General features: G+C 32.3%; 8 protein-coding genes and 1 long non-coding RNA gene across 26 annotated transcripts; 5 read left to right on the top strand and 4 right to left on the bottom strand.

Moving 5' to 3' along the window:
• Window positions 1–11,169: 11,169 nt before the first annotated feature.
• wts (serine/threonine-protein kinase warts) lies at window positions 11,170–112,680 on the bottom strand. 2 transcript variants are annotated; one of them, XM_075361517.1, is made up of 8 exons: window positions 112,571–112,680; window positions 70,982–71,356; window positions 59,776–59,899; window positions 44,200–45,875; window positions 40,473–40,570; window positions 36,522–36,700; window positions 30,520–30,803; window positions 11,170–20,726 (listed from the first exon to the last, which is right to left on the bottom strand). In XM_075361517.1, exons 2-8 carry the CDS (start codon window positions 71,303–71,305, stop codon window positions 20,295–20,297), a joined length of 3,117 nt encoding a protein of 1,038 aa, XP_075217632.1. In that variant the 5' UTR covers window positions 71,306–71,356; window positions 112,571–112,680; the 3' UTR covers window positions 11,170–20,294. The 2 variants fall into 2 exon arrangements, with proteins under 2 accessions (XP_075217632.1, XP_075217640.1); XM_075361525.1 differs by having other exon boundaries at window positions 30,520–30,800.
• Window positions 112,681–113,275: 595 nt separating this feature from the next.
• On the top strand, window positions 113,276–181,286 carry LOC142322436 (KICSTOR subunit 2-like). The gene is made up of 10 exons (XM_075361527.1): window positions 113,276–113,486; window positions 117,763–117,900; window positions 137,199–137,335; window positions 144,049–144,180; window positions 151,026–151,164; window positions 155,238–155,419; window positions 158,642–158,804; window positions 159,739–159,837; window positions 162,975–163,137; window positions 181,000–181,286. The coding sequence occupies exons 1-10, from the start codon at window positions 113,373–113,375 to the stop codon at window positions 181,065–181,067; spliced, it is 1,335 nt and encodes a 444-aa protein (XP_075217642.1). The 5' UTR covers window positions 113,276–113,372; the 3' UTR covers window positions 181,068–181,286.
• A 68,392-nt stretch (window positions 181,287–249,678) lies between these two features.
• Window positions 249,679–728,203, bottom strand: EndoA (SH3 domain containing GRB2 like, endophilin-A). 15 transcript variants are annotated; one of them, XM_075361486.1, is made up of 15 exons: window positions 727,887–728,203; window positions 512,480–512,550; window positions 422,109–422,177; window positions 407,239–407,455; window positions 387,985–388,118; window positions 385,069–385,135; window positions 379,786–379,803; window positions 361,958–362,014; window positions 350,640–350,740; window positions 344,379–344,482; window positions 341,883–341,980; window positions 312,731–312,826; window positions 296,143–296,261; window positions 291,842–292,026; window positions 249,679–250,764 (listed from the first exon to the last, which is right to left on the bottom strand). In XM_075361486.1, exons 2-14 carry the CDS (start codon window positions 512,522–512,524, stop codon window positions 291,907–291,909), a joined length of 1,245 nt encoding a protein of 414 aa, XP_075217601.1. In that variant the 5' UTR covers window positions 512,525–512,550; window positions 727,887–728,203; the 3' UTR covers window positions 249,679–250,764; window positions 291,842–291,906. The 15 variants fall into 15 exon arrangements, with proteins under 15 accessions (XP_075217601.1, XP_075217518.1, XP_075217500.1 ...); XM_075361403.1 differs by lacking the exon at window positions 727,887–728,203 and adding an exon at window positions 579,651–579,713 and having other exon boundaries at window positions 341,781–341,980; XM_075361385.1 differs by having other exon boundaries at window positions 249,680–250,764; window positions 341,781–341,980.
• Window positions 728,204–761,443: 33,240 nt separating this feature from the next.
• On the bottom strand, window positions 761,444–769,750 carry LOC142318191 (uncharacterized). The gene is made up of 4 exons (XR_012754846.1): window positions 769,540–769,750; window positions 769,092–769,283; window positions 767,573–767,685; window positions 761,444–761,644 (listed from the first exon to the last, which is right to left on the bottom strand). It is a non-coding gene; the product is annotated as an uncharacterized LOC142318191 (long non-coding RNA).
• Window positions 769,751–770,198: 448 nt separating this feature from the next.
• On the top strand, window positions 770,199–832,150 carry LOC142322363 (putative cytochrome P450 6a23). Of its 2 annotated transcripts, none has more exons than XM_075361367.1 (6): window positions 770,199–770,338; window positions 785,208–785,433; window positions 804,432–805,199; window positions 812,114–812,335; window positions 821,490–821,741; window positions 830,611–832,150. In XM_075361367.1, exons 1-6 carry the CDS (start codon window positions 770,336–770,338, stop codon window positions 830,778–830,780), a joined length of 1,641 nt encoding a protein of 546 aa, XP_075217482.1. In that variant the 5' UTR covers window positions 770,199–770,335; the 3' UTR covers window positions 830,781–832,150. The 2 variants fall into 2 exon arrangements, with proteins under 2 accessions (XP_075217482.1, XP_075217490.1); XM_075361375.1 differs by lacking the exon at window positions 770,199–770,338 and adding an exon at window positions 775,217–775,335.
• Window positions 832,151–855,018: 22,868 nt separating this feature from the next.
• On the top strand, window positions 855,019–892,192 carry LOC142318190 (putative cytochrome P450 6a17). Its single transcript, XM_075354742.1, has 6 exons — window positions 855,019–855,127; window positions 862,966–863,185; window positions 873,073–873,831; window positions 886,127–886,348; window positions 888,728–888,979; window positions 891,487–892,192. Exons 2-6 carry the CDS (start codon window positions 862,966–862,968, stop codon window positions 891,654–891,656), a joined length of 1,623 nt encoding a protein of 540 aa, XP_075210857.1. The 5' UTR covers window positions 855,019–855,127; the 3' UTR covers window positions 891,657–892,192.
• Window positions 892,193–933,013: 40,821 nt separating this feature from the next.
• LOC142322355 (putative cytochrome P450 6a23) lies at window positions 933,014–974,998 on the top strand. 2 transcript variants are annotated; one of them, XM_075361343.1, is made up of 6 exons: window positions 933,014–933,210; window positions 953,070–953,289; window positions 960,490–961,242; window positions 967,985–968,206; window positions 970,422–970,673; window positions 974,766–974,998. In XM_075361343.1, the coding sequence occupies exons 1-6, from the start codon at window positions 933,178–933,180 to the stop codon at window positions 974,927–974,929; spliced, it is 1,644 nt and encodes a 547-aa protein (XP_075217458.1). In that variant the 5' UTR covers window positions 933,014–933,177; the 3' UTR covers window positions 974,930–974,998. The 2 variants fall into 2 exon arrangements, with proteins under 2 accessions (XP_075217458.1, XP_075217468.1); XM_075361353.1 differs by having other exon boundaries at window positions 933,020–933,292.
• Window positions 974,999–990,344: 15,346 nt separating this feature from the next.
• LOC142322349 (uncharacterized) lies at window positions 990,345–1,078,968 on the bottom strand. Its single transcript, XM_075361330.1, has 16 exons — window positions 1,078,730–1,078,968; window positions 1,077,427–1,077,511; window positions 1,067,379–1,067,426; window positions 1,057,715–1,058,655; window positions 1,052,647–1,052,808; window positions 1,051,936–1,052,106; window positions 1,038,697–1,038,836; window positions 1,029,936–1,030,200; window positions 1,022,352–1,022,559; window positions 1,019,357–1,019,538; window positions 1,017,459–1,017,638; window positions 1,010,288–1,010,426; window positions 1,006,008–1,006,178; window positions 1,004,812–1,005,025; window positions 993,991–994,194; window positions 990,345–991,150 (listed from the first exon to the last, which is right to left on the bottom strand). Exons 1-16 carry the CDS (start codon window positions 1,078,760–1,078,762, stop codon window positions 990,691–990,693), a joined length of 3,603 nt encoding a protein of 1,200 aa, XP_075217445.1. The 5' UTR covers window positions 1,078,763–1,078,968; the 3' UTR covers window positions 990,345–990,690.
• An 800-nt stretch (window positions 1,078,969–1,079,768) lies between these two features.
• ics (ras suppressor protein 1) lies at window positions 1,079,769–1,146,591 on the top strand. Its single transcript, XM_075361321.1, has 9 exons — window positions 1,079,769–1,079,908; window positions 1,097,706–1,098,120; window positions 1,103,893–1,103,943; window positions 1,111,659–1,111,779; window positions 1,114,502–1,114,620; window positions 1,121,024–1,121,106; window positions 1,127,668–1,127,782; window positions 1,131,875–1,132,007; window positions 1,137,100–1,146,591. Exons 2-9 carry the CDS (start codon window positions 1,097,973–1,097,975, stop codon window positions 1,137,191–1,137,193), a joined length of 864 nt encoding a protein of 287 aa, XP_075217436.1. The 5' UTR covers window positions 1,079,769–1,079,908; window positions 1,097,706–1,097,972; the 3' UTR covers window positions 1,137,194–1,146,591.
• The last annotated feature ends 6,842 nt before the right edge of the window (window positions 1,146,592–1,153,433 follow it).

Genomic DNA, 1,153,433 nt, shown 5'->3' with positions numbered 1-1,153,433 from the left:
TATATGTCATGGTAAATGCATTAACGTTTCATTTTGTTGCACAATTAAATGATATCAACTTCAGTTGAAACAGCTGTTTGTAACATTACCCTAAGATTTTAAACTTTTAATTTCTATATGTTTTCAAATTTACATAAATTGCGAAGAAGATATGTATTTAATTAACCTAAAACAAGATTATAACAGGAGGGTTGTAGAATGATTGTCAACTTTAATTTTCTTTCTTTTCCTGTTTAACCTCCGAGAATTACCATTTCGGTATTACTTCAGAGGATGATATGTATGAGTGTAAATGAAATGTAGTCTTATAGTCTCAGTTTGACCATTCCTGAGATGTGTGGTTAATTGAAACCCAAACACCAAAGAACACTGGTATCCACAATTTAGTATTCAAATCCATATAAAAGTAACTTTGCCTTTACTAGGACTTGAATGCTGGAACTCTCGACTTCCAAATCAGCTGATTTGGGGAGACACGTTCACCAGTAGACCAACTCGGTGGGTTTGTCAACTTTAACTATAAAAAAAAAAACATCACAATAAGAATGATGGTAAAAAAAATCTAAAATAAGGGATTTTACATTTTTAATAAATGAATTACTTATTACCAATTCTACATACAACCATTATCATCTGTAGTCTGTAACCTTGATTATGTTATATAAAATACCTGTTTGAAATATTTTTAAAACGCATTCATTGGGCAGTCTATACTAAACACAAAGAACAGATTTTAAACTTATGTTACATTCTAATCTGTAATAATTTAAATATAACATAGGAGTAAACACTGAAATACAATTATATTGGTAATAAAAAAAAGTGAGTGTTTTCAATCCTAAAAATTATTTAAATTATTTAATTATATCATTTACACCAAAATTTTACACGTTACAATATTTTAATATTAACATTAACATAAAAATTAGTTGGTCTAAAACAATTCCATATGTCTCCTATATTTTATAAAACAACATTTTACATATTGTAATGAAATTAATTAAGATTTGTTATTTATATTCATGGTCAAAGAAATAAATTCCATTTTAAAATAATTATAAAAATACTTCTTAAAAAACATCAAAATGGGGTATAAGAGAAAAAGGCACAAATATTAATTAATTAATAACAAATGAGTGACTAAATCTACACGTCTTGAAAATTAATGAAATCTACTACACAATGCACAAAACTAATTAAGAGCAACTTTAAATAAATTTACTCACAAGGGATCAGCTTGAGTGAAAAAAATCACATTCAAAAATGAATTTATTAATATCTGTTATTAAATATAGTTAACTCAACTGTCCATTTAAATTCTTAAAATAAATTAAAAAAATTCTTTATTAATAATAAAAAAAAGATTATTCAAAATAAATTTATAATTCATTTTAAATAGATTAATAATTACACAGTGTTCATTAAATGAAAAAAATATAAGATAGATATGTAAAGATAAAAAAAAACAAAATAAAATTAATTTATAAAAATAATACAACCTATGAAAAGTAAATAATCATCAGTTATTATTATCATCATTTTTGACATGCTGACTAACTTTTCAAATTTAATTTATTAAATTTCTATATGATGAATACAAACTTTTTTTATACTTTTGCATAAGCATTTCTTTTATATAAACTTTTTCACAATCGGTAAAACAATCCTAGCATGTAATAAAAAAAATCATTTAAACTTTAAATCGCTAACATTTACATTATACCTCTACTATTAATAAAAGTATATGTAAAATTTATTTAGAGACATTACAGTTACGTATGTAATTTTTATGTTTTATAAATTTTATTAAAAAAAGACACTAAGTGGGTAAATTTTGCAAGAAATTTTATCTATTGATTTTAAATAAGATATTTATAAATGATCACTGATATACATATTAAGTAGAATAAAGATTTCAAAAACAAATAAAACATTTAAAATTAAAAAATGTTTTAACTCATAAAAAAGAATTATTATTTTAAATAACTTCAGGGGGGATTTTGTAAACGAATCGAAATTTAAAATTATTTTCATTACTTTTTATTTTTACCATATCAATTTTTTAATAATATATAACCTTAACAAAAAATAAAAAATATTATTGTCAGATTCGATTTCTGACCTTAACTTAAAATTTCATTTGTTAAATTCACCGCTAGCTTTTCATTGGTTTATTAACCCTCTGCGCTGTATTATTTTTTTTGGTTTTTAACTCATTTAAGTATACTAGTTTCAACACTTATGTATGTCTTGGAATATAAAAAGATTAAAAAATTCAAAAAACATGACCGGGCGGCGGTAGTGCATGGTGCACACAGATGAAAAAGCATTGGATTCATACAGTCCGTCCTTAAACACTTACTCTTGCTCGGTTGAGTATTCATAAAGTTCTTATTTGTTCATGCAGGCAATTTATGTTTATTAATTTTCTAGCATTTTAATTACATAAAAATAACTTATTTCTTCATTTTATGAAAAAACAAAGAACTAAGCTTGTGGATAAATCTCTGCGTTATATTTACATGCAATTAATCTTCAATTTATTCTGTACATCAATAATGATTTAGAATTATTTTATTTTACTTTTGTATTGGTTAGATTAATTTACAGTTTATTTTCATCTGATGTTATTATTATTACCTATCATCTGACTTGTTTGCGACCTAAAAATTATTTTTATATAAATTCCTCTGAATGTTTTAAAATAGATCTGAAAAACAAGTAAATATAATATTATTTATGTTTTAAACACATAATGAAATAATACATTATAATGTTTTTATTTAAAATAATAATAATAACATTAGAAATATTTATATAATGTACATTTTATTTAAAACATATAAATAATTGCAGAAAATATTAATTTAAAATAAAAATAATATCAATATACAATTATGAGATAAAAGTAAAACATAATTTTCTAATCAATATTATCTGAAATACAAATAATTTATAAAATAAATCAATCCTCTTTTAAAAATTATGAAAGTTCACGCAAATTTAAAAATCTACCAAAAATGCCAGTTCAATGTAAGTTACAAATGAACTGCATAGTAACAAAATATAAGTGTTTCTGATGCCTAACATATGGTACAAAGTCAATAGTAACATGGTGCTGACAATTACTAGTGGAAATGGAAAAGCCGCTATACTACCACATGTACACTTATAGTCAGCCAGTTGGATATTTGCATAGACCACACGCCTGCAAGCACTCAGTTCTGAATGTGTTAACCAATGCATATCTTCACTTCTATCCTATGTTTTTTAAGGTTTTTATTTGTTTTGTTTACCTTCCAAGATGCATTTTTTTGAAGTATACTATTTTGTAACATAATAAGAAAAGAAAATAGCCTTTTAATCATAACTGAAAATCATAAGGTTTATCTTATCAGATTTTAATTATGTAACATTGAAAATATCAGTTGTCTAAATAGTTATTGAAAAGTTATTTCATTTTTATGAATTTTATTTCTACTTCAAAAATTTATTAAAAATTTATCTATTTCTAAAGCTTAGTGCACAAGAGTGGTGCACATGTTATTTCATTAATTACATAAACATTAAATGTCACTGTAAAATATACTTAAATTAACTATAACTGACTTTTTTTTTTTGTTAATTCACCACACTGGAATACAAAATGGAAATTTTTATCATATGAAAAATGCCATGCCTTACCAAGATTCTAACCAAGAAACTTACAGATGAAAGTCTGAGATGCTATTGCTTCTCCATAAAGGTCACATGTTATTACATAACTTCAACCATTTACAAATTTAATGACAACGATAATAAAGATAGAGAGATGCGCGACATTTTTCAAAAAGCCTAAATTTTGTTTTAACAAATTTGGACTCAAATTGTTCTGGCAACATTTCTACTACAATGAATGTGAGAATAATGGTGAGAAACAGAGCATATTATACAGACTAAAAATCTATTGAAATCTAAATTATTATTGCACAGTAAAAGATTTCTAAAACATTAATCCAGATGAGTTATGGTTGTGTACAAATGAGAGACATGAACCATAGTAGGTAATGTAATTATTCTGAGGGTTTTTAAAGTGATTAAATGAGAAAGTTTAAAGTGATTGTGGCTGAATCAGCTAATATTGATTCGGGCATTATCTCTGAGAATCATGATCTATCAACTGCAACAATTGAGCTACCCAAAGAAGCGACTTCAGGAATTCCTGTGGTTACATTGTTTACAGATGAATCTGAGAGTTGGAGTATGGCGCAGGCGAGAGTACATCATACTAAGGAGGTGTTTAGTAGTTAGTTATAAGGAGTTTTTGACCGTTTATTATCATTCAACTGAAGGCGGATTCAAAGAACAAGACTCTATATATAAGAATTTTCCTGACGATATTGTCTCAGGAAAAAAGTAGTCTATTACAGATGATGAGGTGAACTAAAATGAGGTGTTGGGGTAGAAGAGATGATTGTATGCATAAGTCAAAGTCTACAATGGAAATTAGCACTATAAAAGAAAGAAATATAGAAAAAAAGGATGTTATGTAAATATAGATGTCACTTGATTATTTATTTGAGTAATAAAAAAATTAATGAAAAAAAATAATGAATTGCAACAAAATAAAAAATTATTCTGCATTTTATATTTCTGCTTTATATTTTTACCAAAAAAATATTTGAAAGATTTAATCCATTCTCTGTTATTTTAAATTTAATTTCTTGGTTCAGAGTGGTAAGGTGGAATTTAACATTTTCAGTTACAACTTTCATTTATTTCACAGATGGAATTACAAATTACCAGATAATTTCTTTCTTACAATCCCAGCAGCATCATCAAAGGACCTTTTTATTTTCTATTCAGGTTCCTTCTGTCTTTTACTCTTTTAAGGTAAAATTAACATTCTTTCAATTATTTATTTTTCTAATCTTTTTTTAGTTCTGTACCATTAAAAATGTAATAAATATTGGCTTCATTATCTTACATAACTCTCCTTTTTCAGACTAATCAAAATTACTAATGTTATCATAAATAAATCCAATTTTTGCAATCTTAATTTCAAAATATTCATTTTATATAATAAAAATGATGCAGTACAATGAATTAGAACAAAACTATCAATAACTACTGATAATATTCAACACTAATGTAACCATGCATAAAATTTACAATCATGTTAATCGTCATAAACAATCCAATAAGAAATTCACTACTGGTTTATCACACCTTAATAACGGTAAAATCCTGAAAGACCATTGCAAGATATTGTACAACGATAATAAATTAACTGAACAATTTTTTTACATGCGTAAAAACTGTATTTAATTAATAACTAATTTCAGAAGAATGACATAATTTTTAAGAAATATACATATACAGCGTACTATTATTGAAAATTATATAACCTGTTTCACATACTGACATATTGTAGTTAATAAAAAATTTTTTCAAACCCATTTGCGATATACACTTAATTGTAGTTTCTGTACACCATAATACATTATATTTTTAAATCCTCAACCATTTGCAAAATTTCATTATTTAGCCTCAATAATTGCAAACATAACAGCTGTAATATTAGTAATAGTGGTGGTATTGGTAACATCACAATCATGAATTATTTTTTTAAATGTTTACTATCTGTCTTTACAACATTTATTATGCACAATACCACATATTTTTTGGAATGTTCCCTCTTAAGTCATATTTATAACTTATATTTTATCACATTTGTGATCATAGTTATGCGATCGCATTTTTATTCATATGCCTTTTCTTCTATTATCAGGGATATTAAGATGTTACCCTACATATTGAATGCAACTGTTCCTTACTAATTTCTTATAAAGAAGCTAATACATAACTCTGCTTTACTGGAGTTTGGTTGTTGTAAAGGTGCAGTAGAATTATAATGTTCTCGTTTGAACTTGCCAAGAAAGTTAACTTAAATGAAAATACAGAATAATATTATCAGCAGTGAGGAATTCTATATGGGAAAAGAATGTGTCCTAATGGCTATCAATTACAAATAATTATGTTGTTAAGTGCACAGCCCGATCACTGGCGATGCAATCGAAAAATGTGCAGAATAGTAATCTGTCTTTTAAGGGGATGTGGCTGAAGAATTTTAAGTTATAGTTCAATAACACTGCATTATCTATTTATTTATTATGTATTATCTAATTATCCAGTATAAGAAATACGCCACAACCAAATTCTGCAATGATGAGCTCGGCAAGTAAACAGAATTGATCACAATTGGAAGTGTCATTTGTGCTCTTTCCTTAATAATTAACCCAGTCAGGATCAATGCTCTAGATGCACAAAAGAAATTGATAAATCATGCATTTCAAGGCAGAAATATAAGATTTTTCCTAAATAGGATAAATCCACCCAACAGGTGAAAGCAGAGAAACAACTATTTTTCTTATAATCTGTGCCAGATCAATTTACAGAAACACTTAAGAGGCAAACACATGATTAAATCACTCAAAAGGCTTGGCACAACCATTAAATCTGAAGATGGACTGTATTCCTGGAATGTGGTATGAACAATAGTGTCAATAGTTCAGAGAACTTTGTTGATCCTATTAGAGGTGTGCATAATAAAAGGCTACTGCAAAATGTAAAAACAATCAAGAATGCAGGACAAGCAGGGCAATGAATGATTCCTATTTATGTAAATTTAGATGAAAAACCCTTCTCAAAAAAGTGTGAATTTGCAAGAGCATACTACAAGATATAGTGGCATACATCCCTTTTAACTACAGGAACAGGCGAGTGATATGATGGATTATGGCATTAGTGTGAACATTTCATAAAAAGACCATGCATTATAATTACACTTTTATAACTAATTCAAATTACTGATTTGTTTAAAACCTCTTTTTTTAATTAATTCATCAAATAAGCTTAAGCTTCCGTGTGGGAATATGAAATGGAAATTTATATGAATCCCATGCCAGATTGGAATTTAATCCTTTCAAATGAATGGCTGAGATGCGGCAGTTCAAAAACGAGGGATTTTCATGTGTATTTAATGACCTGCCTGTAATGGCGAGTTAATTCATACAATAAAAAAAAAGATCAAGCTAACATTTATTTCTGTAAAAAAAAAGAAATTGGTAAGGGGTTAAAGATGAGGTAAACTTTATAAAAAATTTTACATTAATGTGAAAAATGAAAAGTTTTATGATTTTTAAAAAGAGATCAGCATGATTCTATAAAAGTTAGTTTGTAAATTCTAGGTGATACTAATGCTACTAATGGGTTAAGAGCAGCCCATCATAAGATTACGTTTATATATATATATATATATATAGGCGAGTCAAAAATTATCTGTACACTTGTCATAACATATCTTCAGATTTATCACAGCGCTTTCAACACAAACATGCTTAGAGTTGATACTACTGTGATCACATTATTGAATTTTGATCTTGACAGAGTCATTTTTGTCGTTTCTATTTTATTGTAATCCTATCCCCTCTGCTAGAAGTATGCACCAAGAAGGAACAAAGAGCAGCAATTCAATTTCCTATCGGAAGGTGTGCCAGGGGCTGAAATTCAATGGAGACACTTACAACACAATACAGGGCTCTTCTGTGTAGAAGTGCGTATGAGTGGATCAAGAAGTTTAAAAGTTCCCAGACAAGTGTGGAAAAGTATGAAGGGGAAGCATCCACCACAAACAGGGAGATTCAGCAAGCTTGAGAAATGGCAACTAGTGTTGTGAGAAATGGTAACTAGTGTTACCATTGCCGATCCAGCATATGTATCAACAGTGCAAGATACAGTGATCTGCCGGCAAACAATCAGAAACCACCAATTCTGCACCAAACACTGAGGCCTGCTGATTAAGAAAGTGTTGTTGCATGATAGTGTGTACCCACTTAAGGCCAACTAGACCACTGAAACCGTTACTAATTTCAGTTCCGAAGCGCTGAAAAACTGTGCATAGCCTGGATCTCATACTTTCTGATTATCATCTCTTTGGATTATTAAGATGCTATAAGAGATTGTTGCTTTTTACGGACAAAGAAGTGCAGAAATCAGTGCATAAATGGTTTGACGACTAACTGAAAAACTTCTTCTTTGAAGGAATAAACATCTTGTGGATTGCTGAACCTAGTGATCAAAAAGGAAGGACTAAGTGGAAAAATGATGTAGTTGTTTGACTCCTATTTTTGTGTAAATAAACTGAAGAATATTAAATGTAGATAATATGTAGTGTAAAATATTTATTTTTTGTTGACAGCAATCTGAAATGGAATCATCACGTAGAATATATGACAAAAGACTAGAATATCTGCCATTGATATTAAAAAAAAATAAAAAATAAATCAGGAATATTCTCAATAAGAAACATGCTCTATGAGTATATTATGAGATAGTTTATTCTATTCTCTGATATGGCATCATTGCCTAAGGAAATAATAATCGTTGCAAGGAATAATGTTCTCTCATTTCTGAAAGTGATTCAAAAGCAAGTTGTTAAAAAGTTCATTCAAAATGACTGTACTTTCAATTATATGACAATGCAATTACAAGATATAATAAGTAGGGTGATCAGCATAAGGAATATATTCTGTCTAGCGACAGTAAAGCACATCGTCTGCAATAATATGAACATGAAAATTTCTCACAACCATAACACTAGGAATTACAAAAAAATAATGTTATAGTACATATTCCAAGGAGCAATACGGAAATGTTCAAAAGAAGCTTTCTATTTACTGGATCAAAATGTTTGAATATTCTGAACTCTATAATGAGACCAGATCTACTAGTTAAATTAATCTGAATGTACAGAAGAAAACCAATGAATTTCTATCTGAATATAATGATGCACAAACATATAATCTAATCTTGAAGTTATAATTATGTGTATCTAATAAAAATACTGTAAACTAATAGTATCATATAAATACACTTTTAGTGAATAGGTTTGAGGAAAAGTACTTATGATACTTAACGGAAGTTAAGTATTGTGAATTATGTAATCATAATACATAAGTTTTATCTCAATAATTTTTTACTTTCTCTCAAATTTTACCTTTTTTTCTACAAATAAACAAAAAACCATTAAATTGATATTTTTGTTTTAATCAAAACGAAACAAGCATTTGTTTCAATAGTTAGCTTACAAATATTTTAATAAAAGAAAACAAAAACTTATGATTAAGAAACTTTTTTTCACTTTTCCTATAAGTTTTTGTAAATAAATACGTACTTCTACTTAAGTATGTAAAACGTAAAGAAAATTCTTAAGATGTTTTCTTTAAATTTGAAAAGTCAGCAAGTATATTCAGTTAAAACTAAAATGAAATTATGATTTATAAATGAACTATTCACAACGCTACATTATGCAACAAAACTTACAATGTTATCCATTGATGGACAAGTGTGAAGTAATTTATGACAAGAGCCTTGCGGAGTGTCATAAATGTCATAAACTTCTTAAGAGTAAATTAATGGCTATTTAGACAGTTGCACACTGTATTTTTTTCTACAGCTGAGAAAATATTGGGATTATTGACTTAAATCAATGATTGAATACATTGTTTTCGGAATTATTTTTTTAATTTTTCCAAAAAATTACATTAAACAATACATTTTTGTGGCAACAGGTTATTAGTCATAAGTTCTGCCTTTTCTTTATCAATCGGCGTTAAAAACATTTCTTCCTCAAAATCAGACATAATTTACAAAAGGATAAACAGTATAATATAGAAACTCAGTTACCTATCAGTGTACTTTCAAATTAACATTTGCTTTCTAACTACTAAATCGAATTAAAATTATAGTAAAAAAAAAAAAACACAGCTAATACATTAAACAACAATAACCGCTGCTGATCGGTCAGAGGTTGAAAATAGTAGGCTTTTGATCAATTCAACATCTATAACACAATGACCCTCATTAAGATACAGGTAACAGCCATGTAATTTAAACCGTAGAAGAATATAGGTTTTTTTAAATGTATGCTACGCTAAATATTAATAAATTTAAAATAGGCACAATCAATTTTTACATCCATTATACAGTAATCACAGATAGTAAATAATTTCTTAATTGTCAACCAAAATGGCACTTATAATATTAATAATAATTAGAATGAGTAGATAAAATTTTCCTTTAACAAAAAAAAATTGTCCATAAAGATAACATTTCAAAAACAGGATTTTTTTTAATAACATTTACAATTAAAAACCATAAATATAAAAAGAAAAAATTATAGTGAAAACCATGGCACTTGATATTACTCAATAAGGCAAGACAATGAGCTAATAATTCATCTACTGATGTAATTTACCAATAACTCTTATTATATCTGTTTAAATGCCTTTATATTTACCCTGTTGAAATATTACATGAATTTCTAAATAGAATATGCTTTATAATGGAAAACAAGATGTTTAATTATCAATAATTGTATTTTTTAATGCTTTTTAAATATATTACAGAAATAATGTAAACTTTCACTAAGATTTGGAACCAGTATCATCTTCTAATATATTAATTACATATGTAAAAGAATTCTCCTAAATGTAAAAGAAAGCCATTAATATATTTCTTCCTCTAAACCCAAGCAATCTTGGAAGATATTCTATCATTAAAAAAATTGTAATATCATCTTAATTTACATTCTAAAAGCTAGTTTTATATATCAAAATAAAAGCGCAATTAATTAAAATTATCACAAATAACATCTTGCATGAGAAAATTATTTGAAAAGTTACCAAAATAAATTTAAATAAAAAATAATAGTGAATAATTCATGTAATGATAAAAAAAAAAACAAATGTGTCAGCAACGCATTTACATAATTGATGAATATTTACACGATATAGCCTAGTGTCTTTACTCTTTTCAGCATGTTTTATCACATAATTATTAACATTATTTTAACTGTATATTTTGCCCTCTTAAAATTTTACGTGCAATATATTTCGACTTTTATAAATTTAAAAATACCCAAGTATATTTGTAAAAAAAAACAATAAAAATAATATTATATTTTCAACTACTAATGCGTTTTATTAAATTTTATTACTGAAGTAGAAACTTTTTACAATCACACAGATAGATTATAATAAATTAAAAAATTTATTTTAGTCATAAACTTATATTTTGTTAGAGAGTAGATTAATTATCTATATATTTTTCTAATCAGTGTTTTGCTAAGTATATTTGATAATAATGGAAACATAACACAAGGTAGTGTTGAAAATTTTTTTGTTATTCTCATTTTCTCTAATTTCTGATTTAACAAATATTGCAATGATCAAAACTGATTATTTCATACGTTAATTAATTTAATTTTCCTAACAGTAACTCAATTTTTTTTGCAAGTCTAAAGTACCAATGGAAAAAATATGGAAAAATATGCTGAACAGTGATATAGTATCTGTTTTTTGCCAAACAGATTTATACATCAAAAAAATTAAATAATAAGAGCCTAATACAATCTACATTGAAGAACTGGGTTAATAGATATATTTGGGACATCTAACATTTAAGATGAAGAATGTTCTGTCGGATCGGTTAAATAACAATTGTGAAAGTTCCAAAAATTCACTTTAAGATCCTGGTACTTGGAGGACATCATAATCCTACTTGAATTTGTTTAGCAAAATTAATGGCTTAAGGACATTGTTTACTTGTCATTTTGCATTAAGAATATTTATATTCAATATGCAAGATCTAATTAAATAACGTTGTACAAGGAAGCAGAATAGACTGTGTTTGAATATTTCTTACAATCTATTAAATTACTATGGCTGCTTTAAATACAATCAATAGATTTCTGAGTTTTAATTTGAAAAATACTATTGAATTTTTCCAAAAAAGTTCATTCATATCCTAAGGATGTGCGATAATGGTGATGACAAAACACTGCTAATACAGTAATAAAATTGTATGATTTAGTAAGGTTATCCACAAAATGTTTATCATATTTTATAACAAAACTGCTTGACTGGATGTATGGTTCTTTAATAGTTAATTTTTTTTTTTTCAACACCATTAATTTCATGCTTAAATAACTTGCCGATCTCTGTGGCAGAGTGGTAGCATCTTGACCTTTCATCCAGAGGCCAAGGTTCGAATTCTGGTCAGCCATGGCATTTTTCACATACTACAAAATTTCGATTTCATATTCCCGTGCAAAAGCTTCAACCTTACATGGTCAATTAAACACCCCAAAAAAAAAATTGGATATTTATACATATTACATAATTGTATAGTTGTAGTTTTGTAAATGCAATTTAAGAGATGGATAATGGTACCACTATTCATCAGAATCATTACCTTCAGGAAATTTGTGCCAGCTTGTTATTAAAAAATCCAGAGATGATCAAGGAACCGAGGATGATTGTGGAAACTGATGCAAAATATGTTAAGCAGAAGGAAAAACAATCGAGGACAAATGCTTCCATAAAAATGTGATTTATAGAGACAAAGGAGATTAATCTACTAGTGATACTAGTTGTACTTGTTTGATACTAGTTGTATCAAACCAGTCTTCTGAAAATTTAATACTGTTTTGTTTGAACAGTATATGAGACAAAGTTCCACTATTAGCTTTGATATGTGGAAGACAAAATATGGTCAATAGTTGCAGGACATTTAATCACCCAACTGTTAACTGAGCTTTGTAGATTGAGAAATGCAAGTACATTTTCAGTACATGAAAAAATGTGGTATTTGATGAAGATGAAATATAAGAAACTTATTACACGTATTAGATAAAGCTCAATAGTAATTTGTATAAATTTATATGATTTCAGTGTTAAAAACCAGGACCTAGACAAGTCTGATGGGATATTAAAGGACATTTCAAGGTTCATGCTGCCACAATAAGGTAGATATGATAAAACGCAATAAGTACCATAGTATAACCAAAGTACCATGACCACTCAGAATATAACAAAAAAAAAAAAAAGGCTGGTAATATCTCAAAAACGAATAGGATATATTTTTAATGAGAAGCCATTTACTCATACCATTTGAAACCAATTTCAACAAAATTAAAAAAAAATTTTTTAATGTTGTTAAATCTATTGATAAAACTTATGCATATATTCATGACCCAAAATCATAAACATAATTCAAAGAAACATGCATCAAAAGACATTAAAAACAAGAAAAAAGTTATCCCACAACATGTTAGTCAAGTCTTCTGGGACAAAAATGGAATCTGACTTTTACATTATCTGCAGGAGGGTTTTAACCATCAAGGTAAATCAACATGTTTCACCTCTCAACAACTGAAGAAGCAATTATTTGCAAAAGCTGAAGCTAAGGAAATAAAACATTTAACTGAAGAAATCAATTCATTGTGCAGTTAAGCCTTAAAAAAATACTTTAACTGTCTAGGATTCTATGACAGAAATATCACCAGTTGCAGGCTCCAAAATCTTATTGTTATTATTACTACTATTAAGAAATTTTATAAATATAAATAGTTACACTAATATATTTAAACAGTTTTAATTAAATTATAATTGCATTTTAGGGTCAGATTTCCCCCACATAATGCAGTTGATATTATTAGCCATTGAAAGGATTTAGGAAGAAATAAAACTAATAGTTTATACACATAAGAAATATGTAATCTATATATAATAGCAAAATGCAACATGTACAAACAATTATTATATATTTTTTTAAATTATATTTATTCATAACTGATTAAGTCAATTGACAAAAAAAAATTTATATAGCATTAAACCCTGTTCTTTTCTTCATTATTGTTGTGAGCCATTAATTCATTTCAAGAAAATCTGTGGGGATTATATAACATGGTACATAAAGTACTGCATTTTTCTCTCATTTTTTTCCCAGTAGTCTTTTTTTCAGGGTTCTGTAACTTCAATCAGAGCTGCTATTACATAATTAATGGTTCTCTATATTTAACAATAGTTTTATAATTTTTTTACAAACAGCTATTTTTTTTTTTTTAATGAACCCTGCATTTTAGGAAACAAGAAATGAATAAAAAGATATAACATCAGACTGATTTTTTTAAACGCGTTGAGTATCTCAAACATTTGTTAGATAATGTTAGTTGTTTCACACTTCCATAAAACAAAAAGCAATCTTACTCCTCTTTTTGTAATAGACAAGTAAGATTCCCAGCAGTTTCTAAATTAAATTCTTATTTCCTTTATAACCTATTTTTCTTCCTGCTGTAAAATATATGCTGGACGACTGAAAACTCCCTATTTTAAAATACTTATAAATTATTTATTTATGGTAATTTCTTCCTCAAATTTGATGTTTGATCTTTATGTACGAGAACTATTGCCGATTACTCTTGCTGAATACTACAACATACGAATTGAGTCTGGGTAGAATATGCTGCCTTGTTATGAACATTCATCATATCTGTTTAAAAATATCCTCTGGAATGATGAAACAGTACGTCACATCGGTGGGTTTGTGAACCATCACAATGCCACTATTAAGCAGAAGATACTCGTTATCTCTGAAAAAGTGCTGAATTGACCCAAAGTAACGACGTGGTGTAGGATGACTTCTGACAGGATTGTGGGAATCCATTCATTCTTCAAGATACTATGAATGCTGAAAGGTACTTAACTGTGCCGAAACAAGAAATCTGGCCAGTTATCAGCGCTTGAGAGAATGTTGAAAATTTGATTTTCATGCAAGATGGCGCCCCTCCACATTTTGCTGTTTTGTTCACGAGTGGCTGAACGTCCACTTTCTCGGAAGATGATTAGATCGCTGTGGTACAGACGAGTGAGCAGCCAGGAGTCCTGACTTCACACTCCATGACTTTTTTCTTTGGAGTTGGCTGAAGGAACAAGTCAACTGTACCAAACTAAAAGATTTTAGAGGAACTTGAAGGGTGATTAATAAAAGCTATGTCTTCCATTCCACAAGAGTTCCTGGTGAAATCAGCTGACATGATTCCTGGATGGCCTGAGAAGCTGGTAGTGAAATCTGGTAACCATACCAAATTTTAAATAGAGCCTCATGCTAAATGTTTTTCTCTGATATCTATTTCTTGTAAAGAAAGTATACGTATTTCAAAATGAGGACTAACTTTTCAATCACCCTCATACACATGCACGCATGTGTATGAGGGTGCGTGTGCACACACACACGCACACAAAGATAATAATGTTATAGACACAATTTAAAAAATTCCTGTTTAAGTGAAAATAATAATTTTTAAATCTTCTTAAATCCACTAAAGCATTAATTTTGTTTATTATTTCTGGATAAAGTAGTGGAAATATGAAATTGTATTACCACAAAATATTGGGGAAAAAATGATTTATTTTCTTAAATAATCCTACAGATTTTCTTGTGATTTATGATAATGAAAAAAAGAACACAGTTTATTCAACTCTTTTTCCTAGAGTCCTTTGTAAGGTATAACATTTAAAATACCACATTTTTAATTGATACACATTTTGTAAAGTTATGTTTATGGATTGAATATATAGCAAAACATACATACCAATTACTTTTCATAATAAAAGTAGCTTTTGGCATCTTTTATTAAAATATCATTAACCCATTCGCATTTGGTCATTTGTCATAAAATTTAATTTTGGGGTTTCATGGGTTATACGACTCCCACTAAAAATATATAAAATAAAATATAAATGGACTAATTTAAGAATAAATTAACCTTGCTCATGATATAATTGTAAATATAATCAAACCAAACTTAACAAACGCTCGCTTCTCTCGCTAGTTAAGGTCAGCCAGCGAAGTGAGCATAAGTTAAGTTTGGTTAATTATATTTATAATTATAGCATGAGCAAGGTTAATTTATTCTTAAATTAGTCCATTTATATTTTATTTTATATATTTATAGAGATGGTCATATAACCCATGAGACCCTAATTTTGCATTAAATTCGTTGTCATTATTTTATACTGCCTTCTTAAACCGATTATGTTAAAAACTTTCTAGCATCATTCTTAAAGAAAAAAACATGAAATATATATATATTTCACAATAATATCTGTTGTTAAAATAGTTTGCATTTATAACACTAGATTTGATGCAGTGTTGCTGTACATGTAACAACTTATTGAAAAAAATAACTGAAATAAAAACATTATGTCATTTATAATATTTTATATCTCAAAAGTTTTCTAAAACATGATTTAACAATTTATAACAAGCATGGGCACAGATAAACAAATATGATTCTAAATACAATAAGTAAATAACATCTACAGAAAATAAATTAAAACAATCATACACTTCATAAAAAAAAACTAAAAAAAAAACATAAATATAAAGCTAAAAAACTATGTACTTTGTACATAAAACTATGTACTTTTATACAAAATTGTTATTTACTGAATTAAAAACAAACTCAATTCACATATAATAAATAAACATGAGAGTGATGATTTACCACGACAGTTTACAAGATGACAAACCATTCTAATCACAAATTAATAGGTTAAAATGATTTTATAAGCGCTTTAATGCTACCTGGCTCTGCATAAGTAAATTTAAAACAGCATGCTGAATAAAATGCTGCTAGAATTTATTAATACTTAATGACCATCCCCTAATACTAAACTGAAACTCATAGTGTTTTATAAAAAATGATCTCTTAACTCCTCAAGTTTGTACGAGCAACCACCGTATTCTCTATTAATTTAAATAACAAACGATTATTAATCCTGCTAACAAATAAAAATATTGTTTATTTCCAACAAGAAAAACAATTAACATATTGTAATAATTTGAGATGTGGATATGATGAAGAAGAATGGAGAAAATTAGACTGATAAATAAAACAAGGAGTTCCTTTTTTTGAATCTGACAGCCAATTTTTTTTTTAAAATACGCTTATATAATTTTCACTTTTAAAAATTTTACCATTTGCAGAGAAATTATAAATATAATCTAACCAAACTTAACCTATGCTTACTAGTCAAGGTTAACTGAGCAAAGCAAGCATAAGTTAAGTTTGGTAGATAATATTTATAATTATAAGCAATAATGCAGTACAATATAATATATAATATTATATGCAATATAATATATATATATTGCAATTAGCAATTAATGTTAGCTTTATTATGAGAATTCTCTCAGGTACATTTGGAAGAACATATTTGAATGGATCATGGTGTTCATATTTGTTTCTTCTGACTACTAGTGATTTGTATGTTATTATATCGCTGAATATAATGGCTCCATACACTTTTTTTTTTTTTCAATTGTTTGACATATTAATAATCCTGAAAAAGCAGTGAAATTTTTGTAAGAAAAACATATTGCACACTGCAAGATGTTATAGAAAAAAGCATGAAATAAAATGAAATTATAGTGCAAACAGTATTCATTGGTTGTGCAATAAACGATCATGTTACCAAAATATACATATAAGAAATGGTAGATGGCTAAAAGGCAGCCATTTAACCCTTGAAAAAGTTATTATGTTTATTTATTGCTGGGTTAATGAATATGCAATAACTAAATTTTGTCTGAAAGAATTGATCATGGAAATTGAAAATATCACTAAGTCGAAGAACTATTTGGTTGATGTTTGTGCAGATAACCCTATTCTAAAATCTGATAAAAATTGGCAGACCGGGCATGACAGCGGAGATTGACAAGTCTTCTTTCTCAAAACGAAAGTACAATAGAAGAATTCTCTCAAACCAGTAGATTTTGGTGGAATCTGTAGAAAAATAAAACAGTGTTTTATCTATGCTGTTCCAGATCGTATGAAAGTCACTTTAGTAATTATAATTAAAGCTTGTATTGAAAAAGGTTCAATAATTAGTTCAATAGTAGGTTCAATAAGGTGCAATAAAAGTAATGCTGGAACATATTAGTGAATCTGTTTCTGTTTAATAACAAAAAAAAAAATTGGCATTTATTTATCTTCTATTGTCCAAGTAATGTTTAATGAGACAAAAAAGTTGTTCAATGATTGACCAAAAAGTTGTATTTTGTATTGTCTAAATATAAGTTTTGTAAAATATTTTTAATTAAGCATTAAAAAACAAGCTATTTTACAAGTATTAAGTTAAAAAAAACTGGCTGTCAGATTCTGAAAAAGTACCAAACAAGGAATGACAAAGTAATTTACAGGATTAAAGAAAAAAGAAAACTTATGCAGGAAGTACAAAAAAGAAAAGGAAACTGGTTAGAACATGAAGGAGAAAGGAAGCAACAAAGAAGGATGAACTTAATAGAAGAGATGAAGAACAGAAACATTTAGGGAACATAGGAAAACACTCGGAACAGAGATGGGTAAAGATAGCAGTGGCCTAGGGGACTACTGCAATCAGAACATCAGATAATAATGAAGATGACTTCATACCACTTTATCATGGCTTAAAACATTAACATAAAATATTAGGAGTAATTTTGGATTCCAAATTTAATCAGAATACTCAATCATGTTTATATGAATCTTGGTCTTATCTAAATTTAGCTTCATTTTTAAATTATGAAATTCAAAATTAATATTTTTATGCTACTACAGCTTTATATATTTTATGTATAAAAAATTCAATTCTATTCTGAGCATCATCTGATATCAATGAAAACTTCTAATATTAACAAAATTTTCAAACTGCAGAGGCATCTTCCATATTTTAAAATCCAATATCAGGTATAGGAGGTCTAAACCGAAAGGGAATTTTGCTTCGTAATATAAATAAATGCCTAATAAAAATTCTCTCAAATAATTACACACTTATAATATTAATTTCAGTGACAGAAATGACTGCCTGGTGCATATATAAATCAAGCAGATCTCATTTGAATGAGCTCTATTAATGTATTTACCTAATAATGGATAACATATTAAATCTGAGACTATGAACTTTTAATTGATGTAATTTAGTAAAATCATAATATTCCTAAATGTAAATGCGTACTATTTGGTAAAATTTGCAATCCATTTTTCAAACGAGACTAAAAAAATAATAATTATACGATTTCAATCAATTAAGCGTATGTTTAATAATGGGATAAAAAAATTGTTAACCGAATTCAAATTTGATTGAACTGAGTCAACACAATAAATAGCTACTTAAAACCTCGACGGTGGACAAGTTTTTCAATAAATACAATAAAGAGAAAAACACTTTTTTTTTAAACATAACAAAACAAGTTAAAAGTACATTTTATAATTAAAAAAAAAAACCGATAAAAAAATAATTTCATAAATAAAAAATGCTTTATAAAACATATATACGTGTATATATAAATATAATATCTGAATAAAATTTATTCATCAGATGAAATGTACAAGGCACTTTATATACAAGTATACTCATATAAAATAATAACTGTATGCGTATATAATTATTATTAATACAATTATAATCACAGACCACAGACTATCTACTTTCACTTTTATTAAGGCAACCGATTTAATATATTAATTTACGTTAATCAAGCCTAGCAAAAAACTAAATCCTACTGCTGTCAGATAAAAAGATATTTAACAAGAAAAAACGGTGATAATATAAAATTATAATTCTATGAAAATATTAAAACTTTTTTCCATAATTTTATTGATAATGAAATCTGAATACACAGAGTGCAGTTTATAAATAAAAACAAAAATACCAACTACTAATGAAAGAAAAAAAGCACTCTATTAAATTACAAACAGAAATAAAAATTCAAACAGATCACTACAATTTTGATAAAATTCTCTTTGTACGAAAAATACACAAGTGTGAACTAACTAGGAGTTTGTTTGAAAAAAATTTAATAATAAGAAATTTATCATAAATAAAAAACCCATTTTTATGGCTGGGATAGCCATGAAGAGTCGTAGCAAAGTCAAAGTTTTAATATAAGTTCAATGAAATCAATTTTCTAATGAGTTGATCACCTTCCTAATAGACACTTTTATAAACATTTTTACATCTCATACATAACATACATACATACATACATACATACATACATACATACATAAATTAAAGAAAAAAAAATTAGGGTAACTGAAAAAGAGAATTTTCACAATCACCATTCTCGATTCTACATTCAATTACACACAAATAGATACATCTTAATAATTTTTTGGTATCAAACAACAAACAATAACAGATAAAATATATATATATAAATATATATATATATATATAGCATTACTATGCACCAACCAAAGCTGATCACTTGTAAGCAGTGCTGCTCTTATCAGATTGTCTTCACAACGATTGTCTATAACGCAATGCATTTAAATGATATTTGACAAGAGCAAGACTCTCAAAAAAAAATAAATAAATAATAACAAACAAAACCACATTTCAAAAAAAAATCCAATAAAGTCACTGTCATACATACACGGCTCCTTGATTGTCATTATCGTCCAAACTTATTCTATTAGCATAGGGTGTACCACCGCCATCGTCAAAAAACCTTCTAAATGTAAATTCAAAGAAACCATGAAACGGTTTTCCGTTATCTGACAATTCATCAGACTTTGACGAATCCGATGACGCAGAATTTCTTAATTTATCAGGATCAACCGGGTCAAAATTTGAAGTATCGGTAGAGTATTGTATGCGAGGGATATGCGGTGGCGGTTGTCTTCGTAGTCCTTTTTCAAAATCTATACTTGCAAAAAACGGGTGCGACTTGACTTCATTCGCGTTCTTTCCCAGCCGTCGTTCTGCGCTAGTGCAAAGTTTTAATATCAGATCGGTTCCTTCAGGTGATAAATTTGCCGCTTTTGGAATGTGCAGCGTTGTTTCCCAATTTATAACCTGAAATTATAAAACCCTGATGTACTTAATAAAATCTTTTGTCGGCTGTAAAAAATTACATTAAGGAAATCACTAAAATAAAATTGTTTTTACACATCGCTCACCTAAATATAAGAGCACAATGATCAGGATAAATGTAAAAATATTAAAAACTGATAAATTAAAATACAAATTTCTAAGTAATAATACAATAATGCGCATGAAAAGATAACTGTAATAAAATAAAAATAGGTAATATCTTTGCTCTTAAGCAAGTTAGTGATCATAAAGTACTTAAACTGCAATAATAAAATGAATAATAATATTAACTTGAAAAGTTGATGTTAATGAAAATATTTCCAAACTATTTTGGTAAACATTAGTTCTACTATTCTTCGGAAGTCCTTTAGTTAAATATCCTTTCTTTTACCTTCCTGTTTTTTTTTATTTAACTTTTCACTCTTGGACATGTCCCATACAAATCTTGTCACTTGATGTCCTGTAGCTGACACTGGCAACCGATAGGATAACTATATTTTTACAAGGGTTCAGTAGGAAGGTAAATCTGCCTGTAACCTTCACTAAGGTTACACAACACTAGCAGTTAAAAACACATGCTTAATTTGTTTAACAATACTTTTTCCCTGCAGCAGGTACATTTTATTTACAAATATTACTTCATCCAGTTGAGATGAGTGCTTTTAGTAACAATTTAAATCTTGCTTAAAAAAAAAATTCTTGTTTTGTTAAATTTACTTTGTACTTGCAGTTAAAACAGTATAGTAAAAAGGATATTAACTGTACAAATTCTTTATATAAGTTCAATTCAACAGTTTAAACTGACAGAAGGTCACTGATATTCATCATACCAGAAGATAGATAGAACTTTCCACTGATGCTTTTGGAAAATCAAATTACTGTTCTTATCTGTGAAGACAGATGCAAAAAAAATTTGGGAAATTGCTGAACCTTGTAATACTAGTATCAACACTATTCATTTCATTATCCATAATAAAATAAATTACCGCAAAACTTGTTCAAGGTGGATCCTGAGATAATGAATCAACAGATAGCTGAATTCACATTTTTGCAGAATTTAAAAAGTATTTTAGTGGAAGAGTAGCTGTAGAGATGTGCTGTAGGCACGCCTTCCACTGCTAGGTCCTCCGGGCAGGTTGCCCTGGTGGGCGGCATCTCAGTATGGGATTATTAGGTGCCCAAAATTGATTACCTCTTGTATATATATATATATATATATATATTTTTGAATGATAAAAATTGATACAATGAAAGTTAAATTATTTAACTCTAGAAATTGATACCAACGAATCACGATTTTCCACTAGTGATTGGTACATTCCGGGACCTACTTTTTGGTTATAGTTTATTATTTTATGAAGAAAAATCATATAAATAAAAAAATAAATATTTCACATATATATTGATATATAATAACAAAACAAGTATACATCTTACTACCATGAGACATGTACTAATGAATTGGGATTTTCCGCAAGTGATTGGTACATTCTGGTGCTCAGCTAAGGGGGACGGACACATACACAGACACCACATACAAATGCCCTTTAGTAGGGTAGGATATATGTTTAATAATTTAAAAAATTATACTACTGAAATACTTTATACAAAATTGTCACCCTCGCTAATTATCCTATATTAGTAATTATTTTCTATTTAAGGGCAAGGTTTGTCAGCAATAGTTTTTTGGTCGTCATTTTTTTTTAATTTTTATTTATTTTCTTGTTTAGTAAAGTAACTGAAGGAAGAAGCAGCCAGTTGCAGTTGTACATATACAAACAGTGGCTTTGTTGGTTAGGCCGCTGGGCAGGCTGTATACTGCCGCACTCCTTAGAAATTTGATATTCAAAAAACCCAAAAATGGTTTTTAGATATTTATCTGAAGAGTATTTGCAAGCCACAATCTAAGGAATATTTTGATTATTAGTTGTGGAAATGGGACTAACTTTCATCACCCCTTTCAATGTTGAATTTCAAAAAATATAGTGATATATCGACATGTAATAATATAACAAGTATACACCTGACCACCACAACACGTACTAAAGAAATGGGATTTTCCGCTAGTGATTGGTACATTTCGATGCTCAAAGGGACCAACAGACACACACGCGCGCACACACACACACACACACACACACACACACACAAATGGCTTTTAGTAAGACAGGATAACGTTCTTTTTAGATCACATAAGTTGTAATGAAACTTGGATTTGTTATTTTAGTCAACTGGAAACATCTGAGCTTATGCGTCAAGAAAAATTTGAAAGTCAAAGAATCAGCAGGTTCAGTGATTATTTATAATCACTAATTTATTGTGATTATTTGGTAATCAACAGCGAGCACTATTGTAATATTCTAGAAAAATTAAAACCTGCAATAAGGAGGAAACATTCCAATATTCTCTCAAAAGGCATATTTTTTCTATACGATAATGCCTTCTCTTCATATTACTAAAAAAAAAAACACAGGAAAGTATTCAAAAGTTTTTGTTTGATTCTTTAAACGTTTATGTGGCACCAAGTTAGGAAACAATGAGCGGATCAAGAATGCGATTACAAAAATGGTTCAGACAAAGAGGTGAATAGTTCTTTACTATTAAAGAATAAAAAAGCTCACAGAAAAAAGGAACAAGTGCCTAACCAGGGATTATGTTGAAAAGAATTAAATAAATCTTAAGTCATTAAATAAATATTACTTTTTCTGCAGTCATTTATATTTTTAATTATTGAAAGTCCATCATATTATGAAAGGAGGATTGAACAAAAATATTGTTAGATGGGTTTAACGGAAGGTATCAAAAAGAGATGATGGGTTAAGAACTCAAACGTTTAGCAGGAAATAAACAAGAGTCAAAGGAGAACTGGTTCAAGGGATCTACCTCAGAACAGATAACTACATTATGATAGTATGTACATCATACAGGCTAAAGGTATTCAAAAGTAATTGCCTATATGTAGAAAACCAATCATCATAATCTCTTGTAGACTCAATAGACTCTAAATACCTTCAACGTCAGTGGAACATGTATGCACGGGTAAACTGACTCACAATGCAATTGTAGTCGGTCGGTATGTGGACCTCACAACAGAAGTTTCAGTGCAAGCTTTGGTTAGCAGAGTTTCAACTGGTTACAAATGGATTACAAAATGGTTTCAAATGGATTATAAAATGGTTTCAAATGGAATATCAATCCTCCTTCATCCCAAGTGTATTCATCGGTGGGAAATGAATTTAAAAGAGACTGTAAGCTTGGTTTCACAAACTGGAAATCATCCAAAAGTTTCAGTTAGTGACGAAAATAAGGATCATATATGTAATGCATTCATTCACTGCCAGTCCTGAAAAGTCAATTAGGCAGGCTAGTTACAAACTGCAAATTCTTCATTCCCTGTTCACAATATTGTTCATAAGCGGCTCTGTTTGTGCGCTTACAAGTTACAACTCCTTTATCACACATTAAACCAAATGAACACAGTCTATGATATCAGCCTGTTGCAGAGGTAATTCACTGTATCAAAAACAATCCTAATTATCTTGATACATCATTATTTAGTGATGAGGCAATCTTTCATATGTGTGGGAAAGTTAACAGACACAATTGTTATATTTGGGATACTGAAAACCTGCATACAGTAATCGAAAAGGAAAGGAATACACTAAAGTCAATGTCTAATTAAGACTGCATAAAAAAGATGTCATTGGTCCATTTTTTTCATGGAACCCAATGCAACAGGACACACATACCTCAACGTGCTTGTGAACTTTGTTGTTCCACCACATTTTTATCGACATCTTACCATGTTTGTTGGACTGGACAAGGAGGTCCAACTGCATGGCCACCCTAAATCTCCAGATATCATCCTTTGGATTTTTTTGCTAGGGGATTTTTTAATAGTTGTGTGTACCAAAAAAAGGTTCAAGACTTGGACAATTTAAAACAGAAAATTGTTGAAGCTATTGGTTTAATAATGCCGCAATGTTCCTCAACAACTGGCAAGAGTTAGATTATCATGTAGATGTCTGCCGAGCTACAAAAGATTCACACATTGAACTTTACTAACCTACTTAAAACTTTTTGAGTTGCTGTGTTTATAACAAAAAAAAAATTATTAAATTATACTAACAGGTTCTTTTAATTTCACCTGTTACTTTTGGATATCTTTAACCCGGACACTCCATATTATTAACTGGAACTTATAATGTGCTAAGCTACTCACACATATAAAGTGACACTAAAATATTAAAAACATTTCATTAATTGACATTATAAAAATAATTTTATTTTAAATTTATGCTACCAAACATTATTTTTTTCAAATTATACAAGTGAATTTATGGTTGGGTCAATCCATCTTAAATCTATACAGCCCACAAAAACCTGACCAACTGGGTTTTTCCTGAAATTTGGTATTAATTAACTACTGACAGAGTTATAAGAAACTGTTGAATATGAATCATAAACCTTTTCGTTTTTAGAGACCTTCAAATTTGCTGGAAAATGGCAAAATTTTGACTTGCGGCAGTAGTGTCAGGTCAATATAACTTTATTAAGGTAGAATAACTTTATTTATTAAGGTAGAATGATAAACTTTGTCTTATTTTAAAGCTTATTTGATGCTCTTCCATATGATATACACAAGCCTATGTTTATATAAATTTTGATTTCAAGACTTGCTTCTAATATAAGAAGCTAGAATATAATATAAATAATAATTGCATGACTAATAATTAAAATATAGTAATGTACGTCTAAATAATTATAGCTGTGGCATTTATGATTTGGACATTCTGACTATCTTAAAATCTTACACAATATACAAAAACATATGACAAATCAATAAAAATGTAACGTAAATCGATATAAAATTTCAATTAAGTCTTACACATTCTTAAATTAACTGTTTCATTCCAGTAGTTGTTTTTTAAATAAATATTTTAATTTGTATTAATTTTAACAATAGTCTGATAAAATACAACAACAACATTTTTGTATTGATTAATGCTAATGTACTGATTATTTTTCAAAGTAAATTTTTCTTAATAAGAATAATTTTTTATAATAATGATTTAATAAATGCAATCTGATATTTTCATTGACTTTCAATTACTGCTACTTAAAAATTACATTAGTAACATTAGTATAAAGTTAAAGAGTGTTATGCGGTTTGAAATACCTGATTATTTCATTCTCAGTTTTTCATTTGCCTGAGTAGTTTCCTTTTCAGATAATGTATATGTACATCCAGTAGCAATTTTCAGATTAACTTTCATTAGTACTTCCTGTCGAGTTAATATTAGCATATCACTGTCTGCTGAATAAACGTAAGAAGATGGGACCTTGAGGGTGAAGAAAACTTACTTTAACTTCTTCTGTAGATTCATTTGTAGATAATACACAAGCTAACCACCAGGCACCAATTATAAATGCAAATGACAAAACCAGAAATTTCAGGTAAACAGACTTTTGTTTCATGCAAAACTTTATGTTGTTCACATTCTTCATTTTCAGAAATACTTTTTGTTTTAAAATATCCTTTCCTGACTGGTAAAAAAAGCATGTAATGTTTGAGTACCTGGAATCACCATCGTTTTTGCAAAATATTCTTCTCTTCTTCCTTCTGTCATTCTTCATTTGAAACAAATATGAAATTCATATTTTTAATATTTGACCGAGCCCGATCATAAAGCTAAGTGACTGTTGTTATTTGATCTTAATACGGGTGTCGTCAACTTGTTTTTGATGTAAATTTTTAAGAGTACCACCAAGACTATCACATGCACCCTTGCCATGTGATGTGGCAAAGAAGTCCCATTCCGCCTCAGCACCAAAGTCATCCTTATGATATGTTTAATTCACAAAATTTTTTAAGATTTTTATATTGTGCTACTGAGCCATCTGAGAAGTAAATTAGTTAATTCATATTATATTTTTCCTTTAAAAATTGAATTTGTTTTTTTCTGAAAAAGGTGAACTGAATTTCTTCTATCATGCTTAAGGCAGTCAGACGTAACTAAATTATCATTTCAAGTGTCTGTAAATTCTTGGATTTTAAAATAAATAATAAAATAGAGTGTTTCCACAAAGTAATTTGATTGTGACCCGGTCTTTTTTGCCTGGCATTCCACGACTTACATCTGATTTATAAAATGCCTGAATACATCCAACTATGTTTTGATCCAGACACCTTCCAGATTTAGGTTTCAGTGATGACAGAATCCCTTATTCTTTAACTATTTGTTTTGCCTGTCACGTCATGCAATTGGTAGATCCTCGGAATTCATCTTGTACTTTATTCATCTTGCACTTTTTTGATGCTCCAAATTTGTGGAAGAAGAGTAAGAATTGTTATTTTAAGACTTCTATCGGTAGTACAATTACATTTTTCTTTCAAATGTACCAAGATTTAGCTATTGCATTTAACCTGAGAAGAAGTCTCGGAGAATTAATTAGCTATATTGAATATTTTTTCCTTCATTGATGACTCCATTTTTGGAATCTTTTGCATTTTACAGGTGATTCCCCAATCTCACTACTCTCACTGAGACTGTCTAATGCATAATTTGTTTCATCATAAAGGGCTTCTTCACCAGCATTTGCTTCTTCTTCTGAAGCTTTATTACTAATTGAAGCAAGTTTTTTCTGACACTTATCACAAATCTCCCAATCACTTTCAAACATGGATTTTTTCTGTCATCCATGGTTAACACCTTTCTTAAATTCTTAGTAACATTATTATGACCTACTTCTTGAAATGGATTACAACATTTATTATTCTAAATTTCCATACTTCAAAAGATGACTAAAAAAAAAAAAAAAAAAAACTGTAACAGTTAGCAGTCAATAAACAAACACTCAATATCTTGACTTCCGGGCAGGTATTTACACAGTGCCATACTTTCTTGCATCATGTCATCCCAAACATAAATTATTTAAATAAATCAAATATTTTAGCTCATATGTAATATTGTTTACACTAAAACAATGGAAACAGACTATGACTAAACTGATGATATAGTAAGCTTCAATGAAGTTTGTCTTTCAATTTGTATTAATTACACTGAGTCATTGCATTAGATCATCATTGGTCATTTGACTGAGTTGAAATATACTCTATTTCTTATTACTAGACAAAACAAATGAGCAACGTATAACTTCATTACTTTTAGTTTCTTTTTGCAAGATATTTTATTTGATTTTACAAGTTCAGACAACAAAAATTTAAGCATTTACAACCTCAAAACTCCACAAAAAAGATTTTTTTGTTAAAACATTGATACACATTTTTTTCTCTTGATCCCAATGAAGTCCCAGTTTCAAATTTGCACAGCTATTCTATAATATAATGATGAATAAAATATATTTTTCATAAAATGATTGAATACCAGTTTTTTATCAAATTCAAGGTTAAAGGATCTTGAAATAAAGATTTATGTAAACATAGGCTTGTAATACATCACATGAAAGAACATCAAATAAGTTTCAAAATAAGTCCAAATTTATCATTTTACCTTAATAAATAACAAAGTAGTGTTGATGTAACACTACTGTCATTTTCCAGCAAATTTGAAAGGCTCTTAAAAACAAAACAGTTAATGACAGATCTGAAATTCAGTATTTTTTCATAACTCTATCAACAGTTAATTCATACCAAATTTCATGAAAATTGCAGTTGGTTGGGTTGTGAATGGTATTGACTTGATACAGAATGACCCAATTTTTAAAAAATAATTCATATTTTTCTACATAGATTTTTCTCATGACACACATTTCTTTTGCAACACTAAATTTATAAAATTATTTTTCTTTTTTAATTATATCGTTAACGCAGCCACAAGTTCAAAGATTAATTTATGCCGAATTTTTTCTGTTTTTTTTCCTGTTTAGCCTCTGGGAATTACCGTTCAGGTATTACTTCAGAGGATGATATTATAGGTGTAAATGAAGTGTTGTCTTGTAGTCACAGTTCGACCATTCCTGATATGTGTGCTTAATTGAAACCCACCCAACAAAGAATACCGGCATCTATGATCTAGTATTCAAATTCATATAATAGTACCTGCCTTTAATAGGACTTAAACTAACAGGAACTAACATCAGCTGATTTGGGAAGATGCATTCACCACTAGAACCTGGTGGGTTAAGTTATGCCAAACTACAATAAGACAGCATGGTACAGAAATTCTGAACCCCAACAGATACTAGAAAAATTATTATGTTTGGTTCAGTAGATTACACTGTGTCAACTACTCTGGTGCTCATTTTTAATTAAAATGCCTAACAACAGCATTATATGTGATCAATATATCAGTTTTAAAAGAATATTGTTTTTATGAACACTGTTTTTATGAATATTCTGAAATGATCTCTTTTATTCATTATTTTGTAAAATTCAATACATTCATCACCTGTACTGACTCTCTAAGAATCTATTATTCATATAAAAATGGCTACATCCAGTTGTCTAAAATGTATATTTTTTCGTTGAATCTATTAAATTTACTCAGTTTATAAATAATAAATAGAACTAATGATGATAATAGGGAGTGAATGAGATTATAGCAAAATAATACAAATTTTAGTGAAAATAAAGGAGTAATCCAGTTATTTTCTATTGACCAGTTGCTCATCCAAACTAGAAATTTGACTGAATTTTCTAAATTGCAATCTCAGATATGGTTTTAACACAAAAAAAAACTATAAAATATATAGAAGTAAAACAAAAATTCATTTAGAGTAATTTTTTACTTTATAAATATAAAAGTACTAAGTAAAGTATAAAGTACTTTATACTTTACTTTATAATAGTAAAGTCCTTTAGTAAATAAAATGGAATAACAAGTAAGCAATTTTGTTATTCAATCCATTTTACTGTTACTGTTTCATGTGAATTAAAGTTCTAAATAAAAATTATATAGAGCATGTCAATCAAATACTCTGAAAGTACTACATAAGTTCAGTTACCATAAATTCTTATTTAGCTGTTACGTTACCGCAATAAGTGTGTACGACTTGTTCATTTAGTATAGAAAACTTATTTGACGTCACGGAATACCAAAAGAGTGACTTCATCATACACAAAAATTGTTTAGTCTCAAGAGGCATGACAAAGTTGTAACACTGCTCTTTTTTATACCCAGATACTTTACCACAATATACAGAGCTCGACTATATCAACCATTGAACAAATTATAAAATGGTAAAATAAACTCAAAAGTTTAAAAAAAAAAAATATCTAAATTAAAAAATCCTCTATGTGTCAGATATATAAAAATACAGCAAATTAATATTTAATATGACTTAAAAAACCCTAAAATACACTTTAAATCTGGTTCTAAGTATGTGTATTTTTAATTTTAAAAAAAAACCCTGAAAACTTTAAATTCAGCACAAATACAAAGTAGCATCAATAGTATATGCTGGCTGCTTTCTGATGAAAGTTATCATTACCGAACTGAAAGTTTATTTTTTTAAATGACAAATACATTTTTTAAAGAAATCTTTTAATTAATTCTTATGACTTTTCTATTCTCAGATATCTATAGCACAATTTTTTTTATTTGGGGCCCACAGATCATTCATGAAATGTATATCTGTAACATATATTCATACAATATTGTAGAAATACTTAACACAAACGCAAATTGTTTGGCCATCAACACTAGACCTCCTGTACAGAATGTCTAACGCTTAACCATCCGTGCCCCTCGTAAACACGAACAATATGATACTAGATCTGCTCCATATAGAAAAAATAAAAGAATAAAAATACCTTATACTGTGTTTCACTAGGAGTTCCAGCATGAAAAGGTGGAGAGCCAACTAACATTTCATATAAAATGATTCCGACACTCCACCAATCACAAAGCTGCGTGTAACCGGTGTGAAGTAGTACTTCAGGAGCTATGTAATTTGGTGTACCGACCAAAGAATGCGCCAAACAACGTTGATGTTCCCTCTTTCGCCGCCTTTCTAATGGTTTAAGCTGATGACAACGACACTCCGAACCATTCCATTCTTCACTAGGATCCATAGAGTCTTGTCTTCCATGTTCTCCTGACACAAAACAAATGAATAATCTATTCATATTACAAAAAATATAAAACAACAATATCGACTAGGTGAAAAACAAATTACAACACCTAAATGTAACATAGTGAAAACAATAATTAAAACAAATATTGAAAAATATTTGTAATATTACCATAACATTTAGTAAGATTAAAGGCAAAACCAAATACAAAACATATAAAAAATATTTATACGACTAAAATATAGTAAATTAATAATTTATTTCAGTACATCTAAAAAATATCTATACACTAAAATATTGCAAATTATCATTTCTATCAGGAAATAATGCTTCAGAAAGCATATCAGAAAAAAATACATTCATATCAGAAGAAAGCCACTACACACTGGATATTTTTATAAAAGAAGGCTCAAGAAGAATAAAGAAACTTATATGGCACTTATATTTGAGAAGTTAAGTAAATGCAGTATATATTTTTTTTAAATTTAAAGTACAGTTGAAAAGCATAAGAAGGAGGATAGTCTTTTTATAAGAATAAGGTTAGCTGTACTTTGAATATTGTCTGTGACAGTGTCGAGGTCAATAATATTTATATTAATATACTAGAATTTGAAGAATTTTGTCATTCAGGGAGTTAACTTATTGTAGTATGATGATTATGATTGTTAGATAATTTTATGTAGTAAACGATGGGAATCATAGTAAATATACTTCTCCATGATTTCAACAATAGCTAATGTCTTTCTTATTTTCCAGCATCTTCGCTAGGAGCTATACTACTAGTTTCAGTAAGATATATTCATATAAGGTCTGTAAAATAAGTAATAAGACAATTTTTTATTTTACCCGCCAAAGTGGCAACACTAATAAAGTTACTAGCAAACATAGGGTTATATGAACAACTGATTTATATTAGGTATTAATATTTTTGCTCTATTGTTGCCACATGAGACGTAAACAAACTTTTCGTGAAAGGAGTTGTTGTTGAGCATTACAAAAATGACTGATACTAATTATCAGCAACATTGTGCAATTAAGTTTTGTGTTAAACTCAGTGAAAATGCTACTGAAACTTTTTCAAAATTGAAAAGGCCGTATAGAGGTGGTGCTCTGCCATGAGCCCAAGTTTTTAGGTGGTTTAAAGCATTTTCAGATGGCCAGAAATCAGTTGCGGACAATCCACGCTCTGGAAGACCGTTAATGTCAAAAGGTGAAGGCAATGTTAAGTGAATCAGACTTGATGTGGTACGACTGGTCATTAACTGTCAGAATGAATGCAGAACAATTTAATTTGAATTATACTGCAGTCCATCAAATTTTGACAAATGAATTAGACATGAAAAAAGTTTGTGCAAAATTGTTCCAAAAAACCTTACTGTTGAACAGAAAAACAACAGGGTGGAAGTGTGCTGCGATCTTCTAGGGCGAATTGAAACTGATCCTGATTTACTAAAAAGTGTTATTACTGATGAATCTTGGATATTTGAGTACGACCCAGAAACAAAACGCCAGAGCAAGGAGTGGCACCACTTCAAAACTTACTCGCATCCCAAAACTAGCCACATCCCAAAAAAGCAAAAATGAGCAAATCAAAACCATGCTAATGTGTTTCTTTGATAGTAATGTCATTGTCCATAAGGAGTTTTTGCCTACAGGACAGACTGTAAATAAATATGTTTACTAAGAAATTCTTAAAAAATTGCAGAAAAGAGTTGCTTACATGAAACCATCAAAGACAACTGGATGCTGCACCATGACAATGCAACTTGTCCCACTGCACTCTCAATTAATGAGTTTTTGGCAAAGAAAAACATTTCTGTAGTTCCTCAACCACCTTACTCACCTGACTTGAGTCCCTGCGATATTTTTCTGTTCCCGACTTTAAAAAAACACCTGAAACGACACCATTTTGGAACAGTAGAAAACATAAAAAAACAAAATGTAACCAACCATCTGAAGGATACTCCGTTTTCTGAGTTCCAACATTGCTATGAAGAGTAGGAAAACCATTTGAAGCGTTACGTAGCTTTCCAAGGGAACTATTTCGAAGGAGATATATATATATATATATATATATATATATATATATATATAACTGGATTGTAAATAAAAGGTTTTTCTGAACCAGTCTCATTACTTTATTTACAGACCTCGTAGTTTTAATGTTTGTAGTGATTTATGTCCATCAAGTAAGTGATTTGTGATGAAAAATGGTTGAAAGAGAATTTGAAATTCAAAACTGCACAGGAAACTAAAACAAAGCTAGATAACTGTTATCTCATCCACTAGAATATTTTACAAATGGTTTTGTTATGTTCAGAGTGATCATTTAGCCACAAATAATGCTCAATAACATTACAGGTATAATATAATATAATATATATATTAATATTAATATAATATTAAAATCCATTATTTTGGTGGTATAAGATAGAATACTGAAAACGTATAAGATCCCTAATGTAATGCCATCTTAAATACCTGTTTTACACGAACAATACACAAGTAAATATTCAAATATTTCGCAAGATAATTAAAAATATGCAAAAACTGTGTGCAAAATGAGTGCCACATTTGCTCACAATCTATCAAAAGAGTGAAAGAGTAAACATTTCTAAGCAAAATTTGGAGCTGTTTCAATGTAACAAGAAGAATTTTTGCCTTTCATAAAATTTAATGAAACTTGATACATCATTACTGACCTGAAACCAAAACACCTCACTGTTTTGATTAGAGAATCCGATAAGATGAAAATCTTTCCATCAGCAAGAAAGATAATGCCCGCTATCTTTTAAGATGTCATGGCACAATCTATATCGGCTTTGTATGGAAAAAGGTAAAACTGGATAACTTTATGCATCTTTGCTGATCTTCTAAATAACAAAATAAAAAAAAATCCTATCACATTTGACCAAAGAGAGAAGTTATTTTTCACCAGGACAATGCATTGGCTCACTTTTCTGTAATTGCATCAGCGAAAATCTTCTGTACTTCCTTATCCACCCGACTTCGTACCTTTGGATTACATTCTGTTTCCATAAATAAAGAAGAAGTGGCTTGCTGGAAAGAGATTTACACAAAATCATGAAATTATTGTCAAAATCTATCTGTTTAGAAGATTTTGATAAATCTTCCTAAAATGATGGGTTCAACCAGCATGAGCATCATTGGACTAAGTGTATAGATTTTAAAGATTATGTAGAAAATAAAAGCTTTCCCCCCCCCAAAAAAAAGTTTATATTTTCTTATGGCCTAATCATTTTCTGGATGCCATGATGCCTCTCCACAGGAGGGCTACCCCCTCCCCTATCCTACTCCTAGCCATGTATGCCCCCATGCATACCCCCTGATCATCACGCACCCGCCCCTCAAACCTAAGAGTTCTTCATGCTTTATCAGAGTGGCCTGACCTAATCACTCTTGTGTGTGACCAAGCTAAGACAACCTCAGCAAGAAGGCTACCTTCCTGGCCCTGCACGGTTCCGCATTTCGACCCCTCTGGCTAGATTATTTTTTTTTTAGCCAATATTACTGTGTCTCATTCACTCACACTTTAGCACCCTTCTACTTCTTATTACTCAAATATCTCCTGTCATTGATGCTGGGTAATAAGTAAATGTTGGTTGCGATCAACCTAGTGCTATTCCGAGCAGTCCTCAAAAGTGGAGCTGTAGTGGAAGACTAGAGGTTATACTCAGCTCCCGACAGACCAGACCTGAGGTCCTTTGGGACTTAGTTTATGCTGGCTACACTCCAATTGCTTAATTAACGATATTCGTTTGCGGATGACTGAATTTTTGCAGATTAATATGCTGTCGTGGCATACTTGATGCATCTACGTACTAGGGTGTAGTTTAGGGCTTAATAGTGACAGGCGCGGGGTCTTCGATCTTCCATGAGTAGGCTTTTAGCTTAGTTCCTGAGAGCAACGTGGTAGCTTTAGGTGTCAGATGTCTTCTTTGGAAGGCATAAACTCTATGCTATCTCTCGGTGTGAATTTACTGATGTAGGTGTCCCTCGGGGCATCTGCATCGGTGGCATCTCACGTGACCGGGCTGAACACTGTGAAATGTGATTAGTTGGAGGGCAAGAAGAGGTCCTCTGTTAAAGCCATTGTTGGCAAGGAACAGAGGGGGTGGTATAGCAACCTGACACATTACGAAGTGGGATCTTCACCCCTCGGGGGGGATGGGGGTAATTGAGATGTCATTGATGCTTCATCTATGGAACATCCTTTATTATCCTGATATGTCATAACATTTATCCATCAAGCAATATGCTAACATCCAGATGTACTACTCCTTCCTTCTGATTTTTATTGATCCTGATGTGTTCACCGCACAGCTTCACTTTTTTTTGTAGAAATAAATGCGCTTAGTTATCTCCCCAATCATTCTTACACTTAAAAATACTTAATGTCTAAAACAACGAATATTTACCTAGTTATATTCACAATCAAATTATTTACAGACATTCATTTTATTTTATCTACATTTCCATTATGATATTTTAAGATCTAGTATCCCCATCTGAGATACAAATAAAGAAGGTATCTATTATGTGAAGTCTTATCTCACTAATCATAAGTTATTTATATACTTAGTATTTTATTACTTTGTTTCTTTGTTTTAATAATTTAACATCTACAATCAACAAAATAAACAATATACAATAAAAGTAAAACAAGTAATATTCAATACATGTAGCCATTAGTGGCTGATCATCAAAAATACACTACATTAGCTAAACAACAATAAGAAAATCACAATCTTATCACCAAGTATTGACATATCATACAATACAGAATATAATATGAGAGAATATTCAGAACTTGAAGCCATGAGCAGCTAATTCATCAAACATATATAATACTTTTTTCTTTAATATCTAATCATGATGGTTTAACAAAATGGTCATCTAGGTTTACATTTTAAATAAAGATTTTTGTGATCAGTTTTTGGAGAATAATCTTGTTTTCCAATTTATATGGAAAAATCTGAATCACTTGTTGGTACTGAAACGGCAATAAAAAAACCAGAAAAAGTTTTTTAACAAATATAAGCTTTTGAAATATCTTGTTCGTGGAAGAATCTACACAAAATTTAAGTGGTTAAATTCCAACTAAGAGCGTTTTAATATAAATTGGAGAAAAAGAAGGTTTGTGGTGAAATTTTTATTAAACAACTAATCAGGTTAGCTCATATATACTACGGCACTACAAGTTTGTTTACTTTAATTAAAAAAAAAAATAAGTAAAAACAAAAACTATAAGGACAGATGAAGATTAGAATACATAAAACAAACAATTAAAAATTAAGAATGTAAGAAATAAACTGAATCGAGCCATCTGCGCAGAACAGAAAGGAATGGAGAAATGCCATAATGCAAGAAATGAATAATATTTTTAGATGTCACAGTATTGTGTTTCAATCCTATGAAAACAATTTATTTTACTGTCAAATTCAGTTTTACTCCTTTCACACAATATACTGTAAAAAAAAAAACATGAATGCCAACCAATAAGCACACTGAATTCTGTTATGTGGACGTTTATTAGCACCATTAGTCACCATTTCTAATATTTTATAACGCATACTATTGACCTAGCATTTTTTTTTAACTATTGATATTATTAACTTCAGTTAATTTTCAAGCTAATTTTTGAATACATAAATAATAATAATCATAAAAAAATACCATTAAAAAAGTAACCATGCTAAATAATAAAATAGTATACAAACCATTATTTTGGTAATATTTTGAATTATGCGTCCACCGGAAACCAGTACAAAGACCAAAATCTGTAAGTTTTATGTGACCGTCCCTATCGATGAGTATGTTATCAGGTTTAATATCTCTATGAATAAAACCCATTTTATGAACACTTTCCACCGCACAAGTCAATTCTGCTATATAAAACCTATAAATAAACAAGAAAATAATTATAAATTACATTTTTTAATTTTTCAGCCACTACATATTAAAGAACATTTGCTAAAAAATAAAACAATTAGAAAGTTTGCATTTCTTTTTACAGCACACTAATAACTAAACCACTGGGTTGGTCTAGTGGTAAACGCATCTTCTCAAATCAGCTGACTAGGAAGTCAATCATCTCCCATCATGTTCAATTATAAAATTTAAGTGTAGTAGAATATCTTCAGTGTTAATCTAAAAAAAAACACGTTCATACAAGCATAAGTCAGAAAATGGTTCGTTAATGAGTTTAAGCTCGCAAAACATTTAGCCCTGATTTCTGCTCCCTCTATGAAATTAAACCGAACTAAAATTCTTAGGGTACAAAAGCAAGGAATGAATTTGGTGCTTCCTTATGCGTTTTATCTAAGAAATTGAATAAAAGTGGTCCCAGACCATTCTCTAAATCCTCTAAATCACTAAATTCTTTTTACTAAAGCTGTCTATTACTCAACTGCCAATTCTACTCTTTAATTAATTTTCTCATCTCATAATACATAATATGGATTATTTTTTAACCTAATATTATTTAAAAACAGTTGTTAAGTAGTACAGTTACATTAGTTTTAAAACAACCAGACTTCTATTTCCATTGCCAACTGCCATGAAGGCCCAGCTAGCTGTATGAGGTGTGTTCAAAAAGTAACGAGAATTTTTGTTTTTTGGGAAGAATTTTATTTTTTCATCTACATTAATGTTATCCCCTTCAAAACAGACCCCCATTAGATATTATATACTTATGCCAGCGCTTCTTCCAATCCCTGAAACACTTCTGAAAATCAATCTTTGGAATAGTGTTTAGCTCTTTCAGTGATTCGCTTTTAATCTCATCTAGGCTTGTAAAACGATGGCCCTTTACGGTTCTCTTTATTTGTGGGAAAAGAAAAAAGTCACACAGGGTCATGTCTGGTGAATATGGCAGCTGGGGTATCATTACAGTGTTGTTTTTGACTAAAAATTGACAAAAAATCAATGAAGTGTGAGCAGGCGCATTACTGTGATGCAAAAGCCATGAGTTGTTTCACCCCAAATCCAGATGTTCTTTCGGATTGCTTCACGCAAACAGCGTTGAACTTGTAGGTAATACTCCTTATTGATCGTTTGACCTTGTAGCAAGAACTCATGATGCACTATGCTAATAAAATCGAAGAACATGGTGAGCATAACCTTCACATTCGACTGTACTTGTCGAGCTTTTTTCGGTCTTGGTGATCCAGAATGCCTCCATTGGGACGATTGAGCCATAGTTTCGACATCATATCCGTAAACCCATGTTTCATCACCTGATATGACACGTTTCAGTAGTTCTGCATCGTTATTGACTTCATTTAGCGACTTCTTGCAACTTTCATTCGCTGCTGTTTTTGTTCAAAATTCAGCAATTATCAAACAAAATTTGCTGTCACATGTTTCATACCCAAAACATATGAAAAAATTTCATGGCATGAGCCAATTGACATCCCAACATCTTCAGCGACTTCTCTCATTGTGATTCAGCAACATCATTTCTTTAATTTTTTCAACGTATTCATCAGTTGTTGAGCTGGGGAGTCAGGGGCGCTCATCATCTTCAACATCTTCACGACCTTCTTGGAAACGCTTATACCACTTTTAAACCTTTGTTTTACTCATAGCAGACTCACCAAAAGCAATATTTAACATTTTTAAAACATTAATACACTTTATTCCAATCTTATAGCAAAATTTAATACAAATTCTCTGATTCGTTATTTATACAAATAAAAAATCACAGATTGTACCATTGTGATTGATTCGCAGATTGTGATTGTGATTGTGATTGTGTTATCCTTTTTACAGCTGACAACAGACTAAATATCCAATATGGCTAAAAATGTACTGATACTTTTCAGACATGTTTACCAATAAAACTACGAAAAAATCCCAAGAATCAGACTAATACAACCCATGAAATTTCAAAATTTTTGTTACTTTTTGAACACATTTCATATATCTGGCTCTTTTATTAAAGTTTTCTGATCACATTAAGAATATTTTTACCATTTTTAAACGCATTGAAAAACCCCCGGAAACATTTACAACAGAATTCTACATTACAGTTTAACCACTGCTAAGTAGAATTTACTTTTATTTTTAACTGTTTTGAAAAAAACAGCAAAGAAATCTTTAAATATTTCTGAACGCATTCTAAACAATTCAATATCTCTCAATAGACAAAGCAATAAGTCAAATATTCAATGAACTCAGCAATATTCCATCAAGAAAAATATGAGCAGTTTCAACACACCGAGTATAGTGTTAAGGAACCTTCTAAACGTCTAATATAATTCATCAGATTTGGTACTTAACAAAGGTTATGTTATACAACATAACATAACTAACAATCTTATATCGATCATGCTGTATATGTGTTGTAATAACTCCTATTCTTCAGATATTGAAGTAGAGCAAAGTGAATATTTTCTATACCAGCCAATCCTCAAAATTAAGTGATGAATCTAAATACTCGACTAACTATAAATCTGAGTTTATAATTATCTTTCTTTGCGATTTCAATCCTTACCAAAATATTACACAACTTTATTACTAAGCACACAAAGTCAATACATTTAATAAAGATTAAAAATCAGCACCATATTTTACTTTAATTACAATTAATAAAATAGTAAATGTCTGCATATCAATTAGTATTAATAAGAGATAATTACAGATATTGAAAAGTAAACTAAAATTTCAACTAATAAAAATATTTTTTCTCTTTTACATCTGTTCAGATTTACCAGTTATAAAATTCAGGCATTACATTAAAATTTATCCAAAGGAAAAATTAAATGATTTAAATTTTCAACAGATCAAATGTGATCTAACTGATCCAATCAATTAAATCATAATGAGAAGTTCTTAAACGAGTCTACTTTCAGTGATGAAGCAATATTTCATGTGTTGGAATGAGTACTACAGCATAATTTTTCCCTGAAAAAAATGAAAAAAACTATAATTGAAAACAACTTCCTGGATATGTTAGAAGAGTATGCGGTGCTCTAAATACTTGAAAACTCCAATCTCCTGTAATGCAAAACTCTTCACATTTTGCCAGATTCTTGCGGGATTACGGAAACAAAGCATTTCCTCACTGATGGATTGGACAACAGCAGATAGATCATATCATATAGATCTTTATTTCTTCTTTTTTTTTCTTTATAATCTTTATTTTTGTTTTCCTAAAACACATGATGTTCTCTACCATGTATGACAAGAAGTTGAATATTGCCTTGATATCTGTAGAGCAGCTGTACGAGTGCATATGGAAATCTACAGCACAGGTAGATTCTTGGAGAGTTTCTCTTATGTTGACGAATATGTCATGCTTTATTCCAAAATTATGACCGTTTGAAATCCAGCATTATTTTATATAGACACTATATGAAAAAAAAAAACCAAAAGTTGGCAAAAATGTTGATCCATTATCCAATGATTCAAGAAACAGAATATGAACATGTATAATGCTTTACTGATACTATTCTTTTTTGTTGTCTTAGGATACAATTTTAATGAAACTTTCCTGGAATAAAACACTTTATCCTATTATGTTTTGAATAATCTAATATTATAGTGTGTACAATGTTGCACATTAACTTTCATTCAATTCGATAAATGATGGAGGATATTAGCAAAATACTTTTTGTTTATGTGCACTGCACTGGTAAACCAAATTACAATTTCAAGCATTTACTCACCTAGCTAATGGTTCTTCAAAAATGCCCATTTTTATTAGAAGCGACATAAGATCACCACCAGGTATATAATCCATAACAAAATATAAATTATCTTTATCCTGTAACAATAAATATGACAATGTTATACACAAACTGTAATCACTTATTGTTTTAATTTTCATATGCTAATAACTATTTATATGTAAACTATTTATTACAAAAGATATAAACCATGTAATATACTAAGCATAAACACAGACAGCATATTCTTATGTGCGATTTCATCAAGAAACTGTACTTGAATAAAAATACTTGTAATGATGCCATCCACTATACACCAATGTCTAATAAAGTTATATAGCAGCTTTCACACCAACTTTATAATTTTTCAGTCTATATTTCACAAAGGCTTGATTGATGTGTTTTATGTGTGGAGTGATTTTTATGAAGACTAAATTGAAGAACTAATTGCTGAAAAACTAAGTTTGACATTCTCTGAAAAATGGATAAAATTAAAGTTCTAGATATTATTAAGTACGTAGTTTTAAAAGGTTTAACCCTGATACACATTTGAAAAGGGTTAGATTCTACTACAAAGGATTCTCATTTTGTTTTCAAAGATAAAAAAGCGAGCTGCTGAATTTGAACGTGCTTCTACATCCATTCAAGATGATGAATGCTTGGGACATTCAAAAACTTAAACAACCCAGAAAATCTTTACAAAAAACCAAAATGCTGTATAAAATTATCTCCAACTGAAGATATGTCAGCCATTTAATAATTTCAAATTAGGCCAAAATCAAAAATCTGGTTGCTTCATATAGAAAAAGTAAAGGTTATTATTAAGGAATAATGTTAAGACTGTCAGCTGTTCATTTATCAAAACAGGTGGGAATTATAAAATTGAAATCATTAATTTTTAAGCACAAAAAAAACACATTTGTGTTGTGTGAGCAGGCCCCCATTTGAATTGATCATATAACAATTGATCAATTTATTGTTAAAAACAATAAAAACATCTTAAAATACTTTTTACACGCAATGGGTCATGAGTTGTTACATGGAAACCAAAGCACTGTCGCACACTAGATTGAAAAAAATAATCATTTTAAAAATAAAATCCGCGACAAGTCACTTCCACCTAAACATCATGATATGAATATATGTTTAACTCTTTTAACAGTGTCAAACAATTAAGTAATTTATTCTATTTAACAGTATACAACATTTTGAAAAAACAATGAGAAAAGAAACAGACGGAGGTGCTATGCTAAATATTCATCATGTTATGCCATCAAAATATGTCCACATTCATATTGTTCCTTATGAGAGCTTTTAGTGAAAAAAAGGCAGTCGCACACCTTTCTACTACCTAGTATCCAAGTTTGGGCTGTACACTTTTATTGTTTAAAATAAAATAAAATTAAAACAGCTGAAGTTTTCAAATAATACAGAAACTGAAATTTAAATACTTCACATTAAGGATTCCATAAAGCATTCTAACAGTAAACAGTACAGTAGGACAGTACTTTGAAAGATTTAGAAGGAAGGAATCATCAAATAACACCATAAAAATATTTAAACGAAGTTTTGTTTTTTTATGTATAACTTTTGAGCAGAAACATGCAGTTACAAAAACTTAACCATGTCACACCTATAAGAAAAAATCAATTACATTTCTTTAAAAAAAAATCAATAACATAAATAAATAAATCTTTTATTCTGATTGGTATATAATACATTATACAGGCCACATCAGAAAAAAAAAGAACTGTCTCAGCATCCGCCAGAATGAATCAAGGGAAACCTGTGGTAAAAACCTGATCACAGCAACATCATAAAATAAACATTTAATTATAAAATTAGAAATAGAAAGATACATAAGGATAATAATATTATTAGGCATTAATGAAAATTATTTAAGCACATATTTATTATTATGCTGAACAGAGATGCAGGAAATTTGTCTTTTTTTTTAATTCTTTAATTATAATTTAAAATTTAATTGACAAGAGTAATATTTGTTTTTGTACAAGAAAATTTTTAACTTAAAACAAATTGGTGGAAATTTTTTTTAAAATGATTTGGTAATTTGTTAAAAATGGCAACAAATACATAAGGCCTTTTCCATAAATAAAAAGTATTATGTGAGTAACATGAAAACATTTGTTAACTGGTTTGATATTATTTTTATTTATTAAAAACAAACTTTTTTTTAGTAATGATTGCACATAAATGAGTAACTTCATCGTATTGATAGTTTTTTAGTTACAATTACCATTATGACAGCAGTTAAAACTAATTTTGGCTACACAAATTGAAATTTGTGTACACACAGAGAGAGGGATGGGTGGGAGGGTGTGAGGGAGAGGGAGTGAGAGAGGGTAGGGAGAGGGAGGGAGACCTGGGAGTGGCTGGAAAAGTGGTCAGATAAAAAACAGCACACATGAATGAGTATTCACCTACTTCCCAAAAAAAAACACAATTATATTTCTTTTTAAAGAAAAATTTCCACAATCAAACTACTTTAAACTGGATATACTAAGTTTATTTCTTATGACTGAAATGCACTTCGAAGTTGGTCCTTGTTCTATACATAATATAGTGAACTCTCTATAAAAAGACCACCCAAGGTCACTTTAGAGATGATCATGATAACAGAGATAACCTATTACCAGTAATTACTTTGCAATATTAAGATTTTCAAGGTGTATAAAAGAATATTAGATGTGTATTTGCATATTTCTTGAACCTAAAATTCCACAACAAGCAGTAATAAAAAATGTTATGGAAGAATTCAGATAAATTTTGGATTTGAACAGTCTCTTATGCGAAAGAGTTCCAAAATTCCTTCTATCCTAGTCATATTGTTTAATTATTTAATAAAGTAGATTATACGCTCTAATCAAATTACTCAAGCAAACCATACACACTACAATTTCAAGAACAGGTACAGTGAAAATATTATCAACATTATGACTCAAAATGCTTACGTTATCTCAAATGACACTGATAACAAAAAAAAAGCAACTTGTTGAATTACCACAGTAGATCAATTTTTAAAAGTACCTTAAGGGAAAAAAGAAAATCAGATATTACAGCTGGTGTGCAACAGGAATAAAATTTTCAATAAATCACCAAGATTGAAAGCAAAGAATTTATCACAACTAGCAACATGATAAGATTCAATCTATTGGAAGAGAATGTAAATAAATACTAACTTTTTTTTATTTAAGTATATTTCTTATCATTAGACTGCATATTGCAAGCAAAAATAAGTTTCATATGAATACAATGTGAAGAAAATCATAAATAAAATTAAAAAAGAAAATGGGGAAAAGATCAAGAGGACCATTTTGTTAGACTTTTTGAGTAAATAAAGAAAAAAAAGCAGTAAAAACAAGTAAAGGAAAGATGATAAAGAAGCAGAATTAGCATCAATGAACGTTTATAGGAAGAAATGGTAGAAAGTAGAACAGCGAACCTTTGAATTCACAAATTGTTGTTTGCATTTAAGGGGAGGTGTAAGCACTACGGGCAATTCCCCTACGTTATCAGATACCACCTCTAAACCACTAATAGTTGTACCATAGTCTTTATGGTCATAAGGTTACTACAAAATAGCAATTAACCAGCCACATACAAAAATTAAAACAATAAATAATTTTAAGCTATAAACATTATATTAGCAATCAATTACTTTAAAAAAATAAAAATAATTTTTATTACTAATAAGAATTAAACTAACCTGAAACGAGTAATAGAGTTTCACTACCCACTCATTATCAGCTTCAGCAAGGATATCTCTCTCAGCTTTGACGTGGGCCACCTGATTCCTCTTTAATACATCAGCTTTTCTCAGAGTTTTCATCGCATATAAATGATTTGTGTCGATCTTCCTGACCAATGCCACTTCTCCAAAAGCGCCGACCCCAATGGGTTTAATTTTTGTAAACATTGATTTGTCCATTTTAGCTCTTTTAAGTCTTATGTAATTTGACTCTTTCTGCGACAACATTTTTCTCATCTGACACTGAGCTTCTGCACTAAGTCCTATTTTTGCCATTTCAGTTTCCAATTGAAATCTCCTAAAAACACGCTGTTTATATGATTTTAAAACGTTTTCGACATGTTGTTCCATGAAAAACTTAAAAGCTTGTGGGGAATAATTTCTCACTTTACAATCTCTTCTTTCTTCTTCTTTTTCTTTACTCATATGCTTTCTTTCAGGTATAGGTGACTCGTGATCAATTTTAAAAGGCACTCTTTCATTTCCCCCACCAAACCTCTCGTTACCACCGTTCTGTGCCACAGAAGAAGACGATGTAGGTGGAAGAGGTGGGGTTGAAGGTGAAGGACACTCGGGTTGAGGAGATTCACCAGGAGAAAATTTTCGTTGTAAAGCCGGATGGGACGCAGGTTTCTGTAATCCAGGAGAAGTGCGAGGTGCTGTTGTGCTTTCCACTGTAGCCGTTCCAGTTTCTTCACCGTATGGAGGAGGAGGAGCCATGCCTCTCTGAGCCGCTAAAGCCTGCATGGTGCTAGCATAACTTGGAGGTTCAGTAGTAGGTACAGTGACCGCTGTGGTGATGGATGCCTGCTGTGGCTGTGCAATAGCTTTCTGCTGTTGCTGCTGCTGTTTCTGTTGCATCGATGTCGCATACGATGGAGGAGGTGGAGGGGCAGTTGCTGTCTGCAAGATAGGTTTTTGAACCTGTGTGCTCTTAACAGACTGCATTATGATTGGAGGTTGAGTTTTAGCTTGCCGTGCACCCCAAGAATGCATTGGTGGTGTCGGTACGGCGACTGAAGTCGGAGTCGTAGCACCACCCGACACTGTGACTGGACTAGGTGAACCGCCGGAATATACTCCTGAGGAGGACGGTACTGAAGAGGAAGGACTCTTACGATAATCCTGCGTTGGGCTCTGTCTACTCTGAATGGAAACAGAATACGACGGAGGTGGAGGAGGGCTGACCGGCGAAGGTGAGACAAGCGGATAAGGTGGAGGCGGTTCAGATGAAGTTGGATACAAACTGAGAGCCTGCATCTGCTGCGATAACTGCTGCTGAACTTGAGGACCGTTCTGGACGACCATAGGTTGCCTGCCGGCTATAGACACAGGGCTGGTACCACGAGCAACAGATCCGGGCGCTGGGCTCATGCGTTTTAACATAGCAGGATATGCATGCGGAGCATGCGGTGGAGGAGGAGGAGGGGGAGTTGACCCGCTCCTCGGTGGTGGTGGTGGCGGCGGCTCAAATCCACCCGGGGAGTACTGGCGACTAAGTTGAGGATGATCAGCTCCGCCTCTAGGACTATCAGATCGTGAACTGCCTGCACCGCTGTCCAACGCCGGACTACCTCTCGGATGCAAATTCAGCTCCCTCTCCAATGATGGTTTTCGTTTCAATTTCGATAGGCCTGCACATTCAACAAAATTCACAAACTACAATATAAAGAACTTTAACGAGATAAGATTGCAAAAAAATCTTACATAATCAAAATTAAATGTCAAACATTACAAGTGGCCAATGAATCAACAAAACATCGATCAGTAATAAAATAGTCCATGACATATATCAGTATCAAAATTAAATTACGTGATTTGACAGGCAAAAGAATTTTTTTTTCTTTTCAATAACAAATAAAAAAAATATAAATATATATATTCATATGTATGTGTGTGTAAAGATCTGTACGCACATATATTGTACGGTTTTTTGGGGGAAATTTTCATCTTCCCTATTTTCAGTTCTGTATTATTAGTTTTTTCAATGGGATGTGACAATTTTTTTTTGTGAAAAATTTTTTAATGACATATAATCACATACTTCCTTACAACAATAAAAATAAAAATATATGACTTAATTTCTGTTCAGTGTAAGTTACTCTTGCAACAAGATTATGAGTACCAGAAATACTAATAATGTTTTGAGTTAATCTCTTCTCTTCATTCTTATGAAACATTTAAACATTAAAGTAAGATTAACGACATTTCCACTGATTTATCAATTTATGATTTTACATTATCACTCTCAGATATTAGAAACTGAATAGATACCTACTCATTTTACATCGGCTATAATAAGCGAGAGTCACTACTGCAATTTCTTATTTTAATCGAAAAACAAAACTTCATAAAAATTTCAGACAAACTATAAAGAATAATAAAAAATAAACATCACTGAAATCACCATCACTTACTCTTTTATCGAGATCATTTTTGTTAGTTACACAAAAAAAAAAGTAGAAATATATTTTCCTATGTATACAGTCCCCTTTATGTTAGACCCATGCAGTTTTCATTTTCATTCATCATTCATTAATCTCTTTTACCTTACATTTTGTTTCTATTTATTTTAGTTTGGCATGAAAATAATTAATTTTTTCAGTTAATAACTAATCATTTAATTATGTTTAACATCTATTATATTGAAAGTTTTCTGGTTCGCATTTTTTTTAATCTCTAGAGCTTTATAATATGGCTGAAATATTATAGATTTAAGGAGAAAAATATAACAGTGAATGGGAAGCTTAAAAGAAAATTTATTACTGTTTATTAATTAATATGATAAGAAACAAATAATTTTTTTTTGTCTTCAGTCATTTGACTGGTTTGATGCAGCTCTCCAAGATTCCCTATATAGTGCTATTCGTTTCATTTCAGTATACCCTCTACATCCTACATCCCTAACAATTTGTTTTATATATTCCAAACGTGGCCTGCCTGCACAATTTTTTCCTTCTACCTGTCCTTCCAATATTAAAGCGACTATTCCAGGATGACTTAGTATGTGGCCTATAAGTCTGTCACTTCTTTTAAATATATTTTTCCAAATGCTTCTTTCTTCATCTATTTGCCACAATACCTCTTCATTTGTCACTTTAACAAATAATAAAAATGTTTGTAATTACAGAAGCCAAAGTAAATGAAAACGCTACAGCAACATTTGGAAAAAAGTATTATATAAAAAGTATTATATAAACTAGATTTAAATCGTTCACCTTTTACTACCCAACTTGAATATAGTTGTAGTAGGCCAACTAAATTGACACACCAAACATCAGTTTACTCATATAAAATTTTCAGAACACTGTGTCAAATAAGAGTACATAGATTATGTGTGGCAACTATTTTAATTTTTTGTAAATAAAACCAAATAATTTGTCAGCCGCTGTATAATTTTTTTTTGTTGGTAACACAACTGTATTATCTAGTAATTCCTATTTGAAATTAGATAATGGTGATATTGAATTTTAAATATCTGACAAAAATAGTTATAATTATGATTGCAATTTAAAAGTACAGTGAAGCATAATACAATCTTCACTCGAGTGATGTAAAAAAAAAATTAACTACTCCAACAAAATATAAATTGATTTCACAACTTCAATGATAGAAACAGAATGTTTCTATCTAAATATGACCTGGATGAAAACTCTCCAGAAATTTAATATATGTAGCTCTTTTGTATGAAGTATTTGTAACTTATTTACCATGAAACAAACAGATGTCAAGATGAGTCGAGTTGTAGCTGAATATCGGACTTTCACTTAATTTTCAAAATGAAAGCATGATTTATAGAAATACCGTATTTACCCATGAAATTCACACATCTTTTTATAAATAGTTTAAAAATTCAGAGCATGTATTACATGAGTAAATACGGTAACAAAAAAATTTCTAGCATTTGCAGGAAATAGTAAGAAATATACATTTATTATTATGTATAACAATTTTTTCTATTATGACCAGAATAATATTTTAAAAATCCTGGCTTTGAGGATTAACACAGGACTTAAAAATGCAGCAATTAAAGGATCGAATTAACAAAGGTAGATAAAAATTGGTAAATAAAAATTTCATTAAAATTGGGATGCAATATAAATAAACTATTACTCATTGTATTTCTTTTTATTTCAGACAATTTATAGAAATGTTTAACAATAATCTTTTTTTTGCTTTTTAAACAATAACCTGCATTATTCAAAAAGAATACATTCTGGTAAAATTACCATGAATAACACAATCTGAATTATATGAAAAAATAAAGGAGACATACTTTTTTATGATACAATGGGTCGGTTGCCTCCTCTCTTTTCCCTACCCTTTCCTTAGCCAATTCTTCCTTCTTTGGATGGAAGATGTGAAAATTTAGTCAACCAAAACTCTAGTTCCACTTGTAATATCATGATGGACTCTTGTTTCCTATTCTGGGGACTGTTCAAAAAGCTAGAGTACCTACTGGGTAAAGCCAGACCTCTTATTTGTTATCTAAGTCTAATCTGACCAACAATATATACTAAATGCACCTATAAAACATTAAACTCTTATCAGTTATGAGATGCCTCAAAGAATATCATTTATTGCATTGCTTATTTACTTTTTAAACTTCTGTTTAATCACATTTTTATTTTATATTCACAGCCTTATAAATTAAAATAAATTAACTGAAATTCTCTTAAAATAAAATTTTATTTTTCACATTAGGATTATTTTTGTTAACCCATTGCTCGTCACCCTTACTCCTATATATTCATGAAGATTTTTAGATATTTAAATAAAAAAAGATAAAATAAAAAAGGAAAATAAAAGAGTAATAGATAAAATAGCAAACATGAAACTCATATAATTTTTTCCTAGCATCTTATTTATAAGACCAAACTTATAAGACTTTTTTTCCTGTTTAGCCTCTCAGAATCACCATCAGGTATACTTCAGAGAATGAATGAGGATCATATGTATGAGTGTTAAGTGAAATATAGTCTTATATAGTCTTGTACAGCCTCAGGTCAACCATTTCTAAAATGTGTAGTTAACTGAAACCCAAACACCAGTAAGCCACAATCTAGTATTCAAATCCATATAAAAGTAACTGTCTTTACTAGGATTTGAACGTTGAAAACTCTCGACTTTGAAATCAGCTGATTTGTGAAGACGCATTCACCAGTAGACCCACCCGGTGGGTAAACTTATAAGTTTGGTCTTCTTATTAGACAATAAGTATGTTTAATACAAACTTAAAGTTTGTAAAAAACTTTTCTGGATTATTGAAGATGTAACAAAAACAGTTAAAGAAAAGCTGTCATGGAGACCTCTTAATTATGAGACTAGAACATTTTCTACTTGGTTGCTGCAGCTGAGACTACAAATATACAAATAAACTGAAAACTATATTTTTGGATTTAAAGGAGCGACACCACCCTACAAACGCCCAGCAAAGGGAATCAATAGCCTCCACTGTAAGCTGATTGCCTGCCCTTATAAATATAAAAAATATATCACAATTAAAAAAACATTAATGAAAATTAGTATACTTATTTAAGAACAGGATGCAGAAAATTCAGGAATTTTTTAAAATAATTTTTTAATTAGTATTAAATAAAAAGTCAGAGTAATATTGTTTCTGAACACGAAATCTTTTAATTGTATTTAAATAAATTGGTAGGGAGATTTTTTAAATGGTTTGGTCATTTATTAAAAAGAGCAATGTAAGCATAATAAGGCTTTTCCTTGTTAACTTAAGTACAGGGTGTCCAGGCTAAAGGTACCCAAAAAATAATGGCTTATATTTAGAAAACCAGTCTTTGTGATCTTAAATCCTTCCTGTCTCAATCGACAGGAAATATTTCCAAAGTTTTTTTCTGTATACTCTCAAGGTCGGTGGAATATGCATACGCAGGCAAGCCAACTCAATGCAATTACTCAGTAGCAGTCAATCGATGCAATTACTCAGTAGCAGTCAATCGAGATGTGGATCCCACAACAGAAGGTTCCATGCACAGTTAGGTTAGTGGAGTTTCATCAGTTACACATATTCAATGGTGTATACAAACTAAATAGAATATCGATCCTCCTACAACCAAATTTATTCGTCAGTAGTATATGAGTTTAAGAGAGAGACAGGAAGCTTGGTTTCACAAACTGGAAATCATCCAAAAATTTCAGTTAGTGACGAGACTGTGGATCATGTACATGATGCATTTACTGCCAATCCTGGAAAGTCAATTAGGTGGGCCAGTTATACACTTATAGTTTCTGATTCCATTGATCACGATATTGTTCATAAGCGGCTCCATTTGTGAGCGTACAAGTTACAACTCCATCATGTTAAACCGAATGAACGCCGCCACAACATCAGTTTGCTAGAGAGGCAATGCACATAGTCGAAAACAATTCTAATTATCTTTATATGTTTTTATTTAGTGATAAAGCACTTACATACATGAAAGAAAGTTAACAGACACAATTGTCAAATCTGAATATTGGGAACCACCATACACTAAATGAAAATATAAGGGATACTGAAAATCAATGTCTGGTTAGGACTGCACAAAAATGACATCAGTCAGTTTTTGCTCATGAAGCCCACCAGTACACACATATACCTTGACATGCTTGACAACTTTGCGAATCCTAAAGGCTTCAATTTGAAACAAGATGCTGCTCCACTGCACTTTCATCAAGACCTTTCAACGGATGTTGGATCGGACTAGGAAGTCAACTGCATGGCCACTTAGATCACAAAATATCACTCCTTTGGAGATTTTTACTTGGGGATTTATTAAAAGCTGAGAGTACCAAAGAAAAGTTCAAGGTTTGAACGATTTAAAACAGAAAATTATTGAAGCTGTTGATCTAATAATACCGCACATGCTCTTAAACATGTGGAAAGAATTATACTATTGTTTAGCAGTCTGCCTAGCTACAAAAGTTGTACATAATGAACTTTACTACTTTAATTGGTAAACTCTATGAAAAATTACTTTTCTACACTACCTTCTATAATTTTCATAACTTTCAAATATTAATAATTGTTAAAACATTTTATTTCAAATACGTATTATTAAATTTATTGTATTTGAAAAAACAAAACGACTCTTTTAGAATATGTTTAATCAGTTTAATAATACTTTTTTCCTAAACAAATAATTGTTGTATTGCAAATTAAAGAAATTATTTGTAATTTTCACAGTTCAGTTAATAGACAATAATATACTGTATTTTTCTTTAATACTACTGAATTAAACCATAACATCAGAGCTGAAACATTAATAATCGCGACAGTAGCTGTAGAAAAATTAGCTTAATTAAATATGTCCCCTAATTTTGTTTACTCATACAAAATAATTTTTTTTTCAATCTAAATAAAATAAGGGAAACTTATTTAACATTAGTGAAACATTCAACTATAATGTTAACAATTTTTTTTTAACTATATGTCAACATTACCATCATTTGTTATGAGAAAATATTTTTAAAAAATGCTGGCAACAGGAGTATTTTCCCAGCACTGAGAAATACAAGCTGTTGTTACCATATATATCCTTAATTTAATATCGGCGGGCGATAACAGTAGCAACAATGTAAGCGAGACGCACAGTACACGCGTTGATACAAGCATCACTCCCACCACGCAGTTCTCCCACCACAGTGGCGCTGCAGCCCCACACACTGAGGCACCAATAAAAGAGCGTTCACCATGAGAGTGAATGCAGTTCATCGCTGACCGCCACCTGAAGTTGGAAGAAGTTTCCTGGCCGGCTCAACGTGGTACCTCCCAGCAGATGCCAACATCCCCACCGGAGCAGCAGGCCTGGCGGGCCTGCCGAGGGAGCCGCTGGACACAGATGCCACCTTCCTGCTCCAGCTCCAGCTCGCCAGGCATAGCAGCAAGGGCCGGCCCAGTGTGTGATTGCTTGGGGAAAACTGCCTTGGCGCGCTGGTGAAAGACGACCGATGCCGACCCAACACTGCAGGGCTCTAGGGGGCCACCACTGCCACTGAGGGAAAGCTCGGTTGGACTTCAATGGATGAGTCGCAACTCCTCGACTTCACCAGAGACCAGCTTTCGGAAACGACAGCTCTTCTCAGAGCTAATGCTAAAAAACAGTCCTTTTCGGGGCCACCACAACGTTATGAATTATGTGCCGTCGAAGCCATTTGGCGACACTGTATTTCAAAAACTAGCTTCTCAAAATATTTCAAGATTTTCCTTTACAGCTGTTTTCATTTGACTATTATTTAAAAGTAAAAAATTAAAAATCTGTTTTTTACTATATATTATTTTAAATAACATTATAAATTACATACAATAAAAAAATGAATAAAAATCTGATGAAGTTGTAGGACTTTCCCGTCACACGGCTTACACACGCATGCATGTAACTTAATTTAGCACTTCAGTGTTACAATAGCATTCCTTGTTGTTAACACTGGGTACAATTGAAGCAGTATACCCTCTTAGCCACTAGTTTAGATCATTTTTTGGGATGGGAATGCGCGATTTGGAAAAATTTTTTTTTACAAGCATTGTTATCTTTTAATTATTAACAAATGTGCCTAAGAAAAATAAAGCATTAATTAGGTGAAATCTCGAGATACTGAGGGTGACCTTGCTCAACAGCCTTACCTCCTTGACTTTTCACGATGAAAATTTAATGGCATCAATGCCCCATATATAGACGTAATCTGACCAAATCTGGTCAAAATCAGTCCAGTAGTTCTGGAGATGTAAGGTGATTTAAAATACTACATTGAACACACACATGTACATATGAACAATCAGAAAATTTCCATCAGGTTTTTTGGATTCCTTAGATATCAAAAAGTCAAGATCTGATGGAAACTGCATAAGCCTAAATTGGACTGATTACAACACTTTTCCTTCTACTGCTTTGCCACTAGATGGGAAAGTATAAAATATAAATCATAAAAAATGAAAAACAGTAGTAACATTTAAATTTTTTTTAAATACAAAAACAGTGACCATAACTATTAATCCCTGTTATTTAACAAAAAATAAATAAATAAATTAAAAAAAAATAATTTCAATGTTAAAATAATTTCTAAAAATCACAGTTTGTATGTAAAAAAGTATTTAAAAACAATTGCAATAACTTACAGTTTCTGAGTGATAAAGGTGAAACATTTTAGACATATTGAAAAATATAAATTTTCAGAGGAGGCATAAATCCAAATCCGTATGATTATATATATATATTTTTTTGAAAATTCCAATAATTCAATACCCTGACCATTGTGCTAATTAAATTCAATTTTTCAACTTAACCCCTAAAACAGAGTACCAGAAAAACTTAGAAATAACTAATACAAATAATCGACTTTCACGGGATCCCACATCATCAGTTGGTACACGATACTATAATTACTTCAAACAAATAACAAAAAAGAGATAAAAACTTTAAAAATTTAGAGAGAACATAAATACTCTAATGACCAAAAAATTGTAATAACACAAACTCCACTACCACTACTAGAATGATGTATATATCTAAAATGCCCATTGGTAATCATTTCATTTGAATTAAGCAGTTCCAAAACTTTACTTAAATTCATCACAATTTGTTAGCTAACGTGAATGATAAGCGACTGTACTAAGAATGTCCCTGTGTGATTATTTTAAATGTATTGCTATTTCTGGCATACATTTTTTTCCCATTGTGAGAAACATTTTCCCAATTTTTTGCTGAGTTTTATGTAATAAGTAAGTGCTACACTTTTGACTAAGAGGAAGTTTTTTTTCTAAACTCATCTAAATGAAACATCAAAAACAGAAAATTGACAAATATCCCTCCTCCTTGGATATCATGATTAGTTCATCCAGTCTATGGAATTTAGTGAAAAACAGTGCAACATACATACACACACATTTAAGTAAACAGAAACAGACATCCAATTGGAAAAATGTTTGTTTTTTTTTGTCTTAATGCACTTAGTGGGTGTAATGCTAAGATTTTTTTTTGACTGATCACTATACTTTACCGAATATAAAGCTATATATTTAAATAATCATCCAGTACAGCAGTACAGAATATGGAGGTAATATCTTACCTTAATTTTGAATGAAAACATTTTTGCAGAATAATAATTTCATCACTGCATAATAAGAATAAAAATACTAAAATAATGATAATTGTGTATTAATTTACAAGAGTGCTGCTATCTGTTTCAGTTATTATAACAACATCTCCTTATGAATTAGGCAGCTGAAAGAGAAAGCTGAGTTCAACACTCTTCTTGTAATAGGCTTCCTAGATTATGCCAAAGTCTTGACTCAGTCAGGTGGAAAAATCTGTGATAACTATTGAAGGAGTTGAGAGATTCCTGACGAGAAGGAGGTTCCTGATCATCTTTTTACCCTCATTCAAAACCTATATATAAAGAAGTGTGGTACTTAAACTGAAAAATGGCACAATGCCTTTTACCTGTCTACAGGAGTACAAAGGATTGTACTCTGTCCCCAATCTTATTCAACATTTATGGCAAATATATCGTGCAGAAGAGCCTGAAAAACTGGCATGGCAGTGTACAAATTAGAGGCCGGCCTATAACCAACTTAAGGTTTGCTAACGATACAGCCCAGTTTGCAGGTTCTGAAGTTGAAATGAAGGAGATCCTTGACAACCTTGAGCAAGTTCTGCTAGAAAGACAGGCACTGGAGCTGAAATTAAACATGGGAAAAACAAAGGTTATGATCATGGACAGAGCCAACAATCTTTCAGTCAGGGATTTCAAAAAGGTGGACCGTTTTGTATATTTAAGAACAACAATAGATAAAGATGGCTGCTAGGAAAGAATTAATATGAAGAACAAAAATATACGAAGAATTATCTTTGTGAAGGACGTTCTCATTAAGCTGAAAGCTATTTGGAAAGCCAGGGCACCCATGTAGAATAGAAAGTTGAGACTGCCTTCAAGTACTAGTCATACCAGTAGTCATGTATGGTGTTGTGACCTGGACCATTAAGGTGGAAGACTGGAGAATTGATGCATTAGAAATGTGGACCTGCAGAAGAATGCTCCATGTCACATGGATGGAAAAGAGGATGAACAACTTGGATTATAAATAAACTGGATGTACATAAGAGGTTGTCTGCAATATGCTTCTGCACATCCTCTGCTTTTTCAGCCATATAGTTCATAGGCCCGGCGAATATCTTGAGAAGCTAGTCATACAGGGAAAAGATAAATGCAGAAGGTTACATGGAAGACCACTCTAAAGATGGCTGCTAATTGACCACTCTAAAAATGGCTGGCTAATTGAAGAGGCAACTGGAGAAATGTTAGGCAGGCACATCAATTCAGATGGCAGAGGACCATGAGCTATGGTGGGAAATTCTCAATGGGATATGAATCAGATCACCAGCTCACATGAAAGGAAGGATCACTGATGACAATGATGTAAAAATATTTATTTATAATTTAATGATGCACGGTTAAATTAATGCATACTGAAAAATAACTGATTATTTCTATATTTGTGGAGGACTGATGAAAACTGAACAGTGGGACTATTGTTTTGTGTTCTTGTTCTTTTTTAAAAGTACACAAGTGAATACAGAACCAAAAATATTAAATTAGCCAACTTCAGTTATTTTTCATCAATATAAAAAAACATGTAAAGTATTAAATAAATTTTAATGTTTTGATTTTAACAATTTTTTTTTAATAAAAATAAAATTAATTGTTTGCAAAACATGTTCTCAACTTTTTCAAAATTTGGGATTCATGCAAGAGTTTTTTTAATGATAAAATATTCATAAAAATTGACTTGAATAAATCAAACAAAAAAAATTAAATTTTAAAAACACTTTTCGATTTTTTTTTTTTTAATTTGAGAGCTCCCCACAAGGGTAGGGTTATTAAGTTATTTTAGTGACTTTATTGTTTAAAAAATACATTTTGAACATTAAAAATCTGAAATTGTGGAAAAAATTCATTTTGGTATTCCTATACTCAAGGAGAAGCATTCGATAAAATTAATTTTTAAGAAAATAATATCAAAGTGGTACGAGTAAATTTAAAAAATAGAACTTTTTTAAATTGTTTTAAAAGATATAAATATACAGTCATAATTCTAAATAAACAAAGTTGTAATTTTCTAGGAAGGAAGTGAAACTTTTTGACTATTTTTTTTTTTTCAAGAAATTATAACCAGTAATGACTATCAAAAAATTAAAATTTTTATATTCAAAATGCAATGTGTAAATTGGAGATAGATTTAAATTTAAAATAATATTTTTTTAATTAAAAATATTTTCATTACCATAGACCACTGGAGTGGGATGGGCAAAAAGGTTTTACAGTGATTTGAAGGCTGATTGATTTAGAAAATATTATGTAAAAAGCACACTCTCATTATTCCTATTCTGAAGTAATATATAGCTAAAAAAATAAAAATATATAGTCATTTTTTTAATTGTATCTTAATAAAAAAAAATTCAACTTTTATAAGACAACATTTTTTTCTAAATTCCCTGCTAAAAAACTGAAATTTTATTTAAGCTGAAACACCCCTACCCCTTTTTCCAATTTTTTGAAAACTACACATTCTTCCCTTTCAGAAATTAGTGGACAGGTACTACACTGTGTGAAAAAATCAATCGACGAGATCCAGACTTATAAGACAGGCCATCATCAAACATACGCACAAACATCCTAGAGACTTAAAAAAGACAATTTTTTTTACCGATCTATATACTTTCCTGTTATAGCTATAGCTCCTATAATAACACATCACTATAACCAGGAAAGTAATAATAATTGATTCTTTATGTCTCAGATTGTGATCAACTACATATTTCAACTAAAAAGAGGCCCATAACTCAGTAGTTTACACTAAATGTATATATATTGGTGAGAAACGAGTAAAATAATGTGGAAGACATTGGTATTACGAAGGTTGAAGTGAAGAAGAGTTTACTGCCTGCATATTTGAGTATTGCCAGTCTAAGTCGAGCACTGGCTTTTCAATGAGGTTGCATAAATCATGTGTTGTTGGTTGTCAAAATGTAATTAACTGTTGAACATGTATTCGTGATGGAAAAATTTAGAAGATGAAATCTCATGATAAGAATAACAATGCAATACTCTGTCACACAACATGTATTGTTGTTTGACAGAGAAAGTTCACAGAGATTAGTAAAGAAAGCATCAATGAATTGTTATTCAGAAGTCAGGTAAAAAAAGTTTTGCAAAACAGGTTTGAGATTAGACCATAAATATGCCCAAACACAGGTCAGTTTTAACAACACAGGTCGTACAGGACATTAAAGCAGCAGTTACAAGATATCCTCATAAATCAAGCTGAGAAAAGAATATTTCACTAGGTTTAACCCACACTGTAGTAAGGAGAATGCTGAAATGTTACCTGTATCGAATGCAGATTTTCTGTGATCCAACTAAGGCTGATTATATACTATAAGGGTTTTTTACAGTCAATGGTTCAACAACTTCATTAACGGCAATATTGGCAATTTACATCAAGTGTTTTTCAGAGATAAAGTGTGGTTTCACCTTGATGGGTATGTTAATAGTCAAAACTACCAAGCCTGGAGTACTGAAAACCTGCACATTTTCTTTGAATCTCGCCTACACCCAGAAATAATCGGTATATGGTGTGTGGATTCAAGGCGACTTGTTTTGAAAAGCTTGTTAGAAATTTTGAAAAAACTGTGGATGCTGCCATCTACCAAGAAATAATCCAACAGTTCATACCTTACTGCAAGAGGATGAGCACAACTGCTAGTTGCAATAGGACAGTGTCACTTGCCTACAGACGCTTTACTGCTATAAAATGAGATGCTACAGGATTTTTTAGTGAAAGAATCATTTCTAAAGGATCGTGGCCACCAAGATCCCTGAATCTGACTAGTCCAAACTTCTTTCTTTTGGGGTTACTAAAAGATATTGTTTATAGGATCAATACACATATTCTGCAAGAACTGAAAACAAGCATTACCAATGCCATCCAGGAAATAGAGAGGGTACAGCTAACAAGAGCAGCCAATGACATGGTCAAGTGTTGACAAGTGCATAGTAGTGGATGGGCATCATTTTCAACACTGTTGTAAATTAATATGCAAGTGTTTGCACAATAAACTATTACTATGCAAATAATAATTTAATATTTTTTATTATTACCTTTGCTGACCTCTGTGGCTTAATGGATATTTGTTCAAGTAGGCATGATCCTTCTTGTTTATCTTTCAGAGAATATTGGAGAACTTTGGAATCTTCCAAAGTTATTCCAGTACCTTTATGGTGCAAAGCATTAGCATTCAAAAGTAACAGAATGCAACAATAATTTCTACTGTTAAAGGAAATTTAACTGTTGCGATAAACTATTATTTTTTAACTAATCTGAGTAATCAGGGCCTCTTTTAAGTTGAAAAGTCTGTATAATAATAAAGTAAGTAGGAAATAGTACCTGGCTTTTTCTAATGCACTTCAAACTAAGCACAATTTTTTCTTGTGCTACAATTTAGATTACTTTTGTAAATTATGATCTGCTCCATAACTGACCAAATGTCATAAACTGTATAAGGAAATGGTGATATACTGTATTCATAATTTTTTATTCATCAAGAAACATTTAAAAAATAAATAAATAAATAAATAAACTTTTATTCATCATATACTTCCATTTGGGGGAAAGAAAATTTGAACATCCAAACTGGATATGTGGCTGTTGTAATATATCATGTCTTGACTGTCTCATGCGTATTCCTCTTCTAAAATGTTTATATTAGCAATTTTAACGGCAAACATTTCCTACGATTTCTTACACTACTCGTTCATTTACAGCTTTGACTGTAAAAAAATAATGCAGTCTGGGTATGGCACAGAACACAGTACATAAATGCAGAAAAATTATCCAAGATTTTCAGACTTCTATTTTTAGCGTTCAGTTTCAAAATTAATAAAAATTTTATTCAGTTTTTATTGATTTCAATTGTCATTTTCTAAGAATTTATTATTTACAAAATTTACCTTGAAGTTTTAATTAATTATTAGCAATTAATTTAATAAAGGAAATTTTCACCAAATTTATAAAAGTGTGTTTTCCAGCTCAGATTTTTTTGGTTTTACAATTTTTTCAGAAACTGCTAGAGATACTGTTTTATGAACAATTTCTTTCAACTTTTCATATATGACTGCATACAAAACCACTAATCTGGTGGAAAATTTTAGTATAGTGTTATTTGACTTTTAGAATACAAATCTGGGTAAAATCTTTCCCTAGCCTTAACCTGAAAACAAAGCTTTCCAGATATATGTTTACAGATATATGTTTACTTTTTTCATTATTTTGATGAAGAGGAATACACCTAATAAAATATGGCAGAAACTACCTGAAATGTCCTGTATATATAAATAAAATTTCACAATACATTCCATATATTTGTTCTTAATTCACATTCACACAGTAGAACAGAAATAAAACAATACAGATTGAGAGATAAGCAATAATTAAGATAATCTTCTAAAACGTTAATAAATCTGTAAAAAACTGACCAGTAGAAGTGACCTTGGTGAAACCATTATTAATGTTGGCATCACTCTGCGGCTGTTTTACAAGAAGATCCAAAGCTGTTTCAAACCTCCCACCAGAATGTTTTAAAGCTCTTAAAGAAGCATCCTGAAAAAAAAATCACAATAGAATGATTAACAATCAATTTTCAGAATACACAGTAATAATAAATTAGTCATTAAAACATACTGACAAATGAGCTTCTCAATTTATTTATTTATCTTAAAGTAACAACAGGCTTATGCCCGATTACAGTTACTTTATGACAATGAATTTTTTTAGCAAATGAAAAATTCTATGCCTTACCAAGATTCAAACCCAGAACCTTCTGTATGAAAGGCAAAGACACTCCCACTATTCACACGCGATTCTTGCATTTGGTTACTTTTGAATAATAATGCCCCAAACCATACAGGTGCTGGAATCTTATGATTCCAAAGTTCTCCAAAAGATAATTAACAAGGATCATGCCTACACAATCAAATACCCACTACATCACAAAGTTCAGCAAGATGGTAATAAAAACCTAATCTAATTTTTATGAAAATATATTTTTATTTTCAACTTCTATTTCTACTTTCTCTGTTGTTTATCAATGCAAAGTATACAATAATAAAAAAGTTTTATCAACAAAATAGAAATCGGAAGAGGAGAAAATGTACTACATTACCTCACAAACTCTCTTAAATGCAAACGCTTGAGGAAATTTTCTTCATTGTTTTTTAGCGAGTTTCTTGAAATCAATGATTAATAATGTATAGTGTCCTGTAGACTATGCACCAAAAACCAACATTAAAAAAGTAAACATAAACGGTAATAAAATCCAAATAGTAGCCCAATTTAAATACCTCAGCGAAATAATAACAAAAACCTAAATGAAAAACATCAATCCAAATTAAAAAGAAACAAATTGGCTAAAGCTCAAAAATTAACCTAGTACAATTACAATAAACCTTTCAATAAACGTAAAAATTAGACACTACAACACAGTTATAAAACCAGAAGCATTTATGCAGCAAAAACTCTTCCAGACTCTAGAAAATCAAAAATAATTGGAAGAATCTGTATCAATAACAAGTACCAGAAAGACAGGCAGTGGCAGATTGTGCCCAACAAAGTCGTCTACAAAGAGTTAGAACAATCACAGATACCATGCGTAAGAGAGGACTAGGATTCTTTCAACATATCATGAAGATGTGAGATTCAAGACTTCTGAAACAGCTAGTAAAGTACAATCTCGACTTCAAAAACACAGACAGGATACAAATGGATCAGAGAAATAAGAGAGAATCTGAAGGAAATCGACCTTTCACCAGAAGACACCACAGATAAGACAAAATTAAACAAAATCAAGAACAAAAACACCTGCTTCACATTCACAAGAAAAAATCTGACAATACGTACACTTTCAACCTAAAAAAGGCACAATGTTCAGAACGTATGAAAAGGTAGTGGGAGGACTGCTAGGCTCAAACAGTTTCATCACAAAGACTTGGATGATAATGAACTGACTGAAGTGATCCTATAGTCATAAAAGTTAATAATACACTGCCCTGATGATACAGAGATATTGATGACCTTCAGTAGTTGATAAATGGAGTCAAGGTACTGAAAAATACATGGAATAATGTCAAATGTAAAGAACATAAAGAAGAAAAGTCTTGTGAATATTGAAAGGACAACCCCTGATACTGAAGCTCTCATCATAATTAAAATAACAATCAACAGAAATTAATAAATTTGGTACACAGTTATCGATTTGCTAACAAATAAACCACTGAAATTAAAGCACGAATTGAGAAAGCATCAGTACATAATATTAAGGTAAAATGGCAACAATTTTAGCTTGAATTTTGTTTGGCAAAATGCTACATTCTAAAGAATGAGGAAGCAAATAAAAAAAAAGCAGTAATGGTTAAAAGTAGGAAGGAAACTCTATCTTGGCCAGATATTGGGGACAAAGCACACAACTACAAATGATATTGCTGAAGGTCCAAAAAAGAAAAATGAAAAAAGAATATCTCAGGTGCATTATCCGAGAGAGTGGTTTAAATGTTGGTATCAAGTGACCTGTTCTAAGCCAAAGTCCCTCCAACTGTCCCAGCCCATTATTAATTTCCAACCTGCAACACAGAGTTGGCACTTGAAGAATTTTTATGAAAATATTTCTCCAATTCGTACTATACTTTATGATACAAATTTTAAACTAAATATTATTAATGCATATGACTGTCTGATAATTATCTATAATCCTTGTTAACATTACATGGTTTAAATGAGCACACACTAAATGACTGTGGGGGAAGTAACTTTTATTTACATATTTTAAACAAAATGCATCTGATGTTAAGTATTATTGTTACAATTTCCGCTTAATCAATTCAATGCAATGAAAGCACTGAAACATAATAAAAAGCATTTCAAAAATAAACCATACTCATATAAAGACAGGTAATATGTTTTAATCTTCTGTGCTAATAATAATAATTTTATCAATCCATTTAACACAACTCAATAAAAATAAAAAAAAGGTATTTCCCCTCCAAATTTTAATAACTTGCTTCTATAAACACCACTGATTACATTATATTTCAAATACAAAAAAAAAACAATAAATAACATAAAACTAGTGGACCAAAAAATGTTAACTATGAAAAATTGAAATTCATTCTTTGTACATTTGTCTTTTATAAACCAAAATTTTTTATAGTACACAAAGAATTCTCTCTCTACTACAAAATTATTACATATGAAATGAGAGTCTTAAGTCAGAAGTAATACGAGATTAATTTGGCAGATCAATATAAAACTGGGCAACACTCAAAAAAGTTACTTTATTTTACTTACTTAAATTACTTCATTATAATTTATCATTAAACAAGTTTACAAACCATGTCAGCATGAATGAAAAAGAAAAATGAAAATAGATCAGAGGATGCTACCAAGATTTGATAGAAATCACATTAGAAAAATACAGATTTCTGGCATATTTAAAAGTGGAAATTTTTAGTTAAAACATCTGAGTTTATTATAATTTTAACAAACAAAATGACATTTCACTAAAGTTTAAATAAAAAAACTTTTAGCCCTATTAAATTATTTATAAATACAATAAAAAAAACTATAAACTGTGTATAAAAATAAATTTAAAAAATTATTTTAAAAATTAAAACAAAACAGTAGTATAAAGATGCAAAAACAAAAAACAGACCAGCACCAGTAAAGGGCACCTTCCCAAATTGATGGAAAACACAGTAAAATGATAAGGTAAAAATCTTACACAGCTGTAAAGAACTGTTTCATCAATTTCTGCTACATCACTGAATTTTCATTATAATGCTGTGTAATATATAAAAGAATGTGTCAATGTGTTGAAAATGTATAAAAGAATGTGTTGTAACACATAACACATCATTACATAACAAGGAGGTGCCATCAGATGATACAAGAAATTTATACATTAACTCTTTTTTTAATTCATGCATTCATCCTTTAAACAACATATGTAGGACAACTTAATAAATAATAGTCTGAAGATGACCATTTCCACAGAAACATGGTACTTTTTACATGTTGCAAGACTTACTGTTGACAAGTCAACCCATCCCATCCTAATTCCTTTCTTTATAAAACAGTTTATCTTTTAATCCATTTTATTTCATTTATATAAATGTGCATGAAACCCAAGAATACAAAATGGTATAAAATAACATAAGTAGATGACAAAATCATCATTTATAAATTAAAATAGTTCTTAATAGTATATAATCCTGTATTGTATTATAAACTAGCTCCCCTTCGCAGCTGCAGCTTCACCTTCACTATATGGTTACTTGCGTTTCCATATAGTGAAAAGATTGACTGCCAATCTTTCTATTTTATGTTTATTAGTCAAGTAACCAGACACAGGTGCAGCCAGCCACACATACACCAACAGTGGCAGTGGGTGTGGTGGTTGAGCCCCGCAGCACCATGTACCTTCGCATTCCTTAAAAAAAATATCAGAATTTAAAAAAACCTGAAAATGGTTTTTAAATATTTATCTCAAGAGTATTTGCAAACCCAAATCTACTGAATATCTCGTTTACTATAGTCAGGATTGGAAAAAATTTATAATTATTGTTCAAAACATTTTTACCACAGTTATTAGTGATTTTTACCTTAGATATTAGTTTATTGACATGAAGATTACACTCACCAAACGTCAGGTGGATTTATTCATTTGTTACAGAGAAATTAAAAAATTAACAGGGTTAATTAAAGAAATTCAAAAATCAATTTTTTTCAATTCTTAAAACTCAAAAAATTTAAAAATTGATTTTTAGATGTTCATAATCAATCAGTTCAAACCCAGCTCATGTAGTGATAAGACAATCACAGTTCACATTTCATTAAAGTGTGCTTCAAATGGTAAATCTCTACTACTACATGATCTCTCTACTATATATATATATATATATATATATATATATATATAGTTTTAGAGATTTTTCGAGATGAAATATATCTAAAAACCTTCTTAGTTATACCAAGAAACCACATGGGTAAAAATTTAGTTGCGAATGATCAGGTAGTTTTTTTGAATGTCCATTTCAAAGTAAAGAGAATCTAAAAATAGGTGATCTCCTGTGAGAATATATTGAAACATAAAAATATTGAAAATTATGCCTAAACAATTTAGTTGGTACATGAAAGTCAAAAGGTTTCAATAACTTAGGACAATAAAAAAACTAATCAAAATTTTATAGGCAAATATTGAATCTATTCTTGTCAGAAATGATTCAACACTTCGTATTTTTAACAGATTTAAAATAAGAATAAAAAGTTATGATCGTTAAAGTGCACAGGATCACAGACTTTATAGACAGCATATAAGATTTATAGACAGCAAAGATTCTACATGGTATTTTAGTAATTTTAATTGCAGACCCGTAAAAGGTTGTCAGACAACAGAGCCGTACGTTGTTATCAGATATATAACAGCATAATATAAAGTTCGGTAAGAATTAATATTTCTAAAATTTTTGTGGAATCTCTTAATAAAATTTACCAATTTTTCAGTGACTTAGATACAGTAAAACCAATGTGTTTACTGAAGGATAATTTACTACAAAAATTTACACCTGTCTTTAATACAAAATCACTGCAGTTTTTATTCAATAAATCAACATTTGCAGTGTTAACAAAAGTTTATGAAATATAATTTTACAAACATCCTTCTGTAATACAATTTTTCATAGAGATGTTTTTTTTTTTACTTTCTGTTCTTCCAATTGTCCATATTTTATTATAATTTGCTACAAACTGCAAAAATATTTTGAAGAATTTCTTCGTAATTCTTAGATACTAACAATTTCTTTTCAATAAAAACTATCTGGTTATGCCTACTGCACTCATATTATTTTTTTTAAAAAACTACAAACCTAAACTGCTTTATATATATATATTGCTGAACATTATATTAGTTATAACTAAAAATTATATTAGTTATATGATAAGAAAGCTCATGAGGAAATATGGAAACTGAGATTTAAAATTAACCCTAGAAAAACTAAGCTAGTAAGAAGGGAAAGATATTGGAAAAGGGCAAGATTTCTAGACAGAAATAGTGAATATAAATATCATTAGTTAATTCAATCAAATAGGATGATAAATAGGATGATGGTAGTTAGATGTTAAGAAAGTACACAAAGTAAGATATGCTTAAATGTGACATCAGTGGGGTTTATTACAATATAAAGATGTCGGCAATGTCAAAAGCACATGGAAGTTGAATAATGTAGCAATGAATACATTGACAAGATGCATTGGAGTTACTTTTCTGAGCAGGATAATGAATGAGAAAGTTATGCAAAGAAGAAAGTGATAGAACACCTTAATGATAATTAAGAAAGAGATTGTTGTGGTGGTTTATCTAGTTGAGAAGAACATGTGATGAGAAAGGGGTTTCCCTTATTATTTTATTCAGCAATCAATATAAAATTATGTAAATAATGTAAAATTGAAACCATTAGAAAGGTATTTTTATTTTTTATTTCAAAAAAAAAAAAAGAAAAAAACTTAATTTAAGTTCTCATTTAGCCGGTCTGCGTGGCGTGAGTGGTAGCGCCTCAGCTTTCATCCGGAGGCATGGCATTATTCATATGCTACAAAAATTAATTTTGTATTCTTACACAGAAGCTTTGAGTTTCTGTAGTGAATTTCATCAAACAAAGAAAAAACAGCATCCTGTTTAAACATTATTTCAGACTAATCTTTATATATATATTTCTTGTGTGCATGTGTATGAAAGTGAACTCCTCCTAAACGGCTGGACTGATTTTGATTAAATTTTGTGTGTGTGTTCAAGGGGATTCGAGAATGATTTAGATTCACAATTTGGTCCACTGGAAAATGTATTTTAATTAATTTTTTATTTATAAGTAGTTGTTGATTTTGGAATGTTTTACATTGGATTCGGCAGACTGCACTACCATCACAGTATCGAATATTCAATAATATTCTATTTCAATTTTAGTTTGTCCTGACAGTTGGTGCTGCGATCAAATTGAGAAAAATATTTTGTAATTTTGTGTTATTATTGTGTTACAAAAAATCGCAAGAAAACAGTTTTTTAATAAATAAGAAGCTAATAAATCAGATGGAAATGTAAACAAAGGAAAACCAATCAGATCAATGCAAGATGGCCGCTGTCAAACACAAGAAGCAATCACAAAGAGCCCGTAAGGCCGTTGCCAATGTAAACAAAATCACAACTGATTAAGTAACAAGTAGGCAGCACTGCGATCGCGTTTAGAATTGTGCGCGAATTGAGAAATATTATATAATTATTTATTGAAATAACATTTTAAAGTGTAATTAAAAAATATACATTGTGCAAATTTGTAAGGTACAGTATTGAAGTAAAAATGTTTTTTTAATTTATTTATGTGTTGTTGATCTTGGGATGGTTAAGGTTCACAATTGGGTCCGGTAGGTAGCGTGTGGGTCCAATAGGCAGAGCTGCGATCGCGTTTTAGAAGTTTTTTTTTTTAATTTTTGGTTTATCAGTCAAACCCGGTAGTTGGTGCTGCGATCGGATTCTAGGAATTTTTTTTTATTTTGTTACTTTTTCGCATATCAGTTACTTGCATCGTAGCTTAGTGTTGTTCTTACATTAAAATACATATTTAGAGAATAGTTTGAATTAAATCCGATAGTTAGTGCTGTTCTGACAATTGGATTTATTTACATTCTGAATTTTATAAAGTTAAAGGTGAAATTTTATAAGGTTCTGTAATGTTTTGTAAGTTTCTTAATGTTCAGTATTAATTGTAATGATTTTGCAGCCACAACACTTTTCGTTAAAAAATTATTTTCCACCGAATACTGTGATTAGAGAGTGGTGTGAATTAAATCCGATAGGTAGTGCTGTTGTTTTGCCATTTGGATTTATTTACATTCTGACTTTTATAAAGTGAAAGGTTAAATTTTGTTAAATTGCTAATGTTCAGTTTTTTAAGGTTTTATGAAACTTTCAATTGTTGTCATTTAATCTGTATGTATACTCAGATCTAGCAATAGCGAAGCATTGCCGAGTCTGCTAGAATTCCATGCTTATTGAGAATATTATATTATTATTTATTGAAATAACGTTTTAAAGTTTAATTAAAAAATGTACATTGTGCAAATTTGTAAGGTGCAGTACTGAAGTGAGTATTTTACATGATTTTTCATGAATTTTAATGATGTATACACGTGCATTCAATAACAATCAACTTAATCTACAAATTTAAATTGTCAGTTCTCATTTGATTCTATGCAACTTATGAAGTATTGAACGGCTCTTTGAAAATAAAAATTTAAGTTTGTAAAATAAAATAAAGCATTTATAAAATTAAAATATAAGTTACTTATAATATAGTTTAAAGTATATTTAAAAAATTGAATTTATAATGTTTTAGCTGATTAATTTTATAAAAAGTTTTCTAAAATTATTTTTAATTTACAATTATCTTAAATTTGGTAAAATAGATGTTAAAATAAAGAATGAGAAAAATGATAAAAATTTCTACTAAAATTTTAACTACGTTGCTTTTTTACAGTGCTTTAATTTTTTTTATTAATTGATTAATTAAACTGTTACATGGTTACGAAACATCAAAATTATTAAATAAAAAAATAAATATGTAGGAGGTACCTTTTTTAGAATGATGTTAAGTGAAAATTAGTAGTAATGTGGATGAAAATTGATTAATTAGACTAATTACTAATTTTACGACGTTTCGATTTTTTAATTCAATTTTCATCGGACATCTCAATATTTAGTGAAAATAAATATTAACCACACTACACATAATTAATCAATAAACCCTTTACAATAATACAACAATCACAAACTGATAATATCATACTAATAGTCATTTTAATGAAATTTAGAACACATTCCTGCTAATTTTAACTTAATTAAGTTACTTATATTTATGTGTGTGCATTTATTACAGAATAATGCCGCGTCACGACCTGAGCTGTACAAGGCTGGGCATTATTGTGAAGCAGAATGATGCCTTTGTGCCGAGATCTAGGGCAATTTTTCAACAATTCTGGCTTCAGTTTGTTGATAAGCAAGTCGTAGTAAGCACTACTTATTGTTCATTGATCTACAAAATCAACAATACCCAGGCATTTTCATCTCAATTTCTGCTGATGGTTAAGTTCGAAATTTTTTCTTGAGAGGTGAACTATTGTGCTTCCACTCCAAGCTCTATCTTTTTAATTCCAGTTTGTAATGATAAATCCATGTCTCAACGTAGGCTAAAATACTGTGCCGTGCAATAAAGCATCATCTTCCTGCTGATACCCTGTTTCAGCTCTGCACATATGTGAAGTCCTTATAGTAATTTGTCAATTCTCTTGGAACCAATCTTGGGCTTGTTGGCAATAATGTTATAAATTGTACAGACACTTATTTGTAATTTTTCATCCCTTATCTCAACTATAGTCCATTGGTAGAAGACCGACGAATCAGAGTCTATGCGGGTTTCAAGCTCTAGAATTATAACTTCAATTGCATGTCCAGAATGGTGTTCATCAGTTCAACCATTTTAAGATTTTTCTACCTGCTTGTAAAAATCTCTGTGGCTCATACCAACTTTGTCCATATTGTCTGGTCATAAGAGAGTAAATGTTAACTAGTTTTTCACCTTTACAAAGCAAAAAAGGATCATGAATCATGATCCATAATTCACGAGTTTCATGAGCAAACTTCAAGAGAACTCACCATGATAAAATTAGATTTTGAGGTTATCAACAAAACAATTTTACTCAAATAGCTAATCAAAAGTGACCACAGGGTTAGAAACTCGCTGTTCTGAAAATATCATAAAACCCTCTTACCAACTGTTTTGTACCACATCTATTTTTATCTTAATTATTGAATGACCCTCATATATTGAAGAAGTTCTACTGATACATATCAGGGAGTAAACAAACAATGATTTCTAAAAGCTAGTGCATAATCTCAAAGAAGATAAAACAGAAAACCTGTCTGTTAGGACTCTAACCAGAATTTAAAAAACACTGATGAGGCACTCGCTACACATTTTATCAGGCAAACCGAATCAAGAACAGAAATTTTATTTTTAATTAAGCAAAAAAAAAAAGTAAAGGATTTAATATGAACTGTTCTAGTATGAACTTTAACAAGAAAAGTACAAGAAGAATAACGCAAACTTAATCTTAAAAAAAAAGAATCTGCAAAAAAATGTTTTCTTGGAACAAACAGTTTATTTTTATTCTTAACTACTGCAAATACAAAACAATTTTGAGTTAATAAGTTGCAAGAATTTTAAACAATGTGCACACTTCAAGTAATTTTCAGTTGTTTTATCTAAATAAAAATAGAAAAATGAAACCCCTAAGCTCAAAATACAATTAATTTTACAATAATACATTTAATATTATTTATGTCAAATGTCATTTTTGTCAAATATAATATGTTTTATGTTTCATTTTATTCAAGTGGATTAAAAAATTTGGTTTTATAATCTTGTATCTAAGATTTGAATGTTGTACTTAATGTCTCTGTTTGTCTGTCCCACTTTTATGAGATAACTTGCAAAACTTGATTCTGTGGTGCAGACTGCTAGTATATGTTCAAAAAATACCTGTGAGGGAATGTTTATCATTGAACATTCATTCATTTACATAATGAGTGTGCAGTGTATATTATATTAGCTTGCTGTGTGGCCCTAGTACACACTGTTTGTTGTTTTGAAAATAACACAGTAACGATTCCTGATAATGTTGACAACTCTGTATGATGTTAGCTGCATCAACTTTTATCTTTTGTTATTTATTACGCATCATGATTGTAAATATCAATGAAAAGGTAAATTATCTGGTAGTTTACACATGCAATTCAATAGATATAGTGACGACAGATTCAGAAGACATAATGATCTGACATAAGGGAGAAGATAAAATTAAGAAATAGACAGTTGTATGATATAAGAGAATTGAAAAGTGTATCGATGATCATAGAAAAAAGTAAAGCAATAGTATTTACTGATGGAGAGGGAGGGGAAATAGAGAAAGTAATTGGCTAATACTTTTTATCTTTACATCTCCATCATTAGGGGAATGAAAATTATGGAATGTTACTGGAATGGAAATCTGAAAAAAGGAACAGAAGAAAGGAGATTTTATCAAAATGTTAGTAGGATTATTGTAAAATAACAAGGGCCAAGAGCTTAAAATCAAACAACTTAAAAAATGCTTTAATGCAATTTTGTTTTTCATAGCAAAATCATGGACAATGGAAAGAGAAAAAGCAGAATGTAAATGAAGCATCTTATGATGTGCCACAAGGAAGGAAGGACAAGGCAGAACTGTAGTTGAGATTAGTAATCTCAACTACAGTTCTGCCTTGAGAAAAATTGAGAAAGAGAGAGGAGAGATATATTTTAAGATGAACACAATTAAGGTAGAGTGATAAGAATGATGGAATTGGAAGTTTTAGGGGAAGACCCACAAAAAGGTAGATAGGTAATTTTAGGGAAGATTTCAGCAAGATGTGTATGAAGATACGGTGGGGGTTACATAAGAAGAATGATAGAAAAAGTAGTAATCATCATGAAATATCTGATTTTTACTTGAAATCAAACTCCATAAAAATTTAATGGTAAAAGATGACAAAAAAAATTCACATACCTCTGTGTAGCCCATATTGATAAGTTGAGTAAGGGCCTGTCGTACAACAGAATTGATTTCCTTGTCGATACCGATACCGTTTGAGTTAGAATTAGAGGTAGAACTAAGGCCAGATGCAGAACTAACACCGCTTGTAGTTGAAAGGGTAGAGATGGTACTGGCAGCACTCGATCCCACCCCGTTGTTCTCGCTCCCAATATTTGCAAACGGCAGGAGGGAGTTGCGGATCTCCGCTAGGGCCTTTTGATGGTAGCCCGAGGAGCGGGTCGAAGACTTGCCCGAGGACGCAGAGTTCATAGTGGCGCCACCGGGCTGTTGGCCCATACTAGGCCCTCAAGCTGCGCCCCCCTCATCCAATGCAGCCACACCACCACACTGAAAGAAAAAACCAAACAGTTAAGTTTAAGACACTGTAATATAAATTTACCAATAACTGATTTTTAATAAACCACAATGTCTAATAAATACATACAGAAAAAAAATATATATATATTTGTTTTTACTATTTTACAATCCCCTACAAATCTACCAAATAGAACAATTACAAAAATATTCTAATTAAAGTTTAAAAATAAGCAGAAGTTAATGATTTCACAGAGACTACACGGGGCATTATTTTTTACATATCAGGGAAAAAATGTTTTACTGCACTGGCTGTAGTGTTTTAAAACAAATTATTTATTCACTGACTAAAAATGGAACTAATTATGAAGAATCCTCTGAAACGCTTTCATATGTAACAAAAATGGCATTAAGAAAGTGTTTCTTTATACTTATTGGGAGATTTCTATCTTATCAGGTCAAAAAAATTTATTCTTTTTCAATTTTCTGAAAGTACATATACTTTTTTGAAGAATATTTCTGTAAGCTTTACAAGTTTACAAACTTGTAAACTTTACAAAGTTATAATGAGTCAAAGTAGCAGAGATGCAGGTAGAATTTCAGTCAGCAATGAGTGACCTGGCATCACAAATCTGCTCCCAATTTTTTTTATATTTACAGCTCTCATACCAGTCTAAAACCTTTTTTTATTGGTAACAGAATATAGTTACGAATGTAATAAAGGGGTTTTTTATGTTTTTATTTCAGTACGATTCAAAATGTTTAGCGAAAAACACTTATGAGTTTTTATTTTCAAAGTTATAGAACACGTTTAATCATATTTGTTAGTGCAAAAGGCAAAAGAAAAAATAATTCACATTCAGCACCTAAAAATAAAAAATAGTTTTACAAAAATTAATATACAACAGTAGTCATCACTTATAAGTACTTTGACAAAAAAATTAAAACCTAATAATGTTTTCAGAGGCCAATATTATTAATAACATGCATTGGTATCAGGATTGTTCTTGTTTGGTTTTAATATATTGAAAGTATTACTAAGCGTAATAAATCTGACACACATGAATTTTTATACAAACACCTATGAATGCTTTGGATTTAAGACAAATGCAACTGTGACACTTTTGAACTTTATACAATTTTCTTAAAAATACCTTTTCTGAATGGTGGAAAACCTCAGCCCAAAATTATCTGATTGACATGATTCCGGGCTTAAAATGTTCAGAAATATCCCTGCATATTATAAAGAAGAATAATAGAAAAATATCCAAAAACTCTTTTATATAATAAAATAAAGACCTTAAATTATAAGAAAAAGCAATATTTTTGTTTATTACTAAAATTAATTTTATAATTTCATACTATCACCTTATGCGCTGATATTCACCGTATATAAAACTACTCAATTTTGTAATTATCACTTACACCATAGACACCACATTCAGTGATGCTCCAAATCTGGCCAAAAACCTACCAAAAACCTTTGCATAGGATTAAAAAACTTAAGATTCTTTTAGTCAACAGCATATATAAAACATAATTTACATATTTATACTAGCTGACCTGGAAATGCTTCACTATTGCTAGATTTGAGTATATATATACATATAGATTAAACAAACACAAATTAAAGTTTAATAAAACATTAAAAAACTGAACATTAAACAGTACGGAACATCACAAAACTTGACCACCTTTCCTTTTTTCTCTTTCCCTCTTCCAATCTTCACCCCTTTCCCTCTTCCAATTTTCACTCCTTTCCCTCTTTACTTTTTTTGCAAAAATATTTCTTTTCACATAAGTAATACATATTCTGAATATGAGCCAAATCAGACTATAAATATAATTTTTCTAACTATCTCGACCCTGGCACCACCTAGCGGGTCCATTTTTTACAAAAATATTTCTTTTCACATTAACTAATATATATTTTGAATATAAGCCAAATCGATCATACAATTTTTCAAAATATTTCGACCCCCAACAGTGCCTAGCAAGTCCATTGTTGGAAAAATATTACTAAATTAACTTTTTAACAACTCTCTTTCTTTTTTTCCTGTTTAACCTCCGGTAACTACCATTTAGATAATTCTTCAGAGGATGAATGAGGATGATATATATGAGTGTAAATGACCAGTCTTGTACAATCTCAGTTCGACCATTCCTGAGATGTGTGGTTAATTGAAACCCAACCACCAAAGAACACCGGTATCCACGATCTAGTATTCAAATCCATGTAAAAATAACTGGCTTTACTAGGACTTGAACGCTGCAACTCTCGACTTCCAAATCAGCTGATTTGGGAAGACGTGTTAACCACTAGACCAACCCGGTGGGTTTAACTTTTTAACAACTGGAACCTTCTAACATAACAGACACAACGACTAACTATAACAAATTTCACAGAAAAAATATTGGTTTTTCAATGTTAACTTCCATAATTTTTAAGCTATCCAATCACTCAAAAAAACCATTTTGCAGGGAATTTTAAGGGCTAAAAGAAATGTTGTGATTTTAAATTTAATTTTTCACAACTTAATTTTAATGATATAAATCGAAGATTAACTTTTCCTGAAGATGGTCGAATGACTGAAAGTACTAGAAAGGAGAGACTGGGGACGAATCGGTGGTAAGGTTGTATTTAATTTATTTATATATAAAAAATATTTCAAAACTAATATATATTCTAAATATTAGCTAAATCAGACTATAAATACAATTTTTCCAAACATCTTGACCCCGGTGCCACCTAATGGGTCCATTTTTTGCAAAAAATATTTCTTTTCAAGTAACTTAATATATATTCTGAATATGAACCAAATTGGACTATAAATACAATTTTTTGAAATAACTCGAACCCAGCGCCACCTTGTGGGTCCTCTTTTTTTTACAAAAAATATTCCTTTTCACGTAACATATATATTCTGAATATGGGCCAAATCGGTCCATAACGCTTGTAGGTTCACAGCTTGTACCAAAACTAACCTACATTGTCCAGTGTTAGACTGTAAAAATAGAGTATTATCTCAGAATTCTTTTCGCCAACATAAATTTTCATCAAAAATTTCATGAAAATTAAGCTTATCTAACCCTCTGCTTCAAAAGTTATATGTTCCTGATGTGTGCTTTTTGTTTTTTGGGGGGTGAAAACTACCCCTTGTTAAAAAAAAATTCAATTACCAGATTTAAACGTTTCGTAGATTGAAATCATATTTAAATATGTAGAATAAACATTATTTTATGTTGCAGAATATAACTTATGATTTTTTACTGCATTTCAACCCTTAAAAACCATCCATTATGAAGAAATAAAAAAAAAAAATAGTATTCAACAGTTTAAAATGTTTTAATGGTGCATTTATAATAAATTAAAATCCCTTTACTGTTTATAATATAATTTATGATTTATTTATTGCAACGTTTCAACCCTTAATAACCACCTCTTTGAAAAAAATTGTTAAAATTATAGATGTAAGTGTTTTGTAGCTCAAAATAATTTAAATGTGTAGAATAAACACTTCTCCATATTCTGAAGCATAATTTATGTTGTGTTACAACATTTCAACCCTAAGAATCCTCCACCCTAATGATGAAAAAAAAACTTAAGTCTTCAACAGCTTAAAATGTTTTAATGATGCATTTATAATGAATTATAAACTTATTACAGTAGTAATGTAATTTATAATTTATTACAACGTTCCAAACCTTACAAAACCGGCCTTGTGCATATAACCTTAAAAAAATACATTATAGAATTTGTAAAGAATTTTATTTAATACTGTGTATTTAAAAATGAAGTACCACAGAGAACGTTTTTAAAGTGAACCAAATAAAAAGCACGTTTAAAAATCTATTCAGCATTCAAATTAAAATTAATGAATTTATTTAAAATATTATTTTTAATTTTATCATGAAAATTAAATTTCTGCTCTAGTTTTCAATGATGAATTAGATGATGAAATGTGAATTTGATGAACTTTCATTTTTATTAATCAAAAAAATAATAACATATTTGTTAATATTAACAAAGTGCACCACGTGTTTATTCACCTAACTTTTCTTCTTATACTTTCATCTATATATGTATATATTACACAGAAAAAATATTGGTTTTTCAATGATAACTTCCATAATTTTTAAGCTATCCAATTGCTCAAAAAACGATTTTGCAGGGATTTGCAGGGACAAGAAATTTAAGTTAAGGTTCCTTCAGCCCTTTGTTTTTGAAATTTTTGGATTTAAAGGGCTTGGGAATGGTGGTCCTTGCAAATTGAAAAAAATGCACTGGGAAACCATCAACCACCCTCCCTACAATCCAGGTTTGTCCACCCATTGACAATTTTTTTTTGCACCCTTGAAATAATCGCATGAAGGGGATTACAATTACCAGAAATTACCAGTCTGTGGTATGGTCACACACTGATTTTCTCATCATGAAGTGAACACTCAAACATCCAGTGAGGATTTTCACTCATCCTATTGCTGGTGTTGTGCAAACATATATACATGATGAAACTGCGCCCTATATGACATGAAATACAGCATAGGGTCATCTGTCAATGTTTTTGAGAAGCCGGAAGCAATAATTACGATTTTTTTAAACCATGAAGAATCTTATAGAAAATATGTATTTTACACCACTTTGTTGTGATAACTTACTTATAGATTTTTTTCTGACTTTGTAGAAATTTTATTTTACATGTGATAACATTATATTCCATTTTTTACTCATTTTTACAGTATGTTTTTATTATATTTAATATAACTTTTGAGGTCTTCTGTCATGTACTGTTAACTTACCATTTTACCAATCCAGCTCAAATGAGTCTTATCACTCACTAAATTTCATATCTGTATATTTAACTTTTGTGAGTTGTTATTCAAAAAATCCATTTTAACTTTGGAGCTACATAACAGAAAAACACAAGACAAGGTTCTGTCCCTTCGTCATTATTTCAAATATCACATTTTTATAAAATTATACCTGAATGTTTTCTGAAGTTTTTATGTGCAAAGAAATAATTTTATTAATTGAGCTACTAAAAGAGGGAAAAATTGTATAGAATAGATCAGACAATTGTATAGAAGACAAGCTTGACAAGATGTTTCAGTCATCAAAATAAAAATTCTATTTAACTGTAATGAAGTAAGTTATTTATTCCCTCAATCTGGCCAATACACTTATTGAATATTAAACCATAAAATAAAAATCAATAAAAAACGTGTCAAATTTGCGATAATTTTTATAAAATATGATATTCATTAATTTAAAATAATAATGAAGACACAGAACCTTGATCTATGTTTCTATGTTGTACAGTTCTAAACATAAAGTGGATTTACAAATTTATTAACAGCTAATGAATGGTTCAAAATAGAGATCTGAAATTTAAGAGGTGATGTCAATAGAATGGGCTACACCTTGTATAAAAATGTTAGTGATCAAAGTGAATCTACGTGATAGAAAACTCTAAAAAATTGTGTCTTATCCATTCTTAAACAAAAACATACTTTAAAAAAATTAAAATAAAAGAAAATTAATGCATCAACACTATCAAAACCACAAATACAATTATGTAAATTTTGTTTACATCTTTAATACAATAAGATGTTTCATTGATAGTTCAGTCCAAAAAATATTTCACATTATTTGCTCATTCTTTCTTGGTGATAAAAATTACACCATTTTTTTACTTTTCTAATATCATAGCTCTAGAGCAGTGATTATCAACCTTTTTATGTCCACGACATCCAAAAAGTAAAAAAAAAAATATATATATACAATGAATATTTTGCAACCCCCCCCCCCCCCCCAACAAGAACCCAATGAATCATAATTAAAACTATTTAGCTGGGTTGATAGCGACTGGTATAAACATGCGTGTACTTACTGGTATGAACATGCAACTTACAGGTTCCAACATGATGTGCACATTTTCCTTTTAATTCAATCTGCTTGCATAATATTCACTGTGAGAGCATCATGTTCAAACATGCAAATGAAACACATGAACACATCATGCTCTCATTAGTATAAAAGAGGCGTAAGGGATTGCCTCTTTAATTTAACATTAGTTTAATTTTGAATGCAAAGCGTGCATTTGGTGCCTGTATTTAAAATTTTAAAAGCTTAGTTTCATTGAAAATAATAATAGTTGAGTTTTCTGATTTTTAATGTGTAGTCAAACAGTGTTAATTGATTTTTTTTGTTTTTTTTCAATTATATTCTTACATAAAATGAATAAATTTGAATAAAAAACAAACAGAGCCATCTGCAACCAGTGAATCGATTGGTAAAAAGACAAGATTGTACAATGACAGTTATTTAAATAATGGTTTTACCACATTGAATGGAAAGCCACAGTGCGCTGTTTGCTTTCAAGTCCTCTCCGATGAAAGCATAAAGCCATCAAAATTAATTCAACACTTTGAAACTAAACATTCGGATCATAAAAGCAACCCTTAGAACTTTTCAAAAGAAAATTATATACTTTTAGAAATCAACAAGCTTCTATTATCAAATCATACTGATAAAAGTACTTAAAGCATCTTTTCTTGTAACACTAAGAGTAGCTAAGATGTACAAACACCATACAATCGCAGAAAACCTCACTGTATTAATAGGATTAGAAGCAAAAAACTGAAAAATATTCAGCTTTCTAACACCATATCAAGGCAAATCAATGAAAGGCTGCCAATGTTCACAATCAGATAATTCAGCAAGCGAATTATTTAGTATTCAAATTAATGAATCAATAGATATGGCAAACATTTATCAGTTCTTATGTTTTTCACGAGGCCGGACTGAGGACTGTGGAATGTGATAAGATTGAGGGCAAGAAGATGTCCTCCGATTAAGTCATTCATGGCTAGGAACGGAAGAGGTGGTGAAGCGACCAGATAGACACGCTGCTAGCTGGGTTTTCTTTTCCCTTAGAGGGGGGAGAATTGAGTACTTATGTTTTGTAAGATATAAATGCGATAAGAACAAATCAATCAAAGAAAATTGTTATTTTGCAAATCAACACCTGGTCATGCAACAGAAAGTCTTTTTGGTGTTTTTTTATGAAGCTACTAAAAACTATAAGATAGACTGGATAAAACGCACTGCAGTATGTAGTGATGATGCAAAGGCGATAATAGGATAGAACAGTGGAAAAATAAGATCCATCTTATACCAAGCGCGGAATGGACAACTGCTTCCTTCACAGACATGCCCTTGCTAAAAAAAAATGCCAGAAAATCTGAAAAAAAATTCTTTGTAAAGCTGTAAAAATAGTTCATTTTATTAAAACTTGACCGTTACAGAATAGGCTGTTTACTAAACCATATGATGAAATGGGTGAAAAGAAAAGATCTTTTCTTTTCCATGCAGAAGTCAGACGATTATCATGGGGAAAGTTTATGCTGGTTATTGGAATTGCGATGTGAATTAAAAATAGTTTTTCAGGGTTAACAAACACCATTTTCAATGTTTTTATAGAATAATGAATACATGTTTGCTATTGGCTTACTTAGCTGATGTATTTTTGCACTTAACGACTTCAATGTGAATTTACAAGGACGTGATAAAAACATTTTATTAATGAGTTCATTAAGAAGCTTGATATCTGGATTATTCACCTTCAAAGAAAAAATTTTCATGTTCCATTCATTTCCAATTATATTGAGAAAATTTGGGTTTGAAGAATATACTATTATTCACCACAGTTAGGATAGCATGAAGATGTATTAGCATGAACTAAAATAAAAATTCAGCTGGTGGAGTATTTCCCAGAAGATGATTTCTTAAAGAGATAGGTGCTGAATCCATTTGTGAAAACGTTGTCACAGATGCTAATTTACCACTTGAGATTCTTGACCAGCTCATCAAAATATCTGCCAATAAAAACATTACAACTATTCATTACAACTAATTCACATCTGAAGATTTAGATATGTTTTGGTTTACTCATTGAAGTGAATATGGAAATTTAGTCACCAAAGGATTAGAAATATTAATCCCTCTCACCATATCTTACCTCTGTGTGAAAAGGATATTTTTCTATGGTTATGTTAATAAAAACTAAATATAAGAATTGTCTTTTATCACTTGAAAACAATTGTTTTTCCAACATAGATTCACACATGGAGAAACATTTGAATGAAAAAAAAACCCCATCATCCCATTAATCTATTTTCTTTACATGTATACTTATACTGTTAAGTTAAATTTTTATAAAAAAATGATTTTTTTTTCATAAAATGATTTAATTATTGTTTATGTGTAAAGTTGTAGGCTAATTTTGCAACCCCGAGGCTGAGAAATGCTGCTCTAAAGTTATGCTGCAAGGAGAAAAGTATGAAAACCAAATATGAGTATGGTAATCAACATTTCATGACCCAGGGATACCCAATAAAAAAAAAAGATGGATAATATTTGTACATATCTATGTACATGTGCTGGGGCATGTTTAAAGGTAATTAATAACTTTTGACTGGATAAACATTTTTATGAAATTTGGCAGAGAAATTTGTAAGTAAAAGTTGGTAGGTAATGCCTACAGGAAAAGCAGTAATTTCTTTGGTCAATTTTCTCAAAATTTTGCAAACATAACTCCACTTTATGTTAAGCTCAGTATATGCGCACATGCTGCTTATCTTACCATTTAAAAAAAAAAAACCGTCCCCAAATATAAAAAAAGCTTTTTTTTTATTTATTGTATATGTTTTAACGAAATTTTTATATGTCTTCCTAAGCTTAGTATTAGTGCAAGTGGCCAAAAAAGAATACTTTGGGAGTTGAGGGGAGCCAATAAAATTTTAAAAATATTGATTTAAATTTTTTTTTAGTTTATAAATAATAATAGTTTCTTTAGTTTTTTAAAAATAATATTACAATAAAATTTCATCATAATTCACCCCCACCCACTAAAAAAATCCTACGTTAATTTTTTATTGGTTAACATTTTTTGGTTGAATTTTTTTTAGCTTCTTCCATTTAACATAGTAAACTTATGGAAATCAAAAAATTTTCTTGGAAGTGATTTCTGGGGTAAAAGTAAATAATATTGATTTTTTTTTTAAAACTTTTTTCATGTACCTTTATTTTTCCACTATGTAGCAGTAACCAATCCAAAGCTAGTACAACTTTTTTTTTAATCCGCTTTTTTTTTAATCTGGAACTACTAATGGAAAAGTTCTCCATTTTAATAAATATATATCAACCTATGGACCACATAATAAAGTAAACAAACATCAAACCTAACGCCAAACCAAGAGATTTCTTTTGGTCTTTAGACTCAGTTTTCATTTTCTTATTGAGCAGCAATAAAAAGTAAAGAAATAAGATACATTTTTTTTATAATCTTACCATAATTGTTTTTAAGGAACAATTAAAAATTAAAACTGGAAATAGTGTAAGCAACAGAAGATGGCAATTGACTCGGTAAGGTCTATTTTATTACTTTAAAGAATGATTTTCATTTTATTTATATTGATAATCAATAAAATAGGCAGGGTACTTCATATATATAAAATAATGGCAATCCTCACGTAATAATTATAACACTTTCCCTGTTTAGACATCAGTCTTCACTTAAAACCACAAAAAAATTACTTTGCAAATTTCTAAAACTGTAGTCAACCATGACCAAATACAGAATGAATTTGAAATGTTTTGTTATAATTCTATATAATTATTTCCCCCTCTCCTATCTAGGCTTGGTTAGCCTACACGCAGGTCATCATCTTAAAACACTTTTTAATTGTCTATTAAATTATTTTTATCTTTTGCATAGACATACTACTTTTTCCAATAAATATATATCTTTACTTTGCCATTATTTATCAGTAGAATTTCCATTTTTTTTTTTTTTTATACAATACATTAATTAGGAAATTTCCAATTTTCTTCTTAAAGTATATATATATATATATATATTCGAAAAAAATATATTATATATATATATATCTAAAGACCTGTTGATTTTCGCAATATAAATCATATTAGAATTTATTTCAAAAATAATAAATACAACATATCATAAATATCAATTCATTTTTATCCTTCATATACTTAGGTAAGTTTACATTTAGGGTCAACATAATGAAATATTTAAATATTTATCTTAAAACAGATAAATTAAACAAAACAAAAATCAATCTATATAATTAATTACTGTAATAATAACAAATATCAACCTTCAACCAAATTAATTAAACTAACAAATCTAGCACTTTCTACCATTCATTCCATCATCAGCAGCACAATAAATATAAAAGTCATAATCATAAATATGTATGCAGTCATAATAAATGTCAATGTCCTCTTTTTTGCTAGAATATCTAAAATAAATGACAAAATAATAAAATAAACCTATATACCGTAATCTAATCGACATCCCTAAAACAAATAAAAGTTCTTTTAAATACAAAATAAAGTTTGTTTAAATTTAATTTAAATTTAAAAAATGTATTATTTACTTTCATTAAAACTTGTCTAGATAAAACATAATTTTCAAATGTATTTTTTATTATTACTGTAAAAAACATACAGCATTATCTTTTTCAGATTAACAGTATTTTATTTCCTTTTTGAAAAATGTAAACTTTTACAAATACATTTATATTAATTCTGTTTCTAGTACTAGCAAAATGTTTAGAAAAATTGGATTTATCAACATTACATTTACATACTGTTTTTATATATTTCCTTTAAAACATACAGTTAAAAAAAAAAATAGAATAGCAGATAAAATTGAATAAGAAAGCAATTAGGAACTCTTGATCTTTTTTGTTTAACATACAGTTTTACTTAACTGTAATAATTCTAGAATCTTGCGAATAGGGCAATCTAATACTAGAATGGAAAGAGGCAAGAAGAAATGAAAAACAGTTTCTTACTTTTGTAATTTTTAAACTGTCAATGTAAAAAAAAAGTCACTAAGAGCTTTGAATTAAACCAAAGAATTTTTTGGATTTTTAAATCTCCCTTCATCATAAAAACTAGAATGTTTTTTAATGTTCATTTACCTTGGAAATAAGGATGTAATAAAAAAAACTTTTAAAACAAATGTTTTAGAGAATTGGGATTTTATGTAAATTTCCTTTAATGGTATACAATCTACAAAAAAAAAAATCTGATGTTGACAGCACATGACTTCCTTGTATGACTATTAAATTACATTTAAATATAAGTACATCAAATTTTACTTCATTAAAAAATTCTGATATTTTTTTCTCATTTTTTTTTTTGTTATTATTGAATTATTATTCATTGTAATTTTTATTTTACAATGAGAGATTAATAATTATTAATAAATCAATATATTTAAATTAAAAAAAAAAAAAAATTAAAAACCAAAGGATGAAGTCTGATTTGAATCATGTGTCTTGTAAAATCCAAATATTTCATTAATTAAAATTTTATTAGGCTATAATTCTGGAACCAATGAAAATAAGTACCACTTATGATATGAGTTCTAATAACTGCACTTAAGAAAGTCAAAAATCCAAATGTTTTTGGGTTTTTTGGACACTTTTGGTTCAGTAAATTGCAATCAAAAGGGGAGGTACAAAACTATATGTTACAACAGTCCTAAATCCAAAATTTTAACACCCTACGGCTAATTTTTGAGCTATGCGGGATACATACATACGTAAGTAAGAACAGCAAAACTAGTCAAAACAGATTCACAGATGGTCAAAATGGTTACTTCCGTTGAAATCTGGAAACCAAAATTCTTCACCCCCACAATACTTTCTTTACTTCGTATAAGGAAGTAAATAAAACACTCATAAAATACTTTGAACATTTTTGCACACAACAGAATTAAGAAATTTTAATAAAAATTTAAAACACTGTTAACCACATCACATTCAACCTACAAAGATACAGAAAAGACAGAAAAAAGTAAATTATATAAGCTTTAATTTTGTACTCTGTTTTATCTAACACTCAAGAGATTTTTAAAACAAAATTTAAAAAATTGATATGTTCAATTACATAAGTATTACTCTACATTGAGTCAACTAATTTTAAAATAAATTATTATATTTTTGCCATTTTTTCCAAAATTAAAAAAAAAAAGGAAATTTTTATCTTGTGATAGTTCTAGGTTTATTCTGAAGTGCACAGACTGATAAGCGAAAATTATAATTTGCATAAAGAAGAAATAACGAAAGATTTACAGAGAAGAATACTAGAATAAGTGACAGACACTGGGATAGAATCTGCTTAAATTCATTTAACTCAATCAGAAAACCTACATTTTTCATACATTTAAAAATCAGGAAAACTTATTAACAAGCTGGTCTTTTCTTTCACAAAGTGTGGATAAATACCTTTTAAAATAAATAAAAAAATCATATTTTAACCCCTTATCCATTTCTTTCATGACTTGCATGGGCATGATTTCCAAAACTGTAAATAATTTAAAAAAGAATAACGATAAATATTTCAACTATTTATATAAACTATCCTGATGAGATTATGTGAACTTCTCAAAGTGTTGTATTTTTTTTTTTATCTTCTGATGGTAAAAGTTATTTATTACTATTATTATAAATATTTTCCAATCCTTAACAGAAAATTAATGAATTTATTTTTTTCTTTCATATATAATGTTTAAAGTAAACGTGTATCAAAACGAATGACCCCCTAATTCTAAACCATACACCTATGTAACCACACATGATCAACGAATGATATCTGTACAATTTTAAACTGTGTATCCTACAGTTTCAAATACCGCCCACCAAAGTGCAATGCTAGCATTCAAACATACGCTAACCTTAGTCATAAACACACATGGTTACCATACAACAAAAGGGTTTTATATTCTACAATTTAGCAATACAACATTTTAGGATCGATCCACCATCAGCTAAGAACATTTGTTGCTGGTATAAACAATTTGAAGAGCCAGGGTGTTTTATGTAGAGTCCACGACGACCACACACTTCAAAGGAAATGTACAACTAATTCAATTGGCTTTTGACGTCATCGCTTATGATCCCTCATATAATTGTTTGGCATACGACACTTGCATTTCAGGCCGTATCGATTACAACTGGTACAAGTTTTTCATGTAAGGGAGAAGAGAAAAGGTAAGAATTTCTATGATATGCTCTTAAGTGATAAAGAAGTCATGTAGCAACATTTCATTTAAGAGTAAAGTTTCAGCACACAATCTTCGCACAAAAGTTGAGAATCCACACAAAATTATACAGCAGAAGTGATATTCGCCAAAAGTTATTGTTTTTGTGTGGTTTTATTCACAAAAATTTAGGCCCCTTTCTTTTTTGAAGGAAACGCAATAAAATGGCATCCTTATCTAAAGATAATGCCGGACTGGCCTTTTTCCACAACTACATGAACACTAAAGAATTTTTTTCAGCAAGATGAAGCCCTGTCACACTGACACAACCAATTTCATCAAATTTTAAACAAACTTCACCCTGACAATTGTTAAGGCATATGGGAGCCAAATACCTGGAACTACATTTTTCATGGCCCTCAACATTACACCTTCTAACTTCTTGTGAAAATACGAGAAACAAAGTGTTAGAATTTGGATAAGCTGAAAACAACAATCACAACTGCAGTAACTTCTGTAACAGAAGACTGTCTGCAAGCCATTGCAGAATAATTTAGCTATAGTCTTGATGTTACTCATGTAGCAAATAGATAGCATATACAACATTTATAACTTAGGTAAAATTTTAAACATTTCTGAATAGTATGTATTTTATCTTGTAATTCTAACACATTTTTATTACGAACTATATCTGTTTGAAATCTGGTCAATCTTTTTGATATACAAGTACACTGGTTTTCACGTTTGTTTAAGTTTATTAAATATTTTGCTAAAATATATTTTTCATTACAGTCTTCAGCTATACTTTTGATATAATTTGTCTTTTTTCATCTTCATCTATCTGTATGGAATCTGTTTAATTATATTTTAGAATTACTTTAAATAAGGTAACACAATACATCACTTCAAATTAATTCTGCATTTGGCCACGGCTAAGTAAAGTTTACGAGTAGACAAGATTGTTTTTTTTTAATTATTAATTTTTAAGAGAAGACTTATACTTTTGTAAAATGTGAAAATTACTCTGATTCAGTGACTTTCAAATTACCTGTACTATATAATTATTACTGTGTAAATGTTTCTGTACATACATGTGCGCACATACACTCACACAACCAATATGAATGCAAAATTTATACCCGTTAACAAGGAAACAAAGAATAAGGACTAACAAATCAATATAAAAAAACTTGTAAATTAAAAACAAGATTGCAAGCCCTGGGTGATTCTAAGAGGACTTCACAACTGATAGACAAAGTTACTCAAAAATTTACTTAGAATACAGAAACCACTATAGTGTCATTTTACAGTAAAATATATAAAGTTTTGATTTTCATAGAAGTATTAAAAAAGAGCACAAATACAGTCTGTAAAGCACAAGCAAGCAATACCCATTCCTGTTCAGTTAGCTAAGCGGTTACTTTTATTGCTGTGGAGCTTCCTCACTGTCCATTTTGGCTTTATGGAATAAAAACCACAATTACAATTCAACATAATTTCACAGCCGGTTTGTTAAAATTCCTCCAGCTATACCTACAATTCTTATAAGCAGAATTTTATTAAGACCAAATATTCCTTTTGAAATGAAAAATTAAATATCTCCCACAATATTTTTGAAGCCAGTTAGAAACAGATTAGGAAGAATTTTTGTGGATTAGGTACAGATGACCCAGGTTATTTTCACCTCCAGCTAGATTTCACATCACTACAATACCACAGAGAAGTCTGGAATTTTCCCAGGATTTCCTTAATTACAATCTCCTAAACCATAGGTTGATCAAACTGGACCGACTGTATGCCATATCATTCCTATTTTAGATAAATCTCTATATGCCTTCAAACTTTTCAAATCCCTTTTGAATCGCCCAGCACTACCCTCTAGATAATAAAAATAATTTTCTATTCAATAAAGCATTTTACTTAAAATAAATGAAGATTTTAGCACTATATTTTAATGTTCATCCAATTTTTATAAAACTAAACACATAAATCCTTATGCAGATTATAAAATGCCCAAACCTAAAATATCAGCGCCATTCCAAAGTAGAACACAGCCAATTTATGAATATTATATCACCTAATTTTAGTTTTTTTACATTTCTATAATAATATGACTATCACACTATTTTTATTAAAAAATTAGTTTAAAAACTGAACGATTTACAACTGTTCAATTTATCATAATTTTGCTGCGGTATATCTACAAAACATTTTTTTTTTAACATAATTCCAAAAAAAGTCCAACTTTCTTTAAATAAATAAAAAAATATCACTATGTAAACTTGTCATTGATCACCAAGAATAAAAGAAATACTCATGTATGTATTAAACACATGTCTTTGTAAAGTTAGTAAAATTGTTTTAATTATTTAACAGGAAATGATAACTTTGCATAAAAGCATAGAAAATCTAAGTTAGTATAAGATAAGAATTTACAGATTTTGATAAAACCACAAAATTAATCGTTTGCTATTTTCAAAAATTTGCAGTCAATAAAGTTTGCCTTATCAACTTTTAATTTTTTTCATCTAAAATTATGTAAATTTATCAACAGTTGTAGGCTCATGGCCTTAAACATTATCTAATCAGAGTAAAAGCACTTCCTGTCCCGTATCATTTGAATTCATTTTGCGTTCCAGTCTTAATAACAAGCTGCAGTTTCAACAACTTTTTTTGACAAAATTTTCCCAAATAAAATCAACCTCCCTGGATCAGGGTATATCATCAATTATAAACTAATGTCTTCCCCAATGCTTTTCCACTTATGTTTCTTACGCTTTTCCCCAACACAAAAGCTTTTCCACTTGTTTCTTACAAATTTAGCTTAACAAATTGTTACATTTTACTACTTGAAATCCATTATACGTACAAAAAAAAATTGTATTTCATCAAGAATATAATACAGAGAATAACAATTAGTACAAAAACAAACATTATATATAATAACTGTTACTTTGCATCTCAAAACTGTCAATTTTACTGTAAGGTGTATAATTTACAGTTACTCAAAACTACATAAAAATGTAACAGCAACGATGTTAGTGGGTTCTTGAACTAGTAATAAGTATAAAAATATCTAGTAATAAGTATAAAAATATTAAAGTGCCAAGAAGACAAGAAACCCCCTTGGAGCACTTATTTAATTTAGCAAGTCAAAATGGTATCACTTTTAACAGGTTTTCATGAATTTTGAGTGGTTATAACTTTTTTATTAGAATACAAAGAAACATTTTTATTTGCCATAAACATCTACAAAAACACTGCAAGTTGTGCAAATTTGAGATTTTTATTTCCAGCCCCATCAGAGTTATTTGAAGCCAAAATTTGAATTTAAAAAAAAAAAATAGTTTTTGAAAATTCATAAAAATTTAGGGGTAAGTATATCACCATGAATATTATTTATGGTAAAACTACTAACATATACCTACATATAAAAAAATAATTGTGTACGTCAACCCTGCCTCTTGAAAAAAATTAGTTTTTTGGTAATTTTTTCATAGAATGAAGAGATATAGGTAAATAAACCACTGGACCAATTTTTTACCTTGAGAAAATATGATTGAATTGCTTTTTGTTTCACCCTTCCAGGACCAATAGTTTATTAGTTATTATGTTTTCCGTAAATCCTTACAATCATAAAAATAGGTGTGTGCACCGTAACAAAAATGGTCACCAAAGGTAAACTGCTTAAATAAAAAATTTTAATTACTAGTTAGGGTATTGAAAAATGCAGGAAATAAGTGCGTAAGTTTCAATTCTTTTTGAATTGGCCAAGCAACCACCAGCTTATGTTTGTTTTTGGTACATTTCAAATGGATTGACCCACAACCTACTTATGGAAATATAGTAAGGAAATTAGCAGCACATGAAAAATACCACACCTAACTGGAATTCAAAGCCACTCCACCAAGGAAATCAATTATCATAAATACAGGGTCTGGCATATAAATCTGACGATTTTGTAGTAATTGTTATGTTGGCACCACTGTCAATGAGAAGGCGGGAGTGTTGTACATCAACAGGTCTATTCATGCTATTTCAGTAGCCAGTATGTCGTGGTCAGGTGAACAACGAGCGTTTGTGATTGAAGCCTATTTTAAAAATAATGATTCGGGTAATTGTAACACAGCGTTTATTTCGCAGACATTTCAATTTAAATCGACATGCATCTGTTCCTAGTAGGAATATGATATTGTTGTGGGTGAAGAATTTTAGGAACACATCGTCTGCTTTAAAAATGAAACCAACAGAACGAAAACTGACTGTGAGAACACCTGAAAACATTAACGCTGTAAGGTTAGCTGTTACGCGGTCTCCACGATGTTCAGACATGCTGCTGCGCTAGCCATTTCTGATCGAAGTGTATGACGAATTCTTCATGCTGACCTGAAATTCCATCCGTATAAAATGATGTTAGTGCTGCAACTTAATGGATGTGATCAGGCGTCTCGCAAAGCAGCTTGCGAGGCATCCTCAAAAATGTCCACCAGAATGCTGTTATTCTTTTATGTGACGAGGCGCATTTTCATCTGTCAGGATTTGTGAATAAACAAAATTACCGTTATTGGGCTTCACATAATTGACAGCAAATTCTTGAAAAACCACTTCACAGTCAATATGTTACAGTGCGGTGTGCGGTTTCAAAGTTCGGCATAATCGGCCCGTATTTTGAGGAGTTAAATCGCGAGTAACAGTAAAATCTCATCGATATGTAAACATGTTGAATGAATTTCTGCGACCGAAACTGAATGACTTTCAAGGACGTGAAATTTGGTGCTATCGCCCATATGGCGAGAATCGCAATGGATGTTCTGCGAGAAACCTTTCGTGGACGTTTGATTTCCGGATTTGGCGACATTCCTTGGCCAGCGCGTTCACCTGAACTGGCTGTTTGTAATTTTTTTCTGTGGGGGCATCTCAAACATAAAGTCTTCAGTAGTCGACCACATTCAATTGCAGAACTCAAGGAGGCCATTCAACAAGAAATTGAAGCGGTTCCACAAATGATGATTGAGCGAGCAATGTCAAATTTTAGAATGAGGTTAAGTGAGTGTATGAGGAGTAATTGAAAACATTTGGACGACATAATGTTCAAATAAAAAAAAAATCTATGTAAGTAATTCACTATAAATTGCAAAAATTTATCTTTAATTTGATATATTAAATGTTTTAATAGTACGAAACACAGTTTAATTATTATCCCTCAAAAATCGTCAGGTTTATATGTTGGACCCTGTATTATTATATATTAGTCAGTCTTAGTAGGTAGTATTATATTAATATTAATATATATATACTAGCCAGCCTGTACTTGCTTCACTCACCTTTCTAACAGAAGGCTCTGGCCCCTGGACTGAATACAGGGCCACAGAGCTTGCTTCACTCACCATTACTGTCTGGCTAGAGGGGTCCGATCCGTGGACCCTCACATTACTCATTACTCTGATAGTTGTGAGGATAATACTGATAAATAACAATTAAGGTATTAAGGCTTTATAGAGACCTGACAAAAAAACTAAATTACAAAAGACAGAAGAACAATAACTATGTTGCGTTGCCATGGTGACAGAAATATCATAATGAAGTAAAAGGATTATTTTTTTTGTTTAATGAATATCTCTAATTCATAATCTCATCCCCCAAGGGAGCTAAGGCATCGAACAATAGTTTAAGACCTTACCAGGGATAAAACGAATATATCCTGCAAATTTGAAAACTATCAGTTGGTTGGTTTTTATATGATGCAAGAACAAATAAACTGCCAAACTTTCAGCTTTATATATATATATATATATCATGAATCACCATTGAGAAGTTAATAATTTAAATCCTTCCCCACCAACCAGTATTACTTTTAAATTCAGAAAATATAATTTGAGAAGAATTATTAATCAATAACAAACATGAAAAGTTATGACAAAAGTGCAACCAATGCATTAACATAACCAAAAAACCTTTTTACTAATTACAGTACACAATCAGCGTAATAAATATAACACCAGCAAAAAATAAGTGTCAAAGAAACACTACTGGAAGAAGAGTAAGAAAAAAACTTTACCAGAAAAGTAACTTTCTGAGTTTTCTCAAGAAAAGGGAGTTTTCTTTCCGAGTAAGTAAATGGTGTTACTTACGAAGTGTGATTAAAAAAAATGAGCATTTTATTTTTTATCGAAAGGAATTTATTTGCTGTTCTGTACTGTATTGTCGTCAAACAGTACCCCAGAGATGCAACACACTTGCGCCAGCGTTTATTCCAATCCTCAAGCACTTTTTTTTTAGTATAGACAAAGGCATTAAATTTACTAGGCAATTTTTTTTTATTTCATCATCACTCATGTTTCATCACCTGATATGACACACTTCGGTAATTCTAAGTTATCAGCGGTCAGGTAACAATTGTTCTGCGACGCAGCCTTTGTTAAAAAATCAACAGTTAGCAATAAATCTTTCTGATACTACAGTTCATACACCCAAAATGTAAGTCAAAATCGTTTCACATGAGTCATAAGAGATTTCCACTTCTTCAGCAACTTCTATAATAGTGATTTGACTATTATTGATCATAACGTCCTTTAGTTTGAAAATTTTTCATTAGGTTGTATTAGCACATCCAAGCCTTCTGTTATATTCACAGCCTTCTTGAAACCATTTTTACCACTCATAAACTCTTATTGCCAACCTAATCCTCACCTTTTTAACATCTTCACCGCTTCACTTTATACCTTTATACCATGAATTTCAAACAAAATAAATTACCATTCATAATAAAATATTGCTTAATTACTCGGCTGACAAATCTGAACTATGCTATCTAACTAACATGCTGAAAATTTTTAATACAAAATAAAAAAACTACTTCTGTAGTAAAGGAAAAACACGAACTCAGTCAGAAATATGTAGCACTTCATTACTGTAGTTTATTTATGTATTATCTTGAAATTAATAAAAGAAACTAAAAGTAAAAACCATTAAATATTCACAAAAAATAACAGTTACATTTTAAAACCCTTTTCTTCAAAAACCTTCATTTTCCTTCCATCCCATATGTTACTTACATTTTCCCAAATTTTATATTTTGAAAATTCCTTGCCTCATTTTTTTTTACTTTCTTGGATGGAGTTTAACAGTTCTTGCAGTAAAGGAATATCAAAAGAAGCACTGAATTGACATACCTAGCTTTATCAGTTATTAGTTGGTCACCTCGCACCATGTTACTTGGATGTGGGATATAATCAACTAGTAGGCAAAATTAAGATAACGAAGAATTTTTAATTAAGCAGTTATTCATAAAAATTGCTAGGCTGGTAGCCAATGAAAGTCAAAATAACAATTTTCATTTGGCCATATATCTGGTTTGGTTTAAGTCTGCAGAATTATTGAGATCATTTAGTTTTGTTACAACCAACCAAAACAAAGTTTGAAAAAAGTTAAATGACTATATTCCAGCTTCAAATTTATTGTCATAAAATGTGGGATCCTCTGTACATAATTTTCTACTGAAAACTTTACAACAAAAAAATAAATTGTGCAATTTTCAAAAACTTTCAGACATCTTTTTTTGAAATCTCAGGTCAGAGCTCCTCCAAACCTACTCTTATGTTCTACAATAGTTTCCTTTCATTTTCTCACTTGTTTGCGTTCTGTCATAGAATTCATAGGAAGAAAAAAAAATTACAACCTATAGATTATAATATTACAAATATTAACATTTATCTAGCTAAGCCCACATTGGAACATCCCAACCCTACAGGTGAAGACACCCGCCTTGTGACGCTTCCAGTCACCACCCAGCCCACCATTCCAAGCCCTGATGGGCTTTAATGGGAGTTGTCTTTTGCCCTCTTACTTTTTAAATTTCATAGTAATAAGCCTGGCCTCATTGGGATGCCACCGATGTAAATACCTCAGTAGACATTTACATAGGTGATTTATGAACTCAGCTTTTGCTTTTGCTGTAGGCCTTGTCCAGACATCTTGAATGTCCTACATCGTTTCCCTATGAACTAGCTAACTGAGTTCACAAAAGCATGAATCCCACGCCTTGTTCTACTTTTATTGAGCCATTTCTAGTAGATGCTTCGAGATTCGAGGCAAATTTAACAATATACCACCAAAAAATATTGTTCGCAACAACAAAATTTAGTCCTAATTCCCTTAATGAACTCAACTTTAGTTCATAACCCACATTGGAACAACAGATGACTTCAAAACCATAGCAGTCAGTCTATAAAAAAATTCCTTCTTTTCACATATCGAAATTTGAGCCCTAACCAATAAGTTTTAAACATTTTCATTAATGTAATAAATATTTCCATACATTACATGTAATTAAATTTCTGGTAAAATTAAACTCAATTTGGAATGAGGCTTTTATGGGAATCATCAGCTGATTTGGGGTAAAAGTTAAAATAGAAATATTATGAATAATCTGTATTACTTCATTAATACTACACACTTTTATTAAATTTTTTAAATTTATACAAGCTTAAGATAATGCTGTATTCTTGATGGTTCTGCAACATTCAGAATACCTTAAGTAATATTCTGAAACTGAATAGTACAAAGTGAAGTAAAATGCCAACAGACATAACCACCTTCAATGAATCAGCTGCTGTAGATCACAGAACTGGGATCATTTTTAAGGATTAATAATTATATAATCAATGATTAAAATTACAAAATACTGTCAGAAATATTAATTGTTTAAATAAATACGCATTGTGAAATCACTCTGTTGTGTCAATTTCATTAACAATTTAATTTTAAAATCGCTAAAAGAACTGGTGGTAATGAATATAATTTTACAGGATACAAGCGACAACTTCCAGTATGGATTACACAACTCTTTCAGAATCAAGAGTGCCTTTGGGAAGACAAATTAACTTTTGGTCCCCAGGATTTAAAAATATTTTCATCAAATACTAACTCGGCAAAATTAGTCTGGAAACTTATAAGACACAAAAATGGGCATTATAAGAAACTTCACCAGTCCTTTTGGATACTTTTAAAATACAATCAATCTTAAATACCTTAAAGCACGGTGGACTGGAGCAATAAAAAAAATAAAATAAAAACAAGTATAAAAATAGATGAGTAGAAAGATTGTGATGCTCCTTCTGTCATTTTAAAATATCAAATGTTAAATGACTTAATCCAGTAAATTCCGACATATATCCAAAATATATGACACTAGTAAATCATTAAAAGGGATATGAAAAAAAAATAGGTCAGGGCAATCAATCTTAAGAGATTTATTTCACTGAAAACAATTGGCATAACAAATGTGTGATAAACTATAAATAAATCCAGTGTATTAAACATCAAATTATTTTTACTCTGTTTATTTTACATTAATACTTTTATATTAGGCTACTTCCAAATAAATTTAAAAAAATGTTTATTACTGAAAAAAGAAAAAAAAATTTTTGTTATATCTTTTAATTAGATTTCTTAAAAACTGAAGATTGCATTTTGGATGTTAAGTACAAAAACCTCAAATTACTTTTGATAAGCATGTAGGAGTGAAACCCTAATGACATAGCAAGGTACTATATACAACAGATTGCAAGATCCTTTTTAAATGACATTTCTTATCACCTGATAAAAAGATTTTTAATTTCTTATATTTAGGCCTTTTTATTAAAACATATTAAACAGAGTTTAAATATTTATAATATGGGATCAACCGAGATACATTGATAAGACAATAAATTATATTAATTGTATTATAAAAAAATACAATTGCTCAGCCAAGTTAACTTCTGATAATACAATTCAACTTTAAACCTCAGGCATCTAAACAAATCCATCATCGTCATACGGTTATCTACCTTGAATCAAGATTCTTTGTCATCCTAGTTAAAACATTTGAGTACAATCAAATACTACATTTGCTTCAAGGTTGTGTAACATTTTTATTATTTGTCGGACTCTCTTTTCTTTTTTTTTATACATTTTATTGATCCTTCCATCACTTTTAATCAAACATTTCCCTGTCAAGATTTAACCAATTCGGATAGATTTCCTGATTTGAATCATTCTACTATTTCTCATTCAATCTCCTATTATTTCATTTTTCATCTTGTCCAGTTAATATTCTCTAGCCTACAGCCTACATCATGCATTCATTTCAAATGCCCCAAGCCATCTACATTTCACATTCATTGAGAAATACACTCCAAAAACATAATAATTAACAAAATTATAACTCAATCTTTCTAACCAATAACTATTTATTTCAACCAGTTTTTCCAGCTTGCTGTCAGATCTGGGTGTGTGTTTGTATAGGCAAATGCAATTACTGCAACCGGCTTGCCAGGCCTGCAGCTGCAAAGTGTAAATGTACTGATAAACATGCAGTCCTAAACAGAGACGTGCGACTAATTGAAGTCTAACCACCAAAGGTATCCACAGTCTAGTATTCAAATCCATATAAAAGCAACTGCTTATATAAGGACTCAAACCTTAGAAGTCTAGACTTCAAAAATCAGCTGATTCTGCAATGACAAGTTTAACCACTAGACTAATCCAACGGGACAAAAACTATTTCATTCAGTAAATGCTTCCTTAGCCATTACTAATCTTGTTTTTATTTGTATTTTAATTTTACAATAGCCCGTTAACATGATACATATCTATCTCTACTGTTTTAGTTGCTCAAATCTTGCTTTTTTTGCGCAAACATTCATCGGATATTTGTCTCCTCCTTCATTCATTTTCATTCCACATTCTACCATACTTTCTTCTAATTATGAAATCAATGCGTTTCATCTCCTAAAAAAAGTCATCTACAAAATTTGTTTTTCTTCCTCCTAGAACATTTCTACCACATCTTCAACATAAATACTAAATATGGTTGTTGAAATATAACATCCTTCTCTTACTACTCTTCCTAGGTGAAACCACAATTTACATTGTTCCATCTTTAATTTTCATAGCTGATTCCTAATTTAGATACAATCTTTTAATTAATTGATTAATCTTCTATCTTTCCAATCAACTCTTTGCCTGTTTAGAAACACTCTTTCAAAAGTATTGCTTATTTGCTTTATTTTATTCTACTTATCACTAACCTTACAAATAACAAATTTATTAATCGCAAAAAATAGACTGACCATTAAAAAATTAATAATGTGACAGTCATTGTAAGTATTAATATGTATAAGTATTATATGTATTAATATGTCTTATTAAGGGTCACGCAATAATTTTAAAAAACTGACTTTAATACTGACTGACTACTTTAATACTACTGCACTGACCTTAATACTACTTAAATAAATAAATATATACATATATAGACAACAAAAATCAAAATTCAGTCTTTGATTTAATGAAAATGAATACTTGAATTAAAATTGTTATAGAAAGGTTTTCTTTACTGGGAGTTAACTTCAACAATTACCACAAATATTCAATGAACCCCCACTTTTTTCACTATATTTTTGAAAAAAGTTCTAGTTCAGGAGTTGATAAAACCTTATCCTTAGTATAACATAGCAGTATATTATATTTATTCCACCTATGCAAATATTTTGTCACTACTAAATACTTCAAGAAGGCACATGTACGTAATATATTATACTATAATAAAGAGGCATTTAATATAATAATTACTATGTGGTATATATCTCTGCAAATAAAATCCAACAAATCCATCTCTCCAGTTAGACAATATAATGAATCATCTAGTTAATCATCTAGAATTATGTAAAAATGAATCACTTGTGTCCCTTTATGGACTTGTAAAACGAAATTATACAAAGATTAGTTGTATAACAAAGACAAGGCTTATAGTGTTCAAAGTTTTAACAGTATGGTACCAACCACTTTAATTTTAGAATGCCTATTTTAAAAAATAATACAAACAAATTTCTTTTTAATTATCACTGATGTACACAAGCACGTTCGCATGCACACACACACACACACACACACACACACACACACACACACACATATATATGTTGATTACATTCTATCAAGATAAATGAAAAATAATGACCAACTGAAGGAATTTTAAAAAATCAACTGGGCTGTGGGGGAGAAAGTTTGGACACTAATGACAACTGAATCCAATTCCGGTTTTAAAAAAACGTTTATTAATAAGCAAAAAAATTATAAGTTCTTCACGAATTGAAACCAAAACAATCAGAAAAAAGAAACCTGAACCACAACTATAAGTAAAAGAAAGCATTATTACTGGAGAAATACACTAATCTTAAGTCATCGAAACAGCTAAATGATAGAAAACTGAAAAAACTTAATTTCAAAGGCAATCGAAGATGAATAAATATTTTTTGTACAAGTAACTGTGATAAACATAATTATTGTTTCCTAATATGCGATACATGATTTTAATCTGTATTTTGATGCTGAAAACGAATATGAACTCAGAATCTTTTTATCACCCACCATTTTTGAAAAATTGTTTAATTTTAATTAAAGAAATTTTTTCATTTTTCAACATACAGTTAGCCATTTTAAGCTTCTATATTGTATTTTGTTCACTGATTTTTTATTGTTTAACTTTGTTAACATAATTTATAAGCTACAACAAACAATACTAGACAAAGAATTAAATCACATTATAGTTACATATTAAGAGATCATATCTAATACTGAAGAGTGAGCCTTCATGGACAAGATTAATCATCTCTGTACAGGTCAAAACATGTAGCTGAAAACACAGCTGCATTGTTTGCATTAAGCACTGGATTTAGGAATGAATTAATTTTGTTCAGTCTTATTGCTGTCTTAAGTTTGTTAAAAATGCAGTATCATAATGCCTCAAAATTGTGTAAATGATGTGGATGCCTTTTGGTATGTATGTGGTGAATTTACCATAAAATCAAGTAGAAAAATCATTACACCTTTAATTAAAGAAGCACATCATTTGTACTTTCAATGTAAAATTGGTGGTTAGTATAAGATGTGGGCTTCTCATATAGTATGCACTAATTATTCTGCATATTTAAATCCTTCCATGTACCTATTGCTATTTGGTGTACCTATCGTATGGCATGAACCATAGGATCATGTAACCCAAAGTTACTTTTGTTTAACAAGTAAGTCTGGGATTTCTAAAAAATCTAAACATACTGTAAAATATCCTTCATTGCAATCTGCAATCAGGCCTGTACCTCACAGTGAAATTATTCCAGTTCCTGAACCACCTGTGAATGTGTTTCAAAAGCAGCGATGAAGAATCAGGCAGTACTGAAGAAGCCAACAAAAAGAACTTTTCCGGTACTTTATTGATGAAAATAATTTGGTTTATTGCACAAATATTGATGAGCTTATGTTGCACTTAGGACAAGTACATAAACCTGAGGACTGGCGCCTCAGTCCTACTACACAACGTCAAAGTACATTCAAGTCCTACATTCATCCAATTACTACACAACGGTAACAAATATCCTTCAGTACTAATCGTTTATGGTATTAATTTGAAAAAGACATACGGTGTGATGAAAGATGTTCTAAAAAAAATTATAAAAAATATAGTTGGAATATATATGGTGATTTGAAAGTTATAGCTATTTTGTTAGGCATGCAGTTAGGCTATACTAAGTACATGTGTTTTCTTTGCAAATGGGACAGCCGAGCTAGGGATAAACACTATTATCAAAGGGTGGAAGAAACAAGACAACTTAACGCCAAATGGGAAAAATATTATTCATGAGCCCATAGTTGAACCAAAAAAAAAAAACATTTTTACTCCCTCACCATATGAAACAAGGGCTAATGAAAAATTTTGTAAAAGCAATGAAGGATAGTCCTGGATTTTTGTACATCAGGCAGAAATTTTCAAATGTAAGTGAAGGAAAAATTAAAGAAGGAATATTTGACTCAAACAAGAGAGTTGGTCAAAGATGATGTATTTAACTCGTGCTAAATAATGTAGAAAGTGCAGCTTGTGTTTCATTTAAAGACGTTAGCAAAGATTTTCTTGGCAAACAAAAATCAGACAATTACCACAATATTGTTAATCAACTTCTTACTTCATATAGAAATATGGGATGTAATATGTCTTTGAAAATACATTTCCTCCATTCACATCTGGATTTTTTCCCGGACAACCTCGGAGATGTAAGTGACAAACACTGTGAACGTTTACACAGAGACATTTCAGTGATGGAAAGCCACTATTAAAGTGAAATGGAATACTAACATGCTAGCCGATTACTTCTGGACATTAATTCAGGATGTACCTGAGGCTATTTATAAAAGAAAAGCATCAGAGAAATCATTATAACACAGGTATGGCTATGCAAAATTATAAATTTTACAGATTTTAACGATACTTCCCTTAATTTTTTTTTGAAGCGTAATTTATTTAAAACTAAGGGTGATAGAGAAATTGTATTTACAGATCTGTAATGTATGCAAAAAAGCGATTCAAGAAATGGTATCACACTTAGAGAAACATTAAAAAAAAAACTTTTTTTGTCTATCAGTGTAACCTGTCAATAAGCAAAAGTGTGATAAATATAACTCGCCTACTTCCAGAAACTAATGATAAAAATAATACTACTTTACAAGTATACAATACAATACACCTCAGAAATTTGCTTTTTCAAACAGGAAATATATAACAAACCATAGAATATTTTCAAATGTTGTTTGAAACAAACACAAACAGAAAAATACGAATATTAATTCAAAACTTATACAAGTAGAGGTAATGTATTCTTATGAGAAATGGTCTTATTATTCTTCCAACAGAATTTTTAATAAATAATTAAACCACTGCCAACAATTTATTTCTACATTAAAAAATTATTGTATTGAAAAAATACTCTTGTCAATAAATTTTTAAATAAAACTAATTAAAAATCTGCTTTTTAAATTCTTAATTTTTTGCATCCTGTTTATAACATGTGCAAAAACATATGCTCAAATAATTTTCAAGTTGTGGTTTATACAATTTCTTACCAAAACTTTATTTGAAGAAATTTTTTATATACAACTAAAACATTAACATACATTCTAACATAAATTTTAATGAAATAAAAAAAATGTAATTTTTTGCATTTTTATTTTTTTAGTCTCCTGTTTATTTAAATATTAATTGAATTGTAAACAGTTATTATAAATTCTTTTAAAATCCCAAAATTTGACAACTGTTCTGAATTTGTCATGATGTTCCTATCAAATGATGCCAAAGTCAGTTTATAATGTTAATAGCAATGACTTTAAGATATGTTAAAAAAAGTATGTGACATCTGTCAAAAAATTACAGGTTGATTTATAGAGTACAGTTGACAAGTAATTTTTCAAAGAAAGTTTCTTTGATAGATTTTGTCACTGGAAGGTTACAATTTAATTTAATTTAGGAAATTAAATATATTTAGGAAATTAAATACAGGAGCCAAATTATACAGGGGTGCACACAATGATCCAACATTTGTTTTGACAATAATTGTTTAGATTAAAAACTATTAATGTGTTTTATGTTGGCAGAATAGACACAATTTCATGAATATTGGTTTCTTCTCTTTCCAAGTGCACTGTGTTTGTGTTATCATTCCAAGATGGTTGACAAAGGAAGACTGTTGAACAGTGTGTAAAGACTGCGTTGTTTTTAAATGAAATGAAAAGTGTGGTGTTTTCACAAAGACGGTTTCGTTCCCCTTTTCCAACTCTGTGGTCGCTCTCACTTAAAACAATACATTGACTTAACGAAAACTTTAATAGTGATGGATCAGTACTGATAGTAAGCGCATACAGCCTGCCAATGTTCATTCTCCACAAAATGTCAAAGCTGTCAGAATGGCGTTGCTGAGGAGCCCGGGCAAATCAACAAGAAAAGCAGCAGCACAACTTGAGATTTCTAGGCGATCTGTGTAGTGAATTTTGCCTAAATTAATGGTTGACAACAAACATCACAGAATGGCATTTGCTGAACGAGCAGTGTACCAAGACGTATTGTTGAACATGTTTGGTTTTCAGATGAGCCACATTTTCACATAGACAAGGTTTTTCATAAACAAAATGTGTTTTTGAACTTCCGAAAATCCACACATGCTTCATGAAAAGGTGCATCACGCTCCAAGAATTGTGGTTCAAGCTGCTGCCTCAAGTCACAGGGTAATAGGACTATTATTTTTGGACAGTAAACAGTGAACTCTTAAGAATACTGCATAATACTTTTGTTCCTCAGCTTCTTGCAAAAGAATTTCAATTAGAAAACAAGTGGTTCATGCAGGATGAAGCCAGACCACACACAACTAATGTTGTTTTATACTTTCTGCATGAAAATTTTAACGCAAATGTCATTTCACACAGTTTTCCTAATCATTTTGTGTGTGGACAGAACTGGCCACCAAACAGTCCTGATTTGAATTGTGATTATTTTCTCTGGGGATTTCTAAAGGAAAAGATTTTACCTAAACATCCTTGTACAGTGATGGAACTGCAAGAGCTGATCTCATGAGGCATGTTATGAGATAACCGAAAATATGTGTTGTCGAGTTATTAACAACATAGGAGTTTGTGTTTAAGAAGTTGCTAGATGTGATTGTGGTCATATTGAATATGTGATAAGCAGAACATAATTTCGAGGTATATAGTGTACACCATTTATTTTACTTGTATTGCGATTCAAATAATTATTTTTTTAACAAAACCAAACTTTTGACCATTTCATGCACCATTCTGTACATATGCAGGTATCCATAAAATACTTAAGATTTAAAACCTATTTAGTCATAAATCATAATATTTTATGTTGTCTACATTTTATCTTGTTTCAGTTTTAATAAAGTAAAATATATTATCAGTTAGCAACTAGGAGTGCTGTATTGTTTATCAATTGAAGTAAGTTCTGAACCAGAAAAAGTTCAATATGTTATGAGGTTGGCTGAACCAGTCTCCTGTTACTATGCAGAAAACATTTAGATAGAAATATAGTACAAGTGCTTCAAATGGGAGGAACTTATTAAATTTATATATATATATATATATATATATATATATATAAAAATGAAAGTTTGTTTGTTTGTCCCATATGCATTCCTACACCATTCATTCAATTGCAATGAAACTTTGGTGAGATGTGCGCATGCCCGAGAAAGTTTCTGAATTAGTTTAGACCCGCTACATGGAGCTGGGGTCGAGAAATTAGAAAAACTGTATTTATAGTCTGATTTGGCTCATATTCAGAATACGAGGTGTGTGAGAAAAGTAATGAGATTGGTAAGACTGCGAGCGATCTGGCAACGCTGTGTCTACCGGTCTGTGCTAGACCAGTTTGTTCATTCCACATATCAGAACGAGTTTCAACTCCATTCAGCCAACACATTATTTTTTTGACAGCACCATCAGTGAAGTTGTTTTTGTTGTATGTTACGAAAATGGAGCATCGGAATTTAGAGCAACGTTGTGCAATCAAGTTTTGTGTTAAACTTGGGGAATCCCCGAGTGTGACCTTTGAAAAGTTGAAACAGGCCGATAGGGAAGATTGCTAATCAATAGCCCAAGTTTTCCGCTGACACAAATCATTTTTCGAAGGCCGAGAAAATGTTGAAGATTAACCTCGCTCAGGAAGACCTTCGACTTTAAAATCTGACGAAAACGTTAAGGGTGTGAGGGTTCTTGTGAGATCAGAACGTCGTTTAACAATAAGGTTGATGAGTGAACAGTTAAATTTAAAGGCTTTCACCGTACATCAAATGTTGACAGACGATTTGGACATGAGAAAGGTTTGTGCGAAATTGGTGCCGAAAAACCTCACAACGGAACAGGACAATCGAAGAAACGTGTGCGTTGATCTTCTTCAGAGGATTGAAAACGACCAAAAATTCTTCAATCGTGTGATTACAGATGATGAATCCTGGATATTTGAGTACAATCCTGAAACAAAGCGGCAAAGCAAAGAGTGGCACACTCCGTCATCTCCTTGACCGAAAAAATGTCAAATGAGCAAATCAAAGATCAAAACCATGCTGATTTGCTTTTTTGACAGTAGGGGTACTGTGCATAAAGAATTTTTTCCTCCAGAACAAACCGTCAACCAAGTGTTTTACAAAGGTGTCCTTTAAAGGCTCAGGAAAAGAGTGATTTGCATGAGACCAGACATTGCAAATAAGTGGTTGCTTCATTGACAATGCCTGGTGTCACACGCCCATTTCCATCAAAGAATTTTTGACCTCAAAACGCATTCCTACGGGTTCCTCAACCCCCCTCCCCAAATTCACCTGATTTGAGTCCTTGTGAGTTTTTTCTTTTCTGATATTGAAACATGTCTTAAAACGACGTCATTTTAGAACTCTGTAGAACATTCAAAAGACTGTGACCAAACTAGTTAAAAGAAGCGTTACAGTGCTGCGACCAGGAGTGGGAACAATGACTCCACTGATGTATAGCTGCCCAAGCGAACTACTTTGAAGAAGATAATATTGTTGTTTGAAAAAAACTTTGGTAAGTAAAAAGTCAATCTCATTACTTTTCTCACACACCTCATACAATCCGATATTTTTTTGTATTCAAGGTGATTAGATGAATTGTGAATGAGTGTCAATTATTAGTTGCTTTAAACTTTGAAGGTGTTTTTTGTTTTACATAATAAATAATCTTTCATTTTTATCTTACATAATAACGCATTTATACACTAATGTCAAGAACGGGTAGAACTCCACAGACAGATAACAGAACTGAAATATAAATTAGGGGATGGATCAACAAAAACAGTGATAAAACCTTGATCAGAACATCAAAAATAATTTAAAAAATAAAACATATGAATAAAGTCCATATTAATTATTTAAAAAATAAACAAATGAAATAGTAATAAATTAATTATTATGATATTGAATAAAACATAAACAAGTATAAAATAGTTATTTTATAGGGCACTAAAATTTCACAGGCATTAATGAAAATTATTTGAGTAGATATTTACATACACATTAAACAGAGGTATAGAAAAGGATTTCTTTTTAATGTTATTTTAAAAATTCAATAATGTTTTAAAAGAAAATATTTTAATTGTATTTTAAATAAATTGGTGGGAAATTTTTTCAAATGGTTCAGAAATTTATTACAAATAGCAATAGAAACATAATAAGGTCCTATCTTATATAAGGTAAAGTATCATGTTGTTATATGAAAACAATTCTGTTATCTGATAAGAGGGGTGAATTTTTTTATTTTTAAATAAATAACCATTCTTTTTATTTTAATAAAAACTGCACATTCACAAATATACACGATATGTTAACATATTTAATTTTATAAACATTGGTCTACATGATTTATATCAAACAATAATCTAAAAACCCATTTCTTTATCTTGAAAACCTGTTCTAATATGATGAATATCATATCTCTTTCATCTTTAGAAAAAATTGTTCAGTAATTACGATAATTGCAATAAAAAATATGTTGAAGTGTAATTTCTTGATGAGTATAAAAATAATCTGATGTGAACACACATGACTTCCTTGTATGCCTATTAAATTACATATATATATTTTGTGCTGTACTTCATTTAAAGTTATTTAATTTGAAAGTACGATCCTACAATTCTTTAATAAAGTGGACAATTACACAATTTGCTGAAATATTAGTTTTTATTAACATCAAATATTTATACAATTATTAATTCATCAGTATTATTTCTATCTTCGTGAGTTGCTGATTAACAAAATTTTCAGATTTCTGGTATGTCGTATAAATAAAAGTTAATAATAATGAAACTATTCCATTTAACGAACTCCCCTATACTGGTTACAAATGTTAATTTCAATCTTAAGGTGTAAAATATTCCGTTTTTATTATTGGATTATTTGGTGAATAATCAAAAATGAAAAAGAAACAATCATACAGGAAAAAGAAAAATAACATGAAGAAATATACCTCAAAAAAAACAACGAGAAGATGAATATGAAGAGGAAGAAAATGTTAAGAACAAGAGAAGAACAAAAAAATTGAGAGAAGTTGATAAAGATAAGAGGAAGAAAACATTAAAGCCAAAAAAATAATAAAACCATTAAGTGAAGATGATAAATGAAAGAGGAAAAAATGTTGCAACCAAAAAAAAAAATAAAAAATAAACTGGAATATGTTACAAAGAAAGAATAAAAAGATAAGAGAAAATGATAAATATAAAGATAAAGAAAATTTTAAAACCAAAGAAAAAATGAGCACGTAAAGAGAAGATAACAAATATAAAGAGGAAGAGAATGTTAAAACTAAAGAAAGAATAAAAAAATTAAGGGAAGTTGATAAATATAAAAAGGAAGAAAACATTAAGCCCAAGGAAAGAATAAATAGACTGACAGGATGATGAAAATAAAGAGAGAAAATTTGAAAACTAGAGAATATGCACACAAATTAAGATCAGAAAAATTATATCAAACTAAGGAGCAATTAAATGATTGCCAATAAAAAAACAAGCAAACAAAATGATGATCAACTCCGAATTAGGGAGAATATTGTCCTACAATATCAGAGGAGCAATGAACTAAAAGATAAGAATTTTGTGCAATTTATTAAAGATCAGGCATGTATGCCTCAGTGTATATGTTGTTCTTTTGAGAGTCTATTTTTTAGTCACTCTGTAGTTAACTTTAATGTAGATAAAATTAAACAGAAATTAAACTAGAAAATCCAAAAATAATAAGATTCTAAATTGTAATTAATATTAGATAATCAGATGTTTCACTAAATCTATTATATATACACATATATAATAATGCCTATTAAATTACATATACACGTTTTTAAAAGTTCATAAAATTTTATTTCACTAATAACTTCAGATTTCTTTTCAAATTTTTTTTTTATTGAATTATTTATTGTATTTTTTTTTTTTTTTTACAATCATGGGTTAATAATTATTAATAAATTAATATATTTAAATTTTTAAAAAATGTTTCAAAAAAAAGATATGAAGTCTGATTCAAACCGATGTGCCTTCCTTTATAAGATTCAAATATTTCATACATTAACATTTTTATTTGCCTATAACTCTGGAAAAAATGAAAATTATACATCGCTGAAAAGCTCTCAATGAGGGATTTATTACGGCAATTTCAGAATCAAAAGTTTTGGGGATTTTGGTTCAGTCGATTGCAATCAAAAGGGGAACAACTAGATGTTACAACAGACCTAAATCCAAAATTTCAACATCCTACGGCTAATTTTTTTTGAGTTGTACGAGATACATACATATATAAGTATAGACGACATGCCGAAACTAGTCATGGATAATTCCATTGAAATTTTTTGCAATCACAAAACTTCCTTTATTTCATATAAGGAAAAATGAATGACATTGTCTTCTGCTATCTTTACTTAAGATTATTTCATCAACACAGCACCATTCCTATAAAACTGTATAAAATAGTTTTGTTCTGTAACAGTTTCAGTTACGATTATTTCAGATATGCATTCCAGAAAATGTGTTTCCATGTACTTACAGAGTTGTAATTTTTATTACTTTACAAGTACACTTTTGTGCTTTCATTATTTAATACATAATATTAATTACTTAACACCTCTACGACAAACAGAAATAAAGTCCAATTATCAGAATATAGGATTTAGTATACTGGTCCATAATTAAAAAAATTCTAATGTAAAATAACAAATAGCATTGCATACCTAACATTACATAATAAATAAAAATGTTATTACAGACTATTTTTAATTACTATACCCATATAACTATGTAAAAATCCTAAAGTGCACTATTACATTCAACTACGACAACAACAGAACTCTTCAATTCTACATACAACAAATATATTCATAAAAACTAATTAAGCATAGTACACAATAGTATTTTATTCCACTAATATAACCTGAAGATTATGAAAAAAATTTAATGATACCTCCTTAACAATGTAATTCTCTTGAAATAAGAACAATTGAATATGTATAACACAAACGGAATCACAATTAAAATGCATTAGCTTAAAAAATTTATTTCTATAAATAGTAAACAAAATAAGAAAAAACCAAAAGAAAAGTTGAAAATCTGGCTACTGAGGATTTTGTCTTCAGCAGATTATTACTTCAGAGGAAAATTATTAATTATCTATTAATTACAACTTTGTGAATTCATTTCATCATACTAAACTAATTTTATTATGTAGCTTATTCTTGATTACAGAATCCTTCGTTATTATTATTTCCCCCAAACCTAAATGAAATTGCTAAATACATAACCAAAGAGATACATTTGAGTTCAAAAACAACTAAAACGAAATGATTTTTGCCCCACCCCTTTATGGGGTTTTTTTTTTGTTTTTTTTAAATAAGTCTGGACATCATAAGAAAGTATCACAGCTATCTAGTGGGCATTAAATTACATGAAAAGTTTTATACTCTTTGAGTAAAAGTTGAGATGCAGAGTAAAAGAGATGCAAAAGACCCATCTCTCCTTGATCCTTAGAGTGATTGTGAACAAAATTAAATGGTGTTGATTCCCCAAATACAGATAACACTATGTCAAATTTCATCAAAATCAGTCCGTCCAGTCTGGAGATGTCAAGCAAATGTGGCCTTCAAATACGGTGTACAAAACAATCAAACAAACAAATTCCAACAAAAAATAACCATAATTACATAAAAAATAATAAATACAACCAAAACAACGAATAAATCCATAAAATAAAAAAAATACTGAGAATTTTTTAATTTTTCATACAATGATTTTTTGACAGAGTTCATTTGTTTCCCATATGAACTCACAGCACTGTCTAGTTGAAGTTGCTGTCTGTAAAAGTTGCTAAAGATTTGGGAATTTATTATAACATGTGAAACAATTTTGACTGACATTTTGGGTATGAAATAAGTATCAGCAAAATCTGTTCCAAAACTGCAGAATTTTTAACAAAAGCAACATTACAGAATAATTGTTAGTCGACATTGCTGATGACTCAGAATTAATCAACCACTGTAATAACAGGTGATAAAATGTGAGTCCAATCATCTTGATGGAAGCTTCTTGAAGAACCAAGACTGAAAAAAAAAAAAGATTTGATCGAATGTTAAGATGCTCCTTAATAATTTTTTGTTACAATGGCATCATCAATTATGAATTCTTATCACGAAGTTGTATAGTCAACATGTAGTATTACTTAGCTGCTTTACGCAATTTATTTGACAATCTTTAGAAAATGACCACAAATGAGGGCAAAAGATTTTTAGGTTTAACACCACATTTGCTCCAGCTCACACTTCATTATTATTTCATGTTTATTTAACAAACTAATACCAATGGTGGTCTTTCTAAAACCCTGTGACTTTTTCCTGTTCGCACTGATTACGACTAGTCTGTCACATCTCTGGTAGTCAATGTAAACAGAGAAAAATAAATAACTTCTATTTGATAAAAATAAAATTTTCTTTATTTTTTTATCACTCCTCTTATACGCATACACATGTACAACACATATTTTCTTCTGGAATTCCCACTCTAAAATTGCATTTTTTGGTTTGAGGCGAAGTCATAAAACATCAAGATTTACAAAAACCCTGACATGCAAAATTAAATCCAAATAATGTTATTTTTATAATGTTTTATGTAAAGGAAAGTATGCACTTTCCCTTATATGTTTCTATAGCTATACAACTATAAGCTGGGAAAGTAACAAGAAAGAAAATCACCAAATTAATAATTTGGCTGAGAAATACCAGTGGCTAATTTTTATCATGCAAACAAATACACAAAACTTTTTTTCTACTAATTTTCTTATTCAATTGCAAAAATTGACGAAGAATTTTCATGGTAAAAAGAATACATAATTTATTTTAAGTCTTTGAAACAACTTATCAAAAAACAAAAAAAGGATTAAGAAAAAAATAATTTTAATATTTTTTTTTGTTTTTCAAATTACAGCCCGGCCTCTTGAATACAATTATTGTTTTAATAGATTTTCAACTTGTTTTAATAGATTTTCAAATTAAATAAATATCTGTTAAAATATAATTTAATCATTTACATTATATTAAAATCATTATCAATAATGATTAACTTAAAACCCATGAATCTATCAACAAAAATAAAAAATATTATTCGGTAAAAAATAATTAAAAATCACAAAAAAGTTACTGATAAAATTAGATATCGATCATAATTTTCAAAAATAAATCTTTTAAATGTCAAAATAAATTCAAATAAAAATATTTTTAAGATTCATATCAAGCAACCACAAATTACATAATAAAACAAAGAACCAAGAATCTGTTTTCACACTATCATTTTCACGCAAGATGCAGAATTAAAAATACTGTAATAAATAAAGAAAATTGCTAAATATTGTAAGTAATAATCTTGAAAACAAAAATACGACTAAAATTAAAATATTATAACTTAGTAAATCAGATTTTTCAACACAGGCAGTTAAACACCACTATAAAATCTACAAATTGCTGGTCCAGACTAAAACCATAAATTTTGTTTATTTCAACTAAAATTCTAAATAGGCTAATTATACTGACGACAAATAAAAAACTTTTATTTATATAAAACCAAGTTTGATTTATTTACACTGAAACATTTATTTATACCCTGAACTGCTAAAATCAAACTGTCATAATAAACTGCACATAGCATGCATTCAATTTCATAGCAAAAAAATGTCATGACACAAGAAAAATAGTATGCATAATATATCAATAATGATGAACAAGAAATTAAAAATCATATAATAACACTAATTCATTAAAAAAAGAAATATTCTTAGTCCTGAATTAGTAAATGGTTTGTAGAATTTTTTTCTTTATTCTATTAATATCTGTTATATACACTATGTATAAACAAAAATATATCACAATCCTGTAAAAAAAACTGAAGTTTGATTATATTTTTAATGACTTTAATTTTTTATTTAAAAGTTTGTTACATTTCATGTGTTTTATTTAGTATCCACAGCATCCAAATCACAATGTGCACTTCTGACAACATGAGAAAAAAGGTTCAAAAGAAAAATTACAACTATTTTTAAACATAACAGCTAAAATAGAATAAGTTAAAACATCAACCTGCATTTAAATGTGAAAAATCTTTGTCAAATGGCCCATATAAACAGTAACATGATAAAACGATAAATAATAGAATCTAATTTCATTGTTGTCACAGATAAGAAGACCACATAATACTGAATTGTGAATAAATTTGGGGATTAACATTTCCCTGCTAACATAGTACAAAGTTGTTTTTTTATAAAATGATCAATGCAGTGTACACCTATAATTGAAATACAACGCTCCTAAAATGAAGATGAAGATTTAAATCACAGAAATATTTAATTCTATATAATTTAAATCACACATAAAATTTACTTAAAATAACATTTTTTAATCCGAATTTAATTTTTTTAATATTATTACTATTCCAACTGATATTTTACAACTAACCTGATCTAGCCTGCACTAATTCTTTGTTCAATATATTAAATTTAATTTTTTTTTTCAAAAATTTAAGCAAATTATTTATTATATTATGAAAGATTAAATCTCTTGAAAAATACTAACAGTTTCTTATTGGCTTCTGACTGAAATGTAAACTAAGAGATGTTTCCAAAACAAACTTTTATATTTTTGAAAGCCATCAAAAAGAAATCATAGTTACTAGTTTCTATCAAATGATTGACACCTAATTTTATAATTTATTTCTTAGTACTTTCTTTATTGGAATCATAAAAATATACTTATTTTCAATTCAAAATCATCCAATATAAACTGCAATTAATATAGTCAATATATAATATATTAATATATCAATATATTAATATAGTCAATTACAATTTACTACTTGCCATTGTTTCTAAGATATCATAATTAAAAAATATATTAAAGCAGAACTATGAAATGATTAAAACTACAATATTTATACATGCATTAGTATACTCAATAGTAAGGAATCACCTTATAATGGTACACAATCTCACACCATATTTTAACTTGCCTTACAAATACTACCAGAGAAAATACAAAATTTCCAAAATGTGACATTATTTTAAAGTAAAATATAAGTCCATCATGACCAAAAATATTAATGAAATATACATACGCACAGATATTATTGGTAATGCAAGCTATAAAGAATATTTATAAATGGATATTTTAATTAAAGTTCTACAAAAACCTCCATGATTAATACAGCCTTTTACTCCAATTTTAACAGCTTTATTCATAACTTATGGAATACACTATTCTTTTTCAAATTTTATAAGTTTTTTATAGTTTTCAAAAATTCAAACCTAATACATAGTAAACATAGGTAATTATGGGCTGATTTTGATGCAATTTGTAATACACATTATTTAGGACCTAAGTTAATTCACCACAGTTGAAATTGTTCATTGAAAACACCTTTCACTCAAGTTATGTCCCTCGTAAGTTACACAGTACCTCATCAAAAATTTCATAATTCAGCTCTATACAAGTGTAATATACGTAATTTTCCAACTAAATAATTGGTTACTGTATACAATTAGGGATTCAGTCTAACAATATGCCAATTTTATATTTACGGTTAATTGGATAAGGTTAGCAAACATTAGGTTATGTTTGATAATATCGTACACAGTTCAGTACAATGAATCATAAATTACCAAACCAAACCTAACCTAACTAAACATAAATATTACTGATTTACTCCATAAATAATGTGTATTGCACATTTACCAAAACCTACACTTAAGCTTAACCTAACTTAATTTATACTTAAGCAAATACAATATCATCCTTAACTTTATTTCACTGAAATCAAATTACTTAACCTAAAAATAATATATATTACACTTGTACATTGCTGAATTCCAAAATCTTTGGTTACGGTACTGTGACACAAGGATGTTAACTCTGATAAAAGGAATTTCTAATAAATAATTTCAATCATAATGCATAATTTGGGTTCTAACAATATACTCCAAATTTCATCAAAATCAAAGGGAAGTTCGTAATTGTGAAAATTACAGAAACATTATTGTTGTGAGCAAGAAACTCTATATGATAGAATGGTTAAAAATAAATGTCTAATTTTCGGTGAAAAAAATAAAAATTAGTATCATAAATCAATATACTGAAATCTTATAAATAAAAAATTAATGTTAATATAATTTTTTGGGAAAAATCATGACAAATTTCATTATATAATAACTGGCCTCTAAGAGATTAATAAATAAAACAAAGAATTAACAATGGAATTTGAAGCAATTTTATAAATACTAATTAAACTAAATAAATAAATGCCAGATTAACCAAAATTCATATCATTAGAAACTATGGGTTGCAGTATAAAATTGTTTATAATCTTCAGGATAGAGTAATCTCAGATTACTTATAATGAAATATTTACTTGGGTTATTGAATAAATAAAAACAAGGTGACAATGCAATATATGAAATGTTAGGAAATTACTCAAGTATTTACACGATTCAGATTAACTGAAGGATAAAATTAAAAATAACCTAAATACAATGATTTAATAACAGATGTACAATTATAATGGGATCACAAAAATTCCTAAACTGGCACTAAAACATATGGATTCTGAGAAAAACTGGTCTTAATATGTTTTTTTTAAATGTAATATTAATTAATCAACCAATAAGAAAGGCAACAAACAGAAGCAATCAATTAAAAAAAAAAATTAAATTTACGTACATTACATATTTTACAGGTTATGACACTACCAGGATGACTTACTTCTACAAAGTTTATATAGTTATCGTAATACATCCAGATAACTTATCTCATTGAAATTTATAACAACAAAATGTCTACACTGATTAACATAAACAATGTCATCAATACTTTTAGAAGAATCTTTCGCTCAGCCATCATACTTTACCGCAAAAGATGGTCCGATTAATATATCCATAAATAAAACTCCCAACCAAAAAGAAGACATGCAGTTAATTTTGGCACTACCGCAATCGCTTAATATATCCCATTTAAACAATGTCTTACGTTCAAATTAGACTGCTACACGTGAAAAAGTCAGCGTATATCCGTAGATCCACTTTAAATTAAACATTTAACAAAATATAACACCAGATGCCACTTAAAAATGAGACCTGTGTTATTGGCCTAGCTGATTGATATATTTTGGGTGCGATTGCAAAAAGCAAGGCCACGGTTCAGAACAAAGTAATTACATTAATTCTTAAGAGTTAAATCAATAACTACGATATTGAATTAAAAATACCTTCACTAACTCTGGTTTTTATCCATAGTAAAGAAGATAAACAAAGAAAACTTAACAAACTCTAAATCGCCAAGCTAGAGACCGCCATCTTGAAGTGCCACATTCCGATGCAATGATGATTGTACTACGTTCTCAAATAAATATTTTATTAATGTTACATTCCAGAAAAAAATAGGGCACTTAAGTTCATATATATAGTCCGTATATACATATCTGTAAAACTTGTTTAAGTTTTACTTGGTTTTTCATGCTAAAATCAAAATTTTCAATTTTATACTTATCTAACATAAAATAAAATGTTTAGATGGTTATTCAAGCGGCAATCATTTCATTAACAAATGAATTTACAGATGTCTTTACGTAGTGAGGAACTTCCAGCAGTAACATTTAATTTTTCCAGCAATTAAAGAAATTACTTTATTTATATTATCATCAGCATTGTCAACTCAAGTCTCTGAATTATAGTCAGTACTTAATTTTAAACGAATCGTGTTTACTTATTCTAATCCACTTTTTCATAAGTAAATTTAATTTATATTGTAAGATATATTACGTGTTTTAAAAAAAAGCCGTCAATATACTCACATTCATGTATCGATAATTACTGTGTGCTGTTTACTAATATTTTTGAGGGTAAAAGAAAATTAACTAGCTCTAAAAGGTATCAGCTGATGCATTATCACTTTTAAAATAGTGAACTTTAGATCCGACTCTTCAAGACAGTTCTTTTCAGTAAGCGATGGTGATATCTAAGTTGCAGTTGTTTAAATGTTAGTAACGTTGGTTATGTTTTGATCGTAAAATGGGAGAAAACAATGATCTTGGCTCGTTCACGGCTGCACGCCAGTTTACGACTCTTTCAATTTATTTTTCGCATTTGTCGCAGCTAAACTTTGATAAAGCTAGAGAACTTGTGGTAAAAATATTCTTCATAACTATTTTTAAGTTAGTTAATGTGGTTATTTTTCTGTACAAGCTATGTGCCATGGTGCCACTTTTGGTTCTGATTTGCATTTTATTAATGTATTCCTGATTGACAATGATTCTTCATAAAGTTTCGACTCAAATTCCGGACATGTTATTGGTATATTTATTTTCAAGGATAACTTGAAGTTTCCTTCAACTTTATTATGAAAATAAGTGTTATATGCCGTTGTAGGTTATATGGTAAATTTGTGTTACATTATGTTTGTAATTTTATTACAATATTTGTTATCGAAATTTTAATGTCATTGTAATAAACCACCTATTTCAAAAAAAAAAAAAATAGTGTTGCAAAGCTTTACTAAGGCTTTTACTAATGTTCAATCACAGACCTGAGTAATAGATCTCGCAATGTGTATTTTTGATGTTAAGAAAATATTCCCGTATACGCGAAAATAACACTCCACCCAACGTATGTAAAGATGCGGCTAATGATGTCTGAAATGCACTTTATAGGATCATACTTTTCTGAAAAAATGCATTTCATACCTTAACATGGTTGAAAATTATTTTATTCCTTGGGGCATTGATTTATGGAATGAACTTCTATTCTACAGCCAAATGCGCCAGTTCATGCTCAGTCAATAAAAGATTTTTTTTAACACATTTACAGCTGACTGAATAAGTGTTATTAACCTTCTGTGCTGAATAATTTTTTTAACTCGCATAAGCATACCAGTTATCAATATGGTATGTCTTCAAATATAAAACAGAAAAACATGAATGGGAGGTGAAAAACACAAATGTGCATGGGAGATGAAAAAGCACTGGATTTATACCAACCACGCTGAACAATCAATCACCTGTGATTGAGTGTATTCATATTTTTATTACTTGTTCATCCTGGAAATTTATGTTAACTAATTTTCTAGTCTTTTAGTTAGATAAAAATAATTTATTTCTCCATTTTATGAAAAAAGAAAGATCTAGGTTTGTGAATTGTGTATATCAATAATTATTTAGAATTTTTTATTTTACTTTTATATCAGTTAGATTAATTTACAGTTTTTTCATCTGTCTGACTTTTTTACTACCTGAAAATTAGTTTTTACATAATTCCTCCAAATATTTTAGAACAGATCTAACAAATAAGTAAAGTAAAATGTATTATTTATGTTTTAAACATAATGAAATGATACATTACATATATTATTTTTTTTATTTTAAAAAAATAATAAAATTAAAAGTATTTTTGTATCATACATTTTACTATAAAGGATATAAATAATCACCAAATATTAATTATTAATCAACAAATATTAATCTAAAATAAAAATAATATTATCAATATATAATTATAAAATAAAAGTAAAACATAATTTTCAAATCGTACTAACTGAAATACAAGTAATTTATAAAATAAATCTATTTATTACAAATCTTCCTCTTTCTTGCAAATTTAAAACTTTTTGTAAATAATAACTGGCTCACTGTAACTGTAAATGAATTATACTGTAAAAAATATAAACGTTTCTGATGTGCAATGTATGATATGAAGTCGACAGTAATATGCTGACCCCCATCAGTAGAGGTAGAAAACTGCTGTGCTACCATGCGTATGTGCTAGGTCAGCAGGTTACAAATATCAAAGATCATGCACCTGAAAGTACTGAGCCACTGAATGTGCTAAATAAACATTTTGAATGGTGATAGATTAGTACAGGCTCCAAAATTCAGTGGAGCAGTAGAATTTTAGGCTTAATAAACTATGACAAACTCCCTTTGTTGTATAATTAAAGAAAAACGCCCATTTGGAATTGTGGAATGTAATGTGCAGAAAATTGCTGTCAGAAACTGTATTTATGACTTAAATCCTTCAGTACAGAAGATAATGTCTAAATGCACTTTAGTGACTGATAAAATGTATGTGGACAACAGAGGAACACATAAAGATGTAATTTGAAGTAAGTTTTGTATAAAAATATTAAATAACTTATCACCAACAATTCCTACTTATTTCTTTATATAGGAAGGTCAAAATTAAAGATCATAATTTTATATTTATATAGAAAGGCCATAATTTTCTTGCCACAATATGGAATCAGAACTTGTGACCAGTTTCATTGTACCAGTTGTTCAAAAAAAATTTAATTTAGTTTAAAAAAATTTAATTTTATTTAAATTTTTTTATTCATATTGATTATTATAAGATTTTTTTCTTTTTTTTACATTCAGATGTTAAGAACAGTTTCATATGAAAATTTTTAAAATTGGAAATAAACATTAATTGGTATGTTTGTATTCTCTTCATTAATTTATTTTAATCAAGACTGGTTTTCTCACCATTTGATTTGTTGTGAACAGTAAGTTTTTTTTTGGGGGGGCTTATCTAAATATTAAATTTAAAAGAATAAACTAAAATGTCAAAACTTTAAAAATGAATAAAAGTGACTTTTAAAAAACTAAAAATAATAGTTTTTTAATTCTTTAAATGTTTTCTCTTTAAATTCTGCCAAATTATGAGTTTAAATTAAATATTTCGTGTTTTTTTTACTAGTCATTTTTAAGTCTGCAGTAGTGGAATTTTGTTACTCAAAACAAGAAATTTTATTTTACTGGATGTTATTTTATACAGATATAATGGATTCCAGTAGAGATACTGAAGTGTTATTTTGGTTATAATTTTGCCAGACAAATGGCAGGACTGTTTTGATTATTCTGTTTTACATCTGAAGCGCATTTTGTTGTTGAAACATATTACAGTAAAGTTGTTTTGAAAAAATAATTTTAAAAACTGTTATTTTTTTAGTTCTCGTAATCAACTGACGTGTTTTACGTATGGATTGTAGCTGGCTCTATATGCTTGTGAGATGTGGACAATGGGTTGGTGAGGAGAGAAGAATGGAATATCTGCAAATGTTGTGTTATAGCAGATTATTGAAAGTAAGATGGATCAATATGGTCAGTAATAAAGACATCTTTGGTCATATTGTACATCACAAGAGCCTATTTGGAAAACTATCACAAACCAATTTGAGGATTTTAACTAAAGAAGAAATCAACCAACATTTCTTTGTGAAATTTTTGTTTATGTATTCACAAGACATTGTTTTTTATAAGTACGGTTTACTGCAATATAACTCAGTGAAACCACAAATAAATTCTTTTCATGCTATTTAACAGTGAAAAACCAAATAAAAACAAAATATGTAATGTAAAATATTAGTGAATATCATATATATTATTTGCTTGGACGGAACTTGAGAAACTGTGGCAAAACCTTGATTAGACCAACATCTCAGTTAAATACCCAATCTTATATATAAATGCGCAAGTTCTCCTGTCTGTTTGCAACAGCATCACGCTATCAAAGCAATTTAATTTATCGATTTTCAAAAAAAATAAATAAATAAAAGTTAACTATGAAAGATAAAAATAAAAGAAATTGTGTGAAATAACTTGCCCAGGTAAATAAAACCGTGCCTTGTCTAATTTGAAATACAGCATTAGGTCTGTGTCCATATACAATGAAGAAGCCAGTTGCAATTAAGATGTTTCAGTTCGTCTGTTCTTGTAAGTTGTTACACAATATGGTTTCAAACTTAAATCATGAAAAGTGTTGCAGCAAGATGTGTATTTTATACTGCTTTGTTGTTTACATTTTTTTCTGTGTGGAAAATGTTCTTTGAATATCAGCTATGGCCTCTGGAGTTCTATTGAAAGGTCACCTATTTTGTTGAAACCGACCTCATTTTACACCATTTTTTAACTGATTCATGTACACTGCTCATTGCTGGGATACTGGCATTGGTAATTTTTTGCCAATATTTAACAACGGTAAACAAGAATAATAACATACACAACCAAATAGTAGTGTTAGGAATAGCAGCAATAAAGGTGATACTAAATAATTGCATTTTGAGCTGGTTTTGATTTTAAGTTGCTCATCCTGTATTACCATTATTACATGTAAAAACTAATAGTTGTTATAATCAACTAACTCTTAAGTTTTTACACATAACGATCGTATTTTATTACCTAACATAGTGTTTTATAACTGATGATGAATCTATGGATTGAAAAAGATTTTTGTATAAATTGATAAATTTATTTTAAGGTGACTTGTTCATACATAATGATATTTGTTAGTAATTATTAAACACATAAAACAACATAAAGTTATGTACATACATATATTTATTTTAATATTTTAAAAACTGTTTTATTACAGAATTAGTTTATCTTTTATCCTTTTTTTTTCTTTTCAGGAAAAGGAAAGAGATGCTGAAAAAATTGGTTCATATAGACAGTTGCTCATTTTATTACCTAATCTCATTGTTACTGAACGATCCTATATTGAACTAGCTTTTGTGTCTGTAAAAAACAAAATATTTCTTAGGAAAGATGTACGTATTAAATTTAAATTAATTGAATTATTATACCATGTATGCTTTTTTCCAAATTTTTCTTTAAAACTATTATTATATAGAACTGAACTTTTCATATAACTTATAAAATATACAGGAGCTGTTTCATGAAGCAACAACGGTGATAGAAGAATTTCTAGAATTTGGCTCAAGTACCACTGTACTTGATTCTTGTAAGGTGTCTCAAAATATGCATTTTCAGAAGCTGTAAGACTGACTCTCTCTCTCTCTGTCTCTGTGTGTGTGTGTGTGTGTGTATGTGTTTGTTTATTTGTGTTGTGCGTAGTGCATATATAAAAAAGTTCCTCCTTTTTTTTTAGAAATTCACAAAATTCATTATTATATTGACCACTACTGTCCTAATAAAATTTAACCAACAAACACAGTAATTAGATAAGTTAAATTTATCATATTAATTCCAAGAATCAATTTTCGTGGGATCCTGTGTTTTTATTAAATTAAATTTAAACAATATAAACATCAGTTTATAAAAAATCCACAACAAATAATATTACAATACATTTAATTTATAATTCCCCACAGTCACAAAAATTAATACATATAAAAACTTGATAATTGGAGATATTTATTACTAAAAAAAGAAATGGTTGAAATAAAACAAATAGTGATATTTAATGGTTTTGATAATAAAATTATAGAAAAAATTTATAAAAATCAGGATAAAAAGTACCATGTTAATTATACAAAAATATTGAAAATTAAAATACAAGACTAATGAAAAAAAAATTGCTCTTTTTCTTCTGGTTTGGTTCCATCTTGATTTTGTTAGCAAGTACCCCATTTAATTTTGAAAATTGGACGATTGTTTGCAGAGATATTATAAGAGCACCTCATTACACCTTTCAAAACAGTACCCCTTGGGCACCCTGTTTGTTACCAGTTGATGGTGATAATTGGTCTAGCCTTGCATGAGGTTCTCACATCACACCACTCTAGCCTCACATGCAGTCCCCATGGGAAGCTCATTATTATTAAACAGAATTTTTTTTAAATTTATCTAATGTTTTATTTTATTTAACGTAAATTTAATTCTATTATTTTTGTAATATTATTCAATCGATTGATTCAAACCCAGCTCACTCTCAGTGATAGAGGCTCACAGTTCATTAATTTAATTCACTAAAATCTGTGCTTCAACCGGCAAATATCCTCTTCTATATATATATATATATATGTGTAACCTAAGAATTCCAATGCAGGTCATTCATCTAAATCGGTAAGCTGTTCTGTTGCTACAGTGAAACAAGCATTCACATACACCCTAAATACATTACACTCCTTTTTACGCAGTTGTGTAAAAATACAACAACAGGAAAATAACATAAAGATCAATTATAGTTTTTTCTTAAAATAAAATTATACAAATAAAATAATAGAAAAAATTATTAACCACATGACAAAAATAAATATAAAAAAGCATTTATAAACCAAATAATCGTATAATAAAATATTTACAAAATAACAATAATAAAAATAATAGAGAGAGAATTTAAGAAGAATATACAAAATTAAATGTAATGGAAGTAATAATATTTATATTTTTAAAACCAACAGATCATTTAAAAAAGATTTACAGAACATTAGATAACATACAAAACAAAAAAAGAGGTATCTCCAATGTAGCTGACCATTTGTTAAAAAAAATGCAAACATAATGTAACTGATAACGAAAATAATTTAGAGATTTTGGAAGTTTGTAATAATGATAAAAAATGAATATACTTGAGAAATGTTACATCTATAAAAAGTAAACAAAAATATAAAATGATTACCAAATCCCATTCAAATCAGTGATTTAATTAAAAACATAATAAAAATACAATCTAACTGTTGGCAATAATGACAATAGAACAAATGAAAATACAGCATTTTAAATATTACATCATTCCAGTTTTTTCGGCCTACATTGCAAAATAAAAACCTTATATATTTAACTGTAAATTATTTATTTGTAACACATAACACTATTAAACCTTTAATTACAGATAATTGATGCCATAATAAGAAAGGGAGTCCGACAAGGATGTTCTCTATCCCCGTTACTTTTTAATCTTTACATGTAACTAGCAGTTAATGATGCTAAAGAACAGTTTAGATTCGGAGTAACAGTACAAGGTGAAAAGTTAAAGATGCTACAATTTGCGGATGATATAGTAATTCTAGCTGAGAGTAAAAAGGATTTAGAAGAAACAGTGAATGGCATGGATGAAGTCCTATGCAAGAACTACCGCATGAAAATAAACAAGAACAAAACAAAATTAATGAAATGTAGTAGAAATAACAAAGATGGACCACTGAATGTGAAAATAGGAGGAGAAAAAATTATGGAGGTAGAAGAATTTTGTTATTTGGGAAGTAGAATTACTAAAGATGGACTAAGCAGAAGCGATATAAAATGCAGAATAGCACAGGCGAAACGAGCCTTCATTACAAATATAATTTGTTTACATCAAAAATTAATTTAAACGTCAGGAAAAGATTTGTGAAAGTATATGTTTGAAGTGTCGCTTTATATGGAAGTGAAACTTGGACGATTGCAGTACCTGAGAAGAAAAAATTAGAAGCTTTTGAAATGTGGTGCTATAGGAGAATGTTAAAATCAGATAGGAGGATAAAGTGACAAATGAAGAGGAGTTGCGGCAAACAGATGAAGAAAGAAGCATTTGGAAAAATATAGCTAAAAGAAGAGACAGACTACATATTAAGGCATCCTGGAATAGTCACTTTAATATGGAGGGACAGGTAGAAGGAAAAAATTGTGTAGGCAGGCAACGTTTGGAATATGTAAAAAAATTGTTAGGGATGTAGGATGTAGGGGGTATACCAAAATGAAATGACTAGCACTAGATAAGGAATCTTGGAGAGCGCATCAAACCAGTCAAATGACTGAAGACAAAAAAAAAGAAGATAATTGAGCTGGTAGTAACAGAGGCCATAGAAAGACGTGTTGTCTCTTTATAGCGGACTGCATTATTCAGCTGGCAAATAGACTTCACACAACAATCACTTCCTCCACTGCCCAACTAATAGGAAAACCCTCAACACCAGTACTAGACATCAGAATCTGCGTACTCGTACATAATAAAATTCAAAATTTTCAAAAAACAATTTTGACAAATTAACTAATAATAATTATGTTTTAATGTAATTATAGAATTTAATAACTGAAGATGCAGGATCCTGAAAAAATCACTGTTGGTGGAAAGATTTGTAACGGGGAGGAAAGCAAGAGGTTGGAGACAAATGAAAATGTTAAGACAATATAAAAAGGGAAGAAAGTTACTATAAAATGAAACAGATGGCACAGAATGGGCAGCAGCCATGTGAAATCCTGCCTTTGGGCAGAACACTTATTATTATGCTGAAAATAAACTTGTTATTTGTTATAAAATTAAGCTAAATAAATTGAACTTGTATAATAAAACTGTTTATTTTACTGAAATATGTAAAAAAAAGAATTCCTTTTTTTGATATTGAACATAAATGTAATTATTGTAATAAAAGTAATATATATTATATTGCCTTTATTTAAACACCAAAATATATAATAATTCTCAGTGTCCACTATCACATAAAATGATATTTTTAACATGATACAATTAAATTATATATATACATATATAAGGAGATAAAGAAAAATTTAATTTAGGATAAATTCGATGAGAAAATTAGTCACAAAATTATTTCAGTGCTAATTTCATCAATAACATGTATAAAAAATATATAAATAAAAATCTTAATAAATATAAAATACGGTGACTCATCCATAACTTACATTAAAATGATGTCTTTATATAGATATCTTAAATTATAACTACAAGACATTCTTTAAATAATAAAAAAGTAATATATCATTAGCCTTTAAACCTGATAATAATTAAAAAATATGTTTATAAATAGAAACAGCATTAATAAAACAAACTATCTAAATAATTAAGATAAATGTGATCCCATAGAATCAACTGTGAGTGTATTGCAAAACAAATAAATCATTTAAAACCAGATTCAATGATTGTATGCCTATATTTAAAAATTGTAACTTTAGTTTATCTATTATTATAAAACATTTAATTAAAAACAATCCATGTATGGTTCCCACTGGTGGTATAAGGGCCATTTGGAAAGTTCTTGGCCTGACAAAAGAATACACAAAATTTCAGAAATTTTATTTTTCGATGTCGTCACCTTGCAATTTAATACATTTAGATCAACGACTTTCCAACTTTTTAATAGCCTCAGTATAATGCAATTTGTCCAACTTTGCAAAATAAGTGATTCTCTGTTTTGACCTCATCATTTGAAGTGAATCTTCATTCAGCTAGCCATTTCTTCATGTTTGGAAAGAAAAAGTAATTATTGGGACCCAAATCCAGTGCATGTGGAACCACTTCAAATCATAGGTCATTGAGTTTTACGGTAACAACTTGAGATATATGGCATTATCGTGGTGAAAGAACACTCAGTCGATCTAATAGTGAATCATAATACTACACTGTGATGGTCTTGCTTGGTACTACACCACATATGTAGTAGTATGAGCACTACACCATAAGAATCCCAAAAAACCATAACCATAACTTTTCCTTGCAGAGAACATTCACTTTCTTTGCATTTTCTTTTGACATTCACTTTCTTTGGTGAGAACGTTCATCTGATTCTACCCACTGCTTGTTCTCTTTCATGTTAATGGTCAGCCCATATTTCCTCTATTATTATAAAATATCAGTGGAATCATATTTAAATAAATCTAAACCCCTTTGAGAAGTGTTCAGTCAAAAGAGATTTTTTTGGTTCAACTATTAACAAACATGTCACCCACCAAGCGGAAAGCCTTTCTTTATACCAAAAACATCATGTAGAATATAGTTGACACAGTCTATCAAGATGTCTCGAATGTTATCAAACTCGCAAACTGTCACTTGGTGATCATTTTAGTATATCGTTATACATTTTTATGATGATTTTGTCAGATAGAGATTTTTGGGCATCTTGGGAGTTCTTCATTTTGAATAGATGTATGTTCAATTTGTTTTTTAAGTTAAGCAGCTCACTTTTAGAATTTAAAATGAAAGGGAAGAATCTAAAGTTGAATCTAATTTTTTTGTATTTCTGTCAGGGTTAAACCTTTTAAAATACAAGTTCTTTATAACAACCTTGGACTTTAATTTCATCCATTTTTCAGGCAATGCCTAAATTTGTTTGTTTCACTTGATCATCACAAATAAGCAGCTAAACACATGTTTCTGAAAATTCTTAGAGTACCATCTAAAAAAAACATATTTGACAAATTCTTAGTTGTTTGGTCAATTTGTACCGGCTCTTGTGTCAGGCCAAGAACTTTCTGATGATTGTTGTACATTTTAAAAAAAATGGCTTTAGAGTTTTATTTTTATGGTTTTTCATATATATTATATAATTTAGTAAAATCAATTCTTTATTGTTGTCCATATCTTCCCTTGTACTAATTATATTACAGACTAAAATTAAAACTCAGCAATCCACCACAGTACAGTATCTAATAATATTTCTTATTTTATTATTACTTCTTCATTTGTACATCAAAAGGGCTTTCAAGGATTTTCCCTCATCAGTTGATCAAAAAATTAAAAACTATAAAATTACTCATTAAAAATTAAAATTGCAGAAACTAAATCTTTTTTTTTTTGTCTTCAGTCATTTGACTAGTTTGAATGCAGCTCTCCAAGATTCCCTATGTAGTGCTAGTCGTTTCATTTCAGTATACCCTCTACATCCTACATCCCTAACAATTTGTTTTACATATTCCAAACTTGGTCTGCCTACACAATTTTTCCCTTCTACCTGTCCTTCCAATATTAAAGCGACTATTCCAGGATGCCTTAGTATGTGGCCTATAAGTCTGTCTCTTCTTTTAACTATATTTTTCCAAATGCTTCTTTCTTCATCTATTTGCCGCAATACCTCTTCATTTGTCACTTTATCCACCCATCTGATTTTTAACATTCTCCTACAGCACCACATTTCAAAAGCTTCTAATTTTTTCTTCTCAGATACTCCGATTGTCCAAGTTTCACTTCCATATAAAGCGACACTCCAAACATACACTTTCAAAAATCTTTTCCTGACATTTAAATTAATTTTTGATGTAAACAAATTGTATTTCTTACTGAAGGCTCGTTTAGCTTGTGCTATTCGGCATTTTATATCGCTCCTGCTTCGTCCATCTTTAGTAATTCTACTTCCCAAATAACAAAATTCTTCTACCTCCATAATCTTTTCTCCTCCTATTTTCACATTCAGTGGTCCATCTTTGTTATTTCTACTACATTTCATTACTTTTGTTTTGTTCTTGTTTATTTTCATGTGATAGTTCTTGCGTAGGACTTCATCTATGCCGTTCATTGTTTCTTCTAAATTCTTTTTGCTCTCTGCTAGAATTACTATATCATCAGCAAATCGTAGCATCTTTATCTTTTCACCTTGTACTGTTGCTCCGAATCTAAATTGTTCTTTAACATTATTAACTGCTAGTTCCATGTAAAGATTAAAAAGTAACGGAGACAGGGAACATCCTTGTCGGACTCCCTTTCTTATTACGGCTTCTTTCTTATGTTCTTCAATTGTTACTGTTGCTGTTTGGTTCCTGTACATGTTAACAATTGTTCTTCTATCTCTGTATTTCAACCCTAATTTTTTTTTAAATGCTGAACTTTTTATTCCAGTCTACGTTATTGAATGCCTTTTCTAGGTCTATAAACGCCAAGTATGTTGGTTTGTTTTTCTTTAATCTTCCTTCTACTATTAATCTGAAGCCTAAAACTACTTCTCCTGAAATCAAATTTGTCTTCTCCTAACACTTCCTCCACTCTCCTCTCAATTCTTCTGTATAGAATTCTAGTTAAGATTTTTGATGCATGACTAGTTAAACTAATTGTTCTGTATTCTTCACATTTATCTGCCCCTGCTTTCTTTGGTATCATTACTATAACACTTTTTTTGAAGTCTAACGGAAATTCCCCTTTTTCATAAATATTACACACCAGTTTGTATAATCTATCAATCGCCTCCTCACCTGCACTGCGCAGTAATTCTACAGGTATTCCATCTATTCCAGGAGCCTTTCTGCCATTTAAATCTTTTAATACTCTCTTAAATTCAGATCTCAGTATTGTTTTTCCCATTTCATCCTCCTCAACTTCCTCTTCTTCCTCTATAACACCATTTTCTAATTCATTTTCTCCGTATAACTCTTCAGTATATTCCACCCATCTATCGACTTTACCTTTCGTATTATATATTGGTGTACCATCTTTGTTTAACACATTATTAGATTTTAATTTATGTACCCCAAAATTTTCCTTAACTTTCCTGTATGCTCCGTCTATTTTACCAATGTTCATTTCTCTTTCCACTTCTGAACACTTTTCTTTAATCCACTCTTCTTTCGCCAGTTTGCACTTCCTGTTTATAGCATTTCTTAATTGCCGATAGTTCCTTTTACTTTCTTCATCACTAGCATTCTTATATTTTCTACGTTCATCCATCAGCTGCAATATATCGTCTGAAACCCAAGGTTTTCTACCAGTTCTCTTTATTCCGCCTAAGTTTGCTTCTGCTAATTTAAGAATTTCCTTTTTAACATTCTCCCATTCTTCTTCTACATTTTCTGCCTTATCTTTTTTAATCAGACCTCTTGCGATGTCCTCCTCAAAAATCTTCTTTACCTCCTCTTCCTCAAGCTTCTCTAAATTCCACCGATTCATCCGACACCTTTTCTTCAGGTTTTTAAACCCCAATCTACATTTCATTATCACCAAATTATGGTCGCTATCAATGTCTGCTCCAGGGTAAGTTTTGCAGTCAACGAGTTGATTTCTAAATCTTTGCTTAATGATATAATCTATCTGATACCTTGCAGTATCGCCTGGCTTTTTCCAAGTGTATATTCTTCTGTTATGACTTTTAAATTGGGTGTTGGCAATTAGTAACTTTCTGGATTATGAAGTTATAGAAGAATGTTAACATTATCAACATTTTTTGATTCATGAAAATGTGAAATATTGAACCCTTTTTTATTTTTTGAAGTGGGATAGGGCTAATGACCAAAGTAGTCGATGCCCCTAAAAACCTCAAAAAAAAAATAAATAAATAAACTGAAACATAATAATCAGGACTCAAAATTTTTCGATACTGTTACTATCTTTATGAACAAAACTATCTTTATCAACAAAATTATTTTGAATTTAATAATGTGTATTACATACAAGAGAATACTTTACCAATGGGATTTCCTTTATCGGTCGTTGTGTCTGAAATTTATTTACAAGAATTCGAAAATAAAATAGTTTATGATATTTCTCTTACACAAAGTTTTCAATTATGGGTTCAATAAGATGATATTTCGGTAGTCTTTGAGCCTGTTATAAATGATGAATATCTTATAATTTTGAAAAATTTAGTTCATATCATGATAGTTTAAAATTTACACTTGAAACGGATAAGTGCAGAATAATAAATTTGATAGATGTTGACATGGAAATTAATAAAAATAACAAAATTATAACGTCTGTGTGTAGGAAGCCAACAACAAGTAAAATAACTATTAATAGAAGATCAAATCATCCTTGGTCACACAAAATTAATATATTTACAAGCATGTTGAATAGATTGATACATTACACACAGAACAACAAGGAAAAGTTATATACTGAAATAAATCATAAAAAGTATTGCAGTAAGGAATCGATGTAATACTCATTAATTGATAATATTTATAAAAAAAACAAAGATTAAAATCTAGTAATACAACAAAATTGAAACCTATAAATAATAAACATGGCAGTGACAATATCTATGTGAAATACTGTTATAATACTAATAATGTTATTGAAAGTTTGATTAATGTTTGTAATAATGAAAAATATAAACCAGTATATAATCCAAACAACCACATAATAAGACATTTAAAATTCCATGATGATTTTGATTATATTAATTTATGTGGCGTCTATAAAATAACATGTAATGATTTAATCAAATTTATACTGGGAAAACTAATAAATCGTTTAGGGCAAGGTTTGCAGAACATTTTAGACATTATAAAAATAATAAGTTAGAATTTTCTAATGTTGCCAACCAATTAATAATTAACAAACATTCCATTACAGACTTAGAAACAAATTTAAAAATAATTGAGATTACAAAACAAAATGATGATAATAATCATAAAAAATTGGACATTTTAGAAAAATATTATATGTACAGATAGACAAAAATTTAGATTGATTAATCTGCAGACAGACTTTGATAATAATTTTCTTATCAAAGATGCTATAGATAGCAGCACTTTTTTAAATATTAAGTAAAATTCATAAAACATTATTACAGTACTGTAGGTACTGGCTGGTCACAGGCATGAATAGAAAATTTTAAAAAATTTGATGTTCTTAAGAATGTTTAATAGTAATTTTAATTTTTGGCTGCATATTTTATACTATATATGAGATAATTTTAATTTTTAATTTGTAATAAGGTTTTTAATTTTTTGATCAACTGACGATAAGGGAAAATCCCCCTTGAAAGCGCTTTTGATGTACAAATGAAGAAGTAAGAATTAATATTAGATTCTACACAGCAGTGGATTGCTGAGTTTTACTTTTAGTCTTTAGTCTATATATATATATACACTAACTGTAAAGGCGTGCCTATGACACACCCTCCAGGCAGGTTACTCTGGCGGGCGGCGTCTCACAATAGTATTATTAGGTGTCCAAAATTGATTACCTCTTGTATAAGATTTTTTTTTTTTTAATGATGAAAATCGATTAACGAAAGTTAAATTAGAAATTTAACTCTAGAAATTGATGCTGATGTATAGGGATTTTCCACTAATAGTCAATATATTCTGGTGCCTACTTGTTGTAGTTCATTATTTTATGAAGAAGAACAATCACATAAATAAAAAAATATATTATTAATGCATATTTCACATATATAATAATATAACAACCCCTGATCACTACGAGACATGTACTAACAAATCGGGATTTTCTGCTAGTGATTAGTACATTCCAGTGCTAAGCTAAGGTGGATGGATACACACATACACACTGAATTGACCGACATAAGGTAGGATAATGACCCTTTAGTAAGGTAGGATATATATGAAAAATCATAAATATATATATATATATATATATATATATATATATATATATATATATATATGTAGAAACTGTAATCATAAAATGATAAGGGGAAAATTTTACTATAAAGGTCTCCTTTATTGTTTTTGTGAATACAATGATAATACACCCAGATTGTTTTCATAAAAAAAAAGATGAAGCAGAAATTTAAAAAAGCTGACAACAGAGTTGTTTCTGATGCACAGCTTACACACACAATTTAATTACAAATATTTATCATTTTATTTACTTATAATATTTTTTTGTTCATTTAATTCAATGATTCTAAGTAAAACACATGTGCATACCGTAATTCATGCAGGTGTGGCAGTACTAGCGGCAACGATAGGAACTAACTAAACTAATAATAGTATAATTTTACAACTTACACAGAACAAATTTTGCTTATATGGTTGGCGGATTAGTGTAGCCATGAGGCTTAATGCACCAGGTACCGAGTCAACCAGGCGATCGAGTTTAAGACCCAGCCAGACCAAGTTACTTTTTACATATTCATTTATTTAATTCTATCGCTCACCTGTAACATCACATAGCAAACAACTACAACAGCATTTTTTTACGTGTGATTTTGTAAAAACTTTTTTTTCAAATATTGCTATTTTTAATTGTTAACAAATGTACCTAAGAAAAATATGACCTTAATTAAGTGAAATTTCAAGATACTGAGGGTGACCTTGCTCTACAGCTTGGTCAAACTCCCCTTATTGTATTTCATATGGTAATTTTAGGTAATTTATTTTTAAATGAATGGATAAAAGATTCTGTTGATAGTTTTTATAGTACTTATGTATATTTGTTTTGTTATGATTCAGTAGAAGTGGATAGTGTAATTTTTTTTTTAGATTGGCTATTCTTATCCTGAATATAAACTTATAGACAAGTTAACATTTTTAATTTATTAAATAAGGATCCATATGATTCAGACTTATGGGCACCAGATAATGATCTAACAGCTCATTTTTGTATCTTGAAAATTGATTGTGATTTTGAGGGACCCCTAAAAGATATTATACTTTATATAGTTCAGTTACATACTTCCACAAGAATGTTTAGAAGTGAGTGACTTAATGTGTGCAAGTTTAACAAGTTAGAGGACGAGCAAGGTTTTCCTTAGAAGTACCCTGAGCTTCATCTTGTACTTCTGCTATGTCTGAAGAAAGTGTAAATTATTTAACCATTTAAAAAATAAAACTAGCTTAAATAAATTGCACTGAAAATGTTTAAAAATTACACTTTCACTTAATCTATAAATTTAAAATTTCAGAAAACAAGTAACAATTAAAAAGAACTTCCTACCCATTAATTTGGCACAGACTTAAAACACCAAAATTAAAAAAAAATAATAATATATTACTTTCTAATCTTTAGTGCTGTTTGTAATCAGTTTTTATTTATAATCTATTTACTTTTATTGAAAGTATAGATAGGTCAATAAAATATGTTTCCTATTTAAGAAGAAATAAAATAAAAAAACTGCAAAGAAACAGCGAAAATATATTTGTGCTGAATACTGTTACTTAAACTTTACTGAGTAAAGAACTACTACAGAACAAAAGCTATTTTGAACATTAAAATACATGTTTGTTTTTGTTAAATTTGTTCAATTAATCTTAAAATTTTTTTATAAAAATACATTGAATGCTGGAATGAAATCAGGGTACAATGCTATAAAAATTAAACATTAATTTACAGTTTTGATGAAAGATATTGTTTATTGTTTTAAGATATTGTTTATGAAAACTGTGTAATGTTTCTTAATAAAAACTTTTCCACGTAAATTATTTTGTGGAATTGGACTACCAGAAGAATTTCTTTTGTATGATGAAAATAATCATAAAAAGTAAATCTATCTGATGAGTAATGCTTGAAAAATAAACACAAAAAGTACCTACGATTTGAGTATTTACCAAACTTGAAAGTGTTACTGTTTTTGTTTACTCAGTATAATATTGGTTTACAAGAAAGGGCCTTACCATGCTAATATTGCCATTTTTAATAGATTATTGAATCATTTAAAAGATCTTCCCACCTATTTATTTGAAATACAATTAAAAGATTTTCTTTTACAAAAAGAAAATTTACTTTGTTGATGTATTTTTTTATGACATACATTTTCATAAATTAAAAAATTCTAAATTTTCTGCATCTTCAATTAATTTTCATTAATCCCTTTTTTATTCTGATTTATTTTGTTATTATTCTTTATGTAAAATAGCTTCATGTATTTACCTTTACATTAAATCGTTTATATTTGGGATAATAATCTTCCATCATGGTATAGACAATTCACCTGTTCCAGTTTCGAAGGGTTACCAGCGATTTCTTGGCCGTCCCACACTTCTTTTGCCCTTTAATCGATAGTGCATTATTTCCTTGGGGAACCTTCCATCTACCATCCTATTCACCTTCCCTGTTCTCTACTATTATGTCGCACAAAGGTAGAACATTTAATTCTCTTTTGATATCCTCGTTCTGAAATCGATCTTGTCTAGTGCACCACTTTACCGAACACAAGTATCTCATTTCTGCTCCCTGAATTTTACTGAGCTGTCTGATATTATCCAATCCTCAGAACCATACAACAGATTAGGAACAGCCATCACTTTATAAAACTTCATTTGAGTCTCATTCAGCACCTTCCTGTGCAGTGTTCTCCTTATTGTTCCACAAATGGCTTGAAATCTAGAAATCTTCTTATCGAAATCTCTATTGTTCTCATAAGTAACATCATAGCTTAGGTAATTGAAATAAGACACCTGTTCAAGAATCTTATCTCCTAGAACAATTTTTGATCTAACAGGAAACTTTTTCCAGAAATACCATGACTTTTGTCTTTGTCAGAGATATCTTCATATTATATTGAGAGAGTAAACCATTCAGATAGAACACAAACCTCTGCAAATCATCTTCTGTTCTTTGAAGGAATGGATACATCAGGGTTTATTTGTATCCCTTGGCTCACTGCACTGTTCCATTCTCTACACATTTCACCTATATATATATATATATATATATATATATATTAAACAGAGAGATAGAGAAAGAGGACAACCCTTCCACACTCCTTTATTTATCACAACCTCCTCATTCATCCATCATAGATGGTTATTATTGATATCTTTGCATTCATACTTTTTAATCACATTTATTACATTTTGTGGAGAATCCCTCTTTTCATGATGATATACCATAATTTTCCTCTTGAGTACCCTATCAAAGGCCTTCTCATAGTCTACAAAGCAGAGATGTGTCTCCAAATTAAACTCTACTCTTTTCACAATGATCTGTTGAAGAGAAAAAACATCGTCCATGCATGACCAGCCTCTCTGAAAACCCACCTGGTCCTCTATTAAAACTACCTCCAAAATACTTTGCATAATACTTTGTCTATAATTGACATTACTGCTGTATAACTATAGCAGATGCATAACAAACTTATCCTATTTGGAATAATAATATGGACTTTAAGTACATCTATTTTTTTTTATTATACAATTACTAACTCTGATAAACAGAGTTTTTGGCAGATGAAATTTTTATTGTTCCTGATATTAACTTTTTATGCTGAATTCAAAATACAATCACAATCTTTCCATCACCGGCAGTTTTTGTGTGATAACATTTGTGAAGTATTACTTTTGCATACTTCTATATATTTTTTAGAGATTATTTATGTACATAAAAAGATACCATGTGTTTCATAATGAATATCAGGGGTTTAAAGCTATGTAATTTCTGTCAAGTATCATTTAAACTGACTAACTATATTTAAAATGAAAGAGCAACTCAAACTGTTGTAGCTGTTTACAAGCTCTAAAGTCTACAGTTTATGGTTTGCGTGCTAACTTTGCTAATGAAATGATGCACCGTTATGAGTTGTATTCGGTGACAAATCAACATTTCATGTTAATGGAAAATTAAACACTCATAATGTGTATCTGGGATCAGAAAATCCTCATGAAATATTGCAGTGTGAACGAGACTCCCCAACACTGAATGATTTTTGTGCCGTATCCTGACTGCAAGTTTACAGCCGTTCTTTTTCATGGAATGAACTATCTCTATATGCTATAACTATGGCTCTTTTCTCTACCGCAATATGAACCACAGAATGTTATTTGGCAACAAGATGGCATGACAGTGAGGATAGCTCCTCACTAGCATAACACTGTACGTGATTGGTTTACTGAAATTCTCCCCAACTGCTGTATTGGTCACCAGGGACCAGATGACAATGCTTGTTTGACCCATCCGATCTGACACAGTGCGATTTTTTTTATTTGAGGGATTATAATGATCAGTTGTATGTACCATTGTTACCGGCTGACCTACTCAACTTGAGACACAAGATTGAAACAGTTGTTGCATCAATTACTCCAGTCTTGCTGATTAAAATATGGGATGAACTCCTATAGGCTGTATGGGTGCCATACAGCACCCATGCTGTATGGTGCTTATATTGAACACTTACAGGAAAAACCATTGAGTTTTTCTTTCATTCATGTACAATTTATCAATATAAGTAAAACTTAATAAATATTACATAACTTTGAAACCCAGGTATTTGTTTTGAAAATGTGGTAGTTTAAATGATCTTTAACAGAAGGTGGAGTACAAACATAATAATATGAAGATGATAGCTGTATGAGGTGTGTTCAAAAAGTGATGAATATTTTTGATTTTTGGAAAGAATTTTATTTATTACTCTACATTAATGTTATCCCCTTCAAAATAATCCCTATTAGATATTATACACTTATGACAGCGCTTTTTCCAATCCCCGAAACACTTCTGGAACTCGATCTTTGGAATAGTTTTTAATTCTTTCAGCAATTCGCTTTTAATCTCATCTATGCTTATAAAACGACGGTCCTTTAAGGTTCTCTTTATTTTTGGGAATAGAAAAAAGTCACACAGAGCCATGTCTGACAAATTTGGTAGCTGGGGTATCATACAGTGTTGTTTTTGGCTAAAATTTGATGAGCAAGCAGTGAAGTGTTAGCAGGCACATCATCATGTTGCAAAAGCCATGAATTGTTTTGCCACAAATTCAGGTTTTTTTTTGGATTGCCACATTCGACCATACTTGTTGAGCTCTTTTCAGTCTTGGTGATCCAGAATGCATTCACCAGGACGATTGAGCCTTAGTTTTGACATCATATCCATAAACCCGTGTTTCATCACCTGCTATGACACATTTCAGTAGTTCTACATCATCGTTGACTTCATTTAGCGACTCCTGAGCAATTTCCATTTGTTGCTGTGTTTGTTTGAAATTCAACAATTTTAGAACAAATTTTGCTCTCACACATTTCATACCCAAAACATCTGAAAAAATTTCATGATATGAGCCAGTTGATATCTCAACATCAACAACTTCTCTGATAGTGATTCGGCAATCATTCATAATCATTTCTTTCACTTTTTCAATGTTTTCATCAGTTGTTGATGTGCTTGGGCGTCTGGGAGTGCTCGTCACCTTCAACGTCTTCACGACCTTCTTGGAAACACTTATACCACGCATAAACCCTTGCTTTACTCATAGGAGACTCACCAAAAGCAATATTTAACATTTTTAAATCATTGCTACACTTTATTCCATTCTTATAGCAAAATTTAATACAAATTCCCTGATTCGTTATTTATACAAATAAAAAATCGCTGATCGTATCAAAACAAGTGTTATCTTTTTGACAGTTGATAACAGACTAAACATCCAATATGGCTAAAAATGTACAGATACTTTTCAGACATGTTTACCAATACAACAATGAAAAAATCCTGAGAGTCAGACAAATACAACCTTGAAATTTCAAGATTCTCGTTACTTTTTGAACATACCTCGTATATGCTTAATGATTCATTTACTGTAGGTTCTGACCTGTCAACACAGAACAGTCTTCTGAGACATACAGTTAACGCACTGGTACTGCTTAAATTTTCACTGTGTTTGTACATGGTTCCATTCTGTTTTGTGATTTACAGTTAATTTATCAAGTGAAATTGTTAGAGAATAAATATGTGAAGCAAGTATGTAAATTATCTGATAACTTCTGCTACATATGGTAGTAGTATGTGAAGTTTAAAAAATAACAAAGTTTGCCTCCGCTAGTTAAAAAATATGAACTATATTTTGGCTGTAAAGTTGAGATCAAGATTATGACTGGGTACAAATTTACTTCTGTGTTTTATAGCTTGTGCAAATAACATGAAATAAGCATATGACAATATGAAAATACTGATGGAAAAAATCAGTACGAATACTGTTGGACTACATTGTAATTAAAAAGTTATTACATTATTAATGGGTAGCTTAGCTACACTAAAAAAGTTTGTTGCTTTTTGTTTGAATGGAGCAGCGGGGTCAAGGCAAATCATTAGTTTAGGAAGGAGTAACCAAAGCATGAGCCACTTACGACCAGTCAGGAAAATATTGTACATCTCTCCCAACTCATTCTTCTAACTCTGCTCCCTGTAAAAATTAGGATTTTTTTTCAAAAAATTATCTTTGTTAAGGCAGTATAGAAAAGGTGGTGATGGATTTCATTATTTTAAAGAATAATTTTTTTTGTGTTATTAGTCAGACAAACATGTAAAATGTAATATATCCCTAAAAATTAATTAAATGGATTCACACCTGGATTTCTTTATGAACAATCTTCACACTGTCAAAGAATGAACAACATTTCCAGCACCAAATCTCAGATGTAGAAAACAGATACCAGTTCCAGTGAAGTGCAGGAATCCTCACAGATTATTGTTGGATGTTAACAAAGATGTTCCAAGTGCAAAACACAAATAAAAACAACTCTTAATTTAGATAGGTTAGATAGTGGTTCTGCATGCATGTAAATTAATTTATTTAATCAAACTATTAATTAACATTTAAATTTTTATTTTTTTAAGTTTACCAACGTATCACAATAAAGCGGTGGGTGATGGAGAAAATTTATTTACATATTTGAAATCGGCATGGAAATCCCTATTAGTATCACAGTTTTTTCCTTGTGCCAAAATAAAAGTTTAATCTTGTTCATCATTGTTACATAATTTTTTATGCGCTTATATAGAAGTCATATAATTTCTCTAAATGTCCACTTAGACAAATGCTGGGCATTTCCTTTATTTATCCATGTAGCAGATATCAACTTAAAACAGTTATCTACCTATTCCTGTTTTGATATATATCATCTGATGGAGAGTAATGGATGAAGAATAAACATAAAATAAAAGGAAAAATTGCTTATGTTTTGATTGTTTACCAACCCAGACAATAGAACTGTTTTCATGTATTTCAGTACAACATAGTCTTACAAGAAAGGCCCTTGATCCATCCAGCAAATGCCAGGACAGTTCATTTTTTTATCCATGGAGTAACTTTTTTTTTAACTTCTGGAATCACCTTTGGGTATTTGCTTCAGAGGATGAGATGAATGACCAGTAGCGTGTGAAAATACCATGCCTGATCGGGATTCAAACCCGGGATCTCCGGATGAAAAGTCGAGAGGCTGGCAGAGTAACATTTCTATCCATTTCAGACATTATCTTGTATCAGTCAGAATAAAACATTAACCATTCAGCCAGATATCCAATACATGGATATGTTAATACATAATGTAAAGTATAAAAACTGTAAAATGTGTAAATGTATGTAATTTAAAATATAAAAACAGTTATACTAACTGGTTTAAGTTATCAAATTCTATTTATTCTTAAGATTATTTCTTTCCAATATTGAGTTTTACTTCCTTGAACGAAGTAAAGTATTGTGAAAGATTTCGGTTTTCAGATTTCAATGAAAATATCCGTTTTGACCATCCCTGAATCCATTTTGACTAGTGTCGGCATGATGTCTGAATGTACGTATCTCACATAACTCAAAAACGATTAGCCGTAGGATGTTGGAATTATGGATTTAAGACTGTTGTAACATCTAGTTGTGCACTTCCCCTTTTGATTGCAATCGACTGAACCAAAAGTGTTAAAAAAAAAGGCCAACTTTTACTTAACTGCAGTAATAAGCCCTCATTGAGAGCTTTCCAACGATATATCATAAGTGTTACTTACTTTCATTGGTTCCAGAGTTATAGCCAAATAAAATTTTAATTAATGAAATATTTGGATCTTACAAGTGAAAGCACATCGGTTCGAATCAGACTTTATCTCCTTTTTTTATTAAAATGTTTTTTTAATTTAAATATATTGATTTATTAATAATTATTAACCCATGATTGTAAAAAAAACATTTTACAATAAATAATTCAATAATAATAAAAATATATATGAAAAAATCAGAAGTTATTAGTGAAATAAAATGTTATAGACTTTTAAAAGTGTGTAATAATATAATAGACATTATTACATATGTGTATGTGTAATAGATTTGGTGCAATATGTGATTATTTAATATTAATTGAAGATTATTATTTAGAATTGTATTATTTTTGGATTTTCTATTTTAATTTTATTTAATTCTGGAATTTCTGTTTAATTTTATCTACATTAAAGTTAACTACAGAATGACTGAAAAATACTCGTATGACAAGAACAACATACTCGTATACACTGAGGCATACATATATCTGATCTTTAATAAATTGCAAACAATTCCTATCTTTTAGTTCATTACTCCTCTGATAGTGTCGGACAATTTTCTCCATAAGTCAGTGTTTATCATCATTTTGTTCATTTGTTTTTTTATTGACAATCATTTTATTGCTCTTTGGTTTGATATAATTCTTCTGATCTTAATTTGTGTACATATTCTCTAGTTTCAGCAATCTTGTAACTGTCCACTTTATTAAAGAACTGGAGGATCGTATCTCATTTTCAAATGAAATAAGTTTAAATGAAGTGCAGCAAAAAATGTATGCATGTAATTTAATTGGTGTATAAGGAGGTTATGTGGTATCCACATCAGATTTTTAATTGTATAATAGAAGAATAATTAAATAGTCATATTTTATATTAATATTCATTTTTGAAATTCTTTTTGATTGTTTTTACATTGTGAAGAATTTTTTAATTTAATAAGATTTATTTATTTTTTCATTGTATATAATTTTGTTTTAGAACTCCTTGCGCTCAATGTACGAATCACTTCGGTCGGAAATTAACAAAATAGAATTTGCAGAGACTGATAATCTATTATTAGATGTTGTTACATATTTGGGTGAACATATTGCTGCTCGAATTCAGCTCATTGATTTGTATCCTTTTTTTATATCTTCATAAAGGTTTACTTATTATCAAAAATAATATTTCCATTTATTTAATCTAACAAATTAAATGATATATTTTTTATAAATCTTAACAATGAAGGCTTGTGTAGCAAATGGAAAAAAAATGTTTTTAAAAAATTTTTATTATATGAAACGGAACACATGGATTCACATAATTTTTTCCTCTAAAAGCTCATTAGTCAGCGCTGTGCCCTTCCTGCAGGCCTGGATGATAGGGACGTCATGATGGAACTTAATGAAGTTCAGTAATATGAAAAATAGAAATTGATATTTTATTTCATAGTATTTTTAAGGAATAATTAAAATTTTTTTGAAATAATCAAAGTATATTTGTTCTCTAGAATTGAATAGTAGGAGTACTATTCAAAAATAGTACTCCTACTATATCGGTAGACCAATGAAATGGGAAAATCAGAAGAGAAAAACTGAAACCTAAAAATCTTGATAATTAATTTCATTTATAATAGATTTAACAACAAAATATCTCCTTTATAAACTATTGCACCTTAAAAATTATTTTCTTCAAAGTCTACTTCCTGCAAATAAGTATTTTTGAAGTTTCTTGCTTAACTTTCTGCAACACTTCAACTATAGCGTTTGTGATCTCTTCATGTAAATTGATCAGTACTTTCAGGTTTAGTGCTGTGGATTTTTCTTTTCAAAAGACCTCCACAAAAAATAATTGCACACATACATCTTTAAATCCAGAGATTGTTCTAGTCATGAAATATCTCTATTTCTTGAGATGACATGATTCCTATACAATTGCTGCACCACAGCAATAGAATCACAAGCATTGTTTGTTATTACCCCTTCTTGTAGAAAGCAAGGTCCCACAAAATTGTTTTTAACTGATCAGTATAAAATGTTTTAATTATTTTTATATATCAAGATGTAATGATAGTTCTGTGGTAATAGAGCTGTTTTATCCCAAGGAATCGTTGAACCATATTTCTTTGAAAATTAAATGGTTGTGCTGTTACTGTAATTAATGATCATGCTTATTTTCAAAGTAACATGGTTCACTAATAACTTTGGATGAGACATTTCATCAAATAACTATTTTTTATGTAGAGTTGCATGTGAAGCTGCTTTGAATTTTCTAATGTACAGTTTTTAAAATTTTCTTTCTTTACAAAACCATTTAAGTAATCTGACAATTAGGAGAAAATTTTAGTTATTTTTAGTTTTTTTGAAAAAGCCATGTTTTATTCTCAAACAAACTGCAGATTATATGGGTGAAAATTGAAATCTTTTAAAATTATTTTTCATAAACTTGTACGCAACATATTATTGACTTTGAAATCATTCAAGTGATCGTGAATGACATCAGCTAATCCTATCAGACTCCACAAAAGATGTTCAACATATAGAGAAGTTCAAACTATTCTTGCCTTATCAATAGGTTTGTCTTTTAGGCTGAAGATGTTTTGCTCAAGCTGATGGGTCAGGATCATGATCATGAAGATTAAAGTGTCAGTGAAACTTCTTACAAAAGGCTTCAGCAGTCATCATTTTTATAACGTGATGTTACAGCAAACGTATGTTGTACATCACTGTACCATTGCGTATCAACAGATTACTACTATACAGTTGTGTACAGATACATCTACAGTTTTGATAACTTTGCAAAGAAAATTCCCCATTTCTTTGGCTCGTTATTTTTTATCCTTTTGTTATTTTAAGAAAGTGCTTTGTTATGAAGATTCTTATCATAAAATTTTGTTTTTAAATCATATACAAATTTTGAACGTGAAACAGTGGAATTATTTAATCAAAGATACAAATTTATTTAAAAGTGTTACAGTTTAAAAAACAGAAAAATTATATAATTATTAATCTGGGAAGAAATTGTTTAATATTGACAATGAATTGATTGTTACTGAAATGATTCTAAAGTATGTTATATTGAATAAATTAATCCTGAAATACTTACACAAATTAAGACAAGAAAGAAATTTCAAAATTCATTAAGGCTAGAATAATTAATATTAGTGTAAAAGTTACAATATGCTAATCAGAACATGTTGGTTATGGTCTGCTTACTAAGACAGTGTGACATATAGTATAGAAACTTAATTTTTATTATTATGAATTCATAAAAACTCATAAGCACAAATTTAGCAAATTGTATGTATTTAATATTAAGGATGATGATTTAGTTATATAAAACTGGAAACTAAGCAGACTATATGTTTAATATTTTTCACTTACATATCACAATAAGTGTACAAAATGTACACCTTCAGCGTTGATACTTTTTTTTTGAGGTGGAAGAACCCCAGCTGTTACAGAAAATGCATATGTATTCCTGTGCACTACCAGCTAAACCTCCACCTCATGGGAAACCACTAATAAAGCATACACACATTTGGTCTCCACAAGCAAACATCCATACCAGACCACTATACGCACACACAGCACACCACAAATACCCAAAGGAGGAAAACATCCAGAAAAATAGCACACCTGACAGGTTCTAAGATGTACCACACACACTTATATATTCATACAATGTAGACATTAATGAAGACATGGCCACAAGATATAACTTATCCACCAAAGCACACTGAACAGTTAATTAAATTTCCACAATCTCACCTGGAGTGCACAAACACACACAACTCAGCTACTTACCATCTTATTACTTATCCACACAACTGTCAGCCATAATCACCAAAAACATGAGCAACACCCTCAGGTACCAGGAGTGGAGTATCCACAGCCTCGCTGCACCAAAGCAACCCCTCTCATGCTCGAGAGGGCCTCCAAGGCACTTCGCTGCAGACCTGTCCAACCCAGTACCCTCCAATGCTTCATTCCCTTGCAGGCCTCTATAGGGCCTTTCATGATAATGATTGAGAATTCTCATAACTCTATGTTCTATTGTTTTGGCTGTTAATTTATCCAGAAAAACACCACACTTCATTTAGACAAAAATAATTCTCTTATACATACACACCACCTCAAATGAAATGTTTTAACCAATTACAACAATGCATTCATTTCTTAAGCCAGATTCTTCAAGTTCGGATGCACTTTAATTCGGTAGAGGTTTAAGTTTTTTTTAGCATTTGAGCAACCCTGACCAAAATCAAGTGCGTTAAGCAAGTTTCTTTAGCGACTTTCCTGGAGAACATACAAGTGACATAAATGTTGTGCAAACAGTCATCATGTGCCATGGCGATAGGGCGTAACAGAAGACTGTTGGAGGGAGTACAGTGCCATATGGCTCTTAAGGTGGCGTCGGCATATGCCTCTGTCTTGACTGGGGTAGTGTGGTGACCGGGATGCCACCACTTCAGCAGCTGGTGGCGGCTCGTGCTCAAGTTTATCAGGGTGTGTCTAAGAATAATTCCTACACAGCTGTCTAAGGGATTGACAGGCCAGGTGGGATGCATCCACAAAAGGGAGGTGAACGCATCGTTTGATTACACACATTGAGACATGGTCTGGGAGAAAGTTTGGCGAACTGGGATTCTGGCTGACACAATTCCTGACCAGCCATGGGGTCTTTTGTTCATATTTTTCTAGACAAAGAAGAGCTTAAGACCCCTTTCTTCTGCCCCTATTGTTGGGAGTTATACACGCCGGAATGTGTGATATTCCAGTGACTACAGTGGAACGAGGAACGCCACGATTGTACTACCATAACTGGGTATCTCAAGGTGGGGACCATCGTTGGAACGATAATACGCAGTTCGATGGACTTCTACACTGTGACGGGGTTTTCTTCGGGAAAACTGCAAATGAAATATCGGGTAGCGAGGGGTAACGGACAGCTCCGTATGGAGCTACCATTCGCCTGTGCTTGCATGGGTGGACGGTGGTGGTGAAGTGCGGGGACTCTCAAGCCCCTGAGATAAGACTGAATCCTGGCAGGACCGTCCCTCTGGGATGTCCCTGTTAAGGGTGAGGCACAAAGGACCGACTCCTGGTTGCTGGGTGATGGTGGCCAGGAACGGCATAGTCGGGCCTGGCGTTTCCCTCGTCTGGTGATTAAAGGCAAAGGCACCTCCCAGAACCATGTTCATACTTAATTGGGGGGTGGTTCCGGGAAGCAGGGAAAAAAATCATATAACGACTGACATACACATGCTACATTTATGATAGATAAATTTCCTGTTTTAAAAATCTAAACACAAAGAAAAATCTGATGTGGACGCAGCATAACTTCCTTGTACGCCTTTTAAAATGCATATTCAAATTTTTTTTTTTTTTAATGAAAAGTACATAAAATTTTATTATACTAATCACTTCTGTTTTTTTTTTTTATAATCAGAAGTTAATCATTATTAATAAATCTATATATTTAAAGTTACAAAAAAAAGAAGATGAAGTCTGATTTGAATCAATCATGCCTTCCCCTTGTAAGAACCAAATATTTCATTCATCAAACAGAAAATAAAACATTAATTTACCCTAGATACAGAAACATTTTCTATTTTTTTTTATTTTAATCTGAAGTATGTTTTTTTTTTTACAAACCAGTAGTAGTTATCTGTAATTGCTGGATTTCTGTAACCTTGGTATCTTGTCACCATAATCCTAATGTCTTGTGGAATCTCCTTATTCATTATTTATTATATCAAGATTTTCTGAAAAGAAATTAATAATGATTGTACAAAATGTATTTTTAGCGATATTTTAAAATTCTATAGTTCAGTAGGACTTCTAAGAGTTCTAGGGTTTAGAGTTTTCTTGCTCAAAAATCTTTATACCATTTTTACAAACAATTTCCACACTAGTAATTGGTTGAGGTTTACTTCAAAAGTAGGATCATGAATCACTTTTAGTATTTGTCCCGGTAAATTACCCTCATTAAGTTTGGCTTCACTTAATTGCAGGAAAGGTTCTCTTAAATAGAACTTGTTTGAGGCTTTCACCTTCTTTATCCATGGTCTTCACAACATTAATCTTAGCAGTAGAAGAATCTTCTTGGGTTCAACAAGAGAGGCATATCAGACATTTTGATCACTTAGTTCAAAAGAAGTCCTCTTTGGCCAGTCCTTTTTTTTTTTAAATAAGATGCTGCTGTAATATTCTGTTATCCCGTAAACATAATAAAAGCAGTATTTTTTGAACTCACCTTGAAGGTCCATTAATTATTATATGGATTTGAATACTAGATCGTGGATACTAGTGTTGTTTGATGGTTGGGTTTCAATTAACCACACATCTCAGGGGTGGTCGACCTGAGACTGTACAAGATTACAGTTCAGTTACATTCATATATATCATCCTCTGAAGTAATCCTTACGGTGGTTCCGGAGGCTAAACAGAAAAGAAAAAGGTTCATTAATTAATGATCTTCAAATTCCCACACACGTGGCAATTAAATTGTTTGTACTTAATTGCAATTAGAATGGCAACCATATTATTGTATCTTTCTTTTTCCCAAACTAAATAAGTAACTGTTATAGATGGCTTCTTGTTTTTATGGTGAAGTAAAATTGCTTTTAGGCAGTATTAAGATGAATCAATAAAAAGGCACTGTTCTTTAGAATTTATATTCATCCTTTGCCATTAGTGCATGAATTGCAAAATGTATGGAAAAAGAACCTTCCATTATATAAAACATTGAGAAAGCAACATTTCTTTTTGTTAAGGTTGTAATGTTTATTCCATTCGCTAACTGGAACAGTTCATTCTTGCAATCTAGAGCAAAAGAGTTCAGCCTATATTTTGATAGGCCCGTGTCATGCAATGCATCATTTCATTTATTTCGCTGATTAAGATGGGGTTTACTGTGTCTGTGGTCCGTAAGTGAATCACAAGTATTCTCAGAAAGAGCTACATTTCATCACTGTTGTTAAACTCTGAAATGTTAATATCTACTTCAATGGCAGAGCCAGTTTTGGTAAGCCTTCTCCGTGAGGAAACAGCCTATGAAAAAATTATTCATTATGTTTTTGTCTATTTTTTTAATATCTTTACTTATCAAACAAACTTTGCAATCATCAAAATGATGGGTAGGTTCTCGCCACACCATAGTTGCATCAAATGGTATAGAGCTTCTGTTCCCTATTACTGTTGAACTAGAATCAAATTACAACTTATATGACAAATATAAGGAACCAAATTCTTATCTTGAGCGCCAATTTTACTATCAGAATACAAAAATAGTTTTTTTTTTTAACCTTTTTATAGATCTACTGTATGAATTTAAGCCATATGTCCACATACATAACAAAATTTATCCAATGAATTTTTATATAATCTGCAGTAAAAATTTGATGTTTTGAAAGTAATTGCACTTAGAAAGTACATGACCATACTTAACAAAAGCTGTCTCTCTACTGCAGATAGACACTCCAGCACTCCCACCACTTGCCTGCAGAGTTTCCAACTGATATACTGATATACTTAAAATAGTAAATTACAGTTGTGGGTGGCAGTTTATAATGCAGTAACATAAAAATGAGATGCTCTGGGACTTTTTAATATTTAAATTACAAGCAAAATGAATAATAAAAATGACAATTTATTCCTTATTACCGATACAGTTTTGACCAGTGTAATTGCTAGATTTTATTTAAAACTTGGTAAAGATGTTTAAAAACACACTGTAATCATAGCATTTTGATAAATAGATTATCTTTTGATAGCTCATTTATAGAATTAATTAAACCTATTAATTTTTGTAATTATTATATAGATTAATTAACATCAAAATTCAGATATGAAAAAATGTATGCATTAGGTTCTAGTAATAAACCGATGAAATGCAATGAACTTATCACTCAGATTAGTGGAGTTGGCCAATTCTCAGTTACCAATGATATTACAGCTACCATACGATCATCATTTAGGTGAGTATTCTTTGTTTTGTGTATGTATTTTTACATGTGGCTTTTGTCTTCTTTTGTAAATCTTAATTCCACTTATCCTCTATGACAGATGTTTCCCAGAATTGTATGTAAGAACAGGTAATTCTGTTCATAACAGTTACTATGGAAGTAGAAATATACAGGGAACATATCAAACTTATAATTCATAATCTGTTGGGAACCCAGAAGATATTGAGACGATGGATGCTGAAATGTCTAACTAATAACAAGAAATGATTTATGTTAATGAAACATATTATACCATGTTACAAGGATTGAACAAACATTCTTACAATGGTAGCACTCAGATTCTCCTCATGAAATAAACTAAACACGCAAAAATCAGCAGTAAAGATTATAGAGAAGGATTTTTATTTTTGGTAGGAGGAAATGAGAAAGGTTTTTTTGATGATTGACTGCCTTTAGTGTACCAAAAACTTAATTCAGAATACTTCAATTTATGTTAATTAAAGGAGATATTGATAGAAAACTGTTAAAATATGGAACTAAAAAGGTTTTCTTTTGTCCAGCAATGTACCTGCTCACAAGGCTGCCAAATATTCTAAAGAATTTTTGAGATATACATCTTCTCTTACTAGATATCACTCTATCTGAATATTTCCTATTTCCAAACTTTAAGACATAATTATTAAATGTTTTATACCTTTTCAATAGTCAGAAAATAAAACTGAAGCAGAGCTGATAAAAAAATTGGTTGTCCCACTGTAAGTGAAGTGTAACCTGACCGTAGGTTAGAGTAGATAAAACAGTATCACAGTACTTTATAAGAAATGTTATAAGTTTGTTTTTATTTGTAACTATGATTAAATTAAAAAAATAGTGTTGCAGTTTTTAGTTTAAAAAAAATGCATTAGAATTAACAAAAATACTGTATTTATTATTATAAATAAGGAATTATTATTTTCTTAGCTAATTTTATTTTAACTTCATATGAGATTATTTTGTAAATTGAGGTTGCATAAGTGTATATACAAGAAAAATCTGACATTTTAAAGTTATTTTAATTTTTCCAAATCGATTTTCTATTTTTGTTGTTTTAGACTCTATTAGAATTAATGAAGTATCATTAAATAGTAGGAATTTTAGTTGATAAATTTTTATTTTCTAGGCCCTTTAAATTAATGATATTACTAATTAAGGTTATAAAAATGCAAAAGTTAATAAAATAAATGTACAAAAAGAGCATTATATGTAGAAACCGGATTATATGCAACATAACAAACTTGAAAATATATATAGCTTACATATATATATATAGCTTGCAAATATGGATTTTTTAATAATAAAAAAATAGTAATTTTTAGTTTTTTTATTTCAAAATCAGCATACAATTAATAAGTAGTTGAATAACGTATCGATAATTAACAATTGGTTAACATTTTATTACTTTTGTAAACGTAAACAATCAGGTACTGTTCCAAATGTTCAGTAGTAAGATTGTGTCTTCGATCACTCAATATATTTTTATAAGTTGAAAAAGATAGCTCCACATCCACTGAGGTATCTGGGCAGTATTTGAATTTGGGTAAAGCACTTATTGTTTCTGGCAAAAGTTCACCTGTCCCATTAATAAAACTATTAATTTGACACAAAGGTTCAAAGCCTAGGCTATTGTTCAAAATGTTTTCAAATTTTACTTTAAGTTTTCACGGGAATACCTCTGGCAATGCGGAGTTCATTTGGAAAATTTTATTCATTAACTGAATAGATTCAAGCAACACCAAACTTTGAGTTTCAAGTTTTTTAGTAGTTGCAGGTATGTGAGAAAAATGAGTGCTAATCACAGCTATGTTTTTTTTTTATACTAGAATCGTTAAATGCTTCCTTGGACTGACAAACTGCCATAGGCTCTGCACTATCAAAGTCATTTACTACACCTTTGATGACCTTGAAATGTTCACTGTGAAACAGTACAGCTTCAATCCACATTCCCCATTAAGTAACCATAGGTTTGGGGTTAAAGGCACATTTGGCAGTTTTTCTTTATAGGCCTTATTGTGAGCAGGTGCCTTAAGAAACACTTTCTTGGTCATATAGGGAGCAGCATCTGAGAAAAATATAAACACTCTTTCATCTGCAGAAGATTCAAGAAATATTTTTTTAATACTTAGTTCACAAATCTGGCAGTGAATCAAATTATGAAAAGACAAATCATGATTTCAGGCCAATCTTTTCAATCTTTGTAGACCAAATAGGAAGAACAAGACTCTAGTTTTAATCCACCGACAATTAAATTCACAATGTAACAGCCACAACTGTCTGTAATTTCGTAACTTGAAATCCAAATAATGCTATCCTTGAGTTCACTGTGTATCTCTTCCAGAACATGTAGGTAAATTGTTGGTATGTAATTTTTATGCAATGTTGATTAATGTGGAATATTTTGATTCAAACAATATTTTCGCAAAAAATTTTTGAATGTAGAATCTTAAGTTTATGAAGAGTATTACTTGTAAGCAACGCTTCACGTAAATTCATGCTAAAGTGGTTTTTTTGTTTACCTTTGAAAGTGAAATCACTGCTACTTGCCGCTGTTATAAGTTGTTGTGAGCCTTTCTTTTGCATTCCTGTGATATGAAGACTTGTCTTTATATGTTGGTCTATTTGAAACTTTATTATGCACGAAATATTTTTCTTACAAACTCGACAATATAAAATAATTCCATCGTATGTAAATGTTCCAGGATAGTCAGCTATCCACGAAGAGATACTTTTTTCAGGAGGCATGGTACACATTAAACTTTGCACAAATAAATAAAAAACTAAACTGATCCAATGAGCACATCAACAATAACATGCATAATTCAACTACCTCGTGGAAGGACTGCTGCAGTAGGCATGCACGATGCAGAATGGTATCATCCGTTTTTATCTCGCATGAGTCTGTGTTTTACTTAGCTTTATAAAATTTTTTACCTGTTTAGCCTTCATGAAACACCGTCACGTATTACTTCAAGGATGAATGAGGATGATAGGTATTGGTGTAAGTGAAGTGTAGTCTTGTACAGTCTCAGGTTGACCATTTCTGAGATGTGTGGTTAATTGAAACCCAACCACCAAAAAACACCAGTATCCACGATCTAGTATTCAAATCCAAATCCATATACAAGTAACTGCCTTTACTAGGATTTGAATGTTGGAACTCTCGACTTTGAAATAGCTGATTTGCAAAGACGCATTCACCACTAGACCAACCCAGTGGATTTCTTGTAATAATATCCTATCTAAACAATAGACGCATGGCTACTAAGTGCGCTGTAGGAACATTGTGGCTAATAGGTTTGGCTGGCTACAACGTAAGATTTCATTTATTAATTAGGCACCCTACTGAAAAATATTGTAAATATAGTGAAAATATGCATAATCACTAGATTTCAAGGAAAGTATACATTAACCGGTGAGAATGGACTTAATATGCAAATGCATATAATCTGGTCTCTAATTATAAGTTTACTGGATGATAAGTGGCTCAATCCAGATAAGATTGGAATTTTGTATGGCAGTGGATATTAAATGATATCTTTTATAGACAAAAAATGAATAATTACTGAGTTAATTGAGCAGTAATTCAAATGCAATCTCCCAGTGTTCAAAAATGATCTACTGAGCTTATGATGATAAGAGAAAGTGGTTGACAATGAGAAAGATTGCGCAAAGAATAAACATTGCATTCACTGGTTGCTGCAAAGCCAACTCTGAGTGGTATCCATTTCATCCACAATTTCCCAGTAGAATGATGAAAAGAACAGACATTCTTCATCGACAATTCTATTTTATTTATATGTTACATCAAAATTTTTATCCTTTGGTTATTGTAAAAAGGCTTTTAATTCCATAATTCCACATTACCACCTGTGGTAATGTGGAAATATTTAAATAAAGAATAAACTTTCTTTCAATGGATTATCATTCAAGAATTAATGCAAGTTATTGGCTTGTTTCATACTATTTTGGTTATAATTAGCAAAAAATATTGTTAAAAATAAATAAAAAATTAATTTCAATTTATCAGTTAATTTTATCAAGATTTGGCTTTTGACAATTTTTAATTAAGAAAGCTTATTTTATATTTCTCATTAATAACAGATAAGAGTATATATTATATATCATTATGAATAACAAATATATCAAATAACTAGTCATTATACGGTAGAATGAAAAAGAGTGAAAGGCAAGTTCTCACAATCTAAATGGATACATATCAGCGTGGCTAAGCCCAATAGAACAGACCCGGCCGGATGCTTCTATTCAGGGGGAATTGTACGACAAGCTAGTATCCATGTAAAAATTTTGGTTACTTACTGTGCTTCATAATAGGTCTGTGAATATGAACTGGAAGTTTCAGCAGTTTGAAAACAGATACAAAAAAACATTTGAGATTACTGATAAATTTAGTTTGGAATATAAAAAGTATTGTTAATTAGAAGCATCAGTTAGCAAAAGACTTTTAAAAAATTGGATGGATTGTCCAGCAATAATAAAACAAAACAAAAATGCTTCATAGAATTCAATTTTTTTGTAGTAGTATCAACAAGAAATCCAGTGCAATCAAAGGCATAGTTATCTTTGTTAATAAAAAGCGGGGAAAAGAGAATTAAAAATTTGATTTATGTAATCATACTAATATTTTGATAAAGAAACTGTTGTTATGATTGGTTTTTATGTTTATAAACAATTAGAAGTCACAACAATTTTGCGGAGAAGTGCTGATATTATACAACAATATAATAATATTAAAAGTGTAATAAAAAATATAAAATAGCCATCCTAGGAGACTTAGATTGGTAATAAAACAATTTTATAGAGCAATTGGTATTTTTGGTGAAGCTTAACTAAATAAGAATGGCAAGTAGGTATGACAAATACTTACCATAATTTTAAAGTATTAAATACATTGTAGATGAATAAAAAACTTATTATGGGACAACTGAGTTATATCCTCTTCAAAACAAAAGTATAATCATGGAAATCACATATAATGAAACGAGTTGAAATGGTGAGCTCTGTGGCTTTGGGATAGACCTTAGGTGCCTGGGTTGACTCTGGGATTTACTTGAGCCCCAGGAGTCCAGACAGTCAAAGAAAACCGCTCAAGGGAATTTGATGGTCCTAAATTCTAATTAAGAAAGAGGAATTTTTTGTCAACACTTTTATATAGACCATTCTTTCTTGGATGTTTCTTGATTAGTTTAAGACAGCAGAAAATACCTCAATTTTTTTCTACCCTCTGATGACTATGTGGTAGTCGGCTTGCTGTTATATTATAATCTTTAGCTAGAATTTCATAATAACTGGCAACTTGTAAGGTTTTCTACAATTGATACAGTTAGAATATTTAATACACAGAACCGTATAAAATATAACCCTGTAAAAGCTGTTTTTTCTATTATATTTATTAATATTCTCCTACCCAGTAGATAACTTAAAGAAGTTTTGGTTTCTTCTTTAATAAAAAAGCGTTTCTCGTTCCAGCTTATTTTCTTCATTATCCAGTATCACTCATGCAATTGAGAAAATCAGTTTAATGCTTACACCCAGAAAATCAATGCAAACATTCTGAATTCAAGTCATAAAAGCAAACCTTTGGAATTTTTCAAAAGAAAATTTCATACTTTGAGAAATCAACAAGGTTGTATTTGTAAATCAAGCAATACTGATAAAAGTACATTTGAAGCATCTTATTTTGCAGCATTAAGAGTAGCTAAGATGTCCAAATCCTACAATTGCAGAAAACTTCATATGGTCAGCTGCAATTGATATGGTCAGTGTTTTAATAGGTATGGAAGAAGCAAAAAAAATTTTTTAATTCTGCTTTCTAATGACATAGTATCAAGATGATTCAATGTCATGGCTGCCAATGTTCACAATTCTATATTGTTATACGGTAACAAGATTTACAAAGAGCATGCTTACCTTACCGTAAGCTTCAACAAGCATTCGATCTGATTCTGCAGCAGTTTTCTTTAAATGGTAACAGAAAATTAATGCTATTGGCAATTTGTAATTTGTAGGTATAAAACTTGACATGTTCAACGCTAATTAAAACTATGCTGTTGTATGAAACTTGTATTGTTGTTAGTTAAAAATGTTTGTCAACTGTCAAAGAAAGAAAATGCCGTCAAGATGTGGTTTGATGGTAACTACATTGACAGCTAGGGCCATCTGTGGGCAAATTCCGGTTTCATATTTGCACACTTGGTAAGTACAACATAAACTTTTCACTCTTCATTTAAACCATTTTTTTTTAAACTAGAAGAAGTTCTCTCAGCATAAACTAAATTATTCAGTTGACATGGCTCTGGCCCTAAAGTGTTAATATTAAAAACTTTTTCTTATACAATACGATAAAAAAAGACTAAAAATTTTGAGAAAACAATATTTTTAAGTAACTGTAACTCAACCAAAGATTAATATTTTAATTTCATTCTTGTCTAAATAAATACACACTGATGTTCAGTGATTAAGTTCACACACTGAATTTATACACTGATGTTCAGTGATAATAAAACTGCTTAAATTTTATATTTCATGTAATTCTTTCGATAATTATCACTTCCAACATAGACCACCACTTCATCGATACCACAGTTTATCCAGCTCTCCTTACCTAAACTTTGTCGATTTTTATTTTTATTTTTTTAAATTGATAATTGCATTTACCAAATTTTGCTCATCTAGTATTAGTAATTTTTTGAAAATTGCTTATTTGAGGCTTACAAGGTAATAACCTCCCATAAATGTTATATCTGATAGGTATTTGTAATTAATATGTTAAAATAAAATTTTTGTCTTATTATTTTTTGCAGTCTTGAATGTGAAATTTTAAGAAATTTACTTGAAGCGTTAGTTGAGTTGCAAAACTGGCAATTTTTAAGTTGTTTAACTCATCTTCACATCGCACACACTCATTTAACCTCATGGGAGAAGAGTCTTCAGAGTAGAGAGGTAACTTTTTTCTAATTTTATTTTTCATTAAGAGCTAAATTTTCTTCTTTTTTTATCGATTCAGCACTACAGAATGTCATAGAACATACCATTAGCCTTCAGTAAATGGCAGCAGAACATCATAGATAAACAATCCAAAACAATTTTCATACTTAACTAGATAGCTTCTGAATCTCTTGTTCTCTTGAATGTATAAACATGCAAGAGGTAAAGGAGAAATTTTTAAGATAATCTCTTTATTAATTAATTAATAAACTACTAAAACTGGAAAGAAGAAATTTTTCCATTTAAGTATTTGCGTAAAAGCATTTCAGTATTTATATGTAATTTCCGTTATTTATTACTGGTTATTACAGTATTTACTTTACTGAAGGGGTATAGTAATCATACATTCCAAATTTTAAACCTTCCCAAAGAGATGGGCAGGCCTAATTTTATGCATAACTTTTAAGTGAATGCAAAGCTTTTGTTATACTGTGTTGAGGGTAGTTAATCCAGATTTTTCATTCATTTATTTTTTTCTTTGTAGATGTTTTAAAATCTGGTCTTTAATTAGACCAGTCAATAGAGCTCAAAAAGTACTGAGTTTTTGACAAATTTGTTCTCTGAAACCAATTTCGGGATATATTGAAGTTTGTTTCATAGATGTAAACATATATGTTTTAGTGCAAAAACACACTTTTTTTCGCTTTCTGCGCATTCAATACAAACGTTGTAGAAAATTGCAAAACCTATAAAATGAGACCTTATGCATTTTGATTGATGTATTTCCCACCAAAAAAATTCTGAAAAACTGCTAAAAATGGTTATTTTTGTGAAAATTGGAAAATTTCCAATTTTTGCGTTTGAAGCATCGACTTTTGGGGAAAATGTAGGTAGTCTTATAGAAACCCACTGGCTGGTCTAGTAGTGAACGCGTCTTCGCAAATCAGCTGATTTCGAAGTCAAGAGTTCCAATGTTCAAATCTTAGTAAAGGCAGTTACTTTTATACGGATTTGAATACTAGGTTGTGGATACCGGTATTCTTTGGTGGTTGGGTTTCAGTTAACCACACATCTCAGAAATGGTTGACCTGAGACTGTACAAGATTACACTTCACTTACACTTACACTTACATATCATCCTCTGAAGTAATACTTGACTGTGATTCCTGGAGGCTAAAGAGGAAAAAAAAGGTAATCTTATAGAATATGTGTGCAGAAGCTGGATTCTATATCAGATGCATACACAATAGACATTCAAAATTTGTCTTGCAGCATTCTATCTCATACAATTGCTTAAATGAAAATTTAAAGACTGATTCGGAAACTAAAGAAGGTAAACAACAATTCATTAATTTACTTCCATTCATTTAAATGCTGTTGAATTAGTTTAAAATGCACCCAAACCTCGAGTATTATATATGAGCGAGGTGGTGGTAGTCGTAATATAAGGCAGGGGCAGGGAAGTGCAGCACAGCAAAGCCAGCTGTATCATGCATGCCTGACTCTCATCAAATGTATTAACACAAATTAAATTTTTTCAGCAACTATTTTATTTTTATTTCCATCATCTTGACAAAAGCTAACACAATATCGTTTGAGATTTAACGTAGAATGCATAGTAGTACCTACTTACCTACTGACGTTTCTGAAAACTATTATATTATTGTGAAACCTTTACAAATACTTTTGGATTTTTTCACACTGTCTCCATCTGTCACAAAGCAAAACTTTCTGTTTATTTTGGTTAAAGAATTAGGTTTCCAGATAAATCTTATCTACCCACCAGGTTGATCTAGTGGTGTACGCGCCTTTGCAAATCAGGTGATTTCAAAGTCGAGAGTTCTAAGGTTCAAATCCTAGTAGAGGCAGTTACTTTTATACAGATTTAAATACTAGATTGACTGGTGTTATTTGGTGGTTGGGCTTCAACTAACCACACATCTCAGAAATGGTTGACCTGAGACAGTACAAGACTACACTCATACATATCATCTCATTCATCCTCTGAAGTAATCCTGATGGTGGTTCTGGAGGGTAAACAGAAAAAAAGAAGATAAATCATATCTGAGATATAACAATTCTCATAAATTACGATTATTTACACCCCACCCACAATTTTAGGGATTGTAAATCAAGTATGTATATTATTTTTTGTAGCATAATTTCCATGTAGATACTAGTTTATTTTCAAACCAAAACAGCAAAGAATCCCAAAAACTAAAAAAAAAATTTGGGTTGGTTAGCCGCTTTGTACTAAGTCATTCATTATTAATGAAAATGAATTCATCATATACTTTTTTGAAATTAGCTCTTTATGAACTATTTAGGATTTACATGAACTAAAAAGCCTGATTATATAAACACAGTATTACATATTTCAGGATAGTGCGTAAAATTTGCATTAGCAGCTACTTTTATGACTCATAATTTTCATTCAATGTTTCTTCATTCATTTCAATGATCCATCCTTTAACTATCGAGCTACAATTTTTTTCAGCTACTTGAACATTATTTCTATGCAGATATCATGTTAACTTGCAACATTTTCTTTTCAGTTAATTATCATTTTCATTACTGAAAATAGTTATTAAAATTTCACAGTTAGTCTCATTTGTACTAGTAAACCTTCAAATTTAAAAGCATCTCAAACGTAATATTTTTTGTGGGAATTTTTCTCACCTAAAATTTAATATGCCAGATTTTACCAAGATGCATTGTGATCACTGTTCCGTTCCAGTACTGGCTTAGTCTGAAACCGCATACCAAACATCTCGGCCTCCCGGCCTCTTTGCAATCTCCACATGGCTGCCTGAACTTTCACCAATAAATCGATTGAGAGAGCCTTTCCCAATACAGTGATAGCCTTGTAGTTAGTTGTTTTTAAAACACCACCGCATACAAAGGCTCTAAATTAAGCCAATATCATCAATTAACGCAATATACTGGGTGTACAAAAAAACAATATTAGGTTTTAATTTGTTATAATGATTCCTGGATGAGGTATACAATTTGATTTAAGGCTAGAATCAAAGAGCACAAGGACAGTTTTGGTTATGTTCATGGCCATAGATTGATTCCCTATCTTTTTGCTTGATAGTGCTACTAACAAAGATGACGACTTGAACAGAAAGCCTTCTGTGTTTAGCAGTTTGCTAAATGTGACAATCGCATCGTGAATCTGGTAGACGAATTTTACATAAAGAAATAAGTTTCCACTCGTACAAAATTCTTATTGTGACAGTCTGGTGCGCTGTCACAAGGTCTCAGGCTCTTTTGGCATTATTGGACCATATTTTTTGAGGAAAATAGCATTAATATCACTGTTAATTTGGTGTTAAATACATTCAAATGCATCAGATGTTCTTCAAGCAGAACTGAAAAGACGAAGAATCACATTAAAAGATGTTTGGTTCTAGCAGGATGGTGCTATAGCACACACCGCAAATGATTCAATGGCAGTTCTTCGACACATATTTGCTGGACATATCAACTCACTTTTTGGCAATGTTCTGTGGCCCCCAAGATCTCCCGACTTATCAGTCTGACTATTTTCTTTGGGGATACCTCAAAAGCTGTGTCTACAGCCACAAACCCCACGATTTGGACGAGTTAAAGAATGCCATAATTCAAGAACTTGCTACCATTTCTCCAGAGATGTTGTCCCATGTGATGAAGGATTTCAAGAAGAGACACTTGAGAAATACATTCAAATTGATGGACGTCACCTGAAGGACATTATTTTTTCATAAGAAAGGTGAACCTAATTACATTCAAATGGCATGTATTGAGCTTTAGTTTTGTTTCAATAAACATAATTTTAATTTTAAAATTAACATTAAGTATTGCTTATTTACATTAGTATTACACTTGAAGTAAATGAAGTATTACACTTCATTTATATTCATACATATCATTCTCTGAAGTAATACTTTACAGTGGTTCCGGAGGCTAAACAGAAAAGAAAGTATTGCTTATTTAAAAATCATCAGTTTTCTGTGTGTCACCCCTTATCATTAAAAAATTAAATGTTTTATTAATAGATTATTAGAAGCTACATTTAAATAAGCTTGTCATTTTTTTAATTTCAGTACTGGAAGTTGGGTTTTTTGAAAGGTAGCCAGTTACCTGCTTTATATCTGTGGCTTGTAAAATTGAAATCATCAATTGTCGGTAAATTCTCATTATATTTTCATCATATTTTAGTTCAGCAGACAACACCCCATGATATGAGAGTTTTATGCAGTAAACACAACATCGATCACATGCATAGGTTGGTTTTATATAGTTTACACACATGTATATATATTTCAACTATATTTGTATATTTTATTTTATTTTTTTTTGTGTAAACAAGCATCCTGTATTACCATATTAATGCAAGGGCTGAAACATTGAACTGTTTTACTAAGTGCTTCAGGAATAGAAATAACAATATTTAAGATCCGTTTGGTTTGTCTGATTTGAATGCATTGTAAACTGCTTAAACATTTAAATCAGAATTTTCCCAGAAATGTTGGCCAAACTTATGGCACTGATTTAGAATTTTAAAATAAACAAAAATGTTCTCTGGACAAAACGATCTATCTCACTTCATTTTACCTCTGTTATTTTGTGTAATCAATAAAAATTTATGTCTTAAGAATGGATTGGATATTTTAAGGAAATTCCATTTCCATTTATCCAATAACATCTACAACATAAATAGGTTTGGAAACTTACTTTTGAAAATTCCAAAATGGTAACCATTTAAGTTTTTCTATTCATTCATAGCTGGGTAAATGTTAGTTTTATCAAATATTTTTTATTAGTTAAAATGTTAAGTTTTTTTTTGTGAACAAAATGACCCTCATTCATTCAGATCGGTTTATAAACAGCTAAAGTTTTTAAAAGTGGGTAACAGAAATGATATAGTTTGACTTCTTTGTACCCGTTTTCATATTCTACATTTATTGAATTAAAAATAATTTCTATTATTATTGAATGAAAATAGATACAAAGTTGTCAGACTGCATAATTTTTGTTATAAAAATTTTCAAATTTATAATTTTTTAGTTGTATAATGTTTTACATGTTATATTATTAAAATATCTTTATCCATACATAAGTTGTTTATTTTTAATTAAAAAACACAAAATGGTTGACGGACAAAAGATGAAGCGGGACAGGGCATTTGTCCACATGAACATTTTTATTCTCTTTGATGCCCTGATTCATTCCCTTATATCAGCGTTTCTCAATGTTTCAGTATTTGCGATCGCCCCCTTCACATACATTAATAATGTGTTTTGGTGCTAAAATTACACTGTCAGGATTTATTTCTTCTCATTAAAGCTCTAGTAATGCCCGAAATTAATAAACATATAGTGAATGAAACGAACTCATATTTTACCCAAGCCTCTGAACAAACCAATCTTTCTCATTCAAATTTATAACAATGGAAACCAACCAACATAGATGAACTGTATACATTTTTGAGTTTGATCATGCTTATGCTAAGAAATAAGAAAAATTCTATAAAAGAGTATGGTCAACAGACAGGTTATTAGATTCCCCAGTATTTTCTGAAACGATGGCTGGACAGATAGATATATAAACATTCTTAGTATGCTTCATTTTGTCTATAGTAAAGATCAACCACCCGGCTTCCTTCTTTTAAGAATTCAAGAATTATTAGATAAATTGAAAAAGAATTTCTCAAATGTGTTTTATCCTTTTCAAAATATATTAATTGATGAGCCCTTAGTTTTGTTCAAAAGAAGACTAAATTTTATTTATAATAAAAATTTGTAGGAATAAAAAGATGTAGGATGTAGAGGGTATACTGAAATGAAACGACTAGCACTAGTAAGGGAATCTTGGAGAGCTGCATCAAACCAGTCAAATGACTGAAGACAAAAAAAAAAATAATAAAAATTGTTGTGTTTTAAAATTTGTTTACAAAAAAAGTTTTAAATTTTAAATTAATTAAAATAATATTCATTTCTAGTGATGGTGAAGTGATAAATCATATAGAGAATGACTAGATAAAGATAAAGAGTAACAATAAAGAGATAGAAAGATAAGAGTATGACTAGATAAAGAGTAACTTTAATAAGATTACCTAGACTGAGCATGAATTAAGATTTACAGTATGTTAGTACTAAAAAGGTTAAAATTAATTAAATAAAAAATATTTTTCAAACTATTACAATAATTGTTGAAAAACTTTCAAACTCCTTAATTGTTTAAAAATATTCTGTTCAATTTAAATTCAAGATAATTCGACCACTAGTGAGACTAAAAATGATTTTTTCAACATGATGGGACTGCTCCTCATTTTTGTCAAGAACTTAGGAATTAAATATAGCATTAATGAACTAGTGGATCAGGTAAGGGGAATCAAGTAATTGGCCACCCAGGTCAGCTGACCTAACGCCAATTAACTATTATCTGTGGCGTCATAAATAATCAGAAAAGAAGAATTAACGACAAGAATTTTTTTCATGTATAGAAACATCTGCAACTTAAATAAGTTTTAAAATTTGACCTTTGAAAATTCCAAAAGGTCAGCCATTTAAACATTGTAATCATTAATAGCTACAAGAATATTAGTTTAATTAAATTATGTTGTACTAGATAAAATGTTAAACCATCTATTTCAACAAAATGATAGCCGATTTGTTCAAATCAAGTAACAAACAGTTGTGATATGCCTGAAATTGTTAAATTGGGCAACTTTTTGCTTGTTTTGTTATTATTAATTATAGAAGTTATTTTTAATTCAATTAGTGAAGGACATAAAAAAAGCACACAGAGGAAGAATGAATTGTGCATTTGTCAACATGAAAGTTATTGATTATTTTGTGTCTTGAATCAGCTTTTAAGGTTTGCCAACACATCCCAGGGCACCTGTATATATACAAGGCACAACCCAAAAGTCCCCAAAATGTAATACTAAATATTATCATATCATACCAGGATTTTGTTCATCACTTTTTAAAGTGTAGTCCCTTCAGAACTCATATGCCACACAAAGTAATTGTGGAACGAACAGAATGCATTCTGAAAGTCATTTTAGTGAGTATGTTCAGTATTACCTGTAATTCCATTTGAATCTCCTATGTTATATCAAATGTTCAACCTTTCAACGTGATTTTCCAATATGGCAGTTGGCTGTCTCTCAGCAAAAACTGCTGTATAGTAAAAGCAGTGTATGGTCTCACATTGTTATGGTAAAGATTCGATTATTCCTACACCACTTCTCTGAACATTTCCTTCTCATACCCTTTCTTAGTCACCTTACAGTAATACAACAGAATTTTTGTAAATTCCTACTGGATGAAGTGACAGCTTCAGATGATTTCATTTTTCATGCTATAATTGAAATATAACTAGTAATATTTATTTATCTAATAATTATAACAATGTTTTTGTAAATTTACAGGGAAATTTTACTTTTCATGTTGCATTTTAAAATAGTATAAATTATATAGTTGTTTTTGTTTTTTTGCAGGCTACATAGCTTACAAAGAAAGTATGATGCAAAGAGCATAATGTTGATATTTTCTGTTAGTGGAGGGGATGATTTAATGACAACGGTTGGTCCTGGTTATCAACATCCAGAAAGAGCTATTGAACCTTTAGATGAATATACTATAATGCTTGGCTACCCAATGGTGTGTATTTTAAAAAAATGTTTGTTAAATATTATTTTTATTTCCCTGATGATACAGTTATACTGTATACTTATGCAATATACTGTGTAAGGGAAAGTATACTAATCAGGACAAATTTTGCATGTCTGGATTTTGTAGTTTGTCTCATTACTCTCTAATCAAAAAATACAATTTCAGTATAGAAAAATTCTGGAAGTATGTATGCTTGCCTGTTTTTTGTTGTTTGTTTTTTTTATATCTCCATACAGAATGGATTAATTCAGATGAAATTTGGCTCAATGAGTTCTGTATATACGAGGTGTGTTTAAAAAGTAACAAGAATTTTTGTTTTTTGTAAAGAATTTTATTTATTTGTCTACATTAATGTTATCTCCTTCAAAATAGTCCCCATTAGATATTATACACTTTAGATATTTTACGCCAGCATTTTTTCCAATCCCCGAAACACTTCTGGAACTCAGTCTTTGGTATATTGTTAAGCTCTTTCAGCTATTTGCTTTTAATCTCATCTATCCTTGTAAAACGACAACCCTTTACGGTCCTCTTTATTTTTGGGAATGGAAAAATGTCACACGGGGCCATGTCTGGCAAATATGGTGGCTGGGTTATCATGAAAGTGATGTTTTTGGCTAAATATTGATGAACAAGCAATAAAGTGTGAGCAGGCGCATTATTGTGGTGCAAAAGCCGTGAATTGATTATTTTAAATTAATACTTGAAGAATTTACCTTTAAATGTGTAAATATGTAATACTATTGCTAATTTATATTTTGGGAAAATGTAGTTTTAAAAAGCGCTAAAAAAATTCAATAAATAGCCCTGTTAACACATTACTTTGCTACTTACATTTCTAGGGTTAATTATATATTTGGTGGCTTATTTATTAATAGCAGTATAAATAAAAATTTACATTACAACTTGTCTGTGTTTTCAGAAATTGGCAGATAAACTACCAACAGTCGGTAAAGCTATAACTGATAGGAGAACAGAATTGACAACATCGGATAGAGTAATTTGTTGTTACAGTCCTAAGGTTTGTATTTTTGTACACTAACAGCAATTTTTATTTATTCAGTCAAAACACAGACCTTTTGTTTAATTGCAATAAATACCTGCTTATTTAACTTCTTTTTTTTAAAATGGACAGAAAATTTATCACACACAAAATGTTATTGATAAATATATGATTTTTATTGATAAAAATTAAAATAATACTAACAACAATTCATAAGTTTGTAACAACTTTTAAAAATTAAATATTGTTCTTTTTTTTCTTATCCAGTATTCTGATGGAACAGTGAATAACAGACTGCCATCTCATTCTATTCTACTATCCTCTGTTATCCTTTGTACTTTCACATCATACTTTTAATAAACTCCTTAACTTTATCTATCTTTGTGATCTATAGGTGCTTCATCCATTAGACTCACTGTGCAGTTTTTCAGACCTTGGATAGAAAACAAGAGTCCCAGGGCCAGTCTATAGGCAGTTCTCCTTGCAAGTTTCAAAGGATTCGTAGTGTCTACTAATAAACCTCTTGATATCCTCAGTATGAAAGCTCTAGCAGGATCTATCCATCAGATCAAAGCAATTTACTATCATTAACCTGTGCATCACACTTTTCCTATCCTGTTATAGTTTACTTCCTGTCCATCACATTTCTTATATTTGTAAGCACTCTTACTTTACGTACCTAAGATGATCTTGGTTTTCATGATTTAAGAAATTTCATTTCTATAGCTTGTAGTTTACTGACATTTTGTTATCTCTGCCTCTGTGTAATACGGATTGTTCATATGTAATCTATCACTGTTACGATTTCATAAGCTAGAAAACTAAAAGATCTATAAATAAGGAAATTTTCCCTGATTCTTGATTGCATTAAAAATATCATATTGGTTTGTTCAAAATCTCCACTGGTTTTTAAGTACGGTAACCTACTTCCCTTTTTTAAATAGAAACCCTCAATTTTTATAACATCATCATTGCTGCACATTATTCTAAAGCATTTTATTCTTGAACATTTTCCCCTAAACCAACATTCAGAAGCTACACCTCTAAGCAAGGAGTATCATTTTTTTTTCAGAAAAAGTGTTTTATACAAGGCATGTTTTTAAAGTAAGTTTGGTTCGAAGTAAACATAGAACTGAAAAACTTGAACAAAATTGATTACATACATATAAAATGTACATTTATTTATTTCTTTTCCACATAGCTCCCTTCAGCAACACATTTTTCATAGTGTTTCACTAGCTTCTTCATTTCCTCTTCAAGAAATTACACCACCAGTAACTTAAACGACGCTATAATGCAATTTCTCAGTTCGTCATCATCATTAAACGTTTGTGATGTAAGCTTCTGTTTAAGGTGAAGAAAAAGAAAATTATCACTAACAGCTAAGTTATAGGCTAAACGATTGAACATTTTTTTGTGAAATATCTAATTCTCTCGCTGTCTGATTTGCTGTGTTTGACCAGATATCGTCATGCAAAAACAAAATCCCTCAGGATAGCATCCCTTTTCATTTGTTTTTTTATAGCTGATCTAAGATTTTACAATATATATCTGTATTCACAATAGTTCTGCGATCATTAAATTTGATGAACAAGATACCGAAAAACAGTAACCATAAGGTTTTTTACCGAAAGTTCTTGTTTGAACGTGGTGTAGGAGATGATGAATTGCTGCTGTCGCTTCAACTGCTGCTATGACTCAGTATTGGAATAAGAATGATGTTGATCAAGCAATCCATCACCTTTTTTTTCAATATGATCAAAAAACATCGAAGAAAGTTATGACAAGTGAAATGCTGGTTTTTTCAGATTTTTTGTCAGCTTTTTCAATCAAATCATCAATCGACAATGGCCACTACATTCTTCATCATAAATTCATTCACTCTTCTCAAAATGAATGGCAGCACTGTCTTACTTTCACTCATAATATTTGGCTCATAAATGTCACAAATTTACCTGTGAATTTCAGCTGCAGAATTGATTTTTGCCACCAAAAATCAGATTCTTGTCGTACTTTTCATTTGGCGGGATTACTCATTATAAATGAATGAATATAAACAACTTACCATAAAATGTCTTGGCTGAAATAACTGAGCTACACAAACATCATATATATTCGCAGCAAATTGAAAGCCTTACTTTAAAACAATCCTCGTATTTAATTTTGTCCTGTAGATAAATCTTTAACACCCAAATTTTATAAATGGTAATGCACGCCATTTTTTTAAAAACATGTACAGTTGTTTTTGGAACGCCTTTGATTTCTTTGAATTATGTAAATAACTTGTTTACACAACTTCAACGACGTCAGATATTGATGGTCATTCTGGTTGTTTCCACCAAAGTAGGTTGCTTATTTTTCCAAGTCTTCTGTCTCTTAAGCATATGTTATTTTTATGTGGTGATTCTTCATTAAATCATTAAGCACACAATGATGTTCACACCTAACAAGTGTAATTGAACACTTTTTTTATTTTGCTTCTTAAACTTAAGAAGCAAAATAACACATGGAACTTCCCTATGTACCTTTTTTAGGGTGAATAACAAGCTTCATGTGACAGTTGACCTTGTAACATGCACACATGCGCTGGAACTAAAATTTGTTTATGCATCAAAAAATTGGCAATTTCTCTTTACTTTCATATATTTATTGTCTCTGTCATGTGTTGTTAAAAACTATGACAAACCCAACCATTATTTTATGGATACATTATGTTTGTTAGGTGCAAAGCTTCTTCTATGACATGTGAACACTACTTCGTGTACATTACTCTTGTTTCATGTGTTTTTTTACCATAACTAAGAAGACAACTGTTTCTTCAGATATCCTGTTCATCTGACCTTGCGCCGACAGACTTTTCATAATTGATATGCTCTTTGAAAGTACGATGATAAATTGAGGTGGTTAAAGATATTAATAACGTTTGCTGACAGACCTACATGCAAACCCAAACAGGCTAATAGAGTAGTTTTTATGGGTGGCAACAATGTTAGATCAAGTATTGAATACTTGGAAATAGATAAGGCTAGTTGTGTGCATGTATCCAAAAAATTTACAAAAAAAAAAATAGTTGAAGAAATATTTTGATAGACTTCATATTTTTAATTAAAGTAATTATATATTCTCATTAATTATTTTTTTCTCTTTTCTTTCAGGAGCAATATACATATTTTATGAGTAATATCGATCCAAGGATTACGTTAGTTGTTGTTTTTGATTCTAAAAAAGATGACAGAGAAACATCAATATGTAATCATATAAGTGAACTGGCTGCTCAATTTCGGTCGAATAGAGTGTTCGCTAATCTAAAACTGAATAGTAAATAATATGAAATTTTAATATTTTAAATCTATTCAAATATTTTCTTAATCCATAATTCTATACTTCAAGTGTTTTATGAAAAAAAACACTTGTGTATTTTAATTTTTATGTAATTGCATTTTATTTTATTTTTTAATTTTAATTGTAAAAACTTTTGTATTTTTTACCTTATTTGATATGACTAATAGACCACCACTTCATAGAATGACATTTGCTAATGCAATGATTTTGTTTTTTAAGTATTACATTTATGTAGATATTATTTTTATTTATGCTATACTTTTCATGTATCTGCTGGTAAAAGTATAGATCACATTAGGGTCTTTCACTGAAACCAGGATGTAGGACTGCTCTTCCAGTCCAATAATTAGGAAATATTATTTTTGCTGAATTTACCTAAAACATTGTAATTTTAATTGGATTGTGTATCATTTCTTACTAAAAAAAAACTTATTTTTCATTTTCAATCTTTTTGAAAGAATTGATATGGGTCGGATAAGGGATATACCTGCAAGTACGGGGCGTTTCATAATGTTCTTAGGAGTTACAAAAATTCAGTACAAAAAAGTATTTCACTTACCTAAGTGAAAGTTGTACAAGGTGATGCCGGGACTCAAACAGTTTTTGTTAAAATCTATAAAAGTTCAATACGTGCTCTGTTGAAAGTCTAGCTCTTGCCAAACTCGTTCTAACATGTCATTTTCGATAGAGTTGATTGCATTGATTATGCAATCCTTTAGCTCAGCGATATCGTGCTGCATCGGTGGGATAAACATGTTATTTTTCACGTAACCCCAGAGAAAGAAATCACATGGCGTGAGGTCTGGTGATCTTGATGGCCACAGCATAATGTGTTGGTCTTCTTCAGACGCACGTCCTATCCAGTGCCGAGGTAATGTTGTGTAAGGTACTGTCAAATCTCGTTATGAAAACGGGCAGGACAACCATCTTCCTGGAAAATGAAGTCGTTGAGTATCTGAGGCATAAGCCATAATTGTAACATATCCAGCTATATCATGCCAGTTACTGTCGTTTTCATAAAAAATAATGGCCCATACACTGCCTTCTCAGAGATCGCAAAAAAAAAACGTTTACTTTCGGAGAATCCCGAATGTGTTCTACATAAGCGTGTGGGTTTTCAGTTCCCCAAACTCGCACATTATGACAGTTTACTTTGCCACTAATATGGAAAGTAGTTTCATCGCTGAAAATTATCTTGTTTAGAAAACCTTCATCTAACAACATCTTTTCCTGTAACTGTAAACAAAAATCGAGCCTACATGATTTATCTCCATCATAAAAACGCTGGATTAATTGAAGATGGTACAGTTTGCATAATAAACGTTTACGGAGAACTCTCCACACTGTTGTTTTCAGAATTCCTAATTCTCTGCCTGCAGCCGCAGTCGATTTTGACGGGCTGTGAATGAAACTTGCACACACACGTTCGACATTGACTTCTGAGGTTGATGGACGACCAGTTGATTTTTGCTTGCACAAACAACCAGTTTCACTGAATTGTTTATACCATGCACGAATTGAATTGTCACTTGTTGGCTCCTTATGAAATTTCAACCGAAACGCACGTTGTACAGAAATTACTGACTTTCTAAGTGAAATTCTAACATACAAAACGACTTCTCACTTCCTGTGGCAGCCATTTTCTCTATTGTCGACACCTAGCAAGCAAATGGTTTACTAACTGCCTAGTATATGTGGAAAAAGCTATTTGAAGTACTCTTTTGAACAGTACTTGTTTTATTCTTATGAGTGGAATAGTTTTTTGTTAATGAATTTTCGAAACTCCGAAGAACATTATGAAATGCTCTGTATTTATGTGAATACATCTTATATAATCGATGTTTGGGTGCATGAATGTTGATGAAATAATAAATTTTTGAAATGTTTATTGTTGTGAGACCATATAATGTTGAATTCATGTTTATGATCAGTTTTGTAGTTTTGTTCCCTGGGTATTGGTATCTGGTACATTTACACATTAGTGTCTTGTACATTCTCAGTTCGACCATTTCTGAGATGTGCCAACCACCAAAGAACACCGGTATCCATGATCTAGTATTCAAATCCATGTAAAAATAACTGACCTTATTAGGACTTGGATGCTGGAATTCTAGACTCCCAAATCAGCTGAATTGGGAAGACGCGTTCACCACTAGACCAAGCCGGTGGGTTTTCATATCATGATAACAGGATGGTTATTAACCCTAGAACGCCAATGTAGATAGATAGTACATCATTACCAACAATACGTAAAATTTACATGTATATGTGATTTTTTCTTTTTAAACGTGAAAACAGGCATGTTAAGAAAAATTGGTTAGAGCAGAGACACTGTAACTTATATTGTAATATATTTAAATCGTATTATGAATAAAAATACATACATATTTATATATATTAAATGTAAAAAAATTTTTCATCATAAGTTTTAAATATACGCTATAATAATTTAAATACATACAGTTTAAACAAAATAATACACGTTATATTTCTAAATTCAACGGAAAAAATATAAAATATATTTTTAAAAAACTAACATTTTGTACAAAAAATAATATTGTTACAATGTACATTGGAAACACATTTTCTTTTGATGTTCCCCACAAATCGGCTTCGAGCAGCCGGGTCTTGCACAATATGTTGTAGTCATTCTTTTCTTTGTGTAGCTGCAATATGAACAGTATGTTCTGCTACCTTTCTGACTTGGGTTAGGAGCAGTTTCTACTGGCTGGTTGAGAAGTTTGCCGATTGACAACCTCAAATCGCTATTGATATTCGGGAGTGCATAACGAATTTTTAGCCATGGCGCTATCAGCTCGTCACTTAATTTCAACATATATCGCAATCTATTGAGTGGTCTTAATTTAATTTTGTAATTATTATGCGTATAAATAACAAATGAATTTAGTGTGGAAATATTAAGCATGTTATAAAAAAAACACAAAGGCCATCTTTTAGTTTTGCGGTTGCAACACATGTTTTGGGTCATCTGATCAAAGGTATCAACCTTTAGTGCTGTTGTAATTCATCACGATTTCTGGTTTATTGGAATCTTTGTTGATTGTACCATCTTTGTGTGCAGTTGAGATCATGGTCACTAATTTATTAGGTTTTGGTTTATACGATAATAGAGTCATGTCGTCATCAAATAGGAACAAGCAGGAACCTGATTTTCTGCCTTGATATTTTTCGTCAACAAATTCTCGTGGCAGTTCTCTTTTATTTTTTTTAATTGTCGCAATGACAGTTAGTTTCATCTCAAGCATCTTTTTAGCCAATGGTATACTTGCGAACCAATTGTCAAACGTTATATTTCTGTTACTTCCTTTTATTGACGTTAAAAGTTCTTCTACGAAAAATTCGGCTGCAGGCTTTCCATTTGGAACGGTGCCTTTCCCAAGATAAGGGATGGCGTCTATCATGTACTTCGTGGAATTATCACACATCATAACTAACTTGATCCCATATTTATTCGGTTTAGATGGAATGTACATACAAAATGGACAACGGCCTCTGAATCCAATCAGTTGTTCATCTATGGTGACGTATGAACCAGGATTGTACGATTTCTTACAGTTCATTCTGAAGATATCCCAAATTTCCGATATGGGAGCAAGTTTAGTTAGTGCCTGTCGTTCTTTTCTTGTTGTTTTGTTATCAAATCGAACACAGTTTACTAAAAAATTAAAACGCGTCCTCGACATCGTACTTTTGAACCTTGAACCACTATATGATTCGTCAAATAACATCTCAGTTGTGAGATGATTATTTTTTAATGCCGCTGACAATATCAGCAATCCAAAAAGGGCGTTTATTTCCAACGAGGACATATCCATTAGGCTGGAATTTCCACTTTGCTTATATCGATCTCTTTCAATTGATATTTCTTCATTGGTATGTCCTACTATTTTACTTAAGATATTGTCAGTCATAAATAAAGAAAAACAATCTAACGGACTGAGACATTGTCGAGCAATAGGGTTTGGACCTGGGGCTGTGTATATAATATTTCTTTTACAAGTTTCCCTTGCCAAACTGGAGGAGATGTTTTCCACCGGTAGCCATCTTTACCTACAAGCTCTTGGTTGTCTAACGTTATTATGAAATCAGATGTAATTTCTCTCACCCGAGGCTCGGTGACATTTATTTTAATTTGTTTTCTTTTTTGGGTAGACACACAATCTGGCAAGACACTTCGAGTGGTAGACACTTCGATCTGGCAAATATTGTTGTTGAATTCTTCTTCGATTTGGCTTCATCTGGAATGTAATCCGGGTCTTCGTCACTGTCATCAGGATCCTTTAATTCCTCCACTTCTACGTTGTCTTCCACTTCATCTTCATCAAAGTCGGACATTTCATTTATCATCCTCAATATTTCATCGGGATCTGTGTAGATTTTCGACATTTTTGGAGCTGAAAAGATAATAAAGAAAATAATTAACCTATATTACCAATAATACGTAAAATTTACGTCAAAAATAGTAGGACTTATTGCCAATTATACGTAAAAAATACGTATAATAAATGGGCATTAATACCAACTATACGTAAAATTTACGTACCTAGTTTTTGAATATTCTATCTGACGAATACGGACGAGGTAGAAACAATGTGGCGACTTCAGTAGCTGATGTTGTACTGGGCAGCGGAAGCACTGCTTGGAGGGTGGGGAGTTGTGGGAATCACAGAACTCACAATGGCGCCTTTATATCTTGACACACGTAAGAATTACGTACATTGGCGATCTAGGGTTAAAAAAGGCTAATTAAAAAAACAAACATTCATCTTATCCATATAAATCAAAATGTAAATGTTTGTTTGTTCAAAATCTTAATTCTCCGAAAGTTCTTCACTGATTGCTTTGAAATTTTGACACAATGTTGCATTCGAATACGCGCATGTTTTTGTGTACCTACTATTTATATGCCACTATTTATATCCATGGTATCGTGTATACTGGCACGATCTAGCATTCAAATCCGTGTAAAAATAACTGGCTTTACTAGTATTTGAACGCTGGAACTCTCGACTTCCAAATCAGCTGATTTCGGAGGATGCGTTCACCACTAGACCAACCCGGTGGGTTAGGTCTTAATGTTGTATATATGATGTTACGTAACGCACATCCATGAAAGTTGTAGATGTTAACTTTCTTTTTCATTCTATTACAAGTTTTTCCTGGCATACTAAAATTCTCATTTTGTTCCGATTTATGATTCTGTTATCATTTTATGTACAATATGAACAGGTACTCCACAAAGGTCTACTAGGTGACCTTAAATTTCTACGCATTCCATTGCTGGATTTTCTTCTACTAGTATCCTGTATATTAATTTTATTTAGAATTTTTAAAAATGACAAATCATTAAAAGAATATATTTTAATGTAATAAGTACAGAATTTAATAACTAAAGATGTAGAATATTGCAAAAACCAGTTCTTAGAAATTCATATGCTAAGTTTAACTTATTACTGTGTTTTGAGGGTTTGTATTTCATATAATATTATATATATATATATATATATACAGAGTGATTCAGGAGGATAAGGCAATACTTTGACAACTCATTCTAGAGGCTAAAAATAATAAAAAAGTTCATATAAACATAGGTGAAGGAGTTATACAGGGTGAAGGATTTCGCCCGAGTTTCAGTTCCTCCGGGTAAATTAAGGCTTTCTGAAATTCTGGGAAGGTCAATTAAGGGGCAAATTCAATTGTTTCTTATGGTTTTTGAGCTGGGAAATTGAAAAAAATAGATCCCAAAACTGTATCTCTCTTAGTTTCTAAGATATCCCATGTAAAATGCCAAAAATACGGTCAAAAAAGACATTTTTTTACGTTTGACGTACAATAACGTTGTTAAATTGGCAATAAATCATACATTTTTTAAACATAAATTATAGAGAATTTAATTATAAGAAGATTGGTGTAAATAATGTCAACAATATCGAACTAAAATTTTAAACATGTCGACTTTTATTAAAGACAAAACCGACGAAAACTTAGAAGAAAATGTTAATTTTCTTCTAATATATATTTTCAATATATATATATATATATAGTGTGTGTGTGTAAAATACATTAAAAAAATAAATATCATTTACTTATGCTACATGTATACTGTTTAAATATATATATATCAAAATAATAATGTAAAAAACAAACACCATACACAATTATGGAAAGCTGTAATAAAATTTCAATAGTTAACTTTAACAGAATACCGCATCATCAGTTGGTAAATAATTGTATAATTATATGAAAAAATAAAGAATTTAAATGAAAATGTATTAATTTAATGGAATTATGTAAATTTAAAACTGTTATGTAACTATGTTTTTAAATATTGTTGTCGACTGCTACAACTCGCTGTCTTTAATTAAAGTGTCATTTTCAAAAATTATGTGTTGATTAATCATTTTATGTTTTTCTTTAAATTTATAAATGCAATATTTTTCAAGTATAATCATTTTTTTATTGTCGTTCCAAATTTCTAAATTATTTTTGTTATCCATGATACCACGTATGTTTATATTTCAGCAAATGGTCAGCCGTGTTAGGTACACCTCTTTTCCTTTTTTGGTTGCCAGATTACTTCTGAACTGTGGGGGACTAAGGTAGCAGAGAAGGCTGTCTGGAGTGATATACACAACATTACTTTATGTTGCCAAGATATAGGGAGGGGTCATTAGGTACGGCATATACAGGGGTGCTCTCAAATCAATACACAGAAAGAGCTGCCTCTGTGTTTTTTAGCTGCATATTGCACAGTTTCTTGAGAAGCAGTGAATGTGTTGGCAGGAATATTACCTGCCGATCTGGAGATCACCCGCAGGAAGAAGAATAAAGAGTAACAGGCATCAACACCTGCAGAAAAAAGGAGAGTGGCTAGCTCCATTATGGAAGAAATGAGGAGAGAATGGCAGATGTGGTGGGACACTAGCGATAGAGGCCGATGGACACACTGCATAATTGGAGACCTAAGAAGTTGGTGCAAGAGGGCCCACTGCTCGCTGGATTACTGTCTTGCACATTTTCTAGTGGGCCATGGTGGGGTCAGAGAATACCTTTTTAGGTTTAAGCTTGATCACTCCGCTAGTTGTCCAGTGTGTGTAGATGAGGAAGACAGCATATCACATCTTTTGCTGGCCCCTCCGATTTGAGGATGCGAGGAGGGAAATATTGGACACCATAGATGGAAAGGAAATGTTCTCCCAGAGGAACTGAAGCAGATCATGTTAGAAAGCGTGGAAAGCTGGATGGCTGTAGCAAAGTTTGCTAGGAATATCATAGAGGAGCTGTATGACTGGGAAGAGTCTCACAGGGGTAGAAGAAGGGTTGTCGGTGGGTGAGGGGGTGGACAGGCATACAGCTGGGAGCCTAGGGGTTCCCTGTATGTATGGGGGTCACCTGGGTGTGATAAGGTCGTGGGTAATCTGCCCCTGCGTCCGATGGTGACCCATGAGGTAAATATGCTGTAGTGTTCAATTGCCTGTGAGGTGTTTGTTTATATGTGATTTTGTTTTAAAATTATTAAGGTATTTGTTTGTTTTTTATATATCTTTTCCACAATTCCAACATCAAAACCATTAGATATTGCTATTTGTTTTATTGTATCTATTTTCTTCTTCAGTTTGTTTTCTTTTTTTTTGTAAATTGTAAAGCTCTAAAATGAGATTTTTATATGTACCAATTTTTTATGACCATGGATGATTAGAGTTTACATTTATTGTGGTGCTGTTCATTGTGGGATTTTCTATAACAATTGTTTCTATAATGTTTTTGCCTGGCATTGTCATGGTGAAAGATCTCCTCATTTCTGCACCACTTATCTGGACATTTCCTTCTCAAAACTTCCATTAGCTGCCTTAGGACAGCACGATAAAATTTTCTTTTAACTCAATTGAGTGGTAAAAACTCCTTGTGGATAATCCAATCTGTATCAAAGAAACATTTTAATAATAATTTTATTTTATTTTTGACTGAAAATTTTGCCAACAAAAGGTTCTTTCTTTACCTGAGATGAATGTGGGATGATTGCTGTTTACACTCAGGATCTTATTTACAAACTCAATTTTCATCACGTATTAACCTTTGAAAGGAAATCTGGGTTTTTCAAAGCTGTTCTTTCAATTTATTTGATGCTGTTTCTATTCGTTTGATAAGCAGTCACAGCATGGATTTGGCAGCAACTATTTTTGTGTTGTGACAAAACATTTGTGTTACAGATATCATCAGTTGTCTTCTATAATCACATTCTAAACAGCAATAACATTTTCTGGTCTAATGATAATAGATTATCATCCCAAATATTCATCATCATCATCAATAGATGTACGGCTATTATTAAAATATTTAAGTCAGTCATATGTTTGTATCTGGCCTAAAGCATTGTTAGAAATACTTCTACTAATATTTTGTATGTTTCTGTGACTATATTAACAAATTTAAAATAATACTTGATACACATTTGGTCATTCTCTCAAATCACTGTCGTCAAATCAGTCACAAAAAAATGTAACAGTAGAAAAATACCAACCAAAAACAAATTTAGATCAAAACCACCAAGGATACTGGCTCATAAAGGATCTACTACACTGTTACTAGAAGCATTTGGTTGTTAGTATTAATACTTGCTTAACCCACCGGGTTGGTCTAGTGGTGAACGTGTCTTCCCAAATCAGCTGATTTTTAAATCAAGAGTTACAGCATTCAAGTCCTAGTAAAGGCAGTTACTTTCATACGGATTTGAATACTAGATCAGGAGTGGTCAAACTGAGACTGTACAAGACTACACTTCATTTACATTCATGCCATCCTCATTCATCCTCTGAAGTAATACCTGAACGTTAATTCCCAGAGGCTAAACAGGAAAAAGAGAGAGAGAGAGCATTAGTACTTGGCTTGTTCATTAATACAAATTTTGGAAATTTTTGGGTAATACAATGTAACTAAGGGCAATATCTTTTGGGAAGGAACTGCATCATAGTTATTAAAATATCTTTTGGAAACATATATCTATGTGATCATAAAATAAGATTTTTTTTTAATTTACAAGAATTATTATTTTTTTAATATGATCTACATTCATTAATTAACTGATAACCACATAACCTTATGAATTAATGGCTATGTTTGTTTGTGTTCTAAAAATAAGAACATTATTGGTTATTAAGTTATATGAAAACATTCCCAGTAACATTAGATTTGTTTATTGTCAAACACTTGATCAGTTGATATTGAATTGTACAGAAGTTTAATGACCTTGAATAAATTTGTAAAACATACTGGAAAGGGTTATGTTAAGTTTAAAAATACGTTTATTTTACTATTTACTAATCTTGATGAATAGCAAGTTACAATAGATTGTTTTATTCATATTTTTTTTTGTTATTGTTATTTATTTTAAATTATTTTATTTAAAAAAAAAAGAAGAAAACAGTATTTCTTTGTTTATTTCCTACTCCCATCAAAAATTGAACAGGTGAAGTTATTTTAACTAGAATTGTATTTTTATAATACTTATGTAATATAAAGAATGAGCTGTACTTGCAATTATTAAGATAAATGTAAAAACAGAATTAGAAAACTATTTACAAAATGTTTTTAGTTAACTCAAAAAATATAGATGGCCATTTTGATTAGGAAAAAAATAATCATCAATAGATACTAAAAAAAATAACAAATGGAAAGAAAATATAACTTAAGGAATACCTTAAGTTATGTTAGTTAGCACTAATTATAGAATAAAAGTGTAAAATACAAACAACTACTGTCATTTTAAGCAGTGTCAACCAAAAATGTAATACAGTATTAGATTTAAAAACATCTACACCACTGAAATTCATACCCAATTTTACCTTGCATAACCTAAATTGCAATTTAACAGTTGTTTGAAAGATTTTTAGGTAAACTAAAAGAAATATTGAATTAGACTGAGGGAGCATTTGTCTCATAAACACTAGAAAAATCAATAGAAACCCAAAATTACTTGAAAATTTGTCATAATATTGTTTATTAGGAATTTTTTTTAATGTTTGTAATAACAGGGAATAGATTGTTGAAATAAATAGAAATTTACTTTATCCAAAGGTACAAAAATGTTCCAAGTAATAAACAGGTACCATTGTCTAACAGCGTTGAATTTTAAAATTATGAAAATTGTAATCCCCTCCCTTAATTTTATTCACAGCATATGATATCCCTTAGACTGGTCTTAAATTGATGCTACATACAAATCTCTCTTGAGATTGAAACTAAATTTAAACATTCAACAGTGATTGGATTAAACAATAGTTGCTTTATTTTCTACAGGGTGATCAACTTAAAACCAAACCGCTCTAAATTAAACATGGTTGTGACGTAACATTTTATGAATGGAATAAAACAAAGCTGACAACACAGTTGTAGGATTTTCCCACCACATAGCTTTAGCTGCATGATGGGAAAGTCCTACAATTGTGGATTGTTTCTGATGCACGGCTTACACACACAACTTAGTTTAAAATATTTATCATTTCATTTAAATATAATATTTTTTTCGTTTATTTAATTCAATGATTCTTACTAAAATGCACAGGCATACAGTATATAATTTGCGCAGGTGTGGCATTACTAGCAGTGATGGTTGGCACTAACTAAATTAATGTAATCTCAGAACTTGCATAGAACAATTCTCATTTGTACAGTCAGCAACTGGTGTAGTCACGAGGCTTAATGCATCAGGTACTGATTCGACTGGGCGATCAAGATACTTTTTTACTCTTTAAATAGTATTCATTTTATTTGCTCACCTGAGATGCCATAACATAGCAGACAACTACAACATTATTTTTTTAGGGGTGGGGGTGCGATTTTGCAAATATTGTTTTTCTTTTAATTGTTAACAAATGTGCCTAAGAAAAATATGACCTTAATTAGGTGAAATCTCAAGACTGAGGGTGACCTTGCTCTACAGCCTCACCTCTGTGACCTATTAAGTTGTTTAATGGCATCAATGTCCCATATATAAAAGTAATATGACCAAGTTTGTTGAAAATTGGCCCAGTAGTTCTGAAGATGTAAGTTGATTTTAGAGGCCAACACTGAACACATATGTATGAGGGTAAGTCAATTATTATCGGCAATGAAGTTATAAATTTGATTGCAATACAAATAAGAAACTTACATGTACATCATTTTTCAACATAGTCCCCTTGCATTTCAACGCACTTGGTCCATCGTTGCACAAGCTTCTTGATGCCCTCATAAAAGAAAGTCTTCGGTTGAGCTGCGAGCCAGGAATGTACCGCTTCTTTACTGTTTCGTCCGAGGTAAATCGACGGCCCCTTAATGCCTCTTTGAGTGGACCAAACAAGTGGTAGTCAGAAGGGGCAAGATCAGGACTATACGGAGCTGGTACTTCAAAGTTGAGTTTCTGGAGCGTTTCAGCAGTATGTGGACGGGCATTATCTTGCAACACAACAAATTTCGACAGCAGTCCTCGGCGTTTGCTTCGAATTGCAGGCTTCAGCTTGGTAGTAAGCATCTCACTGTAACGCGCACTGTTTATTGTCGTGCCCCTTTCCTCATATGTTCCAGTAATCGGCTTTGTGAGTCCCAAAAAACCGTAAGCGTCAGTTTTCCTGCGGACGGTTGGGTCTTAAACTTTTTTTTTTGTAGGGCGAATTTGGATGTTTCCATTCCATACTCTGTCGTTTACTCTCCGGCTCCTAATGATGGATCCATGTTTCGTCACGATAATGATTCTGTCTAAGATGTCCCGTTCGTTACCATAGCGATCCAAATGATTTTGGCAGATGTCCAAGCCCGTTTGTTTATGCGACTGTGCGATTTGTTTTGGGACCCATCTTGCACAGACTTTATGAAACCCAAGTCTGTTGTGGACGATTTCGTAGGCAGAACCGTGACCAATTTGCAGATGATGTGCCACTTCATCGATAGTTACTCGTCCGTCTAAGAAAACCATGTTACGTGCACGCTCAATGTTTTCCTCATTTGTGGCGGTAAACGGTCGTCCTGCTCCTTCGTCGTGCGTAACACTTGTGCGACCGTTTTTTTAATTTTTCAATCCGTTTGTAGACACTCCGTTGCGGCAACACACTGTTCCCGTACTGTACCGAAAGTCTTCGATGAATTTCGGCCCCTGATACATCTTCCGATCACAAAAAACGGAAAGCGGAGCAGCCACGGTTAACGGCAGGATAGCGATAATAGAACTAACCTAGCAACATCAAATCTACACAGACATAACAATTAAACCACGCATGCGTCATCTACGCAGCACGACAGTACTACCAACATACACAAAAATATAACTAAATTGTGAATAATAATTGACTTACCCTCGTACATACGGTTTCCATACGGGTTTTATGTGTCAAAACGTCAAGATCCAGTTAACAACCACATTTTCCCAAATTGGACTGATTATTGTACTTTCCCTTTTAGAGCTATAGTACTATCTAGCCGGTAAAGTAAAAATGAAAATGTTAAATGTTCACCTTAACTTTAAAAACTTTTTTAAAAATAAAATCCATATAAAAGTATGGATTTACTGTCTTTACTAGGATTTGAACTTTAGAAATCTCGACTTCGAAATCAGCTGATTGCGATGATGAGTTCACCACTAGACCAACCCAGAGGTTTTCGTTGGAAATCTGGGCACACTCATCATCCCAAGCCCATAGGAGGTCTTTATCATTCATAAAATACCATGTGTCCATTCTTGAGTTTGAATGTAGCTTCTTGTGACTTTCAATAACTTTAGGCGTGCATTCTTCACTATACTACCTCTCTGTAACTGTCTTTGAGATTCCAGCACAATTTGCTCTAAAACTTTTCTGACACTAAAAATACGGCCCCCCCCTCCCATTCCTACTTCGATGGTCTGATTTTGCCCATTAACGACTGGACCGAGATTTTGGGTCGTTGTGTTTTATGTATCAATTTGAAAGTAACTGGCGTAAAATTACGGCAGTTCTCGTGTTCACAAGAAAGTAAAATATATATATAAATGTATATATAAACTTTTGAACTGACGATGGTTTTGGAGTCTTGGGGATTTGAAACGCGAAGATATGTCGAAATTTTCCGAAGTCGAATCAAGGTACCCATTACAATAGGTAGCTTTTTTGCGAAATCTACCTAAAATCAGTAAGGCTTTCAATTTGGAAAATCAATAAAAGATGCGGTTTTACACTTCGTAGAATAATTAAAAACTTCAATAAAAACAATAAGACTACAGCAGTATTTGTAGATTTAGCTAAGGCATTTGACACTATTCCTCACAAAATTTTAATACATAAACTGAATAACTGTGGTATACGAGGACCAGTAAAAGAACTGTTTAAAAACTACCTTAAGGGTAGAACTCAAATTCCGACTTTAAATAATGTCAGTGAAAACAGAAAATCCACAAATTTCGAACTACTTCAAAGTACTGTTCCTTCGCCAATACTTTATCTAATGTACGTCAACGATCTTTTAAAACTGAGCCTTCCTAATGGTATCATATCTTTCGCTGATGGCACAGCTTTGGTTTTTTCGGGTGAGACCTGGGATGAAGTATATGAGTGCTCCCAATGGATTACTTACGGTAAAATCTTGGTTTAAAAGCCATACGAGATGTGTGAGAAATGTAATGAGACTGACTTTTTACTTAGCAAAGTTTTTATTTTCTTCAAACAACAATATTATCCCCTTCAAAGTAGTTCCCTTGGGCAGCTATAGACCGGCGGAGTCGTTGTTCCCGCTCTCGGTACAGCACTGGAAGGCTTCAACTGGTCGGTCACAGTCTTTTTGAATGTTCTCCAGAGTTACAAAATGACGTCTTTTTAAGACATGTTTCAATTTCGGGAAAAGGAGAAAGTCACAAGGACTCAAATCAGGTGAATAGGGGGGTTGAGGAACCGTAGGAATGCGTTTTGAGGTCAAAAATTCCCTGATGGTAATGGCCGTATGACACGGGGAATTTTCATGATGAAGCATCCATTTGTCTGCAATGTCTGGTCTCAAGCGAATCACTCTTTCCCTGACCCTTTCAAGGACACTTTGTAAAACACTTGGTGACAGTTTGTCCTGGAGGAACAAATTCTTTATGTACTATACTAGTACTGCCAAAAAAGCAAATCGGTACGATTTTGATCTTTGATTTGCTCATTCGACACTTTTTCGGTCGAGGAGATGACGGAGAGTGCCACTCTTCGCTTTGCCGCTTTGTTTCAGGATTGTACTCAAATATCCAGGATTCATCACCTGTTATCACACGATTGAAGAATTCTTGGTTATTGTCGATCCTCTCAAGAAGATCAACGCACACGTTTCTTCGATTGTTCTTCTGTTCCGTTGTGAGGTTTTTCGGCACCGATTTCGCACAAACCTTTCGCATGTCCAAATCGTCTGTCAAAATTTTATGTACGGTGAAAGGGTTTAAATTTAACTGCTCGCTCATCATCTTTATTGTTAATCGACGGTCTGATCTCACAAGAACCCTCACACGCTCAACGTTTTCGTCAGATTTTGAAGTTGAAGGTCTCTCTGAACGAGGTTGATCTTCAACGTGTTCTCGGCGTTTCACATTAAGCAAAATATCACACAGGAAACTCACATTCTTCTTGGCAAATGGCAATAAAATATTGTCACTTAAAAAATTAAAATATACACAGTACTAAGTCACGGCAGTTTAAATTCACTCAATACGACAATGGTTTCATGTGTAAACAAGTTTATCGTGTTTAGCAAATGGGAAGCCTCGTCTTCTTACAATTCCAATAATATTTCGGTCATCCCTTGCCGTATGGGTTGGTTATATAAAAAATTGTTGACAAAATTTTTAGGTAATATTTACAGGACTAACGACAACTTTAAACAGATTCAATCCTGTGCCTATTAAGAGAGTTATGATTTTTTTATACTTGAAACCCCATTTTTCCACCCTTTGGCTCTCATCCAAAGAATGGTATGAACTTCAAACGAATTCGATATTTTACTTTAGAAAGTTATACCAGTATTTTGTTTTTTCTGACTTTTTTTTGGTCATCCCTTGACGTAAGGATTGGTAATATCAAAAATTATTTCAAAAAGTATATCAATAAGATAAGTTTTAGGCCCTTATCCAAATAACAGTAGGAACTTTAAACGAAATCGATATTTTACTTAATAAGAAAGTTATAAGGGAGAGACTAAGCCAGAACAAGAGGTCAGGGATGCTGTTTATAATATCTGGCAGGAAAGATGGTCGCAGGAAGGTGTGGGTCGATGGACGAGAACCCTCATCCCCAACATCAAACCATGATTGTCGAGAAGATTTGGTGAGGTTGATCATCACCTATCGCAGTTTTTTACAGGACATGGTTCCTTCAATAACTACCTGCACAAAATAGGCAAGAGAGAAGAGCCAATTTGCAACTACTGCAACGAGATAGATGATGCTGAGCATACCTTTTTTGAGTGCAATAGGTGGGACACACTTAGACATAGTAAGGCACTCACAGGTATAACTCCAGAGACAACAATTGAATACATGCTAAGAAGAGAGTTAAACTGGAATAATATTGCTAGTTTTGTTAGACAAGTCGTACTACAGAAATACTCCGATGAGAGAAGACAAGGTGTTGGCTAGAATAGGACTGGGTGGACAGCCTTGCTGGTGAGGTCCAACATGCTGCGGTGTGTTAGCACTGATGAGCCACCAAGGACTCCATGGGTAACAGCACACTGAATACCGAAAAGACCCGGCACCACGTCACGACACACTAGGTATGGCGTGGTGTCCAACAGGGCAATAATAATAATAATAATAAAGAACTCTCAAAAAGAGCTAACCGGTAGGCCGACCTGCCATGCCGGTATATAGCCGGTAGGTTGGGAGGCCTATTTGAGTTTAAGACACTTCCCTGGGTAGCGTAATACCAAGTCGGTCCGGCCCAGGGGAGCTGAGAGAAAAAAAAAGGTTATAGCGATATTTTGTTTTTTCGAAAACCACCCATTTCCACCCTTATGGTCCGATTTTGTCCATTAACGAACTCGACCGAAATTTTTGGTCGTTATATTTTATGTATCAATTTGAAAGTGATTGGCGTAAAATTACGGGAGTTATCGTGTCTACAAGAAAGTGAAGTATAAATACATATATATAGATAAAACTTTTGAATTGTCGGTGGTTTGGGAGTCTAGAGAATGTGAAACGCGAAGATATGTCGAAATCTTCCGGAAGTCGAATCATTGTGCCCATTACAATAGGTCGCTTTCTTATGAAATCTACCTAATAAATACATAAATGATTTTAAATTTAAAAACACCTACAACACTCGTTCAGCAGTAACATACCTATATCACATTGTTTTCAAAATTAACAATTTGTAAACGTCAATTTTCTTATTATTCTAGTATATTTTCTAACAAAGTCATTTTAACATCCTAATAAAAAAAAATAGATTAATGGATGAAGCACAATATATATTTTAAACTAGCAGACCCAGCAATGCTTCGCTATTGCTAGATTTGAGTATATCGTATATATAGATTAAATGAACACAATTGAAAGTCTGATAAAACATTAACAAAATGAACATTACGGAAGTTCATAAAATTTAACCTTACCTTTTTACCCTTTCCACTTTTCCTTTTTTCCCTTTCCCACTTTTATTTGTTCCCCTTCTCTTCCCATTCCTCTCTTCACCGCCCTCTTTACCTTTCCCTTTCATCCCCCCATTCCAGACCCTTCCCTTTCACGTTTCCCCTTCATATTTCCCCATTTTAATTTTTACCACGTTGCATTTCCCCATTCTCTCTAAATTTCCCTTCATGTTCCCGATTTTCCTCTCCCTTTCCCTTTTTCCCCCATGTCTCTTTTCCTTATTTCCCTTTTCCTCTTTCTCCTTTTTCCCCTTTCTCTTCCCCACCATTACCATTCCTCTTTCCTCCCTTTCCCATTTTCTTTTTTTTCATTTACTTTTTCCATTTTCTTTACCCTTTTTGATTTTTCACCTTCTTCCTTTTTCCCCTAGCATAAATCGGTCCAGTAGTTTTTTTTAGTCTATAGTGGACATACTTATGGGAAATATTGAAATGGAATCGTAAAGTATTTAAAATAGCGTGTGTTGCTTTTACGTCCAATAGATAGTGCTGTTTTAAAAAAAAAAAATGTTTTTACCTGTCACAGGTATGACAGCTTAGGCATATAAATAGTAGGTACATAAAAACACGCGCATATTCGAATGCAACATTATGTCAAAATTTCAAAGCAATCAGTGAAGAACTTTCGGAGAATTAAGATTTTGAACAAACAAACATTTACATTTTGATTTATATAGATAAGATGAATGATTGTATTTTTAATTAGCCTTTTTTAATAACCATCCTGTTATCATGATATGAAAACCCACCGGCTTGGTCTACTGGTGAACGCGTCTTCCCAATTCAGCTTTGGAAGTTGAGAGTTCCAGCATCCAAGTCCTAGTAAGGTCAGTTTTTTTTACACGGATTTGAATACTAGATCATGGATACCGGTGTTCTTTGGTGGTTGGGTTTCAATTAACCACACATCTCAGGAATGGTCGAACTGAGACTGTAGAAGACTACACTTCATTTATATACATACTCTGAAGTATTATCTGAATGGTAATTACCGGAGGCTAAACAGGAAAAAGAAAAGTTATCGTGATGTGAACTCGCAGCTAGCGTTCAAGTTTCTTTTGCCAGCTGCGTCAAGGATAAATATGTTGAATAAAGTTGAATATAAGTCATTTTCATATTGATAATAAATATATTACGTAATTTCATTTTATATTTTCATTATTGCTAATTTTATTAATATGATTTTGTTTTTTATAGAGAAAAGTATGATCTTCTCAAATATTGTTATGGAGGAGAGCCCAAATTATAATTATTTTGCACCTTGAGGCCATTAAGGAGTTAGCAAAAAACTAATATACAGAAACACACATAGAGAATGTATGTAACTCATAGGATGAGCTCTCTAACTCTGATGAGAGTTCATGTTGTGAGTTTGGTCATGAAGGATAAAAAAAAGGTAATTGATTATTCCTTTGGCCATGAAGTTGACCAATTTAAATCTAAAAGCAGATACTTAATAATATTAAAATGAATCTTTAAACAACTGTCGACGAAGATTGTCCAAAATTGTTAAATGAAGTTAAGAAAAATAATATTTATATTCAAGTAACTTAATATTTATTTTATAGGGCATTTCTTTGTACGTGTTCTATTGAAAAAAATAATATTTAATGTATAATATTTAAATATAATTATTAAATGTATAATATTTAATATAATAACATTTATTTTATATTCAAGTAACTTAATATTTATTGTATGATGCTTTTCTTTTTACATGCTGTTTTGTCCACTCTGTTGTGTTTCTTCTGCTTTGCATATCAGAAATGTGTATTTTTGGCTAATTTCCCAAGAATATTTTATGCATCTCCCACAAATGCCCATAAGTATAATGTACTTAACCTTTTTTAGCAACAAAATTACATATTCTATTTATCTGTTTTATTTTGTTGTTTGTGTTAGCGGATAAATTTTTTCTCTGATTTTTTTTTAAATTTTTGTGATGAATTCTAACAGTTAAATTAAAAGCAAACAGTAAAAATAAATACTAAATAATGAAGTACTTATAAAAAATGTCTAGTGGTTATTTTAATAGATTTTAAAGATATCATTTTTAAGAAATACCTATATTTTTTTTATTTATTTAAAATTAGTACTTATCTGATCACAGATGAGTAATATGTGTACGTTAGTTTTATCCAAAATTACACTGATAGAAAAAAAAAATTTAATGTTTCTCTAAGTGTGATACCATTTCTTGAATTGATTTTTTCATACATTACATATCTGTAAATACAAATTTTCTATCACCCTTAGTTTTAAATAAATTATGCTTAAAAAAAATTAAGGGAAAATATAGTTAAAATCTATAAAATTTATAATTTTGCATGGCCATACCTGTGTTAAAATGATTTGATAAATAGCTTCAGGTACATTCCAAATTAACGTCCAACAGTAATCGGCTAGCATGCTAGTATTCCATTTCCCTTTTTTTTTCTTCCTAAGACCATTGAGGATGGTCCAGCAGTTACACATTTGCGCATCTTCAGTGGTTGCCTGGTCTCTAACCTCCTGGGATTCCACAGGATCTGGCAATGTTGTGCCCTGTGGGGGTCACTCACCCAGTAAGCCAGGACTCAGTCTTTTCTTTGTGCCACACCTCAAACCAGTTCCTCTCCAAGAAGGGGATCTAGCTGGGTCTCCAGTCTCTTCAATTTTCCCTGAACTCAAGGGGTCCCCGGTCAATCATCGAGAGCAGCCTACCTAAGCGAACCGCCCTCTCATGAACAGGGCTGCCCTTGTACTTCCTTATCTCCAGTATTGGTTCCCATCCCACTCCCTAGCATACCTCTTCTTGATTGTATTATTCTGTTTACCTTAGAGGCTATGTTATCCCATTCATATTTTCCTTTTACATGTATTGCAGCATGTTTTCCAGATGCAATTGACTTATCCCAAATGAGTGCCTAATCTCTTCCCATCTATTACATTTGTATATCGAGTGCTCTATGAGTTAATTTCGTTACAGTATCAGCAGTCTGTGATTATTCACCTACCAAAATGATGGAGGTAAGCCCCAAACTCACCATGTCCAGTTAACAGTTGTGCCCACATGTCCAGGAAGCCCACATCTCCATACCCCCTGTTTATTCATATGCTGACTTGGGGAATTATCCTTCTGATCCAGCCTCCAATGTCAGATGTTTCCCACTGTGCCTGCCATTCTTCACAAACATCTGTCTTTCAGCTTCACTTCACAGTTAACTCATCAGAGCATCATCATTTTTAAACACTGTTTTGTATTATATAAGTAACTTGTAAGCCATTTTTAACCAATTTTTTTCAAAACACATCATTTAAAAATTTAGATACAAAAATTTTATGTGACGCTGAATCGAATGACTGTTTTAGCCTAAGATTCACTGTTAGTGATGTTTTAATTCTGTCCCACAATGCACTTGTCTTATTTATAAAACCAAAAACTTAAGGAATTTCCCTTAAAACCATCCCTAGGAATGTTAAACAGCTTTAAAATCTTGGTGAGAATTTTTTTTTTTACTGCTTAAAAAACTGCTCATTTTCTGCTTAATAAACGTGTAATTTTTATTATGTTTCTTTAATTTGTTTCATAGCTGAGAAAAAGTGTTGCAAATTGTAATGGGGTTTATACAACTAAATTGAAAAGCAACACAGTTTTCCAACACTCAGATCACATTTTAGTGTTGTGCAAATTAATAGAAACACTTTTAAAATTTAACAAATTTTTATATTTTACTTTCATGAGTAACACAAAAATTTTGTTCTAAAAAAAAGTCCAACTTTTTTATCATCTTTTTCTCTCTTTTTCTGGCATAAACTGAATTAGTTTTACACATTGTTCAATAAATCTTTCACTCTGAAACCATATACAGATTGTGCTATTATTCATTTTCCAGTTTGTCAGCAGTCTTGATTCTAAATCATGTCTCATTTCCCTGTTGGATATAATCCATAAATTCTCAAGAGGGCTTATATTGAATAAGTTTTCTGTGTGGTCTAACAAATGGGGATATAATTGTCATTCATTAACTTTTTTCTTCCCTACTTTTGAAGAGTAACAGGAGGTAAGGAGTCTTGCTGGAACACCAAATCAATTTTTGTTTTTCACCGGAGACAGAACGCAGTTTTTAAAAATAACTGGATATTTCTCTGTATTTATTATTCCTACAGTAGAAAGAATAGGACAATCAGATCTCTTAATAATAAAACACCTCTAAAATACTCTTTTCACCAATTGAACATTGTATTTGGGAGAAACAGACTCCTCCATCTGTCCTTCAAACAAATTGTGGAAATTTCCCTTCCTCAAAGAAATGTTTCATTGGAGAAAATCACTTTCGAGTGATCTTTAAAAGTTCAATTTACATATCTTTTGGTCTATTGTAGTTTTTTCTTTGTATTTTCTATTTAGAGTGTAATTTCAATGAACAAAATGCTTTCAAATATTGTTCAAATAATCTTTGTCACACAGTTGAATTTCAACACTGAAGCAAATTATTTATCTTTGAAGATCATCACTTGATTTTTGAAAATCAACTTTGTGTAACCTAAGTAGACAATAATACATCATCCCTTTTAGCAGTCCTATTTCTGCCCCTCTCTTTTTTCATAACAGAGTGGGTCTCATTTTAACATGGATAATGAAATCAAAAGATTTAAACTCCCCCACATTTTGTTGCAACTTGATGTTGAAACATAGAATTTTTATGGAGATTTATTAATTTAGCTAATTCTTTTGGTGAAAGATTAATTAACTTAACAAAACATTACATACATGATTTCTCACTACATTATAATCAGTAAAAAAACAACTACGAGCACAGCTGTTTACAAAGTAACAAAGTTGACTTTCCAAAGACCAGTTTGACCACCTTAATTACGATTTCTCTCTACAGTATAATGTTTTGATTAATTTGCACAACATTGTGCTAAAGTTCTCCCAGTTTAGAAATTATTATATTTTTCTGCATTACCTTAGGATAATCACCAAATCCTCTTTACAAAGGATTCCTTGAGGAACATGAACATTCTTGCTAATTTTCATAAAAATTTTGTGGAATCTGATATTATGTGTGATTAAAATACATGATATTTACGAGATTTCCAACAAAGGGTTGGCATTTCACTTTACTACTGATTTAAAATCACTCTGTTTTTTAAAACTTCAATTATACTTTTCTGGATTTGTCACATTTAGAAAATAACAAAAAAATTTTTATTGTTTAATTACACAGTGTTATTATAAAAAAGAATAGTTTCAAATGTAAATCACTTACCTTTAATACTACATCCAACATCCATTGATATTGTCTTTTATGTAACTGGTATCTCAGTATACCACCTATAAATTTTACTCAGCCTACAATTATTAAAGAATACTTGATTTATGAGTTCATAAGTTTAAAAAGTACTTGTAAAAATGGTATTTAGTTTAAAAGTTTATTTTTACATATACAACAAACATTATTTCTAAACCTCTAATTCTGCAACTATCTACCGCATGACTTATGTTACTAATAAATCACTAAATTAAATTTACAGTTATTTATATAATAAAAACATATACTACTAATCCTTATGAAATAATTTAAACAATTTTTTCTTTATCTAGACATAGATTTACTGAACATTTCTCACATGATATAAACGTATATTCTTTACAAATATGAAATTTATAGGTTATTCGTTATACGTTATACGCTGGCCAGTATTCCATCACTTCTGACAATCTTTCTGTGGTAAAGAAGACCCTTTATATTTTTTCCTGGTTTGTTCTATCAAATTGCTTTCCAAACTTGGTCATCCACGCCTTTTTTTTTACCAATCTGACATAATATGTGTGCTAGCTGAAGTCGAGATTTTTTCTGAGTTATTGTCTGTTTTTCTATACCATCGTCTTTGACTTTACAATATCATATCCATTCATTTACAAATACCAAGTCAACCAGTTAGTAAAATTGCCTAAAGTACCATTTTCTTGATTTTACACTAATGTGAAATCTCCCAGTATTTACTATCTAGTGCATCAACATAGCCCATATGTTTATTATATTCGACAACTTCAGCTGGAATACAATTGTCTACATGATGTTTTACTTTTCTATCATAACATGGCTCACTTGTTTTTTTGGAAGCTCAACAACAAATGCAGACAAGCATAGAACAAGGCTATTGTTTTTAAATAAAACAGAACTAACATTTATTTCATTCTACACTGCAGGAATACTCTTATGAAAAACCACGCAGTTTATTTCTTTAGTTCTCATCTGTAAGAATTCTACAGTTAGGAATTCTGTTCCTCATTATAGTACCAACAGATAGTATTCTAAGAGATTTTAAATATATCACTACATTTAAAGAAGTGTAATAGCAATCAAAAAACATTTTATCAACTTTGTGCCATGGTACATCACGAGACAATCTCACAATAATATTCCTGCTGGCCCCAAGATCTGGTTTCTCATCACTTTTGAGTCTGGGCTCATTTTGTTGCCCACTGTATATTTCAAATTTACGGCCATAACCTTTATATCCACACAGTACAAAAATGTTATAGCCCCACTTATGAGGCTTATCTTTTATGTAGATTTTTAGATGAAAGATAATGATGACGAATCTTGATATGACACATCTGCTCATCAATTAAAAGGTGCTTGTTCATAGGCAGAGATAAAAATTTTTCATTTAGGTAAGTAATTACTGGTATTAATTTATAAAGTTTGTCTTTGTTTGGGTCATTTATAGGTGGCACATACACATTGAAAAAGGAAGAAACTAATTTTCCACGAATTAGCACAACCGCAAATAAAAAAATAATGAAATCCACAACAATCACAGCACCTGTTGCAATCTCATAATTGAATATTAATCCAGTGCACTCTAGCATAGAAGTATGTAAACGGAACATAAATGTACACTTTTACAGATATGCAAAGGAGAAAACAAAGCATTTTAATACATTGTCAACAATAATAATGAAGGAGAACGTTTTTTTGTAGATGTCCAATGGTATGCATTTCAGGGTTAAGTCATTGATTACTTAGGAGATTAAAAATGCAACTGATCCTGAAATGCAAATGTTATCATAAATTTCAGTTAATAAATGCCAGCTCTTTCGATAGATTTAGTTTTGTTGTTAGAATTTCCAAAATAGAAGTAGAATCCCTAGATTCAGCCTAATGTTAAGTTGTGATTTTTTAAAATATTTTTTACCTTATTGCTTTACATACGGCAATGAGCAATTTTTGTGTATACTTTTCCTGATCCTTCTCTATTGTTCTTAAGTTTTGGTATATTTGTTAAATTTTTGTTGATTTTTTTATTTTTGCCATCCTGACTCCCATGGGGGAAGATATCCCCCAGATTGCCAGAACATCTGGGAAAGATCCCAGATTGCCTTGTGACAATCCTGGTTGCTACACCACATCCTCCATTCCTAGCCCTGATAGACTTTACCAGAGGTCGTCTTTTGGACCCTCTAAACTTGATAACACAACACATTCATCAGTTTGCCATGTGTCAGGATGCCACCAATGCAAACACCTCAGCAGACATTTCCATCAATGTATTTACACAACCTATTGTATGGCCTCTTCTAGCTATGACTACCTACCATGATTTACTATCCTCAACTACCAAATTAACAGATTTATGGAAGTGTGCGATCCCCACACCTTCTTCTAAGACTGAAGGTTCACACAAAAACTCTTACTATATTTAACTTCAATTAGGCTATGTACTCAGATCATTACTTGAGTCTTTAAACACCAACAATACTATCCTCATACCAGCAAAACAAGTGTTGATTGCAACAAAAAAAATTTTATCCTGCAATTCAATTTACTGAAAGTCCTCTTGATTTACTTAAAAATTATGAAAGAGATTCTCAAATTTAATATGTCTTTAAGGAAAATATACCTAAAAATATGTCTTTCCAGTAAAATCAGTGAATTCATCTGTATCTTTAATGAAATTCATTTCTCTACGATAAGTTTCTAGATCAAGCAGCAGCCACCTTCTTTTGTTAACTATCATATTAAAAACTGGTATTTGCATTTGCATAGAATGAAAAGAATCACAGATGATACGTCAGTGGTAAAATGTTTATTTCTTTTGCAAAAATGTCAACCTGTTATAAAGCAAACCACAATGGAATGAAGAATAGCTTCAAACCAGTCACAGGACTGATTCAAAATGTCAGTCAAGCAAATCCAAAAAAAAAGGGACAGCAACTCTGTTTACCAAGGGCTTTTCCCTCATTGACAAAGCCCTTTACTTACTGCAAAATGGGAAGTAGAAAATAAATACATATTGATAAAATTAGAGGGAAATTAAGTAGAACATTAATGTAAGTAAAGAATTATTCTGCTCTTTGAGTAGAATTTTGAGAAAGGGATACATCATAACAACATCTCACCCCTGTGATCAATTGTAACCAAAATTAAATGAAATTAAAAACCCATATTCAGAAATCATCAATAAAATTATATAAAACTCAACTAATCCAACAGTCTGAAATATAAAGTAAAACAAAAACTGATAAAAAAATATAAAAATTATGCTTATTATTCCCCACTGCTGTTGAAATCACTTCAATACATAACCAAAGTGACAAATTAATGTAATGAATCATCTAATTAATAGAAGAATGCAACATTGAGTCCAGAAAATAAAAAAGAAAAGAAGTGATATTTGCTCCTGTCCCTTTATGGGCACTTGAATAAGACTGAATGCCATCAGGAAGTATCTAAGCTTACATTACATGAAAAAATTGACCTACTCGTTAAGTAAAATTTTGAGAAATTGGAACAAAGGGGTCTACTATATCTCCCTGACCCCTTGACCAATTGTTGAGTGTAAAATTGCATCAGTCAAAAATTGTATCAGTGCCGCATACACAAAAATCATTGTGTGAGAAACTTCATCTAAATTAATCTATCCAATCTGAAGTATCAAATAAAAAACAGACCAACATATACAGAGTGATTCAAAGAAACGGGAAATTAAAAAAATTAAATAACATTAATGAAAATTTTTTTTTAGAAAATGAATTTTATTTCATTGTAATTGTACAAATGTTGCCATTTTAGGATACATACATTTTAGTTTATTTTTTAAAATGACATCTTGTAGGTGACCTCCTCTTCTACGTAAACACTCACGAAGTCTCTTGGTTAAATTGTTCATGGTTTGACGTAACATCTCAACTGGAATTTGCCTTCAGTTCTTCCGTTGTAGCAGGTCTACTGTGGAACACTTTGCTTTTAAGGTGACCCCACAAAAAGTAATCGCAAGCTGAGAGATCAGGCGATCTGGGAGGCCATCAAATGTCACCATTTCGTGAAATGAAACGTTGTCCAAACAATCGGCGTACAGCTGCCATCGATATTCGTGCAGTATGTGACGTTTCTCCGTCTTGTTGAAACCAGGCTGTGTTAAGAATCGATGGAAATCTCTTTTGTTGCTCCACAACAAAGGTTTCAAGCATGGCTACGTAACGAGCCTACGTCACTGTAATCGCAAGACCGTTGTCATCCTCAAAAAAATAAGGGCCTATAACACGGTAAGGTGACATAGCACACCACACGGTCACTTTCTGGCTGTGCAACGGACGCTGGTGTAGCTGCGTAGGATTTTCTTGTGCCCAGTATCTGAAATTTTGCTTGTTAACAAATACACTGAGGTGGAAATGCGCTTCGTCTGAGATCCACAGTTCGTGAACAAACTCTTCGTTATCATTTATCTTCTGAAGCATTACATTACAGAATTGTGCTCGCACAACTGCATCGTTCGGTTTCAGTTCCTGGACGATCTGCAACTTGTATGGATGGAATTGCAAGTCCTTCACTAACAGTCTTCGAACACTTGAACTATGCAATTGTAAAGATGCTGATAGACGACAGATTGACCGATGTGGATTTCGTGTGACAGCATCTTGTAAAGATTGAACATTCTGTGGTGTACGGACGGTTCGCTCACGGCCTGGAGGTTTCTTTTTCATTGCCGAACCAGTTTCCTCAAAATTAGATATCCATGTTTTAATTGCATGTGCTGATGGAACACGGTCGTGCCCAGATTAAAATGACTCTACGCGCTCCCTCCACACTGTCATTGTTTTTGTAAAACGCTTTGATAGCAAATGAACGTTGGGCACCACTCCAAGGATCCATGAAAACTAAATGGCAGGTTAGGTTAAAGAGGCTGGCGCCACTTTTCAAGTGGTATCAATCGTGCTACCAACACAACTTTCAAAATTTCCCGTTTCTTTGAATCACTCTGTATATACACATGTATTTAAATCCTTCCAGAATTGTTGTTATGTTAAACTGTGTTTTTTTCATTAGAAGGGGGTCATGAAACATCAAGACCTGCAAAATTCCTGACGTGCAAAATTTTATCCAGTTAACATACACTTTCCCATATATGGAATATACTATATAACTGGGAAAACAATAATATGGGTACTCTCTCATCTACACAGATGGCTCTGTCTCGGCTGATGGATGTGGCTGTTCTATTGTACTCCCTGACACATAGATATTATATAAGCTTAATGCCTGTTCTTCTGTGTTCTTTTGCAAGGCCTATGCAACTTACTCCGCCTTGAAAGTTATCAAAACTCGTAGCAATGACAGCTTCCTAGTAATTACCAACTCTAGGAGTGTACTTGAGAGCTTGAGCTGCAGACGTTCTGAATCCATCATCTACGATGATGATATCCTTTCAAGGATAATTAAGATTGTGCTACTGGTGTGGGTTCCTGGCCAAATGAGGGGCCAATGAAGCTGCCAAGAGAGCTGTAATAAATGGCATCCAATTGATATGTGAGAGAAACTTCATGAGATCAGTCCATGTAAAATTGCGGGCTCAGTGGAATAGGTTCTGGCTGCTGAGTCCTTCCATGATATTACATTATATCCAGGAGTTAAGAGACAAAGTCATCTTAACTCGGTTAAGGATTGGACACACCAGGCTTACCCACGCTTATCTATTTGGCTCTCCTTAGAAGATCTGTGACGCTTGCAAGGTCAAATGGTCCATTTACCATCTGCTGTTTGATTGCCCAATCTTTGAAACCATCCAACAAAACTTAGACCTGGGTTCAGGTATGAAATTTCTACTAAACCAGAAAGAAGGTATAAAATATCTGTTATGGTTCCTCTCCTACAGTGGAATGAAGAATGCAATTTAGTGGTTTTTGTTTGATTTATGTATTTTAGTTTGTATTTGTTATTACTAGTCTATGTTTATACTTTAATTGTTCCTGTTTCTTTATTGTTTAGTTTTGTTGCTTTATGTACCACTACATGATAGTGTTCCTTTAGTCGCTAATGACTGTAATTGTTGATGCAATAAAAGCATTAAAAAAAAAAATGGTTAGCAATAATAAAAAAGAAAAAAATTCAAAATAACATATTGCATAACATTTTATTTTGTTTTATTTTTCAGAAAAAATACTACATCAAGTTAAATTCTATGATATATATAATATTTTATATATATATATGTGTGTGTGTTAAATTCATTCGCGCATCTTTTTTTTAGCATAAAAGATAAATATATATATTATGTTTTTAATTGTTTTTTTTTAACACATACACGGAATAATTAATTAATAATAATAACAGGCACCAACAATGAATGACAAATATATAACATTAATTTTTTTTTATTTCTTTTAATAATTAATAATATTATTAAAAAATATAAATTTTATATTTTTTGATAATATTAAAATTAATAATATATTTTTATTTAACAATTAATTTTAGTTATGTTTATGTTTTTTAATTTACATAAATATATATTGTCCAATCTCCCAGATATATTGTCAAGTAAAGTTTAGAAGAGTTTAATTATATAAATATAATATATAATAATAATAATTGTATATTTATTTAATTAAATAACAATAAATATATAACACTCATCAAAGATCACACATTAAGAGGAGTACAGTTAGAGTACATTTACATATTATTATGTTTAAGATTAAAAATTGCAAGCATCTTTAATAAAATTTTAGTTATTATATTATACATTAATTGATTATAAATAATCTTATAATTACTAAAATTATAATGCAATATCATAAGTAATTTAATAAAATTATTACTTTTTTTTTAAATTATTATAATTATTTATAAACAGTAAGGGACTCAAGTTGTATAATGTAACACATTCTTTAGGCCACTTTTCATTTCCTTTTATCAAAGTACAATAAATGTTATTAATTGAATTGTTTTCATCAACCAGTAATATAGTATTATATAATATTTTATGCTATAAACTATTCCCATTAAAAGGAATATATATATATATTTATTTACAGAACTGATCATCTATTTGCCAGTGTAATTACTAATCAGTTAAATATTATGAGGTTGAGTTTGTAAATTAATATTTCAGAAATGGATAGTCAGATTTTTAGTACATATAAAAATATGAACCTGTTATTTTATAAAAATTTTATCTTAAGTTTTTCAAACATGGCAATGTTGGTAAAATATAATTATTATAAATATAATATTAAAAACAACTCACCAATATATTATTTGATTTCCTCAAAATGTTTTTGGCTATTCTGCCATCTTCAAGTCCATTCTATAAGAACGTCACAATTGTTTTCCGTAATTGATAACCCAATTGTTATGATAACAATGTGACACTATTACAAAATGGATGTAATTATTTTAATTTACTGACATTTACAACATTTTTATCTGATGATGATCAATTGTAATGTTTCTAATTTTATCATGTGAATTCTATATTTTTTATATATTTCAATTCTAAATTATTATAAATTCCTTCTGAAGATCGCAGAATAGCCGAAAATGTTTGAGGAAATCAAATAACACATTGGTAAGCTGTTATTAATATTATATTTATAATAAAATTTTATCCTCAGTTTAGGGAGTTTCAACCAGAATTAGTGTTAACTTCACACTGTGTAACACATTAAGCAATGAGTTTATGATCTAAACTTTACTGAAGAAACTCCACAACTATGTACCTAGACACATAGGTGCTACAATAAGATACTGAAGACTCATTAATCATATGTCTTACACTTTTAACTAATAAAAAAAAAATCAAATAATAAACAAAACATAATTTTTGGCAAGATATAGAACAAGATGGAAGGCTCTGACATCTTCTACACCAAGAAGTACGGAATAAGTTTAAAATAGTTTACATAAAAATTTCACCAGTTCAGTTTTTGGTTTATTATTTACAATCAAAACTTTTTCAGAAACTGTATGTGAGAAATCTTTTTTGGTGAACATTTTTCGTTAACCAACTTTTAAACCAGTAAAGAAACTATTTAAATAGAATCTTCATTCCTGAAAAAAAATCTAGTTACAATGAACATCTTTCTTTATCACATCTATCATATAATATGGTACTTAAAATGTATAGCACTGAACAATTAACTTAGTGTTTCCAATCAGTAGTTACATGATTTAATTTTAATAAAAAGCATAAAAATTTTCAAAGTATAGAACAGTTAGTTATCCTAAAAAAAAACCATTCCTGTCTGAGCCTGGTATGAAGTTACAGTAATAAAAGGTTACCCTAGCAGCAGTTTACTGCTTAGGGTAAGACTGATTGTAGAGGTAATACCTTATTGCCTTAAGATGTGAAGGATTTTCATTCAGGAATTGACTCATCTGCCTTCTCTGTAATTGAAAATTGCTTCCTCCTCTGATTTTGAGGATACTGATCAATTTTTACCAGTAAAACTAGCTGCGGGGGTTTTAAGGGGATATTAATAAAGTTTTTAGGTTGTACATCTTCATTTGATGAGGGGAATCTTAAGAATAAAATTAAGAGTTTGAATAGGAAGTGTGGTACCATTATAAGATGTCTCTTCTCGGTAAGAGAAGAGACATAGGTCCTTACATTACTCCTTACAATTTTCAAGTACAGCAGTGTTTCATAAATTGGAAAAAAAATTGATTAATGTTTTAAACATTCAGAATAAACAGTAGCAGAAAGTTCTTCCAAAACAGATATTAAGCCAAAGAATATTAACCCACAGAATATACTAAATAGATTAGACAAGAAAAATTTTATCAAAGTGTGAGGTAATCCGCTTCACCTGATTGCTTATGGGATGCACATTTACAAATATATTTAAAGGTTTTTTATGCTTTAATAAAAAAAAGGCTAAAACCTAAATCTGAAAGTTAAAATTGAACAAAAAATTTCTTTTTAATTTGAAACTGCACTAATGTGTATTTCAATTGTTATGCAATCATCATCAGTAAATAAAGAGAAATAAAATAAGTATAAATACAGATATTTGAGCAGAAATTTAAAACTATGGATTCAGAAATTAATGAAGTGGAGAGTCCATAGAAAATGAAAATATACACATAATTTTGTTTGGTAACGATCAAGTGACAATTGTGACAGATAGATACAATATAAAAAAAAGTTTGAATGGTAAGATCTGGACGATATCTGAACGATTACTGGTATTCTGAACAAATAATGAGACATAATATTTAATATCCCCTTAAATTAAATCTTATTTAATATTTTTTCTCATTTTAACATTCCTTATATTCCACGGTGTGAAACGAAAATTTAAAACAACTTTTGTTTGGAACATTTTTTTGCATAAAAAAGGTATGTATATACAATTACGTATACAAGAATAAATACTTCAATTAATTTATGTTTTATAATCTGTGTGACTTAATTTTCCTTTTTGAGCTTTGATAAAAACAAAAATATTACATTAAAAAAGATATATTATCCATGATAGTCCAGTAATCAAAATTACTTAATACTATTCGCTTTGAATCAATTAACTTAACCAAATTTAAAAAATCTAAGAGGAATTTGAAAATGTTTCAGTCGCTCTTAAATATTTCATTATATATGCAGTGTGCTCTATAAAGAGGTTTTTGATTTAGTATTACTCACTCCTCCCCCACCGATACTATTGAAAATTTACAGACCTTTTAACAGAGGTTTTAGAAATATTCTTCTAGGATTTATAGAAACAAAATGGCGGCTTTCAAATTCAGCTCTGAAATATCATATGGACTCTGCTAGATTATAAAATACAGTGGCCCATTGTTCAGTTGTAAATCCCACTTTAACAATTAAATGTTTACAAAGGAAAGTGAAGCAGGGTTATGGCTAATTATTAAAATGTTGTTTTTTTTTTTGAAGTCACAGTGGACCACTTTAGTCAACTCTGGTTCATCTTTTCTTTTTATTTTTCTTCTTGATGGCTTCCCAATACTTCATTCTGTCAGATCTTGCTTTTTTGAATTCTTCTGAACAAACCCTCATTGTTGTTTTCTTTTCTTTAATTTTAAATTTGGAGTTTGCTTCTTTTAGTATTTTTATATTGTCAGCTTTGTTTCATAAATATTTTATTGTGATTTCTAATTCTTGCGTATGTTATTTAATTTTGGTTATCCAGGCTGTGTTTTGGACATTTTCCAGTATTTCTCTACCAATTTCCTGACAAGCCTGTTCGGTTCTGTTCTTATTATGTGTCCAAAGAAGGAGATTCTTTTCTTTCTAAAGTAGTCTAGAGCTGGTTCTACGTCTTTATGTACCTCTTGTTTTGGTACGAGTCTCCATTCTCCCCCAACAGTAAGTTGTCTTTTATTTATGCATGTTCTTAGAATTTTTCTTTCTATTCTTTGCATCTCTGCTGAGTAGGAAATGTTGGATCTTAGTTCAAAAAGTGTTTCGCTTCCATATGATATACATGTGTTTATTAAAATGTTTTAATTTGAACAGCGGTTTAACATTACATCACCTTGTTTTAATGATTTTTACCAGCTATTTTGTAATGAATAAAGAATGTGGTTTATCTGAAACTGATATTTTATTTGAAAGTTGCCATTTTGTTCTATAAATTCTAGAAGATTGAAATTTTTACAGAACATTTTTAGAACCTTCATTAAAAGATCTGTAAAATTATAATAGAATCAATGGGGGTATGAGCGAGTGATACTAAATCAAAAGCTTCATAGGACACCCTATATATTATACAACATAGTTTTATAAATATGATGCTACTGCAGACTGATGAAAGTTCAATGGCTGGATAAAGCGTACAATGGGAATGTGTAAGGAGGGTTGATGTGGCGAAACCTTGTCTCTTAAATATTTTAAAGCAAAGAAGAGACAAACAGCTTGGCCATTTGTTAAGGCGTAATGGGTTAATTAAAAGCAATAGAAGATACTGTGGAAAGGAAAAACACTAGAGGTATGTCAAGACTACAGTACATCTATCAAATTATTGGTGATACGGATTGTGGAACTTATATGTTGTTTGAGGGACTTGCGGAGAATTGTGATGTATGGAGATCAGCTACTAACCAATCATAGGTTTGATAATAAAAGAAGATACATTATTTATAATAGTAATATATATATATATATATATATATTACAAGCACAGAAATAAAGAACACTGTTGCCTTTCTTTTATCTTTCCATCAAAGCGCTTTTGGGCCTAAGCCCATCTTTAGTAATGTTTTTAAAAAACATTTTTTTCTGTTTTTACATTTACATTTTTGATGAGTAAAAATTTTTAGAACAAATATTTGCTCAGTCGATAATGTTTTTATGATAACGTTAATACTTCAAATTTCCTTAACATTTTATCTACTGTTTATACAGTACTGTACTGATTATATGATTTATTTATTTAAACATTTTTTGCAATGTATTACCAACTTAAATAATGTTTATAAGAATGTCCCCACATCAAATTCTGTCTGCATCTTCATTATGCTGAATTTACATTTATATATGTAAAATCTTTCTAAAATCTCTAATTTTTTATTATTTACTTTTGTGTTCAATGTTTACTTTTTCAATTATTTCTAAATTATTTTTCAAACTAGTAATATTATATTTGTTATTGTTAATTATTAAATGGTCTGAAACATTTGAGAAACCTATTTTTTTATTTTTAAGTGACCTGAAATATTCATTAAATCTATCTTTAAATGATCTATTTGTTTTTCCAATATATATTTTTTTACAATCATTGCATTTTATTTTATAAATACCAGAAGAATTATATTTATTTTTGCTATTATTATAATATTTTAAATGTTTTATTATATGATTATCAGCAGGTTAATATTTTTTATCATTATCAGCATTAAGTTTTCTATAATTTTATTTGTGAAGGAGTAGTTCATATAATAAATATTTTCATTTATGGGTTTTAATGTAATGATGTTTATTTATTGAAGTATTTGGAATTATATTTTATATATATATATATATATATATGCAATCAATGAGGTATCATATCCATTTTATTATATCTATATTCTTTATATTATTTATTTCATTATAAAATTCTTCTTTATCGTTTGTGTATTTAACCGGTCTATTATGTTTTTAAAAATATTAATTTTTTGAGACCAAGGATGGTTGGAATTTTTATTTATAATAATCTCGTTTGAGATAGGTTTTTTATATACTCCAGTTATTGATTATTTTCATTTATTTTAAAATTTACATTTAAATATTTCATTTTTCTGTTATGTTCTATTTCATATGTAAATTTCAATGTTTCATGAAAAGAATTTAATTTATTTAAAATTATTTTACGCTCATTATTTACATTTGGTTCATATATAACTAAAAGATCATCTTTATATCTGACCCATAATAAAACTTTACGCAGATGATTTATACCATAGACAATTTTACTTTCAAATTCTTGCAGATAAATTTCTGACATTAATGCAGATAAGGGGATACCTACAGGAAAGGTATTTGTTTTCTTGTGTATAACTTGTACCATTAAATTAAATTTTTTTTTTTTTCAAATGCTTCTAATAATTATTATAATACTATTTATAAATCTTTGGTCTTCACCTGTATTTATTAATTTTTTTTTTATTAATGAAACTGTATAATCAATGGGAATACTGAGGTACATATTAGTAATATCAAAGTTTATCATTTTTGTTTTATTATTTATATTTAATTTATAAATCAACTCATACTCAATTTTTATATTATATTTATATTCTAATTTAATTTGTTATCTAATTATTTTATCAATAATTTTAGTAATTATATAACTAGGAGTGGTCTTAAAATTGATTAATGGTCTCATAGGGATACCTTCTTTATGTAGTTTAGGCAGACTGGTAAGTTTTAGGGCATAAGGTTTATATGTGTATAATCTACTATGATATTTTTATTTATTATTACAATTAAATATTTCTTTGTATTTAACTGTAAATTCTTTTGTAATTCTTAGAAATTTTTTAGTTAGGTCATTGGTTTTTCTAAAACCATTTTTGTTTATATATTTATTTATTGAATCATTATATTCATCAATAGAAATAATGGTAGTTCCTGTCTTATTGGATTTTTTTTGAGGTCACAGTGGACCACTTTAGTCAACTCTGGTTCGTCTTTTTTTTTTATTTTCTTTCTTGATTGCTTCCCAATACTTCTTCATTCTGTCAGATCTTGTTTTTTTGAGTTCTTCTAAACAAACCCTTGTTGTTGTTTTCTTTTATTTAATTTTAAATCTGGAATTTGCTTCTTTTTGTATTTTTATAGTGTCAGTTTTGTTTCGTAAATCTTCTATTGTGATTTCTAGTTCTAGTATATCTTGTTTAATTTCGGTTATCCAGGTCAGTGTTTTGATCATTTTCCAGTATTTCTCGACCAGTTTCCTGATGAGTCTGTTCTTATTATGTGTTCAAAGAAGGAGATTCTTTTCTTTCTAAAGAAGTCTAGAGCTGGTTCTACATCTTTATCTACCTCTTGGTTTGGTATGAGTCTCCATTCTACCCCATCAGTAAGTCGTCTTTTATTTACGCATGTTCATACACGCATACACTTATTAGATTTTATTATACATTTATTTTCTTTTAATTTACTTTTTAGTTATGTATTTTGTTTTTATTTATTATTGATTTTTCATTTTGAATAATTTTTTTGTTATTAACTTTGTAAATTTATTGATTTTACTGCTTATATCATTTTTTATTTATTTATATAAACTGCTCTGACAAAAATAAAATTATAGAAAACTTAATTAATGCTTATAATGATAAAAAATATAACTTGCTTATAAACCTGATAATCACATAATAAAACATATTTCAGTTCCTCTTGAATTTCTGAATTAGTCTCACCTTTCAATTTTGACAGTATTTTTTCATTCTATTAGATGATTGCTTCTTGATCTCATCTGTAATCTCCACTTTGTTATGCCTTTCTAATTTTTTAACGTTGAATCTATTGTTTTGAAGTGCGTAGTTAATTTTCATTTTATCACAGGCGTCCTCAACCCTCAAACCAATTTCTTGAAGATCTCTTTGGATTTCTCCTACATATTTTGCACAGGTTTTTTTGTTAATATTCCTTGTAACCAGTTGTTTTAGAATTCAGTTCTCAGGCATTCTCAATACGTGGAAAAAAATGGGAAATCCTTTGTTTTTTCTTTGTATTGAGAATCAGATCAAATTGTTTAAATAGACTGTTTTATTTGTGGCAGTTCGCCAGACTCCATCCTTCTGATAACTTTTATTTAAACAAGTTTTGATAATTCACCTTTCTGTGTTAAGTAATTGGTACATTTTACTTATTTTTAATTTATAATTTTATTTAAAATATTATAATAATAAATAGTAAAAAATAAATATGATCCTTCTGGTATTTATAAAATAAAATGCAATGATTGTAAAAAAATATATATTGGAAAAACAAATAGATCATTTAAATATAGATTTAATGAACATTTCAGGTCATTTAAAAATAAAAAATAGGTTTCTCAGATATTGCAAACAATTTAATAATTAACAATAACAAATATAATATAACTAGTTGGAAAATAATTTAGAAATAATTGAAACAGTAAACATTGAACACGAAAATAAATAATAAAAAATTGGAAATTTTAGGAAGATTTTACATATATAAATGTAAATTCAGCATTATGAAGATGTAGACAGAATTTGATGGGGTCATTTTTATAAACATTATTTAAGTTGGTAATACATTTACAAGAAATTTTAAATAAATAAATCAGATAATCAGTATAGTACTTTATTAACATTATATAAAATGTTAAGGAAATTTTAAGTATTAACATTTTTAAATTTAACTTATCATAAACATAAATGTGAAAAGAGAACAAAAGTTTTTAAAAAAACATTACTGAAGATGGGCTTAGCCTCGAAAGTGCTTTGATGGAAAGAGAAAAGTAAGGTAAGAGTGTTCTTTATTTCTGTACTTGTGGGGTAGCTGAATAAGTTTATATTTTGTAATTAGCTACATATATATATATATATTATTCTTCACAGATGATGAGCAGGTCTTCATGTAAACATTTGATGTAAGTTATTTAGAAAACTCTGTTTACATAATTTTGTTGTTTTTTATTAGAAATTTTATCATTTTAAAAGAATATAAAATCAAAAGTAAGTACAGAATTCATTATTAGAGCCTTCACACCTTTTGTTCTTCTAACATCTTAACAATTCTATATCTTAATCTGATTTTAAATTACATTTTCTTTTACCAGACAGATTTACTTTATTGCTATTCAATAACTCTTCCCTGCTATAAAATAATTGTGCTACATTATTTTGCAAATGACCCCATATTTCTAACTATAAATAACTTAATTTTTTTCTTGAAATTTCTTTCTTTTTTTAAAAAAAAATGATGTACACATTGTATAAATATTTAATTTAAAAATCCATTACATTTATAATAGCTACAATTCTGATGCAAAGGCTGAACTGATATAAAATTGTAAAACGATACACAAAAATTATACTTTTTAAAAACACACCTATCATAAATATTTTAGTTTTAGTTTATAGATTAAAAATAATAATTTTCTTTATAGACAAACTACAATTACTTTAAACATCTAATTATTTATTTATTTATTATTACTCCTTTAACTGTTTGTTAAAGTACAACAAAAATCTTCATGGTTTTTAAAGGTGGTTTCATACCAAACTAATAAAACTGAGTTAAAAATAGAAAGAATATTTTTAAATATATTGTTAAAAGAATTGATAACTAACTGTTTAATGCTTACTAGATAAAAAATCTATATGCGTTACTTTTTTTTTGGTTTAACCTCTGAGACTACTGTTAGGTATTGCTTCAGAGGATGAGTTGAATGATTTGTAGCGTGTGTGAAAATCCCATGCCTGACCAGGACTTGAACCCAGGACCTTTGAATGAAAGGCCGAGACGCTACCACTCATGCCACAGAGGCCAGCTTGCCAGTTGACACGCCTATCTATTGACTCTCCTTAGCAGAACTGTTAGGCATGCAATGTAAAATGGTCTGTAAATCACTTAGTCATAGATTGCCCAATGTTTTTGGGTCTATTCGACAACAATTAAACCTCAGTTCAAATGTGAAATGTTTACTCAACCAGAAGAACCAAAAAAGGTTTCTCTGCAATACTGGGATGAAGAACTTAATGTAGCAGTTTTTCTTATGCGTGATCCCTTATGGAATGCTGAGTGTGCAGTGAAAATAGACTACTGGTGATGTTCCAATATTTATTACCCATTTATTATTCTTGTTCTTGTTTGTGTTTATTGTTTGATGTTTACTGTTTATTATGTTTGGTGTTTATTGTTTAATTATTTAAGATTATGTAGTTATATTTAAGTTACTAATGACTATTATCATTGATGCAACTATAAATAAACGATGGGAAAAAAGTTTTTCTATATTGTATATATATATATATATATATAGAAAAAACTATTAATTCATAAATAAAATTGATAAGTTAATCAATTAACCTAAATTATCAGGCTTATAATTTTCTGAATATTAAAGGAATGACCTTGAATTTTCAAACAAAGTATTTAAAATGGCATTTCTTAATAATCAAGCTGGTCTGATTGTAAACCCACCAAATTACAGCCTATAAAAGTGATGTAAATTTTAAAGGGACAAAAAGCGCTAAATTTTTAAGAACAAGAGAATTGATCACTTTTAAATAAAAGCCAATTTTTTTTGTGTAAATGTGTATCTCTCATCTGAAATTCTTTTAAAATTGAATTCTCTTTTCTAATGTTGATTTCCCCCAAAGAAAAAGATGGCCAAAAAGTTTTCTTAACACTTTATTTTTAAAAATACTAATTTTCTTCTTTTACTACTGAATCAAAATGTGATTTTCTATTCCATTCATAATGAATTAAGGTGACCAATCATTCTCCTTCAGGGAGGACTGTCCTTCGTTTCGCTATTTAAAGACTAATTTGTAAATCTCCATATTAGATCAATACAAAGACAATCCATTATGTGTGATGTGACATATTTGTATTGTTAGAAGTGATATATAGTATATATTGTTAGAAGATGATACATTGACAAAAAATATTCATTCAATGGAAAAGTACTTATTTAAATAATAATTAATAATAGGCATATAAGGAAAATTACAATGTAAAATGTTAAAAATGTTTTATGCATTATCAATTACTATTAATTAATTAAATTAATAATTATTAATTTTTATTATACATATTATATAGTAATTTTGTATAAATGTAGTACAGTTTTCTAATAGTCTAATCTTATCGACTAATTTTTCGTTACTAAAATTTTTTATCGTCTTAGATATTTGTCATTTAATTTAATAATAAAAGAATTGTAAAGAAACAAATAAGTGTACTAAAGGACAAAAATTAAAATGGATAATTAAAATTACAAAATTGAATTCCGGTGTTTATGACCACAGGTTATTCAGGCCAGTCATTTAATTGGGGCAATTTTGTAAAAACAGAAATACAATGGTTTAATTCATACATAATTACGCAGATTGATGATTCAAAATGCCCAATAAGAACTATTTTGTCTATTTCTTTGTTTACTGCTAAAATAACAACTTTATTAGTGATATAAGTCATTTAATTGTTGTTTAAACAACGGGAGGGAGGTAACTTCTCCTTAACCAATATGAGGAAAATTTTGTATGTACTGGTCTGCACAGTACATAATTGTTTCTTCAGATTACATGGGAGTGGAATGGTTGAACTTGAGACTGTGCAAGACTACATTTCATTTACACTCATACATATCATCCTCTGAAGTAATAGCTGAACGGCAATTCCCAGAGGCTAAACAGGAAAAAGAAAAGATGGTGTGGGAGTGACGACAGTTCAAAATAATGAAACAAATTACCCAAAAATTGGACAGAGTTGGAGATGATTAAGACAAATCCAAAATCAAGTGCATATCTTCACAAGATGCAAAAAAAATTCATCAATGGACTTCAGCAATATTTTAAGGTATTGAAAGAAGCTCACTAGCCAAACTGTGGTGAGTCATCCCAAATTTGTAGAATGCCAGGTAATGAAAGGTAGACAGAGCAAAGAAGATGAGTTTTTCCAAGAAGTTTAACCAAATAAGAAATATTAAAGTATATATTTTTGTTAGTAATCATAAAAGCACTCATTATTTTGACTTGTACCTCTCTATTTTGTTCATCAAGCTTTGTTGATATAAAAAAAAAACAAAAAAAAAAAAAAACAACTTAATCATTTTTAATTTAATAATCTTGTTTATGTAATTTTAATACTATATTAAAAAAGAAACTCTAAATAAGATGTTAAATCGTGTTTAATCATATACTATACTGTATTTGTGTACTTCTGCTCATTTTACAGTAATATCACTTAATAGGATCATATTGTCCCAACCCCAAAGTGGTCAGATTATCTGGAATCCAACATATAGAGATAAAGACAGTATGAATGAACAGAAATTAATATAAAATTTTATAAAACTAGTTAGATGAATAATAACAAAAAACAAAAATCAATCAGTTATCTTTAATTATTTCAATTATACATTATTATGTAAAAAAAATAATAAACAAAACAAGAGATTTGACAACAGATTTCTTTCTTGCCATAAAAACTGGCAACTATACATATTTTAGTGTTATATCAATAAACTATCATGAAAATGGTATAATCATAATAATTCAGAATAATAAGCATCATATAACAGATTTACTATTGAAAGTAATTTCCAGTTGCCTCTTGAATGAAAAGATATATTGTATTACATAATCTCACACTAAGCTCTTTAAAATGCGGTAAATATTTAGTACTCCCTCGGTTTATCACAAGGAATAGTTGTATTATGAAAATCATTACTCTCAAAGAAAGCAATGCTGACTAATGTAATTTATTCCTCAGAATTTTTATACACAAAAAATCAATAATAAAGACTGGAACAGTCGGTGAAAAATAATAAATTAATATATCCTTTCTATGGAAACAACGCAGTGGATTAAAAAAGATTTTACAAAAAGTGAAGTTCATTGTTCTGTCTGTTTAGTAAAACCACCTTAATAAAAAGTTATGTAATCATACATTTTTTTTTTTATCTACACTATCGCAATCTATTTTACTGAATACAATATATATAATTACAGTAATATATTTATATAATAAAAAAAAAATTATCTTCAAATAATTTTCACTAATTAGAATTACTCTCTAAAAATCTGTAAATTACTTATTAAAGTCTTCTTTTGGCAATAATAAATTTAACTTAAAAAAAAGATACAAAAACTAATATATAGTATGTTCAATAAACAAAGTTTTATATATATATGTTGAAATGATATTATTTTAATAAAATGGTTGTTTAATAATAAAATGATGGTAACTAATTTTCATATTTTGGTTTAATCAAAATTTAAAATGTCATTAAATATTTATGGTAATAAATTATTGTTATTTTTTAACAAATGCTAAATCAATTCATCTATCTGATATTGCAAAAAATATTCTACAGAATATAATCTGTTAGATATGCATAGAGTATGTCAAATGTTACTATGTACCTAAACAAAAGCATATCTGAATCTCAAATAATAAAATATGATTTAACTTCTTTTTTTTTAATATGATTTTTGATAGTCATTTTCTTTATTGTTTTTAACATTAAGATACATTTCTTATCAATAATATTTTACATTGCAATGCTGTACAAAAGTTGATTTATAAGTTCCAAGAAATTGACAAAGACTTCCCGAGTCTGGAAGACCGTTTACCTTGATAAAGGAAAAGTTGGATGATATATCTGACCACAAATCTCAGACCAAAAAAATTTATCAAAAATTATCTTAAAGAGTAATAACATAGAATATTGACTAAACATAAAAACCACATCTGTACAAAATAACTGTAGTGAATTAATTGCATAATACTAATTTTCCTAAATTTGTTAAATATGCCACTTGTTTTTTTAATTTTATAAATGAAAAATGAGAAGAAATTTTTGATGTAATTTTTTTTAGATGAAACATTGTTTCATTTATTGGCCATATCAAGAGTAAGGGGTGTGCCCTTTGAATAATCCTTATAAAGTTTTGGAACAACCATAACATGACAAGAATGATGTAACATGTAAGTGGATATTAATTCAGTTTTTCCAGAAAAATTCATTGTAGTATTATACTTCCCATATACTTACACCACAAATCTAATATAACAAAGTTTCAGAAAGTAGTTTAGGACAACAAAATAACCAATTTTTTTTTTTAGATGTATGTCTTAGAATACATCAATATTTTTGTGTTTTTTAAACAGAACAATCTAACTTTAAGCAAAAAAGTGTTCTTATTATTTTAATAATAATAATAAGTATATTAACACTGTACTTAATAATAGTTTATTTTTTTTATTTTGGAGGAAATGAAACCTGGTACAAAATACAGTCTGGCTTTAAAATGTTTCAAAATTGAAGCATTACAAGGTGTAATTCAATTTTTTGAATTTTGCTTAAGATTTTACCCATTAATTTGACTGTTGTAATATAATTATCAAAATTAACTTGAATCTGAAAAAAAAATTCAAATATAAACGGTCACTGTTTTGGAATTTTGAAAATTTAAAAAAAACACCGAAAAACATATTTTTTGATAGATGATGGTAAAATATTTTTAATCAATTTCTGAGATATAAATTTCTGTTTAGAATACATAAGAATAAGAAGAAATAGATAGATGGAAAACAAAGTGTTTTCAGACATAAGTTAACAGGAATTCTTTCACTTATTTTTAATGCCTTGAATCATTTTTTTTTAGGTTATACTGTATATTGTTATATTTAGATAATATATTTGATGCTAATTTCACTATATTTAATGCAAACTTATATAGTTATTTACCAGTAATTTATACAAAATAAGGCTTTTCCAGCGCACAATTTATACAATTATTATCTACGCATAAAAAAGCTCTAATCTTACTGAGGGAAGTATTCGAGAAAAAATTGAAGTAAAAATAATTTTTTTTATATGTATTAAAATTTTGGGAATAGAATTGAAAGAGAAGTTGTATGATGAGAGTTAGAGAAAATAAATAAAAATAAAAATCAGGATGATAAAAGTTACATAAAAAACTGTTAGAGTTACACGAGAATATTTGAAGATCAGAATGGTTTGGCAGAAATAATTGGGGTTTATCCAGTAAGTATGCTGTTACTCTTCTTTTCATTATGTAAGAGAGATGTAGGTAAAGTATAGGAAACAGAAAATAATACTAAATAAGGAAACTCTGGGAAAAGAAGAGATATTTACCAATTTTGGGGCATTAGAAAAGAATACAAATATAGAAATCACAAGTGGTGGCTTCTTTAAGAGTGTTTTAAGAAAAGTTCCATGCAGTAAAATAAAAATAAAAATGTATGGTGCTTATTTCATCCTGATTTTAAATCTAGTCAGAAGAAACTATTAACAAAATAGGAAGAAAAAAATAGCATAAAAATTACCTAATAAGAAGACTGCTAATCATGATAATCCTACTGGAAAGAACTAGAAATATAAAAGTAGATTACATTTGAATAGGATGAGAAAAGAAAGATTGTATAAAAAAATGTTAATACAAAGGAACAGTGTGAAAACTAAAGCTTACACCCAGAATAAAATGGAAGAACATGATAGTAAGAAAATTGGAGAAGAGATGAGATAAGGAAGAGTGATGGATCAGAAGAGATAAATAGAGGAGAATTTCTAATGCTCTTCTTTCCCTGCAAAAAAATTGGTGAAGAAACAAAATACAATAATGAGGTTAGGAAATGTTTAAATTAAGGCAAACATTTAGAGCCACCTTTGAAATTTTGATATTTTTGGTAAATTTCTGTTACGTTTAAAATCAAATAAATCCCTTTTTTTAGCAGCTATAAAGAGTCTGAAAATAGAAGAAAGATAGAGTTTTATATTTAGATGTTTTTTAAGTAATTTTAGCAGTTAGAAAAAAGATCAAATGCTGTTTAAAATAAATTTATTTAAAATCTGAAGAAATTAAAGAATTAATACAAAAAATGTAATAAAAAAGTAAACCTAAGAAATACTGTAAATAATATTTAAAAAATACTGCAATTGTATACAATATATGCATTAATTATCGTATTTTTCTTTAATTGTTTAATAAGAGTTTGTTTTTATAGATTGCTTTATATTTACTGATGATTGTTTAACAACAGAAATGAATTTTAATTAACTAGATTTAGAATTAAAATTAATTATTATTTAGAGCTATTTAGATTTCGGTTTTAAATAGATTTATTGTAAACAGTTTATGAGCTTTTTCTTTAATGTATATTGAGTTTATTTTAATAAATGTTGTACATAATTTTTCTTTATATAGTGAACACAAGAATATGTAGTAAATATTATTAAATAATTTATCTTAATAATAAAATAGATGTTTATTATTATTGCCCAGCTCATTATGAAATAACTAATAAGATAAAAGATCATCTGCTTACTAGAGTGGATTAAAAAAAATTTCCAAAAATCATTGCACAACTCCAGGTACATAGAACCACTTAACATAAACAACTGATAAATTAATAAAATAATGGCACTATATTTTAATAGATTAATAGCATAAAATAATTAAAAACTAATTTTAATTATAAAAATTTAATTTCACATTCATTAATAGTACATGATTAGTTAATTTATAATTAAAATTCATGTTTATATCTAAGATTCAAACACAGAATGTTTGTAATGAGATTTACTACCATTATTGATCATACAGATGAAAATTTCTTACATAAAAAAAGCAATACTGACTTAAGAATAAAAAGCAACACGTTTTATAAGGAATTATTGTAATTTTAAAAAGTATACAAAATATATTTACTGGAAATCAAATTAACACAGATTCTATACTATATCTATTATAACCTGATAATTTTATAATTCTCAGAAAATTTCAAGAAGATTCTTGGAAAATAAAATAAAATGAAGTAGGAACAAAGCTATTAATTAAAGTCATATTTAAAACAAATGCATTCCTGTAATTGATTTAGGTTACCATCACTGTTTTTATCTGGTAGAGTAATTTTGAGGTTGGTATTTTTTTTTATAAAATTAATACTTGGATTTTTCAGTCAATGAAATACTGGTAAAAGGATATTTCATTATAAAAATTGAAAAGATAGTCTGCAAGCAAAAAAATTTATTTCATGATAGAAAAATCCTGCAATATTATATAAAAATTTATTTAGTACCCATCATGATACATATATAGTACCTCTGTTGCAAGAAGAAATAATATGAGAAATAAAATTAAAAGAATAAAGAATTAAAATATAAATGATTTACATAATTTTGAATGTAAAACATAGTAATTTGTTTTTAAATTAATATTACTATAAATAATAAAAGATATAAATTAATATCTCTGGATAAATACCTATCCATTTACATACGATTCTCAATGTCTTTCTAACTTTGTTCATTACTTGGGAAGTGTGAATTGAAATAAGTAAAGAAATTAAACATTAAAAAAATAATGCAATTCAGCAAAACATTAAATAAATAAATTAAAAACACGTTTTATTTTTAATAATTAATATATTTATAACAATATACTAAGTTATTAATTTAAAAATGTTTGTGTACTTTAATATTTATGACTGTTAACATGAAAAATGGCATAACTTATGGTAATTATTTGAGAAATTAAATTAATTAAAAATTTTTTTACTAATAACATCAAAAATGCTTGTTTCTATCTACTTTTCTTTCTTTTTCCTGTTTAGCCTTTGAGAATTACCAATCAGATATTACTTCAGAGGATGATATGTATGAGTGTAAATGAAGTGTAGTCTTGTACAGTCTCAGTTTGACCATTCCTGAGATGTGTGGTTAATTGAAACCCAATCACCAAAGAACACTGGTATCCATGATCTAGTATTCAAATCCAAATAAACCTAACTGCTTTTACTAGGACTTAAATGATGGAACTCTCAACTCAACAGCTGATTTGGAAGTCGACAGACTTCCAAATCAGCTGATTTGGGAAGACGCATTCACCACTAGACCAACCCAGTGGGTTGTTTCTATCTATATGGCTTTTATTCACTTTTAAATATAAGCCAAATATCTCAATAACTATTACTTTTCATTAAATTATATTTTATTTGTTAAAATTTGAAGCATCTTATTCTGAAAAAAATGGCAAGTTAACAGAGAAAAATTATTAGAACATCTCATTAGTCTGATTTGAAAACTAGAAAGAATTCAAGATTATTATTTAAGACAGTTTTTGTTTTCTTTTTTTATAAATACAGAAGAAAATGTTTATTAATAAATAAGCTCTAATTTTTTTTCTTTTAACGTATTATATTACACATTTTATTTATTTACTTTTACAACAATGGGTTTATATCTTATAACAACTGCCCATGGATGATAATGAATTTTGTAATGTTTGAAAAATGTCACACTTCTTCGGGACTCAAAACCCACAACCTGTGGTTGAAAGTCAGAGATGCTACCACTGTGTTACATAGATTGACCGAATGGCAAATTTTTAATAAAAAATTCTAATAGTATGGAGAAAAAATACTTGCGTTAAATTTCTATTATTTGAATATAAGACAGAAGTACCAGATATATGGAGCTGCATCACAAAGTACAATACAGTAAAAATATTCAACTGTAGAGGAACTTTTACATTTAACAATCTTTACGTAATATATTGAACTAGGCATGAAGGTCAAAGTTGTAACTAAAAATACTGAAATAAAGAAAATTCTGAAAAAATTTAATTATTTTAAAATTTTATTTATTATTAATAATATGGATTCTATCTTGTATGAGGGTAAAATATTTCTGCCTCTATAAAAAAAAAGTATTTTTACATTTAAGCTTGTAATAAAAATACATTTTATTGTTGATTTATTAATAAATAATATTTTCTTTTCAATATAGGATGAGGAAACAAGATAAAAAATCAAGCAAAAAATTTAGTTTGATTTATCTCCTGTTTGAATTTTTTTTTTTTGCTTGATGAAATTCATTACAGAAACTCAAAGCTTGAGAATTTTTGAGTGCATGAAAAATACCATGCCTAACTGAGATTTGAACCCAGAACCTCTGGATTATAGGCCGATACGTTACCACTTTTACCACGAAGGTCAGCAATCGTATGTTGATATTCTATAGTTAATGATTTCTACTGAAACTGTATATAAACAAATATTGAATCATGTTTATTACAAATAAAGTGTATTAGATTTTATAAGAAAAAAATTAATAATTTGACTGAAATAATTATAGAGATATTTTCAGTTGAAAATTTTGAAATGGCCACTAAATTAGAATTTTGAAGATATAGAAATAAAAAAATTTACTTTAGTTTTAGTTGACTATTTTAATATGTTCTTGTAATATAAATTTCTGTATAAAAATTTTAAAAAGGTAGAGAGTTGAAAAACAAACTTTTTTCACACATGCTGTAGGAAAGTTTTTATTTATTTTAGTGCTGCAAATCATTTACCTAAATTATACTGTTTATTCACGTTTCAGTCTGTATTTTAATAACAATTAGATATAATGTATGGGTCAAAAGCAAAAATTGATAAAAAAATAAATAAAATATGAAGACAGTAATAAATTTTACAATACTGCATTATTAATATATAATGTAATAATTATAAAGATATATTATTTATTCATTCATTAAAGTAGTTGCAAATACTATAACAAACTACAATCACGGAGTTGATGAGAAGTAAATTTTGTAGCACATGAAAAATGTCAAATTAACAAAATTTAAATCCCAGGACCTTTTGAATGAGAAACAGTGACATTCAAATCTACTATGGAAGTTGGCAACGTATGATTAAAATATGCTAAACGTGGATTCAAAGTTGACATACAACAAAATAAATAAAATTAATTGACATTAACATAAAAAGAACTAAAATACAGATATTTATAACTTTTATTAATTTATTCAGTCATAGAGATATCAGTTACGGATGTAGGATGTAGAGGGTATAACGAAATGAAACAACTGGCACTAGATAGGGAATCTTGAAGAACTCCATCAAACCAGTCAAATGACTGAAGGCAAAAAAATAGAGATGTCTATCTACCCATTTTTTTTAATGATGAGAATTTAGTTTTTGATAACTGTGAAAAATGTTAAGCCTGATCAGATTTGAATCCAGAATCTCTTGGATGAAAGACATGAGATATAACCATTTTAACAATAAATGATGGTACAAAAACTGTATTCAGGCAATTTATAATATATTAACAATGTAAAAGATGTTGATAAAGTGTTTTTTGTCTATTAAAAACTGTTTTGGAAATTGAACAACTACTAAGCTAGTATAAATTCGAAAAATAATTTAAATAATTTTTATGGTAAATTTGGTTAAAATCATCTCAAATTTGAATTATTGTCATTTTATGCTACATTTACTCTAAAATTATATGAAATGAAAGCTTTAGAGTAAGCTAAAGCTTTTGAGTAGCTTTAGTAATCATATACAGCTACTCAAAAAGTTGGATACAAACAGCAGAACTAACTAATTGCATGCAATTAACCTATCTGCATGTAAATTTTTTTTTAACTTTGTAACACAAGTCATCGCTTCACAGTCTTCATATATATGAACATTACAAAAAATTTTATATTATCATTTTTTTTATGATAAAAAAACATGTTATTAATGTTACAACATCCAGTTTTTTTAAAAGTTTGGTGAAGTTCAACTAAAACAACAATAAGATTCAGCCACAACGCTATGGGGGCGATACAAATAAGTATAACTGTTTCAAAGAAACAATATAGATGAATAAAACACTCACAGCAATGCTGAAATTTTTTTTTAATTACTTCAAGCGACCATGTACAAATTGCGAAGAGGTAGGGAAGTCTAGATATTTGGGATGCTGTTTTGAGCCGGGCCTGCACCAGAGCAGAATGGTGATCACAATGAACGGGTTCTAAATTTTGAGCAGTTGCCCATCTTCCAACTGCGAAGGAGGCTTTACAGCCTCGCAATGGAAGCACGGCAGCAAGAATGGCATGCCATGACTAAGGGTAAGGTCCTTGTATAGATTTATACAGGACTTGGGGGTATAGTACGCCTCTAGTTTGTTTTTAAAGGCAACAGGAGCCCAAGTGCTCTACAACCACGCCAATTTGAACCAATATTTGTTTCGGGTCCACCTGGTAGCTGATGAGTTGTACATCTGCAGGAAGGTCCAGTCGAACGAACACATGATGTTCGACTGCCAAGCTCTTTTGGGGCAGAAATCAGGCCACCCTGGAACTTAGAGGTCAAGGGGAAAATTGGCCACTCATAAGCGGCGAGTCAATGTAGTGTGTGAGCCACATTGTCGAACCGTTTGGGAGTTCCTTGACACTGTTGCTTTGTTCAACTGGCATCAGTAGTTTAAAGGATATAAGACTCCTACCGCTTGCTATAGCAAGCTACCCTTGAGAAATGGCTGGCCATCAGCCAAATATAGCTCCAAGCACTATAAAATGGTGGACAGGTACTTGCTGGCATCCAGCAACCTAGGCGTGGCAGCAAATTGCTGTCCTTGATGGAATAAATTTTAATTTATTGACAAGTCATATATTTTACTATGTAGACGGGGTGCACCTACCCATTTTAGTAATATATGACAAGTGAGCAGTAGGACACGCAAGCGAGTGATGTAGAGCACCAATCTTATTCTGCTCACACAATTGGGTAAGCTCTAGGAGCTAATTAGGATATTGGTCGATAAACTGTTTTCAGTCATAGTAGCTGTTTGTGGTACAGACATATGGTCTTATGCTTTAGGGCAACCGAATGGGATGGTGGTGGGAGAAATGCCAGAAAAACCAATTAATACTTCCACTGAGTTAAATATGATTATATTCTAAAGGGCCAAACAAGTAATAAGTATAAGACACATATGGAAAGTTATTACTGCAATCATAAAAGTGCTTCGATCTCTTTGTGTGAACATATGTTGAGTTCATTCATATATTAGCTTAACAAAGTGTGGCACAGGGAAACGGGTAATTTTGAAAGTAGTAGTGGCAGCCCTGAGGAGCTGTTAGAAAGGTGGGAGTGGCATCCATCTGTGCACAATTACCTGCCATTTAGTAATAATGGACCAGTGGTCGGTACACAATGTGCATTTGCCGTGAAGGCATTTTACAAGAATGGTGACAGTGTGACTGTTGCTCAATGGGAATTCCAGTGTCATGGTCGCACTCCATATTACCATGCCATCAAGAATTGGGTTAAGAATTTCAAGGAGACAGGTTCAGCTCTAAAAAAGAAACCATCAGGAGGTTAACAAACTCAACAAACCCCAAAAAACACTGAAGCAGTTTCAGACCTCAATTGGAAGGAGCCCATGACGATCAACAAGGAAACACACAGCAGCATTGAACTGAACCAGACAACCATTTGCAGAGTATTCCACAGTGATTTGAAGTTCCACTCTTACAAAATTCAAGTTGTACAGGAACTGAAACCATCAGACTATGTGGCTCCATGGAAGTGTTTCAAAGTTCCATGCAAAATCTCAGCATTTTCTTCCAGGAATGCATACATTCAAATGGCCATAATATTATGAACATTATTTTTAGAAAGTGAAATTTTTTGTGTTGAGACACTTAATGGCATATAATTTACTTTTTGTTTTCAATAATAAAACTTGTAAATTAATTTTTTTTACTTTTGGGAAAGTTACTACAAAATATCCCATTTCCTTGTGCCACAATGTATACACAACATTATGGAAGAAACGTTTTTGTTTACTATTTGTTTAGTCAATTTGAAATGTTTAACAAAATTGAAGAACTTGCTAACTATGAAATATAATCAAAATACAAACAGAAATTCATCGTTAGATGAATGAAGTTTTATGATGGTAATGAGTAAAATGCCAATGAATGATAAATTAGTAAAGACAATTTAATGAAGTATATAAAACTTGCATCATAAGGTATGAAGTAAAAGAATGGATCTGTAATTAATGACAATTCGATTTAGCTAATTCCAGTTTGGTGGATTATTCTCTTATAACTCAGACAAAATCCAAAGTGACTTTCATTTGTTCCTGCATTTTCTGATCAGCAGTTCCTTGCCAAATAATATTTTAATGATGATAATGATGATGATGATGATGATGATGATGATGATGGTGAAAAGAGCTACGCAATATTGGCTGTCTTCACAAAAGTGGCATTATTTTATGAAAGGTGTTTAAGAACTGGTTTTATGCTATAATAAATGTTTTAATATAGTTGGAAATTATTTTGAAAAACAATTATATGGAATAACTTTTATTTGTATAATAAAATTATTTAAAACTAAATTGTTCTTCATTTTTAGCAGTTCAACTGTTCTTAGTTAATAAGCATGCCTCATATTTTCCTCCCTCCGTGACATCTGAGATACTGTAAAACACTATTACCTGAGAAATTCTTACAACAATTAACTCCAGTTTGAAAATATTAAAACAAAAACAAATATAATTTTTTTTTATTTTTATAAAAATATAAAAATGAGATATCAAGCAGTCAATTATTAAAAATTAACAATTTTTATTCTAATTTTTAAAACATCAGAATAAACACCTTCAAAAAGAGCACTGATTTAACTACAATTTACTTATTGTCACAAAATTATATTAAAAAGTCAGTAAATTCAACACCCAAAAGTACACACTAAATTCTATCTGTTACAATACGATATGTACTCTGGTAACATTACATAAATTTTGTGATAAATTTTTACAATTTTATTTTCTATAACAATTATAGAAAAACTACCAAAACAAAAATTATTTTAATATTTATTAAAAGTATTAAACATATGTATCATATATCACATTTAATTCGCATATTATTACATTTTGTAATATGTTTTTCACATTCTAGGCACCTTTTATATTCTACACAGTCAATGTTTCTTATGGAATAAGAATATTTCTTTAAAATTTCTACCAACCTACTCCTATAACAATTTAAAATTTTTCTAAAGTTTTCATTGTAACACAAATTTTAATAATAAGTTAAATCAAATTTTAATGTTATTATAATCTTTCTCTCAAATATAAAAAATGGAAATTGGAAATCATATTAAAAAAAAGTTATTGCAGTATATATAGTTTATAATAAAGTTACAAGAGAGTATAACTTTATTCATAACCTGCCAGGTTAGTCTAGTGGTTAAACTCATCACAAAATCTGCTGATTTTTGAAGAGTTATAAGATTCGAGTACTTGTAAAGACAGTTTTATATGAATCTGAATGCTAGACTGTGGATACCAGTGATGTTCTTTAGTGGTTGGGTTTCAATTAACCACACATCTCAGGAGTGGTCAACCTGAGTTTTCTACAGATTACATGTTTTACAATACATTTACACTTACATTACAGCTATGAGGGTCGTTCAATAAGTCCTTAGAAAATCCAAGAGATATCACTCATAGCATCGAAAACGATTTGCTTTTAGTAAGCGGCATTTGTCGCTAAAGTGGAGTTAAAGTTTCAGCTGTATCCAACACGTGGTTTCATTGTCATAGTTGATTGAAGCAACAAGCAATTGTTTGTTAAAAAAAATGGAAAAAAGTGAGTTTTTAGTGGTGATTAAATACTTATATTTAAAAGGCTTAACACCAAAAGAGATCAAAATTGAGTTAGATGAAGATTGTGGCACATCTGCTCCTGTGTTTGCAACTGTTTACAGTTGGGTAAATGAGTTTAAATGTGGCCGTACATTCACAGAAGATGAACATTGTTCAGGACATCCAGTGGAAGTAGCCACCCCTGAAATGATTGACAAAATTCACAGTATGGGTTTGAGTGATTTACGAATCAAAGTGCAAGAAATAGTTGAGAACACAGGCATATCGCAAGGTACAATGTTTTCAATTTTGCACAAAAAAATGGGTGTGAAAAAATTTAGGCAAGATGGCTGCCATGTTTGCTCTCAGTGGAGAATAAATGCAATCATGTGGTCAATTCTGAGGCTGTTTTGGCACTTTTCTGTTGCAATCCTGATGAGTGTCTGCATCGATACATAACTGTGGTTGAAACATGGATACACTACTACATTCCATAGACAAAGGAACAGTCAAAACAGTGGGTTTTTGAAGGCAAACCGGCTCCGAAGAAGGCGAAGTCAGTGAAATCGGCTGGCGAGGTCTTGGCCATGGTTTTTTGGGATGGATGCAATATCATCTACATAGATTACTTGGAAAAAGGATAAACAATAACTGGAGAGTATTATGTGTCATTATTGCACCAGTTGAGCAAAAAAATCAAGAAAAAACATTCTCATTTGAAAAAGAAAAAGATCCTCTTCCATTAAGGCAATGCACAGGTGCACACCCGCGCAGTTTCAATGGCCAAAATTATTGAATTAAAGTTAAAATTATTACAACATCCACCGTATTCATTGGATTTGGTCCCCAGTGATTTTTTTTATTTCCAAGCTTGAAAAAAATGGTTCAGTGGACAACGGTTCATGTCGAATGAGGAGGTCATTGCCCAAATAGATGCTTATTTTGAGGACCTTCTGAAATCCTACTTTTTGGACGGCTTAAAAAATTTTGAGAAACTCTTGGAAAAGTGTATAGAGTTAAAAGAAGATTATGTTGAAAACTAAAAAAAAATCTACACAAAATAATTTGTTTTTCTACCTTTTTCTAGAATGACTTATTGAATGACCCGCATATGTCAGGCCTGGCAAGCCGGTAGCAGTATTTTCATTTGTCTAAACACATACACACACACACCCAGGCCTGAAAACTGGTTGGAAAAACAACTTTATTCATAATTTGGAAATTATTTTTTTATGATGGCAACACTGCTTAATTACATCAAATCAGTGGTTGATGTTTTTTGTATGATATGCAATAAATATTATAATGCTGATTTCTTATAATACTCTTTTCTTAAATGTTTCAATTGAAAATAAATATTAGATTTTATATTTTTCTGAAATAGAATAAGTAGTGATATTATGTTAAATGTTTCATAATTGTTCAATTTAAGATTATAAGTATTATTAATAGTGCTTAAAGATTATTTCCCTGAATGAGTATTCATGTCTATGCACAAGCTCAATAAAATTTACATATATTTAAAAACAGGCATCTTATTGTTCCTTCAATATGTAAAATATGTAATTTGCTAAAGAATTCACAAACATCTTTTTTATAACATTTATAAATTATGATTTTTAGATCACACATACTTAATTAAATAAATAAGAATCATAAATGATTCTTACCTCCATGGTATTCACTTTGCCAACCACAGAGCTCCATGGAGTATTCCTTTGAGTATAAAATGTTCCTTTATCTGGAATCATGGATCAAAGAACAAGCAGACCAATCAAATAGTTCAAGAAGAGTCTCTCTGAAAATCTTTTATCATCTTTCCTCAAATGATTACTGCTTCTACTGTGTACATGTTAAATAATTTCTTGAATTGTAGAAATTTGAAAATAATGAAAGACTGTTTCTAGTGCTAACAGATGGATGATTGAAATTGTCTACAAGAGTTGAAATTTTTTAATTTGTATTTAAAAATGAATTTCACATAAAAATTTATATTTGTAGTTCAATATTTTACTTTTATTTTCTGCACAAAACCTGAAATAATTTTAGATTTTTGTTAAAGAATACTGTATTTACTTTCAAGAGTTTGTTTATAACTTGAGGAATAGACAAAAGATGCCATTTAACGTGATATTTTCAAATGGAAAATTTATTTTTGAAGAACCACAACAAACAATGCTATCTTTAATTTCATACTTTACAAAGAGATTATAAAGAGATGTAGTGATAAAAGAAGAGTAAACACTTTAGACACTTTTCATTCTGTCTTTGATCATGAAGAACAACATACCATCTGAAGTTGAGAAAGAACATTCTTCAGTCATCATAACCCCATCTAGTCTCTCCTGAGACAGGAAGATGAGAAATATGGAAAAAAAAAACTTGTTCCACAACCCTTCATGACATTCCAATAAAATCTCAGCCTAAACTCACAACTCTAAATCCGCCATCTGGCAAACTCTAAATCACCTAAAAATAGACATGAGATGAAAAACAAATCTCACTAAGAGGGGACATTAAAGGAGACACTATTAAAGGAGACAAGATCCTGCTGCAGACTGATCTAGAACTACGAACACCTTCTTCTAGCTTGCTCTCTGACAATATATTCCTACAACAATAAGGCTAACTACATAGCTGAGTATTGGAAGAATAAAATCTAATGTGCTCTAGACAAAAATTAACCGACTATATTATATTAAAGTATACTCTTTACTGTCAATATGTACTAGTTACAATTTATTTAAAGAAAATCTGCATGATTTATTGGCAATATGCATCAAGTGTCCAACATTTTTACAAATTTCCTTAGTAGAATAATTTCAATAATTTGTAACATCAATAAAAGTTTTTATATATATAAAAAATTAATATTTAAATATGTTCAGGAACTATAATTTAAAAAATTTCTAAGTGTTGTATTAAGAAACAGGAAGTATGGTCAGCGTAAAATAAAAAAAAAACTTAGCAACTTGTAATTACAAGCTTAACTTGAATTTACAAAACTGCCTTATTAAAGTACAGTATGTTTGAAATAAATATAGTACAACAAAATGAATTATTAAGTTTTTATTTACATACATATAAAAAAACCATCATTGTTTTCAATAAAGCAAAGATTTATTTCTGTTGAAACATGTATTTATATTAATATTTTAATATTCATATCAAAAGCGTGTTAAGTAAAGTTTTAATTAAAATTTTTGGGAATCTTGAAGTCTACTAAAAAGAATACAATAACGACATACAACATAGGACATACACATGACAGATTTTATACTTGTAGCATTATCAAGTAAACTATTCTTGACTGATGAGGTTAACAGGATTTTTAATTCCTTCACAAGCTGAAGCATTGCTTCTTCTTTTCTTTCTTTTTTTATAATTTTTTATTTTTCTAAAATCGATCCTTTCAATACCCATATCATCAATTCTTTTTATATCTTCTTACAAAGAATTGCACTCATTGCTCGAGTGCTCACCAAACATGTAAATTTAAACCAATATTTGTTTCGGTTCCACCTGGCAGCTGATAAGCTGTGCGTCTGCAGGAAGGTCCAGTTGAATGAACACATGATGTTCAAGTGCCCAGCTCTTGGGGGGGGGGGGGGCAGAAATCAGGCCACCCTGGAACTTAGAAGTCAAGGGGAAAATTATTTACTCACAAGTGGCGAGTCAATGTGGTGACAGCCGCACTGTTGGACTGTGTGGGAGTTCCTTGATGCGGTTGCTTTGTTCAACCAACATCAGTAGTTTACCTAAGGGAAAAGACCCCTACCACGCTGCTGTAGGAAGCTAACCAAGAGATATGGCTGGCTACCAGCCAGATTAAGGCTCCAAGCATTTTAATGGTGGACTGGTGGACAGGTACTTGCTGGCATTAAGCGGTTTAGGTGTGGCAGTGAATTGCTGTCTTTGATGAGACAAATTTAATTACTGATAGTCATATATGTTTTAGTAGTCGACAGGGTGTGTCTACTCATTTAAGTGATATATGACAAATGGGCGGTGGGTCACGCAAGCAAGTGGTGTATGGTACCACACTTATTCCACTCACGCTTTTATAGGTTAGCTCTAGGAGCTGGTTAGGACACTGTTCGCTAAACTGTTTTGAGGCTCAGTAGCCATTTGTGGCACAGAAATCTGGTCTTATGCTTTAGGGCGACTGAATGGGATGGTAGCAGGAGAAATGCCAAGCAAACCAACCAATCTTATTATTGCAAAGATCAAAATTCAAAATGTTAGTTACCACATTTTATCTTTATAAGACTGTAATCCAATATAAAATTGGATGTTGTTTACAAAGAGTACAGGATTGTTATTTTTTAATAATGTTAAAAAGGATTATTATGAAAATGTTTGGAAATATTTAATATTTTCAAATATAAAAATTACAAATAAAGTTTCATTTTTATTGAGATCTGAAATACGAGTAGCTATTTTTTTATTTTTTTTTAATATTTAAATGATAAATAGAATGCTTAAATAATAAATTTTAATAAAATCAATGAATAATATTATGAAATATGGGAATTTTAACTGGAAAAACATCCAGAAAATGTGGTACATATTTTTTTCACTAAATTTTTATTTTGGGTCAGTTAAAAGGGTTCAAGAATATTTTAGAAAGCCAAGTAGCCTTCCTGACTCATCAAAAATATATTTATGAAATGATGTATTATGAAAATTTATAGTATATGATTATAATTGATAAGTACTGTACTATACTATACCTAGCTAGTATTTGAACTCAGAACCTTCTATATGAAAGACACAGATTAATCAGTTTGCTGTAAAAGTTACCTTGTATTTTACAGATCTAATATTACATAATTCTAAAGGTTTCCTTAAAAAAAGTAAGAAAAGAAATTAAAATCCAGTGTAAATCATAAAAATGATGCAAAAATAAAATATTTCAGTTAAACTATTCATTTAAATACTTTTTTTTCTATTTCTGTTTTTATTACGTAACACTTCATAGACATGCTTTTTCTTTTATAATATTTACTATATAATTGGTTGACTCACACTTCTATCTGGCGTAAGTGCTCCCTATTTTCTATTATATTCCTCCTCTCTAAAGGCCGATTCAGGGGCTCCCAACCCCTCTGTTTCCTATCAAGTGTTTACACAAAAGACCCTAGTGGCCACAGTGCTGCTGGTTAATACCCAGCCTTTTTAATATCTATAACACATTACTATTTTTATTTTAAAAAATGTATATATATATATATATATATATATATATATATATAATTAGAAAAACTAACTACTGACATCAATAAAAAAAAAAAAAAAAAAAATAGTTCTTAAAATTGAATAGTCTAGTTACATAATGCTTGCAACTATGAACGACAATATCTTATGTACAGATAATATTTACATACAAAAAAAATAAACCATTTAAAAAAAAAATTAAGTTAAATTAAAATCTAAAAGCAAGAACTCTACTCTTATAACACTAACAGAAATTCTAGAAAAAACAGCTGCTATTAAATTTAAAAAAAAGAAAAAAAATAGAAAATTCTGTCTAAAACTATAAATATTTTTTTATGTTACAAGAAACTTTCAGCCTTTGCAAGTACAATTGTGTTTTAATATTATACATAGTACAATTTTATATATTATGCATAAATAAAAATATATTTGGCCAGTATAACAATATATAGATAAATAATACAAATCAATTAACAAATTATCATAATACCTAAAAATCTAATACTAAAAAAGCTTAATTAACAAAAACAGGGGGAAATAACAATACAGTAAAACCCAATTAATAAACCACCTTTAGTTTATTACAGTATGGTTATAACTAGAAATTAGCCGGATGGATGATAGATACATCAACTGCTTTCAGTGATAATCTGGCACATCAATAATAAAATAAGTATACATAAAATTTATATATATATATATATATATATATATATGGTAACAATCCAAGATATTATACAGGTCAGACAGGTAGGACATTCTATACAGTATGTATAAACCTACACTTACATATGCCAATTTTGCTATTTCAATGAAAATTTCATCACTGAATTCCATAACTACACTCTGCATCGAAAAATATTTAAATATTGCAATAAAATAAATTAATTAAATCTATGTAAATAACAAAAATATAACACAGCAAATTATTTCTGCTTGAGCTTCTATTGTTGTAGCAAATTTTAATAAACTACCAATCTCATTTAAAAGATTTATCTACCAACTAATTTAAAATAAAACTGAAAATTTTTGTTTTATTGAACCAATATTACTCTGTAGATGAATTTGAATATAAATTAATTAAAAAATAAAAATAAATCTGAATTTTCTCCATACTCATTTAATATAAACGAATAATTTTCATTAATCCCTTCTAACTGTATGTCTTTTTGTTATGATTTTAATTATTTAATATCTTCAAATATTTTTTCAGTATCATTTTTTATTATATAGTCTTTCATTTGATCACAGATTGATATGGATATCACATGTAATTGATAAAGGTAAACATTAAACAGAAAACGAAACTACAGTTTCGTTCATCAACAGTACTGGAGTAATTAGTATATTTCATGAAAATATAAATTACAGTTTTTTTTCATAAATACAAACAATGTAATTTTTTTTTAACTAAATATTTTTATTACTGAAGCAACATCATTGTGTTGTCTATGTTCTCATATCAAGTTTTTAAACATTTTTTCATAGTCATAAATACATTTACAAGAATATTTCATTTATTATAAAAAAAATAAATAATACTAAAGAAAAAACAACTTTAATCATTTCTATTATTAATTTTGTATGTTATTTTCTGAATAAGTGTTTTAATAGTTGTTTAACATGATCCATTTAGACAAATATTGAAAAAGTTTATTTTTTTATCCATGTAACAAAATTAGATATGGAAATTAATGAAATGATAAAAAAATATATGCCAACTAATTTAATATTTGATACAATTATAAAAAAAGGAAAAATAAAAATGGAGAAGGAGAAAAGAGGTTAATAAAATATTTTTATTGGTGAGTTAAATTGAAGCACAATGTGCGGACTCTGAACGTGTAATTCTGTTAATAAATATGCATGCATTTCCTTATTGTTTAAGTAAGTTTAACTGTTATTTTAAAATTATATCTGCACAGTAATCTGCTACATGTTATGGTATAGAAATATTTGATGAGAGTTTAATTCATACACTAAGAATTCACTATGAAAATTAATGAAAAATAAGTTAACAATTATTTTACGATTCATTTGTTTTGGCTGCTAATTGGACATAAAAAAGCAAACATTTAGAGAATAATCATTAAAATTTAATAGAATGTTATTCAGACAGATGATCCCCACTAAAAAGCAAAGACGAGCATTAGTTAAGGTTTTACTGTACTAATAATAATTAATATACTTATTTCACTTTACATACTACATAAAATAATTGAAATCTATTCTATTCAGTTCAAATTCATTATTTCATTTTTACAATGTTTTTCTTACTTCTCATCAATTCAGTATTAAAATTATATAACACTTACAAAATATAAATAATAATTAAATAAAATATAATAATAATAATAATAATATATTATTTACAGTTACAAAAAATATTTTATGAGTTGCTTTGAACACATGATCTGAAATTACATAGGACAAACATGCAGCACACACACACACACATGCACAAAATTCATACACTACTAGTTCAAACTATTAATAGTACATTAGTTTATTTAATAATAACACATAAACAATATTTTTATAAATTATAGATAATTATGTTTAACAGCTGGCAAGAACTTGTATTTAAGATATATTAATTATTACAATAATAACAATACGATAATAATTATTATTTTTATGTAACAGCAGTTTCCAAAATAAAGTTAAAGTTAGTGATTTTATGTATATATATGAAAGTTTTTTAAGAATAAACTACTTATTTGTTTTATCACCTTTATAATTTAATTATTTATAACATCAAAATTTCATTCAAAGATAATTTTATCTCTGAAAGAATTATGCAAATTGACATAGATGAAAATTCATCATATTTTAAAAGTATCTTCAATTTACTAAGCAAAAATCTTGGAACTGGTAAAATAAAAATTATTAAAACAGTTTATAAATTAAATTTCACATAATGAAACACAGAGACAGTGAGACATTGAGTATTTTTTTGATTACTGGCTAGTGAACATCTTGTTCAATTAATTTTTTTTTATTAATTTTTACCTCTAAAGTTTTTTTAAATGAAAAATATATACTTTTCATTTATTTGTATTAATATAAGTAATCAATATTTTCTACAGAAAATTATTACACCTCTACAACAATGAAGATCCAAAAAATAAATGTTTGAAAATAAATATATTTTATAAGTGACATTCTCCTATAAACAACGCAAAATTAGTTAATTTCCATTGTATTAGTTACATTTGAGAATTTTTTTTAATCTTTATATTGAAAATATGAGAAAAATAGAAAATTATGTCAAGAGATTTAAAGTGTAAATTGACCATGAATAAACCTTTGGTATAAAAAAAAAACTTGACCAAAGAGATCCTTTGTTTATCATTTATAGTAGACAAGAAACAGCAAAAGGAAGCTTTTGCTTCCTTTTGTTTTTTCTTATTTATCTTAACAAGAAATGCTAAGCTACCTCAACATTTCTTGATTGATATAAGCAAACAAGAAGGCCCATGAATTTCTTAATCGCGTAATTACTGACGTTAAATCATGATTCTATCATATAAAACTACTAAAAATAAATTCCAATCATTAGCAAAGCATTACTCAAAAACTCATTCGAATCTGAAGAATGACAAATATACTAAAAGCACTGATGGCAAGCAGTTTTTTTTTCATTTAAAAAATGCCTATCTTTGAAATAAATTATTGAGAAGCATATAATTGGCTTTGTAACGCGCTATAAAATAAATTACATAACTTATTGTCCAGCAGGATTATTTTGTTTCACAAACAACTAAAGCACTGTTCAAAAATTTATTTGGGAAGTATACAAACATCCACCTTACAGCTCTAATTTGGCTGCCAGTAGTTTTTAGTTGTTTAGTAACTTTTAAGTAACATCGTTTGGAAATGATGGTTAGGTTAGAAAAAGGTGAAACTTATTGGCTGATAAACCAACACAATTTTATTTAACACCAAATTAAAATTTATTAATGTTAAATATAACAATTTTAAAAGGTTACTATATAGAAAAAAATAAAGGTTTTATTGTATCACACAAATATATATTTTTTAAATATAGTTTTATATTTATTACTACCAAAGGTTCATTACTGCATGATAACATTTTAATTTCCTTTGATTACTGTTCGTACAAATGATGCTGAGTAAATCAGTAATTGTGTTGGATTTTTCTCAACTTCTATTCAATTTATTAATTCTTTCTATTACAAAAAATAAATTAATTCATTTTTTATAAAAAAATATGTTTTTTAATATTTATATTTTAGTTAAATGTTATATGTTTTTTATTTTTTATTTTTGGTATTTTTCATTATGTTCTACATTTATTCATGTTCCCAAAATCAATTTTAACGATAATTCACATCCAATCATTAATAATAAATCTAAAATGAGGAAAATCCTCATGTTTTCTAGTCAGTAACAACATGCAATTAATCAAGCTGCTTGATTAATTGCATGTTGCAACGTGATAACGTGGTATCACATTATCATAAAGAATTTGAAAATTTTTATCACCCATGGGCTAAACTATAAACTAATTTCTGATTGGGAAATACTTAAAAATAACATTTTTTTTTTAAATATATTTGAACAAATTTACTTTTTTATTAATACTTTGTTAATTTTATTTAAAAAAATTGTATAATTAATAGATAACAGAAGAAAAAAATATGAGAGATTTCATGAAGAAGCAATAATTATTAATCTAATTTCAGATCTAAACCTTACAATTTCTTTTTTGAAATATGGTTGTTATGAATATAAATATGAACGCTTAAGTGTTTTTTCTGGTTTTTTTTTTTTTACTCAGATAAGTAAAAAGTATTTTAAAAGAAATAAATAAAAAATGACAAAATCAATTGCAGTTTTGTTTTGACACCAATATGAAAGATAATTATATATATTTTAAAACAGGTTTAATTTTTTTTATGATGTAATATAACATGACAAAAATGTAAATTGAAATTAAAAAAAAAAATCAAGCTGATACAATACTATTTAATGTATATACCAAATATGACGACATAGGAAGAAATTTCAGTGATAAAGCAATGCAAATTATAAATTTACATTTAAAAAAAGAAAAAACAGAGACTTTAGTACAATATAATCAAGAGACATAAATTCTTAATGTAGTAGAGAATTGAACTGACAATGATAATATAGCATGAGAAATAGACATTTATAAACTCACAAATAAAATAAAAGAAAACATGACCTGATCATTTATTATTTCATTGTTTATAAGGAAATTTTTTAAACAAAGCAATATCTTATAAGTAATTAATATAAATATTAAAAAGTAAAATAACTAAAATCTGAAAATAATGTTTTACTTATGTTGGCAAAACTGTTTGCAGTTCAAATTTAATACTCCATATGTTAAATTCTTTTTTTTTTTTAATTTTTTTAAGGGCAATTTTTACATCGATGCTCTACATGAATGTTAGAACCCAATAAAAAGCACAATTATATGTTTTGTTAAAATGAATTTTATAATTTGAAATTAATTAAAGCTATGTAGACAGTATAAAGTTTATAAGTGGTCTACACAGTTACCAGTATATACTGTATTTGATAAAACATTCTACATAATACATATTTGAATCCAGTTTGCTAGTATAACTGTTTAGATATATGAAGATTATGTACTTAATTTATCTATGTTATGGCATACAGATAAAATCTACCCACACTGATGATGTAAATCATCATTCAATTTTATAAATACATCATGAGTACCCATGTAAAATCTATAAAACTAACATGAGCATCCACTAAACTACACAATAGAAACAGATATGTGCAATAAACTGAGTAATGTTACTTATAAATGACAATTTTTTAATAAGTAGTAGTTATGAAGATGGAAATTTAATTTGACCGACCTTGAATGACATCAAGATCAGTCATCGACCTTGATGTCGACCAAGTTCATCTATCGAATGACCATGATCATCATCAGATAGTGAAAATTGTTGATGACTATCAACAATTGCACAGTGAAAATTGTGATTTTCATTATTATTTGTCGATTGAATTTCAAGGACCTGGCTGTGTTACATGTATTTAAAATAACAATTTGAAAAAAAATAAAAGTAAAAAGTGCTACTGGATCCATTGATTGTGGAGTGAAAGACTCCTTAAAAATGGATTTTACAAATGTTGAATAATTTGAAATTCCCTATCCCAAGAAACTTTTGTATATTTTTATATGAACTGAAAATTTCTACTATTTTCTGCACATTTAGTGCCTTATCTCTTATCAAAATATAAATACTCATATTTCAGTTATCAATTCGACCCAACCTCTCTATAACCTTGATGTAAATTTTAATAATTACAAGTAAAAAAAATATTTATAGGAATATTAACAATGAATTATAGTCTCAGTAATTTGATCACTCATTTTACTTTTATGTCTGTTATTTTGACTTTCAATTATTTAAATAAATTATGCTAATTTTAAAATTAGCTATTTATTTACTATTTATTTTATTCTCAGCAGTTATTGTTACAAGACAAGTAATATAAAAGCTCAGAAATAAAATACTTCTATGAAAAAGACCCTACCAAGTCTTCAGTTGCAGTAATTAGATACAATAACCTTGTAAAAAAGGTAATATTACAATTTTGTTAAATTATTTCATGTTTTAAAAACAATTCATGAATGTTTTTGAATATTATATAATTCTATTATTTTCATAATTACACTGGTATACACAATTTAAAGAGCAAGTAAATATATATATTTAAGGGAATTCTTTGAATTCAAAAATGTTAACAGAATTTTTCTACCATTCTTGGTTTTCTAATTACACTGTGTTCAATAGTACATAAGTAATGAAAATTATGCAATTATGTTATGTTAATACAGATTTATAATATGTAAATGAATAACAAAATCGTACTGATTAAGCAATTACAAATGATTATTTTGTTATGAAAGAAGGTCTGCAATGGCATAGAACAATAGAAATTAGTCATAACTGGTGGATGGTGCAATTCTAAAATGAGTCAAAAGAGGCCTTTCTTACAGACTTCATTATGATTTGTCAAAGTGATGTCATAACCAATCAATATCTGTTTTGATAATAATGTCTGAATTACCGGGTCAAGCCATAACCAGTCTGTCTTCAGTGTTCAACCTGTTGACATCTACACATCTTAAGTATGAATAGGCTGATATAATATAGTTCAGTGTAAATGTTTCTCAGTTATGGTGTATTCTAAATTTACATTTTCTCTTTTTAATTCAGGGCTGAAATGAATATTTTTTGTAGTGTTTGTATAGTGTGTGATTTTGCAGCCTAGAAATTGTGTAAACCCTTCCTCCTCAGACATTTGAGGGTTTGCTCAATTTGAGGGAAGTAACATTTAAATTTCAGAAACGTTTTATTCTTCTCATCAAAAAATGCTATAAGCTTTATTTTGGCTCCATAGCTGGTGACCTAGACAAACATTGGAACTCTCACATTTGACTACTTACACGCTGGTCAAAGGGTTCTTGGTGCATGAACTTTGTTGTTCCAATGATTTGGCGGGAACCAAAAGATCATGCCATCGACTGTTACTTTTGACTGACTTATATTGCAGGCATTATTTCAAATTAAAAGCACACAATTTCATACCTTAATTTATCATCTGCCATGAGGCCTGTGACTCACAGTGAAGAACTGCCTGTGCCTAAACCAGAAAATATCATCATACTTTTAGGCTCACGATTCAAGGGTTGGAACCTCCTCCACCACAAAATAAAAGTATGTGTTAGGAAACTTCGTAGGAAACCATAAATCAAAAAATTATAAAGAAATAGCAAATTATCTTTTAAAATCTTATAAATAGCTGATATAATATAGTTCAGTGTAAATGTTTCTCAGTTATGGTGTATTCTAAATTTACATTTTCTCTTTTTAATTCAGGGCTGAAATGAATATTTTTTGTAGTGTTTGTATAGTGTGTGATTTTGCAGCCTAGAAATTGTGTAAACCCTTCCACCTCAGACATTTGAGGGTTTGCTCAATTTGAGGGAAGTAACATTTAAATTTCAGAAACGTTTTATTCTTCTCATCAAAAAATGCTATAAGCTTTATTTTGGCTCCATAGCTGGTGACCTAGACAAACATTTTTGTTTAAAATTTGCCAAAGAAATAGCAAATGATCTTTTAAAATCTTATAAAATCATGGGATGAAACATGTCACTGAAGATTTATTTCTTGGACTCACACATGGATCTCTTCCTACCAAATCTAGGAACAGTCAACAATGAAAATGGTTTCATCAGGATATTTCAGAGATGGAAAAGTGGTACCACAGTAAGTGGGTCCGAGCATGCTAGAGCTGACAATTGCTGAACCCTAAAGAGAGATGTTCATGATACAGAATATCATAGAAAGTCAAATATTACTACTTTTTAGGTAAGATTATATTATATTAATACTGCATCTTAAATATGTAATATTGTAAAATTAAAATAGTTGTCTTTAAAAATCTTTATGTGATTGACTAATTGTAAAACCAAATTTGAATTCAGCACAAAAAATACTATTAGATTCACATATTATCGCTTCTGGGACAAAAGCGAATTTAAATCAAATTTTGTATACCAGTGTTATTAACGTGAAAAAATTTAATGTCCAAGTCAAAAAACAATGAAGTAAGATTACATTTTTACAACAAAAAAAATGTAATAAAAAAATATGTTGATTCACCAAAGAAAAGATAGGATGTGAACAATGTCACCAGTACGTGCAGATTCATACAAATAAAAAGGTATGGTGGTACTTTTGTTAACTACAAGTTACTAATAGGAGAAAAAAAAATTCTGCTGTTATGTCACTTAAGCGTGCAAACTTACATCATAAACTATGAACTTGTCAATGGAACTAAATAGTTAAGTGATAAATCGTAACCAGTTTAGGATAGGCTTAAATCTATTATATTTAAATGTTCTTTACATACTATTTTAACATACTGGGTGCTAGTCATTTTAATGAATCTTTTTTTAGAACTGCAATTCATTTCTAGAATATTTTTAGCATATACTATTTCAAAAACTGATTAAATATTACAGTATCACCTTTAATTCCATATATCACTTACTATTTAAGTGATTTTTTTTTCAAGAATCAAAAAACGATTGTTTATTGATGGTTTTTATATTACATTTTTTTAGCATGATAAAATTAGAAATATGGACTATATGCTGTGTGATAAGGTGAGTTTGCTTAGAATAAATGTAAACGTAGGTTGAAACCATACACTTTGCATTTCATTATGAATTATCATAAATGTACAATGGTGCGTTCTATAAAAAAGATTTATGTTTTATAAGATTGCCAAATTACACAGTTATGTAAAGCAGCACACAATCTAATTAAAACAGTGTTTTATAATTTGTTATGTTATATTCTAGTTAGTTCAATCCATAAGTATAAACATGTATTCAGCATAAATATGCTGAGTTAATGACTATCTAATAAAGATCTGGAAGATGATTTATCAATGAAAAGAAATATATATAAATTGCATATAGTCTAACTTAGAGAAGAAACAATGGCGTATATATATATATATATATATATATATATACATATATATATACATCTTGGTAATTATGATTTACTACTGATGAAGATACTATTATAAAGACATTTATATAATATATTGTACCATATGCACATAAAAATTACAATAGATTTTAATATCTAAAGCTATTTCTGATAAAAGAAAATATGTAATGAATCTCTGATCTTCATTGGTGAAAACATGAAGTAGAACTTCAACTTAAAAATGGCCCTAAAAACAAAAAACATATTAATTATAACTTTTGCTGAATAATGGAAAACCAGCACACGTTTGTTATTAGTAAACATTAAAATTAATTTTTGAACTGCAAAATGTTTTATACATTGAAGTGTTAGCTTCCAGTATAATTTTCTGGACACCAGGATTTTAGGTCACCAGTAAAACTGTATACTTTTTTCATATGATATAAGTCACTGGCTTTTTCTTTCTGTATTCATAAATATTTTTTTTTTAATGTTATATATTTCATTTTACAAAATTTTATTTATTTTATGGTAGAAAAACTTAAAAATAAATTAAATCTTTATTTAATAATGACATAATCTTTTAATAGTATTTTTCTTTTATTTTTAAACATAAAATACTATCATTAAGGCATTTATTCTGTATAAGTTATGTTAAATGTTAAACAAAAAAACAAATAATATATTAAGTTTAACATATGGAAATTAAATTTACCATCTGTACACACTTATTCATTACCAAAACCAAAGAAAGAACATCAATAATTGCTAAAATAATAGTTCTTAAAAAACAACAATATCTACCTACACCAAACCAGACTATGGAATTTAAAAAATTTTTTTTTTTGTTTAACCTCTGGGTCTACCATTAGGTATTGCTTCAGAGAATGAGATAAATGATTTGTAGTGTGTGTGAAAATGCCATGCCTGACCGGGATTCAAATCCGGGACCTCCAGACGAAAGGCCGAGACGCTCTCACTTGTGCCATGGAGGCCAGCCAAGGGCGGCAAGACTATGGAACTATTTTCGTCCACTCAAGACAATAGTTTGGCTTATGCAAAAGGGTTTTATGCTTCTGTTACCGAAAAAAAAGACTATGGAACTATTTTCGTAAACTCAAGACAATAGTTTGGCTTATGCAAAAGGGTTTTATGCTTCTGTTGCGAAAAAATTGATAAAATCTTTCCACCAATTTATTTAAAATACAGTTAAAAAATTCTCTTTTATGGAACATTATTTCTTGATGAATTTTTAAATAATTCTAATTAAAAAAACACAATATATCTGCATCCTATCAAAATAAAATATGCGCTCAAATAATTTTCATTACAGCCTTCTTAATTATGAATTTTTTATTTATTTAGTATCTTCGTAACTAACATATTTAGTACTTAACATTATTTCATGTATTGTTTGTTCGCCAACCTCTGTGCCTGAGTAGGTAGTGTCTCGAGATTTTATGTGGAGGTCCCCGGTTTGAAAATCCCAGTCAGGCATGGTACTTTTCATACGCTACCAATTTCCACTGAGCTAATGATCTTAAATGATGATGTTCGCTCTTTCATAACAAAAAAAGTACTTTAAACAAATCTATTTATTATCTTATAATTTGTTTTTGTATTTATAATTTATCTTAATGATTTGATCTGTATAATAATATTTTTACATTCTGATCTGAATAAAGTTTTATTTAATGAAATAATTGTATTTTAGATTTATGGATAACTAGATGACTTGGCAATCCTTCGCTATTGCTAGATTTGAGTATATATTAAATGAACACAATTGAAAGTTTGATAAACCATTAAAACACTAAACATTATGGAACTTCACAAAATTTAACCTTTCACTTTTACCCTATTTCCCTTTTCCCTATTTCTTTATTTCCCTGTTTCCCTTTCCCATTTCCCCTTTTCATTTCTCTGTTTCACCCTTCCCCTTTCATTTTTTCCCTTTCCCCATACTTTCACTTTTCCCATTTTTCAATTTTCTTTTTCTCCTCTTTCCCCTTTCTCTCGCCAGTCCACCAGTTTTTTAATCTACAGTGGACACATACAAACATTGCCTTTTATATATATATATATATATATATATATATAGAAGAAGAAAGTTTGTATATTTGTTTGTTTCCTAATTAATATCTCAACACTGGCACCACCTAGCGGTGGTGCTCAGAAAAGTTTCATCACAGTCAGATGAACGGTTTAGGAAGGCATAAGAGACATACAGACAGACATTCATTTTTATATATATAGATTATATTTTTTCTTCATATTTAATTTCATAAACTGGTATAATTCTAATGTATTTTTTTAAATATAAAACATTTATTTATTTAAATAAATGAAAACATATGAAAGGCTAAAAATCATTTTTATTTTTTTATTTGAAATAATTTTTGTAAATACTTATTTAAGGAATATTTTAAAAGTTTTTTTAATTATTTTTTATTTAAAAAAAATAATTTATTTTAGTTTTATATACTGTGAAACATATTTTTTTAAACAGTTTTATGTAATATAAAAAATGAAAGTAATATCAAATTCAAGATAATTTTTTTTACTGGATAAACACCCTTGATTTTAATTTAAATTATTGTTACTACATCGAACTCTGTGTGACTGAGCGTGGCATTTTTCTTGTGAAAAAAAATGTCCATTTCATATTTCCAAGGCACAAACTTCAAGATTAAATGGTAAATTAATAAAAAAAAAAAAAAATTAAGTAAATTAGTAATACAATAAGAAAACCACTGTTTATAAAAAGCTAGATAAACATTACATAAGTTACATACTAGAGTAGAAGAAAATAATAAATATAAATTTTCAGTAATTCTTTGCTTGTGTTTATAAATTATAAAATAATATAAATTTATAATTTAATCGCCTAATTTTCAAGAAATTTTTTCCAAACTTTTTTCCATTTACATTTTGTAATATATAAATCTGATGTATTTTGTTTTTGTTGATATTAATATGCTTTAACAGATTCCTATCCGGGCTTCCAGATGGACATTTCATTCTACTACTTCATTGAAATACTGTGTAATATTAATAAAATCTTTATGATATGGACTACGACATGTATGATTGTACTGATTTGCTGTAACAGAATCAAAAATATGATATTGTTACATCCATAACTGAACTAATGTCTTAAAACTATAAGCGACTATGTCTTAACTATATAAGTGATTAGAATGGTCAATTCTAAAGTACTACAAGATTCAGATTTGGATCTGTTGCTTTTGTATTAATCATTGATGATATTTCATGTGTTTTAGATTGCATGTATGAGATGTACACAGATGACCTTAAAATATCAGCATATTCATAGACCATACGATCATTTACATCTACAGAAGAATATTAATAGATTATTAAATCAGTGATTCAGAACCACATATTAATTAATAATAAGAAAACCGGACTGTTACCTTCTCTAGGAAAATTAATCTATCTTTTCATATAAAATTAAAAACAATGTTATGCACAGGAAAACTTCAATAAGAGATCTAGGAGTTGATTTAGATTCAGATTTGTTTTTCGGTGATCATATTGAGTCCACTTTTGCTGAAGCCAAATAAAATATCGGTTTTGTCAAGTGGATTATGGAAGATTTTAAGAATGTAAATACTTATACTGCCTTTTGAGTATAAGTATTGAGGATGCATTGTGTTTACATAGCTCAATAAAAAAAATCCTTTTTAATGAGAGTCAAAACAGCAGTTAGAAGAAAGCCTGTCATTCTGTTAAGTGATCACTAAAAAATTAAAAGTGATGTTATAGACTGTTGAAAAAATTGTATTATCAGAAAAAAGAAATGTAAACCAGGAAAAAAGAAATGTAATATCTAAAATAAACTGAAGCTCTTAACAATCACAGAGAGAGTAAAATGTTTTGATATGATATATAAAATTTTAATTTTTCTTTAATTAATTTAAAAGATGTGTAATTCTTGAGAGACATTTTTCTATCATGATCCAGTCTATAGTTACTTCCATTTTTATGTTTTCTTATGTTCTAACTCAAATGAAATTAGTACTAAATGGTATATATGTATGTATATGTATGAATAAAACAATTCAGCCAGTGATCTATCCTACCTCTATAATAAGATATTTAGCAAATGCCAAGAGGAAGAAAATGAGAGTGAGCAGACACCCTAAACCATTAAAAACAAAGTTATTTTATTGTTTGTGCCAAACTTACATTACTGGTGATTTAAGTAGTAATCAAAGGGTTTAAAATGCCAATTACCAATGTTTTGTTAAAAACATACTTCATTTCTGAGACACTAAATTATAATTACATTATTGTACAAGAATATACAACATGAGGACTAATTAACACATTTACAAATATAACATCAATTGTCAGACACACATATTCATACATATAATAATGTATTACATGTATAAGTAATTATGGGCTATTCATTTATTACAATTAATATATATATATATATATATATATATATATATATATATATATATATATTTTTTTACATTATACATATATACATATATATTATATATATATACATTTTCATATATATATATATATATATATATGAAAATGTTAATCTATCACTAAATCTTTATAAATAATGACTTAAAATTCATTCTTTTTCTTTAAAAATATATCTTTTTAAAAAAATATTTAACTATTACAATTATAATAACAGAATAAGCAAAAAAATTTCAATTTTTTTTTACCTTCTTTGATAAATATTAACCAGTTTTCTTTCGTTTAAAAATAACAAAAACATTACATATAGTCTATAAAACTACTATGAAAAATTATTTAATTTGATTAGATAACTTGATTTCTTTTAAAGAAATTAACTGTTACACTATAATCAATATAATTTTAAAACTTTTATTTTTATTAATTTATTTTTTATATCAACTTTATTTTTATATAAAATTCTGTTTTTCACTTCACTTGCTTCTGTAAAACAAAAGGTAATGAATCTTTTATTTGGGATGTAAGTATTACCAAGTTGTTGGTATTAAGTAATAATTTTTAAAGTATTATAATAATCTAAAAAATGCCAAAAACTCTGAATCCGTAACCAATATATATACAGTTAAATACTGATCTACACCATGAGTGATTAGAAGCAAAAATTTCATACGATCAAGTACTTAGAAAGAGTTTGGTTTTTTTTTTAAGTTAAGGCTAACAAAAAAGTTCATCCTAATAATCTTTTTACTCAAAGAGAAAAATATTATACAAAAATTCTTACAAATTATGATGGAAATGATTTATGATGCAAATAATGATGGAAGAAATTATGATGTAGTTTGATGTGAAGTTTCTTAAAATAATGGCTCACAAAATTGAATACAAATAAAAATTGGTTAAAGAATTTTGCAAAGAATTTAATTCAGAGAAGAAAGGTCATAAAAATAAAACAGTTAAAAAAACAAAAATAAATTTTTTTAGAAATTTGACTTTATTTAAAACAAAACAAACCAGAAAATTTTATAATTTTAACCTAAAAAAAAAAAATCAACATAAAATTTAATTAAATAAATATTATAACTGTATTATACTATAATATTATAACCATATAAATATTGTTTAAAATAATTATTTTTTCTTATACATGTTAATACAATTTTCAGTACAGAAAGCAATAGATATTCTTACTATTGACCAGAAATACAGTTACTTTATAAAAATAAAACCATCCATTTTGAAACAAATTACACCACCTTATAGATTATTTTATACTGCTTATGGATGATATTAAACTTTTAAGTTTTACTAATTTTTAAACACATGTTATTAAAAGGACAATGAAAAAAGGTACAGTTTTTATTTATTTCGGTTATGTATGTGACAAAATTAAGCTGGGGGATTTTATTAAAATGTGGGGATCCTGCTGAGGTCAAAGAAAATATCTATGAGACGTAAAGAAATCATACATAAAACTTACTTCATATTTATTTTTCTGTATAGGGTAGAGACTGGTTACAAACCAGGCTGAAGAGAATAAAGATTATGGAATGAAATTACAAAGAAATATGGTTGAAAAAACAAGCAGGGATAGGATAAGGAATGGTGATATTAAAGAAATTTTTAGGGTTGAAAGACTTCAAAAAACTTTAGATTAAGGTTATTTCACCATTTAGCTAAGCATATTTTTTAATTTTGAGACAACAAAAACATGATATAAAGGTAGACCTGGAAAGAGATGACGGATAAGATAGTAGAAGACATAATAAAAGTGGCTGTGATGTTGTTCAGTTTTCAATAAAGAAATGTGGGCAGAAGATGGCGGCAAGTGGTCTAGACACCAGCCCAGAAATGACTGGATATAGTCCTGGAAGAAGAAGAACAGTACTAATACACAGGTGTAGCAAAACAGCCTCCTAGATTCTGCTTCATTACTGCAAGGCTGTCATTGTAGTGGAAGGGATCATAGTGTAAAATATAAACTGAGTGTGTCTGGCTGCTACATTTGCCATTATGAACTGGGTGGGGTAAGAATCATGCATTTGTTTTTGAAACAAATGTTTATCAACCGATTATGTTATCAAACACAAAGAACTTTTTGTACACACTTCATGCTTGGTCAAAATGTTCCAGTTCAAGACCAGAAAACAATTATTTTGAGGGTTAATAATTTCAGAACCAGAGGTTCAATTTTAAAAAGAAACCCATCTGGAAGAATCAGAAGTGCTCAAACACCAGAAAATGTTGAAGTTGTGAGAAAATCAATATTATGATCTCCCAGATGCAATGCTCATAAACATGTTGTTCCTTTTTTGATTATCAGATCAAACTGTAAGATGAATTTTACAATCAAATCTTGAGTTTCATTCATACAAAATGATTGTACAATAACTTAGTGAATATGACTGGGAAAACTGCATCCCAACCCTAAAGGGGAAGAGAAGACACCTGCCTTGTGACATTTCCGGTTGCCACACCAGCCCCACCCTGTTCATAGCCATGATGGGCTTTAAAGGGATGGGAAAACTGCAGAGCAAGTTGTGACAATATTCTTCAAAATGTTCTGCAAAATACTATTTTGATAACAATTGACAAAGCTCATTTTGATTTGTCAGGCCGCATAAACAAGCAGAATTTTTGATACTGGGCCAAAGAAAATCCTCAATAGCTCAATGATAGATCCCTTCTAGTCTACATATTACCGTTTGGTTGCTGTTGGATCATTTGAAGTTTGGGGACCATAATCTTTTGTGGAGAGAGGCATCGCGATTACAGTAACTACTGATTGATATATTGATACGTTCCACAACTTTCTGGCACCAAATCTCATAGAACTTGAAAATCTAAAAGTGTAGTTTTAACAGGATGGGGGCTGTAGTTCACTTGCAAGTAGATCAGAGGAGAAATGTTTTCAGGGCACTTAATCTTGTTACACGGAGATGTACCAGTCTGTATGTTCACCAGATCTCGCTCCATATGAGTGTTTTCTCTCGGGCTATCTGAAAGCTGTAGTCTTCAAACATCGACCAAGAACTACTGATGACCTGAAAGTTGTTGTATGCCAAGAAATTTCAAAAATATTGCCACAAATGACTATTTGAATGCTGCAAATTTTCAGAATTCATTTACAATTATCAAACAAAATGGCCTCATTTGGACACTATAATTTTTAAAACCATGTTAAAAAACCATATTTTATATATTTTCTTTTAAAAATAATAAGATTTTGTGTAGCATTCACTATGACTTTTCAATTAACACTGAAAATAAAGGATATTATTTTACTGCACTCTATATTACACAAAAACTAAATTCATTTAAATTTTTAACTTTTGATTTATTATTAATTTCCACTAACATATGAGTATGAAAATTAGTCATAAACATGAAAGGCTATTTTCTCAAAAGTATAGATAGATGGTAGATTCCTTATTGCACATCTACGTCCAAATGACTCACAAAAATACACTCTGTACATAAGGATAAAGTTTTATGATACAACAGTACATAGACAACAATTTGGATTTGAGTAACAGATTCATAAAATATTTTACAAAGCAAGCAAAGAGAGTAATGATCTAAGAAATATTTTTGTCTACGCAGAATAGCTTAATGATTCAAAATTTATAGAAAAAGATAATAAAAAAACTTTTTTGTTATCTAACCAAATATCATGTTGATAGATAAAATGAAAATATATATATAAAAAATAGTAGCTTATAAATATAAACAGACGTACCAAAAAAGCAAATTATCAACCATAATCTAATCAATTTAATCATTTTCAAAAAGAAAAAATATATCCTAATGGTACCAAAAACTTAATTTACGAATTAGAATGATATTTTTATAGTAACATTTTATGGGAGAAAAAACACTGAATACAATATAGACATTTGAAAATTTAAAGATAAAGGTTAAAGTTAACTAGATTGAGTGGGCCAAATATTAAGGCATCCAAGATTATTTAATCAACTGCTAGAAGGGATTAAATGACAGGTGAAAACTATAAAAAAAAAAGCAAAGGAGGCTAAGATTAAAGGCTGATTATAAAGTAGGTATATTAAACACATTTACATTGTAATATGTTACAGTATTTAAATAGTTGAAGATTAGAAACAAATAGAAAGTAATGGGAAATGCATTATACCAATCTAATAAGATTGATAAAAAATTAAGTTTTCTTCAAGTATTAAAATATACATTTATATATACAGGACATCAAAAAAGCTTACAGCAATAAAAAAAAATTGTATCTTAGTAACTACTAGAGATAATCAAATGAAAACGTTTTTAAAAAATTCACTAACTCAGAAAACATTTTTACATACCTTAGAATGTTTAAACGTGAGCTCCGTTGGTCGCTCTGCAAACATCCAGCTGATAATCGACTTCTGCCCAGATGCCCAGATCCATTGGATGATCGCAGACATAACTGCAGTAATAGCAGCTTTGATCCATTGTCTTAAATGCTTAGGCATAACTGTAGCATATGGTAATCTCAGCAACCCTATGAAATTATTGAATATGTCACAGATTCCCCAAAAATAAACATGTGGTGCAGTTTGATGTCTGATCATGTAATTGGCCCATTCTTTTTTCATAAGCCTACTACCACAGCGAATGTTTATTAAGACATGCTACAACTGTACATTTTCTCGCAAGTTGACCAAATTGAACAAGAAAGTAACATTGCTGTAATGTTTTAACAAGATGGTGTACCCCCACACTTTAGCCTAGGCATTAGACACGCCCTCATTGAAAGATTCCCTAATTGTTGGCCAAGCCTGGGCTTTAGTCTCCAAGAAGTCCAGATTTGACACCCCTATACTTTTTTCGATGTTAAAAACATTATCTACAGTGAAAAAATCAGGGATGTACAATATCTAAGACAGATGACTGCTGTTTTGCCACAGTTATGCCTGTGATGATCCAATGGACCTGGGCAGAAGTCGATTATTGGTTAGATGTCTGCAGAGTGATCAATGGAACTGGAACTCATATTTAAACATTCTAAGGTATGTAAAAAACTTTTTTGAGCCGGTGAATTTTTAAACTCATTTGATTATCTCTAGTAGTTAATGAGATATGATTTTTTAAATTGTCAACCTTTTTTGATTATCTATGTAATGATTTGTAAGGTTGAGATACATAAGCGATAAAATATACTTACGTGATGTTAATGATATATAATAAAATTATTCATATATAGCTCCATACGTTCCTGATGCATTCCAGAATTTCTAAATTTAATCTACAGATAATATTTCTAAGTTCTAATCATAACTAACAACAACAATAAACAGCTACCCATGCTTTAAAAAACATAAAACATAAGATCTGCCATCGACATGATTTATAGTACAACAAAAATAAAGAATTATAGTAGAATATAATTAAACTGTAATTGATTATTATAATCTATTATACTAAAATAATAATAATACAATGGCATATATATATATAATAAAAAGTACTTTTAATATACATATTTGTATACCTATCAGTAACATTTTAAAACTTTTCAAACACATAAAACTCAGCAGATATACTTTATTATAAGTGTTTATGTAAAGACTATAAAGATATAATAATAATAATAAAGTTATTATATTACATTATGTGTACACAGCATAAAATATAATTATATATATTACATAGACTATATATGTATTGTAAGTAACTAATTTATTGATCTGTTAATCATTGTATTGCTTTATAACTTTTTTTTCCTCTAGAAATGGAATTAAATAATGTATATTTTACATAATAAAAATATTATTTTAATGAATTCTATAAACAAATTTATTTAAATAATTAAAAAATAAATAAGTAAAACTAAAAGAAAGAACTAAACTTTGAGCACAGTATTATAAATAAATAAATGGTACTTCCTCAAAAAAAAAGATCAAAAAATTTAATTCACTATACAATACAAATATAATTTACAAACATAAGATTTTGTTTAATAATATAATAAAGACACCAATATTCTAACACTACTTTTTTTAAATTTCACACTGATTTAACATTGTTAAAAATCTTAAAATTAAAAAAAATAAAAGTATTACCATTTTGTGTAAAAATGAAAAAAAAAACCCAAAAAACCACTGATTTTAATTAATTAATATTTTATAAATTTAACTCTTAAAAATGTTGTTGTATATCTATAAATGTATTTATTAAATGAAATATTGATTACATTAAAGATACATTAAGTCTAAGTTTTTTTAAGTATAGTCTGTTGATGTACAATAGTTCATTTTACGTGCCTCTGGATATGCATTTGCATTGGTGTATGGATGTAGTGGGAAGTATACTGAACAGGACTGGGTATAAGCTGTTATCGGTCATAAGAAAATGATCAAAGTTCAATCATTCTGCATTACTTATCTTTATTTGAATAAAGACATACACAAACACACTCACTGGAGGATTCTGGAATGTTGCAACAGTATAATTTTGTCACTCGTACCTAAAATACCCTTTCTAACCCGCATGAAAACTTTGCTTATAAAATTTAGACGTATTGTATGTTACAAAACAGATTACAGATAATTAAATATTTTTATCTATAATTAATTATACAACTGCCTGATTGGACTAGTTTTATTTTATTTTCATGTAGACGTGGCTAAACACGTGAGTTATATTTATTTAATCAAACAAAATAAAGTACGATTATATTTTTACAGGACTCTTGAAATTAAAATGTAAACTCATTTTGGAAGGACTTTTTTGTAGATTTAAACAATTGTAATAGTTTAAAAAGATATCGGTTTATTTAAACAGAAATCAAACATTTGAAATAATATATTAATGTATATGAAAACTCAAAAATCCAGTGGTGACACTGTTTAACAGAATCTTTAAAATAATATTATTCATTTTAAATAAATTTGAGAGAATTTACATAAGAAGGAATCGGAAATTTTAGATAGTGTTTTGTTTAGACTGTCATTGAATAAGTTTTATCCACTTGAAGTGGAATCTTTGATTCCTGCATAAAAACATTATTAACTATTCAAAAAACGATTATTAAAACAATTCTCAATAAAACTAAGTTTTAAACAAGACTAGGTGTATTTAATGATTTTGAAGTATTAACAGTGATGGAATTTTATGTCAAAATGCCTTACAAATATATTCTAAAATACAGAATAAATTTCAGACCTAATGAAAATAATAATTACGATCGCAGAGCCGAGATAACAAATAAGTTTGAAATTAATCCACAATTATTATTATATGAAGGAAACATTTTATTAATATTAAATAATAAATTAGTTTTAATGCATTAGATAAATGCAGCTAATGATAAGACTGATGCTTACAAGCAACACAACAGCTGGATCAACAAAAATATTTTCTTTGATTTACATTTTTTAAATCTATATTTTCTATTGTAGTATTTTTATCTATTTAAATTCATGTAACAAGCTGAATTTTTAGTTTACTTTTATAGTTTTCAGCCTACTTTATGTGTTTAAGTTTTCTTGATTAAAATAGCTATTTGTAAAATTTACAGTTGTTTAATTAAATTGGTAATTTTTAATTTTTACAAGCCCATAAGAAATTATTATTTACATGTACAATGCTAACTTCATTTCATCTCTCATCAGTAGATAATTTTTCTTTTGCTAATGGAATCAATAATAAAAAAGATTTATTATTTTTTCAGATATATAAGTATTCTCTCTTTTTTTTGAGGATTTTGAGGTCACAGTGGACCACTTTAGCCACCTCTGGTTCATCTTATCATTTTTTTCTTGATTGCTTCCCAATACTTCTTCATTCTGTCAGATCTTGCTTTTTTTGAGTTCTTCAGAACAAACCCTTGTGTTGTTTTCTTTTCTTTAATTTTAAATCTGGAGTTTGCTTCTTTAATATTTTTTTTATATTGTCAGTTTTGATTCGTAAATCTTCTATTGTGATTTCTAGTTTCTGTATATCTTGTTTAATTTCGGTTATCCAGGTCGCTGTTTTGAATATTTTCCAGTATTTCTCAACCAGTTTCCTGATAAGCCTGTTCGGTACTGTTCTGTTATTATGTGTCCAAAGAAGGAGATTTTTTTCTTTCTAAAGTCTACAGCTAGTTCTAAGTCTTTATGTAGCTCTTGGTTTGGAATGAGTCTCCATTCTTCTCCATCAGTAAGTCATCTTTTATTTATGCATGTTCTTAGAATTCTTCTTTCTATTCTTTGCATCTCTGCTGAGTAGGAAATATTGGATTTTAGTTTGAAGAGTGTTTTGCTTCCATATGATATTATAGGTCTGATTACAGTTTTGTAATGTTTTAGTTTGGTATCTGTTGACGTGCATCTTTTGTTATGTGTTGTTTTGGGCATAATTGAGCTTTTGTAATCTTTTTTTATAGTTAATTTTTTTTTTTGAGGTAATGTGTGATACTTTCTCCTAAATATTTAAACCATTCAACTAGTTTGACTTTATGTCCATTTATGATTACGTGGTTCGATACTAGGGGATTTATGGCCATTATTCTACTCTTTTCACATGAAGTATTCTCTTCATAATACAACTAGACATATTGTTAAATGCTTTATAACATAATACTGTATTTGTTTGTTTACCATTTTTGAAAATAAATAAATTGAAAAATTAACAAATATTCTGTTTGGTATGTTGCTCTACATTGTATCATTTCCAGTCTGAAAATTATGTGAACTGTTGTATTTCACACTTGTAGTAACTTTTTAATTAAAATATAATTTCTTTGAGAGTAACACATACTCGTATGAATGAAATTCTGTTTCAAATCAGGTATGTGGAGGAGTTTTAAGGAGAGAAGAAATCATAGACTGTATACAGTTTAATGGTCGCTACTAGTAATTTCAGAAATCAGTAATTTATACTGTGCAGTTTATTACAAGCCAATAAATATACATAAATCATAATTATTAATGTAAGTATATTTAAAATTTCATTTATTAATACATAATATCATAAAAACAATAAATAATTATTATAATTATTATTACAATGTAAAGGTTAATTATAAGGATAAGAAAAAAATATAAATCCATTTTGTAGATGTAACAAACGTTTTACGCGGTTAAAAATCCAGACTTCTTGTCTAGTTTCCATCTGTTTAATGGGGGGCTATGAGTTTAGTATATTTATGCACAGTGTGGTAGCACGAACTCTAAATTAAGTTGCTTAAAATAAAATTTATTTTTTTATAAAAATATTTATAAATGGCTTTTCAGAATATTTTGGGAGTATGGAAACAACAAATATCTAGAGAAACCAAGAATAATGAGGTAGCAAGAAGGTATAATGTAAAAAAATAAAAATTAAAATATCTAAAAAAAGAGAGAAAAATACAATTTTTTTTTTAAATTTAGCACACTAAGAAAATTTAAAGCAAAAGAAGTGTTGAAAAAAGACGAATACTGAAATTATGAAATCTAAGAGAGCGGTTTGGGTGCGGTTGAGTGCAGTTCCAGTCAGTTATTTCAAGAAATAGTTTTAAAAATAAGAATATTAATTACCAATCTTCATTATGGTGATATTATATAGAGAAAAAATATTTAATGATTAATTTTTTTTAATAAAATATTTCTAAAAATTTATTTTTTTCCTTAAAGTTAGATTCCTTATGAAGAATATTATATAAAAATTGACTAAAAATTGCTCTTTTTTAACTTTTGCAGAACACAAGTTGACAAGAAAAGATGCTTTTGCATGAATTTAGTTCCTTCTTTTTAAAACTTACATACTATAATTAATTACTTTTATAATAAAGTAGTTTTATTTTATTATTATTATTCTATTTTTAAAGAAAATTATTTAATAAATTAATGAGTTAAAAACAAATGATTATAGATAACCTTACATAAGATAATTTACAATACAAATGACACTAAAATTCAAGAATAATTAATAAAAAATCAATCAAGAATAAAAAACAAAAAAACAAGAAAAACCATGATAGGTGGTAGAAGTAAGGAATGAAGTGGTTTCCCGCTTTCATAGAGCTGAGTACAACATTGCGTATCAGTAAGTCAATCCAACTCTGAAATGCATAGCTTAAAAAAATAACATTTAAGCTGTTCATTGGAAGCTGTATAACGAGCATCATTAGAGAAAATAACATTAACAAACACATCATGCATCTCAGGTAATTTACATGCATTAAAACTCTAAAAGATAGATATTTTTAAGAAAGAAATTACTATAATTTTTCTATCAGAACCAAAATAAATGACCTCAATTCAGTGTGGGAATAATTGATGAAAATTAAAATTTCATGAGCCAATGTAATATTATTTTATAAATTTATTACCTTTCATAATATTATTTATTATTATTACTATTAAAATTACTACATTATCGTGATTTGTAATTGACAGATAAATACTTTATACACCAGAAAAGCATTAGCTGATAGTCCATTTTTTCTTTGAATTTAAGGATATAACAACTTTTATGATATTCAGCTGTGTTATTTATATACAAATTTTTTTTTAAGGCAGCAGAACAACTGATGGTTTTACTATAATACATTTGCTATAGAGAATGAAACACAGAATGTCAAACAGAGAATTTAACTACATGGAATAGATTTTTGATAATTAAATTAATGAATTGGGATTTATTAACATTTTGGTTGTAGTACCGATTTTGTATGTTTTTATGAACATTTATGGTGAGGCGACCTATTCTCCCACCAATTTCCATTTTGTATGTTACAGGACCTAGGCAATAGGTAAAAAAAGGTAAAATTTACAGTCATGTTGGTGCAACATCACTTCTATGAATATAGTTCTATGAACAACTGACAAATAGTGTTAGAAGAGACAAAAGTAAAAAAATTACATACATTAAAAAAAAAGCAAACCAATATGTTAATATGGAAAAAAGATTATCAATCTCTAAGATTTTTTTCTTAATTTTTCTTTAACTTGCCAAAGTAAAAATATTTTGATATTTAATGGCCACAGAAATCTTCTATTAATGCAATTGTTGAACCAATAAGAGTCATATATATTTTATGGTTTTTTAGTGACATAGGGAGAGAACTGAAGAAATCTCAATCAGAAACTCTTGTGTAAATCTGTTATTAAGAATTTGACAAGAAATTTAAAATCAAAATAAGTTTTTATTTTTGTTCAGTTGTTTAAATAAATAAATATATATATTTATATACTGAGTGTCCCAAACAAATGTATATGCTCTTTGAGTGGTTATAGTTAGAAACCAAACAGGGGTAGGAACAATAAAACCATATCAATTAATAGTTAAAAGATCTGTTTTTCACTGTTGTCACTCACTGCAAGATTGTATGCTATTTATGTTTTATAATAAACATGGCTAAAATTCAGTTGTCTTTTACCAATACATGTGGCTTTTGAAGAGTTATTGAAAATCTGAGAATGTTAAAGAAGTTCAAAGATGTTGAATAATGGAATTGTTCAACATCGTACAAGAGTAGCAATTGCAAGAATTCATAATATCTTTGAATCTACTAGAACAGAGGAAAATGTAAACAAGGGGCACGGTCTGGTTGAAGAAAAACCTCTATGGGTAATGAAAATGCTACTTTATTAATACACACACCATTACACAATCTCCAAAGAAATCTCCAGCAATGTGTTCATAAGACTGTATTAAAAAACACAGTATTCTTTGAACACTAAGAAAGAATAAAATTCTAATAAAATAGAATTCTAAAAATAAAACTATAAGATAGAATTTTACGAGCTAATAAGTGGAGATCATACAAGCCAAGACTTTCTCATGCATTAATAGAAGATGATCTAGACAGATGAGTACAGTTTTGTGAATGAGCTGGGAAAAGTGTGAAATAAATGAAGGGTTTGAAGATTTAATTATATGGTCTGATAAAACCAGTTTTAAGCTTAATGGAACAATTATTAGACATAGTAGTATATATTAGAATAACGCAAATTCAAATATAATTGAATATTATTTGTTAATTTACCAAACCTAACAGACATATATGATATAGTTTATCTTCTAGTGATATTGTTGAGACATTCTTCTTTGAAAGGACTGTCCCTGACATCTTTCAATTACAAATGCAACAAAATAACATTATTCCAACTTTATACAATCTTTTTTGTTGATTAAAAAGTGTACTACTTTCAACAAGATGGGGCTCCATTCCACTATCATAATAGAATTTCTTGACAATATCTTTTCTGAATGATGGATAGGATGAAAAGGAAGGGCTTCAGAGTTCTCAGATTCCAAACTTAAAGCTCATTTACTTCTTTCTTGGGGGTGTTTTGAAAGACACCCCCAAGAATACAAAACCTAAGAATACTGAGCAGCTGCAACAAGAAACTGAAAGTGCAGTTATCAGAATACTTTGTCTACAGTACAGTTAACATGTCACTGTGCATTAAATTGATGTTGAAGGTGATGTTAATTGTGTACATTTATAAATTTATGTTAAAAAACCACAACAATATCATGTATTTAATTATTTTCAAGTGCACAGATTTTCTATTTCTGTAGCTTTGTTTAACATGTACTAACATGTTATCAAATAATTTCCATCAACTCCTTTTAAATTATTATTTTTTTAATAGATTATAGTTTATATTTATTTAATATTTTCACATATTTACTTATAAATACAGTCTTGTGTAAATTAATATGAACAAGAGGTAATTTTTAGTTAGTTATGTTGTATCACTGATTCTAGATGTAGTACAGCTGATTCCCTCCATTTCAAGTACTGGCTGAAAATATCATGTTTGTTTTGAGAGGTTATGTGTATCGTTTACCAATTTTATTTTACTTCCTTCTAGTGTAAGTGATCTTGTAATTTCATTAATTCATTTAGAAAAGTAGCAATATGGATTTAACTCCTAAGAAAAGAAGCAATATAATAACACTCAATGAACATACTCATATTACTCAAAGATAGATAGCAGCAGAGTATAAGATTAGTCTAGAAGTAGTTAATAACACAATTAGACAAAATCTTGAGATGGGTGCAATTTCATCTTAATGAAAAGATTGCTGTAGAAGAAAATATTAAACCACCTTAAAAAATTAAAAACCATCTTAAAATTTATCTTCAAAAAAGTAGTTTTGAGTTACAAAAAGACTTAGAATCAGCCGGTGTGAAAATTCACAATTCTACTGCATGAAGAATACTTCTGGAAAGTAGTGAAAAGCACAAAGGTCTATAAGAAAACAACTTCTCTTGAACACCATGAAGAAGAAAAGGCTTCTTTGGGTCAAAAAATACAAAAACAAGTGCTGAGACTTGGAGAAAAGCCCTTTTCTCTGACGAGAGTCATTTTCTAGTTCAAAGTGTAAGTGTGTCATAAGTGCGAACATGCGATGATGAGCGGGTTTCACAGAAACTGTAAAAATAGTCTAGCTGTAGTTAAGAAGATAAAACAAATTGTAAAGCATCCTTTAAAGAAGATGTTTTGAGGATGCTTCAGTTACTTTGGACCTAAAGCTTTACTACCCATCTCTTGGATGATAATTATTATTGGAAAATAGGGATCTACCAGAACTTCAAAAACTTGCAAGCCTACTTCGAATTGCAAAAGCTGTTTTCAACAAGATTTGGCTCCCTGCCACTCATCAAAGGAAGTTAAGCTTTTCATATCTCAAAAAGGGATTCAATGTTTGAACCGGCCTGGATATTCACTAGACCTGAACACAATTGAAAATTTGTTGGCAATTGTGAAGAATAGACTGAGAAAAATGGATTGCACTACCAAAGAAAAGAAGATTTGTGCTGTGATAAAGGTGTGGTTTCATGATCAAGAGATTAAAGAAATATGTAAAAAAACTTACTTAAAAGAATTGAAACGGTTATTAAAGTACAAGAAGAACATATTAGATACTAAAAAATACTGTAATAAACACTGAACATGAAGTACAGTGGAAATCCAGTGGAAGTACAATAAGAAGTAGTAGGGCATTCTTTATATGTAGTAATTTTGATTATTTTTGAAAATATACTCTTCACATTAATTTGCAAAAGACAGTCAGATATTTAATGATGCTTCTCTGATAAATATTAAACATTCCTGATAAATAATTAATAATTATTATAATAATATATTTATATTTATAAATAATATTACATAGCAAGGATAAATATTCCAAGGAAAATGCTAGAGCAGTTTTATCTTTAATCTATGGTATAGCATATTACCCGATCCTGCCATAATCAGAATAATACATAATTATTTACAAGGTGAATAAAATATTAATTTAACTATTATCATATGCTTTAACTGCTGAAGGAAGCATTAGTGATGGGAAAATTGAAAGACTTTTTTAATGAAAAAGTCTATCATTAAACACTTTAGTTTATCATTTTAAGTTTATCATTAAAAACTTTTTTAATGATCGTTTTCTGTTTCACAAATGAAAATTATTTTGAAAAATAAGTTTTGGAAAAATTCTGGTTTATATTTGACTCTTACATCTTTAACTGAAAATAAAATAGAAATTAGTAAATTAAATAAAGAAGAAAAAAAAACAGTTTTATCAGAGATTTATAATTAAAATATAACTTATACATACACATCTTTCATATATGTTATTTATACATTTAGAATAAAAATTTACTCAAATAATTGTAATAGTTAAGTAAAATAATATACTTAAATTACAACAGATAAAAGATAAATTAAAAAAAAAAAACACACAACATTTAATGTATAATAGATGAATGAAAAATTGAAACATGCATACATATAAATCACACAAAAAAAATATTTTGTACCTTATAACAATTTTAAGGGTTTTTTTTTTTTTAATAATCAAAACATATTTTTAATTTAGAGATTAATATAATAATATTTACCACTGATAATAATATACAACTTTTTTTTTAAGAATTTAAAAACAATTATTATTCTAAGGATTTTTGGTTAACAATCACACCAAATTAAATATTTTTAAAAACATAAAATTCACTAAAATGAATTTGCATGTCTTATATAGTGAGATTACTTTATTGTACACATCATGATACTATATACTACAATTTCACTATGGACTATAATACATAAATACTTACATTTGATTTAATTCATGGAAAGTTTTAGTGATGCACAATTGTTAATATTTTACAGACAGTGTTGGAAAAATTCACCATTTTTCTGACGGCAGGTATGTTGCAAACCCTTTGCAACATATCTTTTTGAGATGAATTCCATTAGCTCTGATGTCCTACGAAAAAATATGGTACAAAGGGTTTGGACCTGCCTTCAAGAAAATGATATGATATTTCCAACAAGTTGCTGTCCAGTTGTACATAACATTCCATGAATCAAATGAAATGTGAGTATCTCTGTATTATAGTCCGTAATGGAATTATAGTATCTAGTATCATAATGTGCACAATAAAATGTATTTCACTGTACAAAAACAAAGCTAGATATATTAAAAATGTTATTACATGTGACAATATTAATCATAAATACTATTATAAATAATAACACTTTTCTACATTACAAAAAAAAGAGAAAAACAAAGGTTAACGGTTTTTTTTTTAAATAGTGCAGAAATGTGACAGCTTCTTATGTAAAGTTCTAAATAAAGAAATCTGCAGTCGGGAAAAATAAACAGTCTTGTACTTATCCATGAAGTAAATAGATGATTAATTAATAAATACTGACACATTATTACTATTATTGTTTAATTAATTTATATTTAAAAACAAAAAATTAAAAACATGTAGTAAAATAAGACTGAGTAAACCATTTAAATGTAGCTACCAAATTTCATAATTTCTTTAAGAAATCACTGCGCTCAACTGTTGATACAATTTTTTTTTGTAATATTTATATAAACAACATAAAAGATGAGTTCCTGAAAAAAAAGAAGAAAACTGAGTTCATATACCATTTTACAACCAAATTATATAAAACTATTTGATTTTACATAATAATAGTTGCATCAGAAAAACTATCAAAAATATTTCTGACAATGTTTGCAACATTTATGTTCAGATTAACATTTAACACCATTATAAAAATATTTATTCTGTTCACTACATTAATAATATTATATCGATAACATTAGTAAGTGATAAATATCCTACTTCTATAAGAAAATCAAACTCAGAATTTGTGAGTGAATCAAGGAAAACCATAGTAAGACCTTTATCAAAGCAGTATCATAAAATAAAAAATAAATTATAAAATAAAATCCATCAATCTGAAAAATTATATATTAAATATTTTAAACATAAACATATAAAAAAATACAAAAAAAAAACAAAATAAATTACAAAAATATATTTGATTACATCTAAAAAATTATTTTTTAAAAAAGCTTTTATTTAACTAATATTAACATTAACATTAATAACAAAAGGAAACAAATTAGAAAACCCCTCTATAAAGTAAAAAATAAGAATTAAATCAAATTGAGAATTTTAAACAAAAAAATATAATATATTAACAAATATAAAAATGCAGTGAAAACTAAAAACTAAATTATATAAATAACTAATAAATAACCAATAAATAAAAAATAAATAAACGCAATAATTATTAAATTTAAAAATTAAAAGTAATGAAAATATTTAGTTAAAAGCGTGGCACAGTATTTATAATTTATTTAAAACAACACAACATTTATTTTTACAACAATTAATTTTCATTTTCATTTTCAATAATGACGCGAGGAGGCAGTAAGGTCTGCTGAAACCTCCCCAGTTGAGACTGACTAGCTACAAGTAACAATCTGGGAAAATGCACCCACTCGCTTTCTTTGTACATGTTCTCACATAGTTCATCTTCGAATTCTGCTTGTAATCGAAGCCAAATTGAACGCACTCTTTCCGCTAAAAGTTTCATTTTAATTAATTATGAATTTTTATTTAATGAATTCATAATTACGATTACAATTATAATAATGATAATAATTAATAATTTTTCAGATTACTGTCAAAATGTAAATAACTTTGTGCAAGATTTCTAAATTTAATTTTTATTTTTAATCTTATTAACCCTTAAAGGTCATCTTGGTGCAAATTTGAACCGTCAAAGAATTAAAACTTGGGTTATTTTATTACAGATAAATAAAGTATATACATATACTAAAAAATATATTAAACAAAAAATCATTAAAAAAAAAATATATTTTAAAATACAGCAAATGTCTATAAATACTTATTTGAAAACATTGTTATAAAAAACTGTGCCACGCTTAAATTTAACTAAATATTTTCATTATTTTTAATTTTAAAATTTATATAATTTATTTTTTAATTTTCAGTGCATTGTTAATATATTATATTTTTTTGTTTAAAATTCTCAATTTGATTTAATTCTTATTTTTTACTTTTTAGAGGGTTTTTCTAATTTGTTTCCTTTTTTATAAATGTTAATATTAATATTAGTTAAATAAAAGCTTTTTTAAAAAATAATTTTTTATATGTAATCAAATATATTTTTGTTTTTTTAAGGCTAAAAAAAAAGTAAAAATATTTATTTATACACATCAAAGTTACATACATGTGCCAAATTTCAATCATTTTCATACGATAGTTCATGAGAAATGAAAATTTTCAACTAAATGCATGAATTTAGCGTAGGGGTAGCGCGTGGAGGCGTGGGGGTGGGTCATATCAAATTCCGATACCGTAGTGCTGTATTGTCATCGAAGTTACATATGTGTACCAAATTTCATTGATTTTATACGATAGATCAAAAGATATGGCAGTTGCAAGGTTCGATTATTCCTAAGGCAAGTTTAATTAAAGCTTTTAAATAATATTAAGGTATTCATTTGCATGAAGATAATATTAAAAAAAAACTACAAAGTATTTAAAATTTAAAAAGTATTAAATGAAAATCATTTGAACAAATATTTACTGGTATGTACTCACTGCATAGAGATGCAGAAAATTCAGTTTTAAAAATATTTTTTAATTAGTATTTTTTAAAAATTCATCAAAAGAATAACATTGTTTTAAATCTTTATATTACTTAGCCTACTGGGCTGGTCTAGTGGTTAACTCATTGCAAAATAAAGTCTAATGTTTAACAGCTGATTTTCAGTCAAAGGTTCTGAGATTCAAATCCTAAAAAGCTAGTTGTTTTTATACAAATTTGAATACTAGGCAGTGGATAGAGATGTACTTTGGTGGTTGAGGTTCAATTAACCACGCATCTTAGGAATGGTCAACATTAGTCTGTACAAACTTATACCTCATTTAAATGTCCTATATATCATTCTCATCTCATTGGACTTTCTTTTTCCATTTAGCCTCTGGTATTATTTCAGAGGATATGTATGAATGTAAATGAAGTGTAATCTTGTACAGTTACATGTCGACCATTCCTGAGATGTGTGGTTAATTGATAACCAACCACCAAAGAACAACGGTATCCACGATCTAGTATTTAAATCCATATAAAAGTTTACTACCTTTACTAGGATTTGAACATTAGAACTCTCGACTTTGAAATCAGCTGATTTGCAATGACGAGTTCACCACTAGACTAACTTGGTGGGTTTATTTCATTGGGCTGTGGGGATTGCTTATTATTGTTCACTTTTTTCCTGTTTAGCCTCTGGGAATTACCATTCAGGTATTACTTCAGGATGAAATGGTATTTCTTCAATGAGGATGATAATCCTCATTCATCCTCTAAAAAGTACATTTATTTTAAATGTATGAGTGTAAATGAAGTGTAGTCTTGCACAGTCTCAGTTCAACTATTCCTGAGATGTGTGGTTAATTGAAACCCAACCACCAAAGAACACCGGTATCCATGATCTAATACTCAAATTTATATAAAAGTAACTGCCTTTACTACGACTTGAACGCTGGAACTCTTGACTTCCAAATCAGCTGATTTGGGAAGATGCATTCACCACTAGACCAACCCGGTGAGTTATTATTATTGTTCACTAGCTGAACAGATTGAAACATACACATTAGAGAAAAAATTATATTATTTTAACTATTTATTATTTATTTATTGATGTAGGTGAAGACTGAAAAACACTCTTACAATATAACAGTTTTGATTAAAAAACCTACTTGAATATTTTTTTTTCTTGATGATATTTAACAAATAGAGAGTTGTATGTAAAGGATTTTTGAAACCTGTACAGGAGCTCAAATATTTTTTCCTGAAGAAACTGCAGTCACAGAGAGTAACATAATAAATGTTTAACTTAACTAAGAAACTTCTTCTTCACTGCATGTTGACTTAAATGTTAGTCAATCAATCAATTCAGTTATACTGATTTTAGTTAGCAACTGTATGTATTATTTAATATTTTTTCAATGTCAGAAAACTGATGTGATCTGACTGCCTAACACTGAAAAATAGATTTGATGAACATACGTGGAACGGAAATAATAAAATATGTGTATATTTATGTTAAGTAACACAACACTAATGTTTCTATGTAATCTGACAAAAAATAAGTCACTCTCGGAAAAGTATAACTAATTCAAAAATAATAAACATCCTATGCCAGGCTTATTAAGGAGAATGAGCAATGTGGAGAAAAAGTAATGTATATCTTCTGAGAAAAAAAATGCCATTAAAGTCTGCATTAAATTGGTTATAATACTATATTTGCTATACTATTCTATTTTAGTCCATCCAATGTTTGTGTATTATAACTTTAGTCCATATTCTTAAAAAAAACAAAAAAACTTTTTTACTGTGTAATTCAACTATAGTTACAGGTGAATGTTCCAAAAATGAATTGAAGATTAGATTTTCAAAATGTGCAGTACACTTTTTCAAAAGTGTACATGGAAGTTCAGTTGTAGAGCTATTCTTTTTGGTAATTTATCATCTGTTTTCTTCAAATTTTAAATAAATATTTTTTTATAATTTGTATTTTTATGATTTTTAGTAGTTTTATGTTGAGAGTAAACCTTTTTTTGTAATTTATTCATCGCTTTTTTATGTTTGTTGTTGTAAAGAAAAATACGGGGGACATTCAATAATTAGAGACAAATTGATGAAGAAAAAACTGTGTATTTTTACCAAATGAGACTTTTACTACTTCTCAACATAATCCCCAACAATATTAATACACTTGTTCCAAAGATGAACTAGTTTTTTTATACCTGATGCAAACAAATCTTTGTCTTGTTGTTTGCGCCACATTCCCACAAAATCTTTGGCCGTCTTGTTGTTGCTGAACTTTTTTCAACGTAGTGCCTCCTTGAATGGACCAAATGAAAATCCAAGAGAGCCAAATCTGAACTGCAGGGAGGAAGTGTTAGTATCTCCCAACTCATTTCTCCAAAGCAATCCTTCAGAAAGTAAAAAATGTATCACTGAACATTGTTCAACTAATGCGGAAACTTCAAGCGGACACACCATCATTAAATGCAATATTGAGGTTATAAACAAAACAATTTTTTCTGTAATTATTTATAATCAGTGTCGGAAAGGCACGCTAAGGAAAAAAATAGGAAGTAACTACACTCTACGACACTGAATCCGGTCCAGCCATGACTCAGCCGATGAGATGGCGAGAATGAAGAACAGTCTATAAAACTTAAATTCACCAACTATCCTTCTTTCCTCCACCTTACAATTTTGACTATCGTTAGCACATGTGATTCCCTCTGAAGAAAGAAGTACATTGCATTCTTCAATAACTAGGGTCTTATCAGATGCATTCTTGCTAGATTGAAAGGCACTAGCACCAATATACTTTCAGAGAATGAACGGGAATCATGCTGGGAGAAAGACGTAAATACACTGCTTATCTCCCAAGATCTCAAGTAACAAGTTTGAATTGATCTAACGATTGGAATGCAATTCACAATTCCATCCACAAACAAAACTGATATAACTGATATTAAATAAACAAATACCCACCCAATAATAAGAAAGACCCAGCAACAAGGGACTGTTGTCCAGGTTCTGCATAATCAGGGGATATGTATCCCCACTATCCTTGTGTTCCATTCTGTTAATAAATTACTGAACCATTAAAAGAAATCTTTATACCAATTTATCCAAAGCAATTAAAGAATTTTATGTTATAAAAAAAAAAATATTAAAACGTCAATAAATTTTTAAATTGTATAATTAAAAAAAACTACTAACTTTTTTACATCTTACTTCAACATGTACATAAATACACTCGTATGCTCAAATAATTTTCATTAATGCCTTCTGAGTTATAAAATATTTTGTAGTTACTTTTATGTTTGTTATTTTCATGTATTTACTTTAATGTTATTTTATGATTTTATATTTTAAACAATTTACATGCATTTAATCACATCTATTTTTTTTTATTTAATAATTTATTGTATGTATTTTGTGATGCTGCTCTGATCAAGGTTTTAGCATGGTTTCCCTTGATTTATCCAAACAAATGCTTTATCAGTAGAGCACCATATTTATTCATTCTTGACATGATTTATATAATATATATCATTATGTACTAATCAAAATAAAAGATCTGTTTATTTATTGTTTATAAACTGCAAGTTAAAAGATTGTAGATGAGAATAATCTTTAGAGATTTTTATTGTTAATAAATTTTATTTGAGTGAAAAATTTCTTTACTCATAAAACTAGGCTACCTACCATTTTTATAAAATGTATTTGTTATGAATTTTTGATTAATCCTTATGACTTAGCCCTTTTGTTAAAAAAAAAAAATACTTTTTTAATTTAACTGTTAACATGTTTATTACTAGTACTCAGATTATATACTCTTTTTTCATTTCTAAATTAACTAACCATGGGTGCCTTAATATAAAAATATAAACAATATTTATGATATTTCAGGAAATGTGGTGGCGCTAAGGTCTACTCCTACTTCACCTGTTGTCAGACTTATCCTTTTTTCTCTGTATTTTCTTTAACTCTTTATCTTTACATCTTGCCTGTGGATTTCTACTATTCTTCTTCCATTCATCTTCATGGTTCTTCTAAATTTTTGGAAATCTTCTCACTGTAATTCCTTTCTCTCAATTTCATTTTTAATGTTTTTCTTGCTTAAACAATCTCTTTTATTTGCATTTCTCACACAGATCATGGTCTTAATCCGACCATATATATAATTTTTTCTAAATGTAGAAATGTGATAAGTAATTATAATACAAAGTATTATCTACCTTATGTTTTAACAACTGTGATTTCTACTATTTAATAACAGTTTTGCTACACCAAAATAGAGATAAATAATTTGACTGTGTTATTAAGATATATCATATCATACATTAAAATTAAAATCATATAATGAAGCTGTTGATAAAGTTCAACTTTAACAACTTCTAGATCATTACTTTTATGAGTTGATTTTTCTCTAAACCTTTTTTTATATGATTGTCAGAAAGAGATGATAACATGAAGTATGATGATAACAGCAATCATGATATATTTTACAATCTAGAGAGAGAGAGAATAACACAATTTTTTTGTACAGTATAAAATAGTTTAAAGACAACAAGAAAGAACCTTATTATGCTTCCATTTCTGTTTTTAGTAAATTACGACTTGATTTAATAAAACTTGGACAAATTTATCTAAAATTAAATTAAAACGCTTTCTTTTACAAAAAACAACATTATTCAGTTGATGAATTTTAAATAATAGACATTTATCGGACAATCTTAAATTATTCTTCTTTTTTAAATACATTCTCATATGTGTAACACATAATTTCTTTAAAATTGTTATTTTATAATATATGTTGCTCAGCAAAACAGTGTATAATAATCCACTGTTTCGAAACAAAAAAGGGTACATTAAATTGATGCCTTACAATATGTGCCCCAGTTTTTCTTACGAATGTAATAAAATTAAATCAATTAAGATAACAGTCCGAATTACTTTCTCTGAAAGTAATAATTTTTTCACAACAGAGCCATTATTATAGTGAACAGAGGATCACTTGCATGGCTGAATTTTGTAATTATTTCAGTGAGCATGAAATATTGATATATATTAAAACTGTAAATCCAGCTCACTTTCCATAGAAAGCCTAGCATGAGATGCTTGTTATTCTTGAGAATAGCTGTGTTGTTTTAAAGAGTTACATGCAATTTACATCATATTACCTACAATTATTGTGGTTATAGCTTAATATATGGAAAAACTTAATTGTATATCAATTTTATTTATTATCTTCTCATGAGCGGAGTTATTGTTATTTAATAAAACAATTATTTTTATATATTAATAAAAAATATAACTACTTTTCTTTTTTATTTAAAATTTTTGGACTCTGGAATAATATTCTGATCAAACTTTTTTCATTTTTTCTTGTCATCTTTCCAGGCAATTGTTAGAGCAATTAATTTTGTTTTCTATGTTAATGTAAAACCTACTATTCCTGACAAAAGTTTATTTAATGTATAATTATGTTATGATCTGAATAATGTATTTATTTATTAGTGCTTAGTGAGTACAATACTAAAAAAATAATCATTAAAATCATTTTTTGCACAACCTCAAACTATGTACCAATTGATAAATTCATCCTCCAAGAAACCTATCATTAGTTTCAGTATCTGATGTGGAGAGAATTATGTGTACTGATTCTTCTATATTATACATAAAAAAAAAGTTGGATATCATGCTACTAAAACAACTAGTAGAGATTCTATTAACTGAACCTCAAGAATCAACATGCTTTGGTTATTGGGGTTCAATTAATAGAATCTCTCCGAAGTGGTACCTGTCAAAGTGTGAGTAGACTTTCAATCAGTTAAGAAACAGTATAACATGAAATTAAAAAACAGCATAATTATGAACGATCAAGCCTACTCCACTGTACATATTGAGTTATCATTTTCATAAACTGGCTAAAGATAGGGTGACACAACCTTGCAGAACACACATGGTAATGGAAGCAAGGATCTGGAGGGAGAGGCTTAGATTCTGAAGATTCATGTCAATTCTCTTACTCCAGGATTCGACGCCAAGGTTCAAAACCTAATAAAAACAGTTAATTTTATATGGAATTGAATATTAGATTGTGGATACTGGTGTTCATTGGAGGTTGGATTTCAATAAACCAAACATCTCAGGAATGGTTGACCTGATACTGAACAAGACTATCTATCACTTACATTAATACATATCATCCTCTGAAGTAATACTTTATGGTGGTTCTGGAGGCTAAATATAAAAAGAAAGGACCCCACACCAAGACAATGTTGCAGACATTTACTGTATCAGTCATAAGAAAACAACTGCATATCCAGAGTAAAAGTCCTTGCTTATGGTACCTGTTGATCTTGGCTTAACAACTATTACTTAATTGGACCATTACTACCTGAACATCTACAACCCAAGTTGTCATTCCTCAACTAGCGAGAAGTTGAGTTGAGGAAGGAAAAGGTATGAACTTATCTATTCAGGTATTGGAGTTGGATGCTAGTAACCCTGCATAAGATGAATAAGTGGTAGAGTTTACATAGTAGAAAAGAGCAAAGCAAAAAGAGAGTAATTTCTGAATTTAAAAAAAGAACTGCAGATGTTCTCCAACACCTATCACTAAACAACAGCACTTGAGCAAGGACAAATGATCAAATATCTACTCCTAAATAATTAATTTAACAGGTTGGAAGACTTCAACTGAGATAAAACGCCCAGACAAACAAAAAAAAGGGCCAGTCAAAACATTGATTTTATGGTATTCAAAATAGTTATTTATATCTTTTAATTTCCAACGTTTTTCCTTTTTTTTTTAAAAATCTAAATTTTACTATTTGAAAAATAAATTAATTAACAATTTAAATTTTAAAGAATTAACTAATTTTACTATATTATCAACAGTTGCTACAAAAAAACTACATCTTTAAAAGAATAGACATCTATAAAGATAATAGTTCCATTTTTAAATAAGTACATCAAACTTAAAGAGAGATTGAAACTAGAATAAAGGAATAATTGGCTTATTTATTTATTTACTCATTCAATAACAACAGGTTGATACCTTATAACAGCTGCTAATGAATGATAATGAATGTTTTAGCATGTAAAATATGACATGCCTGATCAGGATTTGAAGGTGGAACTTCTGGATGAAATTTCAAGGTCTATCACTTTACTACAGAAATCAGCATTTATTATAGATAATCCAGGTTTTCGAATGAATAAGGTTTGATTTATCAAGGACTGTATTATGATTTATATTTATAGTTTTTCTGTCTTATCACATTATAAAATAAACAAGTTTTTAATTTATCACTAACATAAGAAATTCAATAAATGAAAAAGAAATCTCCATGTGTTTTATAACCTCAAGGATGTGCTACAGTTAAAGGTTAAATTGATATAATTTACTCCTGAGGCATAAGCAATTCAACAGGATATTATTTTATGTTCTATAATATTCTATTTCCCTTCAATGTAATTTATTAAATTCTAAGTCATTAGTTAGTCTTCACTGTTTTTATTCTCTATTATTAAATTAACTGAACCCACCATTTTTAAAATGTGTCTCAACAGATGGTCTACAAGATTTTGCCACAAAATTTTCTACATTCTTGAATAACAACTTTCAAAGATCACTAACTTTTTCCTTTCTTCTTCTCTTATTGTCAGCGATTAGTTACCGCAAAGCACATACACTTTACAAAAATATTTTTATCAAATTCATTCTAATTTTATTGGCCTGTACTCAGTAATGGTAAACTTCTTTTAATTATGAAAGCTCATAGGTTTTGCCATTCAGTCCTTGTAAACTTATTTTATCCATAATTTTACAACCTGAAATTTTTGGTATGGTGTGTTTTTCAACCTTAATCTTTTCGTTAATTAAGATCCCATACTTGGACTCTTGCAGTGGTAGTTTATATACTGGATTGTCCTTGTATGAAACCACAAAATATATATCTGTAATCTGTACTGCTGATATATTTATTGCTGGTAAAACTTTTGTACTTATAAAATTTTAGGAGAGAAAACCAAGTTATGAAATTTTTTTCTAGTCAAATTCATCAGTCAATGAAATGGATCTGTGAGCACATTATATTATGATGTGCCAAGTCTTTTTTATTTTTAGATAAATCATAAGAAAGAATTTAAAATATGCTTTATTCTTATAATGAACCAAATTATAACTCAATTGTTTTATGATCCAAAAGAAGTTTGTTCTCCAGGCTCAAAAATTAACAAAAAGTTAGAAACCCTAAAAATATCATTCTTATGCTGGTACTATAATCATTTCTAGATGGTCAGTTAAAACCTGACTTCCAGATAATCAAAGCCAGTGTTGTTAGATGTATTATTTACATGCCTTGAAACTATATCCTTACAAAATAGCAATCACGCTTGAATTATTGGATGATTATAAAGAATAACTGCCCAGATTTTTGCAAAACGTTCTTCAACTTGAAATAACAAGATTCATTTTTAAATGTTTATGTTAATGGAGGTATAAACAAATAAAATTATCAAAACTAGGCTATAAACTCCCATATAAAAACCATAAGGACTGCTTTGTTCACTTAATGATAACGTGCCCTTAAGACACAGAATTCCAAACCATAGACCAGTTATAACTCAAAATCGTTACCGGGCCAATAAAATAGTAGGAATGTGACGTATGCCGCATGCTGCTTAGACAATTACAAATAAATTGTCTAGCTTATAATTTTATTATACAATTTTCACTGAGATAAAACAATATTTTTCAAAAAATCAAAACAAATTTATTGTTCATAATGGTGTTTTTTATCAAATTTCGCAAATCTAATGAATCTTATTTATATTTTGTTTCTAACAATTTTTTTATTAATTTTTATTAAAAACATATCTATTTTATTTTTAAATCACATTATTTTAAAAATAAAAATCTTTTACAGTGTGTATCTTTTGCATCATAAGTTGAAAAACTTAACGCTAAAGAGCCATCTATGAATGTTGTAAATAGTTTAATACAAAAAAAAGTTCTGAAAACTGTATTACGCTGTTAAGCAGTCATAGCAATAGACAAAGGTGTTCAATTCCTTCTATAAAATATACCAGGTGTGTAAATATGAAACCGGAATTTTTCTATAGAAAATACACGTTTATTGTATGAAAATGATAAAAAATATTTTATTTACAGTATTGTTCATCGCTAACTATATATTTTCCAATCTCTCTGACAATCATAAATTGTCAGAGAGCCAAATAAACTGTTGTTCTTTTGAGGCAAACCAGTCATCGAGCCATTTTTGTACATTTTCATAAGAAATGAAGTGCGTGTCCCCCCATTGATGCAAATAAATAGTAGTCGGATCGAGCCAAGTCTGGTGAGTAAGCCGCAAGTAAAAGTATTTCCCAACTGAATGCCTCAATCATTTCCTTGACCGGTTTTGTGTGTGTGATGGTGCATTATCATGAAGCAAAATCATTTTGTTGCCTTTTTTGATATTCTGGTTGTTTTTCACACAATGCTTGATTCAAATTGTTCATTTGTTGCCGGTAGCATTCAGTACTAACAGTTTCACCAGGATTTAGCAGCTCATAATAGAACACAGCCTTCTGATCCCACCAAAGACAGAGCATTATATTTTTTCCATAGTGATTTGGCCTTGAAATTGATGCCGATGATTCGCCTGGCGTTACCCATGAACTTTTACGCTTAGAATTCTCAAAATATATCCACTTTTCAATACCTGACACAATTCGATGGAGAAATTACTTTCCTTTGTACCTGGTAAGCAGTATATCACCAGTGGTTTTTTTGGTATCCTTGCCGTCTTTCATTCAGTTTATGTGGAACCCATTTTCCCATCTTCTGGAACTTTCCCATGGCTTTCAAACGTATGGAGATGGCTTCTCATGCTACGTTTAATTAATCCGCGAGTTGTGTTTGAGCATCAACCTCATCCAACAATGCTTGCAATTCGCTGTCTTGAAAAATGTTCAGTGTTCTTCCACGTTCTTAGTTTCTCACATCAAAATTGCCAATTTTGAATTTTTTAAACCACTCAAAGTAATTTGATTTACCAAGAGCATGCTCACCATAAGCTTCGAAAAGCATTCAATGCGATTCTGCAGCATTTTCAATGCTGTCCACAAATCGTAGTTTGTAGATACAAAACTCAACATGTTCAACGTTAATTAAAACTATGCTGTTGTATGAAACTTGTATTGTTGTGAGTTGAAAATCTTTGTCAGCTGTCAAAGAAAGAAAATGGTATCAATGATGCAGTTTGACAGTAACTATATTGACAGCTAGAGCCATCTATGGTCAAATTCCAGTTTCATATTTACATACCTGGTATTATAATTTTTGTTGGATTTTTAGGTTTTAGAATTGGCTTTTCTTTAGCAATACCAGAATAAAGGAACTGAATTTCTTGTCAGTATTGTATTTTTTAGGTAAATACAATAATGAGATGAAATTCAGTTCATTAGTATTGCAATAAAAGAAGAGTACAAATTGTAGATGTACACACACACACACACATGCCCAAAAAATTCAAACACAAAAAATTAAGGCTAATGTGTTTTGAGACTAAAGGAATTTTATTAGCAGAATTTAGAAGCTGAATATGACAGTAACTACAGATATTTATTGTTAAATGTTTACAAAGCTTAGGAGGGCAATACAGAATAAACAAAGGGGGATGGCAACAAAGAGAATCATTTTTTTAAATGACAATGCACAGCCTCTCACTGCAACTAGATGTAAGGGTGTACTAAATAGGTTTAGAGGTTGATTTTTTGTTATCCCTCTTACAGGTTTGATTTGGCACCATCTGATTTTTATCATTTCACAAAATTGTAGATTTGGCTGGCTATTCAATACTTCAAAAGCAATGATGAATTAATGGATAGAGTCAATGAACAGATGAGTACTTCAGCAGCACCGTTTCTTGTACAAGGAATAGACAAGCTGGTGTAACAATATAAGTACTTGAATTTGGGCAGGGATTATGTTGTGAAATAATGTATGTCTTTAATATGAAGTAAATTTTTTAAAATCTATTTTGTTAATTTTTATTACTCAAGCATAAGTTAATTTACAAATAGCCCTCATAACTCTTCATTCTATATATTTCAATTTGATTTTCATTAAAAATTGAACATTTTACTTCATTCTTCATTATAATATGTCTTCTCTGGATCTATAAATGTCATAGGTGTTTTTATTATTCTTAAATATGTCTTCTAAGATTAGTAGGATCAGAATCAAGTCTACCTTATTGCAAAACTGAACTGGTATTCATCAATATTCCATTCATCACAAGTTTGCTCATAAACTAATTTAATATTCTGTATAAATGAAACATTAAATTGATAGTGCATTAGCAGCTATTGCATGAGGTATGATAAAAAAAAATAACCAGAATTTGTTAATTTTACATGCTGTTTTCCAATTTAATTCTTCTTTTTACAATTTGATGACAGCACTATCTATAATGTATATCAACAATTTCAGCCATATTAGATGCCTAGTTAAAATTTGGCACCAAAGTAATTTAAACTTATATTTTTTGCAATTTTATATTATACTTTATTTATACTAATTTTTACATTTTATTTTACTTTTTTAATACGAGTAGAAAATTTTTTTTGAAAATGAGGGGGCAAAGAATTTACATTAAAAATGGAATAAAGTACAGTGAAGTGGTATAGATGTTAGAGAAGGCTTTTGAGAAGATATTATGTTGATACTAATATTTTATGAGTGGTACAAATGGTTTCAAGACTGTGAACAAGAAAAGTAGTTGGACGGTTTAACACATCAACTGATGAAAATAAAAACAAAATAAAGGATAATGTAATCAGTAATCATCAAAACAGTATTAAAAACATTGCTTAAGAGGTGGAAATAATTTTGAGTGAATTTTGGTTAGCAGTAAAATTTTTTCAAAAATTATTAAATTTTCAACAAAAGCAATATCACGAACAAATGTTAAGTAATATTGCAGATGATTCAAAATTACTCAAACATGTCATAACAGATGAGAAATGTGGGTGTATAGTTATGTCATTGAAAAGAAGGTCCAATCATCCTGATCGAAGCTTCTTGATAAACCAGGATTAAAAAAAAAAATGCTGACTTTGATAGAATATTAAGTTATTATTATTTTTTCAGTTACAATGCAGCAGTCTTCCATTATCGATCTTTACTACAAGGTTGTACGATCAACAATCAATATTACTTATGGTTTTATATCATTTGCATAAGGCAATCTGAGTAAACAACCAGAAATGTTGGTAAACAATTCTTTGATTTTGTGCCACAAATGAATGCGTCATTCAAATTTATCTATTATTTAGATTCATTCTATGATTATTTAGACAAAAATAACACTATATTGATGCAGAAGTCTCCAATACATTAAAAGGACAATGATTTGTAACAACAGATAAAATAAAGAAAAACATTTTTAGATTAACTTAAGGTTACATCAAAAAATGCTTTGCACAAATTTATTTTGATAAAAATTAAAATTCTCATTATTCTTTGATCTCACTTCATATTTATCTGACTTTCTTCAACATGGTAATAATAATTTTTTTAATGATAGTAAATCTCAAATCTCATTAATTACTATAAGATATATATATATATATATATATTTATAAACATTTCAGTATGCTGAAATTAATAATTACGAATAAAAATCATCATAAACTAAATTAATAGCAAATTAAAATCAATATAAATTTTCTGATTACACAAAAAGTAATTTTAAAATCAAGTCTCATGGGTTATATGACAACCATTATAAATATCTGTCCACATTCGGTTATGAAATAACCAAATAAATAAATATATAAATATATATATATTTATATAAATCTATTATAATATATTTATAATTTATATATATTTTTATTATAAGACCCACCAAATTTAACCTACACTCGCTTTGCTCGCTAACCTTGGCTAGTGAACGAAGCGAACATAGGTTAAGTTTGGTTAGATTATATTTATACTTTTAGATTTACCTACCAAAGTTAACCTATGCTCGCTAACCTTGACTAGCGAGTGAAGGTTAGCAAGCGAAGTGAGCGTAGGTTAAGTTTGGTTAGTTTATATTTATACTTTTAGATTTATTTATTATATAAATTTATGTATATATATTTATTTATTTATTTGGTTATCTCATAATCGAACATGGGCAAATAGATATTTATACTGGTGGTCTTATAACCCACGAGACCCTCAAAATCGACTGATTCATTATCCATTATTTAAATACTATCTCAAGTAGTATAATGGATTGTTAAATGTTAAAACTGAGAGTCTTGATCAATTGAATTAAAAAAGGATTACAACTAAGGCAGATATCAAGACAAGTGTGAATAAATATTTGAAAAAAATATTACATTTATAAATAAAACAAATAAATTTACACTTATAAATGAACAGGTAAATTTTATAAACGATGAATTGTTTAAATTGACAAACCTGCCTTGAGGCTGGTTTAGTTGTAACAAATTTTAATTTAACTGGTTAAGTTTTAACTTATTAATGAAGATTGATTATTGATTATTGATGATTATTGATGATTATTGGTGATGATGATGATGAATTGATGATGAATTGATTATTGATGATGAATTGGTGGATTGGAAAAATACTTTTTATGTAAACTAGTAAATTTATATTATTAATTTTTTTTTGTTTATGATGGTTTTTATCAGTGATTATTAATTAATAATCTACACATTAATCAGTCTTACTTCTTTAAACAAGACAGTATGAGGGTATGTCAAAAAGTAAAGGGAAAATTTGATTTCCCTCAATCACATGGATGGCATTAATTTTTGTTCTGCTATAACTAATAACCACCATCAGCTGTTCATTGAAAGTATTGTTTCATTGTTAGCTATTTGGATTGTGTTTAAAAGATTTTTTAAAATGAGTGCTCCTTTGTCTGATTGCACCAAATAAGAAATGCGAGCAATAATACGTTTCCTCAGTTCAAAGGGGTGAAACCAGCAGAGATTATTTGTTGAATGCAACAGGAATACAGAGAGAATTGTTTAAGTGGAAACAAGCTCTACAAATGGACTGATCTCTTTAAAAATGGTAGGATTTCTCTCTGTGATGAACAGCGGCAAGATAGGCCTTCCACTTCAAAGACTAACAATAATATTGAAGCGGTTAAACAAATAATTCTTGGTAATTAACAAATTACAGTTGATGACATTGCAAGTGAATTGAATATAAGTCATGGCTCAGCAGTTTCAATCATCCAAAATTCTTTAAACTTTTGAAAAGTCTGTGCTCACTGGGTTCCATGTCAATTGACCAGCATCCACAAAAAGAATCATTTGAAAATTTTCCAGCTTTTGAAACATTATGAAGATGGAGTCTTATTAAGCGAATAATAACCATTGAAGAGACATGGGTCCATCACTTTGAACACAAGAGTAAGTAAACTTTGAAAACAAAGTTTAGTGTGGAAACATCCTTCATCTCCCACATCAAAAAAAGTTCAAAAATGAGATGTCTGCAGGAAAGGTGATGACGATATTCTGGGATATGGAAGGTTCACTTTTGGTTTACTTCATACCTAAAGGAAAATCAGTAAACAGTGTCAACTATGTGAGCTACTGCATTTACTGAAGAAAAAAATCAAATCCAAAAGTCGTAGTAAACTTTCTAAAGGCGTGATTTTGCTTCAGGATAACGCTCGACCTCACAAGGCAAAAAAATCAATCCTTTGCCTTCAAGATCTTGGTTTTGAGCTGCTGGACCACCCTTCATACAGCTGAACCTGGGTTCAAGTGATTTTCATCTTTTTGACCCATTAAAATAAGAGTTGCAAAGGAATCATTATCGTCCTGATGAAGAAGTGAACTGTGGTGAAGAGGGTCTGATGAAGAGAAGTGGTGAAATATTTTTTGCACACCAGACCGAAAACTTTCTTTCAGGAAGGAATTCAAAAACTCATTAAAAGATGGACTAAATGCATAGAAGTAGGAGGGGGGGATTATATTGAAAAATAATGCATGCATGTATCATTTATGTAAGTACAAATAAATATATTGATTTTTTGAATTTAACTTTACTTTTTGACTTGCCCTAATTAATTATAATGGTATATAACCTATGTCAATAAAACATTTTTAAAGTTAACAAAAAAAAAGACAATTAAATAATTGTTAACAGTAACTGTAATACTTAATTTATTATATAAACATACACACACATATTAATATAATATATCTTACTTATTAATAAACTATAAATTTAATTATTACACCTCAAACATGATCACAAATATAAAAGTTAAGAGTGGTTTCACTTCGGTACTTTAACTGGTAAATTATAAATAATATTCAAGTAGAAAAATTCTATTATTTTTTTTATGCACTATTAAATCAATTTCCTTCAAGATACTTACAGGTGTATGTGTAATAATTACTATTAATGTAATGTTAAAGAAATGAGATTTTATAATATAATACATTTTCTTTTAAATGCTCCTTTAGAAGGTACATTTTTATTTGAATAAGCATAATTAACAGCTGTTAATTCTGGGTGGTGGTTCTTATCTACGACCTAAAGAGAATTCTTAATAAAAATTCTAAAATTTGAATGCCAAATTGTTTCATATTTTATTAACTTTTGTTCTCAGAAATTTTTTATTACATTATATTCTCAAAAAGCTATTTCTGCAAAATTAATAAAGGAATCTTCAATTGAAATTTTAGAAAGATTTTCTATGAAAACTGGATAATACTTTAGTAATTACAAATTTTGAGCTAAAACACAACCTCAAATAATAAACCATAAAGAACAGCTTTATTAATAGTAAAAATGCAGCATAGAAATAATATGCGCTTAGAATTTGAACCCTTACAATAAAAAATTCCAATACATTGAAATAAAAAAAGTACATAAATATAAAAATAAGTAACATAAAAATTTATATAATTTTATTCTGGTTTTAACGATATTGAACTTTTATTTTTTTTATTACTTTTTTAAGTGATTTTTTGCTGTGGGAACAGAAAAAGACACCATTTTCTGAGTCATCTGTCATATACCTTGACATAGATTGCTTGTCATTTACCCACTAGGTTGGTCTGAATGGTGAACTCATCATTGCAAATTGACTGATTTTGAAGTGGAGAGTACAAATAAATACTAGTAAATGCAGTTAATTTTATATGGATTTGAATACTTAATTGCAGATACTGGTGTTCTTTTGTGGTTGGGTTTCAATTAATCACACATCTCAGAAATGGAACCTGAGACTGTACACATCTACACTTCACTTATATTCATAGATATCATCCTCTGAAGTAAACCTTACGGTGGTTCTGGAGGCACAGAAACAGAAAAAAAGAAATAAACAGAAAGAGAGAGAGAGAGCGAGAGAGAGAGAGAGAGAGAGAGAGAGAGAGAGAGATTGTTATATAATTTGTAAATTTATATTAAAAGAAATAATTTTTTTTAACTGAGCTACTGAAAGAGGGAAAAATTATAGGTAGTAAGGTCAGTTTTCTCCTCAGCTGCTTTTCACTAATGATGAAGACCTATGTTTATATGTTTTGTAGTCCCAAAGATAAAATGGTTTACAAATTCAATAATGTTCATAAATGTTTAATGATATAGAATTGAAATTTAAGGAGTTATAAGTTAATAGAATGGGTTACCTGGTGTAAATATTTGAGCAAAATTGGAATAGTAGTTCTTTAATGATAAGCGATTAAAATCAAGTTACATAACAGAAGTCTGAAAAAATGGTGTTGTTTTATATTCTTATAGCAAAATCATCACTTAAAATAAAAGTTCAACAACGCCAAATATAAAATGAAATTATGAAAATTTTGATGTGCTATGTTTAGGAATAAGGGAGATAGATTGCTTTTTATAAGGCTTCGAAGTTGGGTCGATATATTTTCTGCACCGAGAATAACTAAACTAATCACATAACATTTTTACTGATCAATATAAATCTTAATAAATTCATTTAATAATAATAGTAAAAAATTAAAGGTGGTTTTTTCCTGCATTAGTATTCTGATAAACTATGAGCAATTTCATTTAATTACAAATAATTTTTCATAAACATTCTGAGAAAACCTAAAGAAAAGAGCGTGCCTTTTTTATTACTTTTTACCAAACCCTTATGCTCAAGTGAAATATGCAAAAACCTTTTATAATGTAATATAAAAATTTATTTCTTAAGCCAATATCTTTCCTATCATCAAACATTATCCAAGCACATTACTTTCAAACAGGAATGATTTTAAAAATTAAAAAAGTTTTATAAATCTGAGTAAAAAAATGTATATGCTAATTAAAAATAACCATTGTTATGACATGTTTGAACAAATAAAAATGTGATTAAATATTCTGGATCAGTAATGGTAATTAAAAATAGCGACGGTTTTATGAACAACAGAAACATGTGAGAAAATATCAAACAGGTTGACTAAACTGTTGTTTCTCAGAAAACAACTGTTTGTTTTTCTGCCCAAAAACCAACAGGTTTTTCCCCAATAGTAATACTGCACAGCAAACATGTTGAATCACCAAACAGAACTGTTAGCTCACTCTTAACAAACGTTAACGAAAACAGATAAAGTGAATAAAGTGTTTACAATTTGTTGAAAACAGTAAATTGTCCAGCCAACTATTGTTTTATTAATATTAAATATGATGTAAGCTGCTAAGATCAAACAGTATCAAAAACCAAATAAATATTATTAAAAGAATAAAGGGATCATATAAAACTGTAAAATCTTATTAGAAAATGATATACTGTATCTGCTGGCATTATCCAGCAGCCAATGCATTGAGAAAAATATTATAATGAAATTTCTTTTCTTAACGTGACAATTTAGCATGGAAAAATGGGTCATGAACATTAAAAAATTAATAATTCAACCTTTCTTTTTCCAACAAACTGTACGTTTTCATTAGGCAGAAACACAGAAACATCCAAATTATAATTAATTAAATGATATTACATTACTTTTTCCTCTCCACATATCTTAACATAAGTTATTTTAAATTGTATTTTTTTTTAATGCATCATTATTTCAGTCATAATTAAAATGACTTTGAATTAATTTATACTTATCTATATTTAGCTTATCAAAATTAAAAAAAAATTCTTTGATATCTACGAGCTGTATGAGCAGCTGCAATACCTATCACATAAAGTTGGGTTTTCTACTCCCTCTAAATCATATACTTTTTAAGCATTTGACAATAACTTGGTTCTGTTCAAGTAGATTAAAATTTACGATTTTGCGAACTGAGATATATATGATTTTTTAAAAATAAAAAATAAAGTATTTATTTAAGTAAATTTAGGTAATATAAGAAAGATACATTTTTTTATGAATATGGAAAATCCTAACATCCATGGTGGAGTAGTAACATCACTAACTTTCATTTGCAAGATACTTGGAAAGTTCTGGGTTTAAATCCCAGTCAAGCTTGGTGCACTCCTGACCCCATAGGGGAAGATACCCTCTGTTCCGAGCTTTACCGGAGGTCATCTTTGAAACCTCGACTTTTGACATATTCCAGTCCGCCTCAGCCAGGATGCTGTTGATGCAAATGCCACGAGTGACATCTCCATCGGTGTACTATTATTTAATGAACTCAAAACAAAACACATCTCACCAAGTCAAGTAAGACTGAAAAGACCTAACTAATGAAACGAATTGAACTACCTATCTGTAGAAGATAAAAGTGAGTTCAACACACAACACGAAACATAAAAATATTACACGGTAACAGTGAAACGAAACAAAACCAAAGACCAAAAACAAAAACATAATTTATAAAACAAAGCATCAACAAAAACAGAATACAAAAGAAATCCAAGCAGAACTCTTGATCCCCTCAGCAATCATTTCCTTTGCTATGTACACTATAAAACTCTCCGCTATTGCCTACTGGTGCACTTTACTAAAACTTGAACACTGGAACTCTTGACTTCCAAATCAGCTGATTTGGGAAGATGCATTCACCACCAGACTAACCCAGTGGGTTTTTCCATTGGTGCACAACAAAATTCATCTTAAAGTGAATGTAACTGGATGTAAACCTGTAATTGTTTTGAGAATATATAAATATTTAATATTTTAACTTAATCTCTGAAGTAACTGGAAACCATGTTTACTAAACACCATATTACTTGGTAGTTAACCTTGCCATTTAATGTTGTCAAAAAACATGAAAAACTTAATTATACTTTACATTGACTTCTTCTCATTTAAGTATAGTCTGGTTCCAATGAATTATGTAACCAATAATTTATTCTTAACTTCTTTTCAATTCTGTCACATATTTGTAATATTATTTAGTTGTAACTGTGTGTACTTAAATGAAAGAACTGCCATTCTACATATACCATCATTTTACTTCAATTTTAAATTGTTATAATGGAAATTGTGTTTCACTGGTGGTTTCAACTACACCAAATTTATTGCAAAATGCCTGTCAGATTCAGGAAGTATTTCTTTTGAAAAAAAATCATTTGTTTTAAGCATTATTAGTTTAATAAAACTGGTACATGGCAAAGCGTAAAGTAATGGGTTAAATGAACAACATTAATTGAATGTAAAAATTTTATTGCAATGGGTTACTCTTTAAACATACTTTTTTATAACTGTCTAAATTTTACTTTTTCGAACATCTGAAAAACCATGTTTTTTCTACTTTATGCAAAAAAATCCCCAAAAAGTACATATACGTTTTGTTTCATACAAAATAGACTGATAAATCTTATGGTATGTTCAAATCTTTTCCATAATTTTTTTTTATGACAGTCTCCCAGTTGGTTGTATAGTGCACTTACCATGCAAAGTATTTATGCATTTTCTGACTGCACTTTGGCAATTTTTAAAATAAACATTATATAAAACAATACATAGAATAATGTGTATAAAAATTCATTTTACAAATATGTAGAATATAACAAGAATTAAGAGGAAAAATTTAGAAAATAATTCCAGGAAATAAAGTAGGAAAAATGTTGTTTAACTATCTGAAAAGACTTCATTTTTTCTGACTGCTTTTCCTGTCTTTTAAAAAAAAAAAAAATTTTTTTTAGACATGAATTAAATATTCAATTAAAGTTTGGTAGAAATGTTTAATCCATCATCTTCTATAAAAAAAAAATTATATATAGATATATAGGCTTACCATATTTTTTTGTATCCAACAGGATAAATTTTTGAAATTACTTAAAAGTCTTAACAGTTTACTGAAACATTAAACTTTATTTATTTAGTTGTATTTTTCACTAGACATGACTTTTTTCAGAAATGGTTTGTTAGTTTTTATTGTATCATAAAATTCACAACAAGAAAGTTCTGAATTAATTTTAACATTTACCAGATATTTAACATTAGATAATGAAAGTCTACCCCTTTCTGCAGACCAAATGTTCCCCGTAACTAAAAACTCTCTCTACTGGAGCAGATGTCCCAGGCACACATAGCAAACTCAACCATTTTAGAAATATTGCAACATGAAATATCAGTCTTTTGAAAAACATCTTAAAAATTGTTTTGTACTTCTCTTCAATAGTATCTGGAACTTTTTCAGAACCTGAACCACAACCTACCCTTTGGTTTTGAATTACCTGGTTCAACATGTAAGTTCATAATACTTATGGAATCTTTTATAATTTCATGAACAACTTGTGCACCCTCTTCTAAATCAGGCCAGGCAATTTCAGTTCATAAATTTATCCACTGCAACTTACTAACTATATCAAAACTGATTCTCCACAACTCTAAGTATTAGATACTAGAATTATAAAAATTGTCTACACTTGAGAAGAATTTTTGTTCCTGATCATCATTATATTCTTTTAGAGTGCATAGCAATTCTTTGGCAGAAGGTGGTATAAAGAAAAACCCTTATAGTTTTTCTTTCCTGAAGCTGACAAATTAATTCAGAATATGTCTGAAATTCTTCTTTTGCTGTGATAGAATTAGCTTCCAATTTCAGAACTACATTATTAAATAACTGTAGAGTACCATATAAAAATGTCAAAAACAATTCACTTTATAGATTTTCAAAAATAAAATAATCATTTTGGGCATTTGTCACAAGATAAGAAGTATGATTTTAGGACAATAAAAATTGAAGAATTCTTTCTATTGCAGGTAACAAACTAAAGAACCTTGTGCTATAAATAATACTTTTTTGTAATCTGTTTCCACAAATTCATAGAACTCTTTAAGTTTTGTTACTCTTACTGTATCCGTGCGAAAATATTTATACCAATAACTTCTATGCCCAGGGGTAGAGAATCACATGCTGTTTGTACTGAATTGTGTACAATGTGGACTTATTAACAATCAGTTCCTAAAATAGGTCTATCTAAATCACTTTGAACTTTTCTGAACACATTTTCATCCCCCTTTCTCTTCACACCACCAAAATTACTGTTAGTGTTATCAGCAGTATAACAAACCAACTTTTCTTCAAGTTTGTATATTTTCATACATTGCAAAAGATACTGAGTCAAAATTTGAGCAGTATCACCTGACACTTCATCGAAATTTAAAATAATCGGAACAAGTTTAACTTCACTTCTGTTTGAGCTATTCATTGCTACTGTTACATAACTAAAGTTTTCCAAAAAACACAACACATTATCAAATATAAATGGTAAAATAATGTTAAAAACAATTGCCTCGGTTTTGGTTCTAGCAGATGAAAATTTTGGGCCATATAACTTTTAACCAATTTAGATGTGCAGTCTGACGTTTTGAAACTGGGTTTGAGTCTAGGAGTGTGGTATGAAAATGTAGCTTCTTTAGTAGCACACTCCAAATCACTGTTATTGTTATTCCCATCTTTGGCTTTAAAAAATCTCTTATGTTTGCTGAAGCAGTAGCATTAATAGCAATCCTATATTTAGCTGTTTTCACATAGTCTTCAATATTACCCTTTCCTTTATGCACAACAGAAAATTCTATTGTATCCTTACTATATGATGGAGTTGCCCAAAATAGCTGATAATGACGCTACTGCCATTTCAGATTCTGAGGAAGTATGAATGCTAAGGTAATTTCACTCTTCTGACTTTTGAAACTTGTATTTTTATAAAACATATTTTTCAACAAACTTCAATTTGAAAAAGATTAAGGTTGAGGACGTTCAGGCTTACAATAACCAATTTTTTCCTGAGTAACAGTTTTCTAATTTGCAATAAAAAATACAAAAATATTTGAAGATAAATGGTAATTAATTTTCATCTTTTATAAAATATATACGAGGTGCGACAATAAAGTAATGAGACTGATGTGAAAAAAAAAGGTTGCTTACCGTTTTAGTCATGTTTAGTGTTGTCTCCTTCAAAGTAGTTCCCCTCTGATTGCACACACTTATTCCAGCGCTTCTGCCATTGATGGTAACATTTCTGGAACTCATCTTCTGTAATATCCTCCAAGACCCACATCACAGCTTTTTGGACATCTTGTGTTGTTTGAAAGTGGTGTCCCTTGACCGCCATTTTGACTCTTGGAAATAAAAAAAGTCGCACGGAGTGATATCTGGTGAATAAGGTGGCTGTGGTAATACTGAAATTTGTTTTGAGGTTAAAAATTGTTGTACTGACAGAGCAGTATGGGATGGCACATTATCGTGATGCAGAATCCAATTATCAGCAATGTTGGCATGGACACGAAGCACTCGTTTACGAAGTCTTTCTAAAATTTCTTTGTAGAAATATTGGTTAACTGTTTGTACAGGAGGCACCCACTCTTTATGAACAATTCCCTTGGAATCGAAGAAGCACACAAGCATGCATTTCATTTTTGACTTTGACATGCGAGATCTTTTGGTCTGGGTGATCCCTTTGAGCACCATTGCGAACTTTGGCGTTTTGTCTCTGGATCGTATTGAAAAAACCAACCTTCATCACCAATGATAACACGGCTCAACAAATTTGGATTGATTTCCGTTTGTTCTAACAGATCGGCTGCCACATTTTTCCGTGTTTCTCGCTGTTGTTGTGTGAGATTTTTGGGGGACCATTTTTGCACAAATCTTTCTCATACCAAGTCTTCAGTTAATATTAGACGAACTGTTTCTCGATTGATGTTGAGTTCTTCTGCAATCATTTTCATGGATAATCTTTGATCAGATTGTATGATTTCACGCACCCTAGTCAAGTTAACATCTGTCCGTGAGGTTGATGGTCGTCCACTGCGGTCTTCATCTTCAACATTCATTCTGCCTTCACTAAAAATTTTATGCCACCGAAAAACTTGAGCTCTTGACATAACCTCCTCTCCAAAAGCCTTCTGAAGCTTACCATAAGTTGTCATCGCGCTTTCACCCAATTTAACGCAAAAAGAAATGGCATACCGTTGCGCAATATTTTGCCGTTTCATTTCTGTGACAAGAGGCACAAACACGTGTTCACTTATTACAGCACAACTCACGACTAAGCAGTACCATCAATGTGCCGCTTGGAATAGTAGTAGCTTATAGACCAAAGTCAAAGATGGTGTGCCTACGCAAGCTGCAGGGTTTTGCCACATCTTGCAAAGAAAAATCAGTCTCATTACTTTATTGTTGCACCTCGTATATATATATATATTTATGAGGTCTGTTCAAAAAATACATAGACTGTCATAAAACAAAATGTACTTTATTTAGAAGTTACTTGTCTGGGTCCCCTTCAAAGTACTCTCGACGCACACACTTATCCCAATGGTGTTTCTACTTTTGGAAACAGTCTTGGAACGCTTCTTTTGTGATGTTCTTCAGTTCCTTTGTCATATTTGCTTGAATCTCGGGAATCGTCTCAAATTTTCTTCCTTTCAAAGGTCTTTTGAGTTTGGGGAACAAGAAGAAGTCACAAGGAGCGAGGTCAGGTGAGTAGGGTAGGTGGGGAAGAACAGTGATCAAGTTTTCGCCAAAAACTCACAAGTTCTGAGGGCTGATTGGGCTGGAGCCTTGTCGTGATGAAAAAACCAGTCACCACTCTCGTAAAATGATATTGAAATCTTGTAAAATGATCCAACTGATATCCCACACTCTTCAGCAAGTTCTCTGATGATCAGATGTCGATTTGCCCGAACCAGGGTATTGATTTTGTGTACGTGTGAGTCATCAGTTGATGTGGAAAGATGTCCAGGACGCTCATCGTTTTCAATCGACTGACAACCATCTTTAAAACATCTATGCCACTTAAAAGCATTCATGTCGCATGCTTCATAGCAACGTCGCCGTAAGCCGTCTTGAGCATATCAAAAGTTTCACTAGCAGATTTTCTGAGTTTAACATAAAATTTCACAGCAACTCTTTGCTCGTTCAAGTCACTCATTCTAAAATCCGCCAAATGAAAAAACATACTTCACAAACAACCGCGTAGCTAAGCAACCAATAATGATATTTACAATCAAAAAACTGTGTTGTAATCAGCTGATCTCTACAAACATGGTGACACCAAGCAGATTTGACTGGAACCAACTGGACCCGAGCAATTAAAAAACAGTCTACGAATTTCTTGAACAGACCTCATATATATTGTATCTACATATATAATGATCAATATATATTTTATATCAATGCAACATGTAACTATATACAGTGACAATGGCAAACCAATTATAAATAAAATTTATTCCAAATCATATAAAATGCAATTATTCTTTTAAAAAATTCAACCATTTTAGTAAAAGAAAATTTTTGCATTTCCTAAACACAAAAAGTATGGTTTCTTTTTTATTAATATTGTCAACAATATTACTAAACTATCTAGTTAGTCCAGTCTGTTAACAATAACTTGATGAATAGTAATAATGTTCAAATTAAAAATTTATGCTGTTATTTCCACTTTAATTTGTTTAAAAAAATGTATTTTCAAGAGTAGTTGCCAATGCTGAATACGTAATAATAGTTTGGAAAATTAAAATATCTAACAGTCAACTGTTTTAGGCTGATGAAAAGGATGTCCAGTTATGATTTTAAAAGTATCATTACATCTTACTTAGATTTTTTTTTTAATTACAAATATTTGTCCATTTATTTATTTTTAAATGACTGAATCTGAATCAAAATCAATTCAGATTAAAAAGATTATATTTACTGATTAGTAAAAAAGGTACAAATATATAACACAATCCTTAATTGAGAATACTTATGAAACATTAGTTTATGTTCATAAGCTGCTTGATTACTGAGAATGAGTACCAACTATAATAAACAAAGGATTAACTAACAAATCATTTTATGATGAGAAAAAAATTATGTATTTTTAGTAGTAAATACTAAAATTATAAAAACTAAAGCTATTTAATATTTCTCCAGGTAACAATAAATTAAATAAAACAACCAAACATACACACATTCCTTATTTAATTATAAATTAAGTAATACAATTATTAATATTATTATTACACATACAGAATCTCACTTATGAAGGAACCACCTATACGCAAATTTTTATCCATTTGCTAATATAGATAAAAGCATAAATATAAAATGGTAAGACAGAACTTTACAAGTCATAATCACATTACTGTTATGCATTTATATTGCACAGCAAGCTTATGTGAATAATCGAAAATCATAGTAGAATGTCAGTGAAAAATAGACAGTTCATCTGAGCCAATGCATATAGCAAGACAATGAAGGTTTTTTTTTTTTTTAAGTATATCTACATATTTTGTATTTACATACATTATTATACGGTTACTTAATGGTAATTTTTAATTGATTACAATACATATGATCAAAATAGCTTTTTTACAAATATAAATTTTATATTGTATTATTTGTTATTAAGATAATTATTATTATATTTTCTACTAAGAACATTATGATTTCTATGTTGAGTACTATTTACCTTTCTTAGCTTCATTCTTTTATTATATATATTGATGTGTTTCGGAATAAATCCACTGTCAAAACTTATTGTATTGGTACTCAGACAATTTTTTTTACATTTCTTAGCTTCATTCTTTTATTATATGCTGACACATTACGGTATAACTCCATTATCAAAACTTCTTGTACTGGTACTCAGTACAATAATTTTTGACAATGGAGTTATTCTGAAATGCATCAATATATAATAAAAGAATGAAGCTAAGAAAGGTAAATAATACTAAACACAGAAATTGTATTATTTGATTAACAGAATAAACAGACCTAATAAATAAATTAAAAAAAAAAAATATATATATATATAAATAGCGTAGAATACAGAGATTAACTACTTGTATTACTATTTATATGTTACTATATCATATCATTTACAATTCATACAATTATTTACAAAAATAAGGAATGAAAGTAGTTAAAAAAATCAGACCATAATAAATTGATAAGCAGTAATACGAGATGGTATCAGAAATTCCTAGTGAATTTTTCAATGAATCTGGATGAACAATAAAGTCGTTACTCCTAAACCGCTCCAGTTACACATGGCACTGTATCACATACATAGAACTGAAGCTATGAAGAAATGGTTTACTGAGGAATGGATAACTTTGACAATGAATAAGATCTTCTTTATGTTTTTTGTACTTATTATATACTCACTGCCTGATTATACGAGGATCTCTTTGCATTTACAAGGTTACGAAATATAACCCCTGGACCTCCTAATTCAGAAGAGTAGTCAATGTATCAGGGGATAGCTAAGGTGGAGGCAGACGTATCGCTTGTCTCTAATTGGCAGAAGAGGTGTATCAGTCAGCAAATGGTAATAGACCTACAGGCTGATCTCAAAATGGTTGGACCACAAGCACACAGAACTGGGGTACAATTTGACCCAGTTCCTGACACGTCACGGTTGCTTCAAAGCATATGTTTGTGCACTCTATTGAGACCCTCCACTGTGTGTGATTATTGTGGAAGTAAAGGTATCACAGAACAGATGAAGTTAAAATATGACCAGTTCTTGTAGCACAGGGAAACATACCTTAGAAAATTTAGCATGCTTATCCCATGATAATATCATAGAGACTATTATCTTTAAAAAGATGATGAAAGAAGTACAGGGGTAAATTCCCCTGATTACCTAATTTTCCCTTGGGACTGGGTTTGTATTTAAAACAGTTGTGACCCAAAAAAAATAATACAAAATTGCAGTCGTACTGTTACTCCGATTACAAGAATGACAATGGATAAATATTTAGGAGTACTTATTGGTCAGAGTAGAAAGTGGAATAACAATATTGCTTTTCTTGTTAGAAAATATTAAAATCTATCACATATGTAGAGATATTCTTGTAAAATACACTTGTAGCACGATTAATGATTGCTTTAGCCCCAAATTAAATCTTTAATACTGTATGGGATTGTCTATTGAGGTTCAGCATATTAAAGTAATATCAAAGCGGCTGTGGTTGTTTTCATCTGATTAATTAATTAATTGACTCTTTTGCTATGATTCCTTTTATTAAATCACATTATCCTTTTATTTATATCACATTAATGCTATTGTTAAATGTTTTAAAGACTTTAAATAAATATGTAATTACAATGTGTTTACACCTACTACTGGACCTGCAGTCAGCTGAAAATTCCTGTTACAATAATTACTTTTGCTCAATCGAATTATTTTTATAAAATCATATAAATATTAATTAATCTATAGTTGAAGCAAAAAATATTTCTTCTCTTACAGCATTTAAATTAGTTATTATGAAACATTATAATAATTATTATGTTTTATATATTTTTTTATGAATAACTTTCAAAAAGACACAGCATCATTTTATTTTTATTTCAATACTTGGTTATTTCTTTTGCATTTTATTATTTTGTAATTACAAGGGACATTAATGTCAATCTGGGACTTCTGTTAGACTAAAGTTTAAATGGAGAATCCTGCACATTGTATTGGTTGTATACATAAGGTATAAGTTTCAGACATTACCGCATGGCATACTGGCATGAAGCAATGTTAAAAAACAACAACAACAGTCAGTTGTAAAGAACATGGCATCTGATGTAGTGAATGAATATTTGGCAGTGTGTTGTAATGAAATTTCTCGTGAACGAAGGTGTAAAACCCGGTGAGATTTATTTGCAACTCTTTGCACAGTACGATGATGAGACCCTTAGTTGCAGTAAAACATTTAAGTGGTGCAAATGTTTTAAAGAATGCTGTACGTCAGGGAGTGACGATCCTGGTCCAGGTGGTTCGAAGCCTACTTCATTCCCATGAAAATTCAGAGAATGTAAGAACTGATTCTTTATAATTAACCGATAAATGATCATCAAATTGCAGAAGCAATAAATGTGTCTGTGGGAACTATAAACAAAATCATTCACGGACATCTAAAATTTAGTAAGGTTAGTTATTGGGTACAAAGATACCTTTCTGCTTTTGACCGGGAAAGAAGACTGCAAATGTGCAAGCACTTAAAGCAACATTTTGACAAAGGCTTTTTTTCAATCAAATTGTTTGCTCTGATGAAACGTGAATCCACCATATTTCATCTGTGACTCACCACCTCCTAAAATATTTTGAACAATTGCTTCTGCAGGCAAAGTTATGGCCTTAGTTTTTTGGGATAAAAATGGCATCATTCACGTCGATTTTCTACACCTTGGGGTCAATGTTAACAGTGAGTACTACTGCAAAGTTCTTCCAGATGTGCACAATGCTCTCAAATAAAAAACAGCCTGGTGCGATCACTAAAGGCATTCTGTTTCCGCAGGACAATGCACGACTGCATACAGCTCACTGCATGACATGCACGGTACATGATCTTGGCTGGGAGTTATTATCACAACCCCCCTGTACAGTCTAGACCTCACTTCCAGCAATTTTCGCCTGTTTGGAACCTTGAAATTGTTCTTGGTAAGCAAACATTTCAACAGCAATGATGAGGGGAAGCAGTCAGTCCTCTCTTGGATTTAACATAACGAAAAATCTTACTACCCTGTGGTATCTAGGCACTAGTGAAACACTGGGATAAATGTAGCAGGAGATAACATCAAGAAATAAAAGTATTTTTTACTATCATGTATTCATAAATGAATTCTACATTTATTAAAAATTAATAGTCTTGGATTGACATTAACGCCCCTCATAGTGTTTTTACTATTGTTATAGACTATATTATGCTTATCTATTCAATAGTATATGTTTGTAGCAACTGTGAAAATAATTGTTGATAAAGCGGTGTTCTATTAGAGTATTATTCGTCTACTTATAGGTGTTGCCATGGAGTTTGGCGGTTGCTGCATGACAGCTATAACATTGCATATCAACCATTCTAAAAACATTTCCTTCTACTGCTTTCACAAAACAGAATCCAATTTCCTTTTCTTTTCACAGAAATTATTATTGTGAATAGATGTTAAACGTAATGTTTAGTACAATACTATTAGTAATATTACCATTACAATTGTCCTAGACTATACCTCTTATATCAGCAATTATATTCTGGAAAATAAGATATATTATTTTAAACCTCAATTACATGATTTAATTACAGAAAACACAAATTGTATTTGTTTGATGAACTTTCAAAGAAAAATGGACAAAGTGTTACAATTAGCTCCATATCACTCAAATTTTAACTCACTGTAATGATATGATCTGAAGTAAAAGGTTATGTTGACAGTCATAATGTCACGTTTTTCATTGACAATATTAAACAGATATGTGAAAATAAATTTTCTAAAATGGATGCATCACATCAGAAACCTTATTTATCGCAAAAAAGTGAAGAAGATAGAAGTTGAATAGATTAGACAGGAATACATAATTAATAATACAATGAAATCTTTAATAATTTAGAAATTTAGGAACCTTTAAAGATGAAAGTAAAAGTTTTAGAAAATGAAAGTATGGTACAGGAAACTCAGAATTGGATGATGACATTTGGAAGTTGTAGATTTTATACCAGTTTTATTTCTACTTTTAAAAAAAGGCGTGTTTTAATTTTCTAAACCCGAATTATAAGTTCAATTAATTAAACTTATTGTGATACCTAAATGGATAAGCATAATACTGAATTAAAAACAAAAATAAAAAAAAAGATTTTTGGTAACTACAAATTTATCACAGTATTCTATTATTTTGCATTATCTGTAAAATTACTGCATACATGCATTTACTACTACTTTAGATAAAGATAAAATTATTGTACAATAAATTTCCAGAACATTGTATAGTACGACAAAAATCATATATTATGCTAAAAGAATAGTAGAATGTCACCTGAATCAGGTTCTGTTGGCTCACTAGTAAGTTTCAAATTTTATGGTGACAGCTGTACTACTGTCACTAAACTCCACGTTATAACTTTAAAGTTTTTCTTGCTTATGCATAAATGACATACTGTATTTTTCAGTGTATAAGATGACCAATTATTCTATACAAAATAATTGGCGCTATTAGGCATTATATCAGGAGCCCTCAGTGCCATCTGGTGGCCTATGCATAAATCATATGGAATGTATTCTACTTATGCTGGCCTTTCAGTTCAGCTGTTAACCTTTACGAGGCATATTATTTGAATACATAGTGTTATAAAATTGTTTGTGGTCCCAAGGTTTTCTGTTATTTTTGTAATGGCTGATGTTAAAATCCCAGGTCCGTTTCAGTTGAAGAAACGATTTAATGTTAAAAAGAAGTTATCCGTGGAAGAACTAAATCATATTTGTCAAAATGAGAGTATTATAAGCAAATTTAATGCCGAAAAAGAATCTGAATATGAATATTTAGATGATTGCAATGTCGAATCAGATAGTGAAAATGATTTGAGTCAAGATGAAAATCTTACTGATACTTAACTGTGCAAAGATACTTAACTGTACACAGATAAACTGAAACTGATGACAATGGTATTCAAATAACTGAAAATAACATTGATACAATTGTAACTTGAAACCAATGATGATGATGATACTCAGGTAACTGAAAATGACATTGCTATAAGTATACTTGTATCAAAAACTACTAAACGTACTACAAATACAAAAGTGACAAGTAATAATGTGTGGGTGACCACCGGTCCACCATAATTAAAAAAAAAAATTGATTTTGTTGAAAATACTGGTTTTCGTCTTCCTGTTCAAATTGATGGTAAGCCATCAATTGTATTTTCAACTACTAGTTGATAAGTTTTTTTAACTTCTGTGAATGAAACAAATTGAATCTAGCAGTTTTAGAACATAAATTAATCACCTTAAATCTCATTTATCATGAAAACCTGTAACAAAGACAAATCTTGTGTGTTTCTGGGACTTGTTTTACACATGGGGGATAATATGTTAAAACAAAATAAAAGATTATTGGTGTACCCATCATTTAATATCCCAACTTTCCATATTATAGGGCCAGAATAGATATACAGTAATAACGAAAGATCTTCATTTTTGTAATAATGAATAAGCATCAGGCAATCATATACATAAGATGCGACCTTTATTGATTTTTTTAATGAAAAAAATGGTTACTTGTATGATCCTAAAAAAGGAATGTATAGACGAGTCTATGGTTTTGCGGTGTGGTCGCCTAATTTTTCGACAGTATATAAAGAATAAAAATTCATATATACAGGATTAAAAATCTATTAGATAAGTAGTATTCTAAAATCAATAATAATTTTCATAATAAAGTAATTATATTGTATATAAATTAACATGATTACAAAGAGAACCATTAAATCCAGTTGGTGCCAAATGGTGTTGTGGCCCTAAAGAATATCAGGAGACCAATATCACCAAGAGGCATCGTAGATTTTATATGCAATTAGAGTAAAAATGTTAATAAACTCCCCTCCCTGTATTATCCAAATTATTATTACTATTAAAAAAATTAAAAGTGTTTTTTGAGGAAAATGTTGTCAGATTAAGTGGCACTCAAAGTGTTAATTAAAGTTAAGTGACTAATTTGAACAGTTTAATTTGAACTAATTTGAAGAGTTTCAATGAATATAATTAAGTTATATCAATGTTTGAAGCTCTTAACTTTATTTTATATTTGAATCATATTTGGTTTGTGTTTATCAATTAATGTGCACAATGCATAATGTTTAACCATTATGGACATACCTTCAAAAAAAGTATTTTAGTTAAATTTTAGATTTAAAGATCATTTGGAACATCACGTAAAATAATATTTTTTAACATCACTTTTGAAATAAGCACGTTATTAATATTAAAAAAACAATGTATTACTCAGGGTAACAATTACCCTGAGCTAACAATTATCCATTGTAATTACAATGTATTACTCAGGGTAACAATGTATTACTTATAAAGTAACTGTAGTAAGATATTTTAGGAACACAATCATTGACGACAAAAAAATTGATGATTTATGAGATATGTTTAGCACCAATTATGAAGCTCCACAAAATCTTAACTGTGTCTTATAGTATTAACAATTTTTGCTTCATTACTTGATCAAATTGAACAGCATTTGTATGTTGTAAGTTCGATGGCTGATGTATAACAATCGAAATTTCATCTCCAGGATCATCAGCCAATGCGATACTTATTACAGCAATCTTTAAATCCAAAGAAGGCATGACAGGTCCACAATATCCAAGAGAAAGCATGTTCATTATTTTTGAACACCAAAGTTCAACAAAAATCTATTACTCTTAAATAAATTCTGACTTCTATTAAAATGTTTAAAGATGTTAACTATGAAAAAAAAACAATATTGGCTGTTTTACATTGACAACATGTCCTCTCACAATATCAAAACGATAGAGTTTTTGACAAGTCAATGCAGTAGTTGTCCTATACCCTTTATAATCTGCCGACCTACCATCCTGCAATTCTACCACCAAAGAAGATAACTTAGACAATCACATACAACAATGGATGCCTTTCAGAGAAAGGATTGTTTTAGAAACATACCAAAGGTTTTGTGTATACGTCCCAAGGAAATTACTTTGAACGGGATAACAACTATTTTAAATACAATAAGGTTATATATATTTTTTTATACTAATAAAGGAACTTTCTCCATCTCATATTATGTCTAAAATTATTCTATAATCTATTTGAAAAATAATTCTATACAGTGAAATTTACAGGCATTTTTATATTTTGACACCTAATCAAATAATTAATTACTTATTATTAATCAACAATATTATTATTAAATATTTCACAATACAGCTTTTTCAATAAAATATAGGCTTTTTATTATACAGAAGACATTTTCCAATGGTAGGTAACCTGTGATAAAATTAATAAAAAAAAATATTATAACTCTCCAAGTAGCCAAGATCATAAATATGTGTACTGCAAATTTTCTGAAAATTTCACTATTCATAGTTTATAATTAATTTATACATATTTTCTGGTATCAACTAAGCCATTTAAATTATTTTTTTATAGTTTGATATTTTCATTTTTTATAATAGTTTTTATATTTACTACCATGACTGGCCAAGGCAATGAACATAAACATATAGTCATTTCAGTGTATTTACACGTATAAAAATGTTAAAAATTCTGATATGTGATAAAAAACTTAATCAGTGATTATTTCGATCAAAGATTTTTTAAGTATTTTTATTGTATTTTTCTTGTTTAAGACTGGATATGCAAGTTAAAAAATATTAAGAATAAATTTATTATTAAGTCCTTCATTTTATTTTCTTTCTGAAAAAGAAAAATCTAAAGTCTACTTAAGTAAAAATCTGAAGTCTATTTAAATATCCACATTTTTCTTTTTTCTGTTTTGTTTTCAGTGCTTTATTGTGCTTTATTCCATTAAAAATTTTTGATTTCTTTTTGTTTTAGTGTTTATTTATTTCTCTATTAACTTATCCTTTTGTTTATATTTAAGAATGCAACAATTTTTGCTGAAAAGCATAGTCAAAATTCTTAAAAAAATAACAATATAAACCTCTATCACACCGGACAATGAAAGCATTTCATGTAACTCAACACAATATTTCAGTTTACAAGGAAGACCTTTATTATGTTTTCATTGCCATTTTTAATAAATTATCAAACAATTTGAAAATCCTTCTACTAATTTATTTAAAATAAAAATAAAAGATTTTTTTTATGGCAAAATAATATCCTGTCAAAGAATTTTTAAATAATACTAATAAAAAAAACTTGAAGACCCTGAATGATTTACTAATATTATTTAATTTATTTATATATAGAAGTGGATGCTGTTATTTATTTTTTGATAGCAAAGATAATAATATATTTGTTGCAAATATAACTAGACAAGTAAACATTTTTAATCATCAAATTTTAATTTTCTGATAATGATGTTTTATTAGAATGCTTCAAAATAACATGTTGGTTGGAGTACCGGTTACATATGTACTGCAAGAGCATTTACAGTGAGGCATCCTATACGTCCCTCGATTTCCTTTCTGGATGGAACATACAGGTGATCTTAGGTAATTGGTAAAAAAAAGATCAAATTTACCATCACTTTGGTGCGATACCACATGTGTGTAGAATTGGTACAGTTGGAGCCTAAAGAAGACTGACATTTACACAGCTTATAACATTGCTAAGTAAAACAAATAATTCTCTCAATGAGTGACAAGTAGCGTTAGAAGAGACTTTTTGGACATTCTGTATGTATGTAAGCAATTATTTAAAAATTAAAAAAAATCTATTTTTTTGTCTGCTTTATTTTATTTTATCTCAGCTAATAATTTTATTTTTTTGTCTGCTAATATTTTACGGTGATTAAGATTAGTGAAATATATAATAAATAATTTTTTATTTGATATAAGAAATGCTAATTATGTGATTTGACTTTTAGTCACAGATTAAAATAAAACAATCAGGAATAAAATATGTATTTTTATCAAAAAAAATTTTAATCAAAAATGGGAGAAACAATACTGAGATCTGAATTTAAGAGAGCATTAAAAGATTTAAATGGCAGAAAGGCTCCTGGAATAGACGGAATACCTGTAGAATTACTGCGCAGTGCAGGGGAGGAGGCGATTGATAGATTATACAAACTGGTGTGTAATATTTATGAAAAAGGGGAATTTCCGTCAGACTTCAAAAAAAGTGTTATAGTAATGATACCAAAGAAATCAGGGGCAGATAAATGTGAAGAATACAGAACAATTAGTTTAACTAGTCATGCATCAAAAATCTTAACTAGAATTCTATACAGAAGAATTGAGAGGAGAGTGGAGGAAGTGTTAGGAGAAGACCAATTTGGTTTCAGGAAAAGTATAGGGACAAGGGAAGCAATTTTAGGCCTCAGATTAATAGTAGAAGGAAGATTAAAGAAAAACAAACCAACATACTTGGCGTTTATAGACCTAGAAAAGGCATTCGATAACGTAGACTGGAATAAAATGTTCAGCATTTTAAAAAAATTAGGGTTCAAATACAGAGATAGAAGAACAATTGCTAACATGTACAGGAACCAAACAGCAACAGTAGCAATTGAAGAACATAAGAAAGAAGCCATAATAAGAAAGGGAGTCCGACAAGGATGTTCTCTATCTCCGTTACTTTTTAATCTTTACATGGAACTAGCAGTTAATGATGTTAAAGAACAATTTAGATTCGGAGTAACAGTACAAGGTGAAAAGATAAAGATGCTACGATTTGCTGATGATATAGTAATTCTAGCCGAGAGTAAAAAGGATTTAGAAGAAAAAATGAACGGCATAGATGAAGTCCTACGCAAGAACTATCGCATGAAAATAAACAAGAACAAAACAAAAGTAATGAAATGTAGTAGAAATAACAAAGATGGACCACTGAATGTGAAAATAGGAGGAGAAAAGATTATGGAGGTAGAAGAATTTTGTTATTTGGGAAGTAGAATTACTAAAGATGGACGAAGCAGGAGCGATATAAAATGCCGAATAGCACAAGCTAAACGAGCCTTCAGTAAGAAATACAATTTGTTTACATCAAAAATTAATTTAAATGTCAGGAAAAGATTTTTGAAAGTGTATGTTTGGAGTGTCGCTTTATATGGAAGTGAAACTTGGACAATCGGAGTATCTGAGAAGAAAAAATTAGAAGCTTTTGAAATGTGGTGCTGTAGGAGAATGTTAAAAATCAGATGGGTGGATAAAGTGACAAATGAAGAGGTATTGCGGCAAATAGATGAAGAAAGAAGCATTTGGAAAAATATAGTTAAAAGAAGAGACAGACTTATAGGCCACATACTAAGGCATCCTGGAATAGTCGCTTTAATTTTGGAAGGACAGGTAGAAGGGAAAAATTGTGTACGCAGGCCACGTTTGGAATATGTAAAACAAATTGTTAGGGATGTAGGATGTAGAGGGTATACTGAAATGAAACGACTAGCACTAGACAGGGAATCTTGGAGAGCTGCATCAAACCAGTCAAATGACTGAAGACAAAAAAAAAAATCAAAAAAAAAGAAGTCATTAAAGCAGTTTTATTTATTTATTTTTTAAAAAGACTTGTAGAGTTATATAACTTTCCTTACAAAATGGGACCCAAGGAGATTAAATGACAACCTGTATTTGGAAGTCATCATAAAAATTTCATATAAATTGGTTTATCCAACCTGAAGATAATAATCAAAACAATAACTGATGAAAAAAGGATTAGGCTTTTAATACTCTGCTCTAAATGAAATTGCCCAAATACATCTTAAAAATATTACCAAAGTGAAATAAAAATATCATAAAATCATCTAATTAGTACTGGACTTCAAAAAATAAAAGTGTTTTCTACCATTATTTTACAGAGGTTTGAATAATACTGAATACTATCAGGCAGTGTCATAACTCCCTCAGGAGCATTAAATTATGTAAAAAAATTTACTTACCCATTGAATAAAATTCTGATTCAAGATCCATAAGGTTCATATTCGATAAAATTTATTGATAAAAGTTATTTTTTTATTAAAGGGGGTTATGAAATGTCAAGAAATGCAACATTTAACCAAATAAAAATTCTTTCTTTTAAACAGTATACAGCCCAGAAAGTAAAACTAGCATTTAAAGAGAAATAATATTCAAGAAAACTCATAACTGAAAAGAAATGTACATAAATAAGTTTGACCTTCAAGAAAAATATAATTTTAAATAATGTTTATAATTTAAATAATGTAATTTTTATCAAAAACAAAAACCATTTCAAAATTGATACAAGACAATGTACAAATGTGTTAACAGTACAGAAATATGGCTAAAGTAAAAGCTAAAAAATTTGTGTACCAGTTACTCGGAAAGAGTTAATTCATTATAAAAATAAAACATAAAAAAGTGTTCTCAAAACAAACTGAAAATTTTAGCCACTTGGAGGTTGATATAATATTAAAAACAAAACAAAAAAGTATTATATATTATTAATAATATGAATTACACGTGAAAAATAATCCATTATATACAGATGAGTCACAGGAACCTATCGATTTTTAAAGCAAAATAAATTAACAATCTTGACGTGTAGGCGGGAATCTAAATGGCTGTGATTTCATATATCAGATGCAACTTCACAAAAAATGGAACAATAGATGACTGTACACTATGTGTTCGTAATAGAATTATATTTTAAGAATAGTGATTTGGTTGTGATCAACCAATTCAATGTTCCACAAAATGGTGCCATTCCTAGCCGCACTATGATAAAATTGTGGATAAAAAATTCCTGTATTACTGCTTTTGTAATGAAAAACAAACCACTTGTGCATTCCATGAGAAATCCTACAAACATTGACAGAGTCAGCCAGGTAACAATGAGGAGCCCTCAGCACTCAATTAGAAAGCTTTATTTATCCACAGCAGTGTCAGAAGAATGCTGCACTAGGATTTGAACTTTCATCTATACAAGCAAATCAGATGAAATCTTGTGCAAATTTTATTAACTTTTTACTGATAAAATGGTCTTGCTAATTAGTGATGAAGTGCATTTTCATTTATTGAAGACAGTGAAGAAAAAAACATTTTTGTTACTTATCTGCTATAAATCCTAAGCATCCATTTTTCATAATCCAATTGTAACTATCTGATGTGTTCTGACAAGTTTCATAATCATAAACCCTTTTTTCTTAAAAAGAGAAAGGGCACATGGCGACAGTTAATTCTGATCATACACAATGATATTTACAAAATTTTCTTGTTCCTGAATTGCTTGTGTCATGGGGTCGATTTGACTATGGCATGGTTCCAGCAGGATGGAACTGCAACCCAATTGCCATAGCATTTACAGCATTAATTCGAGAGATTTTTTCAAACTACAATAATTTCCAAAGGAGGAGAAATATTGGGGTATCCAAAATTTCCTATTGGGGTATCTAAAGTCTACAGCGTTCATTAGTTATAATATTAACAAACTCAAAGCCATAGCACAAGAAGAGATATAGATATACATACACAAGAAGAGATTAGAACAATCCCAGACACTATGTGTAAATTTTGATACAAAATCTGAACAAGGGTATGGAAAATGGTGGAGGAAATTTGACTTATACGCTAATTAAAAAATGAAGTTATGTCAATAAATGGTATTATATTTTGTATTTTCTATTTCAGGTTTCTGTGACTTAGTCTGTACATATTTCTATTATATATACATATATATTCAATATAATTTAAAAAGCATTATATTAACGTAATAATTGGCACAATTATATAAATACAGTATTTTACTTGAGTATAGAAAATAAAACTTACAAAATATTTAACAATAAAAACACAGTATTTATTACATAAAATAATATCTTATGCCATTATAACAAAATTTATATAAGAAAAATAAAAACAGATACATAATTAACATGTAATTTTTACCAGAGCTATAAATAAAATACATTACACACTACTTTTACAAACTACTTTCACACATACACATTAAATTGTAACTTAAAAAAAGTTGAATTTGTTTCTTATTAAAAGTTCATCTTTCCTATAATAATAGCTGCAATAACATTTTTTTTATGAAAATTTAAAACAATAAAATACGGAACATATAATACACGCATAATTTCTCAAATGGTATACAATGAATTTGACACTTAGATAATATTATATATAAATATTTCTTTAATATAACAACATTTGAAATGAATTATTTAACAAAAGCCATTATGTATTATTATATAGATATTTATACTTACACAATGATTCTCGGATGAATTCATTCATTAGTTTTTATATATCATTCGCCGTTCATGTCTGTCAATTAAGGCAAAGGTACGATTACCTGAACATACGTAACCGGAAAGTAACCTGTTCTACCATTAATACTTCCTTCATACCAGTTTTCATCTACTTTTTGAGTTAAAATAATTGTGTCACCCTCCTAAAAAAGAAGAGAAAGAACAAATATTGGCGATTGTTACTTGCTTAATAACAAATATTTTCATAACAATATTGATCAAACAAAATAGTTTTCTCAGCATGTGTGTGTGCGCACGCGCATGCACACACACGCAGAGCAGTAAATGTAGCATATTAATACATAGTGTAATTAATGGTTACAGGAATAATAATAGACAGATTAATTAGTAATCACAAAAAAAGTAGAGAATAATAGAAATAATAAATTCAATAAAAAAATTATTTCATAAATTATATAATTTTAATGCTAAACATAAGAGGATGAGTAAAACATACACTGGATTTTTATCTTCATGTCTCGCATACAAATATGAGTGAGCTGGCACAGAAGGATATTAAGGATGGAGATGTGAAACGGTGCCTTGGAATTCATCTCTCTGATCAGTAGCAACTTGTCAGTACAAGTGATTCCATCTTCGGTTCAATACATTATCGTGAAGTTTCTCATGAATGACAATGTAAAACACTCATAATTTTGATTAGACTGAGAGTACAGTTTTGGGATATGACAGTTATACACCCGAATTTGGGACAGCAAATTTAAAGGAAGAGTGTGAAGCTGTAGAAAATGAGACACAAAAGATATTCAAGGACAAGCATGACGGATGACAAAATTAAATCAATTTATGACTTTATCGAAGACAATTAACATCTTATGGGTGATGAAATTGCTTTAGAAGTGGCTAATCAGTCATAAACATGCCCATTCCATTATCACAACACTTCAGATTCCACAAAGTCTGTGCGAGTAGGTTACAAGATTTTGACCAGAAATAAGAAAATAAGGCCCAACAAAATTTGCTAAGTCTTGTTAACTGATTTTGATGACAGCAAAATAATTTTCTGCATCTAATAGTCAATGTGATGAGACATGAGTTCATCATTACACTCCCAAGTGTAAATCATTGAATATATATTGGTGTAAGAGTAGAGAGCTTTGTCCTATAAAGGCAAAAATGCATCTGTCAGCTGGAAAAGTCCTTTTAATCATATTTTGGGGCTAGAAAGATGTGTGGGACTGGGATGATACGAGGTGCTTCCCAGAAGTTTGAGAAATTTTACCATAAAAATAAAATAGCTTACCATAACTTATAATTTCCACTGTCTCCTTCAAAGTAATCCCCTTGGGCATTGATACAGTGATCCCAGCATTTTTTCCATGATTCCATGCATCCCTGGAAGTCTGCAGGTGTAAGTGTTCAAAACAAGTTCTGCGTTTCTTCCTGAATCTCCTGAATTGCGTTAAAACGACGGCCTTTCAATTGAAATTTTATTTTCAGAAAGAGAAAAAATTCACATGGGGGAAGGTCAGGTGAATAGGGTGGGTGGGGAATCACTACCGTCTTTTTGGAAGCCAAAAAATTCAGAACGGCTAGCGATGTGTGCGCAGGCGCATTGTCATGGTGCAGAATCCAGCTGTTGTTACCCCACAGATCTGAAAGTTTGCGCCTAATGTTTTCACGTAACCGCTTCAAAACTTCACAATAGAACATCCCATTGACAGTTTGATCAAGAGGAACAAATTCCTTATGGATAATGCCTTTGATGTCGAAAAAAACAATCATCATGGACTTCACGTTGCTGCGAACTTGGCGTGCTTTTCTTGGCTGCGGTGAACTTGGCGACTTCCACTGCGACGACTGCTGCTTAGTTTCAGGGTCATACCCGTACACCCATGTCTCATCACCAGTTATGATGTTGGAGATGAAGTTAGGGTCATCTATTGCTGAATTTTTCAATTCGCTACAGACAGCTACGCGATTTTGTTTCTGGTCACTGTTCAACAGTCTCGGTACAAATTTTGCAGCAATGCGTCTCATATTCAAATTGTCTGACAAGATGCGTTGCACGGACCCATATGACATTCGTATGATTGCACAAACATCATGGATTGTTTGTCTATGATCTGCAACAACAGCCTCTCGCACTTTCACAATGTTTTCCGGTGTTGCACTTGTTGATGGTCTTCCTGAACGCTCATCGTCATCGACTGATGTTCGTCCATCTTTGAATCGTTTGTACCACAAAAAAGTTTTACTTTTACTCATAGCATTGTCACCAAATGCACAAATTCCACAAGCATGCGATGGGTTTCAGCACCAGTTTTTTTAAGCATAAAGCAAAATTTGATGCAGGTTCTTTGCCCTTAAAATATGCCATTTAGAACTTTGCCGAAGCAGTAAAACACAATGTTACACAACCGCACAAAAGGGAACAATGCAGCATCTTACCGTCACAGCTGTTGGAACACTGATTCACAAGGAGTACTGTTAGCCACATCTAGCGGCAGCAGGTCGTACCAGCAATGGTTTGCCCGTGAAATTCAAATTCCCTGAACTTTTGGGTAGCACCACGTATATCAATTTTTAGCATGAATATTGTGCTGTGAATGTTGCGCACCATTGCCAGCTATGGACAAAATGAAAACCACCTACAGAACAAAAGGCACCTTCAGGCACACAAGTGGTTCTCTTTCACATCAACACCAGGTCTTACACAGTTATTAGCAAGTATATGTGATAAACTTATACAAATTTACCGGGAAAAATTAGATTATCATACATACGAACAATCCTGATTTTTATCCCCCCTACAATTTTTTTTTTGTTTGGATCATTGAAGCAGGTACATGGAGGATATTGATATCTGAGTGATAACAAAGTAAAGGAGATTGTGCGTAGTTAGCTAATGATGTGTCCTCAAATATTTTATGCAGAAGGGATTCATCACAAACTCTTTCCCACATGTTGAGAAAAAAGTGTAGAACTTTAGGGAGGATATGTGGAAAAGCAATAAATATGATTTTTATTTTATTTTGTATTAATAAATGTAAAAACAAAAGTCCAGTCTCTATTTGAGTGACCCTCACAATTAAAAATTAAAACAATGCATTTATAACAATCAGTAACTTTTTAAAAATTCTCTTCATTTTGATGTATATTTCATTTCTTTCACGCTTTATTCCTCAACTACGAATGTTTGAATCTCACATTTATTTTATGAACACACTGTACATAAAACTGAATCAGACTGTAAAAATTTTATATTGAACAAACAGGATAAAAACTTAGAAAGTTTTAAAAACAAACATTTACCAGAAAATTACTTTAAACTATGCTAAATACTTAATAAAGGAAACAAAGTACATGGATAAACTTGTTCAAAATGATCCTAAAACTCCTTAAGGCAATGTGTGTTGTTTTTAACAATCTACGATCCTGATAATTCTGCAACAATATACTGCTTGGAAATACATATTGCATGCGACTAAAGAGGCTGTTGTGATCAACCTGTCAATCTGAACCTCCCTTCATACTCAATGTAATGTAATTCCACTCCCTTAATACTCTAGTTTGCGATTTTCACTTCTTTTTCTTTCTGAAATTAAAGAAGGAAGTTAAGATATTTATTTCCCTACAGATGAAAAAATGAAACATGCAATGAGATAGTGGATCAAGGAAAGACCATGAGTATTCTTTGCTGATGGAATGAGTAAACTGGTTCACCAATGGGAGAAATGCGTAGCTGTAAATGGTGATTACATGGAAAAATAAATGTAAGCTTTTCATGTAAATAAAATTTACTTTTATGCCAAATTTGTTTCGTTTCACTACCTCTTTTCATTTGTGAGTTATGAGCGATTACGCATTACATTTCAGTCATACCTTGCACATAGAAAATAATGTAAGATGTTTTAAAATGGCACAATGAACATACATAGAAAAGGCATTCTGGGTGATCATCAATTATCAACAAGCCAAAAAAAAAATGAATGTCGATGATTAAATTTAGTTCAGTCTTGTGCAATAGAAATTTAGTAAACTTGGATTTTTCAACTTTTTTTTATTTCCTTTGTACAGTTAAAGAATTTCATTTGAGTGGCAAGAAATAAAGTATTGAGTTATGAAGTCTACAATATGTTGTTTTGGAAAATTAATACTTATATCTCTTTAGAAAATCTATAGAACTATTTTTTTTTTTAATTTACTAATTTTTATAATTAAATCACATAAATCATTAGAACAAATTTCAAAAATATTAGTTACATTAGAATTTTTTATTAATTAATTATATTTACCTTGAAGCCTAATTCACCAGGATTTTCAGGTTCAAAATCATAAAGAGCAGTGCAACAAGGAGCACGATTCATTGGAGTTCTTGCTGGGGAACTCTTTACTGGTGACGGCAAAGGAGAAGCTGTAAAAAAAAAAATGCATATAAACATCAAATAATGGTAAACCTTAATGAAATAATATAACAAAACCTTACTTTTAATACAATATTATAAAAATTGTAAAAAGTAAAGTAGAATCTGTTACCAGATGATATCACCAGATTTTTAATTAGTATATTAATAATTTGTAATTGTTGCATGTTGAAATACAAAAATAATAAACACTTAGATAAAAAAAATTTCATTAAAATAATTATAAAAAAAATACAGTCATTATAAAAAATATCTTTGGATATACTAATAGACAGATAAGGATCCTAGATAAGACAATAAACTACCCGAATCAATTCTGACGGGTAAACTGTCCCACTTGTTCCTTTTCCTTGATCCCTTCTTCCCCGTCACTGATTCGGTGTGTATAAATCTGAAACTGCTAGATTCTCCATTCTGAGACCTAAAAAGACAAGCCCATTCTTATTACTTGGTAGGAAGCTACCAGTGGAGTTACTAGCTCTATTTCTCTGATCGGTGGTTGCAAAAACAAGCCTAATGCTGAAATGCGTATCAGATAAAGTTGGGCCTCCTAATCTTCCTAAAAATTTTCAAAAGCACAAAATGCATACTGTATAATATCAAAATATAACAACGTATATCCAAATTGAATTTTAGAATAAAACATACTCGTGAAATTTAAATTACCAAAATTATACAAGCAACAACATATATATAAGCAAGTATCAATTTCTGTAATAAATCAACATAACTTCTTTGCTATTAAGACAGATGACACATTACATAATCACAGTTTTATAATAAAAAAGTGATAAAACACCATCACTCTTAGTGAAAGAAATAATTTGTAAATTTTTATAATTTATCTCATTCTTCCTATATTATGTAAAGTACTTGAATATAGAAGTACCACTCAAAGTTGCCTTCTCTGAAAATAATTATGTTTAATTGCTATGAACATTTTAAACTAATCTCTATGGTAAAAATTTCACTTTTAGAATGAATCTACATTTTGTCACCAAAGTTCCTACACCATTATTCATTAATTTTATGTACCCATATTTGTTGTTTTGCTTTTTGTTCCACGATAAAATTCTAATGAAAATTAAATCGTTTTTCTCACATTTTTATACTTTTTTCCCAAATTTATGAACACCTCCTTTTCTTCCATGTTCAGCCTGGCATTTTAAACTGACAGATTAAAATGTAATAATAAATTTTTGCATTAATAAATGACTCAATAGATAACTGTGTGTATATCATTATCCTAATATAACTTTACTACTGACCATCATGAAAATAATAAAAAAAAATATCTATTCAAATACTTTTTACTTCATTTTTTTAAAATTATTATATATTTTACTCATTCTGTACTGAATTTAAAGGATTCAGCTTTATAATGAAGTTGTATTAATGACATGAAAATTAAAAATAGTATACAAAATGGAATTTTATCGATCATAATTTATTGTGGAAAGTTTAACACATTAGCTGCAGTACTGTTTAAGTATGTTCTGTATAAACAATTATGGAAAGCTGACCTAGAATCTCCTCTTGATTTTTCTCCTGTACATAAGCTCCTAGATAGTTGATGAAAATTTTTTAATTTACAGTCACTTTGATGCGATACTGAACATAAAGAATTGGTATGTTTGTAACCTAAACAAGAATGACAGCTTGTAAAACTGTTAAGTAACACAAACAGTTCTACCAATGAGTGACAGATAGTGTTAAAAGAGGTGTCCTGCAACACACCAGTGGAAACGTAATACTAGACAGTAGGGACTTAACATACATAAAAAATAAAATACTACAGCTAACATGTTAATCAATGTCAAAAATAAACTTAATGTCCACTTATTTCTGGGAACACCAGTTGTCACTGACTGATTTTAGAATTAAAAAAGGTATATTTTATTGCTCAATTACTTTTTAACGTCAATATAGATAATAAAGTTAATATCTACAAAGTACTATGCACAAAGAGCCTGTTGGATGGTTACAACAAGTGAGGGCTAACAATCAGTTCACTTCACAACAATATACAGGCAAACATTTTAAAATGGAAAATTTTATGAAAAATTATATTACACAATTGATTACTCTTTCAACAAAATTTCATAAAATTCAGAAAACATATTTGGCTACACAACTGCATTATAATGAAAACACAAAATGACATAAGATCATGTTAAAAAAGAACGTCTCTTGGTTCAGTCAAATGTATTTAAATAACAATTATTTTTATAAATATTAAAATGAATAATAACCATTTTTCTTTTTTATTAATTGATATTATACTTGAGTAAGTAGATTTGATCGATCAATTTTTTCATTGATCCTTGTAAGAAAATTCCACAGAAATCCTTTTTATTACATACAAAGTAACACAAACATAGATTTTTTATATAATTTATACATAATTACTTTTCTAAAATCGATCCTTTCAAGAATTATATCCTTGTGCACTATACAAATTATATAAATCTGATCAACCTAAGAACAGAATAAAATAAAATAAAATAGGATGACACCTACCTTATTCCATAATTCAAGCAAGGGCGCTTTTGCATGTCCCTTGCATCATCAGTTGCTCTATATAATTTTTCAAATCATTCATACCAAATTATACATTAAATATGAAGTCATTTTATAAAATTAAATTACAAAGTCAAAATTAAAATCAATAATAAAAATAAAATAGAAATCCATGTGGACTAGCTAATCAGAGTTATATCACTATTCTATTCTATTTTGTTTTTATTATTGATTTTAATTTCATTTTATAAAATGACGTTATGTTTTTATATATATATATATATACATACAATTTTTAATTTGAATTTAAATTTGGTAAAGGATCTTTTAACAGTTTTAAATTTTAAATCTTATGCATAATATAGGATTTTTAATTTCAATTATAATGCGTAATTTGGTATGAACAATTTGAAAAATTATATAGAGCATCTGATGATGCGAGGGACTCATGAAAACACTCTTTCTTAAATTATGGAATAATGTAGGTGTCATCTTATTTTATTTTATTATTCTGTACTTACGTTGATCGGATTAATATAATTTATACATAATGTATAATTATAAAACGATCTGTATAAAATATATATTTTTTTTTTGTAAATGATAGTATAAAAAAAAATGTTATATTTTATAGTAATATACAAGAATAATAACAAAAGAATTGCTACAAAATAAAATCATGCTTAGACATGTTTACTCCAGGCACTAAAACAAATTATAAAGTAACTACATTTGCAAGTTTATTATATACAGAAACATTGTAACTTAATGATAGCTGTTAAAAATCCTATTACTTTATTATTTATTTAATATTATTACAATATATACATATTTTATTTATTTTTTTATAATTTTCATGCAAGAAAAACTATTCAAGCAGTAAAATAATACTGTTTATTATACAGGCATTTGCTGAAGCATCTAAAAAAAAATTGCTTATAGTCCTCTAATAATGCAACAACTTTTTATTAAGTTAGTAAACATATCAATCATTAGTAAAAATAAATAGTTTCATTCACACATCACAAAATATCAAGCAGATATAAATTCGTCATGAATAAATAATTAATTTCATTTTCAGTAAATGTTAATATTATTATAATTAGTTAATTTTTTTCTACTAACATTAATAAACATACATATTAACTGTTTATTGATGGTCATATTTACATAACAGGATTGTACTTTTTTTTATGATCCATAATGTTTTCTTTTTTTTCAAGTCAAAAAACCCGACAGATTTTTATCACCTGAGAAACACAAACAATAAAATATTGTACAGTTTCAAACTATACAACATTTTGAAAAAAGATTGAGACAAATAAAAAATAAAAAATATAACAATTTTTAAATACATAAATAATAATGAACAAAATATATTCAAACACCTTTCTTTGTGTAGTAAAACACATGCTGAATACTGCTAGTAAATAATGTAGAAGTTGCAAAAGGACCCCCACTATAGAAACTAACAGAGGAGATGAAAATTCAGGTCTCAGAAATGTTATAAAAAAAAAAAAAAATTTATAAATGAATAAAAATATTCATATGTAAATTGTCAACATAAATAAAACCTTAAATAAAGTTAAACTGACTTCAAAAACATAAAGATTTATCAATTTTATCTACATCATCACCCAACATAATAACAATTCTATGCTAATTTAAATGTACGGTTTATGCTACACAATGTACACAGTTAAGTAATAGCTGAAACATTATTATGCAACAGTTATCCAAGAAAGAGTGTGAAGCATCACCCCGATGTGATGAGAATCCATTCATTAACCTAATGTGGGTAAATGCAGACTTCAAAGAACAATCTGTTTCTGGTGATTATCTCATGCTGATGACTTACATGAAATCCACTCAAATACCATTATTTGAATCTCAAATACCATATTTAAAGAATCTCTATCATTTTTATCTCCATCTGAATCGCTATGCAATCTGAGAGAAGGAGAATTTAATATGTTTTATATATTACTACAAAAATTTATGGGACTGGAGAATGAGATTTATGAAACTGAGATTTCAATAAAATTATTGCTTTTAAAGCACTAAAAGTTATAGCACTTAAATGTGAAAACCGTTGTGCTTAAAAATGAAAAATTTCATGTTTCCAGTTAACTAACTGGGATCATCTCTTAATGGAGAACATGAGGTAGAGAAATTGAATTAGATGAAGACTAATTCGATTCCAGGAAAATCAACATTAGGCCTCAGATTAATTTTAGATGGAAAATTTCAACAAAAAGAAAAAATGAAAGTGGAATTTTTAGGGATCTAAAAAAAAATTAATGGTATTATTTTGGGTGAGCAGCTTAAAATTAAATCGAGCAGACTTGAACTACAGTTATTTTAGGTTACATTTAATACTGCTATTACAAATGCCACTGTTGGTTCTGTATGAAATATCCTTGACTATTGTTATGGGTTGTAAACTGTTCATGCTTCAGTGCAGTATGTTTTCATTCTTTGCAGTTCTTATTCTACAATGCCTTATTCAACTGAAAAAAGGATAGAAGTACTTCAATCCTTCCATGCATTCTAGATCCTTTCAAGAAACAGTGTCAAATATTTGTGGAAAAATTTCCTAATGCAAGTAGTAGCATACATAATTTGGTTAAAATTGACTTACAACAGGCTTGATTTGAAACGTAAAATGGAACAGGCAACCTTTTGTTAAGATTCCACAGGCCGTAGCCAATATATAATCTAAAGGCCCGAAAAAGTCTACATCTAAGTTATCACAACAAAGTAGTATAAAATATAATCTTTCCATGAAATTCTTCAAGATTTAAAACTGAAATTATATCATGGAACAATTCGTAACAACTTAAGAGAACAGTCAGTCAAACCGAAAAATCTTAATTATTGTGACTGGCTTCTCAAAAAAATTTTCAACAAAGATAAACCGAATGCTGTATTTTATGTTAGTCAAGCTCAGTTTCATTTATCTGGGCATGTTAACTTACATAACACCAGGTATTAGATGATTCAGCAGAGGGGTATGCCGGCTATCCAGAAGAGGAGGTTGGTGTGCTGTGATGAGGTTAAAGGGACCCCGATGGGAAGTCCTCTGAAAAGGAGGCAATTACGGTGGGAAGAGACTGCTGCCACGACACTCTGAGGTGATCATTCTATGTCTTAACAGGCAGAGGCTGGTTACCTTGGGGGTGTTTAAGAATGAGAAGTTAAAAAAAAAAATTAGATGATTGAAAATCCTCATCAGCCTTTGAACACCCACTTCACCACGAGAAAATTAGAGTATGGTGTGTTGTTTCTGGTAATTGTACAGTGGAGTCAATAATTTTTGAATAGATTGTCAACATAGACAGAAGTATACCATACAATCTTTTAAGAAATTCTACACTCACTGAACAGTTCATGCAAAAAAATAGTTACTTTCAAGACGGAGCAACATGTCACAAATAATATGATTCACTTGCATGGATTCATATAGCTTTTACAAAAAAAATAAACTGTGAAAATAGCGCAACGGCCTCTCTGTATTTCCCTAATTTATCTATTTGTGAGATTTTCCTTAGAGGCATTTTGAAGGATAGAATTTGTGAATCAAATCCTTGCACTACCAATAAACAGACGATAAACATTCAACACAATATTTTACGCCAGATGACTCTCAACATGATCACTCAAGCACAAATGTGCATCATTGCACAGGGCACTCATTTCAAATAATGTGCTATGTGAATACAAAATTTAATTTCATTTACGTTTTCATTTCATTCATAAAATGTTATATCTGTGGCTGATTTTAGTCTGTAGCAGTTCAATTTTAATTTGCCCAACTGATAAAATAGAATAAAATACTAAACATTTTTAAGAAAAAGATAAGACTGAAATATGGAGATTTATTTACAATTTGTATAAGAATTAGCTTAGACTAGTAGGAAATGAATTGTTTGATGTAACAAATGTTATGAACTGATAGTTGGGAAGAAATTCAGTCTAAAAGTAGACAAAAGTTAAACAATGATAACATGAAAAATTTATTTTTTTCTGGGAAAAAGAAAAAAAATGATGAGAAATTGTATATTAAAATAAGAAAAACAGCTGACAACACAGCTGTAGGACTTTCCCATCCTGTGGCTTTTTTCTAATGCATGGTTTACATACACAACTTAATTAAAAATATTTACCAAATTATTTACATACAATATTTTTTTGTTTATTTAATTGAATGATTCTAACTAAAGCGTGCACACATACTGTGTATTTCATTCACGTGGGTTTGACAGTACTAACGGCCACTTTAAATAAATTTTACATTTTAAATATTTACTTCTACTGTTCACCTGTGATGTCACAACATAGCAGATGAGTACAGCAGTAGTCTGGTCGCTAAGTGGGATGCTGAGTGGTGAATAAGGGGTACTTTGATTGAGAAGAAATTTGTGGATCCAACAAGATACTAATAGAAAAAACTACAACGAAAAAGACCTACTGCACTGACTTCTACAACGTTTCAAAATTATTACTATTTTTTGAAGTGGGGGTGCAATTTAGCAAAAAAATTTGTTAACACAAAAGATTTTTTCTTATAATTGTCCACAAAAACTTAAAAAAAAAAAAAAAATGGAACAAAAATCACCCCTATACGTGCTTCAATAACTCTTCAAAATTAAAATCATTTTCAGGTATGTGGGTGAAATTTAGGAAAAAAGTCTTTCACAAAAGTCGTTTCTTTATTAATATTCATAAAATTATAAGAAGAATATATAAACTTAATTATGTAAAATCTGGAGACGATTTCGTTTTCCCCTGTATCCCCCACCCAGTGGCCTTTTGAACTGAAAATTTAACAGCGTCAATATCCTTCCTTTAGAAATATTATAGCAAAGTTTTGTGAACATCGGTCAAGTAGTTCTAGAGCTATAAGGCGATTTACACGCCAACATACATTAATTCGCCCATTCTGCCATGGAAATTTCAATGTCATTTTTTAGTTTTCTGGATTCAGTGAAAATTGGATATGCCCAATTTTTACTGATCACCATAGTTTCCCTCCTACATAGCTATAGCTGCTATGTAGATGGCAAAGTAACATAATAGAGTAAAAAAGATATCGAAAGCAGACTTAAATAAACAGAAAAGCTTTTACTTTCATGAGTACTGTACTTTATAAAATGAATAATAAAAAATAGGAGAGCCAGAAAACAAATGGTAGAGGTTATTCAGATGCACTATTAAAAGAGAATTTTAAAAATTAGACAATTTGATAAAAAAATAAGAAATGATTTAATTTTAACAGAGTACATAAAACAATTAAGTTTTTGAAAGAATATATAAAATAAGGTAAAGCATAAATGAAATCGCCAAGATTTAAGGAACTTTATACTAAAAAAAAAAAACTAATGCAAGTGACTGGTTCTACAAAGTAAAAACAGAAATGAAGACAAAGAACAAAAAATTGTAACATATGATAAAGATAACCTAAGACGTAAGTTGTAGGAGACATATAATGAGGCTGTGAGACTCACTGAATAGAATAATGAAGTTCATTAAACTAGTCAAATGCCTGAAGAGAAAATAAGCTACTTACCCTGCAACAGTTCTTTGTATCTATAAATTATACTGAATATAGCTTTAAAATTGATTTAGGTGAAACGTATTTCTTTTTTTGTTTTTGCTTGTATTTGCCAGAGCAAATAACAAGCAAGAAAAAATATATTACAAACAGTACTTAAACCACTGATCATAATTTTTTCCCCAATCTGTGGTTGGAAAATCAATCACTGGCATCTGAAATGAAAGGGTTTTTGTTTTCACATCAATCTATCTAAAAACTGATATGCATGCAAATTACTATAGTGGTTATGATTATTAAGTGCTTAATATAATAATAAAAAATATGATGAAACTTTACAGGTTGCCGAGAGCTATTTTGATGTTAATTATTTTTTCTAACCATACATTTAATGTTAGTAGAAAAAATATATGTATATTCATTAACACATAGAAATCAAATAAAAGAAATACATTTTAATTTTCAAAATAAATACAAAATTAAAACATAAAACAAATAACAAATCAATAGCACTACGATGCATTAAATGAAAATGATAGTTGTAAACAGAATTCTAGAGGTTATTAACAATAAACAATTATGATTTTATCTGGCTTAATATAAGAAAGAGAATAGTTTTGTGGAATCACTTAAGTTGAATGGATGCTATTCCAGTTTCTACGAAATGAACAGAAATCATTAATGCAACCGTTTGTATCACTGATATTATTAAATATTTCATTGACTAGAAATTGTTACACATATAAAATCTTTAGCTGTAAAAAAAAGAAAAGATGATCAACATCTGTGTAGAGATCTGTAAAAATTTGATTGTACTTCTAATGATAAAGCTGAAAATTATTGATATTATTTTTCTAATTCTCTTAAAGTCCTATAATGGCTTGTACAATCAGATAAAAATTAAATTGAAACTTAATCAAGAATGAAGCATGTTTCTAAACGAAGAGTTCATTACTAACAAAAGTGCTGGCATCAATAAATCAAGTATGCACAGTAGCTCTGATTCTTCATTAGTTAGCTATCAGTCTTACTGATGGCAGTGAATAACAATGGCTGCGACAATAAACAATCCCACTGGTTGTGAAGTGGAATGTGACTATTACTCGACACAAAATGTAATACTTCTGAAATTTATCATCAATTATGTGACATTTACAGGCCTACAGTATAAGTAAAGGAAAATATAAGGGAAAAATCTTCAACAGGATGAAGGAAGTGGAAGGCCTAGCATCCAAAGAGATGACCTTATTGACAAGAGAATAGAAAAGTTTGAGAAAACTGATTATTTAAAATTAGCATTCCAGTAATGTAATTTCTACGCATTTTACACTGTACAGTATACAAAACTGTTACTGCAAAACCAGGTTGTCATAAACTGTAAGAAAGATGGCTCTGAAAATATTGATTGACCCCCCACAAAAATCAAAAGATGTATAAACATTTTTGGACCTCTATGAGAGCCAGATTTTTTTTCTTAGAACTAGGGAAGTTAAAATGTGTATTTCATACACCAACACTGAGTCCAAACAACAATCCTGAATGTAGTGGCATCTTTAAAAGTCACTAGAACCAAAAACTTCAAACAAATCCGGTCAATCCAGAAGATCAAGATGACTGTTCTCTGGGGAAAAAAGGTACCCTGCAAGTGGATTTCATGGAGCTATAAAACAGAAATATGCTGTGAAACTTTCAAAACTAAAACATACAATTCAGTATGCTGAAGCGGTGCTGAGAGGCTGGTTCATCCACAATAATTCATGCCCAAACATTGTCAAGAAGACTCATCAATATATAAGGGAACTTTTTGATTAACCTCCTTTCAACCTAGTAATTTTCATGGCTAGTAATTACCATGTCATTTCTTCCTCAGAAAAGAAATAAATAAAAAAAATAGCTTAGTTCTCAACAGTTCAAGGATAATGATGAATTAAAAACAGAAGTGTTGAATTGATTTACATCTCAAGTAGCAGATTTTTCAAAACAGGATTAAAATCCTTGTTGCTAGATAGCAGCAATGCTTAGAAAAACAAGTGAGTACAAATATATAAAAGGTAATAAATTTTTTTTGTTCTTTTAATGACTTATTGGTTGGTACTTTAGAAACGTGCTTCATATTCTAAAATAATTTATACCAAACATAATTCAAAATATCTTAAATAACAGTACTTTGGTATATGTGAAAATCATTAAAAAAAATAAGTAAAAAATTAATAGTTCTGTGGGCAGTAGAGCTCATTTATTTTGTATCAAATTTAATAAATTGAATTCTATGATGAAATTTAAATAATAAAGTGAAAATAAAAATAGAATATAAAATGGAATTGTCAATTGTAATTGAGTGTGAAGGTTTACCCAGTCCCAATAATCATATAGTATTAACAATATTGTAAACAGTGCTTCCAGTGAAAATATATATGTACTAGATGTGTAAATATAAAACCGGAATTCCAGTTTCCATCAATGTAGTTACCATCAAACTGGATCACTGGCACCAATTTCTTTCTTTGACAGCTGACAACGATTTTCAACTCGCAACAATACAAGTTTCATACAACAGCATTGTATTAATTAGCGGTGAACGTGTCAAGTTTTGTACCTACATACTACAATTTGTGAACAGCATCGATTTTCTGTTGCCATTTAAAAAAAACTGCTGCAGAATCGCTTCAAATGTTTGTTGAAGCCTACGGTGTGCAGGCCCTTGGTAAATCACAGTGCTTTGAATGGTTTAAAAAATTCAAAAGTGGCGATTTCGATGTGAGAAACAAAGAATGTGGAAGATCACAGAAAAAGTTTGAAGACAACAAATTGCAAGCATTGTTGGATGAGGATGACGCTCAAACACAGCAACAACTAACGGATCAATTAAATGTAACATTAGAAGCCGTCTCCATATGTTTGAAAGCCATGGGAAAGATCCAGAAGATGGGAAAATGGGTTCCACATGAACTGAATGAAAATCAGCAAGAAAACCGAAAAATCACTTGTGAAATGCTGTTAGCCAAGTACAAAAGAAAGACATTTCTCCATCGAATTGTAAGAGTGATCAAAAGTGGATATATTTAAAAAATCCTAAGCATAAAAGATCATGGGTAACACCAGGCGAACCATTGACATTGATTCCAAGCCAAATCGCTATGGAAAGAAGACAATGCTCTGGGTTTGATGGGATCAGAAGAGTGTATCTATTATGAGCTGCTAAAACCTGGTGAAACCGTTAATACTGAATGCTACCGACAACAAATGATTGATTTGAAAAAAGCATTGTGTGAAAGAAAACAAGAATATCAAAAAAAGCAACACAAAATGATTTTGCTACATAATAATGCACCATCATACAGAGCAATACCGGTCAAGGAAACAATTTAGACGTTCAGTTTGGAACTACTTTCGCATGTGGCTTACTCACCAGACTTGGCTCTATCCGACTACTATTTATTTGCATAGATGGGTCACGCACTTGCTGAGCAGTGCTTCACTTCTTATGAAAATGTAAGAAAATGGCTCGATGACTGGTATGCCTCAAAAGAGCAACAGTTTTTTTGGCATGGCATTCATAAATTGTCAGAGAGATGGGAAAAATGTATAACTAGTGATGGATATTACAAATAAAATATTTTTTATTATTTTCATACAATAAACGTGTATTTTCTTACAAAAATTCCAGTTTCATATTTACACACCTTGTGTGTATATATATATATATATATATATATATATATATATATATATATAAAATTTTTAATTCTGAAATTTGTTTTTGTCAATTATTTGAGGGGAAAACAATAAAAAAAAGTTATCAAAAAGACAACACAAGATTAAAAATTTAGACAAATATTAACAAAATAATAGAACACTGAGGTATTTTATTAAGCTTAAAAATTTAATAAAACATAAAGAGTGAAGTAGGTAGTGTACAGCCACTGACAACAGACTGGAAATAACGGAAAACATCAGGAACTATTAACAAGGGAGACATGCTCAGCTGTCAATAATGGTGGCTTAGTGATGTGAGCTTTTCATCCACTGTACTTTTCCATCAATCCTTTCAAAAAAATATAATAGCTGCCATTTTCAAACAGATATATTATTAAAAAAAACCATTACACATTGGCTATTCAACCTAATACCAAGGGAACTGTTAAAACTTGATCTAACTGTTTAACTAACACATAAATAGATAAAATACCAAAAGGATTAGTTAAAACAGGACCTCAAATCAATTAAACCTCTACCATCGTGATAAGCAATGAAAACTAAATATACCCTGATTTTTCTTCAATCTGAAAAATATAGTAAAAATAAAATCAGTAGGTTGAAACTAAAAAGTCTTTCACCCATTAGATAATATTAAAAAAGTCTGCTTCTTTTTCAGTATCCATTAAATACTTTAAAAGTAAATTATTTTTTAATAAATGGTCATCACTGTTTAAAAATACAGGATTAATCTTGTAAAATTTCAAGCTACAAAAAATATTAAGAGCTTCCTTGATGTTTATATACCATGTGTCCCACAAAGAGGAATAGACTTTTGATTTAGTATCACTCGCCCATTCCCACACCAATTCAATTGAAACTTAACAGTCCTTTTAATGAAGGTTGTAAAAATGTTCTGTAAAAATGTCAAACTCCTAGGATTTATAGAAACAAAATGACAGCTTTCAAATAAAAAGCATCAAAATTAAATTTTATTATTACAAACCAAATTAAACCAAATTTTTTATTCTTTACAAAATAGCTGGTAAAAATGATTAAAAACAGATGATAATTAGAACTAGAATAATTAAAAACAGTTAGTTAATTATTCATGGTTATGACTAATTATTAACTTGTTTTATTCAATTTAAACAACTTTTTAACAATACATCATTTGCGTTTAATCATTTTTACCAGTTACTTTGTAATGAATAAAAAATCTGATGGGGCACCACATAACTTCCTTGTACGCCTATTAAATTACATATACATATTCTTTTAAAATGATATGTACATAAAATTTTATATCATTAATAACTTCTGATATATTTTTTTTGTTATTATTGAATTTTTATTTATCATAAAACTTTTTTTACAATCAGAGGTTAATAATTATTAATAAATCAATATATTTAAATTAAAAAAAAAAGAGATGAAGTCTGATTTGAACTGATGTGCCTTTGTAAGATCCAAATATTTCATTAATTAAAATACCATTTGGCTATAATTCTGGAACCAATGAAAATAAGTACCACTTATGATAAATTGTTGAAAAGCTCTCAGTGAGGGCTTATTACTGCAGTTAAGAAAATGCCCAAAATCCAAATTTTGGGGATTTTGGGCTTTTTTGGACACTTTTGGTTCTTTTCTTTTTCCTGTTTAGCCTCTGGTTTAGCCTACTGTTCAGATAATACTTCAGAGGATGAATGAGGATGATATGTATGAGTGTAAATGAAGTGTAGTCTTGTACATTCTCAGTTTGACCATTCCTGAGATGTGAGGTTAATTGAAACCCAACCACCAAAGAACACCGGTATCTACGATCTAGTATTCAAATCCGTGTAAAAATACCAAAGAACACCGGTATCCATGATCTAGTATTCAAATCTGTGTAAAAATAACTGGCTTTACTAGGACTTGAACGCTGGAACTCTCGACTTCCAAATCAGCTGATTTGGGAAGATGCGTTCACCAATAGACCAAACCGGTGGGTGAACCCTTTGATTCAGTCGATTGCAATCAAAATGGGAGGTGCACAACTAGATGTTACAACAGTCCTAATCCAAAATTTCAACATCCTATAGCTAATCATTTTTGAGTTATGCGAGATACATACGTACAGACATCACGCTGAAACTAGTCAAAATGGATTCCGGGGTGGTAAAATGGATATTCCTGTTGAAATCTGAAAACTGAAATTTTTCGCAATCACAATACTTCTTTTATTTCATACAAGGAAGTGGTTTAAAAATGTGGTTTATATGAAATTGATGTTTTTATTTGAAAGCTGCCATTTTGTTTCCATAAATCTTAGGAAATTAAAATTTTAGAAGTTGAAAATTTTTAGAACCTTTGTTAAAAGGTCTCCAAAGTTTCAATAGCATTGGTGGGGGAATGTGCGAGTGATAATAAATAGAAAATGTGAATTTCTTTGTTGGATTAACGGAGTATGTAATATATATATATATATATTTTTTTTTTTAAGTCATTATTTTCAAGATCCATATTCCTCTGTACTAATAAACAAATATAAGCCAAATTGATCCACCTAAGTACAGAAATTTACATTAAATACGATGATGCACTTAACCTTATTTTTTCATATCTACAAAAGTGTTTTCGTGCAAACCCACATCTTCTGTTGTAATTTATTTTAATCTGTTTATATCATATTACATTTTACACTCAAATACATTCAAATTTATCAAGGAAAACATAACATTTTTGTCATTTTAAAAATTAAAACTTTTTTTGACTAACATTGGTTGGCTGGCTAAGTTACATGGTACATTTTATCCTAGTTGTTTATTTATTTTAATTTTTAGCAAATTTGACGTCATGTTTTATATATGTAGTTTTTATTTTATTTTTAATTTCTATAATTTATATTTTTTTTTAACTTTTAATTTATTGGAGTGTAAATGTAATTTGATATAAATAGTTTAAAATAGATTAAAACTGATATGTGGGTTTCCACGAAAATGTTTTTATATATATGAAAAATAAAGTGTCATCTTATTCAATGTATATTTCTGAACTTAGGTGGATTAATTTGGTTTATATATATATAATATAATATATTATTATATATTTATAAATAAATAAATAACTGAAATTCTGTGACAACACTAAATCTTCAAAATCTTTTCCAAAAAAATAAAGATTGAACTACACTGTTTTACTTTGTATCATATTAATTAAATACTTCAATTTGTATAATAAATATTTACCTTACTTATGTATACTCATATCTGAAATATAATACTATCTCAAGAGATCCTTGAAAGAGTCAAATTTAGCATTCAGATTAGAAAAATGGTCTACCAGTTAATTTTTTATGCCTGCACATATGAATAATTTGCTTATAATTAAATAAATAATTATTCTTTATTTTCCCTTATGTTTTTATTAAAATATGTGATTACAGAAATAGTAATTTACTATCCACCTCTACCAAACCTGACCACAGGATTATTTTTGCTAAAGCAAAAAATAGTAAAATATTTAGTTTATATGAAAGTCCTTATTATACTTCCATTGCTATTTTTAATAAATTAAAATAATCTTAATACATCTTTTTACCAATTTATTAATGAGATTTTTAAAAAAATGCTATTAAAAAAACATCTCAATATACTGCATCTTTATTTAACATATTATCTCTATTAATGTATTCTAAATTTTTTTGTTGTAATCCTATTGTGATCAAATTTTTCCATGATCTCTCCTGATACATCCAGGCAAATAAGGATAGTCCGGTTTTTTTTCTTAGATGTTTTTAATTTTTATTATCCGAGTACCAACATGATCACTATAATGTAGAATTAACTTGCAGAATGTTCTAAATAAAATATTATGTATACAGAGTGTTCCAACAGATGCCAACCTTACAGAACTGATTTAGGACATCAAAATAAACAAAAACATTTACCATGGACAAACATCTTGCTTATTTCCCTCTGGCCAACATTTTGTGTTTTTCCAACAAAAATATATCTTAAGAACAGTTTGATAAATTTTAAAATAATTCAATGTACATATAACCAACAACATCTTCTTTAGTATAGCTGAAAATTTTAGAGATCGTAAAAATTATATGATTCTGTGATAATTTTATCCTTGTCATCACTTCCTTCACTATTGAATTTAAAAAAAAATAATAATTATTCTTATAGTTAATAAGTGAAAACAGGTACAAAATGTTCAGTCTGCACAATTTTTTTGATCCACTTTTAACAATTTTGGCCATATTGTTGAAGTTGATGGGTACATGTACACCAAATTTTATTTAAAAATCTCAATTTCTTCTTAAGATATAAATTTTGATTGGAAAAAAAAAACAAAATGGAGGGCAAGGAAAGATAAAGCAGGTCAAGACATTATCCACATAAACGTTTTTTGTTTTGATGTCTTGAATCCTTATGTTCGGTTTACATCTCCTTGGGACACCCTTAAACATAATTTTTATATTTTATGATGATGCTACAAAAGTTTTATTAAAAAAAAAAAAAAACACTTTTCAATAATTTTAGAAGCTAATTAACTACTTTAACTAGTAGTATTATAAATAACAAAATACAAAAAAAAAAAATAAAAAACAAAGAACAAAACAAAATGAGATGAAGCAAAAAGAGATAATAAATTGAAACATGCAGCTGCTAGAAGAGAACTCAGTGTAAGATTACAAACCATTAGCAGACTGTGGAGGAGCATTAGTCTTCGGTTCACCGAGAAGGTCCAGTTGGTTTGGCTTAGCATGGACCGGCGATGATGCTTGAGATGATCCTAATGTTATCAATGTGCCAAAGAAAATTCACAACAAATAACCACCACACCCAAAAAGATTATTATCATGCACATAATACACCAAACAAGAAATTTTAAAAAGTTTGTTATAAAAAACTTTGATAAATCAAATACAAAGACCTATGCTAAACAGTTTTTGTAATGATCCATTTAAAACTAAGAGAATGATCAAACACCATTTACAGCAAGTAAGAACTAGATGTGAATTTCAATTATTAAATAATCATCATTGGTAGTTATAAATAAATTTGGTATAAAACAAAAACCACTAGCAGAACAATATAAAATTATACATTAAAAACTGGGAATTATAAAAAAAAAAGGCTGACATCTTGTAGGAAAATTAGCCCTTATCTCTTATATAAAAGAGAATGTCCCGACTGATTCACTGACTCATAATCAACGTACAACCAAAACTATATAGGTAGAGACTTGAAATTTCCAGGGTACCTTTGTATCTTTAAGTAGGCAAGCACTAAGAAAGGATTTTGTGAAGTTTTTATTTTAAGGGGTTCAAATCGATAAAAAACTAAATTTTGTGTTAACAGTGTTATCTGTTAGACGTAAAAGCAACATACACTATACTAAATATTTTACGATTCCATTGCAATGTTTCTGATGTGTGTGTCCGCTATAGGCTAAAAAAATACTGGACCGATTTACATGTGGGGAAGAAGGGGGAAAGGGAAATAGGGAAAAAATGAAAAAGGTAAAAGGGAAGGGGAAAATGGAAAAAAGGAAATGGAAAGGGAAAAGAGATAAAAGAAAAGAGGAAAGAGGAAGGGGAAAGGGAAGTAAGGGAAAGAGAAAAGGGAGAAGGAAATGGAGAGCGAAGCACGCTATGACCCTCTGATCGTGACGGGAAGCGCCAGTAACCATAGAGCATGGGCGAAGCCATGATGGGGATGCTAGATTTGGGATTATAATAAATTTTTTGTTTATCTTTACTGGATTTTTATAGTGAACTATTTCAATTCATTCATAAAATGGATTGGTCTAACAAATATTGTTCAATTTTCTTATCTTCCTTTTTTTGTTTTCCTCTGTTTAAATTTTAGGCAACAATTCCATTGTTTAGCTATATTCCTTCAGTATCTTTCATAAAAAAAATTATTTACCACTTTATCAGGATTTAATGAAAATCTTAATATTGTTGATTAAATATTTTTTATTTATAAAAAAATAAGTTTGCTATTAAAAAAGCATTGCGAGTGAATCTACATCTATATTATGGGCGAAGTCGCGACAGGGTACGCTAGTCTTTAATAAATTTATGGATTTACCTAGGACAGATATAGCTTGCAACTTCAAAAACATTTAATAATTTTATAGATTCACCCTTAGGATGGATAGTAACTTTGAATTTCAAAAACTAACTAACTAAGGGCTAATTAAATACGGGACTCACTTTTGAAGTATATTAATCTCTCTAATAATAATAATAATAATAATAATAATTTTTCACTAAGTTTTTAAAAAGTATTCTTTTCTTTGAATAGAATGTTGAGTTTTAGGACCCACTCCATTGGCTAACTGTACCAATATTCAGAAGTCATTGTACACAATTTTATAAAAACTGATTAATCCACTCTGAAGATACCTGGAAAAATGATAACTGGTGAAAAACAGCACAAGAATTAGGCTTATTATCCTCACTCTCTGATTGAAAATCCCCTAATACAAAACCAAAGTGACATACTTTAGTTATGGGATCATCTAAGTAATAGTGACTTTGAATCCGGAAACGACAAAATAGTAAAGAAGGGATTTTTGGTCCTACACTTTTATGGGGGATTTGAATAAGACCAAACAACACCATTAAAAGATATCTTACCTACAGAAGAAGAATTAAATTATGTAAAAAAATCTATCTACTGTTTGAATAAAATTATCAAATAAACGACCGATGAGGTTCATATATTGTTGTTTCCTTGAACGATTATGATCTAAATTATATAGTATCAATGACCCATACTCAGAATCCTGTGCCAGATTTTATTTTAATTGTTCCATGTAGTCTGAAGATATCAATTAAAAAAAAAAAACTGGCCAACATTTATTTATAAATACGTAGGTACATCTTCTGGAATTTTTCAGTACTAAAATTTTATTTTTTTGGTTAAGAGGAAGAGGGGCATGAAATGTTCAGAACTGTAAAAAGTCTAACTTGTAAAATTTGACATGGTTAACATACTTTATTTATATGGTGTATTGTATAGCTATGTCGTATAACAATATTTTCGGGAAAGTTAAACATCATAACAAACAGTCCAAGCAGAAACCAAAAGACTGCTCAGAGCAGGGTTATCTTTTCTCTTTTTAGTTAAGCTTTTATTTTATTTTATAAATTTTCATGAAATATTGTTTTTTAATCATTACTTTGTAGTATATTTTTCATTTAACTTTATTTATAACTAATAATGATAATAGTTTAATACGAGGGTTATTTTTTTCTCAAGGTCCGATTGGTCACAAAATTAAAACCACAGTGAAAATAAAAAAATTTTTATTTGTAACAAGTACTTACATAGTTACGCTATTTCTCCACATAGTCGCCACTCCGATTTAGACATTTGTCGTAGCGTGGTACCAACTTTCCAATATCCTCGTCATAGAACGGAGTCACCTGTGTTTTCAGCCATGTTTCTACGCTGGTCTGCAGTTCGATGTCTGTGCCAAAATGTTGTCCTCCTAGCCAGCGTTTCATGTGAGCAGAGGTGAAAATCGGATAGAGCCACGTCCGGGCTGTATGGTGGATGATCAAACACTTCCCAACGAAAACACTGCAGGAACTTCTTTGTTACAGCTGCAGTGTGTGGCAGAGCATTGTCATGGAGAAAGACAATGCCTGATGACAACATTCCTCTCCGCTTATTCTGAATTGCTCTTCGTAGACGTTGAAGAGTCACGCAATATGAGGCTGCAGTGATGGTCGTGCCATATTCCATGAATTCCACCCAGAGAACTCCATTCTGGTTCCAGAAACAGTAGCCATACACTTTCTGTTGGAGAAGGTTCGCTTGAACTTCTTTGGTTTACTGGGAGAATGAGAATGCATCCACTGTTTGGATTGCTCTTTTGTTTCTTCAGTTTTGAAATGGACCCGTGTCTTGTCCCCTGTGACAATTTTGTTGAAAAAATCTTCTCCTTCATTGTGTTAGCGCTGGAGAAACATTAGGGAGGCGTCAATTCTCATTGTTTTGTGATGGTTGGACAGCATCTTGGAAACCCATCTCGCACACAGTTTGCAGTACTGAAGTCTCTCACTCATAATGGTGTAGAGAGCTGACCTTGAAATTTCAGGAAATGAATCACTCAATACAGAAATTGTTAACTGACGATTTTCTCGAATTGTTTCATCCACTCGCTCAACGAGATCATCGGTTGACACTCGCTTCCTTTCCTGACCGCCTGCATCATGAACATCTGTACGTCCTGCTTTAATGTTCCTACACCACTGTCGCACTTTGCTGTCACTCATTGAAGTTTCACTGTCCACATTACTTATTCGTCGATGAATTTCAGCTGCAGCATTACACCCCTCAGCCTGAAGAAATCGAATTACCGCACACAATTCACACTTGACGGGAGATATTATTGTTGTACACATGTTTACGTGCTAGCTGCGTGTTCAGAACTAAACGAAGTGACACGGCGTGATTGAAGGCCATACTAGAGACGCTGCGCAACACATATGCGCAAAGGTTCATCTGATTTTTGCACGGGTTTTATATTTTGCGATCGATCAGACCTTGAAAAAAATACCCTCGTAGTAAAAATTCATATTTCAAGTTTAAGTAAACAATTTTTGAAAATTCTCTTAATTATTTTATGATATATTAAATTTAATAGTAATGGAGAAAGAAGAAAAATGGATAAGAAACATAAAATTTATGTTATTGCATTACAGGATCTAGATTTGAAATTTATTCATGCATTAGTTCAGTTTAATTAAATAGTAATGTGATCAAGTTTTAAAATAATAACTCACAAACAGAATTCCAGATAAATTCATAAAGTATAAATAAAAATATAACCTTTATAATTATATTACAGAAAGAGATGTTTTTATAAAAAGCACACAAAATTGAAAAGTATAAAATAAAAACCGCCTTTATGTTTTTTATTTGTATTGTTGAAATAGTTTAATATTTTTCCTGTTTTTAGAGAAGTGACACAAAAGTGCTCGCTTTGTTTATAAACCTAAAAAATTCATAACCAAATTGTTTCAAACATTTTGAAACATAATTCATTAATGTTATAAATGATGTGAGGATAAATATCTCAAAAATGAGCAGCAATTAAAATAGCCTCGAAAATAAAGTACATTACTTAATTTAATCTTTTCAATTTTCCTTTAGGAGATTACGTTTAAAAATTTATCAAATACGTAAACTGATAAATGTTGTAGGTAATGTCAAAAAAAACCCAGCCTAATTCTACAAATCTGATTCCAAAGGTCAAACTTTCACTGACTATAACTTGCAATATCCATAACCAATTATTAAAAATTTTAACACATTATTTATTCAAGTGTTTTTAACAGATCTACTAAATCTCAAATAACCAGCACCTTAATAAAATTGTAAGCCTGTGATCATTATTAAATAAATATCTATGATGATATAAATTCCCAAAGTAAAATATCACATCTTGGGTTTCCTCAAAAAGTTAAAACAATTGTTCAATATAAAAAAATGGGCTTTAAATCATAGTTTAATGTCTATAAATGTGAATCACTGGACAAATATAAACAAAATTAAAAATGTTTTATACATGTTTATATTTATGAATGTGTACTCTCTTTGCTAAAAAATAGTAATTTGTTCATAAAAAATTAACAATACCCATCTTTACCAAACCAAGAAACAAAACTCCTTTTCAATAACTCAACACAAGCTTATGAGAAAGGGCCTTCTATGCTTCTGTTGCCATTTTTAACAAATTATTGAACGAATTAAAAAAATCTTAAACCAATCTACTTAAAATACAACTTAAAGATTTATTTTACAGAAAATGTATTATTATGTCAATGAATTTTTAGGTAATACTAGAAAAAAAGTGGGTCTATGGCCCGTCGCAAAAATGTTACATGGTTTATGTTTCATTACACATGATTTTGTTAAATGTTTTTACCAATTGTAACTAAATAATGTTCATGAATCTAGTGCACTAACAACAAAAAACCTTTACTATGAAAAGCTTAAAAATCCTGAACATTTTTAGCTGTTTCTTGAGTTGTGATTTTTTTAACACAGCTCTCTAAACCCATTGTTTTCCTTCTTTATCACCAAAACACAAATATAATTTTAGATAAATCATTAGTATCAAGAAGTATAAATTGTTTGTGAAGTATAAATCGTTTGAATGTATGAATTGTTAGTGCGCTGTACGCAGCCACTTGGTGCACCACCATTGGTCCACTCTGCACCAATAGCAGCTAGAATAAAAATGTGACCACATATAACAAACCCAAGCAACATCCTTTTTATGAGAAAAACAGATAAATTTAAAAAAAATAAGAGAAAAAACTTGATTTTTTCTGCATATTGTTTAACTTTATTTCAATATATAAGTATGAGCTGAAATAGTTTTTTCATTAATACATTCTGAACTATGATTTATTTTGTAGTTATTTTTTATCCTTAGTATTTTCCTATTATTTCATACACTTTTATTTAAATACTTTTTATGTTTTTTAATAACATCTATTAGTTATAATTATTTTGTAATACTGCTCTGATCAAGGTTTTACCATTGATTAACTCGGGCAAATTTTGGGAAAAATTCTTTTTTTATCTGTGGAGTAGTATATTTCCCATTACTGATGTACTCTAAATAATGAATTGATCTTTGTATCAATCAGAATAACATGGAAGGAGCTCAAAATTGTCAAATTCCTTAAAAATATAAATGTTAATAGATTCTCTATACGTATTGTTACCACATATGTGCCTAATTTATTATCGGCAAACGAACACGGTAGCAACTCAGAAATCAGCTGGTATATAGTATACGTACACGCTGATACAAGAGCATCACTACTGCCATGCAGCTGACAGTGCAGTTCTCCCACCATAGCGACGCTGCAGCCTCACCACTCAAAGACTAAGAAGAAGATGGAAGAAGACAGAAGAAGTTCCCTGGCCGCCTCAACGTGGGACCTCCTGGTGGATGCCAACATCCCTGCCAGAGCAGCAGGCTTGGCTGGCTTCAATCGCCCTGGCCTGCAAACTCAGCAGCAGTAATCGGTCCAGTGTGGGTTGCTCAGGGAGAACCGACTCAGCCGTGCCAGTGAAGGATGACCAACGCTGACCTGACACTGTAGGCCACTACTGCCACACTGTAGTGGGGACTTAACTGCCACTAAGGGGAAGCCCAGTTGACTTCAATGGACAAGCTGCAACTCCCCGACTTTGCTAGAGACCAGCTTCTGGACCCAACAGTTCTTGTCAGAGCTAATGCAAAAAATGGCCCCTGAAAAGGGCCATCACAAGGATATGAATTACGAGCCATCAAAGCCATTCAACAATAGCCCTTGTCAGGGCTACCATACGGTTAGTAATTGCAACCAGCTGCTGAAGCCAATCGACAACAAAAAAGGCCCTTTTTAGGACTACCATAAGGTTAGTAAGTGCCACGTGCTGTCGAAGCTATTTGGCGACAGTATAAAAGTTGGTTACTAAAAATAATTTTAAATGCTGAATGTTTTTCCCACTGTATTTACCATTAATAAAATATTTAATTTAAAACACTCTACGACTAAGTAACTGACACAGGGTGTCTTATGTTTTTATGAGTTGTAAATAAAAAAAAAAATTGGAAAGTATAAAAGTTAGTAATTAGAGATCTGATAGACAGTTTAAAACACAATGATAAATAATGATTCAAAACTGAAACTGTCTGATCATGGATTTCACAAGTTATAATCAACCAAACTAAGACCTTTGGAATAAAAATTCTAAAAACAAAAAAAGATTACTTTATTTATTGTATCAAACTTTTAAGTTTCATATAATAAAAATAAAATTATGGTATAATGCTCTCATAATCTCCTTAATGTTCTTAAAAAAATACAAAAAAGTAAATAAATACCAATTAAATGATGTCATAAAAGAGTATACACATCACAGAATAAAGTTAAAAATTACAGAAACACTACAATCAAATTGACAATCTTCAAAAACATAAAATTTTACAAAAAGTGTTCTGGTATATTTTTAGAAAATAAAAATGAATTATTGTAAGCCAACAAGTTATTTAATGTAAGCTTTTTTTGCTGAAATCTGGCTTTTAAATTTAAATTAATTTAGGGCAAACTAAAATTACTGTTATTCCATAGGTTGATTGTCGGTGTTATGGCCATAATTATATCAGTATACTGTTATAATTTTAATCATCTCTCTGCCAGATCACCTAACAATGTAGACTTGATACCTGTTCTGTAGAAAACTTTGCTTATACTAATAATAAACAAACTGCGTCTCCACCACTCTAATGTCCAAAATTATCGTTAAATTAAATATGTTACAAAATAAAGGATAAACACCTCTCATTAGGTATTTTCTTTAGACTATAATTACCTTCGTAGTTTCTATATATCATCCACCTGAAAAAAGAGCAGTAGTTTTCCATAGTAAAGCTACTGTTAACAGTTAAACAATGCAGGAACCATCACATGATGTAATGACAATCTGTTGCAATTTACAGTAAAAATCTTACTGATCACGAGAGGTAAATTTTCCCATTGACTTGCAGTTCCAAAATAATGCTTTCTCAGTCCAAGAAAAAGGCAGTCATAAACCAAAATGTTAATTTGTCTGGGCCAATCCTCCATAGACAAAAAATTCATCAGAAGTTAGGCCAAACTTCTTTACATAATGGTCAAATTCTTCACATACAGAGTGTTCATAAAGTCATACAACCTATGGGTGACTTTGTCCAGATATAACTGAATATAATAAAACAAAATCAAAACAATTTCCTTATTTCTTTAAAAACACTTTAATTCTGAACAATGAATTAGTAAATAGTCATTCTTTTTACTACTCAAGCCTTTAAAACTATCGCTTGGTATGCTGAATCAATATTTATTGAAGCCTCTGCTGAAAAGCTTCAATGACAAATGAAAAATGTAAAATTATCAGATATTTGACAGAAAAATGATGGAGAATTTTTTCAAAGGATCTGACAATTTGATATAAAAATATAATTTACATATTGTAGAAAAAATAGTTCTACATATTTATCTGGCTGCACACATTTTATGTTATTTGTTAGTAATGAAGTTTATAGCGAAGTAACGTACGCTAAACTTTACGTACCAATTTATCAAAAAATAAAAATTAAGACTGGATAATTTTGCAACTCAAACTAATACTATAAAAGTAATATTTTAGATAAATTTATTAAAGAAAAAATTCTTCTTATAACTAATTTAAATAAAGACTGTACTGTTCTAATAGGAACTGGGTACATAGTAAATATCTTCGGTGAACAAGCAACATGTAAAATCTAGAAAAATGAGTAAAACAAAAACACACAAAAATGTAAATATGCAATTTTATTATTATAACATTGGCTGCAGTATCGTTTGTATGTCATGTATAACCATTTATGGTGAGACACCCTATCTTCCCATTGATTCTATATTTCTGTCCTACTGTCTATCTTCTTCTTTCATTTCTTTTGTGTCATACTGAGTCATTTTTAAGATTAAATTCTGATTTTAAAAGGATTAAATTTCTACTGAACTTAGATGCACCATTTGAATATACAATTCACAAATACTTCTATCAATGACTAGACAGATGGTTTTAGAAGAGGTGAAAGATTACAAGATATGAATGTCATGTAATGCACCAGTGGTAACACAAATACTGTCCCCATTATAAATAATGGGGGCTTACAACGTCGTGAAAATTATGTGCATTAAAAAAAATACTGCAGCCAATGTGTCCTGTATAAATGAATTATTATACGCTAAATTACATAAAAACATCATATAATTAAAAAATAAATATTTTTAATGTACTCTGGAAATACCATATTTAATTTAAATAATAATAACAAAATCCAATCTTATATAAATCACTCAATTTCACTTAATATTATATTTTATCAGCTGGAAGTTTTTAGATGATCTACCTTCATTGAGGTAGTTTTTTCCTCCCCTCATGTCAGAGGAAGGTATTCAAGTAACAACTATATAGTTCCAAAATATTTTTTTAAATTATTTGTTTTAGATGGCAGCAGCAGCCTCGATTAAAAAAAAATTTATATAAATTTTGTTTGTTAATAATTTTATCATTATATTAAAAAATAAGAATGCAATAAGAAATAAGAATGAATGAAATCTTGATGCACTATGCCGTTAAAATTGAAGAACATGGTGAGCATAACCTTCACATTTGACCATACTTGTCGAGCGACCGTACTTGTCGACATTCTGGTGATGCAGAATGTCTCCACTGGGATGATTGAGCCTTAGTTTCGACACCATATCCGTAAACTCACATTTCATCACCAGTTATGACACGTTTCAGTAGTTCTACATTATTGTTGACTTCATTTAGCAACTTCCATTTGCTGCTGTTTTTGTTTGAAATTCAATTTTGGAACAAATTTTGCTGTCACACATATCATACTCAAAATATCTAAAAAAATTTCATGGCATGAGGCAATTGATATCCCAACATCATCAGTGACATCTCTGATCATGATTCGGCGATCATTCATAACCATTTCTTTCACTTTTTTCACGTTTTCATCGGTTGTTGAATGTGCTGGGCGTCTGGAGCGCTTGTCATCTTCAATGTCTTCACGACCCTCTTTGAAATGCTTATACTACTCGTAAATCCTTGCTTTACTCATTGCAGACTCGCCAAAAGCAATACTTAACAATTTTAAAACATTGCTACACTTCATTCGATTCTTGTAGCAAAATTTAATACAAATCCTCTGATTCATTATTTACACAAATAAAAAAATTGTCGATCGTACAAAAACACGTGTTATCCTTTTGACAGCTGACATCACACTAAACATCCAATATGGGTAAAAATTTACAAATATTTTTCAGACATGTTTACCAACACAACAACAAAAAAATCCCAAGAATCGGATTAATACAACCCGCAAAATTAAAAAATTCTCTTTACTTCTTGTACACACCTTATAAACCCATGTTAAGAAGTGTACAGACTAAGTAACTAAATACAAATGGCATCAGTCCAGACAAATCAGCTGACTCACCATACATGCATAGAATTGTAATCATAATGCTGCAGTAACAATAATTTGAAACTTAACTTATTTTCTGGATATACCTTGTACATCGTATCTAAAATATTAAGCAAGTTACGTAAAATAATATAATAAAAATGAGCAATTTACATAAGTTTAAAACATTAATGCTATTATTATTTAATATAAAATATGATATAGTTAAATTACATATAATATATATATTGACAACATTACCTAAAAATATATCATCCTAAAAACATCCATACAATAGTATCACACAACATAATATCATCATAAAGAAGTAAAGAAGTGTTAAAAATATGTGGTGTTTGCTTAAAAAAACAAAAACCAAATAGAACAGTAGTTGAGCATGCATTAAAAAATTATTCATAAAAGAAATTAAAAATATAACGTTAAAACAAGAAATAAAAAACCACCACCATCAGAGAGAGCAGGAAAAGTAAAAACATTGCATAGAATTTGCACAGAACAACCAGCACCAGTAAGTGAAAGAAAAGATGCATAAAAAACCTGAATTTTTTAATTTGAAGCATAATAAAAAATCATGAACACATATATTCTGATTTTATTTAGTAGCTTAAATTGAAAAAAATAAATTTCTGTTTTGTTTTCTACCTTTTTGTATAAAAAAAAATAATAAATTTATATCAGGGCTATTCCAAAATTAAATAAATTAAATACTGATTAACTGTTAAAAGTAAATTGACTAACATATGCAGTAACCACTAGCAACAACCTAGTTTTTAGCACGTGAAATTTTTATTGTGTTCTAATGTAACTTCTTATGCGGAATTCAAAAATGCACTCAGAATTTTTCCATCGCTCACAGTTTTTGTATGACAACATTTTTGAAGTACTGCTTTTGTGAAATTCTTTATAGGGGTAACTTATCTACATAAAATAATATTTTAGATCATTTAAAACAGAAGGTCGGGTATAAACATAATATTACAAAGGTAATAGATATATAAACATGATGATTCATTTACTGTAAGTTCTGATATGTCAACACAGAACAGTCTTCTGTGTCATACATAAAACACTACCCAACTATTAGCTTGATGAGTCATATACTAAAAGCATTCTTGAAAGCCATCCATAAAAGAATACACAATAAACTGGAAGAAGTTATTAGAAAGACTCAGTTTGGATTTAGGAAAGGTATCAGTACGAGAGAAGCATTATTTAGTTTTAACGTATTAGCTCAGCGATGCCTAGATGTGAACCAGGATATGCATGTCTGTTTCATAGATTACGAGAAGGCTTTTGATAAAGTTCTCTCTAATAAGCTTACTTAGACAGCGAAATATGAACTCACGAGATATACAGATTATTGAATACTTTTACTGGTATAAAAAGAGGAGTAAGGCAAGGATGCATTTTGTCCACCATGCTATTTAATCTGTATTCTGAAGCAATATTCAAGGAGGTTCTAAATGAAGATGAAGATGGAGTTATAGTCAATGGTTGGCCAATCAGCAATTTGAGTGATCTACAGAGAGTAGTTCAAAAGATTAAAGATGCTAGTATAAAGTATGGCCTTAGAACCAACCTCAAGAAGACGAAGTACATGGTGATAACTAGATCACAAATGATGGGCCCAGAGTTATACATCGACAATGCGATAATTGAAAGAACAACGTACAAATATCTTAGTACTTGGATAACCAACAACATGGACCAAACACTGGAAATTAAAACCCGAATAGAAATGGCTAGAAGCGCATTTTTCAAAATGCGTAATTTCTTGTGTGATCGGCAGGTCAGATTATATCTATGGGTTATAATGGTAAAATGTTATATGTTTCCTGTACTGTTATATAGAATGGAGACATGGACATTGAAAAACTACACATGAAGAAGCTGGCGGCCTTTGAAATGTGGTGCTATAGACGCATGCTAAGGATATCTTGGAAGGATAAGGTGTCAAACATCAAGGCACTGGAAAGTATGAATAAACAACTCGAGATTACACCTACAGTACAAACAGGGAAATTACATTATCTAGGTAACATAACATGTGGAGAGAAGTTCAAGTTGCTCCAGTTGATCGTGCAGGGGAAGATAGTGGGAAGGCTTAACGTTGGGAGGCGCAGAATTTCATGGTTGGGCAATCTGAGGGAATGGTTCAGCGCAACGTCCACTGAACTGTTCCGAGCTACCTACTCAAAGGTCAAAGTAGCAATGGTGATTGCAAACCTCCTGAAAGGAGATGCTACGTGAAGAAGAAATCGCTTAAATGTTCATTGCGTATGCATGTTTTGTGGTTTCATTCTGTTTTATAATAGTTATTGTGTCAAGTGTGTTGTGTTAGTGAACAGATATGCAAGGAAATGTGAAAATGATCTGGATAATTTCTGTAATATATATGGCGATTTAACATTTAAAGAACAATGAGTAAGTTTGATTCTACTGGTTAAAAATTGTTATAAACTATATTCTGGCTGTAAATTTGTGGATCAAGATATGAATTGGCACCTCACATTTGATCCTTCTTCAGGATCTGAATTTATCGAAGAAACAAGCCGAGCTTTTTGGGATCTAGGCTGAAAGGCTGGAATTACTGAGATTAAAAGGTTGTTTCTTTCATAATCATCAGGAAGCATTTCAGTAAATAGTTTACTATACTGTAATAATATATGTGCTGTCATGTCAACTTAATCATAAACATAAATCTACACGAATGGAGTTCACCATTACACCATTTATTTATGAAATAATGTAGATAACACACATATTAAATATTACTATCTCAATCCATTCTTGAAATATAACCTTATTAAAAAAAAAGAAGATAAACAGATGGTAAAGAAACAAAGATTGCCATTTTTTTTTCTACTGAATGAAAAAGGTTCAAAAATATTTATTACGAGAATATTTTAAGTTATTCTATACATTAGATTCAACTAATGCACCACTACAAACTGAAATATGTATAACAATCATAAATTTAAAAAAATTAAAAAACTAAATGTAAAATTTGGTATAAAGTATACAACAAATATATAGCGCAACCTCTACAAAACAAAGCCTCTTAAAAAGGAAATTGCCTCAAAACAAATTGTTTGAATAGAAATTCATCTCTTCAAAATAGAAAACTCTGTAATATGGAAAAAAAAGACGTAGATTTTACTTTTAATTTCATGTATTAAATTTATCCCAAGACGGAAAGGAAATAAAAAAACAGGATAACCTGGATTTACCTAACAGGATTTACCTGCAATAAAATAAAGTGATTCAAAAACAGATTGTACACAAACCACAATTTGTAAAATAATAACTGCAGTAGATAATAATAACTATTGTTTAACACAAGATGCGCTGTCATATTTATGGCTTTAACTTCCGGCCTATAAGCCTACAGTTATTAATAAAGTATGGTAGTGGGCCACAGCTTATGTACACAATCCATGTGCTGCATTTTATCAAGTTAATAGTTTCTTAGAATTTCTACATATATCAAATCAGAATAATTTTATTTAGCAGTAATAGTTTTCATTTTGTCACGAGCATTTATTATTCTTTTTCAATTTTGATTGTTTGATTTCCATTTAAAGTTTAAATATAGTACTTTCTTATTAAAAATCATTTTATTTTAAAATCAGTGTTAGTTCATGTTATGCTTTAGACTAAATGTATTTCTTAGTTTTTAAGAGTAACTTTCAAGTGAAATATAACTAACTTGAAGAAATAAGTGTTTTATATTCATGTAATGTCTGCGAATGAAAACAGTTACCACTCTGGTACGTCAAATTTTATACAGTAAACAATATAATATGTATTCTCTAAAAATAACCCATTTCAGTTTTACAATTTTTTAAAAACTAGTGAATAACGTTATTTATTCACACAGTCTATGTACAGTACAACAGTTTCCAAAATATTCCAAACTTATATCTTTGTTTAAATTCACTTTCTACTTGCAGTTCATACCGCAGGACCTCACAATAAATTAACTTATTATTGATATATGAAATTCTGTGAGAAGCAAACCTCTTCAAAATGGATTTCTTATTTGGTCCTGTCAGATTCCATTTTGGGTAGGTTTTACTATATATACATACAGGGTGTCCCATATAAAACGCAACCCAACCTTATATTGGTAGGTATTGAAATAATAAAAAGGCATGTGTAAATGTAAATGTAATTTTTATTATTACCATCCATTACCTTACATTTAGAGTAAATGTTGGAAGTTGCCGCCATCTTCTTGAATACAAGCTTCAATTCTTTTTACAGCGTTTCTTGCAACTTTTTTCAAAGTTTGTGGCTGGATATTTAATACAGCTTGTTCAATATTGACTTTCAATTGTTCAAGTGTTCATGGTTTGTTGCTGTAGGCTTTTTCTTTGAGGTAACCCCATAGAAAAAAATCCGCCGCAGTCAAATCTGGAGATCTTGGTGGCCACAAGCCTCGACCGATAACACGATTACCAAAGAATTCCTCAACGAAATCAGAAGTTGAACCTGCGTAGTATGATGTCGCACCGTCATGTTGTAGCCAACAGTGTCTGTATTCCTCTTCCAAGAGTGCAATGAACTGAAATAAAATATCCTGATATTGTTCTGCATTAATGGTGTACTCGAAAAAAATAGGGCCGATTATTTTCTTCCGCGATATCGCGCACCACACGCCCAACTTCTGCAGGTGTAATTGTTTTTCGTGATAAACATGGGGATTTTCAGCACTCCAAATTCTACTGTTTTGGCTGTTTACGTAGCCATCCAAATGAAACCGTGCTTCATCTGTGAAAAATAACGAATCCATAACATTAATTCCCTCATGCAGAAATCGACAGAACCATTGACAATATTGTAGCCGTTTTTTTTGACGAGCTGAAGAAGTTGATGAACCGTTTAAATGCGATAAGGTTGTAATTATAATTGTTTGGTTGCCCGATGAACAGTTGATTTAGACAAATTAATTTCAGCAGACAAACGTCTGATCGATTTATTTGGCGAGGCGAGTAATCGGTCTTTGATTTCAATGACTGTATCTGTATTCAACATTGAAGCAGATCTTTTGTGTTCCTTGTTATTAACAGAACCAGTCTCTCTAAATTATGCAACTAACCTTAATACTGATGTTTTGTTAGGAGCTGGTTTATCTGGGTACTTATGGCGAAACAAATCTTGCACTGTAACCACTGATTTCGTACTGAATGAAAATACATTCATCGAGCGAAAACACCATCTTGTCTCTAGCAATACACTGAACGTTATGATTGCATTGTTGTTACTATCGGTAGTGTTCTACTGCGTGGCCGCGATGTTCAGATGTTGGACGAGTCCATTTCAGTAACGAGTAGGGGAGTAAGCTTGACTTTTGAAATTTCAAGGATGAGTGATTGATGGGTTGCGTTTTATATGGGACACCCTGTATATATAATAATAAAAGCATTGGAACCCTTAAATAACTTTTCAACCTTTAAACATAGAAAAATGAAATGCAGCAAAATACAACCTATTTTTTTTTTTATGAAACCACAACACTCCCAGTCTCCCCACAAGGAAGAGACTCAAAACATTTAAATGGGAAGGGTAAGGTAACCTGTGATTTCAAGGGCACTGAAAAACAAAAATCTTGAAATAAAATCATCCTTCAGGTTTTCTTAACAAAAAAAGAGAACATTAGATATTTTTTACAACTACTTTCAAAAGTGACCTACAGTACATCCCAAGTAGTAAAAAACGTATAATTTTGAAGTAAAAGTATTTGCTAAATTATTTTTTTGTGTTTTACTGTTGAAAAATTATTTAAGAAATATTGTAAACCATTTTTGAAACTAGTTGTGAAAATTATTAAATGACCATTCATTTGATTAGGGTTGTTGCAGTCAGTAATTTTTTGTTTTCAACACCCTTTAAAATGATCAGTCACGAGTTACCCTTATTATTTAAATTTTTGAGATGTTTCCTCTGAGGGTGTAGGACGGTCATAGTCTCATACTGAAAATACATTATTTTTAGATTTACTTTTTCTATGTTTAACTCTTAGAAAATTATTTAGGGCACTTAATATTAACACCCAATATACTATATATTATTAGTACATATATACAAACAATAATTAACTTTCAGCTTATTCAAAAATATGAGATTAAATTTTATCTGTTTAAAACATAAATTTAGAGATTATATTTTAAAATAACTGATCTTAAAAAAAACAACAAAGATTCCATAATTATAATACAGTGGAAAAAGTTTAATGCAGAAGTTTTAATAATTCAGTTAAAAAATATATATTTATATCAAATAATAATTTATAAGTTATTAAATATATATTTTAAAATATCAGTTAACATGAAATAAAGTTCATTTCTGATCTTTAAATAACTGTATCAATAAATTCACATGCCAACAAATATTTTACTTATTAGAAAAAAATCTTTTTTCCTTTTTTCTTTTAGAAAAAAAGAAATTTATTTATTTTACTTAAAATCTCCATTTCCTTTCTAAATAATACATAAGTAAACTAATTCAGAACAAATGGATGCCTAATGAGAAAAAAAAAAATTTCGTACCAATTTTCTAGATGCTAGTAACGTGTGATCTTCAGTGTTTAATTTATTATTTACAACAAATTATACAATAAAAAAAAGGTTAATTGAGAGCCAAAATAGAAATATTTTTAAAATTGGCACATTTAAAAATTTTATTTTTATCATTACGACCTCAGATATACTTCATACATTTATTTATGTGGAAGATGAGGTTGATGGAATGAAAAGTGAAAACTTTTTTTGAGATATTCTGGGAATCACATCCTCTACATTAAAAGTTGCTGTAAAATTACAATTTTTTTTAAATTGTCAAACAGCAAATAAGACTGGTAACTTTTCTTTTATACAGCATTAATAAACTATAGGAGGCCTTACATAACTGTTCAGTCATTAAACATAGAAAAATGAAATTTAATAGCTTCTACCTAAAACAATCTATTTTTTGGCATGAGACCATCTTACCTCAAGCATTCAGAGGATTCCATTGAGGGGCAGCTTAAACATTCTAAATACAAGTAGTAAGGGTGGAGTTATGACATGTTGTATAAAACGCTAATGAAAAAAAAGGTTTTCACAGCTGGTTGCAAAAGCAACCCATAGCACCATAGTAACTCTTAAATAACTACACAACGTCCTTAAGTTCTTAACATCAAATTTTTTGTTTTTCACTGCGTCTTAAAATGAGATTTTCCAATCCTATCCTTACAGTTTAACATTTTTAATCACCCTTCCCAAGGGACATTAAGAGTGATGGTTTCATACTGAGAAATAAATCATTTCAAGGTAGAATCATTTGGCAAATCTCTTTTTTCTATGTACAGCTGTTGAAAAGTTATTTAAGTATTTAAATATTTTACTATCAATCTGTATACACAATTGTTTTAATGAAGTTATTTAGTGTTATACAGAGCCATCAAAAAGATTGCAGCAATTTAAAAAAAATATTATATCCCACAAACTACTAGAAATAATCAAACGAGCATTTTTTAAAAAAAATCACTAACTGAAAAACCTATTTTTTACATACGTTAGAATGTTTCAATGTGAGGTTCGTTTGTCGCTCTGCAAACATCCAGCCGATGATCAACTTCTCCCCCAGGTCCACTGGATCATTGAAGGTCTAACTCTGGCAATAGCAGCGATGATCCGTTGTCTTAAATGGCATAATTGTAGGATATGGGGATCTCAACAACCCAATGCAATTATTGAATATGTCAGAGATTACCCAAAAATAAACATGTGGTTTGATGTCCGATCATCTCATTGGCTCATTCTTTTTTCACGAGCCTACTATCACAGGGAATGTTTATTTAAACATGCTACAACTGCCCATTTTCCCACAAATTAACCAAAATGATTGAACAAGAAAGTAACATTGTTGTAATGCTGCAACAAGATGGTATACCCACACACTTTAGCCTAGGCATTTGATGCGCTCTCGATGAAAGATTCCCTAATTGTTGGATTGGAAGGGCCTGTCCTGTGCTTTGGCCTTCGAGAAGTCCAGATTTGACACCCTTATTCTTTTTTCTGTGGGGGATATGTTAAAAGCATTGTCTACAGTGAAAAATCAGGGATGTACAACATTTAAGACAACACAACATCACTGCTATTGTTGCAGTTATGCCTGCGATGATCCAGTAAATATGTGCAGAAGTCAATTATCAGCTAGATTTTTGCAAAGTGACCAACAGAGTTCATCTTGAAACATTCAACATTTTGAAACTGAAATTATTGAAACATATGTAAAAAAGGTTTTTGAGTTGATGAATTCTTAAAAAAAAAAATATTCATTTGATTCTCTCTAGTAGTTTGTGAGATAAGATTTTTTTAAATTGCTGCAACCTTTTTCAATGACCTGTTTGGATCACTATGAAAGTATGTGATAAACACGGAACTTTTTAAATGTAATTTTTACATTATTTTTTTTAGGTATCTTTTAACAAAATGCAGCTAATAATAAAAGAAATAATATAGAAAAGAACAACTTGTACTTCAGTATAAAACTCAATTTTGTAAATAAATTGATTCATAAAATATAAAACTTCTAAGATAAAGAGCAATTACTTCTGTGACATATATTATTAGTCTCTTTCATTTTCTGTTAAATAAATAACGAAGGATCAATCATCATTAAAAGAATTGTCTATGTGCTTCATATTTCTTTATTTTTACTAAATAATATACCAAATATTATTCTACGTACTGATATATTTACAGCACTTTCTAAATTTTGCTCACGTGATGATAAGATCCAAAACAGTTTTGAGTACTGAATTTATGAGGTTTATCAAACCGTGATTTCATCAATTTTGCATCACTATGCCTAGAAATTAACATCATTGTGAATATATCTGAGTTTATTTTTATAGCAATTTGTATACTGTAGACTTCAAAAATACTTAATTTTTTTAATTAACTTTTATAGTTGTACTCCTTATAATAAAAAAACTTTAACATTATTTAAATTCATCAATGAAAATTTTATATTGCAAAAAAGAAAATCCGTCCATTAAATTAAAACAAAACTTTAAAATTAGACCCGACATTAAAATAAACACTTGAAACACGCCCGATTAACAGAATCATACAGCAGCAAGGGACCTGTCCAGGCTCTGCGATTCGAAGGGAGAAATTTGTGACTCTCCCGCCACTTTGGCGTTCCAAATAAAAGAAAAAAATATGTGATGTTTTGCTATTTTTTAAGTAAATCATTTTTAAAACCAGACAGCAAGTGCAATTACACCCTGGTAGAAAACGTTTAATAATATTAAAAAAAAACTTTTTTGAACATCTCTTGAAAATTATTATGTTTGCAATAGGATGTAACAAACAGTTTCAAAATTCTTATAACTGCATTAGTTTTCACTTAATTTATATAAAGCATGTTAAAAAAAATTCAGAACAAAACTGAAAAAGCATTAAAATAAATCAGTACCTATATTTAATTTTCTTTTTTTAAATTCATAAGTGATAAAATATATTAATTCTAAGTTCAGACTATGTATTTTGTTGCAGACTGTGCTAACTGAATTCTCTATATTGTGTAATCAAAAAACTTATTGTACACAAAGGTCATTTAATAAGTAAAGAAACAAAATTGTAATTAAACATCTAAATAAAAAAATATGATACTTTCAAAATGATAAGTTGGCATCCTGAATATCAATTTAAAATAGCCGATTAACATAAATAACTATCACCAACAACTCTACGTCCTAAGTTCTTTTGAGAAATCCACTTTTAAAATTATCGATAAGTTTTCCTTATCGGGTGTAAGAAATTTGATAATTACTTCTGAAAGCTCAAGCAGAATAGAAAAGTTGTGTAAATTATGAAATTTTTTATAAACTGGTTAAAAGGTCAGAAATAATGGCTGAATATGTTTTAATGATAATCAATATTTCAACAACCAAGTGAAATTGACAGTTTGAGTATCATATTGATTAACTTATTCAAGAAGGTATGGAAGTTTCAGTAAAATTGTACTGCAACAGTATATTTTACTCAATATTTGTAATGAAGTGAATCACAGTATAAAATTACAGAAAACTGTGAAGAAACTGGATTCAATTCTGTAACAAACTTAAACAACATTATTTGAGTGAAAGCGATGAATTTTTGGGAAAAACAGCAAACAATTTGTAATTAGATCTGGAAACATCAATATAAGCCAGAATCTGTGAAGAAAAGCATGAAGCAGAAGAATTCCAGTTCTGTGGTCAGAATAAGCTCTCAAGACCTGACCATCATCCAAACAATTCATAAAAACAATTTTTCAAGATGCTAAATATCGATATCACGCCACATTCTGTATATTCTGCATTACCCATGGCTACAATGAGCAAGGCGAGTTCAAATGTTTGCCACAGACAATGCTAACATGATTGCCTCACACAACATAAAGAAAATGTTCCAGAGTGAACACTGCTGCGGAGCAAATCACTTGTTGGCTGTTAGGTCAACAACAAAGGGAATTGAAATCAAACAGTTATGCGAGTGTGGACAGTAATATTGTTTTTCTTGTTCAATGCAAGGCAGGAAATGGATACATCCTGTCTTGTGTAGCTGTTTCCAGCAGTTAAACTAAATACTAATCTTCCTGTGCTGAAATGACTTCTTGAAAATTTTTGTCAATTTTCTTTAAATCGGTTTATATCATTAATATAAGTCACCGACTGTAATTAAGCAAAAATTTCTTACTGTATTTTATTTATTTCATACATAACGTATGAAATAAATTAATAGTCCATTACCATTAATAGTTTTTTAATAGTCCATTTCCACATTGAAATCGATTTCAATATTATTCACCGACCCAGAACAGTGATTCTGCTCAAGTTTTTTCTATGGTTTAAAATGGATGCAGTTGCAGCACACATATTATCCATTATGACAGTACAGTGGATCGTTGAATGACTAACCGACAAACTGGGTCGCTTGCCACATACAGCAACTGTGTTCTCTCAAATATGTACAACGTGTGTACCACACGAGTCAATTTGATTTGCCTATTGTGCTTTAACTTTCCTCTTACGGCAGCCGCAAGGTAATGATACCGACCATAGAAGTTCAATTTTCTGTGATTTTTTTAAAAGTTTGTATATAGGCTTTATAATGTTTTGTTTGAATATTCAGATAATTCAGTAACATTTTGACCATTGTGCTAATAAAATTTAATATTATATTAAATATAAACTACCAAAAAAACCGTAATTGGATAAGTTAAACTGACCATATTAATTTCCAACAACTGGTTGTCACAGTATCTCGCACCTTCAGTTGGTCTTAAATTCTATATTTATTACATTAAAATTCTTTATTATATTAAATGTGACAATAAGATATCTTATTACAATTTTCAAAAAAATGACAAATTATAAAAAAGAATAACTAATAAATTTAATATGAAGAAATAATATGGTAAGTTTAACTTATGTAATTACTGTGTTTTGGTGGTTTATATTTCATATATTATTAAATATATATATACATGAGGCTCGGCTGATAAATTTTGCACTCTAGCATGCTACACGGAGACAAATGTTGGGCGTGGCAGCACATGATAGCCAAAATCACCTCTACAAACCTGCGATAATGCGTTGAAACCCATTCACTGGTTTGTTTTCAGTAGCAGGTAAAGTGGAGTCGAGTAAGGCCAGTATGTCAACATGGTTAAAATATCGTGCAGTGATAAAATTTTTAACAGCAGAAAATGTGAATCCTATGAATATTTCTCATTGTTTAAAAGTGGTTTACAGTAGTACTGTGAATAGGTGGGCAATGACATTTTGCAAATGTGAAACTGGTAAAGTGACAATTGAGGATGTGCCTCACAGTAGACGACCAGTTTCTGTGACTGACGAGAAACAACAAAAGGAGGTGGACGATTTGCTTCAAACTGACCGGCAAATCATCCAGCAACAGATTGCTATTCAGTTATGCATATCTAAAGAATGAGTAGATCATATTGTTGAGCAAATGGGTTATCATAAAATCTGTGCACAGTGGGTACCGTGCAAACTCTCTGATGGCTCTCTGCAAGCTGAAGTTTGAGCCTATTCCACATCTGCCATAATCGCCAGATTTGGCACTGTGCGACTTCCACTTCCCTCATCTCATGAGGGATCTCAAAGGTAATCATTACGCCAACGACGATGAGGTGAAGGAAGCTGTGCCCAGTTGGATCCGAGAAAGACTGCCAGAATTTTTCAGTGATAAAATGCCAAAACTTGTCATACGTTGGGAAAAGTGTATCAGTGTGAACGGGGATTATATTGCAAAATAAATACTGCGTTTTATAGCTAAGGTATTGCAATTTTATTCATTTTTTATTTCATTCCAATATCTCTTATCATTCTCATGCTATGCATATATGTGCAAAATTTATCAGCCAAGCCTTGTGTATATGTATATATTATCAATATTCAGTATAACAAAGTGTACTTGAAAATAAAGCACAGCAAATGTGTGAAATTTAAAAAAATTATCGAAAAAGAAGTGCTTCTTCTTTAGACTGATGCTCATCTGCACATTGCACAATAAATTAGAAAAAATTAGGCTATTTAGAGCTTGCTACATCCATCTTACAGTGTACTATGTCTTGTAGGTTTTTTTTATTTGGGTTCTTCAATAAGTCATTATATAAAATTATATTTTACAACCACAAAAATAAAAAAGAACTTTGGGATAATGTTGAAAAATAAAGTGATTAAATTTATATAATAGACTGACTACATTAAAACACAATCATTTGTCTTTTAACTTATTAGATGACCATCATGTAATGATGCCTGCAAAAATTATGATTTGATCATTACATTTAATTAAATAATAAAAGTACAATCTAGTTAAAATAGATTTTTAAAAACTGATCTTGTAATTTTTTTTTTTTTTTTTAAGTTGGCTTTCCTTAATACAAACAAAATAATTGAAATATACTATTACGTTATTTTAAACATACTTATTCATTAATTTGCTTTAAAAGCTTACGGCTTTTAAAGCAAATTTAAGTACAAAACAAAGTAAGTAAAACATCTTGATGATACATATTAAATAAAATTTAGTACAAGAAAGAAAAAAACACTATATCTTTTAATTAGTACTTATAGTGCTACATGTGTTAAGTCACATAAAGTTGAATTACACATTAAATAATATAATTCCACAAAGACATAGTGTTTTGAGTATTTTATATTCTATTCATATAAATCACCTCGTACAAAATATTGAGATAAGACATTCTTACCTTAATTTTATCATAAAAGTACTGTCACGGGATCTTGCATCCTCAGACATGATTGAAATAATTTAATTAAACTTCATATTAAACAGATAATAAAAATGTTTTGATATACATACACACATACATATATTATAAAAAAAGCAAAAAACCTGCATTTTAAAGTGGTTAATATTGGCATATATCTCATAATTATGGTAAAACAACTTTTATAAATATCTTTGTATCTAACAAAGTCATAATATAAAAACGTAAATGTTGAATTTATCGCAAGTAATTAATTTATATAATAGTTTCCACTTACCAACAATCTTTAATAGTATGTTCCAGCGCTTTCGGATCAGTAATCCATCCTCAGGAACATTGATGTGTTATAATTATAATTATTTACTTCACATATCATTAATTTACTGACTTGAATTTTAAAAACAAAAATTATAAATATAACAATTGATCATCAAAAGGAAAAATAATGTAAACATTATCTGTCATGTCGGTATGAAGGTCTCAATTGTTATGACAAATTGGATAACAATTGAGACCTTCATACTGACATGACGGTAACATTTACATTATTTTACCTTTTGACAATCAATTGTTATATTTATAATTTTTGTTTTTAAAATTCAAATTAGTATAATTAATGATATGTGAATTAATTATAATTATAACACATCAATGTTCCTTAGGTTGGATTACTAATCCAAAAGCGCTCGAACATACTATTAAAGATTTAGTTAAGTGGAAACGATTATATATCAATAAATTACACATCAATACCAATGGGCCATGATTAACAAAATTAACACAACTAATTCATTCAATAAAAAAAAATAAAATAAATAAATAAATATATGAAAATAAATTACTTATTAACAAAAATTATATTTATATATAATAAAAATAAATAAACAATTCATTTATAAAAAATAATAAATAAATAATAATAATAATAATAAAATTACAAAGTCAGGATTAATTGAGTTTAACAGAATATATTTTTTCTCTTTAATAAAGTTTATGCAATAATTAAACTGAAAACAGTTTTGCTGATTTAATGGTCGGTTTCCCTTACATTAGTTTTATAACAAAAAGAACATTAATTTATTATGTACATTGTTTATCCCACCTTTTAGTATGGCTATAATCTGTATAAAATATGTGGGATACAAGCTGCACCAGATTAGCATCCTCCTGGAATAATGATAATTATTAGACAACAATAACATTTTGGGAAGACTGGAGTGATTGTGTGATTAACCACGTTAAATTTCAACTTACAATTATTTTGGAGGGACTGATGTATGATATCCAACAATTAAAGACAATAAGGCAAGAAGCCGATTGGAAATAGCTACACTTTTCACTTTTTCTAATAAACTTGAAAAAAAGATACTTGTTATTTTTTGGAATTTCTGTATCATTTTTGGAAGTGACTTGAGATTCATATCAGGTTCCTGATGACTAGTTTTATTGAGATCTAAATTTTCTGCTGACATCTTTTAAATAATCTACGCCAAAAGTAATTTTTTTGCTTTTATGTCAATTTTTTCCATATTTTTTTAGTTTTTGATGATAGTGATTTTGGCAGAATTTTCCTAGTCAAGTTTCAAATATCTGTTAGATAAAGTAATATTGTAGTATATAGACACTAATGAGCGTGTCAATGAAAATACTAGAACAAGTTTAGAATAATTGTAATATATACAAGGAACATTTAATAATTAACAAGGCAAATTGATGTATAGAAAAAACAGTTCATTCAATGAGAATGAAGAAACCTTTTGAGGGTCAAGTTGATAACCTTGGGAAATAAATTAATCTAAATGTAACCTCTTTTGTTGATTTCAGAATCAGATTTGCTTAAAACATGTACACTGGAAGAGCAATGTTCAGTGATAATATTTTTGCTATTAGAAGGCATGAGACCGATGGAAATTTACTCAAGAATATTAAAAAGTGCAGTGTTTGCACAAAGTGCAAAGTGTTTAAATCGCAGTGATATGTATAAGTGGGTGGACCAGTTTAATTCAAGCAAGACAAGTATGATCTTCATTGCTATCAAAGACTGGTTAAAGTTTCAGCTACCATACTGAAAAATTGCATAAATGATATAATTCATGAAGACAGGTGTACCATGAACAGTGAGTACTATTCTAACATGCTCCAACAGAAAGTGAGACCCATGGTAAGGCGAAAATGTCAGGGCGCTCCTCAAAAGATGTGATTCTCTTGCATGACAATGCATGCCTCTACAGCGCTCAGAGAATGAAAGAAATGCTAGAGAAGTTGAGTCGGGAGATATTGCCACATCCTCCTTACAGCCCAGACCTTGCCCCATCCAATTTTCATTTGTTTGGCCAGCTCAAAGACTTTTTACACAGCAAGACGTTCGCAAAACATGTTTGCATTAAAATGCAATCCAGGTATGGTTTTGGAATGAAAAATTAAAAAAACAAAGTAAAAAACCAATCTATTCCAAAAAGAGTGAAAGAACTGTTAAAATAAAAAGACAGATGTATTTTATAAAAATAAAATTGTCTTGTGTAAATTCATGCAAGTAAAATATAAAAATTTGAAAGTGTTCATATTAATTTGCACAATGCTGTACTTAGAAGATTTACTAACTTTAATAACTAATAACAATCCTACAAAGTGATTTTTTAGTCCTGTTACCCAATTTTAAATGTAATTTAAGAAAGGGAAATTTAGGTGGAATAAAAAAATGTATTTGTTCCTTACAAAAGATTTTTAACAAAAAGCTATTACTTACATAATTGTTAAAAAAATATGCTCAAAATGCCCACCCCTTGCAGTTATACACGCACGGACTCTTTTCAGCATATTAGCAGAAACCTTTTTAAGAGTCGCATTGGAAATATTCGTGATCAATTCTGTAATATTGACTTTAAAGTTCATCAATAGTGTGAGGATTGTTTTTGAAGGCCTCGAACTTAATATAGCCCCACAAAAAGTAGTCAGGAGATGTGAGGTCTGGGGATCTTGGAGGAGATAAGCCCTTGCTTATTATTCGATCGTCAAAGAACTCTTGCAGAAAATCCACGGTTTCTCGAGATGTGAGGCATGTAGTGTTGTCTTGCTGAAACCAGCAATATCGTTCTTGAGGTTCCAGGAGGGACACAAATTGGTACACAATATTCCTGTATACTTCACCATTTACTGTCTATTTGAAGAGTATGGGTCCAACTATACGATGACGAGATATCGCACACCACACACCAATTTTTTCAGGATGCAAAGATTTGTCTTGTAAAGCGTTAGAATTTTCAACCGCCCCAATTCGACAGTTTAGACTGTTCACATAACCATTGAGAAGGATCCAAGATTTTATCACTAAAGAAAATTGTGTTTAAAAATTTGATTCCATTATCGTTTACGAGAGACCTATACCAACGGCAATATTGCAATCACTTGTTTAAATCTGGAGGCTGAAGCTCTTGGACTAATCGTACGCGATACGGATACAATTTCAATTTTTTAGCGGCTTTCTGAACACTCGAATATCACAAACCGACTTGCCTGGAAAGTTTTCGTAAACTTTTCCATGGAGAATTGAGCAATCTTGTTTTCACATTATCTAAAACGTCATCTGTCAAGCGAGTCGGTCGATCGCTACGTTTACTGTCGCAAACACTACCTGTCTCTCAAAATCGGTTAGCTAGCGTAGAAATTGACATTTTTTCAGGTGGAGGAATACCAACAAATTTAATTTTAAATGATTCTTTTACACTCGCATACGATTTCGTACCAAAATATTGTTCAAGAATGAACTTGTTGTTCTATGGTAAAAGACATTCTGTTCGTAACACGACCGGAAACGGCACAAAAGTTTACACAGCTCAAGGAGAATCAACTCACACTGCCGTATCTATACTGGTTGAGTAGTGCTACCAACTTCGTGTCACAAAACAAAATTTCCCTTTCTTAGAAAAAAATTACCAGACATTAACAACTGGGTAACAGGACTAAAAAATCACCTGTATTAAATATATGCCATTAAATTTTGAGGATGTTACACAACTGAGAACTACAAAAATAAGTCGCAGAAGCCTGCTATAGTAACAAAATGACTGGATAATATATTTCATACAGATTTGCTGGTGATCTTTAATTAATTGTGATTTGAAAAAAAAAATTTTTTCTCTGACAGCTTTATCTCAATAGAATACAATGCCCTAAAAAGTACAGCATAATACTTAGCAGGAATTGAAGCACTCTAATATGTAACTGCTACAATTTCTGACATACCATTTACTTAGTTGTTTCAGCATAGTCAGTATTCTGAATATATTTTCCAGATGAGGTATGATACCATCTCAATTATATAGAAACTAACTGAATTTAGTCAAATAAAAATAAAAAATAATAGAATAATTATATCTTATAATATATATATATATATATATATACTGTATTACATTATATTATATATTATAATAGAATAATCTTAACCCAAAGAAAAAAGAATGTTATGTATCTTTTGGAAAAACTATAAACATTTTTATAAGAACATTACTGTTTATGGTATTTCTGAAAGTAGTGATATTTCATCTGATTCTAACAAGATGGTGCTAACTAAGCACACAGGTTGAAATTTTTTTGTTTCTTTTTTACATTGTTTCAATAAGGTTATGATAATCGCCTTCCAGCTACTACAAATGTATTATTGGGCCATTAATTATAAAATAAGCCTACAAATTTTAAAAGAAGTAATGGCAGTAAACAATACTATTACAACATGAAACACACTATGAACTATATTCCAGAAACTTGTGAACAAGAGGAATTCTGTAAAGAGGAAATGGAAGTTCCTCTTTAAAAGGAAAAATTAAAATCTTTAGAAGAATTCGGTAAAAGGAAATTTATTTACTAATAAATTTAGTATTTACCAATAAAAGCAGGTGTAAATGTTTTTTTTGTAGCTTGTACTTTTGCTATATTATTTTATCAATAGTAACCATTAACACGAAACAAAATTCAAACCACGAGTTTATTTTGTTAAATGTAAGCTAACTAAAGATTTTTCAGTAAATCTGGTTAACAGGGAAATACCTAGAATTCAGATTATAACACACAATTGGAAAACACTGACTCACATTTACTGGTATAAGAAAAATACAAAAAAATATTTTTAAAAAATCCTTGAGTTATGACAAACATTAGTTTCAAGTTATTTCATTACATCACAGGAACATTTATAGGAACGTTAGCCATAATTACATTACATTTCTGTTTAATCAGATGTTATACATTAATGCAGCATTAGGAAATTAAAAAAAAAAATTGATCACTTCTACTGTAATAAATACAGAACAGAATAGTAATAAAAAAACCCAACAAAACCTGACTTTATAAAAAATTAATAATAATAATAAAACAAACACCACATAATTCTCACCACCTCTTGTAGCCTGTCCAGACCAGGGGTCGGACCAGGATTCTTCTTTGTTATCTTGGGAACCAGTCATAGGAGGAGTGGGGGTATGAAATATACTCGTACCATTCATCCCTTCAGTTTGTGAAATTCCTTCTACATTCAGATCAGCAAGTGTCTTCGGTACAAATGTGACTTTTGGCCTTTCTGCAGCTTCATTGCGTCTAAAAAGAAACAAAAGGAAAATTATATTAAAACCAATTATCAAAGGATAATCAAGTAAGACTTATATGTTATTTAAATATTTATATATTTTATTAAACCTTTCATTATTGAATATAAACCAACTTGGTAACTTACAGCGTTATTGCATAATTATTATTATAAAATTTTAATTTTGGTGGCCATTTTGAGGTGAACAAAACGGCTGATTATGTTCATTTGTGTAGTTTTGTAATCCTCTAATGATACCTGATTCAAATCCAAGATCAAAATCTGAGACAAAAAGTGTTCACACACATATATTGAATCTAACAACAAACTGTTTATTTGTTGAAAGTAACAGAACATAATAAATAAATTCTAAAATATAGTGTAAGTCATGAAACTTATTTTTTTACACAAATAAGTTGGCAACTATGATATGCTGGTGGGAATTGGAGTGACTGTGATCTTGCATAATGGATACCATTTCAGTAATGATAGAACAGTGGGCTGCTGTGCATCATGTGTAAACCAATAGATATCTTGGCTAACGAGGGTAAGGAACGTTACATTTCCAAGGTAAATAACTTATTAATGTCAGAATGAAACCAGGGTATTGAAAACCAGGGCCTTGCATCTTGGCAGGTAAGGTGGGATGAATCCCCCACAGGTCGCTACATGCAGTGTCTGATTTAGGTGCGATAAGATGGGCTCTCCCCAATTGGTATGTCACACAGTTTCTCTCCGAGCATGGTGTGTTTGGCTAGGTTTCATTTGGTGAATTCGAGTAAATGCCCAGATTGTGAGACTGATGATACAGTGGATCACATCCTCTGTGTTTGCCCCGATATTAAGTCGAACGTTCATGAGCTGTTAGGAAACTTGAAAAAATACATTCCTTTCTGGATCTTTGTATTAACTGGATGATCCGCGAAGAGTGGTCTATTGTAGCCAGTTTTCTTTACACCCTTGCGATGTGAAGGTGTGCAGAGGGAGTTCAATTGAGGTATTTGATCGTTGTAGGATCCCAGGTAGCTAGGGTTTCGGCTTAGGCATTGGATTGGTTAGAGGTAGGCGAATTGGTTATATTGGTATTATTTGTTATTCGATTTGAGGTTCCTGCTGGCAGAGGTGGCTGTGCTGCCGGGGTATGGTAGCCCGCACAACCGGGAGCGTGACTTTGTTCTGCTGGTGGCGGTCCTGATTGTGACTTGGTAATGCCGCACGAGACTCCATGATGGGACTGGGTGGAGGTGCAGGATTTGTCCCAGTCTCCTGTGCAGACCAGAATGAGGTTACATTTCCCTTGTTAGGTGACCTAATTTGGTCGACTTATTTGGGTGCATGTGTGAATTTCTATGTTGTGTAAAACATAGTTTTGATTAGTATGAGTGTAGCACTGATTTACCTTATAACTCATGTGTTTTCACACACACAAACGGTGTTGTCAAATTTAGACTATGCACAGGGTCTGCACTTCTGTGGTCTCAGTTAGTTAGTTTGAGGGAATCATGTTAGGTTGGATGTGATGATGTCCGTTTGAGGCTTATGTGAAGACAAAATTTGATTTGTATTTTACTGAAGCAAATGTCTGCCAAGGCATTTACATTGGTGGCATTCCGACCGAGGCCTGGCTGATGCCTGTGAGATGTAATCAGTTAAAGAATCTAAAGATGACCTCTGGTAAAGCCCCTCAGGGCTCTGAACAGAGGGGGTGGTGTGGTGACTAGTAATGTCACAAGGTATTCCCCTATGCTGATGAAGGGATGCCAATGCTGGTGAGGAACACTTATTTTCTATTGTTTTGTCCATCTTATTTGACTATAATATAGTAATGATAACATAAGTATATTTACTTCTGTACTATCGTACAGTTTTATATTTTACCTAAACAAAACACCTCCTTTTCTTTCACAATCGGTCTGACATAATACAACACAATTATTAAGGACAAACATATCATTGCTATTAAGGAACAGCTTCATGCTGCTAAGTCAAAACATATGTGTGACTACGGCCTAAAAGAAATCATTTCAAGAATAGTGGTACTGCGACTTCAAATAATCACATGTTATATTCCTAAAGATTCTCTTGATGATATAAATTTAATTTATTGAATGTCATATATTTTAGTAGTTGACAGGGTGTGCCTAGACTTGTGCTTTAAGGCGACCGAATGAGGTGGTGGCAGGAGAAATGCCATGCAAATCAATCCCTGAAGATTCAATTATTACATATTTTTTCTTTTTTTTCTTTTTTAATGGAAAAAGTCTTTGTTTAATGTGAATTCCCTTAGAACAATAAATTTTATAAACATTTATGTTTCAAGGCAATAAATTTCCTCTGTATGAAAATTAAACACTAGCAAAAAAAATAATAAATAAATAAAAAAATATATTTTGATTTGTTTGAACTCACTTCTCTTGTAGATTTTCAACAACAGTCTTCATTATTTCAGTGCACTGCTGATGGTATTCAAGAAGTCCTTCAGCAAAAGTAGCCAACTGTGATATTTGTTCAATCTTTAAGACACAAAAAAAAAACAACATTAAAATTGAAATTAATTAAAATAAATTAGCAGTTTTTATAGCAAAATATAAAACACTTTTCTATGAATAAAAATTGAAAATTAAGAATACCCAACAATAAAACAGTTAAATAAATCATTATGAAATAAAATCGTAAATAAAAAAATATTCAAGAAATTAAATAATTAAAATCTAAAATAAGAAGCACATTTCAATTATTAAAGAATCTTTATTAGTTACAAATTGAGAACTAATAATGATAAATATAAATAAATGAACAAAATTATTAGGATTTATTTGTTTGTATCCCTTGGCTTATTGCACTCTTCTATTCTCTACACATTTCATATATATATATATATTTTATTAGATCAACCAAAGTAAAGAATAAATAAAGTAGGATGACTTTTCCCTATTCCACTATATATGCAGGAGTGCTTTTGCAATTTACTTGCATCATCAACTGCATTGTGCATGTATATTCATCTCAAATTGCAAAATTTGAGATATAAGGCAAGGAATAAGGCAAGTCATCTACTTTATTTATGCTGTACTTTGGTTTATCTAATAAAATAAATATATTTGTATATATAGTACAGAGTATGATTCTTAAAAGAATTGATTTAAAAAAAATAATATATATATATTTTTTTTTAACACTATAATATACAAATATTAAATAAATAAAGGAATAAACTAAACAAAAGACTTTTTTATAATTCAGATGTTAAAAAAAAATCAAATAATAAAAGAAACTAAAAAGATGATTAAAAATAATTTTTTTAATTTTTTATTTTGAGGCTGGTATTACATTAAAAACAAACTATTTACAATAAATAAGTTACTAACCCTTTATTTAGTACTTAGTGTTCTATTTTAAAATAACCAAAATCTTTTTATAGTCTAATTTTTGATTTGCTTTTACAATTGTATTTCTTTTTTGTCTTCAGTCATTTGACTGGTTTGATGCAGTTCTCCACGATTCCCTATCTAGTGCTAGTCGTTTCATTTCGGTATACCCCCTACATCCTACATCCCTAACAATTTGTTTTACATATTCCAAACGTGGCCTGCCTACACAATTTTTTCCTTCTACTGTCCTTCCAATATTAAAGCGACTATTCCAGGATGCCTTAGTATGTGGTCTATAAGTCTGTCTCTTCTTTTAACTATATTTTTCCAAATGCTTCTTTCTTCATCTATTTGCCGCAACACCTCTTCATTTGTCACTTTATCCATCCATTACAACATTCAACATTTCAACACGATGATCCATTGTCAACATTCTACTATAGCACCACATTTCAAAAGCTTCTAATCTTTTCTTCTCAGATACTCCATCCAATTGCCCAAGTTTCACTTCCATATAAAGCGACACTCCAAACATATACTTTCAAAAATCTTTTCCTGACATTTAAATTAATTTTTGATGTAAACAAATTATATTTCTGACTGAAGGCTTGTTTCGCTTGTGCTATTCGGCGTTTTATATCGCTCCTGCTTCGTCCATCTTTAGTAATTCTACTTCCCAAATAACAAAATTCTTCTACCTCCGTAATCTTTTCTCTTCCTATTTTCACATTCAGTGGTCCATCTTTGTTATTTCAACTACATTTCATTACTTTTGTTTTGTTCTTGTTTATTTTCATACGATAGTTCTTGCGTAGGACTTCATCCATGTCGTTCATTGTTCCTTCTGAATCTTTTTTACATTCGGCTAGAATTACTACATCATCAGCCAATCGTAGCATCTTTATATTTTTACCTTGTACTGTTACTCCGAATCTAAATTGTTCTTTAACATCATTAACTGCTAGTTCCATGTAAAGATTAAAAAGTAACAGGGATAGGGAACATCCTTGTCGGACTCCCTTTCTTATTACTGCTTCTTTGTTATGTTCTTCAATTACTGTTGCTATTTGGTCCCTGTAAAATTGTATTATATAGTTTTATGTTCAATAAGATTAAGAGTAGGCCTACAAAAAAAAAATTACAGGTGAGATACCTCTAACTCAGTAAAAATAAGGTAAGAAATACAAAGATGTAGTTTTAAGAGACCATTCCTATATGCAAACATTACGTTTCAAGAAAAAATGTAAGGAATTTCATAATATATTCTATAAGTGAAAATGAAGAAGAAAGTTCAATAAAACATGGCTCAAGAAACGCTAAATAGTTTATGAAACTTTTTGCCCTTTTTGCTCTAAGGGTAAAATTAAGCCATAGTGAAACTCTTGAATCTTTAAAATAAGGGGTAAATTTGATAATTTCATAAGGTTTTTAACCTGAAAAATTGAATAAAACAGGTTCCAGAGCTGTAACACCAGTAATTTTTAAGAAAACAAAATATTGATGCCGCAAAACACAATCTTTTAGATTTGATGCACAATAACATTATTAAATTTTCAGAAAACAAATAAAATCTACAGGGAACAAATCTTATGTCCTATATTCGGACAAAATCCATGTCAACAAAGCGAGATAGAACATTTGTTCATATATACTTTTTTGTTTATTTTGAGGTAGTGAACCATTCCCAAAGTTTGGGACACTTTCATTTCAAAGATTTTCAACTAAAGTTACCTAGAAAAAAAAGCATTACAAGACTGCCAGAAGAATCTCCTCAATAAAATAAAATAAATAATAATCAAATCAATGAATTTGGAAAAATGATATATGCATTAACATGAAAACTCCAGTTTATAAATGCTTCAAACATTTACTAGACTGCTGTTTTAATTTTCATTCTTGCAACAAGCACTTTTAAAATACTTTAATACGTCATCCAACAAAATTAAACACAATTTTTTTATTAAAGATGATATAAGTTTAAAATTCATTTCAAAATAAAATAAAGAAATATATATTTAACAAAAAGAAATCCTAAAAAAAAATTAAGATAGTAATACAGTGAGTATTAAAAGATACAATGGAATTTGTTAAATAAAACCATTTGTATAAATGTCATCTATCAATAGTGGATATTTTTTAAATCCAACAGAAATGATAGGGAATTCCTTACTTCCTATTGTTAACATATTTAATGCATTTCTTTTGTAAATTATACTAAACAGTTAAAACAAATTATAAAATTTAATTTGATCAATGCATCATGAAAACATCAAAATAAAAAAATTGTTTTAAAAAACCATTTGCATTTAATAATGATAATGCTTGTCGATATTTAGAAAGCTCAGTTGACATGGGTGATGGGGATGGATCGTTGGATTAGCCGACAACTGGCTTCTTGCTACCAAAGAGACTCTATCACAGTATACCATCCCCTCCACTGTACTATTAGCAGTCCCAATACTCTATTTCAGACACCCCAGGGTATAATACTGTACATCTAGCTAAACCTTGACAGGTAATATATACAAAACATGGTAAAACTTGTTTAAAACAAAAATTTTTCATGTGTTTCAACAGGTCAATATGGATTTTTTTATTAAAAATGATAAAAGTTTAAAAATAAAGAAATATATATTTAACAAAAAGAATTCCTAAAAAAATTAAGATAGTAATATAGTGAGTATTAAAAGATACAATGGAATTTGTTAAATAAAACTATTTGTATAAGTGTCATCTATCAATAGTGGACACTTTTTTAAATCCAACAGAAATGATAGGGAATTCCTTACTTCCTAATGTTAATATATTTAATGCATTTCTGCGTTAAATATAGTATTTCTATAGTATTTATTAGCTTATTTTGTAGCTGTATTGCAGTTTTATAAAATTCTTATCAATTTAAAAAAAATAACTTTCATTCATTTGAGAAGCAAAAACAAATTTAAATCAACCAATAAGATTACAACAAAGTTATTTAATAACTCTGCCAATCTCCATGGCAAAGTGATAATGCTCTGCCTTTCATCCAGATGATCCTGGTTTGAATCCTGGTTAGAGCAGGACTTTTTTCCTGTGCTACAAATTCAATATCATTCACTGACAAGTTTTATAGGAAATTAAATATTGCTGTTGAATAAATACATATAAAATTTTTATAATTTATGTAAAATTACAAATAATATATAGCATTTGATAATTCCAATTTTAAGATTAAATGTTTGTAAAGGTAACTCAATAATAATTCACATCACAAATATAAAATTTATTGTAATAAAAATAAATAAAAGCTTCTACGAGAAAATGTTTCCTTCTGGGACAATTAATATGCATCATTTCCTTCCAGAAAAATCTGTAGACCCTTAATTAAGTCTTCTTTGTGTAGACTAAATAGCAGCCCATCTAAAGAAACAAGCTGAGGAATATTTACAGGATATTTAATATTTTAAACAGGATTTTTCATAGGATTACAACAATTTTGTAAGATGAACGAAGACAAGAAAGTCTTTTGTTGTTGTCATGTAACAATAAAAGACATTATGACTAAAGTTGTAGCTTTTGGTTCATGCTACAAGTTTTAACTTATCTAGAAGGATTATTTTTCCTGCTGGTGATTACATTTTTTACACTATTTCTTATGAATTAATTTGACTTTTCAATACACTCCTGGTATTTAGTTTTCAGCTTGTAATGTGTTGAAGCATGTTTTGTATCTAGTGATGATTCATTTTAAAAAGGATGCACTTCAGTCCCTAACACATCTTCAGACAATCAAGAATACACAGGTTGATTCAGGAGGAAAGGGAAATAATTTGAGCTACAATTAGAAATAAGGAAAAACATTCATACAAACATTCGTCCGAAAATGCCTTGTTATCAAGTTACAGCTAGTAAAAAATTTAGCCTGGATTTCAGTTTCCCTGATGAAATGAGATCGTTCTGAAACTTTTAAGGTAATATAAGGGATAAAATTGATGGTTTCTTATATTTATTGACCTGAAAATCAAATAAAACAGGAACGAGAACAGCATTTCCCGTATTTTTCATGATATTCCAGGTAAACCAGAAAAATCTGGTGATGATAAACACTTTTTTTCAATTTTAAGTTTAATAACTTTGTTAAAAACCTAATAAATGCATAACATTTTATTATTAAAAAAATGTACAAATTTTAATTCTAAGAAAATTGATATAATAAAGTCCCTGAAAAACAGAAAAAAATCAACTTTTTTTATTAAAACAAAATGGAACAAATCTTAACAGAAAAATGATATAAATTTATAAAAATAAAAAAACAGCTATAATTAATAGGTTCTTTCATACTAGAACAATGTGATAAGCAGAGAATACTCCTCTTCTTTGAAATGAATGAAATGTGAGAAATACAAGCAAAACGTAGACACACGTGATGAACTGATCACTTGCATTCTCAATGCTGCTGTCCTCATGAAGGAACATGAGACATCATTAGGTTGGTGCCAGAAAATGTAAAGAAACAAGTTAAAATTGCATCGATGTCAATGGTGGAATTTTTGAACATTTATGGTAAAATAATACAATATAAACCAATGTGAATATTTTTTAAAAATTTGAGTATTTTAATTTTTCAAAAGTCTAAATTTATTGTACTTTTTTTTATCCTGTTTACCCTCTGGGAATTACTGTTCAGGTATTACTTCAGAGGATGAATGAGGACGATATGTATGAGTGTAAATGAATTGTAGTCTTATACAGTCTCAGTTCGACCATTCCTATGATGTGTGGTTAATTGAAACCCAACCAACAAAGAACATCGGTATCTATGATCTACTATTCAAATCCGTATAAAAGTAACTGCTTTTACTAGGACTTGAACGCTAGAACTCTTGACTTCCAAAATCAGCTGATTTGGGAACATGCGTTTATCATTAGACCAACCCGGTGGGTAAACACAAATTTATTGTACTAAAAACATATAAATGACAAATAATTTATAATTTAATTTACAAATTTTGTTTAGATTAATTTAATTATGAATTTTTTATAATTAAGATTCAGTTCACAAATTATTTCCTTTTCCTCCTGAATCACTCTGTATTACTAAATGCTAACCTTATTTCATATTAATGGAAAGCAGAGCAGCCATAGATGGATATAAATAGAGGAAAATCTTACTTAGTAATATGCAAACACTTGCGCTAACACACATACATACACACACATACATATGCTCAAGCACACACCACTGACAGTAACTACAATCTGTATAATTATTGGTTAGCCAATAAAAAAAAATAATAATAATAAATAATTTACTACTTACATCATTTTCAAGTAAATTAAACATTCCCATTTGTGCAAGATGTAATGACTCAGCAAACTTTTCTTCAGCTTGTCGAATTTCATCATCTGGAATGTTTGAACCTATATTAGCGTGTTCGAAGCATACACAAAATACAAACAACGAACACACAAACAAAACCAAAAAATGAATCAAAAATAAATAAACATTACTTTAATAAATAAAAATAAATAATAATTTGTCACATAATTAAGAAACATAAATAAATTTGATAATTAATAAAAAAAAAATGTATTCACTGTAAATAAAAATAAATTATTAAATAATAAAAATATAAAAGCAAACAAAAATGTAAAATTGTATAAGTTATCATAGTATACTAATGGAACAAATACAGTTGGGAGATTATCCATAAAATACATAGCAATAATAATTTTTTTAAATGATTGCTCTATGTAATTCACAATTACATAATCTCATCACTTCATAATGCTGCATAAACATTTCATACTCTCATATTTATACGAGATGTTATTTTTTAATGCTTCTATAAAGTTCAATAAGTTAATTCAGATAATTAATTTGAACTGGTCAGGACCAGTTGAAATTACTCATAATGTTGGGGCTGAAATAAGATATGAAATTATCACAAATCATAAATAAAACTGTTTCAGTCAATACTTCCATCAAAACATGCTCCTGCTGTAGTAGCAATAATTTAGCGAGACGACCCACGATTAGTCTACTCAGGTTAGCCTACTCTACTCAGATATTGAGTAGATTGAGAAGGAAGAATAATACCTGGGTACTGGAAGTAAGCTGTGACTAGTACTATCATCAAATATGTAGTCTCAATTGAGGCATTGGAATAACCAGTAACAACAGTTTTTCTATGTTTTAATGCTATATAATTCCTTTGATGTTGTGAAATATTGTGTGGACATCATATCATCAATTAAACATTGTGATGATCATTAATCATTGTGAAGACCAGTCAATGATCTCAAAAGTGTATGAAAATGAAATTTCAAATGGTGAAAGAACTAAAGTTACTAAATGCAAAGGAAAATCAGAAGATCTTAAAAAGGCAGCCCCACTACTACTACTACTACTACTAGTTAATTAACTAGCTAGGGTCAATAACCTCTACCAAAATAATCTTAAAAATAATTCAGGGAAGTTCAATGAGTAAGTGGATCAGATAATAGAAAATAATTAGAAAAGAAAAATGATGGTTGCATATTACACATTACAGGTGAAGTGCCTAATAGGCCTCCTAACTACTTCTAAAAAAAATTTCTAATTGATTTGTTCTTTTCTGAGGTATGAATTAATTTTGATACTACTAAGTTTTAAGTTTATTGTATTATTATATAAAACCTGATAAACAAGTTAATACCATTTTCTACTGATAAAAGCGATACAGATCGGTACAGGTTTTTCATACAGTCCAAAAGGTCAAACAGTATCAAGATGTTTTTCATTTCCTTTATGATACTTTTCACCACAGATGATCAGAGGATTAGAAATCGCACAACTGGAAATCAGACAGTATCCTTACCCATTTCTCCCACCTGATCGAAATACATTTAACTAATTCCTTAGGTCCTTCCAGAATCTTTTTACATAAATGTTTCCGTGTGATTTTTTTTTTAATTTTTATTATACCCGTGCTGAAATATCATTTCAAGGGAGTTAATTTCAGAGAAATTTGAATACTAGTTAAAAGAAGATATATGTGAAAGAATTGTTTTTAAAAATATGTATAAATGTTTTGAACAATCGGAAAATCACTGGATTTTATATGTTTATTACAAGAAATACAACATATGACATAAATAAGACCAAATATGTTTTGGATGTTTTAACATCCCTTGTCTGGATGTATTTTGTAAAGATTTCATACTGTGATTTAATATGGAGTAATTTTTCTAAAAATTTTATGTTTATTAAAATTATTATCGAGTTACATTTTAACAAAAATATACTAAAAACTGAAAAAAAATAAAAATATATATATACATAAACAAAAAAAATAATTATTTTTAATATTAAATTCTCCTTTTTTTTCACAACCTTTCCCATTCCACCAATTGATTTAAATTGGTCACCAAATTTTTAAAAATAATATATTTTATGGACAATCTCCACCACTGTGTTTATCTTGAGTGCACATACTTTCAAAAACTAGTATAAGAGAAAACTTATAATAAATATTATATAATTACATATTGAAGTAAAATATATAAAAAAAATATTAATAAGCGCTATTATAATATAATTACATAATGAGATGAAATGTGTGAAAAAACCAAAAAAAAAAAAAAAATGAATAAGCGATTACAAACAACTGAATACTGTGCTTTAATATTTTACGCTAAAAATATTTATGCATAATACAACATGGATACAGAAGCAGCATTTCATATAGTAGTATATGAATGCAAATTATATACTTAACAACTATGTTACAGATTTTACTAAAAGTATTAATTTTTAATGAAAAAAAATTCTGAAATATAAATATATAAAAACTTCAAGAATGACCCCATTAATTAACATTACCTTAACAAAAAAAAAATCACAAAGAGCTTTGTGTCTTTGAGATACAAATTTTAAATAAACAATTAAAACAGATTTGGTAAAGCCGGTTTACGTTACAGATGAATGTAAAATGAAAATTTTGATCATTAAATATATTGTAAGCATGATATAAATCCCTTATTCTAGTGTAATAATTAACAACAGATAAGTAAAACTACAAAGCAGAATACTTTAATGAGCAACGGGAGGTTTAAAAATTGTCCAAGACTTCATAACCTGAATGTAGTAATTTTAATTATAATCAAAGCATATCAAAAGTGTTTTACAATTAGAAATAAAACAAACATTAGTATTTTATCAATATAATTATTAAATAAAAGAAAATAATTGAAATAAATTGAAAAACAAAAAAATTCTCACTGTTTACAAAACATTTAATTTAAAATCTAAAACTGATAATAATTACAATTGTTAAGCAATCATCAGTAGATACTATTGCATTAGTACATGTAAAAAATATAGTAAATGAAGAAAAATCAGTGAAGATATAACAATAAATATTACTAAACAAATAAATTTCATATATATATATGTATATGAGACATTACAAAAACTTGCAGTATTTATTACATGTTTGCAATAACTTTTGTTTCTAAAAGTAATTATAGAATAAAGTGAAAAAAAAAACAAACAACTTTCATCAGTTTAGTTAATCCTGATGTGACAAATTTAATATAAAAACATTTAAACCACATAAAACTCACGAGTTGGATTAATTAGACGACTTAATATACAACTATAACCTGTATAGAGTTGGAAAGCATAAAGATATGCCTACGAATGATAGAAATAGCATGAATGTTAAATCAATCAAACAGATTTCCCCTTCTCGTATAAATAAAATTTAATTAAATCAAAAACCATTTAATGTTCTTACGATCAAAATCTTACACAAACATTTTTTTAAATTAATAATTTTAAAAAAATTATCTACGAAAGATGTTTGGATCAAAGAAAACAGATGAGGGTTGTAAAATGTAGAAGAACAATGAAACTACCTCAAAACAAACAGACTTACAGATGTCATATGTAAACAATGACTTTTATATATGTGTGTGTGTGTGTAACTGTGTATATATACAAGATGTGTGAGAAAAGTAATGAGATTGGTAACACTGTGAGAGATCTGGCAATGCTGTGTCTACCGGTCTGTGCTAAACCGATTTGTTCATCCCTTCCACATGCTCAGTATGAGTTTCAACTCCGTTCAGCCAACACATTATTTTTGACAGCGCCATCAGTGAAGTTGTGTTTTTGCTGTTATGAAAATGGAGCATCAGAATTTACAGTGACGTTATGCAATCTAGTTTTGTGTTAAACTTGGGGAATCTGCGAGTGTGACCTTTGAAAAGTTGAAACAGGCCTATGGGGAACATTGCTTATCAAGAGCACAAGTTTTCTGCTGGTACAAATCATTTTTGGAAGGCCGACTACACGTTGAAGATCAACCTCGCTCAGGGAGACCTTTGACTTCAAAATCTGATGAAAACATTGAGCGTGTGAGGGTTCTTGTGAGATCAGACTGTTGTTTAACAATAAGGATGGGGAGTGAACAGTTAAATTTGAACACTTTCACCGTACATTAAATTTTGACAGAAGATTTGGACATGCAAATGGTTGGTGCAAAATTGGTGCTGAAAAACCTCACAACAGAACAGAAGGTCAACCCTTTCCTGCTATAATTTATTAGTTAGAATTGAATTTGAATAAGTGTGATGGCATTTTATTTAAAATAAGTGCTTGAGTTTTTACCAAATATAAACATAATTTGATTGAATTATTAGTTGCCAATAGAAGACAATAATGATTCAAAATTGAAATAATCGTAAACATACAAACTAAATTTTGTCAATCCATTATTCTTATTAAAAAAAAAAAGAAAGAAAAATAGAAGTATTTTCACATGTTTATTGAATTTTTTCTTTTTTTAATAACTCAAATTTCTATAAAATTATACTGTTTATTGACACAATACTTTTTGATATATACTGCCAATTATTTTTATTAACTATTTATTCAGCATACATCAATATAAGAAAAACTAGTATCTCATAATAAATCAATCAAAATTAAAACACTAGAGTTAAAGCAGTTGGAAAAAAAACAGAACTTTTTTAAAATAAATTAACAAATACAAAAAAAATCTTAACTAAAACAAAAAGTATTTTAAAAAATCATTAAAGCCAACTACGGTATGGATATAATATTTAATGAACAAAAAAAAAAAAACAACTGTTAAGGTATGAAACAAATATGTCTTATTAAAAAAAAAATACTGCTGTCAAAGAGCAACTGGTTGAAAATTTGCTTGTGCTTATAAATAAATAATCTTAATTAAATACTACTATATTTATTCATAGAATATAAATAAATTGTTTCAAAATCTACATTGTTCAATGTTTCGCTATTATTTATATTAAAAAATCAAGCAAAAAATTAGTAATTAGGGGAAAAACAGAAAAATAATAATTATGCATATAAACCATTACAATTAAAAAAAAATTATAATAATTTGAAATACATTAATACAAAATAACTATAAAATTTTGAAGTTTAATAATGAAGTTACAGAATGATACATAATAAATAAAAATACCATCTATAGTTACTACTTTATTAAGAAGGAGCAAGATGAAAAATATCTGAAAATTAGAATTTATAAATAACAAAATAGGAGTTTCTTCATCTTAAAAAAAGGGGAAAAACCATTAAATAATTGTTGTCGTACCAAAAAAAGCAGGAGCAGATAAATAAACCACACTGTAATAAATCATAAAAATTCCCAATAAAACCTCAAACAATCAATTCTTTTCAATTCTTGTTTTAAAAGTCAATGGCCAGAAAAAAGCAACTATCAACAATTTACTACTCTTAATTTGGAACTAACTTCAAAAATGAAAAAAATATATTATTTCTTAGTGCATATAAATTTGTTGAAATTGATTTCATTTTATTCATTATTTATTAACAGTAAAGAAACAGCGACAGAGTAATTCAAGGTTTTTTATACAGGTTGTAAAATTTAAACTGAGTTGATATAAGTGTGCAGTACTGGTTTCATAGCTATTACTAATTGATCAACCAGGTGCATAGAACATACAATAATATACAGAGTTTAACAAAATAAATTATTTGTATAAAGACAAAATCACAAGATTGCAGGAATGATAAATGTATCTGAGAACAATGCAAGAAGAATTGTAGAGACTTTCTAATTTTACCCTCATGAATCAATATAGCGCACCGATCAAAAATTAGGAATTCTAAATTCTGAAAAATGATTTACAGAGAATTGCTATTAATGTGAATTTGTGGCTGGAATTTAGTTAAAATTTCAGCTTATAAATGAATATTATTAATTACGGATTACTGTTCAGTAGTAACGACATCTATTTCACTAAAATAAATTTCTAAAAACTACTGAAAATTTGAATTTTGTTTTGAAATTTTTTTTTGTTTTTTATGTTTTGTTTTTAGGCGACTATTTTTGTTTCTTATATTTTAACTAAATCAGTCAGTAAATAAAATACTTAAAGCTAATGAGAAGTAAACCTTTATGGAACATATTCGATTATAAAACAATAATTTAGATTTGGTACATAAAATTACGAATATTATGCTATGTCCTTTTAATGACACAAGAAACTTGTAAACCTTTATGGAACATATTCGATTATAAAACAATAATTTAGATTTGATACATAAAATTACGAATATTATGCAATGTCTTTTTAATGACACAAGAAACTTGTAAAGACATTTAAAAAAAAATTTTTTTTGTAAAAATACAATTCTTAGTGAATTAAAAAAAAACCTAACAATCATACAACATAAATTTTTCCTATATCATTATGAAGCACTTATTTATAATTATATGTATATAGTATATTTCAGAACAAAAACTTGACAAGGGATATGACTGTTAATGACTCATTCAGACTTCTATGATTTCTTCAAATATACAATGGTCCATAGATAATTAATCTAACCATCTAAAATTGGTGAGGCAATAAAGATAGATGACTACTACCATTGATAAATAGCCTACTGAATAGCAAAATGGTGGGCAAATGGCTGGCTCTTCATGGCTGTGTTACAAATAATTTCAACTCTATCTTATTATGATAACTTATTTCTGTACTGCATAATTTTAGTAATTTTTCTGGACATTGAAGAATCTGAGAGCTAATATTACCCTCTTTGCATCAATCTTTTTTTCAACTAAAAAAATGGTATAAAAATAATTAAACACCTGATAAAAAAAGAAATAAAAACATCTAAATAAGATAGATATGTGACACTTTCAATGTGTCAAGAGTTAGCATCCTTTTTATGTACTTAAAAACAGCTGATAATTATAAAAATACATCATCAATAGTTAAATGGCAACAACTTTTAAAAAGTAAAACTTAAATTTAATTTTAACTTCACTTAAATTGTTAAGAACACCATTAAATGATAAGATAACAAAAACCAGAAGTCCTAATAAACCAAATCAACTTTCCAAATGCTGAAGCAATAAGATAAAAATAATATGAATTGTGAAATTTTTAAAGTGACCAAAACAGACATTTGGGATAATCAATTATATTTTTACCTCCGGCTACATACCAATGTATTTATTTGAGAAACCACAAAAATTGTAGTAAAAAAAATTGCTGAACATCATAATTTAAGTAAGTCATAAATGTATAATATTTACTCAATCGTTAGTACAAAGAGAATAATTTACTACAAAGAGAATAATACCTACAGCTTTCTGATCATCATAAAAAAAGACTAAAGTACGTAGAGTTCAAACAAAGCTACTTTGTTAAGGGATGCAATTTGTGAAAGAAAAGAAATGAATAAATGAAATAGAAATAAAAATTCCCAAAAGAATACAATCATTATTAAGTGAAATCTAGGCACCAATTGAAGAAACCCATTTTTCTATTACGGAAAAACTCAAGATTCAATTATCTTTTAATAAACAGATGCTAATGAACTTTTTAAAAGTCAAATTTTCAAAGATGTTTTGAAAAGATAACATATAATTGATAGCTAGTGCTACAGACATATGCTTGAAAATAAATTATTAAAAACTACACTACTGAAATAAAGAAGTGATTTATATAGAAAAGGAGTGTTTTTTGTACAGGATAATGCTCGTACAAGTAGTGTACAATTAATAGTTTAAAGCTATCAAAAAAATTACGCCAGAAGGTTTTATAACATCTACTTAATGTCTACATTTTGTCCAATCAATCAAATTTTTGTTTGGGCTTCTCATTCCATGGATTCAATTTTCATAACAATAGTGAAATACTAGGTGAGCAACATAAAACTAAACTGAACCAGCTCAAACATCAGTTACTTGAGTATAACATTTTAACACAACTGGGTTGGTCTAGTGGTGAACGCGTCTTCGCAAATCAGTTTATTTTGAAGTCGAGAGTTCCAACATTCAAATCCTAGTAAAGGCTTTTATACAAATTTGAATACTAGATCGTGGATACCGGTGCTCTTTGATGGTTGGGTTTCAATAAACCACACGTCTCATGAATGGTCAACCTGAGACTGTACAAGACTACACTTCATTTACACTCACATATCATCCTCTGAAGTAATACCTGATGGTGATTCCCAAAGGCTACACAGAAAAAAAACAAAAACACTTTTAACACAGCTACCATTTCTGCTACTAACTGCACCATGACTGGTTATATATGTCAGTACTTTCACTTATTGTTGTTAGTAGAAAGCTGTTCATGCTTCAATAAATAAAATTTTCTTCTTTGCAAAATGCCTTACTGGATTGAAAAAAGAGTTCATATAGTAGAAGCTTATATGTCTTCTGGATCCTTTCAATAAATGCATCAAATATTTGCAGAAAAATTTCCAAATGCCAATATCCCAGCAAAGAGTAGCAAACAACAATTCAGTTAAAAAATGGCAAACAAGGGATTAGTTTAAAACAGATGTTCCCAAACTTATTTTTCTCATAGACCACTTTCAAAATTTTGCTGGTTCCAGTGGACCCCCTGCAGCTACATTTCTACCATACTTCCAGTCAATGGAAAATGTGAAGATTAGATCTAACTATGAAAATTTGCGTTACGGCTGAGTTCCATGAACTAACAGCTTCCGAAAAAAAAAAGTGGGGATTGATTGGTTAATTTTTGATTGACTGTGCTGTGAGTGGATGTCAAAAAAGTAAAGCTGGCCAATAAAAAAAATGCTTCCATCCAACTTTACATTTTTGACATCCACTCACAGCACAAGAAAGCAATCAATTCTCACTTATTTTATTTAGAAAACTTCCCATTCAGAGTGGTAAAAAGCAAAAGAAAAATAGTATATTTTTTTGTATTACATTTATTCAAATATGTAATCATTACACTATTAATTATTATTGTTATCATATTGCAATGTAATATAATAAAATTGTCGTAATATAATTAAAATTAAACATTAATAACGTAATGTAACTTCTACAATGACAATCACAAAATAGTTACAATTTTAATAGGAGGGATGTACTTGATGGATTGACAGCAAATTATCAATATTTGGCTTCAGTTTTGTTAGGAATAAGCGCAAATCTCCCCGTTCTGTGATATTAAATCTGCTCCTTTTTTTTGATAAAAGGTTTGTAACGACACAAACTTTTTTCGACAAGATATGACGAGGGAAATGCTATCAAAAGCTTACTCGCAATTCCCCACAGTCCAGGATATTTTTCTGGTATTTCTGCCTGCAGCCAAAATGTTTGATACCCTCTTTTAAATTTCACCTTCAGCTTCTCATTAGTGCTAAGCTCGAGTAGCTCCTCTTGTAATATCACATTCTCCACTTCCGTTTCATCAAATGGATTTATGATCCATGGTGGTATTTCCATCGTCAGAATATCTTCAAATCTGATTTTTAAGTCATCATGCAAGGCGATTAAATGTTGAACATATGTCTGAATATCCTCATCAAGGCATTCTACCTGTGACAAGTTTGAAAACTGGGAAAATACGTGCCGACTAATATTTTGTTTCATAAATTTCAATTTTCCAAGAAAAGCTGAAATTACACCCTTTGTTTTTATTAAATTGAGACTGGGGGTCCACCTGGACCACTTTGGGAATAAATAGTTTAAAACCACGAGTAGGTGACCAGTTAGGATTCCAGAGAACATAGATATTAATAAAAATAATTTCTGCCAGTTTGAAAAAATCTGCATGCAATTTATCACATCAAAAGAGTGTAAGATACAAATCTTGCCATAAGATTCTTCATGGTTTCAATTTGAAACCATATCACGAAACAACTTACGAGAACAAACTGAAACATATAAATTATTGCGACTGGGTTCTCAAAACCACTATCAGTGGGTAGATAGATCTGATTCTGTATTTCAAATCAGATGAGGCATTGTATCATTTATCTAGACATGCTAATTCACACACATTCAATATCGATTGATTGAAAATCCTCACCAGATGACTGAGCATCCTCTTCAAGATAAGAAAATTGATGTACCATTACCATGAGCTATTTCTGGTATTCTTTCAATAGGATCAATATTTTTTGATCAGACTGTCAATACAGAAGCATATTATACAATTTTCAAGGTATTCTATGCTCAGTTAACAGATCAAGAAAAAGAATCAAATGATTTATAGGCATGCGTTCATGCGGCTTTTACAGAAGAATGGGCAATGGCCTCCACGTTTCCCAGATTTGTCTAGTTGTGATTTTTGCCTCCAGGGCTATTTTAACTATAGAGTTTATGATCCAATCCCTACACTACGATGAACATTAAAAAAAAAATCAATGGCACTGATGACAATATTTTGTTTTAAGATGACTTAATGTTAATATCACTTGAACACAAAAATGCATTGTTGTGTAGGGTCCTATTTTCAAACACCTTTTGTAAAAATATGGAAAATTTATAAATCTTTGCTAATGTAAATAGAGAATTTAATTTAGGTTTTCACTCATAAAATGTTAGATATTGCAACTGTGTTTAGTCTGTAACAGTTCAATTAAGTTGCTCACTGGGTATAAGTAAAACAAAGAATTATTTTCTATCGGCAAAAAAAAAAAAAGAAAAAAAAGAACTAAAAAGTGAAGGAAAAGTGTATAATTGTAGGAGGGAATTATTCTAAAAAAAGTAGATAAGTTTGTCAGTCTCTTTACTTATGGAATGACCCTTTTTTTTACAATATACATATATATTATTACGCAATAAAAAACAAATGAACAAGTAATTAATAAATCTACATTATAATGGAATTAAAAAAAGTATTTTTTCTGTTTCATATAGAAAAATGTGTTAAATTGAACTTTTAATATGATATTAAAAGGTATTTTTTTAAAAATAATGTAAAGTAGGTATATTAATAACACAATAAATAATAAGATAAAAATTTAAAAAATGAGCATGTTTTAATATAAAAAGAAAGCTGATAATGAAATACTATATAATTAAATACAACTAATTATTAAAAAAAATAATTGTGAACTTAGGATAAGTAATGCAAGAAAATTATATATATATATGTTTTTATACAGCTAAGGAATAATAAAAAAATAAATAAATAGAGAATAAAATTTATTAAGTGAAGTAAAGGAAGTTCAAAAGCACTCAAAAGCAAAAAAAAAGGAAAAAATAGATTAAATAGTTTTCAAATGTTCAACTTTGTCCAGCTACTTTCTTTTATCCGACTAAGCTGTTATTACATTAAAATAATTAAACATACCCGTTCCTGGTAAATTTAATGTTCTTACTGGGCTTCCAAATGGACTGGAAGATCTCACTATGAAAAAAGATTTAGAAAAGAACACAGAAATAATAATATTACTTATAAAATTTTTTGAGGAAGGAAAATTGGGGAGATCTTTCATAAACCCATTATTATTTTATTTTAAAAGTATAATTAATGTAGCATAAAAATTATTTTCCTCATAATAAATTCAAAACCAAAAAAAAAATTTGTCAACCTTATTAATGACTCCCATATCAATTACTAATCATAACCAAAATTTAATAACTTTATTAATTACAAATAAATATTAAAAGAAAAAGAAAATATCTAAAACACAGATTTCACTGATCAATAACATAATTACGAGGGTTATTTTTTTCAAGGTCAGATCGGTCACAAAATTAAAACTACAGTGAAAATAAAAAATTTTTTTATTTGTAACAGGTACTTACATAGTTACCCTATTTCTTTACATAGTCGCCACTCCGATTTAGACATTGATCATAGCGTGGTACCAACTTTCTAATACCCTTGTCATAGAATGGAGCCGCCTGTGTTTTCAGCCATGTTTCTACGCTGGTCTGCAGATTGAAGTCTGTGCCAGAATGTTGTCCTCCTAGCCAGCGTTTCATGTGAGCAAAGAGGTGAAAATTGAATGGAGCCAAGTCCAGGCTGTATGGTGGATAATCAAACACTTCCCAATGAAAACGCTGCAGGAGCTTCTTTGTTACAGCTGCAGTGTGCGGCCGAGCAATGTCATGGAGAAAGACAATTCCTGATGACAACATTCCTCTCTGCTTATTCTGAATTTCCCTTCGTAGACGTTGAGTTGCGCAGTATGAGGCTGCAGTGATGGTCGTGCCACGTTCCATGAATTCCACCAAGAGATCTCCATTCCGGTCCCAGAAAACAGTAGCCATACACTTTCTGTTGGAGAATGTTTGCTTGAACTTCATTGGTTTACTAGGAGAATGAGAATGCATCCACTGGAGAAACGTTAGGGAGGCGTCCATTCTCACTGTTTTGTGAAGATTGGACAGCATCTTGGGAACCCATCTCGCACACAGTTTGCAGTACTGAAGTCTATCACTCACAATGGTGTACAGAGCTGACCTTGAAATTTCAGGAAATGAATCACACAGTAATCAGTACATAAATTGTGAACTGACGATTTTCTCGAATTGACTCATCCACTTGCTCAATGAGATCATTGGTTGACACTCGCTTCCTTCCCTGACTGCCTGCATCATGAACATCTGTATGTCCTGCTTTAAAGTTCCTGTACCATTGTCGCACTTTGCTGTCACTCATTGAAGTTTCACTGTAGACATTACTTATTCATCGATGAATTTCAGCTGCATTACACCCCTCAGCCTGAAGAAATCGAATTACCGCACGCACTTCACACTTGGTGGGAGATGCTATTTGTTGTAGACATGTTTACGTGCTAGCTGCGTGTTGAGAACTAAACGAAGTGACGCGGCGTGATTGAAGGCCATACTAGAGATGCTGTGCAACACATATGCACAAAGGTTCATCTGATTTTTGCACGGGTTTTTATTTCGCGACCAATCGGATCTTGAAAAAAATAACCCTCGTATTTATACAAATGTAATAAAACTGCTGAACAATTTTTAATGATATTTTTTACAGTTTCATACTGGATAATATAAAGACAATTATTTATTGTAAAGCACATTCAATGTATAAGAGATGTTCAATAATTAACGAGACAAATTGATGTAGAGAAAAAACTGTTCGTTCAATGAAAATGAAACGTTTTGAGGGTCAAGTTGACAACCTTGGGAACATATGTAATCAGCTGTTTGATAATAATTTATCTAAATATAACCTCTTTAGTTGATTTTAGAATTAGCTTCGCTTGAAATGTGTACATCGGAAGATCAACAATTAGTGATAAGATTTTTGCTATCGAAAGGTGTGAAACCATAGGAAATTCACTGAAGAATGTTGAAACAGTATGGTGAAAAGAGGTTAAACTGTAGTAATGTGTATAAGTGGGTGGAACTGTTTAATTCAAGCAGAACAAGTATGACTGATCTCAATTTCTAGAAAGCCAGTTGAAGTTTCAACTATCGTGCTGCAGAATCGCATAAATGATCTTCATGAAGACAGGCAAGTCAAAATTTCTCAAATTGCTAGTTTGTGTTTTATTAGTATTGAAACATGTAGTATCGTAAAACATGTTCGAAATGGGTTCCTAGATGGTTGACTCAAGCCCATAAAGACACCCGGATTCGCATTTTTTCTGAGTTCAAAGAACAGTTTGAGGTGGAAGGACTTTCTAAATCGTACGAGACCGACCTTGCCCTGTCCATTTTTCATCTGTTCAGCCCCGCTCAAAGACTTTTTACGTGGCAAGAAATTCAATGACAATGAAGCTGTCAAAAAGCAATGCACGAATGGTTCAAACAGCAGGCAAAGACTTCTACGCTGCAGGAATCAGAAAACTCACAGAACAGTGAGACAAGTGTCTAAATGTTGCTGGAGACTACGTTGAAAAGTAATGTAAGTTTCATTATCAATGAATAAATAAAATAGTTTTTTCTCTACATCAATTTGTCTCATTAATTATTGAACGTCCCTTATTTTTTTTTTAAATTAAAATGTAAAACACTATTTCTCAATTAGAATACAGCAAATATAAACAACAATAATAGACAGTTTAACTAACTAGCTGTTGAAACGAAAAAGTAGAACTTATAAAAAGAAAAGCTGTGTTCCAATCCGAAATATTAAATATTTATATCATAAATTAAAAAAATTCAACAAAAAATGTTCATCACAATAATAACAAAATTTTATAAAGAAAACTAAAAAAAAAAAAAACCTTAAAGGAACACTTGTTTTTCCAATTACAAAGTAGGTAAACAAAAACTTCCTGGCATTATCCATAAACTCACTTTATGTCCTTAAATTACTGAATCATTGTTTAGTACTCCCTATCATCGCAATACCAAATTAATTTATAATGTGAAGATCACTATCAAAATATCATGGAAGGTAGTGAGAAGTGAAAGATATATTCTTCATTCTTTATAACGCTTTGAAATTGAAAGCAAGCTACAGAGTAAATCCCTCCCTCTAGAAGAACAAAACGTAGCCCTCTTCTCATTTCTTCCTTGGAGAGAGAGGGAGTGAGAGACGGCAAAGTACTAGTAATAAATTAATTCGTTATCACAGTAGACAGAGATTAAGAATCAACTACTTTAAGAACAAAAAAACCTTTCAAAATGTTATAGGTAATAAAAGAAAATCTTCCAAACGGAGAAAAAAAGTCTTTTTTTTTAAATATTTTTTTAACATAATTGCTCATATAAAATATAAACATCAGAATCAGTGAAACAATATAAATCATATTATTACATGTATAATTTACATTTAATATAGACAACACCTAGCTTAAATCACCGAATATTTTTACCACCTACAATTCTTCAAAGAATATTATTTCCAATTATTTAAAAGGCTCAATATCTCAAGATTACAGCATACATTTTATGTGAACTTATTAAAAATAAAACGTTAGTATTTGCGGCTAATTGTGTTTTAACACCAACTTAAATCAATGATAAATATAATTTTTGTTTCCTAACATGCAATACATGAGTTTAATCTGTTTTTTGATGCTGAAAACAAATATGATCTCAGAATCTTTCTATCACCCACCATTTTTGAAAGATTTTTTAATTTGAAATAAAGGATTTTTTTCATTTTTTAACGTATAGTTAGCATTTTAAGCTCCTAATTATATTTTTTTGCTCATTTTTTATTGTTTAACTTTGTTAACATAATTTTTAAGCTACAAATAAACAATACTAGACAAAGAATTAAATCATCATAGTCACATATTATGACATATGTACCTATGTTTTGGCATGAACCAAAGGATCACGTAACCAACTGATACTTTTGTTTAACAATGTGTCTGGAATTTCTAAAAAATTTAAACATACTGTGAAATATCCTTCATTGTAATCTGCAATCAGGCCTGTACCTCACAGTGAAATTATTCCAGTTCCTGAGCCACCTGTGAATGTATGTTTCGAAATCAGCGATAAAGAAGCAGGCAGTATTAAAGAAGGCAACAATGATTTTGATTTTTAATTATCTTCCAATAAGTCAGGTCTTATATCACAAGCTGAATTAACTGACTTGGTTAGGGATTTAAATTTATCAAAACATCAGGCTAAACTGTTAAGATTAATACTACAAAATTGGAATTTACTTTAAAAAAAAATACAAACATTTTGGGCTTTCGAAGCCGACAAAGAGTACTTTCTCAGTACTTTATTGATGAAAATAATTTAGTTTATTGCACAAATACTGATAAACTTATGTTGCACTTAGGAGAAGTTCATAAATCTGAGGACTGGCGCCTTTTTATAGATTCATCCAAGTATAGTTTATAAGTGGTTCTACTAGACAACTGTAGCAAATATCCTTTGAGACCAATCGCTTACGGTATTAATAAGAAAGAGACATACAATGTGTTAAAAGACATTCTTGAAAAAACGTAACTGGAATATATGTGATAATTTGTGAGTTATAGCTATTTTGTTAGGCAGGCATTTAGGCTATACTAAGTACATGTGCTTTCTTTGCGAATGGGATAGCAAGCTAGGGATAAACATTATGTTACCAAAGAGTGGAAGAAAAGAGAAAACTTAATTCCAAATGGGAAAAATATTATTCATGAGCCCTTAGTTGAACCCAAAAAAATATTTTTACCCCCTTTCCATATCAAGCTAGGACTAATGAAAAATGTTGTAAAAACAATGAAGAAGGATAATCCCGGATTTTTGTACATCAGGCAGAAATTTCCGAATGTAAGAGAAGGAAAATTAAAGAAGGAAATTTGTTGGACTTCAAATAAGAGAGTTGGTCAAAGATGATGTATTTAACTCTTATGTTAAATGATGTAGAAAGTCCAGCTTGGACTTCATTTAAAGACATTTGCAAACATTTTCTCGACAAACAAAAATCTGGCAGTTACCACAAAATGGTTAATCAACTTCTTACTTCATACAGAGCTATGAAATGTAGTATGTCTTTGAAAATACATTTCCTCCACTCACATCGGAATTTTTCCGGACAACCTAGACGTAACTGAAGAACACGGTGAACGTTTCCAACAAGACATTTCGGTGATGAGAAGCCGCTGTAAAGGGAAATGCAATACTAACATGATAGCCGATTACTGTTGGACATTAATTTGGGATGTGCCTGAGGCTATTTATAAAAGAAAAGCATCAGCGAAATCATTCTAACACGGGTATGGCCATGCAAAATTATATATTTTACAGATTTTAACTATATTTTCCCTTAAATTTTTTGGAGCGTAATTTATGTAAAACTAAGGATGATGGAAATATTGTATTTACAGATCTGTATGTATGCAAAAAAGCAATTCAAGAAATGGTATCACACTTTGAGAAACATTAAAAAATTTTTTTTGTCTATCAGTGTCATCATTTAATAAATAATATTTAATAGAGAAAACAAAACTACTTGAACGATAAAATTTATTGTTAGACCTTTAAATAAATTGTTAAAAGAATTATTTCAAAGAAATTCTATACTTTGACTACAATAGTAAATAACACAAAACATGCTTGCCTTGAGATGAAAAATATTGAATTTTACACTAAATTAAAATTTGTTCTTATTAATGTTATTTATAAATTTCAATTTGTGTGAAACATTGGTGTTATGAAAAATTACATAAAAAATATGTGATTTTTTCTCAGTACAATTTAGTGTTCACTACTTCCATTAAAACATCAACAACGTGGTATAAAACTAAGTAAAAATCATGTTGTTAAAATACACGTTTCTGTCAAAAGAAATTCTTATCTTTACGTAGAGCTTGATTAACAATTTTTTAAAAAAGGGTAACTTATTTACATCTATATGGTAATACTGAAAATGACAAACAAAAATATTTTTTAAAAAGAAACTCATTTTTTTAATATAATTAAAAGTTAATTTCTTATTATTGATAAACAATATTAAAGAATGTCAATGTTTCTCTATCACAAAAGCAGGACACTTTTTTTAAGTATAACTGTCCACTTTTTACAGGCTTTTTACTTATAATTGTAATAAAATTTTATATCTCCACATTCTTCACTGGTTCATATAATCTAACACTTCTACAGACTAGTTTATTTTTTACAGTATTTACTATATATCGCACAACATTATGGAAACAAATTTGACTTTTTTAAGTGTCACACACACTCGATACACTTTTACGTATGACCATTTATTTAGAATACTCTGAAGTATATAAAAGCTATCTCACATCAACCCCCCGAATATAATGTTCTTTCTGAACTACAACTAAATTACTATGACTGGGGATCCCTCACTGTAATTCTTATCATACTTCAATATAAAAAAGCTGATACAGAGTTGCATAAATTTCCTGGCTTCACGTTTCACAGACCTTTACTTCAAATACACCACTGGATTTTTAAATATTAATGACTTAATTATCTTTACCTCCTCTATGAATCATGAGACCTTGTCGTTGGTGAGGGGGCTTGAGTGCTCAGGGATACAGAGTAGCTGGACCGAAGGTGCAACAATATCGGAGAGGTATCTGTTGAGAGCCAGACTAAGGAATGATTCCTGAAAGAGGGCAGCAGCTCTTTCAGTAGTTGTTAAGGGCGTGAGTCAGAATGACTTAAACGGCTGTATCAACATCACTCAGTTCTCTGAGTACTGCGCAGCTGAAAGCAATGGAAAACTACAGCTGCTTTTTTTCCAAGAAAATGTGGCTCTCTGCATTTTCACATAGCAATAATGGAGGCGCCTTCCTTGGTAAAATATTCCGGAGGTAAAATAGTCCCCCGTTCGGATCTCCGGGTGGGGACTACTAAGGAAGGGGTCACCAGAAAATTAAAAAATAACATTCTACGAGTCGGAGCGTGGAATGTTAGAAGCTTAAAAAAGGTTGGTAGGCTAGAAAATTTAAAAAGGGAAATGGATAGGGTGAATGTGGATACAGTAGGAATTAGTGAGGTTCGGTGGGAAGAGGAAGGCGACTTTTGGTCAGGTGATTTTAGAGTAATTAACTCAGCGTCAAATAATGGGCAGGCAGGAGTAGGTTTCGTGATGAACAAGAAAATAGGGAGGAGAGTGGAGTATTTCAAGACGCATAGCGATAGAGTCATTGTAATAAGGATAAATTCAAAACCTAAACCGACAACGATTGTTAACGTCTATATGCCTACAAGCGCCCATGATGATGATGAGGTAGAATGTGTATACGAAGAGATTGATGAAGCAATTAAACACGTAAAAGGAGATGAAAATTTAATAATAGTTGGAGATTGGAATGCAAGCATTGGAAAAGGCAAGGAAGGAAATATAGTGGGTGAATACGGGCTGGGCAAAAGGAATGAAAGAGGGGACCGACTTATAGAGTTTTGCACGAAGTATAATTTAGTAATTGCCAACACCCAATTTAAAAATCATAATAGAAGAATATACACTTGGAAAAAGCCAGGCGATACTGCAAGGTATCAGATAGATTATATCATGGTTAAGCAAAGATTTAGAAATCAACTCGTTGATTGAAAAACTTACCCTGGAGCAGACATTGATAGCGACCATAATTTGGTGATAATGAAATGTAGAGAAGCTTGAGGAAGAGGAGGTAAAGAAGATTTTTGAGGAGGACATCGCGAGAGGTCTGAGTAAAAAAGAAAAGGTAGAAGAAGAATGGGAGAATGTTAAAAAGGAAATTCTTAAATCAGCAGAAGCAAACTTAGGCGGAATAAAGAGAACTGGTAGAAAACCTTGGGTTTCAGACGATATATTGCAGCTGATGGATGAACGTAGAAAATATAAGAATGCTAGTGATGAAGAAAGTAAAAGGAACTATCGGCAATTAAGAAATGCTATAAACAGGAATTGCAAACTGGCGAAAGAAGAGTGGATTAAAGAAAAGTGTTCAGAAGTGGAAAGAGAAATGAACATTGGTAAAATAGACAGAGCATACAGGAAAGTTAAGGAAACTTTTGGGGTACATAAATTAAAATCTAATAATGTATTAAACAAAGATGGTACACCAATATATAATACGAAAGGTAAAGTCGATAGATGGGTGGAATATATTGAAGAGTTATACGGAGGAAATTAATTAGAAAATGGAGTTATAGAGGAAGAAGAGGAAGTTGAGGAGGATGAAATGGGAGAAACAATACTGAGATCTGAATTTAAGAGAGCATTAAAAGATTTAAATGGCAGAAAGGCTCCTGGAATAGACGGAATACCTGTAGAATTACTGCGCAGTGCAGGTGAGGAAGCGATTGATAGATTATACAAACTGGTGTGTAATATTTATGAAAAAGGGGAATTTCCGTCAGACTTCAAAAAAAGTGTTATAGTAATGATACCAAAGAAAGCAGGGGCAGATAAATGTGAAGAATACAGAACAATTAGTTTAACTAGTCATGCATCAAAAATCTTAACTAGAATTCTATACAGAAGAATTGCGAGGAGAGTGGAAAAAGTGTTAGGAGAAGATCAGTTTGGTTTCAGGAAAGGTATACGCACAAAAGAAGCAATTTTATCACTTAGATTAATAGTAGAAGGAAGATTAAAGAAAAAGAAACCAACATACTTGGCATTTATAAACCTAGAAAAGGCATTCGATAACGTAGACTGGAATAAAATGTTCAGCATTTTAAAAAAGTTAGGGTTCAAATACAGAGATAGAAGAACAATTGCTAACATGTACAGGAACCAAACAGCAACAGTAATAATTGAAGAACATAAGAAAGAAGCCGTAATAAGAAAGGGAGTCCAACAAGGATGTTTCCCTATCTCCGTTACTTTTTAATCTTTACATGGATCTAGCAGTTAATGATGTTAAAGAACAATTTAGATTCGGAGTAACAGTACAAGGTGAAAAGATAAAGATGATATGATTTGCTGATGATATAGTAATTCTAGCCGAGAATAAAAAGGATTTAGAAGAAACAATGAACGGCATAGAAGAAGTCCTACGCAAGAACTATCGCATGAATATAAACAAGAAGAAAACAAAAGTAATGAAATGTAGTAGAACTAACAAAGATGGACCACTGAATGTGAAAATAGGAGGAGAAAAGATTATGGAGGTAGAAGAATTTTGTTATTTGGGAAGTAGAATTACTAAAGATGGACGAAGCAGGAGCGATATAAAATGCCGAATAGCACAAGCGAAATGAGCCTTCAGTAAGAAATATAATTTGTTTACATCAAAAATTAATTTAAATGTCAGGAAAAGGTTTTTGAAAGTATATGTTTGGAGTGTCGCTTTATATGGAAGTGAAACTTGGACAATCGGAGTATCTGAGAAGAAAAGATTAGAATCTTTTGAAATGTGGTGCTATAGGAGAATGTTAAAAATCAGATGGGTGGATAAAGTGACAAATGAAGAGGTATTGCGGCAAATAGATGAAGAAAGAAGCATTTGGAAAAATATAGCTAAAAGAAGAGACAGACTTATAGGGCACATACTAAGGCATCCTGGAATAGTTGCTTTAATATTGGAAGGACAGGTAGAAGGAAAAAATTGTGTAGGCAGGCCACGTTTGGAATATTTAAAACAAATTGTTAGGGATGTAGGATGTAGAGGGTATACTGAAATGAAACGACTAGCACTAGATAGGGAATCTTGGAGAGCTGCATCAAACCAGTCAAATGACTGAAGACAAAAAAAAAAAAAAATTATCTTTACTTAAAAATCTATGAAATACAAAGAAGAAAAAATTTTGAAAATTGAGTTTAAATAACAAATCTAGTAAATAATTTTGGAAATTGGTTTGTATAGTATTCCTAAAGTGTTTCACTGACAATATTTTACTATCTGGTACCGAATGTAACGATGTAACCTCATGTAAAAATTAATAACCTGTTGTATATTTCTCTTACAAGGAAATATTTAAATTAAATCTCATTGTTAAAATAAAATCTCTTTAATGATATTAGAAGAAAACTAATAAATGTGAAATCGGATATCACAGTTGTCTGTAGGGGTGCAAACTAGAAATTACGCAATCTGGAAATTTTGTGAATGTTTTCACAGACAACTTTTCCATCTCATTGTAAGACTATCAGCTATATTGCAGCTTCTATTGATTGATTAAAATATCTTGAATAATATATTTCTGTCTTTTCTTAAGATATGTTTATTAAAAAAAATACAAAATTGCAGTAAAAGGGGAAAATAAAGCGAGATAGGGTATTTATCTACATGCAGTTTATTGTTTGTTCTGAAGCCCTGAATCAGTCACTTAAGTTTGGTTACAGCTCCCAGGAAATACGTAATGCTGGGGGGGAATAGAAAAAACCAGCGTATACATTGAAATGAAATAAGCAATTTGTCCAGATTAATTTTTTTTGTTTACTTTGATATCCTGAATTAGTCCTGTAAGTTTGGTTATACCTCCTGGGAACTCCTATCGAGGAAAAAATTGAACAAAAAATAAAAAAAACATATGGGTACCATGGTCCCCCCTTTCTATGATGGAGTTAAAAGTCCATCTAAAACTGGGATATATATATATAGCCAAATCTCAAATTACTCAACAAGTTTTCAAGAGATAAGGTGAAACTATTTAGATATAATCTTGTATATTCTCCCATCCCTAACTCCAATTGACTTAAAATTCTGGAACTTTAAATAACTTAATAAATACTTTCATTGTACTAAAGTTCTATTTTCTATGATCACTGAACAAAGCGTGCCAAAAATTCAAAATAGCGAGAGTTACCCCTTCCTCTTTTTTAATTTTTCTCAAAATTTAATGACACCAATGTCCCATATATATTAATTTTTTGGAGCCATAATTTTCAAAGCTGTTGACCCAGATCAATAATTCTAATCAAAATACAGATCAACACCGTGTGTGTGTGTGTGTGTGTGTGTGTGTGTGTGTGTGTGTGTGTGTGTGTGTGTGTATATATATATATATATAAGCTATATATTGTAAGCTTATATATATAGCTTACAGTACTTTCCTTTCTAGAACTACAGCACTATTTAGACAAAAAAGTAAAAATATCAAATAACACTACAAAGTAGCATTTTTCTGATCATAACTGGTCAGAATCTTTTTTTCTGAAAGGATTAAAGAAAACTGATAAAGGGTATTGCAAATGAGTTAAACATCTGAGATATATAATTGGAAAAGAATATAAATCTTATAACTCATTATTCCCTTTTTGATCAGTATAAGAATTTTTCAGGACCATTTCATATCACCTAAAGATACGTAGTTAAGTGAAAAGGTATTCAAGATTACTTATAAAAAAAAAGATTTAATTAAAGTAATAATATTTATAATTATTTTAATATAGAGTGATTCCAGAAGCGTTTCAATGTAATTCTTATAGAAAATCCACACTGTAACATAATTATGCACATATGATTAAAATTTAATTAATAATTTTATAGATAAATTAAAAATTTTACTCAAGCAATAAGAAATGCATGTAAAAATGTTGTATAGAAATAAGTAATGAGAAAAAAATTAAAATGAAAGATGTGCACTAGCATAAATTTATGATTATTCTAACAAAATTTCTAATAGCATAATATATACAGCAAACATCAAGAGAAAACTTAAGTAATATATGTGAAGAATTAAAGTGCAATTCCACTGGTTTTAGACTTGAGTTGACTTGAGCTACTATTATTTAATTAGAGTTCAAAAAAAAATTCTTATCTTATGTTAATAAAATTTAAGTACAGTCTCCATAGTAGTCATCGCATTTCTTTCCTTTTACGTTCAAATTACATTTGTTTTCATTTTAAATGTTACAATTAATTAGTTAATAAAATAATTACGTTTGTATACCTAAATTAGATAACATTAAAAATGTAGATAAACTATAGTTTTATATGAAATTTAATTGGCAAACGATACAAAAATTATTTCTAAGTAATGAAATAATCTGATTTCTTTAATAATTCAATTTTTTTTTACCTGTAGCAAAAAAAAAAAGAAATTAATTACAAAAAGCTAATAATAGAAAAATGTTTTGTAATTTGTCACAAGATGTAAAGCTGGTCTTTTTGAAGACGTAAAAAAATCAATTAGCTCCCAATTCAAAGCACTGAATACAATACAGACCCCCCCCCCCCATACCAGTAACTGTATGGTTAGGGGTTCCTTGTTAATCATTGTGAAGCAATTTAAAATTTTTATAAAATAAAGAAATGTACAATTAAAAAAATTAATTTTTTCACTTTATACTTACTTTTTATGTTCCAAATCAAATTTAAAATATTAAAATTATAGAAAAATATGTTTACCATTAAGTCACTGGTATAAAATGAACTATCCACAAAAAATATTATGATATAAAAATTTTAATGAAACTGAATAATAGTCACAGTAAAAACATACTGCAGTCTAACCCTGCAATGACAGAAACACTTATGAAAAAGTAAAATAAAGAACAATTAAAAAGCAGTGAACTGATGTTATATTAAGGAATTGTTTTCTTTCTGAATTCAAGTCATGTAAAGTCTGATTCCAGTGGCACTACAGCTTCATAGAACTTAAGACTAGTACTTAGCTCAAAAGATAATACAAACAACCAAACATATTTCACATTTCTGTACAAAAAACAACATAAGATTAAAGTTTTTAATTTTGTAATAAGTCTTTTTAGATGAACAAAAGTTTAGTTAACTTAAAGACATTGTATTATTATTATTTTTTTTTTTACAAAAGCTTATTCTATATGATGTAATAATAAATTCCAGTATGCATTAACTTCTGTATACAGTGCATTTTAAACTATAAAGCCAAAATCTAAGACACAATTGTCATTTAAAAATTAAGAAAAAGATGCCTACAAACGTATTTTCAAAAAGAAATTCATTTTTTTTGTCTCTCTCTGTGATTGAATTTTTTTCATAGAAATTTATACTTCTACATTGGATGCACAATTTTGCATTGCCAGAATAAACTTTGGTTAACCCTTAGGGAATTGTTATTTAAAAGTTATTAAATAAATATTTTATTAGAGATAATAATTTGTCATATTTCAATACAAATAATGTTATAATTAATTTAATAATGATATATGAGAAAATAAATATTTTAATAACGTAATAAAAACAATTCCCCCCTTTACGGCTCGCTAAAAGAGGGAAGTGAATGGAAAATGATATCTAATTTAGAGTTGTTCAAACAATTTGGAAATTCTGATATTGTCATACGGGTAAAGCAAGGGAGAATCCCTTGCTCGTTGGATAAATCCAAAGAATGCTGAAGGATAAAGCAGTTAGCAAAGTATTTATTAGAAAACCAGATGGAAGAAAAAAGAGGGGAAGACTGAGAAAGAGCTAGTTGGATGATGTGGAAGATGATGGTTGTGAGGAAATGGAGAAGGTTTCTGAGGGTCAGAATGTTAAGAAGAATGGAATGCAAGAGGCCAAGGTCTTCCATAGACTACCACCAGTTAGTAATAATATTAATAACAACAAAATATAATTTTAATATTGAAAATTTCAATAAAAATTTACAAAACATGCATCACAATGAGTATTTTTTTGTTATACATTTTTGCTGCCATCAAAATATAAATATGTAATAATTTTACCACCATTTTGATCAACTTCCTAAGAAGATACAAAGTTGATTCTTCAGACATTACTATTCCATTTTTTTATGATATTTAAGAAATATAATTAAAAATTTTTAAATAAAATGGTCAGACTTTTTATACTTTCACTGGCATTTTGGCTAACCTCCTGATCAAAAATGCTTTCTTTTATTAATTCAATCTGAATCTTAAACAGAATTTTGAAATTCTAAGAAAAGTGTACAAAAGAAATAATTCCAAATAACAAAATAAAGGTTCATTGAAAATGGATTGATTAATTTACAAAAAATTGTTAAACTTCAATCTATAAACTCGTATATAAAATAACATGTCATGAGTGATTCATAATCAATGCCCAGCAAAACTGTTGAGAATATATTGGAAAAAATTTGTATACACATTCTTCTTATGGTGTGAGTGCAAACTAACGAAGGATTTTTTGAAATTCCAAATTTAAACTGTTAAAATGGCGTAACAATAAAATTCACTATTTCTTTTTAATTTCTCGTTAGAAAATGAAGGAATCAACTTGATTTTTGGTAAAAGTAATCTTCATGTGAATATCTAAAAACCAATTTCTAGATTTTTGAAATTCAATCTTGAAAAGGGTGAATTAAGATAAAACGATTGCAAATTTTCCCTATTTTTGACTATAATAAACAGGATACTCACTCGATTTGGGCTTGGAAATACTTTTCATATAAATATCTAAAAACCATTTCAGGTTTTTAAAATTTTTGGCATTTTATGCTACCACAATTTAATCAATCTTTAAAAGATTTGGTAACATTGTAATGGTAATTTATCTTTGTAATTCTGATTATGAATTTTGCAGGCAAAGCTGCGATGTAAATCTAAAAACCAATTAGCAGGTCCTGTACTGTCCCAACTGTTACTCTGAAGAAATTACAATACACTGATAGTTTTTATAAATTGAACTGGCTTTAATTTTTATTTATCATTTTTATTCTCACAAGCATGTGTTTAACAAACACAGAGGAATCCTGGCTGGATGAGAAGGGCAAGTAAAATGAGCTTTGATTGGCTAAACATCCCCTGACCGCAACGGAAAATGCAAGTAACCATATAGCGTGAACGAAGCTGCAACAGGAAACTAAATATTTATAAGATAATTAAGTATATTGCATGTACGTAATAATTCAAAATGGTGATTGAATTAGTTTTTAAATCAATATCTTTGTATATATTTTTTGTGATATAAAAATTTCATTTTTTATGAGAAAAAACAGTCAGACAGAGAGATAAAAATGAAGTTTTTTGTAAATATGTTTATAAGAAGTTTCTTAATTTTTTTATTTATTTTCACAGGAACAATCATTATCCAAATTTCAGATGTATAGTTTTGAAATACTTAAATAAATTTCCTAAAAATAGACCATCAGTTATAATTAACTAACACTAAAAAACTAGGCCAAGGTGAACAAAAAAAAATCTTTGATATACTAATTTAAAAAATTTGAATCACAATTAATACTATAATTTTTATAACAAACTGGATTAAATACTTTTTTTGGCTTGTAATAAACTGCACAGTATAAATTATTGATCTCAGATCTACTTTTCCAAGAACATTATATTTTATGCAAAGTAGAAGACACCAATACAAAACTTGAAAATAAAGAATGTAAAACAGTGTCAGTTAAATACATCACGTTTGCTACATAAAAAAAACCTGGACAGACAATAAACTAAGTATATGCATAGTAAATTAATGGATGCACAGTAATTATAACGTATGCCCCGTAATTAATTTGGTGACATCACATCTAACTACTACGTATTATTTGAACTATTTCAATTAATATGTATGACATATATGTTTATACGACTTGAAATAATCTATTAATATTAGTTGTTATAATAGGGAAACTTAAATAAACTGTAATTTTTATGAATTACTTTATTTTTCATTCTAAAAAAATATTTTCTTGCAACAAAAATTATTTCACAAAAAATATATAAAAAATTAGTTTGAAATTATTTTATTTTCCAGTTGTTACTTTGATCCAGCATCTCTATATTAACTTCATTACTTTGATCTGTTTTATTTCGACAGTACCTTTCTTTCGAAGAACCATTCAGAAGTACAACAAAACAAACAGTAGATCAAACGTTTACAAAACTTATGGCAATAAACATTTATTTAAGTGTACAAATCATACTCGTAGTTTCAGTCTGGTATGCTCGATCCCCTTTACGATATGCATTTCAGTAAACATGCATTATCATGTTATGCATATGTAAAAGTGTGTCTATGATTACATCACGAATACAATTATTATCAACTGTGCATCTATTATTTTTACTGAGCATAATTTGTTTTTATTGAAGAAAAAAAAAATATGATGTCCAATGGAAAACAAAAAATGGAAATAAAATACAAAATTAAAAATATTTTAACTTAATGTTAATAATAACAACAGATCATTTATAGTTTATTATTCTTTGTGAAGCGACAACATACTGATATTTTATACATAGCAAAATAAAAAATATACTGTGCAATTTAACTTTTCTGTTTAAAAATATTTTTACAAATGCCAAACATTTTCTGCTTTGGACAATCTATTTCCATCATCAAATCGATGATTAAAACTTACACAATAAAGATGAAAGTTACGTTTAGAATAATTAAATACATCATTAAAAAATTATATATATTTATTCCTTTTATAAAAAGCTTGACCTTTATTGAGTTTATATAGGATTGCTATTTTTATTAATTATTGTACAGAGTGTTCCGGGACGTATTAACTGAACTTCAGGAACCTATTCAGGACACCAAAATGAGCAAAAAAGGTTCATATAAAAATAATTCCTAATATTCTTTGTTTTGCTTCTGAATGCCATTTTGTAATTTTCCAAAAAAATATGATTTCTCACGAATGGGTAAACCTATTTTAATTAAATCTGGGAACTCTAAGAGTAGCGTCTTGTTCTACAAAATAAAATATTTTGAAAACACCACTTCAAAAATTTCAAAATGGTGGCCATCTTAAGTTTTTAATCTTCAATGTCTTTGTAATTATTTGTTTGATCAAATTTATACGTATTACAAAATTTATTAAGGATTTTATTTTGAACAAACTGACACCTCATTTGTAAAAATCTGTTGAAAAACAATCGAGTTATTGCAGACAATTAACCCGACAATTTTGCCTGTTTTTATTTCCTCCACTAGATCTAATAAAAATTATTAATAATAGTAAATTAATAAAAATTATTAATTGTCTGTAATAACTCGACTGTCTGTCAACGGATTTTTACAAATGAGATGTCATTTTGCTCAAAATAAAATGCTAAATGGATTTTGTAATAAGTAAAAATTTGATCAAACAAATAAATACAAAGAATTGAAGATTAAAAACTTAAGATGGCTGCCATCTTGAAATTTTTGAGAGTGATATTTTCAAAATTTTTTTATTTTGTAGAACAAGACCCTCTTAGATTTGACACATTTAATTAAAACAGGTTTACCCATTCTTGAGAAAACATTTTTGTATGAAAAATCACAAAATGGCATCCACAAGGAAAACAAAACAAAATCGGTCTTAACCTTTTTGCTTGTTTTGCCATGAATCAGTTCCTGAAGTTCGGCTAATACGTCCTGGAACACCTACAGCCGTTACAGGAAAAATGCACCCAATTTTTTATCCATTTTCTAAGGAGACTATTTTTGAAATCATGAATCACACATAATTTTTAAATAGAATAAATTACTACTTTGGAGTAGCCACTCTAGCATACTTTTGAGCATATCAGAAAAATTTAAGACTTGTAATATAAGGGGCTCAGAAGTTGTACGTTTTAAATAATAATAATAATAATAATAATTATTATTATTTCTGTTTCTGAGACATTAAGTGAAATAGTTTAGATATTGTCATCACAATATAAATAGAGAAAAATCTGTAAAGGATTTTGGTATACTTGAAGAGATACTGTTATTGGATAAGAGAAATAGAAAAATAAAGGGAATTTGGCAAACTTATTAAGAATACAAACACAGCAAACAGTCAAGTTTGAACGCTTCCTTCCAGTTACGGTACTAAGATGTTACAATGCTATGTATAAAATCCAGTTGAAATTTTTTGCTGTTATTTATTATATTTGAAAAAAAAAAAATAATATTTTTAGAAATAGGACAAAATTTCTGTTCTCACCTGAATGGGGGGTATGCACTGGTAGCAGTAACACCAAAAAAAAAAACAAATAAATAAATAAACCTTTTACTCTGATTGGTACATAATAAATAATACATTATATAGATTATATCAGGAATGGATAAATATGCTACTCCATGGATAAAAAAAAGGAATTGTCCTAGCATTTACCTGGATGGATCGAGGAAAACAATGGTAAACCCTTCATCAGAGCAGCATCACAATTAAATACACAATTAATTATAAAACAGATGTGAATAAAATCCATATTAATTATTCAAAATAAAAACACATGAAATAATATTAAGGTAAATATGGGAAGATATTGAATATAAAAAAAAACAAAAAAAAAATAAATTCACAAATTAGAAGGCACATGAAAATTAATTGAGCATTTATTTATGTCCACGTTGAATGGGTTGCAGAAAATTCAATTTAAAAAAAATGTAATTAGTATTATTTAAAAATTCAACCATACAGTAATACTATTTCTTTAAAGGAAAACTATTGAGTTGTATTTTAAATAAACTGGTGGGAAGATATTTTAAACGGTTGGATAGTTTATTAAAAATGACAATCAATGTTTTTTTTTTTTTTTTAGCTGGAGTTAATGTACATTGTACCTGAAAACAGATCAGTTGTCTAGTTTGATAGAATTGGATACAATTATTTTTTAAGAATAAATGTTTTTCTTTCTAGCAAAGACTTCACGTTCATACGTATAAATCCAAGGGGAAGTAAACATTTTTAATCATCTTCTAACTACCAGTCAACAAAATGTATATACGGAGTAATAATGGAATATATAAGTATACATCCTAAAATGCTTCAATTAAAAGTTATGGCTAATGAAAGATTTTGGATGGATTTCAGCGACCCTGTTGAAATAAGGTCGTTCTGAAATTTTTAGGATGTTAATTAAAGGGCAGAATTAGTCATCTTTTATGGTTTTTGACCTGAAAAATTGAATAAAATAGGTCTCAAAACCTTATCTGCAGTAATTTTTGAGAGATTTGGCATGAAAACCAATAAATTCTGAACCTTAATTAACATCCTAAAAATTTCAGCACGACTCCATCTCATCAGGGTAGCTGAAATCCGAGTGAAATATTTCATTAGCTGTAACTTGTAAACAAAGCGTTTAAGGAAATATGTTTATATGAACTTTTTTCCATTACTTTCACGAGTAGAATAAGTTATGAAAGTCCTAGCAGAACTTTGTGATATACATATATGGGTGACAAACAGTGATCTATTTTTATATCTTGAAAACATGTGACTTTTGAGGGATTGCAAAGAGATGACATTATACTTCTGACAGGAATATATGTAAGCATAATAAATACTTAAAAATGATGACAGGCTAAGTATTTTATTAAGGCCCTTCAAAACAAATTGGTACAATTTTGTCTTGTACTTTCCCTGCAGGTAGATTGATAATCTACACTTTTTTTTAATTATTGGTTCTTCTTATATCCATTTTGGATACAAGCTGGATTCATATCTACCAGGATAGCTCCACAGATCCATGAGGATCAGTGCGCCTCCTTAGTGCGATTTGATACAAGGACTAGCATTGGTACACCAATATGAAGATTGTGAGGACAAAAAAGGGTTGAGAGATGACAAGTAAAAATAACTACACAGCAGAAGACATTAAAATTAATTCAGTTTAAAATTCATAGATATAGCAGATATTAAGCTAAATACTTTTCTTCAAATACAATTGGGAAAGGCACTGACTGGAATTTCACTATACTTTCATAACCCAGATAGGTAGAAAGGCGAAATTTGGTAGCATCAACCTAAAAAGAATTTTCAGTAAAGTATAAACTATTTTGATTATAGAAAACTAAAATAAAAAAGGGTTGGAAAGCAGTGCCAAGACCAGAACTGTAAACTACAAATGAAGTAGGTTTATCTACTTTAGACAGTAAACAACCATTAAAAATAAATGCTTCCTCATTCATCTGTAAGGTGGTGAAAAGAAGAGAAAACCACTTTTCGTAACACAGCGTACCTTACTCAAGTTTAGCTGCAATAGTGAAATTTGTTTGGAATGTTTACTCCATATTTATAAATTTCCCTTTAATACTGTCACTTAGAAAGAATTAATCAAAATAAAATCTGCATTATCAAATATTATACTTTCTAAACCAGTAATTATCGAAGCTCAAAATTAAGCAGAAGTGCTAACTCCATCATTTTATAAAAATACAGAGTGGGTTTTCCTTTTAAACCAGCCTCAAAGAATGAAGCTAAATTAAGGGTAGATTTCATAGTTCCCATATATTGTGATTCAATTCTATTAGAAACTAGAATTCATCTCTGAAATTAACTTAAATTTCATATTTTTTTAAAAATATTAACAATATCTGAAAAAAATGTGGATTCTTTTTTGCCACCTCTAAAAGAGTCAAACAAGATAATGTTAGATTTTCTAATTCCAGTAAATATTTATATCACATTAAATAGAAACTCAAAGTTTACCATAGTTACTAATTAAAAAATTTAATGCAAATACTTTTACAACATCCCTTTAAGAGGGCTTATTCTGTATCTACGCTTTCAGAAGCAAAAAAAGATGTTTCACGTAGTTCCAAATATCTCCACCATTTTATAACTGATTTTTATTAAATAAAAACAGTTTTAAAAAAAAAGGACTGACTTACTAATTTGTTTGTTTTTTTTAAATTTTATTAACTATAACTGAATACAGTTTGTTTACTATCAAACTTTATCAAGTTTGAATCTAATTTATAACTTTAAATGTAATAAAAATATCAAAATTTGGAGAGCAAATCTACTAGTAATATTGAACTATTAAAATGAATTGGTGAAAACTACAGTACTGTAGAATGTTCTATAAGCCCATAACTTGGATCCATATAAACGTTTACAATGTAAGAACAAATTTCTCAGCTGGTTTTACTGCACCACTTCGTTATACAGCAATACACTCATAAGGCTTGGCTCTTATTCATTGTTATTATATATATTAATATTTAAAATGGTTTATTATTAGTACATGAGGTACAGAAAGGGGGGAGGGAGCACTAGATGGCATCATGAAGGCCATTCATAGAAATTCAGAAATTACCTTGATTCTTACAGAGTTGACTATAACTAGAACTGATATCTGTTGTACTTTGGCACTTTGCCATTATACTTGCAATAATATGAAAATATTCTAGCTGTGAAACACCCTTAAACTACTCTTATAAGAGAAAGATACCAGACAACAAGGTTGCAGATCTTCTATCTATATTCCAAAATTTCTTCACCCATTTAGATTAGCAGTAATATTTTGCTAAGGTGCTAAATTTATATATTACATAAATGAAAATTCCTTTAGCCCTATCTTGTTTGGAAAATGTATTCATTTTAAAACAGCTGAACATGAAACATTGAGATTTTAATAAGGAAACTTATATACTACTTATATTCATATAAATGTAGTCCACATCTATAGTTTTTGATATGATGCATGGACAAATGATATTTGATATATTCAAGCAGAGAGGAATTACTAACTATTTAATAGAGGTCATGTGGAATAAACAAAATAATTCTCAAATACTTATCATTGTGAACAAAAAAAAAAGATAAACAATATTAATCACAAGGGACCAAGACAGGGGGGATGCAGGCACTCTGATTATATTTAATATATCTGGTTAAGTCCTTTGGGAACAGATAAGCTATTTACCTAGGTATAGTTATGACTTTGACAATAGGAAAACATCCTTACTTTGTTATTTTCTGACGACCAAGTCATGATAATTGATGACGAAGATATCCTATAACGTGTAATATTTAATATTAATTATGTAGTTTACATATTTCACTAACACAAAGGAAAGTTATGACTTTTACAGGAACAGTGCCCGCTAGATTAACGATTAACATTTTGTCAAACAAGACAATAGTTTTATCTTATTATGGTAAAACTTTCATTGATAATAAAACAGAACGATTCAACAGAATAAATCCCACACTGAAACTGATGCCTAAGAATAAAGTAAAATGAGAAAAATCCTGAAATTTTATTATGTTAGTTCAGGGTCATTTATTTGGGAGTGAGTCATAGATAATGACATCTGCTTATGGACAAAGACTGCGTAATCCAAAGAAGAAATCTTTGACAGCGTTTATAATATGTAAAAGGCCGAACATTAAGGTAAAATGAGGATATTAGGTAGAAACCGAATACTTTTCTCTAAAAGTTAAAAGTTATTGATTATAGACAACAATGGCTTGATCATACTGGAAAAATGGATGCAGATCAAATTCCTAATATCCACTGAGGAGGAAGAGTCGTTTGGAGCAACTGAAGAAGAGGTAAAGGAATCAGTTTTAAATACAAGATTGATAGATCGTATAGGAGGTCTAGAGTAAGATTGTAAACTACATCCCTTATAACCTCATAATTTTATAACATATACAACGTCCTGGAAACTAAAGGATTTAAGATAAGGTGAAATGTGAACTGTTTAGGCCACGCCTAATAAACCAGTTCCCATATATCATTAAAATTAAATTACAATTGGCACAGTAGTCAATGCTACTTAAATCCTACTTAAAAGAAGGTGGATTCCTGAGTATAAAATTCATCTACGCAAAGAACTTGTGCTTCAGCAAATAAATAATTCAAATCAAAAAGTAACACTTTCAATTCAAAATTTTTAATCATCGAAATTCTTGTTTAAGAATAAAGCAGAGTTGAGTTTTTTCGTAATATTGTTTAAAAATATTACCTTGATCTTATTACATCTTGAATGAAGTAATAGAGACAAAAATATGGAAAATAGTAGACATATATATACTATAATTAAAAATATAAGAAACATTAATTTCGATCTCCTATATAAATTATCTCCCTCACCTCCAAAACAAAAACAATCACTATTATCATGGTTATCAATAAATGTATACATAAAACTAAACTACTAGGAAAAAAGTTACAAACTTCAAAATCATAAAATATGAAAAATTTTATATAACAAAAACTAAAATTAAAAAAAAAAATCAATGTAAATATTTTTTTTAAATTTAACTTTTTATAAAATGTACTCCATTTTTAAGTAACAAGAATTATAACAGAACAATGTGGAAAAATTAACATAAAACAATTTATTATTATTTTTTTTAAGGAAAAAGAATATTTTTAATTTTCTTTTTAAGGAAACAATGCAAAATTAATATTAAACACATCAGTATATTGAGAATTAAATAAATAATATTTTAAATCAATAAATTAAAAAAAAAGAAAGATATTCTCACCTTTAGCTTGCCTCCTTCTTTTACAATCAAAGTCAAGACGACGGCCTTGAAGTTTCTTTCGATGATGCTAAATAAAAAAATTTCAAATCAATTCCAATAAAAAAAAAAAATAAAAAATAAATAGAATTATTAACAAAAACTAACGTTATTTTCTAATAAAAATAATCACTAATAATAAAATTAATATATATATATACCAGAATGACATGTGGTTATAATAACTTAAAACAAGTAACAATTTAAAGATATTTATTTGATACTTAAAATGAAACTTTCCTCTATTTTTCTACAAAGTTTATTATAGAATAATATAATTTATTACATATGATAACATATCCAATTTTTCTATTACAGTTCTACAAAAAATTTGGCACTAATTGTTTCATCAACCATTCACAGACAGCTCACCATCCCTTCCAAAAGACTCTTACATATTTGTTTACGCCATTGCGTAAAGTTGCGTTTATTCCAATGAATTCAAAGTTAGGGTTGGGTCTTGTAGTTGTTATAGGCTTGGTAAATTTATTGCGTTCTTTTGTATGGGCTTGTCATTTGTGTACTTTTATAATAGGTTTATTTTGGTTTATTGTTTTCGTTTTCGACTCTCGGCGCCAGTTTGACTGACTGTTCTGTCATTTTTAGTACCAGCTTACTGATATCACGCATTATTTATTGTTGTTTCTTTGACATGTCTTTCTATCATTCTCATACAATACTTAAACACTACTCTTGTTGTTAACACAAACACACACTCTTCTGTCCACTGCTTAGTTCACTTCCCCTACTTCTCATCACGCCACCTTTTGCCATTCTAGTTCAGATTTTCATGTTGTTTGGATGCACGGGCTGGTCCTCCGGCCCGGGGACCAGCTTGCGAATTCTCTCTCTCTTGTTTTGTGTGTTAATACTCGGTCGCTATATCATCTAGTTCTACTTGTCCGTGTTTCATGATTTCACCGATTTCTATGTTTGTTTTGCCTCGTTTCTTTGTTAAGTTAATTTTTATATTCAGTAGATAACGTCTCTGTTGAAAGTGGTTCAATTACTACAAACCAGACATTTTTATCTATGCAGAATTCTCTCCAAACTAATTACTACAAATCTGAGACGCTCCGTATTATTCAATTTCTAAACAAAGTTTTACCTCTGTATTTTTTGATACGCCATTGTAGACTACGCCAAGGATAAACTGTATGTATTTATGTGTACTTTAATTTCACGAGATCATTTTTTACAAATATTTATGTGTGATTAAGGCTAGTTAAAATTATTCATTATTTATTATATTAAACAGTCATGTAATTAGTGAAACACTCAGTTAATTGTACATTATGAATTTGAAATTCAAGATTGACTTATACAACCTTTTCTTCATTCAAGTATAGTCACGCAAGGTGGCTTAGATAAAGGTTATGCTATTATTTTTCATGTGTAACATATTTTATGAGCTATTAATGCCAACTATTGTGATCATCAAATCGACTTGTAATTAAATACTACTTCAGAATTATAAAAAAATATGTAATTAATGAACATGAATGTGTTGGTTGATAACATTTCATATACATTTTAGCAACTTCCAAGATTGTTTTCTATTATACTTTACTGACTCTTGTAACTGCACAACCTTTTAATTTCATTTGGAAAATAACAATTTTAATGAGACAGTTATTGACAATAATTATTTATAATTTTGTTTCTTTGTTTTATTTAAGTACTAAAATTTGTTATTCAAACTCCTTATATTTCACATAATTTCAATGTTTTAGATTCTTGCTGTTGTTAATAATTTTAATCAATGTTAAATATTGTTTTGCTCAATCAAGTATTATATTATTTTTACAAATTACAAAAAAGAAGTCATTAACATGAAAATGGTTAAGAAACTTAATATTTTCAAGAAAGCTTGCTTACTATAATGAATTCTATATGATTACTTATTACAATTTGTTTATATTGTAATAAGTTTATATTGTTATTAACTCTTTTTTTTTTACTGGAATATTATTATGGCCTTTTTTCTACAACTAATTAGAATTACATGTTTTAATTATTTAATGCTAAGTATGATGATGTTCATAAATCACAAAAGGCCAGTGCCAATGATAAGAATTATTTTAGTTTATTTTTCTAAGTTAATGACATTTTTTCATTGCTAATTTTCATTATTACAGAATATGTCAGTAATGCAATAGTTTTCCAGTTACATTATGTTCTTTGATGTTATGTTTATAAGTATATAATTGTAAAAAAAGGTGTTTTAAGTTCCTTTGTTTTCAGGTTTTTTTCAATTGTAGATTTTCAAAATGATTATTAGAAAATGTATATTTATGTATTTGTCATGTATTATTATAACTGATATGTTGTTTCAGTTGATATTCCTTGTATAAATTCTGTATAGAATTAAGTTATGTTTATTTAATAATTTCTTTTAATTTTTTAAGATTATTATTTAAGAAAAAGTTTAGTTGTTTTCTTTCTAATTAAAGTCCAATTTTTTTGGCAAATACGAGCTGTGTGTCATTTTATTTTGTAATTTTACCCAACAATATATTTTTTTTAAATTTAGTAAATAAATTAAAAAATCATTAGGGACCTAAATTAAGTAAAATTGGAAGGTGCTCATTGGTTCAAGAATATTTTTGAGAATACTTCTCAAAGATATTCTTGAAACGATGTCTAACATGAGTGTGAGTGAACAGTTTTGTGGAAAACAATTCTTGGAAACATCTTTTTTTCTTTTTTATATGAATAGCACTCAATGGATATAAGTGCTGCACCGAAATGATGGATTTCACTAAATTCTATTTTATACGAAGAACATTACTAGTATGGTATTACTGAAATTTTTATTAATTTAGCATGATAAAATATAATTAGAAAAAAGTAATGAACATAAAAAATAGATTTACTCACCATGACTTCTTTCAAATCTTTCGTTTGTAAATGATGAAGCGGTTCTAAGAAGTTCTGTTTCGTGTTGTCATCCAAGGCATACTTAACATCTGCCATCTGTTTAAGTCCTTCACCAAATTCAAGCATTGCTTGTCCTTTAAAAACAAAAATAACAATTAAAACAATAATAAAATATATAAAATTCAATCAATAACTCTTTATAAATTATTAATAACACATAAATAATTTATTGAATTTACCCATTGTAGTTGAATATAGATACATTTATTAATCAAACATAACTTATTGCTGTTTTTAATGTTTTCCTTTTTTCTTTTCACTTGTGCTTTTAGATGTATTCAAGTGAATATAAAATAAAATTTTTTTTTTTTTTTTAATGAAAAATGCAACCTTATAGTATAAAAGAATGATTCCTTCTTCAATTACAAATAAATTTTTTTAGTTGATTAAGGCAATTGGCACATACCAAAATTTTTTGTTGTTTTTACAAAGGTATTCATCAAATTCACAACAGCATCAAATATCATTCAGCTGTTCTGCAATACAACGAAACAGTTGATGCATTTATCAAGACACATACAGTAATGGAGTACCATTTAGTAATGGTACTCCATTACTTTTTTAAAGCGGTTTTCTAAATGACTGGTTGGAGAAGATGACTGACTGACTGACTGAATCGGTTGCCAGTAATTCATGGTTGCATTATTGTAACAAACAAACAAAAATGATTTTTTAATTTTTAATTTGTTGTAATCTTACAGGACCACACATAAACCTGCAATTATCTCTTCTTTTGATTGGATTCTTTCCTTTCTTTCCAATATTTTCTCATTTTTACATGAGTATTCCACATTCTTTAAATGTGCTTTCTTTCTTCATTCCATTTTAAGATGTTCTTCATTCCAGATGTGACATTTTCTTTTCAAATTTTTCTTTATTCCTTTTATAATATCTCTATAATCAATCCTACTTTCTACATCTTCAATTTTGATATTTTTCTGTTTGATATCATGCTTAACTAGCACAAACCAGTTTGTTGTCCATTTTATGTTTTTTAAAATAGTCCATTAGCTTCTTTGCTAATCTATTTTTTTATGTTTATTCATTCTTTTAATACGACCATATAATATTAACCCTCTCTTTTAGAATGTTCTTGATTTTTATTTTATTTTCTTGTACAGCTCTTTATTGCTTTTCAATTTATATTCTCCATTTACTCTAACTGTCCCTAGAATCCTCTTCAAATGTTTTTCCTTTTTTTCAATCACTTCCATTGCCAATTTCTTTCTTTGTGGTAAATATTTTGTAACATATAATGCTTCTGACTTAACCACAATCTTATCTTGGCACTGATGGACAGTGTTATCTTACTGTATGTATTTTAGCTGATCTGATAAGCTGTTCCTATCTTTCTTGTTCTTTCCTTGATAGTAGTAGTAGTAGTAGTAGGTTTTCAGTGTAAACAATTCTCTAAGATATTTAAATTTAACAACTATTCTAATTTGTTTTCGACTATTTTTATTATTCCTTTTTTTATATTTTTTAATTAAATTGTAGCATATATTAATTAATTGCTTAAATTAATGTAATTAAAATCGTTGGAACGGTAGAAAAAAATTAACAATAATCATGAAAGAAGTAATTCTACTTCTGTGCTGTTGCAAATTTTTAATTTTTTTTCCCAAATTTCAACACACTTTCTTTCTCCTGACAACAAAAATTATAATAAAAAATTGGCAAAGGGTTGGATAATTTTCCCGGCTTTGCTCTTTACAGATTTCTGTTTCAAATATGCCAAATCATTTTTAAATATCAATGGCTTAATTATGCAATACGAAGTCTGTTCAGAAAATAACCTAACACTTTTAATTATGCACCAACAGAGATATTTAGTAATAGAAGGTTGGCAACATTGTGTTCTGCATAACCTCATCTGGAACCACATGATCTTGGATGGTTAATATCTCATTTAGTTTTTGTGTTATTGTTATTTGAGTACAATGTGTTTAAATGTAGTAGCAATTTTTGTAATATACGATTTTCGAGAGCAATAATACAACATAAAATTTTGCGTGAAACCGAGGAAAAATTTCACAGAAATGTATCAACTTTTGAAACAAGCTTGTGAAAATGATGCTCAGGGTTGTACGTAATGTTATGAATGGTTTTCACGATTTAAAAGCAGTTGACAGTCAATGAAAGATGACTCTAAACCAGGAAGGCCTTAGACTTCAACTGATGACACTTGTGTTCAGAAAATCAATGCTCTGGTGCGTGCAAATCACCGATCGACTCTCAGAGAACTTGCAGAAGAGGTTAGCATCTCGATTGGATCATGTCATAACATTTGGCTGAGAAATTGAACATGCATATGGTTGCAGCAACATTTGTTCCTCGTTTGATGATCAAACATCGAGTGGATGTTTGCCGGCTACTTCTTCAAAAAGCCAATGATAATGAAACATTCATGTCAAGGATCATAACAGGAGGCGAAAGCTGGGTTTACGGCTATAACATCGAGACAAAAGTTCAATCATCACAATGGATCAGCAAAGGAACTCCACACCCCACGAAAGCACATCAATCTTGATCTAATGTCAGAGCGATGCTCTTTGTTGTTTTGATTTTAATGGAATTATGGATTCTAAATTCTTTTCTCAAGATGAAAGAGTGAACTGTGCACACTATCAAAGTGTTTTACAATGGTTACATGAAAAAATCTGCAAAAAGAGACCAGAGTTGTGGTGAGACGTGGTTCCTTCACCATGATGATGCACTCGCACACTCAGCTTTGTCAATTCGTCAATTTTGAACTAAAAATCAGATGACCATCCTCCATCAGCTTCCCTGTTTGCCAGACCTGACTCCTTGTGATTTTTTCTTATTATCAAAATTAAAATCAGTGGTGAAAGGACGCCGTTTTGAGACTACTGATGACATTAAAGCAAATATGTCACGGATCTGCTATTTAAGGCAATTTCAAATGAAGCTATTCAGGATTGTTTCGCAAAGTGGAAACACTGCTGGGAAAAGTCTGTGAATAGGGGAGGAGAGTACTTAGAGGGGAACAAGGACCAATAATCTAAAGACAAAAAATAAGATAAATTTCGGTTATTTTCTGAACAGACCTCGTATACAGAGTATAACAGCAAAAAACAAAAATTCTTAGTCCCAGTTGACTCTCTTGACCAAATGGTGTTTTTGTCATCAAAATTATACTGTATTTCGGGTATAATTGCTTAAAGAAAAAAAACACAAAATAAAACTTGTATTTCACTAAACAAACTTGCAAAACAGCTACTCATTTAACATTTTTAACAACAGCCACCACTTAAAAAAAGAAATTACAAAAAATTCAACAATTTCTTTTTAATTCTGAACAGCACCCATAGAAAAATGTTTAAAAATATTTCTATGCCATCTAGATTAATGGATTTTCAATTTTGAAAATCAAAGTTTAATAAAAAAAATTGATTTTGGGAGTATGGATTCCATTCAATTCCTTTGTTTTTCAGGCTTAAAAGTTTTATTTACTTAATAATTATTTACTCCAGTTTATGCCAGCCCAATTAGGAGCAATGTTATTCAATAAAACTACAATAATTATAGTTTACTAAAAGCAAAATGTAAAGGTAACATAATTGTACCTTCACCAACACAATTGAAAATCAGGCCATGCTGGGATTTTTTTTTGTCTTCAGTCATTTGACTGGTTTGATGCAGCTCTCCAAGATTCCCTATCTAGTGCTAGCTGTTTCATTTCAGTATACCTCCTACATCCTACATGCCTAACAATTTTTTGATTTACATATTCCAAACACTGCCTTCCTGCACAATTTTTTTCCTTCTACCTGTCCCTCCAATATTAAAGTGACTATTCCAGGATGTCTTAATATATGGCCTATAAATCTATTACCTCTTCTTTAAACTATATTTTTCCAAATGCTTTCTTCTTCATAAATTTGTCACAACACCTCTTCATTTGTCACTTTATCCAAATGATTTTTAACATTCTCCTGCAGCACCACATTTCAAAAGCTTCTAATATTTTCTTCTCAGGTACTCCAATCATCCATGTTCCACTTCCATATAAAGCTATGCGCTAAACATATGCTTTCAAAAATCTTTTCCTGACGTTTAAATTAATTTTTGATGTAAACAAATTATATTTCTGACAAAAGGCTCGTTTTGCCTTGCTATTCAGCATTTTATACCGCTCCTGCTTCGTCCATCTTTAGTAATTCTACTTCCCAAATAACAAAATTCTTCTACCTCCATAATCTTTTCTCCTCCTCTTTTCTACTCCTACATTCAGTGGTCCATCTTTGTTATTTCTACTAAATTTCATTACTTTCATTTTGTTCTTGTTTATTTTCATGCGGTAGTTCTTGCATAGGACTTCATATATGCCGTTCATTGTTCCTTCTAAATCCTTTTTACGCTCAGCTAGAATTACTATATCATCAGAAAATCGTAGCATCTTTATCTTTTCACCTTGTCCTGTTACTCCGGATCTAAATTGTTTTTTAACATCAGTTCTATCAAAGATTAAAACGTAACGGGGATAGGGAACATTCTTGTCAGACTCCCTTTCTTATTATGGTTTCTTTTTTATGTTCTTCAATTATCACTGTTGCTGTTTGGTTTCTGTAAATGTTAGCAATCGTACTTCTATCTCTGTATTGGAACTCTATGCTGAATATTTTATTCCAGTCTACGTTATCGAATGCCTTTTCTAGGTTTATAAATATCAAGCAAGTATGTTTGTTTTTCTTTAATCTTCCTTCTACTATTAATGCGAGGCCTAAATTGCTTCCCTGTCCCTATACTTTTTCTGAACCAAATTGGTCTTCTCCTAACACTTCTTCCACTCTCCTCTCAATTCTTCTTTACAGAATTCTAGTTAAGATTTTTGATGAACGACTAGTTAAGCTAATTTTTCTGTATTCTTTACATTTATCTGACCCTGCTTTCTTTGGTATCATGACTACAACATCCTTTCTGAAGTCTGACGGAACTTCTCCTTTTTCATAAATATTACACCAGTTTGTATAATCTATCAATCGCTTCCTCACCTGCATTGTGCAGTAATTCTGCAGGTATTCCATCTATTCCAGGAGCCTTTCTGCCATTCATATCTTTTAATGCTCTCTTTAATTCAGATTCCAGTATTGTTTCTCCCCTTTCATCCTCTTCTTCCCCTATAACACCATTTTCTAATTCATTTCCTCCATATAACTCTTAAATATATTCCACCCACCTATCGACTTTTCCTTTCATACTATAAATCAGTGTACCATCTTTGTTTAACACACTATTAGATTTTAATTTATGTACCCCAAAATTTTCTGTAACTTTCCTGTATGCTCCATCTATTTTACCAATGTTCATTTCTCTTTCCACTTCTGAACACTTTTCTTTAAGCTACTCTTCTTTCGCCAGTTTGCAATTTCTTTTTATAGTATTTCTTAACTGTCAATAGTTCCTTTTACTTTCTTCATATCTAGCATTCTTATATTTTCTACGTTTATCCATCGGCTGCAATATATCCTCTGAAATCCAAGGCCAGTTCTCTTTGTTCTGCCTAAGTTCGCTTCTGCCGATTTAAGAATTTCCTTTTTAAGATTCTCACATTCTTCTTCTACATTTTATACCTTATCTTTGCTGGGATATGTGCTGCTAAATATTTACACCAAATTTCAACTTTTTTGGTGAATGAAATTTCAAGGTATGAGGTAAACTGTTTAGAAATAATGTTAATATCCTAAAAATAATTGAATGTTAAATAACTACATAAATACTTTGATCGTACTAAAATTCAATTTTCTATGACTGCTACAAAAGTTAAAAATTAAACACTGCAAATACTACCTCTCCCCTTTTTTAAATCTTGTCTAAAATGTAATGTCCCCATACATATACTTTTTAAGTAGTTATACATATGTACTATATCTTCCATTGATTTTTATAACTAAATAGGGTGGTGATGTTAAAACACTGATGTTTCTTGATACCCAAAATTTTGGATAATCACTGTATTTTCCCTTTAGAGCTATGCTGCTGTGCAACAATAGAATTATAGGCCACAAAATAAAAATAAAATTTTTATCTGTCATTTAAATTACATTTATAAATTATAATTGTAAGTTATTTTTAATCTAATTCAGTTGATTATTTACAAGTTATAATTTTTTTATTTTTTTATTTTCTTTGATCCTTTTTTGCGGTTTAAATAATTGATTCATTAGATAAGAGATCCTATTGATGACATTATATTTAATGTTATGTAGTTGTCTGGATAGTCAGAGAATAAGAAATTAAAAATAAAACATTCATTTTATAATAACAATGTGTCACTATATGTTACAGAGCATTTTGAAAAAAGTTCTGTAATAAAATTCCTTAGTTAAAAAATAAGTTAAATTAAATAAAAAAACGATTGAACCATATTGAAAAAAAAACATACAAAAAAGTTCTATTTCCAATTAAGACAATTTTGCACCAAAGTCATGAAAATTAATACAAACATTTTTAGTTCAGTAAACAAGACACTTTATCACAAATTATATAATAAAAGATGACATCATGAAAACTTTCTGAATCATTCAATTAAGAATTTTACACATTACATTTATTACGAACTTCAGCAAAATTTATTATTGTATTATTTAATTTTAAAATTAGACAACATCTTGTTGTAAATTCAAAACCAATCTAGTTTGATAAATAAATAAAAAAGATAAATCTTTTATTCTAATTGGTAGATAACAACACATTAAACAGATATACTAATTTTTATTAATGATCTGCCTCAAAATTTTGAGCCATTCATTGTACCCTTTACGCAGATGACACATCTTTATCAATATCTAAAGATAATTATTTAAAAAGGAATTGAAAAACTTATTTACTGGATGGCTTGTAATCTCTAACATTAAATATGGATAAAACCGTTGCATTGTGCTTCTCAGGTAGGCATGACATTTTGATCGCATGGATAGAATTCCTATTATTTATAATGCTAGCATTTTTATTGAACAAAAGCAAAATTTCAGTTTTATTATTATACGAAAAATTTTAATTCATTCTTAAAAAAATAATAATATTACCTTTACCAAACTAAATAAAGAACTGTTTTTACACAAAATAACTGTTTAGCTCACAAAATAACGCAATGCTTTGGAAGGCACAAACTCACGAGAAGGGACCTTACTATGCTTCTTTCATCATTTTTAATAAATTGCCAAATTACGAGGACGGTTTGCAAAGTAACCTCCATTTGGCTACAATTAAAATGCCGAATTAATAAAAACATTTTTTACTTACAGCTTTTAACTATTTTTAAACACAGACGCCATTTAAATTCTAGCATTTGTTATAGCGTTTTACTAATTTACAAATACCTTCTTCATACAATTCAGCCGTCTGGGTACCTTGACAGCCTTTCATGGCATTTCAAAGTTCGTCATTGTCATCAAAGTGCTGCGATGCAAGCCATTTGACGCAAGTCTACTACAAAACTTTGAAGAAACTTAGGCAAGCCATCCAGAACAAATGATGCGGTATGCTGTGATCCGATGTTGATGCAAAACAACATTCGTCCTCACAATGCTCGAAGAACTCAAAAACTTCTGAATCAGTTCCAACAGTACATTTTTTATCATCCTCCTTAAGTTCATGATTTTCATCTCTTTACTCACGTGAAGAAATGGCTTGCGTTGCAGCCACTTTTATGATGAAGACGACTTTAAAATGCCACGAAAGGTTGGGTAGGAAACCAGGCAGCTGAAATTTATAAAGAAGGTATTTGTAAATTAGAGAAATGTTATGACAAATGCGTGCATTTAAATGGTGAATATGTTTAAAAATAGTTAAAAGCTGTAGTTTTAAGTTGTATATAATAAAATATTTTTATCTATGAGGTTTTTTTATTTATAGTCAAACGAAGGTTACTTTCCGAACGGCCCTCGTATTTGAAAAATCTTTTCATCACTTTACTTTAAAATACAGTTAAAAAGTAAACAATACTAATTTTTAAATAATACTAATTTAAAAAAAAAACACATGATTTAATTCCACCTGTTCAATGTGTACACAAATATGAGCTCAAAATAATCTTTAATAGCAGCTTCCGTATAATGAATTATTTTATAACAATCTTTTATACTGAATGATATACATTAACATTATTTCACAAGTTTGTATTTAAATAATTAATCTTAACTTTAAACACATCTATTTTTTATCTTATATATTTTTATACAAATAATTTATTTTATGTTGATGTGATCTACATAATGTATTTTTATGTTCTGATCAGAATAAAGCTTTATTTATTTATTATGTCAGCAGTGGTTAAATATTCTACTCCATGGATACCAAAAGGCACTACCCCAAGCTTTTGTCTGGATGAGTCAAGAGAAACCATTGTAAAACCTTTACCATAGCAACATCACAATTAATTGTACACAAAAAATAAAATAGATGTGATTAGTTTTCATTAATATTGTTTAAACAGATGAAATAATATTAAAGTAAATACAAGAAGAAACTAAAAATAAAAAATAATTCATTATTCAAAAAAGATTAATGAAAATTATTTGGGCACATACATCTTGAATGGAGAGGCAGAATACTCAGGGATTTTAAAATTTGTCATTAGTACAGAGTTATTGAAAAAGGTTGCAGCAATAAAAAAAAATCATACCTCCCTATGTGATTAGAGATAATATATTAATTGGAACTGCAAAATAATCAGGATATCATCAAGTTTTTTTAGACATGACCGGCTGTGACCTTGAGCCTATGCGCCCATACCTCTGCACCACTGATAGTTCAGCAGAAAGCACAAGCACAGTACATTTTGTGGTTAGTGGTATGTAAATCAGTTATATCTGTTCAATGGACTTTCTAGCATGATTATGGCAATGATCTCCCTCATGCAAAGAGCATTAGATGGTGGTACAAGCAATTTAAGGAATCTGACAACATGGAAGTGAAAAATTCCCCCGGAAGAGTCAAAACAAGTGACAAAACAGAGACAAAGCATATACACCAAAGTTGTTTCAGAAGCCCTAAAAAATCAATTTCTAGGCGAAGTTAACAGTTAGGAATTCCAAAGACAACTATTCAAAATGTGTTGCACAAGCGTTTACACCTTCAGGCTAACACAATTCAGCTTAAACATTAAATTAAACCTACTGATCGTCCTAAACATGTTGAATTCACAAGTAAAATGCTTAATAACATTGATGATGACAAAACATTTTTAAAACGTGTTAAGTTTATGGATGAAGTGACTTTCCATGTCAGTGGTTGTGTCAATCAGCATAATTGTAGGATATTGGGATCTCAGTAACCCGATCAAGTTTTTGAGTATGTCAGAGATTCCCAAAAATAAACGTGTGGTGTGGTTTGATGTCCGATCTAGTGATGGTCCAATTTTTTTTCATGAGCCTACTATCACAGGGAGTGATTATTTAGACGTGGCTACAACTGTATGTTTTCCTGCAAGTTAACTAAATTGAACACGAAGGTAACACTGCTGTAAAATCTCAACAAGATGGTGCACCCCAACTTTAGCCTAGGCGTTAAATGCACTCTTAATGAAATATTCCCTAATTGTTGGATCGGTGGGACCAGTTCTGTGCTTTGCCCTCCAAGAACCTAGATTTGACAACCCTAAACATTTCTTTATGGGAATATTTAAGACAACAGATTACCACTGCTATTATCACAGTTACACCTGTAATGATCCAGCAAACCTGGGCAGAAGTTGATTGTTGGCTGGATGTTTGTTTGCAGAGTGACCAATAGAGCTCATATTGAAACATTCTGTAGTGTGTAAAAAAAACTTTTTTAGTCAGTGAATTAAAAAAAAAAATACTCATTTGATTATCTCTAATAGTTTCTGAGATACAATTTTTTTAGATTGCTGCAACCTTATTCGATGACTGTATTATTTAAAAATTCATCAAAAGAATAATATTACTTACATAAAAGAAAATTTTTCAATTTTATTCTGAATAAATTCGTGGGAAATTCTTTTAACAGGTTATTTATTAAAAATTACAATGGAAGCATAATAAGATCCTTTCACATACACTTAAGTATTGTGGTAAGTTATATAAACAAACATTCCCTTCACAATGGATCAAAAAATTAATTATAAAAAAAATTATTTAACGTTTAACTTAATATGTCAAAATGTATAATGTACAAATTTGCAAAAAAAAAATATCTATATTATCAGAGAAAAGCCATAGAAAGTAGAAAATATCATACAAAAGCATAATAATCGTTCACCACTAACAAAGAAATTGCAAAACTCACTAATTTCCAAGAAAAACAAAAGCAACAGATGTATATCTGGACAGAAGAGCGAAAAGAGAAACATCAGGAAATGATGAAGGAGATGTGGAAGAGAAATAAACTGAAAAGGTGAATTAATTGAAATAACGCACTCCACAGTGGCTATAACAAAAATATCTACTTATAACTCGGCTAAAGGAAAAAACTAAATTTTTATTACATTCCTCTTTTGATGTTTTGAAGTCAATATACAGTTAAAAATAAACACTAACAACTTATTAACATTTAATTTTGGTGCTGACTTCAAAAATGTAAAATTTAGGATGAAATGAAAGAAAAAATACTTTTTAATTATTTTTTTTTTTTGTAATTGGTCATTTGAGTAGTTTGTTGCAATTTTCCATTCCTTTCTGTTCTGGGATAAATCAATTTAAACGCTAGTATATACATTACCCAACTTGGTTGGTCCAGCAAATCATCTGTCAGGTCTCACCAGATTGGATGCAAATCTAAGCAATATGCCAAAATACTTTGGTACAATTTTCTCACTTGTTATTGAATTTTATGAATAAATGTTAACCATATCTTCAATTCTATTTTAACTCCAAAAGATTGAAATTGCATTAATGATATTTAGTTTCACTTCAATCTCAAGGAAGAAACAAACAATTTAGGAAAAAAGCAGTTAAATCAGAAAAAAATTAAGTTGTGCAAATTTATAGATCAAGTAGGATGCAAGTGATTTTAGAACCATTTATAGAATGGACAGTAGATGATTCAGGGAATCACTTTACATGGTTACCATTTATTGAAAAATTAAGTAATACGAGGCTCGGCTGATAAATTTTGCACATATATGCGTAGTATGGGAATGAAAAGAGATATTGGAATGAAATAAAAAATGAATAAAAGTACAATACCTTAGCTACAAAATGCAGTATTTATTTTTAAATGTAATCCCCATTTACCACATGTGTAAATATGAAACTGGAATTTTTGTATAGGAAATACACGTTTATTGTACAAGAAAGATAAAAATAAATTTATTCAAAGTATTGTCGATTGCTAACTATACATTTTCACATCTCTCTGATAATTTATGAATGCCACACCAAAATAACTGTTGCTCTTTTGAGGCAAACCAGTCATCGAGCCATTTCCGTATATTTTCTTAAGAAGTGAAGCACTGCTTAGCAAGTGCATGTCCCATCGATAAAATAAATAATAGTTAGATGGGGCCAAGTCTGTTGAGTAAGCTGTATGCAAAAGTATTTCCCAACTGAACGCCTCAATCGTTTCCTTGACTGGTTTTGCTATGTGTGATGATGCATTATCATGAAGTAAAATCACTTTGTGTTGCCTTTTTTTATATTCTGGTCATTTTTCATCCAATGCTTGATTCAAATTGATCATTTTGTTGTCAGTAGTGTTCAGTTTTAATGGTTTCACCATCTTTTAGCAGCTTATAATAGATCACACCCTTCTGATCCAATGAAACACAGAGCAGTGTCTTCTTTCCACAGTGATTTGGCCTTGAAATCTATGTTGATGGTTCGTCTGGAGTTACCCATAATCTTTTACGCTTAGGATTCTTGAAATATATCGTTTTCATCACCTGTCACAATTCGAAGGAGAAATGACTTTCTTTTGTACCAGGCAAAAGAAAGTTGGATTTTGCAAGTGGTTTTTTGATTTTCTTGCTTTCTTTCAATCTGTTCATGTGGAACCCATTTTCCCATCTTCTGGATTCTTTCTCATGGCTTTCAAACGTATGGAGACGGCTTCTTGTGTACATTTAATTGATCCGCAAGTTGTTGTTGCATTTGGGTATCATCCTCATTCAACAATGCTTGCAATTCTGTTGTCTTCAAACCTTTTCAGTGGTCTTCCACATTCTTCATTTCTCATGTCAAAACTGCCACTTTTGAATTTTTTTTAAACCACTAAAAGCACGGTGATTTACCAAGAGCATGCTCACCGTAAACTTTGACAAGCATTCAATGCGATTCTGCAGCAATTTTATTTAAATGGTAACAGAAAATCAATGTTGTCTGCAAATCGTAGTTTGTAGGTACAAAACTCAACATATTCCATGCTAATTAAAACTATACTGTTGTATGAAACTTGTATTGTTGTGAGTTCAAAATCTTTGTCAGCTATCAAAGAAAGAAAACACCACCAATGATATGGTTTGACGGTAACTACATTGACAGTGAAGGCCATCTATGGGCAAATTACAGTTTCATATTTACACACCTGTTACACTTTTCCCAATGTGTGACAAGTTTTTGCATTACGTCACTGAAAACTTCTGGTGGTCTTTGTCAGATCCAAATGGTCACCGCTTCCTTCACCTCACCATCGGTGGTGTAATGATTACCTTTGAGATCCCTCTTGAAATGAGGGAAGAAGTGGAAGTCGCATGGAGTCAAATCCGGCACATATGGCAGATGTGGAATAGGCTCAAACTTCAGCTTGCGAAGAGCCATCAGAGAGTTTGCGCGGACCCATCATGCACAGATTTTATGGTAACCCAATTGCTCATTAATATGGTCTACTTATTCTTTAGATATGCCTAACTGAATAGTGATGCGGTGCTGAGTGATTCGCCAGTCACTTTGAAGCAAATCGTCCACCTCCTTTTGATGTTTCTTGTCAGTCACAGACACTGGTCATCCACTGTGAGGTGTGTCCTCAATTGTTGCTTTACCAGCTTCACATTTGCGAAATTTCAACGCTCACCTATTCACAGTACTCCCCTGTCAACAGTTTCAATACTGTAAACCGCTTTTAAATTATGAAAAATATTCACAGGATTGACATTTTCTGCTGTTAAAAATTTGATCACTGCATGCTGCTTTAACCGTGTTGACATACTGGCTGTACTCGACTCCATGTTAACTGCTACTGAAAACAAATCGGTAAACAGATTTCAACGCATTATCGTAGGTTTGTAAAAGGGGATTTTAGCTATATCATGTGCTGCAGTGCCCAACTCAATAGTACCTTTTGTCTCTGTGTAGCACGCTAGTGTGCAAAATTTATCAGCTGAGCCTTGTAAATTTTAAAATTAACACATTAAAAATTTTTTAAAAAATTTTATAAATGAAATGAACACGCAGACACTTCAACGTTGTGTGAAGTCAGCCATTTGATTGTAACAATATTAACATCACTCACCAATAGGGAGAAATAAGTAAGAATTCTTATCTTATGTTTGTTCCTACCTACCGCACCCTAACACAGGAAGGAATAACTAATTTGGTTATACAACAGACCTATACACAATGCAATGTGGTTAGAACAGTTGACTAGTTAGTTCAACCATTGTGTTGAGTAATGTATAGAGGCCTTAACTAATACAACTTGCATCCTCAGTAATTTGTTTTTATATAATTTGTTCAAATTTATATATGAATAAATTTGAATCTCTACAGTTTTTATTTCTACACATTCTTCTATTACCAAATTAACTAAATCTGGATTTATTTCAATAAATGCCCTACAAATGTCATTCACTTCTTTTCAAGATTCTGCCACAAATTTATTTTCACACATATTCATCTTATGACTTTACATCTCGCAATTAATCACATTTCTAAGATTTCTTTCATTTCCTTTCTGTTTTTTTTCTTTCTACTGACCAAGTTTCAGTGTGATAAAGCACTATAATCGACAAACATTTTTAAGAACATGTGATATATTTCAATAGACAGATGTCCTGTAAAGTTTCCATACATAAGAAAATTATTTTATAAAAACCATTTTTATTTACTTTTATTATTATTATTATTATATTATTATTATTATTATTTATTTTTATGAATTCTACATATAGAAAGTTAGGGGACACCTCAATAAATGACACCATCAGATTACTTTTGGAATGAATTCTCTTCCTGCAATCTGCTTTTGATCTTGCTTCAACTTATTCTTATCTTTGTACAACTTAAATTTTAAAGCAGCTTTTTTTATGTAGGATTTTATATTTTTTAAAAGTATATTATATTTTACTCTTTGTGTTTTACTTTTTGTTTAAGATAAAGTAAGGCTAACAAAAAAACAGTGATGTCAGCATTAAAAAAAGCTATTGCAGAAATGCAAAATATGCAAGATATATTCTTCTTAGAAATTTGAAGAGATTCATAGAAATAATTAAAGACAAAAAAAAATGCTGATGAGTGTGAACTAAGGATCTATGGAATGCAATTATATTTACTATAGATTTACAAATTAATTTCCCTTAATTTTCTGCATAAAAAAATAAATATCAAAATGGCATTGATGTATGTATCATTATGCTATAACCGTCCAATAAAAACCAGTGATGATAACAAATATGAATATTCTGAACGGAATGTATGTAGACAATAAATCAAAAAATGAAACTTTATTTCAATCGGGAGATAAAAACATGTCAATATAAGATAAATAATTATAATTATAAATTATAAAAAAGTAGATTTTTTAAAGTTCATATAATTACTTAAAAACAAATACAGGAAATTATGTTTAGATACATTAAATATTATTTTCAGCCCATATTTAAATGGGCTGAAAATAATATTTTCTGCAATTATCTGCAACTCCATTCAATGGAGTTGCAGAAAATTCAGGGTATTTTAACATTTTTTAATCAGTATTATTTAAAAATTCAACAAAATAGTTTTTTTATAAAAGATAATCTTAAAATCGTAATTTATATAGGCTGGTGGAAAAATATTACAAATGATTTGGAAATTAGTTAAAATTACGAAGGAAGCATAATAAGGATCTTTCTTAAGCTGAAATTTTGTGTTGATTGCACAAAAACAGTTCCGCTCTCTGCTTTGGTAAAGATAGTATAATAGTATGGATTAAAAATGAAATAAATTAGTTCTTAGGAGAATAATTATGCTTAATAAAAATCGTAGTTAGTATTTTAATTTAAGTTATAAACAACGCAGATAGAGAATGTATTTAACCCGCCGGGTTGGTCTAGTGGTTAACGTGTCTTCCCAAATCAGCTGATTTGGAAGTTGAGAGTTACAGTGTTCAAGTTCTAGTAAAGCCAGATATTTTTACACGGATTTGAATACTAGATCGTGGATACCGGTGTTCTTTGGTGGTTGGATTTCAATTAACCACACATCTCAGGAACAGTCAAACTGAGAATGAACAAGACTACACTTCATTTACACTCATACATATCATCCTCATTCATCCTCTGAAGAAGTATTTAAACTGTAGTTACCGGAGGCTAAACGGGAAAAAAAAAGAGAATGTATGCAGTGCACAGATGGTTCCTTACAGTGGTTCCAGAGACTAAACAAAAACTAAAAAAAATATGGAATGATGAAGAAGGAAGTGAAGCCCTGGCAAATGATACAGCAATGAATTATGTATACTTTTAAACTCATATAAACACATTGTTCAATAATAAATAAATAAACAAACAAACAAAACAAAATAAATAAATAATAATAATAATAATAATGCCCTGAGGTAGGTAATCCCCAAGTCCGGAACACAACATCTACGTTCCACGTCCAGGGCGGAAATAGCTGTACTTATGTACAATTAAGGACATTCCAAACGAAATCACAAAGTTATTATCCAATCACTTCGAGAAGGCCAGCAAAACGGCTAACTATGATGAAGATTTTCTTAGGACGAAAAAAGTAGAACTTGAAGGTCTACTAAATTTCAGAGCTTAGTATAATTACTCATACAATGTACCCTTTAAAATGGAAGAATTCGTGAAAGCGTTGGAGAAAGGAGGCAACACAGCTGCTGGTTTAATGGTATAATGGATGAAATCCATTATAACATGATCAGGCAGCTGAATACCACTGCAGAACGCAGAATATTAGAACTGTATAATCAAATATGGCAAGATGGAATGTACTCGCAGCAGTGGAAAAAAGCAAATGTTCCAGTTCCGAAGAAAAATAAAAATTTAACAGATCCCAACAGCTACCGTCCTATTTCGTTGACGTGCGCTATGGGAAAAATACTTGAAAAAATGATTAATAATCGACTCGTTTGGGTTTTAGTAAAAGAAAACCTGATATCACCATATCAAGCAGGTTTTTGACAATACCATTCTACCACCGATCAACTTACAGAATATTATATACAACAGCTTTTTCACAAGGAAGCATTGTGTCGGAGTCTTCTTCGATCTGTAGAAGGCTTTTGATATGACCTGGCGACATGGAATAATGCTCCAGATACATAAATGGGGCATTCGTGGCAATCTGCCAGTCTTACTCGGCAACTATACGAATGACCGTACTTTCCCAGTACGCGTCAACAATGAATATTCATCTGTAAGAATCTTGGAAAATGGCATACCACAAGGTTCACCGTTGAGCGCTACCTTGTTTATGATCGCCATTAATAAACTGATATTAGCCATTCCAGTAGAAATCAGCAAAAGCGTCTATGTTGATGATTTGGCAATTGTGTATGCCAGTAACAAGACTGCTATGGTGAAGTACAAATTGCAACGAGCGATTTAAATAAGCGATAAACGCTCATTTAGAGCGTTAATCGCTCATTTAGCAATAATGGATTCCATTATAATGAATAATGGATCATGAGGAATAATAGATTCCAATTTTCACCAGAAAAAAGTCTGTAGGAAGAGAATTCCTCACCAAAGTCCTATTTTGACAATCGGTAATAATCCAATACAATATAAGGACAATGTGAGATTTTTAGGACTGGTATTGGATAAATCCCTTACATGGGGATTACATATACAGGACTTGAGTGGTAGATGCAAAAAATCCCTAAACATTATAAAATGTTTATTGAACATCAATTGGGGCTCAGATAAAGAAATATTATTGAGACTATATAAGGCATTGGTTCAATCAAAACTAGACTACGGATGTATTGTATATTCATCCGCTAGGAAGTCGCATTTAAGAAAGTTAGACGTAATTCATAATAGCGGAATAAGATATGCGACAGGCGCTTTCCACACAAGTCCGGCGACTAGTCTAATGTCTGAAACTGGAACAATGCCACTACACACTAAATTATAGAAGAGAGATCCTTTTGCTAAGATATGCAGAAAATATATGGGCTTTTCCTGCCCATATAAATAACAAACTTTTTAACAATCATCCTATGATTGCTGCATTATACAAACATCATGCTACCTATTCCAGACCAGCTGTTATTAGGTACCACGAATTAAGAAGAAAACACGAAATTGCTATTCCAGATACATTAGCAATTTCTACAAGAGAAATACCGCCATGGCTCTTGCCAGCAGTAAATACAAGGTTGGATCTCTCTCAGGAAGAAATAAAAAAGAAGCCAGCAGTGATCATCCAATAGGAATTTTTAGCAACCGTCGGTAGCTACGAACATATTAGAATTTATACTGACGGTTCTAAAACCGAACATGGTGGTGTTGGATGCTCCATATATGTAAATGGAGAAGCCCACTTTTGGAAACTGCCAGATATGGCCAGTGTCTATACGGCAGAACTTACTGCCATTCAGCAGGCTCTTCGCTACACAGAACACTATTGCAAAGAGAGAGTGCTAATATGTTCCAATTCTTTAAGTGCACTTGTTGCAATTCAGAACAACAACATTAAGGATGTCCTAATTGCAAACATCCTGTCCATTTTGTACGTTCTAAATCAACGAGGACAGCGATTCGTATTTGTATGGCTCCAGGGCATGCTGGTATTACAGCTGGAAAAGCTAATGAAAGCTAACGAAAGCGCAGACGAAGCTGCCAGAAAGGCAACAGTCTGCGATGTTTTGGATGCATTTCCTGTTAAGAGTGGCAGATATTAAAAACTGTCTAACTAACATAGTAAGAAACAAGTGGAATACTGATTGGAGGAGTTTAAATACAAAATTAAACTCGGTCAAAACTTCTCCATATAAATGGAAAAGCGACGTGAAGTTGACTCGCCGAGAACAGGTAGCTGTGACCAGACTTAAAATCGGTCACACGCGATTAACAAATTCATATTTGTTAACTGGCGAAGAGAGACCAATTTGCGGTGTTTGTAATAAAACACTTACAATTAAGCACCTAATAGAAGAGTGCACCATATATGAAGACCTCAGAAAGAGGTTCCTGCTAAGAAATGATATTACTGCTGATTTAGATAATGGAAATGAAAGAAAAATAGTTGCATATTTTCACGCCAGTGGACTTCAGTGAAAATTTAAAGCTGTGATAAAGAAACTCTAAGGGGTAGTTTTATAAATATAAGGAGTCTCAAAGCGTGGGACGTATAGTGACGGGAGGTAGCCCCCCTGGCTCGCCTTCATGCAAGAGCAGGGAGTCGGGGTGTGTCCAATGATGGCATGGGCGACCCTCAAGGGTGGACTGTGGGCGCGAGGCTATGGGTAAGCGCAATGCATGCCTGTAGCCCAGTACGTCAGGACCAGGAAGGGCAGCCTCCCTGCTGAGGGGCTTTTTGGCCGTCCTGAACAGGTGGTCAGATTGCTCTTATGACGCTGGGAGGACCCCGATGGGTTACGTCCTACAGGACTGCTTATAAGGGGGAGTCAACTGCCACGGCAACCCGGGACGACTGATACACAGCTTAACGGCAGTTCTGGTCGCCCCGAAGGTGCTAAAATTAATTAATAAACGAGACAGGTAGAATAAAATGGTATTGTACAGACTTATATTCTTACTTTCATGTTCTTTGAGAATTTTATCTCAAATTTTAAGATCGGGGCCTTTTACACCCCATAAGTGTTGTTTTTGTTGTTGTGTTTTAAAGCTTTTGTGTAGTTTGTGCTTTTAAATAAAATGTAAGGGCCCTTTACACCCTTACATATGACGACCCTGATGGTGATACTAACCTCTTTTTAAGAATGTGACGAGGGCTAATGACCCTAGCAGTCGATGCCAATAAAAATTAAAAAAATTAAATAAATTATAATAACAAGAAAGAGTAAATATTTCATATTTACCAAACATGCTATCATCCCCAAGCTTTTTCCCATATGTTGTTAAACAGTCACCAAGTATCCCTTCCGGCTGAGGATATGTGGACGCTTTTGCTTGTCCACTTAATTTGGAAATGCCTTTTACAGCTGCCATCTTCGCTCTTGCAGTCGGATTTGGTTGCAGAAATTCTTTTGTTTTTAATTGTAGTTCATCTACTAGTTCATATGTCACATCTGTTTTCTATAAGATAAAATAAATAATCATGACTTCATTAAAAATAAAAGAAAAATTATATATCAAATAATATCAGTTGCACATAAAAAGGATATAAATTCTAATTATACTGTTATCATCAAGGAATAGAATTAAACAAATATAATACAAATACATGATGAAGCTTAATAAAATTATAATTCTATTAAAGTAGATGACGCAAGTTTTTTTAATCTAAATTCCTAACAAAGACTTTTTTAAAAAACAGCTTCATAAAAGATTTATGTACCTAATTAGTAAAAGATGGACGTCCAAAACAATATAACAATAGTGTGGTATAAAATAACTAAATTCTACAGTTAGAATAATCTAAATCTTCATGAAGATCTTATAATAATTACTCTTTAAATGAAACACACATAATCTTAGAAATCCAATTAGCAAACGTTAGGAAGCCGATTTAAACATAATGTGTTGAAGATACAATACTATACTACAAGGTCTCTAAAAAAAGTAACGACATTAGTTTTTTTTTTGGCAACCAAAGTGGCAACACTGTAAAGTTACTACTAAACATATCGCTATATGAACAGCTGATTTATATTAGGTATTAATATTTTTTGTCTATTGTTGCCACGTGAGACAAACAAATTTTTCGTGAAAAGAGTTTTTGTTGTGCGTTACAAAAATGAGTGATACTAATTATGAGCAACATTGTGCAACCAAGTTTTGTGTTAAACTAGATGTGAATCTACTAAAACCTTTTCAAAATTGAAAAGGGCGTATGGAGATGATTCTATGTCATGAGCCCAAGTTTTTAGGCGATTTAAAGCATTTTCAGCTCAGTTGTGGATGATCCATGCTCTGGAAGACTGTTAACATCAAAAAGTGACGACAATGTTGAGCGAATCAGAGACTTCATATGGTACAATCAGCAACTAACTATCAGAATGATTGCAGAATAATTGAATTTGAACTGTAACACAGTCCGTCAAATTTTGACAAACGAATTGTACATGAAAAACTTTTGTACAAAATTGGTCCCAAAAAACCTCACTTGAAAAAAAAACAACGGTGGAAATGTGCCGTGATCTAGGGCGAATTGAAACTGATCCTGATTTTCTAATTAATGTTATTACTGGTGATGAATCTTGGGTATTTGAGAACCCAGAAACCAAACGCCAGAGCAAGGAGTGGCACACTTCAAACTCAACATTTACCAAAAAATCAAAAATGAACAAATCAAAACTCAAAACCTTGCTTTTTTTTTTTTGATAGTAATGGCATTGTTTGTAAGAAGTTTTTGCCTACAGGACAGACTGTAAATCAATATGTTTACAGAGAAATTCTTGAAAGACTGCGGAATAGAGTTGCCCACATGAGACCAGCCATCAAAGATAACTAGATGTTGGGTCATGACAATGCACCTTGTCAAACTGCACTCTCAATTAATGAGTTTTGGGCATAGAAAAACATTCCTGTAGTTCCTGAACCATATTATTCATCTGATTTGATTCCCTGTGACTTTTTCCTGTTCCCAACTTTAATAAACACCTCAAAGGATGCCACTTTAGAACAGTAGAAAATATTTAAAAAAATGTAACCTACCATCTGTTGGATATTCCAGTTTTTGAGTTCCAACACTGCTATGAAGAGTGGGAAAATCATTCAAAGTTTTGCGTGGCTTCCTCAGGGAACTATTTAGAAGATGATAGAGTCATCCATGCATAATTGGATTGTAAATAAAAAGTTTTTCTGAACCAGTCTCATTACTTTATTTACAGACCTCGTATATATTACATCAGGTCTAGAATACACATTTACTTCTAGAATAATGACACTGTACAAAACTAATGAAAGTTGCATTTCTTGGTGTATTCAACCTTCTTAGATTAGTTTCTAATCTGATATGTCGGTAATCAATAATTAGCTAAAAAAAAAGGTTTACATCAGCTTACAACTGAGTTTATGCTCTATTTACCCTAATTTATTTTAGTTATTAAAATTATGTATCTATATTAATTGTACAATCAAATTGAAATTCAAAATTGCTGACAAGTAGGCAGTTGCCACAAATTAATATAAGGGTTTATATAAGATTAGGCTTAAAGTTATAACAGATTTATAAAAATGTTTAATTTTTACTATATTTTACATAACCTGTTGCTACATTCCACGATGTGTGTTTCAAATTTAAAACAGGTCATATATTCAACACTTATATTCAATTTTTTGATTTAATTTGTTTTAATTTACTGTGTATATAAATATGTGAATATTAACCTAAATGTAATTTATTTTCCTCTTGATTTGATAGAATTAAATATAATAAAAATACATATTTTACTTAAAAATATTACCTTTATAAATTTCTTGGGTTAACCAATTAACTATACAACTAAAAAGTTATACGTTTCACTTAGAATTCTCTAAGCTTCCTCAGGTGACAATACATATTCATACAAAATTCTCTTACATACTAATCTAAGTGAAATGTTGTGAAATTTAATTTAGAAGTAAAATATGTCTCTTTATTATATATATATATATATATATATATATATACACATAAAATTATCCTCTTACAGATCATAACAGACACATTGAAAATTAAATAAATTTAATTATTTTAATTTTTTAACATTTTATAAAACAATATAGTTTTTTGCCTATTTTATTAGTTAATTCTTCATTACCCACATGACACCGGTTCTGACAAGTTCATAAAGATTTTTAGGTTAATAATTGTTATACTGATGTAAAATTATAATTAGAAAACATGAAATTCATGTAGTTCTTTCTTTCCAGATTATTATTATTACAAAAACATCATTATCATTACTAAAACCCATCTGCAATATTGTATATGTATGAAAAAATAAAATTTAACAAAAAGAGGCCCACACAGAGATTCAAATCTGTGACATCTTGGTTATGAAATTGGAATATTTACTACACAGTTGTTACTGCTGCTATGAACGTAGGTATACAAATAAGCTACTTCAACCACTCAAAGATCTTTCTCCAAAAGGGAGCCAGTTGGAAGCTGCCATTTTGGATTTAAAGTAGGACCTCCCTTCTACCACCCTGCAAAAGGGTTCAATAAACTTTGTTGTTAGCCGACCTCCCGCCCTTGTTAAATAGAAAGAGATAATTATTACGTAGTAAGCTAGAGTTGAAGAGGTAGTTTACCAAAGAGCATCTGCAACATATCACTTCAAGTGAAGTGCATAAAGAAGTGCATACCTAACATATCACTTCACTTGAAGTGATACACTTCACGGGATGCACTTCCTTATAGATGTGAAATAAGAACAATAAGAAAAAAATTAAAATGAAAGGATGAAGGCATTTCAAATATTATAGACATTATAGAACAGAGACAGGGAAAACTTATTAGACAGACAAGGTGAAAACTGATAATATACTGAATAATAAAGCTTATAAGCTTATAAGCTTATATTTCAGAAATATAAGCTTAACCAGAACAATCTCTGATCCAAAAAAATGGTAGTGTCTCAGTCTTTCATCCAGAGGTCCCAGGTTTGAATCCCAGTCAGGCATGACTTTTTCATACGCTATGAAATTCAATTTTTCATATCCCACACACAAGCTCAAGCTTATGTGGCAATATCATCAAGCTAAAATACATATAAAAAAACCTTTTAAAAACCACTTTTATATTAAACGCACTAAAAAGTAGAAAATAAAAATTAAGTAAAAAAAAAAACTTTAAAATACCACACTTAAATTAAATGCACTAAAAGGTAAAAAGTAATTTTAGGACAGTGCAAAGATTTTTACTTTGACATAAGCACCCCACACTTCAGGCCATTCATCATGCATAAGAAAAAATTGCATAAGGAAATTAAACAGCTAACAGGAACAACCAGAAAAAGACAATCTGCTGTTATTAAAGATAAAAGAGGTAAAATCTTTATTGAACCAGTGCAGAAAATTCTACAATGGAAGGACTACATAAAAGAACTATTTCAACATACAAGAAGTACGAGAATACATCAAAATGCCATAGAGGGGCCAGAGGGGCTAAAGATCATGAAAGAAGATGTTGTTTATGCTATAAAAACAATGAAAAGCGGAAAAGCAGTCAGGCCAGATGAAATTCCATGTGAACTCCTAAAATTAATAGATGAAGAACAATTGACATTGTAGACCTTTTTAATGAGGTGTACAGAACTGAAATAATACCAAAGTAATGGATAAAATCGACTTTTATAATGTTACCAAAGAAACCAAATGTGAGAGAATGTAGTGATTACTGAACTTTTAGCTTGATGAGTTATATACTAAAAGCATTTTTGAAAGTCATTCACCAAAGAATATACCATAAACTGGAAGAAGTTATTAGTAACACCCAGTTTGGATTTAGGAAAGGTTTTGATATGAGACAAGCACTATTTAGTTTTAATGTATTAGCTCAAAGGTGCCTAGATGTGAACCAGGATATGCATGTCCGTTTCATAGATAATGAGAAGGCTTTTGACAAAATTCGCCAAAATACTCTAATAAGCTTACTTACACAGGGGAATATTGACACACAAAATACACAGATTATTGAATCGTAATACAGTATCAAATGTATTATATAAATGTAAAGAATACAAAACAATTAGCTTAACTAGCCATGCATCAAAAATCTTAACTAGAATTCTATACAGAAGAATTGAGAGGAGAGTGGAAGAAGTGTTAGGAGAAGACCAATTTGATTTCAGAAAAAGTATAGGGACAAGGGAAGCAATTTAGGCCTCAGATTAATAGTAGAAGGAAGATTAAAGAAAAACAAATCAACATACTTGGCATATATAGACCAAGAAAAGGCATTCGATAACTTAGACTGGAATAAAATGTCCAGCATTTAAAAAAAATTAGGGTTCAAGTTCAAAAATAGAAGGACAATTGCTAACATTTACAGAAACCAAACAGCATAAGAAAGAAGCCGTAATAAGAAAGGGAGTCTGACAAGGATGTTCCCTTTCCTAGTTACTTTTTAATCTTTACATAGAACTAGCAGTTAATGATGTTAAAGAACAATTTAGATAGAGTAACAGTACAAGGTGAAAAGATAAAGATGCTACGATTTGCTGATGATGTAGTAATTCTAGCTGAGAGTAAAAAGGATTTAGAAGGAACAATGAACGGCATGGATGAAGTCCTACGCAAGAACTAGCGCACGAAAATAAACAAGATCAAAACGAAAGTAATGAAATGTAGTAGAAATAACAAAGTTGGACCACTGAATGTGAAAATAGGAGGAGAAATGATTATGGAGGTAGAAGAATTTTGTTATTTGGGAAGTAGAATTACTAAAGATGGACGAAGCAGGAGTGATGTAAAATGCCGAATAGCACAGGCGAAACGAGCCTTCAGTCAGAAATATAATTTGTTTACATCAAAAATTAATTTAAATGTCAGGAAAAGATTTTTGAAAGTATATGTTTGGAGTGTAGCTTTATATGGAAGTGAAACTTGGACAATCTGAGAAGAAAAGATTAGAAGCTTTTGAAATGCGGTGCTATAGGTGAATGTTAAAAATCAGATGGGTGGATAAAGTGACAAATGAAGAGGTGTTGCGGCAAATTGATGAAGAAAGAAGCATTTGAAAAATATAGTTAAAAGAAGAGACAGATTTAAAGGCCACATATTAAGGCATCCTGGAATAGTCGCTTTAATATTGGAGGGTCAGGTAGAAGGAAAAAATTGTGCAGGCAGGCAACATTGGCAATATGTAAAACAAATTGTTAAGGAATCTTGGAAAGCTACATCAAACCAGTCAAATGACTGAAGACAAAAAAAAATACAGTATCAAACAGCTACCATTCAAGTAGATGACGTTACAAATTAAATACAAAGGGGAGTAAGGCAAGGATGCATTTTATCCACCATGCTATTTAACCTGTATTTCGAAGCGATATTCAAGGAAGCTCTAAATGAAGATGAAGCTGGTGTTATAGTAAGTGGTCGGCCAATAAGTAATTTGAGGTATGTGGATGACACTGTCGTCATAACGGAGATTTGAGTGAACTACAGAGAACAGTTCAAAATATTAAAGATGCTAGTATACAATACAGCCTTAGAATGAACTTCAAGAAGACAAGGTACATGGTGATAACTAGATCACAAATGGCAAGCCAAGAGTTATACATCGACAATGTGATAATTTAAAGAACAACTAAATACAAATATTTTGGTACATGCATAATCAACAACATGGACCAGACACTGGAAATTAAAACACAGACAGAAATGGCTAGAAGTGCATTTCTCAAAATGCATACTTTCTTGTGTGATTGGCAGGTCAGATTATATCTGCAGGCTAAAATGGTAAAATGTTATGTTTTCTGTGCTGCTATATGGAATGGAGGCATGGAATTGAAAAATCTACACCATGAAAAAGTTGGTGGCCTTTGAAATGTGGTGCTATAGATGCATGCTAAGGATATCTTGGAAGGATAAGGTGTCAAACATCAAGGTACTGGACAGTATGAATAAACAACTCGAGATTACGTCTACAGTACAAATAGGAAAATTACAATATCTAGGTCACATAACGAAGGGAAAGAAGTTCGAGTTGCTCCAGTTGATCTTGCAGGGGAAGATAGTGGGCAGGCATAACATTGGGAGGCGCAGAATTTCATGGTTGTGCAATCTGAGGGAATGGTTCAGTGCAATGTTCTCTGAACTGTTTCGATCTGCCTATTCAAAGATCAAAGTAGAGATGATGATTGCAAACCTCCTGAAAGGAAATGCCACTTGAAGTAAAAGAAGAAGTGAAAGATCAGATCGGTACGTTTTACGGTGGGCGAGTGAAATCAAAACGTAAGGCTAAACGATTTGATTTCCGAATAACCAAGTTCCGGTCGATCGAGAGTGTACCCGATGCGTTAAACACCTGCAGATACATACGCCGTTTGAATCGTGTAAATCGGACGAGCGGTTGCCGAGATATTACGGTGGCACCCTCACCATAATTTCCGAACGGCGGGGCACTTGAAAATATTATTATTCGACGGGGGAGCGGATGAGGTATCATTGAGGGAGTCGAAAAAAGTTTTCAGAGCGCTAGGACTGACCCGTTTTCGAAATAATTGCGATTTTCGTCCGAACATTCCGATCCGATTAAAAAAGTACAAAATTTTCCCAAAACGTTGGTAGCTACTATACAGAATTTCTAGTAGCAACTATATACCCAAATATTTCTCTCACTTGTTTATAAAACTAATACCATGTTATCATTTAACCCGCTCCAGTCGATTGCTATAGTAGGTAGGGCCCTACGTTTTGGTAAAATAATGGTATTTCAAACGTGTGCGAATTTAAGGCCCAAAATTACAGAAATAGGTTAGTTTATCTTTCAATAAGAAAATAATTTTCACTATGAAAATATGCATGTAAACGAGGTTGCATAAGTTCAAGAGGCATTTTTTTTCACTTAGCAACTTGGAGACAGCGTCTTGGAGATGTTGCTAAAATGTGTTGTCATCAGGAGCAAACTTGTATGCAAAATTTCAGAGCAAATGGATATGTGAAAGTGCTTCAAAATTCAACTGAAAGGTTCTGTACCATGAATCTCACAAACATAGTCCAAGAGCGAGTTAATATTAGTAAAAAAAAAAAAAAAAATCCAGAATAGTAAATTGATGAAGACATCAGGAATAACTGAAATGTTGATGGAAATATCAATAAAAGATAACATAGAAAAGAATAAAAATTAATAAACTGTCTTTAAAAAATATTAGAACTATAAAGAACCCATAAGTTTAGCTGGGAATAAAAGATAATGAGACATGGTACAAGAGACCTGCCTCAGAACAAGTCTTTTGTAATTTTTGAGAAAAATATATGCGTTGTAAAGTTAAGGAAAATTTTGCGGTACATAAGTTAAAATCTAATAATGTGTTAAAGATCGTACACCGATTTATAATACGAAAGGCAAACTCGATAGGTGGATGGAATATATTGAAGAGTTATATGGAGAAATTAATTAGAAAATGGTGTTATAGAGGAAAAACAGGATGAAAGGGGAGAAGCAATACTGAGATCTGAATTTAAGAGAGAATTAAAAGATTTGAATGACTACTGGAAGAGACTGAATACCTGTAGAATTACTGCGCAGTGCAGGTGATGAAGCAACTGATAGATTATTCAAACTGGTGTGTAATATTTATGAAAAAGGAAAGTTCCATCAGACTTCAAAAACAGAGTGACTTCAAAAAGAGTGTTATAGTCATGATACCAAAGAAAGCAGGAGAAGACAAATGTGAAGAATACAGAACAATTAGCTTAACTAGCCATGCATCAAAAATCTTAACTAGAATTCTATACAAAAGAATTGAATGGAAGAAGTGTTAGGAGAAGACCAATTTGGTTTCAGAAAAAGTATAGGGACAAGGGAAGTAATTTCAGGCCTCAGATTAATAGTAGAAGGAAGAGTAAAGAAAAACAAACCAACATACTTGGCATTTATAGGCCTAGAAAAAGCATTCGATAACATAGAATGGAATAAAATGTTCAGCATTTATAAAAAATTAGGTTTCAAATACAGAGATAGAAGAACGATTGCTAACATTTACAGGAAACAAACAGCAACAGTAATAATTGATGAACATAAGAAAGAAGCTGTAATAAGGAAAGGGAGTCTGACAAGGATGTTCCCTATCCTCGTTACTTTTTAATCTTTATATAGAACTAGCAGTTAACAATGTCGAAAGAACAATTTAGGTACAGAGTAACAGTACAAGGTGAAAAGATAAAGATGCTGCAATTTTCTGATGATATAGTAATTCTAGCCGAGAGTAAGAAAGATTTAGAAGAAACAATGAGCAGCATGGAAGAAGTCCTACACAAGAATTTGGGAAGTAGAATTACTAAAGATGGACGAAGCAGGAGCGATGTAAAATGCTGAATAGCCAAAATGGGCCTTCAGTCAGAAATATAATTTGTTTACATCAAAAATTAATTTAAACATCAGGAAAAGATTTTTGAAAGTATATGTTTGGAGCGTCGCTTTATATGGAAGTGAAACTTGGATGATCAGGGTACCTGAGAAGAAAAGATTAGAAGCTTTTGAAATGTGGTGCTATAGGAGAATGTTAAAAATCAGACAGGTGGATAAAGTGACAAATGAAGAAGAGGTGTTGTGGCAAATCAATGAAGAAAGAAGCTTTTGGAAAAATACAGTTAAAAGAAGAGACAGACTTATATGCCACATATTAAGGCATCCTGGAATAGTCACTTTAATTCTGGAGGGACAGGTAGAAGGAAAAAATTGTGCAGGCAGGCAACGTTTGGAATATGTAAAACAAATTGTTAGGGTTGTAGGACGTAGGATGAAGGGGGTATACTGAAATGAAATGACTAGCACTAGATAGGGAATCTTAGAGTGCTGTATCAAACCAGTCAAATGACTGAAGACAAAAAAAAAATTCATTTTAAAGGTTTCAATACATAGGAAAAAGCAATCAGGTTATATACATATTCTAGATCTGTTCATATTGCCCAGAAGCATGTAGTACGTATAATATTGGGTAAAAGTAGACGACATGAATCCTTCCCATTATTCAAAGTCCTTAAGATCTTGCCACTGCATCATATGAATTTCTACAGAATACTAATGATTTATAATGAAAGCTGTAAACAAGATAGAATCCTTGGTACTTTGGTTACGAGGCCTTTGTGGCGAAGGAATAGAGTAGTTCCTCCTAGGCCAAGAATTGAATTATTGGAACACTTTTATTCATACTTAGATCCAAAAACATTTAATCACTTAACAAGGGAATTTAAATCCATAGAAGACTCTAGGTTTTCACTATCAATTTATGATTCGCTATTGTCAACTGAAGATGTAGAAAGTTTTTTTTAATTGATTGGCCTATGATTCTGGGTGGTATCGATGACTAAAAGTTTCATATTTTTATTATCTTTATTTTTGTTATAATTATATTTCTTTCAATTTTATCTAGTAATAATTTAATTTTCAATTTTATCACTGCATTCTTGTATTGTATTTATGGTTCTGAGTTATTTAATCTGTATGCATATATATATAATTTTGTCACTAGCTGAAATTTTAGTACTGCAAAACTTGTAATTAGTAATTGATTAATTTCAATGTAATTAATTTTGAAATCCAACTTGGAAATCCACATTATTCAATAAATGGTTAGTTTACTATTTAACTCATTGAAAAATAATCGATGGTATCCTCCAATACAGTTATTACTATAGGGGATACATAGTTCCACAAGCTTATGTAATAATTGTTTACGTTTATTACTTTGTATTATTTGGTTGTATGTCTAATAAGCTTAATTAGGAATTTATAACTGAAAATTATTTTATTTTCATTTGTAATCTGTTTATTTTGTGGAATAAAGATTATTATTATTATTATTACTATTATAAAGAGATAATTATCTGAATATAAGATGAGACAGGTATGAGTAGGGGGATCTCTATTACAACAAGGGTGGGGATGAAATATTATCTAGGATTAGTAGACCAGTTAATTTCTTAGTATGTAAGAGAATTTTGTATGATGTGTGTGTGTGTGTGTGTGTGTGTGTGTGTGTGTGTGTGTGTGTGTACCATACGTTAATGATATCACTTAACATTTAGGAATAAAAAAGTAAATTCTTGAAAACATTTATATAGAATAAATTGTTTTATAGCGCAAAGCAAAAACAACAGGAAAGAAAGGAAAACAGAATAGAATATTTATTAAATTGTGGTGGTACAGAAAAATATTGAAAGAAATGCAATAGTCAAATAAAAAATGAAAAGAATTCAAGATGAATTATGAAACAAAGAAGTTTAGGCAAATAAAGTAAAAAATAAAAAAGATAACTGGAGATATGACCATACCCATGACTCTATTCATGGCCAGTTAATCTATAAGAGAATGAAATTATAAGATGGCAATAAGTGTAAGAGTAGACAAATATTACCAACAAAATGGAGATAACTCAAGATTTAAACATGTTAAAATTATAATAATACCATAAAACAAAACCAAAGATTAAGTATATCAAACAAAAAATTGAAAAAAAAAAAATTGTAGATTGCACGCAAAATCTACCAAAATAGTTTTACAACTGCTGATAATAAAATTTTATTTATTCATTCAATAAAGTAATTACAGGCCGAGACCCACTTATATTTAAAATATTTTTTTATTTATGAATTGCAGCATGTGAAAAAAAAATTGCAGCATGTCCAGAATATAAAACCACAACTTACTGTATGATAAATAGAAACACTATTACTCTAGCACGAAGCAATAAAATTAAAAAAATGGCAGGTGATGAGTACCACTTTAAACTACCCCTACTTACTTACTACCACTACTACCAGTAAACTACCACTATCTACTTTTATATACAGTTATCCATTTCCCATTAAAATTAAATACAATTTTTAACTGTATTTATGGTATAATTTTATCATGAAAACATTCTAGTGAAATGATGCACAATACTTTTAGTCAATTGTGCATTATTTACCATTAAAGATACATTAAATGTACATTTACCATTAAAGATAAACTACTCAGATTCCATGATTCCTAATCACAAGGAACTGCAATGAAATTAATTTTTTTTTTTTAAAGAAATAGTCTAAAATCCATTATTAAAGTATACGATAATTTCTGATACTTAAATGGCATGAATATAACAAAATGGTCCAGTAAAAACAACCTCGATGTTTTAACAAAATGGAAAAAAGAAATAAAATTATGAAAATTAAAATAACATTAATTTTTTACTTTTTATTTCAGAAATGAGTCTATAGCATGATACAATCATTAAAGAAGGAGAGGAAAAGGGTGAAATTCACTCTGTTTGCAAATATTTCCCATAAATGTTTTATTAAAAAACATTTAAGTATGTAGTTGGAAACAACTTGACCCAGTTATATTGTACAGTAATACAATAATAATAATAATAATAAATTACAAGTTTAAAAAAATTCCCTGATATATTTTGACAAAAAGTTTATTCCTGGACATAACTGCAAAATAAAAAAGAAATTTCTCCCTTCTTGAAGTGACTGGTATCCGCAATTGTTCTGCTGGCTCAATAATTCTCGTAAGACAAAGTAAAAATGTATATCTGCGCCAATTTTTATTGCTTCACTAACTCCTTTCCTTTTTATCTTCCACTTTTAGTAAACTAAAAATAACAGCAGTAAAACTCTAAGCCAACAAATATTAAGTCACAAAATTTTTTAGAAAGAAAGAGCATCTCATAACATCAGTTAATATCTTATAGATATATATGTTTGTTTGTCCTATATGCGTTGTTCCTATACCATTCATTCGAGTGAATGGGCGAGTTGTTATGCACACGCCTGTGAAGGTTTCTGAATTAGTTTGGACCGCTAGGAGGTGCTGGGGTCAAGATATTTTGAAAAATTGTATTTATGGTCCGATTTGGCTCATAATCAGAATATGTGTTACTTATATGGAAAGAAATACCTCTACAAAATATGGACCCTTGATGCTGGAGTCGAGATATTTGGAAAAATTGCATTTATGGTCCAACATATTTAATCATATTAAATATTACATATATATATTAGTTAAATGAAAATAAATATTTTTGAAAAAAAATGGATCCGGTAGGTGGCGCTGGAGTTGAGATATTTAAAAAAATTGTATTTATATACTGATATGGCTCGTATTCAGAATACGAGGTCTGTAAATAAAGAATGAGACTGGTTCAGAAAAACTTTTTATTTACAGTCCTATCCTTTTTATACATGGACTCCTATCACCTTTGAAATAGTTCCCTTGGGAAGCCACACAACACTTCAAACTGTTTTCCCACTCTTCATAGCAGTGTTGAAATTTAGAAACCAAAATATCCTTCAGATAGTTGGTTACATTTTTTTAAAATGTTTTCTACTGTTCCAAAATAGTGTCCTTTGAGGTGTATTATTAAAATCGGGAACAGGAAAAAGTCGCAGAGACTTAAATCAGATGAATAAGGTGGTTGAGGAACTACAGGAATGTTTTTCTTTGCCAAAAACTCATTAATTGAGACAGCAGTGTGACAAGATCCATTGTCATGATGTAACATCCAGTTAGTTGTCTTTGATGGCTGGTCTCACACAGGCAACACCTTTCCACATTCTTTCAAGAATTTCTTGGTAAACATATTGATTTACAGTCTGTCCTGTAGGCAAAAACTCCTTATAGACAATACCATTACTATCAAAAAAACAAATTAGTATGATTTTGATTTGATTCATGATGCTGAAAAAGTTTATTGTTGCTACATTAGACATAAACAAACTCTTCATGAAATTAGTTTTTTTTATGTGTTACAAAAATGAGTGAAAACAATTATGAGCAACATTGTGCAATAAATTTTTGTGTTAAACTCTGTGAGAATGCTATTGAAACTTTTTCAAAATTGAAAGGACGTATGGAGATGATGCTCTGTCCTGAGTCTAAGTTTTTAACTGGTTTAAAGCATTTTCAAATGACTGGAATCAGTTGCAGACGATCCACGCTCTGAAAGACCATGAATGTCAAAATGTGACGACAATGTTGAGCGAATCAGAGACTTGATACGGTACGATCAGTGATTAACTGTCAGCATGACTGCAGAACAATCGAATTTGAACTGTACCACAGTCATCAAATTTTGACAAACAAATTGGACATGAAAAACGTTTGTGCAAAATTGGTCCCAGAAAACCTCACTGTTGAACAGAAAAACAACAGGGTGGAAGTTTGCCATGAATTTTAGGGAAAATTGAAACTAGTCCTGATTTTCTAAAAAAAATGTTATTACTGGTGATGAATCTTGGATAAGAGTATTTGCGTACAAACCAGAAACAAAACGCCAGAGCAAGGAATGGCACACTTCAAACTCACCATGTCCCAGAAAAGCAAAAATGTGCAAATTAAAAATCAAAACCATTATAATTTGTTTCTTCGATAGTAATGGGATTGTCCATAACGAGTTTTTGCCTACTACTGTAATCAATACAATACGACTGTAAATACTATTGATTTACAATACTGTAAATCAATACGACTGTAAATCAATATGTTTACCAAGAAATTCTTGAAGGTCTGCAGAAAAGTGATGCCCACATGAGACCAGCCATCAAAGACAACTAGATGCTGCATCATGGCAATGCACCTTATCACACTACATTCTCAATTAACGAGTTTTTGGCAAAGAAACCTTATTTACTCAACTACCTTATTTACCTGACTTAAGTCCCTGTGTCTTTTTTCTGTTCCTAGTTTAAAAAAACACCTCAAAGAACACCATTTAGGAACAGTAGAAAACACAAAAAAAAAAAAAAAAAAATGTAACCGATCACCCGGTTACTGAGTTTGAACACTGCTATGAAGCTTGTGTGGCTTCTCAAGGAAACTATTTCGAAGGTGATAAAATTCCATGTAAAATTGGATTTTAAATAAAAAGTTTTTTAAACCAGTCTCATTACTTTATTTAAGGACCTCGTATGTGCTAAGATCAACAGCTTTTTTCAATTTCAAGATGGCAAAAACCAGTAATAAAAACATAAAAAATTGCCCAAACGTTTTAGGATAATATGAATTAACATTCTATAAAATTAATTTCAATGAATATAATATTCTTTAAAATTAACATTACAAAAAGTTGAGATTTCATTAACTTACCCTTTCCATATCCACAAAATCGACATCAAGTTTTGTTCCTTCAGCTCCACCCATCTTCTCTGTCATATACTGAAACAAAAAAATAACATTAGCTAAAAGATAAATATAAAAATCTTGAAATTATGCTTTACTATTACTATACTAATTTACAATACTAGAATTAAAAATAAATAAAGGCAATTTATATTTAATCAAATTAAACGTAAAGTGGAGGAAATGAAAACAGATACAAAATTAAAACATCAATTTTCTGCCATAACTCGACTATTTGTTAATCGATTTTTAACGTTGATGATTTTTTACGATTTTAGTGAGGGCTAAAACGCTTCCACGAAAACGCTTCGAATCGCTTAGTTCAACTATTGGTAATGTATCACAATCAGAAAAGACTATTTACAATCGGTTTGCAGAATTTCATCGTGGTCGTATTTACGTCAGCGATGAATATCGTGAAGGTCGACCAAAATCGATTGCTGTTCCAAAAAACACCAATGATGTACGCAACATGATCGAAGAGGAAGGGCATGTGATTTGCCGTGAGGTAGAGGCGTCCTTAGGCATTCCAAAGACTGTACATTCGGTTTTGCTTTAACATTTAGGTGTGAAAACGATTTATTCCCGATGGATTGGGTATAATTTGACCGAATTTCAAAATCAGGCTCGTGTCAATCTGTGTAAGGAAACGCTCAAAAATTCGATCCAGGAAATGCAAAATCCGTGAACATCGCTATAAGTGAGAAAACTTGAATTATAATCGTACAAGCTGGAAACCAAGCAACAGTAAACTGGTTGGGTGTTCCAAGGTGAACCGAATGCAACAAAAATGGTTGATTCGCGAAACAATTTCAATGAAATGATTACTTGTTTCTTATGTTATACTGGACATACAACAATCATTGCTTTAAATGATCGAAGAACAAAGGTATTGTGCAACAATTTATTTGAAAGAAGTCATCAACCAAGGAAAAACAACCAAAAACGACGAATTATCCTTCATCATGACAATGCCAGTTTCACACAGCACGTCAAATTGAATATTTGACAGAGAAAAAAACATTGAATTAATATCTCATTGCTTGTATTCAATAGATTTATCGCCTACCGACTTTTTCCCCCGAATGTCAAACAAAAAATACGTGGACAGCGATTTTCATCGCTGAAAAGCCATGTTTTGGAAGGTGAATCCTTCCAAAACCATATTTTTGAGGTACCAATTTTAGAGTAGAAATCGTTTTTCGGGAATTGGTTCGAACACAAGCAAAATGGTATATAAATTATAAAGGCGAATATTTAGAGAAACAATACAACGATTTGTACCAAAAAATGTTCTTTCTTTCATTGTTTTATTAAAAACTTAAAAGGAATCCCTCGTATAAAAATATAAATAAAAAATCCCTTACGGCACGCCGGAAGGCGGAGGTAGATTTCACGGTGCTGAGTAGGGGATAAAAAAGATTTCCACATTAAAGTTAAGAAAAACTTTAAATTTACTCAATACGACAATGGTTGAATGTGAAAAAATGTTTCACATGTTTAGCATACGACAAACTCCATATTGGTCATCCCTTGCAACATTTTGGTCATCCCTTGCCTTAAGGGTTGGTAATACTAAAAATTGTTTCAGACAACATTTTTAGGTGATGTGTAGAGGACTAACGTCCACTTTAAACCGCCTGTGCCTATTAAGGGAAGTATGATTTTATTTGTCTTCGAAATCCCATTCTTTCCACCCCCTAGGCCAATGATTGGTTACATCAAAAGTTTACTTACATAAGTCTTAGGTCTTTATCCAAAGAATAGTAGGAACTTTAAACGAATTCGATGTTTTACTTAATAATAAAGTTATAGCGATGTTTTGTTTTTTCTGTTTTTTGTTTTGGTCATCCCTTTCCGTATGGGTTGGTCACATAAAAAACTGTTTCAGAAAAAAGTGATAGGTAATGTTTAGAGGACTAATGACCACTTTAAACTGATTCGATGTTGTGCCTATTAAGGGAGGTATTTTCTTCGAAACCCCATTTTTTCCACCTCCCTGGGCCAATGGTTGGTAATATCACAAAACTTTATTTTGATAAAATTTAAGCCCTTATCCAAAGAGTAGTAGGATTTTTAAACGAATTCGATATTTTACTTAATAATAAAGTTATAGCGATATTTTGTTTTTTCTGTTTCTTTTTATCATCCCTTGCCGTAAGGGTTGATCATATCAAAATTCAAACAAAAATTTTTGGTAAAGTTTAGACTAATGACCACTTTAAACCGATTCGATACTGTGCCTATTAAGGGAGGTATGATATTTTTTGTCTTCGAAACCAATTTTTTCCACCCCTTTGGGCCAATGGTTGGTGATATCAAAAAACTTTACTTAGATAAAATTTAGACCCTTATCCAAAGAATAGTAGGATCTTTAAATGAATTCGATATTTGCCTTAGTAGGAAAGTTATAGCGATATTTTGTTTTTTTTTCGAAAGAGCCCCATTTCCACCCCCATAATCTGATTTTGTCCATTAACGAACTCAACCAAGATTTTGGGTCGTTATATTTTATATAAGAATTTGAAAGTGATTGGTGTAAAATTACGGCAGTTATCGTGTTCACAAGAAAGTGAAAAATATAAACATTTGAAATGATAGTGGTTTTGGGGTCTGGGGGATGTGAAACGCGAAGATATGTCGAGATTTTCCGAAAGTCAAATCATGGTATCCATTACATGGATACCACGGTGGATATCATGGTTTCCATTGGTAGCTTTCTTACGAAATCCATCTCAAAATTCATCATTGTTTAAAGAATTCTTAATGAAATAATGTAAAAACGAAATGCTTTGATTTTTTGTACATGGTTTGTTTACAAAAAAAAAAAACATGGTTTGTTTTGTGTACGTGATTTATTAGAAAATTATTTTTTCTCAAACTAAAGAAGGTTTCGTTGAACTAAATTACAATCAATAGTTTAAAAATAATATAACTTAATATCCAACAAATTGTTCACTATAAATCACAGTTATAAAAAAATAGGGGGGGAAAATTATAATGTAGAATTCTACCTTTCTACTATTATACTATAACGTCACAAAGCGACAGCTAAAAGATTTATTGTATTACAATATTGTTATATATAGAATTACTTTATTTAAATATTGCACAATGTCATAATAATAAAAAGACACCCTATATTTCAATATTATCGTGAATAAATTAAATTATTTCAATTCTAATTTAAGAAAATTGTGTTTAACATGCAAACAATGTAGTTATATAAAAATAAATATATTGCTATTGTAATAATAATTTTTAATTTGAAAATTTTTATTAAAAATCACCAATAAAACTGCAATCTCATATTGTACAAGATTATCATCATAACAGTCCAGTGTTAAACGGTAAAAATAGAATATTATCTCACGAATTCTTTCGGACAACATCGATTTTCATGAAAATTTGTAGTTAATGAAAAAATTGTAACATATTCTCTTCTTCAAAATTTATATGTTCCTAATGTGTGCTTTTTGTTTTTTGGGGGTGAAAACTATCCCTTGTAAAAAAAAATTAAAAAACATAGATTTAAACGTTTCACATACTGAAATCATGTTTAAATACGTAGAATAAACATTAATTTATGTTGTGGAATATAATTTATGATGTTTTACTAAGTTTCAACCCTTAAAAAACCACCCCTTATGATTAAATTACGAAAAAATTTAATTTTTAACAATTTGAAATGTTTGAATAGTGCATTTATAAAGAATTAACATAATCCCTTTACTGTGTATAATATAATTTATGATTTAATGAAACGTTTCAACTCTTAATAACTCCTTATGGAAAAAAAATTGTTAAAATTATATATGTAACTGTTTTGTAGCTCAAAATCATTTAAATATGTAGAATAAACATTGTTCCATATTCTGAAACATAATTTATGATGTGTTACTACGTTTCAACTTTTTAAAAAAATACCCTTATGCTGAAATTTAAAAAAAAATTGATTTTCAACAATTTGAAGGGTACATTTATAATGAATTATAAACTATTTACAGTTGTTAATGTAATTTATAATTTATTGCAACGTCCAAACCATGAATTAATAAATGATCCGAAACTGTTGAGAATATACGAGGGATATCTCTAAAGTAAAGACCGCTGGGAAGTTTCTCACCTTAAGGTTGGCGAACATGTGTCGTTCATGGGCACGCTAGTAATGTACACAATGCATTGTTGTCTGTAAGTTGTCGCATCGTATTATCTTTGATTAAGTATGAGTTATTACGTTATAAAATTCATAGTAAAATCGATGTTGCCGCCGACTATGAAACACGTGGAATCATACATTTTTTAAACCATCAAAAAACGTTAAGCCGGCTGAAATTCATAGGCAGTTGGTTACCGAAATTTTTTGAGTTTACAATAATTTCTTTACTTCGTACAAGGAAGTAAAAGGTTTATGTGTATGCTGAATTTAAACGTGGCCGTACATTTATTCCAGATGATAAATGTTCGGATACCAGTATGACCGATCTAACTGTCGTAAAAATTCCCAATGCCGTATTAAATGATTGCCGACTGAAGGTACACGTACATGACGAAATCGCAAAGATTTCGATAGGACGTGTCTTTACAAGATATATTCTGACACGAAAAAGCTTTTAAACTCGATCGGTGCCGCGTTGTTACCATTCGATTATAAATTTCTCAAGGATCGTTAGATTTATTTAACCGTGATTCCACTGTGTTTCTTCGAAGTTTATAACATTAGTCAAAACATGGATTCACCGTTACACGTCAGAGACCAAACAACAGTCCAAATAATGGTTGGAAATAAGTAACAAGGCCCGAAAGAAACGGAAAACGCTTCCATCTGCAGAAAAGGTCATGGCTACTGTTTCTTTGGGATTCTCAGCCAAAAAAGAAGTGTTCTTACGAAGATACTAAGCTTCAAAACACGGTTACGGGTTTTCCTTCAAAATTTCAGGCTTCGAATTGCTTCTACATGCGCCGAATCCGTCGAATTTGACTTATAACGATTATTTCCTGTTCCCAAACCTGAAGAAATCGCTCGCTGGACGTAGATTTACTTAAAACGATAAAGTCAAATTTGAGCCAATCGTTTATTTTGAAGAGCTGGAAAAATCGCATAATAATGAGAAAATTTAAAATTTGGAAAGTCATCGGTTTAAATATACCGAACAGCAACGTGTGATGAAGATGGAAAATATAAAGGATATCTGAAAATTTTCTGTCAGATCCGAGAATTTTCGAAACATTTTCTTTCTTTCTTTTCTGTTTAGGCTCCGGAACCATCGAAAGGTATTACTTCAGAGGATGAATTAGGGTGACATGTATGAATGTAAATGAAGTGTTGTCTTGTACAGTCTCAGGTCAACCACTCCTGAGGTGTGTGGCTAATTGAAACTCGACCACCACAGAACACCGGAAATTCACGATCTAGTATTCAAACGACCCTACGTAAAAAAAACAATTTTTTGCGCAGTTCTGCGCAAGAAGACCGACCTTTTGTTATATAAATAAAATAATTAAAAAAATCCCTTTTGGCACGTCGGAAGGCGGAGGTAGATTTCAGCGGTGCTAAGCAAGGGATAAAAAAGATTTCCACCTTAAAGTTAAGAAAAACTTCAAATTTACTCAATACGACAATGGTTGCATGTGAAAAAAGTTTCACGTGTTTAGAGTACGACAAGCCCCATCTTCTTACAATGCCAGCAACATTTTGGTCATTCCTTACCGTAAGGGTTGGTCATATCAAAAATTGTTTAAGACAAAAGTTTTAGGTCAAGTTTAGAACACTAACGACCACTTTAAACCGATTCGATATTAGAGGAGGTATAATGTTTTTGTCTTCGAAACCTAATTTTTCCCACCCCCTGGGCCAATGGTTGGCGATATAAAAAAAATTTACTTGGGTAAGTTTTAGGCCTTCATCCAAAGAATAGTAGGATTTTTAAACGAATTCGATATTTTACTTAATAAAAAAGTTAAAGCGATATTTCGTTTTTTCTATTTTTTTTTTTTTTTTGTTTTGGTCATCCTTCCCGTAAGGGTTGGTCATATAAAAATTCTTTCAGACAAATGTTTTAGGTAATGTTTAAAGAACTTACAACCATTTTAAATAGATTCGATGCTGTGCCTATTAAGTGAGGTATGATATTTTTTGTCTTCGAAATCCCAGTTTTTCGACACCCCTGGGCCAATGGTTGGTGATATCAAAAAACTTTACTAATTTTTAGGCCTTTATCCAAAGAATTGTATGAACTCGATATTTTACTTAATAAGAAAGTTATAGCGATATTTTGTTTTTTTCGAAAAAAAAAAACCCCCATTTGCACCCCATGGTCAGATTTTATCCATTAACGAACTCTACCAAGATTTTTGGTCGTTGTATTTTATGTATCAATTTGAAAGTGATTGGCGCAAAATTACGGCAGTTACCGTGTCCGCAAGAGAGTGAAGTATTTATACATAAATGTATATATAAACTTTTGAGTTAACATTGGTTTTGGAGTCTGGGGGATGTGAAACTCGAAGATATGTCGAAATTTTCCTGAAGTCGAATCATGGTACAGATTACAATAGGTAGCTTTTTTTTATGAAATCTACTTAATAAAAGACTGTATGGGAAAAGAAAACGAATTAAGAAATAAATAAGAAGCAGAAACAAGTAAACAAGAAGAAAATTAAATAAATTAAAACTATAAACAAATAATGAAATAATTTTTTTAGAATAGTATAACAAAAAAATCAGTTGTAAGGATAATTCCGATGCCATCACCATTTTGCAGTTAGAACGCACTGATCTTCAGAATACAACGTACTACATACGTTCCATTAATCAGTAGAACCTACATACAAGCATCAAGTTTCAACTCGCTCACCACTGTGACCCATGCATAAGCGGTTATGAAAATTACACCACAATACACGGTATTACTTTCAGTCGCATAGTGGAAGTTGAGAGTGAAAATGATTTTTCTTTACATTTTGAGTTGTGAGGAATACGAAAATACCACTCATTTAAATTGTGGTTTCCTTATATATTTATTTATAAACCTATGTATAAGATTTTGTGGCTCGAAAATCTCCAAAATTACTATATAAATTTCACTGAAATTTAGGTACACTGTAGTAATATATCTGAAGTTGTGCATGCGAATATTTGATGAAGATTGGTTAAGTCCTTCTTGAGTTACACTCAATTTAAGGTTGAAAAAATTCGAACGAAAAAAATAAAATAACGAAAAGTCGGTCTCTTGCTCAAAACTGCGCAAAAGTTTTAGGCAGATTTCATAAGAAAGCTACCTATTGTAACGGGTACCATGATTCGACTTCCGGAAAATTTCGACATATCTTCGCCTTTCACGTCCCTCAGACCCCCAAAACCACCGTCACTTCTTTTGTTTATATATATATTTCACTTTCTTGTGAACAAGATAACTGCCGTAATTTTGCGCCAATCACTTTCAAATTGATACATTAAATATAACGATGCAAAATCTCGGGCTTTTTCGAAAATAAACAAAATATTGCTATTACTTTCTTATTAAGTAAAATAAAAGTCGAATTCGTTTAAAGTTCCTACTATTCTTTAGATAAGGACCTAAAACTTTTCTCAATAAAGTTTTTTGATATCATCAACCATTGGCCCAGGGACTGGAAAAAATGGAGTTTTGAAGACAAAAAAAAAATCAACCTCCCTTAATAGGCACAGTGTAAAATCGGTTTCAAGTGGTCATTAGTATTCTAAACATTACCTAAAACCTTTTCTTAAAAAATTTTTGGTTTGATTAATCCTTACGGCAAGGGATGACCAAAATGTTGCTGGAATTGTAAGAAGATGGGGCTTGTCGTATACTAAACATGTGAAACTTATTTTCACATCAACCATTGTCGTATTGAGTAAAATTTGAAGTTTTTCTTAACTTTAAGGTGGAAATTCTATTTTATCCTCTACTTAGCACCGGTGAAATCTACCTGCGCCTTCCGGCGTGCTGAAAGGGATTTTCTTTTGTGTAGTGTGTAAATTTGATAAAGTGCAATCTATATATTTTAAAGTTATAATTTGTCAATTTTCAATCTCAAAATTTTAAGATGAAATATATGTTTTTTTAGATGCAAATTATTATTTTAAATTGAAAGATGAAATAACGTATTAGAAAGTGGAGGTTATACATACTCCTACAAGATATAATTTATAATCTAACTACTATAAAAAGATGACTACCACTTGTGACGGAAAAAAACATAATGGAAGTGGAAAGATGCCAGCTGCTCTCTCTCTCTCTCTCTCTCTCTCTATATATATATATATATATGAAAATCGTAACCATGGTGATATCACAAGGTTGCCACTGTTTTCAAAACTGTGGGAAAACACGTAAAATAAAGCACTTTCAGTTTCCCGTTAAGCTTGCAATGTCTAGCTAAGGCGTATCTGTACATTTGTCAACTTATTTTCTTTTCCTCGACTCGTATTCTCCCAGACCTAGTCACATTACTGCAGTACGTGAGCTCGCTTTTCTGTACGACTGTCCTCTCAAATCATCAATCCCTTTCTTAAAATGTATTAACTAAGGAGAAAAATAATATTTCAGAGCGTTTGCTTATCGTAAAACAAAATCTAGTGCGCTTCATTTTGACCGATCGTTCAAGTTACATTTAATAAACGTCCACAAACATCAAACGATCCTATTCTTAATTAAAATAGACCACCAATTAAAACTGCCACTAATAAGTACCTTCCTTTTTAATTTATTGAAATCAAATGAATTTAAAAAATAAAAAATAATTTCTGGCTTTCATTCAACGATGAAAAAGTAAACATCTGTCTACATTTTAAAAATTTAATGATGTTTTTATTTAATTTATTAAAATTTAAAAAAAATCGTTTTAAAGACACACAGACCTCTGCACAACACATATACAAAAGAAAACATTTTTAATTCATTTTAATAAGTGCAAAGAAATGTGAAATTTGTAATTATATAGTTTATTTCAAAATGAATATAGGGGTTTTAAAGCTATGCAATATTTCTCAAGTTTCACGTATATTGATTAATTATCCTATCCCATTAAAGGGCATTTGTACGTGTACCTGTGTGTGCGCCTCCTTTTTTTCCTGTTTAGCCTCTGAAAATCACCGTCAGGTATTAGTTCAGAAGATAATATGTATGAGTATAAATGAAAAGTGGTCTTGTACAGCCTCAGTTCGACCATTCCTGAGATGTATGATTAATTGAAACCCAACCATAAAAGAACACCGGTACCCACGATTTAGTATTCAAATCCGTATAAAAGTAACTGCCTTTACTAGGACTTGAATGCTAGAACTCTCGACTTCCAAATAAGCTGATTTGTGAAGATGCGTTCACCACTAGACCAACCCGGTAGGTTGGATGAATTGATATCTGCGAGACTCTTACCGTACAGTTTACAATTTCATTGTAATTTTTGTGAATATAATCTTTTTTTTCCTGTTTAGCCTCCGGGAATCACCATCAGTTATTACTTAAGAGGATGATATGTATGAGTGTAAATGAAGTGTAGTTTTGCACAGTCTCAGTTTGTCCATTTCTAAAACGTGTTGTTAATTGAAACCCAACCACCAAAGAACACCGGGTATCCACGATCTAGTATTCAAATCCGTATAAAAGTAACTGCCTTTACCAGGACTTGAACGCTGAAACTCTCGACTTCCGAATCAGCTGATTTGGGAAGACGCGTTCACCACTAGACCAACTCGGTGGGTTTTTTACATAATCTTTTTTTTTCTTGTTTATTTAACCTCCGGGACCACCATTAAGTATTGCTTTAGAGGATGAGATGGATGATTTGTAGCGTGTGTGAAAATGGCATGACTGACCGGAATTCGAACCCGCGACCTCCAGATGAAAGGCCGAGACGCTAACACTCACGCCACGGAGGCCGGCAATAGATATAATCTAACCAATCTTAACCTACGTTCGGTAGCGAAGGTTAACGAGCGTAGGTTAAGTTTGGTTAGATTGTACTTATAATTTTATTTAGTTATTTCTTATTTCAATATAGAGTTTTAGTGGCGCTATCTAAGAACTAACTAACAAACTAATTATTGGTCGACGTGTTATTAAGTGGACGGCTATTAACTGGGCATGTAACAGATTTTGAGGTTAGTTAGCAAAAGAAAATCGTATCTCATAATTAAATAATTATAATAATGGCTAAATCTGATTTTAGGTCCTCAAAGAGTATCATATGGAGATGATGCTGTAAGCTACGTGCAGCTAAAACATGATGGAAAAATATGTACAGTCAAATGTAAAATATGCACGGAACATAAAGTTCGTGCGAAATTGTAGAGTTTGTTAAATAAATATGTATGGAGTTAAATAAACAGTTTGTTTGTAGTGTAATGGTAATAATTTCTTACACAGTACTGGAAAAACTTGGAATTAATTTTAGGCGTAGTAATTTTCGCAACACGCCACAAAACATCTGATTGGTTTGTAAGGAGTGACGTCATACGAGAGGCCATGACAGTTTAGAGCGTTTTAGCGGGAAAATTTTAATTAGTTAATATAAATGCAATTTTATATATATTGCATTTTATAAATGCAAAATACATCGTATAAATGATCGTTTATGTGTTATAATTTTTATATTTTAATAAAATAGACCGTGAGGCATAATATAAACCGGTTTCTCAAAAACAGTCACCTAGCATGTTGTTTTACTAAATCTATGCAAAGGAATAACTGAAGGAAAGTGGCCAGAGGACTTCCGGAATATAATAACGGTACCAAAAGAAAAGAAAAATATACAAAGATGTGCTAAGAACGTAGAACGATTAGCCTAATATCACAGGAAAGCTAGTATTATGGGTTACAAATAAGAGGATATACAATCAATGGGATGACAGTATTGAGAAAGAACAATATGGATTAAGAAGAGGTGTTGGAAAAAGGGACATAGGACTGCTAAGAGTAATAGGTGAGAAACACATGGAAAGGAGGCGGAGAGTGTATGTTGAATTTATCGATCTAGAAAAGGCGTTTGACAGAGTTAAATGGGGTAAATTACTGCTAATTTTGGAAAGGAAGGAAGTTAAGTGGGAAGAAAGACGCCCAATAAAAGAGCTGTACTATAAACAGAGAATAAAAATGAGGGTAAAAGACGAAATGACAGGAAGAATATGAATTGAAAGGGGAGTGAGGCAAGGATGCTGCATGTCACCAATACTGTTTAGTATATATCTGGAAGGAACAATTAAATGTTGACTGAATGGGACAACAGGAATAAAGATTGGGGGGAAGAATAAAATGTATACGTTTTGTTGATGACAAGGCGGTACTGGCGGAGAGTCCAACTAAACTAAATGAAATGCTTGATGACTTAAATGAAACTTGTTAAAGTCAGGGTACGAGGATCAACCAAAAGAAGACAAAATTCGGAAAAGAGGAGGAAATGAAGTTTTAGAGCAGATGAAAAAATTTCGGTATTTAGGAAGTTTTATAATATTACCTGACTTGCACATTAGAAATTAAAACAAGAATATCAAGAAATAAACAGGGACTTAGTAAGAAGGGATTACTGGTGTGTGGAAAGTTAGACCTAGCGTTAAGGAAGAGATAGATGAAATGTTTTATTAGTTGTGTGTGCTTTTTGTTTTTGTCTTTAGTCATTTGATTGGTTTGATGCAGCTCTCCAAGATTCCCTATCTAGTGCTAGTCGTTTTTTCTGGAGACTCCTTCCTTAGTAGTCCCCACCTGGAGGTCCGAACGGGAGACTAGTTTACCTCCGGAATATTTTACCAAGAAAGCGTCTCCATCTTTGTTATATGAAAATGCAGAGAGCTACATTTTCTTAGACAAAAAGTAGCTGTAGTTTTCCATTGCATTTAGCTGCGCAGTATTCAGAGGATTGAGTGATGTTGATATTACCGTTTAGTCATCCTGAACTACGCCCTTAGTAACTACTGAAAGAGCAGCTGCCCTCGTTCAGGAATCATTCCTTAATTTGGCTTTCAACCGATACCTCTCCGATACGGTTGCACCTTTGGTCCAGCTACTCTGTATCACTGAGCACTCAAGCCCCCTCACTATCGGCAAAGTCTCATGATTCATAGAGGGAGTGATGCTCTATGGATCTGAAACATGGACGGTGAGAAAGACAGAAACTGAGGGTTTTTGAGATGCGGGTGTGGCGCAGAATGACAAATGTCAGATAGCAAGATCGTGTAACAAATGAACTATTATGGAGAATCGAGAGAACAGGAAAATGCTAAACGTGATTGAATATAGGAAAAGGAACTGGATAGGACATTGTATGAGAAGACGGTGTTAGTTAGTGGATGCGATCGATGGAAGGCTAGCTGAAAGGAAGAGGAAGGAAGAGATCTCAAATTATAGAACAAGGTGGAGAGCAGCAGCCGTGACAGGACTTATCCTAATGGCAGAATGCTATGGATAAATGAATATGTAAGCCCATCGACTGGTCTAGTCATTAAACTCGTTGTTCCAAATCAGTTGTTTTACAACTGATTTTCGAAAGTCAAAGGTTCTGAGGTTTGAACTTTAGTAAAAGATAGTTGCTTTTAGATGGATTTGAATACTAGACAGTGGATACCGGTGTTCTTTGATGGTTGGGATTCAATTAACCACACATCATCTCAAATGAATGGTCGGCCTGAATCTGTACAAGACTACACCTGATTTACATGCCATACATATCATCATGGAGGGTTGCTTATTGTTCACTAATTGAACAGACTGCAAATGGTAAACATTAAGAAATAAAATATTCGTACGTTTAATATTATATAAAGTGTTTAGATTTCACATAATTAATAAGGACTTATAATGACATTTATTACGTACCTTATAATTAATTTATATTTTATAATATACTGCTCGAAACAAAGCCCTTCAATATTAAGTCAAATGTACTGGGTTAGTTCCTTTTTTACATGAGTGTCCAAAAAGGAATATAATATATTTAGGATGTACTCGTATGCATGTACGTACGAGGTCTGTAGATAAAATAATGAGACTAGTTTTTTTTTTGCCAGCCAAAGTGGCAACACTGTAAAGTTACTAGTAAGCATATAGTGATATGAGCAACTGATTTATATTAGATACTAATAGTTTTATTCCATTGTTGCCGGGTGAGATGTAAACAAACTTCGTGAAACGAGATTTTGTTGTGCGTTACAAAAATGAGTGATACTAATTATGAGCAACGTTGTACAATCAAGTTTTGTGTTAAACTCGATGATAATGCTACTGAAACTTTTTCAAAATTGAAAAGGGAGTATGGAGATGACGCTCTGTCACAAACCCAAGTTTCTAGGCAGTTTAAAGCATTTTCAGATGGCCGGGAATCAGTTGCGGACGATCCACGCTCTGGAAGACCGTTAACGTCAAAAAGTGACGACAATGTTGAGCGAATCAAAGACTTTATACGGTACTACCGGCGATTAACTGGCAGAATGATTGCAGAACAACTGAATTTGAACCGTACCACAATCCATCAAATTTTGACAAACGAACTGGATATGAAAAATGTTTGGGCAAAAATTGGTCCCTAAAAACCTCATTGTTGAACAGAAAAAAAACAGGGCGGAAGTATGCTGCATCTTCTAGGGCGAATTAAAACTGTTCCTGATTTTCTAAAAAAATGTTACTACTGGTGATGCATCTTGGATATTTGAGTACGACCCAGAAACAAAACGCCAGAGCAAGGAGTGGCACACTTCAAACTCACCACGTTCCAAAAAAGCAAAAATGAGCAAATCATAAATCAAAATCATGCCAATTTGTTTCTTCTACAGTAATGGCATTGTCCGTTAGAAGTTTTTGCTTGCAGGACAGACTGTAAATCAATATTTTTCTTTCTTTCTATGTAAATAACACATATTTTGAATATGAGCAAATCGAATCACAAATACAATTTTTCCAAATATCTCGACCTCTGTGACACCTACCGGGTCCAAACTAATTCAGAAACCTTTGCGGTCGGGCGCACAACTCACCAAAATTTCATAGCAATTGGATGAATGGAATAGGAACGCATACGGGACAAACATTCATTTATATATATATATATATATATATATATATATATATATATATATATATATATATATATATATATATATATATATATGATTTATACTTGCAGACTGCAATGCTTCGCTATTGCTGGATTTGAGGATATATATATATATATATATATATATATATATATAGATTAAATGAACACAATTGAAAGTTTGGTAAAACATTAAAGAACTGAACATTATGGAATTCACAAAATATAACCACTTTATCCCTTTTCTCCCTTTCCCCGTTTTCCGTTTTCTCCACTTTACCCCCTTCCTTTCCCCATTATTTTCTCCTTATTCCTATTTACTTTCTCCTTTTTTCTCTTTTCTCTTTTTCCTTTTTTCCTTTTCCCCTTTTTTTCTCTTTTTTCCCTTTCACCCGCGCGTAAATCGGTTCAGCAGTTTTGTTTTAGTTTATAGCGGATAGGCACTGGATTTTATACATATAAAAGAAGAAAGTCGGTTTGTATATTTGTTTGTTTGTTTCGTAAATACCTCGACGACGGCGCCACCTAGCGGGTATAATTTTTGCAAAAATATTTCTTTTCAGGTAACTAATATATATTCTGAATATAAGCCAAATCGGATCATAAATAAATTTTTTTCAAATATCTCGACCCTAGCGCTACCTAGCGGGTCTAAACTAATTCAGAAACCTTTGCGGGCGTGCGCGCACCACAACTCACCAAAATTTCATCGCAATCGGATGAATGGTATACGAACGCATACGGGACAAACATTTTTATATACGAGTTTGTAGATGAAAATATGAGTAAAATTTATTTAAACATTAAAAGTATATATATATAGATGAGAAACAAAAAAAAAACACTATTTATTTAAGTTAAATAGGATTACAAACATCAAATATAAAACAAGTAGATAAACTCTACAAAACTTGAAAAAATAAAGATCCATTAACCTGTCAGGTACAATCAAGAAATAAATAAAGTAGAAAGACGATACCAATTTTTAAAATGGATTGTACGAGTACACACTTATGAAATATCTAATCAATAACAGGCATAACATCAGTTGTATTTTTAATAAAAGCTGTCAACGATGTCGCTGAAAATTACAAATCTTTAGAGTGTAAAATTTATCCTCCCAGGGAATAACACGGTTAGTGATAATTTCATAACTGACTATTTTTAATTCAAAGAAATTTAAAAAATTATAATTAGTTTCAATTCTTGAGTGATATTATTTTTCTATCGGTTAAAACAATCTCCAAAATATTTTGTATTTTCACTATGATTACCATAATTGATTTGAGCATTATTTTCTGCCCTTCCTAGCATTACCACTCTAATAATCGTAGTTAATGCGTTTCGGAGTACCTCCATTCTCAAAATTACTCTTAATAATGGGTCTTCCTGAGTTGAGATCGTACAATAAATAGCGATGTTAGTTGGCGAGTGGGAGGAGCTTAACATCGCTATTTATTCGATTATTCCAGTTCACGAAGACTCGGTTCTAAAAGTCATTTTGATGATGGAGTTACTCCGAAACGCGTTAACTACGATTATTAGACTGATACTGCTGGGAAAGGCAGTTTTAACTACGGCAACCAATTTAAAACGGAATCGAGCCAACTCGTACCCTAGTAAAATTCGAAGTCATCTTTAACACTTTTACTACTAGCGACACTATTGGTTGTGTATATAAGGTGTTTCATTCTAATCGCTCCAGGTGATTTTCTGGTAAACTACGCACAATACAAAAAAAATCCCTTTCGGCATGCCGGAAGGTAGATTTCACCGGTGCTAAGTAGGGGATAAAAAGGATTTCCAACCTTAAAGCTAAGAAAAACTTCAGATGAACTCAATACGACAATGGTTGCAGGTGAAAAAAAGTTTCAAATGTTTAGCATACGACAAATCCCATGTTATAATTCCAGCAATATTTTGGTCATCCCTTACGGTAAGGGTTGGTTATATCAAAAATTGTTTCAGACAAAAGTTTTAAGTAATGTTTAATTGACTAACGTCTAAAGTGGTCGTTAGTTCTTTAAACATCACGTAAAACTGATTCGATACTGTGCAATTAAGGGAGGTATATTTTTTGTCTTCAAAACCCAATTTTTTCTATTCCCTGAGCCAGTGGATGGTGATATCAAAAAAAACTTTACTTAGGTACGTCTTAGGCTCTTATACAAAGGATAGTAAAAACTTTAAACGAAGCCCATATTTTACCGAATAAGAAAATTATAGCGATATTTTGATTTTTAGAACCCCCCCTCAATTGTCCGATTTTGCCCATTAACGAACTCGACCGAGATTTTCAGACGTTATATTTTATATATCAATTTGAAAATGATTGGCACAAAATTACGGTAGTTATCGTGTCCACAAGATAGTGAAATATATATTTCACTATATATATATATATATATATATATAAATGTATATATAAAATTTTGATCTGACGGTAGTCAAGTGTGTAGGGGATACGAAACGCGAACGTATGTCGAAATTTTTCGGAAGTGGAATAATGGTACCCATTAAAATAGATAGCTTCCTTATGAAATATACCTAAAGATGTCCACGTAAATTTAACTCTGACTGGAGGGGGATATTTTGTAGTGACATTGAACTTGACCGTTACTTCAAGGTTAACACGATTTTTTTTAACTGGAACTACCTATTTTTGACTCCAGCAATGAAAAGAGAAGAAAATGGTACACTAGAAAATGTAGTCACATATATGACCTTGGACCCTTTTTTGAAAATCATACGACTAATCATCTGTGATATTATTATGTGTCTGAAGGTCACACAATATTTCTGAAATATTTATATTCCAGCCTATTATCTCCCAAACTATGGGAAATATCTAAAAATGACTTAACACTATCGTATAACACTACCTCTGGTGGTTAAAAAATGGTCAAGTTCCAAGGTCATATGTGTGACTACATATTCCGATGTAACATTTTATGCCCTTTTCATTGGTGGGATCAAAAATAGGTCATTCCATTATACAAAATAGTGTTAATCTTGATCCAGAAGGTCAAGTTCAAGGTCACAATGAGATGTCCCTCTCCAATATGAGTAACTTGTTTTAAGGTATTTTTTTTTTTTTTTTTATTGTACTAGCTTACGAGGAAATCACCACGGGAGATTAAAATGGAACACAGTGTAAGAAAATCAGTAAATTGTGGGCTTTTACAGTAATCGTATAGCGGGACCAATATTATTTATCGATACAGAAGTATTTTTTTTGCCTTCAATCATTTAACTGGTTTGATGCAGCTTTTCAAGACTGCCTATCTAATGCCAGTCGTTTCATTACGGTATACCCCTACATCTTACATCCCTAACAATCTGTTTTACACATTCCAAATGTTGCCTGCCTGCACAATTTTTCCCATCTACCTGTCTGACCAATATTTAAGCGATTATTCCAGGATGCCTTAATATGTGGCCTATAAGTCTATCTCTTCTTTTAATTATATTTTACGAAATGCTTCTGTCTTCATCAATTTGCCAAAAAAACCTCTTCATTTGTCACTTTATCCACCGATCTGATTTTTTACATTCTTCTGTAGCACCGCATTACAAAAGCTTCTAATATTTTCTTCTTCGATCATCCAAGTTTCACTTCCATATATAGCTACGATAAAAAACATATACTTTCAAAAATGTTTTTCTGATGTTTAAATTAATTTTTCATATAAGCAAATTATATTTCTGACTGAAAGCTCGTTTCGCCTCTGCAATTCGGTATTTTATATCGTTCCTGCTTCGTCCATCTTTAATAATTCTACTTCCTAATTAACAAAATTCTTCTACCGCCGTTATCTTTTCTCTTCCTATTTTTATAATGAGTAGTCCATCTACATTATTTCTACTTCATTTCATTACTTTCGTTTTGTTTTTGTTAATTTTCATGTAGTAGTTTTTGGGTACGACTTCATCCATGCTATTCATCGTTTCCAGTACATATCTTTTAATCTCAGCTGGAATTAATAATACAGAAGTGTATACAGTACAATTTTCAATAAATTCTACGCTCGATTAACAGATCTTGAAAAAAAATATAGCTTTTTCAAAGAAGACACATCAAACGATTTACTAGCACACGTTCATGTGGCTTTTACCAGAAGAACGAACTGTCAGCAGAGACGGTGGCCTTCGCGTTCCCCAGATTTGACTGGTTGCGATTTCTTCCTTCGCGGTAATTTGAAGAAAGCATTTTATGAGAAACTCCGACACTTATCTAAATACATAAATAATTATATATGTATATGATATATGATTACTTTATATTTTACGGGCACCATGGATCGAAAAATTGAAAACTTTTGCGATTTTAAGTTTAAACTTCCTTTCATAATGCCGTTTGAATCCCCTATCTGTGTTTTATAAAAACGTTAGTATGATTTTTTTGTCAACATACGATTTTCATTTTATCACAAAATGTTACTTTCAGCTGTTTTCGTTAATTTTTCTTCTAGATTATTTTTATGTTTTACTACTGTATTTGTAAGTTTTTTTCTGTAGGAGGAGGAAAAAGCTCTGCCAGCTTCAGGCCCGCCCTGAGGCAGTGCGGGGCTCTCACCCGATAAAAAACCTCCCCCCTCTTATCATGCAGAATGCATAAATATCGCTATAACGTTCCTATTAAGCAAAATATCGAATTCGTTTAAAGTTTCTTCTATTCTCTGTATAAGGGCCTAAAACTTACAGAAGTACATTTTTTTTTATATCGCCAACCAATGGCCCAGGAGGTGGAAAAAATAGGTTTTCGAAGACAAAAAAAATCATACATTTCTTAATCGGCATAGTACCGAATCTGTTTAAAGAGATCGTTAGTCCTCTAAACATTACCTAAAACTTTTGTTGGAAACAATTTTTGATAAAACCAATCCTTACGGCACGGGATGACCAAACGTTTGCTGGAATTGTAAGAAGATGGGATTTATCGTTTGCTAAACATGTGAAACATTTTTTCACATACAACCATTGTCGTATTGAGTAAATTTGAAGTTTTTCTTAACTTTAAGGTGGAAATCTTTTTTATCCCCTACTTAGCACCGGTGAAATCTACCTCCTCTTCCGACGTTCCGAAAGGGACTTTTTTTCTCTGTAGTCTAGACTTCGGTAGAATTTAGAGCTAGTGGGGACTGTATTTTTAATAAGATGGTAGAAGACGAAATGAAGCAATTCTATCTTCTTCTTGAATCGTTATATTTAATTTGTTGTCACCCTTGACATTTTAATTGAATTACAATACTTACATTAAACTTAAGAATGTATGACACTTTAGTCATAATTGAACTTAAACATTATCAAGAAACTATGGGTCCCCTTGGACTGAAATGAAAACACGACCGCACTGTGCAGGATTCTTACGTAGAATATAACTAACACTAATTGTCCATCCGGACGAAATGAAAAATGCGACCCCACTGGGCGGGATTCTAACGGGGAATACTAGTACGAGCTTCACTTTCCGGTTAGCGCTAGCACCCACTAGATCGCAGCACCGGACGGACGGCTCGACGTGGAAAGGAACAACGTAACTCCATACTGGATATCTCATCCAAGAGAGAGTACAACAAATTAAAATCCCGATATTGTTTTTAGTATGCCCTTTGATTGGAAAACTATTTTGCACAAGCAGAAGTATAAAATAACTTTAATAATCAATAATTCAATTAAACCAATCAATTTTATAATAAAAGGTAATAAAATAAAAAAAAAATATTTATTTGTATTACATGACATTTTAATGTCTTATTTATTACACAATACACAATTGTACGTAGAATATTATTCTACATACACATTCAGAGGAATTAGTAATTTCCGGTTAGCTCATTTCCATATTTATTCGGTGAAGAAATTAAACTGTTATAATAATAATTGCTTATAAATGGAATGATTCTTAATTCCCTGCAATATCATACATTTTTGTTTTCATCTAATCGAGTAATAAACCCATATTTTAATTATTAACTTAAAAACCCCAGTTAACATAGTAATGTAAATTTATTTATTTTTGAAGTTTATAACACTACAGTGTTCGAAAACCAATATTATTCATACGGCTTCCTCGGCTACGCCTGACGTAGTCAAATCTATCAACAAAATTTGGCGTGACCCTTTCGTACAGATTAATTTGAATTCCGGACTAACGCGTCAAATGTTTGCTTTCAGGTTATTAATCGTTACTGTTTTGTTACTAAAAACTTGAACCTTAACATAACCCAGAATAAAAATTCTAAGATAGTCAAATCACACAATCTTGATAGCCATTCTGACCCCCACAGGGTAAAACATCCGCCAAGTGACGGATACAGTCGCCACGCTAACCCCTCCGTTCCTACTGGGCTTTACCGAAGGTCATCTTCAAAACCTCGGGAAAAGGCATCTCTCAGCCTTCATCTTGCCTCAGTCAGGATGCCACCGATGCGAATGTCACAAGTGACATTCCTATAAGTGTATTACTATCTAAAGAACCAATAAAAAAAAACAAAACACATCTCATAAAGTTTTGAACAAGACTGATCTGACAATACTCGAAGGAACTGACCTACTACCCGAGACTATATAAGGCGAGTTCAACACGCAAGAATAAACTATACTAAAAACAAAACATAAAACAGGGTAATACTGAAATAAAACAAACACAGGATAAACCCAGGAAAAATCCTAGAACCCCTCCACAATCCTCTTCTTTCTTAAACAAGAAAATTTTCCATGATCGTCCATTCAGCCTGGTTTCTCCAATTCACACGGAGATCCAACGTCGTCCCGATAATATCTTCTTTTTTTTGGGGGGGGGGGGGCGAAAAAAATTTTCGTGTTATCGCCCGGAAAACAAAAATGTGAAATATAAAAATAAAACATAATAAGACAACAACAAAATTAAAACTCAAGCTAAAATACTAAAAACAAAGACAAAAGTATCGTACCAAAGAGAAAACGAAAAATCAAAAAGAAAAGAAAGAACTATCGTATCAAAAACAATACAAAAAAATATGGTGGGTGATCGTAAATTTCGCGTTGGAACCGCAATATGTGGACGTACAGTATGGTGCATTAGGACGACGCCCTCGGTCAGCCCCCACGTCGCCGATTTTGAATGACGCGTCGTAACTTACGTAGAGTTTCGCAGTAGGCTTCTGTATTTATAGAAGTTCCACGAGACATGAAATCGACCAGCAATATGCCAAACCGATCCCAAAAGACTGTGGCCATCAGTTTGCGTGCAAATGGCTGTGGCTTGACCTTCGTCGATCTGGTTGGTGATTGAGGATGACGCGATTCACTTGACTGTCGTTTTCTCTTTGGCGTGCAGTACGAAATCCATGTTTCATCGCCGGTAACCATCGAATTAAGGTTTTCATCATCTTTTTCTGTGTAACACATAAAAAAATCCAGAGTAGATTCCATTCGGATTTTTTTGTTCCGTTAAGACGTGCGGCACCCAACGTGCACAAACCTTTCTGAAGCCTAAATGGCCGTGAACAATGCGACCGATAACAGTTCTTGAAATATCAGGAAAATGAAGGGCCGGGTCGGAAATCGTTGAGTGACTAACTTTTCTAATTTCATCATCGACGCATTTCAACAAGTCCTCGGTGACTATCGTGGACCTCCCCGAACAGTCTTCAACATAAACATTAATTCTGTTATTTCCAAACCTTTCACATCATTTTCGGGCGTTTCATTTATTACATTATCACCGTACACAGCAACTCACTTCCTATGAATTACAGCCGGCTTAATGTTTTCATGGTTTAAAAAACGTATGACTCCACGTATTTCACAGTCGGCGGCAATATCGATTTTCCTATTCTTTTTACAACGTAATAATTCACACTTAATCAATGATACTACAACTCGACAAGTTACAGAGAACAATGCAGTATCTGCATTACTAGCGTGGCCATGAACGACACAGGTTCGCCAACCTTAAGGGGAGAAATTTCTCAGCGGTCTTTAATTTAGAGATATTTCTCGTAGGTTATTTGATTCGGACCAAATTAAACTTTCTAAATATATATATAAAATGTCAACTTTACAGCTTTAAATTTGTTCAAAATGTTTTAAAAGTAATACTAGACGGACGTAAATTATAAAGTTGATTCATGAAAATTTATAAAATTTTTGTTGTTTTTCCGACACTGGTTACTATAGGACCACATAAAATAGTTAATTTCTGGCTAATTTTTCCACTATCCAATATTCTTTCACTATGCCGTTTCCGAAAATTTAGTGCACAGTTTTGGTATAAAAATCGTTCACTGCGTATTACTAAAAGAACAGTTCCAGCGTTTTTTTTTTAAACCAAAAATTGAATGTTATACATCAAATTATTACTCATCAAAGTTGGTGAAAATCAAACGGAATATGGGGGGGGGGGGGGTTGAATTACACTATAAGGACTGGCTTCTTTCTTTGACATCTTGTCTCGTACACTATCGCCTACACTGAACAGTAGTGGCAATAATAATACTTCAGACATCCCATGTTGAGCCCTGTTTTTTTTTTTTTTTTTGTAACTACCTTCCCCTCAAGGTCCGATCCCGTATAAAACACAACCTTGAGGATGCCAGTTGCCTCTACTTCTCTGGGAGGCCATGCCAAACCCGGCTATGCCGTTCCTGACAGCAACCACCAGTGGCTGGGTCTCGGTCTTTTAATAAGCGCCTGCCTCTAATCCGGGATCCCCTACCGGGGCCACAGATCGGGTCTCGGTCTTTCTTTTCACCGCCTAAGGACCCCAGAGTCCCCGTTCAATCATTAGCAATAATAAGTGAGACACCGGAGCATCCCATCCCTCCTGAACGGGGTTGTCCTCCCTGCCCTAACACTAACACCCTCACCCACCTTCCACTTGTTCCAGGGTCTTCTTTCGGATGATGTTCCCTATTATCTTAATGACTATTTACCAGTTCCGCTCTCCATGAAGTATATATACTATATTATCTGCAGTAACCTCTCCCAACCGTGTCCGCAATATCATCCTGTCTTCCTCCTACCTTGGGCACTGAAAGACAGTATGTTCTGCGGTCCCGCTCTCCACAACACTGGCAGCTTTCAGACGACCATCTCCTCCTGCCGCATAGATAGCTATTCAAGCTGCCATTCGTTCTTTGGTAGTTGGGTTTCAATTAACCTCACATTTCAGGAATGATCGATCTGAGACTGTACAAGACTACGCTTCATTAACATTCATACATATCATCCTCTGAAGTAATACCATACGGTGGTTCCGGAGACTAAACGGAAAAAATAGATATCCCATGTTGAACTACTCCGCATTTTTCATGTTTACACTTTTTAAATATTTTAGACGATTTTTTTCAAAAGAAAACTGAAATCACATCATAAAATTGACAACAAATATTGTCTAAATGATATATATATATATATTCTAAATATCAGCCAAATCGGACCATAAATACAATTTTTCGAAATATCTCGACCCCAGCGCTATCTAGCGGATTAAAACTAATTCAGAAACCTTCACGAGCATGCGCACAATTCACTAGTTTCATCGCAATCGGATAAATAGTACAGAAACGCATACGGGACAAACAAACAAACATTCATTTATATATATATATTATAAAACTAAATAAGTTAGAAAATTATCCAAAATAACAAAACTTTCTAATGCAATTCATTAGGTCAACAAACAAACAAACAAAACAACAAAAACAAAAACCTCGACGAAATGTCAAAACTGCTTTTGTTTTTGTTGTTTGGTTGTTGGCCTAATGAATTGCATTAGAAAGTGTTCTATTATTTTGGATAATTTTCTAAGTTATTTAATTTTGTTATATTTGTCTAACCAAAGAACAGAGTTTAATTATTATTTTATATATATATATATATATATATATATATATATATATATATATATACATAATGTGTATCACGAAATTCGGGATAACCTATTCTGCTCGTGAAAAAAATGGAAAAAGTTCATATAAATATATGTCCTAAAGTACTTCGTTTTCGATTTACGGCTAGCGAAAGATTTCGCTTGGATTTCAGTTACCCTAGTGAAATAAGATAGTACTACTGAAATTTTTAGGATGTTAATTAAGGGACAAGATTAATGATTTTTTATGGGTTTTTACCCTGAAAAATCGAATAAAATAGGTCTCAGAACCGTATCTGTTCTGAGAAATCTGGGGTGAAAACCAATAAATTAAGGTAAAAAACCTGTTTTTTTAGTTTTAAGTACAATAACTTTGTTAAACGGGTAATAAACACATAAAATGTTTAACTAAAACTTGTAGAAAATTTAATTGTGAACAAAATGGTGCAAGATACAAGAAAAGATGCAAGAACAAAGAAAAGATAGAAAAATTCGAATTTTATTTAGAAACAGTGGGGGAGAATGGAGACTCATACCAAACTAAGAGGTACATAAAGATATAGAACCAGCTCTAGACTTCTATAGAAAGAAAAGTATCTCCTTCTCTGGACACATAATAGGAACAGAACCGAACAGGCTCGTCAGAAAACTGGTCGAGAAATACTAGCAAATGTCCAAAACACCGACCTGGATAACCGAAATTAAACAAGATATGCAAGAACTAAAAATAACAATAGAAGATTTACGTAACAAAACTGACAATACTAAAAGAAGTAAACTCCAGATTTAAAATTAAAGAAAAGAAACCAACAACGAGAATTTGTTCAGAAGAATTCAAAAAAGCAAGATCTGACAGAATGAAGAAGTATTGAGAAGCAATCAAGAAGAATAATAAAGAGAAAATACGAACCAGAGTTGATTAAAGAGGTACACTGTGATCTCAAAAAAAATTTAAAAAATGAGCACGTCATTTATAAAACATTTCGCTTAGGTACTGCTTTTGTTGCTCTTTTTAGTTCTTCTGGGCTGTCCTTAAGTTACTCATTACTATCGATAATACGGAAAATGAATTCCTTAAGAGAATGTATACTCTTGAATACAATACTTTCATCCATCCACAGACGCAAAAATTAAAAATATTAGATCAGGCGATTTTGGTGACCAAAAATGTGGACCTCCACGACCGACACATTTCTCAGGAAAATAATGATTTAAGTGAGTAGAAACTGCACAAGAGAAGCGAGGAGACGCACCATCTTGCTGAAAGGAAATTTTGCGCCTCATCGCTAGAGGAACATCTTCAAAGAGTAGCGGAAATTCTTTTTAAAGGAAGTGCAGTGCAAGCAGACCGGTCCAAACGTCTGTATATAAATATGAACGGTCCAAACGTCTGATTGTGTAGGAGACGGCGAGCACTGGCGCGGCCTGCAAGTGAGTGAGGCGTCTGAAGGTGCCGGGTTGGACAGGTATGGGGCTGAGTGCGTTGGGGGCCCTCTCGAGCATGAGGGGGTCGCTTTAGTGCGGTGAGGCCGTGGACAACTCCGCTCCTGGTGCCTGAGGGCGTTGCTCACATTTTTAATGATTATGGCTAACGGTCGTGTGGGTAAGTGATAAGTTGGTAAGCAGTTGACTTGTGTGTGTTAATTGGTGGGTGTGTGTTTTGTGTACTCTGGGTGAGACTGTGGAAATTTAAGTAACTTTTGAGTTTACTTTGGTGGATAAGTTATGTCTTGTGGCTATGTCTACTTGATTGTGGTGCGCTTGTCTTGTGCTGGTTTGATTGCACGAACATATAAATGTGTGTGGTACGTCTTAGTACCTGTTAGGTGTTCTATTTTTTCTGAATATTTTTCTCTTTAGGTATTTGTGGTGTGCAGTGTGTGCGTGTAGTGGTCTACTATGTATGATGTTTGCTTGTGCAAACCGAAGTGTGTGTAGGCGCTTCCTCCTTTCCTGAAGCAAGCTTTATTAACGGTTTCCCAGGAGGTGGGGTCGCAATGGGTGGAGGTTTAGTCGGTAGTGCGCGGGTATAAATACGCCCTTGGTTATAACTGGCGGAACCTGTTAACGAGTCCGACACTGCTTCAGCGTCTGTAAATGGGGTTCCTCCACCTCAAAATATATATAACGTTTGTGAAGAAGACTGCACCATGCATTAATGCTAAATCGGTGTTGAAAATTGCCTTACATTGTTTCATAAGAATTTACTTCTGCCCATGTATGCTCATAGCGTAAGTTGTTGACGCCATCTTGAATGAAATTCGCCTCATCGATAAACAAAACAGATTTGTAGAGTCCCGGGTGTACAACTGTATGTACACCCGTATGTATAAATATATATATAACTATAAATATATATATATATATATATATATATATATATATATATATAAATACATAATATTATGCTGTATATACTTTTTGAAAGTATCACGTGCATACGTTATAATAAAAAATATAAAATATTAACATGAAATACATTTTTGATGTACTCACTTTTTTATCCAATATTCTTCACAAATATTATACTCTAAATATTATACTCTATTATTATTACTCTTACAGTGAATTTAAACAATTATTTTTTTTTTATTATTATGAGTACGTATCGAAATATTTCACTTAAACATTTCAATGTATATATGTACACAAACACAACCGCCGACAAGCAACGTGGTGGTACGCTTAACTATATATAATTCACAGTCTATCTTTATCGTATACTAATTTATACGTATACGCGTGTATGGGCATTCAGATTGAAAGAGAGAGATAGAGAGGGAGAATTATTGTGAATCATCGGCAGGTTTTTCTCCCACCCCCCATCCTCTGCTACTACATATACTATACTCATATATGAGTATATATATATTCTTGCTCTATGTCTTTTTCTCTTTCATATATATATATATATATATATATATATATATATGCTAGCGTCTTGTGTTACGTTACAAATTTTGATTACGAGTCAGCGTTTTTCCCCTATGTTTCAATGTAATTCAGTAGTACAAAAAATTCTGACACAACGCGCCTAAAGAAGTTTTCACTTCTATAATAATTATAAAAGTCAATAATAATAAAAAACAGTACATACAAAACACAATTTAAAGTAATCGTCAGGATTTAATTACAGGTAGCGATGACAGATAGGATATATATATATATACGAGGGTAAGTCAATTTTATCCGCAATTTAGTTCTATTTTTGTTTATGTTGGTAGTACTGTCGTGTTGCGTAGATGACGCATGCATGGTTTAATTGTTGTTATGTCGGTGCAGGTTTGATGCTGCCAGATTAGTTCCATTATCACTGCACTGCCGTTAACCATGGCTGCACCGCTTTCTGTTTGCGCCAAAGAAGAGCAACGTTCAGCGATCCGTTTTTTGTGGTCGGAAGGTGTATCAGGGGCCGAAATTAATCGAAGACTTTCGGTGCAGTACGGAAACAGTGTGTTGCCGCAACGGAGTGTCTACGAATGGATTGAAAAATTCAAAAATGGTCGCACAAGTGTTACGCACGACGAAGGAACGGGACGACCGTTTACCTCCACAATGAGTAAAACATTGAGCGTGCACGCGAAATGGTTTTCTTAGACGGACGAGTAACTATCGATTAAGTGGCACATCGTCTGCAAATTAGTCACAGTTCTGCTTACGAAATTATCCACAACAGATTTGAGTTTCATAAAGTCTGTGCAAGACGGGTCCCAAAACAACTCACACAATCGCATAAACAAACGCGCTTGGACATTTGCCAAAATCATTTGGATCATTATATTAACGAACGGGACATCTTCTTAGACAGAATCATCACCGGTGACGAAACATGGATCCATCATTACGAGCCGGAGAGTAAACGCCAGAGTATGGAATGGAAACATCCAACTTCGCCCTGCAAAAAAAAGTTCAAGACCCAACCGTCCGCAGGAAAACTGACGCTTACGGTTTTTTGGAACTCACAAAGCCCAGTATTGGAAAATTATGAGGAAAGGGACACGACAATAAACAGTGTGCTTACAGTGAGATCTTTCCGCCAAGCTGAAGCCTGCAATTCGAAGCAAACGCCGAGGACTGCTGTCAAAAGGTGTTGTGTTGTTGCACGACAATGCCCGTCCACATACTGCTACCTGCACTGCTGAAACGCTCCAGAAATTCAACTTTGAAGTACCGGCTCGTCCTCCGTATAGTCCTGATCTTGCCCCTTCTGACTACCACTTGTTTGGTCCACTCAAAGAGGCATTAAGGGATCGTCGATTTACCTCGGGGAATCAGTGAAAGAAGCGGTGCATTCCTGGCTCGCAGCTCAACCGAAAGCCTTCTTTTATGAGGGGGACTATGTTGAAAAATGATGTACATGTAAGTTTCCTATTTGTATTGCAATAAAACTACGTTGCGGGTAATAATTGACTTACTCTCGTAGTTATCGACTAGAAAAATAAAATGAAAGAAATAACCGCAGGTTACAAACTAAAATATATCAGTCATTTCGATGAAACCGGTTTATATTTTCGAGCTTTACCGAACAAAACATTGTGTATCAAAACTGAAAAGTATATTGGAGGCAAAAAATCCAAAGAAAGACTGTTCAGGTGTGCGGTTTTGCGGATGGCACGCTTTTTAAACCGTAGGTGATACGTACATTTTGGAAGTCTCACTGTTTCAAAAATGTCGTTCAGTTACCATTGGAATGGTACGCAACTAAAAAGTCTTAGTTGACGTCTAATATAATCGAAAAATGGCTACATAATTTAAATGAAAAAACGGTTAGTGAAAATAGAAATATTCTACTGTTTTTACACAATTCGTCGTGTCACCCTCATGGAAACTATTTTAACATAAACCTTGTGTTCTTTCTTCCAAACACAACTAGTGTAACTCAACCGATGGATCAATAAATCATAATTAATGATTGTAATTAAATCATAAAAATTCATTATCGGATACACATTCTGGCGTCACTAGTCCCCAATAAGGATTTATGTTCATCCTTTATTGCAGCCGGGACTTGGTTTTTGATAAGATAATATTTAAAGTGTAAAAAAGTAAATCGGTTTGGCTGTGTCGAACTCAGTCGCCCGGACGACTCAGTACCTAATGCGTTAAGCCTCACGGCTTCACCAGTCTACCGACCGTTCAAGCGAAATTTGGTCTATGCAAGTTGTGAAATGACATTAGTTTAGTTAGTTTCGACCGTCGCCGCTGGTACCGCCAGACCCGCACGAATTAAGAACTGACGCATAACTCTGTTCTGTATGCATTAATGCGGCTCTCTACATAGTACAACAAATTACAAATAACTGTGTTAAAAATACGTTTAAAGAACCTGGTTTCTGCACGACAACCGATAATTATTATGTTCCCGACATATATACTTTGCGCAGTACAACAACGTGAAGCTGAATTTCTGTTGCATAGAACGTGGTCAAACATCGATCGGTTCATGCTGAATACAACTTAGGTATTGATTTGGTGATTTGGTAAGCGAAGAAGGATTTCAGACTGTAGATGAAGTTATTTTCTCCAAAACTTGCAAGATTAACGAAAGTTCATAAGAAGAAGAAGGGCAGAGAGAGGACACAGAAAACAAAATTAACAGTTTCGGAGAAGCATTGGGTATGGTCGCACATCTGAAAGAATTGGCGATTCTATAAACAGCGATGATTTGCGAGAAAATATGTTAACCGATAGAATATATTATTGAAAATGAAAATTCCAAAAGAAAATTATTGAAACAGAAAACTGTGCTTGACTATTTTAGAAAACGATTTAATTTTAGAATTAATGTTAGATCCTGTTGTATTTTAGGTTATGTGAATTTTTTCTATTTACTTGTATTACTGAAGTGTATACTTGAAGTGAAGTGTATAAATTATTGAAAATGAAAATTCCAAGGGTAAGTTATTGAAACAAAACCTATGATATTATTTTATTTTTAAACGTAACTTAAATGAAAAATTACAACTTGTAAAAATATAAAACACCCTCTTTTAGTGTAACTGAACAATTTCTGAAAATTACTGGATAATGTTCTATACATGCAGTATAATTCCCGGATTATTCCAAATGTTTACCCTTGTTCAACTTCATTTTACATTTGTATAATACATAGCACAGGACATCACGATAAAGTGGCTCGATTTTTAAAAACTCTGCAAGACGGGAACCTTTTCAAAACGGAATTCTTACTCGATCCCGTCAGATTCCATTTTGGGGAGGTTTTACTGCATATCTCTTATATAAAAGAGAATGTCCTGACTGATTCACTGACTCATAATCAACGTACAATCAAAACTATTATAGGTACAGACTTGAAATGTTCATGGTACCTTCGTATCTTTAAGTAGGCGTGCACAAAGAAAGGATTTTGCGAAATTTTGATTTTAAGGGTTCAAATCGATAAAAAACTAAATTTCGTGTTAACAGCGCTATCTGTTGGACGTAAAAGCAACATACGCTAAACTGAATATTTTACGATTCCACTGCAATGTTTCTGATATGTGTGTCTGCTATAGACTAAAACACTACTGGACCGATTTACGCGCGGGGAAGAAGAAGGAAAGGGAGAAATCGGAAAAGGGAAATATGAAAAAATCGAAAAAATGTAAAAGGGAAGACGGGGAAAATTGGAAAAATAAAAAAGGGGAAAAGGAAAAACGGGAAAAGAGAAAAAAGTAAAGAGGAAGGGGGAAAGAGAAACGGGATAAAACGGGAAAGGAGAGCGAGGCGAGCCACTCTCTGATCGTGATCTCTCACGATCACTCTCTGATCGTGACGGGAAGCGCATGTAACCATACAGCACGGGCGAAGCCGCGATGGGGATGCTAGATTTGGGATTGTAATACAATTTTTTGTTTATGCTTATTGGACTTTTAAATTGAACTATTTTAATTCATTCATAAAACGGATTCGTCTTACAAATATAGTTCAATTTTTGTTATCTTCCTTTTTTTGTTTTCCTTTATTTAAGTTTTCGGCAACAATTCATTGTTTATCATATATTCCTTCAATATTTTTCATAAAAATGTTTATTTACAGTTTCATCAGAATTTAATGAAAATCTACATATAATATTGTTGATTAAATATTTTTTATAAATAAAAAAAATAAGTTTGCTATTAAAAAAGCATTGCGAGTGAAGCTACATTGTGGGCGAAGTCGCGACGGGGTACGCTAGTATATATATATATATATATATATATACTGTATATACAACTTTAAATTTATTTTCTTTAAATATTATAAATATCTTCGTTTTATATTATTTATAAATAATGTTTCTACAGTATACTATGATTGTTTAACAATCGACATGACAATTTTTCGTTTCTGATTATGTTTTTGTTTTAATAGATTTTGAGAATTTTATTCTTTTCCTGCTTACGGCATACAATTATTATAAAATATTATAGCATAGCTCTTTTTTTCAATACAATTGTTTTTTTTTAATTTTCTTATTTTTTTTTTTTTAGTATTTTAGTGTAATTATGTCAAATATAATAAGATTATAATAACTGTTATGATTTAATAATACTTCTTGGAAAAAAATATTAAAACAAAAATATTTACCAGTATTAAGATAAAGTGGATATAATAAAAAACCTATTTATAATATAATACCGCGTGTCTGTTAAAATAATATTACACAAATTAATATGAATAAGCTTTGAAATAGTTAAAATAATTACCAAGTCATATACGTAAATATATTTACGGTGAATTAAAATCAATGTTTTCAGAAATGTTAGTATTTATACACTCCTCTTTCGGTTGTGGGCGTCTGTATTGATCTACGCGCGCGCGTATATGTGTATGTACGCGGGAGCGCGCACACAACCCCCCCCCTTGTTTAACAGCGAATCTAAAATTTGGGTCACCCACCACACTTCACTGCCTTTTCTTCTTGCAACCATCCCCTTGTCCTTTCTTTTTCTATATTATGCCCCTCCCTTTTAAAAACTTACCCCTTTTGTAATGGTTATTTAAAATATAATATACCCGACGCGTAAAGAGATAGAAAGCATACGTTTGTGCGCCCGTGTATGTGTGTGGGTTGTACATACAAAACGATTATAGTTTGTGATGCCCGGGAGCTTTGTTGTAAATTTGTTTTCGCTAAACAATAACAATTTTTTTTTCTTTCTTTCTTTCTTTCTTTAAGAGATTTTAATTTAATAAGGGTTTAAAGTTTATTTCTATTGACGAAATTTCATCATTTTTATTTTATAAAACCATTTTTAATTTAATAATTTTGTTTTGTTTTCATTAATATTTGTTTTTTTAGTGATCCATCAATTAATTTATATAAAATTGGTTATATAAATTTTCTTTCTAATTTCTAATAATTTTTACTTTCCCGTATAGATAGTGCTATAGATCTAGAAGATAAAGTATCTTAATCGGTCCAATTTGGGCATATGCGGTTTTCACCGGATCTTGACGTTTTGATATCTTTCTTTCTTTTTCCTGTTTAGCCTCCGGTAATTACCGTTCAGATAATACTTCAGAGGATGAATGATAATGATATGTATGAGTGTAAATGAAATGTAGTCTTATACAGTCTCGTTCGACCATTCCTGAGATGTGTCGTTAATTGAAACCCAACCACCAAAGAACACCGGTATCCACGATCTAGTATTCAAATCCGTGTAAAAATAACTGACTTTACTAGGACTTGATCGTTGGAATTCTCGACTTCCAAATCAGCTGATTTGGGAAGACGCGTTCACCATTAGACCAACCCGGTGGGTTAACGTTTTGATACCTAAGGAACCGAAAAAACGGATACAAATTTTCCGGATGTTAATGTTCGTATGTACGTTTTGTTGCGTCCGTGTGTTCGGTGTTGGTCTAACATCACCACCTTATATTTCCAAAACTACTGGACCGTTAAATTTTCAACTTTAAAGTCAAAGGCATGAGGCTGTAGAGCAAGGTCACCTTTAGTATCTCGACATTTTGCCTATTTGAAGTCATATTTCTCTTCGGCGCATTTGTTAACAATTAAAAAATGCTCACCCCAAAAAAGTCTCTAATCTACTGATATGTTGTAACGTCATAGGTGAGCGGTAGAATTAAATAAATTAATAATATATATTTTCCCCTACACCTCTGGAGCGGACATACAACGAAGTAAAGCTCAGCCCAGAGAAGTGTCCTTCAAACTAAAACGAGCCTCCAGTTCGGCTCACGGGTTGGATTGTTTATGATCAACGCCTGCCTCAAATCGACAGGGAAGGGATCAAATCGAACGGTCGGCAGACCAGTCTGCCGACCGTTCAAGCGAATGTGGTCTACGCAAGTTGTGAAATTACATTAGTTTAGTTGGTGCCGACGTCGCCGCTGGTACCGCCACACCCGCACAAATTAAATACGGTATGTGCACTACTGGAAGCAACACATACAGCACGTCAAATACATACGCCGACAACAACACAAGACCCTGCAGAAAACAGGACACTCTACTAACATTCACAACATACACGCGTTACACACTCATACAGCCGTCAAGATAAAAATTTAAATAGTCACACCACTTACCAGTAGCCACCATCAGACGCACGAGCAGGGTGTCTCCGGTCTCATCGCACCCAGGCAACCCCCACACGTACGAGGGGCCCCCTAAGCACTCAGCCAAGGACCTGTCCGCCTCTGCGCACTCCGGCGCCATTCTCCTCTGCGGGACCCTCATATAATTGGAGCTTCCTCATGACCGTCCTCACGAATCGTTCCACAGTGTTACACTGTCCCTCACCTTGTAATAGGACTCGTATGGTATCTTCAGGACGAAATATTGGCTCACGTCTCAGGTTGCCGAGTATCTCTCTACGCTCTATGGCGAATCGCATAAAGACACAAAAAGAAAACATGTTGGGGGGGGGTCTCTTCCACCTCGCACTCCGGACAATTTTCAGATTGATCGAGCCCGAATCTATACAAATAAGATCTGAATTCCCAATGACCCGCCAGGAATTGCGTTAACTCCAAAACTCAGTGTGCCATGGGTCCTCTGGCACAGCGCACTAAAATTCGAAATTCTTAATGTATGTTTTAGGTTCTGTAGACTTTACTCATAACCCACCGGGTTGGTCTGGTGGTGAACCAAATCAGCTGATTTGGTAAGACGCGTTCACGCTGATTTGGAAGTAGAGTTCCAGCGTTCAAGTTCTAGTAAAGACAGTTATTTTTATACGTATTTGAATACTATATCGTGGATACCGGTGTTTTTTGGTGATTGGGTTTCAAATAACCACACATCTCAGAAATGGTCTTCATGAGCCTGTACAAGACTACACTTCACTTACACTCATATCATCCTCTGAAGTAATACCTCACGGTAATTCCCGGAGGCTAAACAGGAAAAATGAAGGATTCATGAACGTCAGAACACAAAGAAGACAATGACAGACATTTTGAGCGACTTCGTTGTGTTTGGAAAACCGCCGCCATCACCGACCAACGTTATTCGCATGGGAGAACAAGATCTTTGCGACGGGAAGTGTTCTCGATACATCACGTAGCGGAAGGCCTACGATTCGCACCGAAAGTTATGTTGTTGTGGCTTAAATCAGCTGAACGATCGGCGATGAAGTCAGCCCGTAAGCGGTCTGCACAATTAAGCATCCCGTGATCGATTATTCGAGACTACATGCGGAAAGACTTGAATGTTTCAAGTTTTCGCCCATCCTCTGTGAATGAACTGAGTGATCGTGACTTGGAACAACGTGTGCATGCATGTGAAATGCTGCTCACACGCTTCCACATGCAAATGATTAAAAAAACATTACGTTTTCTGACGAGCGTGCGATTTATCGTGGCCCATGAAACTGTAACCTTTTTTTTGGGCAAAAGACAATCCGCACTTTTATGAGGAAATCGAGTGCAATCCACCGCATGTTATGATTTGGGAAGGGATAACGGCAGACCACCTGCTTGGACCATATTTCTGTGAACCAGCACAGCTATCTTCACATGTTTAACATGTGGTTGCTTCCAGAATTAAAGGCAAGAGGAACAGCAGACATCGATACACGTCAACAAGACGGCGCTCCAGCACATTTTTCTGTGAGTGTCCGCAGACGGCTAAACGAACTGATTTCAAAGCAATAAATGATCCTTGAACCTTTTTAACAATGTTATTCACAATAAATGTTAATGTTAACCAGACATATATGTTGAAATATACTATTTTTTGTATTTATAACAATGTTTATCTACATATCTAACCGTACTATGCTATTACCATGTAAAGGAACTTTTTTTATATAAGGGTGTTTCTAAAATGGTGGGGCTGGTTATACTTTCTCGGATTCTTCTTGTAAAACTAAACAAAAGATATCTTTAGGAAAAATGGTAATTTCTCTTCGTTCACCCACTGTCTGCCATTTTGTTATTTTTATATAATAATTTATATCTCAAGTTCGGATAGACGAATCACATTAATATTTGGTAAGCGTATTGTTAATAAAGTTTTAAAATTAGCAATAAATCAGTACTTAAATACCTTCGCAAATTACAAAATGGCGGCCATGTTTATTTTTCAATCCGTTATATCTCCATAAATATAACTTTTATCAAAATGCAAGTTATTTGATAAAATATTAAGTCTTTTATTTTGAACAAAATGACGTTTTATATATGTTCCTGCTGTAAACAGACGAAGCTCCCGTTGTTCAAGCGAAGGAGATAGAGTAAATCCATAGGTAGAAAGAGCGAAGTTGATATATAATTGGAGTGTAAATAAAACGTTTTTCTGAACCAGTCTCATTACTTTATTTACAGACCTTGTATATGTGATATATGGATATATATATAATAATATAACAAATATGCACCTGACCACCACGAGACATGTATTAACGAATCGGGATTTTTCGATAATGATCGGTAAATTCCGGTGCTAAGCTAAGGGGGACAGACAGACAGACAGACACACATACAAATGCCCTTTACAATAAAGTTTATTTTTATATTTCTTATTTAAATTTTTATATCCAAACGGCCCTTATTTAAAAACATGCCTCCTGTAAAAAAAAAATGATTAATTTAATATAAATAAAAAAATTTATAAATATATATATATATAATATATACATTTTTTATATATATAAAAAAATTTTATATGATAATGAAAATTTATTTTATATATATACATACATATATACTTTTTAATTTCGCTATACTTTTTTACTTACCCATTACATTTTATGTATACTAATAAACATATAAACTCATGAAATATCTGTAATAAAATTAGATTAGGAAGGAAACTTAAAACTAAACTAGATTACTGCTCCATCAAAACAACGTAATCCTGGGCTGAACCTCAATACGCGTGATAAATAATTAACGAGTTGAAATAACTCGTAACATTTATTCGGTCAGGATAAGCGCAGAATTACATATAGCGTAAACGAAATAAAAATAATAATCAATGAAATAGATCGATTCAAAATAAACATTTTACAGTAAAAAAAAATCTCTAAACTTTCCAATATTAATTAGGATAAGAAAAACTGTTTTAACTTTAACTTTTAATAGGAGATTACTCTTTAAACTTAGTAAAGTCGTTAAGTTTTTTTTAACAGGAACTCATTTTAAACGAGTCGCTTCTCTTTTCTTATTCAATTTTACGCCCTTCACGAATAAATTAATTACATAAATTTCTTGAACTACGGACTTTTTCTAATCAATACCATGTAACAAAAAAAACCCAAAAACACGCTCTTTTAAAATGAACATCAAACACTCTGAGAGACGATTAATAAAACTTAAACGGTTAATTGCATATTCTTTTTATAATTTGTAAACGATCCTGGGACTGACATACCGCTTTACAAGTCCATAATTCTTACTCAATTTTCAAAGTAATAAAGATGGTTCGGCTAGTATAATCAAATATCTGGTCGACTTTCTTAAGCCTCGGTCTACCACAAAGCGTTTTCCTTTTCATTGTACTTTCAAAAATTGCCTTAATTTAATTATATATTAATCCGATTAATATCTAACAAAAGATTTTGGAGTTTATGATGCAATTCATAAAAATAATATTCAAAACATATATATATATATATATCTCATACATATAAACGAGACATGTTTTTTTTTAAGTACCGGTTTGATGAGAAAAATAAAAAGCAATTTTCTTTGACGTGAAACGTCTTCAAAATCACACCGAAATATACGGGTACCAGAACGGAAATTTGTAGCGTAACGAAAACGTCTATATCGTTGTGCCTTAATAACTTCCTAACTATTAGTCTCAGAGAATTAAATGCGGTGTCATTTTATAACTAACATAGTCAGCTCGCCGATACGACTTTTCAGATCGGCAAAAACTGGCGCTCTCGCTCATTTCCATTCAGTATAGCGCACGACATAGACGTGACAGCACGGTAACTCGTGTGTTTTGTTTAGACTATGTTGAGACAGATCGATTTAAGGTAATAATAAGTGTATTTTGGACAATAATTACGTGTAAAAAAATCAAGTAAAATGTAAAAAAGTCAGCCTCAACCCGCGCAAAAGCCAGCCGGAAATATAAATTACGTATATCGTTGGAAATGGGAAGTTATGGGCTGACTATTACCAGAACAGATATTATACCAGTGATTATACCACAACAGAAATTTTTAGCGTAAGGAAAAAGTCTATATCGTCATCCGCGGCGCCCGTTTGGGCGGATAGGTTGGATATGAACAGACCACTTGTTCAAAATTCAAGGAGTGCCCAGCGCAGAGCCTTAATTGTATGCACAATTAAGGAAGGAAGGAAGGAGGTGTTTTTAAAACAACCTCCTTCGAGGCTACCACCGTATTGGGAAACGCTCTCCCAATCGATTTAGTGGCGAAAGTTCGGGCAGCCATGTGGAGATTGCGAAGAGGCAGAGAGGCCAAGGTATTTGGGATGCGGTTTCGAACCCAGCCAGTAACGGAACGGAACGGTGACCGCAATACACCGGATCTAAATTTCGTTCAGTTGCCCATCTCCCACCAGCGGAAGAGGCTGCAGAACCTCGTGATGGAAGCATGGCAGCTGGAATGGGACACCACGACTAAGGGAAGATGACTGTACAAGTTCATACGAGATCTGGGGGGTTGGTATACCTGGAGTTCGTTTTTAAGGGCAACGGGTGGCCGGGTGCTCACCAACCATGATAATTTGAACCAACATCTGTTTCGGTTCGCCTGGCAGCTGATGAGCTGTGCGTCTTCGGGGAGGTCCAGTCAAATGAACAGCTGATGTCTGACTGCCCTACTCTTGGGGGGATCAGAAACCCTGGAACTTAGCAGTCAAGGAGATAATTGGCCAAGGAGATAAAAGTCAAGGAGAAAAAGCGGCGAGTCTGGCAAGGGCTGCATTGTCGGACCGTGTGGGAGTTCCTTGATGTTGTTGCTATGTTCAATCGACATCAGCATGTTATTTAAGGGAAAGACTCCTAACGCACTTCTGTGGGAAGCTAACCTTGAGATATATGGCTGACCACCAGCCAATTAGGGCTCCTAGAGCTTTAATACGGTAGACAGGTACTTGTTGGCACTCAGCGACCTAGGCGTGGCAGCGAATTGCTGTCTAGACAAAGTAAATTTTAATTTACGGATGTCATATAAATTTTTAGTAGTTGACGAGGTGCGCCTAACCATTTTAGTAAATATGACAAGTGAGCGGTTGGGACACATAAGCCGGTGTGTATGGCACCGCGCTTTGTCCAGTCACGCTGTTAGGTAAGCTCTAGGAGCTATTTAGGACACTGGTCGCTAAATTGTTTCGAGGCTTAATAGCCGTTTGTGATACAGACATTCGGTCTTATGCTTTAGGCCGACCGAATGAGATGGTGACGGGAAAAATGCTAAGCAAACTAATATCTAGTGAAAAAATTGTCCTGCCTTAATAACTCCCTAAAGATTAGTCTAAGAGACGTAAATCCGGTGTCATTTTATAACTTACATGGTCAGCTCACCGATACGACTTTGATTTTGCATCACTGGTGAGCGGATTGTCGAGGAGGAGGTATAGCACAGATTGGCCAAAACAGGCGCTCTCGCTCATTTCCATTCAGTATAGCGCACGACTTAGATGTGACAGCGCGGCGATTCGTGTGTTTTGTTTACAGTTTGTCGATATACATCGATTTAAGTAATAAGTGTACCTTGGATAATAATTACGTGTAAAAAATTAAAGTAAAATGTAAAAAAGTATAAAAATTCAAAAAAGGTCAGCCTCAGTCTGCACAAAAACCAGCCGGAAATATAAATTACGTATATTGTCGGAAATGGGAAGTTATGGGCCACGCACAGGTACCCCAATGTTCAGTGCCGAGCGGGGGAGACTATTTCAGGAGCGTCGCAAAGCTGGCACGGTGCGTTCAGTGAACGACGCCGACGGCACGAGCACCTCCGCCGCTGCTGTACCCAAAATAATGGGACATAACGAGTAAGAAACACCCGTACATTTGTCGAAGACGTCTCCGAGCTGATGGATATGAATCAGTCGAATTGATGCGATGCAGGACCATTGGCGTGCAGCGGACAAACCCTTCAAAATTGTATTTGAAAACAATCCGTTTAGTCTATCTTGCAGCGTTTGTGATCGATTTTAAAGCATGTGGCAAATCAATGAAGAAAGAAGCATAGTTAAAAGAAGAGACAGACTTATAGGCTACATATTAAGGCATCCTGGAATAGTCACTTTAACATCTGAGGGATAGGTAGAAGGAAAACATTGTGCAGGCAGGCAGGCAGGTTTGGAATATCTAAAACAAATTTAGGGATGTAGGATGTAGGGGGTATACCGAAATGAAATGACCACCACTAGATATGAAATCTTGGAGAGCTGCATCAAACCAGTCAAATGACTGAAGACAAAAAAAACAGTAAGTTGTGATTTTTTTCATATTTTGATTTTTTATTGTTATTATTGAATAATTTACAATAGTTTTTTTTTTTTACAATCACGGGTTAATAATTATTAATAAATCAATATATGCACTTTAAAAAAAATGTTGAAAAAATAAAAAGGAGATTAAGTCAATTCGAACCGACTTGCCTTCCGCTTATAGATTCATATATTTTATCAATTAAAATTTCACTGGCCTATAACTCTGAAACCAATGAAAATAAGTATCACACTTCTGATACATCGTTGAAAAGTTCTCAATGAGGGCTTATTACTGCAGTTACGAAAAAGTCCAAAATCCAATATTTTGTAAATTTTGGGCTTTTTTCGACACTTTTGGTTCAGTCGACTTACAATCAAAAGGGGAGGTACACAACTAAATGTTACAAAAATCCTAAATCCAAAATTTCAACATACTGCGGCTTATCGTTATTGAGTTATGCGAACATACAGACGTCACGCCGAACTAGTGAATATGGATTCAGGAATGGTCAATATGGATATTTTTCATTGAAATCTGACATTTTTCGCGATCACAATACTTCCTTTACTTCATACAAAGAAGTAAAAAGTAAAAGCTACAAATTAAAGAGCTATGCAGAATCTCAAACCCGAGTCCTCACGATTATGAAACTGGAACGCTCACCATTCGGCTGCTGCCGCTTCCGTGAATATATTTATAGAAATAAGCTACTTGAATTAATTGAGAATCTTTAAATGAAAATACCTAAAAATGAAATCGATAGTGATGATGTTCGACTGATAATCAAAACGCGCATCAGATGTAAAAATTAAAACTTATTTTTTTATATACAGTTGTTTATCCGTTTCTCTTCTTTTTCTACTGATTCATAACAAATCAAAATTTAATATGGAAATTTCAAGGAGGTGAAAAATTCATTTAATTTCCTTCATCCAAATAAAAAACGGATTCTTCATGTAGTGCCGAATATAATAAATAATTGTTGATAACTCGGTTTGATGTTGCCACATGCGATTAGTTAAAACAACAACTTACAGGACCATTTTTTTACTAAATTTAAAAAAATCCATTTTCGTGATATCAGCAAAAATGGTGATATCAAAAAACTTTACCTAAATAAGTTTTAGACCCTTATCCGAATATAGTAGGACATTTAAAGGAACTCGATATTTTACTTAATAAGAAAGTTATAGCAATATTTTGTTTTTTCGAAAAAGCCCCCCCCATTTCCACTTCAATTGTCCGATTTTGGACGTTAATGAACTGGAACGAGATTTTGAAACGAGTTATTTTTAAGGAAAAATTTGAAAGTGATTGGCGCAAAATTACGGCAGTTATTCGTGTCTACAAGAAAGTGAAATATATATAAACTTTTGAGCTGTCAGTGGTTTTGCGGTCTGGGGGATATGAAACGCGAAGATACATCGCGGAAGTCGAATCTTGGTACCCATTACAATAGGTAGCTTTCTTATGAAATCTACCTAAAAGATTGAAGCGAATGATTTATATAAACAAAAATATGGATATTCTACGAGAGAAGTAATATCGTTACTTTAAAAATCAATAATTATTAAAAAAAGAATATTACTTTCCTAGGGATGTATAGAGTACTGGAGAATTAAAAAATAAAAAACAAATTTAATTACCTACAACAAGAGGAAAAAACCCTCGCATTTTTCACCAATTGTTTCGTTTTTTTAACGATTTTTAGTTCGTTTGAAATTTAACTGTATAGAATACAAAATTTTCTGCATAGAGAATTCTCAATTTGCGTGGGTAGTAGGTAGAACTTAATATTAAGGAATTTTTATCGCCGCTTCAAATGTTTCATTCCATAGCAACCGTTTTTACCAACGTGTATTATATTCATTCAGTATATTTCTCCTGCGTAGGTGGTTAAAAATGAACTGGCAATCAAAATAACATGAGTAGATAATATCGTACTTTCATGTATCCTATTTTAATTCGCGTGGTATATATATATATAAAATAATAATCTTATTTCCAATTAAATGAAAATATTACAAACTCTAATATTATTATTCTACTTTACAATTAAAATTAATTTAGATTTCTTAATAATGATAAAGTTCCGATCACACTTTATTAAATTTAATATACAAAGTGTTTCTAAAATGGTGTGTTGGCTATACTTTTTCGGATTCTACTTGTAAAACTCAACAAATATATCGTTAGAAAAAATGGTAATTTCTCCTTCGTTCTCCCTCCGTCCGCCATTTTGTAATTTTTATATAAAAATCTATATCAAGTTCGGGTAGAGGAACCACATTAATATTTGGTAAGGTCTTTGTAATAAAGTTTTAAAATTTGCAAAAAATTAGGACTTAAGTACGTTCACGAATTACAAAATGGCGGCCATGTTTATTATTCAATTCGTTATATCTTCATACATATTAATTTTATAAAAATTTATGTTTTTTTATAAAATTTTATTTGCCAAAATATTAAGCCTTTTATTTTGAACAAAATAACATTTTATTTTTGAAAATCGGTTAACAAATAGTCGAGTTATAAGAGAAAATTGATGTTGTAATTTTGTGTTTGTTTTCATTTCCTCCACTTTACGTTCAATTCGATTAAATTTAATTGTTTTTATTTATTGTTAATTCAAGTATTGTAAATCGGTATCAATTCCAGTTTAAAATTTCGATCCAGTTTAAAATAAATACTTAATCTAATACTAATTTACAAGTATTAATTTTCTCAAAATAAAATTTAATAATAAAACAATTGATATTAATTTTTTCACTTTTGGATAATTTTATTCAGCGAATATTACTGCTGATCATGTTAACAATGCAAAAATGAAGCTTCTTTCAACAGGAATGGGGTTCAAAACAATCATAACGAAACATCATGGTGCCTTCTAAATAGCAATCGACAAAGATTTTGCTTGAACATATGGGCAGGTATTTTTAATGACTATCTTTTGGGTTCTGTCATTTTACCAAATCATTTAAATGTAGAAAATTATCTTGCTCATTTTACCGAAAATCTTCCATATTTTTTCGAAGACCTGCTTCTACAATTAAGAAGAAATATGTGGTTTCATTACGATAAAGCTTCAGCACATTTCAGTCAGTTGGTATCAAAATTTCCTGCATGAAACTTTCAATGAAAAATGGATAGGCCGCGGTGGGCCAGTGCCCTGGCCTGCCTGATCACGTGACAACTCTCGTGACTTCCACCTGTGGGGTCATTTGAAACATATTATTGTTTATTCAACTCAACATTGAGGATCTTCGACAAAGGATCCAAAATGAATTTCAAGAAATTAGGAGTACTCCCAGAATTTTTGAAAGGTTAAGACAATCTCTCACAATAAGACTGGAGACTTGTGTAATTTCTAATTGTGGACACTGAACATTTCTTATAACTTGAAAAATTGTTAATTGTTTATTTAAAATAAAAAGTACACCTAATGTTCTACAACAATTAACCTAAAATTATCACAGGTAGTTGTTTTATTTTTTTAATTATTAGGTCTATTATTGTGAGAAAATTATTACTTAACCTGATAGTAATTTACAATACTAGAGTTAACAAATAAAGAGAATTGATATTTCATCGAATTGAACGTAAAGTGGAGGACATGAAAACAGACACATAATTACACCAATTTTCTACCGTAACTCGGCTGTTTGTTAACCGATTTAAAAAAATAAAATGTCATTTTGTTCAAAGGCTTAATATTTTAGCGAATAATATATATTTTGATAAAACTTATATCTTATACAGATTGAAAAATAAACATGGCCGCTATTTTGTAATTTTCGAAGGTATTTAAGTTCTGATGTGTTATTAATTGTAAAAATTTATTATCGAGACGTTTACCAAATATTAATGTGAATCCAGCATCAGAACTTGAGAAATAAATTTTCATATAAAAATAACAAAATAGCGGACAAGGGGAGAACGAAGGAGAAATTACCATTTTTCCTACGGATATTTTTTTGTTTAGTTTTACAAGTAGAATCCGAAAAAGTATAGCCAGCCCACCATTTTAGAAACACTCAATATATCAGATTATTATATATTATTTATTACAAATATATATATCAAATTTCGTTAAAAACCAAATTCTCTTCCATAAAACAAAACAAAAATTATTATAACCTTTATAAAACAAAAAAAAAAAAAAAAAAAAATCAAAACATAAACTAGTGATTTTATTGTGTAATTTTTCAAACATTTTTAAACTGCAGTACAGTCAAGGAAGTAGGAATATAATAAAACTTTTATGCACTGGCGGCTTACAGCTAAAATTACTGGAGATGCTGGACCAAAAAATCTTTTTCTGGGCCTTTTCAAGGCCATGGTTAAAGTTTTCTGTAAAATAAAAGAACCGAAAAAAATGAATCAAATAGAATAGCTGGAAGCAGAGGATAATAATCTAATTATACACTTTATCAGGAATACGGTACACAATTACGGTTTATGGTACACAAATACGGTTTTTAAGCACAATGTACTTAAAAACTGTATTCGGTTTAACCGAATAATTATTAAAAAAATATCAATACACATAATATTTTTTAGTATTGTTACGTAACTAAATAACATGTTCGCTTAAAAACACTATACTCCAACGGTACTTAATTTCTATGTACAAAGAAACAAATACGTAATTACTTTTTACTAATTATCTTCTCTTTCGCTCTTCCAGTGTGTTTTTGGACAGATTTGGCAATCAAAGAACCCTTGCTTTTCGCCATTTTCTGATCACTACTGAAAAAATAACAAACCTCTTTCATATTCCTTCCGCCGACTAAAGTAGAAAAGGGAACGAACAAGGAACGTTCCATACACACGTGGAGTTAAAAAAAAACTACGTCCACCAGCACGCCAGGGTCGGCACTGCGGGAGCGATAGTGCTCTTTCTATCTCACTGCAGGAACTGCATAGAGGTAGAAAGAGCACCTCGCCGCAGGAACTGTGAAGCGCACAGTCCCATACAACGATTTTTGAATCCTTTTCATAAACTGGGGGATGGCTACTGACATTAAGCTTAAGGATTATTTATTGTACAAGTATAAACTAAGAATTAAAGAAATAAGGCCTCATTATATTAAATGTTATTAATAATATCAAGTGGAAATAGGAGGTGCTGCAGTTCCACACTGCCTGTACGCGAGCGGCCACTGCTTTTATGCAAACATTTTATTGTGATATTTATATCATAAACTCTCTCTCTTTCTCCCTCTTTCAATATATATATATACACAAACATTAGATACATTAGCCTGCTCATCTAGCCAGAACCTGGATCCTCAGGATCTCCAAGTCGGCCTAGGCGATTCCCGGGACCAACTCACACCCACACCAGACCCGGCAGTAAATGGAAAACTGGATGAGAAATACATATATTCTATATAGGATTATATACAGTATAAATTTTATTATAAAAGAATTAATCTACAAGGGAAACCTCTAAAAAAAAGACCGCTGGGAAATTTATCTCCTTAAGGTTGGCGAACCTGTGTCGTTCAGAGACACTCTAGTAATGTACATATACTACATTGTTGACTGTAAGTTGTCGCGATGTAGTATTTTTGATTACGTGTAAGTTATTACGTTATAAAATGAATAGGAAAATCGATGTTGCCGCCGAATGTGAAATACATTACGATCGGAGTCATACGTTTTTTAAACCGTCAAAACGTTACGCCGGCTGAAATTCATAGGCAGTCGGATGCCGTGTACGGTGATAATGTAATGAATGAAAGAAACGTCCGAGAATGGTGTGAAATGTTTAGAAATAACAGAATTAATGTGCATGATGAAGAACGTTTGGGAAGGCTCACGATAATCAACGCGGTCTTGTTAAAACGCGTCGATGATGAAATTAGAAAAGATCGTCGCTCAACGATTTTCGAATCGTTGAGAAGGTGGTCGTACAGAAATGTCCGACCTGACCCTTCTTTTTCCTGATGCTTCAAGAGCTGTTATCGGACGCATTGTTCATGAGCATTTAGGCTTCAGAAAGGTTTGTGCACATTGGGTCGCGCACGTCTTAACGGAACGTCACAAAAAAAAAAAATCCGAATGGGATCTGCTTTGGAATTTTTGATGCGCTACATAGAAAAAGGTAATGAGTTCCTTAATTCAATTGTTACCAGTGATGAAACATGGATTTCGTATTACACGCCAAAGAAAAAACAACAGTCAAGTGAATCGCGTCATTCTCAATCACCAACCAGACCAACAAAGGTCAAGCTACAGCCATTTGGACGCAAACTGATGGCTGCAGTCTTTTGGGATCGGTTTGGCATACTGCTGATCAATTTCATGCCTAGTGGAACGACTATAGATGCAGATGCCTACTGCAAAACTCTACGTAAGTTACGACGCGCCATTCAAAATCGGCGACGTGGGCGGCTGACCGACGGCGTCGTTCTGCTGCACGATAATGCACGTTCACATGTTGCGGTTCCGACACGTGATTTAGTGAGAACATTTGGATGGGGAATTTACGATCATCCATCATATAGTCTAGATTTAGCTCCTTCTGATTATAATTTGTTTGGGAAATTGAAAGAATTTTTGATTGGTAAGCGAATCGCGGGTGACGATGAACTTGAAAATACAGATAATCAGTGGCTAAATGGACTGGCGGCAGAAGAATACGACGTGGGTATATTGAAGCTGGTGTATCGCTACGATACACCAGCTATTTAAACATCACTGTATAGGTCTTAATTCATGTGGCGATTATATAGAGAAGTAATATAAGGTCTGTATTTTAAGAGAAATAAAAACATATTTGTAAAGTTTTCAGAATAAATTTTTTTACAATGAAACGGTCTTTACTTCATGATAACCTTTTGTATATAAGATTAAAAAAAAGAAACTTATTCCTGTTGCTATACATCTCTTGATATAAAAATCAACAACCATGATATAAAAAAAAATAAAAGAAGAAAAACAAAATTATTAACGAAAATAAAACAGAATTTTATATTAGATAAAAGTAAATAAAAAATGAAAACCATTAAAAAAAAAGTCAAAGGTGTTAACTTATTCCAGTTTATTTAAATAAAAATTGTACTGCATCTTACGACATCCAGAATACTTTACTTTAAAAAGTAAATATGAATATACCAGTTAAAATAAACTCAATGCTTAAAATATATTATTAACATAAAAAAAACTGGACTTTGATAGTCCAGACTTTTGGTTAAACCGGATGAGTTTTTACTTAGATCGTACGATTATAGTTAATAATTTTTAGAAACGTATGAATTTATTTTAAAATAAAAATAAACAAACAGAATTGTAAAAAATTTTTAATTAATCAATGCACTTTTCTATCATTATTATTAACGGTGTAGTAGGGAGTGATGATTTATTTTAAAAATTATCTTTATTTTTCTTTATTCAATCTAAAACGCAAAAGATATCCACTATATGGAACCATACGCTGACCCGATTTCAGCCCTGACTGCCCCCCCTATAGTATATAACCTACTAGTCTAAAACTTTAGTCATCTTTTTCTTTTTGAGATTTTTTTTTATAATAAGAGGGCTGTACGGATAGTATCTGGGCCTGACAAGAAAGCACCAGATTTTTCAGAACGTATCTTTCAACATAGTCGCTTTCAATTCAATACATTTACTCCGATAAAACTGCAGTATATTAGACATAATAAACTCACTATAATGTGAATTGTTCAACACTGTAAAATAAGCGGTCGTCTCAGCTTTGAGTGTGGGGAAGCCCCCACTCACATCCCAACCCCATAGGGGAAGACACCCGCCTTTTAACGCTTCCGGTGCCCCCCTTCGTAGCCCTGATGGGCTTTAACGGGAGTCATCTTTCGCCCTCTAACTTTTTACATCTCATATTAATAAGCCAGGCCTCGTTGGGATGCCACTGATGTAAATGCCTCGGTAAACATCTACATCACAGTTTTTGCCTACGCTGCAGGCTTCATCCAGACTTCTTGAATGCCCGGTTTCGATTCCGCCTGGCATCTGATGAGCTGTGCGTCTGCGGGGAGGTCCAGTCGAGCGAACACACGATGTTCGACTGCGCAGCTCTTGGGGGGACCTGAACTCAGGCCACGCTGGAACTTAAAGAATAAGGAGAAAATTGGCCACTCGCAAGCGGCGAGAGCCGCATTGTCGGACCGTGTGGGAGTTCCTTGATGCGGTTGCTTTATTCAACCGACATCAGTAGTTTACCTAAAGGAAAAGACTCCCATCGCGCTGCTGTAGGAAGCTAATCGAACGATATGGCTGGTTACCAGCCACATTGAGGTTCCAAACGCTTTAATGGTGGACAGGTACTTGCTGGTATTCAGCGGCCTATGCGTGGCAGCGAATTGCTGTCTTTGACGAGATAAATTTAATTATTCATATATGTTTTAGTAGTTGACGGGATGCACCTACCCATTTTAGTGATATATGATAAGTGGGCGGTGGCACGTAAGCGAGTGGTGTATGGCACCATACTTATTCCACTCTTTGAAGTGTTTTAAAATTTAGTAAAATTTGTAGCTTCTATGTTCACCTTTAACGTGAACAACCTCCGGGTCCACCGTTAGGTATTGCTTCACAGAATGAGATGAATGATTTGTAGCGTGTGAAAATGTCATGCCTGACCGGGATTCGAACCCGGGACCTCCGGATGAAAGGCCGAGACGCTACCACTCGCGCCACGGAGAGTAAACCTTACGATCGTAAACCTTAACGCTAAATCGATTTATTCAAACGATGAGGTTACTTAAATTTTTTTTTAAATGTATCGATGTAGGATGTTGAAATTCTGGATTCAAAACTGTTGTAATATCCAGTTGTCCACCTCCCCTTTTGATTGCAATCGACTGGACCAAAAGTGTCCAAAAAAGCCTAAAATCCAAAAGATTTTGAATTTTTGAAATTTTCTTAACTGCAGTAATATCGTTATTGAGAACTTTTCAACGATATATCATAAGTGGTACTTATTTTCATTGGTTCCAGAGTTATAGCCAAATGTAATTTTAATTAATGAAATATTTGGATCTTATAAAGAGAAAGCACATCGGCTCGAATCAGACTTCATCTCTTTTTTCTTAATTATTAATAAATCAATATATTTAACCAATGATTGTAAAAAAAAAAAAAATACGATAAATAATTCAATAATAATAGCAAAAAAAAATATGAAAAATAGAGACGTTATTAAAGAAATAAATTTTATGAACTTTTTGTTGAAAAAAAAAAATGTGTATATGTAATTTAATAGGCGTACAAAGACGTCACATGGTGTCTACATCAAATTTGTTTTCTTAGGACCGACTGAGGAAAATTGAATTACAAAAAAAATAACTTTTGAAAGTGAAATAACGGTTGGGGAACGAAAGTTTCAAGAAAAAATTCCAATAACTTGAAAGATCCAAAAATAACATTACATCCAAAATATGTAATCCCAAATATAAATTAGTACCAAAATGTTTACAAAATATGCTAATAAAAATTCAGAAATTGTAGGCGATGTACAAGTTGTGGAGACCAGATACTAACATTAAAATTAATAATGGAAACCTTTAAAATAAACAACAAGGAATTATTTATAACTTTTATTGACTTTAAAAAGGCATATGATTGTATTCATAAGTCAACTTCGCTAGAAATCCCATGAAATTATGGCTTCACCCAAAAACTGGTGAAAATGATAGAAATAGCATCAACAAACACACAGTCCAAGGTTAAATTTAGAGGGGAGATTCTGAACCCTACCCAATAAAGAACGGATTAAGAGACAAGATGATGGACTTTCCCCACTGCTATTCAATATTAAACTGGACTATATGATTAAAATTTGGCAAAAGGAAAATCCCGTTCAAAAAATAATAGGAACAGGTAAAAATGCAATAAAAACTAATATATTGGGATTCGTTGATGATTTGGCCTTACTAGCACTAAATATGGAAGAGGTTAAAAAACAAATCACCAGCCTGGAAAAAATCTCCCAAACGATTGGCCTGAAAATTTCTTATGAAAAGACAAAAATAATGGCCATGGATCCCTCTGTATAAGCAAAATCAAAGTTAACGATAAAGAAATAAAAATTAAAAGAAACTAAAATTAAAAGAGCACAAAGTCTAACTTGGCAAACATACAATAAAAAATGTCTCAATAAAATCCAAAATTCACCATTATAACACAGTAGTTCTTCCAGTGGTGCTTTATGTTTGTGAGACTATCTTTCAGAATAAGAATGAAAGTAAAACGGAGCAGTTACTTAAGAGAAAAAGGCGAATTAACAGAACTTGTTTAAATAAAAGTTATCAAAAGGATGGTGGAGTCTGGCGAATCGCCACAAATGAAACAGTTTATAAACAAGTCGACCCGATTCTCAGTGCAAAAAAAAACGAAGGATTTCCCACTTTTTCCACGTATTAAGAATACCTGAGAACCGAATTCTAAAACAACTGATCATAAGGAATATTAACAAAAAAAACCTGTGGAAAATATGTTGGAGAAATCCAGAGAGATCTTCAACAAATTGGCTTGAGGGTTGAGGACGCCTGTGATAAAATGAAAATTAACTACGCACTTCAAAACAATAGATTCAACGTTAAAAAAATTAGGCATAACGAAGTGGATGTCACAGACGAGGTCAGGAAGCAAAGATCCGACAGAATGAACAAACACTCGGAAAATTGAAAGGCCAGACTAATACAGAAATTCAAAAGGAACAGAAGTATGAATGACTAAAGTTGGTCTAACGTGGTCTCAAAAGTAAAAAAAAATTCAGAAAACTTTAAACTGTAACCGACGACTTTCAAATATCCAAGTATGACATCTTCATAAAAAAAATTTTGAAAATTAGAAAACTGCATTGAATAGTTTGATTTCAATAATTTGATAACGAGGCTTCTTAGGTTATTTTAGCCAAGAGAAAGTGTTATTTTTAACATAGCTTCTTAACCTCTTGTTCTTTTGGTATCACCGTAAAATTATTTTAGCCATATTGTATAACATTATGGACATTATGTTGCACAAATAATTATTTATCACATAAATTATAGCGTCTAATCGATCTCAAATTTTTCGATAAAATTTACAAAAATATAGTAACAAAATAAAGACAATATATGAATATTGACGGGTATTGAAAAGATTATTTTCGAATAGTAGGATAATTAGGTATGGAAAAATAATATCGAGTAAATAATTATGTCGGAAAAAGGGCACTGGAAAATTAACATTTAAAAAAATTTTAAATTGGAACTTTTGACCCCGTACCTCAATAAACAATTACATTAAATAAAGCTTTAAAATAACAGTAGGTAGAATATAATATTTAGGTAATTATGTCAAATTGCACTTTTAAACGTTTACAACCAATTGACCCCCATTGAATTGAGAGGTCATCTGGAATCGGTCTATAGTCCAAATTACACCAACAACCATCTGTCACCGATTAAATGAAAATAGGCAATAATTATTATATCTCCCTTTTATACTACAAATACTGTTTTATAATAACAATGAAAAAAAACTTTGAATTGATTTCATAACATGTCAAATTAACGGTTTGGTTTTGTATCGACTACATCAAAACGCGTATGTATGTAACAGGTTACATGTTTCCAATAATAACAATATTTCTTTACACATGTGTTATATAAAACAGAATGTCCTGACTGATTCACTGACTCATAATCAACGTACAACCAAAACTATTATAGGCAGAGACTTGAAATTTTCAGGGTACCTTCGTATCTTCAAGTAGGCGTGCACTAAGAAAGGATTTTGCGAAATTTTGATTTTAATGGGAGTTCAAATCGATAAAAAACTAAATTTCATGTTAACAGCGCTATCTATTGGACGTAAAAGCAACATACGCTATAATAAATATTTATTTTTACAACAATTGATTTTCATTTTCATTTTCAATAACGACGCGAGGAGGCGGAAAGGTCTGCTGGAACCTCTCCAGTTGAGACTGACTAGCTACAAGTAACAATCTGGGAAAATGCACCCACTCGCTTTCTTTGTACGTGTTCTCACATAGTTAATGTTCACCTTCGAATTCTGATTGTAATCTAAGCCTAATTGAACGCACTCTTTCCGCTAAAAGTTTCATTTTAATTAATTATGAATTTTTATTTAATGAATTCATAATTACAATTATAATAATGATAATAATTAATCATTTTTCAGATTACCGTCAAAATGTACTTCTTGTACATTTTGGTATATAGATGTACGTCTTGGACTTTGTGCAAGATTTCTATATTTAATTTTTATTTTTTATCTTATTAACCCTTAAAGGTCATCTCGGTGCAAATTTGAACCATCAAAGAATTAAAACGTGAGTTATTTTATTACAGTTAAATAAACTATGTACATATACTAAACAACCTCATTAAACAAAAAATATATTTTAAAATACAACAAATGCCTATAAATACTTATTCGAAAAGATTGTTATAAAAACTGCGCCACGCTTTTAACTAAATATTTTCATTACTTTTAATTTTAAAATGTAATAATTATTACGTTTATTTATTTTTTATTTATTAGATATTTATTTTTTACTTTTCAGTGCATATTTATATTTGTTAATATATTATTCCTCCTCTATGAATCATGAGACCTTGCCGTTGGTGAGGGGGCTTGAGTGCTCAGGGATACAGAGTAGCTGGACCGAAGGTGCAACCATATCGGAGAGGTATCTGTTGAGAGCCAGACTAAGGAATGATTCCTGAAAGAGGGCAGCAGCTCTTTCAGTAGTTGTTAGGGGCGTGAGTCAGGACGACTTAAACGGCCGTATCAACATCACTCAGTCCTCTGAGTACTGCGCAGCTGAAAGCAATGGAAAACTACAGCTGCTTTTTTTTTCCAAGAAAATGTGGCTCTGCATTTTCACATAACAATAATGGAGGCGCCTTCCTTGGTAAAATATTCCGGAGGTAAAATAGTCCCCCGTTCGGATCTCCGGGTGGGGACTACTAAGGAAGGGGTCACCAGAAAATTAAAAAATAACATTCTACGAGTCAGAGCGTGGAATGTTAGAAGCTTAAAAAAGGTTGGTAGGCTAGAAAATTTAAAAAGGGAAATGGATAGGGTGAATGTGGATATAGTAGGAATTAGTGAGGTTCGGTGGGAAGAGGAAGGCGACTTTTGGTCAGGTGATTTCAGAGTAATTAACTCAGCGTCAAATAATGGGCAGGCAGGAGTAGGTTTCGTGATGAACAAGAAGATAGGGAGGAGAGTGGAGTATTTCAAAACGCATAGCGATAGAATCATTGTAATAAGGATAAAATCAAAACCTAAACCGACAACGATTGTTAACGTTTATATGCCTACAAGCGCCCATGATGATGATGAGGTAGAGTGTGTATACGAAGAGATTGATGAAGCAATTAAACACGTAAAAGGAGATGAAAATTTAATAATAGTTGGAGATTGGAATGCAAGCATTGGAAAAGGCAAGGAAGGAAATATAGTGGGTGAATACGGGCTGGGCAAAAGGAATGAAAGAGGGGACCGACTTATAGAATTTTGCACGAAGTATAATTTAGTAATTGCCAACACCCGATTTAAAAATCATAATAGAAGAATATACACTTGGAAAAAGCCAGGCGATACTGGAAGGTATCAGATAGATTATATCATGGTTAAGCAAAGATTTAGAAATCAACTCGTTGACTGCAAAACTTACCCTGGAGCAGACATTGATAGCGACCATAATTTGGTGATAATGAAATGTAGATTGGGGTTTAAAAACCTGAAGAAAAGGTGTCAGATGAATCGGTGGAATTTAGAGAAGCTTGAGGAAGAGGAGGTAAAGAAGATTTTTGAGGAGGACATCGCAAGAGGTCTGAGTAAAAAAGATAAGGTAGAAAATGTAGAAGAAGAATGGGAGAATGTTAAAAAGGAAATTCTTAAATCAGCAGAAGCAAACTTAGGCGGAATAAAGAGAACCGGTAGAAAACCTTGGGTTTCAGACGATATATTGCAGCTGATGGATGAACGTAGAAAATATAAGAATGCTAGTGATGAAGAAAGTAAAAGGAACTATCGGCAATTAAGAAATGCTATAAACAGGAAGTGCAAACTGGTGAAAGAAGAGTGGATTAAAGAAAAGTGTTCAGAAGTGGAAAGAGAAATGAACATTGGTAAAATAGACGGAGCATACAGGAAAGTTAAGGAAAATTTTGGGGTACATAAATTAAAATCTAATAATGTGTTAAACAAAGATGGTACACCAATATATAATACAAAAGGTAAAGTCGATAGATGGGTGGAATATATTGAAGAGTTATACGGAGGAAATGAATTAGAAAATGGTGTTATAGAGGAAGAAGAGGAAGTTGAGGAGGATGAAATGGGAGAAACAATACTGAGATCTGAATTTAAGAGAGCATTAAAAGATTTAAATGGCAGAAAGGCTCCTGGAATAGACGGAATACCTGTAGAATTACTGCGCAGTGCAGGTGAGGAAGCGATTGATAGATTATACAAACTGGTGTGTAATATTTATGAAAATGGGGAATTTCCATCAGACTTCAAAAAAAGTGTTATAGTTATGATACCAAAGAAAGCAGGGGCAGATAAATGTGAAGAATACAGAACAATTAGTTTAACTAGTCATGCATCAAAAATCTTAACTAGAATTTTATACAGAAGAATTGAGAGGAGAGTGGAAGAAGTGTTAGGAGAAGACCAATTTGGTTTCAGGAAAAGTATAGGGACAAGGGAAGCAATTTTAGGCCTCAGATTAATAGTAGAAGGAAGATTAAAGAAAAACAAACCAACATACTTGGCGTTTATAGACCTAGAAAAGGCTTTCGATAACGTAGACTGGAATAAAATGTTCAGCATTTTAAAAAAATTAGGGTTCAAATACAGAGATAGAAGAACAATTGCTAACATGTACAGGAACCAAACAGCAACAATAACAATTGAAGAACATAAGAAAGAAGCCCTAATAAGAAAGGGAGTCCGACAAGGATGTTCCCTATCTCCGTTACTTTTTAATCTTTACATGGAACTAGCAGTTAATGATGTTAAAGAACAATTTAGATTCGGAGTAACAGTACAAGGTGAAAAGATAAAGATGCTACGATTTGCTGATGATATAGTAATTCTAGCCGAGAGTAAAAAGGATTTAGAAGAAACAATGAACGGCATAGATGAAGTCCTACGCAAAAACTATCGCATGAAAATAAACAAGAACAAAACAAAAGTAATGAAATGTAGTAGAAATAACAAAGATGGACCACTGAATGTGAAAATAGGAAGAGAAAAGATTATGGAGGTAGAAGAATTTTGTTATTTGGGAAGTAAAATTACTAAAGATGGACGAAGCAGGAGCGATATAAAATGCCGAATAGCACAAGCTAAACGAGCCTTCAGTAAGAAATATAATTTGTTTACATCAAAAATGAATTTAAATGTCAGGAAAAGATTTTTGAAAGTGTATGTTTGGAGTGTCGCTTTATATGGAAGTGAAACTTGGACGATCGGAGTATCTGAGAAGAAAAGATTAGAAGCTTTTGAAATGTGGTGCTATAGGAGAATGTTAAAAATCAGATGGGTGGATAAAGTGACAAATGAAGAGGTATTGCGGCAAATAGATGAAGAAAGTAGCATTTGGAAAAATATAGTTAAAAGAAGAAACAGACTTATAGGCCACATACTAAGGCATCCTGGAATAGTCTCTTTAATATTGGAAGGACAGGTAGAAGGGAAAAATTGTGTAGGCAGGCCACGTTTGGAGTATGTAAAACAAATTGTTGGGGATGTAGGATGTAGAGGGTATACTGAAATGAAACGACTAGCACTAGATAGGGAATCTTGGAGAGCTGCATCAAACCAGTCAAATGACTGAAGACAAAAAAAAAAAAAAAAAAAAAAAAAAAAAAAAAAAAATATATATTATTATTTTTTTTTAAATTCACAGTTTGATTTAATTCTTATTCTTTACTTTTTAGAGTGTTTTTTAATTTGTTTCCTTTTTTATTAATGTTAATATTAATATTAGTTAAATAAAAGCTTTTTTAAAAAATATTTTTTTATATGTTAACAAATATATTTTTGTAATTTTTTCTTGTATTTTTTTTAAGACTAAAAGAAAAGTAAAAATATTTATTTTTACACATCGAAGTTACATACGTGTATCAAATTTCAATCATTTTCATACGATAGTTCATGAGAAATGAAAATTTTCAACTAAATGCATGAATTTAGCGTTGGAGTACGCGTGGGGGTGGGTCATATCAAATTCCGACACCGTAGTGCTGTGTTGTCATCGAAGTTACATACGTGTACCAAATTTCATTGATTTTCATACGATAGATCAAAAGATATAGCAGTTGCAAGATTTGATTATTCCTAAACCGAGTTAAATAAAAGCTTTTAAACAAAATACATAATATAATTTTTACTTCATGTACAAAGGAAAGAAGTATTGTGATAGCAAAAAATTTCGTTTTCCAGATTTCAACAGAAATAACGATTTTTGACTAGTTAAATAATCCATATTGGAAATATTTATTAATATTAATATTTCCATAATGGAAATAATCCATTTTGACTAGTTAGTCGTGATGTCTGTACGTACTTATCTCGCATAACTCAAAAACGATTAGCCGCAGAATGTTGAAATTTTGGATTTAGGACTTTCATAACATTTAGTTGTGCACCTCTCCTTTTGATTGCAATTGACTGGACTAAAAGTGTCCATAATAGGCCAAAATCTAAAAACAAAATTGAATTTTGGACATTTTCTTTAGTGCAGTAATAAGCCCTCATTGAGAGCTTTTCAACAATATTTCATAAGTGGTACCTATTTTCATTGGTTCCAGAGTTATAGCCAAATAGAATTTTAATTAATGAAATATTTGAATCTTAAAGAGGAAGACACATCGGTTCGAATCAGACTTCATTTACTTTTTTTTTTTTTAATTTAAATAAATTGATTTATTAATAAATTATTAACCTCTGATTGTAAAAAAAATTACCGCAAATAATAATTCAATAATAACAATAAAATAAAATATCAGAAGTTATTAATGAAATAAAATTTTAAGTAATTTTCATTTATCCACCGGGTTGGTCTAGTGGTGAACGCGTCTTCCCAAATCATCTGATTTGGATGACGAGAGAGTTCCAGCATTCAGGTCCTAGTACAGACAGTTACTTTTATACGGATTTGAATAATATATCGTGGATACCAGTGCTCTTTGATTGTTGGGTTTCAATTAACCATACATCTCAGGAATGGTCAAACTGAGACTGTACAAGACTACACTCATACATATCATCCTCAAAAAGTAATTTCTAAACGGTAATTCCCGGAGGCTAAGCAGGGAAAAATAAAGAAAGAAGTACAATTCATTTTAAAAAAAAAATTGTACAGGTAATAGGCGTACAAGGAAAATCATGTGGTGTCCACATCAGATTTTTCCTAATATGTATGTTGCAATCTGTTCAACTAACGAACAATAAGCAGCCTCCCCACGGCCCAATTAGATGAGCGATATGTATGACATATAAATAAGGTGTAATCTTTGTACAGACTCAGGCCGACCATTTCTGAGACGTGTAGTTAATTGAACCATCATTACCAAAGTATCTCAGTATCTACTACTGTCTAGTATTCAATCCGCATGCTAATTTTTACTAAGATTTGAACCACCTCAGAACCTTCGTTTAATAATGAATCAATCAAATCAGCTGTTAAAATAATGGAAATAAAGTTGTTGAAATTTAACGGAATTAAAACAAAACTTAAAATTTAAACTTTAACTGTTTTTCACTCGAAAGGTTTTTGTTATTAACAACCAGTCACCCCTACTAACTCGAACCTTGTTCCTCAGGACCCAGGTCGGCTCAGGCGAACACCGGAGCCAACTCAGGGGCTCCTCGGGCCACGGGGCCTGCCTCAGGGCCGCACAACTCGCTTCGTTCGGCATTCCCGACTACCCAGAAGGCTCCGCCCCTCCACCGGAACCCTCGTAGTACTGTGCGTTATCCTCATGATTTTGAAAATAATAATGATAAATAACAATTAAAAGGGCTTTTAATAGAAACTCAGGCTTTATAGAAACCTGAAACAGAAAGTCTATTACCAAACGCAGAATAGTAGTAACTAATATCTAATATGCCGCCTCAGTTCAATACCTAGGTTAGGTTTAATTACTGCTAAATATTCTATTATTTGCTGGTTCATTCAAATATATGTATATAAAACATTGTTATATCAATTAATTATACATTCGTAACAAACACAAGTTGAGTCTTTAGAGGATGAAACTAGACTCACTAAAAATAAAGCATTAGACCAATTCATTTAATAAGAGTAAGAAAAAAGTGAGAATTTTTATTTTAAAATTTAAAAGTCCTCCATTAATAAAACTCAAAATTTCTTTGCCACGGCGGCAGAAATATAATAAAAAAAGTAAAAGGATTAATCTTTATTTTCCTTAATGAATATCTTTAATCCACAACTTCATCCTTCTTCGTGGCGAAGAAATAATGAATATTTTTATTATTTTAACCTTCAACTGAGCTAGGGCCTCGATCTGTGGCTTAAAACCTTCCGTAGTATAAAACGAATCTATTCTAAAAATTTGAAAGCAATCGATCGGTTGGTTCTTCGAGATTTTTCGAGATGAAATATATTGTAACAAGATCGGCAGAGCGGACCAAAGTAACGGATTCCTACCAATTATTATGAAAGTAATATAAAGTATAAAAATTGCAGGGATCCAGAAAGGAACAAAAAGAAGAACCCTTTTTGTAAAGTATAGGTCCGTTTAACAATCCTTCTTTGTTAGACTGCCCGCTAATACACAAAAAAAATCTATTGTACGGTGAGAAGAGACCAGGTTTGGAATTCGCGGGAAGAAAAGCCTCGATCGACTGTTCTCACGCTACAAGTTGGGTCCGGTCCAGCAGGTAAAGAGACTAGCAGTATAAATAGCCTAGTAACACCAGCTAAAAGAGAGTTCTATTAGAACCAGTCTGCGAGGCGTTACGGCGTCGGTCCCGCAAGGGCAGTTCTGCCAGCAGTTCAGCGAGGAAAGGCTGCGATTTGTGCGAGTTCGATGGAGTTCTGCGAACAAGTCCAGTAAGACGTACGAGGACGGTCCAGGGAGGGGAGTCACAGGCGCAAGTCTGCGAGATGTCAGTCCGGCGAGAAGAGTTCTGAATCCAGTTTCAGAGTATGGTGACACCACGAATAAATCCAAGTATACAAGAAATACTATCGGTGACATACAATAAAACTATAAGTGTATAAGTGAAAGAAATAATACAATAGACTTCATTAACAAACTGTTAAGATAGACAAGAAAATGGATTAACAAGTGAATTTTATAATATTGTTTGTTAATATAAGATTAGTGGTTAAAAATAATTAAAACCAGCAGTTTGATACGTTAATGGGTCTGAATACTAGTTTTCTGCTTATATAACCGGAATAAAAAAAACACGAAGTGTAAAGTAGAAAAAGAAGACTGGGTTAAAGAAAAGTGTTCAGAAGTGGAAAGAGAAATGAACATTGGTATAATAGACGGAGCATACAGGAACGTTAAAGAAAATTTTGGAATAGATTAATTAAAATCTAATAATTGGTTACACCGATGGTTAATCTAATAAGATAGTAGACCGATTTATATCACGAAAGGAAAGGTCGAGAGGAATATATTGAAGAGTTATACGGAGGAAATGAAGGAGAAATTGTGTTATAGAAGAAGGAGAGGAATTCGAAGAGGATGAAAGGGGAGAAACAATACTGAGATCTGAATTTAAGAGACCATTAAAGGATCTGACTGGGAGAAAGGCTCCTGGAATAGACGGAATAACTGCAGAATTACTGCGCAGTGAAGGTGAGGAAGCGACTGATAGATTATACAAACTGGTGTGTAATATTTCCGAAAAAGCGGAAGTTGCGTCAGACTTCAAGTGTTATAGTCATGATACCAAAGAAAGCAGGAGCAGATAAATGTGAAGAATACAGAACAATTAGCTTAACTAGTCGTGCATAAAAATCTAACTACAATTCTGTACAGAAGAATTGAGAGCAGAGTGGAAGAAGTGTTAGGAGAAGATCAATTTGGTTTCACGAAAAGTATAGGGACAAGGGAAGCAATTTTAGCGCTCAGATTAATAGTAGAAGGTAGATTAAAGGAAAACAAACCAACATTAATGGCATTTATAGACCTAGAAAAGGCATTCGATAACGTAGACTGGAATAAAATGTTCAGTATTTTAGAAAAATTACGGCTCAAGGACAGAGATAGAAGAACAATTGCCAACATTTACAGGAACCAAACAGTAATAATTGAAGAACATAAGAAATAAGCTGTAATAAGAAAGGGAGTCCAACAAGGATGTTCCCTATCCTCGTTACTTTTTAATCTTTACATAGAACTAGCAATTAATAATGTTAAAGAACAATTTAGATCCCGAGTAACAGCAGAAGGTGAAAAGATGAAGAGGCTACGATTTACTGATGAATAATTCTAGCTGAGAGTAAGAAAGATTTAGAAGAAACAATGAACAGCATGAATGAAGTCCTACGCAAGAACTACCGCATGAAAATAAATGTAGTAGAAATAACGAAGATGGACCACTGAATGTAAAAATAGAAAGAGAAAAGATTACGGAGGTAGAAGAATTTTGTTATTTTTGAAGTAGAATTACTAAAGATGGACGAAGTAGGAGCGATATAAAATGTCGAATAGCATAGGCGAAACGAGCCTTCAGTCAGAAATATACTTTGTTTACATCAAAAATTAATATAAATGTCGGGAAAAGATTTTTGAAAGTATATGTTTGGAGCGCAGCTTTATATGGAAGTGAAACTTGGACGATCGGAGCACCTGAGAAGAAAATATTAAAAGCTTTTGAAATGCGGTGCTATAGGAGTATGTTATAAATCAGATGGGTGGATAAAGTGACAAATGAAGAGGTGCTGCTGCAAATTGATGTAGAAAGAAGCATGAAAAATACAGTAAAAAGAAGAGACAGACTCATAGGCCACATATTAAGGCATACTGGAATAGTCGCTTTAATACTGGAGGGACAGGTAGAAGGAAAACATTTTTTAGGCAGGCAACGTTTGTTATACGTAAAACAATTATTAGAGATGCAGGATGTAAGGGGTTATACTGAAATGAAACGACTACCACTAGATAGGGAATCTTGGAGAGCTGAATCAAACCAGTTAAATGACTGAAAACGAAAAAAATACCTGGAAAAATTAGGAACGATTATTTATTTTGAACTCTGTCTTATGTGTAATCTGTATTTATTATCTACTATTGACATTACTATCACTATTTCATGTGTAATATTTTGATTATTATTCTTTGTTGATTAAGTTATGTACTTTTCTGTGTTTTTATGTCATGCTTATTGTTTTGATTATGTTATGTTTTATGTCATGTAATTATATATAGTTTACTACTATGTTCCTTACTATTATTGTGGTTGTAATTACTATATTATTATTTGTGTTCATTGTTTTATTATTGTTACTTATTATTATTACCATTGTTATTATTATTAATTTGCCTGGTTGTAATTTGAATATTTTAAACCATAAAATTGTAATTATATAAAAATTCTAAGCTGTCAACAACCTCTCAATATTCTGATCGAGCCGCGGAACACGTGACATGTAAAAACCTTCTCAGATATGCCAAGAAACTTGCGTAAACATTTGGTTGCGATTGATCGAAAAGGTTTTTTGTTTATCATGGAAAAAAATCCTTTTCATCTTTATATAACAATAGAGATATAGATAGAATATAATCGTAAATTAAAACGCTCAAAACTGTAAACGTTATGTAATTCAGTTAAAATCTAAAATCTATACTATTATATAAAGAGAAAGCGGGTTTTTTTTTGTTCGGAATAAACAAAATACGTAACTGATTTATCGGTATTACCCATGTAATTTACCCATGTTTCTTGGCATAATTGAGAAGGTTTTCGGATATATTTTACCTCGAAACAAAATATATATTGTGCCGGTTGAAGCACAAACTTTAGTGAACTGATTAATGAACTATGAACATAGTTTGAACTGAATGATTCGAAACAATCGAATGAGTTATATTACATAAAAATAGAATTAAATTTACATTAAATATAGTAGTCTATTTAAACTACGAGAGGCGTTCGGAAAGTAACCTCCGTTTGACTATAAATAAAAAACCTGCATAAATAAAAATATTTTATTATATAAAACTTAGAACTACACCTTTTAACTATTTTTAAACATAGTCGCCATTTAATATTCAGCATTTTTCATACCGTTTCTCTAATTTATAAATATCTTGTTCATAAATTTCAGCCGTCTGGATTCTTACCTGTATGAAGCAGGAGAGATTTCCCGGTTGAAGCACAAACTTTAATGAACTCTGAACCGTGAGTATCAATCACGGTATGAACTGGGTTTGAACTGATTGACTATGAACATCTAAAAACCAATTTCTAGATTTTTTGAGTTTCATTCCGCGTTTCAAGGGTTAAAATTGATTTTTTAATTTTTTTTTTTTGAAACCTGATATCTTTTTAATTTCTCTGTAAATAATGAAGAAATAACAATTTTTGGGTGTATCTTCATATAAATAAACCAATTTATAGATTTTTGAAATTCGACCTTGAAAGGAGATGAAGAAAGGTAAAATTTTATTTATGAACAATGATTGTTAATATTTTTCCAATTCTACCTTTAGCAAATGAGATATTCAGTACATTTGGGCTTGCAAATATTCTTCAGATAAATAGCTAAAAACAATTTTCAGTTTCTTTTATTTAGATTTTTTAAGGAGTGCGAAAATATACAGCGCTGTAGCTTAACCAACACAGCCACTGCCACCCTTACTGTATTGTGTGACTGGCTGCATCTGTCTCCGGTTACTTGACTAAAAAACAAAATAAAAATCATGTGGACAACAAAATAAAACAAAAAGATGTGGACACCACATGACTTCCTTGTACGAATATTAAATTAAATATACACACTTTTTGCTGTACTTCATTTAAACTTATTTCACTTGAAAGTGAGATACAAGCCTCCAATTTTTTAATAAAGTGGACAATTACACAATTGCTGAAATATTAATTTTTATTAACATCAAATATTTATACAATTATTAATTCAACAATCATACCTGAAATATTAGGTTAGAGTAAAAGTCTCTTTATTACTCTTTAAATAAAGAGTAGTTAAGTCTTTATCTAATACATTTTTTAAAAATATTATGACGTAACCATCAACAAAATGAAAACAAAAACTAAACAGCAGAAGATAACTAAATTTTATGGCGATATTTATTATAATTTTCAATTAATATTAAATTATCAGATGTTTCACCAAATTTGATGTAGACCCACATTGATTTCCTTTTACGCCTATTAAATTACACATACAAATTTTTAAAAGTACATAAAATTTTATTTCATTAATAACTTCTGAAATTTTTTTAAATTGTTATTAGTGAATTATTATTTATTGTAATTTTTTTACAATCAGAGGTTAATAATTATTAATAAATCAATTCATTTAAACTAAAAAAAAAACGTCGTTGAACCGATTTGCCTTCCCCTTGTAAGATGCAAATATTTCATTAATTAAAATTTTATTTGGCTATAACCCGATGAACCGATGAAAATAAGTACCACTTATGATATATATCGTTGTAAAGTTTTCAATGAGGGCTTACTACTGCAATTAAGAAAAAGTCCAAAATCCAATTTTTTTTTTCATTTTGGGCTTTTTCTGGACACTTTTGGTCAAGTCTATTCCAATCAAAACGGGAGGTACACAACTAGATGTTACAACAGTTCTAAATCTAAAATTTCAACATCCAATTTCAAAAACGGCTAATCGTTTGAGTTATACGAGATACATACGTACGTACAGACGTCACGCCGAAACTAATCAAAACGGACTCAGGAATGGTGAAAATGAATATTTCCGTTGAAATCTGAAAACCGAGATTTTTCGTGATTACAATACTTTTGTTCAAGGAAGTAAAAAAAACAAAAAAAACGCTCTTTAACTTGTATAATCCCACGTTTCACACGTAATATCTCCATGTAATCCACACGTCACTGTTTCTCTATTGCTGCTTCAAAATTCCACGAATTACGCTTCAAAGTGCTCTCAGATGAGTCGTATTCTCCGGATTTGACTCCAAGTGATTAGTATATATATTATAATAAAAACCTATAATAATAAGATTGATCGCTACGGGAAACGCAAGTAACCATATAGGGCGGGCGAAGCTACGACGTGGAGCTAGTAATAAGTAAAAGGGGAATTAATAAAGTTAGATGTAATTACGAAACATAGACAAACTTTAAATATATATATATATAAAAGAAAAATTGACAATAAATAAAATAATGAAAATATTGTCCAGGTTTCAAATTTATGATAAAACCGAGCGAAGGAACTGATGGTCATACGGGAATAAATACTTCCTAGATGAAATTACAGAAAATTCTACAATAAAACATATATAGAATAAATATAACACAGAGGAAGGGAAACAATGGATTGCATTAATTGTACAAGCTATGAAAAGCCTGGATGGATTCAATTATTAGACAAACCAAACGTCCGCTGTTTCTGAAAACAACAAAGCAAAATTTTATTGGGGTAGACCAGTGATAAAAAAAAAGAAGCCAAACGTAATACTGTACTTTTATCTTTGTTTTCTAGTTCTACTTTCATGTAAACAAACTGAATTCATTGAGATACACTCGACTCATATTGAAAACGACTCATTCCCAATAAAACCGTAGAGTAAGGGTCTAATTCAGACGTAACATCTGTTTTCACGATGCAGTGAAATTCAACCAATGACAAAAAATTTCATTATCCTGTTTTGTAATTATTATATCTTATGTTATAATTGTATGTACATTAAAAAAACAAGAATTACGTTTACTTTGTTATTTAATTTAATAAAATCGATATGCTCAAACTGGCCCGTGATAGTACTATACCGAAGCACTCAGTGTTTATGAACAGCAATTAGTTGCCAACGAAATGTTTCGGTTTACACTGTCGTGATACTGTGTGCCACCATTATTATTATTTCATTTACTTATTTGTTATTGTCAATTGAAAATTATAAATAAAATTTTATTGAACATATTTATCCTTGACGCAGGTAGCAAAAGAAACTTTGAGCGCTACCCGCGAGTTCATATCATTATAATAGGATGATTAATAACAGAATTAATTAAAAATTCATGATTTTTGTAGCATGATACATAAAAATTAAAAAAAGCATAAAAAATTTTAATTTAAAAATAAAGTTAAATAAAATAGACTAAAAAGAAAAAATCCACTTTCGGCACGCCGGAAGGCGGACGTATATTTCACCGGTGCTAAGTAGGGGATAAAGCTATCATTTATATATATATATATCTTTTTTTTTGGCCCCTACCCCGTTGGACTTAGGGTCGGTCCCTGAGTCTACGGGAATACATGATGCGCAGAAGAGGGTCTCTTCCACTAGAGGGTACATCATCATCACAAAGTATCAGATCTCAGAAGATGGCAGGTACCAAAAAGACTGAGGCAAAAGGTAAGAAGAGGCAGGGGTCCTCTGAAGAAGAAGACGTCTCACCAGACACTCTGGGGAGTCTTATTCACCAGCTTGGTATGGCTATGCTCTCCTTAAAACAACATATGGGGCCAGGTTTGGCCAAGTATATAGGAACTCATGGACAAGAGTTGAAAAAGATCTATGAGGGACTAAATGCTCTTACTGAACTGTCATCCCCTCTTGAAAAAATCACACAGGTCACACAGACAGACATAGTGGTCGCGGAGAGTGATTTAGAGCAAATACTGGCCAAAGAGTTAGTAGAGTATGAATTATTAGACTTGTTACCAAGAAAATGGCCTAACTTCTTGAGAGAAAAGCTGAAATCTGTTACAGAGTTGCCCTCAGAGGTGGGTGACACATGTAGTATTAGCGATATAAATAAAATGAATACAGGAGAAGATACTGAAACACGGAGGCCAAGATATAAAGCTGACGAAAACCTTCGCAATGAGTTAACAATTATAGATGACAATTTGTTCGATGTAAGGAAATGTAAATATAAATTTTTTTACGATTCATCAGACTCTGATAAAGTCACAATGGGTGTTGTTTTAAGAGCCATAAAAAAGATTATTGCACAATCAAGCAATGTATCATTTATATTGCCTAATAATAATATAGGCAATTATGCTAAAAAGATAATTTCTTACTTAGCAAGGGACAGACAAGAACCGGTTAAATTACTGACTATGCACACGGTTGACAGGGCGGCACAAACTAGGCCCGGCCAAAGTCAAATTAAAAGGGTTACTCCTCCGGCGGAAGACAACCGTACAGTTGTAGTTAAGGCTGCTGGAAAGTTTTATGCAGAATTATTAAGAACTATGAAGTCTGCTGTAGACAGTGATGAGGCGAAGGACGTCATATCATTAAGAAAAGGTAGAAACGAAGAACTATATGTGAGGATTCAGGGCGCACAAAAGGCAGCAGACTTCACTAATATTCTTCGTGACAAGGCGGCGGATCTGCAGGTTGATCTTAGGAGATGTGCAGGCAGACGCACTGTGGTTCACATTAGAGACATAGAACATGACACGTCTGAAGATGAGATATTGGCAGCGGTTATGGCCAGAGTTGAAGATAAAGATCAGACGAGGATCTTATCTGTTAGGCCAGGTTATGCGGAAACGCAAAATGTGACAGTTGTGACAACGCACAGGTCTGCCTGCAAACTAGTTGAACAAAGAATACGTATTGGCTGGGTCAACTGCAGAGCCTTTATTAGGGAAGAAGAAGATAAATCTTTTCGATGCTGGGGTTCAGGCCATCGTAGGTAAGACTGTAAGGGCCCTGATAGGATGGACCTCTGTTTTAACTGCGGAGGGAGGGGTCACAAAATAGTGGACTGTCGGGAACCCAAAAACTGCCTGAACTGTGGCAGTCAAGACCACAGAACGGGAGCCTGGGCATGCACTAGTAACAGTAATGCTTAAAATACTTCTAGCAAACACAAACAGGAGCTCGTTGTCCCTTGACTTGATAAATGAACTGGCTATAGAACAAAATTTAGATATAATAATAATTACGGAGCCTAATATCTACGAAGCAGCCAAAACCGGTTGGATGGCTGACACTGTTGGAGATGTAGTAATAAAAAATATGAGTAGAAGATTGGCATTGAGCTTCAAAACAAGAACAGAGGGATTTGTAGTGGCAGAGACGGACTCCACAATTATAGCAGGAGCATATGTATCACCCAACATAAGTATTGGAGATTACGAGAAGTATCTAGATAGTATTCATAGAATACTATCTTGTGAGAGTAAGAAGGTCATAATGATGGGTGATTTCAACTGTAAATCGAGGTTAGCTGGTAGCTCCTATAATAACCGGAGAGGAGAGTTACTTGCAGATTTAATGGAGTCCCTTGGATACTATTGTATAAATGATAATACTCCGACGTTTGAAGCTCGAGGCCATTGCTCAGTGTTGGATTTGGTCATCATTGATGGCAGGTGGGGAAGTGATCAATATGAGTGGCGAATATTAGATCAGGACATTGCAAGCGATCACTTTGCTGTTGAGTTAATAATGAAGGATGGAGTATTTGTAACCATGGATAGACAGCTTCCAATAAGACCTTCGGCACAACAGACTGAAAGAATAGTAGAAAGGGTCGCATATAGGCTCCGTAATATATTAGAGGCAACACCTGATACTCTAACGACGATCATACAGCAGGAAATGGACAAGGAAATTAGAGCCACCAATCGCAGGGGACAAGTATACTGGTGGTCTGACGAAATAGCGGGCTATTTCGGAGAGCATTACAAAAAGCTAGAAGAAAAAAACAAAGGCTTAGAATTAGAGGTGGTCAGGAATATGACATGGGAGTCCACTCATATGTTCAAACGAGAAGATTGCTAAACAGGTCTATCAAAAAGTCGAGCAGGGATCATTGGATGAGATTGTGTGAGGACTTGGACAAGGATCCCTGGGGCCAAGCCTACAAAATAGTAATGAAGAAATTTGGAAGGCGTCTACCAACACTCAGTAAACGTCAAGCAGAGGTTCAGTTTAAAGAACTTTTTCCATGTGAAGAAGAAATTGGAGTTATTTTACCAGAGTTTGAACCTAGACGATTTACGCCTGCCGAGTTGGCTTGTGCAATTGGACAGCTAGGTAATAAGAAGAGCCCTGGCATCGATGGCATACCAGCAGCCATACTGAAAGGCTTAATAAAGAAGTTGCCTTGGGAAATGACGGACTTGGCCAGTTATGGGCTTGAAAGGGATTCTTTTCCCAGATGTTGGAGGGAGGCCAGAGTGGTCTTCCTCCCAAAAAGTAATGATCAACAAGGTCAAGTGAAGTATAGACCACTTAGTCTATTGAACAATCTGGGAAAGGCGGTTGAAAAAATGTTGGCCGCCAGAATTACTAGAGAAGTTGAAGAAGGTGAAAGGATTAGCCCAAATCAATTTGGTTTTTGGAGGGGACGCTCCACCGTATTAGCTGCCAACAAGGTAATAAATTGGGCCCTTGAGGTAAAAAGTGGTACATGGAGAACTAGAAGAATTCCGCTTCTTGTCTCCTTAGATGTTAGAAATGCTTTCGGCACAGTAAAGTGGAGTCAGATTCATAGGGCATTACAGGCAAAAAACATCAGCCCGTACTTGAGGAGACAGGTGGCGAAATACCTTTCAGAAAGGACTTGTACAGTGAATTCACAAGAAGGAGAATTGATATTCAACAAATACGGTGGAGTTCCCCAAGGTTCGGTTTTGGGTCCTCTTTTGTGGGTCCTCACCTTTGATGATGTTCTACAATTGGACTATCCGCCTGGTGTGGAAATAATAGCCTATGCGGATGATTTGGCAGTCCTTGTACAGGGCAAGACGGGATTGGAGGTGCAGGAGAAGGCCAATATGGCGCTTGCAAAGATACATGAATGGTTGCAAGAAAAGGGACTTATGTTATCAATTAATAAATGTAAGTTCATCACGTTTACTGGTAGAAGAGTTATAGAACGTCTGAACATTGTTGTGAATGGACAGGAAATAATGGAGACAAGCTGCCTGAAATATCTGGGAATTCTCTTTCAGAGAAATTGTGCCTTTTCTGAACATATTAATAGTATATGCAATAAAGCGGACAATATGATAAAAGGGTTAAATATGATCATGTCAACAAAGAAGGCTCCTAGAGCGTCCAAAAGAAAGGTGACAGCATCGGCAATTGTATCATCTTTATTGTATGCAGTGCCTGTATGGTGGACTTCATTACGAATCAAGAAAAACAAAAATAGACTTGTGAGAACGCATAGGAGGCTGTTGCTGGGAGTGGTTTCCGCTTACAGAACAGTCTCCTATGAGGCACTTTGCGTTTTGGCAGCAGTACCTCCAAAAATGGGCCATTAAGTGGCCCATTACAGGGTAGAGATATCGCAAGGACTGGAAACTCAGGAGGCTAAGCATAGGCTGATAACTAGGTGGAGAGAGGTAGGACCTGCTAGCAGGACAAAACAGCTAATCCCTGACCTTGAGAGTTGGATCAATAGGAAACACGGGGAGGTGGACTTCTTTTTGTCGCAGTACTTTACGGGCCACGGTAATTTTAATTATTACCTTCAGAGAGTTGGGAGAAGACAAACGCCGGCCTGTATGTACTGCGGCATTGAGGACGATGCAGACCATACCTTCAAGGAATGCATCAGATGGATACAAAATAGACGGGACACAAATTTATCAACGATGAGACCTGAGGAGATTACGAGTAACATGCTACATAGTGAGGACAATTGGAAAAGAATTGAAGGAACTATCAGGAATATCTTAACAGTAAAAAAACGAAGACGAGAGGAAACTGGGCTTCTGAGTGAATAGATTAGGGTAGGGTGGATAGCCCCAGTGGTGAGGGCTGGCATGCTTAGGTATGTCAGTTCCAAGGATCCACTGGGGACTCCGAGGGAGAATAGGTCTATACAAGTGTAAAAGACCCATCGATGCGTCACGACTTTCCAAGGTATGGCGTAGCGATACAGAAGGGCAAATGAGACTCAAAAGACCTTACCGGCGGGCCGACCTGCCTTGCCGGACATACAGCCGGTAGGTGGGGAGGCCCATTAGAGTAACAGGCACTCCCCTGGGTGGTGTAATACCACCAACCAGTCGGACCGGCCCAAAGGAGCAGTCAAAAAAAAAAAAAAAAAAAGTAGGGGATAAAAAATATTTTCACGTTAAAGTAAAGAAAAACGTCAAATTTACTCAATACGACACAAGGGTTGCATATGAAAAAAGTTCCAAACGTTTAGCATACCATAAGCCCCATCCTCTTACAATTCCACAAAAAGTTTGGTCATCCTTGGCATAAGGGTTTGTCATATCAAAACTTGTTTCAGAAAATACTTTTAGGTAATGTTTAGAGGACTAAGACCATTTAAAACAGATTTGATACTGTGCCTATTAAGGGAGGTATGATTTTCTTTGTCTTCGAAACCCCATTTTTTTCACCCCCTGGGCCAATGGTTGGTGATATCAAAAAACTTTACTTACATAAGTTTTTGGCCCTTATCAGAGAATAGTAGGAAGTTTAAACGATTTCTATATTCTACTTAATAAGAAAGTTATAGCGATATTTTGCTGGTTTTTTTCGAAACCCGACATTACCACCCCAATGGTCCGATTTTGCCCATTAACAAACTCGACCGAGATTTTTGGTTGTTGTATTTTATGTATCAATTTGAAAGTAATTGTCGTAAAATTACGGCAGTGCCCACAAGAAAGTGAAATACACACACAACACACACACACACATATGTATATACATACATAGAGTGTTTCTAAAATGGTAAACATGCTATACTTTGTCGAATTCTACGTGTAAAATTAAACATAAAGTACTCTTAAAAAATGGTAATTTCTCCTTCGTTCTTCCTCTGTCCGTTTGATATTTGATATTTTATCAAATATCAAATATTTGATAAAATTTGATATTTTCATAAAAAAATTTATAACCCAAGATTCGGATATTTGAGGAATCACATTAATATTTGGTAAGCGTCTTTGTAATAAAATTTTAAAATTAGCACAAAAAAATCAGGACTTAAGTACCTTCGCAATATTACAAAATGGCGGCCATGTTTATTTTTAAATCCGTTATATCTCCGTAAATATTAGTTTTATATACATTTATGTTATTGCTAAAGTAATAAGCCTTTATTTTTGAACAAAATGACATTTTATTTTTTTAAATCTATAACAAATAGCCAAGTTATGGAAGAAAATTGTTGTAATTTTGTGTCTGTTTTCATTTCCACCACTTTACGTTCAATTAGATTAAAGATTAATCGTTTTTATTTACTGATAATTCTACTATTGTAAATTAGTATCAAATTAAGAAAAATTTTTTTCATAATAATAGACCTAATAATTAAAAAAAAAAAAAGACAACTACCTGTGATAATCTTACGTTAATTACTGTAGAACATTCGGTTAACAATCGTTAAAATTTATCAGCGATATTCAAAGTGTCCAGCATTAGAGATTACACAAATCTCCAATCTTTTTATGAAAGACTGTCTTAACCGTTCAAATATTCCGGGAGTATTCTTAATTTCTTGAAATTCATTTTGGATCCTTTGTCGAAGATCCTCGAAGTGAGTTAAATAAACAATAATATGTTTCAAATGACCCCACAGGTAAAAGTCAAAAGAGTTTAAGTAAGGTGTTCGGGCAGGCCAAGGCACTAGCCCTCCGCGACCTATCCATTTTTCATGGAAAGTTTCCTGCATGAAACTGCATGCAGGAAACTTTTGCATGCAGGAAACGTTGGTATCAAAACTGATACCAACTAACTGAAATGTGCTAGAGCTTCATCGTTGTGAAACTACATATTTCCTCTTAATTGTACAGGTTCCAAAAAATGTGGAAGATTTTCGGGTAAATGATCAAGATAATTTTCTCCATTTAAACGATTTGGTAAAATGACAGGACCCAGAAGATAGTCATTAAAAATACCTGCCCGTATGTTCAGGGAAAATCGTTGTTGATGGCTGCTTTGGTAGGTACCATAAGGATTCTCGTCGCTCCAGATACGATGACTGTGATAGTTTTGAACACCATCCCTGTTGAAAAATCTTCATTTTTACATTATTAACATGATCAACAGTAATAGTCGCTGTGTAAAATTATTCAAAAGTGGAAAATTAATATCCATTGATTTATTATTATTTAAAATTAAATCTTATTGTGAAAATTATTACTTAATTTGATAATAATTTACAATATTAGAATTAACAATAAATAAAAACAATTAATATTTAATCGAATTGAACGTAAAGTGAAAGACAAGAAAACAGACACAAAAATTACAACAATTTTCAGCCATAATTCGGCTATTTGTAAGCTGATTATAAAAAATAGAATGTAATATTGTTAAAAATAAGAGGCTTAATGTTTTAGCAAGCATAAATTATGATAAAACTAATATTTAAGGAGATATAACGGATTGAAAAATAAACATGGCCGCCATTTTGTAATTTGCGAAGGTATTTAACTCCTGATATTTTATTAATTTTAAACCTTTATTACCAAGACGCTTACCAAATATTAATGTGATTCCTCTATCCGAACTTGAGATAAATTGTTATATAAAAATAAGAAAATGGGCGACAGGGGGAGAACGAAGGAGAAATTGGCATTTTTCCTTAGGATACTTTACGTCTAATTTTACAAATAGAATCTAAAAAAGTATAGTCAGCCCTCCATTTTTGAAACATCCTATATGTATATAACTGTTGCTGTAACATTTACAGGAACCAAATAGCAACAGTAATAATTGAAGAACATCAGAAAGAAGCCATAATAAGAAAGAGAGCCCTACAAGGATGTTCCCTATCCCCGTTACTTTTTAATCTTTACATAGAACTAGCAGTTAATGATGTTAAAGAACAATTTAGAACTGGAGTAACAGTACAAGGTGAAAAGTAAAGACGCTACGATTTACTGATGATATAGTAATTCTAGCCGAGAGTAAAAACTATTTAGAAGAAACAATGAATAGTATGGATGAAGTCCTACGCAAGAACTACCGCATGAAAACAAACAAGAACAAAACGAAAGTAATGAAATGTAATAGAAATAACAAAGATGGACCACTGAATGTAAAAATAGGAAGAGAATAGATTATGGAGGTAGAAGAGTTTTGTTATTTGGGAAGTACAATTAATTACTAAAGATGGACGAAGCAGAAGCGATATAAAATGCCGAATAGCACAGGCGAAACGAGCCTTGAGTCAGAAATATAATTTGTTTACATCAAAAATTAATTTAAACATCAGGAAAAGATTTTAAAGTATATAGTATAAGTATATATTTGGATTTATAAGTATAATACGATTATTTGGATAAGTATATTTATAAGTATAATTTGGATTTATAAGTACAAGCTTTTGAAATGCGGTGGTAAAAATCAAGTGGGTGGATAAAGTGATAAATGAAGAGCTGTTGCGGCAAATCGGTGAAGAAATAAGAATTTGGTAAAATATAGTTAAAAGAAGAGACAGACTTACTTATAGGCCACATATTAAGGCATCCTGGAATAGTCGCTTTAATACTGGAAGGACAGGTAGAAGGGAAAAATTGTGCAGGCAGGCCAGGTTTGAAATATGTACAACAAATTGTTAGGGATGTAGGTTGTAGGGGGTATATCTAAATGAAACGACTAGCACTAGATAGGGAACCCTGGAGAGCAACATCAAACCAGTCAAATGAGGGAAGACAACAAAAAAAGTGTATATCAGCTGTTCCTCCCCGTATATCTCGATTCCATATTGAAAAAGATGAATGAGGATATGCAAAAAAAAATATATTTTTATTATTTCAAGATAATTTTGCGTATTTTGTAAATAAATATGAATAAGGTATTTATTTAAAAGTATTGATGTTAAATACTGTACGTGGACATTCCACTTATATGCTCGTCCAATATTATTCCGAGATATTTTATTGACTTGACTTTGTCTATTGACTGACAACAGCAGTTACGGTTGGTTATCGATTCGCTATTATTTACTAAACATGTATGTAGTTTTAGTTGAAATTCACAAGGGGTTTGCCGGTTTCAGTAAGAGAGAATGACATATATTTCGTGTTAACTTAATTATTTATTCTATCCTAAAAAATTCTCTATTTTAATATTATTCTTACGTTTTATTATTATAATTAGTATTTATTACTTATTTTATTTATTTATTACATTCGAAATACAAGATGTGACAGATTGGTGTCCAACATTTTACAAGTTAAGGGGGGTAATCAACTTAATTTTTATTCTTTTATTTTTTCGGATTCTTTTGCTGATCTGAACTGAAAATGAATTAGTATAAAAATGGAATTATGCTACAAAAATCATATCCATATTTGATTTAGAACCCCTAAAACTGAGGGTAAGGAAAAAATCATCATTTACGAGAAACACTTTAACTCAGATATGATTTCTCCGAGAAATCTATTTCTTTAACAAAAAATAAACAGAAAGTTTTGCTCTGTGATGTGTGAATACAGTTTTTATTTGCCAGTTTTCACTCTGCCATAAAATGTTTTTTTGCAAAATTTAATGAAAACGTTAACTTTTCCACGGACGAAGTAAAGAAAGTATTGTGTAATCGTGAAAAATTTCAATGGAAATAACTATTTTGACAATTTTGTGAATCTATTTTGACTAGTTCTGGGGTGACGGCTGTACGTATGTATCTCGCATAACTCATAAACGATTAGCCGTATGTATATTGAAATTTTGGATTTAGGACTGTTGTAACATCTAGTTGTGCATCTCCATTTTCGATTGCAAACGACTGGACCCCAAAAAGGCTCAAAATTAAAAAAAAAATGGATGTTCGAGTTTTTTTTAACTGCAGTAATAAACCTTCATAAAGAGCTTCTCAACGATATATCATAAGTGGTATTTTCATTGGTTCCAAAGTTATAGCCAAATAAAATTTTGATTAATGAAATATTTGGATCTTACAAGGAAAAGGCAAATCGGTTCACCGACTTTTTTTTAATTTCAATGTACAGATTTATTAATAATTATTAACCTGTGATTGTAAAAAAAAATTACGATATATTATACTAACACAATAATAAAAAAAAAGAATATAAAATATAATAAAATTCATTAATGAAATAAAATTTTATGAACTTTTAAAAATGTGTATATGTAATTTAATAGGCGTACATCACAACCCCGGAGGGGAAGACCCCCGTCTTGTGACGCTTTCGGTCTCCCCTCCCGTTCGTAGCATTGATGGACTTCAACGGGAGTCGTCTGTCGCCCTCTAACCTTTTACAGCCAATAGTAATAAGCCAGGCCTCATTGGGATTTCACCGTTGTAAATGCCTCTGTAGACATTTACATCGGTGATTTTCAATCTCAGTTTTAGTCTTTGCTGTAGGCCCTGTCCGGACATCTTGAATGTCCTACATCGTATCCCTCTGAACTAGCTTACAGAGTTCGCGGAAGCACGAACCCCGCGCCTAGTTCTACCTTTAATTTGAGCCGGTTGCTAGTAAATGTCTCGAAATACGAGACAATTAAACAAAAAAATACCACCAGAAATGTTGTTCGCAACAACGAAATTTAGTCCTCGTTCCCTCCGTGAAGTCAACTTCAGTTCATACCCCTGACTTTATTTCATTATGAACTCCGGTCTGGCCTACCAGGGACAGACCTTTAATAGGCTTACAAGGAAGTTATGTGGTGTCCACATCAAATTTTCTTATAATGATGAACGCCAAATTGAATTGGTGAACCGTTTTTTCCTGTTTTATCCTCCGAGAATTACCGTTTAGGATTACTTCAGAGGATGATATGTATGAGAATAAATGAAGTGTATTCTTGTAGTTTCAATTCGACCATTGCTGAGACGTGTGGTTAATTGAAACCCAACCACCAAAGAACACCGGTATCCACGATCTAGTTTTCAAATCGGTGTAAAAATAACTGTCTTTACTAGGACTTGAAGGCTGTAACGCTCGACTTCCAACTCAACTGATTTGGGAAGACGCGTTCACCACTACATGAAAAACTTCACTAGACTTGAATTAGTGAACCGTTAACTGCAAAAGGACACGATTCACATTAAAATAAAACAAGTCAATATTCTTGAGTAATAAATATTTTTAAACATTAACAGATATTTTTCTTATTTGTCCCAACATATTTTGGACACTATTATAAATTTTTAAGTTTTAATATTGGAACAAAAAAGGGATCTTAATTTGTTTTTAATAATTTTAAAAAGTGGATATTTAATATTTTTTTCATAAAACTTTAATTTTATTTTGTATTCAAAAGAATAAACCGTTGTATACCTTACAAAACTGTTTTTCACATTTTTTGTTTAACATTGAAATTGATACAAACGCAATGTAATGGAAATTTTTTTTATCGACTATACCCCTCATCACTCCTACGTTTAAAAAAAGGAATCAATTCAAACAAACCCGCCCACACTTTTCCGAAATGCTATGTTATATCTGACGCTGATAATGTACTGCCCACTCACTCAATATGATGCCCTCTTATCTATAAAATAACCCAACTATATAAAATAACTCACGTATATTAAAATAAATTATACTAATAATAAGTAAAAGTGAATTAAAATAACAGTATTATTATAACTGCAGTAAATTCCCGATTATCCGCGACCAATTACAAAGGTTTCTGGGTGGAAATAAAAGGAAAAAAATATTAATTTTACACTCCTGGCAACAGCACAGGATTCATATTTTCGCTACTACTGCCAAAAGATTTTTTTTTTGTCTTCAGTCATTGAATGGTTTGATGCAGCTCTCCAAGATTCTCTATCTAGTGCCAATCGTTTCATTTCGGTATACTCCATACATCCTACATCCCTAAAAATTAGTTCTACATAATCCAAACGTTGCCTGCCTGCTCAATTTTTCCCTTCTACATGTCCCTCCATATTAAAGCGACTATTACAGGATGCCTTAATGGCCTATAGGTCTGTCTCTTCTTTTAACTATATATATATATATATATATATATATATGGCTGGCTACCAGCCAGATTAAGGTTCCATGCGCTTTAATGGTGAACAGGTACTTGCTGGCATTCAGCGGCCTAGGCGTAGCAGCGAATTGCTGTCTTTGACGACATAAATTTAATTATTGATAGTCTTATTTTAGTAGTTGACGGGGTGCACCTGGCCATTTTTGTGATATATGACAAGTGGGCGGTGAAAAACGCAAGCGAGTGGTGTACGGTATCACGCTATTAGGTTAGCTCTAGGAAACCCACCGGGTTGGTTTAGTGGTGAACGCGTCTTCCCAAATCAGCTGATTTTGTTTAACTTTTTTTTTAAATTTAAATATATTGATTTATTAATAAGGTGAAATATTAAGTTTGTATTTGGCGCATTTGTAAATTACATGGTATGCGTCATCTAGTTGTCCACAATCTGACACATATCTGAATCCACCATGACAAAGAGGGGTGTGGGTATTCTCTCTGATTGAAAAAAAATGAGAAGATATTAGTGAAACAAAATTTTACGTACTTTTCATCTTAATTGAAAAATTTTTACAGAGGTAAATAATTATTAATAAATCAATATATTTAAATAAAAATAATAATAATAATAATAAAAATATATATATGTGAAGTCGGATTCGAACTGATATGTACATGGTTACGGATCCAATTACGTTCACATTTAACCACAGAACTACTTGAGCGACATGATACAAAATTAATATATAAACTAATATAAATGCTGATACGGACACCACAAAAAATGTGGTAATCACCACAATACAATTGTGTAACTATCTACTTTATTAAAAATTGGAGGATCGTACAGATGTTCAAATGAAATAAGTTTAAAGATATTGCTGTATTGACAGTGTTAATACTTGTTTACTTTCACTCGATCGCCACACGAACAAGTGAGTATCCTGACCCCGTAGGGGAAGACACCCTCCATGCGTCATCTAGTTATCCACAATTTGGACATATAAACCTGAATCCATCAGGCCAAATCGTTGGAGCCTGTCTCAGAAGGCGCCATGACCAGAAAGAAATTGTGACACATACTTAGGATAAACTCAAGGGGCACCCCGCAAACCAACAACGTCTGGGAAGAGGAATTAAATTTACGCGGCTGAAACTTAATAGAAGCCATCTAAAGGATCATGTTTGACAAATACCACAGTCATTTGGTTATATTAGCGCCATCTCTGTATCAGGCCGAGAACTTTGCAAACGATCATATTTTTAGCGATACGGCGGCATTTATTTTGAAAACATAAAAAAAAAACAATGTTAATTTATATCGTAGAAATGTCTGTTTAAACATCTATACATATAAAAAAACCTTCTTGAGGTTCCACCTAAGCATTTTTTGCAATATTATTGTAAACGGAACATTGGTGGGACCCGATCATTTAATTTCAATTAAAATATTTCGAGTGTTTCATACTTAAAGCTTTTTGAAAAATAATTTGCCAACTTCATTGGAAGATTTTCCTCCGATGACGAGACAGATGATCCAGCACTATGGGCAACTCCAAACTGTTCTTAGCAGTCAGTCAGACAACTCTTAAATGCAACTTTTCTAAATAAATGAATTAGACGTGATGGACTTATCAACTGACATAACACATCTAGACCTGAGTAGTACCTGAGTAGCCGCTTCAAAAGTGGCGGCTCGTGTATCTGCAGCACTCTGTATTTCCACTTGATATCATCGATGAGTCCTTTTTTATTTAATTCTTTCTTTATACTTGTACAATATATAATCCCTAAGGTTAATATCAGTAGCCATCCCCCAGTTTATGAAAAAGATACAAAAATCTTTATATGGAACTGTGCGCTTCGCAGTTCCAGCGGCGTGTGTTTGGCTGTTGCCCACATAGGAAGCTGCACGCGAGGTTGCGAGGGAGATATAACATTGTCGTCCACGCAGTGCCGACCCTGGCGTGCAGGTGGAAGGTAGTTTTTTGTTTTACTCCGCGTGTGTACGGAACGTTCCTTGATCGTTTCCTTTTCTAATTTAGTCGGTGGAAGGGATATGAAAGCGATTTAGTTGTTTTTTCAGTAATGATCAGAAGATGGCGGAAAACAAGGGCTCTTTGATTGCTAAATCTGTCCAAAAAGATGCTGGAAGGGCGAAAGAGAACGTAATTAGTAAAAAATAATAATGTATTTCTTTCTGTATGCATATAAATTTAAATTAAGCGCTGTTTGACTATTGTGTTTCCAAGCGCAAATTTTCTTATTTATTCGGTTAAACCCAATACGGTTTTTAAGCACATTGACCTTATAGTACATATTATGATATTATAGTACATAATGTGATAAAGTGTAAAATTAATTATCATCCTGCTTCCAGCTATTCTATTTGATTCATTTATTCGGTTCTTTTATTTTACATAGAACTTTAACCATGGTTTTGAAAAAAACCAGAGAAAAAAATTTCTGGAGAGGCTCCCCCCCTAAGTTCAGCTACGAGCCGCCACTGGGTAACTAATGAAAAAGAAGCATGCTGAAATGTAGTAAGCAACCAAAAACATTGTTCGTCTGGCACGGTGTTGTATTCCCTGTGGCGGAGGACATTTCCATTAATTTAAAGTTTTGTAAACTCGTTTTATTGTTTCCGTTTGAATTTGTAATCTTCCTAAAAATGTCCATTCTTTTGTTTTGTAATATTGAAAATTTGCTTCGTTTAATACCTAGTTAAAATTTGATATATTATTTTGTTTTTAATGAAATTCGAAATTCTTACGGTTTTTTTTAACACCCCAAGGCAACCGATGCTCACCGTTAAGCAAAACACAGTCACCTCGGAATGTCGTGGCAGCAATTTCTGTCCAGCCTAGCTAGCCCCCTTCTGGGGCTTTCCCACCGGGGTCCTCCAGACTTCACTAGGACACACCGACTTTTGTCTTCCGGATAGCCGCTATACCCTTCCTCTAAGGAGCTACCCATCCCGTCCCTAATCTAACAATTCCAGATGTACGTTTCGCACTTCCTTCACTTCGCGACCCAATCATACCTTGAGGGTTCTTTTTGCCATCATCGGGGAATCCCGAAACCTCCACTCTTCAATGTGGGCGTACCCTAACAACCTAGGCAAAAAGACCACCTCCCTGGCTCTGCACGTCGCCACGCTTCGACCCTTTTTTTTTTTTAATTATAATATTCCGTCACACATACATGAGTGCACCTCATCCTACTTCTGTAAAACAAAATAATAAAAAAATCCCCTTAATCGCGGCGTCGTCAAGCATCGCATGGCCATTACTTCCTTAAGCAACCATTCTTCATTAAGTATTGCTGCTAGCTTCGTAGAGCCGCCTTCCCGAGTCTGCCCTCCTTTTCCTTCGTACCCAGAATTCTGCCGACCGTTTTCTCCATGGCGTTCCATTCCCTCTTGCCTAGGAGCATGTACCCCACGTTGTTATCTAGGGTGAACCACCACAGTCTCATTTGTACCCTGACGTGATCGAAATTCTTACGTTTGTATTTTATCTTTGTGGGCTTCAATCATACTATTTTACTAATCATCAAATTCTCTTCACATTTCATTTAAAACCGTTATGGCTTATTACACGTGCAACAGAGTACTTTTATGCCAAACCTAAACTAGCGTGTTTTTCGACCCCAATCTTTTGTATTTTACCCCTGATTTCTCGAAAACAACTTAAAATACAGTTCTGGGATCAATTTTTTTATTTAAAAATTTTTCACGTTTGACTTAATTTGTGCCCAAGAATCGTCTGACTTAATTTTAACAAAGGCGCAGAAATCAGGGCGAAGTCTTTCACCAGCCGATACTCGCTAAGGAAGCGTTTCCGAACTTACGTTTATGTGACTTTAATTTCACTGTTGATTTAATTTTTCTTCTTTAGCTTCACTAGTAGAACATGTCCTGAATGTTTGTAAAATCTTCGTGAATCATTTTATATAAAACATAATTATTTCTGGAATGGAAAAGATGAGAGAGGATCATGTTTAAAATGCCCACAAAATTTTTTTTTTGCATAATTATATCCATTAAACAGTAGAGAAAATACAAATAAATCAAATATAGACGTTAAAAGTATATCAAAGCCGATTATAAAACGCAGTATATAATTTATTATCGGTTTTTCTAACATACCACCCTTTATTTACAACTGAAATAAATTTTAAAACGATTTCCTTGAATTATTCCTTTCGATATATAAACCACATTATATTTCCTTCCATTAAACTAATAATAAATTACTAAAACGCAATTAATCTATTCATAGACAACATTTAATAAATTATGGATGCTATTTATGTTCATTCAACATTTCACATTACTTTCATTTCAAAATAGGCAATTTGTTCAATCTAAACCACGCTTTACAACCAACTAATAATTTGCATCACTTATCTGCCAATTAATCTTCCTTCCTTTATTTTACAGAAATTTATAGCACAAGAAATTTATTTATACATATAAATGTTTAAAGAAACATTTCTACGAAATAAAAATTAACATTGTTTTTTTATGTTTTCAAAATAAATGCCGCCTTATAGCTAAAATCGTGGTTCCACAAAAAGTTCTCGGCCTGGCATAGAGATGGCGGTAATATGACCAAATCACTGTGATATCTGTAAAATATGATCCTTTAGATAGCGTGCTAAGTTTCAGCCACCTGAATTTAATTGTTCGCTTATTCGGGTGGCAATCTAGTAAAGAAAAGAGTAATAAGTTCTGAAAAATGGATAAAATTGAATTTTGGGTGGTTATAAAGTACTCTTTTTTTTTCTTCAGTCAGTAACTGGTTTGATTCAACGCAGCTCTAAAAGATTCCCAATCTAATGCCAGCCGTTTTATTGCGTTAAACAACCTAACGATTTGTTTTTCAAATTCCAAACGTTGCCTGTCTGCACAATTTTTCCCATTTACCTGACCCTCCAATATCAAAGCGACTATTCTAGGATGCCTAGACATGTGGCCTATAAGTTTGTCTCTTCTTTTAACTATATTTTTCCAAATGCTTCTTTCTTCATCGATTTGCCGCAACACCTCTTCATTTGTAACTTTATCCAGGCGTCTGATTTGTAACATACTCATATAACACCGCATTTTAAAAGCTTCTAATATTTCCTTTTCAGGTATTCTGATCATTCAACTTTAAATTTAATATAAAGCTACGCACCAGACATATACTTTTAAAAACGTTTTTCTGATTTTGACATTAATTTTTGATGTAAAAAAATTATATTTCTGACTGAAGGCTCGTTTCACCTGTGCTATTCGGTATTTTATATAGCTCCTTCTCCGTCCACCTTTAGTAATTCTACTTCCCCAATAAAAAAATTCTTCTACCTCCGTAATCTTTTCTCTTCCTATTCTTACATTAACTGGTCCATCTTCGTTATTTCTACAACATTTCATTACTTTCATTTTGCTCTTGTTTATGTTCATGTGGTAGTTCTTGCGTAGGACATCATCCATGGCGTTCATTGTTTCTTTTAAATCCTTTTTACTCTCAGCTAGAATTACTATATCATCAGCAAATCGTAGCATCTTTATCTTTTCACCTTATACTGTTACTCTGGATCTAAACTGTTTTTTTAAAATCATTAACTGCTAGTTCTATGTAAAAATTTAAAAGTAACGAGGATAGGGAACATCCTTGTCAGACTTCTTTTAGATAGATTTCAGAAGAAAGCTACCTATTGTAACGGGTACCATGATTCGACTTCTGCAAAATTTCGACATATCTTCACGATCCGTCAGATCAAAAGTTTATGTTTACATTTATATATAAGAAATATATAAACATATACACAGTTTATATATAAGAAAGTGAAATATATATAAATTTCATTTTCTAATGGACACGATTACTGTAATTTTGCGCCAATCGCTTTCATATTGATACATAAAACTTAATGTCCTAACATCTCGGTCGATTACGTTAATGGCCAAAATCAGACCATGAGGATGGAAATTGGGAGGGCTTTTTAAAAAAAAACCAAAACAAAATATGGCTATAACACTCTTAATAAGTAAAATATCGAACTTGTTTAAAGTTCCTACTATTCTGTGGATACGGGCTTAAAACGTATCGAAGTAAAGTTTTTTGGTATCATCAACCATTGGTCCAGGGAAAGGAAAAAATGGGGTTTCAAAGACGGGCTTAAAACGTATCGAAGTAAAGTTTTTTGGTATCATCAACCATTGGTCCAGGGAAAGGAAAAAATGGGGTTTCAAAGACAACAAAAATCATACCTCCCTTAATAGACTCAGTATCGTATCGATTTAATGTGGTCGTTAGTCCTATAAACATTACCTTAAACTTTTATCTAAAACAATTTTTGATATGACGAACTCTTACGGCAAGGGGTGACTAAAATTTTGCTGCAATTTTAAGATGAGGCTTATCGTATGCTAAACATGTGAAACTTTTTTTCACATGCAACAATTGTCGTATTGAGAATATCTTAAGTTTTTCTTAACTTTAAGGTGGAAATATTTTTTATACCCTATTTAGCACTGGTGAAGTTTACCTCCGCGTTCCAAAGAGTTTTCTTTTTATTACTGTTCTTTTTTATCCTCTTCGATTATTACTGTTGCAGTCTGGTTCCTGCAAACGTTAGCGATTGTTCTTCTATCTCTATACTTGAACCCTAAACGTTTTAAAATGCTGAAAGTTTTATTGCAGTCTACGTTATCAATGCATTTTCTAAATCTATAAATGCCATGTACGTCGGTTTGTTTTACTTTAATATTCCTTCTACTATTAATCTTAACGGTAAAATTGCTTCCCTTGTCCCTACACTTTTCTTGAAACAAAAATGGTCTTTTCCTTACATTTCTTCTACTCTCCTCCCATTCTTCTGTACAGAATTATTGTTAAGATTTTAGATGCATGAGTAGGTAAGTTAATTGCTATGTATTTTTCACATTTATCTGCTCTTGCTTTCTTTGGTATCATGATAATAACACTCTTTTTAAAGTCTGACGTAACTTTACGTTTTTCGTAAATATTACACACTAGTTTGTATAATCTATCTATCGCTTCCTCATCTGCACTGCGCAGTAATTCTGCAGGTAACCCGCCTACCCCACGAACCTTTCATTCAAATCCTTTAATGCTCTATTAAATTCAGATCTTAGTATGATTTCTCCCCTTTCATCCGATTCGACTTCCTCTTCTTCCTCTATAACACCATTTTCTAATTCATTACCTCCGTATAACTCTTCAATATATTCCACCCTCCTATCGACTTTTCTTTTCGTATTATAAATCGGTGTACCATCTTTGTTTAATATACATTATTAGATTTTAATTTATGTACCCCAAAATTCTCCTTAACTTTCCTGTATGCTCCGTCTCTTTTACCAATGATCATTTCCCTTTTCACTTCTAAACACTTTTCTTCAATCCACTAATTTGCAATCTTCAATCCACTTTCGCTAATTTGCAATTTCTATTTATAGTATTTCTTAATTGTCGATAGTTCCTTTTACCTTCTTCATCACTAACATTATTATACTTTCTACGTTCATCCATCAGCTATCCTCTGATATCCAAGGTTTTCTACCAATTCCCTTTGTTCCAACTAAGTTCGCTTCTGCTTATTTAAGAACTTCCTTTCTAACATTCTCCATTCTTCTTCTATATTTTCTACCTTATCTCTTTTACTCAAGACCATTTACGATGTCCTCCTCAAAAATGTTCTTTATCTCCTTTTACTCAAGCTTCTCTAAATTCCACCGGTACATCTGATACCTATTCTTTAGATTTTTAAACCTCAATCTACATTTTATCACTAAATTATAGTCGCTATCAATGTCTGCTCTGGATATGCTTTGAAGCCGACGAGTTGATTTAAAAGTTTTAAATCGACTTTCATTTAAAAGTTTTAATTCCGATGAACAGATACAAAATAAGTTATATTGCACTTTAAAGGGTTCTTCCCCTTTATTTCCGACGGCAAAAAAAGTGGGCTGGTGAACTTAAACGTGGTCATATATTCGTTCAAGACGATGTACGCTTGGGACGACGAAAAACCACTAGGACCGACGAAATCACCGCAAAAATCCACAACGCCATATTAAATCATCGTCGTTTGAAGATATATGAGCTTGCTGACATCGCAAACATCTCGATTAGACCATATCTACTATATTTTATCGATATTTTAATTATGAAGAAGCTGAACGTTCGATGGACGTCACGTTTGATAACAGTAGGTCAAAAACTTATTCGACTGAACACAGTACTCAAACGTGTTTATGCTTAAAGGCAATTCCGCAGAGTTTTTCCATGTTACATAAAATTAGATGAAAAATGAATTCACCATACACATCGGAGAGCAGTCCTGGGTGGAAGCGGATGAAAATTCGAAAACGATAACTGATCTAACAGTGGGAAAAGTCAAGGTTGCTGTTTTTTGGGGGATTTTAGAGAACTCGTGTTAATAGAATACCGAGCAGAAGGCAGGACCATCAACAAGGAGTATTTCTCTTGATTAATGAACCGATTGAAGGGTGTTAATCAAGCTAAACATTCATATCAGGCTAAGAAGAAAAAGTTCATTTACTATGATGGGTTGTTTCAAAACATAATGGAAAAAATTATTAGTAATTAACTTTACCTACTCCAGAATTTTTTATAAATAAATAAAAAGTACATTAGCAAACAGTTGGTTTCTCTGACAGTAATCATGTTTATTAACAACCAGTTCCTATGGTGACTGGAATGAAGGTAAACATCACCTGCATTTACACAGATCGATGTGTAACAGAATATTCAAAATAAGTGAAGGTAAGCCTGGCATGGACACTTTTTATTCTTGTGAATGGTTACACAGTTTTCTTAAATCAATCGTATCATATCTGATCAATTCACAAAAATACATTGTTCCGTTCCACATCGAGCCGCCCGGTGCTGCGATCTAGTGGGTGCTAGCGCTAACCGGAAGGTGAGGCTCGTACTAGTATTCTACATTAGGATCCCACCCAGTGCGGTCGCATTATTCATTTCGTCCGGATTGACAATCAGTGTTAGTTATATTCTACGTAAGTATCCTGTACAGTGCGGTCGTGTTTTCATTTCAGTCCAAGGGGACTCATAGTTTTTTTGATAATGTTTAAGTTCAATTATGATTAAGTTTAACAACTATTGCAATTCAATTAAAATGTCAAGGGTGACAACAAATTAAATATAACGATTCAAGAAGAACATAGCGTTGCTTCATTTCATCATCTTCCATCTCATCAAAAAATACAGTCCACACTAGCTCTAAATTCTACATACATAACAAGTTTAAAATTTAAAAACAAAACTAATACATACTATTTTAATGAGTCATGTAAACAATTCAAATTATAAGAGAATAAAAAACAATTTTTACTACTCAGAAAACCAGTCAAATAAAAAATCATTAACGGACTCTTACCATGCAAATAAATATAAATGCCGCCGAATACATAAAATAATTATCTGGTTTACGCCATAATAAATACGAAACGGTCTCAAAACAAAACGAAGGAGGAGCGTGATGCCGTGTTTAGTAATCATTTGATAGAATACGTCTGGGTCACAACACAATGCCACCGCCCAATAGGCTAATAGATATATACAAAAGAGATAAACACTAACGATGAAATTCCCTGCAAACCACGCTAATCGATTCATAATGTATTTTGACTGCAATTCAAATCCTCTTCTGCAAATCCACTTCTTATTGATTCTTACCATAAACACAAATTGTAATTTATAACTTTCTAATTTATAGTCGATTCGTGCATAAACCCAAAATATGAAATTAAAACAAACATTTTCAAGAAAGGGGAAAAGTTAATAAATAAGTAATGTAATTCATGACATTTTCGATTTTGTTTTCCTTTTTTATTTTTCTACCTTTTTGTTACGTATAATTTATACAAATTTATTTGTATAATAATGGAAACAATAACGGTAATAATAATAGTAATAATGGTACACCGATTTATAATACGAAAGGAAAAGTCGATAGGTGGGTGGAATATATTGAAGAGTTATACGGAGGAAATGATGTTAGAGAAAGAAGAGGAAGTCCAAGAGGGTAAAAGGGGAGAAACAATACTGAGATTTGAATTTAAGAGAGCATTAAAAGATTTGAATGGCAGAAAGGCTCCTGGAATAGACGGAATACCTGTAGAATTACTGCGCAGTGCAGATGAGGAAGCGACTGATAGATTATACAAACTGGTGGTGTAATATTTACGAAAAAGGGGAAGTTCCGTCACGCTTCAAAAAGAGTGTTATATTCATTAAACCAAAGAAAGCAGGAGCAGATAAATGTGAAGAATAGAGAACAATTAGCTTAACTAGCCATGCATAAAAAATCTTAACTAGAATTCTGTACAGAAGAATTAAGAGGAAAGCGGAAGAAGTGATAGGAGAAGACCAATTTGGTTTCAGGAAACGAATAGGGACAAGGGAAGCAATTTTAGCGCTCAGATTAATAGTAGACGGAAGATTAAAGAAAAACAATTCAACATACATGGCATTCACAGATGTAGAAAAAGCATTCGATAACATAGAATGGAATAAAATGTTCAGCATTTATAAAAAATTAGGGTTCAAATGCAGAGATAGAAAAACGATTGCTAACATTCACAGGAACGAAACAGCAACAGTAGTAATTGAAGAACATAAGAAAGAAGCCGTAATAAGAAAGGGAGTCCGACAATGATATTCCCTATCCCCGTTACTTTTTAATCTTTACAAAGAACTAGCAGTTAATGATGTTAAAGAACAATTTAGATCCAGAGTAGCAGTGCAAGGTGAAAAGATAAAGATGCTACGATTTGCCAGTGATATAGTAATTCTAGCTGAGAGTAAAAAGGATTTAGAAGAAACAATGAACGTCATGAATGAAGTCCTATGCAAGAACTACCGCATGAAAAGAAACAAGAACATAACGAAAGTAATAAAATGTAGTAGAAATAACGAAAATGGACCACTGAATGTAAAACATTGGAAGAAAATAGAGAACATAGGAAGATACGCCAAGCAAACCAATAAACCGTAAAATTCAATCAATTTATTTTACGTTAACATCCGAAGACACGTGTGTGTGTTCGGTGTTGGCCCGATTTTAACCAAACTGGAGACTACTTCTATATATGGGACATTGACGCCGTTAAATTTTCAACTTCAAAAAGATCAAAGGGGTGAAGCTCTAGAGCAAGATCATCCACAGTAACTCGAGATTTCGGTTAAGTAAGATCATATTTTCCTTACACGCGTTTCTTAGTCATCTGCTATGTTGTGAACGTCACAAGTGAGCTGTATAATTAAATGAACGAATAATATTTTAAGTGTAAATAAGTAACTTGGTCTGGCCGGATCTCGAACTCGATCGCCCGGTCGACTAGGTACCTAGTACGTTAAGCCTCGCGGCTACACCAGTCTGCTGATCCTACGAGCAAAATATGTTCTTTGTAAGTAGAAATTACATTAGTTTAGTTAGTGCTCACCGTCGCCGCTAGTACTGCCATATCCGCGCGAATTAAATACGGTATACGCGCGTGCTTTAATCAGAATCATTGTATAAAATTAACAAAAAAAATATATTTAAATAAAATAAATATTTTAAATTAAGCTGTGGGTGTAAGCTGTCCATTAGAAAAAACCAACAGTTGTAAGCCTTTTTCACCCTTTTTTCAGTTATCGTTTTGCTAATATATTCAAACTGAATTAACAAATTTTTACAAAGTTTGTACAATGATTTCAAAAAACCAACAATCTATTAGTAAATTCTCTCCAGAATTTTCATAATCGATAATATCCAAAAACAATCATTGGACATTAAGTGGACATTAAATATTTCCTTACTACACAATTTTTGTTCTATTTTTATTGTAGGCCAACTGTTAGAAATATTTTCATCAGAGGGTAGCAACAAATTATATTGATTTGCATAAATAAACTTTCTAACAAAAATTGTACTTCTCTATTAGATACCAGAAAAGACAACTGTAAAAACACAAGCAGGTTTGATATATAATCTCGTCTATTCAAACAACTGTTTTATACTCTTATTTTATATTGAAACGTAAACCAAGATTAAAGAATAAATGAACAGCAAAGGAGAGAACAAGTTGAAATAGCAATATTAAAAGCTAAAGAAAATTAAATCAAAACCCCTTCGGCACGCCGGAAGGGGGAGGTAGATTTCACCTGTGCTAAGTAGGTAATAAAAAAATGTCCACTTTAAAGTTAAGAAAAAACTTCAAATTTACTCAATACGACAAAAACAGTCGCCATCACGTTCCCAGCCGATGGAACCGTCTTTGCCTTTTTCAGAGCAGGTTCACCCTTTGCAGTTCACTGTTTTGACTGTTGTTTCGTCCCAGGAGTGTAGTTTTAGATCTACGTTTCACCTACAGTTATGAATCGTCGCAAAAAATCTGACTCGTTTTACTTAAACTACTCCAGTAGTACATTGGAATTGTTCATTTGAATGCGTTTTTGGTCCAAAGTAAGCAAACGCGGAACCCAAAGCCGGATAGCTTACGGATATATAATTCTTCAGTTAATATATGACAAACACGTTCTTTCAGTACGTCCATAGTCTCTGCTATCTCTCTAAACTTAATTTGTGGGTCGTCCAGTACAATTTGGTGAATTTTTTCGATGATATCGGTGGTGGTTGCAAATTTTGACCGTCCGAACGCTCATCATCAACCAAATTGGTAAGACCATGTTTAAATTGAGCTGCCCATCTTTTCACAGTGACAAAATAATGGGACAGATTCCCCGTAAACAGCGTCCAACTCGGTTTTAATTTTCGTAGTCGTATTGCCTTTCAAATACAAGTATTTAATCACGGCACGATAATCGATTTTTTCCATTTTCACAAAAACACTCACAATGACTGAAACGATTATCACACAACAATTGACCGTCCAAAATGGCTGAAAGTTTAGTGAGTATCTTGCAATTCATGACCAAATACATTCCCTAACTTTTGTTGACGAGTGCTGCCATCTTCATATTGAGGTTCAAAACTTTTCAGACAACGCTCGTATATATTTACCACGTTTTACAAATCAAACCTAATTTAAAATCTAAATTTCGCTGTACTAAAATAATATTTCTGATTTATTGACTTTAAATAATTCGAAAGCCCAAAACAAGAAAGCTGTTACAGCTTTCTCGGTTTGGGTCCCGAACACAGCTGCATCCCTTGTTGTTCATAGAATAAGTGTATCTTTTATAACCTTAAGCAGTACAAGTGCAACTAGGCAAACATATGTTATTAATTAAAACTCATCACAGAACCCAGTAGTAGTATTGAAAAAAAATTATCATTAAAAAGATATTCTATTCCAGCTTTGCCTTTAACGAACAACAGAGAAAAATTGCTAAAACCATTTCTGCCTTTAAGACACAAAAGAAAATTATATACATACGCATATACAAATTACATAAAACGCAAATAGGTTTACCTGATTGCATTTGTTGATTTGCTTTTTTAATCCAGCGAACGCCATTTTGGATGGTATAAATCACAAACAGTCTGCAACAGAAAAATGAATAAAAATAAATAAATAAATATATGTATGAGAGCAAGAAAATCTCAAAATATAAGAAAAATACACAAATATTTTAATCAATTGGTAAAAATAATGAATTATCAATTATATGAACAACGTTCAGTGATAAAGGAGTAACCCCAAGGGCAAAACAAGGAAAACTGCCGCAAATATTACTTTTTTTTTAACCTCAGAGTCCACAGTTAAGTATTGCTTCAGAGGATGAGATGAATGATTTGTAGCGTGTGTGAAAATGCAGTACCTGACCGGGATTCGAACCCGGGAACTCCAGATGAAAGGCCGACACGCTACCACTCGCGCCACAGAGGCCAGCGCCTCAAATGTTATCTAGAAAAACTTTGAAAATATCAACATAAAAAATTAACTTCAAAAAGAAAAGATTCTATCCAAAAAAATATTACAACAAATTGTAAACCGTACGGTAAGAGTATCGCAGATATTTCTTTTCAAGCCACCGAGTTGGTCTAGTGGTGAACGCATCTTTCCAAATCAGTTGATTTGGAAGGCGAGAGTTCCAGCGTTCAAGTTCTAGCAGTCAGTTATTTTTAAACGGATTTGAATACTAGATCATGGATATCGGTGTTCTTTAGTGGTTTTTTTTTATTTTTATTTTTTTTTTTTGACTCTACTACCCTGGGCCGGTCCGACTGGTTGGTATTGCCCCACCCAGGGGAGTGTCTGGTAAACTCTAACGAGCCTCTCCGCCTACCGGCTGAACGTCCGGCATGGCAGGTCGGCTCGCCGGTGTCAGCTCTTTTGAGTGATTTTCTGTTTGCCCATTTGGAAACCACGACATATCTCAAATAGCCGTAACGTGGCACCGGTTCTTTTCTTACTCTTCTTCTTCATCGGAACCTATCTAAACCCTTGGAGTCCTCAGTGGATCATTGAGAACGACACACCCTCAGCGTGCCGTCTCTCATTCACTGAGGCTGTCCACCCTACCCTATTCTACACTAGTAACCTAGTCGCCTTTCATCTATATCCTTCTCTGTTAATACTGCTACTATAAATTCCGTAACCTTCTTCCAGTTTACTTCGCTCCTCAACATGTGCTCTAGGACCTCTGCTGGGCTCATACCTATTATGCCACAGTTCCTCCTTTTAATTGCCCACCTCTCGCAGCAGAAAAATGTGTTTTCTGCATTGTCAATTCTCTCACAGTACATACATTCTGGACCTGGCCTTCTTCCAACACGATGGAGGTACTCATTGAAATTGCCATGACCTGTAAAAAACTGCGTGATATGATAATTTAACTCACCATGTTCCCTGTCTAACCATAGTGCAAGATCTGGAATCAGCTCCTTCGTGCGTCTGGCTGGTCCATCCTCCTGCCATCTATGTCTAAGTCTATCTTTTGCTTCATTTGCTTCGAGGCCTTGCGCCCTCTCGACTCTATTCAGGGCCATTAAGTCTATTGGTGGCACCCCAGACAACACGCACAACGCCTCATAGGAGACCGTCCTGTAAGCTGAAACAACCCCCAGCAACAGCCTCCTATGAGTACTAACCAGTCTGTTCAAATTTCTTTTAACCCTGACTGAGTGTCACCACACTGGTACTGCATATAACATCATAGATGTCACTGTGAACGCTATCGCCCTTCGCTTAGTGGGTCTTGGAGCTCTTTGCGAAGACATTATTATATTCAAATTCTTAGTCATCTTTGGCACATATGTCTATTATATGCTGGGTGAACCGGCAATCCCTCTCATAAGTCACACCCAGGTATTTAATCTTTTCGACCTCTGTTATTTGTTCTTTTCCAATCTGGATGGCCGGACGGTCTAAAATCCTCTTCCCTGTGAACATAATATATTTACATTTTTCTATTGCCAGCTGGAGTCCCCTCTCTTTCAACCAATTATCTATCGTCCGTAACGTGTTGTTAGCACTCTCTTGTACATCGACAGTTGTTTTACCCTTGATGAGTATCGCCAGGTCATCGGCATAGGCAATTACTTGTACCCCATCCTGATAGTCTAGTCTTAATATCCCATCGAAGGCCAGTATCCAGAGTAAGGGTCCCAGTACAGACCCCTGTGGCACACCGCCATAAATATTGAAACGTAGGCACTCACTCTGCGTCTCCACCAAGCATTCTCTATTTGAGAGGTATTCCCCTATCTGCCTTCTTAAATAAGGACTGATACCTTTTTCCACTAATGCCCTATTTATTGATGCCCACTTAATAGAACCGAATGCATTTTTTAAATCTAAAGCTATGAATAGGGGAATACGCCTCGTTCTCCATGTGCCGCTCCTAGTATCCTTAGCCCAGTCGATCACCTTTGTCGCCGCCTGTATCGTCGAACGACCCTTCATGAATCCAAACTGATTTCCACTAATGCCTATTCCTTCCTCAAGTTCCTTAAAGATTCGGCCAGCGAACATCTTCTCCACTACCTTCGCCATGGTATTTAAAAGACTCAATGGTCTGTATAAAGGTTCTCCATTCTCATTTGTGCCTTTTGGGATAAACACCACCCTAGATTCCTTCCAGATTCCTGGAAATGTCTTGTTTTCTAATACATGGCTGGCAACATAGAGCATTTCATAAGGAATTCTCTTTATCAGCCCTTTAAGGAGTGCCGCTGGAATTCCGTCTGGACCCGGGCTCTTCCTATTACCCAGTTGTGCTACAGCCAAGTGCAGTTCAGAGAACGTGAAGCGTCTGGGTTCGCAATCTATAACATTTCCTGCAGTTTCTACTCTACCGGGGAATAGCTCATTAAATTGTTGTTCTACCTGCTCATTATTTAATACGGGCAGACGCCTTCCAAATCGCTTAGGGATTATTTTGTATGCCTGTCCCCAGGGGTCTCCGTCTAACTCCTCGCAGAGTCTGTGCAATTGGTTTTTCTTAGACATACGAATAGCTTTGTTTAAGGCCCGTCTGGTCTCTTTATAAGCCAGAGATGCCTCCTCGTACTCCTGTCCGCCTCGCATTCTGAGTCTCTGCTTCTTTCTTCTGCGCGATTGTAGGAGCCCTCTTAGTGTTTCAATCTCCATATTCCACCAATACACTGAGTGTCTATTGGCTCTTCTGTGAGTTACTCTGCCCATTTCTTGTCTTATAACGTTAGTCAGGGCAACTGGTGTCAGATTCTCTATGTTGATAATCCTTTCGGCCGTTCTATCGATTATGATCTCGATCTTTTCCTTTGTAAAACTACTATAGGGCATTTTCTCTCTAGTCACGTAGACTGAGCCTTTTATGGTAATCATAGTGGCATGATGGTCACTCGCCACATCATGTGGTAACACTCGCCAGTCCCAGTGTTCCCTACTCCATCTATCGTCTATGATTGTTAAGTCCAAGACTGACGAGTGTCCTCTCGCCTCATATGTAGGGGTGCCATCATTTACACAATGACAGCTAATTGCCCCCATCATATCCGTAAGGATCTCACCTCTGCGATTGGTGTATGCGCTCCCTGCTGCAATCGCTTTACTATTGAAATCACCTAGAATAATGACTTTCTTCCTAGCGTTATTTACTACTCCTTGTATTATGTCTAGTCTTCTAGTAAATTCATGTATGTCACAGTTTGGAGACACATAGGCACCAATCGCTAGTGTTGAATCCGACTCCACCGCCAACATGCCTCCAGATCTGGACGTCAATCTCCATGCTATCCTGCCACTTACATCCATAATTGCCACGTCACCATTTGTATCCACCATCCAGCCTGATCTAGCAACAAAGTACTTGTTCGGCTCCGGGATTATCAGTAAATCAGCCCTCTGCTCTATGACCAGTTCACTAACCAAATCATGAGACATGGTGCTTCTGTTTGCGTTAACCATTATCACCCTAAGCATTTAAATGTTTTGAGCACCCCCAGCCTCCGGTGCGGTGTTCTTGGCTCCCACAGTCCAGGCAGCTACTATGCTCCCGGCATTCAGCAATCTTGTGGTCTCTGCCTCCACAATTGAAGTAGAGATCCATTCTGTCAGGGCCCTTGCACTCATGTTTACGATGTCCAGTATTCCAGCATTTGAAGCACTTTTCCACTGATTGAACCCGCCAAAATCCGAATCTTTGTATAAAAAAAAAAAAACTAAATCGCCGAGGAATGGATTCCATAAAAAAAGTACACTCAATAAAATTAATCACAAGTATATCGAAGAAAATCCACAAAGTTATTAAATCTAAGCACTTATTTATACAATTTTCCTTCTAAGTCGGTTTTATTTGTAAAGTCATTTTACTTTGCATTAAACACAATGATATTTTTAAAAATAAACTAAAGTTCCACCTGACTGGTCTAGCGTTAAGCTCGTCGACGTAAATCAGTTTTTCAAAAACTGATTTCGAAGTCAAAAGTCTGAAATTCAAATCCTAGAAAAGGTAAGTTTACTTTTATACAGATTTAAATACTAACTTTTGTGCACTAGTGCACCAAAATTACCTCACGTCAAGAAAACTGACGTTAAGGGAAAAAAGAGGGCGCGGCAAGGGTCCACAGATGAGGAGGATCCTTTGCCAGAGACATTGGGTAGTCTGGTTCACCAACTAGGACTCACGATGGCGGCACTTAAACAACATATAGGACCCGGTTTGCCTAAGTATATAGGCACCCATGAAATGGAACTCAAGAAGATTTATGAAGGCTTAAATACTTTTGACCGAGCCGTCGGCGCCGGTGACTTTAAATCACGCAGGCCATACAGATGGTGTCCACCTATAGAGAAGCTGATATAGAACAAATACTCACAAAAGAGCTAGAGAATGAAGAACATTGAGTTACTACATAAGAGATGGCCGAACGTACTTAGGGCTAAATTGAGTATGGTTTCTGAATTGCCCACTGGAGTAGGAGATACTTGTAGCCTGAGAGATGTTTGCAGAATCCCCGTGAGTGAAGATGACGACGCTAGGAGCCCCAAATATAAGGCGGGAGATATTATGAGGGATGAGCAAACTGTCTTCGGAGAGGAGACAGAAGTGAAGCGGAGGAAGTATAAAATTTTCTACGACTCTAGCATGGAAGAGAAGAACACTATGCTTACTATACTGAAAGCTCTGAGAAGAATTAAAGGAAATACTGCTAAGAAGAATTAGCAAATATACTACCGAACAATAGTATAGGAAATTATACTAAAAAGATATTGTCGTACCTCTGTAGGGAAAGAGAAGAAGCTATTAAAGTTCTGGCTTTACATACGGACTCTCAGGTTAGGCCTGGGCAAATGCGTATTAAGAAGTCAACCCCTCCTGTGGAGGATAGTAGAACGTTAGTCGTCAAAGCTGCGGGCAAAACATACGCTGAGCTTCTGGGTGCCATGAAGACGGCGGTTGCAAAAGATGATGCTAAAGATGTAATTTCACTAAAAAAAGGAAGAAATGAGGAGGTACTGGTAAGAATACAGGGTTCCAAAAGTGCTGAAGAATTTACGAGTATTCTAAAAAATAAAGTTGCTGACCTAAAAGTGGATCATAAAACAAGAGCCGGGCGTTGCACTATTGTACATATTAGAGACGTCGAAGGAGACACCACTGAAGAAAAAATCTTAGCGGCTATAACGGCAAAAGTTGGTGATATGGACGATGTCAGGATCTCTTCAATAAGACCCGGATTCGCGGAGACCAGGAATGTTACGGTGATCACATCCTATAGGGCAGCCTGTAGGATGGTGGAGCAGCGTTTACGTATCGGCTGGGTGAACTCCCGAGCATTCATACTAGAAGATGGTGAAAAATGTTACAGATGCTGGGGTACGGGTCACAGTCGTCAAGATTGTAAAGGTCCTGACAGATCTGAATTGTGTTTTAATTGCGGGGGCAGAGTCCACGTTATTGCGAATTGTCAGGAGCCCAAGAAATGTCTGACGTGTAACAGCCATGAGCATAGGACTGGTGCATGGCAATGCGATATTAATAAAAATGATTAGAGTATTACAAGCAAATGTAAACAGGAGCACGCTATCACACAGCATGGTATCTAGATTGGTTGTACAGAAGCAAGTTGACATATTGGTTATTACCGAGCCTAATATTTATGAGGCAGCTAGGTCTGGTTGGTATGCAGACACGGAGGGTGACGTAGTGATTAAAGATGTCAGTAATAGAGTGGCAAGTAGATTAAATTTTTGAAGCAAAGGCACAGTAGCGCTAGAAACGTTCAAAACATTGATAATTGGCGTATATATATCTCCCAATGTGGCACTTAGCACCCTTGATACGATACAAGAGCTAATTAGTAACACGGATAAGAAGATCATCATGGTTGGAGATTTCAACAGTAGGCTGGTAGCGGCTGGCGGTCGATGTACGAATAAGAGAGGTAAATTATTAACAGACTTGATGGAGACCGTTGGCTGCCATTGCGTTAATGATGAGACGCCTACATTCGAGGCCAGGGGACATACCTCTATCCTGGACCTCACCATACTTGACAATAGATGGAAGTCAGCAATAGTATTGGGAGGTGATACCACATGATATAGCTAGCGACCATTATGCCACGATGATATCATTGAACGATGTCAGTTTTAAGACGAATGAACAACCCTCGTTGATTAGATTTTCGGCGTACCAAATAGAAGTAATTGCCAATAGAGTGGCTACAAGACTAGAGGCGGCTGAATTGTTATGCAAGAGATGGACAGAGAATCGCGCAATGGCCTCAGGAAACACACGGTCTATTGGTGGACAGGTAGCAACTATAAAGAGGCTAGAAGAGCTTTCAATAAAGCTATAAAGAAAGAGAAGAGAATACACTGGTCTAGGTTGTGTGCTGAACTAGACAGTGACCCATGGGGCATGGCTTTTAAAATTGTTACAAAGAGGTTTGGCAGAAGGCTTCTGATACTCTCCAAGGATTGGGCTGAAACACAAGTATCTAGTCTTTTCCCGCATATAACTGTTGAGGAGCGCAACCCCACTGAATGCGATAGCAGAAGATTTGCCTTATGCGAGTTGCAATGTGGTGGCAGCATGCTTGCGACTAAGAATAGCCCCGGACCGGACTAAATACCAGCTTCATTAATTAAGAATCTCATCAAGAAAGCACCCTGGGAGATACTCGAGGTGGCCAGCTACGGCCTGATTCACAAGACTTTCCCGGAGTGTTGGAAGGAGGCAAAAGTTGTGTTTTTGCCTAAAGGCACAAATGATAAAGGACAATTGACATATAGACCGTTGAGCCTCCTCAACACGATGGGAAAAGAGGTTGAAAAAATGTTGGCTGGCCGCATAGTGCAGGAGGTGGAAGATGGTGCGAAAATAAGTGCTAATCAGTTTGGTTTTTGGAAAGGCAGGTCAACAGTTCAGGCAATTAGTAAGGTGATTAGTTGGGCTAACGAAACTAGAAGAGGTACTTGGCGGACAAGAAACATTCCTTTGCTTGTCTCTTTAGACGTGAAGAATGCTTTCGGATCGATTCCATGGAAACATATTAATGCGGCCATGGTTGAAAAGGGAATTAGCCCGTACTTGAGAAGGCAAGTAGAGGAATACCTCAAAAGTCGCAGCTGTAAAGTCAAGGTGCAAGAGCAAGAGATATCCTTTAGTATGAGCGCCGGAGTACCGCAGGGCTCAGTCCTTGGACCACTTTTATGGGTCATTGCCTTTGATGGTGTGCTTCGGCTAACATTTCCTGAGGCTGTACAAATTATAGCATACGCAGATGATCTGGCAATCCTTGTGCAGGCCAGAACGATCGATGAAGTTAAAAACAAGGCAAACGCTGCATTAGAGACAGTTGGTAGATGGCTCATTGCAGCTTTCGATTGAAAAATGTAAATACATTAAATTCATTGGAAAACGTGTATTGCAGCCAGTAGATATATGAATTGGAGACTATAATATTGAGGAAGTAACAGTATTAAAATATCTTGGAGTCATCTTACAGAAAAACTGCAGATTTACTGAGCAGGTACTAAGTGTCTGTCAGAGTGCGGAGAAACTGACTAAATGCCTAAATATAATTTTGTCAAAGCAGAGCGCTCCTCGGGCATAAAAAAGAAGAGTTTTAGCGACAACCGTAGTGTCAACAATGATGTATGCCGTGCCGGCATGGAGTTGTGCTCTCACTATTAGCAGAAATAGAGACAGGTTGAAGAGAGCACACAGGGGATACTACTGGGAGTAGTATCTGCCTATAGAACTGTTTCTTACGAGGCCCTCTGTGTGCTCTCGGGAATGTTACCGATTGACCTTATCGCCAGATATAGAACTGACAGGTTTTTAGGGAGAGCAGAAAATGAAGTCAGGGTAAACATACATAGAATCTGGCAGGAGAGATGGGCGGAGGCTGGAGTTGCTGGATGGACAAGAACCTTAATTCCAGAATTAACAGGATGGATAAACAGGCGGCATGGAGAAACTGACTATTGGATCACCCAGTTCCTGACGGGACATGGGTGTTTCAATGGTTATCTCCATAAGGTGGGAAGAAGGAATGAACCCACGTGCATGTACTGCGAACAGGACGATGATTCTGAGCATACGTTTTTAGTATGTAATAAATGGATAAGACTAAGACACGACGCGGGTATTCATGGAAAAACGCCGAAGGAAACCATGGATTTCATGCTCAGCAGTAAGGAGAACTGGAGGAAGGTCGCTGATTATATAAAGACAGTACTAAAACAGAAGAATGAAGATGAAAGAAGTATGGGTTTCTAGTATGTTAGGTCGGGTGGACAGCCTCAGCGGTGAGAACCAGCATGCTTAGGTGTGCTGGTTTCAATGATCCGCTGAAGACTCCTTGGGGTGTGCTGTAGGGACAAGAGAGTATTATGAAAGATTCGGGGATCACATCACGACTTGTAGGTATGATGTGGTTCCATAGAGGACATAATAGAGAATAAAAAATCTCAGAAGAGCCACCGGTAGGCCTGACCTCCCATGCGGGTATATAGCCGGTAGGCGGGGAGGGCCTATTAGAGTAACGGACACTCCCCTGGGTGGCGTAATACCATCAAGTCGGTCCGGCCCAGGGGAGTAGAAAAAAAAAAGATTTAAATACTAGACAGTCAGTGAATACCGGTGTACTTTGGTGATTGGAGTTAAATTAACTATACGAGGTCTGTAAATAAAATAATGAAACTAGTTTTTTTTTTTTTTTTTTGGCAGCCGAAGTGGCAACACTGTAAAATTACTAGTAAACATATGGTTATATGAACAGCTGATTTACATTACGTATTAATATTTTTAGTCTATTGTTACCACGTGAGACGTAAACAAACTTTACGTGAAACGCGTTTTTGTTTTGTTACAAAAATGAGTGATACTAATTATGAGCAACGTTGTGGAATCAAGTTTTGTGTTAAACTCTGCGAGAATGAAAACTTTTGAAAACTACTGAAAACTTTTCAGAATTGAAAAAGGCGTATGGAGATGACGCTCTGTCACGAGCCCAAGTTTTTAGGTGGTTTAAAGCATTTTCAGATAGTCGGGAATCAGTTGCGGGCGATCCACGCTCTGGAAGACCGTTAACATCAAAAAGTGACGAATCAATGTTGAGCGAATCAGAGACTTGATACGTTACGACCGGCGATTAACTGTCAGAATGATGGCAGATCAATTGAATTTGAACGGTACCACAGTATGTCAAATTTTAACAAACAAATTGGACTAGAAAAAAGTTTGTGCAAAATTGGCCTCAAAAAACCTCACTGTTGAACAGAAAAACAACATGGTGGAAGTGTGCCGCGATCTTCTAGGGCGAATTGAAACTGATCCTATTTTCTAAAAAAATGTTATTACTGATGATGAATCTTGGATATTTGAATAGGACCCAGAAACAAAACGCCAGAGCAAGCAGTGACACACTTCAAACTCAACACGTTCCAAAAAAGCAACGAGCAAATCAAAACCATGCTAATTTGTTTTTTCGATAGTAATGTCATTGCCCACACGACGTTTTTGCCTACAGGACAGACTTTAAATCAATATGTTTACCGAAAAATTCTTGAAAGACTGCGGAAAAAAGTTGCCCGGGTGAGACCAGCCATCAAATACGACTGGATGCTGTGCATTATGACAATGCACCTTGTCACACTGCATTCTCAATTAATGAGTTTTTGGCAAATAAAAACATTCCTGTAATTTCTCAACCACCTTACTCACCTGACTTGAGCCCCTGCGACCTTTTCCTGTTCTCGACTCTAAAAACCACCTTAAAGACACCATTTTGGAACAGTAGAAAACATAAAAGAAAATAAATGTAACCGACCATCTGAAGGATATTCCGGTGTCTTAGTTCCAATACTGCTATGAGGAATGGGAAACTGTTTGAAGCGTTGCGCGGCTTCCCTAGGAAACTATTTCGAAGGTGATAAAGAGTCCGAGTATAACTAGATTGTAAACAAAACGTTTTTCTGAACGAGTCACATTACTTTATTTACAGACCTCATAGATCTCAGAACTGGTCGATCCAAGTCAGTGCAAGAGTACACCTCATTTACATGTCATACATATATCAACTTCATCTGATTGGATCAGGAAGGGATTTCTTATCGTTCACTGGTTGAACAGATTGAAACGTAAACATTAGGAATAATAATAATTAAGTATTCAAACTCGATATATCGAATATCCGATAATCGATTCTTTGCTTGAAGTTTGACATTAGCATTTCATGAATTTATAATTTAATACGAATAAAATAAAACTTTACACAGAAATTGCCGATAAATATAACAGAGAAATACGATATTAAGTATGAGAAATAGATCGGGTATTTCCTACTTACTGCTTATCTACCGTAACAAATGAACAATTATAACGCAACGATTGTTAAACTGTTACACTACAATAAAAGAATTTCATGTTATCAAACAATTAATGGAATCTTTACGTAATACATGAATGCAGCGTTTACTTATAAGAAAAAAGTAACTAAAAAAACAATACAACTTCTCCGGGAAAAAAATAAATTAAATTTTAAAAAAAATGTGATGTAAATCCATTCTGCAGTAAAGAGGGCTTGAACAAAATAAAAAAATTTTTAAAAATCCGGGAAAGAGTTGCATAACTTCGCTATAATCAATAACTCTAGCAACAAGAGCTTACCGTACGACAGACTACTTAGGAAAACAGTAAAATGTACATAGAAATAAAGGATCGTGTAAAAAAATTATTCACCTCTGTGAGAAATAGGACCAATTGTGACTGTTATATTCCTACTTTCTTGACCAATTTTTTTTACGCCGGAAGTGGGAAAATTTGCCTCAACCAACCGCCCAGCAGCCCGTAAATACTGAGTATGTGGGGTTCACCATAAACTTCGGTGGGACCTACTAAAAACCTACTCAGTCACGCAACGTGGTCCTAGAATTGCCGCCGATGGCACAACCTCAGCACCACGCACGTCACGGGCACACCTCACATTCATACAGGTACAGATATTTACAAAAATATACAGAGTGTTTCTAAAATGATGGGCTGGCTATACTTTTTCGGATTCTACTTGTAAAACTAAACAAAAAATAACGTTAGGAAAAATGTCAATTTCTCCTTCGTTCTCCCCCTGCCAACCATTTTGTTATTTTTATATAAAAATTTATATCTCAAGTCCGGATACACGAATCACATTAATATTTGGTAAGCGTCTTGGTAATAAAGATGTAAAATTACCAAAAAATCAGGCCTTAAATACCTTCGAAAATTACAAAATGGCGGCCATGTTTATTTTTAAATCTGTTATATCCCCATAAATATTAGTTTTATCACAATTTATGTTTTTGTTAAAATATTAAGCCTCTTATTTTTAACAAAATTACATTCTATTTTTTAAAATCAGCTAACAAATAGCCGAGTTATGGCAAGTGATGTAATTTTGCGTCTGTTTTCATGTCCTCCAATTCTATGAAATATGAATAGATTTTATTTATTGCTAATTCTAGTGTTGCAAATTAATATCAAATTAAGTGATAATTTTCTCACAATAATAGACCTAATAATTATGACATAAAATTACAACATCAATTTTCTCCCATAACTCAATTATTTGTCAACCGATTTTAAAAACTAAATGTCATTGTGTTCAAAATAAAAGGCTTATTATTTCATCAAATAACATAAATTTTGATAAAACTAGAATTTATGGACTTTTTTTGTCTTCAGTCATTTGACTGGTTTAATGCAGCTCTCCAAGATTCCCTATCTAGTGCTAGTCATTTCATGTCGGTATACCTCCTACATCCTACATCCCTAACAATTTATTTTATATATTCCAAATGTTGCCTGCCTGCACAATTTTTCCGTTCGACCTGTCGCTCCACCAATATTAAAGCGATTATTCCAGGATGCCTTAATACGTGGCTTATAAATCTGTCTCTTCTTTTAACTATATTTTTTCCAAATTATTCTTTCTTCATCGATTTGCCGCAACTCCTCTCCATTTGTCACTTTATCCATCCACCTGCTTTTTATAATTCTGCTGTACCACTTAATTTCAAAAGCTTCTATTCTTTTCCTCTCATGACTTCGATCGTCCACGTTTCACTTCCATATAAAGCTGCACTACAAATATATACGTTCAAAAATTTTTTTTTGACGTTGAAATTAATTTTCTTGTAAAAAAATTATATTTCTGACTAAAGGTTCGTTTCGCCTGTGCTATTCGGCATTTTACACCGTTCCTGCTTCATCCATCTTTAGTAATTCTACTTCCCAAATGACAAAATTCTTCTACATCCGTAATCTTTTCTCTTCCTATTTTTATATTCAGTGGTCCATCTTCGTTATTTCTACTATATTTCATTACTTTCGTTTTGTTCTTGTTTTATGGAAATATAACGGATTGAAAAATAAAAATGGCCGCCATTTTGTAATTTACGAAGGTCTTTAAGTCGTGATGTTTTTGCTGATTTTAGAAATTTATTACAAAGAGCTAACTAAATATTAATGTGATTTCACTAATCAAACTTGAGATATAAATTTTTAAGTAAAATTAAAAAAATGTCGTACTGTGGAAGAACGAAGGAGAAATTGCCATTTTTCGTAAGGATATTTTTTGATTAATTTTACAAGTAGAATCCGAAAAATTGCAGCCAGCCTACCATTTTAGGAACATCCTGTATATACATTATACACATAACTCCTGACGGTGATACCGACCTCAGACGGCAAGGCCGCGTCCCTGGGAGCCATCGATCCAAGGGCACCCGCCATCCGCCCTCGACAGCTGGCTCCTCATCACGCCATACCCGACACCTTTATTGCCCTCCACGTGTTCTTCTTCAAATAATTTTTGTCGAAGTACTCACACGTTTAAGCATTAACGGGAAGATAACATTAACTACATGACTCGGTGAGTACAAATCTTCCTGAGGTTTCTCCTTCAGCTACCAAGGGCACTTGGTAGCTGAAACGTATGCCTTACGGAATCCACCGCGCAGTATTGGCAGCTATCCGTCTGTCTTCTGCCAATTTTACAGAGGTAGCAATTTTTAGGTACCAATTGCAGTCAAAATTAAATGCCATCAATGACCCACGTTCAGCAGTCATTTTACAAAATCTCATAATAATCGGGTTAATGAAAAAAAATAAATAATCAAAACGATGACTGACTAAAACTGAGCTTTTATATCCCCTTACCCCGAACAAAATTACCCAAATACATAGTGAAAATGATATACAAATGAAAGGGCATGATCTAATTAGGATGGAAAACTTTATCTTTTTTACTTCCTGGTACAAAGTACAAGGCGAAAAAATTCGGTTTTCAGATTTCAACGGAAATATCCATTTTGACCATCCCTGAATTCATTTTGACTAGTTTCGGCGTGACGTCTGCACGTACGTACCTATGTATATCGAATAGTTCAAAAACCATTAGCCATAGGATGTTGAAAGTTTGGATTTAGAACTTTTGTAACATCTAGTTGTGCACCTCCTCTTTTGATTGCAATCGACTGCACCAAAAGTGTCAAAAAAAGACCAAAATCCAAATTTTTCTTAAGGGTAGTAATAAGCCCTCATTGACAGCTTTTCAACGATATATAATAAAAGGTGCTTATTTACATCGATTCAAGAATTACAGCCCAATAAAATTTTAATTAGTGAAACAGTTTGGATCTTACAAAGGGAAGGCATATCGGTTTGAATCCGACTTCATTTCTTTTTTTCTTCTTTTTAACTTTTTTTTTTTAATTTAAATATATTGATATTAATAATTATTAACCTCTGATTGTAAAAAAAGTTTTACAATAAGTAATAACAATAAAAAAGAAGAAATATGAAAAAATGTCAGAAATTATTAATGAAATAAAATTTTTTTATACTTTTCATTTTTTAAAAATGCGTATATGTAATTTAATAGGCGTTCAAGGAAGTCATATAGTCTCCATATAAGATTTTTTATTTAGACAAAATTGTGTATTGTCCAAACACCATTGTTCAGGTTTGAATAAGTAGAATCAATATCGGAGAGAATCTTTGCTAGCAAACGGGTATTAAATTAGATGAAAAAAATTGGCCTATTCAACTAAAAATATTTAGTTACGGGGCAACTAACCATAAGATCCTCATTTCTGTTTCCCTTTGACCGGTTATAATCAAAATCAAATAGTACTGATAAATGGCCCAAATATATATCCTGTCAAATTCCATCCGGGATCGGTTTATCCAGTCAGGCAACAAAAACGAGGCAAATTTACATACAGACTTCATCAATTTTTCACCAATAATTTTTTTTTTTTAAGGCAATCGTGAAATGTCAAAATATGCAAATACCCCCGAAAAGATCATCCTTACTCTTCTAAGCTAGTACAACTACATACCCCAGCTACGCCGATGAAGTAATATAGAATTCATTTTTAAAAAACCTTTCTGGCTACGCATTACCAATTCAATCATTTTAAGTTATTTAGAAGCGCATGCATCAAAGGTAGTTTTTTTTTATCAAGATCACACAAATTGAAAAAATGTTTATTTAATACCAGCAGATCCAGCAGTACTTCGCTATTGCTAGATTTGAGTACATATGTAGGTTAAATAAACACGATTGAAAATTTTATAAAACATTAAAAAACTGAGCATTAGGGAACTTCACAAAATTAAATTTTGTGAAGTTCCTTTCACTTTATGAAGTACAGAATGTAAGTAAATCCAATTTTCAAAATAGCACTACCTATCGGATTTAATTCAAACTATTCACTAAACACAGTAGTAGGTTCAAAATACCCCTGGTCAGATAGAGGATTTCAGTAGCTTTAAACCTTCTCCAAAAAATCACAGACCATTTTTCAAATCCCGCGCGTAAATTGGTCCAGTAGTTTTTTAGTCTTTAGGGGACATATATACCACAATGCTCCATATGTGTGTGTGTGTGTATATATATATATATATATATATATATATATATATATATATATATATATATATATATATACAATACATATACTAGTATATATGCAAAAAGAAAGTCTGAATATTTGTTTGTTTCGTAAATATCTCGACACCGGCGCCACCTAACAGGTATAGTTTTTGCAAAGATTTTTCTTTTCACGTAACTAATATATATTTTGAATATGAAACAAATCGGTCTATAATTACGATTTTTCGAAGTACCTCAACCCCAGCGCCAACTACTGGGACCATTTTTTGCAAAAAATATTTCCTTTCACGTAACTAACAACATACGAGGTGCTACCCGTAAGTTCGGGGAATTTTACCATAAATATAAAATTGCTTACCATAACTTATAATTTCCAATGTCTCCTTCAAAGTAATCCCCTTGGGCATTGATACAGTGATACCAGCGTTTTTTCCATGATTCCATGCATCCCTGGAAGTCTGCAGGTGTAAGTGAAATATTTATTTTCGGAAACAGAAAAAAGTCGCTCGGAGCAACGTCAGGCGAATAGGGTGGGGGGGGGGGGTAAATCAATATTGTCTTTTTGGAAGCCAAGAAATTCCGAACGACTAGCGATGTGTGCGCGGGCGCGTTGTCATGGTGCAGAACCCAGCCGTTGTTACCCCACAGATCTGAACGTTTACGCCTTACGCCTAATGCTTTCACGTAACAGCTTCAAAACTTCATAATAGAACATCCCATTGAAAGTTTGACCAAGAGGAACAAATTCTTTATGGATGATGCCTTTGATGTCAAAAAAACAATCGTCATGGACTTCACGTTGCTGCGAACTTGGCGTGCTTTTTTTGGCCGCGGTGAACTTGGCGACTTCCACTGCGACGACTGCTGCTTAGTTTCAGGGTCATACCCGTACACCCATGTCTCATCACCGATTATGATGTTGGAGATGAAGTTAGGGTCATCTCTTACTGAATTTTTCAATTCGCTACAGACAGCTACGCCATTTTGTTTCTGGTCGCTGTTCAACAGTCTCGGTACGAAGTTTTGCAGTAATTGTCCGACAAGATGCGTAGCACGGACCCATATAACATTTGTACTATTGCACAAAAATCATGGATTGTTTGTCTACGATCTGCAACAATAGGCCTCTCGTCGCACTATTGCGATGTTTTCCGGTGTTGCGCTTGTTGATGGTCTTCCTGAACGCTCATTGTCATCGACTGTCGTATGACCATCTTTGAATCGTTTGTAACACAAAAAAGTTTTATTTTTACTCATAGCATTGTCACCAAATGCTTCCACAGCATGCGATGGGTTTCTGCATCGGGTTTTTTAAGCATGGATCAAAATTTGATGCAGTTTATTTGCTCTTTAAAATCTGCCCTTAGAACTTCGCCGAAGCAGTAAAACAAAAACGTTACACAACCGCACGAAAGCCATCAATGCAACCTCTCACTGTCACAGCTGTTGGAACACTGATTCACAAAGAGTACTTACTCTTAGCCACATCTAGTGGCAGGTCGTATCAGTAATGGCTCGCGCACGAAATTCAAATTCCCCAATCTTATAGGTAGCACCTCGTACATTCTGAAGAACAGCCAAATAAATGCAATTTTTCCAATTATCTCAACCTCAACGACATCTAGCGGTCCATTTTTTGAAGAGATATTTTTTTCCATGTACGTAACACATATTCTGAATATGAGAAACTGGACTATAAATACAATTTTTCCAAATATCTCGACCCCAGCCGCACTAGACTAGTTTGGACCCACTAAATATCGGGTCCAAACTGATTCAGAAACCTTCGCGTGCGTGAGCACAACTACTCAACAAATGTTTTATCGCAATCCAATGAATAGCATAAGAACATATACGGAAGAAACAAACATTCATTTTTATGTATATATATAAGATTCACCATCCTCTTCCTCATGAAACTGAATTTGTATAACTGTTTCTTTTTTTTAGCTATATCTTGCTTTGGAAAATGAGTTAATCGGAGTTTTTTGCATTTATATTTTCAAGTAAGTTGTAATTATCAAAATATTCACCAAATCCGATGTTAAATAAACAAAATCGAAATTTGAAGAAAAGATTTTTTCCTGTTTAGCCTCCGGCAATTACCTTTCAGATAATACTTCAGAGGATGATATGTATGAGTGTAAATGAAGTGTAGTCTTGTACAGTCTCGGTTCGACAATTTCTGAGATGCGTGGTTAATTGAAACCCAACCACAAAGAAAACCGGTATCCACGATCTAGTACTAAAATCTTCGATCTTTTTAAAATTTGGGAGCTCCCCAATCGGAAGAGAGGCATTAAGTTATTTTAATGACTTTATTGTTTAACAAAAAAAATGTTATGATTATTAAACATTTGATTTTTTTTCATTTTGGGAGCTACCATGCTCAAGGGGAAACATTCAGGTACAATTAAATTTTAAGAAAATAATCCCTACGTGGTGATAATAAATTTAGACAGAACAATTAGTTTAACTAATCATGCATCAAAAACTTAACCAGAATTCTGTACAGAAGAATTAAGAGGAGAGTGGAAGAAGTGTCACGAGAAGACCAATTTTTAGGAAAAGTATAAGGACAAGGGAAGCAATTTTAGCGCTCACATTAATAGTAGACGGAAGATTAAAGAAAAACAAACCAACATAGATGGCATTCGCAGATGTAGAAAAGGCATTCGATAACGTAGACTGGAATAAAATGTTCAGCATTTAAAAAAAATTAGGGTTCAAATGTAGAGATAGAAAAACGATTGCTAACATTCACAGGAACGAAACAGCAACAGTAGTAATTGAAGAACATAAGAAAGAAGCCGTAATAAGAAAGGGAGTCCGACAAGGATGTTCCCTATCCCCGTTACTTTTTAATCTTTACATAGAACTAGCAGTTAACAATGTTGAAAGAACAATTTAGGTACGGAGTAACAGTACAAGGTGAAAAGATAAAGATGCTGCAATTTTCTGATGATATAGTAATTCTAGCAGAGAGTAAGAAAGAATTAGAAGAAACAATGAACAGCATGGATGAAGTCCTACGCAAGAACTGCCGCATGAAAATAAAGAAGAACAAAACAAAAGTAATGAAATGTAGTAGAAATAACGTGGTTCCAACGAAGATGGAACCACTGAATGTAAAAATAGAAAAATAAAAGATTACGGAGGTAGAAGAATTTTGTTATTTTTGAAGTAGAATTAGTAAAGATGGACGATACAAGAGCGATATAAAATGCCGATCAGCACAGGGAAACGAACCTTTAGTCAGAAATATAATTTGTATACGTCAAAAATGAATTTAAACGTTAGGAAAACATTTTTGAAAGTATATGTATGGCGTATAACTTTATATGGAAGTGAAACCTAGACAATCTGAGTACTTGAGAAGAAAATAGTACAAGCTTTTGAAATGCGGTGCTGTAGGAGGAATGTTAATAATCAGACGGGTGGATAAAGCGACAAATGAAGAAGTGTTGCAGCAAATCGATGAAGAAAGAAGCATTTGGAAATATATAGTTAAAAGAAGAGACAAACTTATACGTCACATACTAAGGCATTCTGGAATAATCGCTTTAATATTGGAGGGACTAATAGATGAGTAAAATTGTGCAGGCAAGCAACGTTTGGAATAAGTAAAATAAATTGTTAGGGATATAGGATGTAGGGAGTTTACGGAAATTAAACGACTAGCACTAGATAGGGAATCCTGGAGAGCCATCAAACCAGTCAAATGAATGAAGACCAAAAAAAAATTTTTTTAAATTGTTTAAAAAAATGTAGATACACGGGAAACAACTCTAAATAAAGTTAGAATTTTCTAGGAAAGGGATGAAAATTTCTGACTGTTTTTTTTTTTCAGGAAACACCAAAGAAAAAAAGGGCTACAAAAAGAAATTAAGATTTTTAAAAGCAGGACTACTTGAAATGGATTTAAATTTAAATAAATCATTTAATTTTTTTAATTAAAAAGATAATTTTTGTTATTGATTAGATTTTTGTGTTTAAAAAACAGAGAGAGAGAGTGAGAGGGGGGTGGGAGAGAAAGAGAGGCACATTAAGCCACGACTTGAATCTTTATCTCTAACTAGACGGAATGCTCGATCGCCATGAGCCCACGTTAGCTGACAAAATGCAGTTCATCAAATTTAACGTTACTAATTATTCAATATCAGGCATTTAATATAATATATTAAATGCCTGATAGCTAATCTCTCGCTTGAAAATTTCGTGTTTTTTCGGTCGTCTTGGAGTGAAACATTATGTATGGTTTAAAATACAAAACAACGGGAAACCACTTCACTCCTCGGAATACTCCGTTATCCTAACATAAAATGCTTCCTACTATGTTGTGCCATCAAAGGTGAGCGGTAAAATTAAATAAATCAACAATATTTAAAGTGTAAAAAAGTAACTCGGTCTGGCCGGTTCTCGAACTCGATCGGCCGATCGTCTCGGTACCTGGTGTGTTTTCTTGCGGCTACACAAGTCTGCCAACCATACAAGCGAAATTTTTTTATGTAAGTGGTGAAATCACATTAGTTTAGTTAGTGCCGACCGTCGCCGGTAGTACCGCCACACACACGCGAATTAAATACACCCGCTTTAGTTAGAATCATTGAATTAAATAATAATTACAATTACAATTCTTCTAGATTCCTGCGATTCTTCTTGTTTAATTGAAGTATTATTTGGAAGTATTATTTTGTATTGTTTCAATTAGGGATATTAATAATTAATAATGGAATTAAATATTTAGTACCCGTTATTAAACTTTTAAGATTATTACAAGTTTAATAAAAAAGTTTTAATTAAATATTTTTAAAAAAACCGCTAACCAACAATTGAATTCGAAGCGTTCAAGCGCTTTCGGAATTAAATTCCATCTTCAGGAACTCTCTTATTGGTCCTATTTGTAAAACTTCACATGTAAATTATAAAAATCTTGATATTTATTTAAAAAATAACAGTCGGTCGTCATATGTTTTAAAATTATGTCAACGTAATCGCCCTTTCAATTTGGTGGTCTCAACTGTTTGAACTTTTAATTACTATTACAAATATAACAAATATGAGAGTTCTTGAAGATGAAATTTAATCCCGAAAGCGCTTGAACGATTCGAATTCAATTGTTGGTAAGCGGTTTTTTGTATATTAACTTTAATTATATACTTATACCAACGGGCCAAGCTAAATAAAAGTATAATAAACTTTTACTAAAAAAAAAAAAAAAAAACACGAAAAAAACGTTTTTTTTTGTATTTTTATTAAAAAATATTGTTTTGATATTACAATAAAATTTCCTCTTAATTGACCTCCTCAAAAAAAAAAAACATTAGAAACTTCTTTATTGGTTGAACCCCTTTCAGGGCAACTTTTTTGTTTCCTTCACCATTTAAAACAGTAAACGTAGAAAAATAAAAATTCCTGGAAATTGATTTTGGAGGTGGAAGAGCAGAAAAAATAACGATTTTTTGATTTTTTAAACTTTTTTTGGGGGGTTTATTTAAACATCATATAATTGTTAAAATAAAATATCATAAATTACCCCCATCCCATAAAAGAAATCTTTTTATACAAAACTAACCAATACCAGTAAGTACTACAAATTTGTTGTCAGCTTTTTTTACTTTTCCGTCTAGATAGCGTTATAGTAGAGCCACAGCTTTAGAAGGGAAATTATTGTAATCGGTCCAATTTGGGCATTTGCCGCCAGGAGGGGACCAACTTTACGTCTGATCCTTGATAGTAGAGAAATTGTGTCTCAGGTGACCATAAAATACTTGGGAATCTGGGTTGACATTCTTGGATTATGACTGTGTGTGTGGTTTAGTCGGTAGTGCGCAGGTATACATACGCTCTTGGTTATAACTGGCGGAACCTGATAGCGAGCCCGTAAACGGGGTTCCTCCATCTCTTAAAAAAAAAATTGGGCATATACGGTTTTTACCGGATCTCGACGTTCTGACACCTAAGGAACCCAAAAAAACATAAAAAATTTCTCCGGATGTAAATGTTCGTGTACGTGTGGCCTCTAAATCACCTTATATCTCCCGAACTACTGGATCGACTTTAACCAAACTCGGTCAGATTACTTCTATTGATGGGGCAGTGATACCGTTAAATTTTCAACTTAAAAGGGCATGGGAGTGAGACTGTAGAGCAAGGTATCTTGTAATTTTGCCTAATTAAGGTCATATTTTTCTTAGACATATTTTGTTAATGATTAAAAAATAATAGTATCTGTCAATTTTAAAAATCGCACGGCCACCCCAAAAAAATGCTCTAAACTACTTTGTTGTGACATCACAGATGAGCAGTAAAGTTAAATAAATGAATAATATTTAAAATGTAAAAAAGTAACTCGATCTGGCCTGGTCTCGGAACTCAATAGTCTCGATACCTGGTGCGTTAAGCCTCACGGCTACACCAGTCTACCTACTGTACAAACCTAATTTGTTTTATGCAAGTTGTGAAATCACATTAGTTTAGTTAGTGCCGACCGTCACCGCTAGTACCGCCACACCCGCGCGAATTAAATATATGCGCGCGCACTTTAGTTAGAATCATTGAATTAAATAAACGAAAAATATTATATTTAAATAATATAATAAATATTTAAAATTAAGTTGTGCGTGTAAGCCTAGGACTATAAACTACCCACAGTTGTAGGACTTTCCCAGAACGCGGCTTGTCGCATGTCGGGCAAGACCTACAAATGTGTTGTCAGCTTTTTTTTTTACTTTTATTATGAAGCGAATTTCTAATCCAAATTAAAATATATCAAATAATAATCACATACATCGCGGTAATTTATATATATATATATATATATATATTACCACAGACGTTAACGATTTCTTTTACTTCTCAAGTTTATTTTAATGACCAATTACCGTAGTACTCTCTTTAGCCATTAGATATATCATAAATTAAAAATAAAACCGATTCATGTAGAAGTATAAAAGTGTAATCACCCTGAAAGAAAATTACAAGGAAAAACTTCCTAAAACGATTGGAAAATCGGAAATTCATTTAATCCAGTCACTTTAAAAGCGGACGATATCGCTTCAATCTAGTAGGGAGGTAAATAATTCAAGAGAAAAAGTAAGATCGATCGAATGAGGGTGCCTTTCTAGCATCTAAGGGGATGAAAAGTTCATGTTTAATTTAAATAAAACGACGGGTTATTTATAAAGACGAAACAGCTCTATGGATAGGCAAGAATTTTCAATACGGAAACCTGAGCCTTTTGTTTGGCGGGTTTTAAGTATTTATAGAAAAATCTATCGCTTTAAAAACCGAATTACATACAATTTAAGATGCATTCTTTTATTAAAAAAAAAAACCAAACTTTTATACCAATTGGTACGTAATAATACGTTATACAAATCACGTCAAAAATGGGTAGATATAGTACTCCACGGATAAAACAAAAAAAAAAGTCTCGTCATTTAACTGGATAGACCAAGAGAAACCATGGTAAATAAATCTATTTTAAACCAGGATTACAAAATACATTATTAATTATAATTTACAATAAAAACAAAGTTGTTGTACTTTCCTGGGCTTAGTTATTTATTCTTTAATTGACGTAATTCGTCAATTTTCCTATTCTTGATGTGATTTGTATAATGTATTATTTATTATGCACCAATTAGTATATGTTGCGGTTTTAGACCATGAGAAAGCTTTTGATGGAGTAAGATAGGATATTGATGATAATTTTAAACAAGAAAGGAACTGACTGGAAAGATAGGAGACTTTTGAAAGAGTTGTAAGTGAGCCAGACAATAAAAGTAAGAATAGGGAGCGAAACAACGCAAAAAATAGAAGTAGAACAGGGAGTGCGACAAGGATGTTGCATGTCACCTACACTATTTAATATTTATCTAGAAGATATCATCAACACTAGTTTGAAGCGGGAAGCGTAACAGAGAGGTGGTAATAGGAGTTAAAGAACAGAATGTATACGATTTGTTGACGACATGGTGGTGTTGGCAGAAAGTGAAACAAAGTTAAATGAAATGCTTAACAATCTAAATAAGGTTTGTGAGAAAATAGGGATAAAAATTAATAAGAAGAAGACAAAATGTATGGTATTAGGTGGCAAGGATGAAAATATTAATGCACAAATTGGGACTGACGTACCAAAGCAGGCAGTGAAATTTTAGTACTTGGGTAGCCTCATAACAGAAGATCTTAGCAGTACTACAGAAATCAAAAACAAAATTGCAGTGGGAAAGGAAAAGAAGTTTGCTATGTGGGAAACTGAATTTAGATTTGAGGAAGAGATTAGAAAGATGTTTTATTTGGAGTATTATGCTTTATGGTTTGATTTGTCTGGCATTTCTCCCACACCACCCCATTCGGTTGTCCTAAAGCATAAGACCGAATATCCGTACCACAAACGGCTAGTGTTCCTTAAAACGGTTTAGCGATAATATCCTAATTAGCTACCAGAGCTTACCTAACTGCGTGAACGGAATAAGCGTGATGTCCTGCACCATTCGCTTGCGTGTCCCACCGCTAACTTGTTGTATACTACTAAAATGGGTAGGCACAAGTAATTCTTCCTAGCAATCCTCTTAAACTTGTGCACCACATAGAAGGCGTCCGCCGCTACTTGCCTAATGTGGTTGCTAAACAGCAACTTCTCATCAAACAAAACGCCGAGATACTTATGAACTCTAACTCGGCTGATTACACAGCCTTTATACTTAATGTGGAGGTTACAATGGTACGATAATTTGTCTGTACCCTTGAGAAGCATACACTTCGTCTTAGGCACAGAAATCTTTAAATTTTGCATGCCCATCCAACCCTCTGCGGTTGACAAAGCCGCTTGCGTCCGGTCTTCTAGCTGTGGTCGTAAATTACCACCAACTAACAGGAGACAGTCATCGGCGAAAGACTGGGCTGTCCCTTCTGAGTCCCTTCTGAAGGGACTTGGGCAGTCCCTTCTTTCAGAAGGGACTGGCCCTTCTGGGAATACCAATCCCAGAAATCCGTCGAATACCAGCCAGGTTCCACAGCAAGGGACCAAGAACGGAACCCTGCGGGTTTACCCTGGTGACTGATTTTTCCACAACTAGGTGCGCATCCTTAAACAGAGCCGTACGGTTAGACAAATAGTCACGTACCACGGCCTGCAGGGCTACGGGAACATTGCGACGTTAAAACTCATAGAGAACATAACTCCAACACAAAGCAAAAATATGCTTTACGGTGCCAGAAACGTGTGGTGTCGTTTGTGTGGACAAACGACTAAATTGAGACGTTTGTGATCTGGGTGTGGCGTAAAATTGTAAACGAGTAGAAGAGAAGAGGAATATACCATTTTACGCATGAGAAAGAACCGGCTAGGAAACTGTATGTTTACTAATGATGCAGTAAAAGGATTAGTAAATGGAAAAAGAAGGAAAAGAAGAAAATTTCAGTTGAATGGGGTTGTGGAAAAAGGAAAATAACCGGAAACAGAAACAGTTGTACAGGACAGGAACAAGTGGAGAGCATAACTCTAAAACGATTAGCAGTAGGATGTTGAAATTTTGAATTTAGGACTGTTGTAACATCTAGTTGTGCACCACTCCTTCTGATTGCAATCGAGTCAACTAAAGGTGTCCAAAAAAGCTCAAAATCCAAAACATTTCAATTTTGAATTTTTTCTTAACTGCAGTAATAAGTCCTCATTGAGAGATTTTCAACGATGTATCATTATGGTACTTATTTTCAATGGTTCCAGAGTTATAGCCAAATAAAAATTTACCTAATGAAATATTTGGATCTTACAAGGGGAAGGCACATTGGTTCCAATCAGCTTTCATCTCTTATTTTTTTAAATTTAAATATATTAATTTATTAAATCTGTATATACACTATACACATAACTCTTGACAGTGATACCGACCTCAGACGGCAAGGCCGCATTCCCGGGAGCCATCGATGACAATAATGCAAGGGTACCCGCCATCTGCCCTCGAAAGCTAACTCCCCATCACGCCATCACCAGGCATCTTCACTGTCCTCCACGTGTTCTTCAAATAATTTTTGTCGAAGTACTCCTCGGAACCACAGAACACACCGCGTTCTGTGCGTGCATGACTCCCTGCGGCGAGAACAAATCTTCCAGAGGTTTCCCATCCAGCCACCTAGAGTACTCAAAAAACGTATGCCTTACGGAATCCACCGCACCGCAGTATTGGAAACTATCCGTCTGTCTTTTGCCAATTTTACGAAGATAGCAATTTTTACGGAGATACCGTAAAAATTGCAACCAAAAATTAATTGCAGTCAAAATTAAATGCCAATAATGAACCGAGTTCAGCAGTCATTTTACAAAATCTCATAATAATCGGTTGTTAATGAAAAAAAAATAATCAAAACGATGACTGACTAAAACGAAGCTTATACATCCCCTTACCGCAGAACAAAATGATCCAAGTTCATATTGAAAATGATATCCAAATGAAAGGGCAAGATCTAATTAGCACAGAAAACTTTATCTTTTTTACTTCCTGGTACGAAGTACAAGGCGAAAAATTCGGTTTTCAGATTTCAACGGAAATATCATTTTGATTATCCCTGAATCTATTTTGACTAGTTTCGGCGTGACTTCTGAAAGAAGTTATCTCGAATAATTCAAAAACTATTACCCGTAGAATGTTGAAATTTTGGATTTAGGATTTTTGTAACATCTAGCTGTGCACTTTCCCTTTTGACTGTAATTGACTAGAGCAAAAGTGTCCAAAAAAGACTAAAATCCAAAAACATTTGGATTATGAACTTTTTCTTAATTGTAGTAATAAGATCTCATTGAGTGCTTTTCAACTATATATCATAAATTGTACTTATTTCCGTTGGTTCCACAGTTATACCCAAATAAAGTTTTAATTATTGAAATATTTGGATCTTAGGGGAAGGCAGATCGATTCGAATCAGACATCATCTCCTTTCTTTTTTTTTTAACTATTTTTTACATTTTATTGATTTACTAATTTACTAGCAGATCCGGCAATGCTTCCCTATTGCTATATATATATATATATATATATATATATATATATATATATATATATATATATAGAGAGAGAGAGAGAGAGAGAGAGAGAGAGAGTTTAAATGAATACAATTGAAAATTTGATAAAAAATTAAAAATCTAAACTTCACAAATTTTACCATTCACTTATTCTCCTTCCCCTTTTTCCTTTCCAACTTCTCCCTTTCACCCTCCACCCTAGCCCCTCTCCCAGTTTCCTTTTTTCCCTTTCCCGTTTTCCCCTTTTCTCTTTTCACCTTTTCCCCGTTTTCCATTTTCCCCTTTTTCCCGCGCGTAAATCGGTCCATTAGTTTTTTGGTCTTTAGCGGACACACATACGAACATGCCTTCTACATATATATATATAGAAATATAGAATAAAAAAATCTGTTTGTATATTGGTTTGTTTGTTTCGTAAATCTCGACACCGGCCTCACCTAGCGGGTATAGTTTTGCAAAAATATTTCTTTTCACGTAACTAATATTCATATTCTGAATATGAACCAAATCGGTCCATAAATATTAATTTTTCTAAATACCTCAACCCCAGCGCCATCTAGCGGGTTCATTTTATGCAGAGATAATTCTTTCCATGTAAGTAACACGTATTCTGAATACGAGGCAAATCGAACCATAAATACAATTTTTCGAAATATCTCGACGCCAGCTCCACCTAAAGTGTCCAAACTAATTCAGAAACCTTCCCTGGCATGCATCCAACCATTCCGCAAAGTTTCATCGCTATCGGATGAACAGTTTAGGAAGGCATAAGAGACATACAGACAGACAACATTCATTTTTATATATATATATAGAATTAATTAATCTCATTGTAAAAAAAAATTAACGATAAATAGCAATTCAATAATAAAAAAAAGAAAAAAATATCAGAAGTTTTTAATGAAATAAAATTTTATATACTTTTCATTAAAAAAAAAAAAAAAAAGTGTAAATGTAATTTAATAGGAGTACATGGAAGTCCTGTGTTGTCCAGATCATTTTTTTTAATAATTGTTTTTATTATTTAATACTGTTCAGTGATCATCGATAAAAATTTAAAAATTCGAAAGCTTATGGATATAACTTATTTAACGTAGTGAGCCAAATGAGGAAACCGTAAACATTTCAATTTATTTATTTAATTGGCGTATAATAATCTAAACTTACAGATTTCGCAAGCGACTCAGTTCCTCGAGAGACTTTTTATCGTGCGAATCATACAGCAATTTATTTGAATCCAAACATCCAATGGCTAAACTCTCCAACTGTCTTACGCGACTCAGTGCTACCTAGGCCTAACCCTTGGCAAAGTTTTGAGTGCTCAGTTAGCCTTCAATGTACTAACAAATAGCCTGAGAATTTTGAAAACCGGCCGATTGTTTGCAGAGATAATTATAAAAATACCCCACTGACCTCCCAGATCAGCGCCCCACGGGCACCCTATTTATTACCAGTTGATGATGATTGGTTTCGCCTCGCACGAAGTGCTCGCTTCACCACACTATTACATGCAGCTTTACATGCAGTCCCAACGGGAAAGGCATTATGATTAAACCGAAATTTTTTAAATTTATTTAACGTAAATTTAATTCTATTATTTATGTAATAGTATTATTTATTCGATTGACTTGAATCAATCAGTTCAAACCCAGCAAACACAGTGATAGAGGCTCACAGTACACAGTTGATTAATTCAGTTCATTATGTCTGTTCTGTAACCGGCAGATCTCCACTATTACATATATCTTTATACACATATTTATATACCCTATGATACGCCTGTTAATGTACGACCTCCAACGCGGGGTCATACAACTAAATCGGTTTGGCCGTTGAGCAGCCACGGTGTAACAAGCATACATACTACTTACACCCTAAATATATCACATTCCTTTTTGGACAGTCGTGTAAAAAGAGTACTTAAAATATTAATTAAAAAATGTTTAATTTACAAATCAGAGCGAAACCTGGAGAATAAAAAAATAATCCCGAAATACACAACAGAAAATTCGAAAAACTTTCTTTTTCTAATTATGTCACCATACAAGTTTCGAAAAGGCTGCGCATGGGAATATGAAACGAAAACTTTGTAGCGAATAAAAATGGCGTATCTGAACGGGATTCGAACCCGGGAACTCTGGATGAAAGACCAAGGTACTACCACTACGCCACGGAGATCGCCGATTCGATATGAAATGAAAGATTAATCCTTTACGAGAATTTAACAAAAACGGACAAAAATACATTGACAAAGAAAATATTCGAATCCTTTAAAAACAAACAAAAAAAACAACTGAAATAAATTGGTACTCGGACTTCAGAAGAGATTTTGATTGAAGAAATATACATATATACTAGGAGACCAGGGAATGCTTCGCTATTCCTAGATTTGAGTATATATATAGATTAATGAACACAATTGAAAGTTTGATAAAACATTAACAAAATGAACATTACGGAGCTTCACAAAATTTAAGCTTTCCCTTTTTCCCCTTTAGCCTTTTCCCCCTTTTCCCATTTCCCATTTTCACATCTAACATATTCCGTTTTCCCTAGTTCCCGCTTTTCCTTTTCTAACACCTATTTCTCTTTTTCCCTTCCTATTTCCCCCTTTCCGATTTTTTCCCTTTTACCCTTTACATTTGCTTTTCCCCGTTTTCTCCTTTTTTCTTTTTTCCATTTTCTCCTTCTATTTCGATTATTTCCTTTTCCGATTCTTCCCTTTCTCCCTTTATCCCCGCGCGTAAATCGGTTCAGTACGTTTTTAGTTTATAGCGGACACACACATCGAAAACACTGAAATGGAATCGTAAAATATTTAGTATACCATGTGTTGCTTTTACGCCCAACAGACATCGCTGTTAAGAGAAAATTTAGTTTTTTATCGATTTGAACAACTTAAAATCAAAATCTGGCAAAATTCTTTCTTATTGCACGCCTACATAAAAATACGAAGGTACCCTGAAAGTTTGAAGTCTCTACCTATAATAGTTTTGGTTTTACGTTGATTATGAGTCAGTGAATCAGTCACGACATTCTCTTTTATGTAAGAGATTTGATAAGTTATATACTTCGGCCGTTTATTATTTTATTTTATTAATTATTTATTTATTCCTATTTAGCCTTCGGTAATCACCATCAGGTATTACTTCAGAGGATGAATGAGGATGATATATATGAGTGTAAATGAAGTGTAGTCTTGTACAGTCTCGGTTAGACCACTCCTGAGATGTTTGGTTAATTGAAACTCAACCACCAAAGAACACCGGTATCCAAGATCTAGTATCCCAGCCGTTATAAAAGTAACTGCCTTTACTAGGAGTTAAACTCTGGAACTCTCGACTTCCAAATCAGCTGATTTGGGAAGACACGTCATCACTATACCAACCCAGCGGGTTTTTTAACTGACATCTATGTAATTAATGTAGCACAAACATACGTTAAATTTACGCCTATTTAAAATTAATTATAATATTAACTTTTGAAAGGATTGATGGTAACACATTCATCGGTCATGCATGCAACTATGATGTAACGAAGTTTATTTTTATTTTGCTGAGCAAGTGCTACTCAGTAGGTCAAAACAAATGACTTCATTACTCATTATTTTTTTCCTTATCTAAATTTCATTATATTTACGGAGGGTCATTTTCATGACGTCATGAGAAGCTCACCCAGTTTTATTCAGTGACATAGTTTAACTCTATACTGTTAAATCACTATAATAAATCCACTGATCTTTAATTCCGTACGCTTAATTGATTTAACTCTAGTGCTGTTGAAGTAAATATCGATATCGATTGCTTATTGCAGCAAAACGAAATCGAGTTATTTTATCGATATAAGAAAGAAAAAGTATAAATCTTGGAAAATGTTTTATCAGACAACTGATAAGGCGTAGGATTACAGACATTAAGAAAACTGCAGACACCATACTAATTTCGTGTCGCAACTCGGTACTCTTTTAGAATTCCCCCCTAAACTTTTCTGTTTAAAACTTAATTAATCAGAGTAAAATAACATAATTATGAAATAACTACAAGCTTATTGTCGTATATATTTGTATATTTAACTTCAGTTAGACGAGATTAGCGAGCGTAACTTTTGTTTCGTTAGGTTATACTAATAAACCCACCGGGTTGATCTAGTGGTGAACGCGTCTTCACAAATCAGCTGATCTCGAATTCGAGAGTTCTGAGGTTCAAATCCTAGTAAAGGCAGATACATTTATACGGATTTGAATACTAGATCGTGGATACCGGTGTTCTTTGGTGGTTGGGTTTCAATTAACCACACGTCTCAGAAATGGTCGACTTGAGACTCTACTAGACTACACCTCATTTACACTTATACATATCATCCTCATTCATCCTCTGAAGTAATACCTGACGGTGCTTCCCGGAGGCTAAACAAGGCAGAAAAAGAAAAGGTTATGTTGATATACCAACCAAGTTGGTCTATTGGTTAACTCGTCAACGTAAATCAGCTAATTTCGAGTTCTAAGGTTCAAAAAATCCTAGAAAAGAGAGTACTTTTATACGGATTTGAATACTAGATCTTGGATACCGGTGTTCTCTGTTGGTTCTTTTCTTTCTTTTTCCTGTTTAGCCTCCGGGAATTACCGTTCGGGTATTACTTCAGAGGATGAATGAGGATGATATGTATGAGTGTAAATGAAGTGTAGTCCTGTACAGTCTCAGTTCGACCATTCCTGAGATGTGTGGTTAATTGAAACCCAACCACTAAAGAACACCGATGTCCATGATCTAGTATTCAAATCCGTTTAAAAATAACTGACTTTGCTAGAACTTGAACGCTGGAACTCTCGCCTACCAAATCAACTGATTTGGGAAGATGCGTTCACCACTAGACCAACCCGGTGGGTTCTTTGGTGGTTGGGTTTCAATTAACCACACATCTCAGGAATGGTCAGCCTAAAACTATGCAAGACACTACTTCATTTACATTCATGCATATCATTCTCTGAAGTAATACCTTACGGTGGTCCCGGAGGTTAAAGAGAAAAAAATGAAAGGTTATGTTGATATACGTAAGATCATCCCTACACCGAATCAACATAATTTCACCATCCATAACCTCCTGTTATTAACGTTAAATATCAAATTACATACAGGATTTAACTAAGTTTCTATTAATAACCAAATTATAAGCTACATTATAATAATTTATGTATAAAAAAGTTATAAAATTATAGAGAGGGAAATTCCAAAAACCTACCCGCAAGTCGATAAAGAAGACCGAAGATTTTCAGGAATATAATGATGAAAACATTAAATAAAGAGGTGGATCGGCGACTTTTCGGATGGTTTCTTCGAAAGCGATCCCTTATTTTCCGATTTCTGAACAATTCTAATAGAAAAAGCCATTGAAAAACTAAAGAGAGTTAAACATTTGAAAACAAGTAAGGGGGTGGCTTCGATATGTTAATCAACATCACGGAATTCGGCAACTTGAAATTGTAACGCATTACTGTCTTTATTAGATAGTACGTATATTTTGAGAACCTTTTTAATTTTAATCAAATATATATATATATATTTTTTAATAATTTCATGATTTTATTACGGGTAATACCCATTAAATAATAATAAAATTTGTCTAGATAACAGACGTTCCAGCTGAAAAGATAAAGATGCTACGATTTGCTGATGATATAGCAATTCTAGCTGAGAATAAAAAAAGATTTTGAAGAAACAATGAACGGCACGGATGAAGTCGTGCGCAAGAACTTCCTCATGAAAATAAATAAGAACAAAACGAAAGTAATGAAATGGCAATAGAAATAATGTAAAATATAAAAATAGGAAGCGAAAAGATTACGGTGGCAGAAGAATTTTGTTATTTAGGAAGTAGAAATACTAAAGATGGACGAAGCAGGAGCGATATAAAGCTAGGAGTGTATAGCACAGGCGAAACGAGCCTTCAATCAGAAATATAATTTGTTTACATCAAAAATTAATTTAAACATCAGGAAAACATTTTCCAAAGCATGTATTTGGAGCGTAGCTTTATATGGAAGTGAAACGTGGACGATCGGAGTACCTGAGAAGAAAAAAATAGAGGCGTTTGAAATGCGGTGCTAAAGAAGAATGTTAAAATCAGACGGGTAAATAAAGTGACAAATGAAGAAGTGTTGCGGCAAATCGATGAAGAAAAAAGCATTTGGAAAAATATAGTTAAAAGAAGAAACTTATAGGCCTCATATTAACGCACCCTGGAATAATCGCTTTCATATTGGAGGGACAGGTAGAAGGGCAAAAATTGTGCAGGCAGGCAACGTTTGGAATATGTAAAAAAAAAATAGTTAGCAAAGAAGGATGTACGGGGTATACCGAAATGAAACGACTAGCACTACATAGGGAATCTTGTAGCGCTGCATCAAACCAGTCAAATGATTGAAGATAAAAAAAAATAAAAAACTTTTTATTACATACGATGGTTGTTTTACAGACGTTCTAATAATAATAAAGTTATATCCTTTACGAAATATGTACGAATAAAAAAGATTTCTATAAATGACGTCAGAGCCGCGTATGTCCTTTGCAGTATTCCGAGTTATCCACCGTAATCCGATGTACGAGTATCTCGTACACCGATGTCTCATCTATGTAATAACTGTGAAAGGTCAAATGAAGCCGCATATGTCTGGTTTCGTTCATTAACCAGATAATTGTGTTCTTTTATCAAGGGTATAGTATAGGACAAGGAATGAATGTTAGCCATGAACTTACGTGATAAAATTATTAAGTGTCCTGCGCCAGTTCTGGACGGCTGAATACTAATTGGGAAATCTTTACACTGTATCAAGATAGAAACTTTAAGAGCGGGAACAATTTATCTATCTACACATGATAAATTATTGTGTAATTTAAATTACTGCGTAATAATTCATGTACTAATTTTAACACGAAAATCCTTTTAAAACAAAAAAAAATAAACACAAATACCCCCTCTAAATTACTCTAGTTTACGAGATTACGTGCATGTCTGACTTGATAATAGTATAATAAAATACAGAGTTAAAGTTGTTTTAGGCTACATAAAGAATATTAACTACATTTAGTAGCTTCGATGCCACATTTAAATAAATAAATAACTATATATATATATATATATATATATATATATATTCGGATTATAAAACAAACATTTTCTTTTTAAAAATATACATAATTTAAAATCTAAATTCCAGATTGTATTTCCATTATTAGATGTTACTAAAGAAACGGTTATCTTGATAGGTTACGAAAAAAAAACATAAGCTGATCCCTCATCTCGTAATGAAATTCCCAGAATACATAATCAAAAAAATTCCTTTCAGCACGCTGGAAGACGGAGGTAGATTTCACCGGGGCAAAATAGGGGTAGGCGAACTCGGATTTTTACGAGCTCGTATCAAACATTACTTTCCACGTTTTCTTATTAGACTTCAAGCTATTGCTAAATTTATCAAGACTTCCTTAGATTCCTGTGCATATTAAGGAAGCTATGATATTTTTTGTCCTTGAAACTCTATTTTTTTCCACCCCTTGGCTCTTATCCAAAGAATAGTAGGAACTGTAAACTATTTTACTTAATAAGAAAGTTATAGCAATATTCTGTTTTTCTAATTTTTTGTTTTGGTCATCCGTTCCAGTAAGGGGTTGGGCAAAATTGCTTCAGACAAAAAGTTTTAGGTAATTTTTAGAGGACTAACGACGACTACTTTAAACCGGTTCGATACTGTACCTATTAAGGAAGGTATTTTTTTTTTTGTCTTCGAAACCCCATATTTCCTACCCCGTGGGCCAATGGTTGGTGATATTCAAAAACTTTACTTACATAAGTTTTAGGTCTTTATCCAAAGAATAGTAGGAAGTTTAAAGAAATTAGATATTTTACTTAATAAGAAAGTTATAGCAATTTTTTTTTTTTTCAAAAAAGCCCCCTATTTTCCACCTCGACGGTTCGATTTTGCCCATTAACACGACCGAGATTTTGGGTCGTTATATTTTATGTATCAATTTGAAAGAGATTGGCGCAAAATTACGGCAGTTATCATGTCCACAAGAAAGTAAAATACATCTATATAAATAAAAATGTAAATGTTCGTTTGTTTAAGATCTTAAATCTCCGAAAGTTCTTTATCGATTGCTTTGAAATTTTGACACAACGTTGCATTCTAATACACGCATGTTTTTTTTATATACCTACTATATATTCTTAATATGTTACACCTGTGGTAGGTAAAAACATGTTTTTTTTTATTTTTAAAACAGTGCTGTCTGTTGTACGTAAAGGCAACACACGCTATACTAAATATTTTACGATTCCATTTCAGTGTTTCCGATATATGTGTTCACTATAGACTAAAAAACTACTGGACCGACTTAAGCGCGGGAAAAAAGGGAGAAAGGAAAAAATCGGAAAAGGGAAATAAGAAAAAATCGAAAAAGGAAGAAGGGGAATATGGAAAAAATAAAAAAGGGAAAACTGGGAAAAGAAAATAGAAAAGGGAAAGGAGAAAAAAGAAAAGGAGGAATGGGAAAAGGGGAAAGGAAACAGGGAAAAGGAAATAAGGTAAAGAGAAATGGAGAAGGAAAGGGAACTGGAGTGGAACGGGGAATCGATAAGTGGTTGGGGAAAAGAAAAGGAAATGGGGAAGGAGAAAAAGGGAGAAAGGGTAAAAGGGAGAGGATACATTTTGTGGAGTTCCATAATTTTTATTTTGTTAATGATTTATCAAACTTTCAATTGTGTTCATTTAATTTATATATATATATACTCAAATCAATCAATAGAGAAGCATTGCCGGGTCTGCTAGTATATATATATATTATATAAAAATTTGAACTTACGGTGGTTTTGGGGCCTGGGGGATAAGAAACGCGAAGATATATCGAAATTTTCGATATATCTTCTCAATTAGAGAGATTATATTGAAGTCGAATTACGGTATCCATTACAATAGGTAGCTTTCTTATGAAACCTACCTAAATCACAGTTATACAGAGTGTTCATAAAGTCTTTCTATGATTACAAAAATTTATTACAAAAAAACTATTACAGATACAGCTGTGCGGTTTGTGGAAAAAGAAAGAAAAAATTATCAAGTTTTTTATATTCATTTGTTGCAGGTAGTGGCGGAGTGGAAGGTACGGTGATCAATTTTTTTATAAAATGGCGTCAATCCAGGAGAAAGCACAATGTGTGTTGTGCTATCACAAGTCGAGATCACCGACTACTGTGCAGCAAAATTTTAGAAGTGAATACGAATGACCAACACCTGTAAGCAAGAGTATCGTTGCGTGGTACACAAAGTTTAAGGAGAGTGGAAGTGTAGTCAAACTTCCGCGAATAGAGCGGCCAACCGTTAGTTAAGAGAAGGATGAGGTTGTGCAGTAAGCATTTCTACACAGCCCTTCCTAATCTACCCGTCGTGCATCTCTTGAACTAGGGATTCCCCGGTCAAAAGTGCACAAAATTTTACACAAGAAACTAAGGTTGCACGGGTATATAGTACAGATATTGCAACATCTACAGCTAGATGACAGTCCTCGTCGCGCTGCCTTTGCGACCGAGATTTTGCAACGGATTGATAACGACAAGTACATGCAGCGTGCGTGTTTTTCAGACGAGGCTACTTTCCACAACTCAGGGAAAATAAACAGGCATAATGAGAGTAAACGGGACTCAGGAAATCCGTTTTTTACCAGAGAAAAAATGAGAGATTCCCCTAAAGTGAATGTGCAGTGCGGTTTGATATGTAACAAAGTCATTGGTCCCTTCTTTTCCATCGAGCAACCAATAACAGCTAACATTTACCTCTGCTACAACACTTTGTTATACTTCAACTATATGACTTGCAACCTAGGGTGGGCTTCCAGCAGGTTGGCGTACAACCACCATGCGGATTACTAGTTCGAGATTTTCTGAATGAATCATTTCAGGGCAGATGGATTGGGCACGACGGTCCCACTTCCTGGCCACCACGATCACCAGACATAACTCTCTTACACTTTTTCATCTGGGTTTACGTTAAGGAACATCCGTGTCTATGCAACATCCGTGCCTGATCTGGACACACTGAGACGGAGAGTAACTGAGGCTGTTGCTAGGGTTTCCAAAGAAATGTTGACCAACACGTGGCGTGAAATTTATTATCGATTGGACGAGCGATAAAAGGCTCAAATGTTGAAATTTATTGACAATGTAAAATAAAACTTCATAATTTTTTCTTTCTTTTGCCACAAACCGCACAGCAGTAACTTTAATAGTTTTTTGCAATTATAAAAAGAGTTTATGGAGACCTTTAAAATGGAAATATTTCATTCTCAGTGGTTCCCAACCAGTGTGCCGCGACACACTTGTGTCACTTTATCCAGTGGGGTGTATCGCGAAATTTTAGAATTTAAAAATACCCTATTTACTCAATTTTACTACGCACCCCACATTCAAAAATTAATTATTTGAAATAAAACTAAGGTTGCTAATTAAGGGAAAAATATATAAACCAGATAATTTTACAAAATAATTCAAATTAAGTTCATTACAATAGAAAATGCTATTATTTATTAAGTACCTATTTAACCATCTGTATCTGAGAAGTATATTTCGTATTCGGTTTTATTTTCGCTCTCTAATTACTTCGATTCTGAATCAACGCAATTTTTATTTGCATTTTCTGGCTTTGTGATTCCAAAGATTTTAATTGCATCATCTGGCTGATTACCAGTAGTAATTACGCAACTTTTTCTTTCACGAAATCAATTGAGGCAGACTAGAACAGTCAACCGACCGGCTTTGTCAAGTGGCGAACGCGTATTCCCAAATCAGCTGATTTGGAGGTCGAGAGTTCCAGCGTTCAAGTCGTAGTAAAAGCAGTTACTTTTATACGAATTTGAATACTAGATCATGGATATCGGTGTTCTCTAGTGGTAGGGTTTTAATTAACCACACATCTCATCTCAGGAATGGTCGAACTGAGACTGTACAAGACTACACTTCATCTACACTCATATATATCATCCTCATTCATCCTCTGAAGTAATACTTTCCCCATTAACGAACTCGACCGAGATTTTGGATCGTTATATGTATCAATTTGAAAGTGACTGGCGCAAAATTTCGGCAGTTATCGTGTCCACAAGAAAGTGATATAGATATATATAAATGTATACATAAACCTTTGAATTCATGTTGGTTGTGGGATCTGGGGGATGTGAATCGCGAAGATATGTCGAAATTTTCAGGAAGTTGAATCATGGTACCCATTACAATAGGTCTTATGAAATTTACCTAAAACGTCTTTCTTACTTCGATTTAGGATATTAACATAGTACGGAAACCCTTAAAGAAGTTTACAAAAGTTGAATGTAGAAAAATGAAATTCAGCAATTGCTTCTACCCCTAATTAATCATATTTTTCAGTACGAGCCTACCACCATTACTAAGTCATCTTGGGGAAGAAACCAAAAAATTGTTGGGTTGTGATATTATTTTAAAGGGCATTGAAACAAAATTAACGTAAAAACCTTAAGATTACAAAAATGACGTCGATAATGTATTTCACAGATAGTTCCATAAGGGGCCTACAGTGCACTCCAAGCAGTAATTTCATACTAGGTCGGGTTGATTTAACCCCACCGGGTTTGTTTAGTGGTGAACGCGTCTTTCCAAATCAGCTGATTTGGAAATCGAGAGTTCCAGCGTTCAAGTCCTAGTAATGTCAGTTACTTTTTATACGGATTTGAATATTACATCGTGGTTATCGGTGTACTTTGGTGGTTAGGTTTCAATTAACCACACATCTCAGGAATGGTCGAACTTAGACTGTACAAGACTACACTTCGTTTACACTCATACATATCATCATCATCCATCCTCTGAAGTAATATCTGAACGGTAATTCCCGGAGGCTAAACAGGAAAAAGAAAAAAAGACTATAACAGTCAATACATGCAACAATGCTGAATTTAATCTTTCTTTCTGCCTATAATTTCGAGTGATATGAACACCTGAAAAAATTTTTATTTCACTTTTTCCACTTAGTAATAAACCGAATGGTCACTGTTGCCACTTCGAGTAAAAATTACCCAACATAGGAATATTTTAGGAGTGAGGGAAAATTTTGAAAATCAACTTACAAAAAATAAGAAAGATTGCCTAAAGAAGTAAATAAAAGAACCCTAAATGCTTTACAAAGTTTAGTAATTAAATATTTCCCTAATTGTCCGTTTCAAAGGTAGAATCGATAATTTCTCCTTTTAGTAAATCTAATGAGAACAACACACAAAAAGCGACTAACCAAACTGTCAATGGAAAAAAAGAATTGGTAATCTTGTCGTGCGATTCTTTCAAGAAAACAAAATCTCTAAACACTTCAGTATAGTCCTTTTGAATTTATTCGCGATGTCCAAACCGCAAAGCGATCCATAAAAATTTTTCTGCCATTTATAACGTCATACTTGTGCGAATCAGCACTTTCTACAATGAAAACAGTGAAATCTAAACATAGGAATAAACTGGCATATCTTGAAAATGATTTAGGCTTTTCCGGACACTTTTGGTCCAGTCGATTGTAATCAAAAGGGGAGGTGCGCACCTAGATGTTTCCACAAAGACTGTGGAAACTGTTGGATTGAAGACCAATCCAAAATTTCAACATTTCTACGGCTAATCGTTTTTTAGTTATGCGAGATACATATTTACGTACATACGACATGCCGAAACTAGTCAAATTACATTCAGTTATGGTCAAAAAAGATATTTCCGTTAAAATCTAAAAAAAGAGATTTTTTCCGATTACAAAACTTCCTTTAATTCATGTAAGGAAATAATAATGAATGTTTGCTGGTTTTTCCCGTATGCGTTCCTATACCGTTTATTCGATAGCGATGAAACTTTGGTGAGTTCTTGTGCGCAGGCTCGCGAAGGTTTCTGAATTAGTTTGAACCCGCTAGCTACCGCTGGAATCAACATATTTCGAAAAATTGTGTTTATGATCCGATTTGGCTCATAATCAGAATATATATTAGTTACGTGAAAAGAAATATTGGATCCGCTAGAAGGTGCTGGGATCAAGTTATTTCGAAAAATAGTTTTATATTCCGATTTGGCTCATATTCAGAATATGTGTTAACTACATGGAAAGAAATCCCTCAGTAAAAAATGAACCTGATAGATGGCGTTGGGGTCGAGATATTTGGAATAATTGCATTTACGGACCGATTTACTTCATATTGAGAATATATATTAGTTACGGGGAAAGAAAAAAACTTTGCAAAAACTACACCCGCTAGGTGGCGCCAGTGTCAAGATATTTACGAAACAAACAAATACACAAACAGACTCTTCTCCTACGAGGTGTGTGAGAAAAGTAATGAGACTGACATTTTACTTACTAAAGTTTTTATTTTTTAAACCACAGTATTATCCCCTTCAATGTAGTTCCACTGGGCATCTATACATGGCGGAGTCATTTTTCCTCACTCCTGGTAGCAGCGCTAGAAGTCTTCAACTGGTACGGCTTTTAACTGGTCGGGCACAGTCTTTTGAATGTTCTCCAGAATTCGAAAATGACTCCTTTTAAGACACTTTTCAATTTCGGGAAACGGAAAAAATCAAAAGAACTCAACTCAGGTGAATAGGCAGCTAAGAAACCGTAGGATTGAGTTTTGAGGTCTAAAATTCCCTGATGGAAATGGCTGTGTGACACTGGGCATTGTCATGATGAAGCATCCACTTGTCTACAATGTCTGGTCTCACGCGAATCACTCTTTTATTGAGCTTTTCAAGGACACCTTTGAAACACACTTGGTTGACAGTTTGTCCTGGAGGAACAAATTCTTTATGCACGATACCCCTACTATCAAAAAAGCCAATCAGCATGGTATTGATATTTGATTTGCTCGGTCGAGATTTTTCCGGTCGAGGAGATGACGGAGTGTGCCACTCTTGGCTTTGCCGCTTTGTTTCAGGATCGTACTCAAATATCCAGGATTCATCACCTGTGATCACACGATTGAAGAATTCTTGGTCATTGTCAATCCTTTCAAGAAGATCAACGCACACGTTTCTTCGATTGTCCTACTATTCCGTTGTGAGCTTTTGGCACCGATTTCTCGCAAGCCTTTCGCATGTCCAAATCGTCTGTCAAAATTTGATGTACCGTGAAAGCGTTTAAATTTAACTGTTCACTTATCATCCTTATTGTTAAACGACGGTCTGATCTCACAAGAACCCTACATGCTCAACGTTTTCGCCAGATTTTGAAGTTGAAGGTCTCCCTGAGCGAGGTTGATCTTCAACGTGTTTTCTGCCTTCCTGTGCTCTTGATAAGCAATGTTCTCCACAGGCCTGCTTCAACTTTTCAAAGGTCACACTCGCGGATTCCCCAAGTTTAACACAAAACTTCATTGCACAACGTTGCTCTAAATTCCGATGCTCTATTTTCGTAACACACAACTTCACTGATGGCGCTGTCAAAAATAATGTATTGGGTGAACGGAGTTGAAACTCGTACTGAGCATGTGGAAGGGATGAACATGCCGGTCTAGAACAGATCGGTAGACACACCGTTGCCAGATCGCTCGCAGTGTTACCAATCTCATTACTTTTCTCACACACCTCGTATGTATATATATATATATATATATATAAAAGGTAATGTTCATATGTGTGACTCCGCTATAGATTAAACAACTACTAGACCGATTTACGCGCGATTTTTTCCAAATTGGTCCAAATTGTTTCCAGAGAAGTTTTAAAGCTATTGAAATCCTCGGTCTGATCAGTAGGAAAAATGTTACGGGTATTTTGAACCGACTATTGAGTTTGGAGAGTAGTTTGAATTAAATCCGATAGGTAGTGCTGTTTTGAAAATTGGATTTATTTACATTTTTACTTTTATAAAGTGAATGGTTAAATTTTGTGTAGTTCCGTAATGATTTGTAAGTTTTTTAATGTTCAGTATTAATTGTGATGATTTTTCGGCCACACCTCTTTTGGTTAAAAAGTTATTTTCTACCCACTACTTTGTTTATAGACTGGTTTGAATTAAATCTGATAAGTAGTGCTGTTGTATTGACAAATGCATTTATTTACATTCTGACTTTTATAAAGTGAAAGGTTATATTTTGTGAATTCCGCAATGCTCAGTTTTTTAATGTTTTATCAAACTTTCAATTGTTTTCATTTAATCTACATATATATATATATATATATATATATATATATATATATATATACATACAAATCTAGCAATAGCAAAGTATTGCCGGATCTTCTAGTAAACAGATATGTCACGATGTCGTGAGCGTTCAGTGAAGCTGTGTCGCCGATCAAAAACTGGCTGGTATCCACTGATCTAATTAGTACAAAAATATACCGTATTTTAGTCTACAAAGAATAAAAAACATAAAGTTTTTCACCCCCTCCCCCTTAATTTTTATAGTGGTTTGAATAAGCCAAAAACTAAGCTACACGGAATAATTATACCGACGGAAAATTAATAAAACGTATTATTTATATAATTGCTAAATCTATAAATCCTATATCCCGGAAAAAAATTTAAAATTGATACAATCGTTAGTAGTTTTATTTATAATATAAGTAATATTCAAATATTAAATTATAATTTCTGAAAAAATATCCTTATTTAAAATTAAATAGACGAGAAAAATTCCTTAGCGTACATTTCATTGTTTAGTGTTAATAGAAAACGCAGTAAGTTATATAGCGTCTTACACGAGCCTCATCGTTGTCTCGTCATTGATGACGCGCATCGTCCAAGAACGAAGCCGTATAACTAAAGTAAGTACAGTGGCTGCTACTCTTTATTTCTTCTATCTATCTTAACTAATCGTAACAGGGCAGTATTGTATTATATTAAGTCTCTATAATAATGAATTACACCGTAAATGAAGGGAAACAATGCAATATCCCGCTACACTTGGTGCGTCTGCTGTTACTATCTTCAACCTCCAATTTAATAAAATATAATTATATGAAACTCTTTAAAAAAGTATCATTTTGTATACGTACTTTCTCGGCTATAGCTCTACTGTAGATTAATATCGATATAAAGGAAAAATATAGGTGATCGGTAAGAAAATTTCGTCAGATTTTTTTAAAATGTCGAAGTATCACTATCACAGAGTCTAAAAAACGTAAAAAAAAAAAAAAAAAAAAATTCTGGAAAATTTATGTACGTATGTACAATAAATTTGTTAGATTGTAAAAAAATACATGTTAAATATATGTAATAGAAAATAAATATACAATAATAGATAATAAACAATGTTTAAGCGTTCCACATAATAAGCAAAAAATAGAAAAATTTGACGTAACTCTTACCGGCCCGATTTCAGTTATAAGTAATACATACCACATTTACAGAAATAATATAGTTCTCATGATTATTCCTTGTTTAGTATAAGAAACGGAACCGGTAAAAGTTTTATTTAACATGTATTTTTTTTAAACAAAATTCTAAATTATTTACAGATTTTGATAATAGAAAAATAGTTTCTTACCTTTTTTGGTATCAGTATCATTTTGTTAAAAACAGTTTTATTATATATAATTTTAAAACAGCTTATAAAATTCCAAGAAATATAATTTGTTTACACAAAAAATTTATTTAAACGTCAGGAAAAAGATTTTTGAAAGTATATGTTTGGAGCGTAGCTTTATAAGGAAGTGAAACTTGGACGATCAAAGTACCTCAGAACAAATGATTAGAAAATTTTGAAATGTGGTGCTATAGGAGAATGTTAAAAGTCAGATGGGTGGATAAAGTGATAAATGAAGGGGCGTTGCGGCAAATAGATGAAGAAAGAAGTATTTGCAAAAATATAGTTAAAAGAAGAGACAGACTTATTATAGGCAGTATATGAAGGCATCTTGGAATAGTCGCTTTAATATTGGTGGGGCAGGTAGAAGGGAAAAATTGTGCAGGCAGGTAACGTTTGGAATATGTAAAAAAAAATTGTTAGGGATGTTTGATGTAGGGGGTATACCGAAATGAAACGACTAGCACTAGATAGGGAATCTTAAAGAACTACATCAAACCAGTCTAATGATTGAAGACAAAAAAAAATTCCTATTTGAATTCCTTGTGCGCTTTCGGCTATTCTGCCATCTTCAAGAAGATAATTATGATTAATATATATAACTATAATCTTACATAATTAAATTAAAATACAGGGTCCTGCATATAAATCTGACGATTTTGTAGTAATTGTTATGTTGGCGGGACTGTTGTACACCGACAGGTCTATTCATGCTATTTCAGTAGCCAGTATGTCGTGGTCGGGTGAACAACGAGCGTTTGTGATTGAAGTCTATTTTAAAAATAATGACTCGGTTATTGTAACACAGCGCTTATTTCGCAGACATTTCAATTTAAATCGACACGCGTCTGCTCCTAGTTGAAATGCGATATTATTGTGGGTGAAGAATTTTAGGAACACATCGTCTGCTTTAAAAATTAAACCAACAGGACGAAAACGGACTGTGAGAACGCCTGAAAACATTAACGCTGTAAGGTTAGCTGTTACGCGGTCTCCACGACGTTTAGCAGCGAGACATGCTGCTGCGCTAGTCATTTCTCATCGAAGTGTACAACGAATTCTTCATGCCGACCTGAAATTTCATCCGTATAAGATGATGCTAGTGCAACAACTTAATGCAAATGATTGGGCGTCTCGCAAAGCAGCTTGCGAGGTCATCCTCGAAAATGTCCACCAGGATGCCATTATTCGTTTAAGTGTCGAGGCGCATTTTCATCCGTCAGGATTTTGAATAAACAAAATTACCGTTATTGGGCTTCGCATAATCCACGGCAAATTCTTGAAAAACCACTTCACAGTCAATATGTTACAGTGTGGTGTGCATTTTCAAAGTTCTGCATAATCGGCCCGTATTTTTTTGAGAAGTTAAATCACAGAGTAACCATCTCATCGATACTTAAACATGTTGAATGAATTTCTTCTGCGACCGAAACTGAATGACTTTCAAGGACGTGAAATTTGGTTTCAACAGGATGGTGCCACCGCCCATACGGCGAGAATCGCAATGGATGTTCTGCGAGAAACCTTTCCTGGACGTTTGATTTCCCGATTTGGTGACATTCCTTGACCGGCGCGTTCACCTGATCTGGCTGTTTGTGATTCTTTTCAGTGGGAGTATCTCAAACATAAAGTCTTCAGTAGTCGACCAAAGTCAATTGCAGAACTCAAGGAGACTATTCAACGAGAAATTGAAGCAGTTCCAGAAGTGATGATTGAGCGAGCAATGTAAAATTTTAGAATGAGGTTAAGTGAGTGTATGAGGAGCAATTGAAAACATTTGGACGACATAATATTCAAATAAAAAAAATCTATGTTAAGTAATTCACTATAAATTGCAAAAATTGATCTTTAATTTGATATATTAAATGTTTTAATAGTGCGAAACACAGTTTAATTATTATCCCTCAAAAATCGTCAGGTTCATATGCCGGACCCTGTATAAAAAAAAATAATAATAGTCACTTTGTTAAAATTCATCAAATGTCACACCCCAATCAATTGCAGGAGCACAGATGTTCCCGATTTCACATGTTATTACTTTTCTTCTAATATCATTAAATAATTTTTATATTAAAGCACGATATTTACTTAATACGTTTCGTAATAAGAAAATCATATACAGACTTATTAATTTTTTGGATTTTTTTATAATTTTTAAGTTAATCTACTTTACAAATGTAGCAATTATAATAAGTAATTGTCGAGCAAGTGTTTTCAGTTGCACCAGAAATGTTTTATTAAAAACTAGCAGACCCGGCAATGCTTCACTATTGCTAGATTTGAGAATATATATATATATATATATATATATATATATATATATAGATTAAATGAAATACGATTGAAAGTTTGATAAAACATTAACAAAACGAACATTACGGAACATCACAAAATTTAACCTTTCCCTCTTACCCGTTTTCCCATATTCCCTTTCACCATTTCCCTTTCCTCATTCTCTTTCTATTATTTCGTTTTCTCCTTCCCTTTTCCTTTTCCCTTTTTTCCATTTTACTTTCTTCCCTTTTACCTTTTCCGATTTTTCCCTTCTCCCTTCTTCTCCACGCGTAAATCGGTCCAGTAGTTTTTTAGCCTATAACGGACACATTCATATCGGAAACATTGAAATGGAATCGTAAAATATTTCGTATAGCGAGTTTTGCTTTTAAGTCCAACAGATACCGCTGTTTTTAAAAAAAAAAACATGTTTTTACCTGTCGCAGATGGGACATCTTAGGTATATAAATAGTTGGTTATAAAAACCCGCGCGTATTCGAATGCAATGTTGTGTCAAAATTTCAAAGCAATCGGTGAAGAACTTTCGGAGATTTAAGATTTTGAACAAACGAATATTTACATTTATATAGATTTTTACTTTTATTTCACGACAAAAAACCACGAAAATGTTAATTTTTTTTTTTAATTTTATCTTTTTTATTATACTTTTAACAGTGCGAAATGTTTCAAGTAAAAACGTAATTTAATCAAGGGGGTCACAAATCGACCAAAATGTTGTTGGGTTAGACCAGAGATATGATTCTAGAAGGAAAGTACTGTAATCGGTACAATTATGTGGTTTTGTTATAAGAAACCCAAAAATCCGGATGGAAATTTTCCGAATGTTCGTATGTACTTGTGTGTATGTCCGGTATCGGCCTCTAAATCACCTTACACTCCAGAACTACTGGACCGATTTTAACCAAACTTGGTCAGACTACTTATATATACGGGGAGCACTGATACCGTTAAATTTTCAATTTAAAAGGTCAACAGGGTGAGGCTGTAGAGCAAGGTCACCCTCAGTATCTCGAGGTTTCGCCCAATAACTATCCTCTTTTTCTTACGCACATTTCTTAACAATTAAATAATAACAGTATTTGCAAAAAAAAAAGATTTTTGAAAAATCACAAATCAGTTGTAATCGTCTGCTACGTTGTGACGTCACAGATGAGCGGTAAAATTAAATAAATGAATAATATTTTAAGTGTAAAAGACGTAATTCGGTCTGGCCGGGTCTCGAACTCCATTACTCGGTACCTGGTGATTTAATCCTCGTCGCTAACCCAGTCTGCCGACCGTACAAGCAAAATTTGTTCTATGTAAATTGTGAAATCATATTAGTGTAGTTAGTACCGACCGTCGCCGGTAGTACCGCCACACCCGCTGTTGTAGGACTTCAACTGAGTCCTACAACTGTTGTCAACGGAAAAAAAGTTTTTATTTATTACTAAATAGTTCACATATTTAAAAAATTTATATGAAAATATTTTGAAGTGCATCGGTTGTTAAGAGGGATGGAGTAATCTAAACTTTGGGCTAATTAAATATCTCAAACGTTTGACAAACAATTTTAAAATTTCTCATAGAACATAGGTAGTAAAAAATATAACGAGTGAAAAGAAAACACTTGACTTGAGAAAATTATGCAACTCTTTACTAGGTTTTCCTTAATCAGTATTATTTAAAAAGAAAATCTTTTTAAGCGTGTTTTAAATTAATTTGTAAGATTTTTTAACGGTCGGGTAATTTATTAAAGATGGCAATGGAAGGCCCTTTCTAACACCCCAAATTTTTTCTTGAAGTAATAACTTCCATGATACGCCGCTATTCGTAAGGCAAGGCGCCAACTAATCATTTTCTAACGCTTGTTAATGTATATCAGCAACACAAGAGCTGCCAAAAATCCCTTTTTAAGTAGTTATATTATTTTTAAACTTGTTTACAGATATGATATCGAGTGTGAAAATGTATTTTATTTTATTATATAGTCAATTTGTTACATCTTAGAACATACGTTGTATATGCCGGTTACTTTCTCTACAATTTATTAAAAATTAAACGAAAACCAAATATAGGTATGTTTTCATATAATACGATGAGAATCAAATGTTTATACACACGTTAAATGCTGATTATCTGAGATAAGTTTCTAATTACAATGCAGTTTTGTTTATTATTTTATAATTAACTAGCTTGTCTAGCCAGAACCTGGACTCTCGGAGCTCAGGTCAGCAAAGGCGAATCCCGGAGCCAACTCCGGGGCTCCTCGGGGCCTCCCGGAGCCAAGGATCTTACCCCATGGCCGGAGAACTCGCTTCACTCGCCGTTCCGAATTTTCTAGGGATACCGGCGGTCTGGACAACCGGAGAGCTTCCTTCGGTCGCCAATCCCGTCTACCCAGAAAGCTCCACTCTCTGGACTCTTACACTATACGTTATCCTCAATTTGTCTCTTTAATTATTGCATATCTCTCTCATAATAATGACGAAAAATCAATCATTTTTTTCATTAAAAAATGCCTTTAATTCAAAATTTCACCCACCTTGGTGGGTGAAATTGGAGCAAAAAAATAATGAGTAGTTTTATATCATAACCTTCACGGGAACAAGAGCCTCGGTCGATGGCTTAAAACCTTCTCTGAGATAACAAGAATGTACCCTGAAAATTTAAAAGTAATCAATATTTTGATTTTCGCGGGAAGCGATAACAAACAAACAGAAAATCTTTATAGCGTTCGTTCTCAAAGTGGGCGATAACGCCCCTTTGTAGGCGCTGGAGGCCTTCGGGTGGGGGGGGGGAGTCGGTAGAAGGCCCACAGAAAATTGTAGGCGTTCAGGCGGTCTAGGAAGGTGATGGCTGATTAAAAATAGGCAAAAATGATGTTTTCCCGATATTTAAAACTAAAATTAAATACCTACTACATTAGTGCAATAAATTAAAGGGATGCCTATATTTTATGATAAAAAATGATTATATTCAAAATACTTTAACTTTGCAATCAAAAGGCTTTGAGAGACGAAGAAAAAACAATTAAAGCTTGAATACTCTACTTTTTGACAGTATTATTCAGATTTCAAAAATCATCAAATTAAAAAAAAAACATTAGTGAAAGGAAAAGTTCTAAAACTTTGAAAGTTTTTCCTCGTTTTCGATCGAGCGCATAGGGGAAACAAAAATGATTCTGTGAACTGCATTAAAAACGTTTAATAGCTTAAGACTTTAGTTTTAATTTATTTTTTGTATGCCTACGATTTTTCTCAACCGAAATATTCTACTTTACAGAGAAAAGGCCACTTTTGTCTTGGTGCATATCTCCGGATCTAAACAAAAATTTTGGGGGACTAGAAAATTTTTGATTCTCAATGTGAACGGTAGGTAAAAATGTTTGACAATCAATGGCTTATATATATACATATTATATATTCCGAATTACATATTCCATATTATATAAATTTCCGAATAACCGCGATCTGTTAAGATCGAGAGTGTACCTGATGCATGCAAAAGCTAGCCTTCAACCTACTAACACTTACCTCGTTTGAATTTTAGAAATCGGACGATTGTTTGCAGAGATATGATAAGAGCACCCCGTTGCACCTTCCATAACTTCGCCCTAGGGGCACTCCGTTTGTTACCAGATGACGGTAATGATCGGTCTAGCCTCCCACGAGCTGCTCGCATACCTCACCACTCTATCGCTCGGAGAAAACCACCGCGGCCGCGCCGTCAAAAGACGACCGACGCCGACCCGACACTGCGGAGCTCTGGGGACCATCACCTGCCACGCTGTAGTGTGGCTGTGGAGGCCAACTGCCGCTGAGGGGAAGCCCGGTCTGATTTCAATGGACCAGCCGCAACCCCCCGACTTCGCCGGAGACCAGCTTCCAGAACCAATAGCTCTTATCAGAGCTCACGCAAAAAACGATACTTTTCAGGGTTACCACAAGGTTATAAATTACAACGTGACGTTGAATCCATTCGGCGACAATATATATATATATATATATATATATATATATATATATAAGGTTTTTAGTTATATTTCATCGAGTAGTTTTTCTGTTTATCCTGAACAAACAAAAACCTTCTTCCTCTTTATATAATAGAATATATAGATATAGATCGATTAAAAATATTACTTACAAAATATTAAATGATCAATGAAAAGTAAATTTCATTCAAGAACGTAAAATGAATCCTTCAGTCGTTCATTACCTGTAACAAAAAAACAAATTTGAAAATAATTTCAAAACATTATACTAATAACAATTTTAGACACTATTTGGAAAAAACTACGTAGAAAAAACATATTAAATAAATGTCAAATAAAACAAAAATTACTTGCTGATTAATGAATACGCAGTATCGATTACAAAAACCTCAAATCCGGTGACTAAGGGACAAAATTAACCACAATTATGAATGAGCAATCAGCGTCAGAATACAATCTTACTAATATATTCTTAAATTAAAAAAAATTAAAAAACTGTCTATAATGTTACTGAATTTCCACAACATTTACAAAGAGCTTCTGTACTAACGGCGAATAATATTGGTTGTAACGAGCAACATTCCGGGATTCGTTTGGTTTTCTACCTCATTAATGAAAAATTAACTTGCTTTTAGCGAGGTATCGACGCATCATAAAATTTGTTATTAAGAACATTTTCATTTTTACTTCCTCCTATGAAATAAAGTATTGTGATCGCGAAATTTTGGTTTTTAGATTTCAACGGAAATATCCATTTTCCCATCCCTGAATCCATTTTGACTAGTTTCGGTGCGAAGTCTATCTCGCATAACTCAAAAACGATTAGCCGTAAGATATTGAAATTTTGAATTTAGTACTTTTGTAAAATCTAGTTGTGCATCTCCCCTTTTGAATGCAATCTACTCGACCAAAAGTGTCCAAAAAGCCAAAAATCCAAAAAGATTTGGATTTTGGATTTTTTCTTAACTGCAGTAATAAGCCTTCATTGAGAGCTTTTCAACGATATATTATAGATGGTACTTATTTTCATTGGTTCCAGAGTTTGGCTGCCACATTCCCTACCATCAAGGATCGGAGGGGGTGGCGACAGGAAGCGTCCCCTATGGGGTTGGGATGCCACATTCCCTAGGCGCGAAGTTCGTGCTTCCGCAGTCTCGGTTAGCTAGTTCACAAGTATACGATGTAGGACATTCCAGATGTCCGGACGAGGCCTACAGCGAAGGCAAAAGCTAACTTTATACAGCACTAATGTAAATGTCTACCGAGGCATTTACGAGGTGTGTGAGAAAAGTAATGAGATTGGTAACACTGCGAGCGATCTGGCAACCCTGTGTCTGTGTCTGTGTCAGTGTCTTTGCTAGACCGGTTTGTTAATCCCTTCCACATCCTCAGTATAAGTTTCAATTCCGTTCAGCTAACACATTATTTTTGACAGCGCCATCAGTTTTTGTTGTGTTACGAAAATGGAGCATCGGTATTCAGAGCAACGTTGTGCAATCAAATTTTGCGTTAAACTTGAATCCGCGAGTGTGATCTTTGAAAAGTTGAAACAGGCCTACGGGGAACACAGCACAAGTTTTCCGCTGGCACATATCATTTTTGAAAGACCGAGTTCACGTTGAAGATCAACCTCACTCAGGGAGACCTTCAACTTCAAAATCTGACGAAAACCTTGAGCGTGTGAGGGTTCTTGTGAGATCAGACCGTCGTTTAATAATAAGGATGATGAGTAAACAATTAAATCTAAACACTTTCACCGTACATCAAATTTTGACGACGATTTGGACATACGAAAGGATTGTGCGAAATCGGTGCCAAAAAACCTCACAACAGAATAGAAGAACAATAGAATAGAATAGAAAGGATTGACAATGACCAAGAATTCTTCAATCGTGTGATCACAGGTGATGAATCCTGGATATTTGAGTAGGATCCTGAAACAAAGCGGCAAAGCCAAGAGTGGCACACTCCGTCATCTCCACGACCGAAAAAATTTCGAATGAGCAAATCAAAGATCAAAACCATGTTGATTAGCTTTTTCGATAGTAGGGGTATCGTGCATAAAGAATTTGTTCCTCCAGGACAAACTGTCAACCAAGTGTTTTTCAAAGGTGTCCTTGAAAAGCTCAATAAAAGAGTGATTCGCGTGAGACCAGACATTGTAGACAAGTGGATGCTTCATCATGACAATGCCCAGTGTCACACGGCCATTTCCATCAGGAAAGTATTGACCTCAAAACGCATTCCTACGGTTCCTCAACCCCTCTATTCACCTGATTTGAGTCCTTGTGACTTTTACCTTTCCCCAAAATCGAAACATGCCTTAAAAGGACGTCATTTTGGAACTCTGGAGAACATTCAAGACTGACCGACCAGTTAAAAGCCCTACCAGCTTAATCCTTCCAGCGCTGCTACCAGGAGTGGGAACAACGACTCCGCCGGTGTTAGATGCCCAAGGGAACTACTTTGAAGGGAATAATAGTGATATTTAAAAAAAAATAAAAACTTTGGTAAGTAAAAATTCAATCTCATTACTTTTCCCACACACCTCGTACATCAGTAACATCCTAACGAGGTCCTGATTATTACTATGAGATGTAAAAAGTTAGAGGACGAAAGACGACTCCCGTTAAAGCCCATCAGGGCTACGAATGTGGGGAGTGGTGGGACGACCGGAAGCGGTACAAGACGGGTGTCTTCCCCCGACGGGATTGGAATGCCACATTCTCTGTAGCACGATTTAACCCATTCGTTTTCTGAAGCATTCACAGTCACGAACGGTGTTGTCAAATTTGGACTAGGCGCGCGGTCCACGCTTCCGCGGTCTCGGTTAGTTAGTTTGAGGGAATGACGATAGGTTGGATGTAAAGATGTCAGTTTGAGGCCTATGTTAAGGAAAAATTTGATTTGTATTTTATTGATGCAAATGTCTACCAAGGCATTTACATCGGTGGCATCCCGACCGAGGCTTAGCTGATGATCGTGAGATATAATCAGTTAGAAGGTCTAAAGACGATCTCCGGTAAAGCAATTTATTTGGGACAACCACACCATACTTTTCTGTGAAAGCATCCTGGATCAGAGCACATCTAATGTATTGGGAAACAATCAAATTTTCTGCTGGATTTTGCAACTTATTTTCCCTCAATTAAACTAGCAACAAAAGAAAAAACATTCTTACATAAGTTTGCGTCACTTTTTTAACACTGTATTATTACTAAACGTTATTACTAAACATAAAATATAGGTTCCCTTTAATTTTTTGTAGTAGTGTAATATATTTAAATTTAGTTTGAAATATCAGGAAAACACAATTGTCTTTTTTTAATCACCCATCGAATTGCTAGACCGCCTGAAAGCCAACAATTTTTGTGTGGGCCTTCTACCGCCTCCTGAATGCCTCCAGCGTCCAAAAGGGGGCGTTATCACCCACTATGAGAACGTATGCTCAAGGCATGATGCCGAGAAAGTTAAACTAGCAACAAAAGAAGAAACATTCTTACATAAGTTTGCGTCACTTTTTTGACACAGTATTATTACTAAACGATCTAACTTTTCAAACATTGATCGGCTTCCACACCCCCTACATTGCTCCGAAAGTCTTTTTTTTTGTCTTGCACTTCTGCTATGCCTAGGAAGACTTAAAAAAAGATTCGATTATAAAATATGCAATAAATAATGATAACTTTATTCGAGTTTTGGGGAAGGGAGAATTTTGGGAAATTTTTTTTTATAAATGGTAAGATAGGGATGTCCGCATGTACTGAGTTTAATATAAAGTAGATTTATGTTTGCAAAAGTTTGAGAAAGTTAACCACTAAACCCCGCCTACCATTAAGATATTGAACCCAAACGTTTACCAACAAATTGTCCCGCATATACATGAGTGTGTGTAAAAGATTTCATCAAAATCGGTTCATCCAGTCTAAAGTTATTAAGCTTTAAACACGCCAACACATGTAAATAAATATGAACGTTACCTGTCACTTTTTTTAAAGGGTTCCTGGGTTATGAAACGTCGGAAAAAAACGATCGTTTTTTTGCCTGATTACCAAACCGTTCCTTCTTATAGCGTAAGTGTACAGAATTGAATCTCAAACTTTTTTGTCCACCGCCTACATTGAGTACCAAACATTTTCTAGCTCCCCCAAAATTTGTAAACTTACCATCTGTTAAAAATAACAATTGCAATTGCTGTTTTTAAGATGTGCCCTAAAAAGCAATTGCAATTATTGTTTTTAAACGTGGCATATCCGTTTTCTGAGTTGAAACGTACATTATAAATGAGATTAATTAAAACGCATATTTAATCATATTTGGAAGTATTTTTCCATATTTATTTGTATCGATAGATCGGAAGATGTGCAGCATTAAAGATAAAGTGGCTTTTTCTTTTTTAAAATGGAATATTTCGGTTCAGAAAAGTCGTAGAGACAGAGACAAAAAGAAATTAAAGCTAAAGTCTTAATGTCTTAAGCTTTTAAATGCTTTTAATGTAGTTTACTGAAAAAAATTCGTTCCCCCTATGCGCGTGATCGAACACGAAAAAAACTTTAACATTTTTAAAACTTTTCTTCTAAATAATTTTTTTTTTTTAATTTGATGATTTTTGAAATCTAAAGTATACAATCCAAAAGTAGAGTATTTAAGCTTTAATTTTTTTTTCGTCTCTCTAAGCCTCTTTTTTGCAAAGTTAAAATAGTTTGAATATAATAATTTTTATCATAAAATATAAGTGTCTCTTTAATTTTTTGTACTAGTGTAATAGGTATTTAAATTTAGTTTGAAATATCAGGAAAACACAATTGTCTTTTTTTAATCACACATCGAATTGCTAGACCGCCTGAAAGCCAACAATTTTTGTGTGGGCCTTCTACCGCCTCCTGAATGCCTCCAGCGTCCAAAAGGGGGCGTTATCACCCACTACGAGAACGTATGCTCAAGAGGTATGATGCCAAGAAAGTTAAATTTAAGTTTGCAACCAGATATACTCAACTTTTAAGTTAAAAACCACATCAACTTAATTTAAACATAAAAAATTTCAATATGACTACATTTTACTATTAGAATAGAAATTAGGGCGAAAATTTTCGCAAGCTATAACTCAAAAACGAAACGTATCCGGACCAACGTTTGTAAGAACCTCTTTTTTTATTTTCATTTAAAGAACATGTCCTACAATTCTTTCTGCTTCTTCATGAGACACCGGTTTAACGAATTAAACATTATATAACTGTTATATATTTTAACACAGCTTAGAGCTATGTAATTTCTCTGACTTATAATGTAATGTAATGTAATACTAAACATTATCTCTTATCGTAACCGTTAGGTTTAATTATTATAACCTAAATGTAGCCCATGATTTGTACATCTGTTTGCTTATCAATGTAAGTTGAAACAAATTTAGTATATTTATTTTTAAAAAAAGAAAATTTATAAAATTGCATGTAAATATCATAAATATAATTCAAAATCGAATTTAGATACAGGTTTCAACGTAACAACCAAAGAATATTGAAAAATTCCATTGCCTGAAACAAGATGAAAGAAAATCTGAAAAAATATTAAATTACGAGAGGTTATCTCTATAGTAAAGACGGCATCATTGTAAAAAAATGTATTCTGAAAACTTTATATATAATTTTTATTTCTCTTAAACTTCACATCTTATAATACTTCTCTATATATTCAACAGACGAATTAAGACATTTAACGTAGCGATACACCAGTTTCAATATACCTTCGTCGTATTCTTCTGCCATCAGTCCATTTAGCCACCGATTAACAGAATTTTTCAGTTCATCATCACTCACGAATCGCTTACCATTAAAAATTCTTTCAATTTCCCAAAAAAATGGCAATCAGAAGGAGCTAAGTCCAGACTGCTTGGTGGGTGATCGTAAATTCCCCATCCAAATCACGTAAATTCCTCAGCAAATCACGTGTCGGACCCGCAACATGTGGACGTGCATTATCATGCAGCAGGACACCGTAAGTCAACCGCCCACGTCGCCAATTTTAAATGGCGCGCCGTAACTTACGTAAAGTTTCGCAGTAGGTTTCTGCACTTATAGTCGTTCCACGTGGCATCATATCGATCAGAGGTATGCCAAACCGATCCTGAAAGACTGCGAGTATCAGTTTACGTCCAAATGGCTGTGACTTGAACTTTTTTGATCTGGTTGGTGATTTAGGATGACCTCATTCACTTGACTTCCGTTTTTTCTTTGGTATGTAATACGAAATCCAAGTTTCATCGCCGGTAAAAATTAAATTAAGAAACTCATCACCTTTTTATGTGTAGCGCATCACGAATTGCAAAGCAGATCCCGTTCGGATTTTTCTGTGACGTTCCGTTAAGACGTACGACACCCGACGTGCACAAACCATTCTGAAGCCTAAATGTTCATAAGCAATGCAACCGATAACAGCTCTTGAAATATCAGAAAAAAGAAAGGCCAGGTCGGAAATTTCTGTACGACGACCTTCTCTGATTTCATCATCGACGCGTTTCAACAAGTCCTCGGTGATTATCGAGGGCCTACCCGAACTTTCTTCATCGTGCACATTAATTTTGTTATTTTTAAACTTTTCACACCATTTTTGGACGTTTCTTTCACTCATAACATTATCACCGAACACAGCAATCGACTGCCTATGAATTTCAGCCGGCTTAACGTTTTGATGGTTTAAAAAACGTACGACTTCACGTATTTCATAGTCGGCGGCAACATCGATCTTCCTATTCATTTTATAATGTAATAACTCACACGTTATCAAAGATACTACAACGCGACAACTTACAGACAGCAATGCAGTGTGTACATTAATAGCGTGGCCATGAACGACACAGGTTCGCCAACCTTAAGGAGAAAAATTTCCCAGCGGTCATTACTTTAAAGATATCCCTCGTATTAATAATTAAATGTTAAAATTCTTACTTAAGATCAATAAAATGTTGTTACAGTAAATGTTTAAAATAGTAGGTGATGAAATTAAAAACAAACTGCTACAGACTGAACATAGTTGCCGATGAAAATTTAATTTTCTCAGTTATTAATGAAATGAGAAAATAGGAACGTAAATTAATAAAATACTGCATTTAAGGGAAGTAGTCAAACCAAATATTTATTTTTTTTTTAGTTTAGGGATTTTTGTTGTTGTTCTGGTCTGAAAATGAAATACTATCAAAATTATGCTACAAAAAATCATATCCATACTTGATTTTACAACCCGTAAAATTCAGGGAGAGGTAAATAATTGTCATTTAAGAGAAACGCTTTATCTCAGATTTGATTTATCGTAGAAACCTACTTCTTTAACCAAAATAAACAGCGAATTTTGCTGTGTGATTTGTAGACAGTTTACCACTTTTCACTGACAGAAAAAACGTTTTGCAAAAATTAGCAAAACTGATAACGTTACTTTGATATATTTATTATTTTTTATATAATATTGTATGAATTATTTGGTCAAAATCCGTTATATGCCCACAACGCTTTAAAAGTTTTCTATAGACTACATACTTTGTTAAACAATGTTTTTTTTTAGTTAGACATGAACTCCTACACAAGAACTTATATTTATAAAATTATAAATATAATCCTACGAAACTTAACCTACGCTAGCTTTGCTCGCTAATCTTAACTAGCGAACAAATCCTCGCTTCGCTCGCTAGTCAAGGTTAGCAAGCGAAGTGAGCGTAGTTAAGATTGGTTAGAATATAACCTTTTGCAATCGTTCTTTAACAATAAATTTTATAGAAAAATGTTTAAGTGTTGCGAGCATATAACGGAAGCGTTGTGGGCATATACGGATTTTGACCGAATTATTTTAATACAAATTCTCCACACATCACAGAACAAGAATTCATGTGCAATTTTTTAAAAACATTCATCAAATATAATGCAAACAAGTTTAGTTGTAACGTTTCTAGCGTTTTAAAATCCCGGGAAAAAGTTTTCAGAAAATATAAAAAACATTTTTAATACATAATTAACTGATAAATTCAGGTCCAACATCATGAATGTTTGAAAGTTTTAATTTTTTTAAAACAGGCAGCCGTATACTAACATTTTTTGTGTAAATGTCACCTGTACTTAATAAAAGGCCAATCTTTGGTTCACTATCTTTAATCTCAGGAGCTACCAGGGCAATTACAGTTTTTGCTAAACGATATTCGTTCATAATTAAAAGTTTTGATTTTCCACCTCTTACATTTTGTTTTGTTGGTTCCATATTATAATTTACTTTACACACTAATAAACTAATCGAACAGAAATTATAACAAAAAAAGGAACGCAAATTTCTGTTCCTGTAACAAATACATAACCTACATAAATACTACAAACGTATGTAGACAACTTTTTAAAAACGGCACCTTATTTATGCCAAATAACAACACGAAATGAAATAAGACAGTAATTTACGACGTAACTACAAGATAAATAAATTACGTCACAAAATATCGAAAAATCCAAAAGTTTTTTTTCTAAGTATTACACAGTAAACAACAATGCTTTTGCGACACAAAAAAATAACTTTTAATTTTCTTTTTAGCCTCCGGAACCACCGTGATTCCCTGACCTGGAAAAGTGGAACAGCCGGAGTTTTGGGGGTGAATTTTCACCTATCACAGATGCTATCGGGACATGGCTGTTTTCAGACATACCTACATAAGATGGGTAGAAGGAATACGCCTTTATGCTTGTTTTGACGGGAAATCGGCGCAGTTGAACACTCCGTCTTTATGTGCAAGGAATGGATAAATTAAGGGAAACCGCGGAAATTTCTAAATCCAAAAACACATAACTTTCATAACAACTACTTTTTCCTTAAATGAATAAGAAATTTTCGAAAAACACAACTGCAAAGAACGAAACTATACTGCACTGAAGACTAAACCTCCACCCCCGGCGACCCCACCTCCTGGGAAACCGTTAATAAAGCATCACTTCAGGAAAGGAGGAAGCGCCCACACACACATTCGGTTTCCACTAGAAAACATCATCCATACCACCAGACCACTATACGCACACACTGCACCATCACAAATACCTAAAAAGAAAAACATTCAGAAAAAATAGAACACCTAACAGGTACTAAGACGTACCACACATATTTATACATTAATACAATCAAGCCAACACAAGACAAGCGCACAACAATCAAGAAGACATGGCCACAAGACATAGTTTAAACACCAAAGTACACTCAAAAGTTAATTAAATTTCAACAATCTCACCCAGAGTACACAAAACACACATCCAACAGCTAACACACACACACACACACACAATTCAACTACTTAACTTATCACTTACCCACACGACCATCAGCCATAATCATTAAAAACATGAGCAACGCCCATAGGCACCGGCAGTGGAGTGTCCACGGCCTCACCGCACCAAAGCAACCCCCCCTCAAGCTCGACGGGGCCTCCAAGGCACTCAGCCGCAGACCTGTCCAACCCGGCATTCTCCGACGCCTCATTCCCTCGTAGGCCGCTCCAATGTTCGCCGTCTCCAACGAGTTTTTTTCTTTTTTACTAAGTTCTTCTAAAACTTTTCTATTATAATCTACAATAATAGTCCACTGCTTCTCACCCTGAAGCATTATCTGCTGAAAATCCTCAGGTCTGAACACGTCCACGCGACCCAGGGCATCCAGCATGCACCTCCGTGCATCCTGAAACCTCGTACAAAAGACATGGTATGGAGTTTCCTCCACATCACAGGCCGGACAGCGGTCTGAATGGTCAAGAGCGAACCTAACAGATACGATCTGTAACCACCATGTCCGGCCAGGAATTGGTCTATAACTCTGGAACCAATGAAAATAAGTATCACTTATGATAAATCGTTGAAAAGTTCTCAATGAAGACTTATTACTGCAGTTAAGAAAAAGTACAAAATCCAAATGTTTTGGATAATGGGCTTTTTTGGGACACCTCTGGTCCAGTCGATTGCAATCAAAAGGGGAGGTGCACAACTCCTAACATGATGGGATGTTACAAAAGTCGTAAATCCAAAATTTCAATATACTACGGCTAATTGTTTTTGAGTTATGCGTGCGTACGTACAGAAAATACGCCGAAACTAATCAAAATGGATTCAGGTATGGTCAAAATGGATATTTCCGTTGAAATTTGAAAACCAAATATTTCGCGATTACAATATTGTACTTGAATAATTCACAATAAACAATTTTATTGCTTTACGCTATTTGTTGGTTATGTAAAACTAAAACATCCACTGTAACAATCGATATAAATAAAAATTCCTTTTTTCTCTTACAGTAATGATGATGCTTGTTAGACAAATAATTCCAGAAATAGAAAGGAGTAAATGTATATATCAATTTGTCGGACAAAATATGACTTGACCTTCAGAATAAGCTACACATATTCACGTACATTATAAGTAAATTCGGTTAATTAAAGAAGACAAGATGAAACTAATTTTCTTCAAATTATCCCAGCAAGAAATAAACCTTGGATTAGTATACTCGTTATTCATGAGAACAGTTATTAATAATTTAACGAAAAAATATTACAAAAAAATTTTATGTGGACACCACATGACTTCCTTGTACGCCTATTAAATTATATATAAATTTTTTTGTTAAATGAAAAGTACATAAAATTTTAATTCATTAATAACTTCCGTTATTTTTCATATTTTTTTTTTTATTGTTATTATTAAATTATTATTTGTCGTAAAACTATTTTTACAATCAGAGGTTAATAATTATGAATATTAACGTAACAATATACTTAAATTAATTTTATTATTAAACATGGCCCGTTTGTATTGATATAAATTGAATAAATAATAATTTGCACTAATCAACTATTTTTATTATTATGTCCGAGCGCTTTCGGATATTACTCCATCATCAGAAACATTTATGTGTAATGGATTATAATTATTTTCTTCATAAATTAATACATTAGATGAATTTTAAAAACAAAAATTTTAAATACAACAATTGATCGTCAAAATGTAAAAATAATGTCAATGTTGTCCGTCATGTCAGTATGAAACTCTCAATTGTTAAGTTTATTCGTATGAAGCAGAATAACAAACCTTAAGAATCAATATTATTGTTTAATTGATATTTAAATTTGATAAATGACTAAACGAAATTAGATAATGAAGAATTATTTAAGCAAATATTAAACAATAATATTGATTCTTGGGTTGGTTACACTAATTCATAACAATAAACATAACAATTGAAAGTTTCATACTGGCATGACGTACAATGTGGATATTATTTTAACATTTTAATGATCAATTATTGTATTTATAATTTTTGTTTTTAAAAAATTCAAAATTCATCATATTATTTTGTGAAGGAAATAATTATAAGTCATAACACATAAATGTTCCTGAAGATGGATTAACATCCGAAAGCGTTCGGACAGAATAATAAAATTAGTTTGTACGAAGAAAACATTATATATTCAATCAATATATTTAAATTAAACAAAAAGAAAAGGAGATGAAGTAAGATTCGAACCAATGTACCTTCCCTTGCAAGATCCAATTATTTCATTAATTAAAGTTTTGTTCGGCTATAACTCTGGAACCAATGAAAATAAGTATCACTTATAAAATATCGTTGAAAAGCTCTCAATGAGAGCTTATTATTGCATTTCAGAAAAAGTCCAAAATCCAAATTATTTTGGATTTTGGACTTTTTTGGTCAAGGAGATTGCAATCAAAAGGAAAGGTGTTCACCTTTCCTTTCCTTATAACTAGATGTTATACAGTCCTAAATAAATAATGTCAACATCCTACGGCTAATCGTTTTTGAGTTATACGAGATACATACGTATAGACGTTACGCTGAAACTAGTCAAAATGGATTCAGGGATGGTCAAAATGAATATTTCCGTTGAAATTTAAAAACCGAAATTTTCCATTATTAGAACACATTATTGTATTTCGTACAAAGAAAAAAAAAAAATAATTATCACCATTGTAAGGGGCGGAGCCCTTGTAAAAAATTATTACTTAAAACTTTGATCCGTTATAAGCTACATTCACCCAAACATTTAGTGATTTTATAAAAATTATAATAATTTTTTTTTAAAACCGATAGACAGAAAAAAGGCTTCATCCTTGGCAGACTACCGCTTAGAAAGAAAATTTTTAATAAGATGTTAGGTATAATAATTTCGTGAATTCATTTCGGCATATACAGTGTCCCACGAACACGTATTCGAATTTTATTTAGTACCACTTGCTCTCCCCCTCCGTTCTAAAAATTTGCTATGAAAATTTCAACCTTCTAGGATTTATAGAAACAAAATGACGGGGGTTTTCCAATAAAAATATCAATTTCAGATAAACCATATTTTTTATTCATTACAAAGTATCTGGAAATATCTGAATTTTATTTCAGCTCAATTTAGGAGGATTGCCCGGAAGGATTACGGGCTGCCGGGCCGTCATTTGTACATGATGTACCGAGGTGTTTTCGAAAGTATGGCCTCTTATATTGCGTTCGTTTGTGCGCATAGATTGGACAGAAATAGAGCACTAATTCAGAATTTAAGGAGCAGCCAGCGCAGAGCATTATAGTATGCACTGGTGTTTTTAAAACAACCTCCTACAAGCCTACCACCGTATTGGTAAAGGCTCTCCAAATCGATTTACTGGTGAAAGCCGGGTGGCAATGTGGAAGTTGCGAAATGGCAGGGAGATGCGGTGTCGAGCCGGGCCTGTACCGGAGCGGACCGATGATGCACCGGTTCTAAATTTTGTTCAGTTATCCCATCTTCCGCCTGAGGAGGCTTTACAGCCTTGCGATGGAAGCATGGCAGCAACAATGGCACACCACGACTAAGGGAACACGTCCTTGTATAGATTTACACAGGACTTGGGGGATGGTATGCCTCTCCGTCGTTTTTAAGGAAACGAAACTGTTGAACGAATTAGATAATCTGCAATCAGCAGTCCTAACAAATCCATCTCTCGTCGAAGCCTCGAGTTAGATATTTCTAAAACAATTCACAAAGTTTTACACGAAAGATTGAAATTACACGGATATAAAATCCAACTACTAAAGGAACTGAAACCTGATGATGGAAAGAGTTCCAATTTTTCTGTTGAAAATTTCCACAAAATTAAAGAAATCGAATGATTTTTAGACTATATCATTTTTATGGATGAAGCTACACTCCATATTAATGGATACACAGGACATACATACATTAATGGATTACAGGACACGATTCATGAATATGGGAATCTGAAAACACACATGTAATATTTGAGAAACAACGAGACACGCCAAAAGTTAATGTCTGGTGTGGTGTGATGAAAAATCCTGTTGTCGGGCCTTATTTCCTCGTTGAAAAGATTATCAATGGAAGTGTTTATCTGGATATGTTAAACAATTAGCGCTTTCCTCAAATGGATGAACTTGAAAAACTGCGAGGAAAATTTCCAACAAGATGACGCACCCCCTCACTTTAATTCTTTCATCGCCCAGGCTTAGAAAATAGACAATATAGAAAATTTGGACATCGATTGACAGTCCGGTAAGGATACCCTAGCTTCCAAGGAATCCAGACCTAACAGCTTGCTATATTTTCTTGTGGGGTTATATAAAAATGCACGGTTCATTCGTAAAAAATACCCGACCTACGTCATTTAATGGAAAGTATTAGTGAAGCGATTGTAACTATAAAAGAAGATATGTTAATTCAGGTATGGACAGAAACTGAACATTAAATGGACATTTGCCGAGCGGCTAATGATATACATAGTGAAATTTATTAGTTATGTAAAAAACAATCTGTTTGTGATGATTTATTCGATAGGTAAAGAACATCATATTAAACATTTTTGTTTTCATTTAATCCATGTTCAAAATCCCAACCATTCATTCAAGAAGATTCTGTATAATTCAATATTTTCTAGATGTAAAAACCAAAAGAATATAGACACTTTGGTTAGTTTTGTGTATAAAATTTTAGAAATAAAAAAGTAGAAGAACCAATCGGTCAACGGATGGCAAGAATAAGACTAGATACTTCATCCATAGGATTTTTAATTGAAATCGGTATTTAGATAATTTAAAACTGAATTAAATACAACTAAAAATATAAGATTAAAGGAAATCGATAACATTTAACAAACGGGTCGACACGCTAAGCATACAGAAAAATTAGTATTAAATTATAACTTCTTTATTATTACCCAGGATTTGACGAAAATTCCTGGGCAATTTAAATTTACGACGCAAAGCCGCATAACGTATGCAATCCACAAGGTGTGGCGCATAATCAAGCGGTTCTTGCATCGTACGTATATTGTTGCATTTTCTGCTGATATCATATACCCATGAGTAGCTCTAGTACGTCCTATCCGCAATCGGCAGAGGACCACTTCCTCCCGGTGAAATTTCCTGGGAGAAAACTCTCCCATGGCAACACAGTATCTTTGACATATCGAAGTTTCTTATCTACCCTGGCTATTCAGTCATCATGACACTTCGCACGAAGCGCATGTTTGACATGGATAGTGGCAAATGAAGAGGTCTTGCGGAAAATTGATGAAGAAGAAGCATTTGGAAAAATATAGTTAAAAGAAGAGACATAGTTATAGGCCACATATTAAGACATCCTGGATAGTCGCTTTAATATTAGAGGGACAGGTAGAAGAGAAAAGTTGTGCAGGCAGACAACGTTTGAAATATGTAAAACAAACTGTTAGGGATGTAGGATGTACGGGGTATACCGAAATGAAACGACTGGCCCTAAATAGGGAATCTTGGATAGCTGCATCAAACCAGTCAAATGAGTAAAGACAAAAAAAAAATCTTGATCCCATACAAAATTTGGACCCAATTAAAAATTAAACGGCTACTGCTTATGGAGAACCATCAAAATCGTTTAACATTCTTTGTAAGAAAATCAGTGTGATAAATGAACTCCGTAAGCAAATACGTAATAAAATTAATCGAAAGTATGTCAAATCGATGACGTTACAGAAGTGTTTTTTTCTTTTTTTCTTCTACATCCCTGAATCGGATCTGCAATCAAGCATGACTCAGTCCAGAGACATGTCCTTACGACCGGTCACCCACCTGCCGGTAATAGGTCCGGCGTGGCAGCTCGACCCACCGGTTTTATATCTTCTTATTTTAATTCGCCTGCCTCTAATTTCAGAGGCGGGGGTAACCGGGCTCGACTATACCGTTCCCGGGACCCGCCCCATCCGCCGGGACTCGGTTTTCTCCAGTCTTTTTTTTTGACCCGGAGGGTACGGAGTCCCCGTGCCTCTACACTCCCGCCCAGCCGTGCAAGCACGGACGAACGGCAACTCAGCAGGGGGGCTGGCTGCCCTTCTCCTCCACGTCTTCCACCCGGGCTTCAATCTGCCCCCTCCCCCACCAATCACTGTAATCCTTTTCCTTCCTCTTTACGATGTCTTCAATCAGCTTCATTTCCTTAAACCCTTCAACATGTACGGGACAGCGGTTTCAGGTCTCACACATTCGAGATTACAATTTAACTTGGTCCAAGCGAGGTATTGAAAGAAAGTATGGTAAGGGGTGTTCTGCAGGCCGCAATATATGCAATTCTGGAACATCCTTCTACCAAATCGGTACAGATATTCCCCAAATTCACCGTGGCGGGAGAAGAACTGTGATATCATGATATCCATCAGGACATGATGGATGACATACACGTTGTCATGATAGACATAACATGTCATGATAGATATGACATGTTACACAACGTTACTAAGGCTAATTGTTTATTATTTGAAGCTAGTATTTATTGATAATTTTCCGGCAGAGTTTGCTGTTTTTTGTTCTTTTTTTGTTTTTTACAATAAGTTAAAAAAAAATTAGATAAACTTACAAGAAAACTACAATTTATAAATGTTCATTGATAGGCCACTAACCATATTTTTTTCACAACTAGCGCTATCTATATAATAAACGAATAACTAAAATACTGTCCATAAATAATTACCATGAATGGAGATTTTTTTCTTTTTTGTTTTAACGGCCAGTATTAAAAATAACCTATACCCGTTTGCCAATTTCTGCCTACCTTTTTTTATTTCTCTAGTATGGGATTATTTATGAATTTTAAATTAACGAAACCTACGGGAAGAATTTATCTTAACCAGACCCAGAAAATTTATACGAATGTAATCTTTGTTATCTTAATATATTTTCATATGAAATTTAGACGAGTGCACCGTTCATTTTCGATGAAATTTTGTTTTTGTGTAATATATAAAATCAGATAGTTTTTTAATAGAAAAAATATATCTAAAACAAAAAATAATATATGAAACAACATTCTTTGAAAGTTATAAATTTTTATTTAAAACGGAAAACGGATGTTCCACCTTAATTTTGGCATAACTGATTTTTTACTTCCTTGTACAAAGTAAGTAAAGGAAGTATTGTGATCGCGAAAAATTTCAGAATTCAACGGAAATATTCATTTTGACCATCCCTGAATCCATTTTGACTAATTTCGATGTGACGCCTGTACGTACGTATGTACCTATCTAGCATAACTAAAAAACGATTAGTTGGATGTTGAAATTTTGGATTTAGGACTGTTGTGCACCTCCTGTTTATTTGTGCACCTCCCCTTTTAGATGCAATCGACCGGACCAAAAGTGCCAAAAAAAAACCGAAAATCCAAAAAGAAAATGGTTTTTGGACTTTTTCTGAACTGCAGTAATGAACTCTCATTGCGAGCTTTTCAACGATGTATCATAGGTGGTACTTATTTTCATTGGTTCTAGAGAAATAGCCAAATAAAATTTTAATAAATGAAATAATTGGATCTTACAAGGAGAAGACACATCGGTTCGAATCTGACTTCATCTTTTTTTTAACCTTTTTTTTAATTTAAATATATTGATATATTAATAATTATTAACCCCTGATTGTAAAAAAACATTTTACGATAAATAATAATTCAATAATAACAATAAAAAAAAATCAGAATACAATTTTATGAACTTTTCATTTTTTTAAATTTGTATAAGTAATTAACAGGCGTACAAAGAAGTCATGTGGTGTCCACATCAGATTTTTTTATAATAATATATCAACAGATGAAACGATTTATCGAGAAAAAAATTATAAAATATAAAAATAAATCAAATGAAATTATAAATTATATTATATTTTTTTAAGATAATTTTTTTTAAATTAAGGTAAATTCTTTTGACTCCCACAAAAAATATCTGCGTCCTTTTGCATGTATAAATATTTTTGATTTACTCTCTCAAAAATATTTATCGTACCAAAAGAATTCGGGTGAATGTAATAATTTAAATTTTATAAAATTTAGGAACTAAACGTTTTTGGAATCTTGACTCTGGGTTCTGTTCGGACATAAGAACTATATTTCTCGTACCTGGAGAAAAACTGATTTTCTCTTATCGAATAAAATTTAACATTTTTGCACGACAAAAAAAGATTTAATTTTGAAGTACTTTTTTTATTCTTATCACATTTAACTAATCATAATGAGATTTGTTACTTTTCAAGTACGATACAATTCTACTTAATTACATACAATTTTGTAAAAAATATTTTTACATATGTAAAAGAAAAAACAAATTAATTTAATTAAAATCCAATGTTTTTGAATAAACCGTAATTTAAATAATCGATTAACCATAAAATTAAATTTAGCCCCGGATAACCGAGAGTAAACTTTTTTTTCTAGAAAAAAGGTATTTAAATTTATTAATTAATGAAACAAATAAGAAAGTTATACGTGTATTTAAAATAATTACAAAGCAAAAATTGTTAATGACACAATAGATTTAAGATAATAAAATCCAAATAAACGAAATGCATAAAAGTATAAAAAAAGTAATTTAAACTCAATTACCTTATTTATTACAATATATTATATAATAACGATAAATTATAACAATAGACGGTAAAAATCCTGACGACAGTGCAGATAATATTATCTCAGTTTGAGAGCAACTGCATGACTGACTGCCTAGTCTGCAGTTTGCAGGCTTGTTCGATAGGGAAATTTTAAATAGTATAGGGAAATTTTACACATATGCTATCATTACAGCATTTAACAATATAGGGAAATTTTATTTCCCTATAAATTGATTCTATATTTAACAGAATCTTATACTGTACTCAATGTAGATAACATTAATTTTAAATACGATTCATAAATTTTATTATACGTAGAACAATGTATTATTATAATTAATAAATTGACGACTGCCAACTACATAATATAATCAAATACTAAAAATATATCGGACTTTATTAAATTTCTTAGCTGTTATAATACAAAGCCGAATGAATTATCGAGGTTAAAAAGAGAAGACTCCCCACCGGGGTAAGTAATACCTAGCCGCTTTTAATTGAAAATCTCGTAAATTTCGGTGAGCTTGGCATGTCGATGTGAAATGATAATTTGTTTATCAGTTAGTGCCACGGGAAATCGCTTCCTTACTGAGCCTGGCATGGGATAGTTGTTATCTTCACAATGGAAATATATGGGTGCTTATCTCATATCAATTGAAGATTTTTATGATCGTGTCACGAAAAATATACGTACAATGCAAATAGTAGCTCACTTTTAAACCCGCCGGGTTGGTCTAGTGGTGAACGCGTCTTCGCAAATCAGCTGATTTCGAAGTCAAGAGTCCAACGTTCAAATCCCAGTAAAGGCAGTTACTTTTACATCGATTTGAATACTAGATCGTGGATACCGATGATCTTTGGTGGTTGGGTTTCAATTAACCACAAATCTCAGGAATGGTCGACTTTTTTGTTTTTTAATTAACTCCCTTCCCCTCAGGGTCGATCCAAGATCCCGTATGACACGGCCTTGAGGGTGCCAGTTGCCTCTACTCCCCCGGGAGGCCATGCCAGACCCGGCTATGCCGTTCCTGATAGCACCCCCCCTCCCACAGTGGCTGGGTCTGGGTCTCGGTTTTAATTAGCGCCTGCCTCAAACCCGGGGCCCCAAACGGGGTTTCGGTCTTTTTTCCTCCCACCTAAAAACCGCAGGAGTCCCCATCCAATCATTGAAGGTGGGGTGGGTCTCCGGAGCATCCCACCCCTCCTGAACGGGGCTTTTACCTTACTGACTATAGACCAGTTCCGCTCACCTTGAAGCATTACCTCCACAATATTATCTTACAATCACACATAACATCCTCATTCATCCTCTGAAGTAATACCTGACAGTGATTCCCGGAGGATAAACAGGAAAAGAAAGATTTTTTCTCTATCACACGTAAGAATACCTTAAATAGAATTTTGTTTAAAAAAGTTGTTATAGTTTCCTGGCAATGGTTATTTATTACTACACAGTGGAAAAATAATGATACCTGGAAAAAGTTTGAAAAATTCAAAAAAATCATTATTTTTTACTTTATTCTATTCCTCTACACCAGCAAAATCATTTCCCAAGAAAGCTTTTTGATTTGTCGACGTTTACTATGTTAAATGGAGAAAACTGAAAAAGAATCCACTGAAAAATGTTAACCAATAAAAAATTACGTAAGATTCTTTTTTTGGGGGTAGAGATGAATTATGAAGATATTTTCTGATAATATTATTACTGAAAGTTTAAATAATCCAACTTTTTTTTTTAACTCGATATTTGATCGGCTCCCGCACCCCCAATAGTCTTGAGAAGACCCAGAAAAAGATTTTATTGGGGCATCACCCTCACTAACTTTAGATACGAGCCTCCACGGCCTACATACATCGAGTAAAAAAAAAAAAGGAATGGTGGGGATAAATTTTAACCTCTCTCATTGCTCTAATCTACCTAAAATTTCAAACCCTATATTTTACAAATAAATTCTGATTTACTAAAATAGATTATGCATTTTAAAACCAGGTTACAAAAATTAAAACGATTATTAAGAAACCAACATTTCATAATTCATTGGTAACTGGCATTTTTTCCCGAAGCATCACCTCACTCAGTGAAAGCTAATGTCATAAACCGCACCTAGACACTCGTACTAATTATATTACTTAGCGAAAATATTATAATAAAATTAATAAAACCTTTAAAGTATTGAGTAGGTTATAGGTTAAATACATCAGAGGGTAATAATTTAACCTATTAAAATATTTACTACTTAAACATTTTATAAATTTAATAATGAGATTATCGCTAAATAATATTGTAAGAGTTTCCACGAGCGGGATTTACTATATTAGTTTTTATTTAATAAGGTGATGGTGCCGGGAAAACTAAGTTTGGACCTACTAGAGACAAATCAAATGTGCGTCCGCCGCTCCCACGTCAATCTGATAATTAAAAAATTGGCCCTGACTCGGGAGTGAGCAACTTAAAACTGAACCAAATAGGCTCGAACAGTAGTTATGTATGTGTTATCTTTAACGTTGCTACCATCGCCGCTAATACTTATTAGTTATGTATGTAATAACACTCATATCTACACTGTTTTATTTCTATTACAGTCGAACTCTAGATAATTCGAATACCAAGGAAACAAAAAATGACTTCGAGTTATAGAAGTTAGTTTTCAATTCTCTTCGACTTATAGATGTTATAAATTATTTCGCGACAGAGACATGTAAATGAGCAAAAGTTGAGATACAGAGGTAAAATCATTTGTACAATAAAGTATTTGTTTATCATAAAGTACTGTACTTTACATTAAATGATAATAAAACTACTTTAATAAAAGTAACTTTGTGAACATTAAAATTCATTTAAAAAATCTGATGTGGAGCCCACATGACTTCCTTGTACGCCTATTAAATTACATATACACATATTTTGCTGCACTTAATTTAAACTTATTTCATTTAAAATTGAGATACGATCCTTCAATTCTTTAATGAAGTTACACAAATGCATTGTGGTGGATACCACATTGCACCACATTTTTTTGTGGTGTGCTGTATCAGCATATTATATTACTTTATTTATTAATTTTGTTTCACATTGCTCAAGTAGTTATGTGGTGTTACGTGAGAACGTATCGGATTATTAACCATGCAAACATCTGTTCGAATCCGACTTCATATACATATATTTTTTTTTACTTTTTTTTTAACTTAAATACAGGGCGTTTCATAATGTTCTTCGGAGTTTCGAAAATTCATTAACAAAAAAACTATTTCACTCATAAGAAAAAAACAAGTACTGTACGAAAGAGTACTTCAAATAGTTTTTTCCTCATATACTAGGCAGTTAGTAAACCATTTGCTCGCTTGGCATTGACAGTAAAGAAAATGGCTGCCACGGGAAACGAGAAGTCGTTTTGTGTGTTAGAATTTCACTTGTCAGTAATTTCTGTGTAACGTGCGTTTCGGTTGAAATTTCATAAGGAGCCACAAGTGACAATTCAATTTGTGGATGGTATAAACAATTCAGTGAAACTGGTTACTTGTGCCAGCGAAAATCAACTGGTCGTCCATCAACCTCAGAAGTCAATGTCGAACGTGTGCGTGCAAGTTTCATTCGCAGCCCGTCAAAATCAACTGCGGCTGCAAGCAGAGAATTAGGAATTCCGAAAACAAGTGTGGAGAGTTCTCCGTAAACGTTTATTATGCAAACCGTACCATCTTCAATTAATCCAGCGTCTTTCTGATGAAGATCAACACGTAGGCTCGAGTTTTGTTTACAGTTACAGAAAAAGATGTTGTTAGATGAAGGTTTCGTAAACAAGATAATTTTCAGCGATGAAGCTAATTTCCATATTAGCGGCAAAGTAAACCGTCATAACGTGCGAGTTTGGGGAACTGAAAACCCACACGCTTATGCGGAACACATTCGGGATTCTCCGAAAGCAAACGTTTTTTGTGCGATCTCTCGTGAGGCAGTGTATGGGCCGTTATTTTTTATGGAAACGACAGTAACCGGCATGATATACCTGGATATGTTACAATTGTGGCTTATTCCTCAGCTACTGAACGACTTCATTTTCCAGCAAGATGGTTGTCCTGCCCGTTTTCATAACGAGGTTCGACAGTACCTTAACACAACATTACCTCGGCGCTGGATAGGACATGCCTCTGAAGAAGACCAACACATTATTGTTGTGGCCACCAAGATCACCAGACCTCACGGCATGTGATTTCTTTCTCTGAGGTTACGTGAAAGATAAGGTGTTTATCCCACCAATGCCGCACGATATCGCTGAGCTAAAGGATCGCATAATAAATGCAATCAACTCTATCGAAAATGACATGTTAGAACGATGTTTGGCAAGAGCTAGACTTTCGTGTTGGTGTGTGCCGTGTCACCAGAGGAGCACATATTGAACATTTATAGATTTTAACAAAAACTGTTTGAGTCACTGCATCACCTCGTACAACTTTCATTTAGGTAAGTGAAATACTGTTTTTGTACTAAATTTTTGTAACTCCTAAGAATATTATGAAACGCCCTGTATATTGATTTATTAATCTCTGTAAAAATGTTTGAATTATAATGAAAGGTACATAAAATTTTATTTCTCTTAACTTCTGATTTTTTTTCAATCGGAGGTTAATAATTGATAATAAATCAATATATTTAGATAAAAAAAGGAGATGAAGTCGAAAAAAGATGAACCTATGTGCCTTCCCCTTGTAAGATCCAAATATTTCATTAATTAAAATTTTATTTGGTTATAACACTGGAAACAATGAAAATAAGTACCACTTATGATATATCGTTGAAAAGATCTCAATGAGGGTTTATTACTGCAGTTAAAAATAGGTACAAATTCCAAATGTTTTGTATTTTGGACATTTTTGGTCCAGTCGATTGCAATCAAAAGGGAAGGTATACAACTAGATATTACAACCGTCCTAAATCCAAAATTTCAACATCCTACAGCTAAACGTTTTTGAGTTATACGATACACATGTACGTACGTACAGACATCATGCCGAAACTAGTCAAAATTGATTCAGGGAATGTCAAATGGATATTTTCGTTGAAATCTGAAAACCGAATTTGTTCGCGATCGCAATACTTCTTTTACTTCGTACAAGGAAGTAAAAATAAGTAAGGAAATTGAAATTAACAATAAGCACAGTAATATTACTATTGATTTACAATGTTGTACTGACGTGTTATAAACAAGAGACTTTAGTATTGGTTACTCGCAACATGTTCTCAATAGAAACAACAACAGAAAATACACCGCCTGAAAGAAATTTTATTAATTTATTAAACGAAATTGCGCTTAAATAACGCCTTAATGATTACAGTATGACTTCATTTCACCGGGGAACTCAATCCGGGCGAATTTCTTCGCTAGCTGTAACACCAGTGGCGATTCGAAACTAAAATTAGTGGGGATGCTGCTCCAGAACACGCTTTACTGAGTCTTTTCCAGGCCATGGTTAAAGTTTCTCTAAAATAAAATAACCGGAAAAAAATAAATCAAACAGAATAAATAATAGTCTCTTAATGAGACACTACTAAATAAAAAAGTAAGTAATTACAGAGTATTTAAATTTTCTAGCTGGCAGCTCATCTAATACATTTAACTTAAAAAGCATGACGCCGTACTAAACCAAATAAATAGTAATATGAAATAATAGTGCACATATAACTAATAAAAATAATAAGAAATAACACTGAAAATATAAGAAGATAAAAGATTTATCTATTTGATATATGACCATGAAAACAGGTGTTTCTCCACTTTTATATTTCTATACATTTTTATTAAAAAACTGTTCCGTTCCACGTCGAACCGTGCGGTGCTACCATCTAGTGGGTGCTAGCGCTCACCGGCGAGTTAAGCCGTACGATTATTCTACGTCAGAATCCCGCGCAGTGCGGTCGTCTTTTCATTTCAGTCCAAGGGGACTCATAGTTTCTTGATAATGCTCAAGTTCATTTATGACTAAAGTGTCATACACTCTTAAGCTTAACGTAACTATTTTCAATCAAAATGTCAAGGGTACAAGAAATTAAATATAACGATTCAGGAAGAACAAAACGTTGCTTCATTTCATCATCTACCATCTCATCAAAAATACAGTCAACACTAGCTCTAAATTCGACCAAAAATAATTAGCATGTCAGAATGTTTTGGATTCAGCCTGCTTCTTCTCTCTGGAAGAATTTGATCTGCTTTGAAGAAAACTCTTTCAGACGGTACAGAGGTCCTAGGTAAATATTTTATAGCTATTATTAGCAACTGCAGGAACGTCGCTTAACTCGTGTGCCTACCTATCCTCATACGGTTGCTCAAAATATTGCCTCAGAGTACTTAGAGTTGCTACAACATTTCACACTTTTTGACAGTTCTTTAACGTTACTGTCAAAAATATTCCATAAATGCGATGTCTTTTGGTTATTGGACTATTTTCCATCTAGTTCTATTGACTGCTATTATTTGTCTGGTTTTAATAAAAGATAATTTCATTTGTCAACGAATCTACCGCATCTTTTAAGTTGCTGTCATTCCCAAAAGCAGCTTTTTTGAACGGTGGATCTAGAAGCGTTGTGGATGCAGTAATTTTATTTTTTCCCACATTTCCCAAGTGATTGCTAATCTCAGAAACCAAACAAATCTTTTTGTAACTTTTCGGCTATTGGTTTCCTTGGTATTTCTCCCGCCACCACCTCATTCGGTCGCCCTAAAGCATAAGACCCAATGTCTGTGCCAAAAAACGGCTACTCACCCACTAAACAGTTTAGCGACCAGTGTCCTAACTAGCTCCTAGAGCTAACCTAAAAGCGGAAGCGGAATAAGCGTGGCACCATGCACCACTCGTTTGCGTGTCCCACCGCCCACTTATCATGTAACAAGTGGGCGAACCCCGTCAACTACTAAAACATATATGACTATCAATAATTAATTTATCTTGTCAAAGACAGCAATTCGCTACCACGCCTAAGCCGCTGAATACCAGAAAGTACCTGTCCACCATTTAAGCACTTAGAGCCTTAATCTGGCTGGTAGTCAGCCATATCTCTCGGTAAACATACAGCAGTGCGGTAGGAGTATTTTCCCTTAGGTAAACTACTGATGTCGGTAGACAACTTTTCGCCTGTGGAAGAAGTCATAGTTTTCTGATTATGTACAATTCCTCTAACAAGGGGAATTGTTACCTTATTTTTGATAAGGTGGGATAATTTTCGGCAAATATCTCTACTGTCACAAGCTCGAACGATTTAAGTAAATTTAGATATTGACTTAAACTATCCTATTGAACATTTGTAATGGATTGTAAACTTTACTGCAATGCTACAAGTGCAGCTGACAGGGGTTCCTTCAGTTCTATTTACCTTTCAAACAACAAAAGCTTTGAATTCCAACTTGTAACAACGTCGGCTTTTAATTGTAATTCTTTTCCTCCATTAGTGACTGTATTAGTCTTAATTTATCAGCTGCAACTATACTATGTTTGAAATGTGAGGCATTTACTACTGCATTAAGCAGCTGAGCTACACACTGAATGTTAGACCGAACATTTTTAGAGCACATTTAATATTAGCGTCCTCGTCTGAAATTACTGCCACAATTTTATTACTAATATTTCATTAATGAAAATAGCTGGAAGCACGATAATAATCTATATCCTACACTTTATCGCATTCAAGAATACACGGTTTTTAACCAGATAGTGCTTAAAAACTGTATTTGGTTTAACCAAACAAAAAATAAAATGTAAATACAGATAATGATTTTTACTATTATTAGATAACTAAATAAAATATCCGCTTATAAACACTATAGTCCAACGGTGTTTAATTTAAATGTCTATGTACACAGAAACAAATACATAATTAGTCTTTACTAATTACCTTCTCTTTCGCCCTTCTAGAGTGTTTTTTTGACAGATTTGGCGATCAAAGAGCACTTGCTTTCTGCCATCTTCTGATCACTACTGAAAAAATAACTAAACCGCTTTCACATTCCTTCCACCGACTAAAATAGAGAAGGGAACGAACAAGGAACGTTCCGTACACAAGCGGAGTAAAAAAAATAAACTACCTTCTACCAGCACGCCCGGGTCGGCACTGCCGGAGCGACAATCCTTTCTCTCCCTCGCAGCCACGCGTGGAGCTTCCTATGCACGCATGCGCACAACAGCCAATCACCTCGCCGCTGGAACTGTGAAGCGCCCAGTTCCATAGAAAGTTTTGTATCTTTATAAACTGGGGGATGACTACTGACATTAAGCATACGGATTATATATTGTAAAAGTATAAAGAAAGAATCAAAGAAAAAAGGACTCATTATATTAAACTTTATCGATAATATGAAGTTGAAATAGGGGGTGCTGTAGTTCCGCAGTGCCTATACGCGAGCCGTCATTGCGTATCACCATAGAAAAACGTTTCCTGACACATGTTAATACGAAATTTTTTCCTTATTTCAGGCTCTAGAATCAATTAATAAATTATTGATTTTTTCTCCCTGAATAATTCTGTATATTTAGTACTATATAAACAATAAAAGTATAGTACATGATAAAGCAAAATGAAATCGGTGTATCAAAAAATGCGCTAGGTAGGAAGGGTTGATTGTCGTATAACCAATCCAAAATTTGAAAAATTGCTTTTCCCTTGAAATTATAAATATACTCATGATGTTATCCGTGCATCTATCTAGCAGGATAATAAGAAAACAATTTTTTTATTTAAATAAAAATAATTTCCTATATACAGAGTGGCGCACGAAATGATCCAACATTTGGTTTTGTTAAAAAAAAATACATTTGAATGGCAATACAAAAACGTAAAATACAACATGTTTACTATATATTTTTAAATTATGTTCTGCTTATCACATCTTCAACATACCCCCATCAGTTCCAGCAACTTCTTCAACACGAACTCCTATGTTGTTAATAACTCGACGACACATATCCTCGGTTATCTCGTTGCACGCCTTGATGATCAGCACTCGCAGTTCCATAACTGTACGAGGATGTTAAGGGGAAATCTTTTTCTTTACAAATCCCCAAACAAAATAATCACACGGATTCAAATCAGGACTGTTCGGGGGCCAGTTCTGTCCACACGCAAAACGATTAAGAAATCGGTTTCAAATGACATTTCCGTTAAAAGTCTCATGCAGAAAGTCTAAAACAACATTACATGTGTGCGGTCTCACTCCATGCTGTATGAACCATTCGTTTTCTAATCGAAACCCTTTTGCAGAAAGCTTAGGAACAAAATGATTAAGCAGTATACTTAGATAACGTTCAGTGTTCAGTGTCTGTTCAAAAAAGAATGGTCCTATTTCACCATGACTTGAGATAGCGGCCCGTACCGTAATTCTTGGAGCATGATGCACCTTTTCATAAAGCACGCGTGGATTTTCAGAAGCGCAAAAACGCACGTTTTGTTCGTTAACAACCCCGTCTAGGTGAAAATGTGCCTCATCTAAAAACCAAACGCTGTTCAACAATATGTCTTGGTTCAGCAAATGCCATTCTTTCGTGTCTATTATCGACCATTAATTTATGATAATCGATTTTTAAAATTCATTGCACAGGTCTCCTAGAAATTCCAAATTGTGCTTCTGCATTTCTTATTGATTTGCCTGGGCGCCTCAGCAACGCTGTTCCAACAGTTTCTACTTTCTGTGGAGGACGAACGAACATCGGCAGTCCGTTCGCGCTTACTCTCAATACTGAACCATCATAATTAAATTTTTCGTAAAGTCTACGTATCGTTTTAAATGAGGGTGACCACCGAGTTTGAAAATGTGCACTAAACCGTCTTTGTGTAAGCACCATAGTTTTATTAGAAAATCTGATGTGGACACCACATGACTTCCGTGTACCCCTATTAAATTACATATGCATATTTTTTTTTTAATGAAAAATACATAAAATTTTATTTCATTAATAACTTCTGAAATTTTTTCATACATTTTTTTTATTATTATTGAATCATTTATCGTGAAAGTTGTTTTACGAATCGCAGGTTAATAATTATTAATAAATCAATATATTTAAATTTTAAAAAAAATGAGATAAGTCTGATTCAAACCGATGTGCCTTCCCCTTCTAAGATCCAAATATTTCATTAATTAATTATTTATTTCGCTATAACTCTGGAACCAATGAAAATAAGTACCATGAATGATATACCTTTAAAATCTCTCAACAAAATTTTCTTACTGCAGTTAAGAAAAAGACCAAAACCTACAATTTTTTTTTTAATTTCGGGCTTTTTTGACAATTTTCGTCCAGTCGATTGCAATTAAAATAGGAGGTGCAAAACTAGATTTTACGACAGTCCTAAACCCAAAATTTCAACATCCTACAACTAAACGTTTATGAGTTATGCAAGATACGTACGTACAGACGTCACACCGAAACTATTCAAAATGGATTCAGGGATAGTCAAAACGGATATTTCCGTTGCAATCTGAAAACCGATTTTTTTCGTGATTATCATACTCCTTTACTTCGTACAAAGAAGCAAAAACAACACAGTCTTTAGGCGCTGTTCAACAGTCAGTATTCCTTAGTCAGCCATCTTGGAACGATACACAAACAGCGAACTCTGAAAGAGAAGAAACTAATATTCATATAATTATTAACCTACACAATTATTGCCAAACAAATATTGGATCATTTCGTGCAACATCCTGCATATTTCTTGCGGGGAGGTCCAGTTGAACGAGCACATGATGTTCGACTGTCCAGCTCTTGGGCAGAACTCAGGCCACCCTGGAATTTAGAGGTCAAGGGGAAAACTAACCACTCATAAGCGGCGAATAGATGTGACGTGAGGCGCATTGTCGGACCGTATAAGAGTTTCTTGATGCCGTTGCTTTGTTCAACCGGCATAAGTAGTTTAAGGGATATAAGACTCCTACCGCTTGCTGTAGAAATCTACCCTCGAGAAATGGCTGGCCATTGGTCAAATATAGCTACAAGCGCTAAAATATGGTGGACAGGTACTTGCTGGCATTCAGCGACCAAGGCGAGGCAGAAAATTGCTGTCCTTGACAGAATAAATTTTAATCTATTGACAAATCATATATTTTAGTATGTAGACGGGGTGCTCCTACCCATTTTAGTAACATATAACAAGTGAGTGGTGGGACACGCAAGCGAGTGGTGTAGGGCATCACGCTTATTCCGCTCACGCAGTTAGGTAAGCTCTAGGACCTAATTAGCATATTGGTCACTAGACCGTTTTGAAGCACAGTGGCCGTTTGTGGTACGAACAATCGGTCTTATGCTTTAGGGCGACCGAATGGTGTGGTAGTGGGAGAAATGCCAGACAAATCAATCTGTAATCCTCCATATTTTTTTTTATGAACACGTAAAGTAATTTATACAATAACAGGGTACTCGGCCAAAAAAAAAATGAAAAAATGTAAACATAAAAAACACATAAATAAAGTAAATTATTTACATAAAGTCATCCGATAGTTTATAAAATGTGGTTTAAAATAAAAAGAGGTGAAAACTTTAATCGAAAAAACCTTACCAAAAAACTTTATTGTTGTAACCAAACGATTCTAAAAGTAGATGCAAAAATGAATAAAGATACTTACAGACAAAATAATCCAGTATATATATTTAAAGATCACGTAACATAATTATTAAAAGAAAAAAGTAAATAAACAAGGAAAAAATAAGTCGACTCGACAAGGATGAGATCACTGGTGAAGGTCATCGGTTGATTACTATAGCCACATTCCGCGCACTACTACACCATTAGTCGACCAAATAATGTATAAGGTACATACATAAAGAATGCAAAAATATAATATTTCAACTAATAACAAAATCATTAAAACGCTAACAAATTCTGATATGAATTTTACGTTATCATATGAATACGTACATTAATCAACATTATAATATTTGTAAATTATAAATCAAAATACTACCGACGTGATGATTCTTTATCAATATATTTACTCCGAGTAATTATTTAATTTAATATTCAACAAAATGAAACCGCAATGTTTTCTTTGAAACTTCTTAAAAACACACCTTTCTATTGTTCCTGTTTAGCCTCCGGTAATTACCAATCAGATAATACATCAGAGGATGAATGAGGATGATATATATGAGTGTAAATGAAGTGTAGTGTTGTAGAGTCTCAGTTCGACCATTACTGAGATATGTGGATAATTGAAACTCGACTACTAAAGAACACCGGTATCCGCGATCTAGTATTCAAATCCGTGTAAAAATAACTGACTTTAATAGGACTTGAACGGTGGAACTCTCGGCTTCCAAATCAGCTGATCTAGGAAGACGTGTTCACCACTAGACCAACTCGGTGGGTTCCTTAATAAGACACCTGGTTTTCCGATAGTTCTTGAAGAAACTAAGACTTTTGCAATTAATATGCAAATAATTCCTGCTTTTTTTTTACCGACATTTCGAAGAAAATTAGGGTCTGACGTTCGGTCGCACAGTGGAGGGTGAAATGAATTTTATTTACGTTTATTTGAGGCATTAAAAGTACGAAAATATCGTTCACTTAAAATGGGATTTCCTTATACCAGATCTGTAAATAAAATAATTAAACTAATTTTTTTTGTTAACCAAACTGGCAACACTGCAAAGTTACAAGTAAACATATGGTTATATGAGCAGCTGATTTAAATTAGGTATTAATATTTTTAGTCTATTGTTGCCAAGTGAAACTTAAATAGGCTTTACAGGAAACGATTTTTTGTTAAGCGTTACCTAAATGACAGATACTAATTATGAGCAACGTTGTGCAATCACGTTGTGTGTTAAATTCTGTGAGCATGCTACTGAAACCTTTTCAAAATTGAAAACGGCATATGGGGATGATGCTCTGTCACGAGCCCAACTTTTTAGGTGGTTTAAAGCATTTTCAGATGGCCGAGAATCAGTTGCGGACGTTCCACGCTCTGGAAGACCGTAAACGTCAAAAAGTGATGACAATGTTGATCGAATCAGAGACTTGATAACATACGATCAGTGATTAACTGTCAGAATGACTGCAGAATAATTGAATTTGAACCATAACACAGTCATCAAATTGTGACAAACGACATGAAAAACGTTTGTTCAAAGTTGGTCCCATAAAATCCTCAATGTTGAACAGAAAAACAACATGGTGGAAGTGTGCCGCGACGATCTTCTAGGGCGAATTGAAACTGATCCTGATTTTCTAAATGTTATTACTGGTGATGAATCTTGGATATTTTAATACGATCCACAAACAAAACGCCAGAGCAAGGAGTTGCACACTTCAAACTTACCACGTCCCAAAAAAAGAAAAATGAACAAATCAAAACCATGCTAATTTGTTTCTTCGATAGTAATGGTATTATCCATAAGTAGTTTTACCTACAGGACAGACTGTAAATCAATATGTTTACCCAGAAATTCTTGAAAGACTGCGGAAAGAGTTGCCCGGGTGAGACCAGCCATCAAAGACAACTGGATACTGCATCATGACGACAATGCACCTTGTCACACTGCATTCTCAATTAATGAATTTTTGGCAAAGAAAAACATTCCTGTAGTTCCTCAACCACCTTATTCACCTGACTTGTGTTCCTGCGACGTTTTCCTGTTCCCGAATTTTAAAAAACCATCTCAAAGGACACCATTTTGGAAAAGTAGGAAATATTTTTAAAAAATGTAACCGACCATCAGAAACCGGAAGTTTTCTGAGTTCCAACACTGCTATGAAAAGTGGGAAAACCGTTTGATACGTTGCGTGGCTTCCCAACGAAACTACAGGGTGATTCAAAGAAACGGGAAATTTTAAAAGTTGTGTTGGTAGCCGTGGGAGATTGGTACTACTTGATAAGTGGCGCCAACCTCTCTAACCTAACCTGCCATTTAGTTGTCATGGATCCTTGGAGTGGTGCGCAACGTGCAGTTGCTATCAAAGCGTTTTACAAAAACAATGACAGTGTGGAGGGAGTGCGTAGAAAATTTCGCCGTCATTTTAATCTAGGAAGGCACGACCGTGTTCCATCAGCACATGCAATTAAAACATGGATATCTGATTTTGAGGAAACTGGTTCGGCAATGAAAAAGAAACCTCCAGGCCGTGAGCGAACCGTCCGTACACCACAGAATGTTCAAGCTTTACAAGATGCTGTCACACGAAGTCCACATCGGTCAAACCGTCGTCTCTCAGCATCTTTACAATTGCATAGTTCAAGTGTTCGAAGAATGTTAGTGAAGGACTTGCAATACAATCCATACAAGTTGCAGATCGTCCAGGAACTGAAACCGAACGATGCAGTTGTGCGAGCACAATTCTGTAATGTAATGCTTCAGAAGATAAATTATAGCGAGAGTTTGTTCACGAACTGTGGATGTCAGACGAAGCGCATTTCCACCTCAGTGGATTTGTTAACAAGCAAAATTTCAGATACTGGGCACAAGAAAATAGCCATACTTGAAACCTTTGTTGTGGAACAACAAAAGAGATTTCCACCAATTCTTAACACAGCCTGGTTTCAACAAGACGGAGTAACGTCACATACTGCACGAATATCGATGGCAGCTGTACGCCGATTGTTTGGACAACGTGTCATTTCACGAAATGGTGACATTAGATGGCCTCCCAGATCGCCTGATCTCTGAGCTTGCGATTACTTTTTGCGGGGTCACCTTAAAAGCAAAGTGTTCCACAGTAGACCTGCTACAACGGAAGAAATGAAGGCAAAGATCCGAGAAGCAATTGCGGAAATTCCAGTTGAGATATTACGTCAAACCATGAACAATTTAACGAAGAGACTTCATGAGTGTTTACGTAGAAGAGGAGGTCACATGCAAGATGTCATCTTTAAAAAATAAAATAAAATGTATGTATCCTAAAATGGCAACATTTGTTCAATTAAGTTACATGAAATAAAATTCTTTTTCTAAAAAAAATTTTTCATTAACGTTATTTAATTTTTTAAATTTCCCGTTTCTTTGAATCACTCTGTATTTCGAAGGTGATAGAGTCCATGTATAATTGCACGGTTAATAAAAAACTTTTCTGAACCAGTCTCATTACCTTATTTACAGATCTCGTATATAAAAATATTTTAAAACTATGTTTTTTTTTAAATTTCTCCGTTCGTCATTTACTGCTAAGATAGAATTTATTTTCGTAAATACAGAGTTTTGCTTAACGATTTTGTTGCAGACACCACATAGGCCTACTTGACCGTCATTTTACAATTTCTTTCAGTTTCAAAAAAAAATTGTACAAAGTCGACTGAAAAAATGCCTATTAGAATCATTCATCAAAGTTTTCCTCAAGAAAAAAAGAAGTTGAGGGGATTTTGGTTTTACCTCAAAAATGGCTAAAGGTAGTCAATCATAACGGTATATGATAACTTTATATCATAACGGCTGTAATAGATTACTTGAAATATAAATTTAAAAAAAAAATTGTTTTACTTTTGCATTAAAATACGAAACTGATTCACCGACCGATTCTAGAATAATCGTCCATCGTTGTTAATGTAACCATAGTCCCGATTTATTTATTTTTTCTGCTCCTGCTCCCTGGGCCGGCTCGACAATCAAGTATTACTCAGTCCAGGGAAGTTTCCTTGTAACTCTAATAAGCCTCTCCGCCTACCGACAGTACGTCCGGGATGGCAGGTCGACTCACCGGTTCCGAATCTTTTCCTTATTTTCATCTTGCCTCTGCCTCTAACCGCTAAGGCCAGGGACAGCAGGCCCGGCTATGCCGTCCCCAAGTACTGCCCAGCAGCCGGGTCTCGGTCATTACGTTTTGATTTTTTTCTTCTTCTTAAAGAAACCCATTCCACTTCTCGTAATTCACTTTCTTTGTTCGTATAACCTCAGCCACGAATTTCTCCATTGCCAGCCATTTCTCTTTACCTCTCAGCATATGCTTTGTTACAGTTTCCGAGATAATCACTTGTAAGTTATATTTTGCTTTCAGATCCTCCTAACGTGCACGTTTAAAAAAGATGTGGTAGGGAGTGTCCTCTTGACCGCAGAACACACAATTTGAGAGCTCTCTTCTGATAAACCAGTGTAAGTATACACCAAACGACCGGAGATGAATTGTAACAGGCAGTACTCCAGGTCGCCGTGTTTCCTACCCGGCACGGTCCTATCTCAGAAATAAGCTTCTTTATCCACGCCCAAGTTATAGCGGCGTTCCACTTCTCTTGCCATTCTAATAGCAAGAAATTAGTGGCATCTTCTCCGTCTATTATGCCCTTATAGATCTGTTTCATTTGGGTAGCTTTCCCCGGCCAGGACCCCAACGCATCCACCACTACCGTTCGGTACGCGGCCACGATCCCTAAATTCATTCGTTTCTACAGTTTCTTTCAAGCTTATCGGATAATTTTTCACGGTTTTCCAATTTAATTTATAAACGTTTTCCTTTTTGTGATGTTGCAGCATAGCGGTAAAGAAAACCCTACTTTTGCTTTTTATCAAGTAAAGTTAGATATAAATAATACAAGAATTTATGATTTTTAACAGGCGTATGCCTTTGAAATTTGTACCTTGTAATTTATACTTTGCAATTTATATTATATCTTTATATGTATACTAAAAAAAAAACTATTATTTATAAAAAGGCTCAACCATACTACTTCAGTTAATCAGTTGATTAAAATAGATTAAAAATCTTATTAAAACTAATAAAACTGAAGGGAAGGGACAAGCAAAGGGTGAAATTACCATGTAATAAAAATAACATTTTTTATCCGACTTGTATTAGTGGATTTGGCTTAGTGCACGATTCGTGTTTTTCTCCACAGGTTACACGCAGCAGGATGTACAAAGAGATTACACGAAAACACGGAGTTCATGCACGCTAAATTTAAATTACATTATTTTTTTATTTACATACACCTCTTTTTTATTTCTTTGATAGTGAAAAATTACAAAACAGTTCATAACAGTGAACAAAAAAAAAACAAATAAAATACATAAAAATAAATAAAATCTGCACTCAAAAAGTTAAAATTTGTGCCGTGAGCAACATAATGTATTTTAAAAATTAAATATTTGAAATGCCGACCACCATGGCCGAGTAAACAGCGTCTCGGTATTTTGTATGGAGGTCCCGGGCTCGAATCCCGTTCAAGCATGGCATTTTTTCATACGCTACCGATTTTCACCGGGCTAATGACCACAGCTGTTGATTCCCGCTCTTTCATAACAAAAAAAATATTCCAAATAATTTTAAACTAAAAAAAAAAATAAAACAAAAAATTTCAAACTTTTAAACGAAACCAAATGAGAAATGAGAAATTTTCCCATTACAAAATACGACTAAAAATAATAACTTTAAATTTACAAAAAAATACAATTTAAAAATCAGATAAATAGTAACGATACACGAACGCTATGCCACGCAAACTCTCATTACCTGAAATGAGAAAGTAAAGTCAAAAACCAAGTAACAGGACAGCTGATCAATTAATCGGTTTTTAAAAAATCTGATGTGGACACCATATGACTTCCTTGTACGCCTAATAAATTACATACACACGTTTTTTGAAGTACATAAAATTTTACTTCATTAATAACTTCTGATATTTTATCAGAGGTTAATAATCATTAATGAATCAATATATTTCAATTTAAAAAAAAAAGGAGATGAAGTCTGTTCGAACCGATGTACCTTCTCCTTGAAAAATCCAGATATTTCAATAATTAGTAAATTAAATAATTAGTAATTAATAAAAGTAGGAGCATTAGCCACTTCCCCTATACCAAGCTTACTGGTGGAATCCGATGAACTCCCATTGCGTTACAGGAGGAAATACAAAACCATCAAACACGCTATCAACCGCTCACGACAAATGACCAAACACGCTCGCACTTCGCTACTTGAAGGAAGGACGTCCTTATCGCTGTCTTTCAGCCTCAGGCTGCTTCGCTATATCCAAGAACTAGATCTGCCTGCCCCGAAGATCCTTGAAAAGGGAATAGGATGCGGCGCCCCTTGGTTACGCGCGTCACCAGAGATCGTATACTTACAATCTGGAAGTCGTAAACGGGACACAGGTTTCCAGTCTGTTCCACCAGTTAACAACATAGCCAAAACGAACAATGGGTACAATCTCATCTACACAGACGGGTCCGTCTCGGCCGATGGATGTGGCTGTTCTGTTGTTCTTCCTGACACCGAGATATCATATAAACTTAATGCCTGTTCTGCGTTCTTTTGCGAGGTCTTTGCTACTTACTCCTCCTTGAAAGTTATCGAAACCTGTAGCGATAACAGCTTCCTAGGAATTACAGACTCTAGGAGTGTTTGAGAGCTTGAGCTGCAGACGTCGCTGAATCCATCGTCCATTTCCAGACTTTATATCCGACACATTTTCGTAGAAATCGCCTATATGTAAGAAAAAGTTTGGATTCGCGTCGTAAATAAAGAGTTTAATTTTTTAATACAGGCTCAATTACTCATAACGAAGGAGTTTTCCATAACTCTAGGAAATTCCTAGAGTTACGAAATTCTCCTAGAGTTTCATAACTCTAGGAGAATAGTGAAACAAAGTAATTTGTATTACAATTTTGTATGAATTGATTAATAAACAAGTTTAATATTAGGTCAAAATCCGTTATATTCCCATAACGCTTAAATACATATTTTTTTTAATAACTAGATATTCTGTTAAAAAATGGTTTTAGTTACTCTTCCAACAATCGAGTAAACATTTCAAGCTATTTCGGTTGGAGTTATCTTATATATCTTAAGTCATTCATCGATAACAATAGGTCTACGCATCGCCGCCCGTCGTAACTGGTCAACCTTAATACCCGTAATGATAACGATTCACTCTTCAGCCTGTTACTCAGTTCTGTCTTAGTGCTTGTTGTGTAAACCGTGGATTTGCCTACCAATATTTTTTTAACTGTACGAGTTGTGCAGACCTAAAGAAAAGTGTGCTGAGTTTTCCAAAGAGTAACTATTTTACCAAACGAAAAACAGTGTGCTAACGGTCATAAAAAGATTCTTAGCATAACTGACAGTCGTGAAAGGTGGCGTTGTGCAAAAAATTTGTGCCGACCGGATGATCAACTGTGCGTTCTATAGCTTGGCTGGACCATTCAAGGTTGGTGTATGATAAAATGTTGATGTTTATCTACTATTGGACCCACAAGCTTACGTCTTTCTGCGAACGTGAAATAAGTATTAACCACAACAAAGTTGTAGACTGGAATAACTATTTCCAAGAGTTATGTGCTGCAAAATTACTACTAGCACGCCGCTACAATAGGTGATTCTGGTCTAACTATTAAGACTCTGGTTAACTATTAAGACTGGTCTAACTATTAATACTAATCAGTATTTGCTAATCATAAGTACAATGTTGATCGAGTACAAAAACGGGTATTTAGAGGAATTTTTCGGGAAACCAAAGAGTGTTTGTTGTACGCTGTTGGAAACAGATGTCCTGCTTAACTTATGCCTATAATAATTGAAAGTATTGCACCTGGAACACTAATCATGTCTTATAAATGGAAATCCTACAACGGAATAAGAACCGCTAACAAAGATCACCAAACAGTTAAACATAGTCCAACTTTTTTTGATCCGGTAACAGGCGTACACACCAATAAAGTTTTTTTTTTTTAAATACAGTGGAGAGGGTATGGAGTGTGGCTGAGTCAACTTTTAGGCGCCGTTTTGGAAATCATTTGCAGATTATGGATAGTTATCTGTGTGAATTTATGTGGCGTAAACGAGTTCCACCAGATGCAAACCCGTTTGAAACAATCCTTCAGGATATAGCTGGTGACTGGCCACCTGAATAGACTAATATTTTATATTGTTTTAGGTACAATTTTTATATAATATACAAATAGAAAAACTAACCTAAACAGTTTGTTTTAATGATTTCAAATCTTTTGCAATTGTCCCATAACAGTAAAAAGTCTATAGAAAAATGTTTAAGCGGTGTGGTCATATAACGGACTTTGAATCAACGTCAAAATTTAAAATCCAAACGAGCAGTCTGTTTTTCCAACCTTCATTTCAGACAAAATGGTACGTGTTGTAATCGGATCTATAAATATAGTAACAAGACCGGTATAACAGATATTCCATCCTTCCTTTTTGCTGTTTAGCCTCCGGAAATTACCGTTCATGCATTACTTCAGAAGATGAAATATATAAGTGTAAATGAAGTGAAGTCTTGAACAGTCTCAGGTCGATGATTTCATCTTAGAAATGGTCTCTTAGTTCCATCCCAAAAACATCCTAGTAGCTGCAGTAAATTGAAGATGTTTAAGAATTTTTCAGTACGTGAATGAATGAGGAATAAACACAGGTGTTGTTTGTTGCAATCTATTAACAACCGGACGCCAACATACCAGTAAATTCCTATTTTTTTTTTCCGTTTAGCCTCCGGAACTACCGTCAGGATTACTTCAGAGGATGAGTGAGGATGATATGTATGAGTGTAAATGTGTAGTCTTGTACAGTCTCAGGTCGACCGTTTCTGAGATGTATGGTTACTTGAAGTCCAACCACCAAAGAACGTATCCAACGTGTCCAACCACCAAAGATCGTATCCACGATCTAGTATTCAAATCCATATAAAAGTAACTGCCTTTACTAGGACTTGAAGGCTGGAACTTTCGACTTCGAAATCAAGTGATTTGGGAAGACCACCACTAGACACACCCGGTGGGTTTGTATAACAGACCTGAGTAACGGATTCCTAAAAAATGAAGAGTGTAAAAATTATAATAAGGAAAGGAATACAGTAAGGGGCTAAAAGAAACCCTTTTAGTAAATGTAACACATCCGTTTAACAACCGTCCTTTGTAATACTGCCCACTGATACACCTAAACAAATGTTGTTCCTTGAGAATATTTACCAGACCAGGATATAAATTTCATGTGAATATGTGAGGGCGGACGATCATTATTGCGCTTCGAGTTGGGTCCGGCCCTGCAGATAACGAAGATAGGACTATAAATACTTCCGGGAAAACGAGTTGAAATCAGTGTGCGAGGTCAATTCTGTGAGATGACTGACTGCGAGAGAGGGCTACGATAGAGTTCTAAGCGAGAAGTTATTACGCGTGTTTGAAGCGACAGTATTCTTTAGTGAAGGAGCGAATTTCTAGTGCGTACAAGTTTGACGCGATTAAAGTGACGTCGCAAGTAATTCCAGTACACGAAAACAAGAAATGGTTCGGTGAGTTACTGTTAAGACTGTAATTGAAAGAGATAATGCACTAAATTTCATTTATAAATTGTTAGGGTAGTTTTATTGGCGAAAAGCAATGGTATTTAGAGTAAAAGAACTTTATACTTAGTCTTCTCTTTTGTACTACTGTTTTTATTATTAATCATGGTCCAATGGTACAGATATAAATTAATTATATAATTTCCACTTACTAATTATTTTTATTATATCCGAACGCTTTCTGTTATTAATCCATCATCAGGAACATTTATGTGTTATGCATTATAATTATTTCCATCACAAATTAATATATTAGATGAATTTGGAATTTTAAAAACAAAAATCATAATTGATCGTCAAAAAATAAAAATAATGTCGACGTTGTCCGTCATGTCAGTATGAAAGTTCTCAATTGTTGTTTATTAATTTGAATCAGTGTAGCCAACCTAAGAATCAAAATTATTGTTTAATATTTGTTTCAATAATACATCATCAAATTTCAAATAGTTGGTAAGTGGAAATTATTATATAATTAATGTACTAATGTTGTTAATATAAGACTAGTGGTTCAAAGTGTTAAGACTAGCGGTCATGCTAATGTCTTTTGTCAATGGGACTGAATTCTGGTTTTCAATATTTAAATATCTGTAAATAAATCCTGACGATTACTTTAAATTGGACTAGTGGACTAACACTAATTGTCCACTAGTCTTCATCAACATTATAGAATTATAAATTTTAACAACAGAGTATAAACGTTTTTTTAAACTATTAAAAAAAAAATCATATAACAATGAAACGCGAGACGGATGTAAAATTTAACCTATTTTATATATTAAAAAAAAAAAATGTGCGGGAGGAATGGCATTTTCTCGTTCAAATACAATCAGACTGCAAAGTGTAATGTAGAAGCAATTTGTTATTGCTAGTTTGTTAATAAATTTTTATGATGTTATAGTATTGTTCAGTTTAATTAAATAAAGGACAGTCGTTCTCAGCAGGCGACTGTTTAATTCTTAAAATAAATTTCAAATCAATATCCCCCGTTGAACTCCATAGTTTTATTTCAATTTAAATCGTTACATCATCAAATTCGACTTGCACTATGACTACAAAGACACCAAATTTATCTCAAAAACCTTTCAGATCCTTAAATGAAATTTTTTTCAACTAACATTATGGGCGTTTTAAACATTAATTATTTTCCAAAATCTCCAGAAAAACCGTGTTCTTTTTTCTATTTTAATTTTACAAAAAAAAAAAAAAAAAAAAAAAAAAAAAAAAAAAAAAAAAAAAAAAACCTAACACAAGTGTTATTTAGACATATTTTACACAGAAAATATGAATAAGTTTAATGATGCAATTAATTTTTTTTCGACAAAATAATAAATAATGCACAGCACTGCTTAGTAAAAGGTTTTGATAATAATAGAGAATATTAGAAAAACCTTTTTACTTCCTTGTACGAATTAAATGAAATATTATAACCGGGAAAAATTTCAAATTTTAACGAAAATATCCATTGTGACCATCCCTGAATCCATTTCGACTAGTTTCGATGTGACGTCTGTACGTACGTATTTATCTCGCATAACTCAAAAACGATTAACCGTAGAATGTTAACATTTTGAATTTAACGGAAAGGAACGCAAGAATGGCGTAAGTTTCAATATTTCTCCCTACAGATCGCAGAGCCTGGACAATGTTCCTTGCTGCTGTATCTTTCTGTTATCGGGCGGGTTTCGTCGGTTATCTAGTGGCGGTTATAAATTTTGTTTTATTTATGGACGGATTTGGTAATTTGCGTTGATATCCTATGGACCAGCGTGACATTTATTTACTAGGACTGACCGTGGGAGATTAAGCTCTTGAGCCTAGAAATCCCGGCGTGATTCCCCTTCAGTCCATCCGCTAAATTCCCTTCGGTACCAGTCCCTATGAGCTAGCAGGAATGCTTATATATATGCAGGACTGTTGTAACATCTACTTGTGCACCTCTCTTTTTAAATGCAATCAACTGAACTAGAAATGTCCAAAAACAAGCCCAAAATCCAAAAAAATGGATTTTGAAATTTTTCTTAAGTAATAAGCCCTCGTTGAAAGCTTTTCAACGATTTATCATAAGTGGTACTTATTTTCACTGGTTCCAAAGTTATAACCAAACAATACTTTTAATAATGAAATATTTGGATCTTACAAGAGGAATACACATCGGTTCGAATCAGACTTCATTTCCTTTTTTTAAACTTTTTTTTTAATATTAATATATTAATAATTATTAACCTCTGATTTGTAAAATTTTTACAATAAATGATAATTCAATAATAACAATAAATTATAAATATTAAATAACTGTTTAATTAGTTGAAAATTCAACAAAATTAGTTTTATTTACATTGAGATCGAAAAACAAATTTTCCAAATTTTGTTTGGAAAAGTATCAAGGTTTTACTTCAATGTACGAAGTAAAGGAACTATTGTGACCGCGAAAAATATTTCGGTTTTAAGATTTCAATGAAAATATAAATTTTGACCATCTCTGAATCCACTTTGGCTAGTTTCGGCAAGACGTCTATACGTACGTACGTACGTATGTACCGCGCATAACTCAAAAACGATTAGTGTAGTATGTTGAAATTTTGGATTTAGGACTGTTGTAACATCTAGTTGGGTACATCCTCTATTGATTCAAATCGACTGGACCAAAAATGTCCAAAAAGCCCAAAATTCAAACAATTTGGATTTTGAACTTTCACTTAACTGCAATAACAAGCCCTAATTGACAGATTTTCAACGATATAAGTGGTACTTATTTTCATTGGTTCCAGAGTTATAGCCAAATTAATTTTTAATTAAAGAAATATTTGGATCTTACAAGGGGAAGGCACGTCGGTTCAATTCCGACTTCATATACGTATATCTTTTATTTATTTTTTGTATTTAAATATAATGATTTATTAATAATTATTAACCACTGGTAAAATAATTTTTACAATAAATAATAATCAGAAGTTATTAGTGAAATAAAATTTTGTGTACTTTTCATGTTATTTCAAATTTTTTTACAGACTGTTAATAATTATTAATAAATTAATACATTTAAATTTAAAAAAATATATTAAGTCGGATTCGAACCGATGTATGCATGGTTACGGATCCAACACGTTCTCATTTACACCACATAACTACTTGAGCGACATGAAACTACATTAATATATAAACTAATATAAAATACTGATATGGACACCACAAAAAAATATGATACAATATGGTGGTGTAACTGTCCACTTTACTAAAAAATTGGAGGATCGTATGTCACTTTCAAATGAAATACGTTTAAATGTAGTGCAACAAAAAATGTGTGTATGTAATTTAATAGGTGTACAAGGAAGTCATGTGGTGTCCACATCAGATTTGTTACAATATATATATATTTTTTTAATTTAATTTACTAGCAAAAATAAGCGATTTAAAAATTAAATACCGACTACGTAAATTTGTTTCCGTAATTATTTTAAAGGCAGTTTTAATCACTTTAAAACAAAACGATAAAACCATAACGTAAACACGTATTCTCATTACAATATAAAAACGTCAAAACATGAACCGTTAAACAAGTAATCATCGAAAAAGACAGTTATCATCTATCAATCGAAATCGTACTTTGGTTAATACGCATATATTCGTACTTAATGAATCACACAACCGATAAACATTTATGTCAGGTTATGATCGTAAGTAATCAACGGATGTTAACTCAAATATGAAGCGACACTTGTGTACAATTTACACGTTATATAGAAATAATGCAATTAAAAAAGACGCAATGACGTAACTACCTGCCTGAAATTTGCATAGGCATTAAAATTTAGCTCTTTCTTCGATGAGATAACGTTGAAAATTTTAGTTTACATACGTTTTCTTTCACTTTTTGTTTATATTCTCTTCCAAATAAATAAATAAATAACCAAATTTACAATGTGACTCAGAAAAAAGTAATAAAAATGTAAAATTTTTAATTATGAGATACTATTTTTCCCCTGTTTAATCTCCGGGAACAACCGTAAGTTATTATTTCAGGGGATGAATGAGGATGATATGTATAAGTGAAGTGTACACTTGTACAATCACAGGTCGACCATTCCTGAGATGCGAGGTTAATTGAAACCCAACCACCAAATAACACTGGTTTCGGACTGGAAAAAACACAGAAAAGAGATTGAAGATTTCTGTTCGAAAATGGTGGCTAAAGATAGTTTAGGCAACAGGGCGAAATCAAAAGGCAAAAAATCGTCAACTAGACGAAGCTTATGAGATTTACCCCAGAGAGGGAGCATGGGGTTCCTATATGAGGTGCAGTTTTACAATCAAAGGTTTTATTTTTAAATAATAAATTAGGTAGTGATCCGTCATTCACAGCAAGTTCGGGTTGGTTAGATAGATGGAAGGCGCACCACGGAATATGACAGCTCAGTGTGTCAGGGAAAATTTTATCGGGGGATCATGCTGCTAGCGAAAATTAAAAAATCGAAATTTATAAAAGAACAGAATTTACCACCATCTCAGATTTTCAACGCTGATGAGACGGGATTATTTTTTAAAATACCTAAAAAACTCTCGCCTCAAAATTGGACTCTGTTGCTAAGGCATAAAGTTTGTAACCAAAGGGTGGCACAATTATTTTACGCAGTAATGCGTCACGCAAATTGAAGCTGCCACTTCTTGTGACAGGAAAATCGGCTAAACCCCGAGCACTGAAGAATATTAGTAATTTGAATGCACTTTCATGCGTATACAGATCTCAAAAATCAGCATGGATGTGTAGCGAAATATTTAAAGAATGGTTTTCTTCATTTTTCGTCCCTGAGGTGAGAAGAATACATTAATATTGTAGTGATTTCATTAAGCTGTAGTGTAAGTATATTATACATTTACGGATTATCCGGACTTTTGTTCATCCGGACAACTTCCGGTCCCACCTAGTCCGGTTAAATGGAGTTGTATTAATTTAACCTGTGACCGTAAAAAAAAAACTTCAGAATAAATAATAATTCCATAATAACAATAAAAGAGAAATGAAATCAGAAGTTATTAATGAAATAAAATTGTATGCACTTTTCATTAAAAAAAAACATGTATACGTAATTTAATAGGCGTACAAGGAAGTCATGTAGTGTTCACATCAGATTTTTTTGTTTTATTTTAGATATTTAGTACTACTCTTTCATTGTGGTTTTATTTCGCCTTTACCATACGGCATAGACACTTTAAATCTATAGTGATCTGCATAAGTAATATTTGTCACTGCTATATGCGCGTTTTAATCGCTAATTTGATTTGTTTTATATAACTGTTGTTTTATTTTAAAATATCTATTATAATATTATCCGGGCACTAATAACGAAAATTCGTTGTGCGACCAAGAAAAAATAATTTATCGATTATAATACTACGATATTTAATCGATTAAAATAAAACACCAATGAACGACTAATAAAAATTACTCTATTTTCCTCTATTTTTTTCTCAATACGGTAAACCGCATGAAAAAAAAAGGTTGAAAATGCACCCGATCAAATCTCCGAAGAAGAATAGAATATTAGTTCGAAAGAAACCGACTCCGTGTCACACAAACAAACAAACAGTACTTCGATTCGTTCGACTATAAGTTCGATCTGCTAGTCTATCACTGAGAAAAAATGTCTTTACAATTTCGACCATTTTGTTTTTGTCTGTAGTCATTTGACTGGTTTGAAGCAACTCTCCAAGATTGCCTCTCTAGTGCTAGTCATTTCATGTCGGTATACCATTTACAACTTACACCTCTAACTTGTTTTACGTATTCCACAAACTGCCTGCCTGCACAATTTTTCCATTCATTTATAAAATAAATCAATCAATTTTACTACCGTAATTCATTCATTCAATATCGTAGCAGATCTTAAAACAACTATTATAAATACAAATAAATCAATACTAAAAATAGTATCGATTATCCATCGAATATATGATTTTTTTGGCCTTGTAGTTACAATTAAACATACATATAGGCAAAACACGTGGATCAAATTAAATGGGGTTTTTATTTTTCCTTTGGTCATTTGACTAGTTTGATGCAGCTCTCCAAGATTCTCTATCTAGTGCTAGTCATTTCAAGTCTGTCCCTACATCCCTACACCTCTAATAACTTGTTTTACATATTCCAAACGTTGCCTGCCTGCACAATTTTTTCCTTCTACCTGTCCCTCCAATATCAAAGCGACTATTCCAAGATGCCTTAATATGTGGCCTATAAATCTGTTTCTTCTTTTAACTATATTTTTTCAAATGCTTCTTTCTGCATCGATTTGCCGCAACACCTCTTCATTTGTCACTTAACCCACCCGTCTGATTTTTAATATTCTCCTACAGCACCGCATTTCAAAAGCTTCTAATCTTTTCTTCTCAGTACTCCGATCGTCCAAGTTTCACTTACATATAAAGCTACGGTCCAAGTATATACTTTCAAAAATGTTTTCCAGACGTTTAAATTAATTTTTGATGTAAACAAATTATATTTCGTACTGAAGGTTCGTTCCTCCTGTACAATTCGGCATTTTATATCGCTTTCCTTTTTACTTTTTGCTTTTATATCCTTTTTACTCTCGGCTAGAATTAATATATCATCAGCAAATCGTATCATCTTTATTTTTTCACCTTGTACTGTTACTCCGGATCTAAATTGTTCTTTAACATCATTAACTGCTAGTTCTGTATAAAGCTTAAAAAGTAACGGTGATAGGGAACATCCTTGTCCGACTCCCGTTTTTATTAAGGCATCTTTCGACCACTTAACAAAATTAAAATTTTTGCATGATTTTTGTACAATCTATGTCAAATAAATGTAAATGGAAAACTGTGATATTTTTTTGAATATTCCTCGAGAATTTTGAAAATGTGATTAGCATAATAAATAAATAAAAATCAGCCAATCTTAATGGGAAAAAACATTTAATGCTAATTTCACAAAATTTTTTCTATCAGAGCAATTAGTATCAAATTTCTCGGTCACAGGACGGAGAAATTAGATATCAGATGATATACAACAGGTGGCAATCGTAATTTGAGGGTGGATATGAACGGCACCAGTCTGGGACTTAGGAGGAAGGGAATAAGTGGGATACGACGGAGAGAAACAGCGGGAAAAGAGGAAGATCGGATAACATAAACGAGAGAAGGACATACACTGCAAGCTGGGTTACAGTTACTGTACGCCGCTCACTCGTTTTTAGTACACTGTACTAGCACTCGGTATCAGACCCGTCATTGATCAAAGCAGCAAAGCTGAGAAAGAGAGAGTTAAAAGAGAGGAAGACAGCGAATGAGAAGAAGAAAGAGAAATCAACTACCGACAGCAGACATTCTGGTCCGGTCCGTAACCATGACAACAGAACCCAGCAACCTCTTCTTTATCATCGAGTTGGCAACGCTCCACTTAAATTCCCTGCCGCGCAAATAAATTCCCTGAATTCCACTTACGTGCTCTACCACACGAAAAGCTATATTACAGCACCGATATGCAACCGAGAAATCCAGAACGTCATAAAGCAGAAAGATCAATCCGTGCGTAACATTCATTCATAAAAATGTACCTACATACCAGACAGAAAACCGAAATTTAAACGATGCAAATAAATAAAAAAGAATCATCAACAAAATATCTCAACAAATATAAATATATAAGCATTACCGTTTTTAATGAATCTGGCAAATTGATTTTTATATAGGGATTAATTCAACAAACAGCCACCACCTACGTATCATTTCAAAAACAACCTGTAAGGAAAGAAGGAAAGTACCGTGCTCGTATATTTTTGGATGACCGGTATTTATAAAACGTCGTTACTTCCATAGAAATAAATAAATAAATTTATTTTTTCAAACTCTACATCACAATCGTAGTTCTAAGATATTAATCGAATGTTACTTTCTCTGACAGTAATGACATTCATTATACAACCGATCCCTGCGACAAATAAGATTGATTACGCCAGTTCTATCTACGGTTGAACATCACTCGTGAAATAAATGATTATAATTCGTTCAGTAAAAAGACAATAAAAAACACAAAATTTCTCGTTTTCCTTGATAAATTTGGTATAGAACTCTTTATCCTTTGGAATAAAATGTAATGCGCCGATTAATATCATAAGATATTTTTTTTCATATTTACTTTCTTGTATGAAGTAAAGGAAGTATTGTAATAACGTAAAATTTTGGTTTTCAGATTACAACTCAAATATCTATTCTGACCATCCTTGAAGCCATTTTGACTAGTTTCCGCTGACGTCTGTACCTACGTATGTATCTCGCACAACTCAAAAACGGTTATTCATAGGATGTTAAAATTTTGGATTTAGGACTGTTCTAACGTCTAGTTGTGCATCTCCCCTTCTGATTGCAATCGACTAGACTAAAAGTATCCAAAAGGCCCAAAATTCAAAAGAAAAATTGGATTTTGGACTTTTTCTTAATTGAAGTAATAAGCCCTCGTTGAGAGCTTTTCAACGAATATCATAAGTGGTACTTATTTTCACTGGTTCCAGACTTTAGCCAAATAAAATTTTAATTAATGAAACATTTGGATCTTACAAGGGAAAGGCACATCTGTTCAAATCCGACTTCACCTTTTTTAATTGTTTGTTTTAATTTAAATAGACTAGAACCCCGTTTAACCGATCCCCCATACAACCGGACTTCCGTATTATCCTTACCGATATCGGGAATGCATTTATAATTTTTGAAAATAAAATATGTACTGATATAAATAGTAAGTAGTAAATTAAAATGTTTAAAATATTTAAACATCCCGAGTTATAGCCAAATAAAATGTTAATGAAATATTTTTATCAAACAAGGGGAAGGCACATCGGTTCGAATCCGACTTCATTTCTTTTTTTTTAACTTTTTTTTTTTAATTTAAATATATTGATTTATTAATAATTATTATCCTCCGATGGAAAAAAAATGAAAAATTTCAGAAATTATTAGTGAAATAAAATTTTACTACTTTTCATTTTAATTCAAAATTTTTTTAAGAAGTTAATTATTAATAAATCAGTACATTAAGATTAATTTTTTTTTTTTTTTTTTAAATGTATGTCTATGAGGTCGGATTTGAACCGATGTGTGCATTATGTATCTACATAACTACTTGAGCGTGGTGAAATAGAATTAATATATTAAAATATATTAATATCAATATTTTTTTATAATATAAAATATGGAGACCACAAAAAAATATGATGCATTGTGGTTTCCATCAAAATGCAATTGTGTAACTGTCCACTTTATTAAAGAATTGGAGGATCGTATCTCAGTTTCAAATAAGTTTAAATGAAGAATAACAAAATTGTGTATATGTTATTTAATAGGCGTACAAGGAAGTCAAGTAGTGTCCACATCATATTTGCTTTTTTGCATGTCCGTTTAATCAAATGGTCTATCAGATTTTAAAATCTAACATATAATAGGACCGATTGGAAATTCTCGGTCTGACAAAGAAAACAACATTTTTCAGCAATATATTTTAACTTTTGAACGTAATCAACTTGCGATTCGATACACTTAGAACGACGATTGTCCAACATTTTAATAACTAAAATATAAAGCGATTTCCCCAATTCCGTTAAATAAGCGGTAGTCAGCACCGGGTTGGTCTAGTGGTGAACACGTCTTCCTAAATCAGCTGATTTGGAAGCAGAGAGTTCCACCGTTCAAGTCCTAGTAAAGCCAGTTATTTTTACACGGATTTGAATAATAGATCGTGGATACCGGTGTTCTTTGGTGGTTGGGTTTCAATTAACCACACATCTCAGGAATGGTCGAACTGAGAATGTACAAGACTACACTTCATTTACACTGATACATATCATCCTCATTCATCCTCTGAAGAATTATCTAAACGGTAGTTACCGGAGGCTAAACAGGAAAAAGAAAAAAGCTTTGACCTAACATTTGAAGCGAATTTTTGTCCATTATGCCATTTCTTCAGTTTTGGGAAGATGACATCATAATAGTTCGCATCCAAATCCGGCGAATTCGATGCATATGTTAAAGATCAAGGAGTTCTGCAGCCAACAAAGATGTGTCTGCAGGCGCTTCATTGGGGTGAAAAAGAATTCTTTTTGGAAATATTTTTAAGATTAGCCTGAACAGCAAAAATGGCATCAATGATTCGTGATTCGGGTACATATTTTCCTAAAAATACTAAAAAAAAATTGACGAAAAAAGTAAAACAACTAGGCTTATCTGACACCACTGAATGGAATTTTCCCAAATTCATAACCAAAGTGACACTACCAAAACTGATTCGTGTAATTAGTAAAAAAATGTGACTTTGAATCTAAAAACGACAAAAAGAGTTTTTCCCTTACATCTTTAGGGAAATAGAAAAAGAGTGGAAAACCATGAACTACCGAACGGAAATTAAATTATGTGAAAAACTTTAGCTACCCTTTGGGTAAAATTTTGTTTCAAACCCATGGTAAAGATATTTCACCTTTCCTCTTCGCCAATTATGACCGAAATACACCTTCATTTCCCTTGAACAATTTTTTTTTTATCTTCTCAACAATCCCTATCTAATGCTAGTAGTTTCATTTCGGTATATCCCCTACATCCTACATCCCTAACAATTTGTTTAGCATAGTCCAAACGTTGCCTGCCTGCACAAGTTTTTCTTTCTACCTGTCCCTCCAATATTAAAGCGACTATAACAGGATGCCTTAATATCTGACCTATAAGTCTGTTTCTTCTTTTAATTATATTTTTCCAAATGTTTCTTTCTTCATCGATTTGCCGCAACACCTATTCGTTTGTCACTTTATCCACCCACCTGATTTACAACATTCTCCTATAGCACCGCATTTCAAAAGCTTCTAATCTATTCTTCTCAGGTACCCCGATCGTCCAAGTTTCACTTCCACGTAAAGTGACGCTCCAAACATATACTTTCAAAAATCTTTTCCTGACATTTAAATTAATTTCTGATTGTAACAAATTATATTTCTGACTGAAAGCTCGTTTTGCCTGCGCTATTCGGCATTTTATATACCTCCTGCTTCGTCCTACTTTAGTAATTCTACTTCCCACTTAACAAAATTCTTCTACCTCCATAATCTTTTCTCCTCCTATTTTCACATTTAGTGATCCACGTTCGTTATTTCTACCACATTTCATTACTTTCGTTTTGTTCTTGCATATTTTCATGCGGTAGTTCTTGGGTAGAACTTCATCCATGCCGTTCATTGTTTCTTCTAAATCCTTTTTACTCTCGGCTAGAATTACTATATCATCAGAAAATCGTAGCATCTTAATCTTTTCACCTTTTACTGTTACTCCGGATCTAAATTTTTCTTTAACATCATTAACTGCTAGTTCATAACTGCTAGTATGTAAAGATTAAAAAGTAGCGGTGATAGGGAACATCCTTATCGGACTCCATTTCTTATTACGGCTTCTTTCTTAAGTTCTTCAATTATTACTGTTACTGTATGGTTCCTGTAAATGTTAGCAATCGTTCTTCTATCTCTGTATTTGAACACTAATTTTTTTAAAATGATGAACATTTTATTCCAGTCTACGTTATCGAATGCCTTTTCTAGGTCTATAAATGCCAAGAGTATGTTGGTTTGTTTTTCTTTAATCATCCTTCTACTATTAATCTGAGGCCTAAATTTGCTTCCCTTGTACCTATACTTTTTCTGAAACCAAATTGGTCTTCTCCTAACACTTCTTGCACTCTCCTCTCAATTCTTCTGAACAAAATATGACATAATAATGAATTTCAACATACATAGTCTGTCCCACAGGAAAGGTGACTGATTTTATATTCGCGTAACTACTAATGCGATCTGCGAACGGATGCATGAATTATCTAACGTGGTATTCCAACAACCTTCCGTTTTAAATTTAACAGCGCTGGCATCACAGAGTGCTCATAATAACCAAAACTTAAACAGTACGTTTTTAACTTCGGTCGTGAAAGGAGCACTGGAGCAACGTGAAAACATTAAGTTTGGTTTTAAATTGGATAAAAGTGCCACAACACTTTTAAAATGATACAAACTGTTTATGGCAGTGAAGCAAAGAGTCGTAAAACAGTTTTTACGTGGTATGCAAGGTTTCGTGATGGTAGAGAGTGCACTGAAGATGATCCACGTCCAGGAACATCATCGACAGTTCAAATAGAAAAAAAATGTTCAAAAAGTGACTGAAATTCTTCTAAATGATCGTTATGCATCTACCAGGTTAATTGAGGAGATCCCTGGAATTCCTAAAACCATTGGGCATCGCATTCTAACTGAAAATTTCGGAAGAAAGATCTGTTGCCGCTTTGTGCCTCACTCACTCATTGACGATCAAAAATATCGCACAGTGGAACAATATAGTCATGAAAAGATCGGCCGCTAGGGACCGAGACTTCATTTGCAACGTAACACATGATGAAACATGTGGTTTTCAGTATTTCGAGTGTTTCCATCGTTTAGATACGATTTCAGATATCCAGAAGTCTACGACCATGGTACTGCAGGCAATTTCAAAGGTTGAATATCAGATTTGTTTCGGGCAATTTTTCCAACGCTTCCAGTTGTTTATTGACTCACAAGCAGCCTTGTTTTTCTTTTCTTTTTTTTTGAATAAAAAGTCATATAAACTAAAAATAAACAGTCTTGTATTTTATTTTACATTAGGAATCACAAAGAAAAAACCTATGCTCAAGTATGAGTCACTTTATATAATAATTTATAAAAAGGGGATATAAAAATTATAACTATTTTTAAAAAAATAAAGTTCTGGCATAAATAAATAATACAAACATTTAATTGTGAAAGATTCAAGTCATTTAAAATTTAAACTCATCTTAGAAAAACGACGAAATATTATAAAAAAATACAATACTAAGCGTATAACATATGAACACCCGCACCCAAGCATTAAAATTCAACATTCTAGATTTAGTACTATCAAGAAGATACAACAATATGAAGAAGACGTAAATTGTATCTATTATTACTGTTCACTTTTATGCTTAGTACTAGCTGCAGAAGTGTGTCTACAGCACGCCCTCCGAAGCTAGGCCCTCCAGGCGGGTTGCCTTAGCGGGCTGACCTTGGAATGGGATTATTAGGTGATCAAAATTGAATACCTCTTATGTAAAAATAATTTTTTGAATGATAAACATTAATGTAAATAAGAAATTTAACTCTACAAATTGATACTAACGAATCGTGTTTTCCCGCTAGTGAAGTGTATATTCCGGAATTTTTGTATGGATTTGAACTTTATTGGACACTCTTGGTTGAGTCGACTGGAATCAAAAGGGGAGAGCACAACTAGACTTACAACACTCCTAAATCCAAAATATTAACATCCTAGTATGGCTAATCGTTTTTGAGTTATTCGAGATATACACGTACGCACGAACGTACGTACGTCATACCAAAACTGGTCAAAATGGATTCAGGGATGGTAAAAATGTACATTTCCGTTGAAATTCGAAAACTGACATTTTTCCGATCGCAATAGGAAGTATTACTTCGTACAAGGATAAAAAATATATTATTAATATATATTTCGCATATATATCGATATGTATATTCGATATATCGATATATAATAATACTAGCATACCCCGTCGCGTCTTCGCCCACAATATTGATGTAGTTTCACTCGCAATGCTTTTTTAATAGCAAACTTATTTTTTTATAAATAAAAAATATTTAATCGACAATATTATATTTAGATTTTCATTAAATCCTGATAAAAGGGTAAATAAAATTTTTTATGAAAAATACTGAAGGAATATACGATAAACAATGAATTGTTCCCCGAAACTTAAATAAAGCAAAACAAAAAAGTAAAATAAGAAAACTGAACAATATTGTTAGACCGATCCATTTTATAAATGAATTAATTTTATGAGTTCAATATAAAATTCCAATAAAGATAAACAAAAAATTTACTACAATCCCAAATCTAGCATCCCCATCAAGGCTTCGTCTTCCCCCATTTCCCTTTCCCTATAATCTTTCCTTTTCCCTGTTTTCCTTTTCTTTTTTCCTTTTTACCTTCTCCCCATTATCCTTTTCCGATTTTTCGCTTTCTCCCTTCTTCCCTGCGCGTAAATCGGACCAGTAGTTTTTTTAGTGTATAGCGGACACTCATATCGGAAACACTGCAATTGAATCGTAAAATATTTAGTATGTTGTTTTTACGTCCAACAGATAGCGCTGTTAACACGAAATTTAGTTTTTTATCAACTTGAACCCCTTAAAATCAGAGTTCCCCAAAATCCTTTCTTAGTGCACGCCTACTTAAAGATCCGAAGGTACCCTGAAAATTTCAAGTCTCTACCTATAAGAGTTTTGGTTGTACGATATGAGTCAGTGAATCAGTCAGGACATTCTCTTTTATATAAAAGAGATATAGTTCGCATATATATCGATATGTACATTCGATATATCAATATATAATAACATAACAAATATACACCTGACCACCACGTGACATGTACAAACGAATCGGGATTTTCCGCTGGTGATCGGTACATTCCGGTGCTAACCTAAGGCGCGCGCGCGCGCACACACACACACAATATATTACATTAAAAACTTACTAGCCAGCCCGTCAAGGCAGAACCAGAACCCTCGGGGCTCAACTCAGCCCAGGCCCAGAGCCAACTCAGGGGCTCCGCGTAACCAAGGCCGGCAGAACTCACCCTTTCTGAAGAGTGTGGGTTAACAGTTACACATTTAACGAGATTTTTACCGAAAAATTGAAGATGCACCACTGGTTTTTTCATCACAACAACGCTCCACCAATTCAGCCCTTAGAACTCGTGAGTTTTTGGCCAAACACTCGATCACTGTTCTTCCCCACCCACCCAACTCACCTGACCTCGCTGCTTGTTACTTCTTCTTGTTCCCTAAACTAAAAAGACCTTTGAAAGGAAAAGATTTGAGACGATTCCCAAGATTGACGAAAATGCGACGAAGCAACTGAAAAACATCACAAAAGAAGCGTTCCAGGACTGCTTGGAAACACCTTTGGGATAAGTGTGTGCTTCGGGGAGGAGAGAACATTGAAGGGGACCGAGACAAGTAACTACTAATTAAAGTAAATTTTATTTTATGACCTTAGTCTACGTATTATTTGAACAGACCTCGTATATATAAATATACGAGGAATGTGAGAAAATTAATGAGATTGGTAACACTGCGAGCGATCCGGCACCGCTGTGTCTACCAGGCTGTGCTAGACCGGGTTTTTCACCCATTCTTCCACATGCTCAGTACTAGTTTCAACTCCGTTAAGCCAACACATTATTTTTGACAGCGCCATCAGTGAAGTTGTGCTTTTGTTGTGTGCTACGAAAACGGAGCATCGGAATTTAGAACGACGTTGTGTAATCAAGTTTTGTGTTAAACATGGGGAATCCGCGAGTGTGACCTTTGAAAAGATGAAACAGGCCTATGGGGAACATTGCTTATCAAGAACACAAGTTTTCCGCCGGCACAAATAATTTTTGGAAGGCCGAGAACACGTTGAAGATCAACCTCGCTCAGGGAGATCTTCAACTTCAAAATCCATCACACGCTCCTTCAAACCCTCACACGCTCAACGTTTTCGTTGAGCGTGTGAGGGTTCTTGTGAGATCAGACCGTCGTTTAACATAAAAATGATCAGTGAACAATTAAATTTAAACATTATCACAGCAAATTTTGACAGACGATTTGGACATGCGAAATCGGTGCCGAAAAACCTCACAACGGAACAGAACGACAATCGAAGAAACAATGCCCCGTGTCACACGGCCATTTCCATCAGTGAATTTTTGACCTCAAAACGCATTTCTGCGATTCCTCAACCCCCTATTCACTCGATTTTAGTCCTTGTGAATTTTTTCATTTTTCGAAAATTGAAACATGTCTTAAAAGGACGTCATTTTGGAACTCTGGAGAACATTCAAAAGACTGTGAGCGACCAGTTAAAAGCCCTACCAACTGAAGCCTTCCAGCGCTGCTACCAGGAGTGGGAACAACGACTCCGCCGGTGTATAGCTGCCCAAGGGAACTACTTTGAAGGGGATAATATTGTTGTTTGAAAAAAATAAAAAATTTGGTAAGTAAAAAGTAAGTCTCATTACTTTTCTGATACACCTCGAATAAAAGGCAATATTCGTATGTGTGTCCGCTATAAACTAAAAAACTACTGGTCCGATTTACGCGCGGGGAAAAAAGAATAAAGGCAAATAGAAAAAGGTAAAATGGAAAAAAGATAAAAGGAAAATAGGGAAAACGAAAAGAGAAAAGCGAAACAATTGAAAGAGGTAAAAAAGAAAAAATTAAGAAATAAAAGGAAGTAACAAGGGAAAAGGGGTGGTAAGGAAGTGGAAATATAGAAATTTGGTAAGGTAGAAAGTGGGAATGGCAAAAGAGATAAAGTGAAAGATTAAATTTTGCGAAGTAACATAATGCTCAGTTTAATGTTTTATCAAACTATCAACTACGTTCATTTAATCTATATTATTTATATACTTGAAGTCTAGCAATAACGAAGCATTTCCGTGTCTGCTAGTATATAAAAAATATATATATATATATATGCATTTCCGAATAATCGTAATCTGTTAAATCGAAAGTGTACTTGATGCATGCAAAAGTTACTCTACGTAGGTTTATATTAAATCTATATAAATATAACAATTCATAGGTATCACCTTTAATAATAATTATAATTTAAAGTTTAAAGCTCTATTTTAGTGATTTACTGGAAAACGTCTATGTAAAAACTATCTTAGTACATTTGGGATTATTCTTTAATTTATTTTGATTCCCTATTTTATCATACAGTTACGAAATAAGAATTCATTAAAATGCTTTTTTTTAAAGTTATAAAATTAAAATTTATAAAGGAAAAAATGATGGCCTTATTTATTAAATTTTTTTTTTTGATATTTGCAAAAATACCCGCATTTCCCCCACCACGCTACTAGCCATTCCTGCAAAACTAACGGCGCCATGCATTCATTGATTCCTGAAAGAGTAACCTAAAATGAACATTCTAAGCCAACATTCTATTTTTCATTCCTTTTTTTAATTTTTATTAAGAAAATTAAGGCTACTTTTATACAACTAATGGAGAAAGAGTATGTCTGAAAATAAATTATGAAAATTACAATAATTTTTTCTTTACCTTTGAATACATAGATAAACATAATCTTTATTTCCTAACATGCGATGCATGATTTTAATCTTTTTTTTATGCTGAAAACGAATATGAACTCAGAATATTTCTATAATCCACCATATTTGAAAAAATTTTAAATTTTAATTAAAGGATTTTTTCAGTTTTCAACGTACAGTTAGTATTTTAAGCTCCTACATTGTACGAGGGTAAGTCCATTATTATCCGAAATTTAGTTATATTTTTTTGTTTATGTTGGTAGTACTGTTGTGTTGCGTAGATGACGCATGCGTGGTTTAATTGTTGTTATGTCTGTGCAGGTTTGATGCTGCTAGGTTAGCTCCATTATCGCTGCCCTGCCGTTAACCATGGCTGCTCCGCTTTCTGTTTGCACCGAAGGAGAGCAACGTTCAGCGATCCGTTTTTTGTGTTCGGAAGATGTATGAGGGGCCGAAATTCATCGAAGACTTTCGGTACAGTACGGGAACAGTGTGTTGCCGCAACGGTGTGTCTACGAATGGATTAAGAAAATCAAAAACGGTCGCACAAGTGTTACGCACGACGAAGAAGCCGGACGACCTTTTACCACCACAAATGAGGAAAACATTGAGCGTGCACACGACATGGTTTTCTTGAGACAGACTGTTAAGTATCGATGAAGTGGAACATCGTCTGCAAGTTAGTCACGGTTCTGCCTACGAAATCATCCACAACAGACTTGGGTTTCATAAAGTCTGTGCAAGACGGGTCCCAAAACAACTCACACAGTCGCATAAACAAACGCGCTTGGACATCTGCCAAAACATTTGGATCGCTAAGGTAACGAACAGGACGAATTCTTAGATAGAATCATCACTGGTTACGAAACATGGATTCATCATTATGAGACGGATAGTAAACGGCGACTACGGAATGGAAACATCCAAATTCGCTCTGCAAAATAATGTTCAAGACAACCGTCCGCAGGAAAACTGATGCTCCGTATTTTCTTGACCTTGCCGCCCCTTCTGATTACCACTTGTTTGGTCCACTGAAAGAGGCATGAAGGGGCCGTCAATTTACCTCGGACGAAACTTTGAACGAAGCGGTGCAACGATGGACCAAGTGCGTTGAAATGCAAGGGGACTGTGTTGAAAAATGATGTAAGTTTCCTATTTGTATTGCGATAAAATTTATAACTACATGGCGGATAATAATTGACTTACCCTCGTATGTAGCTATGTTTAGCGTGAACGAAAGGATCATGTAACCTAATTGTATAACCTTTTTTACCTTAATTTACTCGTTTTCACCCCAGATTTCTCAACAAATACTACAGTTATGGTTCTGGGACCTATATTAATCGACTTTACAGAATTTTTAAAACATTAAAAAAATCAGATATTTTTCCCTTAATTAAGGTTCTAAAATTTCAGTATGAACCTCATTTCACCGGGACGGGTGAAATCTTTCATTAGCCGTAACTAGCAAACTAAGCATTATCGTATATATCTTTATGCGAACGTTTTCCATTATTTAAAAAAATAGTATATGTTATGAAAGCCCGAGAGAACTTCGTGTTACACCTGTATATAATTTCTAAGCCATTTTTGAAGATTTTATATAGAATCAGTTCGAAAATATTAATCAAAATACAGATTAACAATACACGCACGTAGATACATTTTCCGAAATTTTTAAGATTTTTTTTTAGCCGATCGCTATGCTTTCCCTGTACAGCTGTGTCGCAGGAGCAGCAATAAAACTGTAGCGGGAAAGTAAAACCTGAATATAAAAAGTCCAGTTTTACATGGTCATCCACATTATGACTTTTATTCTTCCAATTTTTCAATGAAGTGCGGAGTAGCAACCATACCTCATAGAATTATGGCTAAGTTTACTGAAAAATTGCATTTTTTTTTAATTCCTGTGAACTGTGCGCTTTGTTTATATAAAAATTTCGTTTTTGAGTTAACCTCACAAAAAATTATCGCACGGCGAAAAGTCCAGCGAACGATTCGACGCTACTCAGAAATTAATTATGATACAGTCGAAACCCCTATATTAAATATAAAGGCTGTATAATCAGTCGTGTAAGAGTTCTTAAGTATCTAGGTGTTTTGTTTGATGAGAAGTTGCTTTTCAGCAACCATATTCAACAAGTAGCGGCGGACGCCATCTCTGTGAACCACAAACTTAGAAGGATTGCTCGGAAAGACTACGGGCGGTCGGGCCGTTAACTGTACGTGGTGAACCGTACTGTCTTCGCGAATATGACCGTTTACGCGAAGCCCGTATGAGCACATAAGTTGGACAAAAATAGAGCTTATTATAATTTAAGCAGTTCCCAGCGCAAAGCCTTAATTGTATGCACTGGTGTTTTTAAAACAACCTCCTGCGAGACTACCGCCATATTGGGAAAGGCCCTCCCAATCGATTTAGTGGTAAACGTTCGGACAGCCATGTGGAGATTCTGAAGAGGTCGGGAGACCGAGGTATTTGGGATGCGGTTTCAAGCCGATCCAGTAACGGAGCGGAACGGTGATCACAATGAACCGGATCTAAATTTCGAACCGTTACCCATCTCCTGCCTGCGAAAGAGGCTCCAGAGTCTCGCGATAGAAGCATGGAAACAAGAATAGACACCACGACTAATTTATAGAGGATCTAGGGGAATAGTACGCCTCAAGTTCAATTTTTAAAGGGCAATGGGTGCCCAGATGCTCACCAACATCTGTTTCGCCTGGCAGCTGATGAGCTGTGCGTCTGCGGGGAGGTCCAGTCAAATGAACACCTGATATGTTTGACTGCGCTTATCTTGGTGGGGGCCAGACACCAAACCACCCTCGAACTTAGAGGTCAAGAAGAAAATTGGCCTCTCACAAACGGCGAGTTAATGTGGCGAAGTCGCATTGTCGGACCGTGTGGGAGTTCTTCATGCGGTTGCTATGTTCAACCGACATCAGTAGATTACTTAAGGGAAAAACTGCTAACGCACGTCTATGGGAAGCTAATCTTGAGATATATGGCTGACCACCAGCCAATTAGAGCTCCAAGCGCTTTAATATGGTGGACGGGTGTTTGCTGGCATTCAACCACCTAGGCGTGGCAGCGAATTTCTGTCTAGACAAAGTAAATTTAAATTTACGGATGTCAAATATATATCTAGCAGTTGATGAGGTGCGCCTACCCATTTTAGTACATATATTACAAGTGAGCGGTTGGGACACGTAAGCCGGTGGTGTATAGCGCCTCGCTTAGTCCGCTCACGCTATAGGTAAGTTCTAGGAGCTGTTTAGGACACTGGTCGCTAAACTGTTTTGAGGCTCAGTAGCCGTTTGTGGCACAAAAATTCGGTCTTATGCGTTAGGGTGACCGAATGAGGTGGTGGCGGGAGACATCCCAAACAAACCTACACCTAGTGAAAAAATCATCATGCCTTAATAAGTCCCTAACTATTAATCTAAGAGACGTAAATCCGGTGTCATTTTGTCATTTTATAACTTATATGGTCAGCTCGCCGATACGACTTTGAGTTTGCGTTACTGACAACTGATTGGCGGCTAGGGGCACAGCGCAGATCGGCCAAAACTGCCGTTCTCGCTCATTTCCAATCAGTATAGCGCACGACTTAGACGTGACAGCACAGTGATTCGTGTGTTTTGTTTAGAGTTTGTCGAGATAGATCGATTTAAGATATAATAAGTGTATTTTGGGCAATATCTCATACAATATGTATGTCAGATATGACAATATGTCATATCTGTTCAGATTCCACCTGGCAAATGATGAGCTGTGCGTCTACGAGCAGGTCCAGGGGAAGTCGAATGAACATATGATGTTCATTCGACTTCCCCGCTCTTGTGGCGGGGGGGGGCAGAAATCGGGGACACCCTGGAACTTAAAGAGAGGTCAAGGTGAAAATTGGCCACTCACAAACGGCGAGCCAATATGGCGTGAGCCGCATTAGCGGACCGTGTGGTAGTTCCTTGATGCGGTTACGTTGTTCAACCGGCATCAGTACATTAAGGGAAAAGAATCCTACCGAGCTGCTATAGGAGGATACCTTCGAAAAATGGACACTATCTGCCAGCAGCTCCAAGCGATATAAATGGTGGACAGGTACTTACTAGCAACCTAGGCGTGGCAGCGAATTGCTGAATTTAGATTTAAGGTGACAAGTTAAATTTTATATTTACGATAGTCATATATTATAGTATAGATGGGGTGCACCTATCCAATTTAGATTCTTATCCAATTTTTCCCGTTTTAACCTCCGGGAATTACTGTTCAGGCATTTTTTCAGAGGATGAATGAAGTTGATATGTATGAGTGTAAATGAAGTGTAGCCTTGTACAGTGTCAGTTCGACATATTCCTGACATGTGTGGTTAATTGAAACCCAACCACCAAAGAACACTGGTATCCACGATCTAGTATTTATACCCGTAAAAAAGCCTTTACTAAGACTTCATCGCTGGAATTCTCGACGTCCAAATCAGCTGATTTGGGAAGACGGGTTCACCACTAGACCAACCCGGTGGGTTTATCCATCTTAGTTTAATATACAAGTGAACGGCTGGCCACAAAAGCTAAAGGTGTATTTATTTACCAAGTTTACACCGTTCACGCTATTAGGTTAGCTCTAGGAACTAAATAGGATGTTGGTCGCTTAAACCGTTTGAGACACATGTCCGTGGCACCGACATTCGATCTTATGCTTTAAGGCAATCGAATAGGGTGATGGTGGGTTAAATACCAGTAAACCAATAACGAGAAATGAAGACTTTGGAAACATTATTCGTCTAAATCGTTTATCGAAGTCCATGAACAACGACCAGTTCCTCAGTTTATTGTGACCAAATTCATCTAGAGTTAACACAACACGAGCGAAAGTCTTAGCCAGAGGGTATCATATGACACGTTCATGGAATCTATATACTCGTGTGTTTTTACTACTAAATCCCCACCTTTAAAAATCTTCAATAAGATAAAATCACAGAATGCCGTGTTCCACTGTTCTATGACGACCGAAATGGTACCAGTTTCGAGTAAAATTTTCACCGTCTCTGTGAAGCCTGACACCGACGACACAATTATATTAAAGCTATTCAAAACCATCAGGTTTTCCTGCCGGATTTATGTAATTAAAATTACACTGCTACAGCATTAATAACTATAATTAATTTAAAATATACTTACTATGAATCAAAAGATCAATGAAAAATAAATTTCATTTACGAGTAATAAAAGAATCGATGTCCAATTACCTGCAACAAAAATATAAACTATTATATTTTGAAAAAGAAGAATATAAGAAGGAAAAATAGTTAAAATATTTGATAAATAGTGCATATCTGAAGGAAACGTTAAAAATTTTACGAAATATTCTATTTGAATATTCATGAATAGTCGATTAAATATAGTTTTTATTTATTGTTAATTCTAGTATTGTAAATTGGTATCAAATAAAGTAATAATTGTTTCACAATAATAAACCTAATAATTAAAACAATTAAACAACTACCTGTGATAATCTTACGTTAATTACTGTAGAACATTAGGTGTAATTAAACATTTAACAATTGTTAAAAGTTATCAGAGATGTTCATAGTATCCACCATTAGAAATTACACAACTCTCTTTCTGAGAGATTGTCTTAACCGTTCAAAAATTCCGGGAGTATTCCTAATTTCTTGAAATTCATTTTTGATCGTTTGTTGAAGATCCTCAATGTTGAGTTTAATAAACAGTAATATGTTTAAAATAGCCCCACAGGTAGAAATCAAGAGCGTTTAAGTCAGGTGATCGGCCAGGCCAGGGCACTGACCCTCCGCAGCCTATCCATTTTTCATGGAAAGTTTCATGCAGAAAATCTGATACCAACTGAATGACTTGTGCTGGAGCTCTATCGTGGTAAAACCACATATTTCCTCTTACTCGTAGAAATTCCAAAAAATGTGGAAGATTTTCGGTTAAATGAGCAAGATAATTTTCTCCTTGTAAATAATTTGGTAGAATGACAGGACCCAAAAGATAGTCATTAAAAATACCTGCCTATAAGTTCAGGGAAAATCATTGTTGACGGCTACTTTGGAGGGAACCATAAGGTTTCTTATCGCTCTAGATACACTGGTTGTGATAGTTTTGAACACCATTCCTGTTGAAAGCAGCTTCATTTTTACAATGTTAACATGATCAACAGTAATAGTCGCTGTGGAAAATTATTCCAAAGTGAAAAATTAATTTCAATTATTTTTTTAATTATTTAATATTAAATCTTATTGCGAGAAAATTATTTCATAATTTGATACTAATTTACAATACTAGAATTAACAATAAATAAAAACGATTATTTAATCGACTTGAACGTAAAGTGGAGGAAATGAAAACAGACACAAAATTACATCAATCTTCTGTCATAACTCTGTTAACTTGTAACTGTTAACTCATAACTTGTTAACCGATTTAAAAAAATAAAATTATTTTGTTCAAAATAATAGACTTAATATTTTATCAAAACACATATTTTGATAAAACTAATATTTACGGAGATATAACGAATTGAAAAATAAATATGGCCACCATATCTTTTTAATTTGCGAAGGTATTTAATTCCTGATTTTTTGCTAATTTTAAAACTTTATTACCAAGATGCTTACCAAATAATAATGTAATTCCTCTAATCCAAACTTGAGATATAAATCATTATATAAAAATAACAAAGACAGTAACAGGGTAGACAGTGGGAGAACGAAGGAGAAATCGTCATTTTTCCTAAGGTTTTTGTTTAATTTTACAAGTAGAATCCGAAAAAGTACAGCCAGCCCACCATTTTAGAAACAAAACACTGTGTGTGTGTGTGTGTGTGTGTGTGTGTGTGTGTATCATGATTCAAACAAAATTTCACAAGTTTAAAAGCATATAAAAATTTATTTAGATAACTTACAGATCCGGTTGTGGTCTCATTTCATAGAAAAACACATGAAGTTTTGATTCACTAGTTCATAAATACCGAATTTCGTCACCAGCGCTGTCAACAATGTTGTAAAAAATGGATACATTTACTAGTGCGGAACACTAGGTGTGGGTATGGTTTCACGAATTGCAGTCAGCGACAGCAGTTCAAAGTAATTTTCGGATATAACGTAGGGAACTTCCTAGTAGGCATACATCCTGAACCCTGTAGGAAAAGACATCACCGGCCTTTGTGACGATTCCACTCACCACACCACCTCCTCCGTTCACAGCCCTGATCTTTTAGACCGTCTAACCTTTATAACACAACACAGTCATCTGTTTCGCCTCTGTCAGGATGCCACCGATTTAAATACATGGGCAGACATTTCCATCAGTGTATTTACACAACTTACTACTGGCTTCCTATAATCTCTTCCAACCACGACCACCTATCATAATTCACAACCTTCAACTAACAAATTAACCGATTCGCGGAAGCGTGATTCCCGCGCCTTCCTCTCACACTGAAGGTTTCATACAAAAATTCTTCCTATATCTAACTTCAATTAGACTATGCACTCTGATAATTACTTCAGTTTTTAAATACCAAAAATACTACCCTCAATAATACCAACAAAACAAAGTGTTGATCGTAACAACGACAATTTTGTCTTACAATTCAATCTATTCGAAGTCTTTTTTTACTTAAAAAAAAAAACAGTTTCACAAATTTAATAAGCCTCTAATGAAAACATACCCTATCTCTCTGTTGTGGTCCGCTTTCAAGACCGAGGTCAATGCGTACACCCACTTGCACCATAAAACTCCAACACAGAGTTTTCCACACATCCATTCTCATCCTAACAGCGAATATCTCGACTAACCGGGGCTCGATGCCAAAATACCTATCTTGGCGAAGTAAGCATCCAGAAGAGCTCCTAGCCATCTGGGTTGCTATTCTATCTATACAGGACACCCACGCGTTCCTGAAGCTGTTGTGGAATAACTCAGCGGAAACTTTGCACGTAGTCCGAAAAATCAACTCTACATGCGTCACGTGAGGCTAGGATTACACAAACGACTGTTTGGCGCGATTGCACTTGAAGCCAAAGTAACCATGGTTCAAAAGGTCAATGCCTTTGATTCCTAAGCAAAGACTGTACGGCCTTTTCTTCTTCCAGGTAGCAACCGTAAACAGCATCGATTATGTGGTCATGCTTCAAAATGTTCTAATTAGTCAGTTAGACGATAATGACCAACATGGACGTCATTAGTATCAATAGTACGAGGCACCACCTCACTACCGCCTAGAGTTAGAGGTTTGCTTGATACACGATTCCCAGCTCGGTCAATCGGTCGTGACGTTCCATTTATATGGAAACCTCGTTCCCCAGATTTGACCCTGCTAAATTTCTTTTAATGTGGGATTTCATTAACAAACGTCGGGTTTATGCATCGCCTTTGCTTGCTGATCTTGTTGAGCTAAGACTTCAAAATTAACGCCGCAACTACAGAGGTAACCTCCAACTTCCTGACGACAGTCTGAATTGAAATCGACTTCAAATAGAATGTATGTCGCTTTAGATATGGAAGCTGTATCCAACCAAAGTGAATATCGGGTGACAAACTTGATGTGTTTATCTGTGAAATGAGATCTCAACCGAACCTCTAGTTATCTCAATAAATTTTTATATACTTTTGAAGTTGTTAAGTCATTTTTGAATCACCCGATCAGAACCAGTTAAATGTAATTTTTTCATATTTAAACCTTATATTTTTTATACCGTTTGACAATAATTTTAAGTATATGGAAAGGCAATACTTTTGGGTAACTTTTATATATTCTATTTAATAATATACTAGCCGATTAGGGCACGCTTCGCTCGCCATTATCGCCTAGCCAGAACCCCTCGCTGTATTCGTTAACTTCATGGTTGTGAAAATAATACTGATAAATACCAATTTAAGTATTCAGGCTTTATAGAAACCTGAAAAAGAAACTAAATTGTGAAAGACAGAATAATAGTAACTACGATAATTAAAGTACACAGAGCTCTGAAAGGAAAACTCCACAACCTATTTCGGTTGACATGGTGACAGAAATAAAATAATGAATAAAATGAATTCTTTTTGTTTTACTTCCTTGTATGAAGTATTGTAATCACGAAAATTTCAGTTCTCAGATTTCAAGGGAAATATCCATTTTGACCATCCATGAATCCATTTTTGACTAGTTTCGGGGTGACATTTGTACGTCTGTACGTATATATCAAAAAATTGTAGAATGTTGAAATTTCGGATTTACGACCGTTGTAACATCTAGTTAGACACCTCCCCTTTTGATTGCAATGGACTGGACCAAAAGTGTCCAAAAAAGCCCAAAAATTTGGATTTTTGACTTTTTCTTAACTGTAGTAATAAGCCCACATTGAGAGCTTTTCATCATAAGTGGTACTTATTTTCATTGATTCCATAGTTTTAGCGAAATAAAATTTTAATTAATGAAACATATGAATCTTACAAGAGGAAGGCACATCGGTTCAAATCAGACTTCATTTCGTTTTTTAATTTAAATATATTGATTTATTAATTATTATTAACCTCTAATTATAAAAACAAATTACAATAAATACTAATTCAATAAATAAAAAAAAATATATATATATATATATATATATATATATATATATATATATAAATGAAAAAATCAGTAATTAAGTGAAACAAAATCTTATGTAGTTTTAAAAATGTAAAAAAACAAGGAAGTCATGTGGTGTCCACATTAAATTTTTTTCTTTAATGAATATCTTTAATTGACAACTTTACTCCCAAGGGGGCTAGAACCTTGATCTATAGCTTTAACCTTCCCTGAAAGGACACAAATATATTCTGTAAATTTCAAAGCAACTGGTCAATTGGTTCTCGCGTGATGAGAGAATAATTAGAAAGAGGACAAACAAATTTTCGGCTTTATATAAAAGATATATATATATATATACATACATACATATATATCACGGAGTTAGTTAGAACTTCATTGGTAAGAGGCGATGAAATCAACGAACTACGTTTACAGTTATAAACATGACTTAACAGTAAAATTAAAATTGGAGAAAAAATAAAATAAACATGAAAAGATTATATTTCAGTTCAATTAGATTTGTAATAAAGAATACTTTCAAAAAATACCTCGAATTTTGTTAGACAAGGTTTTTTTCCATGTCATGAACCGCGCGATTCGAATATGTCAATACCGCTAAATAGCAGTACTTGGTAGTACTACTTAGCGTACAAAAACTTGATAATATACTTGAAATAATAATATTTTAAATAAAATATACTACATCTTGTTTTAATAGTAAATGCTGTTACGTAAATGAAAGTACCGAAGATGTAAAAATTTTTTCAATTCTCATCATTTCTTTAAAAAAAAATAAAAGTATTAGTTTACAAAATATTACATTAGTTTTATTAAAAAAAGGAATAAATAAAAACAGAAATAAATTAGATTGGTAAAATCGAATTTAACGATAAAATTCGAGGGTTACATTTACAAAGTAATATGTGCAATATTACATCACGGATTTTCGATTCGTAAAGGTCATTATACTAGTTTTATTAAAAAAGGAAAAATATGGTATGAAGTGAATGATATTACAGTTAACAAAAAAAAATTGGCCGTGAAATTCAATTTGTTTGTTCTAGAAATGCGATACATTTTAATAATAAATCCATAACATAACAATTAGCAATTAAAAAAAAAGATAAAAAATAATCCAACAAAATGCAGCGATATCCAAAAAAAAATTACAACGAAATTGTAAACCGTACGACGGTAACAGTGTCGCAGATATACCATTTCTTCCGCTCAAAAATCAAAATTTCTGTAATATAAATAAAACTGTTTTTAAAAAAACGATATTGATATCAAAAAAGATAAGACACTACTACTTTCTATTATCAAAATCTGTTATTAATTTAGAATTTTCTTTAAAAAAAATACATACACAATAGATTTACAATAATAGACAATAAACAATGTTTAAGCGTTCCATATAATAAGAAAAATTTGTTACAAATCTCTTACCGGCCCAATTTCATTTATATGTAATACATATCAGATTTACAGAAATAATACAATTCTTATGATTATTCGTTGTTTAATAAATGAAATCAGGCCGGTAAGAGTTTTGCAACAATTTTTTTTGTTTTTTTGTGCTCATTATATGTAATGCTTAAACATTGTTTATATCTAATACTGTATAACTATTGTCTAAATGACATATATTAACATGTATTTTTTTTAAAGAAAATTCTAAATTAATAATAGAATTAGATAATAGTAATGTAGTTTCTTAACTTTTTAGAGAACATTGCTAAAAACAGTTTTATTTGTATCACAGAAATTTTTGTTTTTGAGCGTAAGAAATGATATCTACTAGACTCTTACCTTACGGTTTACAATTTCATTGTAAATTTATATATATACTAGCAGACCCAGAAATTCTTCGCCATTGCTAGATTTGAGTATATATATATATATATATATAGATTAGATGAACACAATTGAAAGTTTGATAAAACATTAACAAAAAATACATTACGGAATTCACAAAATATAACCTTTCATTTTATCCTTTTTATCCCTTTGTCCCTTTCCTTCTTTCCACATTTCTCTAGTTATTTTTACACCTATTTTCCTTCCCCTTTCACCTATTGCCTTTCTTTTTCTTTATTCACTGTTACTTTTCCCCATTTTCAATTTTCCATTCCCTATTTTGGTTTTTTATTTTTTCCCTTTTTCTCTACTTCCTTTTTTATTTTTTCATTTTTCCCTTTTCCCATATTTTCCTGTTTTATTTTTTCCATTTCTCCCTTTTTATCCTGCGTAAATCTATCCAGTAGTTTATTACTCTTTAGCGAATACACACATATATATATATATATATATATATATATATATATATATATAAATGAAAAAAGCTTGTTTGTATATTTGTTTGATCAGTAACTATCTCGACACCAGCGCCACCTGACGGATCAATTTCTTAAAAAAAGATATTTCTTTTCACTTAACTAAAAAATATATATTCTAAATAAGAGCTAAATCGGACCATAAATTCAATTTTTTTTAATATCTCGACCCCAGCACCACCTAGTGGGTCCAAAATAATTCAGGAACCTTCGCAGGCATGCGCACAATTCACCAAAGTTTCATCGCAATCGGATGAACGGTTTAGGAAGGCATAAGAGACATACAGACAGACAAACATTCATTTTTATATATATAGATATATATATATTTGAAAAAAAACATGTTTGGAAATCAATCATCCTAAATGTTGTTTTTGTGTTTTATTTAGTATTGATTATCTGTATATGGCTTTACGTTTACGTACGGTTATGAAAATTTATCCTACACGGTTGTTAATTGCCTTAGCACTACAACCAGAACGTCATTATAAAAAGTGTATCTATAACTTATAAGGAGAAATAATTTTTTTTTATAAAAAACGTTTATAGAATTATTTATAAGTGATTTTATTTTCCTTTTTTTAAAATGATTCATACCTGAGCACAGGAAACTCCTTTTCAGGTATATTATTATATATATTAAAAGAAAAAAAAAATTACTTTTTACTTTTCTTTTAAATTAAAAATGATGGTCTCATTTTTATCACATGAAAAGTGATATGTATCATGAACAACCAGAGCCACGTTTAAAATTTAACAAATATACTGGAAAAACAATTTTTGTTTTACCAGTAAACCATTTGATAAACGAAACGAATCCGTTTTTAATACTAAAAACGAATCTGAAGTTAGAAATTTTTCACCCCAAGTGGTTTTTGAAAAATTCCAAAATTTCAACTTTGATATACGACGCATGATTATACACGTATTGTATGTTTTATATTTTATTAAATATTTTTAATTTATGTGCTCAGTAGGCGTTTACACTTTTAATCAGTTGTTAACCGTGGAACAATAACGTAAGTCGTAACACGAACATCACATATCATGACGTCATATCTTTCTATTCAAGTATACCAGAACAAAATTCATCGTGTCTGTAAATTCAAAACAACACAAAGCTTATTGTCTTTATAGCCTACTGCTTTTAAAATTAAAATCTCTTCAGTCAGTATTAAGCGAAAGACCAGTAAAATGTCATAATGCCTTGTACGAGTATATCGATTCGGACAGTTTTTTATTACACCTGTGGAGGCTCACTACAAAATTATATAAGAGAAAAAATATTATAAATTTAAATAAAAAGCTGACAACTGTGGGATGTTTCTGATGCACGGCTTACGCACAACTTAATTTAAAATATTTATAATTTTATTTAAATACTAGCTATAGGGAGTGCCTACTAGGGCACGCCTCCGCAGCTAGGCCCTCCGGGCGGGTTGCCCTGGCGGGCGGCGTCTCGGAATGCTATTATTAGGTGTCCAAAATTGATTACCTCTTGAGTAAAAATAGTTTTTTTTTTAATGATGAAAATTGATCCAGGAAAAACGAAAAAATATCATAAAATCTTCCCAATTAAATTTAGTTTAGATCGGTTTAGGCATCTTTTAAAGATTCCACACACTCAACATTTTCATCAAGATTCACAATAGCCATATGCAAATTCACACAATAAGAAAGCTGGAAGCAAAAATATAAATTAAATTAATTAATTTATTATTTATATATTATATTCAATTTACGAAACAAATTATCGTAATGCAAACTTCTTTGACACAATAACAAAAGAGAAGTTGGCTTCAAAATCAATAAATCGCTAAGGAGGATTTATACGATTCAAAATTCTTCTAATTTTGACTATTATTGTTTACCATTTGATAAAGAAAGATGCTACGATTTGCTGATGATATAGTCATTCTAACTGAGAGTAAAAAAATTAGAAGAAACAATGAACGGCATGGATGAAGTTCTACGCAAGAACTACCGCATTATTGAATTTCCCCCGTATTTACAGATATGTATAATCTACGCAAGAAAAAATAATGCACAGAAAGATATTACATTTAAAAAAAAACATTAAAAAATACTTTTAATTTGTATATCACTGTTATCTTAATCAGTTTTAATGAAACATTCATGTTTTTTATTCTAAAATTACAGGGTAGAATCAAAAAGTAGTAGGACTGAATTTCTATAGCACGAACGGAGCGGTGAAGGGTGGTCGGACCGCCTGAGCGTGATAGTGGGGAGCCTTCAGAAGGGGCCGATATTTTTTCCAATCGCCTGCGGACAAGCGGAGAGTAAGCACGTTGATTTCCGTGAACCTCTGTTAAGAAGTGTCGTCGCGATCCGAGATGGATAAAAATCTCGAGCAGCGCTACGCCATCAAATTCTTCGTCAAACTCGGGAAAACCGTGACGGAGATCCTAGAAATGATTAAGGACGCCTACGGGGATGCAGCCATGAGCCGCGCAACAGTATTCGAGTGGTATACGCAGTTCCGGGAGAGGCGAGAGCTCGTCGAAGACGACCAGTGCGCCGGTCGCCCGTCAACTTCAAGGATTGATGAAAATGTGGCCAAAGTGAAGGCGCCCGCAAAGATCGTACCCACTGGACAGACTGTGAATGCCAGTTTTTACATGAACGTACTTAACAGGTCGCGTAAACACGTCCTCCGCCTGCGGCCAGACATCGCCGATACCACGACAACGCGTTGTGCTACACGGCGCTGCTGCTCAGGAAGTTTCTGGCCAAGCACAGGGTTACCACGTTGCCTCACCAACACCACCCCCCTACAGTCCAGATCTGGTACCGCCGGACTTCTTCCTCTTTCCTCTGCTCAAGCGGGACCTCAAGGGAAACCGATACAGCTCCGTAGAAGACGTCAAAGAGGCCGTTTCGGCATCTATGAAGGGGATCCCGGAAAGCGAGTTCCAGAAAGCGTATGCGCAGTGGGAATCGTGTTATACGCGTTGTGTCGAAACACAAGGGTGCTATTTTGAGGACTACTAAGGATTTGTACCGATTAGTTCAATAAAAAATTTTTAATTAATTCAGTCTTACTACTTTTTGATCCCACCCTGTATACATTAAAAAATAATTAAATAATAACCATGCATCCGAAATAGGATTTGAAAGAAATATTTCAGAGCAGAGTGATTTGCTCATGACATAATTCTTTAAATAAAAAACAAACATAACTTAAAAGGAATATTGAATACTAAGACTTGCTTAAATTTACTTAAATAAACAAACGTAAAATAAAGAAAATAAGATATGACGGAAAGGAAAATAATTAAATATTAAGATACGTAGAAACACCACAAACAAGATTAACTAGTTATTTGGTGAGAAAAATTACAAAAAAAAAAAAACTAACCAAGTAATGAAAAAGACATCAAAAGAGGATTAATGCAAGCAAGACGAACTCTCATATAAAAAAGCTGTTCGCTAGTATCAAATATAGATTAAACGAGAAAAAACATCTGATTTTGGACACCAGATGACTTCCTTGTACGATTATTAATAAAGTACAATAAGTTTTATTTATAAGTACATAAAATTTTATTTCATTAATAACTTATTTATCGTAAAACTTTTTTTACGAAGCTTATTTTTCAGTCACTCTGTAGTTAAATTTAATCTAGATAAAATTAAACGCCGGCCCTGGTGGCGCGAGTAATAGCGTATCGGCCTTTTATCCGGAGGTCCTGGGTTCGTATCCCGGTCAGGTATAGCATTTTTACAAACGCTACACAGAAATTCCAGAATAATTAAATAAAATTAAACTAGAAAATCCAAAAATAATACGATTCTAAATTATAATTTTCAATTAATATTAAATAATCAGATATTTCACCAACTCTATTACATATACACTTATGTAATAATGCCTATTTAATTACAGTTATACATTTTTAAAAGTACATAAAATTTTATTTCACTAATAACTTTTGATTTTTTTTATTGTTATTACTGAATAATTTATTGTTTTTTTTTTACAACCACGCGTTAATAATTATTAATAAAACAATATATTTTAATTTAAAAAAAAGTTAAAGAAAGGTGATGAAGTCTTATTCAAACCGATGTGCCTTCTCCTTAAAGATTCAAATATTTCATTAATTGCAATTTTAATTGGCTTGAACTCTGGAACCAATGAAAATAAGTAATATATATATATATATATATATATATATATATATATATATATATATATACAGGTCCGGCATATAAATCTGACGATTTTGTAGTAATTGTTATGTTGGCACCACTGTCAATGAGAAGGCGGGAGTGTTGTACATCGACAGGTCTATTCATACTATTTCAGTAGCAGTACGTCGTGGTCGGGTGAACAACGATCGTTTGTGATTGAAGTCTATTTTAAAAATAATGACCCGGTTATTGTTACACAGCGTTTATTTCGCAGACTTTTCAATTTAAATCGACACGCGTCTGTTCCTAGTAGAATACGATATTGTTGCGGGTGAAGAATTTTAGGACACATCGTCTGCTTTAAAAATTAAACCAACAGGACGAAAACGGACTGTGAGAACGCCTGAAAACATTAACGCTGTAAGGTTAGCTGTTACGCGGTCTCCACGACGTTCAGCAGCGAGACATGCTACTGCGCTAGCCATTTCTGATCGAAGTGTACGACGAATTCTTCATGCCGACCTGAAATTCCATCCGTATAAAATGATGTTAGTGCAGCAACTAAATGCATGTGATCGGGCGTCTCGCAAAGCAGCTTGCGAGGCGTCCTAGAAAATGTCCAACAGGATGCCATTATTCTTTTAAGTGACGAGGCGCATTTTCATCTGTCAGGATTTGTGAATAAACAAAATTACCGTTATTGGGCTTCACATAATCCACGGCAAATTCTTGAAAAACCACTTCACAGTCAACATGTTACAATGCGGTGTGCGGTTTCAAAGTTCGGCATAATCGGCCCGTATTTTTTTTGAGGAGTTAAATCGCAGAGTAACAGTAACATCTCATCGATACTTAAACATGTTGAATGAATTTCTGCGACCGAAACTGAATGACTTTCAAGGACATGAATTTGGTTTCAACAGGATGGTGCCACCGCCCATACGGCGAGAATCGCAATGGATGTTCTGCAAGAAACCTTTCGTGGACGTTTGATTTCCCGATATTCCTTGGCCAGCGAGTTCACCTGATCTGGCTGTTTGTGATTTTTTCTGTGGGGGGTATCTAAACGTCATCAGTAGTCCACCACAGTCAATTGCAGAACAAGGAGGCCATTCAACGAGAAATTGAAGCGGTTCCACAAGTGATGATTGAGAGCGCAATGTCAAATTTTAGAATGAGGTTAAGTGAGTGTGTGAGGAGTAATGGAAAACATTTGGACGACATAATATTCAAATAAAAAAAAATCGATGTAAGTAATTCACTATAAATTGCAACAATTGATCTTAATAATTAAATTTTATCTTAATTATCTTATCTTAATAATTAAATCTTTTGATCTTATTTGTTTGATATATTAAATGTTTTAATAGTACGAAACACAGTTTAATTATTATTATGTCTCAAAATTCGTCAGGTTTATATTTATATTGGTTGTATATTTTTAAATGTCTACTATCCCGTCTATGTAGTTGTTGTACTGTATATCACATAAGGGAAAGTATATTAATTAAGTTTTTGTTTGTCAACAATGGTAGTTCCTAGTAAAGTTATTTCATTTTATACGGATTTGAATACTTTATATTTTATTTACTATTATTACTTATTTATTAATTACTTGAATATGTTATTTTATTATTTGAATACTTTTTTTTTACCTCCGGGTCTGCAGTCGAACAATTCTTTCCGCAGATGATGAGACGAGTGTTTTGTAGCGTGTGTGAAAAATGCCATGCCTGACCGGGATTCGAACCCAGGACCTCCAGGTGAAAAGCCGAGACGCAACCATTCGCGCCACGGAGGCCGGCGGATTTGTATATAACATATCGTGGATACCCTTGTTCTTTGGTAGTTGGGTTTCAATTAACTACACATCTCAGGAATGGTCGAACTCAGACTGTACAAGACTACATTTACACTCATACATATCATCTTCTAAAGTAATATCTTAACGGTAATTCCCGGAGGCTAAACAAGAAAAAAAAATTGTATAATTTTTCATGGAAAAGTTGGAAAAATAGTTATAAACAACACCGAGATTACAAAATTTAACAATCGGGAATACAATAAATAGTGGAATACACAGAAAATAAATAACGAATGAGAATTTGAAGAAGTCTAAGTATACGTGCGTGCGCGAATTTAAATTTACTAGTGCACCAATGAACTTTGTTAAAAAATTATTATACAGTTTAGTAGTAAAAAATAGTGCCTCATAGTAAAGGAACATGGTAGAAAGTACGTCCCATAAGTCCCTTAGTAATTTCGCATAAAATTTAACGCTCGCCAATGTTTTAAATTTCAACAAACTAGAATTATATTTATGACCTTTGATACATATATTTTACATTGTTAAATAACAGATGAGCAATTTTATATCCGAACGGCTACAGATTAAACAGTTACGACATGTAAAAACATTTTATTAATAAAACTAGCTTCACCTTCAGGCATCGCTTCGCTATGCTCTTTGGAGCGTAAAAAAACATTCAGTTTTATCGTAATCTAATTTCAAATTTATCGTAAAACTGATTTATTTATCGTAATCGCATAAAAATACATATATTTAACTTCTAGTTATTCACAACAACAAAAATTCACTAAAATTTTACAAAATAATTGTAATTGTTTTCCAGAGAACCCATGAGGTACAGAGAAATATGCGGTTTTTTTTTAGTCTCGAAAATTTTTTCAAGAAACGATTGATTTTTGCTTGCCTCACATTAATTGCATATTACGAAATCTTACTGTAATTAAAAGCTTTTTACTATTTGTTTTACCGATACTTTAATCATTCATTTCAATTTCTTATTTCTATTTCATAATTTTACAGTAAAGCTTCCCGATAACAATAATAGTTTTTCTTCTATCTTCTTTGGTAAAAATATACAATCCTTTATAACTTCCTATTCCAGTGCACCCAACGTGGGTATCTTGGTTTTCCTGGCATTTCTCCCGCTACCACCCCATTCGGACGCCCTAAAGCATAAGATATCGAATGTCTGTGCCACAAGCGACTACTGAGCCTCGAAACAGTTTAGCGACCAGTGTCCTAAATAGCTCCTAGAGCTTACCTAACAGCGTGAGCGGACTAAGCGCGGTGCCTTGCACAACTGGCTTACGTGTCCCAACCGCTCACTTGTCATATATTTACTGAAATGGGTAGGCGTACCCTCTCAACTACTAAAAATATGTATGACATCCATAAATTAAAATTTACATCGTCTAGACAGCAATTCGCCGCCACGCGTAGGTCGCTGAATGTCAGAATGTATCTTTCCACCACATTAAAGCGCTTAGAGCCTTAATTGCCTGGTGGTCAGCCATATATCTCTACGTTAGCTTCCCAAAGCAGTGCTGCGGTAGGAGTCTTTCCCTTACGTAAACTACTGACGTCCATTGAACAAAGTAACCGCATCAAGGAACTCCCATATAATGCTGTTCTCGGCAGATTGACTCGTCGCCAATTTTCCCCTTGATCTCTAAGTTCCAGTGTGGCCCGGTCTCTGCCTGCCCCCCAAATCAAGGCAGTCAAACATCAGGTGTTCATTTAACTGGACCTCCCCCAGACGCACAGCTCATCAGCTGCCAGGCGAAACCGAAAAGATATTGGTTTAAATTAACATGGTTGGCGAGAACCCCGGAACACGTTGCCCTTAAAAACGAGCTCGAGGCATATACCATTCCCCCAGATCCTGTACAAACTTAAACAAAGATCTTCCCTTAGTAATGGTGTCCCATTCCAGCTGCCACGCTTCCATCGCGAGGCTCTGCAGCCTCTTCCGTAGGCGGGAGATGCGAAATTTAGATTTAGATCCGGTGCATTGCGTTCACCGTTCCGCTCTGGTACTGGCCCGGCTCGAAACCGCATCCCAAATACCTCAGCCTCCCGACCTCTTCGCAATCTTTACATGGATGCCCGAACTTTCATCACTAAATGGATTGGGACCGATTTCCAATAAGGTGGTAGCCTAGCAGAAGGTTGTTTTAAAAAACACCAGTGCATACAATTAAGGCTCTGCGCTAAGCACTCCTTAAATAAAGTGCTCTATTCATGTTAAACTTATGCGCCCAAACGGGCGCCATGTATGACGCCCGTTTGGGCACCATACGCAACATCCAACGTAGAGTTGTCCAAGAGAAAAGTACGATTTTTCTAAACCCAGACCCACAACTTCCACAGTTTGTCATTTGGCTTTGTTTATTGTCGTCGCAGACGATAATCGAATAGGAAATTGAGTTCTTTTAAATTCAATGGAGAAGTGAGGATATTGGAAATAATAGGTACGTGCCCCTTTTTCAATTCCTGTAAGGATAATTCCTTCTAATATGTTGGAAGATATTTAACGATATTACAATAAGAATTCCCTTAAAAGAAAAACTACACGTAATTCAGTCAAGAGTACTCTGTAACGGGCCCTAATTGGAACGATAACAATATATATATAAAATGAATAAAAATTCAATATTAAATAATAATAGAAAACATGAATTTATAAGGTGAATTAAAACAACGGTATTAATAATAATTAAAAAAAAGTGTAAGTAGTTCCTTTTTACTTCACTGTACGAAGTAAAGAAGTATTTTGATCGCGAAAAATTTTGTTTTCAGATTTCGACGGAAATATATATTTTGACCATCCCTGAATCCATTTTGACTAGTTCCGGCGTGACGTCTTTACGTACGTATGTATCTCGCACAACTCAAAATCGATTAGTCATAAAATGTTAGAATTTTGGATTTAGGACTGTTCTAACATCTAGTTGTGCACCTCCCCTTTTAATTGCAATCGACTGAACCAAAATGGTACAAAAGTCAAAATCCACAAAAATTTGGATTTTGGACTTTTTCTTAACTACAGTAATAAGCCATCGTTGAGAGCTTTTCAACGATATATCATAAGTGGTATTTACGTTCATTGGTTCCAGAGTTATAGCCAAATAAAATTTGAATTAATGAAATATTTGGATCTTACAAAGGGAAGGAACATCGGTTCAAACCCGACCTTATCTCCTTTTTTTAAACTGTTTTTTTAGTTATTTTTTAACTTTTTTTTAATTTAAATATATTGATTTATTAATAATTACTAATCCGTGATTGTAAAAAAAAAACTTTTACAATAAATAATTCAATAACAATAAAAGAAATCAGATTTATTAATGAAATAAAATTTTATGTACTTTTAAAAATATGTAATATAATTTAATAGGCATTATTACATACGTGTATATGTAATAGATTTGGTGAAACATGTGATTATTTAATATTATCTGAAAATTATAATTTACAATCATATTATTTTTGGATTTTGTAGTTTGATTTCTGTTTAATTTGATTTAATTTTACTGTAATTTCTGTTTAATTTGTTAATTTCTATTAAAATTAACATTTGTAACCCTTAAACAGGAGTTCACTAAACGGTATAGTTTAATTATTAACTTTTATTTATACCACACATCAGAAATTTAAAACTTTTGTTAATCAGCAACTCCCGAAGTTACGAATAATAGTGGATCTAGTAATACGAGTAATAAAAGAACTTTTACTCTATCCTAATATTTCATGTAAGCTTGTTGAATTAATATTTGTATAAATATTTAATTTTAATAAAAACTAATATTTTAGCAATTGTGTAACTGTCCACTTTATTAAAGAATTGGGGGATCGTATCTCACTTTCAAATGAAGCAATCCAGTCTGCTGCTGGATTGCTAACTGGATATAGAACCCCGGATGTATTTTGCTCTTACTTTTACTTTTGTTATTGTTCTATTTTCAGTTATGTTTTGTTCTGATTTTGTTTTGTTTTAGTATGTGTTGTGGTGTTCATATTTTTATGATATTTATTTTTTTTGCATTGTGTTAAACTCATTTATACCTATTAGTCCATTCAGTACATTACGTCTTTTTTAAGACTTAATTGATGTGTTTTGTTCTCCATAGGTAGTACTACACCGATGTGAATGTCACCTGTGGCATTCGCATCAGTTGGCATCCTGGCTGAGGCAGACTGAAACAAGTCATACGCCGATTTATGGGTAAAGCCCATAAAGGCTAAGTGCAGAGGGAATGGTAAAGGATGTCTTCCCCTACGAGGTCAGGATGAAACGTAATGAAATCGAGCTATTTCTAAAGCGGTTGATCATTAGTTATGAAATCTAGATAATCAACAACAATGAGGAAAAAGATCATAGTGGAAGCTCTACAGTCTTGGAAAAGTCCAAACTGACGCCGAGGAAGGTTATGCCGTGCGTTTGATGGAACTGGAAGTTCATCCTGCATCATGAACTGCTGCGGCCAGAAACAACGATATACTCAGACCTGTATTGTCAACAATTAGTGTGACTGCACCTAATAATCCAAAAGAAACGGCCTGAATTTGTCAACAGAAAGAATACAAACAATGAACACGCCAGACCGCATACATCTAACAACTCGTCATAGATTGAGAGAACTTGACTGGGAAGTTTTAATGCATCCACCGTATACCCCGGGCCTCGCAATGTCCGACTATCATTTGTTTCGGTTTAACACCGTTCTGGCAAAACTCCCAGAACGGTGTTAAGTTAGTTTCAAAAGAGACCTGTGAAAACCACGTTACAATTCTTGACCAGAAACCACAGAAGTTCTATAGCAACGGGTTTATGGTGTTGCCGGAAAAATGGCAGAAGACCATCGAAAAAGTGGTGCATATGTAGTCTCATAATCTTATTTTCCAATAACAAAAAACGTATTCTCAATTTTGCTCTCCAAAAACTCAACATTATTTAAACAACCGATATGTGAATGAAATAAAAATATGACATGAAGGAAATCAACCAGTATATTCTCGTACATATAAAATTTCTTGGAAAAAACCTTACCATAAAAAATTTGACCCGATTTTCCCTACATAGATTTTGACGTTTTAGATTTTGACTACAAAGTATAAATACAAGGGAAACATATTTTTCCTTTTACAGTGTACTGGATATTTATACAGTAAAACTATATAGTCAGGAAAGTAAGAAAGTGCTGGTTCCTTTTTCGTTGTCTGTCCTTTCCTATTATCCCGAAGGAAGTACCAAAATATAATCCCGGAATTGATAAAACAGAAACTTTTCATGATCTATTTACTAAACTTTAATCCTTCCAAGTACTCACCATGTAATTTTTCCCTCTCACCCCCGGACTGGATACCATAATGATGCATAACAGTCCGGGGAAGTGTATTTTAACTCTAACGAGCCTCCCCGCCTATCGGCAGTACATCCGGCATGACAGATCACCTCGCCGGTCGGATCTAATTTATTACCTGCCTCTAACTCCCGGAGTATGGTTTACCAGACCCGACTATGTTGTTCCTGTTCCCCCACTCCAGGAGCAGGGACTCGGTCTTTATGGCATCCTTCCTCTAACGAAAACACCCGAAAGGGTATTTCTGCCGGGACTACGGTCTTTTCTTTCCCCACAACAGGACAAGAAAGTCCCCGTGCCTCATCATTGCCATCTATTTGTGCATGCACAAACGAATGGCAGCTCAGGAGAACTGCAATTCGTTTGCTACTCTCCATGTGATTGCATGTACTTATCCCAAAGGACTTCCGACTTCTGGAAACATTTTTTGGAATGTTGAAGAGAAACGTTGCTTAGGCATATAATAATTTATCTTTGTCTTCCTCCACAGTATAAAAACGCTTTCCTTTTTGAAGCTTTGCTTTTTCATACGGAATAACAAGAAAAACTCAACCGGAGCAAGATTGTCCGAGTTGTGGAAGGGTGAGGGAGTTACAGTCATCTTGTTTTTTGACAAAATCTATTTGATACGGGGTTATTCGGGTGAATTATTACTCTCTCCGGGAGTTTTCATCACATACTCTCGTGCAATATTCTCAATACATCCAGGTAAAAACGCTAACTCACTGTTTGTTCAGAAGGAATAAATTCCCCCTCACCACGTGAATACAAACGTTCACTTTAAAAAAAACCCCAATCAACACCGTCTTCACATCAGATCAAACTTATCATGCACTTTATTTGCTTCGGTAAATCTGTTTCTTGATTTTTAAGTAAATCAAGAGGACTTTCATTAAATTGGATTGTAGGATAAAATTGTCATTGTTGTGATCAACATTTATTTTTTTTGGTAAGAAGATAGTATTTTAGGTGTTTAAAAACTAAATAAAGTAATGGTCTGAGTGCATAGTCTAATTGAAGTTAGATATAGGAAGAATTTTTGTGTGAAACCTTCAGTGTTACAGGAAGGCACGGGGATTGCGTTACCGTGAATTGTTTACTTTGATAGTTGAAGGTTGTGAATTATGATAGGTGGTCATAATTGGAAGAAGCCATACGAAGGCAATAGTAGACTGTATAAACCACTGATAGAAATATCTGTCGAAGCATCTGCATCGGTGGAATGCTGACAGAGACCAAACTGATGACTCTGTTGTGTTATCAAGTTCAGAGCGTCTAAAAGACGATCTCCGGTAAAGCCTATCAGGGCTAGGATCGGAGAGGATAGTGTGGCTACCGGGATCATCACAAGGATGTCTTCCTCTACGGAGAACAGAATATCACAACATTGAAAGGAAAATGTAGATGATTTCAAAGTTGATTCTTCAAATCACGGCACATATTAATACGACTGGTTTGCTGATCTTCTAATAGCAACCGCGGAACAAACCTTGCAGCTATCCGTTTCATGTTAAAATTCGTTGGCAAAAACTCCAAGATATACAAGTCAATTCAGAAATATCTTCGATAGTCCAACAAAGATGTTTCTAAGTTGCACTGCAAACTTTTTCAAGATTTTTGTCATCCCTAATTATGGCAAATTAGCCAGATCTTCTTGAAATGTCATTTCTCCCTCCGTTTGAAACACAAAAACCAATCGTAGACAAGTGTTTTATTTGTCTACAACCGTTCTCCGTAAGAGGAAATAAAATGTATAAAATGTAACGCAGATTCTTGCTCTTTCATCATCCATCTCAAAAATCGTAGAACAGGTGTAAAATGTTACCAAGGAAAACCGACAAGGAATTCTTTACGAACAATACAGAGTAATTCCACTTCGCAGAGTTCCTACTGTATGCTTATTTTATCTAGCGGCAGAATCCGCAACTAAGTCTAGATTGCCCTATAGATATGATTCCACTTATTTTTGGGTACTCTTCCAAATTGATTTCATCTTCTCCGATAGAATTTCCTTGATTTCTACCACATGCACACTACAGTTACGTTAATACACAAGAAGAGGGTAAAAACATCGCATAATTGATAAATTCTTTTATTTAAAACAGATCGGTCAGTGGATCAAAAATTCCCAACCTAGGATTTAAGTGTTACATAAGATAGGCAAATAAAAACCTCCTGTGCAGAAAGACATTTTTACTTTCCCCTCTAGCGCTAAAACTGAAGGGAATGTGCTATAATCGGTCATTTCGGGCATATGGAGTTTTCACCGGTCCTGACACCTAAGGAACCCAAAAAACGAACAAAAACTTTCCAGATGATCGTATATATATATATATATATATGTGTGTGTGTGTGTGTGTGTGTGTGTGTGTGTGTGTGTGTGTGTGTGTGTGTGTGTGTGTGTGTATTCGGTGTGTCACATCTCATATTTCCAGAACTATTGAACCGATTTTGACCAAAATTTGTCAAGATTGCTTCTTCACATGGAGCATTGATGCCATTAAAATTTCAAAAAGGTCAAGAGGGTGAGGCTGTAGAGGAAGGTCACCCTCAGTATCACGAGATTTCGCCAAAGGTCTTATTTTTCTTAGACATAACTATTAACGATTAAAAATAATATTTGGAAAAAACCTTTTTACGAAATCGCACCCTCACCCCAAAAAATTCTCTAAACTATTCAGAAAAAACCGCGTGATGGGAAGTTTTACAGCTGTATTGCCAATTTTTTAAAAAAGAAATTGCTTCGAATATCATCAATAAAAATAATGCAATATAAATTACAATAGAAGGAAACTTTATTTCATCACAAAAATGTAATTCTTTCATAAAAAATAAATAATCGGCTAGAAGATATAAAAAAAATTTCAATCTCGGCAAATATGTTCATGCGTGTGTTTTATATAACACACGCAAAAAAGTTTAAAAGTAATTTTCAAAAGTTTTTTATTTTTATAAAAAAAAATATATATAAAACATCATTCAAAACTGTCATTTTGTCTGGAACATAATCATACTCCTTTAAATATTAGCGTAGTACTTTAACAATAAATAATACAAAAAATTAAAAGCAGAATATAATAAATAATAAAAAAGGTGGTGAGGGAGAAAGGAACAAATAACGAGATCGAAGTAGCAAACAGCAGAAACAACAACAACAAGGTAGAAAACAGTAAAGAAAAGAAGAAAAAAGTCAAAGGGAGGGCTAATAGAGGGTTTTACAGGAGCAAACAAGTCATGTGAGGAGGGGAAGTAGCAAATAGAATGGTCCCCAAGAGATAAGAGCATAGTTGGAGTCCCCTCCATCCTTATATAATGTTCCTCCCCCACCTTTCAACTACAAAACTTCTTTCGTATAACATCTTACCACACACATACGTACTTACAAACACACACACTCGTATACACGCACAGAGAGAGAGAGAGAGAGAGAAGAGAGAATGAGAGAGCTAAAAAAAGAGTGGGATGGAATGACAAGGTGAAGACGAAGAAGCTTAGGTTTAGCCAACTATAATGCTATAGGCATTATTTTATGATAAAACTAATATTATTATATCAACGCCGCAACCACCTAAATGTACCGGAAACAACCAACTGCCGATGATACTCCTCGTCCCGCAAGACCACGCGCGCGCGCGCGCACGCACACACATTCAAATGCATTACCGTTTTCAACAAATCACCTAATGTATAAATCTTTAAAAAAAAAAAACATTTTCTGATGTAAAAGGAAATCTTTATTTAAAAAAAAAAAGAGAATGAAGTCCGGTCGATATATTATTCAACAATAAATGCTTAAAACCTTTCTTTACAATACGCATATCCAATATTAATTTTAATATAGTAGATGATTAGACTATTCCATTTTCACCATTCATCATTACGTTGTTTTTTTTCTTTTTCTATAAACATCACGAAAGAACGGCTGAATAAAAAACTACAAAATGAATTTTTTTTAACATGAAAGAAATCATAGCGATAAAGTTAAAATATAAATAGTTAAAGAAAATACCGTTATGCCTGATCATTAAAAATAGTTTTACTTTCACGCCTAGATAGCGCTACAGTAGAGCATTTTTGGCACATCCGGTTTTCATCGGATCATGACGTTTTGACAGCTAAAAAACTCCCCAAAAAAAAAAAAATAGGATGCAAATTTTTCGGATGTTAATGTTCGTATGTGTGTCCGGGATGACCTCCAAATCACCTTATATTTCCAGAACTATTGGACAGAATTATTGTATTACATCTAAATAAGAGGTAGATGGAATTAAAATTTCAACTTAAAGGTGAGACTATAGAGCAAAGTTACCTTCAGTATCTCGAGATTTCGCCTAAAGGTCATATTTTTCTTAGGCGCATTTGTTTTTTTTTCTTCAGTCGTTTGACTGGATTGATGCAACTCTCCAACCTAGTGAGATTGGAGAGCCCCTATCTAGTGCAAGTCGTTTCAGTAAACCCCCTCAAACCTACATCCCTAACAATTTGTTTTATACAGGATGTCCCATATAAAACGCAACCCATAAATCACTCATCCATGAAATTTCAAAAGTCAAGCTTACTCCCCTACTAGTTACTGAAATGGACTCGTCCAACATCTGAACATCGCGGCGACGCAGTAGAACACTACCGATAGTAACAACAATGCAATCATAACGTTCAGTGTATTGCTAGAGACAAGATGGTGTTTTCGCTAGATGAACGTGTTTTCATTGTTGAGTCGTACTTCAGTACGAAATCAGTGGTTGCAGTGCAAGATTTGTTTCGCCATAAGTACCCAGATAAACAAAATCGCCATCCTAACAAAACATCAGTATTAAGGTTAGTTGCAAAATTTAGATAGACTGGTTCTGTTAATAACAAGGAACACAAAAGATCTGCGTCAGTGTTGAATACAGATACAGTCACTGAAATCAAAGACCGATTACTCGCCTTGCCAAATAAATCGATCAGACGTTTGTCTGCTGAAATTAATTTGTCTAAATCAACTGTTCATCGGGTGACCAAACAATTACAATTACGACCTTATCGCATTCAAACGGTTCATCAACTTCTTGAGGCCGACAAACAAAAACGGCTACAATATTGTCAATGGTTCCGTCAATTTCTGCGTGAGGGAATTAATGTTATGGATTCGTTATTTTTCATAGATGAAGCACGGTTTCATTTGGATGGCTACGTAAACAGCTAAAACAGTAGAATTTGGAGTGCTGAAAATCCCCACGTTTAACACGAAAAACAATTACACCTGCAGAAGTTGGGCGTGTGGTGCGCGATATCGCGGAAGAAAATAATCGGTCCTATTTTTTTCGAGTACACCATTAACGCAGAACGATATCAGGATATTTTATTTCAGTTCATTGCACTCTTGGAAGAGGAAGACAGCCACTGCTGGCTACAACATGACGGTGCGACATTGCACTACGCAGGTTCAACTTCTGATTTCGTTGAGGAATTCTTTGGTAATCGTGTTATCGGTCGAGGCTTGTGGCCACCAAGATCTCCAGATTTGACTGCGGCGGATTTTTTCCTATGGGTTTACCACAAAGAAAAAGCCTACAGCAACAAACCACGAACACTTGAACAACTGAAAGTCAATATTGAACAAGCTGTATTAAATATCCAGCCACAAACTTTGAAAAAAGTTGCAAGAAACGCTGTAAAATGAATTGAAGCTTGTATTCAAGAAGATGGGGGCCACTTCCAGCATTTACTCTAAATGTAAGGTAATGGATGGTAATAATAAAAATTACATTTACATTTACACATGACTTTTTATTATTTCAATACCTACCAATATTAGGTTGGATTGCGTTTTATATGGGACACCCTGTATATTCCAAACATTGCCTTCCTGCACAATTCCTCCCTTCTACCTGTCCTTCCAATATTAAAGCGACTATTTCAGCATTCCTTAATATGCGACCTATAAGTCTATCTTTTCTTTTAACTATATTTTTCGAAATGCTTCTTTCTTCAATTTACCGCAATATCTCTTCATTTGTTAATTTATCCACTCGTCTGACTTTTACCATTCTCCTATAGCACCGCATTGCAAATATTCTAATCTTTTCTTCTCAGGAACTCCGGTCGTCCAAGTTTCACTTCCATATAAAGCTACGCTCCAGACATGTACTTTCAAAAATATTTTCCTGACGTTTACATTAGTTTTTGATGTAAACCACTTATATTTCTGAATGAAGGCTCGTTTCGCCAGTGCTATTCGGAATTTTATATTGCTTCTGCTTCGTCTATCTTTAGTAATTCTACTTCCCAAATAACAAAATTCTCCTACCTCCGTAATCTTTACTCTTCCTATTTTTATATTCAGTGGTCCATCTACATTATTTCTACTACATTTCATTACATTCTTTTGATCTTGTTTATTTTCATGCGGTAGTTCTTGCGTAGGACTTCTTCCATGCCATTCATTGTTCCTTCTAAATCTTTTTTACTCTCAGCTAGAATTACTATATCATCAGCATATCGTAGCATCTTTATCTTTTCACTTTGTATTGTTAAACATCATTAACTGCTAGTTCTATGTAAAGATCCTTCTCGGACTCTCTTTTTTACTACTGCTTCTTTCTTATGTTCTTTAATGATTACTGTTGCTGTTTGGTTCCTGTAAATGTTAGCAATTGTTCTTCTATCTCTGTATTTGAACCCTATTTTTTTTTAAATGTTGAACAATTCATTACAGTCTACGTTATCGAATGCCTTTTCTAGATCTATAAATGCCAAGCACGTTGGTTTGTTTTTCATTAATCTTCCTTCTACTATTAATCTCAGCGTTAAAATTCCTTCCCTTGTCCCTATACCTTTTCTGAAACTAAATTGGTCTTCTCCTTACACTTTGTTAGGAGAAGCGCATTTATTAACAATTAATAAATAATATTTTCCAAAATCGCCCCCTACCCGAAAAAATGTTGTAGTCTTCTGCTACGTTGTGACGTCACAGGTGAGCGGTAGAATAAAATAAATGAATATTATTTTAAGTGTAAAAATTTAATTCGGTCTGAACGGGTCTCGAATTCGATTGCCTGGTCGACTCGGTACTTGATGCGTTAAGCTTCGCGGCTACACAAGTAGCCGCAACAGTCAGCTGAACGTAAAAGCGAAATTTATTGTATGCAAGTTGTAAAATTACATTACTTTAGTTAATGCCGACCGTCGCTGCTAGTACCGTAACAAACCCACCGGGTTAGTCTAGTGGTTCCTAAATCAGCTGATTTGGAAGACGGTGGTTCAGAGTTCCACCGTTCAAGTCCTAGTAAAGGCAGTTACTTTTATACGGGTTTGAACAGTATATCGTGGATGCCGGTGTTCGTTAGCGGTTGGGTTTCAATTAACCACACATCTCAGAAATGGTTGACCTGGGACTGTAGAAGACTAAACTTCATTTACATATCATTCATTCTTTACATATCATATACATATTTGCATATCATATACATATCACATACTTTACATATTCATTTACATATCATACATATCATTCTCATTCATTCTTTTTTTCCACTCTACTCCACTGGGCCGGTCCGACTGGTTGGTATTGCGTTACCCAGGGTAGTGTCTGTTGTACTCAAATGGGCCTTCCCACCTACCGGCTGTATGTCCGGCATGGCAGGTCGGCCCTGAATATATATCTGAACGGTAATTTCGGGGGCTAAACAAGAAAAAGAAAGATGTTCCACCATGTCCGGGAAGAAGGAGGTGAGCAAGCGTTTTTAAGACAAACGTACAAAAAAAGTGTTCTATTTCCATGGCTACGTCAAGTTTTTAGGTTTATTTTTTGATAGCCGTCTTACTTGGGTCAAACATTTAAAAGAATTGAAAAGAAAATGTTCCAAACTTCTAGATATGATGCGAGTCCTTACTAACACCAACTAGGAAGCCGATAGATCATGTATGATACGTTTTTACTATTCCTTTGTTCGCTCCCGTTTAGATTATGGTTGTGTCGCCTACTGTTCAGCTCGTCAATTCGAGCTTAAAATGCTGGATAGTGTACATCATGCTTTTCTTCAGCTTGCCACAGGCGCGTTTAGATCAAGTCCTGTCGCAAGCTTACTTGTAGACTGTGGTGAACCATCACTTTGGGATAGACGAGACCAGCTTTTATTATCTTATTTTGCTCGTCTCAGAGGACAGCCAAATCACCCGGCTCTTGACTAGGTCTTTAGAAATCCTAATCTAGGAAAGTATGAGGACCATCCACGTCGTACTGCACCTGTAGGTGTCCGTACCTGGCGTCTGCTGCAGCATATAAATGTTGACACACCGTCATTCTTTCCTATGTATCCTTGCTCATATCCTCCATGGAGAATAAACCTTATAAATTTTAATTTTGACCTGACTACATACAATAAACAATCAACACCATCTATTGTCTTTCAGCAAATGTTTCAGTGCGTTCTCTCCAAGATGAAACCAGACGCGGTTGTATACATTGATGGATCGAAACAAAACGATACAGTTGGGTGTGCATTTGTTGTCAATGAAAGAACTTATATGTTGGGTCTACCCGGTATTACGAGTGTGTTTACCGCTGAACTATACGCTATAAATAAGGCTCTAAACATCATTAACCCTAAATATAGAAAAATTCTTATTTGCAGTGACTCGTGTCCAAGCCTTAAAAAACTTTTATTCCAAACATCCTATCGTCATTGAAATTTACAACGCAATCGCTGAATTGAATAATCGCAACAGAGAATTAAGTTTTTGCTGGGTCCCTAGCCACGTAGGGATTCCAGATAATGAACATGCAGATTCCGCTGCCAAAGAAGCATGTAACCAGCCTCCTTTCACCACCCGAGTTGCTACTTCTGATTTCATTAACTATGTAAAACAATTACTAAGAAGAACAAGGTGGCAAGGTGACTGGACGGTTACCGTTGATAATATACTCCGTCAGATTAAAGATTCTGTGTTACCATGGGACTCCTCATACAGAAAACCCCGGCGTGAGGAAGTATTTCTCTGTCGATTGCGGATAGGACACACGAGGGTCACACACGAGTACCTGTTTACACGAGGACAACCACCTCTATGCGCACGATGCAACTGCCGCGTGACTGTGCGCCACATACTCGTGGACTGCATATGTTATGCGGCATTGCGTCGTAAATTTAAACTACCCAGAAACATCCGTGGTATCTTGTGTAATGATAAAGAGGTTTTAAACCGGATGTTTCTGTTTTTGCGTAGTATACGGTTAATACAAAAAATTTAATTACTCTAGTCCTATGTATTGTTTTTGTTATCCGAGTAGCGAGCCTTTTACACTCCCTATCGGAATTTTTTTTAATATATATATATATATATGTATTCATATTATTTTGTTTTTTTTTTTGTTTTTTAAATTCGTCTGTGATATTAGTTGTAAGATTTTTGTGATATTAGTGGTAAGTTTTATCTCTTTTTTTAGTTTTACGTTTTATTTATTTTTAATATGATAGTTTTTAACGTAGTTTTAAGTTACATGTTAGTGTTTTTGTTATCCGAGAATGGGCCTTTTACACCCATTCCGGATTTTGCTTCCTGTGATAGTAGTTTTCAGTTTTCAAGGAGAAAATCAAACTTTTTCGCAGGCAAACTTATTGCTAGCATTCCTAAATTGTGTGACACTAGGTGTTCAGTGAAATTCCGGCTTCCGTGGCGCGACTGGTAGCGTCTCGGCCTTTCAACCGGAGGTCCGGGTTTGAATCCCGGTCAGACATAGCATTTTCACACGCTACATTTGTCATTCATCTTATCCTCTGAAGCAATACCTAACGGTGATCCCGGAAGTTTAATAAAAAACAAAGGTGGTCTGAAAAATATACGAGCATCCTCGTTTTTAAGGACCACTTCGTTCATATTGTTAATGGACTAGAGATCATAGCTGAAGATGGAAATGCAGCAATAAGAAAAACATTAATCAAATGCGTGCATCGGCTTGCAGATCTTCATTTAGTGTCGCTATATTGAATATTTGTTAAGTATTCCGCTATACTGGAACCCAAAGCAAATGAACTCCAATTGAAGATATAGTCAAATCCAACCGCACATCCAAACTATTTCTGACATGCTACGAGTTCATCGGGAAGATGAGGAGAACGTCACGACTGCCGCTTTAAAAGAAGCAGGTGACATTTCAATGCATCTGAACGATAATATAACCGCCATTCGCACTGCTGATCGACAGAAGCATACTAGCAATCAACCGGCCCAAAAAACCATCCGAATCTTGAAGAAGGCCTCTAATAATTCCTTAATTGGATTTCATGATATCATGTTTCGAAGTAAGATATTCTGCAGATAAATCGCCTGCATTTTGCAATGATAAATTTCCGTCCAAATAACATGAGAGATGTTTCATTGGAGGAATTGGGTGAAAGTACTTAATCTTGTGCAACTTTCAACAATTTAGAAGGCATTGAAGAAGAAAGAGAATTGAGGTTTAAATATTGAATGAGGTACAGGAAGCGCCAGAAATAACTGAGATTATAAAAAAGAGGTAATCGTTTTTTCCGACTATAATATACGCCTTACACAACAAGTACTATTGAGCGTTTACCACCCTTCGTCGCGAATTAAAACGTGGTTAAGAAGCACCATTTGGAGAAAAAAACAGGTTGAATGGATTAAACATGTTAAGCATTCACCGAAAAATGGGTTTTCGCTAACAAGGAGGAATTATTCGAAACTGTAGTTAGACAATTTGCATTTAATCCTCGCAAATTATTGTTACAAAATTTTTTTTTAAAATAAATATTATATTCTTTCTTTTTTTACAGCGTATTACTGCATAGAACCTCCTACCAACTCATGGACTACCCTTCCCCAACGAAAAATATTAATTCAAAAAGCTACCCTCCTTTCCGTTTTGAGTTGGATACTCTCCTGTGATAATCAAAATTGCATTAATTTTTGTATTTAATAAGCCGAAGTCGAGGTAAATCATTAAATGAAATTGAAGAGAGTTTATTCCAACAATTAAACCATAAAAACAAAGAATAAATTAAAAAGAAACGACAAGAGACAGACATAAAGAGAGAGTAAACATATAAAAGCAAAACACCAGCCGGATATATATATATATATATCGTAAGAAATTACAAAAGTAGAAAACATATCACATAAAAAATAATGAATGTGCAATCAATAAAACAACCAGTCGCACATCTGTATCAATATTAGTTACAAGTCTGTAATATATATATATATATATACACACACACACACACAAGTTTAAATTTCTTTTGACAATGAACAGTTAGGACTAGTCTCTTGTTGAAAAAATAAAATATAAATATCCTAGGCAAGATATGTAAGTATATAGTGATATCAAATAAATAAAACTGAAACATTAAAAAATAAACACGTTAGTAGATTTTAGAGCGAGATTGGACTGTATGTTCATAGATGATGAATAAAGATAACGCCTTGCTGCTTGATGAATAATAGTTTAATGAATTGTCGTCTTGACAGTTAATGAAATAAATTGTAACATAACGTAAAACTTGACATATAAAAATAAAAAACATAAAATTAACTACAACATTAAAGCTTAACGTTCATCCGAACAAAGAATGGAGTCCATCCGGACTAAGAGTATGACGTGAACGCCTTCGATCAGATTCGAGCGCCGAACGCTAGTACGGCGCTGGTGACTCTCTGGTGAGCGCTAGCACCCACTAGATCGTAGCACCGGTCGGTTCAACGTCGAACGGAACACACGTAACTAAACAAAATGGTTCAAAAGACAAGAACAAAAGATATAATAAAATCCTATAAAAATTTCGTTCAATACAAATATTCTCTTTTATTTAAAATATTAAATTAATTTTACTCATTAAAATACATACAGGTAAAGTCGATCCATACATAAAGTCGAATACATACAGGTAAAGAAAGGTAAGTCGATAGGTGGGTGGAATATATAATACGGAGCAAATGAATTAGAAAATGGTGTTATATAGGTAGAAGAGGAAGTTGAAGAAGATGAAATGGGAGAATATATGAAACGACTAGCACTAGATAGGGAATCTTGGAGAGCTGCATCAAACCAGTCAAATGAGTGAAGACAAAAAAAAATATATGTATCCGTTACCGGTGGTTCCGGAGGATAAACAAAAAAAAATACCTTTCCGCACGCCGGAAGGCAAAGGTAGATTTCGCCGGTGCTAAGTAGGGGATAAAAAAGATGTCCACCTTAAAGTTAGAAAAACTTCAAATTTACTCAATACGACAATGGTTGCATGTGAAAAAGTTTCACATGTTTAGCATACGACAAGCCCCGTCTTCTTACAATTCCAGCAACATTTTGGTCATTCCATCCTATAAGGGTTCATAATTTCAAAAATTATTTCAGAAAAAGTTTTAGGTAATTTTTAGAAGACTAACGACCACTTTAAATCGATTTAATACTGTGCTTATGAAGGGAGGTATGATTTTGTTTATCTTCGAAACCCCATTTTTTCCCCTTATCCAAAGAATAGTAGGAACTTTAAACGAATTCGATATTTTATTTAATAAGAAAGTTATACCGTTATTTTATTTTTTCTATAAAGTTCCCACACCATTTCCACCCCAATGGTCCGATTTTGCCCATTAACGAACTCAACCTAGATTTTGGGTCGTTATATTTTACGTATCAATTTGAAAAATTACGGCAATTATCGTGTCTACAAGAAAGTAAAATATATGTATAAAACTATGAACTGACGAGGGTTTTGTGGTCTGGGGGGATGTGAAACGCGAAAGTATGTCTAAATTTTCCGGAAGTCGAATCATGGTACCGATTACAATAGGTAGCTTTCTTATGAAATCTATCTAAAAGACAGTTCAGATCAACACTTGTTTTGTTGGTATGAGAATAGTATTTTTGATGTTTAAAGGCTCAATCCAGTGATGATGTACAGTACGATATAAATGAAATCATATATAGGAAGAGTTTTTGTGTGAACTTTCAGGGCAAGAAGGCGCGAGGATCGCGCTTCCGCAAATCGGCTAATTTCATAGTTGAGGGTGTAAGTTATGTTAAGCCGTGGTTGGATGAAGCCATGAAAAGGTAATAGTAGGTTGTTTAAATACACTGATGGAAATGTTTCTAGGTCCACTCGTCTGGATCGTTGAGTTCGATTCTCTCATGCGACTGCGGTTGCCCGGCGGTTGTCGTATCGTGGATTATGCCGACGATGGGGTGCTGCTGGTCGAGGGCGGTTCGCGTGCCGAGATCGAGCTCAGAGCGGCACAGGCATGTAAGATTTTACCGTTGTGGAGTCTTCAGCATAAGATGGTTTTCAGTGCGGAGAAAGCCACTATGATGTTTTTGAAGGGCTGGGTAGCCGCAACTCGCCACCCGCGAGTTGTGATGGACGGCCTTCCAATTAGGTATGTCACTGTTCAGAAATTTCTGGGTGTTATTCTTGATGGGAGGCTTCTCTTCAAGGAGCACTTGCAGTATGTGGCGAAGAAGGCTATTGATGCTTTCTTCGGCGTCCGTAGAATTGTCCATCCCGATTGGGGGTTGAATTCCCGTACCATGCATATTCTTTACAAAGGTGTCTGTGAGGCCATTATGTTCTACGCTGCGCCCGTTTGGGCTCATCGTATGCGGTGCCAAGGTTATAGGACATTCTATTGCGATCCCAGCGTCTTCTTCTGTTAGCTGTTGTCGGCGGTTACAGGACTGTCTCGCGAGAGGCAGTAACTGTGATCGCAGGCATCAAACCCTTGGATATTTGGGCTACGGAACGTCGCCAGCGGTACACTGCAAAGAAGGGAGACCTTCTTACATCAAGGCGTATGCGTGAAATTGAAGACCAAGGTTTTGATTCTTGGCAAGCTAGGTGGAACGATTATTCAACTGGTCGTTATACGCATGGTATTTTTCCTAATGTTAAGAGAGTCGCGAGCGATTAGCTGGGTATCCCCAATCGGCACACAACGCATTTTCTTTCCGGACATGGTGCCTTTAGGAAAAGTTTGGCTAGGTTTAGATTGGTTGCCTCCGGCTTCTGTCCAGACTGTAGGGTCGATGACACTGTGGACCATGTCCTATACATTTGTCCCAGGTAAGAAGCTGAGCGTACCAGAGTTATTAGGGAACTCGAGAGAGTAAACTCCTTCTTGGATCTGCGAGTCAACTGGAGGACTCGCAGTAAGTGGACGATTGTTGCTGGCTTCCTTCGCTTCCTCGCCCTGCACAGGACTGCCGAAGGGATTTAGTAGGTAGTAGGAGCCTGAGTGGCCAGGGACCGCCTGGGCAGTTGACTGACCGAAGGTATGCGCTTTGGCAGCAAGCCACGGTTAGATCAAATAAGAGGACTCATTAAAATTAATTAATTAAGCTGTCAGCGGAGTTACGGCCGCTGCCAACGGGTATGGAATTCCTTGTCCCGGGGGATGCGGTCGCACTTCGACGGTGGAATTTTTATGAGCATACGACACTGTCGGCGGGACGTGGCTGCAGCTACGGGACGTGACATCGCTTAGGTGGCATGCAGCGGCGTTTCGACGGCGGTTAATGGAAAAAGGTGAATGTCACGCGGGACACCGCGATTGAGCTGAGCGAAAGTAGGCGTTCATTCTCCTCTCCCCGGTAGACCAGACCGTAAATTCGTAAATTTTGTACTCATGTATCAGTTATAATGTTAGCTGGGTTCATTAAGGGAACTAGGTCTAAATTTCGTTGCGATCAACTTTTAGTGGGGAAGTTGTTATATTGCCTCGAATTCGAGACATTCACGAAATTGGCTCATTAAATTGTTAGAACTAGGCGCGGGGTCTTCGATCTTCCGCGGTTAGGTTTCTAGCTTAGTTCCTGAGGGCGACGTGGTAGCTTTAGGTGTTAGTTGTCTTCTTCGGAAGGCATAAATCTAAAATCTACTATCGGGATGAATTTACTGATGTAGATGTCCTTCGGGGCATCTGCATCGGTGGCATCTCACGAGGCCTGAACTGAACGCTGTGGAATGTGATCAGTTTGAGGACGAGAAGATGTCCTCCGTTAAAGCCACTACAGGCTAGCAACGAAGGGTGTGGTGTAGCGACCTGACACGCTACGAGGCGGGATCTTCTCCCCTCGGGGGGGAATCGAGATGATGGAAATGTCTGCTGAAGCATTTACTTCGATGGCATCCGGACAGAGGTGAAACTAATGATCGTGTTCTTCTTCTGCATTTTTTTAATCTTACGTAAGAAATGATATTTCATTAATGTTTAATAGGTAAGAAAGTGTTCATTTAAACGGAGATGATAAATCAACCGTTATATCGAGATTCAGGTTTTGAATATTCTATTATTTTTTTTTTTTTTGAATGGTTGATTAAAATTTTAAAATACGGTTTTTTTATTAATAAAACCTTCCTTCCTTTTGTTTACAAATGAAAATTAAAGCTTTATATGAAATTAAACAGACAAAATATTATTTTAATCCAATAAATAAATTAACCCAGCCACTTGTTTGTTCAATTCAATTACTAAACAACAATTACATTTTCGAAAAACAATTCACTATGTGAAATACAAAATTTTATTTCAAACAGATATCAAAATACTTAATTAATTACAAGTAGAGAGTAATACACTCCTCTCAACCGAATGATTTAAAAATAAAATTTCCTGTGATCTACTTTAACAAATAAATAACGAACTTTTTATAATACATGAAAGAAAATAATGAAAAAAACAAATTATTTGCCCTTACTCTTAAATTGAAATATCCCATGAACACAAAGACCCAACAAAAAATGTATACAACCTCCTACGAAATATTTATGTAAAAAACGAGTTCTAATTTTTTGAGTAAAATTAAAAGATACCTCTAGACTCTCTTGACCGATTGTAAAAAAAAATTAAATAGCATCAACGAACCGTAATCAAAAAAATATCCTAAAAAATTAAACAAAAAACTGCTATGCCTTCTGAAAATAAAAAAAAAAAAAGATAAGGTACGAAAAAAAATAAAAATAATTAGGCTTATTATTCTTTAACCTTGAATGATATTACCCAAATACAAAACCAAAATAACATACTAATATAATGGAATCATCAACGAGAGATTATATCTAAAGTAAAGACCGTTTCAATGTAAAAATCTTTACTCAAAAAAATTTATAAATATTTTTTATTTCTCTTAAACTAGATACCTTATACTACTCCTCTATATAATCCCCACATAAATTAAGACATTTATCGTAGCAATACACCAGCTTCAATATACCCTCTCGTATTCTTCTGCCACCAATCAATTTAGCCACTGATTAACAGCATTTTTAAGTGCATCGTCACCCGCGAATCGCTTACCGCTAAAAAATTCTTTCAATTTCCCAAACAAATGGTAATCAGAAGGAGCTAAGTCCGGACTATATGGTGGGTGATCGTAAATTTCCATTCCAAATGTTCTCAGTTAATCACGTGTCGGACCCGCAATATGTGGACGTGCATTATCGTGCAGCACGACGACGCCGTCGGTCAGCCGCCCACGTTGCCGATTTTGAATGGCGCGCCGTAACTTACGTAGAGGTTCGCAGTAGGTTTCTGCATTTGTAGTCGTTCCACGTGTCATGAAATAAATCACCAGTGTGCCAAACCGATCCCAAAAGACTGTGGCTTGACCTTTGTTGGTCTGGTTAGTGATTAAGGATGACACCATTCACTTAACTGCCGTTTTCTCTTTGGTGTATAATTCGAAATCAAAGTTTCATCGCCGGTAACAATTGAATTAAGGAATTCATTACCTTTTTTTATATAGCGTATCAAAAGTTCCAAAGCAGATCTCATTCGGATTTTTTTGTAACGTTCCGTTAAGACGTGTGGCAACCGACGTGCACAAACCTTTCTGATGCGTAAATGATCATGAAAAATGCGACCGATAACGGCTCTTGAAACATTAGCAAAAAGAGGGGCCAGGTCGGAAATCGTGGAGTGACGATCTTTTCCGATTACATCATCGATGCGTTTCAACAAATCCTCGGTGATTATCGAGAGCCTCCCAGAATGTTCTTCATCGTGCACATTAATTCTGTTATTTCTAAACCTTTCACATAATTTTCGGACATTTCTTTCATTCATTACATTACCACCATACACAGGAAGGGACTGTCTTTTCAGCCGGCTTAACGTTTTGATGGTTTAAAAAGCATATGACTCCACGTATTTCACATATGCGGCAACTTCGATTTTCCTATTCATTTTATAACGTAATAGTTAATAGTTGTCGCGTTGTAGTCTCTTTGATACTACAACGCCTACAGACAACAATGCTGTGTGTACATTAATAGCGTGGCAATCAAGGACACAGTTTGCCAACCCTAAGGAAAGAAATTTCCCAACGGTTTTTACTTTAAGAGACATCCCTAGAAATTAGTAGAATGTAATTTTTTAGTCTGTAAATGACAAAAAAAAGTACTTGTTTGCCTCCACCTAAATAGAGAGATATTAAATAAGATCAAACACCATTAGGAAAGTATCTTAGTTCCCAAAGAACATTAAATTTTACGAAGACATTTACTTAGTTTTTGAATAAAATTCTGAAATAACGGGACCCTTCCCCGATAATTTAACTCCAATATTTTGTAACATTTGTTTTTCTTTCTTGTTTAACCTCCGGGACCACTATTATGTATTGCATCACAGAAAGAGATGAATTATTTGTAGCGTGTGTGAAAATTCCATGCCTGACTGGGATTCGAACCCGGGACCTTCGGATGAAAGGCCGAGATGCTATCACTCGCGACACAGAGGTCAGCTATATATTTATAACATTTTGTAACTTAAAAAAATCTTTCTCTCATTTTCTCGATAATATTTCCCCAAAATAATTATATTGTATCAAAGATATTACAAAATTCAGATATATATATATATATTTTTTTTAATTCTCTCAAAGTTGTAGAGAATCTAGAAATACCTTTACGTCCGGGATTCCGTGAAGGAAATCCTGACATTCATCTCCTCCTGGTAAAAATGGGGATAAAAATTGTATGTACTAATAACTGGTAGTATATACAAGTGGCTAACGTATCCCGGTATAAGGATTTACCTGCACTACAAATGTCAACGGTCTCCTCAGAAGGCGGATGAGCAATGATTGTTTACAGGGCACACTATTGATCTACAGGTACGGTAGTAGCCTCAAAAGTCGAGAAACATCTTCAGGAAATTGTATCAGAATACAAAAGGCGACAGAAAACCACTGTGTTAAAGATCCTAGCGGTAATTACTTTCATTACTTTATAACGCTGGTGTCTTCTGTTAAATTTTCTGGAGTTAAAATAGCTTCTCATACGGATCTTCAGGAAGAAAAATCACTAGAGGTTGAAGAAAGAACGATTACGTATAGTAAAACAAAATGTCAAGACTTTGTTACAAAGTGGAAAGTTAAAGGGCACTAGAAGGAAACAGGAAATGAGGAAGAAGAAGAAGGATAATGCTAATATACGAGATTGGAGTAACAAGATTGAAATCCTTGAAAACACGGTTTCCAAAAAATAATACAAAACCATTTCGTGTACAGCCCATATATGGAAAATTATATGTATAACTATTATATAATTTAACATTACAGCTACGGTCCTGGTGGATGGTTGTGGAGAATCCATTACCTAGTCTGTTGACTTTCTGTATGGTTTGTTGATATTTAGGGAGAACCTACTATTATCTCGGGATGCCTTTGGGAGTAGCGACATTTTCCCTGAGGTATTGTGAAAATATAGTCGTCTAGTATTCCTATTATAGAGAGGGTAATTTGGTTGTCCGACTATTCGGGGCCACTATTTTTTAGATTAATCAATAGAATTGTTATTTAACGATGATTCTGAGAAATAGCACGATCTGACTTAAGGATTTAAAAAAAACGACTAAAACTTAATATAATTAGCAAACTGGAACTTTATACCGAAATCTTCTTTCTCACCGGAAAAGAAATGAAACTGATAAAGAGCAAGAAAGAAGGCTAATAAGAGAAGAAAGGGTAAACTGAAGGTGGACTGTAAAGGAAAAACTCTGGGATGGATGACTAGCCTTGGGTCAAGCACGTTATGGGGACAAGATTGGAATCTACAAGGGGTCGAAGGAAAACGGTTGAAGCAGAAATGGATGGAGACGGTGGTGGAGTAAGGGACCTGCCAGGCAGAACATCTGACGATAATTACACTTTTAACATCTTTTATTTTAAACTTTTTTTTAACTAAAAAGGTAATTGATTTTTCATTAAAATTGGCTTATATAGGTAATATTTAATAAAGAGTAACCGAATAAGATACTATAGGTAAAATTGATATAAAATAAAATCTTTTTAAATTCTTACAGATTACAGCGGATATTTAATTTTATTAAAACCTATAAACAATTTTCTTTAAAAACTGTTGTTAAGAACATATTATTAATTATTAAAAGTTAACATAGATAATTACAAGAGACATACACGTTTTATTTTTAAATATAATTTAAAATTTAAATTACCGCGAACAAATTCATTGCACAAACAGTACAGCTATCCGACAAATGACTTTGCATAAATTTTAACTTAATATTACACGAAATAAACATGAAAAAAATAACAGTACTTAACAAAAAGGTTTAATAAATATATACTGCTAACACGAAGAATGAATATTAAAATTGAGAAGAGATAAATTAATAAAAAATCAGATGTGGTCACCACATAAATTCCTTGTACGCCTATTAAATTACATTCAAATTTTTTGCTGCACTTCAATTAAACTTATTTCATTTGAAAGTGAGATACGATCCTCTAATTCTTTGATAAAGTGAACAGTTACACAATTTCTAAAATATTAGTTTTTATTAACATTAAATATTTATACAATTATTAATTCAACAATCTTACCCGAAATATTAGGATAAAGTAAAACTCCCTTTATTACTTATATCTACCTAATACTATGTTTTTTAAATTATTTTGATGTGGAATTATTACGAGGTGTAAAAGACCCCTCTAACAAGAGTTCTTTCTGTGCCCGCGATTCGCCATAGAGCGTAGAGAGACGTTCGGCAACCTGAGCACATGTTTCGCCCTGAAGATACCCTACGAATCCAATTACAATCTAAGGCACAGTGGAAGACTGTGGAAAGATTCGTCAGGTCGGTCATGAAGAAGCTGTATTTATATGAGTTCTCGGCTGAGTGCCTAGGGGGTCCCCCGTACGTGTGGGGATCGCCTTGGTGCGATGAGGCCGGGGACACTCTGCTCGTGTATCTGATGGTGGCCACTGGTAAGCGGTGTGACTATTTTAGATTTCTGTCTTGACTGCTGTGTGGGTGTGTATCGCGTAGGTGTTGTGGATGTTAGAAACTTTGTACTATTTACTGCAGGGTTCTTGTGCGAAGTTGACGGAGTTTGTATTTGACTTGCTGTATGTGTTGCTTCGAGTGGTGTTGTTTGTGTGGTGTGTGACATTGTTGGATAGTTATGACTGTGTGCAGACGATTCCCCTTCTTCTAATGAAATATTTTTATAAGCGGTCCCAGGAAGGGGGAAAGCTAGGGATGGAGGTTTAGTCAGTAGTGCGCAGGTATAAAAACGTACTTGGTTATAACTGGCGGAGCCCGACACTGCTTACGTGCCCGTAAATGGGGTTCCTCCACGTATTTAAAAAAAAAAATATTATGATGTAACCATCAACAAAATCAAAACAGAATCGAGACAATAGAAGGTTATTAAATTTTATAGCAATATGTATTATGAAGTAGACTGAATCAAACGCATAAATAAATAAAAAAGTATTAAAAAAATGGAGAACCAAGTAAGTTCAAATCGACACACCGATCTGAAACATATTACGTATGTGAATAGTACACTGTTTACGTATCTTCATCACAAAATACTAACATGTAATATCCAATTATATTCAAGAATAATCCAGATGTTTCGGCAATTGTGATGTGGACATCACATGACTTCCTTGAACACAATTATGAGACAAGTTGTTTTTTTTTACAACCAAAGTAAAGTTACTAGTAAACATATGGTTATATGAACAGCTGATTTATATAAGGTATTAATATTTTTAGTCTATTGTTGCCACGTGGACGTAAACAAACTTTTCGTGAAACGAGTTTTTGTTGTGCGTTACAAAAATGATTGATACTAATTATGAGCAACTTGTACAACCAAGTTTTGTGTTAAACTCGGTGAGAATGCTACTGAAACTTTTTCAAAATTGACAGGGCGTATGGAGATAATGCTCTTGTCACGAGCCCAAGATTTTAGATGATTTAAAGCATTTTCAGATTACCGGAAATCAGTTGCAGACGATCCACGGTCGGGATGACCGTTAACGTGACGACAATGTTCAGCGAATCAGAGACTTGATACGGTACGACCGGCGATTAACTGTCAGAATGATTACAAAACAATTGAATTTAAACCGTACTACACAACATTAATTTTTGACAAACGAATTGGATATGAAAAAAGTTTGTGCAAAATTGGTCCCAAAAAAACTTCACTGTTGAACAGAAAAACAACAGGGTGGAAGTGTGCCGCGATCTTCTAGATCAAATTGAAACCGATCCTCATTTTCTAAAAAAATGTTAATACTGGTGATGAATCTTGGATATTTGAGTACGACCCAGAAACAGAACGCCAGAGCAAGGAATGGAACACTTCAACTCACCACCTCCCAAAAAACAAAAATGAATAGATCAAAAATCCAAACCATGCAAATTTGTTTCTTTGATAGTAATGGCATTGTCCATACGGAATTTTTGCCTACAGGACAGATAAATCAATATGTTTACCGAGAAATTCTTGAAAGACAGCGGAAAAAAGTTGTCCGCGTAAGACCAGCCATCAAAGACAACTGGATGCTGCAAAATGGCAATGCACCTTGTTAATGAGTTTTTGCCAAAGGAAAACATTCCTGTAATTCCTCTACCACTACATTCTCCTGACTTGACTCCCTACGACTTTTTCCAGTTCCTGACTTAAAACACCTCAAAGGAAACAGCACCTGTTTTGGAACAGTAGAAAACATTTTTAAAAATGTAACAGATCATTTGAACGATAATCCGACATTCATTCTGAATTCCAACACTGCTATGAAGAGTTGGAAAACCGTTTGAAGCGTTGCATGGCTTTCTAAGGGAACTATTTCGAAGCTGATAGAGTCCATGTATAATTCGATAGTAAATAAAAGGTTTTTCTGAACAATCTCATTAAATTATTTACAGGTTTCGTGCATAAAAAGCAAACTGGCATAAACAAACAAGAAGAGCTTATGTGGATAAATAATGACGTAGTAATAAATAGAAACCAAAACTATTAGCTTGATAAGTTGGATACTAAAAGCATTCTTGAAAGTCACTGAAAAAAAGAATTAACAATAAACTAGAAGGTATTAGTAACACTCAGTTTCGATAGGAGAGAAGCACTATTTAGTATTTGGTTTGCTTGGCATTTCTCCCGCTACCACCCCATTCGGTCGCCCTAAAGCATAATACCGAATATCTGTGCCACAAACGGCTACTGAGCCTCGAAACAGTTTAGCGACCAGTGTCCTAAATAGCTCCTAGAACTTACCTAATAGCGTGAGCAGACTAAGCGCGGTGCCATACGCCACCGGCTTACGTGTCCCAACTGCTCACTTGTCATATATTTACTAAATTGAGTAGGTGCACCCCGTCAACTACTAAAAATATATGACATCCATAAATTAAAATTTACTTCGTCAAGACAGCAATTCGCTGCCACACCTAGGTGGCTGAATGCCAGCAAGTACCTGTCCACCAAATTAAAGCGCTTGGAGCCCTAACTTGCTGGTGGTCAGCAATATATATATCTAGGTTAGCGTCCCACAGTAGTGCGTTAGAGTCTTTTCCCCTTAGATAAACTACAGATGTCGGTTGAACAAAGCAACCGTATCAAGGAACACCCACACGGTCCAACAATGCAGCTCTCGCCGCATTGACTCGCCGCTTGTGAGTGGCCAATTCTCCCCTTGTCCTCTAAGTTCCAGGGTGGCCCGGTCACTGCCCCCCCCCCCCCACAAAGAGTAGGGCAGTCAAACATCAGGTGTTCATTTGTCTGGACCTCCCCACAGACGCACAGCTCATCAGCTGCCAGGCTGAACCAAAACAGATATTGGGTTAAATTAACATGGTTGGTGAGCACCTAGGCACCCGCTGCACTTAAAAACGAGCTTGAGGCATACCATCCCCCCCAATCCTGCATAAATTTATACAAGGATCTTCCCTTAGTCGTGGTGTGCCATTCCAGATGCCATGCTTCCATCGCGAGGCTCTGCAGCCTCTTCTGCAGGCGGGAGATGGGAAACTGAACAACATTTAGAGTCGGTACATTGTGATCGCCGTTCCGCTCCGGTACTGGCCCGGCTCGAAACCGCATCACAAATACCTTGGCCTCCCGACCTCTTTGCAATTTCCACATGGCTTCCCGAACTTTCACCACTAAACCGATTGGGAGAGCCTTTCCCAATACGAAGGTAGCTTCGTAAAATCACCAGTGCATACAATTAAGGCTCTGCGCTGGGCACTCCTTATATTTTGAAGAAGTGCTCTATTCATATCCAACCTATCAGATTCAGGTCACATTATATTTGCCGGCCAGAATGGTAAAATATTGTGTTTCCTGTGCTGTTATAAGGAATGGAGGCATGGAATTGAAAAAACGACACCATGAAGAAGTTGGCGGTCTTTGAAATGTGATGCTATAGACCCATCCTAAGGATATATTGGATAAGGTGTCAAACATCAAGGTACTAGAGAGTACAAATAAACAACTTGAGATTACGTCTACAGTATAAGCAGGGAAATTATAGTATCTGGTCACGTAACGGGGGAAAGAAGTTCGAGTTGCTCCAGTTGAAAATACAGGAAAAGATAGTAGCCGAACGTAACGTTGGGAGGCGCAGAATTTCATGGTTGCGCAATCTGGGGGAATGGTTCGGCACAATGTCCACTGAACTGTTCCGAGCTGCCTACTCGAAGGTCAAAACATCGATGATTGCAAACCTCCTGAAAGGAGATGCCACTTGAAGAAGAAGAAATACAATGCGAAACCGATTAACCGTACATTCGATTAGTCTAACTGGTTACATCCATATTAGACAATTTAATAAGAAAATTAATACACATCTTGAAATACATAAAATGCTGCCGAATCATATAAACAACTTTATTGTATTAATTGTACATCGAAGCTCTGATTTACAGATAGTAATTAAGAACACAGATAGTCATATTTTTATTATCTGTATAATGTTACTAATGTTATTGTTATATCTGTATAATGTTATTAATCTGTATTATCGAGTACATATTTTATGTGCTAATACTGTGTTGCTGTTTATGACTGTGTAGTTCAATGTATAAAGAATAACTAATTACAATAATACAGTTTAAGCATAGCTTAATATAATCAGCTGGTAACTAAGCCAGCAACATAAAATGTTTACATTTATATAAAGAAGAACAATAAATATCGCTCTAATTGAAATAAACGGCATCACCGTCTTACTTTCTCGTTACACATAATATTCGGTCGTTAAAAGTCACAAATATGCCTGTGAATTTCAGCCGCAGAACTGTCTTTTGTCGTCAAAATTCGGATTACTCCTCTCACAATCGGCGGAATAACGAACCCCGACTAGAACCCTTGGTCCGGAGGAGTATTGCGGGGGAGGGGTTGGGGGGGGGGTATCATACTTTCTCACGCAGTTCCTCTCGGACCACACGGTATTTGGGGCATACCTAAACAGGTTCAAAAGAAAACCATCATCTTACTGTATATATTGAGGAGCGGAAGATACTCCGAAACATGTATTCTATGTTTGTGACAGATGGAACGCTTTAAGGGTCTCGTCTAAACTAGCCAGCTTGACACCGGAAAATTTGACAAAATTTATGTTGATAGAAACTACATGACGATGGGAACTGGTATCAAGTATGTTAGCAAACATTCTCAGTACAAACGAAAAAGAAGAAAGAACTGGAATGCTGGATGACTGAGCTGGGTACTCGGAGTGCCGCAAACGGAATGATAATTTCTGGTAAAAGTCCGCTGAGAAAGGAAAAGCACGACCGGTGGACGAAGGAGTGAAGTACAGCTCTCTGCTAAGCTGTCCAGCGGACAGCTTAGCAGGGAGCTGTTCACCGTCGGCGATCCGTCCGTGGATCGCCGACGGTGATGACGCACGGGAACTGTGAATTCCTTAAGTCCGAAGGCTCCCGCCGGAGTCATGGTAATGCTTCAATACCGGTCGGGCCCCGGACGGGGGGAAATTGTGGAGGAAGGTTAGGTTTAGTCAGAAGAGCGCAGGAACACATACGCACCTCAATTAATACCTTGTGGAACCTGCGGCGAGTCCGACACTGATCCTTTTAGGGCGTACGTAACTGGTATTCCCCCTCCTCGCAAAAAAAGGAGTGGGTGAATATAAAAACGTAACAGCTGACCATTGATTGAAATAACTTAAGTTACCGCAAGCGTCTTCTAATAATATCGTCTATATATGCGGGAAATTCAAAACGGATTTTACTTTAAAAATACGTATGATAGGAGGTGTGTAAGAAAAGTAATCAAATTGGTAACGCTGCGAGCGATCTGTCAACGCTATGTCTACCAGTCTGTGCTAGACCGGTTTGATCCCTTCCACATGCTCAGTACGAGTTTCAACTCCGTTCAGCCAACAGATTATTTTTGATAGCGCCATCAGTGAAGTTGGGTTTTTGTTGTGCGGTACGAAAATGGAGCATTGGAATTTAGAGCAACGTTGTGCAATCAAGTTTTGCGTTAAACTTGAGGAATCCACGAGTGTGACCTTTGAAAAGTTATAAAAGGCCTATGGGGAACATTGCTTATCAAGAGCACAAGTTTTCCGCTGGCACAAATCATTTTTGGAAGGGCGAAAACACGTTGAAGATCTACCTCGCTCAACTTCAAAATCTGACGAATACGTTGAACATGTGAGGGTTCTTGTGAGATTCAACCTTCGGTTAACAATAAGGATGATGATCGAACAGTTAAATTTAAACACTATCACCGTACATCAAATTTTGACAGACGATTTAGAGATGCGAAAGGTTTGTGCGAAATTGGTGCCGAAAAACCTCACAACGGAACAGGACAATCGAAGAAACGTGTGCGTTGATCTTCTTCAGAGGATTGAAAACGACCAAGAATTCTTTAATCGTGTGATCACAGGTGATGAATCCTGGATATTTGAGTACGATCTTGAAACAAAGCGAAGAATGGCACACTCAGTCATCTTCTCGACCGAAAAAATATCGAATGAGCAAATCAAAGATCAAAACCGTGCTGATTTGTTTTTTTTGACGGAAGGGGAATCGGGCATAAAGAATTTGTTTCTCCTGGATAAACTGTCAACCGAGTGTTTTACAAAGGTGTCCTTGAAAGGCTCAGGAAAAGAGTGATTCGCGTGAGACCAGACATTGCAGACAAGTGATTGCTTCATCATGACAATGCCCCGTGTCATACGGCCATTTCCATAAGGAAATTTTTAACCTTAAAACGCATTCCTACGGTTCCTCAACCCCCCCCCCCCCCCTACAATCATCTGATTTGAGTTCTTGTGACTTTTCCATTTCCCGAAATTGAAAGGACGCCTTGTCTTAAAAGGACGTCATTTTGGAACTCTGGAGAACATTCAAAAGACCGACCAGTTGAAAGCCCAAAGAAGTTGAAGCCTTCCACCGCTGCTACCAGGAGTGAAAACAACGAATCTACCGGTGTATAGCTGCCCAAGGGAACTACTTTGAAGGAGATAATATTAATGTTTAAAAAAAAATAAATCTTTGGTAAGTAAAAAGTCAGTCTCATTACTTTTCTCACACAACCCGTATATATTTTTTATTTTCCTTCTTTTATTAGGTGTGATACCTATTAAACATTAGAATGATACCTACAATACGTATCTACTATTTTTAATTTTCCTACTGTCCGGAATTTGATTAAGCTGAAACTTCGTTCCATTATCACGGAGTTCTTTAGAACATCGTCGACAACGAAGTCAACGAACTACGTTTACAGTTCTAAACATGATCTAACCTAACGGTGAAATGAAGATGGGAGAAAAACTTGGAATACATTATATTTCAGTTCAATTAGATTAGTAATAAAAAATAGTTTTAAAAAATACCTGGAATTTTGTTAGACAACGCTTTTTGTTTTCTATTTGATGAACCGCGGGATTCGAATATGTAATTTTAATCATTTTTTTAAACTACCTTTACGAATTGCGCCGCTAGATAGCAGTACTTGATAGTACTAGGTAGCGTACAAAAACTTGAAATAATAAAATTTAAAAGAAAATATACTACAGCTTATTTTAATAGTAAATGCTCTTATGTAAATATAAGTACTGAAGATGAACAATTTTTTTAATTCTAATCACTTTAAAAAAAAAAATAATAAAGTATTAATTTACAAGAGATTATACTAGTTTTATTAAAAAAGGAATAAATAAAACAGAAATAAATTAGATTGGTAAAATCGAATTTAACGATAAAAATCGAGGGTTACACTTACAAAGTAATAAGTGCAATATTACATCACGAATTACGATTCGTAAAGGTCATTAAACTAGTTTTATTTAAAAAGGAAAAATACGGTATAAAGTGAATATTACAATCAACAAAAAAAAATTGGCCGTGAAATTTAATTTGTTTATTCTAGAAAGGCATTAAATTTTAATAATAAATCCGTAAGATTACAATCAGTAAGTAATTCATAAAAATAAAAAAAAAATAATAAAAGAATAAACAAAACGCAGTGATATAAAAAAAAATTACAATGAAATTGTAAACCATACGGTAACTGTCTAACAGATATCATTTCTTCCGCTCAAAAAACAAAAATTTCTGTAATATAAATAAAACTGTTTTTAACAAAACGATACTGATATAATAAAGGTAATACACATTTCTATTTTCAAAATTTATTATCAATATAGAATTTTCTTAAAAAAAAAAAAAAAACATGTTAAATATATGTAGTAGAAAAACAGGTGTACAATAATAGATAATAAACAATTTATAAGCGTTCCATATAATAAGCAAAGAATAGAAAAATTTGTTACAAAACTCTTACCGGCCCGATTTCATTTATTAAACAACGAATAATCATAAGAATTTTTTTATTTCTGTAAATGTGATATGTATTATGTTACATATCAGATGTGTACTCTTGTATGTAATTGCTACATACACGAAGAATATAAAAATAAGTATTGTAAATTCAGAAATATGAGTCATTCGTTAAAATGCAGTGTAAACATTACGTCGAAGGGATTTTTGCAATAGTGTAATTTATTCGTTAGTCATAATACATTATTAATGCAAAAAAATAAATATATTCGAAAAAGTGATAAAATTTAAATTAGCCTTCCTAAAAGGGATACGTATTGGATAATTTACCACAAGATGTAGGGACGCTCAGAATAGTAGTAAACTGACAAATTTGAAAAAAGCGATTTTTCACATCCGTTACTTTAGCATGGTGGTGATGACATCCATATGATACGGGAATTTTGGGACACCTTGTAGGTTTGTGGAATGTGCATTATGTAATCCAAATTTATTTAATTTTATAATAAAGTAGTAGAAGGTAAATAAAAATACAAAAAGACAAAAGAAGAACACACTTTTTTGTCTTCAATCATTTGACTGGTTTGATGCAGCTCTCCAAGATTCCCTATCTAGTGGTAGTTGTTTCATTTCGGTATACCCCCTACATTCTAACAATTTGTTTTACATACTCCAAACGTTGCCTGCCGGCACAATTTTTTCTTTCTACCTGTCCCTCCAATATTAAAACGACTAATCCAGAATGCCTTAATATGTAGCCTGTAAGTCTATAAACGCCAAGTATGTTGGTTTGTTTTTCTTTAATCTTCCTTCTACTATTAATCTGAGGCATAAAATTGCTTCCCTTGTCCCTATACTTTTCCTGAAACCAAATTGGTCTTCTCCTAACACTTCTTCCACTCTCCTCTCAATTCTTCTGTATAAAATTCTAGTTAAGATTTTTGATGCATGACTAGTTAAACTAATTGTTCTATATTCTTCACATTTATATGCCCCTGCTTTCTTTGGTATCATAACTATAACACTTTTTTTGAAGTCTGACGGAACTTCCCCTTTTTCGTAAATATTACACACCAGTTTGTATAATCTATCTATCGCTTCCTCATCTGCACTGCGCAGTAATTCTACAGGTATTACGTCTATTCCAGGAGCCTTTCTGCCATTCAAATCTTTTAATGCTCGCTTAAATTCAGATCTCAGTATTATTTCTCCAATTTCATCCTCTTCGACTTCCTCTTCTTTCTGTATAACACCATTTTCAAATTAATTTCCTCCGTATAACTCTTCGATATATTTCACCCACCTATCGACTTTGCCTTTCATATTATAAATCGGTGTATCATCTTTGTTTAACACATTGATGACTTTTTATGATTAACACGTAAAAGATAGATAAGAACAGATGTGTAAATAATATAAAAAGACTAGCGAAATACAGAATGAAATGAAGTACGGCGTCAACTAATTATAACTGAACGGCTTGTAACTGAAATAAAATTTGATGTATTTTTTAATCTCCATTAAATAAATTTTATAATATATAAGTTAACATCGCTACAAAACTAAACAAGAGAAAATATTAAACCTATATCGAATTTAATAGCTTTAAATTTTATAATCTAGATTATAAATAATACTTACTCGCAATAAAACGGTCAACGTGTTAACACATTAATTCAGTCGATAACCAAACATGATTCTATTCTTAATTACCTGGAAAAAATAAAATTAATTAATAACCAAAACCAATTAAAAGCATATAAAAAATTAACTATTACGGCGACGTAGCTACAAAATCCATCCTACCTTTAAGTAATATAGTGGCGTCCTACAGAGATATGCTCTCTAGAACAAACAGCATATACGTAACATAAAAGGTCTTTCATCATACTTATGTTCAAATTAAATTTCTACCACTACACTATATAAAGAATAAAAAAAATCTGATGTCGACACCACATGACTTCCTATTACGCCTATTAAATTATATATACACATTTTTTGTAGCACTTCATTTAAACTTACTTCATTTGAAAGTGAGATACGATCATCCAATTCATTAATGAATTGGATAGTTACAAAGAAAGGTAGCCCTAAAAATTTCCTTAGCATTTTAGATTAGTTTATTAATTTTGTTTCACGTCATTCAAGTAATTATGTGGTGCAAGTGAGAACGTGTCGGATCCGTAACCATGCACAAATCGGTTCGAATCCGACTTTATATACATGTATTTTTTAACTAATTTTTTTTTTTTAATTTAAATATTTTGATACATAAATAACACACAAAAAAATGTTTTATGTTTCTCTACGAGTGATACCATTTCTCGAATTGCTGTTTTAGTTACATTACAGTTCTGTAAATACAATTTTTTTATCACCCTTAGTTTTTAAATAAATTACGCTTCAAAAAAAATTTAGGGATAATATAGTTAAAATCTGTAAAATTTATAATTCTGCACGACCATACCTGTGTAAGAATGATTTCGCTGATGCTTTTCTTTTATAGATAGCCTCAGGCACATCCCAAATTAATGTCCAACAGTAATCAGCTACCATGTTAGTATTCCATTTCCCTTTACAGCGGCTTCTCATCACCGAAATGTCTTGTTGGAAACGTTCACCGTGTTCTTCAGTTACGTCTAGGTTGTCTGGGAAAAAATTCCGATGTGAGTGGAGGAAATGTATTTTGAAAGACATATTACATTTCATAGCTCTGTATGAAGTAAGAAGTTGATTAACCTTTTCGTAATAACTGCCGGATTTTTGTTTGTCGAGAAAATGTTTGCAAACATCTTTAAATGAAGCCCAAGCAGGACTTTCTACATTATTTAACATCGAGTTAAATACATCAACTTTGACCAACTCTCTTATTTGAGACCAACAAATATATTCCTTTTGTAATTTTTCCTTTACATACATTCGGAAATTTCAGCCTGATGTTCGAAAATCCGGGACTATCCTTCTTCATTGCTTTTACAAAATTTTTCATTAGTCCTAACTTGATATAGTGAAGGGGTAAAAATATTTTTTTTTTTGGGTTCAACTAAGAGCTCATGAATAATATTTTTCCCATTTGGAGTTAAGTTATCACTAGCTCGGCTGACCCATTTGCAATGAAAACACATGTACTTAGTATAGCCTAACTGCATGCCTAACAAAATAACTATAACTTTTAAATCACTACATATGGCTATAATAATCACTACATGTACCAGCTATGTTTTCTATATTTATTTTTTCAAGAACATCTTTCATCACATCGTATGTCTCTTTCAAATTAATACCAAAAGCGATTGGTATTGAGGATATTTGTTACCGTTGTGTAGTAGAACCACTTTTAAATCACACTTGGACGAATCTATGAAAAGGCGCCAGTCCTCAGGTTTATGAACTTGTCCTAAGTGCAACATAAGCTCATCAGTATTTGTGCAATAAACCAAATTATTTTCATCAACAAAGTACTGAGAAAGTTCTTTTTGTCGGCTTCGTAAGCCCGAAATCTTTGTATTTTTTTAAAGTAAATTCCAACCTTGCAATCTTGATCCTAACACTTCAGCTTAATTTTTTATAAATTTAAATCCCTAACCAATCATTTATAGCTTTCAAATTATGTTAACAAAGTTAAACAATAAAAAATGAGTTAATAAAATACAATATAGCAGCTTAAAATGTTAACTATACGTTGAAAAATGAAAAAAAAAACCCTTTAAAATTGAAATATTTTTCAAAAATGGTGGGCAATAAAAAGATTCTGAGTTCATATTAGTTTTCAGCATAAAAAAAAAACAGATAAAATCATGTACCGCATGTTAGGAAACATAAATTATTTTTATTAGCGTAATTATTAACATCTGTAAAAATTTTTGAATTAAAATGAAAAAGTACATAAAATTTTATTTCACTAATAACTTCCGATTTGTCATCCTTACATCCTCCTTCATAAGTGTCTGCTGTAGCACCCTTATAAAATACCAGGCACAGCAGTCCATCCCTCACCGGGAGAGAGAATCAGCTGCATGACTCCCCCAACCCCGGCGAGTTCAATCGCAACACGGTATCTTTTGCCTCCCTCTGGGGCACAGAAAGAAGGCGCACTTAACCATAACCACGTCACCACATTACAGGCAAGCTCTGTGCTCCTGTTTCCAATCCTACAGAGAATTTACATATTAAATCGATATTTGCAATTAATAATATTTACAGTTCCGAATTTACACTACAACTATGCCGGTCGAGACAATAGGAACGCGTCCTGCGGGAGCCACCGGTGACAAAAATGCCAAGGCCATACACCCCCGAAGGCTGGCGCCCAGAGTTCATCTAAAAGAATGAATCGATACTTGCGTTATGCATCTCAAACGCGATAAAATCGATCCTTTAAAATCGATCCTTTTTTGAAACGAACCATCACCGGTGATGAAAAATGAATCGTCTACAATAACATCAATCGTAACGTCATTGTTTAAGCGTGATGAAACGGCATAAACCACATCGAAAATCTGAATCGCATCAAAAAAATATGATGCTGTCAATTCGGTTCGGATTACAAAGGTGATGTTTATTTTGAGCTGCTTCCAAGGAACAAACTATTAATTCGAATGTTTTATCAACAACTAATAAAACTGAAGGGAAAATCAAAGAAAAACGACCGGAATTTATAAACTGCAAAGGAACTGGGTTCCACCAAGACGGTGCAAGACATCACACCTCTTCGGTAACTCGTAGAAAATTACTGGAGTTCGGTCGAGAAGTGATATCTTAATCTTCCGTATAGTCCACATCTTGCACCATCAAAATACTATTTATTTCGAAGCTTGCACAACTTTTTGAATAGTAAAACTTCTACTAATGATGATGCTGAACTGAAATCGCATATGGTTCAGTTTTTTTCTAATAAAGACCGGAAGTTTTATGAGGGCAGAATCATAAGGTGTCAGAAACATGGAAAAAGGGTATAGGACAAAACGGAAAATATATAATTGATTAAAGTTCATTGCTTTTTTTTTTAAAATTGAGTTTTATTTCACACTAGCCCGTCAGGGCCCTCAAAATTTTAAAAATTTTGAATTTTTAAAATTGGTCTTACCGTTCCGAAGATAAATAATTTCCAAAGAAATTACGGATAATCGAATAACCCGATAACCGATTGATTCAGTGTACATTTTTTTATGTAAACGTTAGAATTCAGCATGGTAAAAAAAATAACCCGTTTGAATTTTTAAAATTGGTCGTACCGTCTCGTAGATATAACTGAATTTCGGAATAAGAGAATGACCGCATAACCGGACAACCGAATAATCGAGAGTATAAAAGAATAACATAAAAACCACCCTTGTAATAAATAAAGACTCTCTGCCGAATTAATTCTTTGTATACCAGTGGGGTCCTTAATCTTGCACAACAAATAAAACAACTCCTTTCTTATAGATTAAAAATCCGAAATTACTTTCTTGCCAATCCAAATATTAAAACTTTTCTATCAATCTTCTTAACTAGTCATGCATCAAAAATCTTAATAGAATTCTGTACACAGGAATGAGAGGAGAGTGGAACAAGTGTTAGGACAAGACCGATTTGGTTTTAGGAAAAGCACAGACAAAAGAAGCAACTTTAGCGTTCAGATTAATAGTAGAAAGAAGATTAAACAAAAATTAACCAACACACATAGCATTCATAGACTTAGAAAAGGCATTTCATAACATAGACTGGAATAAAATGTTTGGCATTTTTTGAAAAATTAGGGTTTAAATACAGAGATAGAAGAAAAATTGCTAACATTTACAGGAAACAAACAGCAACGGTAATAATTGAAGAACATAAGAAAGAAGCCGTAATAAAAGAGGGAGTCCGGGAAGAATGTTCCCTATCCCCGTTACTTTTTAATCTTTACATAGAACTAGCAGTTAATGATATTAAAGAACAATTTAGATCCAGAGTAACAGTACAAGATGAAAAGATAAAGATGCTAAAATTTGCTGATGATATAGTAACTCTAGCCGAGAGTAAAAAATATTTATAAGAAACAATGAACGGCATGGATGAAGTCCTACGCAAGAACTACCGCATGAAAATAAACAAGAACAAAACGAAAGTAATAAAATGTTGTAGAAATATTGTAGATGGACCATTGAATATAAAAATAGGAAGAAAAAACATTACGGAGGTAGAAGAATTTTGTTATTTGGGAAGTAGAATTACTAAAGATGGACGAAGCAGGAGCGATATAAAATGCGGAATAGCACAAACGAAACGAGCCTTCAGTCAGAAATATAATTTCTTTACATGGTATGGAATCGCATAGTAAAATGTGAGGGCGGACGATCATTCTCACGCTTCGAGCTGGGTCCGGTCCTGCATATAAAGAAAATAAGAGGATAAAGACTCCGGGGAAGACCAGTTGACAATCAGTCTAAGCGAGACGTTAGGATGTCAGTCTGCAAGAGAATGTAGAGTTCTAAGCGAGGAGTTAGTTATTATGAGAGTCTGAAGTGAGAGAGTATTCTGGGAGGAGGTCATTGAAGGAGCGAATTTCCAGTGATTAAGTTCGACGCGATTAAGGTGACGTCACAAGTAATTCCAGTACACGAAAACAAGAAACGGTTCGGTGAGTTACTGTTCGAATGTAATTAAAACAGATAATGTACTAGATTTTATTCATAACTTGTTAGGGTAGTTTTATTTTTGAACAGCAAATGTATTTGCAGTAAAAGAACTTTATACTTTTGTATTGTACGTTTGTTGTTACTACAAGACTAGTGATGAAAAGTGTTAAGACGAGAGGTCATTCTAATGTCTTTTGTCAATGGGACTGAATTCTGGTTTTCAATACTTAACTACCTGTAAACAAATCTTGATGATTACTTTAAATTCTGTTTTGTATGTAATCACTCTTATTATTATTATTTTTATCATTATTATTGTCGTTTATTATTCTTATTGGCATGGTTATTACTGATATGTCTTTTTTTATATCTGTTCTTAAACTTATAAATTGTAATTATATAAACATTTACAACTGTCAATTTCTCAATATCTTGATCGAGTAACAAACACGCGACAATATTTTTTAAAAATCTGATATGGACACCTCATGACTTCCTTGTACGCCTATTAAATTACATTACACTCTTTTTAAAATGAAAAGTACATAAAATTTTATTTCATTAATAACGTTTGAAATTTCTAATATATGTATAATTATTAAATATATATATATTATTGTTATTGAATTATTATTTATTTTAATTTTTTTTTTAAGATCACAGGTTAATAGTTATTAATAAATCAATATATTTAATTTTTTTTAAAATATATGTATATGAAGTCGGATTTGAACCGACGTGCCTTTTCCTTGTAAGAACCAAATATTTCTTAATTAAAATTTTATTTGGCTATAACTCTGGAACCAATGAAAAAATGGTACCACTTATGATATATCATTAAAAATTTTCAATGAGGGTTTATTACTGCAGTAAAGAAAAAATACAAAATCTAGATATTTTCGGATTTTGGGTTTTTTGGAAACTTCTAGTTCAAATCCGTAAAATTCATCATATTAATTTTTGAAGGAAATAATTATAATCCATAACACATAAATGTTACTGAAGATAGATTAATATCCGAAAACGCTCGGACATAATAATAAAAATACTTGGTACGTGGAAATCATTATATAGTCAATCAATATATTTAAATTAAAAAAAAGAAAAGGAGATGAAGTCAGAATCGAAATAATGTGCCTTCCCCTTATAAGATCCAAATATTAAAATTTAAAATTAAACAAAAAAAAAATTACTGTAGTTAAGAAAAAGTAAAAAAAATCCATTTTTTTTAATTTTCGGCATTTTTCGTCCAATCAACTGTATTCAAAAGGGCAGGTACGCAATTAGATGTTATATTTCAACATCCTACGGCTAATCGTTTTTGAGTTATGCGAGATAATTACATACGTACGTACAGAAGTCACGCCTAAACTAGTCAAAATGGATTCAGCAATGGTCAAATGGGATTTTCCGTTGAAATCTGAAAACCGAAATTTTTCGCGATCACCAATACCTTTACTTCGTACAAGGAAGTGAAAACCAATCAACCCTTTCTATTTCTGAACATCTAAAAATCTCAAAAAATACAACTAAATCGATGTATCTTTATTTTATACAGATTTAATGGCTGACTTTTGGGATGTGCTAAACCGTACATTTTTTTTCAGGACTGAAAACGTCATTCCAAAATTCGATTAAATAATAAAACACTACCATCAGAAAACTATAAGATATAGCATTTACAACAACATTAACAAATAGTAAGTAGTTCAAATAAATTAAAAATAACACAGGAGATAAAATAGTTCCTTGCGATAGGTCAAGACTTGCTAAATTCCTTTTGTTTCATTTTTTATCGATTGAACAATAACTGCGTACTGAGAAATTTCGGAAATATCCGGTTTACAAGTAATTATGCAGCGATGAAAGATATAAATCTGTTCTATTATACAAAGATTAATAAATCTTGCTTTTGAAAATATAAACTAAAAAAAAAATAAAAATCCTAATATCTCTCTATCACTCTCTCTCTCTCTTATATATATATATATATATATATATATATATATATATATATTTATGCTTCTGACATAAAAACATAGGGGTTTCGAGAACCCTAAAGAAAATGGCAGCCATTTAATATTTTTAACAGTTAGTTTACCGTACCTCGTCAAATAACTGATGAAAAATGAACCCTAAAAAGAATAAAATTTATCAAATACCCCTAACTCAACTCGACCTTTCTTTTTCCTATTTAGCCTCCGGGAATTACCGTTCAGGTATTACATCTAGGATGAATGAGGATGATATACATGTATCAGTATAAGGGAAGAGTAGTCTTGCACAGTCTTAGTTCGACCATTACTGAGATGTGTGGTTAACTGAAACCCAACCACCAAAGAACAACGGTATCGACGATCTAGTATTCAAATCCGTATAGAAGTAACTGCCTTTACTAGGACTTGAACGCTGGAACTCTCGACTTTCAAATCAGCTGATTTGGGAAGACGCGCCCACCACTAAACAAACCCGGTGGGGTTAAATCAACCCGACCTAGTACAAAATTGCTGCTTGGAGTGCACTGTAGGCCCCTTATGGAACTATCTGTGAAATACATTATCGACGTCATTTTTGTAATCTTAAGGTTTTTACGTTAATTTTGTTCTGACTCTTTAAAATAATATCACAACCCAACAATTTTCATTAAACATTTCTTGGTTTCTTCCCCATGATGACTTAGGGTGGTGGTAGGCTCGTACCGAAAAATATGATTAACTAGGGGTAAAAGAAATTGCTGAATTTAATTTTTCTACATTCAACTTTTGTAAACTTCTTTAAGGGTTCCTGTACTTTGTTAATATCCTAAGTAGAAGTAAGAAAGATCTTTTAGATAGATTTTATAAGAATGCTACCTATTGTAATGGGTACCATGATACGACATCCGGAAAATTTCGATATATCTTCGCGTTTCATATCCCCCAGACCCCACAACCAATGTCAATTCAAAAGTTTATATATATATATATATATATATATATATATATATATTTCACTTTCTTATGGACACTATAACTGACGTAATTTTGCGTCAATCACTTTCAAATTGATACATAAAATATAACGATCCAAAATCTCGGTCGAGTTTATTAATGGGCAAAATCAGACCATGGGGGTGAAAATTGGGAGGGGGATTTTTCGAAAAAAACAAATATCGGTATAAATCTTTTATTAAGTAAAATATCGAATTCGTTTCTTTCTACTATTCCTACTATTTCTATATAGTTCCTACTATTCTTTCGGTAAGGGCCTAAAACTTATCTGAGTAAAGTTTTTGATATCACCAACCACTGGCCCTGGGGGTAGAAAAAATGGGGTTTCGAAGACAAAAAAAAATCATACCTCCCTTAATAGGCACACTATCAAATCGGTTTAAAGTGGTCGTTAGTCCTCTAAACATTACCTAAAACCATTGTACGAAACAATTTTTGATATGATCAATCCTTACGGCAAGGGATGACCAAAATGTTTCTGGAACTGTAACAAGATGCTTGTCGTATGCTTAAAATGTGAAACTTTTTTCACATGCAACCATTGTCATATTGAGTACATTTGAAGTTTTTCTTAACTTTAAAATGGAAATCTTTTTTATCCCCTACTTAGCACCGGTGAACTCTACCTCTGTTTTTCGGCGTGCCGAAAGGGATTTTTTTTCTAGTTTTGTAGGAAAAGAAATATAGAAAATGCCTTGTGGTTTACGATAAGTAAATCCTTCAAGTAACATTCAAACTATCGGTTATTAATTACAACATTCAATCGATTAGTAAGAGAACAGGGTAAAAGAAATATCCCAGTTCAGCAAGTAATTTTAAGTAGAACAGTTTGATCGATTGGTCGAGGATGCGGACAAACAGTTTTTGCTTTCCTCTTACCCAGTTGTCGATGGGAGGGAGCATGGACCGACGATAAAACGAGAGGAAAATGAGGGAACCCACGACAAAACTTGGCAATAGTTCAAGAGTCGATCGTTAAGAGAGAGAAGAGTACTGTGTGTTAAGAGTTGGGTGAATTACAGTACGGCAGATCGAGATTTGCACTGAACCGTCTCCCATCCCCCGTAAATTCTATGCGCATTATCTCTTTTACTGAACCAATTCAAATATACAGAGCTGCAATACACACTCACACAAATCAAATCAAATGAATATTATTCATAATTTCAATAAACCTCCAAGCATTGTCCTTGAATGAAATACAAAGTTAAATACATAAAAGACTCATCATAAAAAAACCATAAACTATATACAATATTAATATAAAAGTACTTGGGTAACGAGAAAACCACAGCCATCTAAAATAACACGATATTTCACTATCACATCTCAACCACAAAAAATATAATCATCTTGATTTTTAAATTATAATAGTATATGTAACAACAGAGATAAATATTTAAACAGAATATGAAATGATATGTAATAGTTACATATTTAATTTCAAATTATTTGAAATCTATCTCAAGAATAAAAAAAATAAAAAAATAACCGATTTTTTTTAAATTTCTATACATTTTTTGAAGACGCTGAATATAAAAATACCAAAAATAAATAAATTTTTACAAATATCTGTTTTATCGACAGTACTGATAAAACAGCAATAGAAGGGAGAAGAAACAAACTGGATTAATTACGTTTCCTTACCTATGATATCTACAATAAAAAGAACCCGTCAAAAGGACTCAAACTTATCCATTACGCTACAGCCAGACCATTTATACTACACGGAACTCGTCACCGCAAATCAACCGATTTCGAAGTCGAGAATTTTAAGATTCAAATCCTAGTAAAGGCATTTACTTTTATACGGATTTGAATACTAGATCGTGGATACCGGTGTTCTTCGGTGGTTGGGTCTCAATTAACCACACATCTCAGGAGTTGTCGACCAGAGACTGTACAAGACTAAACTTCAATTACATTCATACATATCATCCTCTAAACTAATACCTTACAGCGGTTCCTGAGGCTAAACAGGAAAAGAGAGAGATTAAATTTGGCGCGATGATTTTTTTATCAGAGTCATTGATGTTGTTTAATTTCCCGTATATAAACACACAAAGGGTAAAATATTTTTTTTTTACTTAATTCTTTATTTCATATTTTTATCTTTCGCCTTAGTAACCGTTGTCGAGGGCAAAACCCTCGGAAGATACATATCCAACCAAGTTTTTCTTAATGGAAATCCACAAATTCTATAATATTTTCGGGTACAAAACCTAATTTTAAGACTTACTCTTGAAATCATTACGTTTAAATGAACAAGGGGAAAGATCGACTGCTGTTACGTCAGGATATGCCCAAGGGTAAGAATAATGCAGAAGACCGGCGAAGTTAACATTATCACAGCTGTTTTTTTTGTTTCTTCTTTTCTTATGTAAGTTCCACATACTGGTGCATCAACAACAGCACTCAGCGCACAGAACATTTTTTCTTGGTCTCTTAGTTCCAACCCAAACACACTTCCTAGCACCACAAACCTACGGTCCTCTCAGACCGCATTCTTGGTAAAATACAAAGGTTTTCGTACTGAAAAGAAAACTTCTTCAGAAAAAAACACTAAAGGGGAATGGCGCCGGGAGAATAACGAAACTATTGAAATTCTTCCAAGGATAACAAGCTATTAGATTCACAGATCTACGGAAATGGTAGAGATAAAATAATCCCGCTATTCGTCCATCTAAAACAAACTTAAAACCGTCATTCAAAATCACATAAACCATTCAATAAGGAGGAGCCGGTAACAAAGAACAAATATGTTCACTTACTACGATACACAGAGGAGTAATGAACAATCGCGACCAACTTGCTTGAGTTCTGCTCTGGGTGACAGAGTGTGCGATAACATTCAGAGCCTACAAGCCAACAGTACTACAGGAAACAGGGAAACGTGCAACGGTGATGTTAAAGAATCTGTTTTGCGAGTTCATTGTGAACAGGAACAAGATCTCTGTTAAATATATAAACTAATTCCGCTTTCTAAATAATATGATCAAATAATTATTAAATTCATTACAGATTTTACTTTCCCGTCTAGATAGCGCTGTAGTAGAGCTATAACTAGAAGGGAAAGTTTTGTAATCGACCCAATTCGGACATATGAGGTTTTCACCGGAGCTTGACATTTTAACAGCTAAAGAAACCCAAAAAACCGGATGGAAATTTTCCGAATGTTAATGTTAGTACGTACGTGTGTATGTTCGATGTTGGCCTCTAAATCACCTTATATCTCCACAACTACTGGACCGAGTTTGACCAAACTTGATCAGATTACCTCCATATATAGGTCATTATACCAATAAATGTTCAACATAAAAGGTGAAGGGAATGAGACTGTACAGCAAGGTCAACCTCAGTATTTCGAGATTTCGCATAATTAAGGTTATATTCTTCTTAGGCGCATTTGTTAATTAAAAAATTACAATTTTGTAAAAAAACCTGTTTTTAAATCAGACCCCCACGACAAAAAGTACTGTTGTAGTCTTCTGCTATGATGTGACATCACAGGCGGGAGCGGTAGAATTAAATAATTGTACAATATTTAAAGTTTGAAAAAGTACTTCGGTCTGACCGGGTCTCACGAACTCGATCGCCCGGTTGACTTGGTATTTGGCGCGTTAAACCTCGCGGCTTCACCATTCGGCCGAAAGTAAAAGCAAAATTTCTTCAATGTAAGTTTTGAAATTACGAGGATAAGTCAATTATTATCCGCAATGTAAATATAAATTTTATTGCAATACAAATAGGAAACTTAGATGTACATCATTTTTCAACATAGTCCCGATTGTATTTCAACGCACTTGGTTCATCGTTGCACAAGCTACCTGATGCCCTCATAAAAGAAGGTTTTCGGTTGAATTGCGAGCCAGGAATGCACAGCTTCTTTCACTGTTTCGTCCGAGGTAAATCGACCGCCCCTTAATGCCTCTTTGAGTGGACCAAACAAGTGGTAGTCGGAAGGGGCAAGATCACGATTATACAGAGTATGAGCCGGTACATCAAAGTTGAGTTTCTGAAGCGTTTCAGCAGTATATGGAAGGACATTGTCGTGCAACAACACAACACATTTCGACAGCAGTACTCGGCGTTTGCTTCAAATTGCAGGCTTCAGCTTGGAAGTAAGCATCTCACTGTAACGCGCACTGATTATTGACGTGCCCCTTTCCTCGTAATGTTCCAGTACTGAGCCTTGTGAGTCTCAAAAAACCGTAAGCATCAATTTTCCTGCGGACGGATGGGTCTTGAACTTTTTTTTTACAGGGCGAATTTGGATGTTTCCATCCCATACTCTGTCGTTTACTCTCCGGCTCGTAATGATGGATCCGGGTTTCGTCATCGGTGATTATTCTATCTAAGTTGATGTCCCGATCGTTACCATACCGATCCAAATGTTTTTGGCAGATGTCCAAGCGCGTTTGTTTATGCTACTGCGTGAGTTGTTTTGGGACCCGTCTTGCACAGACTTTATGAAACCCAAGTTTGTTGCGGATGATTTCGTAGGAAGAACCGTGACTAATTTGCAGACGATGTGCCATTTCATCGATATTTACTCGTCTGTCTACGAAAACCATGTCAACGTGCACGCTCAATGTTTTCCTCGTTTATGGCGGTAAACGGTCGTCCGGCTCCTTCGTCGTGCGTAAGACTTTTTCAACCATTTTGGAATTTTTCAATCCGTTCGTAAACACTTCGTTGCGGCAATAAACTGTTCCCGTACAGTACCGAAAGTCTTCGATGAATTTCGGCCCCTTACACATCTTCCGACCACAAAAAACGATCGCTGAACGTTGCTCTTCTTTGGTGCACACAGAAAGCGGAGCAGACGTGGTTAACGGCAGGGCAGGAATAATGGAACTAACCTAGCAGCATTAAACCTGCACAGACATAACAATTAAATCACGCATGCGTAATCTACGCAACACGACAGTACTATCAACATAAATAAAAATATAACTAAATTGCGGATAATAATTGACACCGCTAGTACCGTCACACCCGCGCGAATTAAATACGGTATGCGCGCGCGTTTTATTTAGAATCATTGAATTAAATACACGAAAAAATATTATATTTAAATAAAATTATAAATATTCTAAATTAAGTTTTTTTTTGTGTGTGTGTGTGCGCGCGCGCGCGTTGCCGTTCATTATAAACAACTGTGTTGTCAGCTTGTTTTAATTGTAATGCAATTAACATTATGACTTCATAAATTTCCTAACAGAAACCGAGTAATATAATAACATGAATAATTTAATTATTATGTAAACAGTAAGATGCTAAATAGTAGATAAATTCTATATATCTTAGAACATTATTAATCTCTGTAATCCCTCAATATCCTTTGTTGAACGTATAACACGCGACAATATCCTGTTACTTGATGTTTTTTATCAGGAAAACGACTTTTTATACAATTTTAAACCTTCAGGATTAGGTAGCAACGTCTTTAAATTAATTACATTGCTAGTGATGAACATCAACAAAATATTATACTTCGGACAAAAAACTGCTTAATTTTTTCAACTTTCTTAGTTTTCAATACACATTTTAAAATTTATTTAATTAAAATTTTCGTATGTTAATTTCATTAGTATAAAAAAAACTATTTTCAATATAAAAAAAAGAAAAAAATTGTTATAGCTAGGTATACATAATATTAAATCTTGTGTAATAATGACTGGAAACGGATTGTAAAACCTTTTCGACGCTGTCCGACGCGTTTAAAAAAATTTTTAAATGAAAAATAATACAAAAAAAATCTAATGTGAACACCACATGACTTCCTTTACGCCTATTAAATTATTTATACAAATTTTTTGCTGCACTTAATTAACACTTAATTCATTTTTAAAGTAAGATACGATCCTCCAACCTACATAAATAAAAATGTAAATGTTCGTTTGTTCAAAATCTTAAATCTCCGAAAGTTCTTCGCCGATTTCTTTGACATTTTGACACAACGTTGCATTGGAATACACGAGTGTTTTTATATACCTACTATTTATATACCAAGATGTAACACCTGTGACAGGCAAAAACATGCTTTTTTTTTAAAAAACAGTGCTATCTGTTGGACGTAAAAAACAACACACGCTATCCTAAATATTTTACGATTCCATTTCAATGTTTCCGATGTGTGTGTGTGTGTGTGTGTTATAGACTAAAAAACTACTGGGCCGATTTACGCGAGGTTAAAAGGGGAGAGAGGAAAACACGAAAAAGGGAAGAAGGAGAAAAAAAATGGAAAAAAGGAGAAAACGGGGAAAAGGAAATGAAAATGGGAAAGCAGAAAAAAGAAAAAGGGAAATAAGAGGAAGAGAAACGGAAGAAGGAAACGGATATGGGGAGGGGAAAATGGGGTAAAGGAATAGGAAATATGGTAAAAATGAAATGGGGAAAGGGGAAGGAAGAAGGAAGAAGGAAAAGGTTAAATTGTGTGAAGTTCCGTAATTTTTATTTTGTTAATATTTTATCAAACTTTCAGTTGTGTTCATTTAATATATATATATATATATATATATATATATATATATATATACTCAAATTTAGCAATACCGAAGTATTGCCAGGTCTGCTAGTTCTTTAATAAAGTAGACAGTTGCACAATTGCTAAAATATTACTTTTTATTAACATCAAATATTCATAAAATTATTAATTCAACTATCTTACCTGAAATATTACGTTAGTGTAAAAGTCCCTTGATGACTCTTTAAATAAATATAAGTCGATTAATGTCTAATCGATTGCAATCAAAAAGAGACGTGCACAACTAATGTTACAACAGTCCTAAATACAAAATGTCAATATTCTACGGCTAATCGTTTTTGGGAATGTGTAAAAAGTAAACCAAAATAGGCTTTGGAATAAAGATTGTTCTAATATACTTATATCATTCTTAATGTTTAAAAAAAAAATTGTTTTTTCCAAGCAAATCATTTCTAATTCTGAAAGAAAGTAACTATAGTGACCTTTTTCTATAAAACGTTAAATCAGTATAAGGCATCTGAGATCCGTATAACTGTTGCTAACAAAGGGAAGGCACGGGCTTCGGAACACAGATTTGAACCACATTGCGTGTGTGAATAGTACACCGATTACGTGCTTCATCGCATAATAATAACACGCAATATTCAATTATGCTCAAGAAAAATGGCCCTAAAAATTTCCATAGCATTTTATATTAGTTTATATGTTAATCTTGTTTCATGTCACTGAAGTAGTTATGTGTAAGGGAGAACATGTAGGATCAGTAACCATACAAACATCGGTTCGAATCCGACTTCACATATATATTTTTTTTAACTTTTTTTTTTAATTTAAATATATTGATTTATTAATAATTATCACTAATAACTTGATATTTTTTCATATTATTAAAATTTTTTTTATTGTTATTATGGAATTATTAATTATAATTTTGTTTTTTTTACAATCCCAGGTTAATAATTATTAATAAATCAATATATTTAAATTAAAAAAATAAATTTTAAAAAGGCGTTCGATAACGTAGACAACAACAAAATATTCGGCATTTTAAAAAAAATTAGGGTTCAAATACAGAGATAGAAGAACAACATTTACAGGAACCTAACAGCAACAGTAATAACTGATGAAGAAAGAAGAAGCCGTAATAAAAAAGGGAGTCCAACAAGGATGTTTCCTATCCCCGTTACTTATTTATCTTTACATAGAACTAGCAGTTAATGATGTTAAAGACCAATTTAGATCCGTAGTAACGGTACAATATGAAAAGATAAGATGCTACGATTTGCTGATGATGTAGTAATTCTAGCTGAGAGTAAAAAATATTTAGAAGGAACAATGAATGGCATGGAAGAAGTCCTACGCAAGAACTACCTCATGAAAATAAACAAGAACAAAACGAAAGTAATGAAATGTAGTAGAAATAATGAAGAAGGACCACAGAATGTAAAAATAGGAAGAGAAACGATTATGGAGGTAGAAGAATTTTGTTATTTGGGAAGTAGAATTACTAAAGATGGACAAAGAAGGAGCAATATAAAATGCCGAATATCACAGGCGAAACGAGCCTTTAGTCAGAAACATAATTTGTTTACATCAAAAATTAATTTAAACGTCAAGAAAAGATGTTTGAAAGTATATGTTTGGAGCGCAGCTTGATATGGAAGTGAAACTTGGACGATCGGAGTACCTGAGAAGAAAAGATTAGAAGCTTTTGAAATGCGGTGTTATAGGGGAATGTAAAAAAAAAAAAGGTGGGTAGATAAAATGACAAATGAAGAGGTATTGCGGCAAACCGATGAAGAAAGAAGCATTTGGAAAAATATAGTTAAAAGAAGAGACAGGAGGCTTATTATAGGCAGTATATGAAGGCATCTTGGAATAGTCGCTTTAATATTGGAGGGGCAGGTAGAAGAAAAAAATTGTACAGACAGGCAACGTTTGGAATATGTAAAACAAATTGTTAGGGATACAGGATGTAGAGGATATTCCGAAATGAAACGAGTTGTACTAGGTAGGGTATCTTGGAGAGCTGCATCAAACCAGTCAAATGACGAAACAAAAACAAAATTATGAAAAATCTAAATAAACACATAAAATTTTTTTTTATTAAAAACAAATCGACATTTTTTTTAATTTGATCGACTCCCCCCCAATATTTCTCCTAAAGTATTTTTTGGGGGGACAGTTTCAAAACTACTAAGCTTAGATAGTCATAAAAAAAATTCGGTTTAAAGATGAGCAATAAATAAAAATGATTTTTTTCGATTTTTGAGGAAGAGGACAATTTGAGGGCAACTTTTTCGTTTAAATGGTAAGATAAGCAAGAACGCATGTACCAACCTCAATATAAAGTGACGGTTATGTTCGCAAAATTTTTAAAAAAATTTCCATAACGAAACTATCTACCCTTACACCCTTAGAAATATTGGTCCTAAACCTTTCAAAAAATTGTCCCTCCCCCATATACAAGAATCTCTATGTCAAATTTCATCAAAGTCAATTTATTCAGTCAAAAATTACTAAGCTTCAAACTCACCAACGCACGTACGTACGAACATTAGCCCCCACTTTTTTATGTTTTTGGGGTCCTTGGGTTATGAAAACGTCGAAAAATGAAAATAACCAGTACCCAATTTTTTGAGTGATTACATTTTTTGTGTCTTGCAGCATAGTTCTACAGTTATGATGCCAAGAAAGAATCAAAAAAATACTTTTTTCGAAATTTTATACTCGGTTTCCGTAGATAAATTATTCAAAATTTTAACCGAATGATTACCCCTGTTAAATTTAGCTAATTATAATAATAACAAAAATGTATGACAAAAATTTTATTGCTTACAGCAATAAATAAAATAACACCAAAGTTTATTAACCTGAACTAATAGAACATGAAGGTAAAATTTAGACTTATAGCACACTTATAGCTCACGCTCAGATAAAAACCTTGTAATGATTTTTTTTTTAACTAAATAAAAACAACAGTAAAACAGATTTCACTTTTTTGCAATTTAATAAAATCTAAAACATTAGTTTATATATAAAATGTAAAGGTAAAATATAAATTAGTTAAAATACATAAAGAATCACGATTTATTTTTAATAACTCTTCTCTCCAGACAAACACAAAAAAATAATTCTATTTCAAGACATATTTAATTTACCCGACCGTTGAATTTTTATTTTTATTCCGTAAAGAACTATCGATAAAATGTTGTATAAACTTATCCGAGTATCCTGTCTGAGGCAAGTACGGTTTGAAAAAAATAAATAAATAAATACAAAATCAATGGTAAAAATTTTCCCTAACAGGAGGAACATATTTCAAAGAATTTTCTTTGCACAAACTCATACTGCGCGTAAATTTAAGTCAAGTTATAGAGAAAAAAAACTTAAATAAAAAAACCATTTTAATTTAAAACAGCATTTATTAACTTAAATTATTAATTTTTACTTTCCCGTCTCGCTATAACAGAGCTGTACTCTAGAAGGGAAAGTATTCTAATCGGTCCAATTTGGGCATAAGCGGTTTTCACCGGATCTTGACGATTTGAAACCTTTTTTTTTGTTTAACCTCCGGGTCAACCGTTAGGTATTGCTTCAGAGGATGAGATGAATGATTTGTAACGCGTGTGAAAATGCCATGCCTGACCGGGATTCGAACCCGGGACCTCCTGATGAAAGGCCGAGACGCTACCACTCCCGCCACGGAGGCCGGCTGACGATTTGTCACCTAAGGAACCCAAAAAAAAAAATACGGATGGAAATTTTCCCCATATCAATGTTCGAGTGTGTGTGTGTGTGTGTGTGTGTGTGTTCAGTGTTGGCCTCTAAATCTCCAGAAATACTGGACCGATTTTGATCAGATTACTTGGTCAGATTACTTATATATATATATGAGGCACTGATACCATCAAACTTTCAACTTAAAAGGACATCGGAGTGAGGCTGTAGAGCAAGGTCACCTTCAGCACCGCAGGATTTCTCTTAATTGAGATCATATTTCTCTTAGGCACATTTTTTAACGATTGATAAACAATAATATTTCCAAAAAAAGCCTTTTCCAAAATCGCACCCTCACCCCAAAAAATGCTGTTGTAGTCGTCTGCTTTATTGTGACGTCACAGGCGGGCGGTAGAATTAAAAATACATCAATACTATTTAAAGTGTAAAAAAGTAACTCGATCGCCCAGCCGACTCGGTACCTGGTGTGTTAAGCCTCTCGGCTACACCAACCTGCCGACCGTACAGACGAAATTTGTCTATGAAAGTTATGAAATTACATTAGTTTCACAATTAGTGCTGACTGTCGCCGCTAGTACCGCCACACTCGCGCGAATTAAATACGGTAACAGGAATACCCGCGCGTTTTAACAGGAATCACTAGATTAAATAAAAGAAAAAATATTATATTTAAATAAAACGATAAATATTTTTAATTAAGTTCTGTGTATCAGAAACAACCCACAAATGTACGACTTTTCCGACAAGCGGATAATTTAGGACAGATTTTTACTTCCATGTACGAAGTAAAGCAAGTATTGGGATCGTGAGAAATTTCGATTTTCAGATTTCAACGAAAATTTACATTTTGACCATCCCGGAATCAATTTTGACTAGTTTCAGCGTGATGTCTGTACATACGTACGTATGTAAATGCAATCGACTGTACCAAAAGTGTCCAAAAAAGTCCAAAATCCAAAAGATTTGGATTTTGTACTTTTTCTTAACTGCAGTAATAAGCCCTCATTGAGAGCTTTACAACTATATATCATAAGTGGTACTTATTTTCAGTGGTTCACGATTTTTAGCCCATTAAATTTTTAATTTATGAAATATTTGGATCTTACAAGGGGAAGACACATCGGTTCGAATCATCTTTTTAATTGTTTTTTTTTTTTTTTTTTAATTTAAATATATTGATGTTTTAATAATTATTAGCCTGTAATTGTAAGTTTTACAATAATTCATAATTAAAAAACAAAATAGAAAAAATGTAATAAAAAATAAATAAAAAATATATGTAATTCAATAGCATAAAAGGAAGCCATGTAGTGCCCACATCAGATTTTTATTTGCTTCTACGAAGTAAAGGAAGTATTGTGATCGCGAAAGATTTCGGTTTTAGATTTAAACGGAAATATCCACTTTGACCATTGTAAAATCCATTTTGACTAGTTTCGGCGTGACGTCTGTACGTACGTACGTATCTCGGATAACTTAAAAATGATTAGCCGTAGGATGTTGAAATTTTAAGATTGTTGTAACATCTAGTTGTACAGCTCCCCCCTTTCGATTTGCAATCGACTGGGCCAAAATTGTCCAAAAAGCTTAAAATCCATAAAATTTGGACTTTGGACTTTTTCTTAACTGCTGTAATAAGCCCTCATTGAGAGCTTTTCAACGATATATCATAAGTGGAATTTGAGGATCGTATCTCACTTTCAAATGAAATAAGTTTAAATGAAATGCAGAAAAAAAAGTGTGTATTCAAGTCATTCGTAGAATGACACTGGCGAGAGTTTGTCCGACGACGGAAACGCCGAAGACTTTACATACTCTGACGAACTCGCAAAACGACACTTCAAAATCTTTAAACTTGTTTAAAATACAAAAAAAAAACAATTTTCATGAAATAAAGCTACATATCATCGCAGCTACATATCATATTCTTAATGAATATTGGGTTTTTCGATAAATATGCGATAATCTTCGTAATTAAGTTTTTTTTTAATTTTAAAATGTGGAATTTTTGTTCTAATCTGATTTTTTTCTCGTAACCAGTTTACGAATTTGGCCGCTAGATAGTAGTACCTGATACTATTACAAAGCGAACAAAAACTTGATAATGAACTTGAAATAATAAAATTTAAAAGAAAATATAGTACAGCTTGATTTAACAGTAAATGTTCTTATGTAAATGAAAATACTGAAGATGAAACAATTTTTTTAAGTCCCATCACTTCTATAAAAAAATAAAAATATTAGTTTACAAGAAATTGTACTAGTTTTATTAAAAAAGGAATAAATAAAACAGAAATAAATTGGTAATATTTTTATTCTCCAATTAGAACCATTTGGTGGCGCTGCAGTCTTGATATTTCATAAAATTGTATTTATGGTCTGATTTAACTCATATTCGGAATATATATGTTACGTGAAAAGACATATTTTTGCAAAAAATAAATGGCCTTTTCAATCAACATATTTGAGATAATTTGACGAATTTTTTATTATATGATTTGTGTTAAGTATATATACAGGTATATAAAAAAAATCGTATACCTCCAATTATTTCTAGATGATTTCGTATTTTTTTATACTAAAAAAGTTCACTAATTTAGTTACAATATTAGAAGAGCAGGAAGAAAATATTTAACGGTGTTATTATAAAACAGTATAAATATTTTTGTGTTTGAGAAAATGAAGTAGGAAAACTATATATTTTTTTTTTTGCTTCCAGTCATTTGACTGGTTTGATGCAGCTCTCCAAGATTCCCTATCTAGTGCTAGTCGTTTCATTTCAGTATACCCCCTACATCCTACATCCCTAACAATTTATTTTACATATTCCAAACGTTGCCTGCACAAGTTTTTCCTTCTACCTGTCCCTCCAGTATTAAAGAGACTAATCCAGGATGCCTTAATATGTGGCCTATAAGTCTGCCTCTTCTTTTAACTATATTTTTCCAAATGCTTCTTTCTTCATCTATTTGCCGCAACAGCTCTTCATTTGTCACTTTATCCACCCGTCTGATTTTTAACATTTTCCTATAGCACCGCATTTCAAAAGCGTCTAATCTTTTCTTCTCAGGTACTCCGATCGTCCAAGTTTCACTTCCATATAAAGCTACGCTCTGAACATATACTTTCAAAAATCGTTCCTGACGTTTAAATTAATTTTTGATGTAAACAAATTATATTTCTCACTGTAGGCTCGTTTCGCCTGTGCTATTCGACATTTTGTACAGCTTCTGCTTTGTCCATCTTTAGTAATTCTACTTTCCAAATAACAAAACTCTTCTATCTCCATAATCTTTTCTCTTCCTATTTATATATTCAGTGGTCCATCTTCGTTATTTCTACTACATTTCATTACTTTCGTTTTGTTCTCGTTTATTTTCATGCAGTAGTTCTTGCGTAAGACTTCATCCATGCCGTTCGTTGTTTCTTCGAAATCTTTTTTACTCTCAGCTAAGCAAATCGTAACATCTTTATCTTTTTACCTTGTACTGTTACTCCGGATCTAAATTGTTCTTTAACATCATTAACTGCTGGTTCTATGTAAAGATTAAAAAGTAACGGGGATAGGGAAGATCCTTGACGGACTCCCTGTTTTATTACGGCTTCTTTCTTATGTTCTTCAATTATTATTGTTGCTGTTTGGGTTCCTGTAAATTTTAGCAAAGTATATAAATATTATTATCTCGCCTTTCACACATATCTGTACTTTTTTGATTCGGACAATGTCTCTTTCCAGAACTATAATTAAATATATGGATGAATTTTGATTTTCAATTTTTGATGTTTTCAACTGACGGCAAACTCTCGCCGAAAGCTTAACAATTTTATTGTCATGTAGTGTCCACATCAGATTTTTTTAAGTTGTTGAAATATTGAAAAGGAATATAAATCAAATGTTCGTGCGCGCGTATACATACACATCCAACAGACACACGAGAGACTGAGAGGGTGGAAGAGTGGGATGGAGGGAGAGGGAGAGATACATAACCTTGACCTTATTGTGAAGGTGTTGGTAGACTATAGGAAAGGGTTAAAAGTAATTAATCGGATAAAGTGACAGGTGTCCTCACATTAATTCAGGACGTTGGGGCAGAAATGATGGTATGGAACGTAACGATGTTGAAAAAACAAAAAACCCTATGTTAGTTGGCTAAATAGATATATCATTATTAGTATATGACGTTCAAATAAAGTTTTTTAATAAACAAAATATTATCAAATGTTAACTTTTAATTAAATTTTATCTTATTAAAAACAAACAGGCCTTTCTTTTATAAATAACTGAAGCTAAAAGATTACCGTTTATTTATTTTTTAGATTACTTTTAAATTTTTTGTTTACATTATAAACCGATCTATAAACCGTACATTAATTATTTATTTATAGCAGAAATTACATGCTTACGGTTGCGTATAGTTACTTTTTTATCGTGTAAAAAGCCGTAACAGGTTTACAACCAAGAAGCTTCTGAAAAAAATCTTTTGAACTTATACAGTTGAGTTTTTATATACTGGATATCATTTGAAGAGTTAGAAAAAAAAAATTAGGAAATATTCTAAAAGTTAAAATTTAAAAAAAATTAATATAAACATAGAATTTATCAATTAAATTCTATACAAATACTGACGCAGCTTTTATTTGTTTACTCGGAATTAACGAAAAATATTTTACGTCATATCTAAAAAATCTGATGTGGACAAACACGACTTCCTTGTACGCCTATTGAATTACATAAAAACCTTTCTTTTTTTCTTTTTTTTAATAAAAAGTACATAAAATTTTGTTTCATTAACAAGTTGTTATTATTGAATTATTATTCATTGTAAAAGTTTGTTTACAATCAAAGGTTAACAAATCAATACATTTAAATTTAAAAAAAAGGAGATGAAGTCTGATTCGAACCGATGTGTCTTCCCGTTGTACGATCCAAATATTTCATTAATTAAAATTTTATTTGGCTATAACTGGAACCAATGAAGATAAGGACCACTTAAGAAAAGCTCACAATGAAAGCTTATTACTCCAATTAAGAAAAATGCCAAAATCAAAATTTTTTGGATTTCGAGCTTTTTTGGATACTTTTGGTACAGTCTAGTGCAATCAAAACTGGAGGAGCACAACTAGATGTTGCAACAGTCCTAAATCCACAATGTCAACATCCTACGGCTAATCGTTTTTGAGTTATGCAAGATACATACGTACGTACAGACATCAGGCCGAAACTAGTCAAAATGGATTCACGGATGGTCAAAATTTTCGTTGAAATCTGAAAACCTTAATTTTTCCGGATCACAATACTTCCTTAATTCGTAAAAGAAAGTAAAAATGTGGTTTATCTGAGATTGATGTTTTTACTTCCTTGTACGAAGTAAAGGAAGTTCGTGACCACGAAAAAATTCCGGTTTTCAGATTTCAACGGAAATTTTGACCATACCTGAATCCACTTTGACTAGTTTCGTTGTGACTTCTGTACGTATCTATTTCGCACCTAACTCAAAAACGATTAGCTGTAGGATGTTGAAATTTTGGATTTAGAACTGCTGTAACATCTAATTGTGTACCTTCCCTTTTGATTGCAATCGACTGTACTTTTTATCCAAAAATAGCCCAGAATCCAAAAAAAAGATTTGGATTTTGTATTTTTTCTTAACTGTAGTAATAAGCCCTCATTGAGAACTTTTTAACGTTATATCATAAGTGGTCCTTATTTTCATTGGTTCCAGAGTTACAGACAAATAAAATTTTAATTATGAAATATTTGGATCTTACAAGGAAAAGGAACATCGGTTCAAATAAGACTTCATCTCCTTTTTTTAAATTAAATATATTGATTCATTAACACGTGATTGTAAAAAAATGTTTTGCAATAAATAATAATTCAATAATAACAACAAAAAAATATGAAAAAAATCAAATGTTGTTAGTGAAATAAAATTTTATGTACTTTTAAAAACGAGTATATGCAATTTAATATGCATTATTAACGTATGTTATACATTTGGTGAAACATCTAATTATTTAATATTACTTAAAATTCTTTAATATTTAAAATTATAATTTAGAATCGTATTATTTTTGGATTTCTACTTTAATTTTATTTAATTATTATGAAATTTCTGTTTAATTTTATCTACATTAAAGTTAACCACAGAATGACTGAAAAATAGACCATCACAAGAAAAAAATTAACACAGAGGCATACATGCCCGATCATTAATAAATTACAAAAAAATTCTTATCTTTTAGTTTATTACTCTTCTGATATTGTCAGACAATATTCTCTCTCTGTAAGTCGAGTTGAGTTGATCATCATTTCGTTTATTTGTTTTTTGTTCCCAATCATTTAATCGCTCTTTGGTTCGATACAATTTTTCTGATCTTTTGTGTACCCGTTCTCAAGTTTTCAAATTTTCTTCCTCTTTATATTTATCAACTTTTCTTAATCTTTTTATTCTATCTTTGGTTTTAATCTTTTCTCATCTACTAATACAAGTAATAAAAGTACTTTTACTCTATCCTAACATTTCACGAGACTGTTAAATTAATAATTGTATAAATGTTTGATGTTAATAAAAACTATTATTTCAGCAATTGTGTAACTGATCACTTTATTAACGAATTGGAGGTCGTATTTTCACTTTCAACTGAAATAAGTTTAAATGAACTCCAGCAAACAATGTGTATATGTAATTTAACAGACGTACAAGGAAGTCATGTGGTGTCCATATCAGATTGTTTCGTTCTTCTGAAGATTGCATTTTAATTTCGGACCTTATTCGGTAAGTGGGTACTACTTCTTTTTCTTCCAAATCAGTCCGTATTTGCAGAGAGATTATAAATTTAATCTAACCAAACTTAACCTACGTTCGCTTTTCGATAATCTTCGCTCGCTAGTCAAGAATAGCGAGCGAAGTGAGAGTAGGTTAAGTTTGGTTAGATTATATTTATAATTGTAAGCAATAATACTGATATTAATCTTTTTATTGGTTTTGGAAGACCCTTGTTTGTATAAAATCGATGAGAAATATGGAAGACTAATCCAAGATTGATTTTTAATATGAAAGATTGGTCCTTTTTTGGTAAAATCTTATTTTGTTATTGGTTTATTGTTATATAAATGTAAAAATGCGCGTTTTTAGTGTTATTTTTAAGAAAAAACTTCTTTTCGGCACGTCGGAAGAGGTAGATTTCACCGGGGCAAAATAGGGATAGGCGAACTCAAATTGTACGAGTTCGTATCAAACATTACTTTCCACGTTTTCTCATTAGACTACAAGCGATTGGTAAATTTATCAAGACTTCCCTTTGATTTTTCCTGAACTGCTTGACAACACATCTATTTGACGATTAATGGGAGATTCTAGGTGTCTCTTTGTATTGCTAAAAAAAGGATAATGTTTTCAGAAAGTTTTTATGTAAAAACATGTGTAAATGTAACAACAGTGATGTTGAGAACATGATTTGAAAGTACAACAGGCTTATATTATCCACGTTAATTACGAGTATTACAACTGATGCTAGATATCCTACCTTGTTTGAATATACCGAAAAGAAAAATCTATTACCTTATCCTATCAATTTAGGAACTTTAAAAGAATTCTTATTCTCCTTCTTATATCTATCATCTCTTAATCTTTTCTCTCTCTTCATATTCATTATCCTCTCTTACTCTTTTTATTATTTCTTTGATTTTAACATTTTCTTCCTCTTTATACGAGGGTAAGTCAATTATTAACCGCAATTTAGTTACATTTTTGTTTATGTTGATAGTATTGTCGTGTTACGTAGATAATGCATGCGCGGTTTAATTGTTATGTCTGTACAGGTTTGATGCTGCTAGGTTAGTTCCATTATCGCTGCCCTGCAGCGATAATAGCTAGCGAAAAGACCTAGATAACGTACACTGGAATAAAATGTTCAACATTTTAAAAAAATTAGGGTTCAAATACAAAGATAGAAGAATAATTGCTAACATTTACGGGAACCAAACAGCAATAGTAATAAATGAAGAACATAAGAAAGAAGCCATAATAAAAAAGGGAGTCCGACAAGGATGTTCCTTATCCCCGTTCCTTTTAAATCTTTTCATAGAACTAACAGTTAATGAAGTTAAAGAACAATTCAGATCTGGAATAACAGTACAAGGCGAAAAGAAAAGATGCTACGATTTGCTGATGATACAGTAATTCTAGCTGAGAGTAAAAACGATTTAGAAGGTACAATGAATGGCATGGAAGAAGTCCTAAGCAAGAACTACCGCATGAAAATAAACAAGAACAAAATGAAAGTAATGAAATGTAGTAGAAATAACGAATATGGACCACTGAATGTGCAAATAGGAGGAGAAAAGATTATGGAAGCAGAAGACGTTTATTATTTGGGAAATATAATTACTGAAGATAAACGAATAGAAGGGATATAAAATGCCCAATAGCACAGGCGAAACGAGTCCAGAGTCACAAATATAATTTGTTTACATCAAAAATTAATTTAAACGTCAGGAAAACATTTTTGAAAGTGTAGGTCTGGAGTGCAGTTTTAAAAGAAAGTGAAACTTGGACGATCGGAGTACCTGAGAAGTAAAGATAAGACGCTTTTGAAATGCAGTGCTGTATCAGATGGGTGGATAAAGTGACAAATGAAGAAGTGTTGAGGAAAATTGATGTAGAAAGAAGCACTTAGAAAAATCTAGTTAAAAGAAGAGACAAGACTTATAGGCCACATATTAACGTATCCTGGAATAGTCGAGTTAATACTGGAGGGATAGGTAGAAGGGAAAAATTGTGCAGGCACGCAACGTTTGGAATACGTAAAACAAATTGTTAAGGACGTAGGATGTAGGGGGTATACCGGCATGAAACGACTGGCACTAGATGGGGAATCTTGGAGAGCTGCATCAAACCAGTCAAATGACTGAAGACAAAAAAAATAAACTGGTTGGAGTGAGAAAAAGAATATGATTATACTTGGATTTTTTGTTTAAAAAGAAAACAAATGGCTTTTTGCATTCACAAAATTTACTCCGTTTTATTGTTAACACGATATTTACATCAATGCAACTTTGAATGGTTATAACTCGACAACGAAAGAAAAAACAGAAAAAGGGATTCACCATTATTTTTCTTGTAAAATTTTAAATCGAGATCATCTGTCACATGTTCACTTTCCAATTTAAAGAAGAATCTGATGTGAACACCACATGACTTCCTTGTACCTCTATTAAATTATATATGCACATTTTTTGCTGCACTTCCTTTAAAGTTACTTCTTTTGAAAGTGAGATACGATCTTCCAATTCTTTAATAAAGTGGACAGTTACACAATTGCTGAAATATGAGTTTTTATTTACATCAATTGTTTACACAATTATTAATTCAACAATCTTATCTGAAATATTAGGATAGAGTAAAAGTCCCTTTATTATTCTTTAAATAAATTAATTCTTATATCTAATACTCTTTTTTTTTAAATTATTAAGATGTAACCATCAAACAAGATGAAAACAAAAACGAAACAGGACAAGGTTACTAAGTTTTATAGCGATATTTGTTATCGAGTAGGAGGAGACTGAAATAAATGCATAAATAAAAATAATACTATTCTAAATTATAATTTTCAATTAATATTTAATAATCAGATGTTTCACCAAATTTGATGTAGACATTATATGACTTCCTCGTACGCCTATTAAATTACATATACACATTTTTTTAAATGAAAAGTATATACAATTTTATTTCATTAATAATATCTAATATTTATTCATTCTTTTTTGTTATCTGTAAGTTTTGCACGTTAGTTTAGTTAGTGCCGACCGCCGCGAAAGAAATACAGAATACGCGCGCGTTTTAGTTAGATAAACTGAATTAAATAAACGAAAAAATATTATATTTAAATAAAATGATAAATATTTTTAATTAATTTGTGTATATGTGTGTGTGTAAGCCGTACATTAAAAACAAACCCACAGCTGTAGGATTTTCCCGTTATGCGGATAATTTAGGAGAGCTTTTTACTTGCCTGTACGAAATAAAGCATTGTTTATTACTGTAATTGTAATAAACCATTGTTTCACAATACTTTGTGATCGCGAAAAATTTCGGATTACAGATTTAAACGGAAATATTCATTTTCACAATCCCTGAATCCATTTTGACTTATTTCGGCGTGACGTCTGTACGTATGTATGTATGTATGTAAATGCAATCGACTGGACCAAAAGTGTCCAAAAAGAAGCCCAAAATCCAAACAATTTGGAAATTTAGACTTTTTCTTAACTGCAGTAATAAGCTCTCATTCAGTTCAACGATATACCACATAGGTAGTACTTATTTTCATTGGTACACGAGTTTTAGCCCAATCAATTTTTAATTAATGAAATATTTGGATCTTGCAACGGGAACTCACATCAGCGAGAATCTGAATTCATTTCCTATTTAATTTTTAACTTGTTTTTTAATTTAAATATATTGATCTATTAATAATTATTAACCTGTGGTTGTAAAAATTGTTTTACGGTAAATCAAAATTAAAAAAAAAAAATTAAAAATATATAATAAAAAATATATGTAATTTAATAGGCGTAAAAGGAAGTCATGTAGTGTCCACAACAGATTTTTACCTCCTTGTACGAAGTAAAGGAAGTATTGTGATCGCGAAAAATTTCGGTTTTAAATTTAAACGATAATTTCCACTTTGACCAACCCTGAATCCATTTTGACTAATTTCGGCGTGAAGTCTGTACATACGTATGTATGTATGTGCGAATGTATCTCGCATACCTCAAAAACGATTAGCCGTAGGATGTTGTAATGTTGGATTTAGGACTGCTGTAACATTTAGTTGTGCACCTCTCCTTTTCATAGTAATCGACTGGGCCAAAATTGTCTAAAAAACCCAAAATCCATAAATTTTACTTTCCCGTCACGAGACTAAAGCCGCGTGACAGTAAAGTCCTACAGCTGAGTTGGCAGCTTTTATTTCACTACCTTTTGTTAGTACTAAACGATTTTAAGGCACAAAACTTAAAACAAATAAAATTTTAAATAATTCTGCTTGAAACTTTTAAAAAAATACCGGTTGAAAATACCCATCCTGTTAATTACTTAGTTGATTAAAAAACTACTACGCGGAAGGTAAATTCAGCTAATAAACTACAGAAGCAAAGGTAGTGAGACATGATTTAACAAAAAGAAGGGTTACATAAGTCGAGTAACAAAATTTAAAAAAAAAAATAAAAAACAATGAATTCTGAAAAAATACAGCACATTAAAAAAAATCCCTTTCGGCACGCCGGAAGGCGGAGGTAGATTCAGATTTCACCGCCGTGCTAAGGAGATAAAAACGATTTCTATCTTAAAGTTAAGAAAAACTTCAAATTTACTCAATACGACAACGGTTACATGTGAAAATAAGTTTCACATATTTAGCATACGACAAAGCCCATCTTCTTATAATTCCAGCAACATTTTGGTCATCCCTAGCTGTAAGCGTTCCTCATATCAAAAATTATTTCAGACAAAAATTGTAGGTAATGTTTAGAGACTAACGACCACTTTAAACCGATTTGATTGTGTGGCTATTAAAGGAGGTATGATTTTTTTGTCTTCCAAACCCCATTTTTTTCACGCCCTGGGCCAATGGTTGGTGATATGAAAAAACTTACGCCCTTACGCAAACAATAGTAGGAACTTTAAACGAATTAGATATTTTACTTAATAAAAAGTTATAGCAATATTTTATTTTTTCGAAAAAGCCCCCCATGGTCCGATTTTGCTCATTAACGAAATTTAATGATTACATTAAATTGTAACCGACCGAAATTTTGGGTGATTTTACGTATCAATTTGAAAGTGATTGGCGGAAAATTACGGCAGTTATCGCGTCCACAAGAAAGTGAAATATATATAAACTTTTGAACTGACGGTGGTTTTGGTGTCTGGGGGATGTGACACGCGAATATATGTCGAAGTTTTACGGAAGTCGAATCATAGTACCCATACAACAGGTAGCTTTCTTATAAAATCTACCTAATAATAATAATAATAATAATACCAATAAAAATTATTTTTTTTAAATCTACAAATTCTATGATAATTTAGCTGTGCAATTTTTTTTTTTTTTTTTTACACATATTCTTCGCTTTTTTTGTTTTTTTTTTCATACATTTTCTTAATTAAAGAAAAGAAACAATTTCATTAGTAACTTTAAGAAGATTTGAAATAAGCTGCTTATTATAATAAAAAATATTTTTTCCTAAGAAAAAAAACTATCACAGAAAACTTACACAGTACGATTTAAAAAAATAAATATCAATAATAGAAAAAAGCAAAGCAGCTTTCTAAAAGGATTGTAGTTAACTGTAACATTTTTTAACCAAGTAAAGAATTTATATAACACTGCTGTGTCCCAACACCTCTTTCATATATTTGAAATGCATCTGATATACAGAGCGTTCATAAAGTCACGCAACCTGAAACGGATGCAATTTTTTAAATTTGTAACTTTGTTGTTAGAATATACCTTCTGAGGAAGATATTTTGCTGAGACTGTATACAAAGTCAAATTACGTTAACACGTCAATTTTCCATTCTCGTCAATACCTTCGCAGCAGTACAACGAGCGCACCCCCTTTTCACAAGCCGAACATATATTTATTAAGGAATCTTATTTAATCACTCTGGTCTTATTCTGAATGCCGAAATGTTTTTCTGGCACTCAGACAAGCATAAAGTTTAAAATCACTCGCTATTATGAGTCACTGCATAAGCACGTACAAAAAATACAATATAAAGTAAAAATAACATCAAATTGAGGTTACTGAAGTCGACAACAGACGACATAACCTCAATTTGAGGTTAAATTGACCTCAAATCGAGCGTAACTGAAGAACAACTTCTAAAACTACTAAAAATTTCAATGAAATTGATGAAGTACTTTTAGAGATTTTTATCCAGTTTTGGAGATAATTTAACTAGTAGCGAAATACCAAACGGAAAATCTTTACCGAATAGACTTCTGGAAACAGAGAATACAGTTCATGATGGTTGTTATTACATGATGACAGTTTGCACAATATTTAACAGATGCTTTTACGTTCTCCAGAAAAGTCACTAGGAAAACTTTCTCTAAAGACTTGACTTTCGTCAGAGTTGTTCACAAGGTACCAAAAACTAAAGCTATCTCCGCACCAAATTTAAGTAGTACTCGAAAAAATTTACTTTAAAAGCCGAAACCTTTATACTATAGGCGATTCAAAGTCCGATAAACAAATACTGATAAACCTTTTCGTATGACGGCCCTAAATGAACGTCAATACATCATAACTCAAGCTTGACTGATTTATGTGTTTTCATCAATTTTTTCAGATGTTAATTTTATAATTAGTTTAATTCAGGCCTAAATTAAGAATTATTTGTGCTTTACGAACTGTATAAAATTAATAAACCCAATAAAAACAACGATAGATAAAAATACAATTCCAGTTAAATCAACGATTTATTTGAATAAAACAGGTGCCCCAGATAAAACGCAACCCATCTACGAGGGTAAATCAATTATTATCCGCAATTTAGTTATATTTTTGTTTATGTTGGTAGTACTGCCGTGTTGCGCAGACGGCGCATGCGTAGTTTAATTATTATATCTATAGGCTTGATGCTGCTTGGTTAGTTCCATTATCGCTGCCCTGCCGTTAACCATGGCTGCTCCGCTTTCTGTTTGCACCAAAGAAGACCAACGTTCAGTGTTCCGTTTTTTGTGGTCGAAAGGTGTATCAGGGACCGAAATTCATCGAAGACTTTCGGTACAGTACGGATACAGTGTGTTGCCGCAACGGAGTGTCTACGAATGGATTGAAAAATTCAAAAACGGTCGCACAAGTGTTACGCACGACGAAGGAGCCGGACGACCGTTTACCGCCACAAATGAGGAAAACATTGAGCGTGCACGTGACACGGTTTTCTTAAACAGACGAGTAACTATCGATGAAATGGCACATCGTCTGTAAATTAGTCACGGTTCTCTCTACGAAATCATCCACAACAGACATGGGTTTCATAAAGTCTGGGCAAGGTGGGTCCCAAAACAACTCACACAGTCGTATAAACAAACGCGCTTGGACATCTGCCAAAAACATTTGGATCGCTACGGTAACGAACGGGACATCTTCTTACACAGAACCGGCGACGAAACACGGATCCACCATTACGAGCCGGAGAGTAAACGACAGAGTATGGAATGGAAACATCCAAATTTGCCCTGTAAAAATAGTTCAAGACCCAACCGTCCGCTGGAAAACAGACGCTTACGGTTTTATGGAACTCACAAGGCCCAGTACTGGAACATTGTGTGGAAAGGGGCACGACAATAAACAGTGCGCGTTACAGTGAGATGCTTACTGTCAAGCTGAAGCCTGAAATTAGAAGTAAACGCCGAGGACTGCTGTCGAAAGGTGTTGTGTTGTTGCACGACAATGCCCGTCCATATACTGCTGCCCACACTGCTGAAACGCTCCAGAAACTCAAATCTGAAGTACCGGCTCGTCCTCCGTATAGTTCTGATCTTGCCCCTTCTGAATACCACTTGTTTGGTCCACTCAAAGAGGCATTAAGAACAGTGAACGAAACAGTGAAAGAATCGGTGCATTCCTGGCTCGCAGCTCAACCGAAAACCTTCTTTTATGAGGGCATCAAGAAGCTTGTTCAACGATGAAGCAAGTGCGTTGAAATACAAGGGAACTATGTTGAAAACTGATGTACATGTAAGTATCCTATTTGTATTGCAATAAAATGTATTACTACATTGCGCATAATAACTGACTTGACCTCATATGTCAATAAGTATATTTAAATTTAAAAAAAGAATTACTAAGTTATTAAATAAAATATTTTATTTCCAAACTTTTCAATACGTTAAATTAAATTCTGGAGTAAATACTGGAAATGACCGCTATCTTCAAGAATACACGCTTCCACCTTTTTCACAGTTTGTGGGTTGATAATTAAAACAGTTTGCTCGATACTGACCTTCAGTCGTCAAGTATTCGTGGTTTATTGCTGTAGGGTCTTTCTTTCAGGTAACCCCAAAGAAAAAACTCTAACGCAGTCAACACTAACGATCTTGGTGGCGATAAGCCACGACCAATTACGCGATCAACAAGGAATTCACTAAAGAAAGCAGAAATTAAATGCGCACAGTGTGTGATGTTGCATCCTCGTACTGGAACCATCAATATCGATCCTGCTGTTCCAAGAGTGCAATGAATTACAATAAAGTATTTCTGATATCGTTCTGCAATAATTTTTTACTCGAAGAAATTTTAATTTTTAGTAATATCGCACACCATACGCCCATCTTCTGCGGGTGAGATTGTTTTTCATGATACGCATGGGAATTTTCAGCGCTTCAAATTCTACTGTTATGACCGCATACGTGTAGCCGTCCAGATGAAACCACGCCTTGTCTGTGAAAAAAAAAAATCGAATATATAACACGAATACCCTCATGGACGAATCGACAAAACCGATGACAATAATTAAGCCGTTTTCTTTGTCTGAATCAATAAGTCGATGAACTGTTTGATTTCTATATGGTCGTAAATCAATTGATCAATTTAATGAAGATTAAAGGTTTGAACATAATAGCTGAATTGGAAAATATTATTTTTTTTTTTTTTTAGAAAGAAAAGATTGCAAAGCCAGACCGGGGACTCGAACCTGGCACCTCTAAATTAAAACAACAGACGTTACCGTTCCGCCACGGGAGATCGGCAATAAATATAAAATATACTATTTCTTTGTCTGTTTGTTTGTTTTACATTCCACAATAAATCTGAATATATATGAACTTGAAATTTTAATAGAATTCCTTTAAATTATTTAAGATTGCTATTTTGCGAAGGTCATCGCTCGCTTCCGCAAATAAATGGTAGAAACAAAATCATCACATAGCATCCAATCCAAACAGATGTAAATAGAATATAACGCGTTATTAATTATATAAAATAACAAGAAATAAGAATAAATTTGAATGAATAAGATTAGAATTAATTAATTGTATAAAATAGCACCGTTGTAGTAAAGAGAAGGTTAGGGTACAGTACAACAATTTTATTTTCAATATGTATTCCAAAAAAAAAAACATTTCTTCAAGATCTTTTCTTTAATTTTGTATTTACTATGTATGATTATCGTGCTGCATTCTTTTTACATTCACGTGTAGATAGCGTTATAGCTGTAGAAGGAAAAGTATTTTAATCGATCCAATTTGGATATATCCGGTTTTCCCCGATCTTGACCGTTTTCGCATCTAAGGTATCCAAAAACCGGGATGTCAATTTTCCGGATTTTTGAATGTGTGTGAGTGTGTTCGGTGTTGTCCTTTATAAATCACCTTATATCTCTAAAATTACAGAACCGATTTTGACCGTACTCGGTCAGATTACTTCTACATATTGGACATTGATGCTTTTAAATTTTCAATTTAAAAAGTCAAGGAAGTGAGGCTGTGGAGAAAGGTTACGCTCAGTATCTCGAGATTTCGCCTAATTAAGGTCATATTTTTCCAAGGTACATTTAAAAATAATACTTCCAATTTTTTTTTCACAAAATCTCAACCCCGCACCAAAAAAATGCTCTAAATAAACTAGTGGCTAAGAGGGTGTTCTGCGTCAATAGTATCCCCTCTCAACACAAGGAGCGCTTGTGTAGCACTGATATATAATAATATATTGTACGTATGATCGATGTTTGGTATTTATATAAGTACTGTACTTATTTTATTTTTGAGTTTTATGAATTTCTCTTATATATTATTATGTTACATTGTTACATATAACATGTTTCTACATGTATTTTAATCATTTCATAGTAATGAATTGATCTTGTACAAGTATTTGTATTATGTACTTTACGAGTGACATGTTGTATATGTTTGATATATATTATATAATGAGATATATAATATATTGTCTGATATATATTTAGAATTGACATGTGCATTCATATGTATTTTATGTAATAACATATTATATTAAATATATTTGATATTGATCACGCGTATTTGCTATTGATATGTGTATTGTACTTATTGTATTTATTATGTATTAAGTATGTGTGTATATATATATATATATATATATATATATATATATATATATATATATATATATATATATATATATATTAAATATTGTGTATGAATGTACCTGTAGTATGATACGGCGTATGACTGTATGTATGGGCGATCTCCCCCTACCTAAAAGAATGCTTTTTTAGCTACACCAGGAGAGTGGATAGGCAGAGGTGTAAGTTTAGTCGGTAGTGCGCAGGTACACATACGCTCTTAATAAATATAATTATTTATACATAAAACCTAGCGCGACCTGTTAGCGACCCCGACACTGCTAAAATGGATTCCCACCTGTAAAACAAAAAAAAAATGTAGCACTGCCGTACAGCTGTTGTAGTGGTCTGCTATGTTGTGACGTCATAGGTGAGCGGTTGAATTAAATAAATGAATAAAATTTAATATGTAAAAAAATATTTAAAGTGGCCACTAGTACCACTACAACCAGAATCATGGAGTTATATAAACGAAAAAATATTATATTTAAATAAAATGATAAATATTTAAAATCAAGTTGTGTGTGTAAGCTGTGCATCAGAAAAGGCCGCGAGGCAGGAAAGTCCTACAGCTATGTTGTCAACTTTTTTTAAAATTTAAAAAAAAAAAAAATTTTTTGTTCCCACAGACTGTTAGAGTGGGATGGGCAAAATAATTTTATAGTGGTTTGAAGGTCTACTGATTTAGATAACTAACATTAACTCCTTTTCTGAACCAAGATATAACTAAAAAAATAAAATCATTTTAGGGGAGGGGGTAGGAAATCGATACCACATAATTATTAAATTAATAATCCAACCCCACTTAAGGGCATTTATCTCTCTCTCTCTCTATCTATCTATCTGTGTGTGTGTGTGTGTGTGTGTGTGTGTGTGTGTGTGTGTGTGTGTGTGTGTATGCGCGCGCGCTATCCCCTTAGCTTAGTACCGGAATGTACCGATCACTAGTGGAAAATCCCGATTCGTTAGTACGTCTCGTGGTGGTCAAGTGTATACTTGTTATATTATTATATATCGATATACAAGGGGACTATGTTGAAAAATGATGTACATGTAAGTTTCCTACTTGCATTGCAATAAAATTTATAACTACATTGCGGATAATAATTGACTTACCCTCGTATATAAGCTGCAACAGCTAAATCCGGGAAAGTAAAACTCAGTAAACAAAAAAAAACCATAAAATGAATAAAGAGCAACAAAAATGTTTGCTTAAAAAATGGCATTCTTTAAAAAAATGATAAAATTTAAAAAGCGCAAAAAACTATTCAAAAGCAGTTTTTAAACAAAGATGGTACGTCTCTTTTTAATAATATATCTCTCTTTTTTCGGTAGAGCTTTATTCAAGAACATTCGAGAGGTGGATCAAAAAGTAAATTACACCCTTGCCGTGTTCTTGAACTGAAACGGATATAACTAACTAATATCTTGTGGTGGCAGCACTGATTGTGATGTTGACGTCACGCTCCCCCAGCAGCAATCCATACGATATTCAGTACATGTGTAGTATCGTTATCAATATGGCGTGACCTCTAGAGGTTTCGTCCAGCATAGAAGTGCGTTCAGTAATCCGATTTTTGTGAGCAAAAAATTATAACTGTTCTGAAATTTATCGCCAAGTTGTTGAGGTATACGGTGAGAATGCAATGTCACGCCCCATCGTCACAAAATGGTGTCAAACGTTCAGAAACGAAAGAAAAAATATGAGTGATGAACTGCGTGCTAGGCGTCCTTCAACTGGAAACTCGAAGGTAACGCGGAACGTGTGAATGAAATGGTTTTGAGTAAACGACTCATTAAAATTAGCGATTACTCACGATCAGCTTAATTACCGTAAGATGTCTGCTACATCTGTTGACCGATAACCACAAACATTAACGTTTTACTTCTGCTCTTTCTTTTCTTCAACGTTATTCCAGGACTGGTTTACAGTTTTTGAAATAAATCATCACAGGGGATGAGAGCTGGGTGCTTTATTACACTCCTGAGACTAAACGAGCATCACGTGAATGAAGACATAAAAATTCGCCGCAACCAAAATACGTCAAAACATCTCCAGTGTTCGAAAAGTTATGCTGACAGTCATTTTCGATTCTGAGGGAGTTGTTTACAGTGAATTTATGCCCTGAGGAGTAACAATCAATGTCGAATCTCACTGTGAGACTTTAAAAAAATTGCCTAAAGCCATTAAAGATCGAAGACCCGGAAGATCGAGCGATGGGGTCGTTTATCTTCAAGAAAATGCTACTCCTCATTCAGCCTCATGTGACAAGGGAGTTACTGCAAATATTCAAGTGTTAAGTGTGGTCTCATCCGCCTTACAGCCCTGACCTAGCACTCTGTGACTACCACCTGTTTGGTCCTCTCACGCGTGACCTGAGAGGGAAGCGTTTCGCTAATTATAACGAACTTAAGGAAGCGGTCCTTAAATGGTTGAAGGAAATTAGAAGAAATTTTTACGAGAATGGAATTGAAAAACTTGTCTCAGGGTATGAAAAGTGTTTAAAAAACTCGGTGATTATGTCGAAAAATAGAGAAAAATATTTTTGTTCAAAAAAAAAAATGTCTCTTAAATATGTGTTTCATAGAGGTGAAACACATGTGATTTACTTTCTGATCGTCCATCGTATTTCCAAAATTTACAAGGATTATTAAAATTTTTCAGTTTCCTTACACTTATACGTATTTCTACTTAGACATTTACCCTTCAATTTTCGATACACCAATAATTGTATATTCGAACCACCGGGTTGGCCAAGTGGTTAACTCGTCATCGCAAATCAACTGATTTAGAAGTCGACAGTTCTAAGGTTCAAATCCTAGTAAGGGAAATACTTTTACATAGATTTGAATACTAGATCGTGGATACCGGTATTCTTTGGTCGTTGGGTTTCAATTAACCATACATGTCAGGAATGTCGGCCTGAGACTACAAGACTACATATACATTCATACATGTCATCCTCATTCATTCTCTGAAGTAATACCTTACGGTGGTTCCGGAGGCTAAACAGAAAAAAGGAAAAAAACAACGGTGTATATTTATTCATACACTTCCCAATTCCTCGCCAATTAAAATCCTTCGCGTTTAACTATTACTGGAGTTATTAATATTCAATTTTATATATTTTGTAAATCAGAAGAATATACTTTTTCAGCAATTTTTTTGTACTTTTTTTTATTTCTATCGTTCTTAGATTAGAAAAAAATATGATTTAAACAAATGTTTTTGATGTGAAACGTCTTTAAAATCACATTGAAACATACGGATACCCGAACAGAGATTTTTGTAGCGTTAACTAAAAGATCTATATCGTCATAACTATTAATCTGAGAGACGTAAATGCGGTGTCATTTAATAACTTACATGGTCAACTCGCCGATACGACTTTGAGTTTTCGACACTGGCAAGCGGGTTGGCGGGGAGAGGACACAGTTCAGATCGGCCAAAACTGGCGCTCTCGCTCATTTCCATTAAGTGTAGCTCACGACTTAGACGTGATAGCACGGTGATTCGTGTGTTTGTGTTTAGAATTTGTCAAAATAGATCGATTTAAGCAATAAAAAGTATATTATGGACAATATTTACGTGTAAAAAAGTATAAAAATTCAATACGCCAACCTCAGGCCGCGTAAAACCCAGCCGGAAATATCAATTACGCAAATCGTTGAAAAGGGGAGGTTATGGGTAACGCAAGGTACCCCGATGTCCGGTGCCGAGCGAGCGAGACTTTCCGAGGGAGCGTCGGAAAGCTGGCACAGCGTGCTCAGTGAACAACGCCGACGGCGCGAGCACATCTACCGCCACATATTATGCTTTATGTCTTACTTCTCACATCACAGACCGATGCTGAACAAAATTCTCGTCGAATATTAGTCGAAATAAACATCATATATCATTGAGTGTCTGTTTTATGTTAAAATTAAATTTAGTACGCTGTCGATATCTCGTTTTTATTTCAATACAATACACTAAATGTGACTCACTGACATAAGGACCGACCAATTTATATGTAGAGTTGGTCAAATAAAGGAACTAAGATTTTCCATTGAAGACTTTTAGTTTTGTTCAAACAAGATACGATGGTTGATCTCCCATTTAACTCTACAGATAAGTTGGTCGGTCTGTAGCTTAGAAGAACTTAATCCAAGGTCTGTAACGTTTCACGTTAAACCAACGGCCGTACGCTCCGACACAGTCCTACACGAATTTTTCACTTCATTTATTTATTTTTCAGTTACGACATCTTTAGCAAATACAGCTTTCTTTTGTCTATTAAGATTATTTTGATTAACAGATACTTAAAAAGTAAAACGGTGGCGGTTACTTTCCTTAAAAAATGTATTATTTACCCTACCAAAAAAGTAATTATTTTAATAAATATATTGTGCACACTAGAAGAACTAGAATTCTATACAAAAGAATTGAGAGGAGAGTGGAAGAAGTGTTAGGAGAAGACCAATTTGGTTTCAGGAAAAGTATAGGGACAACGGAAGCAATTTTAGGCCTCAGGTTAATAGTAGAAAGAAGATTAAAGAAAAACAAACCAACATACTTGCCATTTATAGACCTAGAAAAGGCATTCGATAACGTAGACTGGAATAAAATTTTCAGCATTTTTCAAAAATTAGGGTTCAAATACAGAGAGAAGAACGATTGCTAACATTTACAGGAACCAAACAACAACAGTAATAATTGAAGAACATAAGAAAGAAGCTGTAATAAGAAAGGGAGTCCGACAAGGATGTTCCCTATCCCCGTTACTTTTTAATCTTTACATAGAACTAGCAGTTACTGATGTTAAAGAACAATTTAGATCGAGTAACAGTACAAGGTGAAAAGATAAAGATGCTACGATTTGCTGATGATATAGTAATTCTAGCTGAGAGTAAAAATGATTTAGAAGCAACAATGAACGGCATAGATGTAGTCGTACGCAAGAACTACCGCATGAAATTAAACAAGAACAAAAAGAAAGTAATGAAATGTAGTAGAGATAACGAAAATGGATCACTGAATGTGAAAATAGGAAAAGATTACGGAGGTAAAAGAATTTAGTTTTTTGGGAAGTAGAATTACTAAAGATGGACGAAGCAGGAGCGATATAAAATTTCGAGTAGCACAGTCGATACGAGCCTTCAGTCATAAATATAATTTGTTTACATCAAAAATTAATTTAAATGTCAGGAAAAGATTTTTGAAAGTATATGTTTGGAGCGTCGCTTTATATGGAAGTGAAACTTGGACGATCGGAGTCCCTGAGAAGAAAAGATTGGAGTCTTTATAAATGCGGTGCTACAGGAGAATGTTAAAAATCAGACGGGTGGATAAAGTGACAAATGAAGAGGTGTTGCAGCAAATCGATGAAGAAAGAAGCATTTCGAAAAATATAATTAAAAGAAGAGACAGAGTATAGGCCACATATTAAGGTATCCTGGAATAGTTGCTTTAATATTAGAGGGATAGGTAGAAGGAAAAAATTGTGCAGGCAGACAAAGTTTGGAATATGTAAAACAAATTGTTAGGGATGTAGGGGTATACAGAAATGAATCGACTAGCACTAGATAGGGAATACTGGACAGCTGCATCAAACCAGTCAAATGACTGAAGACAGCAAAAAAAATTGTGCAAACAAAGAACCTTGAAATTTTTTAAATTACACTTCAATAAATATTTGTGAAACAAAATATCAAGTCAATAAAAAAATTTCCATAAGTCTATTTACCATTTGCTCGTAAAGAATTTATCTTTGTTATGTACTAGAACAACGAATAAGTAGCACTGATTATAGCCTGACGGATGGAATGCTTTGAGAGATTGTATGTTTTCTTTTTCCTACTGTCCAGTCTATTTCTACGTACTGTTACGCTACATATAAATGCTATTCGTGGTACTTAGCCAATTTTTTTTTAAATACGTTTACTGATGTATGGCACATATGAATGTGTGCGTGCGTGTGTGATGTCACTGTCAGACCGGTGAGAAAGTTTTAGGTATCGACACATTTAGCTTAGATAAGCTAACTGACTGGATTAAATGTAAATGTTGTTTAAACGCCATTATTTTTAATTATATTCATTTCTTTTTTATTATGATTTATTTATTTCTCAGAAATTAGTTTAATGAATAAAAATAGTTTGTTTTAAATTGCAATGCTACTTAATAAACATACGTATAATAATTTTTTACACATGCAAGTATGATAAAAATTTAACAAATTCAAAATCTTTTATGTTATACTACAGTAATTTGACTAATATATATATTTAAAATATAAAATTCAACGATAAAGATTTCTACACTGTAAAATATAATTTAGAAAAATGAAACAAAAATAATACAATAAATTTTATAATATTTTACCTTTAATTGTACAAAGAAGAAAATAAAAATGAAACAACAGAAGAAATATTACGAGAGGTGGACGAAATGTAACGCTCAATAAATGAAAAGAAAGTCAAATGAAAAAATCTGACAACACGTTGTTTTTTTATGCACCGCTTACACACAAACACAACTTAATTTAAAATATTATAATTTTATTTAAATAGAATATTTTTGATTTATTTAATTCAATGATTCTAACTAAATCGCGCGCGCATACCGTATTTCATTCGCGCGGGTGTGGCGATACTATCGGCCACTTTAAATCAAACTTTAAATATTCATTCATTCATTTAACTCTACCGCTCACCTGCGACATAGCAGACCGCTGTCACAACATAGCAGACAACTACAGTAGTAGTCCAGCCGTTAAGTGGGATGTTAAGTGTGTAAGGGAGAGAAGGGTATCTGGGTTAAGACCCAACTTTGATGTGGAAAAAATTTGTCAATAAGATGCTAATAGAAAAAACTACGAAAAAGACCCTCTGGTCTTTCTTTATCCTGTTTAGCCTCCGGTAATTACCTTTCAGATAATACTTCCGAGGATGAATGAGGATGATATGTATGAATGTAAATGAAGTGTAGTCTTGTACAGTCCCAGGTCGACCATTCCTGAGATGTGAGGTTAATTGAAACCCAACCACCAAAGAACACCGGTATCCACGATCAGGATTTAAATCCGTGTAAAAACTGACTTTACTAGGACTTGAACGCTGGAACTCTCGACTTCCAAATCAGCTGATTTGGGAAAACGCGTTCACTACTACACCAAGCCGGTGGGTTGACGAAAAAGACCCACTGTAATGCCTTCTACACGTTTCAAAATTATAACTACTTTATACTGCCCGCTAACACACAACGAACACCTGTTGTACGGTGAGAAGAGACCAGGTTTGAAATTCATGGGAATTAAAACCTCGGTCAACTGTTCCCACGCTTCGATTTGGTTCCGATCCACTTCCAAATCAGCTGATTTGGGAAGACGCGTTCACCACAAGACCAACCCGATGAGTCGTATTTATTAACCTAGTTTAGGGCTTCCACAGTAATGAATCCTCCCCAGGTAAGTTAATTTTAACTTACTAACTACATACATACTATATATACGTATTAACCAGTAGTAAGTACTGTATACTATACTTATAATCATGAATCATAATAATATTGCTGTGATATAATAAGACTGTACATGGAAAAAATGCAATATTTTCTTAAATAGTGCCCGTACATTTTACTTGAGTTAATTTACAGTAGGTAGTAATTTCGTAACATGTTTTCCGTAAGTCAAATTTTTTTTTATTCCTGGAATATTCGAGTTATAGCAACTCCAGTGTATTTATAATCGATAATAAATAAATTTTCTAATGCTTGATGAACTATATCTTTTCTTTTTCACAGATTTGTATTTAAATTGCTTTCATCCACGATGACCAACAATCAAAGCAATTAAGAACCTATAAATACATCATATATATATACACACAAACTGTATTTTTCATTGTTTTAACATTCTAGAATTATATTAATATCTGTTTTGTGCGCGTGTATGTGTGTTTGGGCGCACATATATATTGTATATATATATATATATATATACATTAATAAAGAGGAAAAGATGATAAAGAATCAAATAAAGTAAGATACAATGAAGAATATTATTACACTATATATATATATCTATTATAAAAAAGATACGATCAAAGAATAAATAGATGGAAGCAAACCTTGACACTTACACCAGCTTACAGTACAAGAGGATGTATCTCATTAACTGAAGACTCTTCAAAAATAACAATACAACTTTTTACTTCCAAGTTTACTACTGTAACTACTACCAATATAAGAAGTACACTATTATATACTACACTTACAAAACTAGCACCCTCTGAACTTTAATTACATACGCACACACACATAATATATATATATATATATATATATATAGATAGATAGATAGATAGATAGAGAGAGAGAGCGAGAGAGAGGCAAATACATACAGTATTTGCCTCTCTCTCTCTCTCTCTCTCTCTCTCTCTCTCTCTCTCTCTCTCTCTGGAATTATATACAGTTTATTCAAAATCGGACGGCAATTTCTTGGTAAATGATTATGTAGCCAAAAAGAAGAAAAAAAAGGTGAAAACACAGTCGCGCGGCTAAACCGTGGTCCGGGAAAGTCCTACAACTGTGGGTTATTTCTGATGCACATCTTACATATTCACACAACTTTATTTAAAATATTTATCATTTTGTCTAAATATAATATTTTTTCGTTTGTGCGCGCGCGTATACTGATATTTAATTTGGGCAGAATAAGGTAATTTCATTCTTCCGACTTTTGAAACTTATATTTTTATTAATTATATAACATATTTTTCAACATACGTCAATTTGAAAAAGCTTTGATTTTCTGCGTTTCTCTTTGTAATTTATGAAGTTGCACTAAATAATATATTATTCATTCATGAACAGAATATCTACTACTATAACAATAATTTAAATCAAAATAGTAAAAAGAAAAAAAAACATTTATTTGATAACAATATATTATCATTGATAATGTTAATATAAAATTAACATTGTATAAACAAATTCGTACGAATATTTATTTTATAAGATGAAAGATAAAATGTTATCTGTAAAAACGTTTTTTACAGTATGTTAAGAACTAACCGTAAGATATGATATCTTAACTAACTCTTTTCTTTTATGATACGTTACAATGCTTGAGTAAATTACAGTGCAGTATAACAGTAGGAACACTTTCACTAAATTACCGGCTACTTATTTTTAACAACATACATACGTGTATATACATATCATTACTAAATAATTAATTAGTTTTGTAATTACAATAATATAAAACAAAAAAATAATTACTTTCAACAATTTACAACCTTTTTTTTCATATAGAAAGCAATATTTTTCTTATTCCTAATCCGATGAATAGGTACAATTTTTTTATCTGTTCCAACTTGTGAACAATAAAGAAACCTCCCTACTCCAAGGCCCAATGAGATGAGGATGATATAAATATGACATGTAACTGAGGTGTAGTCTTGTACTGATTAAGGCCGACCATTAATGAGACGAGTGGTTAATTAAACCCCCAACCACCAAATTACACAGATATTAGAGTAGCGAACAAATTAATCCGAACATCGGGAATTTTCATTCTATGGCAGACTGCTTCCGGTTTGGTGTTTCAGATTAGGTTGTTAGTTCATATACAAACAAAATTAATGGTTTTTTGTGCTTTTTATAATTCATTGTCAATTAATTTTTGGTGACCTTGCTAGTTTGTTGTTCGTTTCTAGTCAATACAATGGATATAACTCCACGAAAGCGGTCAAAAGTTTTTGTTCTGAGCCGACACACACAAATAACTAAAAGATAAATTGCCGGTGATTGTAGTGTGAAGTTAGGTACTGTAAATGAAATTGTGAAAAGGTTTAAGGAAACAAGTTCCTTATCTTCAAAGAGAAAAGGAATATATAGACGGAAATAGAAAACCACGCCTACACAGAATCGATTACTAATAAGAAAAAGCAAAATTCGTCCACGATTGTCAGCTGTTGACCTTAATAGGAATTTGAGAGCCTGTGGAACTAATATTTCTGGTATGACAATTCGTAGAAGATTGTTGACAGTCAATAATCGATCGGAAACCTAAAAATAAGCAGTTATTGAAACAGGTTATGAAGACAAAAACACTTCAACGGGCAAAAGAAGATAAAGAATGGACTACTGAGTTGTGGAAAAAAGTTATATTTTCAGACGAGACTCATTTCTTTGCCCAAGACATAGATGAGAAGACTACTACGCCACCACACCTGCAACAAGCTCCCCAACATTCGGCCAAAGAGATGTTTTGAGGATGTTCTATACATGAAGAGCCAGGGGAGCACTTATGTCTGTAGATGGGATGATGAAATCGGACCAAAACATTAACATATGCTAAAGAAAAATAGTCCCGCTTATGCAGAAGAACCGAGCTCATTTTCCAACAGGACCTTGCACCGTATCACACGTCAAAGAAAGCAAGAGTTCTTCAAAACCCAAAAAATTCGACTGCTCTCGTGGCCAGGGAACTCCACCCGACCTGAATCCCTCTTCTTCTTCTTTTTTCCCGGTTAGCCTCCGTGTATTACCGTTCAGATATTACTTCAGAGGATGATATGTATGAGTGTAAATGAAGTGTAGTCTTGTACAGTCTCAGGTCGACCATTCCTGAGATGTGTGGTTAATTAAAAACCCAACCCCACTGGTATCCATGATTTAGTAGTATTCAAATCCGTGTAAAAATAACTGACTTTACTAGGACTTGAACGCTGGAACTCTCGACTTCCAAATCATCTGATTTTTGAAAACGCATTCACCACTTGACCAACTCGGTGGGTTCCGACCTGTATCCCATTGAAAATTTATGGGCCATAATAAAAATAAAACTTGGAAAAATTAATTGTAGCAAAAAAACTGACCTTATTACTTCAGTGATACAGGTTTGGTTTCGAGATGAAGAAATGAAAAATCCTTGTTCTACCTTAGTGGAATCAATGCCAAAGAGGATTAATGAGATAATCATAAACAAAGAAGGACACATAAACTATTAAATTTGAGTAACTAATTAAACACTTTTTTCTTTTAAAAATAAAATTTTCTGTTAATATGTCTTCGAATTAATTTGTTCGCCACTGTACATACTTACACAGATTACATAGCTTTTGGCTTTTTTGTAAAAAAAATACTAAATATCAAAGTGGTTTCTTGATAAATTTGCAAACATTTCTTCAAAACAGTCGCTCAATGTGGCCGGCATTCTATTCAATGCATAATTCAGCTCGGCGAATCCATGCTAGCCGGGCACGTCTAATAGCATCGTTATTATTATTACTCTTAATAGTACCTCAAACCTATTATAAGATTTCTCAACTGTTGTATGCCAATACGAGCGGAATAGACTAAAGACTTCACGCAACGTCAATGGAAAAGATCCGAGGTGAGATTGGGAGATGGAGGTGGCCATTTTACTGGTCCGTTTCAACCAATTCATTGTTAACTAAATGTGTTATTTAAATAATTCATCACATCACAACAGAAATGAGCAGGTACGCCATCCTTGCAAAACCACATCTGTACTCTATCTGCAAGTGGAAAATCAAAATCGGTCCAGTAGTTCTGAAGATATAAGGTGATTTAGAGGCCAACACCGAACAAACCATTAACATCCGGAAAATTTCTATCCGGCATTTTGGGTTCCTTAGCTGTCAAAACGTAATGAACTAGTAAAAACCCCATATGCCCAAATTAGACCGATTACAATACTTTCCCTTCTACAGCTCTGCTATAGCGCTATGTAGACGGGAAAGTAAAAATGTTAAGTTAAATACGGTTTAGGGATTCCAGAAACTCTTCACCAATTCTTGTTAAGTTTTATTACATGATTGATGAATATTTCCTTCGTTCAAGTATGGGACAGCCAAGGAACCGTTGGAAGACCAGATTTTATGAAAAGGATGAGAACAGTTTTTAGCGAAGGGCACACTTATGCTTTCATTTATAAAGAAGAAAAAGAATTTACGAATACCTGTATAACCAATACATTTTAAAATTATTACTGAAATTAACCCATTGAATTATCGATATTTCAGGTTATTTATCACTCGATTAGAAAAGAATCTGATAAAAAAATCACGTGAATTTAAGAAATTTCATGGATAAATTTTCAACTTCTAACTATATAAATCAACGGTTATAAAGAACATAGAAAGCGTGGCTGTTACCTTCTCTACGAAAACTAATCTTTTTATATAAAATGTCGATCTGGTTGGCAGAGTGGTAGCGTTTCGACCTTTCATCAAGAGGTCCTGGGTTCGAATCCCATTAAGCCATAGAATTATTCATATGCAACAAAATTTCCAATTCATAATCCCATAATAAGAATCTAATGAATTAATCATTAAAAAAAAAATGTATGTTATATGCAGACAGACACTTCAATAAGATATCTCGAAATTCTTTTGAACTCGGGTTTACTTTTCTGTAATTATGATGAGCCCGTGTACTGTACCTAAAAGAACATCCCAACCCCGTAGGGAAATATTTGGAAATATATATATATATATATATATATATATTTCAAATTAAGAGGAAGAAAACCTTGCAATAATGATGCATTATCAGAGATAACCGAATGAGAAATATTTTATAAAACCTCAAAAAACATTAGTCGAAAATTGTGATAGTTTATTAAGTAAATGAAATAAACTTCACTATTTCGTTACTTTGTACAGTAAATGCTTGATTGAAAGTTTGTTTGATATTTTATAAATTTCAATATATGATGTTATCTTTTGAAATCCAAATTAACCTACTAATTAAACTCATGCAATGTATGATAATAATTAATATGATTACAGTATGACTAAAAAGTATAAAGCAAGTCTTTAAAAATTTTGAAAAATCTTTGTAATATTATTTTAGACATTTATCTGCTGTTATTGTTATTTCTTTTACCTTATAACAGTCAGCATACAAAGGTTTACTAAACCTGTTCTGCTGTAATATTTAGTTCTTGATAACATATTCTGCTGTCAACTGAGAATGAATTGGGTTCATTGAAGTGAAGTGTGTGTGTGTGATTGCTCGCGCTGCGCGCACCCTCTCACTCTGTGTGTGTGTGTGTGTGTGTGTGTGTTTGAGTGCACAGATAATTACATACATTAAAATCACAACTCCATGGTGGAATAGTACCATCACCATATTTTGTCTGGAAGATTCTGTGTTTGAATCCCAGTTTATCATGTAACCTTTTAACACACTAAAAATGTTAAAATATCTTATTTTCTGTTTTAGATTGATGTTATAATAAATATCCAACTATAAAAACCCCATCTAACACTAGAAAAGCTACAAAAAACAGCATATATATATATAAAATATAAAGTGGTAAAACTGTTCAATGATATCCCTTCTGAGCGATGGGTTTTTGCTCTCAATCTTCCTTACCCTGCATAAAATGTCTCCTATCAAGTGACAGCTCTTCATCTAAGCTCACCAAATACCCTGATTGATTACAAACCTGTCTAACATGACACAGAATCAAACTTTCAATATGAATTTTTTTTCTCTATCTCTCTCTAGATAAACGTTATATAGATTTAGCGAAATAGAATGGGATGATTTATAAAACAGATAATATATTTTCATATTCATATGTAAATTATTTGGTATTGATGATCAGCAGTAATGTCAAAGAACAAAATTCAAAAACAATTTAATTTGTTAAAACATATGCAATACGCAAGTATGCATAACCTACAGTACTTAAGTAAATGAAAAACCTCCTTTTTTTTAAATATTGAAATTTAGTAACTTTTTTAATAGAAAATTACATGAAAAAAAGTGTTAATAGAAAATAATACTTTGAAATGTATGAGAAAAGGAGTGAAATGTTTTCTGCTGCCTCTTCAGTTAGCCAAATATGCCCGTGTATCAGCACAACAACACCCTTTCTTTTTCCTGTTTAGCCTCCAGGTATTAGCATTCAGGTATAACTTCAGAGGATGAATGAGGATGACATTTATTAGTGTAAATGAAGTGTAATCTTGTACAGTCTCAGTTCGACCATTCCTGAAATGTGTGGTTAATTGAAACCCAACCACCAAAGAACACCGGTATCCACGATCTAGCATTCAAATCCATATAAAAATACTAGAATTTGAATGCTGGAACTCTCGACTTCCAAATTAGCTGATTTGAGAAGACGCGTTCACCACTAGACCAACCCAGTGAGTAGCACAATGATACCCACACAAATGTTATTCAACCCTACAAGTGACACAGTATCTGTAAATAAACTTGGTAATTTTAATAATAAATAATAAAATAAATAATTATTTTTACTAATAAATAAGTGCAAAACAGAACAAATGCCAAATTATTGTTAAAAAAAATTAAGTTCAGTTCATTCATCATAGTATACTACAGTATAACCCACGGGGTTGGTCTAGTGGTTAATGCGTCTTCCCAAATCAGCTGATTTGGAAGTCGAGAGTTACAACGTTCAAGTCCTAGTAAAGCCAGATATTTTTACATGGATTTGAATACTAGATCGTGGATACCGGTGTTCTTTGGTGGTTGAATTTCAATTAACCACACATTTCAGGAATGGTCGAACTGAGAATGTACAAGACTACACTTCATTTACACTCATACATATCATCCTCATTCATCCTCTGAAGAATTATCTAAAAGGTAGTTACCGGAGGCTAAACAGGAAAAAGAAAAAGTATACTACAGTATAGAATTGCTTTACTGTATGATACCAAAAATTCATGGTATTAATGGTTTTATTCAAGAAACCATTAATAATATATAGAAAAAAATTGTTACAAAGATTTAGCAAATGCAAGAAAATAACCTAACTTCAGAATAATAGAGAAGCAAGAATGGTAAAATAATAGACAAAATTTCCACGTTGTCTTCTATACAGCAATACAATAAAAAATATATTTTTTTAAATTAATATTACCATCCAGATAACATACCTTGATTGTCAGAAAAATATTTTGCAGGCAAAGTAAACCTCTTAGAAAAATGGACATTCATGAATCAATTTATAAAAGCAATAATTATAATTTGGGAAAAATTAAAAGAAATATTTTAAATACAATAAAAGAGCATCATGCGCTTTATAAATCTGACCTGAGAAATACACAGCAGTCCACCAACACTGACTGAGAAATGATCACAAAAATAGTTTTTGTATTTCTTTGCTCTTTTTTTTTACAAGGTGTGAAATATAAATGTTATTACCCTCAATAAAATGTATAACATAAATAAAAAAATTACAACACATCAAGATCTTACAATTAAATACTATAAAGAAAAGCTACAATGGAAGCAAAAATATCACAGATAACATCATAAAAGAAATTAATAAGAATGGTTCATATATAAAGGTCCATGACTAATAAACTAGAACAATAAACAGATTACATAACAATGCAAGTGTAAGTGTAGAGGCATCTTTAATGTGTAACTATATGAATTTGAATACTAGATCATGGATACTAGTGTTCTTTGGTAGCTGGGTTTCAATCAACCACACATCTCAGGAACGGTTGACCTTCTTTTTCCTGTTTAGACTCCAGGAATCACCTTCAGGTATTACTTCAGAGGATGACATGTATGAGTGTAAATGAAGTGTAGTCTTCTATAGTCTCAGTTCGACTATTTCTGAGACGTCTGTTTAATTGAAACCCAAGGAACAGTTGACCTGAGACTCTACAAGACTACACTGCATTTACAATCCCTCCTTTTATATTTAATCTGCAGAACCAACATAAGGTATAACATCAGAGGATGAATGAGGATGATATGTAAGAGTGTAAGTGAGGTATAGTCTTGTACAGTTTCAGGTCGATCATTTCTAAGATGTATGATTAATTGAAATCCAATGAACGGTCGACCTAAGACTGTACAAGACTACACTGCATTTACAGTCAAACATATCATCCTCATTTATCCTCTGAAGTAATACTTTACAGTGGTTCTGGAGATTAAACAAAAAAGGAGAGATTGTAACCATAATTTTAGATACACATAAAATCATTACATTGTTCTTCACAAGTGGCTGTAAAATTGCTGATTGCATGGATAGAACTCCAATTAATGATAAAGATAGAATTTCTGTTGCTCGTAAAATGAAATCTCCAGGTGTAGAAGACAGGATCTCATGGGATGATGAAATTGATTTCAATTGTAACAAAATTCAAGTCCTAGTGTTTTGCTTTGATCTGCGTTAATAAAACACTAACCTCGTTTACAATTTAAATATTTATTATGGCTACATATATTCTGGTATAAAGTATAACATGATCTCTTGGGAATCTCTCAACAAAATGTCAAAATTAGTTGTTAAAACTGGGTTGTCAGATCATTACCTGGAGAAAATAGGATGAATCATGTAAACCTATATTAAGAAAATTAAATATGTTAACTTAAAGTTACGTTTATGATTACACAATTTTGGCTAGGAAGAATGATCACTTAAAATATCCACCTTTAACAAACCAGAGACTGTTTTTATATAACTTAACACAATATTTTGGCTTACAAGAAAGTCATTATGGCATGACTAAGTAAATAACTAAGTCATTCGAAAACCTTTCCACAGATTTATTTAGAATAAAATACAAAGAAGTTTTTTTTATAGAAACAATACTATTTTGTTCATGAATTTTTAAATAATATCAATTAAAAACAAAAGTTCAAATCCTAGTAAAGGTAGTTAGTTAATTTTATACGGATTTGTATTAGATCGTGGATACCGGTGTTTTTGGTGTTCAATTAACCACACATCTCACGAATGGTCAACCTGAGACTGTATAAGACTACACTTTATTTACAATCCATTATACGCTGAAGTAATACTTTACAGTGGTTCCGGAAGCTAAACAGAAAAAGAGATTAAAAACAAAAAAAAGCACACAATTTATTTCCGTGCCGTTCAACATGTATAGCATCCCAAAAAAAAACACAACTTTTGTGTGCATAATAATATACAAATTTATTGCACATCTTTCAGAATTTGTTAAATACCAGTTCTGGAAATATTCAATTCTTGTGAATGCCAAAGAATAGATTTCACCGCTTTTTCTATTTATATATGCTTTATATTATATATATGCATATATGCATATATATTTTATATGCTTTTTCTATTTTGAGTAATCTGTTTTCTAGAGCTATTTTTTCACTATTGTTTTGTTATCCATCTCCTAGGTATTTAAAACTGTCAGTTCTGGCTATTGTATTTCTGTTTATTTTAAGATGTTGTGGCGCGTTCTTGATGTTTGTAATGTATTGTGTTTTCTCAAAGGAGATCTGTAAGCCAGCCTTAGCTGCTTGTCTTTGGAGTTCTGTTATTTGTTCTTGCGCATGTTCTATTGTATCAGTGATTAACGCTATATCATCAGCAAAAGCTAAGCAATCTATAACAACTCTCTTGTTTTTTGTTCCGAGATGTAGGCCTTTGGTGTTAATCACCTTTCTCCATTCTCTAAAACGCAATTGAACAATAACGGTGATAAGCGATCTCCTTGTCTTACTCCTGCTTTAATTTTAAACGGCTCTGAGAGTTCTCCCATGAATTTAACTTTGGATCTGGTGTTTGTTAATGTGGCTTTGATCAACTCTGTAGTTTTACTGTCCAGTCCCAGTTCTCTTAAAATGTTGATTAATGTGTCTCTGTCTATGGAATCGTAGGCCTTCTTTAAGTCAATGAAAGTTATGACATTCTTTAAATTTCTGATTCTTTTAATATGCAGCAGGCTTCTAAGATTTACTATTTGTTCTACGCATGACCTGCCCTTCCTAAACCCTCCTTGATATTCACCCAGTTGTGGGTCAAGTGTTGTCTCAGCCCTGTTTAAGAGTGCTTTGAAAAAGATTTTATAAGTTACGGGTAGTAAGGATATTCCTCTGTAATTGTTTGGGTTTGATTTGTTCCCTTTCTTATGTAATGGATGTATTAACGCCGTATTCCAATCATCTGGAAGTTTGTTTTCCAGATCTCACGTAAAGTTTCTGTCAGGCTATTTATATACTGTCACTGTGTTTCCACAGTTCTTATTTTTTTGAATCCCTTTGATGCTATTCTTCTTATGTCCCCAAAAATTTTTTTTATTATCATCGGTCTTGTTCATGTTCCATGCTTTCTGTCTTTTGATGAGTAAGTCACTGCACTCATCATTCCACCAGGCATGTTTGTGCCTTTTGGTGAGAGGAATTGTGCTTTCTGCTATTTGTATTATGTCTTTCTGTAGTTCTTTCCAGTTCTTTGGTTTTTTTTTTCTAGGAGACTTTTGAAGCTATTATCTTTCGTCAGTTTTTGTGTGTCGAATTTCTTGGGTTGGTATTGTTTCTTTTTTCTATTAATGGTCTTATCTTGAATTTAATTATTGATATATAGTGATCAGAATCACTAGATAGACTTCATTACCATACCATGTTCTCTGCATAGACTTATTAGTCTATCCCCGTTTAATGTGTTTCTTTTGTGTGCAGGATATTTTCCTACTATTCCCCTTATGTTTGCACTCTTTGCCTAACTGTGCATTAAAATCCCGAAGTAGTATTATTGTGTTCTTTGTTGGAATCTGTTGTATAGTGTCTTTGAGTGTTTGCCAGTACTTTACTGTTTGTTCTTTTTACGACTTGTTTTTGTCATTGGTTGGTGCGTGTGTACATTAACTATTGCATATATCTTGTTGGTTGATTTAAGAGTGAGTGTTGACAGTCTGTCGTTAATAGACTTGAACTCCACTATTGAGTGTAGTATGTTCTTACTCACAACAAACCCTGTGTCAAACTGCGGAACATTTCTCACGACTCTTTTTCCTGGTTTGCTTTTGAATATTCTAAAACCTTCTGAGTCAAAGGGGTGCTCATCTGTGTACCTTGTTTCCTGTAATTCTGTGATCATAATGTTTTTCTTCTTTAAATAGTCTGTGAGAATTTTGAGTTTTCCAGTTTTTAAGAGTGAGTTTACATTGAATGTAGCTAAATAATTGATGTTTTTGTGTTTGATTTTTAGTATTTTATCTAGAGTTTCAAGATGCTCAGACTCATCCACATTCGCACATTGTTGCAGGCCCCCAGAATCCAAATGCCTGCTTTTCATCCTCTGAATGGATGGGAGGTTTGTTACTCCTTGGGGTAATATCTCTTACATTGTGCATGTTCATATTTGTTGATTTCTTGTTTTTGAAGTGTTAGGGGGACAAGCCCCCTAAGAGTACACTTGGGGTTGTTAGCCTCGAGGTTGAGTTTACAGCCACACCTCTGGTGAGCAGATGTTGACCATCCAGCCGCTTGATACAAGACAGACGCTGGTGGATTTGTTGTTAAATCATTTTGGTCTGCGGGTGGTATTTTATTTCCCACCTACCCTGTATATCTACACAGCATTCCCCTATCCGCCACCTGGGAACGCGCCAGATTGAAGTTGATTAAAACTCCGGTTTGGAAATCAATGTTTATTTTATTACTAAAATAAATTTTAATCAATTTTAATTTACTAAATATCAGCCTATGAATCTAAACTTATGCGCACCAAAATTGACAGCTCATTTCTGCACAGGGAAAGCTTGTTTTGACTTTTTGAGGGAGCTTAAAGAGAACATATTGTATGTCAGACAGGAATACATATAACGCACTAAAACACTATCTGTCTCTTAGAGCTTAGAAAGCAGTACATGTTTGCAACATACAAAAAATGGGCAGTCATTATTTGATATGAATTGTATAGCCCGATGTTTAGTAAACTATAATGTTAACTTATCCTTGCACTTATATTTATGAATGTGTAATTTTTTATAAAAAGCATAGTTATTAAAAAAAAAAAAAAAAAAAAAAAAAAAAAAAAAAACAATATACCACTCTTCAAAACCAGAAACAGAACTGTTTTTATATAACTCTTAACACAATATTTTGGCTTACAACAAAGGGTCTTATTAAGCTACCTATTAATTTATTTAAAATGCTATTAAACAATTTTCGTTTACAGAAAAAATATTATTCTGGAAAATTTTTAAATAATATCAATAAAAACATTTAAAATAAAAATCCAGTATTTTCTGCAGCCCATTCAACATGTTGATAAATATGTACTCAGATAATTTTCATTAATGTCTTTAATTATTTTTTATATATTTTCTTACTTAGTATCATTTATTTGTATTAATATAATTTCATGCGTTTTTATTTTAAATAATTAATATTGACTTTAATCACACCTATTATTTTATTTTATAAATAATTGTATTTGCAATTCTACTCTGATAAAGGTTTTATCACAATTTCCCTTGATCTATCCAGACAAAAGCTTGACAGTTTCTTCTTTTTTTTTATCAATGATGTAAACATGTTCTGACTTTATATGACATTCCTTACATGATACATATATATATATATATATATATATATATATATACATATCTTACTATGTAACAATGAGAATAAGATAATTGTTTTATAACTATTTTCCTTATATTTTAAAATCCTTTGTGGGATAAGTGCTGCAAGAACAGATACCATCTTATTCATTTTGATAAATGACAGTCAACACATGGGAGTTAATAGATTTAACTTTAGCCATAAACTAACTGTAGCTATTACAACTTTGAATAATATTTCTGCTATAATCAACATTACACTTTAAAGAACAATAGACTTAAAAAAGCTGGATTATGGAAAGTAAGATAATTTCTGATCTATTATAAAATTCCATATAATAAAGAAATCTGTGAAAAACAGTCTAGTATGCAGAATTTTTTTTCTAAACAAAGCTGTAGATATACATTTAGGAAGTATGAGAGTTTGAACAATTATATTTATTTTAGAAAGAACTTTTTAATTAATTTAAAACTAATAACTACTCATAAAAAATTAAATTATAATAATATCAAAGAATACATTAAAAAACAAAAAAACAATTTTATTCAAAAAATTCAGTAATGAAATAGCAGATAATTTATATTTTTATAAAAACAAGCATTTATATCATAAAAATCATCATTGTTTTTTTCTGATAAAATGTACATAAGAAATCAGTTACTCATTAAAATTAGGGCAAAATAACAATACTCAAATTTTATTTCTAATAAGAAATTAAAATCATCCAACTTTTATTTAAAGTTTAGCATTTTACAAACCCCACAACACATTTTCATACTTCATATTAGAAAGAAATAAAGTAAAATTTATGAAAATCTTCAATGGTGAAAGAATGATAGCCGAGTAATACATGAAAAATTATCTTTACATAAAAATCAATCACAAACTAATCGTAAAAACAGATAAATTTATTTTACAAAAACATTTTGGAGCACTTTTTATCATTATACACTTTTTACCAATTATCAATAATAATTCGTATAAGAAAAATTAATTAAGATTAGACATAACAAATAATGATATTTAAACTAATATAGATACCAGAAATCGTCCATAAAAAAACTAACATCCCTTCTTTTCTCACTAACCCTACGTGACGAAATTTCCTGTAACATTTTTCAACCCCATGCAAGGAAAACAGTATATCAAGAAATTTTACATTCAAAATAAACATTAAATTAATAAATCTTACCTAATTCAGGTGTCCAGTTAACAACAAATTTCTTCCCGACTTCCTATGAATGGTGATAACTAACGACAAATGTTGTTACTACGAAATAATGAACTAACCTTTCTTTTTATCAATGAAATAAGCAAATCAATAAAGCGAAACTCGGTATCAGCTAAATAATTCAAAAATCGATCTCAACAACGTTTGTAGTACACATGTATATTAAATTTTTAAATAAATTTGCCAAATATTGATAACAATAACTGTCAAGAATTATAGTAACTCAACAAACATCCGCGTACAAGCAGCTGGAGTGCCAACAAAATCAACAACATTAAGGCGACCAACACGTAAATTTGTCATCCAAAGTATTGATTGCATGTTAGTAGTATCGATGCATGCGCTATCTGTAACTATATTTACAACTAACAGAGCACTCTAACTGAACGCAGTATGAATTCATTCTGAATCTGTCATACGTTGTTCTGAACGTAATATTTGTAATTTGCTATTAACTTGTTTTATTTCTATTTATTAATTTTTATAACTTTATAAATAATTGAAGACAATTTTAGATTCAATATTTTTTAAACTGAACTTTTTGTTATCAGTAAAAAAAGTTAATAAATTCATTCACTAAAGCATTGTTATTAACAGTTCCATTCCAAAACGAATAATTTTTTTATATTAGCAAACTAAATTTTATATCAAATTTTTTTAATAAAAACCTTATGTAATTTTTATAACGAAATGACGCTTCCTAAAAACAGTTCTATGTTAAGTTGTACACCTGCACTTTAAGTAGCAGTACTATAAATTTATTATATAATGTTAATATTTATTTCCACTTTCTTCAACTAATTTACTTATTTGAATGCCATTTTGGGATGTACAGCAAAAAATATGAAAATTATCTATCTACATGATCTACTTTACAGGTCATGCCAGTTATTACTTGAGACTGGTTTAGTGTGGTTAACTTGTCATTCCAAATCAGCTGATTTTAAAGTTGAGAGTTCCAAGGTTCAAATCCTAGTAAAGGGAGTTACTTTTATGCAGATCTGAACACTAGATTGTGGATACCAGTGTTCTTTGGTGGTTGGGTTTCAATTAACCATACATTTCAGCAATGGAATGTACAAGACTACACTTCATTTACATTCATACATATCATACTCATTCATTCTCTGAAGTAATACCTTATGATGGTTCTGCAGGCTAAACAAAAAAAAAGAAAGAGGTCGTGACAGTGTAGATATGTTACTCCATTGATAATATAAGATTCATCCCAGTATTTACCTGGATGGATTAAGAAAAACCATGGTACAACCATGATCAGAGCATTATCATAAAATAAATAATTAATAATAAAATAAAAATTGATGCGATTAGTTTTAAATTATAAACAGATGAAATATATAATAAGATAAACACATGAAAACACTAAAAATAATAATAACAAAATAAATCATAATTCAAAAGGTATTACCGAAAATATTTGAGCATGTATCAAATACTACTATTCAATACAAAAAATTCAGGATTACTTAAAATTGTTAATTAATGTAACTTAAAAAGTTCATCAACAGATAAATATCATTTCTGTAAAAAATTGTTTTATTTATATTTTAAACAAATTTATAAGAAAATTTTTTTTTAATGCTCTCAATTCAAACATTTTTATAAAGATATGATATGCGTGTAAACTTTTTCTAATGTAAATAGATAGTACTTTCATTTCATTCATAAAATTGCATACGAGGTGCGACAATAAAGTAATGAGAATAATTTTTCTTTGCAAGATGTGGCAAGCCTGCAGCTTGCGTAGGCACACCATCTTTGACCTTGGTCTATAAGCTACTTATAGTCCAAGCGGCACATTGATGCAACTGCTCAGTCGTGAGTTGTGCTGTAATAACTGAACACGTGTTTGTGTCTCTCGTCACAGAAATGAAACCGCAAAATATTGCGCAACGGTATGCCATTTCTTTTTGCGTCAAATCGGGTGAAAACGCGACGACAACTTATAATAAGCTTCAGAAGGCTTTTGGAGAGGAGGTTATGTCAAGAGCTCAAGTTTTCCGGTGGCATAAAATTTTTAGTGAAGGCAGAACGAATGTTGAAGATGAAGACCGCAGTGGACGACCATCAACCTCGCGGATGGATGTCGACTTGACCAGGGTGCGTGAAATCGTACGATCTGATCGAAGATTATCCGTGAAAATGATTGTAGAAGAACTCAACATCAATCGAGAAACGGTTCGTCTAATATTAACTGAAGATCTTGTTACGAGAAAGATTTGTGCAAAAATCTCACACAACAACGGCGAGAAACACGGAAAAATGTGGCAGCCGATCTGTTGGAGCAAACGGAAATCAATCCAGATTTGTTGAGCCGTGCTATCACTGGCGATGAAGGTTGGTTTTTTCAATACGATCCAGAGACAACCGCCAAAGTTCGCAATGGTTCTCAAAGGGATCACCCAGACCAAAAAACCTCGCATGTCAAAGTCAAAAGTGAAATGTATGCTTGTGTGCTTCTTCGATTACAAGGGAATTGTTCATAAAGAGTGGGTGCCTCCTGGACAAACAGTTAACCAATATTTCTACAAAGAAATTTTAGAAAGACTTCGTAAACGATTTTTTCGTGAGCAATTTTTAACCTCAAAACAAATTTCAGTACTACCACAGCCACCTTATTTACCAGATATCGCTCCGTGCGACTTTTTTCTATTTCCAAGAGTCAAAATAGGGGTCAAGGGACACCATTTTCAAACAACACAAGATGTCCAAAAAGCTGTCACGAGGGTCTTGGAGGATATTACAGAAGATGAGTTCCAGAAATGTTACCATCAATGGCAGAAGCGCTGGAATAAGTGTGTGCAATCAGAGGGGAACTACTTTGAAGGAGACAACACTAAACATGATTAAAACGGTAAGCAACATATTTTTCACATCAGTCTCATTACTTAATTGTCGCACCTCGTATATCACAACTGTGTTTAATGTATAACGGTTTGGTTTTAAGTTGTTCACCCGGTATGATCAAACAGTGCTGTAAATTTGAACATTTAAAAAAAAAATACAACCAACATAACATTAAATACAGAACTTTAATTGATAATAAAGAAGAGAATAAAACAACTAATTGTAAATTTACTAATTATTATAAAAAAATTAAATAGCTATAGAAATTAAAATATGTAAATTTGAATCGCCTGTTCACAAAATCAAAGACATCACTTTTTTTTAATTTACTTAGTGTTGATAGAGAAATCTTAATATGTTTGTATATAATTTGGTACAACTAATGTTCCAAAATGAAAACATTGCATCTAATCAGAAAGTAAGTTATTCATGTTAATTTCAAAATGAGTCAAATCCTGTTTAATTATTTTCATATATAGATACATCAAGTTTCTAATACTTTAAATGTTCATTTGTGCAAGTTGCAAATAAAAGTTGAAACTATCATTTGAGTTATAACATCAACATACAGTTATAACCTCAAAGATTACAACTTTAGTATAGTAGTGGGAAATTTAAAATAAAAATTTAAAGATAATGTTTTCATTTACAATTTGTATTAATATGCTGGAGATGCAGATGACATAACCTATGCAGAATACCACTTTTTGTCAAATTTTCAAATTCCAGAAAAAGTAAAATTCTTGATCTTAGTTCTGGTGGCTGAAAAACCTTGAAGAACAGCTGGGCTCATCATTATATTTATTTTTTTGACAATTTTTTTAATGAAAAGATAACCTTATGTGCTTCCATTACCAATTATGATAAATTATCAAACAGTTTATTACAGATCTTTCCATCAATTTATTTAAAACAGTATTAAAAGATTTTCTTTTACAGAACTACTATTAAATCTAATGATAGATTTTTAAATAATATTAATAAAAAGAATGAAAATAACTGAATTTTCTGCAACCCATACAACTTGTACAATTTTCCCGTTAATGACTTCTGAATTGTGAACTATTTTGTAGTTATTTTTATATTTAGTATCTTAATGTACTTACCTGTTTATATTTTAAATAATTGATATAGATTTTAATATCAAATATTTTTTATTTTATAATTATACATTTTTGATGCTGTTATGGTCAAGATTTTGCCATGGTTTCTCTTAATCCATCCAGGTAAATGTGGAACAACCCACCGAGTTGGTTTAGTGCTGAATGCATCTTCCCAAATCAGGTGATTTGGAAGTCGAGAGTTCCAGCGTTCAAGTCCTAGTGAAGGCAATTACTTTTGTACGGATTTGAATACTAGATCGTGGATGCCGGTGTTATTTGGTGGTTGAGTTTCAATTAACCACACATCTCAGGAATGGTGAAACTGAGACTGTACAAGACTACATTTCATTAATCTATAATATCTGAACGGTAATTCCCGGAGGATAAACAGGAAAAAGAAAAAGATAGGTAAATGTGGGAAAATTCTTTTTTTTTATTCATGGATTAATGTATCTACTCCCATTTCTAATATGATCTATGATTACATAATTTATTATTACATATTGATCAGAATGAGAGATATATTTATTTATGTTGAAGAAACAGTACAGTGATTAAAGTAATAATTTGAAAATGGAGTAACTTCTTCATCTTTAATAAAATTATTTTACTACAGTTATCAAGTGGTTATCCATTTATCTTTATCCCGTGCATCCTTCTTTAGCTGACCATAACTCTTTCCTCTCATCATGTCTGACAACATATCAGTCTTATTTTCCTGTTACTCTTCACTTCTATGATTGAAATTGGTATAAACTGATCACCAGAATCAATTAAACCTTTTAATCTAATAGAAGTACCACTATTAAGTACAATTATCCTAATCAACATCTCCCATCTCAACATAAGTTTAACTATTTTTCGTTCTCCAGTATCTATTAACGGACATGTTTTTTCTCCCCTCTCCTCTTCATTTCTTATTTTATCATAAGATTTTATTTTTTAAAGTGTTTGCCATAATCTCTTTTCAAAACTTAATAAATTTGATATTTTTCTTCTTTCTTTGTGATACCCATATTTCCCTTTTCATATAACATCACACTCTAAAAAAAAAAAAACATTTTGGGAATCTTTTCCTTAATTCAAATGTTATTTTTCCTGCTGTTAATAATCCTTGAACCCTTCTAAATGGTTTTAAAATTAAAATTTAAAGATAATGTTTTTACATACAATTTGTATTAAATCAATATGCTGGAGATGCAGATGACATAAGCTATGCAAAATATCACTTTTTGTCAAATTTTCAAATTCCAGAAGATGTAAAGGTCTTCAAATTCTGCTTCCATTTGAGGCAATTATGTAAATACATAAATGAGAGATTACGCTCTAATTTCTATTCCTCCAATCAAATGTGCAATCTTCTTTATCTATGTTCATAACTTTTATTTTGCTGATGTTAATTTTCACTTAAAATTCATATCCTTATATTACATTTCTCTCCTTCATTGTTTGCAATTCTTCATCTGTCCCTGCATTCATTGCCTGATTGTCCACATATCTTTTGTCTTTTTTCTTTCTTCTTCAATCTTTATGCCTTCTGTCCTTTCCAATGTCCTTTCTATCAGTTTTTCTACTTATAAATGAACGAGTGCTGATCACATGCATCATCCTGTGATACATCTCTATTAACCCATATTTTGGCGCACTGTGAGTAGTGGTTGTAAAATGATTTCTTATTGATTTCTTAGGTTTATAGATGCTTCTGAATATATGATTTTTGACCCTCAAGTATGTTTATTTATCAGTTTATGAAATGTTGTGAAAATGTAACAGGAAAGGGTGTCTAAATTAACACAAACTGATTTAGCTTATTATTTTTTTATATTTTTACGAATCTAAATGAAAACTAAACAGAACAGAAATTGAAATACAATATAAATGAAATATTTACATTTTATTTCACTATGTAATGAATATATCAAGTTTATTTTTTATAGTAATCAGTAAAACATTTTGGGAGAAGTCTAACTTTACACTTACATAAAATTACATAAAAATACTGTTGTACTTTTGCATTGTTGGCACTGGATTTTTCCATTATTTTCATTCTTTTCAGGAAGATGCTTGTCAAGTGAGTATTGCTGAATTGTTACAGTTGAAAATACTGTTGGTCTCTCGAGTCTCTACATTTATGGAATAGCAATAACTTCTGTGTTATCTGCCTTTGACGATAACAATGTGATAACTACAAGTTATTGAAATTTGAGTCGCTCGACTAGTTCTTTGTGGATGTATTGATAAAGCTTCCATGAATTTACTTAAGTTATAACAAGAAAGTTTGAAAACAAAGGTCACCATTATTTTTTCCTTTTCATTATTATTTGTTAGTTGCTGATACCACTGCTCAGTGAATCAACCCCATCCATATAGCAATTGTACTTTTTGATGAGATCTGTCTGTTGGATTGAAATTTTCATTTTTTACACCTTAGAATACATATCAAACCCTGTGAAAATGCAATTCTTGTCTTTATTCTTCTCCTTCAATGCTTTCCATGCCCTTCTGTCCTTTCCAATGCCCTTACTATTAGTCTTTCTATACATAAATTAACGAGCACTGCATGTGACCAGCACTCATTTTTGCCATTATTTAGAGGTTCAGTAAACTAAAAATTTATAGTTACAGTAACAGAAGAACTTTCTTTCCATTTTGTAATAAAAATTAAATTGATGGTATCAAATTGATAATCATATGTCCCATGAGGTTCTTTACACAAAGAATGAAAATCTTCCAAATGGCAGTTTTAAAGTCTATTTTCATTAACTGTTCCAGTTGTGAAAAGCCTTCCTTCTTCAGTACATTTAATAATTTATATGAATTAAAAAATCTATTAAAATTAATGTTGTGCTTTTCAGGATTATCTAAAATGTGCAACAAATTTGAACAACTTTTGTTTTGCTTCTTTTGCTTTACTTTTGCTTCTTTTCATTATTAAAGGGAAAAGTTGAAAAGGTATCCTTGTGAAGAACATAAACACTACACCTTGTAACCAAAGCACATAGGTTTTCCTTTCATAAACATTTTATAAGAATGACGACAAATTTATGGTATCATCTACTGAAGGATGATGAACAAATGAACAAACAATTTGGCAAAAATTAGACAAAGTTTATATTCAGAAGATCAATGTAATTTGGTTTGCTTGGCATTTCTCCCGCCACCACCCCAATCGGTCGCCCTAAAGTATAAGACCGAATGTCTGTACCACAAATGGCAACTGAGCCTTGAACAGTTTAGCAATCAGTGTCCTAAATAGCTCCTAGAGATTACCTAACAGCGTGAGTGGACTAAGTGTGGTGCCATACACCACCAGCTTATGTGTTCCAATCATTCACTTATCATATATTTACTAAAATGGGTAGGCACACCCCGACAACTACTAAAAATATATGACATCCATAAATTAAAATTTAATTCTTTTAGACAGCAATTCGCTGCTATCCCTAGGTCACTGAATGTCAGCAAGTACTTGTCCACCATATTAAAGCGCTTGGAGCCTTAATTAGCTAATGGTCAGCCATATGTATCTCTAGATTAGCTTCACACAGCAGTATGGTAGGAGTCTTTTCCCTTGGATAAACTACAGATGTCGATTGAACATAGCAACCGCATGAAAGAACTCCCACACAATGCGGCTCTTGCCACATTGAATTGCAACTTGTGAGGTGGCCAATTTTCTCCTTGACCTCTAAGTTCCAGAGTGGCCTGGTCTCTGACTCCCAAGATCAATGTAATGTTGTACTTTAGATAACTTGCTTGTTGTATTTAACGTATCATTGTTAGCCATATGTAAATTTTTTTTATATCTCTATACTGCTGGCGGCTCATGGTTTTTCTTATTCGTTGCTGCTGATGTTGCGAAAACGCAATATTATTTTTTTTCTGTCTTAATTTAGACATAATAAATAATTGATGAAAGATAAGTTTACATAGAAAAATTATTGCTATTTTTGAGTACATAATAATCAGTTAAAATAATATTTTACTTCAGAGTTTAGTCTTATATAAATTATTTATAGGTCATCTCAAAAGAAGCACAAAAAAAAAATTAATTTAGTGAACATAACATAAAATACTTATTTTCAAGAAAAACATTTTTACTTTTATTAAATAATATGCAAGATTATTATTAAAACAGGCTATTTAAAAAGAGTAAACAAATATTATTTCATGTTATAATAATGCAAAACAAATTATGATGCATTATTGCAACTTCAGCTATATACAGATTAATATTCACCTCTTCTTATCTGTTCTTATCTTTACCCTTATTTTTTTTTTTACTCTCCTCCCCTGGGCCGGTCTGACTGGTTGGTATTGCGCCACCCAGGGGAGTGCCTGTTGTACTCAAATGGGCCTTCCCTCAAATGGGAAGGCCCATTTAAGTACAACACCGGCTGTATGTCCGGCATGGCAGGTCAAACCACCGGTCAGTTCTTTTGAGTCTATTGATATGCCCATCTATATATATCGCCACGCCATACCATAATTGTCTTGATGTGAAAATTGGGTATTTTCTTAGATCTTTCCTATCAAGAAAACCCTTGGAGTCCCCAGTGGCTCATCGAAACTGGCACACCTCAGCATGCCAGTCCTCACCACTGGGGCTATCCGCCCTTCCCTATACTAAGATCAGAACCCCAATCTCCTCATGTCCTCATTTTTCTGCGTTAATATTTTCTTAATAACTGAATCAACCCTCTTCCAGGCATCTTCACTCTGCAACATGTGATTAATTAATCTGCCGTTACCATCAGATGATAGATCGATGTCTACTAATTCTTCTCTCCATTTATGGCACAGTAAATGTGTGCTCAACATCATCTTCGCGATCACAATACATACGTTCCGTCGATGCTCTTCTACCGATTCTGTGCAAGTAAAAATTAAAGTTGCCATGCCCTTTAAAGTATTGTGACAGGTGAAAATTCACTTCCCCATGTTTCCTATATATCCAGCTTTTAATATCGGGGATGAGTCTCTTTGTTCTACCTCCAGAGTCATTCTCATTCCACCTGTCCTGCCACCTTGCCATTAGCTGCTGCCTTGATTCGTGAATTCCAACTCCCTGGTCTCTTTCAACTCTTAAAAGTGCCAATAAATCAATCGGTGGGACTCCAACGAGCACACACAAAGCCTCATAGGAGACAGTCCTATATGCAGAAATCACTCCAAGCAACAGTCTCCTATGAGTCCTGATCATATGTGCCAGGTTTTTCTTTACTTGCACTGAAATCCACCAAACCGACACCGCATAAAGCATGGACGATATTACCGAAGACGCTATGACCCTTCTCTTTGACGCCTTAGGCGCTCTTTGGTTCGTCATAATGATATTTAAAGATTTTATCATTCTGTCAGCCCTGTTACAAACTTCGTTTATATGTTCAGTGAAGGAACCGTTCCTCTGAAAGGTAACGCCTAGGTACTTCAGCTTATCAGTTTCTGCTATTGGTTCACCATTGATCCTGATATCCAGCCGATCAATGATTCTTCTTCCAGTGAAAGTGATAAATTTGCATTTATCAATGTTCAGCACTAAATTTTTATTACATAGCCAGTTTTCTATCATCTGTAATGTCAAATTGGCCTTATTTTGTACTTCCAGTGCATGTCTATCACTCGCAAGGATCACCAGGTCATCTGCATAGGCAATGACCTCGACTCCTGCAGGATAATCCAAATTCAGGATTCCGTCAAAAGTTAAAACCCATAATAACGGGCCCAAAACGGAGCCCTGGGGAACTCAACCGTGTATGTTGACTTCCAAATCTCCACTTTGCGTTGCAATTCTGCACGATCTGTCAGAGAGGTATCTCCTTACCTGTCTCCTAAGATATGGGCTTACGTTCTTAGCCAATAATGCACTGTGAATATGGCTCCATTTGATGGAGCAAAAAGCATTCTTAACATCTAAGGAGACAAGTAATGGAATCCCTCTTGTTCTCCAAGTACCTCTTCTGACATCTGCTATCCAAGTAGTTACTTTCTTCACTGCCAACAGGGTGGAGCGTCCCTTCCAGAACTCAAATTGATTGACGCTTATACCCACGCCTTCTTCAATTTCGCATACAATTCTGTTGGTGAGCATCTTCTCTACTGCTTTGCCCAAGTTATTTAAGAGACTCAGCGGTCTAAATCGAGACAGACCTTGATCATCACCGCCTTTAGGGAGGAAGACCACCCTGGCCTCCCTCCAACATCGCGGGAATGAATCATTCTCCAAGCCATAATTAGCTATATCAGTCATCTCTCAGGGAAGCTGTTTTACAAAGCCTTTGAGTATTGCAGCAGGGATTGTATCAGTGCCGGGGCTCTTTTTATTACCGAGTTGTCCGATAGCGTTACTTAGCTCAGCAGTGGTAAACCTCCTCAGCTCATATTCAGGCAAGATGTCAGTTGCCTCTGCTGGACATGGAAATAATTCGTCAAACTGTGCCATAGCCTGCCGTTCACTCAACACAGGCAGACGCCTGCCAAACCTCTTAGTAACTATCTTGTAGGCTTGGCCCCAGGGATCATTGTGCAATTCCTCACAGAGTTTGAACCAATGATCCCTTTTTGATCTCTTAATGGCCCTGTTCAAGTGGCGTCTAGGCTCTATATATAGTTTGGCTGCAGTAACAAACTCAGCACCACCTCTGATCCTCAGTCTTTGTTTCCTTCTCCTAGCCTGCTGTAAATTATCGCGTAAGCGTGCTATCTCATTTGACCACCAGTAGACTTGTCGTCTGCCCCCAGTGGCCCTTAATTCCTTATCCATTTCTTGCTGTATTACTGAGGTAAGAGTATCTGGCGTCAACTCAATCATATTATCTTTATCTTTATCTTTATCTCATCTTTACCCTGATTATGACTTTACAACTCTATACAACTTATTATTCTTTGACTTTTTCAGTCAATTCCCTTATCTTTAATGCAGTATTTTTTTTTAATGCATGTAATTTTCATGCTTTAAAGTCCTCATTGTTCATTATTCATGTTTCCACTGGTGTATTACAGGACATCTGTATCTTATAACCTTTCACCTCTTCTAACACTATCTGTCAGATATTGGTAGAACTATTAGTGGATTTTATATACAAATGGTCACCCAGGTCCAGTCCGAATTTAATCCTTCTAACATCAGAATTTAAGCTTCAGAATTACTCAGTGAATGTAAAAAAATTAAATGAGAAGGCTAGGCAAAATATATACCTTCTACGCATAAGGGAAATCAAGGACACAGGATGCCTCACAGTAAATGCTCATATAGGATATACATAATTGATAAGAATGTCTATGTTGCCAATGGGTTTTACTACATCTCAATTCCCCCAAGAGGGAAAGAAAACCCTCCATGCAGCATGTCTGGTTGCTACACCACCACCACTGTTCCAAGCCACTAGTTGCTTTAGCGGAGGTCTTCTTTTGCCCTTAAACTCAGGTTTTACTACAACCAATTTGTGATATTAGGTACACTGCATCTAATATATATCTATTCTTTTTTTTTGATCCAAATCAAGCCTACCTATGGGTCATGAATTTCTAATATTGCATTTGGGTTTTTGAGGTATTCTTTTGATTTTCTTTGAATTAATTTGAAGTAATAACATTTGATTATTAATTTGTAACACTGATAAACATCATAATTTTTGTTTCCTAATATGCAATATATGATTTTAATCTGTTTTTTGATGCTGAAAATGAATATCAGAACTCAGAATCTTTCTATTACCCACCAGTTTTGAAAAAATTTTTAATTTTAATTAAAGGATTTTTTTCATTTTTCAATGTATAGTTAGCACTTTAAGCTCCTATATTGTATTTTGTTAACTCATTTTTTATTGTTTAATTTTCAAAACATAATTTTTAAACTATAAATAATTGGTTAGGGATTTAAATTTTTCAAAAAATCAAGCTGAACTGTTAGGATCAAGACTGCAAGCTTGGAATTTACTTCAAAAAAATACAAATATTTCGAAGCTGACAAAAATAACTTTCTCAGTACTTTATTGATGAAAATAATTTGGTTTATTGGACAAATATTGATGAGCTTATGTCGCACTTTTAGACAAGTTCATAAACCTGATGACTGGCGCCTTTTTGTAGATTCGTCCAACTATAATTTAAAAGTGGTTCTACTACACAACTATATCAAATATCCTTTGATACCAATCGCTTATGGTATTATTTTAAAGTACATATGATGTGGTTAAAGAAGTCCTTGAAAAAATAAATTATAAAAAACACAGCTGGAACATATGTGGTAATTTGAAAGCTATAACTATTTTGTTAGGCAAGCAGTTAGGCTATACTAAGTACATGTGTTTTCTTTGCGAATGGGACAGCCGAGTTAGGGATAAACATTATGTTACCAAAGAGTGGAAGAAACGAGACAAATTAACTTCAAATGGGAAAAATATTATTCATGAGCTCTTAGTTGCACCCCAAAAAAAACTTTTACCCTCTCTCCATATCAAGCTACGACTAATGAAAAATTTTGTAAAAGCAATGAAGGATAGTCCTGTGATAGTCCAATGAAGGATAGGATTTTTGTACATCATGCAGAAATTTCCGTAATTAAGTGTTGGAAAAATCAAAAAAGGAAAATTTGTTGGTCCTTAAATAAGAGAACTGGTCAAAGTTGATGCATTTAACTCGATGTTAAATAATGTAGAAAGTGTAGCTTGGGCTTCATTCGAAGACGTTTGCAAAAAATCCGACAATTACCACGATATTGTTAATCAACTTCTTAGTTCATATAAAGCTATGGGATATAATATGTCTTTGAAAATACATTTCCTCCATACACATTGGATTTTTTCCCGGACAACCTCGGAAACGTAAGTGACGAGCACGATGAACGTTTCCACAAAGATATTTCGGTGATGGAAATCTGCTATAAAGGGAAATGGAATACTAACATGCTAGTCGATTAGTGTTGGACATTAATTCGGATGTGCCTGGGGCTATTTATAAAAGAAAAGCATCAGCGAAATCATTATAACACAGGTATGGCCATGCAGAATTACAAGATTTTAACTACCGTATTTATTCGAGTACTCCCCGCCCCTGAATAAGCCCGCACCTCGATTTTCCGGACCGAAAATCTAAATTTAAAAAAATCGAGTATATACCGGTATTTTAAAGTGCAACTTTATACAATATGATAAAAAAATACATAAATACGAAAATATTCAGAAAGTAAAGCATATAATTTATTTATTTAATTTACAATATTAATATTACATTAATAATTAATTACCGTAACTACTAGTTTAGTTCAGAATCAGTAAGCCAGTAAAACGAAAATAAGGTATCATGTTGAAAACGATCATTTCAATATACTTTTTAATATGGGATTTTATTTTTAATTAATCACTGTCACTGTCAATGTCTGTAGAAGAATTATAATATGTTACCGGTAGTTTCTACGTCGCTCTGCCAAAGGTGATCGTTTCACTACCATCAAGTTCATTAGATATTCCGCATTTTTTTTAAATTTTCCTTACTAATTCCGTGGAAATACCTTCCCAAGCGTCTTTTATTCAAACATAAATCCGATTAAAATCTAGGCGTTTGATTCTTCCTGCAGGCGTGAGAAAGAAATTTTCATCAGCCGTCCGTTTACTGTACAGTTGCTGTAATGCAGATTTGAACGGTTTATTAACGCAGACATCTAGTGGTTGCAATAGAGATGTCAATCCGCCTGGAATTATTACTTGGTCTGTCATACCCTTTTTTAAAATGTCTTTCACTTTATCAGTCGTATGCCCCCGATAACTATCCATTACTAGCATACCGGTATTTATTTTTATTAAGTAAATCTCCTGATCGCTTTTGCCATACACACCTGATCCGATCTAAAATTAAGGTTTCGTCCATCCATCCTGATTCCTGTGCTCTGATAATAACTCCATTTACCTGTACGGTAGGAAGAGTTTTTCTTTTAAAAAACAATGTACGGAGGTAGTTTTGATCCATCAGAAGTAATGCAAAGCATAACACTACACCTTTGATTTTCATTACCACCAGTGCGAATTGTAACACTTTTTTCACCTTCTTTGTTTACGGTTTTGTCAAATGGCATTTCTAAATATACGGGGGTTTGATCAGCGTTTCCTATTTGAGAAGGCAAATAGCCTTTATCTTTTCTTAGATTTATTATGTATTTGAGAAAATGTAATATTTTTTGTTCATAAACGTCTGGAAATCGTTGAGAAATGGTCGTCTTTCGTCTTATTGACAAATCATTTCGTGCAAAAAATCGTGTTGTCCATCCACGGCTTGCTTTAAAATCAACTTTATTCAACGATTTAGCGATATCACGAACATATGATCGACACATTTCTGTCGTGACAGCATAACTAAATTTCCCTTTTTTCCATAACAAAGTCGTACAATTTTTTTTCTACGTCTGTGTATTTTGGTTTTAAGCCATGAAAAGCCCTTTTAATACCAGCCCCTTTCACCAGAAGTTGTTTCTTCTTACGCCAGTCTCTAATGCAGCTTTCATCTACGTCAAATTTTCTTCCTGCCGCCCGATTTCCAATTTTTTCAGCCTCTTCTATTACGCTCAGTTTTTCATTTACTGTAAAAGATCGTAGACGCTGTCCTTTTGTACTCATTTTAATGCCATAATTAAAATAAATCACCATATACAAGATAAACTAAACAGATAAAATGCACATAACCGTCCACATATACAAACAGTACAATGACTATGGCGAATAGACAAGACGACGATGGGTAACTGATACTGTAACTGTAGGGTCATTAGAACTGATGCAGCTTATACAGAATGAATTTATAAAAATACCGTAGCTTCGTTCCTATCGATAATATGAACAAGATGTTAATAATTAAGGATGTATTCGGTATAAGCGGCATCCGGTATTGATAAACGAAAGCCTGATGTAACTATATTTATGTGATTAAATTTAGATACTTCTAAGAAAACGTTTACTTTACATAAATTATCCTGGCTAAAGGCTATGTTTCAAGTAAACCCCGCACCTTTATTTTTTCTCTCCAACTCGAAGAAAAAGAGTGCGGAGGGTACTCGAATAAATACGGTATATTTTGCCTTAATTTTTTTTAAGCGTATTTTCTTTAAAACTAAGGGTGATAAAAAAATTGTATTTTCAGATCTGTAATGTACGCAAAAAAGCAATTCAAGAATTGGTATCACACTTAAAAACATTAATAACCTTTTTTTGTCTATCAGTAAAATCTATGTTTGTAAAATCCATGTAACTAATTTTGTAACTTTATTGTATGCTCTGATAAGAAGTATATTTTTTTGCTTCCTTGTACGAAGTAAAGGGAGTATTGTAATCGCGAAAAATTTCAGTTTTCAGTTTCAACGGAAATATCCATTTTGACCATCCCTGAATTCATTTTGACTAGTTTCAGAGCGACATCTGTACGTACGTATGTACAGAGTGATTCAAAGAAACGGAAAATTAAAAAAATTAAATAACGTTAATGAAACATTTTTTTTAGAAAATGAATTTTATTTCATGTAATTGTACAAATGTTGCCATTTTAGGATACATACATTTCAGTTTATTTTTTAAAGATGACATCTTGCAGGTGACCTCCTCTTCTACGTAAACACTCACGAAGTCTCTTGGTTAAATTGTTCATGGTTTGACGTAACATCTCAACTGGTATTCCGCAATTGCTTCTCGGATCTTTGCCTTCAGTTCTTCCGTTGTAGCAGGTCTACTGTGGAACACTTTGCTTTTAAGGTGACTCCACAAAAAGTAATCGCAAGCTGAGAGATCAGGCGATCTGGGAGGCCATCTAATGTCACCATTTCGTGAAGGAAATTTTGAAAGTTGTGTTGGTAGCCTTGGGCGATTGGTACCACTTGATAAGTGGCGCCAGCTTCTCTAACCTAACCTGCCATTTAGTTGCCATGGATCCTTGGAGTGGTGCGCAACGTGCATTTGCTATCAAAGCGTTTTACAAAAACAATGACAGTGTGGAGGGAGCGCGTAGAGAATTTCGCCGTCATTTTAATCTGGGACGGCACGACCACAGAATGTTGAAGCTTTACAAGATGCTGTCACACGAAGTCCACATCGGTCAATCCGTCGTCTCTCAGCATCTTTACAATTGTATAGTCCAAGTGTTCGAAGAATGTTAGTGAAGGACTTGCAATACCATACATACAAGTTGCAGATCGTCCAGGAACTGAAACCGAACGATGCAGTTGTGCGAGCACAATTCTGTAATGTAATGCTTCAGAAAATAAATGATAACGAAGAGTTTGTTCACGAACTGTGGATCTCAGACGAAGCGCATTTCCACCTCAGTGTATTTGTTAACAAGCAAAATTTCAGATACTGGGCACAAGAAAATCCTACGCAGCTACACCAGCGTCCGTTGCACAGCCAGAAAGTGACCGTGTGGTGTGCTATGTCATCTTACGGTGTTATAGGCCCTTATTTTTTTGAGGATGACAACGGTCTTGCGATTACAGTGACGTCGGCTCGTTACGTAGCCATGCTTGAAATGATTGTAAAAAAAATGTGTATATGTAATTTAATAGGCGTAAAACGAAGTCATGTATGTAAAAATCAGATGTTTTTCAAGTCTGCTGTACGGGTTTTAAATATTGTATGATATTTAAAGTACAAATGAAAAAAAAAAAATCAATACATGCTGCAAATAAAATTTGAGCCCGATTTCATCAAATGACGTCCTTGACCTTAAAAATTGTGCAGTTTTAAAAGTACAACTGAAATATAGATAAACCCACAATTTTCAATCATGCAGTTAATTGAATTAGAAAAAAAATTTCTACGTTTAAAATATTGATCTCCTTGACCAAATGACGTTACATTATCATAATTATACTTAAAAAAAAATTATTAAGTTAATTGCGTCCTAACTGACCACTGCTCGGAGTCTAAGCCATTTAACATTTTTAATAACAGACCCAACTTGAAAAAAATATTAAATTCATAATTTATTACAAAAAAACGTAAAAAATTAAAATAATCCGTTATTTAATTTCTGAACTGAACTTTAATATAAAAATCAAATGTAATAATAATAAAAAAATAAAAAAACTAATAAAATGTGAAATTGTTACACCTTATGCGGTTGTCTGTGGGGATTTATACAGGGTCCGGCATATAAACCTGACGATTTTTGAAGGATAATAATTAAACTGTGTTTCGTACTATTAAAACATTTAATATATCAAATTAAAGATCAATTTTTGCAATTTATAGTGAATTACTTACATAGATTTTTTATTTTTATTTGAATATCATGTCGTCCAAATGTTTACAATTGCTCCTCATACACTCACTTAACCTCATTCTAAAATTTGACATTGCTCGCTCAATCACCACTTGTGGAACCGCTTCAATTTCTCGTTGAATGGCCTCCTTGAGTTCTGCAATTGACTGTGGTCGACTACTGAAGACTTTGTGTTTGAGATACCCCCACAGAAAAAAATTACAAACAGCCAGATCAGGTGAACGTGCTGGCCAAGGAATGTCGCCAAATCGGAAAATCAAACGTCCACGAAAGGTTTCTCGCAGAACATCCATTGCGATTCTCGCCGTATGGGCGATAGCACCATACTGTTGAAACCAAATTTCACGTCCTTGAAAGTCATTCAGTTTCGGTCGCAGAAATTCATTCAACATGTTTACATATCGATGAGATGTTACTGTTACTCTGCGATTTAACTCCTCAAAAAAATACTGGCCGATTATGCCGAACTTTGAAACCGCACACCGCACTGTAACATATTGACTGTGAAGTGGTTTTTCAAGAATTTGCTGTCAATTATGCGAAGCCCAATAACGGTAATTTTGTTTATTCACAAATCCTGACAGATGAAAATGCGCCTCGTCACTTAAAAAATAACGGCATCCTGGTGGACATTTTCGAGGATGCCTCGCAAGCTGCTTTGCGAGACGCCCGATCACATGCATTAAGTTGCTGCACTAACATCATTTTATACGGATGGAATTTCAGGTCGGCATGAAGAATTCGTCGTACACTTCGATCAGAAATGGCTAGCGCAGTAGCATGTATCGCTGCTGAACGTCGTGGAGACCGCGTAACAGCTAATCTTACGGCGTTAATGTTTTCAGGTGTTCTCATAGTCCGTTTTCGTTCTGTTGGTTTCACTTTTAAAGCAGATGATGTGTTCCTAAAATTCTTCACCCACAACAATATCGTATTCCTACTAGGAACAGACGCATGTCAATTTAAATTGAAAAGTCTGCGAAAAATAAACGCTGTGTAACAATAACCGAGTCATTATTTTTAAAATAGACTTCAATCACAAACGATCGATGTTCACCCGACCGCGACATACTGGCTACTGAAATAGCATGAATAGACCTGTCGTGTACAACACTCCCGCCTTCTCATTGACAGTGGTGCTAACATAACAATTACTACAAAATCGTCAGATTTATATGCCGGACCCTGTATTAGAAATTATAAATTATAAAGACAATTTTGTGCCAAATTTGACGCATAATTTTTTGAATCAAGTTAAACAGTCTCAAATATTTCTCAACTGATTGTTAATCGTATATGAGCAAATAAGATGCCGTTTTGTTCACAATAAAAATTGAATGGGGCTGTGTCGGTGCGCACAGCCATTGGTTTAACGTGAAACGTTACAGACCTTGGATGAAGTTACAGACCGACCAACTTATCTGTAGAGTTAAATGGCGGAGCCACATCGTATATTTTTTTTGAACAAAACTCAAATTCTCCAATGGAAAATTTTAGTTCCATCATCTGGCCAACTCTACTGATAAACTGTTCGGTCCTTATGTCAACGAGTCACTTTTATTGTATTGAATTGAAATAAAAACGAGACCTTGACTGCGTATTAAATTTAATTTTAACATAAAACAGACACTAAATGACACATGATGTTTATTTACCATGGCATATAGAATATTTACTTGATATTTAGTACATGATATTTATTCAATCGATCACAAATGCTGCAAGACAGACCAAACGGATTGTTTTCAAATAACGTTTTGAAGCGTTTTTCCGTTGCACACCAATGGTCCTGCATCGCATCACTTCAACTGATATCTATCAGCCTGGGGACATTTTCGACAGATATATGGGTCTTATCTTCAGTCGTTATGTCTCTTAATTCGAGTACAGCAGCGGTAGAAGTGCTCGCGCCGTCGACGTCGTTAACTGAGCGCGCCGTGCCAGTTTTACGACGCTCCCGAAACAGTCTATATCGCTCGGCACCGGACATTGGGGGTACCTGTGCGTGTAGTACCGGGAATATAGTAACAGAGACGAAGTTTATGCTTCTCAAGGGTCAGACAAATTATCATACAGTTGTAACCCCCGCATTAAGTATAAAGGCTGTGTAATCAGTCGAGTTAGAGTTCATAAGTACCTAGGTGTTTTGTTTAATGAGAAGTTGCTGTTTAGCAACCACATTAGGCAAGTAGCGGCGCACGCCGTCTCTGTGATGCACAAGCTTAGGAGGATTGCTCGGAAAGATTACGGGCAGTCGGGCCGTCATTTGTACATGGTGTACCGAGATGTCTTCGAAAGTACGACCTCTTACGCGGAGTCCGTTTGGACGCATAGGTTGGAAAGAAATCGAGCACTTATTCAAAATTTAAGGAGTGCCCAGCGCAGAGCATTAATTGTATGCACTGGTGTTTTTAAAACAATCTCCTACGAGGCTACTACTGTATTAGGAAAGGCTCTTCCAATCGATTTAGTGGTGAAAGTTCGGGCGGCCATGTGGAAATTGCGAGGCCGAGGTATTTGGGATGGGGTTTTGAGCCGGGCCTGTACCGGAGCGGAACGGTGATCTCAATGCGCCGATTCTAAATTTCAAACATTGCCAACCCCGCCTGCGAAGGAGGCTTTACAGCCTCGCGATTGAAGCATGGCAGCAAGAATGGCACACCACGACTAAGGGAAGGTCCTTGTATGGATTTATACAGGATCTGGGGAGGTGGTATGCCTCTCCTTCATTTTTAAGAGCAACAGGAGCCCGAAAGCTCACCAATCATGTAAATTTAAACCAACAATTGTTTCGGTTCCGCCTGGCAGCTGATGAGTTGTGCGTCTGCGGGGAGATCCAATCGAACGAGCACTAGATATTCGATTGCCCAGCTCTTGGGGGGGCCAGAACTCGGGCCACCCTGGAACTTAGAGGTCAAAGGGAAAATTGGCCACTCACAAGCGGCGAGTCAGTGTGCGAGTTCCTTGATGCGGTTGCTTTGTTCAACCAACATCAGTAGTTTACTTAAGAAAAGACTCCTACCGCGCTGCTGTAGAAAGCTAACCGAGAAATATGGCTGGCTACCAGCCAGATTAAGGCTCCAAGCGCTTTAACATGGTGGACAGGTACATGCTGGCATTCAGCGGCCTAGGCGTGGCAGCGAATTGCTGTCTTTGATAAGATAAATTAATTATTGATCGTCATATATGTTTTAGTAGTTGACGGGATGCGCCTACCCATTTTAGTGATATATGACAAGTGGGCGGTGGGACACGCAAGCGAGTGGTGTAGGGTACCACGCTTATTCCGCTCACGCTTTTAGGTTAGCTCCAGGAGCTAGTTAGGACACTGGTCGCTAAACTGCTTCGTAGTTCAGGAGCCGTTTGTGGCACAGACATTTAGTCTTATGCTTTAGGACGACCGAATGGGGTGATGGTAATGCCAAGCAAACCAAAAAAAAAGAAGAGACTATCAACTACAGTTAAATCAGTCACTTATAACGCTGCTACTAGTAGCGCCCAGTGGCGGCTCGTAGCTAAAATTAGTGGGGGTGCTCCCCTGTATGATAAGACTGGGTGGGGGTGCGGAGTTTGTCCCCGTCTCCTGCGTGAACCGGAATGAGGTTACGTTCCCCTTACAGGTGACCTAAATTGGTCGACTTATTTGGGTTTAGGTCTGAATTTCTATATTGCGTAAAACATAATTTTGATTGCTATGAGTGTAGCACTGATTTAACTTTCAACTTGTTTGTTTTCTGAGGCATTCACAGTCACGAACGGTGTTGTCAAATTTGTACTAGATGCGGAGTTCGCGCTTCCGCGGTTTCGGTCAGTTAGTTTGAGTGAATCATGTTAGGTTGGATGTGAAGATGTCCGTTTGAGGCCTATGTGAAGGTAAAATTTGATTTGTATTTTACTGACGCAAATGTCTGCCGAGGCATTTACAACGGTGGCATCCCGACCAAGGCCTTGCTGATGACTGTAAGATGTAATAAGTTAGAGGGTCTAAAGAAGACCTCTAGTAAAGCGTCTCAGGGCTCGGAACGGAGGGTGTGTTCCTCAGGGCCCGGTAACGTCACAAGGTGGGTGTCTTCCCCCTACGGGGTTGGGTACCTGTGCGTGACCCGTAACCTCCCCTTTCCAACGATATGCGTAATTTATATTTTCGGCTGGCTTTTGCGCGGGCTGAGACTGACATTGAATTTTTATACATTTTTACACTTTACTTTAATTTTTTACGCATAAATGTTGTTCAAAATACACTTATTATTACTTAAATCGATCTACCTCGACAAAATCTAAACACAAATCACCGCGTTATCATGTCTAAGTTGTGAGCTACACTGAATGGAAATGAGCGAGAGCGTCAGTTTGGCCGATCTGCGCTGTGCCCTCTCCCCGTCCAACCGCTCGACAGTAACGCAAACTCAGTCTTATCAGTGAGCTGACCACGTAAGTTATAAAATAACACCGCATTTACGTCTCTGAGACTAATAGTTAAGCAGTTAATAACTCAGAACTATATAGACCTTTTCGTTAGGCTACAAATTTCTGATCTGGTACCCGTGTGTTTCGGTGTGATGTTAAAAATGTTTCACATCAAAACAGAGTGTGTAGAACCGGGAATGTAATAACAGAGACGGTGTGAACTACTGTTATAAATCAGTCACCTTTAACGCTGCTACTACTTGCGCCCAGTGGCGGCTCGAAGCTAAAATAAGTGGGGTGCTACTCCAGAAAATTTTTTTCTGGACCTTTTTAAGGCCATGGTTAAAGTTTTCTGTAAAACAAAAGAACCGAAAAAAAATGAATCAAATAGAATACCTGGACGCAGGATAATAATATAATTCTACATTCTATCACATTCAAGAATATGGTGCACGGTTTTTAGGCAGATTGTGCTTAAAAACCGTATTCGGTTTAACGGAATAAATAATAAAATTTCAATACAGATAATATTATTTAGTATTACTAGATAATAAGTTAATAAAATGTCCGCTTAAAAACATTATAGTCCAACGGTGCTTAATTTAAGTTTCTATGTACATAGAAACAAATACATAATTAATTTTTACTAATTACCTTCTCTTTCACCCTTCCAGCATGTTTTTGAACAATTTGGCAATCAAAGAGTCCTTGCTTTCCGCCATCTTCTGATCACTACTGAAAAAACAACTAAACTACTTTCATATTCCTTCCACCGACTAAACCAGAAAAGGGAACGAACAAGGAACGTTCCTCACACACGCGGAGTAAAAAAAAAACTACCTTCCACCAGCACGCCGGGGTCTGCACTGCGGGGCGACAGCACTCCTTCTTCCTCGCGTGCAGCTTCCTATGTGCGCATGCGCACAACAGCCAAACATCACACTGTTAGAACTGTGAAGCGCACAGTTCCATACAAAGATTTTTGTATCTTTTTAATAAACTGGGGGATGGCTACTTATATTAAGCTTAAGGATTATATATTTTACAAGTGTAAAGAAAGAATTAAAGAAAAAAAGGACTCATTATATTAAATGTTAATGATAATGTCAAGTGGAAATAGGGGGTGCTGTAGTTCCACAGTGCTTATACGCGAGCCACCACTGCTAGCGCCACTAGTGGTTGTTCATTTTACTACTGTTAGTCAGTTGTAAACTGTTCATGCTTCAGTGTATTATTGTTTCGTTCTTTGCAATCGTGGTTTTCTAAAATTCCTAATTTAATAAAGAAAAGGTTGCTGTAATGGAAGCTTATATGCGTTCTGGATCCTTTCAAGAAACGCGTCAAATATTTTTCGAAAAAACCCAAGCAAAGAGTAAGATACAGAACGGTTTCATATATCTCTTGGGTATTTAAATTTTACCCACTAGTTCCACTTTGTTTCCGTTTACATGATTAATGCATAGTGGATCCCTGACCATAATTTTAGTTTGTTCGTATGATATTTTCAAACTTATTTTTACAGTAAGTTGTTCTAGTGTTTCTATTTGGGTACTAGCTTCTTTTATGTTGTTTGAGAGAAGAGCTAGATCGTCTGCGAAACCCAGTCGGTTTACTTTAATTTTTGTTCCAATTTTTATTCTTTCCGGATTTAATTTTCTCCATTCTCTAATTATATATTCTACTGCGCAGTTAAATAATAATGGGGATAATCCATCTCCCTGTCTCAATCCTGTTTTTACTTCAAATGCATCTGATATTTCTCCTCTGAATTTAACCTTTGACATTATGGTTTTTAAAGTTAGGCTAATCATTTTGATTAGTTTTGGATACAAACCAAAGTTCCTTAGTATTTTTAATAGGGATTCCCTATGTGTGCAGTCATATGCCTTTTTAAAATCTATAAAGGATATTACCAGTTGTTTGTCTCTCGATTTGTAATAACAGATTATGAGTTTTAGGTTTAGTATCTGTTTCGGGCAGCTTTTTCCTGGCCTAAACCCTCCTTGGTATTCCCCTAATTCATTTTTTAGTTGGGTTTTTTATTCTGTTGTAGATTATTCTAGATAATACTTTACACGTGCAATCTAATAAGGATATCCCTCTGTAATTATCCGTGTTTGTTTTTTCTCCCTTTTTGTGGATTGGGCATATTATTACTAATGTCCATTTTTTGGGGGATTTCTTCATTTTCCCATATTTTTTGGATCGCTCCTTGTAAACTTATTATCGCATTTTCTCTAGCGTTTTTCCATAATTCTGCATACCGTTACAATAATTTTTAATGAAACTTCCTTCTCATGTATATTAAAACTAATTTATTAATCAGTGTGATGAAAAAAACCAACTGATTTATTTTCAAACACACAAGGTTATCTTTCCACAAAACACTTTCTTTGAGAAACTTTCCAGCCCTTTTTTTCTATTCATTAAAGCTACTCAATATGAGAAATTTCAGTATATAAATTAATTAGATTAAACCTGCAATAAATATTTTAACCTATACAAGCTGACGATGAGTCTATGACCACGAAAAAATTTAATTAAAATTTTTATGAGGTCACACTTTCTGTTTCGTTATTTTACTCCTCTACGTATTCTGTTTTCTTAAAAATTATATTTATGGAAAATAGAAATTTTTAATTAATTTGTAATGGTTGATATAATACTGATTACAACTTATTTTTAATATTTGCTTTTATATTTGCAGTTTTAACCAATGAATCAATGGCAGCGCAGTTTTATATTTTTTTTGCTGGTTATGAAACATCAACAACTACTCTACGTTTTTGTTTATATGAATTGGCACTTAATAAAGAGATACAAACAAAATTAAATTGATAAAGTATTAACAAAACATAATGGAGAAATATCACACGAGTCTTTAAAGGAAATGACATATGTATAGAGTACCAAGGTAAAATTTAAAAATTTTTGGTTACTCAGTAATATTGCTAATTTTAATTTAGTTTTTAATTATTTAATGCATGTGATATTAAGATATAAGCCATTATGAGAATGAACAATTTTCTTTAATTAGTGTAGACAGTGTATAATGGACTGTTTACCAAAGAAATAAGTAAATTAATTGGATATTTAGTATTATCTATCTATAATACTTTCTTATGGCTCCAATACATGTAAATAAATTGAGATATAAGTTACATTAAATAAATTTTTTTCAGATCGACATGTAGCATACATACATTATACAGATCACATTAGAAATGGATAGATATACTAATTTACAGATAAAAAAAGAGCTAGTCCAGCATTTGCTGGAATCAAGGTATACCATGGTAAGATCTTGATCAGAACAGCATCATAATATACACAATTAGTTATGAAATAAAACAAATTATGTGATTAAAGCCCATATTAATTATTAAATTAAATTTAAGCCCATATATTTAGAAGACATTGAAAATTATCTCAGGAAATATTAAATGGCTGCCATCTGTTTTAGGAATGTCAGCCTAAAGTATGTTTGTCAAAATTTTTATTTTTCAATGCTTTATACTTTACAATCTACCAATTCCATTTAACATTTTTGAATTGTCCTCCTTTGCAGTTGGAGTGCGGTGGTTTTATACTATAGAATAAATTGTTTAAAAAATAATTTTTTGTTGAATTTCAAATTTCACTTCAGTTTTCTATATTTAATTGTTGAAAATTAATTTACGGGTTGTCATACTTTACGATCAATCTGTACATATATAAATACATGCCCGAGTGATTTTGTATAAAATAAACATGTGGATGTTGATTTTAATTCTAGGTTCAGTAAGAAAGAGAAATCAACTTTATCGGCGTTACCTAATTTTTTCTGCTGGATCTGAATGTGTAATCGCATATAAACATATAAGCCTGCTGAAATGCAGCTAATAATCAACTTTAAAAGTTCGTCACATTTTCAGTTTGTTCACCAAAGGAACTTTCTGTATAATTATCATCAATACTCTTATAGAAAGAGGGTCTGAATAGTATTTGTTTTGCTTTGAATGAAGCACTCGTAGCAATAAAGTGTTAAGCCGATTCTCATCATTGTTAAATATTTATTATATCTACATACATATATATATATATATATATATATTCCAATTTAAAGTATAATATCATCTTTCGGGACTCCCTCAAAATTCAGAATGAGTTTTTAAGGTACGCAAATGGGCTATCAGATCATTATTTGGTGCTTGTAAGTATAAATATGGACCGATGATAAGAAAATTAGAAAACTTAACTTATACTGGTGGTTTTATTTATTTATGAATATGTAATCTTTGATAAAATAAAAAAATAATCACTTATTTTTAGAAAATAAAAACATTCACTTATGACAAAGTAGAAAACAGAACTGTTTTTATTACTCTATGCAATATTTTGCTTATATGTTTGCATTGTGATTTTTAATGAATTATTGAACCTTTTGAAAAACTTCTGGTCAATTGATTTTAATAATGATTAAACTGATTACATCACTTTAATCGAAAAAATACTTCACTTAACTGAATTTTTAAATATTATTTAAAAAATCCCATTTTTCACATTTAACATGTAAATAAATATTTCATTGTTGTTACCGCTTTTTGAATTGCGAATTATTATGTAGTTATCTGTTATACTTCATTATTTCAGTCTTATTTATATAAATTATTACACTATTATACTTATAATTTTATACTTAACCTTAACATTATTTCATGTACTTCCATTTAAATTGTTAACGTAGATCTTATGCAGAATGCTCACTCAAAGAAGTATGTAAATTGTCAAAATGGGCTTTAAACACATTTATTTATTGCCCACAACAGAACGGAGGCTGTTTGGGGCAAGAGGTTTTGTGTGTATAGCTGTTACCATTTTCCTCAAAAACTACTGGACTGATTTTTATGTGGTTTTTTGGACTACGTAGATATCACTTCACAGCAGGTTCTTAGATTAATTTTACAGTTGTAGGCCACCAGGGAGCGCTGCAGTAGATGTGTTTCTTTAAAACTGTTGGGCCGATTTTGATGCTGTTTTTTTCATTATATAGGTATTACCTCAGAGCAGGTTCTTAGATTAAGCCATCAGGCGGTGCTGCAGTAGATATATATTAATTCAAAATGGCTTTTGAATGTTTCTAAGTCTTTCTAACTCCAGCAAGGCTACATTATTTGTGGATTATTAAATAATTTGCACAGGTCAAGTATACTTAACTCATCTTCATAATCAACATCAGCCTATAAACATCCTACTGTTGGGCACAGGCCTACTAATCTTAATAAGTAATGAATAAAAAATTTAATTTAACATTTTAAAAACCTATGACAAAAAAATATAAAATAATTAAATAACTGTATTTTTACCTTATAATCATCTGTGACATTGTTTTTAAGACAATAAAATTTAGAATTTTGATTGACCGTCGTGCGTGACCCTAGACTGTGTAGATAAGCTTTAGTTATCATAGTCACACACAATGGTTATCAAAATCTTAAATTTTATTGTCTTAAAAACATCACAGAGAAAACAGTTATTTAAATATTTCATGTTTTTTAAGGTTTTTTAACATTTTTAATTTAATAACACAAGCCAACAAAAAAAAAAAATCTGTAATTATACACGGTTATGTTAATTAATTTTGGGGTACTGAATTCAAAACTATTAACAGAAATTGTGTAATACGTCGCTTTTTTTAGATACATATGATTTACCAATAAATGCATAATCACTGGAATCAATATTTTAAAAAGATTATTTGTGTATTAATTTAAAATTTGTTTAAATAACTAAATTTTTATTTATTCAAACACAGATAAATTTAAATAAATTAATACAATTTTAAAATAACAGTTTGTTAAAGTCTAAATCATTGGAACTGTCTTTTAAATAACAGTTTTTAAAAGTTAAAATCATTGGAATTGTCTTTACCTTTAATTTTTAAAATATGTTGACAAAATTTCTCGCTTGTACGATTTTTGATCAATTTCTCTGAACCAACAATAGTTACTAATCATTCCAGGATCCCATCTTCCTTAGCACCGATGGTTTTAAAATATCGTGATGGAAATGCTCTCCTTGCTCATCATTGACACAGCCCAAATTTTCAGGAAAAAGGTTTTGGTGGAAATGTAGGAAATCAATTTATAACAACTTCCTACGCCCTAAACTTTGTAGTTTTCTAACAGCTTATTAATAAAAAAAAAAAAAAACACGTATTTTTTATCTTTTATGTTATCTAAAAAACTACCAACAACATCTTGGAAGGACTTCCATGCAGCTAGTTCACATTTGTTAAGTTTATCGTCAAATGTTGAGTCCTTAAAAAGTTTATTGATTTGTGGATAAATAAATATATTCGCCTTGAGCTTACTATTACTCAATTTAGGAAAACTTATTTTTAAATGATTAAATCTGGGTCCATCTTTGTCTAGTCCTTTTACAAAATTTTTCACTAGTCTGAATTTTATGTGAAGTGGCGGTAGTATGATTTTACCAGTCTGAATTAATGCTTTCCTTTTTTTTCACCAGCCACAATGGCCAGTTCTTTACTTTGTAATCGCTTTTCATAACATGACTACCTCAAAGACAAAAACCATCAATATTTTGTAAACCTTCCTTGTAAACCAAGAAATAACGTAACAACTTTCAGATTATTACAAGCTTGCCACATATGCTCTTTCTATTATTTGCTTCTAATGTTGATGCTATAGTTTTATACGTTTCTTTATGTTGACTGCATATGCTAATAGTATGATGGCTATGCTAATAGTATGATGGCTGTTTGTTATCATTATGCTGCAAAACTGCTTTTATGCTAACATTAAAAGAGTCAATAAAAATACACCATTTTTCAGGAATATGCTGAATTCCCTTTCATCAGGCCATCGACATCTGTACAAATACACAATGAATTTTTCATAATAAAAAAATTGAAAGAGTTTTATTTCATGTTCTAAATGTTGCATCTTTTGTTTTTTCCACTAAAAAATTTAAGTCACAGTCTAGACCCCAGAAGTTCAGCTTGCTGCTTTGATAATTTTAAATCGCGAACTAAGTCATTAAGTTCTTGTTGAATTAAATGAGGAGATTTCTCATCTAATACAGGAAGAAATTCTTAAACATCTTCTATATCATTTACTTCATTTTCAGACTGTTCTTATTTTCAATGTAGGATTAATGGTGGTACAGGTAACTCGTCTCGGTGTGGTACCAGTTTTAGAGCTGTGAACACATCTGCATATTTTATGAGCTTTCTATTTTTGACTGCAAATCCAAATATATTTGTCATAGAAAAGTAGCAGTCAGTGAAGGTTCATGTCAAACTATTGGCACAGCAAATGGCATGGCATGTTGTTTCCCCTTCAACCATTCAGGAACGAAATGCAAATAACATGAGGTGCCCAGATTTTATCTTTATCCCCAAGTGCAATCAAAATAAAATTCATGAACTGTTTTTATTAATTTAGATATAGTCTTTCTTTGAAATTTACACAAAAATTTACTAGACATAACAAAAATTGTCTGGATGATTTGAACATCCACGAACTCTTGCAGAAGCCATGTTGTAGTAAATAAAAACGAGAAAAATCACTTTTGTATTATAAAGAATTGATGAAAATACAACAAAACACTAACTATGTGAAGCACAACACACAGTATAGACATGTGAAGCTAGACTGAATAAGATTTTAAGCTTTGTATTAGACAACAGATATCTGTGTGATGTCATCAGTTTTTTTTTTTTTGTTTGTGGGCGAAAAACGCCTGGGCGTTATCATCGCCGGGGATGTTATTAATAAAAGGGTAAAATAACTCAAAAATAATAAAACTAATAAGGTGTAAAATTAATATTAATCATATAATAACAATTTATTAAAAAAAAAAGAGTCAAGAAGGTAAAAAAAAAACTCAAAACTAATACTGCAGAAGAAGTCTTTAAAATATAAAAGTTAAAATAATCTAATAAAAAAACTATATAAAACTTACCTAATTCCGATGGGTTGTGCAAAGGCTCCCTTGTCGGATAATAAAATTAAAGACACAGAACCAAAAAAATCAAAATTGAAAGTAAAGGTTAAAAATTACCAAAAACTCTTCTAGCATTAAAATATATATGATAACATTAAATCTTTTTGCAGTAACCTGGTACTATGCAAAAACAGAAACATCCGATCCAAAATTCCATTATTATTGTACAAGAGATCACGGATGTTTCTAGGTAAATTAAACTTATGACGCAAAGCCGCATAACATATGCAGTTCACGAGAATGTAGTGCACAGTCATGCGGCAGTTGCATCGTGTGCATAGGGGTGGGACTTCTCCTGAAATTAGGTATTCATGTGTGATCCTCGTATGTCCTATCCATAACCGGCATAGGACCACTTCCTCACGACGAGACTTTCTGCAAGAGGAGCCCCATGGCAACACTAAATCTTTAATCTGTCGGAGTTTATTATCGACGGTAGTCGCCCAGTCACTTTGCCACCTTGCTCTCAGTGATTGTTTTACACGATTGATAAAATCAAAGGTAGTAACTCGGTTGGTGAAAGGAGGTTGAATACACGCTTCTTTGAACCCAGACACTATCACCGCGTCTGGGTTTGTCTTGGTGAGAATATACTGAAGCATTTGCCGGAAAACAGTCGGTGGTGTTGATTGTTTATTGTATGTTGTAAGGTCAAATATAAAATTTACAAGGTTTATTCTCCACGGAGGATATGAGCACGGACATGATGGAAATAACGAGGGAGTGTCAACATTTATATGATGCAGCAGACGTCGGGTACGGACACCCACTGGCACAGTACAGCGTGGATGGTCCTCATACTTCCTTAAATTAGGATTCCTAAAAACTGGGTCAAAAGCCAGGTGATTCGGCACAATAAGATAACAAAAGGTGATCTCGTCTATCCCAAATGATGGCTCGCCATAGTCTACAAGTAAGCTTGCGACAGGGCTTGATCTAAACGCACCTGTGGCAAGCCGAAGAAAAGCATGATGAAAACCGTCCAGAATTTTAAGCACGGTTTGACAAGCTGAAGAGTAGGCGACACAACCATAATCTAAACGGGAACGAACAAGGGAATAGTAAAAACGTAACATACATGACCGATCGGCTCCCCAATTAGTGTTACTAGGGACCCGCATCATATCTAAAAGTTTGGAACATTTTGTCCTCAATTCCTTTATATGTTTGACCCAAGTAAGACGGCTATCAAAAAGCAAACCTAGAAATTTGACGTAAGGAGAGACAGCAATAAGCTCTCTGTTCAGAAAAACCCGCGTCGGGTTCCGAAGGGATAGAAGGGTTCCGTAGCCGAGAAAAGATTACACATTTTGTTTTGTCGGATGAAAATATGAAACCAGTAATTCTTAACCAAGCCTCAAGGCGAAATATAGCGTTCTGTAGCAGTCGCTTTGCTGTGGGTGTTGAGCAACTCGCAACGTAAGTAACAAAATAGTCAACGAATAAAGAACATGAGACAGGAGCCTGTACATAGTTGGTAATGCTGTTTATGGCTACAGAAAACAAGGTAGCACTTAATACACTACCTTGAGGTACTCCATTTTCTGAGACGACACTGTCTGAAAGAGAATCGTTTACACGAACACGAAACGTTCGGTGATTTAAGAATCATCGGATAAAAGCAAGCATACTGCCCTTGATTCCCCATCACCTAAGGGTGTTAAGAATACCACGTCGCCAGGCTGTGTTGTACGCCTTTTTTATATAGAAGAAGATAGCAATGAGGTGTTGGCAGTTCAGGAAGGCGTTTTGTATGGTTGTCTCCATTGACACTAAATTGTCAATGGAAGATCTTCCTTGTCGGAAACCACACTATTCCGAAGAAAGAAAGCCATGTTTCTCCAAGTACCATGTAAGCCTGCGGTTTACCATTCTCGCCATTATTTTACACAACACGCTTGTTAAAGAAATAGGGCAGTAGCTTGAGGGATCGGTTTTGTCTACCAGGCTTTAGTACTGGTATAATAAATGCTTCTGACCAGCCGGGCGGAAAGACTTGTTCGGAGAATAAACCATTGTAAATATTCAAAAGATGTTGTTGTGCTGAGTTAGGAAGGTGTGAAAGAATACAAAGGCGAACGTTGTCTGGTCGAGTGGAAGTATCAAGTGAGTACTTAAGTGCGTACAACAATTCTTTAAATTAGAATGGAGTATTCAATTCACCAATATTTCTATCCGTGCTTTGCACCTCTTAAAGTCGTTACTATATGATGAAGTGAAAGACACCGAGCGGAAAGATTTTGCTGAAGTATTTGCTACAGCCGAGGATGATGAAAGGAGTTCTCCTTCAGCAATGAGACCGAGAATAGATTGCCTTGGCGATCTGAAAATTGCATGGATTTTTTCCATGCAAGTAGACGTGGGAGTAGACGTGCATGCAGTAGACGTGGGAGTAGAACACGAGATGGTGTTCACATATTTCGTCTATGAATTCCTCTTAGCATTCAAGAAGACCCGACGGCATACCGCTCTAGCCCTGCGGTATAAATTTAGATATTCAGTTGTAGGTCTACTATTAAACTTGCGTAGTGCTCGCCGTCAATTCTTAATAGCACATTTGCAATCATCATTCCAGCATGGAACGGGAGAACGTTTAGGATTACCTGATGTTTGTGGGATATATCTGCGGGCATTTTCAAGTATCATGGGCATAAAAGAGGAACATTGCTCAAGGATGTTCGCACCGTCGTCATACTGTGATTGGAAGGCTTTACGATATCCATCCCAATCTGTTCTTTCAACAATCCACCTCCGTGGCCTTCCCTTAATCTCGTTTTCCACACCGAAACCAATAATTGGTTTGTGGTCACTGCCGTGAAAGTCATCACAAACAGACCAATGAAGACGAGGGAGTAAATTCGGTGAGCATATGGAGATATCGATGTTAGACATAGTACCAGATGATAAAGACATGAATGTATGAGATCCATTATTCAGCAAACAAAGGCCTAAGTCTTGTCTTACATTGTGTACCATATTTCCTCGAGTGGAGCAGAAGGTCGAGCCCCAGGAAACATGGTGGGCATTGAAGTCTCCTACTATTAACGACGGAGATGGTATTTGTGTGAGGAGATTCGAGATATTTAGAGCACTGAACTCAGTGTTCGGTGAGAGATATAGATTGCAGATATGTAACTTGAAAGGGATAGAGATCTTTAATGCAACAGCAGGAACGAGAGTGGTCAGTTGAATCCTCGTAGCCGATATCTCATCCTTCATGAAAATAGCCACTCCACCACTCTCTCTGCCGTCTACTACACAGTCGTACCTCTCACAGAAGTATCCTCTGAGTGCTATTGGGTCACGTTGTAGAAGATGAGTTTCCTGGACACACATGATTATCGGATCATGTTCGTGTGCCAGTACTCCAATATCTTCAATGCGGGATCGAAGACCTCTAACGTTCCACTGAATAATGTTCATAAGGAAAAAATAAAAACAAGTAAAAAAATAAGAAAAATAAATAAATAAAAAATTATGTACGAGGTGCGACAATAAAGTAATGAGACTGATTTTTCTTTGCAAGATGTGGCAAGCCTGCAGCTTGCGTAGGCACACCATCTTTGACCTTGGCCTATAAGCTACTTCTAGTCCAAGCGGCACATTGATGCAACTGCTCAGTCATGAGTTGTGCTGTAATAAGTGAACACGTGTTTGTGTCCCTCGTCACAGCTTTTTGGACATCTTGGGTTGTTTGAAAATGGTGTCCCTTGACTGCCATTTTGACTCTTGGAAACAGAAAAAAGTCGCACGGAGCGATATCTGAGTAGGTATGCATATTGTTTAAAAGTAAAAATACAGAAAATACTCTTAATTGTAACCAGTAGTTGATCGAAATGAGTTTATTATAACAAATTTACAATTTCTGTACAATTTCAGAATTTGAATAGCATATTTGAAATCAGCACCCAAATTACAGTGAAAAAAGTTTGTAACATGTTAGATACAAATTTTGTGTTGATTAGTGATAAACTAATTGATCAAGTTTTATCAATTATCTCTTCATCCATCCAGGAAAATGCTGTAGGAATTCTTTTTTTTTTATTCATGGAGTTGCATATCCATCCATTCCTGAAGTGATTATTATGTAATGATTAGAATAAGAGATTTATTTATCATTTTTTTTTTTTTAATTTTGATCAGCCTAAAGACTACATACAAACTTTAGCTTTTTTTCTTAATGTCTTCCTCCATATTTTCCATTCTCTGGTTTTTTTCACTTTCTTGTGTCCATTTTCCTCTCCCCTTTTTAGGGGGAAATTTGTTACACAATCCTTTCATCGTCAATTTTTATCCAATTTTTTTCTATTCGTCTGTGGTTATTGTTTTTTCTTTTAATTCTTTAGAAGTTTCTTCAAACCATTTCAGTTCCACTTTTTTATTTGCAAAGTGGTAGAATATTTTCTTTATTAGTCTATTCATTCTCTAAAGGTATGGCAAAAAATTGGTATTTTTCATTTAATTGTATTTTAGAATTTTTCAGTTTGTTTATAAAATTTTTCATCTGGCTATATTTCTCAGCCTTCTACATTATTTGAATCTGTATTTGTATCGATTGATCTTTTTTTATTTATCCTAAATCAATTTTTAGAAGATTCGGTGTGGTTTTAAATTTAGTCAACAATATATTTAATTATCAACAATAATAAAAATTAGAACACTTTCTGCTTGTAATTTTTTTTTCTATACAAGTGTTTTTATAGTGATCACACTTCATCAGATATATCAAAAAATATTTTATATTAAAATAGAAAAGAAGGATGTCTCATCTTCAAGGTCAATAAATTACTGTATTATAATATATAAATTGTTTCATTTACAATGAAATAATGAAAAATTTATTGGAAACCGTTTTTATTTTTTCTTTTAGATAATTTTATCTTAAATAATTTTTATCATTTGTTTAAACAATTCATTCATCTTCAAAATTTAATTGTATAGTTATAATATTATTATTCTTTATCATGTGAATTTTTCCAAGAGACTGCGTATTAAGTTTATTATTATTTATTTCTAATATTCCCATGTCTTGTAAATTAATGAATTTACGTTTATTATTTTTTATATGTATAATTATATTTTTTCTTTGGCTCTATTATAACATTTGAATTACATGGCTAAAACCTTATCATAATAAGGGTCGTTAAAACCAATGAAAAGTCTACTCTTTTCAACCACTTACCAATAAGAAGTGGGCATTTTTTAATTTATCAGCTGTTTTTTTACTTTGATTTTAATTCGATTTAAGTAGTTAACAAGAATAAGTTAATTTAAAAGTACACCAATAGGTAACTAAGTTTCTATATTATACTGTTTATCCTTTTGTTAATTACAATGCATACTGAGAAAGAAATGTCTAACACCAATTTATATTAAAGAAAAGGCAGAACTTATGACTAATAATTTATTGCCACAGGAATGTATTTTTTGAAAAATGAAAAGAATATTCCATAAACAATGTATTCAATCATTTAGATAAATCAATAATCCCAATATTTCTCAGCCGTAGAAAAAATATGGTATGCGACTTTATAACGGCCATTAATGTATTCTTGGAAGTTTATAGCACTCGCCAAGGCTCGTGTTGTAAATTACTTCACTCTTTTTGTAGTGTATGAAAAATACTAAGCTTGACCAGGATTTGAACCCCAGACCTCCATATGAAAGGCTGAGATGCAACCACTTTGCTAAAAAGATAGGTCTTTATTTTATTTTTATATAATAATTTTTTAGTAATATTTAGTTTCTTCAACTGGGATTTTATTACACATATTATTTATATCACACGAAAGTAAAATATTTAATCAACTTCTGTAGATTATGCACATATTCTTGACTTCATCATCATGCAACTACATTTTTATAGCATTAGTTATCATGTGTTCTTTTGTAGTACCGAATCATCTCTTCAAAATATTCTACAAGTTCTCAATGGGATTAAGTCTGGTGACTTTCCAGGCTGATCAAGCACATAATTTCATTTTCTGCCATGAAATTCTAGATCGATTTGAAATTATGACACACTGCACTGTAATAGAACTTGAAAAAACTAACATGTCACTTTGCTTGTTCTCTGCAGTATTTATACCTCTTGACCTGCAGAACCAGCAGCACCCAACCAATCTTTTTGATTGTTCAAGCATAATAATTTTCATTGTTTGCATCTTGTATTATTTTCTATAAAGAATTTCTTTGTCATTCCTTCTTTATTTATTTTCTCTCTTTCTTCTTTCTGGAAGCCTCTCTACCTGTTACAATACTATTAAAACCAGTAGGCTAAAAAAGCCAACAAGCTTTATGTTGTTTTGAATTGTACAGTAATGATGAATCTTGTTCATGTATGCTTCAATAGGGGATGATGTCATGATATGTATGTGTATAATTATGCATGTTTAATATCAATAGTTTTAAAAATTTAATTTAAGAATTTCTCAAAAAAGTAGTGTGGTGGAAAGATTCTTATTTCAGATTTGTTTTCACCATTAGAAAACAGATTGGTTTCACGTATTGCGTGTTAAGAAACAAAAGTTGTCTTTAACAAAATAATAAATTCATTTTATCCCAGTTAAAAACTCAGCATTTCAGAACAAAATAAAGCCTCTCATCCCTAGAGCATGTCCAAAACCAAATTGCATGGCGCAATATTGGGACCATTGACTAATTTCTGTAATCGACTACTTCAACTAATATTAGTCTGACTGCTTGTTCAAGTCAAATGGAACATGCATACAATATAAGTAATACTCTTAGTTGAAGACTTAATTCTTTGAATAATATTAGTTGTTAGTTGGGAACAGTAAATAATAATAATAAATAAAGCGCACCCATATGCAACTTAAGACACTGGCTTTGCTCATCATTGTATAGTTTACTACACAACAATGAGAGCAAAGTGAACTGCCATGAATAAATCATTCCCTCTCATTATTAATATTCCATCACAGTTTCTTTTTATCCACACAAATAAAAAGTTGTCTTCTTATGTAGTACAGTGTATCTTATTCTGGAAGGTGTGTATAACTGTTATAATTTCTGTTCGGTACATTTGCTGGTAATATTCTTTGATGGTAATAATCTTCTGTAATTATTTTAAAAAATGAACTCATTCTTATTTTATTATCTTTCAATGTAGTTTATTAGATTAGATACATAAGCAAAATTATTTTTTTTCGTAATTATAAATTAGTTGGTGTCAGTCCTGTTACTGTTTACAAGTTGTTGTCCATCCATTACAATTCTTTTCCTTTTTTTACGATGACTAAACGATCTGGTATTTGGAATTTTTTTTGAGAACAATTCTCCACCAAAAGCAACAGATATGTAAAAAAATAATTGATCTTTAAACAAGTTTTGAAAAGAAACATTCATCCTATCAAGTATTAGGCATAATGAAACAATGTAGCAATATCATTCCTGGTGGGTGATGACTCATAGACTCAAATTGCAACAGGTAAGGGACACATTACTGATAAGATGTATTGTGGTCACCAGTGTGTGTGTACATGAGTGCATCTTGTCTTTTCTCTACTGCACTATTCGTTTAGTTGCTTTTGGGTAGGTAATATTTCTTTGTTTACATTAGTTGACCGGCTGCAAGTGTATTGGTTTTTTTTAGTGAAGTAGTTAAGTATTTTAAGTACAAAATATTGTAATTGTACATTAATTAACTATGTTGACGTTTAAAAGCAAGCAAAACATAAACTGTGTGTTTTGTGACTGGTGTGGCAGATGTGATAAACTTGGAAATCATTTTGTAAATAAACACACAAATGAAAAACCAAGATCAAGATAGTATTTTTGTATGCTTAAAAACAAATACTCATGACTATGACGAAATAAGTAGCAGTGAACCTTTAAACAAACAAATAAAACTTGATGCAATTTGTACAGAATTGGACTTATTTTGTGGGCAAAATAATGCCAATATTGGCAATAACATGTCTATCTCTAACAAGCTAACTATTTATCCTAATGTTTTTGAACAGTTATCAATTATAAATCAGGTGATATCCTGTCTTCATAAAAAAAAAGTTGAACTATTAGAACTGAATCAAGTTAAAACTATTGAAATAGGCCCATCTAGTTCACTTGTCCAGACAAAGACTCCAGTTGAGATAATTGAAGAATTTGACGCCAAACTCAAATTAATTAGGGTAAGCAAATCGCTTCCAAATATTTGTCAGCTAATGTCGTGCTTAGCAGAACATATGGGCACAGTACATTGCTCCCCATGTGTAGTGCTTCTTAAATCTAGCACTTTTTGTATTTTCTCTCTACCAAGTGAACACCAGTTAATTCAACCACTTCAGAGTGTACAATTTTGAAATTTCAAAACCCATTTAATTGACTACTTACAATCACCTACTGATAAATGGTGTATTGACTTTTCTAAAACAACTGAGAAAAGAAATGTAATTTTGCAAAAAGAACACAAAGATGGGTCTGAGGGTTGCGGCAGCAATTTATAGTGTCATTAAAGAAGGGAGGGTGGGAAATATTTTATTGGGAAGATATTAAGTCTAAATGTATTAAATGTTGCTGTAATTTGTGAGCTTAATCACTCCAAGGAATTTTACATATTTTTTATCATGAAAGCAAAGATTTTAGATTTTTTGGGTACTAAAAATTCTGTAACAAACTGTTTGTTTAATATTTGTCACTGCTGATAAAATAACCAAACTTCACCGTACATATCAGATTACATGTCTGACCACATTAATCAATGGTGTTCAGATGTGTATTTTTATTGATATATCACCATGTGGCACTTCACACAAGGGTGATGTCTCTTGTTCAGAAACTCGAAGGTGCTATTGAAAATGCTAATATTAAAATAAAAGAGCAGTTAAATGGCATGGCTTTTGAAGGACAATATTTTGATCTAGGTGTAGATAAACAACTGGCCCTGCTTTGTGAAGAGATTGACCATGACATTTTCCTCCCTAAGTGGGACTTAGCACATAGATAGGATGTGCTTTAAATGACGTTCGCAAAGACAACACTTTTTCTTGGTTTAACAGTCAAGCTCAAACAATAGGAAATGTAATGAAAAATTACAACTGGGGAATTGGCTATGAGAAATTATTACATTAGCAAATAAACTACAGGTGAGTTTTTTAAATCCTAAATCATTCCCTAAATCCTAACTCATTCCTGTTTTGTTCGTAGTGAATTGAGAGTTTACAGAACATTTCAAAGGGATTTCAAATTATTTTTCATTGCTTTGCAAAAAAAAAGTGAACTAAATGCATCCAAAAAGGCAAAACTACTGAAGATAAAAAGAATTCAGTAGACCTAATAAAATTCTCTATACCTGAATTCATTTACCAGTTATTTGGGACAACTGATATTTTAGAATTATTGACGAAATTTAGTTGCATCACACAAAATGTAAGCATATGCATTTGGACAGTTTTTGATTATTACAATTCGATGAAAAACACATTGAAGAAAATGGAAATTAAAATGAAAAGTGTAAAATTTAGTGAAGAGAATTTTCCACCTCTTTTTAAGGAACTTGAACGCTTAAATAACAATGTTTACCAAGAATGTTTACTACCTGATGAAGATCTAAAGAGATCAAGCTGTTCAAAAACTCAGAAACAATTTCAAGATGGAGAAGAAATTTATTCAAATGAAAAACCTTCATAAGTTCTGCAAAATAACTAGAAAACCTTTATATAGCAGAGTCAAATCGACTTGAAATGAAAATTAGTGAGCCTTCCATTATAGAAAATATGAGACAATATTTTTATAGCAGGTTCCTAAGAATATAGAAGAATATCTGCATCTGATAAAAAGATGCAAATACACCTGACTCTTTAGCAATTTTAACAAATTGGATCAATAAAAATTGAGGGTGCAAACTTTGATGTTAAAGTTCTTTTTTCCAGCTAAAAATGATGAAAAGCAAATTTACATTTTTGCAAAAAAATACTTGATTCTTCAAATGAAGCCTTTAAATGAGCAAGACAACAGAGTAATCAATGAACTACTTACCAACACTGAAGTTAATGCTGAAATCTCAAAAACAATTTTCCACCTTGAAAAACTGCTTAAAAATCTGTATTGAAGGTGTATGTGAATCTGCTGGATCAGTCATTGGCAACCATCTGCACAACCAAAATGTAAAATTTGACACTCTATTTCAAGAAGTATTCATTTCTTGGAATGGTCCTCCCATTCATCATAACTTTTAAAGATATCTTTGGATAGCCATTTTAATGGAGAAAATATAAATTTACAAGATTTTCCTCAACCAATCGTATAAAAATATTCAAAACATTAAAAGTAATTGTCAGTCTCCACAAAGATAAAGGAAGACTGAGTTTTCTTAATGACTTGAACTGATAATCATCACTGCAGTCATTACAGGTAATTGTCTTTATGAAGTATTATTAATTTTATCATAATATTAAAAAAATTTTTCATTACCGTACTTTTAACAAAACAGTTATTTTATGTCCTACAGACATCAAATTGGCAGATTTTTTATTAGCCCTACAATATTTATGTATATTCTAAAAATAAAACAGGATAAATTTCAGTACCTGAGAGAGGTAAATGTTGATAACTCCATCAGATTTACGACTGTTTAACTCTCCAAGTGCTGATTTGTATTCTAATAGATAGCTTAATAAGTAAGCAATCTTTCTTTAACATGTCTTTTAGATTAAGCCTAACACATTTATTTTATTTCAGTGCCCTCTTCACTAGTCATATTCCCTTGGCCATAACAATACAATAAATATTAAACTACTGTGTTTGTTGACTTGTGATTATTAATGTATTTCTTGTTCATAATTTTTTGAATAAATTAAATATCTGCAACCCATGTATTTTTATTACTTCTCTTTTTATAACTCATTACATATAACAAATTGGTCGGTAAAACGTAATAAACCCTCGCCTTAGATTTGGGTTAATTTCTGACTGAAAAATTTGTGTTGGGGGAATTAAAGGAGTCTGAACATTTTCTGCTCCCCTGCAATACTCTAGTATCTTTTAAAGCTTTATAAAATTTCTTACTGCATCTTATACAGACTACACGCTCAGCTTCTGCCACTCTTTTGGCAGAAGGAAGGATTAAGTCATGGATTTGTAATGGTAATGTTCAGACGCTTCACAATTCACATGGCAATTTGAGATCTGCCAAATTGGTAATTAAAATGCTCTTTGAAAATTTTGTAATAGTACAGGTAACTTATAGGGGTATCTGGGCATTTTTATATAAACAACTTGTACATTTATTGGACAGTTAAATCTGCATTCAAGTAGTAAAACCTCTTTCGAAAAGAAATGACAAATTTTTAAAGGAAATGAGTGGATATGATATTTAATTTGTTGTAAAATATCAACAAGATGTCTTTCGGCTTTGTTGTTGGCCTTTCAAAGTCTAGCTGTCTGCCCCAACAGTAAAATAAACTATAAACTTCTTACCCTTTTTTCAAAAAATGCCTTAAAACAATGCAATTTTTGAAAAGTAAAACCCTTTACTTAAAAATGCTTTAATGCAAACCTGATATCTTTCAAAAAACCTCATGAAAAATTTGAAACAGCATGACCAGCAGTTTGTCCACGTGTCAGTTTTACTATTACTAAGCCCGTTTGGTTCATTTTGTTTTCTTGATGACATTTAACTGGATACACCTCTATTAAGCTCATAATGCAATCCTTTCCCATTAAATGAATGAAAGCATTTTTTTAACACCTGCAACAAAATAACAGATTATGTGATTGTTTTTTTTTTAACTAGCACACAAGCATTAATTTGTTATAATATAGTAAAATAAAAAAAATAATAAGGTAAGCTTTGAATCCAGTTTGAACAAAATAACTACATAACCATAAAATTCTTCCTTGAGTATTATTGTATTAGTAAGAGGAACAATCGCAGACCGTAACTAAAATTGTAATGGTAATCAAAGACAGTTCAAAAAAAGTAATTATTAAGTTTCGGTACTTACTCGCAAGGTGCCTCAGTCGTTTGTTTTGAATAATTTGTCCATTATATGAATCATCTCCATGAGCACGCGAATGTTTTATTTTATTAACTTTATCAGACTCGTTTCGCATACCTCATTTTAACAGTAGACGTTTTTGTTTTGAAGAAAATCAATTAAATAATATGAAACGTTAATTCGAAATAAATCTGCTCCAGTAACACCAACAGGTTAAATCGCTTTTTTTACCTTATATATTAGTTGAAGAAACACAGCTGATATTAAAAAACAGGTTTACCAACAACTTTCCACAGGTTTATTTAAGATTAAGAAAAGACTGTACATCAGCCTTTTTATAAATAATTGTTTATTTCAAAACTGCTACTTTTCTGCACCAACTAATTAGACAACAGTTCTTTCATGCGTAAAAGATAGAACTATGGATAAAGAAGTGATATATGCACCAAACCATATTTCTCATATATTTGGACAAAAGCCCTTTCATAGATTATAAATTAAAATGCAAACTCCAGCCAAAATTAAAGAAAATTTTTAATAATTTGTATATTGTGAAAATTCTTTTGTTTTTAATCATAGTAATCCAGATGTCAATACAGCCGATATTTGTGATATTAGGTACGCTGCTGCATCTAATATTGATCTTGGAAGATAATTGGTTTTTCTTTTGATTGTGATCCAAGTTTTCCTGCGGATCAAGATTTCTATTGAACTTGGGTTTTTGAAGTATTTATTCTTTTGTTTCCACGTCTACATTCATGATAATTATGTGCTTTAAATATTAATTTATAATCAATCTACAATGGTAAAATCCATGCGATTTTTATAAACTAATTCTGTTAAGTTTATTGTATGCTCATGATAAGTCTGTGTTTTACTATTATAATTTATGACTTTTATCTCATAATAGCTTAGTTTTCGTGTATTATACATTTATCTTTATAGTATTTACTTATTTCATAAACCAAATGAAGCGATTGTAGTAATACAATATGTTTTTATTTGTTACTTGAAGAGATGATTTGTATTCGATTATTACTTATGTTGTTTATATAAATTAATTCAACATAGATTGTATTTATATGAAGATTTATAGTTTATATAATTTTTAGAAGAAGTAAATGAAAATATAGTAATGATGAAATGTGGGTAAAAATATGTAAGAAAAAAAACTTCTTTTTCTGAATAGTGAAAATACATTCTTCTAGAAACAATATATGAAATATGCTATGATCTTTAGTGGTTGTTGTTTTGGGGATTTGATATTTATTTAATATTATCTTCATGACGTTTTCAATCGTTCTTTGTGGGCTAACTCTGTTGACTGGTGCTGCTGTTTTCCATTCTGGTGTCAAGTTATTGGTTATTATTTTTTTTTTTGAGTAAGTTCGGGAGAGAGACAATCTTTTGTAGGTAAAAAACAGACAGACTGATTACACTGGGAAACAAAAAAGAATTTTTTTGTCTCAGGAAGAAAAATATGATTCTGATAGTACTTTTTCTCCTGAATTCAAATATGATATCGTTTTTTTCCCATCACGCAAGTTTTCCAAGAGACAGAAATGTATAATTTCAAACATTTTAATACTTTCCACATTCTTAACTACACAATATTGAAGCATTTGACTCATTTAGAAAGTAAGATATGACGATTTTCTGCTACATTTCGCCTGTGGAGCTCCCCTCTTGATGATCTAACAATAATCGGCTAGAATACTAGGATACCATTTGCCTTGATACCTCTTTTCCATAACTGAAATCTCCTGATGAAAGCGTTTCCCGTGCTCATCGCTCACCGCCAAGATTTTCCGGGAAGAAATTTAGGTGCGAGTGCAGGAAGTGTACTTTTAAGGACATATTAAACCCAAATTTTTTTAAGATGTTCAAAAATCGGATGACAATATCACGGTAATTTAATGTCACATGTTCTCGAGGCTTTGGTATGAGCAATTCTTCGCAGTGTCGTACTGGTCTCATTGCAGATTGCAAGTTAGGGTACACCAAGTTATGTATTGATTTTTACATTAACTCCTTAAATGTTTGGTTAGCAGAAATAGCAGTCAGAAGAGTGATATTTGGGTTCTTTCCAAATCATAGGGATAGCAAATGGCATGTGGCGCGTACCATTTTTCCATGCAGTGAGAAGCCTAGAACACGACAAACAATAGATATGTGGGGCCCTTTTTTTGTTCCCGATTTTTCACCAAAAATAAGGTTCATAACACTTTTTTACTAATGAAGTAAGGTTTCGCCTTTGAGACTTGAGCATCACTTCACGAAATACATAATAAAAATTGTTAGGATGATTTTAAAAAAACTAGGCATTTTGTAACTAACGATTAATTTAGAGAAATAAAGTTGTAAATAAGTAATACACAATAATTCAGACACATAAGCACTCACAATGACGTGTTTACTGGTTCACTACTATCTCACAACTGGCAAATTAATGAATGTATGCTTCATTAGACCACGTTTGTACATGTCTATACTCGTCTGAAACGCACAACAGTAGCAACGCTACCCTTTGAGTTAGCTCATTTGGTTCCATCATATTTACAATGCTCTAGAAGCTTTTATTTGACAACGGAGAAATAAACGATAAAACGTTTTAAAATATAAAAAAATTAAAATAACAAAAAACTGTACGTGATGGAGAAATTCCGAATACATATTTGAAAACAGGATAAAACACTTCATTAAGTGCTTCTATTGGTGGTACTCATGAGACAAAAATCATGTTGAGCAGTGTTATTAAAGATATTGATAGTTTATTAAATTTAAAAATAAATAAATCTTTTATTCTGATCGGTACATAAAAATGTACTATACACTTCATGTCGACATAAGATAAATTATAATTTTTTTTTTGTCTTCAGTCATTTGACTGGTTTGATGCAGCTCTCCAAGATTCCCTACCTAGTGCTAGTCGTTTCATTTCGGTATACCCCCTACATCCTACATCCCTAACAATTTGTTTTGCATATTCCAAACGTTGCCTGCCTGCACAATTCTTCCCTTCTACCTGTCTCTCTTGAATACTAAAGCAACTATTCCAGGATGCCTTAATAAGTGGCCTATAATTCTGTCTCTTCTTTTAACAATACTTTTCCAAATGGTTCTTTCTTCATCAATTTGCCATAACATCTCTTCATTTGTCACCTTATCCACCCGTCTGATTTTTAACATTCTCCTGTAGCACCGCATTTGAAAAGCTTCTAATCTTTTCTTTTCAGGTACACCAATCGTCCAAGATTCCATATAAAGCGATGCTCCAAATATATACTTTCTAAAATCTTTTCCTGACATTTAAAATAATTTTTGATGTAAACAAATTATATTTCTAACTGAAGGCTCGTTTTGCCTGTGCTATTCGAAATTTTATATCGCTCCTGCTTCGTCCATCTTTAGTAATTCTACTTCCCAAATAACAAAATTCTTCTACCTCCATAATCTTTTCTCTTCCTATTACATTTAGTGGTCCATCTTCGTTATTTCTACTAAATTTCCTTACTTTCGTTTTGTTCTTGTTTATTTAAACGCGGTAGTTCCTGCGCAGGAGTTTATCCATGCCGTTCATTGTTTCTTCTAAATCTTTTTTACTCGCAGCTAGAACTGCTATAACATCAGCAAATCGTAGCATCTGTACTGTTACTCCGAATCTAAATTGTTTTTTAACATCATTAACTGCTAGCTCTATGAAAGATTAAAAAGTAACGGGGATAGGGAACATCCTTGTCGGACTCCCGTTTTTATTACGGCTTATTTCTTATGTTCTTCAATTATTACTGTTTGGTTCCTGTAAATGTTATCCATTGTTCTTCTATTTCTGTATTTGAACCCTAATTTTTTTTAAAATACTGAACATTTTATTCCAGTCTACGTTATCGAATGCCTTTTCTAGGTCTATAAATGCCAAGTATGTCGGTTTGTTTTTCTTTAATCTTCCTTCTACTATTAATCTGAGGCCTAAAATTGCTTCCCTTATCCCTATAATTTTATAAATATTATATATAAATATAAAATATAAATATTTTATAAATATATAAAAACAAAATTATATGAATAAAATCCAAGTTAATTATTTAAGCACAGACACATATAAAAATGTTAATACATTAAATATGGAAAAATAACCTCAAAATAAATAACAATTCAAAAGGCGTTATTGAAAAATATTGTAGTATTTACAGAATGTGTCACGAAGTCCTACCTGGACATTCATAACATATTCTACTCGTAAAAATAATGGAAAAAGTTCATACAAATATGTGTTCTAAAATGCTTCGTTTACGAGTTACTAATGAACGATTTCGCTCGATAAAATTTTTAGCACATGAATTAAGGAAAAAATTAAAGATTTATTATGATTTTTGACCCGAAAAATTGAATAAAATAGGTCCCACGACCGTATCTAAAGTAAATTTTAAGAAATCTGGGGTGGAAATCAATAAATTGGTGAAAAACCCCGTTTTTTTTTTGTTTTTTTTTACATATATTAACTTTGTTAAATGGGTAATAAGTATATAGAATGTTTAACGTTAAAAATAAAACTTGTAGAAAATTTAATTCTGAACAAAATTGTGTCAGATAAGTCAAATAAAACAAAGAAAAGTTAGAAAAATTCGAATTTCATGTCTAAAAACCATAAGAAATCATCAATTTTTCTCCTTCATTAACGTTCTAAATATTTCAGTATAACCTCATTTCACCAGGGTACCTGAAATCCGAGCGAAATTTTTACTAGCCGTAACTTGCAAACGAAGCATTTTAGGATATATGTTCATATGTAATGTTCATTAATCGAAAGTTTTTTTTCGATTATTTTCATAAGCTGAATAGGTTATGAAAGTTCTAGGAGAAATTGGTGATACATTCTGTATTTATGCACATTATGAACGGGATGCAGATAAATCATTTTTTTTTTAAATTATTGCTGTTTGTATTATTTAAATATTCAACAGAGTACTATTGTTTTCATAAAAGACAACTTTTAAATTATATTTTAAATAAATTGTGGAAGAATTTTTTAAATGATTCGGTCATTTATTAAAAAACGGCAACAGTAGCATAATGTAGTCCCTTTTTCATAAGCCGAAATATTGTGTTCATTTATATACGAAAACACTTCTGTTGTATGGAAAAGTTTGATAAAGATAGGTATTGTTAAGAGTAAGTGATCATTCTTTTTTGCAAAGATTCTACATTCATAAATATAAATAAAAGGATAAATAAATATTTTTAATTTTCTAAACACCGTATAGACGATTCATACGTACGGGTACCAAACAGCGATCTGATAGGCCATTATTGTACCTTAAAAATTCGTTCTGAATTTTTAAAGATGTTTTAGGAGATGTCAATTATACTTTAATCAAATAAAGTTAATACAAATATTTAACTCTTACAGGTATGGTGTGTTATTTTTTTTCCACCATGGTTTTTCTTTTGTTGTACAGTGGTACGAAAATTGTTCCACCTAAAAAATTTATTATTCACTGCTGTACTGTGAGTCATTCCATGAACCAATTGAAATAGCAACATTCAGACTTAGTTTGCGATGCTGCCACCAGAGTTCCCTGTTCAGAACATTTTATGTAATGCTGCCACCAGAGTTCCCTGTTCAGAAATCATCTATTTTATGTAATGCTGCCACCAGGGTTCCCTGTTCAGAAATCATCTACTTTATGACATTTTGATCAATATTGTGAAGCGTTGATGCGAGTTTTATTACTCTGCAGTTGCTAGTTTGGTTGTTCGATTTATTTATCGGTATTATTGATATATGTAAGATATTTTACGGTGAGTTATTACTTTATTCTTTTTAACAGACTTAAAAAAAGGAGGACGTTATCAATTCGACAGTACTTTTTTAATGTATGTTACGCAATATCTCTGAAGCTATTTAACCGATTTTCGTAATTTTTTTTTAATCGATTCAGTATACTTTCGGAGTGGTCTCATTAATTTTCACCAAATTCGATAATAATATTTTTAAAAAAACAAAAAACGATTTTTTAATGTTTGTTGCGCAATATCTCCCACGTTAATAAACCAATTTTGATAATTTTTTTTAATCAAAAGAGTATACTTTTGGAATGGTCTCATATAAATTTTAACCAAATCCGATAATTGTAAAAAAAAACCAAAAAACGATTTTTTAATGTTACGCAATATTACCGACGTATGACTAGAATATTAATAACAGTCTATATTTATCATCGTTCAGTCACCATGGAAATATTCATGGCATTTCTTTTTTTATTTTTCTTCCTTAAATAATCATCCCTTTTTTTACTTCGTTCAAGTATTGTAATCGCGAAAAATCTTTGTTTTTAGATTTCAACGGAAATATCCATTTTGACCATCCCTGAATCCATTTTGCCTAGTTCGGTGTGACGTCAGTACGTACGTACGTACGTATATTTATCTCTCATTACTCAAAAACTATTACCCGTAGAATGTTGATATGTTGGATTTAGGACTACTGTAACATCTAGTTGTGCAATTCCCTTTTTGATTGCAATCGACTGGAGCAAAAGTGTCCAAAAAAGCCAAAAATAAAAAAAAAATTGAATTTAGGATTTTTTCTTAACTGCAGTAATAAGCTCTCATTGCGAGCTTTTCATTCGATATTTCATAAGTGGAAATTATTTTTATTGGTTCCAGAGTTATAGCCAAATAAAATTTTCATTAATGAAATATTTTGATCTTACAAGGGGAAGGCATATAGTTTCAAATCCGACTTTATTTCCTTTTTTAACTATTTTTTTAATTTAAATAAATTGCTTTATTAATAATTATCAACCTCTATTGAAAAAAAAAATCAGAAGTCTAGGTGAAACAAAATTTTATGTACTTCTCATTTTAATTCAAAAATTTCTACAAAGCTTAATAATTATTAATAAATTTAAGTACATTTACTTAAATTAAACAAAAAAAAGTTAAAAAAATATTTGTATATGAAGTCGGATTCGAACTGATGTGTGCAGGGTTGCGGATTCGACACGTTCTCACGTAACAGCTTCACCAACATGAAACAAAATTAATATACAAACTAGTATAAAATGCTGATACGATACCACAAAAAAATTTGATGAAATGTGGTGTCCACCACAATGCAATTATGTAACTGTCCATTTTATTAAAAAATTGGAGGATTGTATCTCACATTCAAATAAAATAAGTTTAAATGAAGTGCAGCAAAAAATGTGTAGATGTAATTTAATAGGCGTACAAGAAAGTCATGTGATAGTCCACATCGGATTTTTTTCCTTGGCTACTTTCCTCTAAACTCCGATGAGAACGTTGCGCTTTTGTTTCGTTTGACAAACGTTTTTTGTATTAAATTGAGAGATGAGCATGACTCTCTAGACTTTCATTCTGTAAGAATCGACTGTTGTACTTTCTCATTTGTAAGAATGTACATTCTCGTTGTTGAGAAGTCTCTGCGGAAATATTCGTGGTATTTTTTTCTTTACTTTTCCGTAAACGATCATTCCTTTCTCAAATTTCCTTTAAACGTCGCTGTTTCATTTGAACAACTCGTTTAGTAGGCGTACCCGTATTTTAATTATATAAAAAAATATATTCGAGTCTGTTCAAAAAATAATCGAACGTTTTTAATTACGCGCTAACGGATATATTTAGGAACGTGCGGTTGACAGCATTGTGTTCCGCATAACCTCTCCTGTAACCACATGTTCTTGGATTGTTGATATCTCGTTTAGTTTTCGTGTTATTGTTATTCGAGTGTAACGTGTTTAAGTGTTAGTAGCGATTTTTGTAGTGTGAGTTTCTCGGGAGCAACGATACAAAGTAAAACTTTGCGTGAAACCGGGAAAAACTTTCACAGAAACTTTTCAAGTTTTGAAACAAACTTACAAAAAAGATGCTCTGGGTCGTACGCAATGCTGCGAATGGTTTTCACGATCTTAAAGTGGTGGTGAGTCAATTGAAGGTGACCGTCGATCAATAAGCCCTTCGACTTCAACTGATGACACACAGGTTCAAAAAATCCACGATCTGGTGCGTGCAAATAGCCGATTGATTGTTAGAGAACTTGCAAAAATGGTTAGCATCTTGATTGGATCATACCGTGACATTTTGACTGAAAAATTGAACATGCATCGAATTGCAGCAAAAAAGTTTGTTCTTTGTTTAATGACCGAACAGCAGAAAGAACATCGTGTGGACAGTTGCCGGCAACTCCTTGAACAAGCCGATGATGATGAAATATTCATGCAAAGGATCGTAACGGGAGACGAAAGCTGGGTTTACGGTTACGACATCGAAACAAATGTTCAATCACCAAAAAATCCCTACTGACACAAACATGTTGTTCTGAAAAAAGAATAACACGAAAACTAAACGAGAAGTCAATAATCCAAGAACATGTAGTTACAGAGGAGGTTATGCAGAACACACTGCTGCCAACCGCACGTCACTAAATATCTCTGTTGGCGCTAATTAAAAATGTTTGATTATTTTTTGAATAGGTCTCGTATAAATAAAGGAATTAGATACCACTAAAAGTTGTGAAATAAATTAATAAAAATTAAAACCGACTTCAACAAATAATAATACTAAAAATTTACAAATAATTTTATCTTTATTTATGAACTAAAGTAAAAGTATTTAAAACAAGTAACTATTTTTGAAGTATGCCGACCAACACAAGTAAAACAAAAAAAATGAGAAACGACTATCTACATAATACTAATCCTACTTCAAAGAATGAAAAATTGGTAATAGAAGTTTTACTACAATAAAATGAAATCTACAAAATATAAGAATAAAATGCAACATACAAAAATATGATATAAGAATACTTTATAGATGCTTAGGTACATATATTATAGGTCATTGTGTTGCAGAAATTGTACAAACGTGTGGTGCACAGACTTTTATTGGAATAGAATCTTTAGAACTCGACTAACACTAAGGTGCTTTTTAGACGGATTAAAATTATATTATGGCTTGGCATTATACTTTGAATATACTAATGGTAATACAGTATATGCGTGGACGGGACTGTGAAAGATAGCAGCTTGCTCTAGAATCGCCAGTTTGTAATATGACTGAATCTGGCCAATAGCATTGCAATAATATGAATAGTCATGGATGATAACGTAGACGTACCTGCATATTTCAATATGAAGAGAAAGATGTAAGATAAACAAAAATGAAGAGAAAAAAGTAAAATACAGTGGAATCCGCGAATTATGTGCTCGCCAGTAACGAGAACTTTGTTGTAACGAGCAATATTCCGGGATTTATTTGGTTTCTATTTCAATATTAAATTAACTTGCGTTTATCGAGATATCGACGCATCATAAACTTGGGTACGATCATTTTCATATTTTAAAAACTGTAATTCAAAAAAAGTTAAATAATCTCAACGCAAGGGAAATTCCATTTCTTCATTTTCGATTTATACGTAAAGATTGTGACATTTTATCTCAGGTTTGTTCAGGTCAGGTCTAAAGGATGAACAAAAGGTTTGTAACAGGACGTTGTACAGTACAAGTTTCATTGCAGTATTACAAAGCCTGGTAGTTATTTGAATTAATCGGGTTTTTCTATTTTAAAAATTCGAGGAAAGACTGGAGTCAAACAATGATCCATCAAAGCAGGTTCATCGAACTCTTTTTTTCCTGTTTAGCCTCCGAGAATTATTGTTCAGGTATTATTTCAGAGGATGATATGTATGAGTGTAAATGAAGTGTTGTCTTGTACAGTCTCAGTTCGACTACTCCTGAGATGTGTGGTTAATTGAAACCCAACCACTAAGGAACATCGTTATCCACAATCTAGTATTCAAATCAGTATAAAATTAACTGCCTTCACTAGAACTTGAACGCTGGAACTCTTGACTTCCAAATCAGCTGATTTGGGAAAATGTGTTCACCACTAGACCAACTCGGTGGGTTTAATCGAACTCTATAGCACATCTTAAACGACTTAAGTGAAAGTCTGAAAAGGGGCGTGGTTAAAGATAAATTTTACCTGTTCTACCCCTACTGGTATATTCAGTAGTCATAATTTTCAGTTTAAAAATAAGCGCTGTACCGTAGAATCAGTTAAACAAAGAGTATTGCGTTAAAGTGATCGATCGATCGGATACCAAGTAGCCAAATACAGTACAGTAGTATTGTAGTCGCGTCAGTGAATGCGTTTTCATTTCAGTGTTTCTTCCTAAAAAAACCTGTACATTGTATTTTTAAAAAAGTTTACTCTATTAACTCCGGTTTATTTGTAATGAACATTTTCGGATGTGAAAAGGAAACAACTGTCCGTGAGTGATAAAATCTAAATTATCCAAGAACTGGAACGAGGCCTATCAAATTCAGTTGTTTTCAAAAAACATGGACTTTCTTAATCCACAGTTTCAAAAGTATGGAAGAGTCGCGAGAAACTTACCAGTGCTTTTGGAAAAAAAATCACACGCAAACAAAAAAACTCAGGCTGTGTGATAAAGACGACTTAACTAATGTCCTCTTAGTGAAAAGAAGTGAAAATGTACCTATCAGTGGTCCATTTTTAAAAATGTAGGCTGAAATATTCGCTATAAATCTCGGTTACGCAAATTTCGTTTTTAGCAACCGATGGTTAGACCGTTTTATAAACAGATATCAGATTTTTTTTTCAAAAATTAATGGAGAAGCTAACAGTGTGGATAGTTCAATTGTGAGCAATTGGGTGAATGATAATTCGTTGGTTACTTATTAAATCGTGTTATAATGAAGAGGACATTTTTAATGTTGATGAAACAGGCTTGTTTTATCAATTAATCCCGATAAAACTTTTAAATTTAAAGGTGAAAAATATATGGATGGGAAACAGTTAAAGGTCAGGCTAGCGATTTTGTTATCCTCAAATTTGAATGTGACAAAAAAAAACGGAAACTTTTGGTTATATGAAAATCAAGAAATCCATGGTGTTTTAAGAATGTAAAAAACTTCCCGTAAATTACGTGTCGGTTACTAGGTGGCATATTCGAAGTACCGAACACTCGCCTGTAACGAACATGTTTGTTTGGCCCCTTTAATCTCATTATAACCATGTTTTACTGTATTTACGGAACGCGTGTCCACTGAAAATAAAATTTTCAAGTACGAAGGTATGTCAATTATTATCGGCAATGTAGTTATAAGTTTTATTGCAATACAAATAGGAAACTTGCATGTACATCATTTTTCAACATAGTCCCCTTGCATTTCAACGCACTTGGTCCATCGTTGCACAAGCTTCCTGATGCTCTCATAAAAGAAGGTTTTCGGTTGAGCTGCAAGCCAGGAATGCACCGCTTCTTTCACCGTTTCGTCCGAGGCAAATCGACAGCCCCTTAATGCCTCTTTGAGTGGACCAAACAAGCGGTAATCAGAAGGGACAAGATCAGGCCTGAACGGAGGTACTTCAAAGCTGAGTTTCTTGAGCGTTTCAGCAGTGTGGACAGTAGTATGTAGACGGGCATTGTCGTGCAACAACACAGCACCTTTCGACAGTAGTCCTCGGCGTTTGCTTCGAATTGCAGGCTTCAGCTTGGCAGTAAGCATCTCACTGTAACGCACACTGACTATTGTCGTGCCCCTTTCCTTATAATATTCCAGTACTGGATCTTGTGAGTCCCAAAAAACCGTAAGCATCAGTTTTCCTTGGTCTTGAATTTTTTTTGCAGGGCGAATTTGGATGTTTCCATTCCATACTCAGCCGTTTACTCTCCAGCTCGTAATGATGGATCCGTGTTTCGTCACCGGTGATGATTATGTTTAAGAAGATGTCCCCGTTCGTTACCGTAGCGATCCAAATGTTTTTGGCAGATGTCCAAGCGCGTTTTTTATGCGACTTTGTGAGTTGTTTTGGGACCCATCTTGCACAGACTTTATGAAACCCAAGTCTGTTGTGGATGATTTCGTAGGAAGAAGCGTGACTGATTTGCAGACGATGTGCCACTTCATCGATAGTTACTCGTCTGTCTAAGAAAACCACGTCACTTGCAAGCTCAATGTTTTCCTCATTTGTGGCGGCAAACGGTCATCCGACTTCTTCGTCGTGCGTAACACTTGTGCGACCGTTTTTGAATTTTTCAAATGATTCGTAGACACTCCATTCTCCGTTGCGGCAACACACTGTTCCCGTACTGTACCGAAAGTCTTAATGAATTTCGGCCCCTGATACACCTTCCGACCACAAAAAACGGATCGCTGAACGTTGTTCTTCTTTGGTGCAAACAGAAAGCGAAGCAGCCATGGTTAACGGCAGTGTAACGATAATGGAACTAACCTTGCATCATCAAACTTGCACAGACATAACAACAATTAAACCACGCATGCGTCATCTACGCAACACGACAGTACTACCAACATAAACAAAAATATAAGTAAATTGTGGATAATAATTGACCTACCCTTGTACATCATAAGAAATTTATCTTTGTTAATTGTTTGAACTACTTATGAGTATTTAAAGGGGAACAAATCCTGTCATTTATTCCAGAAGTGCTTGATAGGGCATAATAATTTCGATGTAATGCTTAAAAAAAAAAACATTTTTTAAAACTATGACGCACGCTGTGAACACGCCCTTGTTTATCAATCTTATTTATATTTAATTATTATAATTTTTTTGAATTATTTTTTCATTTATTTTTATCGTTGCGTTCTATTTATTTAGTAAAACTGTTAAAATTAAATTTCGTTATTTTTTTATAGATATAAAAATACTTATGTAATGTTTATAAACTGAGTTATTCAATTAATTGTGCATTACGGTCTTTTCTTTTCCTGTTTAGCCTCCGGTAATTACCGTTCAGAGGATGAATGAGGATGATATGTATGAGTGTAAATGAAGTGTAGTCTTGTACAGTCTCATTTCTACCATTCCTGAGATGTGTGGTTAATTGAAACCCAATCATCTAACAACACCGGTATCCACGATTTAGTATTCAAATCCGTGTAAAAATAACGGGCATTATGGTATTGAATTGTTGACTTTAACCTTAATAAAACGCTAATCCCGTGATCATTATTAACTCTTTCGGGTACAGAGGCAGAAATGGTTTTTTACACTGATGATACGCTAATAGATTAATAAAACGAATTGTTTAATTTTTTATTCACCACTAGCTGACCCGGCAATGCTTTGCTTTTGCTAAATTTGATTTGTATATATACATATATAGATTAAATGAACACAATTGAAAGTTTGATAAAACATTAAAACACTGAACATTACCGAATTCACAAAATTTAACCTTTATCCCTTTTTCCCTTTTCACACCTTTACCCCTCTCCCCTTTTCACTATATCCCTATTTCTGTTTTCACCTATTTCCCCCTTCATAAATTCCCCCCCCCATTTCCCTATTTCCTTTTTTCCCTTTTCCAATTTTCCCTTTTTTCTCTTTTTCTCTATTTCGGTGTTTTTATTTTTCTTTTCACGTAACTCTAATGGGTGTCTGGTCTCTTTGAAGGGCGATATTCAGCGCCCTTTTCACCCGATTTAGCTCGTTGTTATTATCTTTTTTGGTGGTATCTGAAATACTTCGTGTTCACCGATCTTCCAAGGGCCCTTACTGAACTGAAGGAGAATATTCGCCAAGAAATAGCTGTCATACCCTTTGCTATGCTGGAAAGATCGACCAACGCTTCCGAAATATGGTAAATCAGTATATCAACAATCGAGGACAGTACACTTGTTGGATACACTTTTCAAAACAGTGTAAAATTAAATTTCCAATGTACTAGCATATGGTGAAAAAATATTTATAACGATTCCTATAACATATTTGACTTTATTAATTGTATAAAAAAGTATCTTCGAGCAAAGTGGCAAGGTTACTGGACGGATACCATTGATAACAAACTCCGGTTCATTATAGATTCTGTATTGCCATGGAACTTCTGATACAGAAAAACTCGTCGTGAGGTCCTCTGTCGATTGCGATTAGGACATCACACACGAGTACCTGATGTCAACAGGATATGCGGACGATGCAAGTGCCATGACTGTGCGCCAGATACTTGTGGATTGCATATATTATGCGGCAGTGCTTCGTAAATTTAAACTGCCCAGAAACATCCGTGGAATCTTGGGCAATGATAATGAAGTTCTAGACCGGATGTTTCTATTTTTGCGTAGCGTTGATTTTAATACAAAAAATTTGGTATTGTTGCGTTTGTTTTGTTGTTTGGTTGTTGCGTTGGTATGTTTTGTATTGGAAGATTTTTTAATGTTTGTTTTTGCTTTAATCTTTGTTACCTTTTGATTCTGTTATCCGAGAATGGTGCTTTTACACCCTCTCTTGGACTTTATTAAATTTTATATAGTTTTTGTTATTATTTTTACTTTCATGTTTCTTTTAAATAAATTTATCGTATTTTTAAGACTCCGACTGTGACATTTGTTTTAAGGTTTATTTCACTTTTGTTATGTTAGTTTTTTATTCTTTCTGTTATCCGAGAAAGGGTCCTTTACACCCCACTCGGACTTTGTTAAATTCCATTTATTTTTAGTTGAATTTTAGATTTTAGCTGTGATATTAGTTGTAAGTGTTTTTTGAAGTTATACTTATTTTTGCGCGTTATACTTCTTTTTAAATTTACTAAAAACAAAATTTTTGAAAAATATAGTATTATAAAATAAAACTATTTGTATCATATTTTTCATATCATAACCCTCGTGCCTATTCAATCGTCATCCGAAGAATTAATCGAACTAAACTAATCGAAATATATTCGATGAACTTTATTTTATATGACGAATACTTAAATACTTTTTAAGCTGTTTCAAATTTAAGTGTTATTTATTGAAAATTTATTCATGGTATTTAATGTCGTCTATCGATTGTTTGACTCAGTTTAAATTTGTTTGAATTTGTAAAAAAAAATTCTTTTTTTATTCACGTCAAAGAAGTTTAATTTCTTATTTGCGTACGTAAGTACACACGAGCTTTATTTTAATATTACTTTTCATGAGTTCAATTATTTTTATTCTATAGTATATTTATATTAAAAGATAGAACAAACTGGAAACTAATTTTTTTATCCAAAGAGATAACCAATGAAATTTTTAGAAAAACTTAACTGTAATTACACTGCTGTGTTGCTTTATTCATCACAGCGATAGACTAGAATGACGTGTAAGAGATAGATTTATATGCCAGATTTTTATTTAAAAAAATTTTTTAAACTAGTCTTCTTTATTTTTTTTTTATAAATATATATATATATTCCGGGCGATGATAACGCATAGACGTTTTTCGCCCTAAAAAAAATCTTTGTTTTTATTGACCCTTCAAATCAGCATATTATGCTGCCGCACCCCATTTTTAAATTATTATTTTTTCTTTATTTGTTGTTTTTTTTTCTGTACGTTCTCAGGTCGACCATTCCTGAGGTGTATGGTTAATTGAAACACAACCGCCAAAGAACACCGGTATCCACGATCTGGTATTCAAATTCGTATAAAAACAACTAACTGCCTTTACTAGGATCTGATCCTTAGAACTCTCCATTTTAAGCCTGACTTTTTATATTTGCTAACAGCTAAAATGTTATTTTGGATAAAATTGAGACTATTATGTTTATATTAATTTTCAAAATATTATTTTTTTTATTTATGATAAAAATAATAATAATACATAATTATAATAAAAATAAATTTGTTTTATAGATGAATCACTCGGTTGGATACTGGTTTGTAAAATTGCTTTTGATTATTACAATTATTACATTACTTGCAACATTTTTCCACTTCGTAACGAAAAATTTTAATTACTGGAAGGACCGTAACGTTCCGTATATAGCTACACTTTTCCCTTACCGTAACAAATTGGATATTTTTTTACCACCTGATTTCATTGGACTAATTTACAAACATCTATACTTGAAACTTAAAGGTAACGTAAAATTATATATTTTTACTATTATTTACAGTATTAAAATGTATTTATTTATAAATCTGTTTAAATATATTTATTTTCCAGGCCATATAGATAAATAGTATCGCTAGCTCTTCAATATACTATATTGAAGATATATATATATATTTTATATAAAAGAGAATGTCCTGACTGATTCACTGACTCATAATCAACCTTATTCTGATCTGGTCTCAAATATTGCGTGCCGGCGTATTTGAACATCGTGACATTTCATTATCTTCTCGAACCAACAAACACAATTTCAGTATTGCAAAATTACAGAAAGATGTATGTACATAATAAGCACGCCTGTCTTTTCGCTTGATATCTACAGAATGGATAGATCGTTTCGGATAAAATTTGTTGTGGTGATTTTTCTATACCGGGCAATGATATCGTTTAATTCTAAATGATCAATCGTTGAAGCCGTTACTTCATGAAAATCAATTGTAATAAAAGATAATTAACAAATATTTTATTTTATTAAAAAAAAAAACATTCATATTTTGTTTATTCTCTTTTGTCTTTTAATTTTATATTGGGTGACAGAGGCAAAGAGTTACGGACGTTATAAGTACCATATCTCCACTGGCGCCTCGCGTATAGGCATTGTCAAACTGCAGTACCCCCTATTTCCACTTGATATTATCGATAACATTTAATATAACGAGTCCTTTTTTTCTTTAATTATTTCTTTATATTTGTACAATATATAATCCTTAAACTTACTGTCAGTAGCCATTCTTCTGTTTATGAAAAAGATACAAAAATCTTTGTATGGAACTGTGCGCTTCACAGTTCTAACAGTGTGCTGTTTGCTGTTGTGCGCATACGCACATACGAAGCTGCACGCGAGGCTGCGAGGAAGAAGGAGCGCTGTCGCCCCGCAGTGCAGACCCCGGCGTGTTGGTGGAAGGTAGTTTTTTTAAAAGTTTAGTAAAATTAATTATGTATTTGTTTCTATGTACATAGAAATTTAAATTAAGCACCGTTAGACTATAGTCTTTTTAAGCGGATATATTATTAAGTTATCTAGTAATACTAAAAAATATTATCTGTATTGACATTTTATTATTTATTCGGTTAAACCGCATACGGGTTTTAAGCACGATATGCTTAAAAACCGTGTACCATATTCTTAAATGTGATATAATGTAGAATTATTATCCTGCTTCCAGGTATTCTATTTGATTCATTGTTTTTCGGTTCTTTTATTTTACAGAAAACTTTAACCATGGCCTTGAAAATGCCCAGAAAAATATTTTCTGGAGCAGCACCCGCCACTACTCTTATCTACGAGCCGCCACTGCATATCTCAAAATTCAACTCAAATGGTTGCTAAATTTGTTTAGTTAATTTAATACTACTTGATAACGTTTCATCTTACTCAATTCCCCATAAAGCGGTGGGAGTAAAAAAATATCCTATCTTTTTTTGTCAATTCTGGACTTAAAATTACATTCTTTTATTTATCAGGTGATTCTATTACAGTAGTACATTATTTTTAATGTATTTGTGGAATTTCATTCAGGAGTGGAAGATAATGATCCTAAATTTTTGTTTTGTTTCGTCAATTATCGTTTTGCTTGATATCTTCAGATTGGATTAACCTGTTTTTATAAAATTTCGTACGGTGAATTCTGAATTTGCTTCATCGATGCCAAATTATTTTGGTTACAATTGATCGAAGAGAGCGAGAAGTAACGCTTGTATCGAATAAAATATTTCATAAAGCGTAAAATCATTATTTTTTAAAAATAATTAGATGTTTTTTCTGTGGCAGTCACAAATGCTGGATCTTAATCTGATAGAAAATTTGTGGTCCCATTAGGTAAGTGTTACTGCTTTTAGGGAGAGGAGTCACCGACATCGATTACCATTCTTTCTTAGATAATCGGGACAAGCAATAAAATTCCATAAGCAAGAATATGTAATAAAATTATTCTAAACTACGCCGAAGCGAATCTAAGTTACTAATTATTCTCCTTCCCAGTAGTCTGCTGACCGTCCTCATATTGAAAAGGATATGACATGGTGTGCCGCGCAAAGAAGCCCGAAATCAGATGTTGGAAGAATGGCAGACATACTGGCAAGCCTCAAATACCGGTTTTTGGACAAGAAGGATGATTCCACGAATTGACTCGTGGGTCTCCAGAAATCATGGGGAGGTGGGCTTCCATCTCTCTTAGTTGTTGACTGGGCATGGAGGGTTTGGGGCGTACCTCCACCGCTTTGGCAGAAGGCCCGAACCGGTTTGCCAATACTGTGAAGAAATAGATACCGTGGAACACACGATATACTCGTGTCACCGGTGGGACGAACTGAGGCACACATGAGCAATTCAAGGACTGACACCGGATAATACCTACAATAAGACATCATGAATGGAACGCCGTAGCAACCTTAGTCACGAATATTATGAAGACTAAGGAACGAGACGCTGTTGAGTGAAACGGGTTAACCTGGAAGTAGGGTCTTACAGGGGCAGCTATTCTCATGAGAGGGTGGTTCGCTGAGTTGGACCACTCTTGATGACTGACCGGGGACCCCCTGAGTTCGTAGGTAATAAAAAAAGACTGAGACTCGGCTGAGGGAGGAGGTACGGTTAGAGGCAGGCATATAAAGACCCAGTCCCGGCCTACTGGGTGAACGACCCCCGCAGGGAACGGCATAGCCGGGTCCCGCGGGGTCTCGGTAGGTTAGAGGCAAAGGCAACCTCTGAGGGTGTGCAATGCATTAGCATTGCACACCCTCCTAAGTATGGGAGAAAAAATAAAGTCTGCTGAAGGCGAAGGTGTCAGTAGCCAGTTTATATAATTTTGCAAGGAAAATGATGCAAATCTTTGCCAGCTTTTTTTTATTATGTTTATCATCATCATTCACTAAGGGCTGCGCCTTGTCGATTTAGCCACGTCACTCTCTTCTCTGCTTCTCTCTTCAATTCATTATATGAACCAAGGCCCATCTCTACTTAAACATTATTGATGATGGTTGCTCTCGGTCTACCTCTAGGTTTTTTTACCTAAATCTTGCCCTCAAATATATTCGTCAAGAACTGGTCATGTCGTATTACATGTCCTATCAATTTCGCTCTTCTTCTTCTTCTTCGTATAACATTTAACAAGGACTTTCTCTTACTCACTTCTGCTAACACTTGATCATTTCTTTTCCTATCCATCCGGCTTTTTCTTGTTATTCTCCTCCATATCCACATTGCCATTGCTTCCAGTCTTCTTCTTTCTGCTTTCCCAAGCGTCCATGTTTCACACCCATAAGTTAGAACACTCCAGACATAAGTTTTAGCGAACCGTTTCCTTATTTGCATACTCATATGATTATCAGTCAGTATATTCTTTTTATCCTGGAAAGCTCGTTTTGCCAGCGCTATTCTTCTTTTTACTTCTGTGGCACATTTAATATCGCTAGTGACGGTGCTTCCCAAGTAACAAAAACTGTCAGCCTTCTCTACAACAGTACCATCTAATTTGATATCAACCTGTGTACCTTCCTTTGTTTTTCCTACAATCATAATCTGACTTCTTATTAATTTTCAGTTTAAGTTTGTTAGTACTTTAGATAGTGTTTCTAACTTAATCTCCATTTCTCTTGCTGATTCAGCCAGTAACACAATATCATCTGCAAAGCGGATATAATGTATGGATTTTCCATTAATTCTGATTCCTTTTGTTTTTTCTTTCATGTCTACAATAGCTTTTTCAATAAACAAATTAAACAGAAACGGTGACAGTGGGACAATCTTGCCTGACTCCCCTTCTTATTTTGGCCTCTTTCGTTAAGCCGTTGATTCTCCGTTTTCTGCATTTTATACAGATTCAGAATTAATCTTCTATCCCTCCAGTCGAGCTTTATTTCCCTCATTGTTTGAATTAGTATTCCCAATCCACCTTGTCAAAGGCTTTTTCTAATTCTACAAAAGTCAAAAAGATTTTCCTATTAACACCAATTCTTCTCTTCAATAACACTCTCAGCGCTATTATCGACTCCTTAGTTCCCTTCCCAGATCTGAACCGAAATTGGTCTTCTCCCAAATTTTCCCTTTTATTCGGATTTTAACAATGTTTAGTATTATCTTTGAAGTGTGGGATAACAAAGAGATTGTTCTGTAATTATAGCAATCCATTGCATTTCCCGTCTTAGAAATTGTTACAGTTTTGCATATAATAACTTTTCTTTTTTTTTTTAACCTCCAGGACCATGGGAGTAAAAATATTTAATTCAATTAAGGGTTATAAATCCTTAGGGGTGGCTAATCGAAACAATTTTTCAGTAATTTTATTTTCATAAAATATTAAGAACTAACTTTTTAAAATCTCAGTTTTCAAGGAAATGGAGAAATGATTGATTTGCTCGCGGCTTCGCTCGCATAGATTTTGGATTTATACCTAGATCAATTTTTCTAATGAAATATTAGTTTTTTATTAAAATCGTATCGCTATTTAACGGTTGATGTTTTAGTGGGCGTATTGGAAAATTCATGTAATTACTTTGGTGAGAATATTGGTTTTGCCGAATCACTGCTAAGAAAATTAACTTTATCACGTTAAACATTTACGATTTTGAATTCGCATCGTGGAATTATACATATTTATTAAAAACATTACCAAACGGAAAAAGTTTCGAGTAAGTAATAATGTAAAGATTACGCGTACGCAGAAACGTTGAACTACAATATAATAATATTTCGTAACGATAAAACGATGGAGAGATGATTTGCAGTTGTCTCATAGAATATAATAATTATTCATTACATATTGTTGAGACTTGGTATTTATAGACCTAGAAAAGGCATTCGATAACGTAGACTGGAATAAAATGTTCAGTATTTTAAAAAAAATTAGGGTTCAAATACAGAAATAGAAGAACAATGGATAACATTTACAGGAACCAAACAGTAATAATTGAAGAACATAAGAAATAAGCCGTAATAAAAACGGGAGTCCGACAAGGATGTTCCCTATCCCCGATACTTTTAAATCTTTACATAATACTAGCAATTAATGATGTTAATGAAAAATTTACATCCAGAATAACAGTACAAGGTGAAAATATAAAGATGCTACGATTTGCTGCTGATGATATAATAATTCTAGCCGAGAGTAAAAAGGATTTAGAAGACAATGAACGGCATGGATGAAGTCCTATGCAAGAACTATCGCATGAAAATAAACAAGAACAAAACGAAAGTAATGAAATGTAGAAGAAATAATTAAGATGGACCACTGAATGTAAAAATTGGAAGAGAAAAGATTACGAAGGTAGAAGAATTTTGTTATTTGGGAAGTACAATTACTAAAGATGGACGAAACAGGAGCGATATAAAATTTCGAGTAGCACAGGCGAAACGAGCCTTCAGTCAGAAATATCATTTGTTTACATCAAAAATTATTTTAAATGTCAGGAAAAGATTTTAGAAAGTATATGTTTGGAGCGTCGCTTTATATGGTATCTTGGACGATTGGTGAACCTGAGAAGAAAAGATTAGAAGCTTTTGAAATGCGGTGCTACAAGAGAATGTTAAAAATCAGACGGGTGGATAAAGTGACAAATGAAGAGATGTTATGGCAAATTGATGAAGAAAGAAGCATTTGGAAAAGTATTGTTAAAAGAAGAGACAGAATTAAAGGCCGCTTATTAAGGCAACCTGGAATAGTTGCTTTAGTATTCAAGAGGGACAGTTAGAAGGGAAGAATTGTGAAGGCAGGCAACGTTTGGAATATGTAAAACAAATTGTTAGGGATGTAGGATGTAGAGGGTATACAGAAATGAAACGACTAGCACTAGATAGGGAATCTTTGAACAGCTGCATCAAACCAATCAAATCACTAAAGACAAAAAAACATTTTTTTGAGATTTAGAATTGTCATATAAAACTTTGGTTCTCCCGTTGTCTCCAAATTGTATTTTTGAAGAATGGTGAATTTGTGCGTTTCGGTTTTTCAACAAAATTCCTAATTCCAATTTTTCAAGACTACAACACCTTGGGCTTCACATACTCGTAGTTTCATGAAAGAATTTGTTCCCCTTTGCCCCAACTCAAACTGGATTTTTGAAAAATGGTGAAATACGTAGAATATAATTTTATTTTAAAAGGATTGTCCAAATATCAGTTTTAATAACTGTAACAATATAGGTTCCTGAGTTATAAATTTTTTATTGAAAACTTTGCTCCCTCTTTGCCTCCCCTTAATACACTAAATTTTCCAAAATTTTCCCTTAGTTCACTCCTAAATTATAAAAACAATGAACCCTCAAAAATTCACCGACTTAGGTTAAACGGTTTGAGCGTTGATGAGTCAGTCAGGACACTTGCACTTGTTTTATTTATATATATAAATACGAGATCTGTAAATAAAGTAATGAGACTGGTTCAGAAAAACGTTTTATTTACAATCCAATTACATATGGACTCTCACTTTTAGTTCCCTTGGGAAGCCACGCAACGCTTCTAACGGGTTTCCAATTTTTCATAGCAGTGTTAGAACTCAGAAACTGGAATATCCTTCAGCTGGTCGGTTACATTTTATTTTGCTCAAAAATGGTGTTCTTGTAGTGTTTTTTAAAGTCGGGAACAGGAAAACGTCGCAGGGATTCAAGTCAGGTGAACAAGGTGGTCGAGGCACTACAGGAATGTTTTTCTTTGCAAAAAACTCATTAATTGAGAGTGCAGTGTGACAAGGTGCATTGTCATGATGCAGAATCCAGTTGTCTTTGATGGTTGGTCTCACGCGCCAAACATTTTTCCGCGGTCTTTAAAGAATTTCTTGGTAAACATATTGATTTACAGTTTCTCATGTAGGCAAAAATCCTTGAACAATGCTATTACTATCGAAGAAACAAATTACAATGGTTTTGATTTTTGATTCGCTCATTTTTGGGACGTGGTGAGTTTAAAGTGTGCCACTCCTTTCTCTAGCGTTTTTTGTTTATGGGTCGTAATCAAATATCCAAGATTCCTCACCAGTAATAATATTTTTTTTTAAAAATCAGGATCAGTTTCAATTCACCCTAGAAGATCGCGGCACACTTTCACCCCAGTTGGTTTTCTGTTCAACTCCGAGGTTTTTTGGGACCAAATTTGCAAAAAAACGTTTTTGAAGTCCAATTCGTTTGTCAAAATTTGATGGACTGTGGTACGGTTCAAATTCAATTGTTCTGGAATCATTCTGACAATTAATCGCCGGTCGTACAGTATCAAGGCGCTGATTCGCTTAACTTTGTCGTCACTTTTTGATGTTAACGGTCTTCCAGAGTGTGGGTCGTCCGCAACTGATTCCCAACCTCTGAAAATGTTTAAACCACCTAAAAACCTGGGCTCCTGACAAAGCGTCATCTCCATACGCCCTACTCAATTTTTAAAAAGTTTCATTAGCATTCTCACAGAGTTTAACACAAAACATGATGGTACAACGTTGCTCATAATTATTACCACTCATTTTTGTAACGCACTACAAAAACTCGTTTCACGAAAAGTTTGTTTATGTCTCATGTGGCAACAATACACTAAAAATATTAATACATAATGTAAATCAGCTGTTCATATAACCATATGTTTACTAGTAACTTTAGAGTGTTACTACTTTGGCTGCAAAAAAAAATTAGTCTCATTACTTTATTTACAACGTCGTTTGTGTGTGTATATATATATATAGATATATATTATTTTTTTTATTTATATTTATTGAATGTTCCTTTATTCTAATGAAGAAAATAAAAAGAAAAAAGTTAAATAATAAACAGTTATATCTAAGAAATGAGTTTTTGATATTGTAAAAAAAACCTCATCTCAGACATCTGATTTCCTTTACGTGCTTACTTTAACAGAAATTGTGTAAGTTATGACTAACACAATTTCTACTACTATTATATGTAATAGTAGTACGGAAATGGGCATACTGCCCATTTAGTCTGTACACTAACACACACACACAAAACGACCTACCTACACACTCCTACACCCACCTACACACACCCACGCCCACGTAAACTACCACTAATATATCGCGTAAACATTCATTCAGCACTAAGATATTGTTTATGTGATCCCTGTATATGAAATATCTAGGTGTGTGTGTGTGTGTGTGTGTGTTAAAATTTTCCCAAGATCGACAGTAGCGTCACGCAAAACACACACACACACACACACACATATATATATATATATATACACACTATACTCTAAATTTGTATTATTATAAATAAAGAAGTAAATTTACACCCAGAAATTAAATATAAATGATGAACACCAAGTTTGCAAGATTTAATTATTATCTGTTAAGCAGAAAGAAAAAAATTCTCTTACTGGAGATTATACTGAAGGTAGTAGAACAAGATAGACCGTTAGCGATAGCTTTTCGTTCATGGCAAATATCCACGAATATCCGGCTCTACCACAAACAAACATAAATTCATGGACGGTAAAGACATGTGCGAAAACGGAGAATCCGAGATACGTGATATTCGGTTTACAGACGGACAGACAAGATAAAGCTACAAAGTCACTGACACTCTTCGATATGTGCGAATTGGTAAACGTTCGTCTGTATTTGAATTCGCAATACTATCTGTACGACAATCTACAGGGTGATGTGAATATCCGGGTGGACGAGTATCCCGCTTAAAGTTTGGCAGATTTCAAGACCAGTGTACCGTTAATAGTAATCGACTTTAACCGTCAGAACGATTCGCTTAAAACAGGAACCGTAGATGTACGTATCGGTTTCGAGACCAGAAACAATATACCAGCGCACACAACCGCCTACTGTCTCATTATACATGATACCATCGTCACACACACTCCGCTTACGGGAATAGTGAAAAAGGTTATGTAATACGGGAGGTATTTAAAATCGAACTATTAATGGGAGACTTTTCGCATAAAACTGATACGTTGTAGACTGGTTTTTTCTGCACCATTGCCGGTTAACGTTCCGTTAATATGGTGTAATTCATAAACGGTGGAAGCAGTGCCCATTTTATACAACACTACCGTATCATCATGAAAAAACAAATCTGCAGGCACTGTCAGCAATATCACAGCATCGTTACCTTCAGAAAAACAGAGGTTAACGTCGGTAATACGAGTTTATCATTACGTAACGTAACGTTAAATGAAGAAAACAGTAATGAAAGTTACATCATTACTATGCTAACATAACGTTACATCTACATAATGATGATGATTATGATATTACTACGTTAACATAACGATAACATAACGTTATCATAACGATGACATAACGTTTACATAACGATAACATAACGTTATCATAACGATGACATAACGTTTACATAACGATAATATAACGTTACATGTACATAATGATGATGAAATTAGTACGTTAACATAACGTTAATGTTATGTTAACATAACATTACATATACATAAAAATGATTATGTTACTAATCAAAACATAATGAAAAGGTGGAGCGGGTTACCCCCCTCACCCCTTAACGTATACGGTGATATAAGAAGGTTATGTTTGACCACGCATTCCTAGTTGAGCAACGGTCATCGAATATCACGACTTCCTCGGCAACCGAGGTGAGACAAAAAAAAGTATAAAATAGAAAAAACGATATAAAAACCAGTTCGAGTGTTTTATAGTAGGCCTATAGGGGAAAGATTTCACTCATGTAAAAAAAAATCTCAACGCCCCGCGGTTGCTACCTTTAGGGTGGTGTGGAAATGCAACTAGTAAATAAGTACAGTTTCAAGATGGATGTTAGGCCCCATCGGATTAGGTTATTTCTCCTAACGTCGTGTAAAGACATTGCTACATCTGATTAAAATTGTAACGCAGTGTTAGATAACCTTTGTTGGATTTAGCATTCACTAACGTCTCGACAAGTTTCGTAGAATTAAAGGATGTGCCATTTCTGGTTACATACGCTATTAAAAGTGTTGAGTTGCATGGTAGTTTCTTAGAATTAAACGAATTACACTGTTCAAGAATTTTCGTAAATTGACACGTGACTTCAACGTCGGATTGGGTGTGGCACTTTAGACGGTTGTGTGTGTGTGTGTGTGTGTGTGACGTCAAGTTTTTTTTAGAATTATACGATAGTAGTCGTTTCTTAGTTTGTGTAATATGATATGCCGTTTCCGGTTACATACGCTATTAAAAGTACTTAGTATGCATGGTCGTTTCTTAGAATTGCACTGTTCAAGGTTACTCGTAAAATGACACGTGGCTTCATTTAACTAATTCTACTGGTGGTCGCTAGGAGCGCTAGTGTCGCAGCCGCCAGCTCAACCTAAGGTCGTGTTCGTCAGCTGTCGTCGCGCGTCACACTTAGAACTGTCAACAACTCGGTGCCGCTACGTCCTTGAACGCATGCACGCGAGCACTCACGCAGCTGCCACGTCCTTGTGAACGAGCAATGTCCGGGTACTGGAGTAGCGGGTGACGCCTCCCGGTGTAACGACCACGACGACCAGGATCATCCTCAAGGTACGTCCATACTTACTTAATGGTTGTGGTTGTAGCAGTAATGGTCTACGTGATTCGCTTGTGCGGTCGCTTTGAATCCGGTCTGGTATGTATTTTTCCGTTCTATAAAATTTAAAGAAATAATTTTTTTGTGCGAAATCAATTTGTAAGATAATTCTGTTATATATATAAACTTACATTCGTACAATTATTTAAATAAACTTATTAATACTGCATAAACTCAAGTTTTTTATTTCTTTCTATTTATATTTAATTCCTGGGTGTAAATTTACTTCTTTATTTGTAATAATACAAAGTTAGAGTATAGTGTGTATATATATATATATATGTGTGTTGTTTGACGCTACTGTTTATCGTGGGAAAAATTTTAACACACACACACACACACACACCTAGATATTTTATATCCAGGCATCATATAAACAATGTCTTAATGCTGAATGAATGTTTACGCGATGTATTAGTGGAAGTTTACGTGGAAGTGGCTCGGTGAGGGTGGGTGTGGGTGGGTGAATGTGGGTGTAGGTGTGTGTAGGTAGGTAGGTGTGTGTGTGTGTGTGTGTGTGTGTGTGTGTTACAGACTGATATGACGTTAAGATTCACCGCCTATGTAGAACATGTTTCACTCATTACATAAGGGAGCATCTGTAGCCGATTGGTTTAAGGCGTCAGTCAGTCGCGTCCCGTCATGACCGGGTTCGAGTCCTAGCCGACCAAAATTTTTTCAGTCAAATATGATTTATTTATTTAGTTCAAACCGTCACAACGGTTACACAACCGGTACACAACAGCTGTTCAACAGCGGTACCAACCTTTGATTTAGTTATTATAAATAATATTCAAAACGAATATCTAAGATGGCCGACCACCGCCATATTGAATTCGTGACAGATGGCAGCGTCGTCCATCTTGGATTTTGACGCAGTATGCCCATTTCCGTACTACTTTATTTGGTTGTTAAATGTGCAGTATCTTTGGAAAATTACCTTTATTTCATCTGTTTCAATAATGTACCACAAGATGGTGCGCGTATCACGTGTTTGCTATATTGTTTATAAACGTGTTTTCATTTTAGGTAAATTTCGTGAGAAAGCTACCTATTGTAATAGGTACCATGATAAGACTTTATGGGAAAATTTCCACATATCTTCACGTTTCACATTCCTCAGACCCTAAAACCACCGTCGCTCAAAAGTTTATATATGTATTTCACTTTCTTGTAGACACGATGACTGCCTTAATTTTCCGCCAATCACTTTCAAATTGTTTCTTAAAAATAACTTGTCCAAAATCAGACCATGGGAGTGGAAATTGTGGGGGGGGGGGGGTTGAAAAAATAAAATTTCACTGTAACCTTTTTATTAAGTAAAATATCGAATTCGTTTAAAATTCTTACTATTTTTTGAATAAAGTCCTAAAACTTTTGTAAGTAAAATTTTTTGATATCACCAACCATAGGCGTAAAAAATGGGGTTTCGAAGACAAAACAAAACCACACCACCCTTAATAGGCGCAGTATCGAGTGAGGTTTAAAGTGGTCGTTAGTCCACTAAAGATTGCGTAAAACGTTTGTCTGTAATAATTTTTCATTTGATCAACCCTTACATCAGGGGATGACCAAAATATTGCTGGAATTGTAAGAAGATGGTGCTTGTCGTATGCTAAACATGTAACCATTGTCGTATTGAGTAAATTTGAAGTTTTTCTGAACTTTAAGGTGGAAATCTTTTTTATCCCACTACTTTTTTCCCGCACATTCCTGGGCCGGACATCCACTTAAGAATACTCGGCCCAGAAACGTGTCCATTTGACTCTAAAGGGGCGTCCCCCGCCCACCGGTTTTACACCCAGCACGGCAGGTTAGCCCCCCGGTTCCGGATCTTTTTTTAGCGCCTGCCTCAAATCCCCCACGTAAGAGACGAGGTCCTGCTATGCCGTCCCCCACCACCCCGCAGGGAACCTGGTCACGGTCTTTATGCCCTGCCTCAAATCGACGGTGCCAGCCCCAGAAGGCACCGAATCGCCCCCGGGACCAACACCGCCGGCCGAAACTAGGTCTTAACATTTTCCCATACAGTCTGCCCCAGGAGTTCCCACCCCATCACAGGAACCCGCATATATGAGCATACGGGCCCTCCGGGGCAGGGCTGTCCTCCTTTCCCTACAATTGGGCCCCTATAATCTCTGGCTTCTTGAGTCTTCTTCTTTTATCCTGAGGATATTTCTTGCGAAATTCGCGAACCAGTCCCAGTTTGCTTTATTGACCGATAACCACCCGACCAGATTTTCAGCTGTTAAGTTGTTTGCTGCCATTTCGTTTCTGTACTGGGCCCATTTGCGACAATCGAAGATTGTATGTTCAACATCGTCTACTTCGTTACAGTAGATACATATAGGCGATAACCTTTTGCCAAATCTATTCAAGTAATAGCCAAATGAGCCATGCCCAGACATTACTTGTGTCATATAATAATCCAGATTTCCGTGTTTTCTTTCCAGCCAGACCTCCAGATCAGGGATCAATCGTCTTGTCCATACCCCGACCAATGAGACAGACCATTCGGTATGCCAGTTATTCCTAGTCTCTGCTTCTGCTTCAGTTTTTGACATACCCGCTGCTCTCAGCCTTCGATTTCTTATTTGTAGTTCGATTGGTGATACCCCAGCCAAGACGCACAGCGCATCATAAGATAGGGTGCGGTACCTCGCTACAACACCCAATAACGCAACCCGGTGTACAGTTCTTAATCTCTGTTTATTCCTTTGTATGCTCATTGCTTCACCCCATGCCGGGGCTGCATATAGCGCTGACGATATCATGGCTGATGTGATCAGTTTCCTGACTGAAGCTCTAGGTATGCTATGGTTGTTGAACATTCCCGTAACGCCCTTATAGTGGGGACTACCCGTTTGCATATCATCTCTATGTGCGCTCCAAATTTAAGACTCTTATCGAGCATTACACCAAGGTATTTAGTGCAACTCACCTCTAAGATATGCTCCCCTCTTATTGCGATGTTGATTCCCCGGACTCTTCTTCTACCGGAGAAAAGAATACATCTTGACTTGGCAGGGGACACCTGTAACTTGTTGCTTTCTAGCCATTCGTCGATTATTCCAAGAGACTGATTAGCTTTGGCCTATAAATTCTCTACTTCTCGATCCTCGACCAGAATTGCCACATCATCCGCATAACGTACGATAGTTACCCCTTCCGGGTAACGCAGTCTAAAGATCTGGTCATAAAAAATATTCCAGAGCAGGGGTCCTAACACTGACCCCTGCGGAACACCTCCAAATATCTGAAATGTAACAGTTCCTTCAATCGTTCTGATTTCCGTATATCTTTCATGCAGATAGTGATTAATTTGGTTGATTAAATACATACTGATGTTCATTCTTTTTAACGCATTTATAATTGCAGGCCAAGGGACTGAGCCGAAGACATTTTTTATATCTAATAGTATCATTAAAGGTAGTCTTCTTGTCCGTCAGGTGCCCTCCCGAACTCCTGCCGCCCAATTTATCACCCTATTAATTGCGTTTATCGTTGAGTATCATTTACGAAAACCGTATTGATCTACATGTAGACTCTTCTTCTGTTCTAATTCTTCTTGCAGTCTACACGCAATTAACCTCTCCACCACTTTTCCCATGTTATTGATCAAGCTGATAGGGCGGTATTCACCTTGTTCCGCAGTAGCACCCGGTTTGGGCTAGAAGACTGTTCTGGCTGCTTTCCAACAGTTAAAGAAGACACAATTCTGCAGTCCATAGCTAGCGACATCGACTAATTCCCATGGAATCACTTCAGCGAGGCCCTAGATGATTGCCGTCGGGATCCCATCCGGCCCCGGGCTTTTCTTATTATTTAGTTTTTTAACCGCATTAATCACATCCTGATGTGAAAATCTACTTCGAACACATGTGATTTCTTCACGATTTTCCGTTTCTTTCCTTGGGAACAGTATGCTCATTTGCTGAGCCGCAGTGTCCTTGTTTAACATAGGCATGTGTCTGCCAAGGCGTTTTGTCACTATCTGGAATGCGCGACCCCAGGGGTTGGCATCCAGTTCGCGACATAGTTCCAGCCATTTCCATTTTTTAGTCTGTTTTATTAGAAAGTTCGGTTTTTTCCTTGCCGCCCTGTATTCCTCGATGGCCAAATTACTCTCTTCCACCGTACCCACACGAGCACGCATTCTCTGCGCCTTTCTTCTACATCTCTGCATGAGATTCCTCTGGTCCTGCAATTCTGCGAGATTCCTGTTCTGCAATTCTGCGTGCAGATCTCCTAACCACCAGTTGAATCTGACTATTTGTTATCTGGGGGTGATGTTCTGCCGTGTCGTCCCTATGTGATGATCACTGATTACAACTGAGACCGCCAGGTGGTCACTGCCGGTTTCTTCGCTCAGTACGGTAAATGCAGTCAGATCTGGGTCCATTCTTCGATCTATTATAGCCAAATCTAAAATCGATTCGTGCCCTCTAGCTTTGAATGTGGGCATACCATCATTAATGCATACTGCGCCGGTGATTGCTAGAAATTCTTCAAGAATCCCTCCCCCGGCGTTGGAGGAGGCTGCACCTGCCGCCGTCGTTCTACAATTGAAATCTCCGAGAATAAGTACTCTTTTGTGAGACTGCATAACTATGCGTTGAAGCTGGAATATCTTGTCTTGGAACGATCCCAATGGAATGTTCGGGCTTATATAAACGCCAATTATAACTATTTCGTTTAGTTCAACTGCTACCAAACCCTCCGCTCTACGGTAAAGGCCATATTCCCTGTTCCCTGCTACCCTTATAATGGCCACATCTCCATTCGTATCAGAGACCCATTGTCGCCTGGCTGCTGAATAAACGTGCGGCTCAGTGGCCACTATGAAGTTATAATTGCCTCTAGTGGCAATTTCTTCTAGTAAGTTATTCGATAAGATACTCCTGTGGTTGTTTATTAATAACGTTCTAATCATGTGGCTTAGTACAAACAGCACTGCCCGTTCTGTGAGCCAGACTTCTGCAGTCGAGGAACTTTGAGGCCTCGCGACAATCCCTTATTATGTGACCTGGTTCACCGCAATCATAACATAAGTTTGTTCTATCGGGTCCTTTACAGAGCCTGCTACCATGGCCAGTTCTCCAGCATCTATAACATCTTTCATTTTCTGTCCGGATGTATGTCCTACAGTTGACCCAGCCGACCCTTAGTCTCGAGGCCACCAATTTGGTTGCGCCTCTATAGGTAGTGATTACTGTCGAGTTTCTGGTGTCCCCGTATGCGCCTGGGAGCGAAGTCACCTGAAAGCTTTCGTCTGCTCCCAGTACTCTCTCAACTGCCTCCTTCACTTCTTGCTCGGTTTTATCGCATACTAGATCTTTAATATGGACCACCGTCCTACGATCCCCTCTGGTTCTGACATCCACTTGCAGGTCCGATACTCGGTCTCTCAGCATTGAAGTAAATTCCCCCGCCTTCTGGATGCCCTTAATTCTGACTTCTAGTTCTTGATTCCTCCCCTTCCTTATTGAAAGTGCTTCTCCGGCCTCGTCCACACTGACCTTGTCCTTCACGGTCTTTAATAAATCAGCATATGATTTGCCGAGCGCTTTAACTACAACTGCTTTGCTATCGGTCACCGGCGGGGTGCCCCTCCTCGCCGACGCCGATCTAGATCTAGCGCGAGCCTGGTCTCCCAAATTGGGCAAGACCATTCTAGGTAGTGTTTTGCCTTTGCGCATCAGTTAAATTACGACTTTCTTGATTATCGTACCCGCCGTCCCCGGGGGAATGACGAACACTGAGGATTCAGACTTACCCACAACCCTCCTCAGCGCTTTGATTACATGGGATGCCATCATCCTTTCTCCATTTTCTGAATTATACAGTACTGTATATTTAGTTCCTCTTGTTGTTATTTTATTGTCTTCCATGATAGTAGAGTTTTGCAGCACCAATGCACCAGGACTTGCTCCAAAGTATTGACTGTTTGGCCTTTGGTTAGCCAGGTCAACAAAGTGACAGCTGTCGTCACCCATCTTAAGAGCATTAACCTGAGTCAATTTATTCATGACCCAGGGGGACCATCTTTTTACTCACACTATTGACATAAGAAGTCAGATCCATAATATCGCACCAAAAACAAAAGAAAATCGAAAAAACAACTCACTTTTCACTAATATTATTAGTTTTTTAAAAAATGCTAATAACTTAATCAGTCCGTAACCAAAACTCATAAAACTTAGTAGATTTATCCGTTATCCAATTTATCCTCAATAATATCCAATGTACAAATCCGTAAATGTCTCCGAAAAACCAACCAAAAAACAATGAAAACGCAGAGCGACAAAAATCTCGTGTATTCACCAAGAAGTCTCCCACTCGACTTTATCTCCCTACTTAGCACCGGTGAAATCTACCTCCCCCTTCCTGCGTGCCGAAAGGGATTTTCTTTTTATTGTTTCATTATTAGATTCGAAATGCAGTGCGCACAAAAGCGATGATTTGAAACAATATTACACGTAAAATCAACGTTATTGCCAAAGCAACATGGAATGACCTGTTCTGTTGTGTCATGAGGTGATCGGTAAGCATTTTTCCGCACTTTAGACAGACAATGTTTTGAAGATTACCAATTGTTTTCGATTTGCTAATCGATGGAATATATTGTTCCTGTCTGGTCTAACATTGAATTCCAACTAGTATCTGCTAAGTGTCAACAGCGTCTCGAATCACAGTAATAACTCGAGTAGGTGAAACAATAAAAACAATGAAAACACATTGTTCATAAACAATAAAGAGGTGATATGTGCATCATGTCGTTGTACATCAATGAAACGGTTGAGATAAAGGTAACCTTCCAAAGATACTGTAAATTTCAAAACCGTTTAAACGATTGTCACATCATTTTTAGTAAAATAAACACGTAAAATAAATCAAGTGTCTTAAATAAGTCATATTTTATGAAGTCGAAAAAAAATTTCTTAGTAGCGTACAGTTGTAATTTTTGAGAAATTCTGTACGGATTATTGGAGGATTTTATCAACGAATTCCGGATTATCGCAATAACACTGTGTTCATACAGCTCAAAGTTGATTAGCTACTTTTTAAAAACTACGAGGTGTGTGAAAAAAGTAATGATACTGACTTTTTACTTACCAAAGTTTTTATTTTTTTCAAACAACAATATTATCCCCATCAAAGTAGTTCCCTTGGGCAGCCATACACCGGCGGATCGTTGTTCCCTCTGCTGGTAGCAGCGCTGGAAGGCGTCAACTGGTAGGGCTTTTAACTGGTCAGTCACAGTCTTTTGAATGTTCTCCAGAATACCAAAATGAAGTCCTTTTAAGACTTGTTTCAATTTCGGGAAAAGAAAAAGTCACGAGGACTCATATCAGGTGAGTAAGGGGGTTGAAGAGCCGTAGGAATGCGTTTAGAGGTCAAAATTCCATGATGGAAATGGCCATGTGACACGGGGCATTGTCATGATGAAGCATCCACTTGACTGTATTGTCTGGTTTCACGCGAATCACTCTTTTCCTGAGCCTTTCAAGGACATCTTTGTAAAGTACTTGGTCGACAGTTTGTCCTGGAGGAACAAATTCTTTATGCACGATACCTCTACTGTCACAAAAGCAAATCAGCACGGTTTTGATCTTTGATTTGCTCATTCGACATTTTTTCGGTCGAGGAGATGACGGAATGTGCCATTCTTCGCTTTGCCACTTTGTTTCAGGATCGTACTCAAATATCCAGGATTCATCATCTGTAATCACACGATTGAAGAATTCTTGATCGTTTTCAATCCTCTGAAGAAGATCAACGGACACGTTTCTTCGATTGTCCTTCTGTTCCGTTGTGAGGTTTTCGGCACCGATTTTGCACAAACCTTTCGCACTCCAAATCGTCTGTCAAAATTTGATGTACGGTGAAAGTGTTCAACTGTTCACTCATCATCCTTATTGTTAAACGACGGTCTGATCTCACAAGAACCCTCACACGCTCCACGTTTTAGTCAGATTTTGAAGTTGAAGGTCTACCTGAGCGAGGTTGATCTTCAACGTGTTCTCGGGCTTTCAAAAATGATTTGTGCCGGCGGAAAAATTGTGCTCTTGATAAGCAATGTTCCATAGGCCTGTTTCAACATTTCAAAGGTCACACTCGCGGATTCCCCAAGTTTAACACAAAACTTGATCGAATAACGTTGCTCTAAATTCCGATGCTCCATTTTCGTAACACACAACAACAACTGATGGCGCTGTCAAATATAATGTGTTGGTTGAACGGAGTTGAAACTCGTACTGAGCATGTGGAAGGGATGAACAAACCGGTCGAGCACAAACCGGTAGACACAGCGTTGCCAGATAGCTCGCAGTGTTATCAATCTCATTATTTTTCTCACACACCTCGTATTTGCATAGATTATTAGATTATAATATTAAGTTTATTTTAGAAACAATATTTAAAAGTTATTTTTCTTTATTTTTTTTCTATATTAGGTCATAAATATGGAGGTTTTGTTTTCATGGGAATACCCTCACTTATACTAAGAGATCCCGAGCTTATAAAACAAATAATGACAAAAGATTTCGATTATTTCATTCATAGAGGTATTAAAGTGAATGAAAATATCAATCCCATGTCGGGTCATCTACTCAATTTAAATGGCGATAAATGGAGAAAATTACGAACTAAATTAACACCTATATTTACACCAGGTAAAATGAAAACAATGTTTCATTTGATGAAAGCTAGTAGCAAACAACTCGAAACAAGTCTTATCGATCATGCCGAGAGAGAAGATGTTATCGAATTAAATCAGTTTACTGCAAAATTTACGATCAGTATAATTGGTCCATGTGCGTTCGGATTTAATATCAATTCATTAAATGACCCTGATAATGAATTTTATAAGAGATCGAAAGGAATGTATAGAATATCTATAAGGGCTATTTTTCGTAGAAAATTAAATTCTATTTTACCAGGTATCACTAAAATTTTAGGTCTTAAGTCTACACAGAAAGATAGACAGCAATATTTTTCTCGTATTGTTCGTGAGAGTGTTGATTATAGAGAGAGAAGTAAAGTTACTAGAAATGACTTCTTGAATTTACTTATTCGGTTGAAGAAAAACGAACCGATTGATGATGATGATGATGATGATGAGAAAAATACAAATCATGACGGGAATGAAATTTTTAACAGCCTTTGTAAAAAAGATGATGATTCTGGCCAATTATTGGATCAAAATTCTACAAATGATTTGAGTAAGTATAAATCATATTTATAAATTTCATTTTTTATGTATTATTTCAGGAAGTTTCGGTAATACTTTATATAGCTGTGCGTATTCCTCACAATATGATGTAGACATGGAAACTCTTTGTTTTTCAGTTATCTTTTTCATTTTAGCCTCCGGAACCACCGTAAGGTATTATTTCAGAGGACGATATGTATGAATGTAAATGAAGTGTAATCTTGTACAGTCTCAGGTCGACCATTCCTGATATGTGTGGTTAATTGAAACCCAATCCCCAAAGAACATCGGCATCCACTTTTCAATTAAGATTTTTTTTTGTATTCAGTCACTTGACTGGTTTGATGGAGCTCTCCAAAGATTCCCTATCTAGTGCTAGTCGTTTCATTTCCGCATACCCCCTACATCCTACATCCCTTACAATTCTTTCTCTTCTTTCAGCTATATTTTTCCAAATGCTTCTTTCTTCATCGATTTGCCGCAACACCTCTTCATTTGTCACTTTATCCACCCATCTGATTTTTAACTTTCTCCTGTAGCACCACATTTCAAAAGCTTCTCAGGATCTTTTCTTCTCAGGTTCTCCGATCGTCCAAGTTTCACTTCCATATAAAGCTACGCTCCAAACATATACTTTCAAAAATGTTTTCTTGACGTTTAAATTAATTTTTGATGTAACAAATTACATTTTTCTGACTGAAATCTCGTTGGTATTTGGCATTTTATATCGCTCCTGCTTATGGAAGTCTTCTACCTCCAATTCTCGTCCTACTTTTATATTCAGTGGTCCATTTTCGTTATTTCTACTACATTTCATTACTTTGGTTGTGTTCTTGTTTATTTTCATGCGGTAGTTCTTGCGTAGATTTATGCTGGTCATTGTTTCTTCTAAATGTTTCTTCTTTCTTACTCTCAGCTAGAATTACTCATCAGCAAATCGTAGCATCTTTATCTTGTACTGTTACTCCGGATCTAAATTGTTCTTTAACATTATTAACTGCTAGTTGTATGTAAAAATTAAAACGTAACGGGGATAAGGAACATCCTTGTCAGACTCCCTTTCTTATTACGGCTTCTTTCTTATGTTCTTCATTTATTACTATTGCTGTTTGGTTCCTGTAAATCTTATCAATTGTTCTTCTATCTCTGTATTTGAACCCTAATTTTTTTAAAATGGTGAACATTTTAATCCAGTCTACGTTATCGAATGCCTTTTCTAGATCTATAACAGCCAAGTATGTTGGTTTGTTTTTCTTTAATATTCCTTCTACTATTAATCTGAGCGCTAAAATTACTTCCCTTGTCCCTATAAGTTTCTGAAACCAGATTGGTTTTCTCCTAACACTTCTTCCACTCTCCTCTCAATTCTTCTGTACAGGATTCTAGTTAAGATTTTTGATGCATGACTAGTTAAGCTAATTATTTAGCTTCTATATATATATATTTAAATATATATATAGTGTGTTTCAGGAAGTGTCTGCTGTGCATAAATAGTATATTCATCTTATACAAATAATTAAAAAAGTTCACGTACTGCTAACATAGGCCTGGTGGTTTCAAGATCAAATAATGTAATAACAATTTCCACAAACACCGATTATTGCCCAAAACTGGTAATTTTATTTGGAATCTTACATGAAAAATTGAAAAAAAATGGGTCTCAAAAGTTTATCTTCAACATTTTCCAAGAAAATTATTGCAAAACTCAAAAAATTCTAGTTGAAAAGAACACTTTATTTAAGTTTGGCATAAATTTCATTAATTAAAATTATGTAATAACCAAATAAATCTTAAAGAAAAAATTTAATTCTGAAAAAATTGATGAAATGAAGACACTTTTTTTTTAATCTGTTTTTACTGAAAACTGAACACAACAAGAAATTGTAAAAATTTTTATTATTAATTTAATCGTTGTATTAATTTTTTATTTGCCTGTATCGTTTAGGCATTACGACTGTTAATTTACATAATATTCGCGGTCCTTGCTGCATTTCAGAACATCCCATAGGTTGACTGTGGTGCTGAACTTATGTTATATAAGTTTGAAGTTCAGTATAAAACAATGGTGAAAAGAATACAAACTCAAAAACAAAGAATTTATAACAACCAAAAATAAAAATTTTAACATCAATTTCACTGATAAATATAATTTTTGTTTTCCTAACATGTGATACATGATTTTAATCTATTTTTTGATGCTGAAAACGAATATCAGAATCTTTCTATCACCCACCATTTTTGAAAAATATTTTTATTTTAATTAAAGGATTTTTTTATTTTTCAACGTATAGTTACGCAATTTAAGCCCCTATATTGTATTTTGTAAGCTCATTTTTTATTGTTTAATTTTGTTAACATAATTTGTAAGCTATAAATAAACAATACCAGACAAAGAATTAAATCATATCATAGTCACATATTATGATATTATATCTAATACTGAAGAGTGAGCAAGCCTTCTTGGACAAGATTAATCATGTCTGTGCAGGTCAAAACGTGTAGCTGAAAACACAGCTGTGTTGGTCGTATTAAGCACTGGATTTAGGAATGAATTAATTTTGTTCAGACTTACTGCTGTCTTAAATTTGTTAACAGTGCAGCGTCATAATGCGTTGAAATTGTGTAAACGATGTGGATACCTTTTGTTATGTATGTGGTGAGTTTACCTTAAAATCAAATAGAAAAAACATTACACCTTTAATTAAAAAAGCATATCATTTGTACTTTCAGTGTAAAATTGGTGAGCACGATCAGATGTGGGCTTCTCATATAGTATGCACTAATTTTTCTGTTTATTTAAAAGGATGGCTGAAAGATACACGGAAGGCTTGCCATTTGGTATACCTATGGTTTGGCGTGAACCAAAGGATCATGTAACCCACTGTTACTTTTGTTTAACAAGTATGTCTGGAATGTCTAAAAAACCTAAAAATACTTTAAGATATCCTTCATTGCAATTTGGAATCAGGCCTGTACCTCACGGTGAAATTATTCCAGTTCTTGAGCCACCAGTGAATGTATGTTTCGGAAGCGGCGATGAAGAATCGGACAGTACTGAAGAAGGCAACAACGATTTTGATTTTGAACTGTCTTTCGATAAGCCACATCTTATATCACAAGGTGAATTAAATGACTCGGTTAGGAATTTAAATTTATCAAAAAATCAAGCTGAACTGTTAGGATCAAGACTCCAAGGTTGGAATCTACTTCAAAAAAATACAAAAATTTCGGGCTTTCGAAGCCAACGAAAAGAACTTTCTCAGTACTTTATTGATGAAAATAATTTGGTTTATTGGACAAATATTGATGAGCTTATGTTGCACTTAGGACAAGTTCATAAACCTGAGGACTACCGCCTTTTCATAGATTCATCCAAGTACAGTTTAAAAGTATACAACGGTAACAAATATCCTTCGATATCGATCGCTTATGGTATTAATTTGAAACAGACATACGATGTAATGAAAGACGTTTTTGAAAAAATAAATTATAAAATAACATAGCTACAAATATATGTGGTGATTTGAAAGTTATAGCTATTTTTTAAGGCTATACTAATTACATGTGTTTTCTTTACGAGTGGGACAGTCGAGCTATGGATAAACATTATGTTACCAAAGAGTGGAAGAAACGAGAAAACTTAACACCAAATGGGAAAAATATTATTCATGAGCCCAAAACCCAAAACAAGTTGAGTTGAACCCAAAACAATATCTTTACTCCCTCTCCATATCAAGCTAGGACTGATGAAAAATTTTGTAAAAGCACTGAAGAAGGATAGTCCCGGATTTTTGTACATCAAGCAGAAATTTCCGAATGTAAGTGAAACAAAAATTAAAGAAGGAATATTTGTTGGTGCTCACATAAGAGAATTGGTCAAAGATGATGTATTTAACTCGATTTTAAATAATGTAGAAACTGCAGCTTAGGCTTTATTTAAAGACGTTTTTCAACATAAATCCGCCAATTATCACGCTATTGTTAATCAACTTCTTACTTCATACAGAGCTATGGGATGTAATATGTATTTGAAAATACATTTCCTCCACTCACAGTTGGATTTTTTCGCGGACAACCTCGGAGACGTAAGTACTAATGCTAGCCGATTACTGTTGGACATTAATTCGGGATGTGCCTTAGGCTGTTTATAAAAGAAAAGAATCAGCTAAATCATTCCAACACAGGTATGGCCATGCAAAATTATAAATTTTACAGATTTTAACTATATTTTCCTTTAATTTTTTTTTAAGCGTAATTTATTTAAAACTAAGGGTTATAGAAAAATTGTATTTACAGATTTGTAATGTACACAGAAAACAATACAAGAAATGGTATCACACTTAAAGAAACATTAAAATTTTTTTTTGTCTATCAGTGTTTTTATTGAAAACCAGTGAAAATTTGGATTACAACCATGTTCTTACAAATTTATAAATGCTAAAAGTAATATGGATGAAGACCTTCACAACATAATGTTTTACATAATGTAATACATATGTAAGCTTGTAAACATGCAGACAATCTTCATGCATTGTTAATGGCCTTTGCTATATCATGGGCAATATCTACTCATGGCTATTATGTGCCTGTTCTAAATTTACTATGAATAAATATTTATCTATGACTATCTGTAAATAGCTGTCTAAAAGATGTTCTATAAAGTTAAATATTATTCAGAAAAAAGGATTCATCACCCATTTGTAATAAAAGATTTTCAGAAATCTTATAGAGCTGGATATTGTGTGGGTAATGTTTTTATTGAAATCTAAAATATTTCTCTAATTTTATAATTTTTTTTTACTAATGTATATAGCACGTTATTTTGATCTTATTCTAAAATTATGTAAATTCATAATAATATTTTTACACATAAAACTTAATTTAAATTACACCTGTATGTGCTTCTTTACTATCTGCACATGATTTTATCAGTTGCTGAGTTTGTTTAGACATTCTCTGCTACATTGAGGGATAAAATTTGTAAAAGGAGTCTTGACACAACGCAATTTTCAGTTCATCAAGATTCCTTAGCCGCAAATTGTTGATTTTTTAATTTTATTACACCATACAGGTTGTGTTAAGTTTGGACTTTAGATGGCTACTGAATTTCATAGTCCCTACTAATTACCATCCTTCAAAACTTTCGTTTAAATTTCTTACCAATTGAATACATTTAATGTTTTAGAGCTTTATCTTGTAATTCCATACTGATTAATTGAAGCTAAAGTATAAAATAATATTAAAAACGTTAAAGTATAAAATTCTGTTAACACTTCCTTCAAAAAAGTATGAACCTATCAGATATCACTGTCTACATCATAACTTATAAAGAGTCATATGTAATTTCTTTATAAAAATAGGATTTTTTATACCAAAAATATATGATCCAAGAACCATTACTCGTACAAATAGTAAATTCGTTCGTGAAGAAAACTGGTTTTCATGAATGAACATTATTAGTTTGCTTGGCATTTATCCCATCACCACTCCATTTGGTGGCCCTAAAGCATAAGACTGAATGTCTGTGCCACAAATGGCTACTGAGCCTCGAAACAGTTTAGCGATCAGTGTCCTAAATAGCTCCTAGAACTTACCTAACAGCGTGACCGGATAAAGTACGGTGCCATACACAACTGGCTTACGTGTCCCAACCGCTCAGTTGTCATATATTGATTAAAATGGGTAGGTGCACCCCATCGACTACTAAAAATATATGACATCCATAAAATAAAATTTACTTCATCTGGACAGCAATTCGCTACCACGCCTAGGTCGCTGAATGCCAGCAAGTACCTGTCCACTACATTAAAGCACTTGGAGCCTTAATTGGATGGTTATTGAACATTAGGAAAACATCTTAGAAGAGCTTTGGAACTAGTTTACCCTTAAAGACATGTCCTTTACCAAATCAGGCTTAAATGGTATAAATCTGGTTTTTTTTTTCATTATTTTCTGAAGTCCTGAACAGTGAATATTTAGTTCTGAAGACAGTTCCTAGTTAAGTAAACAAGAGATTATAAATTTACGGCAAAATTTCTTTAAGGAAAAACAAAATTGGTGGTCAATGTATTATGAGACCCAAGTTAATGTGTAGTAGTGGAACATGTAAAAGGTAACCGTATAGTGGAAGTCAAGGATTAGAATGTATGAAACAGTAAATTTAGGATGTAGAGTGTGGAATAAGTAAAAGGTAAACCATATAGCGGAAGTCAAGGATTAGAATGTATGAAACAGTTAATTTAGGATGTAGAGTGTAATAATTATATTGAGGTTAAAACATTTTTGTAGTCTACACTATGTATACAAATAAATATGCCTTTTTATCAATATTCTACAGAATAATCTTCTATAGTTTAAATAAACTAAGAAAAAATACACAGTAAAAATTATATAAATTCAACAGTAATGAAAAGTTATCTCTCTCACTACAAAAAAAAAATGTAAGTTAAGACAAAATAGTATTTTTGCATGACATTACAATAATTTTTAATGAAAATTTCTTCTCGTGTATATTAAAACTATTTTTATTAATCAGTGTAATGATACGTGGAAAGTACCAATTGATTTATTTTCAGATATAAAGTTATCTTTCCACAAAACAGTTTTTTCAAGAAACTTTCCAACACTCTCTCTATTCATTAAAACTACTCAATAACAGAAATTTCAGTATATAAATTAATTAGATTAAACTGACAATAAATATTTTAATCTACAAAAGCTGATGATGTGTCTATGATCATGAAAAAAATTTACTTCAAATTTTGATAAGGTGATAATGTTTATTATATTATTTTCCTCCACATATTTAATTTTCTTAAAAATTATATTGATAAAAAAGAAGCTTTTTAATGAATTTATAATGCTTGACATAATACTGATTATAAGGTACTTTTAATTATATTTTAATTGTTTTTAAAATTACAGTTGTAACCAGCGATTTAGTGGCAGCACAGTGTTATGGATTTTTTTTTGCTGGTTTTGAAACATCATTGACTACTCTAAATTTTTGTTTATATGAACTAGCACTTAATAAAGAGATACAAACAAAATTACAAGAAGAAATTGATACAATATTAGCAAAACATAATGGAGAAATATCGTATCAGTCAATATATGAAATGAAATACATGGATAGAGTTGTCCAAGGTAAGATTTAAAAATTATATTTGTCATTCAATAATAATTCTAATTTTATATTTATTTAGTTATTATTTATTTAATGTATGTAATGTTACAATGTAAGAATTATTATGTAATGAACAATTTTCCTTAAATTTGTGTTGACAGTGTATAATGAATTGTTTACCAAAGAAATAAGTACATTAATTACACAATTCATATTCAAGTTATGCCATTCCACGAATAAAAAACAAGCTGGCCCAGCATTTACCCAGGATCAAGGAATACCATGGTAAAACCTTGATCAGAGCAGCATCATAAAATACACAATTAATTATAAAATAAAAAAATTGATGTTATTAAAGCCTATAATAATTATTAAAGATAAACAAATGAAGATAATAAATATAAAAAAAAAAATTTCACACGCTTACTGTATCCACTTAACATTTTTGAATTGTCCCTCCTTGCGCTTGGAGTGTGCTGGTTTTATCATAAAATAAGCCTGCTGAAATGTAGCGAATACTCAGCTTTATAAGTGGCACATTCTCTCTCAGTCTGTTCACCAAAGGAATAATAAATAATTATCATCATTACTCTTACAGAAAGAGACTCTGAATAGTGTTTTGTTTTGTGATAAATTGCTGAGCTTGTCAACATTTTTAAAACTTTATTGTTCCTACATATATATATATATATATCCCCATTTAAAGTATAAATCATCTTTTCGGACTCCTCTGAAAAGTCAGAATGAGTTTTTAAGGTAAAAATTGGGCTATCAGATTATTATTTGGTGACCATAAGTATAAATCATGATGACCAATATTTAGAAAATTAAAAATCTTAACTTCATGGTGTTTTTATTTATTTATGAATGTACAGTGTTTGATTAATAGAAATATCATTTATTTAAAAAAATAAAAACATCCACTTATGACAAACCAGACAACAAAACTGTTTTTATGTAATTCACTTTACTTTGGCTTCTGAGAAAGTATTGCTTATTATGCTTATTTTACAATTTTTAATGAATTTGAAAAATCTTTCCACCAGTTTATCTCTTTCTAAGGTTGCAGGAAGTAGACTTCTCATATTTTTCAAATTCAGACTGTGTTAATGGGAAGATTACTTCCCGCTTATGGATTGTACTGAAATTTTGTGGATTAGTTGTAGAATTGAGAAAAATGCCTCTCTGTAGACAGGTTGTGTTGATGTTGTGGTTATAATATTTTGCAACATTTCATCTTATATAAATTTATTTATAACCAGGTAAGTTATCGCTAATACTTTTTTCTGTTTTACTAGTTCTTTAGGAACATTTACCGATTTGAATAACAATAATAACTTGAATAACTATTTGGAGGTGTCTAAAATGTTAATGGGAATTGAGCTTCCCACATCCAACTGTACCATACATACAGACTGGAGCTTATATCAGTACAATGAAATAAACTTTAAATATTTTAATTGGCTTCACTAATGAACATTTATTAGTTTTAACTAATTATATACTAATTCAAAATAATCACGTACGACAAAATTTGTAAAGTTTACGCTGTGTAACCTACTATCATTATTTGTTCAAATATTACTATATACTTTTCTACTAAAGTATGAAATTAATTTTTATTCCACTGCTTTTATTTAATAAAATGGATTGGCCGTTGCTTTGGATGAGATTAAACATGTAGTTTTCTTATTACCAGAAAACAAATCTGATTCAGAGGTGAAAGCAGATGAAGATGCAGTTGCTGAATTTCAGTTGCTAAATAAACATTCTACAGGTTCTCCATCTTTGAGGTCTGTGTCAGACATTCCACTCTCTACAACACCATCTAAATCTTCATCAGGGTTAGAAATTTTTCCTCACATCTTATCCAATATTGAGTTTCATGACACAAGTAGCAATATAATTGATTTACGTCCATGTCCACCACCTGAAAATTTCTTGGATTGTGATAGTGAACCTGAAAGTGGTTGGAGAAATGAAAGTGACTATTTTGATAACCTAATATATTATTTGATTGTCCACGTCAATGTATTTGTACTCTTACTACATAAAACAATGAGTTAGTATTTTTTTAGGAATTATTTAATAATGACGTCTTTAGTTTGCTAGTCAGATTTGCATGCAATAAAAGAGAGAGATGTTAAAAGTAAAAAGGCAACTGTGAAGAATTAAGTACCAACTATTGCTGAGCAATTAAAAGTATTCATAAGATGGATGTCTAATTTTGATGGGTATACATGTGTATCCTTCTAAATAAAAACAATCCTTTTAGACATAGACAGTGAATTATTAGCGTCTCCCGTTTTAGTAACTTTTTCTGTATATACTTCTAAATTAATAATAAATCTGATCATAGCATCTGAAAGACTAACCTTGTTTCTTTGGTTTCATATGCATATAATGTTTTATAGAAGGCCTTCCTTTGAAAGCTTCCATCTAATGAAAGTACTGATGAAGGCTCATAAACGCTTGGACATAAATACAATATTGATACCAATGGATTATTGATTCAATAATAATTACTGGGGTTCAGATTCAACACTGAAATTGCTGATGTTATTATGATTTGCAAACGGTTCAAAAAAGTAACTGAATCAATTCATGCTAATAATAATTGTAATTGTATACCAAAAGGGCAACCAAGTTATGATAAAATGCACAAATTGAGACCATTGGTATCAATATTGTATTTATGTCCAAGGTTTATGAGACTTCATCAGTACTTTCCGCTATATGAAAGCTTTCAAAGGAAGGTATTCTATAAAACATTATGTTGGGTAAAGTTAACAAAAATAAAAGAACACACAGCTCGTATTTGGCAAAAGAAATTGGACTTTAATTAGAAAACAAATGAACTTATGTTAAATCATAACCTTAAAAAATTAAATGAAATTATGAAATAAACATAACTTAATTCTATATAAGAAATATCAGCTGAAATCAGCATATCAGTAGTAGTAATATTAAATGAGAAAATACATGAATATACATTTTTCAAATACACATTTTGAAAATCTACAATTTAGCAAAGCCTGAAAACAAGAGAACATAAAACACCTTATTTACAATTATATACTTAGAAAAACATAACATCAATAAACATAGTATGACTGGAAAACTATTGCATTACTGACATATGCTGTAATATTGAAAAATTAGCAATGAACAAATGTCATTAACTTAGAAAAATAAACTACAGTAAATCTTATTATTGGCACTGGCCTTTTCTGAATTATGAACATCATCAAACTTAACATTAAATAATTAAAACATGTAATTCTAGTTTAGTATAGAAAAAAGGCCACGATAATATTCCAGTATAAAAAAAGTTAATTACAATAATCAAATTGAAATAAGTAAACATAAATAGAGTTCATTTTAGAAAATAAGTTTTCTTGAAAACATGAAATTACAAAGTCCAAAAACATAAATTCACATCAGGAGTAATTTTCTTTAGATTAATATAAGAAGAAGTAATATGAATTCGTAAATAGGTTCATGAATAGATAAGAAAATTACATATGAATACATACAGTTAATCCTAGGTGACGTCTGCAATGGCGGATCAAGAATACAGAGGTGAAATGTGGTTTAGAGGTTGAACAAGACGTGGCGTCCCAGATTAGTAGTAATGAGTTTGGAGAAAATTCTGCATCTATAAAAATGTAATCAGCAGCTGAAGAAGATTCGGTGTCGATGGAACTGGCAGTTTGTAGTGATTGACACACTTTCAAAAGAGACGTAATAAACAGAATTTGAAGATTAACTTAACAAAGAAACGAGGTAAAACAAAACATAGGGAATGGTGAAGTCACGAAATACTGACGAGTAGAACTAGAGAATATTTTGACAGAGAAATACTACAACGTTTATGAGAGTATGAAGACGACGAAAGTATTTAAACATTATACGAGAGAGAGAAAATTACAGCCTGGTCCTCCAAAGCTGGAGGACCACCAGCCTTGTGGATCCGCACAATGTGAAAGTCAGGACTAGAATGCCAAAATGGTGGCGTGGTGAGAAGTAGGGGAAACAAACCTAAGCAGTGGACAGGAGAGTGTGTGTTTGTGTAAAAAACAAGAGATGTGTGCATGTATTAGTATGAGAACGATAAGAAAAAGGGTGTGTATGAGGGCAGCAATAAATAATGGGAGAAAAAGCACGCGGTCACTTATTAAGGTGACAGAACCGCCCGACTGATTGACGCCAGGACTTGAAAGTGGATACGATAAACCAAACAAAGATAAACAAACAGATACACAAATGACAAGCCCAATACGAAACAGAGTAATAAATTTAAGTGAAAAGTCAATAAATTTATTGAGTACAAACAATAAGACCCAACCCTAGCTTTAATTCATAGGAAATAACGCAACTTTACACAATGGTGTAAACACATTATGTGTATATGAAACCAAAGAAACAAGGTTAGCCTTGCGGATGTTATTGGATTTATTATTAATTTAGAGGTATATACAGGAAAAGTGGAAGACTGATAATTCACTGTCTACGTGTGAAAGGATTGTTGTTAATATTACATTAATTATTATCAAAGAAAAGAATAAAGTTGTAGTTTTTGATAATTTTTTCACCCCAAAAAACCAATGAATATTTTATTGAAGCAAAAAATTCATTCTTGTGGAACAGTGAGAGTAAATTGAAAAGGACTACCAGATTCTATGATGTTAGTAAAAAGACAAAAATGGAATGAGAAAATAAAAAGAGGAGAGTTCGAATTTGGGTATTAGGGAAAGGTTTCTGTTTAGGGAAAGTGGCAGTTTAATAATCCTATTATAATGTTGTCCGATGTACAAAATCCAAAAAAAAGTGGTGTTTCTAAATAGAAAAGATTCTAGATTATCCAGAAGTTGTGAAAGTTTATAATACCATAACAGGTAGTGTAGATAGATATGATCAATATCATGACTGCTACGCTATAGGAAGTCAATAAAATGGTGGCATTGCATCTTGTATTTTCTGGTCAAATTAGGAATTGTTAATTCTTATCTGCTAAATTGTTTAATCATGGGAAAAAAGAAGGTCAACTAAATTTCTGACTGCGATTGGCTAGGCAACTTATTGGTGCTAATACTTCCAGAAAATCAAGAGGTGTAGGGTTTCATTTCCCTCAGTCTAAAAACAATTTGAGAAGGTGCAGGCAGTGTAGTTCAACAAATTTTGAAAAGGGAAATCAGATTTAGTGTTCTAAATGTCAGGTCTGCTTTGCATTGATCCATTTTTTGTGCAGTTTTATGAGAAGAACTTACATAAATGTTTGTGCCAGATTGTAATAAAATTTTTTTCTCTATATTATTTTTTGTTTTATTTGAAATATTTTTGTTTTACTATTTACTTTCTTGAAGTGATATGTGTATATATTGTAATTTGCACATCTATTTTTATTTACGTAGATTTACTACATATTGTTAAAGTAGAAATTATAAATAATTTTATAATTTACATTATTATATGAATATTACATTATTTTATAAATTTAATGTCAAATAAATAATTTTTAAATCATATGAATCAAAATTTTGTTACAACATTTTTTTTTAATGATGAGAATAATCTTCAGGCACTCATGAGTTGTGAGAATTACACTTTCTACCTTTAATAACTATGTACTCTAAAGTCCAAAAATTACAAAAAAACAGTCGTAGGTCATTTTCATAAAATTGTTATTGTGACTAAAACAATGACTTTAAAAAAAATATATCTGTAAAAATATGCCTGGGTTATAAAAGAAACATTTAATAATTAAAGAGACAATTTGATGTAGAAAAAAAACTGTATTTTTACAAAATGAGACTTTTACTACTTCTAAACATAATTCCTACCAATATTAATACACTTGTCCCAATGATGAACTAGTTTTTTTTATACCTGATGCAAAGAAGTATTTGTCTTGTTGTTTGAGCAACTTTCCCACAAATTCTTTGACCTCCTCATTGTTGCTGAATTTTTTCCACATAATGCCTCCTTGAGTGGACCAAACAAATGAAAATCTGAGGGAGCCAAATTTGAACTGTAAGGAGGATGTGGCAGTATCTTCCAACCCATTTTTCCAATGGTTTCTTGGGTCAGCTGGGCGATGTAAGGGCGAGCATTGTTGTATAGCAATATCACTCCTTTTCTTTGAGATCTGTGACGTTTTTCTCTCATTGATTTTCCAAATAATCACAAAGGATGACACCTTGGTCATCCCAAAAGACTGTCAACACGACTTTTCCTGCTGATGCTTGCATTCTGAATTTCTTTCGGACAGGTGAGCCGGTGTACTTCTATTCCATGCTTTGTCTTTTGGACTCTAGTTCAAAATGGTGAACCCAAGTTTTATCACACGTTAAAATCTTGTTTAGAAAAGGGTCACCTCCCTATTCATAGCGTTCTTTCAAGTCTGTACACACTTTGAGCCTTGTTTCCTTGTGTTGTTACGTTAACTCTTTTGGGACCCACCTTGCACTTGTTTTGCTGAACTTGAGCTTGTTGCTGATAATATTATGAATTATGCCAACAGTTACTGCAACTGTTTTTGCTATATGTTCAACTGTAATATGTTAGCCTTTGCGAATAATGTCATCAATGTGGGCTTCAAGCAAAGAAGTTGACACTTCAACTGGCCGGTCAGGATGTTTCTCATCAATCACTGAGATTCAACCGTTTTTGAACTGTTCTACCCTCTTATAAAAATTTCCACAGTTCACACAATTTTCAACGTACTGTAAAATCATTCGAGAAAATATTTTAGCCGGTTTTTCACCTTCAGAAAGCAAAAAACGGATCACTGTATGTTGTTCAACTAATGTGGAGACATTAAGCGGTCACACTGTCATTAAATTCAATATTAAGATTATAAAGAAAACAATTTTTATCCTTCAGTTTTTCTCAGCTCATCCCAGTGATGCATACGTAAAGTCATGAAAGTACAAAACTCCTCCAACAAACTGTTTCATTCCTACATCAATTTGTCTCTTTAATTATTGAATGTCCCTCATAAGATACGATTAAATCATTTTCTTTTACAGAAACAATATTACAATGAATTTTTAAACAATATTTTTTTAAAAAACCCCTGATTTTTCTGCATCTCATTTCAACATGTATATAAATATGTGTTTAAATTATTGTCTTGTCTTAATTATTGTGTAAATGATTATCTGATGATAGCAGTTGAAAGTGTTTACATGAATTACAAAATGCAAACTTATAGATGAGGCTTAAATTTGATTTGTATGTAAACAACACAACATGATTGTAGTAAATGAAAATGCAATAAAGATTTGTTATGAATAAATAAATTAACGTGAGACATGCTAATGCAGTGAGTGGAGAGACCTGACTGACAAAGCAACCAAAGAGGATACAACTCCTTAGTGGTCAGTGGGAAAACTAACCTTTCAATTGCCATCTTAACAAAGGTTTTAAAATTCTGATTCTAACTGTGATTTAACATATATATATATATATATATATATATATATATATATATATATATATATACAATAAAGCACAAGTAATTTTGCATAAAATTAACATGTACATGTTTATTGTAATGCTAAGCTCATTAAGAAAAGTGATAAATGAACCTGATTGTTGAATGAAATCAGTCTAATTGTTTGTTCACACCTCATAATATTTTGTAAAGGTCAAACAGGATGTGCTTTCAAACAAATTTAAAATACTTAAAAAAGCCTTCTGCACCAACTTAATCAAATACTTCATAAAAAGAAATCCACTATTGACAATGTTGACAACAAACTTGATATTCTATACATGACGTCATGATTTGGTTTGGTTTGCTTGGCATTTCTCCCGCCACCGCCCCCCTTCGCACGCTCTAAAGAATAAGACCGAATGTCTGTGCCACAAACGGCTACTGAGCCTCGAAAGAGTTTAGCGACCAGTGTCCTAAATAGCTTCTAGAGCTAACCTAAAAGCGTGAGCGGAATAAGCGTGGTACCAAACACCATTCGCTTGCGTGTCCCACCGCCCACTTGTCATATATCACTAAAATGGGTAGGCGTACCCCGTCAACTACTAAAACATATGTGACTATCAATAATTAAATATATCTCGTCAAATAGCTGCCACGCCCAGGCCGCTGAATGCCAGCAAGTACCTGTTCACTATTAAAGCGCTTGGAGCCTTAATCTGGCTGGTAGCCAGCCATATCTCTCGGTTAGCTTCCCACAGTAGTGAGGTTGAAGTCATTTCCCTTAGGTAAACTACTGATGACGGTTGAACAAAGCAAACGCATCAAGGAATTCCCATATGGTCCGACAATACGGCTCTCGCCGTATTGACTCGCCGCTTATGAGTGGCCAATTTTCCCATTGATCTCTAAGTTCCAGGGTGGCCTGAGTTCTGGCCTCCCTAAGAGCTGAGCAGTCGAGCATCATGTGTTCGTTCGTTCGACTGGTCCTCCCCGCAGACGCATAGGTCATCAGCTGCCAGGCGGACCGAAACAAATATTGGTTTAAATTTACATGGTTGGAGAGCACTGGGGCTACTGTTGCCCTTAAAAACGCATACCGTTCCCCCAAATCCTGTATAAACTTATACAAGGATCTTCCCTTAGTGGTAGCGTGCCGTTCTTGGTGCCATGCTTCCATCGCGAGTCTCTGAAGCCTCCTCCGCAGCTGGGAGATGGGTAACTGTTCGAAATTTAGAACCGATGCATTGAGATCAACGTTCCGCTCCGGTACTAGCCCGGCTCGAAACCGCATCCCAAATACCTTGACTTCCCGGCCTCTTCACAATCTCCTCATGGTTCCTCAAACTTTCACCACTAAATCGATTTTAGTGTTGGGAGAGCCTTTCCCAACACAGTGGTAGCCTCGTAGGAGGTTGTTCTATACATACATATATTCTATACGTACACAACATAGACCGTATCTTAACACACTTGAACATTATGAAGTATATGTATGAGTACAAAAATGAAATTCTTGATGAAACAGGCAATTTAAAATCAATACCCTTTTTGACTAAAATCCAAATTCAAATTTACCCCATCATCAGTAACATCAACTGATGTCAGGACAAGAACAAAAGTACTGAAGACGATCGTAGTGATAACGAAAAGACTTTTCAATAACTAATCAAATATATTACAGTAATCGCAAATAATTTATATCTTTATTTGTTATTTATTTTTTATGATTACAGAAACACTGAGGAAGTATCCACCAGTTAGTTTACTTGAAAGAGAATGTACCACTGATTATAAATTCAAAGATTCAAATGTGGTAATAGAAAAAGGTATACAACTAGCAATACCATTACTTGGAATACACTATGATCCAGAATATTATCCTGATCCAGAACGTTTTAATCCGGATAATTTTACTGAAGAAGCTAAGCAATCGAGACATCCTTATACTTGGTTACCGTTTGGCGAAGGACCCAGACAGTGTATCGGTAAGCAAAATATTATATATGGGTAAACAAATATTTTTTATGTACATATACTCTCATTTGGACCATACATGACACATTAAAAAATCAACTTTGCATTCTTGTTTCTTTTTCTGTCAGTACTTTATTCGTTGATTGATCAGCCTTGTCTCTCTCTCTTTTAGAGAAATTTTCTTCCTTTTTTCCTATTGGTTTTTCTAGAATACTAAAAAAAAAATATTTAATTTTTTTCTAAAAATATTTCGATCCAAAATTTCTTCTTTAATATTTAATTCATTTTGATCTTTTCGATTTCTTGAAATCAGCTATTTTTACATCCTTGTACGAAGTATTAAGATCGCGAAAAATTTCGGTTTTCAGATTTTAACGGAAATATCCATTTTGACCATCCTTGAATCCATTTTGATTAGTTTTGTCGTGACACCTGTACGTTCGTATCTCGCATAACTCAACAACGATTAGCCGTAGGATGTTGAAATTTTAGATTTAGGACTGTTGTAACATCTAGTTGTGCATCTCCTTGTTTGATTGCAATCGACTGTACCAAAAGTGCCCGAAAAAGGCAAGATATTGTGTCCAAAATCAAAAAAATTTGGATTTTTAACTTTTTCTTAACTGCAGTAATAACCCCTCATTGAGATCTTTTCAACGGTATATTATAAGTTTTACTTAATTTCATCGGTTTCAGAGTTATCGCAAAATAAGAGTTTAATTAATGAAATATTTGGATCTTACAAGGGGAAGGCACATCGGTTCGCATCAGACTTTATCTCCTTTTTTTTTAAACTTTTTTTTAATTTAAATATATTAATTTATTAACAATTATTAATCTCTGATTGTAATAATATGAAGAAAAAAAATCAGAAGTTATTAGTGAAATAAAATTTTATGGACTTATAAAAATATGTATATTTAATTAAATAGGCATTATTACATATGTGTGTATGTAATAGATTTGGTGAAACATCTGATAATTTAATATTAATTGAAAATTGTAATTTAGAAACGTATTATTTTTGGATTTTCTAATTTAATTTCTGTTTAATTTAATTATTCTTGAATTTCTGTTTAATTTTATCTACATTAAAGTTAACTACAGAGTGACTGAAAAATAAATCCTCACAAGAACAAAATATACACTGAGGCATACATATCCGATCTTTAATATATTGCAAAAAATTCTTATCTGTTAATTCACTACTCCTCTTTTCGGATAATTCGGATAATATTCTGCCGGAGTTGATCATGATTTCGTTTATTTGTTTTTTGTTGCCAATCATTTAATCGCTCTTTGGTTTAATATAATTTTTCTAATCTTAATTTTTGTACACGTTCTCTAGTTTTCAAATTTTCTCTCTTTTTACATTCATCATCCTCTCTTTTTTTTCTGTTTAACCTCCGGGAATCACCGCCAGGTATTACTTCAGAGAATGAATGAGGATGATATGTATGAGCGTAAATGAAGTCTTATACAGTCTCAGGTCGGACCATTTCTGAGATTTGTGGTTAATTGAAATCCAACCACCAAAGAACACCGGTGTCCACGATCTAGCATTCAAATCCATTTTACTTTACTTCGATTTGAACCTTAGAACTCTCGACTTCAAAATCAGCTGATTTGCGAAGACGCGTTCACCACTAGACCAACCCGGTGGGTCTCAACATCCTCTCCTAATCTTTTTATTCTTTTCTTTGTCTTAACGTTTTCTTCCTCTTTATATTTATCATCTTCTCTTAATTTTTTTATTCTTAACATTTTATTTCTGTTTATATAATATCTTCTTGTCGTTTTTTGAGATATATTTCTTCATCTTATCTTTCTTTATCCTGTATGATTGTTTTTTTTTTCATTTTTGATTATTCACCAAATAATCCAATAACAAAAAATGAATATTTTACATCGTTAGGTCGAAATTAACATTTGTGACCAGTGTATAGGAGTTCACTAAACGGAATAGTTTAATTATTAATAATTTTTATTTATACGATACATAAGAAATCTGAAACTTTTATTAATCAGCAACTCACAAAGAGATGAATAATATTGGTCTAGTAATACGAGTAATAAAGGGACTTTTACTCTTTCAGGTAAGATCGTTGAATTAATAATTGTATAAATATTTGATGTTAATAAAAACTAATATTTTAGCAATTGTGTAACTGTCCACTTTATTAAAGAATTGGAAGATCGTTTTTCATTTTTAAATGAAATACGTTTAAATGAAGTGCAACAAAAAATTTGTTTATGTAATTTAACAGGCGTACAAGTCATGTGGTTACACATCAGATTTTTAGTTTTTAATTTATAAAGATGATAAAAAATTGTTTTTATTAATTTGATGTCCTTTATTTTTTGTAGTGTTGAAAGCCAGATCTTTTTCTTTTAAAGTCCCTTTATTTTTTCCAATTATTGGAAATTTCCTCTGGTAAAGTTTTTTTTAAACTGTTCGGTAATTTATTAAAAAATGGTAGCGTAATCATAATAAGGCATTTTCTCATTTGCCCGAGTATTGTGTTACACAAAAATACTTTTGTTTTCTGATAAGATAGAGGTAGGTATTGATGGCTATTTTAAAAATAGGTGATTATTCATTTTTATCTGAATTTCATAATGACAGTGATAAGGAATTTTACGATAGATAAAAAAAAGCGGCGAATCACTACCCGGATAAGAACCCGGATTACCAGGATGACAGGCAGCGACTCTACCGTTTCGCCATGAAACCGATTTGAACTTTTTGTTGGAATTCTTGTATTAAGTCTGCTGAGATTGGTGTATTTTTTTTTTTTTAATAATGTTTTCATAAACTGTTGCACAAAACTTGAGTGGTTGCCATTGCGCTGATTTCTTTTTTTTGCAAAATAACAATGAGTGAAGGAAGTATATTTCATTACGAGTAAAAATGAAATTAATAATTTTAGCAACAAAGAAGAAATTTCCAAAAAAATTATACAAGAAATATTGAGTGTTGAATTGTGTGAAAGTTTTGAACTATTTAAAAGAGTGGTTAAAAAGATAGTTCTCAGTTCTACTCCCTGAAATAATGTTATAAAAGTAATATGGATAATGATCACTAGTATTTTATTTGGCTAATAGGATCAGCCAACGACGACAATAAAAATAATAATAATTTTTTTAATAAGTGTAATAATACTGGTATAGTTTTAAAACCAAATTTGATTCAGAATTAGGAGTATTTTATTCGATGACAAATATAATTTATTTTAGTTGTTTTTTAAATGACAAATTTTATTAGAATGATTAAATCAGTTTTGGAATTATTTTAAAACTTTGTTAAAATGACCTTTACAGATTTTTATTTTCTTTTTAATCTAATCAGTCATTTGATTTCAATAAAAAACTATGTCGGGTTTAATACACTGTAACCCGAATAAATAGAAAAAAAGATTTTAATTAGCACGAACTAAACACTGTCACAAAATATAATCTTGAAGGTGATGTAAATAAATGATGTGTAAAGAGTGCTCTGTTTACTCTACTCCTTTTTCTTTTTTTCTGTTCAGCCTCCGGAACCATTATAAGGCATTATTTCAGAGGATGATATGTATGAATATAAATGAAATGTAGTCTTGTACAGTCTCAGGTCAACCGTTCTTCTAGGTCGTGGATACCGATATTCTTTGATAATAGGTTTCAATTAACCACACATCTCAGGAATGGTTGATGAAACTGTAAAAGATTACCCTTCATTTACATTTACATATTATCCTCTGAGTAATACCTTACGATGTTTCCAGAGGAATAATAGAAGAAAAGAAGAGGTCCAGCGTTCCTGAGATGTGTGGTTAATTGAAATCCGACCACCAAAGAACAACGGTATCCACGATCTAGTATTCGAATCTTTATAAAACTATCTTTACTAGGATTTGAACCTTAGAAATCTCGACTTCGAAATCAGCTGACTTTGGATAATGAGTTCACCACCAGACTAACCCGGTGGTTTGTTGTCTATTCCTTAGAACTGCTTTTGTTACTAATATTATTTGTACCCTAACTTACCCGATTTTATTGGGAACATTATTTTACCTGATAAATTTTTGACTGAAATTTGTGTCCGTCATTAATTTTTTTATTTCAATATATTTCTACACAAAAAAAGTTCCGACAGTGTTGCAGTGTAACGGGCGAGTTTGGCTAGGTTTCGTTTGGTGGATTCCCGGATTTCGTTCAGACTGTGGGATTGATAATACAGTGGACCAAGTCCTCTATGTCTGTATGTCTGTCCCCGATATGAGGTCAAACGTTCATGAGCTGTTAGGGAACTTGAGAGAATACATTCCTTTCTGGATCTCCGTATTAATTGGATGATCCCCGAGGAGTGCTGTATAGTGACTGGTTTTCTTCGCGCCCTTGCGGTGTGTAGGTCTGCAGATGGAGTTTAATCGAGGTATTTGATCAAGGTAGGATCCCGGATGGCTAGGGTTCCGGCCTAGGCATTGGACTGGTTGGAGGTAGGCGCATTAGCGTAGTGCCACGGTTATATTGGTATTCTCCCGCTGGTGGGGGTGGCTGCGCTGCCGGGGTATGGTAGCCCGTGCGACCGGGGACGTGGCTTCGTTCCGTTGGTGGCGGTCCTGATTTTGTCTTGGTAATGGCGCACGAGACTCCATGATTGGACCGGGTGGCGGAGCAGGGGTTTGTCCCCGGCTCCTGCGCGGACCGGATTGAGGTTACGTTACCCTTTAGGTGACCTAAATTGGTCGACTTATTTGGGTGTAGGTCTGAATTTCTATGCTGCGTAAAACATCGTTTTGATTAGTATGACTTTAGCACTGATTTAACTTTCAAATCGTTCGTTTTCTGAGGCATTCACAGTCACGAACGGTGCTGTTAAATTTTGACTAGGCGCGGGGTCCGCGGTTTCGCTTAGTTAGTTTGAGGGAATCATGTCAGGTTGGATGTGAAGATGTCCGTTTGAGGCTTATGTGAAGGATATCTGCCAAGGCATTTACATCAGTGGCATCCCGACCGAGGCCTGGCTGATGACTGTGAGCTGTAATCAGTTAGAGGGTCTAAAGACGACCTCCAGTAAAGCCCCTCAGCGCTCGGAATGGAGGGAGTGGTGTGGCGACCGGTAACGTCACAAGATGGTTGTCTTCCCCCTAAGGGGTTGGGATGCAGAATTTTATGGTCTACAATTTTGGCTACAAAAATTATGTCCACAAAAAATTTACTTGATTCATTCAGTTGATAAATGAACCATTCTTCAGAAGTTAAATTGTAACCTAGATTTCAAATCTAAAATTCATTTTATATTACCAAAAAATTAGAAATCAGGAATTAATAATTATTTTTGTGGATTTTAAAAGGCATATGAATTAATAATACACAGAGAATCTCTTGTTAAAATATTTAAAAAAAACTTTAGATCGATAATAAAACATTAAATATGATAAAAGAAACATTTATAAAAATACATATTCAAAAGTAAACATTTTAGGTGGAATTTTCAAATCGTTTGAAATAAATATCTGGAGTGAGTCAAAGCGATCATCTTTTATATATATATATATATATATATATATATATATATATATATATATTGTTCAATGCGCTCTTGAAAAACTAATTTCCAGAATGGAATAGAACAATCCAAATACTTAAGATAAAAATATAAAAATTAGGAACATAATCCAAATCGTAAATGATATTTACTGATTGTCTGGTAAGATTAGAGATCCGGAAATCAAAATTTTAGAATTATAAATTAATTGATCTACGAAAAACGAAATAATTTTACAATAATAAAAGTAGAATCCAAATAATGAAAGTCTGTGAAGAAAAATCAATCAAAAGAGTACAAAAATTTAAATATTAAGGTGAAGTAATTATTCAGAACATTTCAGAAAAAGAAGATAAAAAATCAGAACACAAAAAATAGAAGTGCCGTATCATCTTACCAGAAATATTTACAATAAAAAAACATTATTAAAAAATGTAAGATTAAAACCGGTAGGTATATAGTGCGCAAGACCTACAGAACGTTTTAGCTAAAAATCCAATAAAGTTGAAAAATGAATTTTAAGAAAAATCCATGATCAAAATCGGAAGAATATATTTATAAATTAAAAAAAAAATTCAGCAGAAATTTATTATAATTTTGAAAAAATATTATTAGAAGATTCAATCTGATCTGAATTTAAGAGAGCATTAAAATATTTGAATGGAAAAAAGGCTCCTGGGATAGACGGAATACTTGCAGAATTATTGCGCAGTGCAGGTGAGGAAGCGATAGATAGATTATACAAACTGGTGTGTAATATTTACGAAAAGGGGGAAATTCCGTCAGACTTCAAAAAGAGTGTTATAGTCATGATGCCAAAAAAAGCAGGAGCAGATAAATGTAAAGAATACTATTCATGCATCAAAAATCTTAACTAGAATTCTCTACAGAAGAATTGAGAGGAGAGTGGAAGAAGTGTTAGGAGAAGACCAATTTGGTTTCAGGAAAAGTATAGGGACAAGGAAAACAATTTTAGGTCTCAGATTAATAGTAGAAGGAAGATTAAAGAAAAAAAACTAACATGCTTGACAATAAAATACCTAGAAAAGGCATTCGCTACCGTAGACTGGAATAAAATGTTCAGCATTTTAAAAAAATTAGGGTTCAAATACAAAGATAGAAGAAAAATTGCTAACATTTACAGGAACCAAACAGCAACAATAATAATTGAAGAACATAAGAAAGAAGCCGTAATAAGAAAGGGAGTCCGACAAGGATGTTCCCTATCCCCGTTAATTTTTAATCTTTTCATAGAACTAGCAGTTAATGTTGTTAAAGAACGATTTATATCCGGAGTAACAGTACAAGGTGAAAAGACAAAGATGCTACGATTTGCTGATGATAGTAATTTTAGCTGAGAGTAAAAAGGATTTAGAAGAAACAATGAACGGCATGGATGAAGTCCAACGCAATAACTACCTCATGAAAATAAACAAGAACAAAACGAAAGTAATGAAATGTAGTAGAAATAACGAAGATGGACCACTGAATGTAAAAATAGTAAGAGAAAAGATTACGAACGTAGAAGAATTTTGTTATTTAGGATGTAGAATTACTAAAGATGGACGAAGCAGGAGCGATTTAAAATGCTGAATAATACAGGCGAAACGAGTCTTTAGTTAGAAATATAATTTGTTTACATCAAAAATTAATTTAAACGTCAGGAAAACATTTATGAAAATGTATGTTTGGAGTTTAGCTTTATATGGAAGTAAAACTTATACGATCGGAGTGCCTGAGAAGAAAAGATTAGAAACTTTTGAAATGCGGTGCTTCAGGAGAATATTAAAAATCAGACGGGTGGATAAAGTAATAAATGAAGAGGTGTTGCGGGAAATCGATGAAGAAAGAAGCATTTGGAAAAATATAGTTAAAAGAAGAGACAGACTTACAGGCCACATATTAAGGCATCCTGGAATAGTCGCTTTAATATTGGTGGGACAGATAGAAGGGATAAATTATGCAGGCAGGCAACATTTGGAATATGTAAAACAAATTGCTAGGGATGAAGGATGTAGGGGGTATACCGAAATGAAACGACTAGCACGTGATAGGGATTCTTGGAGAGCTGCATCAAACCAATCAAATGACTAAAAAAACCAAATAAGCTAATTCAAAGAAATTGAAAAAAATCTAAAAAAATCGAGTGGAGCTGTGTCGGGGCGCATGGCCGTTGGTTTAACGTGAAACGTTGACAAACCTTGGATGAAGTTCCTCCGAACTACAGAATCGACCAATGGGGGAGCCACCATCGTTTTTTTTTTTTTAACAAAACTGAGAGTCTGCAATGGAAAATTGTTCGGTCTTATGTCAGCGAGTCACCTTTAGTGCATCGGATAGAAAACGAGACATTGACTGAATTTAATTCTAACATAAAACAGACACAAAATGGTACATGATATTTATTTCGACTAATATTCGAAGACAATTTTGTTCAACATCGGTCTGTGATATAAGAAGTAAGAGATATAAGGAATAATAAGCAGCGGTAGAGGTGCTGCGCCGTCGGCGTCGTTCACTGAGTCCGCCGAGCCAGTTTTGCAACGCTCCCGAAACATTCTCGTTCGCTCCGCACCGGACATCGGGGTACCTGTGCGTGGCCCATAACTTCTCCTTCCCAACGATATGCGTAATTTATATTTCCGGCTGGTTTTAACGTGGGCTAAGGCTGACATTTTGAATTTTTATAATTTTTTACACGTTTTTTCTTTCATTTTTTACACGTAAATATTGTCCAAAATACATTTATTATTACTTAAATTGATCTATCTCGACAAACTCTAAACACACGAATCACCTCTAAGTCGTGAGCTACACTGAATGGAAATGAGCGAGAGCGCCAGTTTTGGCCGATCTGCGCTGTGCCTCCTTCCCGACAATCCACTCACCAGTGATGCATACTCGAAGTCGTATCAGCGAGCTGACCATATAAGTTATAAAATGACACCGCATTTACGCCTCTGAGACTAATAGTTAGGGAGTTATTAAGGCAGGCCGGTTTAGTAGATCTTTTCGTTACGTTACAAATTTCTGTTCTGGTACCCGTTGTTTCGGTGTGATTTTAAATAAGTTTCACGTCAAAATATTAAATAATTCCAAAGAAATAATTTTGATTGATAATCTTTCAGAAAGTAGTAGGCAAATCTAAATTTTCAGAGTAACAGAAAAGGAAACCCAGTGGATGGATCGAAGAAAGGAACGGAATATTAAGGAAAACAATTTTGGAAGGAAGAAGTTAGGATGGAAATCGTGATCGTTAGTAGGTCCAAATTAAAACAAAAAAAAAATTGTGCTTTATTTATTTTTTATAAATAATTAAAAAAATTAAAACATGACTTTTGTTTCAGGGATACGATTTGGGATTCTTCAGGTTAAAACAGGACTTGCAACATTATTGTCTAATTATAATTTTGATCGAATACCTAAGACACAAGTTCCAATGGAATTTTACGCAAAAACACTTTTAACAACCCCAAAAAAGGAAATTAAACTAAAAATTACAAAACGTCAAAAATAAACAGTTTTTTTAAAAATCTGTTTATATTAATTCAGTATTTAAAAGAAGGGTTATTTTTATTAATATTTACTAAGTGTATGCATGAGATTTATTCGTATATAAGTGGAATATTTGCTATTTCTCTCTGATCATTTATTTTTTGTTGATCAAGTTCCTCTTTTAACTCGACTATTCATCTGCTTATTGATGTATTAAAGAAGCAGTTATATATGTCGTCGCAGAATATGATGTTTGGTGTCTAATATATATTATGCTATATATTAACCATTCTAAAAACATTCCCTCCTAAAGGTTTTCAAAAATCAACTCACACTTACCATATTTTAATTCTGATAGCCCTTCCCAGAAATTTCTGCAGCGTAATTATAATAAAGTTTTAATGTTTTTACCATCTCAATTGTACTAAACTACAGAATGGCGCACGAAATGATCCAACATTTGGTTTTGTCAGCAAATATTTATTTGAATTGGAATGCAGAACACTAAAATACAACCTGTTTACTATATATCTAGAAATTATGTTCTGCATATCACATGTACAATATGATCACCATCACGTCTAGCAACTTCTTCAACACGAACTCCTATCTTGTTAATAATTCAACGTCACTATCCTAAGTTATTTTGTCGCACGCCTCAATGATCATAACTCGTAAATCCAGCATTGTACGAGGATGTTTAGGGAAAATCTTTTCCTTTAGAAATCCTCAAAGAAAATAATCAAACGGATTCAAATCAGGACTTTTCAGGAGCCAGTTACGTCCACGCGCAAAACGATTAGGAAATCGATTTCAAATGACGTTTGGGTTAAAATTTGAATGCGAATGTCTAAAACAACATTATATATTTTTTGGTTTGCTTGGCATTTCTCCCGCCACCACCCCATTCGATCGCCCTAAAGCTAAGACCGAATGTTTGTACCACAAACGCCTATTGAGACTCGAAACAGTTTAGCGATCAGTGTCCTAACTAGGTCTTAGAGTTAACCTAAAAGCGTTAGCGGAATAAGCGTGATACCATACACCACTCGCTTGCGTGTCCCACCGCCCACTTGTCATATATCACTTGAATATCACTTGAAACGAAGGAGAAATTGCCATTTTTCCTAAGGATATTTTTTGTTTAATTTTACAAGTAGAATCCAAAAAGTATAGCCAGCCCATTATTTTTTAAACACTCTGTATATAACTAGGAATCTTTGTTTTATTTAACTCTTTAATTAGTAGGATACTCCTATCAGCCTTTATTACTAGAATGGGAGAAACTTCACCGGAAATCTTTTTTATATATATATTTAATCTATATATATTTTATTATCCGCCTAAAAAAGTATCTTTGAATAGTATTATTTAATATTTAATAAAATATTATCATGCGATTTTGTAAAAGACAAAAAGTCTATTTTTAACATTTATTCTGATTTGGTATTTTTTGATGAAGAAAAAAAATAGAATATGCAGTTTTATTTAATTTTTTGTTTAATAGTTTTGTTCTATATATAGTTAATTATAAAAATATAGAATATTAACATATTATTAGAAATAATAAGCCCTTAAAAATCAGGTACTGTAAAACTAGATAAAGAATTTTAACATTCAGTTTTTTACCTTTCCACTATTAAAGAGTTTGGATCACTAATCTTGCTAGTAGCCAGTCGTATCTCTCGGTTAGCTTCCTATAGCAGCGCGGTAGGAGTCTTTTCCCTTAGGTAAACTACTGATGTCGGTTGAACAAAGCTACCGCATCAAAAAACTCCTACCCGGTCCGACAATGCGCCTCTCGCCACATTGACTCACCGCTTGTGAGTGACCAATTTTCCCCTTGATCTGTAAATTCCAGGGTTGCCTGAGTACTGGCCTCCTCCCCAAGAGCTGGGCAGTCGAACATCATGTGTTCGTTCGACTGGACCTCCCCGCAGACGCCCAGCTCATCAGCTGCCAGGCAGAAACGAAAAAAATATTGGTTTAAATTTTCATGGTTGGAGAGCACTCGGGCTCCCGTTGCCCTTAAAAACGAAGGAAAGGCATACCATCCCTCCAGATCCTGTATAAATCTATCCCTTCCCTTAGTCGTGGCGTACCATTCTTGTTGCCATGCTTCCATCGCCAGGCTCTAAAGCCTCCTCCGCAGGCGGGAGATGGGCAACTGTTCGAAATTTAGAACCGGTGCATTGAGATCACTGTTTCGGTACGGGCCCAGCCGCAACCCAAATACCTCGGCCTCCCTGCCTCTTCAGCAGCATTTATAAATTGTATTCCCGTGTTCAGAATAAACAAAGTTATGATATTGTGAGCATCGAACTGCATACCCCTTTGTCCAGTTTAGCAGGGCAAAGTTTGCAGCGGCCTTGACTGGTACTAAATTCAGTAGTTGATAAAAGTGTTGTGGTGCTTTCAGATATACTGATCCCAGGAATTGTAGCTGACTCCTGTTCATTTAGTTTCAGGACTTCTTCCATTTTATATCTCAAGTGAGTTTGAAGGTTTCTCCGTTGTAATCTTCTCATAATATGTGGTCAAACAAGCTTTTCACCAAGGTTTTTATAGGAATAGAAGGCGATTGATTGCTATTTGATTTCTAGTAGCCTTTTTGTAGGCATATACAATGTAGGCATTTATTCCACTTGCGTTCAGTATGTCATAAAAAGCACATAGTGGCCATCACTGTGTTCTTCTGCTACACTAATATGTCTTACATAATTTGCCAAAAACCTTCTTTAGTACGGTTTTAAAATTCAATTGACAGGATTTTTGTTTCACCTAAAGCTATCATCCATGGATGACACCACAAAAAGAATTTTACCCTTTTTTGGTGAGTAAGACCCAAGTTGCAATTTATTGTGACTATTAAAGATAAAAATTGAAGTCTTTGTGTCACGATTCTTATAAATACACAAAAAATAAATAAATTACGTTGTTTCTAGAATGGGTGAAAATTCAACCAGAGAGTCTTCGGACAGATTAACGGAAACTGGTAACCGTTCTCTACATTACCATGCATGGCACTACCAATTAAGAGAATACCTAGAAGGAGAAAGTTGCTGCAAACGTATGACAGCCAAATTTCCATCAGCGTGGGTGATTTTTCACCCATTCTAGTAATTAAGGGTTAAGGTAATAAAAATTAACTCTGCATGTTCAACAGGTTAATAGAAACTTTAATCAGGTTAAATCTAAGAGAACATGCATTAAATTTTATTGAGAAGATAAAATATTTTATTTCTATTTGACCTCGATACATAGAGAGTAATGAAATACGATAACTTTCTTGGGAATTAATTTTATTTGATTATTTTTGGATTAGAATTTTTTTTTTTTGAATATTTGTTTGCTTTTTATCTATTTTTATTGTTTTTAGGTAAGGTATTTAAAAAAAAACAATTCTTAAATGTTTAAATTTAATAGATAGATGTTAATGTTAATGTAATAAATGTTTAATGTTTATGGTGCTATATATTAATTTTCATAATTTTTCTTACTGAATTTTTTGAAAGGCTTAAAATAAAGAAGTCAAGGCAAATTGAAGAAAAATTTTAAATTAGAATAAAAATTAATTACTGTAGTAGAAATTACGGTTATAATTCCAGTCTGTATGGATGAGACATTAAAATGTCAAAAGTTAGACCTAATCCTAAAATTGAATCAAAATATTTGTTTGTGACCAAGCTACACAACACTGTTACGTATAGTAGAAACTACAAATAACATTTCAGCACGATTGGTTCAGCCATTTCTAAGATATATGAAACTCGGCTGATAAATGTTGCACATATATGCGTAGCATGGGAATGAAAAGATATATTCGAATGAAATAAAAAATGAATAAAAAGTACAATTACTTTAGTTACAAAATGCAGAATGTATTTTTCAAAATATAATCCCCTGTTTACATCGATACACTTTTCCCAACCTGTAAGAAGTTTTTGCAATCTGTCACTGAAAAATTGTGGCGATCTTTCTCGTGGCCAAGATTCCTTCACCACATCGTGGTAGTGTAATGATTACCTTTGAGATCCCTCATGAGGTGAAGGAAGAAGTGGAAGTCGTACGAAGCCAAATCCGGCGAGTATGGCGGATGCGGAATAGGCTCAAACTTCAGTTTACGGAGAGCCATCTGAGAGTTTGCGCGGTACCCATCGTGCACAGATTTTACGTTAAATATGGCATACTCCTTTAGATATGCCTAATTGAATATCGATTCATCGCTGGGTGACTCGCCGGTCACTTTGAAGCAAATCGTCCACCTCATTTCGAAACTTTTCGTCAGTCACAGCAACTGGTCGTCCGCTGCAAGGTGCGTCCTCAATTGTCGCTTTACCAGCTTCACATTCGCGAAATTTCAATGCCCACCTATTCACAGTTCTCCCGCTTTTAAACGAAGAAAAATATTCATAGGATTCACATTTTCTGTTGTTAAAAATTCGATCACTGCGCGCTGTTTTAACCGTGTTGACATATTGTCCGTATTAATTGCTACTGAAAAAAAACCGGTAAACGGATTTCAACGCAATATCGCAGGTTTGTAGATGGGGATTTTAGTTATCATGTGCTGCCAGGCCCAACTCGATAGTCTCCGTGTAGCACACTAGTGTGTAAAATGTATCAGCCGAGGAGCCTCGTACATACTAACATCCAGCTAAAATTAAAGAAAGTTTTTAATAATTTATAAATTGTGAAATATCCTTTTTTTAATTGTAGTAATTCAGATGTTATTAAAGCCGATACGTGATATTAGGTAGGTAAGAATTCTGCTACATCTAATATTAATGTTTAAATAAGATTGCTTTTTCTTTTCATTATGATCCAAATCAAGTCTTCCTGCGGATCATTAATTTCTATTGCATTTAGGTGTTTGAAGTATTTATTCTCTTCTTTTTTATGTTTAAATTTTAATAATTATATGCTTTGAGTAATCTATGATTGTAAAATTCATGAGATACTCGTATTTATAAACTAAAGTTTATTGTATGCTCATGATGAGAAATATGGTTTTTTTACTACAATTTATGATTCTTTTATTGCATTACTAGCTGCAGAGGCATATCGTAGGCATATATATATATATATATATATATATATATATATATATATATATATCGATATATAATAATATAACCAGTATACATCTGACCACCACGAGACATGTACTAACGAATCGGGATTTTCCGCTAGTGATCGGTACATTCCGGTGCTAAGCTAAGCGGGACAGACACACACACTCACACAAATGTCCTTTAGTAGGGAAGGATAGCTTGGTTTTTTGTGAGATATCAAATTTATTTTTAGAATATTTGCTTATTTGATATAGCAAATAATATAATATATTTTTATTTGTTACTTGAAGAGATGATTTGTAATCGGTTATTATTACTTAATATTTGAATTAATCTATACAATAAAGATTGAATTTATATAAAATTTTATGGTTTGTGTAATTTTTAGAATAAATAACTTAAGTTATAGTAATAATAATAAGTGTGAGTAAATTTGTTTAAGAAAAAAAGAAGATTTTTCTTTCTGAATACATGGAAATACATTCTTCTAGAAATAATATGTGTAATGTATTATGGTATTTATTTTTTGTTCAGTAGCTGTTAAGTTATATAGTAATAATAAATGTGGATAAACATGTTCAAGAGAAAAATGAAGTTTTCTGCATGAAAATACACTCTTCTAGAAACAATATGTGTAGATGTGTTGGCGCAGGGAATGAAAGCCTGTGTACTAGCATTTTGCATGCATTGGCCTCTGTTACAGGCAAACTAAAAACATTGTCATTTTCTATATGTCTTTTGTGGTATGGTAATATATAAAAAACAGGTTTCATAAACTCGCTGTAGCGTATGTAATTGTTTAGTTTTATTTTAAATTATTATTGATGTTGAGATCTAGGCACTTCCTGTATAGCAACTAATAATAGTGAACCATTCATGACTAATGTGCTATTTTATTAGGGATTAGGGATGGGTGGACAGGCCCATTCAGGAGGGGTGGGGATGCTCTGTCCACTTCGATGAGTGAACGGGGACTCCTCGGGTCCATAGGATGGGTAAAAAGAAAAGACCGGATTCCCGGGTGGAGGGCCCTCTACAGGGCCTGCCAGTTAGAGGTACGGTAATGAAGAGAAGACCCAGCCCCGGCTGACCGGATGGTACCGGGGAACGGCATAGCCGGGCCCAGCATGGTCGCCCGGGAGGTTTGAGGTTATGGCACCCCTACGACTCAGTAATGTTATCGGAGCAGGGTGCCGATCCTAGGGGGAAGGGTAGAAAAAAAAAGATCACTTGTAATAATTATGTTTTGAAGTGTTTATTATAGAAACATTTATTGCTGTGTATATTTTAATTAATGAAGTGAATAGCTGTTAGTGATTTATTTTTACTATTTATTGTGTTGTTCTCATTTAAGTCATAAATTGAGTCATTTAAATTTGTAATATTTCATTACAGTTATTTTCTCTTAAAATGTCCAAGTTAGGGAAAGCTTCAAAACAGTAGTTCATAGTCACGTGAGGGAAATTGTAATCCATATTTACAATTTCTTTTTTCAAAGAAATGAAGGAAACGGAATAGTAAAGAAAACTGAATTGATGAATACGGTTGTTCAAGCGACAAAAGTATCAAAACGAACGATCCAAAGAATTATAGCAGAAGTGAAATAAAATGAAACTGAGAAGACATCCATCTTTCGCTGAAAAAACGTGTAAGTCGCCTCAGTATTGTGTGCAATTCAGATTCGTTTGATACAGATGCTTTGAGGCGTTTAATAAATAAATTTTATGTAACCGAAAAATGCGTTCCTACTGCGAAGAGAATTATGAAAAAATCCCACAAAAGTGAAATTAATTTCAAAGGGAGTGAAAGATATTTAAGGAGAATATTACGTAAAATGGGATTTAGATGGAAAAAGCAAAAGACAACCGGAAAATACTGATAGAATGCCACGACATTAAAATGAAAAGAATGAAATTTGTACGATAAATTTCTCTGTTTCTGGAAGAAGGAAGACCGATTGTATACATAGATGAAAACTACATTCACTGTAGTCATGCGACACCAGAATCGTGGGTAGACATGAAAACCCTTCATGAGGTACTGAAAACACCAGTATTCAAGGGATCACTATTTTTCATGCCGGCTGTAATAAAAGATTCATTAACAATCCTTTACTTATGTATGAGTCCAATAAAAAAGATTATAAAAAATTTGATAGATTTCATACACGAAATGGTTACGGAAGAAGTAAATTGCCAACTTGCCACCTTGATCGGTCATTGCACTAGATAACGCATCGTATCACAACATTCCGCTACAAAATTCTAATTCTTTAAAAAGCGAAATGGTAAAATAGTTAGCTGAACAACGAATTAACTGTTCTCCTAGTATGAAGAAGACTGAATTATATAATATAAAATTACACAAAGAAAATCAGAAGAAATTTCTAATTAATTGCATTTTGGGAAATTGTGGGTACATTTCTACGGTTGTCACCTTATGACTCTGACTTTAATTCCATCGAAATAATTTTGAGTCAAGTGAAAGGGTAAGTAGCTGAAACAAATACAACTTTTAACATTTCGGACGTTCTTAAGGTAGCTGAAGAGAAATTTCATAAAGTGTATGAAGCTGAGTGGAGTAATATTTGCGAGCATGTTGTCAACGTTGAAAAAAAAATGCATTGAAGATGAATATTTATATAATGTGCACATCGTCAAGTTTTTGAAAAATGTGAATTCAAAATCGGACACGAGCTCTTTAGAATCTACCGATGACATCGACTAAAGAATTTGCAAGCTGCAGCAATAAAGTCAGTAGAAAAAATAATTATTTAAACTAATAATATTAATTGGGATTCTAAACTAGTTTTAATTACATAACATCTTATGTATTTTTTGTTATATATATCATCTATGTTAAACTGACAATGTTTTCAGTCAGCCTAGTACCGTTCCAAATGTTTGCTGAATGCTAGTAGTTTTTTTTGCCAACTTACGTGCCAATAATTCTAATATGCTATGGTGTTTAGTAGCTGTTAAATTAAGTTATATTAATAATAATAATAATAAATGTGGGTAAACGTATCTAAGAAAAAAAAAGATTTTTCTTTCTGAATAATACATGGAAATACAGTCTTCTAGAAATAATATGTGTAATGGTGTTTATTTTTTGTTTAGTAGCTGTTTCAATTCCATTTTTGGGGATTTAATATTACCTTCATGATGTTTTTAATCGCTTTTGTGGCTAACTCTATTAATTGGTGCTGCTGTTATCAATTCTGCTATCAAATTATTGTTTTTTTTAGTATGTTCAGAAGAGAAATGATCAATCTATTATTATTTTTTTTTTAAATTTTGGTTAGTCTACTAAAAAAAAAATATATTAGTTAAAAAAAAAATAAAAATAAATATATAAAAAAAATAAATAAATGTAAAAAAATATATTAGAAAGAGAAAGAAAAGGCAAGAAAATTCTGTTTTAATAAAAATCAGAAAAAAGGTATGTAAAGAAAATGAAATATTTACATTATAATAAACCATAAATGAGTGTTGTATTTAAATAAAGCTGTCTGAATATAAGAATGTCTTAACATTTATTTTTCTACCACAAATTTACCAATTAACCTTTTTTTTTTGTTGAAGTTTTTCATAAAATTAATCTTAACGGAACAGTTCATTGATATCAAGAAACAGTATCTTCATGTTGGTCTGTCCTGGGCTTTTCCTTTAAATATAGAATCCTTGTTTCCCTTTCAAATCATCATAATATTCCTTATTTATATTTAACAAGATCTGATTATTAGTTACTCTCTCTTGTCAGTTGATACTTAGCATTTTTCTTTTCAGCTACATGAAGCCACATTTCAAAGTTTTCCAGATATCGAGTGACTCTTTTCTCTACTGTTTGTGTTTCTGCACCATATAATACGAAACTCCAAATAAAAAACGTCTTGCAAATTTCTTTCTCATATCAAAAGGTATACTTTATGTTTGTAAGCAGATTTCTAACCTTGCTAAAAGCCATTTTACCATTCATAATTGTGCTTCTAATTTCGTCATTGCAATTTCCATCAACTTCATTGTGCTTCCTAGGTATTTAAAACTTGATGAGCTTTAGAAATTGATGAGCCTAAATCTTCAGTAACCACCTTACATCCTAACAAGTGTCCGAGGCCTGACTCGTTTCCAGGCAAAATTGTTAAGGAAATAGTGTACAGACACTCTTAGACAGTATTGGGATTCCATCCTTGGCTCTTGTAGTGAAAGGTTGTGTTTTGTTGTGCTCTGTGAATTGTCAGTTGTAACCAGTCCAGCCAGGTGTTCAACAGTTCTTCTACCTGCGTCGCCAGACAATGTGAGAAGGGTCTGCTAGGACATCAGCCGGGCGGCCAGCTACCTGGACTACAGGCCAGTCACATTAAGAAAAGGATAATCCTTTTCTTAATTTTACTTTTATACTATTCAATATTTCTAATAATGTAAAGTGAACTCTTGTAGTCATTGTGAATACGTTAAGTAAATAGCCTATTATTATAGGACTATTGTGCTACTTTTAAAATAATTTTATTTTTTAATTGATTTTCTTGTCAGTGATTTTATTTTACAGCAAGTGTAGATTAAGAAGTGTAAATTAAGTTTAATTTTAATTTTTAAATTTTTCTTCCTTATTTTCCTCAATGGAAGGAAAAATAAGGCCTCCTCCACCCCGTTCTCCCACCACGGAACTGTCCGACGGTGGAGAGGAAAGCGGGTCTGGCGCTAGGAAGCGCCAGAAACGCCGGGACTCCGCGCCTCCTATGGAGGCGGAGCCCGTAGCGGGCTGTAGCAAGGCTGCAGCAGCCGCCAACTCGCAGGCTGATGATGGGGCCCCATCACAGCCTGCTACCGTCAGGCGGGAGAAAATCCCGCCGATAATGCTGGACTGCCCGAAAGAGTGGCCAGCATTGGCGAGGGACATAAAGTCGAGGATTGGGGGGCGCCTGGTGGCTAAAAGCACCGGGCTCTCGATAAGGCTGCAGCTGGGCAGCGAGGCGGATTACCGGGCGGTGCAGAGTTTTCTGCACTCGAAGGGAATCGCCTTTCACTCCTTTCAGCTCCCGAAGGACAGGGAGCTGAAGGTGGTTATACGGGGGATCCCCTATGGGGCTGCCCCGGAGGAAGTAAGGGAGGAACTGACCTCCCTTGGCTATGAGGTGGTTTCGGTTAAGAAGCTCCTCACAAGGGACGGTCGGGAAACCCCGACCTGCCTAGTGGCCCTTAAGAGGACCCCTTTGGCCCGGGCCATTTATGACCTTGGCAGTATTTTTTACTGCAAGGTCGCAGTGACTGCATTTGTGTCACGAGGGGGGCCACCCCAGTGCTACAGATGCCAGAAATTTGGACACTCGTCCAATTACTGCCAGAGGGCCCAGCAATGCGTAAAGTGTGGTGGAAACCACGACACTTCTGCCTGCGTCAAGCCGCGTGAGGAACCAGCCTCATGCGTCAACGGTAAGGGGCCACATCCGGCCAATTACAGGGGCTGCCCCTATTATAAGGAGCAGACAAACAAAGTCAAGGGACTTAAAAAGCCCGCGACTTTGGACGGCCGCAGCTGGGCCCGTGTTGCCGGTGGGGGAAAAACAGTCCCCAAACCGGAGGTGCCGGCACCCGTGGCCAAAGCGGTCGTGAAAAAAGGGGAGGTAACCTCCCCAACACCCGCCAAGCCAAAACCGGCGGCAACCACCAAGAAGGTGGTAAAACAAAAGGCGGCGACAAAGCCGGCCCCGGCGAAGAAGGCCAAGCCTTCCTCGACGGGAAAGGCAAAGCCGGCCCCGGCGAAGAAGGCCAAGCCTTCCTCGACGGGAAAGGCAAAGCCTGCTCCAGCTGGGAAGGCCAAGCAGGCTGTTAAAAACACCGCGGCCCCTGTGGCCCCGCGCCCCACCAAAAGGGCGGCCGCGCCAAAAGGCACCCCCAGCGGCAATCCGAAACCGGCTACCCCGTTGGAGACCACTGGCATGGACTTCCTGTCGCAGATGACAGTGAAGGGTATCCTGCCAGATATCATGATGGTTTTGCCACGCCTGCTCCAGGCAAAATCTCTCAAGGACTGTATTCAGTCCTTAATAGAGTGCCTCATGGCTGTACTGTCAAGGTATGGCTAGGCCCACCCTCAGACTCTTGCAGTGGAACGCCAACTCAGTAGTAGGCCGGACGGAGGAACTATGCCGTCTGGCCGAGGATCTACTGATAGACGTGATACTGTTGTCTGAGACGTGCTTGAACCCAAACAAGCAACTGACCCTTCGGAACTATTTTACATATAGGACGGATAGGCCAGTTCGACCCGGATCTCGCACCTCTGGTGGAACTGCGGTTTTAGTCCACAGACGCCACATGCATACGCGCGTTGTTCTTCATACAAACGTGATGGAGCAAACGTGTGTGCATGTGGAGCATCTGGGCACGGTGTATCGGCTGGTTTCGGCTTATAGCAAGCCGAACGACGCGGTAACCGGCGCAGATCTGGATGCCGTGCTGGAAAATTGGGATGGGCCCGTGATACTCATGGGCGACCTCAATGCCAAACACGTGTCATGGAACAGCATTCTGACAAATCCGAATGGCAGATTGCTGTACGAAAGGGCGAGAGCCCGCCGCTTGGTCGTCGTAGGCCCTGAGGTGCCCACGTTCGTGCATCGCTCAGGCAGATCTAGGCCTGACGTGCTGGATATCGCAGTCATGAAGGGGGGTACCCTCCCATTCATGATTGAAACGATAGAAGACCTCAGCTCGGACCATTCCCCTGTCCTGTTGGAACTAGGTCAGGCAGGGGGTGGCCGAGATCCCCCGCCTATACCCCGAAGGTCAGTCAACTGGAAAAGGTTCTACGAGACCCTCCAGCGGGAGTACAGGCCGGTAAATCCTGAGCTCCTGAACACCCCGGAGGAAATCGACGACACTGTCGGGCGCGTCACGTCGTCAATGACCGAGGCCCTGGCAGGCAGCTCATCGGCCAAAACTCGAGCAGTTGTTCGAAACGACCTCCCTCCTCATATCTCCGAAGCCATAACGGAGAAACGACGACTGAGGAGGAGATATCGAATCACCCTGTCCCCCGCTGATAAGCGGGCCTTTTATAATCAAACGGACAGGGTAAAACAACTGCTGACAAGCCATCGAGAGGATTCGTGGAACGAATACCTCGCCACGGTCTCTGACGACATCTCCTCGGTGTTCAGGTTGAACAGGAGACTGCGAGAAGGGAAGAAGCCTCGCCATCCGGTTGTGGGGCAGCGAGGTTTTCTTGCATACTCGGAGGCGGAGAGGGCCGAGGTATTCGCCGATACCTTGGAGGAGCAGTTCACTCCAAACCCCCCTCCCTCCCCGAACGACGAGCACACAACCGAGGTGGAATCCTTTCTTGTAGATTATTTCTCACAGGTGGAGGACGCCCCTCTAGAGATTGACCAAGTCACTGAAGCGGAAGTTTCCGCAGCCATTAAGGCCACAAGCCCCGACAAGGCCCCGGGTGTCGACGGGATCAGCGCCCGTGCATTCCGGAACATACCGGCCTCCGTGATTACAGCAATTTCGGTGATATTCACGTCCATTTTGTACGTTGGATATTTCCCGAATTGTTGGAAAACGGCCAAAGTCGTATGTTTACCCAAACCGGGGAAAAGTTTACTTTTCCCACGGAATTATAGGCCAATCTCCCTGTTACCGGTATTGTCTAAGTTGTTCGAGAGGATTTTTCTCGAAAAACTGAGGCGATACATGGAGGGAGAAGTGCGGCCCGAGCAATTTGGGTTCAGGGAGGGTCACTCAACCACCCTCCAACTGGTAAAAATAATAGACGACCTTGTCGGAGGCCTGAACAGGAAACGGGTGACTGCAGCCGTTTTTCTGGATGTGGCCAAGGCCTTTGACAAAGTTTGGCATAGCGGGCTGCTTTATAAGTTAGCGCGATCGGCGATCCCGTACCGCTATGTCAGACTGATGCGGTCATATCTGCTAGACCGACATTTTGTCGTGCGCGTAGGGGAAACGATTTCCTCCACCAGAGAAATAGCCGCTGGGGTTCCCCAAGGAGCAGTACTTTCCCCGTTCTTGTACACTTTGTACGTGAACGATATGCCGCTGTCGGAAGGGGTCAAAACGGCCCTTTACGCAGACGACACGGCATATTTCTACGAATCCGCAAATGTGGATTACGCGGTCCGGAGGCTCCAAAGGCAGCTGGACTTAGTGGAACCGTGGCTCGACATGTGGAGAATCAGGGTCAACGGTGAAAAATCGGTGGCCGTGATGTTCACATGCAAGACACGTAAACCGACCAGAGAGCTGGAAATCTCAGGGGAGAAAATCCCTTTTGAGAAAACAGTTAAGTACCTGGGGGTGGTGTTGGACAGGCGGCTTACCTTCGGCGAACATGTAAATTATGCGACCCGGAGGGCTAAGGCTGCCAGAGCCTCGCTATACCCAGTGCTGAACAGTGCCAGCCCGTACCCACTGGCAACTAAGCTCCTCATTTTTCGGCTGTACGTACTGCCGATTCTAACATATGCTTACCCGGCATGGGGGGCAGTGTTGAGCTCCTCGCTTCAAAAGAAGATCGAGGCCGTCCAAAACATCGCGTTGCGGACGATCTTTGGAGCTCAGTGGTTCGTCAGGAACGCCACTCTCCGATCTGATGCGAGATTTCAATCCGTGTCCGAGGTGGGGGTGGCGCAGGCGCGCAGACTGTTCGGGAGAGCGGCTGTGTCCGAACACAGTCATCTTCGGGACATCTGCCGAGAGGACCCAACTCCGACAGTTGTAAGGAAGCGGCCTCACGCCGTACTGGACGAACCACCGTGATGGTGCGGTGCGGTAGCCGAAAATCGACAAACCAGGCTTAGGGGCCTCCATATCGCATGAGCCATAAACGGAATAGTGCGTCAGACGCGTTTCCGGGGTCGCGAGTGAAAAGTTTTCGCGAGTTATATAGTTTGAAGACGTCAAACACGGTAAGTCGCGCATAAAACAAAAACGCGGTCTAAATTTTAAAAAAAACTTACAGTAAGACAAAATATCCCAGCAATTGCGACTCCTCCGGAAAAGGGGACGCATTGCTCTCTCCTTATAGCTAGTGCCCCGTTGTGGCGTATTCCTGCTAGCCTATTAAGCGTTAGCACCGAAAGGACTTCAGTGGACGGTCTGAAGGGGAATTGCGTCGGGAGGACAGGCTTCATAAGCCTAGCCTTCCGCGGTCGGCCCATGAAATGGGTTCGATAACGCTGGTTTAACAACGGATTGGAATGCAATTAAATCCGTCTTAAATTCACTAAAATAATAATAGACAAAACTTGAAAAATTAGATCCGAGATTAAAAAATAACCCTTTTAAAAACAAGCCCGATTAGAATGATCCAGCAGCAAGGGACTCTGTCCAGGTTCTGCGATAAAGTAGGGAGTAATAGACTCCTGCCAACTTTGCATTCCATTCCATTCCATTCCAGACAGTATTGGACGCATTCAACGTGGCACTAGAAAAGACATGTTTCCAAGACTGTTGGAAAGACACACGATTAGTCTTGATTCCAAAAACCAAAACCAGGAGAAACTACATACAGACCAATATGTCTGTTAAATACCAGTGGGAAATTATTCGAACGAATGAATGTCACCAGACTCGGGGCTGAACTGAAAACGAGAGGCGGATTGTCTCACAAACAATTCGGTTTTGTCAAAGGAAGATCTACGGTTGACGCTCTGCAGTACGCGATTAACTGGGCAAGAGAAAGAGCGGGTGGTTCTCGGCGTCGACGGAAGATACCATTGGTTGTTCTCCTAGACATTAAAAATGCGTTCGAAAGCCTCCCTCCCACCGGTTATCAATTAGGTCTTGATTGAAAACAACTTTAGTCCATATCATAGAATTATTATAAATTCTTACCTTCATCACAGAAAGATGCACTTCAGTACTGGACGAGACGTAGTTGAGTGAAACGGGGTAACCTAGAGGTAGGGTCTTACAGGGGCAGCTCTGCTCATGAGAAGGTGGTTCGCTGAGGTTGACCACTCTTGATGACTGAGCGGGGACCCCCTGAGTTCGTGGGTAATAAAAAAAAGACCGAGACCCCGCTGGATCCCTCCCTAGGAAAGAGGTACGGCTGGAGGCAGACGTATAAAAGACCCAGTCCCAGTTTTTTTAGACGATTTACAAGATCAATCCTCATTTTAATCAAATTCACCAATTTAGATGACTTATTTTATCTTACAAATATCCTCCAGGAAGATTCTTTACTAATTTCCCTCCAGCTAATTTCGGTCAAAAATTTTTACTTCGTTGTACAAAGTAAAGGAAGTATTGTGATCGCGAAAAATTTCGTTTTTCACATTTCAACGGAAATATTCATTTTGACTAGTTTCGGCGTGAAGCCAGTACGTACCTATCTCGTATAACTCAAAAACGATTAAGTGTAGAATGTTGAAATTTTTGATTTAGGACTGTTGTAATATCTAGTTGAGCACCTCCCCTTTTGATTTCAATAGACTGGACCAAACGTGCCAAAAAGCCCAAAATCCAATTTTGTACTTTTTCTTAACTGCAGTAATATGTCCTGATTGGTAGCTTTTCAACGACATATCATAAGTGGTAGTAATTTTCATTGGTTCTAGAGTTGTAGCCAAATACAATTTTAATTAATGAAATATTTGGATCTTACAAGGGGAAGGGACATCGGTTCGAATCCGAATTCATATCCTTTTTTTTAAATTTAAATATATTGATTTATTCTTCCTCTATGAATCATGAGATCTTGCCGTTTGTGAGGGGGCTTGAGTGCTCAGTGACACAGAGTAGCTGGACCGAAGGTACAACCATATCGGAGAGTTATCTGTTGAGAGCCAGACTAAGGAATGATTCCTGAAAGAGGGCATCAGCTCTTTCAGTAGTTGTTAAGGGCGTAGGACAGGACGACTTAAACGGCCATACAGCATCACTCAGTCCTTTGAGTACTGCGCAGCTGAAAGCTGAAAAACTACAGCTGCTTTTTTTTCCAAGAAAATGTAGCTCTCTGCATTTTCATATGGCAATGAGGGAGGCGCCTTCCTTGGTAAAATATTTGGGAGGTAAACTAGTCCCCCCGTTCGGATCTCCGGGTGGGGACTACTAAGGAAGGGGTCACCAGAAAATGAAAAAATAACATTCTACGATTTGGAGCGTGGAAAAAAAAAGGTTAGTAGGTTAGAAAATTTAGAGGGAAATGGATAGGATAAATGTAAATGTAGTAGGAATTAGCGAGGTTCGATGGGAAGAGGAAAACGACTTTTGGTAGGGTGATTTTAGAATAATTAACTCAGCTTTAAATAATGGGCAGGCAGGAGTAGATTTCGTAATGAACAAGAAGATAGGGAAGACAGTAGAGTATTTCAAAATGCATAGAGATAAATAGATTGTAATAAGGATAAAATCAAAACCTAAACCGACAACGAACGTCTATATGCCTACAAGCGCCCATGATGATGAGGTAGAGTGTGTATACGAAGCAATTAAACACATAAAAGGAGACGAAAATTTAATAATAGTTGGAGGTTGGAATGCAAGCATTGGAAAAAGCAAGGAAGGAAATATAGTGGGTGAATACGGGCTGGGCAAAATGAATGAAAGAGGGGACCGATTTATAGAGTTTTGCACGAAGTATAATTTAGTAATTGGCAACACCGAGTTTAAAAATCATAATAGAAGAATATACACACGGAAAAAGACAGGCGATAATGCAAGGTATCAAATAGATTATATCATGGTTAAGCAAAAGTTTAGAAATCAACTCGTTGACTGCAAAACTTACCCTGGAGCAGACATTGATGGCGACCATAATTTGGTGATAATGAAATGTAGATTGGGGTTTAAAAACCTGAAGAAAAGGTGTCAGATGAATCGGTGGAATTTAGAGAAGCTTGAGGAAGAGGAGGTAAAGAAGATTTTTGAGGAGGACATCGCAAGAGGTCTGAGTAAAAAAGATAAGGTAGAAAATGTAGAAGAAGAATGGGAGAATGTTAAAAAGGAAATTCTTAAATCAGCAGAAGCAAACTTAGGCGGAATAAAGAGAACTGGTAGAAAACCTTGGGTTTCAGACGATATATTGCAGCTGATGGATGAACGTAGAAAATATAAGAATGCTAGTGATGAAGAAAGTAAAAGGAACTATCGGCAATTAAGAAATGCTATAAACAGGAATTGCAAACTGGCGAAAGAAGAGTGGATTAAAGAAAAGTGTTCAGAAGTGGAAAGAGAAATGAACATTGGTAAAATAAACGGAGCATACAGGAAAGTTAAGGAAAATTTTGGGGTACATAAATTAAAATCTAATAATGTGTTAAACAAAGATGGTACACCAATATATAATACGAAAGGTAAAGTCGATAGATGGGTGGAATATATTGAAGAGTTATACGGAGGAAATGAATTAGAAAATGGTGTTATAGAGGAAGAAGAGGAAGTTGAGGAGGATGAAATGGGAGAAACAATACTGAGATCTGAATTTAAGAGAGCATTAAGAGATTTAAATGGCAGAAAGGCTCCTGGAATAAACGGAATACCTGTAGAATTACTGCGCAGTGCAGGTGAGGAAGCGATTGATAGATTATACAAACTGGTGTGTAATATTTATGAAAAAGGGGAATTTCCGTCAGACTTCAAAAAAAGTGTTATAGTCATGATACCAAAGAAGCAGTGGCAGATAAATGTGAAGAATACAGAGCAATTAGTTTAACTAGTCATGCATCAAAAATCTTAACTAGAATTCTATACAGAAGAATTGAGAGGAGAGTGGGAGAAGTGTTAGGAGAAGACCAATTTGGTTTCAGGAAAAGTATAGGGACAAGGGAAGCAATTTTAGGCCTCAGATTAATAGTAGAAGGAAAATTAAAGAAAAACAAACCAACATACTTGGCGTTTATAAACCTAGAAAAGGCATTCGATAACGTAGACTGGAATAAAATGTTCAGCATTTTAAAAAAATTAGGGTTCAAATACAGAGATAGAAGAACAATTGCTAACATGTACAGGAACCAAACAGCAACAGTAACAATTGAAGAACATAAGAAAGAAGCCGTAATAAGAAAGGGAGTCCGACAAGGATGTTCCCTATCTCCGTTACTTTTTAATCTTTACATGGAACTAGCAGTTAATGATGTTAAAGAACAATTTAGATTCGGAGTAACAGTACAAGGTGAAAAGATAAAGATGCTACGATTTGCTGATGATATAGTAATTCTAGCCGAGAGTAAAAAGGATTTAGAAGAAACAATGAACGGCATAGATGAAGTCCTACGCAAGAACTATCGCATGAAAATAAACAAGAACAAAACAAAAGTAATGAAATGTAGTAGAAATAACAAAGATGGACCACTGAATTTGAAAATAGGAGGAGAAAGGATTATGGAGGTAGAAGAATTTTGTTATTTGGGAAGTAGAATTACTAAAGATGGACGAAGCAGGAGCGATATAAAATGCCGAATAGCACAAGCTAACCGAGCCTTCAGTAAGAAATATCATTTGTTTACATCAAAAACTAATTTAAATCTCAGGAAAAGATTTTTGAAAGTGTATGTTTGGAGTGTTGCTTTGTATGGAAGTGAAACTTGGAGAATCGGAGTATCTGAGAAGAAAAGATTAGAAGCTTTTGAAATGCGGTGCTATCGGAGAATGTTAAAAATCAGATGGGTGGATAAAGTGACAAATGAATAGGTATTGCGGCAAATAGATGAAGAAAGAAGCATTTGGAAAAATATAGTTAAAAGAAGAGACAGACTTATAGGCCACATACTAAGGCATCCTGGAATAGTCGCTTTAATATTGGAAGGACAGGTAGAAGGAAAAAATTGTGTAGGCAGGCCACGTTTGGAATATGTAAAGCAAATTGTTAGGGATGCAGGATGTAGAGGGTATACTGAAATGAAACGACTAGCACTAGATAGGGAATCTTGGTGAGCTGCATCAAACCAGTCAAATGACTGAAGACAAAAAAAATATATAAATATGATATTTATTACCGTGTACAATATGATAAGTAATACTTCGATTTGATACGCGGAGTTGATTTTTTCAAGCCGACTTGTAATACGCAGTCAACTCGTGACGTCACAAGCTCGTACACTGGCTGAGCCTAGTTTATTTATGTATTAACAGCATACTAAACCAACCAAAACACAAGTTTTTGGTCAGTATATCGGATATGTCCTTATATCCGGTGTCACTATAAAAGATACTGTATTTTATATGATCACGGGTTTAGCGTTTTATTAAGGCTAAAATCATTAATTCCCGTTTTAAATTCTTATTTAATTTATTATCTTATTACTCAATTAATTGAATAACTCAGTTTATAAACTAAGTATTTTTGTATCTCTAAAAGATAATGAAATTTAATTTTAACAGCCTTTATTAAATATAAACAATTACAATAAAAAATAAAACATAACGGTAACACGATATAAAAAGCAAAAGATTACGAAAAAATAATTCAAATATGTAGTAAATAGAATTAAATATAAATAAGCACGATAATCAAGGGCGTGTTCATAGCTTAAAAAAAATTTGTTTTTTAAGGATTAGATGCGAATTCATTATTATACACTCAACAAACACGAAACACTTTCGAAACAGATAACCAGATTTTTTTCTTATATGTACTCATAAATATTTTAAATTATTAACAATGATAAATTTCTTATGATGTTGTACAAATTCTGAAGTGTATTATGAAAACGATGTACAATATAAAACCTGTTATAAATACTTCAGAGTGAACGAAATGTACGGAAAATCATACATGTAAACAACGTATGAAAATTTAAATTAAATTTTAATAAATAATAAATATTAAACAATTTCATAACTTAATTTAATTTTGTTACAATAAACAGCCATTAAAAGGTTTTTTCAGAGTTAGCAGTCATGTTTTTACTTCCTTGTACGAAGTAAAGTATTGTGATGAAAGATTTCGGTTTTCAGATTTCAAAGGAAAATCGATTTAGGATTGTTGTAACAATCCTAAATCCATTTGTGCACCTCCCCTTTTGATTACAATCGACTGGAGCAAAAGTGTCCGAAAAAGCCCAAAATCCAAAAAGAAAATGAATTTTGGACTTTTTCTTAACTGCAGTAATAAGCCCTTATTGAGAGCTTTTCAACGATATTATAAGTGGTACTTATTTTCATTGGTTCCAGAGTTACAGCCAAATAAAAGTTTAATTAATGGAAGATTTAGATCTTACAAGGGGAAGATAGATCGGTTCGAATCCGACTACATATACATATATATATATATATATATATATATATATATATATATATATATATAATTTTTTTTAAATTTAAATATATTGATTTATTAATTATTAACCTGTGATTGTCAGTCATTTGACTGGTTTGATGCAGCTCTCCAAGATTCCCTATCTAGTGCTATTCGTTTCATTTCGGTATACCCCCTACATCCTAGATCCCTAACAATTTGTTTTACATATTCTAAACGTTGCCTGCCAGCACAATCTTTTCCTTCTACCTGTCCCTACAATTTAAAGCGACTATTCCAGGATGCCTTAATATGTGGTCTATAAATTTCTCTTCTTTTAACTATATTTTTCCAAATGCTTCTTTCTTCAATTCTTATTTAATATTAAACAATTTTTTATTTCCTTGTACAAAGTAAAGAAAGACTTGTGAGGTGAAAATTTTCGGATCTCAGATTTCAACGGAAATATCCATTTTGACCATCCCTGAATCCATTTTGATTAGTATGTATGTATCTCGCATAACTCAAAAACCGTAGAATGTTGAAATTTTCGATTTAGAACTGTTGTAAAATCTAGTTGCACACTTCCCCTTCTGGTTGGAATCGACTGGACCAAAGTGTCCAAAAAAGCCCAAAATCCAAAAATTCGGATTTTAGACAGTTTCTTAACTGAAGTAATAAGTCCTTATTGAGAGCTTTTCAACGATATACCATAAGTGGTACTTATTTTCATTGGTTCTAGAGTTATAGCCGAATGAAATATTTGGGTCTTACAAGGGGAAGGCACATCGGTTCGAATCCGACTTCATTTCCTTTCTTTCAATTTAAATGTATTGACTTATTAATAATTATTAATCTCTGATTTTAAAAACATCTTTACAATAAACAATAATGAAATAATAATAAAAAATATAAAAATATCAGAAGTTATTAATGAAATAAAATTTTATGTACTTATAAAAATGTGTATGTTATTTAATAGGTGTAAGAGGAAGTCATGTGATGTCCACATAAGATTTTTAACTTTAATTCTACGATCGCCAGATTCGTGAATGAGCGTATTAAAAAAAAATATTGCCTGAATCTTCTGCAGATGAAAGAGTGTTTATATTTCTCTTAGATGCTGCTCCCTATATAATCATGGCAGCCAAAGACCTCCAAGTATTTTATCCCAATTTGATTCATGTGACGTGCTTTGCTCACGGAGTATATCGATTCGCTCAAGAAGTACGATCCACGTTTGGGAATAAAAATAAAATGATTTCATCAACAAAGAAAGTGTTTCTTAAGGTACCTGCTCGCAATAAGGCCTATAAAGAAAAACTTCCAAATGTGCCTTTACCTCCCGAACCAGTCGTAACTCGATGGGGAACGTGGATTGAAGCTGTATTGTTTTACAATGAACATTTCAAGGCCATCAAATGTGTAGCAAACGAATTTGATAGTGCACAAGCTATGGCAGTTTGTTAGTGAAGGAAACATTTAACGATTTTAGTATAAAAAAAAAAAAAAAACATAGCACTAATTTTTCCCACATACCTGCGAGTATTAAAAAGCTTGAAACTCAAGGTTTGGCGTTGACTGAATCTATTCAGTTAATGAATAAAATCCACCAAATGAACTCCACATTGTCAGAGGTATTCCCATGTAAACTTAAAGAAAAATTTGAAAACATTTTGAACTATAACCCAGGCTTTGAACCTTAATGTAAAATTGATAGTTTTATTAATGGGACAGGTGAACTTTTGCCAGAAACAATAACTGATAACATAGCATCCAAATTCAAATACTGCCCAGTTATGATTGTTTACGTTTAAAAAGTAACAAAATGTTAAATAATTGTTATTTATCGATCTGTTAATCCACTATTAATTGTACGCTGATTTTGAAATAAAAAACTTAAAAATTACTATTTTTTTATTATTTAAAGTTCCATATTTTGACACTTTTCATGCATATTTTAAGCATTCTTCATACATATTTCAAGCGTTTTATGTTGCATATAATCCGGAATCTACATATCTACCTCTGAAGTAATACCTGTTGGTGATTCCTGGAGGATAAAAAAGGAAAAATAAGTTGTGAATAATTAATTCAATTGCTGTTTCTAGGAAACCACATTTTTCAATCTTCCCACTTCTTGTATCTTTTTTAAAAAAACTATAAATGACAGAAATTCGAAATTTTTATTAGGTATTCATCTGGTAAAAATATAATCTACCTAATATAAATATAAACATTGACTATGTGGAAATTGCGAAGAGGCAGGGAAGCCGAGGTATTTGGGATGCGGTTTCGAGCCGGGCCAGTACCGGAGCGGAACGGTGATAACAATGCACCGGTTCAAAATTTCGAACAGTTGTCCATCTTCCGGCTTCGGAGGAGGCTTTACAGCCTCGTGATGGAAGCATGGCAGCAAGAATGGTACGCCACGACTGAGGTAAGGTCCTTGTATAGATTTATACAGGATCTGGGGGCATTGTATACCTCTCCTTCGTTTTTAAGGGCAACGGGAGCCCGAGTGCTCTCCAACCATGTAAATTTAAACCAATATTTGTTTCGGTTCCGCCTGGCAGCTAATGACCTGTGCGGCTACGGGGAAGTCCAGTACAATAAGCATATGATGTTTGACTGCCCTGTTCTTGGGGGGGGGGGGGGTGGCAGAGACCTGGCCACCCTGGAACTTAGAGGTCAAGAGGAAAATTGGCCGCTCATAAACGGCGAGTCAGTGTGGCGAGAACCGCATTGTCGGACCGTGTGGGAGTTCCTCGATGAGGTTGCGTTGTTCAACCGACATCGGTAGATTAATCAAGGGTAAAGTATAATGACTCCTACCGTGCTGATGTGGGAAGCTAATCCTGAGATATTATCGTATATTATCGTCTCGGCCTTTCACCCAGAGGTCCCGGGTTCGAATCCCGGTCAGGCATGGCATTTTCACACACGCTCGGAGGTTAAAAAAAAAAAAAAAAAAAAAAAAAAAAAAAAAAAAAAAAAAAAATCCGGAGATAATGGCTGGCCATCAGCCAGATAAAGTTCCAAGCGCTTTAAATGGTGGAAAATGTACTACCTGGCATTCAGCGACCGAGGCGTGACAGGAAATTACTAACTTTTTAATATAATAACAAGGGTTGCGCCACCCGATTTAGTTTTATTGTATGACAAGTGAGCGGTTGGGACACGTAAGCAGGTGGTGTATGGCACCTCGCTTACGCTGTTAGGTAAGCTCACTAGGAGCTATTAGATTATTGGTCGCTAAACTGATTTTGAGGTACGGTAGCCGTTTTTGGCAAGAGCATTTGGTCATATGCTCTAGGGCGACCGAATGGAATGGTGGCGGGAGAAATGCCAGTTAACCAACCAACCAGGTATTCACAATTATTATTTTATCATTATATAAACACATTTTTTGCACATAATTATATATTGATATATTTTATACAGGAAAAAATTGTTCAATTTTAGAAAATTTTCAGAAATGTAATTAAGACAGTGAGGTTTTATTAAAACTAATAATTCTACTTAGGTAGATAGAAAAAAATAAAACGAAAATAACAATAAAAAAACCATGATTCTATATCTTATAAGAGCTGAGAAAAAGGTACATGAACGAGGTTAAAATTAATATTATTTATGAGGTGAACACCCTCGTTGCTCATTCGACAATATCTCATATCTATATAAGGCTACTTAGTACAATTCTGAAGAATGACTTCATTTAAATAAATAAATAATCTTATAAGTGATTATAGTATAGTATGTTCTATGGTTGTATCAGTAAAGTGTCACAAAGATAACAACAATAACAAAATTGTCTCTTTACGTAATACACTTTTCAAACATTGTGCAAAGAATTAAAAAAACAATGGAATATTTCAATTGTAAATAATGATAACCCCTACTTATAACTAATTATGTTTTCAAAACTTTGTAATAAAATTTATCATGTTTATTTGTATTTAAAGTTAAATATTCAAACACTTATTTGATTCCTGCTAAGACAGTTCATTAAAGAGCGAGTTCTTTAAATTGGCATTTAAAAATTAAATGAATTATTAATTTATATGAGTTTTTAAAGCTGTGAATAAGGGTAAAGTATATATATATTATTATCATCATTTGATTATAAGATTGATTTTGTGTGTGTGTGTGTGTGTGTGTGGGCGCGCGCGTATGTGTGTAATAAAATATAAATTTTATACTAATACAAAGTAAAAATATGATTGACGATTTTAATTACAAGTAGATATATAACATTCTAACAATAATATTGCAGAATGGGACTTCAATTTTCTAGATGTTCATCCATCCGAACCCCTTACATCCGTATTAGGCAATTTTTAAAAAAATTAATACACTATTTGAAAAATCTAAAATAAAACTCAAAAAAGCTTTGCTTTAACAGGAAATGTATTTTTACGTTATTTGTTTTTATTGGGTTTTCTAATTGACTTTTTTGTAATTAATATAGTACAAAACGTAGTAAATTAATTTTTGAAAAAATGATAGAGATAAATTAATAGTTCGAGCATGAAGTATATTATAATGATGTTTTGGGTACACTTTTTCGTTTTCGCCTCCCACATTTTCGCAATTTTACACATAAAAATGACTTAATATAGAATATTTTATAATAATTGATGAATAAAACATTAAACAAAACACACTAACATTCTATTTTTTACCGGTCATTGTGAATATTTTAAAATATTTTATCTTTTCTTTCATCTTTTTCCTGTTTACCCTCCGGGAATTACCGTTCAGGTATTACTTCAGAGGATGACTGTAAATGAAGTATAATCTTGTACAGTCTCAGTTCGACCATTCCCGAGATGTGTAGTTAATAGAAACCCAACCACAAAAAAATACCAGTATCCACGATCTAGTATTCAAATCCGTTTAAAAGTAACTACCTTTACTAGGTCATGGACGCTGGAACTCTCAACATCAAAATCAGCTGATTTGGAAAGTCGCGTTCACCACTAGACCAACTCGGAGTGTTAAAATATTTTACCTATAAACATATTAGTCAATGTTAGCGAACGAAACGAGCGCAGTGTAAAGTCAAATGAAGCAATAACGGATTGGAAAATGTACCTGAGCGAAGTATGTGCTGATTATTTATTAAAAAACCCAAAAAAGGTAGGTGGTCAAAAAATGATGGTAGAAGTAGACGAGTCCTCATTTTCAAAAAGAAAGTTCAATAGAATTAGAATTCTTTTAAATCAGTGGGTATTTGGAGATATTTACAGAGAAATTATAAATATAATTTAATCAAACTTAACCTCGCTTCGCTTGCTAACTGTGACTATTAACATTAATGTTTCGATTATTTAAATAATAAATTCAGTAATTATTGCAATTATTTATAATTTAAATAATCAAAATGTTACTATTAAATAGTCAAGGTTGGCGAGCGAAGCGAGCGTAGGGTTAGGTTTGGTTAGATTATATTAATAATTTATATTTATAATTATAAGCAATAATGGTTATATTTTTAATATGTAAAATATGTTAATATAGAGAATGTTTATAATGACCGGTACAGAACAGCCTGTTAATGTGTTTTCTTTAACATTCTATTGGTTTATTTTTATTGAGTTACTATTAGACCCGGGAATGCTTCGTCTTTACTAGATTTGAGTATATATATATATTAAATGAACACAAATGAAAGTTAAAACATTAAGAAAATGAATATTAGGGAAGTTCGCAAAATTTAACCTATCACTTTATAAAAGTCAGACTGTAAATAAATCCAATTGTCAAAACAACAGCACTACCTATCGGAATTAATTCAAACCACATTCTAAACAGAATAGTCGGTGAAAAATAACTTTTTAACGAAAAGAGACATGGCTACAAAACCATCGCAATTAATACTGAACATTAAGAAACTAACAGAACAATACGGAACTTCACAAAATTTAATCTTTCACTTTATAAAAGTCAGAATGTAAATAAATCCAATTGGCAACGGAAGAAGAAGAGGGAGAAGAAGAAGGTGAAGAAGAAGGAAGACCCTCTACTCGTCCCAACATCACGGACTGGAGTCCGGAACGGAGCCCAGCAGAGATGCGTCCTGGAAGGCAGCTATAACAGAAGTGGATGAAGAACTTCTGCACAACCTTTCCTTTCTAAAACTTACTAGTTACATAAAAATAAACCAGCAATTGCGACTCCTCCGGAGTAGGGGTCCCATTGCTCCCTCCTTATAGTTAGTGCCCCGTTGTGGCGTATTCCTGCTAGCCTATTAAGCGTTAGCACCGAAAGGACTTCAGTGGACGGTCTGAAGGGGAATTGCGTCGGGAGGACAGGCTTCATAAGCCTAGCCTTCCGCGGTCGGCCCATAAAATGGGTTCGATAACGCTGGTTCAACAACGGATTGGAATGCAACTAAATCCGTCTTAAAATCACTAAAAAATAAACAAAACTTAAAAATTAGACCCGCTATTTAAAAATAACCCTTTTAAAAAACAAGCCCGATTAGAATGATCCAGCAGCAAGGGACTCTGTCCAGGTTCTGCGATAAAGTAGGGAGTAATAAACTCCCGCCAACTTTGCATTCCATTCCATTCCAATTGGCAAAACAACACTACCTATCGGATTTAATTCACTACTCTCTAAACACAGTAGTCGGTTCAAAATACCTGTACCTTTCTTTCTACTAATCAGATCGAGGATTTCAATAGCTTTAAACCTTCTCCAAACAACGCGGACCATTTTGCAAAAACCTGCGCGTAAATCAGTCCAGTAGTTTTTAATGTATACCGAACACACATAGAACATTGCCTTTTATATATATATAGAAGAAAGTTTTTTTTTTTTTTGAGGTGGAGGAACCCCATTTACGGGCGCCGAAGCAGTATCGGACTCGCTTACAGGTTCCGCAAGCTGTTACAGAAAATGCGTGTGTATTCCTGCGCACTACCGACTAGACCTCCACCCCTGGAGACCCCACCTCCTGGGAAACCGCTAATAAAGCATTTACCATAAATACAATTTTTCGAAATATCTCGACTTCAGCGCCACCTAGTGGGTCCAAAGTAATTAGAAACCTTCGTGGGCGCGCGCACACCAAAGTTTAATCGCAATCAGATGAATGGTATAGGAATTCATACGGGTTAAACAAACAAACATTTATTTATATATATATATATATATATATATATATATATATATATCATATAGATAGGGTTACTACAGTATTTTTCGAATGTGTTATTCATCAATTACTATAAAACATGTTTTATTAATTAATTTTTACGTGAAAAAATGCGAAAAAATTTATGGTCGTTAAACGAAAAACTACCATTATTTTGGATTTAAATACTAGATCGTGGATACCGGTATTTTTTGGTGGTTGGGTTTCAATTGACCACAAATCTCAGGAATGGTCGAACTGAGACTCTACAAGAATACACTTTATTTACACTCATACATATCATCCTCATTCATCCTCTGAAGTAATCCGTGACGGTAATTACCGGTGGCTAAACAGAAAAAAGAAAGTGGGTTATTTCTCCAGCCTGGTTATTGTTAATACCAATATTTCCTGTTATTTTAAATTATTTACCAGGTGAAAAACGTAACAGGTGGCAAACGTTTGCGGGGGGAGAAACGAAAAAGTATCGATTAGTGTGGCAACAAATTTTCCTGCTATTAGTTTCATACTCAAAATGTTAATTAAAATTGATTCACATGAGTTACAAAAGATATTCATCTCTTCAGCACACTTTCTAATATAGATTTGATGATTATTTATCAGAATGCCCTTTATTTGATCGATATTTTCATCGGTATTTGATATGTTAGGAAGTCATCTCTTGTCATCTTCAGCATGATATTGAAACCATTTATAGTACTCGTAAACCCTTGATGTCGATATACCCAAAATCCTTCTGTAATATTTTTAGTAATTCACAGTTCATTATTTCATTTTTTACTCAAAATTTAATTAAATCTTTTTTTTCTCTCATTTTTATATAAAATAAATCTAAATTGCTAACAGAATACGTTCTGTAATTACTTGGTTGCCAAATTTGAGATTCGTGTCTAATATGGCTGAAAATATTAATATACATAATAAATTGTATTCCTATCACGCGGGAAAAAGATGGACTGAAACGTAAAGACAGCGGACAAACTTAAAAATACTGGTTACTTTGTTATTACATTCCCTATATTGGTTTTGTCGTAAACATATAAAGAGAAATTATTGTTCATCAATGAGTCATCCAAGCAATCAACTTCACATTTCCAAAAAAAAAAAAATAATAAATAGAAACAGAAATAACTTTGTCATTTATAAATTTCAAATTGTCATTTAAATAAATGACAAAAATAATTAATAATTACACTGATAAACAAAAAAGAATTATTTTAATGTTTCTCTAAGTGTGATAACATTTATTGAATTGCTTTTTTGCGTACATTACATATCTGTAAATACAATGTTTCTATCATCCTTAGTTTTAAATAAATTACGCTTTAGAAAAAATTAAGGGAAAATATAATTAAAATTTGTAATTTTGCATGGCCATACCTGTGTGAATGATTTCGCTGATTCTTTTCTTTTATAAATAGCCTCAGGCACATCCCGAATTAATGTCCAACAGTAATCGGCTAGCATGTTAGTATTCCATTTCCCTTTATAGCGCCTTTCCATCACTGAAATTTCTTGGTGGAAACGTTCACCGTGTTCGTCACTTACGTCTCCGAGGTTGACAAAAAAAAATCCAGATGTGATTGGCGGAAATGTATTTTCAAAGACATATTATATCCCATAGCTTTATATGAACTAAGAAGTTGATTAACAATATCGTGGTAATTGTCGAATTTTTTGCAAACGTCTTCGAATGAAGCCCAAGCTACACTTTCTACATTATTTAACATCGAGTTAAATGCATCAACTTTGACCAGTTCTCTTATTTGAGGACCAACAAATTTTCCTTTTTTGATTTTTCCAACACTTAATTACGGAAATTTCTGCATGATGTACAAAAATCCGGGATCATCCTTCTTCATTGTTTTTACAACATTTTTCATCAATCCTAGCTTGATATGGTGAGGGGGTAAAATATTTTTTTGGGTTCAACTAGGGGCTCATGAATAATATTTTTCCCACTTCGAATTATGTTGTCTCGTTTCTTCCACTCTTTGGTAACATAATCTTTATTCCTAGCTCGGTTGTCCTATCACGCAGAAAACACATGTACTTAGTACAACCTAACTGCATGCACAACAAAATAGCATAACTTTCAAATCACAACATATGTTCCAGCTATGTTTTTTATAATTTATTTCTTCAAGAACGTCTTTCATCACATCGTATGTCTCTTTCAAATTAATACCATAAGCGATTGGTGTCGAAGGATAATTGTTACCGTTGTATAGTAGAATTCTTTTAAACTATACTTGAACGAATCTATGAAAAGGCGCCAGTTCTCAGGTTTATGAACTTGTCCTAAGTGCAACATAAGCTCATCAATATTTGTGCAATAAACCAAATTATTTTCATCAATAAAGTTGACTTTGTTGGGAAAGTTGTTTTTGTTGGGTTCGAAAGGCCGAAATTGTTGTATTCTTTTTAAGTAAATTTCAACCTTGCAATCTTGATTCTAACAGTTCAGCTTGATTTTTTGATAAATTTAAATCCCTAACCAAGTGATTTAATTCACCATGTGATATAAGATGTGGCTTATTGGAAGATAATTCAAAATCAAAATTATCATTGTTTTCTTCAGTACTGCCTTCATCGCTGCTTTTGAAACGTACATTCACAGGTGGCTCAGGAACTGGAATAATTTCACTGTGAGGTACAGGCCTGATTGCAGATTGGAATGAAGAATATTTTACAGTATTTTTACATTTTTTAGCAATTCCAGACACACTTGTTAAACAAAAGTAACAATCGGTTACATAATCCTTTGGTTCACGCCAAACCACAGGTAAATATGTCATAATATGTGATTATGATATGATTTAATTTTTTGTCTAGTATTATTTATTTATAGCTTACAAATAATGTTACCAAAGTAAAACAATAAAAAATTAGCTAACATAATACAATACAGGAGCTTAAAATGCTAACTATACATTGAAAAATGGAAAAATCCTTTAATTAAATGGTTTCAAAAGTGTTGGGTGATAGGAAAGATTCTGAGTTCATATTTGTTTTCAGCATCAAAAAACAGATTAAAATCATGTATCGCATGTTAGGATACAAAAATTATGTTTATCAGTTTTACCAATTAAAACCTGATGTTAAAAACCTGATAATCCTGATGTAATCAGTTGAAACCTGAGTATTAAATAAATTTAAAAAAAACTTTTTATTTAATATTTGTACAATTTAACGTTAAACCAACGGCCGTGCGCCCTGACACAGCCTAACCCGATTTTTTTAATTTATACTTCTTTGGATCCAGTAAATCCTCATTTAGACCGTTCAACAATTCCGGCAGAAATATCTCCAGACAATTCTTTTTATATCATGTATTGTACCTTTCAGGCTGGTTATACAGGATGTCGTTCTCAGGCCATATTTAGAATTATTCAACAATTTTAATATCTGAGGATCATAGAATTAATAGTTTTTTTTTTTTTGAGAGAGAGGTGGAAAGGCATTTACGCACGGAATGTCGGACTCCCACTGATGGTATTATACAATCACATCAGCAGACTACCGACTAAAACCAACCTCTTTTCTACCAGGACTCGACCCGGAACCGTTTAAGACATTACTTCCGGCCCTCCTATACTAGCCTAAGAAGGCCGCTACCTAATTTTCAGGGCTATCCAGGTCTCCCTTCTTGGTCCTGAGAATGTTGCCGACGAATCGGGTTGCACTCTCCCAGTTTCTCAGGTCACGGAACATCATCGCAACCACATTGTGCGGGCTCAGTGCTCCGAGATCCACCTCTAGTGTCCCTCGATCTGCCGCCCACCGAGCACATTTAAAAACGGTGTGCTCGGCGTCGTCCCGTACACCGGGGCAATAGAGGCGGTCTGGGGACGGCGCTTTCCCTATGACATGGAGGTAATCGCAGAAGTATCCGTCACCCCGTTAAAAACTGGGTTATGTAGTACTCCACCTCTCCATGCCACCGCTCCGTCCATGGTCTGACCAGAGGGATAAGCCTTGTGGTCCATCGTCCTCTGATTTTCTGGTTCCAGGTCTGTTGCCATGCGAGAAACATGCGTGTGCGTTCTTCGTTAGCAATGGTCTCCCGATCTTCACCTGCCCGTCGCCTCCTGTAGGACGCCTGGCGCTCCCTTGCCAAAATAGCAATGGGTATGACGCCGGTGACCAAAATTATAATAATAATATTTTATTTATGTATTAGGCACAATAGAACAGCTGCTTGCCTTGGCTTATTGTACATTGAACACAAAACAAAACAAAAAAATAACAAAAAACACAAATCAATGTAATTGAAAAGTTATACAAATAGTCCCTTAAGGCCTTTAATGAATAATTTTTTCATTTGATACAATGAAGTCAACCCTCCCATTATATTTATTAGCAACATCTGTGCGTCTTGCATTCAGAAACAAATCAGATTTTCGCTCAGTTAGAAAAAGTTTGAGATTTCTTATTCTCATATAAGGAACGCGTAGCGCCAAGACGTATCAGATTATTTGAGAACCAAACAGGATATCTGGCTGATTTATTGCGTGCCAATAAAACATTTCTATCAATTTCCTTGATAATAACATCTTGAATTTCAGTGACAGCGGCATCAATATCAGTATTCAACAGAATATTATACCTTGTCGTACTAGAGACCTCATATGAAAGTTGAAAGTAATTTCCCGTTGAAAAATTTCTTTTAGTTCTCGAAATATTTGTCTTTAAATATGGAAAACTCTTTAATAATAATAATAAAAATAATAATAATAATAATGAAAATAAATTTGTTATAGATGAGTCACTCCATTGGAAACTACTGGTTTGAAATATTACTGGGAATTATCGTATTTATTGTAATATTTTATCGTTTCTGGACAAAAAATTATAATTATTGGAAGGATCGTAATGTGCCATGTCTTGAACCAGTTTTTCCTTTTGGTAACGGAAAAGATTTTATTTTGTCAACTCGTTTTGTTGGACTTGTTTTCAAGGACTTATACTTTAAACTAAAAGGTAACATAAAATTATCCATTGTTCAAATTATTTTCAACATTAAAATTTATTTATCTATTTAAATATGTTTAATTTCCAGGCTATATAGATAAACCGTATAGTTGTTCAGTGTACTATATAAGGGAAGATTTGTTTGGTATGCGGGTCAAATAATGAGTATCAGGATATTTGAGCATCGTCACATCTTATAATCTTCTTAAACCAATGCATAATTTTAGTATTGAAAAGTTCCAGAAATATGTATGTACATAAGTACACACAGTATGTATATTGTCGCGTGGTGGTTCCGCGCGGCTCTATCAGGATATTGAGAGGTTGTTGACAATTTAGAATGATTATATAATTACAATTTATTGGTTTAAAATATTCAAATTACAACCAGACAAATTAATAATAATAACAATGGCAATAAATATAATAATAATAATACGAAGTGTGTGAGAAAAGTAATGAAATTGGTAACACTGCGAGCGAACTGGCAACGCTGTGTCTACCGGTCGGTGCTAAACCGGTTTGTTCATCCCTTCCACATGCTCAGTACCAGTTTCTACTCCGTTCAGCTAACACATTATTTTTGACAGCATTTTTGATAAATAGTCATAATAATGTTAATAGCAAGTAATAAATACAGATTACACATAGGACAGAGTTGAAAATAAATAATCGTACGAAATTTTGTACCTGGTATATAAACAGAAAACTAGTATTAAGAACCATTAACAAAAGAAACCGCTAGTTTTAACCGTTTTTAACCATTAGCCTTGTATTACAAACAATCTTATAAAATTCACTTACCAATCCCTTTTTTTGTCTACCCTTACAGTTTATAAACGAAGTGTATTGCATTATTTCTTTCACTTATTCACTTACAGTTTTACTGTAACTAACCGATAATATTTATTGTATACTTGGATTTACTCCGTGGCGTCACCTTAATCGTATCGAACTGGATACCTTGCAGTTCCTCGCAGAACTGCCCTTGCAGGACCGACGTCGTAACGCCTCGCAGACTGGTTCGTGGTACTCCGCTGAATTGATTTTTAACTGGTCTTACTGGGCTGTTTATACTGCTAGTGGCTGTAAGATCAGACCCTAATTTACTTAATTAAGCAGGATTACTTAATTTTATACTAATTTACAATACTAGAATTAACAGTAAATAAAAACAATTAATATTTCATCGAATTAAACATAAAGTGAAGAAGATGAAAACAGACACAAAATTACATCAATTTTCACCCATAACTCAGCTATATTTTAACCTATTTTAAAAAATAAAATGTAATTTTGTGTAAAATAAAAGGCTTAATATTTTAGCCTAACATACATTTTGATAAAATTTATATTTATGGAGATATAACGGATTGAAAAATAAACAAGGCCGCCATTTTGTAATTTGCGAAGGTAAGTCCTGAAGTTTTGTTAATTTTAAAACTTTATTTCAAAATACGCTTACCAAATGTTAATGTGATTCCTCTATCCGAACTTGAGATATACATTTTTATATAAAAATAACAAAATGGTGGACAGGGGGGAGAATGAAGGAGAAATTACCATTTTTCTTAATGATATTTTTTGTTTAGTTTTAAAAGAAGAATCCGAAAAATATAGCCAGCTTACCATTTTAGAAACACCGTATATTAATTAAAACAGGGATCCATTAATTATAAGACGTGAGGTTCCAACTTTAAGATTTCTAATACTTATAGAAGGCTATGTACTAAACACAAATTTGAAATATAATTTATGTAAAACAAAAGGTTGTCAATATGATCTCTTTAAAAATATAAAAAATTAATTCTATTTTAAAAATATTATTCTTATAAGAAAATTAAAAAAAAAAATACCATTTTGAAAAATTTTGATTCGTTTGAAAGATACAATAAAAGTAAAATAGACAATGTATTTTATACACGGATCTGATTATTTATACATTAAAAATACAGAATGTACTTATTATAAATAATATTATCAAAAGTGTAAATATGTGTCCGACAAATATAATTTATCTTCTGATTAGACTGAAGACCTCCTGTTGGCTGGTAATGAATACGCTAACTTCCTTATGCGTCGGTTTTTCCCCTGCCTTCTGGAACCAGACCTCCAGTTAAGCAAGAACATGGTTCCGGGAGGTACCTTTCCCTCTAATCGCCAGACGAGGGAAATGCCATGCCCGGCTATGCCGTTCCCGGCCACACCCAGCAACCGGGAATCGGTCCTTTGTGCTTCTCCTCTAACGGGGACACCCCCGGAGGGATGGCCCCGCCGGGACTCAGTCTTTTAGCTAAGGGGCTCGAGAGCCCCCGCACTTCATGACCACCGACCACCCGAGCGAGCACGGATGAACGGCAGCTCCGCACGGAGCTATCCCTCACCCCCTCGCTTCCCGGTATTTCATTTGCAGTATTCCCGACACAACCCCTATCACATTGTCGAAGTCCACCGAACTGCGTAACATTGTTCCAACGATGGTCCCCACTTCGAACTGCTCAGTTACGGCAGTACAGTCGCGGCGTTCTTCGTCCCACCGCGCGGGCACTAGAATACCACGTGTTCCGGCGTGTCTAATTCCAGACAGTAGGTGCAGAAGAGGTCTTCAGCTCTTCTTCGTCCACATAGGTATGAACGAAAGACCCCACGGCCGGTAAGGTATTGATGACTCTAATCCCAGTCACCACCAGCACCGCCTCAGTCGAGACAGAGGCGTATGCCGATGCCACTTTAAGAGCCATACGGCGTTGTACTCCCTCTAACAGTCTTCTGTTACGCCTTATCTCCATGGCTCTCTTCCACACTGGGGTGCCACAAAGAAGAATTGAGTTCGCCAGATGCGCGTACAGCCTCCTCTTCGACGTACAGAGCCCTCCAACGTTCGATAGTAACTTAACTATTAGGCGTCGGTTAGGACACTTCTACCTAACTTACAAGACATCGATTGGGATCAAACTGACTGAAAAAAAGCGTAGGAAAGGCTGGAGTTGCAGTGAAGTTGTTAAAAATGAAAATATTTTATTTGAAATAGAAATTATTTAAAAATATATTATATTGTAATTTATAATAATTATATCATATAGATCCGAAGATAATAAAATTTTACAAATCGAATAACTTAATAACGGTTAAAAATACTGATCTGATATTTCGTTGGTGGAAACGTATAAAATGGAGACTATCTTTTTTAAAGATTAGGACTCGAACGATCTCGTATCGGTTTAGTAATAAGCGATCTGTTAAAAAAGCGAGTGTGTTAAACAAAGATGGTACACCGATTTATAATACGAAAGGCAAAGTCGAAAGGTGGGTGGAATACATTGACGAGTTATACAGAGGAAATGAATTAGAAAATGGTGTTATAGAGGAAGAAGAAGAAGTCGAAGAGGATGAAAGGGGAGAAAAAATACTGAGATCTGAATTTAAGAGAGCAATAAAAGATTTGAATGTCAAAAAGGCTCCTGGGATAGACGGAATACTTGCAGAATTACTGCGCAGTGCAGGCGAGGAATCGATTGATAGATTATACAAACTGGTGTGTAATATTTACAAAAAGGGGAAATTCCGTCAGACTTCAAAAAGAGTATTATAGTCATGATACCAAAAAAAGCAGGTGCAGATAAATGTGAAGAATACAGCGTAACTGTTCATGCATCAAAAAAAAAAAAATGGCCCCCGTTTTTTTTATCTTAACTAGAATTCTGTGCAGAAGAATTGAGAGGAGAGTGGAAGAAGTGTTAGGAGAAGACCAATTTGGATTCAGAAAAAATATAGGGAAAGGGAAGCAATGTTAGGCCTCAGATTAATAGTAGAAGGAAGTTTAAAGAAAACAAACCAACATACTTGGCATTTATAGACCTAGTAAAGGCATTCGATAACGTAGACTGGAATAAGATGTTCAGCATTTTAAAAAAATTAGGGTTCAAATACAGAGATAGAAGAACAATTGCTAACATGTACAGGAACCAAACAGCAACAGTAACAATTGAAGAACATAAGAAAGAAGCCGTAATAAGAAAGGGAGTCCGACAAGGATGTTCCCTATCTCCGTTACTTTTTAATCTTTACATGGAACTAGCAGTTAATGATGTTAAAGAACAATTTAGATCCGGAGTAACAGTATAAGGTTAAAAGATAAAGATGCTACGATTTGCTGATGTTATAGCAGTTCTAGCTGCGAGTAAAAAAGATTTAGAAGAAACAATGAACGGCATGGATAAACTCCTGCGCAAGAACTACCGCGTTTAAATAAACAAGAACAAAACGAAAGTAAGGAAATTTAGTAGAAATAACGAAGATGGACCACTGAATGTGAAAATAGGAAGAGAAAAGATTATGGAGGAAGAAGAATTTTTTTATGTGGGAAGTAGAATTACTAAAGATGGACGCAGCAAGAGCGATATAAAATGCCGAATAGCACAGGCGAAACGAGCTTTCAGTCAGAAATATAATTTGTTTCAAAAATTAATTTAAACGTCAGGAAAAAATTTTTGAAAGTATATGTTTGGAGCGTCGCTTTATATGGAAGTGAAACTTGGACGATCGGAGTACGTGATAAAAAAAAAATAAAGCTTTTGAAATGCGGTGCTATAGGAGAATGTTAAAAATCAGACGGGTGGATAAAGTGACAAATAAAGAGGTGTCGCGGCAAATTGATGAAGAAAGAAGCATTTGGAAAAATATAGTTAAAAGAAGAGACAGCCTTTTAGGTCACATATAAAGCATCCTGGAATAGTCGCTTTAATACTGGAGGGTCACACAGAAGGAAAAAATTGTGCAGGCAGGCAATGTTTGGAATATGTAAAACAAATTGTTAGGAATGTAGGATGTAGGGGGTAAACTAAAATGAAACGACTAGCACTAGATAGGGAATCTTGGAGAGCTGTATCAAACCAGTCAAATGACTGAAAACAAAAAAAAAAAATTTGAATAAGCGATCGAAATGAAGTCTATCATTCTTGTCATTTCGTTAGCATTTTTTTATTTGTGGTCATAACTTAGCCATTCCTTCAATTATTCTTCAGTTGAGTTTCCGTAAATAGTATATGTTATGCCGATACGATCAAGTCGCTATCTATAGAATTTCTTTCACAAATAGTTATATTTGTCTCTTCAAAAGAAAATAATGATTTTCCATAATCGTTTTAGGGTTTCTATTTTAATTTCACATCTAGCACCCGCTATTCAATAAAGGAGGACATTTTCTATAATGAAACCAGTACAAAAACGTTATCTCACGTGCCGAAAGTGATGATGGATGTTCAACTAAGATTGCTGTGATCACCCGATAAGTCATTAGGGCTTTGTCTAAGGAGAATAATATATTTCGTAATAGATGTACCAAAGAGCTACGAAGAAGGATAAGGTAAGGCCATACAAGATGACGAAAGTTTATGAATTAATCGGTCCCAATGAGGGTAAAAGATTGGAAAATTGTCTTTGGTTCAAGGCGACGGTGTTGTAAATCCTGGAAAACTATACGTTTACAGATTAAGTCCAGTTCCACTTTCTGGCTATGCCAATTAGCAGAACATACGGATTTGAGCTGTTAAAGATCGGCATATCATTTATGAAGAACCTATACACCAACTAAAAGTAGATTTTATTTTACCAGTAATATCAGAGAGAATAGTAAGATCACTTTTTCCGAATATTGCAAAGTGTGCCGCATTTTCATGGAATTCGTTGAACAACTGGATAAGATTCTTTCTTTTTTTTTTAAAGAGGTGGAGGAACCCCATTTACGGGTGCCTAAGCAGTGTCGGGCTCGCTAACAGGTTCCGTCAGTTATAACCAAGGACGTATGTATACCTGCGCACTACCGACTAAACCTCCACCCATGGCTTCCCCCTTCCTGGGACTGCTTATAAAAAATTTCATCAAGAGAAGGGGGAACCGCCCACACACACAGTCATAACAATCCAACGTCACACACCACACAAAGAACACTACTGGAAGCAACACATACAGCACCTGAAATACATACACCGACAACAACAATACACAAGAACCTGCAGAAAACAGGACACGCTACTAACATCCACAACACACACGCGTTATATCTCCACACAGCCATCAAGACAGAAATCTTAAATAGTCACACCACTTACCAGTAGCCACCATCAGACTCACGAGCAGAGTGTCTCCGGCCTCATCGTACCCAGGCAACCCCTACGCGTACGGGGAGCCCCCTAGGCACTCAGCCGAGGACCTCTCCGCCTCCGTATCCTCCGGCGCCATTCTTCTCTGCGGGACTCCTCATATAATTGCAGCTTCCTCATGACCGTCCTCACGAATCTTTCCACAGTCTTCCACTGTGCCTCACTTTGTAATAGGACTCGTAGGGTATCTTCAGGGAGAAACATGTACTCACGTCTCAGGTTACGCTCTTTGGCGAATTGCGGACACAAAAAGAAAACATGTTGCGGGGTCTCTTCCATCTCTCACTCCGGACAATTTTCAGATTGATCGAGCCCGAATCTATACAAATAAGACCTGAATCCCCGATGACCCGCCAGGAATTGCGTTAACTCAAAACTCAGCGTGCCGTGGGTCCTTCGGCACCACGCCCTGATGTCCCCAATAAGGCGGTGGGTCCACTTACCCTTCGTGGCTCGAACCCAACGCTCCTGCCATGTTTGTGCGATCTCTTCTTCAAGTTCCTCACCAGAACGCTTCCTTTCCTCTAATGGAATGTTCTCAGTTCCCTATGGATGAAATTAACTAGGAATGTTTTCAACAGTACGACTCAATGTTTCATAAATTACTGGAGTTTATTTCTTTAATCGAAAAATTCTTTGACGACTACATCATTTACAAGAATTTTTGAGCATCGAGCTCACCTGATTTAATCTTGCAGATTTTTTCCTTAGGGACAAAGGGAAGGAAATGCTACACTTCTTCGGACACTAAAACATTTGGAACAGAACATTTCGCGGGAAATCATAGCTTTTGACAAAGCAACAAGGATATGATCGGTGGTGTCATGAGATGATCGAAGGACATTTTCCGAAAGTTTAGATGGACAGTGATTTAATTCAGAAGTTGTTTCCAACTTGCGAAACGATACAGTATTCTGTTCCTGTTTGGCACATCAAATTTCATCCAGTATGCCCTCAGCTTGACTACAACCGAATTTTTTATCTAACAACAGTGGTGGCTCGTAGCTAAAATTAGTGGGAATGTTGCTCCACAAAATTGTTTTCTGGGATTTTTCAAGGTCATGGTTAATTTTTTTTGTAAAAATAAAAGAACCAAAAAAAAACCGAAGCAAATAGAATAGTTGGAAGCAGGATAATAATCTAATTCTATATTTTATCGCATTCAAGAATACGGCACACGGTTTTTAAGCACATTGTGCTTAAAATCCGTATTCAGTTTAACCGAATAAATAATAAAATGTCATTACAGGTAATATTTTTTAATATTATTAGATAATAACTTAATAAAATGTCCGCTTAAAAACACTACAGTCCAATGGTGCTTAATTTAAATTTCTATATACACAGAAACAAATACATAATTAGTTAACAATAATTATCTTCTCTTTCACCCTTCCAGCGTGTTTTTGGACAGATTTGGCAATCAAAGGGCCCTTGCTTTCTTCCATCTTCTGATCACTACTGAAAAAACAACTAAACCGCTTTCACATTCCTTCCACCGACTAAAGTAGAATAGGGAACGAACAAGGAATGTTCCGTACACACGCGAAGTAAAAAAGAAACTACCTTCTACCAGCACGGCAGGGTCTGTACTGCGGGAGCGTCAGTGCTCTCTCTCCCTCGCAGCTTTGCGCGCAGCTTCCTATTTGCGCATGCGCACAAGAGCCAAACACCACGCTGCTGGAATTGTGAAGCGCACAGTTCCTTAGAGAGAATTTTATACGAGGGTAAGTCAATTATTATCCGCAATGTAGTTATAAATTTTATTGCAATGCAAATAGGAAACTTACATGTACATCATTTTTCAACATAGTCCCCTTGCATTTCAACGCACTTGGTCCATCGTTGCACAAGCTTCTTGATGCTCTCATAAAAGGAGGTTTTTTTTTGTAGCTGCGGTTGAGCTGCGAGCCAGGAATGCACCGCTTCTTTCACCGTTTCGTCCGAGGTAAATCGACAGCCCCTTAATGCCTCTTTGACTGGATCAAACAAGCGGTAGTCAGAAGAGGCAAGATCAGGACTATACGGAGGATGAGCCAGTATTTCAGAGTTGAGTTTCTGGAGCGTTTCAGCAGTGTGGGCAGCAGTATATGGATGGGCATTGTCGTGCAAGAACACAACACCTTTCGACAGCAGTCCTCGGCGTTTGCTTCCAATTGCAGTCTTCAGCTTAGCAGTAAGTATCTCACTGTAACGCGCACTATTTATTGTCCTGCCCCTTTCCTCATAATGTTCCAGTACTGGGCCTTGTGAGTCCCAAAAAACCGTAAGCATCAGTTTTCCTGCGGACGGTTGGGTCTTGAACTTATTTTTTGCAGGGCGAATTTGGATGTTTCCATTCCATACTCTGCCGTTTACTGTCCAGCTCCGTGTTTCGTAACCACTGATGATTTTGTCTAAGAAGATGTCCTGTTCGTTACCATAGCGATCCAAATGTTTTTGGCAGATGTCCAAGCGCGTTTGTTTATGCGACTGTGGGAGTTGTTTTGGGACCCATGTTGCACAGATTTTATGAAACCCAAATCTGTTGTGGATGATTTCATAGGCAGAACCGTGACTACTTTGCAGCCGATATGCCACTTCATCAATAATTACCCGTCCGTCTAAGAAAACCATGTCACGTGGACGCTCAATGTTTTCCTCATATGTGACGGTAAACGGTCGTCCGGCTCCTTCGTCGTGCGTAACACTTGTGCGACCGTTTTTGAATTTTTCAATCCATTCGTAGACACTCCGTTGCGGCAACACACTGTTCCCTTACTGTACCGAAAGTCTTCGATGAATTTCGGCCCCTGATACACCATCCGACCACAAAAAACGGATCGCTGAACGTTGCTCTTCTTTGGTGCAAACAGAAAGCGGAGCAGCCACGGTTTACGGCAGGGGAGCGATAATGGAACTAACCTAGCAGCATCAAACCTGCACAGACATAACAACAACTAAACCACGCATACGTCATCTACGCAACATGACAATACTACCAACATAAACAAAAATATAACTAAATTGCGGATAATAATTGACTTACCTTCGTATTTTTTTCATAAACTGGAGGATGGCTACTGACGTTAAGCTTAAGGATTATATATTGTACAAGTATAAAGAAAGAATTAAAGTAAAAAGGACTCATTATATTAAGTGTTATTAATAATACCAAGTGGAAATAGGGAGTGCTGCAGTTCCACAGTGCCTATGCACGAGCCGCCATTGTCCAACAAGTTTTCATAATTACAGATATTGCTCTTGTGTACTGCGTCTTAAATCACAATAATGACATTGTAGGCGAAATAATAAAAACAATGAAAACACGTGTATTAAAATAAAGAACAAACAATAGATTTGTGCACCATCTTTGTCGTAAATAAATGACACAGTTTAAATTAAGGTAAAGTAATCTTCCAAAAATAGTGTACATTTCAAAAGCAATTAAACGATTGTCAAATCAGGTTTATTAAAATTAACACGTAAAGGGAATCATGAATCTTAGATTAATCGCCGCATAAAGATAATTCGTTAATAATGCATAACTGTAATTTTTGAGGAATTCGGGTTGGATTATTGGAAACTCTTATCACCGAAGCTCATATTATCGCGGTAATATTGTACTCATATAACTGAAAGTTGTTTAGCTACTTTCCAAATATTATTAGTATAGTTTAAATTTATTTTAGAAATATTATTTAAAAATATTAGTATTTAAAAATAATTTTTCTCTATTTTTTTTTTCTATTTTAGGTCTTAAATTTGGAGGTTATATTCTTATGAGAAGACCAGGACTCTTATTACGAGATCCAGAAATTATAAAACAAATAATGACAAAAGATTTTAATTATTTTACTGATAGAGGTAATACAGTGGATGAAGAAAACGATCCGTTAACGGCTCATCTATTTAATTTATGTGGCGAAAAATGGAGAAAATTACGAATCAAATTAACACCAACATTTACATCCGGTAAAATGAAAACAATGTTTTATTTGATTAAAACTTGTAGCAAACAACTTGAAAGAAATCTTAACGATTATGCCGAGAGAGAAGATGTTATCGAATTAAAATATTTTACAGCAAGATTTACGATCGATACAATCGGTTCATGTGCGTTCGGACTCGATATCGATTCATTAAACAATCCTGATAATGAATTTTATAGGATATCAAAAGGAATTTTTCAATTATCAATGAAGTCGAACATTCGTAACGCATTAAATTCTATTATACCAGGTATAACTAAAACTTTAGGTATTAAGTTTACACCGAAAGATAGGGAGGAGTTTTTTTTCCGTATTGTCCGTGAGAGTGTTGATTACAGAGAGAGAAATAAAGTTACTCGAAATGATTTTTTGGATTTACTTATTCAGTTAAAGAACGGCCATCAGATTACTGATGATAATGAAAAAAAATCAAATCATCAAGTGACTGAAATTTGTAACAACCTTCGCAGAAATAATGAAGATTCTGGTCAATTATTGGATCAAAATTCTACAAATGATTTAAGTAAGTATGATTGTATTAATTTTATTTTTTGTTTGGTATTTTAGGAAGTTCGGCAATACTTAATATAGCTGTATATTCATCAAACAGTGATGTATACATTGATATAGAGGTACATTTCAAGAAGATTACCGCCGAAGAAAGGCGATCTACGTATAATTAGTCAGTTAGTCATTTTAGTTAGTTGGTTATTTGTTAGATAGCGCCACATAAAGGAGAAAATAGATTAAACTTATAATCTAACTTTATATCTATATAAATAAAAATGTAAATGTTCGTTTGTTTAAAATTTTAAATCTCCGAAAGTTCTTCACCGAACTTTTGCTTTGAAATTTTGACATAACGTTGCATTCGAATGCGCGCGTGTTTTTATTTACCTACTATATACCAAAGATGTGAGAGGTAAAAACATGTATTTTTTAAAAAATAGCGCTACCTGTTGGATGTAAAAGCAACACACGCAATACTAAACATTTTACGATTCCATTTCAATTTTTCCGATATGTGTGTCCGTTATAGACAAAAAACTACTGGGTCGATTTACACGCAGGGGAAAAGGGAGAAAGAGAAAAATTGGAAAAATCTAAAAAGATAAAACGGAAGGGGAAAAATGAAAAACGGGAAAAATAAATGAAAAGGGGAAAGGAGAAAAAAGAAAAGGGGAAGGAGGAAAGATCACAGAAAATAGGGGGAAGAAAAATGGTGGAATGAAATGGAAAGAGGAGGATAAATGGGAAGAGAGAATATAGTAAAAATCAAAATGGGAAAAGGAAAATTGGAAAGGGAAATGGGAAAAAGGAAAAGGCTAAATTTTGTGAAGTTCTGTAATGTTCATTTTTTTATGTTTTATCAAACTTTCAATTGTGTTCATTTAATCTATACATATATACTATAATCTAGCAACAGAAAAGCATTGCCAGTAATAAATAAGTTTATATAAGTAACTAAATAAATATATATATAAATTTATGTAATAAATAAATCTAAAAATATAAAGAAAATCTAGGCAAACTTAACCTAGGCTCACTTCGCTTGCTAACCTTCGCTCGCTAGTCAAGGTTAGCGAGCGTAGGTTAAGTTTGGTTAGATTATATTTTTAATTTTATTGGTGCAGATTAGAATTTTAATTTATTTTTTCGTTTTAGTGGCGCCACCTTTTTTTTTTTTTTTTTTTTTTATTCCTCTACTCCCCTGGGCCGGACCGACTTGATGGTATTACGCCACCCAGGGGAGTGTCCGTTACTCTAATTAGCTCTCCCTACCTACCGGCATGGCAGGTCGGGCTAAACGGTGGCTCTTTTGAGGTTTATTTCAATTTTGTCCTTTATGGCACCATACCATACCTCAATGCCGTGGTGTGGCCCATGGATCTTTTGATATTTTTTATTTCTACCAAACACACCCAAGGAGTCCCCAGCAGATCATTGAAACCAGTACACCTCAGCATGCTGGCTCTCGCTGCCGAGGCTGTCCACCCCACCTAACAAACTAGTACCCCATATTTCTTTCATCTATGTTCTTTTGCTTTAAAACTGTTCTTATGTAATCAGCAACCTTTTTCCATTTTACCTCACTATCAAGCATATAGTCAACTATTTCCTTCAGCGTTTTCCCTCTAATACCTGCATACTGCCTTAACCCCTGCCATTTGTGGCACCTCAAAATGGTATGCTCAACATCATCTTGTTCTACACAGTACATACACGTAGGCTGATCTCTTTTGGCAATTTTATAAAGATATGCATTGAAACAACCATGCCCTGTTAAAAATTGTGTAACATAATAATCCATTTCACCGTGACGCCTACTTGTCCATATTAATATGTCAGGTATTAATAATCTAGTCCAATTAGCTACCCCTGCATCCAGCCATCTTTGCTGCCATAAGTTATATATCTCTTCTTTTACTTCATTATCTGTTCTGCCTAAGTATTTCTCAATCTGTATTTAGCGATAAGATCTATAGGGAAAATTCCAGAAAGGACACAGAGTGCCTCATAAGAGACCGTTCTGTAGGCCGATACAACTCCTAAGAGTACCCCTCTGTATATCTTCTTCATTCTATCTCTATTCCTTCCAATATTGAATGCTGACCACCATGCCGGAACGGCATACAACATTGCAGAAGTCACTGTCGACGCAAGAAGTCTTCTCTTCGAAGCCCTTGGTGCTCCCTTCTTTGACATTAATGCATTCAAACTTTTCATCATTCTTTCTGCACTATCACATATTTTTAAAACATGTTCTGTAAAACGACAGTTCTTCTGCAATGTGACTCCCAAATATTTTAACATCTGTACTTCCTCTATTCTGTGACCATCAATGTGTATATCAACCGATTCTAGTACCTTACATCCGGTGAACTTGACATATTTACATTTATTCACAGATAATTGTAACCCTCTTGTACGTAACCATCTAGCTACTATTTCTAGTGACAGGTTTGTCTTATCTTTAACTTCTTCCATTGTTTTAGCTTGTGCGAGCACAGCTAAATCATCAGCATAAGCAATAAGCTGTACCCCTTCTGGATACCTTAAACTAAGTACACCATCAAAGAACAGGATCCATAGTAATGGGCCCAGAACTGAACCTTGCGGCACACCGCCTTACATATTGAAGTGTACTTCATCTTCTTGTGTACTAATCTTACACCTTCTTTCATTGAGATATTCCTCAATTTGTCTCCGCAGGTACGAGCTGATTCTCTTCTCTTCCATGGCCATATTTATGTGTCTCCATACTATTGTACGGAATGCATTCTTCATGTCAAGTGATACCATTAATGGAATCTGTCTAGTTCACCAAGTACCTCTTCTAGACTCCTCGGCCCAATTAATCACCTTACTGATGGCCTGAACGATGGATCTCCCCTTCCAGAAGCCATATTGATTTGGGCTTATGTCCAAGCCTTCCTCAACCTCGCTCACTATGCGGCCAGCCAACATCTTTTCCACAAGCTTTCCCGTTGTGTTCAGGAGGCTCAATGGTCTATACGTCATATTTCCTCTTTCATCTGTGCTCTTCGGTAATAACACAACTCTCGCCTCCTTCCAACACTCCAGGAAAGTCTTGTTTACTAGTCCATGGCTGACCACCTCTAGTATCTCCATTGGAGCTTGATTGATAAGTTTCTTAATAATTGCCGCTGGGATATAATCCGGACCAGGACTTTTCTTTATAGCTAACATACGTCCAGCACATAAGAGCTCACTCATTGCAAAACGTCTGCTCTCACATTCAGTGTGTCTCTTCTCATCGGGCGTGAAATGTGGGAATAGACCGAACCTTTTGGTAATTATTCTGTAAGCCATACCCCAGGGATCTTTATCGAGTTCTTCACATAGCCTTGCCCAATGGTCTCTCTTTTCTTTTCTTATTGTTCTATTTAGTGTTCTTCTTGCATCTATGTATCTCATGTTGGCCTCTTAATATCTCAGTCCACCTGCTATTCTGAGCCTCTGCTTAATTCGTCTTTTATTTTGCAGAATCTGCCTAAGATAAGCGATTTCTCCAGTCCACCAATACACCATTCGTTTTCTAACTCCATTGTGCATCTCCCTATCCATCTCTTGTTTTATTATATTAGCAAGGGTTTCTGGCATGAGTTGTTCAATCTGAAGGCAACTTTACCTGTAATAGCCTCTATCTGTTCTGCAGTGAATCTAGGAACAGTTTCTCGATCATAACTATTAAAAACTAATGTCTTTCAGTGTAAACATTGTTGCATAATGATCACTGGCTATATCCTGTTGTAGCACTTGCCAGCTCCATGCCTTCTCCATCTATCATCCAGGATAGTGAGGTCTAAGATTGAGGTATGATCTCTAGCCTCGAATATTGGAGTGTCATTATTTATACATTGACATCTTACTGTCTCCATTAATTCCATCAACATTTCTCCTCTCCTATTGGTACTGCGGCCCCCGGCTGCCAACAGCCTACTATTGAAGTCACCTAGCATTATGATCTTTTTGTCTGTGTTAGTGATCACATTTTGAATTATGTCAAGTGTCCTAACAAATTCTACATTATCCACATTCGGTGTTATATAAACTCCAACGATTGTTGCCGACAGTGTTTCTGCAGCCACACCTCTAACCCTCTAGAGGTAAAGGTGAGGTAAACACCTTTACTTCTAAAAATAAGTTTCCAAGCAATCTTATGACTGACATCTTTAATTGCCACATTTCCTACAGTGTCAGTATGCCATCCTGTTCTTGCTGCCATATAAATATTTGGCTCAGTTACAATTCAAAAACTCAACATTTTTCTACACTATCAGCCTAGACACAAGATCGTGCAACAGCCTACTCCTGTTTACATTAGCCTGTAGCACTCTAAGCATCCTGGTGTTTTCCACATTGCCATGCCCCAGTCCTATGTTCATTACTATCACATTTGAAACATTTTTTGGGCTCCTGACAATTAGCTATTGTATGTCCTCTACCCCCACAGTTAAAGCACAGGTCGCTTCTATCAGGGCCTTTATATTCATGACGTCTGTGCCCAGTTTAAAGCACCTGTAGCATTTCTCAGTGTCTTCTCTTATGAATGCTGTACAGTTAACACAGCCTATTCTTATTCGCTGCTCTACTACTTTGCTCGCCGCCCTGTATGATGTGATATAGTCACATTTTTAGTTTCAGCAAATCCTGGTCTAATTGTGGAGATTTTCACATCCTCCGCTTTGCCAATCCTCATCTTTAATGCAGCTAGGATCTCTTCTTCCATAGTATCACTTTCTACATCTCTTATATGTACTATCGTTCTTCTTCCACCTCTTGTTCTGAGATCGACTTTTAAATCCGCTACCTTATCTTTGAGGATATTTGTGAACTCTGTTGCCTGTTCTGGTCCTTGTATCCTTACTAAGACTTCTTCATTTCTCCCTTTTTTTACAGATATAACATCTTTAGTGTTATCTCTATTTACTGCCGTTTTCATTGCCCCCAAAAGTTAAGCATAGGTCTTACCCTCTGATTTTACCACTATGGTTCTACTATTCTCCACAGGTGGGGTGGCCTTCATAATGCGCGGCTGTCCTGGTCTAACCTGTGTTGAAGCCACATCAGTGTGTAACGTCAAGACTTTAGTGGTTTCCTCATTACTCCTGTTCAGTTAAGACACTATCTTCTTCATGTAATTGCCTACATGGTTATTAGGCACTATGTAGGACAGATTAGTGGTATTGTTCATAATTCTCCTCAAAGCTTTCAGAATTATCATCATTGTATTCTTTACCTCCATGTTTGAGTCATAAAAGATTTTATACTTATTTCTTTTAACCTCTGTATGTTCACTCAGTATCGTTTGCTCATCCCTTAGTATGTCACCTGCCTTATATTTTAATCTACCAGATTCATCATCACTATTTCCATGAATTTTACTAATATCACTAAAACTACAAGTATCGCCCACTTCGGTGGGGAGCTCTGTAACCAAACTCAATTTAGATCTCAATGCATTCGGCCATCTTCTATTTAACATCCCTATTAATTCTTCATAAGATAATTCCTTATTAAGAATTTGCTCCTCGTAATCATCTCCAACCAGAAAATCTGTTTGTGTTGCCTGCGTTATCTGAACTGCTGGCACAGAAGACATCTCAGCCAAAGTGTTTAAGCCCTCATAAATTTTTTTCAACTCCGACTCGTGTGTACCTATGTATTTAGTCAGTCCAGGACCAATGTGTTGCTTTAATGCAATCATCTTCAGGCCAAGTTGGTATATCAGACTGCCCAGTGTTTCTGGCAGCTCCTCCTCCTCTGAGGAGCCCGTCAAGAGTCCTCTTTGACGGGCTCTCTTTTTAACTTTAAGATCCACTTTTTTCACATGTGGCAATTTCTGCGCACTGGTACTACTTTGTCCGGACGTACCTTCCAAAGGAAGCGATCCCCGACGTGGCATTGTGTGGTATTGTACTCAGGGGCCAAAATGTATTCGACCGAATCTGGGGTCAAAAAATTTGGGTGGGTGGGGTCAAAAGGGTCGGGGGGGTTATGAAAGAATTTATATCAAGGAATAATGAAAATTGGATGTATGGTTCAGGAGTTCTTACGAAAAAGGAAATCCCCCTATAAAATCTCTTCACGTAGGACTTTGAAAAAATTCTCTCCTCTATGTAGAATAACAGAAAAATTTTCAAAGTCGTTGTTTACTACTAATTATACACTTGTTGTAACGTGTCTTATGACTTAGAATATTTCACTTAAAAACTGTATATTCTAACCGAAACGTACCGATATAGACCTGAAAGCTCTTTGTTTTTCAATTAGGACTAGTAAAAAATTTAATTAGATCAGAATAGCCTTTGTAGATGTTTAAACGCTTGCCTTCCCACACCAGAGGGTAATACCTTTAAGTCAAGGGAAAAATCTAGAATACATTTAGTTGAATATTTATGTAAATACTAGCAGATCGGCAATGTTTTGATATTGGTAGATTTGTGTATATATAAATATATATAAATAATATATAAATATATATATATAAATATATATATATATAGATTAAATGAGCATAATTGAAAGTTTGATAAAACATTAACAAAATGAACATTACGGAACATCACAAAATTTAATCTTTCACTGTATAAAGTTCTGAATGTAAATAAATCCAATTGGCAAAACAGCCCTACCTATCGGATTTAATTCAAACTACTCTCTAAACACAGTAGTCGGTTCAAAATACATGTAACTTTTTTTCTACTGGTCAGATCGAGGATTTCAATAGCTTTAAACCTTCTCCGGACAACGTGAACCATTTTGCAAAAACCTGCGCGTAAATTGGTCCAATAGTACTACTCTATAGCGGACACACATACGAACATTGCTTTATATATATATATATATATATATATATATATATATATATATATATAGCAAGACCCGGCATATATATATATATATATAGAGAGAGAGAGAGAGAGAGTGAGAGTGAGAGAAGAGAGAGTGGGAGAGAGAGAGTTTAAATGAACACAATTTAAAATTTGATAAAAAAATTAAAAAACTAAACTTCACAAATTTTACCTTTCACTTATTCTCCTTCCCCTTTTCCAACCTCTCCCTTTCACCCTTCCCCCTTTCACCCTTCTCCCTCACCTCTCTCCCAGTTTCCTTTTTATCCTTTCCCCCTTTCCCCTTTACTCTTTCCACCTTTTCCCCGTTTTCCATTTTCTCCTTTTTCCCTTTTGCCCGCGCGTAAATCGGTCCATTAATTTTTTGGTCTTTAGCGGACACATATACGAACATGCCTTTTATATATATATATATATATATATATATAGAATGAAAAAGTCTGTTTGTATATTTGTTTCATAAATATATCGACACCTAGCGGGTTCATTTGTTCAAAAACGGAAAAAATCGAAAAAAGTAAGAAGCGAAGGAGAGGAAAATGGATAGGGGAAAGCAGCAAAAAGAAAAGAGGAAAGGGGGAAGGGAAATTAGGGAAAGAGAAATGGGGGAAGGAAATAGGAAAGGATGATGAGAAGGGGTAATAATATAAAAATTTATATCTCAAGTTCGGATAAAAGAATCAAATTAATATTTTTTAAGTGTCTTTTCAATAAAGTTTTAAAATTAAAAGAAAATCAGGACTTAAATACCTTCGCAAATTACAAAATGGCGGCCATGCTTATTTTTCAATCCGTTATATTTCCATAAATATTAGTTTTATATAAATTTATATTATTTGTTAAAATATTAAGCCTTTTATTTTAAACAAAATCATATTTTATTTTTTTAAATCGGTTAACAAACAGTCGAGTCATGGTAGAAAATTGATGTTATAATTTTGTATCTGTTTTCATGTCCTCCACTTGACGTTCAATTCGATTTAAATATTAATTGTTTTTATTTATTGTTAATTCTAGTACGTATGAAACTAAGTAATAATTTTCTCACAATAAAGACCTAATTATTAAAAAAATAAAACAACTATCTGTGATAATCTTACGTTAATTGTTGTAGAACATTAGGTGTACTTTTTCTTTTAAATAAACAATTAACAATTGTTAAAAGTTATAAGAGATGTTCAAAGTGTTCACATTAGAAATTACCCAAGTCTCCGGTCTTTTTCCGAGAGATTGTCTAAATCTCTCGTTCAAAAATTTTTTGATCGTTTTTTGAATTTTTGATCGTTCAAAAATTCCGGAAGTATTTCTAATTTCTTGAAATTCATTTTGGATCCTTTGTTGAAGATCCTCAATGTTGAGCATTGGAGTTGAATAGACAACATATGTTTCAAATGGCTTCACAGGTAGAAGTCAAGAGAATTTCAATTAGGTGATCGGGCAGGCCAGGGCAGGGATCATCCGCGCCCTATCCATTTTTTCATGGAAAGTTTAATACAGGAAATCTGATACCGACTGACTGAAATGTGCTGGAGCTTCATCATATACCTTTTTAATTGTAGAGGTTCTAAAAAATGTGGAAGATTTTCGGCAAATGAGCAAGATAATTTTCTCCATTTAAACGATTTGGTAGAATGACAGGACCCAAAAGATAGTCATTAAAAATACCTGCCAAGATTTAGGAAAAATCTTTGTTGATGGCTACTTTGGAATGTACCATGAGATATCTTCCAAAGTACCTTCCTTATTACTGTTAACATGATCAACAGTAATAGTCGCTGTGTAAAATTATATTAAAGTGAAAAATTAATATCAATTGTTTTATTATGTAATGTTAAATTTTATTGTTATAAAATTATTACTTAATTTGTAATTTGTTACTAATACTAGAATTAACAATAAATAAAAACAATTAATACTTAATCGAATTGAACATAAAGTGGAGAAGATGAAAATAGACACAAAAATACGACATCAATTTTTTCCATAACTCTGTTATTTGTTAACAATTTAAAAAAATAAAACGTCATTTTGTGTAAAATAAAAATCTTAATATTTTAGCAAAACATACATTTTGAAAAAAATAATATTTATGGAGATATAATGGATTGAAAAATAAACATTGATGCCATTTTGTAATTTGCAAAGTTGTTTAAGTCCTGATTATTTGTTAATTTTAAAACTTTACTACAAAGACGCTTACAAAATATTAATGTGATTCCTTTATCCGAACTTGAGATATAAATTTTTATATAAAAATAACAAGATGATGGACAGGGGGTTGAACGAAGGAGAAATTGCCATTTTTCCTAAGGATATTTTTTGTTTAGTTTTACAAGTAGAATCCGAAAAACTATAGCCAGCTTACCATATTAGAAACACTCTGTTTACGTTATGGAAATTATTTTATGGTATTATGTATTTATAATACATAAATGAATAAAAAAATTGTATTGAAAGCATTTAAAAATAATTAATTTGTTATGAAAGAAGGTCTGCAACAGCATAGAATAATGCAATGAGTCATAACTACTGGATGATGCGATTCTAAAATGAGTCATACATACATCTTTTGTATGTATGTGCTGATATAATATATTTCAGTGTAAACGTATCTCAGTTATGATGTATTCTAAATTTACATTTCATCATTTGAATTGAAGGTGTACAGTGAATATTTTTTGTAATGTTTGTATATTGTGTGATTTTGCAAAATGCCTAGAAATTGTATAACCCCTCGCCATGGACAACTTTTTCTACATTTGTGGTGAGGTAACATTTAAATTTCAGAAACATAGTTTTACATCAAAAAATGTTACTAACTTTATTTTGGCTGCATTGTTGATGACCAAGATAAACATTGGGCCCCTCATATTTGTTATGCTAAGTGTGTCAGACTCCTCACAAGTTGGTCGAAGGGTTCTTGACAAATGAACTTTGTTGTTCCAATGATTTGGTGGGAACCAAAAGACCATGCCACCAAATGTTACTTTTGTCTGACTAATATTGCGGGCATTAGTTCAAAATCAAAGCATACTATTTCATACCCTAATTTACCATCTGCCATGCACAAATTAAGAAACTGTCTGCGCCTAAATCACCAGAAAATATCATATTTAGCGATGATCAACAACACCAAGATTTGGCAGAGGATAATGATGATGTAAGGATTGATCCAAACTATGAAGCTTTGTGTTCGTTTGGTGAACCACATTACTAACACAAGGGGACCTCAATGACAATGTACGAGATCTGAATTTATCAAAAAAGGAGGCAGAATTTTTAGGCTCACAGCTAAAAGGTTGGAACCTTCCCCACCACGAAACAAAATTATGTATTTTTAGAAACATGCATAATGACTTCAAGAACTTCTTTGTCTTTGAAAATGAACTTTTTGTCTATAATGAAACCATTTAGTTATGGGTACAAATTAGAGGAGAGGAATTTGTTTACTGATTCATCTAAAGCTAGTCTGAAAGCTGTGCTTTTGCACGTTGGGAATGAGTTTCATCAGTACCTCTAGCTTTTGCTACGGATCTGAAAGAAACTTACATGAATATGAAACTTCTTCTAGATAAAATAAAGTATGAAGAATTTCAGTGATGACTTGAAAATAATTGCTGTGTTGCTAGGTCATCAAATTGGTTCCACAAATACTGTTGTGTACTTTGCGAGGGGGACAAGAGAACTGAAAAAATCATTACATACAGAAAGAGTGGCCAAACCGAACAGTGTTATCTTCAGGAAAGAAAAATGTTGTTAATGCACCATTTGTTGATTCAAAAACGTTTATTTATCTCCACTATATGTAAAACTGGGGGTTATCAAAAACTTCATGAAAGCACTGGATCGAAGTGGGCTTGGATTCACTTACTTAAAAAATAAGTTTCCCAAGATCAGTGAAGCAAAACTCAAAGAAGGAATCTTTGTAGAACCTCTAATTAGAGATTTATTTAAACATAACAACTTTTATAGTATGTTAAATGAGTTGAAGAAACCTGCATGGAAATCTTTTAAGAGCATTTGCCAGAACTTCTTAGGAAACCATAAATCTGAAAACTACCAGGAAATAGTGGCTGATATTTTAAAATGTTATAAAATCATGGGATGGTACATGTCACTGAAGATTTTCTTCTTGGATTCGCACTTGGATTTCTTCCCACCAAATCTATGAGTAGTCAGTGATGAAAATGGTGAACGGTTCTATCAGAATATTTTGGATATGGAAAAGCAGTACCAGGGCAAGTGGGGTCCAAGCATGCTAGCAGACTATTGTTAGACCCTAAAGAAAGATAAATATCGAAAGATAAATATCATAAAGCAAAATATCGTAGAAAATCAAATATTAAATGACTTTTTAGGTAAGATTATGTGTTATATTAAGAACGCATTTTAAATACTGAATATTGAAAAATTTAAATAGTTATCTCTAAGAATCCTTACATGATAGACTAATTCTGAAACCGTATTTGAATTCAACACAGAAAATTCTATTAGATTCACCCATTTTCACATCTGAGACAAAACATAAATCAAATTTTGTATACAAGTCTAATATTCAAATGCTGGGCTTTCTTTCCAAATGAAGAGGTTTTAAGACAAGAAAGCAAAACAATTTATAGTAAAATTTTGTAAACGACAAACGAGGTTAGTGAGCCATGTACTTCCAAGATAAGTTAATCTGGTATTGGAGGGACATGTAAAAGGTAAACACTGTACTGGAAATCAAGAATTATTATAAATGAAACAGTTAATTGAGGATGTAGGGTTAGTAATAATTATTTTGAGGTTAAAAGATTCGTGTGGTCTACAGTGTTAGCTAAATAAGCCATTTTATTGATATTCTACAAAATAATCATATATAGTTTAAATAAACTAAGAAAAAATACACAGTTCAAGTTATGTAAACTCAACAATAACAAATAAATTACCTCTCTCAGTACAAAAAAATCTAAATTAAAACAAATAATAGTATTTCTACACAAGGTTTCATTAATTTTGAATGAACCTTCCATCTCATGTATAATAAAACTAATTTTATTAATCAGAATGATGATATGTGAAAAAACCAATTTATTTGTTTTCAAATATGCAAAGTTATTTTTAAAAAAAACATCTTTTTCGAGAAAATTTCCAGCTCTTTTGTCTATTCATTAAACCTACTCAGTATGAGTAATTTAAGTACATTAATTAAACTGACATTAATAAATATTTTAACCTACAAAAGTAGATGATGAGTCTATTGATCATAAGAAACATTTACTTCAAATTTTGATGAGGTGATACTTAATATTTTGTTATTTTACTCTATGTATTTTATTTTCTTAATAATTATATATTTATGTACTTCCAAGAACCTTTTAATTAATTCATAATGCTCAATATAATACCAATTACAACCTACTTTTAATTATATTTTAATATTTGCTTTTAAAATTGCAGTTTTAACCAACGAATTAATGACAGCACAATGTTTTGTATTTTTTATTGCTGGTTACGAAACATCATCGACTACTCTAAGTTTCTGTCTATATGAATTAGCACTTAATGAAGAGATACAAACAAAATTACAAGAAGAAATTGATAAAGTATTAGCAAAACATAATGGAGACATATCATATGAATCTTTAAAGGAAATGACATACATGGATAGAGTAGTTGAAGGTAAGATTTAAAAATAATTTTCATTATTGAATAATAATGTTGTTTTATAGTTATTTTTTACACATATTTTCATGTATTTATCTTAACATTAATTCATTTACTTACATTTTATATTGTTAATATGCACCTGACACTGAATGCTCACTCAAAGAAATATATAAATTCTTAATATGGGCTGTAATCACATTAATTTTCTCTTCTTATTTTTGTGCATTACGTGATCAAGTTTTATCACATATCCCTTGATCACACAAAAATGTTGTTCTTTTTTATTCATGGAGTAGCATATTCACCTGTTCCTGATGTGACCTATTCAGTGTATTATTATATAATGATCAGAATAGGAGATTTATTTATTTGTGAGTTTTTCTTTATTTCGGCAAGCTAAAAGGCTGTGTACCAACTATATTTAGCTTTCTTTCTTTTTCTTAATATCTACCTACATTTTTTCATTCTCTTCGAGTGTGTTTCTCTTTCTTGTTTCCATTTTTCTTCTCCTTTTTAGAAAGGGATTTGGTCTGTTCCTAAAAATGTCTCATGTTTTTGATAATATTTATAAATTTTGTCTGTTCTGCAGTAATTTGTTGTTTTTTTTAATGCTTTTATTTACAGTTGCATCAACAAATAGAGTCATTAGCAACTAAAGTAACACTATCATGTAGTGTTACATAAAACAACAAAAATAAACAATAAACAATACACATAGACAAGTAACAACAACAAATACAACTAAAATACATAAATCAGACAAAAAACACTAAACTGTATTCTTCATTCCACTGTAGGAGAGGAACCGCACAGACATTTTATACCTTCTTTCTGGTTTAGTAGAAATTTCACATCTGAACCCGGGTCTAAATTTTGTCGGATGGTTCCAAAGATTGGGCCATTAAAAAGCAGACGGTGCACGGACCATTTGACCTTGCAAGCCTCACAGATCTTCTGAAGAGAGCAAAATAGATGAGCATGAGTAAGCCTGGTCTGTCCAATCCTTAGCCAAGTTAAGATGACTTGGTCTCTTCTGTTGCTCATGGAAAGAGGTTTGATAAGCACATTCTCCAGATGTTATGTAATGCTGTGAGAGGACTCAGCAGCCAGAATCTATTCCATTAAGCCCGCAATTTTACACGCATTGATCTCATGAAGTCTCTCTCACATGTTGATTGAACTTGGATACCATTTATTGCAGCTCTCTTGGCAGCCTCATTGGCCCATTCGTTCCCAAGGATGCCGCAATGGCCAGGGACTCATATCAGTATCACAGTCTTATTTATCCTTGAAAGGATAACATAAATAATCTGGACGATGGATAACAATAATTTGTTTTTCTTTTAAATCTTTAGAGGTTTCTGCAAATCATTTTACTACATTCTACTAGGTTTTACTACTACGCTTTTTTACTAGGTTTCTACTTTTTTATTTGCAAAGAGGTTAAAATTTTCTTAATTAGTCTATTATTATTCATTGTATAAAGGTTCCTGCAGAACTGGAATTTTCTCCTTTTAAATTTTTCAGTTTGTTATAAAATTTTCATCAGTCTGTATTTTCCAGCTTTCTTTGGTTTTTTTGTAGGTGGGAAGATTTTTCACAAGATTCTTCTTTCGTATTTTTCCTACTAAAACTTTATTATGTAGACATAAACTTTCAGAGGTATAAAAGTTTCTGGTTTTAATGTACTGTATTATGTCTTTATTTTGAATTTCTGAATAAGGACTTTTTGTTATGTAAGTTTTTAGTTAATGTCTATGAGCTTTATTTAGTTTTATTATTAATCACTTATAACTTTCTTCTAGTCTATTTTGTTCTATTATTTCACCAAGGTATTTGAATTGGTTGACCTTTTCTATTTTTCCTATTTCTGTTTTTAAAAGTTTTGGTGTGGCTTAAAAATGTAGCCTTATATTTTGTTGTTTCACTGGAAAATTATAAATCTGTTCTGAGAGCAGTATAATTTAAAATTTCTATTTGTTTTTATGTTGATGCTATATTTTCTGCTAGGCTAATTAATTTATGTATTAAAAAGAAATTTTATTATTTTTTTAAATCTGGAAAAATTTAATTTTTAGAACAAACTAAAAACCAAATCATTGTACATAAAAATACAATCACCAGATAAACACAATGCCCTCTGAAGTATACAAATTTAGCTCTTCTGACTGCATAATGTTTTGTATAGTTCAAACAGGATGTATCTTCAAACAAAGATGTCATCAGTAACATCAGCTGATGTTGCTAATGGCGAGAAGAGAAACACTGAATATGATCGTAGGAATAACTAAAAGAATTTTTAAGATAAAATATGTTATACGTAATTGCAAAAATTTTATATTTTCTAAATCAAAATGTATTTTTTTATTTATTTATTTTTTATGATTACAGAAACACTGAGGAAGTATCCACCAGTTAGTATACTTACAAGAGAATGTGTCGCTGATTATAAATTAAAAGAATCAAATCTCGAAATAAAAAGGGGTTTACGAATTACAATACCATTATATGGAATACATTATGATCCAGAATATTATCCTGATCCAGAACATTTTAATCCGGATAATTTTACTGAAGAAGCTAAGAAATCGAGACATCATTATACTTGGTTACCATTTGGTGAAGGACCTAGAAATTGTATAGGTAAGCAAAATAAATACAGAATGATTCAAAGAAACGAGAAATTTAAAAAATTAAATAACGTTAATGAAAAATTTTTTTTAGAAAATGAATATTATTTCATATAATTGTACAAATTTTGCCATTTTAGGATACATACATTTTAGTTTATATTTTAAAGATGACATCTTGCAGGTGACCTCCTCTTCTACGTAAACACTCACGAAGTCTCTTCGTTAAATTGTTCATGGTTTGACGTAACATCTCAACTGGAATTTCCGCAATTGCTTCTCGGATCTTTGCCTTCAGTTCTTCCGTTGTAGCAGGTCTACTGTGGAACACTTTGCTTTTAAGGTGACCCCACAAAAAGTAATCGCAAGCTGAGAGATCAGGCGATCTGGGAGGCCACCTAATGTCACCACTTCGTGAAATGACACGTTGTCCAAACAATCGGCGTACAGCTGCCATCAATATTCGTGCAGTATGTGTCGTTGCTCCGTCTTGTTGAAACCAGGCTGTGTTAAGAATTGGTGGAAATCTCTTTTGTTGTTTCACAACAAAGGTTTCAAGCACGGCTACGTAACGAGCCGACGTCACTGTAATCGCAAGACCGTTGTCATCCTCAAAAAAATAAGGGCCTATAACACCGTAAGATGACATAGCACACCACACGGTCACTTTCTGGCTGTGCAACGGACGCTGGTGTAGCTGCGTAGGATTTTCTTGCGCCCAGTATCTGAAATTTTGCTTGTTAACAAATCCACTGAGGTGGAAATGCGCTTCGTCTGACATCCACAGTTCGTGAACAAACTCTTCGTTATCATTTATCTTCTGAAGCATTACATTACAGAATTGTGCTCGCACAACTGCATCGTTCGGTTTCAGTTCCTGGACGATCTGCAACTTGTATGGATGGTATTGCAAGTCCTTCACTAACATTCTTCGAACACTTGGACTATGCAATTGTAAAGATGCTGAGAGACGACGGATTGACCGATATGGACTTCGTGTGACAGCATCTTGTAAAGCTTGAACATTCTGTGGTGTACGGACGGTTCGCTCACGGCCTGGAGGTTTCTTTTTCATTGTCGAACCAGTTTCCTCAAAATTAGATATCCATGTTTTAATTGCATGTGCTGATGGAACACGGTCGTGCCGTCCCAGATTAAAATGACGGCGAAATTCTCTACGCGCTCCCTCCACACTGTCATTGTTTTTGTAAAACGCTTTGATAGCAAATGCACGTTGCGCACCACTCCAAGGATCCATGACAACTAAATGGCAGGTTAGGTTAGAGAGGCTGGCACCACTTATCAAGTGGTACCAATCGCCCACTGCTACCAACACAACTTTCAAAATTTCCCGTTTCTTTGAATCACTCTGTATATAGTTTTATATACAGATTGATTCAAAGGCAAATATATATATATATATATATATATATATATATATACATACATTATTTTTTTATTTGTATCATCTACAAATCTCATTAAAAAACAGTTTTACTTTGTATTTTGTTTTCTTTTCTCCCAGTACTTTTTCATTATTTGACTGCCTTGTCTCTTTCCTTTTGGGAAATTCTCTTCCCCTTTTTCTTGATGTTTTTTCCTGAAAATTCATGAAACCTTTTACTCTATTTCTGTAAGTATTTTGGTATAATTTTTTTTTCTTTAATCTTTAATTCCTTCAGATCTTTTTTGATTCCTGAAAATCAGTTATTTTTAAATTCAAAAAGATAGTTATTTTTTTTTAATATTGTTCCCCATTCTAATAAGTGTTTGTAAAAGCCTAATCTTCTTTTTCTTATAGAAGGTGTTATTTTTTTTAATTTTTGGAACTTTCCACTGGTAAAATTTTTTAAAATGGTTTGATAATTTATTTAAAAACGGTAGTGGAAGTATAATAAGGTATTTTCTTACAAGCTGAAGTATTGTGTTACACAAAAACACTTCTATTATCTGATAAGATAACAGATAAACATTTAAGATAACATTTTACGAATCTTTTTTTAATTCCTTTTTTTTAGCACAGTCGGTGATGTCTTCCCAAGATACTTAAATTTGCCTACTTTGCATATTAATTGTCCCTTTCAAAGATTATTTCTTCTACACAGTTCATATCATTGGTTATAATTTTTTTTTTTCATAAGATATTTCTAAACTATCTTTTTACTGTTTTCTGTCAATAGATGTACTTTTAATTTTGCTTCTTCAATATTTGTAGATAGGTTAACTATGTCATCTGTGAAAGCTAAATGATTAACGACTAATTTCTTTGTCCCTAAATATATTTTGAGATTCAATTTAATAGGTATACAAAGAAGTCATTTAGTGTCTACATCAGACTTTTTATATTACTAAAAATGCGTTCTAAAGAATACTAAAAACATTCGAAATGAATTTCGGGATTTGGTGCGGAGATCTCACGGTCTATCAATTTCTGCCAGGCTAATAAAGGTTGATGGCCGTTACTTCTCAAACAACAAAAGAAAAATTATTCTAAAAATTAAAATGTGATTTTTGTTTCAGGAATGCGATTTGGGATTCTTCAGGTTAAAACAGGTCTTGCATCATTATTATCTAATTATAGTTTTCATCGAACACCTGAGACGCAAGTTCCAATTGTGCTTAGTACAAAATCATTTGTAACAACGGCAAAGGATGGAATTAAACTAAAAATTTCAAAACGTCAAAAATAGAATTTAAAAACAATCTGATAAAATTACTTTAATATTAAAAACTAGAAGTATATTTAATTATATACTACTGAGTTTTATTAATATTAATAAATTGTATCTTTTATTCCAATTTTTCTATTTCACTTGATTATTTATTTTTTGTTGATTGTACAAAGCGTATTTCTGTTTTAACTCGACCTTTTGGCTATTAACTTATTTATTTGTATATTGAAAAAGCAGTTATAGGTGTCGCTACAGAATATTACGTTCCTGATTGATAGCTGTTATTCTATATATTAACCATTCTAAAAACATTTCCTACCAGTTTTCACAAAATGAAGAGGTTCGTTAGAACTTATCCGATAAGAGTCCGCAGAACTGGACGGCACAGCCAAGTCAACGAACTATGCTTACAGTTCTAAGTATGATCTAACCTAAAAGTGAAATGAAAATGGGGGAAAAATAAAAAAATTAACATGAAAACATTATATTTTAGTTCAGTTATATTTGTAATAAAGAATACTTTTAAAAAAATACAAATAAATTTTGTTAGACAACGTTTTTTTTCTTCTTTTGATGAACCGCAGGACTCCAATATGCCACTTCTTCCTCAAAACGATGGGTTTACGAATCACACCGCTAGGTAGCAGTACTAGATAGTACTAGGTATAGTACAAAAACTTGATAACGCACTTGAAATAATAAAATTTAAAAAAATATATACTACAGCTTGTTTTAACAGTAAATGCTCTTATGCAAATTAAAGTATTGAAGATGAAACAATTTTTTTAATTCCCATCACTCCTTTAAAAAGGAAATAAAAGTATTAGTTTACAAGAAATTATAGCTGCTAATAAAAGACAAAAAAACATTAACAATAGGAAAACGTTGCAAATGTGGCAACAAATATTTGTTACATAAAATAGAAATAAATTCGATCGGTAAAATTTTCATTCTACAATTAGAACTATTTGAACTAATCGATAGACAAATAAAAAAAAAATCATTTAGTAATAATATAAAAAGTGTGGCCACGGATACGATAAAAATCGAGGGTTACACTTAAGTGGAATATTACATCACGGATTTTCGATTCGTAAAGGTCACATTATTATAGTTTTACTAAAAAAGGAAAACCATGGTGTGAAGTGAACGATATGAGACTATCAACAAAAAAAAAATTAGCCGAAAATTAAAAAAAAATGTATATTTTTTTGTTCTAGAAATGCAATAAATTTTACTAATAAATCTATAAAATAACAATCAGTAATTCATAAAAAAAATAAAAGAATAATCTAACAAAACGCAGTGATATCAAAAAAATAAATTACAATGAAATTGTAAACCGTACGGTAAGAATTTGGCAGATATTATTTCTTCCATCGTTGAAACAACATATAGGCCCAGGTTTGAATAAATATATTGCGACCCATGAACAAGACCTAAGGCGAGTATACGATGGAATGAACACGCTTTCTGAGTTGTCCTCTCCAGACAATAAGACTTCCCAAGCTACCCAAACGGATCCTATTGCGGGTGAAGATTACATGGAGTACATTTTGACCAGCGATTTGAGTGATGAGGAACTTATTGAGCTCCTCCCAAAAAGGTGGCCTAACTCACTTAGGGTGAAAACTGAAGTTGGTTACGGACCTTCCATCTGAAGTCAAAGACACTTGCACTCTTAGAGATTTAAAGAGAGTAGGTGAGCAGGATATGGGTAACAAGCTCGCAGCTGGTGACATCATAAAAGACGAAATAACTCTAATAGGAGATCAAACTGTCGAAGAAAAGAAAAAGAAATTTAGGATACATTATGACTCGGGAGCCCCTGAAAGGAAAACCCTTTCTTGTTTATTGAAGGCGTTCAAAAAGATAGCTATACAGTCACCAAATGCAGCGTACTGCAAATGCACCAAATACTGCCTTCGGGCAGTAAGGAAAATTTCGCCAAGAATATCATATCCTATATCTTCAGAACAAGGGAAGCACCTGTATATGTGTTAACTCTTTAAGGGCACATTGGTAGTAATCAAATCCCGATAAAAAAGGCTACTCCACCGGCGGAGCAAAGCCGAACAGTGATTGTCAAAGCAGAAGGTAAAACGTACGCGGAGCTCCTCCGATCCATGAAGGGCGCCGTCACAAGCGAGGACGCAAATAATGTCATCTCATTGCGAAAGGGGCGCAACGAGGAGCATCATGTCAGGATACAAGGAGCTGAGAAAGCGGAACAATTTACATCTATCCTGATTGACAAGGCTGCCGACCTTCACACGTTGATATAAAGAGCAGAGCTGGAAGGAGAACTGTTGTGCACATCTGAGATGTCGAACACGACACATCAGAGCAAGAGGTTAAGGCCGCCATTATAAATCGTGTGGGCTCTAGCGAGGATGTCAAGATAACATCCATGAGGAAGGGCTTCGGAGAGACACAAAATCATCACGGTCACAGTCATGACCTCTTACAGAGCGGCATGCAAACTGATCGAGAAAAAAATAAGAATCGGATGGATTAGTTGCCGCGCATACATCCGGGAAGATGAAGATAGGTGCTACAATTGTTGGGGCACAGGACATAGAAGGCACGAATGCAAGGGCCCAGATAGGCTCAACCTGTGTTTCAACTGCGGTAGCGGAGGTCACAAGATAGCGGATTGCCTGGAACCTAAGCAATGCCTCGATTGTAAGAGCGGTGAACTCAGGACTGGAGCATGGCAATGTAAGAAAACATCGCATGATTAAAAAATCGCAAGAGCTCCAGTCCCTTAGGAGAAAGAAACAACGTATTCTTAGGAATAACATAGAAGGGTACCAGGAAATAGCCAATAGATACCTCGAGGCAAGAAGAACGCTCAATAAGGCTATTAAGAGACGTAAAAGGGATTGCTGGATCAGGCTCTGCGAAGAACTAGACAGCAATCCCTGGCGCCAGGCATTGTTGGTTAGCTGGCATCTCTCCCGCCACCACCCCGTTCGGTCGCCCTAGAGCATAGACCAAATGTCCGTGCCAAAAAACGGCTACTGTGCCTCTGAAACAGATTTGCGACCTCGTTTTCCTAAATGCTCCTAATGAGCTCCTAACTTGCGTGAGCGGAAAAGCAGGGTGCCGTACAGCACCCGCTTAAGTGTCCCTACCGCTCACTTGTCCACATTAAAACTAAATCGGGGAGGCGCACCCCTTGTTACAAATTAAAACTATCTAGTTACATATTAAAAGACGGCAATTTAAACCGCCACGGCTCGGTCGCTGTTAGTCAGCTAGTGCGTGTCCACCATTTAAAGCGCTTGGAGCTTTTACTGGCTGGTGGCCAGCCATTATTTCAGAGAAAGACTTCTCACAGCTGCGTTATAGGAATCAGTAAAATGCAATTTAAATTTAAAAATCTAACGATGACGGTTGCATCGCAACCTCATCGGACTCCCACACGGTCCGACAATGCGGCTCTCGCCACATTGACTCGCCGTTTATGAGCGGCCAGTTTTCCCCCTGACCTCTAAGTTCCAGGGTGGCCCGGTATCTGGCCCCGCCAAGAGCAGGGCAGTCGAACATCAGATGTTCATTCGACTGGACCTCCCCGCAGACACACAACTCATCAGCCGCTAGGTGAAACCTAAACAGATATTGCATCAAATTCACGTGGTTGATGAACACTTGGGCACCCGCCGCCCTTAAAAATGAATTCGAGGCATACCAACCGCCCAGATTCTGTATAAATCTATACAGAGATCTTCCCTTATTCGTGGTGTGCCATTCATGCTGCCATACCTCCATCGCGAGGCTCCATAGCATCTTTCGCAGGCGGGAAATGGGCAACTGTACGAAATTTGGACCCGGTGCATTGTGATAGCCGTTCCGCTCCGGTTCTAGCCCGGCTCGAAACCGCATCCCAAATGCCTCGGTTTCCCGACCTCTTCGCAACTTCCACATGGCTGCTCGAACTTTCATCACTAAATAGATTGGGAGAACCTTTCCCAATACGGTGGTAGCCTCGTAGGAGGTTGTTTTAAAAACGCCAGTGCATACTTTTAAGGCTCTACGCTGGGCACTCCTTAAATTTTGAAGCAGTGCTCTGTTTCTATCCAACCTGTGCGCCGCGTATACGATCATACTCTCGAAGACACCTCGGTACACCAATTACATTTGGCAACCCGACAGCCCGTAATCCTTCTAAGTTTGTGAATCACAGAGACAGCGTCCGCCGCAATTTGCTTAATGTGGTTGCTAAAAAGCAACTTATCATCAAACAAAACACCTAGGTACTTATGAACCCTTACTCGGCTGATTACACAGCCTTTATACTTAATGTCCCCGACGGGGAGTTTTATTCTTTAAGACTTTGGGGATTGGCGTCCCCACGGGCCTAGCCTCTGCAGCTATTCTTCCCACTACACAGTGAGCTGCAGAACACTTTACATCATACACATATACTACACCAAGAACACTACATAAATTACAACATACACACTTACACAATTACACAACAACATCCTACACTGATATTTCTTACATTAACACTCGGTGGTGTTGCGACATCTTACGAAACGCAACCGTAACCCAAGGTGGGAACAAATCGTGCCGATGGGTGAATGGCTATACGTAGTGAGTCTCGAACGATGTCCTCTGGGCACCAGGGCGAACCCAGTTGTTCTTAGCTCTAGCTCCAGTACGCGTGCGCTCTGCTGGAGTGGTCCATTTTTCGCCGGTACTCGTGGGACCAAAATTTCTGTTCCTATATTAAATTCCAAGATGGTTGGTGGTCCATCTGAAAAAACCACCAAATTAAGTCTTGTGAAGAGACCTCGATCAGCTTTGTCTGACGAGGATAAAAGTCCTACCGAAGAGAACTGCAAATCTTTAGACTTGAACTCTAAAAATATTAGATTCGTTGTTCTCCGAAATAGTCAGGAAGGTGGCTCCCTCCAAAATGTTTCACCTTTCTTAATAAACAAAACTGTAACAGGTGCAAGTGGCTCCCCGAAGAACATCAGGAAATTACGTGACGGATCGATTCTGATCGAAACATTCAACGACGAACAGAGTCGATCAATCTTACGTCTCCGTAATATGGGTGGTATAAATATTAGTGCAGAAAGCCACAAAACTTTAAATACAAGCCGGGGTGTAATTTTTTGTCGAGACCTTTTAGATATAGATATCACTGAAAGAGTTGACGAGCTTTGCCACCAAGATGTTGTTGAAGTGAAACGTATAATGAAACGGCAGAACGGGACAGAAGAACCGACACCGTCTCTTATACTAACATTCAATCTCCCTGTTCCACCAGAGAAGATTAAAGTGGGTTACCTCTCGGTTCGGGTACGACCATTCATACCCAACCCACGGCGATGTTTCAGATGCCAAGGTTTTGGTCACACTACAACATCTTGCACGAAAACTGAGATCTGTGCTCGATGTGCTAAAGAAGGTCACAATGACACGAATTGCGAAGAAAGTGAAAAATGTGCAAACTGCAGTGGTCCACATACAGCCCGCTCCCGAGATTTCCCAATCTTTAAAGAAGAAAAGGCAATTCTCAAAATCTGTACGGAGCAAAAGCTATCTTTCCCGGCCACACGAAGAGAATACAAAAAGTTAAATAATTCACGGAACCTGGTTAAACCAGATGTATCTTTTGCCACCGCTACATCGAAACAAACTCTTACAAACGTTAATAATCAGCAGTGCGGATCCTGCAATGAACTTAAAAAACTTGTTCAGATGCTTTCTGATCAAGTAGCTTCACTTACAGCCACTATCTCAGAGCTGACAAAGATGAATAAAAAGTCTTTCGTCGCAGTTAGTGAATCCAACAGTGTGATACATACGAAAGTTCCTGTTCCCAAAGTCATACCGGCACGAGGAGCGACTATCACAGCTGGCAGTAAGCCACCTAATAAGCTCCCAGTAAAGGGAACCAACATAACCACCCCCGCTGGGATGTTAACTGCAGCATCCCATTCAAATAAATCTCCTCCACCATCACCTCATATACTGGAGGATATGGTTGAAGAACCACCCGACCCTAGGGCATCGGAGTTCTTTAAAATAAAAAATACAAAAAATAAAAACCGAATCACGAACAGCTAATTTTTATATAATTTCCGAAATTTAATTAATTTTTTTTTTTTTTTTTTTTTTTTTACACTTACGAACATTATTCAGTGGAATGTAAGAGGTATTCGGTCCCGCATTGAAGATATTAGAGTACTAGCGCACGCACATGATCCACTAATCATGTGCTTCCAAGAAACTCACCTTCTACAACATGACCCAATTACACTCAGAGGATACTTCTATGAGAGATACGACTGCCTAGTAGACAGTAGGGAGAGTGGTGGAGTAGCGATTTTCATGAAGAATGGGGTGTCAGCTACAAGAATTCAACTAACCACTGTCATTCCTGCTATTGCAGTAAAGGTCTTTATTCCCTTCAAATTGCATATCTGCAATCTGTATCTCTCACCGAACACTGAGTTCAGTGCTTTAGATGTCTCAAATCTCCTCACGCAAATACTATCTCCATCGTTAATAGTAGGAGACTTCAATGCCCATCATATTTCCTGGGGCTCAACCTTCTGCTCCACTCGAGGAAATATGATAAACAGATTGAGACAAGACTTTGACCTTTGCCTACTGAATAATGGATCACACACATTCATGTCCTTATCATCTGGTACTGTATCTAACCTTGATCTCTCCATATGCTCACCGAATGTGCTCCCTCATTTTAATTGGTCTGTTTATGATGACTTTCACGGCAGTGATCATAGACCAATTATTATTGGTTTCGGTGTAGACTGCGAGATTAAAAGAAGGCCACGGAGATGGATTATTGAAAAGGCAGATTGGAACGGATACCATAAAGCATTCCAATCGCAGTATGACGATGGAGCGAACACCCTCGACCAATATTCTTCTTTTACGTCCATTATACTTGAGAATGCCAACAGATATATCCCACAAACATCGAGTAATCTTAGACGTCCTTTCGTTCCATGGTGGAACGATAATTGCAAATATGCTATTAGGAATCGACGGCAGGCACTACGCAAATTTAATCGTAGGCCTGCAACAGAACATCTAAATTTATACCGCAGGGCTAGAGCGTAGTGCCGTCGGATACTCTTGGACGCTAAGAGGAATTCACGGACGAAATACGTGAGCACTATCTCACGCACTACTCCCACGTCTACTGTATGGAAGAAAATTCGTGCAATTGTCGGATCACCGAAACAATCTATTCTCGGTCTTATTGATGAAGGAGAACTCCTTTCATCACCCTCGGAAGAGGCAAATAGTCTAGCAAAATCTTTCCGCTCGGTGTCTGTCACCTCATCATATAATAACGATTTTAAAAGGTACAAGATATAAATAGAAGTATTATCGTTAAACATTGGTGATTGGGTTGGTGAATTAAACACTCCATTCGTATTTAAGGAATTGTTACATGCACTTAAAAACTCACGGGTCAATTCCCCTGGACCGGACAACATTCGCCTTTCCATGCTTTCACACCTTCCTAATTCGGCACTACAACAACTTTTGAATATTTTCAACGGTTTATTCTCCGAACAAGTCTTCCCACCCGGCTGGTCAGAAGCATTTATTATACCAGTACTAAAACCTGGTAAAGACCAAACCAACCCCTCTAGCTACCGCCCTATTTCATTAACAAGCGTTTTGAGTAAAATAATGGAGAGAATGGTATACCGCAACCTTACATGGTACTTGGAGAAACATGGCTTTCTATCGCCAGTACAGTGTGGTTTCCGACAAGGACGATCTTCCATTGATCATTTAGTTTCAATAGAAACAGCCATACAAAACACTTTCCTAAATCGCCAGCACCTCGTCGCTATCTTCTTCGATATAAAAAAGGCGTATGACACAGCCTGGCGACGTGGTATTCTTAACACTCTCAAAGGGTAAGTAAGGGTAAGTTGATTCCCCATAAATGGGGAATCAAGGGCAATATGCTTGCTTTTATCCGGGGATTCCTAAATCACCGAACGGCTCGTGTTCGGGTGGATGATTCGCTCTCAGATAGTGTCATCTTGGAGAATGGAGTGCCCCAAGGTAGTGTATTAAGTGCCACCTTATTTTCTGTAGCCATAAACAGTATTACCAAATGTGTGCAGGCTCCTGTCTCATGTTCTCTATTTGCTGACGATTTTGCTATTTACATTGCAAGCCGTTCAACAACTACAGCAGAGAGACTACTGCATAACACTATATCTCACCTTGAAACTTGGTCCAGGATTACTGGTTTCACATTTTCATCCGAAAAAACAAAATGTGTAGTTTTTTCTCGGCTACGAAACCCTTCTATTCCGCAAGTTTTTCTGAACGGAGAGACTATTACTATTTCTACCTACATCAAGTTTTTAGGTTTATTTTTTGATAGCCGACTTACTTAGGTCAAACATATAAAAGAATTAAAAACAAAATGTTCCAAACTTCTAGATATGATGCGAGTCCTTACTAACACCAACTGGGGAGCCGATAGGTCATGTATGATACGTTTTTACTATTCCTTTGTTCGCTCCCGTTTAGATTATGGTTTTGTCGCCTACTTTTCAGCTCGTCAAACCGTGCTTAAAATGCTGGATAGTGTACATCATGCTTTCCTTCGGCTTGCCACAGGCGCGTTTAGATCAAGTCCTGTCGCAAGCTTACTTGTAGACTGTGGTGAACCATCACTTTGGGATAGACGAGACCAGCTTTTATTATCTTATTTTGCTCGTCTCAGAGGACAGCTAAATCACCCGGTTCTTGAGTCAGTCTTTAGAAATCCTAATCTAGGAAAGTATGAGGACCATCCACGTCGTACTGCACCTGTAGGTGTGGGTACCCAGCGTCTGCTGCAGCATATAAACGTTGACACACCGTCATTCTTTCCTACCTATCCTTGCTCATATCTTCCATGGAGAATAAACCTTATAAATTTTACTTTTGACCTTACGACATACAATAAACAATCAACACTACCTATTGTCTTCCAGCAAATGTTTCAGTGTGTTCTCTCCAAGATGAAACCAGACACGGTTGTATACAGTGATGGATCGAAACAAAACGATACCGTTGGCTGTGCATTTGTTGTCAATGAAAGAACTTATATGTTTGGTCCACCCGGTATTACGAGTGTGTTTACCGCTGAACTATACGCTATAAATAAGGCTCTAAACATCATTAACCCTAAATATAGAAAATTTCTTATTTGCAGTGACTCGTGTAGTGCTCTCCAAGCATTAAAAAACTTTTATTCCACACATCCTATCGTCATTGAAATTTACAACGCAATCGCTGAGTTTAATAATCGCAACACAGAAGTAACTTTTTGCTGGGTCCCAAGCCACGTAGGGATTTTAGGTAATGAACATGCAGATTCCGCTGCCAAAGAAGCATGTAACCAGCCTCCTTTCACCACCCGAGCTGCTACTTCTGATTTTATTAATTATGTAAAACAATCACTAAGAGCAAAGTGGCAAGGTGACTGGACGGCTACTGTAGATAATAAACTCCGGCAGATTAAAAATTCTATGTTGCCATGGGACTCCTCTGGTAGAAAATCTCGGCGTGAGGAAGTAGCCCTCTGTCGGTTGCGGATAGGACACACCAGGGTCACACACGGACACCTGATGACAAGAAAACAAGCACCCCTATGCACACGATGCAACTGCCGCATGACTGTGCACCACATACTCGTAGACTGCATATGTTATGTGGCATTGCGTCGTAAGTTTAAATTACCCAGAAACATCCGTGGTGTGTTGTGCAACGACAATGAAGTTTTAAACCGGTTGTTCCTTTTTCTGCGTAGTGTAGGGTTAACCCAAAAAATTTAACATTGTCGGGTATATAACTTATTCTAGAAAAGTTTTTAATAGATTTGATTTTGTTAACCGAGGAGGGAGCCTTTTACACTCCCTATCCGAATCTGTTAAATTTTATTTTTTATATAGTTTTTTTATTTATTATTTTAACTTTTATGTTTTAATGACTCAGTCTGTGATATTAGTTTTAAGATTCTAGTGATATTAGTTTTAAGTTTTATTTTTTTAACTTAGTTTTAAGTTTTATTTAATTTCTTTATTTTAGTTTTAACCTAGTTCTATGTTTTATGTTTGTTGCTTATTTTTTTAAAACTTTTTTGTATCATTTTTGTGCTCTTGTTATCCGAGAATGGGCCTTTTACACCCATCTCGGACTTTGTTTAACTGTTTTGTTTTATTTTTATTTTAAGTTTTAGTTTTACGTACTAATTTTAATTACTTTTATTTTTTTTTCATAAAAAAAAAATACCCGGGCGATGATAACGTACAGAAGTTTTTCGCCCTCCACAAAAAAAAAAAAAAAAAAAAAAAAAAATACCCTATGTGGGGGTTTCGACTGCATGATAATTTGTCTGCGCCCTTCACAAGCATGAACTTCGTCTTGGGCACAGAAATCTTTAAGTTTTGCATGTCCATCCAGCCTTCGGCTGTTGTCAAAGCCGCCTGCGCTCTACTTTCTAGCTGCGGTCGTGAATTTCCACGCACTAAAAGGAGACAGTCATCGGCGAAAGCCTGGGCCGTGACTCTTCTGGGAATGTCAACCCCAGAAATCCGTCGAACACCAGGTTCCACAGCAGGAGACCGAGAACGGAACCCTGCGGGCTTCCCCTGGTGACGGATTTTTCCACAACTAGGTGCGCATCTTTAAACAGAGCCGTACAGTTAGACAAATAGTCTCTTACCACGGCCTGCATGGCTTCGGGAACATTGCGGCGCTCCAAAGCATAAAGGACAGAACTCCAACACAAGGAAGGAAATGCTGCCTCTATATCAATAAAAATAGCCAAAGCATTCGGCGCTTTCCACCTCGGTAAGAGCATTTAAGATGCAATCCTCGGTGCCAACCCTTTTCATGAAGCCATATTGGCCTCGATTTAGAATACAGCTCATATCGATGCTTTCCTCGAGCCGTTCCACAACCAGCCTTTCAAGCAACTTGCCGAGAACCGGCAAGAGGCTGATGGGTCGATAACTGCCGACCTCACCAGGATCCTTTCCAGGTTTCAGAAGTACCCTCACCAAAGCCACCTTCCAGCAAACCGGAAAGCAGCCCCAGCTTAGGCATCCCGTGAACAGTCTGCCAAGTGGCTGTCTTATGACAGTCAATAGATGCTGAGAAATATCCGGGTCAAGTTTGGAGCCAGGCATATCGTATTGTGACCAAAAAGTTCGGGAGACTTAGCCTATTCTCAATAAGACCAGTATTGCAAAGTGGGTAGCCAGGTTGTTCCCGCATACAGTGCCTGATATCGTGAGATCCACACCTTGCGACAATAAAAGATTCACTATGGAAGAGCTACAACTTGCGGCGAGGAGTTTGGCAACCAAAAAGAGCCCTGGCCCGGACAAGATTCCCGCAGCAGTAATCAAGGGGCTGGTTCAGAAGGCTCCCTGAGAGATGCTCGAGATTGCCAGCCACGGCATGGAGAACGGAGACTTCCCGACTGCTGGAAGGAGGCCAGAGTGGTATCCTACCTAAAGGTACCTCTTCGGAGGAAGATATAACCTATAGACACCTGAGCCTCCTTAACACGATGGGGAAGCTAGTAGAAAAGATGCTGGCTGGCCGCATCATCAAAGAACTAGAAGAGGGAGCCGGAATCAGAACTAACCAGTACGGGTTTATGCGGGAGCGATCCACGCAGGCCATCTGCCGAATTTCGGAATGGGCCGACGAGGTGAAGAGAGGCACTTGGCGAACCAGGAGAATTCCACTGATGCTGTCACTAGACATAAAAAACGCGTTCGGAGCTATTGGTTGGGGTCACATTGATGACGCAATTGCGGCTAGGGGCCTCAGCCCATACCTACGTAGACAAATTGAATGTTACTTGTCCAACAGAGGATGTCTGGCGGAAGCACAGGAGGAAACAGTACATTTTCAAATGCACGGTGGAGTTCCGCAGGGCTCTGATCTGGGGCCGTTGTTGTGGCTGGTGATTATAGATGAACACCTTCAGAAGGAGTTTCCTGACGGCGTCCAGGTCCTGGCTTTGCAGATGACCTTGCAGTCTCGTAGAGGGAAGGACGGTCTTGGAGGTGCGGGAGAGGGTGTATGCGGCCATCGACACTATACAGGAGTGGTTGAGGTCCAGGGGTCTGCAACTGTCTACGGAAAAATTCCGGTGTATTGGCTTTACGGGTAGAAGAGTGCTAGAACCGTTTAATATTTCTATCAACGGTCATGCTATAGAAGAAGCGAATAACATCAAGTACTTAGGAGTCATCCCCCAGAAAAACGGTAGATACACTGAGCTCATAGACAGTGTATGCAACAAGGCAGAAAGGATGATAAAAAGTTTAAACATCATTATGTCATCGCAGAATGCGCTCTATCGCCATCAGGCGCAACAAGGAGAGACTAGCCAAGACGCACAGGCGTGTGCTCCTAGGTGTCGTGTCCGCATACAGGACAGTGTCCTACGCACCCTATTGACCTCCTATTGACCTATTCGCAAAAAAAGGGTGGAGAGGGCACAAGGTAAGCCAGAAAAAGAGGTCAGGTGCTGTTTATAATATCTGGCAGGAAAGATGGTCGCAAGAAGGTGTGGGTCGATAGACGAGCAGCCTCATCCCCAACATCAAACCGTGGTTGTCGAGAAGATTTGGTGAGGTTTATCATCACCTATTGCAGTTTTTTACAGGACATGGTTCCTTCAATAACTACCTACACAAAATAGGCAAGAGAGAAGAACCAATTTGCAATTACTGCAACGAGATAGATGATGCTGAGTATACCTTTTATGAGTGCAATAGGTGGGACACACTTAGACGTAGTAAGGCACTCACAGGTATAACTCCAGAGACAACAATTGAATACATGCTAAGAAGCGAGTTAAACTGGAATAATATTGCTAGTTTTGTTAGACAAGTCGTACTACAGAAATACTCCGATGAGAGAAGACAAGGTGTTGGCTAGAATAGGACTGGGTGGACAGCCTTGCTGGTGAGGTCCAACATGCTGCGATGTGTTGGCACTGATGAGCCACCAAGGAATCCATAGGTAACAGTCAGGTAACAGCACACTGAATACCGAAAAGATCCGGCACCGCGTCACGAGTTGGTCTAGTGGTGAACTCGTCAGCGTAAATCAGCTGATTTCGAAGTCAAGAGTTCTAACATTCAAATCCTAGTAAAGGCAGTTACTTTTATACGGATTTGAATACTAGATTGTGAATACCGGTTTTCTTTAGTAGTTGGGTTTCAATTAACCACACATCTCAGGAACGGTCGACCGGAGTCTGTACAAATACACTTCATTTACATTCATACATATATCATCCTCTGAAGTAATACCTTAACGGTGGTTCAGGAGGCTAAACAGAAAAGAGAGAGAGATAGAGAGAGAGAGAGAGAGAGAGAGAGAGAGATATCATTTGTTGCCGGCCTCCGTAGTGCGAGTGGTAGCGTCTCGACTTTCATCCGGTGGTGCCGCGTTCGAATCCCGATCAGGCATGGCATTTTCACACACACTACAAATCATTCATCTTATCCTCTGAAACAATACCTAACGGTGGTCCCAGAGGTAAAAAAAAAATTATTTCTTGCGCTCGAAAAACAAAATTTCTGTAATATAAAAAAACATTTTTTAAAAAATGATGCTATTTTATACTATTTCACTTATTAAACAACGAATAATCATAAAAATTGTATTATTTTTGTTAATTTGATATGTACGAGGGTAAGTCAATTATTATCCGCAATTTAGTTATATTTTTTTTATGTTGGTAGTACTGTCGTGTTGCGTAGATGACGCATGCGTGGTTAATTGATGTTATGTCTGTGCAGGTTTGATGCTGCTAGGTTAGTTCCATTATCGCTGCCCTGCCATTAACCATGGCTGCTCCGCTTTCTGTTTGCACCAAAGAAGAGCAACGTTCAGTGATCGGTGTTTTGTGGTCGGGAGGTGTATCAGGGGCTGAAATTCATCGAAGACTTTCGGTACAGTACGGGAACAGTGTGTTGCCGCAACGGAGAACGGAGTGTCTACGAATCGATTGAAAAATTCAAAAACGGTCACACAAGTGTTATGCACGACGACCGTTTACCGCCACAAATGAGGAAAACATTTAGCGTGCACGTGACATGGTTTTCTTAGACGGACGAGTAACTATCGATGAAGTGGCACATCGTCTGCAAATTAGTCACGGTTCTTCCTACGAAATCATCCACAAAACACTTGGATTTCATAAAGTCTGTGCAAATCAGGTCCCAAAACAACTCACACAGTCGCATAAACAAACGCGCTTGGACATCTGCCAAAAACATTTGGATCGCTATGGTAACAAACGGGACATCTTCTTAGACAGAATCATCAGTGGTTACGAAACACGGATCCATCACTACGAGCCGGACAGTAAACGGCAGAGTATGGAATGGAAACATCCAAATTCGCCCTGAAAAAAAAAGTTCAAGACCCAACCGTCCGCAGGAAAACTGACGCTTAGGTTTTTTGGGACTCACAAGGATTCCTGGCTCGCAGCTCAACCGAAAACCTTCTTTTACGAGTGCATCAGTAAGCCTGTGCAACGATAGACCAAGTGCGTTGAAATGCAAGGGGACTATGTTGAAAAATGATGTCATGTAAGTTTCCTATTTGTATTGCAATAAAATGTATAACTACATTGCGGATAATAATTGACTTATCCTTGTATTACATACAAATGGAATCGGGTCGATAAGAGTTTTGTAACAATTTTTCTTTTTTTTCTTGTTATATGGAACGCTTAAACGTTGTTTATTATTTATTATTGTATATCGAGGTCTGTTCATAAAGTAATGAGACTGGTTCAGAAAAACGTTTTATTTACAATCGAAAATTATAAGAAAAAATTTTAATTTACAATACAATTAAACATTGACTGTTATCATCATCGAAATGGTTCCCTTGGGAAGCCACGCAACGCTTCAAATGGTTTTCTCACTCTTCATAGCATTGTTGGAACTCAGAAACCGGGAATATCCTTCAGATAGTCGGTTACATTATTTTAATGTTTTCTACTGTTCCAAAATGGTGTTGTTTGAGGTGTATTTTTATAGTCGGGAACAGGAAAAAGTCGCAGGGACTCAAGTTGCGTGAATAAGGTGGTTGAAGAACTACAGGAATGTTCTTTGACAAAAACTCATTAATTGAGAGTCCTATGATAAGGTACATTGTCATGATGTAGCATCCAGTTGTCTTTGATGGCTGGTCTCACGCGGGCAAATCTTTTCCGCAGTTTTTGAAGAATTTCTCGGTAAACATATTGATTTACAGTCTGTCCTGAAGACAAAACCTCCTTATGGACAATTCCATTACAATCGAAGAAACAAGTTAGTATGGCTTTGATTTTATTTATGATGCTGCATCATGACAATACACTTTGTCTCACTGCACTATCGAAAAACCGTTTGAAGCGTTGCGTGGCTTCCCAAGGGAACTATTTCGAAGGTGATAACAGTCCATGTTTAATTGTATTGTAAATTAATTTTTTTTTTTAACCAGTCTCATTACTTTATTTACAGATCTCGTATATTTAACATATATTTTTTGAAACAAAATTCTAAATTAATAATATATTTTGATAATAATAGAAATGTAGTATCTTACCTTTTTATTATATCAGTATCATTTTCTTAAAAACAGTTTTATATATATTACAGAAATTTTTGTTTTTTTGAGCGGAAATGATATCTGCAAGACTCTTACCGTACGGTTTACAATTTCATTATAATTTGTTTGGATACAATTTACTTTAATTATTACATTCCTTTGCAGAAAATTTTACAATTTAATTACAATATTACTAATATTTTTACCATTTCGATTGTAGTAAACAATCTCTCTTCAACTAGTAGTCTTTTATTTCTTAGAAAAATTAATTGTTATTATGAAAATTTATTATCTATTATTTAAAAACAACCATTGCTGCAAATATACGAGGTGTGTGAGAAAGGTAATGAGATTGGTAACACTGCGAGCGATCTGGCAACGGTGTGTCTACCGGTCTGTGCTAGACCGGTTTGTTCATCCCTTCCACATGTTCAGTACGAGTTTCAACTCCGTTCAGCCAACACATTATTTTTGACATTGCCATCAGTTGTTGTGTGTTACGAAAATGGAGCATCGGAATTTAGAGCAACGTTATGCGATCAAGTTTTGTGTTAAACTTGGGGAATCCCCGAGTGTGACCTTTGAAAAGTTGAAACAGGCCGATGGGGAACATTGCTAATCAATAGCCCAAGTTTTCCGCTGACACAAATCATTTTTCGAAGGCCGAGAAAACGTTGAAGATCAACCTCGCTCAGGGAGACCTTCGACTTTAAAATCTGACGAAAACGTTGAGCGTGTGAGGGTTCTTGTGAGATCAGACCGTCGTTTAACAATAAGGTTGATGAGTGAACAGTTAAATTTAAAGGCTTTCACCGTACATCAAATGTTGACAGCCGATTTGGACATGAGAAATTAGGTTTGTGCGAAATTGGTGCCAAAAACCTCACAACGGAACAGGACAATCGAAGAAACGTGTGCGTTGATCTTCTTCAGAGGATTGAAAACGACCAAAAATTCTTCAATCGTGTGATTACAGATGATGAATCCTGGATATTTCAGTACGATCCTGAAACAAAGTGGCAAAGCGAAGAATGGCACATTCCGTCATCTCCTCGACCGAAAAAATGTCGAATGAGCAAATCAAACATCAAAACCGTGCTGATTTGTTTTTTTGACGGTAGGGGAATCGTCCATAAAGAATTTGTTCCTCCTGGATAAACTGTTAATCAAGTGTTTTACAAAGGTGTCCTTGAAAGGCCAGGAAAAGAGTGATTCGCGTGAGACCAGTCATTGCAGACAAGTGGATGCTTCATCATGACAATGCCCCGTATCACACGGCCATTTCCATCAGTGAATTTTTGATCTCAAAACGCATTCCTGCGGTTCCTCAACCCCCTATTCACCTGATTTTAGTCCTTGTGACTTTTTAATTTTCCCGAAATTGAAACATGTCTTAAAAGGACGTCATTTTGGAACTCTGGAGAGCATTCAAAAGACTGTGACCAACCAGTTAAAAGCCCTACCAGTTGAAGACTTCCAGCGCTGCTACCAGGAGTGGGAACAACGACTCCGCCGGTGTATAGCTACCCAAGAAAACTACTTTGAAGAGGATAATATTGTTTGAAAAAAATAAAAACTTTGGTAAGTAAACAGTCAGTCCCATTACTTTTCTCGTACACCTCGAACAATAAATCTATTATTTTACTCTTCCGTAATGTGCCAAAATTTATTAATTAATTTAATAGTAATAATGTAGCTATTAATTTCTTTAGTCGATTTATTAATATTTGTTATATCTGTATAGCAAAATAGTGAATCACTATACGTGCCATGCCTTCGTATACTCCAAATCATGCACGTTATACAGATCCGTATCTAGCCGGTTACGCAACAATAGTCAAATGTAGCTAATCATCACTCGAACAACATCATCCAGTCTTATTTTATCTTTCCGTCGTCTATCATTAATTTTGTGCGTTTTGTTAAACGCGTTACAAATGAAAACGATGCCGTTTTATTTTTCCAGGAACACGGAATTCTATACAATCCGCGTAGACGTGAACGGGAGTACGACATGATCTTACGAATGAGTGCGCGGGATCAGTAGACGTGCTTCCAGAACGGTGTACAGAATTTCAACGGTTACGCCAAAATACTTCTGAACTGTTCTAAATTATCATTTCAGAATATAGTATTCTTCATTAACATTTGGACAAAGGGCTTAGCATCAGTCAAATTTTGTGGAGTTAGAAATTGACCGCAGCACTTTTATGGACTGGGTGGACCCACCGCCTTATTGTGGACATCAGGGTGGTGCCGGAAGACCCATGGCACTCTGAGTTTTGGGTTAATACAATTCCAGGCGGATCATGGAGGATTCAGGTCTTATTTGTATAGATTCGGGCTAGACCTGTCTGAGAATTGCCCGGAGTGCGAGGTGGAAGAGACTACCCGACATGTATTCTTTCTGTACCCGCGATTCGCCGTAGAGCGTAGAGAGATGCTCGGCAACCTGAGATGTGAGCACGTTTCGCCCTGAAGATACCCTACGAATCCTATTACAAGGTGAGGCACAGTGGAAAGATTCGTTAGGACGGTCATGAGGAGGCTGCATTTATATAACGAGTCCCGCAGAGGAGAATGGAGCTGGAAGACGCGGGAACGGACAGGTTCTCGGCTGAGTGCCTAGGGGATCCCTCGTACGTGTGGTGGTCGCCTCGATGCGATGAGGCCGGGGACACTCTGCTCATGCGTCTGATGGTGGCCACTGGTAGGTGTGACTATTTAAGATTTCTGTCTTGACTGCTGTATGGGTGTGTATCTATCGGGTCTTGTCGGTGTTTCTATTTCACATGCTGTATGTGTTGCTTCCAGTGGTGTTGTTTGTGACATCTGTTGGTTTGTTATGACTGTATGTGCGTGCGATTCCCCCTTCTGATGAAATTCTTTTATAAGCATTACTAGGAAAGGGGAAACCATGGGTGGAGGTTTAGTTGGTAGTGCGCAGGTATACATACGCCCTTGGTTATAAATGGCGGAACCTGTTAGCGAGCCCGACACTGCTTAGGTGCCCGTAAATGGGGTTCCTCCACCTCTTTAAAAAAAAAATAAGATTAGGGAGATTGAGGATAGTGGGTTCCATCTGGAAAGTTAGATGGGATGAGACGGCTGATGAGTGTTATTATATTCGTAGTTTATTTCCCGATGTGAAGAGTCTGAGGGGTGCCTCTTGGATGTCTCCGAACAAGTATGTCACACAATTTCTTTCAGGTCATGGTGCTTTTAGAAACAGATTGGTTTGTTTTGACCTAGTTGATTCGGGTTTTTGTCCCGGGTACGGCATTTTAGATGATGTCTTTCATGTTTTGTATGTTTGTCAACGGTATAAGGATAGGCGATTTTGAAGGTTATGAAGCAGCTCGAAGAAATTGGTTCTTACGTAGATATAAATTTATTTTCTAGAAACCAAGCCGTATGGGTGATTGTGGGGAATTTTATGAAGTATTTGGTTCTCGAAAGAGTCGCTGAGGATGGCTTGGGTACCGTCTGGGCGTTTTTGTCACCAGGATAGGCGTTTCGTAGTTTTCTATTTTGAGATTTCACGAAGTTGCGGAATGAGCTCGTTTGGTTTTTGTAGTTAGGATAAAACTCAAAATTTAAACGTTTGTTTCAACTCAGCCCAGTTTTTAACAGTAGTTTACATTAATTTTTGATTGTGTGGTAATTTTGGTAGGTTTTCTACACAAATAGAAATGACATTTGTGGCATTTGCATCGGTGGCATTCTGACAGAGACCAAGCTGATTACTGATGTCTATCAGTCTAAGGGTCTAGAAGATGACCTCCGGTAAAGCCTACCATGGAAAGAGACAAAGGGGATAGCGTGGTGACCGGAATCGTCACAAGACGGGTATCTTATCCCACGGAGTGAGCCCATACACAAAGTATGGAAATTCGCGAAATACTGTAACAAAATGCGGTATGATACAGGTAGAAGAATGATAAATTTATTTTTTAGAATTCAAGTGGCATCATCGTCAAAGAAATCGTAATTTATTTCAGAATGTCCTCACTGATATTGCCGCTTACTGTCCTCCTGAATAAAAGGTTAGATTAAACATAAATTTAATAATAGCACCCCTAAAACATACAAAAAAAACAGTTCATTAAGAATAAATTTGTTTAATTAAAGAAATCTTCAATTATTTTTAGAACATTATTCTATGAGGTACACTAGTTGAAAACTAACATTAGTAATTCTTGACACGTAACGGAAATAATAAATCGACGCATAGATAATTCACATTAACCTCTGAACGTTCCCTGAGGAATGAAATAATTAGTGATAAAAAATGGATTAACTTATCTTTAAATGATAAACAGTAGGCATTTTATATCGATAGCGAGTATCGTAATTTTTTTTTTGTCTTCAATCATTTCATTCGTTTGATACAGCTCTCCAAGATTTCCTATCTAGTGCTAGTCGTTTCATTTCAGTATACCCCCTACATCTTACATTCCTAACAATTTGTTTTACATATCCCAATTGCCTGGTTGCACAATTTTTTCCTTCTACCTGTCCTTCCAATATTAAAGCGACTATTCCAAGATGTCTTAATATGTGGCCTATAAGTCTTTCTTTTCTTTTAACTATATTTTTCCAAATGCTTCTTTCTTCATCGAATTGCCGCAACACCTCTTCATTTGTCACTTTATCCACCCATCTGATTTTTAACATTCTCCTGTAGCACCGCATTTCATAAGCTTCTAATCTTTTCTTTTCAGGTACTTCGATCGTCCAAGTTTCACTTCCATATAAAGCTACGCTCCAAACATATAGTTTCAAAAATGTTTTCCTGACGTTTAAATTATTTTTTTATGAAACAAATTATATTTCTGATTGATGGCTCGTTTCGCTTGTGCTATTCGGCATTTTATATCGCTCCTGCTTCGTCCACCTTTAGTAATTCTACTTCCCAAATAACAAAATTCTTCTACCTCCATAATCTTTTCTCTTCCTATTACATTTAGTGGTCCATCTTCGTTATTTCTACTAAATTTCCTTACTTTCGTTTTGTTCTTGTTTATTTAAACGCGGTAGTTCTTGCGCAGGAGTTTATCCATGCCGTTCATTGTTTCTTCTAAATCTTTTTTACTCGCAGCTAGAACTGCTGTAACATCAGCAAATCGTAGCATCTTTATCTTTTAACCTTATACTGTTACTCCGGATCTAAATTGTTCTTTAACATCATTAACTGCTAGTTCTATGGAAAGATTAAAAAGTAACGGATATAGGGAACATCCTTGTCTGACTCCCACTTTTATTACAGCTTCTTTCTTATGTTCTTCAATTATTACTGTTGCTGTTTGGTTCCTGTAAATGTTAGCAATTGTTCTTCTATCTCTGTACTTGAACCCTAATTTTTTTTAAATGCTGAACATTTTATTCCAGTCTACGTTATCTAATGCTTTTTCTAGGTGCATAAATGCCAAGTACGAGTATGTTGTTTTCTTTAATCTTCCTTCTAGTATTAATATGAGCTCTAAAATTCTTCCCGGGTCCTTAAACTTTTCCTGAAGTTAAATTGGTCTTCTCCTAACACGTCTTCCACTCTCCTCTCAATTCTTCTGTACAGAATTCTAGTTAAGATTTTTTATACATGACTAGTTAAGCTAATTGTTTTGTGTTCTTCACATTTACCTGCTCTTTCTTTTTTGGTATCATGATATATAACACTTTTTTTGAAGTTTTACAGAACTTCTCCTTTTTGTAAATATTTCACACCAGTCATCTATTAATCGCTTCCTCACCAAAACTGCGCAGTAATTTTCCAGGTATTTCAGGAGCCTTATGCCATTTTTAGAATAATCTTGAATTATTTGTAAATAATTCACATTAATTTTTGATCGTTTCCTGTGGAATGAAATAATTAGCCATAAAAAGTGGATTAACTTCTGTTTAAATGATAAACGGTAAGAATTTTATATCGATAGCGAGTATCGTTTATAAAATAAATAATTATTGTCATAACCAAGAACAAGGATCATGACAAAAGAGAACCGAGGTAATTTCCTTTACATTCTATAAAGTGGATGGTAGATACACGATATCTTGCGAGCTTATTATTTAGCTCAGTGAAGCTGTATGCGGTTCGTATCTATAACCGCAAGAGGTTGACTTTACGTGAAAACTTATTAGCGACTGTTGGACGAGAGGATCTGAGCCGGTTGAAATTTTTTTCCTATTTAACGCGCATAAATTGTTTTTATTTTTAAATTATTTTAATTTTATAAAGTTAGTTTTAATTTTATAACAAAGATAGTTTTTAATGTTGAAAATTTTATTGTGGTAATTCATAAAAAGATCGTCCGAAATTATATTTTGAATTATTATGCAAATAAAAAGCAGTTTTAGCTTGAAATTATTAAAATTCGAAAAAGGAAAGTTTTCCTAAAAGGAAAAAAATGATAGGTAAGAAATACTATTAAATTTTCGTATGATTAATGATAAATAATTGTGATTTAATGTTGATTTCGTATTACAATATTGTTTTATACTAAAATAAGCATAAGTATCTTAGCTAGATTATTACAGAAGTATTGATCTTAAACCCGAGAATAATGCTCACTCTTTCTTCCTCAGGACTTATAAAGTACAGGGTGAGTAACATAAAACTGAACCCATAACGCCACCGCTGCAGAATCGATAGGTTATGTTGGAATGAAATTTTATGAATGATACGAATAAATTAAATAAGAAAAACATAAAACGTAATTTAAATGTTGCATTTATTTACCTTATTGTTACAAAAAATGTTCAAAACGACCACCCCTGGGCATCGATGCGCTTTTGTGCTCGACTGATCAAATAGAGAGTCATCCGACGCAAAACGTTGTTGTCAATTGCGGTGATTTCTCGTTGAATGTTCACCTACAGTTCATCAGTATTATGGAGATTAGATGCATAAACTATCTTCTTTAAGTACCGTATTTATTCGAGTACCCCCTGCACTTTTTTCTTGGAATTGGAGAGAAAAAATAAAGGTGCGGGGCTTACTTGAAACATAGTGTTTAGCCAGGATAATTTATGAAAAAGTAAACGTTTTCTTAGAAGTACCTAAATTCAATCGCATAAATATAGTTACATTAGGATTTTCTTTATCAATACCGGATGCCGCTTATACAGAATATATCCTTAATTATTAACATCTTGTTCATATTATCGATAGGAACGAAGTCATGGTATTTTTATAAAACTGATTCATTCTGTATAGGCTGCATCCGGTTCTAATGACACTACAGTTACAGTATCGGTTACCCATCGTCGTCTTGTCTATTCGCCATAGTCATTGTACTGTTTGTATATGTGGACGGTTATGTGCATTTTATCTGTTTAGTTTATCTTGTATATGGTGATTTATTTTAATTATGGCATTAAAATGAGTACAAAAGGACAGCGTCTACGATCTTTTACAGTAAATGAAAAACTGCGCGTTATAGAAGAGGCTGAAAAAATTGGAAATCGGGCGGCAGGAAGCAAATTTGACGTATATGAAAGATGCATTCGAGACTGGCGTAATAAGAAACAACTTCCGGTGAAAGGCACTGGTAATAAAAGGGCTTTTCGTGGCTTAAATCACAGACATACACAGACATTTGTTTTCTATGTCTGTGTTCTATACACAGACATAGAAAACAAATTGTACGACTTTGTTATGGAAAAAAGGAAATGCGGTTATGCTGTCACGACAGAAATGTGTCGATCATATGCTCGTGAAATTGCTAAATCGTTGAATAGATTTTAAAGCAAGCCATGGATGGATAAGGATATTTTTGCACGAAATGATTTGCCAATAAGACGAAAGACGACCTTTTGTCAACGACTTCCAGATACTTATGAACAAAAAATATTACATTTTCACAAATACATAATAAATCTTAGATAAGATAAAGGCTATTTGCCTTCTCAAATAGGAAATGCTGATCAAACCCCCGGTTATTTTGAAATGCCATTTGACAAAACCGTAAACAAAAAAGGTGAAAAAAGTGTTACGATTCCCACTGGTCAAAGGTGTAGTGTTATGCTTTGCATTACTTCTGATGGATCAAAATTTCCTCCGTCCTATTGTTTTTAAAAGAAAAACTACCGTACAGGTAAATGGAGTTATTATCAGAGCACAGGAATCAGGTTGGATGGATGAAACCTTAATTTTAGATCGGATCAGGTGTGTATGGCAAAAGCGATCAGGAGATTTACTTAATAAAAAAAATACCGGTATACGACTGATAAAGTGAAAGACATTTTAAAAAAGGCTACTTGGAGACTACCAACCAAAGCGACTTGGAGACTACCGGTAACTCTTCTACAGACATTGTCAGTGATTAATTAAAAATAAAATCCCATATTAAAAAGCGTATTGAAATGATCCTTTTCAACATACTTTCTTTTCGTTTTACTGGCCTACTGATTCTTAACTAAACTAGTATTTACGAATTATTAATGTAATATTAGTATTGTAATTTAAATGAACGAATTAAATGCTTTACTTTTTGAATATTTTCGTATTTTTTTATCATATATGTTGCAGATTTAAAATACCGGTATATACTCGATTTTTTTTTTTTAGATTTTCGGTCCGGAAAATCGAGGTGCGGGGCTTATTCTGTGGCGGGGGGGAGTACTCGAATAAATACGGTGGCTTCAAAGGAAAAAATCACAAGTAGACACCTCTGGGGAACGTGGAGTCCACCGTCCTCTGCTGACAGCTCGTTCATTTGTGAAAGCTGCAAGAATTTGATGTGTGAAATGAAACGCGCTTCAATGAAACATTTGATGTGTGAGACGTTGTTCCGTCTTGATGGAAGAAGCTGCATTCTTTTTCATTATCAGTTAATTACGAATAGAATTCTTCGAAAATTTTGAGGTAGACTTGCGAACTGACAGTACGGTCAAAAAATATTGCTCCGCTATGCGATTACCGGAAATGGCACACCAAACACCAATTTTCTCATCGTGAAGTGGTCGCTCGAATATCTCGTGAGGATTCCTCGTCATCCAATTCCTGGTGTTCTGCGAATTAACATGGCCGGATAAATAAAACCTTGCCTCATCTTGCATAAAATACAATATCGGGTCTATCTGAAATTTTTGTAATAAATAAAATCGTAAGTATAATAATAATTTTCAATTTTACTAGTAAGGGAAGTATTAAATTTTTAAATTTATGCAAAATCTGAGAAAGTTCAGCAAAGTTGTTAGAATGTTATTATATAGGAGTCATTATTAAAATTTATATTACGCTCTTTTAGAATAAAATCATGTATTAACTGAGAAGAGAAGAAAATGTGTTTATTTAAAGTTAGTCTTGGAGTCACTGACCTCTTCATTTAGCCTTACTATATATAACCACCACGAAGTTGTTGAAGGTCAACGAGAATTAAAAATAATATTCGATTAACTTATAACCATTTTTTTATTATTATTATTTTTAGTATAGAACATAAAAATTCCTTAAATTAAAGATAATAATATTTTCTTGTGGTATAACAATTACTGAAGAAATGACAACAAATGACAAAAAATGACAACACAGTTGTAGGACTTTCCGGTCACGCGGCTTACACACACATACACACACAACTTAATTTAAAACAGCTATTATTTTATTTAAATATAATACTTTTTTTGTTTATTTAATTCAATGATTATAACTAAAGAGCGCGCGGATATCGTATTCACACGAGTGTGGCAGTACTAGCGGCCACTTTAAATCATTGTATTCTTTAAAACTTCATCAGTAAAAGGCAAGAACTCAATGAACTACGTTTATAGATGTAAACATGACCTAACCTAACACTGAAATGGAAATGGGGAAAAATAAGCGTGAAAACATTATATTTCAGTTTAATTAGATTTGTAATAAAGAATACTTTCAAAAAATACCTCGACAAGGTTTTTTTCCCATTTGATGAACCACGGGACTCGAATATGTCATTATATTCGTTTTTTAATATATCTTTAGGAATCGCGCCGCTAGCGGCGCAATTCTTGATTCTAGTACTATTAAGTACTGCTATCTAGATACCAGTACTTAATAGTACTAGATGGCGTACAAAAACTTTATAATGTACTTGAAATAATAAAATTTAAAAGAAAATATGTACAGCTTGTTTTAATAGTAAATGCTATTATGAAAATGAAAATATTAAAGATGAAACATTTTGTTTAATTCCCATCACTTCTTTAAAAATAAAAGTAAAAATATTAGTTTCCAAGAGATTATACTAGTTTTATTAAAAAAGGAATAAATAAAACAGAAATAAATTCGATTGGTAAAATCGAATTTAACGATAAAAATCGAGGGTTAAACTTACGAAGTAATAGGTGCAATATTATATCACGGATTTTCGATTCGTAAAAGTCATTAGTTTTATTAAAAAAGGAAAAACATGGTATGAAGTGAATGATATGACTATCAACAAAACAAAATTGGCCGTAAAATTCAGTTTGTTTGTTCTAAAAAGGCAATAAATTTGAATAATAAATCCATAAGATAACAATCAGTAATTCATTAAAAAAATAAAAGAATAATCCAACAAAACGCAGTGATATCCAAAAAAATTACCATGAAATTGTAAACCGTACGGTATGAGTCTCGTAGAAATTTCTTCTGCTCAAAAAACGAAGATTTTTTATAATATAAATTAAACTGTTTTTAAGAAAACGATACTGATAACAAAAAAGGTAAGATACATTTCAATTATCCAAATTTGTTATTAATTTAGAATTTTTTTTGAAAAAAATACATGTTAAATGTATGTAATAGACAATATATACAATAATCGATAATAAAAATAGTTTAAGCATTCCATATAATAAGCAAAAAAAAGAAAAATTTGTTACAAAACTCTTACCGGCCCGAATTCATTTATTAAACAACGAATAATCAAAAGAATTGTATTATTTCTGTAAATGTGATATGTATTACATAGAAATGAAATCGGGCCGGTAAGAGTTTTGTAACAATTTTACACTTTTTTGCTTATTATATGGAACGCTTAAACCTTGTTTATTATCTATTATTGTATATCTATAGTTTATTAGATACATTTAACATGTTTTTTTTTTTAAGAAAATTCTAAATTAATAACAGATTTTGATAATAGAAATATAGTGTTTTACCTTTTTTGATATCAGTATTGTTTTGCCAAAAACAGTTTAATTTATATTACAGAAATTTTTGTGTTTTGAGCGGAAGAAATGATATCTTTTTTTTCTTGTTTAACCTCCGGGACCACCGTTAGGTACTGCTTCAGAGAATGAGATGAATGATTTGTAGCGTGTATGAAAATTGTCATTGCACAAGCAACCAGTTTCGCTGAATTGTTTATACCATGCACGAATTGAATTGTCACTTGGTGGCTCCTTATGAAATTTCAACCGAAACGCACGTTGCACAGAAATTACTGACTTTGACAAGTGAAATTCTAACACACAAAACGACTTCTCGCTTCCCGTGGCAGCCATTTTCTCTACTGTCGACGCCTAGCGAGCAAATGGTTTATTAACTGCCTAGTATATGTGGAAAAAACTATTTGAGGAACTCTTTCGTACAGTACTTGTTTTATTCTTATGAGTGAAATAGTTTTTTGTTAATGAATTTTCGAAACTCCGAAGAACATTATGAAACACTCTGTATAAACTGTTTACCAATATATTTATCGTTTCCCTCAAGCGCTTTCGGCTATACTTCCATCTTCAGGAGAATTTATAATTTATGGTTGAAATATATAATAGCATAAAATTCACATATTAAAATTATATACATAACAATTGATCGTCATTTTTTACTTTTGACGGGATTACAATATGTATCTATTACTATATTATTATATAGATAACAATTTTGCTACTATTTCAATACGGACGTAGTTACTTGGACTTAAGATTTTAACTTTTATAAAATGATGATCAATTGTTATGTATATAATTTAAATATGTGAATTTTATGCTTTTATATATTCCGACAATAAATTATAAATCCACCTGAAGATAGCAGAGTAGCCGAAAGCGCTTGAAGGAAACGATTAATGTATTTTTTTTTTTTACTTGAATTTTTGTTGGGCGATGTTAACGCTCCGGCGTTATCATCGCCCGAACACGATGTATTTACTTTAAAAAATTAAATTTCAAAAATCCATAATTAAAAATTAAATAAAACCGTCCGAAAAATAAAACATGCAGTATAAACACAAACCCTAATAGAATAAAAGATTAAAACAAAATAAAAAAATTAAAGTAGAAAGTTAAAAACAAAATCAAAACAATAGAAAATATTAAAAACAAAGACAAAACAAAAACCTTAGACTAAATGTTAATTTTTTTTGGGCAAAAAAAATTTTCGTGTTACCATCGCCTGGAAAACAAAAATATTAAAATAAAATATAAAATCTAATAATACAATAAGAAAATTAAAATAAAATAAAAACGTGAAGTAAAAATCTAAGAACAAAAAAAACTCAAACTAAAATACTAACAACAAAGACAAAATAAAAAACTTAAACTAAAATGTTAATCACAAAAACTATCATACAAAAAAATTTAAGAAGACAATCGAAAAGTTTGCAAAATACTAATAGCGTGAAGAAATAAAAATACCCGGTTCAAAACTTCTGTATTATTGCCCTGGATTTTATGAAAATTCCTGGGCAATTTAAATTTACGACGGAAGGCCGCAATAACGTATGCAATCCACAAGGATGAAGCGCATAATCAAGCGATACTTGCATCTACGCATATCGGTTCATTTTCTGCTGATATCAGGTATCCGTGAGTAGCTCTCGTATGTCATATCCGCAATCGACAGAGGACCACTTCCTTTCGGCAAAATTTCCTGTGGGAAGAATCCCATAGCAACACAGTATCTTTGACATGTCGAAGTTTGTTATCTGCCGTAGCAATCCAGTAATCTTGCCACCTCGCGCGAAGTGCATGTTTGACATGGTTAATTAAGTCGGATGTTGTAACACTAGGGTAGTGAAGGATGGTTGACTAGATACGTTTTTTGTAGCGGAATCTGTTCGTTCATTACCCGGAATCCCAATGTGGCTAGAGATCCAGCAGAAACCCACCGGGTTGGTCTAGTGGTGAACGCGTCTTCTCAAATCATCTGATTTGGAAGTCGAGAGTTCCAGCATTCAAGTTGTAGTAAAAGCAGTTACTTCTATACGGATTTGAATACTATGTCGTGGATACCCCTGTTCTTTGATGGTTGGGTTTCAATTAACCACATATCTCAGGAATGGTCGAACTGAGACTGTACAAGACTGCACTTCATTTACACTCATACATATCACCCTCTGAAGTAATATCTGAACGGTAATTACCGAAGGTTAAACAGGAAAAAAAGGGATCGATCCAACAGAAACTTACTTGTGTGTTGCGATGGTTCAACTCGGCCATTGCATTGAAAATTTCGGTGACGATAGGATCCCTGAAATAAAAATTTTATAAGGCTTGGAGAGCACTACACGACTTGCTATATTTAAGGATATGACAATAATTAGGGTTAATATTATTCAAAGCCTTGTATAGCGTATAGTTCAGCAGTAAAACACGCTCGAAAGACTGGGTAGACCAAACATGTAGGTTCGGCCATTAACAACAAACGCGCATCCAACGGTATCGCTCTGTTTCGATCCATCCGTATATTGGTAAGTAGTTTATATTATATATAATAAAAGTAATGTATATAAAAAAACATAAACTGGAAAGAAAGATCACAAAAGCTCAATTATGCACAAAATACAACCAAGACAACATATAATAAAAGATACATCTCAATAAACGCCAAACTCAGACATTACGAAACTGTAATCAGACCTATAATATCATATGGAAGCGAAATACTCTCCAAACTAAAATCCAACATTTCCTAATCAGCAAAGATGCAAAGAATAGAAAGAAGAATTCTAAGAACATGAATAAATAAAAGACGACTTACCGATGGGGGAGAGTGGAGACTCATATCAAACCAAGAGGTACATAAAGACGTAGATCCAGCTCTAGACTACTACTAGGAGAAAAGAATCTCCTTCTTTGGACACATAATAAAAACAGAACCAAACAGGCTCGTCAGGAAACTGGTCGAGAAATACTGGAAAATTTCCAAAGCACTGACCTGGATCGTTGAAATTATACCAAATTTGATAGAACTAGAAATCGCAATAGAAGATTTACGAAACAAAACTGATAATATAAAAAAAATAAAAGAAGCAAACTCCAGATTTAAAATTAAAGAAAAGAAAACAACAATGGTTTGTTCAGTAGAACTTAGAAAAGCAAGATTTGACACAATGAAGAAGTATTGGGAAGCAATCAAGAAAAAAAAGAAAAAGAAAAGACAAACCAGTGTTGACTAAAGTGGTCCACAGTGACCTCAAAATCCTAAAAAAAAGTAATGTAGTTAATAACTTACTGAAAATAAGTTCAAATAACTATCTTTTTTAATAAATTCTAAAATTGGTGGCGATTTCAAATAATATAAAATTAAAAAAAGTATTTGTTAATGTTTCGCATAATGGAGGCTACCTTTCCACAATAAATATTGTAACATACATTTTCCCATAAAGTTGCGTCACTTTTTGACCCGTTATTACATTTTTTTTTAATAAATGTTATAATAAATTTTTAGTCTTATTTATAAATTATTAAGATAAATATTACTAAAATTCAGGAATATTGACTGACGGGAGAATACAGGAAGAAAACCTGAAAAATTAAAAAAAGTAAAAAAAAAAATGCATACTTTTGCATTTTATTATTAAAATTATCGTAGAATACTGAACGTATAACAGTATTTATTTTCCTTAACTACTGTCAACAGTTTCCGTTATTCCTAGAATTATAATTATTAACTTCGTAATCGCTTAACCACAAATAATCAATCGACCTCATTTCAAGTCCTTCGATATCTGTATGTACTCGTTAAAGCCCATTTCTATAATAATACAAAATATGTTGTGAAACATTATAAACTGTTTTATAAACTCTTATGTTGTTAAACGTTTTGTTTTTTCTTTTCGTTCCCCTTTGTTTATCTCCCCCCCCCCCCATGGAACCGGATTCACAACTAAGCTTGTACACAGCACCAGGGGTTGGCATCGCCTCAAACTACCTCGGCAGGAACTACGGTTCCGACCCAGGTAGCCGGGCCTCATTCTTTAATCATTTGCCATGCCTCTAATATGAGGGTACCCAAGGGGGTCTCCTCAACAGGACTCCGATCTTGACGCCACGCCTCTAATTGGAAACCCCAGAGGGATCCCCCACCAGGACTATGATCTTATTTTACTCCCCCCTTCGTGTGGTTCCTAAGGAAGCCCCGTCCAATCATCGAAAGTGGGACACTTTAGAATCCCACCCCTCCTGGACGAAGCTGTCCCAACTCTAGGTCGTCCCGAAATTCAAAGGCGGACGGGTTTCATTTCTTGCTCTGCTGGTTCTACAACTACGGCCCCCAATTGAATGCTCTCGAACTTTACATAAGGAGCAATAAAACAGCTGAAACAACCTTAAGAATATTTGTAAAAAGTTTAAAAACTCCAGCTGCTCTTCCTTCAGTCTGATTAAAATTAGTGAAGAGGAAGTTTTCTTGCTGCTGCCACATGTGTTGTTCTATTCAAAAATAAGCACAGGTCAAAATGAGAGTTTTGATTTAAACAATCTCATGTTAATATTCTTCAATATGTTAAAAGTTTTCCTTATATTTATTTCTTTGAATGTGCAACCTTTCTAAAAAGGTAGCAAAAAGATTTCTAAAAAGGTAGGTTCAGCAACCTTTGTTAAAAAGAAAAGTATTAAACCATTTTTAGTGAAATAATTTATAAGAGAAAAAAAATCCGACTACTGATTTTATACATCTACCTAGAACAATTATGAAAAATAAACAAAAAATAGTTTAACAAGTTTTCCTTTTTTTACAGACATTTTCTTTTCAGGACATATCCTGACGCGTAGAGGAAACACTCGTCTTGTAACGATCCCGGTCTCCACATCACCCCCTCCGTCCGAACCCTGATGGGCTGTACCACAGATCGTCTTTACGATCTATCTAACTGATTACACCTCACAGTAATCAGCCAGGCCTCCGTCGGAATGTCACCGATGTTTACATCAGTAAAATACAAATCAAATGTTGCCTTCACGTAGCCCTCAAACGGACATCTTTACACCTAACCTAACATGATTCCCTAAAACCAAACTAACCGAGACCGCTGAAGCGCGGATCCCGCGCCTAATCTAAATTTGACAACACCGTTCGTGACTAAGAATGCCTCAGAAAACAAACGAGTTGTAAGTCAAATCAGTGCTACACACATACCAATCAAAATTATATTTTACGCAACATAGAAATTCAGACCTAGACCCATAAGTCGATCAAATTGGGTCACCTAACAAGGGGAACGTAACCTCATTCCGGTCCGCGCAAGAGCCGAGGACAAATCCCGCACTCCCACCTGGTCTCATCATGGAGTCTCGCGCGGCATTACCAAGTCACAATCAGGGACCGCCAGCGGCGGGGCGAAGCCACGCAGCGGCAGCGCGGCCATCCCCGTGAGTGTGAGCCTCAAATCGAATCACAAACCATACCAATATAACCGTGATACGATGCCAATGCGCCTACCTCCAACCAATCCAATGCCTAGGTCAGAACCCTAGCTACCCAGGATCCTACCATGATCAAATATCTCAATTAAACTCCCTCTGCAGAACTACACACAGCAAGGGCGCAAAGAAAACCAGCCACTATAAACCACTCCTCCCGGATGATCCAGTTAACACCGAGATCCAGAAAAGAATTTTTTTTTAAGTTCCCTAGCAGCTTGTGAACGTTTGACCACATATCGGGGACAGACGTAGAGGGCGTGGTCCACTGTATCATCAGTCCCATAATCCGGGCATTGATTCGAATCCACCAAACGAAACCTAGCCAAACTCGCCCGAAACACACCACGCCTGGAGAGAAACGTAGTGACCTGTGGGGTCTTACCTGACCTGCAAAGACGCAAGGCCCCGGTCTTCAATCTCCTGCTTTCGTTCTGACGTTAATAAGTTATTTACCTTGAAAGCGTTTTTAGCGTTCCTTACGCTCATTAGTCAAGATATCTATTGATTTCCGGATGCAGTAAGTTAGTTAGCGAAGTGAAATTTATTATTACTTCTACATTTTATGTTGTATTCTGGTGTCTGTTAGTCTTAACAAAGTGGAGGCTATTAGTCCATCTTCACCATCTTATACAGCCTAAATTGACACCCGACTGCAGCATAAAATTTACAAGTATTATTAAATTTGACATCGCTAACTAACTGTAGCAAGAGCAACGTTCAGTGATCTGTTTTTTGTGGTCAGAAGGTGTATCAGGGGCCGAAATTCATCGAAGACTTTCGGTACAGTACGGGAACAGTGTGTTGCCGCAACGGAGTGTCTACGAATTGATTGAAAAATTCAAAAACGGTCACACAAGTGTTATGCACGACGAAGGAGCCGGAAGACCGTTTACCGCCACAAATGAGGAAAACATTTAGCGTGCACGTGACATGGTTTTCTTAGACGGACGAGTAACTATCGATGAAGTGGCACATCGTCTGCAAATTAGTCACGGTTCTTCCTACGAAATCATCCACAAAACACTTGGATTTCATAAAGTCTGTGCAAATCGGGTCCCAAAACAACTCACACAGTCGCATAAACAAACGCGCTTGGACATCTGCCAAAAACATTTGGATCGCTATGGTAACAAACGGGACATCTTCTTAGACAGAATCATCAGTGGTTACGAAACACGGATCCATCACTACGAGCCGGACAGTAAACGGCAGAGTATGGAATGGAAACATCCAAATTCGCCCTGAAAATAAAAGTTCAAGACCCAATCGTCCGCAGGAAAACTGATGCTTACGGTTTTTTGAGACTCACAAGCCCAGTACTGGAACATTATGAGGAAAGGCGCACGACAACAAACAGTGCGCGTTACAGTGAGATGCTTACTGCCAAATTGAAGCCTGCAATTCAAAGCAAACGCCGAGGACTGCTGTCGAAAGGTGTATTGTTGCACGACAATGCCCGTCTACATACTGCTGAACCGCTCCAGAAACTCAACTTTGAAGTACCGGCTCATTCTCCATATAGTCCTGATCTTGCCCCTTCTGACTACCACTTGTTTGGTTCACTCAAAGAGGCATTAAGGGGCCGTCGATTTACCTCGGACGAAACGGTGAAAGAAGCGGTGCATCCCTGGTTCGCAGTCAACCGAAAACCTTCTTTTATGAGGGCATCAGGAAACTTGTGCAACGACGGACCAAGTGCGTTGAAATGCACGGGGACTATGTTAAAAAATGATGTACATTTAAGTTTCGTATTTGTATTGCAATAAAATTTACAACTACATTGCGGATAATAATTGACTTACCCTCGTACATTAAAAAAATTTTAATTTAACTTTAAATGATTTAAAAGAACTAGGTACCTTATTTAGGCACTGCCTGTGTCAAGGTTACCATGATAATTAAAAATTAGTAATTGAGTTAATGGAGAATTAAAACTAAAGTTATTAGATTAAAACTAGAGTTAAAAAATGAAAACTAGTAATTAATAATTTACAGCAGAGCAGACAAATAACAAATATTTAAAAAATAATAATAATGCATTTATCAGCATGAATTCTATAATTTTAGAAAACCTATTGCACAACTAGTAATAATAAAGATAAAAACGACTTAAAACAAATACAAAATTAAATTCATAGCATTAGAATACAAATATTACTGATAAATACTGTAAACATTCTTTACACTGTGCAGTGTTGATAACCAGTTTTTCAAATTTGTTAAACATAATTTAATGTTTAGAGAGTTTTTTTTATAAATACAGATAATTTATTAAAGATTGTTGGGGAAAAATACGTGTAAAATTTATTAAATGTAGTAAAATTTGATTATGGCATGTGAAAGTCATGCCTAGCCCTCAACTGTGTTCGGTATACGAGATCTGTTCAAAAAATAAATAGACTAACGACATAAAACAAAATGTACTTTATTTAGAAATTACTTGTCTGGGTTCCCTTCAAAGTACTTTCCTCCCCGACGCACTCACTTATCCCAATGGTGTTTCCACTTTTGGAAACACTCCTGGAACGCTTCTTTTGTGATGTTCTTCAGTTCCTTCGTCGCATTTGCCTGAATCTCGGGAATCGTCTCAAATCTTCTTCCTTTCAAAGGTCTTTTGAGTTTGGGGAACAAGAAGAAGTCACAAGGAGCGAAGTCAGGTGAGTAGGGTGGGTGGGGAAGAACAGTGATCGAGTGTTTGGCTAAAAACTCACGAGTTCTGAGGGCTGAATGGGCTGGAGCGTTGTCGTGATAAAAAAACCAGTCACCACTCTTCCACATTTCTGGCCTTTTCTGCCGGATAACGTCCCGCAGACGTTTGAGAACTTCAATGTAGTAAGTCTGATTCACTGTAGAGCGTTGGGAAAGGTACTTGTGGTGGACTACGTCCTGAGAATCAAATAAAACTATCAACATCACCTTTGCATTGGAACGAACTTGGCGAGCTTTTTTGGTCTGGGAGATGTTTCACCCACTACTGAGACGATTGAACCTTTATTTCGATCACCCAAGATTCATCACCTGTTATGATCCTCAACAAGAACTTTTCATCACCTTCTGAACGTTCAAGCAATTGTTGACAAACCTGGACCCAATGGGGGCTTTTTGGTCGTCCGTCATCAGGCGTAGAACAAATTTCGCAGTAACGCGGTGTATCTTTAATTTTTCGGTCAAAATCTCGTAACATGATCCAAATGATATCCCACACTCTTCAGTAAGCTCTCTGATGGTCAGAAGTCGATTTGCTCGAACCAGGGTGAATTTTGTCTACGTGTGAGTCGTCAGTTGATGTGGAAGGATGTCCAGGATTCACGCTCATCGTCTTCAATCGACTGACGACCATCTTTAGAACGTCCATGCCACTTAAAACATATCGCACGCTTCATAGCAACGTCGCCGTAAGCCGTCTTGTGCATATCAAAAGTTTCACTTGCAGATTTTCCGAGTTTAACACAAAATTTTACAGTAACTCTTTGCTCGTTCAAGTCATTCATTCTAAAATCCCCCAAACGAAAAATCACACTTCCCAAACAACCGCAAAGCTATGCAACAAATTATTTCCTATTGCAAACAAAAAACTGCGTTGTAGTCAGCTGATCTGTACGAAGATGGCGACGCCAAGCGAATGTAACTGGAACCATCTGCACCCGAGCAATTCAAACAGTTTACGTATTTCTTGAACGGAACTCGAAAATTAATTTCTTTTAGTTTGCTACCACTTGTTTTGTAAAACAAATTTAAAACTTTATATACATATAGATGTTGTGGTGGGAAGATATTTAGATTAAAAAAAATTTGTCTCGAACGTTCAGTTTGAGCTTTTTTTGCAATTATTGGAATAATTTTTTTTTGTATATTAGCAATAGGAATTAAGTTTGTGTCAAAAGCCGCTCCGTAACAAGTTAATCCATAATCTAATCTACTTTGTACCAAAGAAAAATAGAGCTTTCTACTGATCTCTTGAGGGCAGGGATTAGTTAGGAAGTAGAAAATTCTTGTGATTTTATTTAACTTTTTCGTTACGAAAATATTCCATGTGGAGTTTCCAGGAAGTTGTTCATCTATGAGAATACGCAAATATTTTCGTAGAATATTCTGTGTATGGGGGAACGTGTTTGGCATGCACTGCGTGAAACGAGACACTGCAGACACCTATAAGTAACTTAGTTAAAAGAGTCTTGAGATTTTCTTAGAGAGAAAATAATGTAATTTGTTTTTTGAGTAATTAGAATCATTTCATGTTTAGAGAACCATAATCTTAATTTGAACAAATTTTCTTCCACAGCATCTTTATTTTACCGTGATAAAATAACGCAGTATCAACTGCAAAGGATATTATTTTACTGTTAAATCTTCCATCACATAAACTGTTAATATATATGAGAAACAGAATTGGGCATAATACGACACGGTTGAGGTACCCCAGTTTTAACAAAACCCCAGTCACTAATCTCCTGATAAAGTTCTCCTACTTTAACACATTGTTTTCTACCTGATAAGTAACTTTCAAACCACCTATGTGCCGCTCTTTTAATGCCACAATTCCACATTAATAATTTACTGTGATCCACCATATCAAATGCTTTTGATATATCGAGAAAAAGGCCACCGACTTTTCATCCTTCGTTTAGTGCTTTCACAACTGAAGAAACAAAACAAAGAAGTGCATCCTTTGTATTACGCTCTGTATTAAAAAGTATATTTTATTTAAAAATTTTAGGAGTTGAAATTTGATTATTTTTTCAAAAATTTTGGAAAGTTTATAAGATAATAATTTAATATGTGTACAAGGAAGTCATGTGGTGTCCACATCAGATTTTTAACAAACTAAACGACCCGTTAAAAAAAAACCACAAATTAAAAATATTTAGTTAAAGAGAAACAATATTACTTGGTCAGTTTTTACTATTCCGTCTAGAAACGCAATAGCAATAGAAGCAAAGTATTTTAATTAATAGGTCCAATTTCGGCATATCCGGTGTTCACCGGATCTTGATGTTCTGATACCTAAGGAACCCAAAAACCGAATGGAAAGGTTCGTATGTAGGTGTGTGTGTTCGGCGCTGGCTACTAAATTACCTTATATTCTGGGAACTACTGGACCGATTAAGACCAAATTCCATCAAATTACATCTATATACGAGGTGTGTGAGAAAAGAATTAAGACTGACTTTTTACTTACCAAGGTTTTATTTTTTCAAACAACATATTATCCCCTTCAAAGTAGTTCCCTTGGGCAGCTGTACACCGGCTGAGTCGTTGTTCCCACTCCTAGTAGTAGCGCTGTAAGGCTTCAATTGGTAGAGTTTTTAACCGGTCGGTCACAGTCTTTTGAATGTTCTCCAGAGTTCCAAAATGACGTCTATTAAGACATGTTTCAATTTCAGGAAAAGGAAAAAGTCACAAGGACTCAAATCAGCTGAATAGGGGGGTTGAGGAACTGTAGGAATGCGTTTTGAGGTAAAAAATTTCGTGATGGAATGGCCGTGTGATACGGGGCGTTGTCATGATGAAGCATCCACTTGTCTAGAATGTCTGGTCTCACGAGAATCACTCTTTTCCTGAGCCTTTCAAGGACACCTTTGTAAAACACTTGGTTGACAGTTTTTTTCTGGAGGAACAAATTCATTGTGCATGATACCCCTACTGTCAAAAGCATATCAGCACGGTTTTGATCTTTGATTTGCTCATTCGACATTTTTTCGGTCGAGGAGATGACGGAATGTGCCATTCTTCGCTTTTTCGCTTTGTTTCAGGATCGTACTCAAATACCCAGAATTCATCACCTGTGATCACAAGATTGAAGAATTCTTAGTCGTTGTCAACCATCTCAAGAAGATCACCGCACACGTTTCTTCGATTGCCCTTATGTTCCGATGTGCCTTTTTTCGGCACCAATTTCGCATGTCCAAATCGTCTGTCAAAATTTGATGTACGGTGAAAGCATTTAAATTTAACTGTTCACTCATCAACCTTATCGTTAAACGACGGTCTGATCTAATAAGAATCCTCACACGCTCAACGTTTTCGTCAGATTTTGAAGTCGAAGTTCTCCCTGAGCGAGGTTGATCTTCAACGTGTTCTCGGCCTTCGAAAAATGATTTGTGCCGGCGGAAAACTTGTGCTCTTGATAAGCAATGTTCCCCATAGGCCTGTTTCAACGTTTCAAAGGTCACACTCGCGGATTCCTCAAGTTTAACACAAAACTTGATTGCACAACGTCGCTGTAAATTCCGATGCTCCATTTTCGTAACACACAACTTCACTGATGGCGCTGTCAAAAATAATGTATTGGCTGAACGGAGTTGAAACTCCTACTGAGCATGTGAAAGGGATGAACAAACCGGTCGAGCACAGACCGGTAGACACAGCGTTGCCAGATCGTTCGCGGTGTTACCAATCTCATTACTTTTCTCACATACCTCGTATAAGACATTGATGCTATTAAATTTTCAACTTATAAGGTCAAAAGGATGAGACTATAGAGAAAGTCACTCTCAGTATCTCGATATTTCGCCTAATTAAGATCAAATTTTTCTTAGGCACATTTGTTAATAATTAAAAAATCACATTATTTGAAAAAAATTTAATTGAAAAATCGCATCCCTACCCCATAAAAATGCTATAAACTAATGCTATGTTGTGACGTCACAGGTGATCAGTAGAATTAAATAAATGAATAATATTTAAAGTGTAAAAAAGTAAAGTCGGTTTGGCCGGGTATCGAACTCGATCGCCCGGTCGACTAGGTACTTGGTGCGTTAAGCCTAGAGGTTATGCCAATCGTACGAGGGAAATTTGTTTTATGTAATTATATTAGTCTAGTTAGCACCGACCGTCGCCGTTAGTACCGCCACATTTGCACGAATTAAATACGGTATGCGCGCGCGCTTTAGTTAGAATCTTTGAATTAAATAAAGAAAAAAGTATTATATTTTATAAAATTGTAAATATTTTAAATCAAGTTGTGTGTGTAAGCCGTGCGTTAGAAACAACCCACAGTTGTCCTATAACTGTGTTGTCAGCTGTTTTCTATTTTATGGTTAATTATGTTTTTTGTGATAGTGTCATACTTAAGGTTATATCACGGTTTCCATTTATTTATCCAGGGAAATGCTACGGCAGTTCCTTTATTTATCCATGAAGGAGGGTATCTAGTCACTCGTGATGGGTTCTATGTAATACACTGTTATGTTTAAAATTTATTTATTTATTCATTTTATTCATGGAAAATTGACGCAACAATAATTGAAAATTATATTTATTAGCTTTTGAAATAACTTTAATATACTTAAATATTATTTAGTTAAGTATTAGGTAATATTAGAGTAAGATTAGATTATTAGATTATAAGATGAATGAAAATTTTCATTTAACCATCGAAGGTGGCACAATATATATAAAAGGCAATGTTCGTATGTGTGTCCGCTATAGACTAAAAAACTACTGGACCGATTTCGGCCCGGGTTTTTTGTAAAATGGTCCGCGTTGTCTGAACACGATTTAAAGTTATTGAAATCCTTGATCTGACCAGTAGAAAGAAAGTTAGAGGTATTTTGAACCGACTGCTGTTTTAGAGAGTGGTTTAAATTAAATCCGATAGGCAGTGCTGTTGTTTTGACATTTGGATTTATTTAAATTCTGATTTTATTTTTAAAGAGAAAGGTTAAATTTTGTGAAATTCCGTAATATTCAGTTTTTTAATGTTTTATCTACTTTCAATTGTTTTGATTGTTTTTTTTATAATACTCAAATCTAGCAATAGCGAAGCATACACCTACTATTAAATAAGAAATAATTTTTTTTTCGAAACAAATTTTATGATATCGTTATTTATTTATTTTACATTTACATATATATATATATATAAAAGCTGACAACAGAGTGATAGAACTTTCCAGTCACGTTCCAGGAAGTCCTACAACTGTAGGTTGTTTCCGACGCATAACTTACACAGATAACTTAGTTTAAAATATTTATCATTTTATTGATAAATAAAATGATTTTAGTTTATTTATTTTTTTTTAGTTTATTTAATTCAATAATTCTACCTAAAGCGAGCGCGCATACCGTCTTTAATTAGTGCAAATGTGGCGGTACTAGCGGCGACGGTCGGCACTAACTAGACTAATATAATTACATAGAACATAGAACTTAGAACATAGAACTTACATAGAACAAATTTACTTACGATCGGCAGACTGGTGTAGCCGCGAGGCTTAACGCACCAGATACAGAGTCGACCGGGGGATCGAGTTTGAGACCCGACCAGACTTATTTACTTCTTTAAATATTATTTTTGGGGTGGGGGTGCGATTTTGCGAATATGCCTTTTGCAAATATTGTTATTTTTTAATTGTTAACAAATGTGCCAAAGAAAAATATGACCTTAATTAAGTGAAATTTCGAGATACTGAGGGTGACCTTGCTCTACAGTCTCATCCCCTTGACCTTTTAAGTTGTTAATGGCATCAATGCCCTATATATAGAAGTAATCTGACCATATTTAGTTAAAATCGGTCCAGTGGTTCTGAAGATATAAGGGAATTTAGAGGTCGAGACCGAACACATATACGTATATATGTATTAAAATCCGTAATATTTCCATCCGGTTTTTTGGGTTCTTTAGCTGTCAAAACTTCAAGATCCGGTGGAAACCGGATATGCCGAAATTGGACCGGTTACAATACTTTCATTTCTAGAGCTATACCTCTGCTATAGCGTGATCTAAATGGGAAAGAAATAAAATAAAAAATTAAGTTTTTACCATGTGAAAAATAATAAAGTCCATCCGGGATTCGAACCCAAATCTTTCCGGATTAAAGGATCCAAATGAGAAGCTGATATTCTACCAACCTGTTGATATAAATAATTTTGTTTAAAATTACATCAGATTTATATATATATATATATATATAATGGTAAAAAATATCATTTTACGTAATTGTATGTATCGCAAGATATCCATCTATGAGAATTAAACAAAATTATATATAGGTTGTTCATGTTCAAGGATACAACAAGATGATTTTTGAATGATTACGTAGATAATTGCAATACCTAAAAAAAAAAAATAATAATAGTAATAATAATCCGGCTGTCATAACTAGTATTACCTGATGCAATTTAACATCACAGTGGTGTGTTTTGTTCTGAGAAGCTCATTTATTCCTAGAAGTCGAGTGCGTTTCATCAAATATTTTCATTTCTGTGGATATATATATATAAAGTTATTTTTGTTGAACCTTACTAGTTGTTTAATTCTTACACGTAACAAAATAATTTAATGAATCTTTTTCTAAGGTGCGTAAAAATAACGGTGAGTTAAATTATCTTCATTTGTTGTTATTTACAAGTTTATAAATTACGTCAAATTGAAAATTGTATAATTATTAATTCAGGTAAGTCAATTAATTATTTGAAAATATTCTAATTTAAGTTAAAGTATTTTATTAAAAAAATAAACTGGTTTTAAATGTCGGTCTGATAGTAAAATTATCGTTTTTATTTCCCCAAGTAATAATATTAAATGTGTCCTTGGCACGTGGATTTTAGTAATGAAATGTAAAGAAGCGAATTAGATGACATGTTGTAATAATTAATTATATCTTTATGATTATAACAGAAATTATACAAAATAAATCAAATTTAGAAAAATTAAATGTGATAATTTTTTTTAAATATAATTAAAATTTTAGTCGCTCAAGAGAGGCCTCTGCCAGGTGAAGCACTGTTTCATTAAAAATGCATTATTTAGTTAAATAAATTTATATATATATATATATATATATATATATATATATATATATTTTAGAAAACATTGGGCTGGCTATACTTTTTAAAAGCTTTTTAACTCGCTTTAGGAAAATCAAATCTTGCAACGCTGTATCTTTTGATCTATCGTATGAAAATCAATGAAATTTGGTACACGTATGTAATTTCGATGACAATTCATCAGCACTACGGTGTCGGAATTTGATATGACCCACCCCCACGCCCCCACGCACTACCCCTACGCTAAATTCATGCATTTAGTTGAAAATTTTAATTTCTCATCAACTATCGTATGAAAATTATTGAAATTTGGTACATGTATGTAACTTCGATGTGTAAAAATAAATATTTTTTACTTTTTTTTAGTCTTAAAAAAATGCAAAAAAAATTACAAAAATATATTTGATTACATATAAAAAATTATTTTTTAAAAAAGCTTTTATTTAACTAACATTAATATTAACATTTATAAAAAAAGAAAACAAATTAGAAAAACCCTCTAAAAAGTAAAAAAATAATAATTAAATCAAATTGAGAATTTAAAACAAAATAATATAATATATTAACAATGCACTGAAAAGTAAAAAAATAAATTATATAAATATCTAATAAATAACAGATAAATTAAAAATAAATAAATATAATAATTATTAAATTTTAAAATTAAAAGTAATGAAAATATTTAATTAAATAAAAGCATGGCGCAGTTTTTATAACAATCTTTTCGAATAAGTGTTTATAGACATTTGCTGTATTTTAAAATACATTTTTTGTTTAACGAAGTTGTTTAGTATATGTATATATGTACTTTATTTCTTCTGTAATAAAATATCTCAAGTTTTATTCTTTGATGGTTCAAATTTGCACCGAGATGACCTTTAAGGGTTTATAAGATTAAAAATAAAAATTTAATTTAGAAATCTTGCACAGTTATTACATTTTGACGGCAATCTGAAAAATTCTTAATTATTATCATTATTATAATCATAATCGTAATTATGAATTCGTTAAATAAAAATGAAACTTTTAGCGGAAAGAGTGCGTTCAATTTGGCTTAGATTACAGGTAGAATTCAAAGATGAATTTCAACTATGTGAGAACACGTACAAAGAAAGCGAGTGGGTGGGTTTTCCCAGATTGTTACTTGTAGCTAGTCAGTCTCAACGGGAGAGGTTCCATCAGACCTTTCCGCCTCCTCCCGTCGTTATTGAAAATTAAAATGAAGATTAATTGTTGTAAAAATAAATGTTGTGTTGTTTTAAATAAATTATACAAACTGCGCCACGCTTTTATTTAACTAAATATTTTCATTACTTTTAATTTTGAAATTTAATAATTATTACATTTATTTATTTATTTTTTATTTATTGGTTATTTATTATATATTTATATAATTTATTTTTTACTTTTCAGTGCATTTTTATATTTGTTAATATATTATATTTTTTTGTTTAAATTCTCAATTTGATTTAATTCTTATTTTTTTACTTTTTAGAGGGTTTTTCTAATTTGTTCCCTTTTTTTATTAATGTTAATATTAATATTAGTTAAATAAAACCTGTTGATTAGTTGAAGTTATATATCGATTTGTTGTAATTTGATTTCAGTAATAACACATTTAATATTAATAATACATATAATATTTGAGTATTTGAAGTATATTGAATAGAATTAATTTAAATGATTGATTGAATTGCTTAATGCATTGTATGTTACCGTCCCACTACATATCATCTGATCAGCTGAGCTTTTTTTTTTTTTTTTTGTTTAACCTCCGAGTCCACAGTTAATCATTACTTCAGAGGATGAGATGAATGATTTGTAGCGTTAGCGTTGAGAAAAAGAATTACAACAATCAAGGCTGCAATTACAATATTTTAAATAAGAAGAAAACATGATATTAAAACTTAACAAAACCTTTTTTAAAAAACAAGTTTTTACATGTAATCAAATATATTTTTGTAATTTTTTTTTTAAATTTAATTAAAATTTTAGTCGCTTATCTTCAAGAGAGGCCTTTGTCAGGTGAAGCACTGTCTCATTAAAAATACATTATTTAGTTAAATACATTTCTATATATATATATATTATAATTTTTTGGATTCTACTTGTAAAACTAAACAAAAAAAAATACTTATTAAAAGTGGTAATTTCTCCTTCGTTCTCCCACTGTTCACCATTTTGTTATTTTTATATACAAATTTATATTTCAAGTTCGGATAGAAGAATCACATTAATATTTGGTAAACGTCTTGGTAATAAAATTTTAAAATTAACAAAATTAAATACTTTCGCAAATGTAATTGCCTTTACCAGGATTTTAATCTTAGAATTTAGAATTCTCGACTTCGAAATGAGCTGTAATCGTCTGCTACGTTGCAACGTCACAGATGAGCGGTAGAATTAAATACGTACGTTAGAACTTCATCAATACGAGGTGACTAAGTCAACAAATTACGTTAACAGTTCTATACATGACCTAATATAACAGTGAAATGAAAACGGCAAAAAAAGCATGACATTGCATTTCAGTTTAATTAGATTTTTTTAAACCACCGATCTAGTGTGAACGCGTCTTCCCAAATCAGCTGATTTGGAAGTCAAGAGTTCCAGCGTTCAAATCCTAGTAAAGTCAGTTAATTTTATGCGGATTTGAATACTAGATCGTGAATACCGGTGTTCTTTGGTGGTTGGGTTTCAATTAATCACACATCTCAGGAATAGTCGAACTAAGACTGTACTACACTCATACATATCATCCTCATTCATTCTTTGAAGTAATATCTGAACGGTAATTCCCGGAGGTTAATCAGGATAAAGAAAGAAGTTCAATTAAATTTGTAATAAAGAATACCTTCAAAAAATACCTCAAATTTTGTTAAGGCTTTTTTTTTTCATTTGATGAACCGCGGGACACAAATATGTCATTTTATTCAATTTTTTAATGCCTTTAAGAATCGCGCCGCTAGATAGCAGTACTTGTTAGCACTAGGTACAGTACAAAAACTTGATAATGTCCTTGAAATAATAAAATTTAAAAGAAAATATACTACAGTTTGTTTTAACAGTAAATGCTGTTACGTAAATGAAAGTACTGAAGATGAAACAATTTTTTTTAATTCCGATCACTTCTTTTAAAAAAGGTATTAGTTCACAACAGATTATACTAGTTTTATTATAAAATAAATAAATATAACAGAAATAAATTCGATTGGTAAAATCGAATTTACCAATAAAAATCGAGGGTTAAACTTACGAAGTAATAGGTGCAATATTATATCACGGATTTTCGATTCGTAAACGTCATTAGTTTTATTAAAAAAGGAAAAACATGGTATGAAGTGAATGATATGACTATCAACAAAACAAAATTGGCCGTAAAATTCAGTTTGTTTGTTCTAAAAAGGCAATAAATTTGAATAATAAATCCATAAGATAATATATATATATATATGTAGTTTAAATTTATATATACATAGATTAAATGAACACAATTGAAAGTTTCATACAACAAACAAAATGAACATTACGGAACAAAATTTAACCTTTCCCTTTTACCTCTCTCCTTTTCCTTTTAGCCTTTCCCTTTTTCCCCGTTTACTTTTTTCCCATATTCCCTTTATCCGATTTTCCCATTTCCGTTTACATATTTTCCCCTTCCCCACTTCTTCCACCATTTCTCTTTCCCTGATTTCCTTTTGCCTTTCTTCTCTCCATTTCCTTTTCCCGTTTCCAATTTTTCCCTTTCTCCCATTTTCCTCGCGCGTAAATCGGACCAGTAGTTCTTTAGTCTATAGCGGACACACATATCGGAAACACTGAAATGGAATCGTAAAGTATTAAGTACAGCGTGTGTTGTTTTTACGTCCAACAGATAGCACTATTTTTAAAAAAAAGCATGTTTTTACCTGTCATTGGTGTGAAATCTTAGGTATATCAATAGTAGGTATATAAAAACACGCGCGTATTCGAATGCAAGGTTCTGTCAAAATTTCAAAGCAAACGGTAAAGAACTTTCGGAGATTTAAGATTTTGAACATTTATATTTTTATTTATATAAATATATTGATTTAAACATAACATACATATGTTTTAAATAAAAATAAAAAAAAAAAAGAATTATGTTAGAAACAAAATATAAATAAGTTTTCTCTGCGGAATTTGATAAACACATTATAAACAATAAATAAATTTTTTATTTTTTGAAAAGTATTGTTTTATTACACTGAGAAATGTGTTATAAATTATAATAACAAGCGGTTATTATAATAATAACCTTTTGTCTATGCATCGTGCGGCTCATTTCACATTCCTAGTATTTTATTGGCCCGATAACGTTTTTGGGTTGGACATAGCTGCTGTACATGGTATTGTAATTTATACTTCTTACTAAATTAATTTGACATAAAAAACGTTTTTTAAAAAAGCAAAGGTCAAAAAGATCGGCTGCAAACATAAACGATACTCTTTTTTTCTTGTTTAGTCTCCCGGAATTATCGTTAAGATAATACTTCAGAGGATGATATATATGAGTGTAAATGAAGTGTAGTCTTGTACAGTCTCAGTTCGACCATTCCTGAGATGTTCGGTTAATTTAAACCCAACCACCAAAGAACACCGGTATTCAAGATATAATATTCAAATCCGTGTAAAAATAACTGATTTTACTACGACTTGAACGCTAGAACTCTCGACTTCCAAATCAGCTGAATTGGGAAGACGCGTTCACCACTAGACCAACCCGGTGGGTTATAAACGATAACTAATTTTACAAAACCGCATTGAAAATGATACGGTTACAATTATGTGGATGAATCGCATCCTGTATTTTTACCGGATATGAATCACATGTGAACCAAGACTAATGGAATAAAATCATATTATAAATATGTACTGTACTGAACATTGTCGTGGGTTACGCAATTTAAAAAATCTGATCTGGACACCACATGACTTCCTGTATGCCTATTAAATTACATATACACATTTGTTTTACAATCAGTGGTTAATAATTATTAATAAATCAATATATCTGTATAAATAAAAATGTAAATTTTCGTTTGTTCAAAATCTTCTCTTTTTGCTGTTTAGCCTCCGGTAACTACCGTTCAGATAATACTTCAGAGGATGAATGAGGATGATATGTATGAGTGTGAATGAAGTATAGTGTTCGGTAAAGTTAACAAAAAACACACAGCTAGTATTTTCCAAAAGAAATTGGACTTTATTAGTGTAACAAATGAACTTATGTTATAATTATAATCTTAAAACATAACAGGAAATTATGAAATTAGCGTGACTTAATACTACTTAATATATCAGCTGAATTAACAAATGAATAATGCTGTTAAATACAAAAATACATGAATAAACCTTTATAAATACACAGTTTAACAGAGCAGGAAAATAAGAGAGTTGTTTACAATAATTTCAGTATAGAAGGCGTTAAATCACAATAAAATAAATAGAATTTATTCTAATAGTAAGTTTTCTTGAAAGTATTAAGTTACAAAGAAGCACAAAAACATAACTTCATATCCGGAATAATTTTCTTTAGATTAATTTAAGAGAATATGAATTCAGTGCATGAATAGATAAGAATTAATCTCGGCGATTAACAAGTTAAATTAGATTAAATGATAGAGTTGATTGCAATAAACCTTTCAAGTAAAGGTAATTTGCTCTGAGTAACTGACGTTTGAACACGAACTTTTGATGAACAACACGAAATATAATAATAGTTATCAATAATAATATATGAAATATATCGCACACAAGTTTTATAATTCTGAAGTAGTGTTTAAATTAAAAGTAGATTTGATAAGAACGATAGTTTGCATTTAATAACCCATAAAATGGGCTACACATGAACAAGGATAACATAAACGTTTAATATGAATAATTTGCACTTGCCTGTACACACACAAATATTAGCAAGAGATGAACTCGTAAAAGCAAGTACAGATGAATACATATGTAATCCTGGGCGTAGTCCGCATTGGTGTATCAGGAATACAGAGGTGTGATGTGGTTTGGTGGTAGAATGATGCGAAGAATCTCAGATGTGTAGTGACGAGTTTTGAGATTCTGCTTGAATGAGAATGTTACCACAAAGTTTGCAGTTGAGTATGGCCATAGACGACTGCACTGGTGAGATGTTGGATCTACTCTGCCGAAAAGATGGCGAAAGAAAAAGGGGGTAACCAGATCCAGGTGGTGGACAGGAGAGAGTGTGTGTAAAAGACAAGAGATGTGTGCATGTATTAGTAAGGGGACGAAAGAATGACGAGTGTATGAAAAGGGTAGTCAGAAATAACTCGATAGAAGAATGGACGCGGTCACTAAGGATGACGGCGGGAGGGTCGAACACAAGAACAAATAATAAAAACAGGTAGTTTTGACAGACACAAAACTTCGAAACAAAGCAAAATTTAACATTCCTGTAATAAGACAACGAGACCCACCCTAGCTTGGAATTCGTAGAAAATAACGGAAAACTTTACGCTAGAATGGCGTAAACATATAGTCTTGTACATTCTCAGGTCGACCATACCTGAGATGTGTGGTTAATTGAAACCCAACCACCAAAGAACACCGGTATCCACGATCTAGTATTCAAGTCCGTGTAAAAATAGCTGCCTTTACTAGGACTTGAACGCTTGAACTCTCGACTTCCAAATAAGCTTATTTGGGAAGACGCGTTCACCACTAGACCAACCCGGTGGGTTTGTTCAAAATCTTAAATCTCCAAAAGTTCTTCACTGATTGCTTTGAAATTTTTACACAACGTTGCATTCGAATACGCGCATGTTTTTATGTACCTACTTTTTATATACCTAAGATTTCACACCTGTGACAGGTGAAAACATGCTTTATTTGAAAAAAAAACAGCGCTATCTGTTGGACGTAAAAGCAACACACACTATACTAAATATTTTACGATTCCATTTCAATGTTTCCGATATGTGTCTCCGCTATAGACTAAAAAACTACTAGACCCATAACGCGCGAGGAAAAGGGAAAATTCAAAAAAGATAAAAGGGAAGAAGGAGAAAATGGAAAAAAGGAAAACGGGAAATAGGAAAGACGGGAAAATAAAGTGGAAAGGGGAAAGAGGAGAGGGAAATGAAAATAATGGAAAGAGAAGCTGGGGAGAAAAACGGAAAGGGAAGGAAATGGGAAAATGTTTAAACCGTGACAGGGGGTGAGGAAGAAATTGTAAAAGGGTGAAAGGGTAAAAAGGGAAGGTTAAATTTTGAAAAGTTCCCTAATATTCATTTTGTTAATGTTTTATCAAAATTTCAATTGTATTCATTTAATCTACATATATATATATATATTTTTCGTTATGATCTTTTTGGACCGCGTTGAACATTTTGCACAAGATGCATTTTGCATCTTCCGTCTGTTTTTCCAGTACAATTTCATTTCATCTCGTTTAACTTGTTTTTGTTCATCAGTCCACTGCCTCCCAGTTCTTGTCTTATCTGTAAGTTTCCGGAAAATGTGTTTATTAATTTTATCTCTAAACTCAGTTCTGTTACACTCATCGCCTTCGTTCAGTTGTAGTTCGCTGAGATCCTTCTTAACTTTGACATCCAATACGTAGTCGCTTTCATATTTGTTAAAAAACTAAAGACACGCTTCGTTAACCTATCATCCGACATCCTGAGTATATGACCGTAGAACTTGACCCTTCGTTTTCTCATCGTCGACGTCAGCGGTTCGTTGTTCCCTTTATAAAGTTTTTCGTTACTTCGTGGTCTGTAAGATCCGTCTTCTAGTTTTCTTGGTCCCGATGTTTTCTTCAAGATTCTTCTTTCACGTATTTCCATTTCCTTCAGTTCATTCTTTTTCCTGAGTATCAAACATTCTGATGCGTAGAGTGCCTCTGGTTTGAGCACAGTAGTGTAGTGTCTTATTTTTGATCCGTATGATATACTCTTTTTGTTGTAGATATTCTTTGTTATCTCGTATGCTCTTTCTAATTTCCTGGTCCTTTCCGTGTTGGCTGCCTCATCGAGTCCATTAGCTTGAATAATTTCTCCAAGATATTTGAAACGATCGACTCTCCTGATATTCCCTCCTTTTGTTGTTATTTCTTTCTCCTTGTGATGTCGGTATTCCATGTATTCCGTCTTCTCGTAAGATATCTGTAGTCCTGTCCTTATGGCTATTTCCTCTAGTAACTCTATCGATTCTCTAGCCTCCTCAACATTTTTTGTAATTATTGCTATATCATCTGCAAAGGCCAAATAATCCACTTTTATTTGGTTTTTACCAGCTCCTAGTCGTATTTCTTTTAATCCGTTTTCCTCTTTCTTCTTCTTCTATATATATACTGAAATCTAGCAATAGTCAAGCTTTGCCGGGTCTGCTAGTTTAAAATAAAATAAAATTAGTTATACTATATAAATATATTTAAATTTAAAAAAAAGGAAATGAAGTCTGATTCGAACCGATCTGCCTTCCCCTTGAAATATCCAAGTATTTCATTAATTAAAATTTTATTTGGCTATAACTCTGGAACCAATGAAAATAAGTACTACTTATCATAATATCGTTGAAAAGCTCTCAATGAGGGCTTATTACTGCAGTTAAGAAAAAGTCCAAAATCCAAATTTTTTGGATTTGAGCTTTTTTGGACATTTTTGGTTCAGTCGATTGCAATGAAAAGGGGAGAAGCACAACTAGATGTTACACAGTCCTAAATCCAAAATTTGAACATTCTATGGATAATCGGTTTTGAGTTACGTGAGATACGTACGAACGTACAGACGTCACGCTGAAACTAGTCAAAATGAATTCAGAGATGATAAAAATGGATATTTCCGTTGAAATTTAAAAAATTGCATTTTTCACGATTACTATCCTTCCTTGTACGATACAAGGAAGTAAAAAGAATTTCAGACAAGGAAAATTATTAGTCAACAAAAATGTTTGTTATCGTTTGTTTTTGTGGTACAGCTACGTGTAATTTCACAGAGCTAAAGGTAATTTATTTAGTCTTTTTAATTTACTTCTAAATACGTATACGTAGTTTTAATGCTTTCCATATAACTACTAAAATTTTGAATTTTTTTTCGCATCTGACCTTGTTTTGGGGGACTCCACTTTATAACAGCGTTGTAGCGGGGTTGTACTATATATTATTATTATTAATCAAATAGTAATCAAAAATGTTTAAATATCTTTTTTAAGACATCTTTGTTTATATCATTAAATTTTAATGTTGTTTTTGTTTAATAATTACTACTAGTAATTAACAGAAATTATCAAACCTAATCAACATACGATATCTATTATTATAATGAATATAATTTCGCACGTGTATAGTTACTATTATGAGCAGAAATTATACAAGGAAAATGAATATGCTACTTCATAAATGCGTTTTACTAAGTCAACAACAAAGATAATTTCTTTGAATATTAGTAATTTATTTAATTAGTTTGTCTGTGTATACGTAACTTCTCACTCAACCACCTCCCCTCGCACACTGACTATGTATGTACAGAATTTAAATAACTATTTCTTCGCAAAACAATTATAAAAACGAGGGATTCAAAGTCAAAGAAGTTATTTCCTCATTAATAATTTAACTGGTTTAAAGGTATTCTCAATTCCATTCTATTATATGCCAATTTTTAACTTTTTTTTAAACGTTTTTTTCTATTTTTTACATATCCCTCCATCACCAAATTAACTAAATCTAAATTGGAAAACAACCTGCTACGTCGTTCGAAAGTTTTCCGCCTAACAAACAAACCACAAAATTTTTCAGAAATTTAATTTTATTTTATTTATTTGCTTTTCTTTTTTAACCCACTATGTTTTTTTTTCACGTTTGTCCTGAAATCTTGCATCCTTAATTTAACATACTTCCTGACATCGCCGATTGATGAAATTTTGTGCAGTTACTAAGGTCGGATGACAATACAATATTCCACCATTACTTTTGCAATCATCCCTCCGTAAGGCAGTAAATTAAGGATGGAAAATAAGGGTGCGGATGTAAAAAATTGTAAAATCTGCAAAACGACTATGCGTGATTTTTGGGATCGCAGATGACAAACCCGATACCCGTTTGATATAAAAAAATAACAAAAACTTGATAAGGGAGTTGTTGTGGTCTCGAATTTGACATTTTGTCATCACTCATATATATATATATATATATATATATATATATATACAGATGATTTTTCACGGGCAGTATGTTGAGACACAGCTCCTGACGATTCACTCGGCTCCGTATAATTCACTATAAAAACTTCAATATAAAACTTTTTTTTCTTCTGTTCTCCTTGGCTTGATCTGCAGTCAAGATGACTGGTTTACTTGGCATTTCTCCAGCCACCATCCCATTCGGTTGCTCTAAAGCATAAGACCGAATATCTGTGCCACAAACGGCTACTGAACCTCGAAACAGTTTAGCGACCAGTGTTCTAAATACCTCCTAGAGCTTAGCTAACAGAGTGAGCAGACTAAGCGCGGGGCCATACGCCACCGACTTAGTGTCCCAACCGCTCATTTGTCATCATATATTTACTAAAATGGGTAGACGCACCCCGACAACTACTAAAAATATATACATAAAATCCGTAAATTAAAATTTACTTTGTCTAGTCAGCAATTCGCTGCCACTCCTAGGTCGCTGAATGCCAGCAAGTACTTGTATACCATATTAAAGCGCTTGGAGCCATATTAATTGGCTGATGATCAGCCACGTAATCTCTAGGTTAGCTTCCCACAGCAGTACGGTAGGAGTCTTTTCCCCTTAGGTAAACTACTGATGTCGGTTGAACAAAGCAACCGCATCAAGGAACTCCCACACGATCCGACAATGCGGCTCTCACCACATTGACTCGCCGCTAGTGAGTGGCTAATTTTCCCCTTGACCTCTAAGTTCCAGGGTGACCCGGTCTGGCCCTCCCAAGAGCTGGGCAGTCAAACATCAGCTGTTCATTTGACTGGACCTCCCCACAGACGCACAGCTCATCAGCTGCCAGGCGGAACCGAAACAGATATTGGTTTAAATTAACATGGTTGGTGAGCACCCGGGCACCAGATGCCCTTAAAAACGACCTTGATGCATACCATCCCCCCAGATCCTGCAAACATTTATACAAGGATCTTCCGTTAGTCGTGGTATGCCATTCCAGCTGTCATGCATTCATCGCGAGGCTCTGCAGCCTCTTCCGCAGGCAGGAGATGGGTAACTAAGCGAAATTTAGATCCGATGCATTGTGAACGCCGTTCCGCTCCAGTATTGGCACGGTTCGAAACCACATTCTAAACACCTCGGCCTCCTGAACTCTTCGCAATTTCCACATGGCTGACCAAACTTTCACCACTAAATCGATTGGGAGAGCCTTTCCCAATACGGTGGTAGCCTCGTAGGAGGTTGTTTTTAAAAAACACTAGTGCATACAATTAAGGCTCTGCGCTGGGCACTCCTTAAATTTTGAAGACGTGCTCTATTCATATCCAACCTATGCGCCCAGACGGGGACCGCGTAAGAAGTCATGCTTTCAAAGACACCTCGGTACACCACTTTTGGCGGCCCGACAACCCATAGTCTTTCCGAGAAATCCTCCTAAGTTACCGCTCTTGGTTAATGTGGTTGCTAAAAAGCAACTTCTCATCAAACAAAACACCTAGGTACTTATGAAATCTAACTCGGCTGATTACACAGCCTTTATACTTAATGTGTGAGTTACGACTGTACGATAATTTATCTGCACCTTGAAAAGCATGTACTTCGTCTTAGGCACAGAAACCCTTAAATTCTGCATGTCCATCCAGCCCTCTGCGGTTGACAAAGCTGCTTGCGCTCGGTCTTCTAGCTACCGTCGTGAGTTACTACGAACTAATAGGAAACAGTCATCAGCGAAAGCCTGAGCGTGACCCCTTCTGGGAATGTCAATCCCAGAAACCCGTTAAAGACCAGGTTCCATAGCAAGGGACCGAGAACGGAACCCTGCGGGCTTCCCCTGGTGACGGATTTTTCCTCAGCTAGGTGCGCATCTTTAAACAGAGCCGAGCGGTTAGACAAGTAGTCACGTACTACGGCCTCTAGGGCTACGGGAACATTGCGGCGTTCCAACTCATAGAGGACAGAACTTCAACATAAGGAAGGAAATGCTGCCTCCATGTCAATAAAAATTGCCAAAACATATTTACAGTCGGCGCTTTCCACCTCGGAAAGAGTATTTAAGATGCAATCCTCGGTGCCAGCCCCTTTCAAGAAGCCATACTGGCCTCGATTTAGAAAACAGTTCATAGCGATGTTTTCCAGATCCGTTCCACAACCAGCTTTTTCAGCAACTTACTGAAAAACGGCAAGAGGCTGACGGATCGATAACTACTGACCTCACTCTGATACTTTCCTGATTTTAAGAGCACCCTCACCAAAGCTACCTTCCAGCAAGACGGAAAGCAGCCCCAGCTTAGGCAACCCGAGAACAGCCTGCCAAACGGCTCAGCAGATGGTAGAAAATATCCGTGTCAAGTTGGATCTGCAGTAAAGTTTAACTCAACCCAGTAGAGTGTCCTTTAACTCAAACGAGCCTTCCCGCCCACCGGCAATATGTCCTGTACGGCAGGTCGGCTCGCCGGTTTGGATCTTTTGATTCTTCGATTCGCCTCCCTCAAACCACCGGAGAAGGGTGAACCGGGCCCTACTATGTCATTCCCGAGTCCTTCCTCAGTGACTGGGACTCGGTCTGTACATTTTATATTATTTTACTTTATGCCTGCCTTAAACCGCCAGGCGGAGGAAACCGGGCCCGACTATGTCGTTGCTGGACCCCACCCAACGGCCGGGTCTCGATCTTTTTATCTCCCTTTTTTCTTTTTTTTTCTCTTTCTTTTTTTCCTTTTTCCCCCCTTTTTTTATTCTATCTCAACATTAAAGTCTCTCATCCATTTCTTACATCTGTCGCTTTAGTTTTTAGGATCTCGGTGACCAGGTTCTCAACTATCCTCCATTCTTGATGACCTCTAACCATGCATGCTAGTATTGTATCTGTAGTGACATCCAAGACACGGGTTCCCTCTCTACGTTCTTCCCATTTGACGAATTCAATTATCGTGTGTTGGGGGAGTCTTCACTTCTGCAATAGACACAGTTAGCAAATTCTCTCTTTCTAGACCTATTCAGATAGTCACCGAATTCCCCGGCCGGAGAGAAACTGAGAGATGATCCAGCCATGGTCTCAATCTGGATATTAACCTTCGCGTCCAGGAACTTGTACGGGTCGTGTTCCACTCTTCCTGCCATTCTTGATATAACAATCCGGTAGCGTCTTTCTTGTTCATGCCTTCGTAGACTCGCTTTCTTCTCCGGACCTGAAGATGAATGGGTGGTACCTCGGCCAGTACCCCTGCAGTGGCTGTAAAAACAGTTCTATAACATGATGAAATTTTCAAATTCATTCTTTGTTGTAGGGAGTTTAGTCTAATTTTGTTCTTCTGAATGTTAAAAGCAGAAAACCAAGCCGGAGTGACATACACTATGATGGACGTCACTGCTGTGAGAATCAGTATTTCTTTCGTGGTGTTTGGCACCCATGTGTTTCCCATTAAGTGTCCTAAAGGGTTTATGGTTTTCTCAGCCTTACACATAACCATCTCAAACTGCTTGTTAAATTTTCCTGGTTGTTGGAACCAAATCCCTAGATATTTTATGCATGGCATCTTTGCGACCTGATAACCGTACACTCTGACGTGTATGGGTCTGATTTTACGTTTCCCTACCATCGTGAAAACTGAGTTTTCTTGAGTTCGAGACTTAGCTCTTTGGATTAGAGCCGTCTGCTCGCCTGTTTAATCGCTCTATTCGCTCTGTAATCGACGTCTTCTTTTTCACGTCCTGAAACTAGCAGTGCTAGGTCAACCGCATAATCAATCAAAGGGATCCTACCTTCGGGAACCCTAGCTTCAAAATCCCATCATTATAAAACTTCACTATGTAAAAACTTCACTAATTCGTTACTTTGTATAGTAGATGTTTGATTAAAAATTTGTTTGATATTTTATAAATATATTAGAAATTTCAATATGCGAGGTGTGTGAGAAAAATAATGAGACTGACTTTTTACTTACCAAGGTTTTTTCAAACAACAATATTTTCCCATTCAAAATAGTTCCCTTGGGCAGCTATACACCGGCGGAGTCATTGTTCCCACTTCTGATAGCAGCGCTGGAAGGCTTCAACTGGTAGGGCTTTTAACTGGTCGGTCACAGTCTTTTGAATGTTCTCCAGAGTTCCAAAATGGCGTCCTTTTAAGACATGGTTCAATTTCAGGAAAAGGAAAAAGTCACAAGGACTCAAATCAGGTGAATAGGGGGGTTGAGGAACTATAGGAATGCGTTTTGAGGTCAAAAATTTCCTGATGGAAATGGCCGTGTGACACGGGGCATTGTCATGATGAAGCATCCACTTGCCTGCAATTTCTGATCTCACGCGAATCACTCTTTTCCTGAGCCTTTCAAGGACACCTTTGTAAAACACTTGGTTAACAGTTTTTCCTGGAGGAATAAATTCATTATGCAAGATACCCCTACTGTCAAAAAAGCAAATCAGCATGGTTTTGATCTTCGATTTGTTCATTCGACATTTCTTCGGTCGAGGAGATAACGGAGTGTGCCACTCGAAACAAAGCGGCAGCCACTCTCGTTTTGCCGCTTTGTTTCGGGATCGTACTCAAATATCCAGGATTCATCACTTGTGATCACACGAGTGAAGACTTCTTGGTCTTTGGCAATCCTCTCAAGAAGATCAACGCACACGTTTCTTCGATTGTTCTTCTGTTCCGTTGTGAGGTTTTTCTTCACCGTTTTCGAACAAACCATTCGCATGTCCAAATCGTCTGTCAAAATTTAATGTAGGTAAAAGTGTTTAAATTTAACTGTTCGCTCATCATTCTTATTGTTAAACGACGATCTGATCTCAAAAGAACCCTCACACGCTCAACGTTTTCGTCAGATTTTGAAGTTGAAGGTCTCCCAGAGCGAGATTGATCTTCAACGTGTTCTTGGCCTTCCAAAAATGATTTGGCGCTGTCCAAAATCTGAAATGATTTTGTTCCAAAATCTGATGGCGCTGTCAAAAATAATGTGTTGGCTGAACGGAGTTGAAACTCGTACTGAGCATGTGAAAAGGATGAGCAAACCGGTTTAGCACATACCGGTAGACACAGCGTTGCCAGATCGCTCGCAGTGTTACCAATCTCATTACTTTTCTCACACACCTCGTATGATGTTATCTTTTGAAATCCAAGTTAACCTACTAATTAAACTCATGCAATGTATGATAATAATTTGATTAAAGTATGACTAAAATGTGAAAAAGCAAGTTTTTAAAAATTTAGAAAATTTTTGTAATATTTTTCAACATAGTCATATTGTTAATCGATACATTTAAACTATCGATTTTATAACATTTTAATATTCTCAGTGTAATGCGATTTGTCCAACACTGAGAAACAAGCGGTTGTCTCAGCTTTGACCTCGTTATGTAAAATAAATCTTAGTCCAGCTAGCATTTCTTCAGGTTTAAGAAAAGAAAATAATATCTGGAATTCAAATCCTGCCAATACGGCGCGTAAGGAAGCACTTCAAAGCGTAGGTCATGTTGTTTTACAGCAACAACCCGCGAGAATGGAGGCGCATTATTGCGGTTAAAAAATAATTTCTTCTTGCCCAGATGTGAACTTTAGTGTCAACAACGCCCTTCAGTCGTCAAGTAGTGAAGTGTAATACTCTCCGATGATGTTCGTGCCTTTTAACAGGTATACTATGAGCACCGTACCACGATAATTCTAAAGACCGTAACCGTGGACTTTTCCTGCAGATGGAATCGTTTTCGCTTCCTTTGGATCGCTTTCACCTACCTCTGCTCGCTGTTTCTGATATAATGTTTTCTTCTGCGATTACAAATTCAGCGTAATCGGGTTTATCTAATCACCGTTTAACTGTTGTGTCGAATGTGGTTTTGGTCGACTGTTAACGAACACGCACTCATGATTTACCGATTATTAATGGGTGATAGGACAGCATTACAGAATGCCGAAGATTTAATGAAAGAATTTGGTAGCTTCTGATACCTAAGACAAGACTGTTTGTTATTTCCTACTCTTTACTTATTTATTAATGAAATAAATGAGTATGTGAATGAGATTTTTGTGGTCTGGTAATCTTAACGTAAGAGAATTACCGAATGCAAATGAATTACAAAAATTGTTCATTACAAAAATGGTAGAATAGTATAGTTACAAAAAATAAAAAAATGTGGTGTTTAGAGCAGAGGGATAATTGGAAGGGTCATACATGAGCAATGGTTTTGAGGAAATAAAAATTTGGCAAAATAAAAATCTGATGTGGAAAATATTTAAAGCGTAAAAAAGTGTTTAAAGTGGCAGCTAGTACCTCCACACCCGCGCGAATTAAATACGGTTTGCGCGCGCGCTTTAATTAGATTCATTGAATTAAATGAACAAAAAAATATATATTTAAATAAAATAATAAATATTTTAAGTAAAGTTATATATGTATGCCATACATCAGAAACAACCCACAGTTGTAGGATATTCACCTGGAACGCGACTGGAGTCATAAAACTGTGTTGTCAACATTTTTAAAGAGATGGTAACACAATTCTAACCTTTCCATCAAACATTTTGAGTTACCCCCCCCCCCTCATAGGTATTTTAAAATGTTAGTCTAATATTGAAAAAAAAAATTCATTTCAAGGCAGGAATATTTACTCCGTTTATTTTTTTTTATTTTTAACTGCTGATACATTTTCATCTATACATATTTAAAAATGAAAGTTTGTTTGTTTGTCCCGTATGTGTTCCTATACTATTCATCCGATTGGAATGAAACTTTGGTGAGTTGTTTTGTGTGCACGCCTGTGAAGGTTTCTTCATTAGCTTGGACCCGCAAAGTGGCGCTAAGGTCGAGATATTTCGAATAATTGTATTTATGGTCCGATTTGGTTCATATTCATAATATATATTAATGACGTGACAAGAAACATTTTTGCAAAAACTACACACACTAGGAGGCACCGGTGTCGAGATATTTAAGAGATCAATATACAAACAGACTTTCTTCTTCTATATATATGTATGTATGTATGTATGTATGTATGTATGTATAAAAAAGGCAATGTTCGTATGTGTGTCCGCTATAGACAAAAAACTATTGGACTGATTGACGCCCAGGTTTTTGCAAAATGGTCCGCGTTGTCCAGAGAAGGTTTAAAGCTATTGAAATTTTCGATCTGTCCAGTAGAAAAAAAGTTATAGGAGTATTTTTAACCGATTACTGTGTTTAGACAGTAGTTTGAATTAAATCCGATAGGTAGTGCTGTTGTTTTGACAACTGGATTTATTTACATTCTGATTTTTATAAAGTGAAAGGTTAAATTTTGTGAAGTTCCATAATGTTCAGTTTTTAAATGTTCTATCAAACTTTCAATTGTGTTCGTTTAATCTATCCATATATATATATGTGTGTGTGTGTCTATAGCAAAGCATGTCATGCCTACTAGTACTTTACAAACACTAATTATATAACTTGTAAAAATTGTTACATTTAGTAACTTTTATTGCTTTGTTTGTGGATTACAATCTAAATAATACGTAGTATAATAAAAATTATTCATTATAAACAATCTTCAACTGAAATAATTACAAGATAAATAATATCTTTCATTATTTCTATTGAGGATGCAAATAAATAAATTTTACTGTTATTAATCTTTTTTTTTTTACTTTATCATATGTATAAGTAAGAACATATCCAGAAATTCATAACTTTGTATTCTGTTTTTACTTCCTTGTACGAAGTAAAGGAAGTATTATGATCGCGAAAAATTTCGGTTTTCATATTTCAATGGAAGTATCCATTTTGACTATCCTTGAATCCATTTTGACCAGTTTCGGCGTGACGTCTGTATCTCGCATAACTAAAAAACGATTAGCCGTAGAACGATGAAATTTTTAATTTACAACTGTTGTAACATCTAGTTGTGCACCTCCCATTTTAATTGAAATCGACTGGACCAGAAGTGTCCAAAAAGCCCAAAATCCAAAAAAAAAGACTTTGGAATTTTTCTTAACTGCAGTAATAAGTCCTAATTGAGAGTTTTTCAACGATATATCATAAGTGGTACATATTTTCAATGGTTCCACAGTTGTAGCCAAATAAAATTTTAACTAATAAAATATGTGGATCTTGTAAGGGGAAGGTACATCGGTTTGAATCAGACTTCATTTCCTTTTTTTTAACTTTTTTTTTAATTTAAATATATTGATTTATTAAAAATTATTAACCTCTGATTGTAAAAAAGGTTTTACGATAAATCATAATTCAATAATAACAATAAAAAATAAATATCAGAAGTTATTAATGAAATTAAATGTTATGTACTTTTCATTTTAAAAAATTGTGTATATGTACAAGGACATCTGTGAAGGACGAATTAAGGAAATATTGTGATCGCCAAAAATTTCGGTTTACAGATTTCAACGGAAATATCCATTTTGACCATCCCTGAATCCATTTTGACTAGTTTCGGCGTGACGTCTGTACGTACGTATGTATCTCGCATAACTCAAAAACGATTAGTCGTAGGATGTTGCAATTTTGGATTTAGGACTATTCTAACATTTAGTTGTGCACCTCCCCTTTTTATTACAATTGACTAAAACAAAAGTGTCCAAAAAAAGCCCGAAATCCAAAAAGAAATTGGATTTTGGACTTTTTTTAACTGCAGTAATAAGCCCTCATCTAGAGCTTTTCAACGATATATCATCTTGTAATTATTTTCATTGGTTCCGGAGTTATAGCCAAATAAAACTTTAATTAATGAAATGTTTGGATATTACAAGGAGAAGGCACATCGGTTTGAATCAAACTTCATCTCCTTTTTTCAATTTTTTTAAATTTAAATATACTGATCTATGAATAATTATTAACCTCTGATTGTAAAAAACAATTTACGATAAATATTAATTCAATAATAACAATAAAAATAAAAAAAATATCGGAAATTATTAATGAAATAAAATTTTATGTACTTTTTATTTTAAAAATATGTGTATATGTAATTTAATTGGAGTACACGGAAGTCATGTGATGTCCACATCATATTTTTAATGTTACATAGAATGTAATGAAAATTATAGATTGGAGAGACCAGGTAATATTTAAGCAACAAATGTCTATAGCTGTTACCATCTCAGCCTTTCTGTAATGTGTTTTTTATTGCTCAACTTACAAGTTATCAAAGTAGGTCATTTTTCTATGTGCTTTTTATTTGTGACAATATAGATTAAAATTATTTATATTTTATATAAGGAACAATTTGTTTTTATTATTTTTAAACAGATGGGTGTAATATTTGAAGACTTTTGGATCGAAGCAGTGCTAGGGATTATAGGATTGTTTATAGGATTTTATCATTTTTGGACTTTAAATTATAATTACTGGAAAGAACGTAATATCGCATATATTCCTCCAGTTTTTCCTTTCGGTAACACAAAGGATGCTACTTTATCTACTAGATTTACTGGATATGTTTTCAGAGATCTTTATTTTCAACTGAAAGGTATGGTAAAATCATTTTCAAATTTTTGTTTATTATTTGTATTATATAATTGATTATTTTAAACTATTTTTTTTTTAATTTGCAATCATTTAAAAAAAAAAAAAAATTATTGAGTATGTGAAATAACTTAATTTTGGTGTGATTTAAATTAATTCTAACTGTGAATTTTAAACAGTTTCATATGAATTATCATTAGCTTCTATTTATAACATCTTATTGCACATTTCTGTCATATATGATACAATATTCTTAAAATTCATTCGCATAACAGCCAAAATACCACGCCTCTGGAACTGTGAAGCGCACAGTTCCATACAAAAATTGTTTAATCTTTTTCATAAACTGAGGGATGGCTACTGACATTAAATTAAGGATTATATTGTAACAAGACTGGTATAACGGTCCTGAGTAATGGATTCCTACCGATTATTATGAAAGTAATAATTAATATAATAATTGGAAGAATCCAGAAAGGGACAAAAAGGAGAACCCTTTTTGTTAAGTATAGGTCCGTTTAACAATCGCCCCTTGTTATACTGCCCGCTAACACAGAATGAACACCGGTTGTACGGTGAGAAGAAACCAGGTTTGGAATTCATGGGAACGAAAACCTCGGTCAATTGTTCTCACGCTTCGACTTGGGTCCGGTCTGACAGGTAAAGAGGCTATCATTATAAATAGTCAGGATAAGAGTCAAAAGGAGAGTTCTATTAAAACCAGTCTGCGAGGCATTACGGAATCGGATGCGCAAGGGCAGTTCTGCGAGGAGAGGCTGCGAGTTTTGTGGAGCCGTGTGGGTTCGACGGAGTTCTGCGAACCAGTCTACCTAGACGTACGACGACGGTCCAGCGTGGAGAGTCACAGGTGTGTCTGCGAAACGTCAGTCCAGCGAGGAGAGTATCCAGTTCGATACGATTAAGGTGACGACACGAAGTAAATCCAAGTATACAAGAAATACTATCGGTGAGTTACAGTAAAACTATAAACGTTTAAGCGAAAGAAATAATGCAATAGAATTCATTCATAAACTGTTAAGATAGACAACAAAAGCGATTTGCAAGTGAATTTTATAAGATTGTTTGTTAATACAAGGCTACTGGTTGAAAAGGGTTAAGAGTAGCAATTTCTTTTGTTAATGGGTCTAGTTTTCTAATTGTCTATCTGGAATAAATTCCGAATGATTATTTATTTTGAACTCTATCTTATGCGTAATCTGTATTTATTTCTTACTATCGACATTATTATCTCTATTTGATGTGTAATATTTTGGTTGTCATTCTCTGTTGTTTACGTTTTGTATTTTGCTCTGTTTTTATGCCATGCTTACTGTTTCGATTATGTTATGTCTTACGTCATGTAATTATTGTTTACTACTATTATCCTGACTATTATAGTGGTTGTAATTACTATATTAATATTTGTGTTCAATAACTGCTTTATTATTATTATTTTTGTATTTATCATCATTGTTACTATTATTAATTTGCCTGGTTATAATCTGAACATTTCAAACCAATAAACTGTAATTATATAAACATTCTAAATTATCAACAACCTCTCAATATCCTGAACGAGCCACGGAATACGCGACAATATATTGTACAAATACAAAGAAGGAATGAAAGAAAAACGACTCATTATATTAAATGTTATCAATAATATCAAGTGGAAATAGGGGGTGCTGCAGTTCTACAGTGTCTATACCCGAGCCGCCACTGATCATTTCCTTCATTCTTACTACTACTCATGTTAGTCATAATATTAAAAAAAATAAATTACTTAATAAAAATGATGCAAAAAGCGAAAAAATGAAGCAAAACTTTCACGATTTCACAGTGCAGCATTTAGACTAACAACAACAAACTAAGCTGTTGTATGAGGCTGACTACACATTAATGTGTATTGTGAGTAAAAATGATTTTGAAAATAATATTCAGAGTACAGAGAATTACACGTGGTCTTAAATCTTCCTTTGTACCAATCTCGTTCATTTACTGCATGAGGTTTTACAATATTTACTTGTGAATGAGCTCGTTTCTCATTACGATAAATGATCTTGACGATAAGGATGATTTCTAGGTTTCGTGATACAATAAAACCAAAATAAAAAAATGGACTAAATCCCTTTTCCCTTTTTTTTGGGTCTTCAGTCATTTGACTGGTTTGATGTAGCTTTCCAAGATTCCCTATCTAGAGTCAGTCGTTTCATTTTGGTGTACTCCCTACATCCCATACATATTCCATAACATATTCCAAACGTTGCCTGCCTGCACAATTTTTCCCTTCTACCTGTCCCTCAAATATTAAAGCGATTATCCTAAGATGCCTTAATACGTGGCCTGTCTATGCTTTTAACTATATTTTTCTTTCTTCATCGATTTGCCGAAACATTTCTTCATTTATCCACCCATCTGATTTTTAACATTCTCCTGTAGCACGTCATTTCAAAAGCTTCTAATCTTTCTTCTCAGATACTCCGATCGCCCAAGTTTCACTTCCATATAAAGCTACGCTCTCAACATATACTTTCACAAATCTTTTCCTGACGTTTAAATTAATTTTTGATGTAAACAAATTATATTTGTGATGAAGGCTCGTTTCGCCAGTGCTATTCGGCATTTTATGTCGCTCCTGCTTTGTCCAACTTTAGTAATTCTACTTCCCATATAACAAAATTCTTCTATCTCCGTATCTTTTCTCTTCCTATTTTTATACTCAGTGGTTCATCTACATTATGACTACTAACATTTCATTAATTTCGTTTTGTTCTTGTTTATTTTCAAACGGTAGTTCTTGCGTTGGACTTCATCCCTGCCGTTCATTGTTTCTTCTATATCTTTTTTACTCTCGGCTAGAATTACTATATCACCAGCAAACCGTAGAATCTTTATCTTTTCACCTTGTACTGTTACTCCGGATATAAATCGTTCTTTAACATCATAAACTGCTAGTTCTATGTAAAGATTAAACATTAACGGGGATAGGGAACATATTTGTCGGACTCCCTTTCTTAAGTTCTTTAGTTATTACTGTTACTGTTTGGTTCCTGTAAATGTTAGCAATCGTTCTTCTATCTCTATATTTGAACCCTAATTATTTTAAATGCTGAACATTTTATTCCAGTCTACGTTATCGAATGCCTTTTCTAGGTCTACAAAATCCAAGTATGTTGGTTTGTTTTTCTTTAATCTTCTTCTAATATTAATCTAAGCGCTAAAATTTCTTCCCTTATCCCTATACTTTTCCTGAAACCAAATCGGTCTTCTCCTAATACTTCTTCCACTCTTCTCTCAATTCTTCTGTACAGAATTCTAGTTAAGATTTTTGATCCATGACTAGATAAACTAATTGTTCTGTATTCTTCACATTTATCTGCTCTACTTTTGATATCATGACTATTAGACTCTAATTGAAGTGTGATGGAACTTTCCGTTTTTCGTAAATATTACACACCAGTTTGTATAATTCATAAATCGCTTCCTCGCCAGCACTGCGCAGTAATTCTACAGGTATTCCACCTATTCCAGGAGCCTTTCTGCTATTCATATCTTTTAATTCTCTCTTAAATTCAGATCTCAGTATTGTTTCTCCCCTTTCATCCTCTTCGACTTCTTCTTCCTCCTCTATAACACCATTTTCTAATTCATTTTCTCCGTATAACTCTTCAATATATTCCACCAACATATCGACCTTTTATTTCGTATTATAAATCGGTGTACCATCTTTGTTTAACACATTATTAGATTTTAATTTATGTACCACAAAATTTTCCTATCTTTCCTGTAGGCTCCGTCTATTTTACCAATGGTCTTTTCTCTTTCCACTTCTGAACACTTTTCTTTAACTCACTCTTGTTTTGCTAGTTTGCACTCTCTGTGTGTGTTTTCCCTTATCCTTAATATAGAATGTTCAAAAAGTAACACAACATTATGGAAGAATGTTTCCTTCTTTTTTGCAGGTTTAATTGAGGAAAAAATGGGTTCCACAGCGCAGCAGAGAATAGTCATTGTCTCCCAATACATTAGATTTGCCAGTTATGCCCAGACCCAGAATGCCTTCACAGAAAAGTATGGTGTGAATGGACCAAACAAATCCTCCATCAAGCGGCTGTAGAAGTTCCAAGAGACAACGAATTAGGCAGATGCAGCCAAAAGTGGTCGAACTAAAGTACTAACATCAGAAAAGATAATCGACGTAAAAGTGCATATTATATTAGTCCCAAGAAGTCTATGTGACGCCAACCCAGCCAGTCTGGTCTCTCCGTTGGTAGTGCCCACACGGCGCAAGTGTTTAAAGATGCATCCGTACAAAATTCGTGTTATTCACTAGTTGTTATCTGCAAACCCACCGGATTAGTCTAGTAGTGAACGCGTCTTCGCAAATCAGCTGATTTGGAAGTCGAGAGTTCCAGCGTTCAAATCCTAATAAAGTCAGTTATTTTTATACGGATTTGAATATTAGATCGTGAATACCGGTGTTCTTTGATAGTTGAGTTTCAATTAACCACACATCTCAGAAATGGTCAACCTGAGACTGTACAGGACTACACTTCACTTACACTCATATATATCATCCTCATTCATCCTCTGTAGTAATACTTAACGGTAATTCCCGGAGGCTAAACAGGAAAAAGGAGGAGTTGTTACCTGCAGACACTGGTAAACGTGTAGCTTTCTGTCAGCGATTCATGTCATCTGTAAGAGAAGAAATTGATAGTTGATTTCAGTCAGACGAGACACGGTTCCACCTTAATGGATACGTGATTACCCAGAATTCACGCATTTGGTGTACAAAGGATCCACATCAACTGTACGATTCTTCTATGCATGGATAAAAAGCGGGTGTTAGGTTTACAATGTCACGTACGCGAATCTTCATGATTCTTTCATGGTACAGTGGGCTCTACATACAGATGGTGCAACAATGTAAACACTATACCTGCATACCGGTTAGAGTGCACGTGGTTTCAGCAGGAAAATACTGTTAGCTCATACAGCCAACCACGATATGACTTTCTAGAATCAGTATTTTCATGGACAAGTGATTTTAAAGGTGTTGTGGCTTCTTCTTCTGTTTTCTGATTTATTCCCACCTGACTTTTCTTATGGGTATACCTTAAGGATGCCGCTTACAAAATTCATCCTCACACATTCCCAAATTGCAGAGCGAAATTGAACGATGTGTCACTGCAATTCCTCAACAAAGTTACAAGTGTTTAAGAGCATTGCGCACCTAGTTGTGGAAAAGTCCGTCACCAGGGGAAACCCGCAGGGCTCCGTTCTCGGTCCCTTGTTGTGGAACCTCGTATTCGACGGATTTTTGGGATTGACATTCCCGGAAGGGGTCACGGTCCAGGCTTTCGCCGATGACTGTCTCCTGTAAGTTCGTGGTAACTCACGGCTGCAGCTAGAAGACCAAGCGCAGGCGGCTTTGTTAACCGCAAAGGGCTGGATGGACATTCAAAATTCAAGGATTTCTGTGCCCAAGACGAAGTTAATGCTTCTCAAGGGTGCAGACAAATTATCATACAGTCGCAACCCCTGTATTAAGTATAAAGGCTGTGTAATCACTCAAGTTCGAGTTCATAAGTACCTAGGTGTTTTGTTTGATAAGAAGTTACTGTTTAGCAACCACATTAGGCAAGTAGCGGCGGACGCCGTCTCTGTGATGCACAAGCTTAGGAGGATTGCTCGAAAGGATTACGGACTATCGGGACGTCATTTTTACATGGTATACCGAGGTGTCTTCGAAAGTATGACCTCTTACACGGCCTCCGTTTGGGCGCATAGGTTGGAAAGGAATCGAGCACTTATTCAAAATTTAAGGAGTGCCCAGCGCAGAGCCTTAATTGTATGCACTGGGGTTTTTAAAACAAACCCCTACGAGGCTACCACTCTATTGGGAAAGGTTCTCCCAATCGATTTAGTGGTGAAATTTCGGGCGGCGATGTGGAAATTGTGAAGAGGCAGGGAGCCCGAGGTATTTGGGATGCGGTTTCGAGCCAGGTCTTTACCGGAGCTGAACGATCATCTCAATGTGCAGGTTCTAAATTTCGAACGGTTGCTTATCTCCCGCCTGCGAAGGAGGCTTTACAGCCTCCCAATGGAAGCATGGCAGCAAGAATGGCACGCCACCTCTATACAAGGACTAAAGTTCTTGTATAGATTTTTACAGGATCTGGGGGGATGGTATGCCTCCCTTTCGTTTTTAAGGGCAACGGGAGCCCGAGTGCTCTCCAAACATGTAAATTTAAATCAAAATTTGTTTCGCATCCACCTGATAGCTGATGAGCTGTGCGTCTGCGGGGAGGTCCAATCGAACGAACACATGATGTTCGATTGCCCAGCTCTTGGGGGAGGCCAGAACTCAGGCCACCCTGGAACTTAGAGATCAAAAGGAAAATTGGTCACTCACAAACGGCGAGTCAATGTGCCGAGAGCGGCATTGTCGGACCGTATAGGATTTCTTTGATGCGATTGCTTTTTTCAACCGACATCAGTAGTTTACCTAAGGGAAAAGACTCCTACCCCGCCACTGTAGGAATCTAACCGAGAAATATGGCTGGCTACCAGCCAGATTAAGGCTACAAGCGCTTTAATGGTGGACAGGCACTTGCTGCCATTCAGCGGCCTAGGCGTAGCAGCGAATTACTGCTTTTGACAAGATAAATTAATTGTAGATAGTCATATATATTTTAATAGTTCTCGGGATGTGCCTACCGCTTTTAATGATATATGACAAACGGGCGGTTGGACACGCAAGCGAGTGGTGTATGGTATCACGCTTATTCCACTCACGTTTTTAAGTTAGCTCTAGGAGCTAGTTAGGACACTGGTCGCTAAACTGTTTCGAGGCTCAGTAGCCGTTTGTGGCACAGACATTCGGTCTTATGTTTTAGGGCGACCGAATGGGGTGGAGGCGGGAGAAATGCCAAACAAACCAATGTGTTTAAGAGCATGCAACGTCGTATTCGATTATGTGAATCTCATAATAGAGACCACTTTCAACAATTATTTTCCCATAAGATTGCATCACTTTAAATTTATTCTTTTAAAACATTAAAGTTTTTCTCTTCCTTATTCAATAGACGTTTCGTATTTGTAAGAACTTTTTGCTTTAAATTTTAAATAACCTTTTTGTTTAAATATTTTAGAACTTTATGAAAACTAGAATTGTTATTTTGTTTATTTATGTTTTTAGGTCATAAATTTGGAGGAATTACTACTCTAAGAAAACCACAATTGTTATTAAGAGATCCTGAAATTATTAAATTAATTTTAACAAAAGATTTTAATCATTTTACTGATAGAGGTTTATCTCCGGTCGATGAAGAACATGAACCGTTATCGGCTCACTTATTTAATTTACAAGGTGAAAAATGGAAAATATTAAGAACAAAATTAACGCCGACATTTACATCCGGTAAAATGAAAATAATGTTTCATTTGATGAAAGCGTGCGCTGAAAAACTTGAAAAGGGTATTTTAAAACATGCCGAAAAAGAGGATGTAGTTGAAATTAAAGATTACATGGCCCGATTTAGTACTGATGTAATCGGTTCATGTGCTTTCGGGCTAGATATAGATTCAATAAATAATCCTGATAATGTATTTCGTAAAATTTCTAAAGAAATATTTAAACCCAGTTTATCACTTATAATTCGTAACGCGTTAAATGCTATTGTACCAGGACTTAGTACCGTACTGAGGGTGAAAATAACTCCAAAAGAAAGGGAAGATTTTTTCTTTAAAGTTGTACATGATACTGTTGAATATAGAGAGAAAAATAATGTTAAACGTAATGATTTTCTGGATCTGTTAATTCAATTGAGGAAAGGACAACTCGAATTAGATGATGAGCATGAAAAATCAAATTTTCATATTCATGGAAATGAAACTCATAAAAAAGAAGATACTGGAAAATTGACCCACCACAATCCTTCAAATGATATAGGTGAGTATTCATTTTAATTAAACATATTTTTTGGATAAAATTTTCAGTAAAAACTTATTAAAAAAATTTGTTTTCAGGAAAGAGTAGATATGCTTACTTTCTGTACGAATTGACTAGTTTTTATTTAATTTTTTATACATACTATTAAATCTCAGAAAAAAAAATTTTAACGGTCTCGTTAACATGATTGATTTCTCAAATAATTTTTTACTTCATTATACGAAGTAAAGGAAGTATTGTAATCGCCAAAATTTTCGGTTTTTATATTTCAGCGGAAATATCCATTTTGACTATCCCTGAATCCATTTGACAAGTTTAGGCGTGACATTTGTATGATATGTATCTCGCATAACTCAAAAACGATTAGCCGTAGAATATTGATATTTTGGATTTAGGACTGTTGCAACATCTAGTTGTGCACCTTCCCTTTTGATTGCAATCGACTGGAGCAAAAATGTCCGAAAAAGCCCAAAATCCAAAAAAATTGAATTTTGGACTTTTTCTTAACTGCAGTAATAAGACCTCATTGAGAGCTTTTCAACGATATTATAAGTGGTACTTATTTTCATAGGTTCCAGAGTTACAGCCAAATAAAAGTTTAATTAATGGAATATTTAGATCTTACAAGGGGAAGATAGATCGGTTCGAATCCGACTACATATATATATATATATATATATATATATAGTTTTTTAACTTTTTTTTTTAAATTAATATATTGATTATTAATAATTATTAACCTATGATTGTAAAATTTTTTTTGTCTTCAGTCATTTGACTGGTTTGATGCAGCTCTCCAAGATCCCCTATCTAGTGCTAGTCGTTTCATTTCGGTATACCCCCTACATCCTACATCCCTAACAATTTTTTTTACATATTCCAAACGTTGCCTGCCTGGACAATTTTGTCCTTCTACCAGTCCCTCTAATATTAAAGCGACTATTCCAGGATGACTTCATATGTGGCCTATAAGTCTATCTCTTCTTTTAACTATATTTTTCCAAATGCTTCATTCTTCATCTGCCGCAACACCTCTTCATTTGTTACTTTACTCACCCATCTGATTTATAACATTCTCCTATAGCACCACTTTCAAAAGTTTCTAATCTTTTCTTCTCAAGTAGTCCGATCGTCCAAGTTTCACTTCCATATAAAGCAACGCTGCATACATATACTTTCATTTCTCAAAAAATAATTATAATAAATAATAATTCAATAACACAAAAAAAATCTGCTGTGGACACAACACGACTTTCTTTTACGCATATTAAATTACATATAAACATTTTTTTTTAGATATTTGTACATAAAATTTTATTTCATTAATAACTGATATTTTTTCATTTCTTTTTATTGTTTTTATTGAATTATTAGAAGTTAATTAATAAATCAATATATTAAAAAAATTTTTTTTTAACTATATGTTTATGAAGTAGGATTCGAATTGATGTGCCTTCCCCTTGTAAGATCCAAATATTTCATTAATTAAAATTTTATCTGGCTATAACTCTGGATCTAATGAAAATAAGTACCAGTGATGATATATCTTTGAAAAGCTCTGAATGTTGGCTTATTACTACAGTTAAGAAAAAGTCCAAAATTCATTTTTTGGGGGGATTTTGGGCTTTTTTGGACACTTTCGGTTCAGTCGATTGCAATCAAAGGGGAGGTGCCCAACTAGATGTTACAACAGTCCTAAATCCAAAATTTCAACATCCTTTTCTAATCGTTTTTGAGGTATGCGAGATAAATACGTACGTACGTACAGTCGTCACGCTGAAACTAGTCAAAATGGATTCAGGGATGTTCTAAATGGATATTTCTGTTGAAATCTGAAAACCGAAATTTTTCGCGATCACAATACTTCTTTTACTTCGTACAAGTAAGTAAAAATATGAAAAAAAGGTTGTTATTGAAATAAAATTTTATGTACTTTTAAAATTGTGAATATGTAATTTAATAGGCGTACAAAGAAGTCATGTGGTGTCCACATCAATTTTTTTTTTTATCTGAAATGGGCAGCTAGCAAGTATCCATTCTTTCTAGCTTCTTTTCTCTTTAAAACTGTTATTAAGATAATAACAACAGTTACTATCCTCTTTTCTGCTAAGATCTCTAATTTTTTATGTTTTGTACTGCTTACGTTTCTTAGCTTCATCTTTTGTCTCTTGTGACGCGTTTCGTAACCACTCCATTGTCAAAACGTTTTGTAACAATACTTTTTAAATTCTGTTAATCATTATATAGCGTTTAGTTAACGCCGCTTCCTTTATTTGACTCCTACCATATCTGGCCTTCTTCTTCTTTATTTGTTATTAATGGTTTTACTTATCTTATCATTTTATTTATCTATTTCCTGCTTTCAATAAATTGAGGTTCTTGAAAAAGATATCCGCTTCATTGTTAATCTGTTCATTTATGTTCGTTTTATTGTTATTTTTTAATTTGAAGATTTTTAGATTGATTTTATAAAATGTTTATTCTTCTTCCTTTAACATATTTGTGAATTAATTTTGTTGATTCTTTCATTTTCATCGCGGTATGTTCTTTTATTGAATGCGTTGCATAATTAGAATTATTTTTTTTGAATTTTGAAAGATTTCAGGAGTTCATTATATCTTAAATATTTATTTTCTTCCCGTTTATCCAGTGTATGTTCTATTGTATTTACATTTCATTTTGTTACACCATTACTGTTGTATATATATTTTTTCTCTATATTATATTTTTATTAAAGAATTGTTTAATCGGGTAAATTTCATTCCCAGTAAATGTTAATTTACTCCATTTAAGAGTTTCTTTATCGTTTGTTTTTCTTTTTTAATTTAATTTAATTTATTTCTATTTTTATTCATTTTTGTGATCATTTCTTTTTTACCCCCGTTATTTTCTGCTATTTGAAAAATAGTGATTAATGATTTTTTTCTCTTCCATGCTATCTCATTTTTTGCAATGGCTTTTTTCTCCGTCTTTTTCTTCATATCCTTCTTGCTCCTTTCCTGCTCTTGGGGGGGGGGGGAGAGACAGGGCCACCCTGAAACTTAGACGTCAAGGGGAAAATTGGCCACTCACAAGCGGCGAGAGCCGCATTCTTAGGTGCAGTTGCTATGTTCAACCGACATCAGTACGTTACTTAAGGAAAAGATTCCTAACGCACTTCTGTGGGAAGCTAACCTTGAGATACATGGCTGACCACCAGCCAATTAGGGCTCCAAGCGCTTTAATATGGTGGACAGATACTTGCTGGCATTCAGCGACCTAGGCGTGGCAACAAATTGCTGTCTAGACGAAGTAAATTTTAATTTATGGATGTCATATATATTTTTAGTAGTTGACGGGTTGCGCCTACCCATTTTAGTAAATATATGACAAGTGAGCGGTTGGGACACGTAATCCGGTGGTGTAGTCCGCTCACGCTGTTAGGTAAGCTCTAGGAGCTATTTAGGACACTAGTCGCTAAACTGTTCGAGGCTCAGTAGCCGTTTGTGGCACAGACATTCGGTCGTATGCTTTAGGGCAACCGAATGAGGTGGTGGCGGAAGAAATGCCAAGCAAACCATTACGTCCTTCTTTTTCCAACCACAAGAACTTTTATATTGTAAATTATTCTTCGGAAATTATTTCTATCGCAACAGTTCTCTTTTTTAATGCTTTATTTTGGAGGTCTTCTTCCATCTGTTTCAGGCATTTTTATTTGCTTTTTATGTTCCAAAACTCGTCAAAGATGTGTTTATTTTATGTACTTGGGTCCATTCTGATCATATGCTCCAAGAAATTTAACCTTCTTTTCCTTATCGTTATTTTTAGGTCTTGATTTGAGTAAATTTCCTTGATAGATTTCAATCCGAATTCTCCTGTGTCACCTTTGGACCGTGGATTTTCCTTAGTTGCTTTTTTCGATCTTGAACAATTTTTCAAGGTAGTTACGTGTAATCTTTTAGTGTCATAAAGATTAGTGGTTTTACTACAGTTGTATAATGTCTTAATATCGCGATCTTGGAAAGATTTTCCTGATTGCAGATATCTTTGGAGATAAATCTAAGCTTCTCCTCTATGAATTCATGCTTCATATATTCCTATTTTGCTTAATTTCTCCTAGGTACTTAAAGTTTGGTGACATTTATCTTTCCGTATTTAGTCTTCTGAGTAAATAATCTGAGGTTCGTTATGATTTCCGTTTTGGTAAAGGATATCTGTAGGCCTGTTTTTTTTAGGGCTTTTCCTATTAACTCGTCTATTTATGTTACTGTGTCTTTTTTCGATTCAGGTATAACAACCAAATCGTCAGTAAAACTTAGGTATCTTATTTTGACGTTTAATTTTTTGGATCCGATCTTCGCAACCGTATCATTCACCTGTACGTATCATAATGAAAAAGATTATTTTGTCCAAAAATTATTTGAATAGGATCGATGATAGTCCATCATCTTTTTTTTAATCCTAACTGGGAAAGGTTCGCTTATTTCTCCAAAAAATTTAACTACAAGGATTGTTTTGTGAGAGTAATCTAGTTCAAAATTTTCTGAATACAAAGTTCAACCCCGTACACAGAAAACGTTTAAATATATACCTAGAAAAGTATACGGGGTTCAACCTCTTATCCTCACAAAGTTTGCAAAAGTTTCTCTGTCCACAAAATCGTAAGCTTTCTGAAAGTCGATGGAGATATGAAAATGTGTTTATTCTTGGATACGCAGTATTTTAGAATCAATTCCAAATTTTGTATTTGTTCTGAACATCATCCTTTCTTTAGAAAGCCTTCTTGATATTTTCCTACTTTGTGATATATTTGAGGTTCTAATCTATTACTTAATTTCGACAGTACTATATAATCACTGACAACAATGAAATACATCTATTGTTGTGGACATCAGTCATGTTAGTGTTGCATTAGACTAACGAGGACTGTTCAGAAAATAACAGAACATTTCTAATTACGCGCCAACGGAGATATTTAGTGACGTGCGGTTGGCATCATTGTGTTCCGCATAACCTCCTCTATAACCACGTGTTCTTGGATTGACGATAACTTTTTTATTTTTCATGTTGTTGTTATTTGAGTGCAACGTTCAAGAGTTAGTAGAGATTTTTGTAATGTGGGATTTTCGGGAGAAACAATACAACGTAAAAGTTTGCGTGAAACCGAAGAAAACTTTCACATAAACGTTTCAACTTTCGAAACAAACTTACAGAGATGATGCTCTGGATTGTACGCGATATTACGAATGGTTTTCACGATTTAAAAGTGGTCATCAGTCAATCGAAGAAGACCCTCAACCAGGAAGGGCTTCGACTTCAACTGATGGCACCCACGTTTAGAAAATCAACGATCTGGTGCGTACAAATCGCCGATTGGCTGTCAGAGAACTTGCAAAAGAAGTTAGCATCTCGATTAGATCATGTCATGACATTTTGACTGAAAAATTGAACATGTATCTAGTTGTAGCAAAATCTGTTCCTTGTTTGATGATCGAACAGCAGAAAGAACATCGAGTGGCCATATGTCGGCAACTTCTGGAACAAGTCGATGACGATGAAACATTCACGCAAGGGATCATAACGGGAGACGAAAGCTGGATTTACGGCTACACCATCGATACAAAGGTTCAATCGTCAAAAAATCGTTACCAACACTTAAACACGTTGCACTCAAATAACACTAACACAAAAACTAAACGAGATGTCAACAATCCAAAAATATATGGTAACAGAAGAGGGTATGCGGAACACAATCGCACGTCACTAAATATCTTTTAATTAAAAATGTTCGGTTATTTTCTGAACAGACCTCGTATCTTCCAGTCTTTCGGAATTTCCTTCTCTTCCCAGACTTTCTGAAACATCCCTCTGGTCCTCTGAATAAATTCCTCTTTCATCAACTTCCATAATTTCGCGACCACTTGACCACATCTTCTCCTGAAGATTTATTATTTTTCAGCCACTTGATGGTTTCTAATATTTCTTGCTTGGTAGGGAATGGTTTTGTGGTACGTCCTCTTGGAACTCTAGTTTCTCAGACACAGAATTTCACAGTTAAAGATATCCTTGAAGTATTCGATCAGTAGTTCCCAATTATCTCTGTTATTTAATGCTAAAGTACCATCTCTCCACTTGAATCAAAAGCTAGCAGTTGAATATGAGTTGATTTTTGGTTTAAAAGCTTTCCAGAAGTGTCTTTTATTATTTCCTTTAAATTTCTTTACCTGATTCCTAAGGAATTCTCACCTTTTTCTTATCAGAATCTTTAATGCGCTTCTTTCTTTAAATTGCGGTATATGGTCAGTTTTTCAAGAGATTTACTATAGTTCCAGGTTTTCCAAGAATCTTCTTTTAATCGCGTCTTCACAGGTTTTATTCACCGAACAAGTTTATTATGTTGAAGGGGGCCAGTTCTTGTACCATTTCTAAAACATTCTTGTTGTTACTTCCCAATTCCGTGGCTCCTTTAATTTTGACCGAAATTCTTGTATTTTCTCTTTTACAAATTTCTGATTTTGGATTTAATCCTTTGTTTACTTTTGGTTGAAGCGTTTCTGGACCCGTATTTAAACTTTTTTATTTATTCTTACATGTAAAATATATCCGTAAATTATTTCAATTTCTTCGTGACACATTCTGCATTTATCTTTTTTATATTGTCTATTAAAAATAATTAATAATAATCGATTGACCTAGATATAGATTTTTTAACATGTTATATAAATATTTTTTTTAGTGTAATCTTGTTTTTTATTTATTACAGAAATGACTAATAGATTAATGACAGCGCAGTGTTTTGTGTTTTTTCTTGCCGGTTTTGAAACATCATCGACAACTCTAAGTTTTTGTTTATACGAATTAGCACTAAATAAAGAGATACAAACAAAATTACAAGTAGAAATTGATAAAGTATTAGCAAAACATAATGGAGAAATATCGTATGAGTCTATAAAGGAAATGACGTATATGGATACAGTAGTTCAAGGTAAGATTTAAAAATCAATATCATTGTTAAAAAAGTAAACTTTATTTTTATTTTTTATTTTTTTTTTGTTCAGACAATCGGGAGGGAATACATCAATTAAAAAATAAAAACTTTTCCAATAATAAACCAAACAAAATTCACAATCATTTTACAATTTGACTGGTCTGCTGGTTTTACACTGGTGGATTTTTATTTAATAGTTATAAATACATCCCAACAGAAAAAAAACTATAATCATTATCATTAATATCGACGGGTTGCGGGTTTTTTTTTTTAACATCCGGGTCCACCGTTAGGTATAGCTTCAGAGGATGAGATGAATGTTTTGTAGAGTGTGTAAAAAATGCCATGCCTGACCGGAATTCGAACCCGGGACCTCCGGATGAAAGGCCGAGACGCTACCATTCGCGCCACGGGGGCGGGCTAGGGAGTATCTACTTACTTACCAGCCAACGCCCGCCCTTGGCTGTTGACCCATCTGGCAAGGCGCTGACCAATAAAGACGGGCTTCTGTGATCTTCGGGCTCTCATCCAGCTGGATGTGGTCAAGGGGCGGACAATCTGTGAGGTGATCAGCATTCATCGTCCCGCAACCTCACAGCGGACATGGCTAAAATTCACGAATTACACTTTGAATTGGTTGACCGCTCACCGTATTCACACAGATCTGGCCGCAAACGAATTTTTTTTGTTTCGTAACCATAAAGTTTCGCTTGGAACCATAAAGTTTCCCCATTCCTTGAAGTTGGAACCTTAATAGGACATGCAGAACGTTTAGCGTCGTTTGTGTTCATATGACGGCTCGAAAAATAACCAAATAACTTGTTTTATTGTTCTAAACAATAGAATACACTCACCATAATATCTCCGGCTCGAGTTCAGTTTTCTGCGTGGATTTGCCTTTCGAAAAGGCAAATTTGATCACATAATGAAACCTTATTTCGTCCATTTTTCACAAATCAAATACTTGATCGACTCAAATGATTGTCAACAGAATTATGAACGTAACTGACTGAAATTTGGTGTATGCTCCTAGCAGAGATAAAGGAAACTAACAACGTCCTTAGCGAGGTACTACTAGCGCTATCTACTGACTTTTAACAGCAACGGCGACTAGTAGTTAAAATTAGTGAGGTGCTGCTCCAGAAAATTTATCTCTGGAACTTTTCAAGGCCATGGATTAAGTTTTCTGTAAAATATAAGAACCGAAAAAATGAATCAAATAGAAAAGCTGGAAGCAAGGTAATAATTTAATTCTACACTTTATCACATTCAAGAATATGGTACATACGGTTTTTAAGCCGAATGTGCTAAAAACCCGTATTCTGTTTAACCGAATAAATAACAAAATGTCAATACAGATAATATTTTTTAGTATTATTAGATATTAACTTAATAAAATGTCCGCTTAAAAACAACGTAGTCCAACGGTTCTTAATTTAAAATCTATGTACACAGAAACAAATAAATAATTAGTTTTCCTAATTTACCTTCTCTTTCGCCCTTCCAGCGTGTTTTTGGACAGATTTGACGATCAAAGAGCCATTGCTTTCCGCCATCTTCTGATCACAACTGAAAACACAACAAACCGCGTTAATATTCCTTCCACCGAGTAAACTAGAAAAGGGAACGAACAAGGAACGTTCTGTACACACGCGGAATTAAAATAAAACTACCACCAGCACGCCAGGGTCAGGACTGAGGAATCGACAGTGCTCTCTTTCTCCCTCACAGCCTCGCATGGAGCTCCTGTGTGCGCTTGCGCAAAACAGCCAAACACCACGCCGCTGGAACTGTGAAATGCATAGTTCCATAGAAAAATTGTTGTATCTTTTTCATAAACTGGGAAGGCTACTGACATTAAGCTTACGGATGATATATTGTACAAATATAAAGAAAGAATTAAAGGAAAAAGCATTCATTATAAATGTTATCGATAATATCAAGTGAAAATAGGGGGTGCTGCAGATCCAGTGCCTATACGCGAACCGCCAGAGTTCCACGGAAATATCAAACACGCCTTTCTTTTATTTACTTTCCTTTCTTGATATTTAATCCATTTTTACTCCATTCTTTTTATCCAAACACCCTATTTCTTATAATTTTTATTTCTTTTAAACTGCTCCATTAAGATCCGTCCTTTGAAAAATTTTATCAACCTCTTCCTTATTTCTTTTCTTTAAGGTAATAAATAAGTAAAAATTTTATTTTCCAGAAACTCTAAGAATGTATCCTCCAGCTTCAGTACTTTCAAGAGACTGCGTTTCGGATTATAAATTACCGGAATCAGATCTTGAAATTAAAAAAGGTATACATATCATGATATCGTTGCTTGGAATACATTATGATCCAGAATATTACCCTCATCCGTACCAATTCAATCCAGATCGTTTTACAGAAGAAGCGAAACAGTCAAGACATCATTATACGTGGCTGCCGTTCGGTGAAGGTCCTCGAATATGTATAGGTAAGTAAAACATCATTTACTCGGTTTTTTTGTTCGTTCATTTGACTGGTTTGATGCAGCTCTCCAAGATTCCCTATCCAGTGCCATTCGTTTCATTTCTGTATATCCCCTACATCCTACATCCCTAACAATTTGTTTTACATATTCCAAACGTTGCCTGCCTGCACAATTTTTCCCTTCTACCTGTCCATTCAATATTAAAACAACTATTCCAGGACGCCTTAATATGCGGCCTATAAGTCTGTCTCTTTTTTAACTATATTTTTCCAAACGTTTCTTTCTTCATCAATTTGCCGCAACACCTCTTCATTTGTCACTTTATCCTGAAATCTGATTTTTAACATTCTCCTGTAGCACCACATTTCAAAAGCTTCTGATCTTTTCTTTTCATGTACTCCGATCGTCTAAGTTTCACTTTCATATAAAGCTACGCTCCGAACATATACTTTCAAAAATCTTTTCCTGACGTTTAATTAAATTTTTTATATAAACAAATTATATTTGTAATTGAAGGCTTGTTTCGCCTGTACTATTCGGCATTTTATATCGCTCCTGCTTCGTCCATCTTTAGTAATTCTACTTCCCAAGTAACAAGATTCTTCTACCTCCGTAATCTTTTCTCTTCCTATTTTTATATTCAGTGGTGCATCTACATTATTTCTACTACATTTCATTACTTTTGTTTTGTTCTTGTTTATTTTCATGAGGTAGTTATTGCGTAGGACTTCATCCATGCCGTTCATTGTTTCTTCTAAATCCTTTTTACTCTCAGCTAAAAATACTATATCATCAGCAAATCGTAGCATCTTTATCTTTTCACCTTGTACTGTTACTCCGGATATAAATCGTTCTTTAACATCATTAACTGCTAGTTCTATGTAAGATTAAAAATTAACGGGGATACGGAACATATTTGTCGGACTCCCTTTCTTAAGTTCTTCAGTTATTACTGTTACTGTTTGGTTCCTGTAAATGTTAGCAATCGTTCTTCTATCTCTATATTTGAACCCTAATAATTTTAAATGCTAAACATTTTATTCCAGTCTACGTTATCGAATGCCTTTTCTAGGTCTACAAAATCCAAGTATGTTAATTTGTTTTTCTTTAATCTTCTTCTAATATTAATCTAAGCGCTAAAATTTCTTCCCTTATCCCTATACTGAAACCAAATTGGTCTTCTCCTAATACTTCTTCCACTCTTCTCTCAATTCTTCTGTACAGAATTCTAGTTAAGATTTTTGATCCATGACTAGATAAACTAATTGTTCTGTATTCTTCACATTTATCTGCTCTACCTTTGATATCATGACTATAAGACTCTTTTTGAAGTCTGATGGAACTTTCCGTTTTTCGTAAATATTACACACCAGTTTGTATAATCTATAAATCGCTTCCTCGCCAGCACTGCGCAGTAATTCTACAGGTATTCCGAGTATTCCAGGAGCCTTTCTGCCATTCAAATCTTTTAATGCTCTCTTAAATTCAGATCTCAGTAGTATTTCTCCCCTTTCATCCTCTTCTACTTCTTCCTCTATAACATTATTTTCTAATTCATTTCTTCCGTATAAGTGTTCAATATATTCCACCCTCCTATCGACCTCTTCTTTCGTATTATAAATCGGTGTACCATCTTTGTTTTACACATTATTAGATTTTAATTTATATACCACAAAATTTTCCTTAACTTTCCCGTATGCTCCCTCTATTTTACCAATGACCAGTTTTCTTTCCACTTCTGAACACTTTTCTTTAATCCACTCTTGTTTTGCTAGTTTGCACTTCTCTTTTTATAATATTTCTTAATTGTCGATAGTTCCTTTTACTTTCTTCATCACTAGCATTCTTATATTTTCTACGTTCATACATCAGCTGTAATATATCCTCTGATTTACTCGTACTTATGTATAAGATGAATATCCATCCGATTTGACATAATTCTTGAACGGCTTGTCTATACTTTAAAACTTGTGTTGTTTTAAATAAATTATAAAAACTGCGCCACGCTTTTATTTAACTAAATATTTTCATTACTTTTAATTTTTTAATTTAATAATTATTACATTTATTTATTTTTTATTTATTGGTTATTTATTAGATATTTATATAATTTATTTTTTACTTTTCAATGCATTTTTATATTAGTTAATATATTACAATTTTTTGTTTAAATTTCTCAATTTAATTTAATTCTTATTTTTTACTTTTAAGAGGGTTTTTCTAATTTGTTTCCTTTTTTATTAATATTAGTTAAATAAAAGCTTTTTTAAAAAATAATTTTTTATATGTAATCAAATATATATATATATATATATATATATATATATATATATATATATATATATATATATATATATTTTATTGTTGTATTTTTTTTAAGATAAAAAAAAAGTAAAAATATTTATTTTTACACATCGAAGTTGCATACGTGTACTAAATTTCAATCATTTTCATACGATAGTTCATGAGAAATGAACATTTTCAACTAAATGCATGAATTTAGCGTTGGGGTACGCGGTGTCATATCAAATTCCGACACCGTAGTGCTGTATTGTCATCGAAGTTACATACGTGTAACACATTTCATTGATTTTCATACGATAGATCAAAAGATATAGCAGTTGCAAGATATGATTATTCCTGAAGGGAGTTAAAAGCTTTTTAAAAAAAGATACGACTGTTCTGTTTAATCCAATAAGAAGTTTTTGGTAATTGTGAGCCTGAACGCCTCAACTTTAATCTTTTTCAAATTAAAGTGTGTTGAATTAATAAAAATACAAGTTTCAAAAGTCGGAAGAGTGAAATTACCTCATTATTCTTCCACAGAATCTGTAATGGTAGTAGCGTTGTTATCAGCTGTTTTGAGCAACTTCATCATATAATCAGGATACAGTGAAGCAAGACTGAACCATAAATGATGTACTCGGGTCTTGTAGTCCCTGTATTTTCTTTTTAAAAAGAACTCTGCGAGTTGCCCGTGCAAGTGATACTTACAATTTCCTACTTAGGAACGTTTGAACGCAGTTCTCGCCACGCACGCTCGATTGTCTGTGTATTAGTGTTCCCGTGTCCGGATGTATGAAATTATATTTGTGGTTCATCGCTAAATGTTGGTAGCCCTCGTGATGCAAAAAATTATTGTACCGGGAAGAATATACTTTTGTATATTCTGATATTATTATACTATTCTGTTACTATTTTTGATATGGAATAAGGTGGTGTATGTGATAGCTGGTGCAGGTAACTCTACAAGGCATTATATTGTTAAAACCGATTTGGGAAAAACTATGTGAAACAGTAATTTGGATTTACAGGTGTACAAAAAAAATAATATCGGTACTTAACGGTTATACGGGACCCCTACTGAAATCCAATTGTTTGCGTATATAAAAATAAAATCACCTAAACGTATAACTTATTGTATATAATTTTTATTTTAACGTTAATCAGACGAGGTTAGCGAGCGTAGGTTATGTTTGATTACATTATGTTGATTCCGTTGACGTATCGCGCACTATATCAATATAACCTTTTTAACCTCCAGGATCACCGTTAGATATTGCCTCATAGGATATGAGATGAATAATTTTAGCGTGTGTGAAAATGCCATGCCTGACCGAACCCGGGACCCTGGATGAAAGACCGAGACGCTACCACTCGCGACGAGTCCGACATATCAATATTACCTAACCAAACATAACCTACGCTCGCTAACTTCGTCTAATTAACATTAAATATACAAACTATATATATATATATATATATATTACATATTTTGGTAGCCAGTACACAGCTTCGTTGTATCCTGACTATATGATGAAGTTGCCCAAAACAGCTGATAACAACACTACTGCCATTATAGATTCTGAGGAAGAATACTAAAGTAATTTCATTCCTCCGACTTTTGAAAGTTGTATTTTTATTAATTATATAACATATTTTTCAACATACTTCAATTTAAAAAACGTTAAGGTTGAGCACGTTCAGGCTCACAATTACAAAGTTTTCATATAAATGGCTGTTCTATTTTACGACTGTAAAGTTTAGACGTATAATTATAATTTTGTAAATTGTAATTGGACATATTTATTTCAGGAATGCGTTTTGGATTGTTACAAATAAAAATGGGTCTAGCAACATTGTTATCAAAGTATAATTTTGATCAAACAGCAGAAACTCAAGTTCCAATGGAATTTAGCAGTAAATCACTCGTAACATCACCAAAATATGGAATTAAACTTAAAATTTCAAAACGTTAAAAAATTGTTATTTTAAATATTTAAAGATTTTATTGTAAAATTATAAAATAAATAAGCTTTTATTTCTAATTTTATTTATCATCATTTTGTTTTAATTCTTTTTATTTTAAAGGATGAATTGTTATTATTATTGTATGTAAATGGGTGACAAAACATGTTTTAAGCAACTTAAGTCATTTATGAAATAGTTGTGCTAAAGAACTCATCCCAGCTTATTAAGAAATCCGAGTAGTGGAGTGGTGATTTTCTATTTCCTATTTCACTAAGCTACCTATATAGTGACAGATGAAATGATCCAACATTTGGTTTCATTAAAAAAATATTTATTTGAATCGCAGTACAGAAAAGTAAAATACACCCTGTTTACTATATACCTGGAAATTATGTTCTGCTTATCACATGTTCAATATGACTACCATCACGTCTAGCAACTTCTTCTACATGAACTCCTGTGTTGTTAATAACTCGACGACACATATTCTTGGTTATCTCATTGCATGCCTCAGTGATCAGCATTTGCAATTCCAGCACTGTACGAGGATGTTTAGGAAAAATCTTTTCCTTTAAAAATTCCCAAAGAAAATAATCACACAGATTCAAATCAGGATTGTTCGGGGGCCATTTCTGTCCATACGCAAAACGATTAGGGAATCGGTTTGAAATGACATTTGCATTAAAAGTTTCATGCAGAAAGTCTAAAACATTAACTATGTGCGGTCTGGCTCCATCCTGCATGAACCACTCGTTTTCTAATTGAAACCCTTTTGCAAGTAGAGGAACAAAATTATTATGCAGCATGTTTAGATAACATTCACTGTCTGTTCAAAAAAAGAATGGCGCTATTACCCCATTACTTGAGATAGTGGCTCCCGTACCGTAATTCTGATTCAGTAAGAGTGACTAAGAATTAAGTTAGAGGTTAGCCAAATGCTGTGTGTGGAGTGTCTTGTTGTAAGGGAGTGAACCATGGACGATAAAACGGAGGGAGGTGAACTGGACTGAGGATTTTGAAAAATGTACATGTAGGAAATAGGATAGATAGGTAAAATGAGGAATGAACAGTATTAAAGAAGAAGGAACACTTACGTAGGCAGTACAAAAAAGAAAACTAGTTAGGGCATATGGTTAGAGAAACTGGAATCTTGACAAATGCATTGAAAGGATCAGTAGAAGGATAAAAGAAGCGAGGGAGGTCAGAATTAATGGACGAGGTGAAGTTTGAAAACTACAAGAGGGCTATGGAGAAGGATTTGGGCAGAAATGGATGGAGATAGAGGTGACATAAGGCATCTATCGCCAGCCAGAACACCAGTTTATGATGAAAATAACATCCACTGTTTGTGTTCACCATTGCAAATTTCATTTGTATGTTGTCTTGCATTTCATAACTTTTTTGGTATCAAATGACATATCGAGTTAAAAATGTCAAATGAAACTGTATTTTGTGATAGTGAAGTACTATTTGATCCAATTGTGGCAAAAAGCAGAATGCAGAAAATCAGTATTTATTTATGCACCGATAGATAATACAAATTGTCATGAACAAATCTTTTAATATTGTTGAAGCCATAGAAAAAGCATGTATGAAATTTGAAAAAAGCATTGGAATGATAAACTGAAAAAAATTTTCAATAATTTAAAAACTGAGGTTAAAAGGAAGATTGACAGAAATACTACGAGAAACAAAACAAAAATTAAAAATTGGTAAGGACTTTGTATATATTTTAGAGAAATGTGAAAATTCTATCATCCAGCAAACAGCACATGCGCTTAGCACTATAGGCGATACTGTTCAAAAAGGCCATGGATTTGCAGAATCCAATGTAAACATTCCTGTTCAATCTTTAGCATCAGCATCATATAAAATGCTTTACCATCTTCTGCCATTAAAATCAGCACCAAAAAAATAATTATAAACAATGACCAATCTGGCAGTTCATCACCTTTTCTTTCTTTTTCCTGTTTAGCCTCCGGTAATTACCGTTCAGATAATACTTCGGAGGATGATATGTATGAGTGTAAATGTAGTCTTGTACAGACTCAGTTTGACCATTCCTGAGATGTGTGGTTAATTGAAACCCAACCATCAAAGAACACCAGTGTTCTTCATTCTATCTAGTATTCAAATTCGTGTAAAAATAACTGACTACTAAGAGTTGGAACACTGGAACTCTTGACTTCCGAATCAGCTGATTTGAGAAGATGCGTTCACTAGACCAACCTGGTGGGTTGGCAGTTCATCACGTACACCCACTAATAGAGACAACAAAGAAATTGTTAGAAAAAGAGAACTAAAATCTTATGAAACAGAAATTGCAGCAACTGGTCCTTCTTGAGAGTTAAAGTAGAATAGCTCTAGAATAAACTCTCAAAACAACAGCGAATATGAAGAAAATTGTGGTTTTAATTTAACTTGGTAAATGATTAATAAACTTTCTTCAATTTATTGAATTAGTAAATATTACAGTAAAAACTCAGTTGATACACAAGATGGGATGGATTAGTAGATAAGTCTTCTTTCTACCTTCAATGTCCTGTCACAGAACACAATCCTCTCTACTGTGCTAATAATAGGAAGATACTACTTCAGACATTCCAGATAGAACTACCGGATATTTGAATGACAATGATATGTCAGTTCCAGATAGCTCAGATGGTACCTGAATTATGACCACTTGAAACATTCTCATTTAACTAATTATAATATGACTATTATAATCACATTACAATTTTATAAATACCAATATAATATTTTACAAGTAAAACTTGAAATACAAATAAATTTTTGAATGATCTGATGTGGTACAATTACCTAAACAAATATTTACCGCTATTGATACCAATGTTTTAAAATAAGTGCTACAATAAACTTGTTTTTATAATGACAATGTTCACAAGTAAAATTTTAACTTTTTGAATAAATAATACATTCTAGAGAAGTTTATATTAGATAGAGATTATTAAAAAAAAATAATAAATAAGAATCTGTGTAGTACAAAGGGCATTAGGAAAGTTTTGCAGTACGCCTTTATTTTTTATAATTTTTCAAAATAATTTCCATCATACATTATGCATTTCTCCATTATTCAAAACCAGTCTTCAAAGAAACCCTGCCATGTTACATCACAGATATGCGCTCACTCATCATTTCAACCGCTTACGAGGCCATCATCACTCATAAAATGTTCCCTTTCAGTCTATTCTTCACCTAGGGGAACAGTGCAAAGACAGGACTGTAGAGAGTGCTCTAAATTTTTTATTCCGATTCTGGCCAAAAACTCAGAGCAAATTTTGGGCACATCTTCTTCAGCTTCCACAACTGTAGGTGGGAATTTCTTGATATATCACTTCCCGTAACTGTCTTCTTTGTTTCCAACACAACTCGCTCTGAAACTCCTTTCACACTAAAAAATATGAGTACCATTCTCTTCTTCACAATCTGAATTTTTGAACAGCCACAGGGGGGGGGGGGGACGTCTCCTCATCTTTGAATACCTTCACATTGTTCTGAGCCTGGGGTCAGGATATCATAATAGTACATCCAAGTTTCATCACCTGTCACAATACAGTTCACAAAGAGATTTCCAATTTACTAACTTCTTCAGCATTTCACGGCATCATGATACACAATGTGCGATCTGATCGTAGGTATAGTTATGCACCCAATGGATACAAAGCTTTTTAACTTGAAGGTGATCTTACTGAATACTACAAACTGCAGTGTAATAATGTCCAAGGCCACCTCTATTTGGTGATAGGTCACATGCCCCTTTCTGTCTCAAGCATTTTTTGTACTGCAGCAAATTGAAATTTTTCTTACACGCAATAACTTCTAACTGCCTGTGAAGATCTGTTCCATCATATTATAACTTTCTTGGTGTCCTTTGTATTAAAGTCCTAAATAATAATTTTACAATATAGGACAATCTTATATTAAATGTAAAACCTAAATATGAGTTCAACTGAATTATATAGTTTTCATAGAATTCTGACAATGGTTTTTTTTGGCTTTATCTTAAAAATGAGGAAGAGAAAAACATTGCAATATTTGGTACTTCTGTTAATTCTCTACCACCACAAAAAGTTCTCCTGTACAAGCTATATTGTTTAAAATTAAACTGTTTTATTTATTCATAAACTGTTTATAAATTAACTTTCAGCTAAGCATTATAAACAAACTAGTTTCTACAAAAACATAGCGAATGCACAGCAGAAATTAGCTAAGCTTAAATATTTTGTTGCACACACACACACAGTAATTTTGTTCTGTAGCATCAAGTAGTAGAACATGGTGAAATATGGTGACAATTGTTGCGGCTCCTGTCAGTTGTGAGGTAGATATCTTCAATAATAATAATAATAACAACAACGACCTTCAAATGCAATGAAGGTCATAAAATGAACATAGCTATAGAGGAGAAAGAAACAACATTAGACATATCATATTGATGTGCAAGTACTGTATATTCAAATTCACACTCACTATTTAATCTTTGCTATATTTAATAATTAATATAGCAAGTTTGCTATATTTAATTATTTAAAGATTTATGTAAATGGTCCTTTGAATTGACAAAAGATCAGCAGTATAAAAGAAAACTTTGTCTCAATCATAATGTGATTATAGACTGGAATAATAATTTATGCAAAGTTTATGTATTTAAATTGTTAGCATGTCTTGAAGGTCTGGGTGAAGTTGTCAAAATAAATGAGTTACTATTTACAAAAAGAAAAAAGTTTCATAGTTGTTATTTTCCTTACCTTAATGTGGATTACTTGTCATGTAGCCCCAGGAACAATAATCTCCAGTAAGTGATGCACTTACATAATCATAACCGATACTGATATTTTACAATTAATCAAGCTGAAAATTTTGTGGATCCGATACCTGATTTACATATATAAATCATTGAAAGATTGTGGATGACAGTCAAATTTCAACTGAAACGTAAAATAAAAATGGCACATTAATGTCATGTTGAATAAACATTGTTCTTATTCATAAGGCATATCCGCCCATGGCAGAACAAATTCAAAAATTCAGATTGTAGATCTTTGATCATCCCCTATACACAACACATGTTGTATATTCACTTATGTGAAGTTCTGTGGTACCATTATTTTCCTCCTGACTTCAGCTCCTTTGAACAACTTTTTATACTAGCAAATTTTGCTCTTCTCAACAGATAAGTTATAATTTTTAATCATTAACAACTGTTACAACTTGGAAGAGGAAACAATTTCATAGTAGGGGACAATTAATGGAAAAGTTTAGTAAGTCTAAGTTTTGTAAGCATGTAATTGGTTGATGCACAGTAGTTTATTTTCTTGCCCTGGGTATGCACTGGTATGTGTGAACAGGTGTATACAGGATAAAAAGGGTAATGAACTATTAAACAGTATAACACATTATTCAGTTTTTCGTCATTTGACAGTGTCATGCCTATTACTCTTTGGCTGGATTTATTATTTTCAAATACAACACATACAATATTTTTTAATACTAAAGGCAGTTCAAATTCTTTATCAAAAAATGTTGAGCAATAGGTTCTGTTCAAGTACTGATCAAAGTAAAAACCACCTAACAGAAGCTGCTTGATATTTCTATGGCCAAAGGTCCATCAAGTCAATGCATAAGTTAACACAGTGGAAAGACATCAGACTTACTACAGCACATAAAACTGTAAGAAAAGAACTGAAACTTTTCCCCTACAAAGTCATGTGTGTTCAAGAACACCAACCTGCAGATCATGCCAAAAAAATAAATTATTTCAATGCTTTAAACAGTTTTTTGACCAAAATTCTGTAGGTATCCTCGACATATTTTTTTTACAGATGTAACATGGTTTCATCTGGGAAGGTGTATTAATTTACAGAATTCATGACTGCATTGAGTTGGTGTGAGTAGAACGCGCATTGTGGATCCAATCTTTTTAACAGTGATCATTATGGTGCTGTTTTAACACTTCATTAATCAGTTAACAGAAATGGAAATCAATCCCGGTCAATTCCAACAATATGCTACCACAGTGCGCACAGATCACTGACTTTTTTACGAAATATCTTTGGTGAATGAATCATTTTGATGGGTTTATGGCCTGCGTGATTGCCTGATCTGACTTCCTAAGATTACTTTCTATGAGGGGCAGTGAAACAAGCATTGTATCGCAACATACCACGCACAATTAATGAATTAAAAACCACAAACGGCATATGTATAAGACATTCCAATACATCAGCTAGTTAAAGCATTTGAAAACAAATTGAAACACATTTCAATTGTTTTCAAATGAATACAATTTTCAATTGTATTGATGTTGGGGAGGTCATTTTCAACACCTTTCATAAACTATTCCAATTATTGTAATATCCATTTCTATAAAATCTATATAAATAAAAATGTTCGTTTGTTCATAATCTTCATCTCCAAAAGTTCTTTACAGATTGCTTTGAAATTTTGACACAACATTGCATTCAAATACTTGCATGCTTTTATATACCTAAGATGACACACCTGTTACAGGTAAAAACATGCTTTTTTTTAAAAACAGCGCATCTGTTGGGATGTAAAAGCAACACACACTATACTACATATTTTATGATTCCATTTCAATGTTTCTGATATGTGTGTCCGCTATAGACTAAAAAACTACTGGACTGATTTATGCACGGGTAAGAAGGGAGAAAGGAAAAAGGGGAAAAATCAGAAAAGGGATGAAGGAGGAAAACAGAAAAAAGGGAAAGGAAATGGAAAGGAGAAAAAATAAATGGGAAAGGGGGAAATGCAAATGAGGAAAAGAGAAATGGGGGAAGAAAGGGGAAAGCGAAAATGCAGAAAAAGTTAAATTTTGTGAAGTTCTGTAATGTTCATCTTGTTAATATTTTATCAAACTTTCAATTGAGTTGATTTAATCTATATATATATATATATATATATATATATGTACCCAGCAATGCTTTGCTATTACTAAATTTGACTATATATATATATATAAATACATATAAAAATACAAATAATTAAGAGAGTTTTGTCATTACCCTTCCACAATTCCAGTGGATAGGAACTTTCCAAATCAATATATCTATACTATTATATAAAGAGGAAGAGGGTTTCCTTTGTTCGGGAAAACAAAAAAAATATTTCTATCTATCACTACTAAATTTTTACCCATGTTTCTTTGTATAACTGAGAACGTTTTTCGATATATTTCATCACAAAAAATATATATACAATAGTTTTAGAAAACTACTGTATATTAATGAAAAATGAGGAGCTTTGCACAAATACGGTATACGGGTGTATTCTAATTATTAAACTCAATTTAGCAATTTACTATTCTGAATTTTATTTCTAATATTAAGATTAAATGACAATATTATAAATTACAACATAATATAAATTTAAATACTCTAACGTACAACACGTATAGAATAAAATACAATACATTATTTACTATCATTTTACATTACATAGCTACACATAAAAACAGAGGCCTATTACATCTATAAATAAATATTGTTCTGGAACAATGCATTACTGAATAGTTTCCTTACATAATTAAAAAAAAAAAAAAAACAAAATAAATAAAAATAAAATTAAAGATAAACAAAATAGAGGTACAATATACAATAACGATTGTTATTTATGATCAATAAAATTAAAAAAAAGTACTTTAATGTGAAGAACATAAGAAAGAAACTGTAATAAGAAAAGGAGTCCGACAAGTATGTTCCCTATCCCCGTTACTTTTTAATATTTACATAAAACTAGCAGTTAATGACGTTAAAGAACAATTTAGATCTGGAGTAACAGTACAAGGTGAAAAGATAAAGATGCTAAAATTTGCTAATGATATAGTAATCCTAGCTGAGAGTAAAACTGATTTAAAAGAAACAATGAACAGCATGGATGAAGTCCTACGCAAGAACTACTGCATGAAAATAAACAAGAACAAATCAAAAGTAATGAAATGAAGAGGTGTTACGGCAAAACAATGAAGAAAGAAGCATTTGTAAAAAATATGTTTAAAAGGAGACAGACTTATAGGCCACATATTAAGACATCCTGGAATAGTTGCTTTTATATTGGAGGAACAGGTAGAAGGGAAAAATTGTGCAAGCAGGCAACGTTTGAAATATGTAAAACAAACTGTTAGGGATGTAGGATGCAGGGGGTATACCGAAATGAAACAACTGGTACTAGATAGGGACTCTTGGAGAGCTGCATCAAACCAGTCAAATGACTGAAGGCAAAAAAAAACTCTAATGTCTCTTACTTGTTGAAAAAATTCTTTTATTTTGCTTAGTTGTCTCCCTTTTAATACTTGGCGTTCTACAAATTTCACAGACTAGTAGTTCTACTGGGCTTCGTTCACTGCTTTTTTGTATAAAATACTGCTGAGGACCATTCACTGCGAAGAGTTTCTTCTTGCTGTAAAATCCACACTATTAGTTCTGCAAGTTTACGCTAACCACTGTTTCGTGGATAACTTTTTATTTTGTCTAGTAAAGCAATTCTTTCTGTCAGCATCATGTCTTTATGTAGCATGGTGACAAATTTGATAAATTTTGAACACCGATATTTCACTAAACTAGCACTTCAAAGTAAAAAGATAAAAAGTAATAAAAGAATTAAATGATTAATAAAAGTAAAAAGATCAGCAAAAGTAATTAAAAATAATTACAGAAAAACTATAACAGCACCATACCCAATGAATAACAGACTCGCACTGAAGAAAATAGAAACATTTGCTTTGAAAGAATTGTAAATGTCTTATTATATGGTTGTTTGGCTTGTACGCTGGTTTATATTTATCATCATTATAAACATTAGCAAAGACATTTAAAATTCTATAATGATAATTATGATTCTAATAATTTATATGAGATCTATAAAATAACTTGTAATGATTGTAATAAAATTTATATTGGGAAAACTAATAATCATTTAGGGCAACATTGCAAAACATTTTAGTCATTATAAAAATAATAAGTTAGGACTTTCTAATGTTGCCGACCATTTAATAGTTAACAAACATTTCATTACCAATCTATAAACAAATTTAAAAATAATTGAAATTACAAAAGAAACTAATAATGATAAAAAATTGAACATTTTAGAAAAATGTTTTATATACAAATACAGACAAAAATTCAGCTTGATTAATTTGCACTTTGATAATGATTTTCTTATCAAAGCTGCTATAGATAGCAGAATTTTTGTAAATATTAAGTAAAATTTATAAAATATTAGTACAGTATCGTATGCAATAACTGGCCACAAGCATGTATAGGAAATTTAAAAAGCATTTTTTTAAATTAAAACATTTGACATTACTAAGAAGGTTTAATTTTTGACTGCATATTTTACACTAAATATATATGATAATTTTAATTTCTTAATATATAATTTTAAAGTTTTTAATTTTTTTATCAACTGATGATGAGGGAAAATCCTCAAAAGCACTTGTCATGTACAAATGAAGTAATAATAAGGTAAGAAATATGATTTGATTCTGTACTGTGGTGGATTGCCGACTTTAACTTTTAGTCTTTAATATATATGCTTTAAACAAATGACATATATAAACAGAATCTAGGAGGGAAGGTAGGACCCACTTATCACTTTCTGACAATTCCTACATTTATTCAATGGATATGAAGAGTAATGGGTGAACCATAAGTCACTTAATGGTTACAAAAAGAAAATTTTGAAAGCAGAAAAACTAATAATATTATTCTGCAATAGCAGCTAGGCAGGCGGTACAGAAAACTCTGTTTTGGTTTTCATTAAATCAAACCAACAAACAGGGAACTGTCACAATGACATAATTTCGATGATACATAATGCTTCTGTATCATAACTAAAAAAAAACAATCCTAGTTCAAATTTTATATCGTAAAGAGGCGTGGCTAAGAGAAAGAAACATTCCATGTTCTCAAACTATGTTCAAATACAAACTTAATGAACTAGTTAAACTGAACAAGCAATGGAATGTGGAAAAAATTTATATCAAATCACATATTGGTACAAGAGGTCATAAAATACTAAGACAACCTCCATATCACTCTGATAATATTAATTTGAGCAAAAATAAAAAGTAACATTATATAATGAGTGACATCAACAAACTGAAACAATCAATGGTCAGATAGAAATTTATAGAATTAGATACAGATTTTTAGGACAAAGTGCTGTGATATTTTGAAGATAGATATATGAGTATTATAATGCTTATGGAGCAGCTATAGATATACAATGTAAAATGGTGATAATTTTGAATGACTACATCAGTGATGAAATCTGATTTATCTGAGAGTAAAATTGTGAAAACTGATGAAATTAATAGGACTGTGCTATTATAATAAATTGTTTATACCTTTAACTTATAAATTATTTTATAAAAATGAACAACTAAGGAAAAAATTAAACTAATATAAAATTCAAAAATTTATCAGAGAAAGCCACATATCAGGAGACAAGCTTCTGCTGTCTAGAAAAAGACACATAGACACACAATCAGGCAAACATTTATGTACGTCTCAACTTACTCTATCGCTAGAGTAATATAGTTCCTTTATCTTCATGTAAAATACCTCTTTCTACAAACTTTCCTAGTCAAAAATTACGCTTATGAAACTCAGGCTATCTTTTTTCTGAAAAATGTATTTCTGCTTCATAAACAGAACATTAAAACATTAACTTTCTGAATGAAAATTTAATAAAAAACTAATTGTTTAAAAAAAAAAAAAAAATTATTTTTAACCAACTTCAAAAAAGGAGGAGGTTATCAGTTCAACTGTACTTTTTTTATGTATATTGAAACAATATCTCTGATGTTAGTAAACCAATTTTGATAATTTTTTTTAATAGAAAGACTATACTTTTGCAATGTCAATTATAAATTTTAACCAACGCCAATTGATTATCTTAGGAAAAATACCAAAAAACCAATTTTACAATAATGTTATGCAATATCTTTGAAGTTAGTAAACAAATTTTGATAATTCCTTTTTTAATCAAGAGCGTATACTTTTGGAATGGTCCAATCTTAGGAAAAATACCAAAAAAGCTGAACGACTCAACACCCTTAGCTGCTTGCACCCTGTACTGGTGCAAGTTGCTCTGGTCTCTGTATGACAATATATTAACAACAATCCATATTATCATTATTTAGTCTCCATGGAAAGATTCATGGCATTTCTTTCTCAATTTGTCTTCCTTAAACAATCATTCCTTTTTTTTTCTTTCTTGGCTACTTTCCTCTAAACTCCATATAAATATTAAACCTACATTTAATATTTATATAGAATGGTGAAAATGTATATTATCCCTAACTGCAAAATTATAATATAATGCAATAATAAATTCTAATTCTGCAATATTATTAAATAAATAGTCATACAACAAGCCCCCAACTGACATCACCCTGCATGAAGCGATTAAATATTATAATTTTGCAATAAATAATAATTTATAGTTATCATAAATACTTTTTTTAACTGGGTACTTGCAAACCTTGTCCAAATGTCTACTCGCAATAATGAAACCTATAAATTGGGTAGATTACACAACCTCTGCGTTTCTGTCACAGCTTTCTCATCATGTGGTCTAATTAATAACTTATTTGGGTCCAAATCAGACAAGGCGATGGTCTCTAAAGTTTTAGCTCGACAAAGAACAACATAAATCTGTCCCTTGGTTAAATTTTTCTTGCCAAGGTCTATCACTGCCCTGTCAATTGCTGTACCCTGCAGTTTGTGAATGGTTAACCCAGCTTAAAATTAAAGGCAGCATTCTGCACTCGATCCCTTTGTTGCTTGGAATGTTGTACAAACTGGTGAAATAGTTAGGCAACCATCAACATATTTCATTCTAAAACCAAAAGTCTCGTTATCAAATTTTACGAGTATAGCTTCCAGTAACTTTCTGCCTTGTACACCAAGCCAAGGCTGTGAGAACATTGCTCTTGCATTTCGTTGGCAAACATTTTTAAATTAAACTGACATGATGAGCATGACTTTCATTCTGTAAGAGTCGAATGCTGTACGTTCTCATTTGTGAGAGTCTACATTCTTGTAGTTGAAAAGTCATTGTGGAAATATTCATGGCACTTATTTCTCTATTTTTCCTTAAACGATCATTCCTTTCTTGGCAACTTTCCTTTCAACATCGCCGTCTCATTTGAGTAGTGCGTTTAGTAGGTTTACCCTTATTTTAATTATATAATATATTGTAGTTAAAATATAATATGTAAATATATATATACACACACACATACACCACACACATTAACTTAGCAAAACCAATTCTTTTTTTATTGTATTTGTCCATATTCCCCTCTGTATTAATTATGCCAAAGACAAGAGTATAAAAAACAGTTTTACCACCAAGAGTACAGAATTCAATAGTAAATCTTACCTTATGGTTATTGTTTTTTTGTAATAACACTTTTGAGGGTTTCCCTCATCTCAGTTAAACTTTTTATTTTAAAAAATCACACATTAAATTCAAAACATTAAAATTATAAACGTACAAAAATATATGTAATCATATATATTATGTTATATATTAAACATTTATGACTACATATTTTTTTATATGTTTATAATTTCAATGTTTTGAATTTAATGTGTGATTTCTTAAAATAAAAAGTTTAACTGATGATGAGGGAAACCCTCGAAAGCACTATTAAGAAAAAACAATAAGCATAAGGTAAGAAGTGTTATTGAATTCTGTACTCTTGGCGGTAAAACTGTTTTTATACTGTTGTTTTTGATATGTATATATTTTTTTAAATCAATTCTTTTAAGAACCACACACTCCACTGTACTATACGCAAATATATTTATTTTATTATATCAACCAAAGTATAGAATAAATGAATAAAGTAGGATAACTTACCTTATTCCACCATATATGCAGGAGCTCTTCCGCGATTTACTCGCACCATCAACTGCATTGCATATTCATCTCAAATTACATCACAAACTTCACAAAATATATCATTCATCTATTTATTTATTTTATTTAAAATTTAAATCCTTTAATCTTTCTATTTTAAGAATTTTTAACTTTTATTCAGTTAAATTAAAAACAAAATTTAAAAATATGAAAAATTAAACTGTAAAAACAATAAAATCAAATTAAAATAATTTTAAGTAAAGCAAATAAGCATTTTGTCTATTTAACACACATATATATATATATATATATATATATATATATAGGCACTAGATACAGCTAAAAATTATGAAAAAAATAATTTATAAAAAATAAAATCAACAAATAACAGTACTAAAAAGTTACAAATAATTATATTTTTATTAATTAACTTAAATATTTACAACAAATACCTATATTTGAAGTAAGTGCCAGCCAACACAAGTTAAACAAAAAAAAATCCTATGATCTATATAATAAAGATCCTACTTCAAACAATTCAAAATTGATAACAGAAGTTTTACTCCAATAAAATGAGATCTACAAAAGTATAACACAACAATAAAATGTGACTTACAAAATTATATGTACGAATACTTTTTAGATGCTTAAGTATATTATCAACAAGTAAATATGTGAACTCAAGAAGAGGTATGTTTGTGACACGCTCTGTCTTATATGCTCTTGAAATCCCATTTTAGCCGCCTAAGTTGAAGTACTAACTTTATGTTTAATTTTTTTTGGCTGGCACCAACTTTAAAAATAGTTATTTGTTGTAAAAACCTTTACTTTAGTTATGAGAATAAATCAAATATAAACGGGATTTTTGTTCCTGACCGTCTACTGTTGGTAGGACAACCCGCACTTCTAGTATGCTAGGGTGGGATCATTAAGAGTGGGGGGGGGGGAGCCAGCCATTCCACACTCCCAACCAATTTGTCAGTAACACTCACAATGTCATTGCAACAGGTCCACTCCTCCACTGTACAACACATAATTATAAAATTTCTTGCTCATGAAGGAGTACAAGCAACGGAAATTTTCCAGGTATTGACTGCACAGTTCAAGGACCAAACATTGTTAAGGACTCATGTGATTGCCTGGCATAAAAGTTCAAGGAAGGACGAGAACGAGTGGAAAATCAGGAACATGATCGTAGTCCTCGGACCAGCATTACAGATGAAAACATTCGCACAGTTCAACACATTCTTGAAGAAGATCGATAGGTGAAAGCATTGAGATTGCAGAACAGGTTGGAATAAGTTATGGGAGCTGTCAAGCGATCTTCACAAACGACCTAGTTCCATAAAGTGTGCCAGATGGGTCCCTTGCCTTTTGACCACAATCAAAAGTTGAGATGTTTGGAGGTCTGTCAGAGGCTTACAACAAAATTTACAAAAAAAAAGGTGATGCATTTTTGAGTTGGATCGTTACCTGTGACAAAATGTGGGTCTACCACCACACTCTCCAGTCAAAACAAGTCAATATGGAGTAGCGAAAGAAAGGGGAGGCAGCCCAAGTGAAAGCCAAAACTCGACTGTCAGCTGACAAGGTTCTTTCAACTATTATTTTCAACCGATGAGACATTTTGCTCATTGATTTTTTGCATGGGCACAATCAATGCTACTTACAACTGCAAGCTGTTGAACAAGGCGAGGGCTGAATATCGCTGCAAAAGACGAGACCAACTGATTTGAGAGGCCATCCTCCTCCATGACAACGCCAGGCCTAATACTGAAGCTCTAACAGTCTCAAAACTAGAACAAATATACTGGACTCAACTTGATCATCCTCCCTACAGCCTGGACCTATCACCCTGCAATTTTCATTTGTTTGGGCCACTAAAAAAAAAGCTCAAAGAGAGCAATGATTTGAGATGATGAAGGTGTGGAGGGATTTGTGCGAAATTGGTTCCTGACTCAACCAGCTTCATTCTATGATGCTGCGATAAAAAACCTACCTTCTCGCTGGGAAAATGTATTTCTAAAGCAGGAAACTATATAGAAAAATAAATTATATTTCCCTTTAATTTTCAATAAATAAATTTTTTTTAAAAATAAAATCCCGTTTATATCTGATTTACCCTTGTAATAAAAAAAAATATAATTATTTGTAACTATTTAAAACTATTATTTCTTGAAGTTTGTTTTTATTATTATTTTTTATAAGTTATTTTATAATATACAAAAAGGTTGATAAAAAAAGAAAAGGGTAGTTCCTAAAAAAAAATTTAACGTTACATAGTTTAGCAAGAAATAAAAATACTGACAAGTAAAATAAAAATTATTATTATTATTAAAATATAGCAGCTATTGTGAATACATAAATAGATTTATTTATAATATTTTAATAACAAATTATGTCAAATTTAATAAAATAGTTATAAAAAATTAAATATACAGATGATTAATATATTATTATATATAAAAATTTATATGCAATAAAGAGTTTGTTGGAAAAAGGGCTACTACTAAGGGCTATCAAATTTTATTATAATATTTTTAAAAATAGTTTCAATATGTTTTATAAATAAATCCCAATATTATAATTTGTTTTTTTATTATTATTATTACAATGAAACTAGTATCTTAAAATAAATAAATAATTCAAATAAAAAATAATATAAATATTTATTTATTTTTATAAGGTGAACAATCTATTGCCTCTGGTGTTATATATTGAGAATATTTCAATAAAACATATTTTTAATTTATGATTTTCAAAAATACTCATTCAGATAAAAGCTCTTTTTACAACAATCTCTTCCTCAATTTGTGAAATCAAATAAGCAATATAACCTAAAAACCTAATTTTCTAATCAAACAATTGTCTTTTGTTTATCATCCACTTTTTTCAGGTGCTTCAAAGGAGATATACAAATTGGCGTTATTCTTTTAATCGGTTTAACAGGAGTTGTTTTCGAAACGGCAAATGATAATTTTTCACGATCATTTCCAGTTCTAAAAGACTTTATTTCACAACCTAGATTACCATTAAAAGAAACCGATTTGGGATCAGTTTTATTAGTAATTCTATGCGAATCTTCTACATCTTTTTCTGGCGAAGATAAAACAATAATTTCAGAAACATTTGATTCTGAGCTTTTTCTTCTTTTATCATCTCCTTTCAATTTAACAAAATCATCTAAGAAACTTCGTCTAGCTATTTTCTTTGAACTCGAATTACAAGCTGGTACCATATCTTTAGATGATGATGATGGAGTAGTTTGAAGTTGTTTTTTATTCAGACAAGTATTCACATTTTTAGAACGATGAGTGCTGAAAATGAAATAAGAAAAAATAAATTAGAAAAAAAAGCAAGCAAAGGGTTGCATAAATTTCCCGACTTTGCCTTTGATTTTTTTTCAAATACATCTTGGGTTTTTAAATATTAATGAATATTAATTTTGATTAAAATCAATAAAATCGATTACGAAATAAAAGGAGAAAGTGATTTTGGAAATTAATTTTTATAACATACTGATCTAATTTTAGAAACGGTTATACAGTGTTCCTAGAGGCTCAAGTGATACTTCACTTGGTGATAACAGGCACCAAATAAAGCAATATTTACCTCATGTAAAAATTAACATCCGCTTTATGATTTTCCTTAGAAGGAAATATTTAAATTAAATGTCGTGCTTTAATGTAAAATCTGTTTAATGATATTTGAAAAAACTAATAAAATGTGAAATCATGTACCACCTTACTAGCTTGTTTGAAGGGGCCTGCAACTTAATACAAAAGGTTCACACATAGAAATACTTTGGTATTGTTTTTAAATTTGTTAAAAAATATTAACAAAAAATGAAATATAATTATTTTGGGTATGAAGTCCAATTATCATATAAAGACCAATATTTAACAGAAGTTACTATAGAACTTATGTTTACAAATATTTTCCCAGTCTCTTAAGAGTTTAGTAATCTATTTTGGAAATATATTAAAAAAAAACTGTAGGGTAGTGACCTTAACCTTTTTTTTTTAGCCGGCCTCCGTGGCGCAAGTGGTAGCGTCTTGGCCTTTCACACAGAGGTTGCCCCCCCCCACGAGTTTGAATCCCAGCCAGGCATGGCATTTTCACACACGCTATAAATCATTCATCTCATCCTCTGAAGCAATAACTTAACTGTGGACCTGCAGGTTAACCTTTTTAGCTCAAAGAGACCCAAAAAGTAAAAAAAAAGATGTAATAAATATTTTGTGAACTCCAACCCCACCCCAATGAAACCTAGTTAAAACTATTTAGCTACGTTAATAGCAATGGGTATGAGCATGCATAAATGAAATGTACAAACAATTTAAAGGTTCCAACTTGATGTGTACATGCTCCTTGTAATTTGATGTGCTTGCATGATGTTTGCTGTGAGAGCACCATGTTCAAATATGCATATGATATGTTTGAATACGTTCTGATCTCAGCAGTATAAAACAACCATAAAGAATTGCAGAACATCAGTTTAGTTTTGAATGCAAAAAATCCAACTGATGCCTTTACTTTTTTAATGCAAAGTTTCACTGAAAATAATAATAAGTGAAGCTTCGATTTTTAGTGTGCAGTCAAACGCTGTAACTAATTTTTTCTTCAATTAGATTTTATGCAAAATGGATCAATTTATGAAAAACCAAAGTGAACCATCTACTTGTACATCCAGTGATCGATTGGTAAAATGCCAAGATTGTACAATAAGTTATTTAAATTATGATTTTACCTCAATGGATGGCAAGCCACAGTACGCTGTTTACTTTCAAGTCCTCTCCAATGAAAGCATCTAGCCATCAAAAGACTTAGTTTCCAAGTGTCAAAATTAATTTGACACTTGGGAACTAAACATCTGGATCATAAAAGCAAACCCTTGGAATTTTTCAAAAATCATTACATATTATGAGAAATCAACAAGCTTCTATTTGTAAATCAAACCATACCGATAAAAGTATATTTGAAGCATCTTATTTTGTAGCATGAAGAGTAGCTAAGATGTCCAAACCCTACACAATCACAGAAAATTTCATATTGCCTGTTGCAATTGATATAGTCATGTTTTAACAGGCATGGAAGAAGCAAAAAATTTTTTTTTTAAATTCCACTTATAACGACACAATATCAAGGTAAATCGATGACATGGCTGTTGATGTTGGTGATCAGATAATTCAGCATGCAAGTTAGAGTATATTTTTTAGTATTAATTTGTTGAATCAACACATGTGGCTAACACTTCTCAGTTCTTATGTTTGGTAAGATATAAATACAAAGAAAGAGATCAATCAAAGAAAATATTTTGGTTTATCAATCAATTTCTGGTCATGCAACGGGATAATGTCTTTTTGATGTTTTTTATGAAGTTACTAAAAACTATAATGTAGATTGGACAAATGTACTGCAGTATGTAGTGATGGTCCAAAGGTAATAACAGAAAAGAACAGCATCTTTCTGAAAATATTAAAAGACTGCCTTATATCAAGGGTGGAATGAACACATTGCTTCCTTCACAGACATGCTCCTGCCACAAAAACATGCCGGAAAATCTCAAACAAATTCTTGTAAAACTATAAAATTGGTTAATTTTATTAAAAGTTGACCAGTACAGAATAGGTTGTTTGCTAAACTATGTGATGAGGAAAGTGTTAACAAAGTTTTTTAATTGCGAGATGAATTAATAATATTTTTCCAAGATAAACAAACGTCATTCTTATGGCATTGCTGTGTTATTGTTTTTAACATGAAATTAAAAAACTAAAATTTTGACAAAAAAAATTTCTATGACAAACAAAACAAAATGTTTTTCACAACTATTTTTAAAAAAAAGTTGTTTACAGTATCTTTTAAATAACTTTTCAACAGTGAAACACTAAAAAAACGGCAAATAACATTTAATAAATGCTCCTATCTCATAAACTACATTTGATATGAGAGTATAACTTGGCTCGTATTACAGGCCACTTATCAAACTAGTTATTAATGTATTATATAACACGTGATGTGGAAAACTAAAAATCTGTACTAAGTACAAGTCCCTCTTCCTGATAAATCAAATAAAACAATAAATTTAAAAAAATGTTCAAAACTCTTAACAATTTCAAATGATTATATTACTTTATATGCTAATACATAAACTTACAGCTGTTTTTGCCGTTCTTCTTTAGATAAAACTTTAGTAAATTTAGTAATTGGAGTCACAGGAGAAACTTGTTCTGAACTGGGAGTAATGATTGAATTATTTTGATGCCATCTAGGAATTTCAAGAATATACATCCAAGAATCGTTTTCATTGTAATTTTGATCCGATGTACAATATTTCTGACGTATTTCTTTGCTGACAAACCTGAAACAAAGATATATTCTGTTATTTAACTTTATTATTTGTCACATTAAATTATAAATTAAAATCACTGCATACATGCTTTCCACTACTCAAAGTTGAAAAACTTTTTTAAGGAGCATTTTGTTGTTGCATTTTTCATAGATCAAAATGGGCTAGTTAGATAGTGGTACTACGCCAACAATGCCCTGAAAAGGGTGAAATATGATATAAAATTTCCCCAAGAAGGGTGGTGATGACTCTCTCTCACCTCACCCCAGTGACGCGCTGAACGGTTGTTGTCCCAAGCAAAACCACTGCCCCCACGAGACCAAACCCAACGACAGGAGCATCAAAAGATGTTGGGACACCCGTCCTCATGGTACCTAATTCCTATGGCTTAGGTCGGCCAACAGAGTAAGAGATCACCCGCAATCCATATGTGACCTAGCAACTGCCACAGATGACATCCAACACTAAACCCTCAAGCATGGAAGCATCCTCAATACCCAGGGTAGCAAGGTTACAGACTGCAAGGCTAATGAGGCCCTGCGAGCACCTATAACAGGCAGAACCTGCACATTGGAGATCTCAAAAGTAGATCGAATCAGCCGAAGCAATGGTGGTATATTTTGCTACTTTCTCTCAAACCCCATCCTTGAGTGAAGTGCGCTGCTCAAAACGAATCGTGACATCGACAACCAAGGCCTTCTCTGGTGTTTTAATGACCAGATCCGGCTATAAGGTTGCGACATCCGAGCTGAAAAGTTGTTTGTTGGCTTGAGCAAATTTGCTTCAGAGTACTATACTGTGAAAAATCTGCACAGATAAGTAAAAGGTTTGTATTATATTCTAAAATAGCGTTTCTCAACCTGTGGGTTGCAAAATTAGCCCACAACTTTACATGTAAACAATAATGATATCATTTTATAAGAAAAAAAATTATTTATTATAAGCATGTTACTTATATTTATAAGTACACGTGTAAAGAAAATAGATTAATGAGATGGTTGCATTTGTTTTTCATTTAAAAGTTTCTACATATGTGGATATAAATTAGAAAGAAACAAAAGCAAATTGTTTTCAAGTGATAAAAAGATGATTCCTATATTTAGATTTTAGTGCAACCATAGATGAAAAATCCTTATTGAGGTAAGACATGGTGAAAGGGATTAATATTTTCAATGCATCTGTGAATAAATTTACATATCATTTATGCAAGCAAGCCAAAACATATCTAAATCTTTAGATCTTAATTGTAGTTGAAACATTTTATCAGCAGACATTTCGATGAACTGGTGGTGAATCTCAACCGGCAACTTAGCAGCTGCAACAACGTTTTTACTAAATGGATTCATTTCCCATCTCTTTCAAAAATCATTTTTATCTTCCAGGAAATACTTCACCAATTGGATTTTTACCTCATGCACATGCATCTTCATGATATCCAAATTGTGATGAATAATAGTGACTTCTTCATCCAAATTTTTCTCAATATAATCAGAAGTGAATGGAAACATCAAAATTTTTGCTCTGAAGATGAATAATCCAGATATCAAGCTTCTTAATGAAAGCATCAACTTTGTCATGAATAAAATGTTTTTATCACATCCTAGTAAATTCACATTCAAGTTGTTTAAATCTGAAAATACTTCAGCTAAGTAAGCTAACAGCAATATATTCTGTAAAAACACTGAGAACGGCTTTTGTTTATCCTGGAAAAATATCATTAATTCATCTCACAATTCCAATAATCGGGTTAACACATTCCCCCGCAATAACCATCTGACTTTTGTATGGAAAAGAAGAATTTTTTTTATTTTCACCCATTTCATCACATAGTTTTACAAACAGCCTATTCTGAAATGGTTGACATTAAATAAAATTAACCATTTTTACAGCTTTACAAAGAATTTGTCCGAAATTTTCTAGCATATTTTTTATGGAAGAGCTTGTCTATGAAAGAAGCAGTGCACCCATTCTGCCCTTGACATAAGGCAATCTTTTAATTTTTTTCACAAATCCACTGTTCTTTCCTGTTATCGTCTTTGCACCATCACTACCAAGTGCAATACATTTTGTCGAATCTATGTTATAATTTTTAGTAACTTCATAAAAAAACATCAAAAAGACATTGTTCTGTCGGATAACCACGAATTGATTTGCAAAAAAAAATATTTTCTTTGATTGATCTGTCTCTATCTCATTCATATCTCAAAAAAACATAAGAGCTGAGAAATGTTGGCCACATCTGTTGATTCATCAAATTGAATAATAAAAAATTCACTTGAACTCACTAGCTGAATTATCTGATTGCCAGCATCGATAGTCATATCATAGATTCGCCTTGATACTATGTTATTAGAAAGCAGAATTTTCAATAAATTTTATTTTGCTTCTTCTATACCTATTAAAACACTGACCATATCAATTGCAGCAGGTAATATGAGGTTTTCTGAGTTTGTATGGAGTTGGATATCGTAGCTACGAGATAAAATTGCTTCAAGTGTACTTTTTATCAGTGCAGCTTGATTCACAAATAGAAGCTTCTTGATTTCTAAAAGTGTCTAATTTTCTTTAAAAAAACTTCCAAGGGTTTGCTTTTATGATCCAGATGTTTAGTTTACAAATGTGGAATTAATTTTTATGGCTTCGTGCTTTCATTAGAAAGGACTTGAAAGCAAATAAACAATGCAATATGGCTTTTCATACAATGAAGTAAAACCACAATTTAAATAACTATTATTTTACAAACTTATTTTCAATGAAACTACGCTTTTAGAAATGAAAATAAAGGACCAAATGCACACTTCGCATTCAAAACTAAACTGACATTTCCAATTCCTTTTGCCTTATTATACTGCCTGGAACACATGTTCAAAAATATCATATGCATGTTCGAATATGACTTTCACAGAGTGTATTATGTAAACACACCAAATTACAAGGAGCATGTACATATCATGTTGGAATACTGTAAATTGTTACAGCCTGTACAATTTCACAGATGTGCAAACACATGCACTGTGTTTGCACGTATTTGCACACTGCAATGAATTGTACACTTCAGACATGCATGTTCATACCCGTCGCTATCAGTGCAGCTAAATAGTTTTAACTAGGCTTCATTGGGTTATGGTTGGGGGTCGAAAAAATTTCATTATAAAACGAGAATCACTGTTGTAAACCTATTTAAAGTATTGGTACTTGCCTCTTATTTATGGCAAAGGTTCCCAACAATTTTTACTTTTCCAGCTGTAGCTCAATTTAGCTGGTGTGCAGCAGTAATAGAATACATAAAGAGAAAATATATAGATTGGAGTAAAATTCTGATCAGTTTTTTTGCAAATGTCAATGTTTCAAAACCCGCTGAGTTCAAAAATAAAAAAAAAACCATAGAAATTTCAACATACTTATGGTCTGTAGTTGGATTAATATGTTCAGACTGGGTAAACATAATTTTTTTTGAAAATAGTTCAAAAAATTCCTACATGTAGGTCATTGGTGGCATTATTTTTTTGGAAAAATTCTAAAAGGGGAGGAGTAGTTTTTGCCACTTTCAATTTCTCATTTTTTTATAGAGGTAATAGAAAATTGAGCTTTAGTAAAATGAAGTACTTTTTAAGTTATTTAAAATTCTAAAATTTTCAGTCAATCAGAATTAAGGGTAAGAAAATACTCAGTATTATTTCTGTACAGTTTCCACTTCATGCCTCAAAACTAAAAAAGTTGAAATTTGGCACCAATATTTGGCTAAATATATCTCAGCTTCAGCCTGATTTTTAACTATCAAAAAAGGAAGCATCACCTGTATTTTTTCCTCTAACAGGATGTCCCAGGAAACGTTGGCCAAACAAACAGGACATCAAAATAAAAAAAATTTATGTGGACAAATCCCCAGTCTTGTTTCATTTCTCATCTGTCTGCAATTTTTTCCCTGACTCTATAATGTGTCCTAGAAAGGTGTTGGTTAAACTTAAGGGACTGATTCAGGGCATTAAAATAAATAAAAAACTTTATGTAAATAAATAGCCTATCTCACTTCATTTTCCTTCTGTTCACAATTTTGTGTTTTATCAATAAAACTTTTTTTTTTAAGAATGGTTAAGATATTTTTATGAAATTTGTTTTACAGAGTGATTCAAAACTACAAGGAAATCTCTCAGGAGCTGATTCTACAGCTAAACATATGAAAAAGTTCATATAAACAGACCCGAAAACGCTTCGTTAATGAGTTATGGTTAGTCAAAGATTTCATCTGGATTTTGGTTCCCCTGGTGAAATGAATACTTCCTGAAATTCTGGGAAGGTAAATTAAGGAGCAAATTTAGTTTTTTACCTGAAAATATTAGAAAAATGGGACCCAGAGACCTTATGGACATGATATTAATTTCTGGTAAAGTAAACAAGAATGGTTTGACCATTGTTCAATATCGTCATACTTATCCAGTTGAAGAGCTGTGGAGACAACTTAAAGCAACTGGCAGTTTTAAACAAAAATGAGTAGATACTGGTTATCAATGAACCACGTGAAACCATAATAATGGACAAGTAATAATAAATGCTGTATAATTATTGCCAAGTACAAGCACCAAATGGCTATCACGGCATTAAAATATTTTACAATCAAACATATTCCATGTAACATGTAATTTCATGTAACACAGGTACAAGACTTAAGAGGTGTGTTCAAAAAGTAACGAGAATTTTGAAATTTTGTGGGTTGTATTAGTTCGATTCTTGGGATTTTTAGTTGTATTGGTAAACATATCTGAAAAGTATCTGTACATTTTTAGCCATACTGTATGTTTAGTCTGTTATCAGCTATCAAAAGGATAACACATGTTTTGGTACGATCAGTGATTTTTTATTTGTATAAATAATGGATCAGAGAATTTGTATTAAATTTTGCTATAAGAATTGAATAAAGTGTAGCAATGCTTTAAAAATGTTTAATATTGCTTTTGGTGAGTCTGCTATGAGTAAAGCAAGGTTTTACGAGTGATATAAGCGTTTCCAAAAAGATCATGAAGATATTGAAGATGACGAGCACTCTGGACGCCCCAGCACATCAAAAACCAATGAAAACGTGGAAAAAGTGAAAGAAATGATTATGAATGATCGTCAAATCACAATCAGAGAAGTCGCTGAGGATGTTAGAATATCAACTGGCTCATGCCATGAAATGTTTTTGGATATTTTGGATATGAAACATGACAGCAAAATTTGTTCCAAAATTATTGAATTCGAACAAAAACAGCGACGAATGGAAGTTGCTAAATGAAGTCAACAACAATGCAGGACTACTGAAATGTGTCATAAGAGGTGATGAAACATGGATTTACGAAGATGATGTCAAAACTAAGGCTCAATCGTTCCAGTGGACGCATTCTGGATCACCAAGACTGAAAGAACTCGACAAGTACGATCGAATGTGGTTATGCTCACCATGTTCTTCAATTTTAATGCCATAGTGTATCATGAGTTCTTGCCACCAGGTTAAATGATCAATAAGGAGTATTACCTACAAGTTCAACACCGTTTGAGAGAAGCAATCCAAAAAAAACACCCGGATTTGTGGTGAAACAATTCATGGTTTTTGCACCATGATAATGCACCAGCTCACACTTCATTGCTTGTTTGTCAATTTTTAGCCAAAAACAACACTGTAATGATACCCCAGCTGCCATATTCACCAGACATGTGTGACTTTTTTCTATTCCCAAAAATAGAGAGAACCTTAAAGGACCATCGTTTTAAAAACATAGATGAGATTATAAGTGAATAGCTGAAAGAGCTAAACACACACTATTCCAAAGATCAAAGAAGAAGTGTTTCAGGGAATGGAAAAAGAGCTGGCATAAGTGTATACTATCTTATGGGGACTATTTTGAAGGGGATAGCATTAAAGTAGATGAAAAAATAAAATTCTTTCCAAAAAAAAAAATTTTCATTACTTTTTGAACACACCTCGTATTACTGCAAGATCATAATAAACTGAAGATATTCTGCCGATTGTTAACTAGAAAATGGGTATGAAATCACAATTTCCTTCATCATATTATGGTAACTGATGAATCATGCTTCACAAGAAATGGAATAGTACATTTTTGTTCACCCATATTTGGGTGGATAAAAGCCCACATGAGAATGTGACAAGACATTTCCAAAATTTCAGAAATTCTTGATTCCCCTGGGAGAACTGAAATCCAGGCAAAATCGTTTGCAGTTGTAACTTGCTAATAAAGTATTTTCAGGCCTATATTTACATGAACTTTTTTCCTATTTTTAGCTATAGAATTGGACCCCAAGAGATTGCTGTATAGTTTTGAATAACTCTGTATATTTACCCAACAACATTTTTTACAAATACATAAGTTTGAAAATTTTATTTAAAAATTCCAAAATGACATCCATTAAAATTGTTAAATAATTAATACCGCTAAATATTAGTTTTATTGAATAATAATATATTAAACCTCCTCTATGAATCATGAGACCTTGCCGTTGGTGAGGGGGCTTGAGTGCTCAGGGATACAGAGTAGCTGGACCGAAGGTGCAACCATATCGGAGAGGTATCTGTTGAGAGCCAGACTAAGGAATGATTCCTGAAAGAGGGCAGCAGCTCTTTCAGTAGTTGTTAGGGGCGTGAGTCAGGACGACTTAAACGGCCGTATCCACATCACTCAGTCCTCTGAGTAAGCGCAGCTGAAAGCAATCGAAAACTACAGCTGCTTTTTTTCCAAGAAAATGTGGCTCTCTGCATTTTCACATAGCAATAATGGAGGCGCCTTCCTTGGTAAAATATTCCGGAGGTAAAATAGTCCCCCGTTCGGATCTCCGGGTGGGGACTACTAAGGAAGGGGTCACCAGAAAATTAAAAAATAACATTCTACGAGTCGGAGCGTGGAATGTTAGAAGCTTGAAAAAGGTTAGTAGGCTAGAAAATTTAAAAAGGGAAATGGGTAGGACAAATGTGGATATAGTAGGAATTAGTGAGGTTCGGTGGGAAGAGGAAGGCGACTTTTGGTCAGGTGATTTTAGAGTAATTAACTCAGCGTCAAATAATGGGCAGGCAGGAGTAGGTTTCGTGATGAACAAGAAGATAGGGAGGAGAGTGGAGTATTTCAAAACGCATAGCGATAGAATCATTGTAATAAGGATAAAATCAAAACCTAAACCGACGATTGTTAACGTCTATATGCCTACAAGCGCCCATGATGATGATGAGGTAGAGTGTGTATACGAAGAGATTGATGAAGCAATTAAACACGTAAAAGGAGATGAAAATTTAATAATAGTTGGAGATTGGAATGCAAGCATTGGAAAAGGCAAGGAAGGAAATATAGTGGGTGAATACGGGCTGGACAAAAGGAATGAAAGAGGGGACCGACTTATAGAATTTTGCACAAAGTATAATTTAGTAATTGCCAACACCCAATTTAAAAATCATAATAGAAGAATATACACTTGGAAAAAGCCAGGCGATACTGGAAGGTATCAGATAGATTATATCATGGTTAAGCAAAGATTTAGAAATCAACTCGTTGACTGCAAGACTTACCCTGGAGCAGACATTGATAGCGACCATAATTTGGTGATAATGAAATGTAGATTGGGGTTTAAAAACCTGAAGAAAAGGTGTCAGATGAATCGGTGGAATTTAGAGAAGCTTGAGGAAGAGGAGGTAAAGAAGATTTTTGAGGAGGACATCGCAAGAGGTCTGAGTAAAAAAGATAAGGTAGAAAATGTAGAAGAAGAATGGGAGAATGTTAAAAAGGAAATTCTTAAATCAGCAGAAGCAAACTTAGGCGGAATAAAGAGAACCGGTAGAAAACCTTGGGTTTCAGACGATATATTGCAGCTGATGGATGAACGTAGAAAATATAAGAATGCTAGTGATGAAGAAAGTAAAAGGAACTATCGGAAATTAAGAAATGCTATAAACAGGAAGTGCAAACTGGTGAAAGAAGAGTGGATTAAAGAAAAGTGTTCAGAAGTGGAAAGAGAAATGAACATTGGTAAAATAGACGGAGCATACAGGAAAGTTAAGGAAAATTTTGGGGTACATAAATTAAAATCTAATAATGTGTTAAACAAAGATGGTACACCAATATATAATACGAAAGGTAAAGTCGATAGATGGGTGGAATATATTGAAGAGTTATACGGAGGAAATGAATTAGAAAATGGTGTTATAGAGGAAGAAGAGGAAGTTGAGGAGGATGAAATGGGAGAAACAATACTGAGATCTGAATTTAAGAGAGCATTAAAAGATTTAAATGGCAGAAAGGCTCCTGGAATAGACGGAATACCTGTAGAATTACTGCGCAGTGCAGGTGAGGAAGCGATTGATAGATTATACAAACTGGTGTGTAATATTTATGAAAATGGGGAATTTCCATCAGACTTCAAAAAAAGTGTTATAGTTATGATACCAAAGAAAGCAGGGGCAGATAAATGTGAAGAATACAGAACAATTAGTTTAACTAGTCATGCATCAAAAATCTTAACTAGAATTTTATACAGAAGAATTGAGGGGAGAGTGGAAGAAGTGTTAGGAGAAGACCAATTTGGTTTCAGGAAAAGTATAGGGACAAGGGAAGCAATTTTAGGCCTCAGATTAATAGTAGAAGGAAGATTAAAGAAAAACAAACCAACATACTTGGCGTTTATAGACCTAGAAAAGGCTTTCGATAACGTAGACTGGAATAAAATGTTCACCATTTTAAAAAAATTAGGGTTCAAATACAGAGATAGAAGAACAATTGCTAACATGTACAGGAACCAAACAGCAACAATAACAATTGAAGAACATAAGAAAGAAGCCCTAATAAGAAAGGGAGTCCGACAAGGATGTTCCCTATCTCCGTTACTTTTTAATCTTTACATGGAATTAGCAGTTAATGATGTTAAAGAACAATTTAGATTCGGAGTAACAGTACAAGGTGAAAAGATAAAGATGCTACGATTTGCTGATGATATAGTAATTCTAGCCGAGAGTAAAAAGGATTTAGAAGAAACAATGAACGGCATAGATGAAGTCCTACGCAAGAACTATCGCATGAAAATAAACAAGAACAAAACAAAAGTAATGAAATGTAGTAGGAATAACAAAGATGGACCGCTGAATGTGAAAATAGGAGGAGAAAAGATTATGGAGGTAGATGAATTTTGTTATTTGGGAAGTAAAATTACTAAAGATGGACGAAGCAGGAGCGATATAAAATGCCGAATAGCACAAGCTAAACGAGCCTTCAGTAAGAAATATAATTTGTTTACATCAAAAATTAATTTAAATGTCAGGAAAAGATTTTTGAAAGTATGTTTGGAGTGTCGATTTATATGGAAGTGAAACTTGGACAATCGGAGTATCTGAGAAGAAAAGATTAGAAGCTTTTGAAATGTGGTGCTATAGGAGAATGTTAAAAATCAGATGGGTGGATAAAGTGACAAATGAAGAGGTGTCGCGGCAAATAGATGAAGAAAGAAGCATTTGGAAAAATATAGTTAAAAGAAGAGACAGACTTATAGGCCACATACTAAGGCATCCTGGAATAGTCGCTTTAATATTGGAAGGACAGGTAGAAGGGAAAAATTGTGTAGGCAGGCCACGTTTGGAGTATGTAAAACAAATTGTTGGGGATGTAGGATGTAGAGGGTATACTGAAATGAAACGACTAGCACTAGATAGGGAATCTTGGAGAGCTGCATCAAACCAGTCAAATGACTGAAGACAAAAAAAAAAAAAAATATATATATTAAATAAATTATTAAGCCTTTAATTATACACAAAATTATATCTAATTTATCTGAACTGATTGAAAAACAACTGCAACAATATGACTGATATAAAATGCAAAAATTATTGGTAAAAACAGGCATAAAATATACCAGACTGCATACATTCTTCCTACCAGGTGAGGTGGTACCCAATTTCACATTCATTAGTTTTCTTCTAATAACATTTAACATTTTAAACTAACAAGCAAAATTTAATTTGTTTCCTTATAAGGGAAATATACAAGGTTATTAATTTTTACATGAAGTTACATTGCTACATTTTGTACTAGTTAGTGAAATATCACCAGAATTTCTAGGAACACTCAAAAGAAACCAATTTCTAAACCCGTTTACTTAATTTGGTTACATAAAATCTGAAATTTTTCTGTATGCATTTCATAATGATCGATTTTAGAAAATAATTTAAGTCATTTACATTTTTAAGTGGTAGTATTGACTGCTATGGTTATTAACTATTAAAAACAAGAACACCCACCAAGAGTTGTTAACTTGATCTACAAGATTTTAACAAACTTCGAGCCACAGCGATTTAGTTAACTTCTCAATTTCCATTTTCAGATTGCTACACCGTTATACATTGAAATGTTGTGAGGGAAGAAGTCAACTAATTTACTCAGGACCTTATTTTGTCATTAATATCTTTAGTTTAAATTAAATATTGGTTTTTCATATTAAACATTTCTCCTTTTTGTAAACAAACATACTTCTCCTATTTCTTCTATTTTTTTAATTCAGCTAAAAATAAATTATGTATAAAATCCTAATAATTAAATCTTAAAACTAAAATAAAATAAAAAAATAATAATTATAATTAACTAAAGATAATTCCTGAATTACCAGCAACGTTGTCCAATCATCGGATGATTACTATTTTCCTCTTGAGGATAAACAGTCCACTCTGCAATTTCACGTTTCTTATTCGAGATGGCATTTTTTGATATAATTTCAGTTGAAGATTTAGTATTCTGTATCAAATAGTTATAGAATTCTTCAACCAAAAATTTGTGTTTTAATCTGTTGCCATGAACAAGTTTTATTAATTGAGGTATAGCTAAAACATTAAATAAATAAAAATTAATATTTTTTTAATAACAAACTTCAAATGACTTCAAAGAAGAAGCATAAACATTTTTATTCAAATAAACTTAAATCTGACATGCAAATCTTAATTGACTTTTACCCAGTATTTTATTATCAAAATAGTAAAACTTTTATGAGATTTATAGTGTGGTGATCATAGACTGCATGGAAAATGGCAAGATATTATTCCAAATTTCATAGCCTTCCTTGAAAGTAAGTGAAGATGTTGCTACAATTCACAACGCCAATTTGACTACAGAGTTATTTGAATTTTTCAATATAACTAAGATATTTCCTGCACACTGTGGCCTACACAGCCTACAGATCTCTCACCACTACAATTTTAATTATGAAGTCATTTGAAAGGTACTGTTTTCAAGAATATCCTGCACATATTTCGGATGAACTGAAAGAATTTATAATGAAGACAGCATTTACAATAACAGTGAAATAGCTCAATGGAAAGTTCACAAAATATATAGAACTAGTTGATACTTGTATCAATGTTTAAGATGGAATTTTAACCATTTATTTTGACATATCTGCTTATTAGTTTCTTGTATTGTGTAATTAAATTACTCTGGTCATTAAATAAATATAATTACTTTTACGAGTACCTTGTATGACTTTATGAATATCTCTTTGTACCTTGCAGTGCATTTTTTAAGTAATTTTTCTTAAAAAGTTTATTTTATAAATAATTTTAAAGCTGAAACTATAATCTATACAAATAAGTTAACATAAATTTGATCTGTTAATTCTACTTTTTATACAAAATTTAAATCAAAATTATCGGATTATCTCTCGGATTTAAAAGAAATTACAAAAAAGTAAAAAAAAAATGTTTATAGCTTATATAATTGGCCATGACAATTCTTGTATATAACTGCATAGCTGACACGACTGGGTCTTTACATTAAGATAGTTAATGTGTTATTTTTAATAAAACATACCTGATTCTGGGAAAATGTTAGTTTTGATAACTTTATTTTGTTCATTCTTTGCCGGTGTATTAACAGGTGAGGATGTAATACTGCCTGATTTTTCAACTTCAATCGGTAATGCTTCATTATCCCACAGGACAGCCCTTCTTGATAATAATAATTCAGCTATGTGACTACCAACTGTAAATAAATAAAAAGATTTTTATTACATAATACTTATTAACTGGGAATTTCAATACTTAAAATTTCTATAGCACATCTGTTTTGACTTTGTAATCTTTTTCAATTCAAATAAAGTAATTATTGAAGTTGGTGACCCATACAAATTTTAAGTAAAAATGAAAACACCACCAAGAGTTGCACAGAACCCTCAACAGAGAAAAGTTATTGATACATTTTTTCTACCCCTTTGATCAATTGTAACCAAAATTAAATAGCATTAATTACTCGTATTCAGAAGTCATCATACAATACATAAAAATTGGTTTATCCAGACTGAACATAACCAGCACAGTAATAATCGATGATAAAAAAATTAGGCTTTTTTTTTTCATTCTATTCTCCATTCCTGGATGAAATCACCCGAACATATAACCTAAATAAGATACTAATGTAATGAAATCATCTAATTAATACAAGAATATGACTTCAGATACAATAAAAGTTAACTACAAAAAGTTCAGAAAAGATGAAAAAATGGAATTTTTGTTCCTACACCTTTATCGGGATTTGAATAAGATCATACACAATCAGAAAGTATCGTAGATACTTAAGAGGCATTAAATTATTTGAAAAAATTAACTTACTTTTGAAGTAAAATTTTGAGATAAAAGACCCGTTAACATGATTGTGACCAAAATTAAATGGCATCAATGTCCCATACACAGAAATTGTTTGCCAAATTTTATCTAAACTGGTCCATCCGACTAGAGGTATCAACCAAATGAAAAAAAACAGGGCAACATATATACATTAATTATTCTGAAATTATTCGATGCTAAAATTTGTGTATTTTGGTTAGAAGAGGTTAAGAAATGTCAAGATCTACAAAATTCCTGATATGGTGTAAACTCTTCCTTTTGTAATATCCTGTATGTCTACACAGCACAATATATAGCTGGGGAATCAAAAATGATGTGTATTAGCATAAGCCAATACACATAAAACCTAAGACTGTACATGAAACCTGCACATGTTCAGGTTTCTGCACATTTCTATTTGTTAAATACCTCTTTAACAAAACAGAAATGTTTTTGATACCTCATTTTTGACACTTCATTTACACTCATACATATCATCCTCATTCATCTTCTGAAGAATTATCTAAACGGTAGTTACCGGAGGCTAAACAGGAAAAAGAAGAAGTGATTAATAAAACAATTTAGAGGTATAGTATTAACCACTTGGTAAAAGATTTTACCAAATTAAAATTACAATTTATATATGAACCAAAAGTATTAAAACAATCTGATTACAACAACTAAATACAAGGTACAAGGGATGTTCAATAATTAACAAAACAAATTGAAGTAGAGAAAAAAACGATTCATCTAATGACAATGAAACTTTTTGAGTCACATTTTATCACCTGTTTGATCATAATTAATCTAAATACAACCTCTTTTATTGATTTCAGAATGTCACCGCTGCTTGAAACATGTATGCTGGAAGAGCAACGTTCAGTGATAAGATTTTTGCTATCAGGTGTAAAACTGGTAGAAATTTACTCAAGAATGTTGAAAGAGTATGATGAAAAGTGTTTAATCCACAGTAACATGTACAAGTGGGTGAAACAGTTTAATTCAGGTAGAACAAATATGACTGATCATTGCTCTAGAAGACAGTGAATTTTGACTACCGCGCTGCAAAATCGCATAAATGATTTTATTCGTGAAGAGAAGCGAGTCAAAATTTTCCCAAACTGTTAGTTTGTGTAATATTAGTGATGGAACCGTGCATTTAATTATTCATAACATGCTCAATTATCGCAAAAAGTGTTCGAGACGGGTTCCAAGACAATTGACAAGCCCGTAAAGACGCCTGGATTCGCATTTGTTCTGAGTTCAAAGAACAATTTGAAATGGAGGTTAATGACTTTCTACATCTTATAATAACCTGTGATGAAATGAGGATACCATTTCAAGCTCGAATCTAAACAGCAAATCTTAAATGGAAACAACCGGATTCGCCCGCCAAAAAAAAATCAAAACTCACACGCCAGGCGGTAAAGTGATGTTTTTGGTGGTCTTCTGGGGCTTGCAAGGTCCAATTTTTAGTGGCTATTTAGAAGAACAACTACTGTGAACAGTAAGTACTATTCTAATATGCTCCAACAGAAAGTGAAACCTGCGATAAGGCGAAAAAGTCAGGATGCTCCCTCAAACTGTATGATTCTCTTGCATGATAACAAGCCCCCCACATCGCTCAGAAAATGAGAGAAACACTTGAGAAGTTGGGTTGGGAAGTGTTGCCATATCGTACTTACAGCCTGGATCTTGTCCCATTTTTTTCATTTGTTTGGCCCACCCAAAGATTTTTTACATGGCTAGACGTTCAACGACAATGAAGGGGTTCCAAAAGTAATACATGAACAGTTCAAACCCAAGGTAACTTTTACACTCTAGGAATCAGAAAACTCACAGAACAGTAGGGCAAGTGTTTAAATATTGCTGGAGACTATGTTGAAAATTAGTGTAAGTTTCATTGTCATTGAATAAATCGTTTTTTCTCTAAATCAATTTGTCTCATTAATTATTGAAGTCCCTCATAATATAAATTGTCTACAGCCTGTTGCAACAGTTCACAAATATTGATAGGGAAGGATATGACCATTCATAGAAAAATCAATTTTAGCATAAGAGGGTAAGTCAATTATTATCCACAATGTAATTATAAATTTATAAATTAGTAATTTATAAATTTTATTGCAATGCAAATAGGAAACTTACATGTACATCACTTTTCAACATAGTCCCCTTGCATTTCAACGCACTTGGTCCATCTTTACACAAGTTTCCTGATGCCCTCATAAAAGAAGGTTTTCGGTTGAGCTGCGAGCCAGGAATGCACCGCTTCTTTCACTGTTTTGTCTGAGGTAAATCTACAGCCCCTTTATGCCTCTTTGAATGAACCAAGTGGTATCAGAAGGGGCAAGATCAGGACTGAACGGAGGATGAGCCTGTACTTCAAAGTTGAGTTTCAGCAGCGCAGGCAGCAGTATGTGGACAGGCATTGTCATGCAACAACACAACACCTTTCGACAGAAGTCCTCGGCATTTGCTTCGAATTGCAGGCTTCAGCTTGACAGTAGGCATCTCACTGTAATGCATACTGTTTATTGTTGTGTCCCTTTCCTGATAATGTTCCAGTACTGGGCCTTGTGAGTCCCAAAAAACCATAAGCATCAGTTTTCCTGCGGATGGTTGGGTCTTGAACTTTTTTTTGCAGGGCAAATAAAAAGTACTCTGCGGTTTACTCTCCAGCTCGTAATGATGGATCCATGTTTCGTCACCAATGATGATTCTGTCTAAGAAGACGTCCTGTTAGTTACCATAGCGATCCAAGTGTTTTTGGCATATGTCCAAGCGCATTTATGCAACTGTGTGAGTTGTTTTGGGACCAATCTTGCACAGACTTTTTGAAACCCAAGTCTGTTATGAATGATTTCGTAGGCAGAACCGTGACTAATTTGTAGACGATGTGCCACTTCATTGATAGTTACTCATCTGTCTAAGAAAACCATGTCAGGTGCACACTCAATGTTTTCCTCATTTGTGGCGGTAAACAGTCATCCGGCTCCTTCATCGTGCGTAACACTTGTGTGAACGTTTTTGAATTTTTCAATCCATTTGTAGACACTATGTTGTGGCAACACACTATTCCCGTACGGTACTGAAAGTCTTCGAAGAATTTCGGCCCCTGATACACCTTCAGACCACAAAAAACGGATCACTGAATGTTGCTCTTCTTTGGTGCAAACAGAAAGCGGAGCAGCCATGGTTAACGGCAGGGCAGCGATAATGGCTAATGGATATGGTTAACTAACCTAGCAGCATCAAACCTGCACAGACACAACAATTAAACCATGCATGCGTCATCTACGCAACATGACAGTACTACCAACATAAACAAAAATACAACTAAATTGCGGATAATAATTGACTTACCCTCGTGCTATCCCCTAAACTCTGTTCTAAATTGATCAGTAAATATCCACAACCACTATACACATAAATCTAACTGCAATTATTTGTCACAACAAATACATAAGTTTACGAAACAAGTTATACCTGATTTTGGATCTTCAATGCTGTTATTAAACCACACGCATCCAATAAGCCGTGGTTTAAGTTTTTCAGTCTTTTCTTTCATTTCAGCTTCAAATTCCCTTTCAAGCAACAGTAGCTTTGCTTTCTGAGCTTCTGGTGACTAAAGAATAAAAAAAAGAGTAAAAAATTATATTTCCTCTGAATTAAAAATAGTCTTAACAATTAAATAACTTGCTCAGCTTCATCATACCATTTTGCATGCTTTACTTAGCAAACAAAGTTTGTTTTTTCCATTTTTATCAGAGCAAGTTATTTTATTTAATCCTCAAAATCCTGGCAGCACTAGTTTGACTGACAGGAAAACTTATTAAATTTTACAGAGATATTATTTTACAAGCTTTTGGTTATTTTAGATTAAAAATGTAACTAAATATTTTATTATTTATTATTTAAACAGTAAATTCTTGGATTATTGTTTAACATAGCTACCTAAACATAATATAGATCCTGTTACATTTGAGATAGTTAAAAGAGAAATATGTGAAAATAAAAAATTGTCTTCAAAATAAAAATGAAAATTTAAAACTAGGAAAGATTAAAATAATAAACAAAATTTTACTAAAAATGTCAGAATATCTATTTATATATCTAAAAAAGAAACTATAATATTCACAGTATAACAAAACTGTAGTTATTCATTTTGGATTTTATGTATGAAAATTAACAAAAAATGTTTAATGAAAAAATAATGATTTTCCTTTATCTCTTTGTCTGCCATTTTGGGTTTTTATTTTAAAACTTGATATCCCAAGTTTTATCCCGAATTAAGGAATCATTATAATATTTGGCATGCATATTACACCAATTATTATCTTTTTTATAAATAATAAACAAACATGTAAACCTGTTCACAAATTTAAAAATGGCATCCATGTCAATGTTTTAATAACTTAAAAATAATGATAAAATATTTTTGTTGCTCAAAGCAAAATTCCTGACTGTTTTACTAAATAATAAATTCTCCTGAGATGATCACATAGATTTTATGTGCAAGAAAATTAAATCGTAATATTTTATTTTGAAGTACTTTAATAAAAACATTAAGATTGCATGATTAGAAAAAATTGTCAGAAAACATTTTCAAGATACAAAAATCAGCTGTCAGATTATTTGACATTTATAAGGATGTATTATGTAGATTAATAGTAAAAAAATATAAAATGTTAACTTATCCTTGCAAGTATATTTATAAATGTACAATTTTTTCTAAAAAGAATAATCATTTATTCTTAAAAGAATAACAATAACCACTTCAATTAAAACCAAACAACAAGACTGCTTTTTGTGTAACTAAACACAACACTTCAGCTTACAAGAAAAGACCTTGTTATGATATAGAATTTTTAAAAACCCTTAATTTCAGTTTCTTCATTTAACATGTAATACAAGCTAATTAATATGGACTTTAATTAAACTTATTTTCTATTTAATAGTTTTATAAATAAAATTTTCACTTACCAACAATTTAAAAAGTGTAAATCCTAGTACTTTCAGAGCTGTTACTCCATCTTCAGGGATTTCCTAAAAGATGTTAATTTAAATTCAAATCAATAATTGTTTTTGATTGACTATTATCATAATAGTCGCAAACATCTTACAAACAAGAGATGTTACTGTCTTATTGATGTACAAATTAATTTTATTGTTGACGACCAACTATTATAAACATAACAGTTTAATTTAAAAACGACTATTGATTTGGATTTCAATTAACATCTTTTAGAAAATTCCTGAAGATGGAGTAACAGCTCCGAGTAGTAGAATTTACACTTTTTAAATTGTTAGTATGGAAATTTAATTTATACAACTGTATTAAAGCCAACGGTGACAAAAGCTTAGTAAATTAAATCTATTTATTTAATAAATAGTTAATTTCATATTTTATAATGGTATTATAATCAAGGTTATACTCATGGATCAAGATTCCCATGATCCATTCACATAAATGCTGGAGCAGTTCTGTTTTTATCTGGGAAGCAGCAACTCTATCTATTCCTGACAAGACGTATGCAATTTATTATGTACCGATCAGAATAAAAGTTATTATTTATCTAAACAGTAGATGAAATCCCATAAAGTTTCAATCTACTACCTAAAACTTATATATCTGACATTTAAAAAACAAATAAACAAATTGATTAATTAAGAAAAGAAAATTAATAAAAAAACTGGGATTGAATGAGAAATCTGCACTATAAAAATTAAGAATAATAGTTTCATAATTTTTTTTAATTTATGGATTAATAGGCAAATCCTTCATGAAAATCAGTCTTAAAACTTTATAATCTAAGTAGTACACTATACCGATTTCGTTTTAGTTTTTCTTTTTTTAATTTCTATTAATAAAGTTTACTATGTTATGCATTAAAAAAAAATAAAAATAATAAATATAGATTGATAAATGATAAAATGATTTTCATTTTAATGGAAGTGAGTGTCAAACCAATTTTAACGAATTTGGTCTATTGTAGGAGATTAACCTTAAATATTAGAACCTAGTTTGATCAGTTTTTTTCTACTACAGCAGCTCCGACTCAGTTCAGTTACATTTTGTAGAACATATATGTATTTACTGATCATTTAATTTGTTTATTTAAAAATGTATTTTACTTCCAAGAAAAGGGCAAAGATTGTAATTGTTAGTGACCATACAGATATGACTGAGAGACATCGCTACATCAGTTGGTGTTGGAAAAACAAGTGCCTCCAAAGTAATTAGTGTACATAGTGATTTAGGAATATTTTCTCCAAAATGAAAAGGCAAATATGGACAAAAGGATCAACTCCTTGGATGGATAAAATTCTGTAGAATAGTAAAAACCAATATCAAATACAAATAAAAAAGACCTTTAGAAAGATTTATTGGCTTCTGGTATCAGCGTCAATTCATCAGCAGTATGGCATAGGCTTGTTGAAGCAGGGTGAAAAGGCAGAAAGTCAATAAAAAAAATTATAAATCAAAAATCTTGGTGTTTTCATGACTGGAAGAAGATAATACTCAGTGTAACATACTTTTAGTCCAAGGATACAGAACAACTACTATTAGATGCAGAAATGATGAACACATGGTAGCCAAATATCTTAAGTGGACCATGTGTAATATCAACAAAAAAAATGTTTTGGGCTATTTCTAACTGGTCTGAAAGATGAATGCTATGGAAGAGTGATTCATTAAAGTACATGGGTATTATAAAAACAAAAATTACCACTTTCACACAAACCTTCACTATCACCTGTAATATCTTTCAATGCAACTACGATCCATGCCATAGTTCACAACTAATCAAACATTATGTAAGAAAACAATTTAACATCCTTGACTGTCCTGGAAATTCTTCATACTTAAACCTAATTAAAAATTTATGAATATACTAGCTTTACAGGACTAAGATTGGCTCGTCCTTCCCATCTAGCCAGTCAGGACTGTGTTTATTAGCCTCATGCTTGTGAGAATAATACTGGTAAATAACAATTAAAGCCTGCTCAATTTATAACAACTATCAGTGTATTGTAATTCTTTAGAGCGTCAGTTTGGTCAGTACAAGATTCAAAACCTTGAGTGATCTAATGTGTGCAGCTTTTTGAATAATCGGCCCCCAACTTAAAAATAGCAGTTACAGCTGGTTACCTGTCCATATGGGTAAACAATTGTTTTGCACGATTCTTAGAATTACCTGACAAACACCATGAGAAGGTGACCTTACTTGATTTCTAATTTTTTAAATTTACTTTATGTTTTTTATTTGAGTAACTCATGGCAAATGCAGCCAGTAGCATCGCACACTGAATAACAGTGGCAGGAGCAGCGTTGTTTGAACCATTATGCTGCACACCATCACAGCTTTAAAGTTATTTTTCTAATACACAAAAGAGAAATTGAAAAAGACAAAAAACTTTTTTGTAAAAAATTTAATTTTAAATATTACAAGTGGTTTCTGAATTTGATTTAGTCAGTGGTTTGGCAAGAATACAGTTGAAAATCAGCAAGAAACATAATCCAGATGTTACCACAAGCCATTAAAGCAGCCACCCTCTTGAAACATTTTGTAAAGGTAATAGTTCTATGTTCTTCCCAGGTGTAAAAACTATGTTCATTAAAAATTTCAGCTCAATTGGTTGAGTAGTTTTCATGTGAAACGTTAACACACACAAACCACTATTCTAGGTCCAGCCAATGTACAAGCTTGTGATGTCATGAACAGACTGCATATTACTACTCCGCCTGAAAACATCAACTCTGCATATCAAATCGAAGTATTACTTATTATCATATTGTAAGAGGTAGTAACTATTATCACAGTTACATTTACTAGTTGTAAACAATATGTAATTAATTATTTTATAACCTTTATTTGTACTAAATTTTTAATAATAAATAAAAACTTATTTATTTGAATTTTCTTCATGCATCTAATTCAAACTTCTAGCAAGTTCACCATCCTCGCTTAATGAATCATTATCGCTGTCACTTTCATTTTCACTTGCACTATCAGAATCTACACATATAATATAACGTTCTGTCAATGGTTCCATCTATCAGTGGTTCCAGTTTTTCATACACCTTTTTTAATTTTTTATAACAGGTTTTCCAGTCATCTTCATTCATAGAATTAATTTTCTCCATAGTTAATTTTCAACATTTGTGAAAGAAAATGTTGTGTTATGACTCGCCACATGTCGTTTTACGGCTGACCATACCATCTCAATCGGATTCAAATCACGATGGTACGGTGGGAGTCTAAAAATACAATACCCATGTTCTTTCAAAAGTTCTTCCAAGTGATATTTTTGTACTTTAGTTGTATGTGGCTTTACTAATTTATATAACTGTGGTTTCAGCATTTTTGAACTGTATGAAATATGGGTTTCCTCCAGCCAATCAATTACATATTTTCTTCTGGAATTAGAATTTGGCGCTTTATCAATACCTGTATTGTGATAAGGGGCGCTACCAACAATTACTACTGACAATGGTGGAAGATTTGGAATCAATTTTTCACACGCCGATTTCATAAAATTGTCTGCAGGTAGTTGCCACTTTTCATGTTAGTAATGCGATTGGAATAAGACTGATTCTCCTCCAGCAGGAATTACTATTAAACTGTCACCTTTATTAATCAGCACATGAAGTCCAGCAACAATACAATAGACCATGACTTTGTCAATGTAAACTTAAAATGTGTTTCATCCAAATAAACAATTGTAGCATTGCTTTGTCTGTACTTAGACATTGTCTGCAAATAATCAATTCTCTTCCATCTGATATCAGATTTCTCAATTTTTCTGTTTTTTTTTTGTTATTTTCAGTTTTACGCCATTTGAAACCTAACTCTTTCAAAATAACAACAAAAGTTGATTCACTGCCTTTAAAATCAACAGATGGAGTCCTTGCCTTATTTTTTTTAAAGTAGGTAATTCATTCTTCTTTGAATGAAATTCATTAACTGTACTTTTAATTACACCTGAATTATAACTGTCCAGTCCACTGACAGATTTTGAACATCGTTATACTTTTTTGGCGTGCTGAAAGAACACGATTGTGATGGTAATTGAAGAATCATGTTTGTCTTTTTTCTCTTCTGAATTTTTGAACCTTTCTTTCTTTTTCCTGTTTAGTCTCTGGTAATTACCATTCAGATAATTCTTCAGAGGATGAATGAGGATAATATGTATGAGTGTAAATGAAGTGTAAGTGTTGTACAGTCTCAGTTCGACCATTCCTGAGATGTGTGGTTAATTGAAACCCAACCACTAAACTAGGACTTGAACGCTGGAACTCTCAACTTCCAAATCGGCTGATTTCAGAAGACGCATTCACCACTAGATCAACCCGTGGGTGAATTTTTGAACCTGTGTTTTTGATATCCCACAAGCAGCAGCAGTTCTTTCTTTGCATTTTTGAATGCCAATTATATGCTTGTTGTCAGTTTATTTACCTACTTTTAGAGCTTTTTTTTCATAAAATCATAAACATTATTGATAATTTCACATGCTTGACTCCTAAGTTTTTTTCTTAACTACGGATTTAAATTATTCCATAACAAACCACACTAATAACACACAAACAAATACAAAAAATTTGCAAAAAACAAAGAGTAATTATAAAATAATATGATCAAACAAAAACGTTATCCAAATGCCTTCACTGAACACGATATAAACCGATAAACATGATATAGAGTAGACTCTAGTAAAGTTTATTTCTTTACACACACTGTATACTACGAATGACGGATCTAAATATAACTGTGACAAAAAATTTCATTTCTAACTGCATGTATAAATTTTTATAGGCCTATACGTAACACTAATCAGAACATTCAGTCATTGGTTAAGGAATTATTATTGTGTATAAGATTGAGTCATTAAGCATTATTATAGATGTAATCAACTCAAGTGGAAAGAATTGAACACACAACAACATAAATATATTGTGGCCGCCTGTATTGTTTGTAAGTCAAAAAATGACAAAAATAATAATTACGTGCAAAAATAATGCTTTGGAAAACAATAATGTAATGAGATGTCAGCATGTGGCGTCACAAGCTCATAGATTCGCTGGGGCAACTATAGATTTTTATTACACTAAGGGCACTAGATTTTGCAATAAGACTTTATTTTTTACAATTTCTCAAAATAATTTCCACCACACATTACACTCTTCTCCATCCTTTGAAACCAGTCTTTCAAGAAACCCTGTTACCATGTTTCATTAGAGATTTGGGCACACTCATCACCCCAAACCCTTCGGAGGTCATCATTGCTCATAAAATGCTTTCCTTTCTGTCTGTTCTTCACCCTGAGGCATAGTGTGATGTTACTTGGAGCAGATCATGACTGTAGGGAAGGTGCTATAACAGTTTTATTCCAGTGGTAGCCCCAAATACTTGGAGAAAACTTTGGGGCAGTGCCCTGAAGCACTACCTGACTCACCTGTAAAATTATTTCAATAAAAATATAATTTTAAAAAGTTTTCCGTTTTATGAATTTATTTGCATACTAATCTGTAACTAAATGAATAAATCATACAAGATAAGGAGAAATCATAAAAAGGATATATTTAATGAAAATTAAAAAGAAAAGAAAAGATTTTGTTTACGGAAAAAAATATTTTTTTAACTAGCTGTCTTACCATATCTTCAATCTCATCACGTCCTTCTTCATCACTAAGGTAACCATGAGGAACAAATACTTTATTATCCACTTCATATTCATCTTCAGATTCCTTTTCATCTTCAGAACCAGTAAGACTTTCACCAGGTTCTTCCTCTTCCCATTCATCGTCTGAATATATTTCATATTCAAATATTGCCTGAAATAATAAATTGCTTATCTAAAAAAATAAAATTATAAAACTTAGGAGATGAAAGGTAGGTCAATGTTGTAAAATTTTAATTGATGACAGAAATAATTCAATATGTTAAAATTTCATGTTCAATGAGGAGATAAAAAAAATTTAAACACACTATTAACTAATGAAAAAATTACAAACTATCAAAATTTCACTACTTGGAAATTAGTGAATTAATGTATAGATTGTTTGGAAAAATTTTTCAATACAAATATATTAAAGATGCACTAAAAAAATAAAAATAATTTCACTATCATATTAAATCAAGAATAAATGTTCATAATAAACTCATTGATTAAATTCAAATAACATCTTTCCAATAAAAAAGGATGGTGGATTGGTTTGTGTGTGTGCTCATATTTTTATTTTAGCTACTTTTGGCGTACAGCACATCACATGATGTACCGGGTGGCTACATGCAGCGCACGAATGATTCATTTGTTTGAACGATTTATACTTCACAAGTGATTCATTCGTTTGAATGATTTATATTTCTTGATATAAACAATTTATCTGAAATTATATTTGTGTTTTGGGGATAAAAAAAGAAAACATTGGGTTTAGAACAGTTTTAAAAAATTAGGTTTAATTCGGTGGATTTGGATCAATGCTCGGATTGCATGGACTGATGATACAGTGGACCACACGTCCTCTACATCTGTCCCTGATATGAGGTCGAACGTTCACAAGGGAACTTGATAGAATACATTCCTTTCTGGATATCTGTATTAACTGGACTCAATCATGGTAGGATCCCAGGGACTAGGGTTCCGGCTTAGGCACTGGATTGGTTGGATGTAGGTGCATTGGCATCATGCCACGGTTATATTAGTATTGTTTATGATTCAATTTGGAGCTCCCGCTGGTGTGGGTGGCTGTGCCACCAGGGTATGTTAACCCGTGTGACCAGGGGCGCCACGCCCCTGGTCAGGATTGCCACAGTCCTGATTGTGACTTGGTAATGCCATGCGAGACACCATGGTTTGACCAGGTGGGAGTGCGGGGTTTGTCCCCGGCTGCTGTGCGAACCGGAATGAGGTTGTGTTCCCCTTGTTCGGTGATCTAAATTGGTCGACTTATTTGGGTGTAGGTCTGAATTTCTATGTAGCGTAAGACATAATTTGATCGGTAGTGTAGCACTGATTTAACTTTAAACTCGTTTGTTTTCTGAGGCATTCAGTCATGAACGGTGTTGTCAAATCTGTACTAGGCACGGGATTCACGCTTCTAGTAAGTTAGTTTAGGGAATCATGTTTGATTGGACGTGAAAATATCCATTTGAGGCCTACATGAAGGTGAAATTTGTATCTATTTTAGTGATGCAAATGTCTGCCGAGTGGCAAATGACAAATGACTGCATTTACATTGGTGGCATCCCGATCGAGGCCTAGCTGATGACTGTGAGATGTAATCAGTTAGAGGATTTAAAGACGACCAGCAGTAAAGCCTCTCAGGGCTTGGAACAGAGGGGCTGGTGTGGCGACCAGTAATGTCACAAGGTGGGTCTTCCCCCTACAGGGTTGGGATACTACTACAGAATTATTTTAGGCACAATACACACATCTGATTTCTTTTCTCCAGACCCCAAATAAAATAATGGTTAACTTGTACATATTAAGCAACAAAAAGTTAAAAATATTTAAATGGTAAAAACAGTAATTTAAAAAATAATAACTTACATTATCTTTACCAAAAGGTGTCCGAGGGCCGATTACTGAGCTTTTCTTTCGCCAAGTACCCCAATACGGTGGCCTTCTGTTTTCATGAAACTGTAATAGCTTTGCTCTTGGTCTTTGTAATCTTTTCTTTTCACAGTTAGATTTCTTTCCTTCTTTATAATTATTTTCAACAACTTCAGATTCTAAAAAATAAATAAATAAAGACTAACTGTTAGTAATCTACATCCTCCATTTACACACTAACTGAGAAATTTATATATTTATTAGTATTTCGTAGGACGATTGGTGTACGGCCATTTTTAATTGATTTTTAGCACATGCCTTAAAATTTTAAAGCATATCATATGCCTTAAAAATTGAGCATACCTTATAATCAAAAGTAAATGGTTGTACAACTTATAACAGATATTTCAAAACAATACAAACAATCACAATAAAATAAAGCTGAAATAATTAACATAATTTTTAAACAATGGAACTAGAAAACAAGGCAAACCGAATGGAAATTATATGATATGGGAAGCGTTGTCACAGTGTGGAAAAGTGGATTGGGCTAGGGCTTTAATTTTAGTCAGTTCCTAGTTGCTTCACAGTAATTTCTACTGAAGCTGGCTGCCTATATAAAACATTGTACTACGAGTAACATATTTTTTTTTATTGCAGAATTAAATGATATTACTGTTTTTAATTTTCTTGTAGATTGTCACACGCATGCATATACACATTGCAATATGCAGCACATATAATCACATTATTTGTTTTTGGCATTTTTTTGTTTTCAGTCATCTGACTGGTTTGATGCAGCTCTCCAAAATTCCCTATCTAGTGATAGTCGTCTCATTTCGTCCCTATATCCTACATCCCTAACAATTTGTTTTCCATATTCCAAACATTGCCTATCTGCACAATTTTTCTCTTCTACCTGTCCCTCCAATATTAAAGCGACTATTCCAGGATGCCTTAATATGTGGCCTATAAGTCTTTCTCTTCTTTTAACTATATTTTTCCAAATGCTTCTACCTTACCGATTTGTTGCAACACCTCTTGACTTTCCACTTTATCCACCTGTATCATTTTTAACATCTTCTATAACACCGCATTTCAAAAGCTTCTAATCTTTTCTTCTCAGGCACTCCGATCGACCGAGTTTCATTTCCATATAAAGCTACGCTCCACACATGTACTTTCAAAAATGTTTTCCTGATGTTTAAATTAATTTTTGATATAAAAAAATTATATTTCTGAATGAAGGCTCATTTCGCCTGTGCTATTCAGCATTTTATATCGCTCCTGCTTTGTCCATCTTTAGTAATTCTACTTCCCAAATAACAAAATTCCACTACCTCTGTAATCTTTTCTCTTCCTATTTTTATATTCAGTGGTTCATCTACATTATTTCTACTACATATCATAACTTTTGTTTTGTTCTTGTTTATTTTCATGTGGTAGTTCTTACACAGAACTTCACCATGACGTTCATTGTTTCTTCTAAATCCTTTTTACTCTCAGCTAGAATTACTATATCATCAGCAAATCGTAGCATCTTCATCTTTTCACCTTGTACTGTTACTCTGGATCTAAATTTTTCTTTAACTTTATTAACTGCTAGTTCTATGTAAAGATTAAAAAGTAACGGGAATAGGGAACATCCTCATCAGACTCCCTTTATGGCTTCTTTCTTATGTTCTTCTATTATTAGCTGTTGCTGTTTGGTTCCTGTGAATGTTAACAACTGTTCTTCTACCTCTGTACTTGGAACTTTTTGGCATTAGCAGAATTGAAAAGAGCACAGTTTTTATTATGGTTTTTACCATTAATATCTATGCAACATATTTATTTATGTAACCTCAAACGACATATATATAAATTTCTGCTACGCATTGGTTACTTAGAACTAAACACAAAATCAATTACATTTGTTTATCCCTAGTAGAGTTAGTAAAATTCTGATAAGGATGATTTGAACTTTAATTCATATAAAATGATAGTGATACAACTTAATGACTGAGACAAACAAAATTGGGTGATATTATGCTAAAATGTTTTAATTTTCCCTGAAAAGATTTTATTTGTTAATAAGCAAAATTAAAATTATTAATCTGATTTGAATTCACAGTCCACATGCGGCTGAGGAAAATTTTGGAATAAAAGGACTTTTAATTTTAAAGAGAATGGGCAAAGTAGTAACTGTCCATTCTGCTCAGTAAAAAAAAAAAAAACTGTTAACGAATTCCTTGCTCCTAAAGTTCATTGCTATGTGATTGACTTGAACGTGGTTAAAGATATACTTCCAAACTATATAATTTCCAGAGGAGGTCCATATCGAGCATGTTCTCCAGACCTGTTGATATGCAACTATTTTTTCTGAAGTTACCCCGAGAATAGTGTTCATTTATAACCTCAAGGTCTCCATAAAAAAAAGAAATACTAGACAATATGGTACAAGCAGCAATATGAAATCTGTGGGCAAGACTACAACAGTGCATAATAAATTATGGAGGACATTTAACAGATACATTATTTAAAAAATGAAGTTACACCCTCAAATGTCATCATATTTGCTATAAACAATAAACAAATACATAAGCTATTTTTTATATTTTTATTTTAATTTTAAAAATCGATAAGTTGCCATGGTTCACTGTGTATTAAGACATCCTACCACAACCTACCATAAGTTTAAGAATTTTGCTATTTACATAAGAATGTATTTACATTAATGAAGGTGAAAACAGCTACCAAAAGCCAGGAGAGTTTCATGAAAAAAGAATATTTTTAATAGCATGAAATGTAGGGCTAAGTATTAGATACTCTTAATAAAATTTGCATGGAATGTTTTTTATTGATAGCAAAACATTAATTATAAAATATAAAAGAAGAGTAGAAGCAGTCTGAAATTTGGAGTTACAACAGAATTAGGAAAATAAAGTGGGCAATCAAAAGAACAAAATGAAGAAAGTTTTACAATAAAATACCTACAAAAAAAATAAATTACCTATTACAATCACATCATCATCAGTGTCATCTGGTAAAGGCCATGTTTTTGAATTATATAATGGTACGTGTAGATTCGATTTCAATTTTTCTATATATAACCCATCAAAATTACTAGTCTGGTCCCGCAATACATTTTCAAAAGTGGTTTTATTTTCTTTATCTAATATCCGTCTTTGTATTGTAGCTAGCCTCATATCTGCTTTCACCTGAAAAAAAGTTAAACAGAAAATTGTGAATAAATCAATAAATTGATTTTTTAAACTATTTATTAATTTATTCCAAAAGCAACAACAGTCTCGCACCGAATTACAGATATTTTATGACAATTGTATTTTATAATGTATGAAAAATGCCAACCGCGCATGGGAATCAAACCCAGAACTTTCTGGATGAAAGGTAGAGATGCTACCTCTCCATCATGGAGGTCAGCATTTACTTTCCTTGTTTTTATAGCTTATAACAGGGGATAGAGTTTTTATCAAAATTTCATCCAAGTGGATCTTTTTATTTCTTGATACTTTGAAGTCGCTAAGTTCAAAAATATTAAAATTAAAATTATTTATAACCAGATTAGTTGGCCTCTACTTCGCTTAATATCAGTCACAAAAATAAAACACATAAAAAATAAAAAAACACAAAAATAAGAAATGTAATACAATGATGTGTGCAAGACATGACTAATTATTTTTAATTTTTAATAAAACAAAAATTACAAGATGGTAGATAGAAGTGATAGAAGTATTTCAAAGGGTTTTATTTATTTATTTTTCCTAGCTTATCAAAATTTGAAATCACTGGATATAATTAAAATTTAAAGTCTCTAAAAAAATTCATAAAATCCACCTGTACACCTAAAAGTAAAACTAAAAAAATTACTTTTGAGATCTCAATGTTATACTTACAACAAAATTCCAGATCTAGACAGGTGGTAAACCATGACTTTCAATTACAGGTAATAAACCTTCACTCTCAGAAAAAATGTATTAGCGTTATGGAGATTTTTGACATTTTCATACATGATTAAAGGTAGACTAATGCTCCACTTTAAATAACTTTTAAAAGGACATTTACATATAACACTCCTTTTTTTGACTTGATGATATTGCCATATAACCTTGAAAAGCTTGGCATGGGAATGTGGAAATGGAATTTTGTAGCAGATGGAAAAAATGCCATACCTGACTGGGATTCGAACCCAGGACCTCCAAATGAAAAACCAAAATTCTACCCCTCCACCTCGGAGATTAGCGGAAGTTACTTTAAGCAACTTAAGTATACTTTAAGTTACTAATATATATTATGTAGATAATAATGTTGATGACATACAAGGGTAGGGTTACTGATGCACTTGTGCAAGATGGTAAAAGGGGGCCCTACTTAAAATCCAAAATGACAGTTGGAAGCTGTCATATGCCCAGTAACCAAGTAAACTCCATTTAAAGATTTTCAAATAGTTAAAGTAGCTTTTTTATATATGTACAATTGAAGCAGTGTCATCATCCTAGAGGTGAGAGTTTGTTTCATAATTGAGAGGGCTTGTGTTGGAATCTTCATGTAGTTTTTAACTTTTATTTTTTTTCTTACGTACATGTACGCACATGATTTTTTTTTATTATACATCATTTATAATAATATCTAAAAGAATCTGAAAAACTATATGAATTTCATTTTTGCTGATTATTTTACTTGAATATAACAACTATTAACGGAAAAATCTTACACCTGGAGATGAAGGTTACATGGGGAATGAAGGATTAATACATATAAAGCAAACAAATTTTGTTTTATAAAACTTGAAAAAGTTTTAATAAATAAATTAATTTTCTTTCATTATGCCAGTTACAAACCATGGATAGTAATTAAAAAACAAACAAAATATTAATATTTTTGGATCATAACAGACAAGCTGAAAATTAAAATATATTTATTTAAATTTTAAGTTTTATAAAACAAAATCTGGATATTAGGTTAATAATAGTTACACTCAAATAAAATAATAAATAATCAGCAAAAATAAAATTCATTAATTTTTCCAAATTCTTATAAATATTAATATTTGTAAATACTACATAATAAAAAAAATCATCTGATTAGTGTATAATAAGAAAAAAATTAGTTAAAAAAAAAAGAAGGCACTTATAGTCGAATCTGAGACCTCTTGATTATGAGACGAATACTCGTCATCTGGGTGCTGTGACTATTCCTACACAAATAAGTTACTTGAACCACACGTTAATTGGGTCAAGTTGGAAGCTGTCATTTTGGATTTAAGGTAAAAACCCCCTTCCTACCAACCTCCAAAATGCCATCAGTAAAATACTTTTTTTTTCAACATTTTCTAATGTGTATGTTGCAATCTGATCAACTAGTGAACAAACACCCTCCCATTCACAGCCAAATGAGATGAGAATGATATGTATGATATGTAAATGAGGTGCAGTCTTATACAGATTCAGGCTGACCATTTCTGAGACATATGGTTAATTGAACCCCAACCACCAAAGTGCACTGGTATCCACTACCTAATATTCAAATCCAAATAATAGTAACCAGCTTTTACTAGGATTCAAACCACAGAATCTTCAACTATGAAAATCAGCTGTTAAACGACTGATTTGCAAAAAAATAAACAGACCAGCCTGAAGGTAATAAAATACATAGCAACTGAAAATGGTTAAAATAAAAACGACTTTGATTACTTAATAAAAGTCAGTTTAAATAAACTATTACAAAGAATAAACTCACAACATTTTAACAGAGCATAATCATTTGTATATGACTTTCAATTATAATATTACGTATATAAATGTTTCAAGAAATATTTAACTGATTATTATAAAATTTCTTTTAAAACAGGAAAAAAGTTAATAATAAACAGCCTAATTCTAATATTTAAAATAAAACAAGTGTTCATAGAATAGGAAAAGCAAACTTGTAGAAAACTTTAAATAGGAAAGACAAACAGAAATTTTAAAAAATGATTTCTAAAACATTTACAAGCATATAAATATAATAAATAGAATTATAATTGAAATCATCACATTACAGATAAATAAATATCTATACTATTATATAAAGAGAAAGAGGGATCTTTTTGTTCAGAATAAATGAAAAAACTACCCCGATCTATCACTACTAAATTTTTACCCATGTTTCTTGTAATAATAGAGAAGGTTTTTGGATATATTTCATCTAAAAAAAAAATATATAGATGTATGTAGTAGTGGAGGTTTGCTGGTTGAAGCAAAATCTTTAATGAATTGTAAACTGTTAAGTGTTTATCACTATGTGAGCTGGGAGCTGGGTTTGAACTCATTGATTGTTAACATCTAAAAACCAATTTATAGATTTTTTGTTTCATTTCTAGTTTGAAGGCTTAAAGTTGATTTTTGAGTTTTTTGAAACCCTGATTTTTTTTAATTTTTCAGTAACAAATGAAGAAATCAATCCAATTTTTTGCGCGTGTAATCTTCATAGCAATAAACCAATTTCTAGATTTTTGAAATCAACCTTGAAAAGGAATGAAGAAAGGTAAAAAAAGGTTTTGAACTTTGATTGTAAATTTTCCCAATCCCAACTATAGTAAACAAGATATTCGGTAGATTTGGGCTTTAAAATACTCTTCAGATAAAACATTTAACAACTATTTTCGGGTATTTTTAAATTCTGATTTTTTTAAGGGGTGTGAAGGTGGCTCAACCACCACACCCACTGCCACTGTTACTATATGTATGTGTGACTGGCTGCACCTACCTTCAGTTACTTGAATAATAAACAAAAAATAAATTGATTGACTGCTATGGTAAACTCAAGCAACCATATAGCATGGGCAAACTATTATATACAGGGGAACTAGTATATACAGTAAAACCTTCTCAAAACGGAATCTGATAGGACCAAGTAAGAATTCCATTTTGAAGAGGTTTCCAACTTGCAGTTTTTAAAAATTGAGCTAATTGATCATCAGGTCCTGTGCTATGAATTATACAGATGTAAAATAAAGTTACACAAGGATAAACGTCTGAAATAATCCAGAAATTATACTGCATATAGACAACATTAAACACCAATTTTTAAAAACTGTTAATAATTTTTCATTTAAAAGTTACATTTAATTACAAGACATATACTTAGCCTAAAATACAACATGATATATCTAATTAGTTCTAAAAAAAATAAATTTCTAAAATAATCAAGTACAGTGTTCTGTTTCAATAATTTACTCTTGGAACTTTCGTTTAAATAATATTTCTAAAGGTTAACATATTCTGTTGCAAATCATCGCTATTTATACAAATTGCAAATTCTTCCAGCTGTGCGACCTTACCCAGTGCTTTTCCAAAACTGTTAATTTTGTTTTCTGTGTCCACTCCTTGTTTTGAGTTTCAGCCAAGTTTGGAGCCAAGAATATGACGGCATATAATTAGACAAACAACAGTTACAATACTGTATTATAATAATAATCTACTGGATTTATAATTTGCAAATCGTGGGAATGTACAATCTTTGTTTTAATTTCCTTTCCGTCTTATGGGACAAGACTAATATGTAAAATTAAAAGTAAAATCTATATTTATTTTCAGTATCTGTATTGTGGAGTTATCCATCTTGAAGAGATCTATAAAAATATATCGGGACTTGAGAAACTGTATATTTTTTGGAGGTTCTGTTTTGTGCACATATATATATATATATATATATATATGCACACATGAGGGTAAGTCAATTATTATCTGTAATTTAGTTATATTTTTGTTTATGTTGATAGTACTGTTGTGTTGCGTAGATGATGCATGCATGGTTTAATTGTTATGTCTGTGCAGGTTTGATGCTGCTAGGTTAGTTCCGTTTCATAAGTGATGGTAAATAAGACAGTAGTGATGTTCATTTTGAGAAGGACAAACAAACATTCATGATAAACGTAGTGGCCGGCTGTCGTGATAATAGACAATTTGACTGACAAACAAATTTGAGAAACCTGGCATTTCACCACATCGCAATCACCTTTCATGTTTCACGATCTTTGATTTGACATTTTAACTAAAAAACTGAGCTATAAAACAATTAACAAGGAAAAACATTTTGCTGTAGTATATGAATTTTTGCAGCGTTAATGAAAATGAAGGTGATGAATTGTTTGATCTCATTGTTACTACAGATGAATCTTAGATTTCTTATTAAAAAATTGAGACAAAGCGGTGATCAATGTGCTGACAGCATTCATCATCTCTAAGACCAAACAAGATTGTCTAAAGAAGCTTATGGCTACTGTTTTTTGGGGACAGAAAAGGTGTCTTGCTTATTGAATTTAGCGATCGCAGAAATACTGTGAATACTGATACACATATTGTGAAATGTTAAAAAATCCTAGAAGAGCTATAAAAAACAAATAACGTGGAATGCAATCCCACAGGATTTTGTTTTTGCATGATAATGCCCAGCCATACAGCAAATCAGACAGTAACGCGATTGGAAAAATTTCACTGGAAAATCTTCAATCTCTGACTTACCTCCCAGTGATTTTTTTTTTCTTTACCTTAAATAGTAAGTTGCATCACAAAGGTCTAATGATGACTTCAAATTGAAGAATGTTATTATGCATGGTTTAAGACACCAATGATAGAATTTCTTGAAGAGAAAGAAACGCTATATAAAATGTGTTGAAGTTGATGCCAGCTATGTAGAAAAGTAGTAAATAAATGCAGTTTTTAAGCATAAGAAAAATTGTTCATATATTTCACTTCTGTTTTTACTTCAAAACACTTTATTAAATAAAACCTCATAAGATAAAAAGAGAATAAAATGAAAAGTTTAAATAAAAATAAATGAAAACAATACTTTAGAAGTTGCAGAATTTTACTTTGTTAATAAAATTACAAAGAATGGAAAAAATAAATGAAATACGAAGGCCAACTTATACACACAAGAATGTTTGTGCAGAAAAGTAATCTGCTGGTATCAAACCCATCTTAGTGAAAAAAATCCTTAAAAAATATTTAACTCAAAGTCCTTATTTTAACAATTAAAATGTATCTTATACTATTTTTCAACATAATACACAGTGATACTATAACATAAGTAAAATCTAAAGATGGGTCCTTCCTACAATCTGCCCTCTACTTGCCTCCTCTACACCACTCCAATGGTGTGGCATGCAGAACAAGTGCTACAGGTTGCCACAAAAGTAATACGTTGTGCTATTTAAAAAGAATTTTCATAACTAACTAACCACATCAAAGAAAATAATAACATTATAGCCTATAATAAATAACAACTCATTTCATACACTTTTATTACGTCATTGTTACTGTTTATTTATAGCAAAACCTTAGTTTAACATACTTGAAAAAAAAAGTACTTTCAAGAAATAAATAAATAACCACACATACATCTTGAACAAAATATTCGGCATAAATAATTTCATTCGTTATAAATTACCAGAACGTATTTCATTACTATAATAGTCATAATTAGATATGTTGCAAGTCATAGCAAATTTATTGATGTGACTTTTGGAATACACTACTTTGACTGCTAGTGTGAGGAGAAGTTACTGAGTGATGTAAAGAGCAGTGGAGGGGATACCATAGTGTACTATGGACCACCCTTCAGATATTACATATACTGTAAGAATTTCTGAAGTTAGGAAAAGAGCTTAATAAATCCTTTTATTGACAAACTTTACTAATTATTCCTTGAACCATTCAATTACAGCTTGTGGAGGTTATAATTAGATTGTATGCATTCTCAATACAAAAATTCCTTTAATTTTGGAAAAAATGAAAGTAATATGGTACCATAACTATACTGAACAGTAGTCCAGGAACTTTAGCAAGAAAAAAAACGTTACTATGGAATAGACACACCCATTTAAGGAGCCTACACCCTCCTTCACCAACAATTCTATATAACACTAATTTACTTTCATTTTTAAAATTTACATTAAACCTTTCTACACTGATATTCTTCACTTGGGGCAGTGGATCAATTAGAGGAATTTTTTCTGATCCTATTAATATCAATGATGACACATGAGCATTCAGATCTGGCTTCATCAGGTACATTTATTGTCACTATTAAACAGCCATCTCCCCCACTTTTGCATTGTTCATCAAACTTTCTCCATACATTTTTACCCCAGCTGCTCATTAATTTCATTGGGTAATGTTTTTTTCTATTTGGAAAATGAATCGCTCACAATCATCTTGATTGACGATCGACAAGATTAATATTCTGCTTAGAAGGTTTGTGATGATGCCATCACAAACAAGGCACATTTCCTACCAGTTAGCATTCCAAATTGTCAACTTGTGTTGCTATATGTAAACACATCTTACTTTAAAAGACGATCATAAAAGTTCTGTTGAGGTTCAGGAATTGATACTTAATAAAAAGGCACAAAGAAGTGCATTAAACCAATCAAATAAACAAAAATAAAAAGATTAATGGGTGATTGTTTATGGATTAAATGATTATTATTATTAGAGATATCTCTGCAATTATGATGGCAGAATAACACTTACCTATCTTACCTAGCTATCTTATAATATCATTAAATCCAATAAAACAAAGTTTTTTTTACCTCAAAAGGCATAAACTTTTTAAATACAACAGGAGAATCAGTAACATCCTCGGCAGTTGCAGGCTGTATTAATTTATTCTCTGTTCGTTTTGGAGTAAAAAAACTAGCAAAGGCTGAAGCAGCTTTTTCTTCTTTTCTCTTTTCAGCTTCCTTTTTCTTTTTTTCTTCCACTTTGGCTTCATCCCGTTTACGTCTTTCTTCTTCTTTAGCTTCTTCTCTTTTCCGTTTTTCTTCATCTTTAGCTTTTTTCTCTTCATTTTTTAATCTATAACAAATAATAAAAAATGTTTTTTTCAAAAAAACAATAAATCTAATAAAGTAGAATACTGATTATAATAAAGCTTGTTCTTATAAATATAAAACAGACTCTTATTTTCCGATCCAGTAATTTATGCACTGTATAATGAAAGGCTCATCCAAGGGATATTATTCAGTAATCTATCCCAACAAGTTATAATCAGATAGATAGAGGTGATCTGAGATGAACACTATTTATATCTGAAAATGGCAAGCCACTCTAAAATCATAACAAATATCCACTGCCAGTCTGACAAGAGGAAGTGACGAGTAAAGTGATTTGATATTGCCTGTTCACTGGGCTAAATATATTTTTATTTTATTTATTTCGTTATCTTAGTCAGTAGATTGCATCATGTTAGTCGAAAATAACATTCAATTACACATAAAATACACAAAGCAGAATAAATACTAAACATAGAATACGTTCATTCTGACCCACATACTCGGTTTTCATTATTTGACAAAAACAGAGGCATCCCCATTAGGAAAAACTCATTTACAGAATAAATCTCCTCCCAAATTAGTTATTTCTCAGTTCTGTTCTACTATGTGAGAAATCCGCTGAGTCAAGCCATCAGATAAGAAATTATGACCCACATATGTGGAATTACTTAAAAAATTAGTAGAGTGATGAGACTCATACAATTATTGCAGTCCCTTCTCATCTTATATTCATTAATTTTCTCTGTCCAAAACCCTTCTCACATTTTGCCTAGTACAAAATGTTTAAAACATAATGAACTGTACAGTTAATATTCTATTATTTATATAGCCTCCCTACAAGTGCTCTCCGACTTGGGCCATTTATATCCCCTATTGCTCTCTTTTACAAGCACAGGAGCATGCTCAAATCTACCCTTACTAAGATGCTACATGTTAAATCAGAATGCACAAATAGATAATAAGCAGATACAAGGAGGTTTGTAACTTAAATCTAGATGATAATCTGGTTATTTATTGTAACCAGATTAAGCCATCTTCTGAAATATTTATCACAACATTCTCAATTTCAGATTACCAAAAAAGATATTTATTTATCTAATAGCAGGAATTTGAGTTCAACTTTTTAAAATATATATTTGTAGCAAAAAAAAAAATAATAATTTTATAAATCACACCAAACCCATACAAAAATAGGTAATATTCAATCCCATAATCAATAACTTCCATCATTTTCATCTTAGGCTATATAATGAACATTATTCCAAGACGAAGCAAATGAATGTTACCTCAAATGCTTTACTTGCATCATCTATTGAGTGAGTGAAAAGTATGGAAACCTCTCAACAACAAATTTAAAACCATTCCAGATAGAATACTGTAACCTTCAGGTTAAGACATCAGTCAAATGCTTTACATTTTGATGAGAAATAAAATTTCAAACCCTTCTTAGGGGGTGGGCAAGGGGTTGTAGTTCAAATATTTTAAACGTTAACACCATTTGTGTGATACATCATTTTAAAGGTCTCTTTAAGACAAGAAAAAATAGTATAATAAAAGGCTGGTACAATGTCTGTATCCAAAATGGTGGAAGGATAAATCTGGATTTTGAAAAAAAAATTACATTGATAACACTGATAGACAAAAAAAAATTTTTTTAATATTTCTCTAAGTGTGGTACCATTTTTTGAATTGCTTTTTTGCATACATTACAGATCTGTAAATATAATTTTTCTATCACCCTTAGTTTTAAATAAATTACGCTTAAAAAAAAATTAAGGAAAAATATAGTTAAATGCTGTAAAATTTATAATTTTGCATGGCCATACCTGTGTTAGAATGATTTTGCTGATGCTTTTCTTTTATAAATAGCCTCAGGCACATGCCAAATTAATGTCCAACAGTAATTGGCTAGCATGTATGTTAGTATTCCATTTCGCTTTACAGCAGCTTTCTGTCACCGAAATGTCTTGGCAATATTCACCGTGTTCGTCACTTACATCTCCCAGGTTGTCCGGGAAATAATCCAGATGTGAGTGGAGGCTCATGTTTTTCCCACTTGGAGTTAAGTTGGAGTAAAACGTCTTTAAATGAAGCCCAAGCTGCACTTTCTACATCATTTAAAATTGAGTTAAATACATCGTCTTTGACCAATTCTCTTATTTGAGCACCAACAAATATTCCTTCTTTAATTTTTCCTTCCCTTAGATTCAGAAATTTCTGCCTGATGTTCAAAAATCCAGGACTATCCTTCTTCAGTGCTTTTGGAAAATTTGTCATTAATCCTACCTTGATATAGAGAGGGGGTAAAAATATTTTTTTGGGTTCATGAATAATATTTTTCCTGTTTGGAGTTAAGTTGTCTCATTTCTTCCACTCTTTGGTAACATAATGTTTATCCCTAGTTCGGCTGTACCATTCACAAAGAAAGCACATGCACTTAGTATATTGCCTAACTGCAACCCTAACAAAATTGCTATAACTTTCAAATCACTAAATATGTTCCAGTTATGTTTTTTATAATTTATTTTTTCAACATCTTTCATCACATCATATGTCTCTCTCAAATTAGTACCATAAGCGATGGTATCGAAGGATATTTGTTACCGTTGTCTAGTAGAACCACTTTTAAAATATGCTGGACTAATCTATGAAAAGGCCCCAGTCCTCAGGTTTATGAACTTGTCTTAAGTACAACATAAGCTCATCAATATTTGTCTAATAAACCAAATTATTTTCATCAATTAAGTACTGAGAAAGTTCTTTTTGTCGGCTTCGAAACCCCAAAATTTTTGTATTTTTTTTTAAGTAAATTGCAGTCTTGATCCTAACAGTTCAGTATAATTTTGTGATAAATTTACATCCCTAACCAAGTCATTTAATTCCACCTTGTGATATAAGATGTGGTTTATTGGAAGATAATTCAAAATCAAAATCATTGTCTTCTTCAGTACTGCCTGATCCTTCATCGTTTCCTTTGAAACATACATTCACAGGTGGCTTAGGAACTGGAATAATTTCACTGTTAGGTACAGGTCTGATTGCAGATTGCAATGAAGGATATTTTGCAGTGTCTAAATTTTTTAGAAATTCCAGACACACTTGTTAAACAAAAGTAACAATCGGTTACATGATCCTTTGGTTCACACCAAATCATAGGAACACCAAATGGCAAAGCCTTCTGTGTACCATTCAGCCATCCTCTTAAATGTACAGAACAATTAGTGCATACTATATTAGGAGCCCACTCTTATTCTGCTCACCAATTTTACACTGAAAGTACAAAGGATATACTTTTTTAAATAAAGGTGTAACAATTTTTATCTGATTTCATGGTAAACTCCCCACATTCATAACGGCATCCACACTATTTACATAATTTCCAGTCATTACGACAATGCACTGTTAACAAATTTAAGACAGCAATAATACTGAACAAAATTAATTCATTCCTAAATTCAGTGCTTAATACAAACAATACAGCTGTGTTTTCAGCTACATGTTTTGACCTGCACAGACATGATTAATCTTGTCCATGAAGGCTCACTCTTCACATTTAGATATAATATCATAATAGTGACTATGGTATGATTTAATTCTCGATCTAGTATTGTTTATTTATAGGTTACAAATTACATTAACAAAGTTAAACAATAAAAAATGAACTAACACAATACAATATAGGAACTTAAAATGCTAATTATACGTTGAAAAATGAAAAAATCCTTTAATTAAAATTTAAGTTTTTCAAAAATGGTGGTTGACAGAAAGATTTTGAGTTCACACTCATTTTCAGCATAAAAAACAAATTAAAATCATATATCACATGTTAGGAAATAAAAATTATGTTTATCAGTGTAATTTAAGAAACTGTTATCGCAAATAAATAATTTATAAAAATTTCATTAAATGGAAATTATGGAATATATTTATGTTTTTCAAAAATTATATATTAAAAATAACGTTTGCTTACTTACTTATTCAATGATTTCCAAGCGATATTTTGTCCTGATTCTCAAATTCTATTTTGTAAATCATCAATATCTTAGGGCTTACTACAATAAACTATACTTTTTAAATGGCCCCATAGAAAGTAACCTGATGGTGAGAAGTTGGTGATCTCACTGGCCATTTTGCTTGACCCTTCATCTCAATTCATCATCAAGGAAAATAAGCATTTAAAATTTCACATATCTGAAGATTGAAATGAGGCTGGACACCAACTTGTTGAAACCAAATGTTTTGGAAGTTGTGGCCAACACTACTTTGAACGTTTGGAATGATATGGTCAAGAAGCAAAGACTCATATTTCACTACGTTTAAATTTCCATCAATAAATACAGGCCTATCAATCATCATCCACCAACAATACATGCCTATACATTTACTTTGTTTATGTGCTTCACGATACCAATGTGGATTAATATCAGGTCAGCATTGACAATTATGGTAATTTAGATTGCCATTTAAAAAAAAACATGTCCTCATCACTAAAAACTATGTTGTTTAATAAATAGGGTCTGCACAAATATTGTTCATAATAATTTTGCAGAACTCAAGTCTTTGATTGTAGTCATCTTCATTATATTCTTGCACCAGACAATCTTGAAGGGTTTGAATTTTTCAATTTTTAATGTTCAAATCACTGAACTTTGGCTAATGTTACGTTTTCATGCTGCGATCTGAGATAAGGAATGAGGATTCTCAATAATTTTTTGCAGAATCTCTAATGATTTGTTGCAGATTCAGGCATTCCTGACTTTACCCTATTATTAATGTTTCCTGTTTTTTCAAATATTTTGATGGTTTTTGACACTGTACCTTTTGAAATAGGGTTATGATTACTACATGTTGCATTAAACAATTCACAAACTTCATTATACTCCTAACTCTATCACCAAAACCCCTTATCATTAAGTGTGACCTCTCCCATCTGTTCACTAAGTGACATATTGATAGCAATGTTAGCAGATAGCACAAAAAAAATTAATTCAGTAAAAAACAATTAGAAAAAAGATATAAATAACAAAAGTTGCATACAAATATGGTAAAGACAGACAAAATAAATTAGCCAACCGATCACAATAAATTCTCATAAGAAACTAACAATAATGAAACACTCTAAATGGAACATTATGCAACAATGAAGTAAGCTTCACTTTTTGCAACAATAAAAAACCATCAATGATCAGCTGATCAGCATGATTAGATGACATTTTTATTTATTTGCACATTAAATTGGAACAAACACAATTATTTTTAAATTTAAATTTTAAAATAAATTTTAATTAAACTCAGTTTAATTTCTTTTTATTTCATTTAATAATTTGACCTTACTAAATTTAGAAATTTTCAAAATCCACACTTCATCCCGCTATCATTTTGGGTACAGACATTGTACCAATATTTTATTTATACTATTATACGAAGTTAAGTCAATTATTATCCGCAATTTTGTTATATTTTTATTTATGGTAGTAGTACTGTCATGTTGCGTAGATGATGCATGCATGGTTTAATTGTGTTATGTCTGTACAGGTTTGATGATGATAGGTTAGTTCCGTTATCGCTGCCCTGCCATTAAACATGGCTGCTCCGCTTTCTGTTTTTCACCAAAGAAGAGCAACGTTCAGTGATCTGTTTTTTGTGGTCGGAAGGTGTATCATCAGGAGCCGAAATTCATCGAAGACTTTCGGTACAGTACGGGAACAGTGTGTTGCCGCAATGTAATGTCTACGAACAGATTGAAAAATTCAAAAACGGTCGCACAAGTGTTACGCATGACGAAGGAGCCAGGCGATCAATTACCCCCACAAATGAGGAAAACATTGAGCGTGCATGTGACATGGTTTTCTTAGACAGATGAGTAACTATCGATAAAGTGGCACATTGTCTGCAAATTAGTCACAGTTCTGCCTATGAAATCACCCACAACTGCCTTGGGTTTCAAAAAATAGGTTATACTTAAGTGCATGTGTTTTCTTTGCAAATGGGACAGCCAAGCTAGGGATAAACATTATGTTACATTATGTTATGTAAACGAGACAACTTAACTCCAAGTGGGAAAAACATGAGCCTCCACTCACATCTGGATTATTTCCCGGACAACCTGGGAGATGTAAGTGACGAACACGGTGAATATTGCCAAGACATTTCGGTGACAGAAAGCTGCTGTAAAGCGAAATGGAATACTAACATACATGCTAGCCAATTACTGTTGGACATTAATTTGGCATGTGCCTGAGGCTATTTATAAAAGAAAAGCATCAGCAAAATAATTCTAACACAGGTATGGCCATGCAAAATTATAAATTTTACAGCATTTAACTATATTTTTCCTTAATTTTTTTTTAAGAGTAATTTATTTAAAACTAAGGATGATAGAAAAATTGTATTTACAGATCTGTATGTACGCAAAAAAGCAATTCAAGAAATATCAAACTTAAGAAACATTAAAAATTCTTCTTTTGTCTAATAGTGTTATTTTGTGCATATTTGTACAGATGTTGAACATGATGCAAAAAAAAATTAAGAGTAGATTTTTTTATATTATATTTAATTAGTATTATCTAACAATTAATCGACAAGAGTGATATTTATTGTTTCCATAAAAAAATTTAACTACATTTTAATAAATTTTTAGGATGGTTTTTTAATGATTCAGTAATTTATTAAACAAGGCAATAGAAGCATAATATGGTCCTTTATAGTAATCCAAAATACTATGTTGAGTATTAAAAAAACAGTTTTATTGTCTGGTTTTGTAAAGGTGAATATTGTTACATTTTAAGAATAAATAATTACTTTTTTTAGCAGATTGCACATTCATAAATATAAACAGAATGATAAATTAATATATGTATTCCATTTTCTAAATATTGGTCTACATGATTTATATTTACAGGCAGTAAGCAATGAAGCAGTGAATAAATATAAAATTTTGAATTTTGCTTAAAAAAAGAAATCATCATTGACATTAGTGCTGCTTAAACAAGTACATGAAGAATCAACAATCAAGAAAACAGCAGCTTATGATCGGAATAAGTGCTTTTATTAATGACTGTGTTAAGGTTAAAAATGACATTAGTAGTGGACGCTTGTCAGCCTCAACTAAAAAAAAGATACTGAATGTGATGAAAATGCTGTTCAGAGTGAAAGAAGAAAAACTGTTACGGAAAGCATCAGTAGAATCTTAGCACCAACATTTCAATTCTTAACATCAATAGTTGTAATATTAGTCAGAGGTTGCCACAGTATTCTCCATAATAATCTGGATGTAATCTGGGTAACACAATGTTCAAGAAATGTTGTCAGCACATCAGAGAGAATATTTTCAGCAGGGAACCTCATCACTGTGAGTGAGCAAGATAAGAAAAGATGAGACATGGTGTTTTTTTGTATCCACAGACAAAACAACAGTCGTCTGAGTTGTTAATCAACATCTCTGCGGTAATCAACATCACTGCGGTTAATCAACATCTCTGCGGTAATAGAAATTTTATTTGATAGAACAAAAGAAAAGCTATACTGAGTTTTTAATTGCAGCGTATTGTTCATTATGTATTCATTTCTGACAAGTACACAATGATTAGGGGAATGTGCATTAATAATGTGTAATAAGAAGCATCCTACAAAATGGAAAATAAGAATTGAATTCTTATGCATGACAAGGCACTCACTAGCAAAATAACAATGCTGGAAAACTGATGCTACTCACAAAAAGAGTACCTAGCGTGAGACAATGCAATAACGCTAGAGCATCCACCTTACTGTTCTGATTTGTCATCAGATTTTTACTTGTTTCCTTGCTTGAAAAAATGCTGTAATAGGGAAAGGTACAAGAATGGTTAAGCGACAAATCAGCTGAGAACAATATCTCAAAATGGATTTCAGGAATGGCGCCAACAACTTTAAAGAAGCTGGCAAAAGCCCGTGGAGGTGCTGAAAAAAATTACTTTGAAGGAAATGTAATATGTATATTTCACCTGTAATCAGATTTTGAAAAATAAACTAATTCCAGGGACTTTTTGAACCTACTTTGAATATATTTATAATATCTATCTTGTAACTGACAATGAATCATTATTTATGAAAAAACTGCCTGTAAAATAAAAATTAAATGACTATATAATGTTAATTCCTGAATGTTTTTGACGGTGAAATTATAAAGAGGAAAGTGATAACATCAACAGTAAGAAAATTTTGGAAGTTAATGTTATATACGAAAAAGAATAATTCAAACATAGAGATCACATTTGATTAAGAAAAGATACATGGAATTAACTCCACACTTTTTTAACTAATAAATTTATTCCCAACAGAAGATTACAAAGGAGCTTGTATGTGGGAATATGAAAATGGAAATTTGTAGCATATCAAAAATGCCACGTCTCATTGGAATCTGAATCCACGACATCAGGATGAAAGTCTGAGACACTACTACTCTTCATAGAGATCGGCTGTTTTCTTAGTAGATTTTACTTTTAATATAAGCTTCATATTAAATAAAACAAATACTCACTCTAACTCAATTTGTTTTTTCTTTTCTTTTTCTTCCTTTTCACGTTTTTTCATCTCTTCCTTTTCTAATTTTAATCGTTTCCTTTCCTCTTTCATTCTATTAAGTTTTTCTTCTTTTTCCTTTTTTAGATTTTCTTTCAGCTAATAAAAAAAAAATCAACATTATTTATTCAATAAATACTGACATTATTTATTTTATAACAATACACTAATAAAAATAAGAATATGAAAAAATTATCTTCATTAAAGAACAATAAACATACCCTGAAAACTTATAAGCAAAAAATAAAGATACCAACCATGTAAAGTAAAAAGTGTACTAAAAGTTCATTTCTGATGTTATACAAAATATCTGATAAAGCTATGCAAAAATAAAGACAAGATTTTTTTTATAAATAAAAATCTTGTTTATTTCTAAACATAACATTCTTTCAAGTTTTTTTACACTTTCCCAATTATGCTCAAGCTTTTTCAACCCAATTTTTTATAGTGTGATTAGTCTTCAAAACAAAATGATGCTCACAAAAGGCAGTTCTTATTCCTATACAGCTCTTACATTGTGTTTATTCCTTTCATAACAAAGGAATTATACTGTTCAATCCCCAATTACCTGATACCCTTCTCTATTGAGCAGTTACAAACAATATACAACTACCGCATATCAAATAAATCAGTCGGTCTTAACATTTGCAATATTATTTTAACTAGATCTGTAGCCTTCTCTCCTCATTACAGTTCTACTTGGCCTTTCTATTTCTTCCTACTTCCACCAAATAAATCTCTCCTCCCTAAAACATTATTACACATAAATGTAATCTCTATCTTCTTCACATTTTCTAAGTTTCTGTAAATTTTTTTTTCTCCAACCTGACAATTACACTAACTTCTTTTATTTTTTTATCACTTTATAAAACACTTTTTCCCATTCTTGTCTATTTTTAATTTATCAGAGAATCTTTTCCAAGCCACATTTAATTTATTGTTTATTTTTACAACAGATATTTGATAAATCCATGCTAAGTCACAAGATGGCAACTACAGTACACTATTGAGTCACTTTTAGTTTTAAGTATCTCAGCTAGTAGCATATACCAAGTTTCAATCAGATACATTCATAATTCTATTGCTGACTCACATTTGAGTCATCAAGTATTCTGATTTATAAAAAATGGACAAAAAATAATTTCATGTGGTGACTGAACATTAATTTCTGAAAGGCAAAATCTGGCAGAAATCTAAAACCGAGCTTGGTAAATATTACGGTGAGTCAGCTCTCCATGGAGTGGAACATTTTCCAAACATTTTAGTTATTTTTGGGGTGGTCAAGTAAGCACAAACGATGCTGAACATTTTGAACAGCTTGTTAAAATTACAATAAAAAAAAACACTGAAAAAATCCATGATATGGTGATGAAGGATATAAGATTGAAAGCACATCTCAAATGAACGGGTGAATCATAGTCTACACGAATGTTTATAGATGTGAAAACTGCCTCCAAAGATGGTAGCCATGTATGCTAGCAATTGATCAGAAGTGTGAATCAACAAATATTTCTAAACACTATTTGGGGCTGTTTCAACAGAATTCAAAGAATTGTTGTGCCATTTAATAATAGCTGATGAAACTTCCGATACATAACTACAGACTTGAAACTATGTCACACAATAAAAACAGTGGGTTGCTCTAAAGAAGATGAAAACTGCTTCATCAGCTGGAAAAGTGATAGGTGGTATTTTCTGAAATGCTTCTGGCATAATCTAATCATTTTTTTGGAGAAAGATAAAATAATAACCAAGCATTATTAAACTTCTTTGCTGGATCATCAAAATTATAAAATAAAGAAAAGCTACCACACGTAATGAAAAAGGAAATCCTTTTTCACCAATGCAAATGCATCAGCTCATTCTTCTACGATTCCAACAGCAAAACTGTTAAAATTACAGACATGTTGATAAATAATAAAAAAGGTTTTTCCTGAAAAATTGTGTTTCTTTACTTTTGTTTTTCTTTATCAAACATCCTTGTACATTATATTTATTTAAATCGGCCATTCTAGTACACCATTCTGTGTTTACCCCACATTTCTTTGCAAATTTTTGTTGAAAAGTTAATTTTCATTGTAGAACAATTTTTTTTAAATTATATAAGATATCATAAGATGGTATCTGCTTAAATATACAATACCTTCCAGTATTAGAATTACTAATTAATCATCAACTGTCTAATAATACTTAAAAAACTATTAAAAAATATACAGATTAAAATTCTGACTGCACATAAGAATGTAATTAAAAAGACAAATTGGCTGTATTACAGGAATTTGTTCATTATTCAGAACTGAGTAATTTCTCATTTTAATCAATAAAATTTTAATTCGTATTTTAATTAATAATTAAAATTATTAATTTTATGATAATTAATAATTCAATAACAATAAAAAAAAAAATATGCTTAAAATATTTGAAACCCACATGCTCATAATACAGTTTACAAAATGTATCCAAAACAAATGTATCAGGCTCTTTTTTTACTTCCTTGTACGAAGTAAAGGAAGTATTGTGATCATGAAAAATTTCAGTATTCAGATTTCAATAGAATATCCATTTTGATCATTCCTGAATCCATTTTGACTAGTTTTGGCTTGACGTAAGATATGTATCTCGCATAATTAAATAACGTTTAGTATAGGATGTTGAAATTTTGGATTTAGAACTATGGTAACATCTAGCTGTGCACCTTCCATTTTGATTGCAATCGACTAAACCAAAAGCATCCACAAAAAGCCCAAAATCCAAAAGAAAATTGGATTTTGGACTTTTTCTTAACTGTAGTAATAAGCCCTCATTGAGAGCTCTTCAACGATATATCATAAGTGGTACTTATTTTCATTTCTTCCACAGTTACAGCCAAAAGAAATATTTTGATCTTAATAAGGGGAAAGCACTTCAGTTCAAATAAAACTTTGTATCTCCTTTTTTTAATTTAAATATACTGATTTATTAATAATTATTAACCCGTGATTGTAAAGTTTTACGATAATTAATAATTCAATAACAATAAAAAAAAATATGAAAAAAATCAGAAGTTATTAGGGAAATAAAATTTTATGTAGTTTCAAAAATGTGTATATGTAATTTAATAGGCATTACTACATATGTATATATGTAAGAGATTTGGTGAAACATCTGATTATTTAATAATAATTGAAAATTATAATTAGCCTCATATTATTTTTGGATTTTCTAGTTTAATCTCTGTTTAATTTTATTTAATTATTCTGGAATTTCTGTATAATTTTAAATACATTAAAGTTAACTACAGAGTGACTGAAAAATAGACCCTCACAAGAACAACATATACACTGAGGCATACATGCCTAATCTTTAATAAATTGCAAAAAATTCTTATCTTTTAGTTCATGACTCCTCTGATATTGTCAAACAATATTCTCCTAAGTCGAGTTGAGTTGATCATCATTTCGTTTATACAAATATTATACATATATTGTTTAATACAATATTACATTGTCAGTTAATTAGCAATCTGCATTTAAATTCTCTTACCCTCTTAATTATGTCTCAATTAAATTCTATAACGATTAATCTGAGGACCATACCTTTCTTGAAGATGGCTAAAAAAAAATTGCATGTTTATATTACTGTTGGTAAAAAAAAACTGTACAGTGCCTTATGGTGGTTAATTTGTCGGCATGTGCTAAAAAATTCATACATTTTTCATTACCAATATCTTTTTACATTTTTTTTTTAAACTGCAAGAAATCAATGTACTATCAACTAAATTGTTTTTTATGGTGATATCTTATTTGAACATTTTTCAAAAGATTACAGAACCCAAAAAAAGAGAAAATTAATTTGAAGTCACTTAACTCAAAATCAAGGAACAATTTTACAATAAGAAACAAGATTTCTATTATTGCTGTTCTGTTTTGTGATAAACCTGAAAATTTCATGATTTTTGGCAAGACATTAATAAATTTTAGTCAAATTAATAAAATTAAGTTTTTTAGAACTGTCAGTATACAAATCGCTATCAGATTGAACATTCTTAAGTTCCTGATCAATTTCACTCAGTGAGCAAAATACACTGCACATTTTGTGTATTATTTTTTTTGTCTTCAGTCATTTCACTGGTTTGATGCAACTCTCCAAGTTTCCCTATCTAATGACAATCGTTTTATTTCGATATACCCCCTACATCCTTAATTTATTTTACATATTCCAAACATTGCCTGGCTGCACAATTTTTTCCATCTACCTGGATGGAAAAAATTCCCATCTTCCAGGATGCCTTAAATGTGGTCTATAAGTCTCCTCTCTTCTTTTAATTATATCTTTTCAAACACTTCTTTCTACATCAAATTATTGCAACATCTCTTCATTTCAAACGCTTCTAATCTTTTCTTCTCAGGTTCTCAGATCATCGGATGAAGCTTTACTTCCATATAAAGCAATGCTCTAAACGCACTTTCAAAAATGTTTTCCTGATGCTTAAATTAATTTTTGATGTAAGCAAATTATATTTCTAACTAAAATCTCGTTTTGCCTATGCTACTTGGCATTTTATATCGCTCCTGCTTCATCCATCTTCAGTAATTCTACTTCCCAAATAACAAAATTCTTCTACCTCCATAATCTTTTCTCTTCCTATTTTCACATTCAGTGGTCCATCTTCATTATTTCTATTACATTTCATTAGTTTCCTTTTGTTCTTGTTTATTTTCATGCGATACTTCTTGCGTAGGACCTCATCCATGCCATTCATTGTTTCTTCTAAATCGTTTTTACTCTCGCCTAAAATTACTATAACATTGGCAAATCATAGTACCTTATCTTTTTACCTTGCATTGTTACTCCAAATCTAAATTCTTCTTCAACATCATTAATTGCTAGTTCTATGTAAAGATTAAAGTAACAAAGTACCAAAGCCTACAGAACATGTGACATTAGATGAAGGGAATTCACAGTCTGATGGAAGTAAGGAAGAAAAAGAAACAGATTCTGGTAATACAACTTTTGAACAAAGCAGTTCATCTGAGCTTCAGTTACTGACTCAAGAAAATCTTAATCTCATACAAGATTTAAAGTTTTCCAAAACCAGTCTGAAATGCTTGTTTCCCGGCTAAAAGGATGGAATCTTCTTTAAAAGAATACAAATATATGTACTTATCATAATTGTCATTCTGAATTTAAAGACTATTTTTCTGAATAAAATGGCTTAGTGTTTTGTACTGATATTCTCTTATGGAGACACTTTGTAATGAACATAACCCAACAAAATGGGGCTTGTTCATCGATTCCTCTAAATTTAGTTTAAAAGCTGTACTTCTGCATAGCAGCAATAAATTCCCATCAAAACCTGTGGCTCACTCTGCTAGTATGAAAGAAACAAATGAAAACTTAAATTTATGTTGGAAAAGCTTCAATATGCAGTGAATGTGAATGGAATATTTGTAGTGATTTGAAGGTAATTGCACTTATTCCTGGTCTGCAGCTTGGTTACACAAAGTACTGTTGTTTTTTGTGTGAATGACATAGTAGGGACAGAAAAAACCTATTCATTAGAAAAGAATAGCCTAAACTCAAATCACTCATTCCTGAACAGAAAAATGTTCAACATGACCCATTGTGTAACCATAAAAATGTGTATCTACCTCCATTACATAAGGATTAATGAAGAATTTCGTCAAGGCCATGGACAATACTCCTGGTTTCATGTACTTAAAAGTGGAGTTTCCTAAAATTAGTGATGCAAAAGGTAAAGAAGCAATACTTGTGGATCCACAAATACGATCACTAATGCATGATGAAAAGTTTGAGGAACTAATGAATCCACTGGAGAAAGCAGCCTGGCAAGCATTCAAAAATGTTACTCAGTTTTTTGGGAAATCTAAAGGCGGAAAATTTCCGTGATATTGTCAATGATCTTATAAAAATTTAGGTTGTAATAAGTTTTAAAAGTACACTTCCTGCACTCGCACCTAGATTTCTTCCCGAAAAATCTTGATGCAGTGAGCGATGAACATGGGAAACATCAGATTTCAGCTGATACAACAAGTTTCTCCTTAACTGTCCTGTATGCCTCGTCTACTAATGATCATTTTTCCACTTCTGAACACTTTTCTTTAATCCACTCTTCTTTCGCTAATTTGCAGTTTCTGTTTATACTATTTCTTAATTTTCAATAGTTACTTTTACCTTCTTCATCACTAGCATCTTATACTTTCTACGTTCATCCATTAGGTGCAATATATCCTCTGAAATCCCGAGTTTTCGGCCAGTTCTCTTTGTTCTAAATTCACTTCTGCTGATTTAAGAATTTCCTTTTTAATATTCTCCCATTTTTCTTCTATACCTTATCTTTTACCTATCCTTTACCTTATTTTTTACTCAAGACTTCTTGCGATGTCCTCCTCAAAAATTTTCTTACCTCCTCTTTCGCAAGAGTCTCTAAATTTCACTGATTCATCTTCACGTTTTTAAACCCAATCTACATTTCATTATTACTAAATTATGGTCGCTATCAATGTCTGCTCCTGGATATGCTTTGCAGTTGACGAATTAATTTTGAAATCTTTGCTTAAACCACTATATAATCTATCTGATACCTTGCAATATTGCCCGGCTTTTTCCACGTGTATATTCTTCTATTATGATTTTTAAACTGGATGTTGGCAATTACTAAATTATACTTCGTGCAAAACTCAATAAGTCGGTCCCCTCTTTCATTCCTTTTATAATTTTATATATAATGATGGATGTACCCAAGTTTTAAGAAATAAAATAAACCTTTACATAAGGAATTTATATAAACAGAATTATTTTGAATTTAAAGTAAATACAGTCTTCAAATAATAGGTCTGACTATGGAATTACCATTATCAGCTACACTATCAAAAATATATAATCAACAGTTTGAAGAAAACAATTGTATTTGGTGTTATGTATATGCATGAAATTTTGTAGCGGAAATATAAAATATTATACTAATATTCTGAATACTAATTTTTCCGAATTACTAATTTTTATACTAATATAAAATGAGAATATAAAAAAATGAATATGACACAATTAAAAATAAATTGAATTTATATAATAAAAATTTTTAATTTACAAACGAACTCGTTTCAAATCGTACCATCAACTATTTTGACATAAATATTGAAATAATAAATAACAAAATCATAGCAGTTATTTACAGGAAACAAAACTGTAATATATATATATATACACACAATTCACAAATCTATAAAAACGCTTGGATATACAAAATAACACAAATAGAAATATGATTCATAGGGTATACATATATATATATACTAATAATGATATTAAAATGAATAGACACACCAATGCAACTGAATATATAAAAATTATTGCAAGTATAAACAGATATGAAAATAGATTCATCGATTGATTACTTAAAAAATATTTAAATAATAAAAACTTGTTGGAAAAACTACATTTATAATCACTAACAGTAATAATGATAATCATATATATAAACACATTTCATGAATAAATTTATTACTTTTAAATATCAAAACAGTAATACTATTAAAATCACTAATATATTTCATACAAATGGACATAATGTTTATAAACCAAAACCAATATATATGTTTTACAAAATAACAGTTATTAAAAAATTTGAACTTCGTGGAATTTATAAAATCAAATGTTACAATTGTGATCATATATACATGTGAAAAATAACCAGGTCGTTCATGAGAAGGTTTTCAGCACACTATAACAATTATAAAAAAGGAAATATTAAATTTTCTAAAGTTACTGGACATTTTTTTAAAAATAAACATAAGATTACTGATATTTATAATAATTTAGAAATAAATAATAATAAAGAAATCGATATACTTGAAAAATATTGAACAATGTTTAAATGAAATACCAAACAAAAATATTAAATAATGTTTAAATTTGTAAACCTGATATAACTAAATGATTTAATATAAAATACCATTCTTCTCTTACCATGGTAGATAACCCCAGGAAGCGGTACAGTTAGTAAGTGTTCTTACCTTATCACTCAAAGCGTATCTGGTGGTTATAATATATAATTGTTTTAAATTATTTTATTTGATCCATTATAATTATTTAATATAATTATTAACATTATATTATATTATATATAATAACACATTATGTTATTATTAATGTCATTATTTAATATGTTTGAAAAAATATTACCAATAAATATATATATATTAAATTTATTATTACAAATATTATTAATAATATTTATAAATATTAAATGAAATTAAAACCACCAAAAAATAGTAAATAGATAGTTAAAACTTGCCATATTAATTCCAAGAATCAATTTTCTTTGAATCCTGCATCTTCAGTTGATATTTAATTCCATAATTACATTAAAATAAACTTTTTATGATATAATTATAATTTTTTTTTTTAACATAATTATGAGAGACCAAATTATGTGCAACATAAAACACTTGAAATAGACATGAAGAATGCTTAAAATATGCATGAAAAGTGTCAAATATGAAACTTAAAATAATTTAAAAAAATTTAGTTCTTTTATTTATAAATAAGCATACAATTACTAAGTAGTTGAATAACTAATTAATAATTTTGATAATTAGCAATTATTTAACATTTTGTTACTTTTATAAATGTAAAAAATCAGGTACTCTTCCAGATGTTCGGTAGTAAGATTGTGTCTTCGATCATTCAAAATATTTTTACAAGTGGAAAAGGATCGTTCCACATCCACTGAGGTAACTGGGGAGTATTTGGATTTGGGTGCTATGTTAGCAATTATTGTTTCTGGCAAAAATTCACCCACACCATTAATAAAACTACCAATTTTACATAAAGGTTCAAAGCCTGGGTTATTGTTCAAAATGTTTTCAAATTTTTCATAAACTTTACATGGGAAAACCTGTGGCAATGCGGAGTTCATTTGGCGTATTTTATTCATTAACTGAATAGATTCAGTCAATGCCAAACCTTCAGTTCAAGCTTTTTAATATTGGAAGGTACATGGAAAAAATTAGTGCTAATCACAGCTATGTTTTTTTTTTATATCAGAATCATTAAATGTTTCCTTCGACTGACAAACTGCCATAGCCTGTGCATTACCAAATTCGTTTACTACACCTTCGATGGCCTCAAAATGTTCATTTTAAAACAGTACAGCTTCAATCCACATTCCCCATCCAGTTACCACTGATTCGGGAGGTAAAAGCACATTTGACAGTTTTTCTTATAGGCCCTATTGCGAATAGGTGCCTTAAGAAACACTATGTATTGAATTTTAAGGAAAAGTTTATTTACATTCCCAAACGTGGATCATACTTCTTGAGGGAATCGATGTACTCAGTGGTCAAAGCACATCAGATGAATCAAATAGGGATAAAATACTTGGCAGGCTTTGCCTGCCTTGATGATATAGGGAGCAGCATCTGAGAGAAATATAAACACTCTTTCATCTGCAGAAGATTAGGAAATGTTTTTTTTAATATGCTCATTCACAAATCTGGCGATCGTAGAATGATTTGTCTTTTCAAAGGTCTTTGTAGGCCACCAGATAGGAAGAAGAAAGCTCTAGTTTTAATGCACTGACAATTAAATTCGCAATGTAACATTCACAACTGTCGGTAGTTTTGTCAGCTGAAATTCAAATAATGCTATCCTTGAGTTCATTCTGTATTTCTTCCAGAACATGTAGGCGAATTATCGGTATGTAACCTTTACACAATGTTGGTTCATCTGGTACATTTTGATTCAAGCAATATGGTAGGATTTGTAAGTTTGTGAAGAGGAATATTACTTGCAAGCAATGCTTTACATAAATACATGCTAAAGTAGTTTTTTAGTTTACCTTTGGAAGTGAAATCACTGCTGCTTGCCGCTTTTTTGAAAAAGCGAAATTTTTGAAATTTGAAAAAAAGTGAAATTTTTTGAAACTTTTTTGTGAATGTAATATTTTTCTTGCAAACTCGACAATATAAAACATTTCCGTCATATGTAAATGTTCCAGGATAGTCAGCTATCTACGAAGAGGCACTTTTTTTTGAAAAGGTATGGTACACATTAAACCTTGTTAAAATAAATAAAAAACTAAACTAATGCAATGAGAGCATCAACAATAACTTGGGTAATTTAACTGTCTAGTGGGAAGAGTGCTGGAGTAGGTATGCACGATGCAGAACGGTATTGTCCAAATTTGTGCGAGTCTGTATTTTATTTGGCCTCATAATATTATCCTACCAAAACCATAGACACGAAGCTGCTAAGTGTGCTCTAAGAGCTGTGTGGCTAAGAGGTTTGGCCGGCTATAAGATAAGATTTCATTTATTAACTAGGTACCCTACCGAAAAATATTGTTAATATAGCGAAAATATGCATCCATTACTAAATTTTAAGGAAAATATGTAATATCTGATGAGAATGGGCTTAATATGCAAATGCATATAATTCGGTCTCTAGTAATTATAGAATTGAATATCAAGTGAAGGTGCAGGATCATGTGAAAATCAATTCTTGGAATTAATATTGTAAAGCTTAACTTATCCATTTACTGTGTTTTAGTAGTTTATATTTCATTTAATATTACATTTTATTAGCACAGTAGTCAATATGTTAATGAATTACTTAAATTTTCAAAAAATTATTTTATATATATATATATATATATATATGTAAATTTATATATGTTTGTAAATTCTAGCTAATTATATAATATAAACTTATTCAGCCACTCTCCACAAAGTACAGAATTAAAGAAAATTCTTACCCTATTTTTTTTCTTTATTTAAAATTTCCTTTAACATGTTGACAGTACGTTAATGCAGTACTATACTGATTATCTGATTTATTTAAATCAGTACATACTGTATTATCATATAGACAACATGTTAAAGGAAATATTATAACAATAAAATTTTTTTTACAATTGAACAAATATTTTTTCTATAAATTTTAACATCATCTGTATTTTAATATGTAAATGTAAAAAAGAAAAAAATTAAAAAAACATTACTGAAGATGGGCTTATACCTGAAAGCGCTGCAATGAAAAAAAAAAGTAATGTAAGAATGTTCTTTAATTCTGTACTTAATGGAGTGGCTGAATAAGTTTATATTATATAATTAGCTCTATATATATATATATATATATAGAGAGAGAGAGAGAGAGAGAGAGAGATGTATATATACATATATATTACACGAGGGCTAATCGGAGAATAACTTCCAATTCACTAAACATCTTATATACCTTTCCACATAATTGCCATCCAAATTAAGGCACTTTCATATTTTTAAACAAGTTTTTTAATACTCTTGTCATAAAACTGCTGCCTCGAATTAACACAGTTTTCAACTCCTCATCATTTTTGAAACTCTGTGTCCCTAACCATTTCTTCACTTTTGGGAAAAGTGGTATTCACTGGAGCCCAAATGAGGGCTGTATAAAGGACGGTTAAAGAAATCCCATTTGAAACTGTCAATTTGGCGCTGAGTGCGTACTACAGCATTCAGATGAGTATTGTCATGAAGAAAAACAATGCCTACTCTGTATGCTGCACTGTTTGTTTTGTATAGCCCTTCTCAATTTTTTCAGTGTCTCACAGTAAGTTTTAGCAGTAACAGTCTTGTCTCTTTCCATTAAATCAATGTGGCGTTTTCAAAATGACAGTGTTGAAAAAGTGTTACTACATGGATTAATTCACAGGCGGCTGAGTTTTATGATGAAGATATCCAAAAAGTTGTTTACGCAAATAACAAGTGCCTTAATTTGGACAGCAATTATATAGAAAAGTATCAAAAGATGTAGCTATAAGATATGTTAACAAACTGTTTTTTTTATCAATTGATGTTTTTTTAATAATGAATCAGAAGTTACTTTTTGAATAGTTCTCTTATTATAATTAATAAGCAATAATAACATAAGTTTTTATAATGATTATTTATTTGTTACAATTAGTATTATTCTCTTGAATAATAATTGTATTAATTTAACTACAGAGTGATTTTTTAGTCCTGTTACCCAATTTTAAATGTAATTTAAGGGAAATTTAGGTGGAATAAGAAAATGTATTTGTTACTTATAAAAGACATTTAATAAAAAGCTATTACTTACATAATTGTTAAAGATGGCATGTAGCACCGCCTTGCTGAAACCAGCAATACTGTTCTTGAGGTTCCAGGAGGAACATAAATTGGCGCACAATATTCCTGTATACTTCACCATTTACTATCTGTTTGAAGAATATGGGTCCGACTATATGATGACAAGATATCGCACACCACACAGTAATTTTTTCAGGATGTAAAGATTTGTCTTGTAAAGCGTTAGGATTTTCAACTGCCCAAATTCGACAGTTTTGACTGTTCACATAACCATGGAGATGGATCCAAGCTTCATCACTAAACAACACTGTGTTTAAAAATTTGATTCCGTTATCATTTACAAGAGACCAAAACCAACGGCAATATTGCAAACGCTTGTTTAAATCTGGAGGCTGAAGCTCTTGGACTAATCGTACACGATACGGATACAATTTCAATTTTTTAGCGGCTTTCTGAACACTCGAATATGACAAACCAACTTGCGTGGAAAGTTTTCGTAAATTTTTCCATGGAAAATTGAGTAATCTTGTTTACACATTCTCTAAAACGTCATCTGTGAAGCAAGTCGGTCGACCACTACGTTTTCTGTCGCAAACACTACCTGTCTCTCAAAATCGGTTTGCTAGCCTAGAAATTGATATTTTTTCTGGCGGTGGAACACCAACAAATTTAATTTGAAATGATTCTTTTACACTCACATACGATTTAGTAGCAAAATATTGTTCAAGAATGAAAACTCGTTCTACAGTAAAAGACATTCTGTTCGTAACACGACTGGAAATGGCACAAAAGTTTACACAGCTCAAGGAGAATCAACTCACACTGCCGTATCTATACCGATTGAGTAGTGCTACCAACTTCGTGTCACAAAACAAAATTTCCCTTTCTAAGAAAAAAATTACCAGACATTAACAATTAGGTAACAGGACTAAAAATCACCCTGTAGTTTGATTCCACAATACAAAGAACTGACTGATCAGTTTATAATCATAAAAGAGAATGTGAAGTTTGTCATACGTCATAGTATATTTCTATTTGAATAAATAAATACAATATTAAAGCAATGCAATAAAGCAATCAAATGATTAAAAAAAAAATAAACAAACCTGTTGTTTTTTCTTTCGTTCTTCACGTTTCTTATCAGATTCTTTTTGTTTTAAGATTTGTTTAGGTGTTAAATGACGTTTTGTCACATTTTTTGGAGTTTCACTTTCGCCGTCACTTACAGAAACACTGCTACTTTGATTTGGGCTCTCATCTTCATTATTAATAACATTCTATATATAAAAATATCAATTGTAATTATTTTATAAACAGATTTACTTAACATTTTATTGACATACAACAAAATCCATAAGATTATTTACAATATACTTTGGAATTTTCAAATACATTTTTATTTTGTAAATATCATTGGATACATGTACAATAAATTTCCTTAAAATATCTCAATATATTCTTAAGATATACATTTTTATAGGTAAAAACAAAATAATGGGCAGAAGAGTTGTGGAACAAGATAAGGCGATTGTCCACATAAACTTGTTTGTTTTGATGTCCTGAATCAGATTCCTAAGTTTGGCCTACTGTCCACAGAACATTCTGTATAACTGAGAAAGCATTGGATTATACTTTCAAAAGTAACCTTTGAAAAGAAATTTCCAGATGTTTAGGAGTTGAGTTGTAAATATTACAGTTACTGGGTAGATACTATTAAGTACTATTAAGAAATTATAATATTAGAGCAGAACAGAAAAACTACACTATGAATTGCACTAAAACTATCAAATAATAATTTTAAAATATGATAAAACAACCTGCTTCTGTTTTTCTTTTTCACATTTCTTTTCTGATGCTTTCCTTTTTAATATACGTCTACAAGTTAAACGACTTCTTACACTTTTTGGAGTTTCACATTTATTATCAGTTTTGGAAACACTGCTGCTTTGATTTTCAATTGCATTTTCATCCAAAATATCCTATAAATAAAACATGTAATTTAATGATATATACATTTGTTTGTTAATGATTCACACAATAATAAAAAAAAACTTTATAAAATCAAAATTGACAAATCCTATCTGTAAGTAATAATAAATAAAAACAGCCAATCATCAGACTGAAATTATTAAAATGAAATCACCAAACTAATAGATGAACAAAAGTAGTTTTTATATTTGTAAAAACAATGCTGAACATTATGTATTTCAGTTGATATTTCCAAATACAAGGTTTACCTTAGTGAAACCGGAGTTTATCTTTCAGTGGCTCTTTACTATAATAGAATACTTATACAGCCATCTCTTTAAAATTCAATTTATTACAGTACAACAGTATGCATGAAATCTCTTCAAAATATACCCAATTTTTATTTAATAGAAGTATTTGAATGCAAGCAATAAAGAAACTGAATAGAGCACCATACTAGTGCCTTGAGAGCGTGTGTATTTTTTTTATACCTCATAGAGTGTATAGATCATTGTTTAGCAGTCACTGTGCATGTAAGAGTAATAGTGCTCATCAAATTTTATACATAATAACTGACTACAATGAACACAACACCAAAAATATTGCTACATCAAGTTCTGCTAAAAACATTACATCTGAAGTGAAACAATTTACAATATTAAGCAGACTTTTGCAAATAAATCTGAGGGTTACACTATTTAATGAATGTTACCATCCATTTTCAAAATGACTAAACTTCAGTTGAGAGTGGCCAGTGATAGGCTGTCAACAAGCTAAAATCCAAATGTAATTAATATGAATAGGTTTGATGATGGGAAATCATTAGCTGATCATCCAAGAAGTTGCAAATCAACGTGATATTGGTGGCCATGTTTCCATACACAATTTGGGTATCAACATAGTGGCCACAAAATTTGTGACAAAGCTGCTTTCACTTGAAGAGAAATTCATTCATATTGATGTAGCACAGGACATGTTGGAGTATACCAATGGTGATCCCAACTTTATTCAGACCATGAATAACTAAAAGTAAATTTTGTATTTATCAGTATGAATGATTTGGAAACCAAGTTTGGTTTTGACTGTTCAATCCAAATCACCATTATCCCACACGACTAAACAAACAAAGCAAGACAAGTGAGCAGCAAGGTGAAAGTACTGCTGACCTGCTTTTATTTTTATTATTTTTATTTAAAGTGGTTTATATTTTTCATTTAAACTTATTACCAACCATCATGCACAAAAACATAACTATATTTCATTAATTCAGAATTAATCAAATAAAAATCTTTGAATCTGATTGATGTACGGGCGATTCTAAACTGCACTGCAATCTCTCAGGAAATGATTCCATGGCCAAAAGTAAGAAAAAATTCATATAAGCATATGTCAGACAACGGTTCATTAGCAAGTTTTGGCTTGCAAAACAGTTAAATTAACATTTAGTTTATTCCAAACCTAAAAAAGTGTACTTTTCGACAAAACATTTTCATGTTTTACCCTCTTTTTCTTAAAACCTAAGCGAGATAGAAGGCTGGGACCACTTTTAATCAAAGGAAAAGCACCAAATTTAACTCTCGTTTTTTCCACAGAGGGAGCAGAAAGCAGGACTACATGTTTCACAAGCCAAAATCGCTAACAAACCATTTTCTGACTTATGTTTATTGAATTTTTATTTTTGGCTATAAAATCATGTCCCAAGAGATTGCCAAGCAATTTGGTATACCTGTATAACATTATACCACTCATAACACTATATAAATTACATCAGGAATAGTCATATATGTTACAAAGTTAAAAAAAAAACCAACAAAGGATTGTAAAACTTTCCCAGCAATGAATTGACATATTTTTTACTCCAAATAAGCTACAGGGTTTTTAAACATTAATGACTTAATTATGATTGCAAAAACATCAAAATGTTCAGTAAAATAATTTTGGCTTCATAAAAACCCTCTGATCAAGTAGCACTTTTACCTAAAAAATTACACAGTATTAAAAGTATAACTGAGAAAAAAAAAAAATTCTTAGCAAAAGATTTTTGATTCCAATTAAACTCCTTGACCAAATGATATTTTTATCATATGCTATTTATTGTATTTAACTGCTAAAAGAATTAAACTTTTTTTAAATTTATTATTACTTTTTTTTTGTTTTATTATTACAGCAAGTAGATTTGGTACAACTGAAACAGAAAAGAGAGGGATGTTATTAATGGTGATATTGAAGAAGACCCTTTAAAAATTGAAAAGACAGGCTTAATTAAATCAGAAAGTTTAAAAGTTGAAAATGAAGGGGTAAGGGCATTAGATTTTGCATACAGTGGAACACCAATTACCCAGATGGACCTTTTCCAGGCCAAATCTGGATAATTGGAAAGGATAATTTAAGAAATGGCTATTATATATACTGTACATATTCTAATATTTAATTGGTAACACACTACGTAAAAAAAATGTATATGAAAAAGTATTACAGTAAAATTAAAATTAAATTTTGAATACATGTGCAATGTAAGAAAAAAACAGTAACAGTATAAAAAAATTCAGAATGTAGAAATTAGCTTTATTAGTTTTTTTTTTTGTCTTCAGTGATTTGACTGTTTATAATATTAATATTTTCCTTCTACCTGACCCTCTAATATTAAAAACGACTATTCCAGGATGCCTTAATTTGTGGCCTATAAGTCTTGTAATAAAAGCTTGCATATAAAGCGACACTCCAAAAATCTTTTCCTAACATTTAAATTAATTTTTGATGTAAATAAATTATATTTTTGATGTAAATAAATTATATTTCTGACTGAAATCTCATTTCACCTGTGCTATTTGGCATTTTATATCGCTCCTGCTTCGTCCATCAATTCTTCTACCTCCATAATCTTTTCTCTTCCTCTTTTCACATTCATATATGTACCGCATATATGTATTATATATATATCGAAATTTTGGGAAAATTCGGTACATTTTAACCGGATCCGAATTTTCGGACGAAATTCGCAAATATTTCGAAAACGGTGGGTCCTAGCGCTCTGAAATTTTTTCGACCACTACAATACCTCATCCGCTCCCAGTGGTAACCGACAGATGACATTTACAAGTGCCTTCGGGGAGCCGTTTGAAATTGGTGAGGGGGTGCGATAAGAGACCACCGTGTAATATCTCGGCAACCGCTCGTCCGACTTTCACGATTCAAATGGCGTATATATCAGCAGGTCGAGTGCTAACTGTTTAACACATTGGGTACACTCTTGATCAACCAGATCTTGGTTATAATCGTTTGCTGTATGTTTTGATTCACTCGGCACCGTAAAACATATCAATCCGATCTTACTCTGGAAAGATCCAGAAGATGGGAAAATCGGTTCCACATGAACTGAATGAAGGACGGCAAGAAAACAGAAAAACCACTTGCAAAATGCTGCTTACCAGGTAGAAAAGAAAGTCATTTCTCCATCGAATTGTGACAGGTGATGAAAAACGGATATATTTAGAGAATCCTGAGCGTAAAAGATCATGGGTAACTCCAGATGAACCATAGACATCGATTTCAAGGCCAAATCGCCAGAAAAGAAGACAATGCTCTCTGTTTGGTGGGATCAGAAGAGTGTGATCTATTATAAGCTGCTAAAAACTGGCAAAACCATTAATACTGAATGCTACCAACAACAAATGATCGATTTGAATCAAGCATTGCGTGAAAAACGACCAGAATATCAAAAAAGGCAACAGAAAGTGATTTTTCTTCATGGTAATGCACCATCACACACAGCAAAACCGGTCAAGGGAATGACTGAGGTGTTCACTTGGGAAATAATTTCACATGCGGCTTATTCAACAGACTTGGCTCCGTCAGACTACTATTTACTGGCATCGATGGGACACGCACTTGCTGAGCAGCACTTCACTTCTTATGAAAATGGCTCGACTGGTTTGCCTCAAAAGAGTAACAGTTCTTTTGGTGTGGCATTCATAAATTGTAAGAGAGATGGGAAAAATGTATAGCTAGCAATGGACAATATTTTGCATTAAATATTTTTTATCATTTTCATACAATAAACATGTATTTTCTATACAAAAATTCCGGTTTCATATTTACACAACTAGTATGTACATCCATACATTCCATAGAACATATGGATGTACATACCCACATATCTTCTAGAAATCTCTATAGCTTTACTTGTAAGTTTTTGATAAGGAAGTATTAAAATATACATATTTTCAAAAACTCTGTCACCCAAAATTTTGACCACTTTCCCTTAATAGCTTTGCTAGCAGCAATAGAACTATAACCAGGAAAATAAAAATATTCTTTAAGTCCAAATTAATTATTTAAAATATAAATAAATGAAATACTATTAAGATAAATACATGAAGATATTACATATAAATATAACTACAAAATAAATCACAATTCAGAAACTTTGATGAAAATTACTTCAACACATATTTATGTGCACACTGAATGGGATGCAGAGAGAACAGATTCAGGGTTTTTTCTCTGAATCACTCGCACTAAATTTTTATTTAAAAAGTAACTAGAAAGCTGAAATTTGGCCTAAGTATTTCTTAAAGAGATCTTTAGGAAAATTAAGCAAAAATTAAAAAATCTCTAAGAAATAAAACAACATCCTCACATAGAAAAATTTAGTACTGTTGATACAAAAAACAGATATTTCTTCTAATTTCATACATGATCAATTATTTATATTCTATGATTTAATTATAAAAAAAAAATGAAAGAAATAGGTTATACATTTCTTAATGTATTCAATTTCACTTCATGGGAAATCTTCCTCTAGCAATTAAGGTAAAAAAAAAAAAAAAACACATTTCACTAAAATGATTAAAGAGCATTAAAAAGGCAGCGTAATACATTGTTAAATATAATCGTACTGTATATTTAATAACTTACAGAGTCTGATGAAATTTCCACATCAGGTGTACTATGTTTATCAACCACTTCATCACTAGTATCTAAATTTTCTACTTCATTATTCTTAATATCAACATTAATCTGTGAATCACTTGAAACAGCTTGTTTTGGAGAAATTTTTTTGTTTATTTCTTTAGATTTAGAAGTAGTCATGAGATCATTATTTTTGTTAACTTTCTCTGTTTCTTCATCTTCAACAACAGAAGCTTTTATTTCATTTTCATTTACATCTTCTTCTTCGGTATCAGATAACTCAATACTATTTTCGTCATCATTTGACAGGGCTACAGAACTTTCTTCAATATTGATGATTGTTGTTTCTTTACCAAATATTTTTTTTTTTTCATCTATCATTTCTTTATCACATGAATCTTTCTGTGAACTAGAAGAGGAATTTTTTCCAACTTCTTTATCACTACTTTCACATTTTTCTTTGTTAATATCTACATCTGAAATATTTTTATTATTGCTATTATCAATAATGATAGCAGTATTGCTGTCACCACCAACATTCGAACCAATTTTACATTTCTTTTTCCTATTATCACCATCAACTTCATCAAAATCAATTTTATCATCTTCTGACTGCAACAATCTTTTTTGCACGCATTTTTTTTCCTCCGTATTTTTAAGTTTTTCATCCTCAATCACATTAACATTATCATCAACATCTTTAATTACATCACTATTTACACTGGATGCATTGATAGATTCAACACTATCTTCAATAGTTAAAACTTCAATATCAATTTTCGGTTTACAAACATTTTCTTTAATATCTCTTTTACATAATTTTGACTTTGAATTACCTAAAGAAGAATCACCTACTAACTTTCGTTTTTTAACTGTTGACTTTTCTTTATCACTAATCTTCTGAATACTGGGGCTTTTATGACTTAAAATTTGGAATGGCAGTCGAGCTGAAAATAATAACAAAAAATTACATATGTAAAAAACACAGAAACCGTCAAAACTTATATAAAAATGTTAAATATACTTTAAACAACAAAAAATCTAAATTATAAACTATTTATTTAGCGATTTGAGTATTTAAAGATACATTACATGTAAATAATAGCAAAGTAAATAGAGAGAAGGGGTATTCCATTTTAATTAAACAAATTTTCAAACATTTTACTGCATCACTAATTTTAATTTTTATGATATTTGGTATATGATAACTACCCATCTTGTAGTGGCCAAAAAATACTTTTTTTATGTTTTGAAAAACAATTTTTCTTGAGTAATAGACTATTTTCTAACTTGCCAACAGGTAAAAACAGCCATTTTTGTCACTTTTTCCATGAGGCGTAGCATTCTTATTTTACAGCATACAGAGGTCAAAAAGGGCTTTTTGGAAAGAGTAAAGATGGAACTTCATCTTAGTCTACTCAAAATTCATTTTGTTACATAACCAGATCTTGTAATATTTACTTTGTTTTTTCAAATTTTGGGCCCAGATAAATAATGATGAAGGACTTAGGGTAACAGGTCTGTTTTTAACTTTTAACTCTTAGGTACTAGTAGTACTTATAATAAAAAATTAAGTATTATCGAGTATCCTTCATTAAAAAAAATGGCTGCCAAATCGTAAGATTTAGAAAATGTCTCATTTTTGGGGCCCAAAAACCAAATGTGGGACAGGTGGTGAAAATCTGAAATTTTTACAGCAGTAAGTACTTCTTATGTACTTTAAAACCATATAAAATTTATTTTGTTACTCAACGGGGTTGACGAGTAATGAAGCTAACAAAACCACTAAAAACACAGTTCCTTCTAACCATAAACAACGTATCCAAAAACACTGTTATGTATTTTTTCAGATTACAAAAATTACAACTAAACTCATTAGAATGAATAAATTGATAATTAATAAAGTCATTTACAGAATGATAAATAATAATTACAAAATGATAAACAATTAAAAATACATTAAAAAATTATTCAATTCAACTTTACCTTATTTTAACCTGCTAATATATATATTATGAATAAATCTTGTACTTTTTAATAACAAACTTAACTAACATAACAGTAATTTTGCCATTTTTTTATTGAGTAGAACTGATGTCCTCATTTATCTTTGGTGTAATATTGTGTCCTGTTCCTGTAGTTGATAGAAAAAGATATAAGGTGTGATCTTTAAAATATTTTTCAGTTGAACCCATGTTTGATTATCTCTCAATGATTTCTTGAATCAAGTACCACGACCCTGCGGATGGAAAAAGTGTATTCGATATTCTTCATTTTCATGTATTTTGACTTAAATGACTTCGCCTAACCACCACTTGCCATTATATATGGAGCAGATATAACTTTTACATTTTAACTTTGGTAAACCTATACAGCAATCAGAAATACTAATGTTCTTGTGTACCGATACTAACGTAAATTTTTCTGATTCAGAGGTTGCCTGGACTTTCAGAATACATTTCTGACTTGTTGAAACATAAATGTGAAAGGTTCTTGTTTCTGGGAATGTTGTGACTATCCTTATAACGAGAACTGAGATATTCTTCAGTCTCTTGACATCTTTATTAGAGCAGAAAATAAATGTTATATTTTTAATATTGTCTTTTCAATAATTGCACATTTCAGAAGGTATAACAATTTTATTGTTGATTGTCCTTTGAAGGCTTGCTTTAGTCACAGTCCTTTTTACAGTTCCACCAATACCATGGTCCTTTTCCATGGTATGAAGCAAAAAAATGCCATTCAGCTGTGATTTCAAAATTTTCTTGACGGTAGCACAAATTAATGAAATTTTTTTTGTTTTTATACTGGGTTGAGGAGCCATCAGAAAAATAAAAAAATTGTTTAACTTGTGATAACAATGTTTGTACTTTATTTATAACTTGTTTCTGGAAGCAGAAGAACGATGTAGTATTGGGCTTCAAGTATTCACTAATCACACAGTAGCTTTGGCTTTATAATTTTCCTTCTTATTTAAACTATATGAGAAATAGACATAATGTGGCATAAGTTTTTGACCAGCGATATAATTGGATTTCATCCTGCACCACAAAATGAAGATTTTGAGAGAAGTCTCCTTTACAATACATTCACTTCCAACAAGTTTGCCTTTTTAATGTTGAAGAAATTAGCTCATTTCTTTGCAACAAAATGATGCCTTTTTAGATTAAAGTTTCAGTAAGTTTATCTAAGTACTCTTGAAATGGAAGAATTTCAGAAGTTGGTTCTCAATGGTCAACAGAAATCCAATGTCTGAAAATAATTTCAGAATCAAAATCATCCCAGCTATCTTGCCATAATCTGAGCACTTCATTAGTGCCTGGAAAATTTTCACACTGTGACAGCATGTACATTTCATTCTCTATATCACATAATATGATTGAAAGGAGAATTTTATAATCAAGTTTCATTTTCAGAGCATTTTCAGAGTTTTACATTTCGGTGGCCGACACACACACACACATAGAGAGAGAGATAAGGGATTTAAGGGAGTGGGAAGGGGAAGAGTGATTATAAGGGGAGGGGGCGAGTACCTGACCCACCAATCAGAACACAAAATTTAGGTCTTAAATCAGAAAATTTTGAAAAACCAATTTTTAAATTATGTTTTTCTTTGAAGGCTATGTGCAATTATTTAAAGTTACATAATATAAGCCTTTTTTGAATATTAATTTTCTTCCAGTCAGCTTGTCTTATAGAGACACAAACGTTCTTTCCTGGAATCATTCTGGTAAAAATCTTGGATACATTTAATAACATTTTCATAAATTACGTGACTGGGTTTCTTTTTGACGATTTGTTGCAAAATTCCACTAGTTGTAACTAATCGTTTGGATTGATGGGCTAAATACTGACTAATACTAAAATCATTTTGAGTTTTTTGAATGCTCCAGTCGCTTGGTAATAAACTTAAAATATTAATTTTTCCTGGGTTGATGTAACTGTTTTTATTTTATCCTCTACTTTAATGAATAATTCTTCATATTCCGACCTAAATCAGCGTAACTTCGTGGTACTAAACTGGTTTCTGCTATAGAAATATTTAAATCAAAGGTATCATTTAATTTACTGGTAACTGACTCGGCTACTTTTGTAACTTTATATTAGTTCCTTTGCACTGCACGATAATTTTTTAACCTTAACGGGGAAATGCCAAGTGCTGAACAAGTTTTATTCACTGACTTGATTATAACAAATTGAGTTTCAAATATATCTTGACATTCCGGTTCGCTTTCTGTATCATCTTGTGGTTTTTGTATTTTGTTTAAGCATTTTGTACGCAATGCTCTGCCTGGAATTAATATTAAATTTGGATTGCTTGTTGAAAGTGTCAGATATTTCTCAAAGAGAAATATCTCTTAACCAATTTAGTATGACAGCTAAACGGGTCAGAGCAACTTTACCAATTAACATGAAAATATTTATCTAAATATTCACTTTTATGAAAAAGTACTTTTTTTTTGTTTCAGTACATCCACTTTTTAAAGATATCAATGTTACTTGCTGTTCGGTAAACTCTAAAATATCATCCAATACTGAAGATCTATTTTAAATCAATTTGTGACATACTGCTTCAGTGTGAATGCCAATTGAACACTCCATAATCCATTTTTATAAAATGCAAGCGTTCTTATGATAACAATAGTTAGCATAATTTACAAAACTACCAATTGCGCCTCACTTTGTCTTATCCCAGTTTCTCTACAACTATAAAATAAAAATTACTCCAATTAATAAAATTAAAAATAAAAGATATTGCATAAAAGAGATGTTCACTGTTAATAAAATTAGTTTATAAACAAGTGTACATTACCTAACCACAGTATCAACAATACAACATATCACATTGTAATCAAAACAGTAACTGAGCCTTCTACAACGTTTACATTCAGGATTGTGCAAACATTCACGTCAATGCATGTCTATTCGCTTTTGTGATTATACATGAGTTTGTGTACATCTCATACTTTAAGTAACAAACTATCTAGAATATAAGCTATCTAATTACTGACATATCAAAATATTTTGTATAGTAGGCCTACATTATTATCTGAAAAAAAAAAAACATGCTGTGAATTTTTTGGATACACTGTTCACAGTTAGAAGGAATGCTGTTTTGTGGTTTTGATGGCTTCATTACTCGTCAACCCCTTTAAGTAACAAAATAAATTTTAAATGGTTTTAAAGTACATAAAAAGTACTTACTGCTGTAAACATTTCAGATTTTTTCCACCTGTTCCACATGTGGTTTTTGGGCCACAAAAATGAGACATTTTTGAAATCTTACGATTTGGCAGCCATTTTTTTTAAATGAAGGACACTCAGTAACAGCCCAATTTTCTTTTTATAATACTAGTAGTACCTAAGAGTTAAAAGGTAAAAAAACAGGGCTGTTACCCTAAGCCCTTCATTATTTACTTTGGACCCAAAATTTAAAAAAAAACAACAATTTGTAAACGTAACTTCAGCAAACATTACAAGATTTGGTTATGTAACAAAATGAATTTTGAGTAGACTAAGATGAAGTTCCATCTTTCCTCTTTCCAAAAACCCCTTTTTGACCTCTGTATGCTGTAAAATAAGAATGCTTCACCTCATGGAAAAAGTGATGAAAATGGCTGTTTTTACCTGTTGGCAAGTTAGAAAATAGTCTATTACTCAAGAAAAGTTGTTTTTAAAAACATAAAAAAAATATTTTTTGGCCACTACAAGGTGGGTAGTTATATACCTAATAACATCAAAATCAAAAATAGTGATGTAATAAAATGTTTGAAAATTTGTTGAATCAAAATGGAATACCCATTTACAATATGATTTCAAAGTTAAATCATGAAGAATCTTATGGCAAGAAGTATACTTTACACTGTTTTATAACTTAAAAACACCTATAATGAATTAGTGAATTGTACTTGCGACAAACACTATCACACGTTTATTAATACAGAAATGTGTACGTCTTTATTAAAAGAAAGCTTAGTATACAGTTTGGTTAGTTGAAACAGTCTTCTGTGAATATTCTGATAATGTTTAGAACACATAACGATGACATATGAACCTCATAAAATTACATAAATCTTTGCATACATGGGCAACACTGATATACTGATTTGTTGCTGAAGAAACAAAAAAGATGTGTTACAGAATTACCCAGTAGATCGGTGCAAGAAGTTGAAAGGTATTTACGACTACCAATGTCTACAGCACACAGACACAATGTTACAAAAATTTCTAACACTTTACGTGTACAAAGTTCAGAAGTTACAATTTATTGAAACTAACTCCAGTACAATATACATGTGGAATATGCTAACTTCATTTTAGACAGAATTAATGCGGATAATCGGCTTCTGAATTACATTTGCTTTACTGATGAGGCTACGTTTTATGAAGTAAACTATAGTTGTGTGGAAGAGATGATAAAAGTTTTAAGACAGGTGCCGCCACCACTGCTCATTAGGAAGGAATAAGTCTGCTTGCATGTGTGGAAGGAGAAGCTTGTTCTGTCCTTGAAATGTGCTGAAAAGATCAGCACCTTTATTCAATGGAGAGTGGCATCCAGTGAGTGGATTCTGGGCTGATTATTGATTTCGCAAAATGAATGAAAAAATGTTATGAGTTTGGGTCAAATTTTGTTTGAAAACCAGGAAATCAGCTTCAGTCTTATAAACTCTTAAAACCAGCTTTCCAGGATAAATGTCTGAACTGGTAAAATGTTTTTATCTGGTTCAACAAATTCAAAAATGGCTGTGAATAAGTCAAGATGACCGCCAATCCGGCTGGCCTTCTGCTTCAAAATCCAATGAAAATATTGCAAAAGTTTGTGATTTAGTGCATCTTACATTTAGGGAGATGACTGATGAACTGAATTTAAGTTTCTACAAGAGTCAATTTTAACTGAAGATTTGAGGTATGCATGTGTGTCTTTGAAAAATTGAACAAGATTTGTTAAATAGGCTAATTACTGGTGACGAATATGGGTCTGTTGGGTATGACCGAGAAACAAAGGCAAAATCATTGCAGTGGAAGGGTCCAAGTTCACAACGACCAAGTTGGTCGAATGTGAAGACAATGTTAGTGATTTTCTTTGATTTTACAGGTATTGTGCATCATGAATTTCCCCTAGGAGACAGACTATCAACCAGGAATACTATAAAGTGTTCTAGTGTTTGTGTGAAAATTTGCAGAAGAAAAAGCCTGCACTCTTTTGAGACAAGAATTGGGTCCTCCAACGCATGTTCTTGATCATGGTATTTTTGAACAAATTCTAAATTCTTGTGCTTCCAAAATCACCCTGATTTAGCTCCTGCCAATTTCTACCTCTTTCATAAATTGAAATTTTTGTGAAAGGGAATAGATTTAATTGAATTAAAGATATCCAGGCAAATACAAAGAGGGTTCTTACTACTATTAAGAAAGAAGATTTCCAGGAATGTTTTCAAAAGTGAAATCCCATTAGTGTGTTTAGTCAGAAAGGTCTTTACTACTTTGATGGATATTCATCACAATTGCCTGTAAGTATTGCCATTTTGAAATTATAAGGCAAGCCTTAAAACTTTACAATCACATCTTGTATGTGGTAATTAGAAAATCTGCACATAATAAGAGAACATATTCATGATAATCCTAAAAACAATATTTGGTACACTATATTACATGATGAAATAACTGGACTATTCCCAAAGTTCATTAAGTGCTAACATGATTTTAAACGTATTACATTATAGTGCAAATGAATGGAAACACTGCACTATAGATTTCAGTTAGGTTGGTCATACTGTACTTTCCAAGGTTGGTTAGTAAACAGCTCTGATCACAGTTTTTTACTGTCTTTTATAATCTAGTGTGATAATCAAGTATTATGTAAAACTGTTAATTAGATTTGTTTAACCTTTACAATCAGTGCATTTGGTTTTTGCTAGCGGTGTAGCAACAAAATCCATCTGACTTAATTTTTTAAATTGTTCTCACACCAAAAATAAACTAACTAAAATCATAATTCTGCATGAACATTTTTTAATATCTCAATGCCAAATTTCTGCACGATCTGAGGTGAATTTAAAACCTGTTAATTCCACTTACCAACCTCAGATTGGCTAAAACATGAATAAAGGGAATATGTGGCAAAAAAAAGAATTACTAAAATAGATGACGTCTTGCCAACTAGATCATTTAAAATTGATTCTCAAAAACCAAAATCATCATGACATCCATTGAAAAAGCAACTCCTGACCAAAAAAAATTATCAAACGATAGATTGAGAATCTTTTCTCCCTGTTTACTCAGTAAAACATCCAGTGAAAAAATATATTGATGTTTTTCTTTGAAGGACATAATTGTTTTATTCCAAAGAAATGATGTATACAGGTATACAGAAAAAACACAATTCTGCATCTTGCCCAAGCATTCTTGTCTAATCTAATAAAAATATATTACTGTCACTTGTGAACTTTTCTGCTGCTTTTGAAGAATTATGGGGAACAAAGTCTTACTAGAACATCCAATTTTTGCTACAAACTTACGTCTTGTCATTCTTCAAAAGCGCCAAAAAATTCATGAAGAACAATAATATATGTTTACTAGAATAGGCAGGAATAGATTGATTAAAATACTGATCTCAATCCTACTAAGAATTTTCAGGCCAAATGCAAGAATAAAATGAAGCTGAATTGCATGATCAACAATACAACTCTTATATTGTCTTAAGATAAAAAATTTAAAGGACAATATATATATATATATATATATATAGATTTATTCAAAAAAAAGAGCGTAAAGTTGAAAATATATAGGTGGATATATTTCATACTAAAACAAGTGCATAATGCAGACTCATAAAAGTAAAACATAATTAAAAATTGAAGGTATTCCATTAATTTGCGCAACACCGTAATGCTTTTCCACAGTTCTTTACAAGTGAGACAGGCTCTTCTGTAGACTGAGATCTTGCTCTATATACTGAGATCTACCACTGGACAACCATACTTCAGCAACAATACTTCCAAATCATGTTATCATTAGAGATGGTCCAAGTTTTTTACCTCTGAGGTCAGTGGACATACCTACACTCTATCTCCTTTTAGATATGTCAAAGATGTTATTTATGGAACGTATGAGACAGAAATTTCCACACTGAAAGAGAGGATTAAAGGTGCAATCAAAAGCATTATCCAACAGATGTCGGAAAATGCATGCAAAGAGTGAGCATGGTTTGGATATTTCTATTAAAAACATATGGTATGAAAAATCTTTATATTTTTATGTAAATTTCTATGAAAATAAATTTATTTATCTTAATTTATAAAAATTACTTATTTATTCACACAGCAACAACAGGCTAGCACTAAATAACCCTTACTCACAGACAACAATGAATTTTTAAAGCGAGTGAAGAAAGCCACACCTAACAGCAACTCGAACCTCAAGATGTAAGTCAGATACCACTCCACTAAGATCAGCAATATATATATTTTTACTTTATAATAAAAATGTTGACATTGAAATCATTCTCTCTGGTGGTTTAACAATAATAAGTATTTAGGTTAATTTAAAAAAAAAATTAATAACATTACCATAGTGTATAAATACTTTTTTCTCTTTTTAAAAATGTAGACACACTGTACAAAAGTAGATAAGTAAATAAAACAAAATACAATAAACAAAAATAACTGACCTTGCTTCAATTTTTTCTTGAATGAACTGTTCATATCTTCCTTTTGATCTAGAAACAAAAAAAAAAAACATTTTTTAACAAAATAAAAAAAAGGAAAGTCACTTACATTAACAGATTAGTTAGATGTTATTATTTATAGTATACATATATATGTATGTTAGATGCCATAAGTACTACTATACTTTACTGGACTTCTCTTTTTTTCTGTTTAGCCTCCAGAACCACCATAGGTATTACTTCAGAGGATGATATGTATAAATGTAAATGAAGTATAGTTTTGAACTGTTTCAGGTCAACCATTCCTGAGATGTGTGGTTACCCAACCACCAAAGAACACTGGTATCCACGATCTAGTATTCAAATCTGTATAAATATAACGGCTTTACTATAATTTGAACCTTAGAACTCCTGTCTTCAAAAAAATAGCTGATTTGCAATGACGCGTTGATCACTAGAACAACCTGATGAGTTTAGTTTACTGGACTTGACACAAGGCAAATTCACTTCCAAAAAATGACAGTCTTTGTTTTTTTAAGGTAATAAACACACCATCATTCAGGCTAAATAAAAAGAATGAAGAATAAAGCGATTTTCTGTTGTCTTCTTCCGTACACTGAATATACTGGTAAACTGGGTATACCAAGCCTAATGTAATCCAGATTACATTTAGCTTTACAAGTGACAGCTTCCACTGTATTCACCACAATTAATTGTATAATTAACATCATTACGCTAAAAGAAAGCAATTCTGATTAGACTAACTAAAGATATTATACATCCATCACAGTCACAAGAAAGACTGGAATAATCATGCAAATCACAGATGTAACTCTTTCCAAAAACAATGCATTATACGAATTTTCTCCACTCGGCAGTTAAAATGAATGTAATGTTTTTTTTTTTTTCAAGTAAATACCTTAAATTGTTTTTTTTTTTAGTGAACTGCTTTAAACTAATTTAATCATTCATGCTAAAGAGGTGAGGCAAATTATTTTGTACTAAAAGAAATACAAAAGCTATACAACTGGTCATGTGTAATGTACTTTATATTTTATAAGAACTGGACTACAGGTTGTCTACAGGGCATCAAATAGAAACTACACCATCTGCACTTAACATATTAAAAAAATCTGTAAGTTATTCTTTCATGTAACGTACATTTGAAACGTTCAGTATGAATGGTCGATAGATATCTCTAAAGTAAAGACCGCTGGGAAATTTCTCTCCTTAAGGTGAGCGAACCTGTATCGTTCAAGGTCACGCTAGTAATGTACACACTGCATTGTTTCTGTAAGTTGTCGCGATGTAGTATCTTTGATTATGTGTGAGTTATTATGTTATAATGAATAGGAAAATCGATGTTGTGTACTGTGAAATACGTCGTATCATAAGTTTTTTAAACCATCAAAACGTTAAGCCGGCTGAAATTTATAGGCAGTCGGTTGCTGTGTATGGTGATAATGTAATGAATGAAAGTAACGTCCGAAAATGGTGGGAAAGGTTTAGAAATAACAGAATTAATGTGCACGATGAAGAACGTTCGGGGAGGCCCTTGATAATCACCGAGGACTTGTTGAAACGAGTCGATGATGAAATCAGAAAAGATCGTCGCTCAACGATTTTCAACCTGGCCCTTTTTTTTCTTGAAGTTTCAAGAGCTGTTATCGGTCGCATTGTTGATGACCGTTAATGCTTCAGAAAGGTTTGATCACGTTGGGTGCCGCACGTCTTAACGGAACGTCACGAAAAATTCCGAGTGGGATTTGCTTTGGAATTTTTGATCCGCTACACAGAAAACGATTATGAGTTCCTTAATTCAAATGTTACCTGCGATAAAACAAGAATTTCGTATTACACGTCAGAGAGAAAACGGCAATCAAGTGAATGGCGTCATTCTCAATCACCAACCAGGCCAACAAAGGTCAAGCCACAGCCATTTGGACGCAGACTGATGACCATAGTCTTTTAGAATCGGTTTGGCATAGTGCTGATTGATTTCATGCCACGTGGAACGACTGTAAATGCAGAAGCCTACTGCGAAACTGTACGTAAGTTACGGCGCGCCATTCAAAATCGACGACGTAGGCGGCTGACTGACGGCGTCGTCCTACTACACGATAATGTAGGTCCGACATCCACCACACACTCCGAACTTAGCTCCTGTTGATTACCATTTGTTTGGGAAATGAAAGGATTTTTGAAAGGTAAGCGATTCGCGGGTGGCGATGAAATTAAAAATGCTATTAATCAGTGGCTAAATGGATTGGCGGCAGAAGAATACGACGATGTTATATTGAAGCTGGTGTGTCGCTACGATAAATGTAGTAATTCATGTGGCGATTATTTTGAGAAGTAGTATAAGGTATGCACTTCAAGAGAAATAAAAATATTTATAAAGTTTTCAGAAATGCTTTTACAATGAAACGATCTTTCCTTTAGAGATAACCTCTTGTAAATACAATGGCTTTACAAAGACACTGTACGGTAATACACAGATTTTTTTTGGTTTTCTACTAGGTAAATAATAATATATTACTTTGATCATATCAGGAATAGATGTAATCCATTTACCTCGTGGCAAACCTATAAAATTCTCGTGACAAACCTTGGTCAGAGCAGTATTAAAAAATACACGATTAATTATAGAACAAAAAATAGATGTCATTAAATTGCATATTAATTGTTTTAAAAAATCCGTGAAATAATGTTAAGTACATGAAAAAACTAAATATAAAATACTAATACCAATGGACTTCACCCAAAATTGGTGAAAATGATAGAATTAATACTAAACACACAGCCCAAGATTAAATTTAGAGGGAAGATGTCTGAACATTCTCGATAAAGACCGGATTAAGAGAAGGTGATGGACTTTCCCCACTGCTGTTCAATATTACACTGGACTACATAATTAAAATTTGACAAAGGCAAAATCCCATTAAAACAATAATTGGAACAGGTAAAAATTCAATAAAAACTAATATATTAGGATTTGCAGAATTTGGCCTTACTAGCACTAAATATGGAAGAAGTTAAAAAACAAATCATCAGCCTAGAAAAAATTTCCCAAAGGATTGGCCTGAAAATTTCTTATGAAAAGACAGAAATAATGGCCATGGATTCCCTCTGTTTAAGGAAAATCCAAGTTAACAATAAGGAAATAAAAATAATTGAACAATTTAAATACGTAGGTGAAATCATTCACTGCAGATTGAAGAAAAAACAAACATGGCAAAACAGAATAACTAAAATTAAAAGAGCACAAAGTCTAACTTGGCAAACATACAATAAAAAATGTCTTTCAATAAAATTAAAAATTCACCATTATAACACAGTAGTTCTTCCAGTGGTGCTTTATGCTTGTGAGACTATCTTTCAGATTAAGAATGAAAGTAAAACGGACCGATTACTTAAAACACAAAGGTGAATTATCAGAACTTGTTTAAATAAAAGTTATCAAAAGGATGGAGTCTGGCGAATTGCCACAAATGAAACGGTCTGCAAACAAGTTGACCCGATTCTCAGTACAATGAAAAAACAAAGGATTTCCCATTTTTCCACATATTAAGAATGCCTGAGAACCAAATTCTAAAACAACTAGTCACAAGGAATATTAACAAAAAAAAAAAAACTGGGCAATATGTTGGAGAAATCCAAAGAAATCTTCAAGAAATTGGCTTCGGGGTTGAGGACGCCTGTAATAAAATGAAAATTAACTACCCACTTCAAAACAGTAGATTCAACGTTAAAAAATTAGAAAGGTATAACAAAGTGGACGTCACAGGCGAGATCAGGAAACAACGATCCAATAGAAAGAAGAAATACTGGGAAAATCGAAAGGCCAGACTAATACAGAAATTCATGAGCAACTGAAATATGAATGAGTAAAGTGGTCCAATGTGGCCCCAAAAATAAAAAAAAAATACTGATACCAAAACATTCACAATTCAGAAGGCATTAATGAGTAATTATAAACTTTTAGAATAACTAACATAAATTTGTTTATTATTTTTTTAATACAAAGATTATATTTAGGTATTTCACAGATTTCTTATAGCAAACAGACAGATTTTACAATCCTTTAATTCATACATTTAATCTGTTTCGCTTGTTTTCATATGTTTAATATGTTTCTCTAAAAGACAAGCAAGAAAGAAGGTCTGAAAAACATTCGTAATGTACATGGATTACCCGTACCAGGATTACTAAGTAAAATGAATGAAGCAGGTTTGCATTGCTTTCCTCACTTACAAGGGTGCCGATAAGCTTACTGATTTTACTGACCCACTTTCAAAGTGGATAAAAAGAAGACCCTACTTTAAATCCAAATGGCAGCTTCCAACTTAGCTCCATTTTGGAGTAAACTGCATATAGAGATTTTTAAGTGTCAAGTAGTTTATTTGTATAACTAGCCACAGTAGCAGCAGAGTTACAAGCATTCTAGTCTCATAACTGAGAAATCTTGGGTTAGTCTCTGTGTACTTCTAACTTTTATTTTTTTCTTACATCTACATCAACAAATATGATTTTTTTTTATTTTGAGCAGCCTATTAGGGACCTTGCCAACATTATTTCTTTTCTTCTTTTCCATACTTCCTTCATTCTCTTGGAGTGCAAACTGATTTTCTTCTTTGTCCATTTTATAATGTAGATGGAGTTTTATTATTTACATTTTAAATAATAATATTTATTAAAATCTGGAAAAAACTACATGAATTTCATGTTTGCGGATTATTTTATTTAAATATAACAATTATTAACCTAATAAACATATTTTGTATTATAAAATTTGAAAAAATAAAATAAATTTATTTAAATTTAATCCTGCTTGTTAAAATCTAAAAACATTTGTTTCAATTTTGGTTTTATTTTAAATTATCATCCACAAATTATAGCAGGCATACTGTAAAATTAATTTTTTTTTAATATTTATAAATATAAAACAAAGGATGTTCCCATCCCTGTTACTGTTTAATCTTTACATAGAACTAGCAGTTAGTGATGTTAAAAGAAAAATTTAGATCCAGAGTAGCATTACAAGTTGAAAAGATAAAGATGCTACGATTTGCTGATGATACAGTAATTCTAGCTGAGAATAAAAAAGATTTAGAAGAAACAATGAACGGCATGGATGAAGTCCTATGCAACAACTATCACATGAAAATAAACAAGAAAAAAACGAAAGTAATGAAATGTAATAGAAATAACAAAGATGGACCACTGAATGTGAAAATAGGAGAAAAGATTGTGGAGGTAGAAGAATTTTGTTATTTCAGAAGTAGAATTACTAAAGATGGACGAAGTAGGAGCGATATAAAATGCCGAATAGCACAGGCAAAATGAGCCTTCAGTCAGAAATATAATTTGTTTACATCAAAAATTAATTTAAACATCAGAAAAACATTTTTGAAAGTACATGTTTGGAATGTAGCTTTATATGAAAGTAAAACTTGACCGATTGGGGTACCTGAGAAGAGAAGATTTTGAAATGCGGTGCTATAGGAGAATGTTAAAAATCAGATGTTTGGATAGAGTGACAAAAAGAGGTGTAGCAAATTGATGAAGAAAGAAGCATTTGGAAAAATATAGTTAAAAGAAGAGACAGACTTATAGGCCTCATATTAAGGCGTCCAGGAATAGTCACTTTAATATTGGAGGGACAGGTAGAAGGGAAAAATTGTGCACGCAGGCAATGTTTGAAATATGTAAAACAAATTGTTAGGAATGTAGGATGTAGCAGGTATACCGAAATGAAATGACTGGCACTAGATAGGGAATCTTGGAGAGCTGCATCAAACCATTCAAACGATTGAAGAAAAAATAAATAAAACAAAATTTGTTTGTTGTCTTTTTCCCCCATGTGTTCACTATTCCCAGACATTCATGATATTTAAGTTAGTGATTGATATGTTCAAATAAAATAATAATCAGCAAACATGAAATTCATACAGTTGTTTTTCAAGATTCTTAACCATATTATTATTATTTATAAATACTACATAATAAAAAGTAAGTAAGTAATAAAAGTAATCCAAGACTAGAATCAGAGATTTCCGATTATGAAACTGAACTGCTCATCACTCAGTTACTGCCACTAATGTGATTGTAGTTATACAAATAAACTATTTGAACCACTCAAAAATCTTTAAATGTAGTTTACTCCAAAGGAGAGCCAAGTTTGAAGTGAGATTTAAATAAGGAACCCCCCCCCATCTATCACACTAGATAAGAGCATCAATTAAGTCTGTTGTAACCTAATCCCCCTCCTCATATTAGCCAAATATATTACTCTCCTCAGCACGTGTAATCCACTGAAAGGCAACTACTTACACCCAAAAATTGACATCTTCACTTAATTCACAACTGAATTAGTTCAATAAATTATTGCTGCTAAAGAAAGGACGACACCAACTCTTGCAGCTAAGGTGCTTTATATGTATTAGAGTCAGGAAGAAGCTGATATCATAATGTAGCACATTAATGTACCCCTGTCAAAAAAAAAAAAAAAAAAAAAAAAGAAAAAAGTGGCACTTTAAATATGTCTTTTTTATTACAACCCTGGATATGCTTCTAGAAAATGAATGAGATGGAATTAGCATAATCCCCGACTACTGCCAAAAACTAATCAAAGATCAGCTGATCTAAAATGACCATAGATAAATAATGCATATTTAGGATGCACTAAAATAATACATTATGTTTTAGATATCTGTTCATTCAATACATAAATATTACATGTTTTTATAAAAAAAAGGAAACATTCTCAGTTGATTGCAGTTTTTTTTTCTATGTATTCATCAAATTTAACAATATTCATATTCTCACTTTATTTTATAGATGTTCTCTGGTGATCCTGTAGTGCAATTTTCCAGATAATGTAAGTAAAGGTTTTTTATGAACAAATTACATTATCGTCTACATAGATGATTTGAATATATTTTTATTTTTTATATAATGAATATTTATAACACAGTAATAATAAATTTTGTGGCACCATTCTGTTAGTTTTTAACCCACGGTGACTCATGCTAAGTAAAGTTACACAGTAACTCGTACATTGAGATTTTTTCTCAATTTAAAAGAGTTGAATAGAATTTTTCTATGAATGTAAAAAGGTTTTGACTTCATTTTTGCATTATACGTTTTGATTTTTTAATGGTTTCTATTCTTTATTATTCTTCTTCATTTACTCGACAACATGAAATTAAATATAATTGTTAATGTTGAAAGTTTAAAAACTTATTAATATGTGATGTCTACATATAAAAACTAATGTGAATAATGGATGTTAAAAAGTAATGTAGTATTAATAAAAAAACAAACTAAAAAGATTAATAAAATACACACATTTAAAAATAACAAATATGAAAATATTTTTCTCCCCATTTAACTCAACTGTACCTACTACACCTCAAGAGAAACCTAGGTGTGTTTTCTGTCCAGCAAGAAAAAATAGATACACCCAGCACAAGTGTGTAACATTTATAGGAATTTAATTTGTAAAGAACATAGTTATGAAAACTACATTAATCTGTTGTATGTGTGTCAAAATAATGAGTCAGATAAGTGAAAAACTATGTTTTTACTTTTTTAGGAACTTAAAAAACAAGGGAATGTTTGTTTGAGTCCTGACCGAATGAAGCAAGCTGCTGCCCACTTGATGCCCTTTCACGCACAGAAGTTCACTGGGAAGTAGCGGCTTATTTTTTTCTAATTGTTCTGATTACAGTAAGATGATGGTTTGTAAATAGGCGATTTGCGAGAGACATGGCAGTATAATAGTTGGTAGATGTAAACGTTTCTACCACTGTTATCAATGGGAACTATCAATCACTTCACTATACTACTAGCAGCGCTGACAATTTTGTAGGGACCATTTGGTTGTTGGCCTGCATGCACTTCCATGTTACTGGTAAAAAAAATTTGCGAATCAAATAGGGCATATATTTTTATGCCATACTTAAAGGGTTCATTTGCTGTATGTTTCCTGAAATGACACTTTCGCTGAAATGGTGATGTGTTCATCTATGATGATGTATTCACTGACACGATAAGATGTTTTACACTGATTCACGAAATCTTCAAAAATTTGGCACACAGGTGCAAGGTTGTCTTTAGCGATCCAATCAGCTCTCGTTGTTAGGTCATCAAAGCGAATTGCTTGGAAAAGTGTAAGAAAACATCTTCAGTTGCCAAGTAAATATCAGGTGCTGAGCCATCTGTACTCCATAATTCATCTGTATTCAGGTGGTGTGCCATTTTGACACCAATCAAATGTAATAATCCAAAGAACGCGAATAACTCCTCAAAAATTGTGGATGGGCAATCTCTTTTACCTCTAGCATACGAACCATTTATTTTCTGTAATTTTTGATTTGTGTACCTTACAATTTCCTCTATTGTCTTATCCCGAAAAATATTTTCCAGCCATCAATACTAATTTTTGGATAACCAAACTGACATGTAACACCTGGGATTTTTTTATTTATTTTATGAGCTTATATTGGATGTGGTTTATGAATATATTATGCATTACTACATCATTACCAATGTAAAAGGGCATTTACAATTTTTGCTGTTGAATATTTTAAAGCCTTTCATCTCTGATTTCTTACAGTCTTCATAATCAGTGTCACCAGATTACTATTTTCATTTTCCTGTTTAGCCTCCGGTAACTACAGTTTAGATAATTCTTCAGAGGATGAATGAGGATGATATGTATGAGTGTAAATGAAGTGTATGTAGTCTCGTACATTCTCAGTTCGACCATCCCTGAGATGTGTGGTTAATTGAAACCCAACCACCAAAGAACACCGGTATCCACGATCTAGTATTCAAATCCGTGTAAAAATAACTGACTTTACTAGGACTTGAACACTGGAACTCTTGACTTAAAAATCAGCTGATTTGGGAAAATGCATTCACCACTAGACCAACCTGGTGGGTGTCACCAGATTACTAAGTTTCTATTTTATGGTCACTGAGTTCCAAGGGTGCATCTAAGTTTGAATCTGAAAACTTCCTATTTTCATTATTTTCTTCTTTTAAACAATTTATAATATATTTATCACTTTCCATTCTGAATTATGATCATGAATATTAAAATAAAGTTAATGAAATGATATTCGTATTATATATTACCCAACAATTCACAGTAAATTAATATAATCACTTGCACATCAAGAAAAATACTGACATCCTTGACTTCCACTCATTCCCTTTGCCAATACACAATCACAGACCCAAGCAGGCATAATGTCAGTTACATACCTCCAACTCTAAGAAGTCAAAGGAAGGATATTAGGAATGCCAACATATCTGCAGTAGTGTTGCTGTTAACAAATAATATAAGAATTTTTATTGTCTCATAGCGTGAGTTACTGGACTTGAGTCAGTCTGACTCTTATAAGCCCTTAGGTACAGATTTATACTACCATTATATTGTAATAAATACAGTTTACCAATGCAATACCGACCAGCTATTATAAAAACAAAAAAAGACTTGCTGCAGATTGATTTCTCCATCTTTCAGTAACCTCACTGAAGCAGTGAATTCTTAACAAATCATAATACAAAATAAATCTAGCATTAGCAGGATCTTTTATTTTTTTTAAATATCATATTCATCAATTTAAAATAATTATACAAACCTTATAACAAATCAGATAACTTATACAAACAGTTAAGCCATATCCATCTAAAATTTTACAGGTGATAAGGTAATATAACTGGCCAGGTTTCATAAAAATAAATTGAATCCAATTAGTCCACTGTGCAGAAAGCTAAAAAAAAAACTGTACCAATTTTGAGGTTTTTACCATTACATATCTTTAAAGAGAGATAGATGAATAATAAAAAACATATAAAATAAAACCATTGTTTTAATAAGTAACTTCCACTGTTTATCAAAACTTGCTTTTTCCCTGCTATTAAAAGTAATATTATACTTATTAACTACAGTATTTATTTCTATTTAATTGTACAATACATCTGAAAAAAAAAATTCGCTTACTTGTATAAATAAATAATAAACTATAAGATAACTTACCATCAACCTTGTCAGACTTCATGCTATTTAAATTGCACTCCTCTTCTGGTTCAGATATACTCTCCTTTTCTGGTTCAGAAAATTCCTGCAATACAGTAATAATATTATACTAATAAGTTCAGAAATATTTTTAAACAATATCACGCAGAGAAATTAAATTTTGATAAAATACACAAAGCGGTCTATAGCAAAAGATAATTTTTACTATTTTAAAACACCTAATTCATATATACATTATTAAAAAAATTAAAATTCTTAAACCGACAAAATTTTTTACTGATTGTTAGTATTAAAAAAAATGATTTTTTTTACATTATATATATATATATATATTTAAATGACAATAATAATGAAATATAATAAAAATACATACAATGCAATAAAAATAAAAAATATATACATAATTGACATATTTATAAATGTGTAGGATAAAAAAAGGCTTTAAATAATTAAATTTTAGTAAGTACATTTTATCCCAATGGAATGCAGAGTAACAAGTATAACATACTGCAACAATGTGAAAAAACTTTCTCAAATTGTTTAATTTAAAATAAAATTTGTAATGACTTAATCTAAATGATTAATCAACTAATTGAGTTAATATTACTTAAAGAATTCCAATATGCTACATAATTTAACAACTGTAATAATAGTAGATTTTAAATATTAATACTGATAATTTTTTTACATTTATAAACTGAAAATCACAATGATATTCAATATCCGATTATAAAACCACAAGAATTTTTTATAACAATAACCTGCTTTCCTCAAAGAAGTATAATATCAAAAGACATAAGAGTGTATGATACCACAGTAAACAATAACATTTGAAGAATTCCTACTGTAAATTAAAATTTAAAAAATTATACAAGTTAGAAAAATCATAATTAATTTCATTAAAATGATTGCTTGCAATTAATGAACCTAATATCAGTTAACTACAAACTATTAATAACTTTTCACATTAAAAATACTGAAATACAGAACAAGTACCTAAACACAAAATACCTTGTTCAAAAGTAAAATGTGTAAGTAGTGGGACTTCCTAATTTAAATTCAAAAATCAATATTTAAACAAACGTAATTATCAGATCAGAAACAAATATTCAACATTAGTTGGCTAAAAGAGATGCAAGATAGTAAAAAACTTCAACTTCATTTACAAAACACAATAGAATTCACCGAAAATTTTAAAATAAAAAATTATATCAAGGGATAACGTATGAAATGTTTTTTAAAAAGCACCAAACTTTCATAATTACCTAAAATAAGACAGTTAAAACTTTTAATTAAGGCTCACCTCACTTTTATTGATAAGTTTAATTTTCCACATCCGAGCAAGAACAGAAAATTTCACTTCTACACTAACAAAAATAACCTAATAATCATAAAAATGTAAGAAAATTAAAAATTTCATTTCACTAATGCAAAAACTAAATCTTACTGAAATAAAAGTACTCATACATAACTAGTCATTAACGATAATTGTTGAAAATCACGAATTTATATACTTAACACTGTTACTTATTACCAATTATTTCTAAACCACGACATCCCGTGCAAGAAATGCGCGGGAACAAAAATAAAATAATTACAACAGAGCGCTCTCTTGTAAAGAATAGTAAATGTTATAGCGCCATTCTTAAACCGTAGAATTCATACTTAAATCGTTAAAATTAAAAACGAGTGAAGAATGCCTACCACTTTTTAAAGTTACTCTTAATTTCATTAAAAAATAAATAAAATAAAATTTAATTTAAGAAATTTCTTATGACATTCGATTAATAAGAATTCTAATAACATTTATCGGAGAAAGAATTTAACAGAATTCTAACATTTTTATCGTTACGTATCAACTCCTCTAACTTTATTCTGGTAATAAGAGTAAGACATATAATGAAATTTAGATAGTTAATGGACCAAAAAAGATTCAAGCTTCTGCGTATAAATGAGAAGAGGAAATTTCGTAACTTTGAATTGAATTTCGAAGTTTCAATTCAAAACCCGGATTTTATGAATCAATTAATTAACCTTTGATTGAGATAAAATGTAATAACATCAATATTCATATAATATATTTTTATTATTACAAATCATTTTATTACAACAAATCATCTGTTAATAACATCAACAAATCTCGGTCGAAATGCCGTAAATCTGCGCATGCGAATAGTTCCCAATCATTTATGACGTAGCATGCTCAAACTATATCTTCACTAATTTTTGTCGTTTCTATATGGAAGGATGAAACATTAATTCTTACTGATCTTGTTTCTATTTTTTTTTTTTATTTGAAAATTATATACATAAATCAGATTTTTGGTTAATTAATGAGTGAGATCGATTTTATCTTCGTTAGAATCTACAAAAGAAAAATATCGGGATTTGAATTTGTTGATGCTGCATTTGGACCTAAACGTAAGACGTCTTTGTATTAACCAATGGGGAAGCAGCTGATTTTGGCGGTGATGCGTTACAGGTTATGTTGAATAATTGTGGTTATGTTAGTCGTTATTTGTTATTTTTATTTATATTAGGTTTTATTAATTTTTTTTAACTAGTAACTCGTCAACGTAGATAAAGATACTTGAGCAAGGAATTTGATAAAAATATTTTTACTAGCTAAAGTCAGTTGCTTTATTAACATTGGAAAAATAAAATTAATTGCGAGAGGTAACATTTTGGATACTAGTGTGTACTTATATATTGTGAATTCAATTAAAGTACTGAACAGCAAACCTTTTCCACCCAAAAACACAAGTTTATTTCAACAAATAAAAAAATTATTCATCTCTTTAACAAGAGATCATATATATACCTAAAGTCAAGATAGAATTTTGACAAAAATGTCAACAAAAACATTACAAATCAGAAGAACTTGGCTATTTTGAATCAAACTCAAATACAACGAAGTACCAGAGGAACACTTTTAAAAAATAATTAACATATGAAACATTACAAAGTAAAATTACTTCACATTCCAAGATAAACCATCACACAGTAATATTAGATTTCTTTTAGGCTCTCCCATTTCCAGTATAATACTATAAACATTTTTATAAGATTAATAGTGTCCCCCTCAAAAAATGATATTGATGATATTAATAATATTTTACCAAGGAAATACAAGAAAATGTGAACAGCTGCTAAAATATAAAAATAAACTACACTGTTAATTATACTTTACAGTTGAATATAATCATAATAAGCAGAACATTTTTCTGACTCCATTATCACAATAAAGCAGGCAACAAAACCATAGTTTGAAAATATGCTGAAAACCAGCAATGATATCCTCAACACATCTTAATCATTTGGTTATCTGCCCCGATAGATAACCATATAATCCCTTGAATGATGTCTGTTGCCAGTCACCTCCATTTCCCATTAAAACTTTGAGATCCTAAGAAGTGCCATTTCCTTTTATATTATGTTCATAATTTTTACTTTATCTGGGCTATTTAATGCAATATCTAGAAAAATTGAGCACACATCATTGAAGGAATGCATTGAAGAGAAGAAGAGAGGAATCCATTAAAAACATTGTAATTCTATGAATTACTGTGGAAGTGCTCTTCAAGATGATGGGTTTTTTTTCAGACAACACATAGTAGATTGTTTAAATATCGTTATTGTCATTTAAAATAATTAATTTTGCTGGTAATTATTTTTAATAATAAATATTGAATATTGATGATAAGCTTATATTGTTTCATTAAGGAACTTTAAAACACCATATCAGCTCAGTTGAAATCAAACCGTTGACTATTACTTTCGTTTCCTATTATTACATTTCCTATTCCTGGAAATTGTTTTTTTTTTAAAAAGCCATTTTTTTTGTTTGATTATTTAATCAATATTAATAAGCACAAAAAGCCAACTTTTCCACATCAGTTTGCCTATGTTCATTCTATTATAATAAACGTTCATTCTAATATATTTTTGAGATACATTTTTTTTTTTTAACAAAAAGTGCTTTCATGATATCATTCCTCGGGAGTTTTGATTAAAGAAAATATCCAAAGTTACCCATAAATTAAAAATAATATATATATACTTTAAAAAGTTTAAAACTTTAGCAGATAGAAGTGCCCTTGTGCTTTTTAACTTTTACATAGAACAGACAATGCAGGATTTGAAGGAAAAATTTGAAAATGGAGTAATTTTTCAAGAACAAAAAATAATGATTTTAAAACTTGATATTCATTTCACAAAAACATTTAAAATATAATACTATCTTTTGGGATTCTTTAAAAAATTCAAAACATTACAAAAATGGGCAGTAATATTATTTGGCCTGTATGAAACCATTATATTTAGCACCAAAATCTAGAAAATTAAAAATGTTACTTTATCTGTTTTAATATTTATAAATGTGTAGTCACTGTTAAAAATAATAATTCCTTATTCTTTAGATAAATAAAAATTTCTATTCAAAGGAACAGTTTGTGGATAATTCAACACAATACATTAGCATATGAGAAGGCTCCTTAAATGCTCCTGTTGACTATTTTAAAGCATTACTTACTCACTTAAAAAAATTTCACTCAAATTTTTTTTTTAATTTAATAAACAATTTTGTTTTACAAATATAACATTGCTCTGTTGATGAGTAACATGAAAATTAAATTTGTTACATATTATTAGCAAATTTAAATTTAATTATTATTCAAATTTTACTTATTAAATCCATAATTTTCCGAGATTTTGCTTTCAATACCAATTTTCTTTGTAACTTCTGATATTTTTATTGTTGGTCCCAAAATGTCGCTTTCAAAGAACTCCATCTACTCATCTTCTTTTTTGTTTACACCAATCTCTCCTTTCTCGTAATCTCACCTTTTTTTAAAAAATTGCCATTACAAACATTAACTTAAACTTCTTCTTTAAACTTAACATTGGAAACGTTTATTTCTAATGAAATAATAATTATCTAAGATAATATCAATAAAGATAAATTATAATGCAGATTAAAACCACAATACATGACAAACAGCATGTCATCCAGATAACAATAAGTACCAAATTTTTGTAAAATGTAGAATATTTTAAACAGGCTTGCCCAACTCCCTTTTTTTTCTTATTTGGGTTATTCGATGTCAAGTGGTCCAGTTTTGAAAATTGTCCCCAGTTGACCATTTCCAAATATTATCATATTTTTGGTGGAGGTTCCCCTTGCTCTGAAATGCCACTTTACCAAATTGCAGCTCTTTATCTGCTATGGCTGATTTTTTGTGGTCTCTTGAAAAAGGGGTAGTTACTTAATAGTTTGTACTGTTGTATTGTTTGTACAGGGATTCCATTGGGAAAACAGCGAGGTACACTGCATTCATTCACGGTTTATTACAATAAAAACGAGTTTTAGAACCTTAGCATTTACATGGTCGGTGATTGTCTGTCCCATGATATCATTGCAGTTCATATATTTTTGACGGAACTGATCAAATACAGTGACTAAAATAAAGCATATACACTACTCCAGTGATGGTTCAGCTGCTCAATACAAAAATTTATCAATTTGTGCCACCTTGAAGAAGACTATAGAATAATAGCTGAATAAAACTTCTTTGGTAGCAGCCACGGAAAATCACCTTGTGATGGTCAAAGAATTGACATTGAGAATTGAGGTATCACAAAATGATTAGCAGCATGTGCCAGTCTTCAGCAACCTACAGAAAACCACATACTGACACAAAGAGACTTATTTGAACTTCTTAAAGAAAATATACCAGGAATCTGTTCTTTTTTATTCCAAGAGAAGAAATTTAGAGAATCCGATCTGAAAAGGAAGCCAATTTAGTAGTGTTCACACAATTGCTGGAACAAGAGAGAACCACCAGTTTAAGCCATTTAGCAAAGCTAAAATCCAAGTCAGCAAAGTCATGATATATCTTTTGAAGAACTTGATGCCCTCATTAGTTTTATGCACCCTCATGGTGCAGCTCATTCTTATCATTGGCCCCCTAAAAAGGACACTTACTGGATTCCAGACTGTACATTTAAGCTAGTTTAGAAGCACCATCAACGAGATCATCAGGATGACAATATACGTATCCAGAGTACATCCAGTATATGATTGAGAAAAAACTTAAACTGAAGTGGGATTAAAAGTATTGTGCAAAAATGTTTCTGACTACTTTAAATATTTTTATGTTATTTTGAAGCTGCTGTTTTCTATAATATTTTAATACTTGCACTCTGCAATTATTAGTATGACTGTTTCATTTGTTTATGATTTTAGTATTTTTTTCCATGTGTAATAAATATTTTTTTAAATTGGACTTGCTATAACAGATGTAGTTAGTTGAAACTGTCTACTCTCCATTCAATAGGAGGAAAGGTACAGTTAACAACTTTGTATTAACAGTTAGCAAAACAAATGATATTATGTAATAAAAAATTACTTTCTACTAGAGAGTATTCATTTAATTAAGAAAAACTTGCTCCCTTTATAAGAGATGCATAATCTTTCAACTGTTTTTTCTGCCACTGATTAACTACTGGTCAAAAAACAAACTGCATGGATTTTGTAGTTTAAAAGTTTCTTGGGTTTCTAACTATTATAAAACTAACAAACTTTTTAAATAGATTGGTAGGAAGATTTTTTAAGTAGTTTTATAATTTATTGAATAATTTAATAAAGGACATAGCTATTTATCTCCTTTCTTGTAAGCTTAAGTACAATTATTGTATGAAAGTATTGTTAGAGTTATATGAAACCTGTTTTTTTTTTTTTTTTTTTTTTATAAATAACTGAGTATTATTTTAGTAAAGATTACAACATTCTGATACTCAAAGAATTTTTATTTTTTATTGAAAGTTACGATAAAGAGCTTAACAGAACAGTTGTTAACATTATTTCTTTTTCTTATTTCTATCAAGGCAGATTTTTTTGTAACTGACTTTTTGTGAAACAGCCTTTTTTTATTTTCTATTGGTAATGTGTTTGTTATTATCCATTCAATTTGAACAATAAGTAGCCCCTATGGCCCAATGCGATGATGATATGTAGATGTGGTAAAGTGTACTTATGTACAGACTCAAGCTGACAATTCCTGAGATGTATGTTTAATTGAATCCTAACCATCCATGTACAATGATATCCACTTCTCAGTATTCATATTTGGAAATAAGTAACTTACCTTTACTAGGATTTGAACCTCAGAACCTTCGATTTCAAAAGTCAGATGTTAAAGATTGATAATCAGTTGTTAAAACTGAAAATATAAAATAAAGTTAATTTTTAGAAAATAAAATTATAGAAATTTAAAAACCTGCTTTAAAAAATAAAATAATAATTTTTTTTAATGTTAAAGTTGACTCCAAATTAATAGTTTAATTTGTTTTGAATTTTACAGCAACTTTTGTAAATCAAAATTTAAAGAAGTGTAAAAGTATTAATTTTTAAATTCAGAATTTACTTGATTAGTTATATTACAAATATGTTAACAACTTATGATGTTATTTTTAATTTTACATGTATTAATAATATCGATGGAGTGTGTGTCTATCATTCATAGAGAAATGGATGGATCTCCTTTGCTCCTGATTTTACTGTGATATGTGAGATTTGAAAAATGTAGATAGAGTTGAAATTTGTGCTTTTAAGTGTGTTATATAGCGCCTGATTATTGTAAAAAATTATTTTAAATATTTATCAAGTAGATGATAAAAATTATTTATTTTAAACATATTAATTTGTAACGTTAAAAAGTATATTGTGGCTGATAACAAAGGGTAGAAGTGTTTGTGATGGGAGAAAAAATGAAATGAAAAGTTTAGCTAATAGATGTACTATAATGTTTTTCTAAATTCATTGGTTCATTGTTTAACTAACCAGGATATTAACATTTACAATTTATATCCTATTTTATATGTTATACTAGCCGGCTCATCTAGCTAGAACCTGGACCTTCAGGATCCAGGATGGGTCAGGTAAACCCAGGAGCCAACTCAGGGCTCCTAGGACCACAGAACTCATTTTGCTCACCACTCCATTTAGACTGAGGGCTCCGACCCTTGGACTACACGCTGTTCGTTATCATCATGAATGTGATAATAATACTGATAAATAAGAATTATAGTATTCAGGCTTTATAGAAACCTGAAAAAGAAACTAAATTATGAAAGAATAATAGTAGCTGTGGTAACTAAAGTACACACACCTTTGACGATGAAAAATGCATAACTTATTTCTTTACCATGGATGTAGAAATATAATAATGAAGTAAAAGGATTAATCCTTTTTTTCCTTAATGAATATATTTTATTTGTTTATAATTTCACCCTCTTTGGAGGGCAAGAAATAATAAATATTTTTAATATTTAACTTTAAAGGGAGCCAGGGCCTCGGTCTGTGGTTTAAAACCTTCTATGGATAATATGAATGTATTCTGAACATTTTAAAGCAATCGATAGCTGGTTCTTCAAGACAAAATATATCTAAAAACTTCTCAGTTATCCCAAGAAACATGGGTAAAAATTTAGTTGCGATTGATCGCGTAGTTTTTTGTTTATTCCGAACAAACAAAAACCCTCTTTGTTTTTGTATAGTAGTACAAATTACATTCCTACTGTATGGAATTACTTCAGTAAGAAAATATATGCGCCACTTGGAAGCTATGACATCTCATATTCTAGGGCAGTAAAAATCAGTTATATTACGATTTTAAGATAAATCAAAAACTAAATATAATACTGAGTTAGTATTTGCTGAAATCGTATAGTAGTCAGTTGGGAACAATTGAATTTTTTCATGTTGCGTATTACTAACACTACATAGGTAATATTCTGTATGGGGAATCTCATAGCAGTCAAGTTATTAAATAATTTATTTAAATAACGGCTGTACTTTTTTTTCCTTTTTTTTTTTAGTTAATATAAACATACAGTTATCTGTGAATAGCTTAACCATATAATAATAACTTAACAAATTGTGAAAACTTCAAGTTTGCACAGAAATTTATGATCACTGGGGGGAAATAGAAGTGAACAGATTATGTCAAGTTAGTTTTAATTCCCATGCATTTCTTTTCTTTACTTACACATAACTGAAATTTAATGAAATTTAATTTGCTACATTTCTGTCCTTGAAGGTTGGTAATGATATCAGTTTAAAAATATAAACTTTGCAACAATAAATGAATCAAATTTTATAAAATAAAAATTTACTTCAAAATATTTTTATGGTCAATGCCATATAATCTCGTAATACTCCATATACAACTCCAATTCTATATAATCTCCTCCACTGTAATATTAGTAATTCAAACACCCACTTAGAATTACAGTGGATTTATGTGTTTATTTTCTATTATGTGATTATGCTTTTCTTGTAGTATTTTCAAACCAAAGGCAATCATTTTGATTTGTCACAGTATTTTTAGTTTTTGACCAGATCAACTCTAAAGCATTTCAAGATACAATGATAATATGGTGGTGGTAATCTCAAACAAACAAGAAGAAACAAACAATCTAAAGCTCAAAAATTAACCTGGTACACTTACAATAAAAAATGCCTATCAATAAACCTAAAAATAAGACACTACAACACAGTTATAAAACCAGAAGCCACTTATGCAGCAGAAATACTGTTCCACCTAAACAAAAAATAAAAGACAGACTCCAGAAAATCAAAAGAAGAATTGGAAGAACCTGTATCAATAAAAAGTACCAGAAAGACAGGCAGTGGTGGATTTTGCCCAACAAAATTGTACCTGTCACTGATACCATGCATAAGAGGAGACTAGGATTTTTTGGACATATCATGAGGATGCAAGATACAAGACTTCTGAAACAGCTAGTTCAGTACGATCTCAACTCAAAAAACACCAAGACAGGGTGCAGATGGATCAGAAAAATAAGAGAGAATCTGAAGGAAACTGGCCTTTCACCAGAAGATACCATAGATAAAATAAAATTAAACAAGAAAATCAAGAACAAAAACACTCGCTTCACACTCACAAGAAAAACTAACAACACAAACATTTTCAACACTAGAAAGGGCACAAAGATTAGAACATATGAATGTATTGGGTGAGTTGCAAGGCCGAAAGTCCCATCAAAGAGACTTGAATAATGGACTGACTAAAGTGATCCTATACATTCATAAAAGATAATAATAATTCCAATCTGAAGTATAATGTGTTTTGGGGCTCCTGAAAACTTCAGAATGAGTTTTCAAGATATAAAAGCAGGTTGTTAGATCATTGTTTGGTGCCTGTAAATATGAATAGTTTCCTTATCTTTGTGTTTGTTTAAATTTATAAATATGCAATATTTGCAAAAAAGAAAAATCAATTATTTGTAAAAATTAGCAATATCTACCTCTACTAACATAACTGTTTTCATATAACTCAACACAATATTTTGGCTTATGAGAAAGCCCTTAATGTTTCTTTAGGTTCCATCATTTTCAATAAATTGCCAAACCATTTAAAGATCTTCCCACTGATTTTTTAAAAATACAATTAAATACTTCTTTTAATTAATTTTTTTCTGGAAGTAATAATACTCGGTTGATACATTTTTAGATAATATTAATTAAAACATAAAATTAATGGAAAAAAACTCTTAATTTCCATGCATCCTGCTCATTATGTACATAAATATGTGCTCAAAATAATTTTCAATAGTAGTATCTGAATTGTGAAATATTTAGTCATTTTTTTTGTTTAATATATTTATTTACTTTAACATTGTTTTTATTTCTGGGCAAAAAACATTTATACGTTATCATCCCCTGTAACATTATTTGATGTGTTTTTATTTTAATTATTTGTATGGACTTTAATCATACCTATTTTTATATTATAATTTTTTTTTTATATTGATACTTTATTTTATAAAGTTGTGATCTATATAATGTATTATTGCCAATCAGAATAAAAAAATTATTTATTTATTTTTAAAACAATGATGAAAAAACTAATAATGAGGGTGAACTTTCTCAACTACAAAAATGCTGATAATTCATAATATAAATAATTTCTTTTTACAAATTTTAATTTTTACGTACATCTCTAACATTTTATATCTGTTTTAAACTTCTTATCATTTATTGGTATGAACTATCCTATGGTCCTTCAGCTCCAATAACATGACCTATACATCAAGCAGCAACTTTTTATTATACATGTAATTATTAATTGCTGTCCTATTAATGAGTAGAGTTCTTCAATGAATTTTATTCTTCATTTTTGAGAGCTATAAAATTTTAAAGTCAAGAATATACCTCATTATTTGTTTTCAAATGATTACAGACTTCTCTGGTTACTGAGAGTTACTCACCAGGCCTTATAGCTATAAAATTACAATAGGTTTAAAATGTAGTTGTATACTCTAGACTGAAACTACAGGTTTAGAATAATTAGGTCTTTTGCTTGTAAGCCAAAGTAGTGTATTGAGTTACATGAAAACAGTTCTTTTATCTGGTTTGATAAAAATTAATGTTATTGATTTTTAAGAATAAGCTGTTACTCTTTTTAATAAAAGTTGCTCATGCTAAATAATCAAATAAAATATTTAAAGGTTTTTGTTTTTATTAATTTATTAATACTCGTTTGTGCTTCATCATATAAGTTTTTATAAATTCAAACAATTTCTGCTCATATGTCATTCATATTTATCAAAGTAACACCCTATATTTAAACTTATTAACTTTTCAAAAACTCCCTCTGCTAAACGGAATGGTCCTCGTGTTCAACATACATTCATGCCACATTTAAATTTTAATACTTTGCCTTGCCTTGCCTATCTTTATCATTAATGCTGTTTATCCCAGCCCATTCCTTAAAAACAGTTTACAATTTCTTTATATAATCCCTCAATTCCACATCATTAGTATACATCAAAATCTTGTCTAATGTGAGTCCAGCAATCATTTTCACAGTCTGATCAGCTTTCTGTTTGAATCCAAAACTTCACCTTTAGTTTAATAGCATATAAAAGGATAAGTAAAAAAGTAAAACAAAGTGAAGTTAAATAAACTATAATTTTTATTTGCAACATTATGATATGTGTAGCTACTTTTGCATTACTATCATGATATTAATCTGAAAAAAAATTATTACCTCCAGCTATTCTTTCTGCATCAAAAAGATGAAAACTGCTTGGAGCCAGGTCAGGACTGTATAACTCGGCACATAAGTTGGCACATAAAACTACTAACATTTAGCACGGTACTAGGCTGATGGAAAACATGGTCAGTTTAATATAGGTGATATTTATAACCAAAAATATATACGATACTATTTAACTAAAACTAGTTTATTATCCAAATTAATATTATTATTTTAAAGTACTTATTTTTTCTACACACTTTATTGCTGTAGCTCGCAAATTCCGAGCTTGCTTTGTGCAGATCATATAAATATTCACCTTCAATATATTTTTTCCATCACTGACAACATGCTTGCAGACAATGCTCCACTCAGCTTAAGATAATTTATGAAATTCTTCTTCAGCTAACTTAAGAACATCTGACATGCTAAAAGTTGTATTTCTTTTAGCTATTTGTCCTTTCACTTGACTTGAATCATTTCATTGGCATTTAAATCAGAGTGATAAAGTGGCAACCGTATAAGTATGACCATAATTTTCAAAAATTTAATCTATTAGAAATTTATTTTTATTTTCTTTGTGTAATTTTATATCATATAACTCAGTCTTTATCACAGCAGGATAACAGTTAATTCGTTGTTCGACTAATCATTTTATTATATCGCTTTTTAAAGAGTTAGAATTTAGCTGCTTTTGTAGCAGAACTTTGTGATACGATACATTATCTAGTACAATGACCGACCGAGGTGGCAAGTTGGGAATACACTTCTCCCGTAACCATTTCGTGTACTTTTCAGAATCCATCGATTTGTAATAATCTCCTTTCTTATTTGACTCATATGTAAATAAAGCATTGTTAATGAATCCTTTATTACAATCAACATGAACAATTATTAATAGTGAGCCCGTGGATACTTCTGTTTTCAGTCCCTTATGATGATTTGTTTTGTCTACCCACGACTTTGGTGTCACATGACTACTGTGAATGTAGATTTCATCTGTGCATACAATCGGTCTTCCTTCTTTGTGAAACAGGAAAATTTGTCGAAGAAATTTCATTGTTTGCATTTTCATGTCATGCCGTTCTATCAGTATTTTCTGATTGTCTTCTGTTTTTTCCATCTAAATCCCATTTTACATAATATTCTCCTTAAAAATTGTTCACTCCCTTTCAAATTAATTTCACTTTAATGGGCTTTTTGCATAATTAATTCTCTTCACAGTAGGAATGCATTTTTCGGTTACATAAAAATGCCTCAAAGCATGTGTCAAACGAATCTAAATTGAACACAACACTGGGGTGATTTACACGTTTTCTCTGTGAAACAAATATGGATGGTTTCTCAGTTTCATTTGATTTCCCTTCTGCTATAGTTCTTTGGACCATTTGTTTTAATACTTTTGTCATTTGAACAACTGTATTCAGCACTTCAGTTTTCCTCACTATTCCGGTTCCAGCATTGTTTTTTAAAAAGAGATTTTAAACATTGAATACAATTTCTCTTGCCTGACTCTGAACTACTGCACTTTTCCTCCTTACTTGGACATTTTAAAAGAAAATAACTATATTGAATTATTAAAAATTTACATAACTGAATTTATGATAAGCCTTAAATGAAAACAACACAACAAATATTAAAAATAAATCAATAAATCATTAACAGCTATTCACTTCATTAAGTAAAATGTACACTGCAATAAATGTTTCTATAATAATCACTTCTAGAACATAATTACAAGCAGTGTATGGAATATGATTCTTCACAGCGCAATGACTAGAATAGATTAAAAATTTTTTTTTTTTTTTTGTCTTCAGTCATTTGACTGGTTTGATGCAGCTCTCCAAGATTCCCTATCTAGTGCTAGTCGTTTCATTTCAGTATACCCTCTACATCCTACATCCCCAACAATTTGTTTTACATACTCCAAACGTGGCCTGCCTACACAATTTTTCCCTTCTACCTGTCCTTCCAATATTAAAGCGACTATTCCATGATGCCTTAGTATGTGGCCTATAAGTCTGTCTCTTCTTTTAACTATATTTTTCCAAATGCTTCTTTCTTCATCTATTTGCTGCAATACCTCTTCATTTGTCACTTTATCCACCCATCTGATTTTTAACATTCTCCTCTAGCACCACATTTCAAAAGCTTCTAATCTTTTCTTCTCAGATACTCCGATTGTCCAAGTTTCACTTCCATATAAAGCGACACTCCAAACATACACTTTCAAAAATCTTTTCCTGACATTTAAATTAATTTTTGATGTAAACAAATTATATTTCTTACTGAAGGCTCGTTTAGCTTGTGCTATTCGGCATTTTATATCGCTCCTGCTTCGTCCATCTTTAGTAATTTTACTTCCCAAATAACAAAATTCTTCTACCTCCATAATCTTTTCTCCTCCTATTTTCACATTCAGCGCTCCATCTTTGTTATTTCTACTACATTTCATTACTTTTGTTTTGTTCTTGTTTATTTTCATGCGATAGTTCTTGCGTAGGACTTCATCTATGCCGTTCATTGTTTCTTCTAAATCCTTTTTACTCTCGGCTAGAATTACTATATCATCAGCAAAACGTAGGATCTTTATCTTTTCACCTTGTACTGTTACTCCGAATCTAAATTGTTCTTTAATATCACTAACTGCTAGTTCCATGTAAAGATTAAAAAGTAACGGAGATAGGGAACATCCTTGTCGGACTCCCTTTCTTATTAGGGCTTCTTTCTTATGTTCTTCAATTGTTATTGTTGCTGTTTGGTTCCTGTACATGTTAGCAATTGTTCTTCTATCTCTGTATTTGAACCCTAATTTTTTTAAAATGCTGAACATTTTATTCCAGTCTACGTTATCGAAAGCCTTTTCTAGGTCTATAAACGCCAAGTATGTTAGTTTGTTTTTCTTTAATCTTCCTTCTACTATTAATCTGAGGCCTAAAATTGCTTCCCTTGTCCCTATACTTTTCCTGAAACCAAATTGGTCTTCTCCTAACACTTCATCCACTCTCCTCTCAATTCTTCTGTATAAAATTCTAGTTAAGATTTTTGATGCATGACTAGTTAAACTAATTGTTCTGTATTCTTCACATTTATCTGCCCCTGCTTTCTTTGGTATCATAACTATAACACTTTTTTTGAAGTCTGATGGAAATTTCCCATTTTCATAAATATTACACACCAGTTTGTATAATCTATCAATCGCTTCCTCACCTGCACTGCGCAGTAATTCTACAGGTATTCCGTCTATTCCAGGAGCCTTTCTGCCATTTAAATCTTTTAATGCTCTCTTAAATTCAGATCTCAGTATTGTTTCTCTCATTTCATCCTCCTCAACTTCCTCTTCTTCCTCTATAACACCATTTTCTAATTCATTTCCTCCGTATAACTCTTCAATATATTCCACCCATCTATCGACTTTACCTTTCGTATTATATATTGGTGTACCATCTTTGTTTAACACATTATTAGATTTTAATTTATGTACCCCAAAATTTTCCTTAACTTTCCTGTATGCTCCATCTATTTTACCAATGTTCATTTCTCTTTCCACTTCTGAACACTTTTCTTTAATCCACTCTTCTTTCACCAGTTTGCACTTCCTGTTTATAGCATTTCTTAATTTCCGATAGTTCCTTTTACTTTCTTCATCACTAGCATTCTTATATTTTCTACGTTCATCCATCAGCTGCAATATATCGTCTGAAACCCAAGGTTTTCTACGGGTTCTCTTTATTCCGCCTAAGTTTGCTTCTGCTGATTTAAGAATTTCCTTTTTAACATTCTCCCATTCTTCTTCTACATTTTCTACCTTATCTTTTTTACTCAGACCTCTTGCAATGTCCTCCTCAAAAATCTTCTTTACCTTCTCTTCCTCAAGCTTCTCTAAATTCCACCGATTCATCTGACACCTTTTCTTCAGGTTTTTAAACCCCAATCTACATTTCATTAACACCAAATTATGGTCGCTATCAATGTCTGCTCCAGGGTAAGTTTTGCAGTCAACGAGTTGATTTCTAAATCTTTGCTTAACCATGATATAATCTATCTGATACCTTCCAGTATCGCCTGGCTTTTTCCAAGTGTATATTCTTCTATTATGATTTTTAAATTGGGTGTTGGCAATTACTAAATTATACTTCGTGCAAAATTCTATAAGTCGGTCCCCTCTTTCATTCCTTTTGCCCAGCCCGTATTCACCCACTATATTTCCTTCCTTGCCTTTTCCAATGCTTGCATTCCAATCTCAAACTATTATTAAATTTTCATCTCCTTTTACGTGTTTAATTGCTTCATCAATCTCTTCGTATACACACTCTACCTCATCATCATCATGGGCGCTTGTAGGCACATAGACGTTAACAATCGTTGTCGGTTTAGGTTTTGATTTTATCCTTATTACAATGATTCTATCGCTATGCGTTTTGAAATACTCCACTCTCCTCCCTATCTTCTTGTTCATCACGAAACCTACTCCTGCCTGCCCATTATTTGACGCTGAGTTAATTACTCTAAAATCACCTGACCAAAAGTCGCCTTCCTCTTCCCAACGAACCTCACTAATTCCTACTATATCCACATTTGTCCTACCCATTTCCCTTTTTAAATTTTCTAGCCTACCAACCTTTTTCAAGCTTCTAACATTCCACGCTCCGACTCGTAGAATGTTATTTTTTAATTTTCTGGTGACCCCCTTCCTTAGTAGTCCCCACCCGGAGATCCGAACGGGGGACTATTTTACCTCCGGAATATTTTATCAAGGAAGGCGCCTCCATTATTGCTATGTGAAAATGCAGAGAGCCACATTTTCTTGGAAAAAAAGCAGCTGTAGTTTTCCATTGCTTTCATCTGCGCAGTACTCAGAGGACTAAGTGATGTTGATACGGCCGTTTAAGTCGTCCTGACTCACGCCCCTAACAACTACTGAAAGAGCTGCTGCCCTCTTTCAGGAATCATTCCTTAGTCTGGCTCTCAACAGATACCTCTCCGATATGGTTGCACCTTCGGTTCAGCTACTCTGTATCCCTGAGCACTCAAGCCCCCTCACCAATGGCAAGGTCTCATGATTCATAGAGGAGGAGAGATTAAAAATAAGTAAATGAAATTCTTAAAATTGCATGTTGTGTTTACAACAGTTCATAAATAGCACATTAGTAATGTATGATTCTGTTATTATTAGTTGCTATACAACAGGAAGTAGGCCTAGATCACAACATCAATATATACTTTAGAATAAAACTCAACAGTTACATATGCTACAGCAAGATTATGAAACCTGTTTTTTTATATATTACCATACCATAAAAAACATGTAGAAAATAACAGTGTTTTTAGTTTGCTTGTAACAGAGGATAATGCATGCAAATTGCTGGTACATAGGTTTTTAATTCCTGCACAACATATGTGCTGGCGAGTCATCCACGATCTAGTATTCAAATCCGTGTAAAAATTTAGTAGGACTTGAACGCTGGAACTCTTGACTTCTAAATCAGCTGATTTGGGAAGACGCGTTCACCACTAGACCAACCTGGTGGGTTTAATCAGAGAGGTCTAATAACACCTAACCTAGCCTTATGTTTATAGTTATATTCATAACTATAAACATAAGTTTATAGTATATTATAAGTTTATGGTATATAGTATTTATAGTATATTTATAAGTTTATAGTTATATTCATAACTATAAACATAAGGCTAATATTTTTAATTTTTGAGTGGAAGCAAGATCTGATCACTTTAAAAAAAAAGAGGTCAGATTTCTATAATGAAAAACCAAATGTAGATCTTCAGCAGTAAAGTTAGTGATGATTATATTCTAGTGAAAATGTCTACGAGTTACTGTAATTCCTGAAATAAAAATCAAATCCAAAAGGCTCGATAAACTGCTAAAAGAATGTGATTTTTCTCTCCGATAATGCCCAACTACAACCAAAAAAATAATCCTTTCCGTTGAAAATCTCAAGTTTTTGAGCTGCTAGACCACCAGCTGGTGGTTGGGTTTCAATTAACCACACATCTAAGGAATGGTCGAACTGAGAATGTACAAGACTACACTTCATTTACATTCATACATATCATCCTCATTCATCCTCTGAAGTACTATTTGAACGGTAGTTATTTGAGGCCGAACAGGATAGCAGCAGACCTCTCTTATTACCTCTGACTTATTTGTTTATAGACTAATTTGTTTTTAACAATAGACTGTTTCTAGAATTTGCCAGAAACAAAGTCTATTATTGTTACAAACAAATTACAGTATCTACCTCTACCAAACCAGAATTAAGTGTTTTTATGTAATAAAACATTACTTCAGCTTACAAGAAAGGCCCTTATTATGATTCCATTGCCACTTTTAATAAATTTTAAACCATTTAAAAAATTTTCCCACAAAATTTGCTTAAAATATGTAAAGAATTTCTTTACACAAGTAATAATAATAATTTAAAATTTCTAATACTAATTAAATTTTTTTTTTTCCACTGAGATCATTATATTAAGTACAATTATCTACCTTTCTTAGCTTCATCACAACTAAATCACATATTGATGTATTTTGGATATATTCCATTTTCAAAATTTGCTGTAATGAAGTCGGAGAAGGGAATTTTGAAAATGGAATATATCTGAAATGTGTCAATATCTGATTTAGTTAAGACAAAGCTAAGAAAGGTAGATAATTGCACTCAATATAAAAATTTATAACAATGCTGAATTTTTCTGTATCTCCATTTAAAGTTTATTCAAACATGTGCTCAAATAATTTTCATTAATGTCTTCTAAATTTTAAATAATTCTGTAGTAATTTTTTGTATATGATAAATAAAGATATGAATTTATTTATTTACCATAACATTATTTCATGTATTTATATTTTTAATGATTGATATGAACTTTAATCACATCTTTTTTTTGTTTTGTAATTATTTTTATATTTTATAGTGCTTCTCTGATCAAGGTTTTAACATGGTTCTCCTTTATTCATCCAGGTAATTGCTAGGGCAGTTCCTTTTATTATCCATAGTGTGGCATTTCTACCCATTCCTGATGTGATATATATATATAATTTATTGTTATATATTGATTAGAAAAAAAATTATTTTGTTAAATTATTGGATGAAATTAAATAGACAAGGTGAAAAATGAAGTAATGAGTGTGAATGTAAACAGAAACTTAATAGAATCATTTAGAATAGGAAGCTGACTGGCTGGGACGTAAAATTAGAGAAGAATTGATTAAAATAGTTGGAGTATAAAAGAGAGACTGAAAGAGTAAAATTCTAGATTATAAATTAAATGGGCTATTAAAATTTTTAAGGTTTAGCTGAGATTAGAGGAAAATTGAGGTAGACATTGTTTAACGTATTTACCTTGTGGCAGATAGTGCATGATAATGGTAACCTATGTAAAAGTAATTTTTATTTTCTTTATTATTAAGAAAGGAAAATCAAAGGTTTAGAATATTTATTTTGATAGGGGTGAAAGAAATATATACATAACACATTTTCTCCTGTCAATTTTTGTCATTTATAAATAAAATAAGTATAAAAATAATACTATGAGCTTAAAAAGTATATAAAAGAAACAGAATTAAGATTTTTTTAAACATTTTTATTAATACAGTCAATTATTTTTAAATATTTGCAGATTTCATGAGACTGCCAGTCACAGGACAAAATCTTGACAGTGTACAATTACTAATTCCAGCTATTAAAATACAGTGAGTGACATTATGTTACTGAAGTACAGCTATGTACTTGTCTGGAAACAATGATTTCTAATTCTTAAATTCTTAGTGACTGGCATGTCTGTAGAGAAGAATCATGTGTTCCCTACCTCTATAATTTAAATTTAACACTCTTATTTGGAATTTAAGTTGCACACCTCTGAAATTTATTAGAGTAAATTTAAAACTTTTATACTTTTTAAATGTAGTACTTTGTTAAGGCTACCAATATTTAAACTCACTTTTTTGAATATATTAATCAGTTAATGTTCGTTAGTAGGTTTAAATCCAACTTAAAATATTAAAAGAACATGTTAATATTTTAAAAGTATTTCAAAGCCAACAGTTAAACTTTTAATTACTTTTCCATGTAAATAAATGTAAAAATATTTTCATTTTAAATAATGTAAGCTGTATTGTAACAATGTAAATTTATTAGTATATATCAGTTCATGTGATTTTTTTCTGTATAATCTTGTTTCTAAATTTTTTTGCAGGACTTCATCTGTATTAAAATGTATTTTTCTTATACATAATTATTAAACATGTGTTAAAATTAAAACATAGAAGAAATAATTATATTTTTAGTAAAGCGCGCTGCTTAATTAAATTTTTCAAATTAAATATACCAACAATGAAGTAATGGAAGGGGAATGATTAATGTAATAGATACCAACGCATGCGCAGTTACGAATTAGTGCATTCATGCAAGTGAATTAAACGTAACGCTCTGCCCTCTACCGGAAAAGATAAGCTTATTAACGATGAATGATGCGCCTGTTTCATGTATACCGACAAATGCCAAGATGTCGAAGGCGAAGAAAGTTATCGATGAAGCTAAAGAAATAAAAAATCCAGAATTGGATCTGGCTGATAAGGGAATATCGTCCTTTGAAGAGATGCCTGGATTATGTAAGTAGTAGTGCTTTAGGTTAAGTTATTTTCGCAAGCTTCTTTTTTAGTTGTCCAAATAAGGAAACTTGTTTAGCGAGTGGTCTTCGAATCAAGGACTAAGTAGGCAGCCATTTTTTTTTTTTTACTTGCCTTATTTGGAACTGTCATTTTAATCGTAAACAGACCAAAATCATAATTTTTATTAAATTGTTTGTAACATTTTAATTTTCTTTAAATGTATTGCCAGCAGTAAATAATTTTATTTTAATATTATTTACATTCAATAGAAAATGTAGTATTTCAGTAGTATACTTAATATTTATGAATATTGTGTAAAATGAAAGGAGGCAATATTTTACATAATTATTGTATAAAATAATTAAATCTTTCATGGTTAATCTTAATTAAGTTTTTTTCCTGGACTTGAGCCATTATTTTTAATTGGTCATACTCTAATCATAACCTAAAAATTATTAGAATTCATTCAAAATGAAAATAATGCATTGTTTGTTTTGTTAGTTGATTTGTGATGTTGATTAGTAAAAATGTAAATAAAAAAAAAAAAAATAAAAAAAAAGGATCTATTATTAAAAACCCAGTTAGTAACATTATGTCAAATATTCCAAAGTTTGTAATTTATTTTGATGTATTATTTCCAATGTGTTTGTTGAAGTCTGTTCAACTAGTGAACAATAAGGAAACCCCCATGATCCAATGAGATGTGGATGACATGCAGAATATGTGTAAATAAGGTATAATCTTGTACAGACTCAGGCTGACCATTTCTGTGATGTGGTTAATTGAATCCCACAGCAAAGTACATCGGTATCCACTGTCTAGTATTCAAATCTTTATAAAAACAACTAACTTTTACTAGGATTTGTATCTCAGAAGCTTTGACTTTCAAAAATCAGCTTTTAAATAAGTTTTATTATTCTTTTAAGGAGTTGACCACTGTATCACCCATCAAGCTGGTCTATTTTGATACAGATATTTAAAAAGTACCTTTTGATGTTAATTCTGTCATGACCTTAAAAGTTAGAATTATAATAAACTTAATTCAAATAGAATTATAATTAATGAATTCAAATTTGCAAACTACATTATTTTATTAAAATTTATTTGTATTTACTTCACAATAAAATATTTTACCATATCTAGGTTACTTTTACTGCAAGGATAATTGTAAATAAAACTTCATTTATACTCAGTGTAAATATATTTCTTCCTCTATTGAATTCTGTTTTATTTACAGTTATGTAGAGGTTAAGTCTGTTTGGGTTTTATTTTAATAAACTGAGTTCATTGTATGATGTGTAGATTAAAAAAAAAAGCTCTGAAATATTTTATTCAACAGGAAATCACTCTTTTATCATACAGCACTAGCAGAACAATTGCAGATTTCCTTGACCCATTGTTGTGAGTGAAGCTGTGCACATGTGATTCAACAAGTGGTTCTTTCTTTCAGGAAGATCTAAATATATAAAAATAATACCCGTATTCATTTTTATGATAATGTTAATCATTTGTTTTTAAGAAATTAATTCAGTTTTACATCCATTTTAGTAGATCTTTTTCAATGATTCTGTCTCGCAGATTTCTGAACACTCAATATTTCTCCAAAATAAAATGTAAATTCTTTAATTTCATTTTGGTTTCTTCCCATTCTACTTTCCCCTGTCTAATCTTTTGCTGCTGGCAATCTCAATCTAGGCTATCTCCTAACAAATATATTTTTCACTTGGTTTATTTTATAAAATTTGCTCCTTAAGAGATTTATTCAAAAACATTTACATGAATTACAATAAAGAGAAGTGTAATATAACACAGATCACATTATGAAAAGGAGTTAAAACTTAGGAGAGAAAACTTAGTAGCAACAAATTAAAATCTTTTGTATTTCACAAGTAAAAGCTTGATACATGGAGCAAAACTTCCAACAAAATATATTAGCAGCAGTGTCATTAATTTTACTAAACGTAAATATGAAACCTGTAGGCCCATGATTAATTTTAATTTTTTTTATTTTGGCCAATTTTAGACATTCTAATATTGTCTTTCACATTGTTGTTCTTGAAGTATCTTTTCTTTCTTTGAATTTTCCAGAATTCCTAATTTGAAACCTTTTTTCTAAATAAGTCCTTTTCTAAGATATCTTCAGTGGAAGTATTTAATTCCACATCTTTCTCTGTTTTCATGAACAAGTTTGGTTTAACGTTTTGCTGCAGTAAAAATCAAAATCATTTAATATTATTCAAAATTTGTTCATAAAAACAATCATAACTTTTTAATACTTTGTAAAACATCATTAGATTTTAATAATCGATTAGATCTTTGGTTTTTGCAAAGGATTTTTCTTAGAATTTTTTTTGTAATATTTTCTGATTGTCCGGCTTTGTGTTCAGTTAAACATTCAGATGCTTACTAACTTTCTAGTTTTATTACAGTTTTAGTAACTTAATTTTGTTTTAAATACATTTTCCATTACATTCATGTGAATTTCATTAGTTTTTATGTCTTTGCTGTTTGTTTACTTTTTTAATTTTTCCATACTTGAATTTAAAGCTGGTAAATTTTTTTCTTTGAGAAAAATTCAGTCTTTTCAAATTATATTTGTAGTCGTGTTTGCTCTGCATTTTCTTTTAAAATATTGTTTTGAATTTGGCTTCTTTTTTGTTGTTTGTTAAAATTGCAAGATCATCCACAAAGATCAAATAATTAATATTAATTTTCCTCCACCAATTTAAAAAGTTATACTTTCATTCAATGTTATTGGCACATTTGCATAGGACAAACTCTGATGTTGAAGAGGAATGTAGATAATCCACCTCTTTCTCTTATTTCAAAAGGTTTTGAGATTTCACTTGATATTTTCACTTTTGAAAATGTGTTTATTAATGTTTCCTTAAGTTTAGAAGGTTTTTTATTAGTTATATAATTTTTTTAACCTTTAAATAAATTTTCCAGTCGAAGGAATTGTGTCATTTTTAAATTCACAGAAGATTATTCTGTTTTCCATCTAAAATCCATTTCAGTATAATAATTTATTCAACTTAACATTATTGACCTTTTTTAAATCCACTCTGGTTTTTATGTAACTGTGGATTGATAACACTCAATAACAAACTTTAATTTTTCTTTGTCATAAGAATGTTAATAGCTGAATCGTATGGTATTTTTGACACTGATTTAAAGTATGTAAGTGATTTTCTATCAGGTATAGTTTTTGTTATTACAATTTTTTGTTGAATAAAAAAACATTGTGACATTAGTATAACAATATTATACGTGCAATTTCTGCATGCCTAAAATCATCTTTTGGATTTTCCGGTGTAGTTTGCTGTAGGTACATTACTTTTGAAATTCCAGCAGTAGTCGGTCAGCATTCTTCGGATCAATTTTCCATGGTAGCACCATGTTTCATTGTGGATATTTCCTGGTGAAAGCATTTTCCATTTTTGTCATTCACAGCTCTAAGAAAAAATCCTGATGAGAATTTAAGAAGTGGATCTTCAGTGACTATTACAAAACCAAGTGTTTTGTAGCGTTTAAAAAGCTCAGTTATATGTTCTTTGTAGTTAACTGCCTTATGATTTCCAAGGAAGTTGTTTACAAACTTTTTAAAAAATTTTCAGACAGCAACCTCACAGTCATTTAACTGTCTTCAAATTCAATATATTTCATTAGTGTTCAAACAAATATTTTCAGTCAAACAAATATACCTTCCTTTATTTTAGCAAGACTTACAGTATATTGGGAGGCATGCTTTTAGAAAGTGAAATCCAGTCCCACATCATGCTTTTTTGCTAAAACAAAATTTTTCATTAAACTCATCTGAATGTTTAATAGCAGAACATATACTCTTTCAGATTTTGTTTAATTAATGCTAAACTCATAACGTTGTTCTCTCCTGCAGTCACCACTTCTTTTTTTTGGCCACCCATTTTTAATATAATGGTTCTTCCTATCTCTACTCTCCCACTCATACAAGAAGCAACAAAATTTAGTATTCCCAAGTTGTAAACCAAGGTACAGTCTATCACTTTCAGGTCTCCATAAATATGACAGAAATGCCATATTTATGGAATTCTAACTTTCTTTTTTGGTTCAGGGAAGTCTTCTTGAAGTGGACCAGTAATTTTAACTTTTACTTTTGAAACTTTTTGCAGACTTGCCACAATATCTCGCTGAAAAAAAAATACACTTTTATGTTTTGTTTAATATTTATTGAATTTACAGTGATTTTAAGATAAAGTAACTTGAAAAAATAGTAATATTAGAATATGTTTTAGTAAAGTGGTGTCACCTGATTTCCTGTTGCCTCATTATGTTCTTTCATTGATTAATTAAATAGTAATAGTTTGATATTTATTAGTCTTTGTTTCTCACTTTCAATATAAATGCACATATTTACCTTTAAATTTTCTGCAACTCTATTAACTTACACATTGCCAGATAATTTTCATTAACATCTTCTGAATTGTGAATATTTTGTAATTATTTTATATATTCAGTATCTTATGTTCCTTTTAAAATTTGTACACTTCCTTGTAATAATACATTTTGTTAAATTTAGTAAATCTAATGCTATTAATTATCAGTAGTTGATTGATATTCAAAATCAGTATTACCTTAGATTACTTAAGAGTTGATGGTTATATAATCATTTATACTTGCACTATACTTTTAACAAAAGTAAAATAAAATATTTTTTTTTTGAGATACCAATAAGTCTTTTGAGATATACAAAAAACTTTTGTATATCTATATTTTTGTAAAAAAACCAGTGAAAAATACACTGGTTTTTTTTTGTAACCATTTTTCATGAAAACTTGCTTCACCGTACATCAATAAAAATATTTGCCATTTATTTCCACTTTGTTCTGTCCTGGGCCATCCTTGGGTATGTAATCTTCTATAAATTATACAGATCTATCATTGGATCATTTGCAAAAGTGATAAAAATGTTTATTTTGGTTGTATTGTTCAAATAAAGGTTTATTATAATTACATGTATTTATATTTTAAATAATTAATATGGACATAATTAATATGTTCTGATCAAGATTTTACTACGGTTTTCCTTAATCCAACCAGGCAAATACAGGAGCAGTTTCTTCTTTTGTCAATGAAGTAGCATATGTAGCCATTCTTGATGTAATCTGTAAAATTTATTTTTATGTAGTGATTTGAGTAAAAGATAATTCTATAATTCTGCCTATCGATAAAATGACATGATAATTTCTAAAATCATCACGATTAAAAAAGGATGGTGCATGGGTTTGTTTGTTCTATGTGTTCGCATTTTTGTTTTAGCTGCTGTTGGCATAGAACAAAGCAATGATGGTGCGCCAGGCGGCTGCACGCAGTGTACGAATGATTTATTCATTCAAATGATCTATACTTCTCAAATGATTCGTTCATTTGAACAGTTTATACTTCTTGATACGAACAATTTATCTAAAATTATATTTGTATTTTGGGCATGGTAAAGGAAATCATTGGGGTTAGAGCTGCATTAAAAAAACACAACTCAAAAGTTTTTGTTGTTAGTATGATAAATTCATGAACATTATTTAATAACGATTGGCAAAAAAAATTAACAAAATCATGTGCAATAAAACATAAACTGTAACATTTTCGCGTTGGGCTTCGTATTTTTCTAGTGAAAAAAAATCTGTAATATGGAGTCTTTCTTAGAATTTTTAATAAAGTGATTTCTAAATTTATATTTAATTTTTGTATCTAATTAGTTATTTTTTCTAATGTATTGCTAATTTTTTTTTTCAGTCAACATGCTGAACATTACCAGGCTGACTTTGAGTCATAACAAAATACATGGTATGTAAGTTATACAACTGTTTTCTAAATAGAGAATTATTTTTAACATTATGACAGGTTTCATCATCAATGTGTGTAAGCGTAATAAATATTTCATAACAACTGTTTACGCCGTTCGCGTAAAGTCGTTTTATTCCAATGAATTCAAGGTTATGGTTGAGTCCTGTAGGTTACAGACTTGGTAATTTTATTTTGCATTTTTGTAAGGCTTATCTACGTGTATTTTAAAATAGGTTGTTTGGGTTTGTTTTCGATATCATTTCTCTCAGGCTCCAGCTTGACTGACTGTTGCATCATCATATTGGTGTCAACGTATTTCATATCTCGCATTATTTATTACTGTTTAGTCTTAATATATATATTATTCTTAAGTGTTTTTTATTCTCAACCAATTTCAATATTGTCATAGTTCCTAGAAGTCTATTTCTCTTTGTCTGCCCTGATGTCATTTCTTCAACTTGCGTATTCAGAATTTATTTTATCACTCTTACGTAATTCTTTAGTGGTCTGCTTGCTTGTAAATCATTTTTGTTTTATCTTCGTTCCCGAATTCCGCACGTTTTCTCTAATCGTTCTCATACTAACACTAAGACACTACTACTCTTCTTGTCAACACACACACTTCTGTCCATTACTTTGTTCCCTTCCCCTACTTCTCACCACGCCAGCTTTGTTCATTCTAGTCCTGACTTTCACGTTGTGCGGTTCTTGGTCCTCCCGCCTTGGAGGACCAGGCTTCGATGTTCTCTTTCGCTCGTATAATGTTAATAATTTCTTTGTCTTCATAAATGTTGCGGTATTTCTCTGTCAAAATATTCTCTAGTTCTACTCGTCAGTTGTTCGTGATTTCACAGTTTTCTATGTTCGTCCAGCCTCGTTTCTTTGTTAAGTTATTCTTCAAATTCACTATATTACATCTCTGTCGACTTCAATCACTACATACTGCCAATTCTATCGACGCCGAATCTTCTCGAGCTGCTGATTACATTTTCATCGATGCAGAATCTCTCCAAACGCGTTGCTACATTTTTGAGACGCCACGTCCTGCTCAACCTCTAAACCACGTTTTACCCCTGCATTCCTGATACACCACTGCGGACTACGCTCGGGATTACTGTATGCATTCATTTACCTTCATTCACAAGTTCGTCTCTTGCTAATATTTGTGTGCTACAGGCAAGTTCAATTTTCATTATTTATTACGTTAAACAGTTATTTTATCATTAAAATTTGTGGAACATTCAGTTCATCATACCTTTACGCATTTGAATTTCAAGTTTAGTTTATAAACCATTTATTCACGACAGGTGACTTATCGTTCAGCTGCAACCTCTTTTACGTGCTTAATTATTACAATTTGTTGTTATTGTAATTAACTATATAATTTAATCTTGTAACTTGTTAATCGCCGAGATTATTTCTTTTCTACTCATGAACTGTATTCATATTACTTCTCTTAAATTAACCTAAAGCAAATTACTCCTGATGTGCAGTTATGTTTAGAACTTCTTTGTAATTTTATATTTTCAAGAAAGCTTGTTTATTAATATGAACTCTACTTATATGTTTACTTATTTCAATTTGATTATTGTAATTAACTCTTTTTGTACTAGAATTACATGTTTGAATTATTTAATGCTAAGTTTGTTGTTCATAAAAAAAGGAAAGGCCAGTGCCAATTAAGTAATTTATTTTTCTAAGTTAATGACATTTGTTCATTGCTAATTTTTTCAATATTACAGCATATGTCAGTAATGCAATAGTTATCCAGTCATACTATGTTTATTGATGTTTTGTTTTTCTAAGTATATAATTGTAAATCTCATTTAATATTATTATTATTACTGATATGCTGATTTCAGTTGATGTTCTTATGTATCATTAAGTTATGTTAATTTCATAATTTCTTTTAAGGTTATGATTTAACTTAAGTTCATTTGTTTTCTTTCCAATTAAAGTCCAATTTCTTTTGGCAAATACGAGCTGTGTTTTCTTTTATTTTTGTTAACTTTACCCAACAACTGTTCTACTAAGCTGCTTCAAAGCAAAACAGTATGATTTGATTTTATTTTAAAAAATCAATTTAATTTTTTCAAGAGAATGTATGATTATAGAATACTGAGGTAACATTTTATGGGCAACAGAAATTCTGTCATCATTATTCATAGGAATCCTATTTATTTCATTAGGAGTATTATATAGACTGGATAAGCACAATGCAATGGTTTTTAACCATATTTAAAATTAGTTGGTTACTATCTATCTAGTTTATCTAAACAGTCATCTAAACAATTGTTGAACTGTTAATGTAGACTTTTCAAGTCTTATAATTATCCTCAGATATAGGCACAAGCTTAGAGAATAACAATGAATGTTTCAAGAGAAGGGGGTTGAGAATTCTTTATTGTGTCATTCTGGAATCAATGTCTTAAATTTTGTTTTTATGTTCTCATCAAAACATGTATGTATGCCTGTTTTAATTTCTTATTGTTTATGTTTTTGAAAATCTGTTTATTGAATAATGAAATAAAACAATGAATTGTTTTAATTTAACAATTGTACATCAAATTAAGGCATATTCCTTTATACATATTTTAATTAAAACCTCGTGTCAAAAAGTAATTTACATTCTAGATCTTGTATGGAGTAGAGATTATATGTATTGATATTTCACACAGAAAGGGTAAAATAATTTGTTGCTTTTCACTATTTGTCACAGCCTTATTTATGGTTTTGTGTAAAGGATCTGAGGTCCAAATGGCATCAATTGCTTTCATAGAGAGTGTACCATTTTTAATGGGATTGGCATGATTACGGGCAACAATATTTGGCTTTGTGAAAAATGCAATCTGGATGCTTATAAACTTGAAACTCAGTTTCAGGAATGACTTGTTAGGTTTTTTACAGTTACTGCACATTTTAAAAAGTAAAAAAAAAAAATGTATGAATTTTACTCTTTTGTTATACATGCCATTTCAAAGCACCATACCAGTTATAAATTTTTTAAAAATATTTACTTAGCATATATGTGAACATTTTATTTTAACTTCAGTTTCACATTTTTTCTTGAATATATCATTTTTATTAAGTTTTTGGCAGAATTTAACAGGGGGTTCTCAATTTTATGTTACAAAGAGTTCGATCAGTCTGCAATCAGAAGATGGTGCTTGTAGTAGTAGTACATTGTTGAGGTCATTCTTAGTTTTCCCACCTCTCTACCAGGAGCATGCACAAAATTAGTCAAATTTAGATGTTGCTGGTCATTTGAGTCTACCAAGTATTGTGATTTGTACAAGACAGTTTTGTGTGGTGATCAAACATACTTTTTTGAAAGGCAAAGTATTGTGATTTGTACAAAAGACAGTTCTGGGTGGTGATCAGAAATTATTTTTTGAAAGGCAAAAGCACACAGGAAATTAGAGCCAAATCAGCTGCATCAATTAGAACAGATTACAAGTGGTCTAATTATTTTTGAGTGGGCGTATGAGGAGAAACAATATAAACATTGTGGATGGCTTGTTGAGGTTACCACTGTAGAGAATATTGAAAAAATCCATGTTATGGTGATGAAGGATAAAAGATTGAAAGCGCATGCAATCGTGAATAGAATAGGTATTAGATTGAAAGCGCATGCAATCGTGAATAGAATAGGTATTAGATTGAAAGCGCATGCAATCGTGAATAGAATAGGTATTGCAAGTAAATGGGTGCATCTTATTTTACATGAATATTTATTTACATGTGTAAAAAGACTTTTTGTAAGTTGGATATCATGTTTGCGCTCAGTTGATCAAAATTGTGATGAGTAAACACGGTTTGGGCTTATGTTTCAACATAACTGGGAGAAAGTTTTTCACCACTTCATAACAGTTGATGAAAACTTTGACAAGGAACAATCGAAATAACAGTTTGAGGAGCTCGTTCCAAAGTAGATGAAATAGATGAAAACAAATTCTATCAGCAGGAAAACTGATGGTCACTGCCTTTGGGATGCTCTTAGTGTAATATTAATTAAATTTCTGGAGAACCGTAAATTGATAACTGGACAATATTATACATCTTGGTTAGATTGTCAGAATGAAGAAATAAGGAAGAAAAGAACTGACCACATTTGATGAAAAAGAAGATACTTTTTCATAAATAAAAAAAATGCTCCAGCCCACTCTTCTGATATTGCGATAACAAAATTGTTTGAATTGCTACAAGATTCTTCTGCATTCCTCTTACTCACCAGACGTAGCTACAGACTATTAACTGTTCCAAAATATGAAGTAATGGTGTATTAGAGAGAAGTACTTGTTGAAAAGAATACTTCTGTTTTTTGTTAGTTTTTAAAACAAAGATTAAGTTATCTAATACATATCATTGAAATTTTATTTAACAGATTATGTTTTACAGTGATAATTTTTTTTGTTTAGTTCTAATAATTGTCATAAAAAGTAATTACTTTTACTTAGTTTTTTGTAAAATTCTGAAAGTTAAATTGACTAATAATATTATGTATTATTGAATCCGATATAATTATATCTAATTTCTGTAATCAATTAAAAAAAAAAAAATAGATAAAACATGAATCAGAACTGTGGTAAGGAAAAATAATGAGAATTTTATTGTGTGCTGTATTTGTATTTACCAATATTACTTCATACCTTTATATTTTAAATAATTAATCAATTAATATGTACCCTAATCATGTTATCTTTTATTTTATAATTAACAGAGTATTTTATGATCAAGATTTTACCCTGGTTTCCCCTAATCCATCCAGGAAAATACTGGGGCAATTTTTTTTACTACTCATTGTTGACATGATCTAATAATGTATTACTGTGTACTGATTAGAATAAAAGATTTCTTTATGATATATTAAAGAATTTTATTTAAAAATTTATGATTCTTACATTAAATTAAATTTTTTAACTTTGATGATCTAAATATTTCAGTGTGGCCTTTTTATAAAAGTATTAACAAATAAAAATTTTTTACTTATAAAAGATTGATTATATCCAAAATTATGTTCTTAGAATTTACATTCTTTTATATTCTTAATGCATGCTTAGTGAACTAACCTAGTAAATAACAGCTATTTTAATAATTGGGCATTAGTTTTTTCTTTTGCTTGTATTTCAATTAGTAATAAATGTAATTTAAAAGAAATTTTTTTTTTGTACCTATTTATATATAATTCTTATAATTATATTTTAATAATTTTTATATAAAAGAAGTTTTACTGGGTTTTTAAATATATGCATGTAATTGTGTTAATAAATAATAAGTTGAAAGAGTAGTATATGTAAATAATAAGAAAGGAAACCAAACAGGAAGTTAGAAATTAGATTATTAAGAATAAATTATAAATATATTGTTTACTTACTTGATAAATGTTTTTTTATTTTCCTAATGTGTATATTGCAACTTTTTCAACTCGTGAACAATAAGCAATCTTCTCATGGTTCAATGAGATGAGGAGGATATAATATATATAAAACATATAAATGAGGTATAGTCTTGTACAGACTCAGGCTGACCATTCCTGAGAAGTGTTTAATTGAATCCAATGTATGTGTTAAACTACCAGTGTACATCTGTATCCACTATTATCTTCTATTCAGATCTGTATTAAAGCAACTAACTTTTACTGTGATTTGAATCTCAGAACTTAAATTTTGAAAATCAGCTTTGAAACATGATTTGTGACTATGAGTTAACCACAAGACCAGCTCGGTGGGGTACTCAATAATTAAATATTATAATACAATAAATAAATTATATGCCCCCACTCCACTGATTGAGGTTTTGTTATCACGTTAACAAATTTAACCCATTGCCTAACATAATTTGGTCAAGCAGCATTTTGAAAATGATGATGAGTTGAAAGATGATGCTCCTATCTGGCTTAATTCACAGGCAGCAGAGTTTTATGACGAGGGCATTCAAAGATTTATTTACAAATGCCTTAATTTGGACAGCTGTTCTGAAGAAAACTAGTTTAAAGATGTGGCTCTGAGATGTATGTAATAAATTGTTTTTTTTTTCATAATGAATCTGAAGTTACTTTCTTATTAGCCTTTGTAACATTTCAAAATGTGGTATTACATGAGAGGATGTTGTTAAATAATTAAATGTCCTCGTCCTTATTAAATATGTCCTTGTTAAATATCTAGATGCAGAAATACTGATTAGTATTTCTCTGTTTAGATGAGTAATACTGTTTTTATAAAAAAAAAACCTTACTTTCACTACACAATTTCTATGGTTCTTTTTTTATTTTAATAATGTTCCTGTGTAGTCCTGTTTCCACTCATCTGAAATTTATTTTCCACTTATCGTCCTGTTATTGGATTTTTGTTGTACAGTTGTATACAGTTTCATTTATTCCTATTTATATAAGTAAAGGGTACATGCAACCTGGCTTCTTGCTTCAGAGATTTTTATTTCAGTATTATCAACTTTATTATTGTTAATATTGAAAGCAATTTTGGAATTATTTTTAGATAATAGAATTAGTTAACAATTTTAGAAATCTGTTTATTGTTCCTGGAGGTTCTGATGATATTTCACTTGATAATAGAGGGCATTTTATGTAGCAGGGTTTATTTCATATAAAAGTTGATAAACTATTACATGATTTTCTTATAAGGAAACATTTAGATTAAATTTCACACTTTAATAAAAAAAACTGTTTAATGATATTTGAATAAAACTAATAAAACCAGAGATGAAGTACCACCTTACCTGCTTGTCTGTAGGGGTTTTAAAATTTAATGTAATTAAGAATACTTTATATTGAGAAGAACAGAAATTCTTTGGCGTAATTTTGTACTTAGTGGTTTAAAAATGTTAAAATTTAAATAATTATTCTGGGTATGGCTGTATCCCCTTGTAGGATCAAGCCAACATTTAACAAATTAGAACTTTGTATGTTTTTTGGAGTCTTAACAATTTTGTCCCTGTTTTCACATATACGTTAAAGCCCATGGGGGGGATTGTTTGTGGCGACAGGAAGTGTCACAAGGTGAGGATGTATTTTTCCCTATGAGGTTGGGATGTTTTGACATATAATTTTTGCAATATACTATAACAGTGCACTAAGGATTCTCAAAATTACATTACGTTTGGTAGAGATTATATTCTGCGACCTTTTTTCAGATTTTTTTATATCAATGTCTAATTAAATGTTATTTTTATGTAGCTATTTTTAATTAGGTGCAAATTTCTAAATCTCAAATTCCAAGAATACTGTTTTATTATTTTTAAACTTTATTTTTTTGGTGCAGTGGTACAACACTCAAATTGTACTATTGAAGTATAGTAATGCATATTATTAAACCCACCGGGTTGGTCTAGTGGTTAACACGTCTTCCCAAATCAGCTGATTTGGAAGTAGAGAGTTACAGCATTCAAGTCCTAGTAAAGCCAGTTATTTTACACGGATTTGAATACTAGATCGTGGATACCGGTGTTCTTTGGTGGTTGGTTTCAATTAACCACACATCTCAGGAATAGTCGAACTGAGAATGTACAAGACTACACTCCATTTACACTCATACATATCATCCTCATTCATCCTCTGAAGAATTATCTAAACGGTAGTTACCGGAGGCTAAACAGGAAAAAGAAAAAAAATGTATATTATTAAGTTTAGCATGTGTTGTAATCAAACCATAGAATCTATAATAAATAAATATAATATTTAATATCTTTTTCTCATTTAGTTATTCCACCTGGCCTTGCTAACTTAGTGAATTTGGAAATTTTGAATCTTTTTAATAACCAAATAGAAGAGTTACCTGTGTCTCTTTCATCGATGCCAAAACTAAGGATATTCAATGTTGGGTAATTATTTTATAACACATTAATTACTTATAAACAAAAGTAAATAGATTGTGTTAAGACAATCTATTGTGAATAGATTGTGTAAATAAGTCATATATATATATATATATATATATATATAATATAATTTAATTCTGTATTTGGTGGATTGACTGAAAAAAAATTTTTTTTTCAAAATATATATGTATATATACTTAAAATAAAAAATATATATATTAATTAATTAATTTATATTTAATAGATCAACTCTAAGCACAGAACATTTGAAGTAGGATGACTTAATGTATTTCATTAATTATTAATTCATTAATTTTACTAACTAGTCATCCTATTTTAATTGTTTTGTACTTAAGGTTGATTTATTAAATTATAAATTAATTTGTGTTGGTACAGAGAAGTATGGTTTTTAAAAGAATTGCTTTTAAAAAAGAAAAGAAAAAAATAATATATATATATATATATATATATAATTTTTTTTAAATTCTAACATAAACCACCTAGTACAGAATATTGAGATAAGATATATCTTACCTTAATTTTATCATAGTAGTACTTCGGCAGGATCACACGATTACAGTCATGATAGAATTCATTTTATTAAATTACACGTTAAAATAAAAATATTAAAAATTAACAATATACTGTCACTAAAATAAGATATGCACATTATATATTTGTTACTGGCGTAATTGTTTATCTACATGAAAACTTAACTCTTTACTGCTGCAGTGTGTTGGGATTGTTTGTGTGGATGTAAGATCCACATTTTGAATAAGTGTAAATTGTGACAAGCGGAGATGGTATGTGCGTTTGGGGTAAAAGAGGTGTTGTGTGTGTGTTTACCAAAAAATCAAAAACTACTGGACCAATTTCAATGCAGTTTTTTGCATTACATAGGTGTCACCTCAGAGCAGGTCTTAGATTAGTTATAACAGTTGTAAGCTCCCAGTAGGTTCTGCAGTAAATGTGTTTCTCTATAATGGCCGGCTTGATTTTTTTTGCAGTTTTTTGCATTTTATAAGTGTCACCTCAGAGCAGATTCTTAATTTGTTTTATGGTTATAGGCCATCAGGGGGCACTGCAATGGATGTGTTTCTCTAAAACAGTTGGGCTGATTTTGATGTGGATTTTTGCATTATGTAGGTATCACCTCAGAGCAGGTTCTTGGATTAGTTTTATGGTTATTAGCTGCCTGGGGGTGCTGCAGAATGTTTGCTTTTGAATGTTTCTAAGTCTTTCTAACTACAGCAAGGCTACATTATTGTGTGGATTATTAAACAATTTGAGCTGGTCAAGTATAATAAACTTTCATCATCATCAACCTATACAAGCCTACTAATATTTAAAAATTAATGAATAAAAAATAAAATAAAATATTTGAAAAACCCATGACGAAAAACCTTAAAAAACATGATATAGTTATATATAACTGTATTTTTAACCCTACCGCAATGTCTGTGATATTGTTTTTAAGAGAATAAAATTCTAGATTTTGATGACTGCTGTGCATGACCCGTAGACTGCATAGATTTAGCTTTAGTGTTATAGTCATAGTCATGCACAATGTGGGTTTTTGAAATTTTTAATTTAATTTTTTTATATTGTAACCTTTTTTTCTAAATTCATCTTCACTATTTTTCTTTCAATATTTTGCTGCATAGCGCCAAGTATAAAACATCATTTCCATTTTCTTTTGTATGCTAATGTCTATTAATGAACTCTTTTCTTTGTTGGTATAATTATGACTATCAGTTTAATGTTTTCCTATTGTTGTATATTTATATATTTTATGTACAACTTTTTTCACATGGTTGTTTACTTGTTCATTGTGCATTTAAATTTCCAGTATTGTCTTATTTTACGGTTTTCATTTTTTGTTTTAGAAAAAAATAAAGTTTCATGATTTATTTAACCATTCCATTCAATAAATTCTTTCTATTTATAAATTGCTATTACAATTAAGATTCTAATTTTTTATTATAATTTTTCAAAATTTCAATCCTCAGTATCTACATATCCTCAAAATTCTTTAATTTTATTGTCTTAAATTTTTGTAATTATATTTTTTTCCATTTTTCTATATGTTAATTTGAATCCTTTAAAATGTTATAGTATGATATTTATTTTCATCTTAATATTTTGACGATTACTAGGTACAACAGCCATAAGATTCTATAATCTGCATTTCTGAATTATTGATAAATATTAGATTAATTTATTTATTACACTTTAGCTTAGTCCTCTGTCAACATATTACATAATCTAAAATGGAATTTTTTCCGTAATTTCCTATGAAAAAAGTAATCTTCCCATAAATCAATTATTGCCACTTTGGGGTAAACTTAAATCTTTGAACTTTAAAAAATAATCTGATGGTATAGGAGGTTGGTATTGCAGCAGAATAAAAATAAAGGAGGTGTCAACTCATTGAGGTTTTTTCACTGTATATTTGTAACATATCTGTAAAAATGTATCCTTGATGAGAGATTTTGTAACAAGTTTTCATCAAGAACTAATTTATCAAGTCGGGTCAAAAAATAAGTTAAAATCAGTTGCCCTTTATTGGATGACAAACAGATTTACATAATGTGTGCATAAAAATTTGCTTTGTTAGGATGAAATATATATGATATAAAAGACAGATTTCTTTTGTTTATGTATAATTAATATTAGAAATGTTTGTTTTAATTAAACTATTAATAATAACTGAAAATTGTTGCAGAATGAATCGACTAAATGCATTGCCTCGTGGTTTTGGTGCTTTTCCGGTTTTGGAAGTGTTGGATCTGACATACAATAATCTTAATGAGAACAGTCTTCCTGGAAATTTTTTTATGTTGGGTATGTTATTTTAGAAAGATTCTTTTTGTACAAAATTATGTTTGATCGTTTTTATTTTGGGATTTGCAGGCCCAGCTTTACTGAATAGACATTTTTGGTGAGTAGGCTTGTGGTGCAACAGACAGACTGCCTAGACTAGTTCACGCAGCCCTCTATCAGATTCCAAAGATAAGGGAAAATGGGGACAATCAGAACAACACTATTTACTTGAAATAGATCCTTCTTGTGCAGTGCCCTGACCATTGTTTTGTAGTCTTTCAGTATGCTAATTTCTAAATAAAGTTTTCTGTGATTCAATTTATGATGAAATATTATTTGTGTTGAGTTTTCATGAAGTATACTTATAAACTTAACTTATTCAGTTTTATATTTGTTGATTGCCTTAAGACATTTTTGAGACAATTTATTTGAGTTTTTTTATAGGTAAATCCAAATCCAAAACAATTACAATGAAATTGTAAACCGTACGGTAAGAGTCTCGCAGATATCATTTCTTCCACTCAGAAAACAAAAATTTCTGTAATGTAAATAAAACTGTTTTAACAAAACTATACTGACATCAAAAAAGGTAAGACAGTAGTACATTTCTATTATCAAAATCTGTTAAAAAATGTGTAATAGACAGTAGATATACAATAAACAATGTTTAAGCGTTCCATATAATAAGAAAAAAATAGAAAAATTTGTTTCAAACTCTTTATCACCCTGATTTCATTTATATGTAACACATATTACATTTACAGAAATAATACAATTCTTATGATTATTGGTTGTTTAATATATGAAATTGGACTGGTAAGAGTTTTGTAACAAATTTTTCTTTTATTTTTACTTATTATATGGAATGCTTAAAACATTGTTTATTATCTATTATTGTATATCTATTTTCTATTATATATATTTAACATGTATTTTTTTTTTTAAACAAAATTCTAAATTAATAACAGATTTTTGTAATAGAAATGTGTAATGTGTCTTAGCTTTTTTGATATCAGTATTGTTTTGTTAAATTTCTGTAATATAAATAAAACTGTTTTTAACAAAATGTTTGCTTTTTTGAGCGAAAGAAATTGTATCTGCGAGACTCATACCATACGGTTTATTACATTTCATTGTAATTTTTTTGGATATCACTGTTTTGTTATTTCTTTTATTTTTTTATGAATTACTCATTTTTAACTTATGCATTTATTATTAAAATTTATTGCCTTTCTTGAACAAACAAATATACATTTTTTGAATTTCACGAACAATTTTTTTTGTTGATAGTTGTATCGTTCACTTCATGGATATTTTCCCTTTTTTAATAAAACTAATGTTTTATTAACCTTCACGAATCGAAGATCCATGATGTATTATTGCAGTTGCTACTTTGTAAGTGTTACTCTCGATTTTTATTGTACCTGTGGACACACTTTTTATGTTATTATTAAATGAATTTTTTCTTATTTCTAATTGTAGAATAAAAATTTTATCTATCAAATTTATTTCTGTTTTATTTATTCCTTTTTTAATAAAACTAGTAGTATAATCTCTTGTAAATCAATACTTTTATTTTTTTTTAAAGATATGATGGGAATTAAAAAAATTGTTTCATCTTCAGTACTTTCATTTACATAAGAGCATTTTCTATTAAAACAAGCTGTAGTACATTTTCTTTTAAGTTTTATTATTTCAAGTACATTATCAACTGTTTGTTTACTACGTACTGTTATCTAGAGGTGCGATTTGTTAAGGTACATTAAAAAATGAATAAAATGACATATTCAAGCCCCATATTAGTTCATCAAATGGAAAGAAAAACGTTCTCTAATAAAATTTGAGGTATTTTTTGAAAGTATTCTTTATTGCAGATCTAATTGGACTGAAATATAATGTTTTCATGTAAAAGAGCACATTTTCAGAGCTCTGGTTTGAAAATATTTCGGTTGATTTTAACTTATGAAATTCATTATAAGATTGTTTCAAATTTTATAGCAATATTTGATGTGTAGTGTTTACTGTATTTGCCAAATCTCAAATTTTTTTAAATTATATTTTATGAGGAATAAGTAGGCTTGCTTTACCTAGTTTGCACCTCAACTATTATTTTGACTTTTGTGCAACCTCCTGTGTATGAATAAGTTCTTTGGTAGATCCATTGTCATATACTGTTGCTATCTCCTGAGTTCCAATTAATAAGTAGTTCCCTTGTTGACTACTAAGAAGTGTCTTGTAGTGCCATGCATGGACTCAGGGTTACAGCTGAACCAATTTTCATGGTTTCATCCAAGAAAGAAGGAATAAAGGATAAGGAAAGAGAAGGAAAGAACTAGTAAATGTTTAGGGAACATGATTAGGGATCAGGATAATTTACCTTCTTGCACAGGACCCCCCTCAAATTATAAGATTTATACTTTCCCATTATTTTATGTTATTTATGAGAATGTGATAGCTCTGCAATTTGTATAACTTCAAACTCAATCATTGGTGTTATGTTTTATAGCTTTATGATGACTATTTTGGCATCGATGCGTTAATCAAATTTATCATCTCCTAGATCGGAGCAGTTCAGACAAGAATATTTGGTAAAGAAGCTTATGGCTGCTGTTTTTTTTTGTGAGACAAATAGGGGACTTGCTTGTCAAATTTAGTGATTGCAGAGCTACTGCCAGTGCTGATACTTATTGCGAAATGTTAAAAAAATGTGAGGCATTTTGTCATGCTATATGCTGCACCTGTCTGGGCTCACCACTTGGCTTTTAGGTGTTATGCGGACATTTTGCTGCGGGCCAAGCGACTCCTCTTGTTGGCTGTTATAGGCAGTTACAGAACAGTCTCGCTGGAGGTAGTCTGTGTTATAGCTGGAGTCAAACCATTACATATCTTGGCTAATGAGTGTAAGGAATGCTACATTTTGGAGATAAATAACCTATTGACATAGGAATGAAAGCAGGAGATTGAAGATCGAGGCCTTGCAACTTGGCAGTTCAGGTGGTATGAATTCCCCACAGGTTGCTACACGCATGGTATATTTCCTATAATGTCTGATGTTGGTGTGATTAGATGGGTTTTCCCCATCGGTATATCTCAGTTTCTCTCCGGGCATGGTGCCTTTCGGGCAAGTTTAGCTAGGTTTCGTTTAGTGGATTCAATTCAGTGTCCGTATTGTGGAACTGATGGTACATGTCCTCTTCGTCCGTCCCCAATATGAGGTCGAATGTTCAGGAACTGTTGGGAACTTGAGAGAAGACATTCCTTTCTGGATCTCTGTATTAACTGGATGATCCACGAGGAGTGGTCTATAGTGGCTGGTTTTCTTCACTCCCTTGCTTTGTTTATGTCTGCAGAGGGAATTTAGTCAAGGTATTTGGTGATGGGAGGATTCTGGGTGGCTAGGGTTCCAGCCTAGGCATTGGATTGGTTGGAGGTAGGCACATTGGCATCGTGCCATGGTTATATTGGTATTTTTTATGATTCGATTTGGGGCTCCTGCTGGCAGGGTGGCCACACTGCCAGGGTATGGTAGCTCGTGCAACTGGGGGCGTGGCTTTGTTCTGCCAGTGGCAGTCCTGATAGGGACTTTGTAATGCTGTGTGAGATTCTATGATGGACCAAGTGGGGGTGCGGGCTTTGTCCCCAGCTCCTGCACAGGTCTGAATGAGGTTACGTTTCCCTTGTTAGGTGACATTAGGCATTCACAGTCACGAACGGTGTTATCAAATTTGGACTAGGCACGGGGTCCGCGCTCCCACGATTTCAGTTGAGATGTCTGTTTGAGGCCTACGTGAAGGCAAAATTTGATAGAAATTTCTGCTGAGGCATTTACTTCAGTGGCATCTCAATCGAGGCCTGGCTGATGCTTGTGAGATGTAATCAGTTAGAGGGTCTAAAGACGACTTCCAGCAAAGCTGCTCAGGGCTTGGAATGGAGGGGATGATGAGGAGAGACTGGTAATGTCACAAGGTGAGTGTGTCTTCCCCTTGTGAGGTTGGTATGTCATGATAACCAAATTTATAATATGATAAGTTTTGTTGCCAATAATTATACTACTTAAATCGAACTTAATTTTTTTTGTAATTAGTATACTGGTGCGTTGTTTAGGCTTGCAGTGGTTACGTGATAATTTCTTGTACATTATTTTCTTTTTATTTCAGTGTTTCAAGTATTTCAGATTAAATTTATATTTTAAATATTTTTATTTGCGTGTTTATACTATCAACTTTTTATTTTTTAAAAATTGCTAGCTAATACTGAAAAGTATTCCTATTAATACTTCAAGTAACTTTGAAAGTAAATATATCATATTAAATGATGAATAACAAGGTAATCTTGCTTTTCTTAGTGTTGAAAAAGTGTACTTTTAATGCAATTTTAATTTATTTATTATATGGTGGATGTAGTAGAAGAGGAAGCACACACAACATAGCCAAATTCCTTGAGGTCAGCTAGCTTAAATACCTGAATATTTTAATAATAAATAGTGATGCCATACATAAAGATATATTAAGTTTGTGTGTTTTGCACTCTTTTATTGCACTCCACAGTGAAACAATTTTATGAAATATTTTATTATTTTTATAATAAAGTTTTTCTGTAATAATTTTAAGTTGAAAAAAACATTACAAACATTATTTTGACTGTCTCTTGGGAGACCAAGTAATCCTGGGCTCCACATGTAGCATGCATCAAGTGCTACGTTAAATCAGTATGGCATACCCAAATGTTCGTTCAACTATGAGAAGTACTTCATAGTGTTGATTTACTGATTTCAATCATTCCCAACTTCTGGGAAAGAAATTTCTCATCCCCATAATGCTCAACCAATGAATCCTTGAATAGGTATAATATTCCAGAAGAATCAAATACTGAACCTCACCTCATCACACAAGCAAAACTGAGCGAACTAATTCATGTCTTAAAAGAATGGAATTTAATTAATGAGGATACTAAGATATCAGTATATAGAAATCAAAACAAACATTTACTGAAATACTAGAAGAGATGGTTTAATTTGTTCCATTAGATTTTCATTAAAAAAAAGCTTAAAGGCAGTGTGAACACTTATGGCAAATCATTGCTGACCTGAAAGTGATAGTAAGCACTACGCAGTTAGCGTGCGCGCGCAAAGACTGGCCAAAAAGAAATCACCCCAGGAAGAAAAATGTTGTCAACTACCCATAAAATTAGGCCTGATGAAGAATTTTGTAGAAGCATTTATAATAAAAGATGGAGACTGATTCAAATATTTTGCTGAGGCTTTTCACGATTAAGTGAAACCAAATTAAGAGGGAATATTCATTGGGCCACAAAAGAAAATTAATTCATATTTGACAGCAAACTGAATCCTAAAGAACTGGCCACATAGATATTAAAAAAGTTGTTAATGGTTTTCTGGAGAAACAAAAAAGCTGAAAACCATCTTCAGCGTATAAATTAACTTTTAGTAAACTTTTAGCGATGAACAAGGAGAAAGGTTAACCAAAATTAATATTGTAGATTGAACATTGTTATCAAGAGTGACTACTGACTACTGCTTGATGATAAAAAGTACAGACTTCACTGAACACAAAAGCAAGATAAAATTGATAAACATAAATGTTTATAAAGTGTCACAATTAAAAATCTGGGTGATGAAAAACTGATTCTACTATTTCAAACAAAAAAAAAAACTGAAAATCTTGCACTATCATTTTGATTTAATAGGGGGGATAATTATGTTTGCAATTTCCTTTGTTTAGTAATGCAATCACAGTAGTATTCCTTACTGCTATTATCATCAAGATAATTACTGACTTGAAGTCTCCTTGTTAATAAAATACATAAAAGAAATTCAGTTTATCAAAAAACTATACAACCATCTACTTCATGCTTATTTCCATTCCTTTTCTTTTGTTATTTTAATTAATTGTACAGCCATTTCAGCCGTGGTGTAATAAGTTGGTTATGGTAATAACTAAGTAATTTCCAGATAAACTATGAATAATTTAATACATTAAATCACAATAATTTCATACTTTAGATAAATACACATTTTTACATACTGTTTAGCTAGAACAGGTATACAATTAGTAATATTTAGTTGAGGTATTAAAGGAAAGTAAAGTCATAAATTATTAATTGTTTAATAAATAAGCTCACAGCTGGTTCATTGTTAAAAAAATAAGAAATAAGAAAATGACAGGATATGTTTACATTTATCAAGAGTATGAAGAAAACACATGAATCTGAACAGTAATCATAAAACTTATTTTGGTAAAGCTTAAATCTTGAATTATTTTTTAATATATTTTCCTTATTATAATTTTTATTTAGTTAGTTTTTAATTTCTGCACTTTGAAGGTTTTTTTGTCTTTTGCTCATATCTTTCTATTATAAATCTATTCACTGTAAAGTTATTGTTCAATTTTTTCTTCTGTTTTAGAAACATTACGTGCCTTATATTTAGGAGATAATGATTTTGAAGTGCTTCCTGCTGAAATTGGACAGTTGAAAAATTTGCAAATTGTAAGTATATTCAAATTCATTATTATTGATAATTTATTATTTTTCATTAATTAGCATTTCATAATACAAGGTTTATTTTGATTTAGTGACTTCCTATTGTTTGTGCAGAAAATTATTTTTTAACGTACTTCAAAAAAGGAGGCTATCAATTTGACAGTTTTTAATAATTTTTTTTATATATGTTATGCAATATCTCCGATGTTAGTGAACCAATTTTGATAAAATTTTTTTAATCAAAAGAGTATATTTTCAGAATGGTCCCGTATTAATTTTAACCAAATCCAATGATAATCTAGGAAAAATACAAAAAAACCCGAACAGCTCAGCAGCCTTAGCCGCTGACTGCTTGCACCAGTACCATGTTGCTCTGTTCCCTGTATGACTAGGATATTAATTACAGTCAATATTATTAATAATTAAATAACTCACTACCTACGATTCTTTTATATATATATATATATAATGTTCAAGCGCTTTCAGAATAAAATTTCATCATCAGGAATTTAAAAAATGTACATTATAATGTTAATAAAACTAAAATTTCTTCATCATGTAAATTTGTTTATGTAACATATTATAATATAAAAGTGGTTGTCAAATGTTTAAAATTATTTCAACCTAACTTCCTGTCATTTTGAATGTCTCCACTGTTATCTGATGATAGATAACTGTTAATATTCCACTGGATAATGGTGGGGACGTTCATAAAGACAGGACGTTAAGTCGAAGTAATTTTAAACATTTGTTGACCACTGTTACTTTATATTACGTTACATAAACAAATTTGCACAGTGAAGAAATTTTAGTTTTGTTTAGATTATAACATCTATTTTTTAAATTGCTGATGAGATTTTATTCTGAAAGCGCTTGAACGTATATATAAAAGAATTTTTTAATTATTAATAATATAATCATACAAACGGGCCATGTTTGATAAAAATATTACAGTCAATATTATCGTTGTTTAGTCTCCTTGGAAATATTCATCGCATTTCTTTTTGTTTTTCTTCCTTAAACAATCATTCCTGTTTTTTTTCTTTGCTACTTTTCTCTAAACTCCATATAAATATTAAACCTAAATTTAATATTTATATAAAATTGTGAAAACTGTATTATCTGTAATTGGAAAATTATGATATAAATATTTATATTATGCAATAATATATATATATAAAATGTACTAGATGCCACTAAAAATTGTGAAATAAAATAACATAAAAAATAAAAACCAACTTCAACAAATAATAGTATTAAACAGTTACAAATAATTATATTTTTATTTTTTTGTCTTCAGTCATTTGACTGGTGTGATGCAACTCTCCCAAGATTCCCTATCTAGTGCTAGCTGTTTCATTTCGGTATACCCCCTACATCCTAAATCCCTAACAATTTGTTTTACATATTCCAAATGTTATCTGCCTGCATAATTTCTTCCTTCTACCTGACACTCTAATATTAAAGCAACTATAAGTCTGTCTCTACTTTTAACTATATTTTATCAAATGCTTCTTTCTTCATCGATTTGCCTCAACACCTCTTCATTTGTCACTTTATCCACCCATCTGATTTTAACATTCTCCTACAGCACCACATTTCAAAAACTTCTAATCTTTTCTTCTCAGGTACTCCGATCATCAAGTTTCACTTCCATATAAAACGACGCTCCAAACATATACTTTCAAAAATCTTTTCCCGACATTTAAATTAATTTTTTAAGTAAACAAATTATATTTCTGACTGAAGGCTCGTTTCACCTGTGCTGTTCGGCATGTTATATCGTATCTGCTTCGTTTATCTTTAGTAATTCTACTTCCCAAATAACAAAATTCTTCTGCCTCCGTAATCTTTTCTCTTCCTATGCTTATATTCAGTGGTTCATCTACATTATTTCTACTACATTTCATTACTTTCATTTTGTTCTTGTTTATTTTCATGCGGTAGTTCTTGCGTAGGACTTCATCCATGCCATTCATCATTTCTTCTAAATCTTTTTTACTCTCTACTAGAATTACAAATCTTCACCATCTTTATCTTTATTTAGCATCTTTATCTTTTCACCTTGTACTGTTACTCCAAATCTAAATTGTTCTTTTACGTCGTTAACTGCTAGTTCTATGTAAAGATTAAAAAGTAACGGAGATAGGGAACATGTTTGTCAGACTCCCTTTCTTATTACGGCTTCTTTCTTATGTTCTTCAATTATTACTGTTGCTGTTTGGTTCATGTAAATGTTAGCAAATCGTTCTTCAATCTGTATTTGAACCCTAATTTTTTTTTAAACTCTGAGCATTTTATTCCAGTCTTAAGTTATCAAATGCCTTTAGTAGGTCTATAAATGCCAAGTATGTTGGATTGTTTTTCTTTAATCTGAGGCCTAAAATTGCTTCCCTTGTCCTTATACTTTTTCTAAAACCAAATTGGTCTTCTCCTGACACTTCTTCCACTCTCCTCTCAATTCTTTTGTACAGAATTCTAGTTAAGATTAACTAAAAGTATTTACAACAAACTATTTTTGAAGTTTCTGCCAGCCAACATCATCTATATAATAGAAATTGTACTTCATACAATGAAAAATTAGTAATAGAAGTAACAATAAAATGCTCACTTCATCTGTCCATCAGTTTCTCCATCCTTTTACAAATTCGTATCTCAAAAGCCTTAATTCAGTCCCTGTATCTCTGCCTTATTGTCTGTTTTACTTCCATATATAGCATTTAACTTAAGCGTAACTCCAAACTCTTTTACATAGTGATTTCTTCTTAGTGAAGGCTTCCTTTGCCATTTCTATGCTTCCTTTTATTTACATTGCACTCTTCTAGTTATCATATCACATAGTCCTTATATAATGGCAATCTTTTACTTTTTTCTGTCTCTTCTAAATTTGTTCTTACCATTAAATCCTCTTTGTTGTTTACTTATGTTACTTTGGCTTTGGCTAATTTTTCTTTTCTTTTCACACTTTCATTTTTTTCTCCAGGGCTGTTAAGTCTTTGAAGTGTGTGCATGCGTGCATGTAAAATCAGCAGCTAGCATTACCATATCATTATCACCTTATGTACCTTATATTTCATGTTTCTATACTTATTCCTTCTTTTCTTTTTACTTGCTTTATTTTAACTCTCCATGTTTTTTCAATTTTCAGTTTTTTTTTCATATTTGTCCTTAAATCTTGCATCCTTAATTTAATTGAGGATGCAATTAAGGATTGCATCCTTAATTGCAAACAACCCGTCTCCTGTGCAGAGGTAAATTAAGGGTGCGGGTGTAATAATTTAACATAGTTACTGACATTGCCTGTTGATGAAATTTTGCACAGTTACTAAGGTTGGATGACAATACAATATTCAACCTTACTTTTGCAAACATCCTCCCATATGGTGGGGAGGGGTAAATTGAGTGTGGGTGTAAAACTATTGCAAAATCTGCAAAACAGCTATGCGGGGTTTTGAAAATCCAATGTATGATAATAATTTGATTAAAGTATGACTAAAAAGTATAAAGCAAGTTTTTGAAAATTTTTGTAATATTTGTAATGTATTCCTTATCATATCTTCATTGTAAATGTTGAACAGTGTTGATAATAGGCAGTATCCTAACCTAAAATCTCACCCTAGACTCACCCAGTTAGTCTGATGTTGTTTATATTATGTATAATTCTATATTTAATCAGACAGAAGTTTCCATTCTATTTTTTTCTCCCATTTTACTTTATCAAATGCTTTTTATAAGTCTTTGAAACACTCATTTTGTATGCAAGTTGCCTAAATTAGTTTTTCAGATACTCTTATAATTCACATTTAAATGTTTATCACAGTGTGACATAGCTTATGGTGGCTGTTAAAGAACTCCATCCTGGCTGGTTGTTAATTTCAACCTTGAACTCCTCATTAGTTTTAAATTACTGGGTAGCTAGCCAGACTTCCACTTAAATAAAGAATTCTGAGGTTTGTAGGTGAGGCCATGCATCTTTAATGCAAGAAAACAGCACCCTTTGTAAGTATTTTGTGTCATTTGTTTTGGATTAACATTTAGAACTTTTTCTGTTTGTATAACAATGAATACTATGTCACAATTATTGATAGATCTTGGTAGTGCTACATCCTTTCATTTACAGAATCAAATTATGTAGTAGTGTACCTAAATGTTTGAGAGAACAACAATGACAGGCACTATGTTACATTGAGTGCCGATTTATTAGCACTGTCAGACTGGGGGGTGACTAAATATGAAATACGGACATGTGAGGAAATAATAAATTGTTAGTGGCTGTTGCATGTTTATGTCTTCATGTTTGTGACAATTGCTGTATCAATAAGTACCTTCATTATTAATCATTAGTTACCTTCATATTATTATTATTATTATTAGTTTAATGATGAGAATGCCTTGCGATGGTCTTTTACTTGGTTGTGCCACAATGCAGTACAAGACCATCTGGTTCTGTATTGGTGAATTTTGTAATGTGGAAGATTTGATTTCAGCATAGTCTTATTTGTCAACACAGGTACTCAATTGTTACTCAGGGCTACCTATAATCCTAAAATAAAGCATTATTGCCTTTAAACTGTAAAAGTTCCATTCATCCTGTACTGCAATAATAATAGGAAATTTTATTACCTACTTGGAAATTTTTTTACAGTTGCCACATCTTACAATTTTTATCTTAAGAGAATATTTTTCTGTCTGGAATGATTGTAACAACAGAAAATACATTATCGCATACATCATTTTTATTAATATTCTTTTCAAATAGACAATAAGTTAACGTGAAATAGATTGATGTTTTACAATTTAACTTAACATTTTGTTTTAATGGCCAATTCTTCAATTTCACTTTTCTAGAAGCAATTCTGTACTTAAATTTTTTCAATATTACTAAATTTTTATTCTGTATATATTTGCTGTGATGATTTTATTTTTCAATAAATTGTATTAGTATTAAAATGATTGCTGGCATTGTTGTTCAGATTGTTTCTATTATTTGATTTTCTGTTCATATGTTATTTGATAATTTATTTTTTGTTATTGTTATTATAATTGTTACTGTTACTGTGATAGATAATAGAATCATTATAGTATGATCGTGGAAATCAGTAGTATATATATTAGTTTTTTAAACATACAAGTTTTGTAACCTTGAAAATATGCGATAACCCCCACGTGTGCATCAACAGCAGGCGGTGTATAAATGACTCCTACACTTATGCAACCTGCCTGTTACATTACTTTTTCCATTTGTTCACTGATAATATTTAGTGGATAATATTTTTAAAGTCTACGGTTTAATATTATCAAAGCAATGTTAGAAGATAGCATTTATTAGATGTTTATAAAGATTACAGTTCATGAAAATTAGAACAGTTGACAATAATTATAATTAATAAAGTTTGTCACAAATAGCCTGTATTTTATTGTAAAAATGGTAAATTAACTGCTATATTCTATCAGTTATTTTTCAGGTTGTCAAAAAAATATAACCTTTAACAAAAAGATTTTAAAAGACTTTTTATATTAAAATAACTTATTAACACTATATATTAATATATATATTTTTTTTTTTAATTTCACCACATAAGCCTGAAGCTTGTGCGTGGGATATAGAATTATATAACATATCTTGAAAGAAATAGTTGTTGATCTAATGTACACACCAGTTCATCACATTCAATTTCGTGTAGTTCTGTTGTGCGAGCTGCTGGTTCTAAAAGTGGAAGACCGTGATTCCATTCTAAAATATTCTATTCAAATAAAAATAAAAAAAACAAAGTAAAAAGTTGCAATTTTGATAAACGATTATAAATATTTTTAGAATGCTAATATCATATTCCTTTTGTAATGAAATGAAATGAAATTTTTTAATTTTATAAGTTCTCAAATGTAAAGAAAAAACGAAACCAATTAGATTGTAATTACGTTCATATTTCAGTATAAAATAAAAATTTAATTAAATAAACAAAAAATGAAGGCATATTGTATAATACTTTGCAAAACGTTTTCCAATTAAAAATGAAAAATTGGGAGTTTTGAATTAGAACTAAAACAAATTTCATAAAATAACAAAACTAGGATTGTGTAATTTTATACTTTACTACGATACAGTTCCAATACTATAAAAGTACTTTTAGTAGTTTCATTTATTTTCAAAGAATGTTTAAAAAATAAACCATAATTTTGTTTAGTGAACATTTTGTATTCGGACATTTTAACAATTTTTAACAAAACTGAAGAATCATTTCTTGTGTTAATACAAATATATCAAAAACCTTTACTGGATGCTGACAAAGAATAGGAGAGGATAAAAAAATACCTTACATTTAATGTAATGTGTAAAGTGGTGTCATGTGTGTGGAGCAATTCCATTTATGACGCTGCTATGACATTACCAGGTGTGAATGTGTTAAAAAAGATTAGTGTAGAAATATTAGTACTTACAGAAAAGTAACAGTAAATAGATTGTACAATTGTGTAAAAATATTGTATCGGAAAAAAATTAAATTAATACAACAAAGAAATCTGTTATGATATTTAGTTTTACTTATTTTTTTTTTTTTAATTTTTCAGCTAGTCTTAAGAGAAAATGATCTAATTGAGCTGCCAAAAGAAATTGGAAATCTTATTCGCCTGAGAGAATTACATATACAGGCCAATAGGTTGACTGTATTACCTCCTGAAATAGGTTTGTTCATTTAGAGAAATTTATAAGCTTTTAGTATGTTTTAATTTTACTTCTCAAAGTTTAGAAAGCTCATTTGACACACAAAGTGAGAGATGGATTACTGGACCAAAGACTGGCTTATGACATCTGCCGTGGTTCACTATCTTTTCCATTATACTATTAACGGTGTTGACATTACTTCAGACAATCCAGGTAGTATTCCCAAATCAGCTGATTTGGAAGTCGAGAGTTACAGCATTCAAGTCCTAGTAAAGCCAGTTATTTTTACATGGATTTGAATATTAGATCGTGGATACCGGTGTTCTTTGGTGGTTGGGTTTCAATTAACCACACATCTCAGGAATGGTCGAACTGAGAATGTACAAGACTACACTTCATTTACACTCATACATATCATCCTCATTCATCCTCTGAAGAATTATCGATATGGTAGTTACCGGAGGCTAAACAGGAAAAAAGAAAGAAAAGGTAATATTACTGCATATCTCTTTGCGTTTATGTTTTTAAACTTTGATGAGTAGTATGTTTTATTTTTGTTTGTAATATTTGATAACTTTTATTTTAATTTAAAGTTATTACACTACAACCCTGTTAAACACGGCCAAACAGGGACATCGGTTACACCTGTATTATAGGGTATAATACTATGTTATTTCGAAGGTGAAGTGAGAAACAATAAAAATCAATGCCTCTTGGGTTACCATTGTATTATAGTAGTTAAAACATTATTACTGAAAGATAGAGCTACAAATAAAACTATTTTGTTATAAAGATTAGTGGCAGATTAAAATAATCTAGATTAAAAATGATTGCAAAACTGCACATATGATATTTCAACTATGATTGTATTGAATATGTAACAGTTGCTACTGCAATTAAGTGGATGCATTACGTCTTCTAGATATGAGTCAGTCATGAAACATTTTTAATAAAATAAAATTGATTTAAATGCAGAATTGTACAGTACTGTATTTCTGATCTGGTTTGTTTTGTAATTTCTAATAAAATCTATTAAGGCGGTATCTGAAAGTAATTTAAAAGAGAAGTGCTGATAAGGAAAAAGGGCAAGTGCCCTTTTAACGTTTTAAGTAACTTGTAACGTTTTGATATCATTATCTTACGTTTCTGTCATCCTGTTTATATAGTACAATACATATACCGTAGTTTGACGGAGCTAAATGTGTTGATGTAATTATTCTGTACAGTTTATTACTAAATGCTGTATTTTTAGGAAGTTGAAAAAATACATTTGTATATTTACTGTATTAAAAATTTTTATACATAAGACAAATATCCTTTCTTGGAGGACATGCTCTTACCCATGTTATAACCGTGTCTGCAGCTTTTTGAACCACGTAGTAGCAGGGTTGTACTGTATTAATCTACGTATAAAATTTTTTAATGTTTTACACTAGCTGAATTCTCAAGTTCTTTCTTTTTGATTAGAGTGTATTAATCAGACTCTTAAATTAATGGTGGAATTTTATTAAATATTTGATACCTGTGTAAAGGAAGAAATAGTGGCTAAGTTTTAATTTTTGTACAGCTAATGAAATGATTATTGTGGTCGATTAAAAATAATAAAACCAAACCTGAAAATTAAACCCAGCAAGACCTGATTTGTCAGTCAAAATACCTACTGGTGTACCAGGCTCATATTACGATTTCTAATTTCCTGTTTGTTAAATATATGAAAAGATAATTAAGTTTTGTGATTTATTGGTAATAACATCAACTGTACACTGTCATATGATCTGTTCATGGACAGTAGTAAATATTTCCAACATCCCATAGATATTTTTTTTTACATTGTCATTCATACCTATTAGAAACACTGTATAACAACAAATACATCAATCACTTTTGTACCATATGTAAGATTGTTCAATTTAATTGGAAAAATTTTTTCTCTCAATTTTTTAGCCATAGAAGTGATAAACTCAGTGGTAATTTTGTAACAAATAAAATGGAATTATTAATCATTCTTTATGACTATTGCTTCACAATCAATCTGCCATGTTATATGTTAAATTAGGTGAAAAATTTCCTTTCTTCATGGTTATAAAATATAACTTATACTGCGACTAGTTATTAGTAGAGGTCTTTGGACTGTCTTGTGTTACGACGTCAATACCCCACGTGTTGTTCCTTGCCCGTATTAAGTGGTACAGTCAGTTACTTATTACAAATCACCCACTGCTTTAATCCACTCTGACGAGTATGGTAGACCACAAGCGGGTAGACAATCTCTACTGTTGTAGTTGCAACATGTGTGCATGAAGTGTAGACTGTGAATAGAGAGAGAGAGGAATTTTTAAATAAGTGTGAATAAGCGCTATAACGTGTTTGTAAAAAATTTGCCACTTAAAACTTGTTTAGTATACTCTTGGTATGAAGCTGTGCATTTCCTTGAATAAACGATCACCTCACCATTTATTCTGTATCGATCTTCTAAGCTTTGTCATAGTTTCACAATAAACATGAGTAGTTATTGTCATATAAGGCTTTGTAAGTTCTACCAACAAGATTCCTTTGCCAGTCCCAAAACACGGCAGTCATCTTTTTTTGTTATAATAGGTTCATTTGAATTTTTGAGCTTGTTCGGCAAGTGTTTATATCATCCTTTATTGTTTGGTATGTTTTTTGTCCCGATCAATATATTAAACAAAATCATGTCTCAAATCCAGTACCAGTACTGTTAAGAAGTTTACTTTCTTCTGGTATTGCTAAGGAAAATTCATTGCTGGTCTCTTTTTTTGTAAGTTATTTCAGTACCATCATGCACAGAACTTGGAATAACTCAATCTGTCTATAATAGTCTTGTAAAGAGCAGACCTTAAAATTTGAGGAAAATTTTCTTTAAGTTCAGTATTTATGAAGCAGCATTATCAAGAACATCATGTTCAAATTTTTCAATAAGTTCACAATGGAATGAGTCTCTTCCTTTCTTGCACATCTGTTTGCCTTTCCCTAAATTTCTTGCACTATTCTTTCAACAGAACCATCACTCATTATATTAATATTGTAAACTATGGATAGCCAGCCAGTAATGGATTTCAACTGTAGCAGATGTTTCTGCTTGTAAAAAACAAATCGTGCTATGTACCTTGCAACTGGCTGGAGCTACAACAATCGCTTCCTTATTTCATCACAAACTATGGGAGCAGTACAAAATGAAATTGAGACTGATTTTGCTGGTGTCTATTACGTATGCATTATGTTATCATGGATATGCTTTGTAATGCTCAAAGGAGATTTGTTTATAATTAGCCTATGTATATTAGATGTCTTAACTGTAATGATTGTGAGTCACCTTGTTTGAGATGTGATAGGAGTAATCATGAACCTGTCATAGTCATTCTTAAGATATCAAGATTTCAGACTTACTAAGAAATCTTAAAGAGTGCATGTGATTTCCTTGTTGCCTTCTTGCCCCAAACCTTTTTTTTTTCTGCATCAGCTTACCAAATCCAACAAAGTGCCAGAGAGATGTTTGTTTAGCTCTACAAGTGAGAACTGTTTTGTTCATGAATTAAAGTCTCCAGTATCGTGGTTGGGTGAGAAATTGACATTGAATGAATTTTTTGGCATTCCTGAGTGAGCATTGTCTTCATGGTGACTCTTAAACCACTTAGAGCATTGTGTGTGATTCAGAGTATCCTCCCCCAGAGCCTTTTAAATCATTTTGTACTTGGGAAAATTTTTGCCAAGCTTGCACAAGATTTCACTGTAACTTTGTATAAGTCGCTTATCACAAAATTGCTGAAGGCACCAAGCAACACTTAACTTAAGATGAATGGTATGCAAACTTTAATCTGAAACATAAATAAGATTGGGTTTGCCGTGATGTGGGATTGTTTTTAGTTCTCACAATATCTCTGCTTTCATTGGAGAGAGATAAACTTTGGTTTTGTTTATAATTGACCCATTTGTTATTTAGTCATAATTACTGATGCAAATAAAACGTTAAAATATTTTTTTTAATTTTTTCTGGTATAAAATGAAATTAGTCTTTTTTTTCATTAGCAGTGAAGAGATTAAGTATGTTTTTAATATTAATTATGTAAATCCTTATTTTTATTACTTTTACAGGAAATCTTGATTTGGTTGGTAATAAATCCGTACTTAAAATGGATTTTAATCCTTGGGTGACTCCAATTAGTGATCAGCTTCAAGTTGGAGTATCACATGTTATGGATTATATTCGTTCAGAAACTTACAGATAGTGAGTATTGTGTTTTCAATAATTGTATTAAAATAATTTTTTATTTAATGATTAATGAAAATTAATATTTGTGTATTTATATAATTCTTATGAAAATTAACACTCTTTTTAAATGTTATTTACCCTATACTCCTACCTCAAAACATCATATTTTTCAGTATGAATCAACCATACATCAAGCGACCAGAGGAAGGGAGCAATTCAAACAATTTAAATAGCAGAAGTAGCATTTGATAATCATTTTAAAAATACATTAAAGAACAAAGATTTTTATGTAAAAATCTTGTTATGACATCTCTAAAGTTGCAGCTATTTAATGATTTTTACAGCAAGTTTCAAAAATGGTCTACAGGATTTCTTAAAAACGGCTTCAATAGTGAAACATAAAAAGAAACTTTGTAAATGGTTCTGCCTGAAAACAATCTTTTTGTTTTGTATAAGACCGTGGCTTGTGATTTACTGTTAGGACTACTTTTGAAACCAGCTGTGAAAGATATTAAATAGCTGCTATTTTGATTAGGGTTGTAAAAACTTGAAAATTTTTATGTCAAAATGTTTGTCTTTATTCCCTTTAAAATTATGTTCATAAACCTTCATAAATGAAAATCTTACATACAGACTTTCATCAGTATTAATCCACAGGCAGTATTTTTAATAACCAGTTACAATAAAATACCCCGAAATGAAATAATTGGGGAGTAAATGTGCTGGTAAGAATAATTTGTATTATTGCTTCAAGCTTTTTTTTTTAAATAATGCACTGTTTTGTAATCATACTTATAGCAGACAGAGAAAGATGTGTGGATCATGGTTGAGTAATCTTAAGTATATTGATTTTTATTTATTCAACCACACTTACGCCTGTAACTGCTAATTTTATATGTTCAGTACAAATTAAAATTCCCCTTTCTTTTAAAATTATAGACTGATTTCATAAAACAAAAATTCTTTTTTAAGAAAACGTGTTTATTGTGAACACATTTAATGTCTGATGTTTGTGAATATAGTATGTTAATTTATATTTAGAAGCAAATAGGTTTATCAGCATTAATGGAGTATAAATGTAAGTGGAGATGTTTCAGATTTTGTATTTTACATTTCATCACAAAATGATAATATTAATGAATTTACAGATGTGGTAAAAAAAAAGATACTAATTTAAAACAGTATTTCTCTTAAAACATTTTTAAGACACCTTTACTTTGTTGGCTGTGTAATTATGCTGTACAGCTCTTTACATCATAATTTATAAGGGAAAGGACGCTAATTGAATCCAATTTTGCGTGTATGAATTTTTACAGATCATCACATTTTGTGACCCTCGCTGTCCAAAATGACAAATTAAGGATTGAAAAATTTGAAGGTTGTATGAATGTACGTATGATCATCTTCAAACTTCTATGATGCAAGCTATTGTTTTAAATTGTTTTATCAATTTCCATTGCTTCTAGTGGAGGCAAATTAAAAACTGCCCTTACTTAAAAACATGCCTTGTATTGGTTGATTTTTGTCTCCAAACTGGTTGGATTGATTTGGATGGAATTTGGGATGTTAATTTCTTTATATAAAGTGTTAATGTAATATAATTTAGGTCATTATTGGTCAAGGTGGCTCGGGAGATATGGATTCATGGGGTACGTATCAAAATTTTACTCGGAAAGGTAATTATTTTTACATAATTTAATTCCCCTTACGTAACTAAGGTACTTTTTGACTGTGCTTAATCTTATTCAAAGACCCATAAAAGGGTAAAAAAATCAAGTTTCCTTTTTTTATGTTGTTTCTTGACTGTCACATTATTGTAATAAATAGATGATTCCATTATGTAGGTATGTTAATTTGGTTATGTGTTAGGTATATTAATTTAGTATAATTTAATTCAGGGGTGGGGTTTAATAATTTTTTTTTTCAGTTAAATTTTGTTTGACATTTTCAGTCTGAATTAATCCATTTTGGTTATAACTGGTCAAGGAGGTGAAGAGATAAGGTGTGGATCTTGTTTCTTGAAATTTTACTCAAAAGAATAGAATAATTTTTTATTTGCATCTACTTACTTTAAAGTTCCTTTTATTTTCCTCCTATGTAATAGTCAATGATTATTCTATGTTTAGGGTGAAGCTCTTGATAGCTAGAATTGCTTAACATTCCTGGTGATGTTACCAGGAAAATTACACAACTTTTGTCAGATGTTTAAGTTTCTACCTTTCAATATTTTAACTTCGAACTTGTTAGAAACTTAATGTAAAATTTTATTCTTATGTTTTTACATCCTGGTATGAAATAAAGGAAGTATTATGGTCGTGAAAAATTTTGGTTTTCAAATTTCAACAGAAATATCCATTTTGACCATCCCTGAATCCATTTTGACTAGTTTCGGTATAACATCTGTATGTATGTATCTAACTCAAAAACAATTAGCCATAGTATGTTGAAATTTTGGATGTAGCACTTTTGTAACATCTAGTTGTGCACCTACCTCCCCTTTTGATTGCAATCAACTGAACCAAAAGTGTCCAAAAAAGTCGAAAATTCCAAAAAAATTTGGATTTTGGACTTTTTCTTAACTGCAGTAATAAGCCATCTGTGAGAGCTTTTCAAAAATATATCATAAGTTGTACTTATTTTCATTGGTTCCAGAATTATAGCCAAATAAAATTTTGATTAATGAAATATTTGGATCTTCCCTTGGAAGATCCAAATATAATAATTTATAATATATAAATAATTATTTATTATTTTTTTATAATATATAATTTATTTATGTATAAATAATTATTCAATAATAACAAAAAAATCAAAGTTACTTGTGAAATAAAATATTATGCACTTTTAAAAATGTGTATATATAATTTAATCGGCATTACTACAACATATGTGTTTATGTAATATAATAGATTTGGTGAAACATCTGTTGATTAGTATTTTTGGATTTTCTAGTTTAATTTTATTTAATTATTCTGGAATTTCTGTTAATTTTATCTACATTAAGGTTAACTACAGAGTGACTGAAAAATAGACGCACACAAGAATAACATATACACAAAAACATACATGCCTGATCTTCAATAAATTGCAAAAAATTCTTATCTTTTATTTAATTACTCCTCTGATATTACTGGACAATATTCTTCCTAAGACGCAGTTGATGGTCATCATTTCATTTATTTGTTTTTTGTAGCCAATCATTTAATCACTCTTTCGTTTGGTATAATTCTTCTGATCTTAATTTGTGTAAATGTTATCTAGTTATCAAATTTTCTTTCTTTTTATATTTATCATCCTCTTAATATTTTTTTCTTTCCTTGGTCTTAACGTTTTCTTCCTGGTTACATTTCTCTTCTCTTAATCTTTTTATTCTCCCTTTGTTTTTAACATTTTCTTCCTCTTTATATTTGTCATCTCTTAAGCTTTTTATTTTTCCCTTGTTCTCAACATTTTTATCCTCTTCATATTCATCTTCTTGTTTTTTCTTTTTGAAAAAAAAAAGAAAATAATTTTCTGATTCTTCTCTGTTTTCTACCAATAAATTTTTTCTGTGATTCTTTACTAAATACTGTTGTTGATGGTCTTTTGGGTAAAACTGTTACACTTAATTGTGCCTTTAATAAAATTCATTTTTCTACAGTATGCCTCGAGCAGTTCTCTATTTGCTCTGTAAATCATTGCATTAATTAGCAATGTATCATTAATTAATGATTAATTAATCATTGCATTAAAGCTGCCTTATGCCTTGCACAGGATGAAAAGAATTGTTGGTGCTATACCTATCAGTGTGCATACTTTTTTGTTACGAATGAAAAGTGATTTTTTATCTTTAAGAACTGCTTATTTGTAAGTTAACGTATTAAATGACTTAAAAATTTGTTTCTTAGTGATTAGTGATTGTTAAATATGTGAAATGGTCATCTAAGTTTAGATTTTAAATAATTTTTTTGTAAATTGTTTTCGAGCATTTTATTTGCAAAGTTCAAATAAGTTAAATTTGTTTTGTTTTCATTTAATAGTATACACTTATAAATAATGGTACATTTTTGAAATTATCTGTTACTATAAAAAAAAAAATAATTTCAGTGAAAAATCAAAGAAATGGAGTAATGAATTTTTTTTAAAGTTCTAATAATATATGAAATGGTCTGAAATTTAGCGAGAATAATATGAAACTTTGTATCTAATCATAAATTTTAATTGTAGTATATTTTGAAAATAGAAATTTTTTTTATGTATGTATGAGCTATTGTTTAAATTTGTCGGCATAGATTAATGAAAAGAAATTGTTTTATACTTTAGAATTAATAGCTTTACCTAATGGGCAGCGTCTGTTATTAGTTTTGGTTCTTTGTAGAGTATTTGGATAGTAAGAAAGTCCCAGATGAACTGAGCCATAATTGCTAGCCCATATTGAATCCTAATAAAGAAGTGGCTGCCTCATTTAATAATAATGGGACGCTAAATAAAGTGTGTCAGATATCTGGTTCGCTGACAGTGTGTCAGATATCTGCATCAGCTGAGAAAAATAACTTCCATGGTATCTATCCCAAGAAAGAGGGATGAAGAATAATTATAGACTTGAGGAAGGTTAATTAACTTGCTAAAGTATTGCTCTTTTTTTTGGTTGTTTATTGTATTACTCTGGACAAAGGGGGGTGGGGGTTTGAAAGGTGAAAGTTCACTTGATGCATTAGGCTTATTTTTCAGCTTCCAAATAGTAAACATTCCTAGAGATGTTATTTCAGTCGTAGCTTCTGCTAAGGGATGCCAAGGTACTATTATAAAGATCCCAGCTTCCTCTGCATGAAGGGTTTAGCAGGGTCAGACCTATACCTTTAGAATTAATAATGTGAAAAGGGGAATCAATTGTTAGAAATAGTGGTGGATATTAAGGAAGGATGATTTACATCTAATTGGGGTTATATTATTATCCTTACCTTAAGTTAGGAAAGTTGGATAAAATTTATTTATATAAATAAATATGTACCATATAATCCCATTACGTGAGGGTATGTAAAATGCCTGGTTTTAAATATTAAGCTTTGATTGTTTAAAACAGATTTTTTTGTTTTAATTTATATATATATATATGGTATTTTTTCAGTTTATATAGTCGTCATATGGCTGCAAGAGGACCACCTCCTCCAAAACTTAATGACAAGAGCCGAAAAATTTCACGACTTCGTCAACAAAGCTAGCCTTGTGACTGCTGCTACTAAATGTTGAGCATGTATAAAAAGCAGAATAACGATTATTTTTCAGTTTTTATTGACTAACCGTGAACTAAAAGTAACAATTTCAAAAATAAGTATTGGAAATTATTAGAATTTGACCACTGAAGAACACTATATCTGGGATTGCAAAAAATGAAAAATTTTTTTTTAATAATAAAAGGATTTTAACCTTTTAATAAATAATTATAAATTTATTCATTAACAATTTTTAATAATAGTATAATTGTTTACTTTATAAACAACAAGAATTTTTACAGGAATTCTGTTTGATTTGCTAATTTACATGAATTCGATTTGGTGATTATTATGTATAACTTATCTAGTGTGTTTCATAAAGAGGTCATGTCTTGGATTAGCTTTAAATATTTCATGTGCTGGTCATTTTAGCTAAAATTTCTTGTGAACTTCTTTCACACCAAAAGAAATTACAAAGATTATACCATAAAAATTTGTTACTTTTAACCTTCTATCCTACACACATACAAAATTGTAAAGTGACTAAGTATATAAATATATAAAAACAGCATCAATTAGATTTGTTTTGTGCAAGAATAATGATAATAGCTAGTTCCTGTGTTGTACAGTGAAGGTGTTATTTGGAGGGTAGAATGTAAACTGAATTTCAGTAGGCTTTACTAACAATATATTGAACTCTGTGAAGAAGTTAAGTAGGCAGCATGCCGACTTCATTCCTCATTTTCATTATTAAATCTGGTATGGGGTTTACTATTCATGAGGATTTATGCCTTTTTCATATTTGGCTATATCTAAGTTCAGATTTGCTCAGATTCATTGTTATTATGTTATAATCAATATTTGTGAATGTGTAACATATTAGTGTTAACAAAATGGTGTGACCTTTAAAACTAAAACTCTAATTATTCATTGTTTAGAAGATTAATAAATTTCACTCTAAAATATTACAATATGAGTAGCTGTGAATATTAACGTATGAGTAAGCTGCCATTGGTCTTTAGATTAATGTTAAATAAAAAATAAATTTCTTTTAAATTTTATTTAATTATTTTAACAACGTAGCGAAAACTTTATTATGTAATAATAATAATTTGATATTATCAAATAATTTTTTTTTTTATTGTCACCGGAGGCAAATTTTCTGGTTGGTCTTATCTTCTCCTATTCTTCAAACTCTCCTTCACTTTCAAGGTGTGTTGTTTCTTCCTCTCTTCTGATCATTTCTTATTACTAAATTCTCTTTCCTTTTCTGGATCTCTTCATAGTTAAGATTCTAGAAGGTGCAAACTTCTTTCTGAATTTGTTTCTTTTCTCTCCTTCTGTATGTTCTATGCCTGTAATTCTTAGATCTACTTTGATTTGTTTGGACCATATGAAATTAATTTTGTCTCCATTACATTTGTCAAAAATACTTTTTGCCCTGTAAAGGCTCAATTTTGTTAAATGCCAATAAAAGTCTGAAACTTCATTGTCATATGGTGTCTGTAACTGTTGTCTGTTTTGAGGTCAAGTTCATTGTTATACATTTTCCGACTTTCATCCGTTTTCCTTGGTCCAAACATCTTTCTTAATATCTTTCTCTTGCTAATTTCAATTTGAATCTACCTCTCCCTGATTTTGTACTGTGCGCAAAGGATCTTATAGGACTTCAAGTCGGATTACTGTGGTATAGTGCCTAATTTTATCCATCCTAAATAATTTCTTCTTTTTTTTTAATACACTCCTTGTCAAGTCTGCATTTTATTTGTAAAACAAACATTTTATGAACTGCTGAAAATTGGAAAGTGTTTTGAAAGATCCCCATTTTGTTTTATTTATGAATGAGAAAGGTATGTTTTGAATATATATATATATATATATTATGACTTGTTATCTATGTGAAATTTCAATCGAATTGGCTAGTAGTTTTGTAAGCCAGTTAAGAATGTACAAGGAATTACATTAGAGATTTATCATATTTACTACCAGTTTACAAATTTAGAAATGAGCTATCCGCCTATTTATAATAAAGTTTGTAATATTAAAACATAATACTTTTTTATAACAACTTGCACAATTTGAACCAATTTTGGTCACAATTTGTAGTATAAAAGCTTAGATTGAATGAATTTCTAGATATTAATACCAGTCTTAATAGTTTTAGGAAATAACTTTTATTCTGTATTACTATTTTTACATCTACAATTGTAACTTTAATAATGTATTCAATGAAATTTGAAAATCTGCTTTTAGCATTAATTTTTATTTTTTAATTATAAAAGCAATGTGAAAAACTCTTTTCTCTATGATTTGGGGTTTTGTCTTTACAGTCTTACCTTACTGACAGTGATTCTTTCAGTTATGTAAAAAGGTCAGTAAGAACAAACTCTAATATCAGTACAAAAGTATTCTGTTAAAGGTATGAGGTTTTATAAAAATAGAACTGTCCATCATTTAAAATATATTTCATTCCTTTTTAGATTTATTATTTGCTGCTTTTGATAATATTTTAAATGTTTATTTTTTTTCTTAATTGCAATGAATTCTAAGAATTCTTCCTGTATTTAATTTTGAGGTCATTATTAACATTTTTGATTAATTTATTATATCACCATAAACTGCTGATATATCTCATACAATTGCATTGCATCTTGGGTTTTTCAATTTTGTTGTTTATTTTTATAAAGACCATCACAAAGACATATAAACAAAAAAACATCATAAATATGATGTGACTTATAAGTAAAATATGAAATATGATGTGTAGTAATTGAATAGGTGTCTGGAAGAAGGGTCTAGGTTACATTTTGTGTATTTTACAGGAAGTTTTTTCAAGTTGCCGAAAATGAAAATAGTGGTTATTCAACATAGGTCCTTATTCCATGTCAAAAACAATAAAACTTTGGTTGTATGCTCATAGGTGTAGACCTTTTATTGAAATTTATTCTTTTTATTTTTTAAATTAAAAAAAAAAAATTATAAAGAAATACAAATGATGAAGTAATAATATTTTTCATAGCTGCATATTTAAATCAAACTGTAAGTAGATTACTATAAAAACGTTTTTGTTTTGGATCCACTAAGAATTGTACCATGGTTAGCAGATATTTTTTCTTCTCTATTGGAATTGGACTTGTGTTATAGCTGTGGCAAGGCTGATTCCGTAGTTAACTCCGCAACAGGCTTGAAAATATTGAAAATTTTCAATTATGTGAATTATGTAATTCTCTAGCATAGATGGAACCGTCATCCTTACACATTTTGAACCAAATATTTTATTTTAAGTTTGTTGCATATAAGAAATAATGTATTGTTAAAAGAAATGGTAACTTAAGATTTGATACTGTGATTATATACTTGAAATCTGCAGGGACCAGTGCTTTCATTTTCTTTGTCTGATCATACATTTTTGATGAATCTCGTAGGCAGATGTAATTAAAAAAATATATAAACAGAGAATATTTTTGTTATTTTGTCCAACACATTTGTCTGACTGTAAAATGAGCTTTTGCTCCTCTATAGGTGGAGTTTTTTGAAATTTGAAATTACATAATTGATTTTACATGAACTTGTCTCCTTTGAACCTCTTTTTGCTACAAGGTGGTGCCTAAAAAACATATTCGCTTGATTGCAAGTCAGGTTACATATTGTAAAATTATAGGGAGTATTGTCTTTGTTAATACATAAAAGAATGACGTAGGAGTGGAGTAATGAGCACTTGCTCTTAAAGTCAACACAAAGTGTTTGGATTTGATCCATCTTCTGCCAGCTGCATCAGCTTTCATATGATATACATGAGATTCTTTTTCTACTAGTTGACGTTCATGGTCTGTAGATGCCAAAACAAGTTTTGCATATAACTTATCACATAATTTGCAGGTATCTGATCTAGGCAACCCAAATCTTAAGTTAAAATCCTGATTGAAAATCTTCCTGTACAAACTGTTTGTTACTGATTGTTGGTATTTTTGTTTAAAATGTCGATGCATCTACTTTTCAGACAAGTCCATGCTTAAACACTTATTAGCTGATTTGTTTCGAGTGTAATGACTTTCGGTAAGAGGGAAACTTCTAATGTGCTCCGTAACTAGTTCTCTGATATTGTTATTAACAGCACGGGGATGATTTAAATGAATACCGTGTTGATCATGAGAAACTGTTTTTCAATCTTTTATTTTAGCCTGAAGGACTTTAATGTGTTTTGTATTGGTAGAGAACACGTGCAGTAAAGTTTTTCAGCATATACTGGTCAACTATTAATGCTAAAATCAAAACCTGCTAGTTTGAGAGATGCCTACATAATTCTTACCTGGTCTCCTGCATTTCACTTCATAAATATGAATGTACTTTTGAAGGATTAATTGTAGTTTAACTGATAAAAACACTTTATGAAGTTGATGAACAGTATTAAGCAAAAGTGTTCTGCAACCCACTTTTTGTAACCTATAGCACTAGTTGGAAGTTCCTTGCTACACTTATTAGTTTCCTTGTTTTACACTTGCTGGTATATCTCTGTCCAGAGTTATGTAAAAGTTTTTGTTTTTTATCCTTCCATTATGATATGTTTTAATGTTTTTCTCACTACACAAGTTTTCTACATCTTGGTGTGATAGATCCATCATAACAATAGTTAGCAAAATTCAAATTGAAAACTGTAATTTAAAAAAATGTGCCATTATAGCACTCTGAACATAGTAATCAAATATACTATAACAATTACTTGCATTCTACAGCATAACCTACAACTGAATTCATCAACTGATTGTATAGAGTAATGAAAGCCTTCACACATAGGTCCTTCTTCCACCAACCTTTTTCCGTTTTATAAGCTGTCCTGACATCTGTTGGTAGTGTAAAGAACTAATTCCATTACAAGATGCTAGAATACACATCATAGGCCCTTGTTCCAGCAAGAACTGAGTTTTAATGAATAGGTAACATAGGCTCTTCTTCCAGACACCAGACACCTATTCAGTTACTGTAACTGGCCAAATATTGGCTGGGATCATTGACCTATAGTGTACCTGTGCATAGATTGGTATTGCTTTCCATGCATGACCCTTATATTTTAATTATATCTAATGGATTGTCATTCTCAAGACAATCGCAACATTTTGAACACAAAAGTTTATTAGGTACGACTGTATAAGACAGCTCTTCTACTTAATTTTATATATTTATTAAATCACATCTTACAGCATAATACATTAAGTAAATAAAATGTTTAACTTTTTTATTAGAAAAATAAGTCATTTTTTTTCTGTTGTTACTATTGTTTATTCTCTTTTTCTCTACATTGTACTGCTTGAGTTCTCTGGTTCGGTCAGAACATACAAATTTTATGGAAATTTTGATTTAAAGACAAATAGAAAATTAAAAATATAGAAAGGTATGTTTACCTCTCATCATAGTCATTTATATTTATGATTAATTTAACTACTGCAAAAGTGTTCTGTAGAGAAAAAGAGAAATAATAAGCAGCAAGTAAATAATGTTTTTTTTTTTTGTTGAAACTATTTTCTAGTGTACATTAATTATTATGAAAGTGCTTTGATTCAGAAAGTTAGTTTAAAGAATAAGTAAAATTTCTTATTTATTACATTAACCTTATATACCTAGTATAAAATTCATAGATATTGATTAATTACGATTGAAATTACAGTTCTAAAGCAGAAAATAAAAAGGTAAATCTTTACCTTGCATTTATTTATATTGAAATATTTTACAAGAATTGAGCATAATTTTTTAAGTTCACCACAATCATTTAATTTAAATAATTTATACATTCTTTGGTAATCAGTAATTTTAAAATTAATTTATAACAAGACTGATATTTTATGTAATCAATGTAATAAAACAAATTACAAAACCATTCTTTCCAAGCTATTTTATAAGTTTATACCACAGAGGTATGTTATGTAATAAAAACAATTCAAACCTATAACTCAAACAATACAAGTTTTCAGGAGAGCCATATGAAAAATTCAAATTGTGATATTATTTCACTTTTAGAAAATTTATAGACTGTTAAAAAACCTTGTAACTGACAAAACTAAAATGTAACAGGAGGAAAATTTTACTAAAATGTAACACCAGAAATTGTGAAACAGTATAATAATATCTAAGGTTACAAATGTAGATATACTAACAAAATATGTTAATTTAGAATTTTATTTAAAGTAGCTACACTTATGAGGTTCTGATTCTTAAAATCTTTGTCATAACAAGGTTTTGGAAGGATGGAATTAAACACAGCTGATTTCTTTCAAAATGCTCTTCTTTTATTTATTAATAAATCTTGTTACAAAGATTACTTTATAATCAGAAAATGTTCAAATGATACAAAGTTAATAAAAAAATAAATTATGTGTGAGATTAATTATCAAAAAAATATCATATGGTATTAAATGTTCAGTTCCTGAAGATCACTAAATTTACGGTTAGTAATTTTTTTGCCTTTCAGTATAAAGAGGAGAGCAATAATTAATCATTACTTTTAGTTGATGCCTAGGCAAAAGTTCAAATTTGTCAGTAAAACTTAATTTGTAACTAATTTTGCCATTGTGATACCAAAAAGCTGGGACCTCACTGCCAGTGAGTTCTTTTCCGGGTTTGACAGAAGGATACTTTATTGTTGGAATGTTGCTGTAATTTGTGAAAAATGTATGGTCAAATAAAAGAGCTTCACATGGATATGGATTTCTGCAAGCTTTTTCAGACACTGAAACATAATCTGATGGGTGATTGTGTTTGTTGATTTTTTAATTTTAGTTCTATGTCCAGTTATATAATTAGATATTGAGATTTGAAAATTTAAATAAAAATTGAAAATAAATCTTAGAATTATGACATTTTTGAAGATATAAAATACAATAAAACCATATGTAGAAATGTTTTTATTGCTCAGGAAAGTAGAAATTAAATCATAATTGTTATTTATTATCCAGTACAATAATTTGAAAATCCTAAAAACTCCAAATTTTAACATTTATCTGCATAATGGGCAAGTAGATAACCTTTTAAGAAAGAGCAAACTTAAATTTTGAAAATCAGTCCCATTGGTTTAGGAATTAAGTAATGTAAAAATTTTGTTCGAAACAAAGAAATATTTGACTAATTTTTATTGAAGAAAAAACCTTTTCTACCTTTATACTTTTTAAAAGTTAAAGTATTATTGAAATAAAATCAAAATAGAAAAAAAATTTAAAAAATGATTATCTGGGAACTCCAGGCAGAATGAGATGCTACAAATGAATTGTTAACTTTACTTGCAAGACCACAAATTATTTCAATTTTAATTAGAAAAAATGTATATATAAAATGAACTGTTGTATATTATTATTATCTTTTATGACCGCATAGGATCATTTTAGTCTATTATCCAAGTCTCTTTGATGGGACTGTTTGGGCCTTCTGGTCCTCCTGTACTTTTTCATACATTCCAATCTTTTTGCCGTTTCTAGTATTGAAAAGGTTGTGTTGTGCATTTTTTCTTGTGAGTCTGAAGCGAATGTGTTGTTGATTTTTTTTTTTTTTTTTAATTTTATCTTGTCTGTGGTGTCTTCTGTAGTTGCTTCAGAAGTCTTGAATCATGAATGTCATCCTCATGAATGTCCAAAGAATACTAGTCTCCTGTTATGCATTGTATCAGTGACAGAATTTTGTACACGACTTTGTCTGACACAATCCACCACTGCCTGTCTTTCTGGTACACTTTTTATCAATGCAGGTTCATCCAATACTAATTTTAATTTTTTGGGGGGTCTGTCTTTGATTGTTCATTGAGGTGGAAGAGAGTTTCAGCTGCGTAAGTGGCTTCTGGTTTTATGAGTGTTATAGTGTCTTATATTTGCATTTTTTTATTGTAAGTATACCAGGTTAGCTAGTTTGTTTATTCTTATTTGGATCGAGGTTTTTTCATTTAGGTTGTTTGTTATTTCTCACAGGTATTTAAATCTTGTTGCTGTTTTAATTTTATTACCATTTTTATTTACTTCTTTTAATCGTGTTGGTTTTTGGGGCTTAATTTCTGTCTTTTTGAATGATATTTTGAGGCCAATTTTATTAGCAATATTTTGAAGTTCTCATATCTGTGATTTAGCTTCGTTGATTTTGTTTGCTAGCAGTGCCAAATTGTCAGAAAAACAAAGATAGTTTGTTTTAATTTTTCAGCATATTTTTACTTATGGGGGCACTTTTTGCGCCACCTTCCCTCATTACCATTTCTAGAGTGCAGTTTAATAATAGCGGTGAGAGCCCTTCACCTTGGTGCAGTCCTGTTTTCATATCAAATGGTTCTGAGATCTCGCCTCTGAATTTCACCCTCGACTTAGTGTATATAGGGTATATGTATATAGGGTTTTTTTACATATTTTAAATTTTACTTTTTTCTGCTTTGGAAAAATTATACTTTCAATTTTAACTAATGTAATAATAATAATAATAAATAGATAAAGAAAATAAAAAACATGTAAAAGATGTTTATTAATTAAGCTTACTTATTATACATTATATGTATATATGTATTATTATTACAGGTAAATAGTTTATGCTCTTATCTTATTCTATATTTAGGTTTAAATAATAAATAATAATGTTATCACTGCCATTTCTGCATTGAATAAAATCAGTGTGGTATTACAATGTATTATTTCATGATAGAAAGTGGCTTATTATTAATTTGTTGCTTTATATTATTTGTCCCAATAATTATATTGGCTGTGATTTAATGTAAAGCAATCTTACAAACAAAACACTTCGTCAGAGTTGTTTTCTTTGAGAGTAATTTGTTGTATCAACTGGGTTTAACTGTGCTATGAAAAATGGAGCAATGATGTTAATTGTAGGGCTGAATGTTGAATGTATTTTGATTAATTTGTCGTGTGCGATATAAAAAAAATTAATACATACTGTGTGTTCAGCAGAAGAGCTATCCTTGCCATTGTTTATAGTAGTGAAATTTCACTGCAGCACATGAGATTGTGTTAGTGCAGTCATGTACCTGGCAATTCAATTCCTGCCATGTAATTAATTCATGAATAATTTGATTCAGTTTGTGCCAAATCAAAACATCAAATAGTAAATTGATTATTTTTATATTTATTTGTTCATGTAACTTTTGAGACAGTCTATTAACACCACACTGTTTGTTTACGACAGGATAGCTCTTAAAGTGAATTGAATATAGTTGGCTTTGTGAGGATTGCGCAACAGGAATCTGTTTCATTCGTAAATGTTTGTTTTTAGCTCGGTATGGAATGCTAGTTATTCTTTAATTAAACCTATTATTATGTTGTATTTAATAGTAATTAGAAAATTGTAACAAATATATTTATTAAATTTCTAGTGACTTTTTTGTGGCCTTACATGAGCTTAGGTCAAATGATTATATATATATATATATATATATATATATATATATATATATATATATATTTATTTATTTATTTATTGGGCATCTGAGAAAATTTGTTTATGCACTGATCTTTTACATTTTTTTATATTAAATAGAGCGGACATACTTTGTTGTGTGAGTAATGTGTTCCAAAAAAATGACATAATGAGATACTTAATTATAAACCGGGTAATTATAATACGTTTAAAATAGCCTGAAAATTATTGTGAACATGGTTCTCATCAACAAGTATTATTAATATTTCCAAGTAATTCCACTTAATAAAAAAAATATATAAATCTTTCATAATTTGTGGCCTGCATTTGACATTAATTATAATTTATTTGAACAAGAACAGGTGGTTGAAGGTTAATATATCCAGTTACTAGTTGCTATTGTGTTTTGACATTTCTGTAAACTGTTTTTAATATAATAATATTCTATACATATTTTTCATGATAAGTTTTCTTTATGCGTATTGCTTTAGAAAATAATTTGATTAAATTTTTCTGTGTAATTAATATAAGATTAATATCTTTTATTTTAAATTATTTAAGTTTTATTGAAGCAATTAGTAACCTACATCGCCAGTTAAAATTGCAGAGAACAAGTCTGTCAGTAGTTTTTTCTGCCACATAAATTTGCATCAGTAGTAGTGTAACATATTTTGAGATTTTGTTGATTGTTTTTTTCACAATGGACCATATGTCCTTGATGTGTAAAGTACTACCTCCTGTAATAGGATCAAGAAAGAATTTTCTGAACAGTTAACTACAAGGGCCATCTAGAAAGTAAAGAACTTTTTAAAAGAGAAAATTCCAAGATAAGAATGAATTAAACCATGTACATTTTATATTTACAGCAGCCCTTTAAACTATGTTTCAACATAATAGTCACATAAAATTAAAATATTTATCATAGCATAATACCATTTTTCCTATACAGTCATTGTAGTTTCTGCCACCAAGATCCTTTGATCATTTGTTGACAGATTCTTTCGGTGCTTCATCTTGAAATTTCATCATCGCCTGTTTCCTAAAAATTCTCAACTTTGGGAATGAATGATTGTTAGGTGCTAAGTCAGGACTCTGGTGGGCGCTGAAAAATATCCTGGTCAAAGTTAATTTCTTGAGTTCTTTAATGATTAGGGATGGTAGACCAGAACGTTCATCGTGCACATTTGTTAGTACTTTGTTAATCATAATGTACAATTTCCTAACTGATGCTTCATAAAATTATTACTGTAATTTTCTTATTTGAAGAATAAATGATAAAACTCATCCTTTTTTTGTTCTTTTTTTACAATTTAGTATTACTCATATTCATTGTGGTTTGTATTTCTTCTCCAGTGGTAATGTAAGTAAATTAACGATTAATATAATCCACCTTAGCAGCATGTTGATACTTTCTCTAGATCTTTTGGCTACTTGGAAGCCATCATAAGGAGTTAATTAATGCATTAAAGTCAAAGTTTAAAAAATCGTAGTTAAAATTTAAAAACTCACTTTTTAAATTTAAACTTTGAATTTAATGCATTAATTTTAATTCCTGATGATGGCTTCCAGGTAAGCCGAAAGATCTAGAGAATGTATCAACGTTCTGGTAAGGTGGATTGTTATTAATTGTTAATTTATTTATGTAACTTATAAGTTAGGACTCTATGTCAGGACTCTATGTAACTTATTAACATTAGTACATTAATTTATTTATGTAACTTATAAGTTAGGACTCTATGTCAGGACTCTATGGTGGGCGCTGAAAAATATCCCGGCCAAAGTTAATTTCTTGAGTTCTTTAATGATTAGGGATGGTAGACCAGAACGTTCATTGTGCACATGTGGTACCATGTTTGAGAAGGTAATATAACTATTTTTGCTTATGTAATGTCATCGCATATTTTTTCCTTGAACCAACACACCCTTCCTTTAACGATCAGACTGGCATTGTAACCTGATTCATTAAACGTAATTATAAATGAGTCACTTTTATTAAAGAATATATATATGTGTATGTTCTGATTAAAACAACTGTGTATGTCTGCAAGCTAAGATGTCATCTTTTTTGTAATAGGTATATCATTGAGTTATAACTGGTATATAGCCAGAGGTAAACGGTTTTAGATCATTTTCTTCTATCAGTTGTTTTATATTCTTTACACAGATTATGAAGAGTGTTAAAATGAGATTTTATAATGAAATAAATTTTCATGAACATTTCAGTTATGTAGATTTCTTTGAGAAGACAGTGTGTGTGTGTGTGTGTGTGTGTGTGTGTGGTCAAGCTGTGCAATCATAATGTAAAGAATAATTAAAATTTTACTTTATTCAAATTTATTTTTATGCGTAGTTTGTTTAACCATGCTAATTTATGCTGAAACTACAGCCTCATTAATGGCGTTATTAAGTGTTAAATTGATTATTTGTAATTATATATATTAAATAAAATGCATTTATTGTATTGTTATAAATATTTGTAGTATATGAAATTAATATTTATGAAAAGATTTTTAAATCACTGTTAATAAGTGTTATTGCAACCACCACCTATTTATTAAAAGATGTTAAGTATATTGATATTTTATTAATGTTCAGACCGGTACATTATATTTATATATGTATTGTTAAACCTATTTATAAATAAATTATTGTCTATTATAATGTTATTGTATTTTAATGAAATATTAATAAAATACTAGTTGAAAATTTTTAATTAAGATAGTAACATTTAAAAAAAAAATTCTATTATATTTAATTTTTATGTTGTATGTTATTAACAAACAATTAGTCGAGTAAAATTTTTAAAAAAACAATGCATTGTTTTAGCTTATCATAAATGTAATATTTATTTAAATTACATTAATTTTGTGTAATAATTACTTACTTTATGTAATAATAATAATAATGAGTCAATTAATAATAAATAAATATTACTAATTAAGTAAACACAAGAATATTGTACTTTATTACATTTTTCAATTTAAGTTTATATTTAGCCATCCTGTTTTTTTTGTTGTTTTTTTGTCTTCAGTCATTTGACTGGTTTGATGCAGCTCTCCAAGATTCCCTATCTAAGGCTAGTCATTTCATTTCAGTGTACCCTCTACATCCTATATCCTACATCCCTAACAATTTGTTTTACATATTCCAAACGTGGCCTGCCTACATAATTTTTTCCTTCTACCTGTCCTTCCAATATTAAAGCGACTATTCCAGGTTGCCTTAGTATGTGGCCTATAAGTCTGTCTCTTCTTTTAACTATATTTTTCCAAATGCTTCTTTCTTCATCTATTTGTCGCAATACCTCTTCATTTGTCACTTTATCCACCCATCTGATGTTTAACATTCTCCTATAGCACCACATTTCAAAAGCTTCTAATCTTTTCTTCTCAGATACGCCGATTGTCCAAGTTTCACTTCCATATAAAGCGACACTCCAAACATATACTTTCAAAAATCTTTTCCTGACATTTAAATTAATTTTTGATGTAAACAAATTATATTTCTTACTGAAGGCCTGTTTCGCTTGTGCTATTCAGCATTTTAATGCCATCCTGTAATATATTTTATCATTTTTACATTTAAAAAAAAAATTTTTTTATCTTAAATATTTAGTTGTTACCAGTAAAACATAAATTTGAGTGGTAACAATAAGTAACAGATAAGAAAATAGAAGCGAAACGTTTGAGGCGTTTTATTGGCTTTTCAGTGCTTAATAATTTTGGTTAGATTGTTTAAACTGAGAAGATATTTGAGAAAGTACATTACATTAATGGACTAAAGAAAAATTATTTCTGCTCATAATCCAGTTATCTATTTGTGTAATATTGAGTTTATTGTTTTATTATTGATAAAATAATTGAGAATCTAATTTATTAATTTTTTACAAGTTTTTAGGGTTTGTCTGGTGCATACTGTCAATTGTTTAGGACAAACTGCACAACTGCAAATTTGATTTCAAATTCATTATCGTGAAATATAAGGGGTAAAGAAGCTTTTGTTTGTATTGTATTAGGGGTAAAGAAGCTTATTTATATATATTTTGTGTTTTTTTTAATGTATAATTTCATAACAGTCAAAACTTGGCCACGTCTTGGCCTGTTGATTGCAATTCTTACCTTATGTTTTTGGATTATATTTATTTTGTTAAAGTGGTTATCTAATGCTCGCTCCGCCCTGTATTCTGATTGCGTATGGAATTATAGATTGGGCATAGGCTGAATATTTTAACTTGTGACATGTTTATTCATAAGATTCCCATTTTAGGTATGGGTCCATAAGTATGCCTAAAAAATATTTTCTAGTAAGGGATAATTGTTAGCCTCACCTTTGAGTAATTTGCTGGTTTGATTAGATTTAAGCAATTTGGAGAATGCAGTTTAATACTACTGTGATGTTTAATTTACAATATTAATAATAGTGTTCATTGACTGCTTTGAGGCAGCATGACTAATGCATTGTATTATATTAACTGAAATAGATGAAAAATGGTCTTTTAAGAAAGTATGATATCTAAGTTTAACCTGTTAAAAATCTTGTAATTACATAATGTCCATTTTGAAGTCCTACCTACCACTGAGATCTTGTAAACTAGAAAAGCAGTGAAGAAATTTAAATGGGAAACTTTTCCTAGATTTTTTATTGGGTAACAAATATTTTATTGGCTTGTTTTAAATCTCACATTTTTCCGGTACGGTGACCAACTTGATTTAAAAAATTTTTGAAAATATTTTTTTTAATAGAAATCACTATTTTTAATAACATATTGGGTTAAAAACAGATTTAATTAATTCTAAAACATAGAACTAAGTGCAGCAGTTCAGGAACTACATATCTCCATACTTTTTTCTTCCTGTTTAGCCTCAGGGAATCATCTCAGGTGTTATGTCAGCAGATGTTATGTATTGTAAATGAAGTGTAGTCTTGTACAGTCTCAGTTCGACCAGTATCCAGTATCTAAAGAACACCAGTATCCACGATCTAGTATTCAGTTCTGTATAAAAATAACTCCCTTTACTAGGATTTAAATGTTTGAACTCTCGACTTTGAAATCAGCTGATTTTTGAAGATGTATTTACTAGACCAACCCAGTCGGTTACATATTTCTATTCTGTATTCAGTTAGCTTTACAGTGAAAAATAAACAAACATTGCATTTATGTTAGTATTTCATCATGTTTCTGATGAGTCACGTCCCTTGCATCAGTGTTGATTCACAACATGGCCATATCTAGTTACAACACTATAATCATTACTCATATATAGATAAGCTATAATTAATTTGTCATACAGTAGTCAATGTAATTAAAGTTTATACAACGTTATTATGTCTTCTCAGTTATTTTGATCTTTTCATATGATCACCCTTTTGTTCTCTTGTTCAATATTAGTGTTTTATTATTTATTTACTTTCTCTTAATGTTATTTAAAGTTAATATAATGCATTTTTTTAAGTTTACAGGAATGTTAGTGTTGTGTATTCCTAGATTTGTGTTTGTATGATTTGAGTTACACCATTATTTTGATACTATAGGTATCCCTTCTGAAAAAAAGGCAGTGAAAAAAGCCCCTAAGTCTTGCTGGAAGACACATCAATTTAAATGCTTTTAAAAATGAATTGCAGAGTAATCTAACGGTGTTGATTTCGGATCTCATTAATAAACTGCTAACATAAATGGATGTGTGCTGCTTCAGTGTACAATGTGATTCATAAGTATGAATCTACTACTGGATCACGGTTTTCTAAAAGAACAAAACCCAGGAGATAAATTGAAGAAAAAGTTATAGTGATAAAAATGTGATTCGTAAAAAGTACACAAATTATATTTATTGAGAAATGGTTAGCGATGTGTTACCTCCTCTGGAAGATAATTCTGTTATTGACATACCACACTCTTTATCGTTCATGTAAAAAGAAAAGAATTCCAGCTTTGTCGTGAAAAAGAATGTTATCAAAATTTGGCTTAGTTCAAAAGGAGCAATTTTTGAAGATGAACTTAGTCATGTATAAAATTGATGATTTAAGAGTTTTGCATATTAAAAGTAATTCTAATGTGTATAAAATATTAGAATCACTAAGATATTAGTGAAATTTTACTGTTTATGGACAGTTGACAATTTCATAACTCAAAATGTCTTAATTTAAATTTATATAATATTTGTAAAATATGTGGTTACTGTATACTAAATTTGCATAGTTCCTTTTATATACATCAGGATTTATGGGAGATGCTTGTGATCGGCTTCATGAAGACACACACGCAGTTTGCTTCAATTCTACAAGCTAACTGAATATTAGTGTATCGAACAGTAATGTCTACAATATAAGTTGAACCAAAGTCGACAGTATTCTTATTTAAATGGATTTGCATATTCATAATATTTCTTTGTTTTAATTAATTTTTAAAAAGTATGTGCCTTTTTTTGTCTTTAAACGAGTGGCTCTATTCTTCCTGATGATGATATTATTATTATTATTATTATTATTATATGTAAATAAATTCAAAAAAAGAAACTGACAAAATAGACAGTAAACCTGGTAAACTTGACAGTTTACCAGGTGTGTAAATATGAAACTGGAATTTGCCCATAAATGGGCAAATTCCAGTTAAATTTACCAACAAACCACATGATTCGTGCCCATTTTCTTTCTTTGACAGCTGACAAAAGATTTTAAACTCACAATAATACAAGTTTCATACAACAACATAGTTTTAATTAGTGTTGAACACGTCGAGGTTTATACCTACAAACTACGATTTGCCAGCGATTTTCTGTTTCCATTTACAGAAAACTGCTACAGAATCGCTTCCAATGCTTGTCAAAGCTTACGGTGAGCATGCTATTGGTAAATCACAGTG

Source organism: Lycorma delicatula, chromosome 1 (assembly GCF_047948215.1).
Source record: "Lycorma delicatula isolate Av1 chromosome 1, ASM4794821v1, whole genome shotgun sequence".
Lineage (NCBI taxonomy): Eukaryota > Metazoa > Arthropoda > Insecta > Hemiptera > Fulgoridae > Lycorma > Lycorma delicatula.
The sequence above is the reverse complement of the archived record's forward strand: the minus strand, read 5'-3'. Positions and strand labels throughout refer to the sequence as shown.

What these genes read in the sequence shown, in the direction of transcription:
- LOC142318190 (XM_075354742.1), top strand. Translation starts at nt 862,966, where the DNA reads ATGAGTCACTCCATTGGAAACTACTGGTTTGAAATATTACTGGGAATT. An exon ending in AAATTCTACAAATGATTTAA is followed by an intron (nt 873,832 to 886,126) that starts GTAAGTATGATT and finishes TTAAAATTGCAG; the next exon opens with TTTTAACCAACGAATTAATG. An exon ending in AGGACCTAGAAATTGTATAG is followed by an intron (nt 888,980 to 891,486) that starts GTAAGCAAAATA and finishes TTTTTGTTTCAG; the next exon opens with GAATGCGATTTGGGATTCTT.
- wts (XM_075361517.1), bottom strand. Translation starts at nt 71,305, where the DNA reads ATGGGCCAACAGCCCGGTGGCGCCACTATGAACTCTGCGTCCTCGGGC. An exon ending in TCAATATGGGCTACACAGAG is followed by an intron (nt 59,900 to 70,981) that starts GTATGTGAATTT and finishes TTTTTTTTTCAG; the next exon opens with GATGCTTCTTTAAGAGCTTT. An exon ending in CTAGTGAAACACAGTATAAG is followed by an intron (nt 20,727 to 30,519) that starts GTATTTTTATTC and finishes TTATAATTTCAG; the next exon opens with GTTATAAATTGGGAAACAAC.
- LOC142322355 (XM_075361343.1), top strand. Translation starts at nt 933,178, where the DNA reads ATGAATCTTTTTCTAAGGTGCGTAAAAATAACG. An exon ending in CAATCCTTCAAATGATATAG is followed by an intron (nt 961,243 to 967,984) that starts GTGAGTATTCAT and finishes TATTTATTACAG; the next exon opens with AAATGACTAATAGATTAATG. An exon ending in AGGTCCTCGAATATGTATAG is followed by an intron (nt 970,674 to 974,765) that starts GTAAGTAAAACA and finishes TATTTATTTCAG; the next exon opens with GAATGCGTTTTGGATTGTTA.
- ics (XM_075361321.1), top strand. Translation starts at nt 1,097,973, where the DNA reads ATGAATGATGCGCCTGTTTCATGTATACCGACAAATGCCAAGATGTCG. An exon ending in TGAAGAGATGCCTGGATTAT is followed by an intron (nt 1,098,121 to 1,103,892) that starts GTAAGTAGTAGT and finishes TTTTTTTTTCAG; the next exon opens with TCAACATGCTGAACATTACC. An exon ending in CGTTCAGAAACTTACAGATA is followed by an intron (nt 1,132,008 to 1,137,099) that starts GTGAGTATTGTG and finishes GTATTTTTTCAG; the next exon opens with TTTATATAGTCGTCATATGG.
- LOC142322436 (XM_075361527.1), top strand. Translation starts at nt 113,373, where the DNA reads ATGGGAGAAAACAATGATCTTGGCTCGTTCACGGCTGCACGCCAGTTT. An exon ending in AGAGTCTTCAGAGTAGAGAG is followed by an intron (nt 151,165 to 155,237) that starts GTAACTTTTTTC and finishes TTTTAATTTCAG; the next exon opens with TACTGGAAGTTGGGTTTTTT. An exon ending in CGCTAATCTAAAACTGAATA is followed by an intron (nt 163,138 to 180,999) that starts GTAAATAATATG and finishes TGTTTTTTATAG; the next exon opens with AGAAAAGTATGATCTTCTCA.
- EndoA (XM_075361385.1), bottom strand. Translation starts at nt 512,524, where the DNA reads ATGGCGTTCGCTGGATTAAAAAAGCAAATCAACAAATGCAATCAG. An exon ending in AAATCAACAAATGCAATCAG is followed by an intron (nt 422,178 to 512,479) that starts GTAAACCTATTT and finishes TTTTTGTTTCAG; the next exon opens with TATATGACAGAGAAGATGGG. An exon ending in CTGGTGAATTAGGCTTCAAG is followed by an intron (nt 292,027 to 296,142) that starts GTAAATATAATT and finishes CTTCTTTTTTAG; the next exon opens with GAGGGTGACACAATTATTTT.
- LOC142322363 (XM_075361367.1), top strand. An exon ending in TCTATACTTGAAACTTAAAG is followed by an intron (nt 785,434 to 804,431) that starts GTAACGTAAAAT and finishes TTTCTATATTAG; the next exon opens with GTCATAAATATGGAGGTTTT. An exon ending in CATGGATAGAGTTGTCCAAG is followed by an intron (nt 812,336 to 821,489) that starts GTAAGATTTAAA and finishes TTATGATTACAG; the next exon opens with AAACACTGAGGAAGTATCCA.
- LOC142322349 (XM_075361330.1), bottom strand. Translation starts at nt 1,078,762, where the DNA reads ATGTGGAAAATTAAACTTATCAATAAAAGTGAG. An exon ending in AAAAAACAAATTGAGTTAGA is followed by an intron (nt 1,030,201 to 1,038,696) that starts GTGAGTATTTGT and finishes TATTTGTTATAG; the next exon opens with ATTAAAAAATGAAGAGAAAA. An exon ending in ATGATTGGACAACGTTGCTG is followed by an intron (nt 994,195 to 1,004,811) that starts GTAATTCAGGAA and finishes TCTTTGTTTCAG; the next exon opens with GTTTGTCAGCAAAGAAATAC.